Source organism: Schistocerca serialis, chromosome 8 (genome assembly GCF_023864345.2).
Source record: "Schistocerca serialis cubense isolate TAMUIC-IGC-003099 chromosome 8, iqSchSeri2.2, whole genome shotgun sequence".
In the NCBI taxonomy this organism is placed as follows: domain Eukaryota; kingdom Metazoa; phylum Arthropoda; class Insecta; order Orthoptera; family Acrididae; genus Schistocerca; species Schistocerca serialis.
Window position 1 is genome coordinate 105,435,694 of NC_064645.1, and position 1,153,433 is coordinate 106,589,126.

At 43.7% G+C, this 1,153,433-nt stretch overlaps 1 protein-coding gene, 1 non-coding gene and 3 pseudogenes across 2 annotated transcripts; 3 read left to right on the top strand and 2 right to left on the bottom strand.

Moving 5' to 3' along the window:
* Nucleotides 1-46,352: 46,352 nt before the first annotated feature.
* On the bottom strand, nt 46,353-703,105 carry LOC126416506 (uncharacterized). The gene is made up of 6 exons (XM_050084247.1): nt 701,422-703,105; nt 426,811-426,931; nt 306,872-307,101; nt 64,698-64,867; nt 54,644-54,790; nt 46,353-49,091 (listed from the first exon to the last, which is right to left on the bottom strand). Exons 1-6 carry the CDS (start codon nt 701,707-701,709, stop codon nt 48,971-48,973), a joined length of 1,077 nt encoding a protein of 358 aa, XP_049940204.1. The 5' UTR covers nt 701,710-703,105; the 3' UTR covers nt 46,353-48,970.
* LOC126417223 (5S ribosomal RNA) lies at nt 94,795-94,912 on the top strand (annotated as a pseudogene).
* Nucleotides 295,329-295,446, bottom strand: LOC126417339 (5S ribosomal RNA; annotated as a pseudogene).
* A 265,574-nt stretch (nt 703,106-968,679) lies between the features above and the next one.
* Nucleotides 968,680-968,786, top strand: LOC126417663 (U6 spliceosomal RNA). The gene has a single exon (XR_007575743.1). It is a non-coding gene; the product is annotated as a U6 spliceosomal RNA (small nuclear RNA).
* Nucleotides 968,787-984,696: 15,910 nt separating this feature from the next.
* Nucleotides 984,697-984,814, top strand: LOC126417280 (5S ribosomal RNA; annotated as a pseudogene).
* Nucleotides 984,815-1,153,433: the final 168,619 nt, after the last annotated feature.

Sequence of the window (1,153,433 nt, forward strand, 5' to 3'; positions counted from 1 at the left end):
TGGAAGATGCGACCTGTACAGTATCTAGTCAGATTCTATCTGATGTGTTACTATTTTCAGCTGGATGTTGTGGCATTTCTACTATTTGAACTGTTCTATTATTTCTTCCAGACGTATTACGTTCTGGATGGTACCTACTGTCGGGTTCATTCATGAGAATATGTTCTTGCGTATGATTTTGCTGTTGGTGAGACCGACTGTTATTATATGTACGCTGATAATTGTGCTCATCGTTTTTACGTCTATCGTGAAAGTCATTCCTATACGGTGCATTGCGATAGGAATTGAAATACTGTCTTCTTTGTACGTAGTTGTTTCCTTGCTGCCGTGCGTTACTATTTGTTGGATCTGGGACTATACGTGCACGCGGCGAAACATTAAAGCCTGGTCGACCTTGTGCATTCCATTGTTGGTTAGGTATGCTAACCGGCTGACTTTCATGCTGTTGTGGTGGAAAAAGTCTATTGTTACTAAAAGGTGGTTCCTGTTGCTGAAAATTTTGACGATATTGATAATCAGAATTCTGTCTGTGATTTAAGTTCTGGTAGTTGTCGTTCCTAAAGCGTCTGTTACTTTTCCTATTGAAATTACGTCCGTGATCATAATTACTGTAAGTTTGTTGACCTTGGTTATTATACGAAAAGTTTTTGTTTACAAAAGAATAATCAGATTGCTGCACTTCTAATAGCTGCAACAGATCCCTGAACGCCGAAATATTTTCTTTTTGTTGACCCGTTAGAAGTGACACCCTTAATGACCGTGGTAATTTAGAGATACATAATTGAATGAGTGTGGATTCACTGTACGGTTCACTTAGGTACTGGTTTTGTTGCACCATGTGCTCAAAAAATTGCGTCACACTGGGAAAATTTGAGTTCACGTAATTTGGCAAACTAATTAACTGATCTTTAATTCCGCGCTGTGTCGTCTTCGACCAATACGCTGACAGAAAAGCATTCTGAAACTCTTCTACTGAATAGCATTGCCTCGCGATCGGTCTCATACGAGTTGCCGGTTCGCCTTCCAAAAAACTGCAAATAAATTCAAGTTTGTGTGTTACAGGCCAAGTCGGTGGAAAAGCAAAACTAAACTGTTGTATCCAATCAAGCGGGTGAATCTGTGTTCTGTCGTTTTTAAACACTTTAAACTTTCTCACTGACAGAAAATGTTTGTAATCAAAACTATCGTCTCTGTGTGATGGAACAGGTTCAGGATTGTAAGAGAATCTGTTGAACTGTGGTTGTTCGGAATCAAGGTCCCGTACTCTCTGTAGATTACCCAAATTATACGCGCTCCGTGAGTCTGGCAAATGTTCGAAAAGTGGCGTCTGCTGTGAAGTGTTATTAACTGAAATATTTTTCATCTCTGTTACTTCTTGCTGTAAACTTGTCAATTTTCTATGTAAGGTGTTATCAGACGAATCGATCTCATTAATCGTCTGCTGTAAATTTTGAAATTCAGGTGTTTGGTTAAATGAAACCGGTGCAGTATCGTCTGATTTATTATCATTATTACTTTCAATAGCATCAATACGACTGGCTAATTCATCATATTTTTCAGTCAGTATTTTTGCCTGATCATCGGTTTTAGAATCGGACGCATTAATCTGTTTTTGGAACTTACGTGTAGTTTCGCTCAGTTTTTTAACATCAGCTTTGATGACATCGCAATCCTGTGTTAGTTCTAATTGTTCGAATCTGTCTGTTACTGTTTGAATATCGGTTGTGTATGTGTCTGTTTTCGATTTAAGGTCAGAAATTTCGTCACGTAATTCTGTGTTCGACTGTTTGATGGAATTAATTTCGTCGGACACTGTAGCAATATTGTTGTCTACATACGTCTTCGCTTTCGCGAACAATTTACGTTTGTCTTCTTGTCTCTGAGCAGTGATTGTTTCCATTACTTGACGTTTGACTTTATTTTGATCCTGAATAAATTTGCGGAAACGCGTATCACTGTTTTGTATGTGAAGATTAAAGCGTTCGTCAATCTGAGTGTTCTGCTGTTCGAATTTCGCGCCTATCTTTGCGTCCATTGTCTGCGAAAGTTCTACCGTCATTGCTTTAAACTCGTCCCGTAATTGTGTAGCTTTTTCAGAGCATTGTTTAGCGACTCCGTTAATTTCGTCTCTAAGTGTTTCTGTTGCGGCTGTTTGCATTTCCCTTGATTCCTGAGCAACAGACCTAATTTCTTCGCTACCTTTTTTTGAACAAGCCTCAATTTCCACGCGCAACTGTTCCTTAGTGTCATGGCACTGCGCGGCAACGGCTCTAATTTGTTCACTAAGCTGTCTGGAATTGTCGTCTAATTTTTCATTTAACTGTCTGGAATTGTCGTCTAATTTTTTATTTAACTGTCTGGGATCGTCGTCTAATTTTTCATTTAACTGTCTGGAATTGTCGTCTAATTTTTCATTTAAGTGTTGTTTGAGTTTTGCGTTATCTTGTTTGACCTGTTCACTAAGTTGTTTGAGATCTTCACTCTGTTGTTTGGAATTCACATCATTATTGTCTAGTTTTTCATTAATTTGGTTAACTCGTTGCAGCAATAGTGCCATAATTTGATCTGAGCCAAAATTAGCATTTCTATTCTCTGTGCTAATTAATGGTGGAACTGGAATTGTTTCGTTTTGTGTGACCATTTGGTCATTCTGTAATTTACAAAAAGGATTATCAGTCGGACGTACACTGTCACTCACTATTTCGGAGTTAAATAGATCCGTCGTACTTTCAGTACACTGTTCATTTTCACTAGAAAAATTTGTCTGTACATTATTTGAATTTTCTAAAACGGGTGTGCTAAGCTGGCCAGCGCTCATTACAATAGAGCTCCCCGCATCATCAATTGTCGTCAAATTAACACAGGAGACAATTGAGTTCGCTTGTTCATTATTAAGATAAATATCATCATTAGCGGTTGGAATGCACTGATTCTCAGTGAATGCAGGATTGTCATCATTACTATCGGTCACGTTGTTTAAGTCGGTAATTTCGTTCATAATACCTCGCGATACACTATTCGCAGTCTTTCGCGGCATTTTTGCAATGGTCACAATTATTCACAAAACAAATAAGCACAATGCAAAAGCAACACACAAATACAACAGAGCAACGAATTGCCGTTGACCTGTAGTAAGAAAGTCACAAGATTAGTAAAAGTGTTGCGCCAAATTCTAATTATATCTAAGCAAATAAGAGCAGATATCTGACTGTTTTTCAAAAGACTCTCAACGAAATACGATCCTGGACTGGGTGTCGCCAAGTGTAACCTCCCCACCGATAAATTTAAAAAGGATATTATTTAAGTATGCTAATGCTCATTGTGCTAACTGTAAGCTCCCCAGAGAAATTTTGAAACACAATAATTGAATGTTAACTAGAATACAGCCTAATGTAAGCTCCCACCAAATAAATTTAATGACAATAAAAATGAGAATCGCAATCTGACTCAAGGTGTAAGCTGTCACGAAAATAATGAAAAACAATTCAATGCTAATGAGACTTCAGTGACAATGTAAACTCAATTAAACCAAAATATCGGTCTTTGGCCCTGTGCAAAAAAATCATAATTAATTTCTTACCTCATTGAAACTGCATGTCAAATTTCTGCTCTTATTGTTGGCCACGGCTTGGAGGAACTGCATCGCAAGTAATATATATTTTTTTTTTAAATTTAACTGAAACTTTTCTTTAAAGGAAATGGAAGGGAATCGTTCGTTCAATTAAATAGTTCGTTTGTTAAAAATATTGCTTTGAAATCAAAATTATTATTGGGGCGATTATTGCACAATTTAGTTACAGTTAATTTACATTATTAGCTGAGCGCATTTAAAAATAATATACCTCATCGTGAATCTTGACCAGAGTGCCATGTCGACGCCCGCCGACTCCTCACACACAACCCCACTGGGCTGCTACTACCGACATACTGCTCTGCCCTACTGCTACTGACAGACTGCCCACTGACTACTGCTCGCAACTGTACTGCACGACTACTGCTGACAGAGTCTGCCCACACACTGCTGCTCGCAACTCTCGCGCGGTCAAGCGCAGACTAGCCACGATAAATGGCTCTCTGGTCAGAGACTCTGGAATGCCTCGCCATCGTCGCCACACAACATACGTGTTTCACCATTCACTTAACTTTCGCTTCTCACTGCTATGGCAGTGAGATCATACGTGTAATCAATAGAAGTTCAGATACACAAGAGTAGTAGAAGTCACTGACCCGCATACGGTACAATTCTGCAGTTGAAGAACACAAACTTTTTGCTGCAATCGTGACAAATACGTGTTCGTTGGTGGGACTCAATACTCCACCGACGTAAGCAAGGCCAGTATTTGACTGAGCTATGTATGCCCACATTGTCTTCTGCAGACAGACATGAAACGACACGGCCGAAAAAAGGGCGGTTGTACTGTTTCTCCTGGGTGGACATGCATGTGAAATGTATAGATGACATGTTTTTACGATAAGTATTGTATGAGTAACTTGTGAATTTTACCAAGGAACAATATATTATACTACAGTGTATGGCTATTCCATGTAACTGAGATTCTGTGTTTGAACTCTGACCTCTTTTGTCATTACTATTCTTCTTCTTGGCTTATGATCTGGACGCGAACCGTAAGAAGCGTTTAACGAAGATTCATCTTGCTATATCAGCCAATGTTAGTTATTAACAAACCTGAAAATATAGTTCTTCGTGACTTAAAAATTGTGTCCGTGTTGAAATCATTTGTAATCCTAAACCTTGCTTGTATAGAGTAGACATGGGCCTTAACAGAAATTCTTAATTGTTAGGCGCCATCTTAATAATTAAGAACTTTCTTTTAGCTCATCGTAGAGGCGTGCCGCCGGTTAGAAAACTAAACCTTTCTTTCAGAATCTACGAGCCTGGCGGTCGCTGCAAATGATTTAATAAGATTCACTTTCAGATTTTCTCAACGTTGCGAGATAACATCCCAGGCAGGAAGGCCTGATCACAGGATTCTAGTCCTGGTAGAAGATTTTATTAGCAAAAGCTACGCTTGTTATCTTATATTGGGAATCAAGACGAAACCACTATTTTGAGTTACGGAATTTATTGTTGTACAGTGAACGGACTGGTGAAATATTCTTTGGTGCTATAAGCACACGACTTTTAACTTGACGTCGCCTAGGCATATATTGAGGAATATCTGTAGTTAAACAAATGGGTATTTACAATTCCGTAACCCCTGAGAACTGAGCTAGTTTACTGAGTGCTAAATAAAACAACATATTACACGGTTAATAATATTCCTACATTAGTTATTTCTCTTTTATGCTGATCCATTTGCATTAACGTGTGTTTCTCTTTTATATAAGTTACGGCCTACATGCATTCTATTACATTACACTCATAATAAAGAAAAATAGTCACAACTATTTTTACTTTATGATATTTCACGGTTCTAATTCACTCCAAATTTATAATTTTAACAGTGCATATGGAATACATGAAAGGATCACATTTACCGATCAATAGGACAGGCTGTTCTGGGTATCAAGAACTGACCCATGCCAAAACATCCGTATTATTTTTAAATGAACGTACTGCCATTTGACTGTATTGTTATTTCATTACGACCCAGGTTTCGGCCTTTTATGCAATTTTCAAGTGATGTGATTACCAAATATTTCAGGAGATCAATCTCAAAATTGGTCGTAAATTAAGAAAAATATTCGCTTCCCCATGATTTCAGTAAGTGGCTCGAAACAGCATATCCAGACACTCCGGGATGATGATGGCATTGAAACAGAGGATGACACGCGTAAAGCTGAAATACTAAACACCTTTTTCCAAAGCTGTTTCACAGAGGAAGACCGCACTGCAGTTCCTTCTCTAAATCTTCGCACAAACGAAAAAATGGCTGACATCGAAATAAGTGTCCAAGGAATGGAAAAGCAGCTGGAATCACTCAACAGAGGAAAGTCCACTGGACCTGACGGGATACCAATTCGATTCTACACAGAGTACGCGAAAGAACTTGTCCCCCTTCTAACAGCCGTGTACCGCAAGTCTCTAGAGGAACGTAATGTTCCAAATGATTGGAAAAGAGCACAGGTAGTTCCAGTCTTTAAGAAGGGTCGTCGAGCAGATGCGCAAAACTATAGACCTATATCTCTGACGTCGATCTGTGGTAGAATTTTAGAACATGTTTTTTGCTCGCGTATCATGTCGTTTCTGGAAACCCAGCATCTACTCTGTACGAATCAACATAGGTTCCGGAAACAGCGATCGCGTGAAACCCAACTCACTTTATTTGTTCATGAGCTCCAGAAAATATTAGATACAGGCTCCCAGGTAGATGCTATCTTCCTTGACTTCCGGAAGGCGTTCGATACAGTTTCGGACTGTCGCCTGATAAACAAAGTAAGAGCCTACGGAATATCAGACCAGCTGTGTGGCTGGATTGAAGAGTTTTTAGCAAACAGAACACAGCATGTTGTTCTCAATGGAGAGACGTCTACAGACGTTAAAGTAACCTCTGGCGTGCCACAGGGGAGTGTTATGGGACCATTGCTTTTCACAATATATATAAATGACCTAGTAGATAGTGTCGGCAGTTCCATGCGGCTTTTCGAAGGATGATGCTGTAGTATACAGAGAAGTTGCAGCATTAGAAAATTGTAGCAAAATGCAGGAAGATCTGTAGCAGATAAGCACTTGGTGCAGGGAGTGGCAACTGACCCTTAACATAGACAAATGTAATGTATTGCGAATACATAGATAGAAGGATCCTTTATTGTATGATTATATGATAGCGGAACAAACACTGGTAGCAGTTACTTCTGTAAAATATCTGGGAGTATGCGTGCGGAACGATTTGAAGTGGAATGATCATATAAAATTAATTGTTGGGAAGGCGAGTACCCAGTTGACATTCATTGGGAGAGTCCTTAGAAAATGTAGTCCATCAACAAAGGAGGTGGCTTACAAAACACTCGTTCGACCTATACTTGAATATTGCTCATCAGTGTGGGATCCGTACCACATCGGGTTGGCGGTGGAGATAGAGAAATTCCAAAGAAGAGAGGCGCGTTTCGTCAGAGGGTTATTTGGTAAGCGTGATACCGTTACGGAGATGTTTAGCAAACTAAAGTGGCAGACTCTGCAAGAGAGGCACTCTCCATCGCGGTGTAGCTTGCTGTCCAGGTTTCGAGAGGGTGCGTTTCTGGATGAGGTATCGAATATATTGCGTCCCCCTACTTATACTCCCGAGGAGATCACGAATGTAAAAGTAGAGAGATTCGAGCGCCCACTGAGGCTTTCCGGCAGTCGTTCTTCCCGAGAACCATACGCGACTGGAACAGGAAAGGGAGGTAATGACAGTGGCACGTAAAGTGTCCTCCGCCACACACCGTTGGGTGGCTCGCGGAGTATAAATGTAGATGTAGATATCTTGTAAAAAGATCAGTAGATAATAGTGGGAGCGCGTCATATTACTACGTGGTGTAACTTCGACGGGAGGGAACGCAGGAACTGACTCTGGTGTCCAGTCAATCGTACAGATGGCGAATACTGTCCTGGGATCCTACACGTGCTCGATTGGAAACAAGTCTGGAGATCGTGCTGGCTAGGCGAGTATCTGCAAGTTTTGCAGAACCCGTTGAGTTTCACGGGCAGTGTATGGGCGAGCATAATTCTGTTGGAACAACACATCACCCTCCTATTGCAAGAACGGCAAAAGAACGGTCCCATCCAAAAACACCAAAGAGGAACGAGAGTTGTATCTTGCTGCATCCCAGATCATAAGGCCTGGGGGGGGGGGGAGGGGGAGCAGTGTGTCTTGGACGAAGGCACTCTACGAGACAGGTCTATGTTGTACGCGCAAACGGCCATCACCTGTGTACAGGCAGAATGTGCTTTCATTGCTAAAGTCAATAGCACGCCATTCCATCTTCAGTGATCCTCTGACGGCACCAGTCAAGCCTTGGACGTCAATGTGCAAGTAGGCTGTTTAGGTTTTTATGTTGGTAACGCCATGTAGCGCTCTATATGAAAATCACTGACTGTGCTGTCTGCAATCTGTGGCTGGTTTGCATTGTTGGAATATTCGCCATTGTAGTGTTGGGCAGTTGGCTGTTAACAGCGCGTAGCATTGCGCAGTTGGAGGTGAGCCGCCAGCAGTGGTGGATGTGGGGAGAGAGATGGCGGAGTTTTGAGAGCGGATGATCTGGACGTGTGTCCATCAGAGACAGTAAATTTATAAGACAGGATGTCATGAATTGATATATATATTATGACTTTTGAACACTATTAAGGTAAAAACATTGTTTTTCCTTTATCAAAATCTTTCATTTGCTAACTACGCCTATCAGTAGTTAGTCCCTTCAGTAGTTAGAATCTTTTATTTAGCTGGCAGTAGTGGCGCTCGCTGTATTGCAGTAGTTCGAGTAACGAAGATTTTTGTGACGTAAGTGATTCATGAAAGGTATAGGTTACTGTTAGTCAGGGCCATTCTTTTGTAGGGATTTTTGAAAGTCAGATTGCGTTGCGCTAAAAATATTGTGTGTCAGTTTAGTGTTGATCAGAATAGGTAAAGAGCGAAATGTCTGAGTACGTTCAGTTCTGCTCAGCTGTTTGAAAATCAAATAATGTAAGAGGTTTATCAGCACAGTAATTCATTAATTTTTCTGAGGGGACGCTTCAAATGCTGTGGCGTAAATGGAAGACGGGCTAGAAGTATGCTTCCCAGTAGTTCGAATATATGGTTTTGACACATTCTGGCACACAAGCTCTCTTATCCGTGCTGTGGTACCTGTGCGATCTCCCACTGCTGCTCTGTCAATCCTGGCCATTCGTTTGTGTTGTGTGGACCTCCCGAACTTCGCCTTCGGGTGTGAGAATGTTCACATGACCACTGGTACTAGCATCGTTGCACAACTGTCGCAGCATGTCCAACCTGTGTGGCAATTCTCTGAGAGAATAATCTTGCCAACAAAGCCAGTATGATTTTTTCAAACTCTCTCAGTTGGCTGTAAGAAACACGACAGTTCCTGCATGGCATGGTTGCCTGCACCACACTGAGGGTTCTGGTTGTGAGCAATCTCTTTTAAAGGGTAGACACAAATGGCGGTGTGATAGCTGTACCTCTATAGTATATATTGGTGGAAAACGTTGAAACCATTATCAGAACATCTACTTTCCCCCATGTGGCATATTCTGTCATGGGATTAAAATCAACGTCGTCTTTCCGGGCGCACTGCTTTTTTTTCCGGCAGTGGACGTCGCGTGTCCGCAACAATGACGAAGCTGCTGATATTTTCGTTGACTCGGACTGGACTCGGACAGAAGTCCCTCCTGTCTCTTGCGGCGGTATGTGAAGAGCCTGACGTAGCGCTGGAGCCTCATAATTACTGGAGGCGTGTCTTACTCCTTCTTCCTCACTGTAACCAGGTGATGCTACTTCAACACACAGCATCTCTGCAGTGGTGATTATCGACTACACTGCACTGTCAGTCACTCCAAATCCTCGAAAGCCATAACCTACATCAAGCTTAGCCTTTCGCTTGCGCTACACTACGTACATCTTTTGCCACCTCGCCACTCTTCTTCCTTGTGAAGATTCAACATCTCCATACATCTTACACGTTCAACCTGATCATTTCCTGGTCTGCTCCTCAGCGAAAACGAACATAACAACACAACACGTATACCTACTCCATGCCATCTCTCACAGTCGACTTCCAACAATGAAGTACATCCGCAAGTCAGATCCTTTGCTCCCTATTCTTTCTCATGTGATGGTATAACCATTGCCTCGCCTTCAGCCTACTTGCCCCAATCCCAGATTCAATGTTTCTGCCACTCTATATCCCAGAACTGTCAGTTGCTTTACCAACCCAATCCTCAAATGACGACTTAACGCTCCTACTTACAGTTTATCTTCTACCTGCCCAGGTTCCTGGTGTGGTGAAGTCTCATTGTGGCGACCGTGACAGGACGTCACTAGAAGAGAAGGGGACTGGCAAATATTGACTGGTTGGTCCTTGTGTGAAGATTTCAGTGGAAAGTCTGCAGAGGGCGAGAAGTGTCTCGCTTTCTCACTGATATTAAGTTTGTCCAGTTGCAGTTTAGGAGTCTGTATGTGTGGTCGATGGAGCAACACCTAAGAGTACGTTGGTGCAGGCAGCCGACCCAGAGCAGCTGTCGGCAATCCCTCTGGCACCAACACCTATCGGAGGCCGCAGCACAGCAGGAATCAGCACTGCAGTGTCAATTCAACGGCAACAGTCATTGGCGTGTTGTTTTCAAAATGACAGTTACATGTGCATAAACATGTTTCCTACTGAAGAGCAAACAATGTTTATTGTGAAATTTTATTTTGTGGGTATCGATAATTAGTGGAAACGTTTGAGCACGATAATTATCCTATCTGTTACTTGTATGTAATCAGTAACTGAATGGAATCTTATATAGTTCGACTGTTTAAAGAAACAAGAGAGCAGATAGAGAAGGATCGGAGAGAGCTGTGGGAAGAAAACATAGACTGGGGAAAGGAACTTAAGGAGCAAATAACTAATCAGCTCTCTGAAAAAATAATAATCATGCTATTACTGTGCAAATACCTAATCAGCTCTTTCAGGCTGTAACTAAGAATAATCAGACTCTAAATAATCAACTCTCTGAGAAAATGTCTAACCAGTTCCCTGAGCAAATGTCTAGTCATTTTTTGAACAGCCACCCAGTAATAATAAGGCTCATGCAGAGCAAATACCATAGCAACTCTCAGAGAAAATAAATAATAATAATAATTTAGCCTTAAAGTTAGAGATCACAGAGAAAATATCTGAAGATAGTGCTGAACTCCAGATCCGAATTAATGAATTTCGAGTTGAGAAAGAACAATTACCGAATGAAATAAAGAAATTAACGGAAATTTTTTTCTAGTGTAAAAGTAAATTTGTTCTAGAATTTCGAAAAGAACAAAGATGACTTATGTAGCAAAGTAAGTGCTAATATTGATGTAACTAGAAAAGAATCTATAGAAACTGTTAAAGAAATAAAACTTTCTGTAGATACGAAACAAGAAGAAGAGTAATCTGGCTTAAAGACAGAGATTGGTAGATAAAGATGAGATAAAGAGATGGATAGAAATAGATTCTAGAATAATTGATGAGTTAAAACAAGGTCAGAGAAACATGGAGTCAAGATGGACCTGGAGGTAGATAACAATGATGAGATCATGCTAATCAACCAGAGGGAGGTCAGTTCCAAACTGTGGAATTAAATAAGGGTTTTACGGATTTGGAATTGGTGCCGACATCTGTTAGACAGCAGGATGGATTCTAGTGTCCGTACGGCATGTAAACATGAGGGAACAGTACACGTCCTCGCTTTCCTGAGTATTTTTGAAGATGCATTACTGTCATTATGTGAAAATGGATACAAAGTAAGTTTCGCCATAGACCATTTAGAGGGTGAAGCCTTGGAATGGGGAGCTCTTCATACTAACGATTTCCAGAATTGTGAAGACTTCAGCAGGCAGTTTAAAGAAAAAATATTGGTCTGAAGGTGGACAATAAAAATTAACATTGAAACTGCTAGATCCAAACCCTTATGACAGAAGATGGGGAAGTTATAGAAAGTACTTTGAATGGTATCGAACCGAATAAAATTTTAGATTATTCTAAAAGTGAGAACAATTTAATTAGGATATTGATTATCCATATATCAGCTTAAGCTCGAGAGATAATGGTACAGTTTGCAGTAAGATTAGCACCATACTAAATTAGGTAGGACAATTCGAAATTGTAAACAGAACTAGAGATGATGGAAAAATTTCAAAATTTGTGTTAAGATCCTATGGGACCAAACTGCTGAGGTCATCGGTCCCTAAGTTTACACACTACTTAACCTAACTTAAACTAACGCACGCTAAGGACTACACACACACACCCATGCCCGAGGGAGGACACGAACCACTGACAGGTGGAGCCGCGCGAACTGTGAAATGCCCCCCCCCCCCACTCCCCCCCTATAGACAGCGCGTCTACCCCGCGCGGCAAAATGATGAGAAATGTTGATTTGGCAAAATCATTTGAAAAGAGGTAATGAAGACCGCAAAAGTGAAGGAAAAATCAGAACTAGTCAGTATTATTAACTTAAGAGACAAAATGACTTTAATGAGATGCAGAAAATATTTAACGGGAGGTTACACAGTGTACAGAATAACTCGTTTCTGGGCAACTGAATCGGTCATTTTAGTAACACTGTAACTGGAAATTTTATCCAAAATAAGTTATTTATGTGCAGGCATTCCTGAAGGGCAGCCGCAGCGTTCTGTATAGAAACGACGGAATTTCCACCTGTGTACGGTTTTTGTGTCTGTTCAGTTTGTCTTAGTTTTACAAACAACGTAAGTCCTGGAATTCTGGTGCTTCTAATCTTAACGTCGAAGCACTATTGATTTTGTTATGTGATTACAAGGTGCAGGTCGATAGCAGTTTTATTTTACAGTTCTGTGCTAATGAAAACTCCACAAAACGAAAGAAGGGTGTGAGGAATGATGCTGAATATAAGAGTGACGTAATTAAAAGAGGACGTGTTCAAGGCAGTGAGTATATAATTTATGTAGGAAAAACAATTCCGGAAAGAAAAACAAGTGAGAAATGCGATTGTAAGAAAGCACGTTTTGCTAATGTTAATATGTTTCAACAGCTCTCTCTGTTAGATAGATTTAATAATTTCAAGAACAAATACGTACAAGGTCTCGCCGCCTGTAACAACGTACAAGGACCTCGTCCGCCTAAAAATGTGTCATCTGTTAAGAACAGTCACAGTTTTAAGCACTGTACTTCGTCATACTCAATGATGAAAAGAATGAGGTCTGCCAGAAGCAATTTGTAGCTTTCCATGGTCTTAATGGTGAGAGTAGAATCCATCATCTAAGAGAATTGCTGATAGCCGGTAAGTCTCCAGTTGACGTAAGAGGAAAAAGTCCCACAGCTATTCAAAGAATAACGAAATTAAGATGCCCATTCATCAACATATTGAGTCTCTTCCGAGGAAACAGACGTACAATGCCTCCACGGTGAAAAATTACCTTGATACAAAGTAAAATGTGAAAATCATGTCTCAGACGTTTAGGAAAAAACATCTTGACGAAGACATTACATATGAGTACTATGCAAAATACTTCCATTTTCACCTCAGTTTTTCGAGACCTCAGATAGATACATACTGTACATGTGAAATTTTGGAACAGAAACTGAACTCCCCATTCCATAACGAGAAGGCAAAGAAGGTTGCTGAAGCAGAATTACTGATCAACAAAAGAAGAACTAAAAATTTTTACAATACTCTTCAAGCTTTATCGAATTTGTGCAAAGAAAGAGAGGATCCGGCTGTTGCTACATTTCACTACGTGCAGAATATTTCACTGCCTAATATTTCGGTACTGGAGTTATTTTGTCTCTGACAGTTAACCCTCAACGTTCTTGAAATTCATAACGCAAAATTGGTCAGTTTTAGCTCTATGATCCAACCCAGGGTAACAAAAGATAAAATTAAGTAGCTTCTTTTCTTCTGCACTACATAGATAATTGCATTGCAAAGGATGTGAAGGAACTGCACTACTTCCATGATTGATCTGGTGATCAAAACAGAAATCACACCATTGTATGGTATTTAATTTCTCTTGCAGAAACAGAGCGTTTTGATAAAATTCAGCTCTTTTTCTGGACAGGACATTCTGTTCTCCCCATTGACCATGATTTTTGTGTTGTGAAGAGGATTTTGTCAAAGCACGTGTCTTTTAAATGAATTATGTGAGATAATACTAAAGTCAACAATCCCTGGGAAGTTCATGGTTATTAGGGTAGCCATTGAAGATGTGATTAACTTCAAAGATTGATGGCATCCTCCATATAAGAGGAGAGTAAATTCGCTGGAAAGCGAACAGCTTTCAAGAGACTAGAGTACTGCATTCTAGATATAAACATTAACGCATCTCAAGAACTCATCTCGGTATACAGGGGCAGTAGTCGCATCACCATTCATCATTACAGCAGTGGAACATAAATTCATATTCCTTGGTACTGGGAAGCAAAATGCGTGTTTCAGCTGTCAATCACTGAAGCTAAACATGCTGACCTGAAGAAGTTCTTGCAGTATATTGCTGAAGAATATCAGCAATTAATACCTTGAAATTTGGAAATTCGTCAATGATTTGAAGTATTTATTTTCAGTCTTGCATTGTCATTGCCAATTCATAAAACTACAAGATTTTTTAATTGCGTAAATTAAAAAAATGATATATCTCCGTAATATTAATGTTAAAGGCAATATATTTGTGTATGTTTGCTACATAAATCAGTTTTTATATGTTTCTTAGCTTTTGAAAGTGGAATTATTATTAAGTTGACAACAATAGCACATTTAAGAGATGAATTTTCACAGGCATTTGAATTAATTTTAGAATATACGTTACCCCAATAACTTTGATCACTGTTTTGGCTGGCTCTATTAGGATCTGGGTTTTATATTGTATGTTAAATTGCTCACCTAACTATACTCTTTAAAAAGAACAAAGAAACTCTTGATATATGTTAAACTTTGTTTTAGAAGAAGTTTTTTATGTTTCCTGTAAACTAGCGCTTATGGATCTATACTGTTTCTAAAATGACTGGTTCAATTGGTACAGTGATCATTGCACACACAGGAAACGACTAAAGTCTTTCGACACAGGCTGCACCAATAAATTGGAATCCCAGGCCCAACTACCAGGAACAGTCTGTGGGAAAATTCACATTATTGTCACTTCAGCAAGCTACATATGTGTTGTAGATCACTCTTTGTTCAAATTTAAGAGCAAGATCTGAAAGTGCCCAGTGTTGCCAGTTACTGTAGTTCAAATAGTAGGAATTACAGGAAGCTGAGAAAAAATGTAAAGGAAGAAGTATTACTGTGATTCCTTTTAGGCAATTTCAGATTTTTACCAAATATGAACTTCCCCTTGTTGTCAGGATTAAGATTGACTAACTCATGACAGAATCACTTATGATTTCAAAAGGCAGATTATACTGTGTCAAGGGTTAAACCAGGTGCATTTAATACTTTCGTAAATCCAACTGTGGGGGGGAAAAAACTGAAGAACAGTTATATGTAAGTATTACCTCACAAAGAGGATAGGATAAACAGGATCCCACAGTCGATAAGTAAACAGTACAAGAAGATAAATTTACTACAAAACTAAGTGAAAATAATCAACTCACTACAAAGGAAAAGGACGAGTTGTTTCAATTATTAAGCTTATATAGAAGTATATCTTCAGAGAAACCAGAATGCATTGAAGGCTATGATGGTAAACTAATCAACACGGACAGTAAACCGTTCATAAAGCTCCTATCCTATTCCAATGCTAGTTAATCAGGTGCTAATTGTACATTGAAATGTAAAAGAATGATAGACCTGAGTATCATGGAAAATTCCAAGACTCGATATAATAATTCTCTTTTGATAGTGAAAAACTCTATGTTGAGGTGTACTTACTTTTATATTCTAGAACTTTAACACTGGGAATACGAAGACATATTCTATAATGCCCATTACCAATGGGGGGGGGGGGAGAGTATTTTATGCCCACCCTAAAGAAAATTTTAAAAAATTCATTAATTGTTGTTGGCTTATACTAACTGCATATTTCCTAAAGAGGTACTGTCCTGTAAATAGGAATACTGCCTAGCACACTCTTAGCAATATCAACGCACTTTCAGTAATGTGTACTATAAACTTTATGACCGCCAAAAAAAAACACTTAAAACTGCAAATTTCGTTCATTGTTCTTGACTTTTGCTGTGAAAATATTTTTAAAAATATATTGCTGTGTGGAAGTAAGAACTTGAACCTGGAAATATTGAATATGACATTCACTGGGAAAAGTAACATCTACTACAGTGACTTAAATGCTTGGCTTAAGTTTAAATGAAAAATTTAAAACAGATGTGGAATGTGGTAGAAGAATTCATTAAAAACAGTATTTTTTCAAAATTTTAAAGTGGTAAGAAACCATATTTTGAAAATGTAAGCATAAAATACCCTCCCCCCTCCTAAATTTTATGGCAATGGTTAAGTCAAACAATCATGTGGATGGAAAGAAATAGACCTTTAATAACAGATGAAGTTAAATGTTGCCAGATATATTAGCAGCATGGATCTTATCACTGGATACTGGTATGTGTCCCTTCATGAACAGTTAGAGCCTTATACAGACAGCATTTGTCTTTGAGTGTTGGTCTATGAAATTCAAAGTTTTGCCATTTGGTCTTAATGTGTTGGTACGAGTATTTCTGAGGCTACAAGATCACTCTTTGGATAATGAATTATTACAAAAGATTGTAGCATTTCTTAATGATTTCATATTGTTTCAACAATTTGGGTTGAACACAAAAAGTTGTTGTCAATGCATGCAATGCATGAAAACTTTTTCATCAAATGTTGTCCGTAGGATCTGAAGATGGCCTTTCAAACCTGAAAATGGTTATGATTGTATTATAAAAAGTGACTATATCAAAAACAGATAAAAATATTTTGCAGTAAGTCAATTGCCAACATCACAAACAAAAAAAGATGAGTATTGCTCCTTCAAGAACATGATTCTGAAGTGAGATACAATGAAGGACCGAAAAATATAACACTAGATAAATTAACAAGATTTCCCATAGGGCTTGAAGAAAATCAGGGAGTATCAGAGCCAAATATCAAATTTTGAATTCATTTTATGATAATAGTACATAAAAGTGTGAGAAAGCTGGCCTAAATGATAGTGCAGGAAAACGATTTAGATATTGCATTAAATAAAATTATTAAAGATGAAAAAGGAAATTGGTCAGTACAAAGTGGAATACCATATTGGAGTAATGAGGCGAACAGAAGAAGGTAGAGGATTTTTATACCTGCTGTGTATCTCTGCCTTTAACTGAATATATACACCAAGGTCATGGTCATTTTGGAGTTTAAAAAATGCTTAAATCACGTTGTTAAGAATTGTTATTTTAGGAATGTGAGTAGAACAATAAGAATTGTAATTTGTGCTATCCAGTTATGTCAAAAGGTGAAAGGAACTGGTGGTTTGGGTAAATATAGAATGTAGCCTATAATAACTAAAAAACTTTGGGTTCTCATGGCAGTCCACCTCTGTGGTCAACTACCCAAAGGAAGGGGTGAATATTAGTACACATTTCTAGAGGTAGAATGTTGGTTGAAATATGTATGATTATACCCACTAAAGGTAGGAAATGCTCAAAGAATGAGATTATTTAATTAATGTTGCAGTTCCAAGCTGCCTGTTGTCATACAATGGTAGCCTTTTCATTACTAAATACTTTAAGAATGTACTAACTTAGGATAATATTCAGCAGATACTAATTTCGAAATACTGAAATACTGCCCTCAAAGTAACCCCACTGAGGAGACAATAAAAGAGTTGGGTCACCATTGTCACACATATTGTTCAGAAAAAAAACTGAAACTGGATAGACATGCTCTTTGAATTTGAAACCATCATAAATGAATGATTTCATATTGACATGGTTATGTTACCATTGGAAGTTATAAGTAAATAAATTTTCAGAGAACCTGTATTAGCATTACTAAAATGGCCTGAAGATGATAATCAATGAATATTAATCCCGATGAGGTTGAGGTTAAGCTGAACGATAGTGGTCAACAATGACTTAAAAGATGTAATGAAACAGCTATGATTCCAACGTTTCACATTGAATACAAGGTCATGGTACAAATGCATGCTGCAAGCTACTAACTTCGTGAAGAAGTAAGGACTTTTTCATTTATTCCAAAGATCTTGGGAGGTGATAGGTATAGTGCACCCAATTGCCTTACTTTTATATGATCCCATGAGTCAGTCAGAGGACTATACAATGCATCATGTGTATGGAAGTATCCTGAGGAGTAAATCGAAAGTGGTATATTTGCAAAACAATATAAAGAAATATAACACACAAATTCTTTTTGGTCATTACTGAGCTGTAGTACTGAAGGATACATTTAAGATTTTGGTTATTGTTATGGTAACAAAAGGTGTGGGTGCAGGTATGTAGTGCATATAGTGTTTAGGGATAAAATGTATATAAATAAAACATAATGGAGTCCAAGCAGTGACTAGCAGGATCTAATATGTCAGGACTGTGGTAGCAAAGACATAGATACTTGTTCTGTAGGAAGATGAACATCACTCCTCCACGTCATCAGGACAAGTCCTATTCACAGAGGGGATTCGTAGGGCGGTGGGTGGGGTAGGGTTATCTGTCTTGGGGGAGCTATCATTTTATTCTTCAGTTCCAACGATTCTGAATCTACTTTTAATTGCTTCTTTCTCTGCCAATGTGTGCAGAAACCGGTTTGTAAGCACTCTTTTCACTCTAATGTCCTTATTGCTAATTTCTGTCAGTATAATCTAACTGTACACAACTACATAGCAGGCTAACTGGCTCGTCTTACCTGCTAATCCAGGTATGGTAGCAGGAAACTAAAATATACGCCACACAGACAGCAAAGTAAAAAACGGAAAGCACTGAATTCTCAGAAATATTACCATGCTCCACTCACCAGCACAGTTTAACACTGTGGAGGAAGTGAGAGAATATGATGTCTATGGTTAACAATAATAAATGTGAAAGTTAGATTAAATAAGACCGAATAGATTATAGACAGGAAAATGTGTGAGAGTAAAAGAGGAGGTTATTGTCATCAGTCTCTGATTGTTAGGAAAGTAATTAAAAAGTGTCAGTGTAATTATGTTGTGGATATAGTTTATTAGCGGAGATTATTTACACATTGGAGCCCATTTTGCCACACCATATTATATGGATAACCAGTCATCTCTACTAAGGTAGCTCCTATTTATCTGTGTCTCAGTACTCACAGAGTATTGCATGGGGAAAATTTTCACAGCGACCTTGCCTTAAGAGTAATACTGCCATATGGACTTCGACTGGTCGTTTAGGAAAACAGTAATGCTAATCCAAATAAGGATCAAACGTGCTTGTTAGGACTGGTATAGCAAAGTAAGACAGTAAGTAAGGCCACATTTAAGTCACTTATACTACTAGGATCGATATCATAAAGGAATTTAGTCAGAGACAAAAGATTAGTCAGTACCTCTAAACAATATTAGCTAGAAATAGTAAAAGTCATCGAACCCAGAATGTTCAATCATGGGATGCATCGTTAAGGGTTTTTCAGATACATTCTAGATTAAAATGTCGAAAATACATAGATGAAATTACTATCAATATAACTGATGCTGAGAAAAAGCAGCCATAGACGACAAACTGTCACTCATAATTTCATCACTCATCAAAGTAGTTAATTTTAGGTATCCCAAGATGGGCAATTTCTGGTATTAAGGGAAAATTAAAAAGTGAGCTTGGGGCAAAAATAAAAAAGAAAAGAAATGTTATCATAGTTCCTACAAAACCCTTGGCAGTATAAACAGTGGTATTAGCCCACTAACATGATAGGTTCGGGTATGTTAGTACAGAAATCCAAATAGACAGAAGAAATTGTGGGAAATGTTAACAATAAGACGTTTATGAAGGCAGTGTCCTTCCAAAACATAGTATAATAAAAACAATGTTGATGTGGTATAGACACTAGACCAAGAAATTTTGAATATTAAAAGCTAATTTATGTAGTGTACCGCACAAATCACAGTCCATGAAGGACACAAGTGAAGTACATACATTCATAAATTCGCAAGAAGATAACAAATAAAAATATACAGATCACATATGTGCAGATAAAAATATAAAAGTAACTGTAAATAAAGATACAAATACACATATAGAGACAGCAAAGTGTAACAAAATAAGATGCACATCATACTCGTACGTCCAGATTCATGATGTAATCGATGACCCCTTCAGTTGTGTTCAGTAAATCTGCAGTCTGGCCATGATACTTTCTGATAGGCATCCCTCGAAGATGTTTCGGGTCGTTACATTCAGGAGTCCGCCTATCTTCCATGGTTTGTTCCTATGCTATTTAGCCCAGTCCACACTCTCTTGGGAAGATCAAACCCTGCCAGTTTTCCAGCTACGCACTGGATCTCTCTCGCAGGAATCAATAAAGCCATTTCCCACTCTCTGCGCCAACATTCTATCTTGTCCAAGTCATGGGAAATAACTCATTTTTAAGCAGAGCCTAACTCAAGTACACTAGAGTATGAAATACATCATAAACATATTTATGTAACATATTGCAATTTTTATGCAAAATCATAAAGCCTATAAAGTGAAATAACTGGTGAATAGGAGATGGAATATAACGGGTGAATAGAAGATGGAAGTAGGATGATAATCAATATTAAGTACATTTAGTATTGTATTCGACAAATCGCCAGTTCTTGGCATTCATGGATTAGATTCATCTAAACAAAAGTGCTAAATAACAAAGAGTATAAAAAAAGAGTTCTAGGAGTGTAACAAAAGATATATGTATTTAAGGTTTAAAGATGAGCTTGTAAATTCTATAAAATCTAGCCAGAAGTCTCTCAGCTCTAGGTAAGTATATCTAGTGCTCTAAACTGGCGAGCAGCACTGTCCTTATTTTCCGCTTGATCGACATCAGATAAGTCATACTAGTACGTATATGGTTTCATTACATAACTTTTTGTCGGACCCGTGGATTAGGGATAACGTCTTTGATTAGTAATCAAAACGAACTCGGTGCTGGTTTCGAAACCCGTCACAGATTTAATTTCGATTAATAATCAGCGTTGGCAGCCGAAGGCTTCCGCTATAAGAAGTCACCCTCGTTCTGCCAACGGCCTTGTCTAAGAGGACGAAGGAGCAGACAAAGCTTCACGGTACTCTCTTGCCCTAGGGGTGGGAAACTGCCCCTAAAAGTGGAAGACTCAGCAATGATCAACGGCATGAGGATGCAGAAGGCAACGATAACCACTGCGTTAAAGACACGTTAAGTGAATCCACAGGATACTTGGCGTGTAGTTGAAAAAGTGTCATGATGATCTCTCCATCGGCAAACGATTCCGGAATAGTCATGATGATCTCTCCATCGACAAAAGATTCCGGAATAGTTCCTTAGAACCAACGAAAGGATAACGTTCTACGAGCCGGGAGGGGGGGGGGGGAGGGGGCAGCGAATGTCAGAAGCTGGAATATGGTAGAGAAGCTAGGGAAATGGAGAGGCTCAACATAGACGTAGTAGGGTTCAGTGAAGTGAAATGGGAAGAAGACAAGAATTTCTGGTCAGATGAGTAGAGGGTAATATCAACAGCAGCAGAAAATTGTATAAAGGGAGTAGGATTCGTTATGAATAGGAAGATAGGGGAGAGAATGTCTCACTGTGAACAGTTTAGTGATAGGGTTGTTCTTATCAGAATCGACAGCAAACCAACATCGACAGTATACATCCCGACGTCGCAAGCTGGAGATGAAGAGATAGAGAAAATGTATGAAGATATTGAAAGGGTAATATAGTACGTAAACGGAGATGAAAATCTAATAGTCACAGCGGACTGGAATGCAGTTGTAGGGGAAGGAGCAAAAGAAATGGTTACAGGAGAGTAGGGCCTTGGGACAAGGAATTTGAAAGGAGAAAGATTAATTGAGTTCTACAATAAATATCAGCTAGTAATAGCGAATACTCCGTTCAAGAGCCACAAGCGGAGGAGGTATACTTGGAATTGGCCGGGTGATATGCGAAGATTTCAGTTAGAGTACATCATGGTCAGACAGTTTCCGAAACCAGGTGCTGGATTTTAAGACGTACCCAGGAGCAGATATAGACTCAGGTTACAATGCAGTAGTGATGAGGAGTAGGGTGAAGTTTAAGAGATTGGTCAGGAAGCGTCAATATGGAAAGAACTGGAATACAGAAATCCTAACGAATGACGAGTTACACTTGAAGTTCTCTAAGGCTATAGATACAGCAATATGGAATAGGTCACTAGACAGTACAGTTGAAGAGGAATGTATATCTCTAAAAAAGGCAATCACAGAACCTGGAAATAAAAACATAGGTACAAAGAAGTTAACAGCGAAGAAACCATGGGTAACAGAAGAAGTACTTCAGTTGATCGATGAAAGAAGGAAATACAAAAATGGTCAGGGAAACTCAGGAATACAGAAATACAAGTCAATGAGAAATGAAATAATAGGAAGTGCAGTGCAGCTAAAACGAAATGGCAGAATCAAAAATGTGAAGAGATAGAAAAAGAAATGATTGTCCGAAGGACTGGCTCGGCATCTACGAAAGTCGAAACAACCTTCGGTGAAATTAAAGGCAAGGGTGGTAACACTAAAAGGGCAACGGTAATTCCACTGTTAAACGCAGAGGAGTGAGCAGATAGGTGGAAAGACTGCAATGAAGGCCTCTATGACGGGGAAGAGTTGTCTGATGTGATAGAAGAAGAAACAAGAGTCGATTCAGAATAGATTGGGGATGCAGTATGAGAAACAGAATTTAACAGAGCTTTGGAGGACTTAAGATCTAGTAAGGCAGAAGGGATAGATAACATTCCATTAGAATTTCTAACATCATTGGGGGAAGTGGCAACAATTTCACGTTGGTGTGTAGAATGTATGAGTCTGACGACACACCATCTGACTTTCGGAAAAATGTCATCCACACCACAATTCCGAAGACTGCAAGAGATGACAAGTGCGAGAATTATCGCATAATCAGCTTAACAGCTGATGCATCCAAGTTGCTGACTAGAATGACATATAGAAGAATGGAAAAGAAAACTGAGGATGTGTTTGATTACGATCAGTTTGGCTTTAGGAAAGATGAAGGTACCAGAGAGGCAATTCTGACGTTGCGGTAGATAAGAGAAGCAAGAATAAAGAAAAATAAGGACACGTTCATAGGATCTGTCGACCTGGAAAAAGCGTTCGACGATGTAAAATGGCGCAACATGTTCGAAATTCTGAGAAAAATAGGGGTATGGAATAAGGAGAGACGGATAATAGAAGGAACAAGGAGGATATCGAAAGCAGACTAGCACTGGCAAAAAGGGCATTCCTGGCCGAGAGAAGGCTACTAGTATCAAAAAAGGCCTTAATTTTAGGAAGAAATTTTTGTGAATGTACGGTTGGAGCACAACATTGTATTGTAGTGAAACATGGACTGTGGGAAAACCTGAGCAGACGAGTCTCGAAGCATTTGAGATGTGGTGCTACAGACTGTAACGTTCTTAAAAAAATTGTAACTTTCTTTAAAATATCTTGTTTTTATTACATTGAATGAATTCCTGAGCTGGGAATGCTTACAAAACTGGGGTTATCTTGTAGCGTGTTGTAACTGGAAGTGGTGTACTTACTCTGTGTTGTTAGCAAAAACGTTATACGAAGTGACTGCTCAATGCAATTCCCAATACTAATAGAGAAATACAGTCACTGCAAAATACATTCAGCCCCTTAGGTACTGAATGCTCTGGCCCTGTTTAGAAGTGGTAACTTTGGTTCCTGTGCACATAACAAATAAATAAAATTGTCTTACCTCTAAAGCACCAACGGTGGATCGCGATATATTCTGGTCTGTCATCAAAATGAATAAAATGTACTAGCTACAGGCTCAGCGATCTGCAATACTGACCGTATTACTTTGAAATGTATATGAAATTATTTTGGCTCATAAATGAAAACATTTAAGAAAAATATAATGTCTTTGAAAAACATATGATGATGTACAGGGAGGCGCTACTGCTTTCGGTGAATTACTAACACTGACCTTTTCAATAGTGAAATTGTATTCGAAGTTTGGAGTTCCAAAACATGTGACAATTACATTGCTCAGAAAAATTACGTCCTTTGTACTAAATAAGTCACAGACAATGAGATTTATACAGTAAATATTATCTAAACCCACTAAGAAAGTGTTGTGTTGTGGTCTTCAGTCCTGAGACTGGTTTGATGCAGCTCTCCATGCTACCCTATCCTGTGCAAGGTTCTTCATCTCCCAGTACTTACTGCATCCTACATCCTTCTGAATCTGCCTAGTGTATTCATCTCTTGGTCTCCCTCTACGATTTTTAACCTCCACGCTGCCCTCCAATACTAAATTGGTAATCCCCTGATGCCTCAGAACATGTCCTACCAACCGATCCCTTCTTCTAGTCAAGTTGTGCCACAAGCTCCTGTTCTCCCCAATTCTATTCAATACCTCCTCATTAGTTATGTAATCAACCCATCTAATCTTCAGCAGTCTTCTGTAGCACCACATTTCGAAAGCTTCTATTCTCTTCTTGTCTAAGCCGTTTATCGTCCACGTTTCACCTCCATACATGGCTACACTCCATACAAATACTTTCAGAAACGACTTCCTGACACTTAAATCAATACTCAATGTTAACAAATTTCTCTTCTTCAGAAACGCTTTCCTTTCCATTGCCAGTCTACATTTTATATCCTCTCTACTTCGACCATCATCAGTTATTTTGCTCCCCAAATAGCAAAACTCCTTTACTACCTTAAGTGTCTCATTTCCTAATCTGATTCCCTCAGCATCACCCGACTTAATTCGACTACATTCCATTATCCTCGTTTTGCTTTTGTTGATGTTCATCTTATACCCTCCTTTAAAGACACTGTCCATTCCGTTCAACTGCTCTTCCAAGTCCTTTGCTGTCTCTGACAGAATTACAATGTCATCGGCGAACCTCAAAGTTTTTATTTCTTCTCCATGGATTTTAATACCTACTCCGAATTTTTCTTTTGTTTCCTTTATTGCTTGCTCAATATACAGTTTGAATAACATCGGGGAGAGGCTGCAACCCTGTCTCACTCCCTTCCCAACCACTGCTTCCCTTTCATACCCCTCGACTCTTATAACTGCCATCTGCTTTCTGTACAAATTGTAAATAGCCTTTCGCTCTCTGTATTTTATATCTGCCATCTTCAGAATTTGAAAGAGAGTATTCCAATCAACTAAGATAGTATAAAGACAAATTCATCAAATTACGTGTACCTGTGTTAACAAATCTCGGATGCACTACAAAAGGGAAATACCTAACTACCCTGTAAATCAAATCTGTTAACGTACATTCTGGAGCTACTCAACAACTGGCAACTGTCAACCAACTCATCTACACTAACGCGCTGGCAAAACTAAAGTCTTAAATAATTGAGACGAATGTTGAAAATTATATGGACTGGTAAGGTAAGGAATGAGGAGGTTCTGCGCAGAATCGGATACGAAAGGAATATGTGGAAAATATTGACAAGAAGTAGAGTCAGGATGACAGGACATATGTTAAGACACCAGGAAATGATTTCCGTGGTACTAGAGGGAGCTGTAGAGGGTAAAAACTGTAGAGGAAGACAGAGACTGGAATACATCCAGCAAATAGTTGAGGACGTAGGTTGCAAGTGCTGCTCTGAGGTGAAGAGGTTGGTACACGAGAGGAACTCGTGGCGGGCCGCATCAAACTGGTCAGAAACCTGATGACACAAAAAAAGCAACTTTATGTCAATGATTTGGGTGCTGAAATGTTGGTGTTCTGTTTGTTTCATGTTGCACGGAGGAGGTCTTGACAACTGATTCATTAATGTTCCACCGAAGCAACAAATCAGCTATGCGAGTCAGTACCATGAGAAAGCCTACGATCTGCTTGAACTTTGGGGAAACATTGTCAGCATCATCTCTGCACCTTCTTAAAAACTGCTGTTTGAAATTAATGTATAAGAATATATCAGTTCTATATAAGGTCTTGAAGTTGTATGACCATTGCATGTTATCAAAATTTATAAAGTAAACCTAATGTTAACGTTACTGAAGTTAGATATCTTACAAGAAAATTCTACAACGTGTCTGACTAATGTCTATTCGGAGTATAAGTCTTCTATTTTAATTTGGTGATGACCGATGAAACCAATTTTGAAGTTAATTTTAGTAAATCGCTGCTCGACGAAATATACGGTGAAGGGTTCTCCCAACAGTAAAAAATTCCTGAATTAAGTTTGGCACGTGTTATATCACTGAAAAACATTAGCATTCTGTAAATAAACGAAGTGTTATGGACGTGTACGAAAGAACGGACACCACAAATACAGTTAAGCCGCTGACGGCCAATGATCCCCTCAGTCTCTTCAGTGCAGATGCACACCAAGCTCGAACTGGAATAGGTGAGATGCCACTAGTAATGAGGCTAATGCGCAGAAACAATACACCTCTAGTGTGTGGTAAAAGTTGAGAATTTGGCTCCTACAGGAGACGTGCTAGGGTAATATCTTCGATTGTGACCACTGTGCTGAGATGTAATAGTGGCCAGGACATCCGCCCAATAAGCAGGGGATCCAGGTTCGAATCCCAGTCTGCCACAAATTTTCAACTTGCCCCATTGACATAAATCAGTGGCTACTGGCAATTAATGTCTTTAATTCCTTTGTGTCTATTTTCATGTGAGGTGTAGTCCGCCCGATAAACATGGTCATTTATACTTATTCATATTATCAGAAAAATATTTTGAGAAATTTTATTTAAATATTGGAAAGGGTACAATGTTTGGCGCACCCTTAATATACCTGCATGTTCCTGTGAGTAATTGAAGACAGAGAGGCTTTCAATTGTGAAGACTGTATTTAAGAAGAGAGTACATAACCGATGGAAGATAGTATCACGATTAGTAACGGCAGGGAGCATCTCATGCGACTCTACCACATCTTTGAGGATGAGATGAAGGAATGCTTCACAACTGGAAATAAAATTCAAGTTGTTGAGCACCGATATGAAAACGCGTCGCTATTAAAAATTAAAACTAATACTTTTTGTTATGATTCTCATCGTCAGTTGTTATGATGACAGGTGGCCAATGCTAAATAGAAACATATACCAGGTGCAACAATAAAGTAATTAGACTGATTTTCTTTGCAAAATGTGGCAACCCTGCAGGCTTGAGTAGGCACAATATCTTTGACCTTGGTCTATAGGCTGCTTCTAGTCCAAGCAGCACATCGATGCAGCTGGCTCAGTCGTGAGTTGTGCAGAAATAAGTTAACACATGTTTGTGTCTCTCGTCACGAAAATGGAACCGCATAATACTGTGCAACAGTACGCCATTTCTTTTTGCGTTAAATTGGGTGAAAACGAGACGACAACTTACGGTAAGCTTCAGAAGGCTCTTGGAGAGGAGGTTATATTAAGAGCTCAAGTTTTTCGTTGGCATAAAATGTTTAGTGAAGGCAGAAGGAATATTGAAGATGAAGAGCTCGCATGTCAAAGTCAAAAGTGAAATGCATGCTTGTGTGCTTCTTTGATTCCAAGGGAATTGTTCATAAAGAGTGGGTGCCTCCTGGACAAACAGTTAACCAATATTGCTCCAAAGAAATTTTAGAAAGACTTCGTAAAAAAGTTCTTCGTGTCCGTGCCAACATTGGTGATAATTGGATTCTGCATGACGACAATGGGACATTCCATACTGCTCTGTCAGTACAGCGATTTTTTACCTCAAAACAAATTTATGTACTACCATAGCCACCTTATTCACCAGATATCGCTCCATGTGACTTTTTTCTATTTCCAAGAGTCAAAACGGCGCTCAAGGGACACCGTTTTCAAACAACACAAGATGTCCAAAAAGCTGTGACGAGGTTCTTGGAGGATATTAGAGAAGATGAGTCCCGGAAATGTTACCATCAATGGCAGAAGTGATGGAAAAAGTGTGTGCAATCAGAAGGGAACTACTTTGGAGGAGGCAGCACTAAAATTGACGAAAACGGTAAGCAACATTTCTTTTCACATCAGTCTCATTATTGTCGCACCTCGTATTGCAGGTCTGGCAGTGAAGTCGGTACGGAGCTGGCTGCATAGTCTGTATCTGCAGCGACTGAAATAATTAGTAGTCGTGGGTAAAAAATAATATATATTGTACTTAATTGCATTCAAACAGATATCTAGAGATGCATTACTTATGCCATAGTTGACTAAGCGCCTTGTCAAAGGTTGCTTCCTATCAGCTGAAAGCTATGCTACATTCCCAGTTGACGTCCCGAGCAAGAGTGGACGAGAGCTCGCTAGATACTTGTCACAAGCCGCGGAGCGGCGCTGGTCACGACTCGCGGGTCCAGCGATATCTACGCTACTGGCCATTAAAATTGCTACACCACCAAGATGACGTGCTACAGACGCGAAATTTAACGGACAGGAAGAAGATGCTGCGATATGCAATTGATTAGCTTTTCAGAGCATTCACACAAGGTAGGCGCCGGTGGCGACACCTACAATGTGCTGACATGAGGAATGTTTCCAACCCATTCCTCATACACAAACAGCAATTGACCGGCTTTGCCTGGTGAAACGTTGTTGTGATGCCTCGTGTAAGGAGGAGAGATGCGTACTATCACGTTTCCGACTTTGATAAAGGTCGGATTATAGCCTATCGCGATTGCGGTTTATCGTATCGCGACATTGCTACTCGCGTTGGTCGATTTCCAATGACTGTTTGCAGAATATGGAATCGGTGGGTTCAGGAGGGAAATACGGAACTCCGTGCTGAATCCCAACGGCCTCGTATCACTAGCAGTCGAGATGACAGGCATCTTATCCGCATGGCTGTAACGGATCGTGCAGCCACGTCTCGATCCCTGACTCAACAGATGGGGACGTTTTCAAGACAATAACGAACTGCACGAGCAATTCGACGACGTTTGCAGCAGCATGGACTATGAGCTGGGAGACCGTGGCTGCGGTTACCCTTGACGCTGCATCACAGACAGGAATGCCTGCGATGGTGTACTCGACGACGAAAATGGGTGCACGAATTGCAAAACGTCATTTTTTCGGATGAATCCAGGTTCTTTTTACTGCATCATGATGGTCGCATCCGCGTTTGGCGACATCGCGGTGAACGCACATTGGAAGCGTATATTCGTCATCGGCATACTGGCGTATCACCCTGCGTGGTGATACGGGGTGCCATTGGTTACACGCTCGGTCACCTCTTTTTCGCATTGACGGCACTTTGAACAGTGGACGTTGCATTTCAGATGTGTTACGACCCGTGACTCTACCCTTCATTCTATCCCTGCGAAACCCTACATTTCAGCAGGATACTGCACAACCGCATGTTGCAGGTCCTGTAAGGGCGTTTCTGGATAGCTGCCCTGGCGAGCACATTCTCCAGATCTCTCACCAATTGAAAACGTCTGGTCAATGGTGGCCGAGCAACTGGCTCGTCACAGTACACCAATACTACTCTTTATGAACTGTGGTATCGTGTTGAAGCTGCATGGGCAGCTGTAGCTGTACACGCCATCCAAGCTCTGTTTGACTCAATGCCCAGGCGTATCAAGGCTGTTATTACGGCCCGAGGTGGTTGTTCTGGGTACTGATTTCTCAGGTTCTATGCACCCAAATTGCGTGAAAATGTAATCACATGTCAGTTCTAGTACAATATATTTGTGCAATGAATACCCGTTTATGATCTGCATTTCTTATTGGCGTAGCAATTTTAATGGCCTGTAGTGTATTACGGACAGCGGTCGATATCTGCAACCCTTAACAAGTGTGGCATCGAACGTTGATACCACACTCTTCATTTTCGATTTTTTTGAGAAACCTTAGCAAATTACAATATCTCTTGTAAGCAGCGCAGCTGTCTTGTGATATTGCAAGTGTTGTGTACCAAGCAAGAAGTACACGACAAAACCCGCGGGAGGTCGCTAGTCGCTGCCTAACAGGGACAACCTGGTGCCTCTCGGTCCAGGGCAGTAGCTCACAAAACCGGCTCTCTTCCTCGTTACGCATCACTTCTTACAGCACGTCATTTTCGTCCGCCGTCAGTCTGGACAGCTGTCATATGGGATGCTGTCAACCGCAGACTACATTGCTTTCGCATTGTATGGGAGGAATTGGGTGTCCTACCCCTGATGGGTAGCAAACTTGCGCACCAGCAGTAAGACATTTAAGCTCAGTGGCTGCAGTCAGCTCTTTACAGTTCTCTGAAGACTACCTTCCGACCCAGCAATTGCTATCTTGCGGAGTAACTGGACTGCCACGACTGTCTGGAGCAGTGCTCTCAGCTGTCGTGACAGTATGATAGACTGCCAAGAGACAGCAAAGTTATTCAGATATAAACATCTTGTTAAGGCAGTTAGCCGCTTTGAAATACTTCATGAAGTGCTGACTTTATTTATATTTTATTCCGACCAGTTTTGGTCGTAAAATATGTTCACGGTTCTGGACGAAATACAAAACAAAAATGATGTCAAAATGCAGAAAGGAAATGACCTACGAGGTCGCAAGAATATTTCGAATGTAAAAACAGAAAACTTTCTTATGTCGAAAAATTAATCTACAGCTGCTATTACACGTCAGAGCTAAAAGTATCGTTCATTTAGAATATAACAAGCACGATACTTGTGTGCAGAGCAACTAACTGGAGCGGGCGAACAATAGACACACACTGGCATTACAGGGCCAGAACTCACAGTATACAATTCAGATATCAAGGACTACGAAGGTACTACACCTGTAACCATGATGAAGGTAACACCACTCACATAGGTATTGGTGTATCACTTCTGAGCTTTATATGTTAGCATGAAGTGATTAATTACATTATATGACTGCCCTAAATTCACTAACGATATTTCAAAATTTTTAAGATTTTACTTAATAAATTTCATTTATGCTTTATTTTCGAACATTTGTTGAGTGAGAATTGGCATTGTTGGAGAGGCAGTTGCTTGTATCCTTCAAAGATCTTGCCAGTAACAGGGAATCAAATCCCGAATACAGGTTCAGGTGTAAGCAAGAAACATACCACCGCACGAAAGAACGTGATGGTGCAAATTCACGTGATTGAAATTGGTAGTAGAGGGAAAAATATTGCTTAATGAATCTGTGAGATCTGAATTCAAGAAGCACATCAAACAACTTTCCAGTAGGCAAAGTAAAGAGTTTTTGTCAGAGTTGCGATGGATCAGCATCGAGTAGCAACATCTCCGCATCATCATTTAAAATTCACAAAGAAATACGTAATATTATAAATCCTCTGAAAATTAGCAAATGAGAATAAATCATTTGAGTTTATCGATACCTTATCGAGAGATGGATACAGCTAACCACGTGTTGTGCATCAAACAGAATTTGAAAAAAGACTCGATATACTGCATGTGAGATCTGCACACGAAAGCTCACGAAAACGGCACGATACAGTTCGCTATTAATCACTACAGATCGCCCCCTCGAGCTCATCATGAGTGATCTAAAGTTCCAACACTTGCTAGTCAAATACCCTCGTATGTAAGCTACAGTGTTTGCAACGCTACCTGTTGTTGTTGTTGTGGTCTTCAGTCCAGAGACTGGTTTGATGCAGCTCTCCATGCTACTCTATCCTGTGCAAGCTTCTTCATCTCCCAGTACCTACTAGAACCCACATCCTTCTGAATATGTGTAGTGTATTCATCTCTTGGTCTCCCTCTACGATTTTTACCCTCCACGCTTCCCTTCAATTCTAAATTGGTGGTATCTTGATGTCTCAGAATATGACCTACAAACCGATCCCTTCTTCTAGTCAAGGTGTGCCACAAATTTCTCTTCTCTCCAATTCTATTCAATACCTCCTCATTAGTTATGTGATGTACCCATCTAATCTTCAGTATTCTTCTGTGGCACCACATTTAAGACATCGAAAACCCCAGTGCAGACGACACTCTCGAGAGAAGTAAGCTTCCTTTCGCGAGACGAGCCGGGAACAGAATGAATCTGCAGTGTTACAATTCTCACTGATCGACGCCGGTCGAAGTCCATCATAGATCGCGCTAAAATAGCACTGCATTTCTGCACTTTACTGCGGCGATACATTTTGCTAGCAGAAAGAGACCTCTCGCGACTGAACGTCTGTGATCAAAATAGTTATTTTCGATGAGCGTGGAGCTCTCCAGTGATACATGAAACGTGACCTTCTTGAACGGCAGACTTTCGCGCTTAGACACAAAACTATCGTGAGGGTGAAAAAGAAAGCCACGACAGGTAAGTAACGAGAGCACATTCGTGACATCAGAGAGCGTTTATTTGGGGCTCGGGTTGCTTCCGCCGGTTGTTGTTGCTGAGGTGTGCGGTATGGGACAGTCGAGGTCTGTTGCGGTATTTGCGGTCTCACGACCGGACCTGTCCCAAGCCTGGAGCCGCTGGCTGCTTCAAGGTGACCGCCCACAGCGGAGGGCCTCACCACCGTCCAGCGGCCTCCACGCCAGCCGAGGCGGCCCCAAGGACTTCCGGGGAAGGGCAGCTCTTTGTCCACGACACAGTCCCACCACCGCTGAATGGATATCGTAATGAAGAGGAACTTGTGCTCCGTCCAAACTTCGAGACAGTCCGCCTGAGTCATGCTTGGCTGGCACAACTGGAAGCGCACTGTCTGCGAATTGAAGGAAGGGTTGGGGGGGGGGGGGGGCGCTGAGGTAGGGTCTGTGTAAAAAGGACCAGTTTGTACATAACAAATTGCTGGCGGGAAAGTTTTCAAGCCGAAGGGTACCAGATGTAGACACACCTTGTAATTTATTGGACAGTTTAATAGTTCATGCACAGAAGACTGGAGAAATTAATTGAGGCGCTGAGAGTATAGGTGATACATTTGACATTTCATAATAAAACTATCTAAGCGCACATTTGTTAAGCTGAAGTGTGGATCTCTTCACAGTAAAAGAAATATGAGTGATTTCCTGCACGGTTCTGCAACCTGTGATGACAAAGTTTAGGCTCTTAGACAGTGTCTGGAATGCATTTAGAATACAAGTAGAGCAAGTGAAATGGCGGATGAAGGAAGAATTGCTGCTATCTTTAATGAAGCTTCAGATACGCATCTCTGAAAGTAGTGGAATAGCCTGACGTGTATGGTTTTAAGATTACTTGTACTGATATTTAATGCATGTTTAAACAGTCCCCGTTTCGAAATAGTGAAAGTTCATCTTCAGGCAGAAATCACGATATTGACATAACAGACCACAGGTTCCTTGAGCAAGGCCTTATGTACATCGAATATGATAATACATAAAAACACTTGAAATATGTATTTTCTCTGTAAGACAGGATGAAAGGCAGTTACTTCAAATGGTTCAAATGGCTCTGAGCACTATGGGACTTAACATATGAGGTCAGCAGTCCCCTAGAACTCAGAACTACTTAAACCTAACCAACCTAAGGATATCACACACATCCATGATCGAGGCAGGATTCGAACCTGCGACCGGAGCAGTCGCGCGGTTCCGGACTGAAGCGTCTAGAACCGCTCGGCCAACGCCGCCAGTCAAGGCAGTTACTATGGGTGTAAGAAGAGAGAGTAGAGAAAGAAAAGTACGTAATAAACCAGAGGACAAGGAAGGGTCAAAATGGACCACCCAATGCTACAGCATTGGTGTTGCCCCAGGAGGAATATTTTCTATAGTTGGAATGAAAACAGGAAATATTTATTCAATTAAAGCCATCGATGCCATAGCAAAGGACAAAGTTACTAAAGACACTCAAGGAAATAAAGTACGACGGAGGAACATTAGTATAATCGAAATCAGCAAAGAAAGTTCTCTAACTTGCAGTTCAAGTATTCACTAAAACGTCATCTTGGTTTTATCGAAGTAGATTTTAGGAGGCACAATATGGGTCACCCATCAATACCTCTTCTGGTTCTTCTACATCAAGATGAGTATGACTTAAAATTTGAGATGTGGAACTCCAATTTATCATGAGTTTTTTAACAACACATATCGAATCCCTGACAGCAGTTATTATAGGTGTAAAGAGATAGAGTGAAGAAAGAAAAGGACCTGGTCAACGAAGGGAAGGAGGAAAGCTGAAAATGCATAATGCTACCGCATGAGTTGCCCCATGAAGGACGTTTTTCAAGAGATACCACAGCAGGAAATGATTCACATTCTATAGTAGGGCACTGACTGTGAGTAAGTACCATGAACAATTTCTCATACTGTATGTTTTGGAATCACGTCAATATAATTTACTTTTGGTATTTTTATTTTATTTGCTATTTACGTACTGTTTATAGCTCGTTACATTAATTTTGCATTAATTACGCGCATATTCTAGGTTTATAATGAACATTAATTGCACAATGAGTATTACGTGTGGTGTACAAAAAAAAAAAAAAAAAAAAAAAAAAAAAAAAAACTTCAGAATAAAGCACAGTTTTTGGGTTTGTAACTGTTTTATCTAAAAAATTCTAAGGTTCAAGGAGTATAAGCAATTTTGATATACGGTATTATAAAGCATCATGCAGAAGCACTACAATCTCGAATCGTACCTACAGCTATACACCGACTAACTGATCCTTAGAAAAAAATCCTCTTATGTTTCCGATAGTTAGACGCATAATTTATAAATATCCATTCGGTTTTGGCAGTCATTTATTGAGTTTGCTTCAGCAAGGACTTAAAACGATTTGTACTCCCAACCCGTCAATTACATATCTATTTCCCCAATGAATTGCATCAGTCGTCATTACTGGGTCAGCTGCTGTGCTGATCAGAGTGGTGTGTGGAAAAGTCTGGAAGAGGACTTTATTGAACACGCGCTGTAAATAACATGATGAGATCCTGAGAATAATTATTTAGGCAAACGAAAGGAAGCTACATGAGCAGAAAAAACCCGTATTTTAAACGACGGTCAGATCTGTGAGAGTACAACTCTTTTTCATTCTGGTGCTATACTCTTCAATGTATATATTTCGTTACTAATTTTTATACTTGCACGCTCTTTCCCACAGCTACAATAAACGACAATTCTGGAAACAAATTATCTACTAAGACTGTTAAGAAATAAGGAAACGGTCTTTATCACTGCTGGTCTCAGTTGCAACTTGCCTATCTAATGGGTTTCAGGGACAACAAAAGTTTTACTTTCGATATTTTATATAATTATTGAGCAGATTTAAAATACTGTTATAATCCAATAATTAAGACGTGTAACTTGCGTTATCAAAGTTGAGAACTGTATATTCGTCTTACGGCAGTGTAACACACGGCGCGCAGATTATGTTCATCAAGTATTTGAGAATGAGTACACGTAGAGACTTCCAAAAACCTTCACACGTAATTTTAAGCCATTTCGAAATTTTATCTTGCTAACAACCACACAAAATAAATGTAAGAATTTTATCGCTTACTACATATTCTCTAATCATGCACTAAAACTTTGTAACGTTTCTAGCTTATTTTTGGTATACAATGAAAATGTTGTGAGCTGTATTTTTATTTGGAAATTTTTGTAAGTTCCTATGGGAACCAACTGTTGAAGTCATCGGTCCCTAGGCTTACACACTACTTAATCTAACTTAAACTAACTTACGATAAAGACAACACACACACCCATGCCCGAGAGAGGACTCGAAACTCCGACGGGCAAAGCCACGAGAATCATGGCAAGGCGCCTAAGACCGAGCGGTTACCCCGCGCGGCCTAGTTTTATTCAATGTGTTATACTTAATATTTGCACACTCGATATTTTTCAAAGAGAATTTAGTAGTTGGTATGTTACGCCACAGATGTTCCGAGTACAAGGAATGTGATCTTTGGTTGTCAGTGGTACTGTCGTTGTCAGTAGCCTCTAGTGAAAAGTGAGTGTGAGAATCGGTATTGGTTACACTGCTGAGCTATCTGGAAATAGCTATCAGAGCACATAGATATATATGCAGAGGAAGTCTGTGATCTGAAAATATGATTAGTAAAGCTTGGTTTGAGAAGTGCAAAGACTCTAGGATAACGTTGTTGCTACAAGTGCAGTTTACGAGTTTGTTAAAGGTAGATTTTCAGCGATTTTTCTTTGTTGGTTAAGATCAGTTACTCTGACTGTTGAGACGAGATCAAGTAAAATAATTTGTTCACGTGGCTTGCACTCAGAGTTGTAGGCACACTCATTCTTTACCATTTCATTAGCTAACTCGTGGCAGAATAATATAAAATTTTTGTGCAAGTCATTTTTGTAAGAATGATGGCAATTGTTAAGCAGTCAGAGTTTCAACATAACTTTACAATGCTAGTCTCTCTTCAGTGATTCAACAAGTTAAAATTCTCCTGCAGTCTCCTCATGAAAATTTTGTTCCAGTTGTGTGTTGCCACTCTGCACTAGGCGGAAAACAGCTGTTCAAAAGTAAAACTAAAGCTTAATGCGTCGAAAATAGTGGCGTGTACTTGCATGGCACTGTGGAAAAGGCTTTCTTTCCTTTAGCTGATCTGTTTCAATGTTAATCACTTTCGAATAGCACTGATATTCCGTTGCCACAAGTAACCATAAAAATTTGTTACAGCCAGTTTTACATCAACGTCAGAACAGTAAGGTTTTGGATGAAAATCGGTTCAGATTTCATTTCTTATGCAGACAGTCTTATTCTTCCAGTGTAGTATTGCATTCAGGTGTGCATCATTTAGTGTTTGTAATTGTACTCAGTCAGTCTCCGTAAGAAAATTTACAGGGCATTTTATCAGTAATAGAAGCAGTTTGGACAGTTTATTCTTTCAAAATTTGATTTCTTATTTTATACAGAATTTTTGTTCTGTTAGTTGGAACTGGAAGTCACGTACTGTGACGTCACACACTATGGCACTGTTCACTACGCTACACAATACAGAATTTCATAGGATAACGTCTTTAGAGTTGAATGTTTTCTAATTATTTTGGTGAAGGTTAATTAAAATACAGCTATGCAGTTTCAGATTGCTTAGCGACTATTTTTATCAGATAGCGGTTTCGTAATTATACAATTTGCATCGTTCAGAGTTACAACGGAACACACACAAATCTCAAGAATAGGAAACCAGTACAGTTCAGCTCAGTTTAGTTTATAATAAACTACAACAAACCTTTTTGAAACAAGCTACAACTTCTGCATTACGCATGACATTTCAGATTATTACGTCTTTACTACCAACTCTACCCGTAACACATTTGCAACAGTATCCACGTACAGCACTGGGTACACCTGCGTATTTATCACTGTACGGCACGTACTACAGGATATTATGCCACCGTAAACACTGAGATGAGTGGAAACCTAGGTTCACTTAAAACGAAACGTAAATTACCTATACTCATCCACTCTTCTTTAATACTACGGTCGTGCGGGGGTGGGAAGAGGGATGGGAGAGGGTGCGATTAATGGTTACCCAATCTACTGTCTTCTGTGCTTTTGCATAGTGGCAGTTGCAGCTTAATACGCCAATGTAGCTTATGGGTAAATACACTCCTGGAAATTGAAATAAGAACACCGTGAATTCATTGTCCCAGGAAGGGGAAACTTTATTGACACATTCCTGGGGTCAGATACATCACATGATCACACTGACAGAACCACAGGCACATAGACACAGGCAACAGAGCATGCACAATGTCGGCACTAGTACAGTGTATATCCACCTTTCGCAGCAATGCAGGCTGCTATTCTCCCATGGAGACGATCGTAGAGATGCTGGATGTAGTCCTGTGGAACGGCTTGCCATACCATTTCCACCTGGCGCCTCAGTTGGACCAGCGTTCGTGCTGGACGTGCAGACCGCGAGAGACGACGCTTCATCCAGTCCCAAACATGCTCAATGGGGGACAGATCCGGAGATCTTGCTGGCCAGGGTAGTTGACTTACACCTTCTAGAGCACGTTGGGTGGCACGGGATACATGCGGACGTGCATTGTCCTGTTGGAACAGCAAGTTCCCTTGCCGGTCTAGGAATGGTAGAACGATGGGTTCGATGACGGTTTGGATGTACCGTGCACTATTCAGTGTCCCCTCGACGATCACCAGTGGTGTACGGCCAGTGTAGGACATCGCTCCCCACACCATGATGCCGGGTGTTGGCCCTGTGTGCCTCGGTCGTATGCAGTCCTGATTGTGGCGCTCACCTGCACGGCGCCAAACACGCATACGACCATCATTGGCACCAAGGCAGAAGCGACTCTCATCGCTGAAGACGACACGTCTCCATTCGTCCCTCCATTCACGCCTGTCGCGACACCACTGGAGGCGGGCTGCACGATGTTGGGGCGTGAGCGGAAGACGGCCTAACGGTGTGCGGGACCGTAGCCCAGCTTCATGGAGACGGTTGCGAATGGTCCTCGCCGATACCCCAGGAGCAACAGTGTCCCTAATTTGCTGGGAAGTGGCGGTGCGGTCCCCTACGGCACTGCGTAGGATCCTACGGTCTTGGCGTGCATCCGTGCGTCGCTGCGGTCCGGTCCCAGGTCGACGGGCACGTGCACCTTCCGCCGACCACTGGCGACAACATCGATGTACTGTGGAGACCTCACGCCCCACGTGTTGAGCAATTCGGCGGTACGTCCACCCGGCCTCCCGCATGCCCACTATACGCCCTCGCTCAAAGTCCGTCAACTGCACATACGGTTCACGTCCACGCTGTCGCGGCATGCTACCAGTGTTAAGGACTGCGATGGAGCTCCGTATGCCACGGCAAACTGGCTGACACTGACGGCGGCGGTGCACAAATGCTGCGCAGCTAGCGCCATTCGACGGCCAACACCGCGGTTCCTGGTGTGTCCACTGCGCCGTGCGTGTGATCATTGCTTGTACAGCCCTCTCGCAGTGTCCGGAGCAAGTATGGTGGGTCTGACACACCGGTGTCAATGTGTTCTTTTTTCCATTTCCAGGAGTGTATATGTCAGATGTAACAGAGATTTTTTATCTTTATCTACATTCAAAGCTAGGATGAGTAAAGGTGGTATTAATACGAATGAAATGTTGTTGTTGTTCTGTTGTTACATGTTGTGCCGTTAATCAAGGATGAACTTGACAGTTTTGGTTACACGACCTTTTAGGTTATACACGTAGTGTGTGTCTCATACATATGGATGAACTGGCATACCACGCTGTCATAAAATTCCACAGTGATAGTATTTGTCCCCATTCTTTCTCAGCTGCTAGATTAATGGTGTTTATGCTGTACATAACAATATCTATTAAAAATGTCTTCCAACAGTAATTTATATTCTTTCTTAATAAAAATTTTTACGCAGCTGCAACACAAACGATTACTAGGATTATTTGCTTATTTGTTTTGCATTGGTATAGATTATTTAGGTAGCAATCCATAGCTTTAATTAGGTGAGAACTCTCAATATTTACGCATAAGGTGTACTTACTTTTATCGCTCGAATCCTCCACACATGTCCAATTGGTGTATTGTTTGTTACTTTTTTGGACTCGAAGTGATGTAAATTTTGTGTCCAGTATACGTTTCCACAGTGGTATATTGCGCTACACTGTACTTCAACCTTGTTACTGTGGTAAATGACGGAATTTCGGGAAGTTATGTTTACAGGGTGGCAGACGAATGGGAACGTCGGGGTGAAGCGATGTCGTGTGATGGTGTTGCCACTCTTGTAATGTTCACCTATGTGTGAGCGAGAGTTTTTTTAAGCTTTACGATACATTTTGTGTCTGTGGAAATATTTTTCTTTTTGTTAGTGTTTTCTAAGTAGTGGACATATTCCTTTTCTTCCCTTTATACAGCTCATATTAAATGGTCTTCCTGGAAAGTGCATATATCTTTTTCCTTGTATTGTTAAAGATAACCCCCTGTCTACAGATCAGAGTGATTGAATTGCAGTAACATTCTCTTCCTTTTTATACAGTCACATAATGTAATAAAAATCATAAGCGGTTTCGGCAGTACCTTGACTATCTTCAGATAGTATACGTCTTAAGCAGCATTTGGCGACATGGCTGTATCCGGCTATGATTTTTTGTATTGTGTGACTGTGTGGAAAACAGATATAAGTGTATTTTTTTGAGAACGACAGCCATCACAGCTTTTCTTCCAATTTAATGGTTGGTGACCTATATATATTGCCTGGGTCGGTCATGCTGTTTAAAACTGACACTGGCATTATGCTTATCCTTCCAGTACCTCCAGGTAAAGGTAATTGGCACTAGTGCTCGAAACGTTGGCTCATTTCACAGTACGGCGCGGTCTGCAACAGAAGAGTTTTATAGGAACTGACTCGGGCCGGAACGAATACCTTACACGCAGAGCACGTTGGTGTGATTGCTGTGTCGCACACGTACACACTTGCCTAGCCCACGTAACACCACTCCAACGGCTGGGTGGTAATTCCATTCTCAATTACGATATTACTACTCCGAAAGAAACTGAAAACTGCAATGAAATCACTGGTGTCTCTTTTTTCATATATGTTATAAACTGTTGGAGATCATTTGCATATTTAAGTGCGAAGAAACGTACCAATAGGACATTCACATCCTATTTCTGCCAGATTTCATTTCTGATTAACATTGAAATGGTTTAACAGGACATTTTTATACGAACTGTTTTGCTCTAAATGTCCACGCCACCAGATTCCGAGATAATTATACCCCCTTGAAATACGCACGAACGCGACAGGTATAGGGCATTACCCTTTTATCTTCAGATAAAGCTTGTTTTGTTTTCACCAAACCAAATGTGAGTGACCTTGCAAATTAATACAAGGGATTGTCACAAATTTGTCTCTTTATAAAAACTATTGTGATAGCGACTAAAAATAAAACGGAGAAAGGAAAATAGTATTTATTAACAACTGTTCGTAACTCACTGCAAATGATTGCTTAATGCAAACAAGGGTTGCATAGCTAAAAAAAAAAAAAAAAAAAAGGAAAGAAAGAAAGAAAAAAACCGACTTCCCAGGTCTCATCGCCCTGGACGCGCTGCTAAACAGACTCTTATTGTGAGCCGAAGTCGCCCACCAAGCGTAATCAGTCTAATGTCGGAGAGGAAGCGTCGAATGACCATCTCTATGAAAACAAGGACATGTAACTTGTTACATCAATTGTAGAAAGTGAATCCTGCACTATGTTTCATTGCAAAGTAGTCAACAGGAAGAGCTGAAAGGGCTCAATGTTTTTGCCTAGAAAACAGATAATTTCCTCTATTCTGGCTCTTAAAATAATATAACAGTACCATTGTGATGTGGGAAGATGGAATAATATAGTGAGCTGAAATATCAGTAGGTTAAATAATCAGTTACAAGTATACAGATACTTGTCGATGTGTAGGGTATACATAGTCACACATATTGCATTACACATCTAAGATACCCCCATGAACCATGGCCTTGCCGTGATGGGGAGGCTTGCGTGCCTCAGCGATACGGATAGCCCTACCGTAGGTTCAACCACAACGGAGGGGTATCTGTTGAGAGGTCAGACAAACGTGTGGTTCCTGAAGAGGGGCAGCAGCCTTTTCAGTAGTTGCAGGGGCAACAGTCTGGATGATTGACTGATCTGGCCTTGTAACACTAACCAAAACGGCCTTGCTGTGCTGGTACTGCGAAAGGCTGAAAGCAAGGGGAAACTACGGCCGTAACTTTTCCCGACGGCATGCAGCTTTACTGTATGGTTAAATGATGATGGCGTCCTCTTGGGTAAAATATTCCGGAGGTAAAATAGTCCCTCATTCGGATCTCCGGGCGGGGACTACTCAGGAGGACGTCGTTATCAGGAGAAAGAAAACTGGCGTTCTACGGATCGGAGCGTGGAATGTCAGATCCCTTAATCGAGCAGGTAGGTTAGAAAATTTAAAAAGGGAAATGGATAGGTTAAAGTTAGATATAGTGGGAATTAGTGAAGTTCGGTGGCAGGAGGAACAAGACTTTTGGGTCAGCCGAATACAGGGTTATAAATACAAATAGGGGTAATGCAGGAGTAGGTTTAATTATGAATAAAAAATAGGAGTGCGGGTAAGCTACTACAAACAACATAGTGAACGCATTATTGTGGCCAAGATAGACACGAAGCCCACGCCTACCACAGTAGTACAAGTTTATATGCCAACTAGCTCTGCAGATGACGAAGAAATTGAAGAAATGTATGATGAAATAAAAGAAATTATTCAGATAGTGAAGGGAGACGAAAATTTAATAGTCATGGGTGACTGGAATTCGGTAGTAGGAAAAGGGAGAGAAGGAAACGTAGTAGGTGAATATGGATTGGGAGTAAGAAATGAAAGAGGAAGCCGCCTGGTAGAATTTTGCACAGAGCATAACTTAATCATAACTAACACTTAGTTCAAGAATCATAAAAGGAGGTTGTATACATGGAAGAAGCCTGGAGATACTAAAAGGTATCAGATAGATTATATAATGGTAAGACAGAGATTTAGGAACCAGGTGTTAAACTGTAAGACATTTCCAGGGGCAGATGTGGATTCTGACCACAATCTATTGGTTATGAACTGCAGATTAAAACTGAAGAAAGTGCAAAAAGGTGGTAATTTAAGGAGATGGGACCTGGATAAACTGAAAGAACCAGAGGTTGTACAGAGTTTCAAGGAGAGCATAAGGGAACAATTGACATGAATGGGGGAAAGAAATACAATACAAGAAGAATGGCTAGCTTTGAGGGATGAAGTAGTGAAGGCAGCAGAGGATGAAATAGGTAAAAAGACGAGGGCTGCTAGAAATCCTTGGGTAACAGAAGAAATATTGAATTTAATTGATGAAAGGAGAAAATATAAAAATGCAGTAAATCAAGCAGGCAAAAAGGAATACAAATGTCTCAAAAATGAGATCGACAGGAAGTGCAAAATGGCTAAGCAGGGATGGCTAGAGGACAAATGTAAGGATGTAGAGGCTTATCTCACCAGGGGTAAAATAGATACTGCCTACAGGAAAATTAAGGAGACCTTTGGAGAAAGGAGAACGACTTGTATGAATATCAAGAGCTCAGATGGAAACCCAGTCCTAAGCAAAGAAGGGAAAGCAGAAAGGTAGACGGAGTATATAGAGGGTTTATACAAGGGCGATGTACTTGAGGACAATATTATGGAAATGGAAGAGGATGTAGATGAAGATGAAATGGGAGATACGATACTGCGTGAAGAGTTTGACAGAGCACTGAAAGACCTGGGTCGAAACAAGGCCCCGGGAGTAGACAACACTCCATTAGAACTACTGACGGCCTTGGGAGAGCCAGTCCTGACAAAACTCTACCATCTGCTGAGCAAGATGTATGAGACAGGTGAAATACCCTCAGACTTCAAGAAGAACATAATAATTCCAATCCCAAAGAAAGCAGGTGTTGACAGATGTGAAAATTACCGAACTATCAGTTTAATAAGTCACAGCTGCAAAATACTAACGCGAATTCTTTAGAGAAAAATGGAAAAACTAGTAGAAGCCGACCTCGGGGAAGATCAGTTTGGATTCCGTAGAAATATTGGAACACGTGAGGCAATACTGACTCTACGACTTATCTTAGAAGCTAGATTAAGAAAAGGCAAACCGACGTTTCTAGCATTTGTAGACTTAGAGAAAGCTTTTGACAATGTTGACTGGAATACTCTCTTTCAAATTCTGAAGGTGGCAGGGGTAAAATACAGGGAGCGAAAGGCTATTTACAATTTGTACAGAAACCAGATGGCAGTTATAAGAGTCGAGGGACACGAAAGGGAAGCGGTGGTTGGGAAGGGACTGAGACAGGGTTGTAGCCTCTCCCCGATGCTATTCAATCTGTATATTGAGCAAGCAGTGAAGGAAACAAAAGAAAAATTCGGAGTAGGTATTAAAATCGATGGAGAAGAAATAAAAACTTTGAGGTTCGCCGATGACATTGTAATTCTGTCAGAGACAGCAAAGGACTTGGAAGAGCAGTCGAACGGAATGGATAGTGTCTTGAAGGGAGGATATAAGATGAACATCAACAAAAGCAAAAAGAGGATAATGGAATGTAGTCGAATTAAGTCGGATGATGCTGAGGGAATTAGATTAGGAAATGAGACACTTAAAGTAGTAAAGGAGTTTTGCTATTTGGGGAGCAAAATAACTGATGATGGTCGAAGTAGAGAGGATATCAAATGTAGACTGGCAATGGAAAGGAAAGCGTTTCTGAAGAAGAGAAATTTGTTAACATTGAGTATTGATTTAAGTGTCAGGAAGTCGTTTCTGAAAGTATTTGTATGGAGAGTAGCCATGTATGGAAGTGAAACGTGGACGATAAACGGCTTAGACAAGAAGGGAATAGAAGCATTCGAAATGTGGTGCTACAGAAGACTGCTGAAGATTAGATGGGTTGATCACATAACTAATGAGGAGGTATTGAATAGTACTGGGGAGAAGAGAAGTTTGTGGCACAACTTGACTAGAAGAAGGGATCGGTTGGTAGGACATGTTCTGAGGCATCAGGGGATCACCAATTTAGTATTGGAGGGCAGCGTGGAGGTTAAAAATCTTAGAGGGAGACCAAGAGATGAATACTCTAAGCAGATTCAGAAAGATGTAGGTTGCAGTAGTTACTGGGAGATGATAAGATTGCATGGAGGGCTGCATCAAACCAGTCTCAGGACTGAAGACCAGAACAACAACATCTAAGATACACTATGTGATCAAAAGTATCCGGACACCCCCAAAAACATACGATTTTCATATTAGGTGCATTGTGCTGCCACCTACTGCCAGGTACTCCATATCAGCGACCTCAGCAGTCATTAGACACCGTGAGAGAGCAGAATGTGGCGTTCCGCGGAACTCACTGTCTTCGAACGTGGTCAGGTGATTGGGTATCAACCGGCCGGAGTGGCCGAGCGGCTAAAGGCGCTACAGTCTGGAACCGCACGACCGCTACGGTCGCAGGTTCGAATCCTGCCTCGGGCATGGATGTGCGTGATGTCTTTAGGTTAGTTAGGTTTAAGTAGTTCTAAGTTCTAGGTGACTTATGACCACAGCAGTTGAGTCCCATAGTGCTCACAGCCATTTGAACCTTTTTTTTTTTTTTTTTTTTTTTTGATTGGGTGTCACTTGTGTCATACGTCTGTATGCGAGATTTCTACACTCCTAAACATCCCTAGGTCCACTGTTTCTGATGTGATAGTGAAGTGGAAACCTGAAGGGACACGTACAGCACAAAAGCATACGGGCCGACCTAGTCTGTTGGATGACAGAGACCGCCGACAGTTGTAGAGGGTCGTAATGTGTAATAGGCAGACATATGTCCAGACCATCACACAGGAATTCCAAACTGCATCAGGATCCACTGCAAGTAATATGAAAGTTAGGCGGGAGCTGAGAAAACTTGGATTTCATGGTCGAGCGGCTGCTCATACGCCACACATTACGCCGGCAAATGACAAACGACGCCTCGCTTCGTGTAAGGAGCGTAAACAATGGACGATTGAACAGTGGAAAAACGTTATGTGGAGTGACGAATCACGGCACACAATGTGGCGATCCGATGGCAGGGCGTGAACGTCATCTCAGCGTGTGTAGTGCCAACAGTAAAATTCGGAAGCGGTGGTGTTACGGTGTGGTCGTGTGTTTCATGGATGGGGCTTGTACCCCTTGTTGTTTTGCGTGGCACTGTCACAGCACAGGCCTACATTAATGTTTTAAGCACCTTCTTGCTTCCCACTGTTGAAGAGCAGTTCGAGGATGGGAAACTGCATCTTTCAACACGGTGAGGACCTGTTCATAATGCACGGCCTGTGACGGAGTGGTTACACGACAGTAATATCCCTATAATGAACTGGCCTGCACGGAGTCCTGACCTGAATCCTATAGAACACCTTTGTGATGTTTTCGAACGCCGACTTCGTGCCAGGCCTCACCGACCAACATCGATACCTCTCCTCAGTGCAGCACTCCATGAAGAATGGGCTGCCATTCCCCAAGAAACCTTCCAGCACCTGATTGAACGTATGCCTGCGAGAGTGGAAGCTGGGCCAACATCATATTGTATTGGTGCATTGCCGATGGAGGACGCCACGAATTTCTCATTTTCAGCCAGGTGTCCGGATACTTTTGATCACACAGTGTAGTAAAGGAGTGTGAGGTAAAATGCCATACTAACATAGGAAACAGGTTATAGACGAAGGAGAAAGAGAAAATAAAACAAGAACTGTATACTGCAAATTATAAAAATTGTCTTATCACTAAAACCTCCTTTTATCAGTTCAGGGAAGACTCTTCTCATGCATTTCCCTCGTCTCCCAGTCAGCCCAGTGCCGGAAAGCTTTGTTCCCTACTTATAAAGAGAATAAGCTAAAAAGCCGCCCTCCAGCTTAGTGTCTGCAGAGGCATGTGTAGAATGTGATCCGGCGAGTTCTACACGAAGGAATAGCAGTGACCAAAAAGAGGTGATAAAAGGAAAAGGAAATAGATGGTCTGTGGTTCTCCAAACCCTGGACAGTTTCGGTAGGTGGGCGGTGTACTCTGAACTGGTTACAGTTGTATCAAGTTTACAGTCAAATATTTATTTGCGGAACGATATGCCTTAAGATTAATGTGGAAGACACATAAATATGGATGATACAAGAAAAATATGGGCACACCAACTGCACAGTTTTGCGAATTCTTGAACTTTGAAATCATATGAAGAAAAATAATTGTTCACATAGTGTGTCTTAAAACTACAATTTTTTTAATGTCATGTTCACCATTCAAGAGCATTATAAAACTTTACATTTGATACTATAAAGTCTAGTCATACACAGCACACATGATCATTTACTCTTATATACATTGGCTTACTTTCGTTATAACCTACACACTTTTCTTAGAAACTATGTTAATGAATAAAAATTGTTCTCAGTAAAATGGCAGTGTTGGCTGGAGGATGTGACGTCAAATATTGCTTTATTGACATCTTATAACGGCACCCTTTGTTGAGGCTTTGGATGACGCATTAATCGTCTTCCTCAGAGAAGTCGAACTCCCTGACGGAAGGTGTTGTCAGCATTCTCACATCGACTCTGTAAAAAGTAAAAGAGAAGCAATTGCTGTGCACGAGTGACGAGAAACACACCTTGCAGTTTGCGACGCCATCACAGCATTGAACGACGCGTAGCATCTCAGAAAACATTGACTTAGTAACGTCTACTTTTATGGTTCTGTTCTTCGGTCATCATTTTGCGGCGAGCGTAACATTAAAGAAAAGAAACAACTGAATTTTCCCTCCCTGCTAACAAAACAAGCAAAACTTTCGTTTCACTCGAGGAACTTTAATTTTCTAATATGAGGAATCTTTTAGCTATGAAACATGGCTTCATGTTCCCTGTCTACGTTATTCACAGTTTAATTGGATTTCTCAAAAACTCTGATTACATTTCTTTCTTACGTCACTGACTCGTCCAATATAAATGTATGAACAACTGTGACATCTCTCGCTAGAGCTGAAATAGATATTTAGAAGACACTTGTTGATCGTTCTTCCCTTCCGCCGTAATTATTGCATTTCCAAACAATTTTGTATGTAGAGAAAGCTGTTCATGAACAGTCTCGTAGGAATAGGCACCACGAAATGTCAGCTGGGAGATGGCCTTGAGGAATGGTAGGAGCAAACTGCCTTGATCCCAAGCGCAATAAGATTAGCGAAGATACTGTGGCAGACAGGTCTTTACACTGTGAAGTGAGGGGCAATATTGGTAGCTCAGACTGAAGCGCCGCAACCAGCTGATGCGCTTACTAGCTGCTGGCACGGATACAGTAAGATGGAAGTGGAAACAAGAAGACATCACTCTAAAACATACTGACAAGGGAACATCTCCATCGCACCCCCCTCAGATTTAGTTATAAGTTAGCACAGTGTATAGGCCTTGAAAAACTGAACACAGATCAATCGAGAAAACAGGAAGAAGTTGTGTGGAACTATGAAAAAAATAAGCAAAATATACAAACTGAGTAGTCCATGTGCAAGATGGGCAACATCAAGGATAGGGTGAGCTCAGGAGCGCCGTGATCCCGTGGTTAGCGTGAGCAGCTGCGGAACGAGATGTCCTTGGTTCAAGTCTTCCCTCGAGTGAAAAGTTTAATTTTTTATTTTCAGACAATTATTATCTGTCCTTCCGTCCGTCCGATGCCAGGCAACTGCGCCGTAGTATGACGACGCTACACCTAAACAAACATCGAAACACATGACGTCAGTCGACTACAGCGCACGGAAGAGAGAGTATTCCTGCTAACGTGGCTCCCTGGCTGGCAGTTGACTGTTCGCTACTTTGGACGAGAGTGTATTAAATATGTGAGATGCATTCCGTGGGCAATATGAATCCAGCAAATATAGCTCGCGACTTCAGTAACAATGTCAACGAATATTTTCCGAACTGTAAGGCAGATCGAAAGATTGTCGAACATTTGTATGATTATTTCCTACATTTGTTGATAAACAGTACGTGTGGCGATGATTGTCTGAAAATAAAAAATTAAACTACTCACTCGAGGGAAGACTTGAACCAAGGACATCTCGTTCCGCAGCTGCTCACGCTAACCACGCGATCACGGCGCTCCCGAGCTCACACTCTCCTTGATGTTGCTTGTCTTGCGCATGGACTACTCAGTTTGTACGTTTTGATTACTTTTTTCATAGTTCCACACAACTTCTTCCTGTTTTCTCGATTGATCTGTGTTCAGTTTTTCAAGGCCTATACACTGTGCCACTTATAACTAAATCTGAGGAGGGTGCGATGGGGAGGTTCCCTTGTGAGTGTAACCAGTGAAGATAGTAAGATGATTTGTGAGTTTCCTTTATGACGTGATGCGTTCATTGCTCACCACGAACATACTTTTTAATTACTCACAGCTATCTACGTAATTTCCTACCAGAAATCTGGCACTGAATCGTTCGATATGATCGTTGTTGTCATTTACTGATGGCATGTATCCCGATAAATACATCTACTCCCTGAAACGCAGGACTGGTTCCCTCAGAACACACTGACCGACTGTGACAGCAACTCATCAACCGTAATAGGACACAAGTTAATCTGCACAGAGTCGGAATCACAATTACGCGACCATTATCACGAGAGTGAGCGGCAGGCTAAAGACGGGAGGAAGCGGTACGGCGTGGTTAGTGTAGTTTTGGAGAGTGGTCGCTGTTGACAGCGTGGTACGTCTAGGTCTCGTGGACCACCGCTGGCCGGCAACAGCTGAGCTGAGAGGTGACCACCGCTGGTGTCGAGTCGTGACTGCGACGTGACGTTTCGGTGCCTCCGCCTGGACCCCTCTTCAGCAGGGCGCTCAGTGCCTCGCCTTGTCCCACGCAGACAGCCGCTCCCTCTTGCGTGGACAGCGGCCCGCCTTGCGGATGTAAGGCCCGTACTCGCAGTCAGGGTGAGCGCACTCTCCGCTCTGAATACAGCTGAAACAACGCAAGCGTCTGTTTAGATCTTTCATTATTACTAATTTACTCCACCAGGATCCAGAAATATACAGGGTGGTCCACCTGAAGTTTCGGATGAGATTATCTCGGAAACTATACATCGGGTAAAAATAGTGGGTAAGAGAACTTCGTAAGCTCAAAGGGGAACATCAAATTATACTACACGTGACCTCCAGCCCCCGCCCCCTTGGGTGGGGCGGGTGGTAACTTTTAAGTCTCAAATGGAAACACCCATTTTTTTTATTGCAGATTCGGATTCTCCATAAAAAAGTAATCAAGTTTTGTCTGAAACATTTTTTTAAACCACTGGCAGATGGCGCTGAAATCGAGAAAAATTGAAATTGGGGAAGAACGATTTACTTAGAATCATCCGAGAAGGACGCATCAAATCGATACAAAATGTGCACCAATTCTTTCATTACGCGAAATTAAGTTTTTTTTTTTTTTTTTTTTTTTTTTTTTTACAAAATATATCCTACCCGCCACAATTTTTGATGGAGGGAGGCGGAATGGTATTAAAATCTCGTTAGGGAACTCTTCACAACTGCATTACTCACCCGACTGTGGCACTACCGTGGCCAAACTGCGAACTACGGCTCAGTAGAAAGGTCGGTGCAATGCGATCAGACGTCAGTTCACTTTCAGATTGTCACCCGCAAACATCAACTGACGAAAGAAAGTAAATTATTCTTTAGCGAAATATGGATCACTTTCCTACTCCAGGGATTGTTGTATGACAGATGGCGCTAAAATCGAAAAAAAGTAAAATTGGGTACGAACTCTCAAAAATTATTCAAATGGCTCTAGGCACTATGGGACTTAACATCTGAGGTCATAAGTACCCTAGATTTAGAACAACGTAAAACTAACTAACCTAAGGATATCACGCATCCATGCCCGAGGCAGGATTCGAACCTGCGACTGTAGCAGCAGCGCGGTTCCGGACTGTAGCGCCTAGAACCGCTCGGCCACAACGGCCGGTTGGGAAAAACTCTGATTTCTTTAGAATTATGCGAGAAAGACGCATCAAATCGATAAAAAAATGTACACCAATTCCATCGCTACGCCAAATTAAGCTATTTTTGTACAAAATATACTGAATCCTACTTTTAGCGTTGCCCAGGAGCAACGACATGGACGTAGTAGAATGATGTTGCCATGGGGTGCTTCATTAGTGAGAGTCCCCTTGCCTCTCACATGTTGGGGTGCTTTAGTAGTGTGAATCCCCTTGCCTCTCACAATTTCGGGTTGTTAATTAATTAAATTAGCCACGAGGAAATTGTTCAAAATTATCCCCATTTGCTTCAATGCATAAAGGCAATCGTCTGCGAAAGTTGTCCACAGTTTTGAGCAGCACATCCGGCGGCATGACTGCGCAAGCTCTTCGAATGCGTTGCTCCACATTGTTTTGGGTTGTGGGTTGTCTTTCATAAACAATATTTTTTAAATAACCCCACAAAAAAATCAGGAGTTGTTAGGTCTGGTGAACGTGGAGGCCACTGAATTGGCCGGCCGTCCTATCCACCGACCAGGGTACCGTAAATTTAAAACGTTCCGCACATTTTTAGCATAATGGGGAGCTGCTCCGTTCTGTTGGAACCACATTCGTTGCCTAGATTCTAAATCAACATCTTCCATTAGCTCCAACAAATCATCGCGGAGAAGTTGTAAATAAGATACCCCAGTAACATTTCGATCAAAATATACGGTCGTATCAAGTAACCGTTTAAAATTCCACACCATACCATTGACGACCATTTGTGTTGATTGTCAACGGGTCTGTGCCAGTGTGGATTGACATGGGACCAATAATGACAATCATGACTATTCAATTCGCCATTGTTTTTGAATGTGGCTTCATCGGTGAACATAACGTATCTAAAAAAAAAATGATTTTCACTTCTTATCATTTCCAAGACCCACTGGCAGAAATGCACGCGTATTTGGATATGTTTCGGCGCTAATGCCCGTGTCAGTGTGATATGATACGCATGATATTTAAGTGCCTTCAAAATCCTCAAAACAGTTGATTTCGCTATTCCAGTTTGTCTCTGAATTGGACGACTACTAATTTCGGGATCCAGTTGAATACAGGCGAGAACGTAAGGGTACGAGCGACATTTTCATTGTATTCGCGATGACGAGGTGGACAGTGCATGTATCCATTTCGAGCTCATTGACTGCAGTTATGAATAATGTTTTCCTTGGATGTCGTCTGTTTGGGAAACGATCCGCATACAATTGCGCAGCTGCAGCGTAATTGGTATGGCATGCATCTAAAATTAATATCATATCAACAGTCTCTGTAGGAGGATAGTAAGCCATGTTTCGTTAAAGAATAATTTACTTTCGTCAGTTGATGTTTACCGTTCACAATCTGAAAGTGAAGTGACGTCTGATCACATTGCACCGACCTTTAGACTGAGCCATAGTTAGCAGTTTGGCCACGGTAGCGCCACAGTCGGGTGAGTAATGCAATCGTGAAGAGTTCCCTAACGAGATTTTAACACCATTCCACCTCCCTCCATCAAAAACTGTGGCGGGTAGGATATATTTTGTAAGAAAATAGCTTAATTTCGCGTAATGAAAGAACTGGTGCACATTTTGTATCGATTTGATGCGTCCTTCTCGGATCATTCTAAATAAATCGGAGTTCTTCCCCAGTTTAAATTTTTCTCGATTTCAGCGCCATCTGTCAGTGGTTTCAAAAAAATGTTTCAGACAAAACTTGATTATTTTTTTGTGGACAATCCGAATCTGCAATACAAAATGGAGGTTTCCATTTAAGATTAAAAGTTGCCCCCTTCCCCACCCAAGGGGGCAGGAGCTGGGGATCACGTGTAGTATCCTTTGATGTCCCCCTTTGAGCTTACGAACTTGTATTACCCACTTTTTTTACCCGATGTATTGTTTTCGAGATAATCTCATCCGAAACTTCAGATGTACCACCGTGTATAGAGCGAGTAACGAGTACAAGTGCAGGTATTTTTACATACGGTACCTTGACATGTACACACATCAGTGTTTGCTTGCTTTTTCTCTGTGTCGAACAGTCTTCCCACCGACACATCACAAACTTCACACCTTTAACCGGACCGCGACGTGAACGACGCAGTATAATCCTTTTTGCCCTTCAGTACCTGACTTGCTGCCCAAGGGAAAATAAGCATTAACGGCTTGCTCTTGTCAGTCATAATTACTGGGCTGCAAAAGAAGTAAACACTGATGTCTCGGTGTTCAGTACACGGTCCTCCCTCACCAACAGAACGGCCTGCATTTACACCCATTCCTCACAGTATAAGGGAGAGTATTGCACCGTGAAACACTTTTTCAGGCTTTCATCTGTAGCCAGCCAGCACTCTAATACAAGTTTAAAACATATTTCAAATCATAGCATTTACTTTATGTCTTATAGTTTTTTTCTAAAATTACAAAATTTACTCCCGAAAAGTAAGGTTCTTCCAAATGTGAAAAAGTGTTCCAAGGTACGCAATGACCACGAACCTAGTAACAAATATTGTATTCAAATTTAACGGATTTTCAGTCGAGTAAATTTGGTCTGTAATGTATTTAATAGTCTTTGCGCATTATTACTTTATTACATATGAAGAATCAGTAACAAAAAACAAATTAACGAGAAGTATTATTAAAAAAAGAACAGTTACACGCTAAAAACCTTCTGAAATCGAAGCTATTGGCAAACTACACAAATTTCCACTTTCAAGGCAGGGAAAATTGTGAAGGTATCAAATAAATTTAACGCCAGATACTCTACGCCAGGTAGTACTTGTCCATGTTATTGAGTAAGTCGTGACGAAATACACTCCTGGAAATTGAAATAAGAACACCGTGAATTCATTGTCCCAGGAAGGGGAAACTTCATTGACACATTCCTGGGGTCAGATACATCACATGATCACACTGACAGAACCACAGGCACATAGACACAGGCAACAGAGCATGCACAATGTCGGCACTAGTACTGTGTATATCCACCTTTCGCAGCAATGCAGGCTGCTATTCTCCCATGGAGACGATCGTAGAGATGCTGGATGTAGTCCTGTGGAACGGCTTGCCATGCCATTTCCACCTGGCGCCTCAGTTGGACCAGCGTTCGTGCTGGACGTGCAGACCGCGTGAGACGACGCTTCATCCAGTCCCAAACATGCTCAATGGGGGACAGATCCGGAGATCTTGCTGGCCAGGGTAGTTGACTTACACCTTCTAGAGCACGTTGGGTGGCACGGGATACATGCGGACGTGCATTGTCCCGTTGGAACAGCAAGTTCCCTTGCCGGTCTAGGAATGGTAGAACGATGGGTTCGATGACGGTTTGGATGTACCGTGCACTATTCAGTGTCCCCTCGACGATCACCAGTGGTGTACGGCCAGTGTAGGAGATCGCTCCCCACACCATGATGCCGGGTGTTGGCCCTGTGTGCCTCGGTCGTATGCAGTCCTGATTGTGGCGCTCACCTGCACGGCGCCAAACACGCATACGACCATCATTGGCACCAAGGCAGAAGCGACTCTCATCGCTGAAGACGACACGTCTCCATTCGTCCCTCCATTCACGCCTGTCGCGACACCACTGGAGGCGGGCTGCACGATGTTGGGGCGTGAGCGGAAGACGGCCTAACGGTGTGCGGGACCGTAGCCCAGCTTCATGGAGACGGTTGCGAATGGTCCTCGCCGATACCCCAGGAGCAACAGTGTCCCTAATTTGCTGGGAAGTGGCGGTGCGGTCCCCTACGGCACTGCGTAGGATCCTACGGTCTTGGCGTGCATCCGTGCGTCGCTGCGGTCCGGTCCCAGGTCGACGGGCACGTGCACCTTCTGCCGACCACTGGCGACAACATCGATGTACTGTGGAGACCTCACGCCCCACGTGTTGAGCAATTCGGCGGTACGTCCACCCGGCCTCCCGCATGCCCACTATAGGCCCTCGCTCAAAGTCCGTCAACTGCACATACGGTTCACGTCTACGCTGTCGCGGCATGCTACCAGTGTTAAAGACTGCGATGGAGCTCCGTATGCCACGGCAAACTGGCTGACACTGACGGCGGCGGTGCACAAATGCTGCGCAGCTAGCGCCATTCGACGGCCAACACAACGGTTCCTGGTGTGTCCGCTGTGCCGTGCGTGTGATCATTGCTTGTACAGCCCTCTCGCAGTGTCCGGAGCAAGTATGGTGGGTCTGACACACCGGTGTCAATGTGTTCTTTTTTCCATTTCCAGGAGTGTAAGATGAATCCGAGACCCGAACCTGGAACATTAGCTTTCGAAGCTTGGACAGTAGGAGACAGGTACCGCCGAGGACGATTCGCAAATCGTGGCTGGATGACTCAGTCGGAAAAAGAAGTGCCCCCGAAGGGCAAGTTGTGGATTTGAGACTCGATACCGTCCATTGTTTTAATCAGTGAGGAAGTTTCAAAACATGCTACACTCTCCTCTACACTCTTTCTGGGTCCCAGACCTGATCCTCGATGACTGTCTACTTGAGGTCGGAGCCACTAGTGGCGGGTACTCACTACTTGTCCCTGGTGGAGAAGTAGTCCTTGCCGCGGCGCAGGCGGGCGCAGCCGGCGTGGTGGCCGAAGCACTCGCAGCGGCAGCTGGCGCCGCCGTGCAGACGGCGCGCGGAGAAGGCGCTGGGGCACCGGCAGCCGGCCGCGTGGCTGCAACACGGCGCGACGCCGGCCGCAAGTCACACAGGTGCATAGATTGTTGGACAACATAGTTGTGCAGATGAAGCAGCGATTAGTACGATTAATCAATTATTCGAAAACAGTCTTAATCGCATTTATTATTCCTGTCAGGAAGTTCGTAGTAATAGACGGCAAATCATCGAGTAAAACTGAAGTGATATCAGGTGTTCCCCAGGGAAATGTCCTGGGACCTCTGCTGTTCCTGATCTATATAAATGACCTGGGTGACAATCTGAGCAGTTATCTTCGGTTGTTCGCAGAAGATGCTGTAATTTATCGTCTAGTAAGGTCATCCGAAGACTAGTATCAGTTGCAAAGCGATTTAGAAAAGATTGCTGTATGGTGTGGCAGGTGGCAGTTGACGCTAAATAACGAAAAGTGTGAGGTGATCCACATGAGTTTCAAAAGAAATCCGTTGGAGTTCGATTACTCGATAAATAGTACAATTCTCAAGGCTGTCAATTCAACTAAGTACCTGGGTGTTAAAATTACGAACAACTTCAGTTGGAAAGACCACATAGATAATATTGTGGGGAAGGCGAGCCAAAGGTTGCGTTTCATTGGCAGGACACTTAGAAGATGCAACAAGTCCACTAAAGAGACAGCTTACACTACACTCGTTCGTCCTCTGTTAGAATATTGCTGCGCGGTGTGGGATCCTTACCAGGTAGAATTGACGGAGGACGTCGAAAGGGTGCACAAAAGGGCAGCTCGTTTTGTATTATCACGTAATAGGGGAGAGAGTGTGGCAGACATGATACGCGAGTTGGAATGGATGTCATTAAAGCAAAGACGTTTTTCGTCGCGGCGAGATCTATTTACGAAATTTCAGTCACCAACTTTCTCTTCCGAATGCGAAAATATTTTGTTGAGCCCAACCTACATAGGTAGGAATGATCATCAAAATAAAATTAGAGAAATCAGAGCTCGAACAGAAAGGTTTAGGTGTTCGTTTTTCCCGCGCGCTGTTCGGGAGTGCAATGGTAGAGAGATAGTATGATTGTGGTTCGATGAATCCTCTGCCAAGCACTTAAATGTGAATTGCAGAGTAATCATGTAGATGTAGATACCGCCAACCGGTTTCAACCCAACGTAGGGGTCATCTTCTGGGCGTCTACACTGTGAAATTATGGATAGCTGTCAGAAAGACTCCATTATACAACAGCTAAAATTACGCAAATTTAAAATATCTTACCCATTGGTCGACTGCTGGTGGTGTCACTCCTGTCTACATAACGGCAGGAAACTATGCGAGACTAACCCTTCGTATGGGTTTAAATAGCGTACTGAGATCACGTGAATAGACGGCAACAACCCCCAGCGGCGATCGACGGCATTTAATACAGTTTATTATATGTAATTACTAGTGACCTTAGTTTAACATAAATTTAAGTGACAGTAAATAACAGAAAACGGAACCATTCCATTTAAAAAGAGTTACAATTATAGTGTTAATTATAAAATAATAACAAATGTTCCGTAGTAAACTCGTAAAATACGTAAAAGTATATTACATTATGTGCAATAATATAAAGTAAAACAATTTGTGACACACAAAAACTGCTGTCGTCTTGTATTATAAAATATCGATTCGTACATTTACGTAGAAAACATTTGTGTCAATTTACTGATATTCGCTTTATAATCCATGGCAACGGGGTCCTCACCACAAGGAGTAGAGGACGTTGTAGTCCTTCCAAATCAGCCATTTCAGTAAATTGACTCAAATGTTTTCTACGTAAATGTACGAATCGATATATTATAATACAAGACGACAGCAGTTTTTTTTGTATGTATAAAATTGACAGAAACTAGCCCACATTCTTCCTCTCTGTAAAAATCCGATGTTATGCTGGTCACAAATTCGAACAAATAGCTTCGGGAGCATTTTGCAAAAGTATAAATTGCTATGTAGAACTGAATGGTCGCGATATCAGTCACTATGCAGTCGTCATCGGAAGAGCTTTGTAGTATGTCTTTTGTTACGAAGACTTATGGGCATATGTTTTTCTGTGATGTTAACAGTATTTATTGTTTATTTTGATAAACACAGTCGTGATCGCATTTGTTTTAATTTTTAATTTTTAGATGATCTTCTAAAAGACCATCTTCAGATCATACCTGATTAATTATGCAGCATCGCCATGACACACATTTTTAACAACTTTTGTAATCAAGCAGGCGCGAGGGAAATGATTTCTCGTTTCGTTTTTGTCCTTACAGATAATTCTGTATGGTTTTACTTCTTTCTAAAGGTTACTGGAAAGGTCTACTGAGAGTTTTGCGATATATTCGAATTAATTTGGACTTAAATGTCACTGAGAACATACATATCCGCGTGTGCAAGTAATGAACTGGCGAAGGAAAAAGGAAAATGACATTTGGATGCTGGAATGTGCAAGGTATCTCCATGAAACTGGATATATTACCAACAGCTGGGCTATATTAATAATAAATTTAAGAAAGGGGATCGCAAAAGGTGCTCGAACTATGGGGAGTTTGTGTTATAAACACATTAATGACAATTTTTGGGAAAATGATTAAAAATAAGCTGGACATAAATTTTAAAAACCAGGACGAAGAATGTGGCTTCGCAGCTGGTAGATCACGCGAAGACCTTGACAGTTTCAAAATGGATGTTATCGTGCTCTCTGTGAGACGAAGAGGAAGGGCAAAGGAGAAGAACAACTTGTTAGCTATGTACATGATTGGAGTGTAGTGTCCAAAGCGGTAAGAGCCAAAGCAGGAGTCTCCATCACGATAAAAAAAGCATGGAAAAAGAGACTGACAGGTTGGAAATTTATTAATGAATGTATTAGTGTGAAAGAAAAGACTATTCGTCAGAGAAATTGTAATTTTTGGTTTATATGCAGCCACGAATGAGGAAAGAGACCAGGAGAAAGATACTTTCTGGACAATCCTCAGGGAGGCTGAAGAAAAAATCCGAAGGAGAAAGGAACTGGTTATCATGGGGATATGAACGGAAGAGTAGGAATTAGAGAACCATGTCTGATAGTGGAAAAACATGGGGAGACATAATATAATGACAATGAAGAACGACTGATTGAAATTTGCGAACAGTTTGATAAGAAATTTACCAAAACATTTTTTAAAAACAAGGATATTCATAAATATACATGGCAGCAGAATAACAGAGCACTTCGTTCTATAACAGGTTATATTATCATTAGACAGACAAGTAGTTTCAGGGCAGCAGATGTTAGATCTTATAGAGAAGCCCAGCGTGGATCAGACCGTTATTTAGTAAAAACGAAGAGTTTTGGCAATGGGAGAATGCAAAGAATGATTCTAACAACATTAAAAAGAATTGTGCTGAGAAATCTCAAACTATATACTTCAATATTGACAGCCTACAAGATGAAAGTATACTAACATTCTTTGCTGGCATAACGGAAAAAAATCATTGGAAGAATCATTTGAAGGAAGTACAGAGGAAATGTAGGATTATATAAAATCCAAGTGTAGCAACAAAGGTGCTGGGCATAAGGGGAAACAACCACAATCGTACAGCAGAATGGTGGTTGGCGGCAATAGAAGTGGCAGTTAAAGAAAAGAGGAGGCCATTCAACCTGTGGCTGAATGATAAATTGGAAGTAACAAGAACAGTCTGCAACGAAAGGAAGAATAAAGTGATAAAAAAATAAGAATAGCAAAGAATGAAGCATGGGAATGGACATGTGCCAATGTCAATAGCAAATTAGGATTTAACAGAGGCCGGCCAGCGTGGCCGAGCGGTTCTAGGCGTTACCGTCTGGAACCGCGCGACCGCTACGGTCACAGGTTCGAATCCTGCCTCGGGCATGGATGTGTGTGACGTCCTTAGGTTAGTTAGGTTTAAGTAGTTCTAAGTTCTAGGGGACTGATGACCTCAGCAGTTAAGTCCGATAGTGCTCAGAGCCATTTGAACCATTTGCGAGAGCGAAACAAGCGTGGTCAGTGTTAAAATGACTTCAACAAGAGACAAAAGCCAAAACCAATCTTCAACTGATAACACCAAAAGAATGGGAAAAATATTTACGGAAATTATTAAATGAGGATGGAGAAGAGTATCTGGAGGAAGGAACAGTGGAAGAAAAGGAGCAGGAAGGGAAAGAGATCCAAGTTTTAGAAAGCGATGTGAGTAAGGTAGTAAGAAAAGGGAAGAATGGTAAATCACATGGACCAGGCAATATCAATCTGGAGCTCTTAAAATGTGGTGGTGACAAAATGGTGAAGCTAATAACATAGTTATTAAATAAAATATTACACTGAGATTCAGTATCAAAGGAAATGAAGCTGGGCTATATTAATAATATATTTAAGAAAGGGGACCGCAAAAGCTGGTCGAACTATCGAGGAGTTTGTGTTATAAACACATTAATGACAATTTTTGGGAAAATGATTAAAAATAAGCTGGACATAAACTTTAAAAACCAGGACGAAGAATGTGGCTTCGCAGCTGATAGATCAGGCGAAGACCATATTTTCACATTACGACAGATCTTAGAAAAACATAGGGAAAAACCAAAAAACATTGGATTAATTTTTATAGATTTATAAAAAGCAAATGATACTGTCCGTCGAAAACTACTTTGAAGATTATTACATGTGGAAAACAAAATGTTCCTTTAATCAAAATAATACAGGGAATGTATAAAGATAAGATATGTCAAGTGAAAATTTTAGTACACTTCCAGAAAATTTTTTAATAAGCAAGGGTATGTTACAAGGTTGCCCCATGTCACATACATTATTTAAAATCTATAGATATTGGTCTAAAGACATGGTATCGTAAATGGAATGGGATGGGGCTAGAAATTAAAGATGGAGTTTATTTACATCACCTCCTATTTTCTGATAATCAAGTAGATATAGTATAAGATGGGGAGGATGCAAATGATACGTGTAACCAATCAGCAATGGAATATAGAAACTGGGGATTGAAGATTAATTACCAGAAAACAGAATACTTCACTAATGATGCAGATGGCTTATACACAGAGGGAAAGAAAATTAAGAAGGTCAATACCTTCTGTTATTTGGGATCCATTTTAGAGTTGCGGGGAAAATCAGAGGTAGAAATTAGTAAAATAATTAGCAGTGGAAGGAAGGTTATTGGGATGCTCAACTCAAGGTTATGGAGCAGAAATATAATAAACCGAACCAAAAAAATCATATGCAGATCTATACTAGAGAGCGTAGTTACGTATGGAGTGGAGACTTGAACTACAAATCTGAAACACCTAAAAAAGGTGCAAGCAGTAGAAACAGAATTCTGGATAAGATCAGCAAGAATTTCTACAAAAGAGAGAGTAATAAACCACGAAATAATAAAGAGAATGGAAGTGAGAGAAAGAATACATTACGCGGTGGATAGAAAGAAATTACAATGGTACGGCCATGTACGAAGAATGGGGGAAGCCAGAATTCCGAAATTGATCCTGGAATGGGAACCAGAGAGAAATAAGAGAATAGGACGCCCTATGACCACCTGGCTCCAAAATGTACGCTTAACAATGAGAAGACTTGTCGCAGAGGAAGAAGACATACAAGAACGAAAACTCCAATGTATGCGAGGTCTCTTCAGTCGTAGTGACTGGCTTAGTGGAGCAGTGTTAGTCTCTCCACAGCCCATGGCCATATATTTGGTCGGATGCTAGTCGCGTGGTGCTGCTGAATTTCTAATAGTGGTGTTGAGTTTGGTGCTCCTGAAAATACGAATTCCATTCACATGCGATTTCTGCAGGAGAACCCATCTTTGAAATATTAAATACAGAATGTAGATACCGTTACACCTGCTACTCCGAAATGATGGTGGCATCTCGCTACTCCATAGCAGTAGCGACGACGCCTTTACAAAATTGGCGACGAGGTTTTACATAATATCGTGAGGCAGCTTTATTCGCCAAGTTCAAATACATCCACTAACTGACAGTAAGAGCACTTACAGACCTGCAACAAAGTTTAGCCATAATTTCAAACCTTTACGGAACCTTATCTCTCTGAATCCCCACACCTCCCTCCCCCTTCAGAATGATGAAAAACGGTTATCACTTACTACATTGACACTGTTCACGCACTAAAATTGCAACATCGGGCATGACGTCTTAATTTATTATTTCTTTGCTAATGTGTCTATTCTCAACACATTTTGCAGACTGTATCCGCATATACAACGAAAATGTTTGCAAAACTATATCACTGTACGAGACATAGTTTATGATGCGTGACATCATCATTTAATTTCGTGAAAAAGTCGCTTTTGTTGAAATATAGCAAATTACCCAGACTACACTCATCCACTGTTTCAGAATGACAGCCTTTAGTGACTTTCAACAAACTTTAAATACAACTGAAAACAATTCGTGAAAATTTTCTAGCTTCAAATACTTAACAGATTGATCAGAAGTTTGAAGCCGTTTCATATATGGAAGGTCGGTTCCTACGAAGAATCGGTTTTTTTTGTGTGTCCTTGTATAGAGGTTGCAAAAAATATGGAAACATCGCGAGCACTGCATGCTTGTACATAAATGCAGGTGATAGCCATGCTTGGAGGTTGCACTGTTGTATTTCACCACGAAATGGCTTCAATATGGTGCAAGTGTCACTCGTGGTCACAACAGTGCTCTGTGTAGTAAGTTGTGAATGCATTATATCGGAGCTAAGTAAATTCTAGTCTGGTCAAATTGTTGTTGCTCGTATGATGGGTACTTCCCTCTCCAAGATGGCGGAAGTGTTTGTGTTTCAGGAGACAACGTACCGAAGATTTATACCACATACAGAGAAAATCAGTTTGGATTCCGTAGAAATGTTGGAACACGTGAGGCAATACTGACCCTACGACTTATCTTAGAAAATAGATTAAGGAAAAGCAAACCTACGTTCCTAGCATTTGTAGACTTAGAGAAAGCTTTTGACAATGTTGACTGGAATACTCTCTTTCAAATTCTGAAGGTGGCAAGGGTAAAATACAGGGAACGAAAGACTATATACAGTTTGTACAGAAAGCAGATGGCAGTTATAAGAGTCGAGTCGGAAGCAGTGGTTGGAAAGGGAGTGAGACAGGGTTGCAACCTCTCCCCGATGTTATTCAATCTGTATATTGAAGAAGCAGTAAAGGAAACAAAAGAAAAGTTTGAAGTAGGCATTAAAATCCATGGAGAAGAAATAAAAACTTTGAGGTTCGCCGATGACATCGTAATTATGTCAGAGACAGCAAAGGACTTGGAAGAGCAGTTGAACGGAATGGACAGTGTCTTGAAAGGAGGATATAAGACTAACATCAACAAAAGCAAAACGAGGATAATGGAATGAAGTCGAATTAAATCGGGTGATGCTGAGGGAATTAGATTAGGAAATGAGACACTTAAAGTAGTAAAAGAATTTTTCAATTTGGTGAGCAAAATAACTGATGATGGTCGAAGTAGAGAGGATATAAAACGTAGACTGGCAATGGCAAGGAAAGCGTTTCTGAAGAAGAGAAATTTGTTAACATCAAGTCTTGATTTAAGTGTCAGCAACTCGTTTCTGAAAGTATTTCTGTGGAGTGTAGCCATGCATGGATGTGAAACATGGACAATAAATAGTTTAGATAAGAAGAGAATAGAAGCTTTCGAAATGTGGTGCTACAGAAGAATGCTGAGGATTAGATGGGTAGATCACATAACTAATGAGGAGGTACTGAATAGAATTGGGGAGAAGAGGAGTTTATGGCACAACTTGGCTAGAAGAAGAGAACGTGTTCTGAGGCATCAAGGGATCACCAATTTAATACTGGAGGGCAGCGTGGAGAGTAAAAATCGTAGAGGGAGACCAAGAGATGAATACACTAAGCAGATTCAGAAGGATGTAGGCTGCAGTAGGTACTGGGAGATGAAGAAGCTTGCACAGGATAGAGTAGCATGGAGAGCTGCATCAAACCAGTCTCAGGACTGAAGACCACAGCAACAACAACAGAGAAAGAGGAAATACATTGTCAACCAAGTCACAACGCGAACGAAAGTGTGTGCTGAGTAATCGTGACAGACGGTTACTGAAGAGGAGTGTGACGAAAAATAAGATGTCAACTGCAAAGTCACTGCAGAAATGAATGTCTCATTCGCGAGCCCTGTCAGCACCAAAACAAAATGAGGAGCATTCCTGAAGTAGGTAATTCCAAAACCAGACATCTGTTATGCAAATGCCCATAACAGAAAAACGTGGTGCCGAAGCCATAAAAACAGGGGTATGAAGCAATGGAAGAGTATCGTTTGGTAGGATGAGTCTTGTTTCGCACTGCTCCCAACTTCTGGCCTAGTTTACTTTCCAAGAGTGAAATATGGCGGGGCTTCCGTGATGAGTTGCGCAGCCATATCGAGGTATTCCATGGTTACTGAACAATGTCACATTACAGCCAAGGGTTATGTGACTACTTTAGCTGTGCAGGCTCATCTCACGGTACCATGTTTTGTTCAGCAACGGCTATGCTCCGTTCCGAGAGCGCAGAGTCCCTGTTGTCACAGCTCTCGACGTTCAAGACAGGTTTTGTGAGCGCGACGATGAACTGTCGTATATCTCCAGGACACCACAGTCGCTAGATTTCAATATTATGCTGCCTCTGCGGTCCGTTTTGGAGAAAATGGTGCGAGATCACTATCCACTTGCTCTTCGTTCCCTGAAATTACCTTTATTACGCAGGAAGAAAGGTAAAAAATTCTCTTTAAATCCACACGGAAGCTGTATTTATCCATTCCGAGACGACTGGAAGCTGTTTTGAATGGCAACGATTATCATAAACAGTATTAGGCATGGTAATGTATTTGTCATGTTTCCACTCCCACACCTACCCTTTATAACTACAGCGTGTGTTTCAGTAAGTCGTAATACTGTTTTTTCAAGATCTCGAAATGAGGTTTTCGGGAATAACAGTAGGCAAAGACGCACGTAGTTTATTGTAAAGTTAATCGTCTCCTATCAACCGGAATCCTGGCACACTTATTTTTGTAATGGAAGAACTCACTATTTAACGGCAATCGAAAGCTTTTGAAACGGGGCACATTTGGAACTTTTCACAAAAATTGATAGTCGACCGCAGTCGATTAGTGCTCTTGTTAGGTCCATCACTGAATCCAGAATTTCCGTTGTACACATCTTGTTTCTTTGGTTGACGCAAAATATTGTTAACGATGCAACAAGATTGCGTGTCTGTCCGCCTACTATCATCTACTATCTCATCACTGCATAGATTTCATGTTTAAATGTCCTTAAATTTGTGTATGTGTAAGTGTTGCGTACAGGTAGACCTGGTACCAACATCAAAAACATTAGTGATACTTTTGCCATAGCTCAAAATGAAGATAAAGCCAGAAAAAATATTTTTTACCCTCTCATCAAATGAAGGGCTTATTTCAATAGTGGTAAAAGTCCGTTACCTCCACTTTTCTGTCTATAATGCTTCTGAAATTAATGAGCCAAACAGACAGAAAGAAAGGTTCATCTCTAGCAAGAAGCCATATGCTTCAATATTTCTGATATCTCAACTGCAGATTTTTCAGCGCTCATTTAACTTTAGGACTCTGTATCTCAAGATGAACAAAAATGGACTTGTACCACTATTGAAATAAGCCTTTCACATGTACCTTTCCAGCTAATCACATGTCTCTATTTAATTTCGGTTGCCATACCGGAGGGCATAATTAATTCTAATGCAAATTGGTGTCAGTGATCACGTGAATGGGAACAATTCTGATCAGTACCGTTTCCGTGAGGGAAACAGTCGAATTAGGCACTGCGAATGGAAACCAGGACCTCCGCTTGAGAAGCTAGTCACGCTCAGCGTGACACCGAGCAGTGGACCCGTTGCGCCGGCGGCTTCGCCAGGCGTGGTGCTGGTGCTCACCTGCTGTGGTGCTGTTGCGGCTCGTGGTGATGGTGGGGCCCCCTCAGAGGCCGCTGGGTGTCTGGCATGTCGCGCGGCATCACGGCGTCCAGCTTGTCTTCGCAGCGGCACTCCGTGTGGTTCTCAAACGTCAGCTTCTCCACCACGGCGCGCGACCCTGCCGTGGTCGTCTGCAAACACCGCAAAACACCGCCATCAGCCAGGACGTCGCACGACTTCTAGATACGATCAAACTCTTCCTCTGCCACCAGAAGATGAAGCGATAAAAATAAAATTACAAAGCAGCAGGTGAGAACCAACTAGTGGTAGAACTTTGGAAATATGCAGATGTACAAATTATTCTGAACTCACACAAACATCTTACTGACATTTGGAATACTGAGAAGTTACCAGAGGAATGGAATGTTGCAATAATCCATCCACTACACAAAAAAGGAGATAGATTGGATCCAAATAATTATAGGGGTATATCACTGCTGGATATTACTTATAGAATTTTTTCCAAGGCTCTGTATTTCAGAATTCATGAACAGCTTGATGGTGAACTAGGCGAATATCAAGGAGGCTTTCGTCCAGGACGAAGCTGTCCTGATCAAATTATTAGTCTCAAATGCCTGCGACACATCTGTATTTCTTGAAGTATTGCCATTTATTTTCTGTAAATAAAATTCATTAATACGATTTTCTTGAATTGTTGTGTAGTGATCCGATAAAACAGATTTCCCGGGCGCCCCATAAATGACGAGTATGCAGGAGACAACACATTCTATGCTGAGAGGGCATCTACTGTACGTGGCACGCATTCGCGCTATGTATAGCTGGGCTGGGTGCTGGAAAGTTTCGACAATAATTAAAACAAGAGAGTGTTAGTTGCATCACCTCCAGCTGGAAATTATCAGCTTCATTTTAATCACAACCAACCCAGAGGCTCATAAGAAAAGCAACTCTCATAGGTGTAGATTATGTATCTTTCAATTTTAAGTTGAAGGTTAGCTTGTTTGTTGATAAATCTGGAGTTATATGTATAACCATTATTCAGTCCTCCACTTCCGAATCCATTTCACACTTAACACACTCTCGTTATCCGTCGTTTCAGTCTTCCTGGTACATTTTAAACAACATCTACTCCAAAGTATTTTAAAACATTCCAAAATTATTTCACTATAACTTTCTACATTCTAATTATTTTTAAATTTGCAATGATGAAATCTGATGTCGGCGACTACTCGGCGTGCGCAAGAAACTTACTTATTATGACTGGCGAAGAGGTGGTACCAGTACTTGACAAATGACACATTTTTATCTTCCGCAACTTCTTTATTTTTACATCAAGAATGAGGAGTGACACGCTATTGAAGTTTTGAGTGTTTGAAATCATTTTATCTCAATGGGTAACCAGATTTAATGTCAATGAAGAATAATTTTCTAAATTTAGAATTGGCTAAATTCATAATTAGCGAAATTTTTTGGCTTTCGCAAAGAACGGAGTGCCAGTATAGGTGCCCAACAGTGAATTAAATTCACTTTATCCGTTATGTTACCTCGAAAAGTTACATAATTTCTTAATTAAGAGATTTAAAAAACATTGCATACGAGTTTAAGTCAATACACAAGTACACGGGTAATTCGACTTTGAAAAATAAGTTGACTAACGTGTTTAGCTACAAGAGTGAGACCTAGCATATCACGACAACTAATGTTGGAGCTGTGACAGTTGCTTTGTTCGCTAAACTAAAGTTTATTTTGTATTTTTCTTTATATCGATAGAACTTTAAAACTCTTCAAATGAATGCTGTTACTGCAGGCTACTGACGTCGTGCAGTTATTATGTTTCTTCTTCTCCAAAGGAGAGTCTATGGCTTCGACTAACTGACACTACCGTCTGCTTCAGAATAACAATACAACAATACAGATGGCGTCCCTATCGTATTCACAGCTCCCGGCATACAACAACTGAATGCAGCCCGGAATGACAAGCGGGAAATAGAAAGAGAACTCACAAGCCTCCACAGATGGGCCGCCGATTGGCTCCCATCGGCACCGACGTGGGGCGTGGCAGCTTCGATTACACAACAAGCGCCTCTTTTCAACTCTGGCATGGCCTGCTTAGGGCCTGTGAGAACTCGTACACAGCCACCTGCTAGCCTGTCGGCCACTCCGGAAATCTTAGCCGGCGGAGGCGCGCTTTCGGCAATAACGCGGCCTATACGAGGTGCATTCAAGTTCTAAGGCCTCCGATTTTTTTTCTCCGGACTGGAAAGAGATAGAAACATGAGCAATGTTTTAAAATGAGGCCGCGTTCATTGTCAATACGTCCCAGAGATGGCAGCACCGTATGGCAGATGGAATTTTACCGCCAGCGGCGAGAATGAGAACTGTTTTAAATACTTAAAATGGCGACGTTTTCCTTACTTGAACAGCGTGCAATCATTCGTTTTCTGAATTTGCGTGGTGTGAAACCAATTGCAATTCATCGACAGTTGAAGGAGACATGTGGTGATGGAGTTATGGATGTGTTGAAAGTGCGTTGGTGGGTGCGACAGTTTAATGAAGGCAGAACATTGTGTGACAACAAACCGAAACAACCTCGGGCTCGCACAAGCCGGTCTGACGACATGATCGAGAAAGTGGAGAGAATTGTTTTCGGGGATCGCCGAATGACTGTTGAACAGATCGCCTCCAGAGTTGGCATTTCTGTGGGTTCTGTGCACACAATCCTGCATGACGACCTGAAAATGCGAAAAGTGTCATCCAGGTGGGTGCCACGAATGCTGACGGATGACCACACGGCTGCCCGTGTGGTATGTTGCCAAGCAATGTTGACGCGCAACGACAGCATGAATGGGACTTTCTTTTCGTCAGTTGTGACGATGGATGAGACGTGGGTGCCAATTTTCAATCTAGAAACAAAGCGCCAGTCAGCTCAATGGAAGCACACAGATTCACCGCCACCAAAAAAATTTCGGGTAACCGCCAGTGCTGAAAAAATGATGGTGTCCATGTTCTGGGACGGCGAGGTCGTAATCCTTACCCATTGCGTTCCAAAGGGCACTACGGTAACAGGTGCATCCTACGAAAATGTTTTGAAGAACAAATTCCTTCCTGCACTGCAACAAAAACGTCCGGGAAGGGCTGCGCGTGTCCTGTTTCACCAAGACAACGCATCCGCACATCGAGCTAACGTTACGCAACTGTTTCTTCGTGACAACAACTTCGAAGTGATTCCTCATGCTCCCTACTCACCTGACCTGGCTCCTAGTGACTTTTGGCTTTTTGCTTTTTCCAACAATGAAAGACACTTTCCGTGGCCGCACATTCACCAGCCGTGCTGCTATTGCCTCAGCGATTTTCCAGTGGTCAAAACAGACTACTAAAGAAGCCTTCGCCGCTGCCATGGAATCATGGCGTCAGCGTTGTGAAAAATGTGTACGTCTGCAGGGTGATTACGTCGAGAAGTAACGCCAGTTTCATCGATTTCGGGTGAGTAGTTAATTAGAAAAAAAATCGGAGGCCTTAGAACTTGAATGCACCTCGTAAAATGCTTGTTTCAAGTACTCATCAGATCAAGTTGTGTGAAAGACGAAGCAGACACATTGAGAGTCCTGAAGATACCAGTACCTACACAGATGGACTGAATAAAACTATAAAGCTACTAACTTGCGATAAGGAATTGAAGGAAAAAAGAGGAAATTAATTTAACCTCCTGTCCATGACGAGGTCATTGCAATACAAGCTCAGAGTGGGAGAGGATGGAGACGGTATTGGGTCGTGTAATTTTTAAAGCACACGTCCAATCATTCTCCTTGTGCGATTCAGGGATATCACTGTAAACATTGGTCTCAGTGGCTGGATGGGGATACAAACCGACACTGTACCACTCCACTGAGCAGATCAGGAACTAACTGTAGTGTCGCTTCCTTGTTTTAGGTAGAACTTGTAGGAATTTGTAAGATAGCTGCCATGGAGCATTGCATTGTGTGAGCCGGTGAGCGCATTGTGGCGATATGTGGGCTACAGCAGTATGTACGAAAACCGATTGCGAGACGGGATAGCTGTAGGCGGCAAAACGTGCACTGCATGGTAGTAATAGCCGGAGCAGACAAGACAGCGTCACCACACCAGGGCAAGAACCATCTTGTGCGCTACTTGATCTTGGGCCTGGTAATAGGGCAACAAATGCACCCCAGAGCTCTGTATACGGGATGTTTCCGTAATAACGTGCAAAAATGTAACAGGACATAAGGAATTCTGCACTGGACAAATTTAGGTAGGGAACCTGAGGCCGGAGAAGCCAGCTTGAGCAGATACAGAAGTAAACTTATCTACCGCTTTGTCTAGCATTCCAGCTTATTTACAACTAACATTCGTATAAATTTACACGTACTGTCCTGTTTATTTACATGTACATCGTTTATCTTCTGCAAGTAAAACGAGGAGGACGAACCTGATTACCAGAAACTAAAAAATGGTTCAAATGGCTCTGAGCACTATGCGACTTAACTTCTGAGGTCATCAGTCGCCTAGAACTTAGAACTAATTAAACCTAACTAACCTAAGGACATCACACACATCCATGCCCGAGGCAGGATTCGAACCTGCGACCGTAGCGGTCACGCGGTTCCAGACTGAAGCGCCTTTAACCGCACGGCCACACCGGCCGGCTTACCAGAAACTCTTGATGCAGGTTTTGTTTACTTTATTTGTCCGTAAGATGGCTCTGTTATACTGCATTAAGATTGTCCCATGACAAAACGTGCTATGAATGAACGACAGGCCGATCTATTATTCACTGCTATTCAGAGACGTACAGTACAGTCCGATGGAGCAGTACCGGCACTGGTCGATGGATTGGAAGGGAAAGTCCTAATACATGGCCTGCGAGGTCGCCTAACCTGAACCCCCTTGATTATTTCCTATGAAAATCTCTAGTCATCTGCGTTTGAGACCCCACTGGATACGGAGATGGAAGTAGTTGCCAAAATTGTAACTGCCTGTGATGTGATTCGAAAAACACCAGTGATATTTGTTATGGTGCGCCAGAACCTTGTTCGCTGATGTCATGCTTGCATTTAGGTTGATGCCCGTCAGTTTCAGCACATGTTTATGACACAGTCATAACCGGTTTCGGCCATACAATGAGCATCTTCAGATGCTAAGGCCGGCATACACTGAACACAGGTTCATGCGTTGTCAAACTTTGACATCTGAAGATGGTCATTGTATGGCCGAAACCGGTTATGACTGTGTCATAAACATGTGATTGTGTCTATAAATAAACAAAAAATTTTTACAAGAGAATCAATCACGCATTCCATACACAAAATGTCGTTTTTTCCAGTTTCAGCACATTTTTTAGGATACATTACAAATGGTACTTTCGTTTTGTAGTTGATGGTTTTTCCAGTTTACTAATTTAAATGAAAAAGTACTCAGGAATGTGATTTTATTCCTGTTATTTCCTTAAGCTGGCTTCTCTTACCCCAGGTTCCCTACATCAAATTATTCAGTGGAGCATCCTCTATGTCCTGTTATATTTTGGCACGCTCCTACAAATATATACATTTAGCGTGTTTCTGTAAAAGCGTGCAAAAATTTAACGGGACATAGTGTGACTTTTGATGTAGATTCGTAGATTCATTCGAAGTCCAGCAGCGCCAGCAGTACCACGACGACAGGACTATACTAGAAAACCAGACGACTGGACACCCCCAGCTGCAGCCATTGGTTCAAGGCCGTGTTGGGGCAGCCACCTCTTGCACTGAGTCTACCCTGTGGGAAGTGGTGCCACAACACTGCCGATCAGCCATCCTCCCCTGCGGCCGCCATACGCCTGCCAGGGGGCAGTGGATCATGCTTATGTAACACTACACTACACACGTATCCGTTAGTCACAACTACACTCTACAGGTATACATATATGTATGTTTTCAGATATAGCTGTAAGTACAACAAGTAAGTAAAACAGTGATGTCGTATTAAGCCAAGCGATTGGCGATTGGGGAGGGGGGGGGTCAGTTAGGAACTAAGAGCAGCAGATGAATTTTGTTATTTGATCAGCGAAATAAGTGACCATGGTAGAATTAAGGAGAGCACATAAAATGCAGACTAGTAATATCCAGACCAGCATTTCTGAAGAAGATAAAGTTTTTAACATCGAATATAGATTTGTTATCTCGAAAAGTGTTCGCACATTTTCACATGGGATAACACTAGACGTAGACATGGGATACACAACTTCTGTCCAGGAGAAGGGTGCGGCGGGTTGGAGGCGGGGGAGGGGCGGCGACTGCGAGGGTAGGATATGGGATAAAGGTCAGGAAAAAGATATTTTTAAATATCAGTAAGCCGCTTAAGGTGATATTTTCATGGAGTTTAGTGAAACGTGGATGATAAACAATAGAGATAAGAAGTTAGTTATTAAAGAGACAACATTTTCTGCTTGGACTTTTATACTCATAACAATCTAGGAAGAAAATTTCACTGCTAGAATATTGCAGGACTGTGGACGCAAGTAAAAAGAAAAAATGAATGGAAGCTTTGGACATAGTGTGCAACAGGAAAATGGTTAAGACTAGATGGGTACATTGGACAACTGATGATAAAGTACTGAAACACAGCATTCTAGTGGTTACGATGAAATATCAACAAAGTTAATTAAGGCATGTTTTTGTGAGTTTAGTACAATTCTAAGTTACTTGTGTAACCAGTCAATTATAACTGGGGCATTTCCTGACTGGCTAAAATATGCAGATGTTAAGCCTCTATTCAAGAAAGGGGATAAAGAGATACCATCAAACCACAGACCGATTTCACTTTTGCCAGCATTCTCAAAAATTTTAGAAAAAGTAATGTACAGGCAGCTTCCCAACCATCTGACCACAAATAACATATTATCAAGAACACAGTTTCGATTTCTGAAGGGTTCTGATATCGAGAAGCCTATTTACACCTAAGTGAAAATGTAGTTAATTCCTTAAATAACAAATTACAAGCAGCAGGTATTTTCTGTGATTTTTCAAATGCATTTGATTGTGTGAACCACAAGATCCTTTTAAATAAATTAGAATTCTATGGTGTCACAGGAAGTGCTGCAAAATGGTTGAAGTCATACCCCGCTAACAGGAAACAAAGGGTGTCAGGGCAAGGGACTAGTGAATTAAGTCATCAATCATCATCAGAATGGAAAGAAATTACATATGGTGTCCCACAAGGATCCATCTTAGGGCAATTGCTTTTTCTTGTGTACATTAATGATCTCTCATCAGTTACACTGCCAGAAGCAGAGTTCGTTTTGTTTGCAGATGACACAAGTATTGCAATAAATACTATGTCGAGTGTAGTTCTAGAAAGATCTGCTAATGATATTTTCATTGGTATTAATAAATGGTTTAAAGCCAACTCACTGGCATTAGACTTCGAAAACACTCACTATATGCAATTCCAAACCTGTAAGAGGCTTCCACCCAGCATGTGCATAAAGTATGAAGAAGAGCAGATAAAAGAGGTTGGCAGTCTTAAATTCCTGGGATTACAACTTGATAATTAATTCAGTTGGGAGGAACACACCACAGAACTACAGAAACGCCTTAACAACTCTATATTTGCAATTCGAGTGTTAGCTGACATAGGAGACACAAAAATGAAAAAGCTTGCATACTTTGCCTACTTTCATTTCATAATGTCATATGGTATAATATTTTGGGGTAACTCCTCAAGTCAAACAAAAGTTTTGAGAGTCCAAAAGCGTGTAATACGTATTAATTGTGGAGTAAATTCACGGACGTCATGTAGAAACCTCTTCAAAGAACTGGGTATACTAACTACTGCCTCTCAGTATATTTACTGTTTAATGATATTTGTCCTAAATAATATATCTCTTTTTTCCAAGAAACGGCTCAGTTCATACATACAATACCAGGAACAAAAATGATCTGCGCAAGGACTTAAAAGCACTTACTTTAGTTCAAAAAGGGGTCCACTACTCAGGAACACTCATCTTCAATAATTTGCCAGCGAACATAAAAATTTAGTTACAAATAAAGATCAGTTTAAAAGGAGCCTGAAAGACTTACTAGTGGCCAACTCCTTCTACTCCATTGACGAATTTTTTAATAGAAACAAATGATTTATTGTCTATATTCATACTATCAGTATTGTTATTTCAGCTTTAAAAATAAATTGACATGTTCCACATCCACGAGGATCTCCTCAGCACGGATCCATGGAAGGTAAAACTAATCTAATCTAGGGAGGAAAGGCATGTTCTATAAAAGAAACTGTTTATTGATGGGATACATCTTGAGGCACCATGGAACTGCGTGTTTGTGAGGAGAGAAGTGGTGGCAGGAGAGAGATGGGGGTATAAATAGCAGCTCCAAGGTCTGAAGACAGTAAGCAGGTTAAAATGGATGTGGATTTTAGTAGTTAAGCACAATAGTTATGCCGTATAGACTAGCGCACGAAGTTTTCTCGTTGATGATTGCGTGATGGTAAATCACGACGAAGGAAGGCGTGTTAGCCAGCCCCAGGCCACGTGGCCGCCGCCGCTGCCGCTGCTGTGAATCAGTGCACGTGCTGAGGCGGCTGGAAGCGCCGCGTCACGGCGCAGCGCGGCCCTTGAACCGCTGGCCCCTCGATTTCGGCCAATCACGCGCCGGGGCGACTGACACACGTGTGTCTCCACCCGCAACCAGCGTCCGCGCGCGGATCACGCTGCGAGCGCCGACGTGATGCAAATGCAGCCACGTCTTACACCCTCGAGAAATATGCAGGGCGTTTCGCGCAGTTCGCAAGCTCCCAAGTTCGCGTTGGAAGCGCACCGACCTTAGCCTCCCGGGTTACAGGGCCTGTGACAATGGACTAACAGCCCGCGTGTCGTCGCGAGGATGGGTTTGCGCCAGGGCTTGTGCAGTGCCAAAGCCTTTACGTTATAGCCGAGTGCTAACTCCGTATACTACGGTTGTGTACTTCATGCTTTCACTAAACGTTTAATGCTGGTGCGGGGACCCTCAATCTCGTGAAACACTATCGGCTCTTCTATCGCTCGAAATAACGAGTTCTGTCGGCAGGGAATCTCAAACTGATTTCGTATTTCTAGATCTCCAGACGGGTAGGCGCGCCGGCCCCGGTTCGAATCCGCCCGGCGGATTACCGACGTCGGCCGGTGTGCCGGCCAGCCTGGATGTGGTTTTTAGGCGGTTTTCCACATCCCGCTAGATGAATACCGGGCTGGTCCCCACGTTCCGCCTCAGTTACACGACTCGCAGACATCGAACACGCCGGCCGGGATGGTCGAGCGGTTCTAGGCGCTACAGTCTGGAACCGCGCGACCGCTGCGATCGCAGGTTCGAATCCTGCCTCGGGAATGGATGTGTGTGATGTCCTTAGGTTAGTTAGGTTTAAACCATTTGAATCTGCATAATCGTCATTGTGGGCTACAGACAAGCCTCGGGAAAGCTTGAGGCGTCTAGTCAGCATCGGTTCAGCATCAATGTATAGGCAGGTATTCTTGGCGACCACATACTTCGACAGATTATTATTCCACAACGCCTCGTCGGAGGAATGTATGTGTACTTTTTACCGAATACTTTATCTGTGCTGCTTGAGAATGTGCCTTTGTCAATACGACAGGCTACGTGGTTTCTTCACCACGGAGCGCCACGCCATTTCCGCATAACAATTCGCCATCACCTCAACAACATCTTCGCCGGACGCTGAATATGACGCGGAGAATCTGTAATATAGCTTGCTAAAACCCCTGGGTGCGTCTGGAAAGCTTTGTGAGTGCTAAACCAGTTTTTGATGTTCATACCCTACAACAGCGTGTTCACGACACCTGTGACGTTATTCGGAGAGAGTGCGACACGTGCGAAAGAGTGCGGCAATCCATGATACGTCTTATGCCCCGTGTGCATCATGTCCCATGGGGGCCACTATAAACACCTGTTGTGACATCGATGCGAAGCAGCTCTGTACTGAGGTCCGGGACGATTCGTTGCCGTTGCGCGCACACCGCCCATTGACGCGTGTTCGTACGACCTTCTTTTCTCCATGTCCAGTCAGGAAACCGTTCCTGCAGTTTGTCGGTTTTACTAACGTTCACCCTGTATAAACGATTTAGATTGAAGATGACTCTGCCGTTTACCTTGTAGCAAAGTCATCAGAGTATTGCAAAATGATTAAGATAAGATACCTATGCGGTGCGAAAAGTGGCAGCTCAAAACGAGCTCCTCGCCAGGTCTTAAAGACGCAAGGGGGTGTCCACTGGCCGCAGTGACATCCTCTGCCTTGCCGCGCCATGTGGATGAAGTATGGAGGGGCAGCACAAGGCTTTAATGGCCGTTTTGCAGATTTCCAGACCGCGTGGCCGCTACTGCTCGGGAAAGAAACTCCGCAATTTGCATCACGAGGCTGAACGCATGTCATGCCAGTCGTCCTATCTTGTTAAAATGCTTGGCAGCACTGGGTATCGAATACGGGTCCTTCGCATATCAGCCATCAATGTCGATCACTTTGCTACGGGGGCGAACATGAGCGCCACTTTACTCTCAATAATAAAAAGGGTTGAGATCCTCCAGATGATTACTGAAATCCGTTAAGTTTCAATTGTTGAAAACCATTCCAAAGCCAAGATCGCACAAAATATTTTTTTAATTCAAGACAAACGATTTCAACAGTCTTAGCTGTCATCTTCAGGTCTTAAACATTTTTTGTAGTAAGACATGTTCCTTTTACGATGGCCTCATGCACAAGATGTCAAGTAAAAGCGTAAATGAACTTTTTGTACTACCAAAAAATGTTTAAGACCTGAAGATGACAGCTATGTTGGAACCGGTTGTCTTGAATAAAAAAAAAAATATTTTGTGCTGTCTTGGCTTTTGAATGGTTTTTGACAGATCACTCAGTATTCTCACAATGAGCAAATTCCGTTAAATTTTGGTAACACAGTAATTTATACAATTCTGAAGTTTGTAGACTTAATTAAATCGCTAGGGATTACAGTTACAAACAGCTTAAATAGGAACCATCAGACAAAAATGTCGTGAGAAAGGCTGACCAGACACTGCCTTTTATTGGAAGAAAGGGAATGCGACGAATCTTCTTAAGAGTCTACATACACTAAGCTGTCCTCATCTAGAGTATTCCTGCGCCGTGTGGGATCCTTACCAGACAGGATTCACGAAGAACATCGAAAAAGTTTAAAGAAGGGCAGCTCGTTTTGTATAATGAAGAAATACGAACGAGAGTGTCACGGATATGAAACGAGGGATGTGGCGATCATTAAATCATAGGCGTTTTTGTTCCACAAAATTTCGGGCGAACTGCTGGATGTTTGCAACTTCCTGCTACAATATTTCGGCGCAGAGTCTTCTGGCCATCTTACAGGTGATAATGGCGAAAACGTTTTTAGACGTATTGGTGCTACGTAAGAACGGTGGCACACTTGGTGATCCGGTATATAGAAAGCCCATTCACACAGACCTTTACTTGCAAGCCGCTAGTTGCCCCCATCCGGCACAAACGATGAGTGTTTTGAAGACATCGATTCACCGAGCCCACATAATCTCTGAAATCGATAGTTTGCAAACGGAACTGGAGCACCTGCAGACTTTATTTCTGAAGAGTGGGTATTCGTCCCAGCAAGTGGAGAGAGCGCTGCACACCTGTAAACGACGAAACAAAGAAGAGGAAGAGGCTTTTAAAACTACTGCCTATTTACCATATATTAGTAATATTTCAGCGCAAATAAGCAGAATACTAAGAAAATATAAAGGGAAGGCAATCTTTCGCCCTCTTGGAAAAATTTCGTCGCTGTTGGGATCTATCAAAGACGACCTAGAGCTGCGCAAGGCAGGTGTTTACAGGATTCCGTGTGAATGCGGGCAAATCTTATATAAGGCAAACGACGCGTACTGTGCAGGATCGCATTGTAGAACATCAGCGGCATACTCGCCTTCTTCAGCCTTGTAAGTCTGCCATCGCCGAACACTGTATTTCCACTGGTCATGCCATGAATTACAAAGAGACAAAAATTGTGGCCCATACGTCTAAATTTTGGAGCTGTATTATTAATGAATCCGTGGAAATACGGCTGTCTGACAATGAGTCTCTTATTAAGCGTGACGGCGGTTACCAATTGAATTCGGCATGGAATACAATTGTCGAAAAACTTCGTGTCCTCCGAAGCCGACGTAGGTCTGTGATGGAACCGCAGGAAGAAAATCGAATTAATATCAATGCGCGAGTTTTCACCACGGAGGGCGCGCGGCGCAGCAGAATCGAACGCTCTCAAGTAGCGCACGCGCAACGCCAAGGTAATCCACCACGCATTTGACGGAGGGGCCTTAAAAACCAGAGGTCAGGGAGTTTTCGCTTGGCCTCACCCTCGACCGACACCTCACCTGGACCCCTCATCTCCAGACCATCAAGCAGAAAGCCCATTTCCGCCTCCGCCTTCTGAAATTCCTGTCTGGTCGGACATGGGGATTGCATCCTTCTACCATCCTCCACACCTACAAATCCCTCATCCGTCCTGTCCTCTGTTATGCCAGCGTTGCCTGGATCTCCGCACCCTCCAAATCCTTGAACGCCATGCGCTTTGCCTTGCCTTCCGTATCCGCCTTCCTTCCCCCACACGGCTCCTGTATGACCTGATCCCCTTCTAGCGTTCTCGCTTCCCACGCCCAGGTTCCCGGGTTCGATTCCCGGCGGGGTCAGGGATTTTCTCTACCTCGTGATGACTGGGTGTTGTGTGATGTCCTTAGGTTAGTTAGGTTTAAGTAGTTCTAAGTTCTAGGGGACTGATGACCATAGATGTTAAGTACCATAGTGCTCAGAGCCATTTGAACCATTTTTGAACCCCTTCCCCCACCTCCTCCTGTTCCTCCAACATCTCCGCATCCTTTACATCCCCCGCAGGCTTGATCCCCCCCACCCTCTGGTTTCCTCCATCCCCCACCCATTGCTGCGCCTCTATCGCTGTATCCCTCCCTCTCTCCACCTCCACATCCTCCATCTCCTTCATCAGGGCAATTTCCTGCGCCTCCCCCTCCCAGATGATCGCCGTGACATCTACCCTTCTTTCCAACTATAACCTGGCCTTGTTCCCCCCCCCCATCCCCAGTGCCCCCTTTTTCCTCTCCCCTCATTCTCCCAGGGCGGATTTTCCTCCTTCCTCCCCCCCCCCCCTCTGAGACCCGGCACCCCATCCTTGCCTCTTTCCTTCCCACATCCCTCCCTACCTGGCCCTCTTCAGCGCGCCCCCCGCTCATCTCCCCCATCTCTTCCCCTCCCTCCCTTCTTCAAGTCTCCCTCATCTCCTAGCGCCTGGCAGATTCTCCATCTTGATCATCGTCAGTGTGCCACGTCAGTGTTGTGTTTAGTGCTGTTTCTCGTGTGCGTCAAGAGGTGTGATTTTAATTGTGTACTGCCTTGAGGTTCACTGTCAGTGTTTGTTATGTGCTATGCCATCTGTCGATACTTCTTATGCTCCAGTGTGCCTTGTGTTCTCTTAATTGTCGCAGTGTGTGGCGTTTTGTGTGCGCTACTTTTAAACAGTTTTTTATCTCCCTTTTACAGTCGCCCTTTTTTTTGTCTATTGCCTTTCATGATGTTCCCGCTTTTTTATATCTATTTTCACCATATTGTCTCCTTTGTATATTTTTCACTGTCTTCTATTGTTTGTTCTATGTCTTTCGGCTGAAGTGCAGCGCATATGCTGCTGCCAGCCCGCCCTGATGGGGAATTGAAATACAATAAAGGGAAAAAGAAAAAAAAAGAGTTTTCCCCAGTATCACCTGAAACGGCCAGAAGACTCTGCTCCGAAATATTGGGGCAGGAAGTTGCAAACATCCGGCAGTTAGCCCGAAATTTTGTGGAACAATATGTACGCCGGAAAAGTTTTAAATCTCACAAAGTCGTTTTTCGTTGCGGCGAGATGTTTTCACGAAATTTCAATATCTTTCTCCTTCGAAAATGATTTTGTTCTAGATTTGCTAGTCTACTTATCAGAAAACTGTCGACGTTATGACGAGAACACTGTGTGCCGTCACAAGTCGGCACGCAGCCGCCATACGCCCAAACCCGCGCCATTGCGCGACATACACGATTGAGCAGCTCGGTAGCAGCGCAGCGCCGCGTGCATCGCGACACTGGCGCCATACAGTGAATTTCACAGAACGGTTGACGGTACGAGGAGTCTAGTTTCGGACAGCAGCGAGTATCTACCAGTGCCAGAGGTCACAAGGGAAACTCCCCATCGAACACCACTCAGATTTAGTGAAACTGGACCCGAATCGAGCATGAAAACAGGAAGAAGGTGTACTAAAATGTGAAAAAAAACAAGCAAAATAGTGAACGGTCAAAACACAGGAATTCAAACATAGAGACGTTTGCAAGCACCACAGCGTCATGGAGAAGTGGTCACGCTGTTGGACTGCTAAGCGGGCGAGCCATGGTCGAAGCTCCCTCATGCCAACTTTTTACTTTTTTTCGCTGTTCGCTCTGTTCCGCTGTTCTAATCTATTTGTGTCTGTGTCGTGGTGTAACATCCGTTTGCAACAGATAGGAAAGTACGTATAATGCAAGTTGATTCTACATCTACATGGATAATCTGCAAATCACATTTAAGTGCCTGGCAGAGGGTTCATCGAACCACCTTCACAATTCTCTATTATTCCAATCTCGTATAGCGCGCGGAAAGAATGAACACCTATATCTTTCCGTACAAGCTCTGATTTCCCTTATTTTATCGTGGTGATCGTTCCTCCCTATGTAGATCCTTGTCAACAAAATATTTTCGCATTCGGAGGAGAAAGTTGGTGATTAGAATTTCGTGATAAGATTCCGTCGCAACGAAAAACGTCTTTCTTTTAACGATTTCCAGCCCAAGTCCTGTATCATTTCTGTGACACTCTCTCCCATATTTCGCGATAATACAAAACGTGCTGCCTTTCTTTGAACTTTTTCGGTGTACTCCGCCAGTCCTATCTGGTAAGGATCCAACACCGCACAGCAGTATTCTAAAAAGAGGACGGACAAGCGTAGTGTAGGCATTCTCCTTAGTACATCTGTTACATTTTCTAAGTATCCTGCCAATAAAACGCAGTCTTTGGTTAGCCTTCCCCACAAAATTTTACCGAGTGAGGTGGCGCAGTGGTTAGACACTGGACTCGCATTCGGGAGGACGACGGTTCAATCCCGCGTCCGGCCATCCTGATTTAGGTTTTCCGTGATTTCCCTAAATCATTCCAGGCAAATGCCGGGATGGTTCCTCTGAAAGGGCACGGCCGACATCCTTCCCCATCCTTCCCTAATCCGATGAGACCGATGACCACGCTGTCTGGTCTCCTTCCCCAATCCCACCAACCAACCAACCACAAAATTTTCTGTGTGTTCCTTCCAATTTAAGTTGATCATAATTGTAATACCTAGGTATTTAGTTGAATTTTCGCCTTTTAGATTAGACTTATTTATCGTGTAACCGAAGTTTAACGAGTTCCTTTTAGCCCTCATGTGGATAACCTCACACTTTTCGTTATTCAGGGTCAACTGCCACTTTTAGCACCATTCAGATATCTTTTCTAAATCGTCTTGCAGTTTGTTTTGATCTTCTAATGACTTTATCAGTCGATAAACGACAGAGTCATCTGCAAACAACCGAAGGCGGCTGCTCAGATTGTCTCCCAAATCGTTTATATAGATGACGAACAGCAAAGGGCCTATAACACTACCTAAGGGAACGCCAGAAATCACTTCTGTCTCACTCGATGATTTTCCGTCAATTTCTACGAACTGTGACCTCTCTGACAGGAAATCACAAATCCAGTCACATAAATGAGACGATATTCCATAAGCACGCAATTTCACTGCGAGCCGCTTGTGTGGAACACTGTCAAAAGCCTTCCGGAAACCCAGAAATACGGAATCGATCTGAAATCCCATGTGAACAGTACTCAACACTTCATGTGAATAAAAAGCTTGTTGTATTTCACAGGAATGATGTTTTCTAAACCCATGTTGACTCTGTCAATAGACCGTTTTCTTCAAGATAATTCATAATGTTCGAACACAATATATGTTCTAAAATCCTGCTACATATCGACGTTAGCGATATGGGCCTGTAATTTAGTGGATTACTCATACTACCTTTTTGAATATTGGTGTGGCCTGTGCAACTTTCCAATCTTTGGGTACGGATCTTTCGTCGAGCGACCGGTTGTATATGATTGTTAAGTATGGAACTAATGCATCAGCATACTCCGAAAGGAACCTAATTGGTATACAGTCTGGACCAGAAGACTTGCTTTTATTAAGTGATTTAAGTTGCTTCACTACTCCGAGGACATTTAATTCTACGTTACTCATGTTGGCAGGTGTTCTTGATTCGAATTCTGGAATGTTTACTTCGTCTTCTTTCGTGAAGGTATTTTGGAAGACTGTGTTTAGTAACTCTGCTTTGGCAGCACAGCTACTCTGTTAGCAGTCGAAACTAAGTGGCTTTCGAATAGGAACGGCAAACGTTTGATAACAAGTCGACAAGCCAACCGAATCCTCCGCCGGAAAACACGTCTGGTGTGTCATACACAGCATTAGTGACAATGCGTGTGTCACATGATAGGAATCTCTGACCGACGCACCTAATTAGTACGCCTCGTGAGTGAGTGAGATATGCCTCCTTGCCGGATCTAGGCGTCCGTGTGAATGCGAATGTGATCACTCCGAAGTACATCATGAAAGCATAATAGTTTGTCACATAAGCTGCAACAAATGAACACAATAGTTTCACAATCACACAGTTTCTCTGTGTGCAGTCACAACACATGTTTTTTTAACGGTTTTGAGGTTGCGTTCTGTTTTGGAAGTTTTGACTCTTGAATTCCTTTTTTGTAACATAGTTCACACCCATTTATTTGTTCTTTGCATTTCTGTGAGACGTCTATGTGGTATCTCGCCTGCTCTCACTTTTAATTGCGACGGTAATGCATTCTTTCTGTATGACTTATATACTACGAACAGTGCATAATAGTATGACAACTGCCAAAACTACAGCAAGTCAACAAACATCTCAGTGACCGCACAGACAGTACACAATGTTGTGAAAAAAAGAAAAATAAATGGCACAAGGGAGTTCTGAACACAGCTCGTCCGCTTAGCAAGCCAATCACGTGACGGTTTCACTTCTTGTGTCTGGACCGTTAACTGTTTCTATTTTGCTTTTTTCACAGTTTAATACAGCTTGTTCTGTTTTCATGCTTGATCTGTGTTCAGTTTTTGACGGGCTATTCACTGTGCCCTCTTACCAATAAACCTCCAGAGGGTGCGATAGGGGGGTTTCAGTTGTCAGTTGTGGAAGCGGCCGTTGGGTTTAACTGTACTCCGTGGCTGCCGTGGCGGACGGCAACAACAAGGAAGAGGGTGTTGTACGGAAACTTGCGATACGATGAGACTGGGCGCAGTTTGTTTCAGGGCTATCTGGCTGGCTGTCGGCGAAGCGGAATCTTAAGACAGCGGAATTGACTGTGTGGGTGAGTGTGTTACTAGACAGGGCTGGAGGTCTGCAGATGTTATTAAGTGGTGTGCGCTGCTGTGTGTACCGACTGAATTCAGCCTGATAAGCACACATTATAAAACCACTACTCGTCTTCTAACTGTGCTTCATATCTGTCAATTCTCGATCCCCTAAGTTTTTCAGGTGTTCTTTTGGCACTGAATTAGATGTCATTTGAATTTTCTTTGTGTACTATGCAATCAATCCGCTCCCTGCTGAATTGTCACGTTGCAGGTGTTGCTTAGCTGGATTGTACTTTTATTATACGAATAGTCTTAAAGATATGAAATAGAATTTGCTCCTTGCATAATGGTTTTGTATCTAAATTTTAATATCCATGTATTTTAAATCAGTTTTTCATTACGAAGCAGCATCGATACTTCATGAGTTTTCGCCGGCCGCGGTGGTCTAGCGGTTCTAGGCGCTCAGTCCGGAACCGCGCGACTGCTACGGTCGCAGGTTCGAATCCTGCCTCGGGCATGGATGTGTGTGATGTCCTTAGGTTAGTTAGGTTTAAGTAGTTCTAAGTTCTAGGGGACTGATAACCTCAGATGTGAAGTCCCATAGTGCTCAGAGCCATTTGAACCATCATGAGTTTTCAAAGCCATGTATAGAATTGTGGAAGAGCACTTCCGATGGTCATTGATGTCCAAAAAACAACTGCTATAGCCCACTAGTCGTGTTCGGTAATTATCCAACAAATGTACAAATAAGGAAACGAGGCGCAACCTACTCTCTCCTAAGGCAAACATTATCTTAGCGAAGTTCTGACCAGTTCCTATACACACACAGAACACTGCGCAGTTACAAGCAATCAGCATTTAATCTCTCCCCCACACCTATCTATAAAGGAGGAGCTAGACCCAGGAAACGATCTGCCCTACTTTGGTCATTCAATTGTCTTAATATGGGCGTCTCGCACTGAATAACTATCACGCAAGAAATGGACCGTCCTTGAAGCCAATGGGGACGTGTCCTGCGAGTGCGAAAGAACACAAGATTCGGGCCACTTGCTCGTCTAGAAGAACTTTGCACAACACTGATGTCATTGACGCAAATATCAACACAATCATATACTCAAGCGCCAAAGAAACTGGTATAGGCGTGCGTATTCAAATACAGAGATACAGGGTGTTTCAAAAATGACCGGTATATTTGAAACGACAATAAAAACTAAACGAGCAGCGATAGAAATACACCGTTTGTTGCAATATGCTTGGGACAACAGTACATTTTCAGGCGGACAAACTTTCGAAATTACAGTAGTTACAATTTTCAACAACAGATGGCGCTGCAAGTGATGTGAAAGATATAGAAGACAACGCAGTCTGTGGGTGCGCCATTCTGTACGTCGTCTTTCTGCTGTAAGCGTGTGCTGTTCACAACGTGCAAGTGTGCTGTAGACAACATGGTTTATTCCTTAGAACAGAGGATTTTTCTGGTGTTGGAATTCCACTGCCTAGAACACAGTGTTGTTGCAACAAGATGAAGTTTTCAACGGAGGTTTAATGTAACCAAAGGACCGAAAAGCGATACAATAAAGGATCTGTTTGAAACATTTCAACGGACTGGGAACGTGACGGATGAACGTGCTGGAAAGGTAGGGCGACCGCGTACGGCAACAACAGAGGGCAACGCGCAGCTAGTGCAGCAGGTGATCCAACAGCGGCCTCGGGTTTCCGTTCGCCGTGTTGCAGCTGCGGTCCAAATGACGCCAACGTCCACGTATCGTCTCATGCGCCAGAGATTACACCTCTATCCATACAAAATTCAAACGCGGCAACCCCTCAGCGCCGCTACCATTGCTGCACGAGAGACATTCGCTAACGATATAGTGCACAGGATTGATGACGGCGATATGCATGTGGGCAGCATTTGGTTTACTGACGAAGCTTATTTTTACCTGGACAGCTTCGTCAATAAACAGAACTGGCGCATATGGGGAACCGAAAAGCCCCATGTTGCAGTCCCATCGTCCCTGCATCCTCAAAAAGTACTGGTCTGGGCCGCCATTTCTTCCAAAGGAATCATTGGCCCATTTTTCAGATCCGAAACGATTACTGCATCACGCTATCTGGACATTCTTCGTGAATTTGTGGCGGTTCAAACTGCCTTAGACGACACTGCGAACACCTCGTGGTTTATGCAAGATGGTGCCCGGCCACATCGCACGGCCGACGTCTTTAATTTCCTGAATGAATATTTCGATGATCGTGTGATTGCTTTGGGCTATCCGAAACATACAGGAGGCGGCGTGGATTGGCCTCCCTATTCGCCAGACATGAACCCCTGTGACTTCTTTCTGTGGGGACACTTGAAAGACCAGGTGTACCGCCAGAATCCAGAAACAATTGAACAGCTGAAGCAGTACATCTCATCTGCATGTGAAGCCATTCCGCCAGACACGTTGTCAAAGGTTTCGGGTAATTTCATTCAGAGACTACGCCATATTATTGCTACGCATGGTGGATATGTGGAAAATATCGTACTATAGAGTTTCCCAGACCGCAGCGCCATCTGTTGTTGAAAATTGTAACTACTGTAATTTCGAAAGTTTGTCTGCCTGAAAATGTACTGTTGTCCCAAGCATATTGCAACAAACGGTGTATTTCTATCGCTGCTCGTTTAGTTTTTATTGCCGTTTCAAATATACCGGTCATTTTTGAAACACCCTGTATGTAAACAGGCAGAATACGGTGCTGTGGTCGGAACCCCTTTATGAGACAACAAATGACTGGCGCAGTTGTTGATCGTTTTCTGTGCTACAATGGCAGGTTATCAAGATGGGACACAATATCTCCAAGGTAGCAGTTAAGTGGGGATTTTACAGTACGATCATTTCACTAGTGTACCACGAATATCAGGAATCCGGTGAAACATCAAATCTCCGACATCACTGACGCCGGAAAAGGATCCTGCAAGAAGGGGACCAATCGTTTGAAGAGAGTCGTTCAACGTGAGAGAAGTGCAATCCTTCGCCATATTGCTGCAGATTTCAATGTTGGACCATCAACAAGTGTCAGCGTGCGAACCATTCAACGAATCACTATCGATATGGGCTTTCGAAGACGAAGGCCCACTCGTGTACCCTTGATGCCTGTACGACACAAAGTTTTACGCCTCGCCTGGGACCTTCAACACTGGCATTGAACTGTAGCAGCTGGAAACATATTGCCTGGTCAAACGAGTCTCGTTTCAAGTTGTATCGAGCGGATGGACGCGTTTGGGTATGGAGACCTCCTCATGAATCCTTGGATCCTGCGTGTCAGCAAGGGACTGTTTAAGCTGGTCGAGGCTCTGTAATGGTGTGTGGCGTGTGCAGTTGGAGTGATATGGGACCCTGATACATTTAGATACGAGTCTGACAGGTGACACGTACGTAAGTATCCCGTTTGATCACCTGCATCCATTCACGTCCATTGTACATTCCGACGGACTTGGGCAGTTCCATCAGGACAATGCGACACCACACATGTGCAGAATTGCTACAGAGTGGCTCCGGGAATACTCTTTTCAGTTTAAACACTTCCGCTAGCCACCGGATTCCCCAGACATGAACATTATTGAGCGTATCTGAGGTGCCTTGCGACGTGCTGTTCAGAAGAGATCTCCACCCCCCTCTTACTCCCGCGGATTTATGGACAGTCCTTCAGGATTCATGGTGTCAATTCCCTCCAGCACTACTTCAGACATTAGTCGAGTCCATGCCATATCCTGTTGCAGCATTTCCGCGTGCTCGCTGGGGCCCTACGCGATATTATGCAGGTTATATATCTTTTGGCTCTTCAATGTAGTTGCTGCGTTCTGCAAATGTTGATCGAACACGGAAATGAATGATTACCAGAAATAATTACATTATGGATCTACTCCAGCCAATTATAATTATTAACTGACATCGGATACTGATATTTACGTACCAAATAATGCGTCTTACAGTGTGTTCTTGTACATTTGCTGACATTAAAACTTATTGTCTCGCGCAGGAGACCCTCTCAGTGAAATAATATAAAAATCTTCGGCCAGCCTCACCCAATCTAAATACCCTAGCAAGGAATAGAGGCGACGGTGCTGTTCGTGTACTTGATTTTGTGAGCCAGAAATAGATTATATACGGCCACAGTACGTAAGTTACAATTTCTCTCGTAATGTATACATCATAAAACCACAGAACGAAAAAATGGGGCAAATGGCTCTGAGCACTATGAGACTTAACTTCTGAGGTCATCAGTCCCCTAGAACTTGGAACTATTTAAACCTAACTAACCTAAGGACATCACACACATCCATGCCCGAGGCAGGATTCGAACCCGCGACCGTAGTGGTCGTGCGGTTGCAGATTGTAGCGCGCAGAACCGCTCGGCCACCCCAGCCGGCTTCCACAGAACGACATAAATGAAATTTATACACCAAGTGGACATGACTGTTAAAACTACACTTAGGCAACTACAGATTTCATCATGCAGCCAATATACGTTGTACCAAAGAGTTACTGAAAAATAACGTGGATGAAGAAAATTTGAGTTGTTTCGTAAATTTCGTGCTAGATTCGCAGACCTCAACCAGTTCCATTATAATAGGTATAAATTTCAGAGTGTGTGTATCGTGTGTTGAATTGGGGACCTAGAAACGACGGAGAGGCTTCGTTCCCACAACAGGCCACAGCAGTCCACCCACCTCAACGCCGCCCCACACCGAACCCAGTTTTATTGTGCGGTTCGACCCCCAGTGGACCTCCCCACAGGGACGTCTCATACCAGACGAGTGTTCAAATGGCTCTGAGCACTATGGGACTCAACTGCTGAGGTCATCAGTCCCCTAGAACTTAGAACTAGTTAAACCTAACTAACCTAAGGACATCACAAACATCCATGCCCGAGGCAGGATTCGAACCTGCGACCGTAGCGGTCTTGCGGTTCCAGACTGCAGCGCCTTTAACCGCACGGCCACTTCGGCCGGCCCAGACGAGTGTGACCCCAATGTTTGGGTGGTAGAGTAATTATGGTGTACGCGTACGTGGAGACAGTGTTTGCGCAGCAATCGCCGACGTAGCATAACTGAGGCGGAGTAAGGGGAACCAGCCCGCATTCGCAGAGGCAGATGGAAAACCGCCTTAAAAACCATCCACAGGCAGGCCGGCACACTGAACCTCGACACTAATCCACCGGGCGGATTCGTGCCGGGGACCGGCAGACCTTTCCACTCGGGAAGCGGCGCGTTAGACCGTGCGGCTAGCCGGGCCGGCAATTTCAGAGTAGATCTGTGAAATTACGATTACACTGCATGTCCCTACCTCATTCTGGTATACAAGTTACTTTCATTTTCGTGATCAGGAAATATAACATCATTTTCTATTTAATTTGTACATTTATTCATTGCAGAAGCTGTACATCAAGACCAGGGAAACAGAAAACTGAAAGAAAGCAAAGGCTTAGTAGAAGAATATACACTCCTGGAAATGGAAAAAAGAACACATTGACACCGGTGTGTCAGACCCACCATACTTGCTCCGGACACTGCGAGAGGGCTGTACAAGCAATGATCACACGCACGGCACAGCGGACACACCAGGAACCGCGGTGTTGGCCGTCGAATGGCGCTAGCTGCGCAGCATTTGTGCACCGCCGCCGTCAGTGTCAGCCAGTTTGCCGTGGCATACGGAGCTCCATCGCAGTCTTTAACACTGGTCGCATGCCGCGACAGCGTGGACGTGAACCGTATGTGCAGTTGACGGACTTTGAGCGAGGGCGTATAGTGGGCATGCGGGAGGCCGGGTGGACGTACCGCCGAATTGCTCAACACGTGGGGCGTGAGGTCTCCACAGTACATCGATGTTGTCGCCAGTGGTCGGCGGAAGGTGCACGTGCCCGTCGACCTGGGACCGGACCGCAGCGACGCACGGATGCACGCCAAGACCGTAGGATCCTACACAGTGCCGTAGGGGACCGCACCGCCACTTCCCAGCAAATTAGGGACACTGTTGCTCCTGGGGTATCGGCGAGGACCATTCGCAACCGTCTCCATGATGCTGGGCTACGGTCCCGCACACCGTTAGGCCGTCTTCCGCTCACGTCCCAACATCGTGCAGCCCGCCTCAAGTGGTGTCGCGACAGGCGTGAATGGAGGGACGAATGGAGACGTGTCGTCTTCAGCGATGAGAGTCGCTTCTGCCTTGGTGCCAATGATGGTCGTATGCGTGTTTGGAGCCGTGCAGGTGAGCGCCACAATCAGGACTGCATACGACCGAGGCACACAGGGCCAACACCCGGCATCATGGTGTGGGGAGCGATCTCCTACACTGGCCGTACACCACTGGTGATCGTCGAGGGGACACTGAATAGTGCACGGTACATCCAAACCGTCATCGAACCCATCGTTCTACCATTCCTAGACCGGCAAGGGAACTTGCTGTTCCAACAGGACAATGCACGTCCGCATGTATCCCGTGCCATCCAACGTGCTCTAGAAGGTGTAAGTCAACTACCCTGGACAGCAAGATCTCCGGATCTGTCCTCCATTGAGCATGTTTGGGACTGGATGAAGCGTCGTCTCACGCGGTCTGCACGTCCAGCACGAACGCTGGTCCAACTGAGGCGCCAGGTGGAAATGGCATGGCAAGCCGTTCCACAGGACTACATCCAGCATCTCTACGATCGTCTCCATGGGAGAATAGCAGCCTGCATTGCTGCGAAAGGTGGATATACACTGTACTAGTGCCGACATTGTGCATGCTCTGTTGCCTGTGTCTATGTGCCTGTGGTTCTGTCAGTGTGATCATGTGATGTATCTGACCCCAGGAATGTGTCAATAAAGTTTCCCCTTGCTGTTACAATGAATTCACGGTGTTCTTATTTCAAGTTCCAGGAGTGTAAATTACGCACTCCGTCTCGCCCGAGAATCAAAGAGCCAAACGCGTCAGTTCACTTCTGAGATAGAACCTGCAGCCGGCAGATTGCTTGAGGGCCCCTGGAATGGCATGCAGCAGGCATGTCGGTCCCGCAGGAATAGCTGGTTACAGATCGTTTCGAACGCCACCGGGCGTCATCGGGAGCGGTCTCGCGTGATCGCTGTTTGCGTAACTGGCATGCGCGCCGCCGCCACAGCGTTTGCGGAGTCCCTCTGTCGTCCGTCCATTAATCAAGTTAATTAAGCCTTGTCTGTGATATCATTTTCTCAATTAGATACTCCTGACATGTTCTCCGCTGCCTTGTCAGGCGCGCCGTCCTATCTGCTGCGACTACTGGACACAATTAAAGGGGCAAAAAGCGTGGCGGCAACGACGTGTCCCGTTCCGTAAATAGCATACGCTTGTATCCGTAACGATCGGAACGCTTCGGCCTGCGCTGCTTACGACTTACATGCCAGAAAAATTTCGCTTGCATATTAGACATGTAAGCGGCAAATACTAGCCTATAACAGCAAATTTGTAACTGTTTTTACTTTTACTTTCAGATTACTAATCGGCGGCAAACTATATTTTCATACCAGTCAGAAGTACAAGTAATTGTAAGCTGTCACAGTTACTATACCTTACCATCACTATTTGGTACTTCCATCGTTAGGTCCATTTACACTCCTGGAAATGGAAAAAAGAACACATTGACACCGGTGTGTCAGACCCACCATACTTGCTCCGGACACTGCGAGAGGGCTGTACAAGCAATGATCACACGCACGGCACAGCGGACACACCAGGGACCGCGGTGTTGGCCGTCGAATGGCGCTAGCTGCGCAGCATTTGTGCACCGCCGCCGTCAGTGTCAGCCAGTTTGCCGTGGCATACGGAGCTCCATCGCAGTCTTTAACACTGGTAGCATGCCGCGACAGCGTGGACGTGAACCGTATGTGCAGTTGACGGACTTTGAGCGAGGGCGTATAGTGGGCATACGGGAGGCCGGGTGGACGTACCGCCGAATTGCTCAACACGTGGGGCGTGAGGTCTCCACAGTACATCGATGTTGTCGCCAGTGGTCGGCGGAAGGTGCACGTGCCCGTCGACGTGGGACCGGACCGCAGCGACGCACGGATGCACGCCAAGACCGTAGGATCCTACGCAGTGCCGTAGGGGACCGCACCGCCACTTCCCAGCAAATTAGGGACACTGTTGCTCCTGGGGTATCGACGAGGACCATTCGCAACCGTCTCCATGAAGCTGGGCTACGGTCCCGCACACCGTTAGGCCGTCTTCCGCTCACGCCCCAACATCGTGCAGCCCGCCTCCAGTGGTGTCGCGACAGGCGTGAATGGAGGGACGAATGGAGACGTGTCGTCTTCAGCGATGAGAGTCGCTTCTGCCTTGGTGCCAATGATGGTCGTATGCGTGTTTGGCGTCGTGCAGGTGAGCGCCACAATCAGGACTGCATACGACCGAGGCACACAGGGCCAACACCCGGCATCATGGTATGGGGAGCGATCTCCTACACTGGCCGTACACCACTGGTGATCGTCGAGGGGACACTGAATAGTGCACGGTACATCCAAACCGTCATCGAACCCATCGTTCTACCATTCCTAGACCGGCAAGGGAACTTGCTGTTCCAACAGGACAATGCACGTCCGCATGTATCCCGTGCCACCCAACGTGCTCTAGAAGGTGTAAGTCAACTACCCTGGCCAGCAAGATCTCCGGATCTGTCCCCCATTGAGCATGTTTGGGACTGGATGAAGCGTCGTCTCACGCGGTCTGCACGTCCAGCACGAACGCTGGTCCAACTGAGGCGCTAGGTGGAAATGGGATGGCAAGCCGTTCCACAGGCCTACATCCAGCATCTCTACGATCGTCTCCATGGGAGAATAGCAGCCTGCATTGCTGCGACAGGTGGATATACACTGTACTAGTGCCGACATTGTGCATGCTCTGTTGCCTGTGTCTATGTGCCTGTGGTTCTGTCAGTGTGATCATGTGATGTATTTGACCCCAGGAATGTGTCAATAAAGTTTCCCCTTCCTGGGACAATGAATTCACGGTGTTCTTATTTCAATTTCCAGGAGTGTAGATACACCTTGTAAATCGTCGTTTTGTTGCCACATCCCCCACTGATTTTAGAAATTTTGATGGTATTTTATCTATCCCTTTTGCCTTACTCGATCTGAAGTCTTCCAAAGATTCTCCGAATTTGATTTTAATACTAGATGCCCTGTCTCTTCTATATCGACTTCCGGGTCTTCTTCTGTCACGTTATCAGACAAGTCCTCCCCCTCACAGGCCCTTCAAAGTACTCTTTCCTCCTCTGCATTTAACACTCTTATTGTCACCACTCTTGCTTTTAATTTCACAGAATGTGTTTTGACTTTCCTATATGCTGTGTCAGTCTTTCCGTCAGTCATTTCCTTTTCAATTTCTTCACGTTTTTTCATGGAGTCACATCGCCTTTGCTTCCCTGCCCTGCACACGCTGTTTATCTCATCCCTAAGGGACTTATTTCTGTATTTCTTAATTTCCTGCACTTCCTTCTTTTATCGATCAGCTGAAGTATTTCTTCTGTTACCCATGGTTTCTTCGCAGTTACCTTCTTTGTACCTATGTTTTTCTATCCAACTTCAGTGATTTCCCTTTTCAGAGATTTCCTTTTCGCCTGAAACTGCCTGCTGTGCTATTCCTGATCGCAGTGTCTATAGCCAAAGAGAACTTCAAGCGAATCTCTTCATCTCTTAGTACTTGGCAACCCACTTCTTTGAGCACGGATTCTTCGTAACTAGTCTCTTCAACTTCAGCCTGATCTTCATCACTACTAAATTGTGATCCAAGTCTATATCTGCTCTTGAGTACGCCCTTCAATCCAATATCTGATTTCGGAATCTCTGCCCGGACCATGATGTAATCTAACTGAAATCTTCCAGTTTCTCCCGGCCTTTTCCAGACGTACCTCCTCCTCTTGAACAGAGTATTCGCTACTACTAACTGAAATGTACTACAGAACTCAATTATTCTTTCTCCTCTCTGATTCCCAGTACCAAACCCATATTCTCCCGTAACCCTTTTCCCCTGATCTCTCACATACAATCGTCTTCCAATCCCCCATGACCGTTAGATTTTCATCTCTCTTTACGTACTAAATTAAAGAAGAAATAGTCTATCCCCCCCCTGTTGAAGAAGCAGTGGCGGAACTGAAAGGAAGGTTCAAGAGTGAAGTTATAACTGAGAGTGAAAGGATGTCATTGGTAAGATTCGCAAATGGAATTACTATCCACATTGAAACTGAGGCTATAATGTGTTCTTTAGGATATACAGAGTACCGTCATACATAGAGGAGTGGGGAGTTGCCTAGTACTCAGGTCACCAACAGATGGCACTCTATTTTATGCTCTTGCCTTATGTCACGCAAATAGTGTCCAACACACCCACATAAGCATTCGCACGACACCACTCTGAAAGTACCCGCGCAACATTAACAAAGAATCACACTACCTCAACAGCACCTCAGCATCAGGAACATCTCTACAGTCGCCACCAAGAAGACCCAAACTCGACGTTCTACAAAAAAAAAAAAAAAAAAAAAAAAAAAAAAAAAAAAAAAAAAAAAAAAAAAGCGTTCAAATGGCTCTGAGCACTATAGGACTTAACATCTGAGGTCATCAGTCATCAGTCCCCTAGAACTTAGAACTACTTAAATCTAACTAACCTAAGGACACCACACACATCCATGCCTGAGGCAGGATTCGAACCTGAGACCGTAGCAGTCGCGCGGTTCCAGACTGAAGCGCCTGGAACCGCTCGGCTACCGCGGCTGGCGACATTCTACAAATGATGATAGTAGTCGTTCACTGGATTCAGTACTAAAAAATGGTTCAAATGGCTCTGAGCACTATGGGACTTAACATCTATGGTCATCAGTCCCCTAGAACTTAGAACTACTTAAACCTAACTAACCTAAGGACATCACACAACACCCAGTCATCACGAGGCAGAGGGATTCAGTACTAGATTAAAGACAGTTCAGTGCAATAGAAAACTTAACTAATGTCATGCACTATCATCATACTACAGTTTAATATTATAAAATTTTTACAGAATTACAGGACCTGTTGAATGAAATACTCTAATAGGTGTGCACTACGGACTGAAAGTAAACAGGAGAAAGACGAAAGAAATCAGGAATTGTGGAAATGAGATTAGCGATAAACAAAATCAAAATTCTGCTAACTTGAAAGCAAAATAACATGTGACGAAGCACAAAGGACATAAAAAAGCCAAACAGTACAGGTAAAGAGGAGATTTCTACCAAAAACAAGACTACTTGTATCAAACACCAGCCTTATAATTCATTCATATTTCAGTTAAACAGCATCTAATGCGATTACAGCTGCTGTACGTGCTGATTTCAGCTCCTTTATTAGCATTTTGGAATTTAATGTGGCGCTGGCTATTTCAGCAGCTGTTCTGGATAAGCTTTACTAGTGAGATGGACTGAAGATACGGGACAGGACAGTCGTAAGAATGGCTCCCTGAAACCCACCCATTGTGGGCCAAGGGGTCAAGGAATGACATCGTCCGCCGAATTGCTAGCGGGGGGATCAACACGTAGAAGCTGCCCTCACGTTGTCCTGAGGAAAGTCGCCTCTGCTAGCATCACACTGCACCTGGCCTACTGTGCATATCCACTTTGGACAGTCAGGTTGAAAGCATTCATTCCAGATGGCGGATCACTGTCTGGCATGACGTGGGCGTTACGGCTGTGCTAAGAAAAATACAGTCAGCTGATAAACATCTCTCAGTGGTCCAAACTACGTGACAGAACAGCTCTGACGTGTTACAGGTTCAGAAGATGTCGCGGAGTTGACGGAAAGCCCCGAGCATAGTTTTTAAGCTTTGCGCAGGCCGTGTGATGTGAGGCTAGCTGCTGCTTGAGAGGGCACTGGATGATGACAAGAGGACATTACCAGAGTGTGAAGTTATTGGCAATAGTTCGGAGGAAATCGAGATTATTGGTTTTTAGCGTTTCACCTATGCTGGTGGGGATTTTGTTACAAGAAGAAGAGCACTGTTTGACGAGATTGTTGAAGGAACTCACGCTGATTGCATTGGTACTCGTATATTGTCAGAGTGGAGGCTGATTTTCAAGTCCACGGCAGTACTTGATGACAGTGAGAATTGGTGTCACCGTTCTGTTATCGGATCGACGATAATAGTGAGCATACCTTGCAGGTTCGTCATGGTAGGACCATCGCGAACTTCAGAATCATATTAGTATTCCATTTCCCAAATTCGTCTGTACATTCTCAGTTGCATGGGCTTCTTCGTTTTTCCAGTCAGACAAACAATTACTGTAACTGATAAGGGGGTAGATCAAGTTAAATTTCACAAACTCAGGTTATGAGCTAATTCTGATTCCCACCAACTAACTTTGACAACCGATAGTTCACTTATCTACTTCTCACAGTTGGTACTCTATGGTTGTAATTTTCGAGATTCAATTACCTATTTACACGCTTGTTCACACTTTTTGTAATAGAGAGTTTACGTAAGTCATATCTTGGATTCGAGTAGGTGTTTCCACCATGACCATATTTCATATTTTTCAATGATAAAATGCGTATTCTTCCCATTAAGTGGGTAACGGCCTTGCCGCAATGGATACACCGGTTCCCGTCAGATCACCGAAGTTAAGCGGTGTCGGGCGTGGCTGGCACTTGGATGGGTGACCGTCCGGGCCTCCACGCACTGTTGCCATTCTTCGGGGTGCACTCAGCCTCGTGATGCCGATTGAGGAGCCACTCGACCGAACAGTAGCGACTCCGGTCAAAGAAAACCATCATAACAACCGGGAGAGCGGTGTGCTGACCACACGCCCCTCCTATCCGCATCCTCCGCTGAGGATGACACGGCGGTCGGATGGTCCCGATGGGCCACTTGTGGCCTGAAGACAGCGCTAGTGCTTCCCATTAAGTGTCACTGCTAGGGCCATGATCTTCCATAGCGTTAATCATTCCAACATCGGCGTAAACGGTGTACCTGCATCGCGCATAATTCTGATTCATTTAACTCCGCTCACACGTGCACGGCGTTTCTTAGAATATTGTATAACAGTATTGTTTGGAAGTGACTCATGGATGACTCATGGACTGAGGGAATGGAGAAGAGGAGAATCGAAGAATCTGAGTGATGGCGCTATAGGAAATACGTGACAAGAAAATGGGCCGGGTTGATGGGACGTATAAAGCATTGGCGGATACATATGGGGGGAGCGACCCCCCCCCCCCCCACCCTTACGCGGCCACCAACATTGCCACCTGCACCGCCCCCGCCAGTCAGCCCGAACGCAATTCGTTCGTTTCTTTCGTCAGTCGACTCGACTGAATCGAGTTATCGAGTATTTTTACTTTTCTATGTAGCACGCGCGTCCGCGTCTTCGTATTTTATACGTTTATGTCTGGCACATAGATAGCTAACACGTAGCTACGATAAAAGTCGCGGCCACTCTAGTGATCTCGTTAAGTTATTCTGTCTGACATTTGTTCGAGAATAGTTGCGAATTTTCTACTGTTTTCTTGAACAGAGAACCTTCGATACGTAGCGTTATAAATACGGACTATACGCCGAATAGAAGCAGAAATATTAAGACTGAGGAATGAATAAGTAAAAAGTCCTAGTTGTAGCAAGTGCAAGTGTGAAGATTAGTCAAGACTGGAGTGATCAGTTGATTGCGAAGTACTAATAATAGTAATTCATAGTAATTTATCAGTAAAAATATCGTTATTTTTTATTACGGTAAAAGTAAAGGTAGGTCACGACACCTCTAGCGCCCCCTTGTTCAAATGTGTGTGAAATCTTATGGGACTTAACTGCTAAGGTCATCAGTCCCTAAGCTTACACACTACTTAACCTAAATTATCCTGAGGACAAACACACACACCCATGCCCGAGGGAGGACTCGAACCACCGCCGGGGCCAGCCGCACAGTCCATGACTGCCGCGCCCAAGACCGCTCGGCTAATCCCGCGCGGCTCTAGCGCCCCCTCCTTGAGATTTTTCTGTATCGGCCACTGGTGATAAGACAGCAGAGAATAGATTTCATGGTACTAGAGGCAGCCAACAGGTTGGGTGTCGTTTCTATTTTGAGAGAGTGAGGCTGATACAAGAGAGAATGATATGGGGGCTGCAACAAACCAGTAACAAGGTGAGAAAAAAGTTTGAGAAACCTCAAAAAGAGATGGTGATTTCCATGTCATCTCCCGTCAGTCCTGTTGAGGATATGAGGATATCTGGAGCAGAATGGCGTAATATGTACGTGTCTTCTACCAAACTCCGACTAATTTCTGCGAGTTGTCGGCGGCGGTTGTGTTGTCGAGGAGTACAGTAATGGCCCCTCTCTACCTTCAGCGCTTCGAGGAATCTACGCCCTGAATCGTAGGCGCCGTCTTCAGGAGATAGGGGGCACTGAGAGTTACTAAACTGACGTATCTAACTCGGCTAGTCATGTTTTTATATGTCTCCATCTGTCGTTGGAAGGAATAAGGCTTACAGTCTCTTATTGTAACAGCACCCTCATGAATGTCAACTGCTTTAAATCTGGTTTGATGGTCACAAGAGGAACCTCGCGAAAGGTAAAAGGAAATAAATGATTTAGCAGTCTATACGGTGTCTTCTGCCACTTGGAACCACAATTACGACCCATTCTCCGCCTACCTCCTCTTTATGAAGAGTAATGATATACTTCTGTTGGAACTCTGCTGTAAACACTCCTGTGGACACTGAAGCACTTCTCAAGATTTCACGACCGCCTCTCACCGAAACCTAAGGCGCAACAGCGGAGGAGGTAATGATGCAGTGCTGCAGACAGTATACGCGGCAGCTACGATAAAGTGAAACCGAAGCACGTCTCGTTCCATTGAACGCTTTAACGATCGACAGGGAAACAACCGGTCATTTTCGCCCATGAAGAACTGCGAGTTTACTACGACGGCGGCAGTACCTGCGCGCCGGCCGTAACTCGTCCTTCCGTCAAGGTAATGGATTACGAGCGGAAGCAGCGAAACCGATCGGTGTTCTGCGTTGCCCCAGCAGTTACGTCATGGAGCGCCGTGTTCCTTCCAAACAACACAATGAAAATTTAGAGGGTTGTCCGAGATCAGTAATAAAACGCTGAGCTAAGACAACATTCTACGAATTATCTACACCTATATCTGTGCTCCGCAAGACAGCGTTCTGTGGTACACCAGAATCATTTTGCCTCCCTCTTTCATTCGAGGCTGGTTGCCACCATGAAATGATACGCTTCATGAGCCGAATTGGAGGGTATGAGGTCTCGGAATTTGTACATCAATGCTGTTCATTAATCACTTTTATTTTATTTTTTCTGATGTCTTCCAGTGGAGTTTTGGTTTTATTTATTTACTTCAATATGGCCATCAGACATTATCCATTCCTCCAATACATGATGTGTTGCAATTTAAAAGGTACATCCAATCATATCCATCACACATATATACAGCCAAGACTCATATTTAATACTTTACATTGCTTTTTACAGAACAATTAAATCATGGTGCGTTCAGCTTGCAAAACGTATTATGTATGTCTACAAAATGATACAGGGAGACAATTATTGAAATACCGGGTGATCAAAAAGTCAGTATAAATTTGAAAACAGAATAAACCACGGATTAATGTAGATAGAGAGGTACAAATTGACACACATGCTTGGAATGACATGGGGTTTTATTAGAACCAAAAAGATACAAAAGTTCAAAAAACGTCCGACAGATGGCGCTTCATCTAATCAGAATAGCAATAATTAGCATAACAACGTAAGACAAAGCAAAGATGGTGTTCCTTACAGTAAATGCTCAATATGTCCACCATCATTCCTCAACAATAGCTGTAGTCGAGGGATTATGTTGTGAACAGCACTGTAAAGCATGTCCGGAGTTATGGTGAGGCATTGGCGTCGGATGTTGTCTTTCAGCATCCCTAGAGATGTCGGTTGATCACGATACACTTGCGACTTTAGGTAACCCCAAAGCCAATAATCGTACGGACTGAGGTCTGGGGACCTGGGAGGCCAAGCATGACGAAAGTGGCGGCTGAGCACACGATCATCACCAAACGACGCCCGCAAGAGATCTTTCACGCGTCTAGCAATATGGGGTGGAGCGCCATCCTGCATAAACATCGTACGTTCCAGCAGGTGTTTATCAGCCAGGCTGGGGATGATGCGATTCTGTAACATATCGGCGTACCTCTCGCCCGTCACGGTAGCAGTTTTGCTGTCCAGCGCCATCTGTAGGACATTTTGTGAATTTTTTTTTGTTCTAATAAATCCCCATGTCATACCAAGCATGTGTGCCAATTTTTACCTCTCTATCTGCATTATTCCGTGGTTTATTAAGTTTTCAGATTTATACTGACTTTTTGATCACCCGGTACATGAAATCAAATTGTCATACCTTCTGAACGGTTTGCGGTAGGACACTCAAACTGCGCGGTTGCTCGCGAGACATGATGGAAACTAGTATGCGCATGCACACTTTGGTTCAGCCACGAAGCCCACTTTCATTTGGATGGGTTCTTCAATAAACAAAACTGGAGGAATTTGAGGACCGAAAATCTGCATTCTCGATCCAGAAGTCTCTTTACCCTCAATGGGTGACTGTGTGGTGTGCGATGTCCAGTCACGGAATAATCGGTGCGATGTTCCTTGATGGCACGGTGACTATCGAACCGTACGTGAAGGTTCTGGAAGTTGATTTCATCCCCTCTATCCATAGTAACCCCGATTTCGACAAGATATGGCTCATGCAAGACGCACCTTGACCCCCATCGAAGCAGGAGAGTGTTTGACGTGCTGGAGGAGCACTTTGGCTCTGGGGTACCCAGAGGTCACTTCCATGAGTTGAGGTTGGTCGCCGTCTGAACAAGTGCGACTCCTTTTTGTGGGGCTCTATTAAAGACGAGGTCTACAGCAATAAACCCCTACCACTGATGTGATGAAAACAGCCATTCAGCGTATCATGCAGAATTTCGCTATTCGTCTGCGCCACATCACCGCCAATGATGGCAGACATATCGAACATGTCATAACCTTAATCCGAATCTCTGTAGTGACGTTTACATGTTGAATAAAGCGTGTTCACCCCGTAGTTTGTAACTAATTCACGTTTTTTTTTCCATATAGTTCAATAACTGTCATCCTGTACATCATGTTGCGAGTAGTGACTTCACGCTGGTAGGAAGATGTTGTCCACTAAGTGCCAAGCAATGCAGCAATTCGGTTGTCGCGTGGTGTAGTAGTGGGCAGCCGAAATGGATGTGTTCGATATTCTCCTTTGCACTTTCCTTTGATCAGCTTTAGTTGCAAGACATTTAACCGCAATAAATATCTGAGCCAAGATTTTTCACCACTCTTATAATTCCCACTACTTTTCTTTCCCTGCTATTCTTATGACTTAATATTTCATTCGTCATTCTGTCAGTTCATTTTAGTTTAAAAATTTTCCCCTCGTTCTCTTTCTTTTTTATTGTCCATAATTAGCTGCCTTACAGTACCACACTCCAGACAAATTATTTGGCGAACTTCTTTCTTAGACCTATCAGCTTTCTTTTTCCTGACAACAAAGCTTTCTCATTTTCAAAGGCTATTTTACCTAAAGGTACACTATACCATATTTCTTCTGCAGCCGTTCTGTATTCCTTACCAAACATCTTAAACATCTAAAATTTATTTTGTCCGAAGTTTACTCCTCTCGACCATATTTCGACGGAAATTTCGTGTTGGCTCTCTCTTCTAACTTCCGTCTTTCCAATATTTAACCACATACAGTATACCCTTCCCTTACTTCCACGACCCTGACCATCTCAAGTTCTAGTCCTTACTCTGACACAGCCAACACAGCTTAACTGCACACTTAACTGTCATTCTTCTTCTTCCTCTTCCTGTTCTGCTTTAGTCTATACTAACGCCTTGTCTGATATTTTTTCAGAATACATATTAAAGAATATTGGGGATAAATTATATGGCCGGCCGGAGTGGCCGAGCGGTTCTAGGCGCTACAGTCTGGAACCGCGCGACCGCTACGGGCACAGGTTCGAATCCTGCCTCGGGCATGGATGTGTGTGATGTCCTTAGGTTAGTTAGGATTAAGTAGTTCTAAGTTCTAGGGGACTGATGACCTCAGAAGTTAAGTCCCACAGTGCTCAGAGCCATTTGAACCATTTAATTGTGTACTTTTCCAACATTTTGAAAGACGAGCATTTTATTCTCATTCACTATGCACACCTTTCATCTTTTATTCTTTTCGCAATTCTTTCATCATTTTACAACTGCAGTGGGATGCCTGTGCGGCTAGACAATTTTCTATGGAAATAATACGTTGGTCAGTGAGAGAGGATGGGCGCAGGACATTTTATGTTATTTATGAATCCAGTTTAGCAGTCTCCCTGTAGTAGTAGCCATGATGACTTCCCTTTTCCTTCGCTGGTCGATGCTGTAGGGGGCATGTCGGACCAGTTTGAATGATATGTAGTGGCCAAAGTTGTCCCTCTCCCTAGTCTCACAAGTTGTAGTACCAACCTAGAAGCTTAACTTCTCGCTCTATCGCTGCAAAGTAGTCTCGCTGATTGTGACCGTTTTCTGACGAATGACGAGCCGTTTTCCGGTGTTCGGGCGGCTAGCCAGAACGGTATCGTGTTCCGCGGCGGTCACGTGTCCTCTGACTTGCCGGGTTAGGGGCGCGACGGTTCTCGCGATCCAACACTCCCAGATCCCCTCTGGAGACATGGAACCTCGGTCAGTACAGTTCGGCTCCTGCTCCCTGTTGGAGGCGTAAGTTCGCGATGCTGATATCGGTAAGCCAGCTTAGTTGGTTATAATGCACTTACAGCACTAGGGATTGGTTAGTGGGAGAGCACTATTTTTTTGTTTCTCTTAAATTCTGCTTCGTAAATTCGATGATTCATGAGTAATGTTTCATTTGGTGTCCGACATTTGTCCGTCATGAGCTCGAGTACAGCTGGGGTTATATCAGAGAATAGATTCTTGTCCTCAAGTTGCAGTATCGCCTTCAGCATCTCTTATTTAGACTTTTTCCTGTGACACGCGTGTGGAGTTACGTTTCTAGATTGTAACTTCGCAAAATGACTCATGGTCCGCTGTGCTAGAACACGCAACCAGGTGGCGAGTGGTTGGTCTTGCGTACTGCTAATTGCATAGCAACTTCTAAGCCTTGCAGTGATTTAATTTTCGTCGCTTAAACGAATGTTGCTACGATGGATATTCAAGTGAGTTACTTGGTTTTTGGTGGAGAGGCCACTTTGACACTTTGTTATTCTGACACTTACCCCTTAATCTGTTTGCTCTACGGTAGTGGCGACTGCATGACGGTAATTCCATTCTCTCCGAAAAATATTAGCTTAACTATTTAGTCACAATGATCAGACTCCTTAGTCCTCTTCCCGCTACTTGTTTTCTTCTTTCTTCGCCATTGTGGACAGGGCAGTTACTGAATCAATCTCAATCTTTCCTTCCACCCCCCCCCCCCACCCCCCCCCTCCGTAAAGTTATGTTCAATAATAACTGAAAGAGTGCAAATAACGACCTTCTTTTCTTTATACACTACTGGCCATTAAAATTGCTACACCTCGAAGATGACGTGCTACAGACGTGAAATTGAACCGACAGGAAGAAGATGCTGTGATATGCAAATGATTAGCTTTTCAGAGCATTCACACAAGGTTTGCGCCGGTGGCCACACCTACAACGTGCTGACATGAGGAAAGTTTCCAACCGATTTCTCATACACAAACAGCAGTTGACCGGCGTTGCCTGGTGAAAAGTTGTGATGCCTCGTGTATGGAAGAGAAATGCGTACCATCACGTTTCCGACTTTGATAAAGGTCGGATTGTAGCCTATCGCGATTGCGGTTTATCGTATCGCGACATTGCTGCTCGCGTTGGTCGAGATCCAATGACTGTTAGCAGAATATGGAATCGGTGGGTTCAGGAGGGAAATACGGAACTCCGTGCTGAATCCCAACGGCCTCGTATCACTAGCAGCCAAGATGACAGGCATCTTATCCGCATGGCTGTAACGGACCGTGCAGCCACGTCTCGATCCCTGAGTCAACAGATGGGGACGTTTGCAAGACAACAATCATCTGCACGAACAGTTCGACGACCTTTGCAGCAGCATGGACTATCACCTTGGAGACCATGGCTGCGGTTACCCTTGACATTGCATCACAGACAGGAGCGCCTGTGATGGTGTACTCAACGATGAACCTGGGTGCACTAATGGCAAAACGTCATTTTTTCGGATGAATCCAGGTTCTGTTTACAGCATCATGATGGTCGCATCCGTGTTTGGCGACATTGCGGTGAACGCACATTGAAAGCGTGTATTCGTCATCGCCATACTGGCGTATCAACCGGCGTGATGGTATGGGATGCCATTGGTTTCACGTCTCGGTCACCTCTTGTTCGCACTGACGGCACTTTGAACAGTGGACGTTACATTTCAGATGTGTTACGACCCGTGGTTCTACCCTTCATTCGATTCCTGCGAAGCCCTACATTTCAGCAGGATAATGCTCGACCGCATGATGCGGATCCTGTACGGGTCTTTCTGGAAACAGAAAATGTTCGACTGCTGCCCTGGCCAGCACATTCTCCAGGTCTCTCACCAACTGAAAACGTCTGGTGAATGGTGGCCGAGCAACTGGCTCGTCACAATACGCCAGTCACTACTCTTGATGAACTGTGGTATCGTGTTGAAGCTGCATGGGCAGCTGTACCTGTACACGCCATCCAAGCTCTGACTCAATGCCCAGGCGTATCAAGGCCGCTATTATGGCCAGACGTGGTTGTTCTGGGTACTGATTTCTCAGGATCTATGCACCCAAACTGCGTGAAATTGTAATGATATGTCAGTTGTAGTATAATATATTTGTCCAATGAATACCCGTTTATCATCTGCATTTCTCCTTGGTGTAGAAATTTTAATGGCTAGTAGTGTATTTACGCAAGATCTCGTTTACGATCTTTTTGTAATAAAGATGTCATACTAATGTCTATCTGCATTCATCAGCTCAATAAGACTCCCTTCCCACGTAAGTACAGCTTGTAAGCAGCCATTAACCATTACGACTAGCAAATTAATGAATTGATGAATAAATGCGTTCCTTAGTCCGTCTCCATGAGGTCGTTTGGATCTCGCTCTTTCTTTGTTGGGGCCGAGTTCGTTCTCGTAGAACCGCTGGGACCATTGTACTTACGGAACCGCTTACAGTTAAATCAAATTCTTCGCTTCCGAATTCCAATTCATGTGGTGAAAGGTGGTTGTCTTATCCTTAATAGGTGATGTAAAGTTTGGATTAAATAACTATCGCCTATTCACTAAATTTATTTGTTCAGGAATCTTTCCACAGTTCCCATAGAAAAATACTGGAAAGAAACAAGGCACCGCTTTTAACTTCATCCAACACCCGTGTAATCTGTCCCCTCACCGCCAGTTTCTTTCTGTTTTAAGTGTGGCTTCGGAAGAGAAATAGCATTAATAGAAACAATAGTGTTGAGTTAATAGACGTTGTCACCGATGTAACATTACATTATTGGTACATAAAAATTATTTTAAAGGGCTACAATTAATTACATTGTGGAACGTAACCTAATGCTACGTCTTGCACCCGGCACTGTCTCAGAAATCTGACCCCACACCGCCAGACAATTAAGAACTATCGAACACTCACGTGCAGCGGTATCCCAACTAGGGACAAGCGCCGAACAAGTCACGAATAGCACTTAAGCGAGGCCCAGAGCACGCCGTTGGGCACGGAGAGATGTCGATACAACGGGACACGCCAGAAATTGCTGCGCACTGATGAGAAGTTGATTTTTCGTGACTTGCGCTTGATGTAGCTGCTACTTCCAGTTGACTATTAAGGCCTAAGAACAGCGAGTGTCGCCAGTAGAAGTGATGTCGTTATAGATTTGAAATAGATAACAATCTCCAATAACGTTTCATTTGAAGTGCTGAGAGACACATGTTACTCGGCGAAAGTGTGCTGCTGCGATGTTATGCAATTTAATTTTACACCCGCAACATTACGCGTATTAGTAGGCTGTTTGACAGCTGCTAAGGGCACATTTAGTGTCAGAATTATAAAGGGGATAGCAGATAATAAACAACAATAAAGAGCCAAAGAAATTGGTACACCTGCCTAATACTCTGTAGGGCCCCCGAGAGCAGGCAGAAGTGCCGCACATTGACGTGGCATGGCCTCGACTAACGTCTGTCAGACAACTGACACCAAGAATCCTGCAGGGCTGTCCATAAATCCGTAAGAGTACGAGAGGGTGGAGATCTTTTCTGAACAGCACGATGCAAGGTATCCCAGATATGCTCAATAATGCTAAAGTATGGCGACTGTGGCGGCCAGCGGAAGTGTTTAAACTCAGTATTCCTGGAGCCACTCTGTAGCAATTCTGGACGTGTGTGGTGTCGTATTGTCCTGCTGGAATACCCCACCTTCGTCAATGGACATGGATGGATGCAGGTGATCAGACGTACTTGTCACCTGTCAGAGTCGTACCTAGACGTATCAGGGGTCCCACATCATTCCAACTGCCCACGCCTCACACCATTACAGAGCCTGCACCAGATTGAACACTCCTATGCTAACATGCAGGGTCCATAGATTCATTAAGTTGTTCCCATACCCATACACGTCCATCCGCTCAATACAATTTGAAACGAGACTGTCCGACCAGGCAACATGTTTCCAGTCATGAACAGTTCAATGTCGGTGTTGACGGGCCTTCGGCTCCCAAAGCCAATATCGATGACGTTTCGTTGAATGGCTCGCATGTTGACACTTGTTAATGGCTCAGCATTGAAATCTGCAGCAATTTGCGGAAGAGTTGCACTTCTGTCACGTCTTCAGTCGTCGTTGGTCCCGTTGTGGCAGTGGCTTTTTTTACGGCCGCAGCAATGTCGGAGATTTGAAGCTTTACCGGATTCCTGATATTAACGGTACACTCATGAATTGGTAGTACGGGAAAATCCCCACTTCATCGCTACCTCAGAGATGCTGTATCGGTCTAAGGCGCTGCAGTCATGGACTGTGCGGTTGGTACCGGCGGAGGTTCGAGTCCTCTCTCGGGCATGGGTGTGTGTGTTTGTCCTTTGGATAATTTAGGTTAAGTAGTGTGTAAGCTTAGGGACTGATGACCTTAGCAGTTAAGTCCCATAAGATTTCACACACATTTGAACATTTTTTTGATGATGTATCCCATCGCTCGCGCGCCGACTATAACACCACGTTCAAACTCACTTAAATCTTGATATCCTGCCATTGTAGCAGCAGTGACCGATCTAGCAACTGCGCCGTACACATGTTGTCTTATACAAGCGTTGCCGAACACAGAGCCGTATTTTGCCTGTTTATATATCTCTGTATTTGAATACGCATGCTTATACCAGTTTCTTTGACGCCTTAGTGTACTTCGAGATAAGGATCCAATGCTCAGAAATAAATATTTGTGGTCGTAAGACGTCATGAATCGGCAGCGCATGTTAGCCAATACGTGTATTTGTAAATCGGTTACGATTCACAACAAACAAATGCCTGCCACATCGACGCTGGTGGCGCCACCTTGAAAAACAGTACTCAGATTTTCTGCGGTTTGTCCAAGGCAATGCTTACCAATGTTTACAGTTCAAGCTGGTTTTCGTAAAATGATAAAAAAAAAATTCGAGGGTCACTCCAAAATAAATCCACACTATTTTTGTAAAAATACAGTTTTCATTCTGCATGTGTGAAAGTTTTACAGTGTGTAGATACATCCTTCCCGCTTGTTTTCAAACTTAGTTCAACCTGTTCCCGTGAGTGGCGCCGTCACAGCATGTGTTCAAGATGGCTGCTACTCTTGACGTTCGTCAGAAACAACGTGCTGTCATAGAATTCCTGTGCTGTGGAAACGAGACAGTGGGAAACATCCACAAGAGGTTGAAAAAGGTGTACGGAGATGCTGCTGTCGATCGCAGTACAGTTAGTCGGTGGGCAAGCAGGTTACGTGATGAAAGCGGGCACGGCAATATTGAGGATTCTCCTCGCAGCGGCATGTCTCGTACTGCACACACAATATGCAGAGAGTTAACGAATTGGTTACTGCTGACAGACGCCACTGAAGACACTGAAGAAACTTCAAGCTCGACTGAGTCGTGTTCGACCACATCGGCAAAAGCAGAATGTTTTTCTGCTGCACGACAATGCACGGCCACATGTCAGTCCAAAAACCATGGAAGCGATCACAAAACTCGGATGGATAACACTGAAACACCCGCCTTACAGTCCTGATCTGGCTTCATGTGACTATCATCTATTTGGGAAACTGAAAGACTCTCTTCGTGGAGCAAGATTTGAAGATGACTCCCTTGTGCACGGTGCCAAACAGTGGCTCCAACAGGTTGGTCCAGAATATTACCGTGCGGGTATACAGGCGTAAGGCAGTTGAGAGGGATGGACATTATGTGGAGAAATGAAAATATTGTTCCTAAAGGATGTATCTACACACTGTAAAACTTTCAAACATGTAGAATAAAATATGGATTTAAAAAAAAAATAGTGTGCATTTCTTTTGAAGTGACCCTCGTAAAATTAAAAAAAGAAAAGAAGCGTATTATGGCGTTGTTGGCTGCGAACCGTCTGATGACAATGTGTTTTCTCCCTCTACAGACACTGGCCCCTTTCCATGTGGTGTGTGAGAGTTACGCATTAGGAGTGTCTGTTGGGTCTACGTTACTGTAATGGATGTGTGTGTGGTGATTTGTGATGTATGAAGATGAGAGGAAAGGCTGAAACCCGATGCACGCAACACGACCTGCTCCGCCCGAATAGCGCCGCGCTTGACTTCCAAAGTACCCGTGTCAGGACCTCCAGATATAGGTTTTGCCGGCACGGTAGCTCAGCGTGTTCAGTCAGAGAGCTGGTTAGCCTCTGTAATAAAAAAAAACTGAGTGGAAGGATCAACAAACGAACTTTGACGGATGTCATGTGATGTTCGCAACGACCAAACACAACGATCAACAACGGAAAAAAAAAAAAAAAAAAGATGACGGTCGGATCACCAGCAACAGTGTGTGTGACACGCTTTCGCTCCACAAGTCACTGTGGAGAGGGCGGAATCTTAGCATAGGATACTAACGCTAAGTATGGAGTTCAAGAGCTTCACGCCACTAGCTCTTCTCCCCTTGCCGGCAAAATACTAATGATGAAATTTTTCTTCCCTCACCATCATTCAACCCGGCTACTGGCTGTCAGCTGTCAGTAGTATTTAGGCAAACTGTGTGTGTGATTCATGACATCTGCCAAATCTTGCTTTCTTTCATACCATTCGTATCCTAATGGGTCCTGTGTGAATAGTATGTATTTTTGACCCCCTATTGTTCTACTTGTCTTCCAGCAGTGATGCAAACACTGTCGGAGGAACATCCGCAACTGAACATTATAGCAGTGGTTGAAAATACCGCTTCAGTAGTATGGTTCTTTTTATTCAAAGTACGACAGGATTGGAGCTCTTATATACCCATCATCAGGTGTTATAACTTTATGCTGTGTTCCCGAGTACTGCGGTGGGGCTGGTGATACATCACGTCCTGTACTCGTCCACCGTGGCGCTTGGGGTCACAGCACAAAGTTATAACGCCTGATGATGGGCATATAAGAGCCCGAAACGGTCGTGTTTTGGATAAAAAGAACCTTACAACCGAAGCGATATTTTCAACCTCTGTCAGCGATGATTGTTATAGAAATCGAAACTGGTAAAGAATAAACTTGAATGTATTCACATCATGACTATAAAAATGTTTTCCTTTTAAATTTCCTTTCGACGACTAGAAACTAACCTAGCATGTACTTTCCGAACACGCAGTGCGCAGTCGGGTGGTTAGATTCTTATGCACGCACTGCAGTCAATGTGATTTATTTAACAGCCATTCCATGGCAGCGCATTGCAAAGAAAATGCAGAGTGATTTATTTCAGTTTAACATGCAGCAGAGTGATAAATTATAGGTACTATTGCAGAGCAGAGCAGATCTTCGTTGCGCAGGGTAGCTTTTAATATAAGGGCCATGACAAATTATTGTTTGGAATGTTTAGGACGCAGTCAACACTTATATGTTTCTATACAATTTGGAAGCATCATCAGTAACAGCAGCTGGTTGTTCCATTCAGCAGCTAGCGTTACAGTGTCTTGATTGTTCTAGGACAAGTTACTGAGTATTGTGTCGAAGATAATTACTTCTCATGTTCAAACCACTAATTATTGATGTCAGGGAACAGATTCGCCGGCCGTTGTGGCCGAGTGGTTAGAGGCGCTTCAGTGTGGAACCGAACGACCGCTAAGCTCGCAGGTTCGAATCCTGCCTCGGGCATGGATGTGTGTGATGTCCTTAGGTTAGTTAGGTTTAAGTAGTTCTAAGTTGTAGGGGACTGATGACCGTAGCTGTTAAGTCCCATAGTGCTCAGAGCCATTTGAACCATTCTTTTTTTTTTTTTTTTTTTTTTTTTTTTTTTGGGAACTTCCGCGTTACCGTACTGCAGGATTTCAAAAGTCGGTATCAGAGTGCTTAAGAAAGTATGCTGTCTGACCGACAGCTTCCGATATTCGCCAACTTCTGCCGATTGTGTACTGAACTGATACAAACCAGAGAGTTTCAGAGTATTTGATAGAATAACAACGGAAAATGGGAACGGTTCTCATATAATCATACCATTTCCTCTGACTTTAATTTTCTAGCAAGAAACGACTTAAAAGAAAGCTCTGTAGTCTTGAGCAGCTAATTTTGATACAAAATACAGCAGAAGCAAGCGATACAGCGGAGCGGATCTAGTTAAAGTTCCACGACCAAAGAGCTGATGAAAAACATTGGCATGGCTTTCCGTTTATGCTCAGTTCTCTTTTTTTTTTTTTTTTTCTTCAACGTGTGTGTTAAGAGAATCTTAATGAAACATTGAAATAGCTTTGAGGGTATTTATTACAACGTCAATGAGAACAGCACCTTGTGAACGCAGTTTCATGAACTTAGTATTATTGTTATTATTATTATTATTATTGGTATTGTTACGACAACACAGCTTTGTCGAAACACGTAATCCAACAAAATGCTTTTTTAGGGATCTTGACTTGTGAAGTTTTCTTCACTTACCAGATTGTTATTATTACTATTATTACGATTTGAATTCGGGTGCGGATTCAAGGAGACTGCCGAATTCAGCCACCTTCTCGATAGCATACGACACAACAGCTAAAGTTGACTTCAATGGGTCAATGAATTTGCTTCACAAATGGTTCAAATGGCTCTAAGCACAATGGGACTTAACATCTGGGGTCATCAGTCCCCTAGAGTTAGAATTACTTAAACCTAAGTAACCTAAGGACATCACACACAGCCATGCCCGAGGCAGGATTCGAACCTGCGACCGTAGTAGCAGCGCGGTTCCGGACTTAAGCGCCTAGAACCGCTTGGCCACAACGGCCCACATTTGCTTCACAGAAAGTAATAAAATGCTGAGTGAATTACCATAAATCACAATTCCTGGAGAGAGATATTTTCTCAGCTATAATTACATCCCTGATTGTTTTAATTGCATTTGATAAATTATGCACTGTTAACAATTCTGACGGGCAAATAAAATCTAAGCTAATACCAATGCACAGCAGCTCCCATTAACAATAAGATACACATTTGATTTACCGTCAGTCTGTTTTAGAAATGCTTTCACAGTAATACATTTAATTTGCTGTGTGCGATATTTCGCCTCTAAAGTTCATTTAAGTAGTATTTCTTTTAATTTTTTTAAGCCTAGTTACAAAATCATAAAATCTGTTACAACTGCGAGGGAAAAGTTGCAAGTTCTGCGGAGAAGTGGGGTGTGTGGACGGGGAGGGGGGGGTTAGTGGGGGAGGAGGAGGAGGAAGAGGAGGTGGAGAGATAGAGAAGCAGGCAGCTCCGGCAATTCTGCGACTGTCACGGGAACACTTCGTCAAGCCTCTGGTCTTGGATTTCTCCACTGCGCTGCAAAGATCTATTCACATCGAATTTGGTACGAGCACTGTTGGTGGTTCTGCCCGACAGACCGCCTTCAGACAAATACTGGCAAACTTGGCATTACTCATTAGGGTAAAGAAACTTTGCGTCAGACTGCAACTATGCGGTCGTCCAGTCTCAGGCGAAGTTTCATTTCTGCATCTGCATCTACATACATACTCCGCAATCCACCATACGGTGCGTGGCGGAGGGTACCTCGTACCACAACTAGCATCTTCTCTCCCTGTTCCACTCCCTAACAGAACGAGGGAAAAATGACTGCCTATATGCCTCTGTACGAGCCATAATCTCTCTTATCTTATCTTTGTGGTCTTTCCGCGAAATATAAGTTGGCGGCTGTAAAATTATACTGCAGTCAGCCTCAAATGCTGGTTCTCGAAATTTCTTCAGTAGCGATTCACGAAAAGAACGCCTCCTTTCCTCCAGAGACTCCCACCCGAGTTCCTGAACCATTTCCGTAACACTTGCGTGATGATCAAACCTACGAGTAGCAAATCTAGCAGCCCGCCTCTGCTTCTATGTCCTACCTCAATCCGACCTGATAGGGATCCCAAACGCTCGAGCAGTACTCAAGAATAGGTCGTATTAGTGTTTTATTAGCGGTCTCCTTTACAGATGAACCACATCGTCCCAAAATTCTACCAATGAACCGTAGACGACTATCCGCCCTCCCCACAACTGCTATTACATGCTTGTCTCACGTCATATCGCTCTGCAATGTTACACCCAAATATTTAATCGACGTGACTGTGTCAAGTGCTACACTACTAATGGAGTATTCAAACATTACAGGATTCTTTTTCCTATTCATCTGCATTAATTTACATTTATCTTTATTTAGAGTTAGCTGCAATTCTTTACACCAATCACAGATCCTGTCCGAGTCATCTTGTATCCTCCTACAGTCACTCAACAACGACACCTTCCCGTACACCACAGCATCATCAGTAAACAGCCGCACATTGCTAGCCACCCTATCCAAAAGATCATTTATGTAGATAGAAAACAACAGCGGACCTACCACACTTCCCTGGGGCACTCCAGATGATACCCTCACCTCCGATGAACACTCACCATCGAGGACAACGTACTGGGTTCTATTACTTAAGAAGTCTTCGAGCCACTCACATACTTGTGAACCAATACCATATGCTCGTACCTTAGTTGGGAGTCTGGAGTGGGGCACCGAGTCAAACGCTTTCCGGAAGTCAAGGAATATGGCATCCGGCTGATAACCTTCATCCATGGTTCGCATGATATCATGTGAAAAAAGGGCGAGTTAGGTTTCGCAGGAGCGATGCTTTCTAAAGCCATGCTTATGCATGGACAGCAACTTCTCTGTCTCAAGCGGATTTCCCTAATTATGCAAGCGCCTGCGCCCCCTACAACACCATAAACGATGGAATGCTGTAATACGTCTACTACGACCTTCGCTGGTCGTAATAGCAGCGACGTCGCGGTTTGGCGGTGGTACCGCTAGCGGGTTCCCGGGTGACGCACGCACACGCCCGGGCCCGCGTGCCGCCCCCTAGCGGCTGCTGGTTGGTGCCAGTGCGGCATCAGCATTCGGCAGGCGGCGCTCATTGTTCCGCGAGGCTGGTCTGTTCGCGCGTCGGCGTGTGCGTGAGTGCGGCTGCCAATGCGTGCCGAGACAATGGCGGCGGTCTGCGGCACACCTGTCGCTAACGAGCCAGGCCTGTACTGTCGTCGTGTCGCGCTAATTGCCGTCGCTTCTGGCGGACCACAGCGCCACTGGGCGGGGTCGGCGACCTCGCACCAACTGCCGCAATAACTTCAGCAACCACGGACATGATGGCCCAGAACGCTATAATCACTGCCCGCCGCGAGACGGACTCCCTCTGGTGGCGCTGTGGACGCGAGACGAGGGAAAGAAAGTGTGTGGCCGAGCTGTTCTAGGCGCTTCAGTCTGGAACCGCGCGACCACTACGGTCGCAGGTTCGAATCCTGCCTCAGGCATGGATGTGTGTGATGTCCTTAGGTTAGTCAGGTTTAAGTAATTATAAGTCAAGGGGACTGATGACCTCAGATGTTGAGTCCCATAGTGCTTAGAGCCATATGAACCATTTGATTTGTTAAGTCCCATAGTGCTCAGAGCCATTTGAACCATTTGAAGGAAAGTGTGCAAGCGGAACAGACACAGATGAGGACTCATTCTAGGAACCACAAGTGGGGAAATCTATTGGCATAAACGACATGACGAAGGAACATCATTATGTAACTCAGAAACGGCGAAGCTGGTCGACCGTTCACGTGCCACTGTCATGAGCTTCTGTCGAAAGTGGTTGAAGGACGCTGAAACCACGAGCTGCTGACAAGACACTGGCGTCCACGACGCATCATAGACTGTGGATGCCGGAGGCTTGCCCGTTCCGCAAACCGGGACAGGCGGTGCTGTAATAAATTACCTCGGAGAAAACGCTCTATTGACACATGGTACTTGTAAGGCGGCAGAATAAATGGTTACATTTGGACCTTACATGAGACCTTTACAAATCGCAATGAGAAGGTGAAGATGACACCTAACGTAAATCGAAAGTTATGAGAACATTTGCCAATCAATATGTAATGCAAAATGGGATGACAGTCAATCGACGGTAATTAACACACCATTCCTATACAATGAATATCTTTGAGCAGAAGGTAGAACAGGGAACGCTTTTAGTTTTGAAAAGCCAGCTCCACAACGGCGTAGCGAAACCGCGCTGTGGGAGTTACGCCGGCGAGACCACTTAAAGGGGTAGCAGGAAAGAGAACAGTGACCCCGGGCCAGGTGATTCAAGCCGGAGGGCAGCCTGTAGCGAGGGCATCGGTACAAGGGCAGAGAAGATGCTTTAGAAAACTGTGTTTCGAAAATCCAACAGGAGACGAACAAAAGCAAGTGACGCATTTTCATCCAGCGAGTGCGACACACGGAAAGGTCAATGTACTTTAGGCGTCTAGAAGGGGCACAAAACGTCCGATTGGCGGAAACTCACTGGGAAGGAGAAAACTACTGAAGTGTCGACGCGGTTTGATAGAAGGGACGTTGCCATTGGTAGAGGGTGTTTCTACAAAATGAGAGGAACGCTCCTATTGGTCGAAATAAGCCGCGACGTGAAAAAGGAACCCAAGTGGGGGGAGGCAGTTCTGCCATGAGGAGGACAAGAGAGAAATTTTGTGTAGGTGAGACTCAGAACTGGCATCACGTGCAGAACGGAGCGCTTAACGCTCCGTACGACGCAGAGAAGAAATTGGTGTGGACACTGCGTCCACAGCGGCTGCATTCCAGCTAAAATTAGCTGTAGCAACGTTTAGCTACAACTGTGGAGAAACGAACCAACCAAATTAGTTAATTGTTCTTACGAGAACTGAGAGGGCACTATAATATGCACGATGCTCCAACCATGCGCGTGTATATCGCCACAAAATAAGACTAGGGCTGAGTACATGTTTTCTCGCATAACGAGAAACATAGGGAAAGTTTCTGCTGGAACGTTCAGCAAAGGCCAGATTAGTTTTGTAGGAATTTCAGTGGGAGAGAGCGGCCTTGCAGACAGCAGCAAGTCGCAGCTTAAGGTAAATACCGCGAGCAGAGGCGTAAACTTTGTTGGTTCACCAGCTTGCGACCACTGTAAACTCGAGCGGCCTTGGGTAATCTTGCGCTCAAATTTGTCTCTTGACTAACCATCCACCGTAGACTTGATTGTCATCCTAAATAGTAGTCGGACGATTTTCGTAGTACTGACAAACATAATAACATATGTGTAGGAGCAATTTTGTAAAGAAACTTCCAATTAAACTTTCATATTATTGTGCTTACAATTAATGAAAGAAACTTCCAATTAAACTTTCATAATATTGTGTTTAAGATTAATGTACTTTCGGAGAGTTAATATTTAAAATTGTTGTGTATAAACTTATTTCACTTTTTGATGTTGGCAAGTGCGTTATCCATTGCGCTGTTTTTATGTTGGCGAGTTGAAAACTGTGTGAAAAGACGTAATTTGGTGAGAAATTATCATTTCACCACACACAGTTGTTCTCCATTCTAGAATAAGCAAAAAAAAAAAAAAAAAATCAAGAAATATCGTTTTTGGGTATGAAACGGAAACTGTTCTTTGTTCACACGAAGTAACGAGTGCTATCGACAGGGGATCTCAGATTGACTCCAGTTTTCTAGATTTCCAGATGGCTTTTCACAACGTTCCTCGCAAACGACTCCTAATCAAATCGCGTTCCTATGAAGCAAGTCTCAGTTGTGCGACTGGATTCGTAATCTCCCGTCATAGAGGTCACAGTTCGTAATAATTGACTGAAAGTCGTCGAGTAAGAAGTCCTATTTGGCGTTCCTCAGTGAAGATAACGAGTAGAAAACTTATTGACGACGCTGCCTTTCGGCTGATATCCCAAGAAAATTTTATTAATTTCGGCCATAAAGTTCATTTATGCACAACAGTTTCGCAACTTTTCTCAGGGAAATCGAAGTGTTTATGATGTCAGTCCGTACCAGATAGTTAAGGAGAAAAAGCCTTTTACCAGCTACGGTGGTCAAGTGTTACAAGCTGTGCATTCCGATCAAAGTCAACTTTCGTGTTCCTCGGTGTTATTCGCAGTTATTCCAACTTCTTCTTTTAAATAAAGAGCCATAGCCTTGTGCGTAATCATTCGTCAGCCGCACAATTCCACAAAACGTCCGTATGCATGACACATGTTTAAATTAACCATCAACGTCCATAAATGTACACAAATTTTGCCTCCCATGACATGTTGATGTAGGTAAATATCTACCATCCAACATGCTTTGAACACATAATTTCTCTCAGTTCTCTACTTCCATGATCAGTACCGTCCCACGCACTGCGGTGGCTCACCGCGACAGGATGAAACGAAATGCGTCTTCAAGAAATAGAGAGCGAGAGTAAAAGAGAAAGTTTCCAGCAATAATTCCGTAAACACTTTGGGATTTTTTTGGCTCTCATATTCCCAAAAAAGGATAAATATGTATTTTCTGAGAGAAAGTATGGGAAGCGGAACTAAAATGTAGTCTGCACTGAGAATCAAAGACGAAGATGGGAGGAACGCTCAAAGCTCACTTTTTTTCTTTTGTTCATAATAGCATTTCAATTAAGATAACAGTACACAAATATTGCGACATCTTCCATTGTCTTGCAAGAGGTATGACTGGAACCCACACGCACAGAATGTGATTGTAAAATAAACGCAGGGTTTGTATCACGAAACCAGCGTACCACTTACGATCTCTCGTATTTGTTGGATTTCTCAGAAACAATACGATTTTTTAACTTTTTAATTCCCGACTCTGTTGAGTTGGGCAGGCCACTATCTAGCTACAATGCCGTGCTGTGACCCTGTTCGTTGGGTGTGAGGGATTCCTTATTAGGAATTTATTTGTAGCGGCTTAATGGTACAGCTCCAGTATTCGCCTAATAACCAAGAAGAACCTCCAGAAACCTTCACTAGGGTCAAAAGAGTGTGGGCCTGATGCGGATAAAATTTCTTTATTATACTGTGTTTTTGAGGGTTTCACCGAATCCGATACGGAAGTAGCCCCAAGACCTTCGATTTTTATTTTTTCTACAATGGATTTGTATTGTCATAAGCTCTTTCACAGGAATTACTGTCCAGCGGTATAGCACGTAAGGCTCGTCAAAATCTGTGCCTCGTAGGGTGGGCCTCATATGAAGATGATGTGAGAGCGCCGATTACCGTGTTGATTAATGAAGTAGAGATCTCTTAAAGCTTATGAAATTGTGTGGAAGAAACAACTTATTTGGTTTAATGTATAGTCCCACTGACTGACGATTAGGTCACTCAGCCGCTTACCCAAGTAGTTGTGTCGTATATTATCGTATATGACACACCTAAGCGAGATCGACGACTGAGAATCAGGGGACAGCCTGATGATGTTACTCGGTACGGAAAATGGTGATAGACAGAATAAAAGTGTGGCTCCAAATACCGTACTGGCCATTAAAATTGCTACACCAAGAAGAAATGCAGATGATAAACGGGTATTCATTGGACAAATATATTATACTAGAACTGACATGTGATTACATTTTCACGCAATTTGGCTGCATAGATCCTGAGAAATCAGTACCCAGAACAACAACCTCTGGCCGTAATAACGGCCTTGATACGCCTGGGCATTGAGTCAAACAGATTAACTTTAAATGCGAACATTTTTAGGTTAGGCTTTACCGTGACTGTTACTGACATTAAATGAAACAACAAGTTCACTGACTGGTAACAGTGAACTTGTTGTTTCATTTAATTAGAGTGAAACAGAGCTTCGATGGCGTGTATAGGTACAACTGCCCATGCAGCTTCAACACTGTACCACATTTCATCAAGAGTAGTGACTGGCGTATTGTGACGAGCCAGTTGCTCGGCCACCATTGACCAGACGTTTTCAATTGGCGAGAGATCTGGAGAATGTGCTGGCCGGGGCAGCAGTCGAACATTTTCTGTATCCAGAAAGGCTCGTACAGGACCTGCAACATGCGGTCGTGCATTATCCTGCTGAAATGTAGGGTTTCGCAGGGATCGAATGAATGGTGGAGCCACGGGTCGTAACACATCTGAAATGTAACGTCCACTATTCAAAGTGCCGTCAATGCGAACAAGAGGTGACCGAGACGTGTAACCAATGGCACCCCATACCATGACGTCGGGTGATACACCAGTATGGCGATGACGAATACACGCTTCCAATGTGCGCTCACCGCGATGTCGCCAAACACGGATGAGACCATGATGATGCTATTAACAGAAACTGGATTCATCCTAAAAAATGACGTTTTGCCATTCGTGCACCCAGGTTCGTCGTTGAGTACACCACTCAGGGGCTCCTGTCTGTGATGCAGCGTCGAGGGTAACCGCAGCCATGGTATCCCAGCTCATAGTCCATGCTGCTGCAAACGCCGTCGAACTGTTCGTGCAGATGGTTGTTGTCTTGCAAACGTCCCCATCTGTTGACTCAGGGACCGAGACGTGGCCGCACGATCCGTTACAGCCATGCGGATAAGATGCCTGTCATCTCGACTGCTAGTGATACGAGGCCGTTGGGATCCAGCACGTCGTTCCGTATTACCCTCCTGAACCCACCGATTCCATATTCTGCTAACAGTCATTGGATCTCGACCGATGCGAGCAGCAATGTCGCGATACGATAAACCGCAATCGCGACCTTTATCGAAGTCGGAAACGTGATGGTACGAATTTCTCCTCCTTGCACGAGGCATCACAACAACGTTTCAACAGGCAACGCCGGTCAACTGCTGTTTGTGTATGAGAAATCGGTTGGAAACTTTCCTCATGCCAGCACGTTGTAGGTGTCGCCACCGACGCCAGCCTTGTGTGAATGCTCTGAAAAGCTAATCACAGCATCTTCTTCCTGTCGGTTAAATTTCGCGTCTGTAGCACGTCATGTTCGTTGTGTAGCAATTTTAATGGCCAGTAGTGTAATTTTTTCTGACTGTGTTGCTCGCTTCTTCAACCGACGGTATGCCGGGAATACGTGATTTCGAAAAGGACTGCTTCATATGAACGTCGCAGTCATGGATGTTTAGGAGCTAGAGCAGTTATAACATTACCTGTTCATCCCTAGATAAATATAATTGTATGAAAGAGCAAAAATTGTATAGAATTTATTGAAATTAATAACTTTTAGTATCATTAATTGTATCTGCAAGGAACGCACGAGCACAGTCTTCCGTAAGTCTTTCACTGCGTCAGGTCGTCGTATTAATAATGCCGTTTTCGAGTCTTAAGAGGATGCGCTAAACTGTTGATAACTGGCATGTGATGCGACCCTTTCATTTTTCATTATCTGGGAAACCGTTACATGCTAAGAAGAAACTACACACTGTGGTGCGCCTGTCTGAGACAAGTCGTCTCGTTGCTGAAACACTAGATGTCTAGCCAGTCCTAATCAGGCTAACACGGATACCGCTTTCGTCGGGCGAGAGTCACGACTTCTCGCGGTAGTCAGACTTCAGCTCCAACACAACCGCAAGACCCGAAGTCCTGTGTTACGCCAGAAGCGGCGCTTCTCATTACAGATTCGATGCACGAGGTGTCACCATAATCGCTATAATGGCGCAGTTTTGCTGGAAACGATCTTGCCAGTGGTTTTTCCCCTCCTTTTGTCGTATCGCGGAGGGGACGAAGAAGTGATTAACTTGTAGGAAGATTACGGTTTACCGACCGTTTACGACCAGGTCATTAGTATCGGTGCTCAAGCTCGGAATGGACAAGGACTGAAAAGGAAACCTGTGGTGCTGTTTCGAAAGGAAACACTCAAGCATTCACCTTGAGTGATTTAAAGGATGTGGATAGCCATACGCGGATTTGAACATTCCCCCCCCCCTCCCCCCTCCCACAACCCCATGCTCTAGAACGAGTCAGGGGTTTTAACTGTCTCGCTCCGTACTTATTTGTAACGATGTAACAACAAGAGTGTTACACTATCACGACGAATGCTAAGATGAACTGTTTAAGCAACGCTACTGCCTGCACAATAAACTGGAAGACGAAAACTAAAGGCAGGCGCGTACGTGATCGGAATAGCCGGCTAAAAGCTACTGGAATCGTGTCTGCGGGTTGCAGAACTTGAAGGCGCTCGCTCCGCCGTTTGAGCCAGTCGTAACTACACTAAAAACGCCATTAGGAATCCAAAGTCGTTAGTTGCAACGAGTATGACTCGAGGCCCTGTTTATTATTTCCCCTTTTTTCCACCGCTTCGCTGAAATTACAATCGGTCACTGTTACACGTGCAAAATTAATTATGGCCGTCAATAAGAATCGCACATAACTGATGTGTTCTTATTTAACCGAATATATTTCAATCGACCATGACAGGTTTTTTTTTTCACAATGATCACCGGTTTCGTTCACTTACGGAACATTTTCAGGTCGACCATAGCTGCAGAGCAACAAATTAGAGGCGTACCGGGCGTCCATAAGTCAGCAACATTGAACCTGCCTGGGTGTTCTGCAACTACGATTGACCTTAAGACGTTCCGTAACTGAACGAAACGGGTAATCATAGTCAAACTTAAGATGGCTGTATACTGTAATAACATTTTAATAATTTTGTTGACACGAAGAATTGAATTATCACTCTCGACACTGACAAGACGTCGCTCTCGTCTCTTGGCCCTATTGTTTAGAGTGTTTCTACGACCGCTGTCCATACGCCTTTGTACACGGCTGCGAGTGCAACACTAATGCTTGTAGACACGCTGGGCCTACAAATCGAGTAATTATCAGGGGCGTTCAATATGCAATGCGACACATTCCTTTTTCTCTGCCAGTTTCAGTTGACAAAAATGCGGAATTTGTTACGGGGCATCATGGAATATTTCCGAATCAGTCCGTATAAATTCATGAAGTTCTGATGGGTGGCGACTCTAAATACAGACTTAAAAATCGCATCTGTAACGGAGGTCCTTTCCAAGCACATTGGGGAAAACCAGGCCATCGTGCATATTGCAGAATTTCTACGGAGAGATGGCAGTGAACAAAAGCGCGGTGAGTCGTTGGGCAAGGCGTCTACCAACATCGCTAAAACGTCGCGCAAACGTGTCCAATCTCCCGCAATACCGGCCGGCCACACATAGCTGCGATTCCTACCGTGTTTACAGTCTGGAACCGCGCGATCACTACGGTCGCAGGTTCGAATCCTGCCTCGGACATGGATGTGTGTGATGTCCGTAGGTTAGTTAGGTTTAAATAGTTCTAAGATCTAGGGGACTGATGATCTCAGAAGTTAAATCCCATAGTTCTCAGAGCCATTTGAACCATTTTTTGAACCTACCATTTTGGAAAGTGGGGACACTACCGTTCGAGTCGATCGACGGATCACATTCAAACAGTACGTTGCACAACTGGACGTCTCCGTCCGTAGTGCCGACATCCTCGTCCACCAGTTGGGGTGTTCCTCGCCACCTAACAGAAGAACATAAAGAGCAGTTTTTCGGACCACGTGTGGAAAATTTCTTGAGCATTATATGGCTGATGGTGACAATTTTTCGTGGTACGTCGCCACAGGCGATGAAACATATGTTCATCACTTCGAACAGGAAACGAAACGGCAATCCATGGAGCGGCGCCACATCACCTCTCCTCCGAAGAGAAAGTTCAAAGCTGCACCCTCAGCCACTAAAGTAATGGCGCCCGTCATCTAGGACCCTGAAGGGGTTATTCTGTTTGACATCCTCCCTCGTGGTGCAACTATTAACTCAGCAGTGTATTGCGCTACCCTCACGAAACGGAAGAAACGACTTCTTCTTGTTCGTCGCCATAAAAATGCAAACCAACTTGTTCTCCATGACGATACAAGGCCTCACAATAGTCTGCGCGCCCGAGAGGAGCTCACGAAACTTCATTGGACTGTTCTTGCTCATACACTCTACAGCCCAGATCTCGCACCTTCAGATTTTTATCTGTCTGGACCAAAGGCGGTGTGGTATCACGTACTGGCGTATTTAGTTTGCAGTGGAATTGCATGTTACGTCAGACGCCGATAACTGTCGTGAGGGATCCAGCGGACCCAATGGCGCGTGTCTGCTGAGCCACGCCTTCAGCAGTTCCGTACCATCAGCGACCTCTGCCGCCGCAATATAGGATGGCCAGAGGCAGCCACTCAGCCTGCTTGTGGTTGGAGTCTCTTCCCGATAACACCATCATTCGTGCTTAGTACAATGAGCCTCTTCCTTGTTGACATTGTTAATTGCACTATCTTCCTGGTTGCATTGTTTATAATGAGTCTTTGCACACTTGGAGATATACAAATTAAGTAAATCTGCGGTTTTTGTGTTAACTTGTTCGCTAATCATTTCTGCTTGTGCTCAGCTTTCCTGTGACGATAGTTGCCACACCACTCTGTAGCCTTTCCTTTGTGTACAAAGTCGTACACATCAGAAGGATGCATTCCACAGGAAGCAGAACGTGGATGACGCTGAGGATATTCATCCAGCAAAACGTTGACTCTGACGTCAACCAGCAGAGTGATTCTAGGCGGGCATAAAGGCTCTCCCCCAAGAAAGCGGCTTAACACTGTCGCATTGAAAGGAGATTATATTGAAAAATAGTTTTTTGTAGCCAAAAGACATCATGGCATAATTCCGAATCAGTCCCTATAAATTCATGAAGTTCTGATGGGTGGCGACTCTAAATACAGACTTCAAAATCGCATCTGTAACGGAGGTCCTTTCCAAGCACAGTGGGGAAAACCAGGCCATCGTGCATATTGCAGAATTTCTACGGAGAGATGGCAGTGAACAAAAGCGTGGTGAGTCGTTGGCCAAGGCGTCTACGAACATCGCTAAAACGTCGCGCAAACGCGTCCAATCTCCCGCAATACCGGCCGGCCACACATAGCTGTGATTCCGACAGTGTTTACAGTCTGGAACCGCGCGATCACTACGGTCGCAGGTTCGAACCCAGCCTCAGGCATGGATGTGTGTGATGTCCGTAGGTTAGTTAGGTTTAAATAGTTCTAAGTTCTAGGGGACTGATGATCTCAGAAGTTAAATCCCATAGTTCTCAGAGCCATTTGAACCATTTTTTGAACCTACCGTGTTGGAAAGTGCGGACACTACCGTTCGAGGCGATAGACGGATCACATTCAAACAGTGTATCGTAATCCTGAATGAAACCAATTTGCTTTCAGAAGAAACGTGTTACAATACTCCCCTCGTACATTTATTGTGCGGTCATGGGAAGTCCAATCCGGCTAGCTCCGTTCTAAAATTCTACCACACCCCCACGTCGAAACATCTTACCGTGATGATTCCGTACACCTGACTGGCACATACACAATATCATACTGCCAAAACGTACTTCAGTAGCAGAGCGTTACGCGATTGCCAGATACCAGTTCTACACTGAGGTGTGATTCTGAAAGAACTAAAAAGTAACCATGTACACCGCTGTAGCAGAAGTCATGAGATAGCCATGTGCACATATACAGATGGCGTTAGTATCGGGTACACAAGGTAGGTCTAAGTGTAAGGGCAGTGCGTTGGCCGAGCTTTCATTTGTACTCACGTGATTCATGTGAAATGGTTTCCGACATGAGTGAGGCCGCACGACGGAAATTAACAGACTCCGAACCTGGAATGGTGGTTGGAGCTAGACACATGGGATTATTTTGGAAATCGTTAGGGAATTCAATATTCAAAGGTATCAAAAGTGTGCCGAGAATAGCAAATTTCAGGCATTCCTTCTCACCACGGACAACTCAGTGCCCGACGACGTTCACTCAACGACCGATAGCAGCAGCCTTTGCGTAGAGTACTTGTCAGTGCTAACAGACAAGCAACACTGCGTGAAATAACCGCAGAAACTAGTGTCTGATGAACGACGGACGCGTCTGATAAGACAGAACGGCGAAATTTGGCGTTAATGGGATACGACAGCAGACGACCGACGCGAGTGTCTTGCTAACAGTACGAGAACGCGTGCAGTGCCTCTCCTGGGCTCGTGACCATATGGATTGGATCCTAGACGAGTGGAATACCGTGGGTTGATAAGATGAATCTCGATTTCAGCCGGTAAGAGCTGATGGTAGTGTTCGAGTGTGGCGCAGATTCCACGAAACCACGGACGCAAGTTGTCAACAAGGCACTGTGCAAGCTGATGCTGGCTCGGTTTGGGCTGTGTGTACATGGAATGGAGTGGGTGCTCTGTTCCAACTCAACCGATTATTAACTGGAAATACATTCGGCTACTTGGAGACATTTGCAGCCATTTCGTGGACTTGATGTTCCCTTACGGCAACGTCATGTCACCAGGTCACAGTTGTTGGCGTTTGGTCTGAAAAATATTCTAGACGAATGGTATAGCCATCCAGTTTGCCCGACATGAATCTCATCGAAGACTTATGGGACATGGTCGAGCGGTCAGTTCTTACACAATTTGCTGCACCAGCAACACTTTCGCTATTATGGACGTCTATATCTACATCTACATCTACGTACACACTCAGCAATCCACAATACGGTGCGTGGCGGAGGGTACCGCGTACCACAAGTAGCATCTTCTCTCCCTGTTCCACTGCCAAACAGAATGAGGGAAAAATGACTGCCTATATGCCTCCGTACGAGCCCTAATCTCTCTTATCTTATCTTTGTGGTCTTTCCGCGAAATATAAGTTGGCGGCAGTAAAATTATACTGCAGTCAGCCTCAAATGCTGGTTCTCTAAATTTCTTCAGTAGCGATTCACGAAAAGAACGCCTCCTTTCCTCCAGAGACTCCCACCCGAGTTCCTGAAGCATTTTCGTAACACTTGCGTGATGATCAAACCTACGAGTAACAAATCTAACAGCCCGCCTCTGAATTGCTTCTGCGTCCTCCCTCAATCCGACCTGATAGGGATCCCAAACGCTCGAGCAGTACTCAACAATAGGTCGTATTAGTGTTTTATTAGCGGTCTCCTTTACAGATGAACCACATCGTCCCTAAATTCTACCAATGAACCGAAGACGACTATCCGCCTTCCCCACAACTGCCATTACATGCTTGTCTCACTTCATATCGCTCTGCAATGTTACGCTCAAATATTTAATCGACGTGACTGTGTCAAGCGCTACACTACTAATGGAGTATTCAAACATTACGGGATTCTTTATCCTATTCATCTGCATTAATTTACATTTATCTATATTTAGAGTTAGCTGCCATTCTTTACACCAATCACAAATCCTGTCCAAGTTATCTTGTATCCTCCTACAGACACTCAACGACGACACCTTCCCGTACACCACAGCATCATCAGCAAACAGCCCCACATTGCTATCCACCCTATCCAAAAGAGTCTGCAGTGGGGCACCGAGTCAAACGCTTTCCGGAAGTCAAGGAATACGGCATCCGTCTGATACCCTTCATGCATGGTTCGCAAGATATCATGTGAAAAGAGGGCGAGTTGCGTTTCGCAGGAGCGATGCTTTCTAAAGCGTGCTGATGTATGGACAGCAACTTCTCTGTCTCAAGGAAATTCATTATGTTCGAACTGAGAATATGTTCGAGAATCCTGCAACAAACCGATGTTAAGGATATTGGTCTGTAATTTTGAGGATCCGTCCTTCTACCCTTCTTGTATACAGGCGTCAGCTGCGCTTTTTTCCAGTCGCTCGTGACTTTACGTTGGGCAAGAGATTCGCGATAAATGCAAGCTACGTAAGGAACTAACGCAGTAGAGTACTCTCTGTATAACCAAATTGGAATCCCATCAGGACCTGGCGATTTATTTATTTACAACCCATTCAGCTGCTTCACAACCCCAGGGATGTCTATCACTATGTCCTCCATACGGGAATCTGTACGAGACTCAAACGGCGGTATGTTTGTACGATCCTCCTGCGTGAAAGATTTCTCATATGCCAAATTTAAAATCTCAGCTTTCGTTTTGCTGTCTTCCGTTGCTAGGCCAGACTGATCAGTGAGTGACTGGATGGAAGCCTTCGACCCGCTTACCGATTTTACGTAAGACCAGAATTTCCTTGGGTTTTCAGCAAGATCTTTTGCTAAGTTATGGCGGTGGTAGTGGTTGTATGTTTCGCGCATCGCTCTTTTTACAGCAGCACGACTCTCTACTAACTTTTTCCTGTCTTCATTCTCCCGATCTTTCTCGTACCGCGAGTGCAACTGTCTTTGCTTCCTGAGCATTCTCCGAATTGCGCTGTTAAACCAGGGTGGGTCTTTTCCGTGCGTAACCCAGTTTTTCGGCACATACTTGTCCAATGAGTGATTTACAATCTGTTTAAAATTTGCCCATAATTCTTCCACAGCGGTTAAAGGCGCTACAGTCTGGAACCGCACGACCGCTACGGTCGCAGGTTCGAATCCTGCCTCGGGCATGGATGTGTGTGATGTCCTTAGGTTAGTTAGGTTTAAGTAGTTCTAAGTTCTAGGGGACTTATGACCACAGCAGTTGAGTCCCATAGTGCTCAGAGCCATTTGAACCATTTTTGATCTTCCACGTCCATCGTACCGGAAGTAAATGAAGTCGATGCATTTATTAAGAGACAGAATTGCACAGTATTTCTGCAGGGGATCTCCAACGACTTGTTGTGTCCATGCCACGTCGTGCTGCTGCACGACGCCGGGCAAAGTGAGGTCAGAAATGATGACTTTTGTCACCTCAGTGTAGCTATTGCATTCCCCTCGTATGTTTATCGACTGGTCATGGGCAAGTGCAAACAGGATAGCTCGTTTCTGGACTGCTACCAGAGTTCCATGTGCTTCATGACTCCCTACTTCTGACTGGCACATACACAGTACTGTAATGCCGCGATGTACGGCAGCGGTGGAGGGTTACGCGACTGCCTTATACCAGATTGACAGCATCTGCAGCGTCCAGTGTGACCAGTGTGATTAATGTTTTATGCGGTGGTCTTCGATGTAAAAATCTAGGAGAGCAAAGGAGGACGTACAAGTGTAGTTGCAGCCGCGTCCAAGCCTCTCGTAGCCGACATAACCGCGAGGGGACGTTGGGCGCGCTGCGGCTTTACCACGCCGCGAGTGTACCTTGTTTGTTTTCCCCGGCGCCGTGCCGTTATTAGAGCGGCTTGCCGGCCTAATCTCTGCCCGCTCCAATTTGTGGGAGGGTGCCTGCAGCGCCGTCCCGTAATGAGCGGCCATTAGCCGAAATGCGAGCTCCGGCACGCGCTGCTCGCCCACCTCACAGGCAGAGCCTCCCAGCCCGCCATCAGATACTCTCCCGCTCCCCATCCGTGGCGTTCACTGGGATCGGCGGGCGGTTCTGATTCCGAGCGGCACGAGCCGCGTGCCGTGTACTGCAGCTCCGCGCGGCGTTCCCCTCGCACAAAGGCATGAGCCGCAAGCAGCATTGTGTTACATGAGACACACAATTCGTGCAAGAACGCTTCGCGTATCGCGTCGTGCATCAACTGCTCCAGTGGAAGAAAGCTTTTTCATTCCGTTGACTCATCTGAGGCAGGCGGAATAACCAATCAGAAGACAAGGCTAACACACATACAGCCGCAATACTAATCTCTACGCAGATTATCTCCGCCATCAGTGCTGATTCAAAGCCGGACGTCCTCAACGGCGGCAGAGAAAGAGCCAACTATTCTCACCTTTCTTATAGTCCATCTTTAGTTGAATTTTGTACGCCACTCTTGCCATTTATGATCTTAGTACACCTGATAAAAGTAGTCAGTCACTTAAAACAAGCCGGCAGGAGTGGACGAACGGTTCTAGGCGGTACAGTCTGGAACTGCGCGACCGCTACGGTCACAGGTTCGAATCCTACCTCGGGCATGGATGTGTACGATGTCCTTAGGTTAGTTAGGTTTAAGTAGTTCTACGTTCTAGGGGACAGATGACCTCAGAAGTTAAGTCCCATAGTGCTCAGAACCATTTGAACCATTTTTTAACTTATAAAAATACACTGATCACACTGCAGCGCCATAGTTCCAGTCCACCACTCCAAACTAAGTTTTCGGGTGGTCTTCAGGCGAATGCAGCAATAATAGTGTGCTGCTTCACACAGTCACGTCGATTAAATACCTAGGAGTAACGCTGCAAAGTGATATAAAATGGAATTGGCTTATAAGGATAGTAGTAGGGAAAACGAATGGTCGACTTAGGTGTATTGGGAGAATTTTAGGGAAGAGTGCTTCATCTGTGATAGGACACATTGTCGAATACTGTTCGAGGATTTGGAATCCGTACCAGATCGGATTAAAGGAAGGCATCGAAGCAATTCAGAGGCGGGCGCTAGATTTGTTACGTGTAGGTTTCCACAACAGGCAGGTATTACTAATGTTTCGATAACTGAACTGGAGGGACGTTTGCCCATTTTTGAAACGCTCATACCAGTCATATGTCTGATCTAAAGAGTTGTTTTCAAAAGCTTGTTTATATATTTGGAAGCGCTTTTAGGAAATTTAAAGCAGTGCTTTATACAGACACGCTATTCTTTGAAACTTCCTGGCAGATTGAAACTGTGTGCCAGAACGCGATTCGAACTCGGGAGCTTTGCCTTTCGCGGGCAAGTGCTCTACTGGCTGAGCTATCCAAGCACGACTCACGACCCGCTCTCACAGCTTTACTTCAGCCAGAAACTCGTCTTTTTGCAGGAGTGCTACTCTTTCAAGGTTCGCAGGAGAGCTTCTGTGAAGTTTGGAAGGTAGGAGATGAGGTACTGGCGGAAGTGAAGCTGTGAAGGGGGGGGGGGGGGGAGGGGGTGGTGGGTCGTGCTTGGGTAGCTCAGTTGGTAGAGCACTTGTCCGCTGAAGGTAAAGGTCCCGAGTTCGATACTCGGCCTGGCACACAATTTTAATCTGCCAGGAAGTTTCGTGTCAGCGCACACTCAACTGCACAGTGAAAATTTCATACTGGCGCTATTCTTTGATTATTCAAAGCAAAACCAAAATACTCAGCTCACAGCCACTTCCCACACTGATTCTAGAAGGATGTATGGGGAGACTATAGTGATATTTCCGTGCACTCGTGATGACTGTGATTTCGGGAATTTTTTGTCACCACCTCGTAGCAGCAAACAATTGTAGGCAGCTGGCACAGAGAAAGGTTTGAAACAATTGTAAGAATGTCAGCATCATTCACATTTCCATGAAGGGTAGTCAGACAATATATTATTACACACCAATAGCGAAGATGTCGATCACTTTACGAGTATGGAACACCTTTTATGCTCGCGTATTATGGCGTTTTTGGAAAACTAAGAACTCCCCTACACGTGCTCCAAAATCACAGATCTGAAACATCGCACTGCGTCCGTCAACAGCGTGTCGAGGACCTTACATATGGCACCCAGTTTGATGCCGACTTCGTTAACTTCCGGAAGGCATAAATAGGGAAAAACGCCCATTACTGTTCGATTACCCTATTGGCAATAAGTCACTTCACACAGTAACAAACCTATAACGCCTGGGAAGAGCCGTCCGGAGCGAGCTGACGTGGAATGAACACATGAATGTAACTGTAAGAGAAACAGATGCCAGGCTGAGATTCATTGGAATAATTTTAAGGGAATGTAATTGATCCACTAAAAATAGGGTTACAAAAGACTCATTGTGTATTGCTTATCGGTCCTTGACTCTTATTGAGTAGCATAAGTGGAAGAAAAAGAGAAAGTCCGACGAAGCGGGGCGCGTTTCGTCACGCGATCGTTTAGTAAGCGCCAGAAAAAATTCTAAACTAACCGAAGTAACGGACGCTATAAGAGAGGCGATTACTGAGACGTTTACTGCTTAAGTTCCGAAAGCGTTCATTACAGTAAGTCAGAAAACATTTCACATGCTCCACATACGTCTCGCCAAGCGACCACGACAAGAAAATCTTAGAAATTAAAGCTCACACGGATATTGGCCAGTCGCGGATGGAAGAGCAAAATAGTGAAGCGATGTTAGTACCCTGCGGCACGCATTGTATTGTGGTTTGTGACGTACAGATCTGCTAGAATATTTTTAATCGCTTTTTCAACTGCGTTTCTAAATGCATTTTTAATTTCTTTTCTCAAAGAGAGGTTGCAGAGATTGTACATGTGTGTGCTTCGTACGTCATCCCACGTCAACGCAAAACTATGTCTTGTTCCTCATTTTACACCAGATGTTGCCTGCGCTGGAATTAAATGAGTCCGATCGACAAATTAGCTTCAGATTAGTCAGACTTGATATTCAGTTCAAGGATATTAATTTATTTACTGATTGTAGTTCTAGGGGTAACGCGAGACGTTAGACGTCCAGCCCATCATACAGCATGTCTGACTGATATAGGTACAAACGAAGGGGACGAGCCGGGGACAATGGATCAAGCAAATAAACTTGATAAAACAGAAACCGAGAAACCAATGCGTTTCCCGACACGACGTATTACGAGTGAGTACAGCAGACTCCTCCAAGATCCAAATTGCAAAAAATGTTCAAATGTGTGTGAAATCTTATGGGACTTAACTGCTAAGGTCATCAGTCCCTAAGCTTACACACTACTTAACCTAAATTACCCCAAGGACAAACACACACACCCGTGCCCGAGGGAGGACTCGAACCTCCGCCGGGACCAGCCGCATAGTCCATGACCGCAGCGCCTAAGACCGCTCGGCTAATCCCGCGCGGCTCCAAACTGCAGACGTGCAATTGGGGGGAAACACGTTACAGCAAGTGTTCATCGCAGTCAACGCTGCTATGAACATCTGCGATGCCCGTACAATTTCAAAAATTCCACGCATGTTCCGAATGCATTGACAGCCGTCTACAACAAAATGGCTCTGAGCACTATGGTACTAAACATCTGAGGTCATCATTCCCCTAGAACTTAGAACTACTTAAACCTAACTAACCTAAGGACATCACACACGTCCATGCCCGAGGCTGGATTCGAACCTGCGACGTTCGTAGCTCGTGGTCATGCGGTAGCGTTCTCGCTTCCCACGCCCGGGTTCCCGGCGGGGTCAGGAATTTTCTCTGTCTCGTGATGACTGGTTGTTGTGTGCTGTCCTTAGGTTAGTTAGGTTTAAGTAGTTCTAAGTTCTAGGGGACTGATGACCATGGATGTTTAAGTCCCATAGTGCTCAGAGACATTTGAACCATTTTTTTTGAACCTGCGACCATAGCAGTCGCGCGGTTCCGGATTCAAACGTCTAGAACCGCTCGGCCACCGCGGACGGCCCGTCTACAATATCTTCCAAGAGTTCGTTGACACTCTCACCAGGGCTTGAATACGCCGAAGATGCATATACACAAAAAAAAAAAAAAAAAAAAAAAAACGTGTTCGAGTTGGGTGACCTTGAAGGCCTTGATATTTGTGAGCCACGAGTGATACAAGCCAGGACTGATACAAGCCACGATTCATATACTTGTCGATGATTCGTGCTACGTTACATATTCCCGATCAGCCTCATGAAAGTGTTCCGGTGCACTAACACCCACGTACCTCGGATCCATCCTTTCACCAAGATAAACATCATGTTATAAGGTGTTTATGTATTAAATCGTAATAAGTCGTACTGGACAAAGAATCGGCTTCCAGACCTTTGTCTATTATTATTTGCTTGTTCACTGTCGTCTAATAGTCCTTACGTTTCAAGTTACTACAGTGAACACACTGTAGGCAGCAGGCAAACGAGCAGGTAGAAGGAGATATGAACGGGGTGGATTACCAGGAACAGTATTTTCCTTAAAGCGAGTGCAAAACAACCGGAAACCCCGCTCGGAGACTGGGGAATGCAGCTACTTTTATTGTATTTCTGCGATAATGTTGTCCATTGTACAGCCAAATGGTTCAAATGGCTCTGAGCACTATGGGACTTAACGTCTGCGGTCATCAGTCCACTGCACTTAGAAATACTTAAACCTGACTAACCGAAGGACATCACACACATCCATGCCCGAGGCAAGATCCGAACCTGCGACCGTAGCAGCAGCGCGGTTCCGGACTGAGCGCCTAGAACCGCTCGGTCACACGGGCCGGCCATTGTACAGCCAATAGCCCAAAATATGTGTGTGTATCTGTGTCATACAGATATTTCCTTATTTATTTTTCTCTTTTGATTCTCCACTCCAAAGAGCAGAGTGGATTTTTTCAGATCTGGTCCATTACGGAGTGGCGGTTCTGTTCAGTCAATTACTAGGCAAGGTGGTAGTGGGTCAGAAGGTTTCCAGTTGGTAATAGATGGCAGGGCTCTACCAGTTCCGGTCTTTACTTGGCAGCCGAGTAAAATATTCCAAAAACGAGAACCAGGGGATTTAACAATGTGTAACATAATCCGGGATGATATGTGCCATAATAAAAAGAATATGTGGAGACTAGCCTATGTGAATCTGTATTTGGTCATGTGCATACTGAATTAATTGGATGACATTCTCGGCATGTAAAGTGTACCTGACGAGGGTAATCCTTGGCAACTGAAACGTAATCAGTGGGCGAGTACGTCTGCTCTGCCAAACCACGTTGACCTAACAGGTCTGTAACATAATAGGATGACGGAGACACAAACACACCCGTTACGTTGCTATATGTAGTGAGTCCTGGGTGGCCGTAATTTTAACGTATTATCTTCCATCTCTTCCAAGGTTCTAGAACACCTCGTAACCCACCGACAACAAAAAGTTTCACTCAGAGTTCTGTATTTCCTGTTGTGTAGTACAATTCTTCACTGACTTATAACATTAATTTCCAATTTCAGCTTTATAGAGCGTGAGAAGGGAAACACAATAGGGCACACACAAACGAAGATTGTAATACCTACTGTGTCCGTCTCAATAGCATTCATCACCGCTGAGCAACAGAGAACTTCTATATAGACTCAAAAATAATAAGAAAAGTTCTCCTATCTTAAAGTTGTCATCAAATCCCTAAATAACTCTCTAAATATTCGTTGTACGAGCCAAAAATACCTCTCCAGACTACATCGTATAATGAAAATCATAATTTGTTCTTCAGAAAAAACTGATTGCCGTCTCCTTCACAAAATTCAGTGTAGGCCAGTCCTGAGCACTTCGTTCTTTAGCTTTTCGGCTTCTATAAATATCAATTGTTCTTATAAGCTTTGTACACTAGCATGAACGAGTCTAGCTGACAAAAGGCACTCCACTCCAAACTAATTCCATTTACCTCAAGTTACAACGGTTACCACGGAAGTCTTCTCGCAAAGAAATAGATTCAAAATGTAATTCTTGCTCTGAGGGACGATGGCCTTCGGCACGTTACGGCTTGTGATCAGATATCCCGTTACTAGGAAACAGAAGAATATAATTTCTGTTGTCAAATAGCAAACACATGTTTTAACATACAAAACAACTTGTAAAACGGTTGTAATGGAAGATCGGGTAAAGTGGCCATTCTAACGGAAATTTAATTTTCACCAAAGCATGGTTACAGATAGAAGTTGACGCTTACACACCTCGAATCTACATACTGTATCGCATCACACCAAATATTTTTAAGTGTGGAAGAAAATAATGTATAAGAACTATGTACGCTTTATTGAAGTTTATATAGTGACCACTTCTCCGTACTAAAGGGGGTAATGTGGCCAGTGGTTTTAAAACAGAAACGCATTTCTGTTGCCATGAATTCTGGACATATTTTCTAAGCGTCTTGATGTCTGAAACAGTATTAAGCAGCCGCAGGTGTCCGATTACAATCAGACAGAATATAACAGAACAGAGGCAACTGTAAATAATATAAATCAGTTAATTCAAAATCGTCAGAGAGGGATAGAGTGATGGATGATAGTTTTGCAAATAAAAGGGTTTAGATCCCTATCTCATCTCTAGTATTACCGATGATATCTGGAATAACTTTTGGGATAAACACATTAGCCACCTTTCCTGACGAGTAGAGAGTACAGAGGCCACTTTTCCCAATCAGATGCCATGTCGGCAATAGTGACGCACAGGTGAAACTATAAAACCGAAAGAAACAAGAAGGAACTACATTTGTAGGCCAAACGACGTTATTTGAACATTGATATTGTAAGAAACTATTACTTTACATACAGGGTGTCTCCGTAAGAGCGTGCGAAAATGTAACAGGACATAGAGAATGCTCCACTGAACAATTTCGAGTAGAGAACCTGGGGTCGGAAAAGCCAATTTAAGGAGATATGGAAGTAAACTTGTCTATCGCTTTCTGTAGCATTGCTGTTTTCCGGCTTATATACAATTAACAGGCCGTGCGGTTCTAGGCGCTGCAGTCCGGAACCGCGGGACTGCTACGGTCGCAGGTTCGAATCCTGCCTCGGGCATGGATGTGTGTGATGTCCTTAGGTTAGTTAGGTTTAAGTAGTTCTAAGTTCTAGGGGACTGATGACCTGAGATGTTAAGTCCCATAGTGCTCAGAGCTATTTGAACCATTTGAACAATTAACATGCGTATAATTTTACACGTACTGTGCTATTACAAGTACATTCTTTATTTTCTGCAAGTAAACAAGACCAATTAGTAGGAAGTCATGATGGAGGCTTTGTTTACTTTTATTGTGCATGAAGTAGCTCTGTTGTATTTACATTGCCCCATGACAGAACGGCAGACCTATTCATTAGTCAGTGCTATTCAGACACGTAGGCGACAATCTCATTGGACCATGTCTTCTACCTGGCCGTCTGAATGTCTGCCTGTACTTGAGGTCTGTGTAAAGAGTTCTGAGTTCCTGGAGAACTTACCCTTGGCTGTCCGTGAGAGGATGTGGATGCAACGTGACGGTGCACCGCCTCACTTCCGCAACAATTTCTATGCTGTATTCTTAGTTTAAGTTAGATTAAGTAGTGCGTAAGCCTATGGACCGATGACCTCAGCAGTTTGGTCCCACAGGACCTTACCACAAATTTCCATATTTCTATGCTGTATTTCCTGGTCGCTGGATCGGAAGGGGAGGTCCTAGTCCATGGCGTGCGAGGTCACGTGACTTGAATCCCCTTGAATATTTCCTATTGGGATATCTGAAGTCACTTGTGTATGAGATACCAGTGGTTACGGAGATGTTATTAATTGCCAGAACTGTAGATGCCTGTGATGTGATTCGAAACACACCACGGATATTTGTCAGGGTGCATCAGAATCTTGTTCGCCGATGTCATACTTTCACTGAGGATGACAGCCGTCAGATTCAGCACAATTTGTACGATATAATACAAACGGTATTCAGAAAACTGTTACTTCAGCATTCCACCTACTGAACAGACACTCTGACTATAAACCAGAAGTTAAACTCCGAGGCCAAACCTTGAAGTACTGCAGGACACCGAAGTACCTCGGAATAACACTCGATAGGTCCCTAACTTTCCGACATCTCTCCAACGTGACCGCAAAAGTGAAGACCCGTAATAATATCATTCAGAAGCTTGCTGGTACCTCCTGGGGTTGCAGCACTCAAACCCTAAGATCAACTGCTTTGACACTATCATACTCCGTCGCTTAATACTATTGTCCAACTTGGATGAACAGTGCTCACTGTAGCAAGATAGATGCGCAACTCAACCAGACAATGCGACTTATCACAGGGTGCATAAGTAGCATTCAAACTGCATGGCTACCAGCTTTAAGTAACATCCAACCTCCTGAAGACGTGGAGAAACATTGAGAAGAACCCCCAGCTACCCGTACACAGCGATATATTAATAGCAGAAGATCAGCGCCTGAAGTCAAGAAAACCACCTTGGCGAACTGCACAACATCTTGAAGCCTCCGACTTCAACATCAATGAAGTATGGAGAAGTCAGTGGGAAGAATCGTCAGTGTGCAACGGTCATGTGGTTGAAAAGCCTTCCATGCGAGATCCAGGTTTCATACTCCCCAGACGCCAGTGGAGAACCATCAACCGCATCAGAACAGGACAAGGGAACTGCGGATATCTAAAGCGCAAATGGGGCTGGACAACATCTCCAGATTGTAACTGTGGAGCTGCCCTGCAAACAATTGATCACATTGTTGGTGAATGCCCGAAATGAACCTTTGGGGGATCAATAAATGACATCCACCATGCATCACCTAAAGGGCTCAACTGGATCAACAGATTGGACATAGATTTCTAGGAACTTGTGTCATGTGTAGATAATTTAGCATAATACTTTGAACATTTGATTCTGTACGTGTATTTTGCCTGTCATTACTTACACAGTATACTCTTAAAATCATGTATTTGATCCAAGCTCTGTATCATCATACGACAAATAAAAAAATAACGGTACTTTCATTGTGTCGGTGATGTTGCAGTTAACTATAACTGTAAGTAGGCTGTATAGGTTTTTTATATTGGTAACGCCACGTAGCGCTCTTTGTGAAAATCACTGGCTGTGCTGTGTGACGTCTGTGGCTGGTTAGCATTGTTGTAATATTCGCCATTCTAGTGTTGGGCAGTTGGATGTTAACAGCGCATAGCGTTGCGCAGTTGGAGGTGAGCCGCCAGCAGTGGTGGATGTGGGGAGAGAAATGGCGGAATTTTGAAATTTGTAAGACTGGATGTCATGAACTGCTATATATATTATGACTTTTGATGACTATTAAGGCAAATACATTGTTTGTTCTCTATTAAAATCTTTCATTTGCTAACTATGCCTATCAGTAGTTAGTGCCTTCCGTAGTTTGAATATTTTATTTAGGTGGCAGTAGTGGCGCTCGCTGTATTGCAGTAGTTCGAGTAACGAAGATTTTTGTGAGGTAAGTGATTTGTGAAACGTATAGGTTAATGTTAGTCAGGGCCATTCTTTTGTAGGGATTTTTTGAAAGTCAGATTGCTTTGCGCTAAAAATATCGTTTGTCAGTTTAAGCACAGTCATGTATAATTTTCCTAAGGGGACGTTTTATATAACCAACGTAAATAAAAAAGTACACAGTAATGTGGCTTTATTCCTGTTATATCCTTAAGCTGGCTTCTCCGACACCTCAAATTGCTGAGTGGAGCATCCTCTGTGTCCTGGTAAATTTTTGCACGTCCTTAGTGAAACACCCTGTAGAAGCAGGGTAAGAAAAATTACATAAATGACTTACTTTAGATCAGACGAATGAAAATCAGAAAACTGTTAACTAAACAATGACGGAACAAGGTTCCTCTGTCATTCTCATTCACAAAAATTATGGTTTATATCATAAACAGTTGGGCCACTTTTTGAAAGGCAGCGCACAGTGCAAGAAAACAATACGCAATGGCCACTTTTCCCGCCCTGACCGCTTTAACCGACCTTCCCCCGTATACACTGTGTTCGCGATTACAGGTAAGGAGTGTCACCGACAATTTCGTAACACTACAGTCAATACAGGACATACACTGTGTTCGGTAATTCCCGTTATAAACTTCTAGGAGTTGTATAGGGGAGTGTGTGCATAACATTTTTAACAGAAACCCATGTCCAGAAAACCTGCCTTTTCCGTTTTATGACGGTTCCATTTCATATGTGTATTGCGTCAACGTCTGCTGAGGGACAGAGAAAAGTCTCAAAGTTGCTTGTCCTGGTATGCAATTGGGTAGACAGAATGACGTGTACTATGTGTTGTGGGGTCGTATGCAAAGTTTAATTTACAAGACTCCTGTAGAGAGAGAGGAAGATCTACAGAACATGCTTCCTAGGTACAATGTCTGAAACCACGTTGGTGGTCACCACATTGAGCGGATGTCGTAATGGATCAGTACTGGATTCTATTTTGTTTTGGAATAATGTAAATACGTAATGTTTAAGTATTAATCCAAACGAATGTGCTTAACTGATAAGTGTATGTTTCGCTAGGTTTCCTTTCGAACTGTTGCCTAATAACTGTGCTTCACCGACCGGAGTGGCCGAGTGGTTCTAGGCGCTACAGTCTGGAAGCGCGCGACCGCTACGGTCGCAGGTTCGAATCCTGCCTCGGGCATGGATGTGTGTGATGTCCTTAGGTTAGTTAGGTTTAAGTAGTTCTAAGTTCTAGGGGACTGATGACTTCAGCAGTTAAGTCCCATAGTGATCAGATCCATTTGAACCATTTTTGAACTTTGCTTCCTCAAGCCCAGTTCAGTTCATCACGCAGAAGTGGATGAGTTTAACATCTGAACTGAAACCGCCGTAGAACAGAAATGGCACGTTTCCAGATATGGGTTCATATTCAAAATATTGTGTACGCACTCCCCTCTAAATGTCCATGAAGTTTGTAACGGGAATTTCCGAACACCCTGCATTCTTTTTTTTTTTTTTTTTTTTTTTTTTTTTTTTTTTTTTTTTTTTTTTTTCATCAGTCTACTGACTGGTTTGATGCGGCCCGCCACGAATTCCTTTCCTGTGCTAATCTCTTCATCTCAGAGTAGCACTTGCAACCTACGTCCTCAATTATTTGCTTCACGTATTCCAGTCTCTGTCTTCCTCTACAGTTTTTGCCCTCTACAGCTCCCTCTAGTACCATGGAAGTCATTCCCTCATGTCTTATCAGATGTCCTATCATCCTGTCCCTTCTCCTTATCAGTGTTTTCCACATATTCCTTTCCTCTCCGATTCTGCGTAGAACCTCCTCATTCCTTACCTTATCAGTCCACCTAATTTTCAACATTCGTCTATAGCACCACATCTCAAATGCTTCGATTCTCTTCTCTTCCGGTTTTCCCACAGTCCATGTTTCACTACCATACAATGCTGTACTCCAGACGTACATCCTCAGAAATTTCTTCCTCAAATTAAGGCCGGTATTTGATATTAGTAGACTTCTCTTGGCCAGAAATGCCTTTTTTGCCATAGCGAGTCTGCTTTTGATGTCCTCCTTGCTCCGTCCGTCATTGGTTATTTTACTGCCTAGGTAGCAGAATTCCTTAACTTCATTGACTTCGTGACCATCAATCCTGATGTTAAGTTTCTCGCTGTTCTCATTTCTACTACTTATCATTACCTTCGTCTTTCTCCGATTTACTCTCAGACCATACTGTGTACTCATTAGACTGTTCATTCCGTTCAGCAGATCATTTAATTCTTCTTCACTTTCACTCAGGATAGCAATGTCATCAGCGAATCGTATCATTGATATCCTTTCACTTTGTATTTTAATTCCACTCCTGAACCTTTCTTTTATTTCCACCATTGCTTCCTCGATGTACAGATTGAAGAGTAGGGGCGAAAGGCTACAGCCTTGTCTTACACCCTTCTTAATACGAGCACTTCGTTCTTGATCGTCCACTCTTATTATTCCCTTTTGGTTGTTGTACATATTGTATATGTCTCTCCCTATAGCTTACCCCTACTTTTTTCAGAATCTCGAACAGCTTGCTCCATTTTATATTGTCGAACGCTTTTTCCAGGTCGACAAATCCTATGAACGTGTCTTGATTTTTCTTTAGCCTTGCTTCCATTATTAGCCGTAACGTCAGAAATGCCTCTCTCGTCCCTTTACTTTTCCTAAAGCCAAACTGATCGTCACCTAGCGCATTCTCAATTTTCTTTTCCATTCTTCTGTATATTATTCTTGTAAGCAGCTTCGATGCATGAGCTGTTAAGCTGATTGAGCGATAATTCTCGCACTTGTCATACGATCATTTTTCTCATTGCTTCGGTACCTAATGGGTACAGCCACACAGAAATGTTAGTTTTAAATCACACACACGTGTCCGGAATAGGGGTCGACCTCACGACCTCCATTTTACTAGACACGGCCGCCGGCGTGGTTCTCGGTTTGCTGCGGTACGCGGTGCTCCAGTTACATCTCGGCCCCTGCGACCCCGCTCCCTGTGAAGCGGTAGGTACTTGCGGTCACAGGGGCCGCCTAGTGCCGAAATGCGTGGCGCCCGCTGGCGACCACGCCCTCCTTCCAGCGGCGGTCATTGCCGTCGCGACCACAGGGAATTCCGCCCACGCCCGCAAGCTGCGCTGAGCTGTTCCCGAACGGCGCGGTCTCACGGAGCCGCGCTAATGCCCCAGACAGGCGTGTATAATCGTGCGGCGATTTATCTCCCCACCGGCGCGCCCGTGGCTTCTGAAGCAAATCACTTCTGCCAGGGCGCGAGCCGCGCAGATTAATGCGTTCCTGAATCATTGCGGATGGTTCGCTCAAAGCCAACGGTACCTCCTGATGTCGTGACCTCGCGCTCTGTATGGCGCTACTGTGAAGAACTGGACGTGCTGGTCGAGACCAAGTTCAGATGGCCTCTAGTTCTGTTCTTGACCCTGTCCCCCTTCCGGGTAGCTAAATAAAGCTGTCGAGACGAGATTTTGGCGATTCACACAAAGTCCGCGATTTTTAGGTCCGACTTCCGCATATATATGTTGTTACAAAAAGGTACGGCCAACCTTTCAGGAAACATTCCTCACACACATATAAAGAAAAGTTGTTATGTGGACATGTGTCCGGAAACGCTTAATTTCCATGCTAGAGCTCAATTTAGTTTCGTCATTCCAACGTGATCAAATTGTAAATTTTCACAATCAACATTTGTGGGCTGACGAGAATCCGCACGCAATTGTGCAATCACGTCATCAACACAGATTTTCTGTGAACGTTTGGGCAGGCATTGTTGGTGATGTCTTGATTGGGCCCCATGTTCTTCCACCTACGCTCAATGGAGCACGTTATCATGATTTCATACGGGAACTCTACCTGTGCTGCTGGAACATGTGCCTTTACAAGTACGACACAACATGTGGCTCATGCACGATGGAGTTCCTGCACATTTCAGTCCAAGTGTTCGTACGCTTCTCAACAACAGATTCGGTGACCGATGGATTGGTAGAGGTGGACCAATTACATGGCCTCCACGCTCTCCTGACCTCAACCCTCTTGACTTTCATTTATGGGGGCATTTGAAAGCTCTTGTCTACGCAACCCCGGTACCAAATGTAGAGACTCTTCGTCCTCGTATTTTGGACGGCTATGATACAATACGCCATTCTCCAGGGCTGCATCAGCGCATCAGGGATTCCATGCGACGGAGGGTGGATGCATATATCCTCGCTAACGGAGGACATTTTGAACATTTCCTGTAACAAAGTGTTTGAAGTCACGCTGGTACGTTCTGTTGCTGGGTGTTTCCATTCCATGATTAATGTGATTTGAAGAGAAGTAATAAAATGAGCTTTAACATGGAAAGTAAGCGTTTCCAGACACATGTCCACATAACATATTTTCTTTCTTTGTGTGTGAGGAATGTTTCCTGAAAGTTTGGCCCTACCTTTTTGTAACACCCTGTATATATATATATATATATATATATATATATATATATATATATATAATTCTGGTCTGCGTCTGTTGGGCCTGTGAGCTTGGCTGCGATTGAATCTTCTGGAACTCAAAATTACAGTCGAAATTATGCGAGATCCTATGGAATTTTATCAACAACATCTCAATACAAATCATTAATTATGACATAGCAATGAGAATGAATCCTCTACCAAGGGCCAAAGCCAATAAGCTTGGGGAAAAAGACAAGATCATCGGATTGCAGGGTATGAGCCATGTCATCAAGAGAAGAATCGAAGCTTCTCAAATCCTCTGAAGACTAAGGGAATATTTTGGATGGAACCACTCAGCAGGAACACACTACTGAATCCAGGTAAATTGAAACAACTGACAAACATCAAGGATCAATTCAGTATCCGAATTCTGGCAATGCAGGAAACACGCTTCTCAGATGAGAACCAGATTGACTAGGAACACTACAAAATATACAACAGGAAACAAGACATAACCATTCCACGACGAGATATCAAACTCTTCGAAAAATCATTTGTAGTAAACAAATCGATGCTGACCTTTGTTATAGATTTCATTTCAAAATCAGAAAAAAATGCCAAGTTATACATTTAATGCCCAGTTATACAGGGAAAGAATATTCAAAGACACACAGAAAAACACACCTCCCAAAAGAGGACAAATAAGAGTGGACAAAAACTGATAAAATTTTTTAGGACTTACGACCTCAAAAACATGTCAACGCGATTCCAGGAACCACACAAGAAACTACGAATTGCAATTCCCCCAACAACACCTAGGTGAATTGCAGATGGACCACATAGCGGTATCCAAGAACAACACCAGGCAAAGTATGAATTAGGAACAAGGAAAGGATTTTTCGAATCCGATCATCACCTTCTCCAAATCAAAGAGAAATTCGTACCCAAGAGACAAAGCAATACAACCAACAGAAATTTCAGAATAGACCCAGAGTAACTAGAATCAAACAAGGAAGAAATAACATAAAAAATTAAGGAAAGCAACAGTAAAGACCGGACAGAACTGTCTGAAGAAATGAAGGCCCTGATAAAACTGGGGCGATGAACGAGAAGAAGGAAACACAGGTGGTGGAACATAATATGTGATAGAAGACAGAATACGAGCAATACAAAACTGGAAAAATTTTAACACCCATAAAACATCCGAAAAATGGGAAGAATTCAGCAGGATGCCGTGAAAATAATAAAATCACCAGCGTCTGGGGAATACGGACGGATGATGGACATTACATCTACATCTACATCTACATCTATAATCCGCAAGCCACCTGACGGTGTGTGGCGGAGGGTACCTTGAGTACGCCTATCAGTTCTCCCTTCTATTCCAGTCTCATATTGTTCGTGGAAAGAAAGATTGTCGGTATGCCTCTCTGTAGGCTCTAATCTCTCTGATTTTATCCTCATGGTCTTTTCGCGAGATATACGTAGGAGGGAGCAATATACTGCTTGACTCCTCGGTGAAGCTATGTTCTCGAAACTTCAACAAAAGCCCGTAGCTAGCTACTGAGCGTCTCTCTTGCAGAGTCTTCCACTGAAGTTTATCTATCATCTCCGTAACGCTTTCGCGATTACTAAATGGTCCGGTAACGAAGCGCTGCTCTCCATTGGATCTTCTCTATCTCTTCCATCAACCCTATCTGGTACGGATCCCACACCGGTGAGCAGTATTCAAGCAGTGGGCGAACAAGTGTACTGTAACCTACTTCCTTTGTTTTCGGATTCATTTCCTTAGGATTCTTCCAATGAATCTCAGTCTGGCATCTGATTTATCGACGATTAATTTTATGTGGTCATTCCATTTTAAATCACTCCTGATGCCTACTCCCAGATAATTTATGGAATTAACTGCTTCCAGTTCCTGACCTGCTATATTGTAGCTAAATGATGAAAGATCTTTCTTTCTATGCATTCACAGCACATTATACTTGTCTACATTGAGATTCAATTGCCATTCCCTACACCATACGTCAATTCGTTGCAGATCCTGCATTTCAGTACAATTTTCCACTGTTACAACCTCTCGATATACTACAGCATCATCCGCAAAAAGCCTCAGTGAACTTCCGATGTTATCCACAAAGTCATTACACACAAAAGGCACAGAATTATTGAAAACATCGGGAAGAAAAAGTGACAGAAGAATGGAAATCAGCCCTAATACACCCCCTCAACAAGAAAGGAGGGAAACACATCCTATGAACTACAGAGCGATTTCACCACTGCCTGTGACGTACAAAATTTTATCTAAAGCCGTTTTCAATCATGTAGAGAACCTCAGATAGCTCCACAGATAGGAGAATACCAAGGAGGGTTGAGAAAGAGAAGATCATGCAGTGAACACATCTGGCGTCTGAGAACAATGTTAACAAGAAAGTCCTGGAGCACCACAGTAACATTCGTCGACGTCAAGAAGGTCTACGACTCCATAGATAGAGGAACACTCTTTAACACACTGGAAGGAATAAAGATGGACAACAAGAGCAGAAAGGTAATCTAGGAGTCATTGACAAATACAACATCCAAAGTGAAGCTTGTGGGAGAGAACCATTCGAAATCAAGACAGGAGTGAGACAGGGAGATGGCTTGCCGCCAATTCTATTTCGCTCAGTTTTGGAGAAAATAGTCAAGATATGGGACCGAGGAGTCAGTCAATGGGATGAAGATGGAAGACACAAGGGCAGAACCGTGAACATAAGATGTCTGGCGATTGGTGATAATAAAGCCGCCGCAACAAATAACAGAAAAGAAGTGAAAGAATCTCTAGAGACGCTCAATCAAAGTATGACTATAAATTTCATATGAAAAAACACCGAATATTGACACAAAATTCACAGACATCCACTGGTAATGAAGGACGGAAATGTAGCACACGTAGAAAGTTTCAGATACCTAGGAGAGATTATACAGAAAACAGGACTAAACTCGACATCCAATGAAGAAAGGATCGCAAAACTACAAAAGCATACAGACTTACATGGAATCATTACAACGAAAGAAGTATTTTCATCAATGGCAAATTAAGACACTGCAGTACAGTAGTCTTACCAGCGGCCTTGTATGCCTCAGGAACAACAGTAATAAAGGGAAGAACGAAAATCAAGGAGATGGAAAAATAAGAGAGGAAAATACTGATAAATACCTAAAGGTCGGTTCAGAAAAAGGGGATGCGCATAAAGAAAGCGCCAAAAGAACTGTACGAACAGACAGAGACAATCACAAACTATATCAAGAGAAGAAAAACATAGTTCTTTGGACATACACACACAGGATGAACGAAAACAGACTGACCAAGAAGATTTTTAACATAGTGACAATTAACATAGTGGAAACCAACTGGGTAAAGCAAAACATGGAAGACCTGAAGAAATCGAACATATCCACTGAAGACATGACAAACAGGGAAAAATACAGAGAAAAAAATCGGAAAAGCGAAAATTCTGCAAACGCCCAAAGAGAAGAAAACAGGAAAGAAGAGACAGAAGACAGTAAGAAGAAACAGTAAATATGTGAAAGGCTTTTTTGGGAAAAAAGAGGCAAAAAAAGCCATGAAAGTTTATTGTGTCTTAGCTCCCTCATTAAGAGGAAAATTTGGAAATTTTGGTAAGTTCTGTGGAACCAAACTGCTGAGGTCATCGGTCACTAGGCTTACATACTACTTAATCTAACTTATGCTAAGGACAACACACACAACCATGCCCGAGGGAGGACTCAAACCTCCGACGGGGGGGAGCCGCGCGAAATGTGTCAAGGCTCACTAGACCGCACTGCTGTCATGCGGAGCTCCTTAAGAGGGACTTAGCGATAACAGTAATAATAATCTGTATGTTTTGAGCTTCCCCCTTTGGTCTCTTATCTAGTTAATTATTCATTTCAACCTGTTTTGGTAATAATCTACTTGAGAGGCAACGGTTATGATGGTCTAACAATAGTCTGCAATTATAACGAGTGTACAGACCTCCGATTAGTCAGTCTGCATTTGTCTGCACCAGTCTGTACCCGTTTGCATTTGTCTGTACCAGTCTACAGTCAAGTTTCAGTCTGCGCCTAGTAAGATTATCATATTCCTGTACATAGCCATGAAGATAAATGTATAGACACTTTTGTCAAGTATCAGAGATATATGTGAGAATAAGATTAACGTACCAATACCAAAGGAACTTCAGATTGTCAATTGTAAATAGCATCCAGAACCAAGTTAAGTAATTTTTATGCTTGTTATTATTTTAATAAATGTGTGTGAAAATTAATCAAGTTCTGTTTAAAGTTGGCCACCGTCAATCTGCTACTCTAAGCGTGTAAGCGGCATTTCTATCGTCTGACCTAATGGCAGAAGATAAACACGCCATGATAAGACCACGAGACATATTGCTGACACTCGCCTGCTTCGTTAGAGCGACAAGTCAAATAATCTGGTGGTGTGTGTACTGAAGGTCTTACAGAACGCACACCACACCCTATTAAGTGTTCCATTCTTAAACGGTACTCGAATTTGTTGTCCTGCGAAGGTGACCTCTTGGAGTTACCATCATTGAGGTGTATGAATTTTGTCTTCTTGAAAGCTTCTCCTTCTTGATTCATCTCTTCCACAAAGTTCATCGTAAGTCCCAGTTTTATGTGTAAAAGTGGCAATAACATTTTATACTGGGCAACTAAGGGAGTGATCTGTATATTCTTTATTCTAGGCTCCGTCATTTTCCTTTCAGGCCAGATTTTGCAGAAATGTCTATGCACACGGGGTTTTGGTTTGCACACTGATATTGTTTACTTGTGTTTCCTTGTTTTTATCATATATAACGGCTCTAAGTTTATCATTACTGTCCGCAGCTCGTGGTCGTGCGGTAGCGTTCTCGCTTCCCGTGCCCGGGTTCCCGGGTTAGATTCCCGGCGGGGTCAGGGATTTTCTCTGCCTCGTGATGACTGGGTGCTGTGTGATGTTCTTAGGTTAGAAAGGTTTAAGTAGTTCTAAGTTCTAGGGGACTGATGACCATAGATGTTAAGTCCCATAGTGCTCAGAGCCATTTTATCATTACTCTGTAAACACATTCTCTGTTTTCTCGTCTGGCGGCACCACCCAGAACGGTGTGGGTCATTTTGGTTCATAGCTCTGCAGTAGAAGCCGTAAACCTGGGCCATAAAGATGCTTTACATACATGGCCTATGTTGTAAACTGAGGTCATCAGTCCCCTGGAACTTAGAACTACTTAAACCTAACTAACCTAAGGACATCACACACATCCATGCCCGAGGCAGGATTCGAACCTGCGACCTTAGCAGAGGTGCGGTTCCGAACTGAAGCGCCTAGAACCGCTCGGTCACAGCGGCCGGCGGTAACGTGTGACCCTTCCTTATTTTATTCAAATACTCTGTGAGCCAAGGTGTCTTAGCCCTCAATATTTGTTCCATTATCTCCACCCTTACGTTTGTTGCTCTTACTGCTCTTCGCCTTTGGTGACTCCGGGACTTTCTGTACACTCGCCAGTGGTCCTCTAGGGTTTTTACCTGGTGAGTTTGTCTTTGGTTACGCTCTTTTAAAAACTCGGGTCGTGCTTTCCCAGATTAACAATGCAGCTTTATAGCTGATTCCTGGCTCGTAAATTTGTACTTAGGAAACTTGTTTTTCCCCAGACGTCTGATGATGCTCCTGTGAGAGTGAAACCCATCACAAATTAAATATATAAGAAACCATTTTGCAACTGCGACTACCCAATGTTTCATGAGATTTTTCGTGTGTCGTGTGATTTCCTGTCGCAACTCTCCCACTCGCAAAGGAACCATCAGATCTCTGCATGTCCTAACTGCCTTCTGACTATGGTAGCAATAACCTTCAGATCACCACATACCTGCCACTGCTGGGCATTAAATTTACTTTTTCGAGAAGCAATATTACATTTTTATAGTGTTCCTTCATACGTACCGCATGAACTGTACGAGCAGACGACAATGGTTTTCCGTTGTGAAGTAAGACAGCTTTAAAACTGGAATCAATGAAAATTCTCCAGTTACAAAACAAATTTACTTGAAGAAATTTAGATTATGATTGTGTGTTTTGCACTCATGAAAATAAAGACTTGCACTTGATTTCTTATTTACCTGTGAAAACTTTACTTCAACCACAGAGAATTGCTCAGAAAGAAGAGCACAGATTCTCTAAGCACAACAAAGGAAATTTTTAAACAGATAGACTTTTCTAGGAACAAAATACGGCGTGCTCTTTGTTGAGGGCCTTTATTTTTAACAATAAAATATTACCAACATCGCACAATTTCGCTCCATCATAAAAATTATTCCTGTTTTTTTCAAGGGAATGAGAGATAAGTGCGCGTTTAAACATCGTAATAAGTAAAGATTTAAACATTGCATTCGTTTATTCCTCGTCGAAATGAATAGAAATTAACTATTATGGACTGGGGTAGCTTTTGAACAGAAACCAGATGGCAGTTATAAGAGTCGAGGGACATGAAAGGGAAGCAGTGGTTGGGAAGGGAGTAAGACAGGGTTGTAGCCTGTCCCCGATGTTGTTCAATCTGTATATTGAGCAAGCAGTAAAGGAAACAAAAGAAAAATTCGGAGTAGGTATTAAACTTCATGGAGAAGAAATAAAAACTTTGAGGTTCGCCGATGACATTGTAATTCTGTCAGAGACAGCAAATGACTTGGAAGAGCAGTTGAATGGAATGGACAGTGTCTTGAAAGGAGGATATAAGATGAACATCAACAAAAGCAAAACAAGGATAATGGAATGTAGTCTAATTAAGTCGGGTGACGCTGAGGGAATTAGATTAGGAAATGAGGCACTTAAAGTAGTAATGGAGTTTTGTTATTTGGGGAGCAAAATAACTGATGATGGTAGAAGTAGAGAGGATATAAAATGTAGGCTGGCAATGGCAAGGAAAGCGTTTCTGAAGAAGAGAAATTTGTTAACATCGAGTATAGATTTAAGTGTCAGGAAGTCATTTCTGAAAGTATTCATATGGAGTGTAGCCATGTATGGAAGTGAAACATGGACGATAAATAGTTTGGACAAGAAGAGAATAGAAGCTTTCGAAATGTGGTGCTACAGAAGAATGCTGAAGATTAGATGGGTAGATCACATAACTAATGAGGAAGTATTGAATAGGATTGGGGAGAAGAGAAGTTTGTGTCACAAGTTGACCAGAAGAAGGGATCGGTTGGTAGGACATGTTCTGAGGCATCAAGGGATCACCAATTTAGTATTGGAGGGCAGCGTGGAGGGTAAAAATCGTAGGGGGAGACCAAGAGATGAATACACTAAGCAGATTCAGAAGGATGTAGGTTGCAGTAGGTACTGGGAGATGAAAAAGCTTGCACAGGATAGAGTAGCATGGAGAGCTGCATCAAACCAGTCTCAGGACTGAAGACCACAACAACAACAACAACAAGCGTACTTCACAGCGGTGAAATTGTCCGTACCATAGTCATCCCGTATTTGAGACAGAGCATTAGCGACTTCCAGCGATCTTAACACATAATTCTGAAGCTTTTTCGAAAATTTTCATCAGTGTTGCTCCCTCGCAAAACAACAAAACGGAAGAACTTTATCGCTTATGACATTATCGCTTTTCGTGGTGTAAAACTCCAGCTCTCATTACTTCGTTACTAGTATCTCTATCAGCAACACATTTTTCAGACAGAATTCACATATAACTCTGTATGTGCGTGCAAAATTACATATTTGTACGATCGTATTTCAGGAGGTGTGTCATAAACATTGAGATGCGTGAAAAACTTTCAGTTTTAGCCGTGGGACCTCGATCCTTTAGAGAATTGTGGGTGGTGGGGCAATGTTAGGTGGACTAATACTGTAACGAATGAGGAGGTTCTCTGCAGAATCTGGGAAGAAAGGAATATATGGAAAACACTGACAAGAAGAAGGATCAGGATGATAGGACATCTGTTAAGACATCCACTTCCATAGTGCAGAGGGAGATGTAGAGGGTAAAAATCATATATCCAGCAAAATAACGGAGCAACTGAGCAAACTGCAAGTGCTACTCTCAGACGAAGAGGTTGGCACAGGTCTGGTGCATCAAATAAATAAATAAATAATAAAGACTACTCTTACGTGTTAATTACTATTTCCGATACCCTAACTGATAGAAGCATGACGAAAAAGTATTTAAAGAAATGAAACTATGTAATAACGAGCTTCAGTTCCAAGTACTTTTAATCAGAAGATTTTTTGAGCTAATTATAACACTTAAGCTTGGAACAAACACACTTCAATAAGTGCGATCTGTCCTTCTCACCATTCAATTTTATTCTTCTCTTTCCTTTGATCTGTTGTCAGTTTTTAGTACGGATATCCAGAGCCGATACGATTTACCCGAACGAGTCTCTTTGTACTCTCCTCAAGCTACTCACAAAGCTGTAAGCTCATGGGGAACCAACCCAGCCCAACAGTTAAAACGAGAGTGGAAAATCTCATACATATTTGCTGTCGTACAAAGGCCAGAGTTGGACTCTTTCTTGACCTTTTCTGAGTTTTGATGCTCATGACTGCCCCATTGTCAGCAGGCTACATTACGCGTTACATTTACGGCTTCCCTTTCATGTACGTCGACTCTTATAACTGCGGTTTGGTTTTCCACATTAAGTTCCAAATGGTAACTGTGGTCTGGTTTCACGTAAGTTGCAAATTATTTTCTCCCTCTATTTTACACGTGCTACCTTATGAATTTCGAACCTACTACCTTCAGAATTTCAAAAACTTTCTCTAAATCTACAGAATAGGTTTCTCTTTCTTTAGCTTATACTGTAAAATAAATTGTACCATCAGTATTGTCTCACGTGCTCTTTCGTCTCTTCAGAACGCGAACTGCTCTTCTTTCAGGTCAGCATTTACCAGTTTTTCCATTTTCTGTAAATAATTCGTTTGAGAAATCGGAATTCATGGCTTACTAAACTGATGGTGCGGTAATATTCACAACCATCAGCAAACGCATTTTTTATCGGAACTGGTCGATCGGTTGCTGTTATGAAAACTGGCGTACGTAACTATCGTTGGACCGGAATAGCTATCAAACAAAAACGAAGCCCCCATCCGGCCTTCGGTATACACACACGTGGACGGACTTGTCTCGCGCGTCGGCGTTCATATTTCTGAGAAGCATCCTCAGCGATTCCTCGCCGGACAATCAGAGAGATACGGGATCTTATCTGGCCGGAGCAAGCGCGCTAGCGACACGCCCCGCAGCAGGAGCAAAGACAATGGCAGCCGGCGCGGGGTTGGGCTTATATCTGCTGCATCTCGCGCACGCGGCCGGCAAACAGAGGTTGTGGCGCCCGCGGCCCGCATAACAAAGGATGTGGCCATCGCCGCGTGTTAATTTGTCACGCGGGCCGCAATTACAGGGCATCGTAATCGCCCCCTTAGCGAGCATTAGCACGCACCATTAGCATGTAAGCCTCCACATTAGCCGACGAATGTTCCCGAGAGTTACGCGTCCGACGCCTGTGGCAGCACACTCGCAGCCAAGGCCATTAAATGAGTGCCGAATTACTGAAAGTTTAATAGAATGACGTCTGAAGTGATGTTCAGGAAAAAAAAAAAGTTTACGAGGTCATTCAGTGGGTGAGGAAGACTCCTGCGACCACAAAGATTTTTTTTATTTTTTTATGTTTTTAATTTATTTTATTTTATTTTATTTATTTATTTATTTATTTTTTGTTTTGTTTTACTGGGCCTACTGAGGACCACATGACACAACTTACAACTTACAGTTTCTTTCTTTCCTCCTTTCTTTCTTTCCAGTAGTTGTTCTTTCTTTCTCCATGTTTTCCTCCTCTTTCTTCGGCCCATACTGCGCCTGTCTTTTCCTTTATTTTCTCCCTGAAGCCCTTGGAACTTTTTCCTTTTGCTGTGAACTTTTCTCTTTCTAATATTTCTTCCCACGTTATTTCTATTTTCCGCAGGTCAGTTTTAACTTCTTTCATGGACGTCATTGTTTTGTAAGTATGCTGTTTATGTTTTTATATTGGTAACGCCACGTAGCGCTCTGCATGAAAATCACTGACTGTGCTGTGTGCAGTCTGTGGCTGGTTGGCACTGTTGAAATACCCTCTATTGTAGTGTTGGGCAGTTGGCTGTTAACATCGCGTAGCGTTGCGCAGTTGGAGGTGAGCCGTTAGCAGTGGTGGATGTGGGGAGAGAGATGCCGGAGTTATGAGAGGGGATGATCTGGACGTGTGTCCATCAGAGACAGTAAATTTGTAAGACTCGATGTCATGAACTGATATATATATACTATTAAGATAAATGCATTGTTTGTTCTTTATCAAAATCTTTCATTTGCTAACTATGTCTATCAGTAGTTAGTCCCTTCAGTAGTTAGAATCTTTTATTTAGCTGGCAGTAGTGGCGCTCGCTGTATTGCAGTAGTTCGAGCAATGAAGATTTTTGTGATGTGAGGTAAGTGATTCGTGAAAGGTATAGGTTACTGTTAAGTCAGGGCCATTCTTTTATGGGGATTTTTGAAAGTCAGATTGCGTTGCGCTAAAAATATTGTGTGTCAGTTTAAGCACAATCATTTATAATTTTTCTAAGGGGACGTTTCAGTTTTAGGGTTTCTGTCAAGAAAGTTAAAAATTCATTTCTGTCATGAAAGTAAACAATATTTTTCGTTTTTGTTTTTTTCATCTAGCATTTTTGTGTGTCCATAGAGTACAACTCTTCCCTTCCTTATTGTGTCAAACATTGCTTACATTCTCCCCTAACCTTTTTTATTACTTCTTAATTTCCATTTCTCATTATCATATTTTGATCCCAAGATTTTCCTTATTATTTTTTTTCTTTCGCTTCAATTTCACCTCATTCTTTGGCTATATTTAACAGCAGGTGTTCTGAAGGATAAAGGAATTCTGGCTTAATGACAATGTTGGGGTGTTAGAGTTTTGAATTTATGGAAATTGATTTTCTGTCGTACAGGATTTTTGTTACTAGAAAATCCAGTTCCACTTTCCTTGACCTTGCTCAGTTTGATTTTTTGTTCAAGGTAGTTGGTTGTATTATTTCACCTATATATTTAAATTTTGTGCCTTTTTTCCGTAATCTCTAGCGATATTTTTCTCTGCCTCCTTCGCATTAACCTATTTTTCAAAAGCTGTACTTACGCCTGCTTTTGAAGCTGTCTCTCATTGCAGTATTATCTACATTGTTCCATCTTCTATAGGCTCTGCAACTAAGATGACAAAATCATCTGCAAAAGCCAAACAATAAATTTTCACAGTATCCCCTTTTAAAGCTGCCTCTTATAGGAGTATTATCTGTACTGTTGCACCTTCTATACAATTCAGCTAAGATGACAAAGCGGAAGCCAAAGAAACAGTCCTCAGATTATCCGATTTTCTCACAGTTATGATTGTTTTAAACTCCATCTTTTTTTCTTTTCTTCCATTACCTTATTATCTTTTCTGGCACACAACTGAACACCAGAGGGGACAATCCATATCGTCGCCCTCCACTAGCCTTGGAGGTTTTACCTACAAATTTATTTTCCATGTCGTATATATTAAAGTGTTTTTATGATTGCAACTGATTTGTTGTGTGCTCCAAACTCCTTTAAGGTGGTGAATAATGTCTCCTTGTCAGTCGTATCTTTCTTTTTTGCAGCCTATATAAACGTTTCTCGCTCTTATTCTTCCGTACCCGATTGTAAGTTCCAGATTTGAAGCTAAATATTTATTTAACATTCTCCGTTACATTAGTGAAGGTTAATTTAAAACGTTACCTGTATGATTTCAAATTAACATAACTCGCACAGTTACGTCAAGTAAGAGTTAAAGATGTACTGATGTATCAGCGTTATATCTAACAGTAGGCCAACAGATCTTGGTCTTGAGTTACGCTAACAAATCTGTTAGACTGTTAGCTGCTGAAACGAAACTGGACAGGACATATGTTATTAAGAATGAATAAAACCTTATAATGTCATATTATTCTTGAAGAATCAACTTCTCCAGTATCGCCAGTATTTCTTTTTATTTCTATGACTCTTGATCCTTCAAGAATAATATAACTTTCGGATCGCCCTCAGACTGACGCATTTTCAAACATCTACAGCCTTACGAGGAGAGGTCCCCAGCGGTGAGACTGACTTTTTGACGCTATCGATACGGGAGTAAGCTTAGGATGGCGGCTATCACACACTGCAGCCAAGCACCTGGGTGGGCCCTCCTTTGCGAGGACCTTTCGGAAAAAATTTCGGGATTTTGTGTGACAATAGCGTTAAAAAAGTTCCGTATACAGTCTATTTGTGTGCAAAGATGTAAAAACCCGCCAAACCCGGAACCGGCGGTCCGGACTCCGCCCACAGAATACTGCGCTTAGGGCAGCCCGGCACGAGAAGGAATGACTATCAAAGGTAGGAGAATCGCCAACCAACCTACAATCTGTTGTGGACTGGCAAGATAGCCAATCCACTGTGACGGGTAGCCGAAAGGCACGCGTTTAAACTCACGCAGGCTGGCGTGAGGTCTGGAACAGGTAAAGTAATTGAGACTATCAAGTAAAGTACGTAGCTTCTTGAATACTTAACTTTAATCCATAATTGGTGAACATCGGTCTGACGGTACATGCATCACAAGATAAATAGCAGTTGATAATGGCGCCTTGCTAGGTCGTAGCAAATGACGTAGCTGAAGGCTATGCTAACTATCGTCTCGGCAAATGAGAGCGTAATTTGTCAGTGAACCATCGCTAGCAAAGTCGGCTGTCCAACTGGGGCGAGTGCTAGCAAGTCTCTCTAGACCTGTCGTGTGGCGGCGCTCGGTCTGCAATCACTGACAGTGGCGACACGCAGGTCCGACGTATACTAACGGACCGCGGCCGATTTAAAGGCTACCACCTAGCAAGTGTGGTGTCTGGCGGTGACACCACACAATCAAAAGCTGTCAAACTTACACGCCTCACAGGACAGCGGCGGCAAAGCGAGGAAACGTACACTCCCGTTACGTGCACCAAACCGCAGGGCAGGTAACTGGAGTGCTAGCGGCCACAAGGCAGAAAAATACCGCTGGTTGAACTTAACAATGTGGCAACCTGAAGATAGTAAATAGTAATAAGAATCTCAGGAAAGTTAATCAGATCCGCCTTCTCCAAGTACTCCACTCGCTGCCTTTCGCCTCGGCGACGCTACAAGCAGCAACTCCAACCCAAGTCACTGCAGAATCGCGAGATTTCACAATGCTGGAGGTTTCTCTACGCAAATTGTAAAAACTTAAACTTGCAGGATCCGTGACCACAGCCCTTCGATCCGGCAGTCCATACAAGTCGCCAGCGGTCCCTGCGTGTTGTCGCTCTGCGCGAATCTCGCTGCTCCTGCGTCCCGTATCGAACTGCTACACTGACCACACGGAAGTAGCACAACGTCGCCCCAAAGATAGGACAGTAGTTACTACATATCGATAAGCGCCGCTGCTGCCACTAGCGGACAGGCAGCACTAGCGAAACAAGCGGCACCAGTGAACACGAAAAGAAGACCAACAACGCAACCATGCCAAACAAACTATACGGTCAGGGAGACACCTACACACAGCACCAATGCGAGCCGCAGCGCGGCTCAAGAATGTGTAAAGAAAAAATGAAAGAAATGAAAAAGCTCATACGGTGATTAAAATGATGTGACAAAGGAACGAAAACATTACAATAAAACCGGTTAACTGAATAGAGATGATCAAAGTCACTTCGATAAAGATTTCTAAATAAGAAACAAATCTACTGCACTTGATGAGATTCGAACTCACAACCTCCCGCATATGGAGCTCTTCCCTTCCCATTATACGCCACATCAAAATCCACCTGTTTTAACGCTGCTCGGTGTCACACAAAATTCCGAATTTTTTTTTCGTCAATGACTCGCAAACGAGTGCCCAGCAGGATAAATGTATGCGGTGCGTGATACCTGGTTTTATAAAATTGCTACACGAACAGGAAATGCAAATGATAAACGGGTATTCATTGGACAAATATGTTATACTAGAATTGATATGTGATTACATTTTCACGCAATTTGGGTGCATTGATCCTGAGAAATCGTTACCCAGAACACCCACCACTGGCCGTAATAACGGCCTTGATACGCCTGGGCATTGAGTCAAACAGAGCTTGGATGGGATGGCGTGTACAGGTACAGCTGCCCATGCAGCTTCAACACGATACCACAGTTCACCAAGTGTAGTGCCTGGCGTATTGTGACGAGCCAGTTGCTCGGCCACCATTGGCCAGACGTTTTCAGTTGGTGAGAGATCTGGAGAATGTGCTGGCTAGGGCAGCAGTCGAACATTTTCTGTGTCCAGAAAGGCCCGTACAGAACCTACAACATGCGGTGTTGTATTATTCTGCTGAAATGTAGGATTTCGCAGGGATCGAATGAAGGGTAGAGCCACGGGTCGTAACACATCTGAAATGTAACGTCCACCGTTTAAAGTGCCGTCAATGCGAACAAGAGGTGACCGAGACGAGTAACCAATGGCACCCCATATCATCACTCCGGGTAATACGCCAGTATGACGATGACGAATACACGCTTCCAATGTACGTTCACCGCGATGTCGCCAAACACGGATGCGACCATCATGGTGCTGTAAACAGAACCTGGATTCATCCGAAAAAATGACGTTTTGCCATTCGTCGGAAATGTGATGGTACGCATTTCTCCTCCTTCCACGAGGCATCACAACAACGTTTCACCAGGTAACGCCGGTCAACTGCTGTTTGTGTATGAGAAATCTGTTGGAAACTTTCCTCATATCAGTACGTTGTAGGTGTCGCCACCGGCGCCAACCTTGTGTGAATGCTCTGAAAAGCTAATCATCTGCATATCACAGGATCTTCTTACTGTTGGTTAAATTTCGAGTCTGTAGCACGTCATCTTCGTGGTGTAGCAATTTTAATGGCCAGTAGTGTAATTTCAAAAAGTCCATAACACCGCTGGGGACTTCTCCTTGTTTAGAAGGGTTCATGGAAGAGAAGAGGACGTGGGGGTGGAAGAGTGTTCATTCCCGGACGATTTTCTGTACGGCAGCACGGAAAGTATCATTAAGGAGGAATCAAAGAATGGCAAGAAATGGAGTCGAAAAGGACCTTCTAATGCAGCAGAGAACAGGAGACAATGATGATGGTGATGAATTTCCATGTGATACTTTAAGTGTTGTTAAAAAATGTACGTGAGATTACTCAGGGAGTGATCGCTGGCAGATACGCACACAGCTCACTTTCTTTATGGGGGGTAGGACGTCAAACGGGCCGACTCGGAGCAGGAGAGGCATCACAGGACATTTTAATTTCCACTGTCTATACTTTTACAAGTAAAATCATAAAACTTTGTCAGCGTTACCAGGAAAGATTCAGGATTCACACTCGTAGCAGCGGAAGTTCAAAAACATAACAAAATAATGTTTTCTACATGTGAAATTTCATCATTTTTTCAGTTACTATTGGCGGCAATTGTTGCTATAGGTACACTTTTCTTCATAAGTAAGACAGACTCTTCGATGAATTTTGCACAGCATACAAACCATACTTACAGGTGTCTGAAACTCTAGAATCTATTTAATTTATGAGAAAATGAATTAGCTGTTACGTTTTTAACTTTATATTTAGAAAAAAAGCAAATTTTGTAGTTAATTATCTCAATTTTTACCACAGTTTTAATAGATTTGGAAAATTCGTGCCCGCAAAAGGCAAAGGTCCCGAGTTCGAGTCTCGGTCCGGCACACAGTTTTAATCTGCCAGGAAGTTTCATATCAGCGCACACTCCGCTGCAGAGTGAAAATCTCATTCTGATTACATTAAAACCAGTTTCCTAAATAGAAATGATCAAAGTCATTTCGATAAACATTGATAAATAAAGAAACAAATTTACTGCATCTGATAAGATACGAACTCACAACCTTCCGCATATGGAGCTCTTCACTACCCATTATCCCGTACAAACAATTCCACCTATTTTAAAGCTACTCGGTGTCAGACAAAATTCCAATTTTTTTTCGACAATTACTCGCAAAGGAGTGCCCACAAGGGTACATGCATGCGGTGCGTGATACTTGGTTTTTTAACGTACATCACCGTACACATAATTTCAAAAACTCCATCACACCGCTGGCGATGGAAGAAAATAGGAGGTGGGGAAGGAAGAGAGTTCATTCCAGGGCGATTTTCTGTACGGCTCAAACGGTTCAAATGGCTCTGAGCACTATGGGACTTACAATCTGAGGTCATCAGTCAGAACTGTGGTGTCACCGCCAGACACCATACTTGCTAGGTGGTAGCCTTTAAATCGGCCGCGGTCCGTTAGTATACGTCGGACCCGCGTGTCGCCACTGTACGGCTCAAATGGTTCAAATGGCTCTGAGCACTATGGGACTTAAAATCTGAGGTCATCAGTCTGAACTGTCGTGTCACCGCCAGACACCACACTTGCTAGGTTGTAGCCTTTAAATCGGCCGCGGTCCGTTAGTATACGTCGGACCCGCGTGTCGCCACTGTCAGTGATTGCAGACCGAGCGCCGCCACACGGCAGGTCTAGAGAGACTTCCTAGCACTCGCCCCAGTTGGACAGCCGACTTTGCTAGCGATGGTTCACTGACAAATTACGCTCTCATTTGCCGAGACGATAGTTAGCATAGCCTTCAGCTACGTCATTTGCTACGACCTAGCAAGGCGCCATTATCATTTGCTATTTATCTTGTGATGCATGTACCATCAGACCGATGTTCACCAATTACGGATTAAGGTTAAGTATTCCAGAAGCTCCGTACTTTTTTTTACTAGACTCAATTCCTTTAACTGTTCCAGACCTCACGCCAGCCGGCGTGAGCTTAAACGCGTGCCTTTCGGCTATCTCCTAGTGGCTTGGCTGTCTTGCCAAGTCACAACAAGAACTTAGAACTACTTAAACCTACGTAAGGACATCACACACAGCCATGCCTGAGGCAGCATTCGAACCTGCGACCGTAGTAGTCACCCGGTTCCAGACTGATGCACCTAGAACCGCTCGGCCACCCCGGCCGGCTTTCTGTGTGGCATCAAGTACAGTATCATTACGGAGGAATCAAAGAATGGCAAGAAATGGAGTCGAAAAGGACCTGCTAATACAGCAGAGAACAGGAGACAATGATGATGGTGATGAAATTCCATGTAATATTGTAAGTGTTGTTAAAAAATGAACGTGAGATTACTCAGGGAGCGATCGCTGACAGATAAACACACAGCTCACCTTCCTTAATCCGCGCACAGCCCTGTAGCATCTGATGACAGTCCCTCCGTCAGCGTGACGGCCAGCTCCGTGGTGGAGTCGTGACACAAAGTGTTTGGCAATAGCCCGACAAGCTGAGCAAGAGAGCGTAAGAAGACGACTGCAGGGCAGAGTCGGGAACTGCGCTCGAGGTGAGCGCGGCCGCTTGTGCGCCGAAGCGGCAGTTTCTTATTTTTACGGCGCCGTAACTGTCCGGGCGAGACACGCGAGTCGGCGCCGCCTGCCCGCTGTCCGAATTATTTGCAGCGTCAGCGGCGCCGCCGGCCGCCGGCCGCCGCTTTAATTGGTACGGCCTTATTTGGCGGCGCTGTTTCCATGTGGGGAGCCCCACGCCGCGCCGCAACCCGATCCGGACGTGCTCCAGCGCTGCGCGTAACTCCAGGCGCCGCCGTGATTCACGCTCCGCTGTTGTTGCTGCTCTTACTGCTGTTGTTGTTGTTGCAGTGTGATAGTAATGATGGCCCGGAGGGTCCCTGCCACCACAGCTGGAGAACGAAAATGGCGATTCTGGCCAAAGTGCAACTTGTTGTACAGGATGAGATGCACATTTTTTCTGAAGCGACAGAGCGTTTAACGTACTACGCAAGCGCTGTGTTGGCGTTCAGCGGTAACAGCTTGCCCTTTTCCGTCACTATATACAGCGAACCACGAAGAATGGAAATAAGTAGGTTCCATGTTCCTAGAGGTTTGAAAGGCTTTCTGTTATGACTAGACGATATTACATAACTATGAGTTCTTGGAGATGGCCCACTGGAATTATAATATGTTGTTGTTGTTGTTATTGTTCAAAATGACTCTGAGCACTATGGGACTTAACATCTGTGGTCATCAGTCCCCTAGACTTAGAACTACTTAAACCTAACTAACCTAAGGACATCACACACATAATTTTGCTTGCGACACTAGCATTTCTAGCATCAGCTATGTTCATTCTCTTTAATTTTTGGTAAAGTAATGACGAAATAACATTAAACCAGTTTCATCGTGATAGTCATAGACGTTCCAAAGGCAAATCGGGCGGATATCTGATAAATCAAGCATTTCCGGACATACATTTTTACTTGTATTGATTAAGGAACCACATGTAAATTCCTGAAGGTATTATCTAAAAAAAAGGGCTCGAAGCACTATGGGACTTCACTTCTGAGGTCAGCAGTCCCCTAGACTTAGAACTACTTAAACCTAACTAACCTAAGCACATCACACGCATCCATGCCCGAGGCAGGATTCGAACCTGCCACCGTAGCGGTCACGCAGTTTCAGACTGAAGCGCCTAGAACCGCACGGCCACACCGGCCGGCTGTGTTGTTGTTGTGATCTTCAGTCTGGAGACTGGATTGATGCAGCTCTCCATGCTACTCTACCTGTGCAACCCTCTTCATCTCCGAGTCACTACTGCAATCTACGTCTTTTGCACAGTGTTTCATCTCTTGGTCTCCCTCTACGATTTTTACCCTCCACGCTTCCCTCCTATACTAAGTTGCTGATCCGTTGATGTCTCAGAACGTGTCCTATCAACCGATCCCTTCTTCTAGTCAAGTTGCGCCACAAATTCCTCTCCTCACTAATTATTTCCAGTAGTATTTTGTTAAGTGATCTACCCATCTAATCTTCAGCATTCTTCTGTAGCAGCACATTTCGAAAGTTTCTACTCTTTTGGCAATTGTGGCCGAGCGGTTCTAGGCGCTTCAGACCGGAACCGCGCTGCTGCTACGGTCGCAGGTTTGAATCCTGCCTCGGTCATAGATGTGTGTGATGTCCTTAGGTTGGTTAGGTTTAACTAGTTCTAAGTCTAGGGGACTGATGACCTCAGATGTTAAGTCCCATAGTGCTTAGGGCCATTTTTTAAGCTTCTACTGTCTTCTTGTCTTAGCTATTTATCGTCCATGTTTCACTTCCATACATGGCTACACATCCTACAAATACTTTCAGAAATGACTTCCTGACGCTTAAATCTATAATCGATGTTAACAAATTGTGCTTACGAAATAGCAAAACTCATCTTCTACTTTAAGTGTCTCATTTCCTAATCTAATTCCCTCAGCATCACCTGAATTAACTCGATTACATTCTATTAGCCTAGCTTTGCTTTTGTTCATGTTCATCATATATCCTCCTTCCAAGACACTGCCCATTCCGTTAAACTGCTCTTCCAGGCCCTTTGCTGTGTCTGACGGAAGTACAATGTCGTCAGCAAACTTCAAAGTTTTTATTTCTTCTCAATGGAGTTTAATTCCTACTGCAAATTTTGTTTTGTTTTGGCTCTCTGAGCACTATGGGACTCAACTTCTGAGGTCATTAGTCCCCTAGAACTTAGAACTAGTTAAACCTAACTAACCTAAGGACATCACAAACATCCATGCCCGAGGCAGGATTCGAACCTGCGACCGTAGCGGTCTTGCGGTTCCAGACTGCAGCGCCTTTAACCGCACGGCCACTTCGGCCGGCTGTTTTGTTTTCTTTACTGCTTGCTCAATATACAGATTGAAAAACATCAGGGATAAGTTGCAAGTCTGTCTCACTCCCTGCTCAATCACTGCCTCCCTTTCGTGCCCCTTGACTCTTGTAACTACCACCTGGTTTCTGTACAAATTGTAAATAAGCTTTCGCTCCCTGTATTTCACCCCTGCCACCTTTAGATTTTGCAACATATGAAATATTAATTCACTTCATTTACATGAATCAACAAAAATATTGCCAGCCATTGTGGAAGAGCGGTTCTAGTTGCTTCAGTCTGGAACCGCGCGATCGCTGCGGTCGCAGGTTCGAATCCTGCTTCGGGCATGGATGTGTTTGATGTCCTTAGGTTAGTTAGGCTTAAATAGTTCTAAGTTCTGGGGGACTGATGACCTCAGATGGTAAGTCCCATAGTGTTCAGAGCCATTTGAACCATTTTTTTAAATAAAAACATTTACTTAACTTGGTTTAGCGCTTTGCCACAGGAATTCTTGAATACCTAGAACTACCATTAACTATTAAAGCATCTCTTGATGCTTACAATCGCAAACACTTCTCTCGAAGTACAACGTTCATCATTTACAAAAGTGTATTTCCAATTGTTAGTTGAATAACGTTTAGTCCTAGCCAATGACGTCCCCCGCCTCAACGGATGTCACAAACTGAGGGGAGAGCGCTTCTATTCACAGCTCTATATTGACCTCTGGGCGATGGTACTGCGGAGCTTCGAAGGTGTGGTCTTCTGGAGCGACTGTTATTCATCATTGTGGATTGCAGTGGTACCTTTCTAACTTCTGTGGTATCGATGTGCGCTGTCTACTTTGGTGTGGCACCGCGATCTTTGGACGTTATCACATGTTTAACACAGTGCCACCCTGCAGACGTAACTATAGTACAGCATGCACAGAAGGTTCTCAAATGTGTGAGTGGCTCAACGATTTTTTAAGTATGTTGCCGCAGATGATAAATCGGAGACATAGGAATGTTGGAGGGAAGTGTGGTATAACTGTTCCTGTTCTCTATACAGGTTCAACCAGAAGCTTTCAGTGGTGGTATCGGCATACCTTGCCGCAGTGGTAACACCAGTTCCCTACAGATCACCAACATCAAACGCTGTCGGGTTGGGCTAGAACTTGGATGGGTGACCGTCTGGGCTGCTGAGCATTGTTGGCAACTGGGATGCACTCATCCCTTGTGAGACCAATTAAGGAGCTACTTTACTGGGAAGTAGCGACTCCAGTCACGAAAGTTGACAATGGCTGGTACAGTGGTGTGCTGACCACACGCCCCTCCATATCCTCATCCAGTGCCGCCTGTGGTCTGAGGATGACACGGCGGTCGGTCGGTACCTTTGGATCTTCATTACCTGTTCGCATGGAGTTTAGTTATGAGTATATTAGTGTATGGGGTGCACCGTGTCTGGCACCTCGTTGCAAAGTCAACGCATTCTCGTCCCAATGACGCTAGCCTTGTAGTACACAACAGTTCAAATGTCGTCGGAATTATCTGCGTGTCTTGTTTCCATTCGGTCGCGATACCTGTTGTTGACAAAGGTAATGTCCTCTTTAACGCGCTGCTCTCAAATTGGAACTCTGCACTGCATGGTTCTGCCTACGGTTTTGTTGTGCGTTTGTGATAAATAGCAGTACTATGGAGTTGTTTCCATGTCTCTTATAACCTCGTTGCTGACGGGACGTTGGACACTAAGTTTTGCAGCTGAAGAGTTGGCCGATATTCATTCAGTGTATGGGTTCACTGAGTGCAGTGGAAGGGTGCCACAACGACCCTTTGGTGAATTAAATTAGAATTCTATTAATACCTTCAGCTGCTGACGGGCGTTGATATATATCAACGGAGGACAGGTTTCCTGAATTGTTCCCGCGGCGACGGCAACCACACCATAGCACGGTGTTTAGTCTCGGGTTGTTGCGTTACTCTTTGTTGTGAGTTGTAAGTTTCACTTATCGCGTATTAGAGGCTTCTTCACTCTGTTGAAGGTATTTTCACAGAAACAAGGGTGACAGCGGTAGCAAACCTAACAAATCGAAAATGGTTCAAATGGCTCTGAACACTATGGGACTTAACATCTGAGATCACTAGTCCCCTACAACTTAGACCTCCTTAAACCTAACTAACCTAAGGACATCACACACATCCATGCCCGAGGCAGGATTCGAACCTGCGACCGTGGCGGTCGCGCGGTTCCAGACTGAAGCGCCTAGAACCGCACGGCCACACCGGCCGCCCTAACAAATCGTAATTACGTTATTGCCCTGTAACCAGCCTCCGGAGTTCATGGGTCCCTTAAAACCAAAATACACAGGAGGTATACCTGAGCAGTTTCTGATAGTTCGCCGGTGGATTTCTGGTTCGTCCTGTGTACACAAACGATCTGACGGATAGGGTGTGAGCGACAGTCTACAACAGTTTGCAGAATACGCTGTAGTGGACATGAAAGTGTCGTCTTTTAGTGACTATACTGATCAGTTGGACAGAATTTCTGTTTGGTGTGATCAATGGCAGCTTGTGATGTGCTTCTTGATTTTAACACAATCACAGCAATTAAGTATCCAGGCGTAACATTTCCAAGCGACATTAAATGGAAGGAGTACATCAGGTCGTTTGTCGGTAAGTCTAACAGACGACTTCGGGTTATTGGGAGGCTTCTAGGCTCAACAGTAAAGGAGAGCGGGACACAACACTTGCACAACCCATTCTTAACAGCTACTAGAGTGTTTATCATGCGCAGCGAGTCGGCTTAAGGAAACGTGTCAGAACAATTGAGAGACGTGCTGCTAGATTTGTCCGATCAACAGGCGAGTATTACGGAACTGATCCTTAAAATCAGATGGGATTGCCTGGAGGGAAGAGGACGTAACTTCCGCGAAATCCTACTGAGCAGGTGTCTGTATGTCCGTCTTTTCGAATGTGGTTGCGGGACCTCGGCTGATCGGTACAGAATGTCAAATCAATCACTTTCCAGCCGTATAAATTTCGAAATAGTTATTTTGTTGGGCTACCAATTTCGGTGATGTAGTATGCCATCTTCAGACCCACTGACCGACGTATAGGAAGATTCCCACTTTTGGTCCAGTCGAAATAGGGGCCAGCATTCGAAGGCTGCTAGATTTTTGAGACAGCGATCACTTCAAAGTGATTTCCTTTTTATTACGATCGTTTCTCCCTCTGCCGGTTGCCGTCAACAAAATATTTTCGCAATGGCTGAAGAGAGTCGGCGATTTAAATTTGGTGAGAATGCCCCGCCACGAGAGACGTCTTTCTTTTAATGATGTCCACCCCAAATGCAGTATCATGTCCATGACAATCTGTCTCCTATTTCTCGATAATGCAAAACGTGCTGCTCTTTTTTGAACTTTCTCGGTATACTCCAGTAATCCTATCTGTTAAGGATCCCACATCGACCAGCAGCACTCCAAATGAGGACGGACAAGCGTAGCGTAGGCAGTCTCCTTACAAGGGAACCTCCCTATCGCACCCCCCTCAGATTTAGTTATAAGTTGGCACAGTGGTTAGGCCTTGAAAAACTGAACACAGATCAATCGAGAAAACAGGAAGAAGTTGTGCGGAGCTATTAAGAAATAAGGAAAATATACAAACTGAGTAGTCCATGCTCAACATAGGCAACATTAAGGAGAGTATCAGCTGAGTTGCGCCGTGGTACTGTGGTTAGCGTGAACAGCAGTGAATCGGGAGGTCCTAGGTTCAAATCTTCCCCCGAGTGAAAATTTTAATTTTTTATTTTCAGACAATTATCAAAGTTCAGGCACACACACACACACAATCAACTTCGCTCTCCAAAATTCCAGGACATGTTCAGATTTGCGTGGACATATGCAGGATTTGACGGTCTACACACGGAAAAATTTGAAAACGTTAAAAACATATGTTTTGACAGAGCACAGGGAAAACTGTGCGACTGCGAAACTGTTGCATTCATTTGTTCCAGTTTATGTGACAAACTCTTATGTTTTCATCACTTTTTTGGGACTGATTATCACATCCACAAGAAAATCTAAATCGGGCAAGGTAGAAGAATCTTTTTACCCATTCGCCAAGTGTACAAGTTAGGTGGGTCGACAACATATTCCTGTCATGTGACGCACATGCCGTCACCAGTGTCGTATAGAATATATCAGACGTGTTTTCCTGTGGAGGAATCGGTTGACCTGTGACCTAGCGATCAAATGTTTTCGGTTCCCATTGGAGAGGCACGTCCTTTCGTCTACTAATCGCACGGTTTTGCGGTGTGGTCGCAAAACACAGACACTTAACTTATTACAGTGAACAGAGACGTCAATGAACGAATGGACAGATCATAACTGCGAAAATAAAGAAATTAAACTTTTCACTAGAGGGAGGACTTGAACCAAGGACCTTTTATTCCACAGCTGCTCACGCTAACCACGGGACCACGGCGCTGCTGATCTCACAGTGTCCTTGATGTTGCATATCTTGCACATAGACTACTCAGTTTGTATATTTTGATTATTTTTTTGATAGTTCCACACAACTTCTTCCTGTTTTGTCGATTGACCTGTGTTCAGTTTTTCAAGGCCTATTCACTGTGCCAACTTATAACTGAATCTGAGGGGGGTGCGATGGGGAGGTTCCCTTGTTAGTAGATCTGTTGCATCTTCTGTTCTGCCAGTAACACGAAGTCTTTACTTCACTTTCCTCAGAACATTTTCTATGTGTTCTTTCCAATGTAAGTTGTTTGTAAGCGTAATTCCTAGGTGTTTAGCTGAATTTACGGCCTTTAGATTTGAATGATTTAACGTTTAACCGAAGTTTAACGGGTTCCTTTTAGTACTTATATAGATCGCCTCACTTCATTATTTAGGGTCAATTGCCAATTTTGCCACCATACAGATATCTTTTATAAATAGTTTTGCGATTTGTTTTGATCTTTACTCGATGATAAATGACAGCATGATCTGCAAACAACCTAAGACGACTGTTCAGATTGTCTCCTAAATCGTTCATGTAGGTAATGAACAGCAGAGGACCTATAGCACTACCTTGGGGAATGCCAGAAATCACTTCTTTTTCTCGATGACTTTCCGTGAATTACAACCAGGTTCGAATCTCTTTAACTTTACCATCTGCTAAGTCACAACGCGGACGAAAGTAGCCGGCCAGTGTGGCCGAGCGGTTCTAGGCGCTTCAGTTTGGAACCTCGTGACCGCTACGGTCGCAGGTTCGAATCCTGCCTCGGGCATGGATGTGTGTGATGTCCTTAGGTTAGCTAGGTTTAAATAGTTCTAAGTTCTAGGGGACTGATGAGCTCAGATGTTGAGTCCCATAGTGCTCAGAGCCATTTGAACCATTTGACGAAAGTATATGTTGAGTGGTCGTCACAGACAGTCATTGAAGAGGATAAGAGGATTATAACGAGAAATACGACGACCGCTGTAAAAGTCACTGCAGAAGTGAATGTCGCTTATTCGAAACCTGTGAGTGCCGAAACAACAGGGTGGGCGGTGGGGGGGGGGGGGGGGGGGGTGAAGGAACTGCAGGATGAGCTGAAATTCCAAAACAATTCATCAGTGATGTAAATGTCCGTAATAGGAGAGCGTGGAGTCGAAGCCACAAAGCTTGATGGCTCTGAGCACTATGGGACTTTAAACATCTGAGGTCATCAGCCACAAAGCTTGGTCTTTGTAGCGATGGCACAATTTCATTAGGTGAGGTGAGTCTTGTTTCACACTTTTTCCAACTTCTCGCTGAGTTTACACCACAAGAGTAAAACATGGCGGGGTTCGGCGATGATTTTGGTAGCCACTTTGTGGCATTCCAGGGTCGAATTATTCCACTGTACAATGTCTGTTCCCAAATGGTGCTGTTTTCCAACACGACAGCGCTCCTGTCCACACAGCTCGCACCGTGCAGTGGTGGTTTCATTAGCACGTGGATAAATTGTTACCTCTCCCCTGGACACCACAGTCGCCAGATTTCAATATTATTGAGCTCTTGCAGTCCAGTTTGGAGAGAAGATCGCTATCCATCTCCACGATTGTTACCTCAACTTGCCACTGTTTTGCGGGAATAGTGGTATACGATTCCTTGAAAACGATACAGGACCTGTATTTCTCCATCCCGAGATGACCGGAAGCTGTTTTGAACGCCAACGGGTTTCCTACACCGTATAATGCACGGAAATGTGTTGTGTTTTCGTCCGACCTCTATAGGTTGTATTAGTTATAGCTTAGTTATAGACTAATGTAGATAGTCGCACCAAGTCAGTCTTCCTATTGAAGACCACTTCAACAACAACATAGATTCATTGTTTAGTCAAGCGTTTTCGTAAAGAATAGCCGTGGAAAGTTGCAGAATCGCTTTTTTTCAGAAAGAGGTTGTAGAAGTGGTTATTAGATGAAAAAAGTGCCAGATGGTGAGACAAACTACCGTGAGTTAAGCTTCGGTAGACGTTTTTGTTTTCTGTCCGGGGCAGAGTAACGACTATGGCACTACACGCTCTGAAGTCATCGCGTCACACCGTGGCCAATAGCAGGCCACGAGCACGAGAAGTCACGTGGACAAATCAGCTGACCACGATGAGTCCAGCTCACGACACAGCGCACGATCGCCACGCCATAACGGGGGCAAGCCTGGGATACAGCACTACGATTGGCCTCTGCAATTTTGGTTTTCTGCTTGGGTCGTTTTCTGTCCTTTTTACAGCGACCATGGCCACGCTTCACGGTCTCTGTCGTGATCAGGACTGGCTGTTAATTTACACCTAAAAACTCTGCCATACAAAAATCTGAGCAGTGCTATTTCTTCTCTGCTAGCTAGATTTGGTTCAAATGGCTCTGAGCACTATGCGACTTAACTTCTGAGGTGATCAGTCGCCTAGAACTTAGAACTAATTAAACCTAACTAACCTAAGGACATCACACACATCCATGCCCAAGGCAGGATTCGAACCTGCGACCAAGGGTGTCGCTCGATTCCAGACTGTAGCGTCTAGACCCGCACGGCCACTCCGGCCGGCAGCTAGATTTTGTCAAGGTTCAATAAATACAGTGCATTGGAGTTTATAGTAGCGACATTACTGGATACGGCAGGATTCGTGATTCACCAGTTACCACTGGCGCCGCAAGTGACCAATTCATTTCCGGCGTACTGTTGTTTTGTATGACTGTTCCGTCCACTGTAAGTGGGGACAACCCAGCACAAATTTCAGATGGACGTGTTTGAATTGAGGGACACCAACGATATCAGCTGCATTCTAACTTCGAAATAAATCCAAAGACAACAGGTAAATATTTGTGCCGAACCGGGGAACGGAGCCGGATTTTCTGCTTACCGCGAACGGTCGCCTTGACCGCCTCGGCAATCCTGACACGGCTCAAGTTACCACCCAGTCGTATGCAAACAGCCTCCCTGTCCATTGTCCTCCTGCTTACTCTCACTCCGACAGGAGCACTAACGTAATGTGCATCCGCACTGAAATAATTGTAAGAGCCGTCGTGTGCTCATAGACGTCAAGATATACACATAAACACTGAAGCGCCAAATAAACTGTCATAGGAGTGCGTATTCAAATACAGAGAAATGTAAACAGGTAGAATACGGCACTGCGATCGATAAGGTCTACATAAGACAACAAGTGTATGGCGCAGTTGTTGGGCCGGTTACTGCTGCTACAGTGGCAGGTTATCAAGGTTTAAATGAATTCGAACGTGATATTATAGTCGGCGCACGAGCGATGGGACACAGCATCGCCGAGGCAGCGATGAAGCGGGGATTTTCCCTTACGACCATTTCAGGAGTGTACCGTGAATATCAGGAATCCGGTAAAATATCAGATCTGCGACATCGCCGCGGCCGGAAAAGATCCTGCAAGAACGGGACCTACGACGACAGAAGAGAATCGTTCAAGTTTACAGAAGTACAACCCTTCCGCAAACTGCTGCAGATTTCAATGCGGGGCCATCAACAAGTGTCAGCATGCAAACCATTCATCGAAACATCATCGATATGGGCTTTCGGAGCCGAAGGCCCACTCGTGTACTCTTGACGACCGCGCGACACAAAGCCTTATGCCTCGCCTGGGACCGTCAACACCGACATTGGACTGTTGATGACTGGAAACATGTTGCCTGGTCGGACGAGCCTCGCTTCAAATGGTGTCGACGGGATGGAAGAGCATGGATGTGGAGACAACCTCGTGAGCGGATGGAAGAGTACGGGTATGGAGACAACCTCGTGAATCCATGGACCCTGCATGTCAGCAGGCGACTGTTCAGGCTGGTGCAGGCTCTATAATGGTGTGGGGCGTGTGCAGTTGGAGTGGTATGGGACCCCTGACTTGTCTAGATTCGACTCTGACAGGTAACACATTCAGTACGTAAGCATCTTGGCTGATCACTTGCATCCATTCATGTCCATTGTGCATTCCGTCGGACTTGGGCAATTCCAGCTCGACAATGCGGCACCCTAAACGTGCAAAATCGCTACACAGTGCCTCCAGGAACACTCTTCTGTGTTTAAACACTTCCGCTGGCCGCTAAGCTCCCCAGATACGAACATTATTGAGAATACCTGGGAAGCCTTGCAACGTGCTGTTCAAAAGAGATCTCCACCCCCTCGTACTCTTACGGATTTATGGACAGCCCTGCGGGATTCATGGTGTCAGTGCCCTCCGGCATTACTTCAGACATTAGCCAAGTCCATGCCACGTCGTGTTGCGGTACTTCTGCGTGCTCGCGAGGGCCCTACAGTGTAGGGCCTACACGATATGGGGCGGGTGTACCAGTTTCTTCGGCTCTTCAGTGTACATGTGGGTTGTGTCTGTTCTGTCGGACATGTGTATATTTCTTCAGATTATGTTTGCTCACTGATTGCTGATAGGTATTTAAGGACAGCCCTCGAAAGAGGAAGGTGATTATGCACTGTTGTACTTGCTGAAATGTCGACTATTTCCATCGGTTGGCTGTTTCAGAAAATACTGACACAAAAATTAGTTTCACAATGATGGAAACGTTCAGTTCTGTCACATATTTAGTATCTCGTCCACAACATAAGTTGGATTCCCATACTCTTGCAAATACTGTAAGTGTTAAATGAATTTCAATACTCCTTTGAAGAAAAACACTTTTTATAAAATGCGAAAAAGGAATAGAGTCCGTATGGTAAATTTCATTAAATATCTCAGCCTGAAGATATCATGTGGTTGTTTACTACGCTTGGATTTTATGCTTATAGAAGAGAATTTAACTGTGCCTCCGAAGCTATAACATAAGCTTCCATCACCATTTCTTTTATAAGTATGTAACACAAAACATTACGATCATTCTCCATTGCAATACTAAATGTCGCTTAATGGCTTTGAGACACTTGACGCAGAGACAAGCAGAGACGAATGAGGAATCATTTTACCGACTATATTGGATCAAAGTAGAGGGATCCACTGACACAAACGACTTAGACGAAGGGCGCAATTATGTGCCTGTGCACCTGGGTACGACGAAGCTGGCCAGCTGTTCGAGGGCCACTGCTGTGGAAATTTTTGGAAAGTGGTTGAAGGAAAATGAAGCCACAAATGGTGTCAAAGTGTTGGCCGTCCGTGCCTTGTCAAAGAACGTAGAGGTCAGAGACTTGGGCGCTCTGTCAGACATACGGAGGATGCAGACACAAAGTGTTTTGGAGCACACCTTTCAGTGCATGTTGTTTAACATGGGACTCCGCCGCAAAACCACCCCTACCTGTTCCCATTTTGACCCAAAGACATCGTCACTTAAGACTGCAGTTGGCACGGGATCATCGAGAGGGACCGTGGATCAATAGAAACGTGTAGCCTCGTCGGATGACACGCCATTCTTTTTTACATCTGGTGGGTGATTTTGTCCGGAAACACCGTCATCCTGGAGAACGTGCACCGCACCTCGGATGCAGGCCAGTGTGGGCAGAAGCATGCTGTGGGGACATTCCCTGGACTTCCACGGGTATCATGGTGGTAATCGAAGGTACCATGACAGCTGTGGACTACGAGAACACTATTGCGGACTACTTGCGGCCCTTCATACGAGGTGCAACCCAGAAGTTCCCGGCATGTACGCGTAGTTAATGAAGTGTTGTTAGTAGGACGAAATGCCACTAGTGGGTACCTCGTACATACTTTGTGGATCAGTGCCTCAAGCGGCATTGCGCTAGCTGGTCACGTTTAGTTATTCCGCGCATTTCTCCATTGTCGTGTGTTCCGTGTTTTGCGAAACTGAGGATGCCGTTTGTCCGAGCGATATGTATGTGCTTAAAATTTTGTTTCAGAGTCGGAGAAACTGCTGCAGAAACACACAACATGTTGAAATAAGCCTCGGGGGAAAATGCGTTAGCTACATTAACGACTGGTTTAAATGTTTCCCGGATGGTGGAGCACTGTTTGGCAACGATCTCCGCTCATGACTGCCGTCAACCGGGATCACTCCTGAAAATGTCGCTGCTGTTCGGAATACGGTGCTGCAAAACTGCAGACAGACCATCCAGAATGCAATATGTTGGGGCTGCGTTATGGGACGTGTCACACGATTTTGTCCGACGAACTGCACATGCGGCATAGTGTCACAAAGTTTGTACCACGAATTCTCAGTAGGAGCAGAACAGCATCTCGCGCAAGTCAGAAGAGATCGTCAACAAAGGCTTGACGCTACACCAGACTTTCTAACGTAGGTTATAACAGGTGATGGAAGCTGGGTTTATTGGTACAATACCGGAACCCAGCACGAGGTGCTACAATGGAAGAGTCCATCGTCACACCTTGCCAAGAACGCCCGAAAAGTGAAGAGTAACGTGAACACACTTTATTCAACATGTAGACGTCACTACAGATATTCTGATTTAGGTTACATGTTCGATATGCCTGCCATCATTGACGATGATGTAGCGCAGACGAATGGCGAAATTCTGCGGCACCCGCTGAAGTGTCGGAACATCGATGCTGTCGATGATCTCCTGAATGGCTGTTTTCAGCTCATCAATGGTTCTGGGGTTATTACTGTACAAGTTGTCTTTAATATAGCCCCACAGAAAGGAGTCGCATGTTTTCAGATCCGGAGAATATGGCGACCAATCGAGACAAATGCCAGTAGTCTCCGGGTACCCCTGAGCCAGAATGCGGTCCACAGAGCTATCCTCCAGGATATCAAACACTCTCCCGCGTCGATGGGGTCGAGCTCCGTCTTACATAAACCACATCTTGTCTAAATCAGGGTGATTTTGGATAATGGGGGTGAAATCATCTTCCAAAACCTTCACATACCGTTCAGTAGTCACCGTGCCATCAAGGAACATCGCACCGATTATTCCATGTCTGGAGATTGCACACCCCACAGTCACCTGCTGAGGGTGAAGAGACTTCTCGATATCGAAATACGGATTCTAAGTCCCCCAAGTGCGCCACTTTTGATTATTGACAACCCCTTTTTCACAACAACACGACGCTTGCGCATGGCCATCATGCCCCGCGGCCAACCGTGCAGTTTGAACGTCCTAACGCAAACCGTTCACAAGTTGTGACGATTTTATTTCACGTAGTTCAGTAATTGTCACTCTGTAAGAAGAAAACATCCGGAAAGGTGAAGGACGGCCGACTGCTTTCTTCATCACGACAGTCCGAGGTCGCGCACTGCGTTGATCAAACAGGTGTTTCTGACGAATAACGAAATGACTGTTACCCGTCGTATTCAACTGATCTGAGACCGAGCAGCATCTTCAAATGCTCGGAATGAAACTCAAAGGCGGAATATTTCATAAGTTACAGAGGTTCCACGAAAACTAACTTGCACGGAGCTTTCAATTCGTGGAGAAACCGCTAGGAGCTGCGTATACACACAGAGGTACCACTATGAGCTTGATGATGATAGCACCTCGTATTCGATGTCTTCCTCGACGACGATGGCATGTTCTAGCAGCCTAATCGTCCGTTTCAAAAGATTAAAACAGTACAAAAATGATTTCAGGAGCATGATGTCTTAACCACCAAATTCGCCTGATTGGAGCTTAAAATGGCTCTGAGCACAATGGGACTTAACATCTAATGTCATCAGTCCCCTAGACTTAGAGATACTTAAACCTAACTAACCTAAGGATGTCTCTGGGACGACGGCCGTTTACTAACGTGACAAAAAATAAAAACACCTAGAGCCGTCCTTATGATTTTATTTTATTTTGTCGCTACCAGTTTCGACACTTCATTGCGTCATCTTCAGGCTGTTTTGATGCGGTACAGGTTGATACGATCCCCATGCATAACCCATCAGTTGCCAGCATTACTGGATTCGCAGATAATGTGGCAGCACTCCAACCATCAACCAGCGACCGTAGCAGACGCGTGGTTCCGGACTGACGCGCCTAGAAACGCTCGGCCACAACGGCCGGCAAATTGAGCTTAATGGAACACATCTGGGACGTTATCAAGTGCCAGCTCGGCGAACACAAACCACCTGCCAGACAGCTTTATTGAAAGTGGATGACTTATGACTAGACATCTGGTGCTACATACGTTCAGAAACCCACTACGGACTTGCCGAATCCATGTCAGGCAGAAGCGCTTCCGTTTGCGCTACGGAAGTGGACCAACACGCTTTTAAAAAGCTCGTCGGTGTATTTCGTGTTAAACAACATCCCCTCCCGATAGATGTTAAAACAGATGTTTATTAGTGCTTCGTATTCACTATGTAGAACAATCGCATCACCTATCGGCAATTGCTTGAGAGTAGTGACCGTTTCTTTTGCCTTACTTGCAGAGAGCTTTCAAAGAATGAAATATTGCGGTAGTCCATTCAGTTGCTCGAAGAAAAGCTGTGTGGCGTATTCAGAGCCACAAACATATGTGCATTCGGGAGGACGACGGTTCAATCCCGTGTCCGCCCATCCAGATTTAGGTTTTCCGTGATTTCCCTAAATCACTCCAGGCAAATGCCGGGTTGGTTCCTCTAAAAGGGCACGGCCGACTTCCTTCCCCATCCTTCCCTAATCCGATGAGACCGATCACCACGCTGTCTGGTCTCCTTCCCCAAATAACCAACCAACCAACCATAAACATATGTATCCTAATCAAGCCACGCTGCATAGCACTTGCCGAAGCGTCTACGGAGACGCCAGACATCTAATGTAGGTGACCTTTCTTCAGCTCACTAGCACAAGCTGACACGCATTGCTGCCGCAAGTCTGTGAAATTAGGAGAAGCCTCAATGTACAAGACGAAGGATTTGTGGCGGGTTCTCTCATCACACCAGTCGACAGGTTTAATGTTATCAGTGCCTTTCCATTTCTGAAGTAGGGTCACTCAGGTGTTTTCTAATTTCGAGCCTGTCACAGACGCGAATTCATGTATACTGCCACGCGAGGTCTAATGCTTTGAAGTTTGCTTCACCTAAGTCATCACCGTGTGCGTAGCAGAAGAGTATCTTGTGTTGCGTAGTCAAACCGAGTATTTTATGCACAAATGCTCAGTAGTTGTGGATGGCGTGGATGAATGAGAATGTCCATGCACGAAAAAATAACAAATCAGACACTCTACAGCTACAGCGGTAATTGGCTAAGAACTCTACACTGAGGTGAAAATATCATGGGGTACCTCCTAACATGGTGTCGGAGTTTCTTTTGCCGATGTAGTGCAGGAACTCGACGTGGCATGCAGCCAACATGTCGCTGGAAGTCCCCTGGAGAAATATTGAGCCATGCTGCCTCTATAGCCGTCCATAATTGCGGAAGTGTTGCCGGTGCAGTATCTTGTGCACGAACTGACCTTTCGGTTGCATCCCATAAATTTTCGATGGGATTCATGTCGAGCGATCTCCAGAATTGTCCAGAATACTCTTCAAACAAATCACGAACAGTTCTAGTCAGTTGACATGCTGCTTTGTCATCCGTAAAAATTCCATCGTTGTTTGAGAGTACACGTCCATGAATGACTGAAAATGGTCTTCAAGTAACCGAACAAAACCATTTTCAGTCAATGGTCGGTTCAACTGGACCAGCCGACCCATTCCATTCCACGTAAACACAGCCCGTACAATTATGGAGCTAAAAATGGTTCAAATGGCTCTGAGCACTACGGGCCTTAACATCTGAGGTCATCAGTCCCCTAGACTTAGAACTACTTCAACCTAACTAACCTAAGGACATCACACACATCCATGCCCGAGGCAGGATTCGAACCTGGGACCGTAGCAGCAGCGCGGTTCCGGACTGAAGCGCCTAGAACCGCTCGGCCACAGCGGCCGGCAATTATGGAGCTACCACCAGCTAGCACAGTGCCTTGTTGACAACTTGGGTCCATGCCTTCTTGGGGTCCGCGTGACAGTCGAATCCTATCGTCCTATCATCCTTACCAACTGAAATCTGGACTCATCTGACCAACACAGGAGAGGTGCAGCAGGCGATGTCGTGATGTTAGCAAAGGCACTCGCTTCGGTCGTCTGCTGCAAAAGCCCATTAACGCCAAATTTCGCCGCACTGTCCTAACGGATACGTTCGTCGTATCCCTCCTCCTCACATTGATTTCTGGTAGTGTTTCACGCAGTGTTGCTTGTCTGTTAGCACTGACAACCCTACGCAAACACCGCTGCTCTCGGTCGTTAAGTGAAGGCCTTCGCCCACTGCGTTATCCGTGGTGACAGGTAATGCATGACAGTGTGGCTCTCTGACAACTGAATTCCGTAATGATTTCCGAAATGGAATGTCCCATGCGTCTAATTTCAATAACCATTCCGCGTTCAGAGTCTGTTAATTCCCGTAGTGCTGCCATAAGCACGTCGGTCCTTTTCAAATGAAGCACCTGAGTACAAATGAAAGCTCCACAACTGTGCTGTCCTTTTATACCTTGTATATGCGATGCTGCCGCCATGTGTATACGTGCAGATAGCTGTCCCACGACTTTTATCACATCATTGTAAATGTTTATCAGTTTCTGTGATTTGCTCCTAACTAACAGTTTTTTTTTTTTTTCGTAATCGGATAGTTCGAACCAATTTCACTCAGAGGGATGAGAAATGCAGAAAAAAATAAAATGGTCTTGGCTGCAACGAATTCCACTGAAATCAACTAATGTCGGTACTTTTCATCTATTTACGTTCATTACACTACGCTACGTTAATGGAAAAATACTACGGACACAGCCGAGACCTGTGGTTGGTCTTTCTGGATATAAAGAACGCGTTTGATGCCGGGAGGAGTCCAGGATGATATGGTGCAAACGATCAAGAATTTTTATGAACATATCCGCAGCAAAATCAAAACACCCACTGGAATGACTGAAATCTTTCGCATAGAATATAGTTTAGGGGAAACATGGAGTTCTGTTCAACTCTTCTGTATATTAGTGCAATGAAAGAGGAGGTGAAAAAATGCAAACCATGTTGTCTGTTGAGGACATATGTTTACGAGACGAATCTGAAGAACAACGTCAAGATAAAATAAATGCTTGGGCAAAACTGAGTGATGTGAGGTGATGGTCATGCAAAAAACTGGGCACTCAATAGTACGTGTTAAAATGAAGGGGGAACTGCTACAGATGATCCATAATTCTTGGCAGTGCTGTCTATGATACTGGTTCTATAGACAAAGAAATCACAGCAGACTTCAAGTAGGTAGTAACTTCTACCTAACAGTTAAAGACCTAACATGGAATAAGAAAGTACCACTAAAATGTAAGAGAGCCTATTTTGACATATGGTCGTGAAATATGGACAGTAAGAAGTAAGGACATCATTTTCCAAAATCTTCGAGGAGGTGACATATTTCAGAGTAGTATCTCACGCTAGCAACAATAGTATCCTCAGCATATCACAGTTTGAGTTTCAGAAGAGCTGCTCTACCGAGAACGCTGTTTACATATTCATTCACCATATTTTACAAGCATTAAATAATAATAATAGCATCGGTTGATATTTTCTATTTACGTATTACGAGAGTAACGTTATAGCCAACCAGTGGATAATGTCAAATCTAACCAAAAGAACGCAGTAAATAGTACCTAGTAATTCGACAAACATAAGCCGCGGACATAATTATGACTGGGGAGAAAATACTTACTGGCAACTTCCTGACAGATTAAAACTGTGTGCCGGACCGAGACTCGAACTCGGGACCCTTTGCCTTTCGCGGGCAAGTGCTCTCCCAACTGAGCTACCCAAGCAAGGGCAAAGGTCCCGAGTTCGTGTCTCGGTCCGACACACAGTTTTAATCTATCAGGAAGTTTCATATCGGCGCACACTCCGCTGCAGAGTGAAAATCTCATTCTGAATACTTACTGGGTTCCCTCAAGGCTCACTCTACGCCCACTGTTGTTTCTCATACATGTCAATGATCTTCCGCCTAGCATACAACAAGTACAGTTAGTCCTTTTTGCAGATGACACTAGTATTGCAATCAGTCCAACCATACATACAGAAACAGAAGAAGTGGTAAACACTGTCCTTAAAAGTATCATTGATTGGTTTTCTGCGAATGGCCTCGCCCACAACTTTAAAAGACACAACACATTCAGTTCTGCACATCTAAAGGTACTACACCAATGATAAGTGTAACACAGGGCGAGAAAATAATAAGTGGTGTGGAAACTTCAAAATTTTTAGGTGTCCATATTGGTGAGGACTTATACTAGGAAAGCACATTTTGGAACTCCTAAGGCAACTTAGTGCAGCCACATTTGCGCTTTGAATCACTGCAAATCTTGGTGAGAGACAAATGAATAAGTTGACACTTTTGCAGATTTTCGTCCAATCGTGTCGTATGGAATAAAATCCTGGGGTAACTCAATTTAAGAAAAGAAGTCTTCATTGCTCAGTAACGCGCTGTGAGAATAATAGGTAGTGCTCACACACGATGACTTTGTAAACACCTGTTTAAGGAGTTGGGCCTTCTGACTACTGCTTCACAGTATATTTATTCCCAAATGAATAATCCACTACAATTCAAAAGGAACAATGATGTACATGATAACAATACCAGAGCGAAGTACGACATTCATTAGTCCACGTTAAGCTTGTCTTTCGCAGAAAAAGCGGTACACGATGCTGCAGCAAAAATGTTTGATCACTTACCGTGTGATACAAAATATCTGAAAGAGTTTCGCCTGAAAGATTTTAGCCTTGACATTTTCTTCTACTCCGTAGCAGAATATCTGTAGTAATGTGTAAAAGATGGTGGGTGGGAATCACTAACTCATACGAGGTGTGGCTAGAAAAAAACCGGACTAGTACTGGTGAAACAATAAAACGAATGCAATAAGGCTGAAAGTCGCGTGGCCCGTCACGTGACTCTCGCTCCGCCTACTGCTCGAGTTTCATCTGCCTCCTGCACTCAGTCTGCCCGTGGCGTCTGTTTTAAGTAGTTGACGTTTTGTCTGTGCGTCGGAAAATGTTGAGTGTACAGAAAGAACAGCGTGTTAACATCAAATTTTGTTTCAAACTAGGAAAATCTGCTAGTGAAACGTTTGTAATGTTACAACAAGTGTACGGCGATGATTGTTTATCGCGAACACAATTGTTTGAGTGGTTTAAACGATTTAAAGGTGGCCGCGAAGACACCAGTGATGACACTCGCACTGGGAGACCATTGTCAGCAAAAACTGATGCAAACATTGAAAAAATCGGTAAACTTGTTCGACAAGACAACAAGTCAACTCCTGTTAACTCAGACACTGCTCTGATTGTTAAACGGCGATCTAAATACCAAGAAGACGACCAAGATCCAGGTACAGTAATGTGGTGAAACAAGACGTCGAGCAGACAGGACATACGTTGGGCAGCATCGAGCAGGAAACTAAATGTAGGGACACAATCATAGACCTATATCACTGAAGTCAATCTGTTGTAGAATTATGATGTTTTTGGAAAATGAACATCTGCCCTATAAAAATCAACAAGGATTCCGCAAACAGAGATCCTGTGAAACTCAGTTCCCTCTGTTCCTCCATGAGATCCACAGCGCAATGGACAACGGCGCTCAGGTTGATGCCGTGTTCCTTGATTTCAATAAGGCATTTGACACACTGTCCCGCATGGCCGTTTAATGAAGAAAATACGAGCTTACGGAGTATCGGAGCAGACTGGCGATTGGATTCAAGACTTACTTGCAGATAGAACTCAAGACGTCGCTCTTAACGGAACTAAATCGACAAATGTGAAGTAATATCCGGAGCACCACAGGAATGTGTGATAGGACCGTTGGTGTTTACAACAGATGTAAATGATCTAGTAGAAAGCGTTGGATGCCCTTTAAGGCTATTCGTAGCTGATGCAGGTGTCTATACCAAAGTAGCAACGATAGGAGATAGTAACTATTTGCAAAACGACCTGCAGAGAATTGATGAATGGTGGACAATAAATGTAAATAAATTTGACATATTGCGCATACATAGGAATAGAAATCCACTACTGTACAGCTACGCTATTGATGGCGAACAGTTGGAGACAGCGTCTGCCGTAAAATATCTAGGAGTATCAAGAGCGACCGTAAGTGGAATGACCATATAAAACAGATAATGGGAAAAGCAGACACAAGCCTCAAATTCATCGGAAGAATCTTAAGGACATGTAACTCATCCACGAAAGAAGTGGCTTATAAGGCGCTTGTTCGGTCAATTCTTGAGTACTGTTCATCTGTCTGGGATCCCTAACAGGTAGGACTCATAGAGGAGATACAGAAGATCCAACGAAGAGCGTCGCGTTTTGTTACGAGATCGTTTAGCTGGCGAGAGAGCGTTACGGAGATGCTAAAAAAAATAACTCCACTAGCAGACGTAACAAGAGAGGCGTAGTGCATCACGGAGACAATTACTATTGAAATTTCGGACAGCACTTTTCAGGAAAAGTCGGACAACATATTACACTACTGGCCAGTAAAAATTACTACACCACGAAGATGACGTGCTACATACGCGAAATTTAACCAACAGGAAGAAGATCCTTTGATATTCAAATGATTAGCTTTTCAGAGCATTTACACAAGGATGGGGCCGACGGCGACACCTACATCGTGCTGACATGAGGAAAGTTTCCAACCGATTTCTCATACACAAACAGCAGTTGACAGGCCTCGCCTGGTGAAACGTTGTTGTGATGCCTCGTGTAAGGAGGAGAAATGCGTACCATCACGTTTCCGACTTTGATAAAGGTCGGATTGTAACCTATCGCGATTGCAGTTTATCGTATCGTGACAATGCTGCTCGCGTTGGTCGAGATCCAATGACTGTTAGCAGAATATGGAATTGGTGGGTTCAGGAGGGTAATACGGAACGCCGTGCTGTATCCCAACGGCATTGTATCACTAGCAGTCGAGATGACAGGCATCTTATCCGCATGACTGTAACGTATCGTGCAGCCACGTCTCGATTCCTGAGTCAACAGATGGGGACGTATGCAAGACATCAACCATCTGCACGAACAGTTCGACGACCTTTGCAGCAGCACGGACTACCTGCTCGGAGACCATGGCTGCGGTTACCCATGAAGCTGCATCACAGACAGGAGCGCCTGCGATGGTGTACCCAACGACGAACCTGGGTGCATGAATGGCAAAACGTCATTTTTTCGGATTAATCTAGGTTCTCTTTACAGCATCATAATGGTCGCATCCGTGTTTGGCGACATCGCGGTGAACGCACGTTGGAAGCGTGTATTCGCCATTGCCGTACTGGCGTGTCACCCGTCGTGATGGTATGGGGTGCCATTGGCTACACGTCTCGGTCACCCTCTTGTTCGCATTGACGGCACTTTGAACAGTGGGCGTTTTATTTCAGATGTGTTACGACCCCATAGCTCTACCCTTCATTCGATCCCTGCGAAACCCTACATTTCAGCAGGATAATGCACGACCGCATGTTGCAGGTCCTGTACGGGCCTTTCTTGATACAGAAAATGTTCGACTGCTGGCCTGGGCAGTACATTCTCCACATCTCTCACCAATTGAAAACGTCTGGTCAATGGTGGCCGAGCAACTGGCTCGTCACAATACGTCAGTCACTACTATTGGTGAACTGTGGTATCGTGTTGAAGCTGCATGGGCAGCTGTACCTGTACACGCCATACAAGCTCCGTTTGACTCAATGCCAGGCTTATCAAGGCCGTTATTACGGCCAGAGGTATTTGTTATGGGTACTGATTTCTCAGTAACTATGCATCCAAAAAGAGTGAAAATGTAGTGACATGTCAGTTCTAGTATAATATTTATTGTCCAATGAACACCCGTTATCATCTGCATTTCTTCTTGGTGTAGCAATTTTAATGTCCAGTAGTGTACTTCCCGCCACAATTCGAGTAATTAGAGCCAATACAGAGGCTTACCGACGATCATTCTTCCCATGCCCTATTCGAAAGTTGAACAGGGTTGGAGGGATCAGATACGGATACCGAAAGTACCCTTCGCCACACACCATTAGGTTGCTTCCGGAGTATGATGTGGATGTAGACTATAATTGAAGGAGAAGCTTTCTCCATCGATCCATCAGATAAAATGGAACGGCGATGGATGTAATGATGATGATCATGAAGATGATGACATGTTTCGTTGTGTTGAGGGTCGGCTGCCAGCCTTTGATCGTGTCCTTCAGACACTGCATGATCCCCACCCAGCCTGTTGGAGCGGTACCTCCTCGGAGCCTGACGCAGCAGGGTCGCCATTACCAACGTCAGAGCTGAATTAAACTCCCCTGAGCGTTTTTACGCGGCGCGTCCAGAGGGCCACGTATCGGAAAAGCGCGCCGTCACTTCCCGCCAAAGCCGACTGCCGACAGAGCGCGTGACGGCGAATATTTTTAGGATGCGGAAGCGTTTCAGCGGTCCGCTCTGCGTGACCCACGCCTCGTCAGGCTTCTGTAGCTGCGGCCCTTTGTCGCGGAGTCCTGTTCTGGCTGCCCGGGGCGCTGACAGCTGCGCTCAATGGCACCGAAATAGCACCGCGACAGGGTGGCTCGCTCGTGCAAAGTGTCCAGCGTTGTGGCCCAGAAACGGAATCGGAGAGGAATGGTTAGCAATCACGCACTTCGTATGACACGGGGCAAGAGAAGGAACCGGAAAAGACAGAAATGGTGAGAAAATAGGCTCAACAGATCATGGGCTTATTTTAAAGTCCATGAAATATTTCAAAAGAATCAGTACCGATAAACGGTCAACAACAGCGTAACAATGGGTACAGTAAGTGAAAAGCAAAGTTTTTTTTACAATATTTATAAACACCTTTTTTTATTTCTTTATTGATTTTCAATTCCCCCCCCCCCCCCCCCCCCCGAAGGGGGCGGGCTGGCAGCAGCTTAGTACGCTGCTCTACAGCCTACAGACTTTTTTTTTTTTTTAAAAAAAAGGAAGAAGAAAAGAAACAAGAAAAACAGGCGATAAAACGGTGACTTAAAGTATAAAATGGCGGAAAAATGCGGAAAGTTAAAACAGAATGCAAAAGGGGTTGGCAATGTTGATAAAATGCACAGGAATCAGACAAGTAACATAGTAGACACACAATTAAAAAACATGGCGACAATCTGGTTTCTGTTTGCGAGAGATAAAAAATCACACCCAGCGACAGTATGATGGCTGTTCGCTACACTTCCCAAAAGACACAACACAGAACACTCACTGTATAAACACTCACTGTAAAACACTGCATGAGAAGGACAGCACAAATATGACACTCCCGGGCACAAATCACAAATATGACACTCCCGCGCCAAAGGCAGATGGATGGGGGGGGGGGGGCACCTGGAGGAGGGGGAAAAACAAGGAGGGATATAAACACCTTTTTTTTTTCTTTATTGTGATTTCATTCCCCTGCCCCATATGGGCAGGGGAGGGCTGTCAGCGGCACAATCCGCTGCTCTTCAGCCGAGTGACACTACAACTAAAACAAGAGTAAAATGATACATACATAAGGAGATAAAAAAGGGGAACATAAATCAGAGTAAGGGGAGAAAACGGAGGTAAAATATACACTGACATGTACGTTACAGTACATGTGTGTTACAGTACACTTGTTCGCCCACTGCTTCAATACTGCTCACCGGTGTGGAATCCGTACCAGATAGGTTGATAGAAGAGATAGAGAAGATCCAACAGAGAGCAGCGCGCTTCGTTACAGGGTCATTTAGTAATCGCGAAAGCGTTACGGAGATGATAGATAAACTGCAGTGGAAGACTCTGCAAGAGAGACGCCACTGAAGATTAATTGGTTGACAAAGTTGTATTTTTCAGTGTGTTTTGCATATGAATGCACTGCAAACTCCGACATTTATTGCAATGTCTTATGGCTCACAGGACGTGCAATTTGTAAGGTTTCTCTCCTGATTGCTTACGAAGGATTTTCCACACTGTTGGCTGAGGGGGGCTCAGTTATTGAACTTCGCAAAATCTCGTACTTCATTCTGCCCATTGTCTGGTCTGACATGCTTTTCGGTCTGAACGTTTTGCATCGTACAAACGGACATCATCGTCGTATTTCTTCTATAATTTCACCGTGCTGCTTCAAACTAGTGGCGTATTGTGCAATTTTCTACGGTAAGTTCTTTGCACACTCACTACCGATCGCTAACGGACAAACTCTAACACAGAAAATGCTTCCTCTGCCATTTTCAGCAAGTAGGGTAGATGGCGCCCCTGTCGGCGGATTTTGAACTAACTTTCCAGCACCACATAAAAACAAAGCTTTGAGAGTTTAAAATATTACTATTGACCTCACATATTTTTTCCACTTTATCGTGTAACTTCTAATCAAGCAGTATCTGATAATAGTTCCCAATCAGATCTCGATAAGATTTCAAGGTGGTGCAAATATTGGCAACATGGTTCAGATTCTCAGATGCATAAAACTGTGCACTTAACAAAACGCAATAACTTTGCACACTACACCTAAAATAGCAATGACTCACATATTCCTAGACTCCATAATTAGTGCTAAAATGAAATGAAACGATCTCGTAGGCTGAAACGTAGGTAACGTACGTGGCAGTCTTCCTTCATTGTTGACAAACTGGTCAAATGAAGTCAGTCAATAAAGGCGAATGTTTGTATCCTAAAATATTGCTCCAGTTGTGGAAGCCATACTAAATAGGAATAACACGAGATACAGAACGTATACACGGAAGCACGACGGCTCACAGGTCTGTGTGGCTCATGGGAGAGTCTCAGGCAAATACTGAAAATCCTGACTAAGCAGACGTTTGAATATAGGCGTCACGTATACCACGGAAGTCAATGTACAAGGATTGAGCATTAAACCTGCATTGTGGCTGGTTTCATGCAGCCTGCCACCAGCTTCTTCCAACTCCGTAATACACAATGCTGTCGATTATTTGTTCAGTCTTCCTGCAGAGCCGTCTACGTCTCTCTCTACAGTCATGGAATCTATTATCATTCGGACGCCGCTGAGAGTAACGCACTGGAGGAACACGAAGACTACCGACTCGGACCGAGTCAAGCACGGAATGAGTGCGGGAAAGAAAATGTGTAAGTAACGAAATCTTTAAGGTACTAACGAAACGGTGCTTCGGCTCTAGTAACGAACACATGCAATATCCAACAGCACTCATTGCCATGTGAGGTGCCCGGTATTCCTATCCATATCAGTGTGTTAAACATCACAATGACGTCATAGTTCCACGTGCCCCACACTGAGATGTCAAAAGAAATGGGACACCTAGTGTCGTATCGGATCTCCTATTTCCCGGCGTAGTGCAGCACCCCGACGTGGCATGGACTCAACAAGTCGGAAGTTCCCTGCGAGAAATATTGAGCCATGCTGCCCCTACAGCCGTCCATAATTGCGAAAGTGTTGCCGGTGCAGGATTTTGAGCACGAACTGACCTCTCGATTAAGTCACATAAATGATGTGCAGGATTCATGTCGGGCGCTCCAATTGTCCAAAATGTTCTTCAGACCAATAGCAAAAATTGTGGCCCGGTGAAACGGCGCATTGTCATCCATAAAAATTCCGACGTTGTTGGGGAACATGAGGTTCTTAAACTGATGCAAATGGTGTCCAAGTAGCCGAACCCCTTTCCAGTGAATGATCGGTTCAGTTGGACCAGTGAACCCAGCCCATTCCACGTAAACACAGCCCACACCGTTACAGAGCCACCACCAACTTGCACAGTGTCCTGTTGACAACGTGGGCCCATGGGTTCGTGTAATTTGCGGCGTACCATCAGCTCTTACCAATTGAAATCGGGTCGTATCCGACTAGGCCACGGTTTTCCAGTCGTCTGGGGTCCAACCAACATGGACTCGAGCCCAGCGGAGGCGCTGCAGACGGTGTCGTGCTGTTTTCAACGGGACTCGCGTTGGTCGTGCACTGCCACAGCCCATTAACTCCAAATTGCGCCGCAGTGTCCTAACGGATAAGTTCGTCGTACGCCCGACGTTGTTTCCGCGTATGTTGTGGTATCGATAGCTACGATACCACAGCGTAGGTGCCCGTTCATAGGTTGGCACTACGAGAGCGGAAGATCTTCGCCGACGACGGCGCCCTCTAGCCCACGCTGTGCAGCTCTACGAGCGCCGCTCGAGTTTCAGCAGTTCTTCAAGAGCAGACGACCGGGACACTTCGGTTCAGCTCGTTTGGTACAGAGACTTTGCACTACTTACGACGGGTCTAAGGCTCCGCACCTACGTGCTCATCTGTACAAAGTTACGTATGCCTCTGTATATATTCATGCACCAGGAAACCACTTTTACTTACTTGCAGTACCGACGTGTTTTAGCCTCACCTGCTCCTACTCGCTTCCTTCATTCGACCAACCTTTAAGTTTTCTGGAGCAGACACACGCGCCGCCTTCCAGGCGGGATACAAAAGTTATTTCACGCAGTATCGCATGTCTATTGGCACTGACTACGCAAACGCCGCTACACTTCGTCATTCAGTGAAAGCTGTCGGCCAAGATAAGAGGTAGTTCCAGAAATTCTATATTCTTAGCACACTCTTGGCACTGTGCGATCCTAACGATATCGGAAATGGAATGTCCCATGTGTCTAGCTCCAACTGCCATTCCGGGTTCAAAGTCTGTTGATTCTCATCCTGCTGCCACAATCACATTGGAAACGTTTTCACACCAATCACCTGATTAAAAATGACAGCTCCTCCAATGCAGTTCCATTTTATACCTTGTTTACGCGATACTAGGCCATCTGTATACGTGCATATACTGTTACCTCAATATATTACTGGTGGGGCACCGTTAGCTCACACATTAGCGCGATACCTCATTATGTTTGTGTATCCCTGTGACTTCTTAATTCATTAACAAGAGTGTCTAATGTACCCGATACTATACACTTATAGTAGTCATTAATCAGTGAGAGATTATTCATCTTTGGTTGTCCTAGTAACGGATGGAAACATAAACTACAATTTTCGTGAACATGGGACAATTTTTGAATACATTCTATTTTCTAAATTAAAATTGTTTCTTGTCATGCTACTTGCCTTGAAAGATCTACGCTCCATTCCTGTGTTATGGTGATATTAACGTATTTCTTTTATTTCTGCATATACTGGTATCGCCTTTTGGCCTTTTTTTTTGTCATGCTATCGGTTTCTAGCTTTTTGTGTTGGTATCAGCATTTAAGATGAGCTATACAAGTCAAGTGATTATTTTCATTTCGTGTATAGTTAATTGCCGTGATTTTTTTCTATCTATATTGCTTTTGTATTACTGTCGGTGGATGTGTGTGATGTCCTTAGGTTAGTTAGGTTTAATTAGTTCTAAGTTCTAGGCGACTGATGACCTCAGAAGTTAAGTCGCATAGTGCTCAGAGCCATTTATTACTGTCGGGTTGTGGCTGTTTGTATGGGTCATGTTTTCGATACCCATGAAAACAGGTTTTTGGGTCTTTGAAACAAAACATTGCATTGTGTTTCTCTGGTTGTTTCGTTCTATACAGTTTGCTGTTGTCGTGATTTTGCTGTTGTTCCTCCAGTTTGGTTCAAATGGCTCTGAGCACTATGGGACTTAACATCTGAGGTCATCAGTCCCCTAGAACTTAGAACTACTTAAACCTAACTAACCTAAGGACATCACACACATCCAGGATTCGAACCTGCGACCGTAGCGGTCGCGCGGTTCCAGACTGAAGCGCTTAGAACCGCTCCTCCAGTTTGTCTCCGCCTGTTGTTGTTGTTGTTGTGGTCTTCAGTCCAGAGACTGGTTTGATGCAGCTCTCCATGCTACTGTATCCTGCACAACCTTCTTCATCTCCCAGTACCTACTGCAACCTACATCCTTCTGAATCTGCTTAGTGTATTCATCTCTTGGTCTCCCTCTACGATTTTTACCCACCATGCTGCCCTCAAGTACTAAACTCGTGATCCTTTGATGCCTCAGAACATGTCCTACCAACCGATCCCTGCTTCCAGTCAAGATGTGCCATAAATTTCTCTTGAAAAAAGAGACAGCATTGGTCGTATATTTTTTACTATTGCAAAATCGATTTTCTGTCACTGAGTGACCATCTTCAGTGCTATATTGTATAACTTAAATTGGGATGCACTGTTGTTATACAATATAGCACTGAAGATGGTCACTCAATGACAGAAAATCGATTTTGCAATAGTAACAAATATACGACCAATGCTGTCTCTTTTTTCAAGTATACCTGTTATCTGGTCGTAGTGCACAAGACAACATGGAGTCGCCAATCAATAAATTTCTCTTCTCCCTAATTCTATTCAATACCTCCTCATTAGTTATGTGATCTACCCATCTACTCTTCAGAATTCTTCTGTAGCACCACATTTCGAAAGCTTATATTCTCTTCTTGTCCAAACTATTTATCGTCGACGTTTCACTTCCACACATGGCCACACTCCATACAAATACTTTGAGAACGACGTCCTGACACTTAAATCTACAATCGATGTTAACAAATTTCTCTTCTTCAGAAACGCTTCCCTTGCCATTGCTGTCCGCCTAAGGTTCCTAATATGTCACGATTGTCTTGTTAGCTTCAGCATTCATTACTAATAATTCGTAAGATTCTGTATTTGATGTTTATATTTCGACAGCATCGGAACGGGTAATATCATTTGTCGCCATTTTTAAATCATGTTTTGTTGCGCTTTAGGACTTGTTATGACGTAATTAGTCAAAGTCAACCGATGGTATCGAAGGATCTGATCTAATTGAATGATTCTGGTAAGTTCATGTCGTTCACTGAGGTAAGACGCTAGAGAGCGATGTAGTTCGGTGCGGCAGAAAGCACACACAATGAAAACGGGACGGGGAGTCCCCAGCGACCGGCACATCCGGGGCAGACGCAGTCTGCCCGAGCAGGCAGAGTCCGCTAATGTAAATCAGGGACGCAGGCCGCCCTGTTAGCGCATGCGCAAAGCGGCAGCCGTTCTGCGGCCAGGTTCCGCCCCACCAAGAAACCACCACTCATAAAGTGAGTGCGGGCACCTTGTTAAAAGCACGCAACGGGCGATGCACTGCGTAAATCAGAATGAAATGTGGTGCGTGCCGAGATATTCTTTCCGTTACTCCACGGTTAGCAGTGTAATTTTGCCAGAGGCTCTAAAGGAGAAAAAAAACAACAACACTAAAACGCCTCCAAGTCAACGGGTATAAATGAAAAAGTGACAGCGTGACGCAGTAGTCCGAATATATTTTTGAAAGGAGCAAGTAATTTCCGGGGAATTTTCTGACGTGAGGGGTGTCCGAAAGGAAAGGTACGGAACACCACTGTGTGTATAATTGAAGTCTTTATTCAAAAATCAACAGAAGAGGCGTCGACACAACTGTTTCTGGAGCCGGAGGATTCCCTGTTCCCAGAATTTCTGTGACTGTGACAGGAGCCACTCATCCACTGTCTCCTTCAGTTCGTAGTCCGAGTTGACGCGTTTCCCTCTGATATGATTCCTTAGCAGACCAAGCACGTGGGAGTCGCAGGGAGACATGTCGATGCTGTAGAGCACATGCTCAAGTTGCTGCCACTTGAACTAAGTCATTACACTTTGTGTGAAGTCGGTAACGTGTGGACTTTCTGAACGGCCGAGGCACATCTGTGGTTCCCAATTTTTCTTACACCATTACCCCTGAGCGCAGTCAGACCTTAGACCTGCCGTCCCCCACGCCCTTTCCATCTGTCCTCCCCCCACTTCCTCACATTATCACCAACGCAGCTAACTAAACTGTAGAATGGAACACCTCTATTCTTAAAATGATGTAAGATGAATGATATTTAGTTTGTGTGTTTGCGGGGGGTAGAGGGGAAGGCGGAGAGGGATATTATAATGAATGGTGAAGGAATTCGTGGTGCATCGCTAGCGCTACCCACATCCTTCTCGGGAAAGAAAGCTAAGTATCCACAGTGAGGGCAGACGCTTGTTACAAAACATACTTCCCCTGCATTACTCCTCTCTGTTGCGGAATTTTCTTGAGCTGCACACCGCAACCCCATTCAAAATCAAACAAGTTGAGATGTATGCACTTAGTGTTTGTGAATCACTTGATTGCTCTACTCCTTGCTTCTGAACTGGCACAAATTGGACGACTTTAAGCTGTTAATGCTTTGTGTCTAATCAGTCTAACAATAATAATTGATACGCCCGCTAAACCCGCTGGGCAGAACAGGTGATTAGGATATGTATATATACACAGTGAGGCTGAGAACCTCAAGGCAAGGGTGAATAGACAAACATAAACAAGATGCAATACAAGTGGCTGAAGGCCCACAATCGGTAAGCGGATCTAAATCCCCTATTCAGTCACTCGTTGACCACGATGGCACCGAAACAGAGGACGACCGAAGAAAGGCAGAAATACTGAATTCAGTGTTCCGAAACTGTTTCACTGCGGAAAATCGTAACACGGTCCCTGACTTCAGCCGTCGCACGGACGCCAAAATGGAAAATATTGAAATAAACGATATCGGAATTGAAAAACAACTGCTATCACTTAGTAGCGGAAAAGCATCCGGACCAGACGAGATACCCTTAAGATTCTACAGTGATTATGCTAAAGAACTTGCCCCTTTTCTATCAGCAATTTATCGTAGATCGCTGGAAGAACGTAAAGTACCTAGCGACTGGAAGAAAGCGCAGGTCGTGCCCATTTTCAAGAAGGGTCATAAATCAGATGCGAATAATTATAGGCCTATTTCGCTTACGTCAATCTGTTGTAGAATAATGGAACATGTTTTGTGTTCTCGTATTATGACGTTCTTAGATAATACAAATCTCCTTCATCATAACCAACATGGATTCCGCAAACAGAGATCATGTGAAACTCAGCTCGCCCTATTTGCCCAAGAAATTCACAGTGCCGTAGACACTGGCGAGCAGATTGATGCCGTATTCCTGGACTTCAGGAAGGCATTTGATACGGTTCCGCACTTACGTTTAGTGAAAAAAAATACGAGCTTACGGAATATCGGACCAGGTTTGTGATTGGATTCAGGATTTCCTAGAAGAAAGAACACAACATGTCATTCTTAACGGTTCAAAATCTGCAGATGTAGAGGTAATTTCGGGAGTACCGCAGGGAAGCGTGATAGGACCTTTATTGTTTACAATATACATAAATGACTTAGTTGACAACATCGGTAGCTCCGTGAGGCTATTTGCAGATGACACGGTTGTCTACAAGAAAGTAGCAACATCAGAAGACTCGTACGTACTCCAGGAGGACCTGCAGAGGATTAATGCATGGTGCGACAGCTGGCAGCTTTCCCTAAACGTAGATAAATGTAATATAATGCGCATACATAGGGGCAGAAATCCATTCCAGTACGATTATGCCATAGGTGGTAAATCATTGGAAGCGGTAACGACCGTAAAATACTTAGGAGTTACTATCCGGAGCGATCTGAAGTGGAATGATCACATAAAACAAATAGTGGGAAAAGCAGGCGCCAGGTTGAGATTCATAGGAAGAATTCTAAGAAAATGTGACTCATCGACGAAAGAAGTAGCTTACAAAACGCTTGTTCGTCCGATTCTTGAGTATTGCTCATCAGTATGGGACCCTTACCAGGTTGGATTAATAGAAGAGATAGACATGATCCAGCGAAAAGCAGCGCGATTCGTCATGGGGACATTTAGTCAGCGCGAGAGCGTTACGGAGATGCTGAACAAGCTCCAGTGGCGGACACTTCAAGAAAGGCGTTACGCAATACGGAGAGGTTTATTATCGAAATTACGAGAGAGCACATTCCGGGAAGAGATGGGCAACATATTACTACCGCCCACATATATCTCGCGTAATGATCACAACGAAAAGATCCGAGAAATTAGAGCAAATACGGAGACTTACAAGCAGTCGTTCTTCCCACGCACAATTCGTGAATGGAACAGGGAAGTGGGATCAGATAGTGGTACAATAAGTACCCTCCGCCACACACCGTAAGGTGGCTCGCGGAGTATAGATGTAGATGTAGATGTAGATTGATTTTCCAAAATTCAAAAAATACATAAAACCCAGTAAAAGAAAGAATTTTTTAAATCATTGGCTATGATAGATTATAAATAGACAATTAAACACCGGTGAGAAGGACAATAAAGAAAACGGCACTCAGAAGCCTCCAGGGAGGTCGGTCTGCCCTCGTTTACTTAGGTGAGACAGGTGGTGAGCCCAACTACACTTGATCCGTCGGAACCCAACCAGGGGACAGCCACGGACCGACCCACAAAACGACTTGCTTGCCGCCAATCGGTACATTAGAACTCAAACACCAAAAATTACGAACGTAATTATTCACAATGAAATATGTATTAAGCTCTCAAAACTACACACCATCTTGGACAGCCACAAGAGGTGAGGAAAGGACACTGCCAGAAATTACGTTAGTGGCCAGGGCAGGTAACCGGAACACTAACGGCCACAAGGCAGAAAATCCGCTGGTGCACTCGTATTGTAGTCAGCCAATATAGTTAATTCCACAGCATGGCGGCTAAATTTCAACGATAGAAACACTCGGTGTTGCACACAGAAAAACCTCCCCAACAGCGAACCACCGAAACGAACCACAAAACACGAATGGATGTGGCTTGGGTACTTGAAACCACTACTCAACTTTGACGTCCTGGGTCGGTGAACCACGAGGCTCGTAGCGATCGGACAGCTCCACACACACTCCTTCACTGCGCAGGGCCCGCCAGCGGACCCAGCCGACTGGACCACGCGGAGATAACTTCCCTGGTCCGCAGCAACCGACCAACTCCCCTCAGAATGCCGACAACATCTAAAATAGTCGTCAGTGAAAATAATGCCAGCGACACACACAAGCCGGGAAACACTTGCACGAAGACCTGAACGATATCCAAAAGTAACTAAACACGCACGTAGACAAATCAGGAGTCGAAGCACACACACACAGGCGACTCATGTACGATCGGCGAGCCAAAACGCGTCGTCCGGTAGGATCGACCGACCGTCCACCAAGACCGTGGCCCGGCTCAAGTGATGCGTGGCGGCAATGGTCGGGCGAGCCATGTCGACGCAGACCTCACTGCTGCTCCAACCCGACTGCACTAGTGCCGCATTGCAACTCCCCGACTGGCAGGTCCGGACTGCGAACCAGACGCGTTCCAACTGCCTGGTAGCCCGAACTCGCGACTCGAGTAATGTGTACAGCCTCATGTAGTCACTGTTGTGTTGTGCTGTCAAATAGTTCATTTATCTGTTTCGAAGCGAGAAATGTAACAATTTCTGGACACTATCTACAACTTAGAGAAGACAACTTCTTGAGATATGTAACATTTGTTATGTGTATATCTCACTTTTATCATCAGCAATGCACGGGACAAAGCACAACATACGTGCGTAGTGTTTGGACTATGTGAAGAACGTGTAACTTCCAACAGATTAATGCTACAAATTGAGAAAAATGATTATTGGTAACGTATATAATCAGTATTAGAGTCCTATGAAATTGTGTAATACCAATGATCCTTTAAAAACAGTTTAGTTTTGTGACTGAAACTGAATCGAATCGTTTAGTTTTTATCCCTCAGAAAATTCCATTTTACCCCTCAGGGGGAAACTACTCCCAGCTTGGCAACCACTGCGTCTAGATGGACTTGTGTAGGCTACGTATTGTCTCACACTACAAGGCACAATGTTAATGATTTTTTAAAAATTTTTTCATAATGTGAGGCCACAGTCATAATATATTTATTTAAAGATGGCATGCTGTCGTATTTAAATGCACTATTAGACACATTCTCTAAGGGTCAATATTTCTGGTTTAAAGAAAGAGACACTGTCACGGTTTTTCCGTGTTCGAGCGATTCGACGAGTATCGGACCTCGGAGAGGACGGTGAGCAACACCTTGCCTGTTGAGGTCACAGCTTTGAATGTTTTAGAGGGATGTTCCATTGCATGCTGTCCCTAGATGTGTCACTACGTCGTTCCAAAGGGGCAATTGGTTTTGATGTTATGACGCTTCGTAACTTTTCATTTGAACACTCCTTCTAACTACTTTTAGAGGGGGTTCGTTGTAGACGCTTGTGATACGAGCATTATTTCACTGAACTGCACACTAACTGTACCATTGCAGCAAACTACGCGATAGTTCAAACTACGGAATACCTGCCAGTTTATGTGTGTAACCGAATGCCACGATCTAAAGTAATGAATCCATGCAAAAAGCTGGTTCTTTGACATGGTAAATCTCAATCATGTACTGACTGACTGATTGATTGACTGGGGGTTTTGAGACTAAACGGCGAGGTCATCAGTCACGCGATCCACAGTTACTCGAGCAAGAGAGAGGAGCCGCTAAAAGTGGACGGATCCAGTCAGAGGAGTCAAACTATAAACGGGGAAGTTAAGAAACACACGCTTAAGGGGAGGTTTACTATCTTTTGGTTCAAAAAATCGATTTTTTAAAATTTGCATTTTTGGATCCATAAAAGTGTTTAGAATCCACCCCTGAAACGGTTTTTCCGAATACGGAACGGAAATGTTTGTTATTCGCGGTTGGACAAAAAAATGCACCTGCTTGAAATCGGCCTTTTTCACGTACCAGTTTTTTTTTCTTTCAGAGGACGAGTTATTGTACCGATGCTTAGGAGGAAACACACAAAATTCAAATGAAAGTTTGAACGCGTGCGTTTGGAAATTAGCCCCCAAGCATTTGCATTCTGGTGCGAAGACTGTGGAGATTGCGACTTTCCTGGCAGTGAGCAGCTTTAAAGACGGGTATTCAGCAATTCTGAAGACCATGACAACGATGAATGTCACCCTGGGACTCTATTCGACGCAGTTCGCCAAGCATTCGGACGACCACCGGATTCAAGCGGCCGAAAACCGCTTGTCACCGGCCGTACGAGCGGCTCTGGAGCAGCGCAGGATGTCCCAAATCGAACAGAACGCGCTCTATGAGAAAGTGGAAGGACTAGTTTATGGACCCGGAATATCAGATTGAACGTAAGTTGCATAATATTGCATTTCTATGTAGTCAAAACATCAAACGCGTTTTTCTCGAAACGACTTCTTTTTATCGCGCTTTATGGTAACTTCAAATCTTTGTTTCCGACGAAGCTACCTAAATTGTCTAGGAGTTGTAGCACTTTTATTCACCAACTATAAATGTTTTTACGTGGCCGACGATGTCGATACCTCGATGAAAAAAAAACTTTTTTTTTTCAAATGACCGCCATTTTGTTTCCTATGGTCCAAATAACTTAAGCGAGGTACAACTCCTGAAGAATCGTATATACTTCGCTAACGTCAAGTCAATTTTGATTTCAGACGAGCCGGCTGACCTATGACATACCACGCGTGGAGGTCTACATCGAAATTTTGTTTCTCTCCGACGGCACTTCAGCCTTTGCTCTTCGACATTTCCGGTCGAAAAAATTCCAGTTTGTAGAGGGAATATCAGTAAACATTTTGACCAAATTTGACATTAATATCTATAACACATTCCGAGAAAAAAATTCTCAAAGAACATGCTTTTTTTGGGCCAAAGATAGTAAACCTCCCCTTAACCATGTGTCTACATTGTCAGGAACTTCATGACGACTAAAATGTCGATGTTGGTTGCATGGTGGGATTTATTTAAATTTTACAACTTGTCATGACGGAACGCAGTCAGGCTTCAAACGCATAGTCGGCGGCAGACTACAGAAGAGAAGTCAAAATCTTAAAACCCTACGTAACGGTGAACTCACCACTAACTGTCACAAGATGAGGGCTCTGCAGTATTAAAAGAGGCATGGAGTATTGTATTGTTAGCATAGAAACAGGAACGGCAGAATGAGTCGGTCAGGAGAGTTCACCTTTGGAATTTGATCTCACCTGAGTAACAAATCGGTCAGGGACATTTCAACCCTTCTAAGACTGCCCAAGTCGACTGTTCTTGGTGTAACTGTGATATGGGAGTAACAACCACAGCAGAAGCAAGACCTCTCGTACTTACAGACACGGATCGCCGAGCGCTGCTGACTGTGGTTGTAAGCAGTCGCAAAAAATCAGCAGATGCATCATTCGTGAGTTCCAAAGTACTACCAGCTTGCACAATCATTGTGCGTAGCGAGTTAAAGAGAGGGGTGGACAGTGGTCGAGCGCCTTCTCATAAGCCACAAATTTCTGTAGCCAGTCCTGAGAGACGTTTTGGTTGCTTTAAAGTGCGACGCTAGTGAACAGTGGACGACTGGAAACGAGCGACTTGGAATCACGAAACATGCTTCACCCTGTGGCTATCCGAAGGAAGGGCGAATGCCTGGAGAACGGTACCTGGAATGATGTGTAGTCCCAACAGTGAGGTACGGAGAAGGTGGTCTTGTAGTAACGGGTTGTTCTACGTGGTTACACTATGGTTCCCTTATCGGGCTTAACGCTAAATGCGGAAGGATGTGAGTACATTTTACAACATTGTCTACTGAGCACTGAGTAAACAACGGAATTAAATTAGGAAACTCGCACCGCTGTCACTAATTTTCAAAGGCATTTGTCAGCCTGGAAAGAAAAATTTTGGTTAGAAAAAATTAATGAGATGATCTAGTAAAAGCGAACTGAACTATATATCAAAATATTTGTTTATTGACGTGGGAAGCAACTAACAGCAACAGTAAAAACTAATAAAGTGGTTAGTGGAGGTTGTTGTCTCTTTCCAACATTTTTTTTTTATATCTTCGTCGACGAAGTCAGCATAAAATGGAAACAAGTTTTCAGGCGTGAGACAATGCTCTGGCCGCAGTATACGTAAGGTGGGGTTTTATATGCAGACAATGATGTCCTTGTGCTACAGAGAGAAGATAATTTATAAAGGAAATTTATCAGTAGAATGTGGACTGATAATATCTAAACATAAATCAAAAGTAATGGTATTGCTGGGTGAGACATAATAAGATCCAAAACTGAGATAATGACAAGTGGACAAAATGAGATTTTGAGCAGGTATCTATCCTAATTGTCTTGAATGAGAAATATCCCCAACAATAGATCACGACATAGAGAACGTTGCGAATTTTAACACATACGATTATGTACAATAAGTCATAGAACTTGTAACCTCCCAGCAGATAAATTCCGTGCGCCAAGTGTAACCTCCCAACAGATAAATTCCGTAACCTCGCAATAAAAAGGTGACTAACCTCTCAATAAAAATGTGACACATATACAACATTTCAAAAGAAATCTCGTGATGCAGCCTTTCAATAATTAACTGACTGTGAATCTAAACTGGTAAATTTGGACGTCAGCAGTGCTGCGTCATGGTCCTGAAAAATCATTCTGATTAAACTGAAAATTCTTACCTCAATGATGACGCCGGATGATGCGTATATATCTGCTCCTATAAGAAATTTTTCTGGCACAGCCCAGTGCAATGCTGGTCACTAGATTTTTTTACGTATTGAAAACAACTGATTTTGTTTACGATAATCGGCATGACTATGGATAGGATAAATTAGTAAAAACTTTAAATTCAGATGAATGACTGTCAAAAGATGTCTTTATGAGAAAGATTATTATTGAAAGATTTTTTTGAAAACATCTACATGGCACTTTTAACAACAGTACAGAAATCAGTTGTAGCAATTAACATATGTGCGCGGCAATAAAGAACAACAATATTTTGCTTTTGCTTTATACTACATCGCTCAGGCGCCGCCATCGTTCCCCACCACCGGCCTTGCAAATTCCAAAACTCTACTGCTCTTCACGAACTACAAAACACCATTACTGGACTGCATTGTCCGAACTCCAGGACACAAGTGTATACAACTAGACAACTTCTCTTTAAGAGCGACCTGACCCAACCGCCCGACTGCGAGCTACTACTACTACCTCTGCCGAAACTGATCTCTGGTCTGCGATTCTATTGGCTCACATATCACGGGCAGCGAGTGAGCAATCCATCGAAGTTACATCTGCTCGAGTGCGCTAGCAATAAATTCCTTAGTCACTGACCTCTTACGAACTCTGAAATATGCTCTAAGACAAAAAATATTTGACGCAAATGATCACACAAACGTATGATTAATATTTCAAAAAAACTGGATGATTAAGAGGAAAAACTTCACGGTTTGAGCAACTCAGTAACGCACTGGCCCACCGCTAGCTCTTACGCAAGAAGTTAATTGGCTTTGCAGTGATTGATAGTTGTTGTATGTCCTCCTGAGGGATACCGTGCCAAATTCAATCCAATTGGCGCTTTACACAGTCAAAATCACTGCCCACAATGCGCCATATATTCTTTTTGGGGGGAGGGGGGGGAGGAGATGCGGCGGCCTTTCTCGGCAAGAAAGGGCTTGGCAAGCACGAAGACAAGAAGTAGGAACTCTCGCCGTGTGTGGGCAGGTATTATCTTGCTGAAATGTAAGCCCAGAACGGCTTCCCTTGAAGAGCAACAAAACAGGGCGTACAATACCGTGCTGTAGGGGTGCCGCAGATCACAACCAAAGATTATCTGCTATGAAAAGAAATGGCACTCCAGACAGTTACTCCTGGTTGTTGGACAGTATGCCGAGTGACAGTCAGGTTCGCATCTCACCGCTGTCCAAGGCGTCTCCAGACATGTATCTGCTTATCATCGGAGCTCAGTTTCAAGCGGGACCCATCACTGAAGACAACTCTACTCCAGTCAAAAATAGTTCAAATGGCTCTGAGCACTATGGGACTCAACTGCTGCGGTCATAAGTCCCCTAGAACTTAGAACTACTTAAACCTAACTAACCTAAGGACATCACACACATCCATGCCCGAGGCAGGATTCGAACCTGCGACCGTAGCGGTCGTGCAGTTCCAGACTGTAGCGCCTTTAACCGCTCGGCCACTTCGGCCGGCCTACTCCAGTCAATGAGATTCCAGGTCGAAGACGTGTCTGGAGACGCCCCAGCACCGGTGGAGTACCAACCTGATTGTCGCCCTCCACAGACCTCGACAACATGGAGTGATGGTCTTTGGTGCCATTTCTTTTCACAGCAAGACCTCTTAGGTTGTCATATGCGGCACTCTTATGGCACAGCGGTACGCCCTGTGTTGTTGCCCTTCATGGAAAGCAATCCTGGGCGTAAATTTCAGCTAGATAGTGACAGTATCTATGTAGTCTTTGTGCTTGCCAAACCCTTCCTCGGCCAGAAAACTCACCCTATCTCTCCACAATTGAGAATGATTGGAGCATTATGGGCGGTGTCGTCCAACCAGCTCAAGAGTTTTAGTCTCTATGTAGTCTCTATGCTTGCCAAACCCTTCGTCGGCCAGAAAACTCGTCGTATCTCTCCACAATTGAGAATGGTTGGAGCATTAGGGGCAGTGTCGTCCAACCAGCTCAAGATTTTTACTATGTAAAGCGCCAATTGGATTGGATTTGGCGTGATATCCCTCAAAAGGACATCCAATAGTTCTACCAGTCAATACCACCCCTAGAAACGGTCTGAATAATGGCCAGAAGTGAACCAACGCGTTACTAACTTGCCCAATTTGTGAACCTCTCTCATCCAACTTTTCTGAAATTATAATCTTGTGATTGTCACTTTACATCACATCTACCGACTTCCATCTCATTCGGAAAATTTTTTCGTTGAACGTCGGCTTTTACCTTTTTTTTTCCTTCGAGTGTATAAAGTCATAAAAGAAATGAGACTGGGTTTTTATAAAACAATGGCAGTTCCTGTAGTACTCCATGGAAGTGAGACGCGGATACTCTCGAAGGACGATTTACATTAGCTGAGATGAAGTTTCACAGGCCAATCAAAAGTTGTATGATGATGGACAATTTACAAAACACATAAATAAGAAGACTCAAATGACGTAACCATTTAGAAGGAAAACAGCAAGATCGTCTGCCTAGAATCGCCATGAACTACAAGCCTAATGGGCAGGTGAGTGTCGGATTTCCGAGGACAAGGAGGATTCTGTAACAGGCCTAACCCATAAAATGAAGACGATGATGATGACACTAACCAATAAACACACCAATAATTAGCACTGAATATCCCGCAACCTTTTGCCTACGGGTTACAGATAACAGTTCTGAGAGGTGTATTACATTGCTGACAGGGAGCGTACCCTGCTTTTGAGAACAGTATTACAGAACTTGCCGATGTGGCTATACAGCTCAAGTATTTAAGTAGTATTTTTTAGTTTCGGATAGGTACATCATTCCATACTTTGAAAGGCTCATGTTTAATATGTGCAAGACGATCTTTCAGATACTGACTGTACTGTGTTGGTGGGACTGCTTCTCTTCCAGTTCGCAATATATTCTTTTTATGTGCTATTTGATAACATTCGTTCCACAAATCAAAATTTGTTTCTGTGTCTTGCTTTAAGGTATCAACGCGTTGCCCATCCTCTCAGACAGTGGCTTTAACAGCTACAAGCAAATACATGACGGTTTTGATTGCCCTCAAACATGCTAAAGAATCTTGAACGTGTACGTTCTTGAATCCAGCATCATTGATGTGGTTAATATTTAAACACGTCCAGTTTATAATAAGCGTGCAAAGTATGAGCACAATTTTTTTAAAAAAATTTTTTGGAACTGTGAAGTGTGCAACTGAATTAGAATAAGATAACACATGGACGCATGAATTATACTGAGAGAAATGACAGGGCGAGGTCAAATTCTATCGATAAATTTCCATACGCTAAACTGTGTTGTGTTTTTTTGTGTCAGGTACCCTCGATCCCCAGTGGCTCCTTAAGGAATCAATCGTTCTGTTGTTACCCAAAGTAACTTCGCCTCTGGTTAGTTCTGATAATGAGAATATATGCATACCAACACATCTCGTTTGTGGAATCGACGATCGACGAGAAGACGTAGACAGCCACCCCGCTTGTCAGACAAAGACAACTCCACCCCCCACCCCCTCCCACCCCCTTTCACACCATGTCCACGTTTGAAGACACGCCAACAGTTACACTGGTGTCGTTACGAGACATCTACACAGAACGACAAGTTTAAGTGACGAAAAAGCAATTGGCGATTTTCTGTCAAAATCGGAAGTCGCCAGTTCATATTTAATGTCGATGTTAACGTCGTTGCAGGAATTCATTGTTCTTGTTTGTTGTGGTGAGCTGTTGTTCAGTGGATGAGTTTTGCTTTAGGATACTCGGGTTCGAGAGGTACATTCTGTGTCTATTTTCTTTTTCTGATGTTGAACCTAAAAGTTGTTGATCAGACGTGTCAAATATTCGTACTGAGTTAAAAATTAATTATTTCTCATAGAACAAAAAGAGCTACTAAACTTATCAATGCGTTGATGTTAAAAATATCTACTATGACATAAATGGAAACATTAGTAACAAGTGACAGGAAATCTTGGAGGGGTGTAGTGCTGTCAATGCCATGTCAGTATTACGTAATTACACGTGTTTTGTGTAAGACGTGCCCTAATTGCTGTACAAGAAAGATACCCTGTCACACACTTTAAAATTACAAAATAATAAAAGAAAGACACCAAGACAGAGAACCGAACTCTCAGACTCGAGGATTCCATCGGCTTGACTACACATAGTTGTACGTATTGTTAGAGTGCTGCGAAACTGCGTTTATTTGACGTCCATTTTGTATTGAAAATATTTACTGGACGAAATTTTGTTGCAAAAAATGGTTCAAATGGCTCTGAGCACTATGGGACTTAACATCTGTGGTCATCAGTCCCCTAGAACTTAGAACTACTTAAACCTAACTAACCTAAAGACATCACACACATCCATGCCCAAGGCAGGATTCGAACCTGCGACCGTAGCAGTCGCGCGGTTCCGGACTGAGCGCCTAGAACCGCTAGACCACCGCGGCCGGCAAATTTTGTTGCAGACATTTTTTGTAGAGTTAGTATGCAAGGAATCACGCTGCTACCTACATTCGACTGCGTGAACTTTTGTTTACCATGTGTATCGATGATCACCGAACATCCCTAATCCAAGGAGTCTGGTGCTGATTTGTAACAAACTAAACTAGTTGCCACAGTCAATGTCTCCATAGTTGCTGATGGCGCTAGGATATGTTTGCAAACTATGCTGCAGCACCTGCTGATAATATTCCCAAAAACATATTCTTCACTTCTTCTGCAATCCATGGATTAGGCAAAGTTGCCTGACTGTCCATCGTTTCCCTGGTCTTCTCGGACATCTTCTTCCTTTATCTCTATAGTAGAATACTGTTCTTGGGATTCTCTCCTTTGGCGTTCTGTCAGCGAGTTGTCTTCAGTCATTTCTATAGTTAACACGCAAAGGCACTACAGACATTGGCTGCGCTTGGGCATTGATTTAAATCAATAAGAAAAGCTGAAAATTTGTGCAGGACCAGCATTCAAAGCTGAGCCTTCTTCTTACTAAACAGATGCTCTGACCACTAAGCCATTCGGACACAGTGGTCATCGTAAATGCGCGGACCCAAATTCTCAGCTTATCCACACATTACTAACGTAGTGCCCCTTACCCATTACCTACATTACTCTCGACATTTCGCCGATACCCATAAGAGTTCGAGACTGGTGAGCATCCGACCGTCTTCTCCTGAATGATATATGTCCGAAAGAACAGACTCTCTTTTTTCTTCTAAAGCGTTTATTGCAGGTTTTTCCCTTGTTTTTATAAGTGCAATTTTAGCTGAAAGAGTACATTCGTTCATCGTCTGCAAGGATATAAAGTAGGGAGCTTGCATCTTTGTATCCTGTTTGTATCAACTTTTCTCAACGTCGATATTCCAGATCCATCAAGAAAACTGGGTGTTGTGTGATGTCCTTAGGTTAGTTAAGTTTAAGTAGCTCTAAGCTCTAGGAGATGTTAAGTCCCATAGTGCTCAGACCCATTTGAACCATCAAGAAAATCAGGCACAAACATCACTTTGTAGTACTTCATTCGTGTTTATTTTCTAGTTTTAGATTTGAGGCTTCTATTTTTTGTACTACGTGTTTTCTGGAACACGGTAAATTTCTTTATACAATCCTTTTTCATATTTATAACTGGCATATGTTCCTGAGTAATTCAAACCCGTAATTTTTTCTAATACCGTGTCAATGATAACAATTTTGATTCTAATGGCATATTTACCTTTGAAAGCCATTGTTTTCGTTTTATTTATGAAAAAGTACAAAATTGTAAATTTAACGTAATTTCTCTAACATGTATAATGGTCTTTGTAGCTCGTCTTCTCTTTTACTTCACCAGCAGCAAATAGCATTGTCTTAAGCGTAAAGTTTAAAGCAATACAAATGCCTGTAACTTTACACATTGATTCTGTAATCATATCGTCTAAATAAACTGTAAACAGATTAGACGACAAGGTTCAAATAGCTCTGAGCACTATGCGACTTAGCTTCTGAGGTCATCGGTCGCCTAAAACTTAGAACTACTTAAACCTAACTAACCTAAGGACATCACACACACCCATGCCCGAGGCAGGATTCGAACCTGCAACCGGAGCGGTCGCTCGGTTCCAGACTGTAGCGCCTAGACGACAAGCTATAGTCCTGTTTTACATCTTGGTTTACATGCATCTTTTTACTATACCTCCTGTTTCAGACACGCACGTTGATTCTTGTGCCTTTATATTTATCTTTCAATATTTTAAATAGGTGATTCGGATATTCTCTTTGAGTGATGATTTCCCATAATTTTTCTCCACTTACCAAGTCAAATGCTTTTTCGTAATTTATAAAAGCTGTATGAGTTTCGAAGCTATATTCTTTTCCATTTTGCGTTATCTGCTTAACTGTGGAAGTGGTATCTTATACAAGATCGTCCCTTTCTTAAACGGTTTCGTTCTTCAAATAAGAAAAATCTGTGATGGCTCGCACACTTTTATTTATATTCTTGAATGTCTTCTATACCCTGTATTCAAAGCACTTACTCCCCTAAAATTTTCAAATCTGTTTTTAGCGACTTTTTTTAAATATGCGCATTACTTAGGCATGCGACCAGTATCTCGAACTGTGGCATATATGTTATTAATTTTTTCAATAAATTCGATGGCTGAGCCGGGTGAAACCATCCCGACCAACAACATGCAGAAGGTGCGGGAAGCAGTCCTTCCTGAGGCAGGACTGACTCCACCTCAGCGCCCCAATAGCTAACGGCTCGGACCGAGAGGAAGGTAGGAGCGCAGCGCAGCAGAGTTACAATGCGACCTCTCGCCACGCCCCCTGCCGGCTGGGCCGGGCAGAGCCAGCGAGTAATTAGCGGGCATTAGCTCCGTCGATTCAGTGAGGGAGCACACCTCACGTAGTAAGCCATTAGCGTGCCGCAGTTCACGAGGCGCAAAGCTGAAACAGATCACAGTAACTAATTCACCACACGTGCCACAAATCTCCTGTGTTACATTCGCTTAGAGCGTCACTGGACAAATCGACGATTTCTTCGTATATATACACTGAACCGCAAAAGAAACTGGTAGAGGCATGCGTATTCAAATACAGAGATATGTAAACAGGTAGAATACGGCGCTGCGGTCGGCATCGCCTATACAGGTTGTTACAAAAAGGTACGGCCAAACTTTCAGGAAACATTCCTCACACACAAATAAAGAAAAGGTGTTATGTGAACATGTGTCCGGAAAAGCTTAATTTCCATGTTCAGTTTCGTCAGTATGTATTGTACTTCCTCGATTCACCGCCAGTTGGCCCAATTGAAGGAAGGTAATGTTGACTCCGGTGCTTGTGTTGGCATACGACTCATTGCTCTACAGTACTAGCATCAAGCACATCAGTACGTAGCATCAACAGGTTAGTGTTCATCACGAACGTGGTGTTGCAGTCAGTGCAGTGTTTACAAATGCGGAGTTGGAAGATGTCCATTTGATGTATGGATTAGCACGGGGCAATAGCCGTGGCGCGGTACGTTTGTATCGAGACATTTCCAGAGCGAAGGTGTCCCGACAGGAAGACGTTCGAAGCAATTGATCGGCGTTTTAGGGAGCACGGATCATTCCAGCCTATGACTCGCAACTGGGGAAGACCTAGAACGACGAGGATACCTGCAATGGACGAGGCAATTCTTCGTGCAGTTGACGATAACCCTAATGTCAGCGTCAGAGAAGTTGCTGCTGTACAAGGTAACGTTGACCACGTCACTGTATGGAGAGTGCTACGGGAGAACCAGTTGTTTCCGTACCATGTACAGCGTGTGCAGGCACTATCAGCAGCTAATTGGCCTCCACGGGTACACTTCTGCGAATGGTTCATCCAACATTATGTCAATCCTCATTTCAGTGCAAATGTTCTCTTTACGGATGAGGCTTCATTCCAACGTGATCAAATTGTAAATTTTCACAATCAACATGTGTGGGCTGACGAGAATCCGCACGCAGTTGTGCAATCACGTCATCAACACAGATTTTCTGTGAACGTTTGGGCAGGCATTGTTGGTGATTTCTTGATTGGCCCCCATGTTCTTCCACCTACGCTCAACGGAGCACGTTACCATGATTTCACACGGGATACTCTACCTGTGCTGCTAGAACGTGTGCCTTTACAAGTACGACACAACATGTGGTTCATGCACGATGGAGCTCCTGCACATTTCAGTCGAAGTGTTCGTACGCTTCTCAACAACAGATTCGGTGACCGATGGATTGGTAGAGGCGGACCAATTCCATGGCCTCCACGCTCTCCTAACCGCAACCCTCTTGACTTTCATTTATGGGGGCATTTGAAAGCTCTTGTCTACGCAACCGCGGTACCAAATGTAGAGACTCTTCGTGCTCGTATTGTGGACGGCTGTGATACAATACGCCATTCTCCAGGGCTGCATCGGCGCATGAGGGATTCCATGCGACGGAGGGTGGATGCATGTATCCTCGCTAACGGAGGACATTTTGAACATTTCCTGTAACAAAGTGTTTGAAGTCACGCTGGTACGTTCTGTTGCTGTGTGTTTCCATTCCATGATTAATGTGATTTGAAGAGAAGTAATAAAATGAGCTCTAACATGGAAAGTAAGCGTTTCCGGACACATGTCCACGTAGCATATTTTCTTTCTTTGTGTGTGAGGAATGTTTCCTGAAAGTTTGGCCCTACCTTTTTGTAACACACTGTATAAGACAACAAGCGTCTGCCGCAGCTATCAGATCGATTACTGCTGCTACAATGGCAGGTTATCAAGATTTAAGTGAGTTTGAACGTGGTGTTGTAGTCGGCGCACGAGCGATGATACACAACATCTCGGCGGTAGCAATGAAGTGGGGATTTTACCCTTACGCTCATTTCACGAGTTCAAATACTTTTGATCACATAGTGTAGTGTCATTTCGAATCTTGGCTTTGATTTTGAATATTTTTATTAATTAAACAAAAAGTCAAACAGGGCCACAAAAATGAATAAAAAACTCTAGCAATACACCTGCAAAGGGGCTATGATGGGGTCATGACGGAAATACCAAGAGGACCAGTTAACTCAACGTTAAGTTTACGAAAAAGTGACAAGAATGAAACTTGGCTACAGAAAAGAGATTCTACATTTCATTCAGATACCAGATGCTGCATATTCACAAAAAGCTCACGGATGCGTGGCGTCCTTTGTCATGTCGTCTGGGCCGTAACCACATACTGGTGAAAAGCACAAGGGTCCGGGTCGTACCCGCTCCCCACCAGGCAATGAACATATCGCGCGGCAAGACACATAACCGTATTGTTCTTCGTTCTGGGAAAGAAGGTAAAATCGTGACGCAGAAGAATATCACTGGAGAGTACCGCCTCCGTCGTCTTGGCAAGGAAAACCAATTGGCCGGCCGTTGTGACCGAGCGGTTCTAGGCGCTTCAGTCCGGAACCGTGCGACTGCTGCGGTCGCAGGTTCGAATCCTGCATCGGTCATGGATGTGTGTGATGTCCTTTGGTTAGTTAGTTTTAAGTAGTAATAATTCTAGGGGACTGATGACCTCAGATGTTAAGTTCCACTGTGCTTGTAGCCATTTGAACCATTTTGAAGACCAATTGTCGGCGGAGACAACTCCAATGTGTCCGCAGGCGTCCAATTGATGACGCAATATACCCGTTTCATGGCAACGACTGCATCAGTCTGTCTCACTAAGGTCAAATGGAAAAAGCCGAACGCTGGTGGGGAAACGGTTACGTACGGCTTGGTACCACGAGTACGGCACTTCAGTCGGAAAAATAGGTAGGCTGACACTGGACCAAACAATCTTCCAATTTCTCTCTGGCGACAGGGACTCCACAGAGGAAGCGCGATTTGGAACCGTCCAGCGAGACATAACAGCATTCTGAGAGAGAGATGTTACTGGGAAAGAATATCAATCCCCAAACAACTGGCATCAAGAAAACATTCACAAATATGCCGTAATTTATTATTTATCCTACTAACATCTATTGGAGGGGTAAGCTTGCAGGTCGGATACAGGCAAAAAGGCGAGCTGTAAGTGACTGGTACGCGAAGGCACATTGAAACAGTGCGTAGAGGAAATAAAGCAGAAACTTTTGCCCCAAAAAAAAGAGAGGTCTTAATTACCCATTAGCTGGGATCTGCACATAGCCTGAGACATAGAGTTTCGCCAGATAAACTTTCCCCGGTAATCGTTGTAGCTTCATCGCAGGAAGGGGAAAATTTTGGCAACAAAACAGGCTTTGCTCAACACATAAGTTTCCAAGGTACGAACGTTATGAAGTAACGAGAGGGAGCGACGCTTGTGTTGAAGGATCACTCCTTGAATCCTGTCAGTCACGCACTTCTAACTTAACGCAGCCATCTTTATCGGACAGCGATCATTTATAACGCCCAACGATCAATGGCGGGCGACTGCCACAGCCCGTGGAATCTCAACAGCCTCAGACTGAATAATCGACATTTCCGATCGTTAATCTTTCCTCCCGTAAGACGACAAAATGCGTCCAACACGTCCCTGAGCATCGGTATATCGTCATGGGTACGAGGAAGTATCATCGTCGGCATACTCGCACGGCTGGTACGGTGGTGTGGGGTGATAAATGTTCCTCTGAATATCCGGATGCGCTGCGCGATGTGACAGTGTCCCCAGATGCTTATTTTCATACATGTATTTTCAATATCCACACGATATAATTTTGCTAATAATTGGCAACCAATGCTGTACAATCGCAATAAAGTCATGAGATGTTCAATTGACTCTTGTATTAGAACATGTTACACGTTTCGGGATTACACCCATCTTCTGCTAGTTGAGTTATTTAGCGTCAATATAAGCTCTGCTTCAAGACTGCTTGTGTCGCAGTCATATGTTATTCGACATTTTCTTTGAGTTGTCACGGCTGTACGCCTTATTGCTTAGGAAGGAGTTGAAGTTTTTGGTATGTAACTCATATGACCGGATTTAATTCTCTGTAACGTTGAGTGTGTTGTTCACTTATATTTTGTGTTTTTTTGTAACAGATGTCTGATGATGGGCGTAATCCCGAAACGCTTAACAAAAAAAATGGATCAAATGGCTCTGAGCACTATGGGACTTAACTTCTGGGGTCATCAGTCCCCTAGAACTTAGAACTACTTAAACCTAACTAACCTAAGGACATCACACACATCCATGCCCGAGGCAGGATTCGAACCTGCGACCGTAGCGGTCGTTCGGCTCCAGACTGTAGCGCCTAGAACCGCACGGCCACTACGGCCGGCGAAACGCTTAACATGTTCTAATAAAAGAGTCAATTGAACATCTCATGACTTTATTGCGATTGTACAGCATTGGTTGCCAATTATTAACATAAAAATGATCGCAGGCCTCAGACGGGATTTTATGTCCTGTAAATCATAATTTTGCTGGATGAACTTACGTCTTGAGGCTGGATGAGGAATCGCATGCCGACCTCCAAGTGCGGCAGTTTTCCTTCAGCCTGTATATTGTCACCAAAATGATAGAGATACATATAAACTTCTTTATGGATTATTTTCCTTTATACCAATTCAAGTACCATGCTGCTACACCGCTGTAACTCGTTCATTCGAATCACGGCTCATGAATATTCTTATACATCAGAGGCCACTCATTGTATTAATTTTTCAAGTGCAAAACATGAGAAATAAGTATTCTCTCTTAACACGATTTTTTTTTTTAAAATGCAGAAAGATAAGTTGACGACTGCAGTTACGGCGATCGGTGTTTAATAAATGTGCTGTGGAGTGGTTTGCCACGCTACTGGTATGTTACATGGAAACGGTATTCATAAGTTATGTGTTGATTTTGATGGTTCAGTTTATACATCCATGTTGATATTGACGAACTACGTGCTTAATGGGACATCCTCATGAGCACTAAGTGGACACTATACGCAGAAAGCAAACACTTATTTAATTTTTGATAAGTTTTTTGATGACTCGTTACTTATTGCTCAGTGTTCAAATGATAGCTATGCAAACCCCGTTTCCATTTGAGCTCAAATTATGTGTGTGTGTGTGTGTGTGTGTGTGTGTGTGTGTGTGTGTGTGTGTGTGTTTGATTATTCTGTTAACTCAAATGTTCAATGTGTGTGGATTCCTAAGGGACCAGACTGCTGAGGTCATCGGTCCCTAGACTTATATGCTACTTAAATTAACTTTAACTTATGCTAAGAACAGCACACACACCCATGCCCGAGGGAGGACTCGAACCTCCGGCGGGAGGGGCCGCTTCTGTTAACTATTGCAGGCCATACTGCGTTTCCAGTTTCATTCTGAGGCTAAAAGTTTCGTACTTAACGCTTTCACATTCACTACTTATGGGACTAATTCATATTTTATAACAATACACGACATACAAGATCGACTGATTTCGTAATTCTGCAAGTTAAGAACTACTCACGTCAGTTTATGCTTATTGGAACCTTTTTTTTTCTTTTTGCTTATATTACATGGCCTATTATCGCATACTTTCCCCCTGTTTATCTTTCGCTATTAATTGCGATAAACCCATTCGTGGATTAGTTAGGTAATTTAACGAGTTTGGTTTCGTGGCCATCCTCCGCAGCAAGCGCAGAAATATTTGTTTTGTAGAAAAAAAACGCCGTCTCTTGGTGGACTCTATTTTATTTTCCCATGCGCGTTTCGCCTTGTTTTCGCTTTAAGGCATCATCAGTGGTATCTATAATGATACAGTCATGATACACTTTTGTTTCGATATTTATTATTCGTAGATTATAAAATAGTGGCAGGGGTAAAATACAGGGAGCGAAAGGCCACTTACAATTTGTACAGAAATCGGATGGCAGTTATAAGAGTCGAGGGACATGAAAGGGAAGCAGTGGTTGGGAAGGGAGTGAGACAGGGTTGTAGCCTATCCCCGATTTTAATCAATCTGTATATTGAGCAAGCAGTAAAGGAAACAAAAGAAAAGTTCGGGGTAGGTATTAAAATCCATGGAGAAGAAATAAAAACTTTGAGGTTCGCCGATGACATTGTAATTCTGTCAGAGACAGCGAAGGACTTGGAAGAGCAGTTGAACGGAATGGACAGTGTCTTGAAAGGAGGTTATAAGATGAACATCAACAAAAGCAAAACGAGGATAATGGAATGTAGTCGAATTAAGTCGGGTGATGTTGAGGGAATTAGATTAGGAAATGAGACACTTAAAGTAGTAAAGCAGTTTTGCTATTTGGGGAGCAAATTAACTGATGATGGTCGAAGCAGAGAGGATATAAAATGTAGACTGGCACTGGTAAGGAAAGCGTTTCTGAAGAAGAAAAATTTGTTAACATCGAGTATAGACTTAAATGTCAGGAAGTCGTTTCTGAAAGTATTTGAATGGAGTGTAGCCATGTATGGAAGCGAAACGTGGACGATAAATAGTTTAGACAAGAAGAGAATAGAAGCTTTCGAAATGTGGTGCTACAGAAGAATGCTAAAGATTAGATGGCTAGATCACATAACTAATGAGGAGGTATTGAATAGAATTGGGGGGAAGAGGAGCTTGTAGCACAACTTGACTAGAAGAAGGGATCGGTTGGTAGGACATGTTCTGAGGCATCAAGGGATCACCAATTTAGTACTGGAGGGCAGCGTAGAGGGAGACCAAGAGATGAATACACTAAGCAGATTCAGAAGGATGTAGGTTGCAGTAGGTACTGGGAGATGAAGAAGCTTGCACAGGATAGAGTAGCATGGAGAGCTGCATCAAACCAGTCTCAGGACTGAAGACCACAACAACAACAACATAAAATAGTGACAGAAGATTGATAGTGCATCACAACAACAAGGCAAACGAAGTCAAAAGTGGGAAGAAAAATGTTCTAAACACAAAAATATGCTTATGTTTCTTAAACAGAGCGATAGTGCGACTTCCGTGTGACCAGATGAGATGAAACACAGACACCAACTTAAAATTGTGGAGAACTGTAAACAATCACTTATTTACATAAAAAGCGAAAGAGAATAAAATAGAGTGCAGCGAGAGAAGGTGTTTTCCATTTACAAAACAATCATAGCTACGCAATTTGCTGTACGGAAAATCGTGTGGAAGCAAAATCTTCTCTTCTTATTCCCCCGGCACCTCCTTGTCCCCTAAACTGGTGAGGCCTACTGTGCTACCGTTTCTTGTTACCAAAGCTAGAATACGTGCTCCGAATGCGGTGTCACGGATCTGCGGCAGCACCGCAGAAATCTGCTCGAGTTCGGACGGCGAGCTCGGCAAAGGTTCGTAGGAATTCGTGCGTGACTCGGGAAATATTTTACAGATTTGGGGAACACAGGAACTCCGCATTAGAATGAATCAGCTTCCCAATAGGAGGGTCCGGCATTTTCTAGTAGCAACGCTTAAAATATCAGCGGTGACTATCCCACGGTACGCCAGACCATTGTGAGAGGCACGCATAGGAATCAGTGTCTGGTCATTATACACAGAAGCAAACCACCGAGGATTTTTGTGCGAGGAAAAACATTTCAGAACGACCACTTAGAAATAGGAGTCATAGGTCCCAAGGAGGTATGTTCGATGAAGAAGGATTTTATAAAATAAGCTCCAAACTTAACTCCGTCCCACAGGTCGCGGAAGACCCAACGGTACCGACCGACCGCCGTGTCATCCTCACCCTACAGGCATCACTGGATGCTGATATGGAGGGGCGTGAGGCAACGCACCACTCTCCCGGCCGTTGTCAGTTTTCGTGGCCAGAGTTGCTACTTCTAAAGAAATAGCGCCTCAAATTGCCTCACGAGGGCTGAGTGCACTCCGCTTGCCAACACCGCTCTGTCATCCGGACGGTTACCCATCCAAGTGCTAACCAAGCTCGATAGCGCTTAACTTCAGTGATCTGACGGGAACCGGTGTTACCACTGCGGCAACGCCGTTGGCATAAAACAAGTTCTACATCTTCATCCACATCTACATGGATACTCTGTAAATCACATTTAAGTGCCTGGCAGAGGGTTCATCGAACCACCTTCACAGTTCTCTATTATTCTACTCTCGTATAGCGCGCGGAATGAATGAACACCTATATCTTTCCGTACGAGCTCTGATTTCCCTGAATTCATCTTGGTGATCGTTCCTCCCTATGTAGGTCGGTGTCAACAAAATATTTTCGCATTCGGAGGAGAAAGTTGGTGATTGGAATTTCGTGAGAAGACTGCGCCGCAACGAAAAACGCCTTTCTTTTAATGATGTCCAGCCCAAATCCTATATCATTTCTGTGACACTCTCTCCCATATTTCGCGATAATAAAAAATGTGCTGCCTTTCTTTGAACTTTATCGATGTACTCCGTCAGTCCTATCTGGTAAGGATCCCACACTGCGCAGCAGTATTCTAAAAGGGGACGGACAAGCGTAGTCTAGGCAGTCGCCTTAGTAGGTCTGTTACTTTTTCTAAGTGTCCTGCCAATAAAACGCAGTCTTAGGTTGGCCTTCCCTACAGCATTTTCTATGTGTTCCTTCCAATTTAAGTTGTTCGTAACTGTAATGTCTAGGTATTTAGTTGAATTTACAGCTTTTAGATTAGACTGATTTATTGTGTAACCGAAGTTTAACCAGTTCCTTTTAGCACTCATGTGGATGACCTCACACTTTTCGTTGTTTAGGGTCAACTGCCACTTTTCTCACCATTCCGATATTTCTTCTAAATCGTTTTGCGGTTTCTTCTGGTCTTCTGATGGCTTTATTACTCGATAAACGACAGCGTCATCTGCAAACAACCGAAGACGGCTGCTCAGATTGTCTCCAAAATCGTTAATATAGATAAGGAACAGGAAAGGGCCTATACCACTACCTTGGGGAACGCCAGAAATCACTTCTGTTTTAGTCGATGACTTTCCGTCAATTACTACGAACCGTGACCTCTCTGACAGGAAATCACATATCCAGTCCCATAACTGAGACGATATTCCATAAGCATGCAATTTCACTATAAACAGCTTTCGACAGGGGATCTCAAGTTGATTCCGTATTTCTAGATTTTCGGAAAGTTTTTGACACCGTTCCTCACAAGCGACTTCTAATCAAGCTGCGGGCGTACGGGGTATCGTCTCAGTTTTGCGACTGGATTCGTGATATCCTGTCAGGAAGGTCGCAGTTCGTAGTAATAGACGGCAAATCATCGAGTAAAACTGAAGTGATATCAAGTGTTCCCCAGGGAAGCATCCTGGGACCTCTTTTGTTCCTGATGTATATAAATGACCTGGGTGACAATCTGAGCAGTTCTCTCAGGTTGTTCGCAGATGATGGTGTAATTTACCGTCTAGTAAGGTCATCTGAAGACCAGTGTCAGTTGCAAAGCGATTTAGAAAATATTGCTGTATGGTGTGGCAGGTGGCAGTTGACGCTAAATAACGAAAAGTGTGAGGTGATCCACATGAGTTCCAAAAGAAATCCGTTGGAATTCGATTACTCGATAAATAGTACTATTCTCAAGGCTGTCAATTCAACTAAGTACCTGGGTGTTAAAATTACGAACAACTTCAGTTGGAAAGACCACATAACAAATATTGTGGGGAAGGCGAGCCAAAGGTTGTGTTTCATTGGCAGGACACTTAGAAGATGCAACAAGTCCACTAAAGAGACAGCTTACACTACACTCGTTCGTCCTCTGTTAGAATATTGCTGCGCGGCGTGGGATCCTTACCAGGTGGGATTGACGGAGGACATCGAAAGGGTGCAAAAAAGGGCAGCTCGTTTTGTATTATCACGTAATAGGGGAGAGAGTGTGGCAGATATGATATGCGAGTTGGGATGGAAGTCATTAAAGCAAAGACGTTTTTCGTCGCGGCGAGATCTATTTACGAAATTTCAGTCACAAACTTTCTCTTCAGAATGCGAAAATATTTTGTTGAGCCCAACCTACATAGGTAGGAATGATCATCCAAATAAAATAAGAGAAATCAGAGCTCGAACAGAAAGGTTTAGGTGTTCGTTTTTCCCGCGCGCTGTTCGGGAGTGGAATGGTAGGGAGATAGTATGATTGTGGTTCGATGAACCCTCTGCCAAGCACTTAAATGTGAATTGCAGAGGAATCATGTAGATGTAGATGTGAATAAAGAGCTAGTTGTGTTTCACATCCACCTGTTTTCTAAACCCATGTTCACCAGACAAAAGAATTAGTCACTCCAATGTGTATGCAAAGATGGATCGTAAAGCTTGAAATTTTTAATATGGTGCAGCAGAGTCAGCAACTATAAAATATAATTATATTAAATTTCAGCCTCCAGTTGCACAAGCAAAGAAACTTTGCCTAGGTTTCGGCTATATGTAGCCTTCTTCAGAAATGTCGCAATATAGAATTAAATTAAATCATGCCAGATACTGGCCTCGCCAAACTTAAAATGTTAATACTACAGTACATACTCATAAGAATGGGTTACTTCTACTAATGTTTTGCCGTTAGGCCACACCAGCGGGCCAGACACGTGGGCCGCGGGCGCTGAGTCGTAACATGGAACGGCGGGCAGCTGAGCTGGTGGTTGCGCGCATGCGCGTGCGGACTAATACAAACTTAAAACCAGTAAATCTTAAATGAGATTATTATGGAAAATAGTTTATTACAATAGTTCGGATTATTAATGGCATTAAAACCATAAGTCACTGAAGTTACCGTTCCATAAAAGGCAAATGACATATAAAAAGTGTACTGTACATAAGTATGAATAAACATTAATAACTTTGTTACAACCGCTAGAAATGTTACTGGTAAATAAACCATAGTAACTGAAGTTACATTTCTATGGGAAGCAAATGACATTATATAGCGTAAAGGAACCTTTTAAAAAGAAAACGCCATACGTTAAGCTTAACAGTGATTAAAATGCGTGGAACATAGCTAAGAATTAACGCCTGTGATTGATAATAAGGGCAGTTGCCTCATACAGGTTATCGGTTAGCTATACGTATGTGACAAGCAGTTAATATATAAGAAAACCAGTAGGCTGTATGTCATAGCCAGCTACTGACGTAGGTAGAAGACCATACATAGTAATGGATTTATCGGATAATAGTTGCGTGCAACGCCACAAAACATTATGAAGACAGTGCAGCCAGTGGAGTTTTATGCGAACTTTATGCAGCTCTTAAATATAAATACACCATTTGATGAGTAACAAACTGTGAAACAGCATTGAACATAGGTTGCTGTATTAAATATGCAGTGTATAATAGGAAAATACCCTAAGCTGCTAATAAAAACAAAAAGGCTGTATGTCGTAGCCAGGTATTGGCGTGGGTATTCAGCAATATACAGTATTAGAGTTAACGGGTTCATAAACAGTACATAAGGGCGTACCACGCCACAAGTCATTGCAAAGGCAGTTATAAGAAGTCTCTAATTATGAGCTTACTAAAAATTGCACACAACATGACTGGCGGACCGTAGTGTGGTCTGAAGAATCGCATTTCCGCCTGTATTCAAACGACGCTCGTCGTCGGCTATTCTGCAGACCAATTAAAGCATCTCATCCTGAAAGTGTGTGCAACGTCAGGCTCAAGCCGGAGGTGGGCCTGAGATAATTTCTGTGTCTTATTCTTATAATGAATTGGGCCGACTCACTGAGGAGGAGGTGACCACTAACACGAACCAGTATGTTTATATAAACTTTCGGAATGATCATATGCTGTCTTTCTGCCAACATCTCCACGATGACTATGCTATTGGTACCACTATTGTTCAAGTGACGACAGCAGAGTTCATTGGGTTGGAATATGTCGGTTTTTTGAACACTCCCTCCCCCTGGCCTTTTATTACATCTCGACTGTCCTGCAAAGTCACCTTGGGTCCCGTAGAAAATGGTATGTAAATTGAAGGTGGAGGAGGAGAAAGGAAAGGGAAGGGGACTGGATTACTGATCTCAGCTGCGTCGGGACGTTATGCGGAAACAGCAGCGACGAGTGAAAACGTAGGCCGGACTGGGATTCGAACCCGAGACTCCTGCGTGCCAGTCAGATGCGTTAACTACTGTATCCACCTTCTTCAGTGCAAATGCACTAGTACGACCGACCTCCTTCGGGAATCTCTGAGTAGCGAGCATGGAAAAACGGGCAGGGGCTGCGGAGAGGTGGCCCTCAGTGAGAATGTGGCTGGCCCACAGGCGTGCCAAGGTAGTCTACGTAGTTGCGATGTATTCTGTGTCCCAGGTCGCGTTGTGGTTAACGCACCTGCCTGGTAAGCAGGAGATCCCGGGTTCGAATCCCAGTCTGGCGCGCGTTTCCATTCGTCGTCACTGATGCCGCGTAATGTCCTGATGCAGCCGACATCAGTGTAAGTAGGCTGTTTATGTTATCTTGTTGGCAACGTTACGTAGCGCTCTGTATGAAAATCACTGGCTGTGCTGTGTGCAGTCTGTGGCTAGTTTGCATTGTTGTCTGCCATTGTAGTGTTGGGCAGCGGCAACTGGATGCAAACAGTGCGTAGCGCTGGGCAGTTGGAGGTGAGCCGCCAGCAGTGGTGGATGTGGGGAGAGAGATGGCGGAGTTTTGAAATTTGTAATAATGGATATTAGGAACTGCTATGTATATTATGATTTTTCAACACTATTAAGGTAAATACATTGTTTGTTCTCTATCAAAATCTTTCATTTGCTAACTATGCCTATCAGTAGTTAGTGCCTTCCGTAGTTTGAATCTTTTATTTAGCTGGCAGTAGTGGCGCTCGCTGTATTGCAGTAGTTCGAGTAACGAAGATTTTTGTGAGGTAAGTGATTTGTGAAAGGTATAGGTTAATGTTAGTCAGGGCCATTCTTTTGTAGGGATTTCTGGAAGTCAGATTGCGTTGCGCTAAAAATATTGTGTGTCAGTTTAAGCACAGTCTTGTGTAATTGTTCAAAGGGGACGTTTCATCAGTAATCCCTTCTTTTCCCTTTCCTTTCTGCCCCTTCCCCTTCAATATACATATTGTATCACAGCTGAGATTTCCGCTTGCTGTGAAAGAACAGGCACCATGCATTCATATAAGCGGTTAAAACGACGACATAAGCATGCAAACAATTTGGTGGAACTGTGCAGTCGTACCCTCAGCGAATGGCTTAACCTGGATACGACATACCTGCACGACCTTGTGGACTCACTTCCTAACCGAATCAGGTGGTAATCGAGTCCAGGGGCGGAATTATACGGTATTGGGTGTCATCATTTCTCTACGAGTGGCTAATTTTTTTTGTTCGGTGAGCTTACCCGTGTTGGGAGTTTACACGTCGATGTTTCACTACTGACAGTGAAATCTTTGAAAGTCGTAGTATCCACGTCAAAGGTAAAATTTGGCGTTCGACGTTACGAAAGACACCAAGTTACTTGTCACCACCGCAAATAATGTTTTTGTGATTTAAACGAATCTCTTTCCGAACAGTTATAACAACGGTATCAGTACAGTGTTTAAAACACTAGAACAACATCTGTAAGAAAAACTCACACAACATGTTTCGCCTACATACTCAGATTCTTAGCGAAAGAACCTCATGAGTTAATTATTGCTTTGAAAAATATTGTAACGCGGTTGTAGCGAAGTACAGCAGCAAATGATGAGCTAAATAAGAAATTAGACCTAAGGCTAAATTATCTACTAGATAGAATTCTATGTTCTTTATAACTGAAAGATTTTTGCAGTTGTGTCCAGTGACTAAGAATATCATTAACTATTGTGCTGGTAGTGTAGCCATGTATGGAAGTGAAACATGGACGATAAATAGTTTAGACAAGAAGAGAACAGAAGTTTTCGAGATGTAGTGCTACAGAAGAATGCTGAAAATTAGATGGGTAGATCACATAACTAATGAGGAGGTATTGTATAGAATTGGAGGGAAGAGGATTTTGTGGCACAACTTGGCTAGAAGAAGGGATCGGTTGGTAGGGCATAATCTGAGGCATCAAGGTATCACCAATTTAGTATTGGAGGGCAGCGTGGAGGGTAAAAATCGCAGAGGGAGACGAAGAGATGAATATACTAAACAGATTCAGAAGGATGTAGGTTGCAGTAGGTACTGGGAGATGAAGAACCTTGCACAGGATAGAGTATCATGGAGAGCTGCATCAAACCAGTCTCTGGACTGAAGACCACAACAACAAACAACATTGTGCTGGTGAACCGCCCATCCAGGCTGCCACAGATGCTGTAGATCTAGCAGATGGTCTGACATTCGGCCGGCCTGATGCTTTCTCTCATGGTGGAATGATCACCTTAGAGTGTATTGCGCCACACTCGGGAAATTGAAGAAACGACTGCAGTGTGTTCGTTGCCACAAAAATGCAGACGAACGCCTCCTTCTCCGAGACACAAGTCTGCGCACTCGAGAGGACTCACAAAACTTGTTTGTACTGTTCTTCCTCATCCACACTACAGCCCGGATATCGCACCTTCCGGCTTCCATCTGTCTAGCCCACTACGCGGGAAGCAGCAAGCGGATGATTGGGAGGTTATCGATGCAGAAAGACAATGGCTCCGACGTCGACCAGTAAAGTGGTACGTTGCTTGCAATACAGGCTCTTCCAGTAAAGTGGCGTAAGGTCGTCATATGGAACAGAGATTGCATTGGAAAATTGGGTTTTGTAGCAAAAAGAGTGGAGAATAACATGGAGTACTGGAATCGTGAATAAAACCAATCTGCTTCCATAAAGGTAATGCGTTGCATTACTTATTGAACGTCCGTCGTACTTCCCATTTGCCCTCGAAATGCAAAGATTTCGGGTTCGAATTCCAGTCCGGCAGACCGTTTTAATCTCCCGTGACAATCTGATAATGACATTAGTAGACATGTCGTACACCTATTATAGCGCCTAGAAACGACGACGACGAAAGCACTTTCCACCGTGCCTGTCCGTATCTGGAGAGTATCACGTTAGGCAAAACTTTTTCCCTATGTCTAACAACTCCGCGTGTGATACAGTGGGAGGAGCGGCTCGGAGACCGCCTAGTGTTCTCCAGGCTTGAGTGCGAGACAGAGCGCCTTAACCGCAGGGAGGAGGGTCATGTTTCTGAAAAACTAGACAGGCGGCAACCTCCCTAGCGTGTCCTGCCTCTTCTCGCACAACTTTGTGAATGCCGTTAAGCAGAAACGAGTAATTTTACTCTGCCCAACCATGAAATAACAAAGCAGTCAATACTACCCAATAAATAGACTGATTGTTATACGGGGTGATTTCTTGCACCGTGTACAAACTCTAGGGATTGATCGATGAGACGATACGGAATGCATGGTTTCCATGCTATACACCACTTATTTAATCAACGTTGTTACAGAAACTGCAGTCTAATACGCACTGTACCAAGCAGCCACAGTTACAGAATGTGCTGAAAATGGTTTCCATGTGCTTCACCGCATGCTTGTACGCGCCGCAGCATGTCCTGTCTGACGCGTTCACATCGGCCAGGCTGCATCAAATGGTTCAAATGGCTCTGAGCACTATGGGGCTTAACATCTGAGGTCATCAGTCCCCTAGAACTTAGAACTACTTAAACCTAACCAACCTAAGGAATCACACACACACATGCTCGAGGCAGGATTCGAACCTGCGACCGTAGCAGTCGTGCGGTTCCGGACTGAAGCGCACAGAACCGCTCGGTCACAGCGGCCGGCTTCTGACTCTTAAGGACGATTCCATTACACCTCTAAGAAAACGTAGACTGGCAGGGTTTTCAAATAATTTCGACAATAACGATGAAGATGACCTCTTCTTGTGAATGATTCGTTGTGTCATAATGTTAACCCTTCCGAGGAGGCGACCGAATCCTACTCGGGCATTGGCGTGTGCTAGTGCTTTGTGCCGTTTGAACCATTTAAACTTAGAATCAGAAGAACATTCATTCATACTGTCATCAGAATCGTCATTCGCACTACGTACATGACAATAACCGTGGTCAAAAACCTCTGAAAGTATTTCAGATTTGATCATTTCCTTTCGTTTTCTGGAAAGGACATCTCTAAAAGCAGGACGAACTTCAAGACGAAAATAGCAATTATTATAAATATCAAATTAAAATCAGAACGCTAAATAAGCAAAAGTACATGAAGACAATCAAATTTGATACATCGACTACTGGTGTAAATATCTAAGTAGACGAAGTAGTTGAAATTATGCAAATGGCGTCTACAGCGTCTACGTAACGAATGGCGTGCGAAATAAGAATAAACTAAGGATCCGTTTGCATTTTTTTAGTACACTCATCAAGTGTGTGGGCTCCGTACCAAACAGGACTAACAGGGGATACTGTGAAATACAGAGAGGACAGGCAGGAATGGTCACAGGTCTATATAAGCGTAGACTTCCGCGGTCGTTGTGAATGTGAATAAAATTCTTTAGGGCATGTGACCACACTGGAGTTAGTCTGTAGCAATTCTGGGCGTGTGGGGTGTCGCAGTGTCCTGCAGGAATTGCCCAAGTCCATCGGAGTGCACAATGCACACGAATGGATGCAGGTGATCAGACAGGATGCTTACGTACGTGTCACCTGTCAGAGTCGTGTCTACATGTATCAGCGGGCCCATATTACTCCAACTGCACACGCCCCACACCATTAAGGAGCTTCCACCAGCTTGAACTGTGCCCTGTTGACATACAGGGTACATGGGTTCATGCGAATGTCTCCATATCCGTACACGTCCATCCGCTCGATGCAATTTGAAACATGTTTCCAGCCACCAACAGTCCAATGTCGGTGTTGACGGGCCAAGGCGACACGTCAAGTTTTGTGTCGTGTAGTCATCAAGGGTTCGGCTCGGAAAGCGCATATGGATGATACTTCGTTGAATGGTTCGCACGCTGACATTTGTTGATGGCCCAGCATTGAAATGTGCAGAAATTTGCGGAAGGGTTGCACTTTAGTCACACTGAACGATTCTCTTCAGTCCTCGTTGGTCCCATTCTTGCAGTATCTTTTTCCGGCGCAGCGATGTCGGAGATTCAATGTTTTACCGGATTCCTGAGATTCACGGTACACTCGTGAAATGGATGGTCGTACGGGAAAATCTCCACTTCATCGATATCTCGGCGATGCTGTGTCCCATCGTTCGTGCGCCGACTGTGACACCACGTTCAAACTCACTTAAATCTTGATAACCTGACATTGTAGCAGCAGTAGCTGATCTAAAAATCTGCGCCGGACAGTTGTCTTATATGGCCGCTGCCGACCGCAGCGCCGTATTCTACTTGTTTACATATCTCTGGATTTGAATACGCATACGTATACCAGTTTCTTTGGCGCTTCAGTGTAAGAGGACGACAGCTGCAGAAGTCGTTGCAGACCTGAATGTCACACTCACGAACCCTGTCAGTACAGAAACAACTCGAAGGGAATTCCACGATCAGGAAATTGTAGGGCGATCTGAAATTCATTGATATAAACGCCCGTAACGGAAAATAGTGGTGTGGAGGCCCTAAAACCATGGCAGCGGAAGAACATCATTTGGTAGGATCAGTCTTGTTTCACGCTGTTTCCATCCTCTGACCGATTTAACATCTCGGGAGTGAAACATGGCGGGAGTTCGATGATGATTTGGGCTGCCGTATCATGGTAGTCAGTGGATCCCATGTTGCCCCTTAATGTCGCTTTACTGCCAACGATTACGTGACCATTTGGCTCTTCAGGTCCATCCCACAGTACAATGTTCGTTGCTGAATGGTGATGATGTGTTCGAAGAAGATACGGCCTCTGTTCACAGAGATCGTGTCGTCCAGGACAGCTTTTTAGAAAACGAGGATGAATTGTAGCAGCTACCCCGGGCACCACAGTTGCCTGGTCTCAGTATTTTGAGTTTTTGTGGTCTACTTTCGAGAGAATGGTGCGTGATTCCTATCCACGTGACCTTGCCTCTATTTTGCAGGAAGAATCGTGCAAGAATGTCTTGGAAACCAAACAGGAACTGTGTTTATTCATGCTGAGACGACTAGAAGGCGTTTTGAAGGCCAACAGGTTTCTTACACCGTCCTACATAATGATTCCTGTATTTGGTGTCTCCATATTTTTTTCCAATCCTTTATCTATTTCTGACGTTAGTAGTGCGAGTTAGAATCACAAACCATATGGCATGAGTCAGTACAAGATGTCAGCACGTGGCAGGGGCATGTTAATGTTCACCCATTATCCAAGTGAAATACGGGGTACTTACCGCGCTTCAAGTGGTGTGATATGTCACACATTAGCATAAGCGCTAAAACATCACTGCCATTTTATGTGTTTGCCTAATTACTTATGGATGGGCTAGGCATTTAACAAGTGGGCCCTGGCCGTAAGGGCAATGTTATTTACAGCCATTGCGCTGTTGTGCCTGGTAGGCGTGGACCCTTGCAGGCATGAAGCTGAGCAGAAGCGATCTGACTCGTATAAAACTGCACCAGCGTATCCGGTGTCGCCGGGAAAGTGGCCACCAATAGCGCTTATCGTTCACGCAAAGTGTTTCGGTAATGGCTCCGTCTGCATGTGTGGCTCCAGGCGGAACACTTCACTTCTGATGCGAGCGGCGCGCTCTTTAGCGGGCCGGAGACTGCACCAACTGAAGTTCGGCTTGTGTCACACTTAACACTGCTGACAGATAATAGCGTGCTGAAATAAGGCAGTCCGCGTCGCGGAACTCGCATCGGCGCTGCGTAACTAACGTGGTTCGAGTGGAACAACGGTAATGGGCCAAGTGAAGAAGACAGAAATGTGAGATCAGGTACGAAATAACATGTAATAAACGTCACTAACGTACCTCTCTCTCAGTAAACTCACCTTACTTCCAATACCGTGGTTTTTTTTAATGAGTCTGTCACTCTTCCGAGCCGGCTGCTGTGGCCGAGCAGTTCTAGGTGCTTCAGTCCAGAACCGCGCTGCTGCTACGGTCGCAGGTCTGAATCCTGCCTCGGGCTTGGGTGTGTGTGATGTCCTTAGGTTCGTTAGATTTATGTAGTTCTACGTCTAGGGGACTGATGTCCTCAGCTGTTGAGCCCCATAGCGCTTAGAGCCATTCGAACCAGTTGTTAACTCTTCCGAATGGTTTGATGCGCCTCGCCACAAATTTCTCCCCTGTGCCAACCTCTCATCTCAGTGTAGCACTTGTACCCTATGCTCTCAATTATTTGTTGGCTGGATTCCAGTCTCTGTCTTCCTCTGCGCTTTTTACCCTCTACAGTTACCTCTACTGGAGTGGACGCTGATCCCTGATGTCTTAGCGCATTTCCTATCGACCTGTCTCTTCCTCGTCTCCGTGTTTTCCATGTGTTCCTTGCTTCGCCGATTCTGCAGAGAATCTCTTCCTTCCGTAGTGTATCAGTCCATCTACTTTACAAGATTCTTCTGTAGCACAATATTTCGCATACATTGATTCTCTTCTGTTCTTGTTTTCCCACAGTCCGTGTTTCAGTATCATACAACGCTGAGCTCCAAATGAACATTCTCAGAAAATCCTTTCTGCCAGTGCTGATCTGCCTTTTATGTCGTCCTTGCGACGTCCCTCAACAGTTATTTTGCATCCAAGGGAAGAGAACCCCATACCTTTGTTTACTTCGTGATATCCAATTTTGATGTTAAGTTTCTCACTTTTCTCATTTCTGCTACTTCTCATAACTTTAGCTTTTCTACGGCCTACCCTCAGTCCATGTTCTGTACTCATTAGGCTGTTCATTCCGTTCAACAGAGCCTGTAATTCTACATCGTCTGCATTAAGGATAGCAATGTCATCAGTGAATTTTATCACTGATATCCTTTCATCCAGAATTTTAACCCCAATCTTGAACATTTATATCCGTCATCACTTCTCTGATGTATACCGGGTGATCAAAAAGTCAGTATACATTTGAAAACTTAATAAACCACGGAATAATGTAGATAGAGAGGTAAAAATTGACACACATGCTTGGAATGACATGGGGTTTTATTAGAACAAAAAAAACAAAGTTCACAAAATGTGCAACAGATGGCGCTGAACAGCAAAACGTCAGTGACTGCTACCGTGACGGGTGAGAGGTACGCCGATATGTTACAGAGTCGCATCATCCCCAGCCTGGCTGATAAACACCTGCTGGAACGTACGATGTTTATGCGGGATGGCGCTCCACCCCGTATTGCTAGACGCGTGAAAGATCTCTTGCGCGCGTCGTTTGGTGATGATCGTGTGCTCAGCCGCCACTATCGTCATGCTTGGCCTCCCAGGTCCCCAGACCTCAGTCCGTGCGATTATTGGCTTTGGGGTTACCTGAAGTCGCAAGTGTATCGTGATCGACCGACATCTCTAGGGATGCTGAAAGACAACATCCGACGCCAGTGCCTCACCATAACTCCGGACATGCTTTACAGTGCTGTTCACAACATTATTCCTCGACTACAGCTATTGTTGAGGAATGATGGTGGACATATTGAGCATTTCCTGTAAAGAACATCATCTTTGCTTTGTCTTACTTTGTTATGCTAATTATTGCTATTCTGATCAGATGAAACGCCATCTGTCGGACATTTTTTCAACTTTTGTATTTTTTTTTTTTTTTTTTTTTTTTTGTTCTAACAAAACCCCATGTCATTTCAAGCATGTGTGTCAATTTTTACCTCTCTATCTACATTATTCCGAGATTTATTCAGTTTTCAAATTTATACTGACTTTTTGATCACTCGGTAGATTGAACGGTACGGTCAAAAAACTGTATGCCTGTCTTACGCCCTTTTCAATCAGAGCACTTCAGTCTTGGTCTTCCAAAGTTATTGTTCCCTCTTGATTCTTCCACGAGTTGTATATTATCCATATTTCCCTATAGTTTAATCATACTTTTTCTCACAATTTCGAAGCTCTGAACTATTTTACATTGTCGGATTGTTTTTCCAGGTGAACAAATACTATGACTGTATCGTGATTTTTCTTCAGTGTTGCTTCCATTACCAGCCGCAACGTGAGGACTGCCTTTACCTTTGCTAAAGCGAAACTGAAGAATCGTGTGATCTTCAATTTTCCGATATCAAGGAACATACTGGTAGCTCCGAATCGTTGTGGCGGACACCAGGTCACAAAACTGTGGTCGCTGTTGCAGGATATAGCACAAAGGGAGAATGAGATTCAACTCCAAGCTGTAGCTTTCTAACAAGGATCCGTAACTGTCTGTATAAAAACTAGCTGTTACCTGCAGCTGTTCTCGCATATCAGTAGTTTTGTTATGGTAAGTAATGGTGAATAAGTGTAATGACGTCAGATGCGCTCACATGTCTGCCTGCTCAGGTAAGCATAGCTCGTGTTGTGCGCCCAACACTCAACTGCCCGAATGCATTATACAACGTGTACATCGTGAATATTACGCGATATATTTAATAATAATTTTTTTGCTGATTTATGTTTACTGGTGTAAAAAAGATGTTCCATTCTCTGCTTCGCTTTCTTAGGCGTCGATTTTTTTTTTTTAATTGTCTATGTTCTTCCTCGGTGTTCAAGTTACCTCCATATCAAATCGATTACGTGGTTCAGTCGTGAAACGTGACAGAGTGACATTCGCATGCACAATATTAGTATAGATTTCCTAGTATAGACGTCCGATGAAGACGGACAGTTTGGATTGTAGTGCCAATTATGATCACCGGCTCGTTTAGAGACATCGTATCTTCAAATGATGACATGACTTGCCATGTGTTCCAAGGTCCGGCATTCACATCTGATACATTCCTATGGAAATAATTATTGAACGTCGGACAGAAAACATTAGAAATTTATGTCATGGATATTTTTACGACAGTTCCTGAAATGTTAAAATCTGTAATAAATTTACAGCCCACGTTTATGTCTGACAGTCGTTGGTCTATACATACAGATGAGTCTTGTGTCACACATCTCTTCCATTCTGCTTACCATGTTGAAAGCGTAGAAACGCAAAATCACGGCCTGCGTTAATTATTCTTAAGATATCAGGAAAGAAGAAAAAAACGTTCTGTGAGAGTTCAAGAGTGGATTTTAAGAAATGAAACTTTCGGTGCCTACAGTCAATTAATGTATAACTTGTAATAAATGCCATATGTAATTTTTTTTTCATTTCTATAACAGACCTCGTACACATCGGCAGACTGGCAACAAATTCGAGTCTTAATGGGAGTTACTGATGCCGCCTATAAATTCCATTCATTTGTAACATGGTAGAGTATCGGAAGAGGGAGTTTCCAGAGCCGCTTATGTCGCATATGTCATTGAAACTGCAGCGGCAAGCCTCGAAAAGACGCCTCTCTCTCTCAAAAAAAAAAAAAAAGATAGTGCCTGCCACATATAATTGTAGCTGACAATGGTTTTCCTTTTCAACCTGATACTATGAAATACACACATCAATAAAAGTTTTGCATCACCTCGGTTTCGAGAGTTCCGGAACCTGTACAGAAAACTGGAATAGAAATCAACATAAACATCATTTCCGCCCTTTTTATTGCTCATGAAAACCACACATTGCATATTGTACCATCGTACAGCGAGACCTTCAGAGGTGGTGGTCCAGATTGCTGCACACACAGGTACCTCCAATACCCAGTAACGATCTTCACGAGTTCTGGGAACTGGGGTGATCCAAAACTTTTTTTTTAAGTGTGTAATATCCATTTAACAGAGAAAGTCCATAAAGATTTCTAGCTCAAAGACGGTAAAGCAAAGAGAATAGTGGAAATCGCCTCTAGCGTACCTGGAACATTAAGGAAACCGCTTCTCCTAGCTCCAGAAAATATGAAATCTGCAACTTTGGCTTTTTGCGGTTTACATAATTTGCTATTGTCTGAAAAACATTCTGGTAATGTACATGCTTCCGAAGGCTCATTCTACCAAAAGATTTAGAAATAGGCGAAATAATACACAGAAGCTGGCGAGTAGAAGTTCTGCCTGCTGACAGCCGGCTACCACTCGAAACGTATCTCAATTCCGATTACGTGTCTGCACTGCAGTCGTAATGTGCGTTGTCGTTGGGTCACTATGTAAACACGTAGGGGTGGTCTGCTGCGGAGCTCCACGTTCAACAATGTACGATAAACGGTGCGCTCCAAAACACTTGCGCGTGCGCCAGCATTGTGCCCTTCCGTCATAGATGCCACAGATCACCATCTACCGTACTTTACAGAGCAGACAATTCTTGGAACCCCATGTTCTGTCGAGAGTCGTGGACGTGCAATCGTTTAGCGATTAGTGGTAGTTTCACTGTATCTCTACTTCTTTCCGTAGATGCTCACGACAGTAGCATGTGAAAATTTGACCAGCTTCGCCGTTTTCGAGAAACTCATTCACAGAGACTGCATAATAATAATCTGCCGGCTGTCAAAGTCGCTTATCTCAATGGATTTCCCAGTTTGTACATGGCTACACACCATACAGACACTTCGAGAAACGACTTCCGGAAACTTAAATCTATAATTGATGTTAACAAATTTCTCTTCTTCAGAAACACTTTCCTTGCCATTGCCAGTCTACATTATATATATATATATATATATATATATATATATATATATATATATAGCCGCGTGGTCTGTGGGCGTCTTGTCACGGTTCGCGCGGCTCCCCCTGACAGATGTTCGAGTCCTCTCTCGGCCATGAGTGTGTGTGTTGTCCTTAGCGTAAGTTAGTTTAAGTTATAGTAAGTAGTGTGTAAGTTTACGGATAGATAACCTCAGCAGTTTGGTCCCATATGACCTTACCACAAATTTCCAAAAAAATTTTCCTAATCTGATTCCCTCAGCATCACCTGATTTAATTCGACTGCATTCGATTATCCTCGTTTTGCTTTTGTTGATGTTCACCTTATACCCTCCTTTCAAGACACTGTCCATTCCGTTCAACTGTTCTTCCAAGTCCTTTGCAGTCTCTGATAGAATTACAATGTCATCAGCGAACCTTCTCCATGGATTTTAATACCTAATCCGAACTTCTCTTTTGTTTCCTTTACTGCTTGCTTAATATACAGATTGAATAACATCGGGGAGAGGCTACGACCCTGTCTCACTCCCTTCTCAACCACTGCTTCCCTTTCGTGCCTGTCGACTCTTATAACTGCCATCTGGTTTGTGAACAAATTGTAAGTAGCCTTTCGCTCCCTGTATTTTACCCCTGCCGCCTTCCGAATTTGAAAGAGAGTATTCCAGTCAACACTGACAAAAGCTTTCTCTAATGGTTCTAATGGCTCTGAGCACTATGGGACTTAACATCTATGGTCATCAGTCCCCTAGAACTTAGAACTACTTAAACCTAACTAACCTAAGGACAGCACACAACACCCAGCCATCACGAGGCAGAGAAAATCCCTGACCCCGCCGGGAATCGAACCAGGGAACCCGGGCGTGTGAAGCGAGAGCGTTACCGCACGACCACGAGATGCGGGCAAGCTTTCTCTAAGTGTACGAACGCTACACACGTAACTTTGCCTTTCCTTAATCTTTCTTCTAAGATAAGTTACAGGGTCAGTTTTGCCTCACATATGCCAATATTTCTACAGAATCCAAACTTATCTTCCCCGAGGTCGGCCTCTACCAGTTTTTCCATTCGTCTGTACAGAATTCGTTTTAGTATTTTGCACCTGTGACTTACTATTCTGATAGTTCGGTAATTTTCACATCTCTCAACACTTGCCTTTCTTTGGGATTGGAATTATTATATTCTTCTTGAAGTCTGAGGGTATTTCGCCTGTCTCATACATCTTGCTCACCAGATGGTACAGTTTTGTCAGTGCTGGCTCTCCCAAGGCTATCATTGTCCAATTTCTCATTGAACTTTATTTGGAGCTGTATTTCTCTCCATCTCGGCACTAAAACTGACTGTTATAATTAGCCAACTTCCATAAATTATATTTTACGTGTCTACTACTCGCGACCAGTCTCTGCAGCTATACCCACGCCTGCTAATCGACTCTCTACAGCCGGCCAGTGTGGACGAGCGGTTCTAGGCGCTTCAGTCTGGAACCGCGCGACCTCTGCGGTCGCAGGTTCGAATCCTGCCTCGGGCATGGATGTGTGTGATGTCCTTAGGTTAGTTAGGTTTAAGTAGCCCTAAGTTCTAGGGGACTGATGACCTTAGATGTTAAGTCCCATAGTGCTCAGAGCCATTTGAACCATTTGACTCTCTACATACTGCTGCTTCTGCTGTACCAGTCTGTCTTTGCTAAGATCTTTGCAGAGACAATGGTGGTCAGGCAATCAGGACTGAGGGCGCTGTTACGGCCCAAATGGCCCAAGTTTGAAGTGGAACTATGCTTTCTTCTTCTTCGTCCTATTCTGTCCGACAGTCTCCTGGAGAGAAGGTGAGAATTTGTCTGTGATACAATGTGCTACTTTTAACACTCTAGAAGAAATATAGTCACTAAAATTTAATGAGAAAATCCTGTTGCAACGAAAAACGTCTTTGTTTTAATTCGCGTAACATATCCGTTGCACTCTCTCCCCTATTTCGCAATAATACAAATCGAACTGGCCTTTGCACTTTTTAGATGTCCTCCGTCAATCCTATTTGATGCGAGTCCCACACCACACAGCACTACTCCAGAAGATGGCGCACAAGCGTAGTGTAAGCAGTCACTTCAGTAGACCTACTGCATTTTGTAAATATTCTACCAATCAATCGCAGTCTTTGATTTCCTTTCCCCACAAAATTATCTATGTGATCGTTCCAGTTTATTTGTAATTATAGTCCACACGCATTTAGCTGTATTTACAGACGAAAGATTTGTGTGATTCACCACGTAACAGAAATTAAGCAAATTCCTTTTAGTACTATAGTGGATAACTTCACACTTTTGGCACCACCCAGATATCTTGTCTAAATCATTTTGCGATTGGTTTTGATCACATGACGACTTTACATGGTACATGACAGTATCATCTGCAAACAATGTTAAGGTGGCAGCTCAGATTGTGTTCTAAATTGTTTAATCTGATCAAGTAGGTCAGGAAGAGCAGAGAGCTTTTATTGGGGAACGCCAGATAATACGTCTGTTTTAGTCAATGACTTTCCGTCAGTTACTGAAAAGTGTGTTCTTTCTGGAGGAAAATCACGAATGCAGTCGCACAACGAAGACGCTACTCCATGGGTGAGCAATTTGATTTGAAGTCGGTTGTGAGGAACGGTGCCAAAAGTCTTCTGGAAATCTAATACGCATTACTTCGTGAGAATAAAGAGCTAGTTGTGGTTTACAAGAACGATATTTTCGGAATCCTCGTTGCTTGCTTTGTAATAAAACTTTTTCGTGGGGTAATTCATCATGTTCGACCACCATCTATGTTCCAAAATCCTACTGCAGGTCTATGGTAGTAATATGGGTCTGTAATTTAGCGGATTATTCCTATTTCCTTTCTTGAGTACTGGTGTGACTTCCGCTACCTCCAAGTCTTTAGATACGGATCTTTCGTCGAGCGAGCAGTTGTATATGAATGTTAAGTGTGGAGCGATTGTATCAGCTTACTCTGAAAAGGAACCTGACTGGCATAAAACTGGAAATTTGTGGCAAGTTCCTATGGGACCAAACTACTGAGTTCATCGGTCCCTAGGCTTCCAAACTATTTAAACTAACTTAAGCTAAGGACAACACAAACACCCATGCCCGAAAGAGGAAAGGGTGAGCATACAATCTGAACCCGAAGCCTTGCCGTTATCGATTTAAGCTGCTTCGCTACACTGAGAATATTTACTTCGGAGTTACTCATGTTAGCAGTCGTTCCTGATTCTAAAATATTTACTTGGTCTTCTTTGCTGAAGGAATTTCCGAAAACCATTTTTAGTTACTCTGCTTTGGTGGCACTATAATCAGTAACATTACCATTGTTACCGCTCAGTGAAGCTGTTGTGTCTTGCCGCTGGTGCACGTTACATACGACCTGTATCTCTTTCGCTTTTGTGTCAGGTTTCGAGATAGAGTTTCGTTGTGCAAACTATTATAAGCATTTCGCATTGAAGTTCGGGCTAAATTTCGAGTTTCTGTAAAACTTCGCCAATCTGATGGAGTTTTGCGTTGTCTTAAATTTGGCATGCTTTTTTCGTTGCTTCTGCAACAGTTTCTTAAATGTTTTGTATCCCACAGGGGACTGGTACCATCGCTTATCAATTTATTTGGTACATATCTCTCATTTTAGGTCAGTCTGTTTCTCTGCCCCCACCCCCCTCCCCATGAACCATGGACCTTGCCGTTGGTGGGGAGGCTTGCGTGCCTCAGCGATAGAGATAGCCGTACCGTAGGTGCAATCATAACGGAGGGGTATCTGTTGAGAGGCCAAACCAACGGGTGATTCCCGAAGAGGGGCAGCAGCTGTTTCAATAGTTGCAGGGGCAACAGTATGGATGATTGACTGATCTGGCTGTGTAACACTAACCAAAACGGCCTTGCTGAGCTGGTACTGCGAACGGCTGAAAGCTACGTTTCTAACATTTGTAGACTTAGAGAAAGCTTTTGACAATGTTGACTGGAATACTCTCTTTCAAATTCTGAAGGTGGCAGGAGTAAGATACAGGGAACGAAAGGCTATTTACAATTTGTACAGAAACCAGATGGCAGTTATAAGAGTCGAGGAGCATGAAAGGGAAGCAGTGGTTGAGAAGGGAGTGAGACAGGGTTGTAGCCTCTCCCCCATGTTATTCAATCTGTATATTGAGCAAGCAGTATAGGAAATAGAAGAAAAATTCGGAGTAGGTATTAAAGACCATGGAGAAGAAATTCAAACTTTGAGGTTCGCCGATGACATTGTAATTCTGTTAGAGACAGCAAAGGACTTGTAAGAGCAGTTGAACGTAATGGACAGTGTCTTGAAGGGAGGATATAAGATGAAGATCAACAAAAGAAAAACGAGGGTAATGGAACGTAGTCGAATTAAATCGGGTGATGCAGATGGTATTAGATGAGGAAATGAGACACTTAAAGTAGTAAAGGAGTTTCGCTATTTAGGGAGCAAATTAACTGATGATGGTCGAAGTAGAGAGGATATAAAATGTAGACTGGCAATGGCAAGGAAAGCGTTTCTGAAGAAGGGAAATTTGTTAACATCGAGTATAGATTTAAGTGTCAGGAAGTCGTTTCTAAAAGTATTTGTATGGAGTGTAGCCATGTATGAAAGTGAAACATGGACGATAAATAGTTTGGACAAGAAGAGAATAGAAGCTTTCGAAGTGTGGTGCTACAGAAGAATGCTGAAGATTAGATGGGTAGATCACATAACTAATGAGGAGGTATTGAACAGAATTGGGGAGAAGAGGAGTTTGTGGCACAACTTGACTAGAAGAAATGATCGGTTGCTAGGACATGTTCTGAGGCACCAAGAGATCACCAATTTAGTATTGGAGGGCAGCGTGGAGGGTAAAAATCGTAGAGGGAGACCAAGAGATGAATATACTAAGCAGATTCAGAAGGACGTAGGCTGCAGTAGGTACTGGGGATGAAGCAGCTTGTTCAGGATAGAGTAGCATGGAGAGATGCATCAAACCAGTCTCAGTACTGAAGACAACAACAACAACTGTCTCTCTGAATTTAAACCACGTCTGTCTTCGCTTACATGCTCAGAATGGAAGGGGTGGAGACTGTTTCTTAGGAAGGCATCAAGTGAATTTTTATCCGCTTTTTTTGATAAATGATTTTTGCACTTAATTTTCTTTTTCGGTACGGATGTTACGGTATTCGGTCTGGCCACAGGAACTTGTGGTTACTAATCCCTGCGCCCCTCTTCGTGCTCACTATTTGCTGAGGATTGTTTATTAGGTCAATATGTTTTAGTAAGTATTTACACTTCGGATGGGCTCCCGAACAACTGTTAAAATAATTTTCTGAGAACGCATTCATTACACTTTCGGACAATGTTTTATGGCTACCACCGACTTTAAACATGTATTTTTCGGCAACATATTAAGGTTAGATTGAAGTCACCATCAACTATAACTGCATGAATGGGGTACCTATTTGAAATGAAGCGTGAGTTTTCATTGAACTGTTCAGCATCTGTGTCATCCGAGGCATCTGAGCCGGCGGATCGGTCAGAGGAAACAATTATTAATTTATTCCCGTTGTTAACGATAACCTCTGCCCATACTGTCTCACAAGAGCTATCTCCTTCAACTACACTACGAGATGAACTATTTCTGACAGCAATAAATACTCAGCCACATACTGTGTTTAATCTATCCTGTCTGATGACGGTTACAATGTTCGTAAAAATTTTAGCTTAACTTATTTCCGGCTTCAGCTAGCTTCCCGTAGCTGTAACGATTTGAGCTTCAGTACTTTCTATTAGCGCTTGGAGCACTGGTTCTTTTCCAACACAACTACTACAATTTACAACTACAATATCGATTCCAGAATGCCGATTGTTTCCAGGTTTACGTTCCTATGTTTGCCATGCACGCCTCTTCTGTACTTTCCTGAGTCCCTCTAACCTAAAAAAAAAAAAAAAAAAAAAAAAAAAAAAAAAAAAAAAAAAAAAAAAAAACAACTGCCCAGTCCCCTCTGCACATCCTCCTTTACCCGTGTAGTCTCTTCCTGCGTGTAGTGGACCCCCGATTTATTAAAAGGAACCCTGAAACCAACCACCATATGGCGCACCTCCTACTCCATAACTTCTGACTATAGAAGAGGCTGCATGCATATGTGTTTTCACTTTAAGCTTTTACAATTTAAAATGTCTGTATTAGTAGTAAATGTTTTAATTTTTCCAGCTCACTTTTCAGTGCTGCACAACAGTCAGCCACTCTGCTTCGACTAGAAGAACTACGAGCGATGTGCGGTACCATTTTACCAAAATGGGAAGAAAACGGAATTGCCGCTACTATCGGCAGATAGTTTCCATGGCTTCTGGGTCATCATCAAACCTGAAGGGACATCTAAAATCGAAGCATCTTACTGTACCTCTGGAACGACGTGGGTCAGGAAGCCGATGAAGGTCGTCATCAATCCACGCAGAAATTCGAGAAGTCATTTCTCGTGAAACATCCTCACTGACGCCTGCTTACACCTCGGGTGAAGCTATGCTCTCAGAAAGGCAAATTGAGTATCAATAAGTATCCAGCCCATCAATTCTGGACCAAGTCCTGATTTATTTCCTTTTGTGATGCTCTCACCCCCAACTGAATACCAGTTGGAGTCATTCCAGATGTGGAACGGGTCCTCTCGGATGCCATGAAGAGCACAGGGTGCAGCCAACTGCGGCTGGTTGCTCACGTCGGTACCAATGTTGTGTGTCACTTTAGATCAGAAGAGATTCTCTCTGGTCTCGAGCGGCTAACAGAAGTGGTAAAGGCTGCCAGTCTCGCTTGCAAGATGAAAGCAGAACTGACCATTTGGAATATAGTCGACAGGACCGATTGTGGACCTCTGGTACAGAGTCGAGTGGAGGGTCTGAATCAGAGGTTCAGACGGTTCTGTGACCGTTTAGGCTGCGGATTCCTCGACTTGCGCCAAAGGGTGGTTGGGTTTCGGGTTCCGCTGAATAGATCAGGTGTCCACTATACGCAGGAGGCGGCTACACGGGTAGCAGGGGCTGTGTGGCGTGGACTGGGAGGTTTTTTAGGTTAGAGTGTCTCGGAAAGACACAAGAAGGGCTTGAGCCACAAAGGGTGCAGGCCGATCAGAGGAAGAACATAGATACAGGAACCATCGGTGTAACAGTTGTAAATTGTCGTAGCTGTTTTGGCAAAGTACCAGAGCTCCAAGCGCTAATAGAAAGCACTGATGCTCAAATCGTTATAGGCACTGTAAGCTGATTAAAGCCGGAGTTGACATCTGCATAGCTCCATTAGTCTATATATATGGACTAATGGAGCTATGCAGATGTTTGTAAAAACGACAATGACATATCACTCTATGTTAATGTAATACTGTAAGTACCAGGATTCCTTCTCATATTTTGTAATATAAGATTCTCCTAATATATGTTAAACTCTATTCTTGACTTATGTTTAATACCTTTTAATATAAATTACGATGTTCATTGTCCTCAGGCCGCCTTCTGAAGAAGATAGATTTAAATCTATCGAAACCTAGGTAAAGATTACTTTATCCTTTGCAACTGGTAGGCTGTTCTTTATCTTATTACGTGGAACCGTTGCTGTTGCGCAGCTATGTTTAAAATACTAAAAGTATGGTATTAGATGTACAGCTTTTAAAAATTATTTGCAGAGAGTACCATCTTTTCTCTATTGTTTAAGAATCGGAAAACGTTGTGAAAGTCCCTAATTGCTAGAGTGTATCATGAGTCATTCGACGAAATTAAAAACGATTTGACCACCCTAAAGGCAGTCTGCCTTACGTCTGATGCGTGGAAGAGAATAAATAACATTAGTTTCTATGCTCTCACTGCACTTTTACAGACAACAAAGGTGAACGAAAGTCATACCTATTACATTGCTCACAATTCGAAGACAGACGCATAACAGAAAACATCTCAAACTAGGTGAAGTTTTTTATTGCCAAATACAATTTTGATTTTAAAATCACCTCCATAATGACAGACAATGCACCAAACATGAAATTAAGTGCCGTGCTTCTCAATCTTTCACGTATCCCATGCTTTGCACGTTCTTTAAACCTGCCTGTGCAACACGCAGTTCGGAAGTGCGTACAGGAAACCGTTGACGATGTCAAAAGAATCATATTTTTAAAGAAAGACCCTTTGCTTTACGCAAACTTGCTGAAGTGCAAGAAAATTTAAAAACTGACCGACTGAAACTGAAACAAGATGTCCCAATCAGATAGAACTCTACTTACAAAATTTTACAAAGATTTGCTTTAAATAAAGCTCCCAAATTTTAAGTGGAAAATCGATAACCTTAAACTTAAAAGATACAGACTGGGAGATAATGCAACAGGCGTTACAGATCTTGAAAGTTTTCTATGACGTAACCAGAGAGGTGTCCTCAGAGAAAACAGTCTCACGTTCACAAACTAAAATATTGCCGAGATTAATGCAACGGCAACTGAAATCTTTTAATGACAAAAATAACAGGAACAAATTGATTGGTCAGGCAACGTTCCTGGACCCCCGCTTCAAAAGGCAGGAATTTTCGTTATACAAAACATTTCAGGATTGCTGCATGAAGGCTATTGCAGAAATACAAGCGTTGGTTGTTCAACAAGAGAAAACACATCTCATTTGTCAACCAGTTAACACCGTCATGCATGAGACTTCTTCAATTTGGATGGAGTTTGATGAAACTATTGGTCAGCTTCAAGCCAGTCACGACCTGTAAAGTGCGGCAGTTGTCGACTTTGACAAATATTTAGCGAAGGGATATTTGCCTAGAAACAGCGATCCCTTAAACTGGTACGAAACAAGAAAATTGTTGTGGCTAACGCCGTATCAGTTGGTTTTAAAAGCGTTATGAGTCAGAGCAAACATAACTGCCCTGTGAACGAACATTTTCAAAAGCAGGTCAGATATGCACTGAGAAGAGAAACCGACTAAAATTGGCTTAAACTTGCCAGATTTTATTTATAAATGACAATGTTGATAAATGTTTCCCCTTTGGGTACATACAGTGGATAGACAAAATAATGTGAACAATGGTAGTAATGGGATGGCTGTGTTTGATGGTCAACAACGCAGGTAAGGCACGTGTCGCGCCAGACCAGGGCCGGCCAGAAATTCCGCACGCGTGCGGTGCTCCTGCACATGTGCAACTTCCGGGTCACAGCGTGCACGCCGCAGCCGCCAGTGTTCATGTAGTGCATGTTTCTACGCACAGATGTCGCTTTATCCACTTGCTGAGATACTCTGTACCGGCGCATTCTAGAGCTCTTTCCACAGCTTGCAAGCCAACAATGGGAAGGTATTTCGCGTATTAAACATTTAAAATACTGTCCCAGTCTACTCATTGAGACGTCTACGTTTATGTTAACAGTTTAACCCAGTAAGGCAAGTAATACAGTTAACAACCGTGGGTTTTTATTAAGGCAGCTTGACTGACGGCACGTAAATACGCGTAATGTTTTTGATCTAGTATTTAAGAAAGAGAGCACTTAGCGACTTGCAACGAACCTTAGTCATGATTTCAAATAACATTAAACCAATGCAAGGTTTCCTATAACTAATTCTCGGTGCCCTCAGTTGCACCCACATAATTTCTGTCTCGCTGACCTCTGAACAGAATGACAACCGCAGACCTCTCTATGATCACCTGTACCATTATTGCTATGTCTTTCATCAGTTCCGTCTGAAATCTGCGTAATAACCGACAATTAGATGAATGTTACGTTTTATCGACTTCAACTGAGCGTAGCCCTTCACACATTTAAAAAAAAAACCTAGATGTAAGTATACAACAATCGGTTTAATGACCAATTTTCCTGATAATAATGTAACGTGGAGCAGAACGAGGCAATAATGCACAGTTAGTAAACACTAATATTTAATTGTGAAAGGAATAAATCCAAACACGTTCATTACTGGTTATGCGAAATGATGTAGTTAATTCAGGGCACAAAAGCACGGCTCATTGACAAACGCAAACAATTGCGGGAGATTTTCATCACTGATGCTTGATCTAAACGACCTAGAACATAGATCTGCCGTCCTTTGCTTTTTCACAGTACCTGGCATTTCTCAGTTAATCTCTGTTAAAGTTACGGTCACCTGGGGTAAACGAGACTGGGTATGTTGCGCTCTTGCTTGTACCACATGAACAGGGAAGAGGAGCCGCCGCCGTTCATTTAGGACACATGTCTAATAACAGATGTCGCTGTCGCTCGCTGTCGCACACGTGCGCACATGTGCAGCACTTCCACACGTCTGCACACTGTGCAGCGTTTGGCCGGCCCTGTTATAGACCCAACATCTATCGACACAGTCCGCCGAGAACTCCATGAAGCGATTATTCATGGACCAGCTGCAATACCGAAACCAAGAGACGACAACTAACGCAAAGGAGCGTAAAACATGGTGTCAGGAGCATAAATCCTGGACGCCTGATCAGTGGAAACACGTCATATGGTGGGTCGAGTCCACGTTTTCGTTATTTCCAACATCGGGTCGGGTTTACGTCTGGAGAACGACAAGGGAAGCCTATAATCCTGATTCCTTGATTCGAACGGTTAAGCATGGAGGTTGAAGTGTGATGGTGTGGGCAGCCATATCACGGTATTCTGCTGGACCCATCATTACTCTGAAAGACCGTGTTACAGCCAACGAGTATGTGAAATTTTTTGGTAATCAGGTGCAGCGCATGATTCAAATGATGTTCCCCAACAATGATGCCATATTTCAGAACGTAATGCACCCATTCACACAGGCAGGACAGTACAATCGTGGTATGAGGAGCATGCAACTGAACTGCAGCGTCTTCCCTGGCCAGCACAGTCGCCGGACTTGGACATCATCGAACCCTCGCAGTCGGTATTGGAGCGCAGACTCCGGAGCAGATTTCCGCCTCCCTCGTCACTACAGGAGTTAGAGGAGGTGATGATCGAAGAGTGGCATAACATTCCGCTGGAGACTATACAATCATTATATGCCAATATTCCAAGAAGAATCACAGCTATTACGTTCAAATGGGGGTCAAACCCCTTATTAATAAGCAATTCCCAAATAAGTACACGTGTTCACATTATTTTGCATATTGCATTCATGTGGCAATGTTGTTGTTGTTGTTGTTGTTGTTGTTGTGGTCTTCAGTCCTGAGACTGGTTTGATGCAGCTCTCCATGCTACTCTATCCTGTGCAAACTGCTTCATCTCCCAGTACTTACTGCAACCTACATCCTTCTGAATCTCCTTAGTGTATTCACCTCTTGGTCTCCCTCTACGATTTTTACCCTCCACGCGGCCCTCCCATACCAAATTGGTGATCCCTTGATGCCTCAGAACATGTCCTAGCAACCGATCCCTTCTTCTAGTCAAGTTGCGCCAAAACTCCTCTTCTCCCCAATTCTATTCAATACCTCCTCATTAGTTACGTGATGTACCCATCTAATCTTCAGCATTCTTCTGTAGCACCACATTCCGAAATCTTCTGTTCTCTTCTTATCTAAACTATTTATCGTCCATGTTTCACTTTCACAAATACTTTCAGAAAGGACTTCCTGACACTTAAATCTATACTCGATGTTAACAAATTTCTCTTCTTCAGAAATGCTTTCCTTGCCATTGCCAGTGTACATTTTATATTCTCTCTACTTCGAGCATCATCAGTCATTTTGCTCCCCAAATAGCAAAACTCCTTTACTACTTTAAGTGTCTCATTTCCTAATCTAATTCCCTCAGCATCACCCGACTTAATTCGACTACATTTCATTATCCTCGTTTTGCTTTTGTTGATATTCATCTTATACCCTACTTTCCAGACACTGTCCATTCCTTTCAACTGCTGTTCCAAGTCCTTTGCTGTCTCTGACAGAATTACAATGTCAATATGGCAATGTGGCAATGCTGACTGCGGATGACGAGTGCAGATACACTTCAATTACAGTTATGCTGTAAGTGGTACATTGAATTTTTTCCAATAAAAGTATCAAAATATAACAATAATCATTGTTCAGTCATACAATTCTTCCAGTTGATGAAAAATATTTAGGGTTTTATTGTAATATTTATAATTGTTACAGCAGAGGATATTTAAAACAGAAAATTATTCTTCTTCTTTATATGTTCTTTCAAAACAGGACAGAATCAGATAAAAATACAGGCTTAGTGACCTGAATTAAAAAGACAATGTGCTTCCTTTTACTTATATTGCGAGCGAGTGTTGAGTCATGAAAGAGAACTACTGTAGTTCGTTCCGGTGAGTGATCAGTACTGATCCGATCTCTGTAAAGGACAGTTTTACCCATCTCTAATGGAGGCAGGTGATTAAGTTTCAGCGACGACACCTCAGCGCAGTGACGAGTATTACGGGTAGGAAAGGACACCTTGCTCAGACACGACGTTCTCGTGATTGCGCAACTCGGTGTGTGACGTAACAGCGTCTCTCCAGCCTGTGTTTGCCGCAGCACTCGACTCTTCTACAGCAGAGTGGCGAGCAGATTGCCATGAGGCGGCGATCCGGAGGACCACCACAGACGCCGCACTAGCAGCCACTTGCCGACGCGTGGCAGGCGGCGGCTGGTCTAATTGGGTGCTCAGCAGTAATGGCCGGCCTGATTGTTTGTTTGTGTACCCAGCCGTCGCTCGAATGCGGCCACCGGGTCACACTCAGCTGTTGCCCCGCTGGCCAAGTGCTGTCCGCCAGAGTGCTCGCCAGTCAGAGAGGCGGCTGAGCGGTGTGTTCTGTCCACAGGGGCAAGGAGGGAGGACTCTAGTCGCTGACGGTTTGCTCTCTCCCTCTCTCTCTGCCTTTCTCTCTCTCAGACCACAGCTGTTCCACACAGCTGCCAACATTGGGACACAGTGTCACAATTCCTGCTTCTGACCTTTCTCTCGTAAAACTGACTGAAAACGCCACGTTTTCTTTCCTCGGAGGCAAACTGTACATATTAAACAAAACTTTCGATCGCTAGATATCTTCTATGATTTAACTAAGGCCTTTTTGATTGTATGGATAACAAAATAACACTGCAAAACTTGCACAGCTGTGGAATAAGACGAGAAGCTCAAAATTGCTTCCTCTCATACGTTAAGAACAGGCAGCAGAAGTAATGTGTACCAGTAATGAGAACAGCCGTGAGGTGGCGTCTGATTTGGGGACGTTTAAGTGGGAAGTGCCTTAGGGGTCAGTGCTGGGACCACAACTGTTTCTTATACGGGTTGATTCAAAACTCTATTCCCATAGGAGCTAATATGGTGGACCAAAGCTCCACTGACCAACTTTCAGATGATGGTAGTATGGACCAAAAAGGTCGAGCAAATATGGGATCCAAAGCGGATACCTTAAAACCTGCGGGAACTTCTTCATTTTCGCTACTACGCTACTGGCCATTAAAATTGCTATACCAAGAAGAAACGCAGATCATAAACGGGTATTATTTGGACAAATATATTATACTAGAACTGACATGACATTTTCACGCAATTTGGGTGCATAGATCCTGAGAAATCAGTACCCAGAACGACCATCTCTGCCCGTAATAACGGCCTTGATGTGCCTGGGCACTGAGTCAAACAGAACTTGGATGGCGTGTACAGGTACTGCTGCCCATACAGTTTCAACACGATACCACAGTTCATCAAGAGCAGTGACTGGCGTATTGTGACGAGCCAGTTGCTCGGCCACCATTGACCAGACGTTTTCAATTGGTGAGAGATCTGGAAAATTTGCTGGCCAGGGCAGCTGAAATGTAGGGTTTCGCAGGGATCGAATGAAGGGTAGAGCCACGGGTCGTAACACATCTGAAATGTAATGTCTACTGTTCAAAGTGCCGTCAGTGCGAACAAGGGGTGACCGAGACGTGTAAGCAATGGCACCCCATACCATCACGCCGGGCGATACGCCAGGATGGCGATGACGAATACACGCTTCCAATGTGAGTTCACCGCGATGTTGCCAAATACGGATGCGACCATCATGATGCTGTAAACAGAAACTGGATTCATCCGAAAAAATGGCGTTTTGCCATTCGTGCACCCAGGTTCGTCGTTGAGTACACCATCACAGCCGCTCCTGTCTGTGATGCAGCGTCAAGCGTAACCGCAGCCATGGTCTCCGAGCTGATAGCCCATGCTGCTGCAAACTTCGTCGAACTGTTCGTGCAGACGGTTGCTGTCTTGCAAACGTCCCCATCTGTTGACTCAGGGATCGAGACGTGGCTGCACGATCCGTTACAGCCATGCGGATAAGACGCCTGTCACATCGACTGCTAGTGATACGAGGCCGTTGGGATCCAGCACGGCGTTCCGTATTACCCTCCTGAACCCACCGATTCCATATTCTGCTAAAAGTCATTCGATCTCGACCAACGCGAGCAGCAATGTCGCGATACGATAAACCGCAATCGCGATAGGCTACAATCCGACCTCTAACAAAGCCGGAAACGTGATGGTACAAATTTCTCCTCCTTACACGAGGCATCACAACAACGTTTCACCAGGTAACGGCGGTCAACTGCTGTTTGTGTATGAGAAATATGTTGGAAACTTTCCTCACGTTGCAGGTGTCGCCACCGGCGCCAACCTTGTGTGAATGCTCTGAAAAGCTAATCATTTGCATAGCACAGCATCTTCTTCCTGTCGGTTAAATTTCGCGTCTGTAGCACGTCATCCTCGTGGTGTAGCAATTTTAATGGCCAGAAGTGTATGAATCATATCTCATCTACTGAACAAGTGCTCACAGGTCTCAAAGGTATGCGTTTTAGAGCCCTTATTTAATGGACGTTTCGTTCTTGTTTTGGTCCAAACTACCACCTCTTAAAATATAGAAAACAAAGAGATTGCAGTAGAAGAACTTTGTTTCACAGTGTTGAAGATGAACTGTTCGTAGCTTATAAGGTATGCATTTTAGAGCCCATTTTACTACGCACTTATTTATTATTTTGGTCCATACTTCCACCTCTGAAAGTTTGTTGATGTAAATTTGGTTCGTCCCAATTGTGACATGACTATTGAATCTCCTCGTATACGTAAGTGATGCGCCTTCTAATTCGATAGATGATTCTAAAATATTTCAGTTTGATAATGACATGATTCTAAAATATTTATGTTTGCAAATGACACTAGCCTGGTAGCGAATGATGAATGCAACAAAGGCAATGTATCACATAGTGTATACCAACAGTACTTCGTGCCTTGTGGAATATTAATCGACACTAAATCACAATAAGACTCACTTAGGTGCACACGTGGTCTGGCGGTAGCATCTTTGAGTACTAATCAAAGCCCGCTCGGTCCCAGTTTCGAAACCCACAACTGCTTAAATTCTGAATAAAATCACTGAGACTCGCGGCGCAAGAAGTCACCCTCATTCTGCCGACGGCTTTTTCGAAGAGGGAGGAGGAGCAGACGAAGGTTCAGGGCACTCTCTTGCCCTTGGGGTGTGAACCTGCCCCTAAAAGGCGGAAGAATCAGCACTGATCAATGGCATGAGGATGCACAAGGCAATGGAAACCACTGCATTAAAGACACGATGTGTATGCACAGGTTAGGTTAGTGTTATTTAACGTCCCGTCGACAACGAGGTCATTAGAGACGGAGCGCAAGCTCGGGTTAGGGAAGGATGGGGAAGGAAATCGGCCGTGCCCTGCCAAAGGAACCATCCCGGCGTTTGCCTGAAACGATTTAGGGAAATCACGGAAAACCTAAATCAGGATGGCTGGAGACGGGATTGAACCGTCGTCCTCCCGAATGCGAGTCCAGTGTGTTACCACTGCGCCACCTCCCTCGGTGTATGCACAGGACATGTGGCCTGCAATTGTGAAAGTGTCATGATGATCTCTCCATTGGCAAAGGATTTCGGAATAGTCCCCCATTCGGATCTCAGGGAGGGGACTGCCAAGGGGGAGGTGCCCTGAGAAAAAGGTTGAATAATCAACCAAAAGATAAAGTCATACGAGTCGGGCGTTGAATGTCAGAAGTTTGAACGTCATAGGGGAGCTAGAACATCTGAAAAGGGAAATTCTAAGGCTCATTCTAGCTAAAGAGTGGTAAGTGAAGTAAAATGGGAAGAAGACAAGGATTTCTGGTCCGACCAGTATAGGGAAATATCAACAGCAGCAGAAAATGGTATAACGAGAGTGGTAGTCGTTATGAACATGATGTTAGTGCGGAGAGTGAGTCCAGTGATAGGATTGTTCTCATCAGAATCGACAGTAAACCAACACCAACAACAATAGTTCAGGTACACCTGTCGACGTCACAAACATGAAAAGACAGGAAAAGTATATGAGGATAGTGAACAGGTAATTCTGTAGGTAAAGGGATATGAAAATCTAAAAGTCATGGGGGACTGGAATGTAGTTGTAGGGAAAGGATTAGAAGAAAGGGTTACCGTAGAAAAAGGGTTTGGTACTAGGAATGAGAAAGGCTAAATGAATTTTGTAATGAATTTCAGCAAATAACAGCGAATACTCTGTTCAAGAGTCACAAGAGGAGGGGGTATAATAGGCAGAGGCTGTGAGGTGCCGGAAGATTTCAGTTAGATTATATCATGGTCAGGCAGAGACTCCAAAATCAAATCCGGATAGTAAGGCGTACCCAGGAGCAGATACAGACAGATCACAATTTAGTAATGATGAAGAGTAGGCTGAAGTTTAAAAGAGTAGTCAGGAAAAATGCGCAATGAAGAGATAGATAGGTACTGCGGTTGTGAACAGATCAGCAGACCTTTCAGTTGAAGAGGAATAGACATCTCTAACAGCGTCAGTCACGGAAGCAGGAAAAAAAAACTCACAGCTACAATGAAGGTAACTGCGAAGAAACCATGGGTAACAAAAGAAATACTTCAACTGATCGACGAAAAAAGGAGGTACAAAAATGTTCATTGAGATTCAGGAAAGCAGAAATACAAGTCACTTAGAAATTAAATAACTAGAAAATGCAGACAAGCTAAGGCGAAATGGTTACATGAAAAATGTGAGGAAATGGAAAAAAGAAATGATTGTCGAAAGAAATGACTCAGCATATACGTAGAAAAGTCAGAACAGCCTTCGGTGAAATTATAAGCAGGGACGGTGACATTTAAGAGGGCAATGGGAATTTCACTGCTAAATGTAGAGGAGAGAGCGGATAGGTGTAAAGAGTACATTGAAAGCCTGTATGAGGGGGAGAAGTTGTCTGACGACGTAATAAAAGGAGAAACACGAGATATGAGAGATACGGGATCCAATATTAGAATCAGAATTTAAAAGAGCCTCTGATAAGGAAGAGATTGAGTGATCCAGTGTTATAATTTCAAAGGGTTTTGGAAGACTGAAGATCAAATAAGACAGAAGGGATAGAGAACATTCCACCGGAATTTCTAAAATCATTTAGGGATGTGGCAACAAAACGATTATTCACGGCTGTGTGTAGCATGTATGAGCCTGGCGATTGACTTTTGGAGACCATCTTCCACACAATTCCCAAGATTGCAAGAGCTGACAAGTGTGAGAATTTTTGCACAGTCAGCTTACCAGCTCATGTATCCACGTTATTGGCAAGAATAATCGAAGAGAAAATAGCGGATCTGTTAGATGACCAACAGTTTTAGGGGAAGTAAAGGCATCACAGAGGCAGCTCTGTCGCTGTTGATAATGGAAGGAGACTGAAGGAAAATCAGGACACTTTCATAGGATTTGTAGACCTGGAGAAAGTGTTTGACAATGTAAAATGGTGCAAGATGTGCGAAATTCTGAGAATAATAGGAGTAAGCTATAGTGAAAGACGGGTAATATAAAATAGGGTCCATGTACAAGAACCAAGGTAGGGCAAAAAGACTGAAGACCAAGAATGACGTGCACGAATTAAAAATGGTGTGAGACAGGGATGTAGTTATTCGTCTGTACTGCTCAATCTATACATCGAAGATGCAATGACGAAAACAAAAGAATGGTTCAAGAGTTTGATTAAAACTCATGGTGAAAGGATATCAATGATAACGATTAGCAGATGATATCGCTATCCTGAGTGAAGATGAAGAAGAATTGTATGATCTGCTGAATGGAATAAACAGTCTAATGAATACAGAATATGGGCTGAGAGTAAACCGAAGAAAGACGAAAGTAATGACAAGTAGCAGAAATGAGAACAGCGAGAACTAAAAATTTCTGCAACCTGAAAACCGCTGGAAAATTCATGGACTTTCTGAACGTGGCCAGTCGCAGAAATCCGCTCGGGTGTGTTCATCTGAGGAAGCGGGATTGTCGGTTCTGCGATTTGCAGGTAACGGCTTTCACATCATGCCTCTACCAACGCATGGTTAGAGTCTGCAGATTTTTCAGATTCCGTCGGAAATATCCGTGGCCCGTCACTAAAATCTGCTCGAGTGCGGCCAGCTATTATCCAGATTAATGCGGACCCGAGACTACGCCATAATACAAATACATAAGTTTTTAGCGGAATATGTTATTGTATTTACAAAGAATGCTACATGCCACATTTGAAATCCCACTGCATGTTTCACACCTTACTCACCGGGACCTGATACCTTACCTACAAAATTACACTTAAAACACACTGTATTCCGTACCACCGCTTCCAATGATTTTCGGGATGCAATCGTCCAGTTTTTTTGGCGGTTCGTGGTTTTCATTCAGTTTTTCTTCCTGACGGCGGTTCCGGAGAATCAAAACATCAGTACAGCCTGACGAATTGCGTCCTGCTTACTGTAAGAACAGGACAACGCATTTCAGCACCTCGTATTCTCTCCCTTCCTATACCGAACACACTTTGTTCACTTCCGCGGCACGTAGCTGCAAACACCGAATCAAAGGCATCGCTATTTAATTACTCACGGATATTTACGTATTCATCTTCACAATTACAAAACCGTATTCGAAATGAAAAAATGATAATATCCGCCCTAGTTATAACGATACACTGATGTGGAAAGGATGATGTGTCGCTTCCGAGGAACATGAAACTTGGACAATGCATATAAAGAACTGCTGCCTTAGATGGTAAGTGAAAGAAATACGGAGGGAGAAGAGCAGTAATAACAGTTTTATTCAAAGACAATAGTTACACTGAAATCACTGCGATTCATGACGGTCCCCTCGACATTATAAAAGGTGGGACATTTTCTTAATAGGATGTGAGATAATTTGAGGAAGAAATTTCTGAGAATGTTCGTTTGGAGCACGGCACTGAATGGTAGTGATACATGGACTGTGAGAGAATCGGAACAGAAGAGAATCGAAGCATTTTAGATGTGGTGGTACAGAGGAATGTTGAAAATTAGGTGGACTGATAAGGTAAGGAATGACGATGTTCTCCGCAGAATAGGCGAGGAAAGAAATGTAGCCGGCCGAGCGGTTCTAGGCGATACAGTCTGGAACCGCACGACCGCTACGGTCGCAGGTTCGAATCCTGCCGTGGGCATGGATGTGTGTGATGTCCTTAGGTTAGTTAGGTTTAAGTAGTTCTAAGTTGTAGGGGACTGATGACCTCAGAAGTTAAGTCCCATAGTGCTAAGAGCCATTTGAATGGAGTATAGGGGAAACAATGACAAAGAGAAGGGACAGGATGATAGGATATCTGTTAATACATCAGGGAATGATTTCCATGTTACTGGAGGGAGCTGCAGAAGGCAACAACTGTATAGGGAGACAGAGGTTGGAATACATCCAGCAGATAATTGAAAACGTTAAGTTGCAAGTGCTTCTCTGAGATGAAGAGGTTGACGGGCCGAATCAAACCAGTCAGAAGGCTGATGACTCAAAAAAATAAAATAAAAAATTAGCTCTGAGAGCAATTTTTCCCACCGTGAGTGGTGCGTACCAGTTCTGAGATGTCACAAAAGCGTTTAACATATTCACTGTAGCTCTTTCGTTGTCTCACGATTGCTTGAACACGCATGATATTACAGCGTACTCCGGCGAAGAAAACCGTAATGAGAGAATTAGGCGATCTTAGGAGCCGGGAGATTTTTACTGCGTTTGTTAACTGCCCCTCGCCGAACAGGTTCTTGCCGAGGTTGAACGTGCGATGCGTGATGGAGCTCTCCTTGTCTTTTCCCGATTTCTAATATAACTTCGCTGTCTCAATTACTGCTGTGTCCTATAGAAGACACGGAACACGGCCATACATAGAAAAGTGCCGAGTTGCCTAATAGTCAGGCGCAACTAAGTTACGGCTATCCTCCAGCAGAAGGCACTTACGGCAACACATATTTTATGCGTCCGCCAAATAATTACCAAGGGATATACAACCACCAAATGCGGATATAAGTTAACACTTGGCTACACTCAGACAGTATCGCACTTCAGACAGTTCTAGACAGCATCAGGACTCAGGTACAGTCGCCGCCAAGAACAGCCCAACTAGTCTTTCTACTGACATCATTATTAAAGACAGATCAGTGCAAGAGAACTTTGAAACTTTGGCACATATTGTCTGCATACCACAAAGACTCCTATTAAGTCTCTGTTGAAATCATCGTATGGCATTGTTGGCTGATTTGTCCCATTTGGGTTCGGCGCCACATTGGGCGACCTGCGGCCGATGATGAGGATGAAATGATGGTGAGGACACCACAACACCCAGTCCCCGAGCGGAGAAGATCTACAAACCAGCCAGGAATCGAACCCAGGCCCAGTGCATGGGAGGCAAGCACGTTACCACCCTGCTAAGCATGCTGAAAGTCTAATGTTAATAAGTTATTGTAATTTGTTGCTAATGTATGTTGCCACCATTGTACCTTTAGAGTTGCCTAACCCTATTTGGCCCTATGAGGAGGCTGTACACTTACTAGACGCAAGTAGCCACGTCGTAACAGCAACATCCTGCCAGATTTTAGTGTTTGACGCCAAGTCAATTTGATGACTACAAGAATTACGTTGCCACAAAATGCGGGAAAAGGTCAGACAAGTTTTATTGTGGACGCAGTTTACTAGGATCTCTGATGGAGATATACAGGGTGATTCAAAAAGAATACCACAACTTTAGGAGTTTAAAACTCTGCAACGACAAAAGGCAGAGCTAAGCACTATCTGTCGGCGAATTAAGGGAGCTATAAAGTTTCATTTAGTTGTACATTTGTTCGCTTGAGGCGCTCTTGACTAGGCGTCAGTGTCAGTTGATGCTAAGATGGCGACCGCTCAACAGAAAGCTTTTTGTGTTATTGAGTACGGCAGAAGTGAATCGACGACAGTTGTTCAGCGTGCATTTCGAACGAAGTATGGTGTTAAACCTCCTGATAGGTGGTGTATTAAACGTTGGTATAAACAGTTTACAGAGAATGGGTGTTTGTGCAAAGGGAAAAGTTCTGGACGGCCGAGAACGAGTGATGAAAATGTAGCACGCATCCAGCAAGCATTTGTTCGCAGCCCAGGAAAAACGACTCGCAGAGCTAGCAGAGAGCTGCAAATTCCACAATCAACTGTATGGAGAGTCCTACGAAAAAGGTTAGTTATGAAACCTGAACGTCAACTACCCGAGGCGATGGATCGGCCGCCAGGCAGCCCGTGACAGAGCACTTCATCACTGGCCTCCAAGAAGCCCTGATCTTACCGCCTGCGATTTTTTCTTATGGGGGTATGTTAAGGATATGGTGTTTCGGCCACCTCTCCCAGCCACCATTGATGATTTGAAACGAGAAATAACAGCAGCTATCCAAACTGTTACGCCTGATATGCTACAGAGAGTGTGGAACGAGTTGGAGTATCGGGTTGATATTGCTCGTGTGTCTGGAGGGGGCCATATTGAACATCTCTGAACTTGTTTTTGAGTGAAAAAAAACCTTTTTAAATACTCTCTGTAATGATGTATAACAGAAGGTTATATTATGTTTCTTTCATTAAATACACATTTTTAAAGTTGTGGTATTCTTTTTGAATCACCCTGTATATAGCACAGAAGATGATCTCGCTAGTTTCGTTATTAATTATTGACAGTAACGCGACATTCGTTCATTCGCAGAAAAATAACACGGAATGCGGCTTTCCATTCAGTGAGTCAGAGTGTGAATCTTTCCCGTTGAAGAGAATAATCAGTATCTATAGTGATTAATCGAAATGATATCGCTCGTGGGCAGTGAATTTACGGTGTTCACATTCGAAACATTATCCTACACAGAGACGATCTGTTTCAGCAGAAACGACGTACTGAATCACAAGGCACTGAAGTCACTAATGATCCCAGAATGACATGGAAGTGTTGAGCTAACATTCGTAAATCCGCAGTTCATGATATTCTACACAAATTTTTGCGTGTAACGTGCTGTGTAAATTGAATGCTAGCTGATCTTGTCGGAAAAATTTGATTGAGATCACGCTGCAACGTTCCAAAAATAATTTTGAGACTGTCTAATAGTATTAACAAGCGGTAATCTTATTAATGGAGTGCATAACTACAGACCTAATAATTGGAGAATATCAAGCAAGTCCTAGGTCACTACGGACACACTCAGCCCAAATTATGAAGATGAAACTAAAGTTCAGGCACCGAAAGCCTGTCATAAAAATCTACCCTGCGTATTCGTTAGCTTTACAATGCAAAATTAACAAAGCTTAGACCTGGAAAACCTTGGATGCTTCAAAACAAATACTAACAAAAAAAATCGATCAATTTTGGCAGACACGAGTGTTGAATCACAAGATCATTAGGCACAAGTGAGCCTCGAATGATAACGAAAATGGGTAGCACGTTTCATGATATCCCGTGCCATACGATCTTTCCTTTTCTTCGTATAACTGCAGCACTTTTAAAACATGGTAAACTCGATTGAATAAAGTGCAAAGCTGTCACCACACCCTTGTCATTCTGAGGCGAAAGCAGTGAGACTAGAAATCGATACGTGTCAGGCGTTTATACTTTGTCATTTTGAATGGTGGTTGGTCTGTGGGAGTGCGTGTGTCGATAGTTATTACCTCGCGCCTTCGCTCTCAGTATTCTATAAGCTCACTCGCCGGCCGAGAGAGGGGGTGGCCGGGGAAGGCGATTTAAGCTTGGCCGGTGACCGTGTGTGAGGCTGCGCGCCGGACTTAGATCTGCATTGATGTTTGTCTTCAAGCGGCACTGGTTATATGGAACTGTCTCTGACAAAGGAAGACAGCCTGGACTTATGAATGCTAGTCAGCTTCTGTAACGAATGTTAACTGGTTGCATGGTGAGCAATTTGTGGTCCTTCTACTCCCTGTCTTACCGAAGATGATTTATAATGTCACCGGTATAATAGATGGCTCACCTTCAATATCGTATGGATAAGCTGTTAAAGCAAATATTACGTAATACTGCAGTTCGACTACCGAGACAGTACTGTTTTCTTCTGGGTCGAGTTAGTAAGACTTGTACTAACTGGATATATGTACCTCCCCGAATTTGTCGTTTTAATTCTACAGAGTTTAGTTGTATATTAAAGTTGAAACAAATGAGCCCTCGGTCACTATTATTTTTAGTCTTATTGACCAGGTTTCAACACTTCTAAGAGTGCCTTCATCAGAATTAAAACAATTAAAATGGCCTATAACGTAGTTACAAATTTATAGGAAAAGACCTTTTTATATAAAAAGTGTAAGTATTGACTAACAGTAAAGCCGGCCGGAGTGGCCGAGCGGTTAAAGGCGCTACAGTCTGGAACCGCACGACCGCTACGGTCGCAGGTTCGAATCCTGCCTCGGGCATGGATGTGTGTGATGTCCTTAGGTTAGTTAGGTTTAAGTAGTTTTAAGTTCTAGGGGACTTATGACCACAGCAGTTGAGTCCCATAGTGCTCAGAGCCATTTTGAACTAACAGTAAAAGACAGAGGCAGTACTTACATGTCACATGTATATATCTTAAGCCTGCGTTTAAATGCATGCTTTATCTGTTGTAATACTGGTCACTGTTGTCTGGCATGTAATTATTGTGGTTTTGAGGGTTTTACTGGTCGGCCATTCGACCGCAGTTAACCTGATGCTACTAGAGCGGATAAGCTCTTGAAAAGCTACTGGATGGGGGTTAGGAAAATCACTGTAAGCTTTGCATTGTCACCAACAAGGGGAAGCAATCTATGATGACTAAATTTAGAAAGGACTTGAAGGAGAAATAAAATTAATTTTTTTTTTATCTGCCCTTGTTCATGTAACGCATTTAACATTCAGTTCGCTGACACTTGATATTTCACTAGATATGGCATTTCTCTTTTATTCCTTATGTTTATAATGTAAGTCGAGTAATGTCACATTTCAGCGAAACATCCTTGCATGCATATTTATTTTAAAATAGGATTCATTGCATAACTGAAACTGAATAACAGTGCCTTCCACTTAACTAAAAGCCTTCAGAGGATCAGTCACTGTGTTTTCTTTTAATCTGGTTGCGTGTTTTGTTATTATAGATGCACTGGGACTAGAAATTTTATAAGTGCATTATTCTCTGAATGCAATACGGCGCCTTTTACGAAAACATGCCAAATAGTGATAGCATTGCACAGCCTCCTGGTTCGTGATCTCCTTCTGCGAATGCAGTTATCCCGTTCTTGAATTTTCTTCAGTAGTTTTTAAAGGTTGTCTCACGATCTTACATGCAAAATTCTTTGTAACTGTGTGTTAAAATGCCTTCTGCGTTTCCTCTTCTCATTCTGGAAGTTCCTTCAGTAATTTTAAAAAGGTTATCTGTTGATCTTTTGGCTAAAAATTTAGTAACTGTGTGTTAAACAATTATCAATAAAATCTGGTGCAGTATTCATGACAATTTCCAGTCCGTTTATGCCCCCCTACACCCACCCACCCCCACTCCTCCTCCTCCTTAGCAGTGGCTGTGTGCCCAAAATGTAATGTATTAATATTTCGAACATTTATGATTTATTGAGTCCGCACTGACATGTCAAAAGTGTTCCGCGAGTCGACCACGGCGAATCATTACGGGCATGTAGGGGCAGTAAGCCATATGCAGGATATTCCCAGTACGTATACTTCCACACGTGTGTGCGGGGCGTGGGCGATAACTACAATGACAGTATCGCAACCCCAAGGTATAATTAGTGTTGTTTGTTGTTGTTGTGGTCTTGAGTCCGGAGACTGATTTGATGCAGCTCTCCATGCTACTCTACCCTGTGCAAGCTTCTTTATCTCCAAGTACTTACTGCAGCCTACATCCTTCTGAATCTGCTTAGTGTATTCATCTCTTGGTCTACCTGTGAGGGGTCCGTAGGCCCTTACTATAGCTTTGCACTCGGCACAGGTCGATAGGGCGAACAATCGATTGTGACGTGTTGCGAGATCGAGTGGAGATGCGCCAGTGTGGTTGGCGAGAATGGTGTGTGTGTGAAGGCCATTGTTGAAACACAGGGTCTTTAATCGAGAAGGGTGTCACCATCGCCGTGGTTAGACCCCTAAATAATAAATTAATAACGGGAAGTGATGAAGTATCATCATGAAAGTGATCAGTGACGTTACTAGTGCCGATATTTGGTTTCGCGTCTACCGCGCCGGCCTAACCTTGGATTGCAGTGTTGGATGCAGTGATGGATTAGCGTGTGACGATAATGGAAAATGAAGAAATCCTGTGCTGAGATTAGCCGTAATTAGATATGTATGACGAAGGCAGCGGCTGTCTCCTTTTTGTGTTTTGAGAAGAATATAAGTTCGTAATTAGTAAAACTGTGTTGGTGTTCCTTATTACCAGACATTCAGTATTACAGTATTGAACAGAACCAACTGGAAAGTAACAACTCCCGTAGCAGTCAATTCCGATTACCAGCCCCATTAGGTTCACGGCCATGTTATTAATAAATATTGGGCTGCTATTCGATTAGATCAGGTCGGGATAATAAGCGGAGCTGTAGCACCACATTTCGAAAGCTTCTATTCTCTTCTTGTCCAAACTATTTATCGTCCATGTTTCACTTCCATACATTGATACACTCCATACAAATACTTTCAGAAACGACTTCCTGACACTTAAATCTATACTCGATGTTAAATATCTATTCTCCAGAGGCGTTTTCCTTGACATTGCCAGACAGCATTTTATATCCTCTCTATTTCTCTTCTCCAGAGGCGCTTTCCTTGCCATTGCCAGACAGCATTTAATATCCTCTCTACTTTGACCATCATCAGTAACTTCAATTAGTGTACAGAAATGAAGTTTCGTGAGGGTAATACATATGGGTGACCGATAATAGTAGCCAGCTAGCAAACGGAAGCCGTTCGAAATAGGTGCATTTGCTTCAAGAATTAATAACCGAACGTAAGGGGTTCAACTGCGAGAAGATGGCTCAAATGGCTCTGAGCACTATGGGACTGAGGTCTGAGGTCATCAGTCCCCTAGAACTTAGAACTACTTAAACCTAACTAAGGACATCACACATGTCCATGCCCGAGGCAGGATTCGAACCTGCGACCGTAGCGGTCGCTCGGTTCCAAACTGAAGCGACTAGAACCGCTCGGCCACAGCGGCCGGCAACTGCGAGAAGACGACGTAAGCTGTTTCTCCCAGCAGGAAAGATATCTCTCCGTTTCGGTGCTGCATGCGCACGCATTTAACAAACGTGCCTGCGATGTACTAGCTTTTGGGAAACGAAGAGGATCTTTGTAGGTTCTAGTACATCACAGGCTGATCTAAACTCGAGATAAGCCATTACAAATTGGATCTGCTGGTACATTAATAACGGGTGTAACTTCCAGAATGTTCCCAGAATTAAATTTTCACTCTGCAGCGGAGTGTGCGCTGATATGAAACTTGCAGCGGAGTGTGCGCTGATATGAAACTTCGTGGCAGATTAAAACTGTGTGTCAGGCCTAGACTCGAACTCGGGACGTTTGCCTTTCGTGGGCAAGTGCTCTACCACCTGAGCTACCCAAGCACGACTCGAGACCCATCCTCACAGTTTCAGTTCTACCAGTACCTCGTCTCCTACCTCCCAAACCTCACAGGAGCTCTTCTGCGAACCTTGCGGAACTAGCACTCTTCGACAGGAGAATGTTGAATGCAAGCATGCAAACGTGACCGAACAGACCAAGGCAACATGTCGACGCTCAGTATAGCATGTTGGCTTACAATAACGGTATGTGATCGAGTGTAGTCCTGTTGGGAAACATACACTGTGGTGCTCTTCAGGAATCGTTGGATACGAGGTCCGCCAGTTATGCAAAACACCGTTTTTCTCAGTACCCAAACATGTTTCGGCACCACTGTGCCACCATCAGTGGGTTTTCGTTTTTATTTATTCTGCAATGTGAACATTTTTGTTAAATGATTATAAAATTGTGTGCATTTTTAGTTCAAACAACAGATCGTTTTTTTTTTTTTTTTTTTTTTTTTTTACTTAACCTAAATTATCCTAAGGACGAACACACACACCCATGCCCGAGGGAGGACTAGAACATCCACCGGGATCAGCCGCACATGTGTGTTAATTACTACAGGTAGCTTGTCATCTGCAACCCAACGATGTTGATGAGAAAGTTTTTTGCTGGGAGTTAACCAGTCTTCTAGAATGTTAACTCCCAGCAATAAACTTTCTCATCAACCTCGTTTGGTTGAAGATGACAAGCTACCTGTAGTAATTAACACACAAGTGATCCAGAAAATTCATGCACACCAAATGTAAAGGTATTTACAAAAAGAAACGATCTGTTGTTTGAACACAATTTTATAATCATTTAACAAAAATGTTCACATTGCAGAATAAATAAAAACGAAAACCACTGATGATGGCACAGTAGTGCCGAAATATGTTTGGGTACTGAGAAAAACGGTGTTTTGCATAACTGGCGGACCTCGCATCCAACGATTTTAACTGCAAACACGGCCAATACAAGGAGGTGCAAATCAAAATGATGGAGAACTCTTAAGGAATGTCAGCACAACAGGTCGAATTACCATACTGACGTGCAGTATGACAGTCGGGGTGCGTGGGATAATCACGAGAGCGCTCCTGGTGTCATACGATATCGCACCCCAGACCTTAACTCCAAGTGTAGGAGCAGTACGTCTAGCATGCGGACAGACTGACGGCAGCTCTCGAGTGGTCTCCTTCTAACCAACACACGACCATCACTGGCACGGAGACAGAAGCAGCTTTCATCAGAAAACACAACAGACCTCCAATTAGCTCTCCAGTGAGCTCTCGCTTGACACCACTTTAGTCGTAAATGGCAGTGGTGTGGGATCAGTGAAACGCACGCTACAGGGCGTCTGGCTCGGAGCTGTCATGAAAATAACTGGTCTGCAACAGTTCATTGCGTCACTGTTGTGCCAATTGCTGCTCAGGTTGCTGCTGCAGATGCAGTGGGATGCTCCAGAGCAATACGGCGAACACAATGGTCTTCCCTCTCGGTAGTGCCATATGGTCGTCCGGAGCCCGGTCTTCTTGGAACCGTACATTCTGGTGACCACTGCTGCAGCAAACATGTAAAATCGCTATATTTGTGCCACGTCTCTCTGAAATATCGCTTAGGTCGGTATTACACATCAAATTTCTTTGTCAAATATCTTTGTCAAAAATCTTTGTCAAAGATATTTGACGGTGTAATAGGGAACTTTGTCAAATGTCGTCAAATATTTGATTAAATCTAGGACCTCACTGTAGATTTGATCAAAGAAGTCGCTTGTCTTCTGTTCAGTGCAATGTAACATGTTACCACATGGAGCTCTAGCATCGCTGCAGCGTTCTGTCGTCTGTAGTGTTTTTATATACATTGCTGGTAAATATAATTGGTGTGCGCCGACAACTACAAAATTAATAGAGATGTATGAAGCTGATGAGGCGCTTAACAACGTGAGGCACCCTGAATACAAAAATAGATTAAGAAGATTGGAGACCTGACCTGACCTAACCTAACCTAACCTGACCTAACCTAACCCTCTCCTGTAGCAAGGAATCGGAGTGTTACAGTGAGCCTGACTTCTGCAAATGTAGTAGTTCTTAAATTAATATTGTGCTTTGTGATATGAGGACACACTTCACTGAGCACATACAGACATGTATGCTCATCAATTCTTAAGTAATTGATGTAAGACTTGACGTCCTCCACTACAAGCTCACGTAACAAGTCTTTTTGAATGCTTTTATCTTGTCGTCGTAAAACCCACGGCTTCACCCAGGTATGTTTCCTTTTTTTCCCCCGCTTCTCACCCGCATATGCACATAGTGCAATTGTGGTACGTGCAACTGCTGTGGGTAAAGCCGGCCAGAGTGGCCGAGCGGTTCTAGGCGCTTCAGTCTGGAACCGCACGACCGCTACGGTCGCAGGTTCGAATCCTGCAGTGGGCATGGATGTGTGTGATGTCCTTAGGTTAGTTAGGTTTACGTAGTTGTAAGTTCTAGGGGACTGATGACATCAGATGTTAAGTCCCATAGTGCTCAGAGCTATTTTTGCTGTGGGTAATAACAAGTTGTTGTTGTTGTCAGCCATCTTGAAATTTGACGAAAAATATGATGACAGTGTAATACCACCTCTTGCGCTACGTCAAATATCTTTGTCAAATATATTTGACGGAATATTTGATCACATCTTTGATCAAATCTTTGACAAAGAAATTTGATAGTGTAATACCGGCCTTAGGAACATCCAGTTTGTAGTACACTATCTCGTTTAAACTCAGTCAGGTGTCGTTAATGGCGTATTTGTCACAGCAAAGCCATTCTTGACTAACATCAGCCCACCAAGTCCAATCTCAAAGATGGCTAACGGTCAAGACCGTTACAGCACATATTTGAGATCAGTTCCATCCTCATAGTGCAACTCGTATGCGACTGGCGCGAAATTTTGAACAGACATCATCTTTCAGATGTAGATGCACGCGTACCAACTTACGTTTATGCTGCACAACTCCTTCTTGGTCGGGCGATTTATCTTTCTGACAGTGTTTTCACAAAGTATCAAGTGGTGTAGGAGAAGTCAAGACGAAGAATTTTATGTAAGACACTTGTGGTCTATCGAGCCGGAAAACAGCCTCAGACTTACCTACGACATGCAGTTAAGCTGCAGCATACGTGCACTGCACAAGATTTTCAATCTCCTTTCTTCCTTTTATGCCATCGTGTTAGTCGTGCACTTACACATTGTAAAATAGACGTTTGTGTAAATTTTACCTCTCAATTTTGTGAATTATAAGAGCGTAAAGTTAGCACTAAAATGGTTTTGTTTCTCTGGCCTTCTTACAAAGAGAGAACTCTGCTTGAAGGGTCCAGTTTATACTGAATTAGAAACGTAATTTTTGCGTAACCTGTTCATTACCCTCACAGGAAAAGTCAGCTCACAAATGTTAGAGAAAGCCGGCGGCATAAGAGGACTAAAAGATATTAAAAATCTCATTCGGTGCGCATGCGCTGCAACTTATTTGTTTTTTGTATGCCAGTCTGAGTTGTTCTCCCAGCTTGAAGGACCAAAAGTATATTGCGTAAAAATATTCGTCCCCGGTTTCCCTACACCGCTGCGTTACATTGTTACACATTATTGTTAACATCCTTTATATGCACTTATTTATGTATGTATGTTAGTGAACCATCTACATCTACATGGATACTCTGCAAATCACATCTAAGTGCCTGGCAGAGAGTTCATCGAACCACTTTCACAATTCTTTATTGTTCCAATCTCGTATAGCGCGCGGAAAGAATAAACACCTGTATCTTTCCGTACGAGCTCTGATTTCCCTTATTTTATAGTGGTGATCGTTCCTCCCTATGTAGATCGGTGTGAACAAAATATTTTCGCATTCGGAGGAGGAAGTTGGTGATTGGATTTCGCGAGAAGGTTCCATCGCAACGAAAAACGCCTTTCTTTTAATGATTTCCAGCCCAAATCGTGTATCATTTCTGTGACACTCTCTCCCATATTTCGCGATAATACAAAACGTGCTGCCTTTCTTTGAACTTTTTCGATGTACTCCGTCAGTCCTATCTGGTAAGGATCCCACACAGCGCAGCAGTATTCTAAGAGAGAACGGACAAGCGCAGTGTAGGCAGTCTCCTTAGTAGGACTGTTACATTTTCTAAGTGTCCTGCCAATAAAACGCAGTCTTTGGTTAGCCTTCCCCACAACATTTTATATGTGTTCTTTCCAATTTAAGTTGATCGTAATTGTAATACCTAGGTATTTAGTTGAATTTACGGCTTTTAGATTAGATTTAGATTTATCGTGTAACCGAAGTTTAACGAGTTCCTTTTAGCACTCATGTGGATGACCATTTCCGATTGCTGAACATGTACAGAATACGGGCACGTCGTCAAAAGATTTGTACTTTCACCTACATCTACATCTACATACATACTCCGCAATCCACCATACGGTGCGTGGCGGAGGGTACATTGTACCGCCGGCCGCGGTGGTCTCGCGGTTCTAGGCGCGCAGTCCGGAACCGCGCGACTGCTACGGTCGCAGGTTCGAATCCTGCCTCGGGCATGGATGTGTGTGATGTCCTTAGGTTAGTTAGGTTTAAGTAGTTCTAAGTTCTAGGGAACTGATGACCACAGCTGTTAAGTCCCATAGCACTCAGAGCCATTTTTTTACATTGTACCACAACTAGCATCTTCTCTCCCTGTTCCACTCTCAAACAGAACAAGGGAAAAATGACTGCCTATATGCCTCTGCACGAGCCATAATCTCTCTTATCTTAGCTTTGTGGTCTTTCCGCGAAATGTAAGTTGGCGGCAGTAAAATTGTACTGCAGTCAGCCTCAAATAGTGGTCCTCTAAATTTCCTCAGTAGCGATTCACGAAAGAACGCCTCCTTTCCACTAGAGACTCCCACTGGAGTTCTGAAGCATTTCCGTAACACCCGCGTGATGATCAAACCTACCAGAAACAAATCTAGCAGCCCGCCTCTGAATTGCTTCTATGTCCTCCCTCAATTCGACCTGATAGGGATCCCAAACGCGCGAGCAGTACTCAACAATAGGTCGTATTAGTGTTTTATTAGCGGTCTCCTTCACAGATGAACCACATCTTCCCAAAATTCTACCAACGAACCGAAGATGACTATCTGCCTTCCCCACAACTGCCATTACATGCTTGTTCCACTTCATATCGCTCTGCAGTGTTACGCCCAAATATTTAATCGACGTGACTGTGTCAAGCGCTACACTACTAATTGAGTATTCAAACGTTACAGGATTCTTTCTCCCATTCATCTGCATTAATTTACATTTATCTATATTTAGAGTTAGCTGCCATTCTTTACACCAATCACAAATCCTGTCCAAGTCATCTTGTATCCTCCTACAGTCATTCAACGACGACACCTTCCCGTACACCACAGCATCATCAGCAAACAGCTGCACATTGCTATCCACACTATCCAAAAGATCATTTGTGTAGATAGAAAACAACAGCGGACCTACCACACTTCCCTGGGGCACTCCAGATGATACCCTCACCTCCGATGAACACTCACCATTGAGGACAACTTTCACAAAACATCTCCTGATTCAAAGCTAAGAAACAGCTAAATACCACATCCACTCTCACCAGCGTCTCAGTAAATTATTTACAATGATATTCTGCTTGACCAGAGAAGTAGCTTGGGATCTGATCTTTTCTTCGGGTACTTGTCTTTATGTACGAGTAAAGCGATAAGTGGTTCCCCCCCCCCAGCCAAAGTACCGTTAAAGCCTACTACTTCCCCCGACTGACGCGCGTGGCCGGAAGCCAGAAAAAAAGCCGAATTTTCAGCTTCCTTGTTACGCGCTGAAAGGATACTGATTACGGACGAAAGGGAGGGCTCGTCTGCCGATAAAAACAGACCAGCAGGCGCCGTACATTGTTGCTGGCGGGGTCTTAAACGGGGCGCTATGCCGGCGGAGCCTCCTGCGAGGCATTAGCTCGGCATTATATTCAATTTCCCCGCGGAGCGGAACACAGGCACGGATGGGACGCCGAGCGCAGTGTTTACAGTGCGGCCACAAAAAGCTGGACCGTTCCGTTCCGCGCCGGCTCGCCCGATGAATTTTAAGAGGACCTGCTGCGTAATTCCCGGTGATTGGATATCCCGTCAGGCGGCGCGCGTCCGCTCCTAATTTGACCGACCGGCCGACCGGAGACAGCTTATCGGTCGCTGTCGGCAGAACACGGTACGGCCTGTTATCAGAAGCGGCCAAGTCATTGTTGACGGACAGGTCGCCCAGTCGGGGGGATTAAATGTCGTCGTAGTCCTCGTCACAGCGTCGTGGGCGAGGTGGGTCGTCGACCCCTGTTGCGACTTGAGGTATTATTACCGTATTAGAGGAAGTTCCCACTACGGTCCAGGTGGTACGCTCGGCATGCCGCAGGAACCTGTCTCCCCAAAGGTAGGCTGCAGTGGTACGACCTTCGGCTCCTGCGGAGCCCCAGACTTATTTCAGATTTGACTAATTTTAAGAAAGATAGTGTGGTGTGCGTACTGTAAGACCTTCGGTACACACACCATCAGATTATTTGACTTGTCGCTCTAACGAAGCAGGCGAGTGTCAGCAATATGTCTCGTGGTCTTATCGTGGCGTGTTTATCTTCTGCCGTTAGGTCAGACGATAGAAATCCCACTTGCACGCTTAGAGTAGCAGATTGACGGTGACCAACTTTAAACAGAACTTGATTAATTTTCAAACATATTTATTAAAATAATAACTAGCATAAACATTACTTAACTGGATTCTGGATGCTATTTACAATTGACAATCTGAAGTTCCTTTGGTCTTGGTACGTTAATCTTATTCTCACATATATCTGATACTTGACAAAGTGGCTATACATTTATCTTCATGGCTATGTACAGGAATATGATAATCTTCTTAGGTGCAGACTGAAACTTGACTATAGACTGGTACAGACAAATTCAGACTAATGCAGACTAATGCAGACTGGTGCAGACAAATGCAGACTGAGTAATCGGAGGTCTGTACACTCATTATAATACCTCACGCGTTCAAGTACCACTGCGCGAGTGTGATCTGCGAGCAAAAAAGGTTCTACCTTAGCAGCAGTGTCACTGGCTGCGTTACATATTAATACGCGGATCGGTGGAAGCAGAATTTGGTCCGTCTCTAAGGCAGCGCCATCTCGTAGTGCGGAGACGGACGAGTGCTGCGCCTGCGCTGTTGTGCTTAGCGGGGCGCGCTCTAGTGGGAAAGTTGTGTACGCGCTGACTATGCGGAACTATGCACACAACAGATAGTACACCAGATTTCACATTCCTATCTCCTGTTTTTTAACATTTTAGATGTGCATCACCGTTTTACCGTTGTTTACACTGATGGCTCCAAACAGGAGAATTTCCTTGGCTGTTCTGTAGTGTTCCCTGATCACGTCACCCGGATTCGCTTCCCTGATGAAAATACCGTTTTCGCAGCGGAGCTCCACGCGATCCTGAAGGCACTGGAGCGGATGAATCGTGTTGGGGGCAGTCGATTTCTCCTCTGCTCTGATTCTCTTAGTGCCTTACAATCATTGTAGAATCTGTACCCAACTGAGGAGATGGTTCAAATGGTTCAAATGGCTCTGAGCACTATGGGACTTAACTTCTGAGGTCATCAGTCCCCCAGAACTTAGAACTACTTAAACCTAACTAACCTAAGGACATCACACACATCCATGCCCAAGGCAGGATTCGAACCTGCGACCGTAGCGCCTAGAACCGCTCGGCCACTCAGGCCGGCTGAGGAACTGGTCCAGCTGATATATGACCAACTGTACTTGCTACAACGGCGGGGTAAGGAGGTGTCCTTCTGCTGGGTGCCTGGTCATGTAGGAATATGGGGCAATGAACAAGCCGATCGGGCTGCCAAGGAAGCCTGCAGAGAGCAGTATGTGGTCCAGTGTGCTGTTCCCTTGCAGTCTTGTCATTTCTACACTCCACAAGAAGTGCATGGAGTTGTAGGAGGAAGAATGGCTGGCGGTGACGGCCAATAAACTGCAGTTGGTGAAGTCAACAGGTCGGCCGGTTGCTCGGGCGGTAAGAAGTGACCCTCACGCGTCTTCGGATGGGGCACTGTCCTCTCACACATAGCTTTCTATTACGGCGGGAGGGTCCCCCGTTTTGTGATGCTTGTGGTGTGCACATCTCTGTCCGGCACATTTTATACGGTGATGCAAGGGCAGAAGCACAAGTTGATGGGGATCTGCCCTGTGTTTTAGCTAATGATGAGACGTGTGTGTCTAGGCTTCTAAAGTTTTGTGATGTGTCTGGACTCTGGCCTAAACTTTTAGGCTGGAGGTTTTAGTGTATTGCAAAGTGGCTGGCTTCTCCCTTTTTTCCTTGCGGTCAGCCAGCCATTTCCACCTGCAATATTGTTTTAGCTCCCTCTACCACTTTCCTCCTGTGTTGTCCATGTTTTAGTGCTGGCGGCATGCTTTGTCCCACGCTTCGGTGTGGGCAGGCACATAGTTTTCTAACCTTTGTAACCTGTGTTTTACGTTCTGTTTTATCTTCCTGTTCTGGGTACTTTCTTGACACCTGTCTCAATCTGTTACTGAGCGGGCGCTGAAGACCTCGTCGTCGTGCGCCCGTACAACTCTCTCCATCCACACATCCAGCTTATTAATACTCGTATGGGATAACCTCGTAATACAGCCAGCAGTACGTACAAGGGATGGACAAGAAAATATGAACACTTGACGTATACACAATATTCATTTATTAATAAGGAGTTAGGCTACCAGGGGCTTTGAGAGCAGCTGCAATTCTTCGCGGAGTAGATTCTTGGAGTATGTGAATAGTTCCCAACAGAATGTTCTCCCATTCTTGTGCCAATAACATCCGCCAATTGCTTCGACGATATTCGAGAGGGAAATCTGCTCCTCACTCTCTGCTTTACAACATCCCTCAACGGTCCAGTGATGTTGAGGTCTGGCGGTTGTGCTGGCCAATGAAGATGTTTGATGACATTCTGATACTCCACAAATCACACCTGATCTCTTCTGGCTCTGTGTACAGGTGAATTATTATCTAGGAATATGGCAATGTTTGGCCGCAACATAGCAGTCGTAGTAAGCAGTTCACTAGCGAAGATGTCGATACATTCATTCGTAGTAATGCGTCTGGTGAGAGTAATGATAGGACCAGCTGAATACCAGAAGTAAGCCGCCCAAATCATAACGAAACCTTCCCCTTACTTGACTGCAGGAAACAGGCAGGCTATATCATAGGACTCTCTTGGGTTTCTCCATACGTAAACCCGTCCGTTTGTAGGAAACATTGTAAACGATGATTCATCGGACCGTACCAGATTCTTCCAGTCATCAAGTGTGAAGGTTTTACGAGGGTAATCCCAAAAGTAAGGTCTCCTACTTTTTTATAAGTACATAAACCAGTTTATTTCTACAATGGTTTACATCAGTCTACAGCTTCAACATTTAGCTATTTTCCGACATAATCACCATTTCTGTCGATGCATTTTTGTAGACCCTGCGGCAGTTTTTGTATGCCCATGTCATAAGAGCTCGCCGCCATGCTGTTCAGAAAGTTACGAACCTCTTCTTTCACCTCGTCGTCAGAGCTGAATCGCTTTCCGGCCAAATGTTCTTTTAACCTGGGGAACAGCTGATAGTCACTGGGCGCCAAGTCAGCACTGTAGGGTGGGTGGGTAATTGTGTTCCACTGAAACTGTCGCAGGAGAGCAACGGTTTGCCGAGCGATGTGTGGGCGAGCGTTGTCATGGAGAATGCGTACGCCCTTGCTCAACATTCCTCTTTTCCGGTTCTGAATTGCCCGTTTGAGTTTTTTCAGGATCTCACAGTACCTGTCAGCGTTAATTGTGGTCCCAACGATTCATATCCGACGACGAGGTGAAAGAAGAGTTTCATAACTTTCTGAACAGCATGGCGACGAGCTGGTATGACATGGGCATACAAAAACTGCCACAGCGTCTACATAAGTGCATCGACAGAAATGGTGATTATGTCGAAAAATAGCTAAATGTTCAAGCTGTAAACTGATGTAAACCATTGCAGAAATAAACAGGTCTATGCACTTATAAAAAAATTGGAGACCTTAGTTTTGGGATTACCCTCGTATTACAACTGCATCGCTTCTTTTGCAGATTTGCGTTGGCTTCCGTTATTAACGGTTTCGAAATTATAGCTCTTCCATAACTGTTAGCCTTGTGAAGATCCCGCCGTAGTGTTTTTGTCGGTACAACACTATTCACCTGAGTGTTGAGTTCTACAGTCACTTTTACCGCGATAGTTTTTTGTTGTCTGACCACAATATTTTTTTAATTCTCGTTTATCTCTGGCAGTTAACTTCGGCTCTCGCCCGCTATTCCTGTTCGGCGACGATGTTGAACCACGTTATGCGTATACTGTCATTACCGTGGACACTTGCGTACGTTAAACGTTAAACAGTTCATCCACTTTCAACATAGATGCTCCCGTTAAACGCGCAGCAACGAATTGAATTTTTGGAAGTCTGAGAGATCACACATTTCACCCATCGCTTGCGTTAACCCTTGCAGAACAAAGCCTGTATCTAAGGCGACGTACCTATTCTTCAGCAGCCCGAAAGCTACAACCACAGAGATCGTTCTCACATACATCCGAAGATAATTTTCGTAAGTAGCTGTATGCCTTGGCAGAATAAAAGTGTAGGGTCAGGGCAAATTTCCTTATTTGCTGAGAATAATGGCATACTTTAGCAATGCACTGAAGTTCCAATAGCTCCTTCAACAAACCAACTACATGTTCACTGTTTAACATAACAGAAACTGAACTACATAGCCTTCTTCTCAAACCAGCAACTAAAGTCTGTAACTGCACTATTCTTCTTTTGTGTCGTGCACTAAGTTGCTTCATTTGCTTTATCCGCTTCTTTAGTCGCACATTCTCTACTTGTACTCTGTTATATTGTGTTTTCAACTTCTTAGGGCTTGGTAAACAGTAATTGTGGTCAGCAGAAACAGATGTGGGTCCGACAGGCACTGAAAGAATGCAGTTACACCATAAGTTTAAAACAGAGTTACACCATAAGATTATAATAGAAAGTATGTAATTCAAAGTAATAAGAACACCGAGTAAAATTAAATTATTGACTTACTTTGTGCTAATGATGTCACTGTAACAGCACTATCTTGCAAATTGTCGAAAGATCGCTTTCTGGGTTGTCGTCGTAATACTTTATCTTGCTTTTGTAAATGTGATGGAAAGTTAAAGATAGTAGGTACTGCTTTTGACAAAAGGCGCCTCTGGACATTTGTGTGGTACATATATTTCTCTTCAAAATGAGCTGAACAGAGGTAACTGGCTGTAGTAGGAAACCAGTTTTCTCGCTTCATATTTATAACCCATCTTTTTGTAATTTCCTTATTTTTTAAAGGAAATCTGTAATCAACGATAAATAAATTACTTTCCTGCATTTGTCTTAAGCATAATTACAGTTCCAATGCAAATGACTCTTTAATAAACATTAAAAAACGTGTGTCGTATTTCGGTACTAATATACTTACTTATAATATGAAATATTTGTTGTTTTATCGCTGCGATTTGTGCAGTTGAACGCTGAACACATTGCAGGCATGTTGACTTCATATTTTGTAACAAAAAAGTCAACTAGAAAAGTTAAATATTCCCGTAATATCACAACAGCTGACACACTTCCAACACAAACAACAGTAACGCTTTCCTAATGTTTTGACTAAGGAGAACATGGCGGCCGAGTTAGCGTTGGTTGCCGCTAGGAGCGCTGTAACTAGTATCTCAGCCACTCTATGAAATTTTAACTCGTTGGGCGCAACGAACCGCGACAAATAAAGTCGACCAATCATGAGTCAATTGTAGATAGTAAGTGAGAATGTCTTTCATCATTTCTTTCGCTTCGTACACAAAGTTAGCTGATATTTCGGGTAACTGGTTAGGCAGGAACCTCAGCGCTCAGTTTATGGTGGGAGTGAAGCGAGTAGCAATATTTACGTGAAAGGGCACTTGCTGTGTCGCAAATTATCATGCCGCGAGAAATGCTCTCACACTGGAAGTGTAATTTCACGACTGCGGATAACTGAACCATGATTCCTCGTTTTTAGATTGTTGGTTATCACGTATGAGATATATCTATCATTTTCAAATACGTCACCATTTTGCAGATTTTCATTACCATGCATAATAATAATACCAAACCTTAAATTTTAAATTCCTGCGAGAGAAACAAAATACCAGGTAACTATATTTACTAAGTGAAAGAAATGAAGAACGTCGTTCGCCTTTACTGTCAACGTGTAACTCACGATTGGTTGATTTCATATCTTGTGATTCATCAGGCTGGTATCATCTGCTGCATGTTACGAAAATGCTATCGACACCGTAAGTTCACTTTCACGTTCGAGTAAGAGCAGGGTGGAATCGAAGAAATATCTTATTATGACGATTCCAGAGAAGCGGGTTTTATGTCCATATCTCTGCAAAATCCCTATTTAATTTCTATAAAATCCAGATTTAATGTTTGTGGTGTCACCGCCAGACACCACACTTGCTAGGTGGTAGCTTTAAATCGGCCGCGGTCCATTAGTACATGTCGGACCCGCGTGTCGCCACTGTTAGTGATCGCAGACCGAGCGCCACCACAAGGCAGGTCTCGAGATACGGACTAGCACTCGCCCCAGTTGTACGGACGACGTAACTAGCGACTATACTGACGAAGCCTCGCTCCTTTGCCGAGCAGATAGTTAGAATAGCCTTCAACTAAGTCAATGGCTACGACCTAGCAAGGCGCCATTAGTAACATTGCATGTATCTAAAGAGTCTCACTTGTATCGCCACAATCTCCAGATGTACCAAAAGGATGGATTAAAGTTAAGTATTCCAGAAGCTACGTACTTTTCTTTATAGCATTCATTACGTATCCTGTTTCAGACCTCACGCACCCTGCTTTGGCTTAGCGCGTGCCTTTCGGCTTCCTCTCATTGTGTCTAGGCTGTCTTGTCTAGACACAACAGTCTTTCTTTAAACTTCTGTATTTTGTTTGCGTTGATTTCGTTTGCGAAGATTAGAAGCTGATTTTGCATAATACTCTCAAACGTGGTACTCTAGTGTAACCTTTCTTCAGCAATTGCCGAATACACCACCACTGTCACAATTGTAATATGGAGTAAATAAACGACTTACATGTTACCTAAACCTTGCATGTAATAATGTGTTTCCTCTCCCATATTTCGTTAACATCCACCAAACAGAAGTCAAAGTAGTTGCTGATCAAGTTATCTGCCCTGTTTTGGTCGTGTCTGTTCCTCTCCTGAATGGCAGCAAGCAGTAGTTCTTTCTACTAACATACAGACACGCATGAATCTTCAGTCACGAAAGGTGTTTGTTCAGCATCACTATCCGACAACCATGTGAATCTCGACTATAATCTCTATTAAACCAGACGAAGCTATCATATACTGTTATTATGTACATTATCAAACAGCATGTCACATTTTCTCCCTCTTTTACGTTGTTTACTGTTGTTGGACCCTGTAGATAAATTAGACCCACACACGTAGGCACTAAGTCAAATTCCATCTATAATTCAATAAATCATTCTTAGTTATACAACCCCCTCCCCTCCCACCATGGACCATAGACTTTGCCGTTGGTGGGGGGGTTTGCGTTCCTCAGCGATACAGATAGCAGGTGCAACCACAATGGAGGGGTATCTGTTGAGAGGCCAGACAAACGTGTGGTTCCTGAAGAGGGGCAGCAGCCTTTTCAGTAGTTGAAGGGGCAACAGTCTGGATGATTGACTTATCTGGCCCTGTAACACTAACACTAACCAAAACGGCCTTGCTGTACTGGTACTGCGAACGGCTGAAAGCAAGGGGAAACTACAGCCGTAATTTTTCCAGAGGGCATGCAGCTTTACTGTATGGTTAAATGACGAGGGCGCCCTCTTGGGTAAAATATTCCGGAGGTAAAATAGTCCCCATTCGGATCTTAGGGCGGGGACTACTCAGGAGGACGTCGTTATCAGGAGAAAGAAAACTGGCGTTCTACGGATCGGAGCGTGGAATGTCAGATCCCTTAATCGGGCAGGTAGGTTAGAAAATTTAGAAAGGGAAACGGATAGGTTAAAGTTAGATATAGTGGGAACTAGCGAAGTTCGGTGGCAGTAGGAACAAGACTTTTGGTCAGGTGAATACAGAGTTATAAATACAAAATCAAATAGAGGTAATGTAGTAGTAGGTTTAATAATGAATAAAAAATAGGAGTGCGGGTAAGCTACTAGAAACAGCATAGTGAACGCCTCATTGTGGCCAAGATAGACACGAAGCCCACGCCTACTACAGTAGTACAAGTTTATATGCCAACTAGCTCTGCAGATGACGAAGCAATTGAAGAAATGTATGATGAGGTAAAAGACGAAACTTTAATAGTCATGGGTGTCTGGAATTCGATAGTAGGAAAAGGAAGAGAAGGAAACGTAGTAGGTGAATATGGATTGGGGGTAAGAAATGAAGGAGGAAGCCGCCTGGTAGAATTTTGCACAGGGCATAACTTAATCATAACTAACACTTGGTTCAAGAATCATAAAAGAAAGTTGTATAAATGTAGGAAGCCTGGAGATACTGACAGGTTTCAGATAGATTATATAATAGTAAGACAGAGATTTAGAAACCAGATTTTAAATTGTAAGACATTTCCAGGGCAGATGGGGACTCTGACCGCAATCTATTGGTTATGAACTGTAAATTAAAACTGAAGAAACTGCAAAGAGGTGGGAATTTACGGAGATGGGACCTGGATAAACTGAAGGAACCAGAGGTTGTAGAGAGTTTCAGGAAGAGCATAAAGGAACAATTGACAAGAATGGGGGAAAGAAACACAGTAAAAGAAAAATGGATAGCTTTGAGGGATGAAGTAGTGAAGGCAGCAGAGGATGAAGTAGGTAGAAAGACGAGGGCTAGTAGAAATCCTTGGGTAACAGAAGAAATATTGAACTTAAGTGATGAAAGGAGAAAATATAAAAATTCAGTAAATGAAGCAGGCAAAAAGGAATACAAACGTCTCAAAAATGAAATCGACAGGAAGTGCAAAATGGCTAAGCAGGCATGGCTAGAGGACAAATGTAAGGATGTAGAGGCTTATCTCACTAGGGGTAAGATAGATACTGCCCACAGGAAAATTAAAGAGAACCACTTGCATGAACATCAAGAGCTCAGGTGGAAACCCAGTTCTAAGCAAAGAAGGGAAAGCAGAAAGGTGGAAGTAGTATATAGAGGGTCTATACAAGGGCGAGGTTCTTGAGGGCAATATTATGGAAATGGAAGAGGATGTAGATGAAGATGAAATGGGAGATACGATACTGCGTGAAGAGTTTGACAGAGCGCTGAAAGACCTAAGTCGAAACAAAGCCCAGGGAGTAGACAACATTCCATTAGAACTACTGACAACCTTGGGAGAGCCATTCCTGACACAACTCTACCATCTGGTAAGCGAATTGTATGAGACAGGCGAAATACCCTCAGACTTCAAGAAGAATATAATAATTCCAATCCCAAAGAAAGCAGGTGTTGACGTATGTGAAAATTACCGAACTATCAGGTTAATAAGTCACAGCTGCAAAATACTGGCACGAATTCTTTACAGACGAATGGAAAAACTGGTAGAAGCCGACCTCGGGGAAGATCAGTTTGGATTCCGTAGAAATATTGGAACACGTGAGGCATTAATGACCCTACGACTTATCGTAGAAGCTAGATTAAGAAAAGGCAAGCCTACGTTTCTAGCATTTGTAGACTTAGAGAAAGCTTTTGACAATGTTGACTGGAATACTCTCTTTCAAATTCTGAAGGTGGCAGGGATAAAATACAGGGAGCGATAGGCTATTTACAATTTGTTCAGAAACCAGATGGCGGTTATAAGAGTCGTGGGACATGAAAGGGAAACAGTTGTTGGGAAGGGAGTGAGACAGGATTGTAGCCTCTCCCCGATGTTATTCAATCGGTATATTGAGCAAGCAGTAAAGGAAACAAAAGAAAAATTCGGAGTAGGCACTGAGAACCATGGAGAAGAAATAAAAACTTTGAGGTACGCCGATGACATTGTAATTCTGTCAGAGACAGGAAAGGACTTGGAAGTGCATTTGAACGGAATGGACAGTGTGTTGAAAGGAGGGTATAAGATGAACATCAACAAAAGCAAAACGAGGATATTGGAATGTAGTCGAGTTGCCTCGGGTGATGCTGAGGGAATTAGATTAGGGAATGAGACACTTAAAGTAGTAAAGGAGTTTTGCTATTTGGGAAGCAAAATAACTGATGATGGTCGAAGTAGAGAGGATATAAAATGTAGACTGTCAATGCCAAGGAAAGCGTTTCTGAAGAAGACAAATTTTTTAACATCGAGTATAAATTTAAGTTTCAGGAAGTCGTTTCTGAGAGTATTTGTATGGAGTGTAGCCATGTATGGAAGTGAAACATGGACGATAAATAGTTTGGACAAGAAGAGAATAGAAGCTTTCGAATTGTGGTGCTACAGAAGAAAGCTGAATCAGATTCAGAAGGATGTAGACTACAGTACGTACTGGGAGATGAAGAAGTTTGCACAGGATAGAGTAGAATGGAGAGCTGCATCAAACTAGTCTCAGGACTGAAGACCACAACAACAACAGTTATGCAAATTGTGTAATTAGCCTGAACTTAAGTAGTCTGGTGTATTTATCCAAATATATTGGTATTAGAGGCACAGCTTGTGCATTACTCAGCTTATTCCTATATCGAAATTTTCACTCATTATAATACGCAGGAGGGTCTCAAATTCTCGTAAAGTGTTCAGCTAGACAATAGGCAGTCGAGCTGAAAAGGAATGATCCCTAAAAAGGACAGTCACAGAGACTGGACAGACAAATACACTGAGGCGACAAAACTCAAGGGACACCACCTAATGTCGTGTCAGTCCTCCTTTGTCCGGCGTAGCGCAGCACCTCGACGCGTCTTGGATTCAACAAGTCGTTGAAAACCCCCCGCAGGCATACTGAGCCATGCCGCCTCTGTAGGCGTCAACAACTGCGAAAGTGTTGCCAGTTCAGGATTTTGTGCCCGAACTGATCTCTACAGTAAGCCCCATAAATGTTCGCTGGGATTCATGTCAGTTGATCTGGGTGGCCAAATCATTCGCTCGAATTTTCCAAAATGTTCTGACGTGGCGCATTGTCATCCATAAAAATTCCATCGTTTGGGAACATGAAGCCCATGAGTGGTTGCAAATAGTCTCCAAGTAGCCGAATATAGCCAGTTCCAGTAAATTACAGGTTCAGCTGGACACGAGGACCCAGTCCATAAACACAGCCCATGTCACTATGGAGACACCACCAGCTTGCACAGTGCCTTGTTGACAACTTGGGTCCATGGCTTCATGGGGTCTGCGCCACACTCGAACCATAACATCAACTCTTACCAACTGGAATCTGGACTCATCTAACCGGACCACGGTTTTACAGTCCAGTAGTGTCCAACCAATATGGTCAGAGCCCAGGAGAGGCGCTGCAGGTGATGTCGTGCTGTTAGCAAAGGTACTCGCGACAGTCGTCTGGTGCCATAGCCCATTAACACCAAATTTAGCCGCATTGTCCTAACGAATGCGTTCGTCGTACGTCCCACATTGATTTCTGCGGGTTATTTCACGCAGTGCTGCTTGTCTTTTAGCACTGACAGAAACGCCGCTGGTGTCAGTCGTTAAGTGAAGCTCGTTGGCCACTGATTTGTCTGTGGTGAGAGGTTATGCCTCAAATTTGGTATTCTCGGCACACTCTGGACACTGTGGCTATCGGAATACTCAATTTCCCAACGATTTCCGAGGTGGAATACCCCATGGGTCTAGCTCCAACTACCATTCCGCGTTCAAAGTCTGTTAATTTCCGCTATACTGCCATGATCGCGTTGGAAAGCCTTTCACATTAATCACCTGAATACAAATGACAGCTCAGCAACGAGCTTCCCTTTCATACCTTGTGTATGCGATAGTATTGCCATCTGTAAACATTTCAATACAATTTCTTATTCCACTTTTGAATGATGGCATTCAGTCTTAATAAGCTACAGTCTTTTTCTCAAATTACAAAATTCACTCCGGAAAATTGACGTTTTTCCAAATGAAAAGAATGTTCCAAGGTACAACATGATGATACGTAGTCATACACTTAGAAACAAATAGTTTATTGAGTTTTAAAAGCGTTGCGATCGAGTAAATCTTGTCATTACTTTGTTCTGTGTTCTGTCTATTACATTATTACTCTAGTGCACACCAACAATCAGTAAGTAAAATCAATTTAAGTTGAACTATAATCAGAAACCCATCCAGAAGTTAAACATATTTTGAAATTGAAGCTATCGGAAACTAATAGAAATTTCTATTTTCAAGACAGGTAAAATTGTTAAGATGCTAACGAAACTCAATTAAATTGCTAGTATTCCATGTTACATGGTAAAACAATGTCTTCTTTTTAAGGGCACTCCGGAGACTGAGTTTTTGGATTGTCCTCATCATTTCATCATCATTCGAGAAAAGTTGCATGACTGGACTGCGAAAACATTATGGATTTGTACGGGCGATGATAACCACGCATTTGAGCGCCCCACAAACCAAATATCATCATCATCATCATCATTTTCAAGCTTCAACATGGTGGATGACTGATGAAATATTGCTTTACAATCCACAATTTACATAGCTAGTTTTAAAAATATATAAATTTTTATTTGCTATAAAATTAAGTAACTGGAGAATTAGGACCATATTCCAAATAGTTTTAATACACTGTACAGCACTTAAATGTGTAGCACTCGAAATATTTCCAAAGATTGCACAACGCAAAGCACAACCTCAAGTCTGGTACCAACAAAAACAGTAGAAAACGGCCGGAACTCCGTACGGATATCTCTAGTGCGCATTCCTTCATGCTATTCTAAAACCAATCACTAGATTGACGTCAGACCTAAACCTATCATGTGTTCGCAGATGCGTTATCGTCTAGGTACAGCACAATCCCCTACATTCGGGAGCTTTACGAGGGGGTGGAACCCACTGCTGACGTGATATATGAAGAAGTGGCTCTAATTCTGGAGGACACAGGAGACATAGTATTAGCGACACATTGTTATAAAGGTAAATGTAGACCTACAATGATAATGCTGTCTTACATATGATAGCATGAGAGTACATGGCATCTCCTCGTCATTCACGGTGATCACTAACATCTGACGCTGTTCACACCCATTATACAACCTACCAGCCCTGACTAGAATACCAACACGAACAACGCTAATTCACTCTCATGATCGTTCCACCTGCCGCGGAGAATCTCAGTTTGAATCATTTACATACCCACCATGTGTACGTCTTCAAAGTAACACTGTCATCAAACTGTGTCTTATGAGTGCTTAACTTTTTATGTCGGGCAAAATCACTCAGCAGTGGTGTACCTCACTAAACCAAAAATAATTCTCTCGTTTGCAAGACAGCTGCAGAATGATTACACAGACTACGGCAGCTAGGAAAGGCGCAGCAACACAATGAACACTAAACAATGTATTCTATCTCTCTCTCATTCTCTCTTTGAGTCAAGCGCATCCACGCCTGTCGCACTAACGATTTGCCAGCGTGCTAACCTCCGTTTGCTTTACAATGGGTGGTTTAGAGGAAGGCATTGTCCACTGTAGTACCTTATACCTATGTTACAACGCTTTGACAGACATGCAAATCACTGCAACGCAGATGCAAGTGATTTGGTAGGACTGTGGGCGTGTGAAATGGGATGTGCTGGTGGTTTTACTGGACGTAAATTTCAAGTCACCATTTATTGATAAACAATAACATATAACACACCACCGTGATATCAATTACACAATGTTGTTGTTGTTGTGGTCTTCAGTCCTGAGACTGGTTTGATGCAGCTCTCCATGCTACTCTATCCTGTGCAAGCTTCTTCATCACCCAGTACCTACTGCAACCTACAACCTTCTGAATCTGCTTAGTGTATTCATCTCTTTGTCTCCCCCTACGATTTTTACCCTCCACGCTGCCCTCCAGTACTAAATTGGTGATCCCTTGATGCCTCAGAACATGTCCTACCAACCGATCCCTTCTTCTGGTTAAGTTGTGCCACAAACTCCTCTTCTCCCCAATCCTATTCAGTACCTCCTCATTAGTTATGTGATCTACCCATCTAATCTTCGGCATTCTTCTGTAGCACCACATTTCGAAAGCTTCTATTCTCTTCTTGTCCAAACTATTTACCGTCCATGTTTCACTTCCATACATGGCTACACTCCATACAAATACTTTCAGAAATGACTTCCTGACACTTAAATCTATACTCGATGTTAACCAATTTCTCTTCTTCAGAAACGCTTTCCTTGCCATTGCCAGTCTACATTTTATATCCTCTCTACTTCGACCATCATCAGTTATTTTGCTCCCCAAATAGCAAAACTCCTTTACTACTTTAAGTGTCTCATTTCCTAATCTAATTCCCTCAGCATCACCCGATTTAATTTGACTACATTCCATTATCCTCGTTTTGCTTTTGTTGATGTTCATCTTATATCCTCCCTTCAAGACACCATCCATTCCGTTCAACTGCTCTTCCAAGTCCTTTGCTGTCTCTGACAGCATTACAATGTCATCGGCGAACCCCTAAGTTTTTATTTCTTCTCCATGGATTTTAATACCTACTCCGAATTTTTCTTTTGTTTCCTTTACTGCTTGCTCAATATACAGATTGAATAACATCGGGGAGAGGCTACAACCCTGTCTTACTCCCTTCCCAACCACTGCTTCCCTTTCATGTCCCTCGACTCTTATAACTGCCATCTGGTCTCTGTACAAATTGTAAATAGCCTTTCGCTCCCTGTACTTTACCCCTGCCACCTTCAGAATTTGAAAGAGAGTATTCCAGTCAACATTGTCAAAAGCTTTCTCTAAGTCTACAAATACTAGAAACGTAGGCTTGCCTTTCCTTAATCTTTCTTCTAAGATAAGTCGTAAGGTCAGTATTGCCTCACGTGTTCCAGAATTTCTACGGAATCCAAACTGATCTTCCCCGAGGTCGGCTTCTACTAGTTTCTCCATTCGTCTGTAAAGAATTCGTGTTAGTATTTTGCAGCTGTGGCTTATTAAACTGATTGTTCGGTAATTCTCACATCTGTCAACACCTGCATTCTTTGGGATTGGAATTATTATATTCTTCTTGAAGTCTGAGGGTATTTCGCCTGTTTCATACATCTTGCTCACCAGATGGTAGAGTTTTGTCAGGACTGGCTCTCCCAAGGCCGTCAGTAGTTCCAATGGAATGTTGTCTACTCCGGGGGCCTTGTTTCGACTCAGGTCTTTCAGTGCTCTGTCAAACTCTTCACGCAGTATCGTATCTCCCATTTCATCTTCATCTACATCCTCTTCCATTTCCATAATATTGTCCTCAAGTACATCGCCCTTGTATAGACCCTCTATATACTCCTTCCACCTTTCTGCTTTCCCTTCTTTGCTTAGAACTGGGTTTCCGTCTGAGCTCTTGATGTTCATACAAGTGGTTCTCTTATCTCCAAAGGTCTCTTTAATTTTCCTGTAGGCAGTATCTATCTTACCCCTAGTGAGATAAGCCTCTACATCCTTACATTTGTCCTCTAGCCATCCCTGCTTAGCCATTTTGCACTTCCAGTCGATTTCATTTTTGAGACGTTTGTATTACTTTTTGCCTGCTTCATTTACTGCATTTTTATATTTTCTAATTACACAATAGTTGATCATAACACAGTTTAAGATCAGTCTGCATATTGTAACATTCGGCCGGCCGTTGTGGTCGAACGGTTCTAGGAGCTTCAGTCCGGAATCGCGCTGCTGCTACGGTCGCAGTTTCGAATCCTGCCTCGAGCATGGATGTGTGGGTTGTCCTTAGGTTAGTTAGGTTTTAAGTCTAGGGTACTGATGACCTCAGATGTTAAGTCACAAAGTGCTTAGAGCCATTTGAACCATTGTCACATTCGCCATGTATAAAAAAAGGAAAACAAATCTTTCGTCTTGCAAGTCACTAGAAACATTTACAAGATAGATCAAGATTTCTATTAAAACCACTCTCTGACATACAACTCTAATTAGATAGGAAACATATGTCAACTGGCTCCACATACGAGGGCTATTCGGAAAGTAAGGTACGACTGGGTGCGAAATGGAACCATAGTGAAAATCATATGAAGTTTTGCACAGGTGTGTTGGGCAGTGGCTCCAGTACGCCCGTCGATCGTGTCACGTCGCTCTTTTCGGGTCTGAATGCACAGTGAGCAAGTGAACATGCCCAGAAAACAGCGTCTCCCGCCAAGTATGGGTGCCTGCCGTGAGATTTGGCCTAATTTCATGCAGCCCACATAAAGTACCCATCTTGCACTTCCTTCTTCATTACAGTTCACTGTAGCACACTGCAGGGGCTATGGGGACCCTCCTGCCCCTTTTTCTATGGGAAGTCTTTGGTCACCCACCATATAGTCCGGACCTGGGTCTGTTCACATGAACCTCTGTCTATGAAGACAAGATTACGGCACTGACAACGACCTGCGTATCAGCGTAGAGGTTTGGGGGAGAGCATGACGAGGGTATTTGAAGGTTCGTACAACGCTATGATATTTGTCCAAGTCCGAGCAGCGACTATGTATAGAAGTAACTGGAATGAGTAGGTAACTGTTGCAAATAAAACATTTTTGATTTTCACGGTGGTTTATATTTCGAGACCAATCGGACCTTACTTTCTGAATAGCCCTTGTATGTTGAAACCTTCACGTGGCCTTAGCGACACTAGTATACTAAACCTTAACGCGGTTACATGGATACGACCTCGCATCAGTAGCATTCACGTATGTGTACCACCAACCTCGCCGAGCGGTTCTCGCTGCTAACTCTTGGAAATAAACTAATATTGCTAACAACAAACGACATTAATGAAAATATATACTGTGAGGGCAATGTCAGAATTCCCAGACCGTTGAACAGGGGTCGACAAGAGGTTCTCGAACTTACACCACATATAGCTCGAACAGCCCGTTTTCGAGCCAAAAATACCATTTTTGAATCAGAAGAATTACCCCAAAAAATAATACCATATGACATAAGCGTATGAAAATTTGCGAAGTAGACTACTTTTCGTGTTGAACTGTCACTTATTTAAGATATGTTCTAATGGTAAATAAAGCAGCATTTAGTTTCTGAACAAGAACCTGGACACAACAGCTTACTATCTATCCGAACGCCTAGGAACTTGAACTGTTTCATCTCGCTTATAATATGCCCATTCTGTCTGATCAAAATATCAGTTCTTGTTGAATTGTGAGCTAGAAACTGTAAAAACTGAGTCTTACTGCGATTTAGCATCAAATTATTTTCCACAAGCCACGAACTTATTTCATGAACTACATTATTTGATATTGTTTCAATATTACACACAAGATCCTTCACTACCAAACTGGTGTCATCAGCAAACAGTTGGTTGCCAATTATTTATTTATAGCTGGACCGTCGAATACGGCAGCGGAAACAGGACCATTATCGTCAAGCATTTAAAAAAAATCCTTCACACTGTGAATGAATTATCTGAATGGGAAGTAAATCGGTAGGCGTGTCGTACATGACGTACACGTAGGGACAAAGATATGATGACAGTTTCAGAAGACTTAGGTGATTTATTCAAGAGAAAGAGCTTCAAAAATGTAGCGTTGGTCCATCTATGTCCCTTATGCAAGCATTTATTGGCTTAGCATTGACCGACAGAGTTGTTGCCCTCACAGTATATATTTTCATTAATGTCGTTTGTTGTTAGCAATATTAGCTTATTCCCAAGAGTTAGCAGCTTTCACTCAGTTAATACTAGGCAGAAATCAAATCTACATGTGGAATGCACTTCCTTGACTCTTGTGCAGAAAGGAGCGCACTATTCCGCTGCATCCATTTTCAATAAGCTACCACAAGAACTCAAAAATCTTAGCAGTAGCCCAAACGCTCTTAAATCCAAACTGAAGAGTTTCCTCATGGCTCACGCCTTCTATTCTGTCGAGGAGCTCCTGGAAGAGCTGAAAAATTAAGCAAATTCCAGTGTTACATTGTTGATTTTCTTTATTTAAACTTACGAATTGTCGCCTGGATACGTTTCTTGTATTTCATTTTATCTGTTTTTACTATCGTGTTATAATTTCATGTATTGACTCGTTCCATGACCATGGAGACTTCTCCTTAATTTGGTCCCACGGAACAATAAATAAATAAATAAATACTTGACAATCCCAGTTAAGTCATGAGATGTTCAATTGACTCTTTTATTAGAACATGTTACGCGCTTCGGAATTACACCCATCTTCAGACATCACAAACTTCTCCTCCTTCCTAACCAGCCAGTATATGCTCTGTTTCAAGACTGCTTGTGTCACAGCTACAGTCATATGTTGTTGGACACTTTCTTTGTGTTGTCAAGGCTGTACGCCTGGTTGGTTAGGAAGGAGTTGAAGTTTGTGATGCCTGAAGATGGGTGTAATCCTGAAACGCGTTAACATGTTCTAATAAAAGAGTCAATTGAACATCCCGAAACGCGTAACATTTTCTAATAAAAGTCGACAGAGCATCTCATGACTTTATTGCAATTGTACAGCATTGGTTGCCAATTATTAACATAAAAATTATCGCAAGCCTCAGACGGGATTTTATGCCCTGTATATCATTATAAATAAATGCACGAAGGAACCGATCAAGTTAAACATACTGATGTGCAATGGTAGCTATTGTGATCCGCAAATAACGTGTTTCATTTACGTGTGTAAAGTAACAGGTAGCAATAAGGCGACGACAAATAACTTACGAAAATAGCTGACAATTAATTTAGAAACATAAGCAAAGGACACTAATGAAAACCGTTTATTTCGAGCGTTGTTCATACAGTGTAAATGTTGACAGTACGAAATTGCAGCTAAACAGTGTTCCTCGTGCAGCGATAACGACTGTAAAGCCTGGCAGACCCCCTTGGGGAAGTGGACGTACGAGCCAGAAATGCCGGTTATTACCAGACATCTGAAGAGGTAACGAGTTCCCTCGGCCCCCCTATGGAGAGGGACAGCAAAGTACGGGCGCTGCACTCACGTGGTTAAATCATGGAACAGATGTGTAGAAAGTGAGTAACTCTAAAAAAGAAAAAGAGAGAGAGAGAAATGTCTCACTGTTGAGAATGCCGCTCTCGACGTTAATGGGCAGACAAAATTTACGACACAGAGCTTACACCGGAAGTGTTCGGATTCTTACCTCCATTACGACTTCGTTAATTACTTTAGATATGGAAATGAACAGTGTTGTAAGAGAAGTTATCTTAATGTCCCGGCAGCCGAGGTACTCGTCAGTGAAACAGAGGCGAAGGATGTAACATTTCCTGCCGACAGAGCTGGCATTTATAATGGGTTAGTAGGTTACGACTAGTGCAATCGATAGGGCTTGCGGCTGTGTAGTTTAATCTGTGTGTAAATGCAGAATGTATAAAAGCGTGTGTTAGAAACTTGAGAGATTTATTCTTGACACGAAACCATTACAAAAAATTCATGTGAACATGGATCCGAAAACCTTTCGTTAGAGAGGTGTAAAAGGGTTCACTATTCATGGTATAAAAATGAGACATTTACCAAAACGAGCGAGGCGGCACAGAGGTTAGAAGGCTGCACTTCTATTCGGCAGGATCTACATGCACATGGATACTCCGCAAACCACACGTAAGTGCCTCACAGAGGGTTCGCCGAACCACCTTCACACCAATTCTCTATTATTCCAATTTCGAACATCGCGCGGAAAAAACGAACATCTATATATTCCCGCACGAGTTCAGATTTTCCCCTAATTTATTATGAGAATCGTTTCTTCCTATGTAGGTCGACGTCAACAAAATACTTTCGGGTTCGTTGAGAAGGTTGGTGATCGAAATTTCGTGAGAAAATCCCGCAGCAACCAAAAACGCCTTTGTTTTAATCATGTCCATCCCAAATCCTGTACCTTGTCAGAAACATTATCTCCCCTGCCCTTCTTTGAACTTTCTCGATGTACGCCGTTAATCCCATGGGGTAAGAATCCCAGATCTCGCAGCAGTACTCCAAAAGGGGACTGACAAGCGTAGTAGATCTGTTACATTTTATAAGTGTTCTGCCGATAAAATGCAGTCTTTGATTTGCCTTCCCCACAACATTTTGTATGCGTTCTTTCCAATGTAAGTTGTTCGTAATTGTAATTCTCTGGTATTTAGTTGAATTTACGGCCTTTGGATCTCACTACCGATTTATCATGTAACCGAAGTTTAACGGATTCCTTTTAGCACTCATGCGGATGACTTCACATTTTTCATTATTTAGGGTCAATTGCCAATTTTCTCACCATAGAGGTATCTTTTCTAAATCGTTTTGCAATTTTCTGATGGCTTTAGTGAACGATAAACGACAACATCATCTGCAAACAACATAAGACGACTGCTCAGATTGTCTGCTAAATCATTTACATGATAAGGAACAGCAAAAGGCCTATAAGACTACTTTGGGGAACGCCAGAAGTTACGTCTGTCTTACTCGATGACTTTCCGTCAATTGCTACGAACTGTGGCCTCTCTGACAGGAAAGCACAAATTCAGTCACATAATTGAGACGATGTTCCATAAAAACTCATTTGCACTTCTAGCCGCTTGTGTGGTACAGTGTCAAAAGCCTTCTGGAAATCTAGAAATAAGGAATCAATTTTAAATCCCTTGTCAGTAGCACTCAACACCTTGTGTATGTAAGGAGCTAGTTGTGTTTCACAAGAACGATGTTTTCTAAATCTGTGTTGACTGTGCGCCTGTAGACCGTTCTCTTCGAGGTAATCCATAATGTTCCTTCTACCTTTCTTCCAAGTTGGTGTGACTTGTGCAACTTTCCAGTCATTGAGTACGGATAAGTTGATATGATTGTTAAGTACGGAGCTATTGCATCAGCATACTCTGAAAGGAACCTAATTGGTGTACAGTCTGGCCTGGAAACCTTGCTTTTGTTAAGTGATTTAAGTTGCTTCAATACATCGAGGATATTTACTTCTAAGTTACTCATATTGGTAGCTCTACTTCATTCGAACTCTGGAATATTTACTTCGTCTTCTTTGATGAAGGAACTTTGGAAGGCTCTGTTTAGTAACTCTGCTTTGGCAGCACTGTCATCGACATTATTTCAATTCCTATCGCGCAGAGGAGGCATTGATTGTGTCTTGCAGCTTGAATACTTCCCATACCACTAGAATCTCTTTGGATTTTCTGCCAGCTTGCGAGATAAAATGGTTGAAATGGCTCTGAGCACTATGGGACTCAACTACTGTGGTCATAAGTCCCCTAGAACTTAGAACTACTTAAACCTAACTAACCTAAGGACATCACAGACATCCATGCCCGAGGCAGGATTCGAACCTGCGACCGTAGCGGTCGTGCGGTTCCAGACTGTAGCGCATTTAACCGCTCGGCCACTCCGGCCGGCGCTTGCGAGACAAAATTTCGTTGTGCAAACATCGCACATAAAAAAAAAAAAAAGTTTTGCATCATCCCGGTTCCCAGAACTCCAGAAGATAGACGTTGACTGCGGATATTGTATCACAGGCACAGTCCCTTTGACCATTCAGAGACCTCACTATACCTTGCGTGAGCAGCGCTTATCAGACGGAGGCGGTCCGACAGCCGAACAGTTTCAGTCATTCCACTAGGAAGGAGGCACACGGCTAGTGTTGTCCGTAGTACAACCATGCCTAGACGGTCAGTACCGCGGTTCGATCGCGTCCGTATTGTTACTTTGTGCCAGGATGGACTCTCAACAATAGAAGTATCCAGGCGTCTCGGAGTGAACCCAAGCGGTGTTGTAGGGACATGGAGGAATATTGAGAGACAGGAGCTGTCGATGACATGCCTCGCTCAGGCTGCCCAAGTGCTACTACTGCAGTGGATGACCGCTACCTACGGATTATGGCTCGGAGGAAGCCTGGCAGCAACGCCACCATGTTGAATAATGCTTTTCGTGCAGTCACAGGACGTCGTGTTACGACTCAAACTGTGCGCAATAGGCTCCACGATGCGCAACTTCACTCCCGCGTCCATGGCAAGGTCCATCTTTGCAACCACAACACCATGCAGTGCGCTACAGATTGGCGCAACAACATGCCGAATGGACCGCTCAGGATTTGCATCACATTCTCTTCACGGATGAGTGTCGCATAATCCTTTCAACCAGACAATCGTCTGAGACGTGTTTGGAGTAGAGATGGGCAAAACTGTTCTTTTCAGAGATTGGATCAGAACTGTTCACTCCCTGAAATGAATTAGCTCTTTTTCATGACTCAGCACTCATTTACAATAGAAAATAAATGGAAGGCACATTGCACTTTAAACTTGGTTTATTCCAGTACTATACCTGTATTTTGATCTTATTTGATCCTATTTTGAAGTAACACAGATAATGAGTAAGAATTTTGTATTGTTTATTGAAATTTCCACGATATGACAAAGTTTTTGATTATTGATTTATTTTGCTCTATCGTGGTTTTTTATGTCATCGGGAAATGTTGTAACTTGAGATTTACATTAACAATATATTTGGCTATAATGTATTAAAATTTCATTAATCTCATACAAATACATCGCAAGCCATATATTTTTAAAGTGAACGTTTCCTTCCGAAGACGCCTAAAATCGCAAAATCCGTACCAGAATAAGAAAAAAAAATATAAATTTGACTGTAAAACGAAAGTGCTGCATATAGCCTTACGCAGAATAAAACAAGGAAAATATTGGTGTATCACATTTTGTGATCCGTTTATCGGTTCGCTCGTAATTAAAGCGTGAATTCGAGTGTCCATAATAAAAATCCTATAGTAAGAGGAGTCATCAGGAACCTAATCTAATCAGTTTAAACAAATAAAAATAAAATAAAAACAATTGATGTATACATAACATAATAATGTAATATACATAGCGGTATTACTACGAAGAACAATATCCAGTAGGGACGAACTCCGATGCAGAGGCGCTGAGTCGAGCAGGTCGAGCCGCGAGCTGTATTACTGCGTGAGCTGAGACCGCAGAGACCAGAGTGACACCTGAGTCGCTTTCCTCAACGCTCTGGCTAGAGTCGAGAACGGTGGGGTGAGCGTTGAGCGGGCGAGTTCCGAGGGTGGGGGGAGCGGTGAACTCACCCGCTCCGAGACAAATCGTCCGTTCCCTTGCGAGCAGGTTGTTGCAAGTAGTTCCTATGTTATCCGCTAGGTGGCTCTCTGTCCTGTTGCTCGCATCAACTGCCCAGAGGGCAGGACGTGCGACTGAAACGATCGCCGACAGAGTGCGATGTGAAGTTAAGCTGCGCCAGACGACGCACAGAGACGGCACGGCATATGTGAAACACAAAATCCAATGGGGCACTGCACAATGCAGGCAGCCAAGGTAGAAGGAGGGCAGAGGCCGGCGCTGGCTGTGTTGTGTGGCGTGCACTGTGCTCTGACCAGCAGAGGCCCCGCTGATATGCTCCGTCTCTCTCTCTCTCTCTCTCTCTCTCTCTCTCTGCCGTGGGAAACGTTTGGAGCTACCGTTCTTTTTTTCTGAATCACTGATTGTTCACTCCTTTGAAAGATTCAACTCTATGAATTAGTTCAAGAGCGGATCCCCCATCTCTACTTTGGAGGCAACCCAGTCAGGTTGAACGCCTTAGACACACTGTCCAGCGAGTGCAGCAAGGTGGAGGTTCCGTACTATTTTGGGGTGGCATTATGTGGGGCCGACGTACGCCACTGGTGGTCGTGGAAGGCGCCATATCGGCTGTACGATACGTGAACGCATTCCTCTGACCGATAGTAAATCTATACTGGCAGCACATTAGTGAAGCATTCGTCTTCATGGACGACAATTCGGGCCCCCATCATCCACATCTTGTGAATGACTTCCTTCAGGAAAACGAGATAGCTCGACTAGAGTGGCCAGCACGTTCTCCAGACATGAACTCTATTGAACATGCGTGATATAGATTTAAAAGGGCTGTTTATGAACGACGTGACTCACCAATCACTCTGAGGGATCTACGCCGAATAGCCTTTGAGGAGTGGAACAATCTGGACCAACAGTGCCTTGCTGCACTTGTGGATAGTATGCCACGACGAACACAGGCATGCATCAATGTAAGACGAGGTGCTACTGGGTATTAGAGGTACCGGTGTGCACAGAAATCTGGACCACTACCTCTGAAGGTCTCTCTGTATGGTAGTACAACATGCAATGTGTGGTTTTCATGAGGAATAAAAAGGGCAGAAATAATGTTTATGTTGATCTCTGTTCCAATTTTCTGTACAGGTTCCGGAACCCTCGGAACCGAGGTGGCGCAAGACATTTTTTGATGTGTGTACTACAAGCATCTCACGTCGAAGTCCGCGTTAAATTTCGAGCTTCTGTAACTGATCGCCAATCTTGGATATTTTGTATTAATTTACATCTGCTATTCTTTTTTCGTTGTTTCTGCGACAGTGTTCTGACCTATTTTGTGTAGCATGGGGCATCAGTTTCTTCGTGTGCTAATTTATTTGGTACAAATAACTCAATTGCCGTCGATATTATTTCTCTGAATTCGAGATCTGGTCTACACTTACAGTGTTAATCTGAAAGGAATGGAGATTATGTCTCAGGAAAGTGTCAATTGAATTTTTATCTGCTTTTTTGAATAGGAGTATTTTTGTTTATTTCTGGAGGATTTGAGGTTGTAATATTCAACCTCGCTACGACAACCCTGTGTCCACTAATCCCCGTATCCATTTAGATGTTACTTATTAGCTCAGGATTATTTGTTGCTAATAGGTCAAGTATATTTTCACAACCGATTACTATTCGCGTGGGCTCATGAATTAACTGCCCGAAATAATTTTCAGAGAATGCATTTAGCACAATTTTGGATGATGTTTTATGCATACCTCCGGATTTAAACATGTATTTTCGCCATATATCGAGGGTAAATTAAAGTCACCACCAACTATAATTGTATGCGTCGGGTACCTGTTTGAAATTAAAGTCACATTTTTTTGGAGCTTTCAGCATTTGGGTCATCTGAGATGTAAGGTCGGTAAAAGGATCCAATTATTATTTTATTCCGGTTTCCAAGAATGAACTCTGCCCATACTAATTCACAGGAACTATGTACTTTAATATCGATATAAGATAAACTACTTCTAACAGCAACAAACACTTCACCTCTACCTGTGTTTAGCCTATCCCTTCAGAACACTGTTAGAATCTTCGCAAAACTTTCGGCTGAATTTATCTCCTGCTTTAGCCAGCTTTCAGTGTCTATAACGATTTGAGCATCAGCGCTTCTTATTAGCGCTTGGAGCTCTGGTACTCTCCCAACACTGCTACAATTTACAACTGTTACACCGATGGCTCCTGTATCTACGTTCTTCCTGCGTTCGACCTGCTCTTTGCGAGATTGAAGCCCTTTTTTCGTTTCCCCGTGACTCTCTTACCTAATAAACCGCCCAGTCCACGCCACACAGCTCCTGCAATCCGTATAGCCGCCTCCTGCGTGTGACGGACTTCTGACGTACTCAGAGGAACCCGAAACCCAACCACCGTATGGCGCAAATCGAGGAATCTGCAGCCTACACCGTCGCAGAAGCATCTGAGCCTCTGATTCAGACCCTCCACTCGACTGCGATCGGTCCTGTCTGCTACGCTGCAAATTGTGAGCTTTGCTTTTATCTCGCAAGAGAGATTGGGAGCCTTTACTACTTCTGTTAACCGCTCGAAACCAGAGAGAATCTCTTCCAATCCAACGGACACACATCCTTGGTACTGACGTGAGCCACCACCTACAGTTGATTGGACACTGTGCTCCTCATGGCATCCTGAAGAACCTGATCCACACCTGGAATATCTCCCCCCCTGTATGCACATGGAGTGCACATTGGCTTTCTTCCCCTACTTGGCAGCCATGTCGCTAGGGGACCCCATAAGGCGCCTTAAATTGGAGCTACCAAGTACCAATAATCGATCCCTCTGTAACTGTCCGGATCTTGCAGTTTGAGAGGTGTCCTCTGTAACAGGACAAGGGACTGCATCTGGCTGAGGGGCAGTCTCAGCCACAGACAGCACCTGGTACCTGTTTGTCAGACTAACCGGGGAGGCCTTACCTGCGGCCCTCTGGGAAGTCTTTCGCCTCATGCCACGCCCTCAGGCGACCTCCCACTCGTCCACGGGTGAGTGTTCAACCTCAGTGCGAGCTCTAACTGGGCTGGACGCCAATGCGAACAGATCGGTGGACTCAGACGTGTTGGACGTTCGTTGTATCCCCACGGTCGGCCCACAACAGTGATGCCCGTCCACTGCAGTTTCAAGCTTTGTAGGCGAAGTGCCACCAACTTGGCTCGCATACTCACACAACAGTCACAGCCCCAATCCATACTAAAGACCGCGGAAAACTACACTACACAAACAAGGAGTATTTACACGCGCAACGAAACTCTGCGTAGACTCAGAGAAAAACGCAAGAACTGTGTCTAATAAATTAGATTAACATGCAGACATTCAAAACCTGAAGCACCAAAGCACTCAAGTGAGACTAAATAATTTGCTCTTGATTAGTAACTTGTAATATGTCCTAAAACCGGTTTACTTCCCGACGCAAACGAAAACGCGAGAACTGGTCTGTTAAATATTAAATTAACACGCAGAAACTCAAAAAACTAACCTACTAAAGCACACAGATGAAACTGCACGATTTGTTCCTGGTTAGTCACTCGTAAAATGTTACAAAAACCGTCACTTCCCTGCTGCTGCTTGTGTCTGGGTCGGCTGTTGCTGCCTGACTGATGACGGTTCAAATCCGCGTCCGACAACCCGGTTTTAGATTTTCCGTGACTTCCGTTAATCGCTTAAGGCAGATGGTGGGATGTTTCCTTTGACAACGACACGGCCGATTTTTTTCTTTGGCTCCCTCTAATCGAAGCTTGTGAACCGTCTCTACTGACCTCACTGTTGACAGGACGTGAAACAATAAATTTTTCTTCCTTAGTCCTTCGTGTATGAAACGATTTATTATTGATGGCAAAAAAATTATATGTTTTAAAATATCCTGTGCAGGGAAGAAAAATCGCAGAAATCATGTAAGCAGTATCCAGATATCATTCAGCATGTCCCGATACTGAAGCGCCAAAGAAACTTGTATAGCATGCGTATTCAAATACAGAGATATTGTATGTAAACAGGCGAATAAGTCTCAGCGTTCGGCAACAGATATATAAGACAAAAAGTGTCTGGCGCAGTTGTTAGATAGGGTACTGCAGCTACAATGGCAGATTATCAAGATTTAAGTGAGTTTTCATCGGCGCACGAGCGATGGGACACAGCATCTCCGAGGTAGCGGTGAAGTGGTGGTTTTCCCGTACGACCATTTCACGACTGTACCATGAGTATCAGTAGTCCGGTAAAACACCAAATCTCCGATATCGCTGCGACCGGAAAAAGATCCAGCAAGAACGGGACCAACATCGACTGAAGAGAATGGTTCAGCGTGACAGAAGTGCAACCCTTCCGCAAATTGCTGCAGATTTCAGAGCTGGGCCATCAACAAGTGTCAGTGTGCGAACCATTCAACGAAACATCATCGATATGGCCTTTCGGAACCGAAGACCCACTCCTGTACCCTTCATGACTGCACGAGACGAAGCTTTACGCCTCGCCTGGTCCCGTCAACAGCGACATTGTACTGTTGATGACTGGAAATATGTTTCCTCATCGGACTAGTCTCGTTTCAAATTGTATCGAGCGGATGGACGTGCACGGGTATGGAGACAACCTCAAGAACCCATGGACCCAGCATGTCAGCAGGGGACTGTTCAAGCTGGCGGAGGCTCTATAATGATGTGGGACGTGTGCATTTGGAGTGATAGGGACCCCTGATACATCTATATACGACTCGGACGAGTGACAGGTACGTAAGCTTCCAGTCTGATCGCCTGCATCCATTCTTGCCCATTGTGGATTCCGACGGATTTGGGTAATTCCAGCAGGACAATGCGACATCCCACGTGTCCAGAAATGCTACAGACTGGCTCCAGGAACACTCTTCTGAGTTTAAGCACTTCCGCTCTCCAAACTCCCCAGACATGAACATATCTGGGATGCCTTGCAACGTGCTGGTCAGAAGAGATCTCCACACCCTCTTACTCATACGAATTTATGGACAGCCCTGCAGGATTCGTGGTGTCATTTCCCCTCCTACACTAGTACAGACATTATTAGAGTCCATGCCACGTCGTGTTGCGGCACTTCTCCGTCTCGCCGGGCCCTACACGATATTAGGTAGGTGTGCCAGTTTCTTTGGCTCTTCAGTGTATGATTCATGCAGACGCGAAACAGCGGTTATTACATGACTCGTTTTAGAGAGAAGCTGTGTTCAAATCTCTTTACGCTGAAAATCATTTAGCTTTGCCACGATGTCCTATTTATCACAGGGATCTATTGCGATGGTTTCTTTGAATCCGCACTACGATCTGTCTTTTGTAATGATTACACCCGAAAAAAGGCTTTGGAAGTGCAATGTTTCCTATGCGACGAAGCCAAGATCCCGGCTTCCGACATTTTGGGCCTCTGTTCGTCCATCTTAAGCAGCGCGGTGTACAGCTGTCATGGTGCTTTCGATTACTGCCACACGGCCCGTGGAATCTGACGTGAACGTTACCGACAGCACAATACCGCTCGCAGCGGCCTGCATGCGCAGCGCGATTCGTCTGAATGGCTGCGTATCGAGACTCGGCCATCGGCTTCGTGTGGCATGAAACGAGTTCCATCCGATTAGGCGGACTTTCAAATCTTTTGCTTCATGGTAAGAACAAAAGAGGCACTGACTCAAATGCTAGAAGATTTACCGCTGTCACTCCGCCTCCAAATCTAATTGTCTCAAAGGAGAAACAACACAGCCAACTGGTTGCAGTTAATTGTTTGATACATTGACCGACGTTTCAACACCTTTAGGGATGTCTTCATCAGAATGAAAATTTAAAAGCCCTATACAATAATACATAGAAAAGTAAGTTGGACAGAAATGTTAAACAAGACGAAAACAGTCATAGCATAGTAAGGTTACTTAGGTAAGGTTACGTTGGAAGAAGGCAATAGTCAAAGGTTAGAGCAGACATGCTCAAGTCAAAAATTAAAAGTTAAAAACGTTCCAGTCTTTGGTACGTACACCTTGCAAGGAACAACATCAGACTGAGCGACCAGTGGCTTACAAGCTGCTACGAAATTACGACCCAAGTTGCGCCTCCTATCGGGCGCGGACAGTGACGTATGTCCTTTCGAAACTTTACAACAAATAATTGAATTAAACAACACTTAATTATAAAGAAACAAGATTCAAAAGATGAGAGCTTAATGTGTTTTTGAAAATACAAGGTGGTCAAGTAAGTGAGGTACAACTAAGAGCTGAAATGCTCATTACATAAAGTGTAGAATACTATACAATATTTACACAAACAGCTGCACAGTTCAAAAACATCTGCATGAAGGAAACTTTAATAGTACACATCTACGTACATGTGATTTGAAGAAAGAGATATTTCGGAATTAGAAGTAGTAAAGCACAGTAAAAAATAAAGGTATCAAAAATAGGCGAGTAGTCGACTGAAGCTATCGAAAAAAATTTTGTTACGTAAGTACAAATGTTCGATAAGGACGAGGTCACCGGTCGTAGCATGTGCTTGAAAAATCTCCAGCTCTTCACATACGTCGAGCCTGTGACCTTTCTTTTCCCTGTGTAAAATGGAAATTTCTTCAACACTTTTCGGTTCGTGTCCGGAAATTAACGGATGATCAGCAAAAGTGGAATTATGTACATTAGTGCCTCTTTTCCCAATAAATGTTTCTTGTACATGACACCAAAAGATCTTCCAGCTTGTCCTATATAATAATCAGGACACGTACAACAAGTGATTTCATAAACTCCTGATTTGTGTGTAGGAACAACTGCGGAATTGAGGGTTATTAACAGCAATAGTTTTCATTAAAAACTGTAAGAAATCTGACTGTAGTGTAATGGCGCACCCGTGCACAAACATGTCGACCAAGCATACGGTGAAAGGTATACTCCTTGGATATGTGATCCGATCTTCAAACTTACTTTATTTCCGATCGGTACATTTCCGGACATGGGTTCCTTATCAAGATTTTACCTGCTAGACCCCTCTACAACCACTAGAAACCAGTCACAAGAATTGTGAAGCATCCTGTATAACAGTTCTCATCCTTCCGTGGCTTTGATCTTAATTACGTAATCTGATGATGACAGTTGCCATATATGTAAAAAGTGAGAATACATTAAGAGATCTGTGCAGTATTATTCGCAAAATATCACAATGTTTGCAGTCTCATTTAATAAATTTACTAGCCGGCCGCTGGGGCCGAACGGTTTTAGGCGCTTCAGTCCGGAACCGCGCTGTTGCTATGGTTGCAGGTTCAAATCCTGCCTTGGGCATGGATGTGTGTGATATCCTTATGTTAGTTAGGTTTAAGTAGTTCTAAGTTCTAGGGGACTGATGACCTCAGATGTTAAGTCCCATAGTGCTCAGAGCTATTTGAACCATTTTAAGAAATTTATTGCCTTTGTTAATAAACTGCTATAAGTCTCTGTGCTAGATAAAAAGGAACAATAATAAATTGCATCCACAGTCGTGAGTTACGTGGATATTGAAGAAACATAGAACGTGTGTAGGTGTTTGATTCCTTAGGTATATTAAATAACATAAAAGGGGAAAAAATATGTTTTCATATGAGATATCCTCCAAGACCTAAATACTGTCGCCAGTACACGGAAGCAATTCGTGAGATGTAACAACAGCATGTGTGACACTTAAGTTCGTCTGTACAAAAATGAAAAATTAGCGCGTATTGTTCAACGCAGAGAACCCTTCGTTACAGGACAAAGATTTCTGTGAAATGCATGTACCAGCTTACTGGGAAAACCAATGAAAATCACTTATTACAACTCCAAAGTTTCTTTCCTAATGGCTCGGAGAAATCGAAGAAACATCCGCACAGGTTGCCGACGTGACCAGACGAAACCGCCGTTATGAATTGTCGGTTTGAGTTAGGAATGCGCTTTCACGTGCCACTGTCTAGGTCCGCGCACCTTCTTTGTTCATTCAGGTCAACAAGCCTGGCCGAAAAATTCTTAGTTGTGTGCGTGTGCAATCCATTATCTCTGGGAGAAAGTAACTCAACGAGCCTATGACTTAAGACGCCGGCCCTTTCTGGAGATGAAAGTCTTTAGAGTTTCTTGCAGCTGTTACCCTACGAGCGAAGTTAAGTGTGTTGACAAAATGTAATGGTGTCTGGGGAAGGGGAAAGGGGGGAGGGGGGAGGGACAAGTAATACACGACAAATGGAACCTTAGCGTAGAGGCTCCCGTGGCGGTGACTGACTTGGTCACATGATTATGCAGATACAGCGGCGATCCCCTACTGGTGGGCGTTGTTATCTCGCAGTGTAAACACGGATGTTGATTGTGGAAAATTGTCTTCTCGGAAAGGTGCGTCTGCATGCTATTAACATCATTAAATTAAATTGCGACGGGAAGAATATAGAAGAGACTGTGCTGGTGGAGATGAAAACAGGACGTACAAGCAAAATGTTAGAGCTCTGTAAGCGGAGCCGCGCAGGATTATCCGAGCGGTCTAGGGCGCTGCAGTCATGGACTGTGCGGCTTTTCCCGGCGGAGGTTCGAGTCCTCCCTCGGGCATGGGTGTGTGTGTTTGTCCTTAGGATAATTTAGGTTAAGTAGTGTGTAAGCTTAGGGACTGATGACCTTAGCAGTTAAGTCCCATAAGATTTCACAGACGTTTGAACATTTTTGTAAGCGGATGGCAGACAAATTACGGAAGTTAGGACACGATTCCGTCCTGAGTGGGATCCGCGTGTCTATTCCACAAGGAGAAGAAACAAAGTACACGCGATAAATATTCCAGTGACGATGTGGATGAATGTGTTCGTAGGCAATAATTGCTGCCGTATTGTGAACAACTCGAGGAAATACTAAAATTCCAAAACCTTCGCCAAAATTGGACTGTAAAGGGAACATAGAATCTGGGTTATAAAGGTGTCACAATGAGTTATCTTGTGCTTGTAAAAGGACATTGTTGCAAAAAGTACGTACTAGGCTCAGTTTTCACAAATAAATCCACACAAAATATAATAACGGATATAAACACATACAGGGTGGTCCATTGAACGTGACCGGGCCAAATATCTCACGAAATAAGCGTCAAATGAAAAAACTACAAAGAACGAAACTTGTCAAGCTTGAAGGGGGAAACCAGATGGCGCTATGGTTGGCCCGCTAGGTGGCGCTGCCATAGGTCAAACGGATATCAACTGATTTTTTTTAAATAGGAAACCCCATTTTTTATTACATATTCGTGTAGTACGTAAAGAAATACACTCCTGGAAATTGAAATTAGAACACCGTGAATTCATTGTCCCAGGAAGGGGAAACTTTATTGACACATTCCTGTGGTCAGATACATCACATGATCACACTGACAGAACCACAGGCACATAGACACAGGCAACAGAGCATGCACAATGTCGGCACTGGTACAGTGTATATCCACCTTTCGCAGCAATGCAGGCTGCTATTCTCCCATGGAGACGATCGTAGAGATGCTGGATGTAGTCCTGTGGAACGGCTTGCCATGCCATTTCCACCTGGCGCCTCAGTTGGACCAGCGTTCGTGCTGGACGTGCAGACCGCGTGAGACGACGCTTCATCCAGTCCCAAACATGCTCAATGGGGGACAGATCCGGAGATCTTGCTGGCCAGGGTAGTTGACTTACACCTTCTAGAGCACGTTGGGTGGCACGGGATACATGCGGACGTGCATTGTCCTGTTGGAACAGCAAGTTCCCTTGCCGGTCTCGGAATGGTAGAACGATGGGTTCGATGACGGTTTGGATGTACCGTGCACTATTCAGTGTCCCCTCGACGATCACCAGTGGTGTACGGCCAGTGTAGGAGATCGCTCCCCACACCATGATGCTGGGTGTTGGCCCTGTGTGCCTCGGTCGTATGCAGTCCTGATTGTGGCGCTCACCTGCACGGCGCCAAACACGCATACGACCATCATTGGCACCAAGGCAGAAGCGACTCTCATCGCTGAAGACGACACGTCTCCATTCGTCCCTCCATTCACGCCTGTCGCGACACCACTGGAGGCGGGCTGCACGATGTTGGGGCGTGAGCGGAAGACGGCCTAACGGTGTGCGGGACCGTAGCCCAGCTTCATGGAGACGGTTTCGAATGGTCCTCGCCGATACCCCAGGAGCAACAGTGTCCCTAATTTGCTGGGAAGTGGTGGTGCGGTCCCCTACGGCACTGCGTAGGATCCTACGGTCTTGGCGTGCATCCGTGCGTCGCTGCGGTCCGGTCCCAGGTCGACGGGCACGTGCACCTTCCGCCGACCACTAGCGACAACATCGATGTACTGTGGAGACCTCACAGCCCACGTGTTGAGCAATTCGGCGGTACGTCCACCCGGCCTCCCGCATGCCCACTATACGCCCTCGCTCAAAGTCCGTCAACTGCACATACGGTTCACGTCCACGCTGTCGCGGCATGCTACCAGTGTTAAAGACTGCGATGGAGCTCCGTATGCCACGGCAAACTGGCTGACACTGACGGCGGCGGTGCACAAATGCTGCGCAGCTAGCGCCATTCGACGGCCAACACCACGGTTCCTGGTGTGTCCGCTGTGCCGTGCGTGTGATCATTGCTTGTACAGCCCTCTCGCAGTGTCCGGAGCAAGTATGGTGGGTCTGACACACCGGTGTCAATGTGTTCTTTTTTCCATTTCCAGGAGTGTATGAATGTTTTAGTTGTACTACTTTTTTCGCTTTGTGATAGATGGCGCTGTAATAGTCACAAACATATGGCTCACAATTTTAGACGAACAGTTGGTAATAGGTAGGTTTTTTAAATTAAAATACAGAACGTACGTACGTTTGAACATTTTATCTCGGTTGTTCCAATGTGATATATGTTCCTTTGTGAACTTATCATTTCTGAGAAGCCATGCTGTTACAGCGTGATTACCTGTAAATACCACATTAATGCAATAAATGCTCAAAATGATGTTCGTCAACCTCAATGCATTTGGCAATACGTGTAACGACATTCCTCTCAACAGCGAGTATTTCGCCTTCCGTATTGTTCGCACATGCATTGACAATGCGCTGACACATGTTGTCAGGCGCTGTCGGTGGATCACGATAGCAAATATCCTTCAAGTTTCCCCACAGAATGAAATCCGGGTACGTCAGATAAGGTGAACGTGTGGGCCATAGTATGGCGCTTCGACGACCAATCCACCTGTCATGAAATATGCTATTCAATGCCGCTTCAACCGCATATGGATTTTCCGTTGCCCAATAGTGCATATTATGCCGGTTTACGTTACCGCTGTTGGTGAATGACGCTTCCGTTGATAAACAGAACGCGTGCAAACAATCCTTCATCGTCCCGTAATTGCTCTTGTGCCCAGTGGCAGAACTGTACGCGACGTGCAAAGTCGTCACCATGCAATTCCTGGTGCATAGAAATATGGTACGGGTGCAATCGATGTTGATGTAGCATTCTCAATAGCGACGTTTTTGAGATTCCCGATTCTAGCGCAGTTTGTCTGCTACTGATGTGCGGATTAGCCGCGACAGCAGATAAAACACCTACCTGGGCATTATCATTTGTTGCAGGTCGTGGTTGACGTTTCACACGTGGCTGAACACTTCCTGTTTCCTTAAATAATGTAATTATCCGGCGAACGGTCCGGGCACTTGGATGATGTCGTCCAGGATACCGAGCAGCATACATAGCACACGGCCGTTGGGCATTTTGATCACAACAGCCATACATCAACTCGTTATCGACCTTTTCCGCAAAAGGGTAAACGGTCCATTTTAACACGAGTAATGTATCACGAAGCAAATACCGTCCGCGCTGGCGGAATGTTACGTGATACCACATACCTATACGTTTGTCACTATTACAGCGCCATCTATCACAAAGCGAGAAAAGTGGCCCAACTAAAGCATTCATATTTATTTACGTACTACACGAATATGCGATAAAAAATGGGGATTCCTACTTAAAAAAACGCAGTTGATATCTGTTTGACCTATGGCAGCGCCATCTGGCGGGCCAACCATAGCGCCATCTGGTTTCCCCCTTCAAGCTAGACGAGTTTCGTTGTTTGTAGTTTTTTCGTTTGATGCTTATTTCGTGAGATATTTGGCCCGGTCACTATCAATGGACCACCCTGTATATCTTCCACACCTGCTCCTACATCGTTTGATGAACTTCTATCAGACTTGGTATACATATGACTTACCGTCCGGAAAGAATCGTTGTACCTATCAAAAAGTGGGAGTGTAAAGGAAGAGTAGCTCACGACGCGCGAACGCCAGACTTTATTCACCCAGTATTTGAGAATGAGAGCACTTAGTGTCTTCCAGCAAACTTTACACATAATTTCAAACATTTAGGTAACTTTTTCTCGCTGACAACCCTCACAAAATGACGAAAGGTAAAAAGCTTAGCCGGCCGGAGTGGCCGTGCGGTTCTAGGCGCTACAGTCTGGAACCGAGCGACCGCTACGGTCGCAGGTTCGAATCCTGATTCGGGCATGGATGTGTGTGATGTCCTTAGGTTAGTTAGGTTTAATTAGTTCTAAGTTCTAGGCGACTGATGACCTCAGAAGTTAAGTCCCATAGTGGTTAGAGCCATTTGAACCGTTTAAAAAGCTTATCTAAAACTAAGAAACTAAACTCCACCCGAACAGGCCATGAAGGCTCAACGGTACCGACCGTCCGCCGTGTCATCCTCAGCCCACAAGCGTCACTGGATGCAAATATAGAGGGGCATGTAGTCAGCACACCGTGTAAGTTTACGAGACCGAAGCCGCTACTTTTCAATGGAGTTGCTCCACAGTTTGCCTCCCAAGGGCTGAGAGCACACTGCTTGCCAACAGCTCTTTACCAGCAACTATACTAAACTCCACAGTTAACGCACAACTAACACTGTTGTAGAACAAAACCCTACGCAGAACCGAGAGTTATAGAGTTCCAATTTGAGAGCCGCGAGTTAAAGAGGACCGTGACAGAATGGGAACAGGAGACGCAGCGGATACCGACGACATTTGAATTGCTGTGTACTGTTTTCAGCGTAATACACATGCAAAGATAATTGGGACAGGAACTCAAACGAAATGCGTTGAATCTGCAACGAGCTACCGGACATGGTGGATCCAGTAGACTAATATACTCAGAATTAAACTCCGTTCGAACAGGCCATTAAGGCCCAACGGCACCGACCTACCGCCGTGTCATCTTCAGCCCAAGGCGCCACTAGATGGGGATACGGAGGGGCATGTGGTCAGCACACCACTCTCCCGGCCGTTGTCAGTTTTCGTGACCGGAGCCGCTACTTTCCAACCAAGCAGTTCCTCAATTAGCCTCACAAGGGCTGACAGTACCCCGCTTGCCGACAGCGCTCGGCAGACCGGATGGTCACCCATGAAAGTGCTAGCCCAGCCCAACAGCGCTTAACTTCGGTGATCTAATGGGAACCTGTGTTACCGCTGTGGCAAGGCCGTTGACAAACAGTTTATCGCTTACAAGATTTTTGCTGTTCATGCAGTAGAACTGCCGCATCTTGCATTACGTTTTTATTACTTCTTTACTACTAACTGTATTCGCGACGATTTTTCCAGACATTATTCACATACACCACTGAACATGAATGCGCAAGTACATCATTGTACAACAGATAGTTCAGGAGATACGATGTCATAAACTCTGAGAGGCGTGGAATGCTGCCCATCATACATGTTGTTGTTGTTGTGGTCTTCAGTCCTGGGACTGGTTTGATGCAGCTCTCCATGCTACTCAATCCTGTGCAAACTTCTTCACCTCCCAGTACCAACTGCAATCTACATCCTACTGAATCTGCTTAGTGTATTCATCTCTTGGTCTCTACGATTTTTACCCTCCACGGTGCCCTCCAATACTAAATTGGTGATCCCTTGATGCCTCAGGACATGTCCTACCAACCGATCCCTTCTTCTAATCAAGTTTTACCACAAACTCCTCTTCTCCCGAATCCTATTCATTATCTCCTCATTAGTTATGTGATCTACCCATCTAATCTTCAGCACTCTTCTGTAGCACAACATTTCGAAAGCTTCTATTCTTTTCTTCTCCAAACTATTTATCGTCCGTGTTTCACTTCCATACATGGCTACACTCCATACAAATACTTTCAGAAACAACTTCCTGACACTTAAATCTATACTCGATGTTAACAAATTTTTCTTCTTCAGAAACGCTTTCCTTGCCATTGCCAGTCTACATTTTATATCCTCTCTACTTCGACCATCATCAGTTATTTTGCTCCTCAAATAGCAAAACTCCTTTACTACTTTAAGTGTCTCATTTCCTAATCTAATTCCCTCAGCATCACCCTACTTAACTCGACGTCCTTCTTTTATCCTCGTTTTGCTTTTGTTGATGTTCATACATGATGTTTAAATTTATTACTTCTTTGCTACTGAGTCTATTGGTAACACATTTCGCAGACAATATCCACATATGGCGCTGAATGTACCTACAAAATTATACCATTGTACGGCACATAGTTTAGGAGATTACGTCATAAACATTGAACTGGGTCTAGAGAGATATGCTGACCCTGCAGCGACCAGAGATCGGTACTTGGCTTCTTTCTCTGGAACAATACTAACAATACCAAACGCCCCTTGCACCACGTACAGTAGCTCTGTAGGTGATTGTGTGGCCGTGTTATTTCTCCCTTCCCGACACTTTAAATATTAATGACTGTAAATGAGTATGTGAAATCAGGATTATACTGTCACGATTCACGTTTTCAGCATTTGATGTTCCAGAAGTGCTACAAATAAACCTTTGAAACTAATTACTACGAGGGCTGCTCGGAAAGTAATGCATCGCATTTTTTTTCTCAGCCGAAAACAATGCTACGAATGCGAAACGTTACGTACTGTATGTATTATTTGAAGTCTTCTGAGTGGGCGCGCCAAGTTTCCGTCACTAGCGACAGATAGCGTAGCTGCTGGACAGATTCAAAATGCCATCTGTAGGTGATGTACATTACAAACAACGTGTCGTCACTGAAATTCTCACTGCAGAGAAAGAAACTTTGGGGAATATTCACAAACGCTTGTGCAAAGTCTATGGGGCGTCTGCTGTCGACAGAAGTACAGTCAGTCGCTGGACAACAGAGGGTGAGGTCATCAGAAGGCAGTTCGGCGGAGATCCGCGATTGCAGCGGTCGGATGGACAATCCACGGCTGTCACACCTGACGCACGTGACGTAGCCCCCGTGGACTTCAACCTGTTTGGGCCATTAAAGGATGCCATTCGTGGAAGACATTTTTGAGGACGATGAGGAGATGATTCACACAGTGAAGCACTGGTTCCGCCAACATGACAAGGATTGGTACCTTCGGGCATAAACGCTCCTGTTTCGTGCTGGTGGGAGGGCATAGAACGGAATGCAGATTATGTGGAAAAATAAGGTGTGTAGGTAAAACACCATTCTTTCGTGTGTGTGGTTGGTTCAAAATGGTTCAAATGGCTCTGAGCACTATGGGACTCAATTGCTGTGGTCATAAGTCCCCTAGAACTTAGAACTACTTAAACCTAACTAACCTAAGGACAGCACACAACACCGAGCCATCACGAGGCAGAGAAAATCCCTGACCCCGCTGGGAATCGAACCCGGGCGTGGGAAGCGAGAACGCTACCGCACGACCACGAGATGCGGGCTGTGTGCGGTTCTCGTTGTGATGAATACAGAATTGTTGAACAAAAAGTGCGATGCATTACTTTCTGGGCAACCCTCGTAGAAAACTAAAACCTACGAATGACTTTAATTTATGCTTACAGCGAATCCACGGACGTAATTATTTCATTAAGTCTACAACTTTCTTCCGACAGACGGGACAGACGCAGTCCGAAACATTCTGCCGTGTTAACAGGGCCCGAGACAAAGAGAATCAGATAAGACGGGTCGACAAGCCCGGAAACGTATTTACCCTCCGATCGGAGTGGCGTACAAACCACTGCAAAGCACGCGCATTCCTCATGCCGGCTCCTAAAATCTGTTTTCAGTTAACGGGTCTGAGGCGCTTCACAAATTGGTGTCGGGCGGAGGAAGTTGGCGCGATAAGATCTAATTAATGGTGTGTTTGGCCGGACGTCAGTTCCTCGGTATGCTGATCAGGTACCGAGCCGACCGTAAAGATGCCAGATATCCGTCGAGGGCACACAAGCCCCAGGGCTTGTCACCCACAGCGACGGGTCAATCCGAGGCCAACTTTACATAAATTATTCTCTGTGCTGCTTGCTCTCTGTAATACTGCTGACGTCTGTGTGCGTATGTAAGCAGTGTGTGTGTGTGTGTGTGTGTGTGTGTGTGTGTGTATCTGTATGTGTGTGAGGACAATGGCAAAGGAGAAGTTGCTTAAGGTACATCTTGCACTGTTTTTGAAAGATGCGAAACTAGTAAAGTATTTGTGCGTTTGTAACTCTCTGGAGCGAAGTCTGTATAGGATCTGCTTGCCTCAGTTAAACACCCTTACGAAACATTTACTCTGTCATACAGCTTGCTTATAACAATAAAGTTTATTGCAGGCAAGTACTCGCATAACATAATTCGTGGTTGACCGGATTCTACTTACCATATTCAATACCCCTTGAATAGTTCTTAGTCCAAGGGTGCATCACAACATGCTCAGAGCACGTTTTTTATGATTCCTTCCACTAAGCTAGACGAGTTAATCAATATGGTCATGGCTGTTGTGGTCTTCAGTCCAAAGACGGCTTTTTGCAGTTAACAACGCTACTCTACCCTGTTCAAGTACTTTCGTCTCCACATAGCTACCGCAATAGAAATTTATGCCACTCTCCTGCTGTATTACAACTGCTCTCTCTCTCTCTCTCTCTCTCTCTCTCTCTCTCTCTGCAATTTTTGCCCCCGATCCCCCCCCCCCACACACACACACTTACCTCCAGAACAAAACTGATCCTTCCTTGATACCTCAGGAAACGTACTATCAACTGATCACTTCCTTCAGTCAACTTGTACCGAAAAGTTCTCACCATCTGAATTCAGTGCCACCTTATTAGTTATTCCACCTACTCATTTAATCTTTAACAATCTCCTTTAATACGACATTTCGAAATCTTCTTTCATTGTCTGAACTTTGTACTGGCCACATGTTACATCTGTGAAAGACTATACTGCAGACAAATATCTTTAGAAACGAATTCCTCACATTTAAATTTATGTTCAGTGTTAATAAATTTCTCTATTTCTTGGTATGGCCGGTCTACAATGAATGTCCTCTCTGCTTTTGGTATCGTCAGTTGTTTTTCTGTCCAAGTAGGCAAGCATTTACTGCTTTTAGTATCTTGTTTACTAATCTTATTAACTGAGCATCAACTGATTTAACTCATTTGTATCCTAATACCTGTGTTTTATATTTGTTGACGTTCATCTTACCACTTAATTTTGAGGATACTATATATTCCCTTTAATTATTCTTCCTATTGCTGTTTCATCAAAAAACCTCAAAAGTTTTTATTTCTCCTCCCGCAATTTTAATTCTCTTTCCGAATGTTCCGTGGTTTCCTATACTGCTTGCTCTGTGTACAGATTGCATAACATCGGAGATGGACTACAACCCTTTTTCACTCTCTTCTCAGCCAATACTTTCCATTCATGTCCTTCGACTCTCATAGCTTTATTCCGGTTTCTGTACAATTTCTAAACAATATTTCGCTCCCAGTATTTTATCCCTGCTACCCTCGGAATTTCAAAGAGTGTATCGCTGACCACACTGTCAAAAGCTATCTCTAAATCTAAAAATGCTTTCAACGTCGGTTTGTCTTTTTTCAGGAACTTCGTGTAAATGTTGGCTCTCACCATGTTTGACGCAGTCTTACGTTGTAGAATGTTTGTGCGAGTATTTGCCTGCTATAAACTCTTCCTGCTACTCACCAACAACATGAACAGAGTGTGCAATCTCACGCTATTGCGATGGTGCTCTATCGGAAGATCATGGTAGTAGAAACAGAAAAAAATCAGATCACCAGAATCAGATGCAAGGTGGGCAGACATGGCGGCGTACAGTGCCCCACCACTGGTCTTAACGGAAGCGTAGCGGATGGCACTTCACGCCATTTCACACGGTCTGCGGAACGTAAGTCGTGATGGAGACAGTCTCAGAGAAGTCACAAGTTCAGCTATCCTTTTGGTGGTTTGGGAGCGGCGTTCATCGAGAGCTGTCTGCAGGCATCAAAAAATGGTTCAGATGGCTCTGAGCACTATGGGACTTAACACCTATGGTCATCAGTCCCCTAGAACTTAGAACTACTTAAACCTAACTAACCTAAGGACAGCACACAACACCCAGTCATCACGAGGCAGAGAAAACCCCTGTCCCCGCCGGGAATCGAACCCGGGAACCCGGGCGCGGGAAGCGAGAACGCTACCGCATGACCACGAGCTGCGGACTCTGCAGGCATCAATTAAATCCCTATTTGATATTACAATGAAATGAATACCCCTAGCTGCATTCAGGCATTGATATAAGTCAACGGGGATAGTTCAAAATGCGTGCCCCGACCGGGACTCGAACCTGGGATCTCCTGCTTACGTGGCACACGCTCTATCCATCTGAACCACGGAGAACACATAGGTTAGTGCGACTGCAGAGACTTATCTCTGGCACGCGTCCCGTGAGACCCACATTCCCAACCTATTGCCCCCCCCCCCCCCCCGTATTCGTAAGCTCCTCATTCGTAAGCTCCTCATGGATGCTAGATAACTAAGGTGCATCAAGATGTTTCAAAGCGGAATTTTTGGAAGAAGAATAGCAAGGTGACCACAGAGCGATTCAAGTTATTGTCAAAGAATTACTCAGAGCCTATGAAACGTCCAGAGCGTCCTGACGCCTTTGCATTACGTCGCGCTCACACCCACACCTCCAGATGTCAGACAGTCAGATCTGTACCAAACGTTATATATCGACAGAGTATCATCCAGAACTCCGATATATTTTGTCCCACATCTTGTCGTCCAGGAGAACGTGCGTAAACAGTAAGTAATAAGTAAACAGCTGACCTCAGGAGCACAGGAAAAGCATAACTGTGGGCGTCTGTCATGTACAGCTCACCTCGGGAAATTCGTAGAGCACTGGTTTGTCGTATCAAGGGTCCCGGTTTCGAGCCGTCGTTTTGCCAATTTCTCTACTGTACCAAGTGTGAAACTGTCATGTGGGACAATATGTTCCTGACATGTGAAATGACTGCTCGTAGTTTACAGCAGTTTTCTATTGGCAGTCCGCTTTCGTTTCGTTTATTGGAAAGTAGCAAACTTATTGAGCAAATTAGTAGCTTCGCAGAATATCAAATGGTTCAAATGGCTCTGAGCACTATGGGACTTAACTTCTGAGGTCATCAGTCCCCTAGAATTTAAACTACTTAAACCTAACTAACCTAAGGACATCACACACATTCACGCCCGAGGCAGGATTCGAACCTGCGACCGTAGCGGTCGCGCGGTTCCAGACTGTAGCGCCTAGAGCCGCTCGACCACTCCGGCCGGCCTTCGCAGAATAAATACAAACAATCGGAACAGAAGAATAGAGCAACATTTGCATCGCACATGCGAAAGTGTTAACAGTAATAATAATAACAATAATAACTAACTGCTGGATGTCATCTATAAACTCCGAACAGTCCCTTTACATCAGAAACATATTGTCCTACATAACTACAAAAACTGGAGTGACCAGGGCTCAATCCGGGGGCCCTTGCCACGACGAACTAACGCACTACCCAATTCCCGATTGGAGTGCCACACGACAGACGATCACAGTTATGCTCTTCCTGTGCTTTGTAGATCATATGGTACTTACTATTTACAATTTACGCACATTCTCCTGGACGATAGCGCATAGCACAAATTATATCGGTGTTGAATGGTACTCTATCGATGTACAGCACTTGGTACCGATCTGACCGTCTGACATCTAGAGTAGAGCTCCTATATAATAGGCTGAATCGTCCGCTTTGTTTTCCCCATTTCTGAGGCTTCAGCAGTTTTTACCTTGTGGGTGGTTAACCTATCCACACAATTTTTTACAGTATTCCTACAAAATATTTGACATCGCATGTATGAAGTGAACCAATCAGTAATTGATGTTTATAGATATGTTTAGAATGCCATTTTCATACAACAGAAAAATTTAAATGTAATATTACACAGCCATAGAAATGTAGGCTCGGAACTTGGGTGATAACTTGTAAATATTAAATGTAATGAGTTACGTATTCGGTACCAATCTCTTAAAATATGGGTGTTACGCAGTAACAGCCTGTGGCTGTTTATTAGTTTTGCCTTTATACAGCCATTTGTAAAAGAGGTGTTTATGTTTGATTCAAAAGGATGTATTTTAAGAAATGCCGCATTTTTATTGTACAGAGGTGGGGGAAAGTATAATTTCATTCTACAGTGAAACGAATTTTATTAATAGTTTCATCTATCATTTAACCAGTATTCATTTTGTGTACTTCGTGACAGGTTTATCGCTTGGTGAGTTGTGATAAAAACTTTATTCTTTGAAGGTTATGTTACTTGTGCAGGTTCCCTCACAATGGTTCAAATGGTTCAAATGGCTCTGAGCACTATGGGACTTAACTGCTACGGTCATCAGTCCCCTAGAACTTAGAACTACTTAAACCTAACTAACCTAAGGACAGCACACAACACCCAGCCATCACGAGGCAGAGAAAATCCCTGACCCCGCCGGGAATCGAACCCGGGAACCCGGGCGTGGGAAGCGAGAACGCTACCGCACGACCACGAGATGCGGGCCCCTCACAATGACCAATCCGCTATAAAAGTATCTGAATCATTACTCGATCTACCGTGCCTATATAAGAAATGGGGTTAAGAGTTATTCAGTTCGTGTTTTTATGTTTATGATAAGACATATAAGTACATAAAAAATATTCCTTTCCACTTTTACAATTGCGAAAATATCTAAAGAATCGAAAAATTTTGAGACGAGCTGCTTCAGTACATTTTCGACTAGGAAGAAACGGAATTGCATACAACTGTTTGTAACTATTTTTATTAGCGTTTGTTTCCAAAACACAACTGAGCGCCAGGTGGTTCCCAATTGTCTCTCTGGTATTCTATGGTCCATCTTTTTCTTCGTTCAGGGTAACTAAGAAATCTAAACATGTGAAAACCACTTTTACAATAGTTAGTGCAGTTCACAGCTGAGCAGCCCACCGATATTTACGACGAATTCTTCAATACCTTTAACAATAAATCTCCACCCGTATCGTGACTCGTATGTAAACAAGTACGAATATTAGTATCCTGTACTTTGGGGAAAACATGGAGGACAGTCCGTTCAGGTTATAGCAGTCTTAATCTGGAAGTTTCCGTGTCAGGCTTTAATCGTAATAGTTCGTTGAGCTCTCCCTGCCATCTTTGGATGGAGCACATATATGTTCTGTAACAATATTCTTCCATACCTGCCCATACCTCACACCTCGCACCTCACAGACGCACACACACACACACACACACACATCTCACGCTTCACACACACATATACATATACACACACACACACACACACAAATAAATAAATAAGAGGGTGATTAGTGCTCTTACGCCTGTATGAAACGATATATTTTGATGTAATACGATGCTGCTAGAAGAGAGAACTGCTTCAGTGTACGTGAGTTGTTCTCATTAGCTGGAAAACTTTCAACCAAAAGGCTATCAGAGTAATATTTTAAACCTGATTGTTCCTTCATGAGAGTTATTCTGGTGGCGAACTTCCTAGAGCGAGGTCAGTCATTTTTCAGTCGTTTCATACTATTAATAGAGTTCCCAATGTTCTTCAGCCTTCCAGAGCCCAGTTATAATAAATAAAGGGTGGTTTCTTCCGCTATGTACGAACTCTAGGGATTGATGTATGAGAGGATACAGAACAAAAAAGGTCTAATGAACTTGTCCGGAAATGCTTGGTTTCCATGCTAGAGACCATTTATTGAATCATACATTTTTATAGAGCACGCAGCCACAGTCACAGTATGTGTTGAAAATAGTTTCCATGTGCCTCAACGCATCCGTATGCGCACCGTAGCAGATTCTGTGTCACTCGTTCACATCAGCCAGGCTACATCCGACCAGAGTCAAAGGCAGCATGAATACGCTGCTCCAGTGTCTCCACTTCTAGAATGGGCTCTGCGTGCACGATACTTCTGAGACGGCCCCATAACAAGAAACCACACGGTTTGAGATCCGGTGAAGGAGCAGGTCACGCAGATGGACGCCCTCGTCCGATCCGTCGACCAAGGAAGACACGACTGAGATGCGTCCGTACGTTAACGGCGAAAAGGGCTGGAGCACCATCATGTGGCAGCCACATAACCCTTCGAATCGTCAATGGCACATCTTCCAGCAGGGGAGGCAAAGTCACCCGCAAGGAACGCCGATAGTTCCAGCCTGTTAGTCTGCGTGGAAGGAAGACTGGTCTCAAAATACGGTCACCAGTTCCCCGGCCCACAAATTCAGGCAGTACCGATGCTAATGAACTGATGTGACCATACTATAGGGGTTCTGCAGACACACGGTCGTCTGGCTTACACTGCATTGGCAGGCCAACTGGCTGGTTGTTGCACCACATCCACTAGAAGGTGAGTCAGCAAGAGAAATGAATCGGACACAACATTACCAGTTAAATGGCAGGTGCGGGCGCTGGGGCATGATGTATGGGGAACAGTATCACCCTCTAGGAGGAAACCTAGCATACTGTAAATGTGCTGCATGGTAACGCGTATAAGACCGCAATGTCTGTAACAATGTATGACTGAATAAATGATCTCTAGCGTGGAAACCATTCATATTTGGACATCAGTTCATTTGACCTTTATTGTTCCGTATCCTCCTATCGATCAATCCCCAGAGTTTGTATATGGTGGAAAAATCACCGTGTATGTTACTCTCCAATCACCCCTACGACAGGGCCGTACTGTAGACCGCTGTCCCATGCCCCCCCCCTCCCCCCCCCCCCCCCCCACACACACACCCAGCATCAGCATGAATGGCATGTGGTTGGTACAGAACTCTCCCAACTGTTGATGTCAGACAGCAATATCACAAAGTGAGTCCACCTTGATGGAAAACACCTTGTTATTCGTTTATTTCTTTATCATCCCAAACTAGTTTCGGCGACAAATATCACCAACATCAGTGTGTTTTTTTATTTTATTTTTTTTTAATCTAAAACATGCAGAAAATGGTATGGTTGTACAAACACAGTAAAACATTATTACATTTTTACAAATCGTCTTTTGAAATATGGTTTTATATTGATACTTTCATACTACCTTATTTATTGTATGCTGCAGCATGCAGTAAGGAAAAATTCCGTCACGGTGGTACCGCGAGGACTACGTGTTGTCTCTATGCGGTACATCTACATCTACATCTACCTTTACATTTATACTCCGCAAGCCTCCCAACGGTGTGTGGCGAATGGCACTTTACGTGCGACTGTCATTACCTCCCTTTTCTGTTCTAGTCGCGTATGGTTCGCGGGAAAAACGACTGTCGGAAAGCTTCCGTGCGCGCTCGAATCTCTCTAATTTTACATTCGTGATCTCCTCGGGAGGTATAAGTAGGGGGAAGCAATATATTCGATACCTCATCCAAAAACGCACCTTCTCGAAACCTGGACAGCAAGCTACACCGCGATGCAGAGCGCCTGTCTTGCGGAGTCTGCCACTTGAGTTTGCTCAACATCTCCGTAACGCTATCACGGTTACCAAATAACCCTGTGACGAAACGCGCCGCTCTTCTTTGGATCTTCTCTATCTCCTCCGTCAACCCGATCTGGTACGGATCCCACACTGATGAGCAATACTCAAGTATAGGTCGAACGAGTGTTTTGTAAGCCACCTCCTTTGTTGATGGACTACATTTTCTAATGACTCTGCCAATGAATCTCAACCTGGTACCCGTCTTACCAACAATTAATTTTATATGATCATTCCACTTCAAATCGGCCCGCACGCATACTCCCAGATATTTTACAGAAGTAACTGCTACCAGTGTTTGTTCCGCTATCATATAATCATACAATAAAGGATCCTTCTTTCTATGTATTCGCAATACATTACATTTGTCTATGTTAAGGGTCAGTTGCCACTCCCTGCACCAAGTGCTTATCTGCTGCAGATCTTCCTGCATTTCGTTACAATTTTCTAATGCTGCAACTTCTCTGTATACTACAGCATAATCCGCGAAAAGCCGCACGGAACTTCCGACAGTATCTACTAGGTCATTTATATATATTGTGAAAAGCAATGGTCCCGTAACATTCCCCTGTGGCACGCCAGAGGTTACTTTAACGCGTCTCCATTGAGAACACATGCTGTGTTCTGTTTGCTAAAAACTCGTCATTCCAGCCACACAGCTGGTCTGATATTCCGTAGGCTCTTACTTTCTTTATCAGGCGACAGTGCGGAACTGTATCGAACGCCTTCCGGAAGTCAAGGAAAATGGCATCTACCTGGGAGCCTGTATCTAATATTTTCTGGGTCTCATGTTTCCGGAATCCATGTTGACTCCTACAGAGTAGATTCTGGGTTTCCAAAATCGACATGATACGCGAGCAAATAACATGTTCTAAAATTCTACAACAGATCGACGTCAGAGATATAGGTCTATGGTTTTGCGCATCTGCTCGACGACCCTTCTTGAAGACTACATGTGCTCTTTTCCAATAATTTGGAACCTTCCGTTCCTCTAGAGACTTGCGGTACACGGCTGTTAGAAGGGGGGCAAGTTCTACTCGAGACTTGTTGCCCGCTAATCCGCTGGCGTCACTGAATGACACGGGTTGGCCATCGAGAAGGCGGGGCGAGTGCTCGACGAGCAGGCCGCGGTACTCACGTAGAAGTAGAGGGTGACGGAGTGCGCCTTGGCGGCGACGCAGGTGAGCGTGTCGGAGTGGCAGCAGCCCGCGTCGTCCCCGCAGCGGTGCAGCGTGGCGCAGTGCGGGATGTAGCGCTTGTTGGGGTGCGGGTACTCGTCCTTGACGCGCACCAGCCGCGCCGCCGGCACGCGGCACTCGTGCTCGCGGTTCACCCGCAGCGCGTTCTCCACCGCCAGCTGGACCTCGTCTGCAACACAGCGCCGAGCCACGTCACACGCCTGACACGCGCACTGTGGGGCGCACCAAATATACACCACTGGCCATTAAAATTGTTGCACCACGAAGATGACGTGCTACAGACGCGAAATTTAACTGACAGGAAGAAGATGCTGTGATATGCAAATGATCAGCTTTTCAGAGCATTCACACAAGGATGGCGCAGGTGGCGACACCTACAACGTGCTGACATGAGGAAAGTTTCCAACCGATTTCTCATACACAAACAGCAGCTGACCGGCGTTGCCTGGTGAAATGGTGTTGTGATGCCTCGTGTAAGGAGGAGAAATGCGTACCATCACGTTTCCGACTTTGATAAAGGTCGGATTGTAGCCTATCGCGATTGCGGTTTATCGTATCGCGACATTGCTGCTCGCGCTTGTCGAGATCCAATTACGGTTAGCAGAATATGGAATCGGTGGGTTCAGGAGGGTAATACGGAACGCCGTACTGGATCCAAACAGCCTCGTATCGCTAGCAGTCGAGATGACAGGTGCCGGAAGGCTGTAACGGATCGTGCAGCCACGTCTCGATCCCTGACTCAGCTGATGGGGACGTTTGCAAGACAACAACAACCATCCGCACGAACAGTTCGACGACGTTTGCAGCAGCATGGACTATCAGCTCGGAGACCATGGCTGCGGTTACCCTTGACGCTGCATCACAGACACCAGCGCCTGCGATGGTATACTCGACGACGAACCTGGTTGTACGAATGGCAAAACGTCATTTTTTCGGATGAATCCAGGTTCTCTCTACAGCATCATGATGGTCACGTCCGTGTTTGGCGACATAGCGGTGAACGCACATTGGAAGCGTGTATTCGTCATCGCCATACCGGCGTATCACGCGGCGTGATGGTATGGAGTGCCATTGGTTACACGTCTCCGTCACCTCTTGTTCGCACTGGCGGCACTTTGAACAGTGGACGTTACATTTTCAGATGTGTTACGACCAGTGGCTCTACGCTTCATTCGATCCCTGCGAAACCCTACATTTCAGCAGGATAATGCACGACCGTATGTTGCAGGTCCCATACGGGCCTTTCTGGATACAGAAAATGTTCAGCTGCTGCCCTGGCCAGCACATTCTCCAGATCTCTCACCAACTGAAAACGTCTGATCAATGGTGGCCGAGCAACTGGCTCGTCGCAATACGCCAGTCAGTACTCTTGATGAACTGTGGTATCGTATTCAAGCTGCATGGGCAGCTGTACCTGTACACGCCAACCAAGCTCTGTTTGACTCAATGCCCAGGCGTATCAAGGGCGTTATTACGGCCAGAGGTAGTTGTTCTGGGTACTGATTTCTCAGGATCTATGCACCCAAATTCCGTGAAAATGTAATCACATGTCAGTTCTAGTATAATATATTTGACCAATGAATACCCGTTTATCATCTGCATTTTTTCTTGATGTAGCAATTTTAATGGCCAGTAGTGTAGTATATGGGGTATTCGGCGCTGGCGTGCGGCGCCATGCTGCCGGCACCCACACCTCGTGCTACAAGTCTATCCACGGTGTATTGCTTACTGCATGCAGAACCTCGTCTGCAGTGCAACACAAAGCAGCATAATAAAACTAACGCGCATTGCTGTATAAAGCAGCTTTTGATGCGCACCAGTCGCAGATAATTGTGCGCTGTCGTTTTTCTGTGGATGTGTGCTTTACACCCAGCAATAACGAGAGTACGGGATGCGCCAGCCATTATATTACTCGGTAACGTACTGATGATGCTCGAAGTAGAGAGAATACAAAATGGAATGGCAAGGAAAGCGTTTCTGAAGAAGAGAGAATTATTGACATCGAGTATAGTTTTAAGTGTCAGGAAGTCGTTTCTGAAAGTATTTGTATGAAGCTTACCCGTGTATGGAAGTGAAACATGGACGATAAATAGTTTGGACAAGAAGAGAATAGACACTTTCGAAACGTGGTGCTACAGAAGAATGCTGAAGATTAGATGGGTAGATCACGTAACTAATGAGGAGGTACTGAATAGACTTGGGGGGAAGAGGAATTTGTGGCACAACTTGACTAGATAAAGGGGTCGGTTGCTAGGACACGGTCTGAGGCATCAAGGGATCATCAGTTTCGTTATGGAGGGCAGCGTGGAGGGTAGAAACTGTAGAGGGAGACCAACAGATGAATACACTAAGCAGATTCAGAAGCATGTAGGTCGCAGTAGGTACTTGGAGATGAAGAAGCTTGCACAGGAGAGAGAAGCATGGAGTGCTGCATCAAACTAGTCTCAGGACTGAATACCACAACAACAAACAACATCTCGTAACGTTACTGCGAGAGCCAAGCGCTGCATGCTGCTATTCTACGGAATACGATGTTATACGAAAAACCAGGGATATATGGACTTCAACTTCAGCATTATCGATGTTGGTTAATGTGTAAAATATCATCTGTAGAATTCATGGCGCCAACTTATATTAATTTGTGGCACTGTAGAAAAGAGTATGTATACGAATAGAATTGTCACTGAAGCTACTATAAACGTAAGCCTACTGGGAACCTGTTATACTATTATCAGGAATACAATTAGTAAAATGTGTCTTCATCATGTAATCAGCTGGTGGAAGTCGCAAAGCCCGCGATTACCTGGGTGACAGATAGGACTTTCAATCACTTAACCATTTAAAGGCTTTCAGTCGCTAAAGCATTTCACGTGAAAGACAATGATATCTGCTTTGAACTCTCATTTAATTACAACACAATTTTTGTCAGTTGTTATCCACTACTCGACGAACTGTGTACACGCACCGTACATAATCTTTGTCGTCTTACAGCGGACTGAGAAGTGCTTGTATCCGATTCAGGGTCGAATATGCTGAATTTTACATTAGCTCTCTCAGAGCCGAGGAGACCCCAGAAGATCCAAGTTAATATTTGCACGAATATGTATGGACATTAAACGCGCGTCTACATGTACATATCCAATTGCAGATGAACTTCCTCATGCTTGGTGCGTAGTGCTAAGTAGGATTGCCCTGGTAAAACGTGAACATGACAGTTGTTGAACAACCTTGTGATATTCATTATTTGCTGGTAGGAGCCCATTTCCCACACACTGAATACAATATCAGTATATAATCAAATATTTACATACACTAAATCTGAGACCGAGGTTCTCTGCTACTGTGCGGCACTATCTCCATTGTCAGCTCGACATAGTTTCCAGGACATCTCAAATGTGACATGCAGTGCTGTGTGTTGCGCATATTGGTTCAAGAGCAACACAACCCATGCCATCGGCAGCCTTAGTCATTTCTCCTGTTACAGACGAAGCTCGTTGTCCACGACGAGCGGTGATGGAGCAAAAGTTCACAGAAAATATCTCAACGAGAGTCAAGTGTGGAAAACTGAATGTCTGACCACCATATGTTCATCACCAAAGAAGCGTTTGATTCAATGTCTCATCCCAAAGAGAATCATTGTTATCTGCGATTCACATTATTCTGATTGGCTAGCTTGTGGAATTCATTCTGCCAACCTGAACATCCATAGCAAAAATCACTGCAGTTGCCAACTTGGGAAGTCCGTTGTGGCCGAGCGGTTCTAGGCGCTTCAGTCCGGAACCGCGCGACTGCTACGGTCGCAGGTTCGAATCCTGCCTCGGGTATGGATGTGTGTGCTGTCCTTAGGTTAGTTAGGTTTAAGTAGTTCTAAGTTCTAGGCGACTGATGACTTCAGATGTTAAGTCCCATAGTGTTCAGCGCCATTTCAACTATTTTGGCAACTTGCAATCTCGGCGGGCACAATAAAATACCCCCTTAAAAAGGCAGACTGGTCTCTTTGCAGGACTGTAGATGGCGCAGAATTGTTGGCAGGTAGCCATGTGACTCTCTACCGCTATTCAAGTCATGGCAGTGACGTGGTTTGTGTCATCTGCTTGTATAGAATTAGTACAGTAAGACGGGATGACATCGATGTGACACAACTGCAAAAATGAGCTACGGTGTGTGGACGTGTTCATGCCCACACCATGATGAAAGTAGCCCAACTTACTGGTGTACCTACGCAGACTGCACAACGTTTCTGCAACTGATGGTTCAAATGGCTCTGAGCACTATGGGACTTAACATCTGTGGTCACCAGTCCCCTAGAACTTAGAACTGCTTAAACCTAACTAACCTAAGGACATCACACACATCCATGCCCGAGGCAGGATTCAAACCTGCGACCGTAGCGGTCGCGCGGTTCCGGGCTGTAGCGCCTAGAGCCGCTCGGCCACTCCGGCCGGTTTCTGCAACTGACGGTGTAACAGTCGCAGCCATGTACACTGCTTCGTTCGTTGGTTTAGGAAGCTCATTGGTTGGGATAAACAACAGACTGATGTTCTCCAACGAATCCCCCTGTGGCAAGTGATTTTGGCCACCAGTTAGTGTGAAGACCGAAAGGAACACTTCACACATCCCAGAATGTTTATGAACGTAATCCGTAAGGCTTAGTTGTTATGGTGTGGGCAGGCATTATGCACAATAGCCGCACGTCTCCAGTAGGCCAAACAATAAAGTAAGTGTGGTCGGATGGTTGTGATTTTCACTCTTTCCAAAATGATGCGAAGCGTCGAACCTGACGGCGGGCCAATGAAGCGTTTAACGCGTAGCGTGTTGGGGCTGTAGTTCTGGCCAGAGGTGGTTCTTTGGCATTTTGAGAGTGTACTCCAAGCCACGGCTTGGGCTCACTCATTCAGGCGCATTCCTTAAACACCAATATACCATAACGGGACTGCTCGTTACAAATTACTGTAGCAATTTGTTTCATCTCTTGCGCGTGTGTTTCAACCTAGCGCTTGTGTTCCGTCTCCTATGACACAGACAGTGACAGAGATGTCTAATTTCATCATTCCTTCCTTTCAGGTTTTGCACCTGTGGCAACGCTTGTTCGAGAAAAGTTATGCTGAGTCGAATTGTGTTCCTGAATAAATTAAGGGATCGAATTTTCGAACGTAGGAGGCAAACCAACTTTTCTCTCATTTTGTGAAATTATCTACGTAAACAGTACATTTAGCCTAGTTCGAACGTACGAGTCGCTAGATCGGAAGAGATGATGATGAAGAAGATGATGATGATGTTTGATCTGTGGGGCGCTCAACTGCGCAGTTATCAGTGCCCGTACCAAGTCCCAATCTTTACACAGTCCAATCTCGCCACGGCCACGAATGATGATGGAATGATGAGGACAACACAAACTCCCAGTCCCGGGGCAAAGAAAATCCCCAACCCGGCCAGGAATCGAACCCGGGTACCAGTGATCCAGAGGCAGCAACGCTCCCCCCAGTTTTCTTTTGCATTTTGTTCGTTATTGTTCGTTGTATTTGGTCGCAGTGGACGTCACATGACATCCGTTGAAGTTCGCTGTTGATCCCTTCAGTCAGTGCTTTACTACAGAGACCAAACAGCTCTGACCGAACACGCTGAGCTACCGTTCCGGTAGCCACTAGACCACGAGCTGCGGACAGATCGTAATACGGTAATTCACATCCTCGCAGCCCAAATCCAACAGTTTAACGTATACGAAGAATACTACTAAAAATTTGAAAACAATATCGTCATTTATCGTGTCAGGACCGTGCCTAGTACAATGCACCAGAATATCAAAGCAATATTTGTGTGTTTTGAAATAATAGTAGCGATTCACTCATAGCAGACTGACATTGGCTTCATTATCCACTGATTTTAACTGTACTACTTTTCAGGATATTCATTCAATACCGTGACGGAGGAAGCTGTTTCTAAACATAAATATGTGGAAAGAAGTTCGCGTAATCAGTTAAGATTGTCACTGACGCTTAAACATCAGTGTTGTCAGAGGAGGATAGCGCTGCGTGATGTAATACACATGAAGCAATTCAGGGCATTCTTCGAGTGCTACCCCAATTGACCCGTGCATTGCGCGTGCTGAGCTTTAAACAGCAGAAAAGTGCCGCAACTGTAGCTTTACCGTTGTCTACGTCCGCCTTGACCCTGGACCAGCCTCATTCAAGCGCTGTTAGAAAGCACCGTAACCTCTAACCAAGCGGACAGTAAACTAGAACAAAATACAGTCTCGCCAGATGGGAATGTATGAGACTGGGTCGCCAACTGCCGGGATCGGGAATGCTGACCTACTTTCTGTTGATGACAAGTCGTAACGCACACGCTGCCGGCAGCAGAGAGGAAGGAAAACACTAAACACTCGCAGAGTGTATCAAAATTTATTGCGTAGGTACGTTTCAATTGAGCTCGTAATGTGGTTGCCCCCATTCTTCGATGTTGCTGAGAACAACGTTCATACAATTGTACTGCCTAATATGGGAATGGTATATTACACATTGAAATGTTTCTAGCCATCACCTACAATACGTACGCTACGTAGCACATTCGTCAACGTCACCTGGTTTTAAATATTTCACTTTAGAGTTTAAAATGTGACGGACGATACAGGCTGCCTGGTAGGGCTGTTGATAAAATATCGACATATCGATATTTTATCCGAAAAATATAAATATACTTCGGTGATATTTCTTTACCCGAGATATTGATATCGAAATGGCATTATCAAGTGTCGATATTTTTAATGTATACTATATTTTGTTCGCAATTTTCGATAAATATTTCAAGTTGTTCCTTTGAAACTATAGTAAAGCATAATTATACTTTCATTGTGTGAAGGAATCTTACTACTTATTGAGCTTTCATCACGTCCTGTCTTTCTCTTTGATTGTGAAGTAAGTATAGATGACACAAAGAAATAGTGCTATTGCACTTAGGGGCGGAGGGTGAATGGAAGATATCCGACTTGGGGAAATAGCACACCAGTTGTGTGCTATTTCTTCACATCTGCATTCTTCTACAACAGTTTCTGAAATTGACGAGCACAAATCTAGATAACAAGATCGGTCTTTGTGGTGGGCAAAGACGTGTTAGAGGAAACGCTGACGTAATCGGGGCTGGGCGCTACCAACAGAAACTGCAACGATTAGCTTCACCACGTAATTTTGACCTACAACAGCTAGGTGGCTGGCGTTTGCAGAAATAAAAAAAATAAAAAATAAAGAAAATAAGAAAACAGGGAAGTCGACATGAATTGTTCCAGACGAATCCGATATGTGACGAAATCGAACGACGGAGCCATCGGATACCTTTTATGGTGCCACTTACCTCCAGTTACCATTGTTAGCAAAGTGGTTATCGCCAAGCGTGACCGTGCATCGTTTCTCTTTCAATTCTTGCTCTGAGGGAGATAAGGAGGCTGCTAGCTTGTTGATGTACAGAATATCTAACAATAAATTAATACTTAAACGTACAGCTCTAGAACTGGCAGTATATCTACAACGTGAAACCGATATTCTTTTGGCTGGCAGGTCGATATCTTTTCCTTCGACAGATCGTTAAATCGATAATTTTTCTCGTTGTATGGAGCGCTGACGATAATTTTTAAACATAGCTTTATCGGGTACCCGATACTTTTTAAAATATCAACAGTTCATATTATTGTGACGAGATGCTTTGTCGAGTTCGTAGCAATTTTAGAATTAATACTGAAGTAAATAACTCTTTGCTCAAAGGAAGAACGTGGCTTCGTTTGCTTTGTTGAAAAACTGTAATGTTTCTATGAAAACAGCTGAGGTTTTTCTCTGTGTAACTGACAGCTCTTGCCCTGATAACTATTTTTCGGAGACGTTTCTCTTCTGAAAATTAGCAGAAAGGAAGGAAGATTAGTATTTAACGTCCCAGCGGCGACGTGATAATTGCAGACGGAGGGAAGAACACACACGAATTGAGGAAGGAAACTGGCTGTTTCCCTTCCAAGGGAACCACCCTCACATTTTCCTTAAGAGATTTTAGGAAAATAAGGAAAACATAATTCTAGATGTCCGGGCCAAGAATTCAACACAGTTCCCCGCAAACGCGAATCCAGTGCTATAACCAACACCTCGGCTGGTCCCTGAGACACGACATACTGCTGAAAGGTTAGGGGGAAATGGCAAGCTTGGTACAAGTGGGTTCCTTAGTAGAATGAGATAACAACAAGCTTCAGTTCACTTTTACATGAGCAGGGAACTAACTAATTCTGCCAAATGAATCAAGTAGAGACTGACCACTTTCACTGCAACGGATTAATAGGTATAGAAATGGGTATTAATTTCGTATTGGACGAATCAAGGACGACAAAATGAGCAGAGTAGTGCAAGCAAACAATACATTCTCCGCTACAAGAAGTCTGCTAGTATTATACACAGGCCTTAGTTTGAAGAAGATATTTCTGAGAAAGTTCGTTTGGAGCAAAGCGTCATATGTACATGAATCATGGGCTGTGAGACAACCGGAAAAGAAAAAAATCGAATTGTTGTTACCCAACGCCCCCAACGTGATTCTCACGTTCTTTTGGGGACTCTGAGGCAGTACCAGGGCTCCTTCACGGGACCAAGCCCGCGTGCTGCAGGCCATTCTTCTCCCGCACCTCCTATAGGTGCCGCGCTTGCACTAACAGCGCATGTTAGCGTAAAGTAGGGACCACCCACTTCCATAGGGAACAAGTAACACTTCTCTCGCCTTTCGAGAAAAGTAAAATTGTCGTTTCCCCCTTCCCACCCAATAAATAATCCTAAGTGCGAGATGGCGGACGCTACTAGCACTTCCCCTGCTATCACCCGCAGCAAGACTGCAACACAAGAGGCGCGAGGATCGACTGCACCCGCCGAAAATCGCGCCCCGCCCGCTACCGAAGGCAAGGGAGCGGCTGGCGACGCTCGACAGCTTGGCGCGAAAGCGCAAAAGCAGCTCGAGTCGCGCCGGCTAATCACCGAACTTTTCGGGGCGGACGTCTCTCCCACCAAGACAACTACACTCAACATCACGTTACACTCACCTGTCACTGGACAGTCCTGTACCATTCTCCCACCGGCGCCGCAGCCTCAAGGGACCGAGGCAGTGGCGGCGGATGTGGACACAGAAAACTACTACACAGAGCCCTGGCAGGTGGAGGGCCCAAAACGCAGACCCAAAAAAACACCAGCACAAACAAGCGAGCAACCAAACTCGCTAGGCAACCGAAAGGCGCTGTTGCCTACACCCACTAGCTCATCTCAGGCTAGCAACATTCACACAAAACAAAACGCAAACACAGCTGTGGCGAACAACAACAAAGCACACAAAGCCACAGCAGTGCCCACACAACACAAGACTGGTTTCCCCCCAGTTGTTATACAAAACTATGGAAACCTTAGTGCCCTTAACACTGCATTCGCGGAGAGGCACATAAACAGCACATTATATGCAAAGTACTCGGGGGATAGGGCCTCACTGTACGTTGCCACAGACAACGAATATAAAGATCTTCTGACCTTCCTCAAAGATCGGAAGATCGAACATTACACGTACAGAACGCTGGACGAGAGAACCCAGCAGTACGTGATCAAGGGAGTGGACCCCAGCACCCCCAACGAGACAGTACATGCGGCCCTTTGTTACCTGGGATTCGACTGCGAAAGTGCCTCCCGGATGACAGGGTTCCGTACACACGCACCGTTACCACACTACATGGTTGAGTTAGCCGACACGGCTGATTCCCGCGCCATCCTGCAGATAAAGAGCTTTCTGCGGATGGACGTACGTGTAGAACTTTACGAACCACCCAACGTCCCCCAACAATGCAACATTTGCCTGCGGTTCGGCCACTCGGCCCTCCGCTGCGGCCTGGCAACTCGCTGCCGCGGATGCGCTGGCAACCACAGATCCAACACTTGCACACAAACACAACCAAACCAGCGACGCTGTGCCAACTGCGGTGGGCCCCATGCGGCAAACTTCAGACAGTGCAACTCATACAAACAGGCGCTGAAGCTAAAACAAGACATAAGTAGGGTACTGTACGACATACCACGTCCAAGGCCAGCGCCGAACCCAGTAAGGAACGGCGTAACGTTTGCCACGGTTGCACGCCCTGGCGGGACGGCACAGGCTGCGGAACCTCAGCGCCCTACACACACACGTGAAACAACCGCTGCAACAGCCACACAACAGCCACAGGCAACACCTGAAACCCAGCAAGCATCGGTACCAACACCTATGCCTCCAAACAACACGACCCCACTCCCGGAAATCACGTGCTGCGAAGAAACGCACCATATACAGGAAAACACACCCACACAAGAACCCCCCGAACCCCAAGCCCAGAGGAGGAATAGACGTACACGCAAACACAGGGCGGGGAACACGAAATCACCACAACAGGCCACACAACAACAACGGAACAACAACACACAGGAAAACAGTCAACAAGACACCGAGACTGTAACTCACACTACCATCCCCCTCACCACAGAAGTAACACAGGCGCCACAACCTCTGCCACAAAGCACAAATGCCGCTCCTAACAACACACCAATACCCGCACAAGCGGCCGCTAACTCCACAACAGCACCTCAGGCTGCCACACCTAACCACCACCTGGGGGAATACTGGAAACACTATTCCCCCGACACACGACCGTTCAAATCCTTACCAAGGTGCTGATGGCCGTCACTACACTCATCACCCAGCTCATGAGCGCCGAACCCGGGCAATACTGGGCTGTCATACACACTGCCATCACAACACTCTTTCACACTCTTACATGAATAATATACCACACCCGGCCCATAACGCAGACCCGCATACACTATCACGGATCCTGTTCTGGAATGCAGACTCGATCCACAACAAAAGGGCAGAATTTGCCGCGTTCATGGAACGCAAGGGAATGCTTGTCGCGCTACTGAGCGAGACTAAACTTAAACCGCACAAACAATTAAACTTTCCTGGCTATTGTGTCTATCGTACCGACCGACCGGGCGACGCCGTGGCAGGTGGAACTGCAATCGTCATACACAAAGACATTGAGCACACAAACATAGAGCTCCCTGAACTGGAAAAAATCGAGGCTATGGCCGTCAGAGTCAAGTTCAACGGAGCCTACACCACACTAATATCGGTATACAACAGCCCTGTAGGCATCTCAACACGCGATATCAGCACATTACTCAACATTTCACCGCGAGTAATAGTCGCTGGAGATCTGAACGCAAAACACCCAGAATGGAATTCACGCATACGAAATCCCAACGGCAAAAAACTGTACGAACATTCGCTAGGCAGAAACTACATTATACTAGCGCCGACTGAACCGACGCACATTCCCTATCAGAGGGGACACAGGCAAGACGTGATAGACATGGCCCTCATCGAGGGCATTACAGCGACACTCAACGTTGCCGTTGAAAACGATCTGCCCTCAAACCACCAACCTGTAATACTATACATTGAGGAAACACTGCAGCACACGGAACAACGCAAGATGTTGGACTACGGGCGTGCGAATTGGACATTGTTCAAGCGAACGCTTGATAGCCACATTCCACCTATACACGAAATTAACGAAACAGGACAAATTGACGAGGCAGTAGAAACCCTCACTAACACCGTCCGGGACGCAATGGCAGGCACCATACCTGATCGCACCTCACGACAACGCAGTGCGGCCCTGCCCCAGGAAATCCTGGGCCTAATCTCAATGAGGAATCGCCTCAGGAGATAATGGCAGCGCACCAGGCGTCCGTACTTCAAACAGCACATTAACAGACTACAGGGCATCATACACGATAAAATACAAACACATAGAACACAACAGTGGAATCAAAAACTCGAAGGGCTGGACACCGCACGACCTGGCGTGTGGCAGCTAGCCCGACACTTCACCAGGGAGAAAATATACACCCCAACGCTTCAAGGGCCTGACGGACCTGCATACTCAGCGGAAGAGAAAGCAGAACTAATGGCTCGAACACTCGCAGCGTCATTCACACCGAATCTGGTACCATCAGATCAAGTGTTCACACTTGCTACTGACCAAGAGGTTACACGCATTCTAGCCCAACCATCGCGCGACGACATTCGACATGCTAGCACAGCCGAAGTCTCCTGGGCTATAATGCATTCCGCTGCTAGGAAACCCCCTGGTCATGATGGCATTCAATACCGTGTCCTCCAGGAGTTCACGGATAAAGCAACTGAGTACCTAACACACATAACGAATGCCATACTAAAACACCAACACTTCCCCGCCTTTTGGAAGACGGCCAAGGTCCTGATGTTCAGGAAGCCGGGGAAAGACCACAGCCTCCCACAAAATTACCGACCCATCAGCCTTCTGAGTTCGCTCAGTAAGATTGTTGAGAAGGTGATTCTCAAACGCATCACTAGGCACTGCATAACAAATGACATCCTGAGACCGGAGCAATTCAGCTTCAGGAATCACCACTCCACAATCAACAACTCCTACGGGTCGTTGAACATATAACACATGGCTTCAACATAAACAAAGCTACAGAGGCAGTGTTCCTGGACATCGAAAAGGCTTTCGACCGTCTATGGCACAACGGCCTCATCCGCAAACTCAGCGACGCGGGATTCCCTGACGGGCTGCTGCGTCTAATACACTCATACCTCACAGACAGGAGTTTCAACACTGACGTGCAGGGAAAACAATCAACACAACACGGTATACACGCGGGAGTACCCCAGGGAAGCATCCTAGGGCCCCTGCTGTTTAACCTCTACATAAACGATCTCCCAACCACACACAACACCATGATGGGAATCTACGCGGATGACACAGCCATCCTTGCACAAGATTGGAAACCATCAAACATTACGTCACGCCTACAGACTGCATTCAGAGTGGCCGAGCCTTGGCTGGAGAAATGGCGTGTTAGAGTAAACGTCGACAAGTGCGTTCTGTTCACTAGAAGACCGAAGCAACTGCGCAAACACCGCTACTGCAGACCAATAACTCTACATGCACGCCCAATACGTTTCCGTGAGAAAGTCAAATACCTCGGTGTCTGGCTGGACCGGATATTACTCTGGGGGGACCACATACAACACATGACCAACCGAGCTAGCGCGAGGCTCAAACAGCTCTATCCTATGCTCAACAGGCGTAGCACACTGAACAGAAGGGTGTCGAGGTCCATGTACATGACACTTATCCGACCCCTGATGACGTACGCAGCTCCTGTCTGGGGATACGCTGCGCCTACACGCCTGCGCCGTCTGCAGCTCATACAAAACAAAGTACTCAAAATCATAAGCAATGCTCCACGATACACACGCATCGCGGACCTTCACCTGGAATACCGACTTGAGACTCTCACGGAGGTAATCCACAAACTCACCACAAGACTATACAGAAACTCCAGACATTCGCAGAACCCGTTTATTCTGAATCTGGGGAACTACGACCACAACCATAGGTGGAAACATAAAAGACCAAAAGACATACTTGTAAGGACATAACATCTATGACCAAGCATACGCAAACATAACGGCACAGGCGAGCCCCTGTTAATCAGACGCCACTACTGGATATCCAGCTGGAATACACTGCCGAATAACTGGCACCACACAGGGAAGCCGTACCGTACACTGCATGCAAACAAGCTCCACACATCCCCCACACAGTGAGATGATCTATGGCCGATCTCCCATTACTGTATAACGATCTTGATTGTTCCAGGAATGCAGCAGCAGCAGCAACTGGGACACATCGCCATCGCTTGTCATGGTAATGATGCATGATACGTATACTAACAAATCCAACCTTGCATGAACTATCGCAGCTAGTAAGCCACTACTGCTCTTACTACCCATCCCACTGTCGCAGAGGTTTTCTCCCACGGCACGAGCCATGGCACTTTTTTTCCTCTGCTCTTCAAATCGCTACCCTCACTCGCGTTTCGTCCACTATCTATCACCTGATGGACCGTGTTAATGCGTAGTCTTACCCAGACGCACGGACAACATCACAGCCCAGCATCCTGTGATCCACTTACTAGACAACTAACATGTTTACGGAGGTGACAGTAGAACTTTTGGTTTGGTCACCACGTTGGTGCGGGCGTGGAGGGGCCCCATCTCTTTAATGTGGTGTTAAAGCAGGCTCATAGTATGAAGGCTTTCACGACCGGATGACATATCTTCTGGTAAACCTTCCCCGATGTAAGGTCGTGGTCCATGAAACTCTTCAGCTCCTAACGTTTCGTCCAGAGCTGCGCTGGACATCTTCAGAGGGGTGTTTCTCCTCCGGCAAGACTCACCGGAGGAGAAACACCCCTCTGAAGATGTCCAGCGCAGCTCTGGACGAAACGTTAGGAGCTGAAGAGTTTCATGGACCACGACCTTACATCCCGGAAGGTTTACCAGAAGTTAAAGCAGGCTGCTGAAAATTAAGTAAGCCAACATATATCATTAAACTGCCGAAAGAGTCGCCCGGTCTCAGCTGAAGGTCGATGGGCTACAAAAATTTGACTTTCAATATTATACACGTTGCTGGCCGAAATTAAAAATTTGAAATGCACTCATAATCTACTCATTAAGAGGTATAATCTTGCGTTACTGGTTTAACACAATGAGGCAAGTATTAAAGTGTATATGTTTAGAAGCAGCGTTAACTCGCAGCGTCCGAATTACCTACACTATATTAATCCAGTATTTGAGAATCAGAGTACTTAGCGACTTCCAACAAACTTTCCACATGATTTCAAACCTTTTCGAAACACTCGTCTCATTGATGCCCCCCCCCCTCCCCCTCGCTCGCCCCAGACAAATTAATGAAAGGGAAAAAAGCTTATCTCTTCTTACAGTTTCGGTATTCTGTACCAGATATGACGTTTTAATTTATTACTTCTTTACTATTAACTCTATTTGCAATACATTTTACACACAGTATTCATATATGCTACTTGATGTACCTGCAAAATTATATCGCTTTACGAACCATAGTTCAGGAGATATTCTATCGTAAACATCGAGAGGTATGAAAAATTTGCTTGTCTTAAAAACGGAGCGATTCTGTTCTTTAGAGAATCGGACATGGTAGGCGTTTCTGGTAATACAAGAAATGAGTGACTTCACCGTGGAATCCGTGAGCGAGGGAAATATGTGATTCATATTACTGCGTGGGATCGAAATGTTTGTGTGACCATATCTTTGCTAGACCTGGGGCACGTGTTTGCCTGCCATGTCCAGAGGGAGTAATCGGCGTATGCCAACTTCAGCGGAGCGTTCGGGTCGCCGAGGCAGACCTTGGTTGGAGGAGGTGAGGACACTGTCTCCACTCACGGACTAGATGTACAACTTGGCCATGTCGCTCCCTGTTGTGGCCGATAAGAGACTTCTGCTTAGGTCTTCGTTTCTGGTGCGTTACCCTTAGGTTCTAACTGGACTGCGCCTTAAGAAGGAAGTGAGTCCGAATGCATAAACACTAGTACATGACACCGACGGCTATGAAATCGTTGTTCCAGAACGATCACAGAGGAAAGTTATTTACGTGAAGACCTTGTTCTTTCGGATCTCACCGGAGATTGACGTTGAATTTCAACTGTTTCTATCTGCCGTGGTGCACATTTCGTGTTTCTGTTCACTAGTATCATTTATTCAGAGTTATAACACGAACTGATGTTCCTCTGAATTGCATGACAACGGTTGAATGCTGTCTATCCCCTTTATAATTATTATTTGAGCTGTGGAATCTTGTTTGGACACAGTTACTGTCAGTTGTTTTTCAGATATGTTTACTTCGGAAGTCCCAGAACAGAACGCAGTTTACAATTCTTAACCATGACTTATCTTCTTTATATTCTGCTGTAATATCACATCTTTTGAAGGTCTAGACAAGTATGTTTGGGCATCTTCCAAGCTTTGAGTGGCCTAGTCTGATTTGTGTTTAAATTGAAGTTTTAACGCCGCCCGCGGTGGCCGAGCGGTTCTAGGCGCTTCATTCCGGAACCGTGCGACTGCTACGGTCGCAGGTTCGAATCCTGCCTCGGGAATGGATGTGTGTGATGTCCTTAGGTTAGTTAGGTTTAAGTAGTTCTAAGTTCTAGGGGACTTATGACCTCCGATGTTAAGTCCCATAGCGCTCAGAGCCATTTGAAGCCATTTTTGAAGTTTTAACGGTCTAAATACTATTTTTAATTCTGTTGCGTTCCCTCTGTTACAGTAATCCATTACTTGTTACTCTGCCCATTTGTTGTTGCCAATCAAAGGGGCCAATCGACTGGTTATGCCAACACCAATCACACAAAAGTAATCTCCATTCATAGTTCTGAAATAAGAGTGATTGATTATACAGCTAGTTAACGTTTCCGTTGTCTAACCTCACTGATATTTTGAAATAACTGTTGTTAACCAATTCAGGTAGTTGAAAGATGTATTGGTTGTTAAATTCACGGATATGGGAAGCGCTAACTACAAGGAAGGCTATGATGATTGGACATCAGAGAGTAGCTTCAGTAGTAGTAGAGGGAGCTGTAGCGAGCAAAAGTTGAAGAGGCAAACTGAAATTGTAATATATGCAACAAATGGCTTAGGTAAGTGGTTCATCTGAGATGAACAGCTTGACATGGCGGCACAGGTGAGTCACGTGCAGCTAGTCAGAAGACTGATGGGGACGGGAAAAAAATGAAAGGGAAAGATCATGATAAGCCAGTTAAGTATTTCCTTGACTTTTGTGTTGAAATTACGTGGATGACGGCAGCGGTTTTCTTACTCTTCGAGCATGCGAAGATAAGAAACAATGTACACTGCAAAAAATTGTTCAAATGGCTCTGAGCACTATGGGACTTAACATCTATGGTCATCAGTCCCCTAGAACTTAGGACTACTTAAACCTAACTAACCTAAGGACATCACACAACACCCAGCCATCACGAGGCAGAGAAAATCCCTGACCCCGCCGGGAATCGAACCCGGGAACACGGGCGCGGGAAGCGAGAACGCTACAGCGCGACCACGAGCTGCGGACGATTTACACTGCAACGCTGGAGAATTGTTCGACGTGATTTATAATTTGTAATGGAAATGCCACAATTTGGCAAGGCATGATTTGTCTTTGTTCTTTTTTACTATAAAAATAGTAATTCAGCTGCTGTTTCTGCTAGATTTATTCTCTATTGATATGTTTCTTACAATACGGATATTAAAATGACTAGAGGCGCTTTATAATTGGTCCTCTACTCTCATTAGTTTCCATTTACCTACTTCCTCGTACACACAGCTACATTTTTCCGAATGATTGAGACAGGAACTCACTTTAAAGGTATCCTAAACTTCTTTTTCACTTCTGTTTCTGTACGGATATACCGTAGGCGCAAATTACAAAATCACACTCATGCATAAACAGATTTCGACCTAGCGGCATCGGCTTTACAAGCTGCAACCCTATCCCAATACGACAGTGATCGCCAAATCCCTACCAAAATGTCTCCGTCTTGTTGTGGTACGCAAAACGAAAAGCAGACTTTGTTCGTAAGTAGAAACTGACCACAGCGATTTGTTTTTCAAAGCGCTTAATAACGACCTTGGATATCCGCATAGAAATTGGCCATTCCGTAAGATATTTCACAGATGGACTGACGGCAGATGTCCTTCCATACGCATGTGGGTGCTGTCAATGTAGCATCTGCGAAGTGTCGCGTCTGGTGAATATGTAAAGCTATCGACGATATTCGGCTTTTCGAAAGAAACTTGAGATGTTTTAACAACACTAAAGCATCGTATACTTTCTAAGAAGACACACTCGGCGTAGTCCAAATGGAAAGCGTTTCGTGTCCGTAGGCCCAAGGACTCAGTATTGTTCGAATACACAATTGGCTATTAGTCACTGGAAATAACATCAACCGTAAAGAACATCAAGGAGTCTGAACGAAATCAGTATTTTGACTGGTTTTATGCGGCCCACCACAAATTCCTCTCTTGTGCCAATCATTTTTTTCTCAGAGTGGCACATGCAACCTACCTCCTCAATTATTTGTTGGATGCATTCCAATCTCTGTCTTCCCCAACAGTTTTTGCCTTCTACAGCTTCCTCTACCATGGAAGTCGTTCCCTGATGTCTTAATAGATGTCCTATCATCCTGTCCCTTCTCTTTGCCAGTGTTTTCCACGTATTCCTTTCCTCTGCGATTCTGCGCAGAACCTCCTTATTCCTTACATTATCAGTCCACCTAATTTTCAACATTTGTCTGTAGGACCACATCTCAAATGCTTCGATTCTCTTCTGTTCCCGTTTTCCCACAGTCCATGGTGCATTACCATATAATGCTGTGCTGCAAATGTACATTCCCAGAAATTTATTCCTCAAATTAAAGCCTATGTTTCCTACTAGTAGACTCCTCTTGGACAGGAATGCCCTTTTTTGCCAGTGCTAGTCTTCTTTGATGTCCTCCTTGTTTCTTACGTCATTGGTTATTTTGTTGCCTAGGTAGTAGATTTCCTTAACTTCAACTACCTCTTGACCATCAATCCTGACGTTAACTTTCTCGCTGTTCTCATTTTTGCTATTTCTCATTACTTTCGTCTTTCTTCGATTTACTCTCAATTCATATTCTGTAGTAATCACACTGTTCATGCCATTCAGCAGATCATGTAATTCTTCTTCAGTTTCACTCAAGATAGCAATGTCATCAGCGAATCGTATCACTGCTATCATTTCTCCTTGAATTTTAACTCCACTCCTCAACCTTTCCTTTATTTCCATCGTTGCTTCTTCGATGCACAGATTGAACAGTAGGGGCGACAGACTATACCCCTGTGTTACACCCTTTTTAATCTGATCAATTATTTCTTGGTCGTCCATCCTCATTATTCCCCCTTGGACCTTGTACATATTGTAAATTACTCATCTCTCCCTATAGGTTACACCTGTTTTTCTCAGAATTTCGAACATCTTGCACCATTTTACGTTGTAGAACGCTTTTTCCAGGTCGACAAATACTGTGAACGTGTTTTGATTATTCTTTCGTCTTGCTTCCATTATCAAGCGCAACGTCGTAATTGCCTCTCAGGTGCCTTTAACTTTGCTAAATGCAAACTGATCGTCATCTAACCCACCCTCAGTGTCCTTTTCCATTCTTCTGTATATTATTCTTGTCAGCAACTTGGATGCACGAGCTGTGAAGCTGATTGTCCGATAATTCTCGCACTTGTCAGGTCTTGCAGTCTTCGGAATTGTGTGGATGATATTTTTCCGGAAGTCAGATGGTATGTAGCCAGACTCTCACATTCTACACACCAAAGTGAATAGCCGTTTTGTTGCCACTTCTCCCAATGATTTTATAAATTCTGCTGAAATGTTATCTCTTATTTTAAAACCTGGGAAGTAGCCATCTGAGCCAATACCTTTGTTGTGCCACTTGCTCGAAATCTTCGAGCGAATGTTGCCGAATCGGTTGATTCATATTGTAGAGGAAGTTCTACTATAAGAACAAGGAAATTGTATCGATGGTCTTCCACCCCATGCAATGTATTGTGGATAGCTTTTAGACCTGGAAAATTACGGGAGTAGCTTTTATCGACCTGACGGCTGCATGCCACACTGACAGTCACAGCGCATTGTCAGAAAAGATCTACAGGATAACTAAAGATTGGGATTTCATCCAAACTTTTTCGAAGTTTACTTTAAAACATTAGATCTTATGTAGATTTCCAGTGTAAGCGAAGTTTACTTTAAAACATTAGATCTTATGTAGATTTCCAATCTAAGCACAGGCGATGGAGATGTCAAAGAAATTGCTTGCCACAAGGAAATATTCTTTCACCAATGTGGTGTGACATTTATACCAATGATCAATTACTTTCGAAGACCACCAGAAGTTTCCTTTATGCTGATGACATGGAAAGTCAACATGCACTGTTGAAGCACCTGACGGATGCATCGAAAAAGCTGACTGTCTATTACACTAAGATTTTCTTCGTGAAATAGCTGCAAAAGCGGAGAGAACAAGTAAGGCTCATCGGGATCTTTTAACTGGAAACTTTGCAGCAGTTCCAGGGTTGAGATACAGAAACAGTTTGCTCAAGGTATCGTTTTTAGCGATCGAGAGACGGAACCCCAAAAAGGAGTCCGAAACGATTTAAAGTGATTTCGGTACAAAAAAGAGCAACACCAGCCGGGGGGAAATGCTGATTCACGATCGACGGAAAAGGTGATGCTGGGTGTTTTTTTGGGACTGCCACGGTGTGGCGCTAACAGATTATGCTCTTACTGGGCAAATCTAGGAGCACACTACCGGCATCTACCGACGAGGTTACGGCTACCTATCGAAACGCAACGTAGCCGTAGCTTCTGCACAGTACTGCTGCTTCTTCGGAGTAAACGCTGCCTCACTTCCGCGTTCTCATGACTTATCATCCACGGACGTGAAGGAACCATCCTGTGGCAGGCATTTGCCGAATGACGACGAAGTGACTTTGGAACCGCAACATTTCCTGAACAGCCGAAACGGAGACTTCTACAACCGAGGACTGTGACAGGTCATCCATCGTTGCGAAAAGTGTGTAGCTTCGAATGGTGAATATCAGGACCAGCATCAAGTTTCACAGTCACACCTTTACTTTTTTTCCGATGTGATACTTAAACCTTATGAATATCCCTCGTTTGCAACTGGCAGTTGGAACGGAACGTTCTACCACCCATTGCTGGGTGGCGGCAGTGGCTGGTGCGGTCTCCGCCAGTGATCGCCTCGCCCCGCTAGGGCCGCCCGCAGAGCGCTGCCAGGCCATGAAGACGTGCACAGATTTATGGCGGCCGCCTTGGCGCCCCACATCGCAGCCGACTGCACACAGCGGGTGCCGGCGCTGGCGCATGCGCGCTGAGCACGCGCCGCCATCTCGCAGTCTGGCGCGCAGCCGGTCCTCCTGTACTGGGTTAGTGTTGCCAACTTAGTGGATTTTCCACTAAAACTGGTAGATACCGGACACGAGAGTCCATTACAGAGCAACGCATTTTCGCCATCTGTCCCTGTCTTGGGCTATTTCCTGTGTAAGATGGCAAGAACTATGCCCCTGACATGAAGTCATTAAAGATCACGTAACTCACGTTGAGTGAACAATAGGGCTGAACAAAATGACTGACAAGGCACAATGCATCTTGTTGAGGGTATACTATGGACGTAGTGGAATTATTAATGTCGGGTGATGGTTTTAAAGTAATTTACACGACATGAAAACTTTGTGGAAACGAGTCGATTTACTGGACGCTAGTTTACCCCAGGGAAGTATTTAGAACTGACCGTGGCCGGATGGGGAACGGTGAAGGGAAGCGACAATAGGCAGCTTAGGGCAGCTCAAGTTCTGCAGTAACACAGCGCGGCCTCCAGCCGCCTTAAGATGAGTGACAGCATGGGTGATTGACCCCAACGCCATCCTGATGTACTGGGAAACAGACGGAGAACTTTACACCTGTTGATAAATGTCCGTCTTCCCGTTTTCTATGAAACATGCGAGAAATCCACGCAAATCTACGGTGGAGCGGTCAACAGAGGTCAAAATATGCGTGTTCGTGACTATAGCAACTTCACGGTGAATTCATGGTCCACAGAGCCTGAAGTAAAGCAGGTGAAGAGCGACAGCATGAAATACGCCGGCCTTCGATGGGAATGTAGGACCAAGAAATTTGAAGTACTCTCCTGGGAGTCAGAATTCCGGAAAACTTGGTGTTTGTGCAGACGCTAACCTTGATGGGTGGCCGGGGAGGAGCTATATAGCAGAAGTTGAGAAGAAGGGAAATTTTGTGGTAATTTGTTCATTTCCCAGAGCAGGCATTGGTCGGCACTGGGAAGCGACGCATATTTAACACGACTTGCGCTGCAATTGGCGTAAGTGATTTTGCTGGAGGGGAAACCGAGGTGAAGAGTGGACTGTGAGAAGTCTCCGTAGAAGTCATCCATTCCCAGCTTGCCTAGAGTGCAGACGTGGCGTTCTTGACTCAGCTTGACTGAGAAAGAGTGAGCATCTCTGCAGTTTAGGACTTAGCAAAGGGAACGATTGAGCTTGGAGATAGGAAGTTTTGGTTCGGCTATGTACTGAGCAAGATAGCTAGGAGTGAATAGATGAGCGCAGCCTTGCAGCACCACGAGGTCGGCCGACGTCCACACAATGATGCCGCTCCGCCATGCTGAATTCGGTGATATTGCGCCCGCTCCGGCCACTGATTAATTTGTTGGATCACATCGGCAAAGTTTACATGAGGGTTTTATGGGCCATGTATTGTAGAATTCTTCTCGCACTTCGCATTACACCTGGGTCAGTCGATAGGAATTACTTTTGATTTATCACGCTTTACTCCACGCAAACGCAATTTATTACCACTGCCTGTTAGGAGAGTCATGTAATGTGATGATTGAAGGTCGTGAGATAAAATAAATCTGTGCTAATCGACTGCATCTGTTTTCAATCAAGTAGTTGAAATCCCAAGTCACTTTCTTAATTAATTTTATATTCAACATTTGCATCTGGTGTTCAATAGCTGAATATAATATCAATGTGCACCCCTTTTTAATTAAAATGGATCGATTAATGTTAACACTGCCACTGCAGTTCAATCAGGAGTCACAGGGCCTTATTACTTTCTTTGCGTTATCCGATATTGTGGCAGTTTTGCACTCTCTGTTGATCTGTTAGTCAATTACCTGGGGTGAACACACGCCAAAACCAGATAAGTGACAGGTGGGGTGTTACACCTTCCATTCACCTTCAATAGCTAGGCTCCTCAAATCAGCCTTCACATTGTCCTCCCATCTACACCGAGGTCTCCCCACAGGACGTTTTCCCTCTAAGTGCCCTACCAGTACTCTGCGCACTGCCCTGCCCTCATCCATTCGAGCTACGTGACCCGCCCATCGCAGCCTACGTGATTTAATAATACTGATTATGTCAGGGCTTGAATAGAGTTCGTGAACCTCTTCGTAATGCAGTTTTCGCCACTCTCAGCTAATGTCATACCTTTTTGCTCCGAAAATTTTCCTCAATAATTTTGTTTCCAAATACTCAAAAGCAATATTTATACTGTTTCGAAATTGTTACTCCTACTTTATTTGATTTGAGGAGTGTTTAACTTTCACTGCGAAGACTACACTGATACATTACAATGTGACATCAAACAATCACACTCGACAGACTTAATGCCAGGATTCCCCGCAGAATGAACAGTACTTAATAGCACGTACTTATGGTTCATTTCATGAGCGAAGGCGACTTGCGGTATTGCTGGGAGTGCATCAACCGGTTTCAAACAATGGGTGCCCACTTATCTCATTGTCTCTTGGAATAGCCACTGAGCGCTTGTTGGCTCACGCAGGGTGCGTCACGTCAGATGCGCACAAAAAGTAAGTTGACTGTCGTCGTTCGTGGTGTGCACTATACAGTTGTGTTTCTCAGTGTATAGTATTATTTTGCACTTCATACGTGTATAACTATGCCGAAACCACAATAAATGCAGAAGTTTCGGGATTCTTGGCTTCAAGACAAACATTTAAAATATTGGCTTCGAGTTATTGAAAGAACTATGGATCAGGTAGTTGTGGTGTGCGTGCTGTAAGACCTTCGGTACACACACCATCAGATTATTTGACTTGTCGCTCTAAAGAAGTAGGCGTCAGCAATATGTCTCGTGGTCTTCTCGTGGCGTGTTTATCTTCTGCTGTTAGGTCAGATGATAGAAATGCCACTTGCACACTTAGAGCAGCAGATTGACGGTGACCAACTTTTAAACAGAACACATTTATTAAAATAATAAAAAGGACAGACATTACGCAACTTGATTCTGGGAGCTGTTTACAATTGACAATCTGAAGTTCCTTTGGTCTTGGTATGTTAATCTTATTCTCACATATCTCTGATACTTGACAAAGTGTCTATTCATTTATCTTCATGGCTATGTACAGGAATATGGTAATCTTATTAGGTGCAGACTGAAACTTGACTATAGACTGGTACAGAATAATTCAGACTGGTGCAGACAAATGCAGAGTCATACAGACTAATGCAGACTGACTAATCGCAGGTCTGTACACTCGTTATAATACCTCGCATGTTCAGGTATCACTGTGCAAGTGTGATCTGCGAGGAGAAAAGGTTCTACGTTAGCAGCAATCTCATCGGCTGCGTTACATATTAATACGCGGATCGGCAGAAGCAGAATTTGGTCCGTCTCTAAGGCAGCGCCATGTCGTAGTGCGGAGACGGACGAGCGCTGTGCCTGCGCTGTTGTGCTTAGAGGGGCGCGATCTAGTGGGAAAGTTGTGTACACGCTGACTACGCGGAACTATGTACACAACAGTAGTGAAGTGCAAATTTTGTGGTACAGTTTTAAGGAGTCACTATGGAGATTTGAAGTCTCATGGGGTGTCAAAGAAGCATTTACAAAATAGAAAGGTAAATAACCTTTTTTTAAATTGCTTAATCATTCATTGATCGGTTTTACATCTTTGACCACTCTTTGACTAAGTAAATTGTTGCAGGTTGTAACTATGCAGCCTGAAATTGCTTTAAGTCAGACCCCACTGGGAATAAAAAAAGGAAGAAGCAAGACTTGAGTTATTCACAGTCATTTATCCTAGTATACGTGTAATCAAACATTTTGAGAGGTTATTAATCACAGTCATGAATAAGATATCGAAAAAGTTCAGCTGCACCAAACTAAGTGCCACTCAGTTATATTAAAAAAAAAGAAAGTGTTAGCTCCGCATTTCACTGGCGTTCTATGACAAGATTGCAAAGACCAACTATTTAACTTATTAACTGAAGCATCTACTGATATTGCTGTTCATAAATACTATGGACTGATTCTAGTTTATTACAGTAAATTACACCAAAAAATAATTGCTATATACCATGGCCTTGCTGAACTGCGCGAGTGTAATGGTGAAACTATAGTCTCTACCGTGAAGAAGACACTTCAACGGTTTGATCTGCGACTTGAAAATTTTGTGGGCATTGGCACAGATAATGCCTCTGTCCTGGTTGAATAGTTACGAAGCTGAAAGAAGAGGTACCACACCTGATTTCAGTATGTTGCTTGTGCCATTCCTTGCAACTGGCTGTTTCAGCTGCTGCAAAAGAATTTTTACCGAGAAATTTGGAGTTTTTAATTAAAGAGACATATGAAGGATTTAGTCGCTCCTCTTCCAGACAATCCCTTTAAAAGGAGGCGTATAAAATCATCAACGATGGACATAAACCGTAAAAAAATAGTTACAGCGTGTCAGACAAGGTGGTTAACAATAGTATACGTTGTGTCAAGAATATACACGCGCAATGGTCAGAGGTGAAAACGAATTTTTCCGTAGCTAAAGTGCGCAAAATGTGTTACACAGCAGAATTATTGCACGCTATGTATGCGAACGAGAATAATTACGTTATATTTCATTTTTATATCCAATATTAATTGAAATAAACAGTGTCAATAAAATGTTTGGGTTGAAAGATACAGAGCACAACAAACTCCTTGACGAGTTTACCGACCTGATAGATATGCTTGTCAGCAAAGTTACATTATCTGCAAATAAAGTCAATATTTTTACTCAAAATATTCGTGATTTCTTCGATCGAAGATGTTATCTGGGATTCCGCTTTGAAAAGCAATCGCTTGAAATGTGAGAAAAAGGATTACCTCGGTAAGACAAAGAAATGTTGCATAATCGGTGCATAACATTTACAGTAAGTCTGATTGACGAAATAAAAAATAGGTTACAGGGAAATTTTACGTTGATGAAAAAAATTCCCAGAATAAATGTTGAACAAGCACTTAATCACAACAAAGAAAATCTAATTGAGATAATGGCTCAGTTCAATAAAATTGTAGCATTTATAACAAGAGTGGATGATCAGTGGCGACAAATTCATTTGTTGAACTGGAATGAGACCAAAGATATAAAAAAACTTTTGTAATCATGTATTGCATTTCAAAGATGCTCAAGGGGATTGAGGAATTAGCAATGTTTGAGAGTACTCTCCTAATACTGCCTCATTCCAGTGCCGATGTTGAGAGACTATTTAGCAGCATGAATGTAATAAGAAACAAGCAGGGGAACAGAATGAAGTTAACGCTTTTAACTGCTATATTAAGAATGCGCTATGGTTTGAGGTAGGAAGGAAAATGCTGCAACGAATATGGAATTCAAATAAACGTTGTGAAACAAATCGGTACCTTAGAATCGTACTGACGATAATGATGATACAGGCAAAAATGATTTATCTGAAGAAGACGAATTCATTTAAATAATAAGCTGTTGATGTAAAACTATTTATGTGTTCCTCACCTTGACTTGCTGATTTATTAATTATATGTTCATTTAATGATTGTGAATATTTTATTACTTAATAATAAAAGAAACTAGTTGGTAACATACTTTTTGTTCTGTTTCATAATAATTAAAAAATTCAAATGACTCTGAGCACTATGGGATTAACATCTGTGGTCATCAGTCCCCTAGAACTTAGAACTGCTTACACCCAACTAACCTAAGCACATCACACACATCCATGCCCGAGGCAGGATTCGAACCTGCGACCGTAGCAGTCTCGCGGTTCCGGACTGAGGGCCTAGAACCGCTAGATCACCGCGGCCGGCTAATAATTAAAACAATTGTTGTGGAAAGCATAGCGATTATGAGAGTAGGGACGTTTTTGTTAGTGGTTTTCTGGTGAGGAGCTCACTTTAACTGTTGGCAACACTGGTACCGGTGTCCAGTTGACCGCAGCGGGAGTACAACAAGGCCGGCCAGTGCAACAGGTCTCTCCACGTCTGTAGCTGTAGCATCAGTCCAGCTACCAAACCTGCCGGGCTTTATTACGTCTTCTCACTAGGTGCAGCAGAGGTTTATTTTTTAAGCAGAACAGCATTAAATGATATAAGAGGGTACGCCATTAAAGAAATGGACTCGGTGGTTATTAATGTAGTACCCGGCAGGGGTATTGATGCACACTTGCCAGGGCTAGCTATGCAGCTGGGAGTCGCTCCTCACCAGGGGGCAGCACTCGCGACGCAAGAACGAAGAGACGCCGTCAAAGACCAGGCTGTCCCCCATGAGTGTAACCTGTAGGCTCGTGCCTGTGATAAACACACACACACAGACACACACACAGTGAGAGACAGAGAGAGAGAGAGAGTGAGAAGGGGGGTGGGGGAGGGAAGAGGAAGGGAGGAGGGGGCAGGTATACTACAGCAGAGACAGTTTCACCCCACTTGTTCCGGAATTGAAGTTTCGGCAGCTCTGATTGCCAGGTAGATAAAATAAATGGTCACGAGCGGAAGAACCAAACCACGAGGCAGTACCTACGAGGGGCGTTGTAAAAGTCCGTGCAAAAATAAAAACTACTTACGTGTTTGGGGTAAACCTTTATTATTTTTCGACATAGTCTCCTTTTAGACTTATACACTTCGTCCAACGCTGTTCTAATTTGTTGATCCCTTCAAGTCTGCAAAACAGCTATTAGTTGCTGCAATCACCTCCTCGTTTGAATAAAATCGTTGTCGCGCCAGCCATTTCTTCAACTTGGGGAACAAATAGTAGTCCAAGGGAGCCATGTCTGGAGAAGACGCGGGATGTGAAACGAGTTGGAACCCTATTTCCATTAATTTTGCGACCACAACTGCTGAGGTGTGTGTTGGTGGATTGTCGTGATGGAAGAGGAATTTTTTGCGGTCCAATCGCTGGCGTTTTCTTTCCAGCTCGGTTTTCAAACGGTCCAATAACGATGAATAATATTCACCTGTAATAGTTTACCCTTTTCCAGATAGTCGATGAGGATTATACCTTGCGAATCCCAAAAGACAGCTGCCATAACCCTTCCGACCGAAGGAATGGTCTTCACCTATTTTGGTGCAGAGTCTCCCTTGGTAACCCATTTTTTAGATTGTTATTTGGTCTCAGGAGTGTAGTAATATATCTAAGTTTCATCCACAGTGACGAAACAACGCTTAAAGTTCTGCAGATTCTTCCTGAACAGCTGCAAACCATCCTTGCAGCACTTCACACGATTCCGTTTTTGGTCAAGCGTGAGCAATCGCGGAACCCATCTTCCGGATAGCTTTCTCATGTCCAAATGTTTCTGCAAAATATTACGTACCCTTTCATTCGATATGCCCACAGCACTAGCAATCTCACGCATCTTAACTCTTCTGTCATCTATCACCATAACATAGATTTTATCAATGATATTGAAACCACTTATAAACTGTTCTAATCGAAAGTGGAGAGTCACCGTAATGTTTATCAAGCTTCTGTTTAGTCTCCTGAGGCGTTTTGCCTTTCATAAAGCAATGTTTAATCACCACACGAAATTCTTTTGCGTCCATGTTTTGACAATCACTCGACTTCCCTAATTCACACGAATGCCAAACACAAAGAAATAGACCAATATGGCTGAAACGTAGCGTGCGTTCTTTCCAAAGATGCTACTAACTAAGCATGACCTCGATACGCGCCGGTGGTGCCATCTCTCGGACTTTGCACGAACTTTTCAAACACCCCTCGTAAAAAGAGCTAACAAGGTTTGGAGGCACAGCCGTCAAGGCACAAAATCCGTAGTAAACCGGAGGATAATAGATAACATCTTCGTTAGTGGTCGCAGCTAGGCTCAGCACTCTTAAGGGCGGCTTTCCACACAGCATACGGTGTTCAGAATATGTTTCGACTGTGCTCCGACTGTCATGAAGCAAGGGATCGTGACTGAACTCGTCCTGTTCACTTTGCATAGGCCTCAAGTATCTCGTTTCCACACCGCCTGCTGTGTCGCTGATGTTAGCTATCCGTCGCGAGAGTGATTCTACGACAGATGACAGGTGTGCAGCGGGAACACAGTACGTCGTGTGGAAACTACATTAAGGCACCGGTAGGCCGTCTGTTGGCGGTCGCTTGGTGTTCGGCTATTTCCGGCTTTGCCCGAACTTCTACGAATATCACTTGAACTCTAACGTGCCCTGTCTGACCTCACACTAGGCTCTGTGTATTTTTCGTAAACATGGAAGAGGAGCTTTTACTATTTGTTCAGCAGCATCCAAAACTCTACGATTTGGATGCTCTACGATTTGAATGCTCTACGATTTGTAGCATAAAGGTTACGACGACACTCTTCTCACAGACAAAATGTGGAAGGACATCGGTATAGATTTTGTTTCTCCTCTTCATGTTACCTTTTATTGTACTTGCTGAAAGGTGACAGTAGTACCATTTTCCACATTCGGGCACAATTTTGCTTACTTTTAGGTGATGCAGAAGCAAATGGACGCTACTGAGGCGTATTTTATTCCAGCTCATGCTAGACGCAAACCCACATCTCGTCAGGTTGCAAAGGAAGAAATCATGAGACTTTTACCGAAGTTCAAAGTTCCCTAGACGATGTAAGTCTAGAAGGAAACAAGGATGTCAAGGGAGGTCCATCGTCAGGGGATCGCAGTACTTCTTCTCCTGCAAGTTGCACAACATTAAGACGTGCTGGCCAGATAAACAGAAGCCAACGGGTTTCAGTATCGCATGGAAGCTCTGATATCTATCTGGAAACTGCACTGACTGATTTTGTGTGAGCCAGTAGTGAACGTCGGCAATCGCATGTGCCAGAGAACAAAAAAATTAACGGTATTTTTCGAAAATATAGCAGATACAAAGATGTCGTTTTCCGATCTCGATACTGCAGAAATAAAATAAGAGGTATTAAACATCGTTAAAAAATAAAAATAAGAAAACTGAACCTTTGAAGAATCGAAAAAAAATTAATGGCAAGTGCAAATGGAACTTCTTACCTTAGTGTATAGCCAGTCTTTCCTCAGTAAAAATACACTTTCTCCATCTCGCGTGCTTTTTCCGAACGTCAGGAAGTAGGGAGTGCAAAAAACCTTGAAGTCAATAGAAGTTATAGATACTTAAGAATTTCACAGAGTCATCAGCTAGTCTATTGAATATATTGTTCTTTAGCTGATTATTTCTCCTCAAGAGAACCACAAGAATGTCCTCATCTATTTGCACTGTTGGTGACTGAACACAGCTCTGCCGCCGGCCACTGGTGGCCGGGCGGTTCTAGGCGCTTCAGTCCCGAACCGCGCGACTGCTACGATCGCAGGTTCGAATCCTACCTCGGACATGTATGTGTGTGATGTCCTTAGGTTAGTTAGGTTTAAGTAGTTCTAAGTTCTAGTCCTACAGTGCTCAGAGCCATTTGAACCATTTTGAACAGCTTTGACGTTATTTATCGTTCCTTTGAGTTACTGTACTAATACATTTGTCATTTCTTGAAGTATTAATATAAAACTTTTTGCTGTTTTCAGGAGGTCACTACTATCAAGGATTCCCACTTCGCCAAGGTTTTGTAAAGGCCTAAAAGATGACCCACCAAAGAGTTACGGAAATAATGAAAGACGGAGGGATCTAACTCAACAGGGAGACAAATCCTCGGCTCTCGTTTTTTCCCTACTTGTTTACACGAAGTCCCATCCTTTAACAAATATTTCGGATAGCACTCTCTGGACAACAATTGCTTCGTCACCTTGCACGCGGTATGTTATGTGGGAATGCACGCGGCGCGAATTGCAGGAGTGCAGTCAGAACACGGTGCCCTACGTGGAAACCCCCCTTTATATTACTACGCCTGTACCATTTACCACCTACTAGATGGACTCGGCGACAAAGAAGGTGCTACGATACTTGGTTTTCAAATACGACTCTGTTTTATTGGTGCTTGTGGAATTCTTGCCGTCAATATGGTTTCCAGAGAGCGTAGACTGAGAGCATCTTACCAACAGCTACTTGCACTCGTATGTCACGTATTACGGAGTGCATCGAGGATACACGCAGACTCCGATTGGCGTTCTGAACGAGTCCAATTCGATATTATTATTTCCTTCGGTATCCTGAAGGTTTGCAACTAGATATTATCATTTTTAAGACCACGATAGTGACCCATATTGATTGGCAGGGACTCCGACATCAGGCCACAAGTGGCCCATCGGGACCATCCGACCGCCGTATCATCCTCAGCTGAAGATGCGGATAGGAGGGGCGTGTGGTCAGCACACCGCTCTCCCGGTCGTTACGATGGTTTTCTTTTACCCATATTGATTGACAGAGTCACAAATCGATTGTGTAGGATGTTTACCCAGCAGCGCGAAGAAAGTGTATCCTGCCACGACCGTGGCGCCTAACATCTGTTCTCAGCAAGGTTCCTGTAACTAAATCGGCAAATGAATTCACAAACACGTTGAACTAGATCTTCCCATGGTTGTCGTCCCAATTTATCTGTAGCTGATCAACTTTTGGGCCATCCGTTTCTGTGCCAACAACGTAACGCTGCCAGCCGTCTTTTGAAATATATCAACAAATTGATAATGTGTACGATCGTTGACGCCCTATTCAAACTCCCCCAGTATGTATTCCCAATAAACTGCATCCACCTATTCATGTAATTGACTACTGTTTATCAAACATAAACATGAAGCTACCTCGCCTCACACGTATACCAAGGAGCTGTGCGGTCGCTAATACCTTCTACTAGCCGCTCAGTCTATTCCAACGGGCTTTCTATATTTTTTTCATCATCGTCCATTCCACCATTCACTCACTCCATGACTCTTTCAATTTCAGTTGAAGGATATACTACGCCACGCAGTCATTGTTTCTTCTTCGTTAACCACGAAAAATCCCCGGTAATTGCAGTAGATAAACACAAGAGCTTTTCACCCCTATGTCCGCCCCGATAGCTGAGTGGTCAGCGTGACGGATTGCCGTCCTCCGGGCCCGGGTTCGATTCCCGGTTGGGTCGGGGATTTTCTCCGCTCAGGGACTGGCTGTTGTGCTGTCTTTATCATTTCATCCTCATGCGGCGTGCAGATCACCCAATGTGGCGTCGAAAGCAATAAGCGCTGCACCAAGGCGGCCGTACCTGTCCAGCAAGAGGCCTCCCGGCCAATGACGCCAAACGCTCATTTCCATTTCCATCGTGTTGTGTTGGCTGAAGAGCCAACACCGTGTTACGAGAGGAGGCCCAAATGCACGCGTTTTAGCTCACGCAGGCTGGCGTGAAGAGGGATGAACTATATTGACGTGAGGCCTGGAACATGGCAAGGAATGAGAATTCAGAAAGCGGACGTAATTAGTTTGATACTTAACTTTAATCCATTAATGATGAACGTCGCTCTTGACGGTACATGATTCACAATATTATCTGTTCATAATACATTCATAGTAACTGAATATGGCGCCTTGCTAGGTCGTAGCAAATGACGTAGCTGAAGGCTATGCTAAACTGTCGTCTCTGCAAATTAGAGCGTATGTAGACAGTGAACCATCGCCAGCAAAGTCGGCGTCACGATATTAGGAGACATCCTCTGAGTTTTGTAACTTCGGTGTGTTGCGGTCTTTCATGTGAAATGATTGTGTTTTTGGGTTACAGGAACACGATCAGTGTATATTGTTATTTATTTTCTGTATGTTTCAACACTGCTATTGTTTACAACGTACCACAGTACAGGAGTGGAAGTTGAGACGAAGAATGTAATACAGATAACCTGTGTTCCATCAAGTTAGGTACCTACCTGAAATTGGTCTATAAAAACTAACTAAGCTAAAGTGCATGCACGTCGCGCGAGGTTTTCAATATACTCGCGCTCTCTTCGCGCAAACAAATGGCTGTAGAGGAAAAATGAATAGGATATTTTTTGTTGGAAATTTTATGTATCTTAATTTTTGTACTATGACACGTTTTCGAAACATTCAAAAGTCACATTAAATGTTCTACGTTGGAAACTATACGGAACAGGACATATGTCCATAACAGCAGGGAAAAGTGGGTCCTAAGCCACTTTTGATATCAAACGGATATGCAAATTACTTAAATTGTGACAGCTGATTTTTCTACTAAAAGGTTTTTCATGTAACTCCCACCCCTCCTCAACTCATGGGGCACCTTAACTTAATGTTTTACCAAGTGATTTATAACCTTCCTTAACCTAATGTTCTACCAAGTGCTTTATAGCCCCTTGGGAATAGTAACTTCTTTTGAGAAACCCCCATCCCTCCACCTCCTCATCTGCCCACCCCCCTGGAGAAAGGGACACTTTTTCAGTTCTGAGCCACTTTTCCCTTCTGGAAAATCAGCCCTCCCCACTCCCTCCTCCCCACTTCCCCCCCCCCCCCCCCCCTTCCCCACACCGCCCGGAAAATAGCGGAAGAAAGACTCGATCTGTTTTGGAGAGCAAGGACCTCACGACATGAAATTCAAATCAGTGTCAATAATATATTGCTGCATTTTCCTTATTTAATCAGTTTGCAGGAGACAGGGCTCCTCCCTAGTGGAAAATAACTCAATTGTGGTACCTCCACCTCAAAACCTATTGATGGATACTGCTGCAGTTACATCAAAATTCTTACTGTGTCAGTCCCACAACCCATCGGTTCCCTGGAAATAATGAGGTACTTTTGATTGATCTTTTGCATATTTGATGGGAAATGTCTCATTAAATTGATTGACTGTGTGGAATATTACAATTTGAGGCAAAATCTCTTGTCATATACCAAAAGTCTTGTATGCATAGAAACTTGATTATACAAGGATCATCCTTCATCACCAGAACCCATATCCAGGAAAAAAACCTAGCGCATATACCGCAAATAGACTATAAAACACGCACCCGCTAACAGCTCCGAGCAGATGCACAGTGGTAGAAAAATAACTCCCTTACTGCACGTCTTTGAGACCACTGCGACAACATGTCTGCCTCCCATAATGTCCAGAATCTTTGTGCCCAGGCCCATGGACAACTAGTACCCCAAGCGACGTTGTTCGGAACTATTGACTGGAGATCAGATCACGAAGAGTGACATGTTCCATCCCCACATGTACAGACAGACAAAAGGAAACTAATTAATGAAATTTCAAAAACGCTTGACATATACTGGGAGTCTTGTATGCAGAGATGTTTGAAAACACAAGCACCCTCCTCCACGTGTTGGCCATAACCCACCCAATCACAAAGGGATCCAAACACATACTGAGCGGAACTTCGCTATCCACAAACCCTGAGGGCACCTTAAATGTCGCCACCTGTACAGTCTAGCGATCATTGACATTTCATACCTGACAAACCGCATTCACTCTCTCTAGAGTGGCTACTACCTGTCTGTGCAGGAACAAACATCTCCAAAGATGCAGACGGGGGTTTCCATTCCTCCTTAGATTACTGTACAGGGCTATTACAAATGATTGAACCGATTTCATAAATTCACTGTAGCTCTATTCATTGACATATGGTTACGACACACTACAGATACGTAGAAAAACTCATAAACTTTTGTTCGGCTGAAGCCGCACTTCAGGTTTCTGCTGCCAGAGCGCTCGAGAGTGCAGTGAGACAAAATGGCGACAGGAGCCGAGAAAGCGTATGTCGTGCTTGAAATTCACTCACATCAGTCAGTCATAACAGTGCAACGACACTTCAGGACGAAGTTCAACAAAGATCCACCAACTGCTAACTCCATTCGGCGATGGTATGCGCAGTTTAAAGCTTCTGGATGCCTCTGTAAGGGAAAATCAACGGGTCGGCCTGCAGTGAGCGAAGAAACGGTTGAACGCGTGCGGGCAAGTTTCACGCGTAGCCCGCGGAAGTCGACGAATAAAGCAAGCAGGGAGCTAAACGTACCACAGCCGACGGTTTGGAAAATCTTATGGAAAAGGCTAAAGCAGAAGCCTTACCGTTTACAATTGCTACAAGCCCTGACACCCGATGACAAAGTCAAACGCTTTGAATTTTCGGCGCGGTTGCAACAGCTCATGGAAGAGGATGCGTTCAGTGCGAAACTTGTTTTCAGTTATGAAGCAACATTTTTTCTTAATGGTGAAGTGTTTAAACCTCCTCTACCAAGAAACGTGCCAGAACTGCGAGCTCGCATCAACGATGCTTTCGAACTCATTGATGGGGACATGCTGCGCCGAGTGTGGGAGGAACTTGATTATCGGCTTGATGTCTGCCGAATCACTAAAGGGGCACATATCGAACATTTGTGAACGCCTAAAAAATTTTTTTGAGTTTTTGCATGTGTGTGCAAAGCATTGTGAAAATATCTCAAATGATAAAGTTATTGTAGAGCTGTGAAATCGCTTCAATCATTTGTAATAACCCTGTATTTCTGTTGGTTAATGCAGGGAACAAACGGAGAGCTCGCGCAACTGCCATATAAAAAATGGCTGGAAATAGTCACCTAATCGAATCTTCTCAGATTTCCTTATAGCAGTCGGAGAATACTCGCAACACACACGATTGTGAAGGCTGCCCAATACATACCGAGTATCAGTTCGCTATTCACCTGCCCAGAGGGCGACATCGTTACGTCAGCTACACCCTGGTACCCCAACTGTCCGTTTCAAGAGGCTCAGTGGCGTTTTGCGTCTTAAACGGGAAATTTTCATTCGTTCCGGGCACCTAATACCACCGCCACGTGCCCAGACGCCAGGCAGAGTCGTCCTACGAAACCAGGACATATTTATCAGTGTAATTACAGTTAAATATTACGATTACAGCGCCAATCTGGTGACATCTGACAATGAGCGAAGTACCAGAAACCCTTCCTCATGACGAATGTGGCTCTGGAACTATAAATTTCCCGAGTAAATCTATATTGTCCCTAAGATTGGACATAATTTTCCATGTAAAATCTTTCATACCCCCTATAGCTATCGATGCCTTGAAATCGCAATTTTCCACGTCAAATCTATACCTTCCTTACACTTGGACATAGGCCCATCCACATTAATTTCTTTGCACATGTCGGAACAACGACCAAAGTGAATTTACACATACACATTTCAGACAAGCAGTGTAGTTATCGTTTATATGTGTATTCCATCGGAAAAAACTGTGATCTGTCCACAGTCACACAGGCTAGGTGTCTCGATTCTCCTAGCTCCAGGAAATTATTTGACATTTAAGTTTTCCAGCCGATCACATTTGAGAACAAACAGCAAGTAATTTCAGTTAACGCTTCTGGAAGGTGTTGCATCCGCCAGGACTATCTCAAACAAGTGTTGTATAACATAGACATCCAGTACTATGTGATTCAACAGCCCTTCGACAGATGAAAGGGTTGGAAAGACATCACCGTTATGGGTTTGTGTGCTGTAATAAACATCGCAGTCATAGCGCAACAAAGGTCATGTGAGAATCTGCTTAGGGGAGCCGATGAGACGACGGACTGCGTATCCGTGATATTACACCCGTATTGCCTGCCTTGTTGTACACTATAGTAGATCCAGTTGAACCCTTGTATTGCTACAATGTGCTATAATGTTTATGAATCTATCGCTCCTTACAGTCGGATATACTCGTCGATGCGTTGAAATCACAATTCCCAAGGCAAATCTGTCCCACTCATGGCTAGACATGCGTAATTTTTTTACAGAAATAGTAGTCTGATCACTTCCCACACACTTCTGGTGACGTGTTGGAGCACTACCAAAAGTAACTTTACATTCCAGCAGAATAACATTTCCGACAAGCAGCGGGATTGTCATTTATGGATGTAGAAAAGTCCCAAAAATTATGGTTTGTCCACACTCAAGCCAGCTGTGTTTCGTTTCACACGGCCTATCAATGCTTCCCAGCATCAAAACCCTCCCGCCACATCGTCGTTAACACATATTCCTCGAGGAGCAAAGGGTTGCAATTATAATTTAAAAAAAGCCCTCGCATTTTTTATTTCTGTTACGGACACAGAGTAGCCAAGAAACCCGTACACCCGTCTAATATCGTGTAGGACCCCCGCGAGCACGCAGAAGTGCCGCAACGCGACGAGGTGTGGACTCGACTAATGTCTCAAGTAGTGCTGGAGGGAACTGACACCATGAATCCTGCAGCGCTGTCCATAAATCCGTTAGAGTATGAGGGGATGGAGATCTGAACAGCACGTTGCAAGGCATCCCAGATATGCTCAGTAATGTTCACGTTTGGGGAGTTTGGTGGCCAGCGGAGGTGTTTAAACTCAGAAGAGTGTTCCTGGAGCCACTCTGTAGCAATTCTGGACGTTTGGGGTGTCGCACTGTCCTGCTGGAATTTCCCAAGTCCGCCGGAATGCATGAATGGATGCAGGCGATCAGACACGATGCTTACGAACATATCACGTATCTAGACGTATCAGGGGTCCCATGTCACACCAACTGCACACACCTCACACCATTACAGAGCCTCCACCAGTTTGAACAGTCCCCCTCCTGCCATGCAGGGTCCATGGATTCATGAGGTTGTCTCCATACCCGTACATGCCCATCCGCTCGATACAATTTGAAATGAGACTCATCCGACAAAGCATTATGTTTACAGTTATCAACAGGCCAATATCGGGCCCAGGCGAGGCGTAAAGCTTAGTGTCATGCAGTCATCAATGGTACACGAATGGGCCTTCGGCTCCAAAAGCCCATATCGATGATGTTTCGTTGAATGGTTCACATGATAACACTTGTTGATGGTGCAGCATTGAAATCTGCAGCAATTTGCGGGATGGTTGTACTTCTGTCACGTCGTTGGTCCCGTTCTTGCAGGGTTTTTTCCGGCCACAGCGATGTCGGAGATTTGACACTTTATCGGATTCCTGGTATTCACGGTACACTCGTGTAATGGTCGTTCGGGAAAGTCCCCACTTCACTGCTACCTCGGAGATGCTGTGACCCATCGTTCGTGCGCCGACTATAACACCACGTTGAAACTCGCTTAAATCATGATAACCTGCAATTGTAGCGACAGTAACCGATATAACAACTGCGCCAGACACTGGTTATATCAGTTCTTTGGCGCTTCAGCGTGTGTTCTTGAGCCGATAGTCGCCGTTTCCCAGAACATGAAGAACTGATACCCAAGCCAAGTCACAGGCCACTGCTTATTCTCTCAAAATCCATTTACGTTCTGACAACACTGTTCCATAGCTGGAAGGCTGTCTAGTCTTCCACCTGTCTTTGACGGCCCAGAGAGCTACATAAATGAAAAAAATAGCACGCTAACTTCCAGGAGCATATTCACAACCTGCAGTGTATACACAGACTGCACAAAGAATTCAGGAACATAGAACCTACACACCTATCGAATCACAGTCTATAAATATCCCCCTGCACATGTCCTAATCTCCTTTGTCTTGTTCCTCTGATTACCACACTAGAAATACGACAGTGTAACGGTGTCAGAGTCTTCGTTGGCGGAACAGACTCAGTCTCTCTCTCTCTCTCTCTCTCTCTCTCTGAGTGTGTGTGTGTGTGTGTGTGTGTGTGTGTCTGTGTGTGACTTCGTTATTTTTGTAGCATCCAGAGGAGTAAAACCATTAACTTTAAAAATTTCACTAATGGCACCTGATAGAGAACTCAGTAAGATTTTACCTCGTCTCTCTCTCTGTCTGTCTGTCTCTCTCTCTCTCTCTCTCTCTCTCTCTCTCTCTCTCTCTTCAGGTACATCAGAAACAAATACCATCTGCGTGTTGACATCAAACATATGTAGTGATCTCATTAAATATACGTGCATTGATCCGCTGGACGAGGTAGCTAGTGATCAAAGCAGCTTCCATAAACCTGTATAAAGTTTTGTTGCCTGAATTATGAAGGAAGAGTATATCGCACAGCCTATCAGTCACAATGGGGGATTCTTGTGTTGTTGTTTCATGAGCAGTCTGATACATTGTTTTCTGTTGTAACATGCCAAAGCAGTGTATGATTACAGCTGTGTACACAGCCACACATCTTGCTTTTCGACCACAACTTTGAGGTCTGTGTCAGGTGATAAACCGACATTAACACAGTTCGATCTATTGGCTCTCACAGAAAGCTGAACATCTTATGGTTTATACTAATCTGCTCTGATAACACACAGGTTAATTGAAGTAAAAGACAGAGGCGGTGTTTGTTATTGACAAAAGTGCGGAAGTCATTGCAGCATATGGAAACTGAAAGAGTTTGCGACATTGTGGAGCGTTTCCAAACAGCTGTCCACTGGGGATGATCTCCATATTTAATCTCTTCTTCCATAGTGACAGGTAGCAGATGCCACAGTGTACCGTTTTCTAAGAGATCAAGAGCACTGATTCTTCAAATTTGTGGTGCATATTGCACCCAGGTATATGATCACTGTTTCGGTGCTCTAAGTAGTGGTCAACCTGACCTCCAAATCTTTGGACACAGCGTCTTTCATTTTTTTGACTTACAATACATAACCCCATATGGAACAAGGGGATTCTATAGGACTTAAATCCATAGAGCATGGATAGTATGCTACATCAGTTGTCAATCCCACTGGTGGAGGAATGGAATGATTTTCATATATGTAAGTACCCTCATCCCTCCATCTTTTTGTCACATATTTTCATCAACTTTCCGTATTTTGGATCAAGTTTTCGTAATTTTACGAGGTTTTCCGTAAGTTCAAAGAATTTTGCCCAGTCAACTTTGGTCCAAACCACCAATATCGACATCAACAAAACGTCTCATCAGTCGATCTCGTGACGCTATCAACCAACGACACTGCTGTAATTCCTGTATCATATCCCAAACCACCTCCTCCATTACTTTTCAAGGGTCATATACATGCCAACTTATCGTAAACCCTGTTATGCTGCCTACATCACATGACACAAATATTATTTCTTAGTGTAGGAAATAACTATCAGCAGAGAGAATGTGCAACAACTACTTTCCTTAGTCGAAACACTCTATAAATTCAATAAGATTTTATTACCATTTGCCATCTCCCCCTACGTGGATGGGAGTCACAAAATATTCTCGCATTCGTGGGTTAAAGTGTGAGTTTGAAAGATCTCACCAATACCTTTGATGATTACCACCCCAACAAGCGAATCATGTCCATAGCAGCACTCTTCCCTCTATTTCGAAATGAGTTGCGCCTTCGGTCTCCAGACATCACTGTGAATGTTGCCTCTTCACGATCTCTCTAGATGCCAGAGCGCTGAGTTGGTTAGCAAAAATGGTTCTGAACACTATGGGACTTAACATCTGAGGTCATGAGTCGCTTAGAACTACTTAAACCTAACTAACCTATCACACACATCCACGCCCGAGGCAGGATTCGAACCTGCGACCGTAGCTGTCGCGCGGGTTGTTTAGCACTCCATGTTGGTGTATAGTAGATATGGGGCTCATACATTTGAGAGTGATGTGGTGATGTAACAGATGATTTAGAAGAGGAAGAACAAAGGTATCGTTCATGTATGATGAACTCCAGACGAAGGAGTTTGAAACATTTTACAAAGATCACTTGTGCAATCAGTTCTGTAATATTGTTGTGTAGTGTTTGGATTCCATGCAAAGAAGGTATTGGGAAGAGAGAAATGATCGTAGAACGTAAACGTTTCTGCACTTAAGCATGCTATAATATTAAAGCAGTGTGGCTTCTGACATATTAGTCATGTGGATTGAAATACTGTTAACACTCCATTGCAGGAAATATATTTCCTACACCTGATATACATTCACCCAGCACTGTGGTCAGATATTTTAAGATGATAAAACTACTACCATCTACATTAAAGGAAAAAAAACAGATTCTTTGTGATACGTGCACTATATAACTTTTCCGATGTGTATAGCGCCCGCTGTCACATCCGATTATGCTTTGGAAGTTATGTTATGACTACATCAGTCCTATAAAATGATCTCCAGCAACGGGAAATGCATGAAACAACGAGATCTTATGAGGAAATAGACAAATGCATAGCAGTAGGGTTTGACATGCGACATTATACGCCTCTAGCACATATCCGCTCCCATGTACAATAATTTCAGACGTATTCCCTGAATGTCCCTCAATTTCCCCACTTTTTGGAGTATTTTCCCCCAATTTATAACTATTTTGCGTCAATTTTCGTAATTTTGCCGATTTTACGTCAGTTCTGCCCATGTGATCATGACATCACTTATGGCCACGTATTACTTGTAAATGTAGTACAGTTTTCAACGTCTAGCGCAACTTCGCTGCGAGAAGGCGAGCTAAGGATCTGGAACCAACCTGTCTGCGTGCTAGACACACTGGACCTATATCTGAAGTTATCGCCTGGGATGTCATTTCGTATGACAGCAGGAACACACTCGTGGTTATCCCAGGCACGCTGACTGCAAATTTGTATGTTAATCTGGTGATTCGACCTGTTTTCCAACAGGATAACCTCGCCCACATACCGCTGTTGTAACCCAATGTACTCTACATAGAGCCGACTTGTTACCTTGGCCTGTTCGATCACCAGCTCTGTCTCCAAGCGAGTACATATGAGACATCATCGAACGACAATTCCAGTGTCACCCTCACCTAGCAGTAACTGTCCCTGTATTGACAGGCCAAGTGCAACAGGCAAGGAACTCCATCCCACAAAGTGACATCTGGCAACTGTGCAATACTGGCACCACTGCATGCTTCCATTCAGCATTCTGGCTTTTACAGTACGTAGCAGCATTTAAAATTTGCAATGGCGTATTTCACGCTTTGAGTAGACCTGTGGTCTGGGGGTAGCGTCTTTGATTCATAATCAAAACGTCTTCGGTCCCGGGTTCGATCCCCGCCACTGCCTAAATTTTAATAAATAATCAACATTGGTGGCAGAAGACTTCCGGCATAAGAAGTCAGCCTCATTCTGCCAACGGCCTTGTCAAAGAGTGCGGAGGAGCGGATAGAGGTTCAGGGCACTCTCTTGTCCTAGGGGTAGGAAATTGCCCCTAAAGGCGGAAGAATCAGCAATGATCAACGACATGAGGATGCAGAAGGCAATGGAAACCACTGCATTAAAGACACGTAACGTGTATCCACAGGACATGTGGCCTGTAACTAAAGAAGTGTCATGATGATCCCTCCATTGGCAAAAGATTCCGGAATAGTCCCCCATTCGGATCTCCGGGAGGGGACTGCCAAGGGGGAGGTTACCATGAGAAAAAGATTGAATAATCAACGAAAGGATAACGTTCTACGAGTCGGGGCGTGGAATGTCAGAAGCTTGAACGTGGTAGGGAAACTAGAAAATCTGAAAAGGGAAATGAAAAGGGTCAATCTAGATATAGTAGGGGTCAGTGAAGTGAAGTGGAAGGAAGACAAGGATTCCTGGTCAGATGAATATCGGGTAATATCAACAGCAGCAGAAAATGGTATAACAGGTGTAGGATTCGTTATGAATAGGAAGGTAGGGCCGAGGGTGTGATACTGTGAACAGTTCAGTGACCGGGTTGTTCTAATCAGAATCGACAGCAGACCAACACCGACAACGATAGTTCAGGTATACATGCCGACGTCGCAAGCTGAAGATGAACAGATAGAGAAAGTGTATGAGGATATTGAAAGGGTAATGCAGTATGTAAAGGGGGACGAAAATCTAATAGTCATGGGCGACTGCAATGCAGTTGTAGGGGAAGGAGTAGAAGAAAAGGTTACAGGGGAATATGGGCTTGGGACGAGGAATGAAAGAGGAGAAAGACAAATTGAGTTCTGTAACACGTTTCAGCTAGTAATAGCGAATACCCTGTTCAAGAGTCACAAGAGGAGGAGGTATACTTGGAAGAGGCCGGGAGATACGGGAAGATTTCAATTAGATTACATCATGGTCAGACAGAGATTCCGAAATCAGATACTGGATTGTAAGGCGTACCCAGGAGCAGATATAGACTCAGATCACAATATAGTAGTGATGAAGAGTAGGTTGACGTTCAAGACATTAGTCAGGAAGAATCAATACGCAAAGAAGTGGGATACGGAAGTACTAAGGAATGACGACATACGTTTGAAGTTCTCTAACGCTATAGATACAGCAATAAGGAATAGCGCAGTAGGCAGTACAGTTGAAGAGGAATGGACATCTCTAAAAAGGGCCATCACAGAAGTTGGGAAGTAAAACATAGGTGCAAAGAAGGTAGCTGCGAAGAAACCATGGGTAACAGAAGAAATACTTCAGTTGATTGATGAAAGGAGGAAGTACAAACATGTTCGGGGAAAATCAGGAATACAGAAATACAAGTCACTGAGGAATGAAATAAATAGGAAGTGCAGGGAAGCTAATACGAAAAGGCTGCAGGAAAAATGTGAAGATATCGAAAAAGATATGATTGTCGGAAGGACAGACTCAGCATACAGGAAAGTCAAAACAACCTTTGGTGACATTAAAAGCAACGGTGGTAACATTAAGAGTGCAACGGGAATTCCACTGTTAAATGCAGAGGAGATAGCAGATAGGTGGAAAGAATACATTGAAAGCCTCTATGAGGGGGAAGATTTGTCTGATGTGATAGAAGAAGAAACAGAAGTCGATTTAGAAGAGATAGGGGATCCAGTATTAGAATCGGAATTTAAAAGAGCTTTGGAGGACTTACGGTCAGATAAGGCAGAAGGGATAGATAACATTCCATCAGAATTTCTAAAATCATTGGGGGAAGTGGCAACAAAACGACTATTCCCGTTGGTGTGTAGAATATATGAGTCTGGCGATATACCATCTGACTTTCGGAAAAGCATCATCTACACAATTCCGAAGACGGCAAGAGCTGACAAGTGCGAGAATTATCGCACAATCAGCTTAACAGATCATGCATCGAAGCTGCTTACAAGAATAATATACAGAGGAATGGAAAAGAAAATTGAGAATGCGCTAGGTGACGATCAGTTTGGCTTTAGGAAAAGTAAAGGCACGACAGAGGCAATTCTGACGTTACAGCTAATAATGGAAGCAAGGCTAAAGAAAAATCAAGACACTTTCATAGGATTTGTCGACCTGGAAAAAGCGTTCGACAATATAAAATGGTGCAAGCTGTTCGAGATTCTGAAAAAAGTAGGGGTAAGCTATAGGGAGAGACGGGTCATATACAATATGTACAACAACCAAGAGGGAATAATAAGAGTGGACGATCAAGAACGAAGTGCTCGTATTAAGAAGGGTGTAAGACAAGGCTGTAGCCTTTCGCCCCTACTCTTCAATCTGTACATCGAGGAAGCAATGATGGAAATAAAAAAAAGGTTCAGGAGTGGAATTAAAATACAAGGTGAAAGGATATCAATGATACGATTCGCTGATGACATTGCTATCCTGAGTGAAAGTGAAGAAGAATTAAACGATCTGCTGAACGGAATGAACAGTCTAATGAGTACACAGTATGGTTTGAGAGTAAATCGGAGAAAGACGAGGGTAATGAGAAGTAGTAGAAATGGGAACAGCGAGAAACTTAACATCATGATTGATGGTCACGAAGTCAATGAAGTTAAGGAATTCTGCTACCTAGGCAGTAAAATAACCAATGATGGACGGAGCAAGGAGGACATCAAAAGCAGACTCGCTATGGCAAAAAAGGCATTTCTGGCCAACAGAAGTCTACTAATATCAAAAACCGGCCTTAATTTGAGGAAGAAATTTCTGAGGATGTACGTCTGGAGTACAGCATTGTATGATAGTGAAACATGGACTGTGGGAAAACCGGATCAGAAGAGAATCGAAGCATTTGAGATGTGGTGCTATAGACGAATGTTGAAAATTAGGTGGACTGATAAGGTAAGGAATGAGGAGGTTCTGCGCAGAATCGGAGAGGAAAGAAATATGTGGAAAACACTGACAGGGAGAAGGGACAGGATGATAGGACATCTGCTAAGACATGAGGGAATGACTTCCATCGTACTAGAGGGAGCTGTAGAGGGCAAAAACTGCAGAGGAAGACAGAGATTGGAATACGTCAAGCAATGAGGACGTAGGTTGCAAGTGCTACTCTGAGATGAAGAGGTTAGCACAGGAAAGAAATTCGTGTCGGGCCGCATCAAACCAGTCAGTAGACTGATGACCAAAAAAAAAAAAAAACTCATGCTTACATTAACCTGTGATTTGGCATTTAAATGTGTTACCTAGATAAATGCATTCCCAGAATTTTATTACCCTGCGTTAGTTACCGGAGGATGAAAATACAGCTTCAGTTGTAAAGTTCTTTCATTGTCAGAAGACCGGTTTCGGGCTCTCGTAAGCCCATCTTCAGGTGTCGAACTTGCTGCTGTGGCCCCCGAGCGCCGCGGTGGACGTGCACTAGGCGCTGTGTGCTACCTATAAGAGCAGACCAGGGAGTACGTTAGTTAATTTTTGGCGTTCCGATTTCTAATCCGTCACTGTATTTATAGGGTTATTATAGTTTTGACCACCGCTGTCTAGTACAATTATTCATTGCACGTTCTATGACCCTTGATGAATAGCACAGCTGGGTATTTTCGTTCGAGAAGTGAATAGAGACCAGAATATCACGAAAGGGCTTCTGGATTTAATCGCTATGAGAGACACATGAACCGCGGAAGATATATTTCGTGCTGTTGAACACGCTTCTGAGAGTATGAATTTGCCCCGGAATAAGCTGGTTTACGTCGCCACTGACGGAGCCCAAATATGGTCGGCTGTAGTGCGGGATTTGGACGACTAATAAAAACTAGGCTGAACCCAGGACCGAAATATTATTCACTACGTTGTGTGATTCATCAAGAGATACTCTGTGCCAAGACTGTGCAATTTGGCATAGTTGTGAATGTTTTTGTTAAGACTGTAAATAACATACGATCTTCAGGACTGAATCACAGTTTCGAGAGATAACGGATTCACTGGAATCTGAATTCAGTGATATACGCTATTTTTGTCAGGTAAGATGGGTAAGCACGAGTAAAAACCTTGGACGTTCCTTACTCTTGTTTCACCAGGTAAATCTTTTTATGGATACAGAAAAAAGGTCTGTTCCCTAACAATTGTTATTCGTGCGGTAAGTTACTTAAATACTCCTAAAACTTATTTGCCAGGAAAAGATCAGTTAACTACATCTCTGTTTTCTGAAATTCATGCAAGGCAAATGAAATTTTACATACGGAGAAATCTGTTTCAGGACCGTAATTCCACGCATTTTCCGATTGTGATGAATACCCAGCTAACATTAATAACGACCTTCTTGCGTCATTCTTTCAGCCTCTCGTTAATTTACGGATAGCATTCGCGAAAAGATTCCAGGATTTGATATCACTTGAGCGGAATTTCGGTATTTCATGTCATCATGTTCGGCTGATGCTAGAACTGTGACCGCAAGGTACAATTAGGATTCATAGCTCTGTAATGTGACCGTTTTATTAAGAAGAAGTTTAGAATGGCGAATGACAACATTCAGGTTTAACTTAGGTTCGATTGTCTGGAGTCCCTCAACTACGTGCGAAAGCGGGAGCTATGATGTGCATGTTTAGCTCTACTTATTGATGCGAACAACTTTTCTCAGTCTTAATGCTTTGCAAATCGAAACAGCGATCACAAATGACAGCCGTCTGGGGGTCGTTCTTCGACTGGACATCACTAGCAGCATTCGTCCGGGCATTCGCTTACAGCAAAACATGGAAAATATATGTGGATCTTAAGATTAACTTATGTGGTAGAAAAGTGAGATTTGATGTTTACAAAAGGAAGCCCCCACTGATACATTGATTCATAGTTCTTCCAACCCACCCTATCAGATACAAGGCGTCAGCCTTCAGGTCGTTTCCATACATGCCTCCATAGTGTCCAGTGATCAAGAGAAGCCATCACACAGAGAATTTCAAATTATACAATACATATCCTACAAAAATGGCCGAGGCACTGTGTTCGTCAGTGGTATTAATCAGCATATCCTCAGAAAGATAAGAACGATGGCTAACCAAATGGATAACACCATTATCAATGTCGATAGTTGGACAGCCGCTGGCACTACTTATTATAAAACATCATATTTCAGCAATATTCCCGGAAAGATCGACAGACAATTACAGTCTAAAAATACTGAACCGGCTTTCTTAATTCCCATCAACGTTGGAACAAAGTGCAGGCACAGAGAACATTCCACTTGTTCCAAATATAGTTCATTCGAGGTATATTGTATCACATACAATGGTTGCCGCGGGTGGTACACTGGACAAACCGGCAGGAGCTTTATTACCACATTAATTTTAATGGACAACTTAGGGTTTCTAGCTCGACTGGAGAAGCGGTAAGTCTGCTTTTCAGGTTCTACTTTTCCGTCAGTACCTAGTTAATTGACGTGTTTGGTCCAGGTAGAACATCCCCCCCCCCCCCCCCCCGTTTTGTTGCAACCACTTCTTGGTTTTCCATGCTGGTGGCAAATTAAGTCTTAATAGTTTCTCAATTATTTTCACCTTACTATTGGATCACTTTGCTGTAGTTTGCTTGTCCCCCATCCCCCATATCGCATTGGAATTCACGCATCCGGCTGTTTTATTCAATGACATACCGAATTTTAGCGATGTTTTGTTTTTACAGACTAGCGAATTTTAGCGATGTTTTGTTCCTACGGACTACACATGTCTCGTACAAAGTTCCGAGGTTTTCAGCTCTAATGTTTTAGATATGTGAATATAAATATTTTAATACTCTCATGTAAAAGTTAATAATAGCTGTTAAAAAAATTAAAAATCTTAAAATTTTTAAAAAATCAACCATGATGTTGTTATTTCTTCTTGATTTATTGTTGGAAAAATTTGGAGATTTGTGGTAAGTACTATGGAACCAAACTGCGAGGTCATCGGTCCCTAAGCATACACACTACCTAATCTAACGTAAACTAACTTACCTAAGGACAACACACACACCCATGCCCGAGGAAGGACTCGAACCTCCGTCGGGGAGAGCCGCGTGAACCTTGACAAAGCGTCCCAGACCGCGCGGCTACACCGCGCAGCGATGTATTGCTATGCAGATGATCACCTGAGGATGTGGCTTTTAGTGCCATTAAAAGGGTACTAATCTAAAAATAAAGGACTAAATGCAGATGAAGCTGTTTACTAACATCCTAGATGATTAGTCACAGATGTGGTTGCCCTACCTATGACGCAGTGGCTGGCACACTGGACTCGTATTCGGGAGGTCGACGGTTCAATCCCGCGTCCGGCCATCCTGATTTAGGTTTACCGTGATTTCCCTAAATCCGTCCAGGCAAATGCCTGGATAGTTCCTTTGAAAGGGCACGGCCGACTTCATTCCTCGCCCTTCCCTAATCCGATGAGACCGATGACCTAGCTGTTTGGTCTCTTCCCCCAAACATCCCAACCAACCTATGAGATTGTCTGCAGATACATTAATGAAGATTAACAATGCCTGCATTTATGTATGTAACGTAAACACATTGTAAAAAATACAACAGTATTAGATTTAAACTGCCGTCACTAAATACCTATCACTTCTAGGTATGACGCTTCTCGCAATGCCTCCTGCACTGTGACGTATATTTGGAGGTAAGTTGCTAACCTGCCCGATTTTCATCAGACCTATCCGGTTGGCCGGCTGCTGTGGCCTAGCGGTTCTAGGCGCTTCAGTCCGGAACCGCGCTGCTGCTACGGTCGCAGGTTCGAATCCTGCCTCGGGTATGCATGTGCGTGATGTCCTTAGGTTAGTTAGGTTTCAGTAGTTCTAAGTCTAGGGGACTTATGACCTCAGATGTTAAGTCCCATAGTGCTTAGAGCCATTTGAACCATTTGAACCAATCCGGTTGCACTGGGCCAGGAAAACGGTCGTTCAGCTGGCCACCTCTGACGTATATGAATAGCGTAGCGTGCTTCGAAACTGACTGGACATCAGTGCACACGTCGCGCATTATAGGCGCCAGAATGCTTCCTAGTGGAAAGCCACAATTCTACATGTTCCGCCAACTGTACAGCGGTAGCCGCACGCTCCGTTTTGTGTGCCACCGTGCTGAGGTAACGGTACCGGTCGCGGCACTCCCGGCGTGTTTTTCTTCGCTGACAGGCGCCGGCGACTACAGTAGCTGCTGTTCTTCGCGGCGCGCCTTTCATCTCGGCAAACTGGAGCGGCGGCTCGCGCCAGGGGCAGTCTCTCAGCAGCACCTGCCGCCGTGAGCCCAATTAGCGCGGGAGCACCCTCCATCACTCACCGCTAATTCCCTCGGCGGCGGCTCGCCACTACTGTCTCGCTCAGCTGACTGACGGCTCCGGTGTTGAATGGACTCATCTCCGCCAGCGAAACAAACTGCGCCTTCGTGCTAAATGTGTCTGGTTTTCTCTCTGTGGTATTTTAAAAAGCGATTCTAAAACACACTGCTTGTCTTCGGGCTTTCTCCACACGTGGGAACACTCTATCTATATGTCTACAAGCAAATGAAAGTTCAGAGACCTTACTCTTGCAACTGTGTGCTAAATATCAGTTAAATATGTATTCAGAAGAAAGAAACATTGCCGAATTTTACTGAAAGGTCTGATAGTGCTCATGAATAAATCATAATAATCATAATCCTTAAATCTGAGTCGTGAAACTGCAGCCCGCCGGTCGCTTGCGGACCGAATCAAGTATTCGAGGAAGTCAAAATAAACACCTCTCAGCCGTCAATTTTCAGCCTTATTTTATTGGGCAACCAGTTTCAGCATATTACTACGCCATCATCAGGCCCTTGGCAGAAGTGTAGAAATAATCTACCTCACCTGTCATCAAAACAGCGGCCAGCAATACTGGTATTAGTACACTACTGGCCATTAAAAATGCTACACCAAGAACAAATGCAGATGATAAACGGGTATTCATTGGACAAATATATTATACTAGAATTGACACGTGATTACATTTTCACGCAATTTGGGTGCATAGATCCTGAGAAATCAGTACCCAGAACAACCACCTCTGGGCGTAATAACGGCCTTGATACCCCTGGGCATTGAGTCAAACAGAGCTTGGATGGCGTGTACAAGTACAGCTGTCCATGCAGCTTCAACACGATGCCACAGTTCATCAAGAGTAGTGACTGACGCATTGTGACGAGCCAGTTGCTCGGACACTGTTGACCAGACGTTTTCAATTGGTGATAGATCTCGAGAATGTGCTGGCCAGGGCAGCAGTCGAACATTTTCTGTATCCAGAAAGACCCGTACAGGACCTGCAACATGCGGTCGTGCATTATCCTGCTGAAATGTAGGGTTTCGCAGGGATCGAATGAAGGGTAAAGCCACGGGTCGTAACGCATCTGAAATGTAACGACCAGTGTTCAAAGTGCTGTCAATGCGAACAAGAGGTGACTGAGACGTGTAACCAATGGCATCCCATACTATCGCGCCGGGTGATGCGCCAGTATGGCGATGACGAAGACACGCTTCCAATGTGCGTTAGCCGCGAAGTCGCCAAACACGGATGCGACCATCATGATGCTGTAAACAGAACCTGGATTCATCCGAAAAAATGACGTTTTGCCATTCTTGTACCCAGGTTCGTAGTTGAGTACAACATTGCAGTCGCTCCTGTCTGTGATGCAGCGTCAAGAGCAACCGCAGCTATGGTCTCCGAGCTGATAGTCCATGCTGCTGCAAACGTCGTCGAACTGTTCGTCCAGATGGTTGTTGTCTTGCAAACGTCCCCATCTGTTGACTCAGGGATCGAGACGTAGCTGCACGATGCGTTACAGCCATTGGGATAAGATGCCTGTCATCTCGACTGCTAGTTGGGATCCAGCACGGCGGTCCGTATTACCCTCCTGAACCCTCCGATTCCATATTCTGCTAACAGTCACTGGATCTCGACCAACGCGAGCAGCAATGTCGCGATACGATAAACCGCAATCGTGATAGGCTACAATCTAACCTTTATGAAAGGCATCACAACAACGTTTCACCAGGTAACGCCGGTCAACTACTGTTTGTGTATGAGAAATCGGTTGGAAGTTTTCCTCATGTCAGCACGTTGTAGGTATCGCCACCGGCGCCAACCTTGTGTGATTGCTCTGAAAAGCTTATCATTTGCATACCACAGCATATTCTTCCTGTCGGTTAAATTTCGCGCCTGTAGCACGTCACCTTCGTGGTGTTGCAATTTTAATGGCCAGTAGTGTACATATTTGTTGCAGTGACCTCTTCAACCATCATCTGCCGACTGTTCACAAGCGAGGCAGATTAGTCCTACACGTCTGTCAGGGGCCTGAAGATGGCCTATTAAAACGCTGAAACTGGTTGCCCAGTAAAATAAAGTTGAAAACTGACGGCTGAAATGTGTTTAATTTGACATCCTCTACCAAACAGCCGAGTCCCGCAACCATCTCCCGAAAGATGGACATACAAAGACTGTCAAGTACTCGTGCTGCCCGCGGTTCTCAGGCATATTTTATAATAGCGTAGTATTCATCTAGCAACTAACAGCCAACCCAACAAGTCAATAAAGTTAATAACTTCTTACGAACGTAGTTTTCCTGCTCAGTTGTAAACATAAGATTTGCTTAGTTTTAAACCGACGCTGCCAAATTCGACAGTGAACCAACTGAAGTTGGCCGCCTAGCTAACAAGGGAAACTCCCCGTCGCAGCCCCCTCAGATTTGGTGGTAAAATTGCTCAGGGGATAGCACGTCAAAAACTGAACACAGATCAAACATGAAAACAAGAAGGAGGTGTACTGAACTGTGGAAAAAGAAGCGAAATAAAAACAGTGACGGTCCGAGCTAAAGATGTGCAGCACGGAGTGAACTGAAAGAACCACGGCGTCGTGGTTGTGTGTCAGTTGTGTTGGACTGCAAAGCCGGAGATACGTGATCAAACGTATCTCCTGCCTCTTTTTCTTCATGAACATCCCGTCCGGTCATTTGCGTATTCGTTCTCCTTCTGCAGTCTTGGAAATTGGCGTACTACCGGTGCACATTGGTTATAGAGTATGAGTCACGTGGTAAGTATACAGTCCCGTCGCAAGTATATGCGATGAATTGTGAGAGCAGGCGAGATGCTGCATAGACCTCTCACGGAAATAAAAATGACACATAAACGAGCGCGAACTACGTTACAACAAAGGAATTCAAGGGTCGAAACCTTCAACAGGGAACACAAGAATCATAAAACGTGGTACTTGTGTAGAATAAATAGGATCTACGTACATCTGGAGGTCTCTTCCTTGCACCTCGCTGTTGCAGTCGGACATTACACCCCGATACAGAAACAGATTTGAATATAGCGAATAGACACTTCAAAGACCGAAATGACAGTTCATAATTTTGTATATACGAGGGCTATTCGGGAAGTAAGGAACGATAGGTCGCGAAATGGAAACCACAGTGAAAATCAAAACTGTTTTATTAGGAATGGTTAGCTATACCTTCCAGCTACTTGTTTACACAGTCGCCACTCAGACATCTGTCGTAGCGTTGTGCCAACATTTCAATTCCGTCGTTATAGAAGACAGCCGCCAGTGCTTTTCGACAATTTTGTACTCTGGACTGCAGCTCGTTGTCTGTGTCAAAATATTCTCTTCATAGCCATCGATTCATTTGAGCAAAGATGAACCTCAGGGGCAGCCAATTACGGGCTCTATTGTGGGTGACCAAACACTTGCCAACGAAAACGCTGCAGGAGCATCTTCATTGCCCCTGCAGAGTGCGGCCAATAATTGTCGTGTAGAACGAACCGCATGACAGTTATGTTATGTGGATTGCATAGCTTCAGGCGAAATCTTTCGCCAGGCGCTCATACTTGGCGGGAGATGCTAATTTCTAGCCACCTTTACGTTCTCACTTTGAGCTCAGAACTGAAAAGAGCGACATGATGCGATCGACGGGTGTACTATACACAGTGCCCAATGCATCTGTGCAAAGCTTCATCATATTTTCACTGTATTTTCCATTTCGCGACCGATCATTCCTTACTTTCCGATAACCCTCTTATATGTGGGTCAAGGGGAGATTAGAACACAGTTCTTCCCCTGCACAGCCCAACATCGTGACCACATAACTACAACTGCACGGCCATTCAACTTTGCTCAATGTAGCACATCTTGGGTTTCGACTGTTCACTGTGTATTTTTCTTCTCTTTTCACAGATCAGTACACCTTATTCCTGTTTTAATGCATGATCTGTGTTCAGTTTTTGACGGGCTATCCACAAGGCAATCTTACCACTAAATCCGAGGGGTTTGCGATGCGGAGTTTCCCTTGTAAGGGACGAAAATGGGCGCAGAGGTTGCGGGATGAGGGGACATGATGGGCGAAACGTTTTCTTGTTTGTCAGCCAGTGCTGACAACTCACGAGCTTGTATGTCTCGAGCGAATCACCTACTATGCATGCATATCTACCCGAAGTGACACGTATTCATAAATGAGCATTATAGAGACAATCATCTTGAAATGTGGTACATATTTGTAGCAAGGAACATAAAATTAAATTAAGACTGTTGTAAGAAAAAAAAAAAACGAAATTCAAACATCTGGTATACATTTGCTACCCTGTCTCATACTGCATAACCCATTTAAATGTAAGTACACTTACTAATATTAATTAATCAGTCACCCGCTCACTCGGACAACACAACAACACTTCGTCACAAAACTACAGTGCCACTACACTGAAGTCATTGGGGGTGGTATCAAATGGCTCTGAGCACTATGGGACTCAACATCTTAGGTCATAAGTCCCCTAGAACTTAGAACTACTTAAACCTAACTAACCTAAGGACATCACACACACCCATGCCCGAGGCAGGATTCGAACCTGCGACCGTAGCAGTCCCGCGGTTCCGGACTGCAGCGCCAGAACCGCTAGACCACCGCGGCCGGCGAGGGTGGTATCAACCTGAAACAGAGCACACGAAGTGTTCCGAAGTGATGCCGACGGTCAGTACTTGGATGTCGGCGGCCAACTTACCGCGCCTTACTGCAGCTAGGCTACTGAGGGCCTGTAACATACTAATTTATATAGGTTATCAATTGATAATAAGATCGGCACATATGCGACCCGACGTGCCATCCTACAACGTCAGTATTGGCTCTTCAGCAAAGAAAGTTGGACGACCATAGCCTTAACCCGCGAGTACTCGCGCTATGAGAATTTTGCTCACAGAAATTTTAAAACACTCGGCATTTTATCAACATTGCCTAGTGGGTTCTCGTTCGTTTAGTAGCTGGGTTTTACACTTCCCCCGACCCGCGCAAACTGTTTCGCTATTCATATTATTTAAAATATCACTTTATGTATATTGCGAATGTTTTATTGTGTTTTTTTATTACTTACAATGACTAACAATATTTGGAGATTGTTTTTCCACCGTGTACAAACCCTAGGGTTTGATCGATGAGAGGATACGGAACAAAAAAGGCCTGATGAACTTACATCCGGAAATGCATGGTTTCCATGCGAAGACACTATTTATTCAATCATACTTCCGTACAGAAACTGCGGTCTAATACGTGCTATATCATGTGACCACAGTACCAGTATGCAGAACGTTTCTTGCTGACTCACTTTGTAGTGCATATGATACAGCGTTGTACACATGGGTTCCGTATTCGAAGCGAGAGCTCGCCGACATGAAGTTAGATTACGGAAAGACAAATGGCAACGGGCGGCGGGCAACAAGGTTGTATCAGGAAACATATCCCCACTGACAACTACAGCAATCAATGTTTGGAAAAGTATTTCACCGGTTACCTGAGATACGGTCGTTTCAAATGGTTCAAATGGCTCTGAGCACTAGGGGACTTAACATCTGAGGTCATCAGTCCCCTAGAACTCAGAACTACTTAAACCTCACTAACCTAATGACATCACATACATCCATGCACAGGGCAGGATTCGAACCTGCGACCGTGGCGGTCGCGCGGTTCCAGACTGAAGCGCCTAGAACCGCTCGGCCACACCGGCCAGCTCAGGTAGTTTCAGGAAGTAGGAAATCAAGAAGGACGTGCTAGAAATGTTCGGACTCCAGGTTTTAAGGGAAAAGGTGATTAACACTGAGGAAGACGACCGCCGTATCAGTATCTGACAGTTGGCCCGCCAGTACAGGATAAGCCAGACGATCGTGTGGAACATTCTTCATGATAACTGTTACTATCTTCATTACTTACAACATGTGCAGAGGTTACTAGCAACAGACTTTCCACATCGGGAGCAGTTTTGTTACTGGTTTCTTCACCGGGCAACCACGATTTCGGGATATGTGTCATCCATTCTATTCACAAATGAGGCCACCTTTATGCTGAGTGGTGTCTTCAACTTTGATAACAGACATCTGTAGGATAGTATGCAAAACCCAATGCTATGGTGACAGTGAATCGTCAGCATCGGTGCAGCCGGAATATGTGCGCCGGGATAATTAGCGACCGGCCGGCCAGAGTGGCCGAGTGGTTCTAGGCGCTAGTCTGGAACCGCGCGACAGCTACGGTCGCAGGTTCGAATCCTGCCTCGGGCATGGATGTGTGTGATGTCCTTAGGTTAGTTAGGTTTAAGTAGTTCTAAGTTCTAGGGGACTGATGACCTCAGAAGTTAAGTCCCATAGTGCTCAGAGCCATTTGAACCATAATTGGCGACCGTATTTTGGGACCAGTCTTCGTTCCACGTCGCCTAACGGGCCGGAAGTATCGGCGTTTCTTGCGGGTGACTTTGCCTCCCCTGCTGGAAGATTCGATGCGCTATGTGGCTGCTACATGATGGTGCTCCAGCTCACTTCGCCGTTAACGTCCGAACGCATCTCAATCGTGTCTTTTCTGGTCGATGGATCGGACGAGGGGGTCGAGTTGCGTGGCCTGCTCGTTCATCGGATCTCAATCCGTGCGACTTATGGTTATGGGGCTATCTCAAAAGTATTGTGTATGCAGAGCCCATTGCAGATGTGCAGACAAAGGAGCAGCGTAATCGTGCTGCCTTTGACACTGTTGGGATCCAGCTCGGCTGATGAGAACGTGTGAGACGGAACATGCTACGGCGCGTACACGCGTGCGTCGAGGCACATAGAAACCATTTTCAACACGTACTGAAACTGTGGCTGCATGGTACGGCGCAGTCTCTGTAACAATGGTGTCTACCACGGAAATCATGCATTTCCGGATATAAGTTCATTAGACCTTTTTTTGTTCCATATCCTGTCATCGATCAGTCCTTATAGTTTATACACGGTGGAAAAAGCCACCCTGTATATGAAAGGAGTAAACTAACATAATTTTGTATTTTTATAGATGGATAGACAAGAAAAAAAAGGTGTGTGAAATCTTATGGGACTTAACTGCTAAGGTCATCAGTCCCTAAGCTTACACACAACTTAACCTAAATTATCCTAATGACAAACACACACACCCATGCCCGAGGGAGGAGTCGAACCTCCGCCGGGGCCAGCCGTACAGTCCATGAGACAAGTAAAAACAATTTTAGCGTGACTGGAAGAAGACGAGCTAGAAGATGTTGAAATATCATCTGTTACAGCCGATAATACTGGAAGTGACCAAGATAATGAAAGCGGCGACCACTGTACCGAGACGAAACAGTGGTCAAATGAAGATGGAAGTGAGATGTCATCAATCCAAGCGCTGGGTCAGTAATTTTACTTAGGCAAAGACGAACAAACGAAATGGGGCTTCAATCCAGGTCGTTCAGATGTGAGCCATCGATCTCATAATATTGTTACTTGTGGACAAGGGGTAAATAAGATACCAAGATACTGTGGGCTATGTAAGTCTGCAGGCTTTCATGGCCATTGTCACTGAAGTTAAAAACTTCTGGGTTATTAGGCCGCGTCATTTCTCCTCTAAAATAATCATTGATTCGACCCCCCTACTTGGATCTCCAGCGATGAAAACTTGGAATCGGAGCTGAATTTTTTAAAGAGGATATTGAAGGCAAATGGCTGTGATAGTTGTTCAATCGACAGGGCTTTTAGGCGGAATATTAATCACACTAATAAGAATGACGAGGTACCGCCTTCTCACTCCGTTAGGTTACCGTTCGTTTCTGGGGTCACTGAACACATAAGCAGAATTCTAAAGAAAAATGATATTGAGACATCTTTCTTTAGCCAAAACAAGACAAAAGTTTTTTTTCCGACGAAAAACGGACGCACCTGTTTGCCTCCACAATGCAGGCGTCTATCAAGTGACATATGTCTGCGGCAAAGTGTATATAGGCGAAACGGGAAGAACTGTTAAAGCATTAAGAGCACGAACGGCACACGCGGCTAAAATCGGCAGTAGCAGAACATCATGGAAACTGTGGCTCTGACATCAGTTTTAATAACTTACGTGTACTGGCTAAGGAAACATCTATAAGAGAAAGGTCCGAGAAGAGGTTGAAATTTCCAGGCATGCATCTAATTTCAATAGAGAGGACGGCTATAGGCTTCCGGCATCGTGGCTCCCCGCCATCAAGGAAGTGAATATGAGGTCGCGGTATGCGAGCAACATAATCAACGTCACCTCGACGGAGAACAATATTTAGGATAAACATTTCCCTTCTTACTCTGCCTTTTTCGCATCTACCCAGTGATGACGGCCAACCAATAGCATTAGGAGGAATTTAACCGACCCTTCTCCACCCTAAGTGTGGAACAGAGCCTTTCAATCCAATGACGAAGGGCCACCAATACCATCCACAAGAGTTTAGCCAATAATGCCCCTTCCTCTGCATCAGTGCGGGAATATTAGCCTGTGACTGTGGTTCACCAATGGTAGCCATAAGAACTTTTACCAATACTTTCACTTCTCCAGCACGAATGCGGGAAAAGACCCCTTTACAAGAAAACGCGACCCTGGTCTCTGACAGTGTTCTAGCAGTAGTGGACACCGGCCGGCCGTTGTGGGCGAGCGGTTCTAGGCGCTTCACTCCGGAACTGCGCGATCGCTACGGTCGCAGGTTAGAATCCTGCCTCGGACATGGATGTGTGTGATGTCCTTAGGTAAGTTAGGTTTAAGTAGTTCCAAGTTCTAGGCGACTGATGACCTCAGATGTTAAGTCTTGTAGTGCTCAGAGCCATTTGAACCATTTGAGTAGTGGACACCGTCCTGAGGAAGATCCCAGCAGAGGGGTCGAAATGTCATTATTTTAGAGGAAATATGACGCGGGCTAATAACGAAGGCGATTTTAACTTCATATTGTGGCCTGCTTTTCTTCTATCTATAAATGAAGAATTACTGAATGACATAGTTAAAAAAATGTTTAAACGTTTATGAAATCTTATGGGACTTAACTGCTAAGGTCATCAGTCCCTAAGCTTACACACTACTGAACCTAAATTATCCTAAGCACACACACACACACACACACACACACACACACACACACACACCCATGCCCGAAGGAGGACTCGAACCTCCGCCGGGACCAGCCGCACAGTCCATGACGGCCGCGCCTAGACCGCTCCGCTAATCCCGCGTTGCAATGACATAGTTATATACACGAATATTCATATTAGAAAAATCTAGAATCGATTTTCAAGAGTGAGAGATTGGCATTTTATACATGGCTCACATTAAAAAAACGTCATTTGATGTGCAGGATGTGTGAGACAAGCTCCTGATATTTTGCGAGCAGCACTAGATTTATTTTTCTCGTGAGAATTGCAAGGTTTGATGATATTCAGACGCTCTCAGAGAGGTTCAAATATGACAGTCACGCCCCGATTCGTGAAACATTTAATTCTTTTGCCGGAAAGTGTCGATCGAATTATCAGGCTGTAGATTCCGTATGAACTTAGCAACTAAACCGGCCAAGTACGGAATGAAAGTGTACGCTTTATGTGATTCAGATTCTTTTTACACGAGTTATATAGAAACTTATCCAGGCAAGTAACCACATAGCCCACCATACAAACTTGATAATACGGCATCTGCTGTCGTGAATCGTTTGTCGCAAGATATACTATATACAGATAGAATTACAAAGGCTGATAATTATGCCACTTCGATTCCAGTGGCTAAGTAAACGAACTAGTTTTGTTGTGCTCTCAGTACCATGATCTTCCCAGACACTAAAAAAAGGCCAAAAAGCAGTATTATCTTCGGTTTTCATGCGAACGAGGTTCTGGTTTCCCATTGATCCGACTGATAGGAAATACTTACAACCATTAATCATCACTTATTATAATCTGGCAAAAGCAGGTGTCGATGTGGTGAATCGTCTGAAAAAGAAAATGCCGTGGCTCGAGTAGCATGTAGCTGGCTACTGAGATTATTTTTTTCCACTTGAAATATCATGGAAAACAAAATCAAATACTATATAAAGGAAATACAAATGTGATAATTATTAGGAGGCAATACACGGAAACGCTGGCCCAGGAGATAACACGACCACAAACTATGGATGGAAGTCAATGAAAAACCTGCCGTATCCTCTACAGTAAGTTACAAAACTTATTACCAATGGAACTGAAGTTTCAGATGCTGAAAAACCAAGAGGTATATCTCGTACCTGTCCAAGATGCAAAAATCGGAAGACAAAACAGGCACGAATTCATTGTCAAAAATGTTTGTGTAATAAACATGCTGCAACATTATGTGATATGTACAAAGCTCAGATATACACTCCTGGAAATGGAAAAAAGAACACATTGACACCGGTGTGTCAGACCCACCATACTTGCTCCGGACACTGCGAGAGGGCTGTACAAGCAATGATCACACGCACGGCACAGCGGACACACCAGGAACCGCGGTGTTGGCCGTCGAATGGCGCTAGCTGCGCAGCATTTGTGCACCGCCGCCGTCAGTGTCAGCCAGTTTGCCGTGGCATACGGAGCTCCATCGCAGTCTTTAACACTGGTAGCACGCCGCGACAGCGTGGACGTGAACCGTATGTGCAGTTGACGGACTTTGAGCGAGGGCGTATAGTGGGCCTGCGGGAGACCGGGTGGACGTACCGCCGAATTGCTCAACACGTGGGGCGTGAGGTCTGCACAGTACATCGATGTTGTCGCCAGTGGTCGGCGGAAGGTGCACGTGCCCGTCGACCTGGGACCGGACCGCAGCGACGCACGGATGCACGCCAAGACCGTAGGATCCTACGCAGTGCCGTAGGGGACCGCACCGCCACTTCCCAGCAAATTAGGGACACTGTTGCTCCTGGGGTATCGGCGAGGACCATTCGCAACCGTCTCCATGAAGCTGGGCTGCGGTCCCGCACACCGTTAGGCCGTCTTCCGCTCACGCCCTAACATCGTGCAGCCCGCCTCCAGTGGTGTCGCGACAGGCGTGAATGGAGGGACGAATGGAGACGTGTCGTCTTCAGCGATGAGAGTCGCTTCTGCCTTGGTGCCAATGATGGTCGTATGCGTGTTTGGCGCCGTGCAGGTGAGCGCCACAATCAGGACTGCATACGACCGAGGCACACAGGGCCAACACCCGGCATCATGGTGTGGGGAGCGATCTCCTACACTGGCCGTACACCACTGGTGATCGTCGAGGGGACACTGAATAGTGCACGGTACATCCAAACCGTCATCGAACCCATCGTTCTACCATTCCTAGACCGGCAAGGGAACTTGCTGTTCCAACAGGACAATGCACGTCCGCATGCATCCCGTGCCACCCAACGTGCTCTAGAAGGTGTAAGTCAACTACCCTGGCCAGCAAGATCTCCGGATCTGTCCCCCATTGAGCATGTTTGGGACTGGATGAAGCGTCGTCTCACGCGGTCTGCACGTCCAGCACGAACGCTGGTCCAACTGACGCGCCAGGTGGAAATGGCATGGTAACCGTTCCACAGGACTACATCCAGCATCTCTACGATCGTCTCCATGGGAGAATAGCAGCCTGCATTGCTGCGAAAGGTGGATATACACTGTACTAGTGCCGACATTGTGCATGCTCTGTTGCCTGTGTCTATGTGACTGTGGTTCTGTCAGTGTGATCATGTGATATATCTGACCCCAGGAATGTGTCAATAAAGTTTCCCCATCCTGGGACAATGAATTCACGGTGTTCTTATTTCAATTTCCAGGAGTGTATGTCGAAGATTAACTCACAAAAGTTAAATAACAAGAAATACTCGTTTTTTTCAATTTTTTGTAAGTGTCTTAGAAGACTGGCGGTTTTAACCGTCCTAATATTGTTACCGACAATATAGATATATTGATTATTTTGAACTGCTGTAAGTAGGCTGTTTATGTTTTCTTATTGGCAACGTTATGTAGCGCTCTGTATGAAAATCACTGGCTGTGCTGTGTGCAGTCTGTGGCTTTTTTTCATTGTTGTCTGTCATTGTAGTGTTGGGCAGCTGGATGTTAACAGCGCGTAGCGTTGCACAGTTGGAGGTGATCTGCAGCAGTGGTAGATGTGGGGAGAGAAATGGCGGAGTTTTGAAATTTGTAAGACTGTATGTCATGAACTGCTATATATATTATGACTATTAAGGTAAATACATTGTTTGTTCTCTATTAAAATCTTTCATTTGCTAACTATGCCTATCAGTAGTTAGTGCCTCCCGTAGTTTGAATCTTTTATTTAGCTGGCAGTAGTGGCGCTCGCTGTATTGCAGTAGTTCGAGTAACCAAGATTTTTGTGAGGTAAGTGATTTGTGAAACGTATAGGTTAATGTTAGTCAGGGCCATTCTTTTGTAGGGATTTTTGAAAGTCAGATTGCGTTGCGCTAAAAATATTGTGTGTCAGTTTAAGCATAGTCATGTATAATTGTTCTAAGGGGACGTTGCATATGTCGACCCTTAGCCGAGGATACCTCACTGGAATCTTCTGATTTTTTTCTTGTAGTTTGTGTAATTAGTGTAGATTTTGTTTATTGCTAGCGCGTAATTGTAGAGAGAATCTCCTTTGTAGTTGCAGTCTTTCATTGTTGTTGTGGCATGCATGTAGATTTGCACCAAGTATTTCGCTGCTGCGCTTGCAATTAACTAGATATTATTTTCAGTGGTATGTTAATGTGTTTTGTTATTTTGCTCTTCAAATTGTGCTTTTCTGTGTTGTCATGTGAAGTATTGTGACAATAATGGCGTGTGGAAAACGTAATACCAGGCTTCAAAGTAAACTGAGAAATGACAGTGAAGACGAAAGCAGTGTGTTAGCGCCGCAGAGTAATGAATTAACTAATGTTCAAAGTAGTAACTTGTTAATTGTGCATAGGGAAATGGAACGGGCTGCAAATAATGGTGTAGGCAGTGAAACAATTAGTGAACAGGGAAGCATTATCGATCGATCGGTCGGCAACAGCCCGCCTCAGGAATCGGGAATGACAGGACACAATTTTGCAAATACTGCAGATTAAGGTTTTGGGTCCTCACCGTTTTCTCAAATAAGTCAAGACACATTTTCTGCTTGTCAAAATGTGAATGTTGCCAGTGCAACTTCACTGCCGAAAAGCACTGAGGAACATATTTCAGACACCAGTGCATTGTTATTACAGTCAATGCAACAAATGGGACAAGGCTACAGAAGTTAGACACAACGCTTGAACAAAATCAGAAACAAATGGGACAAAATCTTCAAAAGTTAGACACAATGGAACAAAATCTTCAAAAGTTAGACACAATGGAACAAAATCTTCAAAACTTAGACACAATGGAACAAAATCTTCAAAAGTTAGACACAATGGAAGAAAATCTTCAAAAGTTAGACACCACACTTGAACAAACACGTGAAGATTTAACTACTGAGTTACATAAAATCGAATCGAAATGTCAAAAAGTCTGTAATGACGTAAAAACACAAATTTGTGAGCATTTCCAACCTATTTTTTCGCGTCATGAACATGCATTACAGAATCACGAAGCAGCCATAAAGGAACTGCAAACTATAGTTCATGAAAATCACGACACCTTTGCAAGCTAAAATTGACTCAGTTGCAACTACCGGTTCGGTTACACAACTTGCAAAAACTCAGGAAAAGTTAAAGGACACATTAGATACTCTGAAAATTAGTTAAGAAAGACACATGGAGGAAATTAGTTCATTATCAGAGAAAGTAGTTGAACTTTCGGATCAGCTAAATAATTTATCTACGAAGGTAGATGATAATCTGAATGACACAAAAACGGTAGTCTTTAATGACGCAGAAGAGTGCGAACAAATTAGGAAATTCAAACAAAACCAGAATCAAATTAATACGCAACACCAAAGAGATATCTGGGAAGTACAAGATCAGTTGACACAGGTAATACAGGAAATACATATTTTAGAGCCGACTCGTGCTCCAATACGGGAAGAGGGACATAGAAATACGGAACAGCCACAAAATAATAATTCAGGGCACTTTGGAAATTATGAAAGAAATTGGCAAGGTACACCGAATTTTGAGATGGAACCGCCGAAACGACGTAACAATGACCGACATGCGACTCGCCGACATGATGATTTTGACTATAAGCTGTTCATTACTACACGTAAATTCAAAACATTTAAGAATTCTGGCAACAACATTCATCCACAAGCATGGCTCCATCAATTCTCTCATTGTTTTCCTCCCAACTGGTCATTAGAGCACAGATTATAATTTATGTGTGGCTATTTAGAGAATGAACCAGCCGTAAGAATGCGATCGGTCATTCACGATTGTCACAGTGAAGGAGAATTTTATCATGCCTTCCTCTCAGCATATTGGTCTCAAGCTACACAAGACCGAGTAAAACATAGCATTATGATGATGAAACGCTTTGAACAATCTGAATTTTCTAGTCTTGTCACATATTTTGAAGACATGTTGCATAAGAATCAATATCTTTCAAACCCATACGGCCCTTCAGAACTCATCCGCATTTGCTTAATCAAATTGCCTGAACATTTACGACATATTATTTTAGCAGGACGTTGCAAAGACGACATTGAAGCTTTTCAGGGACTGTTACAAGAACTGGAAATTGACACTGACAATCGCGGAACGCGAAAACAGGAACACAACAATTACAGGTCACATCCGTCACAATTTCGCGATGAAAGAAATAATAACCGCACACAACAAGGCTATTCTCACAACACAAATCGTGACCAAAACAGACACCATCCGTATGACAACCGTTGGCAGAATAATAGTTACAGAGAAAGATCGCTTTTCCATAGTAATAAATGTGACCGCGACAACCATAGAAACAGACAATATGGGAACCAAAATAATTATTATCAAGGGAGACAGAATAACTTCAGACGCAACGGTCCACCACGCAGTTACTATTCCGGGAGAAATTCTCCACCACATGACCGACAAACAAGAAACTATGTAAACTACCGACAAAACGACAGACCTGAATTCCATCAGAACTGGCGAGCTTCAAACAGGGCAGGGCCTTCTCGTCAAGGTAAATTTGTAGAAGTTAGGTCTCCTAATCCCAATAACGATGCGCGCCAACAAAGGAACAGACAATGACTCGCACCGCAGGCAGCCGCGTGCGCCGGCTGGCTCAGAGAACGATAACATAGACGCTAACCTTGAGAAAAATTTTAGCATTCCTCACCGACGTATACCGCATGATAATTCCGTTCAAGTTGAACCTCTGTGTACTAGAAAGAGTAAAGGTTTACACCACATTTCACATGTAAAATCGTTTATTTAAAGATAATCTGCTTTTTAACTTTGTCTTTGCCATATAACTTTTCACTTTACATTGCTAGTATGATTTGTCAGACTTAGAATCTGTTAACATGCAACAATGTTTGAAGTTAAATATCCAGTCATGAACCAAGAGAACTTATTTAAACAGAAATTACGAATGCATTGTTATTGTGAACAGACGACACAGTGTTATTGTGTCTGTACATTCTTGCTTGTTAGTTGCACGATTACGTAACGCCTATAAGGCTCACATACTTAGAACATATACTGGTACTGCTAATGAGATTTTAATGCAACATTTTGGTTTACTTGAAAATACATTCTGGATTTAAAGTACTTTCTGTGAGATACCAGATGACACAGTGGTTAGTTTATGTGACAGGTACACGATTTTATCACGACGCTAATAATGAGTGACAATTTACAATGTTGCTTTTGCGGTGTTTCTGTTTCATATCTGCACAGTTTTTCTGAATTATTCTGGAAAGTAAAACATGTTTTAGTAGTAACTTTTGTGGTATAGCTACAATGTGACAGCCTTCTTCATAGCACAACAATACGTTACAGTATAGTACTTTCTTGATCACAGTAATGTACGTAATAACTACGATATCTATACGCAAAGCATTTCACTTTTGTTTATCATGAGGTAAGTACATTGACTTTTGTGGAACTTAGCTTTCGGAGGACGATAACTACGACACTTCCACAGAAATTATCTTACAAGACGCACAGTTTAGCGCTACAGTACACATATTTGAGTGATTAATTTTGTACTTAAAACATTTATTTTTAAATATATTTGAAGTACAATGATACAAAGGTTTTTCGTGATACATTTCATTCCATTGCTGTAATCTGTAACACCTGATGGTATAATTACATTAATCCTCAGGGGGGGTACACGCTTACTTTGTGTACCATGTGTTTGGCTAGCACAAGGAGCCCTAGCTAATATGGGATTTGCTTATACAACTTTACACATCGGTACCATATTTCTCTAACACACAAATTACACAGCTATCTGATCATTTAACTGAGAGATAAACATTTTTTTTATTACATCAGTCACACATGTTTACGCAATTACACAGTTGGGTAACTTCACATTTATGAAATTGTATTTTGTACGTACTTTGTGAACTCTTCATATTTTTTCAGAATCATTGTGATACTGTGAGAGCTTTGAATGATGTATTTGGTATGGGTCATGATATTTATAGTACGTTTGAGGTGGATGACACTATTTAAATGAGCAGAGAAATTTTTAGGTTTTGAAATTATTGCAGAAAGCTACGACGTTTTTTTGCGATTTGACTGAGGTTTTATGATATTATTATGACAACGATGTGTATTATGTTGTTGAGGTATGTTTATTATCAATGAGATGATACTATATGAGGAATCTGATTATGCTATGTATTTATTATGATGAAATATTGAAGACGTATTGATGAATATGTATATGTGTAATAAGGTAAGGATTAATGAGTAGTGGTTAGGGACTCTGATTTGTGAAAAAGGATGTTGAAATCCAAGAATCATAATTTAAGAGTTATGAAATGTGTGTAAATGCGTGAATGTATCACAATGCCGACGAAAATTTATTGGACACTGTTATATTTATAGGATTTTGTTTCTACAGATTTGGAACGCAAATATTTCGACCTGTGAAATCTTATTTCTATCAAACTGTCACTGTAGCAGAAACTGATGTCGTAAATATTTCGGTAAGGAAGGTAGGTCACTGTAAGCACCCAGCCGCATGACAGTTGCCTGGAAAAAAAGCCATTCGTGTGTGCCTTTCAGAGGCACAGGTGGAGAAAAAAGGAGGCCATTAACCTCGCTATTGACATTCCGTTGTAGAAAGCACCGCAAATACGACACGCTCGTAACTTGGTAACATTCTTACATCTGCACATCTGATTGGGACAAGTGTCTATCTACAAGAATTGAGAGAATTTCTACTAACTTATGAAATGCCTCATGACTACTGAATGATTATTTTATGCTTTACTTTGTACATAGTTGCTTATTTCTTTTGATATCTGGTTTCCAGCTGTCTTGCAACATTGGTTTCATAAAATAAAATTAAATGCATTTGCTAATGTGAACACTTTCTGTCAACAGATCTATTAACTAATTACTTTATGATCCACATTCTTCGAAAAAGGAGCTCTTGGAATGGAAAGAACAATAAGAAGGGACTAATAACAGTAACTGCATATATAATTTTCTTTTCAAGTACTTGGTAATTTTTTGTAGAATTAGTTTTAGTGGTGCACCACTTTAATTACATAGACATTACGATGTAAATATACATTTCCCTTGTCTGCATTGTTGTCTTTAGTGTAATATTTTTTTCTGCTTGAGCTTTGTCATGTTTAGATATAAGTTATTGCATTTGCTGCTGCTGTTTGCCAGGCGTAGTGCTACTAAATTTCACTTTGTATTGCTCTGTTAAGCCAGTTTTACTACGAATTTATTTTTCTTGTTTGCTGCGCGTTGACTTATATTAGTTGTCATATTGCATTTGCTTTGCTAATTTATGCTGCTTGCTTTGCCTTTTGTATTTTTTATCATTGCTGTTTGTGTTAATTGTTTTGTGCTGCTGCATTACCTCATTCCTTAGTTTAGCATCTGAGCTCAGTAGATTTAAGTTAGCTTAAGATGGGGTGGGCTATATAAGAGAACGAGTTGTGATGAATTGGAAGTAATGCATTGGGAAGCTATAAGAAAATGGTTTGGCCGAAAAAGTATTTTAAAAGAGGATATGAACAAAAAAGTAGGGTTTAGGGACAACAGGTTTAGGTAGGATTTTCTTGGAAATAAATGATGAGGTAAGATAATGGAAAATAAATAATGAGGTAAGACATATGTGAACATATAAATACAGAAAGCATGCTTGGATAGGATTTTTTTTTTTTTTTTTTTGGTGGAAACAAATGTTGAAATAAGAGGAAAGATCTACAGAACAAAGTTTTGGGTTGGACTGCAGTACCAAATGTCACACTGAAAACAAGCCCTGTCCTTTCCCCCTGTGTTATTCTGCTATGTGTTTGTGTACTCTTGTATATTTGTGTTTTTCCTGTCTTTATGTCTTTAGATAATAGGAGTTATGTTGTAGAATTTTTCTGATAATATGTTATTTTCTTTTTAAAGATGTTTAGACATTATTTATTCTGTTCTGTTCTAATGCTCATGCGTGAAGTTGATGTTTCGAAAGTTATTCTGATCTTTTATGTATTTACTTATATCACAATTCCTGTAACACTGATGTATATGTTTATTTCTATTCTTTTGTAAAGCCCCTATTACTACAAATGTTATCTGTATTGTTATGTTCTTTAATGATGTATTCTGTATCTTTGTAATTGTATTCTTATGTTATAAAATTGTAATGGACACCAGTTCATCAGATTAAGTAACTTGTAAGTTACATTTCACTGCACACGTTTCTGTTGGTCATAGTATATGGACAGTATGTGAGAAGTTGGGACTGTTAGTGTTTGCACGTGTGTTAATAATTCAGCGAGGGACTGGTTAACAGCACTGCTGGTTCTAAGGACATTTCAAACAATTTTTTTGTGAGTGGACAAGTGATGGTTTATGGACTTGCTATATTCTCCGCAAGACTCTTAGATGGTGATTGTGCACCTGCACAGTCGCAACAGATGGTTGCTAGCCGTCTCTACCAGGACTACAGTGGGTCCGCTCTGTGACGACGTACCTACCAGTATTCTTTAAAACTTCGACTGACTCTGTGGTGGGTTTGCTCTGTTGTGGACCATTACCTGTCTACATGTCGAGAGACAGCACTGTCTTTCCGTTGGAAGGACAACACTACTTCTTCAAGACTGCATGGAAATCCACTACTTCCGTGTGCATTTTCTTTTACTGCTCAGCCTTTGAGAAAAACACTGCAATTTTACTGTGATGAATGATCAGGACTGTTTTTATGGACTGTGAGAAAATTTTACCTGTTGACCAACATTGTATCAATAAGTGTGTGCATTTGATATCTTTGTTATTGTAATTATGAAAAATTTTATCAAATCATTATTGGCCACTGCCCAAAACAATTTGTAAAATTTTTTGTGGGGAGCATGGGGGCTATGTAAGTAGGCTGTTTATGTTTTCTTATTGGCAACGTTACGTAGCGCTTTGTATGAAAATCACTGGCTGTGCTGTAAGCAGTCTGTGGCTAGTTTGCATTGTTGTCTGCCATTGTAGTGTTGGGCAGCTGGATGTTTTCTTATTGGCAACATTACGTAGCGTAGCGTTGCACAGTTGGAGGTGAGCCGCCAGCAGTGGTGGATGTGGGGAGAGAAGTGGCGGAGTTTTGAAATTAGTAAGACTGGATGTCATGAACTGCTATATATATTATGACTATTAAGGTAAATACATTGTTTGTTCTCTATTGAAATCTTTCATTTGCTAACTATGCCTATCAGTAGTTAGTGCCTCCCGTAGTTTGAATCTTTTATTTAGCTGGCAGTAGTGGCGCTCGCTGTATTGCAGTATTTCGAGTGACCAAGATTTTTGTGAGGTAAGTGATTTGTGAAACGTATAGGTTAATGTTAGACAGGGCCATTCTTTTGTAGGGATTTTTGAAAGTCAGATTGCGTTGCGCTAAAAATATTGTGTGTTAGTTTAAGCATAGTCATGTACAATTTTTCTAAGGGGACGTTTCACTGCTAATAAATATTTTAAATAGTAAAATACGAGTGTTTTATTATAAAATAACAAAAAACACACTAATTTATACATATTAAACACATTTCAGATTGCCTGTTAAATGTGAGCAAAATGCTCGATCGCATAAATTTTAAGGAGCGAGATCTCGCTGGTTAAGTATGCAGCCATTCATCTGTCTGAAACGTAAATTACGTCAGCAGCTATGTACGTGGAAATCACGCCTGTGCACACGAACCTGTTTGCATTTCACAGCCTTCACAAAACGAACAGGTATAGCAACAGACGGATGTGAAGAGCTGCTGTTCACATTCATACATTGGTACTTCAATTTCGCAGTTAAACCTGTTTCTATCCATCACTGTCATCACTCCGTTACCGAGTTCACAAGCTTCTGGATCGCTGGGAAAGACATTTCGACTCACCTGATCCCCACCGTGTCCAATTGGTAGCGTAAACAATCGATAGTTCTGATGCTGTTAAATCATTATTGTTGATTGCACTCTTGCTATCGCCTGTCGTCACTCTTTTTGTCGTTCCGATAATACGTGCTATTTTCTTTCTATTTAGTGCCAATAAATAGATTTTTTATTCAGGTTTTCGCCCATGTTTGTGAACAGTGCGTTTACATAATAGTCATCTTTGTGTCGGAATCAAAATACCGACAGATTCAGTGGCTGAGGAATGGGAGAAATCAGATGAATCCATAAAAAATATCCTCAAGATAAATTCAATGCGTTATACAGTATATACAATGACGATTCATATCCTGGAATTGTATTAATTAAGGATATTCGAATGATGAGAATATACTTCTCGTGAAAAAATGTTGTCCGCAAGTGAGCGCGTACGCTTAAAATCAAGTGATTAAGTTACCAAACAATAAGAAAGAAGTATCCCAATTGCTTACTGTTAACGACAATTCAGCATCTGCCGAAAGAGAATTATCGGTGACAAATGCAATCACCGGGAAGAGAGAGTTGAAAACCCTCTAAATTTAAATGAAAAAGTAATTGTCCATTTATTTAAACATAAATTTACAACATAGCACCAGTTACCTAATTTTTTTTTTTTGGCTCATCAGTCTTCTGACTGGTTTGATGCGGCCCGCCACGAATTCCTCTCCTTTAAAATCTACTAAAAATTTATATTTAATTACAGAATCGTGACAGATTCGTATTTAAGTAAATAAATACATAAATTTGAAAAAATGTCTCATGTCCTTGATATAAAGAGCGTTATTTGTGTCTAAGAGGTCCGCAACGCTAGTCACTGTTCATGAAAAAGCATGCAGACTAAGTACTGGTCAGACACCGAGGCTGATTGAAGACGTGTCTGTCGCCTGCGTCAGCTTGAGCGACACCACTCAAGTTTGGGGAATAAGTGAATAATATTCATACAATGTAATAGACGCGGTGAAAGAGAGCAATTTCATTCGATTGTTTTATCCGACTGAAAAAAAGTGGATGAACGAAAACACGACTTACCAGTAGACTGTTAAAAATCAGTCGCTTGTCGAGTCTCTACCGCGAGCTGGTTGTTCGAGATTCGTTTTCAGTCAAATATCAGGCGAATTGATACTAAGGCTCAACGGTTCCCAAATGGGAATGACTCAATGGGAGGGGGTCATCAGTACTGGCTTTTGCATTAGAACCAAGAGAAACGCACCGAAAAGCTAGCTCAGAACCAAGAAATTGGAAATATCGCTATTTTATATCTTTGACAGTTTATTTCTTACACGCACTCTGATATGAGTTCCAGTTTGCTCATGATTGAGGTACTCGGCAGAGGGTTGTTTTCTGCTCATCGCAGTAGATTTTCGTCTCGAATTCCATCTACCACGTGAAATTCGAAGTCAACGTAGTTAATGAGTTACACTGCAATACATACGTAGTATCCACAAAGTAAACCTTCAGTTATGTCGGTGGGACTTCAAGCCACAGCCTCGTTTTTCGTGGAAACGAACAATGTGCCACGGAGCGCCCTGTACTCTCGGTATCAAGTTCTGTAACGAGAGAAAATAAACAGTGCTGACCAGAACAAGAAATGTGGTCGTGTAGCTGGAATATTCAATTATGGAATAACGTAATGAAGGACTTTCGACGCAGCGCTTGTGGGTCTCAGTTTACAACCTGACGGTGGTCTCAGACTAACAGACGTTGAAAAAATGTGATTTCCTTGCTAGTTGATATTCAGCTACTGAAGACATCCTTGTGGGTGTGTAACACTTCATGTGGAACATCTGCTGACAGAGAAATATGTTCGCTGATACTTCTAGGGGGCGCCAGGCATCCTTTAGTATCCGCCGGCCCTGGGACGACGAGATTTCACCGAACTAGCAGGAGCCTGTAACCAGGTGCGCTGCATAATACCAAAAAAATACTAATAATATGTGTGTGTGTGCGTGTGTAAGTGCAGAAACATGTTCTAGAAGCTAATCGTAATTTTAATTTTGTGGGCCTACCCTCTTTCATACACAGTAGACGATACACAGCAGAACACTTTATTATAGGCAACACACATTTCAGATGCAAATCGACTCTCACGGCCATAACCAGTCCCTGGCAAACCTCAGCGAACATTTTGTCTGTAACAAATGTCGTTCCCCATGCCGATATCTACCTCCGCTAAAAGTTTGATGCAAAGATAAAATTCTTAGTAAACATCAGAAATATCACCATACTGACGTAATGCATCAACAAGGTGACCCCATCTCTCTCTCTGCTCTACTGGAAATGACAGTGTCAGAACTGAACGGGAAAGAAAAAGAAATTAGATCCAACGGGAAGTGACTTAACAACCTGTGATGTGAATAGCACGCTGTGGTATTGGCAAATGGACTTTGGTATCGCATTTCGCCTTAGAATGGCAGACAGTGCTGTGTGTAAGACTGGCAACTTACTTTAAATGCTCAGAAATGTGAAATTTTGCACTTCACAAAATGAAAGAAACATAGTAGCCTATAAATATAATGTCACTGAGTAACAGTTGGAATCGTTAAACTCATACAAATACCTGGATCAGTCCTGGGTACGGCAGATAGCAGACTTCGGGTGACTGGTAGAATACTAGGGCAATGCAATCACTCAACAAAGGATATTGATTACAAATTACTCCTCCGACATACTACATTATTTCTCAAGTTTGTGGGACCTGTACCAGACAGGACTAGCAGGAGACATTGAACGTATACGTAGAGCCGGCCGCTGTGACCGAGCGGAACCGCGCTGCTGCTACGGTCGCAGGTTCGAATCCTGCCTCGGGCATGGCTGTGTGTGATGTCGTTAAGTTAGTTGGGTTTAAGTAGTTCTAAGTCAAGGGGACTGATGACCTCAGATGTTAAGTCCCACAATGCTTTTAGAGCCATTTGAACCATTTTCGCATACAGAGAAGGGCAGTTCGAACGGTTACAGATTTGTCTGGACTGAAAGAAGGGCAGTTAGCATTGCGCATTTGTTGCAGCCTGCTACAAAACCTTGTAGCTACTTTATATTCGCCAAATATCTGCCAAGTAAAGAAAAGTGTTGCTTTTTGTGTTTACAAAAGAAATACATAATGTCCTAACTTTTTATTTTTGAATCAGTCATTGCCAATACGAAATAGTATTTTTCAGTGGCCCGAATCTTTCAAACTTGGACGACGCAATCGAGCTGAAAGAAAAGTATTAACAACTACTGTATAGATGGACTTCCCTACATTCGGGGCCTTTAACCACTTAATATCGACATGTGACAGAGAACATGGCGGAATTTTTCAAGAACATCACAATGTTAAGTGGGAACATCATTCTTGTACATGAACATGTAATGAGACAGCTATTCACAACCAGCTTTATATTCAGTGAACGTACTGAAAGACGAATGTTGACCTTCATGAACAGTTGTGCATTAAACCAGTGAAATACAGGCAAGGAGCAACTGCGGAAGGAATCAGGATAATTAGTAATTGTCTGTTGTGAGAAACAAAAGCCTCTGTATTGGCAAAGCTTCAAAGGGTGCAAGGAGTTGCTGATAGCTATAGAATCCCCGACTGTTTCGCCAAGTATCAGATGTTCAAGAACATGTTACCTCTATGACTTTTGCAATCTCTTCTCTAGCATCGTAGATGTATTAATGGACTCCACGTCCAGTGTCGTTTTGTTCCGTTTGGTACCGATTCCGCGCAAACTAATTGACTCACCAGCCATTGTTAAGAGAGGACAGCGCAGAAGAGGCACGTGGAATGCAGCAGGTACAGAAACGTACACTTGGTCACTCTGTATGTTGTATGTCCAATCACCGAAAATTTAATACCGTGCTTTACAGCATCAAGAGAAGAAACAGTGACGGGAAAAGTCTTGGCACGTCCACGACTAAGCGCACTGCCAAATATATTCTTCTTTAGACAATTTTCGCCAAATTCTGTGGTGTTACATAAGTACGAGGATAATGGCAGCAAGTGTCAGTTTGAGTAACATTCTTTTGGGGATTAATTCGCTTCAGTCTGTAAATTAGATATAATTTATTAAGACAAATTCAACGTTTCGAACGACTTGCAGGTGTTTGTTTTGGAGCTTGTATCTAATATACACAGCGTCAGGGCCTAATCTCCAAAACGATTTTATTCTAAATTCACTCCGGTCTCAGTTCTTGGGAACAGACTGGTTTCGTAGTAACGGAGCAGGCGGATGCGACGTCGAAGGACACCAATTTCGGTCGATGTCCAGCGAAATTCGAAAGGATCACAAATCAATGCAGACCAATGAAGTCAAAATTAAGTAGGCAATATACGGAGCTTATGTTGTGTCTGAGACGATAATAATGCATACATCCGATCAGGACACCAACCAGACTGTAGCGGGTATGACTCACTTGTAAACGTTGTTGAGTGGACCATAAAGAAGTGGAAGCACGTGAGTGTATCAGAGGGCTCATCAGTGGCTTTTTAGATGGCGTAGATAACATGAGAACACAGATGACATAGTACACTGTCATCAGGTAAGTCCATTCTCTATGTAATCGTCGATATCTCTCAGTTAAAAGAACGATAATGATGTTGGCCTGCTATTGAAAAGACGAGGCTTTACCAACTGACGCCACTCAACATTCATTCCTAGCAATTATGTGTCTGTTGCGCTGTCTGTAAAGATACCTTCGGAAAGAAGGGTAGTTGGCGTTTCGCTCTTATTGCCGCCCGATTGAAAACTTTTCAGTTTTCTTAGATACGCAACATATCAGCCGTGTAAGGAAGAGTGGCTGTTTTTGTGTTTACCAAATAAATACATTATATCTTAACTTCTATTTTATTTTTAAATTAGTCGTCGTCAAAATGAACCAGTAGTTTTAGACAGTCACCCGAAACTCTCATATAGCTACATCCCAAGGACAATCAGTTCATCGGCGAATTTACACATTCATTTACATATGAAGAATTTTCATCATCTGAGCATTAATAAAAATGTGGGGTGACATCTGAGCTCTCCGAGGATGCGGTCACCTTACGCGACTCTTAATGGGATGAAAGCGTAAATGGGACATAATTTAGTGCAGTGACTCTGGCAATTTACTAGTATTATGTTTAAATAACCTATTGTAAGTAGGCTGTTTATGTTTTCTCTATGTAAGTAGGCTGTTTATGTTTTCTTATTGGCAACGTTACGTAGCGCTCAATATGAAAATCACTGGCTGTGCTGTGTGCAGTCTGTGGCTGCTTTGCATTGTTGTAATACTCGCCATTGTAGTGTTAGGCAGCTGGCTGTGAACAGCGCGTAGCGTTGCGCAGTTGGAGGTGAGCCGCCAGCAGTGGTGGATGTGGGGAGAGAGATGGCGGAGTTTTGAAATTTGTCATGAACTGCTATATTTATATATGATGATATCAAGGTAAATACATTGTTTGTTCTCTATTAATATCTTTCATTTGCTAACTATCCCTATCAGTAGTCAGTGCCTTCAGTAGTTTGAATCTTTTATTTAGCTGGCAGTAGTGGCGCTCGCTGTATTGCAGTAGCTTGAGCAGCGAAGATTTTTGTGAGGTAAGTGATTTGTGAAGGGTATAGTTTAATGTTAGTCAGGGCCATTCTTTTGCAGGGAATTTTGAAAGTCAGATTGCGTTGCGCTAACAAAATATTGTGTGTCAGGTTAAGCACAGCTATATATAAATTGTTCAAAGGGGACGTAAGTAGGCTGTTTATGTTTTCTCTATGTAAGTAAGCTGTTTATGTTTTCTTATTGGCAACGTTACGTAGCGCTCAATATGAAAATCACTGGCTGTGCTGTGTGCAGTCTGTGGCTGCTTTGCATTGTTGTAATACTCGCCATTGTAGTGTTAGGCAGCTGGCTGTGAACAGCGCGTAGCGTTGCGCAGTTGGAGGTGAGCCTCCAGCAGTGGTGGATGTGGGGAGAGAGATGGCGGAGTTTTGAAATTTGTCATGAACTGCTATATTTATATATGATGATATCAAGGTAAATACATTGTTTGTTCTCTATTAATATCTTTCATTTGCTAACTATCCCTATCAGTAGTTAGTGCCTTCAGTAGTTTGAATCTTTTATTTAGCTGGCAGTAGTGGCGCTCGCTGTATTGCAGTAGCTTGAGCAGCGAAGATTTTTGTGAGGTAAGTGATTTGTGAAGGGTATAGTTTAATGTTAGTCAGGGCCATTCTTTTGTAGGGAATTTTGAAAGTCAGATTGCGTTGCGCTAACAAAATATTGTGTGTCAGTTTAAGCACAGTCCTGTATAAATTGATCAAAAGGGGACGTTTCACTATTACAGTTTCTCACTACAAATATAAGCTTTGCAAAAACAGACATAATGTCTGATAGGATAGCCGCAATCAGTGATTTTACAATGTTACTTATAATCTGTCTTGATTGGAAAATGTTTATTCGTATGACCGGTTTCGGTTCCATTAGGACCATCTTCAGATCTGATATTTCGGTTATAGGAGTACCCGTCCAAAAACAGCAAGTTTCACGTGTGACGCAGAGGAACCGAAACCGGTCATATGAATAAACATTTTGCAATCAAGACAGATTATAAGTAACAAAATATAAGCTATTTTAAATCAGTTTCCTCATGAAGAGACTCGCCATACGACATCCATTCGTTTCTCCAGGTGGCAATCTCCTACTAATTTCAATATTCACACAGCATCTTTTCAAACAGTGGATGGCCGATGCAGCCTCTAGCACCCGTCTTGAAAACGATGCGTACAACGTATTTTTTTTCTCCAAATTGTGCCACTCATTCGATCACTGAACATACTGCGCCTTGTCATAATAAGTACGACAGTGCACACCACGACTGCTGATACTTTTAAAATTATCGTAATCCGATTTATCGATATTTGTAAAAATATCATTGTCGGCACTGGATGAAACGAAGAAAAGTATCCATACAACGGCGGAAAAATATCGAGGTAACTGCCTATAAAAATATGGGCTGCTCATTGTAAATATACCACCGCTTTTAGAGCTGTATATTTAAGTTTTGATTTATTATTAGATATTCTGTAAATTAACAAGCTAGCAGCCTGTGTATCCCCCTTAGAGCAAGGATTGAAAGGAAAACGACGCACGTTCAAGCTTGGCGATATCCACTTTGCTAAAAAGGTTTCTGATGGGTCCGTCGTTCGGTTGCGTCACATATCGGATTTGCCCAGAACACTTCATGTCGATTTCCTTGTTTTCTTCATTTCTGCCAACGGCAGCGACCTTGCACTTGTAGTGTTAAAATTGCGTGGTGAAGCTAAACATTACAGTTTCTGTTGGCAGCACCGAGCTTCGATTACGTCATCATATCCCCTCACACGTCTCTGCCCACCGCAAAGAACAATCTTGCCGTTTGGGTTTTTGTTCATCAGTTCCAGCAACTGTTTTTCAAGAATGTCGATGTGAAGAAATACCACACTAAGTGCGTTAAAAAACTGTTTCTGACGCAGCTGGTGTGCTGTTTCTTCGCATCGGAAATCTTGTTACTCCATTGACGCCGCCGCCCCCACAGTGCAGTCGGAGTTCTGCTTTTGTGCCACATGTAACTGACCCGTGCAGTCAAAGAGAAAGACTGGGCATGATGAAAGCTCAATAAGTAGTAAGACTCCTTCACTCAGTGAAAGTAAAGTTATGTCGTACTACAATTTCAAAAGATCAATTTCAAATGTTTTCCGAAAACTGTGAAAAAATACAGCATAAAGTAAAAATGCCGATACTCGATATTTCCTTTCTGATATGGACATATTGGGGAAAAATATCGCCGAAATATATACGAGGGCGAGGTCAAATGAAAACCTTAAATATTTTCTTAAATATTATTTATTGTGCAGAAGTGGAACAAAGCTGTATCACTTTTCAACATAATCTCCCCCACGCTCAATGCAAGTCCTCTAGCGCTTACAAAGTGCATAAATTCCTCTCGAAAAAAATTCTTTTGGTAATCCGCGCAACCATGCACGCACCGCCTGGCGTACTTCTTCACCAGAACGGAACTTCTTTCCTCCCATTGCGTCTTTGAGTGGTCCTAACATATGGAAATCACTTGTGGCAAGGTCTGGTGAGTATGGTGGATGAGGAACACACTCAAAATACAGGTCTGTGATTGTTGCAAAAGATGTATGGGCAGTGTGGGGCCTTGCATTGTCATGTTGCAAAAGGACACCTGCTGACAGCAATCCACGTCGCTTTCATTTGATTGCAGGCCACAGATGATTTTTTAGGAGATCTGTGTATGATGCACCGGTGACAGTGGTCCCTCTAGGCATGTAATACTCCAAAATGACGCCTTTTTCGTCCCAAAAGAGAGTCAGCATAACCTTGCCTGCTGATGGTTCTGTTCGAAACTTCTTTGGTTTTGGTGTTGAGGAATGGCGCCATTCCTTGCTCGCTCTCTTCGTTTCCAGTTGTTGGAAGTGAACCCAGATTTCGTCCCCAGTAATGATTCTTGCAAGGAAGCCATCACCTTCTCGTTCAAAACGCCGAAAAAATTCTTCACAAGCGTTAACACGTCGTTCTCTCATTTCAGGAGTTAGCTGCCGTGGCACCCATCTTGCACACACTTTGTGAAACTGGAGCACATGACTAATCTGTAAACATGCTGCAATGTTATTCAGTGTCACTCGGCGGCTTTCCTTCACTATGGCTTCAACTGCTGCAGTGTTCTGTGGAGTCACAACTCGTTGTGCCTGACCTGGACGAGGAGCATCTTCCACTGAAGTCACACCATTTGCGAACTTCCTACTCCATTCGTAGACTTGCTGCTGTGACAAACATGCATCACCGTACTAAACCTTCATTCGTCGATGAACTTCAGCAGGTTTCACACCTTCACTACGCAAAAACCCAATGAGAGAACGCTGTTCTTCCCTGGTGCAAGTCGCAAGTGGGGCGGCCATCTTTGTACTGATATTGCAACGGTATGTGTGCATCTGCACTATACTGCCACGTACAGGCCATTCTTCACGCTGTTTATAGCACGCTTACCAACTTACAGGATAACGGCGCGGAATTTCGATTTGTTATTACGAATTTAAGGTTTTGATTTGACTCACCCTCGTCGATATGCTTTCGTAGAAATGTCGATAAATCGATTTTTTATCAGCAGGCGAAGTGCATAGCTGTCCTGTTACGCTGGCTACAGCTGGTTGGAAAGATGTGCATCACGTCACTTGAGCTGTTCGGTTGGCAACGCTGGCACCACTTAGCCTCGCTCGATAACTCCCACTTCCGGTACTCCTGATTCCGGCCATCAGCAGCTGAGGTTCTTTACTTCTTTTCTGTTAATTAACTCCAATTGTAATACCAAACGAGGCGCTTCTGCCTCGGCGTCGCCTCTGGTTTTAGACTGTCGATATTTACTCTGGATAACGAGACGTGTAAATAAGCTATTAGCCGGGCGCCAGTGGGACGTTGCGTGCAATTAAGGGAGAGTGGACCCCGTGGTTCCTCGCCACGGTCCTGGTGTACGCGACGGCGCGTACGGCCAGGAATGTGGCGCCGGCACTCGTCAGCGCAATTACGCCGGCACAGGTGGCTCGTTACGACCTGCCGCGCAATTACTCCCAGTTAACACGCGCTCGGGCCGCCGTAGCTGAGGCGAGCGTCATCTCTCCAGCTGCGAGGTGCTGAAGCCGACGTGGGGCTCCCGGCCGGCGTCTACATCTACATCCATACTCCGCAAGCCACTTGACGGTGTGTGGCGGAGGGTACCTTGAGCACTTCTTTTGGTTCTCCCTTCTATTCCAGTCTCGTATTGTTCATGGAAAGAAAGATTGTCGGTATGCCTCTGTGTGGGCTCTAATCTCTCTGATTTTATCCTCACGGTCTCTTCGCGAGATAGACTGCAGTGGGTCTACTCTGTGATGACCTACCTACCAATATCCTTCAAAACTTGAACTGACTCTGTGGTGGGTTTGCTCTGTTGTGGCCCATTACCTGTCTGCATGTCGAGAGTCAGCACTGTCTTTCCGTTGGAAGGACAACACTACTTCTTCAAAACTGCATGGGAATCCACTACTTCCGTGTGCATTTTCTTTTACTGCTCAGACTTTGAGAAAAACACTGCAATTTTACTGTGACGAATGATGAGGACTGTCTTTATGGACTGTGAGAAAATTTTAGCTTTTGACCAACATTGTATTAATAAGTGTGTGCATTGGATATCTTTGTTATTGTAATTATGAAAAATTTTATCAAATCATAATTGGCCAGTGCCCAAAACAATTTGTAAAATTTCTTGTGGGGAGCATGGGGGCTATGTAAGTAGGCTGTTTAGGTTTTTATATTGTTAACGCCACATAGCGCTCTGTATAAAAATCACTGGCTGTGCTGTGTGCAGTCTGTGGCTAGTTTGCATTGTTGTCTGCCATTGTAGTGTTGGGCAGCGGCAGCTGGATGTGAACAGCGCATAGCGTTGCGCAGTTGGAGGTGAGCCGCCAGCAGTGGTGGATGTGGGGAGAGAGATGGCGGAGTTTTGAAATTTGTCATGAACTGCTATATATATTATGACTATTGAGGTAAATACATTGGTTGTTCTCTATCAAAATCTTTGATTTGCTAACTATGCCTATCAGTAGTTAGTGCCTTCAGTACTTTGAATCTTTTATTTAGCTGGCAGTAATGGCGCTCGCTGTATTGCAGTAGCTTGAGTAGCGAAGATTTTTGTGAGGTAAGTGATTTGTGAAAGGTATAGTTTAATGTTAGTCAGGGCCCATTCTTTTGTAGGGATTATTGAAAGTCAGATTGCGTTGCGCGAACAAAATATTGTGTGTCAGTTTAAGGACAGTCGTGTATAATTTTTGTAAGGGGACGTTTCAACTTGTCTACATTGAGATTCAATTGCCATTCCCTGCAACATGCGTCAATTCGCTGCAGATCGTCCTGCATTTCAGTACAATTTTCCATTGTTACAACCTCTCGATACACCACAGCATCATCTGCAAAAAGCCTCAGTGAACTTCCGATGTCATCCACAAGGTCATTTATGTATATTGTGAATAGCAATGGTGCTATGACACTCCCCTGCGGCACACCTGAAATCACTCTTACTTCGGAAGACTTCTGTCCATTGAGAATGACATGCTGCGTTCTGTTATCTAGGAACTCTTCAGTCCAGTCACACAATTGGTCTGATAGTCCATATGCTCTTACTTTGTTCATTAAACGACTGTGGGGAACTGTATCGAACGCCTTGCGGAAGTCGAGGAACACGGCATCTACCTGTGAACCTGTGTCTATGGCCCTCTGAGTCTCGTGGACGGAGGAACACACGGAATGGAGTGCAGTCCCGAGCTTACAGCCTTTCGATATGAGAAAACCACACAGCAGGCGCTTTACTTCTCGAACTTCCCACACTGCCACCTGTTTCACCATTGCTCTGCCCAGCCGAGGTTACTTACATTGGGTTTCTTTACGAAGGAAGATGCAGAGATAAGGAAGATTGCGTTTAACGTCCCGTCGACGTCGACTTCATTAGAGATGGAGCCCAAGGATGGGGACGGAAATCGGCCGTGCCCTTTCAAACGAACCACCGCGGCATTTGCCTGGAGCGATTTAGGGAAACCACGGAAAACCTGAATCTGGATGGCGGGACGCGGTCCTCCCGAACGCGAGTCCAGTGTGCTAACCACTACACCACCTATCCCGTTACTGCTGCACGAGCTGCTGTGTCTAGCAGGTATTGGATTTCCAGAATTAACCGTTCACTCTGTATACGAGTGTGCGCTGTTTCGAAACATGCTGGAAGGTTAAAATTGTGTGCCGATCCCGGACTCGAACCTGGAACTTCAGTTCCTCATGCAAAGCTCGTAACGAGTCAAGACACACCTAACGAACCGCCTCCACGGCTATACCTCTACCAGTATTTGCCTTCCACCACCCAATCTCCACAAACGCTCTCCTACGTATCTCACAGGACTAGCAAAAAAATAGTTCAAATGGCTCTGAGCATTATGGGACTTAACATCTGAGGTCATCAGTCCCCTAGAACTTAGAACTACTTAAACTTAACTAACCTAAGGACATCACACACATCCATGCCTGAGGCAGGATTCGAACCTGCGACCGTAGCGGTCGCGCGGCTCCAGACTGTAGCGCCTAGAACCGCTCGGCCACTTCGGCCGGCCAGGACTAGCACTTCACGATATTGTAAAGAAATGGCTTAAGTACAGTGCAGAAGAGTCTTTCCGCCCTGAATCACTGTGCCAGACCGAGGTTAGGTATTACTTTCTTTTATTTTTATTTTTGATAGAATCCCTTTTTTGTCTTACAATCACTATCGGTTTCGGCCTTCAAAGATCATCTTCAGATTCTACAACAAAGAAGCTTAAATTAAGACCTGAAATAACTAAAATTATTTTGACTAAATCTATTTGTGTCTTTAGTGCTCTGGTAACATGCATACGGTTCATAGCTATGGGCGGCATTTGATTAACAAGTGTTCACGCGTTGTTAACTAAACATGAAATCGTAAAGCATGGAATTCTATGCAAATATAACGATGTGTACTTTTCCTTGCCTATTCTTTGCACCAGCTGCGCGCGTACTCTGAGAGACAATCTTCAACGGTAAAAACCGTGAAGTATTAGAATTATTATAATAATATTTCAATCAATTATTGATCAAATATGAAAGCAAATACAGGTCGAGCAAACAGTAAAACATATATAGAACGAAGTGAGAGGCCTTTACAATAAAAGAGAGGTAGGATCAATCCTAATGGTATATTCTTCGATACACGGTGGCGTTTCACTTCAGGCTGCTAGATGTGTACTCCACTACACATAAGCTTAGGAGAGATGACACATTATGGACGACCAGGGGAGCTCCTCGATGGAGGTCCGCAGTTCGCGGTCTAGTGTTAGCGTTGCTGCCTCGAGCCATGGGGTCCCGGGTTCGATTCCCGGCCGACTTTGGGACTTCGTCTGCCCGGGGATTGGGTGTTTGTGTTGTCCTCACTATTTCATCATCATAATCATCATTCGTGACAGTGGCCCGCTTGGACTGTGTAAAAAATTTGGACTGTGTAAAAATTGGGAATTCGTACGGGCGGTGATGATCGCGCAGTTGAGCGCCGCACAAACCAAATATCATCATCATCATCATCCTCGCTGCAGCTTCCGGCTGCGAGGTATTTGTGTTAGCTGGGTGGATGTTAGTAGGAGCAGACACGGCCCGGACAGCACAGTGCGGCACTCGTTCATAAGGCGGCCCATGACCTGTTGGAGCATGTACGCGGGAAGCAGCGACTAACTCAGCTAAGTAAATCCTCGTAAATATTAAAACATACTTTATTTCTACATTAACTTTATTTATTTAGGAGCTTATTCGATTCTTTCTGTTTCGTGACGCTAATCTCCATTCTTCTATGCACTTGGCTAAGCTCACAAATAGACCTAGTAAAAATAATTACACTTGTTTCGCATCTTAATTTAAGCTTTTCTCTTCTCTGTTGTGGAATATTAAGATGGCCTGCGAAGGCGCTACAGTCTGGAACCGAGCGACCGCTACGGTCGCAAGTTCGAATCCTGCCTCGGGCATGGAAGTGTGTGATGTCCCTAGATTAGTTAGGTTTAATTAGTTCTAAGTTCTAGGTGACTGATGACCTCACGATGGAACCTCCCCATCGCACCCCCCTCAGATTTAGTTATAAGTTGGCACAGTGGATAGGCCTTGAAAAACTGAACACAGATCAATCGAGAAAACAGGAAGAAGTTGAGTGGAACTACGAAAAAAATTAGTAAAATATACAAACTGAGTAGTCCATGCGCAAGATAAGCAACATCAAGGAGACTGGCGGTTAAGTAGCGCCGTGGTCGCGTGGTTAGCGAGAGTAGCTACGGAAGGAGAGGTCCTAGGTGCAAGTTTTCCCTCGAGTGAAAATTCTAATTTTTTATTTTCAGTTTATGTGACACACTCTTATGTTTTCATCACTTTTTTAGAAGTGATTATCACATGCACACGAAAACCTAAATCGGGCAAGATAGAAGAATCTTTCTACCCATTCGCCAAGTGTACAAGTTAGATGGGTCGACAACGTATTCCTGTCATGTGACGCACATGCCGTCACCAGTGTCGTATAGAATATATCATACATGTTTTCCCGTGGAGGAATCGGTTGACCTATGACCTTGCGATCAAATGTTTTCGGTTCCCATTGGAGAGGCACGTACTTTCGTCTACTAATCGCACGCTTTTGCGGTGCGGTCGCAAAACACAGACACTAAGCTTATTGCAGTGAACAGAGACCAGAGACGTCAATGAACGAACGGACAGATCATAACTTTGCGAAAATAAAGAAAGTAAAATTTTCAGGTGAGGGAAGAATTGAACCAAGGACCTCTTGTTCGGCAGCTACTCACGCTAACCACGGGACCACGGCGCTCCCAAACAGGCATTCTCCTTGGTGTTGCCTATCTTGCGCGTGGACTACTCAGTTTGTATATTTTACTAATTTTTTTCACGGTTCCACACAACTTCTTCCTGTTTTCTCGATTGATCTGTGTTCAGTTTTTCAAGCCGTATCCACTGTGCCAACTTATAACTGAATCTGAGGGGGGTGCGATGGGGAGGTTCCCTTGTCAGAAGTTAAGTCGTATAGTGCTCAGAGCCATTTGAACCATTAGCCTGCGAAGGTCGAAACTGTTAATGATTGTGTCTTACAAAACTGATTGTGTCAAAAATAAAAAATAATATCTTACAATAAGTCAATCACCGTCTCCACAAATGGAATGTAGTTTTTTTTTTCCAGAAGACCGAGGTTATCTATGCCGTGTTACCGTACGCTCGTATTTTGTTCATTAGGTTCATGCGATACTGTATCAAACGCCCTTTGTGAAGTCAAGAAACACCACGACATCACCGAGCGAGGTGGCGCAATGGTTAGCATACCGGACTCGCATTCGGGAGGACGACGGTTCAATCCCGCGTCCGACCACCCTGATTTAGGTTTTCCGTGATTTCCATAAATCGCTCCAGGCAAATGCCTGGATGGTTCCTTTGAAAGGGCACGTCCGACTTCCTTCCCCGTCCTTCCCTAACCCGATGAGACCGATGACTTCGCTGTCTGGTCTTCTCCCCCAAACGACCCAACCCAACCACGACATCCGCTACGGTCGCAGGTTCGAATCGTGCCTCGGGCATGGATGTGTGTGATGTCCTTAGGTTAGTTAGGTTTAAGTAGTTCCAAGTTCCAAGGGACTGATGACCTTAGTGGTTAAGTCCTATAGTGCTCAGAGCCATTTTAGCCAACCACGAAATCAAACTGAGCGCCGGTGTCCATGTTTCAAACGACCGTTGTTTGTGAACTCCATGTTGATACCTATGAAAGAGGTTTCTGGTCTCCAGAAATGTTATAACACGAGAGCTTATAACTTGTTCGTCCAGCGACATAAGGTCGACCGCTGCTAGAAGAAGAGCAAGTTCTTTCGCAAACCCTACGTCGAATCTTATACGCATCCCCTCAGGTGTAGTTGCCTTTGTTGAGCGATTTCAATCGAATCTCTGTTCCATGGTCACTCTCTTTCAAATCTCTCATTCCGAAAATCTTCTGGGGGTTTCACTGACGATCTTTGTCAGTGAAGTAGTTTTGGGAAAATAGTATTTATACCTCCTCTCTGCCCGTGTCGATGCCATCGTGGTCACGGAGCGTCTGGACAGATGATTTTGATCCGTTTACTGATCTGACGTAAGCCAAAACTTCTTAGATTTTCTCTCCGATCGGAAGACAGAATTCTAAATCGCATTCGTTGAATGCTTCATGTCTGGTCCTTCTTACACTAATTTCGATTTTCGTTCAGTTTTTGTATGTCTGCGAGGATTTGGCTACGTTTAAATTCGAAGTGGAGCTCTCTTTAGTTTCGGAGCAACTTTCTAATTAAAACACCGAGCTTAGTTAACACTCTGGACTCGTATTCGGAAATACCGCAGTTCAAACGCGCGTCCACCCAGCCACATTTAGGTTTTTCGTGGTTTCCTTAAATCGCTTCAGGAAATGCCGGTATGGTTCCTTTGAAAGAGCACGGACGATTTCCTTCCACATCCTTACCACAATTAGAGCTTGTGCACCGTCTCTATTGATCTCAATGTCGACGGGATGAGAAACCCAATCTTCCTTCCTTCCTTCCTTTCTAACTAAAACCTCTGTCTAACCACAGCGGGTCTTTCGCATCGCTCACAGCATGGCCGATACTTGTCAAGACCCCGAAAAAATTTGTCAGATAATGTAGCCGGTATAGAAAAAAAAGAGCGCACAAAGATATACGTAGTATACAGACTTGGTATGTCTGGTGTGGTTAATGACGATTTACCGTTATGTGACCGTCCACGATAATAAAGAACAGAAAAAAATCGTGATTACCCATATTACAGCACTGGTGGACACACCAACGCAGAAGTAGCCACGGGGCAGATAGGCATGTTTGTACACGACGCCTCAAACGTGGTGACTGCGTTTTCACCGCCATCCTGCCAGATGCTGAGACTTGCAAACTGCACATGAAAACGCTTGCGCAGCCGCAGGTCGGCGAGAGACAGATTTTATGAGATTCCTATCTGAGCATACAACTTCAGCGTGAGACGTGAAAGACAAGACATTCAAGAGGTGTGCAGAACACCTGCTTTACGTTTTTGTCCTGTTCGTAATAGACTTGTAAATCGGTAAAAACATCGGTTTATTTAGTCAGCTGGCTTATCTTGGAATTCGATGCACCTGTTCCACTTTGAGAACCAGTTTCTCGACTCGATCCTCGCAAAAGTTAGCCTCGGCGGTAGAAACCAGTAAGTTGGCGATAGTTACGCCTCTGGAAAGGATGACAGGACCAATAAGAAGTCGGCACTGGCTGGCGCGAATCCAGTACTCGGTTCTAGGAAGGGTGGAGGGAGTGAGAGGGGGGAAGGGGGGGGGGGCGCTTTGGCGAGATGTGCAGATTGTTGCTGCTTCCCTCCAACCAGCCATCAGAAAAATGTAACCTCTTCTTATGTCGTCAATATTGAACCGTTTTAAGGATCTGAGACTGTTTATGATAATGAAAGTTCAAATAAAACAATTACCTGCGTCAGTCACTTTTTATTTCATTTTATCCCACGAAGGATTCCGAGAGCTTACACTCTCATCTCCAGGTGGAACAATGATATTATATTACGCTTTTGTTAGTTGGATGCAGCCACTTGTTTGTTGTGGTTTTATTTTGCTACAAGAACGTATAACTGGCACTAGTTAGCGTAATATGGCGCCAAGATTATAAATTTTAAACGGTGATAGAAATATTTACAATCTGTTACAGTGCGCAGAACCCTGCGGTTCGTGACAAATATACATTTCTAACATAATTTTTCTCACAGAACACAAAACAGTTACATAAACAAAACAAAGATTATAATTAACTGTCCGCAGCTCGTGGTCGTGCGCTGGCGTTCTCGGTTCCCGCGCCCGGATTCCCGGCTTCGATTCCCGGCGGGGTCAGGGATTTTCTCTGCCTCGTGATGACTGGGTGTTGTGTGATGTCCTTAGGTTAGTAAGGTTTAAGTAGTGCTAAGTTCTAGGGGACTGATGACCATAGATGTTAAGTCCCATAGTGCTCAGAGCCATTTGAACCATTTTTATAATTAACTTGAACCACAAATACATATAATATTTATAAAATTATTTCATTCCTTACAAAAATTTGTTAAAAGTGCTACTATTGCTAATACATGACAGTAAAGACAGAAATAAATATAAAATAAAACGCATAAAAAATACAAAACTTTCAGACTTAGTATCAAGATAATCCAATTTTGTTTATGTACAGTGTTTTGGGAATTATGTTGTATTAAGGTCACTCAGGAAATAGAAGGAGGAAAGAGTTACAGTGTATTATCTAGTATATCTGCAAAGCTCTTAATGAAGCTCATTGCCACTGTCTCATCTTTTTCATTTAGTAACTTCTGTCCATGTTTTCTATTGTGAATGAAAATTTCCAGTTCTTCAGAAAATCTGAGTTTGTAGCCTTTGTTTATTTTGTGAAGCATTATTAGATTATCCTCTGTGTTATCAAAGGAGTGTTCCGTGTCCTGAATGTGTATTACAATCCCTTCCTGGAAATATATTACATACTTGGACACGCAAATGGTCAGCTTTTCATCGCAACCGGACAAAAAAGATGACAGTAACGTCTTATACATTATATATGTAAGAAAATAGCTTTTGAATGACGGATGTTTGTGGTGGGATAGACTTCTACCTCATGTAAGAAAGGCAAACGTCTACTGGAACAAGGCAGCAGTCAATAGCGGCAGGATCACAGCCTGTTTATCATTATGTGATATTGCTACTCACACTCGTACTGATCCTACGACTGTGTCTCATTCACGGGAATATGTAACGGGATTCAGGGGAGCCATACTCAACGCCAATAAACATCTCTGATATCCCACAAGACTGGCACCCGAGAGGATAAACATATTGTTCACTTGGCTCGTAAAGCCCCGCTGTGTACATTGAGTCAGGAAATGGTCTTGTCTGCAGCAGGACGAGAAACGGTTGTGACCAAACGAAACTACTTTCGCATAGCCATAACTATGGCTTCTTTGATTGCTCAGTGAAGTGGCACATACGAGTGGAACACACGAAATATTAGTACACCTTATTACATAAATCAATAAAAGGTTCACTTAACGTTGACACAGTTTTTTGCCACAGGACTGCTTGATAGTTTACGACTGTCACTGACTATCAAAGCATCACCTGATGAACAGATTAACAAACTGTTCTCTTGCAGTACAAAATGCAACGTTTACGGAAATACAACTGGAACTTTGAATCACTCGTCGGTTCCTACACTACACGAACTCGTGGCACAGCCTGTGCATGCTCGACACTATGTTGACCTCAGTGCGATTGCGCTGCTGCACTGAGAGGGAGTCGTGGTCCTCTGGTGTGTCTCCCGCTGGATTGCAGCGACCCTTCGCTAACGTCTGTGGCATCTATAAGCATTGCGGCCCTCGGTGTGGCAGCGCGATCTCTGGACAATACTACAGTAACCGTAAAAGCAGTGCGGCGACTCCTGAAGTCCCGCAGACTGGAAACACCGTTGTTGCGCCTTTCCCTGACACGCCAGCATTGAGAGACACCCGGCGAGAACAATGGACACACGAGCAGCGTCCCCTTTCCAGGCGATTGCCAGTTCTGCGTACTGCATCACAATGGATGTACCCATGTGTGAAGGCTGCAAGGAGTACGAACTTTAGAGTGCGTTCGTCATCGTCACACAGGCGTGGCAGCTGCCTTGATGGTACAGTGTGCCATTGGGTATATAGGATGACCAGCTCTGGTTCGCACAATCGTTCATTTGGACAGTAGCCGTTACTTTTCTGAGATGTTAAGGCCGATGAGTGTCTTCCTATCTTCGAGCAATCCGTGACATTTTCTTTCAAAAAAGATAAGGCGAGACTACGTTGCCCGTGCTGTACAGATCCAACTGTATTCCGAGGGCGTTGGACTGCTCTGCTGGAAAGCACGTTCTACACATTTCTCACCCATCATAGTCATTCTAAAAATTCTCTAAAGCCAAGACCGTGTAAATATTTCTTTATTCACAACACAGGTTTTGACAGACTTAGTTGTCATCTTCAGATCGTTAAAATTTTTGTTATAAAGCGTGTTCATTTGGAGATGGAGCCTCACGCCACCTGATCTAATGAGTAGCACAGATCCACCTATCGTAAGCAGATGTGCTACAGTGCATTTTATTGTGAAGTGTTTTTAACGACTCTACAATCATCTGCGAGTGCTACTTAGTCTATACAGACATGGCAATGTGCACCTAGTGCTTTTTGATCGTAAATGTTTTATTTTTGACGAACCTGTGTATGATGGCTACATTTTATAGAATAACATGGCTGCATGAAAAATGAGACGAAATAGTAAAAGAAACGATTCTCGGAAGGACTGACTCAGCATATATGGAAGTGAAAACAAACTTCGGTGAAATTAAAAGCATGGGTGGTAACATTAAAACTGCAACGGGAATTCCACTGTTAAATGCTGCGGAGAGAGCGGATATGTCGAAAGAGTACATCGAAGGCCCATATGAGGGGGAAGATTTGCCTCATGTGGAAGAAGAAGAAACAGGAGTCCATTTAGGTGATCCAGTATTAGAATCAGAACTTAAGAGAGCTTTGGAGGACTTAAGATCAAATAAGGCAAAAGGGAGAGACAGCATTCCATCAGTCATTGGGGGAAGTGGCAACGAAACGACTAACCACGTCGGTGTGTAGAATGTGTGGGTCTGGCGACATACCATCTGACTTTCGGAAAAACATTATCCATGCAATCCCCAAGAGCACAAGAGCTGGCAAGTGCGAGAATTATTGCACAATCAACTTAACAAATGGCTCTGAGCACCATGGGACTTAACATCTGAGGTCATCAGTCCCCTAGAACTTAGAACTACTTAAACCTAACTAACCTAAGGACATCACACACATCCATGCCCGAGGCAGGATTCGAACCTGCGACCGTAGCAGTCGCGCGGTTCCACACTGAAGCGCCTAGGACCGCTCGGCCACAACGGCCGGCTCATCTTAACAGCTCACGCATCCATGTTGCTGACAAGAATAATATACAGAAGAATGGAAAAAAATTGAGGATGTGTTAGATGCCGATCAGTTTACTTTTAAGAAAGGTAAAGGCATCAGAGTGTCAATTCTGACGTTGTGGTTGATCATGGAAGCAAGACCCAAGAAAACTCAAGACACATTTATAGGATTTGTCAACGTGGTAAAACTGTTAGGCGAAGTAAAATGGTGCAAGATGTTCGAAATTCTGAGAAAAATAGGGGTAAGATACAGAGAAAGGCGGGTAATATACAATATGTACAAGAGTCAAGAGGGAATAATAAGAGTGCAAGACCAAAAACGAAGTGCTCGGATCAAAAAGTGTGTAAGAGAGGGATGCACTCTTTCGCTCCTACTATTCAATCTGAACATCGAAGTAGCAATAATGGAAATAAACGAAATATTCAGGAGTGAAATTAAAATTCAAGGTGAAAGGATATCAATGAGGATTCGCTGATGACATTGCTACCGTGAACGAAAGTGAAGAAGGATTACATGATGTGATAAATGTAATGAACAGTTTAATGAGTACAGAATGTGGACTGAGAGTAAATCGAAGAAAGACGAAAGTAATGAGAAGTAGCAGAAATGAGAATAGCAAGAAACTTAAGATCAGGATTGACGGTCTTGAAGTAGATGAAGTTAAGAAATTCTACTACCTAGGCAGCAAAATAACCAGTGACGGACGGAGCAAGGCCGACATCAAAAGCAGACTAGCAATGGCAAAAAGGGTAGAGGAGGAAGAAATTTCTGAGAATACACATTTCGAGGACAGCATTCTATGGTAGTGAAAAATGGAATGTGGGTAAAAAAGTACAGAAGAGAATCGAAGCATTTGAGATATGGTGCTACTGACGAATGTTGAAAATTAGGTGGACTGATAAGGTAAGGAATGTGGAGGTTCTGCGCAGAATCGGAGAGGAAAGGAACATTTAGAAGACACTGACAAGGAGAAGGGACAGACTGATAGTACATCTGCTAAGACATTAGGGACTGATTTCCATGGTACTAGAGGTAGCAGCAGAGGGCAAAAACTGTAGAGGAAGACATAGATTGGAATACATCCAGCAGATAATTGAGGACGTAGGTTCCAAATGCTACACTGAGATGAAGAGGTTTGCACAGAAGAGAAATTCGTGGCTGGCCGCATCAAATAAGTGGCTGAGTTGGAATGCGGGTCTCTGACCAGTGTTGAGAATTGATAGAGGAGGGGTGGTGTTCCTCTTACGTTTGCTTTGGTCACCGTCCAAAGATGTTTATAAACTCAACACGTTTCTATTCTCTGTTTCACGTGCCGATGTTGCCTTACACCATCTTTTCTTTCAGTGAACCATTCTGTAAAGGAGAAAGTGAAAATCAACGGAGACGGGCCATTCCTGTCTTAGACATTAGCTCGCGTTTGGATGGCACCAACACGTGTTGGAAGTCGTCTCCACAGAACAAAATTAAGGCTAATGACTGGTAATCTGCTGAGGAACTCTTCTTCCTTGAACCATTCTCGTTACTTGCCATCTGCACATTTTTCAGGCCAGGATTTTTGGGACGAATAGTTGACCGTTTTGCCTTCATTTTGTTTTTCCCAGCAGACGCTTCCTTCTCAATTTGGGTCACCGTTGAGTCGAGTGTTTCTTCATCGCAGTCTGATGCAGAGTGGACAGTGTCATCGGAAACGATGTCTTCTGCGATGTTGTAGCCTTCGTCTCAGTCATCAGGTAACGATATGTCAACATCAGACTGCACTGCACCGATAAATCTCAGTTTTGGGTAAATCGTCAGGACCTAAAACGAAAATGAAAGTTATGGAATAGGTCCACAGCCCACTTGAAACGAAGACGTTCTTTACAACAAAATCCTACAGATAGCTACTGCTTCTTGAACGCTCATTACTGAACGGTCGTCGAATCGACGAGTCCATTTTGTTCGTGAATGCTACAAGTTAGTCGTTTCTACGAATCAACGTTTACGTGGACACCTACACCTTAGTCGATTCGACGCCGTAACTTCGCGATTCAATATAGTTTACCTGATCGACGGGCAGCTTAGGTCACTTCCGCCGGCGCCAGATGCTATTGCGAGGTCAGCGGACCCCTCTCGTCTACAACAAGGGCGGTAGGGGGGGGGGGGAGGCTTCTTGAAGGGAAACTTCTTCGTCAAATCGACTACCAATAGTTTTCTAAGCTTAATGGGAAACACTGTAGAGCAGTTACCGTCAAACACTTTTGCTCAAGAACCAATACTTACGATATGGGGCGACACCACGGGCCCCATATGCATTTGAAGCGAGAAACAAAATCATGTATATGAAATACGCATATTTCTAAGGATTTTATAGTGACCACATTTCCGTACCCAAGCGGATAATGTGGCCAGTGCCATCGCAACAAGATCCCATATTTGTTTTTCTGGTTTCCGGGCATATTTTCCAGCTATCATCAGGTCCCAGTATATGAAAAAATACAAAGCGCCTGCAGCAGATCGTTATCAATCGGTCTTTTTTATTAGGTCAAATAAAATAGTGGCAATCAGTATATTCCACGAAAGTAATAGTACGGTGTCTGAAGCATAAATGTGGTGACATACACCATGCGAGCAAAAGCATCCGGAAACCACCACAAACATACGATCTTCATATTACTTGCATTTTGCTACCACCTACTGCCAGGTACTCCATATCAGCGACCTCAGTAGTCATTAGACATTGTGACAGAGCAGAATGGGGAGCTCCGCGAAACTCACGAACTTCGAACGTGTTCGGGTGATTGGGTGTCACTTGTGTCACACGTCTGTACGCGAGATTTCCACACTTCTGGACATCCTTAGGTCCACTGTTTCCGATGTGATAGTGAAGTGGAAACGTGAAGGGACACGTACAGCCCAAAAGCATACAGGCCGACCTCGTCTGTTGACTGACAGAGACCGCCGACAGTTGAAGAGGGTCGTAATGTGTACTAGGCAGACATGTATCCAGACCATCACACAGGAATTCAAAACTGCATCAGGATTCACTACAAGTACTATGACTGTTAGGTGGTAGGAGAAAAAACTTGGTATTTCATGGTCGAGTGGCTGCTCATAAGCCACACATCACTCCGGTAAATGCCAAACGACGCCTCGCTTGGTGTAAAGAGCGTAAACGTTGAACGATTGAACAGTGGAAAAACGTTGTGTGGAGTGAAGAATCACGGTACACAATGTATCGATGCGATGGCAGGGTGTGGTTATGGCGAATGCCCGGTGAACGTCATCTGCCAGCGTGTGTAGTGCCAACAGTAAAATTCGGAGGCGGTGGAGTTATGGTGTGGTAGTGTTTTTCATGGAGGGGGCTTGTACCCCATGTTGTTTTGCGTGGCACTATCACAGCACAGGCCTACATTGACGTTTTAAGCACCTTCTTGCTTCCCACTGTTGAAGAGCAATTCGGGGATGGCGATTGCATCTTTCAACACCTTCGAGCGCCCGTTCATAATGCACAGCCTGTGGCGGAGTGGTTACACATCCCTATAATGGACTGGCCTGCGCAGAGTCCTGAGCTGAATGCTACAGAAAACCTTTGGGATGTTTTGGAAAGCCGACTTCGTGCCGGGCCTCACCGACCGATATCGATACCTCTCCTAACTGCAGCATTCCGTGAAGAAGGGCCTGCCATTCCCCAAGAAACCTCCCAGCACCTGATTGAACGTATGCTTGTGAGAGTGGAAGCTGTCATCAGGGCTAAGAGTGGGCCAACAGCATACTGAATTCTGGCATTACCGATGGTGCGTGCCAAGAACTTGTAATTCATTTTCAGCCAGGTGTCCGGATACTTTTGATCACATACTGTATGCAGAATAAACAGTTATGACGGAATTACACACTTTTTTTCATAATACAAGTAAGAAAATATGGCGTTTGCATTTCCTGAATGGAAAGTGGTACAAAGGCACTCACGTTCCTTTTGTGTTGTTACATTGTTAGCACTTCGTCCAATCTCCATTCTCCCTAATCACCTCAAAATTTCTCTACGACATTGATTTTTAGGGTTTCAGTTCCTCCAGTTTAAATTGTTGCCCTCTCTTCTGGTATCGCTCTTTTCAGCTCTCATAGGGCGTCAAATAGCCTTCTATCGCGTTAAACACACCCTGAAAGTATTCGACAAATGTTTACATGGGGTTCGAATCCAGGCTACGTACAGACCAGGGTAAGGCATCGGTATGTTTATCTTCAAACCATTTTTTGGTTCTAGCAGAACCACACACAGATGCATTATCTTGTTAAACATTAGGCTTTTGTCCCCTAGGTCCTCAAACATTCTGATCAGTTCTATCTCCAGCAACTCAGTGACCATCTTAGACTTCATTCTAGTGTTCAGCCAATCAATGGGTGATTTACCTTTAGCGCATTAAGGCTGCTCTAATCGTAGCACTTTCACTACCAAAATTTCTCCTCATTCTTACACGCTGCACTGTGCTGATATCGTAGATCGTGCCAGTAATACTGAAATCCGTCCTCCCTGTCTAAATTAAACTTCTTCTCGTCATTGAAGGTCATTTTATTCCATACTGAAGACGATGTCATATGTATTTCAGCAAACTCCAATCTAGCAGCTTTATGTTTGGGTGTTAATGCAGGTTTCTGCAGCTGAATGCGAGTTGTTTGTTAAGTGACAAAATTTGTCGTTGACGTCTGGCACATACTGGCAACTGTAAATCAGCAACTTATTGAGGAGAGCAATGGTTAGTGGCCTTTGCTTTTCGCAAATATAACTGCTTCTATTCTTCAGATAATTTTCTACTTTGTATATATTTTCCGTTCTGTCCACGTCGTGCGTCCCATCCCACGGAATTATACATCACTGTTCTTGAACAGTTCATCTTCTTGGCAGTTGACGATTAAGGAGTCCCTTTTCATTGTAAGTTCCGATTTTTGCTTTTTCATCACATGATAACTGACACCATAGCGGCTTATGTACTCAGCATATCCTGTCACTACTGATGTCTGTTTCCTATCTGCAGTAAAAGCAAGTTCGCAGTCACTAACAAACCACAGTGCCGATTGCCTTTATACCGAGTTCCACCCTCAACCACTTGAATCGTTGATGTCTTGTTATACACTGTCCTACTGACATCAAAGGCGATACCATTTTACTGCATTTGTCGGTATACTGGATTCCATAATATACTGTGCGCAACTATTTCAAGCGACAATGTTAGTTCTCCTCCAGATATCCGTGCCTTTATACTGACTTCCATTACCGTATAACAGAACAGAAACTGTGTTAAGTAATACAGGGTGATTCAAAAAGAATACCACAACTTTAGGAATTTAAAACTCTGCAACGACAAAAGGCAGAGCTAAGCACTATCTGTCGGCGAATTAAGGGAGCTATGAAGTTTCATTTAGTTTTACATTTGTTCGCTTGAGGCGCTGTTGACTAGGCGTCAGCGTCAGTTGATGCTAAGATGGCGACCGCTCAACAGAAAGCTTTTTGTGTTATTGAGTACGGCAGAAGTGAATCGACGACAGTTGTTCAGCGTGCATTTCGAACGAAGTATGGTGTTAAACCTCCTGATAGGTGGTGTGTTAAACGTTGGTATAAACAGTTTACAGAGAATGGGTGTTTGTGCAAAGGGAAAAGTTCTGGACGGCCGAGAAAGAGTGATGAAAATGTAGCACGCATCCAGCAATGTTAGAGAATTGGCTGTTCCCTCAGCTCGAACAAGAAGCACAACAATTCATATTTCAGCAGGATGGAGCGCCACCACATTGGCACTTATCTGTCCGTAACTACCTGAACGTCAACTACCCGAGTCGATGGATCAGCCACCAGGCAGCCCGTGACAGAGCACTTCATCACTGGCCTCCAAGAAGCCCTGATCTTACCCCCTGCGATTTTTTCTTATGGGGGTATGTTAAGGATATGGTGTTTCGGCCACCTCTCCCAGCCACCATTGATGATTTGAAACGAGAAATAACAGCAGCTATCCAAACTGTTACGCCTGATATGCTACAGAGAGTGTGGAGCGAGTTGGAGTATCGGGTTGATATTGCTCGAGTGTCTGGAGGGGGCCATATTGAACATCTCTTAACTTGTTTTTGAGTGAAAAAAAACCTTTTTAAATACTCTTTGTAATGATGTGTAACAGAAGGTTATATTATGTTTCTTTCATTAAATACACATTTTTAAAGTTGTGGTATTCTTTTTGAATCACCCTGTATAATATAATTAATTCAAAATTGTCATGAAGGGATAGAATGTCGGATGATAGCTTATAAACGCTATAAAAGTGTTTTTTGTAAATAACTACCGTACTTTACGGACTGCAAGGCGCACTTTTTTCTTCGGAAAATTGCCTCTACAAATGGGGTGCGTCTTAAACTCGAAATTAATATAAAAATGTCCGGTATTTGATTTAAACTTCCCACCAGTCTTAAAAATGGCTATATACCATATTTGGTGCCTCGGGAAACCCATCTCCATATGGCAACACTAGATTCAACTGGCAGCAGCAATGCATCGATGTTACAAACACAAGTTTCGGGGATTCACACGTCTGCTAACACTGCCTATCTCCCGCCCCGTCGTCACAAACCCAGAACACTGTCTAGCCTATGATGCGTCATTGTAGTCTACGGTGCCAGTGAACCTGAATTGAAAGTTATTTTTGTTATTGGCAACAGTACGATATTTTTGTTAGCAACTAGTTTTGTAATGGAAAAAAGTGAAAGGTATTCGTATGATGCAGACCATAAATTGAAAGTAATAGCATACGCACAATAACGCGGAAACAGAGCAGCTGACCGGCGTGTCGGCCCTCCACCAACAGAAAAAGCCTTTCGCGATTGGCGGGCTAGTAAAGAAGAACTAAAAAAATTACGAAGCTTAAAGTGCAAATAGAGGACTGAATGCGAAATGGTAAAAACTAAAAGACGACATATTGAAATGGGTTCAAGGACACCGTCAAAATGACATTGGAATTAATACAAAAATGATTCAAATACACGCTCGTAAGCTAACACTACAGAGGAACCTGACAGACTTTAAGGGTGGCGTTGATCGGTGCTACAGGTTTATGAAGCGTCGTGGACTTTGCATGTGAACCAAAACCAAAATATCTCAGGAAATGCCACACGAGTAAGAAGAGAAAATATCATCTTTAAATAGCTTTATTATTTAACGTCGAAAGAAAACTAGTGTGGAACTAAGCCAAATACCCAATATGGACGAAACTCCTCTGACATTTGATGTGCCGAGTAACAGAACTGTTGCCAAGAAAGGTGCTAAAACGAAACTACAAAAACAAGTGGGCATGAAAAAATGCCTTACACTGTTGTCCTTTCATGTTTTGCTGACAGTGCTAAACTTAATCCAGTGATCATTTTCAAGCGAAATACCGTCAGGTGTTGTTGTTTACGTACATGACAAGGCCTGCATGACGAAGCTGTTCAGAAATTATGGAATAATAGAGTGCGGGAGAGAAGAAAAGGTGCTTTACAGGGCAACAGTTCTCTTCTTGTGCTAAATCAGTTTACCAGTCATTTGAAAAATTCTATCAAAGAGAAATTGAGACAGGGAAATACAGAGGTTACTGTTATTCTAGTCGGACGTGCTTCATAATTGCAACCTCCTGATGTCCCAGTACATAAACCATTTAAAGTGTATATGAGAGAGGAATGGAATAAATGGATGATGGATGAAACCCAACATTAATTCACACCAAAGGGTACTTTAAAACGACCTACAATCAAACAAGTGTGTCGGTGGATGAAACAGCCGTGGTCTAGAGTGAAAAAAGACATTATTTTTATCAAAAAGTGAGGCATAACTAACGTTCTGGATGACAATGAAGACCACCTTATGCACAGAAGTGATAAGGAAACTGGTATAGGCATGCGTTCTCAAATACAGAGATATGCAAACAGGCAGAATACGGCGCTGCAGTCGGCAACGTCTATGTAAGACAACATGTGTCTGGAACAGTTTTTAGGTCGGTTACTGCTGCTACATTGTTAGGTTATCATGATCTAAGTGATTTTGGACGCCGTGATACAGTCGGCACACAAGCGATAGGACACAGAGTCTCCGAGGTATCGATGAAGTGCCGGTCGCTGTGGCCGAGCGGTTCTAGGCGCTTCAGTCCGGAATGGCGCGACCGCTACGGTCGCTGGTTCGAATCCTGCCTCGGGCATGGATGTGTGTGATGTCCGTAGGTTAGTTAGGTTTAAGTAGTTCTAAGTTCTAGGGGACTGACGACCTCAGAAGTTAATTCCCATAGTGCTCAGAGGCATTTGAACCATTTTATCGATGAAGTGGGGTATTCCCGTAAGACCATTTCACGATTGTACAGTGAATATCAGGAATCCGGCAAACCATTAAATCTCGGACATCGCTGCGGCCGGAAAAAGACCCTGCAAGAGCGGGACCAACGACGACTGAAGATAATCGTTCAACGTGACAGAAGTGCAACCTTTCCACAAATTGCTGCAGATATCAGTGCTGGGCCATCAACAAGTGTCAGTGTGCGAACCTTTCAACGAAACATCGTCGATATGAGCTTTCGGAGCCGAAGATACACTCGTGTACCAATGATGACTGCACGATACAAAGCTTTACGCCTCGCCTAGGCCCGTCAACACAGACATTGGACTGTTGATGACTGGAAACATGCCTCATCGGACGAGTCGATGGACGTAGTCTCCATACCCATGGAGACTACCTCACGTATCCATGGACCCTGCATGTCAGCGGAGGACTGTTTAAGCTGGCGGATGCTCTATAATGATGTGGGGCATGTGTATCTGGAGTGTTATGGGACCCCTGATAGATATAGATACGACTCTGACGGGTGACACGTACGTAAGAATCCTGTCTCATCACCTGCATCCATTCATGCCCATTGTGCATTTCGACGGATTTCGGCAATTCCAGCAGGACAGTGCGACATCCCACGCGTCCAGAAATGCTATAGAGTGGCTCCAGGAGCACTCTTCTATGTTTAAACACCTCCTCTAGCCACTAAACTCTCCAGAAACGAATATTACTGAGCATGTCTGAGATGCTTTGCAAAGTGCTGTTCAGAAGAGATCTCCACCCAGTCGTACTCTTACGTATTTATGGACAGCCCTGCAGGCTACACGGTGTCAGTTCCCACCAGCACTACTTCAGACGTTAATCGAGTCCATGCCACGTGGTGTTGCGGTACGAGGTGCATTCAAGTTCTAAGGCCTCCGATTTATTTTCTAATTAACTACTCACCCGAAATCGATGAAACTGGCGTTACTTCTCGACGTAACCGCCCTGCAGACGTACACATTTTTCACAACGCTGACGCCATGATTCCATGGCAGCGGCGAAGGCTTCTTTAGGAGTCTGTTTTGACCACTGGAAAATCGCTGAGGCAATAGCAGCACGGCTGGTGAATGTGGGACCACGGAGAGTGTCTTTCATTGTTGGAAAAAGCCAAAAGTCACTAGGGGCAAGGCAGGTGAGTAGGGAGCATGAGGAATCACTTCAAAGTTGTTATCACGAAGAAACTGTTGCGTAACGTTAGCTCGATGTGCGGGTGCATTGTCTTGGTGAAACAGCATACGCGCAGCCCTTACCGGACGTTTTTGTTGCAGTGCAGGAAGGAATTTGTTTTTCAAAACATTTTCGTAGGATGCACCTGTTACCATAGTGCCCTTTGGAACGCAATGGGTAAGGATTACGCCCTCGCTGTCCCAGAACATGGACACTATCATTTTTTTAGCACTGGCGGTTACCCAAAATTTTTTTCATGGTGGTGAATCTGTGTGCTTCCATTGAGCTGACTGGCGCTTTGTTTCTGGATTCAAAAATGGCATCCACGTCTCATCCATTGTCACAACCGACGAAAAGAAAGTCCCATTCATGCTGTCGTTGCGCGTCAACATTGCTTGGCAACATGCCACACGGGCAGCCGTGTGGTCGTCCGTCAGCATTCGTGGCACCCACCTGGATGACACTTTTTGCATTTTCAGGTCGTCATGCAGGATTGTGTGCACAGAACCCACAGAAATGCCAACTCTGGAGGCGATCTGTTCAACAGTCATTCGGCGATCCCCCAAAACAATTCTCTCCACTTTCTCGATCATGTCACACGATGTTCTGCCTTCATTAAACTTTCGCACCCACGAACGCACTTTCGACATATCCATAACTCCATCACCACATGTCTCCTTCAACTGTTGATGAATTTCAAATGGTTTCACACCACGCAAATTCAGAAAACGAATGATTGCACGCTGTTCAAGTAAGGAAAACATCGCCATTTTAAGTATTTAAAACAGTTCTCATTCTCGCCGCTGGCGGTAAAATTCCATCTGCCGTACTGTGCTGCCATCTCTGGGACGTATTGACAATGAACGCGGCCTCATTTTAAAACAATGCGCATGTTTCTATCTCTTTCCAGTCCGGAGAAAAGAAATCGGAGGCCTTAGAACTTGAATGCACCTCGTACTTCTGCGTGCCTGCGGGGGCCATACATGATGTTACGCAGGTGTGCCAGTTTCTTTGGCTCTTCAGTGTATATGAAGATGACAACGATGACGACGAAGACGAAAAAGAAGGAGAAGAAGCAAAAGAAGAAGAAAGCTCAGTTGATGATTTTCAGAGGTTTCATAGGTGAGTCTGGTTTCATAAAGAGAATGCTTTTAGTCTGGCTTTGCATTATAATAATAAAAATGGTAAAAATATAGTCCATGAAACACGGTAACTCTTATTTGGATAGATACCTTTGCCACTTTTCCCGACGAGTGGTGTGACCACTTTACCCGACTGGCATTAGTGATCAGCAGAAGACACCAACAAGCTGAAGGAAATCACATTTGTAGGCCAAAAGACGTTGTTTGAACCCAAAAAGGTAACAAAAACAATATAAATGCCTTACCTTTCATCGACTCAAAATCTTAAAGGCTTTTACTAAAAAATAACGTGACAAACTTCCTTTGTCAGTCTCACTTACAACATTGACGATGTGTATTGTTACTAGTCTAACCATTTCTCGATAGGCAGCAGCAGTGTTCATGGAAAAAACAGAGAAAAAAAAAATACGCTGTGCCAATTTCTCCTGTCCTGACGACTTTACCACACATCTTCCCCTACCGATCTTAGTATAAATTGGTGACCTACATAAATTAGTAGTTCTATTAATTAATAGCAGTAATTGCAAATTGAAGCACCATCAGAAATGTTTACTAATGTCACTTTCTTTTACTCATTGTGTTGTATTATAACAGCTTTCATTTCATTTCATATTATTTGCTACAAACGGGTTTTATGCCTCCAATTTCCTTCCCTAATGCCGATCTGTGAAAATGACAAGTAATTTATTTTACCACAACAAAAATATTTAAAAATGTTGCTCAAATATCATGTTATAAATTTTTCAGGAAATAGTAGGCAAGGGAGGTAGGGGAGGTCATTCTAAACATCTGCACCAATTTTTGTGAGTTTAACTTCAGTGATTTAGGGGAAATGTGTACCTGAATGATGAAAATTCAAGTTTTCGGTAAATCGCAAAAGAAGATTTACAGATTTAGTAGCTTGCCACTATGCTCGTTTAGAACATTCCAGCTGCAAACTCCAATTGTCCTCCTGTTTTCTTATCCTCATTACTCTTTCTTTATCCTTGACTCCTTGGTATCAGCGTATGGAGCTGTCTCTGTTCGGTTACCTGCCGCTTATCAATAGCAGTTAGAGGTGAAACCATATTCCTTACCGTCTGGATGTTCAATTTCTTCATAACATTGATCCTTGAAATTTGCACCATCATTGAATGTTATTATTGTATACAGTACAACAGTCTTCAGAAAGAACTACAGTTTTGGGTATTCTCTCCCATATACAACTGTTGAAGCTTTCATTTGCATTCTGAGAGAGACCATGCATACGTTTCCTAAGTAGATTTTTATTTGCCAGATCCCTGTATATAGGCCTAATTGCCTCCATTACATCAAGTGATAAGGAATATTTGTGGGTATATTGTACGCCTGTAGCATTGCTCAACCAGTACTTGCACCACGTATCTTCCCCTGTTGGAGTTACATCTGTTGACAAACTGTGAAAAAAAATGGTTCAAATGGCTCTGAGCACTATGGGACTTAACATCTGTGGTCATCAGTCCCTTAGAACTTAGAACTGCTTAAACCTAACCAACCTAAGGACATCACACACATCCATGCCCGAGGCAGGATTCGAGCCTGCGACCGTAGCGGTCACGCGGTTCCAGACTGAAGCGCCTAGAACCGCACGGCCACATCGGCCGGCACAAACTGTGAAACCATGTCGCCCAAACACCTCGTCTCATGTTCTTCAAATCTCCTACATTTCTCCTTATTGCTTGACCATAATATTGAGTCAATTTCACTTTCTGTAAGACGACCTGGACCAACCATGTGTTTTCTGTCTGACAGTTTTTTTTTCCACTTAAGTCTTTACATAATTTTCTCAGCCGAGCTCCCATTCATTTTTGTACATTCCCAACACATTCAACCTTTATCAGAGTGTTCCCATATGGTCTGTCATTAACAACAGTAGTGTATCCTCTACAATCTCCATCCCCAAGGTAGTCTACATACCTCATACCACGACTGACCTCTGATCTTCTAAAAATGTTTAGAACTCCTTTCGTTTCCATGATTCCACTTGGGCCATCAATGTTCTTTACACAAACATGGGTGCCAGTAAATTTACTTCAACAACCTGGCAGTGCTTTGTTAGACATTCATAATCTAGTATCTTACCAGTTTCAGTAAATGTAGCGGTTTGTAGCGGTTACAGCCCCATTCAGAGAAGATTCATCAAATGCTGCTACAATGTCTGTATTCTCAGTCAAGGCTACTGCTTCGTCTGCTACTCTTTTCATTGAATGTTCACTTAGACCACATAAAGCATTATGTATTAATTTATTGTATCTGTCAAACTTCAGTGGAGGTGGAGGTAAATCCATCACTGCACAAATAGTCTGGGCAGCTCTCCTTCCCCTTCCAATACATCGCATTGCATAAGCAAGCTGAATATTTACACTGTAATGTCGACTATCAGTTACTGGCGATGTAATTGTATCACTGTGCACATTACACGAGTTACAGACAACCACTAACCGACTTGAAAGACCCTTCCTTGCTGAAATGTCTCAGAAACGTCAATACCATCTTCACAATTGCAGTATTTACATTTCACAGCACTCTTCAAAAGTCTTGAGAGCATATATAGGTTCACAATAACATCTCGGTCGTTATTGCTGCTCACAATACGACTACGGTTGTTCTTATTACATTCAGAAAGCGAAAGTATACATCTAGAAGCACTGCCTGTAGACACAGTTTCCATGGGCGACTTTTGAAGCAACTGATGTGTATTATTCGGTTGTGTTTGGAACTGGTTGCCGCGAAACTTTCGTTTGGGGCTAAATTTGTTTACTCTCGGCATTTGTAACACAGGAAACACACACACACACACACAGAAACAAAGCAACACACAATAGCTACAAAGCCACAAGCATATGAAATTCCGAAATCATATATTCTCAGATCTTTGTTTACATTCGAATCATAGCCTTCTAGACGTACCTGTATTTTGTTTCAGGGAGTCAGTGCCTTCTAGAATACACCTTTGTTAACGATCCGTAACTAACGACGGAAAAAACGGAAGAACAAAAAATGCATCATGTATTCTGATGCATTGGATGGAGTGGCCTCTATGAAACATTATGTTCAACATCAATTTTAGAACGAACGGAAAATGATAATGCCCATAAACTACACATTTTTGAAATCGGTATGAAATGCTCTTTTCTATAGACCAAGAAATTTTTTTTCAAATTTTTGGTCATTTTCACGAGCATGTCTCCTTCTCACGGCCGAATTCCCAATGGTGATAAACACTAATCTCATCTTAAACTATCACTTTCTGTGTAAGTATACTTTGCTTGTTATTCCCAATGGTGATACACATTAAGCACATCTTAAACTATCAGTCTCTTGTTATTCATCAGGAAAAATGCGCTCCTAAGAAGCTGTTGATGTTAGTGGAAGTGTTTCGAATCTGCTGTTAGTCGCGAGAAGCAAATTACTGTAAAATACGTCTGAGACTTGCGGGCTGCACGAACACTCGAATCGGGCAGAAGTTTAAATACCGCTGCTGCAGAAGGTACAGTAGCTCGCGCGGGATGAGGTGGCCAATGCGCAGTGACCAGTTTTCGTCCAAAGCGTTGGGTGAGTTCATTTCTTTGTTCGGGAGGGGAGGCCGATAAATGTTTTCCCCCTCTCGGCCGGTCAGCGATGACAGAATCGAGATGCACACCCTACGATCTTTCTCAAACGATTTCCCAGAAACTATTCAGCAAAAAGAAAATTCATTATTGCTTTATTTATAGCTTTATATGTCAGATTCGTGATTTATCATCATTTCGTTAATGGTCATAGTTATTGCGATATTTACGTGCAAGTAAGACAGTGCGCGAAATTCGGAAAGCTGTACACTGATTATTTTGCGTTTGGTGCATATTACATAATATGTTGGTGCTTACGAAATTTAGCTAACATACAGAATTTTTCTTTAGAGTTGGGTAGATGTTTCTATCTGTCCCCAATCTCGAGAAAACTTATCTGATGTAGCACAATCATTAGCGATCGCGCCACGCCAGCGATAAAGCCAAAGTAAAATATCCACAACATTCCTCATATTCCATAAACGGTTTCAGATATCGAAGTGAGATTTTGGCAAATGAAGCACACAGAGAGGAGAGTATTTTACCATACAGTTACTTTGTAAAACTTCGTTATCTACTTGTCATTCCAATAGCTACAAGTTTTCTCGGTGAAATAATGTAATGTTTAAGGGCCATCGATAGCTATGTTGTGTTGTGGTCTTCAGTCCAGAGACTGGTTTGATGCAGCTCTCCATGCTACTCTATACTGTGCAAGCTTCATCATCTCCCAGTACCTACTGCAGCCTACATCCTTCTGAATCTGTTTAGTGAATTCATCTCTTGGTCCCCCTCCACACTGCCCTCCAGTACTAAATTAGTGACACCTTGATGCTTCAGAATGTGTCCTACCAACCGATGCCTTCTTCTAGTCAAGTTGTGCCACAAATTTCTCTTCTCCCCAATTCTATTCAATACCTCCTCATTAGTTATGTGATCTACCCATCTAATCTCCAGCATTCTTCTGTAGCACCACATTTCGAAAGCTTCTATTCTCTTTTTCTCTAAACTATTTATCGTCCACGTTTCACTTCCATACATGGCTACACTCGATACAAATACTTTCAGAAACGACTTCCTGACACTTAAATCTATACTCGATGTTAACAAATTTCTCTTCTTCAGAAACGCTTTCCTTGCCTTTTACAGTCTACATTTTATATCCTCTCTCCTTCGACCATCATCAGTTATTTTGCTCCCCAAATAGCAAAACTCATTTACTACTTTAAGCGTCTCATTTCCTAATCTAATGCCCTCAGCATCACCCGATTTAATTCGACTACATTCCATTATCCTCATTTTGCTTTTGTTGATGTTCATCTTATACCCTCCTTTCAAGAAACTGTCCATTCCGTTCAACTGCTCTTGCAGGTCCTTTGCTGTCTCTGACAGGATTACAATGTCATCGGCGAACCTCAAAGTTTTTTTTTTTTTTTTTCTTCTCCATGGATTTTAATTCATACTCCGAATTTTTCTTTTGTCTTTACTGCTTGCTCAATAAACAGAGTGAATAGCATCGGGGAGAGACTACAACCCTGTCTCACTTCCTCCCCAACCACTGCTCCCCTTTCATGCCCCTCGACTCTTATAACTGCCATCTGGTTTCTGTAAAAATTGTAAATAGCCTTTCGCTCCCTGTATTTTACCCCTGCCACCTTCAGAATTTGAAAGAGAGTATTACAGTCAACATTGTCAAAAGATCGATAGCTAATGAAATGAGAAATTCTGTGGGTTTTGGAACAACATTTGTGACGATATTACACTTTTTTTTTCTACCGAGGATGTGCTTTTTCATAACCTACTGACTTTACTTCTCCTCAGCTCCTCACGTATTAAACTTAATAAATCACTGTTTCAGAATTCTCTTGCAATTATTTCTGCACTACATCTTGGAGAGGTGGGACAGTTTTAACTCTGGTGTGCTTTGACAAAAGAAACAAATTTTGACGTGGCAACCAGAGAAATGCGCAGGGTTTACTCAAAATTCGCCACTGATGACGCTTCTCTGAAACTTAGAAATCGTTAACAAACCAGGCGAAAATAAATCGCTGCATTTTCGGCGGAGTACTTTTTAGATTCTAACGAAAGCAGAGGTGAAAGTAGATCTATTTGAATGGCCTCCATGCAAGTGTGGGCATGGAGAGGCCCCACTTAATACACTACTGGCCATTAAAATTGCTACACCACAAAGATGACGTGCTACAGACGCGAAATTTACCGTCAGGAAGAAGATGCAAATGATTAGTTTTTCAGAGCATTAACACAAGGTTGGCGCCGGTGGCGACACCTACAACGTGCTGACATAAGGAAAGTTTCCAACCGTTTTCTCATACACAAACAGCAGTTGACCGGCGTTTTCTGGTGAAACGCTGTTGTGATGCCTCGTGTAAGGAGGAGAAATGTGTACCATCACATTTACGACTTTGATAAAGGTCGTATTGTAGCCTGTCGCGGTCGCGGTTTCTCGTATTGCGACATTGCCGCTCGCGTTGGGTGGGATTCAATGACTGTTAGCACAATATGGAATCGGTGGGTTCAGAGGGTAATACGGAACGCCGTGGTGGATCCCAACGGCCTCGTAACACAAGCAGTCGAGATGACAGACATCTTATCCGCATGGTTGTAACGGATCGTGGAGCCACATCTCGATCCCTGAGTCAACAAATGGGGACGTTTGCAAGACAACAACCATCTGCACGAACAGTTCGACGACGTTTGCAGCAGCATGGACTATCAGCTCGGAGACCATGGCTGCGGTTACCCTTGACGCTGCATCACAGACAGGGGCGCCTGCGATGTTGTACTCAACGACGTACATGAGTGCACGAATGGCAAGACGTCATTTTTTCGGATGAATCCAGGTTCTGCTTACAGCATCATGATGGTCACATCCGTGTTCGGCGACATCGCGGTGCACGCACATTGGAAGCGTGTATTCGTCATCGCCATACTGGCGTATCACCCGGCGTGATGGTATGGGGTGCCACTGGTTACACGTCTCGGTCACCTCTTGTTGGCATTGACGGCACTTTGAACAGTGGACATTACATTTCAGATGTGTTGCGACCCGTGGCTCTAACCTTTATTCGATCCCTGCGAAACACTACATTTCAGCAGGATAATGCACGACCGCATGTTGCAGCTCCTGTACGGGCCTTTCTGGATACAGAAAATGTTCTACTGCTGCCCTGACCTGCACATTCTCTAGATCTCTCACCAATTGAAAACGTCTGGTCAATGGTGACCGAGCAACTGGCTCGTGACAATACGGCAGTCGCTACTCTTGATGAACTGTGGCATCGTGTTGAAGCTGCATGGGCAGCTGCACCTGTACACACCATCCAAGCTCTGTTTGACTGAATGCTCAGGCGTAACAAGGTCGTTATTACGGCCAGAGGTGGTTGTTCTGGGTACTGATTTCTCAGGAGCTGTGCACCCAAATTGGGTGAAAATGTCAGTTATAGTATATTTGTCTAATGAATACCCGTTTATCATCTGCATTTCTTCTTGGTGTAGCAATTTTAATGGCCAGTAGTGTATTTACAAAAAATGGGAGTGTAGGCTTCACTTTAGATGGGCACTTCCCCTCCAGCTCTCGTCCCTTCCCCTACAGCGCTCTGAGCTATCCCCCACCACTGCCGTTCTGCTCACGCTTCCCCAGCCGACTACGTATCTAGCGGCCATGGCATTTTGCGCGCACTGTATTCTGTGCTGTGGCCCCACACTGCTGTACGACCGCTAGTGCAGAGGGATTCCCTTTTGGGTTGTGGGATCGCGGGAGCGTTCCGAACGCACAGCGCGTGGCTGTGAGCCCGTGTGTGGCCAGCTGGCGGACGCAGCTTGCTCCCCCCTTTCCCCGGCAGAGGGTGTGGGATTCGTTTCGTAACACAGGCCGGCCGGTCTGCGCTACGCGAGGCGCGCGGATGCGATCGGGCGGCGCGCTAGCGTGACCTGCGCGGAATTCGAACCGCGGTCCTTCACCCCGCCGCTCGCACGCGACGCATCCGCCCGCCCACCGTGTGTCCCTAGAGTGCTTTGTCTGCCAGCGCCGCCCTGAACCACTCTGCTCACCTCTTCGCATGACATCCACCTAAGTGTGTTTAATGAAACGGTGCGATTCAAGTTCAAAAGTTGTCTCCTTTACGCCACGTACACACGTGAGAGCTTTTTACTCTCAGAGAGCTTTCCCGAGTAATAGGCTTCGTGTAAACAGCGCCGAGACGCAGCTTGCCGGAATTTCCCGAGATTGTGGCAAGATCTGATATACAGGGTGTTACAAAAAGGTACGGCCAAACTTTCAGGAAACATTCCTCACACACAAAGAAAGGAAATATGTTATGTGGACATGTGTCCGGAAACGCTTACTTTCCATGTTAGAGCTCATTTTATTACTTCTCTTCTAATAACATTAATCATGGAATGGAAACACACAGCAACAGAACGTACCAGCGTGATTTCAAACACTTTGTTACAGGAAATGTTCGAAATGTCCTCCGTTAGCGAGGATACATGCATCCACCCTCCGTCGCATGGAATCCCTGATGCGCTGATGCAGCCCTGGAGAATGGCGTATTGTATCACAGCCGTCCACAATACGAGCACGAAGAGTCTCAACATTTGGTACCGCGGTTGCGTAGACAAGAGCTTTCAAATGCCCCCCTAAATGAAAGTCAAGAGGGTTGAGGTCAGGAGAGCGTGGAGGCCATGGAACTGATCCGCCTCTACCAATCCATCGGTCACCGAATCTGTTGTTGAGAAGCGTACGAACACTTCGACTGAAATGTGCAGCAGCTCCATCGTGCATGAACCACATGTCGTGTCGTACTTGTAAAGGCATTTGTTCTAGCAGCACAGGTAGAGTATCCCGTATGAAATCATGGTGGTGAATCGAGGAAGTACAGTACATACTGACGAAACTAAAATGAGCTCTAACATGGAAATTAACCTTTCCGGACACATGTCCACATAACATCTTTTCTTTATTTGTGCGTGAGGAATGTTTCCTGAAAGTTTGGCCGTACCTTTTTGTAACACCCTGTAGGCACCCGCTGTCAGTTTAGACCTGTCGTGAAAACGACAACCTCTATCTCTCGAGAGCTGCTCGCCGTAGCTCGTGCATATAATTGCCCAAGAACGGTGTACTGAAGCTCATACGTGTTCCAAAGTTCCCTCGCCCTTGCAGCACATAATAGCGTTTTTGTAAATATTAAGTGGGGCCCCTCCATGCCCACACTTGCGTGGAGGCCATTCAAATAGATCTACTTTCACCTCTGCTTTCGTTAGAATCTAAACAGAGCTCCGCCGAAAATGCAGCGATTTATTTTCGCCTGGTTTGTTAACCGTTTCTTTCAGGGAAGTGTCATGAGTGCCGAATGTTGAGTAAGCTCTACGCATTTCTCTGGTTGCCGTGTCAAAATTTCCTTCTTTGTCAAAGCACACCAGAGTTTACAGTGTTTCACCTCTCCAAGATGTTGTGCAGAAAAAATTGCTAGAGCATTGTGAAACAGTGGTTTATTAAGTTATTAAGTGAGGATCTGAGTAGAAGTAACTTATGAAAAAGCACATCCTTGGTAGAAAAAAACGTGTAATGACTTCACAGATGTTGTTCCAAAACCCACAGCGTTTTTCTGATTCGTGGCTTTGCATACTCAAACCATCATCCCAATAAGGATGAGTAACACTTTACCTACAGGAGGCAAAACTCCCACTCAGCACCAATCACGGCAGCCGGCCGGGGTGGCCGTGCGGCTCTAGGCGCTTCAGTCTGGAACCGCGCGACCGCTAAGGTCGCAGGTTCGAATCCTGCCTCGGGCATGGATGTGTGTGATGTCCTTAGGTTAGTTTTGTTTAAGTAGTTCTAAGTTTTAGGGGACTGATGACCTAAGATGTTAAGTCCCACAGTGCTCAGAGCCATTTGAACCAATCACGGCAGCAAAGGACCCATCAGATGGACGTCGTTGAGCATCCGCTGAGCACGACAATATTTCAAGGGTTGTCGAGCGAGCTTGTTAGTTGCTGCACCAGCACAGCGATCAGTGAAAAGGCGCAGGAATGACGTCGGCTATAAGAATCTGATAATACAAAACAATGTACAAGTAAAACCTGTCAAGTCTGCTACTAGACGTCGCAGTAAAAAGGGTGAATTTCGCCAAAATCGAAAATTTGTGCTCCCAAACACCCATCAAACGCATCGTACTAACCAGTTGATAGAGATGACGACTATAATTAAAATGTGGGCACTGATCAACGAGACGCAAGACGCAGTTGAAGTCACCACTCAGCAAAAGGTTCCGATGATTCTTATGCGCCGGCCGGAGTGGCCGAGCGGTTCTAGGCGCTACAGTCTGGAACCGCGCGACCGCTACGGTCGCAGGTTCGAATCCTGCCTCGGGCATGGATGTGTGTGATGTCCTTAGGTTTAAGTAGTTCTAAGTTCTAGGGGACTAATGACCTGAGATGTTAAGTCCCATAGTGCTCAGAGCCATTTGAACCATGTGCTGACTTTGATGCGGAGACGTCTCTGTTCATTGTTAGTCATTTGGCAATACAACGGGGGCAATGTGTTTACATTGTTCTCGAGTGTGAAGTAAATCGGCTACACGTTTCTGATCATTTTATCTCTATTGCTGTTTTGTCTCATCGTTTAGTAATGGACATTATTCCTCTCAGCGCATATGGGCGGAAGGTGGGCTGTCAGCAGTACTATCAGGCCCTCTTCAGTAAAAAGCTTTTGAAAATATTAGTAATTATGGAACAAATGCAAAAGTGATTAAAAGCTTAAAAGTTTACAGATGACTAATAAAATCGAGAAAGAAGAGAGAAATTTGTTGGCAGTTACATAAAACATTTGAACTGTTGACAATCTTTGTGGTTAAACGGAAAGCTGAAAGACTAACAAATGAAAACCAAGATATGTATTTAAAACACAATACAGAAATGCTGGCGATCTTCTGAAGAAACAAAGTCACTGAACTTTCGATTAAGAGTTAAAGTCCTGCTCGGGGATAAAAGGATTTGGGGAGGGAAAACATGACCTATAGGGTGGAGTAGTGTGTAAGCATTTTGGAAAATACTTTTCAGCCATGCAGGTACTGTAATTAAACGAACGCATGTCGAAGGCGTACTGCATAAGGCGGAACATGAAAGAATAAGGAACCACTGGAGTATCGTATTTTATGGGGTGTGACACTATTAGATTATGGTTCCTTGATTGGATATGCAGTTAAAAGAATGTTATGGAACAGAAAGAGGGATATGTGAGTCCATCTGTCAGCCAGCAGTTAAGGCTACACAAAGTGCATTGAACAGCTTTCACACCTTTAATCGTTGCCAACTGGCGAGCAGTCGGACACATGGCGACATCTCTTGGTGCTTCCTTCAACTACTCACGGCTAGTCGGACGCGCAAGCTATTCTTACCAGCAGTCTGATAGCTGTCATTTCGGATTTCAGTATTATTCATCAATACGGTTGACAGAAGTTCTGCTTAGATGCATACTGAATACGCACTTTAAATTTAAAGTGCTTTGTATCATGACTTACTTCTCACGAGAACGAGCTTCCTCAAGGTTTCAGAATGCTCACTTTCTAAGCTTGTTTTGCCAAACTTCATGACAGTTACACGAGTGATCTATCAAATGCAATTAATCTCTCTCTCCACTTCTTTTATTCCCCACACTCCACCCCAATCTGTCTCATTTTTCGCCGATACCTACATCTACATCTGCATCTATACTTTGCAAATCACTGTGAAGTGCATGGCAGAGGATATTTCCCACTGTACCAGTCATTACGGTTTCCTCCTGTTCCATTCACTGATGAGCACGGGAGAATGATTTCGTAAACGCCTGTGCGTGTGCTGTAGACAGTCTAATCTTGTCTTTGCGATTTCTGTGGGAGCAATACGTAGGGGTTGCAGAATATTCTTAGATTCATCACTTAAAGCTGGTGTTTGAAACTTCGCAAGTAGGTATTCTCGGGATAGTTTGCGTCTGTCTTCAAGTGACTGCCAGTTCTGTTTCTTCAGCATCTGTGTGACACTCTCCCACGGATCAAACGGTTAGTGGTTCCTTTCTCTGCAAACCTCCAGTATCATCTGTGAGTCCTATTTGAGACGGGTGTCACACACTTAAGCAATGTTCTAGGTTGGGCAGCACGGATATTTGTGAGCAATCTGTTTTTTTAGACTTATTCTATCAATGAACCAAAGTCTGCCACCTGCTTCATCTCTGACTGAACGTATGTGGTCGTTCTATTTGATGTCCATGTAAACTTTTTTACACTCAAGTATCTGTATCAGTTGACATATTCCAGTTATGACTCGTTGATACTGGAATCGTGGGATGCTATGTCTTGTCGCTTCTAGAAGTGGATAATTTTACATTTCTGAACATTTAAAGCAAGTTGCCAGTCTTTCCACCACTTTAAGATATTGCCAAAATCCGACTGAATGTTTGTGCAGCTTTTTCGGACTGTATCTCATTACAGATAACGAAATCAACTGAGAAAAGTCTGAGCTTACTACTGATATTGTCTGCAAGATCATTAATAGACACGAATAGCGAGGAACCAGGCACACTTCACTCCAGCACGTCCGAATTTATTTGTACATCTGTCCATGACAGTCCATGCAACATGAGATGCTACGTTCTCCCTACCACGAAAGCGTTATTCCAGTCATAAGCTTCGCATGATACGCCTCCCGCCCATACGATCGTACTTCTGACAATAAGCTTAGGTGTTTAAACAGGAAAGAAGTCAACAATTAGTCGCGATTTAATCTGTATTTTATAGCAGATATGGATTTCAGTTACGGTATAGCTATCATCGATGCACATGAAGTGAGTCACATAGACGAACACATTTCCTAACGCCCATTTTATTACATGAGTTTAGCATGTACATAGCTAACATTTAGCTATGCTAAGGACATGTACTAACATGTGCGTTTAGACGCCTCTTGTTCACTTACTTCCTGTTTGGATTGCATCACAGTCGGTGGGCACAACGGTTCCAGTTGAGTCCAGCTTGAAACGATGGTGTGGTTCTGAAACAAATATTTTCCGGAAATCGCCTGTACGTGACATTATCCATGGCTGAACTTTCAGTACGTCACGTGAGAAAGTGCGAAGTGAATTACACACGTTCGATGTTTCCGGAATCCATGCTGGCTGGTATGGAGAAGGTCATTCTATTCTAGATACCTCATTACGATTGAGCTCAGAATATGTTCTGTGATTCTACAACAAATAGATTTCTAGGACATTGTAGAGTCATTTGTGGATCACTTATGCTACCCTTTTAGTGCAGAGGTGTGTCTCTGCAAAATATAAACGACACTACTGAAGAATATGAAAGAATGACTGAAAATCATGACTCAGTTACTGTAGAAATTAATGTAGAACCAACACATCGAAAACGAAATTGTATAAATAAAATACGAAGGAGCAGAAGCATTTTATTAATTCTGGTATTTACATTACCTGGCGTTGTTCATTCCACAATTTAGTGTTTTTAGATTCTGTGAAATTTAATACTGTATCTATTTATTATTGAGCTGTTTTTATACACATCGGATTACCATCATTCTCTGTTACGTAACTATTGGCTGTGCGCCATTTGGGATCAGAATTTTTACCCATACGTCGTTTGTGACGTATTTCAGAGCTCATGCGCTTCGTTTACTGAACATTTTAGCTCTAGTGTCTCTCGTGAAATGTTGTTTACATGCACTTGAAACATCTTGGATTTACATACTTACCAAATTCCAGTAAGTAAACGCCTCTAAGAGTTTAAGAAAGTTAATTGTAACATGTCAGACACATGGTTTAACGTTTACCTGCCTATTCTGTTAATGCGACAAGCAGTTAATATCTGCAGCTTTCTTGGTATGATTTTCTTCAACACTTGCAACTTCGAGGACGCTAGTCACGTGTGATCTGCAAATGGACTAATAAGCCCAAAAACACTTTTTAATGAATAAGTACCGACGCAGAAATACGTAAATCATGAGATAGTAGATCTTGATCTCGATTTTTTTTTTTTTTTTGTCATCAGCCTACTGACTGGTTTAATGCGGCCCGCCACGAAGTCATTCCCTCATGTCTTAGCAGATGTCCTATCATCCTGTCCCTTCTCCTTATCAGTGTTTTCCACATATTCCTTTCCTCTCCGATTCTGCGTAGCACCTCCTCATTCCTTACCTTATCAGTCCACCCAATTTTCAACATTCGTCTATAGCACCACATCTCAAATGCTTCGATTCTCTTCTGTTCTGGTTTTCCCACAGTCCATGTTTCACTACCATACAATGCTGTACTCCAGACGTACATCCTCAGAAATTTCTTCCTCAAATTAAGGCCGTTATTTGATATTAGTAGACTTCTCTTGGCCAGAAATGCCTTTTTTGCCATAGCGAGTCTGCTTTTGATGTCCTCCTTGCTCCGTCCGTCTTTGGTTATTTTACTGCCTAGGTAGCAGAATTCCTTAACTTCATTGACTTCGTGACCATCAATCCTGATGTTAAGTTTCTCGCTGTTCTCATTTTTACTACTACTCATTACCTTCGTCTTTCTCCGATTTACTCTCAAACCATACTGTGTACTCATTAGACTGTTCATTCCGTTCAGCAGATCGTTTAATTCTTCTTCACTTTCACTCAGGATAGCAATGTCATCAGCGAATCGTATCATTGATATCCTTTCACCTTGTATTTTAATTCCACTCCTGAACCTTTCTTTTATTTCCATCTTTGCTTCCTCGATGTACAGATTGAAGAGTAGGGGCGAAAGGCTACAGCCTTGTCTGACACCCATCTTAATACGAGCACTTCGTTATTGATCGTCCACTCTTATTATTCCCTCTTGGTTCTTGTACATATTGTATATGACCCGTCTCTCCCTATAGCTTACCCCTACTTTTTTCAGAATCTCGAACAGCTTGCACCATTTTATATTGTCGAACGCTTTTTCCAGGTCGACAAATCCTATGAAAGTGTCTTCATTTTTCTTTAGCCTTGCTTCCATTATTAGCCGTAACGTCAGAATTGCCTCTCTCGTCCCTTTACTTTTCCTAAAGCCAAACTGATCGTCACCTAGCGCATTCTCAATTTTCTTTTCCATTCTTCTGTATATTATTCTTGTAAGCAGCTTCGATGCATGAGCTGTTAAGCTGATTGCGCGATAATTCTCGCACTTGTCAGCTCTTGCCGTCTTCGGAATTGTGTGGATGATGCTTTTCCGAAAGTCAGATGGTATGTCGCCAGACTCATATATTCTACACACCAACGTGAATAGTCGTTTTGTTACCACTTCCCCCAATGATTTTAGAAATTCTGATGGAATGTTATCTATCCCTTCTGCCTTATTTTACCGTAAGTCCTCTCCAAAGCTCTTTTAAATTCCGATTCTAATACGGGATCCACTATCTATTCTAAATCGACTCCTGTTTCTCCTTCTATCACATCAGACAAATCTTCACCCTCATAGAGGCTTTAAAAGTATTTTTTCCACCTATCTGCTCTCTCCTCTGCATTTAACAGTGGAATTCCCGTTGCACTCTTAATGTTACCACCGTTGCTTTTAATGTCACCGAAGGTTGTTTTGACTTTCCTGTATGCTGAGTCTGTCCTTCCGGCAATCATATCTTTTTCGATGTCTTCACATTTTTCCTGCAGCCATTTCGTCTTAGCTTCCCTGCACTTCCTATTTATTTCATTCCTCAGCGACTTGTATTTCTGTATTCCTGATTTTCCCGGAACATGTTTGTAGTTCCTCCTTTCATCAATCAACTGAAGTATTTCTTCTATTACCCATGGTTTCTTCGCAGCTACCTTCTTTGTACCTATGTTTTCCTTCCCAGCTTCTGTGATGGCTCTTTTTAGAGATGTCCATTCCTCTTCAACTGTACTACCTACTGCGCTATTCCTTATTGCTGTATCTATAGCGTTAGAGAACTTCAAACGTATCTCGTCATTCCTTAGTACTTCCGTATCCCACTTCTTTGTGTATTGATTCTTCCTGACTAATGTCTTGAACTTCAGCCTACTCTTCATCAGTACTATATTGTGATCTGAGTCTATATCTGCTCCTGGGTACGCCTTACAATCCAGTATCTGATTTCGGAATCTCTGTCTGACCATGATGTAATCTAATTGAAATCTTCCCGTATCTCCCGGCCTTTTCCAAGTATACCTCCTCCTCTTGTGATTCTTGAACAGGGTATTCGCTATTACTGGCTGAAACTTGTTACAGAACTCAATTAGGCTTTCTCCTCTTTCATTCCTTGTCCCAAGCCCATATTCTCCTGTAACCTTTTCTTCTACTCCTTCCCCTACAACTGCATTCCAGTCGCCCATGAATATTAGATTTTCGTCCCCCTTTACATCATTACCCTTTCAATATCCTCATATACTTTCTCTATCTGTTCATCTTCAGCTTGCGACGTCGGCATGTATACCTGAACTATCGTTGTCGGTGTTGGTCTGCTGTCGATTCTGATTAGAACAACCCGGTCACTGAACTGTTCACAGTAACACACCCTCTGCCCTACCTTCCTAGTCATAACGAATCCTACACCTGTTATACCATTTTCTGCTGCTGTTGATATTACCCGATACTCATCTGACCAGAAATCCTTGTCTTCCTTGCACTTCACTTCACTGACCCCTACTATATCTAGATTGAGCCTTTGCATTTCCCTTTTCAGATTTTGTAGTTTCCCTACCACGTTCAAGCTTCTGACATTCCACGCCCCGACTCGTAGAACGTTATCCTTTCGTTGATTATTCAATCTTTTTCTCATGGTAACCACCCCCTTGGCAGTCCCCTCACGGAGATCCGAATGGGGGACTATTCCGGAATCTTTTGCCAATGGAGAGATCATCATGACACTTCTTCAATTACAGGCCACATGTCCTGTGGATACACGTTACGTGTCTTTAATGCAGTGGTTTCCATTGCCTTCTGCATCCTCATGTCGTTGATCGTTGCTGTTTCTGATTCTTCCGCCTTTAGAGGCAATTTCCCACCCCTAGGACAAGAGAGTGCCCTGAACCTCTATCCGCTCCTCCGCCCTCTTTGACAAGGCCGTTGGCAGAATGAGGCTGACTTCTTATGCCGGAAGTCTTCGGTCGCCAATGCTGATTATTTATCAAAATTTAGACAGTGGCGGGGATCGAACCCGACCGAGACTCGAACTCGGGACCTTTGCCTTTCGCGGGGTAGTGCTCTACCAACTTTTTTTTAAACTCTGTCCACTTTTTTTTTATTACACGTAATTTACCCACTGCCTAGTGGGAGTCGATCCAGCGACCCGGTGATTACAGGACTTGAAAGCTAACCACTTTTTTTTTTTTTTTTTTTTTTTTTTTTTTTTTTTTTTTTTTTTACAAACACTAAATGAAATGCATCCTCTGCCAAAAAGAAAGAAAACAAAAGATTTTAAAACAAATCACAAATTGAAAGGAACAGGGATGTTGTTTTTATTTATTTATTTTCAATAAGGATCACTCTGTTAAAAGGAACATATAGACCATTTCATCGTATAGTATGTGCATTACATAGTGAGTGGTGAGAGAAGCGTGAGGTTCATCATCAGCTGTCAAATGTGCACACCGACTGCACCCGGCACATTCCAACTGCGTGGGGGGTCAAGGAAGACTGCCTGAAGATAATTGGCAAAGGTTTTCCGATAGTGTGACCATCTATGAACCTCACTGTGGGCTTGCTGCAAGAAATACCAAAAGTCAAGTCGCGACGTGGCAGTATCCCCATAGAGGTACGCGATCGTCCAACCTTTGATCCAGATGATCGACTGTGATTTAGTCGCCGGAAAGTAGTCACTCTCCGGATGTAAGAAGGAAGCAGGTGTAATATGTTGCGGGGTCACACGGAGGTAGCAAGCCAGCACCTGTCTTCCTAGGAGCCAGACGTCCTCCACCGCGATACAAGTTAAGCGGTGATGGTCGTCATCCACTTGGTGACATTTCGGGCATAGTGGAGTGTCCACTAGTCCAATTGCATGGAGCCGCCCCTAGATCACGGGTGATCTCGATACTGTTCTATAATAACTATCTAGTTTGTTGTGAGTTTTATGTTAAGAAACAGATATTTTGATGACAATTCTATGTCAAAGTAAGACTCGTATGTTTGAAGTATTTACGATATGTGACCAAAAGTATCCGGACACCCCCAAAAACATACGTTTTTCATATTAGGTGCCTTGTGCTGCCACCTACTGCCAGGTGCTCCATATCACCGACCTCAGTAATCATTAGACACCGCTTGAGAGCAGAATGGGGTGATCCGCGGAACTCACGGACTTCGAACGTGGTCAGGTGACTGGATGTCACATGTGTCTTAGTCTGTACGCGACATTTCCACACTCCTAAACATTCCTAGGCCCATTGTTTCAGATGTGATAGTGAAGTGGAAACGTGATGGGAGACGTACAGCACAAAAGCGTACAGGGTACAGGCCGACCTCGTCTGTTGACTGACAGAGATCGCCCACAGTTGAAGAGGGTCGTAATGTGTAATAGGCAGACATATATCCAGACTATCTCACAGGAATTCCAAACTGCATCAGGATCCACTGCAAGTACAATGATAGGCAGGAGGAGAGAAAACTTGGATTTCACGGTCGAGCGGCTACTCATAAGCCACACATCACGCCGGTAAATGCCAAACGACGCCTCGCTGCGTGTAAGGAACGTAAACATTGGACGATTGAACAGTGGAAAAACGTTGTGTGGCGATCCGATGGCAGGTGTGGATATGGCGAATGCCCGGCGAACGTCGAACGTCGCGTCTAGTGCCAAGACTAAAATTCGGAGACGGTGGTATTATGGTATGGTCTTGTTTTTCATGGAGGGGGCTTGCACCCCTTGCTGTTTTGAGTGGCACTACACAGCACAGGCCTACATTGATGTTTTAAGCACCTTCTTGCTTTGGGAAGCTGTTGAAGAGCTATTCGGGGATGGCGATTGCATCTTTCAACAAGATAGCACCTGTTCATAATTCACGGCCTTTGGCGGGGTGGTTACACGACAGTAACATCCCTGTAATGGACTGGCCTGCACAGATCCTGGCCTGAATCCTAGAGAACACCTTTGGGATGTTTTGGAACGCCGACTTTGTGCCAGGCCTCACCAACCGACATCGATACCTCTCCTCAGTGCAGCACTCCGTGAAGAACCGGATGCCATTCCCCAAGAAATCTTCCAGCACCTGATTGGACGTATGCCTGCGAGAGTGAAAGTTGTCATCAAGGCAAGGGTGGGCCAACACCATTTTGAATTCCAGCATTACCGATCGAGGGCGCCACGAACTTGTAAGTCATTTTAAGTCAGGTGTCCGGATACGTTTGATCACATAGTTTATTATACAATTTATTGGTGTGTGATGCACCTACTCGCTATTAGACAGTAAATTAATTAATGACATTGGTCTCTTCGTCCTCGGTGGGAAAGTGAATAAATGACAAAATTTAAACTGCATTGATTGAACTGCACACAGTGGTAATCTTCAAGTAACATACATAACATTAACAAATGTTTCAAGTTTAATTCAGCGTTGAAAAATAAATGTTGCAAGTGCGGAGTGGGCTTGTTTTTGGAGTGAGTGTGGGGAGTACTTACTCTCGGCAGAGGTCCTGGAGCCGGCGCCGGTGAGCTTGAGCCGCGAGTGCCGGAAGGCGTCGACGGCCGCCCGCGATCCCATGAGCGACCACTTCTGCTGGCTGTGCGGCGACATCGGCTCCTGCAACAACAACAAGACGGCCGGCCGCTCTCAGCTGTGTTCTTACTAGGACAACACTATGAAACTCAAAAGTTTAGCAAATAAATGCGGAAGCTGTACTAAAAAATCAACTAATCGGGACAGATAGGATGGATCGAGAGCAGAATTATTATTGGGTCCACAAGGTTCCATGTTCGATCCACCAATGTTTCCTAGATATTTGTTCTAGGGCAACTAGGGGTTTTCTAAGTAACACAAGTACTAGAATCAACGAAAGCGGAGTAAATGTTCAATAATTTCCTAAAGGATTTTTTTTAAACAGTCTCTTAATGCTACTGTATAGTCAAGTCCGTGCGTCACTGAGTTGAACAGGTGGACGAAAATTTAAACTGAAAACATCTTCTGGAGCTAAAGAAAGTCACGTTCAGTAGCCTCTGCACATGCTGTACGCACAAGAATCCTAGAAAATAATAATAATAACAATAATTTCGTGTAGGTCCATAGCTTGGCTGAAGTCTTTGTAATTGATGCCACTTCGGTGTCCTGCGTGTCCCTAAACAAATGTTCAAATGTGTGTCAAATCTTATGGGACTTAACTGCTAAGGTCATCAGTCCCTAAGTTTACACACTACTTAACCTAAATTATAAACACTCACACTCATGCCCGAGGGAGGACTCGAACCTCCGCCGGGACCAGCCGCACAGTCCATGACTGCACCGCCTGAGACCGCTCGGCTAATCCCGCACGGCCGTGTCCCTAACCTAGGTAGTTACCCAACAGGGGAAATGGGTTCGACAGTTTGGCTTGGAATGCGAACTACTTGCTGTTTCTGGCGCCTTCTCGCAACGTTGAGAGATTGAGGCTAAGTTAAATTGAAATTTGAAATTTGTGGTAAGGTCTTATGGGACCAAACTGATGAGGTCATCGGTCCCTAGCCATACACACTTCTTACTCTAACTTAAACTAACTTACGCCAAGGACAAATCACACACCCATGCCCGAGGGAGGACTCGAACCTCCGACGGAGGGAGCCGCGCGAACCGTGGCAAGATGCCCCGGACCGAGCGGCTACCCCGCGCGACCGTATTCTTTCAGTTACTTTCTGTACTGTAGCAGCTATTTCTGTGTATGGTCCAAGGTTCATCGAGCTATGTTTGTTGATAGTGACACGAAATGCTAAAGCTATTTTCACCCTCGAGTAACGTCGTCTACAGTGCTACTTAGTGCTATCCATGCCAAACTGGGCCGAGTCATTGCACACCAGGTGACAAAAGTCACAGAATAGCGATATGCACATATACATATGGCGGTAGTAATGCATACACTAGTTATAAAAGGGCAGGGCATTCGCTGAGTTGTCATTCGCACTTAAGTGATTCATGTGAAAAGGTATCCGGCCGGCCGGGGTGCTCAGAGCCATTTTTTTTTTTTTTTTTTTTTTTTTTTTTTTTTTTTTTTTTTTTTTTTGAAAAAGTTTCCGACGTGACTGTGAACTCACTTTGGGAGAACAAACTTTGAACGCAGAATGGTAGTTGGAGCTAGACACCTGGGACATTCCCTTTCGAAAATCGTTAGTGAATTCAATATTCCGAGCCTCACAGAGCGAGGACTACCAAATTTCATACTTAACCTCTCGCTAACGACAACCCAGTGACCGACGGCCTTCACTTAACGACCGAGAGCAGCGGCGTCAGTCAGTGCTAACAGACAAGCAACACTGCTTCATATAACCGCAGAAATCAATGTGAGACCTACGATGAACCTATCCTTTAGGACAGTGTGGTGTTAATGTGCTATGGCAGCAGACGATCGACGCGAGTGCCTTTGCTAACAGCACGACATCACCTGCAGCGTCTCTCCTGGGCTCGTCACCACATAGGATGGACTCTAGGCGACTGGAAAATCACGGCATAATCAGGTCAAGATTTCAGTTGGTAACAGCTGATGGTAGAGCTCGAGTGTGGCGCAGACCCCACGAAATCATGGACTCAAGTTATCAACAAGGCACTGTGCAAGCTGGTAGTGGCTCCATAATGTTGTGGGCTTTGTTTACATGGAATGGCCTGGGACCTCTGGTCCAAATGAACCGATTATTGGCTGAAAATGGCTATGTTCGGCTACTTGGAGACCACTTGCAGCAAACAACGATGGAATTTTTGCGGATGACAATGCGCTGTGTCACCGGGCCACAACTGTTTGCGATTGGTTTTAAGAACAATATGGACTATTCCAGGGAATGGTTTGGCCATCCAGACCGCCCGACACGAATCCCATCGAAAATTTATGCGACTTAATCGAGAGGCCAGTTCGTGCCCAAGACTCTACACTGGTAATGCTTTCGGATTGCGGACGGCTGTAGAAGCAGCATGTCTCAACATTTCTGCATGGGACTTCTAGCAACTTCTTGAGACCATGCCAAGTCGAGTTGGTGCACTTAACCGGGTAAAATGAGGTCCGACACGACATTTTGAGATATGTCTTCTGTCACCTCAGTACCTACACTACTGGCCATTAAAATTGCTACATCACGAAGATGACGTGCTACAAACGCGAAATTTAACCGACAGGAAGAAGATGCTGTGATATGCAAATGATTAGCTTTTCAGAGCATTCATACAAGGGCGCCGGTGGCGACACCTACAACGTGCTGACATGACGAAAGTTTCCAACCGATTTCTCATACACAAACAGCAGTTGACCGGCGTTGCCTGGTGAAACGTTGTTGTGATGCCTCGTATAAGGAGGAGAAAGGCGTACCATCACGTTTCCGACTTTGATAAAGGTCGGATTGTAGCCTATCGCGATTGCGGTTTATCGTATCGCGACATTGGTGCTCGCGTTGGTAGAGATCCAATGACTGTTAGCAGAATATGGAATCGGTGGGTTCAGGAGGGTAATACGCAACGCCGTGCTGAATTCCAACGGCCTCGTATCAAAAAATAGTTCAAATGGCTCTGAGCACTATTGGACTTAACATCTATGGTCATCAGTCCCCTAGAACTTAGAACTACTTAAACCTAACTAACCTAAGGACATCACACAACACCCAGTCATCACGAGGCAGAGAAAATCCCTGACCCCGCCGGGAATCGAACCCGGGAACCCGGGTGCGGAAAGCGAGAACGATACGGCACGACCACGAGCTGCGGACGCCTCGTATTATTAGCAGTCGTGATGACAGGCATCTTATGCGCACGGCTGTAACGGATCGTGCAGCCACGTCTCGATCCCTGAGTCAACAGATGGGGACGTTTGCAAGACAACAACCATCTGCACGAACAGTTCGACGACGTTTGCAGCAGCATGGACTATCAGCTCGGAGACCATGGCTGTGCTTAGCCTTCACGCTGCATCACAGATAGGAGCACCTGCGATGGTGTACTCAACGAACCTGGGTGCACGAATGGCAAAACGTCATTTTTTCGAACGAATCCAGGTTCTGTTTACAGCATCATGATGGTCGCATCCTGTTTGGCGACTTCGCGGGGGACGCACATTGGAAGCGTGTATTCGTCATCGCCATACTGGCGTATCACCCTGCGTGGTGGTATGGGGTGCCATTGGTTACACGTCTCGGTCACCTCTTGTTCGCATTGACGCCACTTTGAACAGTGGACGTTACCTTTCAGATGTGTTACGACCCGTGGCTCTATCCTTCATTCGATCCCTGCGAAACCGTCCATTTCAGCATGATAATGCACGACCGCATGTTGCAGCTCCTGTACGGGCCTTTCTGGATACAGAAAATGTTCGACTGCTGCCCTGGCCAGCACATTCTCCAGATCTCTCACCAACTGAAAACGTCTGGTCAGTGGTGGCCGAGCAACTGGCTCGTCACAATATGCCAGTCACTGCATGGACAGCTGTACCTGTACACGCCATCCAAGCTCTGTTTGACTCAATGCCCAGGCGTATCAAAGCCGTTATTATGGCCAGGGGTGGTTGTTCTAGGTACTGATTTCTCAGGATCTATGCACCCAAACTGCGTGAAAATGTAATCACATGTCAGTTCTAGTATAATATATTTGTCCAATGAATACCCGTTTATCATCTGCATTTCTTCTTGGTGTAGCAATTTTAATGTCCAGTAGTGTACTTGCTGAGTTTGGGACCCTACCGGTGTAATTTGATCGATGCAGCCTTTAGGAACCGAGATAAACCTGCGAAGTTCGTGTCGGTGCCTGGTGAGGTCTCCACACGTGCGCAGAGGGGCCGGGTGCGGCCGGGCCTGGACACAAGGAAGGAAGAGGCCGACGGGGTTAATAGAGGGCGCGGGGCTCCAGCGTCACCTGCTCTGTCTCGCCACGGAGGAGCCGCCTCCTAATTTGCTGGAAATTGATTCGCACCGTGTCGCGGGCATGCGCCAGCCCGTCCGCCGATCCCAGGGAACTACAGGGTCCAATTGTTGCTCTGTGTTTCACCTGCAGGCAAAGCAACGAGCCGAGCGATTGACACCCACATCAACAACACGACTTCGGCAGTCGGGTGCCGTAGTGCGACAACCAGCGTTATACAAGCGTAAGAAAAGTCACGACACATTCATACGATTTCTCGACCTAGGAAACCATAAGGCAATGAAAAATGCTCCAAATTCTGAGAAAAATACCTGGCTATAGAGATGAGGGCTGGTATACAATACGCACAAGACGGAGTGGACGGCAAACAAGAAATTTCTCGAATTAGTCCTTAGCTCCTGCTGCTCAAACCGTACATCATAGAAGCAATGACGGAAATGAAAGGTTCAGCAGTGGGATTGAAATTCTGGGACAAAAGATATCGATGATTAGATTCGCTACTGATATTGACATCCTCAGCGAAAGCGGCGAAAATTTTAACGAGATACTCCCCAGCTCAGAGTAGCACTTGCAACCTGCGTCCTCTATTATTTGATGGATGTATTCCAATATCTGTCTTCCTCTACAGTTTTTGCCCTCTACAGTTCCCTCTAGTACCATGGAAGTTATTCAAAAATGGTTCAAATGGCTCTGAACACAATGGGACTTAAATCTGTGGTCATCAATTCCCTAGAACTTAGAACTACTTAAACCAAACTAACCCAAGGACATCACACACATCCATGCCCGAGGCAGGATTCGAACCTGCCACGATAGCGGTCGTGTGGTTCCAGACTGAAGCGCCTAGAACCGCTCGGCCACACAGGCCGGCTGGAAGTTATTCCCTGATGTCCTCCCATCCTGTCCCTTCTCCTTGTCAGTGCCTTCCATATATTCCTTTCCTCGCCAATTCTCCGGAGTACCTTCACATCCCTTACCTTATCAGTCCACATAATTTTCTACAATCTTATGTAGCATCAGATCTCAAGGGCTTCGATTCTTCCCTGTACCGGTTTTCTCACAGTCCATTTCCCACTGCCATACAACTCTGTCCTCCAAACAAACAGTATCACAAATTTGTTCTTAAAATTAAGGCCTATGTTTGATACTAGTAGACTTCCCTTGACCATAAATGCAATTTTTGACAGTGCTAGTCTGCTTTAGGTGTCCTCCCTGCTCCATCCGTCGTTGGTTATTTTGTTGCCTAGGTAGCAGAATTCCTTAACTTCATCTACTTCGTGATGATAAATCCTGATGTAAAGCTTCTCGCTTTTCTTATTTCTGCTACGTCTCACTACTTTCATCTTTCTTCGATTTACTTTGAATTCGTATTCTTTGTTCATTAGGCTGTTCATTCCATTCAGCAAATTCTGTAGTTATTCTTCACTTTCACTCAAGATATCAATGTCATCAGCGAATCGTATCATTGATATCCTTTCACCTTGAATTTTAATTCCACTCCTGAACCTTTCCTTTATTTCCATCATTGCTTCTTCGATGTATAGACTGAACAGTAAGGGAGAAAGACTACGTCCCTGTCTTATACCCTTTTCATTCCGAGCAATTTGACCTCTTGATTCTTGTACATATTGTATATTACGTCTTTCCCCTATTTTTCTCAGGCTTTCCAACATCTTGCACCATTTTACGTTGTCGAACGCTTTTCCTAGGTCGACAAAGCCTATGAACGCGTCTTGGTTTTTATTCAGTCTTCCATTATTAACCGGAACGTCAGAATTGCCTCTCTGGCGCCTTCACCTTTCCTATAGCCAAACTGTTCATCTGACAGATCCTCAATTGTCTTTCCCTTTCTTCTGTGTGTTATTCTTGTCAGTAATTTGGATGTATGAATTGTTAAGCTGATTGTGCTGTAATTCTCACTCTTGTCGACTCTTGCGGTCTTGGGAATTGTGTGGATAATGTTTTTCCGTAAGTCTCATAGTGTATCGCCGGTCTAATACAATCTATACACAAACGTCATTATCGTTTTTTTCCGCTTGCCCCCAATGATTTTAGAAATTCCAATGGAATATTATCTATCCTGTTACGGTGCTCGCTTATTTCCAAGTCCGTGTCGATCCTAGTGCTGAATTTTCACTCAGATGGCGCTTTGGCGTTAGGCGGTTGTTTCCGTGTGTGATCGCTGTCCGGGGCTTAGCTGGAGGCGTGTGAAGAAGGAAGAGGTGGCTGCCTTGGCGTGGTGACAGTTCGGCTCGGCTGGGGTTGTTTGCGTCTGGACGCCGAGTGGGGCCCGATGGGAAGACCGGACCGTGATTTTACGGCGAATAGTGTGGACAGCGGCGTGGTGTGCCGTTTAACTTGATTCGCAAGGGGAGCAAAATCTCGCCTGTTGTAGTTTGTCGAGACTGAGTTTGAAATACCTTCTATGTGAGGCGGGATGTCATTTCGTCCTCCTGTCTCTCCGTCGCTGGGATTGCTATCCTCGTTTACCGTCCCATGGATTTATATCGATGGGCTACGCTGCTCTCCGTATTCTACTAGATGCTGGTGATGGAAGTGCGTCGTTCAGCGGCACGTTAGTCTGGGTGCTTTATATTCGATCTTCAAGTGCATAGTCTTCGAGTGGCACTCCTTAGAGTTTGCCTCGCGCAGTTAGATTGGAGTTTATTTTGTCTTGTGGTGCTTCCTCTTTCCGTCAACGCAGGTTAAGCTTGATTCGGCACTCCGTACGACGCTTGGCACCTCAGCAGGCGGGTCGAAGCCACCTTCGCGGCTAAACGGAAGCCTTTGGACTGAAAGGTCTTGCGTTTTGCTTAGTGTTCATAAATTGTTGTTTTGGTATTAAGATGGCCGAGGTTTCTTATGGATTTCCAGGGATTTGGTCTGTTGTCCGGCTCGGACTATGTCTCGGTATTTTAAAAGTCGGTCCTTGTTTTGGCTTAGCACGATTTTGGTTTACTGCCTGGTGGTTCTGGTAGTACGCCGGGTCGCTGTGGTTGTGTTGCATTTTGTATGGGGCTGTGTGCTAGGAGCCGTGAAGTACCATTTGTGTGAACTGCTTCACTGGGGAGTACTGATCGGGTCATTCTTGGTCCTCTGCCGTACATTATTTTAAAATAACATTATCACATAAATGATTTAATTCTTGTTGCGTTAATTGCAACTTGGGTACTGAGAAATTTAATCTGTTAATAACCGGAAGACCATAATCTCACAGTCATATGATGTGATTTTCTTCAATTATTGTATTTTTATATCATGTTATTGTTTTTTGTTGATTTGCTGATCACTGGTGTACTGTTCCAAGTATTAAAATGTTTCAGGTAGCTATTACTTGGGTGGAACGCGCGGAACCGCAACAGAGAGAGTAGTTGCGTGCCTTACGTGTCCGTTGTCGGCGCGGCATGGTGTCCGTTGTTTGTTTTGGTGCACCTGAGTTAAGTATTGTGTTGCCTCCTCCCTTGCGGACCCGTCGTGTTCTTCTCATAAACATTTCCTTCAAGGCATTTTAGTTAATTTTATGCTGCTATTTTTTATTTTATTTTATTTCTTACATTGGTAAAATTGTTCGGCCTTCGTTATGCACGCTGTCATAGCGGAGTTGATGTGCCATTGTAATTTATTAAACTCCATTGTGTGCCCTTTGTGATACATATTCTTTATTGAGTAAGGGAATTATAATGTCTCATATATCATGATGTGCGTGTGTAATGGCGCAATAAATGGATGATTGTTATTTCTGTTTTGGCGCCCTTCATGCCTCCTTTCTTGTCCCTATTGGTACGCTATCCTTGTACGTGAGTTGGTAGACCACATCATATCCCTCCTGCCTTATCTTATTTTAAGATTACCAACGCTCTTCTACATTCTGGTTCTCATAATGGATCTCCTGTCTCTTCTCTATCGACTTTTGTTTCTTCTTCTGTCACGTCATCAGACAAGATAACGCCACTTTAAAATGATAAACGTCAGGGAACAGATGGGAAATCGATGTCATTAGTGACAAAGTATAGTGTCCCATTCGAGAAGGCTGATTAAAGAAATCGGCCATGCTCTTTTAAAATTATCTTGTTGCAGAACCCCTCTGTCGCCTGATCTTAATTAATTTTAAGCGGATCATTGATTACATCGGCCGAATGTGCCTAGCTGGATAGTTCAAATAACTGAATGAAACGCTGGCGCCAGATCAGTGTCACTCAACCCACTGCTCTAAAACAGCAGTTACGCACATTAATCGCACAAATGTTGTGGATCAAATGGCACTGGTTCGATCCCATCTGTAGGACTGATTATCTATCCCAGAGTTTCAAATTGGATGGCGACAGCAACACAATCTTTTAGTTGGGATGGTCATGCAAAAGTCTATATAAACACAAAAATAGCGTATATTATTATCATTGACATTTAGTCACAATTTGTGATTTAGAAGAAAGAGTAGTAAACCACTGAGGCAGAAATCAGAGAAACGAAGGTTTCAGAGAATCACCTTCCATCTTGGATCCCAATTTGTCTTAAATCTATACTCGTCCCACAGGAACGACAGAAGAAATTTTTCCCTCCTACGTCTCCTGGATACCCGAATTACTCTGCTAATAACTTTGTGCCATGGCACTCCGCTGAGGCCATTAACTACTTTGGTTGCTGATATCAGATCATATGTCGCGAGCTAGGGTCTTTGGTCGAGGGGTGTGTCCTGGTACAGTCAGCTGGCAGGAGGGCAGGCGGCTGGCAAGTTGCTTTTGGGGGTCTCGGCATGTGCGGTACGTGCCTCGAGAAGTCGCGAGTGGTTAAATGGGTCGGAGGCAAGCCTTCTCGGCTCGCCTAAGGACTGGCAGCGTCCATTTGCGAGAAGAGCAGCCGACGTTGCGTGCAACCTGATAGGAAAGTTTCCGGCCCAGATTAGAGGCAAAATCACCCCCTCTTGGAATCTTAGAAGCGATCGCTCCTTCACATCTGAGTGGAGTTGTGTTGTTTTCTAATTTTTTGGGTACTTCATATTGCAAGTACACGTCTACGTTAATGTGAAATTGGACCTGTTACACCACTGGCCATTAAAATAGCTACACCAAGAAGCAATGCAGATGATAAACGGATATTCACTGGACAAATATATTATACTATAACTGACATGTGATCACATTTTCACGCAGTTTGGGTGCATAGATCCTGAGGAATCAGTACCCAGAACAACCACCTCTGGCCGTAATAACGGCGTTGATACGCCTGGGCATTGAGTCAAACAGAGATTGGATGGCGTGTACAGGTACAGCTGCCCATGCAGCTTCAACACGATACCACAGTTCGTCAAGAGTAGTGACTGGCGTATTGTGACGAGCCAGTTGCTCGGCCACCATTGACAAGACGTTTTCAATTGGTGAGAGATCTGGAGAATGTGCTGGCCAGGGCAGCAGTCGAACATTTTCTGTATCCAGAAAGGCCCTTACACGACCAGCAACATGCGGTCGTGCATTATCCTGCTGAAATGTAGGGATTCGCAGGGATCGAATGGAGGGTAGTGTCACGGGTCGTAACACATCTGAAATGTAACGTCCACTGTTCAAAGTGCCGTCAGTGCGAACAAGAGGTGACCGGGACGTGTAGCCAATGGCACCCCATACCATCACGCAGGATGATACGCCAGTATGGTGATGACGAATACACACTTCCAATGTGCGTTCACCGCGATGTCGCCAAACACGGATGCGACCATCATGATGCTGTAAACAGAACCTGGAGTCATCCGAAAAAATGACGTTTTGCCATTCGTGCACCCAGGTTCGCTGTAGGATAGACCGTCGCAGGCGCTCCTGTCTGTAATGCAGCGTCAAGGGTTACCGCAGCCATGGTCTCCGAGCTGATAGTCCATGCCGCTGCAAACGTCGTCGAACTGTTCGTCGCCTTGCAAACGTCCCCATCTGTTGACTCAGGGATCGAGACGTGGCTGCACGATCCGTTACAGCCATGCGGATAAGATGCCTGTCATCTCGACTGCTAGTGATACGAGGCCGTCGGGATCCAGCACGGCTTTCCGTATTACCCTCCTGAACCCACCGATTCCATATTCTGCTAATAGTCACTGGATCTCGACCAACGCGAGCAGCAATGTCGCGATACGATAAACCGCAATCGCGATAGGCTACAATCCGGCCTTAATTAAAATCGGAAACGTGATGGTACGCATTTCTCCTCCTTACACGAGGCATCACAACAACGTTTCACCAGGTAACGCCGGTCAACTGCTGTTTGTGTATGAGAAATCGGTTGGAAACTTTCTTCATGTCGGCACGTTGTAGGCGTCGCTACCGGGGCCAACCTTGTATGAATGCTCTAAAAAGCTAATCATTTGCATATCACAGCATCTTCTTACTGTCGGTTAAATTTCACGTCTGTAGCACGTCATCTTCGTGGTGCAGCGATTTTAATGGCCAGTAGTGTATATTAACGCGCCTCCTAGTGATTGTGTGTATCTTCGGTCAGTGTAACTTATCGCAATTTGTTGTTCCAGGCCATATTCTTTGCAGGTGTATTGAGTATCCTGTTACAAACTGAATCGACGAAATTAAATTTGTAACATAATCTGTGTCGAAGGCAAAGCACCCTTTGTAGATGAGTACGTCTTAATCATTCCAATAACAGGCGCTGGTATTTCGCCTTCTAACTTAAAAGTAATTTTAAGGAGTATTAAGCTTGTAACTTGGATGTGTAGTTGCTTTCGGGATAAGTTGAGATTTCTTAAATCTTTGGCATTCTCGTTTGTAGCCTCATTTGCACAGATTACTGTTCCCTTCAGATGACTGTTGGCAGCATAGCTTTGGTAGCGGACGACGCGTTCCTTTTCTCTGGGCCCGGAGCAGAGACGTGTTTGCTTTCTGCTGTGGCGGTACAACCGTTGTCGCACGACGTCTGGGTTGGTCCGAAATCGAGTCCCCCTAACACCCGCATCGTCGTGGCTCAAGTTCAGTTGATCGCTTGATACGTACCACGGCAGAGTGCCGCTGATTAATCAGGAAGCATTAATCTGTCCTATTTGGTGAATGCAGTAAGTCGGTGAGTTTTAAAGCTTGTTCTGCAAGCTCGAAGTTGCTCCTCGCTATACCTCCTCTTTAACTACTCGTTTAAACCTTGCAGCCGTATTCCTACTTAGCGTTAACTTTTAAGGCCTTTCACTTATCAATATAAACTGTTGAACCTGTCCTTTCATCTACAGTCATTAAGTAACTCCACTCATTATGGAACTTGCCTGCTTGTTCCTTGTTAGCTGTGGTAATCGTCTGCCGTACTTCTCAGCTTACCTTGTATTTTTCCCGATTGTATATTTATTAAAGGTCATTGTCAATGTTTCTGGTGGTGTGTACCAATTGGGAGTCACAATTAAATTACATGTCCTCCGAAATTATCTTGTATTTTGGGCAATTTGATTTTTATTAAGGGTAATTACGAACGTTTCTGCTGGTGTGTACCAGTTGCGATTCACATTTAAATTACATGTCGTCACAACTTATCTTGTATTTTGGGCAATTGTATTTTTACTAAGGTCATTGTCAACTTTTCTGCTGTTGTGTACGAGTTGGGAGTCACATTTAAATTGCATGTCCTCCCAGCTTACCTTGTATTTGGTCAATTGTATTTTTATTAAGGGTCATTATCAGTATTTCTGCTGGTGTGTACCAGTTGTTAGTCACATTTAAATTGTATACCTTCCAAGCCTTGCCTATATTTTGGGGGATTGTGTATTTCATTGCTTAAGGGATTTTTATTAAGGTTTATACATTGTTATGGGCTTTCCAATAGCCACAATCAGTACGTGACTTGTTAGGCTTTCTGTATTTTGGAGTCCGCAGCTCGTGGTCGTGCGGTAGCGTTTTCGCCTCCCACGCCCGGGTTCCCAGGTTCGATTCCCGGCGGGGTCAGGGATTTTCTCTGCCTCGTGATGACTGGGTGTTGTGTGATGTCCTTAGGTTAGTTAGGTTTAAGTAGTTCTAATTTCTAGGGGACTGATGACCATAGATGTTAAGTCCCATAGTGCTCAGAGCCTTTTTTTTTTTTTTTTGTATTTGGATGATCGTTGTGCACTTGTGTTCCCCATGCCTGGAAATTATTAGTACATTTAGTGCCTGTCATTGCAATTAATTTTACTGATAAAATTTTTTCTTGAACCCGGTTGCAGTCATACAGAGTTGGCGTGACTTCTTTTTTGCACTTGGAAACTCTACACTCCTGGATTCAAGCCCTGCTCTTGTTAAAATTTGCTATTAATGAATTGAGCCTGTTTAAGTTTTTAAAATGATTGTCGGCGTTGATATTCTTTTAACAAAGTTTTTAAAGTTGTAGTTATAATATTTTTGCTAAGCAATATAGTGTATGACGAAATATCCGGGTCCACCTTTATGTGTTTTTCCTTAAAGTTGTCCCAACTCTAGTTGTGAGGTATCAGACTTCATCAAATATAGTTTGTAAACGGTATATAAAATCTTTGACGGTATACTGAAGTACTTCTATCATACCTCTATATAGGATGACTGCGTGATGACGTTACAAATTTCATGGATGATAGGGAATGATAAGCGTATTAATCTGAGGCAAGGGAACCTGGTCCGGAAACGACAGAGTCGAAAGCTGGAAGCGAAAATCACTGACACCCTGACAGTGGACCTTTTCTACTACAAGCTCGTTTCTGTCCATATTGTGGGAAGAGGTAGTATGGATCAAAACAAGAACAAATGGTCCAGTAAATATTCGCTCTGTTCAGTAGAAGAGATGCGTTCCACAGCACCAAAGACTAAAAAGAGATGCTATTTAGAGTCCATGTTTACTGTAAATTTCTTTTTGTTTTGGTCTATACTACCTCCTCCCAAAATATGGAAAGCAAAGAACTTTCGGCACGAATGTGTCAGAGGCATTACAGAGATTTTCGCTTATAACTCTCCAATCTATCGTTTCCGGACCAGGGTCCCTGATTTCAAATTTATACACTTATCCTTCTCCATCAACCATTAATGTTTGTATTTACATATGTATGTATGCCTCTACGTTCCACCTCTTCTCCAAACCACAGAATCGATTTCAATAAAACTTGGTACACTCATCACATTATGTCTGGAAAGAGGGGATTTGGGGGTAAGGACACCTACCTCGCATAGGGGTGGAGATAGGGGTGAAATGTGGTGTCACCGCCAGACACCACACTTGCGAGGTGGTAGCCTTTAAATCGGCCGCGGTCCATTAGTATACGTCGGACCCGCGTGTCGCCACTGTCAGTGATAGCAGACCGAGCGCCACTACACGGCCGGTCTTGAGACACTTCCTAGCACTCGCCCCAGTTGTACAGCCGACGTTGCTAGCCATGGTTCACTGACAAATACGCACTCATTTGCCGAGACGATAGTTAGCATAGCCTTCAGCTGCGTCATTTGCTACGACCTAGCAAGGCGCCAGTAACAGTTTATTGAGATTGTTATTTATCTTGGGATGCTTGTACCGTCAGACCGATGTTCTACAATTATGGATTACAGTTGAGTATTACATCAACTACGTACTTTATTTGCTACTAAAAATTCCCTTAACTGTTCCAGTCCTCACGGCAGTCTGCGTGAGCTTAACGCGTGCCTTTCGGCTTCCTCCAAACCCCGTGAATTGCCAATTCACAACATGAAATATAGTCCTTTCTTAGATTACACATATTAATGTGAGGGGAGCGATCTGCCGATTTAATGCAATGAAATTTCTTCTGAAGCCAAGCCAAATATTTCATGATAACCAGTTTCCACAGGAGCTTGTTATCGTAATCTGATCTTCGGAAATTTAAAGTGCACACTTACCAACCACATAGTGGTAGCACATTCCACTGATAACACAGCGTAGTCACACTGGTTTGTCAAGAATAAGAAGATGAAGACGCACAATACATGTGTCTTGATGGTGTGTCAGGGGGAATTTCGTACATTGGTCACTTTTTGGGAAGGTTGTGTCAGCGAGGCCATTTAAACTCAGCCGAGAAGGCGAAGACAATGGGCATTGTATCTCTTCACTTTTTATTAGTGACAAACCAATGTGCCTACGCTCTATTATCAATGGAATGTGTTCGAATTATGTGATTAGAAGTATGCACTTTAAATTTCCAAAGATCAGATGATGACAAGAAGCTTCTGTGCAAACCGGTCATGTGAAATAAATAACATTTAGCGTTCTTAGCTTCAGAAGAAATTTCCTTCCGTAGTTCTTCCTTAATAAAAAAATGTAAATGTCGTGTGACTAGGACCTCCCGTCGGGTAGACCGTTCGCCGGGTGCAAGTCTTTCGATTTGACGCCACTTCGGCGACTTGCTCGTCGATGGGGATGAAATGATGATGATTAGGATAACACAACGCCCAGCCCTGAGCAGAGAAAATCTCCGATCCAGCCAGGAGTCGAAACCGGGCCCTTAGGATTGACATTCCGTCGCGCTGACCACTCAGCTAGCGAGAGCGGACTGTTACTTAATGTAAAGTACCAAAGAACTGCCTGGATTTCCTGCAGGACCGGTGTGTTGTGTGGGTAGTATCAGACTGCTTTGCAGGTGGTATACCAGCGGATGGCCACGGCTGACAGCGGGAGGAGGATATGGATATTGAGAGGGAGGAAAGACAGAGAGAGGAGGGCAGAGAAAATCAGCAGAGAAAGGAAGAGAGCAATATATGCACGGAAACAGAGGGATGGACAGAGTGGAGAGGGACAGGGAGAGAAAGGGATGGAGGAGGAGATAGAGGAGCAGCAGATGGGAAATGGGGGGGGGGGGACCTGTCAGTATCTCCAGGCTTCTTCCATGTATACAATCTTCTTTTATGATTCTTGAACCAAGTGTTAGCTATGATTAGGTTGTGCTCTGTGTAAAATTCTACCAGGCGGCTTCCTCTTTCGTTTCTTACCCCCCATCCATATTCACCCACTACGTTTCCTTCTCTCCCTTTTCCTACTGACGAATTCCAGTCACCCATGACTATTAAATTTTCATCTCCCTTCACCATCTGAATAATTTCTTTTATTTCATCATACATTTCTTCAATTTCTTCGTCATCTGCAGAGCTAGTTGGCATATAAACTTGTAGTACTGTGGTAGGCATGGCTTCGTATCTATCTTGGCCACAATAATGCCTTCACTATGCTGTTTGCAGTAGCTTACCCGCATTCCTATTTTCCTATTCATTATTAATCCTACTCCTGCATTACCCTTATTTGATTTTGTGTTTATAACCCTGTAGTCTAATTCCCACTATGTCTAACGTTAACCTATACATTTCCCTTTTTAAATTTTCTAACCTACCTGCCCGATTAAGGGATCTGACATTCCACGCTCCGATCCGTAGAACGCTAGTTTTCTTTCTCCTGATAACGACATCCTCTCGAGTAGTCCCCGCCCGGAGATCCGAATGGGGGACTATTTTACCTCCGGAATGTTTTACCCAAGAGGACGCCATCATCATTTAACCATACAGTAAAGCTGCATCCCTCGGGAAAAATTACGGCCGTAATTTCCCCTTGCTTTCAGCCGTTCGCAGTACCAGCACAGCAAGGCCGTTTTGGTTAGTGTTACAAGGCCAGATCAGTCAGTCATCCAGACTGTTGCCCCTGCAACTACTGAAAAGGCTGCTAACCCTCTTCACGAACCACACGTTTGTCTGGCCTCTCAACAGATACCCCTCCGTTGTGGTTGCACCTACGGTACGGCCATCTGTACCGCTGAGGCACGCAAGCCTCCCCACCAACGGCAAGGTCCATGGTTCATAGTGGTAGGATGACTAAGATATCGTACAACAATACATCATCAACGAGGACCACATGAACGATGAAACACCAAATTGCTAAAACTCACAGTAACTTGACAATACATTGTACGCTCTTTTTCTTTCTTTCTCTCTTCAATTAGTTTCTATTCGCTAGGTCCCACACACCCGGGAAGTCTTGAAAAGCGTGAAAGTCTTCCACGTAGGCTGCTTTATACTTGAATAAATTTGACTATTATTTCGTCACAACTAGCTGCTCTCTGCCTTCAGGCTGTTTTCAAGTGATGCGAGTGCATACCTCACGTGTATCCGTCCTTTTTGTCACAGATACTGAGATAAAAAAAATCGCAACGTGAAGGACTTGTGCGACATAAACGAAAAACTGGTAGGCGTGTTTCTACGTCTGAAAGATGATGTCTGTTCAAATTTCGAGGCAGTCGCACAAGAGACGCTAGTAGCGCCACTGCGAGAATGCTAATCACATTTGCTTCAAAAGTACGCTATAACGATCGTCAGCGTTAGATGCCTTTGAGATTGGACGTGGTGAGTTGATGTGAGTCAAGAATGCCTTTAAGGTGACAAAGATGTCGCTGTTAACACCTCACTGAGTTTGAGCGAGGTCTTGCTACAGGGCTACGAGAAGATGGTTGTTCCTTCTGCTATACTGCAGAAAGACTTGGGAGGACTGTAGCCACTATACATGACTGATGTCAGCGGTGGTCACGAGAATGAATAGTTGCAAGAAGACCCTGCTCTGGCCGGCCACGTGGTACTATCGAGAGGGAAGACAATTGTGTTCGGCGTATGGCTCTAGCGCGTCGTACTGCATCTGCAGCACCAATTTGAACACCAATTGGGACCACAGTGACACAACGAACTGTTACAAATCGGTTACTTCCAGGACATCTCCGAAACAGGGGCCCTGTAGTGTGCATTCCGCTGACTCTAAACCGCCATTTGCGACGTCAATAATGTCAAGTGAGAGCTCATTGGAGGGCATGATGGAGGTCAGTTGTGTATTCCGATGAAAGCCGGTTCTTCCACGGCGCAACTGATGGCCCTGTGTTGGTTAAATAGGCCACATGACGCCCTGCAACCATACTGTTTGCGTGCCGCACACACGGACCTAAACCTGCAATTATGGTCTAGCGTGCGATTTCGTATGGCAGCAGAAGCACTCTTTTGCTTATGGCACGCATCCTGACTACAAATCTGTGCGTTAATCTGGTATTTCGACCTGTTGTACTGCCATTCGTGAACAGTATTCCAGGGGTGTTTTCCAACAGGATAACGCTTGCCCACGTACCGCTGTTGTAACCCAATATGCATCACCGAGTGTCGACATTTTGCCTTAGCCTGCTTGATAATCAGCTCTGTCTGCAGTCGAGCACCTAGGGGATATTATCGGCCGACAACTTCAGCGTCATTCACAGACAGCGTTAACCGTCCCTACATTGACGGACCAAGTGCAGCAGGCACGGTACTCCATCCCACGAATTGACATCCTGCACATGGACAACACAATGCAGACATTTTTGCATGCTTCGATTCAACATTCTTGCGGTTACACCGGTTATTACGTCCCAACATTTCACATTTGCAATGGCTTATCTCGCGCTTATACTAACCTGTGATGTTGGAATGCTAAAATACGTTACCTAGACAAACTTATTTCCGAAATATCATTACACTACATTAACTCTTTTACCGAGCGACGTGGCGAAGTTGTTAGCACACTGGACTCGCATTCGGGAGGAGAACGATTGAAACCCGCGTCCAGTGATCCTGATTTATATTTTCCGTGATTTCCCTTACTCGCTTCAGATAAATCACGGGATGGTTCCTTTGAAAAGAGTACGGCCGACGTACTTCCCCATCCTTCCCTAATCCGATGGGACCGATGTCCTCGCTGTTTGGTCCCCTCCCCCAAACCATTCAAACCAACCAGCCAATTATGTTTTGATGTTGCGACCTTTTTTTCGTCAACGTATATTGTACAGAAACCAGATGGCAGTTATAAGAGTCGAGGGGCATGAAAGGGAAGCAGTGGTTAGGAAGGGAGTGAGACAGGGTTGTAGTCTCTCCCCGATGTTATTCAATCTGTATATTGAGCAAGAAGTAAAGGAAACAAAAGAAAAATTCGGAGTAGGTATTAAAATACATGGAGAAGAAATAAAAACTTTAAGGTTTGCCGATGACATTGTAATTCTGTCAGAGACAAAAAAAAAGGTTCAAATGACTCTGAGCACTATGGGACTCAACTTCTGAGGTCATTAGTCCCCTAGAACCTAGAACTAGTTAAACATAACTAACCTAAGGACATCACACACATCCATGCCCGAGGCAGGATTCGAACCTGCGACCGTAGCGGCCTCGCGGTTCCAGACTGCAGCGCCTAGAACCGCACGGCCAATTCGGGCGGCTGTCAGAGGCAGCAAAGGACTTGGAAGAGCAGTTGAATGGAATGGACAGTGTCTTGAAAGGAGGATATAAGATGAACATCAACAAAAGCAAAACGAGGATAATGGAATGTAGTCAAATTAAGTCGGGCGATGCTGAGGGAATTAGATTAGGAAATGAGACACTTAAAGTAGTAAAGGAGTTTTGCTATTTGGGGAGCAAAATAACTGATGACGGTCGAAGTAGAGAGGATATAAAATATAGACTGGCAATGGTAAGGAAATCGTTTCTGAAGAAGAGGAATTTGCTAACATCGAGTATAGATTTAAGTGTCAGGAAGTCATTTCTGAGAGTATTTGTATGGAGTGTAGGCATGTATGGAAGTGAAACATGGACGATAAATAGTTTGGACAAGAAGAGAATAGAAGCTTTCGAAATGTGGTGCTACAGAAGAATGCTGAAGATTAGATGGGTAGATCACATAACTAATGAGGAGGTATTGAATAGAATTGGGGAGAAGAGGAGTTTGTAGCACAACTCGACAAGAGGAAGGGACCGGTTGGTAGGACATGTTCTGAGGCATCAAGGGATCACAAATTTAGCATTGGAGGGCAGCGTGGAGGGTAAAAATCGTAGAGGGAGACCAAGAGATGAATACACTAAGCAGACTCAGAAGGATGTAGGTTGCAGTAAGTACTGGGAGATGAAGAAGGTTGCACATGACAGAGCAGCATGGAGAGCTGCATCAAACCAGTCTGAGGACTGAAGACCACAGCAACAACATATTCATAAATGATTTGATCTGTTGCAAAAATTATGCATACATTTGATGGGAGTTCATCTAGTGAAACAGAAGCTATACCTGGGGTTTCCCAACAAGCATTGTATGCCCTCTGCTGTTCTTGATTCAAACGACTTAAAAGACCGTCCGAGCAGGTGATGCTATTGTTTACCGTCTAATAAGCTTATCAGAAGGTTAAACAGAATTACCAAGTCATTTGGACAAGGAATTTGTATGATACGAAAAGTGGTAATTGACCCTGGTCAATAGAAAGTGTGAGAATCTTCACATGAGTACTAAAAATATTCCGTTACATATTCTTTGTAAGAGGAACGAAACAAATTGAGTGGTTGATCAGTCCGGCGTGCGATCGACTTAATGGCAAAAGCAAGTGAGAAAAGAAGTGTTCTCAGATTACCAACTTGTCACGATGTTATCGATTATTAAAGGGGTGTGACAGGGTAAAACGGAAAAAGTTATGGGGATGGATAGAGTAAATGGGATTTCAGCACATTTGACTGCGGCAATTTAGTTATAATACAAAAATTAATAAAGTAAAAACTGCACTGTCAGGAGTGTGGTGGACTATGCCGACATTAATCATGGAGTTAAACAGCGTTGCCCACTGTCACCCACCCTCTGCAGTGTTTATGTCCACTGTTTACTCGCAAATGATTGGTTATATTAAACGACACAGTAAGAACCCGTAATTTTAATTTCTGCAGTCAATAAAGTAACCAGAAGCCAGTTGTAGGAATTTATTCATCTAAACTTTACCAAGGTTTCGATTCTTCTATGTGTATCTCCTGCAGAAGTGTGTGATGTTACGTGTGATGTTACTTCGTTACGTTAATCAAAACATGTAACATGAATCACGAGCTAATCAACTCAAGTTACATACAGATAATTATAGTTAAAATGTCCATTAAAAATGAATAAGTGAAATACGTACGCATGTTCAATAAAGGCAAACGTCGAACAGCCATACGTATTTCGCTCCTGCAGTTTCATTGGAGATTTTAATTACAATTATCTGTATGTGATCTGAGCTGGTTAGCTCGTGGTTCAAGTAACATGTTTTGATTAATGTAACCAAGTAACGTCATGTACTTCCGAGGAAGAATCTCATGGTAATATCAAAATCTAGATCAAGTTTAAATAAACTTACTGCGACTGGGTGGGTTACTTTAGAAAAGGAAGTTTATTGATAGTTGTTGTTAACAGCCATGTTCAAGACTGTGAATTTTAATTTCATGGCCCTTATATGAAAATCTGAAGAAAAGGTTCAAATTTCAAAGTGTAAGTTGAGTAAAAGGGCCACTAAATATGAAATGAGAATACCGACAGATAAAATAAAACTGACGACATTTCAAGGAATGGAACCGCAAAGAGCCAAGATATTATATAAGTTCAAATAATTTAATAAGTACAAAAGTTGAAATATCTAGAGTGCGACTTTAAATTTCCCAAGTCAGATGACGTAGAACTGAAATTGGTCACATTCTGACATTTCTGGCGAACCATTTAACATATGTTAAAACATAACAGGCCAATGGAAAGTTAAGTAAACTTTGCAAAGTAACAGCCTTGCCGTTGATGCTGTGTTGTAGCGAATGCTGGACCCAAACATCGGATCAATTACGACTAATCGAATCATCAGAAATGAAGTCTCTCCGCTTTGTAGAGGGATTTTAATTACTGAACCATAAAGGAAACATCGATATTAGACAAGAACTAAATGCAGGAGTCATTACAAACGTGATTGAGAAAACAAACTGGAAAGATCATGTCAAAAGTACATCAAATGATAGGATAGATAACCTTCAAAACTACATAGTCCAGTAACAAAGAGAGTAGTTGAAGGTTGCTTAAAGAGACAGCGTGAGCACTTATGAAATGAACTTGGTCGAAAGCCCTAATCCTTGATGTCGACCGTTACGATTATTATGAATTTAAATGGTTCAAATGGCTCTGAGCACTATGGGACTTAACTGCTGTGGTCATCAGTCCCCTAGAACTTAGAACTACTAAAACCTAACTAACCTAAGGACATCACACACATCCATGCCCGAGGCAGGATTCGAACCTGCGACCGTAGCGGCCACGTGGTTCCAGACTGCAGCGCCTAGAACCGCACGGCCACTCCGGCCGGCTATGAGTTTAAACGATGTCGCTTCAAATAAATAACCAAGGATTACAAATACAAAAAACTTAATCTGGAACCAACACACTGACAATGTCGCGATGAAACCACACCAAAGACTGATTCTTGTTTCAGAAAGAAGGTACAATATTTCAACTAGGGAAACTGTTTACACTGAATCTTCATCTACATCTGCTTCTACATACATACTCAGCAGGTCGATTCCTTTCCTGTTCCACTCGTAGATATAGCGAGAGTAAACGGTTATCCATATGCCTACATATGAACCCTCATTGCTCGTATCCTACACTACTGGCCATTAAAATTGCTACACCAAGAAGTAATGCAGATGATAAACGGGTATCCATCGGACAAATATATTATACTAGAACTGACATATGATTAAATTTTCACGCAGTTTGGGTGCATAGTTCCTGAGAAATCAGTACCCAGAACAACCACATCTGGGCGTAATAACGGCCTTGATACGCCTGGGCATTGAGTCAGAGTTTGGATGGCGTGTACAGGTACAGCTGCCCATGCAGCTTCAACACGATACCACAGTTCATCAAGAGTAGTGACTGGCGTATTGTGACGAGCTAGTTGCTAGGCCACCGTTGACAAGACGTTTTCAATTGGTGAGAGATCTGGAGAATGTGCTAGCCAGGGCAGCAGTCGAACATTTTCTGTATCCAGAAAGGCCCGTACAGGACCTGCAACAAGCGGTCGTGCATTATCATGCTGAAATGGACGGTTTCGCAGGGATCGAATGAAGGATAGAGCCACGGGTCGTAACACATCTGAAAGGTAACGTCCACTGTTCAAAGTGGCGTCAATGCGAACAAGAGGTGACCGAGACGTGTAACCAATGGCACCCCATACCATCACGCCGGGTGATACGCCAGTATGGCGATGACGAATACACGCTTCCAATGTGCGTTCACCGCGATGTCGCCAAACACGGATGTGACTCATCATGATGCTGTGAACGGAACCTGGATTCATCCCCAAAAAATGACGTTTTGCCATTCGTGCACCCAGGTTCGTCGTTGAGTACACCATCGCAGGCGCTCCTGTCTGTGATCCAGCGTCAAGGGTAACCGCAGTCACGGTCTCCGAGCTGATAGTCGATGCTGCTGCAAACGTCGTCGAACTGTTCGTGCAGATGGTTGCTGTCCTTCAAACGTCCCCATCTGTTGACTCAGGCATCGAGACGTGGCTGTGCGATCCGTTACAGCCACGCGGATAAGATGCCTGTCATCTCGACTGCTAGTGATACAGGCCGTTGGGATCCCGCACGGCGTTCCGCATTACCCTCCTGAACCCACCGTTTCTATATTGTGCTAACAATCATTGGATCTCGACCAATGCGAGCAGCAATATCGTGATAAGGTAAACCGCAATAGCGATAGACTACAATCCGACCTTTATGAAAGTCGGAAACGTGATGGTACGCATTTCTCCTCCTTACACGAGGCATCACAACAACGTTTCATCAGGCGACGCCGGTCAACTGCTGTTTGTGTATGAGAAATCGGTTGGAAACTTTCCTCATGTCAGCACGTCGATAGGTGTCGCCACCGGCGCCTACCTTGTGTGAATGCTCTGAAAAGCTAATCATTTACCTATCACAGCATCTTCTTCCTGTCGGTTAAATTTCGCGTCTGTAGCACGTCATCTTCATGGTGTAGCAATTTGAATGGCCAGTAGTGTATATTCATAGTCCTTATGCGCAATGTACGTTGTCGACAGTAGAATCATTCTACAGTCAGCTTCATCAGCCCGTCCCTAAATTTTCTCAATAGCGTTCCTCGAAAAGAACGTCGCCTTTCTTCTCCAGGGATTCCCATTTGACTTCCCGAATCATCTCCGTGTCACCTGCGTGTTGTTCGAATCTGCCGGTAATAAATGTAGCAGCCTGCCTCTGAATTTCTTCGTTCCTTTAATCCCACCTGGTGCGGATACCAAACACTCGAGCAGAATATTTCGCATTAGCGTCCTATACAATCCCCAAAATTCTCCAAATAAACTGAAGAAGACCATTCGTCTTGCCTATCACAGTCCACACATGCTCGTTTCATTTCATATCGCTTTGTAGCGCTCAGATATTTAAACAATTGGAGTTTGCCAAGCAGAACAGTACTAATGCTGTATCCGAACATGACAAATTTGTTTTTTCCACGCACCCTAATTAACTTACATTTTTCTACATTGACAACCAGCTGCCATTCATCACAAGGGCTAGAAATCTTGTCTAAGTCATTTTGTATCATCCTACATTCACTTATCTTCGACATCTTCCCATACGCCACAGCTTCATGAGGAAAAACAACCTCATATCGCTGCCTACCCTGTCCGCCAGATCGTTCATGTTCATAGAAAATGTGAGCGGTCCTTCACGCTTCCCTGGGGCACTCCTGAGGACGTCTTGTCTCTGACTGAATACACGCCGTGGAGGACAACATACTGGGTCCTGTAACTTAAGAAATCTTCGAGACACTTATATCTGGGAACCTACTCCACATACTCGTATCTTCGTTAACAGTCTGCAGTGGTGCGGCCGGCCGGAGTGGCCGAGCGGTTAAAGGCGCTACAGTCTGGAACCGCACGACCGCTACGGTCGCAGGTTCGAATCCTGCCTCGGGCATGGATGTGTGTGATGTCCTTAGGTTAGTTAGGTTTAAGTAGTTCTAAGTTCTAGGGGACTTATGACCACAGCAGTTGCGTCCCATAGTGCTCAGAGCCATTTGAACCATTTTGCAGTGGTGCATCGTGTCAAATGCGTATCGGAAATCTATGAATATGGTATCCACCTGCTGCCCTTCATCGATAGTTCGCAGTACGTCATGTCAGAAAAGGACGAGCTGAGTTTTACACGAGGGATGCGTTCTAAAACCGTGCTGACTCGTGGGCATAACCTTTTCAGTCGCCAGGAAAGTTATTATATTCGAACTCAGAATATATTCTAAAATTCTGCAACAAACCGATATTAAAGATATTGGCCATAAATTTTGCGGGTCCGTTCCTTTACTCTTCTTAGATAGAGGAGTGACGTGCGCTTTGTTCCAGTCGCTTCAGGCGTTATGATAGGCGCAAGATTCGCGATAAATGCAAGCTAAGTAAGTCCGTCTTCACACTATGGGTTCCATAAAAGGTCAAAGAAGAGCGAATCGTTAAGTATTATCGCGTAATAGGGGAGAGAGAGTGTCACGGTTGTTATAAGCGAGTATGGGTGGCACTCATCAAAACAAGGCCGTTTTTAGTTTGGTCGAGATATTTTTACTAAATTGTACCCGCCAATTTTCTCCTGTCAGAGCGAGAATATCTTGTCCGCTTCCACCTACTTACGGCGAAATGACCGTCATGAAAAACTAAGACAAATACGAGTATGCCCAGGAAGATTCAGGTGTTCATCTTTCCCACGTGCTATTCGATAGTAGAACGGAAGAGAAACAGTCTGACAGTGGTACCATGGCGCTCCGGCGAAACACGCGAGTGTCAGCTTCAGAGTATTGATGTAGGTGTAGGCACATCTATCACACCAAAGCTGCCCCGAGGCAGAGACTAATTAGTAATGACAAAGTACTAGAGCTGCGCAGGCCAAGTGGAAGAAGAAATTTTGTTATCCTTTGTCAGTTTCCTTTTTTCTTCCCCAATTTTCTCGTCCTACGGATTCTTCATTTCTTCTCCAGTGCAAATACTACCTGCAATATCTAAAGTCCTAGACTACATCGTCCATGAACAGCTGACGTATTACCTCAAAACTCATAGCAAATATCAGTCAGGCTTTCGAAAGCACCATAGTACAGCAACTGCATTAATCAAAGTAACTGATGACATTAAACATGCTATGGACAGACGTGAAGCTACCATCCTAACACTGCTTGACTTTAGCAAGGCTTTTGATACAGTTGACTTGGATATATTACTAATTAAAATGAAACAGCTGAATTTCTCAAACAGCGCAATACACTGGTTCGACAGCTACCTCAAAAACAGAAGTCAACAAGTCATTTGTGGGTCGGAAAAGTCATCATGGAAAAACGTGCGCTCTGGAGTTCCCCAAGGCTCCGTCCTTCGTCCATTACTCTTCTCACTGTACATTAATGATATTTCTTCAGTGATTCACTCCTGCAACTACCATCTATATGCCGACGACATCCAACTGTACATATGTGCAAGCCCCAAGAACATTGCTGACGCAGTAGCGAGTATGAACGCAGATCTTTGCTCTGTTTCTCGATGGGCACAGAACCTAGGTCTGAAACTGAACCCCAAGAAATTCTATGTCATACTTATATCTCATCCAAAGTTAATCAGCCGGTACTTTCGCGAAACAGTCCCTCAAATACTCCTCAATGGTACACAACTACCATAGCAAAAAACAGTAAAAGACCTTGGAATAATCTTGGATGAACACCTAAACTGGGAAGAACAAACAGTCATAGCTTGCCGGAAATCGCTCTCCTCCCTACATGCAATTCAAAAATTTAGAAAAATATTTCCAACCCATGTTAAACAAAAATTAGTCCAAACACTAGTCTTGCCTAATCTTCACTACTGTGATGTAGTTCAACACGGCACAAATAGTGAAAATTCGAGATGCCTCGAGCTAGTGATGAATGCTTGCGTTAGATATATGTGCAATATACGGTTGTATGATCATATCAGTCCTCCATACTCCCAGCTAGGTTGCATACGCCCACATTAGGCACGCGATCTCCACACGATGTGCTTACTTCATCGATTTCTTAGCCACTGGTGCCCCCAATACTTATCTTCGCCGGCCGCGGTGGTCTAGCGGTTCTGGCGCTGCTGTCCGGTACCGCGGGACTGCTACGGTCGCAGGTTCGAATCCTGACTCGGGCATGGGTGTGTGTGATGTCCTTAGGTTAGTTAGGTTTAAGTAGTTCTAAGTTCTAGGGGACTTATGACCTACGATGTTGAGTGCCATAAAAAAAAAAAAAAATACTTATCTTCTCACATTAAACACCTATCATCATTCCACAACCGCAATACCAGATCGGATACGTCTAGCATCTTGGCTGTACCTTTACATAACACAAAATCTTTCTCCGTGTCTTTCTGCATCTCAGCCATACGACTATGGAACGCGCTCCCCTGTGATCTGCGTCTTATCCAGAACCACTCAACATTCAAGAGGGAACTCAAAACTTACATATTAGGGACGGTACAGCCACCATTGTTGTGCCCCTCTCATCTCTTTCTTTCTCTTCTCCATCATAGCTTCGAATTTTACCATTCTGTTTCTCTTCCTCTAACCTTTCTACCTCTTCTATATCTCTTTCACCCCATTCTATCGTCTTATGTCTCTGCTCGATGAGAATAACTCACAAGCTGCAAGAACATAACAAGAAAATTCCCAACTAGCAATAGGACTGACATTCATAAAAGAAAAATATGTTTACTTTCATATACATAGTCATTACTATTATTATTATTATTATTGATTGTTATAATTATTTTTTGATTGTTATAATTATCATTGTACTACTGTTATAATCTCTATTTTTTTTTCTTTAACATTAATACTGTATAACACGTCATATGTCCTTAATGTTCTGTACAAACTGAAATTCGTTCAATCTGAGTATGCCTGGTTAGGTGTAAGAGAGGGCCTGAAGGCCCTAATCTTGCCAGGTAAAATAAATGCATAAATTGTTGTGTCTAGGCAAGACAGCCTAGACACAATGAGAGGAAGCCGAAAGGCACGCGCTTAAACTCACGCAGGCTGGCGTGAGGTCTGAAACAGGATACGTAATGAATGCTATAAAGAAAAGTACGTAGCTTCTGGAATACTTAACTTTAATCCATAATTGTAGAACATAGGTCTGACGGTGCAGGCTTTATAAGATAACCAGCAAAAGATAAATGGCGCCTTGCTAGGTCGTAGCAATTGACTTAGCTGAAGGCTATGCTAACTATCGTCTCGGCAAATGAGAGCGTATTTGTCAGTGTGGCGTCGCTAGCAAAGTCGGCTGTACAACTGGAGCGAGTGCTAGTACGTCTCTCTAGACCTGCCGTGTGGTGGCGCTCGGTCTGCGATCACTGACAGTGGCGACACGCGAGTCCGACGTATACTACCGGACCGCGGCCGATTTAAAAGCTACCACCTAGCAAGTGTGGTGTCTGGCGGTGACACCACAAAAATAAATAAATAAATAAATAAATAGGCTACTGCTCAGCCGCTACGCCACGCATTTTGTCGCCTCACTTCCGCGTTGACTCAGCCTGAATGAGTTACCCAACTGCAGGACTTCAGAAACGATACAGAAGTGAGTTATCTTTCCGCTCCTTGGTCCGATGCCCGTAAATGGTACAGCAGAACACATGTTACAAAAGGATGCCGTCGTCCTTTACACTGTTATTACAGATGGCTGTGTTACAGAACGTAATCCTCGGCCAGGACGTAAAACACTTGGTCAGGTGCGCTCTGGACAGGTAGCGGCTGTGTAGCGCGGACAGCTGGAGGCGAGAGGCACGGGCTAACCTCTCCCACCTCCCTTGTCCGGGTCGCGAGCCGCCGTGCGACACAAACACGCCGCCACGCCATCTCTCAAGAGGCCACTAACGGCCACTGGCTGCACTTTGTCTCTGGACCCAATTTAAGGGAGCCGGCGAGCAGATGTTGCCCAAACTTCTGCCGCGGGAGAAAGAGTTTTATGGCCGCCAAGAGGTTCCGAGTTGGCTACCGCCGCGACGGAATTTTCGGCCCTGACACCGGCGACAGAGAAGGTGGGGAGGAATGTCCCACAACACGGCGTATTTCTCGCCGCAGACGTAAATTACACGCTACTCAAAAAAGAAATACTCGTCTTTCTCGCCGGTCTTTTGCTTACTCGTTTACAGCAGCTGTGGAAGCTGTGAAGAATTGGGTAAAGAGCAGAGTAAGACAACGTAAGCTACCGCAAACGCACATGTGAAGCCGTGGGACCTATAGGGCTTCCGATGTCGAAAGAACTTTGTGAAATCCAGAATGAGATTTTTATCTGCAGCAGAGTGTGCGCTGATATGAAACTTCCTGGCAGATTAAAACTGTGTGCCGGACTGAGACTCGAACTCGGGACCTTTGCCTTTCGCGGGAAAGTGCTCTACTGACTGAGCTACCCAAGCACGACTCACGCCCCCTCCTCACAGCTTTACTTCTGCCAGTACCTCGTCTCCTACCTACCAAACTTTACAGAAGCTCTTCTGCGGACCTTGCAGAACTAGCACTCCTGAAAGAAAGTGTGGTGTCACCGCCAGACACCACACTTGCTAGGTGGTAGCCTTTAAATCGGCCGCGGTCCGTTAGTATACGTCGGACCCGCGTGTCGCCACTGTCAGTGATTGCAGACCGAGCGCCGCCACACGGCAGGTCTAGAGAGACTTCCTAGCACTCGCCCCAGTTGTACAGCGGACTTTGCTAGCGATGGTTCACTGACAAATTATGCTTTCATTTGCCGAGACGATAGTTAGCATAGCCTTCAGCTACGTCATTTGCTACGACCTAGCAAGGTGCCATTATCATTTGCTATTTATCTTGTGATGCATGTACCGTCAGACCGATGTTTACCAATTATGGATTAAAGTTAAGTATTCCAGAAGCTACGTACCTTTTTTGCTAGTCTCAAATCCTTGTCATTTTCCAGACCTCAAGCCAGCCTGCGTGAGCTTAAACGCTTGCCCTTCGGCCCCCCGACCTAGTGGATTGGCTGTCTTGCCAGTCCACAAAAGAAAGGATATTACGGAGACATGGCTTAGCCATGGAAACATCCCCCAGGCTGTGGCTAAGCAGGTTTCACGAGTTGTAGCGGCGGTGTCTGGGCTGGGAACGAGTTACTATTTCAGACGAATTTTATAATTTTCAACTGCTCATTTAAATACATGCAAGCTCCTGCGATGACACATGACAGATGACAAGGCTATAACCTGTAGTAGGTACCTTCTACTGGGCGTACTGATTTCCCATGGGCCCCGGACAGAGCCGAGTGTTCGCGGTGTACAAGGGATAGGCAAAATAGTGTAGACACCTGTACTTAGTTGACAATGGTTTATTAATAAGTAGTTGGACCCTCATGTGCCCACAGTACAGCTGTGATTCTTCTTGAATACTTGTATAAAACGATTGTATAGCCTCCAATGGAATTTTATGCCACTCTTCGATGAGAACCTCTTCAAACTCCTGTAGTGGCGAGGGAGGCGGAAATCTGCTCCGGAGTCTGCGCTCCAATACCGCCCACAAGGGTTCGATAATGTTCGATAATGCTCAAGTGCGGGGACTGTACTGGCCAGGGAAAACGGTGCAGTTCACTTGCTTGCTCCTCAAACCACGATTGTACAGTCCTGGCTGTGTGAATGGGTGCATTATCGTCCTGAAATAAGTCATCATTGTTGGGGAACAACATTTGTTTCATGGGGTGCACCTGATCACCTAAAATGTTCACACAATCGTTGGCTTTAAACACGGCCTCTGACAGTAATGATGGGTCCAGCAGAATGCCATGATATGGCTGCCCACACCATCACACTTCCACCGTTGGAATCGAGCAATCAGTATTGTAAGCTTATTTTGGCGTTCTCCAAACGTAAACGCTGTCCGATGTTGGAAATAACAAAAGCGTTCACTCGTCGGACCACATGACGTGTTTCCACTGATCAATAATCCAGGATTTATGCTCCTGACGCCATGTTTTACGCTTCTTTGCGTTGGTTGTCGTCGCTAATGGTTGCGGTGCAGCAGCTCGTCCATGAATATTTGCTTTATGGAGTTCTCGGCGGACAATGTCGACAGATACGGGGTCTCGAAGATGGCTATTGAGCTCTGCAGTCACTTTAGCCGCCGTAGTTTTGTGATGTTTTGACACAAGTCGTACAACGATCTCAGTCATTTAGTTTTGATTTGCGCCCACTACTACGTTTACACTATGATGTCTTTCCATGATTTGTGTAGGCTGTCATAACTGTTGAAACAGTTGCTCTTGAAACATTCAACAAGTTGGCTTTCTTGGTTACTGAAGCTCCAGCTAATCGGGCCCCCACAATCTGCCCTCTTTGGAACTTTGTTGGGTCTTTCATTGCACGTCGACTTCAGCCTCTAAATGCAAATACGAGGTGTGCAATACTCGTAAACAGCCTGCACTGATGCCTAGTCCATACTGAAGATCCAAAGAAGAGCGGCGCGTTTCGTCACAGGGTTATTTGGTAAGCGTGACAGCGTTACGGAGATGTTTAGCAAACTCAAGTGGCAGACTCTGCAAGAGAGGCGTTCTGCATCGCGGTGTAGCTTGCTCGCCAGGTTTCGAGAGGGTGCGTTTCTGGATGAGGTATCGAATATATTGCTTCCCCCTACATATACGTCCCGAGGAGGTCACGAATGCCGGCCGCGGTGGTCTCGCGGTTCTAGGCGCTCAGTCCGGAACCGCGCGACTGCTACGGTCGCAGGTTCGAATCCTGCCTCGGGCATGGATGTGTGTGATGTCCTTAGGTTAGTTAGGTTTAAGTAGTTCTAAGTTCTAGGGGACTGATGACCACAGCATAGTGCTCAGAGCCATTTGAACCATTTTAGATCACGAATGTAAAATTAGAGAGATTCGAGTGCGCACGGAGGGTTCCCGCGAACCATACGCGACTGGAACAGTGGCACGTAAAGTGCCCTCCACCACACACCGTTGGGTGGCTTGCGGAGTATAAATGTAGATGTAGATGTAGAACAACGCACAGTCCAGCGCGACACGTGCCTTATCTGCGTTATTGACCGTCAGACACAACCATCCCATTACTACCACTGTTCACATAATTTTTCCTAGCTCCTGTATGTCGGGTAAGGCCGGTAATGTGACGTTGGAAGTTCCTTGCGCTGCACCTATTACTAGCGGACCTGAGCACACCTACACGCTTTCGATAACCTGGTAAGCGCTACGGTGTATGCTGGCCCTTGCAACGAATCTTTAGAACTCTCATAGCTAGTTGACAACTTTTATCATCTCTCTGTAGGCTTTTCCCGCGAATGCATTTGAAATACGAACGTGCCACGGACTGGACTATGCGAGCTTCGGTCGCTTTCATACCTTTTCAGTACAGATATCTTGCCATGTGTTAACTGTGCTATTTCCACTAATAATCTGGCCTTGTGGATTACTGTTTCCTGTAACGGAACGATTACCTCAACTTTCATTTGCGTTATAGAATACAGGTAAATGACTTATTAATAAAGAGAATGAATTTCCGCGATCATTGTGAGTGTCCTGTGGATAAAACCGTTTAGATGCTTAACACATTTCTTTATTTGTATCGCGCTTCGGATGGTGCAGTCACAAGAATTGTAATTAAGATCAAAGGAACATACAGCGGCAGGCATTTGTACATTGCATTTAGCTACAGTAGATGTAAAATTAAAAAGTTAAAAAGTTTTCATAGTACTCTCAGCAAAACTTAGAACTTGAAAAACAAGGTTCAGTGTCGCCACGAACAACTATAGAACGATGGGAAATCCGACGCTGCCACGGTCGTGGTGGCAGGACAAATTCTCTGGACGCAAAAAGTTGTTTATCTAAGAGTAGTGAAGAAAGTGACAGTTTGGGAAAGATTAACCCCAAGATTTACAGTGCCCAAGAATATTCACAGTTCCGTTACCGCCAAACCTGCAATGGTCATCTCATTAAGGATAATTTAAAGCGTCCTATTAGCTGCTACCATTTCAGTCTTTCAGCACATTTACCGCAGTTACACACAGAATAAAATTAGCATCGTGGCCGTGGTTCGCTGCAGTTACGGTAGCAACATACGTCCTGAAGAACTAGTAGCTAATTTAAATTATAAAACTGTCAGCAATTTTCATAGTTCCGTCGGTACTTTCTCGCTAGCTACCAATCTGCGATGCACTTGCGTCGAGTAAACTGTAGTTTAAATGTGTGTACCCCCTCTAGCACGCGTCAGGTTATTCTGAACTATGCACAACTTTCGGGTTAAAAACACAGCTACCGGAATAGTAACTAATCATAAATTTCTCTCTATCTCTCTCTTTCTTTCCAAATTGAGATATGTGGACAATTAACATGCAAGAATATAGTAGAGCCAATAAATATACACTATGTGATCCAAAGTATCCGGACACCACCAAAAACATACTTTTTCATATTAAGTGCATTGTGCTGCCACTTACTGCCAGGTACTCCATAGCAGCGACCTCAGTAGTCATTAGACACCGTGAAAGAGCAGAATGGGGCGGTGCGTGGAACTCACGGATTTCGAACGTAGTCAGGTGATTGGGTGTCACTTGCGTCATACGTCTGTACGCGAGATTTCCACATCCCTAGGTCCACTGTTTCCGATGTGCTTGTGAAGTGGAAACGTGAAGGGACACGTACAGCACAAAAGCGTACGGGCCGACCTCGTCTGTTGACTGACAGGCCGCCGACAGTTGAAGAGGGTTGTAATGTGTAATAGGCAGACATATATCCAGACTCCATCGGGATCCACTGCAAGTACTATGACAGTTATGCGGGAGCTGAGAAAACTTGGATTTCATGGTTGAGCGGCTGCTCATAAGCCACACGTCACGCCGGTAAATGCCAAACGACACCTCGCTTGGTGTAAGGAGCGTAATCATTGGATGATTGAGCAGTGGAAAAACGTTGTGTGGAGTAGCGAATCACGGTACACAGTGTAGCGATCCGATGGCAGGATGTCGATATGGCAAATGCCCGGTGAACGTCACCTGCTAGCGTGTGTAGTGGCAACAGTAAATATCGGAGGAGGTGTTGTTTTGGTGTGGTCGTGTTTCTCATGAAGGGGGCTCGCACCCCTTGTTGTTTTGCGTGGCACTATCACAGCGCAGGCCTACATTGATGTTTTAAGCACCTTCTTGCTTCCCACTGTTGAGCAATTCGGGGATGGCGATTGCATCTTTCAACACGATCGAGCACCTGTTCATAATGCACAGCCTGTGGGAGAGTGGTTACATGACAATAACATCCCTGTAATGGACTGGCCTGGACAGAGTACTGAGCTGAATCCTATAGAACACCTTTGGGATGTTTGGAATGCCGACTTCGTGCCAGGCCTCACTGACTGACATCGTTACCTGTCCTCAGTGCAACACTCAGTGAGGAATGGGCTGCTGTTCCCCAAGAAAGCTTCCAGCACCTGGTTGAACGTATGCCTGCGAGAGTGGAAGCTGTCATCAACGCTAAGGATGGGCCGACACCATACTGAATTACAGCATTACCGATGGAGGTTGCCACGAACTTGTAAGTCATTTTCAGCCAACTGTCCCGATACTTTTGATCACATAGTGTGCAGGTCTGAAGTAGACGAACAAGAAATTTAATTGTAACCTATGAAATTTACACTCACTGTTGCCCTGGTCGTCATTGATCCATATCCACAAAAAACAATATTAATTTATAATACAATTACACAGCATTTTCGTCGACTTTAATTTACTTATTCACGCTACTTCTCGAGATGTTCCATTACCAGTGGATTACTTTGATTCTTTTCTTACAAGATAACATTTCAGTGTCTCTTTCGATGGCTCAGCAGTGCATGTGACTTGTTTCTGTTGTCTGATGGTCATCATATCAGCGAAATATCAAAAACATACTTGTACTGTCAACCGTTATCATCTGTTGCCTTGCTATAGCTGTGGTCTGTCAGTATTAAGCTATTGCATATGCCACAAACACACAATCTTTGCATTCATCGTCAACCACACAGACCTAACAGTTCTAAAGTCCTGCAAACTTTATCATTCTTGGTTGATAAACTGTGTTAAACAATTGGGAAATAAGTAAGTGCTTATTTGTCGTTATTTACAGCTATTCAAAAGTCACTACAACATCAAATATATATTTAGATTCATCACAATGTGTTTGTCTACTTCGTCTCGCATGTGTTCGATACCCAGATCAACACCTTTGAAGAATCCGATCATTTGAGTGCAGTATCCCGCCTGCGAAACCCTTTTCACTAAGACAAGGGTTCTTATTCTCAGCAGAGACAGAAGACTTTGTTCAACGATAAACACTAGCTGTAGGATTGGAGTTCTGAGAGGATTTTAACACTAGCGGCCTGTGTCACGTGATGCTCCTGTCGCTAAAAGTGTGGAACACGTGGCCCCGAGCCAAAAACTTCACAAACACACGGTGCAGACTTCGGCCGCGGCGGTCTGTGACTCAAGAACTCCATTAAGTTGTCGTCTAACAGTAAGACGAGAGAATGAAACGGAAAGCACTGTCGCACTCGGCAAGACTGGACTTGAAGTCTGCGGCAAACAAAGGTAGGAGTTTCCTGGGATATGATCTCCGGACAGCCAGATAGGGATTTCCCGTGGTTTCTCTAAATCGATTAGGAGCAGTGACTGTTTCTGAGATACAAAAAGATCGCACATGTAATACATGCAACAGAGTTGTACGCAAAGACTCTTGCTGGTTCCTGCCAAAAATATGCAACCGACTGCAGAGGGCGAAAAAAGGAGATAACGAAAATTAAGGTAAACTATTTTTGGGAGAGATATCTGAAGCTTCCGGTGATCAATCGTCTATTTTGTTTAACTGTGTTGATGAAAATATCCGTGAATGGAAAGAATTCAGAAACAATAGACTAAATGGCCTTATGCAGATCAGTTGTAGAAAAAGAATTCAGTTTTTAGCTTTACCGACAATCTTACAGTACTGTCCATAGACGTAGCAGTGGCAACAAGAAGGAAAATTTTGGCTGTCTAAAGCGCGGTTCGGTGTTTGAGACTTGACGGTGTTGTGAGGTGGAGTCTGGCCGTCTGCAGGATAAACATACTTGAAATACGAGTGTATCATCATTCACATAGATCATGTAGATCACGCGTAATTATTTTCTTGATTCGCATAGTGAAACTTAAGGCACAGAATTTCTCTGAAACTTCCGCAACTTTAAAACCTATCTTCCACGTGGTATCTGTTCTTTGTGCCTTTGTGTATAGGTACAGAATATGTTAGCTCTTAATTCATCCAAATCGTGGAACTTTAAAGGTCGTCAAACTCTCTCCGAATGAGCTTTATTCAGTGTTTGTGTTTTCCAATATACATACGAAGGCTATCCAGAAAGTAATCTCCGTTTATTAAAAAAAAAGATTGAAATTAAAGAACTTGTTTGTAACCTCCCCACAAAAAAAATATGAATAATATTCACATTTAGTGTAACCTCCCCACGGATAAAAAATATAATGTATAATAACCTCCCAACAGTAAAAAAATATTAGTATATAATTCACATTCAGCGTAACCTTCCAACAGATACACTCCAAACCTTCCCAACAGTAAAATTTCGTAACCTTCCAATAATACAATGTGACTAACCTCTCAATTAAATTGCGAATTACTTATAACCTTTCAATGATGACTGTGAATTTAAACTGGTGAATTTTGGACGTCAGCAGCACTGCGTCATGGCCCTGAAAATTCATTCTGAATAAATTGAAAAATCTTACCTCAATTAGGTCGCCGGATAACGCGTATATATCTGCACCTACAAGAAATTTTTCTGGCGCAGCTCAGTGCAATGCTGGCCGATAGATTTGTCATGTATAAAAAGAAACAACTGATTTTTCTTTACAGTAATCAGGGTGACCAAGGATTGGAGAAATTAGTAAAATCTTTAAATTGAGTTGAATGATTGTCAAAAGTTAATTTTTATAAGAAAGATTATTATTAAGAGATTTCTTTTTAAAAGCATTTACATGGGACTTGATATAACAATTCTACATATGCGCGAGGCTGCTTTTACCTTATATTATACCGCTCAGGCTCCGCCATCGCTCCCCCACGACCAGCCCAGCCAACACGATACACCAGACTGCTAGCTACTACTTACTGCTACTAACACACAGTTCCTACTGCAGTCAACACTGCTCTCTGGTCTGAGATTCTGTTACAGCTTACATATCGCAGGCAGCGCGTGAGCAATCCATCGAAATTACATCTGCTCGAGTGCGCTAGCAACAAATTCTTTAATTATGGACCTCTTACATGTTTTATAATGCTGTGAAAGTAAATTTTTCCGCATTGTTTGCAGCCATACTGAGACATTTGCTGTAGCGTTTGAAGAGCTCATAAATTCCACAATGGCAGAATTCTGCCGCCTGAAGCCATCTGACATTAAATTTCTTACTTACTTACTTATTGCGTTGATCAGACAAACCGCAGTCGGTCTTCGGCCTCATCAATCAGTCTCCTCCAGCGTCCTCGGTCCATGAATTCTTCTTCAGACAGCCCCAGCGTACTCACATCCTCTCTGACATCGATCTATCGGAGTCGTGGTCTTACCCGTGGTCCTTTGCCTCTAATATCTTCCTCCACTACCTGCCCGATGACCTGGCCTTCTCGACGCATTACGTGTCCATACCACTTCAGTCTTCTTTCTTTGATCACTTCCACGATGTCCATCGACTTGTATAGCGCCTGCAATTCACAGTTCTTCCTTTTCTTCCATTCATCTCCATCCTTCAATGGCCCAAAAATCTGAGGATGGCTTTCTCAAATGTCAGAAGTTTTCTTTCCATCCTTTGGGTGATGGTCCAGGTCTCTGCTCCATATAAGACTAAAGGGTTATATTATTGTCTTGTAGATTTTGGTCTTTGTGGATCTCGAAAGAAGCTGGGACTTTAACAGCTTTCCCAGAGCAAACCTTGACCTGTTCCCTGTTTGTACTCGTGCGGTAATTTCCTGATCTATCTCGTGCCTTTCAATGAGTATAGCCCCAAGACATTTAAAGTCTTTTACTCTTTCAAATACTTTGTCCTCCACCTTCAGGGGTCTTTCATCACTTTCTCTGCTAACTATTATGTATTTTGTCTTATCCATATTCAGCTTCAGGCCTGCTCTCATTGCCTCTTCCATTAATGTTCGTGTCACCTGAACCAGGTCTTGCTCCTTCCCTGCTATTAAAACTACATCATTCGCTTAGGCCAGGGTGTTGATCATTGTTCCAAACTATATTCCTGTCTCTAGGCTTGCTACCTTTCTCAGGGCTCTCTCCAGTACCAGGTTTAACAGAAGAGGGGAGAGGCAGTCTCCTTGTCGCGCTCCAGTCCTCACCTTGAACTTCTTTGACATGTTTCCATTTACTTTCACCATGCATGTTGTCTCCTTGGTGCATATCTGTGTCAGTTTTATGAGTTTTCTAGGAACTTGAGCCCTTTCGAGATCTTGCCATATTGCTTGTCTATTCACACTATCATATGCTTTTTGAAAGTCCACAAAAAGGCAGTGAACATTTTTGTGGAATTCCCAGCTCTTTGCTAGCACTTGCCGTATTGTATGTAAATCGTCTACAGTTGACTTTCCCTTCCTGAAACCTGCTTGTTGGAATCCCAGTACTTTCTCGACATATGGTATTAGTCGCTTCAGTAACAACATGCTCAAGATCTTATAAGCTGTACATAGTAGTGTGATTCCTCTATAGTTGCTACATCTCATTGGGTCTCCTTTCTTTGGTATAGGGCAGATGACAGACTCCTTCCATTCTTCTGGGATCCTTTCCTTCTTCCAAATTAAGCAGATTAAGTGGTATAGTCTCGCTTGTAGAGTAGCTCTTCTCTCCTTCAACATGTTTGCAGGTATGCCATCAATTCCTCGTGGCTTCCCCCCCTTCAGCAGTTTTATGGTCGCTCTTACCTCTTCCGTGCTTGGTAGTTCATACTCCACCAATGGTACGGTATCTCTGTTTTCTGTATATTACACTTTCTTGGATAATGAGTGAAAATAGCGCAAGACAATGATGCCGTATGTTAAAAAAATGGGCGAACCAATGTCCATGATGAAGAGGAAAGCGATCGACCAACTCTCGTGAACGCAGATTTGACTTGTTTAACTGAGGAAAGGGTTAGAGGAAACCGCAGATTCGCCATTCAGATTGTTCATTTTCCACAAATCAGTGGTACTCTTCTATACAAAGGAATTACGGTAAATTTCGGCTACCGTAAATATAATGGTAGACGAGTGAAAGCGGCAGAATTCTAACATTGACAAATTTCAAAGCTCATCAAACGTTACGTCAACTGTCTCAATGTGGATGGAAATTATGTGCAAAAATACATTAGAGGGCGCACTTTTACGGTATTGTGTAATGAATTCTGTCATTTCATTCACATTAAAAAGAAATAAACGGAGGTTACTTTATTAATAGCCCTCGTATATTTCAATTTGTTTCACTTCGCCAGCGGCCTTGCGACAGTTGTAACACCGGTTCCCCTCACATCACCGAAGTTAAGCGCTATTTGTCTTGGCTAATACGTGGGTGGAGTGATCGTCCGGGTCTTACTAGCACTGTTGGCAAGTGGGATGTGCTCAGCCCTTGTGAGGCCAATCGAGGCGCTACTTAGCTGAAGTAGCGACTTGGATCTCGTAAACTGAGAACGACCGGTCGAACGGTGTCCTGATCACATGCCCCCCCCCCCCCTCTCCCCACATATCAGCATCCGGTGACGCCAATAGCCTGAGGATGACAATGCGGTCAGTCGGTGCCGTTGAGACTTCAAGGCCTATTCGGGAGAACTTTGTCTATTCTTCTGGGTGTTGAAACTTTGAATACAGTGTGTTTCTGAGCACCCATACTACACATGGTTTCGCCGCTCATCTACCTTGTAGAGACAATTAAATGGTTTTATGTTGAAATACTTTTCAAATCAATTAATTTTCCTTGTCGCCTCTTTCCTGTTCACATGAGTTTACATCGAGTTGCCCTGAGCAGTCATCACAATAACGCTCGACGCAGATGTAATATTTATAACAGAATTGCACGCAGGAGACTATTGCTGGCTCCTCTCCAATGTTTTTACCAATTTCAGAGGGCGAAGAAAGGAAACAAGAAAAATTGCTACTTACCATCAGCAGTGGTAGTAATTTTCTAGAATCCTTACTTCGATCAGTCTCAAAACTGCATTCAATCACGAGAAACATTATACTTCGCTTTTCTCTGCATGAATTTTGAGTACAAGATGTACTGCATTCAATCACGAGGAACATTATACTTCGCTTTTCTCTGCATGAATTTTGAGTACAAGATGTAGAATACGGGGTTCGATGCTCTGGCAGAGTCACAGTTCTTCATTCGATAAAGTGTGCTTTTTTTATGTCTTGTATTTGTGAGCTATAATAGCAACGTGGTCCACATACCCCACTGCACGCGGTGGAGCTATTAGTAATTGTTTCCCGCGCGAAGTCAGATGTTCTATAGACAAAATCGGGTTCCCGTAAGTCAATTTTCTTTTTCAGTGCCCGTTAAAATCGTTGCGTAAATTATTCCTTCCCTGTCCAGGTAATATTCTATAAATTTTGCAGTCGGATCAAGTTACTGATTAAATTTCTACATCTACATCTACATTTATACTCCCCGCAAGCCACCCAACGGTGTGTGGCGGAGGGCACTTTACGTGCGACTGTCATTACCTCCCTTTCCTCTTCAAGTCGCGTATGGTTCGCGGGAAGAACGACTGCCGGAAAGCCTCCGTGGGCGCTCGAATCTCTCTAATTTTACATTCGTGATCTCCTCGGGAGGTATAAGTAGAGGGAAGCAATATATTCGATACCTCATCCAGAAACGCACCCTCTCGAAACCTGGACAGCAAGCTACACCGCGATGCGGAACGCCTCTCTTGCAGAGTCTGCCACTTGAGCTTGCTAAACATCTCCGTAACGCTATCACGCTTACCAAATAACCCTGTGACGAAACGCGCCGCTCTTCTTTGGATCTTCTCTATCTCCTCCACCACCCCGATCTGGTATGGATCCCACACTGATGAGCAATACTCAAGTATAGGTCGAACGAGTGTTTTGAAAGCCACCTCCTTTGTTGATGGACTACATTTTCTAAGGACTCTCCCAATGAATCTCAACCTGGTATCCGCCTTACCAATAATTAATTTTATATGATCATTCCACTTCAAATCGTTCCGCACGCATACTCCCAGATATTTTACAGAAGTAACTGCTACCAGTGTTTGTTCCGCTATCATATAATCATACAATAAAGGATCCCTCTTTCTATGTATTTATGGATCTAAACATTGTATTCGATACGGAATTTATAATTCAGGTCATGTTTGATACTAATTTTTATAGATAATCCGTCGTCAAAACATATCAGGAAACCTAGAATTATATGCATGATTCTCATCAGAAACTCAGACCCAATATTTTCCATCTTGCTAATGGGATATAAAGTAAACTAACGATTTTAATCAGATGAAGTTTAACAACGACTCAAAGCTGATGGACTTGTTACTACTTGTTGCCATCAATTTAGAGTTGGTTAGAGATTGAGGACCAATCCGGGATGGACACGAGAGCTGAAGCAAACTGTGATCTCGATGAAGGGAATGTACTCTGGGAGATGTCCTTGGAACCCTGTCGGCGTAACAGCAGCGTAATAGCGCTCTCGCCCCACAATGATAGCATCAACGCGAGAACACCTCTGTGCTCTGACAAATGGTCCAGCCGACTTGTTCTCCTCCGTCCCTGCTCTGGACGGACATACTGCTGCGTCGGCGTCGGAATGAATGCTACCACTTTTTTTTTTTTTTTTTTTTTTTTTTTTTTTTTTTTTTTTTTTTTTTTTTTGTGCCACCGTTATAATAACTCGCATCGTTCGTATGGAAGCTGCCCTGCTCATGGATGTTCTGAACCCAAAGTCTAGAACTTAGACACTTTCCCCGGCGCTGTGTTCCAATCTCTTGGCAGATCCCTTGCTACAATAAAGCACAAATTATGCGGATTTCTTATTCGAGGGGCGTTTGAAACGTCCGTGCAAAGTCCGAGAAATGGCACCACCGGCGCGTATCGAGGTCATGTTTAATTAGAAGCATCTTTGGAAAGAACGCACACCAAGCTTCAGCCATATTGATCTATTTCTTTGTGTTTGGCAGTCATGTGAATCAAGGAAGTCTAGTGATTGTCAAAAAATGGACGAAAAATAATTTCGTGTGGTGATTAAACATTACTTTATGAAAGGCAAAACGCCTCAGGAGACTAAGGAGAACATTGATAAATATTACGGGGACTCTGCACCTTCGATCAGAACAGTTTGTAACTGCTTTCAAAATTTTTCGTGTGGCCATATGGGCACAAGTGATGCTGAACGGTCGGGACGCCCTGTGATAAAATCCATGATATGGTGATGGATGACAGAAGAGTTAAGGTGCGTGAGATTGCTAGTGCTGTGGGCATATCGAATGAACGGGTACATAATATTTTGCGTAAACATCTGGACATGAGAAATCCATCTGCAAGATGGGCTCCGCGATTGCTCACGATTGACCAGAAACGGAATCGTGTGAAGTGCTGCAACGATGGTTTGCAGCTGTTCAGGAAGAATCCGCAGAACATTAAGCGTCGTTTCGTCACTGTGGATGAAACATAGATATATTACTACACTCCTGAGACCAAACAACAATCTAAACAATGGGCACTGGACTCGCATTCGGGAGGACGACGGTTCGATCCCGCGTCCGGCCATCCTGATTTAGGTTTTCCGTGATTTCCCTAAATCGCTCCAGGCAAATGCTGGGATGGTTCCTTTGAAAGGGCACGGCCGACTTCCTTCCCTAATCCGATGAGACCGATGACCTCGCTGTTTGCTCTCTTCCCCCAAACAATCCAATCCTAAACAATGGGTTACCAAGGGAGAATCTGCACCAAAAAAGACGAAGGCCATTCCTTCGGCCGGAAAGATTATGGTGGCTGTCTTTTGGGATTTGCAAGGGATAATCCTCATCGACTATCTGGAAAAGGGTAAAACTATTACAGGTGCAGACTATTCATCGTTATTGGACCGTTTGAAAACCGAGCAGCAAGAAAAACGCCGGCCTTTGGAGCGGTAAAACGTCCTTTTCCATCACGACAATGCGCCAGCACACACCTCAGCAGTTGTGGTCGCAAAATTATTGGAAATAGGATTCCAATTCGTTTCACATCTCCCCTGTTCTCCAGACCTGGCTCCCCCCGGGCTACTATTTGTTCCCCAATTTGATGAAATGGCTGGCGGGACAAAGATTTTATTCAAACGAGGAGGTGATTGCAGCAACTAATAGTTATTTTGCAGACTTGGACAATTCCTATTATTCGGAAGGGATCAACAAATTAGAACAGCGTTGGATGAAGTGTATAAGTCTAAAAGGAGACAATCTCGAAAAATAAAAAAGGTTTACCCCAAACACGTAAGTAGTTTTTATTTTTGCACGGACTTTTCAAATGCCCTTCGTAGTATGTATGTTAATTATGTCGTTCGCCGTCTGTCTTCCCAGACCTCTACTGAAGATGCCACATCCTCCTCACCTGTCCCTAAACAATATTTCAAGAACTCTCTCCCTTTTCTTGGCAACATATTTACCAAAACTGCAAAATCGTTTCGCCTGACAAACCTTCAAAAGAGTCTGATGGACGCACTGGAGGGTTATAGATCCACACATTAAAAAACAGGAATTAATAAGTTAACTTGTAGCAATTACAACATTACTTGTGCAAAAATAGGAGAAATATCTAAACAAGTTATAATAGAGCACAAACAATGTATAAAAGAGCACAGATGTGCAGGTAGGGTCAACAGTCTACCCATGTCAGCATTCGCCACTCATCTGGCCAATAATAAACACGCATTGAACAACACTGAAAATGACCCGCATTTTGCATTATTCTTACAAAGCCAATAAGATGAACCTCCTTGAGGAACTATGAACCCCCGTCCCTACAGTCTGAACAAGGAAGTGTATTTTCTTCTCGAAAACTTCGAAGATGTTGTAAATACACTTTAATGCAAACCTTAAATTACAGAAAATTAGCGCGAGCTTAGAAATAATATTACATAATTAGAACTTCATGCTTCTCACCCACCATTCTTGAAAGTATCGAACTTCCATCTAGCCGTTTACGCGGTCATATCGCCAGAATATGTGCTGTACGATGATATAATTTTTCACATACATTCAGCGGTGTATGTTGATATTGTCTCCAAAATGTGTTGAGAAATTAGGTAGTAGCAAAGAAGTAATATATTAGAGCGTCCATGCTGATGCAGAAGTTTTACTGCACGAATGGTGAAAACGTAGTAAGCGACGAACTTTTTTCCTTTCATTATTGTGTGGGGGAGCGGGAGGGGGTGCGTACCTCGTACGACTACTAGCCATTTCGTTTTCTGTTTCACTCGCGAATGAGGCGATATAAAAACGACTATGTGCCTTTCTATGAGCCGTTATTTCCCTTATCTTCGTGGTACTTAAGCGATATGTGCGTTGGCGGCAGTAGAATCTTTCTGCAGTCGGCCTCAGATGAATGGCGGTTCCCTACACTTTCTCAATAGTGTCTCGTGAAACGAAAGTGTCTTCCCTACAGGAATTGTCATTTTAGTTCACGAAAGTTTGTTGGAAGCCGCCAAGTGTCCTCATTCTCAAATAACGGTCGATATAGCGTAGGTAATGTGCGTACCGTGTGTTACACGGCCACCAGACACATAAATAGTTTCTGACTTTGCTATTTGACTTATTGTGTAAAACTATTACGTAAGATTACTCTTCTTAATGAACAGGTTATGACAGCATCTCGATTGTGACTCTTCAAGCTTTCCCGGTGGATGGTTCAAAAAATGGTTCAAATGGCTCTGAGCACTGTGGGACTTAACATCTATGGTCATCAGTCCCCTAGAACTTAGAACTACTTAAACCTAACTAACCTAAGGACATCACACAACACCCAGTCACCACGAGGCAGAGAAAATCCCCGACCCCGCCAGGAATCGAACCTGGGAACCCGGGCGCGGGAAGCGAGAACGCTACCGTACGACCACGAGCTGCGGACGGCTCTAAACATTCTGCGTGGTGTCTGTCTGTTCTGTATCGTGTCTCCCTACCACTTTCGGGCAACGACGCTCTGAGCTTGTTTTTTAGGGAATTGACTAGTTTGAACCTGGGACCTGTTGCTGGTAAGGTGACGTCAGACCACACATGACATGTAGAATTCAGATGAGTTCAGTGAGACTAGCGATGATATAACCAAATACTTAATGATTTTAGCGTCAGCTCCATTGCACTCCCTGTAAAGGAATCTTAATACTAACTAAATTTAGTGGAAGGGGTTCAAGGCTTTCCTATTTTTAGTTAGCTGGTAAAAATAACGTCGAAAAAGCAGTTAAGTTTACCATTGGAAATTTTATTCTACTCACAAAACATCGTTTATAAATTGCACTATTGATAAAAGGAAATGTTTTAATACAGGATGGTGAAAACCAACTGCGCTCAACAAAAATGTGAACGAATATTCCCTGAATGGGTTTCCAAGTTCTGCAATGGATCGAAGGATGACCTATGCCGTATCACATCTATAATCTAAGTTGAAATTAAGTTTCACAAGAGAGAAAACTATCGAAATGGTCTACAGTGACCCCCAATTATCTTTAATTACTTATCTAACTTGTCGTAAATTATAGTGGCTGATGTGGGTTCTCAGTAACTATATAACAGAAAAATCATCGAGTTTCAGATTTTTACTTCAAGTGGCAAATGTGAACACCATGAGCTTTAATTGACGATCGACACTAGTATTACGTAAAGGGGATGTAACAGATGAGACTTTTGCAGTTCTGAGTGAAGCCTTATGCGCTCAAAAATGCGGCATTGCGTGCGTTCATTACCTTATCGGTGATCGTCAGGGGGCGGCGGCCGGCGCAGCTCCGTCCAGCTCGTCCTCTCAGAAGCAACTCTCTTCTAACTTCTCTTTACTACAATTTACCAAATTGGTTTAAAAAAACTATCTGGCTGTGTTTTCATCTGACCAATCAGGGTCTCAATGTTAACCTTAAGCTCCGCCTACAAAAATTCTGTCTATCCAATGAGAAACGTTATACTTTTCGTGGTGGGGCTATGTTTTTAAAGTTTGCAATGTAACAGAGAAGCGAAAAAAACTCACGCTAAAACTTGCAACTGGTGTGGTCCTTTTAGCGTTATCATAAGATCTATACCGTTCTTCTGGAGGGCTCTATCTTTTAACATGGGCTGGGGGGTGGTCCTAACGTAACAGAGACGCGAAAAAGTCTCACGCTAAAACTTGCGGGTGGTGTAGCCTTTTTTGTGTTATCGTAAGATCTATAATGTTCTTCTGGAGGGCTCTAGCTTTTAATATGGGCTGGGGGGTGGTCCTAACGTAACAGAGACGCGAAAAAGTCTCACGCTAAAAACTTGCGGATGGTGTCGTCCTAGCGGTTAGCTGGCGACGTAGGTGTCCGTCCCTTATCGTAGGACCTACTCGCTTAACACGGTTCTGCTCTCGGCTTCTGTTCTCGTTTCTCTCCTCAGAACTGCGTCTGTCTCACGGTGGGAAGGTATGACATGCATTTAGGCATTCTTGTGTTAGTCTGTGGTATTCCATTTGCTCACTCGTTACTCGTATTACTTTGGTTAATTTAATGTCACGATTTATTCGGAGCTATGTGACATACTACTGGGTTTGCTTATCATGTCAGGGTTTTCATGGAAGGTGTTAGATTTGCCTGACACCTTACACGGTGGATGGTTCAAATGGCTCTGAGCACTATGGGACTTAACATCTGAGGTCATCAGTCCCCTAGACTTAGAACTACTTAAACCTAACTAACCTAAGGACATCACACACATCCATGCCCGAGGCAGGATTCGAACCTGCGACCGTAGCGGTCGCGCGGTTCCAGACTGAAGCGCCTAGAACCGCTCGGCCACAGTTTCCCGGTCGATATGTTGTAAATAGTCTTCACTGGTTTGCCGCCGAATGTGCAAACTCCACATTATTTCCTAGGAGCAACTGTCTGACATCTTCAGGTGGTTCAACTTTCTGCCGTATTTTGGTGCCATGTCGTCAAGAATCGGAAGAGTCCTTGGAAGATATGACATTAAGTGAACGTTTCGACTTTTAGACCGCTCGGCCAACCGGGCGGGCCTACTTAACATTACTTTACTGGTATAGTTTCCCAACTAATTTCAGAGAGGAACTACTGCCGGTTATCTTGTTAACATGCGACTGCCGACGATTTATGAGAGTTTGGACTTCCAGTGGCATCTTGTTCTGGAGAGGACACGCCCTCCACTTCCAGCCGGCGGAGCGCGGAGGGCGCCGGCGTGTGACGTATCATCGCCCGTCACACGTGGCCGCTCCAGCACAACGCCCCTCCTGGAATCTCCATGATGTGGCTGCTATCAGTTCTTCCAGGTGGGGCGTCAACGTGCGGCGTGCAGCCCCACCAGCGCCTAACGAATTCACAGGACTGAGAGATGGCGTAAGTCTTATTAACAGCTGTTGTTATCCAGTCGAATAATCCAAAGTATGATATTTGATATGACGATTTTAATGGTGAAAATGTACTAGAGCGTTCTTTAATGTTGAAGTACTAGGGTTGTTGTAAAAGGAAAAGATCTCGAAATGTGTATTGGGCGGATCTGATGCGCCAGTGTTTTGCTGGATAGAATGGAGTGTTACCTGTTGGGTATATGGCACCGCTGTTACATGCAATTTATCAACTCTGCTACAAGTCTGCTTCGTAAGTGCTTACCACTTTACACGTCTCGAAAGCTTCGTGTTCAGATATCGCATTTCATCATCATCATCATCAGCCAATTCAATCATTAGATGATGTGACCTCTTTGAGTCGTGGATTCAGGTAGGCTTTCAGAAGTCTTCTCCAAGTGGGACGGTCTTGGGCAGTTCTCTGCCAGGTGTTACCAGCGATCTTCTTGACGTCTTTATCCCATCTGTCTGGTGGTCTTCCTCTAGGCCTCCGGTGCTCTCTCGGACTCCACTCCAGTACTAGCTTCGTCCATCTGTTGTCTTTTCTTCTTGCGACGTGGCCAGCCCACTGCCATTTCAAGGAACCTACTGTCTCTAAGATGTCATTAACCTTCGTCACAGACCGGATGTCATCTGCCCTTTTCCTGTCCTCTCTTGTATAGCCCAGCATTGATCTATCTACGGCTCTCTGTGCTGTCCTAAGTTTCGCTTTTGTAAATGAGTTCAGTGTCCATGTCTCGCAGCCATACGTCATCACAGGAAGAATGCATTGATCAAATACTGCTTTCTTCAGATTTACTGGCATTTTTGATCTGAATACTTCTGAATTCTTCCCAAATGCTTTCCAGCCAAGCTTGATGCGTCGATAGATTTCTGGCCTTATGTCTCCCTTCATATTTATAATCTGGTCAAGGTAGACATATTCACTTACCTCTTATAGTAGACTGTCCTTGACTTTCACATCTCCAGCTGGGACCCATTTCTTGGATATTACTTTTGTTTTGGAAAGGTTCATGTTCAAGCCAACCAGCTGACATTCCGATGCAAGATCTGTAACTAAGGTTTGGAGCTCCGCGAAGTCTTTGGCCAGTAAGGCAATATCATCAGCAAATCTCAAGTTGGTAAGCCTTCTTCCATTAATTCTAATTCCCTTACCTTCCCAGCTCAGCTTTGACATAGCCATTTCCAATACAGCAGAGAACAGTTTAGGGGAGATGGGATCGCCTTGCTTGACACCCCTCATGATGCGGAATTCTTGAGTTGATTCGCCGATGTTAACATAAGCTGAAGAATTCTAATAGATTTTCCTGAGCACTTCAATGTATGCTGCTCCCACTCCTTGCTCACTCAAAGCTTGGAGGACAGCTACATGGCTAACGGAGTCAAATGCCTTTTCAAAGTCAACAAAGGCAATGCAGAGAGGCAGTTGGTATTCATTCGCTCTGCTTATCACTTCACTGAAGATCAGAACGTGGTCAATAGTGCTAAAGCCGGCCGTGGTGGCCGTGCGGCTCTAGGCGCTGCAGTCAGGAACCGCGGGACTGCTATGGTCGCAGGTTCGAATCCTGTCTCGGGCATGGATGTGTGTGATGTCCTTAGGTTAGTTAGGTTTAAGTAGTTCTAAGTTCTAGGGGACTGATGACCTAAGATGTTAAGTCCCATAGTGCTCAGAGCCATTTGAATAGTGCTAAAATTGCTTCGGAATCCTGCTTGTTCTATAGGTTGGGCTGAGTCTGGGGTGGAACTAATTCGGTTTAACAAGATCTTTGTGAAAATTTTGTACAAAATTGAGAGCAAGCTGACAGGACGGTAGTTTTTAATATTGTGAATACTTCCTTTCTTGTGTATCAACATCGCATTTAGGACGTCATAATAAGGACTTAGCATTAGAGTGTCTTCCTGTACACACATGGTTTTCATCTACATACATACTCCGCAATTCACCATACGGTGCGTGGCGGAGGGTACCTCGTACCACAACGAGCATCCTCTCTCCCTGTTCCACTCCCAAACAGAACGAGGGACAAATGACTGCCTATATGCCTCGTACGAGCTCTAATCTCTCTTATCTTATCTTTGTGGTCTTTCCGCGAAAAATATGTTGGCGGCAGTAAAATTGTACTGCAATCAGCCTCAAATGCTGGTTCTCTAAATTTCCTCAGTATCGGTTCACGAAAGGAACGCCTCCATTCCTCCAGAGACTCCCACCCGAGTTCCTGAAGCATTTCAGTAACACTCGCGTGATGATCAAACCTACCAGTAACAAATCTAGCAGCCCGCCTCTGAATTGCTTCCATGTCCTCCCTGAATCCGACCTGATGATAGTTATCCCAAACGCTCGAGCAGTACTCAAGAATAGGTCGTATTAGTGTTTTATAAGCGGTCTCCTATACAGATGAACCACACCTTCCAAAAATTCTACCAATGAACCGAAGACGACTATCCGTCTTCCCCACTACTGCCATTACATGCTTGTCCCACTTCATATCGCTCTGCAATGTTATGCTCAAATATTTAATCGACGTGACTGTGTCAAGCGCTACACTACTAATGGACTATTCAAACATTACGGGATTCTTTTTCCTATTCATCAGCATTAATTTACATTTATCTATATTTAGAATTAGCTGTCATTCATTACACCAATCACAAATCCTGTCCAAATCATCTTGTATCCTCCTACAGTCACTCAACGACGACACATTCCCGTACACCACAGCATCATCAGCAAAAAGCTGCACATTGCTATCCACCCTATCCAAATGATCATTTATGTAGACAGAAAACAACAGCGGACCTACCACACTTCCATGGGGCACTCCAGACGATACCCTCACCTCCGATGAACACTCACCATCGAGGACAACGTACTGGGTTCTATTACTTAAGAAATCTTTTCCGACACCTGTACTATTGAGTGTCCAGAAATGTCATCCGGTCACCAGTTTGCAGTTGTAGGGTGCCTATATGAACAATAATTTTACCTTGGAATTCTTCCATTTGGTCCGTGTTTGATTAGAAAAATAGTAATATCATAAACTGAGTTCGCCTTGATGCAAAACATCTTGTTATTCGTTTATTTCTTTATTCTCCCAAACTAGTTTCGGCGACAAATATCACCATCATCAGTGGTTTTTTTTAACCTAAAACATGCAGAAAATAGAATGGTTATACAAACACAGTAGCACATTATTACATTTTTACTATTCGCTTTTTGAAATATAGTTTTCTAATGATACTTTCATAACTACCTTATTTAGTGTTTGTTGCAGCATGTTTTAAGAATTATTGTCACTGTTTGCGACATATTTTCTGTGCGCTTTTTTTCTGATGCCGTTAATTACTCAGCGAACATATTTGGCGCCGAAACTAGTTTGGGAGAATAAAGGAATAAACGAATAACAAGGTGTTTTGCATTAAGGCGGACTCAATTTCTGATATTACTGTTTTTGCCTATATGGAGCATTATAGGGACAACAAAAATTTGATTTTCAGTATGGATACCGAAGTCAGAAACTATGTATGTACTTTGAAGCAGCGTAACGCATGGCGCGGAAATAATCCAGACTACTTGGTTTTTCATTCTGGCCCAAAATTATTAGTCCTTAACAGTTTACATTTATTTTCTCCTTATCAATGGATCACTATGCTATGATTCGTGTATGACCCATCCACTACACTGGAATCCGGCTGTTTTATTCTATGACATACCGCCTTTTAGCGCTTTCTTTTTTCTGACGGACAACGAACTTTGGGTAAAAAGGTTCCGAGCTTTCCGGCTCTAATGTTTTAGTCATGTCAGTACTAACATTCTGATATTATGATGTAAAAGTTCTTAATTTTTTTAATTTTTAAAATCTTAAAGTAATTTACCATACCAGTATATATCTCAGGGCTGTTATTCCTTCAGGATTTATTTTTATAGAGATGTTCACCTGAAGATGTGGTTTTCAGTAGTTATCCAATAACAAAGGACTAAATGCATCTGAATCGGTTTATTAATACCCAAGAAGACTACTCAGAGCTGTTGTTGCCCTACCTACAAGGTGTTTGCGTACCCAGACTGTATTCGTTCAGTATCTGAGGACGACAGAATTGGCGGCCTCCAACAAACTTTACACATATTCTCATATCTTTTCAAAACATTTTTTCACTGACATCGCTCATAAAAATTATGAAAGAGACGACGATTTTACATCTTACAGAAAGGGAAGAAGTTTATCGCTTACTACATATTCGCAGTTCATGCTGTAAAACTTCAACATCAGAGATGGCGTTTTAATTTACTGCTTCTCTACCACTAACTCTCTTCGCAACTCATTTTCGAGACGTTATTCACATATACCACTGAATGTATCTCTAAAACTGTATCACAGTACGACACATAGTCATAAATACTGAGGTGCACGAAAAACTAGCTATTTTGTACATGGGCGTATCACTGTTTACAGAATCGTGAGGGGGGACGGACTTAATTTTCTTTTCCTACAAGCAAGTGTTTTGAAATTGGTTTTTTACTAACAGTTGAATTCTTTTCCTTTTCTTGTGGAATGTTTTTGATGTAAAATACTGAAAATTAGAGTCACGCCTTTCTTCAAGGACACACGCACATGCACGCAAACACACGCGCGTACACACACACACACACACACACACACACACACACACACACACACAGAGAGAGAGAGAGAGAGAGAGAGAGAGAGAGAGAGAGAGAGAGAGAGAGAGAGGGATGTGTGTATATATTGGGTGCTGCAAAAATGTAATAGGACATAGAGAACGCTCCACTGAACGAGTTGAGGTGGGGAACCTGGGATCGGATAAGCCAGCTTAAGGAGGTATGGGTTGTAAACTTGTCTACCGCTTTCTCTAGCATTAGTAGTTTCATGCTTATTTACAGCAAACATGCGTACACGTTTACACGTACTGTGCTGTTTATTGACATGCACTTCTTGTTTTCCTGCAAGGAAACAAGGAGGACGAGCCTAATTATCAGAAAGTCATGATGAAGGTTTTGTTTGCTTTACTTATGCCGCCGTTGCATTTATATTGTCCCATGACAGAATGTGCTATGAATCAACGACAGATCTATTCATTACTCAGTGCTATTCAGTGGCGTACAGTACACCACGATAGAGCAGTACCGATACGGTATTTCGTGGTCGCTGGATTGGAAGTGGACGTCCTATTCCATGGTCTGCGAGGTGACCTGACTTGATCTGATTATTTCCTTTGAGGGTATCTACAGTCACTTGTGTGGATACGACCATGGAATTAGTTGCCAGAATTGTGGCTGCCTGTGATGAGATTTCGAAACACACCAGGGCTATTTGTCAGGGTGCGACAGAATCTCGTTCGCCAATGGCATTCCTGCATTGAAGTTGATGGCCATCAGTTTCAACACATTTTTCAAGATACAGCAGAAATGGTACTTTCATTGTGTCAGTGTTGGTATTTGCAGATAACTAATACAAATAAAAAAAGACACAGTAGTCTGATTTTACTCGTATTATTTCCTGAGGCTGGCTTCTCTGGCCCCAGGTTCCCTACCTCAAATTGTTCATCATTGGAGCCCTATGTCCTGTTCAATTTTTGCACGTTCCTACTGAAACATCCTGTATAAGATGTGCCCAGATGTAAAGGAGACTGCAGTAGTACGTAAATAAATTTTAATAATCGTATTATAATTATAGAGCATGTGGAGCAATAGAACTACTCGTATCTGGGCTTCGGTTTTAGTCATACGTCTCTGGTCCTGTAAGAGACTCACATTATGCGAGCGAGTACAGGAGGCAGACGAGAGCGGTGACGCATGGAAGTCTGGATCGGACCGGCGAGCGTGTCCGAGCGACCGTAGCGATCAACGCGACCAATCGTGTCAAGCAGCCCGGCACAAATTTTCATTGTCACCAATGCAAATGCGAATGATTCTCGTATGTATGTAATACGTAATTTCCCCGACACACCGATCCCGGCGCACATGAAGGGAGTGGATCGGTTAAGTGTACGAACTACGGGTCTGAGCACGGATCCAGTTTTCCACTTCCCTATCGAAGGTGAACCTCTGACCTCAGAGAATGCGGAACGGCCGGAAGATAAGCGAGTTAAATGGGGAGATGTAGGGGCTCTAAGGAGGATGTTCGAGGGCTTCCAATCGACATCCACGAACGGTATACTTATATGGATATGGTGTCTGTTCTTTCGAACATGCCTGAAAGAACAGATACCATTGATGACCTGCAGCCGTCCAGAACGAAATTAGAATTATATTAATACTTTCCGCTGCTGACAGGAGTTGATATACATCAACGGGGGCAGGTGGAAATGTGTGCCCCGACCGGGAATCGAACCCGGGATCTCCTGCTTATATGTCAGGGAGGCGTGCGCGAGATAGTCCCTGCAGTCACACTATCCTCCATGCCCTCGGTGGCTCAAATGGATAGAGCGTCTGCCATACGAGCAGGAGATACCGGGTTCGAGTCCCCGTCGGGGCACACATTTTCAGCTGTCCCCGTTGATATATATCAACGCCCGTCAGCAGCTGAAGGTATTAATATACACTCCTGGAAATTGAAATAAGAACACCGTGAATTCATTGTCCCAGGAAGGGGAAACTTTATTGACACATTCCTGGGGTCAGATACATCACATGATCACACTGATAGTACCACAGGCACATAGACACAGGCAACAGAGCATGCACAATGTCGGCACTAGTACAGTGTATATCCACCTTTCGCAGCAATGCAGGCTGCTATTCTCCCATGGAGACGATCGTAGAGATGCTGGATGTAGTCCTGTGGAACGGCTTGCCATGCCATTTCCACCTGGCGCCTCAGTGGGACCAGCGTTCGTGCTGGACGTGCAGACCGCGTGAGACGACGCTTCATCCAGTCCCAAACATGCTCAATGGGGGACAGATCCGGAGATCTTGCTGGCCAGGGTATTTGACTTACACCTTCTAGAGCACGTTGGGTGGCACGGGATACATGCGGACGTGCATTGTCCTGTTGGAACAGCAAGTTCCCTTGCCGGTCTAGGAATGGTAGAACGATGGGTTCGATGACGGTTTGGATGTACCGTGCACTATTCAGTGTCCCCTCGACGATCACCAGTGGTGTACGGCCAGTGTAGGAGATCGCTCCCCACACCATGATGCCGGGTGTTGGCCCTGTGTGCCTCGATCGTATGCAGTCCTGATTGTGGCGCTCACCTGCACGGCGCCAAACACGCATACGACCATCATTGGCACCAAGGCAGAAGCGACTCTCATCGCTGAAGACGACACGTCTCCATTCGTCCCTCCATTCACGCCTGTCGCGACACCACTGGAGGCGGGCTGCACGATGTTGGGGCGTGAGCGGAAGACGGCCTAACGGTGTGCGGGACCGTAGCCCAGCTTCATGGAGACGGTTGCGAATGGTCCTCGCCGGTACCCCAGGAGCAACAGTGTCCCTAACTTGCTGGGAAGTGGGGGTGCGGTCCCCTACGGCACTGCGTAGGATCCTACGGTCTTGGCGTGCATCCGTGCGTCGCTGCGGTCCGGTCCCAGGTCGACGGGCACGCGCACCTTCCGCCGACCACTGGCGACAACATCGATGTACTGTTTAGACCTCACGCCCCACGTGTTGAGCAATTCGGCGGTACGTCCACCCGGCCTCCCGCATGCCCACTATACGCCCTCGCTCAAAGTCCGTCAACTGCACATAAGGTTCACGTCCACGCTGTCGCGGCATGCTACCGGTGTTAAAGACTGCGATGGAGCTCCGTATGCCACGGCAAACTGGCTGACACTGACGGCGGCGGTGCACAAATGCTGCGCGGCTAGCGCCATTCAACGGCCAACACCGCGGTTCCTGGTGTGTCCGCTGTGCCGTGCGTGTGATCATTGCTTGTACAGCCCTCTCGCAGTGTCCGGAGCAAGTATGGTGGGTCTGACACACCGGTGTCAATGTGTTCTTTTTTCCATTTCCAGGAGTGTAATTCTAATTTCATTCTCGAGCGGGGTCGAGCGCATTCTTGACCACACATCCCGCCTAATAATGTTGGCACCAGTGGAATATTGTGCACCGTGCGAGACAATACTCTCCGTATACCTCTTTCGTCTTGCGATAAATGCGTGAAGCAACTTCCCCTTCTGCACTAAGAGCTTGGATAATCGTTCTCTGTGCTGGCAAGGAGGATCCATCATGCAACGAACTGCGGAAACAACTCTCCAGAAGTGGGGAAAAATCTGCAAGGCCGTTAACACCGCTTGTGCAACTGGGAATACTACCACACCATTTCCTCGGTAAACACATTCACCCACTCTGCATACATACAAAGTCGCTACAGTGAAGGTCTGCTTATACTATGCCACCTGACAAAAAGAGTGAAGCACACAGAAGGGAGCCGGCCGGAGTGGACGAGCGGTTCGTAGAGTTCCGTAGCGTCTGTCGATAGTCCTTGTTTCTGTGGTGTAGTTTCCCGCTATCTTTAGTTCAAATGGTTCAAATGGCTCTCAGCACTATAGAACTTAACATCTGAGGTCATCAGTCCCCTAGAACTTAGAACTACTTAAACCTAACTAACCTAAGGACATCACACACATCCATGCCCGAGACAGGATTCGAACCTGCGACCGGTAGCGGTCGCGGGGTTCCAGACTGTAGCGCCCAGAACCGCTATTGACATACAGAAAATGTTTATTTTTGTAAATAAGGGTCATGGGTAACTCCCTATCACAAGTATATCTAGTTATGCTAAACATTTGTTGCGATTTTATTTTATTTATAGAACGGTGGTATGAAATACTCACTCTATGAATTTTATGATGACATACATGTCATACATGTCACACTTTTTTTAAAATTTTGTTTTGTGCCAGAGCACAAAATGTTCGATTTGAAACACTTGAAAATGACTAAACAGAAGAATTGCAGTATGCGGCTTTATGAATACAAAGTTTTTTAACACTCAGTGGTGGTTAGAACCGCCCTCCTCTTATGCTTGTGTTCTACCGCCCCCCCCCCCCCTCTGTACGCATTTTACAGAGCGAGGGAGTGCGGTGTTTGGAAGAAGGCGGATTGCAGTTCAAACCCCTGTTCAGACGCTCAGAGCCGGCCGGAGTGGCCGAGCGGTTATAGGCACTTCAGTCTGGAACCGCGCGACCGCTACGGTCGCAGGTTCGAATCCTGCCTCGGGCATGGATGTGTGTGATGTCCTTAGGTTACTTAGGTTTAAGTAGTTCTAAGTTGTATGGGGCTGATTACCTCAGGTGTTAACTCCCATAGTGCTCAGAGCCATTTGAACCATTGTCAGAAGCTCAGATTTAGGTTCATTAGTGGTTTCGCTAAATCTCTTAAGCCGAATGTCACGACCAAGCGACTTAGCGGAGTGGTCAGCACAGTGGAATCGCATTCGGGACGACATCGGTTCAAATCCGCGTCCGGCCATCCAGACTTATGTTTTCCGTGATTTATATAAAGCACTCCAGGAAAATGCGGGATGATTTCTTTGAAAGCCGATCTCCTTTCCATCCTTGGAACTTTCCATGCTTGCGCTCCGTCTTTAATGACATAGTTGTTTATGGGTCGTTAAACTCTTTCCGAATGCCACGATGGTTTCTCTAAAAGAGCACAGCCGATTACCTTCCCCATCCTTTCCCAGTCCGAGTTTGTGTTCTGCCTCAAATGACTCGCCATCGACGGCTCGTTAGCCCCAATATGCTATTTTTATATTGCCATCAAGTATCGTAGTACCTTACCTGGATCTTCTGCGATATAAGTGTGGTGTAGTTACCGATCCCTTTTATCACTTATTAAGGTATCCCACTATACCCTATAATGTGTGTGTAAGAATAGTGTTTCAGTCGTTACGATACAGCATGTACGGGAATTATCTACCTGTTGTGGAAGTGAGTAATTTGGCCGCCAGCTGACGTTGTTAATGGACCTAGAGCCTTTCCTCCGATTTTAGACCAATCTCTGGACAGTCAATACCATTTCATGAGGGCCATTTGGTCACAACTCTGGGTTCCTATTTTAGCTTGATAGACTGTTAAATTGCGAATTTCAAAATGGAAAATGGTTGTGTTGGATTCGATACTTGGACATCCCAACGGCTAGTAATTCTTTTTTTTGCGGGAACGCCGCGCAGGATTAGCCGAGCGGTCAGGCGCTGCAGTCATCGACTGTGCGGCTGGTCCCGGTAGAGGTTCGAGTCCTCCCTCGGGCATGGGTGAGTGTGTTTGTCCTTAGGATAATTTAGGTTAAGTAGTGTGTAAGCTTAGGGATTGATGACCTTAGCAGTTAAGTCCCATAAGATTTCGCACATATAAAAATATATATATTTGCGGGAACTAAGTCCAAATAATAAGTATGGAAGACGCGAAGGGTTGAATCCCGCATTCAAAACAACTCAAAATCTTCCTCTCAAGTTATATGAAGCCCTAACTGCATCGTTACCTTGGGGGAGACGTTCAGACACTCCACCTCATGGTGCGCTGGTGAATCTGTTTGCCCGGATCCTCACGAACCGGTTCGGCCTTTTTTTTAACTGTCCTACGCAACCATAAAAATTTCCGCGGTCCATACAATTGTCACCACACTGCACAATCATTCGAGAAAAAATCTTTTCCGATTTTTTTCACCTTCAGAAACCAAAAAACGGATCAATGGATATTGTTCAACTTCAAGCAGATATGCCATCATTAAATGCAATATTTAGGTTATAAACAAAACAGTTTTCATCCGTCAATTGTTTCGAGCTCATCCCAGTGATGCCAACCTAATGTCATGACATTACAAAAGTCCTACTACTAACTGCTGCATTTCTACATCCATTTGTCTCCCTATTTATTGAATGTGCCTCGTACAAACAACAGTACAGCCAAGCTGCTTTTTTATTTCAGCAACCTCTCTCTCGCTCTGTTTCACCGGTTCTTCTGGTTGCCTCCCACGAGGAATGATGGATTGCGGCTCCTGGAGTTTTGACAGTAAAGCTGGTTAAATGCTTTGAACTGGTCCGACCAGTAAATAGCGAGTCCCCACCTAACTTGGCGTCCTGTGGCGCTGGGGTTGTCCCGGCAGGCACGTGTGCTGTCAGATCTTATCCTACAACTGTTTTTGAGGCTGCAAAACAAAGGGGTCTCGGCCAAAGACTCCTCGATGAGTCCGTGGTGAGCATAGGGAGCAGCCGGGTGTGTCTCTGTCGGACCATGTAAGCGTAATAGCCGAGAGCTACTTTGTTTCTGTACTCCTGGTGGTAATCCAAAGAAAACATCATTGTTCAAAAATGGCTCTGAGTGATGTGTCGACAGAAGTGCCGACACAGTGTGGTTTGAGGGGACCGCAATGCACGCTATAAGCTCACGAAGGATGGAGTGAGGTCTGAAACAGGATACGTAATGAATGCTATAAAGAAAAGTACGTAGCTTCTGGAATACTTAACTTTAATCCATCCTTGTGGTACATCTGGAGATTGTGGCGATACAAGTGAGACTCTTTAGGCTGTCTAAGGCCAATGGCGCCCTGCTAGGTCGTAGCCATTGACTTAGCTGAAGGCTATTCTAACTATCTGCTCTGCAAATGAGCGAGGCTTCGACAGTGTGCATCGCTAGCTACGTCGTCCGTACAACTGGGGCGAGTGCTAGTACGTCTCTCTAGACCTGCCGTGTGGTGGCGCTCGGTCTGCTATCACTGAAAGTGGCGACACGCGGGTCCGACATGTACTAATGGACCGCGGCCGATTTAAAGCTACCACCTAGCAAGTGTGGTGTCTGGCGGTGACACCACACTGAGCACTATGGGACTTAACTGCTCTGGTCATCAGTCCCCTAGAACTTAGAACGACTTAAACCAAACTAACCTAAGGGCATCACACAAATCCATGCCCGAGGCAGGATTCAAACCTTCGACCGTAGCGGTCGCGCGGTTCCAGACTGTAGCGCCTAGAACCGCTCGTCCACTCCTGCCGGCAAACATCATTGTGCACTGACTAGAGATGCAGTGGTGTTTCACGCAGTTACACAGATAATCGCGACAGTGTTTTCGACTCCCGAACACCAGGCTACCATGTATGATGTGTGCCTCAGCACACCGTCATGGTAGACAATCTACACTGGCGTAGAAAAAAGTCGAAACACCAAGACGGAGTGGTGCGACATAAACGAAAGTTCATCTGAAGGATGACGTCTATTCAGATTTCGCACCAGCGGCATAAGAGGATGAGAATCAAGCTTCCTTTAAATACACGCTGTAATTGTCTTGAGCGCTAGCTACTTGTGGGATTGTATGTGGTGAGTTGATGTCAGTGAATAACGTCTTTACGGTGAAAAATACGTCACTATCAACTCCTCACTTTGTTTGGACGAAATCGTGTAATAGGGCTACGACAGGTTGGATGTTCCTTCTGTGATATTTCAGAACGATTGGATAGGAATGTAACCAGCCACTGTACATGATTTCTGGTAGCGGTGTCATCAGAATGTACGCTCAGAAGAAGACCGGGCTCTGGAATGGCACGTGGCACCACCGAGAGGGAAAACCATTGTGTTCGGAGTATAGCTCTGTAGCATGGAACTGCATCTGCAGCAGCAATTTGAGCAACTGTTGGCATCACACTGACACAACGTACTGTGCGTTCCACTGACCCCAAACCACCGCCATCTGCGACTTCAGTGACGTCAAACGAGATCTCACTAGAAGGCAGGGTGGAGGTCTGTTGTCTTTTCCGATGAAAGCTGGTTCTACCTCGGTGCCAGTGATGGCCGAGTGTTGGTTAGGAGGCAAACTGAAGGCCTGCAACGAACCTGCGTACAGTTATGGTTTGGGGTTCGATTTCCAATGACAGCAGTAGTACTCTCGTGGCTATCCCACGCACCCTGCAAGAAATTCGTACGTCAGTTTATTGATTCGACCTGTTGTGCAGCATTCCAGGGGGTGTTTTCTAACAGGAAAGCAGTCCCCCATATACTGCTGTTGTAACCCAACATGCTCTACGGAGTTCGACATGACGGCTTGGTTCAAATTCAAATGGGTCTGAGCACTATGGGACTTAACTTCTGAGGTCATCAGTTCCCTAGAACTTAGAACTACTTAAACCTAACTAACCTAACGACATCACACACATCCATGGCCGAGGTAGGATTCGAACCTGCGACCGTAGCGGTCGCGTGGCTCCAGATTTTAGCGCCTAGAACCGCTCGGCCACTCCGGCCGGCACGGCTTGGGCTGTCTCCAGTCGAGCACATATGGGCCATCTTCGCAAGACAACTCCAGTTTCACCCACAAACAGCATTAAACCGCCCTGTACGAGTATTGACCGACCAAGTGCAATGGGCTCAAACTCCATTCCACATACTGAAATCCGGCATCTGTACAATACAACGCATGCATGTTTACATGTTACATTTAACATTCTGTATGATACACCTGTCATTAATTTGCCAGCATTCCGCATTTGCAATGATTTATCTCGCACTTACATTAAACTGTAGTCTTGCAATGTTAAAAACTTAAATATGTCACCTAGACAAATGTATTCCTGAAAATTCATTGTTCCGCATTAATTATTATTTGATGTTGCTATGCTTTTACTGTCAGTATAGATTACTAAACGGATAACAAGCTTCTTCCTGGATCTACTTGCAAATTGACTGACTGACGGCTTCCATGTGAAAAATATTGATTTCAAATGTTTCATATAACTATTGACTGAATTTAAAGATTTAAAATGCTGTCATACTTTACTCATTAAGAACTGTAATATTACGTTGTACCTAAACACAATAAGACAATATTACAGTTAACTGCGTATATTTCTTGAAGCAGAGTAACACACCGCGCGCAGATACACAGACTATATCCGTTTAATATCTAAGCATGAGAGCACTTACTCACTTGCAACAACTTTTGCGAATAATTTTCAACCTTTTCGAAGCTTTTCCTCAGTCACACCTCCACAAAATGATGCTGCAAAAAAAATGTATCGCTTACTACACTACTGGCCATTAAAACTGCTACACCAAGAAGAAATGCAGATGATAAACGGGTATTCATTGGACAAATATATTATACTAGAACTGACATGTGATTACATTTTCACGCAATTTCGGTGCATAGGTGCTGAGAAATCAGTACCCAGAACAACCACCTCTGGCCGTAATAACGGCTTTGATAAGTCTGGGCATTGAGTCAAACAGAGCTTGGATGGCGTGTACAGGTTCAGCTGCCCATGCAGCTTCAACACGATACCACAGTTCATCAAGAGTAGTGACTGCCGTATTGTGATGAGCCAGTTGCTCGGCCATCATTGACCAGACGTTTTCAATTGATGAGAGATCTGGAGAATGTGCTGGCCAGGGCAGCAGTCGAACATTTCCTGTATCCAGAAAGGCCCGTACACGACCTGCAACATGCGGTCGTGGATTATCCTGCTGAAATGTAAGGTTTCGCAGGGATCGAATGAAAGGTAGAGCCACGGGTTGTAACATATGTGAAATGTAACGTCCACTGTTCAAAGTGCCGTCAATGCGAACAAAAGCTGACCGAGACGTGTAACCAACGGTACCCCATACCATCACGTCAGGTGATATCCCAGTATGGCGATGACGAATACACGCTTCCAATGTGCGTTCACCGCGGTATCGCCAAACACTGATGCGACCATCATGATTTGTAAACAGAACCTGGATTCATCCGAACAAATGACGTTTTGCGATTCGTATACCCAGGGTCGTCGTTGAGTACACCATCGCAGGCGCTTCTGTCTGTGATGCAGCGTCAAGGGTAACCACAGCCACGGTCTCCGAGCTGATTGTCCATGCTGCTGCAAACGTCGTCGAACTGTTCGTGCAGATGGTTGTTGTCTTGCAAACGTCCCCATCTCTTGACACAGGGAACGACACGTGGCTGCACGATCCGTTACAGCCATGCGCATAAGATGTCTGTCATCCCGAGTGCTAGTGATACGAGGCCGTTGGAATCCAGCATGGCGTTCCCTATTACCCTCCTGAACCCACCGATTCCATATTCTGCTAACAGTCATTGGATATCGGCCAACGCGAGCACCAGTGTCGCGATACGATAAACCGCAATCGCGATAGGCTACAATCTGACCTTTACCAATGTCGGAAACGTGATGGTACGCATGCCTCCTCCTTACATGAGGCATCACAACACCGTTTGATCAGGCAACGCCGGTCAACTGCTGTTTGTGTATGAGAAGCCGGTTGGAAACGTTGTAGGTGTCGCCACCGGCGTCAACCTCGTGTGAATGCTCTGAAAAGATAATCATTTGCATATTACAGGATCTTCTTGCTGTCGGTTAAATTTCAGGTCTGTCGCATGTCATTTTAGTGGTGTAGCAATTTTAACGGCCAGTAGTGTATGTCCCAAGACGACATGGCCTCTGTTTGCACAGTTAGCATCGTGCAGGATTAGTATTGTGAGCACGAGGATGAACTGTCCCATCTCCCCTAGCCAGTCATCAGACCTGTTATTGAGCCTTTGTGGTCTACTTTGGACAGAAATGTGTTTGACCGCTACCCACCTCCATCATCGCTACCTCAATTGGTACTGTTTGAAGTTACATGACATCACTGTAATTCACCGCCGACGATCAGTTTCGCGAATCATGGATTATAATCTGTAGCTCGCACGTTGGAAACCACGTGCAAAAATCTTGGCATAGATTATGACTCCCACAGTGTCAGACACTGAATTGACAGTTTTGCAATTCGATCCCTGGTTGCTCCTAGGATACTTCTGACGGTTAACGTAAAGTACCTGCGTGGCAGTTGTTTATATGGATGAAAAAAATTAAGCCTGGCTACCTGGTCCACAGATCGGACAAAGTAAATACCAATCCTCGGGTCGGACAAAGTAAAGGACAAAGTGCGGTGCTGCACGAACTATTCGCACCTACAGCGTGATTAATGGGAGCTCTACACAAACTTGCGAGGAATCGGTCTCCAACCTGAGCCGGTAAAAGTATGAGCACGGAGGCGTTCAACAATTGCGTAGATAACTGAGGTGGGTGCTTGTGTTGTTATATAGACTCTTCTAGTCGAACTGTTTTTGGCTGTGTGGGGGGGGGGGGGGGGCAACCGAGACTACAAGGTGCATTCAAGTTCTAAGGCCTCCGATTTTTTTTCTCTGGACTGGAAAGAGATAGAAACATGCGCACTGTTTTAAAATGAGGCCACGTTCATTGTCAATACGTCCCAGAGATGGCAGCACCGTATGGCAGATGGAATTTTACCGCCAGCGGCGAGAATGAGAACTGTTTTAAATACTTAAAATGGCGACGTTTTCCTTACTTGAACAGCGTGCAATCATTTGTTTTCTGAATTTGCGTGGTGTGAAACCAATTGAAATTCATCGACAGTTGAAGGAGACATGTGGTGATGGAGTTATGGATGTGTCGAAAGTGCGTTCGTGGGTGCGACAGTTTAATGAAGGCAGAACATCGTGTGACAACAAACCGAAACAACCTTGGGCTCACACAAGCCGGTCTGACGACATGATCGAGAAAGTGGAGAGAATTGTTTTGGGAGATCGCCGAATGACTGTTGAACAGATCGCCTCCAGAGTTGGCATTTCTGTGGGTTCTGTGCACACAATCCTGCATGACGACCTGAGAATGCGAAAAGTGTCATCCAGGTGGGTGCCACGAATGCTGACGGACGACCACACGGCTGCCCGTGTGGCATGTTGCCAAGCAATGTTGACGCGCAACGACAGCATGAATGGGACTTTCTTTTCGTCGGTTGTGACAATGGATGAGACGTGGATACCATTTTTCAATCCAGAAACAAAGCGCCAGTCAGCTCAGTGGAAGCACACAGATTCACCGCCACCAAAAAAATTTCGGGTAACCGCCAGTGCTGAAAAAATGATGGTGTCCATGTTCTGGGACAGCGAGGGCGTAATCCTTACCCATTGCGTTCCAAAGGGCACTACGGTAACAGGTGCATCCTACGAAAATGTTTTGAAGAACAAATTCCTTCCTGCACTGCAACAAAAACGTCCGGAAAGGGCTGCGCGTGTGCTGTTTCACCAAGACAACGCACCCGCACATCGAGCTAACGTTACACAACAGTTTCTTCGTGATAACAACTTTGAAGTGATTCCTCATGCTCCCTACTCACCTGACCTGGCTCCTAGTGACTTTTGGCTTTTTCCAACAATGAAAGACACTCTCCGTGGCCGCACATTCACCAGCCGTGCTGCTATTGCCTCAGCGATTTTCCAGTGGTCAAAATAGACTCCTAAAGAAGCCTTCGCCGCTGCCATGGAATCATGGCGTCAGCGTTGTGAAAAATGTGTACGTCTGCAGGGCGATTACGTCGAGAAGTAACGCCAGTTTCATCGATTTCGGTTGAGTAGTTAACTACAAAAAAAAATCGGAGGCCTTAGAACTTGGATGCACCTCGTAGCTTCCCCATCTGATGGAAAAATTAATTTTGAAATTTGTGGTAAGGTCTTATGGGACAGAAACTGCTGAGGTCATCGGTCCCTAAGCCCACACGCTACGTAGTCTAACTTAAACTAACCTACGCACACACACACACACACACACACACACACACATGCCCGAGGGGGGACTCGAACCTCCGACGAGGGGAACCGCACGGACCGTGACAAGACGCCCCAGACCGCGCGGCTACCACACGCGGCTCATCTGATGGACTGATCAGCATCAATAGCGTCACATGTCCTCACACCGGGGATCACCGTGGAGATGTTTGGGACTCATCTAAGGAAACAATAATGCACCATTTATTTTTCCCATGTCAGCAAATAAGTGTTCATTAACATCCTCCGCTACGATAACACATGAAGCGTCTGTACACTTGTCGTTCGTACACCGATGAAAAAAAATTGCACCACCAAAAAGTAATTAATGTACAGTAATGACATTTTTTGAATAAATTTGCCTGGGTAACATGTTTAAGTGATTAACATTGCATCATCACAGCATAATGTAAGCCCGAGATAAGCCATTGCAAATGTGAAATGCTGACACATTAATAAACGATGTAACTGCCACAATGTTGAATTCAGGCATGCTGAAGGGCAAGCATTGTGTTGTACAGGTGCGGGATGTCAGTTTGTGGGTGGAGTGCCACGCCTTCTGCACTTAGTCATACAGGGACGGGTTTGTGGATGTGGATGACGCTGGAATTGTCGTCCGATGACATCCCGTATGAGCTCGATTGGAGACAGATCTGGAGATCGGGCAGGCCAAGGCAACTTGCCGACACTCTGTAGAGCATGTTGGGTTACAACAGCGGTCTGTGAGTGAGCGTTATCCTATTGGAAGACGCCCCTTGGAATGCTGTTTATGAATGACAGCACAACATATCGAATCACCAGACTGATTGCCATGGCAGAAAATTTCAGCATTAGAATTTAGGCGCTAATGGGAGGAGGGAACGCAAAATGGGGAAAGCGATAATGTCTGGTTCTTGCTCCCGGAACTGCATTCCAGTGACTCGATCAAACCCCCCTCCCTCCCCCTGAACTGGGATGTACAAAAACGCTCATTACATGCCAGATTTATTCTTCCAGGAAAATCTATGTGAGCCATGCACGGCTCGCGTTTATCCCATTTATTGTTTGTCATTTATTACGGTACTGCCGCCTCGTTTTCTTATTCCATTTGCTGGCGTCACTAACTTCCTGCCTTACTTGCCCGTGAGCGGCAGGAGCAGCGCGTAGCGATAAGTGCACTGTCGTACCATCTGTGGAGCGACCGATAGTATTTCTTTGTCGTCGTGTGTCTGGCAGTCAGTTCGGGACGGACCAGCAGTGCGGTCGGGACGCAGCAGCAGTGAAGTCGGGGACGGAGCGCCGGTGAGGCGCCGACAGCCAGTGCTGGCCGACCGCTGGCGACACACGTGAACTGTCCGACAGAGGGAGATTGGAGCGGGACGTCCGTTAGTTGGTCGTTCGGTTGGTTGTCTCATCGGCCGACGTATGTTTGGTCGTTTCACCGTTTCCGGGCCTGGGGTGTTGGTCGGTTGCCGTGGAGCAGCGAGCAAATGTCCGCGGCGCGTAGTTTGGCCGGGGCCGCAGGCGGCGTCTACGCGCGGTCGGCGTGTGTGGTGCTGTTCCCATTGCTACGAGGTACGTCGCTCACCGATCCCGGACACAAAAGTTGAGTTTTGACTTAATCTACCAGCAAGTCACGACTGTCCACATTGTGTCGTTTGGATTTCGCTGTCGGCTGTTGGGACATTCCCGCGAGCAACAACGGGTGTTTTCAAGTTGGCAAATTTTAGTCACCCTCCGGTGGCGTTTAACTGTACTCGGTTATTTTGAACTGAAGTACACCAGCGGAATCTTCTGCCTTGTGGCCGTTAACGTTCCGGTTACCTGCTCTGGCCGTTGACGTAAATTCAGGCAGTGTATTTTCCGCATCGTGTTGTCGCTCTCCAGCAGGGTGAGTAGTTGACAGCTCAATGTATAATTGTTTGTGGGCGCCAATACTTCCTACGTTGTTCCATTGAACTTGTAGGGAAGCAGCCTACTCACGCCTTATAAAATTCACATCAGTCTTTCCATTGTGTGCCAGCCAGTCCGCTGTAACTAGCTCTGACGTCATAAATGTTGCGCAATACTTTAAAAATCAAGCAAATAACCTGCAACGTTTCTAGCATGTCAGGAGTAATACTAAATCAATATGTGTTGAATATCAGTTCAATAACTTTAACCATTTTCGAAATTTGGATGTTTTTCTTTAAAAATCATTGGCGCAACAGAAAAGAGCTAGAAACTTAAAAATTTGTATTTAGATTCCTTTTGCATAATAATTTAGTAGAAACAGTATTCTGGATCTCACAAATTAAAATTTTAGTTGAAATTCATGATTTTCTGGTTTTTGTCTGAGAAATTAAGGAAGCAAGATAGATTAAGTAGGCGAATAAATAAAGCTAGGATGTTTAAATTTAAGTAGAATGGAGATCCGCTATAATCATAAAAATGTGAGAAGTTTCAACAGAATAACTATAAAACTTTAGCTATAGCGTATCTCCAAAGAGCAAGTTCAGAGCTCATCTACTGCGTGTAGTGTAATTAAATTAATTCTCTCGCCCAAAATATTTGACTTAGCCACGTCAGACATTTATTATGATTACTTACTTGTGTGCTGATTGCACAATTAAATTGAAAGCTTCATCGGCCATCAGCAAAGGAAGCAACTATTTATTCGATAACTTAAAGTGGTGCATTACTAGCCCAGCAGCTAGTCGGGAGAGCAGATTTGATCAGGCGTTCCCTTAGCCGTCCGCACCGCGGCTTTATATGTAAGAATGCTGCGCGAGAAAAAAGAAAGCCCCAGTTCTCTCCAGACGCTGATTAGCGCACCACCTGTGTCGCGTCGGTATCGGTAGGTATCGGTATCGTTGATATAAACAGCCTTGGATGCAGTAATAAGTTACTCGGGATACGCGTAACCATGAAATCGTTTTCGAGTGAAGTGTTAATTTTGGTCTAACGTTAATGATCTATCTTTAGTTTGCGTATGTCGTATTTTCACGTGCCGCCGCAGGACATACATTCTACCATTATTAGCGTGGCGTTTGATGAACATTATCATCAAATTATGGCGAGCATTCACTTAAACATTTAATTTGAACAGTTATAGTGGCATCAGCGCATTAGACTCTGAACTGCTCTGGTAGTTGGATTTTGTGGATTCTTTTTGGTATGTGACTTTCAGAATATAGTGAACATTTTAGAGAGAATGGTTTTTTGATTATGAATCCCAGACAATCTCCTAATTCCTCAGAGCTATAAGCTGTAGCTATAAATGTATTTCTCAGATGAAGTGGACACTAGGAATTCTAATTACAGGCTTCACGTTTTGCTAATCACTTTCTGGTTGCCAATATTGTAGTTAGAGAGCCAGTGTTGAGAACGGCAAACAGCATTATTCTATTATTCCACCTGCCGCCCCACATATGGTGTATCAGCTGGGAAACAAATTGAGTAAAAGTGAAAGTGATTTTTAAATATTCGGATTCGGAAGTGAAATGCGACACGCAACTGAGCAATGGAACAGTGATAGACAGTGTTACGTGTGCATGTGGACGACGCAATTGGATTAACAACGCATCTGGATTGACGGAGCTGGCGCTGACTGCTGGCATCGCGAGAAGTCAGTCTCGCCGCACCGCAATCATCCGTCGGAGCGACGGGAGCCGTGTCTGCTGTTGCGGGCTACGTCCACAACACAGCAGTTGTCGAGGTGCCGTCTGCAGTTCAACGCGCCGCGTCACATCAGTAATCCCGGTACGCCGCGCCGGCAACGCCATACGTCGTGCAGAAGGAACTAAGTTATGTGAAAAGCTGTTAAAACTTTTACTATCCTGCACTAAAAGACTGTCGGTGATGGAACCGCAAAAAGAAACAGAAGTTAAACCTAAATCACGACCTATGTCTGTTGAAGGAACTGTAAATCCAGACAACGGTTCTAGTGTAAATATGCATGAAAATAGTAATGTTAAAGTGAAATCCGAACAAGTGTCTCCTGACAGTAGTGTGAAAAAGGGCAACGATTCAATAGTAGAGACCCCTGTAGTAAAGCAGAAATCAGAAAGTGTTAAGTTATTGGATGATAGTTTCTCTGATGAATTAAAAATGAAACAGTCATCAGAGATGGTAGAGTTTAAAAAGGAGAAGTTAGATATGACTGATCAATCAGAAGTTTCATTTAGTTTTGATGATTCTGGTGTTGGAGCTAGTTTTTCGTCACCTGAGTGTGATAAAAAGCCAGTTAGTAAGCAACCCAAAGATACTGGGGCTATTGATTTAAATGTAATATTACAAGCAATAGCTGCCAGTAATGCAAAAATGTCAGCCAGCAATGCTAGAATGACAGCTGAGTTAAAATCTGATATAATTGAGGTAAATAACAGGATTGTGGCAAGCCAAACCAATTTTAATAAACGGTTTGAGGCAATGGATAATAAATTAGAATCCAATAAAGCTGAATTAGAAACTTCCTTCAAGACTGGCTGCAGTAAGTTGAAAGAGGATCTGGACAGTTTCAATTATAAAATTGATTACAACCATGAGGATATTAAGAAAAAGGTTGCTCAACAGTTATCTGAGATGTATAAAACAGTAAAATCCGAAGTTGCTGAGGTTCGCAAAGACTTCCAAATGGAAGATGCGAAGCTGGAGCACAAGTTAACAGAAAAGATCGAGGCGGAATCTGAACTGTGCTCAGATAGGTTTAAAGATGTTAATATAAAAGTAAACATATGTCAAGCAGAAGTAGACGCAATCAAAACTGATACTACTCATATTGTGCAAAGAGTAGATAATGTTGAAATGAGAGTAGAAAATATTAGTACTAACATTGCTAACATTGAGAGTAAAGTAGCTTCAGTAACTTCTGGTAATGGTAGTGTGCAACAAGTTGTAGCCGCAAACGCCGCTTTTATCGGGTGTCGGCAGTTCTTGCGGTTCGATCCAGATAAAAATATCCACCTGCTAGATTTCTGGAACGATTTTGAAGATGCGATTCCACCAACTTGGTCTGAACGAGAGAAAATCTCATTTATTAGAAGCCATTTAGCAGGTGACGCCATGCGTTGGTCAGCTGATGTTATGTTGAAGTGTAAAACATTAGCGGAATTTAAAACAGCTTTCATGAATGAGTATTGGTCTAGCAATAATCAAAATGATGTGTTGAGAGAATTTTGGAGTGGAAAACGCTTCAATGCAGGCAAGGAATCTATTAAAGAGTTTGCCAGGTCATGGATCTCACGTTTGTCACATTTGGCCGAAAAACTAAAACCTGAAATGATAATACTAGGTCTTGAAGCCAAACTGCCATGGTATTGGCAAACTAGAATTATATCTGCCCCTAGAGACTATCTGGATCGTTTCATTGAATATGTGGAACGTGTAGAGCGTGTGGCTGCCAATGAGGAGCAAGCACGTAATAACAGAAATGCTACTAACACTAGTAGTAATTTTAAGAACGAGCAGAATGGCAATGTAAACATCAGAACAGTAGCTGTTCGCCATCCTAAGAAAGGTAGGAATTGCAGAAATAATTACCAGAACCAACAATGGCATCCAAATGATAGTAATTTTGTTCCTAACAAAAATGTGCAAGTAAACAACAGTGTTGAAAGCAATGCTGTGCCAGTTAACTATAATGCAAATAAAGGCAACAGTAGTAGACAAAGGCTGGAAAACTAATTCCCGTCTATGAGGATACTGGCGCTCACCAGGCGGTTGCTTTTCCTAAGCCAGTAATTACAGTAATTAGTATGACAGATCAGAATACTCAAACTGAGGATTCGGATGATGGGTCGGTAGCATCCAATGCAGAAATATTAAACCACTCACAGCATTTGATAGATACCGTGTTAGAGACGCTTTCTAAGTGGGAAGAGAAAGAGAAGGCGCAGCAGTGTAACGATAGGGAAGAGCAACAAAATACTGAATTGTCAGGTGAATAAGCAGAAGGAATTCATGCTTATATTTACGATGAGGTTGATGTGCTCTTATCTAAAGTGCCTGTGCAGGATGTTGATACTGTACTAATATATTTAGGACAGGAGGTAAGTTAGAATGTAGGGGATAGCCTGTTGGGGGTCGATGAACCCAGTAGCTGTGACCAGTTGTCACTGGAGAAGGAATCCGACGATAATAGTGAAAGTGGTTTAGCTGTAACTAGTGTTATGCCCAGTCTGGAGGCGAAGAATCGCTCAGACTACAGTAATTTGGGTCATGTTCAGCAAACTAAATGTAATGAAGTAGTGCGGTGTTTCGATTTGAAATTAATAGACCGACTGGAAAAGGCAGCTGAAAATGTAATTCAGGAAACCCCTACACACTTTGACCTAAATGTAATGAAGACAGATGTCGATCACTTTAGTTGGAGACAAATAGAAAAGGAACTATTGGATGAGTTTGAGGAACCACCTGTACAACCTAGAATAAGCCACCCTATAATAATAGTGAATATGTTGGGTGTCAATGTACGTTGTCTCTTAGACAGTGGAAGTGAGGTGAGTGCGATATCTCAGTCCTTCTTTGATGCATTACCTGGTAAAGACAAGCTTACATTAATGAGGGTATCAAGACTAAGAATAATTGGTGCTACTGGCAAGGTGTCAAAAACGGTAAAACAAGAAGCTTTGCTGCCCTTTAACATTAATGATAATTTAATTGATCATCCATGCTTAATTGTAAATAATCTCAGTATTGAGGTTTTAATTGGCATAGATTTCTTGTCAAAATATCAGAGTGTTGTTGACTTTGAAAGAAGCCAGTTAAAAATGGTCTTGCCGATAACCGGAGTAATTACGGTACCTTTTATTGATAAACATGTAGTAACTAATGATGAAACTTGGGAGCTGCCTATACGAGTTCTGAAAAATAGGAGGTATTGGAGCGAATCTTAGTAAAAGTAAGCTAAACATAGAAGAAGAAGAAGCAATTATTTTGGACAAAATAGAAGCTAAATTGCATGAAATCGATAAAATTTCAGATAATCAGAAGGAAGAACTGAGACAGGTTTTAAAAAGGCATCATAAGGTATTTTCAAATCGACCTGGCGTGGTCAAAGGTTATGAATGTCAATTAAAGGTGAAATCTGGCCAAGTGTTTTTCAGGAAGCCATACCAAATACATGTAGCTAGGAAGGAGGCGGTTCGAAAGGAGATACAGAGAATGCTAGAGTGGGGTGTGATTGAAAAAGCGGTCAGTGAGTACAATAATCCTCTTGTTGTTGTACCAAAAAGAGACGGGAGTGTCAGATTTGTCTTGGACGCTCGTTAGTTGAATGAAATAGTGGTTAGGGAAAGTGATAGACCGCAGAACATGGACGAGTTATTGCAAAAATTCCGGGGAGTAAAATTCTTAACCTCTATGGACATCACGTGTGGATATTGGAATTTGCCACTGGCGGAAAGTTCAAGGAAGTACACAGCTTTCTTGTACGAAGGAGTTTGTTACCAATACCGTGTGGTACCTTTCGGACTTAATATCTCTGTTTGTGCCTTCGTACGTGTGACGTGGCATGTTTTAGGACCAGCCTTAAGTAATAAAATAACAGCCTACGTAGATGATCTGTTACTAGCAACTCCTATCTGGGAACAACACATAGTTTTATTAGAGGAAGTGTTACAGGCTATTGAGAGAGGTGGCATGAAACTAAAGATTGAAAAGACAGAGTGCGTTAAAGAGGAAATAGGTTTCTTGGGATATATGATAAGTGGAAAAGGTATTCTGCCTGACCCAGGCAAGCTAGCAGTCATTGAAAAATTTGAGGCTCCCAGAAACAAGAAGCAGTTGAGATCGATGTTCGGTCTTTTCGGCTTCTATAGGCGTTTTGTTAGTGATCAGGCTTTTAATGCACCCTGTCTTCACCTCCTGCTGAAAAAGAATACCCCCATGGGTTTGGACAGCAGAATGCCAACAGGCGTTCGAGGTGCTAAACAATCTGTAATTAACTGTCGTATTTTACATCATCCTGATTTTGAAAAACCATTCTGTATGTCTGTTGATGCTAGTGGCTATGGTATAGCTTTGGAGATATTCCAAGTAGAAATAGAGAACGAACAAGAAGTGCACAAGACTATAGCTTTCGCAAGTCGATCTTTACTGGCAGCAGAGAGAAATTATGGCATCTCAGAACTGGAAGCATTGGCAATTGTATTTGGGGTACAGAAATTTGAGCAGTAACTATTAGGTCACAAGATAATTGTTTACAGTGACTATAAGGCGATGACCTTTTTAAAGACCTGAAGGTTGAGGAATGCTCGTTTGGTAAGATGGTCAGTGTATCTCCAGCAGTTTGACCTTGAGGTTAGATATATTCAAGGGAAAGTCAATCTCGTAGCTGATGGGTTATATAGAAGTGCGGAGCTATGTGATGACGCGAGAATTATAGCAACTGACCTAAGTGAAGTACGAATGTTTGCGTTGCACGAAGTAAAGGAAGAAAGTGCATGAAAGAGGGTGATTAAGAATTTGAGACGTGAGCAGAATGTAGATGACCAGCTGAAATTGGTGCAGAGCTATTTAGGAAATGCGAACTATCCTAAGGTTTCCCAATACTATTGTCTGCATAAAGGTATTCTGTTTAGAAGGAAAAATGTGGGAGTTTCAGAGCGGAAGCTGTGCTTTCCCTCACAACATGTAGACGTACTAATCGACTATGTACACCTGAGGTATGGGCACTACGGTGCAAAGAAGTTCATTGCCAAATTAAAAGAGAAGGCTGTGTTTGACAACATGTACCGCCGTGTTGCCAAGCGTCTAGCATCTTGTGTAGTGTACCAGAAAGTCCGTGCTGCTAACACCAGAATACAAGGGGATATGCATTCAGTAGAGCCAACTGAAACCCTAGAATTACTGGCTTGTGATTTGTTTGGTTCGAGAGGTGGGTGCACCCATGTTTTTGTTGTTGTGGATGGATTTAGTAAATATGTTAAGCTATACCCAATTAAAAGAGTAAATGCATAAACTTTGGTAGAAAAGTTGGAAAAAGATTTCTTCGTGAACGTTGGCGTTCCGAAGAATTTGCTGTCAGACAATGGGCCTCAATTTACTTCTGATAGATTTAAAGAATGTCTGGATAAGGCCGGAATGAAACATCTGAAAACATCTGCGTATTTCTCCCAAGGAAATATGAGTGAACGTATTATGAGAGAATTGAATAGGCTTTGCAGGACTTATTGTGCTCGGAAACACTCAAGTTGGGCAGAACACATTAAGTATTTTGAGAATGTAATTAACAACTTAAGGCATGATGCAACTGGTTTTGCGCCTTGCGAATTGATGTTTGGCCAAGAACCACACAATGTGATTGCAGATATGGTAGAATTCCCTATTCTAACGCAAATATCCACAGACGAAAAGAAGTTAAGGGCTAGGGCAAATACACTACTGACCATTAAAATTGCTACACCAAGAAGAAATGCAAATGATAAACGGGTATTCGTTGGACAAATATGTTATTCTAGGACTGAGATGTGATTATATTTTCACGCAATTTGGGTGCATAGATCCTGAGAAATCAGTACCCAGAACAATCACCTCTGGCCGTAATAACGGCCTTGATACGCCTGGGCATTGAGTCAAACAGAGCTTGGATGGTGCGTACAGGTGCAGCTGCTCATGCAGCTTCAACACGATACCACAGTTCATCAAGAGTAGTGACTGGTGTATTGTGTCGAGCCAGTTACTCGGCCGCCATTGACCAGACGTTTTCAATTGATGACTGATCTGGAGAACGTGCTGGCCAGGGCAGCAGTCGAACATTTTCTGTATCCAGAAAGGCCCGTGCGGGACCTGCAACATGCGGTCGTGCATTACCCTGCTGAAATGTAGAGCTTCGCAGGGATCGAATGAAGGGTAGAGCTACGGGTCAGAACACATCTGAAATGTAACGTCCACTGTTCAAAGTTCCGTCAATGCGAACAAGAGGTGACTGAGACGTGTAACCAATGGCACCCCAACCCCTCACGCCGTGTGATACGCCAGTATGGCGATGACGAATAAACGCTTCCAATGTGCGTTCACCGCGATGTCGCCAAACACGGATGCGACCATCATAATGCTGTAAACAGAACCCGGATTCATCCGAAAAAAATGACGTTTTGCCATTCGTGCACCCAGGATCGTCGTTGAGTACACCATCGCAGGCGCTCCTGTCTGTGATGCAGCGTCAAGGGTAACCGCAGCCATGGTCTGCGAGCTGATAGTCCACGCTGTTGCAAATGTCGTCGAACTGTTCGTGCAGATGGTTGTTGTCTTGCAAACGTCCCCATCTGTTGACTCAGGGATCGAGACGTGGCTGCACGATCCATTACAGCCATGCGGATAAGATGCCTTTCATCTCGACTGCTAGTGATACGAGGCCGTTGGAATCCAGCACGGCGTTCCGTATTACCCTCCTGAACCTACCGATTCCATATTCTGCTAACAGTCATTGGATCTCAACCAACGCGAGCAGCAATGCCGCGATGCGATAAACCGCAATCGCGATAGGCTACAATCCGACCTTTATCAAAGTCGGAAACGTGATGGTACGCAGTTCTCCTCCTTACATGAGGCGTCACAACAACGTTTCACCAGGCAACGCCGTTCAACTGCTGTCTGTGTATGAGAAATCGGTTGGAAACTTTCCTCATGTCAGCACGTTGTAGGTGTCGCCACCGGCGCCAACCTTGTGTGAATGCTCCGAAAAGCTAATCATTTGCATATCACAGCATCTTCTTCCTGTCGGTTAAATTTCACGTCTGTAGCACGTCATCTTCGTGGTGTAGCAATTTTAATGGCCGGTAGTGTATAAGGAAAAGAACATTAGAAAGAAAGAAGCATCATGACGTAAAAGCTGTACCCACCAGTTTTGAAATAGGTCAGTTAGTCCTTGTCAAAACCAAGGAAAAATCAAAGAAAATAAATGAAGAAACAAAGAAATTCATGTTCGTATACCAAGGACCTTTCAGGATTATAGGAAAACCACATGCCAATGCATATACACTAGAGTACCCTAAGAGTAAAAAGCTATTCGGTCTCAGGAACGCGATCAACCTAAAGAACTTCATAGGTAGTGAATGAATTCTGTAGGGAGGAGGTTGTTCTGTAACCTCTACACAGTGTGGCAGCTGTGCAGTCCCAGCTGTGGGAGATCTTCTTTCCTTTTGATGTCTCACTCATTCTTCATCTTTCCTATCCACCAAAATTTCGGCTCTTACTCTCAAATACTAAAATCTTCCGGTATGACTATCAAGCCAGCATCAAGCTAATGAATTCTGTAGGGAGGAAGTTGTTCTGTAACCTCTACGCAGTGTGGCAGCTGTGCAGTCCCAGCTGTGGGAGATCTTCTTTCCTTTTGATGTCTCACTCATTCTTCATCTTTCCTATCCACCAAAATTTCGGCTCTTACTCTCAAATACTAAAATCTTCCGGTATGACTATCAAGCCAGCATCAAGCTAATGAATTCTGTAGGGAGGAGGTTGTTCTGTAACCTCTACACAGTGTGGCAGCTGTGCAGTCCCAGCTGTGTGAGATCTTCTTTCCTTTTCAGGTCTCACTCAGTCTTCATCTTTCATATCCACCAAAATTTCGACTCCTTCTTTGCAATACAAAAATTTTCCGTCATGGCTATCAAGCCATGAGTTATGTAACCATTCTGTCCACCGATTAGTGAAGAAAATACCTAATGTGACAAACCTTACAGTGACATAAACAACAGAGAAGTATGATGTAATTAAGATACAAAGGTATTTGAGTAACAAGTATGTATAGAACCCTGGTAATATTATAAGTACAAAGTTGTTGTTTTATTGGAAATGATCCACCAACAGTACTTTAAAAAGATATACAAATTCGGGTACAAACAGGATCTGAAGTGGCAGTGAAACCTATTGTATGCTGTAGAGCTAACTAATTAATAGTAAAAGAGATTGCTTAGTGTTATGAAAAATATGCAGATAAGTTGTAAGAATAAACTCACCTTGTGTAGCAAGGAATGGCGGTGTAATAGAATTGAGCAGTGTTTGTGGTTGAGACGTGAAGGACACGTCCCTGAAGTATTTATAAGGTTGGAGCTGGCCGTTATTTGGTGTAGTGTGTGACAGAACACACCTACACGTATTGAGGTTATGAGTTGGAGGCGTGAATACGACAATAGGTACCCTTATGTTAGATGAGACAGAGCAGGTCATGGTGTCCTATAGGTTTAAGGAATTTAGCATTACGCTCGTCCATAATTACTTAATGCACTTTAGTGGTAGGTCGAGAGAGACTACCTGTGGTTTCAGCGTCCGATCGAGTGGAAATGGATTGCCACGTGAGCAAATTAATCAGCTGCAATACACTATAGATATGAAATAAATGTGCTATCCTATGCTTTAAATTTTAATGGAGTGAGTATACACTAGCAAAGTAAGTAAGTACATAATTGCAGATGTGGAACTGACACAGCAGCAGAAGACCAATAAGTGGATTCAGTAGTCAACTAAACGTAGTGTGTTTTGAACACTCAGAACTGTACTATTACCACAAGTTACTCACATGTACAAAGAAGCTGAGAAGACAACTACTAATCAAATATACTCATACTATCTCTAAGAATAAGGTAATCGAAGATGAGTCAGCTAAGTAAATAAAATACAAATGTATCAAGAATGTACCGAGCATTGGTTCAGTGTTCTGGCCCAGAAATAATAAACTGAGATTAAATAGGATTCATGATTGTATGCGTTGAGCATAAATTTTCTCTAGTACGTGACTAACGGCGTTTTGAGCCATTTGTTTACCGATTTTATGACAGTTAAGTAACCGAGAGAGTAAAATTGAAAAAGTTCTGTTAACTTTGTTCCAGTAACATATTGAAAGATAAAATGTATATGTTGTGTGCTGGTCGGGTGGGACGGAAGTTATTTTGTCGGTAGGTTCATTGACGACTGCCTGTCTCACCTAAACGACCGTTAGTGTTTGAATTCCTGGCCGACCCTCGGAAACTTGTGAGCGCCGTTGGGTGTCCTGCCTTTTCTTATTTGTTCTTGTTGTTTGTAATTGTATGGCTTCTAGCCAATTTTTAAATTAAGGTTATTTTATTCTTAAGGCGTAAGATTGTTTGGGCCTTCAGCCTAATTTAAAGAACTGTTTTAAGTAAGGCCTTTGGCCTTTTTAAAATTTTAATTTTGTTGAGACTTAAGTGATGGGTCTTCAGCCGATTTTGAATTAAAGTTGTTTTGCTCTTAAGGTGTCAGATATTTGGCCCTTCAGCCTAATTAAAGAACTATTTTAAGATAAGGCCTATTACCTTTTAAATTTCTGATTTTGGTTTGCGTCTTAAGTTATTGGCTTTCAGCCGGTTTTAAATTAAAGCGGTCTTGCCCTTGAGGCATGAGATTGTATGGCGCATTCAGCCGGTAATTAAGTTCCAAAAATTAGTGCTGTGTATTTTTAAAATATTCTTGGCTCTTGTAATGTTTGGTCAAATAAATAAAGTTGTATGTTCGAGTGTAACTGACAGCCGCGTATTTTGGCCGCTTTCCACAGTTTAAACTACCTGTCCTGGCCTGCGCGTTTAGCAGGGCGTCTCACTATGTCCCATGTTATTCGAATAAATGAAACCAATTCCGCTTTCAGTGTATCAGAAATTGTGAAGCGTTTCTGCAAAGTGTAACGCCTTCATAATAGTGAACAGAGACTTTGCACACAGTAGCATGTCTAGAGCTTAAACGCACTGACGCAAAAAAATCGTAACACCAAGAAGATGTTTTGTGACACAAACAAAACGGTAGCCGTGTTTCTACATCTGAAAGATGCAGTTTATTCCAATTTCACGCCAGTCGCGCAAGAGCGCCACTATGAGGATGCTAATCACGTTTGCTTTAAATACACGCTGTAAAGGTCGTAGGCGTTAGTTACCTTTGCGGCTGGTTGTGGTGAGTTGGTGTTAGTCAAGAATGCCTTTAAGGAGACAAAAAAGCCAATATCAGCACCGCACTGAATCTGACCGAGATCGTGTGATAGGACTACGAGAAGCCGGATGTCCCATGTGGAATATAGCAGACAGACTTGGTAGGAATGCAGCCACTGTCTGCGACTGCTGGCGGCATTGGTCTAGAGAATGTACGGTCTCTCGGGATGGCCACGTGGGATCGGGATGGCTCAAAAATGGCTCTGAGCACTATGGGACTTAACTTACGAGATCATCAGTCCCCTACAACTTATAACTACTTAAACCTAACCAACCGAAGGACATCACACACATCCATGCCCGAGGCAGGATTCGAAACTGCGACGTAGCGGTCGCGCGGTTCCAGACTGTAGCGCCTAGAACCTCTCGGACACTCCGGCCGGAATCGGGATGGCCATGTGGCACTAGCACGACAGAAGACCATTGTGTTCGGCGTATGGTTCTCGTCCACCACACTGTGTCTGCAGCAACAATTTGAGCAGGAGTTGACACCACAGTGGCACAACGAGCGAACTGTTACAGATCGGTTACTACAAGGACAGCTCCGAGCCAAACTACCGCCGATTGAGACTTCGATCGTGTCAAGCGAGAGCTGTGTGGAGGGCCAGGTGGAGATCTCTTGTGTTTTCCGATGAGAGCTGGTTCCGCCACGGTGCTTGTGATGGCGTTATGTTGGTTACGAGGGCGTGCAACCAACCTGTCAGCAAGCTAGACAAATTGGACTTACACCTGGAGTTATGATCTGAGGTGCGACTTAAGCGGCCGGCCGCAGTGGCCGAGCGGTTCTAGGCGCTTCAGTCTGGAACCGCGCGACCGCTACGGTCGCAGGTTCGAATCCTGCCTCGGGCTTGGATGTGTGTGATGTCCTTAGGTTTAAGTAGTTCTAAGTTCTAGGGGACTGATGACCACAGATGTTAAGTCCCATAGTGCTCAGAGCCATTTGAACCATGTTGAACCGCAGTGGCTGAGCGGTTCTAGGCGCTTCAGGCTGAAACCGCGCGACCACTACGGTCGCAGGTTCGAATCCTGCCTCGGGCATGGATGTGTGTGTTGTCCTTAGGTTAGTTAGATTTAAGTAGTTCTAAGTTCTAGGGGACTGATGAACTCAGATGTTAAGTCCCATAGTGTTCAGAGCCATTTTTGAACGACTTTAGCGGAAGCGCTCTCATGGTTATCCCACACACCCTGACTGCAAAACTCTACGTCATTCTGGTGATTCGACCTGTTGTGCTGCCATTCATGAACAGCATTCCAAGTTGTGTCTTCCAATACGACAACGCTCACTCAAATTCGGCTGTTGTAACCCAACATGCTCTACAGACTGTCGGCAAGTTACCCTGGCCTGCTCGATCACCAGATCTGTCTCCAATCGAGCACATACGGGATGTCTTCGGACGACAACTCCAGCATTATCCACAAACAGCATTACTTGTCCCTGTATTGACTAAGTGCATCGGACGTGGAACTCTATCCCACAAACTGACATTCGACTCCTGTACAACACCTGCGTGCTTGAATTCAACAATGTGGCGGTTACATCGGCCATTACTGTACCAGCATTTCACATTTGCAATGGCTTATGTCGGGCTTAAATTACCCTTTGATGATACAATGTTAATCACTTAAACATGTTACCGAGGTAAATTTATTCCAAAAATGTCATTACTTTACATTAATTACTTTTTGTGCTGCGATTTTTTTTTTCTGTCAGTGTACGAACGACGACTGTCCAGACGCTACATGTGTCGTCGTAGCGGAGGTTGCTAATGCACACTTGTGTGGACAATTCGAATTTGATAGTTTTTTGATCAGTAGTATTTTCCTGACATGGGAAAAATAAATGGTGGATTATAGTTCTCTTGGATGAGTTCCAAACATCCCCAATGCGTATTTGAGTTGGTTGCAAGAATCACAAAAAATCTGCTCAGAGTCCCACTTTTAAGCTGAGTACTAGGTAAATCCTATCATAAGTTAGAAAATGGCATATGTTCAATGAGTATACAGCAGTACCCTTCCAGTGTGTTGTCTAAAAAGGAGCTGGCAGAGATCATAACTATCTGTTGATTCTACTTTGATTATTATTAATAAAACGGTATCACTTCACTTAAGTAAAATGATATCAATCTTGAAGCTGGTGTGAAGTACGTAGTACATATAACCATCTTATCTGAGATAATTAGATTAAGTTTCTTCCGCAAAACGGTTCTGCTCGTGAACGAACGGGTCTGATGACAATGTTCTGAAACAGTACATTCGGAGTACAGCATTCAATAGGATGGAAGGAAGATAATAGCTTAACGTCACGTCGACGACTAGGTCATTACAGGCAGACCACAAATTCATTTGGGGTACGACGGGGACGAAAATCGTCGCTTACGTTTTCACAAACGGTACTTTTCATTCTAAATGAAAATATTCATTCCGAGTACAACAGAATATTTCAGACCTCGCTTTATTTTTATTTTTGAAAAATCCCCGAATTGTGCACGGATAATAATCAGACCTGAAAATCTGCACCCAGATCTGCATGAAAAATTATTTTTTGACATTGTCAGTGGGGACATACGCGATCTGTTGATTTAAGACATTCGTGAATAAAAATTCTAAGTCACGATCGCAATTTTTCTTAGTTGATTAACGGTTTCCGTCTGTGACGAGCCATCCAGAAATGTTGTTCTGTGTGGAACAATCATTACACACTGTATTTATTTATTTTTGAGCAAATTACCTCTAAGAATATATTTAAGGATTGTCACACAATCAACAATTTTTTAGATTTGTCTGAGAATGGCTCCCCAATGAGACGAAACCGGTAATCAATAAAAAAAAAATTGCACTCTTGACGTCGTATTTTTATCCACAGAGGTTTTATTTGAAACGAATTGGCACAAAATAACTGTGATATTAAGTCTGACTTAGATTACGAACTGAATAGCTACTAGAAGGACGAGTCACAGACTGAAATCTACGAGAAGAAGGGCGAAGTTACTGGTATGTGCTAAGCAAGTAAGTGTCGTGTGACTAGCCAGCCGAGGTGGCCGAGCAGTGATAGGCGCTACAGTCTGGAACCGCGCGACCGCTACGGTCGCAGGTTCGAATCCTTCCATTGCATGGATGTGTGTGATGTCCTTAGGTTAGTTAGGTTTAAGTACTTCTAAGTTCTAGGAAACTGATGACCTTAGAAGTTAAGTCCCATAGTGCTCAGAGCTATTTGAACCACTTGTCGTGTGACTAGGACCTCCCGTCGGGGGCAAGTCATTCGATTTGACGCCACTTCGGCTACTTGCGCGTCGATGGGGATGAAATGATGGTGATTAGGACAACACAACACCCAGTCCCTGAGACGAGAAAATCTCCGACCCAAACGGGAATCGAATCCGGGCCCTTAGGATTGATATTCTGTCGCGCTGGCCACTCAGCTCCCGGGGGCAGAAACTGGTATGTGCTAGAAAACGCCGCGTGGGATTAGCCGAGTGGTCTAAGGCGCTGCAGTCATGGACTGTGAGGATGGTCCCGGCAGAGGTTCGAGTCCTCCCTCGGGCATGGGTGTGTGTGTTTGTCCTTAGGATAATTTTGGTTAAGTAGTGTGTAAGCTTAGGAACTGATGACATTAGCAGTTAAGTCCCATAAGATTTCACACACATTTGAACATTTTTTTTTTTTTTTTTTTGCTGGAAGACACTCACGGTACAGATGGTCTTATAGACTGGGTATAATAGATATAAAGAAGAGATGAAAATATTTAGCCAAGGTGGCGTGAAACCAGCAGAAAAGCCTACGTGTCTACATTTCCCAAAATTTAAGATATTAAGTTGTCCGTCCAAGAGGTAACTGTTTATAGCAGTTTCAGAATGGGAGCTACCTGTGGTTTATTCTCGGTGGCAAGTGATGTTGGCTGCGCCAGTGGCCATCGTCCGGTCTGCAGCAGACAATGGCGGATTCCAGCGCCAGTTTGTCTAACCCGCCGGCAGCGTGGCGTGTTTTCCGACCTGGGCGCCCCCGCCGAGACTCTGAATGGCCCTTGCTGGCCGCGTGCCAACCCAGTTTCCCGGACTGAATACCTTTCGCCGCTGCTATGACGTCAGACAGGTGCCGAAACCTCAACACGACATCCTACCCGTCAGTCTGCTGTCACAGACGGAGTGCTCCAAGAAACAAAAGTCTTCTGACGTCTGTCGTAACGTCCGGGCGTCTGACGTGGCGGACGGTTTGAGCAAAGCGTCGTTTCTGTTTCGCGGTCGCTAGCACCAGTGCGACAAGGATGCTTATATTCACATTGAACTGACCAGAATCTCGTAGAATCTACTGCGTAGGTAGCCACATTGTAAATCAAGTTCTCACCTCCTCACGAGATGAAACAAGGCCAAAAAGAGCAGAATCCACATTTATGGTGCACTTTATCTTACACTGAAGGGCCAAAAAAACTGATACACCTGCCTAATATCGTATAGGATACCCACGAGCACACAGAAGTGCCACAAGACGACACGGCATGGTCTCGACTAACGTCTGAAGTAGTGCAGGAGGGAACTGACACCATGAATCCTGCAGAGCTGTCCATAAACCCGTAAGAGTGCGAGGGGATGGAGATATCTTCTGAACAGCACGTTGCAATACATCCCTGATATCCTCGATAATGTTCATGTCTGGGACTCTGATGGCCAGCAGAAGTGGTTTGTGGGGTTAAAGGGACCAGACTGCAACGGTCATCAGTCGGCCAGCAGAAGTGTTTAAACTCAGAAGTGTGCTCCTGGAGACATTCTGTGGCAGATCTGTACGTGTGGGGTGTCACACTGACCCGCTGGAATTGCCCAAGTCCGTACGAACGCGCAATGGACTCGAATGGACGCAGGTGACCAGACAGGATACTTACGTACGTGTCAACTGTCAGGATCGTCTCTAGATGTATCAGGGTTCCCATACCACTTCAACTGCACACGCCCCACACCATTACAGAGGCTCCACCAGCTGTAACAGTCCCCTACTCACATGCATGCACCATGGATTCATGAGGTTGTCTCCATACCCTTACACGTCCATCCGCTCGATATAATTTGAAACGAGACTCGTTCGACCAGGCAACATATTTTCAGTCATCAACAGTCGACTGTCGGTGTTCACGGGCCCAGGGGATGCGTAAAGCTTTGTGTGGTCCAGTCCCATAGCGCTCAGAGCCATTTGAACTTTTTTTTTTGGCATCGAAAAAGTGCAAAGAAGTCAGCTCGTTTCGTGTTATCGCGCAATAGGGGTGAGAGTGTCACTGATATGATACACGAGTTGGGGTGGCTGTCACTGAAAAAAAGGCGGTTTTCTTTGCGGAGTGATCTATTTACGAAATTTCAATCACCAACTTTCTCTTCCGAATGCGAAAATATTTTGTTGACACCCACCTACGTAGGGAGAAATGATAATCATAATAAAATAAGAGAAATCAGAGCTCGAACGGAAAGATTTAGGTGTTCCTTTTTCCCACGCGTCATTCGAGAGTGGAATGGTAGAAAAATGGTTCAAATGGCTCTGAGCACTATAGGACTTAACATCTGAGGTCATCAGTCCCCTAGAACTTAGAACTACTTAAACCCAACTAACCTAAGGGCATCACACACATCCATGCCCGAGGCAGGATTCGAACCTGCGACCGTAGCGGTCACGCGGTTCCAGACTGAAGCGCCTAGAACCGCTCGGCCACATCGGTCGGCGGAATAGTAGAGAAGTAGTGTGAAAATCGTACGATGAACCCTCTGCCAGGCATTTAAATGTGAATTGCAGAGTAGATGTAGATGTCATCAAGATCACACGCGTGGGATTTCGACTTCAAAAGCCCGTACCGATGATATTTTGATGAATGGTTCGCATGTTGACTCTTGCTGACGGCCCAGCATTTAATACTGCAGCAATTTGCAGAGAGATGGAATTTCTGTCTCGTTTACTACGCGTAAACGTGGCCTCATCTGTGAACAGGATGGATGACACAAGTCCCGGAATCTTAGTTGCCTGGTGAAGAAACCAGTGACAAAGCTGCTTCCAATGTGGAAAGTACGTCGCTAGTAAGCCCTGAGCACGCTGTTATTACTAAGGGAAGTAACAATTGTCATGGAAATTGTTCCACAGGGTCGTCTGGTTTACACTCCTACTGGCTGGTCGTCTGCCTGGTGCTGACACGGCGGCCTCCTTCCACAGTGTCAATCACATTTTCCTCCAAGTCTGGTGGCAGAATATTTCGGGAACTTTCTCTATGATTTCCTGCTTCCTGAAACGACCCTGGTGCAGACAAATGGAGAAACACTGTTGCAAACATTGAGTGCTGTGGTTGTTGTCGGTGGGGATAGGTCTACTGATATAACTTTGCTGCCCGCCGCCAATTGCCATTTGCCTTTCCGTAAGTAAACACCATGCCGACAAGCTTTCGATTCGAATGCGGAACCATAGTGTACAACGCTGTATCACATCCATTACAAGGTAAGTCAGCAAGAGAAGTGAAGCGGACGCAACATTACCAATAACTATGGCAGGAGAGGGCGCTATGGCACTACATATGAGGAACAGTACCACCCTCTAGGAGGAAACTATGCATGCTGTAACTGTGGCTGCATGGTACAGCGCCTATTAGACCACAGTCTCTGTAACAAAGTATGATTGAATATATGGTCTCTTGCATGAAAACCATGCATTTCCGGACGGAAGTTCATTACAACATTTTTGTTACGTATTCTCTCATCGACCAGTCCCTAGTGTTTGTACATGGTGCAAAAAAAATCACGCTGAATAAATGACGTCGAAAAATTGCAAAAGAAAATGAATAGTCCTACCAACCAAGATGTAGTTTCACTCCTTTTTGTAAATGATTGGGTTATACTTGCCGATGCGGAAGGCAAACTTCAACGATGTTTATTGTACTTACATACACCGACAAATAAAAAAAATTGAATCACGAAAAAATAATTACTGCAGAGGAATGAAATATTGAGAACACGTTTGTGTAGGTAACATATGTAAATGATTAACATTGCAAGCTCATGGGTTCGTGTAAGCACGAGATAACCAATTGCAAATGTGCAAACCTGGTACATTAATAACAGATGCGACCGCCAGTATCTTGAATACCAGCATGCAAACGTGCACTTGATCGGTCACTAGAAGGATGGTTAATACTGTTTGTGGATGACTCTAGAGATGACGTCCGATGATGCGTCATATGTGCCTCATTGGATAGATATGTGATTAACGGGTAGGCCAAGCAACACGTTGATCCTCTGATAAAGCGTGTCGGGTTACAGCAGCGGTATATGGGCCAGCGTTATCCTGTTGGAAAACATCCCTAAGAGTGCTCTTCATGAATTGCAGCACAACTGGTCCAGTCACCAGACTGACGTAGAGAGCCTGAGTCGAAACAAGGCCCCGGGAGTAGACAACAATCCATTAGAAATGCTGACAGCCTTGGGAGAGCCAGTCCTGACAAAACTCTACTATCTGGTGAGCAAGATGTATGAGACAGGCGAAATACGCTCAGACTTCAAGAAGAATATAATAATTCCAATCCCAAAGAAAGCAGGTGTTGACAGATGTGAAAATAATCGAACTATCAGTTAATAAGTCACGGCTGCAAAATACTAATGCGAATTCCTTACAGACGAATAGAAAAACTAGTAGAAGCCGACCTCGGGGAAGAGCAGTTTGGATTCTGCAAAAATATCGGAACACGTGAGGCAATACTGACGCTACGACATATCTTAGAAGGTAGATTAAGGAAAGACAAACCTACGTTTCTAGCATTTGTAGACTTAGAGAAATCTTTTGACAATGTTGATTGGAATACTCTATTTCAAATTCTGAAGGTGGCAGGAGTAAAATACAGGGAGCGAAAAGCTATTTACAATTTGTACAGAAACCAGATGACAGTTATAAGGGTCGAGGGACAGGAAAGGGAAGCAGTGGTTGGGAAGGGAGTGAGACAGGGTTAGAGCCTCTCCCCCATGTTATTCAATCTGTATATTGAGCAAGCAGTGAAAGAAACAAAAGAAAAATTCAGAGTAGGAATTAAAATCCATGGAGGAGAAATAAAAACTTTGAGGTTCGCCGATGACATAGTAATTCTGTCAAAGACAGCAAAGGACTTGGAAGAGCAGTTGAACGGAATGGACAGTGTCTTGAAAGGAGGATATAAGATGAACATCAACAAAAGCAAAACGATGATAATGGATTGTAGCCGAATTAAATCGGGTGATGCTGAGGGAATTACATTAGGAAATGAGACGCTTAAAGTAGTAAAGGTGTTTTGCTATTTGGGGAGAAAAATAACAGATGATGGTCGAAGTAGAGAGGATATAAAATGCAGACTGGCAATGGCAAGGAAAGCGTTTCTGAAGAAGAGAAATTTGTTAACATCGAGTATAGATTTAAGTGTCAGGAAGTCGTTTCTGAAAGTATTTGTGTGGAGTGTAGCCATGTATGGAAGTGAAACATGAACGATAAATAGTTTGGACAAGAAGAGAATATAAGCTTTCGAAATGTGGTGCTACAGAAGAATGCTGAAGATTAGATTGGTAGATCACATAACAAATGAGGTATTGAATAGAATTGGGGAGGAGTTTGTGGCACAACTTGTCTAGAAGAAGTGATCGGTTGGTAGGACATGTTCTGAGGCATCAAGGGATCACAAATTTAGCATTGGAGGGCAGCGTGGAGGGTAAAAATCGTAGAGGGAGACAAAGAGATGAATACACCAAGCAGATTCAGAAGGATGTAGGTTGCAGTAGGTCTCAGGACTGAAGACCACAACAACAACAACGACGACGTAGAAGTTCGCAGTGAGGGTGCGTGAGACAACCAGAGCCTGCTCCTGCTCTCATACTAAATTGCACCGCAGACCACCCCAGACCCTCAGCTGGCTCCTTTCTAACACCCACATGGCTATCACTGGCACCGTGGCAGAACCAGCTCTCATCAGAAAACACAATAGAACTTCATCCTGCCGTCCAATGAGATCTCGCTTGACGCTGCTGAAGTCGCAAATGCAGATTGTTTAGTTATGCTCAAACGCACGCTACAGGGCTTTTGTTTCGCATCCATCCTCGAACTAACCCATTTTTAACAGTGGTGCCAACAGCTGTTCAGACTACTGCTGTAGAGGCAGTATGATGCGGCAGAGCCATACGCCGAGCACGATGGTCTTCTCTCCCAGAAGTGCCACGTAGCCGCCCGGGGCTCAGTCTTCTTGCGACCCTACATTCTCGTCACCAAGATTCCCAGGAAACACGTGCAGTGGCTCCATTTCTGCCAAGTCTTTCTGTAATATCGCGGTAAGGACATCTAGTTTCTCGTACCCCTATGACACAACATGGTTGAAATTCAGTGAGATGTTGATAATGGCGTATTGGTCGCCGTGACGGCATTCCTGACTAGCATCAACTTAACTAGAGAGATAACTGACGCTCACGATCGTTACTGTGTGTATTTAAAGCGAAAGTGAGTTGCATCCTCTTAGTGGCGATACTAGCGCCATTCTAATATGACTGGCGCGAAATTTGAGGAGACATTATCTTCAGATGCAGAGACACGCCTACCAAATTTCATTTATGTCACACAACTCCTTCATGGCGATGCGATTTTTTCCGTCAGCGTATAATGGCACAGCTATATACAGGGTGTTACAAAAAGGTACGGCCAAACTTTCAGGAAACATTCCTCACACACAAAGAAACAAAATATGTTCTGTGGACATGTGTCCGGAAACGCTTACTTTCCATGTTACAGCTCATTTTATTACTTCTCTTCAAATCACATTAATCATGGAATGGAAACACACAGCAACAGAACGTACCAGCGTGACTTCACTTTGTTACAGGAAATGTTCAAAATGTCCTCCGTTAGCGAGGATACATGCATCCACCCTCCGTCGCATGGAATCCCTGATGCGCTGATGCAGCCCTGGAGAATGGTGTATTGTATCACAGCCGTCCACAATACAAGCACGAAGAGTCTCTACATTTGGTACCGGGGTTGCGTAGACAAGAGCTTTCAAATGCCCCCATAAATGAATGTCAAGAGGGTTGAGGTCAGGAGAGCGTGGAGGCCATGGAATTGGACCGCCTCTACTAATTCATCGGTCACCGAATCTGTTGTTGAGAGGCGTACGAACACTTCGACTGAAATGTGCAGGAGCTCCATCGTGCATGAACCACATGTTGTTTCGTACTGGTAGAGGCACATGTTCTAGCAGCACAGGTAGAGTATCCCGTATGAAATCATAATAACGTGCTCCATTGAGCGTAGGTGGAAGAAACTAAAATGAGCTCTAACATGGAAATTAAGCGTTTCTGGACACATGTCCACATAACATCTTTTCTTTATTTGTGTGTGAGGAATGTTTCCTGAAAGTTTGGCCGTACCTTTTTGCAACACCCTGTATACACAAAGATATCTTAGAGTTATGGCCTGGCCGGCCGCAGTGGGCGTGCGGTTCTAGGCGCTACAGTCTGGAGCCGAGCGACCGCTACGGTCGCAGGTTCGAATCCTGCCTCGGGCATGGATGTGTGTGTTGTCCTTAGGTTAGTTAGGTTTAATTAGTTCTGAGTTCTAGGCGACTGATGACCTCAGAAGTTGAGTCCCATAGTGCTCAGAGCCATTTGAACCATTTGAAGTTATGGCCTGTTTTGGAAAACATTATCTTATAGCTAAAAACATAATCGAGAATAACATGTTTCAGCAAGTCCAATTTTTTCACTAACATGGCTGTTATGTCTCTTCTGCTTATGGTGATAATACTGAAAAAAAAAAAAAGACTACAAAGGTATTTACACATACACTATGTGATCAAAAGTATCCGGATACCACCAAAAACAAACGTTTTTCACATTAGGTGCATTGTGCTGCCACCTACTGCCTGGTACTCCATATCAGCGGCCCAGTAGTCGTTAGACATCGTGAGAGAGCAGAATGGGGCGATCCGCGGAACTCTCGGACTTCGAACATGAAGAGCTGACTGGGTGTCGCTTGTGTCATACGTCTATACGCGACATTTCCACACTCCTAAACTTCCCTAGGTCCACTGTTTCAGATGTGATAGTGAAGTGGAAACGTGAAGGGACAGGTACAGCACAAAAGCGTACAGGCCGACCTCGTCTGTTGACTGACAGAGACCGCCGACAGTTGAAGAGGGTCGTAATGTGTAATAGGCAGAGATCTATCCAGACCATCACACAGGAATTCCAAACTGCATCTGGATCCACTTAATGAATTATGAAAGTTAGGCGAGAGCTCAGAAAACTTGGATTTCGTGGTCGAGTGGTTGCTCATAAGCCACACATCATTCCGGTAAATGCCAAACGAGAGCTCGCTTGGTGTAGGGAGCGTAAGCACTGGACGATTCAACTATAGAAAAACGTTGTGTGGAGTGACTAATCACGGTACACAATGTATGGATCCCATGGCAGGGTGTGGGTATAGCGAATGCCCGGTGAACGACGTCCGACATCGTGTGTAGTGCCAACAGTAAAATTCGGAGGCGGTGGTGTCATGATGTGCTCGTGTTTCTCATGGAGGGGACTTGCACCTCTTGTTGTTTTGCGGGGCACTATCACAGCACAGGCCTACATTGATGTCTTAAGAACCGTCTTGGTTCCCACTATTGAAGAGCAGTTCGGGGATGGCGATTGCATCTTTCAATACGATCGAGCAACATTTCATAATGGACAGCCTGTGGCGAAGTGGTTACGTGACATTGACATCCCTGTAATGGACCGACCTGTACAGAGGCCTGACTTGAACCCTACAGACACCTTTGGAATGGTTTGGAACGCCAATTACGTGCTAGGCCTCCTCAGTGCAGCACTCCGTGAATTATGGGCTGCCATTCCCCAAGAAACCTTCCAGCATCTGATTGAACGTATGCCCGCAAGAGTGGAAGCCATCATCAAGGCTAAGGGTGGGGCAACACCATCTTGAATTCTAGCATTACCGATGGAGGACGCCACGAACTTTTAAGTAATTTTCAGCCAAGTGTCCGGACACTTTCGATCACATAGTGTATTAGATACGATTAGGAAAACGCTCATGAATAAAATCAGAAAAGAGAACGTGCTTAATTTCAATAATAATGTGACTCTACGTTCACTGTGCTGTGGATCCGGAATATGGACTTCAACCTTCAACAAGCAGACAATTACGGAAAAGTGAAGCGGCAGAGGTGAGGCTTCTAAGCTTTTTGGCGGGACACAAATTAGAATATCATACGAGGAACAGTGAGATAAGAGAGAAGCTTCATTTTCTAATAATAATAGAGAAGATACAATGTGAAAGAAAGGACCCAACGATAGAAGAAGGATAGGAGAACGACGAAGAAGATGATGTGATCAGTTTTAAATTGCGTAGTTCCGGAACAGGCAAAGATATCTGACTCGAAAATGTGCATTATGATGATCGCCTATCCGTAAGGTACGGTGTGTAGATGGAGGATGGACATTCACCAGGTTGCAAAACATAGGGAAAGCGGGAAGAGATGACGCAATGGAAAGTGAGTACAAAGCATGAGAAAACAGGCAGTACCAAGAAGGATGCGTGCAGCAGAAGACCATAACACACGAGTAAATCTGGAGGGAAAGTTGTCAACATTCCAAAGAGGATTCTGATTAAGATGAAGTTACTATTTAAGTTGCACAGCGTCAGTTTTGATAAGAAGAGGGAAATATTTTTTTTGGTGTTATTGACGATAACGGTTAAGCAATCGATTCGAATGACGGAAATACATTGAAACGCCAAAGAAACTGGTATAGGCGTGCTTATTCAAATACAGAGATATGTAAAGAGCTGGAATACGGCGTTACGGTCAGCGACGCCTGCATAAGACAAGTGTCTGGCCCAGTTGTTAGATCGGTTACTGCCTCTACAATGACAGGTTATCAAGACTTAAGTGAGTGTGAACGTGGTGTTTAAGAGTGCACGAGCGATGGGACACAACATTTGCGAGGTAGCGATGAAGTGGGCATTCTCCTTTACAATCGTTTCACGTTTTTTTATATAGGCATTGCCGACCACAGCGGCGTATTCTGCCTGTTTACACTACTGGCCATTAAAATTGCTACACCACGAAGATGATGTGCGACAAACGCGAAATTTAACCGACAGGTAGAAGATGCTGTCATATGCAAATGATTGGCTTTTCAGGGCATTCACACAAGGTTGGCGCCGGTGGCGACACCTACAACGTGCTGACATGAGGAAAGTCTCCAACCGATTTCAGATGGCTCTGAGCACTATGGGACTTAACATCTGAGGTCATCAGTCCCCTAGACTTAGAACTACTTAAATCTAACTAACCTAAGTACAACACACACATCCAAGCCCGAGGCAGGATTCGAACCTGCGACCGTAGCAGCAGCGCGGTTCCGGACTGGAGCGCCTACAACCGTTCGGCCACAGCGGCCGGCGACCAACCGATTTATCATACAATAACAGCAGTTGACCGGCGTTGCCTGGTGAAACATTGTTGTGATGCCTCGTGTAAAGAGGAGAAATGTGTACCATCACGTTCCCGACTTTGATAAAGGTCGGATCGTAACCTATCGCGATTGCGGTTTATCGTGTCACGACATTGCTGCTCGCGTTGATCGAGATCCAATGACTGTTAGCAAAATATGGAATCGGTGGGTTCAGGAGGCTAATACGGAACGTCGTGTTGGATCCCAACGGACTCGTATCACTAGCAGTCGAGATGAGAGGCATCTTATCCGCATGGCTGTAACGGATCGTGCAGCCACGTCTCGATCCCTGAGTCAACAGATGGGGACGATTGCAAGGCAGCAACCATCTGCACGAACAGTTCGACGACGTTTGCAGCAGCATGGACTATCAGCTCGGAGACCATGGCTGCAGTTACCCTTGACGCTGCGCCCCCACCTCGTGGTCGTGCGGTAGCGTTCTCGCTTCCCACGCCCGGGTTCCCGGGTTCGATTCCCGGCGGGGTCAGAGATTTTCTCTGCCTCGTGATTGCTGGGTGTTGTGTGTGATGTCCTTAGGTTAGTTAGGTTTAAGTAGTTCTAAGTTCTAGGGGACTGATGACCACTATGTTAAGTCCCATAGTGCTCAGAGCCATTTTTGAATCTTGACACTGCATCACAGACAGCAGCGCCTGCGATGGTGCACTCAACGGCGAACCTGGGTGCACGAATGGCTAAACGTCATTTTTTCGGATGAATCCATGTTCTGTTCACAGCATCATGATGGTCACATCCGCGTTTGGCGAAATCGCGGTGAACGCACATTGGGAGCGTGTATTCGTCATCACCATACTGGCGTATCACCCGGCGTGATGGTATGGGGTGCCATTGGTTACACGTCTCGGTCACCTCTTGTTCGCATTGACGGCACTTTGAACAGTGGACGTTACCTTACAGATGTGTTACGACCCGTGGCTCTACCCTTCATTCGATCCCTGCGAAACCCTACATATCAGCAGGATAATGCACTACCGCATGTTGCAGGTCCTGTACAGGCATTTCTGGATACAGAAAATGTTCGACTGCTGCCCTGGCCAGCACATTCTCCAGATCTCTCACCAATTGAAAACGTCTGGTCAATGGTGGCCGAGCAACTGGCTCTTCGCAATACGCCAGTCACTACTCTTGATGAACTGTGGTATCGTGTTGAAGCTGTACCTGTACACGCCATCCAAGCTCTGTTTGACTCAATGCCCAGACTTATCAAGGCCGTCATTACGGCCAGAGGTGGTTGTTCTGGGTACTGATTTCTCAGGACCTATGCACCGAAATTGCGTGAAAATGTAATCACATGTCAGTTCTAGTATAATATATTTGTCCAATGAATACCCGTTTATCATCTGCATTTCTTCTTGGTGTAGCAATTTTCATGGTCAGTAGTGTATATTTCTGTATTTGAATACGCATACGTCTACCAGTTTCTTTGGCTCTTCAGTGTAGTTTGTAATACAACGACGGAACCCTCACAATCTCGGTTACTGACAAAACTACTCTTCATTATAAAAGTTTCTGTTTTCAAATGTGAATTAAGGATAGTGTGTATGTGTGTGTGTGTGTGTGTGTGTGTGTGTGTGTGTACTAGAGGCCATACAGCGTGTTTTCAGACAAATGCGGAGCCTGTCATTTAGTCGCAGATACTAAGAAGATAGTCGCAATCACATTTTAAAAAAACGTGTTGAGAAATGGGTAATGATGCAGGTGTTGCGCCTGCGGCGTTCCCCGGCCACAGCAGAGGATAAGAAGCGCTGTGTTGGCTGTGGGAAGCCCGCCCACTGCACTTCCCGTGCCACGCCCTGGCGGTAACCGGTTCCAGTTGCGGTTTGCGTGTGCCACTTGTTGGGGTAGGCGCGCTGTGTGTGTCTGTGTGCACCTGGGAGCCGGGAGCTCGCTCCCCTCGCCTCGCACCTCCGCTGAAGCAGCGACAGACAGCCTACCCACGATTCGCGTCAAGGAGCCTCTCTGCAGAGAAACTGCCGGCTGTGTCTGTTGACACGGCACTTCGCCACAACAACCGCACTGTACGGGCAGGACGGCGGGGACCCGCTATCTCTCTGTGACAAGGCGGCTATGCAAACTCCGAGGCCCTGAAAGCAATAATTCTTCTCACGTCGCATCACTTAACGGGGCCCTTCCGTGTGGCACTTTGGCATACGCCACACAGCCTTTAGCCTTTGACTTTTTAACGGCGGTGTTGGTAGCCGATACAGAATGTCTGTAAGCTCAAGAGCAAGAAGCGCTCGTGGTGGGGAAGTGAGCTTTCGTGGAAGAACGCCGCAACTACCATACGGGAACACTAATAATCGGTTATCCGTCCACTGGCACAATGCAGTGAAGCTGTGATCAACGTACGACGGCGCGCTGAATTTTTTATGTAAAAGCTCATCAAACTTTTTTTAAAAATAAAACACATGCTATTAACATTCTACATCTTTATTCTTCATGTATATACATTTATTTTCTCAACATAGTAATCCTGGCGACGAACACATTCCTCCCAACGAGAGCAAGTTTGTTTACACCGTCATGTAGAATATTTGACTTTGTTGACGGAGCCACAAATCGCTCTGAGCACTTTAGGACTTAAAATCTGAGCTCATCAGTCCCCTATAACTTAGAATTTCTTAAACCTAGCTAACCTAACGACATCACACACATCCATGCCCGAGGCAGGATTCGAACCTGCGACCGTAGCGGTCGCGCGGTTCCAGATTGAAGTGTCTAGCACCGCTCGACCACACCGGCCGACGGAGCCACAACCTCACCTCCCCTTGCAGATATTCGTCCCTATCAAAGTGAAGCGCTTTAAGATGTACTTTCAGTTTTGCAAAAGATGAAAATCGGATGCTGCTGGTCGGGACAGTATGGAGGATGACCGATGACAGTGAACGGAAGGTGTCGGTCTGTTGCAGATGTAGCAGCGCTAGTGTGATGTCAGGCATTGTCATGCTGAAGGAGCGAGTGCTTCATGTGTGGTCGAAAACTTCGAATTCGAAACAAGAGCACACCGCTTCTCATGCACCGATACACTATGTGATAAAAAATATCCCGACACCTGGCTGTAAATGACTTACAAATTCGTGGCGCCCTCCATCGGTAATGCTGGAATTCAATATGATGTTGGCCCACCCTCAGCCTTGATGACAGCTTCCACTCTCGCTTTCGTACGCTCAACAAGGTGCTGGAAGGTTGCTTGAGGAATGGCAGCCCATTCCTCAAGCAGTGCTGCACTGAGGAGAGGTATCGATATCGGTCCGTGAGGCCTGGCACGAAGTCGGCATTCCAAAACATCCCAAATGTGTTCTATAGGACTCAGGTCAGGACTCTGTACAGGCCAGTCCATTACAGGGAAGTTATTGTCGTGTAACCACTCCCCCACAGGCCGTGCATTATGAACAGGTGCTCGATCGTGTTGAAAGATGCAATCGCCATCCCCGAACTCCTCTTCAACAGTGGGAAGCAAGAAGGTGCCGTGATAGTGCTGTGATAGTGCCACGCAAAATACTAAGGGGTGCAAGCCGCCTTCACGAAGAACACGACCACACCATAACACCACCGCCTCCCAATTTTACTGCTGGCACTACGCACGCTGGCAGATGACTTCACCGGGAATTCGCTATACGCATACCCTGCAATCGGATCAATACATTGTGTGCCGTGATTCGTCACTCCACACAACGTTTTTCCACTGTTGAGTCGTCCAATATTTCCGCTCCTTACACCAAGCGAGGCTTCGTTTGGTATTTACCGGCGTGACGTGTGACTTACGAGCAGCCGCACCAGCTCCCACCTAACTGTCATAGTACTTGCAGTGGATCCTGATGCAGTCTGGATATATGTGTGCCTATTACGACCCTCTTCAACTGTCGGCGGTCTCTCTCAGTCAACGGACGACGTCGGCCTGTACGCTTTTGTGCTGTACGTGTCCCTTCACGTATCCACTTGACTATCACATTTGAAACAGTGGACCTAGGGATGTTTAGGAGTGTGGAAATCTCGCCTACAGACGTGTGACACAAGTAACACCAAATCACCTGATCACGCTCGAAGTCGTTGAGTTCCCCTGAGCGCCCCATTCTGCTCTCTCACGACGTCTGATGTTTATTGTCAGATGTAGCGACATTTGAATCAGACTATAGTTCTCTGTTTCTGCTTCTTTCTTTATCTACTTCCGTATGACTGCAATGCAGTGGATATAAAATTGGTCGAAATAAAAATGTAAAAAGCAGCTTTTTCAGCGTGTTATCCAACCACTAAAGAATCAGTGATGCAAAACACCTTTTCCAATACAAAATATCAACTTAACTTTTTATAAGTTCTGTGGATCAACTAATCTTTAAAATCCATAAATTCGCGGGTATTTAGCAATTTTGGGCATTTGCCCAGGCGTTTATCATGGCCATTTGCCCCAACTTACAAATGTCCAAGCATTTCACACCGCTATGTAAGGGGAAATTAGTAGTTTTGCATGTAGTTCACAGGAGTGTACTCGTCGTGCCAGCCAAGCGCTAAACCGCTTCGCGCCTCTTTTTTGAAGCGACGTTCGTCTTTCACATCGTACTGGATGTCTGTAGTGCATCCGATGCAGGAAATGTATTGAATGTTTGCGAAAGATCCTAAACGTAACTGCAAAAATGTACCCCTGGGTGTAATGGATATACTCTTGGAAAACCGAATAGTTCTTCTAAGAATAAAAACCCTTGTAATCCTGTGCTTAAAATTCATCCCAAGTTAATACCTTCATTCATGTAGAGAATATAGTACTGCGATTCCGGACGAATCTTCTTGAGTGACTGGGATAATTTTGGCAGTATGTTTCAAAAATTCCATGTCTCAGTAACAAAATTTTTTGAAAAGCGCTTAAAACTTGTAACACCACAACTCAGACCCTACCTAACTGTTTACTGATTTTTTTTAAATTTTTTTTTGGCTTTTTGTTTATTCAATATTATATCGCTGAGTTTCTGTAAATGTTGTTGCTTTGAATCAATATAAAAAAAAATTGAATACTTCTTTCTTTGTAAAAACTCTGATGTCTCGATAAAATACTGTGCAATGTATTGTCTTTATTAGTTAAATTCTTTGCCTCATTTTGAGGGAACAAAACTTAATGTATATAATTATAATTTTGTTTAAATAATTTTTTATAGAAATACCAATATGTGCAAACGATTTGTTTAAAGTAACTACTTGCTGCTATGTAAAGACTGATCCTCACTAAGGGCTTTTAGTTATTTTGTATGTAAAGGTGGTGTGGTGTATCGCGCGCAAAATGTGGTTGGCGTGGACAGAAAGGTGGAAGGGAGAGTTAGTCGGGGACGAGCTACCAAACAGTCAACTGCCCATGTAAAAGTTGTATATTGTGCTGGTGCCGAGAGAGGCTTTTCGTGCCGCTTTCCAACGTCTCGGAAGGATGGATAAAGAGCTGGAACTATTCTCGAATTGGTATCTATCATCGCCACCAAGAAATGACAGAGTCCAACATTTGCGCCTGCAAATCCACCCACCAACATGCACTCGCCACCACGTTGCGCAATCACTGAAAAGGAACCAAGGAATTGTAGAAATGTACAGTGAAGGATCAGTTCATGTGGATGATTTATTTTGTTTTCAGTTATAAGGTAAACCAAAAGACTATTTATCAAAACTTATCTTGATCTATCCTCTGTCACATTTCCACTTAGTGTCCTTCCCATGTTAAAGTGATTACCGAGTGTCCTTATTGAAATTATATTAAAGACCAAGGCTTTTACTAATTAACGCCTCTTCAACATAGTAAAATGAAAGTTAAAGTTAATGTAGCAAAAGAGTTAGCTAAAGTAAATAATGTTTGCTGAAAGTAATTTTGCAATTAAAACTGCCTATTAAAAGTTTGTGGACTTGCTTAAAAACTAAAGTGAAAAATAGAATTTAAAGTAATAAAGTAGTAAAACAGTATTATAACAGCTTGCTGTCAACTTCAAAATTAAAAAGTTCTTAAAACTGAGGCATATAAAGTTTTGCTTTGTAAATGTCACATTGCTGCCTGTTGTAAATCGCAAAAGGTGAGTCAGTATCTTACAAATATGTCAATTTTGTGTCTCACTGCAGTAAAATCTGAAAACTGCAATTATGGAAAGTTATATACTCACGCTTGCTAAGCACTTGTTTCTCTTGTGTATTGAAAGTGCATATTAATAGTGGAACAGGATCCACAATTTATCCTTTATGCTCACGATAGATAACAATTATTAGAAAGACCACTATCTATGAAAGCAGTAACTTCTTTTATTCAAAGGCCAGTGAGAAAGTGTTTGTTGGTTAAATACATTTAACTTTCATTCTAAATAGAAAAGTATTTAGCTGAGAGAGACTTAACCTATGCCCAGTTCATAATTTTTCTGTGAATTACATTTTTAAAAAAATTTTTGTCAGATAGGAAAATGTTTGAAAAGTAATACTGAACCTATGTCCAAATTATGATTCTACAGTGAATATTAATAGTAATATTATCGAGACCATCCAGTTTGACTAAGCTCTGAAGGTAATAGTGTGTATCGTTATCTGTTATATTTATGCAAATAGTTTGTTCTGCTCTGTCAGCTCCAACCTTAACATATGCAGGTGCCAGAGTTCATTCCACTCTCGTGTGACAAAGTATAGGCTGTGTTTGCCCATTGAAGTTACTTATTTTCAGTTTATTGAACAAAAATGTTACTCATTCTTATGCCTAATTAGGCTGGCGACCGTTTTCTTTATTCATTGGACAGTGTGGATAGGTTAAACATTGTTTATTACTGTTTAATTATTTACGTAATTCTGACTTTCACTTCCGATAAGCCACCTACGTTAGGCACACCACAGTCAGCACAACAAAATTCTCTTTCAGAGGGTAACACAGCTCTGCTTATTTATACTGTAATTGCTTTAATAAAAATAACTTCATTATACGAACTGCTTCCAGCTTAGAGGTTATGGTATATCCGTAGCGGACGGAAGTGTTATATACTCGTTGCATCAAAGGATTTTGAGTTATCTACTCTCTGTACTATATTACTAAAATACCTAAAAGGAAAATATGGTAGACATAGTCACACATTGCAATCCGTGAAATATAACTTTACGCGCTTAAAGTAAGCAGCGAGAAAACGCTGTAGTTCAGACGGGCGTGAGTCTCAGCGAAATTTTCGAAAGGCGTTCCGAAACACACATCGGCTGGAAGATGGCCTTTGCCAGTGGCTCGAGGGAACGGGCATTCTCCCTAACCGCGCTGTAGCTCAAAAATGTTCAAATGTGTGTGAAATCTTATGGGACTTAACTGCTAAGGTCATCAGTCCCTAAGCTTACACTCTATTTAACCTAAATTATCCTAAGGACAAACAAACACACCCACGCCCGAGGGAGGACTCGAACCTCCGCCGGGACCAGCCGCATAGTCCATGACTGCAGCGCCTGAGACCGCTCGGCTAATCCAGCGCGCTGTAGCGTGGAGGTCAGGAATGATTTCGCAGCTCGGAGTGTTCAGAGGGTTCCCCGTGACATTAAGGGGGTTTTCTAGTGATTACTTCGCGATAATTCGACAGTGAGATTGTTATTAGCCGTAGAGGGTGATGAATTAATCAGACTATTACAGGCACGCATCCAGCAACTACGATGCTGACTAGGAATGGGCTAGACAGCTACTTTTCGATATCAGCTATCGTCGTTAGCGTTTATTTCAGTAACAGTTATCTTTTCTCGTATTTATATTATTTATCGAATGATGAAAAACAGATGCAATATACATTTGTGGACAAATTTGCAAAATCAAAAACCCCTACAATTTTATTTCCCTAGGACTAGTTCCCTGATCCATTCGATTGCTTCATCCGGTGATGGTGAATGCCTATTATCATTCCTTTTATGCTCAGAAGAGGACAGTCAGCAATGATATCGTGGACGGACTGTACGTCACAGTACCCCAACCCCACTTGTGCAATAGACAACGACATCTGCCTAGTCCGAATCCGGTTCATGTTCCTCCACTGACGACTGAAGAGATCGAATCGTATCTGGGTGGAAGGCGTCTCAACTAGATGTTTGTCGGCTACTGATGGCTACTTCCAATGGATTTTCCATAAATGGTTGAAGCAGGACCCAACAAAGTCGTTTGCCGCGCAGCACGGCGGTTTCCTTGATTTTAAGCTTTAATGTTCTACTCGTCCAATGTCTCGAGGTATGAGTAACTGGGGACTTTTCTGCAAGTTGTTCTAAACCTTCACGAGAGCTTCCGATCTTCTTAGAGCTGGTGGGGGCAAATTTCTGAGAACAGAAAGTCATAGGTTCTTTCTATTTCGAATGCATCCGTGATTATTTGCAGTGCCTGAATCAATTGTCCTTCTGTCTTCTTAATGTGAACACTAATCATACAGCTGGAACAGCAGTATTCACCAACGAAGTATGATGGGAGCAAGGCTGTGGATCTTGAAATACAAGCGTTAGCTCCCCATGAGGTTAGCAGAAAGTTCTTGAAGACTGTTATATTTCGTTTTGACTTTAGCAAATACATTTCGAAGGTGCTACTTGAAAGTTATTGTCTACCTAGCGTTATTCATAGGCATTTTAGTGCTGTACAGCAAGGCTGTGAATCTGACTTTCGATTTGTAATTTTCCTATCTGCTGCGTAGCTGAAATGCAGGTACAAATGTTTCCTTAGGATTTGGGTCATTTCAACGTCGTGCGTCGGCGCAGCTTGCTCCATGGGAGTCCATCTGCCATTCCGGTCACTCCAACTAAAAGAAATTTGCGATCAAGATGGTTTTTAAATAATCACGTTTAAATGGATGCTCAATCATTAACGGCAGCAATTCTTTTAGTGACGAAAGCTGAAGAAATGAATTAAAATTTGTGCCACAGCAGGAATTTGGAAAGGGACACCCTCCTCTAGCATTACTTTTCCTCGCCAGAAGTAATCAATACCAAAAAATATTTACGACTTTTTAAACAGGTTAATGTTATCACAAGTGTTTTTCTAAAAGAATTGCATGTGATTTTGTACACGATGTATTATACAGGTATTTCGTTGTTACAATCGATAAGTACTAGCTCTGCGCGTACTGTTAAAATTGCTTTTTTAAAAAAATTTTGAAATTACGAAATATCTGACACACATAAAACTCCTATTATTAATTGCGCAATCTGAGATATTTGTTATGTTTACTTCTGCATTCATTTCTGAAATAATAGTATAAGTTGGTGGAGAGTCATTTGTCAAGAAAATTTGTAAACTCTTTGGAATATTGTTAGTACCGCACAATGGATTAGTAGTGGGCGTGCCTCTGATGTGATCGGACGTGTTTTTATTTCTGGCAATAACAATGCAGTTTCCGGCTTTGAAGTGGAAACTGTAAAGACGTTGTGATATAGAAAAATGTGAGGGAATAAAATTAACTCAAAAATGGTTCAAATGGCTCTGAGCACTATGGGACTTAACAGCTGAGGTCATCAGTCCGCTATAACTTAGAACTACTTAAACCTAACTGACCTGAGGACACCACACGCATCCATGCCCGAGGCAGGATTCGAACCTGCAACCATAGCGGTCGCGCGGTTCCAGACTGAAGCGCCTAGAACCGCTCGGCCACTCCAGCCGCCTAAAATTAACTATCCAGGCAATTCTTCAGAAGTAATTACGTCAGTTGAAACCGTGAGATCCTATGATATCAAAAATTTCTGGTTCAAGAATGAACCCCTAGACGTGAAGAACTGGAGCCAACTACGAGAAAGGAAGGTAAGTAAAAAAGTTTATTGTAAATCTTACTCCTCTCCAAGCTTATTAAAAGACTTTATTACGAAGTCAGTGACAGTCAACAGATGAGGAAGGTGTAGGTTACAACTTCAACCGAGGCCTCGTTGCTTATTAGGCAGTAATGCTATCCATTACACCACCATAGCACTGTATCTAATACTTCCGCACAGTCTATCGAATTCCAGTGTCCTCCCCAACACGAACTTCAGTTCATATCTTCTGCTTGCGTTCCCCTTCTTAGATCATCACTATTTCCGAGGCTCTTCAGCATTAGACATAATGGAGATATCCTATGCCCCTGGTGTACGTGATGTATAGGTCTTGTAATTAAATTTACATTGAGACATTTGTGTCTCGTCTTTATCTGTGATAATGATAGAAGTTAAAGGAATGAATCAAAAATTGTGCCACGGTCAGGACTTGAACCCGCTTCTCCTTGCTTAGGAAACAGGAATGCTAACCATTACATCACGGCAGCAGGATATGTGAACGGAAGTTTGTCTAGCGAATACCATTGGATTTGTGTCTTCTACGCATCATGCAGCGCTACGTTGATTAGTGCCTAGCATTCCTGCCTGTAAACAACGTGGCCAAGGTTCAAGTCTCGGTTGTGGCTCAAATTTTGAATCTTTTCTTCGGCTCCGACCATTATTGTAGATAAAGACGAGACTCAAATGTCTTGAGAAAAATTTAATTATAAGATCTACAACTGCTTTTAGGTTTGAAACCGACAGTCATTGACAAGTGTTACGACTTTTGTTCTTACGTCGCGTTACGGGGCTGCACGTGGTACACCATTACTTGCAGTCACGCTGACGGTCCGCATTGGTACATCAACAATGAGTGGTCGTGGACACGTCCATACTCGACAGCACAAACCCGCCATTCTCTCACGGCTCCATGTCTAACCTTCTTACTGCACTGACTCCATATAACCGACTGGCACATGCATATCACTTCTCTGTTATGATTTACCTCAGCGCTGGAAGTTTTTTTTTTTTTATTTTCCGCAGAGGATGGCTGCCACAACACTGCGGCAAATATACCACTCAGCAGCACACGATTTTAGTATCTATATATAAACTCTTTCTGATAATTAAATTTCATTTTAATTTCTGGAGTTATTATTTTTCGAATTTTACAGTACACGGGACGACACCACATACAAAAAACATGGTCGTGTACTGTAAGATTAGTTCGCGTGGAAAAGGGATTTCTCTCAGTCAGTTAGAACAATTTCACGTCTATTCGGTTCAGGAAATTCTTGCAGTCAGTAACCCATTCAGCAGCATCTTCCAGTGGCATCGACCTCTTCCAGTTTTAGGATGCCCTGTTTAGTGTTCTCCTGATGTACCAAATACTGCAGAGACTCTCGGAGGAAACACGGGACGGCGTCGCGGAAACTTCGCGATGTTTTGACTGAGCACCTCTTCTAAAATGGTGCTGAAGGCTCTGTTTATGTCGCGTCGAAAGAAGCGGCGCGCAGGTACCGACCGACAAAAGACGCGAATCTACGGAAGTAGCGAAGAATCTATCAACACGGGCATCTGATTAACACACCGCCCTGTTGTGAGGCGTCGAAACTATGCCGTCAGGTAGGGCTATGAACTCTGTGTTTGTCCACGGTATAATTAGAGCCCTCCTAAAGTATTCTGCATACACGAAAATAAATTAAGGTAACTTTAGACTGCAAACTACCCAGACGACACCACGACTACCCAACGGAAAGCTTACACTACTGGCCATTACAATTGCTACACCAAGAAGAAATGCAGATGATAAACGGGTATTCATTGGACAAATATATTATACTAGAACTGACATGTGATTACATTTTCACGCAGTTTCGGCGCATAGGTCCTGAGAAATCAGTACCCAGAACAACCACTTCTGGCCATAATAACGGCCTTGATGTGCCTGGGCATTGAGTCAGAGTTTGGAAGGTGCAGCTTCAACACGATACCGCAGTTCATCAAGAGTAGTGACTGGCATATTGTGACGAGGCAGTTGCTCGGCCACCATTGACCAGGCGCTTTCAATTGGTGAGAGATCTGGAGAATGTGCTGGCCAGGGCAGCAGTCGAACATTTTCTGTATTCAGAAAGGCCCGTACAGGAACTGCAACCTGCGGTCGTGCATTATCCTGCTGAAATGTAGGGTTTCGCAGTGATCGAATGAAGGGTAGAGCCACGGGTCGTAACACATCTGAAACATAACGTCTACTGTTAAAAGTGCCGTCAATACGAACAAGAGGTGACCGTGACGTGGAACCAATGGCACACCATACCATCACGCCGGGTGATACGCCAGTCTGGCGACGGCGAATACACGCTTCCAATGTGCGTTCACCGCGATGTCGCCAAACACGGATGCGATCATCATGATGCTGTAAACAGAACCTGGATTCATCCGACAAAAATGACGTTTTGGCATTCGTGCACCCAGGTTCGTCTTTGAGTACACCATCGCGGGCGCTCCTGTCTGTGATGCAGCGTCAAGGGTAACCGCAGCCATGTCTCCGAGCTGATAGTCCATGCTGCTGCAAACGTCGTCGAACTGTTCGTGCAGATGGTTGTTGTCTTGCAAACGTCCCCATCTGTTGACTCGGGGATCGAGACGTCGCTGCACGATCCGTTACAGCCATGCGGATAAGATGCATGTCATCTCGACTGCTAGTGATACGAGGCCGTTGGGATCCAACACGACGTTCCGTATTACCCTCCTGAACCCACCGATTCCATATTCTGCTAACAGTCATTGGATCTCGACAACCCAAGCAGAAATGTCGCGATACGATAAACCGCAATCGCGATAGGCTACAATCCGACCTTTATCAAAGTCGGAAACGTGATAGTACGCATTTCTCCTCCTTACACGAGGCATCACAACAACGTTTCACCAGGCAACGCCGGTCAACTGCTATTTGTGTATGAGAAATCGGTTGGAAACTTTCCTCATGGCAGCACGTTGTTGGTGTCGCCACCGGCGTCAACCTTGTGTGAATGCTCTGAAATGCTAATCATTTGCATATCACAGCATCTCTTTCCTGCCGGTGAAATTTCGCGTCTGTAGCACGTAATCTTCCTGGTGCAGCAATGTTAATGGTCAGTAGTGTAATAACGCCGACTTCGTGCTGCATGCTGTGTCTAAGCAATAGGTACTGCAGCGTAATCTGGTGGATTCTCATTTCCTGTGGAAGAGCTTCTCTCACATAAAGACTGTTTTAGAGACAGAACTATCATTAGTCGCAGTAATCGTACACAGACTACCGAGAAGCCATACGACACAGTTGTGGAGAGCGGCCACCACAGATTTCCAGTGAACTTGTCGGTGGATACAGTCAACAACTTGTTGATATCTAGGCGTCTACTTAAACAGCACAAACGTACGCTCTGTTTCTGAAAGACATACTGTCCCCGTTGCTGGAAATATGTATTTCCACGCAATGAAGCAGCGGGTCAATTTGTACATCTTCCTCATCGTCACCTGTGTCAGATATTCCTTTTAAGGTGAACAGAAAATATCCTGCTTCGTAGACAATTTGTTTACCTGGTTTAACTCTCCGGTTCCATTGTCATATGAAACGTCTTGTGTACTAAGCCGCGAAAGGACCTTTCAGCAAGGATGTCGCTGTCAGTAACTTCGTTGGAACAGCACTGGCGAATTGTTCGAACAAGTACAAGAATAATTTTTGTGAAATATGACGCCTACATACAAAATTAGGGGGAGGAAGGGAAGAACCTCTGGAAGAGGGCATTTTAACAGTTGTTTTGAATTTAGAATTTCGTTCAAGTTGCAAGTGGTTAGCGTTCAAGCCCGGTAATCGCTGGATCTCTGCATCGAGTCCCGTTCGTAAGTTTCTTTTCTAATTTCTAACACAGTCATTTTCGGAAAAATACGTGTAATCGGATGAATTTTTATTAAATTTACAATGTTATTTGGCGGTCTACAAATTTGTATTATCACAAATAATATAATATTCATAACTATCGACTAGTAAACGATCAAACACATAGAGTGATACTGAAAATGTATGCTTGTGCGTGTCTTCAAAATGGTTCGTATTTAATCGAAAGACAACGAGAAATTTCTTCTCGTGAAGACGCTATTAAAATACACTCGATACTGCATGAACAATTATCAGCGCCGATATTTAAGGAAATGCAGCGTTATGCATGGTTTGCTTCCAAATTATCGGCTGAAAGAGCGGTTTTTGAAAATGTTAACGAGGTTTGTTTTTCCACGGAAAACCTCAAAAGACTTTCCGTATGCGGAAACATATCATTTATTCAATGCATCTGGTGCCGTTTTCCATGGTTTTTACGAAAAATACCATTCTGCAACTTGTACTGGTTATGCCGAAAGTGACGATTAATTGTACATCTTTCGAAAGCCGTCTGTGCCAGTCAAAACTTGGAGGTTCAAAAGGCTCTGAGCACTATGTGACTTAACTTCTATGATCATCAGTCCCCTAGGACTTAGAACTACTTAAACCTAACTAACCTAAGGACATCACACAACACCCAGTCATCACGAGGCAGAGAAAATCCCCGACCCCGCCGGGAATCGAACCCGGGACATTTTGTTGTCCTGATGGAGAACTACGAGTGGACGAAGTTTACAGTAAATCCGCGTTCCAAACGTCGTGGCCTACCCTTGTGACTTCTATATTCAGAAACATACGCACTCGTTTGAGCACCTGACAACCATGAAAATTCCCCTGATAGATTGTCCATCTGAACACAGCCATTTACGTATGGCAAAAGTTTGAACTAAAATTGATATAAATTTGATTTAAATTGACGTGCACGCAGTTGGCTGAAACCCGTCAGTTACATTATAGGAACAATATAACGTTCTATTTAAGAAATTATAACTTGTTGCTGCAACTCTCTGGAAGAACTCTAAATAAAATATGTTCTTAACGCCACAGAAAGCACATAGTTTCCAGAATGAGATTTTCACTCTGCAGTGGAGTGTGCGCTGATATGAAATATCCTGGCAGATTAAAACTGTGTGCCGGACCGAGAGTCGAACTCAGGACCTTTGCCTTTCGCTGGCAAGTGCTGTACCATCCTTTCTTTTTTTTCCCCACAACGCGTATCTCTTTAATCAGCGTTGTGGGTAAAATATTCTCAGGTATTGTTGAAAGGAAAGTGCGAGTATTAGTTGAGGACCAATTGGATGAAAATCAGTGTGGGATTAGGCCTCTTAGAGGTTGTCAGGACCAGATCTTTAGCTTGCGGCAAATAATGGAGAAGTGTTATGAGTAGAACAGGGAATTGTATCTATGCTTTATAGATCTAGAAAAGGCATATGACCGTGTTCCTAGGAGGAAGTTATTGTCTGTTCTACGAGATTATGGAATAGGAGGCAAACTTTTGCAAGCAATTAAACGTCTTTACATGGATAGTCAGGCAGCAGTTAGAGTTGACGGTAAATTGAGTTCATGGTTCAGAGTAGTTTCAGGGGTAAGACAAGGCTGCAACCTGTCTCCACTATTGTTCATATTATTTATGGATCATATGTTGAAAACAATAGACTGGCTGGGTGAGATTAAGCTATGTGAACACAAAATAAGCAGTCTTGCATATGCGGATGACTTAGTTGTGATGACAGATTCGATTGAAAGTTTGCAAAGTAATATTTCAGAGCTAGATCAGAAATGTAAGGACTATGGTATGAAGATTAGCATCTCCAAAACGAAAGTAATGTCAGTGGGAAAGAAATATAAACGGATTGAGTGCCAAATAGGAGGAACAAAGTTAGAACAGATGGACGGTTTCAAGTACTTAGGATGCATATTCTCACAGGATGGCAACATAGTGAAAGAACTGGAAGCGAGGTGTAGCAAAGCTAATGCAGTGAGCGCTCAGCTACGATCTACTCTCTTCTGCAAGAAGGAAGTCAGTACCAAGACTAAGTTATCTGTGCTATGTTCAATCTTTCGACCAACTTTGTTGTATGGGAGCGAAAGCTGTGTGGATTCAGGTTACCTTATCAACAAGTTTGAGGTTACGGATATGAAAGTAGCTAGGATGATTGCAGGTACTAGTAGATGGGAACAATGGCAGGAGGGTGTCCACAATGAGGAAGTCAAAGAAAAACTGGGAATGAACTCTATAGATGTAGCAATCAGGGCGAACAGGCTTAGATGGTGGGGTCATGTTACACGCATGGGAGAAGCAAGGTTACCCAAGAGACTCATGGGCTCAGCAGTAGAGGGTAGGAGGAATCGGGGCAGACCAAGGAGAAGGTACCTGGATTCGGTTAAGAATGATTTTGAAGTAATCGGCTTAACGTCAGAAGCGGCACCAATGTTAGCACTGAATAGGGGATCATGGAGGAATTTTATAAGGGGGCTATGCTCCAGACTGAACGCTGAAAGGCATAATCAGTCTTAAATGATGATGATGATGATGATGATGATGATGATGATGATCGTTGTGTTTGGTCGTTGCGGACGTCACCTGACATCCGTTCAAGTTCGTTTGTTGAACCTTCCACTCCGTTTTTTATTACAGAGGCCAACCACCCATCTGAGCTAGTTCTGAGGAGTGCTAGTTCTGCAAGGTTCGCAGGAGAGCTTCTGTGAAGTTTGGAAGGTAGGGGATGAGGTACTGGCAGAAGTAAAGCTATGAGGACGGGGCGTGAGTCGTGCTTGGGTAGCTCAGCTGGTGCCGGCACGGTAGCTCAGCGTGTTCGGTCAGAGAGCTGGTTAGCCTCTGTAATACAAAAAAAAAAAAAAAAAAAAAAAAAAAACTGCATGAAAGGATCAACAACGAACTTGAACGGACGTCGAGTGACATCCGCAACGGCCAAATACAACAATCAACAACGAAAAAAATGCAAAAAAAAGATGGTAAAGCACTTGACCGTGAAAGGCAAAGGTCCTGAGTTCGAGTCTCGGTCCGGCACACAGTTTTAATCTGCTAGGAATGTTTTGTTTCAGCATATAGTTTCTTATGTACATAATGTGTTTTATTATTATACATACAGACGTAATGGACGAGTAGACGACATGTGTTGTAGCCTTGTTGCCAACGTCGGTGAGCTTCGGGAACGGACTGAGGATGGTTGTCAATACACTGGGAAAACGCGTGGTATTTTGAACGTGTACTGGCATTGCTGAGGAAACGCGTTGAAGCCTGCCTGCACGGTGGCCATGCGGAACACTTGTAATGTATTCGTCCCCAAGTGTGTATCTGGATCCTCAAAAATAAGTTTTCAGGTACTTTCAATCACAATACGTCATATTGGAGAAACCATTGGTTTCTGGTACCCGTTTTTTTTAAGGATCGTTTACTTGTTCACTGTCCTGTATTCGCCCATATACGTCCAGCATTGTCCAAAATGTCGATTTGGTGGTTCGGGTATGGTGGGCAGGCATTATACAGGGTGACACGCGGGAGACGGACGGTTTTGAACTGTGTAGTACTGAGGGCGCGGTGGTAGGAGGTGGTCGTGGTGGGGATAGTTATGATATACACAAGACGCCATTTCATTTACTCAGTCACTATGGAGCAGTGGGACTTGCAACGTCGAGTGTCTGTCTATGACAGTTTCGTCAAGAGTGGTGAGTCTATTATTGATACGCAGCGATTGTTTCGTGCGCGGTTTAATGTCGGTCGACGTGGAGCTGTTCCGAGGCGTAACACAATCCTCAGATGGGTGGAAAACTTCAGATCAACTGGAAACATACTGGACAAGAAGCAACCTGGCCCGAGACACAGAGTAACGACACCAGAAAATGTTGAAAGGGTAAGGCAAGCGGAAGTCAGAAGCCCGGGACAGTCAGCTAGACGTCATGCTAGAGAGTTACGAATCAATCGTGAATCGGTTAGACGAATTTTGCATAAAGAATTAAAATTCCATCCCTACAAAATGCTCATTCTCCAACAACTTAGGGAAACTGATTTTGCTGTACGAGAAGACTTCGCTTACAGAATGCTAGTGATTTTGGGATCAAATGAAAATGAAATTTTATTGATTAGTGATGAAGCTCATTTTCATTTAAACGGGACCGTGAATAAGCAAAACCTACGTTACTGGGGTCCAGAGCATCCACATCTTATCCACCAGCATCCTCTACACTCAGAAAAAGTAACAGTCTGGTGTGCTCTTGGCTCTGTTGGTATTATTGGACCTTTTTTTTTTTTTTTTTTTTTTTTTTTTTTTTTTTTTTTTTTTTTTTTTTTTAGCGAACGGGGCCACAGTTACTGTTAATTCGGTTCGTTACATTCGTATGCTTGAAACCAGAACTAAGAAGACGACGAATCCCTTTAAAACGCGTTTGGTTCCAGCAGGATGGGGCAACATCACACACCGCAAACACTTCAATGACAGTTCTTAGATGCATGTTTCCTGGCCGGATTATCTCACGTTTTGGCAATGTTCCTTGTCCTGCCAGGTCTCCTGACTTGTCAGTATATGACTTTTTTCTGTGGGGGTACCTTAAGAACTGTGTCTATAAACACAAACCACGAAATATGGACGAATTGAAGAATGCAATGATTCAATAAATTGCTGCCATCCCTGCAGAGACTTTAGTCCGTGTGTTGGAGGATTTTGAGAAATTCGAAATGATGGACATCACCTTGACGATATTATTTTTCACAAATAACTTTGTTAACTAAAATGGCAGATAATGAGCTTTGATTTTGTGTAAATAAACATGCATTAATTTTAAAGTTGGCTAAGTATTATTTCATTAAAAACCGTCCGTCTCCCGTGTGTCACCCTGTATTACATAGTGTACTGACCTGCAGAGCTTTGAACACCGCAGAGCCGCAGTTCAAGGTTATTGTGGCGCTGTAGTCCCTTCCTCATGTGCGTCTTTTCAGGTGTGCAGTTGGCGCTGACTTCGTTTTTATGGATGACGAGCACATGGGACAGCACAACTGTAGGGGCACTTGGAATGAGAGGATTTCGGAACATGGACTGGCCTGTCCGTTGCCCCCGATTTAAATGCCACCTAGCACATGTGAGATATGGTGGGGAGACGTACAGCAGCACGTCCACATCCACCAGCGAGCATGCAGCAGTCTTCAACCGCGCTAGTGAAAGAATGCGGCGCTCTACCGCAAGAAGTCTTTACCAACTTTGTGGAGCATGGGAACACGCTGCAGAGCATCTGTTTCCGTTCGTGTTAATGACATGCTGCATGCGGCATTGAGGTTACGGGAGTGTAGATAGTGGCCAGCGACAAGACTCGTTGCAAACGCGCCGCCAACACCTTCTCAGCCGCCAGTGTTTAGGATCGCTGTCACGGACCGAAGGACCAGTTTAGCCAGTCATTTTAGACAGTTAGTTCGAGCCTGTTACGCCAGTTAGTTCGAGTTTGTACGCTGTGGAGTTCCAGTGTGTCACCGAGACAGAGCCGCAGACTTAGCCCCTAGCACAACACAGACACAGGTAGCACATAGTAACCTTATGTGAACCTAGCGGACTTCAAAAGCACTGAGGCTACGTCTATACAGAAGAGAGCTTGTACCACAGCACATGGAAACTAAAGTTAAGTAGATATTTGTTTATGAATAAAGAATCCAGTTATTAATTGCGTGCAGTTATTGTTATAGAACGAGGATATCGGCCACCAAACGATATCCTCTCCTTGTTTCCCATGGCACCGCTCTACAGACACAACGAGACGACATAAAAGTGGCAACAGAGAATACAACACATACCCTGTTAAGAACCGTGTGTCGACGTTTGTAAAGTCCAGGGAACCATTGTGAACTGCCGTGGCTTCAATGTAATTATTGTCTTTCAAGAAAATTATCATTTCTATTCGTTTCATAGCATGCCTTTCTTAGTTACCTTCCGTACTACACAGGGCGGTCCATTGATAGTGACTGGCCCAAATATCTCACGAATTAATCATCAAAGGAAAAAACTACACAGAACGAAACTCGTCTAGCTTGAAGGGGGAAACCAGATGGCGCTATGGTTGGCCCGCTAGATGGCGCTGCCATAGGTCAAACGGATATCAACTGCGTTTTTTTCAAATAGGAACCCTCATTTTTTATTACATATTCGTGTATTACGTAAAGAAATATTAATGTTTTAGTTGCACCACTTTTTTGCTTTGTTATAGATGGGGCTGTAATTGTCATAAACGTATAAGTACGTGCTAAGTAAGTGCCAGTGCGGACTGTATTTGCTTCGTGATACATTAACCGTGTCAAAATGGACCGTTTACCAATTGCGGAAGAGGTCGATATCGTGTTGATGTATGGCTATTGTGATCAAAATGTCCAACGGGCGTGTGCTATGTATGCTACTCGGTATCCTGGACGACATCATCCATGTATCCGGACCGTTCGCAGGACAGTCACGTTATTTAAGGAAACAGGAAGTGTTCAGCCATATGTGAAACGTCAGTCACGACCTGCAACAAATGATGATGCCCAAGTAGGTGTTTTAGCTGCTGTCGCGGCTAATCCGCACATCAGTAGCAGACAAATTGTGCGAGAATCTGGAATTTCAAAAAAGTCGGTGTTGAGAATGCTACATCAAAATCGGTTGCACCCGTACCATATTTCTATGCACCAGGAATTGCATGGCGACGACTTTGAATGTCGTGTACAGTTCTGCCACTGGGCACAAGAAAAATTGTGGGACGATGACAGATTTTTTGCACGCGTTCTATTTAACGACGAAGCGTCATTCAGCAACAGCGGTAACGTAAACCGGCATAATATTCACTATTCGGCAACGGAAATTCCACGATGGCTGTGACAAGTGGAAAATCAGCGACCTTGGCGGGTTAATGTATGGTGCTGAATTATGGGAGGAAGGATAATTGGCCCCCATTTTATCGATGGCAATCTAAATGGTGCAATGTATGCTGATTTCCTACGTAATGTTCTACCGATGTTAGTACAAGATGTTTGGAGCATTATGGGTAGGACTTTCCAAGGAGCTCGGGATTTTTAACGATCTAACGCGCCATTTAGACAGAATTCGGCACTATATTCCTCAGGAGGGAGTCTTACAACTATATCAATGTGAAGCCGAATAACTACTTGCATTAGGTCAGAGGTCAACCAACGCGTTACTGACTTGCTGAATTTGTGAAGCTCTTTCTCTCCAACAGCTTATATAACTTTTCTGAAATTGAAATCATTTGTTTGTCTGTACATGTACATCACATTTACCGATTTCCGTCCCAGTTCGATAATTCCTTCGCGGTGTTTTTTTTTTGCGTTAGAGTGTACGAGGTTTGGCCGGAAAATACGTATAAAAGTTGAATAATGTCTTCATGTTACAAGTTGCAGTCACCGCTAGGTGGGACTACCGCTGTAATCAATCCCATCAACGCTCAGTTCGAGTCAGAGCACTCTGTGTGAAGGTGGGAGTGTGCGGCAGCTTGTTGACAGTTACCCTTTTTCACCTGCCGTCGGCATGGAGCTCTCTCTGATTGAGGAACAGTGCGTCAACATCAAGTTTCTTGCAAAGCTAGGCAAGAATGACCGTGAGATTTTTGAGTGAAACAGGTTTACGGAGACAATTTTCTGAAGGAACGAACCGTGAACAAGTGGTTAAAAAGGTTCCGGGATGGCCGAGAAGAAGTGAACGATGACCCTCGCCCAGGACGCCCGTTGACATCGAGTTCCGATGCAAATGTTGAACGAATTCGGGCTTGTGTTCTTAAAGACCGTAGATTGACAGTCAGAATGATTGCTGACGAGCTGTCAATCCCCAAAACAATCGTTAACGAAATCCTAAGACAAAAACTTGATATGAAGAATTTGTGTGCGAAAATCGTACCGATGCTCTTGACGCCAGAACAGAAAGCAAAGATGGTTGAGTGCTGTGAGGATTCGTTGGAAGCAGAGGAACGAGGGGACTTTCTCAACCGAGTCATCGCTGGAGGCGACTCCCGGTTTTACGAATTCGATGTGGAGCTCAAATATCAAAGCAAGGAATGGAAACTAGCAGGAGAACCGAGAACAAAAAAGTCGAGAAAATCAAGGTCCAATGTGAAGACAATATTGATTGTTTTCTTTGATTCTAGGGGCATTGTTCACAAGGAATTTGTCTCTCCCGGCCAGAGAGTGAACTGAAATTTTTACGTTGAAGTTCTGACACGTCTCAGAGCTCGTGTAGCCCGAGTTCGACCGGAGTTGGCAAAAGGGGGCAAGTGGATCCTTCATCACGACAATGCGCCCGCTCACACGTTGCTCGTTGTGCGCGAGTTTTTGGCCCGAAGCTCAATCACCGTGACAGACCACCCGCCTTATTCACCCTATTTAGCCCCGTGTGACTTCTTCATGTTCCCGAAATGCAAAATGGTGCTTCGGGGGCGGCACTTGGGAGATGTGGAAGCCATCAAGGCGGAAACGACACGGCAACTGAACAGAATCACAACTGAAGACTTTCAGCAATGTTATCAACAGTGGAAAGGGCGTTGGCAGAAGTGTATCGCATCTCAGGGCGAGTACTTTGAACGAGACCATATTGTAATACCTGAATAATTGTAAAATAAAGTTATTATTCAACTTCTATAAGTATTTTCCGGACAAACCTCGTATATCGGCAGAGGTCTAAACAGTCATTACATCCGTGATGCTGTCGCTAACTTAGCACTTGAATGTCCAGGACATAGTGCGCGGGAAATATAATGCTGCTACACTCCTCTGTGTCCATCGAAAGCGGTTTGTAAGTGCCGGAGAAATTTCGGTGGAGCTTTCTACTGCACACGACACCGCGTGAAGACTCCAGCGACGTGAGGCGAGCGCGTCTCTCCGGCGCAGCTGGAGACGTCTTTCACAGACGGACGCCCGCGTCTGGAGTGACGTCGGCAACTTTGTAGGGAGAGACGCGTAAAGGCGGGATCAGGAGCGATTAGTGTCGGCGCCCTTGCAGACACCAAAGCGCGGCGCGTCCCGCCGTGGAAACCCGAGACAAACCAGAGGACGGGGCAGGGCACGCTGCCAGACACCTGCCGCTTTACGACGGTCGCCGTCAGCGCCGCAGCCGAGCCCCGCTGACCGGCCACAGCACGGCTCAATCTACCTCTGACAAGGAAGCCGTAGAGTGCGATGTGGCAAGTTCAATTCAGTGGGACTCATTTGGAAGTGTTTTGTTAACAATTACGACCGGAAAAATATTAGAAGCTAATGACTCACCATGTGCATCAGGAGGGCGACAAACATGACTGTCCGGGAAGTGCAGAGGTCAACCTCCTGTTGGACGCATGTCTTATGCTTCACAAAATGGACATCGTCGACATTCGAGACGTGTTCAAAACAAATCATTAACTTGCACCATGAACACCGAATGAAAAATGGCGGTCCACAGTGATCACAAAGGTCGCACCATTCAGATCAAAGACAAACTCCTTGGGAGTTACTGATCTTGCAGGACGTTCAGCTAGGTATTTACTCTTCTAAAGAATGCATACACACTGAAGAGCCAAAGAAACTGCCTAATATCGTGTAGGGACCCCGCGAGCTTGCAAAAGTGCCGCAACACGACGTGTCATGGACTCGACTAATGTCTGAAGTAGTACTGGAGGGAACTGACACTATGAATCCGGCAGGACTGTCCATAAACATAAGTACAAGAGAGTGGAGTTCTCTTCTGAACAGCACGTTGCTAGGCATCCCACATATGCTCAATTATGGGGAGTTTGGTGGCCAGAGGAAGTGTTTAAACACAAAAGAGTATTCCTGGAGCCACTCTGTAGCAATTCGGGACGTGTGGGTTGTCGCATTGTCCTGCTGGAATTGCCCAAGTCCCTCGGAATGCGCAATGGATATGAACGGCTGCCGGTGATCAGACAGGATGCTTACGTACGGGTCACCCGTCAGAATCTATCTAGACGTATCTGGGATCCCATATCACTCCAACTGCACGCGCCCCATACTATTACAGAGTCGCCACCAGCTCGAGCAGTCAAACAAAAAATGGTTCAAATGGCTCTGAGCACTATGGGACTTAACATCTATGGTCATTAGTCCCCTAGAACTACTTAAACCTAACTAACATAAGGACATCACACAACACCCAGTCATCACGAGCCAAAGAAAATCACAGACCCCGCCGGGAATCGAACCCGGGAACCCGGGCGTGGGAAGCGAGAACGCTACCGTACGACCACGAGCTGCAGACAAAATAACTTCGAGATAACAAGTCGTTTCGGGCTCCTTCCAGGTATAAGGGAGTTCTCAAATCACGGACAAGCACACATTTTCAGTATCACTTTATGCGTTTGGTCCTTTACTAGTAGATAGTTATGAATGTTATATTATTTGTGATAACAAAAATTTTTAGACCGCCAAATAACATTGTAAATTTAATAAAAGTTCATCGGGTTACACGGATTTTTCCCGTTATATCAATTGTAATATAAATAGTAAATAAAATGACTGTTTTAAAAATAAAAAATAAAAACTACGAACGGGACTCGATCCAGCGATTACGGGGCTTGAACGCTAACCACTCGGCTGCGGCCGCTTCTTGGTGAAACTGGCCACTCACAGGTATGTATTTGATGACCGAAATTATCTTGCGATTTTCTCAGTAACGCTTGAGAAGTACGCGCTACTGGTTACACATTTTGTTATTCAAATGGTTCAAATGGCTCTGAGCACTATGGGACTTAATGTCTATGGTCATCAGTCCCCTAGAACTTAGAACTACTTAAACCTAACTTACCTAAGGACATCACAGAACACCCAGTCATCACGAGGCAGAGAAAATCCCTGACCCCGCTGGGAATCGAACCCGGCAACCCGGGCGGGGGAAGCGAGAACCTACCGCACGACCACGAGCTGGTTGGTTGGGTGGTTGGTTGGTTGTTTGGGGAAAGAGACCAGACAGCGTGGTCATCGGTCTCATCGAATTAGGGAAGGATGGGGAAGGAAGTCGGCCGTGCCCTTTCGGAGGAACCATCCCGGCATTTGCCTGGAGTGATTTAGGGAAATCACGGAAAACCTAAATCAGGATGGCCGGACGCGGGAGACCACGAGCTGCGGACGCTTGAGCAGTCCCCTGCCGACAAGCAGGCTCCATGGATTCATTATGCTGTCTCCACACCCGTAGACGTCCATCCGCTCGGTACAATTTGAAACGAGACTCGTCCGACCAGGCAACATGCTTCCAGTCATCAACAGTCCAATGTCGGTGTTGACGGGCCCAGGCGAGGCATAAGGCTTTGTGTCGTGCAGTCATCAAGGGTACACGAGTGGGCTTTCAGCTCCGAAAGCCCATATCGATGATGGTTCGCACGGCGACACTTACTGATGATCCAGCACTGAAACTGCAGCAGTTTACGGAAGGGTTGCATTCCTGTCACGTTGAACGATGCTCTACAGTCATCGTCGGTCTCGTTCTTGCAGGATCTTTTTCCGGCCGCAGCGATGTCGGCTATTTGATGTTCTACCGGATTCCTGATATTCAAGGTACACTCGCGAAATGGTCCTACGAGAAAATACCCACTTCATCGCAAGCTCGGGGGTGCTGTGTCCCATCGCTCGGCGCCGCTCTAACACCAAATTCAGACTCACTTAAATATAGATATCCTGCCATTATAGCAGCAGTAACTGATCTAACAACTGCGCCAGACAGCTGTTGTCTAATATAGGCGTTTTCGACCGCAGGGCCGTATTCTGCCTGTTTACATATCTCTGAATACGCGTGCCTATACCAGTTTCATGACGCTTCAGTGCAGTATCACATTGTTGTAACGGGTTGATGACAACTGATGAAATGTGATGGCATGCAACTGAATGTGAAACAGTCTCTCGTGGAACTTATTCTGAAACTGGTTATCTTTTAACAGGTAGTTACAAATAGTGCGATGATACGTATTATAGTCATGGGAAAAAAAGGAGTATGATTTTTATACATAGGCCGGGAATCAAGAACAAGCAAGTTATTTTGAGCATCTCTCGGCCAAAATCAGTGCTCATATCATAATTGTAGTCTCTTACGTCCATTTTCCTTCTCTTGCTTGCTGTCATGTAAATATTCCCTACTGGACTTGTTAAGCTCCGGCACACGAAAAAGAGTCGTAGGTGGCAGAGCAAGAAATAACTTACCAGCCAATTCACCATCCAGATTCAGTCGGCACAACTGTATACGATTGCGTTAAGGCACTGATGTTAGTTGATCCTGATACTGGTCTCTTGATACCTCTAATTTTAAGGTTTTCTTTCATATGCATCACCTCTTCAAATCCCGACTGATTGGAGTTGAAAACAAATTCCTTACTGATGGATGGGATAAGTTTGTTCATTTCATCTACAAATTTTCTGGCCTTTCCTGCATTTTACTGTGCATCGTCATGTTGACGCTTCGTTTGAAGTTTCGTTATGTTACGTCCTTCAATTCTGTAGTATTGTTTGAAGCTATACAACCGTCCACCGCTTCCACTGAAATTACTATAATTTGACGCGCAGAACGTAGTAGGTCACTATCATGCATCCTGTAAATTCGGCATGCCTGCAACGCTCAAACATCAGATTTTCTTGTAACAAGTGCGGCTTGTCCTGCCTTGAATACCCATAGTTCTTCTCATGCACCACACGGTAATATTACTGCGGAATTATTCATAGTCTGTTCATAATCGTTTTTTTACTATGCTGCTGATGATCTTCCATGTACGTAATTACGTTTAGTACTGGCTCCTTGGGCAGCGATTGTCGTTTACTATGTCTGATTTGAGACAGGATTTGTGGCTCCCTGTTCGACAAGGATCAAGAACTACGTAGCTAGACACCTGTTTCAGTATCACGTTTACTTCTTAAGCACGTGTCGTCATCAGTGTACTCCTCATGTAAATTGTTCGCACAGTGGAGCGTATATGATACCACACATTCCACTAACTCATCTTGCAGAGACGCTAATTTTTCATCTCCCACATCTTTCTCACTGTGCGAAATTCCTTGGGTGCCTTTCTGACGAAATGGCAAGTTCAGCAACTATTGTTGTAGATATAATGCAATGTTTGCTTTATCATTGCTTCTGCTCTGCTACGTATCGACACCAATAGCAGTGCAGCATTGTCGTAGGTTACTCGTCGAATAAGAAGTTAAACTACGCTCCGTAGCCCCCACCAACGCTGTTGCCATTAACAGCCAATATTTTGGCTGACTGGTAGACTGTGTGAGGCGTCGAATTCCGTAAACATCACTATCCTTTTGCCACGTCCCATTCAAGGAGTTCCTCGTCAGTGGCTGCCGTTCACGGCAAGCAACTATGAAGACACTACTCCGAAAAAGCAGATGTCTGCGTTTCGAGTACACATTCAATCAAAACACACAGGAATAGCAACCAAATTTTGTAAAGACCTTCCTCAAGTCAGTCGAAATGGTGTTCCATATGTAAGAATAGGAATTGGAACACTTGTACGGAGTGAACCTTCTTCGGAGACACATTATTACTGATCTTGCGGCTCTCGCTGGGATAAGATGTTTTTCGCAGGTAATCCACAGACACCCTAAGAATTTGTTTCCGGTATAGCCGCGCAGTGCTGCTTGACATAGTCTACGGCACTAATTAGTTTTAATACACGTGAGACGGAAAAAGGGACCTCTTGTCAGAGAAGTAAAATTTTCACTACAAGCAAACACTGCCGGCCGGCGTGGCCGATCGCTTCTAGGCGCTACAGTCTGGAACCAAGCGACCGCTACGGTCGCAGGTTCGAATCCTGCCTCGGGCGTGGATGTGTGTGATGTCCTTAGGTTAGTTAGGTTTAAGTAGTTCTAAGTTCTAGGGTACTGATGACCTCAGAAGTTAAGTCGCATAGTGCTCAGAGCCATTTGAATCATTTTTTAAACCAAGCAAACAGTTACGATAGTACCTAAAACATCCATTTTTGTTTTTTGTGTATTATTGTAATTTAATTCATATTGTACATGCTCATGTTGTTTTCGTTGTGGTCTGCAATCCGAAGACTGGTTAGGTGCAGCTCTCCATGCTACTGTATTCTGTGTAAGCCTCTTTATCTCCGAATAACTATTGCAAACCTAAGTTCTTCTGATTACTATATTCATCTCTTGGACTCCCTCTACGATTTTTAGACACCCCCCCCCCCACCCCACACACACACACACCCTCACACACTTCCCTCCAATAGTAAATTGTTAACCTCTTGATGTCTCAGCATGTGTCCTAGCAGACGATCCCTTGTTCTAGTCAAGTTGTGCCACAAACTTCATTTCTATCCCAATTCTATTCCGTTTCGTGATCTACCCACCTAATCTTCAGAATTATTCTGTAGCACCACATTTCAAAAGTTTCTATTCTCTTCTTGTCCAAACAGTTTATCGCCCGTGTTTCACTTTCATAAATCGCTACACTCCACACAAATTTAAGTTCAGAAAAGACTTCCTAACATTAAAACAAACGGATATGGAATATTTACCTATTGTCTAGACAATGTATCAAAAAGAACCAAGCTAAGAAAAATTTCTTTTTAATTACATCCTAAAGTATACAAACTAAAAGTCCAAAACTGAACTATTTCTGTTTCGTTGTTAACAGTAACTTTATACTGTTGTCGTGACTGTTATCCATAATAAAATGTAAATGAGGTGTTTTGAGATAATGCGTTTTAAAGTTTCCTTTATTGCCATTGTTTAACTGGACATTTTAATAAATAAAGTCTGCGTATATATTACCATTAAAATGTCCTTTTTAAGTTAGCGTTACATAACATATGTTTAACCGCTTCAGTTCGATAGCTCATTCTGGTGTAAATAAATTTCAAACAACAAATAAATTGGCTCCAGACTGAGAGAAATTAGTGAATGCAGTACTGATTTCTATTGGAAAAGTGTTGGTATTTTTTATTCTATGTTGTAGCCAATTACAGATTGCCAACATCTACAAGCATTTAGAACTCTAACATAAAAGGGGACCAGTTGTCTTGATTCGCACTATTGTAATTACAAAATGTGCTTCTTTTATACAAAACTACTCTGAGCCCCTTAAAATTCATCTAAAATTTTGGAGGTGTTATTTTGTGAAGCACTGCATACACAGCTGCGAGATTTTGAATAGGGACCTTTTTCCGAAGCAAGGTTATTTCTCCATAACGACAAGAGATTCGTTTTTTGAAAACTGACATCGATTGCTTTTAAAGATATTATTGACTCCTGTTGGATTCATACAACTTCTAAACGGTAATGAGCATGGACATATATGAGTCGAAGGGCATGAAAGGGAAGCAGTGGTTGAGAAGGAAGTGAGGCGGGGTTGTAGCCTATCACCGATGTTTTACAATACGCACACTGTGCAAGCAGTAAAGGATACTACAGAAAAATTTGGAGCAGGAATAAAAACTCTTATGTTTCCGAACGGCATTGTAACTCTTAACACAGAGAGCAAAGGGTTTGGAACTGCAGTTAAACAGAATGAACAGTGTCTTGAAAGGAGGATATAAGATGAACGTCAACTAAAGCAAAACAACGATAATGGAATGTAATCGTATTTAACCAAGTGATGATGAAGGAATTAGATTAGGAAACGAGAGACGTAATGAAGTTGACGAGTTTCGTTATTTGGACAGAAAAATAAATAATGATAGCCGAAGTAGAGAGGATGTAAAATGCAGACTGGCAATGGCAAGGAAAGCGTTTCTGAAGAAGAGAAATTTTTAACATCGAGTATAGATTTAAGTGTCAGGAAGTCGTTTCTGAAAGTATTTGTATGGAGCGTAGCCATGTATGGAAGTGAAACGTGGACGATAAATAGTTAGGACAAGAACAGAATAGAAGCTTTCGAAATGTGGTGCTACAAAAAAATGGTTCAAATGGCTCTGAGCACTATGGGACTTAACATCTGAGGTCATCAGTCCTCTAGAACTTAGAACTACTTAAACCTAACTAACCTAAAGACATTACACACATCCATGCCAGAGACAGGCTTCAGACCCGCGACCATAGCGGTCGCGCGGTTCCAGACTGAAGTGCCTAGAACCGCTCGGCCACTTCGGCCGGCTGTGGTGCTACAGAATAATGCTGAAGATTAAATGGGTAGATCACATAACTAATGACAAGGTACAGAATAGAATTGGGGAGAAGAGGAGTTTGTGGCACAACTTGACTAGAAGAAGGGATCGGTTGGTAGGACATGTTCTGAGGCATCAAGGGATAACCAATTTAGCATTGGAGGGCAGCGTGGAGGTTAAAAATCGTAGAGGGAGACAAAGAGATAAATACACTAAGCAGATTCAGAAGGATGTAGGTTGCAGTACGTACTGGGAGATGAGGAAGCTTGCACAGGATAGAGTAGCATGGAGAGCTGCATCAAACCAGTCTCAGGACTGAAGACCACACAACAACAACAACATATCCTAGCTTGTTACATTTATAACTTTTTTACTGCCTATTATTGCCACAGTTTTCTGAAGAATAAATAAATTTGTGACCAAGACGTCTCCAAGAATTTATTACATGCAGAGTACTCTCCGCCATACACTGTACAGCGGCTTGTGGTCTACGATGTGTACACATACAGTTCTCTTGTGCCTCAGTCTTTCCAACAAGCAGCTTGTACTTGCAGCACTCCTCCACTAGTGACAGTCTTGAGAGTTGAGACAAGCAATAATTGAACATTTAAAGGATTTGCCAATCATAGCACCACTTGAAATATCATCAAGATGCGACTAAATATTTGTGCAGATTCTTTCAGATTTGCTTCATCGTACATAACTGCATCACCTAAGGAATTCTGAGGTTAATATTAATGTTGTTCGTAAGATCATTACTATACAACGTGAACAGCAAGGGACCTAACACACTGCCCTGGGGGACACCCGAAGTTGTGTCTACGCCTGGCGATGTCTCTTCATCCAAGAAAACTCACAGCGTCCTCCCTACCAAGAACTCCTAAACGCAGTCACCAATTTGACTTGGTTCCCTATAGGATCGTACTTTTGATAGTAAGCGTGGTACTATATCAAGTGCTTTTTTTTCGGAAATCGAGGAATACTGCACCTACCTGCCTGCCTTGGTCCGCGGCTTTCACGACGTCAAGTGGGTTGGGTTTTACATGACCGATGTTTTCGAAATTCGTTTTGGTTGGCATGGAGGAGGTTATTCTGTTCGAAATACTTCGTTATGTTTCGGCTTAGAATATGTTCTACGATTCTACAACAAATTGATGTCAAGGATACTGGACAGTAGTTCTGTGGATCACTTGGGTTCTTATAGATGGGTGTAACCTGTGCTTTTTTCCAACTTTTAGCCAACGTTAAATTGGTTCAAATGGCTCTGAGCACTATGGGACTTAACTTCTGAGGTCATCAGTCCCCTAGAGCTTACAAGGGAACCCCCCCATCGCACCCCCCCCCCCTCAGATTTAGTTATAAGTTGGCACAGTGGATAGGCCTTGAAAAACTGAACACAGATGAATCGAGGAAACAGGAAGAACTTGTGCGGAACTATGAAAAAAATAAGCAAAATATACAAACTGAGTAGTCGATGGGCAAGATAGGCAACATCAAGGATTGTGTAGGCTCAGGAGTGCCCTGGTCCCTTGGTTAGCGTGAGCAGCTGCGGAACTAGAGGCTATTGGTTCAAGTCTTCCCTCGAGTGAAAAGTTTAATTTTTTATTTTCAGACAATTATGAATGTTCAGGCACTCACATATAATCAACTTCGCTCTCCAAAATTCCAGGACATGTTCAGATTTGCTTGGACATATGCAGGATTTGACGATCTACACACGGAAAAATTTGAAAACGTTGAAAACATATGCTTTCACAGAGCACAGGGAAAACTGTGCGACTGTGAAACTGTTGCATTCATTTTTTGCAGGTTATGCGACAAACTCTTATGTTTTCATCACTTTTTTGGGAGTGATTATCACATCCACAAGAAAACCTAAATTGGGCAAGGTAGAAGAATCTTTTTACCAGAATGAGATTTTCACTCTGCAGCGGAGTGTGCGCTGATATGAAACTTCCTGGCAGATTAAAACTGTGTGCCCGACCGAGACTCGAACTCGGGACCTTTGCCTTTCGCGGGCAAGTGCTCTACCATCTGAGCTACCGAAGCACGACTCACGCCCGGTACTCACAGCTTTACTTCCGCCAGTATCTTTTTACCCATTCGCCAAGTGCACAAGTTAGGTGGGTCGACGACATACTCCCGTCATGTGACGCATATGCCGTCACCAGTGTCGTATAGAATATATCAGACGTGTTTTCCTGTGGAGGAATCAATTGACCTTGCGATCAAATGTTTTCGGTTCCCATTGGAGAGGCACGTCCTTTCGTCTACTAATCGCACGGTTTTGCGGTGCGGTCGCAAAAGACAGACACTAAACTTATTACAGTGAACAGAGACGTCAATGAACGAACGGACAGATCATAGCTTTGCGAAAATAAACTTTTCATTCGAGGGAAAACTTGAACCAAGGACCTCTCATTCCGCAGCTGCTCACGCTAACCACGGGACCACGGCGGTCCTATGCTTACTTTATCCTCGATGTTGGCTATCTTGCGCATGGACTACTCAGTTTGTATATTTTGCTTATTTTTTTCATAGTTCCACACAACTTCTTCCTGTTTTCTCGATTGATTTGTGTTTAGTTTTTCAAGGCCTATCCACTGTGCCAACTTATAACTAATTCTGAGGGGGGGGGGGGTGCGATGGGGAGGTTCCCTTGTAAGTTCTGGGGGACTGATGACGTCAGAAGAGGGGTTCCCTTGTTAGAACTGCTTAAACCTAACTAACCTAAGGACATCACACACATCCATGCCCGAGGCAACGAGGAAACAGGAGTCAGGACGGGAGCGGCGTGGTCCCCTGTAGGCCTACGCGACGGCGGCCACCGCTCTTCCTGGGGACGCATCTGCTGCGAAGTGACGGAGACACGAGCTGCCAGCGCCGGAAACACGAGCCGCCGCTGTAGGCGTCAGGGCGTGCCACGAAGGCCGTCCCACTCCATCACTTGCCGCCCTATTGCCTCCGCACCTCAGGTCAACACCTGGAGGCGCTGAGCGCGGGAGACGCCGGCGCGTACTTGTCGGTAGCTGCTGGACAGCTGTGGACAGCGTGCGACTGGGCGGCAGCAGGTGAATCCTGACAGGGAAACACTAGATGTGTTGTGTACATAGTTCCGCGTCGTCAGCGCGTACACAACTTTCCCAACAGAGCGCGCCCCGCTAAGCACAACAGCGCAGGCGCAGCGCTCGTCCGTCTCCGCACTACGAGATGGCGCTGCCATAGATATGGACCAAATTTTGCTTCCGCCGATCCGCATATTAATATGTAACGCAGCCAATGAGATTGCTGCTAACGTAGAAACTTTTCTCCTCGCGGATCACACTCGCGCAGTGATACATCAACGTGCGAGGTATTATAACGAGTGTACAGACCTCCGATTAGTCAGTCTACCTTCGTCTGCACCAGTCTGTACCAGTCTGCATTTATCTGCAACACTCTGTACGAGTTCTACATTTGTCTGTACCAGTCTATAGTCAAGTTTCAGTCTGCGCCCAATAAGATTACCATATTCCTGTACATAGCCATCAAGATAAATGTATAGACACCTTCATCAAGTATCAGAGATATATGTGAGAATAAGATTAACGTACCAATACTAAAGGAACTACAAATCGTCGATTGTAAATAGCATCCAGAACCAAGTTAAATAATTTTTATGCTTGTTATTATTTTAATAAATGTGTGTGAAAATGGATCAAGTTCTGTTTAAAGTTGGTCACCATCAATCTGCTACTCTAAGGGTGCAAGTGGCCTTTCTGTTGTCTGACCTAACAGCAGAAGATAAACACGCCACGATAAGACCACGAGACATATTGCTGACACTCGATTACTTCGTTAGAGCGACAAGTCAAATAATCTAATGGTGTGTGTACCGAAGGTCTTACAGTATGCACACCACAAGATGCCAGGCACTTTATGTGTGTAAGAGAGAGAGCGTATGCAGAACTCATGACCGCTGAAATGGAAATCCAGCTGGACTGCACGACAAAGGTTCAGTATATTTTTTTTTTTTTTATTCAGTTTCGATTCCGCCCCGAAGGGGGCGGGCTGGCAGCAGCTTAGTACACTGCTCTTCAGCCTACAGAATTTGTTCAAAAAAGATGAAGATAATAAATAATAAAAGCAGGCGATAAAATCGGTGACATAAAATGGTAAAATGGTGGAAAATCGTGGAAATTAAAACATAAAACAAAGGGTTGATGATGCTAATAAAATACATATGAAGCAGACAGGTAAAAGAATAGACATACAATTAAATTAACACAGCGACAGTCTGGTTTATGTTCTCAAGAGATATAAAATTTACACCCAGCCACATCATGGTTTCTGTTCGCAGCACTTTGGAAAGACAAACAATGCTGAACATTCACTTGAACACTGCACTAAAAAAATTGGCACAAATATGATGTACCACAGCCGAGGGCAGATGGGGGGAACCTGGACAGATGACAGGAAGGGAAAGGGGTGGAAAGAGAGAAAGAAACGAAGTTGGGGGGGGGATGGGGGAAAGGAGCCGATGGTGGACGAGGACCCATAAGAGGGGGGCGGGTGCTGGGCAAACGCGGCAGGGAGTGGGGAAAGGCAGAGGAGTGGTATACAAATGACTCCGGGTGGGGGGGGGGAGGGGAGGCAGAGTGAGGTTAGGTGGGGAGAAAACAGGACGGTAGGGAGGGAAGTGGGAGCCCGGGAAAAGGACAGGAAAGGAGGGGTGGAGGAGGGTAAGAATCAGGAGGGTCAGTAATTCCCTCAGAAACTTATTAATGAGGCGCTGAGTAGAAGTAGTATTGACTCATATTACTCAATAGTATTGCCAGTGTAACGGAAGGAAATAGAATGTGAATGATGCAATGGAACCACGAAGTAAGTGAACAACTAACCTGTTAACCATTTGAGTATCAGTTGTTTCTGCCTGAAGCCACTGTTCTATTATTATTATTATTATTATTATTATTATTATTATTATTATTTTAAGTACCAGTGCCTTTGGCGTAAAAATACCGATGCTATTGTAAGGCAGAGACATCTAGTGGTTCACTGAGGTACTTCTACGAATGCAGTGCATCGTAGCTGTCACTTACAACGTCCAAAGCAACAGTCGGCGCGGAGATTATACGAGATCGCAACATATGGTTTTTTTTTGAGGAGATCATTGACAGAGAAAGTAAGAATATCTAAAGTTACTCTAACATTAAATTGATTTTGTTGTACTTGTTTTATGAGTGGTTTCCAGACGAAAGCTCTGGGGCACTGTGTACTTTTGATACAAATTTATTTGTTTCGGCCCATTTTTGCGCCCATCCTGCCTGAATCTCTGCCCCTCCTACCTTTTACAAATCCCTTCAAATCCTTGAACGCCATGCTCTCTGCTTCGCCTATCGTATCCGTCTCCCTTCCCCCGTGCGGACCCTGTACGATCTTATTCCATTGACCCACCTCCTCCTTTTCCTTGAACGGATACGGATCCTATACACCTCCCGTAAACTAGATCCCCCTCACCCGCTTGTCTCTCACAACCTCTCCCACCCCCGTCCGCTGCCGCGCCTGTATTTCCAAGTCCCACCTGCTCTCCATCTCTCCACCCTCCTTACCCTCTCCCGAGGTGGCTTCTGCCAGCCCCCCCCCTCCCTGATGATGCCCTCCTCCCCTCCATCTACCCCTCCTACCAACTTTGATCCTCCCCTCCCACTTCCTGTGTGTTTTCCTCAGGGCAACCTCTCTCCCATCTCTCTACTTTCCCTCCATCCTCCCTTCCTCCCCCCTCCTCCCCTGGGCTTCCCCTACCCCCTCCTCCCATCATTCCTCCCCCCACCCCTCTGCCATTGGCATCCCTGCTCTCCTTTCTCCAACCCCCACCTCCTTCCTCCCCTCTTGGCAGGTCCCCAGACTCGCCCATGCTCAGTGGACATTAGTGCGCCAGAGATCATCGCCATCACTTTCTCGTGTATGTGCCATCGTGTTTGTGGTTTAGTGTTTTCGTGGTCATGCTCCTTCGTTCACCTGTACCGTCTCAGTCGTCAGTGTTGTGTGCAGTGCCAGCAGTTTTTAGAGTTATTTCGTTGAGTGTGAATGGCTTTGTGCTATCTGTTTCTGTGTCTCCTGTTTTTTGACCCTCACTTTGTTCTGTATCATCTGTGTCTACATTGTATTTTCTTTGTCAACTTGAGGCTGAAGAGCAGCGTAATATGCTGCTGCCAACCCACCTTATGTGAGGTGTTTAAATAACAATAAAGGAAAAAAAAAACATTTTTGCTTGTCACGATAGGACTATAATTTGTTTTAGGCATTACGATTTCATGAAAGTTTCGAGATGTGGAATTGCGTCTATAAAAATGCGCAATTGCTTTCAAATACGAGGGGGGAACCAAAAATAACCGGAATTTCTTTGTAGAAAGCAAGCAGCCGGCCGGTGTGGCCGAGCGGTTCTAGGCGCTTCAGTCTGGAACCGCGCGACCGCTACGGTCGCAGGTTCGAATCCTGCCTCGGGCATGGATGTGTGTGATGTCCAGAGGTTAGTTAGGTTTAAGTAGTTCTAAGTTCTAGGGGACTGATGACCTCAGATGTTAAGTCCCATAGTGCTCAACGAGTCACAACTGGAATCGGTAATGCCCATGTGTAACACTTTGCAGGGACATGAGTTGGAACGATTACATAGTCTCAGTTGTGGATAAAGCAGGCGGTAGACTTTGGTTTATTGGTAGAAAGTTAGGGAAATGCAACCAGTCTACGAACGGTTCAAATGGCTCTGAGCACTATGAGACTTAACATCTGAGGTCATCAGTCCCCTAGAACTTATAACTACTTAAACCTAACTAACCTAAGGACATCACACACATCCATGCCCGAGGCAGGATTCGAACCTGCGACCGTAGCGGTCGCGCGGTTCCAGACTGAAGCGCCTAGAACCGCTCGGCCACACCGGCCGGCCCAGTCTACGATGGAGATCGCTTACAAATCGTTCGTGGATCCATCCTAGACTATATCTCGAGGACGTACGAAATAGGACTACCAGGAGATATTGAACGTATACAGAGATGAGCAGCACGAATGATCACAGATTACTCTGACCCGTGGGAAAATGTCACAGAGCTTTTGAACAGACTGATCTGCCAGACAGGTGAATATAGATATAAACTATCCCGAGAAAGCCTACTTACAAAGTTTCGAGAACAAGTTTTAAGTTATGATTCTAGGAACATACAATAACCCTCTACATATCGTTCCCATAGGGATCGTGAGGACAAGGTTAGATTAATTACAGCACTCACACAAGCAGTTAAAGGGTCCTTTTCCCTACACTACGTACGTGAATGGAAAGGGAAAAGAACCCTTATAGCGGGTATAGTGGGAAGTACCCTTTGCCATGGTTTTCAAGGTAGTTTGCAGAGTATAGATGTAGATTTAAGGTTAAAATTTCGACAGCGTAAGGTCCAGTTTGGAAAGAACACATTGCTTTTTCTTACACAGGAAAAAAAAAAAACATGACGATGAAATAGGATGAATTCGCGCTCGGAAGGGATCTTCCTGGCAGTCACTCCGTACATTATTTGGGACGCCACAGATCTTCGGAAAGAGTAAATGATTTTCGTTTGTGTTTTCTTGACTCTCTCTGTACTTCGACTTTATAAAACCAGTCAGATCTACTTACGTACGAAGGCAGAGGAAGAAATCAAGCGAAAGTTTCGCCATTCGGTGTGACCTCTTACCTGTAAAGAAGAAAATAACTTTATTAAATACTACTCTCAGAAGCAATTAACAAATGAAAGAAAAATCGAAATCCAGTAGCGCAAAGAGAATAAATTAAACCTACTACAGTGTTTTTTGCATGTAAACAGAGCTACTCGGTTGTCTTCTAGAAAGATGCTACAGTGACAGCAGTTCCTCTAAAGGTTTATCTGTGCATTAGGCGCTTAATATCATTTTCCAGATATATTTAAAACAATATCTTCGTGTTAAACGAATACGCTAATTCTAAGTACCAAATTAATACACTACTGGCCATTAAAATTGCTACACCATGAAGATGACGCGCTACAGACGCGAAATTTAACCGACAGGAAGAAGATGCTGTGATATGAAAATGATTAGCTTTCTAGAGCATTCACACAAGGTTGGCGCCGGTGGCGACATCTACAACGTGCTGACATCAGGAAAGTTTCCAACCGATTTATCATACACAAACAGCAGTTGACCGGCGTTGCATGGTGAAACGTTGTTGTGATGCCTCGTGTAAGGAGGAGAAATGCGTACCATCACGTTTCCGACTTTGATAAAGGTCGGATTATAGCCTAACGCGATTGCAGTTTATCGTAACACGACATTGCTGCTCGCGTTGGTCGAGAACCAATGACTGTTAGGAGAATATGGAATCGGTGGGTTCAGGAGGGTAATACGGAACGCCGTGCTGGATCCCAACGGCCTCGTATCTCTAACAGTCGAGATGACAGGCATCTTATCCACATTGCTGTAACGGATCGTGCAGCCACGTATCGATCCCTGAGTCAACAGATGGGGACGTTTGCAAGACAACAACCATCTGCACGAACAGTTCGACGACGTTTGCAGCAGCATGGACTATCAGCGCGGAGACCATGGCTGCGGTTACCATTGACGCTGCATCACAGACAGGAGCGCCTGCGATGGTGTGCTCAACGACGAACATGAGTGCACGAATGGCAAAACGTCATTTTTTCAGATGAATCCAGGCTCTGTTTACAGCATCATGATGGTCGCATCCGGTTTGGCGACATCGCGATGAACGCACATTGGAAGCGTGTATTCATCATCGCCATACAGGCGTATCACCCGGCGTGATGGTATGGTATGCCATTGGCTACACGTCTCGGTCACCTCTTGTTCGCATTGACGGTACTTTGAACAGTGGCCGTTACATTTCAGATGTGTTACGACCGGTGGCTCTATCCTTCATTCGATCCCTGCGAAACCATACATTTCAGCAGGATAATGCACGACCGCATGTTACAGGTCCTGTACGGGCCTTTCTGGATACAGAAAATGTTCGACTGCTGCACTGGCCAGCACATTCTCCAGATCTCTCACCAATTGAAAACGTCTGGTCGTTGGTAGCAGAGCAACTGGCTCGTCACAATATGCAAGTCACTACTCTAGATGAACTGTGGTATCGTGTTGAAGCTGCATGGGCAGCTGTAGCTGTAAACGCCATCCAAGCTCTGTTTGACTCAATGCCCAGGCGTATCAAGACCGTTATTACGGCCAGAGGTGGTTGTTCTGGGTACTGATTTCTCAGGATCCATACACCCAAATTACGTGAAAATGTAATCACATGTCAGTTCTAGTATAATATATTTGTCCAATGAATACCCCTTTATCATCTGCATTTCTTCTTGGTGTAGCAATTTTAATGGCCAGTAGTGTAATAATACATTAAGTTTGGTTTTCTGATGCACACCGAGTACCCTCCGTCATACACCCCAAAAGAGCGGCGCAGGGTACAGAGGCAGATGCAGAGTCAGCCGTCACTCCCTGGTAGTTGTTCCAGGTATTGCAGACAACACACACCTCTTACATACAGAAATTTGTGCAGTTCTTACCAGAACGAATCGCAGCTTCCAAACAAGCTCGTGAAGGTATTACACGTTATTAGGGGAAAGTTGGCATTTATGTTTTTCTCTTTAAACATATTTTGACCGAGCCTTTTATTAAACTTCGTTGGTATCAGCTGTGAAATCACAAAGGCCGGTATTCCAGTTCGTTTGTCACGCGACTTGGCGATCGGGCCGTGTTGGGCGAAAGCAGGCACTGCCAGCCACCTCCGTGATATGGACAGCGGTAGCGCGGAACCGGTCCTCCACTTCTGCCCCAGTGGGCCTTCTAACTCACACTGCAAACTCCGCTGTTGCCTGGAACTGAACAAAAAAAAAAGCCGAGTAGTCCAGCTAACGAGCTGTCAATATGCACCCGTGACCGCATGGCTCCGTGGCTCGACTGCAAAAATACGAAAACTTCGAACGCACGGCGACGATATGTGCGCTAGAGCTAAGTTCACTACCACTATATTTTTCCGAAATTTACAAAATGTGCAGCAACTTGTCACCGCTTTATCATTTATGTAGGTCAACAACACCGTACCGGTTTCGAACTACCATTATCATTATCTGTGGCAATAAACACGATGGTCCATTGATAGTGATCGGGCCAAATATCTCACGAAATAAGCATCAAACGAAAAAACTACAAAGTACGAAACTCGTCTAGCTTGAAGGGGCTATGGCTGGCCCGCTAGATGGCGCTGTCATACGTCAAACGGATATCAACAGAGTTTTTTAAAATGGGAACCCCCATTTCGTGTAGTACGTAAAGAAATATGAATGTTTTAGTTGGACCAGTTTTTTTGCTTTGTGGTAGATGGCGCTGTAATAGTCACAACCGTGTAAGTACGTAGTATCACGTAACATTCCGCCAGTGCGGACTGTATTTGCTTCGTGATACATTAACCGTGTTAAAATGGACCGTTTACCAATTGCGGAAAAGGTCGATATCGTGTTGATGTATGGCTATTGTGATCAAAATGCCCAACGGGCGTGTGCTATGTATGCTGCTCGGTATCCTGGACGACATCATCCAAGTGTCCGAACCGTTCGCCGAATAGTTACGTTATTTAAGGAAACAGGAAGTGTTCAGCCACATGGAAACGTCAACCACGACTTGCAACAAATGATGATGCCCAAGTAGATGTTTTAGCTTCTGTCGCGGCTATCCGCACATCAGTAGCAGACAAATTGCGCGAGAATCGAAAATCTCAGAAACGTCGGTGTTGAGAATGCTACATCATCATCGATTGCACCCGTACCATATTTCTATGCACCAGGAATTGCATGGCGACGACTTTGAATGTGGTGTACAGTTCTGTCACTGGGCGCAAGAGAAATTACGGGATGATGACAGATTTTTTGCACGCGTTCTATTTAGCGACGAAGCGTCATTCACCAACAGCGGTAACGTAAACCGGCATAATATGCACTATAGGGCAACGGAAAATCCACGATGGCTGCGATAAGTGGAACATCAGCGACCTTGGCGGGTTAATGTATGGTGCGGCTTTATTGGAGGAAGGATAATTTGCCCCCATTTTATCGACGGCAATCTAAATGGTGCAATGTATGCTGATATTATGCGTAATGTTCTACCGATGTTACTACAAGATGTTTCACTGCATGACGGAATGGCGATGTACTTCCAACATGTTGGATGTCCGGCACATAGCTCGCGTGCGGTTGAAGCGGTATTGAATAGCATATTTCATGACAGGTGGAGGAGGAGGAGATTAGTGTTTAACGTCCCGTCAACAATGAGGTCATTAGAGACGGAGCGCAAGCCCGGATGAGGGAAGGATGGGGAAGGAAATCGGCAGTGCCCTTTCAAAGGAACCATCCCGGCATTTGCCTGAAGCGATTTAGGGAAATCACGGGAAACCTAAATCAGGATGGCTGGAGACGGGATTGAACAGTCGTCCTCGCGAATGCGAGTGCAGTGTGCTAACTTCATGACAGGTGGATTGGTCGTCGAAGCACCGTACCACGGCCCACACATTCACCGGATCTGACGTCACCGGATTTCTTTCTGTGGGGAAAGTTGAAGGATATTTGCCATCGTGATCCACCGACAACGCCTGACAACATGCGTCAGCGCAATGTCAATGCATCTGCGAACATTACGGAAGGCGGACTACTCGCTGTTGTGAGGAATGTCGTTACACGTATTGCCAAATGCATTGAGGTTGACGGACATCATTTTGAGCACTTACTGCATTTATGTGGTATTTACAGGTAATCACGCTTAACAGCATGCGTTCTCAGAGATGATAAGTTCACAAAGGTACATGTATCACATTGGAACAAACGAAATAAAATGTGCAAACGTGCGTACGTTCTGTAGTTTAATTTAAAAAACCTACCTAATACCAACTGTTCGTCTAAAATTATGACCCATATGTTTGTGCCTATTACAGCGCCATCTATCACAAAGCGAAAAAAGTGGTCCAACTAAAACATTCATATTTCTTTACGTACTACGCGAACATGTAATAAAAATGGGGGTTCCTATTTTAAAAAAACGCAGTTGATATGCGTTTGACCTATGGCAGCGCCATCTAGCAGCGCCATCTGCTTTCCCTCTTCAAGCTAGACGAGTTTCGTTCTTTGTAGTTTTTTTGTTTGATGCTTATTTCGTGAGATATTTGTCCCGATCACTATCAATGCACCACCCTGTATACACGGCGAGGACAAAAATAAGAAAACACCAAAAACAGAAAGCGTTTCCATTTCCTAATGCAGTGTGGGAAAGCTATTGGTATTCAAATCATCTTCCGATCATTTCGGAATGGATAAAATACAGGTCCTGTATAGTCTTCATGGGAGTCTTATACCATCTTCCTACAAAGTAGTGATTATGTTCATTAACGATTATGGAGTTGGATAGCGATCACACAGCTTTCCAGAATATCCACGAAACAAAACAATCACAACCACATTACTAATTATATCTCAGGATTGCCTTACTGGACATTTGCATAGAATTGGTATGTATCCGTGGATCAAATGCATATTTTGTAGTTAAGAAGATACAAGTTGTCAAAAACTATAGCAGTATAAAATGCCACCAAAGTAACATGTCGAGAACATTAATAAACAAAAATGTTCAGAGTATCCATGTTAATCAGCCGGTCACTAAAGGCCAGTATTCTCTCCGCTGCTAAATTGAGAACCAGACTAACAGATGTGCTGGCATTACAGCGACCTAGGCATCAGCTTTCATTTTCTGTTAGCAGACGCAACTGAAGCCATTTTTTGCTTAATCACAGTTAGCATGGTTAAAGCTACTATTAGAAATAGACGCGTATGGAGCTTGCAACACTACACATATAAGAGTCGTATACAGATTTAAAAAAAACAGATTTATAGAAATCTCTTATTACTAACACAAAGAAGCTCGTAGTTTCACAAATATAAGGACAGTGAAGTAGGTAGCAAGTAGTGTCTTCAGTTATTCCGCATGAACATAATTTAGCGGTCATTGTCCGGTTAATTGGAGGATACAAAACACAAGAAATAAAGACACCATATAACTAGGCGAGCGGGAGAAATATCTTCAAGTAGCGATATAATGGCAGAAGAAAGTTAGCGTTACCTTGGGGGTGGTACGGATGACATCGTCGCTCAGTTATGGTAGAACTTTCTAGCTATCATCGTTAATTCAGCTAACGAGTTATTGCAAGTGGCGAGTAGTAAGGTGGTTAGCCCGATTTCTCGTTGAAAACCATAAGCCCATGAGACTGCAGCATTCAAGTAAACTTTTACAGACATGGCTCCTCAACTGCCCCCGGGAATTCTGGGAGCCAACCGGCCTCGAACAGAATCCACCCGGCAGAGTAGGTAGCGACGAGCCTAGACGTGGCATTTCCGGCTAGGTGAATTCTGGGCTGTCGCCCACGTCCCCCTTCAGTTCGGAAACATTTCGAAAACGTTGTCAGTCTTTCAACTAGTGGTGACAGCACTGCATCTGTTCACCCTCTACCACTAACATTGCCAAATCCGGGATAACATGCCGATACCGTGAAGATACGACATAAGACCGGGGAAATGAAGGAGAAGATACAAATTTTCGAACTCGTCAATTAGTAAAGATATTTCCATAAATGTTTGGTTTAAGTTACTCCTCTAATTTGTTTCTCATTGATAACGAAACATAACATTTAGGGTATGGCCTTAGAAGTTTCTTCTTTGAGATTGGTACAACCAACCCTTTAAGTGGTAGCGAAGTATACTGTACACTAATGTGATACCTCATAAACTACTGGCCATTAAAATTGCTACACCACGGAGATGACGTGCTACAGACGCGAAATTTAACCGACAGGAAGAAGATGCTGTGATATGCAAATGATTAGCTTATCAGAACATTCATACAAGATTGGCGCCGGTGGCGACACCTACAACGTGCTAACATGAGGAAAGTAATATACAAACAGTAGTTGACCGGCGTTGCATGGTGAAACGTTGTTGTGATGCCTCGTGTAAGGAGGAGAAATGCGTACCATCACGTTTCCGACTTTGATAAAGGTCGGATTGTAGCCTATCACGATTGCGGTTTATCGTATCGCGACATTGCTGCTCGCGTTGGTCGAGATCCAATGACTGTTAGCAGAATATCGAGTCGGTGGGTCAGGAGGGTAATACGAAACGCCGTGCTGGATCCCAACGGCCTCGTATCACTAGCAGTCGAGATGACAGGCATCTTATCGACATGGTTGTAACGGATCGGGCAGCCACGTCTCGATCCATGACTCAACAAATGGGGACGTTTGAAAGACAACAACCATCTGGATGAACAGTTTGACGACGTTTGGAGCAGCATGGACTATGAGGTCGGAGACCATGGCTGCGGTTACCCTTGACGCTGCATCAGAGATAGGAGCGCCTGCGATGGTGTACTCAAGGACGAACCTGGATGCACGAATAGCTAAACGTCTTTTTTCGGATGAATCCAGGTTCTGTTTACAGCATCATGATGGTCACATCCGTGTTTGGCGACATCGCGGTGAACGCACGTTGTAAGCGTGTATTCATCATCGCCATACTGGCGTATCACCCAGCGTGATGGTATGGGGTGACATTGGTTACACGTCTCGGTCATCTCTTGTTTGCACTGACGGAACTTTGAACAGTGGACGTTACATTTCAGGTGTGTTACGACCCGTGGCTCTACCCTTCATTCGATCCCTGCGAAACCCTACATTTCAGCAGGATAATGCACGACCGCATGTTGCAGGTGTGTACGGGCCTTTCTGGATACAGAAAATGTTCGGCTGGTGCCCTGGCCAGCACATTCTCCAGATGCCTTACCAACTGAAAACGTCTGGTCAATGGCGGCCGAGCAACTGGTTCGTCACAATACACTAGTCACTACTCTTGATGAACCGTGGTATCGTGTTGAAGCTGCATGGGCAGCTGTACCTGTACACGCCATCCCAGCTCTGTTTGACTCAATGCCCACGCGTATCAAGGTCGTTATTACGGCCAGAGGTGGTTGTTCTGGGTACTGATTTCTCAGGATCTATGCACCCAAATTGCGTGAAGTTGTAATCACATGTCAGTTCTAGTATAATATATTTGTCCAATGAATAGCCGTTTATCATCTGCATTTCTTCTTGGTGTAGCAATTTTAATGGTCGGTAGTGTATATTGCGGCATCAGGACCACGAAAATAAGATACGAGAACATAGGTCTCACAAGGAGGCATACAGACCGTCGTTTTCCTCTCGCTCTATTTGCGAGTGGAACAGAGGGGGAAAGACAAGCAGTGGTATAGGGTACCCTCCGCCAGGCACCGTACAGTGGCTTGCGGAGTATCTGTGTAGAAGTAGATGTAGGTCTAGATGAAGAAGTAGAAGTCTCGTCGCTGATGTTTCTCAGAGGCATGCAGCGTGCGAACCACGACAGCGACGTGCTTTTGGGACTTGGCGCAAGTAAGAGGACGATCGCCCCGTATTTACGAACAAGATTCGCGTAGCGATGATTCCTCCCTCAGTAAACTGATGGATTCGATCGGAAAATCTGAAAACTACACGGTGTTCCTTCACAAGTCATGTCGGTGGTGAGCGACTCTCGCGCTGTAGCTGTTGGTGCAAGAACGAAAGAAGGATGAGGGACGGCTGGTGACGGATGGTGGCTGCCTGGAGGCGCGACATTAGCCACTGGTGCGTGGCGCATCGCTCATCGGCGGACGGCACAAGCGGAGGACCGCTCCCATGGGACCCAGCCGTGTTCCCGCGGCTACTGCCCGCCCGTAACCGAATTTTAGAAATTGTTTCTCGCTGTCGTGTTTACATATTAAGGTGGGTAACAGTCTCACTAGAGCGATAAAACATAGGTTTTCCAATCGGCAGTTGTTTTACGCAAATGGCGTCGGTTCCGGTTTCTGATTTTGTCAGCAAAATGGCTGCTTCTCTTCGACTGAACATTAGAGATAGACAGTCTAAGAACTTCTCTCCCCCCCCACCCCTGTGATTACGTCACTCCACACATATTAGCCGAAAATTATTTGAAAATAGGACGTACCCACCAAGCCAACTATGTTTCAGAAACGGTAGTCAGTTTACATTAAGTATATTTTGTCCTTCTACAGTATGGTTCATGTAATGTACAATTTTATAACGCTCATATATCTTCTACAGGGAGCGAAAGGCTATTTACAATTTGTACAGAAACCAGATGGCAGTTATAAGAGTCGAGGGGCATGAAAGGGAAGCAGTGGTTGGCAGGAGAGTGACACGGGGTTGACGCCTATCCCCGATGTTATTCAATCTCTATACTGAGCAAGCAGTAAAGGAAACAAAAGAAAAATTCAGAGTAGGAGGAGAAATAAAGACTTTGAGGTTCGCCGATGACATTGTGATTCTGTCAGAGACAGCAAAGGACCCGGCAGAGCAGCTGAACGGAATGGACAGTGTCTTGAAAGGAGGGTATAAGTTGAACATCAACAAAAGCAAAACGAGGATAATGGAATGTAGTCGAATTAAAGCGGGTGATGCTGCGGGAATTAGATTAGGAACTGAGACGCTTAAAGTAGTAAATGAGTTTTGCTATTTGGGGAGCAAAATAACTGATGATGCTCGAAGTAGAGACGATATAAAATGTAGATTGGCAATGGCAAGGAAAGCGTTTCTGAAGAAGAGAAATTTGTTAACATCGAGTATAGATTTAAGTGTTAGGAAGTCGTTTCTGAAAGTATTTGTATGTAGTGTAGACATGTATGGAAGTGAAACGTGGAGGACGAATATTTTAGACAAGAAGAGAATAGAAGCTTTCGAAATGTGGTGCTACAGAAGAATGCTGAAGATTAGATGGGTAGATCACATAACTAATGAGGAGGTATTGAACAGAATTGGAGAGAAGAGAAATTTGTGGCACAACTTGATTAGAAGAAGGGATCGGTTGGTAGGGCATATTCTGAGACATCGAGGGATCACCAATTTAGTATTGGAGGGCAGCGTGGAGGGTAAAAATCGTAGAGGGAGGCCAAGAGATGAATACACTAAACAGATTCAGAAGGATGTAGGCTGCAGTAGGTACTGGGAGATGAAGAAGCTTGCACAGGAAAGAGTAGCATGAACAGCTGCATCAAACCAGTCTCTGGACTGAAGACCATGACAACAACATATCTTCCACTTAGCAGTAATGACAATGACGTACAGAATCAGACACTGAAGGGCCAAAGAAACTGGTGTAGGAATGCATGTTCAAATACAGAGATATGTAAAGAGGCAGAATACAGCGCTGCGGTCGGCAACGCCTATATAAGACAACAAGTCTCTGGCGCAGTTGTTGGATCGCTTGCTGCTGCTACAATGGCAGGTTATCAACATTTAAGTGAGTTTGTACGTGGTGTTATAGTCGGTGCACGAGCGATGGGACACAGCATTCCGAGGTAGCGAGGAAGTGGGGATTTTCCCGTATAACCATTTCTCCAGTGTACCGTGAATATCAATAATCCGGTGAAACATCAAATCTCCGGCATTGCTGCGGCCGGAAAAAGATCCTGCAAGAATGGGACCAACGACGACTGAAGAGAATCGCTCATTGCGACGGAAGTGCATGCCTTCCGCAAATTGCTGCAGATTTCAGTGCTGCGCTATGAAGTGCAAACCATTCAACGATACGTCATCGATATGGGCTTTCGGAGCCAAACACCCACTCATGTACCCTTGATGACTGCACGACACAAAGCCTTACTCGTTGCCTGGGGCCGTCAACACCGACATTGGACTGTTGATAACTGGAAACATGTTCCCTGGTCGGACGAGTCTCGTTTCAAATGATATCGAGTGGATGGACGTGTACGGGTATGGTGGCAACCTCATGAATCCTAGGACCCTGCATGTCAGCAGGGGACTGTTCAAGTTAATGGAGGCTCTGTAATGGTGCGGGGCGTGTGCAGTTGGAGTTATACGGGACCCCCGATACGTCTAGATACGACTCTGACAGGTGACACGTTCGTAAGCATCCTTTCTGATCACCTGCAGCCATTCATATCCGCTGCGCATTCCGACGGACTTGGGCAATTCCAGCAGGACACACGTCCAGAATTGCTACAGATTGGCTCCAGGAACACTCTTAAACACTTCCGCTGGCCTCCAAACTCCCCAGACATGGACATTACTGAGCATATATGGGTTGCCTTGCAACGTGCTGCTCAGATGAGATCTCCATCCCCTCGTACTCTTACGGATTTGTGGAGAGGCCTGCAGGATTCATGGTGTCAGTGCCCTCCAGCACTACCTCAGACATTAGTCGAGTCCATGCCACGTCGTACTGCGACACTTATGCGGCTCCCGGGGAGCCTACACGATATTTGGCAGGTGTAGCAGTTTCTTTGGTTCTTCAGTGTATTTATAAAGAAAATTGTTTTTGTGTTTTGAAGTCAGACACAGAGGAAGTGCGCGTGAAGCACTAGCTGCGTGAGGAGAAGATGTGTACAGCTTATGCCATCTGTATAGTACGAGCAACATCCTGGCCTTTTAGGTCGGATGACAATGTACCACGTAAATTACGTCAACTGCATGCTGATCCACTGATATGGACCTCCTGTTATTTGAAGATAAGCTTCTCCAAGTAGATGTAATTTTATTTATTTGTTTTACATTGTAATTTTTGAATATCTAGCCACAAGTAAATATTTTGTTATTGACTCCGACAGAAGATAAATTCCGATACCAAAAATTTTGGCTTTATACTCCTTCTTCCTTTTATACTCCGTCCTAATACGACAAATTGTTAAGCATTGTCACATCAAAAGTTGTTACTACATAAGTTTTTATTATGTCGCTTGAATTCAAGAAATCGCATTGGCGGCAATTGAGAATTTTCTGTAATGTTTAAAGTAAGGTTTATAGCGGGGGACCTCGGCTGTACAACATAAAATGCGAAATCAAAACACTTTAGACTTCCATATTTCCAATTTTATTTTATTTTTGCTGTTTTGAACAGTCTGCAAGTGATGATCGAAATTCTCGCGTTGTTAAAGGGCCTACGGATCTCAGTGAATGTATGCTGGCGTCTATTTCGACTGTACAGGAGATGGGATTCTTCCTACAAGCCACTCAGAATAGCTGAAGACGGCGTAGTGTAACGCTGAAACTGGTTGACGGAACAGATCCCCCAGTGGTACACCAAACTAGTTGCAGCAGGAACAAAAACAGCACGTCAGATTTAGAAGAACGCTAAACCTCCCAAGATTGGGTAAAAGAAGCTCTGTCTCGAAATCTGGCAAAAAATTCGAATAGAATCTGGTAATATGTGAAGCACATCAGCGGCAAAGTCCAATCAATCTTTTCGCTGTACGATAGCAATGGTGATGTTACCGATGACATCGCTATTAAAGCAGAGCTACTATACCCAGTTTTGCGAAACTCCTTCACCACAGAGCACAGAACATTCAGTAAATATTTCAGAATTCTAGTAACAACAAAGTATGTCTGGGTTTCCCCAACCGTCTTGCAGTTCCTCATCTGTTTTTAAATTTTTTTTCTGTTTTAGTCATCAGTCTTCTAAAGCACTTGCAACCTACGTTTTCTGAATTATCTGCTGGATGTATCCTGTACTCTGTCTTCCTCTGCAGCTTTTACCGTCTGCGACCCCCATTAGTACCATCGAGTCATTCGCTAATGTACTAACAGATGTCGTATCATTCTTTCCCTCTCCTTGTCAGTGTTTTCCATATATTTCTTTCCTCTCCAATTCTGGGCAGAACCTCATCATTCCTTCCCTTATCAGTTCACTCACTTTTCAACTTTTTACTGTTGCTCCACATCCGAAATGCTTGGATTCTCTTCTGTTCCGGTTTTCCCACAGTCCATGTTTCACTGCCATACAATTACGTGGTAAGAAATGCCGTTTTAGCCAGTGCCAGTCTGCTTTTTATGTCCTCTTTGGTCTGTCATTGGTTATTTTGCTGCCTAGGTAGAAGAGTTCCTTAACTTCATCTACTTCGTGACTATCGATCCTGATGCTAAATTTCTGGCTTTTCTGATTTCTGCTACTTCTGTTCCTAGTCGATACAAACGATTTAAGAGACAATTCGACAGAAAGCCTTTTACTCACATAACTAAAACATTAGAAGTAAGAAGCTCGGAATTTGATTGGCAAAACCGCTACGGTCGCAGGTTCAAATCCTGCCTTGGGCATGGATGTGTGTGATGTCCTTAGGTTAGTTAGGTTTAAGCAGTTCTAAGTTCTGATGACCTCAGATGTTAAGTCCCATAGTGTTCAGAGCCGTTTGAACAATTTTGAATAAAGGAACAGAATATATGGCTTCTAATCCATTACAGTGGATGGGGCCTAAACAAATTATACCATAGTGATTCATTTGTAAGCGGAAAATATATGAAAAACTGTTAAGACCTAATACGCGGCTAGCTTGGAATATCAAGGGGTGGTTGCAGGAAAATGGAGTGATATTCTAAGTAATGTGGACAAAATCCGTAAAGTAAATAGTACGCAATCCCGAAACAGGGGATGCGACAGAGTTCTTTCTACTACTGACGGTATGAAAGTTAACAAAATGGTTCAAATGGATCTGAGCACTATGGGACTCAACTGCTGAGGTCATTAGTCCCCTAGAACTTAGAACTAGTTAAACCTAACTAACCTAAGGACATCACACACATCCATGCCCGAGGCAGGATTCGAACCTGCGACCGTAGCGGTCTCGCGGTTCCAGACTGCAGCGCCAGAACCGCGCGGACACTTCGGCCGGCCTGAAAGTTAACAGATTACCAGTAAACAGCTTGCGCCTGCGCTGATGCCGCGCGGGCACAACCTAATGATCGGTGATTCTTTGGGAGAACGTGCGAATGGTTAACAAAAAAAATGTCGTGTGACTAGGGCCTCCCGTCGGGTAGACCGTTGGCCGGGTACAAGTCTTTCGATTTGACGCCACTTCGGCGACTTGCGCGTCGATGGGGATGAAGTGATGATGATTAGGACAACACAACACCCAGTCCCTGAGCGGAGAAAATCTCCGACACTGCCGAGAATCGAATCCGGGCCCTTTGGATTGACATTCTGTCGTGCTGACCACTCAGCTACCGGGGACGGATGAATGGTTAATGAGAATAAGGAATATTGGGCTACCCAAGTTCAAAAAGTTCACATTCATTTTCATTAATATTGCCTGTAAGTTACGGTAACCTCAATGAAACTCACGGCGTTTAATAACGTAAAAGACGACCACCGGATGGTTATATTACGGCAAAGAAACAGATTTGCCGACAGTGACCCCTAAATAAATCTCAAAAACTTTAAAATTCGAAAATTATTTCTTCCAAAATTTATATTTAAAAACTTCATATAATAAAAAAAGATTGTGGTCAATTTTGATACTTCCTTAAATATAGTAAAAACTTCAGAAATGTTTTAGAGCCAAACTTGAAAGGAAGCTGTACAAGAAACCTAAGACAATAGGAGGTAAGATGGAGTAGGAAGTGGCGTGGTGAGAAGGAAGGTCAGGGGAGTACCTTAAGAATTTTTCAGGTATTTTCGTCTTGCCAGTGGATCACTGTGGTATAATTTGTTTAGCTGCCTCCCACCCACCTGGAATCCTTGCATCCGGCTGTGTTAGTCAATGAATTACTGTCTCTTAGTGGTGTTTTACTTTGACGGACAACTGATGCTGGATACTGAAACCTCTAGATACAGGCTGGGATAGGAAAAGAATCACATGGAAGGGAAAGTCCGCAATTCTTGCATCATTTATCTTTTGAACGATCACATTTATTTACTATTTTTTTTAAAACGAACACACCGCCATTTGACTGTATTGTTTTTTTTCTACTTAATTACAACACAGGTTTCGGCCTTTTATGCCATTTTCAAGTAACTAAGTTTATGTCATTAACATATAACGCTTATGTATGACACTGCATATACAGGGTGGTCCATTGATAGTGACCGGGCCAAATACCTCACGAAATAAAGAGTCAAACGAAAAAACTACAAAGAACGAAATTTGTCTAAGTTGAAGGGGAAAACCAGATGGCGCTGTGGTTGGGCCGATAGATGGCGCTGCCATAGGTCAAACGGATATCAACTGCGTTTTTTAAAATAAGAACCCCCATTTTTATTACATATTCGTGTAGTACGTAAGGAAATATGAATGTTTTAGTTGGACCACTTTCTTCGCTTTGTGATAGATGGCGCTGTAATAGTCACAAACATATGGCTCACAATTTTAGGCGAACAGTTGGTAACAGGTAGGTTTTTTAAATTAAAATACGGAACATAGGTACGTTTGAACACTTTATTTCAGTTTTTCAAATGTGATACATGTACCTTTTTGAACTTATCATTTCTGAGAACGCATGCTGTTACAGCGTGATTACCTGTAAATACCACATTAATGCAATAAATGCTCAAAATGATGTCCGTCACACTCAATGCATTTGGCAATACGTGTAACGACATTCCTCTCGACAGCCAGTAGTTCGCCTTCCGTAATGTTCGCACATGCATTGACAATGCGCTGACGCATGTTGTCAGGCGTTGTCGGTGGATCACGATAGCAAATATTCTTCAACTTTCCCCACAGAAAGAAATCTGAGGACGTCAGATCCTGTGAACGTGCGAGCCGTGGTATGGTGCTTCGACGACCAATCCACCTGTCACGAAATATGCTATTCAATACCGCTTCAACCGCATGTCAGCTATATGCCGCACATCCAGCATGTTGGAAGTACATCGCCATTCTGTCATGCAGGGAAACATCTTGTCGTAACATCGGTAGAACATTACGTAGGAAATCAGCATACATTGCACCATTTAGACTGCCATCGATAAAATGGGGGCAAATTATCCTTCCTCCCATAATGCCGCACCATACATTAACCTGCCAAGGTCGCTGATATTCCACTTGTCGCAGCCATCGTGGATTTTCCGTTTCACAATAGCGAATATTATGCCGGTTTACATTACTGCTGTGGGTGAATGACGCTTCGTCCCTAAATAGAACGCGTGCAAGAAATTTGTCATCGTCCCGTAATTTCTCTTGTGCCCAGTGGCAGAACTGTACACGACGTTCAAAGTCGTCGCCATGCAATTCCTGGTGCATAGAAATATGGTACGGGTGCAATCGATGTTGATGTAGCATTCTCAGCACCGACGTTTTTGAGATTTCCGATTCTCGCGCAATTTGTCTGTTACTGATGTGCGGATTAGCCGCAACAGCAGCTAAAACACCTACTCGGGCATCATCATTTGCTGCAGGTCGTGGTTGACGTTTCACATGTGGCTATAACTTCCTGTTTCCTTAAATAACGTAACTGTCCGGCGAACGGTCCTGACACTTGGATGATGTCGTCGAGGATACCGAGCAGCATACATAGCACACGCCCGTTGTGCATTTTGATCACAATAGCCGTACATCAACACGATATCGCCCTTTTCCACAATTGGTAAACGCTCCATTTTAACACGGTTAATGTATCACGAAGCAAATACGGTCCACACTGGTGGAATGTTACGTGATACCACGTACTTATACGTTTGTGACTATTACAGTGCCATCTATCACAAAGCGAAAAAAGTGGTCCAACTAAAACATTCATATTTCTTTACGTACTACACGAATATGTAATAAAAAATGGGGTTCCTATTTTAAAAAGTGCAGTCGAGATCCGTTTGACCTATGGCAGAGCCACCTAGCGGGCCAACCATAGCGCCATCTGGTTTCTCCCTTCAAGGTAGACGAGTTTCGTTTTTTGTAGTTTTTTCGTTTGATGCTTATTTCGTGAGATATTTGTCCCGATCACTATCAATGGAGCACACTGTATATGACATAAATTCAATTACTTGAAAATGGCATAAAAGGTTGAAACCTTGATAGTAATTCAATAAACAGCAATACAACCAAATGACGGTTTGTTCATTTAAAACTTATTGTATGACTGTTGCTGAGCCACACTAAAAACTGTTTACATTTACTTTCAACACACATGATAGCACAAAATAAAACACAATGATCACCAAATACTCTGATCATAAGAGGTTGTTAAATGAAAATAAGCCCTTTTAAGTTTTAACCACAGATTGACAGAACTAAACTTTCAGTTCGTGCTACACCAAGCAATCTGTGCCAGAAACAAAAGAAAAAAAAATCATAACAAAACTTCTCTTAAGGAATACGTAAGTAAAGATAACTCTTTCATAATCTTTTTCAACAGTCACAGTCATTAAGTTAGGAAATGGTAATTTAGAATAAACACCCAAGCGTCGCACAGCTGACAGATTTTCTTACATCCATAGAGCGGATACAATGACAAGTTAAGCTCAAGCAAAGAAAAATTAGTTGTAATTAAAAAATATAAATCTAAGAAGATAGTGATCGGAACGGGAATTACATTGGCACACTCCATTCCTAATTAGTTCAGATATTTTGGCGTCGAAAGAATTACCCTGGAACTTGTGTAGGTCCCATCTCACAGGGAGAAATTACCGTGAAGTACAGATTTAAATACATGGCCTGTATATCCAGCTTCGGCTTCTGCTACGGTGGTTTCGGCCGCGGCTGCTCTCCCTGGACAAAAAGTGGCTCCTGGTGGATGTACGATATCGACAAGGAAGACATTACTCTGCTCCTAACAACGCATGCGCACCTTACCCTTACGACCCACCAGTCCACCTGGTTCTGGGTAACCGACCGAGGTGGCGCAGTGCTTAGCACACTGGACTCGCATTCGGGAGGACGACGGTTCAATCCCGTCTCCAGCCATCCTGATTTAGGTTTTCCGTGATTTCCCTAAATCGTTTCAGGCAAATGCCAGGATGGTTCCTTTGAAAGGGCACGGCCGATTTCCTTCCCCATCCTCCCCTAACCCAAGCTTGCGCTCCGTCTCTCATGACCTCGTTGTCGACGAGACGTTAAACAACACTAACCTAACTGGTTCTGGGCGTTAATCCTGCTCAAACTTACTGTGAACAGCAGCACTATTAGATACGGTAACGGCTGCACCTGGTTAACTGACGTCAGCGACATATTCACTCAGGGTACGGGAATGCTACAAAGCAGAGATGCCCACACAGTGCCTGAAGGTCGTTAAGTTGTTCGCATTCCATTGTCTCCGTAGTGCGTAGAATGAGAAAGGCTGCGGCCCCCGCAGTCGCTGAACAGGTAGCAACAAGGCCATGGGCGTCAGTGCAAAACACAACGAACAAAAATGCAAATAACAGAGGTGCGCCATAAAGGCATCCAGGAGGGAGGCGAGCATGGTGAGTAATTAGCGTACTTTGCAGTTTGCTGAATTGGTCGCAGATCAAAGAATTGTAATGCAGATAAAGATAGAAAGCAGTATTCCTTAATTTATTAACCCTTTTTTACATGTTTCGGCGTAAGTCGTCATCTGAATCCTGGTTCAGATAAAAATTGTAGGCTTACATAGTTAAAGTGTTGACTTGAAACGAACATGGGTCGGCCGCTGAGGCAGAGAGGTTCTAGGCGCTTCAATCCGGAACCACGCGGCTGCTACGGTCGCAGGTTCGAATCCTACCTCGGGCACGGATGTGTGTGATGTCTTTTGGTTAGTTAGGTTTAAGTAGTTCTAAGTTATAGGGGGCTGATGACCTCAAATGTTAAGTCCCATAGTGCTTAGGGCCATTTGAACCATTTTTGAACGAACATGGACGGACTGACAGTAGACACTGAAGAACCAAAGACGCTGGTATATCTGCCTAATATCGTGTAGGGCCCCACGAGCACGCAGAAGTGCCGCGTTTCGACTCTGTATGGACTCGACTAATGTATGAAGTAGTGCTGGAGGGTATTCCGGATATGCTCAATAATGTTCACGTCTGTGGAGTCTGGTGGCCAGCGGAAGTGTTTAAACTCAGAAGAGTGTTCCTGGAGCCGCTCTGTAGCAGTTCTGGACGTATGCAGTGCCGCATTGTCCTGCTGGAATTGCCCAAGTCCGTCGGAATGCACAATCGACATGAATGGACGCAGGTCATCAGACAGGATGCTTACGTACAGTCGTGGACAAAACGATCGAGACCCCTCGCCTTTTCGTTATGCTGATCCGCACAGCTTTAAAGTCTGCTACACAGCATAACAGGCAAGGCGAAGAAGTGCTACCAACATACTATGCACAGGCGTTAAATTGAAAAACTATCCGAACTTTGTCAGACCGTTTTCAGTCATGTGTAAGATTAGTAATGCTGATTAGTGTGTTAAACACAACGCGTAAATATAAGATATAAATGAAAGAAGGAACGCTAATTACTGTGAACTGTACTAATAAAAATGAATCTCAGCTTATCGAGATAACATAACTGTTTTAGTAAGACAAAGTAACCCAGATCGTTACGAATTAGCAAAATATTATGCGCATTCGGCCGCGAAAGGTTCTGTATCAACGTTCACAACAGTCATACTGGATTACCGTTGCTGACCTACCATGAAAGTGTGCAAATTTAGGAATGCGTGAAGATTCATAATGAAGATCAGTGAAAAGTCATTCAGTGCCACACTTGAGTCAATTCATTTATTTACAGAATAGGAAAAAGTAGGCAGTAACAAGTATGAAATTATACAAGAGTTTCATATTGACATCCACAGGGCGCCGGTACAGAATAAAGGCAGCATTAAACGTATTGGGGGCGCGAGAATTTCTTAAAATTGCTTTACTGATAGCCTATCTGCCTTCGTCGAGATTAGGACCTTTCGCGGCCGAATGCGCATAATATTTTGCTAATTCGTAACGATCTGGGTTACTTTGTCTAACTAAAACAGTTATGTTACCTCGATAACCTGAAATTAATTTTCATTAGTACAGTTCATAGTAATTAGCGACCCATCTTTCATTTATATCTCATATTTACGTATTGTGTTTAACACACTAATCAGCATTAATATAGTCTTACACATGATTGAAAACGGTCTGACAAAGTTCGGAGAGTTTTTCAGTTTAACACCTGTGCGTAGTATGTTGGTAGCACTTCTTCGTCTTGCCTGTTATGCTGTGTAGCAGACTTTAAAGCTGTGCGGATCAGCATAACGAAAAGGCGAGGGGTCTCGATCTTTTTGTCCACGGCTGTTAGTGGCATCTGTCAGAGTCGTATTTAAACGTACCAGGGGGCTCATATCACTCCAACTGCACTTATCTCACACAATTACAGAGCCTCCACCAGCTTGAAAAGTCCCCTGCTGACATGCAGGGTCCATGGATTAATACCCGTACACGTCCATCCACTCGATACAATTTGAAACGAGACTCGTCCGACCAGGCAACATGCTTCCAGTCATCAACAGTCCAATGACGAAATTGACAGGCCCAGGCGGCGTAAACCTTTGTCTCGAGCAGTCATGAAGGGCACACGAGTGGGCCTTCGGCTTCGAAAGCCCATATCGATGATGTTTCGTTAAATGATTGGCATGCTGACACTTGTTGATGCCCAAGCATTGAAATCTGCAGTAATCTGCGGAAGGGTTGCACTTCTGTCACGTTGAACGATTCTCTTCAGTCGCCGTTGGTCCCGCTCTTGCAGCATCTTTTGCCAGCAGCGGCGATGTCGGAGATCTGATGTTTTCCCGGATTCCTGATATTCACGGCACACTCGTGAAATGGTAGTACGGGAAAGATCCTCATTTCATCGCTACCTTGCTGATGCTGTGTCCTATCGCTCGTACGCCGACTATAACACCACGTTCAAACTCACTTAAACCTTGATAACCTGCCATTGTAGCAGTAGAAAGCGATCCAACAACTGCGCCAGACACCTGTTGTCTTATATAGGCGTTGCTGATCGCAGCGCCGTATTCTGCCTGTTTACATATCTCCGTGTATGAATGCGGATGCCTATACCGATTCGTTTGGTGCTTCAGTTTTTATTCAGATTTCAAGATGTAAAGCCAGAAATATTTCATACGGTCTCTCTTCTATAATGGCTGGACAGTAAGGTACATATATACAGAGTGTTCCAAAATGAGCTTTACGATCTCCTCTCTGCCGCGCCCGTCCCCCTCTCACCGAAGCCCACCCTAGCAGATTTTGGAATGGTTGAGATGATAGAGAGAAAATCTGACACACAGGTACAACGGAACTTCCACATTAAGTTTGTAAGTAGACTGTATAGGTTTTTTTATTGGTAACGCCACATAGCGCTCTGTATGAAAATCACTGGCTGTGCTGTGTGCAGTCTGTGGCTGGTTTGCTTTGTTGTTGGCTATTGTAGTGTTGGGCAGTTGTCTGTTAACAGCGCGTAGCGTTGCGCAGTTGGAGGTGAGCCGCCAGCAGTGGTGGATGTGCGGAGGTGAGATGGCGGATTTTTGAGAGCGGGTAATCTGGACGTGTGTCCATCAGAAACAGTACATTTGTAAGAATGGATGTCATGAACTACTATATATATATATTATGACTATTAAGGTAAATACATTGTTTGTTCTTTATTAAAATCTTTCATTTGGTAACTATGTCTATCAGTAGTTAGTGCCTTCCGTAGTTTGAATCTTTTATTTAGCTGGAAGTAGTGGCGCTCGCTGTATTGCAGTAGTTTGAGTAACGAAGATTTTTGTGAGGTAAGTGATTTGTGAAACGTATAGGTTAATTTTAGTCAGGGCCTTTCTTTTGTAGGGATTATTGAAAGTCAGATTGCGTTGCGCTAAAGAAATATTGTATGTCAGTTTAAGCACAGTCTTGTATAATTTTTTTAAGGGGACTTTTCAAGTTACAGAAGTACACCACCTTAACGTCCTGTCGATGTTCAAATAATCCGCAAGTATCGTGAAAAGGACGAGTACTGGGCGATGATGCACGAGGGAAGCAGATATCGAACGGGTGCAACAGGCAATTACCTGTAGCCCAACTAAATCAATCCCCCAGGCACCTTGACAGTTGCAGCTACCACCAACACACCATCAATAGTGCACGGGGTGCCGCACAAGAAGCTGAAGCTGCCGGCCGCGGTGGCCGAGCGCTTCTAGACGCTTTTGTCGGGAACCGCGCGACTGCTACGGTCGCAAGTTCGAATCCTGCCTCGGGCATGGATGTGTGTGATGTCCTAAGTTAGGTTTAAGTAGTTCTAAGTTCTAGGGGACTGATCACCTACATGTTAAATCCCATAGTGTTCAGAGCCATTTGAACCATTTGAAGCTGAGGCTTCAGGTCTAGAAGGAGCAGCCTGACTAGACGCAAAAAGGGCAAAGAAGCGTTTGCAATTAAGACGATGACCTAGACTACCTGAAAAAGGTGAACATCACGGACGAAGTTTGCTTTCAACCGGTATAATTTGAGGATCTGGTTCTCTGAGAACCCCTGTTTTAGCATAGAAATTGTGTGCGACAGTTCCAAAGATAAAAGGTATGGTGTGGTATGCCTCTCTAACGTGTAGTGGGACAGTTTTTCTTTGTAGAGTCTGTTTCTCTGGACATGATGGAACAGTCTGCGTTTCGATAGGTCCAAAAACTGCAACCTGACATGCTGCAGCAGGCTGGTCCCATCCTCACTGGGCCCCGATCGTAAGGAAGGCTTCACATTACACATTTCCAGGTCGCTGGTTTGGCATAGGTGAGCCCATTTCCTGGTCCCAAGGGCTTCAGACGTAATCCTGCCAGGTTTTTTACTTTGGGACTTTGTTGAGGATGCTACCAGCCAGACGCAGGTGTGGACCTGAAGGAAGCGCGAGCTCGCACAAGAGCAGAAATTGCACCATTAATGCCGGCCGCTGTGGTCGAGCGGTTCTAGGCGCTTTAGTCCGGAACCACGCTGCTGCTACGGTCGCAGGTTCGAATCCTGTCTCGGGCATGGTTGTGTGTGATGTCCTTAGATTAGTTAGGTTTAAGTAGTTCTGAGTTCTAGGGGACTGCAGACCTCAGATGTTAAGTCCCATAGTGCTTAGAGCCATTTGAACCATTTTTGCACCATTAGTGAGGATATACTACGACGGACAGTGTCGCTTAGATATCCTGCGTAGTTATGTCCTGCGTGTTAGAGATGGAGCACACACTGACCTCTGTTAAACAGTTATTAAAACTTTCTACTTATCCCTATTTCTATTCATTTTGGAACACTCTTCACTTACTATAAAGTGAGTTGAAGACACCTGCATAGTAACGCGTAGCCTCTACTTACCACCAGTTATCGGCGACGACGCATCTAATCATGTACTCCACGAGACGTCGAATGCGTTCGGAAACCAACTTGATTCAAATATGACCACACTTAAGTGGAGAATGTTGTAAGAGAGAGCCAAACTTGACAGAGGTCTCTGATATAGCTGCTGGTTTGGCGTCACAGCGCCAATTTTTGTTAAAAAGTTAGCTATGTGAACTGGCAATCTGTTACAGCGTAAAGTGGTGGTGGTGGTAAGTTCCTATGGGACCAAACTACAGAGGTCATCGGTCCCTGGGCTTACACACTACTTAATCCAACTTAAACTAATTTACGCTGAGGACAACAGACACACCCATTCGCGATTCCCCGAGGGAGGACACGAATCTCCTACGGGCGACTACGCTGCTCGGCGGGGTAAAGTCTAGCGCTGGCACTGCAGTCGGGAACGATAGAGCAGAGATCGCTCTGAGAAGACGTCAGCCAATCGCACGCTGATCGGACCTCTCTCCAGGACGACAACGCGACATCAGCGGCCTCTGTGTGAAGAGGACATAAGCGCTGCGACTGACTGGGGACAGCCAGTTCAATAGCAGCTCCAAGATTAGGCACTTGTGTAGCAGCGTGAACATTAGTTAGTTCGCTTGTACCGTCTATGTAGCACAGACTTGTGATTGTTTATACTGAAGAAGATCGCTTATTTCGTATGTCGCCCTTTGCTTGCGACACATCTGTGTAATTGCAAGAGTTAAGTATTATAAATTTCATTTTTTAATAAAACGACTATTTGATTGTTTGGCTAGCGAACCGAGTACGCAGGATTCCTAGACACCACACACTCTTCAGCGCAAAACACTCACCTGAAGATGGCTGAAGTGCACGTAATCCGGCTGCAATCCTGAAATTTCATTGAACAGGTTGAGAGGTTCATTGCCCTCTTTTGCATGTTGTCTCTCACTTTCATCAATTTTGTTAATGTTCTATGTCATTGCACGGCGGTAAGAGACCGAATAAGGTTATTGTAAAGAGAGTATTTGTACTGAGAGCTCAAAAATACTTTTCACTTGATTCCTATGCATGTTGGGTAACTTCTCTGTGTGGCCTGTGCGAGGCGAGCATCAGAGGATGCGGCACACTGCGTTTCTGATTGGGGGCTGCACTTCCCCGAATTCTGAGGGGTTCGTTCAATGGGCTTAAGCGCCTGGCGGAACGACTGACGTCGGTCGAGTTTCGCCTATTGTATGCAGGGCGAAATTACCTGCGAGACGTCTGAGTGTCGGCGCAGGTTGTGTGTTTACAGTTCCGGCGCATCAGGAACGAAGACTCCTGGCACTGACTGACTGCATTGTCCTCTTGATTCTGAGAATACTTGTTGACCGTGCCCTGCTGGTTGCGACTGTCTGGCGACGGATGGCCGGTGGTCTAGGCAGGTTGTTTTCGTAGCCGGTCAAACGGCAAGCTGAGTGCCCTCAGCTGAATAGCAGAGGCGTGATTAGTCAACCTAAACGGAGGCTACTTGACGTCATAGAGCCCTGCTCGAAATTGGAGTGTCGGCGCAGGTTGTGTGTTTACAGTTCCGGCGCATCAGGAACGAAGACTCCTGGCACTGACTGACTGCATTGTCCTCTTGATTCTGAGAATACTTGTTGACCGTGCCCTGCTGGTTGCGACTGTCTGGCGACGGATGGCCGGTGGTCTAGGCAGGTTGTTTTCGTAGCCGGTCAAACGGCAAGCTGAGTGCCCTCAGCTGAATAGCAGAGGCGTGATTAGTCAACCTAAACGGAGGCTACTTGACATCATAGAGCCCTGTTCGAAATTGGAGGGAACGGTCGCTATTGGAGCGAATGATGTTCCGAGACAGTGTGGGGGAATTTTGGAATCAGCACTGAATGCTGATTCGCGATTTTCGAGGAGAGTAGGGAGTTGAGCAATGTTGCCTTCGCTCTTGCGTTGTGCGGGCGCAGGGGTTTTCGGGATTCGATATTCGTCAGAGTCGGACGGTCTTACGACTTAGTCGCACTTTTTTCGGCAGAACATGGATTCTCGGACAGCCTTCGAGGCCAGGGGTTGAAACACAGTTGCTGCACACCAGAAGTCGGCGCCTACAGCATCAGAAACCTGCATACCGACGACCTGCTACAAATTTCAGGATTGGTGAAGTATTTTGCGGCTCCGGAATTGTACGAGTACGACCTATCAATTTTATACTGAAGTCCTCAGCAGCACACGTGCTCGTTTAGCCACAAGTCCACCTTGCTTGTTTCTCCATGAGATCCCACGTGAGCTCTCACTGCTAATCGCGATACTGCAATATAGTCGAGGGAGTAATATTTGATTGATTAGGACCTCCAGTCATTTTCGTCAAGCTATTGCATCACAGAGAGTAGGAGCACTTGTTCTCAAGCTAACTCTTATTCGCGTAATAGTTCAGAATGCCCTATCCTTTAACATGCTGTTCTTGTCAATAATCATGTGCCTTTATGTTCTGATGTATAATAAATCTCATTGTAATATTTAAGCCGCGTATCATTTCGTAGATATATGCAGAATCCCATTTCTTGTTGTTTATTATGATAGAATAGTTCAGATGGCTCTGAGCACTATGGGACTTAACTGCCAAGGTCATCAGTCCCCTAGAACTTAAAGCTACTTAAACCTAACTAACCTAAGGACATTATTATGATAGAATAGTTCAAATGGCTCTGAGCACTATGGGACTTAACTGCTAAGGTCATCAGTCCCCTAGAACTTAGAGCTACTTAAACCTAACTAACCTAAGGACATCACCCACATCCATGCCCGAGGCAGAATTCGAACCCGCGACCGTAGCTGTCACGCGGGTCCAAACTGTAGCGCCTAGAACCTCACGGCCACCCCGGCCGGCTATTATGATAGAGTTCTCTTTTTTTTCTCTGTGAATAGATTACGATGTTTACTAAATTATTGCGAGTGTGCACTCCTTATTTTACCAACTAGCAGGGTCCACCATGATTTCCCCTCGTCACCGTCGTGCGCATAATTAATTAGATGGTAAATAAGGAGGGGGTCGAGTGCATGTCTCGTTCTCTTGCAAAATTCGTCAGAATTAAAGAGGTAAAACTCTTCTCCACCCCGGTGCCTCGCAAGGTGGGGAATAAATTGAAAAGCTTACATCCAAAACAATTTGTACTAATTAGGACACTAACTACTGTAGAACTCACAGCCAGCTCGTAACCACACATTTGCACGACTCGTTTGCGTCTCCATGTTTACTAAAATGTTTCCTCTTCTATTACTGTATGATTTTACCCTTGTCAGTATTAATAACAGTTATGGTACATCCTTCCTAAGTTATTACTCGCCTGGTGACATACTTTTGTCTCATGAGCTCACCCACTGTCTGAACAAGCATCAGCGACGAGTAGCACCAGATTTTTTCTTTGTGGTGGAGATACAAATCTCCTTTTCGACTGCAACGTCTGCTCTGTTCAGACACAGGGGTTTCCGCCAGCGGCACAGCATCCAAGACGAATCTGCGCTGTCCTGCCTGACGGGTGGAGGTTGCCCACACGGAGGCCTTGGATGGCATCAGGGACGTCAAGAGGTACATGGCCAGTGTCCCTGCGGACTTGTCAGGACGCCGTGTCGGCCCCTTTTCTTTTGTGGCAGATAGCATCTGGACGAGTGCGCACGAATTGCGTCCGGTAAGGCCACTCCTGGCGTCGCTTCCATCTGCACACACCAGCGACCTGTCAGCCGAGTGGGGGGGCCGTAACTACACGAGTTTAAAAGGGCCCTTAGCTAGAGGCGCAGCTGCGCTCCAGTGAATGCGAGATCTGTCTGGGAGACACGCGACATCACACTCTTCTACAGGCCAAATTAGTCTTGGAAGGAAGAAAGGAAATTTAGAATGTAATGTTCCTGTCGTTTGCTCAAGATTCGCTGGCCTCAAGACTTCACTGTGTTCGGTGCCGAATCATACGCAATCTCGACGGGCTGGAGCAGATGAGATGTGTCGCTCCTGCTAAAATCTTCGAAGGTTTCGACTCCCTGAGTGCCCTTTAGTCTCTGTCCAGCAGAGAAAGTAGTGAAGAACATCCAGGAGGACATAAAAATAGACTAGCCCTGGCAAAAAGAGCATTCCTGGCCAAGAGAAGTCTACTACCATCAAATATAGGCCTTAATTTGAGGAAAAAATTTCTGAGACTGCGCGTTTAGAGCACATGGTCTCTCGGAAAACCGGGACAGAAGAGAATCCAAGGGTTAGGTTAGGTTAGTGTTGTTTAACGTCCCGTCGACAACGAGGTCATTAGAGACGGAGCGCAAGCTCGGATTAGGGAAGGATGGGGAAGGAAATCGGCCGTGCCCTTTCAAAGGAACCATCCCGGCATTTGCCTGAAACGATTTAGGGAAATCACGGAAAACCTAAATCAAGATGGCTGGAGACGGGATTGAACCGTCGTCCTCCCGAATGGGAATCCAAGCATTTGAGATGTGGTGGTACAGACGAATGTTGAAAATTAGGTGGACTGATAGGATAAGGAATGAGGAGGTTCTCCGCAGAAGCGGCGAGGAAAAGAATGTATGGAAAATACTGACAAGAAGAAGTGACAGGATGGTAGGACAACTGTTAAAACATCAGGGAATAACTTCCATGGTACTAGAGGGAGTAGTAAAAGATAAAAACTGTAGAGGAAGACATCGGAACGCACCCAGGAAGAGGACGTGGGTTGCATGTGCTACTCTGACAAGGGGACCCTCCATACTGTAAATCACGGATTTTGATGCGCTTCAAATATGTTGTAGAGCCACTTACTCTGAGTACCTATCCGGTTTTTTAGCGACGGGCCTTGGTTTTTGAGAAATTAGATTCTAAAGTTCATTGCGCGCTTTGTATACCTGTAACATTATGTTTATTCCGAGCAAGTCAGCGTAGCGCAGCGGTAAAGGTTCACTGCTACCGCGTAGGAGGTACCGTGTTCGAACCCTGCTGCTCTATGTTTTTTTATGTATGCAAGACCGTCCGGAAAATTTGGTCCTAACGTTCAAAAGCTAGTAGACGAATTAAATGGGAAATACAGAAATGAACTCGTGTTCTGCACGAAATCCTGGAAGTTCACGAAACTGGTGTACGAAGAATTTTTGCATTCTGTAATTCTTTCGCACATGGGACAGAATTTTTTTTCTGCATTATTGATTCATGGGGAGGGCAAACCGATTCCACTTTATACGATCGTCTGTTCACTGATGAAAGGAACGCGAGCGCCTGCACCCTAAAAGTGGTCCCACCAAGTGCACTCCTTATTGTCAGCACTGCGATGTTTATTTTTACCGACAGGTGAAAATCTTTACGAAAATTATTCCGAATGCTCCCAACTTGATGAAAGACAATAGAGAGATCGCTTCTAGGGAAGACTCTATAAAATTACATTCGCTAATCCTACATCAATTCTGCGCACCTAATTTTGAAAGCACGATTAGATACGCATGGTTCGCATAGATATTAGTGGATGAAGGAGCAATCTTTTTGAATGCAAAAGATCACTCACAAGAATATACACAACAAATAATTGAGAACATTGGATGTAGGTGCTACAGTGAAGGGAAGAGAGTGACACAGCAGAGGGAGGAAATCGTGGCGGGCCACATCAAACCGGCCAAAAGTCTTAAAATGCGCGTTTTACTTGATCCTGCCTGCGTCGCTTAGGTTCTGAATGTTCCCCTGTGATCTCTTCAGAGATATAAGACATTCAGATACCTCCTTGGTGGAGGCACGCACGTACGCCGCCGCCTGCCTCCACTCGACATGCTTCCATAACCAGACGGGACCGCCCGCCATGGAATACTTGAGATAGGCCGGCGCCAGAGAGTGTGGGCGGCACTTGTGATAGCGTGGGCGGCGCGACGCAGCACGCAGGACAAGTGGTCCGCGACACGGGGTGGTCCGCACGGTAGCCCTGCACAGCGGAAGCGTGGCCAGTTCGCCGGCGTCTGCCATTCTCCACCCACCGCATTTCATCGTATTTAGTCGTTTCTATTGAAGGAATGTGCTCCACGGCCTCACGCACTGCCTAGGAACAGTAGTAGCTTCAAAAGTAATGCCCGTATCCTAAGGGTAGTTAAAAAAAAGAAAAAGAAAACGAGATAGAAACATATGCCATAAAGTATGTGCCTGTGTCGAGGATAAACACTAGTTTGCGCGTTGCTATCATTTATTAAAAGTTATGGCAAACAATCATCAGTCTTCTGACTGGTTTGATGCGGCCCAACACGAATTCCTCTCCTTTGCCAGGCCTTTCATCTCACAACGGGACACTCCATGCTGTAAATCACTGATTTTGATGCGCTTCAAACATGTTGTAGAGGCACTTACTCTGAGTACCTGGCTATCCGGTTTTTTAGCGACGGGCCTTGGTTTATGAGAAAATCGATTTTGAAGTTCATTGAAAGTTTTGTATACTCGTAACATTATGTTTATTCCGAGCAAGTCAGCGTAGCGCATGACCTTGTGGATGACATCGGAAGTTCACTGAGGCTTTTTGCAGATGATGCTGTGGTATATCGAGAGGTTGTAACACTGGAAAATTGTGCTGAAATGCAGGAGGATCTGCAGCGAATTGACGCATGGTGCAGTGAATGGCAACTGAATCTCAATGTAGACAAGTGTAATATGCTGCGAATACATAGAAATATCCCTTATCATTTAACTACAATATAGCAGGTCAGCAACTGGAAGCAGTTATTTCCATAAATTATCTGGGAGTACGAATTAGGAGTGATTTAAAATGGAATGATCATATAAAGTTGATCGTCGGTAAAGCAGATGCCAGACTGAGATTCATTGGAAGTAGGTTACAGTACGCTTGTTCGCCCACTGCTTGAATACTGCTCAGCAGTGCGGGATCCGTACCAGATAGGGTTGATAGAAGAGATACAGAAGATCCATCGGAGAGCAGCGCGCTTCGTTACAGGATCATTTAGTAATCACGAAAGCGTTACGGAGATGGTAGATAAACTCCAGCGGAAGACTCTGCAGGAGAGACGCTCAGTAGCTGGGTACGGGCTTTTGTTGAAGTTTCGAGAACATGCCTTCACTGAGGAGTCAAGCAGTATATTGCTCCCTCCTACGTATATCTCGCGAAGAGACCATGAGGATAAAATCAGAGAGATTAGAGCCCACACAGAGGCATACCGACAATCCTTTTTTCCACGAACAATACGAGACTGGAATAGAAGGGAGAACCGATAGAGGTACACAAGATACCCTCCGCCACACACCGTCAGTTGGCTTGCGGAGTATGGATGTAGATGTAGATATAGGTACAAGTTCACGGCTACCGCGCTGGAGGTACCGTGTTCGAATCCTGCTCGTGTACTTCCTCCTTTTTTTTTTTCAAAATCGACCGAATTTTTCAATTTTATTTCAAAGAACATCAACAGTGTAAGGTGTGCGAAACTATAAAGCTATATTCAGTCATTAATTTTTTCTGTCATACACTACTACGAAATCTTATTTTTCATCGTCCACATTGCTTGATGTGCCAGAACAATATTGTGGGTGATACTTATCATAGAAACAACCGAAGCACAAATTTTCGCAGCAACACGCGCATTTTATGAAAGCAACCGTCTTGCAGGAGCACGGTTTCTTCATGAGTCATACCGGGTAACACAATTCTTTTGCATTCAAAAAGATTGCTCTTTCATCCACTAATATCTATGTGAACCATGCGTATCTAATCGTGCTTTCAAAATTAGGTGCGCAGAATTGATGTAGGATTAGCGAATGTAATTTTATAGAGTCTTCCCTAGAAGCGATCTCTCTATTGTCTTTCATCAACTTGGGAGCATTCAGAATAATTTTCGTAAAGATTTTCACCTGTCGGTAAAAATAAACATCGCAGTGCTGACAATAAGGAGTCCACTTTGGTGGGACCACTTTCAGGGTGCAGGTGCTCGCTTTCCTTTCATCAGTGAACAGACGATCGTATAAAGTGAAATCGGTTTGCCCTCCCCATGAATCGATAATGCAGAAAAAAAATTTCTGTCCCACGTGCGAAAGAAATACAGAATCCAAAAATTCTTCGTACACCATTTTCGTGAACTTCCAGGATTTCGTGCAGGACACGACTGTACTGTATTTCCCAGTTAATTCGTCTACTCGTTTTTGAACGTTAGGACCAAATTTTCCGGACGGTTCTTGCATACATGAAAAACATAGAGGAGCAGTGAACCTTTACCACTGCGCTACGCTGACTTGCTCGGAATAAACATAATGTTACAGGTAAACAAAGCGCGCAATAAACCAAGGCCCGTCGCTAAAAAACCGGATAGCCAGGTACTCAGAGTAAGTGCCTCTACAACATATTTGAAGCGCATCAAAATCCGTGATTTACAGTTGGAGGGTCCTCTTGTCAGAGTAGCACATGCAACCTACGTCCTCTTCCTGGGTGAGTTCCGATCTCTGTCTTCCTCTGCAGTTTTTGCCATTTACAACTCCCTCTAGTACCATGGAAGTTATTCCGTGATGTTTTAACGGTTATCCTACCATCCTGTCACTTCTTCTTGTCAGTCTTCTCCAAACATTCTTTTCCTCGCCGCTTCTGCGGAGAACCTCCTCATTCCTTATCCTATCAGTCCACCTAATTTTCAACATTCGTCTGTAGCACCACATCTCAAATGCTTCGATTCTCTTCTGTCCCGGTTTTCCCAGAGACCATGTGCTCTAAACGAACATCTCTTGCCAGAATGAGATTTTCACTCTGCAGCGGAGTGTGCGCTGATATGAAACTTCCTGGCAGATTAAAACTGTGTGCCCGACCAAGACTCGAACTCTGGACCTTTGCCTTTCGCGAGCACTTGCCCGCGAAAGGCAAAGGTCCCGAGTACGAGTCTCGGTCGGGCACACAGTTTTAATCTCCCAGGAAGTTTCAGACTTTTCTTGACCAGGAATACCCTTTCTGCCAGGGCTAGTCTGCTTCTTATGTCCTCCTTGCTATGGCCCTCATCTGTTATTTAGCTGAATAGGTAGCAGAATTCCTTAACTTCATCTACTTCGTGATCAACAATACTGATGTTAAGCTTCTCGCTGTTCTCAATTCTGCTACTTCTCATTATTTTGGCGTTTCTTCGATTTACTCTCAATCCATATTCTGTATTCATTAGATTGTTCATTCCAGTCAACAACACTGACATCCTTTCATCTTGATTTTGAATCGCTCTCCTGAACCTTCCTTGTATTTCCTTCATTGCATCTTCGATGTATACAATGAATAGTAGGGTCGGAAGACTACATCTCTGTTATATCCTTTTTAAGGCGAGCAGTTTGTTCTGGTCTCCCACTACTATTGTTCACTCTTGGTTCTTGTATATACTGTATATTAGCCACCTTTCCCTGTAAGTATATATCATGTCAGAAAAGTCGCTTTTAGTAGGACAAATCAAAGCTTCAGGCCCAACATCTGTTTCTGGAGGACGTTTCGTCATCGAAATCTAGAACAGACTAGCTAAACCACACCATTTATTAGTACATAAACCTAACTACTCAAGCAGAAAGGTTTATTTCAGACGTCAAGTTAAAAGTTCTTCTCCTAGAAGATTTCTAATGTTTTCGTAAACTGCCAGTTATTACCAAGAGAGCATCGCTATATATTACGTACGCTGTGAGCAGTAATACTGCTGCACTTTTGTCAAACAAATTTTACTGAAGCAAACTACTGTACAAAGCGTAAATGTCTTAGGTTAATGATCGCAGGATGGTCAGTATCTTCCGTTCCGATGCATCACTCTAGCACGAAACACAATTTCTTTTACTCATAACCAACGGACAACAAGTGCATATCTTGACATAACTAGTTTTGGCTTAGGCATCCTTGCCTCTTCCAATTTCAAGCAGATTGCAGCTGATCTTTCCATCTCTTCTTAGAACGCCCAACATTCCTTTACCCCCTGAGGTGTACATTTGTATATTATTTTAGGTATTCGTTTTTCTGGCATTCTTTTTTGAATGTGTTCATCTCATTTCTTTCTGTACTCCTCTATTTCCTGAGGTATGCTTTTGTCACCCTGTTCATTCCTTATTTCACGATCCATGAGCTTGTAACCAGCTACAGGTCTCATCTTTGCTGCCTCAGTGCTCCTTCTTTGACTGGCGGTTAGAGCCGAAGTCTCTGACCCATAAGTTAGAACCGTATGGCCATCACTTTATAAGATTTTAGTACTGTCTCTTTTCTAACTTTTTTGAGGAGACTGCGATTTATAGTACCCACCAACTGCTGTAATTTTTGCAGTTTGTATCCTTAATCATTGTGTGTGATATATGAGACCTCACACCCAGGTATTTAAAAGTATTTGTTTTATTTGTTCCAGTGGCGTACCACCAATTATTATTTTTGCTCGTAATTGCTCCCTACCAAGGAATGCCATTATGTTAGTTTTACTTTTCGTACTAATAACTTTATTGTTGTTGTTGTGGTCTTCAGTCCTGAGACTGGTTTGATGCAGCTCTCCATGCTACTCTATCCTGTGCAAGCTTCTTTATCTCCCAGTACCTACTGCAGCCTACATCTTTCTGAATCTGCTTGGTGTATTCATCTCTTGGTCTCCCTCTACGATTTTTACCCTCCACACTACCCTCCAATACTAAATTGGTGCCCGCATCTCGTGGTCGTGCGGTAGCGTTCTCGCTTCCCACGCCCGGGTTGCCGGGTTCGATTCCCGGCGGGGTCTGGGATTTTCTCTGCCTCGTGATGGCTGGGTGTTGTGTGCTGTACTTAGGTTAGTTAGATTTAAGTAGTTCTAAGTTCTAGGGGACTGATGACCATAGATGTTAAGTCCCATAGTGCTCAGAGCCATTTGAACCATTTGAACTAAATTGGTGATCCCTTGATGCCTCAGAACATGTTCTACCAACCGATCCCCTCTTCTAGTCAAGTTGTGCCACAAACTTCTCTTCTCCCCAATCCTATTCAATACCTCCTCATTAGTTATGTGATCTACCCATCTAATCTTCAGCATTCTTCTGTAGCACCACATTTCGAAAGCTTCTATTCTCTTCTTATCCAAACTATTTATCGTCCATGTTTCACTTCCATACGTGGCTACACTCCACACAAATACTTTCAGAAACGACTTCCTGACACTTAAATCTATACTCGATGTTAACAAATTTCTCTTCTTCAGAAACGCTTTCCTTGCCATAGCCAATCTACATTTTATATCCTCTCTACTTCGACCATCATCAGTTATTTTGCTCACCAAATAGCAAAACTCCTTTACTACTTTAAGTGTCTCATTTCCTAATCTAATTCCCTCAGCATCACCCGACTTAATTCGACTACATTCCATTATTCTCGTTTTGCTTTTGTTGATGTTCATCTTATACCCTCCTTTCAAGACACTGTCCATTCCGTTCTTCCAAGTCCTCTGCTGTCTCTGACAGAATTACAATGTCATCGGCGAACCTCAAAGTTTTTGTTTCTTCTCCATGGATTTTAACACCTACTCCAAATTTTTTTTTGTTTCCTTTACTGCTTGCTCAATATGCAGATTGAATAACATCGGGGAGAGGCTACAACCCTGTCTCACTCCCTTCCCAACCACTGCTTCCCTTTCATGTCCCTCGACTCTTATAACTGCCATCTGGTTTCTCTACAAATTGTAAATAGCCTTTCGCTCCCTGTATTTTACCCCTGCGACCTTCAGAATATAATAACTTTATTATTAAGCTTATAATGTTGCACTAATTTATTCTGCCATGTCTTTACGACGTCGTCTGTGTATATATGTCGGTGATAAAGGTCACCCTTGTCTCACTCCTTAATAGACTTTCCCGCAAACGCAGATCCTTTTTGTACGTTGATTTTATTGTGTGTATACATACTTTGAATTACGCTTATTAAATGCTGGTTTATATCATTCTTTTCTAAAATTTCCTATAACTTTATCAAAAGCTTTCTCATAGTCAATATAGGCTATATACGTGAGATGATAGTATACTTTACGTTTTCCAATAATTTGGCAGATTGGAGAACACTGTGTAAGCAAGATCGTCCCATTCGAAATTGATTCCATTCTTCAGTAACAAATGTTTCCGAAAGTATCTTAAGCCTATTTGTTATTAGTTTGGCATATTTCTTGTACCCAGAGTTCAGAAGGCTAATACGTTGATCATTGCCACATTTTCTGCGATCTGATTTTGCAAATAATGCGATATAAACTGCTGTTTGCCAGTCCTCCAGTATGTTGCTGTATTTCCAACAAGTATAGTTTTGTGAGTAGTGATTCCGAAGCATATTCAAAAAATTCCATATTGAGGGTGTCTTCCTCTGATGATTTTCTGTTTTTAGGTATTTTAAAACGTGCTAGTCACTAATTGCAGTTTTCACCTTCTCCTCATCACCTGTTCACAGATTTTGGAAACAATTGAACCACTCATTTTCTGAACCATTTCTTGAACGGTATCTCTTTCATCTTTATTAAGTTGTTTCAGCAGCCTATAGGCTTTAGTTTCTTTCCCATGTTGAACTTACAGCAATAGTATGCAACAAACACTGGTAAACTTATTGTAACTAGTATTTGCGTTTCAGATTCGTTAATCTAACATAGAAATATCGAGAATAAAATACACTAGCTGTGTTGTTCCGATTACAATTGCACGTCGTTTTTTTTTCTTCTTTTATTTCTTTTTTTGACGTCATGATAGATTAAACGCAAGTGAGTAAATGAGAAGGGAATACATCAGTCTCGAAGAATGTAACTTTAACTACGAAAATAAAGGAAACACAGTGAGATGTTCAGATTCAGTCATATTACATCTTTACTTGAGGGTTTCGTCCATCTGCAGACAAATAAAAAGGATCAATACGTCCAGGATTTAACTTCATATCAACATAGAAATTCGTTCAACTTAAAACACTGCAGACCTTTGTTACATGAAGTATCCGTCGACGAATCTTAAATCGTAAGATGATTTCATTAATGCATATAAACTCTCCTTGTCGCATCTCTTCCTTCACCAAGAACACTTTTAAAACTTCGTACCCTTATACTTTGAAAAGTATAGCCGAAAACACAGCACACTTGCGCTATTTCACTGGGAACATTCCAAAACACATATCACGTCCTATACGACACCCAGCCCAGTATAGATAGAAACGTCATGTGAAGTGACTTCACCCAATCACAGACTGCAGACGGCGGTAGGTGTGGGAGAAGAGGGTGACCGTATTTTCCCTGTACAGAGAGAGAGCTTCAGTATGTAACGCGAGCAGTTGTGTCACAGGACTGCGTGGGACCTCTCGGTAGTGGGCGAGGTCTAAGGAGGCAGCCGTTGAGCTGAATGGGGCAGTGGTCAAGGCAATGGAGCCCCTTTTTGGAGAACTGAACTTCATATAGCTGTCCAATACACAGACTTGGGTTTCCATAGTTCCACCATCACTTCAGGCGAATGCAGGAATTTTTCATTTTACTTTCAGACGTGGCGCTCGAGACGTACCCTTTCTGGAACTTATTCTTCAATTAGACGTCAGTATAAAAGGTAATAGAATTTTATTTATATTGCGTCATTCACTTCCCTATACCTTTCTGGCAACAATCATCTGGAGTAATCCTGCTACCTGGGCAGAAGTCTTATTTCTCCTGTATACTTTACGGTAAACCAGTCGCTATTCTCTTCACTTCATCGCATCTTTTTTTCTTAGCTTTGTTTCGTCTTTGCTCTGTCTCTAGTCGATGTAGCCGTCAACCAGGCGTTTAAACTTTCATGCCCCCTTTTTCAAATTACGCAGAGAATCGCCTACGAGCTCGTTGCAATGCTCGTCACAGTTTTCCACACCATCAACAAACGTACAAAGAATGGACTTAAAAATTCACTGCACAATCTGTCGCTTAGCGCAGCACACTGACTAGAAGGAGAAAGAACTAAGTCCATCTGGTTGAAACTGTTAGTGCACCACTGGGTCACGGAAGAGACCACTCACTCTCTGAAGCCCGTGACAAGCAAAGCAAGATTTACTGTAAATACACTCCTGGAAATGGAAAAAAGAACACATTGACACCGGTGTGTCAGACCCACCATACTTGCTCCGGACACTGCGAGAGGGCTGTACAAGCAATGATCACACGCACGGCACAGCGGACACACCAGGAACCGCGGTGTTGGCCGTCGAATGGCGCTAGCTGCGCAGCATTTGTGCACCGCCGCCGTCAGTGTCAGCCAGTTTGCCTTGGCATACGGAGCTCCATCGCAGTCTTTAACACTGGTAGCATGCCGCGACAGCGTGGACGTGAACCGTATGTGCAGTTGACGGACTTTGAGCGAGGGCGTATAGTGGGCATGCGGGAGGCCGGGTGGACGTACCGCCGAATTGCTCAACACGTGGGGCGTGAGGTCTCCACAGTACATCGATGTTGTCGCCAGTGGTCGGCGGAAGGTGCACGTGCCCGTCGACCTGGGACCGGACCGCAGCGACGCACGGATGCACGCCAAGACCGTAGGATCCTACGCAGTGCCGTAGGGGACCGCACCGCCACTTCCAAGCAAATTAGGGACACTGTTGCTCCTGGGATATCGGCGAGGACCATTCGCAACCGTCTCCATGAAGCTGGGCTACGGTCCCGCACACCGTTAGGCCGTCTTCCGCTCACGCCCCAACATCGTGCAGTCCGCCTCCAGTGGTGTCGCGACAGGCGTGAATGGAGGGACGAATGGAGACGTGTCGTCTTCAGCGATGAGAGTCGCTTCTGCCTTGGTGCCAATGATGGGCGTATGCGTGTTTGGCGCCGTGCAGGTGAGCGCCACAATCAGGACTGCATACGACCGAGGCACACAGGGCCAACACCCGGCATCATGGTGTGGGGAGCGATCTCCTACACTGGCCGTACACCACTGGTGATCGTCGAGGGGACACTGAATAGTGCACGGTACATCCAAACCGTCATCGAACCCATCGTTCTACCATTCCTAGACCGGCAAGGGAACTTGCTGTTCCAACAGGACAATGCACGTCCGCATGTATCCCGTGCCACCCAACGTGCTCTAGAAGGTGTAAGTCAACTACCCTGGCCAGCAAGATCTCCGGATCTGTCCCCCATTGAGCATGTTTGGGTCTGGATGAAGCGTCGTCTCACGCGGTCTGCACGTCCAGCACGAACGCTGGTCCAACTGAGGCGCCAGGTGGAAATGGCATGGCAAGCCGTTCCACAGGACTACATCCAGCATCTCTACGATCGTCTCCATGGGAGAATAGCAGCCTGCATTGCTGCGAAAGGTGGATATACACTGTACTAGTGCCGACATTGTGCATGCTCTGTTGCCTGTGTCTATGTGCCTGTGGTTCTGTCAGTGTGATCATGTGATGTATCTGACCCCAGGAATGTGTCAATAAAGTTTCCCCTTCCTGGGACAATGAATTCACGGTGTTCTTATTTCAATTTCCAGGAGTGTACGTTTACTCGACGGCTCTCTTCCAAATAGGTTCCGTCAACTGTTAGGCTCTCTGTTGCGGGGAAGGCTCTTCGCACGTTTTGGGGTGGTCCCGTCAGACCTTCGCAAAAGTGTTATCCACACAAAGATAGCAAAAGCAGGTAAGCATATAAGGCCGTCACAGCATCACTGTATACGGCTGTAAACTGCAATACAAAGAAACGCAGGAAGCCCATTCTTTTTAGCAAGAGCACGAAAATTTCATCTCCGTCACCAACAACGTTGAGTATTACGACAGGCATCTCCCAATCTCTACACCTTGCGTGGCACAGCAGTACAGCCCCTGTGAATCCTAAGTTGCACTTCAGTGCATCGGGGGCTAACCATTCAAATGAGAGGTTCAGCTTCTTTCTGATACCAAGTGTAGTAGTAGAAAGTGTAATGCTGCGTAGTATAGTGTTGTAGTAGTACAGTCCAGAATTATAAATTAGAAAATTTGTGATGTTCCAATGTCGCATAGCGTAATACAACAGTAGCGTGTGCCTTCTGGATTCCAGGTGACCAAATGGCAGTATGCAGACTTTTTATTATTATTGTTATTATTATTGTTGTTTTAATGTAGTTATTGTATGTAGATTTTCCCCCTTAACTAGAATAATGCTTAGTTATTACTATACATTTGAAATTATGTTAAAATATTATGTGCTTTATTCATGCCAATTCATGTTCGGTCTGTTGTTTTATGTAGACGACAGACTAAAAGAAAACAGCAAATAAATAAATAAGGTATCAATGGACAAAGTTCAAGAGCATTTTACAATGGTTTAGTCTTTATTCACCGCACAAAGTTTACTGCATTTGGCTGCACAGTGGAGTAAAGAGAGCATCATTACTTGCATTGATGCATACAGGCAGGGGTGATGTGCATATTCTGCGAAAATTCCAAATTATTACAGCAGGCATTTGCGTTAACTATATTTCCACTGCTGACTGTGCGTGTAAGTATGTACTACGACGCCGGCCGGTGTGGCCGAGCGGTTCTAGGCGCTACAGTCTGGAACTGCATGACCGCTACGGTCACAGGTTCGAATCCTGCCTTGGGCATCGATGTGTGTGATGTCCTTAGGTTAGTTAGGTTTAAGTAGTTCTAAGTTCTAGGGGACTGATGACCTCAGATGTTAAGTCCCATAGTGCTCAGAGCCATTTTGTACTACGACGACTATTCAGAAAGTGAGGAACAATCGGTAACGAAATGGAAACCACTGTGAAAATACGACGACGCTTTTCACAGACGTTTTGGACAGCGTCCCTAGTATGCCTGTCGATCACATCAAGACGCTCTTTTCAGTTGTGAGCGCACTGTGAGCGAGTAGAGGTACCTAGAACAACGATGTCTCCCGCCGAATAGGAGGGCCCGCTGAAAGGCTTCGCCTTAATGGATGCAGCCCACTTAACACAACTGCCACGCACTTCCTTCTTCGTGGCAATTCTCAGCCGCACTCTGCAGGGGCAGTGAAGACGCTCCTTCAGCCTTTCCGATGGGAAGTGTTCGATCACCCACGACACAGCCCTAATTGGCTCGTCCTGATTATCATCTCTGTTCATATGAAACGCTGGATACCAAGACAACACTTGGGCGTAGGCTACGCGCTATAGACCAGCGTAGAGAATTATCAGAAAGCACAGGCGGCTGCCTTCTATAACGATGGTGTTGGAAATTTGGTATAACGCTCCAACAAACGTCTACGTCGGAGCGGCGACTATGTAGAGAAGTGCCTGGAAGGTGTAGCTAAATGTGCAAACAAAACAGTTTTGATGTTCACTGTGGTTTCCATTTCTAAACAATCCTCATATATACTACCTACTGTGAAGTAATAGAAAGGACATTCTTAACTTTTTACTTTGTTTTATTTTTAGATTTGAAGATGATTAGAAATTTATCGAAAATGGTTATTATAAAAATAAATACAAAGTTTCTGTGTGATTTCTGGCTGTGTGGTTACGTGGAAGATGTATGCAGTGCTCCACTTAAGACAGTAGCTGAACTGAAGGCACGCATTGCGCAACGCATTCTGAGTGTGGCCACCAAGACACTCCTATCTGTTGTCGAACATGCTGTTCCTCGATTTCACCTTATGGCAGAAAACGGTGGACAGCGTGTTGAACATGTCTTGCGTCAGTCTGACGACGGTTAGAAACCGATGTCATTTTGCTTTTTATGCGGTATTTGGCCCCAAGACAATTAAAAACCGATGTGATTTTTATACGGTTTTTGACAGTAAAAATCTATTTTTCCCGTTCGATGTGGTTCCACCTTGCAGTGGGGAAAGGCTTAGCTAACTAACATTGTCACAACTGTTGACAGCCGATCTTGTGCATTTATGCACATTGAACGGTACGGATGGTATGATGTGCAACTCAAACCATAGCCGTCGCATTGCGATGCACGTATTATTTGTAGCCGACTCCATTCACATTAAGACGCTTATAGCGCTATCTATTGGCAAAATTTTCGTTAATTTTTTTTCCCGTGACGTTTCCCCTGCGTCGATAATATGTTGTTCAAATTTGACGTTATTACTAGTTCTCTTTCCGCAGCATTTTCAAAATGGAACTTTAATTATGGCTCCCTGCGTTCAACTTAAACGGTGAAATAAAGTCTAAATTTACATTTGGGGGCGAAAGCTCTAGTAACGAAAATGACGGCAGTGATGTAAATTGCGAGGTCCGACTTCAGCAGACGAAAACTCAGGCTAGGCGTAAGCGACCTGTCAGAGGTCTAGCGTACAGAACGGATCAAAGTTTGGATGTCGAAAAATGACTTGCGGATGCGTATAAGGGGTTTACGGAAGCGGATAGCATTTCTCTTATCAGCGCAGACCTCTGCGTATGGTGAATCCCGGTCTCAGAAACGGCCAACTGTTTCTACCGAAGGTTGATCCAATGTGGTATTTATTTGTGAGCCGCTCGCCCAGGTAACCGGGCTGGAAAAGTACCACGTCGTTCGGAAGAAATATTTTTGTTCTCCGAAATGTCACCGTTTTTTTTAAATGGAGACTATTCCAGGAGGTATGTACTTAATTACGAACACATTAATTAACAACTTCTTTTGGTTAATTAACTTCTTACCGGAATGCAAGGAAGAAAAATGTAAAACGCCAGCAATAAAACAGACAAGTTTTAGATGCCACGACATTCGGCAATGGAAAGGGAATGGGGATGAGATAGTGGCGCCAGAAGTACCCTGCACCACACACTGTCAGATTGCTTGCGGGGTACTAACGTAGATGTAGACGTGGTTCTGCTGGTTCATGCATTTGTAGCTAATGCGACATAGATGTCCCAGTGTGAAACGTAAAAAAGAAAATCATTGATGTGTCATACGTCAAACCCTCCTTCAAATTTTCTGTTGGACGTTTCTATGTGATATTTCACGCTTATTCATTAGCACGGGAATAAATAGGTTTTGGTACTTACTTGTTAAACTTTTCTCATATTTACGAACCTGGTAAGGTCTCCCTCCAGACAAAAACTTAACTTTGGAAGTCCTAGTTTCCAAAGAGAACACTAACCAAATTAGGTTCATGGGACAAATTGACCATCAACGGAAACAGATTTTGACAATTTATTTTCGGAATATGTGTATAATTAATTTCATCTAAGACAGAGTTAACTTACAAAAAATATTATGCCGTGTGGCTCGGGCTTGAGGACGAAATTGACCAATGGCTGTTTCGATGTGTAATCAAAAGCGCGATGTAACCTATCCGCATGTAGCTAAGCAACCGCCTGCTTCGCATCTCGTCAGGGACCAGGTGCTCTCTCTGCCATGCTCACTTAATGGCGCCCAGAATCAGGTCGCCATCAGTCGTTTATCACCGGCAGCTGGAGGATGGCCGTCCAATGGCAACTGCCGGCAGTTATGTGGGACATGGACGCTGTGAGCAACAGGTATGTTTCGAGCGAGCGGGTGGCGCTATTCTATCAACGTATCCGCCAGAGAAGCGTGGAGCTCAGATTTGATGGGTGACGGTTCTGGAACTTAATTCTTTTTTTTTATGGCTACGGAATGCACGGGCAAAGTGCATTTATTGGCGCCCGATGGACTGGCTTTATGACAACAGTAGTCTGCCTGCCGTATCAAGAATCCGACAGTTTTTTGGTAGGTTTGTGGCATTAGATGTCTACTCACGGGTCATGTAATTCGCGTAAACAACGGGCGGGGTACCGATGGCGCCTGAAAGCGACCCAGGTGAGTTCCATAAGATTTACATCAGGCAAATTTGGTCGCCGAGACATCAACGAGAGTTCACTATGATGCTCCCCAAATCACTGTAGCACGGTTCTGGGTCCGAGACACTGCTGAAAGATGGCGTCACCGTCGGGAAGACATATGCATGGAGGGATGCAGGTGGTTCCCAGCTGTCAGTGTCTTCGATTACTACCACAGGTCCCATGCAAGTGCAGGAGAATGTCTCCCATAGCATAATACTGCTCCCATCAGCCTGCGTCCGTTGTGCTCTGCGGGTTTCGAGCCGCCATTCACCTCGATGACGGCGTTTGTGGAGACGACCAGCGACCTAGTGTAGCAAAAATGTGGTTCACTCGAAGAGCCGGCACGTTTCCATTGATCGACGGTCAAACTCCGATGGTCCCATGCTCACTGCAATCGTAACTGACGATGGCGATGGGTCAACATGTGAACATAGAGGGGCAATCTGCTACAGAGCTCTCGTTCGATGAACAGTGGGCTCCGAAACACTTGTCAGTGCACCAGCATTGTGCTCGTTCTCCAGAGATGCCATAGATCACCATTTATGCTACTTTACGGATCAGACAAGCCTCCGAACCCCACGTTTTCTGAAGAGTCGTGGGCGTCCGACCACTCCGCGCCTAGTGGTAGTTTCACTGTCCTGCCTCTTCCCTCAGATGCTCTCGACAGTGAAAATTCAACCAAATTCCCTGTTTTAGAGATACTCGTTCTGCGTAATAATAAACTGACCTTTGCCAAAGTTGCCTATCTCAATGGCTTTCTCCATTTACAGCCCATATCTCCGCTAGGGTGATTCCCCATCCATGTCTGCTCCGGTTACACAGTTCTGTTACCGTGTCACGTGACCGCAACGCCACCAAACGGCGTCCAAAGTCGCGGTGGCCAATGGTCGTAATGTTTTGGCTTATCAATGTATGTCAGACAGAGCACACATCTGTGACCGTGCGCGGTGTAGTGGTTAGCACACTGGACTCGCATTCGGGAGGACGACGGTTCAAACCCGTGACCAACCATCCTGATTTAGGTTTTCCGTGACTTCCCTAAATCGCTTCAGTTAAATACCGGGACGATTTCTGTGAAAGGGTACGGCCGACTTCCTTCCCCATCCTTCCCTAACACAATGGGACCAATGACCTCGCTGTTCGGTCCCCTCTCCCAAATCAACCAACAGACCAACCTACCAACCAAGCACACATATACGTATATAGTATAATGCCCGTACGAACCCGCCACGTTAGCCAAGAGCGCTAACGCGTTGCTTCGTGGACTCGGGTAGGCGCGCCGGCCCCGAATCGAATCCGCCCGGCGAATTAACGACGACGGCCGGTGTGCCGGCGAGCCTGGATGTGGTTTTTAGGCGGTTTTCCACATCCCCCTAGGTGAAACCGAGCTGGTCCCCACGTCCCGCCTCAGTTACATGGCTTGCAGACATCTGACCACTTTCGCACTATTCCATGGATTACACTAGTCGCAGGCAGTTGCGGTACACTAATTCCGTCCTGGGGGGTACGGGGTGGCGGCAGGAAGGGCATCCGGCCAGCCCTTAATCTAACACTGCCAAATCCGATTAACCATGCTGACCCTGCGTACCTGCAGGACAAAGGCAAGCGCGAAAGAAAGAAAGAAAGTATAATGCCCGTACATTTTGGTTGCCCATTGATTGTTTGAACTGCTGGTCTTACAGGTCTCAGCTGTATTGGCTACCGAAGTAGTTTTCTTTGCCACATGCGTTACCTGAAAATGTTCTGCATATTCTAGTAATCGTTGAATTTTCGCACTTTGCCTTGCATTAATAACTTCGGCAGTAGTATGACGCAACTCAGTGCTTTCAAACTTCAACTGCAAATTATTTAACTTTCAAAAATTAATGAGTCAACGGCAGTTTTCTTGCATTTACTTGAATATGTCACATTTCACGCCTCAAAAAGAAATTCATAGGAACTTTGCAGAAAATTGATAATAAATTATCCTGTTTTACGGTTGAAGTGCTATGTTGTTGTGGCCTGCCCACTCACTGATCACGCCCAGCTGATCGCTAGCTGCAGTATTTCACGAATGCTCTGCTCGTGACGTGGCCTCGACTCTTCCTACGCAGGTTTCCTTGCACTCCGTTTCGGGAGCGCTCTGGCCGACAACGTATCTGGACATCGGCGTCTCCTGGCGGGCTGTTTATCAGACGGGCGTTTGCGCCCTGCTGAGTGAGTGGGGAAGAGGCGCAGACAGACAGAGAGCGACTGCACAGTGTAGCGTAGTGGCCGCTGCCGCTGCCGCTTTCGCGTCGCCGTGTCCGCTTTCGGCACCGCCGCACTAACAGAGCCGTGTCCCGGTTTCCAACCTCACCCACGCCAGACCGCGCTGCCTGCGCACCCACGCCTCGCACGCACGCCGCACGCCGTCCTCTATCCTCAAACGGCTGCACCACGCTGTTACCACAGAGCTAGCCAGTCCCCTGCACTCAGGTGTCGACAGAGCGTAGCTAGGGCTGGCTACAGTAGCGCTTCCCAACCTTTCTTCGACCGTAATGAGTGCAATCGGACATTAGCTAATACCCCCCTCCCCCCGCCTGCTGACATCAGTTGCCCCCCTCCCCATATTAGCACCAATTTTAATACCTAACAAAACTGTATATCGAAAGACTTTTCTTGGAACACTTTCATTTTCAAAATGATGAAAGATGAACGATATTTAGTTTGTGTATGCGTTTGTATCTGTGTGTGTGTGTGTGTGTGTGTGTGTGTGTGTGTGTGAGGGTTTGTGTTAGAATGAATGACGAAGGAATTCGTGGTGCATCGTAAGTGTTGCCCACAACTCCTCAGAAAAGAAAGCTAATTATCCACGGGGAGGGTGCACACTTGTTACAAAGCACGCTTTCCTTGCGTTCCCTCTCTCCATTGCGTCACTTGCTTGACATGCACACTGCAACACCATTTAAAATCAAGCAAGTTCAGTTGCGTGCGCTATACTTTCTGTTTGTAAATCATTTCATTGCTGCACTTCCTATTTCTGAACTGGCAGAAATTGGACGACTTCCGGCTGTTGATGCTTTGTTACTCACCACTCTACATCTACATATACGTCTACATTCATACTCTGCAAGCCACCCAACGGTGTGTGGTGGAGGGCACGCCACGCGCCACTGTCATTACCTCCCTTTCCTGTTCCAGTCACGTATGGTTCGGGGGAAGAACGACTACCGGAAAGCCTCTGTGCGCGCTCGAATCTCTCTAATTTTACGTTCGTGATCTCTTCGGGAGGTATAAGTAGGGGGAAGCAATATAATCGATACCTCATCCAGAAACGCACCCTCTCGAAACCTGGGCAGCAATCTAAACCTTGATGCAGAGCGCACCAAGTGCCTATCCGCTGCAGATCTTCCTGCATTACGCTGCAATTTTATAATACTGCAACTTCTCTTTATACAACAGCATCATCCGCGAAAAGCCGCATGGAACTTCCGACGCTATCTACTAGGTCATTTATATATATTGTGAAAAGCAATGGTCCCATAACACTCCCCTGTGGCACGCCAGAGCTTACTTTAACGTCTGTAGAAGTCTCTCCATTGAGAACAACATGCTGTGTTCTGTTTGCCAAAAACTCTTCAATCCAGCCACACAGCTGGTCTGATATTCCGTAGGCTCTTACTTTATTTATCAGCCGACAGTGCGGAACTGTATCGAACACCTTCCGGAAGTCAAGGAAAATGGCATCTACCTGGGAGCCTGTATCTAATATTTTCTGGGTCTCATGAACAAATAAAGCGAGTTGGGTCTCACACGATAGCTGTTCCCGGAATCCATGTTGATTCCTACAGAGTAGATTCTGGGTTTCCAGAAATGACATGATACGCGAGCAGAAAACATGTTCTAAAATACTACAACAGATCTATGTCAGAGATATAGGCCTATAGTTTTGCGCATCTGCTCGACGACCCTTCTTGAAAACTGGAACTACCTGTGCTCTTTTCCAATCATTTGGAATCTTCCGTTCCTCTAGAAACTTGCGGTACACGGCTGTTAGAAGGGGGCAAGTTCTTTCGCGCACTCTGTGTAGAATCGAATTGGTATCCCGTCAGATCCAGTTGACTTCCTCTGTTGAGTGAATTGAGTTGCTTTTCTATTCCTTGGATACTAATAATAATAACAGTAATAAAACTGTGTACAGTACTATAGTACCCCTTAAATAGTTACTGCTGCGTCGTGATGTCAATTAGTTCATTTATCTGTTGCGGCCGAGTAAGGAAACAATTTCTGGACACTGCAGGTACTACTTACAACTGGAAAAGACATATTTAGCGTTTGTTTCGTGTGTGTCTCACTTTCATCATCAGCTATGTACGGACCAAAGCACAACATATGTGTGTAGTGGATGGGCTTTATGAGGAACCTGTAACCTCCATCACGTTAATGCTACTAACTGAGAAAAAAAATTATGGATAACTTATATAATCAGTATTAGACTCTTATAAAATTGTGATAATAGTAATGCTCTTCTGAAAATAATTTAGTTTGATGACTGAAACAGAATCGAATCGTTTGGTTCTTATCCCTGAGAAAATTTCATTTTACCTCTCAGGGGGGATTTACACCCAGGTTGGGAACCACTGGACTACATTCATTCTTCAAGGACAGCTTTCTTACGCACCGCTGAACGTAAGCAGCATCACATTCTTACACCCGTAACGCACGTGACAGTTCAGTCAGGGATTTAGTAGCTTAAAAGGGTAGCTTGGACCAAATAACTCTGGCAAATTCCAGTCTGACTTCAGGTAAGCAGAACTGCGTTATGGGACAGTGCTATGCAAGAGAAGCAAGAGTTACGAACAGACAAGACGCTTTGGGGGATTTCTTGATGAAAAACGTGCAACGCTGCAGCATGTTTCAAACTCTCAGTAAAATAGGTATGCGCTGTAGGGAAACGCAGTACATGTACATGTCCAAGAGGGAAGAGGAAACAATAAAAAAAATGGAAGGCCGGCAAAGAAGTATTTGGATTGAAACACTCCTTACGCAGTCTTTCTCGTCTACTGTTCAACCCGTACACCAAATAATTAAAAAAGTAAAAATAAAACTGCTGTATTTTAGTCAGAATGTATGCGTATTTCAGGACACTGACGATATCTCAATAAATTATGGCGAACCGCTTCTGGCTAAACAAAAGCTGCGTTTATAGTTCACATACACAGACATACTCTAGATAGTATTAATTTAACAGAAACTGAGAGAGACTGGGCTGACCAACGACATTGAAGTCATACTCCATGTTCAGTTTCTTGCTACTCTGAGGTGACTACGCTGAAAACTGTCGGTATGTCCAAACACTCAAGCATAGTGTACTTATTTAATAAATACAACTTATTTAACTGGTGTAAAACGTTTCGTAAGATGCACAAGGCAGGGATAGTGAAGTAACCAAATTTTTCCTGAAATAAATTAACGAGATGGGTGTGGCGACACTTTTAAGACCTCTTATAATACCTCAAAGTACATATAAAGACTCATACACGCACGCACGCACACACACACACACACACACACACACACACACACACACACATGTATTTACAAACGACGCGCACCACTTAATGATGACGATAGCTTCCATTCTCTGAGCATAATTCTCTGAGCAAAATTCTCTGAGGGAAATCTTTTCGAACCAGATCATTAGAGTAATAAATATATGATCCAGTACTTTCTTCACTAATTTCTTTTGTTAGATCAGAGCACGCCCGTTTCGATTGCTCTGTGTCATCTGTTCCTTCAGCAGTGCAGAAGTGACTTGAAGAACTACTGGCAAGAAAGTCCTCAAAGAGTACAGAAAAGTGGTGTCTTTTCCGAATACTACGTGGCGTGCATTTTGCAGCGAGTAGCTGAATTGACGGTTACGTTTGGAGTCCACCCTCTAAATATTTTACTAATGAAAACATGGTCGGTTGTTGGCTGTATACCAACGTTCACTATTTAATTTGTGCGATTACCTAATTTCAACTACGCATTATTTTCAAGAACATGCGCGATATCAACTTATGTGCAGTGTGTAAGTAAATATCTTACACTGTGTAAGTATCGGATTCATCTTACGCATATATACGGGCACATGTCACAAAACATAAATACATATGGACAGACACCAGATCATGATGGTTCACTGGCAGTTACAGTTCTGTTCAGCGCGTCGTCTATCTGCAAGTGTGTCCCACTTCAAACTTTCTATGAGATTTGTAACGCTCTCGCGATGGCTAAATGTACCAGTCACGAATCTTGCCGCTTTTCTTTGGACCTTCTCAATTTCTTGAATCAGACCCAACTGGTAAGGGTCCCACACAGACGAACAATACTCCAAGACTGGACGAACTAACGTATTGTAAGCTATTTCCTTTATTGCAGGACTGCATCGCTTCAGGATTCTACTAATAAACCGCAATCTAGAGTTCGCCTTACCCGTTACTTGTGTAATCTGATCATCCATTTGAGATCATTTCGAATAGTCACATCCAGATACTTCACTGATGTTACCGCTTCCAAAGACTGATCATTTATTTTGTGCTCGTACATTAATGGGGATTTTCGCCTTGTTATACGCAGTAAATTACGCTTACTAATATTGAGAGATAACTGCCAGTCATTACGCCATGCATTTACTTTCTGCAAATCCTCACTGATTTGTTCACAACTTTCGTGTGTTACTACTGTCCTGTAGACGACAGCACCATCGGCAAACAGTCTAAGGCCGCTGTCAATACCATCAACCAGATCGTTTATGTAAATCGTAAAAAGCAGAGGACCTATTACGCTGCCCTGGGGCACACCTGAAGTTCCTCTTGTTTCTGTTGAAGTTACCCCGTTCAGGACGTCATACTGCTCCCTGTCTGTTAGAAAACTTTCAATCCAACTGCATATGTCACTGGATGATGATAGACGCCTCGTCCAACGACTCACCGTGCTTTTGTCCACTGCCAGGTTTCCGTAGACATTCTGCATGCGGCTATGAGTATCTGCGATGTTCTGGTTTTCCGCCAAACAAAAACTCAATGGCAGCTCTCCGCCTGGGACGCACGTCCGTTACAGACGCTATTTTCTACATCTACGTGATTACTCTGCTACTCACAATAAAGTGCCTGGTAGAGGGTTCAATGAACCACCTTCAAGCTGTCTCTCTACCGTTCCACTCTCGAACAGCACGCGGGAAAAACGAGCACTTCAGTTTTTCTGTGCGAGCCCTGATTACTCTTATTTTATTTCTCCCTATGTAAGTGGGTGCCAATAGAATGTTTTCGCAATAGGAGGAGAAAACTGGTGATTGAAATTTCGTGAGAAGATGCCGTCGCAACGAAAAACGCCTTTCTGTTAATGATTTCCACTGCAACTCACATATCATGTCTGTGACACTATCTCCCCTATTTCGCGATAGTACAAAACGAGCTGCCCTTCTCTGTACTTTTTCGATGTCATCCGTGAGTCCCACCTAATGCGGATCCCACACCGCACAGCAGTACCCCAGAATAGGGCGGACAAGAGTGGTGTAAGCAGTCTCTTTAGTAGACCTGTTGCACCTTCTAAGCGTTCTGCCAATGAATCGCAGTCTTTGGTTTGCTCTACCCACAATATTATCTATGTGATCGTTCCAATTTAGCTTATTTGTAATCGTAATTCCTAAGTATTTAGTTGAATTTACGGCCTTTAGATTTGTGTGACTTACCGCGTAATCGAAATTTAACTGATTTCTTTTAGTACTCATGTGAATAACTTCACACTTTTCCTTATTCAGGGTCAATTGCCACTTTTCGCACCATACAGATATCTTATCTAAATCATTTTACAAGTCGTTTTGATCATCTGATGACTTTACAAGACGGTAAATGACAGCATCATCTGCAAACAATCTAAGACGGCTACACAGATTGTCAGCTATGTCGTTAAAATAGATCAGGAATAATAGAGGGCCTTGGGGAACGCCGGATATTACTTCTGTTTTACTCGATGACTTTCCGTTTATTACTACGAACTGTCACCGTTCTGACAGGAAATCACGAATCTAGTCGCACAACAGAGGCGATATTCCGTAGGCACGCAGTTTGATGAGAAAACGCTTGTGAGGAACGGTGTCGAAAGCCTTCTGGAAATCTAAAAATATCGAATCAATTTGACATCCCCTGTCGATAGCACTAACACAATAACGATATTTTCTGAAACCGAGCTGACTATATGTCAATAAATCGTTTTCTTCGAGATACTTCATAATGTTCGAACACAGTATATGTTCCAAAACCCTACTGCAAATCGACGTTAGTGACATAGGCCAGTAATTCAGCGGATTACTCCTACTTCCCTTTTTGGGTATTGGTGTGACTTGAGCAATTTTCCAGTCTTTGGGTACGGATCTTTCTGTGAGCTAGCGGTTGTATATAATTGCTAAATATGGAGCTATTTTATCAGCATACTCTGAGAGGGACCTGGCTGGTACACAATCTGGACCGGAGGCCTTGCCTTTATTAAGTGATTTAAGCTGCTTCATTACTCCGAGGATATCTACTTCTACAGGGTGAAAAGTATTTAAACCGACAAGCTCTGGGAGGTTGTAGGGGAAATGAAAACAAATATTTTTCCCTAATGTCATTTTTTTCTATGAGGAATATTTAAACCGGTAGAGGAAGATTTCTCTGGCGGCAAATTAATTAAAGCAACAAACACTTTTCCATTTTTATGACCAAGAGAAAACACATTAACACAACCCAATTTCAATTACAGTAGCTTTTGAAAAATGCACACGACGACTCAAATGTGCCGGCGCCCCGTCATGTTGGAACCACATGAGTTGTCTTGAAGGGAGCGGGACGTCTTCCAGCAATTCTGGCAATGCTCTGGCGAGAAAATTGTAATAGTGCCTGCCATTTAATGGCCTAGGTAGCAGATACGGCCCAATTAAACAGTCCCCAACAACACCGACCCGCACATTAACGAAGAACCGCACTTTATGAGCGCTATAAAAAAAAAAAAAGGCCTGTGGGTTATCCTCACTCCAAACATGCGAATTGTGCATGTTGAAGACTCCATCACGCCCGAACGTTGCTTCATCGGCAAACAACACAGAGGATGGAAATGTAGGATGCATTTCGCACTGTTCCAGGTACCACTGCGAAAACTGTGCTCTGGGTGGACAATCAACTGGTTCCAGGTTGTGGACACGCTGTAAGTGAAATATACGTAACAACTGCTCTCGAAGGACTGTTCTTACATTCGTCTGATTCGTCCCCTTGTTACATGCAATTGCACGAGTGCTGATTGAAGGATGCCGCTCCACAAGCCGCAAGACAGCTTCCTCAAACTGCAGCGTTCTTACCGTGCAACGGCGTCCCTGTCCAGGTAATCTGCTAAATGACCCGGTCTCACGCACACGATACACAGCAGCAAAGGTCGTATGACGTAGGATACAGCGATTAGGATATTGTTGTTGACAAAACCCGCTGTGCAGCTCGTCCGTTGTGGTGCGCTACGTAGTACGCACCAACCATGTCAGTGTACTCACTCCAGGTGTATCGGTTCATTAGTAAACAGAGACAATGGTCTACTACACTGGTGGACAGCAGTTGCCTACAACTAAACAGCGTAATACGCCCTCTAACAACTGAAGAGCGTAATACGGCCTCCACCGGTTTAAATAATCCCCATAGGAAAAAATGACATTAGGGAAAAATATTTGTTTTGATGTCCCCTACAACCTCCCAGAGTTTGTCGGTTTAAATACTTTTCACCCTGTATGTATCTCATCTTGGCAGTTGCTCTTGATTGGAATTCAGGAATATTTACTTCGTCTTCTTTGGTGAAGGGGTTTAGGAAAACCGTGTTTAATAACTCTGCCTTAATGGCACTGTCATCAGTGACTTCACCGTTGTTATCGCGTAGTGAAGGTTTGATTGCGTCGTGCCACTGGTGTGCTTTATGTATGACCAGAATCATGTTGCATTATATGTGAATGCCCCTCGTACACTCTTAATGATCCAAAACATTTTAAGGAGTATTTCGTGATACTGAAAGCCTGCTGATGTGCAATATATCTGCGCGTGGCTTTGCTGCAGAGCGTCTGTACCACCCGATTTACGAACGAAGGAACGGTGCTGATCTCATGACGTTAACAAAGAGCAACAGAACAAAGCTTTGCTCGGCGGAACGGCGGGGTCGCACACACCGCCTCAGAAGATCGCAGTTTATGGCAACACCTGACTGAGGCCAGGCGGGCGAAATGAAAGGAAATGTAAGCCTCGTAAAGGAATAAATTTATAGCCTCCGGCGGGGCGGCTCAGCGTTAATGTAAGCCGCTCATTGTGATGTGGCCAATACGTTCCGGGAGTTTACTGCCCTAAATGAGGGGGCGCCACGGCCGGCCCACTTGTTTCACAAATTTCCGGCCGTTAAGAGGGCGTTTAGCCCGCCTGCCGACAAAAGCGGCCGCCCGGGGTTCTGCTACTTGCTGGGGGCCACGTCGGCGCCCGGAAAAAGGCGAAAAAGGTAAACAGGCGCAGGAGGGGCAGGTGCTTTATTTGTCAGGCATAGCAGAATGCTTTCTAGAGGCAGCAGCAGCAGCAGTCGGCAGCCTCAAACGTCCTGCCTGTCATGCGGGACGTGTTTCTCATGCCAGACTTGGTGTCCCCCGTGGTCGTAGAACTCTCTGAAACAACCTGCTACATCTCACGGAACGTATTATTCGCGCCAACAAAATTGACATTCGGCGCGGTAGTCGATGGGAGCGACTGCATATGGGGAATGCCTTTACAAGCGCTGCCAGCGACTGTCGCACCGAGTCTCAACGTACAGGGAATAAGGAAAATAATGTGAAAAGTGGTAGTAATGGGATGGTTGTGTGTGACGGTCAACAACGCAGGTAAGGCCGGTATTACACTATCAAATTTCTTTGTCAAAGATTTGATCAAATATGTGATCAAATATTCCGTCAAATATATTTCACAAAGGTCTTTGACGTAGCGCTAGAAGGGGTATTACACTGTCATCACATTTTTCGTCAAAGTTCAAGATGACTGACAACAACTTGTTATTAACCGCAGCAGTTACATGTACCACAACTGCACTGTGTGCACATGTGGAAGAGAAGTGGGGGAAAAAAAGGAAACGTACCTGGGTGTAGCCGTGGGTTTTACGACGACACGATAAAAGCATTTAACAAAACTTGTTATGTGAGCTCATAGTGGAGGACGTCAAGTCGTACATCAACTACTTAATAATGGATGAGCATACATTTCTGTATGTGCTCAGTGAAGTGTATCCTCAAATCACAAAGCACAATATTCACTTAAAAACTGCTACATATGCAGAAGACAGGCTCACTGTAACACTCCGATTCCTTGCTACAGGAGAGGGTTAGGTTAGGTTAGGTTAGGTTAGGTCAGGTCAGGTCTCCAATCTTCTTAATTTATTTTTGTATTCAGCGTGCCTCACGTTGTAAAGCGCCTCATCAGCTTCATACATCTCTATTAATTTTGTAGTTGTCGGCACACACCAATTGTATTTACCGGCAAAGTTTATAAAAACACTACTGACGACAGATTGCTGCAGCGATGCTAGCGCTCCATGTGGTAACATGTCACATTTCAGTGAACAGAAGACAAGCGACTTCTTTGATCAAATCTACAGCGAGGCCCTAGATTTGATCAAATATTGGACGACATTTGACAAAGTTCCCTATTGCACCATCAAATATCTTTGACAAAGATATTGGACAAAGATATTTGACAAAGAAATTTGATAGTGTAATACCGGCCTAAGGTATGTGTCGTGCTGGGCTGTGCGTGTTCAGTACGGACTAGGCATCAGTGCAGGTTGGTTACGAATAGTGCACACTTCGTATTCGCATTCTGAAGCCGAGGTCGACGTGCAGCGAAAGGCCTAACAGAGTTCCAGAGAGGGTAGATTGTGGGTGTGCGATTAGCTGGAGCATCAGTAACCAAGACAGTCAACTTACTGAATGCTTCAAGAGCAGCTGCTTCAACAGTGATGACAGCCTACAAAAAACACGGAAAGACATCATCGTGTAAACGTAATAGTGGGTGCAAATCAAAACTAAATGACAGAAGTCGTCGTACGCTAACACGAATTGCGTGAAAACAACACAAAACAACGGCGGCTAAAGTGGCTGCAGAGCTCAATAACCATCTTTGAGACTGCGTACCAATCGACTACATAAAGCGAATATTCATGGATGAGCTGCTATACCGAAACCATTAGTGGCGACAACCAACGCAAAGAAGCGTAAAACATGGCGTCAGGAGCATAAATCCTGGACGGCTGATCAGTGGAAACACGTGATATGGTCTGACGAGTCAACGTTTTCGTTATTTCCAACATCGGACCGGATTTAGGTCTGGAGAACGCCAAAAGAAGCCTACAAACCTGATTGCTTGATTCGAACGGTTAAGCATGGAGGTGGAAGTCTGATGGTGTGAGCAGCCATGTCATGGTATTCTGCTGGTCCCACACTACTCTCAAAGACCGTGTTACAGCCAACAATTATGTGAACATGATTCAAATGTTGTTCCCCAACAGTGATGCCATATTTCAGGACGATAATGCATCCATCCACACAACCAGGTCAGTACAATCGTGGTATGAGGAGCATGCAACTGAACTGCCGCGTCTTCCCTGGCCAGCACAGTCCCCGGACTTGAACATTATCGAACCTTTGTGGACGGTATTGGAGTGCAGGCTCCGGAGTAGATTTCCGCCTCCCTCGTCACAACAGGAGTTGGAAAAGGTACCGATCGAAGAGTGGCATAACATTCCACTAGAGACTATGCAATCGTTATATGGAGTATTCCAAGGAGAATCGCGGCTGTATTACGGACAAATGGGTGTCCAAACTCTTATTAATAAACCATTCCCAAGTAAGTACACTGGTTCACATTATTTTGCCTTTCCCCTGTAGTCTGCTCGTATAGTAACGAGCTCCTCATCGTGATTTCCGACAGCAGCGCTTTCTAGAGGCAGTTCTCTGCTGCATCTGGTACACAAATCACGCAATTTCTTTACGAAAATGAACACGCGTAATATGGCTACGTTAACTATGTTAACGATTGTCGAAGAAGGTTCTGAACTCTTCGATGAGTTGAACAACGAATTGCTGGTAAAGGAACACTACGTAATGCTGTATGGCGATTGTGATACATACTAGTGTAAGGTAGTTAACTCAACTGAATCCCCACCTCACTTTCGTTTTTTAACTGAATGAAGATAAAATACAGTCCCTCCAAAACCCAGGTGATCATTGTAAGCAAAACCACCCCTTCCTTCCGCCTCCTTGATTTCTATATCACCATCTATGGCCATCCTATCGCCCTCACTCCCACCCTTAAGTACCTTGGCGTCACCCTCGACCGTCGCCTCTCCTGGACTCCCCACCTCCGGACAATCCAAGCCAAGGCACGCTCCCGACTCTGTCTCCTCAAGCTCCTCTCCGGCCGTACGTGGGGTCTGGACCCCTCCACCATCCTCCACACCTATAAATCCCTCATCCGCACTATCCTTTGTTACGCCCATCCGGCTTGGATCTCCGCTCCCCCTACCTTTTATAAATCCCTCCAAATCCTTGAACGCCATGCTCTCCGCCTCGCCTATCGCATCCGTCTCCCCTCCCCTACGCGGATCCTGTACGATCTCATCCCCTTCCCCCACCTCCTCCTTTTCCTTAAAAGGATACAGATCCTGTACACCTCCCGTAAACTCAAACCTCCTCACCCGCTAGTCTCCCCGATCGTCTCCCACCCCCGCCCGCTGCCGCGCCTGTATTCCCACGTCCCACCCGGTCTCCATCTCTCCACCCTCCTTACCCTCTCCCAAGGTGGCTTCCGTCAGCTCCCCCTCCCTGATGATGTCCTCCTCCCCTCCATCTACCCCTCCTATCAACTTTGACCCTGCCCCACCCCGCACTTCCGGTGTCCTTTCCTTTAGGCACCCTGCCTGCCTTCTCTTCCCTTCCCTTCTCTTTCCTTTTCCCCCATCCCCTCCCTCCACCCCTCTTCCCCTGGGCTTACCCTCCCCCTTCCTCCCTCCCCCTATCTCCCCTGCCCGTGGCATCTCTGCTCCCCCTCTCCCTCTCCCACCCCTCCCCCTCCTCCTCTCTTGGTCCCCGGACTCGCACACGCTCAGTGAACATTCGCGCGCTGGAGATCATCGCCATCTGTGTCTCTTGTGTGTGACGTCGTTTTGTGTTTTTTAGTGTCCGCCATCACGCTTCTACGTTCCCTTGTGCCGTCGGATTCACCAGTGTTCTGTGCGCCGTGTCAACGTGTTTTTAGTGTCGTTATCGTCGAGTGTGAACGGCTCCGTGTTTTTTGTGTATCTGTGACCACTCTTTTTTGCACGTCTCTATGTTCATTCTGATTCTCCATTCTGTGTCCTGTTATTGTCAACACTATGGCTGAAGAGCGGCGTAGCATGCCGCTGATAGCCTACCTGTTGTTTAGGTATTAAAATAACAATAAAGGGAAAAAATACAGTGTCCAACTTCAATTTGCGCATGCATAATATTCATATCCTTGATGTCCCATTGACTGTCATCACTATAAAGTAACGAATTTCATCACACAGCTTTCAAGATCGGGATTCATTTAGTAATTTCATTCGAATGGAGGAGGAGATTTTTTCTAAGCTGATGACCATCACTGAAGAGTTTGTATTCTGCAAGATAAAAACATAACTAGCTCTTCACTCGCATGAAGTGTTGAGTGCTATTGACAAGGGATTTCAGATTGATTCCGTATTACTAGATTTCCGAAAGGCTTTTTGCACTGTACCACAAAAAATGGTTCAAGTGGCTCTGAGCACTATGGGACTTAACATATGTGGTCATCAGTCCCCTAGAACTTAGAACTACTTAAACCTAACTAACCTAAGGACATCACACACAACCATGTCCGACGCAAGATTCGAACCTGCGATCGTAGCAGTCGCGCGGGATCCAGACTGAAGCGCCTAGAACCGCACGGCCACACAGGCCGGCAATGTACCACATAAGCAGCTTGTAATGAAATTGCGTGCTTATGGAATATCGTCTCAGCCATGTGACTGGGTTCGCAATTTCCTGCCCGCCGGTGTGACCGAGCGGTTCTAGGCGCTACAGTCTGGAACCGCGCGACCGCTACGGTCGCAGGTTCGAATCCTGCCCCGGCCATGGATGTGTGTGATGTCCTTAGGTTAGTTAGGTTTAAGTAGTTCTAAGTTATAGGGAACTGATGACCTCCGATGTTAAGTCCCATAGTGCTCAGAGCCATTTGCGCCATTTCGCAATTTCCTGTCAGAGAGGTAACAGATCGTAGTAATTGACGGAAAGTCATCGAGTAAGACAGTAGTGATTTCTGGCGTTCCCAAAGGCCCTTTGCTGTTTCGTATCTATATAAACGATTTGGAAGACAATCTGAGCAGCCGTCTTAGCTTGTTTGCAGAAAACGCTGTCGTTTATCGACTAGTGAAGTCATCAGAAGATCAAAACAAATTGCGAAACGAATTAGAAAAGATATCTGTATGGGTCGAAATCTGGCAATTAACCCCAAGTAACGAAAAGTGTGAGGTCATCCGTATGAGTGCTAAAAGGAATCCGTTAAACTTCGGTTACACGATAAATCACCAAATCTAAAGGCCGTAAATTCAACTAAAATCTAGGAATTACAATTACGAACAACTTAAATTGGAAGGAACACATAGAAAATGTTGTGGGGAAGCCAAACCAAAGACATCGTTTTATTGGTAGGGCACTAAGAAAATGTAACAGATCTATTACGCTTGTCCGTCCTCTTTTAGAATACTGCTGCGCGGTGTGGGATCCTTACCAGATAGGATTGACAGAGTACATCGAAAAAGTTCGAAGAAGAGCAGCACGTTTTGTATCATCGCAAAAAAGGGGAGAGAGTGTCACTGAAATGATACAGGATTTGGGATGGACATCATTAAAACAAAGACGTTTGTCGTTGCCGAGCAATCTTCTCACGAAATTCCAATCACCAAGTTTCTCCTCCGAATGTGAAAATATTTTGTTGACGCCGACCGACAAAGGGAGAAACGATCACCATGATAAAACAAGGGAAATCAGAGCTCGTACGGAAAGATATAGGTGTTCGTTCTTGCTGCGCGCTGCTCAAGATAGGAATAATAGAAAATTCGACGAATCCTCTGGCAAATACTTAAATTTGATTTGCAGAGTATCCATGGAGATGTAGATGTATTGAACCAAGATATACATCTGTATGTTTGCAAAATTTGATAACTGCATAAACTTCCAATATGTAACAATTGTTTAGTTTCTGACATAAACTGGCAGTCACATTAAGATTTTTAACAATGGGGATACATTCCAATTAGTGGCCTATGCAACAAGAATTGCAGCAAACGCATTATTTATAGCAACTAACATCGACTATTGCAGATAATACTCCTATTAAATTAATGAGGAAGACCCAGAATCTTTTGCAAAACAAAAGATAAAAAAATTTGGAAGTAGCTCTACACAAAACAGATAGCTTTTTTTTTAATAATTAATGACAATATGAACTACGCTACCGACTCGACATGGCAACAGCGCCTCAGTTATGCGGTATACACTGCTTAACGGATGTATTAAGAAAAGTCATTTTTTGATGTTTGACTACGACAAATTGCACTAAAAACGACGCGCTTTTGATACATGATCATTGTGCCATTCCATTGAAACGGTGTACTTTCATAGCAAACAAGTTATGGTACTAAAAGCTTCAACCACAGAAAGCCTTTAACTACCGATATGTAATTTCCTGTCATTTTATTGTGGCAAATTGTACCTAAACCAACGCGTTGTCGACAGGTCCTCAATGTCCTGTCCCTTTGGATCAGCTTCGACTCATACCACGTACTCTATAATGATAACAAAAAAACACCAAGTAAGGAATTTAACTCCATACAATATAGCAGCCCCTACGTTCTGCCTCGGACGTAAAACCAATGCCGCATCTCATTAGCCACGTTCGTCTCCACGAGGAAAAATCTGACACGCCAGATTGTCCATTTCACGCTTCGAAATGTGGTGGAACGAGGAATTCCACGCTGTGACGATACCAGCGTCCCATGAGAGGACGGCTTGAGAAAACTATCCACCACTGGGGGCGCCTTCATTTCACACGAAGTGAGGCGAATGTGTGACGATTAATAGGTGTACGCGCAGTATCGAATGCGACAGGCGCTATGTATCTGATCGTTCGAGATACTAAACTGCGGTAGCCATCCTAGCAGAGAATTTAAAGGAGCAGCTCATTATATCGTCAATTCGTACATTCATTGCAATGCTGGAACCTACTGATGCCCTTTCTTTCGTTGAAAGTGAGAATGTGCCAACTTTACGAAAATTTCATAACAGTAAGCTCCCTCAGTGGAAATTAGTGGCGAGCTTTGTTATGATACTCTGGTTCAGTCGTCACCAGCTCATCTTATACGTATAAGTGAAATTTTAAATTATAATGGTATGTCAATAACATAAACTAGCGATTATACGGAAAGAAGGAAATAATTTTAATAGGAGCAAATGTGGTTTCTTGGTGAAACATTGTAAATTAATGTTATTTTGTCTAAAACTGACTTGGTGAGACCGTGGCTGTGTACAATGAATGTAGGTTAATTCTTACAAAGAAGAAAACAGCAACCAGCCACTATTAATACTGCTATTTATTTAGGTAAATAGCGCCGTTACCGGTTTCGAACTGGCAAGTTCATCATCAGACGGCTGTTCACATGATTTTCAAGATACACCTTACATTACTGTCCGTTTCCAATTTTTATTATTCCAATGTGGCGAAGTATTTTTGGTGTGTTGTTGCCCTACGGTAGAAAACAGTGTTAGAAGCGCCCTATGTGAAAATAACTAACCTCCAAACGATGAAATACAGCGTAAATAAATATGTGACGTTAAGTGGCTATGGTGCTTACGTTAAGTGGCTACGGTACTTACGTAAGTACCATAATGACATAACCTCACATATTTATTTACGCTATATTTCATCGTTTGGAGGTTAGTTATTTTCACATAGGGCGCTTTTAACACTGTTTTCTACCGTAGTTCAACAACACACCAAAAATACTTCGCCACATTGGAATAATAAAAATTAAAACGGTCAATAATGTAAGGTGTATCTTGAAAAATCATGTGAACAGCCGTCTGATGATGAACTTGCCAGTTCGAAACCGGTAACGGCGCTATTTACCTAAATAAACAGCAGTATTAATAGTGGCTGGTTGCTGTTTTATTGTTTGTAAGAATTAACCTACATTCATTGTAAATTAACTAAACAAACACTGTTTTTAGCCTTGTTTCACAATTTATTATTAATTTTATTCCACAACCAAGGTTTCGGGTTATAAGCCCATTTTCAAGTACATTACTGATTCCCAAAGCTGCTAATGCACAGATAAACATGACGACCAGGCAAAGACAATCATTTCAACTTCTTGAGGTATCGATCCATAGCTTAATGTACAATTACGTCAATGACCATTTTTTAACAAATTGCATACATTATTTCACGTTCACCAATTATACTACAATGACCGGGCTCAAGTTATGCATTAGCCAAGACATTTTTAACTGCGATGGACTGTGACACAAAGTTTTAGTTCTGTCCTGGGGTTCTGATCTCATCTGAAAGAAGTGAATAATTGAATTGGGTTTGATCGTTTAATAACAGTTGTGGTGATATACGCATCTGTTTTTTAATTTCTAAAATTTCTAATTGGTTGAGTTTGGCCCCCTTTTCCTCTATGTGTAGGACTCGTACATCTATTGTGTATTTGTAGTTATTGTTCGGGCAATGTTCTGCAAAGGCTGAATCAGGTTTCCTCAATCTCCAGCTTCTGTGGTGTTCTTTAAGCCTGGTACAGATTGACCTCCCCGAAGGAAAGTTACGGGACAGTAATACACTACTGGCCATTAAAATTGCTACACCAAGAAGAACTGCAGAAGATAAACAGGTATTCATTGCACAAATATATTATACTAGAACTGACACGTGATTACATTTTCACGCAATTTGGGTGCATAGATCCTGAGAAATCAGTACCCAGAACAACCACCTCTGGCCGTAATAACGCCCTTCATACGCCTGGGCATTGAGTCAAACAGAGCCTGGATGGCGCGTACACGTACAACTGCCCATGCAGCTTCAACACGATACCACAGTTCATCAAGAGCAGTGACTGGCGTATTGTGACGAGCCAGTTGCTGGTCCACCGTTGACAAGACGTTTTCAGTTGCTGAGAGGTCTGGAGAATGTGCTGGCCAGACCAGTGGTCGAACATTTTCTGTATCCAGATAGGCCCGTACAGGACCTGCAACATGCGGTCGTGCATTATCCTGCTGAAACGTAGGGTTTCGCAGGGATCGAATGAAGGGTAGAGCCACGGGTCGTAACACATATGAAATGTAACGTCCACTGTTCAAAGAGTCGTCAATGCGAACAAGAGGTGACCGAGACGTGTAACCAATGGCACCCCATATCATCACACCGGGTCCTACGCCAGTATGGCGATGACGAATACACGCTTCCAATGTGCGTTCACCGCGATGTCGCCAAACACGGATCCGACCATCATGATGCTGTAAACAGAACCTGGATTCATCCGAAAAAATGACGTTTTCCCATTCGTGCACCCAGGTTCGTCGTTGAGTACACCATCGCAGGTGCACCTGTCTGTGATGCAGCTTCAAGGGTAACCGCAGCCATGGTCTCAGAGCTGATAGTCCATGCTGCTGCAAACGTCGTCGAACTGTTCGTGCAGATGGTAGTTGTCTTGAAAACATCCCCATCTGTTGATTCAGGAATCGAGACGTGGCTGCACGATCCGTTACAGCCATGCGGATGAGATGCCTGTCATCTCGACTGCTAGTGACACGAGGCCGTGGAGGGATCCAGCACGGCGTTTCGTATTACCCTTCTGAACCCACCGATTCCATTTTCTGCTAACAGTCATTGGGTCTCGACCAACGCGAGCAGCAATGTTGCGATACGATAAACCGCAATCGCGATAGGCTACAATCCGACCTTTCTCAAAGTCGGAAACGTGATGGTACGCACTTATCCTCCTTACACGAGGCATCACAACAACGTTTCATCAGGCAACGCCGGTCAGCTGCTGTTTGTGTATGAGAGAAATCGATTGGAAACTTCCCTCATATCAGCACGTTGTAGGTGTCGCCACCGGCGCCAACCTTGTGTGAATGCTCTGAAAAGCTAATCATTTGCATATCACAGCATCTTCTTCCTGTCGGTTAAATTTCGCGTCTGTAGCACGTCATCTTCGTGGTGTAGCAGTTTTAATGGCCAGTAGTGTAGTACGACAAGATTTATTATCGTAGTAGATGAAGCCGACGGAGAAGATGGCAAAACTGAGAGCATAAGGAGGATCTGTGGGGGATGATGGTGGTCCTAAAACAGAGATTGGTACTGCTGCTTCTACAATATTAGTGGTCCTGTGTCCCAACCTGCTGCGATCCTAGATTTTTTTTTTCTTTATGCAAAAAATGCCAAGGTGCACTGCGGTATCCAGTGCCCGTTACACTCGATGAATTCGTACCAAGATCGGAAGAAGAAGGCAAGGTTCTGCAATCCGTCATTGTGGTAATAATCAAGATATCATTTCGTAGTCAAGTATGAGAAGTGTTGAATGATTCTAGTAGTTTTCGACCATGAGCATAATGAAGCTTCACATATTTTTGATGCATTAGAAGGCCAACGTCATTAAACTGTGCTCATTCTATGAATACAAATTCGACAGTAAAAAGCTTCAAAACATTTCCTGTAACGCTTGATTAGGAGAGTAAGAAAACGAAATGCCTACAGCCGTCCTTATGATCTTATTCATTGTGTAGCTACCAGTTTCGTCATTTCAGTGCGCTATCTTCAGGTTTTAATTGATGCTGGAGGGGTTATCACGATCCATATATACACTGCATCAGTGGCCAACATAACTGTCCGACGCAGACTACCCACAGAACTGTGACAGTCATGTCAGCACTCGAACCAACTGATTTGGCAGTTGATGTTTCGAGTGCTGACATGACAGTTACAGTAGTCTGCATAAACCAGTTATGTTGGCCACTGATACAGTGTATATATAGATCGTGATAACCCCTTAAGCATCAATTAAGGCTTGAAGATGGCGCATTGAAGCAACGAAAGTGGTAGCTACACAATGAATAAGATCATAAGGACGGCTGTAGGCATTTCGTTTTCTTACAATAGTGAACGGCCGTGGTCCCCAAGACCTCCAGTCAAAAGGACGGACATACAAAAATTTGATTAAGAAAGAGTTGGCTATATTGTGCCGGTTCTAAAGTTGTACCACGACTATAAATTTCGTGCCTCGTGTACAGTTTAACATTTAGCGAGGTCAGACTCAACTACGAGCTTCTTGGAGCGATATTGTCAGCAACGAGCTCTGTATATTGACGGAAAGATCGTCTGAACACAACATTGATTTTGCTGTTGTTTTCATCTCACTTTTTGTGTACACGGCGAAGAGAATTAGGTAGTGGCAACATAATGTTTTATTTTTGTGTGAAATAACTTCAGTTTTCAGACGGCCATGACGCTGTCTGTAATGAATCCCTGTAAGTTTACGATATATACCGGTACATTTTAGAACCTGTAAATTATGCTTGTGGTTTATTAATGCAGCATAATGGTTAAAAGTGATGAGGTGAATTTTGTAATGCGTTCCTTACACTAAGTAATTAATTAAACAATTATTTTGTATTTCAAGGGTAACGGAAGGGCGTTACGGGAAGCGGGGCGCAGATGAATAGCATTCAGCTGTAATAATATATCTAAACGGGGATCATGGATTACATACACGTGGACACATTCAATATGCTTCAAAATTCCCGTTACAAAATTCTAGGACTCGTAAACGGTACTGAGTAGACAATATTTTGAATTGGCACCCATGTCCGGAATCGAACCGTTTCCGTGCTACAGCCTCTAGAAAACGTATTTGCTAGGTAGTTTCGCAACTGGGTAGTCATGGTGTGAGGTGCTTACGTCGGTTCGGCTGATGTCGTTTAACGTCTATCCTACCTGTCTGACTTGGTTGCGCCTGTCACGTGTCTGTGAGCGTTACAGCAACATGATTTAGTACACATTTTCAGAATGCATGATCCTTCTGTATGTCAAAGCCGAGCTGTTCGTCGCATTTATCAGGATCGTTATCCTCGGCGTCTGACTCCATCGCATAACTTTTTCTCCGCAGTTACGAAACAGTTTCGAGAAAGGGGTGCTTCACCGTTGGCAAGGCATTTTGAAATAAAAACAAAATTTAAAACGGGGAATAAAATTTTTTGGCTGCAATAAAGTTCTTTCTAAAGTAGTAGAAAACTAATTGGAAGAGCGTATTTTTACGTTTGAAGAGTTGATGTTCGAACAACAAGTTTGCTTGTGTGGCCATCCACCGCAGCAAGCATATAAATACTTGTTTTGTAAATAAAACTGCCTTTTCCTGCTGCTAGTTACTTTATTTATCCCATACGCGTTTCGCCTTCTCCTGTTCTAAGTCATCATCAGTGGGATCTATAACGACACAGTTTTGTTAATTTTAGATTATTAAACAGTTCACTTCCCGATTTTTTGTAAAAAAAGTAATTACTTACGATTTGCTGATCTGCGTTTCCTCACATCTGGTCTGGAGGTCGCACTACCACTTTTATCGCTGCTATATAATCACATCTTTGTGTTCTCGCCTTCCACACACTGTTCACCATGTTTCTCACTCTTTTTTGTGGTGCGCTATAGTTCTTTTGTCACCCGATACAACTATTTCGTCGTACACTGTTTTTCACAACGTAAATATTGCGACTCCATTACGTGTTTCATCTTCTTTGGTATGTTTACCTATTTGCTGCCAACCTAACGAAGTATATGTTTGAGACGAACATTTGCTGCCTAGGTAGTAGAATTCCTTAGCTTCATCTATTTCGTGACCATCAATCCTGATAAGTCTCTCGCGGTACTCATTTCTGCTACGTCTCATTACTTCCGCCTTCCTTGGATTTAGTCTCAATCCATATTCTGTACTCATTAGACTGTTCGTTCAATTCAGCAGATCATGTAATTCTTCTTCACTTTCACGTTCACGTTCATAAAGTAAATAATCCTCACCCTCTTGAAGGATTTTCGTATGAGCGCGTCCCGACTCTACGGAGATGCTCTCCGTCTTTTCAGCCAAGCTGAAAACAGTCGGGGCGCCCCCTTTTGACACCTGTTCACAAAAGGCAGGGTACGCCTGCAAGGCCGGAGGGGTTGACCTTCAAGAAATGCAGCGACTTTTCGCTGCGTACGTGGCGATTCAACGCCACGATGGTGAGAGACGCTACACCGAGACCCGGCTTCCCGTTTTCTCTGCCTGGGAACAAGTCGGTTACAAAACTAGAAGCTGTTTTCGTAACACAGCTGGCGCGACGAGCTCGCTTGGTCATGCGCTAATCAGAAAAGTAGGGAACGGGGCTCTTGTTCTCAGGTAAGCGTGGCACCGCTTAATTACACGCCAGGCCCGAGCCGAGTTTGTCAAGCCTGACGGAAATTATGGAAGCGCGAGTTTCAGTTAGCTTCATTCCATTAATTCAACTAGCCCACGTCTCTTTAATACATGAGCGGACGACGAAATGTTATTTCACCTCATGCTGCCTTGTGTAACAATGTGATCAAAACTTTTTTTTTTCTTTGTTACGTCAGCTCTCGTAGATTTTGACTGAATTCATTACAAATCACATCTTTCGTTCCGACTTGCTAGTCTTCCTTGCGGCACAATCACCAATGTACCATGCCCATTTCTTATGTTCTCTGAAGATGATAATTAATATTCAGGCGTCCTTACTGCTGTTGTGATAGTTAAAGAAATATTAAATAATCTGATGTACTTATTGTTTCCTTTAAGTAGTTACAATCAGTTCAAATGGTTCAAATGGCTCTGAGCACTATGGGACTTTACATCTGAAGTCATCGGTTCCCTAGAACTTAGAACTACTTAAACCTAACTAACCTAAGGACATCAGACACATTCATGCCCGAGGCAGGATTCGAACCTGCGACCGAAGCGGTCGCGCGGCTCCAGACTGAAGCGCCTAGAACCGCTCGGTCACAACGGCCGGCAGTTATAATCCATAAACGGACCCCTTCCAAATCTTTAAAATTTATTGAGAAATTTCACACACACAAGAGTAAAAAAGGAGAAAATAATTATTCTAAAAAAGTAAATTTTTAATGTAACGCGTTTTTAAATCGAATTAAAAAGTGTAAAATGTTTTCTCCTTTCCCGATACAGATAGTCCTCAGAATCTGTGGTTGTGATTTTTCTAACTATTATTATAAAACTTGTAAGGTTTTTAACGAAAGCCAGCATCTCGTGGTCGTGCGGTAGCGTTCTCGCTTCCCACGCCCGGGTTCCCGGGTTCGATTCCCGGCGGGGTCAGGGATTTTCTCTGCCTCGTGATGGCTGGGTGTTGTGTGCTGTCCTTAGGTTTAAGTAGTTCTAAGTTCTAGGGGACTGATGACCATAGATGTTAAGTCCCATAGTGCTCAGAGCCATTTTTTTTTTTTTTTTAACGAAAAACGTAGAACAGACGCCATAGATAATAGGTGAACCCACCATGAACTGATTATGTATTGCAGGCTTCCCATGTTTTTCGTTATAAATCTTACAAGTACTGTCATAGCCATTAAAAATGCACAAGCACAACTTTTTAGGTCTATCAGTATGGGTTGGGGTTGTTTTGGGGAAGGAGACCAGACAGCGAGGTCATCGGTCTCATCGGATTAGGGAAGGATGAGGAAGGAAGTCGGCCGTGCCCTTTGAAAGGAACCATCCCGGCATTTGCCTGGAGCGATTTAGGGAAATCACGGAAAACCTAAATCAGGATGGCCGGACGCGGGATTGAACCGTCGTCCTCCCGAATGCGAGTCCAGTGTCTAACCACTGCGCCACCTCGCTCGGTATATCAGTATGGGGTTAGGACAACTACCAGGCGTTATAATTGACACCAAATGGGATGTTATAAATGCTAGTAAAACACCGGAGGAATAAAACATAATATGCGCAGAGTTTAAAAGTGTTATTTTGGAACATGTCGTTGGTAGAGTATATTGAAGATGTGGAGTGCCAAGCATCCGAAATGATCGCACCAAAACTGACGTCGTAAAGAAATAAAGATTATCGCAGAAAAATCACAAAGACTCTGTAATCAATTAATATGATCTGCGAACGTAATTGCAGTCTCTGTACTTTTGCAAGAGAATCACATTCTTCCCCTTTGTTTCTTCGTAGTGTAAGAAGCCATTTTGTGACGAGGCACGAAAACGTGTAAGTTTCATGTATTATTTAGCCTAAATATAATCAAATCGTTATCAGGAGAAAGAAAACTGGCGTTCTACGGATCGGAGCGTGGAATGTCAGATCCCTTAATCGGGCAGGTAGGTTAGAAAATTTAAAAAGGGAAATGGATAGGTTAAAGTTAGATATAGTGGGAATTAGTGAAGTTCGGTGGCAGGAGGACCAAGACTTTTGGTCAGGTGATTACAGGGTTATAAATACAAAATCAAATAGAGGTAATGCAGGAGTAGGTTTAATAATGAATAAAAAAATAGGAGTGCGGGTTAGCTACTACAAACAGCATAGTGAACGCATTATTGTGGCCAAGATAGATACAAAGCCCATGCCTACTACAGTAGTACAAGTTTATATGCCAATTAGCTTTGCAGATGATGAAGAAATTGATGAAATGTATGACGAGATAAAAGAAATTATTCAGGTAGTGAAGGGAGACGAAAATTTAATAGTCATGGGTGACTGGAATTCGTCAGTAGGAAAAGGGAGAGAAGGAAACATATTAGGTGAATATGGATTGGGGGGAAGAAATGAAAGAGGAAGCCACCTTGTAGAATTTTGCACAGAGCATAACTAAATCATAGCTAACATTTGGTTCAAGAATCATAAAAGAAGGTTGTATACCTGGAAGAATCCTGGAGATACTAAAAGGTATCAGATAGATTATATAATGGTAAGACAGAGATTTAGGAACCAGGTTTTAAATTGTAAGACATTTCCAGGGGCAGATATGGATTCTGACCACAATCTATTAGTTATGAACTGCAGATTGAAACTGAAGAAACTGCAAAAAGGTGGGAATTTAAGGATATGGGACCTGGATAAACTGAAAGAACGAGAGGTTATAGAGAGTTTCAGGGAGAGCATAAGGGAACAATTGACAGGAATGGGGGAAAGAAATACAGTAGAAGAAGAATGGGTAGCTCTGAGGGATGAAGTAGTGAAAGCAGCAGACGATCAAGTAGGTAAAAAGACGAGGGCTAATAGAAATCCTTGGGTAACAGAAGAAATATTGAATTTAATTGATGAAAGGAGAAAATATAAAAATGCAGTAAATGAAGCTTGCAAAAAGGAATACAAACGTCTCAAAAATGAGATCGACAGGAAGTGCAAAATGGCTAAGCAGGGATGGCTAGAGGACAAATGTAAGGATGTAGAGGCTTGTCTCACTAGGGGTAAGATAGATACTGCCTACAGGAAAATTAAAGAGACCTTTGGAGAGAAGAGAACTACTTGTATGAATATCAAGAGCTCAGATGGCAACCCAGTTCTAAGCAAAGAAGGGAAGGCAGAAAGGTGGAAGGAGTATATAGAGGGTTTATACAAGGGCGATGTACTTGAGGACAATATTATGGAAATGGAAGAGGATGTAGATGAAGATGAAATGGGAGATACGATACTGCGTGAAGAGTTTGGCAGAGCACTGAAAGACCTGAGTCGAAACAAGGCCCCCGGAGTAGACAACATTCCATTAGAACTACTGACGGCCTTGGGAGAGCCAGTCCTGACAAAACTCTACCATCTGGTAAGCAAGATGTATGAGACAGGTGAAATACCCTCAGACTTCAAGAAGAATGTAATAATTCCAATCCCAAAGAAAGCAGGTGTTGACAGATGTGAAAATTACCGAACTATCAGTTTAATAAGTCACAGCTGCAAAATACTAACGCGAATCCTTTACAGACGAATGGAAAAACTGGTAGAAGCGGAGCTCGGGGAAGATCAGTTTGGATTCCGTAGAAATGTTGGAACACGTGAGGCAATACTAACCTTACGACTTATCTTAGAAGAAAGGTTAAGAAAAGGCAAACCTATGTTTCTAGCATTTGTAGACTTAGAGAAAGCTTTTGACAATGTCGACTGGAATACTCTCTTTCATATTCTAAAGGTGGCAGGGGTAAAATACAGGGAGCGAAAGGCTATTTACAATTTGTACAGAAACCAGATGGCAGTTATAAGAGTCGAGGGGCATGAAAGGGAAGCAGTGGTTGGGAAAGGAGTGAGACGGGGTTGTAGCCTCTCCACGATGTTATTCAATCTGTATATTGAGCAAGCAGTAAAGCAAACAAAAGAAAAATTCGGAGTAGGTATTAAAATTCATGGAGAAGAAATAGAAACGTTGAGGTTCGCCGATGACATTGTAATTCTGTCAGAGACAGCAAAGGACTTGGAAGAGCAGTTGAACGGAATGGACAGTGTCTTGAAAGGAGGATATAAGATGAACATCAACAAAAGCAAAACGAGGATAATCGAATGTAGTCAAATTAAATCGGGTGATGCTGAGGGAATTAGATTAGGAAATGAGACACTTAAAGTAGTAAAGGAGTTTTGCTATTTAGGGAGTAAAATAACTGATGATGGTCGAAGTAGAGAGGATATAAAATGTAGACTGGCAATGGCAAGGAAATCGTTTCTGAAGAAGAGAAATTTGTTAATATCGAGTATAGATCTAAGTGTCAGGAAGTGGTTTCTGAAAGTATTTGTATGGAGTGTAGCCATGTATGGAAGTGAAACATGGACGATAACTAGTATGTACAAGAAGAGAATAGAAGCTTTCGAAATGTGGTGCTACAGAAGAATGCTGAAGATAAGGTGGGTAGATCACATAACTAATGAGGAGGTATTGAATAGGATTGGGGAAAAAAGAAGTTTGTGGCACAACTTGACTAGAAGAAGGGATCGGTTGGTAGGACGTGTTTTGAGGCATCAAGGGATCACAAATTTAGCATTGGAGGGCAGTGTGGAGGGTAAAAATCGTAGAGGGGGACCAAGAGATGAATACACTAAGCAGATTCAGAAGGATGTAGGTTGCAGTAGGTACTGGGAGATGAAGAAGCTTGCACAGGATAGAGTAGCATGGAGAGCTGCATCAAACCAGTCTCAGGACTGAAGACCACAACAACAACAATAATCAAATATTACTTAAAAGTGTTGTAAAATTTTATATGTACCAGCGGTTATATTCATGAAGCGGCAAAATCAATCTTTTTATGCAAATTTCATTGGGGAACATTGGTGTAGAGATCAGCGACATTGTTCTACATGATAACGGCCCAGAGCCGTAATAAATATCCTAAAATTTTCTAATTTTGAAAAAATAAAAATAAATGTAAATGTAGGATAATTCTCTTGATTAGCGGTTCTTCCTTTGAAACAGTAAAAGTAATCACTTTTTCCAATATTGAATCATATTTCATCAAAGTAACTTCAATAAATTTTTTCGATCCCCTTAACGATATTGCAAGACTCTAGTTAACGATGTATTTTCAGAAAATGTATTACGAAAATCTAATGACTAACACAGTTATATAAATGTTACTTGGTGTGTTGGAGTGTCTTGTGATATAAAAACATCGTGTCAGGCAAACGAACTGCGAGAAGTACCACAACTGAGTCACTGACGTAAGTAATTTTCCAGTTGTGAAGCAGCAAGAATAGCACTAACTCCAACTTTCCATAACATTTAAATATCATTACATAAAAGAACCAACACAGAATGTGGAGGTGTTCTCTTATGATGGTGGTCTACAGGATGTAGAATGAAGCCCCTCACACGTCTGTCATCGTATCTCTACGATTAACGGTTCTGAATCTTATTGGCCCATTATGTGCGTCGGTTTGTTCGCCAACGTCCCACAGGCGACCAGAAGCTTCAGGAAGACAATCCAACTCTGTATAATTTTCTAATTATATCATAATGGTTAAACGTACACTCTCTGGACGCGTAGCTGCTTCTCATTATCTGGGGCGCTCTTCTGCGAAATTTTCGAGCCTTCGATCAGGCTGAGCGGGATGACGCGGCGGTAAGAATCTGTACTCTCATCCGAGAGGACAACTTTCTTCATTTGGGTCCTGTTCCCACAGATCGACTTGAGATGTAGGTTGAACTGTCACGAATCAGGATGATTGCATGCCACTACATCAGGGCAAAAGTGCTACACACAACTAGTGAGATGCCTCCGATTCAGTCTGCTCATCTTCAAGCCTACTTCAGGCAGCAAGACATAATAACAGTTTTACTGGGCATTTAGCCCCTTATGAAGCGATCAGGAATTGCAAACAATAGTAGAGTTCTAATACCAATAATAATAATTATTTAAAAAACAATGAACTTTTAGTATAACACGGTTTTTTAATCGGACTCAAAGGAATCAAGCAATTTCTCCTAGTCCCATACAGATCCATAATCTTATACATACAGTCCTTAGAACTTGTCATTGTGAATTTTCGACAGCTATTAAAATACTTGTAAGATTTAAAATGGAAAACGTGGGGCGTATACAATAAGTAATGGTAAGGAGGCATCAATTAGTAGACCTAAGTAGTGTAATAGGAGGTGAACGATTCATGCATCAATCATGTATGCGTCAAGGCGGGAGAAAAATAACTTCTTCTAGAGAACGAATACTCGTTTCGAAATAATTGAGGATGAGCGAGGATAGTAATCGATTCCTACCGCAGCTTGTGAATCAGAAATTAACGTAGCAGGACACTCGGATGAGAAAAGCATTTTCTCCTTTTGAGCTGTTTTTGGCTACTCTAAGATTCCATGCCAGTGGTGAATCGAAGGCTGTTAAAGAGCTGCCCTGTCGATTATATCCTCACTGCCATCGTCACTTCTTTCAGAAGCGTTAGTCATGTGTCTTTCTAAAAGAAACGTGCAAATGGGCACATGAGGCATGAAGGAGAGTGAGAGAAGTTGTGAGTAGGTTGCCGGGAGTTCCTTGCAACAAAGTACTGCACTCACGTGAAATGTTTACGTCTCAAATGAAGCTAGACTTACATAAAGCATGCCGCTCTATAGAAAGCGGGCAGAGTTTGTCGACATAGGGCGGTGAACAATGAGCTTATTAGTGCCGAAGCTATCACATAAGATAAAATCGAAGTCTAAAGAAGTTGTACATAGGGAACAGGTGGGGACTGATTTAAGGTGTATTGAGACATTCTAGAGCATTTAATTTGTGTATGGAGGCAGGGCGACGACAAAGGCTGAACATTCAGTGTGGACGTTGCAGTCGTGCTCAGATAAAGAGATCAGCACGAGATAAAAAGAAAAACATTATACGACAGCATCAAAGCATTCGAAAGACAGTCGACTATAAACAAAAAGTTTATTTGTGCAGTGAACACTGAAACAATGGACGCATAAATCTAGGAGATCCAGTATAATGAAAAAGTCAACGTCAAAGCACGTGAGCAGTGCTATAAAGAATTCCACGCATTGCTACGCTAGCATTAGACATGTGCGCTTGTAATTTGCTGTGGACTCAACGTACAGGTACCATAATGATAACAAAAATTCAGTTCCTCATCTTGGAAAACAAGCTGTGACTAATCCACATTAGGATTAGTGGCGTATATGCAGTGTTCATCATCTCCAAGTAGGAAATTTACAAAGAATGTTTCAGTCTTGGCCGCTACGTTGGTGAGGCAGAAGTCTAGAATGCAATTAGCTCTCAATATGTCTATCAGCCCTTATATATACTGTCCGAAAGAGAAGACTGCTTCTCCATACACCTGGAAACTCAATACACACAAGATAGAAATAAAAGGTCTCAACTATTTTGTTGAAGTTTAAAATGTTGCTAAGCACATCTTCCTGTATAGTGCCTCCTTTAAGAATTATGAATCGACTAGCCACTACTTCAACAACACGACGTGGCGTTAAGTATAATTTTAAAGACGATTACTACCCTGTGCGATAATAAGAACATTTGCCACATAGTCAATAGTAAACTAGAACTACTTCAAATTACGGACGTGTGAGGGACAAGAAGACCAACAGTAACAGAATATTTCAGTGAATATCAGTGAACACGAGAGGTGCCATTAACGTCCAGACCCCGTCTTTCGGTGTGAAGCTACTATCGAGAACATAATTTAATCATTAATAAATAGAGACGACGATGGACGGAAGACTCAGTGCGGTTCTCGCATGCTGATCTCGGAAATACTTCGATTTATTAATTAAAACAGCAGTGGTTCAGAAAAGAACAGTAGATACATAGCTTGGTGGTGATGGTGGTGGTGGGGGGGGGGGGGGGGGCATAGAAGCCTCCTGATTAGCTATTTAGACCGCCTTTGTTGGGAGGAGGAGAAGGAACCTGTCGAACGGTAGGCTTACTGATCCGCTTGGAGAACGACGCACCTCAGAATGACGACAAAACATGAAGTACAGGCTCTAATTTAACCATTTTGGCAGTCGAAGCTGATGGTCTGCCACGCTGATCTGTGTTTTCATTAAATCACTGATTGTACTACACAGAAGAGCTAAAGAAAGTGGTATATCTGCCTAATATCGTGTAGGTCCCCGGAGAGCACGCAGAAGTGTCGCAGCACGACGTGGCATTGACTCGACTAAAGTCTGAAGTAGTGCTGGAGGGAACTGACACCATGACTCCTGCAGGCTGTCCATGAATCCGTATGAGTACGGGGTGGTCGAGATCTCTTCTGAACAGTACGTTGCAAAGCATCCCAGATTTGCTCAATAATGTTCATGTCTAGAGAGTTTGGGGGGCATCGGAAGTGCTTAAACTCAAAATAGCGTTCCTGGACCCACTCTGTAGCAATTCTGCACGTCTGGGGTGTCGCATTATCCTGCTGGAAACGCCGAAGTCCATCGGAATGCACAACGGACATGAATGGATGCAGGTGATCAGACAGGATGCTTACGCCCGTGTCACTTGTCAGAGTCGTATCTAGTCGTATCAGGGTCCCATATCATTCCAACTGCACATGCCTACACCATTACAGAGCCTCCACCAGCTTGAAAAGTCCCCTGCTGACATGCAGGATCCATGGATTCAAGCCTTTCCGCTCGATACAATTTGAAACGAGACTCGACTGACCAGGCAACAAGTTACGAGTCATGAACAGTCCAGTGTCGATGTTGACGAGCCCAGGTGAGACGTAAACCTTCGTGTCGTGCAGTCATCAAGGGTACACGAGTGGGTCTTCGGCTCCGAAAGCCCATATCGATGATGTTTCTTTGAATTGTTAGCTCGCTGACACTTGTTGATCGCCAAGCACTGAAATATGTAGCAATTTGCGAAAGGGTTGCACTTCTGTCACGTTGAACGAATCTCTTCAGTCGTCGTTGGTCCCGTTCTTGTAGGATCTTTTTGAGGTCGGAGCGATGTCGGAGATTTTATGTTTTACCGAATTCCTGATATTCACGGTACACTCGTCAAATGGTCGTACGAGAAAACCCGCACTTCATCGCTACCTAGGAGATGCTGTGTCCAATCGCTCGTGCGCCGATTATAAAACCACGTTCAGACTCACTTAAATCTTGATAACCTGCAATTGTAGCAGCAGTAACCGATCTAACAACTGCGCGAGACACTTGCTGCCTTCTGTAGGGGTTGCCGACCGCAGCGTCATATTCTGCCTGTTTGCATATCTCTGTATTTGAATACCTATGTCTCCACTTGTTCCTTTGGCGCTTCAGTGTAAAAACTACTACCTTTAGGATGTTTAATACATCGTTTAATTATATACTTATATGGATATGGTGTCCGTTGTTTCGGACATGTGCGAAAGAACAGACACCATATCCATATAAGTATATAGTTCTGGCAATACCGGCCATGACCTTCTTTTCTGCGGATGCACACATATTCCCCGAACTCTTACGGGAGTTGGTAAGAATGTCGTCTACGAGTAATGAGTGTGTTGGTAAGGGACACTACGAATGTAGTGTGTGGACATGCAAGGTGAGAACGTGGGTCTCGCGGGAGGCGTCCCTGCAGTCGCACTATCCACTGTGCCCTCGGTGGCTCGGATGGATAGAGCGTCTGCATGTAAGCAGGAGATCCCGGGTTCGAGAGCTGATCGGGGCACACATTTTCACCTGTCCCCGTTGATATATATCAACGACCGTCAGCATCTGAAGGTATTAATATTTAATTCTAATTTCGTTTAGTTATGGTTCCATGTCTCAATCGGTAAAAAACGGAACTCTTACAGGATCACTTTGTTGTGCGTTTGTTAAGACCGCTTTTTCTCAGAAATGGGAAGAGATACCAAGTTGAAAGTTATGTCTAATATCAAGGTCTGCGGTTCCTTGGTGGAGTATAAATTTAAGTTTGTAAGTCAATGCAGTCAAAATATACTCGCAAACTCACTCACAAAACCTGCAGATGAACTTCCCATGTACATAATTAAGTTGGTGCGGAACCCTCAGAGCGTGTCCTTCTCGCACCTGTCTGGTTCTTTTCTTTTACTTTTAGTGTAAGAGTAATGTAGCTGCATCTAAAGATAAACTCCACTTGCCATTGAGCATTGCATGACGGAGGGTAGCTCGTACCATTATTATCGATTTTGTTTCCTATTTGATTCTCCTACTAGGCAAGGAAAAACTGTCTGTACGCCTCTATATGGGCACTATTCTTTCTTTGTCTTTTTCTCGTGTTCTTTACGCGAGATATGTGACCGCACAGTGTTATTCAAATAGTTTCTCTAAATTTTTCCAACAGAGTTTCGCGAGAAATATGTCGCCTTTCTTACAATTATCCCATTTGACAGTCTGTTCCAGAAAATTACATCAATCCGTTTCGAAACTGTGACTTATTTAGGGGCGGCATTATATCCTGAAATAGATGATCATGTCAGACTGAACTGAAACAACCTTAATTTGTAATTTATTTCAGTCATCTGCGAGTAGATATAGGTAATTATCGAGTTTGCTTCCAGTTTCGATAACTACGTAAAAATGAACATAAAAACATACAACAGTAAGTTGTTCCTCTGTTGATTGGTTACAGTGGACCACGTCGCTAGAAGTCTGTGAAAGCGACGCCGAAAGTAAAACTGCGAGGAGAACTGAAACTAGAGACACCCAAACCCCAGCACTAATTAACTGCCTCATGCATCGTGTTGTTCGTGAACTGAAGAAGACTTGGTTCAAATGGCTCTGAGCACTATGGGACTCAACTGCTGAGGTCATTAGTCCCCTAGAACTTAGAATTAGTTAAACCTAACTAACCTAAGGACATCACAAACATCCATGCCCGAGACAGGATTCGAACCTGCGACCGTAGCGGTCTTGCGGTTCCAGACTGCAGCGCCTTTAACCGCACGGCCACTTCGGCCGGCACTGAAGAAGACTGCGAGCTGAAAATTGTTTACAAACTCGACAAGATAATAGACAACTGCTTAATCATTGCAAAGGATATCGCGCTTTCAGCATCTAGTGTAAAAGAGATGCACACGACACGGTTCCACTACACTATACAGAAAATTAAGACCTTAAAATACCTCGGGCAATAGATATCCCCAATAATCAACGAACAGTTGGCCATGAACAATAAGTGCATCAAACTACAAAAAGATGTTTATTAGAATATTTGGAGATCTAAATACTTTTCCCTCGCCTAAAACTTCCACACTAACCGATTACAGCGACACCTTCTATTCCGTATGCACCAGTATGCCTCATCGTGTTCAACAAGGGGATTAGCGGAGCGGTCTAAGGCGCTACAGTCATGGACTGTGCGGCTGGTCCCGGCGGAGGTTCGAGTCCTCCCTCGGGCATGGGTGTGTGTGTTTGTCCTTAGGATTATGTAGGTTAAGTAGTGTGTAAGCTTAGGGACTGATGACCTTAGCAGTTAAGTCCCATAAGAAAAAAAAAGGAAGTAAAACAAGGGGCAACTCGGTAATGTAGAACTAAAGGAACATTCTGAGAATCATCATGGGCCCATCAAAGAAGATAGTGTGCGCAGAATCAGACACAAAGAACGCGAGCAACACCTACAGTGATATATATTGACAACAAGAATTACTTACGGCGATTTTGTCTGATATGTCAATTAGAGACTTACGTCAAGAATTTTCAGCACTGTCTCAAGAATTGTTACCTTAAACTGACCACACAAAACTTCACGACAAAAACCAATTCTTATCAAATTCTTTCCAGTCACTAACAGCAGTAAAAGTGGGTCCAGAAACTGGAGTGAAAAAAAAAAAAAAAAAAAAAAACCACACAGCGTCAGGATTGAAGAATACTGGGCTAACAGTTAACAGTTATTTGTTCCAAACATTAACAGTTTTATTGATCTAAGTATTGGCAGCTAGGATCTTTTCGAAGCTGCGATTGGATAGAAAACGACAGACGACTTTTTGACTGTTGTTGCATCTCTCCAAGGCAGTACGTCTGTCCTTACCAACCAGCTATCCTCTAAATTCCGTGACGGATGTTTGTTGAAGTCTGCAAGCTGTTCATCTTGTCGTCTCGGCGGTGCAGTCTTGGACTGAGCGCTGCTCCAGACCCTGGCTTTGAGCGCCACATGTTCTCATTCCCGGCCCCTCTGGAATGTGAGGACAAACAGCAGACCCTCCAGTGGCTGAGGGATGTGGTTTACCGTCCGCGTTGTTTATCACACGCTGTGCCCTCGTTGCAAGCTGCGGTCCATACTTTCATTCGGAATGCTGAAGACCTCTGCGTAACGCATCCAGCGCTGTTCCTTGTAGCGCGAGTGCCTCGGTACTCAGTCTGCGTAATTATCTCCAAGGAAGATCAACGCCATTACGTTTCTTATACCGTCCTGGTAGTGACGTAAGAACTTACATTTCAATTTTTTATTTTTTTAGGACTAGCGCACGGTACATTTGTAATTCCCAGTAGATGAATTTGCTCGGCTATCCACGCTGTGATATGCAAAAATGTTAAACCATAATACTCCTGAATGAGATTTTCACTCTGCAGCGGAGTGTGTGCTGATATGAAACTTCCTGGCAGGTTAAAACTGTGTGCCGGACCGAGTCTCGAACTAGGGACCTTTGCCTTTCGCGGGAAAGTGCTCTACCATCTGAGCTACCCAAGCACGACTCATGCCCCATCCTCACAGCTTTACTTCTGCCAGTATCTCGTCGCCTACCTTCCAGACTTTACAGAAGCTCTCCTCCGAACCCTGAAGAACTAGCACTCCTGAAAGAAAGGATATTGCGGAGACATGGCTTAGCCACAGCCTGGGGGATGTTTCCAGAATGAGATTTTCACTCTGCAGCGGAGTGTGTGCTGATGGTAGAGCACTTTCCCGCGAAAGGCAAACGTCCCGAGTTCGAGTCTCGGTCCGGCACACAGTTTTAATCTGCCAGGAAGTTTCAACTATAATACTATTCCCTAACTACCACATAAAACCGATGAACACAAAAAGTGTGCTAAAAACACTGGTATGATTGTGCAAAACTCCTGAACTTGCTAATGGACGTTCCAAAAATCTGTGCTTCCCGATAACATATTATACATAATTTTAGCTAAGATGGCAAATATGAGTTACAGTCTGTTTCATACCATGTTTAAAACAGCCGTCGTGACCTGTTAATACCTTAACCGTTGGTCTTGTACAGCGGCCAGCTTGGAAGTGGTTTTTAGTCGATTTTACCTGTTCGTTTACGTAAATTTTGGGCTGCACCTCTACCTCCTCCTCAGAAAATACGGTGCAGAAATAGTTAAAATTCGATAGTACACAGAACAAACTTTCCACTATTCACAGACAGGTGAAGAATACGATCTCCCGCCATTAGGTTAACTCACGTGTGCAACGACAGGAAAGGCTTCCAATGAAAAGGTTAAAGAAACATAAAATTCGCTCAATTATGAAAGCAGCAGACCTCGAAAGGATAAATGCCAGAAATTGGAGTTTCACGCGGCCAAAGTGGGCAGAACCGCAAAATGTCTGTGTTCAGTTTCACTTTGGCGATAATTACACCCAACTGTTTACACTTAACAGGAACAACAGTTGCCCAGAGTACGATGGCGGCCACTGTCAAGATACACTGCTCAACAAAAGAACTGAGGCACCCAGAAGGGGAGAAGCACACAACGTGAAACTTCATGCGTCGAGATGGTAACTGACGTTATTCCAGTGATTACAAAATCTACTCAAATTTACAAAGACCTTGGCAGTATGAGGCCACGTATTAGTATGACGTTGGAGCCCCTTTGGCCTACACGCACTAATTTGGTTGAGAAGGGTGTCATAAAGCCGTCGTGTCGTCTCATGAGCCAAACTGGCCCACTACTGCTGTAACCTATGCAACAAAATGAACCACCTACAGCTGTCCTCATGACGTCATTTATTGGCTACCAGTTACGGTGCTTCAGTGCATCATCTTCAGGCCTTTGCAGATAGTATGGGGTTGTTGTTGTTGTTGTAGTCTTCAGTCCTGAGACTGGTTTGATGCAGCTCTCCCTGCTAATCTATCCTGTGCAAGCCCCTTCATCTCCCAGTACCTACTACAACCTACATCCTTCTGAATCTGCTTAGTGTATTCATCTCTTGGTACCCCTTTACGATTTTTACCCTCCACGCTGTCCTCCAATGCTAAATTTATGATCCCTTGATGCCTCAGAACATGTCCTACCAACCGGTCCCTTCTTCTTGTCAAGTTGTGCCACAAACTCCTCTTCTCCCCAATTGTCTCCAATACCTCCTCATTAGTTATGTGATCTACCCATCTAATCTTCAACATTCTTCTGTAGCACCACATTTCGAAAGCTGCTATACTCTTCTTGTCCAAACTATTTATTGTCCATGTTTCACTTCCATACATGGCTACACTCCATATAAATACTTTCACAAACGACTTCCTGACACTTAAATCCATACTCGATGTTAACAAATCTCTCTTCTTCAGAAAGGCTTTCCTTGCCATTGCCAGTCTACATTTTATATCCTCTCTACTTGCTCCCAAATAGCAAAACTCCTTTACTACTTTAAGTGTCTCATTTCCTAATCTAATTCCCTCAGCATCACCCTACTTAATTCAGCTCCATTCCATTATCCTCGTTTTGCTTTTGTTGATGTTCATCTTATATCATCCTTTCAAGACACTATCCATTCCGTTCAACTGCTCTTCCAAGTCCTTTGCTGTCTCTAATAGAATTACAATGTCATCGGCGAACGTCAACGTTTTTATTTCTTCTCCATGGATTTTAATACCTACTCCGAATTTTTCTTTTGTTTCCTTTACTGCTTGCTCAATATACAGATTGAATAACATCAGGGATAGGCTACAACCCTGTCTCACTCCCTTCCCAACGACTGCCTCCCTTTCCTGCCCCTCGCCTCTTATTACTGCCAACTGGTTTCTGTACAAATTGTAAATAGCCTTTCGCTCCCTATATTTTACCCCTGCAACCTTTAGAATTTGAAATAGAGTATTCCAGTCAACATTGTCAAAAGCTTTCTCTAAGTCTACAAATGCTAGAAACGTAGGTTTGCCTTTCCTTAATCTTTCTTCTAAGATAAGTCGTAGGGTCAATATTGCCTCACGTGTTCCAACATTTCTACGGAATCCAAACTGATCTTCCCCGAGGTCGGCTTCTACCAGCTTTTCCATTCGTCTGTAAATAATTCGCGTTAGTATTTTGCAGCTGTGACTTATTAAATTGATAGTTCGGCAATTTTCGCATCTCTCAACACCTGCTTTCTTTGGGATTGAAATTATTATATTCTTCTTGAAGTCTGAGGGTATTTCGCCTGTCTCGTACATCTTGCTCACCAGATGGTAGAGTTTTGTCAGGACTGGCTCTCCCAAGGCCGCCAGTAGTTCTAATGGAATGTTGTCTACTCCCGGGGCCTTGTTTCGACTCAGGTCTTTCAGCGCTCTGTCGAACTCTTCACGCAGTATCGTATCTCCCATTTCATCTTCATCTACATCCTCTTCCATTTCCATAATATTGTCCTCAAGTACATCGCCCTTGTATAGACCCTCTATATACTACTTCCACCTTTCTGCTTCCCCTTCTTTGCTTAGAACTGGGTTTCCATCTGAGCTCTTGATATTCATACAAGTGGCTCTCTTTTCTCCAAAGGTCTCTTTAATTTTCCTGTAGGCTGTATGTATCTTACCCCTAGTGAGGTAAGCCTCTACATCCTTACATTTGTTCTCTAGCCATGCCTGCTTAGCCATTTTGCACTTCTTGTCGATCTCATATTTGAGACGTTTGTATTCCTTTTTTCATGCTTCATTTACTGCATTTTTATATTTTCTCCTTTCATCAATTAAATTCAGTATTTCTTCTGTTACCCAAGGACTTCTACTAGCCCTCGTCTTTTTACCTACTTGATCCTCTGCTGCCTTCACTACTTCATCCCTCAGAGCTACCCATTCGTCTTCTACTGTATTTCTTTCCCCCATTCCCGTCAATTGTTCCCTTATGCTGTCCGTGAAACTCTGTATAACCTCTGGTTTAGTCAGTTTATCCAGGTCACATCTCCTTAAATTCCCACCTTTTTGCAATTTCTTCCGTTTTAGTCTGCAGTTCATAACCAATAGATTGTGGTAAGAGTCCACATCTGCCCCTGGAAATGTCTTACAATTTAAAACCTGGTTCCTAAATCTCTGTTAACACCCACTATATACGTGGTCATCAGCGGCCAACATCTATAACTGGTTCTCGCAGATAACCTATAACCGCACTGTTGTCTCTCCAACCATCAACTGGCAGCTGATAGTTGATGGTTGGACAGATAACTTTCAGTTGATAGTTGAGGTTGGAGAGACAACTATCAGTAGATAGTGGATGGTTGGAGAGACAACATGCAGTTACTGGTAGTCTGCGTAAACCTGTTGTATATGTTGGCCACTGATGCATCATATATACCGAGAGTGTTAACCCCATACCGTCTGCTGAAGCACCGAAACTGGTATCCATACAATAAATAACATCATGAGGACAGCTTTAGGTGTTTCATTTTCTTAAACAAGCGAAACTTACTGTAACTGATCCTTGATGTATTGGGACGATGCTGACAGCCGAGCTGGTCCCACACACGTTCTATCGCGGACAGATCTGGGGCTCTTGCTGGTCACTGGGGTAACTCAACATCACGCACCCAATTCATAGAGACATGTACCATCTGTGGACAAGTACTGCCCCGTTGCAAAATGGCACCACGATACTGTCGCAGGAAATGTGACACATTAGGACGCAGGATGTCCGTGGCCTGCCATTATGCTGTCAAGAGTTCCTTCAATCACTACCAGCCGTGACGTGAAGTCGAACCTGTTGGCTTTCCAGACAATGTCCCCACAGGGAACACATCTGTGCCTCCCCAAAACAGTTGGAGAATGCTCTTATGGCCCTTTAAGAGAGGAATACTAATTAGTATTCCTTAACCTCATCTGTCGTACCACACATGAAGCATTAAAGACCCCTTTGTACTGGCACTGAGTTTATCCTGCATTGCAATCCTGAGGGGCAGGCCTCGGTATAATACCATTCAGCTGTGGCCCTCAGACAAAAAATTTACATTAAATGGTTGTGCGCTAAATTACTAACCAGATACAATGTACTAATACTAATTGCTTTACGGTGTTCAACCTACACAAGGTGAGTTGTTTTTGATTTTCACATATTCTATTCTGCATTGTTACAACATCTGCAAACAAATTACATAAGTGCATCTACAATTGTCTTCCAGTCTATTCTACTTGCTTCTAGTTCTATTCCACATATTACATTGTCTCAATTGTATGTATCATAAATCAAGCTTTTCTGTAAATCACAGTCCATAAAAGCACTCTCGTTGTTACAGTTGTCTCTGTTGTACATCATAGTTTTGGTTTTAATCCATAATACCCAAGTTCCCTTACTACTGAATTATGATACACTTCAAGTTCCTACTAATTGCTATTCTTATATTATAACATACTTGGCATTGTCTCTGCTGTACTTCATAGTGCTCTGACAATTTCCTTACGTGTTTACTTGTGCTACAATATTACACTGACAAGTCATAAGCCTTTCTGTGTTTGTTTATTGTATGTCTAATTATGTAATTAACACATAGGAAATGACTGGCTATTAATGCCATAGACAAGAAACGTTTCACCTAAATCATAACTAACTTCGTAAATAAACTAACGTTATATATCTGATTAGACATAAAAGGCATAAGTTCGAAGAAATAACGAGGCTTTCCCTTTATAGTCCAATTGGTGATGGGATTCCATTCATTTTCATTTTTATTTATCTTACTAACATTCATTAATAACATACAGTAACACCTAACTGATTTCTATTTTCATTTACTTAAATCACTAATTACTATACTAACATACAACTAATTTCCATTTTGCTTTACTTAAATCTCTAACTTTCCTTTATATTTGATTTTGTAAGTTCAGATAGATGCTGATAATACCCTATCACTGCCCTTTCACAAAAATGGTCCGGCTCCATGTGGCGGTATACGGACAATGGCACACCGGTTACTCAAGGGTACAGATGGAGGCACATGAGTATTTAGATATAAAATGTGGGAGTGTATGTGTGTAAATGGGTGTGTGTTTGAGTGACCTACGCGACGCCTAAGGGACCATCTATGGAAAGTGTTATATCCTAGCCAGTAATGCCACCCGAGCCCGCTGCCAAAAGGTTGGCAGCATCAAAGTCCGGACGCCGTCCGCATAAGCAGCGCCAGCGAGACAGGAAATCGCCGCAAGTCTGCGCGCGCCACCGCTGGCTTCTGGGTTCTTAAGCACTGGAGTCGCGAGCGCTAGGACAGTTCTGTATTCGCCGCTCAGTTGTATACTCGCCACCGAATTGTGTACTTGCTAGTCAGTTGTGTGTTCATCGCAGCAGAGTTGTTGTTTGTCGTCAGCCGACGCTGACCTAGCCGCTCCGACTCGAACTAGACAGATCTCTGTAGACACGGAGTTCACTACTGTGTTTCTGTATCTTCGTTAATAAAGATAAGTACCGACTTTTATTTAATCAGAGTGTTTGGGTTTTCATCTTTCTGTTCACTGTTCCAGCGGACCCGTCGGCCCGCTATTAAAAGTGTGGCGGTGACTTCGTAAGCCGTTTCTACAGCGAATTGTTTGTCGCTACGAACGCCGCCACAAAAGAAAGTACGACACGCTTAATAATAAAGGTAGCGGGTCTGAATGGAGGAAGCAGTGAGAAAAAAGAAAGGAAAAAAAATCAGCTCCAACGTTCTGAGCAACCTGTAGCCTTCTGAAGACGGCCCCTGCACAGACACCAGCTCTTAGGTCGAAACCCCTTGTCTCGATGCTGTAATAAGCCGTTAGCGTGAAACTGATGTTATGTAATTATGTAGCTCGTTCACTTCTTTTGGAGGGATGCTACTCGTATTTACTTTATTAGAACACAAGAAACTACAGTTTACAAACATTATCCACTGCTTTCAGCAAGTCACACGTTATGAACATATTTACTGACTTTATCTTGCAACACCATTGGTTGATTACATGTCATTGACTCTTAAACTGTTCTGAACTCATTATTTCTGCACGCAATTAAGACCTGAGAAACTGCACCAGACAACATGTCATTCCGCCACGACTGCCCCTTCCGCTATGATTAGGGAGTTCCGCTACTTCATTTGGGTGCTCGCTCTAGGTGGAGGTCTGAAGACACCCGAAGAGCTTCGTCGGCCTTTTCGTTTCACTTTTGTTGTTGTTTAACATGTAATTCTGACTTTCGAAATAAGTAGGCGACGGTTTGCCACTTTGAGATACTTATTCCAGAATGTCAAGTAAGTTTATTGCATCGTTATTAAAACATTGTTGTTGTTGTGGACTTCAGTCCAGAGACTGGTTTGGTGCAGCTCTCCATGCTGCTCTATCCTGTGCAAGCTTCTTCATCTCCCAGTACCTACTGCAACCTACATCCTTCTGAATCTGCTTAAAGTATTCATCTCTTGGTCTCCCTCTACGATTTTTACCCTCCACGCTGCCCTCCAATACTAAATTGGTGATCCCTTGATGCCTCAAAACATGTCCTACCAACCGATCCCTTCTTCTAGTCAAGGCGTGCCACAAATTTCTCTTCTCCCTAATTCTGTTCAATCCCTCCTCATTAGTTATGTGATCTACCCATCTAATCTTCAGCATTCTTCTGTAGCACCACATTTCGAAAGCTTCGTTTCTCTTCTTGCCCAAACTATTTATCGTACACGTTCCTCTTCCATACATGGTCACACTCCATACAAATACTTTCAGAAACGACTTCCTGACACTTAAATCCATACTCGATGTTAACAAATTTCTCTTCTTCAGAAACGCTTTCCTTGCCATTGCCAGTCTACATTTTATATCCTGTCTACTTCGACCATCATCAGTTATTTTGCTCCCCCAATGGCAAAACTCATTTACTACTTTAAGCGTCTCATTTCCTAATCTAATACCCTCAGCATCACCCGATTTAATTCACTACATTCCATTATCCTCGTTTTGCTTTTGTTGATGTTCATCTTATACCCTCCTTTCAAGACACTGTCCATTTCGTTCAGCTGCCCTTCCAGGTCCTTTGCTGTCCCTGACAGAATTACAATGTCATCGGCGAACCTCAAAGTTTTTATATCTTCTCCATGGATTTTAATTCCTACTCCGAATTTTTCGTTTGTTTCCTTTACTGCTTGCTCAATATACAGATTGAATAACATCGGGGATAGGCTACAACCCTGTCTCACTCCCTTCCCAACCACTGCTTCCCTCTCATACCCCTCGACTCTTATAACTGCCATCTGGTTCATTAATGAAAGAAAATAAGCATTTTTGCGCACAGCCTCCGTAAGTATCAGCCAGTACTCTGCAATTCTCGTGGTCTTTCCAACGAGTAACGAACCACATGCTACTTGTACCTCACACGACTGACTGCGTCATATGCATAATGCTGCTATCGGCTGCAGCGGGACGTTATGTGGAATCAGCAGCGACGAGTGAAAACGTGTACCAGACCAGGATTCTAAACCGGGATCTCCCGCTTACTAGCAGGTGTGGTAACCACTGCACCATGCGTGACACAGCGTTATCGTAACTGCACAGCCTTTCTCAGCACGCCTCACAGCCGATCCAGACTCCCACCGAGCGCTACCTGTCCGCAGTCACTGTCCATTTGACTCCCGTTCGTTGTAATTGTCAACTGTCGAAGCTGCGTTGGTAAAGTACCGGAACTTCAAGCGCTGATAGAAAGCACCGAAGCTGAAATCGTTATAGGTACAGAAAGCTGGCTTAAGCCAGAGATAAATTCTGCCGAAATTTTTACAAAGGTACAGACGGTGTTTAGAAAGGATAGATTGCATGCAACCGGTGGTGGAGTGTTCATCGCTGTTAGTAGTAGTTTATCCTGTAGTGAAGTAGAAGTGGATAGTTCCTGTGAATTATTATGGGTGGAGGTTACACTAAACAACCGAACTAGGTTAATAATTGGCTCCTTTTACCGACCTCCCGACTCAGCAGCATTAGTGGCAGAACAACTGAGAGAAAATTTGGAATACATTTCACATAAATTTTCTCAGCATGTTATAGTCTTAGGTGGAGATTTCAATTTACCAGATATATACTGGGACACTCAGATGTTTAGGACGGGTGGTAGGGACAGAGCATCGAGTGATATTATACTGAGTGCACTATCCGAAAATTACCTCGAGCAATTAAACAGAGAACCGACTCGTGGAGATAACATATTGGACCTACTGATAACAAACAGACCCGAACTTTTCGAATCTGTATGTACAGAACAGGGAATCAGTGATCATAAGGCCGTTGCAGCATCCCTGAATATGGAAGTTAATAGGAATATAAAAAAAGGGAGGAAGGTTTATCTGTTTAGCAAGAGTAATAGAAGGCAGATTTCAGACTACCTAACAGATCAAAACGAAAATTTCTGTTCCGACACTGACAATGTTGAGTGTTTATGGAAAAAGTTCAAGGCAATCGTAAAATGCGTTTTGGACAGGTACGTGCCGAGTAAAACTGTGAGGGACGGGAAAAACCCACCGTGGTACAACAACAAAGTTAGGAAACTACTGCGAAAGCAAAGAGAGCTCCACTCCAAGTTTAAACGCAGCCAAAACCTCTCAGACAAACAGAAGCTAAACGATGTCAAAGTTAGCGTAAGAAGGGCTCTGCGTGAAGCGTTCATTGAATTCGAAAGTAAAATTCTATGTACCGACTTGACAGAAAATCCTAGGAAGTTCCGGTCTTACGTTAAATCAGTAAGTGGCTCGAAACAGCATATCCAGACACTACGGGATGATGATGGCATTGAAACAGAGGATGACACGCGTAAAGCTGAAATACTAAACACCTTTTTCCAAAGCTGTTTCACAGAGGAAGACCGCACTGCAGTTCCTTCTCTAAATCCTCGCACAATCGAAAAAATGGCTGACATCGAAATAAGTGTCCAAGGAATAGAAAAGCAACTGGAATCACTCAATAGAGGAAAGTCCACTGGACCTGACGGGATACCAATTCGATTCTACACAGAGTACGCGAAAGAACTTGCCCCCCTTCTAACAGCCGTGTACCGCAAGTCTCTAGAGGAACGGAGGGTTCCAAATGATTGGAAAAGAGCACAGATAGTCCCAGTCTTCAAGAAGGGTCGTCGGGCAGATGCGCAAAACTATAGACCTATATCTCTTACGTCGATCTCTTGTAGAATTTTAGAACATGTTTTTTGCTCGCGTATCATGTCATTTCTGGAAACCCAGAATCTACTATGTGGGAATCAACATGGATTCCGGAAACAGCGATCGTGTGAGACCCAACTCGCTTTATTTGTTCATGAGACCCAGAAAATATTAGATACAGGCTCCCAGGTAGATGCTATTTTTCTTGACTTCCGGAAGGCGTTCGATACAGTTCCGCACTGTCGCCTGATAAACAAAGTAAGAGCCTACGGAATATCAGACCAGCTGTGTGGCTGGATTGAAGAGTTTTTAGCAAACAGAACACAGCATGTTGTTATCAATGGAGAGACGTCTACAGACGTTAAAGTAACCTCTGGCGTGCCACAGGGGAGTGTTATGGGACCATTGCTTTTCACAATATATATAAATGACTTAGTAGATAGTGTCGGAAGTTCCATGCGGCTTTTCGCGGATGATGCTGTAGTATACAGAGAAGTTGCTGCATTAGAAAATTGTAGCGAAATACAGGAAGATCTGCAGCGGATAGGCACTTGGTGCAGGGAGTGGCAACTGACCCTTAACATAGACAAATGTAATGTATTGCGAATACATAGAAAGAAGGATCCTTTATTGTATGATTATATGATAGCGGAACAAACACTGGTAGCAGTTACTTCTGTAAAATATCTGGGAGTATGCGTACGGAACGATTTGAAGTGGAATGATCATATAAAACTAATTGTTGGTAAGGCGGGTACCAGGTTGAGATTCATTGGGAGAGTGCTTAGAAAATGTAGTCCATCAACAAAGGAGGTGGCTTACAAAACACTCGTTCGACCTATACTTGAGTATTGCTCATCAGTGTGGGATCCGTACCAGGTCGGGTTGACGGAGGAGATAGAGAAGATCCAAAGAAGAGCGGCGCGATTCGTCACTGGGTTATTTGGTAACCGTGATAGCGTTACGGAGATGTTTAATAAACTCAAGTGGCAGACTCTGCAAGAGAGGCGCTCTGCATCGCGGTGTAGCTTGCTCGCCAGGTTTCGAGAGGGTGCGTTTCTGGATGAGGTATCAAATATATTGCTTCCCCCTACTTATACCTCCCGAGGAGATCACGAATGTAAAATTAGAGAGATTAGAGCGCGCACGGAGGCTTTCAGACAGTCGTTCTTCCCGCGAACCATACGCGACTGGAACAGGAAAGGGAGGTAATGACAGTGGCACGTAAAGTGCCCTCCGCCACACACCGTTGGGTGGCTTGCGGAGTATCAATGTAGATGTAGATGTAGATGTACTCTGAGATTCCCACAGGAGGTCGGACGTATTTGCGCATCCGCATTGAAAGAGGTGAATCCATTGCCCATCTAAGCATATCAATTACATGAATGCCTCGTGTCTGTTCCTTCGGACACGTCCACACGTTCATATAGTATCACACTCTCCTTTTGTCGCCGTCGTATTCGCCCACGATGGTCGTCCGGGGTAGTGCAGAATGCAGAACAGTGATTCGTCGCTGAACGTAATGTGACGTCATTCGTCAGCAGTCGCCGATTCCATTCACAGCACCAATCAGATGCAGCCATCAGTGTGGTGGTGTTAGACCTACACATGGGTAGCTAATTGTCTTGTCTGGCTGCTGCGCGGGATGACACAGAATGTTGCATGGAATTCATACGTGTTCTCAGATGGCAGATGTGAAAGGCTGACGAATACCAGCAAACCATATTTTTCATGAGGCCATTTTCGTTCTGACGTTGCAACTACAAAATGAGTGATTTGTTTCACCAGAAGCGTTTCACTTTATTCAAAATGGTTCAAATGGCTCTGAGCACTATGGGACTTAACATCTATGGGCATCAGTCCCCTAGAACTTAGAACTACTTAAACCTAACTAACCTAAGGACATCACACAACACCCAGTCATCACGAGGCAGAGAAAATACCTGACCCCGCCGGGAATCGAACCCGGGAACCCGGGCGCGGGAAGCGAGAACGCTACCGCACGACCACGAGCTGTGGACGTTTCGCCTTATTGAAGTAAAGCATCATCAGTGGGCTGTAATTAAATTATTTACATTCTGATTTGCTTTAAGATGGAAAAACAGTTCGTTAACTATATGTTGGGTTTCACTTACGGTGATTTCCGATTGGTTTCTCGCCCATATCGGGAAATGCTGTCTGCTGCCACATCGTTGATGTTTTTATTCTTTAGACACTGATAGATGTTGTCTAATTTTTAGTTTTTCTGTAGAACTATGCATTTTTTTATGTTTTACACAGCACACTTTTTCGCACACCATTTTTTTCTGTTTTGTTTTTATACTTCCAAGTATGTATTTTGGTTTTGTTTTGTAGTGTTCAAAATGGTGCAAATGGCTCTGAGCGCTATGGGTTCAAAAATGGCTCTGAGCACTATGGGACTCAACTGCTGAGGTCATTAGTCCCCTAGAACTTAGAACTAGTTAAACCTAACTAACCTAAGGACATCACAAACATCCATGCCCGAGGCAGGATTCGAACCTGCGACCGTAGCGGTCGCGCGGTTCCAGACTGAAGCGCCTAGAACCGTCTCGACCACCAGAAGCCGGTTTTGTAGTGTTGCCAACATAATATTGCCACTAGTTTATGTTTGACCTATACTCATTTTTTTAGTTCACTGTGTGTATGTAATTCCATTTAATTACGGTTCGGTGTAATGGATAGTTTTTTAGAGCAATTAAAAATTAGTCTACAGTTATCAGTGTCTAAAGAAGCAAAATATCAACGATGTGCTAGCAGACAGCATTTACCGATGTAGGTGAGAAATCAAGTGCAAATCACCTTAAGGGGTGTAGGACATCAAACGGGCCGACTTGGAGCAGGAGAGGCACCACAGGACATTTTAATTTCCTTGTCTATACTTTTACAAGTAAATTCATAAAACTTTGCATGACCAAGAAGGATTCAGGATTCACATTCGTAGCAGCGGAAGTTCAAAAACATAACAAAATAATTTTTTTACATGTGAAATTTCACCATTTTTTCACTTACTGTTGGCTGCATTTGTTGGTATAGGTACACTTTTCTTCATAAGTAAGAGAGACTGTTTGATGAATTTTGCACAGCATACAAACCATACTTACAGGTGTGTGAAACTCTAGAATTGATTTAATTTATGAAAAAATGAATGAGCTGTTACATCAAATTTTGTAGTTAATTATCTCCATTTTTACCACTGGTTTTAATACATTTGGAAAACTCTAGAGTTTCATACACCTGTAAGTATGGTTTGTATGCTGTGCAAAATTCATCAAAGAATCTCTCTTACTTGTGAAGAAAAATGTACCTATAGCAACAAATGCAGCCAACAGAAAGTGGAAAAATGATGAAATTACATATCTAAAAAAAAATTATTTTGTTATGTTTTTGCACTTCCACTGCTATGAGTGTGAATCCTGAATCCTTCCTGGTCATGCTGACAAAGTTTTACGAATTTATTTGTAAAAGTGTAGACAGTAGAAAATAAAATGTACTGTGGTGCCTCTCCTGCTCCAGGTCGGCCCGTTTGACGTCCTACCCCCCCGTAAGTACAAACCAACAAACTGTTAACGAACTGTTTTTGATCTTAAATCAAATCAAAAGGTTAATAACTTAATTACACACCACTGATGATGCTCTACCTCAATAAAGCGAAACATGTCTGGCATTTATTGTAGTTGCAACGGCAGAACGAAAATACCGTCGAGAATTGTAAAGCAACTACGGACAATACGGCCACACAAATGAAGAAATTAAATCCTACCTTGATTGTATTCTTTCGAATTTGAACACAACCTAAAAGTTTACGTTCCAATATGGCTAAAAAAAGTGAGAGGTTCCGAAGTACACAGTGCACACTACGAAGATCGTGCTACGAAATGTAACGTGGGTCTCCAATAAAGCCACTACTTTGCGACGACTTTTACTCTCGGTTCTATTAATTTTTGTTTTACGTCACATCTAGAGTGTTTTACGTCCTGAGTGCTTCCTACTTCTGTATTTTTGAAGTGCGCTAGACGCCTGTGTAAGTGCGAATACCAGCTCTGCCCCCTCCGCGTGTGGGTAGGAGGCAGTCCCTGGAAGCAGAAGCGTTCGACTGGCGCCGGCTTTGCCCCCAGGGCTCCACGCTGAATAGCTGCGTGCCTGCCTCTACCTGCACGCGGCCGTCTGCCAAGGTCGACCAGCAGTGCAATCCTGCGGTCGCCTCATGCGCTGTAAGGCGGCGGGGGTGACAATGCGCGACTGCCTTCAGTCGATATCCCACCGCTGCCTGATGGTGGACGGTTAACCTCTACATGTATATCTGTATCTCCGTATCAGTTGTACACTACTGGCCATTAAAATTGCTACACCAAGAAGAAACGCAGATGATAAACGGGTATTCATTGGACAAATATATTATACTAGAACTGACATGTGATTACATTTTCACGAAATTTCAGTGCATAGATCCTGAGAAATCAGTACCCAGTACAACCACCTGTGGCCGTAATAACGGCCTTGATATGCCTGGGCATTGAATCAAACACAGCTTGGATGGCGTGTACAGGTACAGCTACCCATGCAGCTTCAACACGATACCACAGTTCATCAAGAGTAGTAACTGGCGTATTGTGACGAGCCAGTTGCTCGGCTACCATTGACCAGACGTTTTCAATTGGTGAGAGATCTGAAGAATGTGCTGGCCAGGGCAGCAGTCGAACATTTTCTGAGACTTGAAAGTCCCGTACAGGACCTGCAACATGCGGTCGTGCATTATCCTGCTGAAATGTAGGGTTTCGCAGGGATCGAATGAAGGGTAGAACCACGGGTCGTAACACATCTGAAATGTAACGTCCACTGTTCAAAGTGGCGTCAGTGCGAACAAGAGGTGACCGAGACTTGTAACCAATGGCACCTCATACCATCACGTCGGGTGATACGCCAGTATGGCGACGACGAATACGCGCTTCCAATATGCGTTCACCGCGATGTCGCCAAACACGGTTGCGACCATCATGATGCTGTAAACAGAATCTGGATTCATCCGCAAAAATGTCGTTTTGCCATTCGTGCATCCAGGTTCGTCGTTGAGTACACCATCGCAGGCGCTCCTGTCTCTGATACAGCGTCAAGGGTAACCGCAGCCATTGTCTCCGAGCTGATAGTCCATGCTGCTGCAAAGGTCGTCGAACTGTTCGTGCAGATGGTTGTTGTCTTGCAAACGTCCCCATCTGTTGACTCAGGGATCGAGACGTAGCTGCACGATCCGTTACAGCCATGCAGATAAGATGCCTGTCATCTCGACTGCTAGTGATACGAGGCCGTTGGGATCCAGCACGGCGTTCCGTATTACCCTCCTGAACCCACCGATTCCGTATTCTGCTAGCAGTCGTTGGATCTCGACCAACGCGAGCAGCAATGTCGCGATACGATAAATCGCAATCGCGATAGGCTACAATCCGACCTTTATCAAAGTCGGAAACGTGATGGTACGCATTTCTCCTCCTTACACGAGGCATCACATCAACGTTTCACCAGGCAACGCCGGTCAACTGAGAAATCGGTTGTAAACTTTCCTCATGTCAGCACGTTGTAGTATCGCTCTGAAAAGCTAATCATTTGCATATCACAGAATCTTCTTCCTGTCGGTTAAATTTCGCGTCTGTAGCACGTCATCTACGTGGTGCAGCAATTTTAATGGCCAGTAGTGTAATATCTTTGATTTCTCGTCGAGCTCATTTCGAGAGTCGTCCAGGGTGACAGGTACTGAACTGTAGGAAATAAAGTCGTCATAACTTGGGAACGGTTGGTCGCGAAGCATTAGTATGCGCGTGCATGATTTGGTTTAGCGAAGAAGCCCACTTTCGTTTGGATGGGTTCATCAATAAGCAAAATGGGCGCATTTGGGAGACCGAGAATCCGCATTTCGCGATCGACAAGTCTCTTCACCCTCAACGGGTGACTGTGTGGTGTGCAGTGTCTAGACACGGAATAATCGGTGTGATATTCCGTGATAGCACGATGACTAACGAACCGTACATGAAGGTTGTGGAAGACGATTTCATCCCCGTTATCCAAAGTGATCCTAATTTCGAAAATATGTGATTCATGCAAGACGGAGAGTGACTCCATCGAAGCATGAGAGTGCTTGATGTCCTGGAGGAGCACTTTGGGCATTTCATTCTGGCTCCGGGGTGCCCAGAAGCCACTGGCATGGGCCTCGATTGGCCGCCCATATTCTCCGGATCTGAACACATGTGACTTCTCTTTGTACGGCTATATTACAGACAAGGTGTGCATCAATAGTCCCAAAACCACTACTGAGCTGAAAACAGCCATTCAGGTGGTTATCGACAGCATCGATGTTCCGACAGTTCAGCGGGTCATGCAGAATTTCGCTACTCGTCTGCGCCACGTCATCGCCAATGCCATCGAACATGCCATAACCTAAATCCGAATATCTGTAGTGACATTTACATGCTGAATAAAGTGTGTGCACGCCGTAGTTTGTAACTGATTTGCGTTGTTTTCATGTACTTCAATAATCGTCAATGTTTGTGTGGTTTCAAGTATTGTGTTGCCCGACTCCTCTTGGAACATATGCAATCGAAATTCCAACAGTTAACCTCTCTGTGATACAATTACATTTGTCTCGGTCACCAAAAAATTAACTACCTTTATTTTTCACTTTTCATGAGCTATTTCGCCATATCCATCATCAGATGTTATTTCGACACATTGCTTTTTTTTATTTTGTCCGTCTCAGTTGCGTAAATGTACAATTTTTGCTGCAGTGGTAACCGATTTCAGGCTAACACGCCTATTCGTGCCTTTTAGCACAATATTGCACAATATTGCTAGTTACGGTTAACAACAAGGTATGTGGTTTCAGAATGGGCGTTTCAGTCCGAAACCGGCAACCACTGCAGCAAAAATTGGATATTCATGCAACTAAAGAGAAAATTTCCTCAATACTATACAATTGCGGACCTACCATGCCAAAGCAGCGTGCCTGGAATTTGCAAACATAGTATACTATCATGTTTTAAACATTCGCTCATAACGTGAGTAGACAGACTGGATGATACATCTCTTATAACCGATAGGTAAGTAGGAAAGCCCGAGCTCCATGACCTACACGTTCTCCTGACCTCAAGTTTTTTGATTATGCTCTTTGGGGTTTCGTAAAACGATAGGGCTGTTTATCGGATACTTGTAATGCCCAGGCGCTTTTGCCGCGCGGTCTAAGGGCGCCTTGTGCTGGTCCGCGCGGCTCCCCCCGTCGGAGGTTCGAGTCCTCCCACGGGCATGGGCGCGTGTGCTGTTTGCGTTAAGTTAGCTTAAGTTGAATTAACTAGTGTGTAAGCCTAGAGACCGATGACCTCAGCAGTTTGGTCCTACAGGAACTTACCACTACCACAGGCGCTTTACCAGTGTGTCCTAGAAGCATGTGATACCACTCGACCAATTCGGAATAGACCCAGCAGTCCCGAAGCCCCCTTTACACAACCGACTTTCTCGGCTCAATCGCCTAAGGTGATTCTACTGCAGTGTCTATGGAGTATAGTTGCATGTGTTTAATGGTTGTGAGAGCTGTTTGCTGTGCAGTTTAGTACCTGAACGTGCAGGTGGGGTTGTGTAGAACTGTTTTTCTTATAAAAAGTCGGACTGTAGTAACAGCATTGAGAAACTAGCAATGATAATACAGCTTATGAACGTAAGTAGAGATGCAAGCGGTTTATTTGAACAACACAGTGTTTTACTTGACATCGTTCTACTTGAGGTAAACTGCTGTTACTTTTCTTTGAACTGACTTATCCAGCAAGTTATAGAGGGCCCAAGAGTTTCAGGTGGATTCCGAAAGACAGTCAGACTGTGCATTTTTCACACCAACAAACATTGCCAGAGGTTAAACAAGTGGAAAGAGAGACAAGAAGGACTGCTTGGGATCGAGAACCAGACCTCTAGATCAGTATCCACGTTACCACTCAACCAACCCTTTTTTAACATCCAAACCAAAATTCGTAATAGATGTCGTTGTTGAAGGTTTCATTGTTAATTTTCCACACTCCCGAGAAGTGGCAGAGTAGGACAATTGTTTCTGTAACATTTCAAGACTTCGAAAATCTTTTGGTCGAGACAAAATTTGTAAGCCAAAATTAACACCTAAAACTAATTGCTCCTTCTATAAAGCTGACCTCCTCACTGTTGAAACAATTTTACTAAAAAATATCATCTAGTTACATTCTCGTCCATGCAAAAGCAGGGTTTTCTCTCTGTGGAGGTATTGTAAAACGTACGTCATTGTTTATTCGCAACCGGAAGCTGTCACCGAGCGGTTCTAGGCGCTTCAGTCAGGGACCGCGCTGCTGCTACGGTCGCAGGTTCGAATCCTGCCTCGGGAATGGATGCGTGTGATGTCTTTAGGTTAGTTAGGTTTAAGTAGTTCTAAGGACAGGGGACTGATGACCTCAGATGTTAGGTGCCATAGTGGTTAGAGCCATTTTTGTTTATTCGCAGATACACGCTGTGCCAAATAAATAATGAAAATGTTTTCTTTTTTCCAGAAACTCTATCAAGGAAGACGCTAAATGTGGTTACCATTTCACCCACTAGATTGTGCTGCACATGTAGATGGTTCTATTGTGTTGATGACTTAGCCAATATAAGCGTAGCTGCTATGACAGTAGTGTTGAGCAAGTAGCGGCGGTCAAACGGAGCGTCATGAATCAAAGAGGTGTGATAAAATTTTATTGTAAATTAGGAAATACGTCATAAATTACCAGAGACATGCAGTTTGTTTACGGGGATGAGTGTATTAGTCGTGCACAAGCGTTGGAGAATAGAAGAGAAACATTAGACAATTACCTGTTGGATGTTCTGTGTCTACTCGGGAGGGAGAAAATGTGGAAAAAGCCAACGAAATTGTTACCAGTGATGGTCGAATTGCCACCAGAATGTTGGAAGAGGAACCTGGTGTCAATAAGGAAACGGCCAGATCCACTTCAGAGAAAGATTTGCGCAAGAGAAAGGTTTGTTCCCGGCTAGTTCTATACTAACTGACAGAAAACCATCAAACTGCATTTTGACCAAATTCGCTGCCATAATTGGTGGGGACCCTGATGTGTTGAAAAGATCTGCAACTGGGGAGGACCCAGAGGTAAACCGTCTCAGTGTGGAATGGCGTGGAAACTGGCGTAAATGTTCAGATCATGCAATACTAGTTGGAGACGACTTTAACCTACCGAATGTTGACTGGGAGGTCTAATGATTCATCGCAGGGTGGTACAGACAGACAGTCATGCGAAATACTTTCGAACACGTTTACTGAAAACTCTCTTGAGCAACTATCTCGGCAGCCCACACGCAACGTCAATATCTTAGACCTTGTAGCCACAAATAGGCCCGGCCTTATCGACAATGTCCGTAGAGAAACGGGTATTAGCGATCATGATGTCATTATAGCAACTACGGCTACGAAAGTTAATAGATCAGTCAAGAAGGCTAGGAGAGTGTTTCTGCTAGACAGAGCAAATAAGCAGTTGAGATTGTGAACTGACATCACTTAGTTCCAATAAGATGGACGTAAAAGAATTATGGGCAAAGCTTAAGCAGATTGTAAGTCGTTGTCTGGAGAGATATGTGCCCAGCTCAAGTGGACAAATGATGGAAAACACCCGCTATGGTTTAATAACGAAATTCGGAGGAAGCTGAGAAAGCAAAGGCTTTTGCGCTCTCGGTTCAAAAGAGGATGCTCCAATGACGACAAGCAAAGGTTAGTAGAGATTCGTGCGTCTGTGAAAAGAACTGTGCGTGAAGCGTACAACTACCACCGCCACACCTTAGCAAAGATCTGGCTGCGAACCCGAGAAAATCCTGGTCTTATATAAGAACGCTAAGCGCTTCCAAGGCTTCCACTTAATCCCTTATTGACCAGTCTGGCGTGGCAGTTGAAGATAGCAAAACTAAAACCGAAGTTTTAAATTTCATGTGCAAGAAATTGTTCACACAGGAGAATCGTACAAACATACCGTCATTCGACCATTGGATACACTCCCCTATGCATGACACAGAAATAAGCATTCCTGGCGTAGAGAAGAAACTTAAAGATTTAAGGAAATAAGTCACCACGTCCGGGTGTGATCCCAATTCGGTTTTACAAAGATTACTTTACGGCATTGGCCCCTTAAAGTGCATTCATCGTGAATCTCTCGCCCAGCCCAAAGTCTCAAGCTACTGGAAAAAAGCGTAGCTGGCTCCATTGTATAAGAAAGGTAAAAGAGCAGACCCACAAAATTACAGACCAATATCCCGAACTTCTGTTTCCTGCAGAATCTTTGAACATATTCTCAGTTCGAATATAGCAAACTTTCTTGAGAATTAGAAGCTTATGTGTATGAATCAGCACGGTTTTAGAAAACATCGCTCATGAGAAAACCCATCTTGCCCTTTTCTCACATGATACACTGCGAACTATGGAGCAACAGGCAGATTCCATTTTTCTAGATTTCCGGAAAGCATTTGACACGTTGCCCCATTGCATGCTGTGAATGAAGGCACGAGCAGAGGAATAAGTTCACAGATGTTTCAGAGACTCGAAGACTTCTTAAGTAATAGAACCCATTATGTTGTCCTCGACGGCGAGTGTTCATGAGAGACGAGGGAATCGTCAAGAGTGCCCCAGGGAAGTGTGATAGGACCCTGTTGTTCTCTATATACACAAATGATTTCACGGAGTCCGCGGCTCGTGGTCTTGCGGTAGCGTTCTCGCTGCCCGCGCACGGGGTCCCGGGTTCGATTCCCGGCGAGGTGAGGGATTTTCTCTGCCTCGAGATGACTGGGTGTTGTGTGTCTTTCATCCTCATTCACTCCCAAGTCTCCTGGCCACCAATGCCATACGCTCATTATTATTATTTCATGGACAGGGTGGGCAGCAATCTGTGGTTGTTTTCTTACGATGCTGTGGTCTACAGTGAGGTGTCGAAGTTGAATGACTCTGGGAAGATTCAAAACGACTTAGACAAAATTTTCAGGTGGTGTGATAAATGGCAGGTAGCCCTAAATGTCGAAAAATGTAAGTTAATGCGGATGAGTTTGAAGAACTAACTTGCAAAGTTCGAATACAGTATTACTAGTGTCCTGCTTGACACAGTCAAATCGTTTCAATATCTGGGGGTGTAACGTTGCAAAGCGATATGAGGTGGAACGAGCATGTCACAACTGTGTCAGGGAAGGCAAATGGTCGACTTAGGTTCATTGGGAGACTTTTAGGAAAGAGTAGTTCAGTTGTAAAGGAGGCCGCATATAGGTCGCTGCTGTGACCTATTCTTGAGTACTGCTCGAGTGTTTGGGATCCGTACTAGGTCGGACTGAAGGAAGCCATCGAAGGAATGGGGCGGCTAAATTTTTTACCGACATTCTCGAACAACACATAAGTATTACGGAGATGCTTCGGGTATTCAAATGGGAATCCCTGGAGGAAACTCTACGTTGTTTTCGAGAAAATTCAGAGAATCGGCATCTGAAGACGATTCTATTGCCGCCAACATACATCGCGCGTAAGGACCATGAAAATAAGATACGGAGACACAGTCGTTTTTCCCTCGCTCTCTTTGCGAATGGAACAAAATAGTTCAAATGGCTCTGAGCACTATCGGACTTTACATCTATGGTCATCAGTCCCCCCTCCCCCTTTTTTCTTTTTTTTTTATAGTCTCATTTTGTTCGCTTTCGTTCGTTGTATCTGCTCGGTGCGGACGTCGCAAGACACCCGTTTCAGTTCGTAGTTGATCCATTATCTCAGTTTTTTTATTACAGAGGGCAACTAACCCTCCGACCGAACACGCTGAGTTACCGTGCCAAAGTCCCCTCGAACTTAGAACTACTTAAACCTAAATAACCTAAGGATATCACACAACACCCAGTCATCACGAGACAGAGAAAATCCCTGACCCGCCGGGAATCGAACCCGGGAACCCGGGCGCGAGAAGCAAGAACGCTACCGCACGACCACGAGCTGCGGACGCGAATGGAGCAGGAGAGAAGGTAGTGGTATTGGGTACCCTACGGCACGCACTGTACGGTGGTTTGCGGAATTTCTATATAGATGTAGATACAGAAAGGAAATGACCAGTAGTGGTACAGGGTACCCTCCGCCAGGCACCGTGAGGTGGCTTACAGGGTATGTATATGGATGTAAATGTGGATTGTCATCGAGGTCGAAGAAACGTTGAGGAAATCACGCATCAAGACAATGGGAATAGTTTTTCTTTCGATGCTTCTGGAGTGACCGAAGAGTACTACTTAGAAGTCAAGCAACGCCTCTTTATTCGCATGCGTCGTGCCAAGGCGCATCTGTTCCATGGCAAGAGCTACGTTCTTCCGCATGACAACGCACCGGCTCACTGCGCCCTGCCCCTGGAACGGTCGCTCGAAGACGCTCTCCATTCGCCTGATTTGGCAACTGTAGATATTTTTCTATTTACGAAAATTAAATGTACTTTAAAAGGGGAACATTACAGCGACAATGAGGACATCCAAAGTGGTGTGACCGACAGAGTCCCCCAGCGTTCTTTCAACAACTAGTACGATCGATGTACACGTTGTCTGCAGGTTCAAGGTGATTATTTCGAATCCATGTATGAGGCGTGATCAAAAAATACGACGAATAATTTCATTAAAAACAAAGGAATAAGCTTACATGGAATTTGGTTTAATCCCGATCAAGTTATTGTCCTAGACTGGCAATTGTAGTGTAATAAATACGTAATGTACTGAATCGACCATGAGAAAGCTAAGTGGCAAAGACGTTATCTGAGAGACTCTATGATAATTATATCGTTGACTCGGAATATTACTCTCTCTGTGGTTTACTCGTAACTAAGGGTAACTAGAGTTTTCTGTTCGCTTCTTTTGATGTTATGTGGAGAATTGTACAAGAGACACAATTAACCGTTCTTATTTCATGAGAACAAAGGTGAGCGTCACGACCTTTATTGGTAATTTTGGAAGTATTGAAATAGCAGAATTTTTTCAGATTGACTGCGACGTGTACGGGAAGAGACGTGGACAACAGCACTCGAACCTGCAGTCTCATGAATGAATAGCTGCTAAAAATATCCAGCTGTCTCTCCCAAGACTCTTCATACGCACAACAAACGGTAATTCTTCTAACAGCACTATCAGAGACAATTTTATCACGTTGTTACGACCTTTTACTGCGAGCATAATACATCGACAACAGACAAACAAAAAACAGACAAACACATAAAAGAATCTACCACACAATGCAGTTATCCCAACGTTAAATCGATGACTGGAAACACTTCTGGAGGGCTTCCTTTGGCAGGACATTCAATTGCTCTGCCCGTGGCCACCTCAGTGTCAGAAATGGTGTCAAAACGTTTTTACTTAAACACGGTTTTAATTTTCGGGGAGTCGCATGATGCTAAATCTGGTGAGTAAGGAGGACTTGTACAGAGAGGAACACAATCAATCAAAATTGAGGTGTGCCACGGTGCGTTGTCGTGGTGAATGAGGAAGCCACTGGCCCATTTTTCTTCGTGCATCGTTTCGCAAACATTACAGAACGCGCTAGTAAAATTCGGCGTTTAGAGTTGTTTGTAACTAACTCCGATCTCATCATGTCTTCAATATCGAAAAAACAATGCGCATGACTTTGATATTCGATTTTCATTGACGTGCCTTTTTAGGGCCAGGAGATTCACTGGTTTTCTATTGAGAACTCTGAATTTTCGTCTCACGGTCATACCCACAGACCGAAGTTCCGTCTCCAATTACAACTTTGGACATTCCATACAAGCTCACACACCATTTTCCTTCTGTTCATCGCTCAAAAGTCTGGTAACTATTTTTGCACTCACTCGTCTCATTTGCAAATTATCAGTTAAAATGATTTTTTGTGCGGCCCAGTACGAGATGCTAAGTTCTTCGGTAAGCTCTCGAACAGTTCTTCGCTTGTTTAATGAACAATTTTTGCCACTTTCTTCTAATCAAGCGTAGTCGGGAGGTTTACGCTAATGTTCTTTTGAGCTAGAAACCGTACAATCTTTGATCTTAAACAGTCCTCAGCGAGTATTTATATCTTTTTTGAACAGCGCCAAATCACAGTCCCTCTGTTTGGTTGTGTTTATGACGTACGAGTAATCTTCGTAGCGTTCACATGGATTATTGCGGATGATCGTTGATACTTCCATAGCGAACCTATAAGCATACAAATTGTACAAGGTGCGCGAACTGAATAGTAAAGAGTTAAAAGTTGTACGCATGGTGATTGTTCAAGCGACCACACACTGGGGTGCACGCAAACCGAGATTCAAGGGGAGTGTTTGCGGCGGAGGAAACGGCTCTCGGTTTGCAGGTAGGCCGTGACTTTGTGAGTAGGTAATTTCCGGGAACAATGGGCGCAAATTCAAAAGATTTTTGCATGGACGCAGATTTCAGTTTTGATACATCTAAATGTGACTGGTGGCTAGCTTAAGGCCATCATAATCGACATCATGTCACGTCAAGACATTTCACAGGGCATTCAAATGTCGGCATTCACACAGTTCATCAACGTCACGTCACGACGCGTCGGCGTTCAGGAAGTTTCGACGACGTGTCGTCTGTTAACATTTCTGGACTTCCGGAAGGCTTTTGACACTGTACCACACAAGCGGCTCGTAGTACAATTGCGTGCTTATGGAATATCGTCTCAGTTATGTGACTGGATTTGCGATTTACTTTCAGAGAGGTCACAGTTCGTAGTAACTGACAGAAAGTAATCGAATAAAACAGAAGTGATTTCTGGCGTTCCCCAAGGTAGTGTTATAGGCCCTTTGCTGTTCCTTAACTATATAAACGATTTGGGAGACAACCTGTGCAGCCATCTTCGGTTGTTTGCAGATGACGCTGTCGTTTATCGACTAACAAAGTCATCAGAAGATCAAAACAAACTGCAAAACGATTTAGAAAAATATCTGAATGGTGCGAAAATTGACAATTCACTCTAAATAAAGTGTGAGGTCATCGACATGAGTGCTAAAAGGAATCCGTTTAACATCGGTTACACAATAAATCAGTGTAATCTAAAAGCCGTAAATTCAACTAAATACCTAGGTATTACAATTACGAACAACTTAAATTGGAAGGAACACATAGGAAATGTTGTGGGATATTCCATAAGCACGCAATTGTACTACGAGTCGCTTGTGTGGTACGGTGTCAAAAGCCTCCCGGAAATCCAGGAATACGGAATCGATCTGAAATCCCTTGCTAATAGCACTCAGCACTTCATGTGAATAAAGAGCTAGTTGTGTTTCACAGGAACGATGTTTTCTAAACCCATGTAGACTCTGTGTCAATAGACCGTTTCCTTCGAGGTAATTCATAATGTTCGAACACAATATATGTTCTAAAATCCAGCTGCATATCGACGTTAACGATATGGGCCTGTAATTTAGTGGATTGCTCTACTATCTTTCTTGAATATTGGTGTGACCCGTGCAACTTTCTAGTCTTTGGGTACGGATCTTCCGTGTGAATATTGTTCGATGGGTTTATGTATGTTACAAAAAGGTACGGCTAAACTTTCAGGAAACATTCCTCACACATAAAGAAAGAAAATATGTTATGTGGACATGTGTCCAGAAACGCTTACTTTCCATGTTAGAGCTCATTTTATTACTTCTCTTCAAATCACATTAATCATGGATGGAAACACACAGCAACAGAACGTACCAGCGTGACTTAAAACACTTTGTAACAGGAAATGTTCAAAATGTCCTCCGTTAGGGAGGATACATGCATCCACCCTCCGTCGCATGGAATCCCTGATGCGCTGATGCAGCCCTGGAGAATGGCGTATTGTATCACAGCCGTCCACAATACGAGCACCAGGGTTGCGTAGACAAGAGCTTTCAAATTCCCCCATAAATGAAAGTCAAGAGGGCTGAGGTCAGGAGAGCGTGGAGGCCATGGAATTGGTCCGCCTCTACCAATCCATCGGTCACCGAATCTGTTGTTGAGAAGCGTACGAACACTTCGACTGAAATGTGCGGGAGCTCCATCGCGCATGAACCACATTTTGTGTCGTACTTGTAAAGGCATATGTTCTAGCAGCACAGGTAGAGTATCCCGTATGAAATCATGATAACGTGCTCCATTGAGCGTAGGTGGACGAAACTAAAATGAGCTCTAACATGGAAATTAAGCGATATATATATATATATATATATATATATATATATATATATATATATATATATATATTCTTTAGCAAATAAATGTCGATGTTTTGAAATCCTGTTTCACTTCTCAGCAATTTATCATAAATATTGGTGAAAAATATTTCTTATGAAGTTTACTTTAGCCGTTAATAAACTTTATCGTTCCTCAATTCCAATACTGTTCTCCTATTTTTTGTAACAAGGATGGATTCTCTTAAACTCAGTTTCACTGTTCGGTACTAGGTGAATTGACGTAATGTGACGTGACGCGACGTCCAGTATAAATACTGCCCGACGTTGACGTTGACGTGACGTGACGGTCCGTTGACGTCTAGTGTGAATCGGCCTTTATTACACGCTAGCAGGTGACTCGCAGCAACCACTAGTTGATTCCGACAAGAAAGACGCTCGTGCTGAAGGCGCTCGGTAACCGTCAGACAGCTGGGGTCCGCTGGTCTGCGCCTCGTTTAGCGGGCGCTGAATTCTAAACCCCGCCCGCCGAGTCTCGGCCGTCAGCTGATCGGCCTTGAACCTGCGCGCTGCCTAACGGCTCGGAACTAACGTCGGGGAGCGCGGCGCAGCGCTGCGCGGGCAGCGTAGCGTGTTAACGCCCCGGCCACCGCCTGCTGTCGGCTCCGCTACAAGCGCAACGACTCCAGCATTACTCACGAGAAGCTGCCGTAGAAAGCACTTCCTAAGTCGCTCGAGGAACAAAAAATCCCACCCCGGTGGCTGGGCTACCTAAAAGCCCGAGCGACTTCCTGGTCAAAGTCGGTTATTCGTCACATGCCAGCGTGTAAATAGGCCGCCTACCACGTCACGTGTGGGGTGGTGTCACCAGTCATCAATTCACTGAGCCGCAAACCACATCGCGAGTGGGTCAGTTACGTCTACAAGATTATTTCGATGAATGAAACCACCTCTAGTTGTAGTTTCAAAGTTCTTTTATTTGGATAAAGTCACTCATGTGTACTGCCAAGGAATCAAGACACTAATCCTATCGCCAGCCGTTGTGGCCGAGCGGTTTTAGGCGCCTCAGTCTGGAACCGCGCGACTGTTACGTTCGCAGGTTCGAATCCTGGCTCAGGCACGGATGTGTGTGATGTCCTTAGGTTAGTTAGGTTTAAGTAGTTCTAAGTTCTAGGGGACTGATGACCTTAGATGTTAAGTCCCATAGTCCTCAGAGCCATTTGATCCACTAATGCTATGTTCAGGTTGGTTCAAATGGCTCTGAGCACTATGGGACTTATCATCTATGGTCATCAGTCCCCTAGAACTTAGAACTACTTAAACCTAACTAACCTAAGGACATCACACAACACCCAGCCATCACGAGGCAGAGAAAATCCCTGACCCCGCCGGGAATCGAACCCGGGAACCCGGGCGTGGGAAGCGAGAACGCTACCGCACGACCACGAGATGCGGGCTATGTTCAGGTGCCACGTAACTGCACACTGTAATATTTCTGGCTTTGCAGCTATCATATTCACATATAAGAAGCTCTTCTTAGAGCAGTTGAGAAGGCAGCAGTTGCTAGACGACGTAATATGGTGTGAGGTACCGATGACAGATGGTTTCGTTCGGTAAGGGCACCGTGAGAAAGACCGCCTAAATTGTGGTCCTTCTCCGCGATTGGCTGCTGCATTCGAAGTACAAGCGAGGTGCCTATTTGCTTCCACAGCCCTGAGTGGAATGCGTAAGTTCTAGTAACAAGTTCAGCAAAAAAAATGTTCAAATGGCTCTGAGCAATATGGGACTTAACTTCTGAGGTCATCAGTCCCCTAGAACTTAGAACTACTTAAACCTAACTAACCTAAGGACATCACACACATCCATGCCCGACGCAGGATTCAAACCTGCGACCGTAGCGGTCGCGCGGTTCTAGACTATAGCGCCTAGAACCGCTCGGCCACTTCGGCCGGCAAGTTCAGCAACCTGCAGTCTTCTACAGTTGTTGTCCCCTGCGCAGAAAACAGCTCGAAGGTCGTGAATCCGTAATTCTGAGGCTGTAAGAAACTCTATTCCAGCAACTGTTATTTTAGAAATGATTAAATTTTAAATCAGTTTGTCTATACGGCATGCCACTTAGTACAAATGAGATCAATGACACGTCAAGTGTGGTAACACAGAGGAGGTATTCAGGAGAGAAATATTTTTGAGGGAAGGGCTTTATCATTTGCACGTATATATCACTTCTCTCCCTCACACTCTCTTTTTCAACTTGCCGTAACATGAATAAACCGTACAAGACACGTAGAAAAACTAACAAACTTATCCAGTAGTGCACGAAACAGGAAAAACACTAATTAAAAACGTAAACTTCCGTGAACAGAAATTAGCAGTTAATTAAACTTTCCGGACTATTATGCCGTGGTCGAATGGACCTCACATCACAAACCAACGTTTCGCCCATCCGCAGAGGACATTTACAAGGAGGGTCGTAGCTTCTTTGACTGTCTGATTCCATCCTTGCTCGTTACTGACTGCAGAAAAATTCCGTTTAAGCATGGTTTCGTGCCGTGGCGTGACGTCACATGTTTTGAACACCCGAGTACAGTTAGCCCTTGGTCAACTGTTGCTGTTGGAAGACTGGAGGAGATGTCCTCCAGCACCGGAATCCAGATACTCAATTTCACGTCCTCCTCCTTCCTATTGAAATTCCTGGGTTGTTTTACAATGTCTTTGGTCTCTCTGTACAGCCTTTCATGGTATCCACTTGCATCTGACAGTACTAGAGTCCTATCAAAATTAATGTGGTGGTCTCATGACCGCAAAGCATGTTCCGCAACAGATGTTCTGTCCATCTCCCCTCTTCTGCAGTTGACCTTGTGCTCTTCTAGTCGTCTCTTGGCCGTACTTTTTGTAGTTCCCGTGTACATCTCCCCACAACTACACAGAAACCTATATATTCTTGCTTTTACCGGCTGTTGGCGAGAATCCTTGCCCAATTTTAGGTGATCTGTTATCTTGCGGTTGGTTATGTAGATTATCGCAATGTTCTGCTTTTTACCGCAGTTCTTCTGCTTTCGATAACGTCTTGAATGAAAGGCACTTTTGCATCGCTATGATTTCTGCGCGTTGGTCTTTACGTTCTTTTTACTACGGCCGATGAATAACCATTCTTGAGCAATGCATTGGTGAGATGTTTTAATCCTGCAGCAAGCATTTCTGGTTCGTAGATATTCCTTGCCCAAACCGTCAACGCTTTTATGATGACTCGCTTTCGTTGTGCGTTGTGGTCCGAATAGGGGCCATAGGGATCTAAAACAACTCGGGAGTTTCAGTAAGAAGTGAAATTGAATAACATCTCGATTCCGCTGCTGAAGAAGATGTGTGATGTGTACCAGTCTTCCACCTTCTGGTGATAGCAACAGCGGAAGACTGCAACCGACATCAGTTGTGTTCGGGTATTCGAACTACGCTGATGTCCAAAATTAAAGCAACAAACGGAAATTTTGCAAGACTGCGCTCATTTTGCCACAAAACAGTATAAACGGTTAATAGTAGAGTAGAAACAACGTAAAGAATACAGAACGTAAGCAACTGCAACATGCATAACGGTAGACAAAAATACTGTTCCTTTATCCAACTTAATGGGTTTGTACAAACATTCCGACAACTGATTAATGTGCTCAGTGTGGTGTCACCGCCAGACACCACACTTGCTAGGTGGTAGCCTTTAAATCGGCCGCGGTCCGCTAGTATACGTCGGACCCGCGTGTCGCCACTATCAGTGATTGCAGACCGAGCGCCGCCACACGGCAGGTGTAGAGAGACTTCCTAGCACTCGCCCCAGTTGTACAGCCGACTTTGCTAGCGATGGTTCACTGACAAATTACGCTCTCATTTGCCGAGACGAAAGCAGCATAGCCTTCAGCTACGTCATTTGCTACGACCTAGCAAGGCGCCATTACCAGTCACTATTGACGCTGTAAAATATGTACCGTCAAGAGCGATATTCACCAATTATGGATTAAAGTTAAGTATTCCAGAAGCTACGTACCTTTTTTGCTAGTCTCAATTCCTTGTCCTGTTCCAGACCTCACGCCAGCCTCCGTGAGCTTAAACGCGTACCTTTCGGCTTCCTTATAGTGGGTTGGCTGTCTTGCCAATCCACAACACTCAGTGTGGGATGTGACCACCTCTGCCAGCAAATACAGGCCTGACGATGATGCGACATGCTGGGAATGATGTAATGAACCTCATTCTGAGGTAACAGCACCCACTCTTCCTGCAGAACAGCTTGCAACTCTTAGAGAGTGATTGGTGGATGCTGACGTAACGCAATTTGTCTCTCTTGTGCATCTCAGAAATGCTCTACTACATTCAGATCGGGAGGGTGAGCAGGTCGTACGATGCGTGTAATACCTTCCGTTTTCAAGAAAACACCAACCGCCTGTGCTCTATGAAGTCGAGCTTTATCGTCCATCAATACGAAGTCTGGGTCCACAGCACCTCGCAACAACGCATATGAGATCCCAAGATCTCGTCACGATACCTGACAGCAGTTGAACCTTGCCGATACACCCGAGCAGTTTCATAAAGAGGTGTTCGGGTGGTCAACATGACCACTGCCCACACTAGTAGGGATCCTCCTCGATATCATCTCCATCCTAGTGTTTGGGTCCTGAAACCGTGTTCCATGTCACCTCCAGATGGGAATCCGTCGAGAATCACTCTCCAGACCATATGAGCGCTCCTCTGTGAAAGGAACTGGCCCACTGTTCTACCATCCAGGTGGCATGCTGACGACTCCACTTGTAGTGTTCAAATGGTTCAAATGGCTCTGAGCACTATGGGACTCAACTGCTGAGGTCATTAGTCCCCTAGAACTTAGAACTAGTTAAACCTAACTAACCTAAGGACATCACAAACATCCATGCCCGAGGTAGGATTCGAACCTGCGACCGTAGCGGTCTTGCGGTTCCAGACTGCAGCGCCTTTAACCGCACGGCCACTTCGGCCGGCCACTTGTAGTGTCCCTTTTGCAATATTCACCGTTATCGAGGTGAAACATAAATAAAAGTGACTGTATGTGACTCAAAATGAATTGCAGACATCGATTTATCTGCGAAAGGTAATAACACTAACTGTAAAAATATACAATATAGATCGATAGATGCAGAAAAGAGATTATTTTTATTGTATGAGATTATAATGTGTAAGTAATTAAAAGAAGTATTATCATCTTTGTAAGAGTATAAAACACAATGCAATGTTCATTCTTCTGTCTAGTCTGTTTTGTTCTGTTCGTTCTGGTGTTAGCTGGAATAAGGTGTTTGTTATGTCAATTTTTGCCTTTTTCAAATCCTTCTTAACTTCAGTTACCCAGGGTATTGTTGCCTTAAGTGATGTCATATAGTCCAATAGACGTTTAGTTAACCTGTTTCCAGGTAATCTGTCTATATGTCCATAAAACTTCATCCGCCTCTTCCTGATATCTGCCTCGATGTTTGATATTTTTTCGGTTGTCTCGGTAGTCTGCAGCCTGTATCCATCTTGTGTGTATCGTGGTCCTAGGATTTTTCTAATAATTTTTCTCTCTACTTTCTTAATTTCGTGTAAATCTAATTTTCTATTCAGGGAGAGTGTTTCACTTGCATATGTGACTGTTGGTTTGATGACTGTGTTGTAGTGTCTGATTTTAGTGCCTTTTGATAGACATTTCTTGTTATATATATTTTGAATAAGTGCGAATACTTTCTTGATTTTCTGTAATCGGTTTTTTTGTGCTATTTTCTCAAGTCCTGTTGGTTCAATAACTTCACCGAGATACTTAAAGTGCTTGACTCTAGTTATTTCACCATACTTTGTTTTTAGTTTCGAAATATCTAATTTTGAGCAGATGAATTCTGTCTTCTCAAAGGAGATTTGCAGGCCAACCTTCTCAGCACATTCTTTAAGTGTCTCAATTTGTTTTACTGCTGTTTCTTCACTGTCAGTTATAATTGCCAAGTCATCTGCAAACGCTAAATAAGGGATGTTCAATTTTCCTTTACCTCTTCCTAGTTCAATTGGCTTCCAAAAGCTTTGTTTCCTTAGTGTTACTTCCCACTCTTTCATAACTTTGTCCAAAACTATATTGAATAATAGTGGTGAGATCCCATCTCCTTGTCTTACTCCTGTTTTAATTGAGAATGGTTCCGAAATTTCCCCTCTGAATTTAATTTTTGATTTGGTTTCTGTTAGTGTTTGTTCAATTAGTTTTCGGGTTTTAGTGTCTAGGCCTCGTTCTTCGAGAATGTGACATAGAGACTGTCTGTCTATGGAATCGTATGCCTTTTTGAAATCAACGAATGTGCAGATTATTGGTTTTGACCTGATTGCTTTAATCTTTAAAATAGTTTTAAGGTTGAATATCTGTTCCGGGCATGATCTATTAGGACGAAAGCCTGCTTGGTAGTCTGAAATTGTATGTTCTAGTTGTTCTTGTGCCCTCTTTAGGAGACATGCAGATAGAATTTTGTAGGTAACTGGTAAAAGTGAAATGCCTCTGTAGTTGTTTACGTCTGATCTTTCTCCCTTTTTGTGCAATGGGTGAATTAGTGCACACTTCCACTCCTCTGGGATATTTTCTGTCTGCCAAATTTCTTTGATGATGCTAGTGATCTCTTTTAACGAATTTGGACCAAGGTTTTTCAGTAGTTCAGCTACAATTCCATCTTCTCCCGATGATTTATTATTTTTGAGTTTTCTAATGTGACTATAAATTTCTTCTTGAGATGGTGGTAGTGAAGTCTCATTCGTGTGTTCTGGTTGTAATCTGGGGAATCTTGTACTTGGTTGTGGGCAATTTAGGAGTTGTGAGAAATATTTAGCTAGTTCTTGGCAATTTTCTTTGTTAGTTAGTGCCAATTTTCCATTCTGTTTCCGGAAGCAGAGATTTTGTGGAGTGTATCCTTTGATTTGATTTGCGAATATTTTATAAAAATCTTGAGTGTTGTGGTTCTTAAAGTTTTCTTCAATTGTGTTTAGCTGTTCATTAAGGTATTTTCTTTTAGTTTGTCTAAGTATTTTAGCTGTTTGTTTTCTCACTTTGAAAAATGTTTGTTGTGTGGTTTCTGATTTGTCACAATTGTAATTTAAAAAGGCTTGTTGTCTCTCTTCTAATGCGTTATCACAATTCGAATTCCACCATGGATGCTTGGATATTTTCTTTAACGGAATCAAATCTCTTGCTTTCTGTATAATTTTCGTTCGGAAATCTTTCCAGTTGTTTGTTGGTTGTTTATCCCATGCTTCTGTAATTTTCTGATTCCTTGATATTTTTCAAGTCAAATTTGGGAATTAGTGGTGATTTCCTTTGGCGTTTCCTTTTTGGAGTGAATTTAATTTTAACTCTGGTAAGGTAGTGGTCAGAATCTATATTTGCCCCTCTGCGGACTTGAACGTCGTGTATTTCTTTCTGGAAGTCATAGGAGATCGCAACATGGTCTATTTGAAATTCACCAAGCTGAAGGTTTGGTGATCTCCATGTTTTTTGTTTCTTGGGGTCTTTTCGAAGTGATGTTGTCACGATTTTTAGGTTGTTTTGCTGACATAACTCGATGAGTCTCATGCCGTTCTTGTTTGTGAATTTGTGTGCAGGGTAATTACCGACTGTTTTTTTATATTTCCTCTCTTTGCCAATTTGCGCGTTGAAATCCCCTAGAAGAATTTTTACATCCTCCTTTGGAATTTTGGACATTTCAGTTTCGAGTTTTTCCCAAAATTTTTCTGTCTTCTCCGGTTCTTTTTTGTTGGCAATGTTGGTAGGTGCATGAACATTAATAAATGTATATATTTTGTTGGTGTGCTTGATTCGCATGGTCATTAGTCTGTTACTGATTTGATTCATGTCTATAACAGAGTCAAGGGTGTCCTTATTTACAATAAAAGCCATGCCAAATATTGCAGCTCCTTTGCCAATTTTCTTGTCTGTTTTACTTTTAAAGATACGGTAATTGTTGTAGTCTATTGTTTCTGAATCAGTGAATCTGGTCTCTTGGAGAGCAAGGATTTGAATTTTCTGTTTGTTGAGTTCTGTTGTAAGATTATGAAGTTTGCCTGTCTGAATTAGTGTCTGAATGTTAAAAGTGCCAATAAATGTATGGGACTTTCGTGGACGTTTACTAGAGAACTCCGACTTTCTCTGTCGTACGAGCCCAAGCTCCCCAGAATCCGATAGCTTGGTTGTCGCCACAGGGCGAGTGGATTGGCCACCTGGGGTAATATTAATTTTACTTGTACGAATCATACTGCTTGTAATTAAGTTCCAGCTAATGCTGGGTAGTTAGAACCAGGGATTGTTAGTTCCTGGAGCTTGGTGTTCAGCCGCACCTCACATGGTGAACAGACGCTGGCCAGAGTACCGGTGGTTGCCACACAGACGTGTCTGGGCTTTTCAATATGCTTTATCTTGTTGATAATGCTTGCCTCTTCCGCCAGTTCCGCCGTACCGATGATCTTCATCTCCGTCTTCACTACCGTTGAGGTCTTCGCCGTATCCCTGGCAAGGGACCCTCACAAGGTACTATCACCCGGGCCAGGTGAACCAAGGTTTTCTTACGAGGTGTTACTCCTCCCCCTCCTCCTTTTATATATATATATATATATATATATATATATATATATATATATATATATATATATATTGAAAGCTAAACGTAAGAACTAACTTCATTAAAAATCAGTAACAGATCACGATAAATCAAACAAATTTACTAGTAGAGTGTTTCCTCTAAATACAAAGTAACATTTTTTTAAGAGATATAATACACTCTAGACGTTCTCTTCTGTGAAGACGTGTCATGGGTACACATACAGCAGTTCTGCGACAATAAGGGCGATTCTACCGAAGCTTTCTGTACACCGTTTGTCCGCTGTGGCCGAGCGGTTCTAAGCGCTTCAGTCCGGAACCGCGCTGCTGCTGCGGTCGCAGGTTCGAATCCTGCCTCGGTCATGGATGTGTGTGATGTCCTTGGGTTAGTTAGGTTTAAGTAGTTCTACGTCTAGGGGACTGATGGCCTCAGATGTTACGTCCCATAGTGCTCAGAGCCGCTTGAACCATTTGAACACCGTTTGTCTCGATACAAGGCATCCAGTGGGTGCTACGAGGTCAGATGTCAGTTGCCGTGCAGTACTAAGGCGGAGCCGTCGTGCCCTTGCAGCCAGATGACGGTCCTCTCTTTCCGATCCCACAGGTGGTCGGCCCCGCCCTGGTCTGTGGGACACAGTTTCGGTCTCGGTAACCCATCGCCACATCCAAGAAACAACAGAACGGTTCACATTAAGCCATCGAGCCGCACCAGTTTGCGACCATCCTGCTTCCGTTCTTCCTGTGGCACTCTACGGCAGGGAGTCTGGTAGGCATCCTCTCTGTGACTTACTGCACCGTCTGTGATTGTGTACACACCGATTGTGGACGTCGAACTACCTGGCCAAAGACTACCCCGTTTGATCTACATCTACATCTGCATTTATACTCCGCAAGCCTCCCAACGGTGTGTGGCGGAGGGCACTTTACGTGCCACTGTCATTACCTCCCTTTCCTGTTCCAGTCGCGTATAGTTCGCGGGAAGAACGATTGCCGGAAAGCCTCCGTGCGCGCTCGAATCTCTCTAATTTTACATTCGTGATCTCCTCGGGAGGTATAAGGAGGGGGAAGCAATATATTCGATACCTCATCCAGAAACGCACCCTCGCGAAACCTGGACAGCAATCTACACCGCGATGCAGAGCGCCTCTCTTGCAGAGTCTGCCACTTTGCTAAACATCTCCGTAACGCTGTCACGCTTACCAAATAACCCTGTGACGAAACGCGCCGCTCTTCTTTGGATATTCTCTATCTCCTCTGTCAACCCGACCTGGTACGGATACCACACTGATGAGCAATACTCAAGTATTGGTCGAACAAGTGTTTTGTAAGCCACCTCCTTTGTAGATGGACTGCATCTTCTAAGGACTCTCCCAATTAATCTCAACCTGGCACCCGCCTTACCAACAATTAATTTTATATGATTATTCCACTTCAAATCGTTCCGCACGCATACTCCCAGATATGTTACAGAAGTAACTGCTACCAGTGTTTGTTCCGCTATCATATAATCATACAGTAAAGGATCCTTCTTCCTATGTATTCGCAATACATTACATTTATCTATGTTAAGCGTTAGTTGCCACTCCCTGCACCAAGTGCCTATCCGCTACAGATCTTCCTGCATTTCGCTGCACTTTTCTAATGCTGCAACTTCTCTGTATACTACAGCATCATCCGCGAAAAGGCGCATGGAACTTCCGACACTATCTACTAGGTCATTTATATATATTGTGAAAAGCAATGGTCCCATAACACTCCCCTGTGGCACGCGAGAGGTTACTTTAACGTCTGTTGACGTCTCTCCATTTTTGCTTTGCTAAAAACTCTTCAATCCAGCCACACAGCTGGTCTGATATTCCGTAGGCTCTTACTTTGTTTATCAGGCGACAGTGCGGAACTGTATCGAACGCCTTCCGGAAGTCAAGAAAAATGGCATCTACCTGGGAACCTGCACCTAATATTTTCTGGGTCTCATGAACAAATAAAACGAGTTGGGTCTCATACGATCGCTGTTTCCGGAATCCATGATATTTCCTACAGAGTACATTCTGGGTTTCCAGAAACGACATGATACGCGAGCAAAAAACATGTTGTAGGTGCCTGAACGTCATTGTAGGCGCGGTTGTCCTTTGAACGGAATGCCATCTCCTGTTCAGAAGACGATCGTACGAACATCTGTTGACAGTTTGTATGATTCTATCGTAAAGACATGGGACGGAGAAATAGCGACATTTTTTTGGACACCAGTGTATGTGACGTCATGCAACCGTGCGGAAGCACGCGTAAACAGAATTTTGCTGCAGTCAGTAGCGAGCCAGTGGGTGAGTCGGACACTAAAAGAAGCTAGGATCCCCCTTGAAAATGTCCTCTGCAGATGGGGACGAAACGGTGCGTGTTGATGTGAACTCCATTCGGCCACGATGTAAAAGCCTGGAAGTTCTTATTAACTGTGAACAACAGTAATGCACTCTGTTGATCATGCCGAACATTAATGTACTCTGTTGATGATGCCACGTGTCACAGAGAACTGCAACTCTAATCGTGTGTATACCGCTGACGGTGTGTACGTTTACAAGTTAGACTACTGGACACTAAAATTGCTACACCATGAAGATGACGTGCTACAGACGCGAAATTTAACCGGCAGGAAGAAGATGCTGTGATATGCAAATGATTAGCTTTTCAGAGCATTCGCACAAGGTTGGCGCCGGTAGCGACACCTACAACGTGCTGACATGAGGAAAGTGTCCAACCGATTTCTCATACACAAACAGCAGTTAACCGGTGTTGCCCGGTGAAACGTTGTTGTGATGCCTCGTGTAAGGAGGAGAAATGCGTAGCACCACGTTTCGGACTTTGATAAAGGTCGGATTGTAGCCTATCGCGATTGCGGTTTACCGTATCGCGACCTTGCTGCTCGCGTTGGTCGAGATCCAATGACTGTTAGCAGAATATGGAATCGGTGGCTTCAGGACGGTAATACGGAACGCCGTGCTGTATCCCAACGGTCTCGTATCACTGGCAGTCGAGATGACAGGCATCTTATCCACATGGCTGTAACGGATCGTACAGCCACGTCTCGACCCCTGAGTCAACAGATGGGGACGTTTGCAAGACAACAACCATCTGCACGAACAATTCGACTACATTTGCAGCAGCATCGACTATCAGCTCGGAGACCCATGGCTGCGGTTACCCTTGACGCTGCGTCACAGGCAGGAGCGCCTGCGATGGTGTACTCAACGACGAACCTGGGTGCGCGAATGGTAAAACGTCATTTTTTCGGATGAATGCAGGTTCTGTTTACGGAATCGTGATGGTCGCATTCGTGTTTGGCGGCATCGTGGTGAACGCATATTGGAAGCGTGAATTCGTCATCGCCATACTGGGGTATCACCTGGCGTGATGGTTTGGGGTGCCATTGGTTACACGTCTCGATCACCTCTTGTTCACATTGACGGCACTTTTAACGGTGGACGTTACGTTTCAGATGCATTACGACCCGTGGCTCTACCCTTCATTCGATCCCTGCGAAACCCAACATTTCAGCAGGATAATGCACGACCGCATGTTGCAGGTCCTGTACGGGCCTTTCTGGATACAGAAAATGTACGACTGCTGCCCTGGCCAGCACATTCTCCAGATCTCTCATCAATTGAAAACGTGTGGTCAATGGCGGCCGAGCAACTGGCTCGTCACAATACGCCAGCCACTAATCTTGATGAACTGTGGTATCGTGTTGAAGCTGCATGGGCAGCTGTACCTGTACACGCCATCCAAGCTGTGTTTGATTCAATGCCCAGGCATATTAAGGCCGTTATTACGGCCAGAGGTGGTTGTTCTGGGTACTGGCTTCTCAGGATCTATGCACCCAAATTTGGTGAAAATGTAATCACATGTCAGTTGTAGTATAATATATTTGTCCAATGAATACCCTTTTATCATCTGCATTTCTTCTTGGTGAGGCAATTTTAATGGCCAGTAGTGTACATTGACATCAGACCACGTCTTCTGGGTTCTTTATCAGCAGAGTATGTAATTGATTTACTGGCTTGTAGCTGTGACACAAACACGTCCCAGCCCTACTTAAAGTTATTGAGTAGAGCTGAATTTTCTTGGAATGGCCTGTCTCCCCCAAAATTTGTGACCAAACGACTTGACTAGGGTCGGCTGACACGGGACTGCGAGAAGAAAGGCTCCTCAATGAGCGAGCCAGGGGCAAGGCGGGCAGACGTAGCCGCTGCGACCTGCCAGCTCACAGTGGCTGGCATTCGCTCGCAGGACAGGAGACTGGCAGTCTAGTCTCGCGGTGCGGCGTTTATTCTGGCCGCCGGCGGAATCCGTCGCGTCTGTGTCGGCGCCCGCCGGCCACGAATAGCCCCCTGACTAAGCGGGGCGCCACACAAAGGACGGCGAACACTGTGCTTCTGTCAAGTACTCGCCGCCGCCGCCGCCGACGCCGCCACGCTCACTGACCACCACAGGCTGCAGCCAGCGAAAGCGGGCCACTTCTTTCTCGCTCTGAATGACCTATACGACGGGGTACCCCCCAAAAAAACTGGCATAAAAGCTGTATATTTACAAATTGTTTACAAAACAACCTCATCGCCTTCAAAACACTCTCCATTACAGTTAATATATAGGGTGGCGCACGAAATGTGTTACCAATTGTTTCTTTCACAATTTACGACGCACATTAGATATCCCGCTGGGATCTCTACAGCAGTACCAGCAGAGCTTGGAAAAACAAATGAGTTACGAAATGACGTGTAATTCACGATACTGCCGCTAGGACACTAGTAAGCAGCAATGGCTGACAATGGAAGACTGACGACACAGCAACGATCGGCAATTGTGTTACTTTTTCATGAAACGAAAAGCCTTGTTGTGACTCAGAGGTGTTATCGACAATAGTTTAACACACGATGGGTCCCTTGCAAGAAGACCATCCACAGGTTGTACGATAAATTTGTACAGGTAGGAACCGTATTGGAAGCGAAGCGACCTCGGCCTAAGCCTGTTTGTTCGCCGGAGAATATTGAAGCGGTACGAGTTGCTGTACAGAGAAGTCCCGAGAAATCGTATAGAAAGGCAGCAGTGCAACTGGGAATATCCAGACGCTCCGTTCAACACATTCTTAAAAGTGACCTCCATGTGTACCCATACAAGATGACCTGTGCACAGAAGCTCACTGAAGAACACAAGCAGCAGAGACTACTGTTTACTCAGTGGGCGGAGGGTAGGGAAGAAACTCTCAGCAACGTTTGGTTTTCAGACGAGGCGCATTTTCATTTAGACGGTGTGGTTAACAAACAAAATGTACGCTTTTGGGCCACTGAAAACCCACAAGTGCTTCATGAACGACGACATTATGCTCTGAGGATTACAGCGTGGGGAGAAATTTCCAGTCACGGACTTATTGGACCCTTGACCCTTTTTCTTTGAAGAAACTGTGAACAGCGAGCGTTATTTGAGCATGCTTTAGCTTCATTCCACAGCTTCTTGCTACTGCCTTGCCCTTCAACACGCAGTGGTTCATGCAAGATGGAGCAAGGCCACATACTGCAAACACTGTGTTGGAGTTTTTACACGAGCATTTCGACATGCGGATCATTTCACTCAGGTTTCCAGGTCGCTTCAATGACGGAAAAAATGGGCCCTCCAATAGTCCAGACCTCAGTCCATGTGACGTTTTTCTTTGCGGGTACCTACTAAAGGAAAAAATTTTACCAAAACGTCCACGAGATTTAATGGAGTTCAGAAGACTTATTCTTCAAGCTTGCAGTGAAATTACGGAAGACATGTGCCGTAGGGTAATCACTAACTTCAGTCTTCGTTTGAAGGAAGTTAGGAAACGAAATGGTGGACATATTGAGCATGTGCTAAGTTAGAACAAATCTCTATGGACGGCTCTTCATTGTAGTATATGTTCCTTTCAGATTGTATTGACAATAAAGTTTGTATTCACAATCAAAATGGTAACACATTTCGTGCGCAACCCTGTATTTGTCCCACTGACGCTTCCACTGTTTGGAATATTTTTTTGTAGTCGCCTTTAGTAATGGCTGACACCTCCCCCCCCTTTTTTCCCCCTTGACTTCTTCGATGTTGTCAAACTGGTGTCCTCTCATGCCCCTTTTCATTCGTGGAAATAACAAAAAGTCGCACGAAGTCAGGTTAGGCGAGTAAGGTACGTGGGGCAGCGGAACCACTCCATTTTTAGCCAAGAAATATCCAACAGAGATGGCTGTGTGTTGGGTGCGTTGTCATGCTGGAAGATCCATTATCCTGTCTGCCACAAATCGCGTCTTTTTGGACGAACACTGTTGTGCAATCTTCTTAAAACTTCCAAATAAAAGGTTTGATTGATGGTCTGACCTGGGGGAAGAAACAATGAATGCGCTACGCCTTTGGCACAAAAAAAAGGAAAAAGTCAGCATTGTTTTGATGTTTGATTTCACTTGACAACGTTTTTGGGGACGAGGTGACGGTGACGTCTTCCATTGGCTTGACTGTTGCTTTGATTCTGTGTCGTAACCAAAGCACCATGACTCATCACTTGTAATGACCTTAGATAGAATACGCATCATATAAAATTAATCGTCGGTAAAGCAGATGCCAGACTGAGATTCATTGGAAGAATCCTAAGGAAATGCAATCCCAAAACAAAGGAAGTGGGTCACAGCACACTTGCTCGCCCACTGCTTGAATACTGCTCACCGGTGTGGGATCCGTGCCAGATAGGGTTGATGGAAGAGATAGAGAAGATCCAGCGGAGAGCAGCGCGCTTCGTTACAGGATCATTTAGTAATCGCGAAAGCGTTACGGAGATGATAGATAAACTCCAGTGGAAGACTCTGCAAGAGAGAAGCTCAGTAGCTCGGTACGGGCTTTTGTTGAAGTTTCGAGAACATACCTTCACCGAGGAGTCAAGCAGTATATTGCTCCCTCCTACGTATATCTCGCTAAGAGACCATGAGGATAAAATCAGAGAGATCAGAGCCCACACAGAGGCATACCGACAATCTTTCTTTCCAAGAGCAATACGAGACTAGAATAGAAGGGAGAACCGATAGAGGTAGGATAACAGATAGAGGTACTCAAAGCACCCTCCGCCACACACCGTCAGGTGGCTTGCGGAGTAAGGATGCAGATGCAGATCAGTTTCAAGCTGTTGCTTCAAAGCACGACATGTTTAAACTCGACGTTCCTTTTGATTGTCAGTCGGAACCAGAGGAACAAACTTGGCAACAACCGTTGTCATTGCCAAATCTTCCGTTAAAATTCGCTGAACCGAGCTCCAAGGTAACCCACAGGTCTCTGACAGTTGATCAATTGTCTGTCGACCGTCTGAGAGCACAAGCTCTAGAATTTTTTCAATATTTTCGTCGATTCAGGCAGTTGATCGTTTTCCATTTTTTTTTTCTTTATTGGTTTTCAATTCCCCCCGAAGGGGGCGGGCCGGCAGCAGCTTACTACGCTGCTCTACAGCCTACAGACTTTTTTTAAATAAAAGGAAGAAGAAAGAACCAAGGAAAAACAGGCGATAAAATGGCGATTTAAAGTGAAAAATGGCGTAAAATTGCGGGAAGTTAAAACAGAAAGCAAAAGGGGGTTGGCAATGTAGATAAAAGACACAGGAATCAGACGAGTAACACAGTAGACACACAATTAAAAAACGTGGCGCCAGTCTGGTTTCTGTTCGCAAGTAATAAAAAGCACACCCAGCGACAGTATGACGGCTGTTCGCTACACTTCCCAAAAGACACAACACGGAGCACGCACTGGAAAAACACACTGTAAAACACTGCACGAAAAAGGCGGCACAAAGATGGAACTCCCGACCAAAGGCAGGTGGGGGGGGGGGGGACCTGGAGTAGGGGGAAAAACAAGGAGGGAGGAGAGGAAAAAACGAAAAGGGGGGGGGAACCAAGGAGGGAGAGGACTAATAAAGGGGGAGAAGGGCAGACGCGAGAGGGAATGAGAGGAGGCAGAGGAGGGAAATGTAAAAGGATGTGGGGGAGAGAAGGGGGCAAAGAGAGGGGAGGTGGGGAAGAAAGAGGATGGAAGGGGGGGAGAGGGAGCCCGGGAAAAGGACAGAGGAAAGGAGGGGGGAGTGAGGATCACAGTTGATAGAAAGGATAAATGGAGGTAGAGAGGGCATCATCCGGGAGGGGGAGTTTATGGAAGCCACCTTGGGAAAGGAGATGTAGGGTGTAGAGATGGAGGGTAGGGGGGACACAACGGTGAAGACGGGGCAGGGGGCGGGGATCGGAGAGGAGAGGAGCAACCAGGGGGTGAGGGGGTTCAAGACGGCGGGAGGTGTAGAGGATGCGGATATGTTCAAGGAATAGGAGCAGATGGGGGAAAGGAATGAGATCATAGAGGATCCGCGTGGGGGACAGGAGACATACACGGAAGGCGAGGCGGAGTGCATGACGCTCAAGGATCTGGAGGGACTTATAGAATTTGGGGGGGGGGGGGGGGGCAGATATCCAGGCAGGACAGGCATAACAGAGGATGGGACGGATTAAGGATTTGTAGGTGTGGAGGATGGTAGAGGGGTGCAACCCCCATGTCCGGCCGGAGAGGAGTTTGAGGAGTCGGAGGTGGTTGTGGCCTTTGGATTGAATGGAGCGGAGATGAGGGATCCAGGTGAGGTGACGGTCAATGGTGAGGCCTAGGTAGGTGAGGGTGGGGGTGAGGCGGACAGGAAGGGCACAGACAGTAAGGGAGAAATCCAGGAGCCGGAAGGAGCAAGTGGTACGACCTACGATGATTGCCTGGGTCTTGGAAGGGTTGAGTTTCAGGAGCCACTGGTTACACCATGCAGCAAAAAGGTCAAGGTGATTCTGGAGAAGGCGTTGGGACCGTTCGAGGGTAGGAGCGAGAGCGAGGAATGCGGTGTCATCAGCATATTGCAAGAGGTGTACTGGAGGGGCGGGTTGGGGCATATCTGCCGTGTACAGGAGGTAGAGGAGAGGGGAGAGGACAGAGCCCTGGGGCACACCTGCAGAGGGGTAGAATGTGTAGGAAGTGGCATCATGGATAGTAACATAGGAGGGGCGGGGGGAGAGGAAGGAGGCCACCAGACGGATGTAGTTGATAGGAAGGGCGTAGGTTTGGAGTTTAAACAGGAGACCGGGATGCCAGACACGGTCGTAGGCCTTTTCGAGGTCAAGGGAGACAAAAATGGCGGAGCGATGGGAGTTAAGCTGGAGGGAGAGGAGATGAGTGAGGCGGAGGAGTTGGTCATCTGCAGAGAAGGAAGGTCGAAAGCCACATTGGGTGTTTGGGAGGAGGTGGTTTTGGCGGAGGTGGTGATGTATGCGCCGGGAAAGGATGGATTCCAAGAGCTTGCTGAACACTGATGTGAGACAGATAGGACGATAGGAAGAGGCATCAGATGGAGGCTTGTTGGGTTTGGAGAACATCAGGATTCGGGAGGTTTTCCACAGGTCGGGATAGAAGCCAGTGGCAAGGATGACATTGTAGAGGCTGTCAAGGAGTGAAAGGAATGAGGGAGGGCAGTGTTGGAGGTGGCGGTAGGTAACGCAGTCGTGGCCGGAAGCAGTGTTGCGTTTGGTGTGGAGTGTGAGGCTGATGTCCTGGGTAGTGATGGGAGTGTTAAGTTCAGATGGTGGTGTGTGGCCCAAGTACTGGAAGCTAGGAGCAAGGGGAGGAACAGAGGTATTCGTACGGTCCATGACATCAGGGAAGAGGGAATAATCAAAGTGGGGATCATCTGGGATGGAAAAAACCTCAGAGAGGTGGGAGGCAAAGTGGTTGGCCTTACTGAGGTTGTCAGGAAAGGGATGGTCATTAAGGAGGAGAGGGTACTGGGGGGTGGGGCGGATTCCAGTAAGGCGGTGGAAAGCAGACCAATACTTGGAAGAGTTTATGGGGAGCGTGGTGTTGAGTTGTGTACATGTCTGGCGCCAGGCACGGCGTTTCTTCGCAGTAAGCAGGTTGCGGATGTGTCGTTGGAATTGCCAGTGGCGGGTAAGTGTATCCCGGTCAAGAGTGCGGAGAAAAGAGCGGTAGAGGCGGCGGGACTCTCGAAGGAGAAGGACGGCCTGTGGAGGCAGGGCGGGACGGTGAGGGTGGATGGCTTTGGTGGGGATATGGGTGGCGACGGCGTCAGACAAGGTCTGGTGCAGGAAGGCAGCAGTGCGAGAGATGTCATCAGGAGACTGGAGGGTAAGGTCGTGGCCGTCATCCTGGGTGTGAATGGAGTCCCGGTAGGCATCCCAGTTGGCACGGGAGTAATCATGGACAAGTTTAGGAGGGACGTCAGGGTGGGGAGCGTGGCGGGGATGGCGACCATTAGAGATAGTGAGGAGAGCAGGAGCAAGGACATACGCGGTGATGCGCCCAAGGAGGTTGGGAGAGGCAAGAACCACATCAGGAGTGGTGTTGGATTCGGGTCGGGTGTGCTGAGGCAGGGGAACCAGGTCTCCCTGGAGAGTGGTGAGAAACTGATGCCACCGCTGGAGGTCGGCAGGATCACGGCTGTGGATATTGAGGTCGGCGGCAATCGTCTTCCAGAACGAGGTTTGTCATCAACAGACATGCTGCCATTTTTAAATCGAGCTCACACTTGAGTTTCTCCCCTAGCGTTGTCTTGGTAAGCTGTTCTCGACATTAAAACAGTTTCTGCAACATTTTTACCGAGTACGAAACAAAATTTCCTGTTGTGTACATAGTTCCGCGTAGTCAGCGCGTACACAACTTTCCCAATAGAGCGCGCCCCGCTGAGCACAACAGCGCAGGCGCAGCGCTCGTCCGTCTCCGCACTACGAGATGGCGCTGTCTTAGAGACGGGCCAAATTCTGCTTCCGCCGATCTGCGTATTAATATGTAACGCAGCCAATGAGATTGCTGCTAACGTAGAACCTTTTCTCCTCACAGATCACACTCGCGCAGTGATACCTGAACGCTCGAGGTATTATAACGAGTGTACAGACCTCCGATCAGTCAGTCTGCATTAGTCTGCATTTGTCAGTACCAGTCTGTAGTCAACTTTCAATCTGCGCCTAATAAGATTATCATATTCCTGTACATACCCATGAAGAGAAATGTATAGACACTTTGTCAAGTATCAGAGATATGTGAGAATAAGATTAACTTACCAAGACCAAAGGAACTTCAGATTGGCAATTGCAAACAGCATCCATAATCAAGTTACGTAATATCTATGTTATTTTAATAAATGTGTGTGAAAATTAATCAAGTTCTGTTTAAAGTTGGTCACCGTCAATCTGCTACTCTAAGCGTGCAAGTGGCATTTCTGTCGTCTGACCTAACGGCAGAAGATAAACACGCCACGATAAGACCACGAGACATATTGCTGACACTCGCCTACTTCGTTAGAGCGACAAGTCAAATAATCTGATGGTATGTGTACCGAAGGTCTTACAGTACGCACACCACATGTCCGTTGTTCACATAAACTTGCCGTCACAAAAAAAAACAAAACAGCAACAAAACAGCGTTAGCAAAAACAGTTACTGCAAATGAATAGAACAAGTCAGGTCGATAACACAGGCGGTACTGAACTGGCAATGAGTTGGGCTACAAACGCCTAGTGGCGATCTCCGCCCGTAAAGAAAACACGTAACTGTGTTCGTGAGTCTTCGAATGAATGGCCTTCCATTCGCTTGATCTTCTTGCGGCGTAGCGGTTTCATCTGCCGAGGAGTTTTGCTTGCTCTCATTATCTAATCAAAAGTACCTGGACGCTTCTATGTCACGCGGAATTAAACACTAAATGTCACGAGTGGTGGACCTGCAAGTGTAAAACGTGTGTTGTCATTAGAGACACAGTAACAGCAGAATACGGCGTTCGGGAGATCTCAGTGACTTCGAATGGGGACCAGTCAATCGATTAGATACCCGAGTAACAAATCGACCAGAAAGATTTCAACCCAGGTAAAGCTATCCAAGTGGATTGCTGCTGATATGACCGTGACATGGACACACGATGGAACAACCATAGCTAAATCAAGACCAGGAGACGTCACGTACGACGAACAGAGTCCACCGAGAACTGCGAAGCGCGGTCGTGAAAAACTCACCTGAAATTAGCGGGAAGGAATCGCTCGTGACTTCCAATGTGCCATGCACTGGGCCCGGGTTCGATTCCCGGACGGGTCGGAGATTTTCTCCGCTCGTGGAATGGGTGTTGTGTTGTCCTCATCATCATTTCATCCTCATCATCGGCCGCAAGTAGCCCAATGTGGCGCCGACTCAACTAAGACTTCCACTTGGCGGCCGAATCCGAATGGGACTTCCCAGCCATCAATGCCATACGATCATTTCATTCTTAATAATTTTTCTCAAGGATATAAGAAAAATGGGTAGAATAGTGTAACAGCTCCTCATAAGCCACACATTTCTATAGTCAATGGTAAGCGACACTTGATGTGGAGCAGGCCGTTGTGGTCGAGGGGTTCCAGGCGCCTCAGTCGGGAACCGCGCGACCGCTACGGTCGCAGATTCGAATCCTCCCTCGGGCATGGATGTGTGAGCTGTCCTTAGGTTAGTTAGGTTTAAGTAGTTCTAACTCTAGGGGACTGATGACCTCAAATGTTAAGTCCCATAGTGTTCAGAGCCATTTGAACCATTTGAACTTGATGTGTTGTAAACAGCGAAGCCAATAGACAGTGGATCACTGCAAGCGAGTGACCTCGAGTGATGAAGCGCGCTGTACCCTGTAGCAATCCGAGGGAAGGATTAGGGTTCGGCGAATGTCTGGGGAACGTTACCTGTCATCATGTGTAGTGCTAACAATGAAGAGTGGAGGAGGAGGTGTTACGGTATGGTGGTAACATTCGTGGGTAGGGTGTCGCCCTCTTATTCCGCTTAAGGAAACGCTAACCGCTAAAGGACATCATTTTACACCACTGTGTATTGCATACAATGGAGGAACAGTTCGGAGGCGATGTTTGTACCAGCACCTCAATGCACAGTCTTAGTAGCACCTGTGGCACAATGGTTTGTGGACAATAACATTCCTGGAATGGACTGCCCTGGCCAGAGTTGCGACGTGAACCCAATGAAACACCTTTGGCCGGCCAGAGTGGCCGAGTGGTTCTAGACGCTACAGGCTGGAACTGCGCGACCGCTACGGTCGCAGGTTCGAATCCTGCCTCGGGCCTGGATGTGTGTGATGTCCTTAGGTTAGTTAGGTTTAAGTAGTTCTAAGTTCTAGGGGACTGATTACCTCAGAAGTTAAGTCCTATAGTGCTCAGAGCCATTTGAATCACCTTTGGCATCAGTTAGAACGTTGACTTCACTCCAGGCCTTAGCGCCCAACGTTACTACTCTGATTTCGACTCTGCCATTCCTACACATACATTCAGACACTGCATTGAAAGTGTCGCCAATGGAGTTCAGGCCGTCATAAAAACGAAGACTGGACACACTCCATATTAATGTCCACTATTAGATGTCAGGATACTTTCGATAAAATATTATACTAATCTGGCGTTTCTCCACCTTGAAGATCGTGGTAAACCTCACAATGTGTCTCCAGTGATTGCGCTCTCGAGCTGTTTCCAGCCAGTTTGATTCAGCCCTCAGCATAAGCATTTCGTCCATCCGTCATTTCCTGGTTCTACAAAGCGGCTGTAGTCCTTCGGGACTTCCCGCAAGTATTGGTTTGTCTCCAGGACGTTCGTGCATGGGAGCGATTTATACTGTCCACCGATGTCGTCTAGTATTTGTTTTCCTCATAACGGTTACTTGTTACATAGTTTCATACAGTTTCTGGTTTTTCCTTTCCTCCAGACTTGAGCATTCTGTACTGCGCTAAAAATTTTTCCAGGAATGAGTATCACACAGCTCCCGTCAGGGACAGAAGTCCTTTTGTTATAGCAAGAAAAATACGAAACTCTGCAATTTGTCCACATGAGAATTTTGGCATCAGTAGTAGTAGCACGGTATTCTGCCTTACGGCAGGTCTAGTCACGGGTTAAGCCTCTTCCACTTTTGTCTGTCCATAGCCAGTCTCCTTTTATATTGTCCAGCATTTGATACCTTCTGTTTCCTCTTCCCCTTTTTCCCTCCACCATTCCTTCTATTCCTTCCTTCAATAAACAGTCCCTCCTCAAACAATGTCCAATCCGGTTCCGTTCTCTCTTTCTGACGACTTTTAGCATGTTTCTTTCCTCTCCAACTCTTCTTAATACTTCTTCATTCCTTACTCGGTCTTCCCATTTCACTTTTTCCATTCTTCTCCATATCCACATCTCTAGTGCCTCCAATCTTCTTTCATCTTCCTTCCTCAATGTCCAGGTCTCCGCACCATATAGTCAACGCACCAGATGTAACGTCTGGCAACTCTTTTCCTCATATATTTGTTTAGTGGTCCACAAGGTAATTTCTGTTTCCTTTTTAATCCTTCTTTTGCCATTGCAATTCTTTTCCTAAATTCTGTTGAGCAATACATATCATCCTTTGTTACACTTCCCAAGTAATTGAAGTTATTCACTTGCTCTCCCCCTATTTTCATACGGCATTTTCTCCCCTTCCCTCCAATCAGCTGCCGGTGATAAGGCAGAGGCACCCGTTGCGCTGGTTCCCCTCATTCGTCAGATACATCACTGACAGAAGGAAAGAAACATAAACAAAATAATGTAGAATACAGAGTCTGATTTGCATCTTATACAAACAAGGCATAGTCTGGCTTGAAGCAGACGGAGTGTCTGGCTTGAAATTTGACAGGAAGTAGGCGTTTCCTGGAATGGCGATTTTTAATTTTACCTATGGGTTGCATTATTTATTTTAGTGCGATTACTGTTCTAGACCTTTGTGTTATCCTGCATCGGATATTATAATGCCACGAACCTATCTAATTGGAAATTAAATTTTACGGTAACAAACAAAAAAATATATATCCTCACTCTTCCGAATTGTTTCAAATTTTGAAACTACATTTCGAAATGACTGGAGCGAATACTATTTCTGTGTAGCTACCGGCATAAAGCCAGCATAAATTATGAAACAATTACTAATTTCGGAAGTGACCTCAACACGCGGTCTAGTGGTCTGTGTATTGTCGGGTCCGACGATCGATTCAGGGTCGGGTTTAAAATTTTCTTCACTCTGAGACTGGGTGTTTGCATTATCCTAGACATTTCATCTCGTCTTCACCACGAAGACGCGCAGGTCGTCAAGGTGGCGTCGAACAGAACGGTCTACACCAGTGAATTATTCCATACGATTATTTCATTTAGACAGTGGCGATGACGAAGAGATTATTCATACTGGCAGTGAATAATAAATCGATTTTACGAACTGAATATGTTTTACTTATGCCAAACCTTTGCAGGCTATGAAACATGGAACATTATATTAAAATTAGAGGAAAATACTCCAAACGGTTTGAGAAAGATCAATTTTACAAGCATTTGTCAATAACTCTTCACTTGATACGATTTTTAGAAATTTGTCTGTGTCAGTTCAACTGGAAGATCTTTACAACATTTATTGGTTAGTTGGTTGATTTGGAGGAGGGGACCAAACAGCTACGTCATCGGTCCTATCGGATTAGGGAAGGATGGGAAAGGAAATCGGTCTTTTGTATGTATTCGACAGTTCGTGCAGTATGGTGTTTGACGCAAGTTGTTGTGGAACAGATTAGTGCGACATTCCTTGTGGTACGGCAACAGGTCTGCGAGACGTCGTCTGAGTGATTACGATCGTTGACGAGCAGTTAGCTCGAAGCCGGTCGAAATGTCACTATTGTGGCCACGTAACTGATGTGTACAAAAGTGTCATCTCGAGATCAAAAAAAGGCCGTTGAAACTGGAAACGCTATACGAAAGCTTGCTGGTGGTCGTAGACTGAACAACACACTCGAGAGGATCGATACGTAAGCCATAGTGGAGAAAAAGAACAGACATCTCACTCCTGGGCAGATCGCTGCAAGCCTTGTAATCGATACCAATACAAGTGTCTCTGCCAGAAGCATTTCGCGGCCATTAAATCACGTTGGTTTTCTGTGATCAGAAGACTGTTAAATGCGTCCCACTTCAAAAACTCCATCGTCGAGAAAGAATTAGCTGGTGTAGGTAGCATGTTGGGTGGTGGTCAGCAACAGTAGGTCCAGAGTGATGTTCTCCGACGAATTCCACTTCGCTGTGGCAAGTGATTTTAGCCACCTGTTACCGCAGAGGCGGAGGTAGTCCATTAACAAAGGAAGTAGCATACAATCGTTCGACCAATACTTGAATAATGCTCGTCAGTCTGGGATCTGAACCAGTATGAATCGATAGAGTAAACGGAGAAGATCCAAAGGAGAGCGGCACGTTTCGTTGCAGGTTCATTTAGTTAGTGTGAAAGCGTCACGGAGATGTTCAGGCTCCAGGGGGGACGCTGGAGGGGAGGCGTTCTGCGTACGTCCCTGGAAAAGTCAGCCAGTACAATGCATCATCCTACGTACATCACGAGAAAAAAAAAGCAGGAAGATAATATTAGTGAGATTCGAGCCCACACAGGTGCTCACCGGCAACAAATTTTTTTGGAAATTTGTGGTAAGAACTATGGGACCAAACTGCTGAGGTCATCGGTCCCTAGGCTTACTTAAAGTAACTTATGCTAAGGACATCACACACACCCGTGCCCGAGGGAGGACTCGAACCTCCGACGGGGGCAGCCACGCAACCGTGACAAGACGCCTAAGACCGCACGGCTACCCAGCGCTGCTTTGCCAGCAACAGTTTTTCCCGCGAACCATTCGCGACTGGATCAGGAAAATGGAGAAATGACACAGCTACACAAAGTATGCTCAAACACACACCGTAAAATGACTTGCGGCGTATAGATGTAGACTTAGACGGAGGCGTTATTGCTCCACAACAACCCCTGATCCTCCACATGATTCTGCATAGGACACAGTGGCACATGCTACTTGCCCCCCCCCCCCCCCCCCCCTCTCTCCACGTATTCTTCTGACATAGCACGTCCTCCATAGGATGAATATACATTGCGTCGGAGACACTTTCAGAACGAGTTGAGGTGGTTTTGGAACTGGAACGTTTCTTGAACTATGAAAATCTAGACGTCTAGAACAAGGTACCCGCTAAGTAACCCATAGTTGGAAAAAATACGTCGCACTGAAGAATGAACAAAGTGACATGGTCACACCTCTGTCGAGGTGATAATTAAAACTTAATGACGTCACTTAGTATTACTGATATGTTTGCAGAAACGTATCTACAATTTACAGTATTTGCTCTTATGATACGAGCACAGAATTCTTCTCAAGACACAGATGTGTAATTAGTCGACGTCCGCGCGCTTGGAACGGACAAACCGGTCACGAACTGACGTCGCACGATCTATCCGCCGCTACAGTCGGGAAACACGACCCGCGACTTTCACTCCCGACTGCAGCAATTTTTTGTTGTTATCTTAGATTCTTGCCGATCGAGATATAGACATTTCCTATGCAAAGGTGTCAGCAGAAGGTAAGGAGTGACATCTTACGCAACGAACGTCAGTGACAGTCGTGAAAGATTTATCACATATTAGCTTTCGGAACAATAGCTAGCTGTCACGCAGAGACCTAAAGGTACCCATAATTCTGACGTTTACTGCTCTCTCGGCTTTTATTGACTGCCAAGGTATATCGACGAAGGAACCATTTTCTACAAGGTTGTGCTCCCGAAACCAATTACTACGAGGCAGAACCTCAACAGAGATGGAAATGCTAGCGCAGCGATCGTGTAAACGACTTTGTTCCTGGACGAATTATGTAGATAACGAATTATAGCAGCATCCTTGCTCATAATAATAGGTGGCCCATTTCTTATAAGCTCCATAGAAAGGTATATACTTCTGACATTAATCGAAATTTAAGTAAACAAGGCATATCTCTCTGTTTTAATGGTTAAGGAAGCCGGTTAAGGCTATATTTACGTCGTGTTGCACTCTAACAGATCAGCGCAGGTCTGAAGATACCCTCTAACGACCAAAACCAGCCAACCAAAGCTGTATCCATCTGAAGATGTCACGGAAATTAATCGGTTTTAACTTATGTAAGTTCGTAGTCTTGTGTCGGTTTGAATAAAATCATTATGGGTTTTAGGTAGCGTCATAAAACACTAATACGTTTAAAATTCTGATGTTTTCACGGACGTTGCAGCCGTCCTCTTTTGGGTGATTAACTGACGGACTCTCGTTACGTCTTCTCCTTGTATACTGCCTATTTGGTTTGCTAGGTGCCTAGTGAGGTCACATTCTGAGACGCTATTGGACGATTTCTAGCAAGAAATTGCTATGGGTGGATGGCTGCACTGTAAGCTATTGCTTGTGATACTCTCACATGTGATTGGTAGGTAACAGGATGCGAGAAATGTTGAGGCCCACGAAGGATCCGGTAGACGATCGCCACACCCTACTTGGACGTAAGCCGTGCTTGGGTAGTTTAGTTGGTAGACCACCTGCTCATGGAAGGCAGAGGTCCGGGGTTCGACTGCCAATCCTGCACACAACTTTAATGCCCAAGGACATTTCATGCTGCAAAGAAATTGTCTGTAACTAAAAGTAACTGAAGGAAAGAGAGACCTCGAAGAAGACCTGGGACGCTAAATGGCATTAAAAACGATTGACATTGTCACTACGTTAAGAAAGAAACACAGGACAGAAGAAAGTGGAAAGTATCCAGTGGATACCTCTTTTAAGACAGAAACACCAAAGGGCACAGGCAGAATCAATGTAGGCCACTACATACATACAGGGTGACGAGAAGGGATGGTCAATGATACAAACGCTCATTTGAAGGAAAGAAGTCTTCTTATGGACATATGCCCTATTCCGAATCGTTTCCGAGATAGAACACATTTAATTTACAGTGTTATTTTACTTCCTGTATTATTCAATACGTTGCTAGGTTTACACATGCACCCATGTACAACAGTTAGTAAACATTATAACTTTGGTTTTATAAATTGTCAGTTGAAAAACAGATGTTCGTAAGACATTAACCTCTAAGCATTACCGCACACGTCACGTTACAGCTGTTGTAAAAAGTTCACAATAGATGTTCGAATATACCACCGTCTAAGTCAGTGCATTTGTGCACTCTTTGTGTTCCTTAATGAGGACAGCAGCGGCCACGACGTGACAAGACAAAAAAATGGTTCAAATGGCTCTGAGCACTATGGGACTTAACATCTGAGGTCATCAGTCCCCTAGAACTACTTAAACCTAACTATCCTAAGGACATCACACACATCCATGCCCGAGGCAGGATTCGAACCCGCGACCGTAGCGGTCGCGCGGTTCCAGACTGTAGCGCCTAGAACCGCTCGGCCACTCCGACCGGCGTGACAAGACAGACAACCTCGCATATGCTTTCGTTCCTACGCATCAGACTTCATCCAATCCCTTAAACAAAAATCTAACGGCGTAAAGTCTGGCGACGTTGGTGGCCGGTCGATTGTACTGGGGAGAAATCACAGAGGGGGGGTTTAAAGTTCATGTCTACTCCTATACCTTATCAATAAATGTGTTCCATCTCGGATACTATTCGGAATAGAGCATACGTGCATAGGAAGCTTTATCGGCCGACCGCTACGGTCGCAGGTTCGAATCCTGCCTCGGGCATGGATGTGTGTCATGTCCTTAGGTTAGTTAGGTTTAAGTAGTTCCAAGTTCTAGGGGACTGATGACCTCAGATGTTAAGTTCCATAATGCTCAAAGCCATTTGAACCATTTTGAAGCTTTTTCTTTCATGTTGACGTTCCTGTCGTAGCCCAGAATATTCATAACTCCTTCTACGACACCATTTATTACACATCCTATACCACACAGAAAAAAATTTCGAGCAGAAAATTTACGAGTGTACAGTTGGCCTGGCAGGAAAACTCAAGTAGACCAGAACCACGTAAGCGGAAAAGTGCCGATTCTAAGAGAGTGACAGTAAATGGCCTCAAAGGAAAGCTAAAACAACAGTCTGAAATAGCATATGGTGTACATAGTGTGGTCCAGTGGGACCCAAACGAATTACGTATATGAAAGTGTTGGCAACGACACGCTAGCGACGGCTAGGACGCCAAGTGCTGCTTCCCGAAGTGCGGCCCTCCAGATCTAGGCCAACGAGAACTTCAGCGGGCTTCCAGCGGCCTCTGGAGTAGCGGCCTCCATTAGGCAACTCAGTGGCCGCTTTCATGGAATGCGGAATGTGTCAGCCGGGTGTTGTCCCGTCACAGGAGAGGGCTTCTCGAGCCTTAAGCTGTTTGTTCACAAGAGAAACCCCGAGAGGGTATGCGTGCGAAGCGGATCACAACATTAGTTGACTTTCATTTGTTCGGTAAAGGAACGAAGCGCTGAGCGCTGTATGTGCCGAAACCAGTGATCTCTATACCACCTGGATGTTGAACTTCAGCTATCTGATCGTGGCAGCCATAGGTGCTCACATTTCGTTTCTTGTCAAACTACAACATGGCTGTTAGGAAATGTCACTAGAACACGAAAAGAAAATACTTTTCGATTCCGCAGCAACATCAGCCCATTGCATCACATGTTGACATAAAGTTAAACACAAGAAATCAGCCTGCAATTTTTTGTCACGTCCAGACCGATGGAAATTTGTCATGACGGACCATGCAAACCACATGAATCTGCAGACCTGATGGGATATCAGTTCGATTTTACACAGAGTACGCGAATTAACTTGCCCCCCTTCTTGCAGCGGTGTACCGTAGGTCTCTAGAAGAGCGTAGCGTTCCAAAGGATTGGAAAAGGACACAGGTCATCCCCGTTTTCAAAAAGGGACGTCGAACAGATGTGCAGAACTATAGACCCATATCTCTAAAGTCGATCAGTTGTAGAATTTTGGAACACGTATTATGTTCGAGTATAATGACTTTACTGGAGACTAGAAATCTACTCTGTAGGAATCAGCATGGGTTCCGAAAAAGACGATCGTGTGAAACCCAGCTCGCGCTATTCGTCCACGAGACTCAGAGGGCCGTAGACACGGGTTCACAGGTAGATGCCATGTTTCTTGACTTCGCGGGCGTTCGATACAGTTCCGCACAGTCGTTTAATGAACAACGTAAGAGCATATGGACTATCAGACCAATTGTGCGATTGGATTGAAGAGTTCCTAGATAACGGAACGCAGCATGTCATTCTCAATGGAGAGAAGTCTTCCGAAGTAAGAGTGATTTCAGGTGTGCCTCAGGGGAGTGTCGTAGGACCGTTGCTTTTCACAGTATATATAAATGACCTTGTGGATAACATCGGAAGTTCACTGAGGCTTTTTGCGGATGATGGTGTGGTGCATCGAGAGGTTGTAACAATGGAAAATTGTACTGAAATGCAGGAGGATCTGCAACGAATTGACGCATAGTGCAGGGAATGGCAATTGACTCTCAATGCAGACAAGTGTAATGTGCTGCGAATACATAGAAAGAAATATCCTTTATCATTTAGCTATAATATAGCAGGTCAGCAACTGCAAGCAGTTACTTCCATAAATTATCTGGGAGTAGGCATTAGGAGTGATTTAAAATGGAATGACGATATAAAATTAATCGTCGGTAAAGCAGATTCCATACTGAGATTCATTAGAAGAATCCTAAGGAAATGCAATCCGAAAACAAAGGAAGTAGGTTACAGTATACTTGTTGGCCCACTGCTTGAATACTGCTAACCGGTGTGGGATCCGTACCAGATAGGGTTGATAGAAGAGATAGAGAAGATCCAACGGAGAGCAGTGCGCTTCGTTACAGGATCATTTAGTGATCGCGAAAGCGTTACGGAGATGATAGACAAACTCCAGTGGAAGACACTGCAGGAGAAACGCTCATTAGCTCGGTACGGTCTCTTGTAGAAGTTTCGAGAACATACCTTCACCGAGGAATCAAGCAGTATATTGCTCCCTCCTACCATGAGGATAAAATCAGAGAGAGTAGAGCCCACACAGAGGCATACCGACAATCTTTCTTTCCACGCTGTGGTTCTATACTCAGAGCCCAGACTTCTACACCCAGGTTGTATAGAGATCACTGACCGTAACACATCCGCTCTGAGTCGCCTGGTTAAATGCACGACACTGGGATAATTCTACCGAGAGGTGTCGAACCAAACCACTCGTTCGACTGGTCCCTCGGTGCTGCTTATTGCCCTTTGACAGGGGCCTTAGCCTCACGAAGAGATTTACCGTTGATATTCCGAGAGCGAACTTTCCAAGAACAGTCGAGTAACAAATTAGCCGCACTTCTTCTCATGCACATCTCGCGAAATGACCATGACGAAAATCACGACGAAAATACCGCAGAAATTGGAGTTCATGTGTGGGCTTACCGACTGTACTTCATCCCGTGCACCATTCGCGAATGGATCAGGAGTGGGGGACGGACTGGGCGGTGGGGGTGGGCGAGGGATGGTAATGGTGCCAGAAGAACCCTCCGCTATGCACGGCAAGGTTGTATAGGTTGATGTAGAAATGAAAAGCGAAAGAAAAACAGAATTTAATCCTTGATTCCGTAACAAGTTGTACACGAAAAAGTAATAGATGCAAAGCGTGTCTACAGAAGCTTTAAAATTTGTTGTTATAATAATAATCTCTTCTACCCTTGTACACGTAACATTACGATGAAGAAATGTATTCGTTCTACTTACGCGGTTAAAAGGCATAGGCCTGCGAAGTGGTGGCCAATATTGTGAAAAGAACTTGTGACTATTCTTATAAATACCATAATAGGCACTTTTTATTTCACGATTGCACACTAAAAAATGGGATCATAACGGAAAAGAAAGCTGGTCCGGAGATGAATCTGTTCTTAAAAAAATAGGCCAAAAAATTCAATACAATCTTCACTGGTTTCTTGCCGCCGAAGATCGGAGTGTGGGCGCAAGAGGAGAGGCTACTCTATCTCTCTATCTCTCTCTCTGTCTTCTGGCAAACGAGCGGTGTGCGACAGTCTGTCTCTTTTTATATGGCAGATACCACCGCCGGGCATTTAAATCTCGCAAAGGCCGTTCCACAACAGTTTCAACATCGTCCGCGCAAACTGTTTCGTGATCATCTCGCGCCTGCCGTCCACCATGCAGATTGCTGCCTCTGATGTCTTATTGCTTCAAGGACTGTTTTCGAGCTACGCTAAGGGCAAAACCCCTGTCTCGATTAATAAAATTTGTCGACACCGGTATTTCGATTGTTTTCTTAATAAGCTGCCCCAGAAACAATTGGATGAGCGGATAACTAACGTTTGTTCAAAACCAAACATGTGCTTTTCCGTTAAGTTGTGCTAGGCCAGAGTAGATTTATTTTCCTGCCCGAGTGATACACAATCCAAAAAATGTTTCAGCGTACTTCAGCGTTCACTGAGTAGCCATAATCGAGTCAGCGTAAAGTCTTTCGTCAAGACAGAATATAAATTTAGCTACTGTAAACTTTTCGATTTTTGGAACTAAAAATAGTATAGAGCAATAAGACACCGAAATGATTGAGATACTCATATACGCCACAAATCTAAGAAAAGTCAACAATTACACACACACACACACACACACACACACACACACATCTATGGGTCCCACAGATGCTCACAGAAGAACAAAAATCTCATAAAATGAGCATCGTCACCCAAGATGGGACGTGGCGTCAGCAGTATGCGCCGGAATCCAAAAGACAATCCCTGGAATGGCGACATGCGAATTCTCCGTCAAAGAAGAAATTCAAGATAGAGTCATTTGCAGGCAAAGTGATGTGCACAGTCTTCTGGGAGAGCCAGGGTGTGGTTCGTTCGGATGTTCTGGTGCCTGGGTAAACTGTCAATTCAGCACGCTACAAGACGACACTGATTGAGCGGAAAGCCTGAATTTCCAGAGTAAGGTCAAAGAAGAAGATCAACTTTCACCTGCAACATGGTAACGCCAGGTCCGACACCAGTTTTGTGACCACGCCACTCATTGCAAAATTCGACTGGACTGTCTCGCCACATCCCGATTTAGCACGTTCAGACTTCCGTCTATTTCGGCCTCTGAAAGATGGACTACGTGGCGAACATTTTCGAGACTCTGTTGCTGTCGTGAAACCTGTAAGGAAGTGGTTAGCCAAAGCTGCTTCCGATATTTACAAGCGTGGCATGCGGGCTCTGGTTCATCGTTGGCAAAAGTGCATAACGCCTGGTGGTGAATATGTGTAAAAATAACACTCCTTAGGCTAAGCAGTGATGGCTAGAGGACAAATGTAAGGATGTAGAGGCTTATCTCACTAGGGGTAAGATAGATACTGCCTACAAGAAAACTAAAGAGACCTTTGGAGAAAAGAGAACCACTTGTATGAATATCAAGAGCTCAGATGGAAACTCAGTTCTAAGCAAAGAAGGGAAAGCAGAAAGGTGGAAGGAGTATATAGAGGGTCTTTACGAGGGCGATATACTTGAGGGCAATATTATGGAAATGGAAGAGGATGTAGATGAAGATGAAATGGGAGATACGATACTGCGTGAAGAGTTTGACAGAGCACTGAAAGACCGAAGTCGAAACAAGGCCCCGGGAGTAGACAACATTCCATTAGAACTACTGACAGCGTTGGGAGAGCCGGTCCTGACAAAACTCTACCATCTGGTGAGCAAAATGTATGAGACAGGCGAAATACCCTCACACTTCAAGAAGAATGTAATAATTCCAATCCCAAAGAAAGCAGGTGTTGACAGATGTGAAAATTACCGAACTATCAGTTTAATAACTCACGGCTGCAAAATATTAACGCGAATTCCTTACAGACGAATGGAAAAACCGGTAGAAGTCGACCTCGGGGAAAATCAGTTTGGATTCGGCAGTACTGACCCTATGGCTTACCTTAGAAGCTAGATTAAGAAAAGGCAAACCTACGTTTCCACCATCTGTAGACTTAGAGAAAGCTTTCGACAACGTTGACTGGAATACTCTCTTTCAAATTCTGAAGGTGGCAGGGGTAAAATACAGGGAACGAAAGGCTATTTACAATTTGTACAGAAACCAGATGTCAGTTATAAAAGTCGAGGGACATGAAAGAGAAGCAGTGGTTGCAAAGGGGGTGAGACAGGGTAGTAGCCTCTTCCCGATGTTATTCAATCTGTATATTGGTCAAGCAGTAAAGAAAACAAAAGTAAAATTCGGAGTAGGTATTAATATTCATGGAGAAGAAGTAAAAACTTTGAGGTTCGCCGATGACCTTGTAATTCTGTCCGAGACAGCAAAGGACTTTGAAGAGCAGCTGAACGGAATGGACAGTGTCTTGAAAGGAGGATATAAGATGAACCTCAACAAAAGGGAAACGAGGATAATGGAATGTAGTCGAGTTAACTCGGGTGATGGTAAGGGAATTAGATTAGGAAATGAGACACTTAAAGTAGTAAAGGAGTTTTGCTTTTTGGGGAGCAAAATAACTGATGATGGTCGAAGTAGAGAGGATATAAAATGTAGACTGGCAATGGCAAGGAAAGCGTTTCTGAAGAAGAGAAATTTGTTAACACCGAGTGTAGATTTAAGTGTCAGGAAGTCGTTTCTAAAAGTATTTGTATGGAGTGTAGCCATGTACGGAAGTGAAACATGGACGATAAATAGTTTGGACAAGAAGAGAATAGAAGCTTTCGAAATGTGGTGCTACAGAAGAATGCTGAAGATTAGATGGTTAGATCACATAACTAATGAGGAGGTATTGAATAGAATTGGGGAGAAGAGGAGTTTGTGGCACGACTAGAAGAAGGGATCGGCTGGTAGGACATGTTCTGAAATATCAAGGGATCACCAATTTAGTATTGGAGGCAGCGTGGAGGGTAAAAATCGTAGAGGGAGACCAAGAGATGAATACACTAAGCAGATTCAGAAGGATGTATGTCGCAGTACGTACTGGGAGATGAAGCAGCTTGCACAGGATAGAGTAGCATGGAGAGCTGCATCAAACCAGTCTCAGGACTGAAGACCACAACAACGACAACAGCTGAAATATTGTTCTACATAGCTGGGCTGTTCTGATTTATGTATCGCCTGTAGTTTCTATGAATAGAATAAGGGGAATTCCTTTTGGACCTACCCTCGTAGTTTTGAACACACTCTGAAGAGTGACATCCATAGGAAGACGGTGGGCCCCGCAGCCTGCGTGACTCGCGGCGCGTCTGTGAACTGAGTCTTCAGCTGAGACGTGGGCGGCGCGCTGTATGCGGGAGGCAAAGCTACCGTCGATACAGCGAGGAATACGTCGTTTTTCTTATGAAGAGAAATACTTGTCATCAAATTTTCGTCACTACGGTGTAGCTACATCCTTCTTCACGTACAAAAGACTTCATTAGGTTTTGCACCCACAGTGACCTTTTTTTTTTTTTAATTCTCGTGTTAATAAAGCGGCTGGGGTGGATGAAACCAAGTCGGAACTCATCAAATACAGTGGAATGTCAGGTCTTAAATGGCTACACAGGATAATAGAAATCGCGTGGGAGTCGGGACAGGTTCCATCAGACTGGACGAAAGCAGTAATCACACCAATCTTTAAACATGGAAACAGAAAACATTGTAACAACTACAGATGTATCTCTTTAATCAGCGTTGTGGATAAAATCTACTCAGGTATTGTTGAAAGGAAAGTGTGAGTATTAGTTGAGGACAAATTGGATGAAAATCAGTGTGGCTTTACGCCTCTTAGAGGTTGTCAGGACCAGATCTTTAGCTTACGGCAAATAATAGAGAAGTGTTACGAGTGGAACAGGGAACTGTATCTATGCATTATAGATCTAGAAAAGGCATATGACCGGGTTCCTAGGAGCAAGTTATTGTCTGTTCTACGAGATTATGGAGTAGGAGGCAAACTTTTGCAAGCAATTAAAGGTCTTTACATAGATAGTCAGGCAGCAGTTAGAGCTGACGGTAAATTGAGTTTATGGTTCAGAGTAGTTTCAGGGGTAAGGCAAGGCTGCAACCTGTCTCCACTGTTGTTCATGTTATTTATGGATCATATGTTGAAAACAGTAGACTGGCTGGGTGCGATTAACATACGTGAACACAAAATAAGCAGTCTCGCATATGCGGATGACTTAGTTGTGATGGTGGATTCGCCTGAAAGTTTGCAAAGTACGAGTAATATTTCAGAGCTAGATCAGAAATGTAAGGACTATGGTACGAAGATTAGCATCTCCAAAACGAAAGTGATGTCAGTGGGAAAGAGATATAAACGGATTGAGTGCCAAATAATAGGAACAAAGTTAGAACAGGTGGACGGTTTCAAGTACTTAGGATGCATATTCTCACAGGATGGCAACATAGTGAAAGAACTGGAAGCGAGGTGTAGCAAAGCTAATGCAGTGAGCGCTCAGCTACGATCTACTCTCTTCTGCAAGAAGGAAGTCAGTACCAAGACTAAGTTATCTGTGCACCGTTCAATCTTTCGACCAACTTTGTTGTATGGGAGCGAAAGCTGGGTGGATTCAGGTTACCTTATCAACAAGGTTGAGGTTACGGATATGAAAGTAGCTATGATGATTGCAGGTACTAGTAGATGGGAACAATGGCAGGAGGGTGTCCACAATGAGGAAATCAAAGAAAAATTGGGAATGAACTCTATAGATGCAGCAGTCACGCCGAACAGGCTTAGATGGTGGGCTCATGTTACACGCATGGGAGAAGCAAGGTTACCCAAGATACTCATGGGTTCAGCAGTAGAGGGTAGGGGTCGGGGTATACCAAGGAGAAGGTACCTGGATCCGGTTAAGAACGATTTTGAAGTAATAGGCTTCACATCAGAAGAGGCACCAGTGTTAGCACTGAATAGGGGATCATGGAGGAACTGTATAAGAGGGGCTATGCTCCAGACTGAACGCTGAAAGGCATAATCAGTCTTAAATGATGATGATGATGATCTCGTGTCAGAAACATAAACAGGTGCACAGTTAACATGTCATACACTCTTGGACTAAAATTTGGCTACTACCTGTCCATTTTCAGTCGTTTGATGAAGGTATTCTGCAATACAGGAAGCTGGACACACTCGACGCTGGAGCATGTGCTGGATGGTCTGGACTTACCCACAATCACAATTAATATTGTTTTCTGTACTGTAGCCCCATCTTGCCAGATTAAACTTTGAGCTACCCACTCCTGATCTCAGATATCCAAGTCATGCATTCCTCGTCATGTCCTGGAAGCAGAGTTCCAGAAACTCTTTTCCAACCAGAGGGAAGGGAATTCTCATCCCTCCAAAGCTGCACCCAGGCATTTTCAACAGTTTTAGTAAGCACCTTTGATTTTCTAAGGAAACTATTCTTTGACTTCAGTTGCTGCGAATGTGCTTAATGCCCACACAGGAGATGGCTTTGTTCTTGTTCCATTTCCTTTCGTTCCTTATTCGCAGCATTTTCTCGTCGAATGGGAGGTGGTGCTTTTTCTGCAAGGTGGTAAATCCATTCGATAGGGCCGGCCGTGGTGGCCGAGCGGTTCTAGGCGCTTCAGTCTGGAACCGCGCGACCGCTACGGTCGCAAGTTCGATGCCTGTCCCGGGCATGGATGTGTGTGATGTCCTTAGGTTAGTTTGGTTTAAGTAGTTCTAAGTTCTAGGGGACTGATGACCTCAGATGTTAAGTCCCATAGTGCTCAGAGCCATTTGAACCATTCGATAGGAGTAGATTTCAAACAACCTATTATAATTCAGCAGGTGTCGTTGAGAGCTACGTCTACCTGTTTGGCATGCGATCAACTATAGCAAACAGGGCAAGCGTACTCCGCTCCATAATAGGCTAATGCAAGTGCAGAGGTACGGATGGTTTCAGGTTGACTGCACCACTATGATCCGGTCAGTTTTCTTAACAGATTGTTCCAGGCGGAAACTTTCACTTTATAATTCAAGCAGTGTCTCTTGAAAGTAAGAGATCTGTCCTGGTATTCTGGAGTGTAGCAATGATGTAACTCCACAGCAACTATCAACTCGTTACGGGTTGAACCCACGGTTTCGACGGAGCAAACATTAGAATTTATTTCCTCACAACGACTGTCGATTTTCGCACTTATAGGTCAATGTCAAGTAATACGTGAAGGAACCAACACGATTCGTAGAGCAAACTGCAGGCGAAGGCATGTGCTATTATGAACTGCAGTTCTCAACAATTAATGTCAATATGACGACAGCATGCAGTATACTGGACTCGTATCACTATGCTTATAATATTATGCTACGTCTTCCGGAGAGCACCGTCCTTCTCATACACGTACGAACACACACACACACACACACACACACACACACACACACACACAGCCATGTATTCATATACCGAATACTTATACAGTAACATTAAAGTTTACTTTGTCAACTAATTTACCAAGCAAGAGAGCACAGTGATTGAGACACTTGTATTCTATGAGGTGATAAAAGTCATGGGAAAGCCATATGCACATATACCGATGGCGGTAGCACCGCGTACACAAGGTATAAAACGGCAGTGCATCGTGGAGCTGAAGTTTGTGCTCCAGTGATTCATGTGAAAAAATTTCTAACGTGATTATGGCAGCATGACGTGTATCAACAGACTTTGAACGGAGAATGGTGGTTGGTACTGGACGTATGGGACATTCCATTAAGGAAATCGTTAGGGAATTCAATATTCCCAGATCCACAGCGTCAACAATGTCCCGAGAATACCAAATTTCAGGCCTTCGTTTAACGATCTAGAGCAGCAGCATTCGTGTAGAGTCGTCAGTGCTAACAGACCAGCAACACTGCTTGAAATAACCGCATAAATAAATGTGGGACGTACGACGACTGTATTCATTAGCACAGTGCGGGGAAATTTGGCGTCAGTGGGATATGGCAACAGACGACCGACGCGAGTGTCTTTGCTAAGAGCCCGACATTGCCTGCAGCTCCTCTCCTGGGCTCGTCACTATATCGGTTGGACTCTACACGACAGGAAAACCGTGGCCTGTTCAGATGAGTCTCAATTTTACTTGGTAAGGGCTAATGGTAGTATTCGAGCGTGGCGCAGATCCCACGAAGCAATGACTCAGCTTGCCAACAAGGCACTGTGCAAGCTGGTGGTACCTCCATAATGGTCTGGGCAGTCCTTACATTACATGGATTTGGTCCTCTGGCCCAACTAAACCGATCATTTACTGGAAATAGTTATGTCGGCTACTTGTAGATCATTTGCAGCCATTCATGGATTCATGTTCCCAAAGAACGATGGAACTTTTATACACGAAAATGTGCCCTGTCACCGAGCCACAATTGTTCGCGATTGGTTTAAAGAACGTTCTGGACCTTTCGAGCGAATGATTTGGCCACCCAGATCGCCCGCATGATTCCCATTCAAAATTTATGGAACATAATCGTTAGGTTGGTTCGTGCACAAAATCATGCACCGGCGACACTTTCACAATGATGGATGGCCATACTGGCAGCATGGCTCACTGTTTCTGCAGGGGACTTCCAACGACTTTTGGAGTCTACGCCATGTCGAGTTGCTACACTACGCCGGCAAAAAGAAGGTTCAAAATGGTTCAAATGGCTCTGAGCACTATGGGACTTAACATCTGAGGTCATCAGTCCCCTAGAACTTAGAACTACTTATACCTAACTAACCTAAGGACATCACACAACACCCAGTCATCACGAGGCGCAAAAAGAAGGTCCAACATAATATGATTCAAATGGCGCTGAGCACTATGGGACTCAACATCTGAGGTCATCAGTCCCCTGGAACTTAGAACTACTTAAACCTAACTAACTTAAGGACATCACACATATCGATCACCGAGGCAGGACTCGAACTTGCGACTGTAGCGGTCGCGTGGTTCCAGACTGAAGCGCCTAGAACCGCTCGGCCACAGTGGCCGGCTTCAAAACGATATTAAGGAGATATACAATGACTTTTATCAGCTCAGTGTAGACCCACATTGCGGGCAAATCTATTAAGCCAAATACCGGCATACTACCTTTACAAAAGACGCGACGGATTTCATCCCCAATCTCTCTTCAATTCGTGCTTTGGTTCGTCTTTGGCGATCTTGTCTTCAACAGGACGTCGTATGCTAGTCTTCAATTCCTATGTCTTTTAAATATATGTGTTTTTTCAATAGTTACTCAATGTTATTTGTCACCTATAAGTATGGTAAGTTCACTGTCTTTGTTATCTAGAAATTAACTACGCAGCTCATTTTCTAGCCATGTGGATTTGTTAGTTATATCAGTGGAAACAGAAAGTTTCTGATGGAGTTTTAAACCTACATTGCATTATTCTGGTGATAAGTTTCTGCAGCGATCTTTCATGTTAAGGTTATGATACCTGTCAGCAACAGAACCGTGTAGCTCAAAGCAAATGCAATGTAATTATTGTTAATGAGCACAACAGAAAACCAGCCAATGTTGCAAATCCCACTTTTTATTTACCTGATAATTAGTTTTGGGTTGGGACCCATTTTCTAATCATCCAGATAGGCAAAATGATATATATAAAAATAAAAGAACCATGTCAAAAATATATACGAATTACGAAGTGCAAATGAAAAATTAGAGCGTCATGTACACTTCATAATACGTACATATTTTTGACATGGTTCTTCTACTTTTGGGTATACCATTTTGACTATCTGGATGATCTGAAAATGGATACCAGCTCGAGACGAGACATCATGTAAATTAAAAAAAAGTGAAATCTGCAACTCTGGCTGGTTTTTCGTTGTACTTATAAACAAAAGTTTCTGACCTGTGATTATTCCAGCGTACTGGAAGTTCTTAATCATTGTTAATGTTCATTTGGAGTGTACGCTTGCATGTGCGCAAATGGACGACGACAGGCGACAAAAAGGGGTAATAATTAATAATGAGTATTAGATGATTGATATGACATCACGTAAAAATGACATATGGGAGTGTTACGCCGGCAGGGTATGTAAGAGAGCTTCTGTAAACTTAGAAAACTTGTAGAGAAGTAGCTGCGGAAGTGAAGTTATGAATGCGAGGCGCGAATCATGTCCAGGTAGCTCTTATCATTAAAACCATTATCCACGGAAGACAGTTTACCCGGTTTTAGGCCTAATCCGAAATACAGTTTTAATTCGTATGGGGGTTTGAAAACAGTGCACATTCCGCTGCAGACTGAAAGTTACATTCTTGAGACATACAGTAATATTTATAAATTAGTATCGATTGTAAAGTACGCAAAGTCGGATATCGACAGGCAACAATTTATATCATACTAATTTTGTGGTGACAGGCTGAGAAAGAGCAAATGCAATGTTCCACAGGGACTAATGCTGAGCCCCAAGTTATTAATTCGCTGTTGCAGTTACGCTTCTTCCACTAGTTGTGCAGCGTCCACAGTCGACAGGCAATTGTGATACGAGAAGGGTTTTCAAGCAATGGCCTGGGACAGGAAGTATGGCGTTCCATGGGGACTCGTGCTGAGATCTGTGTCGTTTACTCAAGACTGTGTTTTAGGATCGACTTGATGATTATTCGAGCAAAATTGACAACGCGTATGTCATTAGATTTCTGTCTTTAATGTGAGAGAATCACCACTTCTGTCATTTTATCACTGTAAGACGAGACAGCCGGCATGTGCCTTCAGTCAGGATTGTCTGAAATACGTCGTCGGTCCCTTTACAGGACAATGTGTAATCCATCGCGCCCAGGCAGTAGCCACAGAGTAAACTGTTTTTACGTGACGCCTCTCGTCGTGGAGGCACGCCCTGTGTTTACGGAGAGACGGAGAAGCGATTTACCGTCTCTGTGTCCAATAAATACCGGAGCGGGCGCTCCCGGAACGAGGCGTTAATTACAGTGTTTAGCGGCTGTACTCACCGAGGGAGCGTGCTGTCTGGGGGGCGACGGCGGCGGCGGCGCCGTGCTGCTGGTGCTGTCCTGGTAGTCGTCGATGTCGTCGTCGTCGAAGCTGTCCGAGTCGTAATCGTCACCGGGCCAGTCGCGCTGCAGCGGCGACTCCGTCGTGGACGGGAAGCGCGCGTGCATGAAGCGCTCCAGGGGCGACGGCTGGCGTGCGTGGGCGGCGGGCAGTCGCATCACGAGGGACAATCCCACCACCACCACCAGCAGCGGTGTCAACACCAGCAGTGATGCTCTCTGCGCCATGGCCTCAGGCGGTGCTGGACACGAGCATCACACGGTTATCACTCGGTCTGTACGTCGACGCTGGCGGGCCACGCCGGGTGGCGTCAAGTGACCGAATAACTGTGGTGTTCCACGGGGATCAATGTTGGGCCCTCAGTTGTTGATTGAACATTAGTAATAGGGCAGTATCACCAGTCGTGTAGTTACTGTCGACAGTGGACTGACAACAGTCGATAGCACGACACCAATTTTATACTGGCTGCGTGGGAGGGCAATTGCGATGTCCTGTCGGGATGGACGCTATGGCCAGAGCTGTTGATTAAAGATTATTATTACAATAATGTCACCAATTTTGCAGTCAGTGTCCACAACCGACTGAAAACAGCCAATACATGAAACCAGTTTTGTAATGACCGGATGAGAAAGAGCAAATATAGTGTTCCACAGGACTGATGCCGGGGCGTCAGTTATTAAATAAATGTTGCGGTTGCGCTACTTCTGCAGTGTCCCCAGTCGATTGGGAATTCTTGTCGTATGACGGTAGGTCTCCAGCAGCGGGCTTAGAATGTAAATATGGTGTTCCTCAGGGACTGATACTGAGACCTGAGTTAATAGCTACACACTGATCGGGTGCAGCTTCCACTACGTCTTCAGCAAGTGTCCACACATAATTGGCAATAATAAAATTGCGACGTTGATTTTCATCCGCTCAGCGTTATTCTATCTAACAAATGCACCAGCTTGGTATATGAAGCACAGAAACAAGAGTGTTAAACGACCTAGTATTTGTAAGCACAGTCTTTTCCACTTACGTCGGCTTGTGACAAGATGCTGAAAAGGTTCGACGTAAGACTAAATATATACGATGTATAAATAATCCTCACTGAAGCCAGTTTATATAACACTACTGATATGATCTCTTTCCTCACTCTCAATTACCCAGAAACTTCCACTATGACAGTCCTTATCCGTTGTTTCCTTTCAGATACAGATATTTACAACCAAAGCACTTCACTGTTAGTTGGTCTTATAGAGCAATTACCTCAATTAAATCGCCACATTTTACATTACTTCGACTGAAAGGAGTGCACAGACCTCTGCAAAATTGTAAAAAAGGGACGAAATACTAAATGTCCGAACTATCAAAAGTTGTACAAGAATGTCGTGTCTATCATGGTAACCTACGCGGATTCGAAGAAACGCGATGTGCGAATTTGGACTGAATAAAATAAACCGGTACCACTGTCAAAAGTCCTCAAGCGACGTTTCCGAGGCGTGACACGTCAGTTGCAGAGCGCTAGCGGACTCGTCAGGTGCAGACAGCACAGCTGGCGGCGTGACGCGTGCCTGCAGGTGCAGCAGCAGCGGTGGTCGCGGCGCCAGCGCAGCTGCAGGTGGCGGGAGAAGGTGCGCGGTGGAGCAGCGCGCGGACCAGACTGCGGGGCTGCGTGTGCAGAGCCGGCCCGCGGCGGCTCGCGCCACCCGCCGCCGCCTCCCATTGGCTGCCGCGGGGACACTCTGCTCCCGCCGCCGCCACCGCTGCCCCCGGCAGGTGACCAGCGGAGGGCCGCCACCTCATGCTGCCGCCTGATCGCATTAATCTCTCGTCTCTCTCTCACACACCCTTCCCGCTACCAGTCCTCCGCTACTTTCTTTTTGCTTCTCGGTTCCGTTTTCCTAAAGACGACTTCTGACAAATTATACGTCAGCCAGCCTAGACATATTTTTGTTTTTCCCATTTAATGCCGCCTTTCACCGGACTCTGACGAAATGTTACGTCACGGGACGGTAAAGCGCCACCAAGTAGCGCGTGTGAAGCGCTGTTGCTGTTATTATCTCAAGCCCGAACACTGGTTTGAATTAGAGAGCCTGTATAGGGAGAGAGTGGCCATAGGTGAAGTTGCCCGTGATTGGCTGATTAGCTTTGGCAGACAAATGGCGCAAAACGTCCTATGTTCGCCGTGCTTTTGAGTTGAATTGAAGTTCAGAGGACTTTTGGAAACGATTAAAAGGTATTTGAATTATTGAGAAACTTGTTATGCGTTGTGCACGCATGCTCGATTTAGTTGTATATCGTTTTTAGTACGTAATTAGCGTTTGCGATCTTAAATACGAATTGAAATAATGAAGCGTTTTGTGATGAAGTCGGTAGACCTATATGTTTGAAGTAAACACGTTAGTAATTGTACAGTATTGTTTTTGGCATCTGTAATTAGTTCTGCAGACGTTCGTAAACGATGCCAGGTTGTGCTGCATTTGGTTGTTCCAATAAAGGCGAAGGTGGGTTTCGCATGTTAGCATTTCCACGCAATGACGGAAGACGAAAGCAGTGGGCAGTCGCAGTCAACAGGGCTGACATAAATCAAACAGGAGCCTTGTGGAAACCAGCCAAGTACTCTTATCTATGCGAAGTAAGTCGTTTTTGCTTTTTACAACATATAAAACAACTTGCTATATACATAGTTAAATTTGAAAACAGACCTGTAAATTGGCTGTGTGAAAATTATTATAACACATTATTCTTATAAACAAAGACATTAGCGAATGATTTCGCCATATTGTCTTGTGCTTTTGATTCGGTGAGTGTGTACTCCACTACTGGCCATTCGAAAGTCCCGCCCGCAGTTTGGCAGAAAAATGGCCGCCGTATCGTCCGGTTGGCCACTCTCTCCCTATACAGGCTCTCTAGTTTGAAGCAGTTCCGTAGCCTGTGAAAGCCGTTTCATCTCTTGGTGTTTCTCTACAAATTTTATCCCCGCTCCACCCCCCACCCCAACACACGTCCCTCCATGACCAAAGTCCGTATCTCGTGCTCTAGTGGCTATTGTTGCTGCCTCCCGATCACAGGGTCCCGGGTTCGATTCCCAGCCGGAATGGGGATTTTCTCTGCCTGGGGACTGGGTATCTGTGTTGTCCTCATCATTTCATCATCACAATCATTCGTGAAAGTGGATAGATTGGACTGTGCAAAGATTGGGACTTTGTACGGGGGCTGATGTCCGCGCAGTTGAGCGTCCTACAAACCAAACATCATCATCCTGATCGTCCATTACCAAAGTGCCGACCCCAGCATGCCTTGATTTCTTGATGCTCTACACCGATCCTTTACTGGAGCGGAAGTTACGCCATGAATTTCTTTTTCCCCCCATTCGATTCAGCAGCTCCTCCTCAGTTATTCGCTCTACCCATCTACTAATATTATAAGTAGGCTGATTAGGTTTTTATGTTGGTAACGCCACGTAGGGCTCTATATGAAAATCGCTGACTGCGCTGTGTGCAGTCTGTGGCTGGTTGGCATTGTTGGAATATTCACTATTGAGGTTCAAATGTCTCTGAGCACTATGGGACTTAACATCTGAACTACTTAAACCTAACTAACCTAAGGACATCACACACTTCCATGCCCGAGGCAGGATTCGAACCTGCGACGGTAGCGGTCGCGCGGTTCCAGACTGAAGTGCGTAGAACCGCTCGGCCACACCAGCCGGCTCGCTATTGTAGTGTTGGGCAGTTGCATGTGAACAGCGCGTAGCGCTGCGCCGTTGGAGGTGAGCCGCCAGCAGTGGTGGATGTGGGGAGAGAGATGGCAGAGTTTTGAGAGCGGAGTAAATTTGTAATACTGCATATCATAATCTGATATATATATATATATATGATGACTTTTGAACATTATTAAGGTAAATACATTGTTTGTTCTATATCAAAATCTTCCATTTGCTAACTATGCCTATCAGTAGTTAGTGCCTTCAGTAGTTAGAATCCTTTATTTAGCTGGCAGTATTGGCGCTCGCTGTATTGCAGTAGTTCGAGTACCGAAGATTTTTGTGAGGTGAGTGATTCAAGAAAGGTATAGGTTATTGTTCGTCAGGGCCATTCTTTTGTAGGGATTATTGAAAGTCAGATTGCGTTGGGCTAAAAATATTGTGTGTCAGTTTAGTGATGATCAGAATAAGTAAAGAGAGAAATGTCTGACTACGTTCAGTTTTGCTCAGCTGTTTGAAAATCAAATAACGTAAGGGGTTTACCAGCACAGTAATTCATAAAATTTTCTAAGGAGATGTTTCAATATAATCTTCATCATTTTTCTGTAGCACCATATTTCAAAAGTTTCTGTTCCCTTCCTGTCTTAACTGTTTTTGTTCACTTTTCACTTCCGTACAAGGCTACATTTCAGACTAATACCTTCACAATACAATTTTTTAACACTTTAATTTATGCTCGATGTTAACAAGTCCCTTTTTTTCAGAGATACTGTTCTCCAGTTTTAAGAACTAACATACTGTCAGATCGAAGCAAGCGACGTTATGAATGCTCATACAGTAACTTTTTATGCCAAGATTGTCACTAATTACTAGAAACATTTACAATAGCGATGTAAGCACATTAACTGCCATTTTTACAAGTGCAAATAAGCGACATATCTTACAATACTTTTCATGATGTTCAGTATGGTTGTAATTCATTTTTATAGATTATGACTGAAGTATTTGCGGATTATTGTCACATCTGAAGAAGGCATTTAATGTGCTAATCCCAATAATTTTAAATTTTGTAGAAATTAGTGGCGATCTTGGCATAATAATTTATTATATGAGCTTTTCTCTGCGTTGCTAGACTGCATTTTATATCGTCAGTACCTCCGTCTTTTCAGCATTCTGCTGCCCAGGTACTAACACCCATTCAGAACGTTCATTTTTGATGCATCATTTCCTAATGTAATTCTCTCAGCATCAACTGATTTAATTCATCTACGTTCCATTACCTTTGTTTTACTTTTGTTGATAATAGGAATTATCTTTGACTGCGATTGATAGCTGACATGAACAGTGATATTTAAACTGTATTGACGAGTTGCAGTTAATGGTACCATCTCAAGTGAGTTATTTAAAAGCTTATGTACTCAAGAAAAGGCATATTGTTAAATACTGTCATTATAAAATAGGATGAAAGAGGACACTGACACCAGAGATGTATGTGTTGTTGGATCATCGATATATAGAGTCTTCCCCTGTTTAACAATATCGCAGACTTTTCCCACGAACGTAATTCAACATTATGCGTCCAGATTGTCCATGAGTCTACTCCTTGTTGGTGAGAAGGATCTGCTATAGAAGAATCGTATTTAAATAGAAGAAGATTTGACTGTTATGAATGTTACTGTCAGTTCTTCTCAGTCCTGGTTACACTACGATTTGCATCTGTGGCGTGGTGACACATGGTCACACCAGCAACTACATGAGAAATAAAAGTCCTTATCTACTAATTAATTTGTCGCAGGAGCCTGTAGTTGATCTACATCTACATCCATACTCCGCAAGCCACCTGATGGCGTGTGGCGGAGGGTACCTTGAGTACCTCTATCGGTTCTCCCTTCTGTTCCAGTCTCGTATTGTTCGTGGAAAGAAAGATTGTCGGTATGCCTCTGTGTGGGCTCTAATCTCTCTGATTTTATCCTCATGGTCTGTTCGCGAGATATACGTAGGAGGGAGCAATATACTCCTCGGTGAAGATATGTTCTCGAAACTTCAACAAAAACCTGTACCGAGCTACTGAGCGTCTCTCTTGCAGTCTTCCACTGGAGTTTATCTATCATCTCCGTAACGCTTTCGCGATTACTAAATGATCTTGTAACGAAGCGCGCTGCTCTCCGTTGGATCTTCTCTCTCTTTCTATCAACCCTATCTGGTACGGAACCCACACCGGTGAGCAGTATTCAAGCAGTGGGCGAACAAGTGTACTGTAACCTACTTCTTTTGTTTTCCGACTGCATTTGTTTAGGATTCTTCCAATGAATCTCAGTGTGGTATCTGCTTTAGCGACGATTAATTTTATATGATCATTCCATTTTAAATCACTCCTAATGCGTACTCCCAGATAATTTATGGAATTAACTGCTTCCAGTTGCTGACCTGCTATATTGTAGCTAAATGATAAAGGATCTTTCGATCTATTCGCAGCACATTACACTTGTCTACATTGAGATTCAGTTGCCATTCCCTGCACCATGCGTCAATTCGTTGCTGATCCTCCTGTATTTCAGTACAATTTTCCATTGTTACAACCTCTCGATATACTACAGCTTCATCCGCAAAAAACCTCAGTGAACTTCCGATGTTATCCACAAGGTCATTTATATATATTGTGAATAGCAACGGTGATGAGGAGAGAAGGGACAGCGCAATAGTCAAATGCGTATTCTAAGTCACTAGTCACGAATTTTATGCTGGCAAATTAATGTTACTTTAGACCCCTAATATTCAACCGAGAGAAATTGTTTAAAAACTCGACCTTAGCTCTCGGGTTGCGATTCTTATTCCAACTTTCCTGAGAAAAGTGCGTCTCCACAACGTTTATATCCATGTATATCCATGAATATAAGGTAACAAGGTAGTAATAGAACATGTGGCAGCTCGCCGCGTCGCCATTTAATAAAGAAATAATCCTTATACACACTCAGGCACCCTTTCTACAAAAGTGTGTCTTTGTGCTCACTTACGTATAGTTACTACTCTGGCAAATACGGTGGACATCCAAACCATGTCCGCTTCCCTCTTCACCCTGAGATAAGAGGGCCGAGTTATGGACCAGGATGAACAGGTGCTGGAGCGCGCCCTGGACAGAATTGGTTGTGAGAGACGCAGCAGCAGCCGCGACTCTATATGGAGTGCCGACCTGCACGACGACGACCATTAAACTGTCAGCGGGCGACCCGGATTCCTCTTCCGCTGCCAACAAAGCGGCGCTCCGAATTCTGGGAATGCCGCTTGGGTGGTGCGAGCCAGGCTTAATTCAGGAGGAGCACCAGTACTTCAAGTTGTAAATTGCTAGTTTTCCTACCTCTGTGGCCACTAGCAGCAGTGCGAGGAGTTAATATTTCGACCCAGGTGGACGAAGAACTTCCAAGACAGTACTGATATACAGATTCTACTGAAATGCTGGCACTCACGCGTCATCAGTTAGTTCCATTTTCTTAAAATACGACCACTCCCAAGCATTTACTTAACTTACTCGTCACACTTCACACAGTGTACTTTTACGCTATGCGGCGCAGCTCATACTTAATTGCAGGGTAGCAACTACAAGGGCATGTCAAATTAAAACCTTAAATTTGTAATAACAAATCGAAATTTCGCACCGTTATCCTGTAAGTTGGTAAGCGTGCTACAAACAGCGAGCAGAATGGCCTGTAGGTGGCAGGATAGTGCAGATGCACACATACCGTCGCAGTATCAGTATAAAAATGGCCGCCCCACTTGCGACTTGCATCAGTGAAGAACAGCGTTCTGTTATTGGGTTTTTGCGTACTGAAGGGGTGAAACCTATTGAAATTCATCGACGAATGAAGGTTCAGTACGGTGATGCATGTTTGTCACAGCAGGAAATCTACGAATGGAGTAGGACGTTCGCAAATGGTGTGACTTCAGTGGAAGATGCTCCTCGTCCAGGTCAGGCACAACGAGTTGTGACTCCACAGAACATTGCAGCAGTTGAAGCCATAGTGAAGGAAAACTGCCGAATGACACTGAATGACATTGCAGCGTATTTACAGATTAGTCATGGGTCAGCACACCACATTGTGCATGGTGTTCTCCAGTTTCACAAAGTGTCTGCAAGATGGGTATCACGGCAGCTGACTCCTGAAATGAGAGAACGACGTGTTGATGATTGTGAAGAACTTCTTCGGTGCTTTGAACGAGAAGGTGATGGCTTCCTAGCAATAATCGTTACTGGGGACGAAACCTGGGTTCACTTCCACCAACCGGAAACGAAGAGAGCGAGCACGGAATGGCGCCATTCCTCATCACCAAGTGATTTCCGTATGTTTGGACTACTCAAAGACGCAATGCGAGGAAAGAAGTTCCGTTCTGATGAAGAGGTACGCCACGCGTTGTATGAGTGGTTGCGCGGACTACCAAAAGAATATTTTTCTAAAGGAATTTATGCACTTTGTAAGCGCTGGAGGACTTGCTTTGAACGTGGGGCAGATTATGTTGAAAAGTGATACAGCTTTGTACCACTTCTGCACAATAAATAGTATTAAAAAAAATTTAAGGTTTTCATTTGACTCACCCTCATATATTCCCGAAATATACCACGTTATAGACTGCTAACCAAGACAGCATCATACGCTTCGTAAATATGTGATTCTTTCAAAGAATATTTGACTAACAGAAGCCAGTACGTTATACTGGATAGTAAATGCTCCAATGAAACGCAGAAATCTACGGTTGTTTGCTGATGATGCCGTAGTGTACGGTAGGGTGTCTAAGTTGAGTACGTGTAGAAAGATACAAGACGACTTAAACAACATTTCCACTTGGTGTGATGAATGGCTGCTAGCCCTAAATGTGGAAAAACGTGGGTTAATGCGGATGAGTAGGAAGATTAAACCTGTAATGTTCGGATACAATATTACTAGTGTGCCGCTTGACACAGTCAAGTCGTTTAAATATATGTGCGTAACGTTGCAAAGCGATATGAGGTGGAACGAGTATGTGAAAACTGTGGTACGATAGGCGAATGGTCGACTTCGGTTTATTGGAAGAATTTTAGGATAGACTGGTTCTCCTGTAAAGGAGACAGCATGTAGGACGCTGGTGCGACCTATTATTGAGTACTGCTCCAGTATTTGGAATGCGTTACAGGTTGGATTGAAGGAGGACATCGAAACAATTCAGAGGGGGGCTGCTAGATTCGTTACCGATAGATTCGAACAACACGTAAGTGTTACGGAGATGCTTCAGAACTCAAATGAGAATCGCTGGAGAGAAGGCGACGTCCTTCTCGAGAAACACTATTGACAAAATTTAGAGAACCGGCATTTGAAGCTGACTGCCAAACTATTCTACTACCGCCGACGTACACTGCGCGTAAAGACCTCGAAAGTAAGATACGAGAAATGAGCGCTCATACGGACAGTACTTTTTCCCTCGCTCTACTTGCGAGTGGAAAAGAAAAGGAAATGACAAAGAGTGGTACAGGGTACGCTGTGTCATTCACCGTACGGTGGCTTGCGGAGTATCTGTGAAGATGTAGATGTATACGTAGATGTAACATCATCTGTGCCCCATAGAAGCGTTCTCAATATACGTAAACGATTTATCAGACAGGATAAACAACACTACAAGACTGTTCGCTGATTACGCTGTCATCTACAGGAGAGCATTGCCTTTAGACGATCGGAAGGCGTGGCAGAAAGATTTGGTCAAAATTTCCTCTAGGCGTAACAAAGGCTCTCTTTAAACGCAGAGAAAAGTAAGATAATGTCTACAGCAAAAAGAAAAAGAACCGATTGCAGTTAATTTCCCAAGATTAGTCCCGACATCTTGAGCGCCACGAATCGGGTAAGAACTTAGGCGTAATACTATGAAGTAACAAGAATCGGACCATCAGCTAAAATCAGTATTAGGGAAAGGGACTTCCATTTATTGGAAGGGTCTTGGCAGAGTATCGTGCATCTGTGAACAAAGTCGCACAAAAGACGCTAATGGGACCAATTCTCGAATGCTGTTCCAGTGTTTGAGGTCTCTATCGAGTAAGCATGTCAATAGACATGGGACGAATTAAGATACGCGCTGCCATGAACGTAACAAGTCGGCAAGGCCCACGTGAAAGTGTAACGAAAGTTCTTCGTGACGTCAAGAGCCACACAAAACAACAATGGCAAGAGATTTAGAACGTCTCACAACAAAAGAAAGGTGGATACTATGCAGTACATCAAATTCAAATTCCTACTAGACCGTGATTCGTGATAACTCGTTTCGAGCGACCAACGAGTTCCACAATCATACGCCTCCGCTTCAACCATGTTTCTTTTCCTCTACATCTACACGGAATCAACGTTCATGGTTCTCTTGCACCTGAGTGTGATTCTGAATCAGAAGCTGACGTAAAATACATCTTGCTTTCGTGTCCCAAATTTGAGCATGAAAGATCAGAATTTTTGAAGACATTGATGCATATGGGATACCACCTCCCTCAGTCACCTTTCTCTGTTTTGTTTACTAAAGACATTCGTTTTTATGAAGTGACTGCTAATATCCTTAAAATACATGGAAGAATCTGTATTTTTAATACTGTGATTATTTTCATTTCTCGGTACCGGTTATGATTAAAGTTAAGAAATAGTGTTACTTCATACAACAAAAATGTCTAATTTACGAATCATGCTATTTGTTAAAAATTTACTGTCCAAAAAATTATGGTAGATTGAGCTTTTAATTCTGCAGATACGCATTTCCGTATTTTTATTAGTAAGTGTACGATGTAAACATGTGTTTTAGATGCCTAAATAGAGTTCTACTACTGGTGGCCAAGTAAAAGAAAACAAAAAAAATCCTCGGGGAACTAAATTGGGAATTCTTGGTGCGAAAATTACGTAGTGGTTCTCATAGAACCCTGTCGGGTAAATTAAGAGAAACTATACTCGAAGGAGACTGCGTGACAGTTCTGCTGCCACTATCATACATTTCGCAAAGTGGCCATTAACATAAATCAGATAAAGGGGCGTATGCAGGGATGCAGACTGTCACCTCATCGTATAACTCACGTAGGCATCTTGAGATTAAGACAAGACAGAGTATGGCGAGTGCCGAGTCAATACAGACAGGGGTTTTCCCCCGCTCAATACACGAACAGAATAAGAAAGTAAATCAGTAATACAGGTACGAAGCATCTTTTGCCATGTACTGTACCTGATGTCTCGCCAGCAGTGTGTCATGTCCGTCAGCATAAAGTCACATTGTAGGCAGTCCGTATCAGACGTCCCTCATGGTTCAGTATTACGTCCTACTCTGTTTTCACTGTACGTCCATGGTGTGTCTTCAGTTCTGTTCTACTGCAAATACCATATATACGCTGATGACCTCAAGTTGTTTCAAGGTGTGAAACAATAAATCTGAGGACAGCCATCGAGAATCTAAATACTGACCTGTGTGTTATATCGAAATTGGAGCAGGATGTAGGGTGAAAGCATTAAATATCCAAAACACAAGTGGTGCTCGTGGCTCAGTCCAGGCTCATTAGCCCGAATTATCGGCAATCCCTACCGTCTTTTACCCTAAATGGGACCAATATCAACTTTTCTCTTCATCAAATAATGTATGAGTAATAATAGATGAAAATCTAAATTGTACTGAGCACTGAACTACAATGTGCAAGAAGGCATCAGTATCTCTACATGTCCTAGAAAAATGTAAGAAGGTCTTCTCTCCTGACCTGAAAAAGAAACTTGTACAAACACTTATATTTCCAGTTACTGATTACAGAGATGTTGTCCTGCAAGGCCTTTCTCGAGAAAGCGCACGGTGACCGGAACTGGTTATGAATGCCTGTGTTCGTTATATCTGTGACGTTCGGCTCTTCGATTATATTTCACCATCATATGCACAGGTATCCTGGCTGCGTGCAGATACCTCTATACCCTCAGTCTTCTCTGCTTCCTTATCAACGTACACTGTTCCCCATATCTCTCCTCGACCTTAGCGCCCTTTCCCGTCCAATTCATCGTTCAGCCACTTTCTCGACGTGCTTCTTAGTTGCAGAGACCCGACTCCGGAATAACTTCCCGCATTATATTAGAAAACTGAATAACATCTCCAGCTTCAGAAGACAATTAATGACATAGTTACTAAAGCAACAATAAGAATTACCATTGTCCCTCTACGCAGTCGTTACCCTTGTACATCGTTCTTTCCCACCAGCCTTCCTCTGTTCTCATTATTCTTAGTTGGTGCAGTCTCCTTAAATTTCCTTTCCTCAGAACTCTCTATATCGGAAAACATCTCTTTTGTACACCTATAAATTGTTTTTATATGTGATACTACCATTATTGTTTTTATTGTCACTATTATTATTATTATTATTATTATTACTACTATTGTCATTATTAGTGGCAGCAGCAATAGTAGAAGTACTAGCAGTATTAGCTTTAGTTGTTCATAGAATTATTTACTCACAACGTCACCATGGGCACTCAGATCATTTTAATATTATCTGTCATTTTAAAATTGTTTTTCTTAGCTAAATATGATGTAAAAAGGTACTGTATGAGTGAAGCCCTGGTCGGATATAAGAGAGGGCCTGATGGCAAGTTAGGTTACACAAATAAATACAGTGGTTTGCGTAGTAGCATAGACATGTCGATGTAGATATTAATGTGCCATCACATTGGAAACAAGTCGCATGCTGAGTTAAGCTGCCGTGTACTGTAACCAGTGTCTGCTCTATCCTCATTAGATTAAGGAAATAAGGGAAAACCAGTCTAACGAAATAAAGTTCATACACGGCATATGACTAGTTGCTGACATTTCTATTGAGAAAATACGCGCTGTTACTAGGATTATTTCGGTACTGGAAATTAGTGCTGGCCAAACACTCCTTTGCCTTTTAGTATATTTTCACAGTCTAGCAGCTGTTACTCCATAAAACAATTGCTTAAAACCATAGTGACCGTAACCGTATTTCATCCACTACGACACCGTTGTTGGCTGCCGGAGACTCTAAAAAAAATTATGATTTGGTTTTCAACATCAAAATGACATTCACTGATATTCACACACCACGTTTTAGATGTCAAAATGTAATAAAAACATAATTTACGATGGAAATAATTTTCACAAATAGAATCAATTAAATAAACAGAAATGGTGACTGTCAGCAGCGCATCTTTATTTATGCTAAACCAATGTAACTTCACTCCAAGTGCGTCTCACATTGTCATAATTCGCAGTATAAGTGCCTATCAGAGAAATGCAGCTCACAATAAGTGCCCATTTGCAACTCTGTTTTATGTACTGAATATAAGCCACTGTGAACAAGAAGTAAACAAGTATCCCTCGTTAAAAAAAAGTAATAATAATAACACAGTGTCTGGAGACAGCATTGAGGACACAGCTCTAGTGATTCAGCACTGTCATTGCTCATGAAGTGCTTGAAGTCAAGTTTCATCGTATTTTAAATAATTCCTGTAATACACATTTATAACACATCTTGTATACAGATAACATTCGTGTTGCACATGGGCCTTTTTCAGGCTATAATATGCAACTCACACCGCATGCATATCCGATCATATTCTGCTCGTAGTTCTTACTGTAATGTTCTGCTACGGCCGACTTCACATCTTGCTATCCTTCCGTCTATCTTTCTCTTGCCTGTATTTTCTCAAAATCTGAAAGCTGAAGCTGATTGCTTGATCGAAACCTTTTATCTCTGTTCGAACTACAGAAGCCTTTTGTGATTCGCTGTGTCGTACAGAAAACCCGACCTGGAAAGAGCTGAAATGTGACTGACAGCAGTCGTTACTTACATTTATTTAAATTTTCTTTAGATGTCATTAAAATTGTGAAACGCAAAATGGCTCTGAGCACTATGCGACTTAACTTCTGAGGTCATCAGTCGCCTAGAACTTAGAACTAATTAAACCTAACCAACCTAAGGGCATCACACACATCCACGCACGAGGCAGGATTCGAACCTGAGTCCGTAGCGGTCGCTCGGTTCCGGACTGTAGCGCCTAGAACCGCACGGCCACTCCGGCCGGCGTGTGAAACGCATCTGAATGAATTAAACACTGGTACCGAGCAAAAATTTGCCAAAACTATGAAAGGCTTCATAATCAGAGTCCAACCTTTAAAAAAATAGAAATCAAATATTATAATAACACTAACAAAACAGTTTGATACACACAAATTTCGTAGTTACAGACGGACAGTTGCGGTCGGTTTAGTCCTTACGAAAGCGATATTTATTCGGGAACGCGGCTAATTCATCCAGTTAGCAAAGTCAATTGAATCGACTCATGGTATGCGTCGCTACGACGTTTTTCCCTTCTGCGTGTTGATCACAATACAATCAATTGACACGAAGCATCAGATTACTTTGAGAGGAACGCAGGAATACTGTCGTGTTGAAGGTACCATCCTACGGTTCTCCTCACGTGTTTCACGGAAACGGAAGAAATTTAAATGGTGATTTGTAGAGGGGAGGGAGAGGGGGCCTTGAACTTCGTTTCTTCCGACCTTGATCTCAGTTTCTGAACCATTTCCACATTTCACTCGGTTATATTCGTTTGTATGTTCACTTGTTTGTTAATGAGCAGATGTTTTTGCGGTATTAATTTAGATTTATTAGATTTCTATCAGGGCGTTATGGGTAGTCGTGTTGCCACAAGCTATACGCTCATGTACACAGCAATTGTGTTATTTTAGGGAGGAGAGAGTATGTGATCCCGTCTATATCAAGAACGTTAAAGTTTTTACATTACTTTGATTTTGCGGCTGAGCCCAACTAAGGAAATGCAATTCATGTTTTGCAGTACGCGGATCGCCTCAGTTTATTACAGCCATCATCAGTGACTTGGAATATGCACACATTTTCACGTAAATCAGCAATTATGTAAAAATGTTTATATACACTCCTGGAAATGGAAAAAAGAACACATTGACACCAGTGTGTCAGACCCACCATACTTGCTCCGGACACTGCGAGAGGGCTGTACAAGCAATGATCACACGCACGGCACAGCGGACACACCAGGAACCGCGGTGTTGGCCGTCGAATGGCGCTAGCTGCGCAGAATTTGTGCACCGCCGCCGTCAGTGTCAGCCAGTTTGCCGTGGCATACGGGGCTCCATCGCAGTCTTTAACACTGGTAGCATGCCGCGACAGCGTGGACGTGAACCGTATGTGCAGTTGACGGACTTTGAGCGAGGGCGTATAGTGGGCATGCGGGAGGCCGGGTGGACGTACCGCCGAATTGCTCAACACGTGGGGCGTGAGGTCTCCACAGTACATCGATGTTGTCGCCAGTGGTCGGCGGAAGGTGCACGTGCCCGTCGACCTGGGACCGGACCGCAGCGACGCACGGATGCACGCCAAGACCGTAGGATCCTACGCAGTGCCGTAGGGGACCGCACCGCCACTTCCCAGCAAATTAGGGACACTGTTGCTCCTGGGGTATCGGCGAGGACCATTCGCAACCGTCTCCATGAAGCTGGGCTACGGTCCCGCACACCGTTAGGCCGTCTTCCGCTCACGCCCCAACATCGTGCAGCCCGCCTCCAGTGGTGTCGCGACAGGCGTGAATGGAGGGACGAATGGAGACGTGTCGTCTTCAGCGATGAGAGTCGCTTCTGCCTTGGTGCCAATGATGGTCGTATGCGTGTTTGGCGCCGTGCAGGTGAGCGCCACAATCAGGACTGCATACGACCGAGGCACACAGGGCCAACACCCGGCATCATGATGTGGGGAGCGATCTCCTACACCGGCCGTACACCACTGGTGATCGTCGAGGGGACACTGAATAGTGCACGGTACATCCAAACCGTCATCGAACCCATCGTTCTACCATTCATAGACCGGCAAGGGAACTTGCTGTTCCAACAGGACAATGCACGTCCGCATGTATCCCGTGCCACCCAACGTGCTCTAGAAGGTGTAAGTCAACTACCCTGTCCAGCAAGATCTCCGGATCTGTCCCCCATTGAGCATGTTTGGGACTGGATGAAGCGTCGTCTCACGCGGTCTGCACGTCCAGCACGAACGCTGGTCCAACTGAGGCGCCAGGTGGAAATGGCATGGCAAGCCGTTCCACAGGACTACATCCAGCATCTCTACGATCGTCTCCATGGGAGAATAGCAGCCTGCATTGCTGCGAAAGGTGGATATACACTGTACTAGTGCCGACATTGTGCATGCTCTGTTGCCTGTGTCTATGTGCCTGTGGTTCTGTCAGTGTGATCATGTGATGTATCTGACCCCAGGAATGTGTCAATAAAGTTTCCCCTTCCTGGGACAATGAATTCACGGTGTTCTTATTTCAATTTCCAGGAGTGTATTTCAGGCCACTGAGAAATCTTCAAATAAAAAATTACGTTCATCTAGGTGTACACACACACACACACACACACACAGACACAGACACACACACACACACACACACACACACACACACACACACACACACACACACAAACAATCTCAGATACATTAATATTGTTATTATGATGTGTTATTTTTCCTTTACTGTAATTAGTAGACAAAAGTGATAATAATAATATTAACGCAAAAGACTGATAACATTACATTCTTTCCAGTATCATTGTATAAATACACGAGCTTCATATTTAAAAATTGATGGTTTCCGTTGCTTTTGTCTTTATGAAAGCACTATTTATTCAGGAAATACCTTATAAAATGTGCTTAAAGTCCAAATTACATTTACTTTTGAACATATATGTGTCAACCCTTTCTGTTCCAAAATTGATTTAGCAGTAAACAGTTCATTTCCGTACTGAATCAATTACACACACACACACACACACACACACACACACACACACACACACACACACAAAATTTCAGTGAGGCAATGTCCATATAACGACGTAGTATGTTTACCTAGGATTCACTTCAAAATCGCTGTAGAGGACGAAAACAGCTACTGTGCTGCACGCATAGACCTTAGTTTGATTAATTACAGCCAAGGAAATGGAAAATGACTTTATACAGCGAGCGGTTCACAGTTTAAAGAAATCATAAACACGACATTAATTATGAAGACTGTCTGGCGATGAATATGTAAGTAGGCTGTTTAGGTTTTTATGTTGGTAACGCCACGTAGCGCTCTGTATGAAAATCACCGACTGTGCTGTGTTCAGTCTGTGGCTGGTTGAACTCATTGTTGGAATATTCGCTTGTGTAGTGTTGGGCAGTTGGATGTGATCAGCGCGTAGCGTTGGGCAGTTGGAGGTGAGCTGCCAGCAGTGGTGGATGTGGAGAGAGAGATGCCAGAGTTTTGAAAGCGGACGATATGGACGTGTGTCCGTCAGAAAGAGGAAATTTGTAAGACTGGATATCATGAATTGATATATATATTATGACTTTTGAACATTATTAATGTAAATACATTGTTTGTTCTTTATCAAAATCTTTCATTTGCTAACTATATGCCTATCAGTAGTTAGTGCCTTCCGTAGTTAGAATATTTTATTTAGCTCGCAGTATTGGCGCTCGCTGTATTGCAGTAGTTCGAGTAATGAAGATTTTTGTGAGGTGAGTGAGTCATGAAAGGTATAGGCTGTTGTTAGTTAGGGCCATTCTTTTGTAGGGATTATTGAAAGTCAGGTTGCGTTGCGCTAAAAATATTGTGTGTCATTTTACTGATGATCAGAATAAGTAAAGAGAGAAACGTCTGCATACGTTCAGTTTTACTCATCTGTCTCTGTACCAAATAACATAGAAGTTTACCAGCACAGTAATATACACTCCTTGAAATTGAAATAAGAACACCGTGAATTCATTGTCCCAGGAAGGGGAAACTTTATTGACACATTCCTGGGGTCAGATACATCACATGATCACACTGACAGAACCACAGGCACATAGACACAGGCAACAGAGCATGCACAATGTCGGCACTAGTACAGTGTATATCCACCTTTCGCAGCAATGCAGGCTGCTATTCTCCCATGGAGACGATCGTAGAGATGCTGGATGTAGTCCTGTGGAACGGCTTGCCATGCCATTTCCACCTGGCGCCTCAGTTGGACCAGCGTTCGTGCTGGACGTGCAGACCGCGTGAGACGACGCTTCATCCAGTCCCAAACATGCTCAATGGGGGACAGATCCGGAGATCTTGCTGGCCAGGGTAGCTGACTTACACCTTCTAGAGCACGTTGGGTGGCACAGGATACATGCGGACGTGCATTGTCCTGTTGGAACAGCAAGTTCCCTTGCCGGTCTAGGAATGGTAGAACGATGGGTTCGATGACGATTTAGATGTACCGTGCACTATTCAGTGTTCCGTCGACGATCACCAGTGGTGTACGGCCAGTGTAGGAGATCGCTCCCCATACCATGATGCCGGGTGTTGGCCCTGTGTGCCTCGGTCGTATGCAGTCCTGATTGTGGCGCTTACCTGCACGGCGCCAAACACGCATACGACCATCATTGGCACCAAGGCAGAAGCGACTCTCATCGCTGAAGACGACACGTCTCCATTCGTCCCTCCATTCACGCCTGTCGCGACACCACTGGAGGCGGGCTGCACGATGTTGGGGCGTGAGCGGAAGACGGCCTAACGGTGTGCGGGACCGTAGCCCAGCTTCATGGAGACGGTTGCGAATGGTCCTCGCCGATACCCCAGGAGCAACAGTGTCCCTAATTTGCTGGGAAGTGGCGGTGCGGTCCCCTACGGCACTGCGTAGGATCCTACGGTCTTGGCGTGCATCCGTGCGTCGCTGCGGTCCGGTCCCAGGTCGACGGGCACGTGCACCTTCCGCCGACCACTGGCGACAACATCGATGTACTGTGGAGACCTCACGCCCCACGTGTTGAGCAATTCGGCGGTACGTCCACCCGGCCTCCCGCATGCCCACTATACGCCCTCGCTCAAAGTCCGTCAACTGCACATACGGTTCACGTCCACGCTGTCGCGGCATGCTACCAGTGTTAAAGACTGCGATGGAGCTCCGTATGCCACGGCAAACTGGCTAACACTGACGGCGGCGGTGCACAAATGCTGCGCAGCTAGCGCCATTCGACGGCCAACACCGCGGTTCCTGGTGTGTCCGCTGTGCCGTGCGTGAGATTATTGCTTGTACAGCCCTCTCGCAGTGTCCGGAGCAAGTATGGTGGGTCTGACACACCGGTGTCAATGTGTTCTTTTTTCCATTTCCAGGAGTGTATAATTCTTCTGAGGGGATGTTTCAAATACAAAAATACTAAATTTGTTATCCAGTCAGATTCAGTGCGTCTCGCAGTATCCTGGTTTATTCGAAAACAACCTTCTTCCGCAGTCTGCGTCGTTAACACGCGTTTGTAAGGTGGCGCTCGACACGGGGTGTGTGGATGAAATCTTCATGTACAGTATTTGGCCGCCATAGCAGACGTGTTGACGTACGGTTCCTCATCACCAGAGTTCACACCAACATCCTGGGCTAACGAAGGAAAGAAGGAAGGAAGGAAGATTACTATTAAGCGGCCAGCGTCAACGAGGTCGTTAGAGACGGAGAAGAAGCTCGGATTGTGTCAAGGATGGGGAAGGAAATCGGCCGTACACTTTGAAAGGAAACAATTGGGCATTTGCCTCGAGCGATTTAGGGAAATCACGGAAAACCTAAATCTGCATGGCTGCAAGCGCGTCCTTCTTCCTCCATCATGGGAGACCAGTGTGCTAACCACTGCACCATCTCGATCGGTTCCCGTACCGATGTTCTCCGCAGTCTCTCATGAAGCGAGGGCATGTGACAACGGCGATGTCGATCTGTCCACCGGATGAAGGTCTGAAGGGAGTTGGAGTTTCCCGGTGTCGAGGTTTCAGAAACTCTTTTTTTCACATTTTGACTCCTTTTAGTCTTAAGGATATGTGATGAAAATGATTTTGTTGGGAAGCTATTCGTCACATCCGAAAACCACGTTTCAGTGGTAGTGCGCGTACGTCCACTCTACATCTACAATTATACTCTGCAAGCCACCCAACGGTGTGTGGCGGAGGGAACTTTACGTGCCACTGTCATAACCTCCCTTTCCTGTTCCAGTCGCGTATGGTTCGCGGGAAGAACGACTGCCGGAAAGCCTCCGTTCGCCCTCGAATCTCTCTAATTTTACATTCGTGATCTCCTCGGGAGGTTTAAGTAGGCGGAAGCAATATATTCGATATCTCATCCAGAAACGCACCCTCTCGAAACCTGGACAGCAAGCTACACCGCTATACAGAGCGCCTCTCTTGCAGAGTCTGCCACTTGAGTTTGCTAAACATCTCCGTAACTCTGTCACGATTACCAAATAACCCTGTGACGAAACACGCCGCTCTTCCTTGGACCTTCTCTGTTTCCTCTGTCAACCCGACCTGATGAGCAATACTCAAGTATAGGTCGAACGAGTGTTTTGTAAGCCACCTCCTTTGTTGATGGACTACATTTTCTAAGGACTCTCGCAATGAATCTCAACCTGGCAGCCGCCTTACCAATAATTAATTTTATATGATCATTCCAGTTCAAATCGTTCCGTACGCATACTCCCAGATATTTTACAGAAGTAACTGATACCAATGTTTGTTCTGCTATCATATAATCATACAATAAAGGATCCTTCTTTCTATGTATTCGCAATACATTACATTTGCCTATGTTAAGGATCAGTTGCCACTCCCTGCACCAAGTGCCTATCAGCTGCAGATCTTCCTTCATTTCGCTGCAGTTTTCTAATTCTGCAACTTCTCTGTATACTACAGCATCATCCACGAAAAGCCGCATGCAACTTCCGACACTATCTTCTACGTCATTTATATATATTGTGAAAAACAATGGTCCCATAACACTCCCTTGGGGTACGCCAGAGATTACTTTAACATCTGTAGACGTCTCCATTGAAAACAACATGCTGTGTTCTGTTTGCTAAAAACTCTTCAATCCAGTCACACAGCTGGTCTGATATTCCGTAGGCTCTTACTTTGTTTATCAGGCGACAGTGCGGAATTGTATCGAACGCCTTCCGGAAGTCAAGAAAAATGGCATCCACTTAGCCTCTCTAGGCACTTGGGCCGTTTGCGTCACCGAACGATTTCTCTTTCTCTGTAAAGGTAGTGTACATTCTGGGTCAATGAAAATATTGATATAGGTGTCTTATCTGCCCAGCAGGTGTATTAGGTATATGCTTTCGACACAATTGCAATGAAAAAAAAAAAACAGTTTATGTTGACATTTCATCACAGTTCAACGACTGACACATTTTATTTAAAATAAAAAGAAGAAAAATATCATTCGTTAAACTCCGGTGATAAAATAACACCATAACCGACTTTTTCATCGCACTTTTGCCAAAAGCATATGCTTAAAGCACTTTGTGGGCAAGTGCAACAACTATATCAAAGGAGTGATAGTCCGCAGCACTATTACTGTTGTGAAAGTCGCTATAGATTGAAGCGATCTGAGATGAAAGTAAGCGTGGATGATCTTACGCCCGTAAAGAGGTGTTTTAAGCGTCTAACTCGTCCAAATTGCTAATAACCTGGTGTGCATCATTTTAACGATAGAATTAAGAGTGTCCATAAGGTGAAAGTCATGGGAGTTATCGGCACCGCAACTTGCTCATTCGCCACGAAAAGGGACGAGAAACGCCTCAGGCTTACGGAGGGCCGCACATTGTACAGCAACGTCGAGGCTTGAACTGCGGCCAGAGAGACTCGCGTTTTAGAAAATGAGATCTTCGAGGAAGTGGAAAGTTTATTATACGGCTAAGCAATAGCATATTAGCGGTAAGTTGTAAAATTTTAACTTTGTTGTTGTGGTCTTCAGTCCTAAGACTGGTTTGCTGCAGCTTTCTATGCCACTCTATCTCGTGCTAGCCTCTTCATCTTCGAATAACTACTGCAGCCTACATCCTTCTGAATCTCCTTACCATATTCATCTCTTGGTCTCCCTCTACAATTTTTACCCCCACGCTTCCCTCCAGCATTAAACTGGTGATCCCTTGATGTCCCAGAACATGTCCTATCAACCGATCCCTTCTAGTCAGTTTATGCCACAAACTTCTTGTCTCCACAGTTCCGTTCAGTACCTGATCATTACTTGAACAAACTACCTACCTAATATTTAGCATTTTTCTGTAGCACCACATTTCAAAAGCTTCTATTCTCCTTCTGTGTCACAGCTCGTGGTCGTGCGGTAGCGTTCTCGCTTCCCACGCCCGGGTTCGATTTGTAACGACAATTATACGTATAATAAATTTTTTTCTTTATGAATTTAGATAAATTAATAATAGCAATGTGTTGAATTTCTTTTTCGATTCTTTTCGTGTCATGTTAAAGAAACTGTGTGTAACTTTTGAAACGAATATTATTATTTCTGTTAGATTTCAAATAATGTGGTAATCAAAGGGAAGTGTATTTAGTGTTAAAACTATTGTAAGATGTGAAAATTGTAATTTATACACTTGGTCCATACGTAGGTAATGCGTTAGGATATGTGTAGTAGAAAACCTGTGGTGAATACCCTACCTGTAGGGGAGCGGGAAAAGGTGGAGGCAGGCGAGGCGGGAAAACGCACACTAGCGCGGTTCTGCACAACGGGCTCAGTAACACAGTCGGAGGCGAGCAACAGTCGGAAGTACACGTACTGTACCGAGGAGGCTACCCAGGAAAAGTGGATTCCATTGAGCCTCGGATGAACCGATTCCGACGACTACTTGGCATGGCTATATTCTGAGGCACAAAATTGGAAAAATTACGACGCTAAGAAGATGGAAAGTGCCGATGTTGTGTGAGCCTTAGCCGTGCTTGTATGTGTGCCGTGCTGCCCGCTATCTCGCTGCCCGCCATCCGCCGCACCGACTTGCACAGGTCAAACATTTATTTCATCTTTAGAAGTGTATCTGTGTGGACCAGTGTCGAAACTGTTTCTAATGGTTCAATAATAACGTGACTTTTACCAGAATTGCTTTAGCCATGACTTATCCTGATCACTGACCTAGACAGGATCCTTACCTCGTATTGTGCAATCCGAGTATCCTAAATAGAAAGTTTAATGTTTGTGTTGATGAAAATTATCAGCAGAGTAATCTATGCCATAAAGGAATCTATAGTTCTGTATGTTGTTGCAAATATTGGTAAAGACCAAAAGAGTTTTTTTTTGAATTGAGTTAGCGATGTTATTTAATTAATTTGAAACAGAAATAATGACAGTTAAATTATTCATAAGTAAGACAAAAGAGTAGTTATCCAGAGATTGATAAATTTTGTGTGTTAATTTGCCTTCAGTACTTAACAGTTTCAGTATAACCACTATAACAGTTTCAGGGCCCCCCCCCTTTTTTTCTCTTATCAATTCGTTAAAACCTTGATGTGTACTGCTCAGATTTGACCAGTAAAGCTAAATTCTATATTATACCTAAGTGTATTAGTGTTTTTCCATCTTTAATAGTAACATTGTATATGTGCTTTCAAAACTGCTAATTATAGGGTAATCTATGCCCGATGTCAGTCTGCTCAACATACAAAAATGTAGTTAGTAGTAATCATTACTGTGTGGTGTTGTGTAAATGTAGTTCGTCCAAATTAGTACAAAAAGAGCAAACTTTAGTTCAGTGGAATTTTTCGGATTCCAAACTTTGCCATATACCGTATCGTTACTACGTGTTACTATGCTTGTACATGCACCCACTTGTACAAGGAAAAAACTCACTAATTGCCTAAGTAGGCTGGCGACCGAATTGTTATTTATAGGTAGCATCTACTGTGTGTACTTCTTGTCCACGCGAAAGAATAATTATACTGTACATTTGCTTGATGCGTCACTGTAGTTATTGACTGAAGATAAGCCCGATTTTGCTTCGATTAGGTACACGCGGTCAACTAATGTACTAAAAATCCTTGTTTATAAGGTGAAGCCCGTGAACTTATTACAGTACAGGCTTTATAGAGCTAACCTACGTCCGAGCAGGGCGGTAGTGTTACAAGTGGCTTCCCGGTGACAGGACATCCATCTGTTGTCGGTTACAAATTAATGTAAATACCGAACAGTGGATGTTCAGTGGCACGAATAGCAATAAAGTTTAGCAAAATAAACTGCAGTGTGAGTCAAGTATAATAGTGTGGTATAGTTGGCATTCAATATGGACAGGAACGTAGGCAGGGTAGATGCGCCAAGTGAAATGGAGAATGCGGCTGGCAGTAGCCGGAGTTTACGCGGCCAGATAACAGATGGCGTTAGCGAAAGACAGTTGGCGTACATACAATACCACGAACATGTCAATGAACAGATTGAAAGGTTGAGATCGCCTCGAACACAACAAGGGACAAAACAGGAAGCAGAGGGTGACTTTGTAGATGATAGTGGGTATGTGAACGAATCCACTGACATATTTGATTCACCACAGATAAAGAAAGAACCGAAAGAAACTTCTGAAGTAGAATCGGAACACATCGATCCTGTAGAACAAAACAGTATAAAAATTTTAAGTATGAACGACTTATTTGAACAATTAACCAAACAAATTGCAGGACAGAATGAGCAACTTCAAAATCAAGTCGGCAATCAGGTTAATCAGCTTAAAGCACATGTTGATCAGCAGCTCAAAACGCAGAATGAACAGCTCAAAACACACGTTAACGAGCAACTCAAAACACAGGTGGATCAAATTAAAGCACAGGTGGAAGGACAGGGAATTAAAATTAGTAAACAGATAGAACAGGTAGAACAAAAAGTGGGTAATTTAAGTTCTGTGGTAAATACTCTGAAATTTGAAATTGATACCATTAACAAAAATATGGATACTATGCAGGAGGAAATTGGAAACATTAATAGTAGATTTGATGTTGAAATTCTCAACATCCAAGAGAAAGTAGAACCTTTGGTTGAAACTAAGGTAGACGAAAAAGTTTTCGGTCTTAAAACTGAGATCGTAAACGAATGTCAACACGGGATATCGCAATTGAAAAAGGTAGTTTCAGACACTGAAAGTGATTTAAGTAAAAAAGTAACCGGATGTGTTCACAATTGTGAAGAAAATACTACGAAAATTCAGGGCAAAATTTTCGATCTGGAGAGCAAAATTAAAGATAGGCCTGGTGTTGTCTGTAATGGCACACCAATTACGAAGCTGTTAGAAGGCGAGGAACGCTTCGATCCGGCCAAGAAACATAACGGGTGGCATCCGTTAGATTTTATCAAAAATTGCGAGAGAGTATTTCCTGAGCACTTGTCTGATCAGGAAAAGATAAACGTAGTAATTAGCGCCTTAGCAGGTGACGCTAAGCGCTGGGGAATAAATTTAAATACCGAACGAATGACTTTCGAAGAATTCAGGCAAAGATTTACGGAAGAATATTGGTCTGAACAAAAGCAGGACCATTTATGGCGCGAGTTTATCATGGCCAAACAGCATGATAACCGGGGCAGAAATTCTTTGAAAGATTTCTGTGAGTATTGGTACCGGAAATTGACACACCTAAGAGGTAGAAGATCAGATTCGGAAATTATCTGGGAGCTATATAAAAAGCTTCCGGAGGATTCAAAAAGGTATGTAGGAAGCAATCATCGCAGCTTCCAAGCATTTCTCGAAAGAGTCGAAGACGAAGATCATTGGCGCGAAAGTCGTGCCAATTATCAAAGTTTTGGTAACCGTAATAACCGACACAATGACGAACGAAATGACGGCGATGGATTTCGCGTCAATGTAATACAGAGAGGAAGAGGCAGAGGAAGAGGTAGAGGAAATAATCCAGGTCGCGGTAGAGGGTATACCGCGCAAAATAATAACGACGCGGGAAACTAATTTCCGCGAACGTTGCGGGCCAAACGGAAGCGGACAATATATACCGGCCCCGATTCAAGAAAAGATACCGGACCGACCGTAATGTAATAAGACAGGCTAGGGACGAGCGTGGAACGCCGCGACGTGTTGTGGCGAAACAAGCGTCAGGTGCGAGCCAGAATGAATCATCGCTGCCGCACAGAGCGCTACATGTTAACAGGCGAGTGGAGCATCAGAGGGCAACGGCCCAGCCTAGCCGAACATCTGTTCGGAAAGAAGCCGCTAGCAATACGGCAGCAGTAGATACGAACATAGCCGTCAGAGCTAAAGAAAATTTTACGAGTGATAATTCCGTGGCAAAGGAAACAATAATTGAAACTGTAAATACACAGAGAGGTGCGGTTAGCAGTGTTTGCAATGAGATAAAAGGCGAGGATGAACTAGCAGAAGTAACTGATTGGCGTGTGCAGATCGATGATCTGTACAAGGGCCTAAAGAAATGTGAGTGGGAGGATTTTAAGAAGGAGTATGAGGCGAAGAAATTAGTTGGTGGAAAGAGAGATAGTAGGGACGTCCATAAAGTGACGTGGCCCAAATTTGAAGAGGGGAGAATAAATAGCGCCGCGCAAAGTACGCGTGCTGCCAATAGGATGAAGGTTAATGATAGGAAGGATTTGGAGGATGAAATCCTCCGCATTGATGAAGAAATAACTTCTGCTAACAGTCCGCCAATAGTACAAGCTGCTACCGAGAGGCACCGTGGAGAAGGGGCAGATGATTACCTGAAAGTAATTAAAGTCCACGAGAATTACACCGAATATGAAGTCACAGTGGATGTGAATAAAGCTGAGGATGAGGCCGTTTTGCCAAAAGAGGAGATTGAATTGAAATCCAAGCCTGACGACAATACAGAGGAAGAACTTAGTGCCTGTCTCAGAAAAGCTTTTATGTTAGAACCTGAAAGCGATCCGGAATGGTCGGATTCCGACGATAGTTCGGATGATGAAAGATACACAAATACAGAGGAAAATGAATGTACTAACTCTCCCTATTGTGCAAAAGTAGCGTGCTTAAGTGAATCTGATGTTGAGGAAGAGTGTAGTGATGACTCTAGTGAAGATGAATTTTCAGGTGTAAAAGAAAGTGAATATACTTTCACTGAAAGAGGGTATGAGAAAATCAGTGGAAATAAAGGGGATGCAGTTAAGTACGATATTGTACCTAACGATGCCGACGTATCAAAACAAAATCCAGACGTTGAAACTGAACAAAGAAAGAAAGAGCCACCTGACGACTCTGTGTTTATTTTGCGAAGAGTTCAAGTAAGCAAAGACTTTGAACTCCAGAAGCCTAAGAAGCCACCAGACTTAAGCGACTGTTTTATGAACCAGAAAAGACTGCCTTGTTAATAATGAGATTAGGGGGCAGGATGTTGTATTTTTATATATTATTAATATTATGCATGACTTTATTATTACTGTAACTCAGTTTTATCTGAAAGTGAATTATTGTTTGTTGAATTAGAGCCTGGGGCAGGTTTATATCGGATTTTGAGAATGTCATGAACACATTACATCATGAAACTACAGGATTTCCACCGGAAGAAATTTTGTTAGGCAGAAGTAGTAAAAGTTTAATTGAAGAAAAACTAGAGTTTCCACCTTGTACAAGTTTGGGATTGGATCAAAAGAAAGAATTGGTGATAAAAAGGGCAAAGCAAAAAGCTGAATCTAGATCTAAAAGACACAATAAAAATTTAAAAGTTTCAAAATTTAAAATTGGAGATTATGTTCTTTTAAAAACCCACGAAAAGTCTAGTGAACTAAACCATGAAATTTCAAAATTTAAGTATATTTATAATGGACCATATGTAATACAGAATATTCCACACGACAATGCTTACTACCTGATCTACCCAAAATCCAAAAGACCTTTAGGCGTAAGAAATATTGTGGACCTAAAATTGTATGTACCTAGGAACGAGTAAATGTGCTGTATCTTATGCTGAACCCAAATTATTCTAAATGTATCTAATCTTTGTAAATGTCTGTATACCCTTGAAAGTGTGCTAATGTAGTTATGTGAGTTTCAGATTACCAATTGTACTGTAACTGTAAAAATGTATGGAGAAAAGGACTGAAAAGAAAGGATAAATGCTATCAGTCAGATAAAAGATGGGACTGTCAAAATGAAAATGGGCAGTGTATGAACCATAATATGAAGGACTGCCAAATACCAATGAGGGCAGATAAATAATCGATGGAAAATTGTAAATGTGATCCAGGAGATGTCACCATATGAAGTGAAAAGGACTGCCCAAATCCGCATAATAGGCAGCAAATATGTGTAGTTAATTTTCTGAATATATGTGTGTGTGTTTTGTTTAGTAAGTAAGAAAATGGACTGCTATTCAAAGCATGCAGCGATAAATTATTTTATAGTGTATACAAAATATGCAATTGTTTTTGTAGTTAAATGTTTGTATTCCAGAATTTTAAATTATTTCTTTGAGAAATTCAGAAAAAATGAGTAAATTGCTATTTTAGTGAGGTTATGATGGGAAGTTGGACTGTGCAAAAGGCACTTGAGTAAATGACAAGTAATTATTCTAGAAGTATTAAAAAAGTGTAAACCTATATACAGTGAGCAAAAGGAAATATGTAGTGTAAATCTTTTTGAACAATTAAGTAAAGACTCGGAACCACTGTATAATTGTAAGATTTATTAGTGTTCCCATAAAATTTAGACATAAGAAAATTTTCTGGAAACAGGGGCATGTGTAACGACAATTATACGTATAATAAATTTTTTTCTTTATGAATTTAGATAAATTAATAATAGCAATGTGTTGAATTTCTTTTTCGATTCTTTTCGTGTCATGTTAAAGAAACTGTGTGTAACTTTTGAAACGAATATTATTATTTCTGTTAGATTTCAAATAATGTGGTAATCAAAGGGAAGTGTATTTAGTGTTAAAACTATTGTAAGATGTGAAAATTGTAATTTATACACTTGGTCCATACGTAGGTAATGCGTTAGGATATGTGTAGTAGAAAACCTGTGGTGAATACCCTACCTGTAGGGGAGCGGGAAAAGGTGGAGGCAGGCGAGGCGGGAAAACGCACACTAGCGCGGTTCTGCACAACGGGCTCAGTAACACAGTCGGAGGCGAGCAACAGTCGGAAGTACACGTACTGTACCGAGGAGGCTACCCAGGAAAAGTGGATTCCATTGAGCCTCGGATGAACCGATTCCGACGACTACTTGGCATGGCTATATTCTGAGGCACAAAATTGGAAAAATTACGACGCTAAGAAGATGGAAAGTGCCGATGTTGTGTGAGCCTTAGCCGTGCTTGTATGTGTGCCGTGCTGCCCGCTATCTCGCTGCCCGCCATCCGCCGCACCGACTTGCACAGGTCAAACATTTATTTCATCTTTAGAAGTGTATCTGTGTGGACCAGTGTCGAAACTGTTTCTAATGGTTCAATAATAACGTGACTTTTACCAGAATTGCTTTAGCCATGACTTATCCTGATCACTGACCTAGACAGGATCCTTACCTCGTATTGTGCAATCCGAGTATCCTAAATAGAAAGTTTAATGTTTGTGTTGATGAAAATTATCAGCAGAGTAATCTATGCCATAAAGGAATCTATAGTTCTGTATGTTGTTGCAAATATTGGTAAAGACCAAAAGAGTTTTTTTTTGAATTGAGTTAGCGATGTTATTTAATTAATTTGAAACAGAAATAATGACAGTTAAATTATTCATAAGTAAGACAAAAGAGTAGTTATCCAGAGATTGATAAATTTTGTGTGTTAATTTGCCTTCAGTACTTAACAGTTTCAGTATAACCACTATAACAGTTTCAGGGCCCCCCCCCCTTTTTTTCTCTTATCAATTCGTTAAAACCTTGATGTGTACTGCTCAGATTTGACCAGTAAAGCTAAATTCTATATTATACCTAAGTGTATTAGTGTTTTTCCATCTTTAATAGTAACATTGTATATGTGCTTTCAAAACTGCTAATTATAGGGTAATCTATGCCCGATGTCAGTCTGCTCAACATACAAAAATGTAGTTAGTAGTAATCATTACTGTGTGGTGTTGTGTAAATGTAGTTCGTCCAAATTAGTACAAAAAGAGCAAACTTTAGTTCAGTGGAATTTTTCGGATTCCAAACTTTGCCATATACCGTATCGTTACTACGTGTTACTATGCTTGTACATGCACCCACTTGTACAAGGAAAAAACTCACTAATTGCCTAAGTAGGCTGGCGACCGAATTGTTATTTATAGGTAGCATCTACTGTGTGTACTTCTTGTCCACGCGAAAGAATAATTATACTGTACATTTGCTTGATGCGTCACTGTAGTTATTGACTGAAGATAAGCCCGATTTTGCTTCGATTAGGTACACGCGGTCAACTAATGTACTAAAAATCCTTGTTTATAAGGTGAAGCCCGTGAACTTATTACAGTACAGGCTTTATAGAGCTAACCTACGTCCGAGCAGGGCGGTAGTGTTACAGATTCTCGGCGCGGTCAGGGATTTTCTCTGCCTCGTGATGACTGGGTGTTGTGTGATGTCGTTAGATTAGTTAGGTTTAAGTAATTCTAAGTTCTAGGGGACTGATGGCCATAGATGTTGAGTCCCATAGTGCTCAGAGCCCTCCTTCTGTCTAAGCTGTTAATCGACCATGTTTTACTTCCATACCGAGCGAGGTGGCGCAGTGGTTAGCACACTGGACTCGCATTCGGGAGGACGACGGTTCAATCCCGCGTCCGGCCATCCTGATTTAGGTTTACCGTGATTTCCCTAAATCGCTCCAGGCAAATGCCGGGATGGTTCCTTTGAAAGGGCACGGCCGACCTCCTTCCCCGTCCTTCCCTAATCCGATGAGACCGATGACCTCGCTGTCTGCTCTCTTCCCCCAAACAACCCAACCTTCACTTCAATACATGGCTACACTCCGTACCAATACCTTCAGCAAAGACTTCCTGACTCTTAAATGTATACTTGATGTTAACAAATTTCTCTTCTTCAGAAACTTTTTTTTTGTTGTCGTTGCCAGTCTACATTTTATATCCTCTTTACTCTGTCCATCATCAGTTATTTTGCTTTCCAAATATCACAACTCACCTACTAATTTAAGTGTCTCGTTTCCTAATTCCCTCAGCATTACTTGATTTAATTCGACACCATTCGATTATGCTTGTTTTACAATTGTTAATGTTCATCTTATAGCCTCCTCCCTTGTTAACCACTGCCTTCCGTTCATGCCTCTCGACTCCGTTGTAATTGCCATCCACTCTTAGTTTCTGCTCAAGTTGTAAACAGCCTTTTTCTCCCTGTATTTTAACCCTGCTACATTCATAATTTCGAAGAGGGTATTCCAGTCAACCTCGTCAAAAGCTTTTAAAGTTATATATACAAAAATCGATCTCCAAACTATAAAAGTGTATTTCTCGCGACAACGTTTTTTTAACTGATTTGGATGATTAAAAAAACTACTCGGTAAAACTGGATTCTGTTTTGGATTTAATGAAATATAAACTTGTAATTTTGGGGTGAATCTAACGAAAAAAATATTCACAATCTATGATGAGACATGCTGCCGCATGTTTGTCGGATGTTAACTCAAAAGCACCGAAGATAGCTAACTACAGTCGAAATCTAGATACGCAAGAGTAATAAAAACAAATGGGGTGGCAACTGGTTCCTGCGTGCCTCTCATTCCGTCATACTTTGTTTTCTTCTCTTCTAAAGAAAAGTTTACTGAGAATTGATCACGCATTCCGTGCCGGGATGTTGGATCGGTACTTTTGTTGTCGCTCGTTAAGGGCTCTCCAAGGAAACGACAGAGAAAAAGAAGTGGGTATTTTGTTTCTACACTGTTCTGTTAAGATTCGCATCGGCTCTGACTGCAAGACAGTGTCAAATTCGAAACTGCACCAAGAAAACGACATAATTTCCCGTCAGCGTGGAAGAGCTAAGTTACGTAGCAGTCGCTAAACCCAAAATTATTCTTGTCACTCGCAAAATCTGCGTATTACTACCATCACGTACAGTAATTTGGAGAAATGTATTACAGTTCTACAGTGAATAAAAACTCTGTACCTCAGATTCCAGGAGGGGACAGTGGCGCCTATGACAAAGTCCATTGTGCACGGAGGAAGAAACCACTTTCGCATTGGCCGACTGAACAATCCCTCAGGGTCTCCCAGCAACAGACCCATACGATTCTTTTTCTTTACTAGGGCCGGTCGCTGTGGCTGAGCGGTTCTAGGCGCTTCAGTCCGGAACCGCGCTGCTGCTATGGTCGCAGGTTCGAATCCTGCCTCGGCCATGGATGTGTGTGATGTCCTTAGGTTAGTTAGGTGTAAGTACGAGGGTGAGTCAAATGAAAACCTTATATATTTTTTTAAATATTATTTATTGTGCAGAAGTGGTACAAAGCTGTTTCACTTTTCAACATTATCTCCCCCCAAGCTCATCGCAAGTCCTCCAGCGCTTACAAAGTGCATAAATTCCTTTAGAAAATAATTCTTTTGGTAGTCTGCGCAACCACTCATACAACGCGTGGCGTAACTCTTCATCAGAACGGAACATCTTTCCTCACATTGCGTCTTTGAGTGGTCAAAACATATGGAAATCACTTGGGGGCAAGGTCTGGTGAGTATGGTGGATGAGGAAGACTCTCAAAATACAGGTCTGTGATTGTTGCAACTGTTGTACGGGCAGTGTGGGGCCTTGCATTGTCATGTTGCAAAAGGACACCTGCTGACCGCAATCCACGTCGCTTTGATTTGATTGCAGGCCGCAGATGATTTTTTGGGAGATCTGTGTATCTGGTGACAGTGGTCCCTCTAGGCATGTAAAGCTCCAAAATGACGCCTTTTTCTTCCCAACAGAGAGTCAGCGTAGCCTTCCCTGCTGATGGTTCTGTTCGAAACTTCTTTGGTTTTGGTGATGAGGAATGGCGCCATTCCTTGCTCGCTCTCTTCGTTTCTGGTTGGTGGAAGTGAACCCAGATTTCGTCCCCAGTAACGATTCTTGCAAGGAAGCCATCACTTCTCGTTCAAAGCGTCGAAGAGGTTCTTCACAAGCATCAACACGTCGTTCTCTCATTTCAGGAGTCAGCTGCCGTGGCACCCATCTTGCACTTTGTGAAACTGGAGCACATCATGCACAATGTGGTGTGTTTACCCATGACTAATCTGTAAACATGGTGCAGTGTCATTCAGTGTCACTCGGCGGTTTTCCTTCTCTATGGCTTCAAATGCTGCAATGTTCTGTGGAGTCACAACTCGTTGTGCCTGACCTGGACGAGGAGCATCTTCCACTGAAGTCAACACCATTTGCGAACTTCCTACTTCATTTGTAGACTTGCTGCTGTGACAAACATGCATCACCGTACTGAACCTTCATTCGTCGGTGAATTTTAATAGGTTTCACACGTTCACTACCCAAAAACTGAATAACAGAACGCTGTTCTTCACTGGTGCAAGTCGCAAGTGGGGCGGCCATCTTTATACTGATACTGCGACGGTATGTGTGCATCTGCAAAATGTTGCCACCTACAGGCCATTCTGCACGCTGTTTGTAGCACGCTTACCAACTTACAGGATAAAAGGGCGAAATTTCGATTTGTTATTACAAATTTAAGTTTTTCATTTGACTCACCCTCGTAATTCTAAGTCTAGGGGACCGATGGCCTCAGATGCTAAGTCCCATAGCCCTTACAGCCATTTGAACCATTTTTTTCTTTACTGTGAAACAGGGATAAAGCAGTTCGGCCCCTGATATCTCTCAATCGGAAGAAGTGTTCAATCCATCCATTCATGGGCTCCTCTCTCCAGCTTTTATACAGCGCTTTAAGCGAATACTGGGACAATCGCATGGAAACACCTCAAACCAGCCCCCTCCCCCTTTTAGACACGCTAGTGCTCTAATGACTGTAACGTAGACAAGAATTTTAATCCTAATAAAGCTTCCTTTCACATCATATACATCTACATCCACATACATACTCCGCAATCCACCATACGGTGCTTGTCGGAGGGTACCTCGTACCACAACTAGCATCTTCTCTCCCTGTTCCACTCCCAAACAGAACGAGGGAAAAATGACTGCCTATATGCCTCAGTACGAGCCCTAATCTCTCTTCTCTTATCTTTGTGGTCTTTCCGCGAAATATAAGTTGGCGGCAGTAAAATTGTACTGCAGTCAGCCTCAAATGCTGGTTCTCTAAATTTCCTCAGTAGCGATTCACGAAAAGAACGCCTCCTTTCCTCCAGAGACTCCTACCCGAGTTCCTGAAGCATTTCCGTAACACTCGCGTGATGATCAAACCTACCATTAACAATTCTAGCAGCCCGCCTCTGAATTGCTTCTATGTCCTCCCTTAATCCGACTTGATAGGGATCCCAAACGCTCGAGGAGTACTCAATAATAGGTTGTATTAGTGTTTTATAAGCGGTCTCCTTTACAGATGAACCACATCTTCCCAAAATTCTACCAATGAACCGAAGACGACTATCCGTCTTCCCCACAACTGCCATTACATGCTTGTCCCACTTCATATCGCTCTGCAATGTTACGCCCAAATATTTAATCGACGTGACTGTGTCAAGGGCTACGCTACTAATGGAGTATTCAAACATCACAGGATACTTTTTCCTATTCATCTGGATTAATTTACATTTATCTATATTTAGAGTTAGCTGCCATTCTTTACACCAATCACACATCCTGTCCAGGTCCTCTTATATCCTCCTACAGTCTCTCAACGACGACACCTTCCCGTACACCACAGCATCATCAGCAAACAGCTGCACATTGCTATCCACCATACCCAAAAGAACATTTATGTAGATAGAAAACAACAGCGGACCTACCACACTTCCCTGGGGCACTCCAGACGATACCCTCACCTCCGATGAACACTCACCATCTAGGACAACGTAGTGGGTTCTATTACTTAAGAAGTCTTCAAGCCACTCGCATATTTGGGAACCAATCCCATATGCTCGTACCTTAGTTAGGAGTCTGCAGTGTGGCACCGAGTCAAACGCTTTCTGCCGGCCAGAGTGGCCAAGCGGTTCAAGGCGCTACAGTCAGGAACCGCGCAACCGCTACCGTCGCAGGTTCGAATCCTGCCTCGGGCATGGATGTGTGTGATGTCCTTAGGTTAGTTAGGTTTAAGTAGTTCTATGTTCTAGGGGACTGATGACCTCAGAAGTTAAGTCCCATAGTGTTCAGAGCCATTTGAATCAAACGCTTTCCGGAAGTCAAGGAATATGGCATCCGTCTGATAGCCTTCATCCATGGTTCGCAAGATATCATGTGAAAAAAGGGCAAGCTGCGTTTCGCAGGAGCGATGCTTTCTAAAGCCGTGCTGATGCATGGACAGCAACTTCTCTATCTCAAGGAAATTCATTATATTCGAATTGAGAATATGTTCGAGAATCCTGCAACAAACCGATGTTAAGGATATTGGTCTGTAATTTTGAGGATCCGTCATTCTGCCCTTCTTATATAAAGGCGTCACCTGCGCTTTTTCCAGTCGCTCGGGACTTTACGTTGGGCAAGAGATTCGCGATAAATGCAGAATAAGTAAGGAGCCAATGCAGTAGAGTACTCTCTGTAAAACCGAATTGGAATCCCATCAGGACCTGGCGATTTATTTATTTTTAAAATAATTGAAAAGCCGCGATCGCTTCGATCGTTTATTAGATGAGCGACTTCAGCACTCTGAAGGTGCCATCATCAGATCTGAAACGTGGATTAACATTTATAAAAGCTTATGGACATCATGGCATATGAGGCAGACCATCTGATAAAATCATTGTCACAATGATGATGCCGAACGGTGTTAGGCGAGCAGTGGTAGTTTCATCTGGTGACTTCAGTTTTATATTGTATGGAAAGAACGACCATGAGAGCAGTTTTTTATTATTTTTTATTGGTTGTGACAATGGTTCAAAAAAAAATGGTTCAAATGGCTCTGAGCACTATGGGACTTAACATCTATGGTCATCAGTCCCCTAGAACTTAGAACAACTTTTTTTTTTATATATATATTTTGGATCAGGTAGTGGTCTGGAGGAGGCAAGGTGGGCAGGGGTCGCGACCCGAGGCCTGTCCACGATGTCTCCCCCCTCCCATCCTGGGGATGTGAAGTGGTACAAAGGATGCAGTTGGTGTATTATTGTGATTTTTTTAAATTTTATTTATTCATTTATTTATTTTGAATTCTTTTTTAATTTTTTTTTTGTTTTTTTTTAAATTTTTTTTAAATTTTTTTTTTTTTTTTTTTAACAGTAAGGAACTGAAAACTAGTAAGTGCACTCTTTGCGTCGAGTTGGGGACGCACATAACTAAAACCATGCTAATAGTTGTAGAAAAAGGCATAAAGAAAGAGAACAAAATGCGGGGCGAAGGAAACCATGAAACAAAACTGAAGGGTGGAATCCATACCACCATTAACCAGTGCTACATCTTGCACCGAATGGGGAAACTAAAACTGCGAAGACCTTTTCGCACCGGGGACAAAAAGAGGAAATGGGGCAAATACTGCTACAGAGTGTGAGGGTTCACAACGAAACTCTCCATCTGCTGTATCATCCAGGTATGACTTCTCGTAATGATGAAAGTAGATACCACGTCGTACCGTGTAGTGTTCTATCATCTTATTGTAATTTTAGCTTCTCTTACCCGTGATGTTCCAGCTACGTGGAGGGTCGTGGAACGCACTCCACAAAAAATTGGAAAAATATTGTCGATACTTAGGGTTACGGAGGATCTTGCAATGTCGTTCCTGCAAATAGTTCCAAAAGTCTAAAGTGTCCTTAGTGCCGTCTTGAAACAAATAATGCACTGCATGTCCACGAAGCCACGTCATTGCATTAGTTTTAGTGCGTGGGTAATACGTTTCATCCGGGAATAAGATAGTCTTGGGGTCGATATGATTCGGCGTTACCCGAAGGAAGTATGCTGACATTTGCCTCACTAAGTGCCACACTGCCGTAGACTCGCCACAGCTAAGACGGTGTTCATCGTCGTCTTGAACGCCACAGTACGTGCACGTGGGTGAGTCCACCATGTGGATCGCATGTAGCCTTGATCTGGTCACCTGCTTACCGTTGACAGTGATATACCACATCGACGTGACGTCAGTGTCCAGTGTTACGTGGTGAATTGTCCTCCACACTACTCGCCAGTTGACGTTCGGGTGCTTACTCTCCACGACGTTATCGGGTCGTCCACGTTGTAGGACCCTATAAACCGTCTTTGCCGTCGCCAGTTGAGTCGCTGGTAAGGCAAGTCGAACGTAACTGAGTTCGAGGTAAAAGACACCGATGTAGAAGAGCGATGAGGGGACGTGGTGTATCGGCACAGGCGGCAACAGGGAGGGCGGTGCTAGTTCTTCTATTAACAAACTGGTCAGACTGTCCGGACGGCGGTGCCGTAGTTTGACTAATGTGCTCACAAATAGGGCGACCGCTCTGTCATAAACGTGATAAAGGCCAAGCCCTCCCCGATCCGGAGGAAGGGTGAGAGTCTCATATTTGATCTTGAAAAGCATTCCTGAACTCACGAAGGACCCAAAAGCCGCATGTATACGGCGTGCTAACATCACCGGTATAGGTAATATCTGGGCGATGTGCGGAATGCGTGACGCTAAATGTGAGTTAACATACTGGGTCCGTTGGACCATGTCCAGGGCTCGTAGGCGGTTGTTGGCAATTCCAGTCCGAACATTCCGTAAAAGCCGTCGAAAGTTGTGAGCAGCGGTCCGTCGTATATCGTCTGTAAAGTCAATGCCGAGACATTTCAAACTATCTCTGAGCTGTAAGGGGGTGACACTGTTCTCAGACAATCCGACCCCGATGTTCATCGCCACCGATTTTGCGACGTTGATACGACTACCAGCGGCCATGCCATATTTCATTATCCAATTTAGTGCGCTAGCGGTGTCGTCACCGTGGCGGATGACAATCACCAGGTCGTCAGCGTACGCTTTACACCGGAAAGTGTGGCCTCGTAACGTCATACCCGTTAGTCGTTGGCGCAGGCCGCAGAGGAGAGGTTCCATGGCCACAGCGTAAAGTAAAGTGGACAGAGGGCACCCTTGGCGTATCGATCGAGAAATGGTGAGGGGCTGCGAAGGTCGGCCGTTGACGATCACCTTGGACGTCGCGCCACGGAGGAGTCGCATGACGACAGTGACGAATGGCTGTGGGTACCGCATATGTTGGAGGACCGCTTCCAAATAGTTGTGGTCCACTCGGTCGAAAGCTTGACTAAAATCGATTGCCGCCAGTGCACCCTTCAGACGACATGCATTCGCCAGTGAGATCAAGTCACGATATTCACTGAGTGCTGTTTGAATATTATTGTCGCCTCCTAATGACGTTTGATCGGGTGAGATAACATTTCGTAGGGTCTGGCGTATCCGCGCCGCCAACAGTCGAGAAAAGATCTTAAAGTCGCAGTTCAATAGCGTCAACGGGCGGTAGTCCTGCAGTCGTGAGCCACCGGACGGTTTGTGAATAGGAATAATCATTCCTTCCACAACGGGGATAGGGGTTCGCGACAGATGTCCGTCCATCGGGAGGCTAATAAATATTGAAAAGTCCGGTAAAATTCCAAGGGGAGGCCATCAGCACCCGGAGACTTGTTGACAGCACCTTTTCGAAAGGCGTCGATCACTTCTTCTTCTGTAATTTCTTCCATCAAGGCCGCTTCCATTGCCGGGGTGACGGTGCCGTAAATCGTCTGAGAGACGTCCTCCAGTGCTGTCGGATCAGGGGTCTGAGCGGAATAGAGTTGGGAATAATGATTGTAGAACGCTGTGTTTATGTCTTGTTGCGTGGTGAGGCGATGACCGTCCTCCGTGTCGATGAAGCGTATCAGCGCTCGTTGGCGTCGTTTACGTTCACGAAGGACGTGGAACATTGATGGGCGTTCGCTCGGTATCCGATCCTGCGTCCTCGAGCGGATGACTACCCCCTCTAGGTGGCGTTGCATATGAGCGAGGATCTGAGCCTTAGCACGGTGGACCGCCGTTTGTCGTTCCGGAGACGGCGCCATAGCATCGCAGTCGCGCAGGACCCGGAAGTAAAAGTCGAGTGTGTGTCTTCGCCAGGTAGCGTGGTCACGACCGTAGGTTATCAACGTTCGCCTCAGTGCCGGTTTGGCGCAGTCCAACCACCAGCGGATCGTTGTGGGATATGCACGGAGGCGATTTTCACACGAATGCCACGTATCCTCAACGGCTTGGCGGCAATCCGGGTACGACAGGTGAGCGATGTTTAATTTCCACGGGCTGCGGCTTCTCCACACTTGTTGCCGCCGCAGGGTGACGGCACAAATGTAAGCTGAGTGGTCCGAGAATGCTGCAGGCCACAGTTCCGCATCCTGTGTTCCAGCGGCGAGAGAGCGTGAGACATAAATCCGATCGATACGACTGGAAGAGTGACTTGTGAAGTGCGTGAATCCCGGTCGGTGGCCGTGAAGATGTTCCCAAGTGTCCACCATCTGCAGGTCTCGAATTAGCGTCCCGAGTTCCGGGCACGGATTATGTCGTGGGAGTTGATCTCTGGGCGCCAGTACGCAATTGTAGTCACCTCCAAACACCAGATGGTCGTGGCGGCCTTGGAAGAGCGGGGCGACGTCTTCCGCAAAGAATCGTGAACGTTCGCGACGTTTGTCCGTCCCGGAAGGTGCGTAGATATTGATAAGGCGGACCCCCAGTACTGTGAGTGCCATTCCTCTTGCCCCAGGCAGAAACAGGATATCGTCCGCCACTATCCCTTCCCGAAGAAGTACAGCGACACCGCTGCCTGTTGGGGAAGCTGGAGAGACGCAAGCATCGTAACCGTACATGCCTGGGAAGTCGTCGACGTACACTTCCTGGAGAAGGGCTATGTCGATGGAAGCAGAGTTCAACATATCCTGAAGCAAGGATAACTTAGCGCGCGTCCGTATAGTGTTAATGTTTATAGTTGCAACGCGATAAGTTTGAGGTCTATCCACAGCATCCGTGTTGGCCATCAATACCCTGGTAAGGCTGTCTCGTCACTGTAACTGACGGCGGGAAAGGATCAACACTGGTGGGGTAAATTTCCCCCCGTGTCGTCCGACACGATGGGCAAGGAGTGTTCCTCACAGTCGTCCGCCCAGTCGCCGTGAAACACCATCGGCTGTTGGTGGCTGTTAGTGGCTGCTGCGGCACTCGGCGCTGACTCCATCGGCTCTGCTGGCTGGGAATCGGCAGCGGATGTCTGCTTGTGATCCTGCTGTGCTGTGGGGTCTGAGGGGCTGAAGCCGTCACCACGGCGATCTGTTGAGTTTGAAGTTACAGCGGCCTCTGTACCGCCGGTACCGTCGTCGGAATTTCCATAGTCCATGTCAGACGATCGCTGCAAACACTCGTCCGATGGAGCACGCCGCCGTCTCTTGTGTTTTCGCGGGGAACGCTGTTTACGGACGTGTGTTTCAGTATCTGAATGTGGGTGGATTTCGTCAGCTGCTCCGGTGTCTGGAAGAAAAGCCGCTGTCGGCACAACCCGTGGGTCAATGTCCATTCTGGCATCCACGCCTTCTTGCAAGGTCGATCGGTGATTATCTTCAGGTGGGGGCGCCGTTGTAGAGGCCGGATCCTGTACTGCAGAAGCCATTTTGGTCTCTCCATCGGGGGCGGCTATCGGATTACTGTCGTCAGCATCGGAAAGAGTTGCTGCCCGTGTAACTTCGGCGTAATTGAGAGGAAGGGTCGTCACCGTAGGAGGAGTCATAGATTCACCTGTCGGGATTTGAGTAAGCCGTCGTCGGAGACAATCCGACCGGACGTGCCCTTCTTGGCCACAACCAGAACAAGTGCGTGGCTGACCGTCATACATAATGATCGCCCTACATCCGCCGATGACAAGATATGACGGAACATGTTTGGTCAGTTCAATTTTAATCTGTCGTACCCCGTTAAGAACGGGGTACGTTGTAAAGGTGGTCCATTTTTCGGCCATATGGCTGATCACTCTGCCGTAGGGCTGGAAAGCCGCGGTGACTACGTCCGGTGGTACTTCGAAAGGGAGTTCGAAGACGCTTATCGTACGGAGGCCAAGCCCCGCGTGATCGATAGAGACCGCCCCAATATGGCCATCAGAATGTTTGAATTTAAGATCGTTCGCATGTGCGCGCACGATTCTGTTGCACACCTCGTCACTTACTAGCTTGACGTAGACAACACTGATCGTGATAGAGAGATGGATACCAATTATGTCTCGCGGGTCAATTTTAACGTCGTCACGTAGAAAACGTTCCACTTCAAAAGCTCGCAGTCGTGCATGATCGGTTTGAAAACTGATCTTGATGGTGGTTTGTATGTATGAATGTGCCATGTTGCGTCGGTAGTGATGGACTCTAAACTAGCGGCGACGAAGTAGTAAACAACTACGGGCACTCGCGACCGCGCGGACGGGACGTAAACAAGACGTCCTCGCCGCAGCGCTGCGGAAAGCAGACTGTCTGGCTCTGAGCACTATGGGACTTAACATCTATGGTCATCAGTCCCCTAGAACTTAGAACTACTTAAACCTAACTAACCTAAGGACAGCACACAACACCCAGCCATCATGAGGCAGAGAAAATCCCTGACCCCGCCGGGAATCGAACCCGGGAACCCGGGCATGGGAAGCGAGAACGCTACCGCACGACCACGAGATGCGGGTGGTTGTGACAATGATTTTATCAGATGGTCTGTCTCATATGCCATATGTCCATATGCTTTTATAGAAGTTAATCCACGTTGCAGATCTGATGATGGCACCTTCAGAGTTCTGAAACCGGTCATTTAATAAACGATTGAAGCGATCGTGGCTTTTCAATTATTTCGAAAACAGAGTGATCGCCCCACGACACACCATGTGTTCACTGCAAAAAAGATTTATTTATTTTTCAACCCATTCAGCTGCTTCACATCTCCAGGGGTGTCTCTCACTATGTCCTCCATACGGGAATCTGTACGAGACTGAAACGGCGGTATGTTTGTACGATCCTCCTGCGTGAAAGATTTCTCATATGCTAAATTTAAAATTTCAGATTTCGTTTTGCTGTCTTCCGTTGCCAGGCCAGACTGATCAGCGAGTGACTGGATGGAAGCCTTCGATCCGCTTACCGATTTTAAGTAAGACCAGAATTTCCTTGGGTTTTCAGCAAGATCTTTTGCTAAGATACGACGGTGGTAGTGGTTGTATGCTTCGCGCATAGCTCTTTGTACAGCAGCACGAATCTCTACTAACGTTTGCCTGTCCTCATTCTCCCGATCTTTCTTGCACCGCGAGTGCAACTGTCTTTGCTTCCTGAGTATTCTCCGAATTGCGCTTCTTAAACCACGGTGGGTCTTTTCCGTCCGTAACCCACTTTTTCGGCACATACTTCTCCAATGCGTGATTTACAATGCATTTAAAATTTGCCCATAATTCTTCCACGTCCATCGTACCGGAAGTAAATGAAGTGGATTCATTTACTAAGTGGGATGCTAACAACTGCTTATCTGCTCGTTCTAGTAAGAATACTCTGCTAGCCTTCTTGACCGACTTTTTAACTTTCGTAACCATAGTCGTAGTGACAACATCATAATCACTAATCTCTGTCTCAACACTGACATCGTCGATGAGGTCTGGTCTGTTCGCGGCTACCTGATCTAAAATATTCCCATTAGGCGTTGGCTGTCGATTTAGCTGCTCAAGACAGTTTTCGGATAATGTGTTCAAAAGTAATTCACACGACATCCCAGTCTATACTAGGTAGGTTGAAATCGCCTCCGACTAATATAGCTCCAGCTTTCATACAGCGCTTAAAGCGAATACTGGGACAATCGCTTGAAAACACCTCATCCCTCCCCCCCCCCCCCCTTCAGACACTCTGCTGCTCTAATGACAGTAACGTAGACAAGAATTTTAATCCTGATAAAGCTTCCTTTCACATCACACAGGCGGGTGTTTGTCTCTGCAGCTTACCTGCCTTCGGCAGCTCTTTCAGCTGCCGCTTCGATCAATATCGTTCTGTCCCCAATGATTCTCGACCGCTGTCCTCTATCACGTTTGACTGTACTGCAATGTACCCCTCATCTTTAACCCTATAGCAAAAAAAGAATAGCCCCGTAATTATACATTCTGATCGGCAATATTTGCGATATGTGACTCCTTTATATGGAAATTTGAAAAACGAGTAGCGGCGGCCCGGTTGAGGCCGCAGCCGAAAAACAGTTAATAAAGCAGGGGGTTCGCCCGTTTTGGGAATCTGGCCATTCCAGAAAATGACCCACGGCGGCTGCAGTCTGCCCGGAGCGAAAAAACGCCGGTCGCGCTGTATAAGGGCAAGTTTGCGCAGGCGCGGCTCTCGAGAGTCGTGACCCCGACCACCCGACCGACCGCCGCCAGTCCGTGTACGGAGACGGAGGTGTGGGCCACGCTCTGTTGGTCCCCCAACTTCTGGGAACGCCAGCAGCCAAGAGGAGGCTCAGGAATGCGGGAGGAGGCCAGCCGGAACGCGGCGAAGTAGACAGCGCGGTGCCAGCCGGGGACGACCGCTGTGGAAGCCCGTGCCTTCAGCTCTGGCGCCCTGCCGGCGATAGCAGCCAGTGCTGTGTGTGTGAGAACTGGCCGTGTTGCCTGTACGTGCGACTGTAACTAGCACGTACGTGCGACTGTAACTACACTACTGGCCATCAAAATTGCTACACCAAGAAGAAATGCAGACGATAAACGGGTGTTCATTGGACAAATATATTATACTAGAACTGACATGTTTGGGAGCATAGATCCTGAGAAATCAGTACCCAGAACAACCACCTCTGGCCGTAGTAACGGCCTTGATACGCCTGGGCATTGAGTCAAACAGAGCTTGGATGGTGTGTACACGCACAGCTGCCCGTGTAGCTTCAACACGATACCACAGTTCATCAAGAGTAGTGACTGGCGTATTGTGACGAGCCAGTTGCTCGGCCACCAATGATCAGACGTTTTCAATTGGTGAGAGATCTGGAGAATGTGCTGACCAGGGCAGCAGTCGAATATTTTCTGTATCCAGAAAGGCGCGTACAGGACCTGCAACATGCGGTCGTGCATTATCCTGCTGAAATGTAGGGTTTCGCAGGCATCGAATGAAGGGTAGAGCCACGGGTCGTAACACATATGAAATGTAACGTCCACTGCTCAAAGTTCCGTCAGTTCGAGCAAGAGGTGTCCGAGACGTGTAACCAATGGCACACGGATGCTACCATCATGACGCTGTAAACAGAACCTGGATTCATCCGAAAAAATGACGTTTTCCCATTAGTGCACCCAGGTTCGTCGTTGAGTACACCATCGCAGGCGCTCCTGTCTGTGATGCAGCGTCAAGGGTAACCGCAGCGGTCTCTGAGCTGATAGTCCATGCTGCTGCAAACGTCGTCGGACTGTTCGTGCAGATGGTTGTTGTCTTGCAAACGTCCCCATCTGTTGACTCAGGGATCGAGACGTGGCTGCACGATCCGTTACAGCCATGCGGTAAGATGCCTGTCATCTCGACTGCTAGTGATACGAGGCCGTTGGGATCCAGCATGGCGTTCCGTATTACCCTCCTGGACCCACCGATTCCATATTCTGCTAACAGTCATTGGATCTCGACCAACGCCAACAGCAATGTCGCTATACGATAAACCGCAATCGCGATAGACTACAACCCGACCTTTACCCAAGTCGGAAACGTGATGGTACTCATTTCTCCTCCTTACACGAGGCATCCCAACAATGTTTCACCAGGCAACGCCGGTCAACTGCTGTTTGTGTATGAGAAATCGGTTTGAAACTTTCCTCATGTCAGGACGTTGTAGGTGTCGCCACATGCGCCAACCTTGTGTGAACGCTCTGAAAAGCTGATCATTTGCATATCAGAGCATCTTCTTCCTGTCGGTTAAATTTCGCGTCTGCAGCACGTCATCTTCGTGGTGTAGCAATTTTAATGGCCAGTAGTGTACTCACCAGATAACTTTCGTGACGCTCCTCGTACACCGGTCGGTGCGTGCGTGTGTGTGTGCGTGTGTGTGTGTGTGTGTGTGTGTGTGTGTGCGCGCGCGAAATTTAAGGACGAAAGTAACTTTCGCAACATGTGTCACGGACAAGTAACATACCTCGATGAAACATGGACCACATACAGGTGACAATAATTAAACAATTTTTTTGGCGTAATTTGTTTCTGACTGGTTTGATGAGGCCCGCCACGAATTCCTCTCCTGTGCCAACCTCTTCAACTCGCACTTGCAACCCACGCCCTCAATTACTTGCTGGATGTATTCCACTCTCTGCCATCGTCTACAGTTATTGCCATCAACAGCTTCCTCTAGTATGAGCCATGCGGTCTGAACAGATGTCCTGTCATCCTTTCTCTTCTTCTTGTCAGTGTTTTCCACACACACTTTTCCTCTCTAATTCTCCGCAGAACCTCCTCATTCCTTACCTTATCAGTCCACCTGTAGCACTAAACCTCAAATGATTCGATTCTCTTCTGTTCTAGTTTTTCCACAGTCCGTGTTTCACTACCATTCAATGCTGTCCTCGAAACGTACATTCTCAGATATTTCTTTCTTCAATTAAGGCCTATGTTTGACACTAGTAGACTTCTCTTGGCCAGGAATGCCTTTTTCACCAGTGCTAGTCTGCTTTTGGTGTCCTCCTTGCTTTGTCCGTCACTAGTTATTTAGCTGTCTAGCTAGCAGAATTCCTTAACTTCCTCTATTTCGTGACCGTCAATCCTGGCATTAAATTTCTCGCTTTTCTCGTTTCTGCTACTTCTCATTACTTTCGTTTTTCTTCGATTTACTCTCAATCCATATTCCTTACTCATTAGACTCTTCATTTCATTCAGCAGATTAGGTAATTCTTCTTCACTCTCACTCAGGATAGCAATGTCATCAGCGAATCGTGTCATTGAATTTTAATTTCGCTCCCGAATCTTTCCTTTATTTCCATCATTGCTTACTCGATGTACAGATTGAACTGTAGGGGCTGAAAGACTACATCCCTGTCTTACATTCTTTTTAATCCGAGCACTTCGTTCTTGGTCGCCCACTCTTATTATTCCCTTTTGACCTCTCGTACATATTGTATATTACCCGTCTCTCCCTATAGTTTACCCCTATTTTTTTGAAAGTTTCGAACATCTTGCACCATTTTACATTGTCGAATGCTTTTTCCAAGTCGACAAATCCTATGAACGTGTCTTGATTTTTCTTTCTTCGTGCTTCCATTATCAGCCGCAACGTGAGAATTGCCTCTCTGTTGTCTTTACCTTTCCTAAACCCAAACTGATCGTCGTCTAACACATCGTCAATTTCCTTTTCCATTCTTCTGTATATTATTCTTGTCAGCTACTCGGGTGAATGAACTGATACGCTGATTATGCGATAATACTCGCACTTGTCAGCTCTTGCAGTCTTCGGAATTGTGTGGATGATATTTTACCGAAATTCAGTAGGAATGTCGCCAGACACACACCTTCTACCCACGAACGTGAATAGTCGTTTTGTTCCCACTTCCCCAATGACTTTAGAAATTCTGATGGAATGTTATCTATTCCTTCTGCCTTATTTAATCTTAAGTCCTCCAAAGCTTCCTTCTAATACTGCATCCCCTATCTCTTGAACATTCCCCTGTCTCTTGACCTATATGAAAATGAAACGAAATTAGTTATAAACTCCGGCGTGCACACACTTTATTCAACATGTAAACGTCACTACAGATATTCGGATTTAGGTTAGTACATGTTCGATATGCCTGCCATCATTGACGATGATGCGGCGCAGACGAATAGCGAAATTCTACATGACCCGCTGAAGTGTCGGAACATCGATACTGTCGATGACCTCCTGAATGGGTGTTTCCAGATCAGCAATTGTTTTGGTGTTATTGCTGTACAGATTATCTTTAATATAGCCCCATGAAAAGGAGTCGCATTTGTTGAGATCCGGAGAATATGGCGGTCAATCGAGGCCCATGCCACTGGCCTCTGGGTACCTTTGAGTCAGAATTCGCTCTCCAAAGTGCTCCTCCAGGACATGTAACGCTCTCCTGCTTAGATAGGGCCGAGCTCCGTCTTGCATGAACCACATATTGTCGAAAACAGTGTCCTGTTGGATAATGGGGATGAAATAATCTTCCAAAACCTTCACGTACTATTTGGTAGTCACCGTGCCATCATGGAATATCGCACCGATTATTCCTTGACTGGACATTGCACTCCACACAGTCACCCATTGAAGGTGAAGAGACTTCTCGACCGCAAAGTGCGGTTTCTCAGTCTTCCAAATGCACCAATTTTGCTTACTGACGAACTCATCCAAGTGAAAGTGGACTTTGTCACCAAACCGAATCTTCCTCATGATGACTGGGTGTTGTGTGATGTCCTTAGGTTAGTTAGGTTTAATTAGTTCTAAGTTCTAGGGACTGATGACCATAGATGTTAAGTCCCATAGTGCTCAGAGCCATTTGAACCAAACCGAACCATGTTCACATTAAAGTCTTGCTCGTGAATTCTGTGGACAATAGTGTTTGACGAAACACAATAGCTACTCCATGGCCCTGGGGCTTAATGGCTGAACCGCGCCAGGTTAGTGGACTTGGAGCCTTGCCACAGTTCGCGCGGCTCCCCCCGTCGGAGGTTCGAGTCCTCCCTCCGGCATGGTTGTGTGTATCGTCTTTAGCGTGAGTTAGCTTAAGTTAGATTAGGTAGTGTGTAAGCCTAGGGACCGATGAACTCAGCAGTTTGGCCCCATAGAAACTTACGAAAAATTTAGAAAATTTTCCTTAATGGCTGATGGGTTTGAATTTTGTACGGGAAGAGATGCAGGTCTTCAACAAAAATTAATCGCAGTGTCTCACGGCTAAGTCCCTCCTGTTGTGCAGCTCGTCTGATCTGTTTTCTGGGGCTGGTTTAAAACACAGGGCCTGTCTTTTCGATGTTTTCAGTCGTTTTCACCGTTTTTGGACGACCGACATTACCAACACTCTCATCACGAACACTACCCGTTCTCTCAAATTTGCGAATCACATTCTTGAGTGTTACCATACATGGAGCGGTCGTCTTCAGCTCGAACTCGGTCGCAAATTTCCTTTGAGGCGCAGTTGGGCTGTTAGTGCTCGCGTAGTAGGCCTTCACAAGCGCTATATGCTCAGGCACGCTGTGCCCTGACATTTTCACTTGCAAATGGCCAACAGCCACAAGGCGCATGCGGATGCGCATTCCAATTCCCACCATGCCCCGCTGCCAACCGTGCAGTTTAAACGTGTAACACAAACCGTTCAGAAGTTACGACGTTTTTGTTTCATATAGTTCAATAATTGTCACCTTGTATATTTAAAGAACTGCTACAGTATAGTACAGAAGTTAACTGAACGAAATACACAATGGGTCGCTCAGAAATGAATTCAAAGACAATAATTACTGTGAAGTCACCGCGATTTATAACGGTGCCTTGGCTATATAAAAAAGCAGCATGTACTTTCATACGGCGAGACATTCGAACACGTAACGCACTCGTGAAAATTGTTTAACATGATAGCTTTCATGACCCAGGTGTTACGGTATGGGTTGGCATAACGTTGCATAGGCGTACTGATCTCCAAAACCTTGAAAGCTGTACACTCACCAGCTGACGTCATTGTGACACTGTACTCCTTCCCAGTGTGCATCCTTTCATTGGTGCACTCTGCTCTGACTTCCTTTTATGGGTGAGAATGCTCGACCACATCCACAGCGCAAGTGGAGGAGCTAGTGGACAGGCGTGCTCATTCCCTCGACTTTAATGCCGTCGAGCGCCTGTGGGATGCTTTGCGGAGACGTACCCTATTGCAGCTCTTCTACATGCACCAACGAAAATCGACTGGCGGAGGAATAGAACGCCCTACCGGAAGATCTCATTACCAACTTCGTGGACGGCATGGGAGCACGTTCCAGAGCATGCATCACATTCCATCTTTCGTTATGTCCGCGGGTACGTCATAATCGCAGTTACTTCAGTTTAATTACTGTCTGTAAATAAAACTGTTAATTCTGCTAGTCTCACTGCGTATTTCTTTCAGATTCCTTCTGTATTGTAATGTAGCTGTTCTTCCTAAGCACGCTCCAAGTTTTATCGAGCTATGTTACTCTGCAGTGGCATTTCATGCGAATGTTGCTTTCGTCCCTAGTAACGAGCGGTGCATTGGCTAAATACCATCACCACTAAACTAACATGAAAAAGAAGTGCTGGATGGGTTCGCTATCCCATCCTACTACCTCTCGGTCGCTGTGTCTTTCCTCCCACGCCTTCCAACCCCACCCTCGAACATAAGTCCGTGTGCTTATTTTACAGCCAACGTTCCCAGTGTGATTATCAATATGAATGCGTAACTTGTAAATTATAGATCGCAGCGAGTATTGGAACAAGGCGGATTCTGGGACGCTCTGCATTGTTGCCAGATGTAGCCAAGATGGCGGCGATGACTTCATCCAAGATGGCGTCGTGTAGACTTGGCAACAGCACATGAAATCATACAAGATGGCGGACATGACGTCAGATGATGACACAAGTACCGTTATCCATGATGGCGGCTTTTGTTGGGAAAGTGCCACACCCCCCTTCCCCAGAAAAATGGCGGGAAGTTCAAATTCCAACAGGATAATGCACCACACCGTGGTTATCTGTACTAAGCAAAGAAAATCGCGGGAAAATGGGCCACTTGGGCTATCTCCACTAACCTAAGTCACCCGACCACCACTTCATACTATGAACTGGCGCCAAGTTTGAATTTTGACAGTGGAGAAAGGTCACTTGGGCTTCTGCTACAACCTAAGAAAATTGTGCAAAGCAAAGCTCACTTCAACTAACCTAAGTCACCCAGCCACCACCTCTTCCTAGGGGTTGGTGGGAAAAGGACTCAGCCTGCACTGGGCTGGTGGAGAGAGGAAGGAGTGTACTTTATTTATTTTGGAACCATTTATTCAGTGATGGAGTGTATTTATCACAGTGATACAGAACACATGCCCTTGACATGTCCCACAGCATAGAGACCTGCAAACTACTCCTAAATAACTCATATATAATGCTCTACAACATGCCTGTTAATTGTAAACCGTCAAAATAACACACTGCAGAGCTTACAGACATGCAAGCCACTCATAAATAATGCAATACATTTACGTCCAGGGAGCCATACAACTCCTAAATTGTCAAAATAATAATCCATCTACAACACTCTGCAAACATGCTTGCTAACCGTCAGCAGTCAAAAATCATGCACCAGTCTTTACTTAAACAATTAGAGGCAACACCATCATCCAGTGTGTTCGTCATGAGGTCCACATTCCAACTGACCTAGTACACAGTACAGGCACCAGAGGGCACTATCGTCCAAGATGGTGGCCATGACGTCAGGTGATGACGCAAGTACAGTTATCCATGATGGCAGCAAACAGTGTGTTCACCACGAGGTCCAGTACTCAGTACCACCAGCAGAAGGCACTTTCGTCTGTTTTATGATGTAATCCAAGATGGTGAGGGGGGGGGGGGGAGGAAATGGTGGGAATTCTGGACACAAGTTTTTATTTTGCAGGCACTGTCTCGACTGCGAGATCTAGACTCCAACTGACCTAGCCCACAATACTGCCACCAGAGTGCGCAGTCATCCCTCCTGTGACATAATCCAAGATGGTGGGGGGGAAATGGCAGGAAAACGACTCTGGACACAAGTCTTTATTTTGCAGGCAGTCTCTCCACCACGAGATTTAGAATCCAACTGACCTAGTACACAGTACTGCCATCAGATGGTGCTGTCATACCTCATGTGATGTAATCCAAGATGGTGGTCTGTAGGGGGAAAACGGCGCGAAAATTACTCGGCCTACTCTGGTGTGCTGGGGAGAGTAAGGAAGGAGTGTACTATATTTATTTTGGAACAATTTATGTAGGGATGGAGTATATTTATCACACCGATACAAAACACATGATCTGACATGCTTGGGGCCATCTCACACAGCCCAAAGACCTGTAAACTACTTCTAGATAATGCGCTCCATACATACAAACAACTCATAAGTTAATGAAATAATTTCAGTACACACTTGCAGACTCTTCCTAAATAATGCAGTACAGAGATGTGTAGACACGCTCAGTACTTGTAAACTGTCCAAATAATGCATAGCACATCCTACAGACCTGCTCGCAAAATAATGTAATTACCGCGCGCGTGCACCCTCCGCCGCCCCCTTTCCAGTAGAGCGCACAGGAAGTAGCGGCCGCCTCCGTGAAGTGACACAGCTGTCAGCTGTCAAACCACACACAGGCCCCGCTTGGGTCCCGCAAGCATGAGGCGGCGACATCCCATTCATACTTGGTATCTGAGAAATTCCTATCTAAATACGTGTTCACCAAGACACTGCGGTAGACGTGAACGGGCAGGAGCACAGATGCTCCAGTGTTTAAAGCACTGTCTACTTGCTATTGTTAATGGTAAACCTTGTCAGTCATCAGAGGACTTCCATCTTATGCGTGATGAACTTGACACATTCCTCTAAATGAACTTTGATTTATGCGATCCCCCATATGGCATCTTGTGTGTAAAATCGAGACTTCAGCATCATAACTAAGTTAGCGATAGGAGCTTGTGACGCCCTGCAATCCCTGAGTACACATTTGCCCGACAGATATGCTGTTTACAGTGTTAGTGACGGAATGACTTGTAACTTTCACATGTCAAATGGTTCAAATGGCTCTGAGCACTATGGGACTTAACATCTGAGGTCATCAGTCCCCTAGAACTTAGAACTACTTAAACCTAACTAACCTAAGGACATCACACACATCCATGCCCGAGGCAGGATTCGAACCTGCGACCGTAGCGGTCGCGCGGTTCCAGACTGAAGCGCCTAGAACCCCTCGGCCACTCCGGCCGGCTTTCACTTGTCAGAGGCTGCTCCTATATGTTTATCTGTTTCCTTGTGGGATGTATTCCCTGCTACTAACGATCATTGTAGATAGGCCTGATGCAGGAATCATATAATTTCTGAACTGTGATTGGATGTGAACAGTGGACACTATACGTCTCCGGAAAGCTATATTGTGCTCGTATCATGCAGAGCAAGTGTTTTACGGAAGTAGTTTGTTTTTCGTTTTATGGTTCGCTAACATAGTTTATCGTAAAGAAACCGGGAAGAAGGATGTATGTCATGCGCTTGAAATATATTTCTCACAATGGAATATTAACAACGCTACATACTATACGTCTGATAGTTCAGAAACGCATGTAATCTAACATTATAGGCCTGTTTTAAGTGCAGAACGTTTTAGCCTTAGGAGCGCGTGTGTTTATGTTCTCTCTTACCAATACCTTCCAGTTAGGTCTAGAACAATACTTTAGAGTTGATAGCTTGGTTGATTTACGCAAAAATGCGTCGACCTCCATCCGTCTGGAGCTTCATCACATATAGAAATCAATCGTTTCTTGTTCTTCTTAACTGTGTGCTATTACTTCAGAGCACTTTGAAATCTGTTACTATACATCGATAAGAAGTGCTAATCTCCTCGACATGGTCGCATCCCGAGAAATCTCGTGCACTTGGATGGGGAGTGTAGCGGCCTTCTTCTGATCGATTGCAGATTGATTTGGTAACGGTGCTGCAGAGCGGGTTGGTCAATGACAGTGTGAGGAGGGTCTTTCACTCCCTAATTTTACCCTAAGATAGCGAGAATGTTCTGTGACTCTCATATGCAGAGAGGTAGATCGTAAATTAAGCATTATGCTCGAGGTGTAATGTGTAGGGCGCTGTCTGGTATACTCTGATGATTTATGTGTTCGAGAATTAACACTGAATGGACGTACTGAGCAGTCATCTGTCTACATTCATAATGATACTCGCAAAGTAGAGAAGGGGTGGTTTAGCAATGATACTGAAAACGGGGGAGACATGCTGTCACATTATTGGCCGGTGTTGGAGTGACTGTAAAATTGCTAAAATTCTTCGTGCTATCAACTGTGTTGCTTATTATTACAGTACATCAGCGGTGTCTTTTCCACCCCATCCATGCATTGGTGTGCTTTTGGTTACCACATAATGATTGACTGGCAACGCTTGTTTGAGTTGGGGAATGAGTTTTGTTTATGGGTGACAACTTCTCGGGGTTGCTAGCAGCGAAACAGTGATCGCGTACATGAGTGTAATATGAGGAATCAGTCGAAAGGGAATGCCGAGCCATCATCTGCTCCGTCATTGTGAGAGAGGAGTCTAAATGTGGAGCTCGTGAATCACCTTCAGACTGTAGTTTGGAACCTATGCCAACGCCGTTAAAAATGGTTCAAATGGCTCTGAGCACTATGGGACTTAACATCTGAGGTCATCAGTCCCCTAGAACTTAGAACTACTTAAACCTAACTAACCTAAGGACATCACACACAACCATGCCTGAGGCAGGATTCGAACCTGCGATCATAGCAGTCGTGCGGTTCCGGACTGAAGCGCCTAGAACCAACGCCGTAAAACTCTTACAGTTTGCATATGTTGTAACTGTGTTTTATTTAAAATCAGCTGATGTGTTGTGTGTTATGCTATCTGCCGTAAGAAAAAGATTTATGCCATGCAACGTCTAGTTTCCTGCGAAAGGCCGTGGATCGAAACTTCTTAATCTCAGTTTAGAACCTGACACAGGTCTTGAAGTCGTGTCACATAGAAGGAAATGTTTGGCATTGTAAAAAAGCGTGTTAGAAAACAGTGTTTGAAACAACTAAGGACCAGAGGGAATGTCTTTTGCGACTTAGTATAGTCTGTGGGATATGATCATTCGCTTAGAGTATAGGTGATAAAAACTTTGAAGTGGCCTCTGCAGTGCCTGTATATTTAATACGATCGTACCCATACAGGCAGCAGTAGCAGCAGCAGTTTGAGGTGTGAATTCGTTGGAGGATGGTGTATACGGTCAGGAATGCTTGTAGGACTGCACACTGCGCTATTCTGGGGAAACATTGCGAAATCTCTTTCTCCGCGCTGGACCACACCTCAGCTTTGTGTCATCGCTCGAGCAATGGTGCCTAGGTGAGTTCGATATCAGATGAGCTTTTATAGTTCGTAATTTTTCTCTGTTTGGGGTAGAGAATAACGATGATAGCATGTTGGGGTGATAGATATGAATGAACACGGATCTGTAGTATCTGTATCTAGGCTGAAGACGTACCACAATGTGCGCATTTCCATCGAATGGTCAAAACATGCTCCTGCTGCAGTAACTCAGATCGTTCTGTTTCTTCACAGGTTGGAGAAGGTGGTGGATGTGTCCTTCTCCACCTTCTGCTCCGTTCTGACTTAAAATGGAACGATCACATGTATGAAGCTACAGAAATGGGCACGGCTGCAAGATGCATAGGGAGTGGCTAAAACCAGGTTGTAATTTTACTGTAGGAGACAGGTTCGAGGAAGATGACTGGTTTCGAGATATGAGATTTCCAGAAATGTTATTCACTTGTGGGTATGCAGGTATGTGCTTAAATGGAAACACCTGATTCCAAATCATGAACATCATTTCTAGCTGATAGTTTAACGCTAGAGATCTGAGAAGCTAGTGTACATTTTTCTTCTTATGACCTCAATCAGCACATCATCTGCTACTACTGTTTGTGTTCCTTCTCAATCAGTCATCGGCTATAACCCAGTGGATATATCGCAGTACCTCTGATATGGTATCGAGATAGAATGCGCTACAAAAACTATAGAATTATCTTGTTGGGGGCGGTGTGAGGGAGTCGCAAATACCACTTACATACTACGTTCCTTAACTGAATCACTTTCAAAATGAGGTAATTTTATCCCGAGGTTGCATCATGGGCTGATAATACACGTTTCTATGACCACCATCACTATATTTGTCTGAAAAAAACACCTTATTGAGAGGTAATGTTGTACCGCGATTTGTAAAGCGGGTATAGCTTTTCACCTGGATACTTGTGTGCACCTGTAGAACCAAGATCGCTTGTGGCAGTAGTATGCAGTAGTTTTTGGGATCAGGTTTTTCTTTAACTTCTGGCCGATTACGTCTCTCTTTCTAAGACACAGTGGTAGCACTTGCAAGAAAACCCTAAGAGACATGCCCATCCATCGTTGATTTTCGGTCAGTATTAATTTGTATTGTAGGCAATCAGTTATTGACAAGTATTATACATAGTAGTAGTGGTGGGTGCGTGATATATTCGCATTTGAGCATCAGGTTTACAATGTTTGTGTTTGTGTAAAGGAAATGACTATGTCCAGTCGTGAGGATGGTACAGATGTTTCCATTTTCAGTACCACAGGCGTCAAGAGGGTGTATTTCCGATACTTCGCTCATTGACGAATGCCGTTCAATTGAGACAGCGATCATAACATTTAATTGTAAGTATAATGATAAAATATATATTTGTGACCGGTATTCTGGAATAATTTCGTTTATGCATGGCCTGTGGTGGCAATGAATCACATTACCCATTAACGACAGTAGCCGTTTGAATGCATAGGCCTTTTGGAGTGTAGGAGTGTATCTGAGTTAACTTTACCATCCTCTAGGCGTCTGAATAGCGAACTAATACTTAATATGTGTTGGGTGGCTTTCGTGATCAAGTGGAAATTTGAGAAAGTTGTGTATGGAGGTGCGTTTGCGCTGGACTGTTATTCCCTCCCATGTAAATTGTTCGGTTGACTGCTTCAGCATATTTCGTGTCTTTATTTGGTTTAGAGAAGATCGATTGTGGTGTGTGCATCTAGCATGTGGAAGACACATTTGCTTGTTCTCTGGACATGGGAAAGACCTTTGTTGTCTTCTAAATTATAGGGATGAATTGGAATCTGTTACATCACCGACATCGGTATTCGAGAGTGGAAATATCACTCTCCTCTATTTGTTTCTAATTACTCAGTGGTTTACAGCATGCTACACCTCACTAAAGTTTGGGGTTTGTAGAGAAATAATTTATAGTCTATATCTTGGGAGTTATGCTGCGCTAGCGATCGGTAGGATACTGCCTAGTTCTTGATATCGAGAAGTACCACGAAAATGGTATAATATTATGGCGAAAATATGTGTGTTCTTGTAATCTCCGAGTCTAGAGATGTCTGTAGAAAAGAGATCAGGTTATGATCAAAAACAGTAATGTGTTTGTGGCAAGGGGAAACGATGTCGAATTTTTAGAACAGTTCTGAGAGCGACTTGGGTCGGCTGAGGGTGCTTTGATGTAAAAGGGATGATTTCGTATGGCAGTGGATATGAATTGTATGTTTACTACATCGATATGGTTCACAGTGATATATTTCTGTGTTGGAGATCGGTTTCACAGCCTAATATTCAAGCTCCTGTCCTCGGTGGGAGGGCAGTGTAAATGAGTAAGAGTGTTTCCATATTTGACGACTCGTACGGCACTTTAGGAGGTTCAGTTGTCAGTGCAAACAGTGATTCCCTAGGACTGGGGAAAATCGTGACATATAGCCAGTGTGAGTGCAGGCATATCATAATTTTTTCGGGTGCTGTACAGATATAAAGATAACTGCACTGTTTGTGTAAAATGTGTATATATTGCATTGTAATTTTACTGTGGCATACGTTGTGTAAAATGTGCATATATTGTATCGTAAAGTTACTATGGTTTATGTTATGGCCTGACTAGAGAGAATGACTGTGTGTTCTATCGTAAGAGTCTTTGCATATTTGGCTATATGTATGGTAGTCAGTATGATTTAATTGTCAGTGCTATATGGCGATCTGTGCAAAATCTCGTCTTCAGAAGGAAAAAAATCGACAGTGCTTCGATATCGGCGGTAGCACTAATTCGATGGGTAAATTCGATAAGAGCCAATCATAATGCTCGATTCATTCACATTCTTTGTGCTGGGATATAGGAGCCTCTTCATAGCGGAGGGAACATTTGCGTACGTTGAGAGCATTAAGGGTAACACGTGATGAACGCGGCTATTTTGCGTTATTTCGTAAACAGGTTCTGCTATAATAAGAATTTTCGCGCAGAGAAGCCTTAGAGATCAAGAAAGCGAGAGTTAACTATTTCTGGAACACTAAACAATTCCCGAGAGGTTGACCTGGCTGTTACTTTTTACAAAGGCATATGACATAAGAATAACATTGAGAACATTTTAGATGGCGAGTCGCCACACAGGCATTTTGCAGCGAGGTGTCAGTGATGCAGCTAGTATGTTCCATTAGGGTGAAAGCAAGCTGTGCGATTCTGTCATCAATGGTAAAGACAAGTGCTGCTCGGAGTTTTCTGTGTATGAGACCGGCGTGATCATGCCTTGGAATTCAGTGACATCAGTATAACTGTGACTGTATACTAGGAAATAGAGTCAACTTTACCATGTGTCCAGTGGTGGCTCGTGGCTGTGCACGCCCCCTGGAGCGTTGTGCTCCCGCCCATTCACGTCAGCCGCAGTGACTATATGAACACGTATTTAAATAGGAATTTCTCAGGTACCAAGTATGAATGGGATGTCGCTTCCTCATGCTCGCAGGACCCGAATGGGGGCCTGTGTCTGGTTTGACATCTGACGGCCGCGTCACTTTGCAGGGGCTGCCGCTACCTCTTGTGTGCTCTACTCGACAGGGGGTACCGAGGGTGCTTGCACGTGTTGATTGTATTATTTTACGAACACATTTGTAGGGTGTGCTATGTGTTATTTGGACAGTTTACGAGTACTGAGTGTGTCTACACATCACTGTGCTGCATTATTTAGGAGGAGTCTGCAAGTGCGTATGCAAATTATTTCGTTAATTTAGGAGTTGTTTGCATATCTGAAGAGCATTATTTAGAAGTAGTCTACAGGTCTGTGGGCTGTGTGAGATTGCCCCAAGCATGTCAGAGCGTGTGTTTTGTGTTGTTGTTGTGGTCTTCAGTCCTGAGACTGGTTTGATGCAGCTCTCCATGCTACTCTATCCTGTGCAAGCTTTTTCATCTCCCAGTACCTACTGCAACCTACATCCTTCTGAATCTGCTTAGTGTATTCATCTCTTGGTCTCCCTCTACGATTTTTACCCTCCACGCTGCCCTCCAATACTAAATTGGTGATCCCTTGATGCCTCAGAACATGTCCTACCAACCGATCCCTTCTTCTGGTCAAGTTGTGCCACAAACTTCTCTTCTCCCCAATCCTATTCAATACTTCCTCATTAGTTATGTGATCTACCCATCTAATCTTCAGCATTCTTCTGTAGCACCACATTTCGAAAGCTTCTATTCTCTTCTTGTCCAAACTATTTATCGTCCATGTTTCACTTCCATACATGGCTACACTCCATACGAATACTTTCAGAAATGACTTCCTGACACTTAAATCAATACTGGATGTTAACAAATTCCTCTTCTTCAGAAACGCTTTCCTTGCCATTGCCAGCCTACATTTTATATCCTCTCTACTTCGACCATCATCAGTTATTTTGCTCCCCAAATAGCAAAACTCCTTTACTACTTTAAGTGCCTCATTTCCCAATCTAATTCCCTCAGCATCACCCGACTTAATTAGACTACATTCCATTATCCTTGTTTTGCTTTTGTTGATGTTCATCTTATATCCTCCTTTCAAGACACTGTCCATTCCATTCAACTGCTCCTCCAAGTCCTTTGCTGTCTCTGACAGAATTACAATGTCATCGGCGAACCTCAAAGTTTTTATTTCTTCTCCATGAATTTTAATACCTACTCCGAATTTTTCTTTTGTTTCCTTTACTGCTTGCTCAATATACAGATTGAACAACATCGGGGAGAGGCTACAACCCTGTCTCACTCCTTTCCCAACCACTGCTTCCCTTTCATGTCCCTCGACTCTTATAACTGCCATCTGGTTTCTGTACAAGTTGTAAATAGCCTTTCGCTCCCTGTATTTTACCCCTGCCACCTTCAGAATTTGAAAGAGAGTATTCCAGTCAACATTGTCAAAAGCTTTCTCTAAGTCTACAAATGCTAGAAACGTAGGTTTGCCTTTCCTTAATCTTTCTTCTAAGATAAGTCGTAAGGTCAGTATTGCCTCACGTGTTCCAGTGTTTCTACTGAATCCAAACTGATCTTCCCCGAGGTTGGCTTCTACTAGTTTTTCCATTCGTCTGTAAATAATTCGTGTTAGTATTTTGCAGCTGTGACTTATTAAGCTGATAGTTCGGTAATTTTCACATCTGTCAACACCTGCTTTCTTTGGGATTGGAATTATTATATTCTTCTTGAAGTCTGAGGGTATTTCGCCTGTTTCATACATCTTGCTCACCAGATGGTAGAGTTTTGTCAGGACTGGCTCTCCCACTGCCGTCAGTAGTTCCAATGGAATATTGTCTACTCCGGGGGCCTTGTTTCGACTCAGGTCTTTCAGTGCTCTGTCAAACTCTTCACGCAGTATCATATCTCCCATTTCATCTTCATCTACATCCTCTTCCATTTCCATAATATTGTCCTCAAGTACATCGCCCTTGTATAGACCCTCTATATACTCCTTCCACCTTTCTGCTTTTCCTTCTTTGCTTAGAACTGGGTTTCCATCTGAGCTCTTGATATTCATACAAGTGGTTCTCTTATCTCCAAAGGTCTCTTTAATTTTCCTGTAGGCGGTATCTATCTTACCCCTAGTGAGATAGGCCTCTACATCCTTACATTTGTCCTCTAGCCATCCCTGCTTAGCCATTTTGCACTTCCTGTCGATCTCATTTTTAAGACGTTTGTATTCCTTTTTGCCTGCTTCGTTTACTGCATTTTTATATTTTCTCCATTCATCAATTAAATTCAATATTTCTTCTGTTACCCAAGGATTTCTACTAGCCCTCGTCTTTTTACCTACTTGTTCCTCTGCTGCCTTCACTACTTCATCCCTCAAAGCTACCCATTCTTCTTCTACTGTATTTATTTCCCCCATTCCTGTCAATTGCTCCCTTATGCTCTCCCTGAATCTCTGTACAACCTCTAGTTCTTTTAGTTTATCCAGGTCCCATCTCCTTACATTCCCACCTTTTTGCAGTTTCTTCAATTTTAATCTACAGGTCATAACCAATAGATTGTGGTCAGAGTCCACATCTGCCCCTGGAAATGTCTTACAATTTATTACCTGGTTCCTAAATCTCTGTCTTACCATTATATACTCTATCTGATACCTTTTAGTATGTCCAGGGTTCTTCCATGTATATAACCTTCTTTCATGATTCTTAAACCAAGTGTTAGTTATGATTATGTTGTGCTCTGTGCAAAATTCTACCAGGCGGCTTCCTCTTTCATTTCTGTCCCCCAATCCATATTCACCTACTATGTTTCCTTCTCTCCCTTTTCCTACACTCGAATTCCAGTCACCCATGACTATTAAATTTTCGTCTCCCTTCACTATCTGAATAATTTCTTTTATTTCATCATACATTTCTTCAATTTCTTCGTCATCTGCAGAGCTAGTTGGCATATAAACTTGTACTACTGTAGTAGGTGTGGGCTTCGTATCTATCTTGGCCACAATAATGCGTTCACTATGCTGTTTGTAGTAGCTTACCCGCATTCCTATTTTCCTATTCATTATTAAACCTACTCCTGCATTACCCCTATTTGATTTTGTGTTTATAACCCTGTAGTCACCTGACCAGAAGTCTTGTTCCTCCTGCCACCGAACTTCACTGATTCCCACTATATCTAACTTCAACCTATCCATTTCCCTTTTTAAATTTTCTAACCTACCTGCCCGATTAAGGGATCTGACATTCCACGCTCCGATCCGTAGAACGCCAGTTTTCTTTCTCCTGATAACGACATCCTCCTGAGTAGTCCCCGCCCGGAGATACGAATGGGGGACTATTTTACCTCCGGAATATTTTACCCAAGAGGACGCCATCATCATGTAATCATACAGTAAAGCTGCATGCCCTCGGGAAAAATTACGGCTGTAGTTTCCCCTTGCTTTCAGCCGTTCGCAGTACCAGCACAGCAAGGCCGTTTTGGTTATTGTTACAAGGCCACATCAGTCAATCATCCAGACTGTTGCCCTTGCAACTACTGAAAAGGCTGCTGCCCCTCTTCAGGAACCACACGTTTGTCTGGCCTCTCAACAGATACCCCTCCGTTGTGGTTGCACCTACGGTACGGCTATCTGTATCGCTGAGGCACGCAAGCCTCCCCACCAACGGCAAGGTCCATGGTTCATGGGGGGGGGGGTTTTGTATCATTGTGATAAATATACTCCATCCCTAAAAAAATTGTTCCAAAATAAATATAGTGCACTCCTTCCATACTCTCCCCAGCAGCCCAGAGCAGGCCGAGTAATCTTCGCGCCATTTGCCCCCTACAGACCACCATCTTGGATTATGTCACATGAGGGATGACAGCACAATCTGGTGTCAGTACTGTGTACTAGGTCAGTTGGTCTCTAAATCTTGTGATGGAGAGACTGCCTGCAAAATAAAGACTTGTGTCCAGAGTCGTTTCCCGCCATTTTCCCTCCACCATCTTAGATTACGTCACAGGAAGGATGACTGCACCGTCTGGTGGCAGTATCGTGCACTAGGTTAGTTGGAGTCTAGATCTTGTGTCCAGGGTCGTTTTCCCGCCATTACCCTCCACCCACCATCTTGGAATACATCACGACACGGACGACAGTGCCCTATGCTGGTGGTGCTGAGTACTAGACCTTGTGGTGAGCACACTGTTTGCTGCCATCATGGATAACTGTACTTGCGTCATCACCTGACGTCATGGCCACCATCTTGGACGACAGCTCCCTCTGGTGCCTGTACTGTGTACTAGGTCATTTGGAGTGTGGACATCGTGGTGACCACACTGGATGGTTGTGCTGCTTCTAATTGTTTAAGTAAATACTGGTGCATGATTTTGACAGCTGACGATTACCAAGCATGTTTGCAGAGTGTTTTAGATGGATTATTATTTTGACAATTTAGGAATTATGTGGCTCTCTGGACATAATTTATTGCATTATTTACTACTGGTTTGCATGTCTGTGGGTTGTGCAATGCGTTATTTAGGCGGTTTACAATGGCTCAAAAAAGGCTCTGAGCACTATGGGACTTAACTTCTGAGGTCATCATTCCCCTAGAACTTAGGATTACTTAAACCTAACTAACCTAAGGACATCAGACATATCTATCCCCGAGGCAGGATTCGAACCTGCGAGCGTAGCGTCGCGCGGTTCCAGACTGTAGCGCCTAGAGCCGCTCAACTACTCCAGCCGGCACGGTTTACAATTAGCTGGCGTGTGTGTAGAGCATTATACATGAGTTATTTAGGAGTAGTTTGCAGGTCTCTATGCTGTGGGACATGTCAGAGCGTGTGTTCTGTATCACTGTGATAAATATACTCCATCACTAAACAAATTAATCCAAAGTAAATACAGTACACTCTTTCCTCTCTCCGCCAGCCCAGTCCTTTTCCCACCAATCCCTAGGAAGAAGTGGCGGCTGGGTGACTTAGGTTAGTGGAGGTGAGCTCTGTTTCGCACAATTTTCTTCGGGTGGTAGCGAAAGCCCAAGTGACCTTTCTTTACTGCCAAAATTCAAACTTGGCGCCAGTTCGTAGGTGGAGGTGGCGGTCGGGTGACTGAGGTTAGTACAAGTGTCCTTTCTTTCACGCCATTTTCTTAGCTTAGTAGCGAGACCCCAAGTGACCTTTGTTTACCGCCAAAATTCAAAGTTGGCGCCAGTTCATAGGAGGAAGTGGCGGTCGGGAGACTTATGTTAGTGGATGTGGCCCAAGTGGCCTATCTTCCCGCGATTTTCTTTGCTTATTAGAGATAACCATGGTGTTATGCATTGTGCTGTTGGAATTTGAACTTCCCGCCAGTTTTCTGGGGTAGGGGAGAGTGGCACATTCCCCCCCATATCCGCCATCTTGGATAACGGTACTTGAGTCATCAGCTGACGTCATGGCCGCAATGCTGGATGACGTCATGTGCTGTTGCCAAGTCTACATGACGCCATCTTGGATGACGTCATCACCGCCATCTTGGATGCATCTGGCAACAATTCAGATTGTTCCAATACTGCGGCGATCACTCGTCCTTTGTATATTTTATTGTGCAGATCTAGAGTTCAGCTAGAAGCATTCTCAGTGCACTATTATTTTCGCTCAATGCATTTAATCCCTGAAGGGGAGAAATAGGGAATGATATTTTTTACGAAAATATTTCTTTACATTGAAACATTGTTAAAGCCATATCTATGAAAACTGGTATTTGTTATGTGTTAGGGGATGGAAATTTCTATGGAAATATCACCAGAGTAACTCAAATGACAGAATTAACAAACACCTCCGACTCCAGCCATCAAAATTGCGTTTTGGTCAGAGGTGCATTCGGAAAGTACCAAGCTTATACTATCTTAACTAGTGTGAAAAGTTTAGAAGATGTTGCAGTTTTTGAGCAACATACACATTCGATTAAAGAAAAAATATCTGTACAAACCGTGCAGCCTCTAGTGTAAAATAAAGAACATGGAAATCATGTGTCTGGTCCTCGAAAACCTGTTTGGCAACATTATAAAAATTAAAATTTTTTTCTCTTGGTTGATATTTTTCGGGAGAATGATGCCTTGGGAGGTACTGCACTGTGTTCTCCTGTTCTTTCTCTATTCTCTTTTTTGAGCCACTAGGAATAACAAGGGGTTCCTGCAATCATCGTCACAAGGACACTTTTTAACGAGATCTTTGCTTCCTCATTTGCCTCTTCTGACATAACTACACTGAAGCGCCAAAGAAACTCGTATCGGCATGCGTATTCAAATAAAGATATATGTAAACAGGCAGAACACGGGGCTGCGATCGGCAATGCCTTCGTAAGACAACAAGTGTCTAGCATAGTTTTTAGACCGGTTAATGCTGCTACAATGGCGGGTTATCAAGAATTAAGTGAGTTTGAAAGTGGTGCTATAGTCGGCGCACGAGCAATGGGACACAGCATCTCGGAGATAGCGATGAAGCGTGGATTTTCCCATACGACCATTTCGAGAGTCTACCGTGAATACCGGGGATCTGGTAAAAAACATCAGATTTTCAACACTGAGGCCGTAAAAAGCCTGGAAGTACGGCACCAACGACGACTGAAGAGAATCATTCAACGCGATAAAAGTGCAACACTTCCGCATATTGCTCCAGATTTCAGTGATGGACCATCAGCAAGTGTCAGCATCCGAACCATTCAACGAAACATCATCGATATTGGCTTGTGGAACCAAAGGCCCTCTGTTATACCTTTGATAACTGCACGACACAAAGCTTTACGCCTTGCTTGGGCCCGTCAACACCGACATTCGACTGATTATGACTGGAAACATGTTGCCTTAGTCTCGTTTCAAATTGTATCGAGGAGACGGAATTGTGCAGGTATAGAGACAATCTCATGAATCCGTGGACCCTGCATGTCAGCAAGGGATTGTTCAACCTGGTGACGCTCTGTAATGATGTGAGGCGTATGCAGTTGGAGTGATATGGGACACCTGATACGTCTAGATACGACTCTGATAGGTGACACGTATGCGAGCATCGTGTCTCGTCACCTACATCCACGCATGTCCGTTGTGCATTCCGATGGACTTGGGCAGTTCCAGCATGACAATGCGACACCTCACACGTCCAGAATTGCTAGAGAGTGGCTCCAGAAACACTCTTCTGAGTTTAAATGCTTCTGCTGGCCACCATACCCCCCAGGCATGAACATCATCGAGCATATCTGGGATTGCCTTGCAACGTGCTGTTCAGAAGAGATATTCACCCTCCCATATTCTTACGGATTTATAGAGAGCCCTGCAGGATTCATGGTGGCAGTTCCCCCACTTCAGACATTAGTCAAGTCCATACCACGTCCCGTTGCGGCACTTCTGCGTGCTCGTGGGGGCCCTACACGATATGAGGCAGGTGCACGAGTTTCTTTTGCTCTTCAATGTATGACGTGATTGCATAGAATGACATGTGCTTATTTATGAAGCACCATCCTTCACCTAATTTGTGTGGTGACTATGGCGCCGTGTTATGTATTGAAGATTATGGTGTGCGTACTGTAAGACCTTCGGTACACACACCATCAGATTATTTGACTTGTCGCTCTAACGAAGTAAGCGAGTGTCAGCAATATGTCTCGTGGTCTTATTGTGGCGTGTTTATCTTCTGCCGTTAGGTCAGACGATAGAAATGCCACTTGCACTCTTAGAGTAGCAGATTGACGGTGACCAACTTTAAAAAGAACTTGATTAATTTTCACACATATTTATTAAAATAATAACAAGCATAAACATTACATAACTTGATTCTGGACGCTGTTTACAATTGAGAATCTGAAGTTCCTTTGGTCTTGGTACGTTAATCTTTTTCTCACATATCTCTGACACTTGACAAAGTGTCTATACATTTACCTTCATGGCTATGTACAGGAATATGATAATCGTCTTAGGTGCAGACTGAAACTTGACTATAGACTGGTACAGACTAATGCAGACTGGTATAGACTGGTGCAGACAAATGCAGACTGACTAATCGGAGATCTGTACACTCGTTATAATACCTCGCGTGTTCAGGTATCACTGCGTGAGTATGATTTGCGAGGAGAAAAGGTCTACGTTGGCAGCAATCTCACTGGCTGCGTTACATATTAATACGCGGATCGGCGGAAGCAGAGTTTGCTCTGTCTCTAAGGCAGCGCCATCTCGTAGTGCGGAGACAGACGAGTGCTGCGCCTCTACTGTTGTGCTTAGCGGGGCGCGCTCTAGTGGGAAAGTTGTGTAGGCGCTGACTACGCGGAACTATGTACACAACAAAGATACAGCAGCAGGAATGCACGACGTGCGTTGGTTGGCGGGCCGACCCTTCGGAACCATGGAGTGGACTGACCCAGCACTCAGAACAAAGCCGGCTGGAGTGGCCGAGCGGTTCTAGGCGCTACAGTCTGGAACCGCACGACTGCTACGGTCGCAGGTTCGAATCCTGCCTCGGGCATGGTTGTGTATGGTGTCCTTAGGTTAGTTAGGTTTAAGTAGTTCTAAGTTCTAGGGGACTGATGACCTCAGATGTTAAGTCCCATAGTGCTCAGAGCCATTTTGAACTCAGAACAAAATCTTCTGCAGGTGCCTCGTTATTTTGGGCGAGCAGTACTTATTGCGTTCTCCGAGTATGTGGCACCGTCCGTAGTGGGAGCGAATACATAGCGAGTTATGTACGCTGGCTACAGCCATCTGCTTACCCGCATCGAGTTGCCCCCGTCGCATCCCCAGCCCACGCGAAGCGCAGGTGGGCGTGCCGGCGGCTGCTTTGAAGTGTGGGCCAGCAGCGGCGTCGTAACTCGGCTGTGGCGCGGCGCGAGCCGACGCGGCGCCGGAGAAAGCCGAAAGCCGCCAGCGAGGGCTTCATCGCTCATCCCACGTCCCGCCCTGCCACGCCGCCACTCAGAGGCGGTAGCTGAGGACCTGCCGGCCCCTAATTGATATCGCGCCGTACTTGGGCAAGCCTGATGTATGGCGTGGTCGCGCGTCTCTATCCAGCCAACCGCGGCTCCGGCGTTTCTCATCAAACTAGCGGTTGTGCCACACGAAGGGGACAGGTATTTTACTCGCCAACATAAGGTGCAACCTGACGTTCACTGCAGGGTGGAATAAATGGTGCACTACTACTCCTCACAATCTCTAATAAACGCACTTGTTGCCATCGGTAACTGCAAACGACAGTACAGCAACGAGAGAAATAGAATGTAGCAACACTCCGACATATCGAGTGATCAAAAACTCGGTATAAATTTGAAAACTGAATAAATCACGGAATAATGTAGATAGAGAGGTACAAATTGACACACATGCTTGGAATGACATGGGGTTTTATTAGAACCAAAAAAATACAAACGTTCAAAAAATGTCCGACAGATGGCGCTTCATCTGATCAGAATAGCAATAATTAGCATAACAAAGTAAGACAAAGCAAGGATGACGTTCTTTGCAGGAAATTCTCAACATGTCCACCATCATTCCTCAACAATAGCTGTAGTCGAGGAATAATGTTGTGAATAGCACTGTAAAGCATCTCCGGAGTTATGGTGAGGCACTGACGTCGGATGTTGTCTTTCAGCATCCCTAGAGATGTCGGTCGATCACGATACACTTGCGACTTCAGATAACACCAAAGCCAATAACCGCACGGACTGAGGTCTGCGGACCTGGGAGGCCAAGCATAACGAAAGGATCATCACCAAACGACGCACGCAAGAGATCTTTCACTTTGTACTAATAAAACCCCATTTCATTCCAAGCAGGTGTGTCAATTTTTACCTGTCTGTCTACATTATTCCGTGGTTTATTAAGTTTTCAAATTTATACTGACTTTTTATCACCCGGTATTTTGTCCGTTTTATTTTACCCATGCTGAATCTTGTTAAAGGTCATGGTTTCCACTTAATTAAAGAATGTGGAAGGAGACAACAACCAGTGAGAAATACTATCTAAATTTTATTTCATGCCATCACTGGTTTCGGGACATTATGCCTATCTTCAGGTGGCTGCACTTGTTTCTGTACAATGTTAGTATCGCCAGCAGCATGTCGCCTCCTTCTGTAATTTGTCGTACCGTTCACTAAAACCTGTGGCCGAGCGGTTCTAGGCGCTTCAGTCCGGAACCGCGCTGCTGCTACGGTCGCAGGTTCGAATCCTGCCTCGGGCATGGATGTGTGTGATGTCCTTAGGTTAGTCTAGGGGACTGACGACCTCAAATGTTAAGGCCAATAGTGCTTAGAGCCATTTTTCAAATGGTTCAAATGGCTCTGAGCACTATGGGACTTAACATCAGCCCCTGCCATTTTTCACTAAAACCAAATTCCGTAGCCGACTACATGCTGTTGCTATACAGACAGCGTACTAAAACGAATGCAGATACCTTAAGATGGACATAGTGGACCGAAATCAGTTACTGCAACTAAATAAACCATTTTTCACAGCATTACTTACTGGTTGCGGCCTCATTCAACAATCTTTTTTATTCCATTAATTATAAGGCCTCCCACGAGTTCCGTCAGTTGTGTTCTATTGGAGGTGCTTAGTTAAAATGATGCATTTACATCTGTCTTGTACGCGATTCACTGTGTTCTCTGTTGAAACATTATCCGTTTAACTTTACTTGAACTGGTGTCTCATCAAAAGGAGGGGATGATATTTGTGTATGATAGTTGGTAAAGAGTGCCCTTACATGCCCATTGGTAAGGACATTGTAGCTTCAGACTACTTGCAGATGATGCAGCTATGTATAGTGAAACAAAAACTCCAATTCCACATACCCGCCGGCCCTAAAAACCATGTGATGGCGACCAACCGATGTGTCATCCTTTGCAAATGAGTTCATACAGATGCAACATGGAAAGGAATGAAGTCACCAAAACGCCCTCCTGCCTATTGTCAGTTTAGAAGACGTCGGAGTCGCTACTTCAGATTCAAGTATCTCCTCAGTTAGGATCTGAGGTTTATTGCACCTTATACCAGTCCTCCCTGCCCCACCCCCCAACATAATGCCATGACAGCACTGGGAACTGAACCCGAATCAGATGGGCTGACCACTTAGATGTGGTGGTGGACGTAAAATGGAGTACTCTCTGTAAAAGGTTGAGATGCAAGTATTGATAAGTGTTCATAAAGATAAAATTTTGCACTTTGCAAAACTCAGAACAGTAGTATCTTAAATGACTTTTAAACATTTAAACGAGATTCCATCATGTACACTACTGGACATTAAAATTGCTACACCAAGAAGAAATGCAGATGATAAACGGGTATTCATTGGACAAATATATTATTCTAGAACTGACATGTGATTATATTTTCACGCAGTTTGGGTGCATAGATCCTGAGAAATCAGTACCCAGAACAATCACTATGGCCCCAATAACGGCCTTGATACGACTGGGCATTGAGTCAAACAGAACTTGGATGGTGTCTACAGGTACAGCTGCCCATGCATCTTCAACACGATACCGCAGTTCATCAAGGGTAGTGACTGGCGTATTGTGAGGAGCCAGTTGCTCGGCCACCATTGAGCAGACGTTTTCAATTGGTGAGAGATCTGGAGAATGTGCAGGCCAGGGCAGCAGTCGAACAGTCTCTGTATCCAGAAAGGCCCGTACAGCAACATGCGGTCGTGCATTATCCTGCTGAAATGTAGGGTTTCGCAGGGATCGAATGAAGGGTAGAGCCACGGGTCGCAACACATCTGAAATGTAACTTCCACTGTTCAAAGTGCCGTAAATGCGAACAAGAGATGACCGAGACTTGTTACCAATGGCACCCCATACCATCATGCTGGGTGATACGCCAGTATGGCGCTGACGAATACACGCTTCCAATGTTCGTACACCGCGATGTCGCCAAACACGGATGCGACCATCATGATGCTGTAAACAGAACCTGGATTCATCCGAAAAAATGATGTTTTGCCATTCGTGCACCCACGTTCGTCGTTGAGTACACCATCGCAGGCGCTCATGCCTGTGATGCAGCGTCAAGGGTAACCGCAGCCATGGTATCCGAGCTGATAGTCCATGCTGCTGCAAACGTCGTCGAAATGTTCGTGCAGATGGTTGTTGTCTTGCAAACGTCCACATCTGTTGACTCAGGGATCGAGACGTGGCTGCACGATCCGTTACAGCCATGCGGATAAGATGCCTGTCATCTCGACTGCTCGTGACACGAGGCCATTGGGATCCAGCACGGCGTTCCGTATTACCCTCCTGAACCCACCGATTACATATTCTCTAACAGTCATTGGTTCTCAACCAACGGGAGCAGCAGTGTCGCGATACGTTAAACCGCAATCGCGATAGGCTACAATCCGACCTTTACCAAAGTCGGAAACGTGATGGTACGCATTTCTCCTCCTAACACGAGGCATCACAATAACGTTTCACCAGGTAACGTCGATCAACTACTGTTTGTGTATGAGAAATCGGTTGGAAACGTTCCTCATGTGAGCACGTTGTAGGTGTCGCCACCTGCGCCAACCTTGTGTGAATGCTCTGAAAAGCTAATCATTTGCATATCACAGCATCTTCTTCCTGTTGGTTAAATTTCACGTCTGTAGCATATCATCTTCGTGGTGTAGCGATTTTAATGGCCAGTAGTGTACATATGTATATAGCACCTCTCACCCCTTGGCTTTGTACATGTAAGTGTATGTCACATATATTATACACCTCAACTCCTCTTCTCTGTGTCCATCTGCTCTTCCCCTCAGTCACCCTCTCTAGCTGCTCAGGCGTGCCTGGCCACACGCAAGCAACCTGGAACGGATTCCAGTGCCACCTGAACAGCGCACCAGTCCTCCAGGGCAGCTGAGATGTCAGATGTTATCAAAATTTTCACCCCCACCCCTACCTCTTCTGAACAGACCGGCAAGAAAGCGAGTGCATATTGCGTTGTCATCCCGTTCTGAGCTACGTTTAATGTGTCAAGCCTCTAGTTCATCGGAAACTTAGTTTAAAATCAATTACAAAATGTGTACACAACGAACAGTCAAGAAAAACCTAATAAAAACGTAAAAAGGATGGAAGATGGGTGTTTAGTGTCTCGTCAATAGTGGGGTCATCAGAGACGGGAAACAAGAAAATAAGGGAAAAAAATCAGTAGCGCTCTTTCGAATGAACTATCCCCGCGTTCTGCTTAAACATTTAAGGGCAATCAGGAAGAATCGAAATCTGGATAGGCCGGACAGGAATGCGAAATGACGCCCTCCCGAATGCAAGTTCACTGTCTTAAAAATGCACCACCTCCGTCGTTAGAAATGTGCAAAACGCTGCTCACCGCTGTATGTAATGCTGCTGTTTTTTCTCTAGTACAAGACGGATCGTAACCTCCTTGAAACATCGCTGTCTGTCACAGACGTCACACGTGTGTGCTCTAAATTCGCGCCTCGTTGGAAGAAGAGCGGGGTCTATCTGATCCTGAGGCCATGACAATGAAACGAATTGTACTCTTTGAAATAATAGTAACCAGCGCTGTAAACAGATTTTTTGTGAAACTTCCTGGCAGGTTAAAACTGTGTGCCCGACCGAGACTCGAACTCGGGACCTTTGCCTTTCGCGGGCACACTCCACTGCAGAGTGAAAATCTCATTCTAGATTTTTTGTGTATTATCTAATCAGTTGAAGCGCTTCGCAAAAAAGTATCTTACGAACAAAGCTTTCATCTCTTTTTTTTTAATGACTAGGTGAAAAAGACACACTTCTCTTGCCCTTTTCTATTTGTTTGCTGAATTGAAAAACGATGTGGAATTAGTCATCTAGTTTGTATACCATCCAAGTTATTCAAAATATATTCTTACACACTTCATTTCGTATTTTGTTTTCAGGTGCAAGGGCGGATAAGTTTCGTGTTTCAACATGCAAATACGCTATGTGTGAAAGGGACACGAATCTATCAAATACACTTATCGACATAGAAATGCGTACCATTGTACTTTAATGATAGTCAGGCAGTACGCTACACCTGCCGGAAACTGAGACTTTTTAAAACTGAATAGTATGTTAATTTAAATTAGAGAAACTCGTTGTATGAATACTGACTTGCTTTTTCTTTTCCATTTGTTTTTCTCTCCTGTGTTTTTTGCAAAGGAATACCGAAAAACTGACCGAATTTTTCTTCAGGAAAGTTATTGTGTGCGTCTTGGTTCATAATTGTATCGGTTAATTTAAATATTTTTGCTACCTGTGGTATCACATTCTGTTTATTGACCTATCTTAGTTTTTTTATACACACATCGAAAAAAGTTTTGCATCACCCCCGTTGAACTCCTGAAGGTAGATAGATATTGTATCACAGACACAATCCCTATTACTGTTCAGAGATGTCACTAAACCCGGCCAAACATGTAAACAACCATACATGAACAGCGCCTATTAGACGGAGGGGGTTCGACAGCCGATCACTCCCAGTCATTTCACAAGGCAGGAGGTAAACGAATCTTGTTGTCTGTAATTCAGCCATGGCTAGATGGTCAATACCGTGGTTAGATCGCGTCCTTATTGTTTCTTTGTGCCAGGAAGGGTTCTCAACAAGGGAAGTCTCCAGGCGTCTCGGAGTGAATCAAAGTGATGTTGTTCGGACATGAAGGAGATACAGAGAGACAGGAACTGTCGATCACATGCCTCGCTAAGCCCGCTCAACGGCCACTACTTCAGTGGATGGCCGCTACCTACGGATTATGGCTCGGAGGAACCCTGACAGGAACGCCGCCATGTTGAATAACGCTTTTCGTACAGCCACAGGACGTCCTATTACCACTCAAACTGTGTACAATAGGCTGCATGATGCGCAGCTTCACTCCCGACGTCTATGGCGAGGTCCAGCTTTGCAACCATGACACGATGCAGCGCGGTACAGATGGGCCCAACAACATGCAGAATGGACCGCTTAGGATTGGCATCACGTTCGCTTCACCGATGAGTGCCGCATATGCCTGCAACCAGACAATCGTCGGAGACGTGTTTGGAGGCAACCCAGTCAGGCTGAACGCTTTAGACACACTGTCCAGCGAGTGCAGCAATGTGGAAGTTCCCTGCCGTTTATGGGTGGCATGATGTGGGTCCGATATACGCCGCTGGTGGTCATGGAAGGCGGCGTAACGGCTTTACGATACGTGAATGCCATCCTCCGACCGACAGTGCAACCATATCGGCAGTATATTGGCGAGGCATTCGTCTTCATGGACGACAAATGGCGCCCTCATCGTGCACATCTTGTGAGTGACTTCCTTCAGGATAACGACATCGCTCGACTACAGTGGCCAGCATGTTCTCCAGACATGAACCCTATCGAACATGCCTGGGATAGATTGAAAAGGATTGTTTATGGACGGCGTGACCAACCGACCACTCAGAGGGATCTATGCCGAATCGCCGTTGAGGAGTGGGACAATCTGGACCAACAGTGTCTTGATGAACTTGTGGATAGTATGCCATGACGAATACAGGCATGCATCAATGTAAGAGGACGTGCTACTGGGTATTAGAGGTAGGGTGTGTACAGCAATCTGGACCACCACCTCTGACGGTCTCGCTGTATTGTGGTACAACATGCAATGTGTGGTTTTCATGAGCAATAAAAAGGGCGGAAATGATGTTTATGTTGATCTGTATTCCAGTTTTCTGTACAGGTTCCAGAACTCTCGGAAACGAGGTGATGCAAAACTTCTATTGATGTTCGTTCACATAACCATTCTTTGTATATGTAGTTTCTGTACGTGGATGCACTTTTACGATGTGTTGTTCCTTTCCACGAGGTTTCTGGATTGTAGCCGGATGACGTCGAGATTTTGTCACGATATTTCGGCTGACAGTCATTCAGCCATCATCAGGTAAATGTTTAACGCTGGAGGCTGCAGACGGACGTCGCTAAGTTATTGTTAAAAATTGGCGTGCAGGTGCACGCAAATAGACTGCCGCAGTGTGACCGCCCTTTTCCGAGTTAAGCGTCCTATCAGGAATATTCCTCTGAGGCTCGCAGCCACATGCGTTATGTCCGTAATACGTAGGTTGAAACGTAAATAGTGGCAACTGTTATTTCACACCCGATACAAAAGACTTACATGTTTGCAGCTCTTACTGTCCTTCAGAGTAGTCACCAGCGTTGTGTAGAACCCGTTGCCAGCAATGTGGAAGGCGTAGTATACTGTTAGCAGAGCCTGTTCTGTTGATGGTGCGAATGGAGCAGTCTACTGCCTGTCGAATCTCTGGAACAGTTCTGAAGCAAATGTCACGAAGTGGTTCCTTCATCTTCGGAATCAAATCTAAGTCACAAGGACTTAAGTCCGGGGAGTATGGTGGATGGTACAGTACTTCCCAGTCCCATCGACCGAACAGAGCAGCCACAGCTTGCGCTATATGCGCCCGCGCATTGCCGTGCAAAATGGTGGGTCGGTTGCGCAGAAAGTGTCGCCGCTTCTTTCGCAAAGCTGGTCGTTTTTGGAGCGTCACCTGCGCGGGCGCATACAGCGCAAGCTATGGCTGCTCTGTTCGGTCGATGGGACTAGGAAGTACTGCACCATCACCCATACTCCCCGGACATAAGTCCTTGTGACTTAGATTTGATTCCGAAGATGAAGGCACCACTTCGTGGCATTCGCTTCAGAACTGTTCCAGAGATTCGACACATAGACCGCTCCATCCGCACCATCATCAGAACAGGCTCTGCTAACGGTATACTACTCCTTCCACATCGCTGGCAACGGGTTCTACATAACGCTGGTGACTACTTTGAAGGACAGTAACAGGTGCAAACTTAAATGCCTGGGCTAGCAGGCCAGAGTGGGTTAGGTTGTGGAACTGGGCCAAAATGAGGTTGCTCTCAGTTGCACTCGACATACGCACTTTATTTGTCCACACACAATACTACACAAGAATGCAAAACACTCAAAACTTTTATCGACTTCCTTTCCTTAACTTCGGCTGAAGGCCACATTCAGAATCGAAGACACAAGGCTTAAGCAAAACTGAAATACAAGGTTCTTCTGGAGGTTTCACCCACTGCACTGGTGCCGTGTTGCGAAACCATTCCTGGTCCATCTACTAGTGAACTGACTTCCTTCGGATGGACGACGTCCTCGAGACACTGGCTTTGACCCAACCAGGCATAGGGAATACAACCGACATCTCTGCACAAGAAGGAACCGACCCAGATACGTGTTGTCGATGAGGCGCACGATCGATCGAATAACCAACAGTCGTCCTCACTGTGCTGGCCGTGTGGACCTCACTAGGGATCTGTGACCGACTGCACTGCTGCTGTGTTGCGACCGCATTCCTGGTCGGCATACAAGTGAACTGACTTCCTTCAGGTGGACGACATTCTCGTGACACTGGCTTTGACCCAACCATGCATAGGGAATACCTCTGCACAAGAAGGAACCGACCCAGATACACGTCGTCCATTAGACGATCGACCGATCGACCAACGAACAGTCGTCCTCACTGGTCCTGGCTGTGCGGACCTCACTAGGGCTCTGTGACAGACTGCACTGGTGCAGTGTTGCGACTGCCCTCCTGGTCCATCTACAAGCGAACTGACTTACTTCGGATGGACGAAGTCCTCGAGACACTGGCTTTGACCCAACCATGAATAGGGAATACAACCTACACCTCTGCGCATGAAGGAACCGACCCAGATACGCGTCGTCGATGAGACGACCGACCGATCGACCAACCAACAGTCGTCCTCATTGGTACTGGCTGTGCGGACCTCACTAGGGCTCTGTGACCAACTCCGCTGCTGCTATGCTGTGCCGCATTCCTGGCCCATCTACAAGCGAACTGACTTCCTTCGGATGGACTGTGTCCTCGAGACACTGGCTTTGACCGAACCATGCATAGGGAATACAACCTACATCACTGCACAAGAAGGAACCGACCCAGATTCGCGTCGTCGATGAGACGACCGACCGACCGACCAACCAACAGTCGTCCCCACTGGTCCTGGCTGTGCGGACCTCACTAGGGCTCTGTGACTGACTGCACTGGTGCTGTGTTGCGACCACCCTCCTGGTCCATCTACAAGTGAACTGACTTCCTTCGGATGGACGACGTCCTCGTGACACTGGCTTTGACCCAACCATACATAGGGAATACAATCTACACCTCTGCACAAGAAGGAACCGACCCAGATACGCGTCGTCAATGAGACGACCGACCGACCGACCAACCAACAGTCGTCCCCACCGGTCCTGGCTGTGCAGACCTCACTAGGGCTCTGTGACCGACTGCACTGGTGCTGCGTTGCGACCGCCCTCCTTGTCCATCTACAAGTGAACTGACTTCCTTCGGATGGACGGCGTATTCGAGACACTGGCGTTGACCCAACCATGCATCGGGAATACAACCTACATTTCTGCACAAGAAGGAACCAACCCAGATACGCGTTGTCGATGAGGCGGACACTCGATCGACCAACCAACAGTTGTCCTCATTGGTACTGTGCGGACCTCACTAGGGCTCTGTGACCGACTCCACTGGTGCTTTGTTGCGACCGCATTCCTGGTCCATCTGCAAGTGAACTGACTTCCTTCGGATGGACTACGTCCTCGAGACACAGGCTTTGACCCAACCATGCTTAGGAAATACAACCTACATCACTGCACAAAAAGGAACCGACCCAGATACGCGTCGTCGATGAGACGACCGACTGACCAACCAACCAACGGTCGTCCCCATTGGTACTGGCTGTGGGGACCTCACTAGGGCACTGGTGCTGTGTTGCGACCGCCCACCAGGTCCATCTACAAGTGAACTCACTTCCTTCGGATGGACGACGTCCTCGAGACACTGGCTTTGACCCATCCATGAATAGGGAATACAACCTACATCTCTGCACATGAAGGAACCGACCCAGATACGCGTCGTCGATGAGACGACAGACCGATCGACCAACCAACAGTCGTCCCCACTGGTACTGGCTGTGCGGACCTAACTTGGGCTCTGTGATCGACTGTACTGGTGCTGTGTTGCGACCGCCCTCCTGGTCCATCTACAACTGAACTGACTTCCTTCGGATGGACGACGTGCTCGAGACACTGACTTTGACCCAACCATGCATAGGGAATACAACCTACATCTCTGCTCAAGAAGGAACCAACCCAAATACGCGTCGTCGATGAGACGACCGACCGATCGACCACCTAACAGTCGTCCCCACTGGTACTGGCTGTGCGGACCTCACTAGGTCTCTGTGACTGACTGCACTAATGCTGTGTTGCGACCACCCTCCTGGTCCATCTACAAGTGATTTGACTTCCTTTGGATGGACGACGTCCTCGAGACACAGGCTTTGACCCAACCATGAAAAGGGAATACAACCTTCATCTCTGCACAAGAAGGAAACGACCCAGATACGCTTCGTCTATGAGACAACCGACCGATCGACAAACGAACAGTCGTTCCCACTGGTACTGCCTGTTCAGACCTCACTAGGGCTCTGTGCTAGACTGCACTGGTGATGTGTTGCGACCGCCCTCCTGGTCCATCTACAAGTGAACTGACTTCCTTCGGATGGGCGACGTCCTCTAGACACTGGCCTTGACCCAACCATGCATAGGGAATAGAACCTACATCTCTGCACAAGAAGTAACCGACCCGGATACGCGTCGTCGATGAGACGACCGACCGATCGGCCAACTACCAGTTGTCCCCACTGGTGCTGGCTGTGCAGACCTCACTAGGGCTCTGTGACCGACTGCACTGGTGCTGTGTTTCGACCGCATATCTGGTCCATCTGCAAGTGAACTGACTTAATTCGGATGCACGACGTCCTCGAGACACTGGCCTTGACCAACCATGCATACGGAATACAACCTACATCTCTGCACAGGAAGGAACCGACCCAAGAACGCGTCGTCGAAGAGGCGCACGACCGATCGACCAACCAACAGTCATCGCCATTGGTACTCGCTGTGCGCACCTCACTAGGGCTCTGTGACCGACTCCACTGGTGCTGTGTCACGACCGCATTCCTAGTCCATCTACGAGTGATCTGACTTCTTTCGGATGGACGACGTCCTCGAGTCACTGGCTTTGACCCAACCATGCATAGGGAATACAACCTACACCTCTGCACAAGAGGGAACCGACCCAGATACGCGTCGTCGATGAGACGACCGACCGATCGACCAACCAACAGTCGTCCCCACTGGTACTGGCTGTGCGGACTTCACTAGGGCTCTGTGACCGACTGCATTGATGCTGTGTTGCGACCGCCCTCCTGGTCCATCTACAAGTGAACTGATTTCCTTCAGATGGACGACGTCCTGGAGTCACTGGCTTTGACCCAACCATCCATGGGGAATACGACCTACATCTCTGCACAAGAAGGAACGGACCCAAATACGCGTCGTCATTGAGACGACCGACCGATTGACCAACCAACAGTCGTCCCCACTGGTACTGGCTGTGCGGACATCACTACGGCTCTGTGACCAACTGCAGTGGTGCTGTGTTGCGACCGCCCTCCTGGTCCATCTACAAGTGAACTGATTTCCTTCAGATAGACGACGTCCTCGAGACACTGGCTTTGACCCAACCATGCATAGGGAATACAATCTACACCTCTGCACAAGAAGGAACCGACCCAGATACGCGTCGTCCATGATTCGCCCGACCGATCTTCCAACCAACAGCAGTCGCCCAACTGGTACTGGCTGTGCGGACCTCACTACGGCTCTGTGACCGAGTATACTGGTGCTGTGTTGCGACCGCCCTCCTGGTCCATCTTCAAGTGAACTGACTTCCTTCGGATGGACGATGTCCTCGAGACACTGGATTTGGTCCAACTATGCTTAGCGAATAAAACCTACATCTCTGCACAAGAAGGAACCGACCCAATTCCGCGTCGTCGATGAGACGACCGACCGATCAACCAACCATCAGTCGTCCCTACTGGTACGGGCTGTGCGGACCTCACTAGGGCTCTGTGACCGACTGCACTGGTGTTGTGTTGCTTCCGCCCTCCTTGTCCATCTACAAGTGAACTGACTTCCTTCGGATGGACGACCTCCTCGAGACACTGGCTTTGACCCAACCATGCATAGGGAATACAACCTACATCTCTGCACAAGAAGGAACCGACCCAGATACGCGTAGTCCATGAGACAACCGACCGATCGGCCAATCAACAGTCGTCCCCACTGGTACTGGCTGTGCGGACCTCATTAGGGCTCTGTGACCGTCTGCACTGGTGCTGTGTTGCGACCGCCCTCCTTGTCCATCTACAAGTGAACTGACTTCCTTCGGATGGACGACGTCCTCGAGACACTGGCTTTGATCCAACCATGCATGGGGGATACAACCTACATCTCTGCACATGAAGGAACTGGCCCAGATACGCTTCGTCGATGGGACAACCGTCCGATCGACCAACGAACAGTCGTCCCCACTGGTACTGGCTGTGCGGACCTCACTAGGGCTCTGTGACCAACTGCATTGGTGCTGTGTTGCGACCGCCCCCCTGGTCCATCTACAATAGAACTGACTTCTATCGCATGGAAGACGTCCTCAAGACACTGGCTTTGACCCAACCATGCATAGGGAATACAACCTACACCTCTGCACAAGAGGGAACCGACCCAGATACGCGTCGTCAATGAGACGACCGACCAATCGACCAACCAACAGTCGTCCCCACTGGTACTGGCTGCGCGGACATTACTAGGGCTCTGTGACCGACTGCATTGGTGCTGTGTTGCGACCGCCCTCCTGGTCCATCTACAAGTGAACTGATTTCCTTCGGATGGACGACGTCCTCGAGACACTGGCTTTGACCCAACCATGCATAGGGAAACAACCTACATCTCTGCTCAAGAAGGAACCAACCCAGATACGCGTCGTCGATGAGACGACCGACCGATCGACCACCTAACAGTCGTCCCCACAGCTACTGGCTGTGCGGACCTCACTAGGTCTCTGTGACTGACTGCACTAATGCTGTGTGGCGACCACCCTCCTGGTCCATCTACAAGTGATTTAACTTCCTTTGGTTGGACGACGTCCTCGAGACACAGGCTTTGACCCAACCATGCATAGGAAATACAACCTACATCTCTGCACTAGAAGGAATCGACCCAGATACGCTTTGTCGATGAGACGACCGACCGATCGACCAACAAACAGTCGTTCGCAGTGGTACTGGCTGTGTGGACCTCACTAGGACTCTGTGACCGACTGCACTGGTGCTGTGTTGCGACTGCCCTCCAGGTCCATCTACAATAGAACTGACTTCTATCGCATGGAAGACGTCCTCAAGACACTGGCTTTGACCCAACCATGCATAGGGAATACAACCTACACCTCTGCACAAGAGGGAACCGACCCAGATACGCGTCGTCAATGAGACGACCGACCGATCGACCAACCACCAGTTGTCCCCACTGGTGCTGGCTGTGCGGACCTCACTAGGTCTCTGTGAACGACTGCACTGGTGCTGTGTCGCGACCGCATTCCTAGTCCATCTACAAGTGAACTGACGTTTTTCGGATGGACGAAGTCCTCGAGACACACGCTTTGACCAAACCATGCACAGGAAATACAACCTACATATGCTGCACCAGAACTAACCGACCCAGATACACGTCGTCCATTAGACGACCGACCGATCGACCAAGGAACAGTCGTCCCCACTGGTCCTGGCTGTTCGGACCTCACTAGGGCTCTGTGACCGACTGCACTGGTGCTGTGTTGCGACCGCCCTCCCTGTCCATCTACAAGGGAACTGACTTCCTTTGGATGGACGAGGTCCTCGAGACACTGGCTTTGACCCAACCATGCATAGGGAATACAATCTACACCTCTGCACAAGTAGGAACCGACCCACATATGCGTCGTCGATGTGACGACCCACCGATCGACCAACCAACAGGCGTCCCCACTGGTACTGGCTGTGCGGACCTCACTAGGGCTCTGTGACCCACTGCACTGGTGATGTGTTGCAACCGCCCTCCCGGTCCATCTACAAGTGAACTGATTTCCTTCAGATGGACGACGTCCTGGAGACACTGGTTTTGACCCAACCATCCATAGGGAATACGACCTACATCTCTGCACAAGAAGGAACGGACCCAGATACGCGTCGTCATTGAGACGACCGACCGATTGACCAACCAACAGTCGTCCCCACTGGTGTTGGCTGTGCGGACAACAGTACGGCTCTGTGACCAACTGCAGTGGTGCTGTGTTGCGACCGCCCTCCTGGTCCATCTACAAGTGAACTGACTTCCTCCAGATAGACGACATCCTCGAGACACTGGCTTTGACTCAACCAACCATAGGGAATATAATCTACACCTCTGCACAAGAAGGAACCGACCCAGATACGCGTCGTCCATGAGACGCCCGACCGATCTTCCAACCAACAGCAGTCGTCCCCACTGGTACTGGCCGTTTGGACGTCACTAGGGCTCTGTGAACGAGTGTACTGGTGCTGTGTTGCGACCGCCCTCCTGGTCCATCTTCAAGTGAACTGACTTCCTTCGGATGGACGATGTCCTCGAGACACTGGATTTGATCCAACCATGCTTAGGGAATACAACCTACATCTCTGCGCAAGAAGGAACCGACCCAGTTCCGCGTCGTCGATGAGACGACCGACCGATCGACCAACCATCAGTCGACCCCACTGGTACTGGCTGTGCGGATCTCACTAGGGCTCTGTGACCGACTATACCGGTGCTGTGTTGCGACCGCCCTCCTGGTCCATCTACATGTCATCTGACTTCCTTCGGATGGACGACCTCCTCGAGACACTGGATCTGATCCAACCATGCTTAGGGAAATCAACCTACATCTCTGCACAAGAAGGAACCGACCCAGATCTGCGTCGTCGATGAGACGACCGACCGATCGACCAACCATGAGTCGTCCGCACTGGTACTGGCTGTGCGGACTTCACTAGGGCTCTGTGACCGACTGCACTGGTGCTGTGCTGCGTCCGCCCTCCTTGTCCATCTACAAGTGAACTGACTTCCTTCGGATGGACGACGTCCTCGAGACACTGGCCTTGACCCAACCATGCATAGGGAATACAACCTACATCTCTGCACAAGAAGGAACCGACCAAGATACGCGTCGTTAATGAGACGACCGACGGTTCGACAACCAACAGTCGTCCCCACTGGTACTGACTGTGCGGACCGCACTAGTGCTCTATGACCCACTGCACTGGTGCTGTGTTGCGACCGACCTCCTGGTCCATCTACAAGTGAACTGACTTCTTTCGGATGGACGACGTCCTCGAGTCACTGGCTTTGACCCAACCATGCATAGGGAATACAACCTATATCTCTGCACAAGAAGGAACCGACCCAGATACGCGTAGTCCATGAGACGACCGACCGATCGACCAATCAACAGTCGTCCCAACTGGTACTGGCTGTGCGGACCTCATTAGGACTCTGTGACCGTCTGCACTCTTGCTGTGTTGCGACCGCCCTCCTGGTCCATCTACACGTTAACTGACTTCCTTCGGATGGACGACCTGCTCGAGACACTGGATCTGATCCAACCATGCTTAGGGAATACAACCTACATCTCTGCACAAGAAGGAACCGACCCAAATCCGCGTCGTCGATGAGACGACCAACCGATCGACCAACCATCAGTCGTCTGCACTGGTACTGGCTGTGCGGACTTCACTAGGGCTCTGTGACTGACTGAACTGGTGCTGTGTTGCGTCCGCCCTCCTTGTCCATCTACAAGTGAACTGACTTCCTTCGGATGGACGACGTCCTCGAGACACTGGCTTTGACCCAACCGTGCATAGGGAATATAATCTACACCTCTGCACAAGAAGGAACCGACCCAGATACGCGTTGTCCATGAGACGCCCGACCGATCTTCCAACCAACAGTCGTCCCCACTGGTACTGGCTGTGCGGATCTCACTAGGGCTCTGTGACCCACTGCACTGGTGATGTGTTGCGGCCGCCCCCTCGTCCATCTACAAGTGAACTGATTTCCTTCAGATGGACGACGTCCTAAGGACACTGGCTTTGACCCAACCATGCATAGGGAATACAACCTACATCTCTGCACAAGAAGGGACGGACCCAGGTACGCGTCGTCATTGAGACGACCGACCGATTGACCAACCAACAGTCATCCCCACTGGTACTGGCTGTGCGGACATCACTAGGGCTCTGTGACCGACTGCAGTGGTGCTCTGTCGCGACCGCCCTCCTAATCCATCTACAAGTGAACTGATTTCCTTCATATAGACGACGTCCTCGAGACACTGGATTTGACCCAACCATGCATAGGGAATATAATCTACACCTCTGCACAAGAAGGAACCGACCCATATACGCGTTGTCAATGAGACGCCCGACCGATCTTCCAACCAACAGTCGTCCGCACTGGTACTGGCTGTGCGGATCTCACTAGGGCTCTGTGACCGAGTATACTGGTGCTGTGTTGCGACCGCCCTTCTGGTCCATCTACAATTGAACTGACTTCCTTCGGATGGACGACGTCCTCGAGAAACTGGATATGATCCAACCATGCTTAGGGAATACAACCTACATCTCTGCACAACAAGGAACCGACCCAGATCCGCGTCGTCGATGAGACGACCGACCAATCGAACAACGAACAGTCGTCCCCACTGGTACTGGCAGTGCGGCCCTCACTAGGGCTCTGTGACCGACTGCACTGGTGCTGTGTTTCGACCGCATATCTGATCCATCTACAAGTGAACTGACTACCTTCGGATGGAGGACGTCCTCGAGACACTGGCTTTGACCAAACCATGCACAGGAAATACAACCTACATATGCTGCACAAGAAGGAACCGAGCCAGATACACGTCGTCCAATAGACGATCGACCGATCAACCATTGAATTGTCGTCCCCACTGGTCCTGGCTGTTTGGACTTCACAAGGGCTCTGTGACCGACTGCACTGGAGCTGTGTTGCGACAGCCCTCCCTGTCCATCTACAAGGGAACTGACTTCCTTCGGATTGACGACGTCCTCGAGACACTGGCTTTGACCCAACCATGCATAGGGAATACAACCTACATCTCTGCTCAAGAAGGAACCAACCCAGATACGCGTCGTCCATGAGACGACCGACCGATTGACCAACCATCAGTCGTCCCCACTGGTACTGGCTGTGCGGACCTTACTAGGGCTCTGTGACCAACAGCAGTGGTGCTGTGTTGCGACCGCGCTCCTGGTCCATCTACAAGTGAACTGACTTCCTTCAGATGGACGACGTCCTCGAGACACTGGCTTTGACCCAACCATGCATAGGGAATATAATCTACACCTCTGCACAAGAGGGAACCGACCCAGATACGCGTCGTCCATGAGACGCCCGACCGATCTTCCAGCCAACAGTTGTCCCCACTGGTACTGGCTGTGCGGATCTCACTAGGGCTCTGTGACCGACTATACTGGTGCTGTGTTGCGACTGCCCTCCTGGTCGATCTACATGTTAACTGACTTCCTTCGGATGGACGACGTCCTCGAGACACTGGATCTGATCCAACCATGCTTAGGGAATACAACCTACATCTCTGCACAAGAAGGAACCGACCCAGAACAGCGTCGTCGATGAGACGACCGACCGATCAACCAACCATCAGTCGTCCGCACTGGTACTGGCTGTGCGGACTTCACTAGGGCTCTGTGACCGACTGCACTGGTGCTGTGTTTCGACCGCATATCTGGTCCATCTACAAGTGAACTGACTTCCTTCGGATGGAGGACGTCCTCGAGACACTGGCCTTGACCCAACCATGCATAGGGAATACAGCCTATATCTCTGCACAAGAAGGAACCGACCCAGGTACGCGTCGTCGATGAGACGACCGACCGATCGACCAACCAACAGTCGTCGCCACTGGTACTGGCTGTTCGGACCTCACTAGGGCTCTGTGACCGACTGCACTGGTGCTGTGTCGCAACCACATTCCTAGTCCATCTACAAGTGAACTGACTTCCTTCGGATGGACGACGACCTCGAGACACTGGCTTTGACCAAACCATGCACAGGAAATACAACCTACATATGCTGCACAAGAAGGAACCAACCCAGATATACGTCGTCCATTAGACGATCGGATGATCGACCAACGAACAGTCGTCCCCACTGGTCCTGGCTGGTCGTACCTCACTAGGGCTCTGTGACCAACTGCACTGGAGCTGTGTTGCGACCGCCCTCCCTGTCCATCTACAAGGGAACTGACTTCCTTTGGATGGACGGCGTCTTCAAGACACTGGCTTTGACCCAACCATGCATAGGGAATACAGGCTATATCTCTGCACAAGAAGGAACCGATCTAGGTACGCGTCGTCGATGAGACGACCGACCGATCGGCCAACCAACAGTCGCCTCCACTGGTACTAGCTGTGCGGACTTCACTAGGTCTCTGTGACCGACTGCACTGGTGCTGTGTTGCGACCGGTCTCCTGGTCCATCCACAAGTGAACTGATTTCCTTCGGATGGACGACGTCCTGGAGACACTGGATTTGCCCAAACCATGCGTAGGGAATACAACCTACATCTCTGCACAAGAAGGAACGGACCCAGATACGCGTCGTCATTGAGACGACCGACCGATTGACCAACCAACAGTCGTCCCCACTGGTACTGGCTCCGCGGACCTCACTAGGGCTCTGTGACCAACTGCAGTGGTGCTGTGTTGCGACCGCCCTCCTGGTCCATCTACAAGTGAACTGACTTCTTTTAGATAGACGACGTCCTCGAGACACTGGCTTTGACCCAACCATGCATAGGGAATATAATCAACACCTCTGCACAAGAAGGAACCGACCCAGATACGTGTCGTCAATTAGACGCCCGACCAATCTTCCAGCCAACAGTCGTCCCCACGGTACTGGCTGCGCGGACCTCACTAGGGCTCTGTGACCAACTGCACTGGTGCTGTGTTGCGCCCGCCCTCCTTGTCCATCTACAAGTGAACTGACTTCTTTGTATGGACGACGTCCTTGAGACATTGGCTTTGACCCAACCATGCATAGGGAATATAATCTACATCTCTGCACAAGAAGGAACCGACACAGATACGCTTCGTCGATGGGACAACCGTCTGATCAACCAACGAACAGTCGTCCCCACTGGTACTGCATGTGCAGACCTCACTAGGGCTCAGTGACCGACTGCTCTGGTGCTATGTTGCGACCGCCCTCCTGGTCCATCTACAAGTGAACTGACCTCTCTCGGATGGAAGTTGTCCTCGAGACACTGGATTTGACCCAACCATGGTTAGGGAATACAACCTACATCTCTGCACAAGAAGGAACCGACCCAGATACGCTTCGTCGATGAGACGCCCGACCGATCGCGCAACGAACAGTCGTCCCGAGTGGTACTGGCTGTGCGGACCTCACTAGGGCTCTGTGACTGACGGCACTGGTGCTGTGTTGCGACCGCCCTCCTGGTCCATCTACAAGTGAACTGACTTCCTTCGGATGGACGACGTCCTCGAGACGCTGGCCTTGACCCAAGCATGCATGGGGAATAGAACCTACATCTCTGCACAAGAAGTAACCGACCCGGATACGCGTCGTCGATGAGACGACCGACCGATCGACCAACCGCCAGTTGTCCCCACTGGTGCTGGCTGTGCAGACCTTACTAGGGCTCTGTGACCGACTGCACTGGTGCTGTGTTTCGACTGCATATCTGGTCCATCTACAAGTGAACTGACTTCCTTCGGATGGACGACGTCCTCGAGACACTGGCCTTGACCCAACCATGCATAGGGAATACAACCTGCATCTCTGCACAGGAATGAACCGACCCAGATACACTTCGTCGAAGAGGCGCACGACCGATCGACCAACCAACAGTCGTCCCCACTGGTACTGGCTGTGCGGACCTCACTAGGTCTCTGTGACCCACTGCACTGGTGCTGTGTTCCGACCGTCCTCCTGGTCCATCTACAAGTGAACTGATTTCCTTCGGATGGACGACGTCCTGGAGACAGTTGCTTTGACCCAACCATGCATAGGGAATACAACCTACATCTCTGCACAAGAAGGAACGGATCCAGATACGCGTCGTCATTGAGACGACCGACCGATTGACCAACCAACAGTCGTCTCCACTGGTACTGGCTGTGCGGACCTCATTAGGGCTCTGTGGCCGTCTGCACTGGTGCTGTGTTGCGTCCGCCCTCCTTGTTCATCTACAAGTGAACTGACTTTCTTCGGATGGACGACGTCCTCGAGACACTGGCTTTGACCCAACCATGCATAGGGAATACAACCTACATCTCTGCACAAGAAAGAACCGACCCAGATACGCTTCGTCGATGGGACAACCGTCCGATCGACCAACGAACAGTCGTCCCCACTGGTACTGCCTGTGCGGACCTCACTAGGGCTCTGTGACCGACTGCACTGGTGCTGTGTTGCGACCGCCCTCCTGGTCCATCTACAAGTGAACTGACTTAATTCTGATGGACGACGTCCTGGAGACACTGACTCGGACCCATCCATGCAGGGGGAACACAATCGACATCTCTGCTCAGGAAGGAACTGACCGAAAAACTTCGCCAATGAGACAACCGACCGAACGACAAACCAAGGGTCATCCCCACTGATATTGTCTGTGCAGACGTCACTGCACCTCCGTGCCCAGTTCTACTATTGCTGCGTCCTGACCACCCTCCTGGTCTGTCTCCAACTGCCAATCAGAGACACGACTACCCGTAAATACTATTGGTCGACCAGAGATAGTACGACAGTGCACTTGTCCATACGCGCTGCTGCTGCAGCTCACGGGCAGGCAAGACAGCAATTCAGTGACACCAGTAACTGAAATTAAAATGACGAGGCGGCCATGCGGTAAAAACATGATGTTACATCTACAAGTAGATGCCACGGACGGCTCACAAACATGTAACTATTTTGTATGGGTTGTGAATAAATAGCTTCCACTATTTAATTGCCAACCCTCGTACATGCACGCCCTCTGTCGACCTGCGCGCCCACGGAGTTAAATTTCAGGTAGTAATTAACCATCACTTGACGAGTCATTAGGCGTAAAATGTTTTCTTTCTGAGGATGTCAAAGATTTCAGCGGGTCCCAAGCATTATCTAGTTGAAAGCCGCCATCACAATTAATGTCTTCCGCCGACGTCAAAGGAAGTTCCAAAGTTTCGTTAATAACTAAATCCCAGAAGAAACACCTCGTGTCCAAGAGATTCGTGCCAGAATAATCCACAGAATGGCCTCTGAAAATATGATACTCGGGTACAGCAGGCTTACTGGGCTGTGAAAGGCGAATGTGGCGATCATGTTCCACTCGCCTATCACGTACTATTCGTATGGTTTAACTCATGTAGTCTTTGCCACTCTGGCATGGTATTCTGTTGACTCCAGCGTTTCGCAAACCAATGTCATCTTTTATCGAACTGGGAAGTCCATTTTAACACAATATTTCTTTAGGGCTCTGCCTAATTACGACGAAATATTGCCGTCATATGGAAGGAATGCCCTAGACTTGAAAATTTCCTTCTTTCCTTTCGATCTTACGAGTGGTCATATTTCTTCCTCGTCACAAGCTGTGCATACCTGACGCGCAGAATATGGATCTTGGTTGAACACAAATTGAAGTGTTGCAACTCTTTTGCAAAACTGTCAGTTTGACACGACATGTGCCCAGAGTACTAATCTTCAAAGGACATAGTTTGAGGAGGGTGTTGGCAACTAGGCCAGCATATACAGGGTGTTACAAAAAGGTACGGCCAAACTTTCAGGAAACATTCCACACACACAAATAAAGTGGTGGTGGTGGTGGTTAGTGTTTAACGTCCCGTCGACAACGAGGTCATTAGAGACGGAGCGCAAGCTCGGGTTAGGGAAGGATTGGGAAGGAAATCGGCCGTGCCCTTTCAAAGGAACCATCCCGGCATTTGCCTGAAACGATTTAGGAAAATCACGGAAAACCTAAATCAGGATGGCCGGAGACGGGATTGAACCGTCGTTCTCCCGAATGCGAGTCCAGTGTGCTAACCACTGCGCCACCTCGCTCGGTCACAAATAAAGAAAAGATGTTATGTGGACATGTGTCCGGAAACGCTTAATTTCCATGTTAGAGCTCATTTTAGTTTCTTCCACCTACGCTCAATGGAGCACGTTATCATGATTTCATACGGGATACTCTACCTGTGCTGCTAGAACATGTGCCTTTACAAGTACGACACAACATGTGGTCCACTCACGATGGAGCTCCTGCACATTTCAGTGGAAGTGTTCGTACGCTTCTCAACAACAGATACGGTGACCGATGGATTGGTAGAGACGGACCAATTCCACGGCCTCCACGCTCTCCTGATCTCAACCCTCTTGACTTTCGTTTATGGGGGCATTTGAAAGCTCTTGTCCACGCAACCCCGGTACCGAATGTAGAGACTCTTTGTGCTCGTATTGTGGACGGCTGTGATACAATACGCCATTCTCCAGGGCTGCATCAGCGCATCAGAGATTCCATGCGACTGGGGGTGGATGCATGTATCCTCGCTAACGGAGGACATTTTGAACATTTCCGGTAACAAAGTGTTTGAAGTCACGTTCGTATGTTCTGTTGCTGTGTGTTTCCATTCTATGATTAATGTGATTTGAAGAGAAGTAATAAAATGAGCTCTAACATGGAAAGTAAGCGTTTCCAGACACATGTCCACATAACATATTTTCTTTCTTTGTGTGTGAGGAATGTTTCCTGAAAGTTTGGCCGTACCTTTTTGTAACACCCTGTATATGGAAGTCTGTCTGTAAGTGTGCGCTTACAGTAAACGGAATGGCCCAATGATAAATGCACTTACCGACTGAGACTTCTAGATATGGCTGGCAGTCACATTTTTTTCGACTTTGTAAACTGAATATTGTAATGGAGTGAATTTAGAAATCGTACCAGCTCTTCTTCATCGTGGGGCCACATTACAAGCGTATAATTTACGTATCGCCAGAAGACATGTAATTTAAATTCCGTTCTGATCGAGTACACTATTCTCAAAGTCTTACATAAAAAAAGGTGTCTAGCAGAGGCGAGAGAAGACAATCCACAGTAATATCTTGAATTTATTCAAAATATTCACTGGTGAATAAAGAGTAAATCGAGGAAAGGACATGCTGGGACAGCGACGGGGACATCGGTTTTGAACTTACTAACGATGAGTCACAATGAATCCATGAGGCAGACCCTCGTGAAGAGAGAAATGTCATCAAATCCTCAAATACGTCAGATTCAGTGAGTCGCAGTGACCTCAGTCTAGTAATAAAAGAAGCAGAATTGCAAAAATGATGCAAGAATTTTTACACAAGAAGTGTCAGTAACGAAGCAAGATGTCTAGCTAAGTCATATGTCAGTGTGTCAATATTGTACACAACGGAACATAATGGTACAACTTCTTTGTGAATTTTTGAAAGACTACACAACCTGACTGGAACAGAGTTGTGAGGTCTTAATCATTTCACAACTTCTTATAGAAAACAAGAAGAATGGGACAATGGTGGCGTTTTTCTTTCCATTCTGCCTGTGTGCTCTTTGTTAATCTTCCGGCATCATGGTTCACTGAACAGGCTGTAAGTCTTCTGGTCACAGACCACAAGTGGCAACAGAACAGTGGCGTTTCCCTTATCCACCGGAAGGATCACGGGGTGAGGATCTTCTCATACACTAATGGCCACTAAAATTGCTACACCACGAACATGACATGCTACAGACGCTAAATTTAACCGACAGGAAGAAGATGCTGTGATATGCAAATGATTAGCTTTTCAGAGATTTCACACAAGGTTGGCGCCGGTGGCGACACCTACAACGTTCTGACATGAGGAAAGTTTCCAACCGATTTCTCACACACAAACAGCAGTTGACCGCCGTTGTCTGGTGAAACGTTGTTGTGATGCCTCGTGTAAGGAGGAGATATGCTTACCATCACGGTCCGACTTTGATAAAGGTCGGATTGTAGCCTATCGCAATTGCGGTTTATCGTATCGAGACATTGCTGCTCGCCTTGGTCGAGATCCAATGACTGTTAGCAGAATATGGAATCGGTGGGTTCAGGAGGGTAATACGGAACGCCATGCTAGATCCCAACGGCCTCGTATCACTAGCAGTCGAGATGACAGGCATCTTATCCGCATGGCTGTAACGCATCGTGCAGCCGCGTCTCGATCTCTGAGTCAACAGATGGGGACGTTTGCAAGACAACAACCATCTGCACGAACAGTTCGACGACGTTTGCAGCACCACGGACTATCAGCTTGGAGACTATGGCTGCGGTTACCCTTGACGCTGCATCACAGACAGGAGCGCCTGCGATGGTGTACTCAACGACGAACCTGGGTGCACAAATGGCAAAACGTCATTTTTTCGGGTGAATCCAGGTTCTGTTTACACTATCGTGATTGTCGCATCCGTGTTTGGCGACATCGCGGTGAACGCACATTGGAAGCCATACTGGCGTATCACCCGGCGTGATGGTATGGGGTGCCATTGGTTACACGTCCCGGTCACCTCTTGCTCGCATTGACGGCACTTTGAACAGAGGACGTTACATTTCATTTTTTGTTGTATATTCGTGTAGTACGTAAATAAATATGAATGTTTTAGTTGGACCACTTTTTCACTTTGTGATAGATGGCGCCGTAATAGTCACAAACATACGGCTCACAATTTTAGACGAACAGCTGGTAACAGGTAGACTTTTTAAATTAAAATACAGAACATAGGTACGTTTGAATATTTTATTTCGCTTATTCGAATGTGATACTTGTACCTTTGTGAACTTATCATTTCTGATAACGCATGCTGTTACAGCGTGATTACCTGTAAATACCACATTAATACAATAAATGCTCAAAATGATGTCCGTTAATCTCAACGCATTTGGCAATACGTGTAACGACATTCCTCTCGATAGCGAGTCGTTCGCCTTCCGTAATGTTCGCACATGCATTGACAATGCGTTGACGCATGTTGTCAGACGTTGTCGTTGGATCACGATAGCAAATATCTTTCAACTTTTCCACAGAAAGAAATCTGGGGACGTCAGATCCGATGAACGTGCGGGCCATGGTATGGTGCTTCGACGACCCATCCACCTGTCATGAAATATGCTATTCAATACCGCTTCAACCGCACGCGAGCTATGTGCCGGACATCCATCACGTTGGAAGTACATCGCCATTCTGTCACGCAGTGAAACATGTTGTAGTAACATCGGTAGAACATTACGTAGGAAATCAGCATACAATGCAACATTTAGATTGCCATCGATAAAATGGGGGCCAATTATCCTTCCTCCCATAATGCCGTACCATACATTAACTCGCCAAGGTCGCTGATATTCCACTTGTCACAGCCATCGCGGATTTTCCGTTGCTCAGTAGCGCATATTATGCCGGTTTACGTTACCGCTGTTGGTGTAATGACGCTTCGTCGCTAAACAGAACGCGTGCAAAAAAATCTGTCATCGTCCCGTAATTGCTCTTGTGCCCAGTGGCAGAACTGTACACGACGTTCAGAGTCGTCGCCATGCAATTCCTGGTGCATAGAAATATAGTATGGGTGCAATCGATGTTGATGTAGCATTCTCAACACCGACGTTTTTGAGATTCCCGATTCTCGCGCAATTTGTCTGTTACTGATGTACGGATTAGCCGTGACAGCAGCTAAAACACCTACTTGGGCATCATCATTTGTTGCAGGTCGTGGTTGACGCTTCACATGTGGCTGAACGCTTCCTATTTCCTTAAATAACGTAACTATTCGGCGAACGGTCCGGATGATGTCGTCCAGGATACCGAGTAGCATACATAGCACACGCCCGTTGGGCATTTTGATCACAATAGCCATACATCAACACGATATCGACCTTTTCCGCAATTGGTAAACGGTCCATTTACGAAGCAAATACCGTCCGCACTGGCGCAATGTTACGTGATACCACGTACTTATAGCCTACGTTTGAGACTATTACAGCGCCATATATAAAAAAGCGAAAAAAGTGGTCCAACTAAAACATTCATATTTCTTTAGGTGCAGCACGAATACGTAATAAAAAATGGCGGTTCCTATTTTAAAAAAACGCAGTTGATATCCGTTTGACCTATGGCAGCGCCATCTAGCGGGCCAACCATAGCGCCATCTGGTTTCCCCCTTCAAGCTAGACAAGTTTCGTTCTTTGTAGTTTTCTCGTTTGATGCTTATTTCGTGAGATAATTGGCCCGGTCACTATCAATGGACCACCCTGTGTATCTGAGGTATCGTAATAAAAGCAACATTAAAAGTAAAGTGTCGTGTGCGAATGGGAGATAAGAGACCATTCACCTTGCCCTGTGAGAACGGCCGCAGTGCGACTGGGACATTTGGGCCAGATTAGACCAGACAGCTGGCCCTTTGAGGACACAGATGGGCTCTGCACCGCACAGGCATTATTTTAGGCCACAGCAGAGCAGAGGGCGCAGTCTGTCCTGCTGGACCTGTCAAATTTATTCTTATATGTTGCACTTCGTTAACCTGAGTGTCACTGGCACGAAGTCATGGCGCCATCTCACTTGTGATTCAACTCTAACTGGGGTTAACTCTGCCGAGGAATGCATGATCTCCGTTTAGTTTCTAATGGAACAAGGAAAAAAGGAATAAAGCAAAGGCACTAAGTTACCAGAAACGAATATACTGTCTTTCTCTGAGTACGAAACATTTCTCTTTCTTTTTCTTGCTTTTCTTTTCCTTATGGTTGATACTGTTGTCTTGAATCGGAAGACTGGCTTGATGCACCTAGTGTAACCTACATTCATTTGAACCTGCTGAAAGGGTACAGTACCGCCCGACATTGAAAATAGGTACAACATACTTCATTATTTTTGTCAAAACAACACGTTTTTTCTAATAATAACTCAATTTCAATTAATACAGTGAAGCCGGATACCAGTGTGGGAAAGAATGACAATTTATTTATTTAATTGATCACATGTGCACTCCCACAAAATAAATCTCTACATCCAGTTTGGTGAGATCTGTGAAATGAATGAATGTATGGTCGTCTGCTAATTGCAGATAGTGAATGTGAATATATGATCATCTTTGAGACGATCCTTTGGCCACCTTTGGTGGAACCAAAGAGATGAAACCTACCGGAGCTTTGAGCGCCTGAAATGTGGCTGACCAATACGGTAGCATGGTCTTCCCCCACCTCGACAGAGGTGCGAGATGACCTGAAGAACGGCAATGTTTCAGCACTCTGCCGCTGGATCTTGTGCTGTTAAGACCTGTTTTAGTTGTGCTCCGTAAAGACAAAAGAGTGGAGACATGGTATGCATGTGGAATATTTAAGAGTAGTTTGAAATATTAATTTCTCTATTTCAGGAACTTTTGTGGGGAGAATTAAATGTCAGGCAGGTGATATTAATGGGATTGTAGTAATCTTCAGAAGTGACCAACGGTCACAATGAAACCACGTGTAGCAATAAGTTGAAATACTTCCGTGTGTTTAAGTTAAGCTGAATTACTAGCGTGTGTACAATAAGTTGAAATATTTACGAAATAGCGTGTGTACCATAAGTTGAAATATTTAAGAAATTGCGTGTGCAGGACTTGAAATTAGAGACGAGTACTTCCACGTGGTGAGTACTGTGTGAGTCTCAATCTGTGTATGAGACAAAGGATAAAGAGAAGTACTCGTCCATGGTATCAGTTGAGGACTCGCGTGTGTGATGAATATGTTCTTAATATTACTTTGCGTGATATGATTCCGTGTGACGCTAGATTCAAACTCTGAGAGAGAAGCAAGGTGAGTCGGCCGTCTATCCAGCAACGCCACTTGGCTTGCATTGCACAGGAAGACGTGCATATATCTCCAGAGTTCATAGCAGGAAAGTAGAATTACAAAGTGGGGCAGTGTCGTGTGAAACTGGGATAAATACTAATTGAAGTGGGAAAGCTGAAAGTGATAGTGTTGTGACTATTTAGTGTATTGTATTCCATGTTGTAGTGTGATGTATGTCATGTAATTTGGGTATGTGTGGTTTGCATGGGAGAGTAGCAAGGTAGTTTCGAAAGATTAGTGGGTTATGCTTGTTCCTTCTGTACCGCTCGATCTGGAGGAAAGTTTCGTGATGATGATTGTGAGAGTCGAAGTGTGAGATATAACAAAAGATCCACCATCCCATCCAGAAAGTGCACTGTAGCGTTAAATAATTACGAGACCATAAGGTAGAGGATCACCAATGTAAAGCCATGCCCACTGGGCGGAATTTCTCATGTGTTATTGTTGTAGGTTATAGAATTTGTGTGTTAGGTTATAGAATTTATCGGAATAAATAAGACTGTGAAAAGAAAAAGATTGATGGACTTTTCCTTGGAATTGCATGTTGTCATGATGTCCCGAATTTATAATGTGTGCACCATTCATATTCAGTGTGGTGGCCACGTGTTGATAAAAGCTGTTAAATAAAAGACAAAAAAAGAAAATATGGTATTGCCAGTGCGTAGTGAACAGTCAGAGTTCTGTAAATCACTGATAGTCAGATGTGCGTTTCCGTTGCGTATTATTCATACAGGAGGTTGATTAGTGACTTAATTGTGAGTACGAGAGTTCATGTTACGCGATAAATAAGAATGAATCCACTCGCTTGGAAGACCACTCATCTTGCAGGCCTGACTGCTTGATGCCACAGTATGAGCAAGGCATGTGGGTGCCTCTCACTGCATTCTTGCCTTTTCCTCTTTCTACAATTTTTAGCCCCATGCCTTGCTTCAGGATACGTCCTATAACCGATCGCTTCTTTTAGTCAAGTTCTGCCACAACTTATTTTCTTCCCTACTTGATTCAGTAGCTCCTCACTGGTTACTCGATCCACACATTAAATCTTCAGCTTTCCTCTGCAGCACCACGTGTCAAAAGCTGCTATTCTCTTGTTGCCTTTATCGTCAACGTTTAACTTTGGTGTAACGCTACACTCCAGACTGATAGCTGTATAAAACACTTCCTGACAAATTAATACTTATGTGTGCCCGCAGCGCCTTATATGCTCCAAGATGCTACTCCAAGTGGCTTTAAAAATGAATGTGCGCAATGGAAAATACTGAACACGAAATTGAAGATTTGGCCCTGTCTGACTAGCCCCTGAAGCAGATCTTACGATCTCTTAATGGTGATATTATTTCCTCCTTCTTACTCTTTAACATATAAATTACAACATAAAACATAAATGAATGACTAAGGGAACTAGTAACTACAATATGATAAATGTTTTTTGTGCTTATACAAATGGTTAAAATGGCTCTGAGTACTATCGGACTTAACTTCTGAGGTCATCAGTCCCCTAGAACTTAGAACTACTTAAACCTAACTAACCTAAGGACGTCACACACATCCATGCCCGAGGCAGGATTCGAACGTGCGACCGTAGCGGTCGCGCGGTTCCAGACTGTAGCGCCTAGAACCGCTCGGCCACCCTGTATGCTCATACATTTCTTGTCGATTAAAACCCCTTTATATATCCCAGATGTTTATATATCTATCTCCAATGGACATACAGAGACACAAATGAATTTCCTTACTAATATTACTGATCAATTGCCCAAATCTGCCCTTTCATAGCTACACGATCTAATATAAATAACGCGAGATGACTGACATCATCTACATACCAAATACTAGAAGACTCTACTTACAGAGATGATCTACAGTGGTGTGCAACCTCTATGGAAATAAACTAACGTGATCACAGCTGTTTAGATTTATAGCCCTAATAAGTCGAAGCGATTAGCAATATCACTGTATGTAGTGCGTCCGGTCGTCGGAGTGACGGTTCTTGTACACGTCTGTGATGACAGAAGAACTCCAGCCACAAAATAAAAAAAAAACCCTCATTCAAACACTAGTTCGGTAGAAGGTGGTCCTCTGACTAGTATAATTTAATACTGTCTCCTGCTCTCTGTGTTCCACAGACAAGAAAAGCGAACTCCCAGCCACAATGACGGAAGTCAGATAACGTCTCTACATCAGTATAGACAGAAGAACCCCTCTCAATCACGCTGTGCACTTAACGACCACACCCTACTTGGAGGAGAAGTCCAGAATCGTTTAAGTTCGCAACACTACAGTGCCTAACCGTTCACTAACAATAAAATCTCCTGAGAGCAAAGACAGCAAGTCCGTCTGTACCAACAAAAGCTGATACTGAGCGACCGTCAGACACGGGCGCTCAAAACGGAAGACGTCTTTCTCTCCACCACTTGCTTCGCAGAAAAGCCCGGCTCCCCTCCCTCATAATAGCAGAAGGTGAATCATATTATCGAAACTGTGGACATTCTCCCTCTCTACAGACTCCTCCGAACGCCGACCAACCATATTTTAGTCTTTTGTCGTCCAGCGCGGAAAGTTTGCGAGGAAATACCTATTTCCGTGTAATTATGAATTCATACAATGGTAGGCTTCTAAGAGTAAAAATCCTCGGAAATAAGCGAGCCTGAGTGATTTCCGAGGTAACGCTTACTATTCCTCTCTGTCACGTTCAAGATTTTCAGAGTTTCCGAAGTATTATGTGGTTTTCTTTCTGGCCCCGCTATAAAATTGGTCGGCCGCCACTCTATTGTGCTTCAGCACTCAGCTGCCCAACGTCTGTCTTTGGCTACTTCCTGTGTTAAGCACGACCAATACACCTGTCTGAGTTACGCCTGCACATTACGTTTCCACTGGCATTCCAACCTCTGCCAGTAAAGGCAATCATTCATTAAGGCGCTTTGATGATAAAGACAATCCATCGTCTTTCATGCAAGAAGAGTTAACAACAATTTACAAGGTGTACTTGACAATGTCAGTATTCTTTAAATATTCATGTGTACGATGTACAACCTATCAAATGATACCTAATTCCGATTGTAAATCACGGCAAAGTATAGATGAGACCTTGTAAGGTGTGAAATTATAGCCAACTTACAATGCCATATAAAACATTATATACTATGCTATGAGACCACGACGCTGCTCTGTTCGATTATACACGGTGAAAATTATTGAACTATGTGAAAGAAAACCATCATAGCTTCTGAACAGTTTGCGTTATGACGTTCTATTTGCATGAGTAGCGGCAGGACATGATAGGAATTAGTATGTACAAGCACACGCGCTTTGTGGCTGTTGGCCGTTTGCACGTGAAAATGTAACGGTATAGCGCGCCTGGAATACAGCGCTTGTGAAGGCCTGCTGTGCGAGCAATAACAGCCCAAAGGCGGGTCAAAGGAAGTTTGCGACCGAGTTCAAGCTGAAGACAACGGGTCCAAATGTGCTAACAAGCAAGAATTTGATTTCCAAGTTTGAGAGAACGGGTAATGTTCGTGATGACAGTGTTGGCATTGTCGGTCGTCCTGAAAGGATGGAAGCGCCTGAAAACGTCGAGAGGACACATGCTGTGTTTCAAACCAGTCCCAGGAAATCGATCAGACGAGCTGCACAACAGGTGGGAATCAACCAGGAGACACTGTGTCAGATTGTTGTTGAAGACCTGCATCTCTTCCCATGCAAAATTCAAATCCGTCAGCCATTAAGTACCATGGCCATGGAACAGCGATTGTGTTTCGCCAACACTCTTGTTCGCGGATCTGATAAACAGGACTTTGATGTGAATATGTTTCGTTTGAGCGACGAAGCCTACTTTCCTTTGGATAGGTTCATCAGTAAGCAAAATTGGCGCATTTGGAAGACTAAGAATCCGCATTTCGCGTTCCAGAAGTCTCTTCGCCCTCAACATGTGGCTGCGGGGTGTGCAATGTCCAGTCACGGAGTAGTCGGTGCGATATTCCTCGATGGTACGGTGACTGCCGATCGTTACGTTAAGGTTTAGGAAGATGCTTTCATCCCCATTATCCAATATGACACTGATTTCGACAGTATGTGGTTCGTGCAAGACGGAGTTCGACTTCATCGATGCAGGAGAGTGTTAGATATCCAGGAGGAGCACTTTGGGGACCGCATTCTGGCTCTGGAGTACCCAGAGGCCACAGGCATGGGCCTCTATTGACCGCCATATTCTCAGGATCGGAACATATGTGACTCCTTTTTGTGGGCCTATATTAAAGGTAAGGTGAACAGCAATAACCCCAAAACCATTGCTGAAATGAAAACAGCCATTCAGGAGGTCATCGACACCATCGATGTTCCGACATTTCATCGGGTCATGCAGAATTTTGCTATTCGTCTGCACCACATCATCGCCAATGGTGGCAGGCATACGTGTCATAACCTAAATACGAAGATCTGTAGTGACGTTTACATGTTGAATGAAGTATGTACATGCCGTAGTTTGTAACTAATTTGCGTTTTTTTCATAGAGTTCAATAATTGTCACCCTGCATTTTTATTTCAATGGGCCTATTTCCGCGTGATTGCCGTCTTCGGGTTACCTGTGGAAAGTACATAGCTCGCTACTATATTCCAGATTTTGGAGTAGATAATTTAACACATTATAGATTTATGCTTTGCTAAGTACGTCAGGTGGTCTTGATAACCATCTGACATTGATATCTCCATTGCTGTCACTACTGCATATGTTTACTCCTTTGATGTTGGTGGAACTATAGTAGATATTAAACTTCAGCTGGAGCAGTTATTTCTCAGGTAGTCGAAACATAAAATTTTATTTCACAATGACGTTACTCTACAACTGTATTGACAGTTGAGGCAGCGATGTCAAATGGTTGCAGGCTGTTTGTTTCTAAGGTGTTCTGTAAGTTATACCTATTCTTACCAGCTATATTATACTGCTTATATGATTCGTGTTTATAACACTTTATAACGCCAATATAATACTAATTTTATAGGCAATTCAAAAAACGGTAGGCTTAAATTACACATGGTTGTAGAACCACATAAACACGAATAATATAAGTAATATAATATAGCTGGTACAAACAAAAATATGACCTAGAGAATACCATAGAAACGAACTGGCTGTAACCATGTAACATCGCTGACTCAACTATCAATACAGTTTTTTTAGTAACGTCGTTACGTAATAAAATTTCATAATTCGACAACTTTAAAAATACCTGCTGCAGCCCCAATTTAACATCTACTATAGCTCCACCAACATCAAAAGAGGAAACTTATGCAACAGTGACACCAACAGAGACATCGATAGTAGTAGGGCAGTGGTGGCATCAGGACACTTTTGATATCAAATTGATATGCAAATACATTAAATTGCTCAATTAATTTTTCCCGACCATGGCCACCGCCACCACCGACCACACCCACCACCACCCCCAGATGATGTCATGTGTTTTTCTCAGCCTGCACGTGGGTCCAAGCCCCCTCCATCCTCTCCACCCTTAGCCACCCCCCCTCCCTCCCACAACCTACCCTTTTGGCGGTAATTTCGAATTTTTGCCGGAATTTCGAATTTTAGTGGGAATTTCTTTGTCCTAGAGCTGTACTGACAACTCACCCCACCCCTTACCCAGGATTTGGCGGGAAATTATAAATGGTGGTGCCCTTTGAGAGACTCAAACCCTGTTTCTACTAGATGGAAAGCTCAAGTACTCCCATCAACACAGAGAAACTGTCTAAATGCAGGAGAGATAGGTTAGATTAGTGCACTTCGTTTATTTTGGTCGGGAAAATGAAGTACAGATAGGTCCTAATTACGTAATTAATCATTAAGATCCGACCTAATTACAAACCTAAATGCTTAGCGCTACACAAGGATGCCTAAAATCGCAAAACAGCTCAAAAATTGACGATACCATACAACTGGTTTTTTCCTGCTGGGAAAAAATTTCGCAACAAAACTAGTGATAGACTCACTCAAACTTTACCCTTCACCAGCAAGCTGGTGGGAGAAAGACAGAGGTGTAAGGTACGATCTTTATTCTCAACTCACTAGGTGCTGGTGCTGGACAGAGAGGAGTTTAAGATGTGTGTTACCTGTAAGCAGTTGTTTTACATCAGAGTTTGCTACAGAAGGCTGCTCAAAAACCATCGTGCAGCCCAGGTAACCGAAGCCAGTACACACTACCGCAACAGATGAAAAAAATGCATCACAGTTCTAATTACACTTCAAAATTGTCATGAAAAAACCAGTACATGTAATGAATGAGTCATAATGCAACAATATACTGGGGAAATTTGTCGTTCCAAAGGATTGCAGAGGGGGCGGTATTTGAACGTGTGTTCTCATCGACAGGCGTCCACAAGCTGCCGAAAATCGAGGCCCTCTCACCTCCCCTCATGCCTCCCCCTCTTCCTCCCTCCCTCCCTCCATCCACCTGCAAGGGGGGGGGGGACAGGTTTTTTCAAACAGCCAGCTGGACCACCGTTGTCTTGTAGTTTCACTGTGGCCAACAGCCATTCCCTCGTAGTCGCTGGCCGCACTCGGCTTTCCGCCAGACCCCACGGACGCTGGCCGCCTTGGGGTGACGCTCCTTCGACAGCACAATAGCATTTATAGTCAACTAAACAATAGGAGATAAAACGACAGTCGCCCCAAGTGCAAGTTGTTCATCCAAAATATAGCGATACTGCCTCCACACGCCGACTCCCTGGTCAGGGACGACCACCCACAGATAAAGCACGCTCCAAACAGTTGCAGCATGTTTGCTCTGTTTTCTGTATGTCTCTCTTGGAGCATGTATCGCGAATGACTCCCAGGACCGACAGTAGACCTGAGTTAGCGTTCGAGTGTGTATCCACCGAGCCTTATATCCAGAGCGATGTTGGGATGTGGATCCACAACGTGCCACATCTGGGATGGAGCTCGAAGGTGGACCAACCACGCCTTACGTCCAGACATGAGTGCTATGTTCGAAGTTGGATCCACCACTGGGAAGAGCATGTCACGGAAGCCTTCTGTAACATGTGCACAGACACAGACATACAGAAAACAGAGCAAACGTGCTGCAACAGTAGAATATGCGGTTGGAGGTGACTGGATGCATTCGAATACAGTGCTATACCACGCTGACAAACCAGAAAAATAGTGCATTCGCGCTAGGTGTTGGCAGCTGTACTACATTTACAAGCAATTTTAGAACACGGATCGAGAAGTGCTGTAGTGATTGCATAGATAGAAGTGATATAAAGTCGATAAAATTACGAAAAATGACGTCAAATATGTATAAATTGAGGAAAAAACGCGCAAAGTGGGGAAATTGAAGGAGTACTTGCATGTCTTCTGATTCGTGCAGAACAATTCTTATAGATGGGAACGAGCATACAACAGCAAGAGGAATATGAGAAAACTAAGATGGAAGCACCAGGAACTGGGGAAACAGTATTTTATTTTTTATCAAGGCTACATTCTGCTGTATGTCTATTGAGGTAATAGTGACTCGCAAGAGTTGACTGCTGTCTTTGATGCTTTCCTGGAAAAAAGAGAACCATCTGCCTCTAAACTTACTTGCATATTCGTTAAAGGATAGTGAATGGAATGATCGGTTGAGGTGGAGTTGTAATGAGGTGGGATTTAATGGTAGACTGATGATGCATTCTAGAGTGAGAGGGGCATGTTGCTGCACCACATCTGACATTCAGTTTCATAACTACAGTGATTCTAAGTTAGGGACAGGTGTTTGTGAGGTACTACAATCCGCATGTATACATCTGCTTGACTGATGTCCTGTTTATGATATTTAATATCACATGACAAACACTGCTGCTATACATTTGTCTCTTTCTTTGTAAGAGGCATTCTCTGTTACTATCATTTTATATAGAACTGATGAGAGCATAGCATTATTTCTGAACCATGATCAGAAGAGAATGCTATATTGTACATGTATCACAAGTAATCGATGTCTTAAGGAAGTACTTTTTCATGTCACAGTTTGTCACCATAGCTTATCGTAGAGAAACCTGCAAGGAGAATGTATGTAAGGCGTTTGAAATATATTTCTTACATTGGGATAGTAATGGCGTTGCATTCCATATGATTAATAGGTCGGAAACTGCAATGATCTAACGTAAAAGTGTGTGTTTAAATACAGATTCTTGTAGCCTTACGAGTGCATGTGTTTATGTTTCTCTTACAATTACCTTCTTGGTAAAGCCCCAAACACTAGAACAACACTTTAGAATTGATATTGCAGTTGATTTACGTAAAATACTGCAAACTCCATCTGTCTGGAGCTCCATTATGGATAAAAACCACCTGTTTCTTGTCTGAAGCCGTCTGTTATATCATCACAACAGTTTCATACACATAGAAATACACTCAGACTGTGTTTTGGCGATGCCATTACGGCTTTATCACATTACGGTAGGGAGTAAAACAGATCTGAAGATGGTCATTACTGACTGAAATCGGTCATCGTTGAAGGACTTAATATGTTATCAAAGACTGGAATAAAAAACATTTAACAGTACCTGGCTCACTATTTATATTCGCGACTATGTCGCATCTTGGGTAATTATGTTTAATTGTGTTGAAGAGTCCAATTAATAATCTAACTGCTCGCTAGTTGCGAGAATCAGATCATGCGGAATTACGGTGGTAACTTGTAATTCAGTTTGCATCCCAATCATCGACGCCTCCACACTACTGATGAAATGATATGTCGCATATTACTGGCGTGTGTCATAATTAGTATCTCTTCCGCTCGCCCTCGATCATGTGTTTTACTTCTTCATTTTGTGTTTATGTTTGTTGCTTTTCTGACTGGGTGACTGTTGTCTGCAGGTCCTTTCTGTCATCCAGTCACGTTTGCCACCTATTTCAGTTCCTTTTCACGTTCGTCACCCTGTGAGCTTAACTGTTAATATATTCACGGGTCTTTCGAAAATCTACATATTTTTATATGAGTCTGTGGTCGACTCTTACTCAAGCCTTGAGGGTATTTTCGTTCCGTCGTTACAAGCTTTTTTTTTTTTCCAACAGACATGTTATGCGTTTCGCTTTATTGAGGTACAGCATCATTAGTGGTGGTTTTCGCTTGATTTCTCGCTTACATCGGGAAATTCCCTCTGCTAGGACATCGTTGTTTATCTGCATTGGACTCTGACAATTTTGGTCTAATTTTTAGTTATTCTGCAGCACTATGCATTTTTTATGTTTTTCATAGCACACTTTTATGCACACCACTGTTTTACGTCTTTTTTTGTACTTCTGAGTATGTGTTGTGGCTTGTGTTTTGTATTGTTGCCTAGTACAATTGTGCTGTCCTCTTCCTCTTTTAACCCTAATAGCGCACACCTCTGAGACTATTTCACTAATTGCACACCAGGATCGCAGTGACCCTCAATTATTTTCTGGGGAAATAGCCTGAGAATAGAATATTTTATAATAATATTGGACTCTCATGTACTAAACCAATTTTATTTTACCTTCTTCGTGTACTTCTTCAATCAATGTTAGTATTAATGCACCCTGAATTCAGGCTAAGTAAAACCTTGCATGGAAATTTTTCAGTGACGAGAGATGAAAATGATCCGGATCTCAACACTTTATTTACAGTTTAATTCGATGAAGATACTATTCATTTAATGAAATGCACATATTACACGAATATTCTGAGATGTTCTGAATTGCTCATAGATCCGTTCACTCGTTATTTTCACATTCTCAGAATATGAACTGCAATGTTATCGGCAATGGCAGGCCCCTTTTATTAGGGAGAGCTGTGTTCCAAGCGTAAACATTCCTACCGTGGAAGACTGTATTTTCTTAATCGCTGAAGATGCAGCAGACTGATGAGTTTCGGCACTGTCCACAACTTCTGCAGGAGCATCGGCTTCAGAATCACAGTCATCACGAAAGTCACTTACGTCACTTTCACGACTGAGTTCTTCTAACAGTGTTACCCATATTGCATCTTCTGTTAGTAAAATGTCGTTCCTAAATGCCATTTCCACATAAATGAAGTTCACACTGGGCCTTAGTAACCCTTCAGGAAATATTTCTGTCAAATTAATTAAACAGCAATGTCTCATAACTTCGAACGTCCGTCCTCTACTAGGTCTCACTCAATTCTGAATTTTTACTGGGAGCAGCGGGCTATGTACACTACTGACCATTAAAACTGCTACACCAAGAAGAAATGCAGATGCTGAACGGGTATTAATTGGCCGAATATATTATACTAGAACTGATATGTGATTAAATTTTCTCGCAATTTGGGTGCATAGTGTTGTGGACTGACAAGACAGCCAGTCCACAGTGACGGGTAACCGAAAGGCACGCGTTTAACTCACGCAGGCTGGCGTGAGGTCTGAATCAGGCTACGTAATGAATGCTATAAAGAAACGTACGTAGCTGCTGGAATACTTAACTTTAATCCACAATTGGTGAACATTGGTCTTGTTGATACAGTACATGCTTCATTAGATACATAGCAAAGGATAAATGGTGCCTTGCTAGGCCGTAGCAATTGACTTAGCTGAAGGCTATTCTAACTATCGTCTCGGCAAATGAGAGCGTAATTCTCAGTGAACCTTTCATAGCAACGTCGGCTGTACAACTGGGGCGAGTGCTAGTAAGTCTCTGTAGACCTGCCGTGTGGCGGCGCTCGGTCTGCAATTACTGACAGTGGCGACACGCGGGTCCGTCGTATACTAGCGGACCGCGGCCGATTTGAAAGGCTACCACCTAGCAAGTGTGGTGTCTGGCGGTGACACCACACATAGATCCTGAGAGATCAGTACCCAGAACAACCACCTCTGGCCGTAATAACGGCATTGTTACGCCTGGGCATTGAGTCAAACAGAGCTTGGATGGCGTGTACAGGTACAGCTGCCCAGGCAGCTTCAACACGATACCACAGTTCATAAAGAGCAGTGACTGGCGTATTGTGACAAGCCAGTTGCTCGGCCACCATTGACCAGACATTTCATTTGGAGAATGGGCTGGCTAGGGCAGCAGTTGAACATTTTCAGTATCCAGAAAGGCCCGTACAGGATCTTCAACATGCGGTCGTGCATTATCCTGGCGAAATGTAGGATTTCGCAGGGATCGAATGAAGGGTGGAGCCACGGATCGTAACACATCTGAAATGTAACGTCCACTGTTCAAAGTGCCGTAAATGAGAACAAGAGGTGACAGAGACGTGCAACTAATCGCACACTGATGCGACCATCATGATGCTGTAAACAGAACCTGGATTCATCCGAAAAACTGACGTTTTGCCATTCGTGCACCCAGGTTCGTCGTTGAGTACACCATGGCAGGCGCTCCTGTCTGTGATTCTGCGTCAAGGGTAACCGCAGCCATGGTCTCCGAGCTGATAGTCCATGCTGCTGCAAACGTCGTCGAACTGTTCGTGCAGATGGTTGTTGTCTTGCAAACGTCCCCATCTGTTGACTCAGGGATCGAGACGTGGCTGCACGATCCGTTACAGCCATGCGGATAAGATGCCTCTCTTCTCGACTGCAAGTGATATGAGGTCGTTGGGATCCAGCACGGCGTTCCGTATTACCCTCCTGAACCCACTGATTCCATATTCTGCTAACAGTCATTGGATCTCGACCAACGCGAGCAGCAATGTCGCGATACAATAGACCACAATCGCGATAGGCTACAATCCGACCTTTATCAAAGACGGAAACGTGGTGGTACGCATTTCTCCTCCTTACACGAGGAATCACAACAACGTTTCACCAGGCAACGCCGGTCAACTGCTGTTTGTGTATGAGAAATCGGTCGGAAACTTTCCTCATGTCAGCACTTTGTAGGTGTCGCCACCGGCGCCAACCTCGTGTGACTGCTCGGAAAAGCTAATCATTTGCATATCACAGCATCTTCTTCCTGTCGGTTAAATTTCGAGTTGTAGCACATCATCTTCGTGGTTAGCAATTTTAATGGCCAGTAGTGTATGTGCAGTGGTGCATGTACAGCAACAAACAAAAAAACTCCAGGGTCAGGGTGATGCTGGTGTACACTTTTAGGGCTAATCTATCCACTGTGATTATGGAGACAAGGTGGTATCTCACCTGTAATACGAGTTGAATTCGCTGCCTTAGGCATCGTCAGGGCAAGAGGCAGAGTAGTGAATGCCCGTTCGCAAGATACGCGACTGAGAACGCTCTTTCACCTTTTCACTACTCAGTATTGGATGAAAACACTTTCGAAGGTCTAAAAACACCAAATTCATGTGGTTATCTCAAACAATAATAGCAAATAGTGTGCGAAGACGGAGTATTATTTCACATGATCCACGTTTCTGCAGTCAGTGCTTGTTCCCAAGGCACTCTTTCTGTTCCAGATACGTAATTAAGTTAGAATTTGAGATTATTGGTTGAATTCTGCTACAGGAATGGGTGGTTGACTTTGCACCTGTACCCCTTTTTAAATGTTCTCCGGTCTAGTGCGTTAAGGCTAATTATGGCGATGGTGGAGCTGATGCACTGCCACTATGTTTTAACCCATTCACGTCTGCATCTACGTTATGAGAACAAATAACGGACTGGCTGCAACTTGCTGTGTCATCCCGCACCATTGGTCTGAGACTAGCATCAGACGGGCTAGGGAATTTGCATCCCACGCTCAGGCTGTTGGAGTGGAGCCGTGACCAACAAGCATGGACTGCTGCGACGTGGCGTCGCACTGTGTTCAGCGATGAACCGTGGTTCTGCACAAGCCGGGATGACCATTGTTGGAAAAGTAAAGCCTCTGTTACACGATACGCGCAAATCGTACACCTATGCACCAGCGCGCCAAGCGTGCATATCTGTTACTACAGGCTGGTTCACGTAGACCTTGTAGGGAAGCAGCCTACTCACGCTATAGTAAATTCACATCAGTTTCCATTATGTGCAAGTCAGTCTGCTGTAACTAGCTCTGACGTCATAAATGTTGCGCAATACCTTAAAAATCAAGCAAATGAACTAAAACTTTTCTAGCATGTCAGAAATAATACTAAATTAATGTGTGTTAAATATCAGTTCGATAACTTCAGCCATTTCCGAGATTTGGACGTTTTTCTGGAAAAATCATTGGCGCAACAGAAAAGAGCTAGAGACTTCAAAATTTATATTTAGATTCATCTTTCATAATGATTTAATAAAAACAGTACTTTGGATTTCACAAATTAAGACTTTAGTGGAAATTCATGATTTTGTGGTTTTCATCTCAAAACTGAAGGAAGCAAGATAGATTAAGTAGGCTAGTAAATAAGGCTAGGATGTTTAGATTTAAATAGGTTGGAGGTCCGCTATGATTATGAAGATGTGTAAAGTTTCTTTTTAATACCTATAAAATTATAGCGATAGCGGATCTCAACAGGGCCAGTTCAGAGCTCATCTGCTGCATGCAGTGTAATTTAATTAATTCTCTCGCTCAAAGTATTTAACTTAGCCACGTCAAAATTTTATTATCAATACTTACCTGCGTGCTGAATGCACGTTTAAATTAAGAACTTCTTCGGCCATCAGCCAAAGAAGCTATAAATTATTATGTAACTTCAAGTGGTGCGTTACTAGCCCAGCGGCTAGTCGGGATAGCGGATTTGATCAGGCGTTCCCTCAGCCGTCCGCACCGCGGCTTTATATATAAGAACACTGCGCGAGGAAGCAAGGCCCCAGTTCTCTCCAGACGCTGAATGACACGCCATCTGTGTCGGTAGTCGCGTCGCATCAGTGTATCTGCTACAAACAGCCTCGGGTGCCGTATAAAGTTACTAGAGATACGCGGAACCATGAGAACATTTCTTGTGAAGTGTTAATTCTGGAATGATTTTCATTATCTAGCTTCAGTTTGCGTATTGTCGTATTTTCACGTGCCGTCGCGGGACAGACATTCTACCAAATATTTAGCGTGGCGTTTGATGAAATATTTTCATCAAATTATGGCGAGCATTCTTTTTAACACTTGATTCGGGCATTTATAGTTGCATCAGCGCCTTAGACTCTGAACTGTTCCGTTAGTTAGGTTGTAGGGATACTTGTGGTTTTTATTAGTGAATTTCAGAATATACTCAACTATTTTGGAAAACCGTTTTTGATTAGAAATCCCGAACAATCTCCTAATTCCTCAGAGCTATAAGCTGCAGCTATAAGAACATTCTCAGGTAAAGTGGGCACTAGGATATCTATTTACTGGCTCCAAGTTTTATTAAATCACTTTCTGGGGGTCACGGAGTAAATAGAGAGCCAGTGTTGAGAACGGCAAAAGACAGCAATAACAACATTCTAAAAGCTAGAAACTGATTTCTACACGCAAGCGTTTATACAGCAATTCATTTAAATTTATACAAACCTATCCGCCGCCCCACAACCTATTACACCATTCACGCGGATATACCTGGCGCGCATGCGCAGTAGACAGTGATAGCGCGCGAAGCGCAAAGGGAACTGTCTGATCTCTTGTAAAGTCGTTCGTTCTACCGCGAAAAACACAAGGGAGACCATGTGACGTATTGGAACGTCATTCGTTCAAATTATTTATGTGAGCTCAAGGTTCCTATTCAATGAGAATTTTTTATCATTATTTATTAAATAATTGTTATTCTCTGATGTAGGTTACTACTGTCCTGAATTACAGATTCAACAGTTAGTTTCATATTACGACACTTCGTTACCCAGTTATATGTATTTATGCAGCATTTTGCACATGGAGGACCCACTTGTTTTTGGAGCTATCGCCCTGGCAGTGACAGTAAATCTTCGGATTAGGGCGGAACGACGACGAAAACAAAACGCCAGACGTTGTTGATTTCGACCCTGGCTGAAAAGAAGGGACGAAGGCAAGGGAATTATAATCACTGCTTATGGAAGAACTGAGGCTCGAAAATCCACAAGAATTTCGGAACTTCCTGAGGATGTACATGGCCTGTTTCGAGAAGCTGCTGTCCATGCTAGAGGATAGTATGACACATGTATGATAGTATGACACAGTTATAAGGGAGGCTGTCTCACATTCTCGAAAGTAAGAATTAAATCATATGTTTATACGTTTTGAGATCGCACCAACCGGTAAATGCCTTGTTACGTTGCAGGCTGGTTACAACATTACGTTTCTTGGTGACCGGGGAATCTTCTAAGAGTCTGGCCTTTAGCCACAGAATAACACAGCCCAGCATTCCAAAAGTTTTTGTGGATACATGCACTGCAATTTGCAACACTTTAAAGGACAAATACTTAAAGGTGTACTTGCGTTATTTTTCCAAGTTTGCAATATATATATATGTGCTACTGAGAGTTTTTCAGTCTTCGTCTGTCGCACTGGGGCAAACTGCACGGACTTTCTCCTCTACCACCGCCAGTTTCTCTTTACTGGCATGCTGAAATAAAGCAAGAGATGCAGTCAAATCAAACATGAACTTTCGTAAACTAAGGTATTACGATCCAAATTGAAAGTCACTGTATACCGTTATATGCATATTACTCAGAAAGAAACGATTGCCGACGTACCTTACTATGATACAGCGGGTCATACACACAGCTTTTCTCGCTGTATGTTTGAATTAACACGCTTAACGCCGTTTGGTCCATGATGATGATGATGATGATGATGTTTGGTTTGTGGGGCGCTCAACTGCGTGGTTATCAGCGCCCGTACAATTATCCAATCTTTGCTCAGTCCAATTTTGCCACTTTCCTGGATGATGATGAAATGATGAGGACAACACAAACACCCAGTCATCTCGAGGCAGGTGAAAATCCCTGACCCCGCCGGGAATCGAACCCGGGACCCCGTGTTCGGGAAGCGAGAACGCTACCGCGAGACCACGAGCGGCGGACCCGTTTGGTCCACTTCATTTCTAGAATACGAGGCAATCATTAGAAAAAGTTCTTTCACAAACAGCTAGTATAAAAGAGAGTCTACTGGCAAAAAAGGTTTTTTTCTGCATTTATGAAACATACTTGCTGGAAAAAAATGCGGAAAATCCTCAACACTAAAATCTAAGATTAGCCACTAGGCACCTAACAATAAGCAAATACCAGGCAGAAACCACTGCGGTACCCTCGTGTGCTCATGCGCGAGTTATCGCTGCCTAGTTCGCATGTGTGGATTGACGCCAGTTTAGAATTGCTGTCTACTCGAGCGTGCGGATAATGTGTCTCTTAATGTTCGTAGTTTCACCCGTTCTACCGCTAGATGGTAGTTGCGATAGACCAGTACCGATAGCGGCCGATCGTCGTCTAATACCCACTTAAGGTGGCGATCTAGTGAGAGGTCCCATTCTTCCATTGTTTTGGCGAGGCAGGGCAGTGATACTCCTGGCCTCATGCTATGGGGGGGGGGGGGGGAGGGGGGCATCAGGTGCAACTTCAGGTCATGGCTGGTGTCGGCTGAGGTGAGTCTGCCGGCACAATGGTACGACACTCACACGCTTTGTCCTCGTGTGTTATCTCTCATACGATGGTATCATAGTGCCATTTTTCAATAGGTCATTCCTCGCACGCACATGGTATGTGTGTCTATGAACAGTCTGTGAGATGTTGCGGTATACTATACTCATGGCCAGCAAGACTCCTAGATCTCTCTCCAACACAATATACGTGGGACCACTTGGACATCAACTCCGCCCTAGTGCCAGTATTCAGGACTTCAAAGACCACATACAACAGTTGTGGGCCAGTTTCTCTCAGGAGAGGATACAAAGGCTTTATGACGCTCTTCCCAACTTAATCAGTACCTGCACCCAGGCCAGAAGCGGTGCAACGTCATGTTTAGAATGGTCTTACACTGCCATACTCCTTACAAAATTGACTTGATTTTGTAATCACTGAAGTGGCATCACATCCTTTTAGTCCACCCGGTTAGCCGAGCAGTCTAATGTTCGGCTTTCCGGGTGGAAAGGAGCACCTAGTCCCCGTCACGAATCCGCTCGACAGACTTGAGTCTAGGTCTGGTGAGCTGGACAGTCTGTGGATGGTTTTTAGGCGGTATTCCATCTGCCACGGCGAATGCGGGCTGGTTACCCTTATTCCGCCTTAGCTAAACTATGTCAACGATTGCTGCGCAAACAAGTTCTCCATTGTAGGCGCCCCGGTGGTCCCGGTCGCCTACGGTGGACTGGAAGCCGAGCGGTGACCTCTCCAGTTGACAGGATGCTAGGAAATGACTGTGGACGTGTCAGAAACGCCAAAGAAACATCATTAATTCATGATACCTTTATTCCCGCCGAGTACAATGTGGCCCGCGTAACACAGGCTGGCTGAGCTTGGTGATATCAACGACCTTCCCTGAGTCCTCGCTGTCTCGGAGCGATGACACCAGCTCCGGACCGCACCTGTCTTGCTAGCGCAGCGCCGAGTGCTGTGACGTAGCGCTGGAATGCCCTTACTTCGGCCGCGTGTGGCTGGCTGCGCCCGGATGGCCGGCCGGCTCGGCGGCGGACAGCAGGCTGCTGCGTGTAGGAGGCTCCGGTTGGAGTCCCGGCGCTTTCGGCACGAGAAGCGTTCTCGTAGTGCAGAGTGTACTCTATCCCACCCCATCTTCTTCCCTGCTCCTCCTGGTGCTCGTCCACGGTGGACGGGCGGAACGGGCTGCAGTCCCCCAGCATCGTCGGCTCACCCAGTTGTGACGGCGGATGCACAGGGCCTAGGCCCCGCACGATCTCGACGACGGCTCACTGATGTGGTCAGCATTGGCGGCGAGCGAGTCTGCCGCGATGTCTGCTAATCCTGGGTCGATGATTGACAGCGGCAGCAGAGAGGACCAGAGCTGGTACTGTCCCCTCACGTCTGCTGCTGGATGGGCCGCCCTTACTGCAACATCTCCTTAATAAAGATTAACATGTCGATCACCGAGCTGAGCGCTACGCAGCGTCCCAGTACACGTCTAACTGCGAGTGTCTTGTTACTATCAAAGCTGGCGTATTTAAATGAAGCACGAGCGACGTCCTGACATCATGCTCGTTTGTAATGAACGCATTCGTTCCACTTATACTGCTGATTTATTTGTCGTACTCGCCCCTTAAGTGTTCTTGTGACAGAATTACGTGTTGTTACGCCAGGCTTACGTGAAGATGTGAAATGCAGTACAGCTGACGCTATACCTCTGTCTTACACTCTACGAAAGTCTCCGTGTAACACAAACCCGCGTGCTAAGCAATTCTCTCTCGCCTGTTGTGTGTAACCAGGATATTGCCCCTGCATGACAACACATTCCGATACATGTGCAATCCTCTTTACTCTTGGCTAACCTACTGCCTCTGGCTCTCGGCATAGGCAACGAAACTTTTACAATGTTCCACATTTCCAAATCTTTACTATTCCGTGACACTACACCATGTACATGTACACCACCATTACTCTACCATGCAAACATAGCGGCTACACTTGTCTGGTGTGAGACGTTACCTTGGGGGGTCTACCGGGGGCCGAACCGCACAATAACCCTGGGTTCGATGTGAGGCGGCAGAGGGGTGAAATGGACTGTGGTAATCGTCGTGGGGTTGTGGACCACTGCGGCTGCGGCGGGGACAGAGCTTCTCCATCGTTTCTAGGCGCCCGGTTAAAATACAATACAATAAAATACATCACATAGCCACTGAAACCGTGAATATTCATGTAGCGGTCATCCTAATGCGCACGCCAATTGAGAAATATACACACAGGAATAGCAGACGCAGCCATATCCACAAAAACACAACTAGAGGCGACCACATTCCGCAACATTAAAACGAACTGCACCAAGGATAAGTGGATCCCTACAATATGAAAACGAATTTATTCCGTGTCAGTGAATTGCGGTGTACAAAAATCGAACCCCCATGTGTAGAAAAACGTAAGAAATGATGCAGGAAACAAAAGAAGATGTGAGTAATAATAGTAATTTAAAACTTTTTCGTAGTAATAATTTAAAACATGAGAAATCTTTACGATCTTGACACATTTGCACGAAAACCATATTATTAGAGCGTTCGCCGAGGATTCTTTAAAATAAAATTGAGGGTGTCTAATGCAAAGAAAACTTTTATTAAAGTCGTAAGAGGCGGTATACATCCTGTACAGCTTGTGTAACAGGGACTGCGGAAGAGAGGCCTAAAACAAAAGAAAAAAAAGACAAGATGGATTTAAACGTTTTGGCTTTAATGTCTTTATTATAAGTTTCGGTCCCAACCTAGTCAATACTTCCTAAAAAGCTAATTACTGTGTCTGTGTGCAAACATCTACAGCACACATTGAAGGCTATGATTTACATGTACATAAGCTAACGAGGAACTATATGAACATCATTTAATGCCATTTTGAGCCTGTTAGCAACACGCGAAGCGATACTACCATGACATCACTCATCGTTTTCGTCTTTTGAGATTCGTTATAACACACAGGACACTTATGTTTGGATATTGCTTCTGGTGTTTTGAAGGCTACTTTGCCATGGTTTGTGGCTGTCTGTGTGATTGCTTCTACGTCTACCTTACAGCCACCTTACAGCGCATGGTGGTGGGTGCCTTATACTGCTGCTAGCCACTCATTTTCCTGAGCCATTCGCCCATGGAGCGAGGGTAAAATTACTGCCGTAAGCTCCCATACGAGCCCGGATATCTTTTATCTTGCCTTCGCAGCCCTTCGGCGAGATGTACGTTGGTGGTGGCAGAATCGTCCTGAATTTTTTCACAAATACCGGTTCTCTAAACTTTATCAATAATGTTTCACGAAAAGAACATATTTTTCCTTCCAGAGATTCCCATTTATACTCAAGAAACGTTGCAGAAATACTCGCTTGCTAAAGGAACGTACCGGTATCAAATCTGGCAGTACGCCTCTGAATTTCTTCGTTGTTTTTCTTTAACCCAACGTGGTAAGGGTTCCAAACACTCGAGTAGTGCCCAAGAATGCGTCTCACGAGTGTTCTGTGCACGATCTGCTTTATAGATGAGCTACACTTACCTATAATTCTCCCAGTTAACCGACGTCGACAACTCGCGCCCCCTACATCCGCCTTCACGTGCTCCTTCCATTTCACGTCGCTTTGTAACGTAACGCTTTGATATTTAATCGAAGTGACTGTGTCAGGCAGCACACCATTAACACTGTATTCCAATATTACTGGACTATTTTTCTTTCTCATCTGCATTAGCTAACATTCTTCCACGTTTAGAAGAGGCTGCTATTCACGATATCAACCAGATATTTTATCCGGGTCATTCTGTATGCTTCCACAGCCACTCAACGATGACACTATCTCATACTTCAGAACGTCATCAGCAAACAGTCTCAGTTTGATGCTCACCCTGTCAGACAGTTCTTTTATGTATTTAGATAAGTAGAACGGTCCTGTCACAGTCCTCTGGGACACTCCTGACGATACCCTTGGCAACATGCTTCCCAGCTGAACCCTTAGCTCCTCGCGGGCTTCCAGTGCAACACTGTGGCAGAAGTAAGTGCCTCTTTGACCTAGCAGCCTTCACACATGGTACTGAACACCTATGAGATATGCTCATAAGTGTGAATGAAGTGAGCTAACCAAGTCAAGGAAGACATTTATCGTAGATTTTATCTGCCTTGCAAAGAAGATGAACTGCTAAGGCAGCAAGAGGCTACCATTTATCTCCGCCTCGTGCAACTCTGAGATTGAATACGTGACGTCAGCACTTCCTCTCGTCGTGCGGCATGTACTGCTAACGAAACATGGGCTACCATATATGATGACTTTTAACGGGGGGGGGGGGGGGGGGATCAAGCTAGGCGAGTAGTTTAACTCCGTTAAGGCTGCATTGTACAAAATGTTGAGACTTTCTAAACAGTATATAATATCTTATAATCGGTATTAAATAACTACGACTACATTTTAAAATACTCGACTTACATAAGAAAATGATATTTCCGGTTCAACACACTGATGCACATCAAACACAAAAGAGAACAAACGGTGTAAATCATCATGAAAACTGTCATTGAAATTTAGAACTGTTCGGTAGTCCACACAAACTACATTTGCAATTCATTAAAAGTTTCTACCAATACTCTTTGGTGGTGTAGACGCTACACATGAACTACAAAAATTAAGTTGTAATCAAATATCAGCAAGGCTAAATCACTAAAATCTGGACGAAAGATGGACGACAACGACTACAAGTTTTTGAAGAGATATAATGTGCTGGAAGTGAATGGCGTAACCAAATTAATACAACCTGTAACTGAAGAAGGTAAGATTAAACACTACGTTTATGATGAATAACTGTATGATATTGTGCATAATGTTCATATAATGATTGGCTACGGTGGGCGCGACCGAATAATGAAATGCTTGAAGCCAAAGTTCTGTAACATTACATACAGAGCTGTCGGAATTTATCTTAGTTTGTGTGAGCCTTGTTTACAAAAGCAAAAAGGTCAGAAAAAAGGAATAGTAGTGAAGCCACTAAAGTCCAAAACAGTTGAAGGAGTATGCGATAACATTATTGACTTTTGTACGTTGTTAGGCGCTCCCACAGTATTGCAGTCTGACAATGCTAAAGAGTTCGTTAACAAAATAATGAGCAGCTTAACTGAACTACGTCCCAATTTTTAGACTGTCCACGGTAAACCTGGACACTGTCAGAGCCAAGGCAGCGTAGAGCGAGCAAATCAAGACATAGAAAATATGCTAACTACATGGATGTAGGAGCATAACCCCGCGGAGTGGAGACGTGCATCAAGATTTGTTCTTGTGCTGTACATTTTGGGATTAAAATATCTCTGTACGAAGCGATGTTTGGTTGCTCTCCAAAATATGGTTCGTCTTCAGCAAGTTTACCTCCAGAAGCATTGATGAACGTCACTCTGAGGATGACCTTGAAAATATAATTAGTCAAGTGAGTGTTAGCACTGAAACGTTCCAGGATAAGGATCATAGCAAATCTCTTTCACAGGAGGCTAACATACAGACAGGAACAGAGGTTGGGAACAGAGAACAATGAAGTATTCCTGACAATAATGACTACTGCCTGACTGATTTAGACGCGTCAGCTCGGGCTAATAAAAACTCAGAACTGAAGCGTACAAGTGCTTAGAAGAACAAGCGCAAAGAATTCGGCAATAGTGGAAAAAGGGCTGTACTGTGAGATTTCCAGCTCCCGGCTTCGATAGAGGAAGCTAGGTCGATCTTGGGTGTCGTCCTCGAGACAACGGCCAACGGCTTCTACCGAATCGCGACGAGAGATGGTGTGCTGAGCCAACAATACGCACTGTAATAAATTGTTTGTTTTTAAATAATTATGGAAGGGACGATACGATATGCCACTGTGGCTACTGCTACAAAATTTTGTTTCAGGTCCCAGTTCAGTACTTGCCCTCTAAGAATAATCATATAGGAGGAAGATCCAGCAGAGAAAACTGTTGCCCTGAGGACAGTTGCGACCTCTCAGTCGGAGGGAAGCGGGCAGGGATTCTTCAAATACAACTGCGAGCAAAAATGTCAGACTCGGAGATGCTTTTGAAAAAAAAGGTGTGTTGTGCAACTCAAAGTGCCAGGGTGCACGTCCTTGCTGCAATAAATGAATTTTACATAATATGATTATGTTTTCAAACTACGGGCGATAAATGCAACTTTCGAAGTACGACTGTTTTGTTATTACAGCCATCGTTCGCATTCCTTACCTCTTGGCTGTGAAGGTATACATTCACTAGCGATAGTGCACTATCTCTAATCAGCGTGTATTGTTTGACTGAACTGGAATTAGTAATCCACTTTCACTAAATGGCCCAGTGAAGGTGCACGATCACAAATGATGGTATATTTTCCCAGAAACTTCCACTTCCGCTATAACATAAGCATACATTGGGAGTAATATTGGTACCTTTGTTGTAGCGTGAGACATGATTATTGATTACAAACATTGTGAAATAACTAAAGGTGTTACTGATCATACAGTCAAACGAAAGGAAGGGTCTGTGTGAAGTCTATTAGTGTTTAAATTATCAATTTTATGAATATAGTAAATTAAAAGCTTTACAACGCTTAAGGCTTGTTGACCAGATTCCTCCTGATCATTAATTTACATAAATAAGAACATGGCAGTAGCTGTTTCAGTAGTTGTGACCATACAATGCACCCTGCATGGATCGCAGTATTGCTTTTGAATTATTTTTAGCATATTACTCATCACACAGTTGCAGAGGCAAGACGAGGTAAGTTGTCTGTTGCATACAGCAGCATTGCAGTATAGTTGTTAGGAGACGTTAGACAATATTTTAAAACTTGCAGTCAGATACTTGAGAGCTGATTTTTCATGATTTGTACGAAGAGTAATTAATTTCTGTTTATTGATCTCAATCAGAATACTATTACTCTCAGAGATGGAACTTCACACATTTCCATATGTCTTTCACCAGAACAGATAATAATTACAAAAAATAAAGATTTTTTTCTAAAAGAAACAAAGTTCACCTATCGACCTGTCTGTCAGGATTTCGTGTCGTTGGACGACTTCGCAGTTCGAGATGCTTCATCTTGCTACTGCATTTGCAAAATTGTATGCAATAGTAGTTGGTCAGTAGTTGCTGTGTAGCATTTTTATTGCTTGCGCGCTGCATTGCATTAATTCAAAATTTATATTTCAGCAATTTTCTAATTTAGAATTTATTTTGTGACAGTGAAGTTAATAGTTTTGTGTTAAGATATTAGTTTTGCATTTTATCTCATTGGCTTTATTACTCCAACGTCAATTAAAAGTAGAGCACAGGCAGAAACGGACAAGACTGTAGAGGTGGCTCCAAACTACGTTTCGGAAAATTTGAGACATAGTGCAGAAACTTGTTCTCAGGATGATGAAGTCAGGGATTGTCGAACAATACTGTGAATAACCAGAGTGCAAGCTATTATTTTCCAATCATGCGTGATGAACTGCAGGGAACTTACACGCATTTCGGAAGGCAAATTCTAACTCAACTTGATGAGATCACAAAATCCAATAACGAAACTAGAAAATCCAATGACGAACTCTGTGGAGAGATCGAAGAAGCTAGAGAAGAGATTAAGAACAATTTAAATCGTAAATTTGAGGAAATGCCAAAACCGTTGAAAATTCAGGTACGTGAGGAACTCGAATCGTAAATTAATACGTGAGGAATTCAAATCGGAAATTAACAATCTTGAGTCCAGACTTGACCACGTTGATACTGTTGAGACAACGGACGTCACAAGAAGAATTACAAATAGAGGAATTGGCACAAAAGTTCGAGTCCTTACAGCTACAGACTAACATTGAAATTTCAAAGACACTAAATCAGTTCATGACTGTTGCAAAACGTGTGGAAGAATTATCCGAGAAAGACGCAAACGAACGATTATTCAGATAAAAGATCATATGACTCTCAGCCGGTTCTGTTCGCTGATACCGAAGAATTTCAGTCTCTGCAGCGTTTTAAAGAGGGACATATTGCGATTATTTAGCAAAATAACTATGACGAGAATGATAATGGAACATGTTGCCTATATCGAGAAAGGATTAGTCACGATAACGATACCAGTAGCTTCAATAACTATCACGTTGGAAATCCCAATGAACGCACTAATTTTGGAAATGTTGTTCACTTCTCTCGTGAATGTGATATGTTTACGGGACATGTGGGAGAAAACTCATCCCTTTAGAAAAACCGTGGTTTTGATTACAAACATTTTCTCTCAGTCGAATTACGGGGTCCATGTTACTTCATTGAATTTTGAAAATTTCATTAACAACTACTGAATGATTCTACAACTTTGTCTCCATTCCCCTTATTAAAGAATAATCCACTGCCAGATCGTATAAAGCAATTAGTAGCCTTCCCGTGAAATAATTAATTTAGCATTGGAAAACATGAAGAAAGCTGCAGAGAAAAGGAAGGAGCTACAGAATCCACGAGTAGGTTGCCTAAATCGCATCGTTTATCACATAAAGGGAAGTCTTTAAACAGCAAGTTTTTCTTGCATACGGCATACGGCGAATTGCATATGCAAATGCTGTGGAACTTGAAACCGTACGCACAGATAAATCACGAGGACTTCGTCATGTATCGAACATCAAAGTGTACAAAGAATAATTACTGTTCTTTATTAAACACATGGAGTGGCGAGCGTAGGTGCCCCAGCTGTTGCAGTGCTTTTTCTTACTTTAGCCTTCAGCATTGTTTCATACCCTTCAGCTAATCTGTTAATATATCTCTTACTGTCAATCTACTTACTAGTGAATTTTAATGAATAGTGATTATCTATGATTTGTGTTGTGTGAGTAAAAGTACTTTGAATTTGCTAAGCATAGTCAGATTAGGTGATAATACAGTAGAAATAGGCTTTTTTTGCATCTATATTTGCACTATGACAATTGGGACGGTAAGCCATCTGTGAACAATTTGTATTCATCTGGCATTATTCTGAGTTTGCTGGCGAAGCATCTGATTGAAATATAATACTGTTTATAAAACTAGCGACTGCTACTGCTATACCATAACCTTAAAGTTGGAGGCAGGTCGTGAAATAAAACTATCTTGTTAAAGCAATTATGGTATAAAGCAACAGAGTAGTGTTACCCTCTGAGAGAAATTTAGTTGTGTTGGCCATGATGTACCTAACGGAGGTGGCTTATCGGAAGTGAAAGTCAGAATTCCGTAAATATTTAAACAGTAACAAACAATATTTTACCTATCCACAGTGTGCAAATGATAATAAAAACGGTCGCCAGCCTAATTAGGCATAAGAATGAGTAACATTCTTATTCAAGAAAATAGATATGAGCAACTTTAATGGACAGACACAGCCTATACTTTATCACATGAGAATGCAATGAACTCTGTCACTAGTAGATGTTGACGTTAAAGAAAGTGCTAACAGTTATAGGGGAACAAGACTATTTGCATAAGGACAACAGAAAATGACATACACTTTTACCTTCAAGGCTTGATCAAACTGAATGGTTTCAATAATATTACTATTAAAGTGCTCTTTAGGAATATACAATTAAGCATAGATTTAGTCTCACTTTTCATACACTTTCCTATCTGACATGATATGTGAATAAAGTTCACTGCAAAATTATAAATTTGGCATAGGTTTAATCTTTCGTTTACTAATTACTTTTCTAACCGACATGAGAAAAAATTCAGTAGCAAAATATTTCCCACTGTTCCCTGAATAACAGAAGTTACTGTTTTCATAGATAGTGGTCTTTCTGTTAACTGTTACCTATCATGAGCACAATGGACAAACTGTGGATCCTGTTCCACTATTGATATGCACTTCCAATGCACAAGAGAGACAACCACTTAACAAACATGAGTAGGGCCTATAAAACTTTCCACAATTGCACTTCTCAACTTTTACTGCAGTGAGACAAAAAGATACTGACTCACCCTTTGCAATTTACAACAGGCAGTGCTTCATTATTAATTAAGCAAAACTTTATAAGCCTCAGTTTTAATAACTTTTAATTTTTAAGAGTAACAGCAAATTGTTTTAATGCACGTTTGAACTATTCTATTGCTTTATATTCAATTATTTATTTTACTCTTAGGAAAGCAGTTCTGAGTGCAAGATTACTTTCAACAAACAATATTAATTTTAGCACACTCTTTTGCCGCCTTAACATTAATATGCTTTCAGTAAAAGGACACTCGGTAAGCACTTTAGTATGGGTGGGATCCTAAGCGGATATGTGACTGAGAATAAATCACGGTAGGTACAAGAGTTCAGGCATAATTTACCTTATATTTGAGCACACTATAACATCCAATGAGCCGATCCTTCACTGAACATTACTACAGTTCTTCTGTTCCATTACAGTGATTGCGCAATGTGGTGGCGAGTGCATGTTGGTAGGTGGATTTGCAGGTAGAATTGCTGGACTGTCATTTCTTGGTGGCGATGATAAATATCTAATCCAACATAATTCCAGCTAGTTACTGCATCCATCCGAGGCTTTAGCACAGTGGAAAACGGTACAAAAAGCCCCTCTCGGCACCAGCACAATTCACAACCTTTTCGTGAGCTGTTGGTGATTCAGTAGCTCATCCCCGACTGACTGTTTGTTCCACCTTTCTATCCATGCCAACCACATTTGGCGCGCTACACAGTTCCGTTCCCGAGGGGAACTACACCACCTTTTGCATACAAAATAACTAAGGGACCTAATTGAAGGTCATCAGTTTACATAACAGTAACCAAACATATTAAATAAAACAGAACATTTGCACATACTGACATTTCTACAAAAAAATTATTTAAACATGATTATTCAACCTCAAAGATAACCAAAGAGATTATGTGAGAAAGACAAAACATATCATTTGCTCATATTGTACATATTACAGAGATTACACTTCCTACAATCTAAAAGACTTCAAAGTTTTCAACTGAGGAAAGATTATACATGTTTTATACAGTATTGAATTAATAATAATTACAAAAGCTCAACGACAGAATCTTGAATAAACAAAAGGCAAAATAAATCAGTACAGTATCAGAGCTATGGTGTTACATGTTGTCTTATTTTCTGAAATTGGAACTTTTCTTGTGAGATGTAGCACAGTAGCCTTGGTTTTGAAATCCTAAGATAATCTTTTTTTTTTCTTCAGGAAGATAGTTTACACGTAAAATGAAGATTCTTATGTCTTGTGGTATCTCGAGCTGTGCATTTTGCTTTACCTTTACCAGACAGAATACTGCGTGAAGTGGCATTTTCTGTAGGTACATATTTTGTGATGTAGGTCATGAATCGTATAGGTATAGATAACTGCTGACTTTATTTTGAATATGAGGCTGTGTATAGGTGGTTCTGAACTGAGAAAGATATTTCTGATGGGCAGTAGTTTAACTAGGAACATTTCTGACTGATGCTTATTCTGCTGTTTAGGAAGTATCTTCAAGAGCGATAATTTCAGAGTTGTATGCATACACATGATGAAGCTAGGGAATTGCGCGACATAGATACGGAATGCGATGAGGAATTTGCTTAAGCATTCCCATGTGAGATTTCTGATGTTATTGTGGTTTACTTTAGTGCATCTATGGTACATTATGGTGCAATTATGGTACATTATGTGAAATTGTTTATGATTTATAGGACAGTATGCTGAAGGCTAATGAAAGATGTTTTCTGAGGAAGATACGAGGCATTATATACAGTTTATGAAGGAAGCATTATTTTTTTTGCAGCTATTTATGGAACAAGACAAGATAAGGAATGTACACTCATTAAACGAAGCAACCCACAGCTGTAGTAGATGTAAGGAGGTTCTGTTTGTGCACACTTTGTTCGAAGATAGATTCATAGTGATATTTTCAAAAGAGATTTATTTTGTCATGGAGAGATTTCTGAGAGGGCAGTACTACTGACGTTTTATTGCTGCTGACGAGATGTATTATGACGTGTAAGAGCTATCGATGATGTAAAGAACCCGAATTACAGTTTGAGATTCCAATCATATCTGCTATTTACATTGAAAACTCCGGAAAACACTGAACTTTTACCCGTAACAAACACCAGCACTTGCAGATGACACATTTTCTTTTCACCTATTTGGAGATAAGACTGTAAATGTAAATGTATCTGTCGAGTAAGGGACATGAATGGTTTTTCAAAGATTTTTGCTCTACTGCTGAGTTATGTGACGCATGTGTGAAATGAATTTTGTAGCTTCGCGAAGCTGAGGAATGAAACTGCCTCAGTGAAAAATTTTGTTTCTGTACTTATTACTGTTTACGTTTGCTGTACTTTTTTTTTTGCGTGTGACATGATTATAATTTAACTTTTCCCTGCTGCAGAAGTATTAAAAAGAACACAAAACTGTATGCATTTGTATGAACTAAATAATATTTTCAGATCGAAGTGTAACGTACGTAGCGAGCAGTGGTATGCTACGGAGGACTAGACGTTCCAGAAGTACCTAGTCCTGTTAAAGACTTTATTGTAAATATGTTATGCATTTTGACAACTTTTTTCTTTTCAGTTTGCAGTATCTTTTACTCTTTGAGGCAAGGTGATCTGCTACATTTTTATACATGTTGTAAATAATTGCGCAAAATAAGTTACTTCAGTACTTTAGTGTCTTTCTATTTATACATTTTTTCAGAATTTCTCTTATTGTTCTGCTACAGCAGTGATGAAGTGCCAGCTCTCTCATGTTAAGTCAATGATTATAAAATGATGATTTTTTCTTGTCATTAAGCAATATTGAAACTCAAAAGAAGTTATTTGCTTTATTTTCCGTAAATAAATCATTTCTTTCAGCTAATACTGAACAGTTCAAGGATAAAACTTTTTTGTGTTGCATCGTACAGTAATTTATGTCATTAATAGTTGCTTTATACGGTTTGTCTTTTGAATGTTGTACTTACTTTGCTGTTGTGATTAACTACATATTGCCATACAGTTCTGACTCCACACATAGATAAGTAGACATTTGACAAATGGTTCAAATGGCTCTGAGCACTATGGGACTTAACTTCTGAGGTCATCAGTCCCCTAGAACTTAGAACTACTTAAACCTAACTAACCTAAGGACATCACACACATCCATGCCCGAGGCAGGATTCGAACCTGCGACCGTAGTGGTCGCGCGGCTCCAGACTGTAGAGCCTGACATTTGACATCCGACGATACTGAGCTTGTGATGCTACTTGCTATTTTTTATTCTATGACCATCATGTAAATATTACTATGATTTTAAAAACTGAAATAATGATGTTGTAATAAAAAGGAAGTACTTCTGATAATCACTGACCCAATACTCATTGACTGAATAAGTTATGAGAACTGAACTGACTGTACAGTAATAAGAAATGACATTCTTTACTAACTTATGTTGACTGGAGCTTAAGTCCCTTATACTGTATAGGAAGGAATTGCATGTATACTCAAATATATATTTCTAAGAAACCACCACAGGGATTGAATTATATGAACTTCATATTTTGATTGTTTACCGGTAATTTTACTGTTTATGTGAATGTATCTTCGAGCAATGCTAATTTTCTATTTGTATGGTAATGGAGGAAGCTACAGGGAGAGACAGGTAATATACAATATGTGGTGTCACTGCCAGACACCACACTTGCTAGGTGGTAGCCTTTAAATCGGCCGCGGTCCGTTAGCATACGTCGGACCCGCGTGTCGCCACTGTCAGTGATTGCAGACCGAGCGCCACCACACGGCAGGTCTAGAGAGACTTACTAGCACTCGCCCCAGTTGTACAGCAGAGTTTGCCAGAGATGGATCACTGACAATTACGCTCTCATTTGCCGAGACGATAGTTAGCATAGCCTTCAGCTACGTCATTTGCTACGACCTAGCAAGGCGCCATAGCATTTGATAATTAATATTGTGAAGCTTGTACAGTAACGAGAGATGTACACCAATTGTGGATTAAAGTTAAGTATTCCAACAGCTACGTACTTTATTTGCTAGACTCAAATCCTTTAACTGTTCCAGACCTCACGCCAATCTGCGTGAGCTTAAAAGAGTGCATTTCGGCCTCCTCTAGCAACACGGTGTTGGCTCTTCTGCCAACACTTCATATTGGCGACGAGTATCAAAAGGGTCTTCTTCTTTCTACTTGCTTAATTTACTTGTGTCATGGCTTCGCCACAATCTGCAGATGTACTGTCCAAATTTTATCGCTTGCAGAATCAGCAGACGCAGGTGTTATTGGATGCCCTTGGACAGTTCGTCCAGGGTCAACGTGCAATGCAAAACGATGCGGCAGCCGCCGCTCCACCGCTACCGCAGCCACAACACGCCGTTGCACCACCTTTTCGTCCGTTTGATGCTGCACTGGAAAGCTAGACGGAGTGGTCTTGCCAATTTGGATTCCATCTCGCCGCCTACAGAATTCAAGGTAATGAGCGGCAGCCATTTCTTCTTTCCTCCGTAGGTGTCCAGACGTACCGTGTGATAGTGAAATTGTTTCCCCGACGCGACGTAGCAGCTCTGTCCTACGACGAAATTTTGTCGGCATTAGATGCATATTTCAAGGAAAGAGTCAATGTAGTTGCAAAAAGGTATACGTTCTTTCGTACGAAATGTACGGCTGGTCAAACTAATAGGGCGTGGGTTGCAACTTTGCAAGGCCTTATTAGGGATTGTGCTTTTGAGTGTGAATGTGGTCTCCCTTATTCAGATACTATGGTGCGTGATGCAATTGCACAGAACGTTTCTGATGTTCGTATAAGGGAACAGATTTTGAAACTAGTCAATCCCTCCCTTCAACAAGTGATGGACATATTGGATAGGCAAGACACACTTGACTTTGCTCAGGAATCGTTTGAAACTTCGCCATCTGTGTGTCACATTAACCGGCCCGCCAGGCGAGCTGCACAGAACAGTAAACAGCCCTTGCGCCCGTCCGCGCAGCTGCCGCCAAGCTCTCCGCTAAGTGTGCCGCGGAAGCAGGCAAATGCAGTGCTAAAATCATGCCCTCGGTGTGCTACTAGACATTCGCGTGAGAATTGCCCGTCACGCCAAGCTATTTGCTTTTTCTGTAATAAAAAAGGCCATGTTCAAAGTGTTTGCCAGAAAAAGCTCCGATCGGACACTAGCAACCATTCCAGGCCCTTTGCTTCGCGCCGGAATCGGAATCGAACCAAGAATACTCAGGCTCGTGAACCTTTGCCCATGGACATTCATGTAGTTAATTCCACTCCGCCCAGTGCCAATCTCTCTAACAGTGACTGTGTTCGTCCCACAAACAGTGTGCGTCGCCGTCGACGGAAATCCCGTCAAGTCGCAAGTGCTTCTGTACCAGCGTCTGTTCACGTTGCACGAGACAGTCGCTCTTGTCGTCAGCAGGACCATAAACTTTTTGTAGATTTGGACATTAATGGCAACGTGGTCCCATTCCAGCTCGATACCGGGGCTGCAGTTTCACTAATCAATCACGACACGTACAAACAACTGGGCACACCTCCGTTGCGTGCCGCAAATGTTCAGCTAACTACATATTCAGGTCACAGGTTCCTTGTGTTAGGACAGTGTAGCCTTCTTGCAACATACAAGGGACAAACAAAACTTGTGTCATTTTACGTACTTCGTTCATCTTCTGCAGTGAGCTTGTTTGGTTTAGATTTATTTCAGTTGTTTAACTTGTCTATAGTCAATCAGGTCCTAACAGTGAACCAGACTGTGCCTTCAGACAGTGTTTCTCACCTCTGTGAAGAATTTGCAGACATTTTTGCACCGGCTTAGGTTACGCTAAGAACTATAAAGCACATTTGGAACTGAAAGCAAACGCGCAACCGAAATTTTTCAGAGCGTGCAATGTTCCCCACGCATTGCGTGATGAGGTCGCAAGAACATTACACGATTTGGAATCACAAGGTGTGATTGAACGTGTGCAGGCTTCTCTCTGGGCATCACCCTTAGTGATTTTGCCAAAACCTTCCGGAAAATTGAGACTTTGTGTGGACTTCAAAGCTACAGTGAATCCACAACTAGTGATTGCAACTTTTCCTTTACCCCGCCCGGAAGATCTTTTTGACAAACTGTGCCCGGGTAAATATTTTTCGAAGTTGGACCTAGCAGATGCGTACTTGCAAATACCAGTGGACGACGAATCCCAGCGCGTATTGGTGGTTAACACGTATCTTGGTTTGTATCGATTCAAACGACTACCATTCGTGTGTGCATCCGCCCCTGCATTGTTTCAGCAGTATCTACAAACTGTTTGTGTCTCGGTCCCTACTGCAGCAAACTATCTGGACGATATTGTGATCTCCGGAAAGACGGAAGAAGAACATTTAGCCAATCTCAGAACATTATTTCAGGTCTTGCGACAAAATGGTCTTCGCTTGCGGAAGGACAAATGTGTGTTTTTTGCTCGTGACTTACCATATTTGGGACATGTAATCAATGCACAAGGCATACATCCGAGTCCAGAGCACCTCTGTGCCGTACAGGACTTGCCTTCGCCGCAGAATTTGAAGCAGCTACAGAGTGTGCTGGGAAAAATAAATTATTATAACAGGTATATGCGGCACGCCTCTTCCATTTCAGCTCCGCTTCATCGCTTAGGCCGTAAGGGTGTTCCGTTCGTCTGGACGACGGAATGCGAACGCGCCTTTCGCCAGTTGAAATCGGCGTTGCTTTCTAATACTTGCCTTACGCCATTCGATCCCCAGAAACCCCTTTTGTTGATGGTAGATGCATCGGTTTTCGGGATCGGTGCTGTGCTTGCGCACAAAGATGGATCGCATGATCGCCCTATTGCCTTTGCGTCCAAATTGCTCTCGTCTGCGCAAAGACATTATTCACAGATCGAGAAAGAAGCTTTGGCTCTCGTATTTGGTGTTACTAAGTTTCATGATTTCTTGTATGGTCGTCAATTTACCATCATCACAGACCACAAACCTTTGACATCGCTTTTTCATCCGACCAAAGCTGTACCTCCACGTACAGCGCAGAAATTCATTCGCTGGTCTATTTTCCTCTCGCAGTACCGCTACGATATCTTGTATCGGTCCACTGCTAAGCACGGAAACGCCGATGCGTTGTCCCGTTTGCCTGTTGCTGAGAATAGAGCATTCGATTCTTCCGAACTTGCTTGCATGTTCATTGACTCGGAAACCGATGACGTGGTCGAATCGTTTCCGATTGATTTTCGTCGTGTAGCTACGGCCACAGCTGCTGACCCTGTCCTTGCTACCGTTTTGCGTTTTGTTGCCACGCAATGGCCCTTGTCAAAGTCACGGATCGAGGATCCGTTGGTTCGCCGATTTTTTGCTCACAAGGAGAGACTTTTTGTTCGACGTGGTGTTTTGCTGTTGCGTTCTGATAATGATCAGTCCAGGGTCGTGGTCCCACGTTCATTACATTCCTCTGTCTTACGGCTTCTCCACCAAGGTCATTGGGGTATAGTGCGAACGAAACAACTTGCTCGTCAGCACTGTACTTGGTTCGGAATCGATGCTGCGATTACGAATATGTGCTCTTCTTGCATGGCGTGTGCCGAACAACAATCCGCACCACCGCGGAAATTCTTTGCATGGCCACAAGCCACTTCCCCTTGGCAACGCATACACATCGATTTTGCTGGTCCCTTCTGGAATGCTCGATGGTTGGTTGTGGTCGATTCATTCAGTAATTTTCCTTTTGTTGTCCGGATGTCTTCCACGACGTCATCCGCCACCATCCAAGCGTTATCTGCTATCTTTTGCATTGAAGGTCTTCCACAGACTATTGCTTCCGACAATGGCCCACAATTCATGTCCGCAGAATTTCAGTCATTCTGCAAGGCCAATGGTATTCAACATCTGACATCCGCGCCGTTTTCGCCTCAGTCAAATGGTGCCGCTGAACGTTTGGTCCGGACTTTCAAGTCACAGATGTTGAAGTTGAAAGAGTCGCATTCTCGGGAGGACACGTTATTGCTCTTCGTGTCCTCGTATCGCTCTCAGCCCCGAGATGGTCGCTCGCCGGCTGAGTTGCTCCACGGTCGTCCTCATCGAACCTTGATGTCTTTGCTGCTTCCGCCGCATCAGGTTCCTGTGCAGCGGCAGCCACCTGCTTTTGCTCCAGGCGACGTTGTATACTATCGCAACTATCGAGGTTCACGGCGTTGGCTTACAGGGCGCATTCTTCGCAGCCTCGGCCGCGCTATGTATCTGGTTTTGGGGGCCTCTGGTGAGGTGTGTCGGCATCTCAATCAGCTGCGCCTCTGTCGTCGCACGGTTTCTGCCGCTCCCCGTCTGCTTTCAGCGACGGTGCCGTCCGGTCAGCGCCCTGGGGACCCATCTACTGGCTCGCCTCATCCCCAGGTGTTACCGACGCTGCCTTCCATTTTGCCCCATGGCGACGCGCCGCCGCCGCCGCCGCCTGTTCTCCCGCCGGCGACGCCCGCAGTGGACGCTTCGCTGCAGCCGCCAAGCGCCTCCCTGGGTCACGCGCCGCCGATCGCTTCCCGTGACCAGCTGTCCTCCGACATGGAACTCTTGCCCGCTCCGGACCAGATGCCGTCTTCGCCCGTCGGCTGCCCCGCCCCGATGGAGGTCGAATCTTCGGCCCCTCCTGTCTCTTTACGGGCGCATACACCGCATGTTGGCGTGCACCCTGGACTAGGTTTTCAGCCGTTTCCTAGCTCCCCTCGGACCGAATGGCCGGGTGCGGGTGGCACAGCCTCGCCTGTTGTTAGGCTCCCCACCTCGTCGCATACGTCAACATGGGGTCCTCCCCACGGCGGGCGGAAGCCTTATAACACAACCGTTCGCCGATTTGCGGGGGAGGAATGTGGTGTCACCGCCAGACACCACACTTGCTAGGTGGTAGCCTTTAAATCGGCCGCGGTCCGTTAGTATACGTCGGACCCGCGTGTCGCCACTGTCAGTGATTGCAGACCGAGCGCCACCACACGGCAGGTCTAGAGAGACTTACTAGCACTCGCCCCAGTTGTACAGCAGAGTTTGCCAGAGATGGATCACTGACAATTACGCTCTCATTTGCCGAGACGATAGTTAGCATAGCCTTCAGCTACGTCATTTGCTACGACCTAGCAAGGCGCCATAGCATTTGATAATTAATATTGTGAAGCTTGTACAGTAACGAGAGATGTACACCAATTGTGGATTAAAGTTAAGTATTCCAACAGCTACGTACTTTATTTGCTAGACTCAAATCCTTTAACTGTTCCAGACCTCACGCCAATCTGCGTGAGCTTAAAAGAGTGCATTTCGGCCTCCTCTAGCAACACGGTGTTGGCTCTTCTGCCAATACTACACAATATATACAAGAACCAAGGCGGAACAAAACGAGTGGACCACCAAGAACGAAGTGCTCTAATTAAAAAGGGCATAAGACAGGGATGTAGTCTTTCGCTCCTACTGTTCAGTTTGTACATCGAAAAAGCAATGATGGAAATAAAGATAAAGTTACCTAATTCTGCTAAAATAAACAATGACGGAAGAAACAAGGAGGGCATCAAATGAAGTCTAGCAATGGCAAAAAGGGCATTCCTGGCCGAGAAAAGGCTACTGGTATCAAACATATGCCTTAATTTGAGGAAGAAATTGCTCACAATGTACGTCTGAAGTACAGCATTGTACAGTAGTGAAACATGGACTGTGGTGAAACCGGAACAGAAGAGAATCGAAAAATTCGAGATTTGGTGCTACAGACAAATGTTGAAAATTAGGACTGATAAGGTAAAGAATGAGGAGGTTCTGCACAGAATCAGAGACGAGAAGAATATGTGGAAAACACTGATAAGGAGAACGGACAGGATGGTAGGACATTTGTTAAGACATCAGGGAACGACTTCCATGGTACTGTGGAGGAATACAGAGATTGAAAAACATCCAGAAAATAATTGAGGACGTAGGTTGCACAGGAAAGGAATTCGTGGAGGGCCGCATCAAACCAATCATAAGACTGATGAACCAAAAAAAAAATCGTAATTTAAATCAAATGTTATTAATATGTCTATATCAACTCTGGGATCTACGATTAATTTTAAGATGTTTTAAATATTTCGCTAATAACAACTTTGGAAACATCTGTATGTCATTCAATGATTTTTGTAAGTCACACATTTTGCATGTTCTGGATCAAAACATGTACTTCACGGTACACTGTGTACTGTACCATCAGAATATGAGTTTGTATAGAATAACTTTGCCGCTATGTGTTTGGCCTGGACTTCATATTTACAGCTTTATTCCGAGAATCTTGCCACACTTATGTAATTATCTGTAGTCATATATATTTCGAGTCATTTACTGAGCATTAAGCTTATCCACATGATGTAGGTTTTATATTCAAGTGTATACAACTTACTATTATTCATTTATTCACCATCATTCGTTTCTATTACTGTGTCGTATATGAGACTGTTGATCTTCTATGTCAATCGCGAGAACCTGTTTTCTCAAAGGAATACAACTTCAATGCTTTTCTGATCTTCGTGAATTCTTCTCTACTCAACAAGGTACACTTGTGCCTTATACTATCAGTACTGATTCTATACAGTATCTTTCTCTGAATATGAAGACGAATAACACTCTAAAGCATTTTGGTGTGATTTTCAAAGGACACAGCATATTTAACTAGTCCCTGAATCTACTTACACCTCAAATTTGTGTGTCGCTAAATGAACATATTAACATTTAGATGAGGTTGTCAGTGGACATAGTGTGATTTGTCCCTGCGTCTGCTGCACCTAAAACATGTGTTTCTTTAACTGGTTTTCTACTGCCACATGATTTTTTACTGTTTGCAGAACTGTAAATAACATTTTGTCATCCATTCAAATAAAATACCGCCAATGTCATGTACATATGAGTGCTTACCTGCACAATGATACTTGTATATTTATTTTCTCTCATTTGCACTGTTTGCAATTCTGTTTAATATTTGTATCTACACAATTGAAAGACTTTGTTTTATAGTCTTGGAGAACGATAAATAAACCAAGAGATGACTACACTAAGCAGATTCAGGAGGATGTAGGTTGCAGTAAGTACTGGGAGATGAAAAACCTTGCACAGGGTAGAGTAGCATGGAGAGCTGCATCAAACCAGTCTCAGGACTGAAGACCACAACAACAACATGCTGTCAAATGAAGTATTCTCAATGTCAAGTGGATATGAGTGTTGACATTCGTAAGATAATACCTGTATATTATTTTTCTTGACTACATTGTACAGCTTATTAATTTCCTATTGTGTACATAACATATGTAAGCTTATGTTTATATATTTTACCACTTTTTAAGACATCTGATACTATCTTTTTCAATTTTATTATGTAAGAGTTCTGGGTGTGCTCCTTAACCAACATATTAGACAAGAATCACCCCACAACATTCTTAAAAGTGAGGGTGGCAGTTATGAAAGTTGGACGTTAATTATTCTTTGGAAATACGGCCATTAATTCTGCTCTGGTGTGCACACATAATCTCTGAGTCTGAGATATTAATATCGCGAGTAGTAGCGAGCATACAGTGGTTGAAAGGAGTCGGAAATGGTCGGACGCAGCGTGCGGTGGAGCGAACCTGCGCGACGTAAGAAGTTGCTGCCTGCTACGACAGTGTTAGCAACGCTGGAGAAGACTTTGGTATTAATTGATAATTTTTGGTAATTTGCCTTTGTTGCTGCACTTAGTTGTTGCTTGCTTGCACACTGGAGGGATTGTATCAGATTTGCATGTGCATACAGTGAGAGTAATATACGTATCTTTGTTGTGGTCAGAGACGTGATTGTTGATTATAGACACTGTACAATAATTAAAGTTGTTGCTAATCATACGGTCGAACAAAAGGAAAGGTCTGTGTAAAGTTTGTCAGTGTTTATATCATCAATTTTGTGAATATAGTAATTAAAAGCTTTTATTGGTTTCTTTCATATTTTACACCGCTTAAGGCTTGTTGACAAAACTCCTCCTGATAATTCAGTTTATTTAAAAAATATGATAGTAGTTGTTTCAGTAGTTGTGACCACGTATCGCACTCTGCATGAAACACAACATTGTTTTTTAATTATTTTTCGCATGTTGCTGATCACGCGGTTGCATCGGCAAGACCAGGTAAGTTGTCTGTTCCATACACGACCATTGCAGTATTGTTGTTAGGAGACAGAGTATTTTAAAATTCGCAGTCAGATACTTTGGACTTCATTTTTCATGACTTGTAGGAAGAGTAATTAGTTCCTGTTTCTTGTTCTCGATTAATTATTATTGTCAGAGATGGAACTTCACACATTTCCATACGTCTTTCACCAGATCAAATAATAATTACAAAAAATATAAAAGTTTTTTCTAAAACAAACAACTGTCAATGTATTTTGGTACTTGAACAACAAAACAGATATTCTAAAAAATATTAAAGGTTACCATTGACTGAGACAACAGTAAAAGGTGGAATAGTAAAAATGTTTTTAAGTCGAGAACTTAAAATAGTTTCATCTCTATCAGTAGCATTTGACTAGTCTTGTGGCATAAATGATGCAGTGCAAGTTTCGGTTTTTGTGTGATTTGCTTTACCTCAGGTCATTAAGAGGAACTTTTAGGATTATTATCACTAAAAGGTCAAACATATGTAGAGGACATAGCAAATTCTGCAACTGAGTGCACTGAAAAACATCATAGCCCTCCTGACAAAAATGTCCCAATTTCAATAACGGTTTTGTTGTTGTTTTGAAACAAAAATTAACCACTAGATACTTATTTACCATTGGATCATTCATCAAAAAGCATTTTGTTCCCTGTAATTTTCAGGAGAAACTTGCAAAGTTACGGAATTCATGATTAAGATGATCAATTCTATTATATGCGAAGCTCTTAATCATCGCCAATTTAAGCAAATTTTTAATTGAAAGGGAAAGTGAGTATACAGATCTTCCGCTGCATGACAAGGTACGTTAATAATGAAGAGGAAAAGTTTTTAAACGTTTCACTTCGTTCTTAACACAAATTAAATCATTTCTCCTTGAGACAGGTGTTTATTTTCCAGAAGTAACGAACGATCGGTGGAGCCAAATTTTAATTTCACTACAGGCATTGCATCTCATCTAAATCAGCTTAATCGTGAAACTGCAAAGGAAAGGAAACAATTTCGGTGATATTAGAAGAACTTGCGTTTCATAGCAACACTTTCAAATGTGAAGGACAATATGTCTCAATAATTCATAAACAGCAAAGCAACGTTAACTTTTGTTAAATATACCTCTTATTGCCACTGTAACAGAATAAAAATTTTCTCATTTCAATATTGACACTGGCAACTTTAAAATGCAATTGTTGGATTTAAAAGTAAATAATTGTGGTGCTTGAAATTCGTACGTCTTTGTGTTTATATAGAAACAATGGAAAAAACAAGTATCAACGAAGTCTGAGCTCAAGTAGTCTGCTTTGAGAACCTGAAGAAGGAAGACATGTTGATTTAAACACCTGGAATAGTATTTTTGACTCTCGTAATCTGCTGAAAAAACTATTTCTGCTGTTCTTTCATTATGCAGGTCTACATAATCATGCGAACAATCGTGTACAAGTATGAACCTTATGAAGAACAAATTGAGAAGTCCTCTCATTGATGAGAACTTGGAATTAAAAATAGCTACATAGGTACTTGACTTACCCAGACTTTCCAGGGAGATGCAACGCCATTATTGACGTGTTTGTTAGTCATTGCCATGATTAAATTTCATGGATGCCTTACAGTTTAACTTTATCTATAATTTATACCGTTATTAAGTATGGTATCAAGTTTTATTCAACATGCCTATAGTTTCACTAAGATTTAAAACTTTACTTAAGGGTTATTAAGTTAATTTTGGGGAACATTTTGGAGTGAATGAAGATCTAAATGTTGCCTGTTGACCAAGATATATTGATATCGTTTGGACCTATCAAAAGGATGAACGAGAGGAAATTAATTGAAGTAAATAAACTCTTGGTTTGTCTATGTATTCCTTACAGCAACAGCGTATTATCTGGGAAAATAAAATATGCCATACAACCCACATTTTTGTGGCTAATAAAAATGTATACATTAATTATTTGTTCCTGTAACTTATAAACATTACGAAAAAACTGGTATACAAGACGAGTTGGGAGGGGTCGATCTAAGAAAACGTATGTCAATAGGACGTTTTTGGCAAAGGCCAGTTTAGGAGCAATCTAATTAGGCTAATAACAGCCTTCATATGTTGTTCTAGTTTAAAAATGTTGTCTCTGAAAAGAAATTTAATTCCTTGTACTGCTGATGTTTGGCTGTTTTGACCAGCGACTTTGTTGACTAGTAGATGCCGGTCTCAGTCATCGAACGGTGTGGTACATACTGACGAAATATCTCAAAATGAGGAAAATTACGTCCCGTTGTGTTTCCATTGATTCACCGAGGCAAAGAAATGGCACCAGTAAGCACTGGCTGGAAGACACCGAGACAGGGCAAAGCTAGAAGCTCTCCTAGTACGACCACTGTGCACGAAAGATGCAAAAGGCGAAGGCAAGTTGAACATTGTCAGGGCAGCATTAATAACCCAGTCACACACAGCATTGAATCGCCTGAATCACAAACCAATGGACGTCAAGACGAATGGAATCATACAATAGGGCGCCGTCTCCCCAAAAATTGCAGCAGGCGAGAAACGCTAAGGCCGTGACCCAAACGAGCATCCGAGAAATACAGCTGCCACTGGTAGTTCGGACCGCTGGTCGTCCTGGACGGCGGAACCCAGCTGTTCGCCTCCCCTCGTCGTACCGCCTCCCTCCGCGCTCCCCCGCCTCCTCGATGCACCCGCAGAGACGTTGCTTCACAAGGAGCATCGATACACAGAGGCAAATGTGGCGGCATAGAAACATACGACTACGGAAGGCAAGGAAGCATCGATAAGGAACCGTCGCCACTGTCCATTTAATTCGTTAAGTATTGCATTCCATCAATGCTGCCCTTACTTTATTTACAGCCCCGTACAGTGCTGGCATCCGAACTTTCTGGAGCTTCTTCCTCAGTTACAAAATGGGTCAAATGGCTCTGAGCACTATGGGACCTAACTTCTGAAGTCATCAGTCCCCTAGAACTTAGAACTACTTAAACCTAACTAACTTAAGGACATCACACACATCCATGCCCAAGGCAGGATTCGAACCTGCGACCGTAGCGGTCGCGCGGTTCCGGACTGTAGCGCCTAGAACCACTCGGCCACACCGGCCGGCCTCCTCAGTTACATGTCAATATCTGATATCAACAGAGCTGTTTTACTAAAGAATGCTTAATCCTGAGCATTTCTGTTTCTGATAACTTCCTTATTTAGACCTACCTTTGTGATCTTCTGTCCTAGATACGAATATTGTAACTCTTCTGCCACTGATATCTTGTTTCAGTTTGCATGACAAGCAACAATTTATTCTCCTTTCTGCTGCTCTAATCTCAGATTTCCTGACAAAAAACAGATACCTAGAAGACATGACCGGATGTCACACAATGTCAGCAAATAAGTGAGCTACAATTCTCTGTGGCATATAAGGGGCATACAAGGGTGTGAACAGCGGCAGATGTAGCGTAATCACTGTGGACATGGAGAATCCGCAGACTCGTGTGAGATAAGATCGTCATGGTTATGGTCGACCATGTCTGACCATCAGAAAGGTGGACTGCCGTATTGTGCACTAACTACAGTGAAACCCACTCACATCTCCACTTGCCATCTGAGAACACTTAACGTAGTCCCTGCGACGGCCTCTGTCGTCCCATACCATTGGTCGGAGACTAGCTGGAGCCAGACTGTGTCATTTCTGTCCCATGCATAGGCAGCTGCTAACATCGCAATGCAAATGGCTATATTTGAAGCCATTGGTTGGAGACTAGTTGGAGCCAGGCTGTGCCATTTCTGTCCCATGCATAGGCTGTCGCTAACATCGCAAGGGAAATGGCTATATTTGAAGCCATTGGTCAGAGACTAGCTGGAGCCAGATTGTGCCATTTCTGTCCCACGCATAGGCCGCCACTAACATCGCAGTGCAAGTGGCTATATTTGAAGCCATTGGTCGGAGACTAGCTGGAGCCAGACTGTGCCATTCCTGTCGCTTGCATAGGCCGCCACTAACATCGCAATGCAAATGGCTATATTTGAAGCCATTGGTCGGAGACTAGCTGGAGCCAGACTGTGCCATTTCTGTCCCATACATAGGCCACTGCTAACATCGCAGTGCATGTGGCTATATTTGAAGCCATTGGTCGGAGACTAGCTGGAGCCAGATTGTGCCATTTCTGTCCCATGCATAGGCCGCCGCTAACATCGCAGTGTAAGTGGCTATATTTGAAGCCATTGGTCGGAGACTAGCTGGAGACAGATTGTGCCATTTCTGTCCCATGCATAGGCAGCCGCTAACATCGTAGTGCAAGTGGCTACATTTGAAGCCATTGGTCAGAGACTAGCTGGAGCCAGATTGTGCCATTTCTGTCCCACGCGTAGGCCACCGCTAACATCGCAGTGTAAGTGGCTATATTTGAAGCCATTCGTCAGAGACTAGCTGGAGCCAGATTGTGCCATTTCTGTCCCATGCATAGGCAGCCGCTAACATCGCAATGCAAATGGCTATATTTGGAGCGGTGCCTGGACCGAGCAGCATGGATGACTGAGGAATGATGTCACATTGTGTGCAGCAACGAATCGTTATTCTGCACATGAGCGGGTGACGATCGTCAGCGAGTATGGCCCAACCTGGTGAGAGGTCCCAATCTTGCACTACTTTGCAGTGGAACAACGCTCTTACTCCTTGAATCACGGTGTGATGAGCTGCACTGTATCAATTCAGATTACGGCTGGCAGTGATTGATGGAATTCTGACGCCACAACCATAGGTCTCTGTCATGATGCGTCCTTATGTGCTACCTCCGATGCGATGGTATTGTGGGGACAGTTTTCGAGGGACAATGCCTGTCCACCCACTGAAAATATGACTTTGAACTGTCTGTACTTCCATGGCCTGTAAGATCCCCAGAAAGCATTTGTGAGCGTGGGTTGATCTGAGATTCTGTTATTCTGCACAACGGATTAATCTGAGATGTACCCTTTACCCTGTGGCTCCTGCAAGATGCAATTTCCACCCCCACACTACTACAGAAGTCAGACAGACGCTCCTAACGTTCTAAAGAGAAATGCCTGAAAAACTTTCAGCAATAAATATCTTCTGGAGTCGTCCGCTGTAAGGAAATGACACAAAAATTCACAAAATTTCTTACGTAACTAGTGGGATACTTGGGTACTGGAGTAGTGCTAGTTATTGTAAGAAAAACATGAAACTGACGAAAGTTATTATTTATTTTGCAAAAATTCTGAGAAATCACAATGGCACTTTTAGTTATGAATTGAACAAGTTATATCCTGGTTCTTTTCGGAATGTGAAGTTACCTCTTAAGGACAGGATTCGCTAATGAAATTTCTATACAAAGTTTAAGATTGTTGTTGACTTGGCAGAATAGCTGAGAGGCGCATCTAATAAACTTGAATAATTATCCTTTAGAATGTTGCTAGGTACGGTCGAGGCTGTCGCATGTGAATGCAGTGAAGTGTACTGTTGTGGAGGAAATATGGGGCTCGCAATAGCTGTAGTGCACAATACCGTAAGCTGCGATGACTGCTGTCTGCGCCGCTCGCTGCTGACAAATAAGATAACTCTCGTTCTATCTGGATTGACCTTCGCCAATCAAACTCTCTCTACGCCTTGATGAAGTCAAGGATTCCTATTCGCCCCTAGTCTAACTATTGGCGTGGTACACTGGTCAGATAACCAGTCCACAGCGATGCCACTCAAAAATTCGCTCGCAGGCGTTTAACTATAACTCTGGCCGTTCACACCGCACAATAAGTGTGGCAGCCAACACAGTGAACAACGCTTAATAGCAAGGACTCAATATAGAGAGTCGCACTTTGAATCGCTCTCGACAGACATGCTCTCCCAGTGATGTACTGAGGAGAGACTTGCTCCTCGCTCCAAGAGCGACAACGGAACGGCGCCTCTCCACGCCAGATGTGAAGAGGTATATCTTTCGGTCTCTTCCTTTACTCCTTCAGCTCAAGGCGTCGAGAATATCGTGTGCCAATCAGCATTGCTCTTCTAAAACAGGAGTTTCGTTTAAGGCGACCAATCCGGAAACCTGTAGCACAGGCGTTTGGCGTTTCCTGTCTCCCTGTGAAAATCTCTGAAACTGCGTGCTATGTGTAAAGAATGCGTAGGCTGGCCGCTCCCACACAATGTAGCGGAATTTGCTCTGAAGCCGAACACGGGGTCGTCCCTCCTTTCCCTCGGGCGAACACTGTCCGCTCCATGGGCGGCCACCGGCCAACGTAGATGGGTTGGTACTGGCCTCCTGGCGTGCGGTTGCCTCTCTCGAACTAAAAGCTCCTGTGACCGTCGTGTCTGGAATGTATGTGTGTACGCCAGCCTCGAGTATTTCAACCACGGTGCGCACTTGTGATTTATTAGTTATTTGCATATCGTTCACATGAATTCATACAACACTGACTTTATCTTATCGAGTTTGGGTTCGAATGAAGCGTCTTGATGTGCAGAATATGATTGTGAGGGCGAAATGTGTAAGCAATGAAGGTCAGCAGACCAGGATGTCTTACACATTGAATAAACAAACACACGGCTCAAGGTGGCCCCATCAGTCCTCAGATCCCCATGTCTGTCACCAGGACAAGTGTCGTATCTGAGCTAGTGGCAGTGTCCATGATAGGACTTTACGACTTCGTTTCTAACCGAATCGGTGTATGCACCTAGCCTGGAAGGGGTGCTACGTCATACTGATAAGTGGGCTCATACTGCAAAATTCTTTCTAAATTTTTCTCGGTTTTGTAATCACTGAAAGGCCATCGCGTACCCTCTCAACCTGTGAAGTTTCATTTTGTTGCTTCTTCCCCTTCTGGCTGTATTGCGTATTTTGCCAGGCAGTGTAGCGGAGGCGTTCCCGAGTGCATTTGTTGTGACAGGACCTTCCAGGAAATGCGGCCAGCGGAACACAACTTTCTCTCAGCGACACGTCGGGCCGCCTACGCACCGCCGCGGCGGTACGCACCCCAGCGCTTGCGACAGTAGTGCGTGCGGTCAGGCACGCAGCGCATCGGCCGGCCGACCTGCGTTTTACGAGCCGAGCCGCCGCAGACAGCCTGGCGCTTCGCCTCGCCCCTCCTGGGCCACCTGTCGCAACGCGCCTCCTTCCGACACAGGCGGCCCTGGGAAACGCAACCAGGACGCGTACCGCGGGCGCCGACAGCGCCGAGCGACGGGGAAACCTCCAGCCGCGCGTATGACGAGAATTTGCAGCCTTTGCGGAAGTTGAGCTCAGTCCCCGCAAGGTTCCCGGTGACGCATCAGCCGTGGTGTCCGTTGGTGAAAATGGAAAAGCTGGCGGCAGAGAGAAACGTTTCAGTCTTTCACAGCCGTGGTTTTTGTGAGGGAGACTCCGAAAGTAAAAACAGTTTTTTAAATCATCGATATTTCCGCTGACTGATCAATAGTATTCTGGTATGTAATGCTGAATTGACCACTACATGTCACGAGAAGCAGACCTGTGGGACTTCCCCTTGTGGTAGTTGGCGTTATTAAACAAGAATAAAATATATTATGTGACAGTGACGGCTAACTACCACCTACTACTGAATCAAAAGCGATATTGTAAATAACTTGTATTTATTGTAAATCATCTCACGTTAGAAATTAGAACATATTGAACAAATCATGAATGAAAACAAATTAAACAAATTGTTCACTGTTCTTAGATATAGTACACTGGTAAGATTGGCTCTCAGCTCTTAATGTTAAGTTGATGCAAAGTTAGATTTAATTATGCCCCAGGATAAGCAAATGGTAAATGCGATTTGACTGCGTTCCTATAATCTCCTTTGTGTCTGAAATGATACGTACTTCGGACACCACCACCAAGAAACAAACCAAACAACATGCAAGAATACAAATAACCAAAAACAAATCGTAAACAAAACTGCACGGATGCTCAGAGGATGGCAAGAACACGATCCAACAACTATTTCTGAACTTTACTGCCGCTGCTGCAAGTTTTACAATACCGTCTATCACCGTGCTGGCTCCGTCGATACTGCTGGGGCGACCACTGCAGCTGCGAAGTCGCTGAATTAGGATAAGTCTCTCAAATATCTTGAGCAGAATAAACTACTCAGAAACTGTTAATACCACAAGCCTTATATTTCCTCTAAATGGTATACAACGCTTTCAAGACTGGCTCAACAACCTTTAAGGTGCAGCTCAGTGTGCCTTGTACTAACGTGCAACACGAGTATGATAGCTCTGTGCACTGGTTGACAATGTTCAATGGTGACTGACAGCCTATAAGGCGGAATCAACTGCAATTATACTAGTTGTCAATGCAATGCCTATCGTGGACGCTGATGTCCTACTGTAGCTGCGGACTCTAGATCATACACAACACAGTATTCATAATCTAAGTCCCTATCTCAGAGCTACCGAACTTTGCGACTGTCTGCTTTCACGGCACAAGACACTCTAACCAGTCGCTCTCTGCCCGATGCTCTTGCAACAATCTTGCCGCCAAACTCTAATCAGCCAATCCCGACGCTGCAAAGGCCTCCCACATCTCCCTCACGGAGTGATACAATTTCTCCAGCTATCCAAAAATTTCTATGTCCAAACAGCGGGCGTTGACCCTCAGCGTTTTCCGCACTTTCTTATGAACTGCCCAACCAGAGCTCAGCCCATTTGCCGCTAGAACAGCGCGCGACCGGGCGGCGCCAGCGCGTATGTTGGACGCTCCCTGTCTGCTCGACATTTCCCCTCTCTCTCTCACCTGGCACCCGGCGGCGTTCCTTTAGATGCTTGCAGGTCAGTGGCTGCATCCCCTGGGACCCCCGGACCCTGCACAATGCTCTTCCGGCGCTCACCGGCCTTCGCCTCCCCGCCTCCACTGGCAAATCCACTTTGCTTACACCTACAGCATGCAACTAAATATTATCATTACCAAAGCCCGTATTATTTCAGACATGTGTCTAATCATCACTATCTCTCTTTCTAATCCACCTAATAAGACTAATTAACCATTATATGGGTTTATTTACTCCAAATATGCAGAATAATCTTCGAAATGAATGTCACAAATGAAAGCCACCTTTGAGACCCACCAATATAAAAGTCTTGGTTTGTCAGTATTGGAACACTAACAGCAGATTGGGCCGATCAGGAAAGCTCAGTGACTTCGAACGTAGACGTGTCATTTAAAGTTACGTAACAAATGTAGCACTACTGACGGCCTTGGGAGAGCCAGTCCTGACAAAACTCTACCATCTGGTGAGCAAGATGTATGAGACAGGCGAAATACCCTCAGACTTCAAGATGAATATAATAATTCCAATCCCAAAGAAAGCAGGTGTTGACAGATGTGAAAATTACCGAACTATCAGTTTAATAAACCACGGCTGCAAAATACTAACACGAATTCTTTACAGGCGAATGGAAAGACCTGTAGAAGCCGACCTCGGGGAAGATCAGTTTGGATTCCGTAGAAATGTTGGAACACGTGAGGCAATACTGACATTACGACCTATCTTAGGAGACAGATTAAGGAAAGGCAAACCTACGTTTCTAGCATTTGTAGACTTAGAGAAAGCTTTTGACAATGTTGACTGGAATACTCTCTTTCAAATTCTGAAGGTGGCAGGGGCAAAATACAGGGAGCGAAAGGCTATTTACAATTTGTACAGAAACCAGATGGCAGTTATAAGAGTCGAGGGGCATGTAAGGGAAGCAGTGGTTGGGAAGAGAGTGAGACAGGGTTGTAGCCTATCCCCGATGTTATTCAATCTGTATATTGAGCAAGCAGTAAAGGAAACAAAAGAAAAATTCGGAGTAGGTGTTAAAATCCATGGAGAAGAAATGAAAACTTTGAGGTTCGCCGATGACATTGTAATTCTGTCTGAGACAGCAAAGGACTCGGAAGAGCAGCTGAACGGAATGGATAGTGTCTTGAAAGGATGATATAAGATGAACACCAACAAAAGCAAAACGAGGAAAATGGAATGTAGTCGAATTAAGTCGGGTGATGCTGAGGTAATTAGATTAGTAAATGAGACGCTTAAAGTAGTAAATGAGTTTTGCTATTTGGGGATCAAAATAACTGACGATGTTCGAAGTAGAGAGGATATAAAATGTAGACTAGCAATGGCAAGAAAAGCGTTTGTGAAGAAGAGAAACTTGTTAACATCGAGAATAGATTTACTCGTAAGTGTCAGGAAGTCGTTTCTGAAAGTATTTGTATGGGGTGTAGCCATGAATGGAAGTGAAACATGGACGATAACTAGTTTGGACAAGAAGAGAATAGAAGCTTTCGAAATGTGATGCTACAGAAGAATGCTGAAGATTAGATGGGTAGATCACATAATTAATGAGGAGGTATTTAATAGAATTTGGGGAGAAAAGGACTTTGTGGCACAACTTGACAAGAAGAAGGGACCGGTTGGTAGGACATGTTCTGATGCATCAATGGATAACAAATTTACCATTGGAGGGCAGCGTGGAGGGTAAATATCGTAGAGGGAGACCAAGAGACGAATACACTAAGCAGATACAGAAGGATGTAGGTTGAAGTAAGTACTGGGAGATGAAGAAGCTTGTGCAGGATAGACTAGCATGGAGAGCTGCATCAAACCAGGCTGAGGACTGAAGACCACAACAACAACAACAAATCCATTAGGGACATTTCAACCGGTCTGTAACCGCCAATTCGACTGGCGGTGACGTAATTTTAAAGTGAAACGCGTGGGAACAGTCAAATGATATGGTGACTCATCTAAAGTATCTGGACAACTTTTACTGGGTCCACCTCCGGTAGCTGAGTGGTCAGCGCGACAGAATGTCAGTCCTAAGGGCCTGGGCACGATTCCCGGCTGGGTCGGAGATTTTGCCGGCCGCTGTGGCGGAGCGGTTCTAGGCGCTTCAGTCTGGAACAGCGCGACCGCTACGGTCGCAGGTTCGAATCCTGCCTCGGGCATGGATGTGTGTGATGTCCTTAGGTTCATTAGGTTTAAGTAGTTCTAAGTTCTAGGGGACTGTTGACCTCAGAAGTTAAGTCCAATAGTGCTCAGAGCCATTTGGATTTGGATTTGGATTTGGTCGGAGATTTTCTCCGCTCAGGATCTGGGTGTTGTCCTAATCATCATATCATCCCCATCGACGCCAAAGTCGTCGAAGTGGCCTAGGATCGAAAGACTTGCACCCGGCGAACGGTGTACCCGTGGGGTGGGCCAAGTCACACGACATTTATTTTACTTAACTATTACTGGCCATTAATATGGGGTGTGTCCAGCCTTCGCCTCTGTGACTGCGTGAACTCTGCTGCCAGCACTTTCAGTGAGGTGTCCCAATAACTGTGGAGGACTGGCAGCCCATTCTTTCTCCAGAGCCAAAACCAGAGAACTTAATGACGTTGGACGCTAGGGTCTGGTGCGGACATTCTAACTCATCCCAGAAGTGATACAATAAAGGATCCGTTTGAAAAATTTCAACGGACTGGGAACGTGACGGATGAACGTGCTGGAAAGGTAGGGCGACCGCGTACGGCGACCACAGAAGGCAACGCGCAACTAGTGCAGTAGGTGATCCAACAGCAGCCTCGGGTTTCCGTTCGCCGTGTTGCAGCTGCGGTCCAAATGACGCCAACGTCCACGTATCGTCTCATGCGCCAGAGTTTACACCTCTATCCATACAAAATTCAAACGCAGCAACCCCTCAGCAACGCTACCATTGCTGCACGAGAGACATTCGCTAACGATATAGCGCACAGGATTGATGACGGCGATATGCATGTGGGCAGCATTTGATTTACTGACGAAGCTTATTTTTACCTGGACGGCTTCGTCAATAAACAGAACTGGCGCATATGGGGAACCGAAAAGCCCCATATTGCAGTCCCATCGTCCCTGCATCCTCAAAAAGTACTGGTCTGGGCCGCCATTTCTTCCAAAGGAATCATTGGCCCATTTTGCAGATCCGAAACGATTACTGCATCACGCTATCTGGACATTCTTCGTGAATTTGTGGCGGTACAAACTGCCTTAGACGACACTGCGAACACCTCGTGGTTTATGCAAGATGGTGCCCGGCCACATCGCACGGCCGACGTCTTTAATTTCCTGAATGAATATTTCGATGATCGTGTGATTGCTTTGGGCTATCCGAAACATACAGGAGGCGGCGTGGATTGGCCTCCCTATTCGCCAGACATGAACCCCTGTGACTTCTTTCTGTGGGGACACTTGAAAGACCAGGTTCACCGCCAGAATCCAGAAACAATTGAACAGCTGAAGCAGTACATCTCATCTGCATGTGAAGCCATTCCGCCAGACACGTTGTCAAAGGTTTCGGGTAATTTCATTCAGAGACTACGCCATATTATTGCTACGCATGGTGGATATGTGGAAAATATCGTACTATAGAGTTTCCCAGACCGCAGCGCCATCTGTTGTTGAAAATTGTAACTACTGTAATTTCGAAAGTTTGTCCGCCTGAAAATGTACTGGTGTCCCAAGCATATTGCAACAAACGGTGTATTTCTATCGCTGCTCGTTTAGTTAGTTTTTATTGCCGTTTCAAATATACCGGTCATTTTTGAAACACCCTGTATATATATATATATATATATATATATATATATATATATATATATATATATATATAGGGTGTCCCAGCTATCTTGTCCACCCAAAATATCTCTGGAACAATAACAGCTATTGGAAAACGACTTTCACCAGTATCAATGTAGGGCTGGGGCCCCTGAATGTACATATTTGGAAACATTCTAAAATGAAAGCATATGTGTTTTTTAACACAAACTTGTGTTTTTTTAAATGGACCTCCTATATTTTTTCTTCAGCAATCCATAGCATGACAAAGCACATACACAATGGCGTTGATTGCATCGCAATATTCCCATTACATCACGAGATATTGAGACGCGAAGTTGACGCTCGATACACCCGACATGCGCTGCTAGCGCACGTCCTGAGGCTCAGGCGTGAACCCCATGCTGCCCGTAATCGCGATGTGATTGACATGTGTAATCACAACTCCATACTTATCAAGAGGTCCGAAACGAATAATGCGGTCTGCTGCCATCAACTCTCATAAGCACATAATGGTTTCCCTCTTGCACGTTTTACGTATCTACGTGCACAATATGAACCAGTACCGATCGGTGTACACCCGTCAGGTTGTCTTATTTATCCTGCACACCCAAAATAAGGTTTATCTAATGCGTTTTATGACCCATTGTGCCTGTCGCGCAGGGCATGGCTCTACCTAGTCAAGTGTCCAACGTAGTTCCCACTACTGCCACAGTTACCACTTCGCCTTGTTTATGATTTGCGACCCATGCAAACTCCTGTACTCCACCACCTTCCGAGCATCCCATTTGTTGTTGCTTTGGCGTGCAGTACACCGCTTGCCAGTGTAGTCGTGCATCAGAGTAATCTAGTGACGGCACGGAGGTAGTACACATTGTGAATAAACGTAGTGTTGTGGAACTTATGCTGTACAGTATAACGTACACACATGAAGATATGGTAGAAATGCTGCTGATCTATGGAGAATGTACGTTGACGAGAAATACGTTATGGGATTGCTTGTTTGTTGATAGTACTGTACGCGAACATTATGATTATTAAGTTAATATGTCTGTTTTCTACCCTACTCTACATACCTGTACTGTACCCTGTTGTAGGTAGACGAAATGCTGTTCAGGCAGAACGACTGTACAGAAGACGATTCCCTGACAAGCCATCGCCTTCGCACCGGATGTTTGGTCGTCTCACATCTCGTCTACGTGAAACGGGAAGCTTAAATCCAAGACCTCGACATCGTCCTAGAGCACGCACAGATGAACGTGCTGAAGTTGCTGTGCTCGCTACCATAGCTGTGAATCCTCAAATCAGCACACGTCAAATTGAACGTGAAGTTGGTGTGTCGAAATCAAGTGCACAGCGTATTCTTAAACGTCATAAATTTCATCCTTACCATGTTCATTTACACCAGGATCTTCATGGAAATGACTTCCGCAACATTTTGTCGGTGGGCTCAGCAAAAACTTCTGACTAATCCAAATTTTTTTGCAGATGTTCTTTTTACCGACGAGGCATCATTCTCCAACAAAGAAATTGTCAATATGAGGAATATGCATTATTGGTCCGCAGACAATCCAAAATGGCTCCGTCAGGTAGAGTATCAACGTCCGTGGAAAGTTAATGTTTGGTCTGGGATTATTGGAGATACCATTATCGGACTTTTCTTTATAAATGGCATCCAAAATGGCAGACAATACTCCATATTTATACGACACAATCTTCCTGTTCTCTTGGACACCGTACCTCTGAACCGGAGAATGGTCATGTGGTATCAGCATGACGGATGCCCTGCACACAACGCCTTACGAGCACGACGACTTCTGAACCGTAAGTTCCCTGGTAGGTGGATTGGACGACGTGGCCCAGTTAGGTGGCCTGCCCGATCTCCGGACCTTACACCGCTGGATTATTTTCTTTGGGGAGCAGTGAAGGATGCTGTTTACCAACATGAACCAACAACACCAGAGCACATGAAGCAACGCATTATTGATGCTTGTACAGCCATCAAAGAGGAAACAGTAGCACGAAGTAGGGCATCCTTCATCCGCAGAGTGACCATATGTATGCAAGCCAATGGGCATCACTTTGAGCATGAGATGTGAACGCAATGTTTAGTATGTAGTGCTGGTATCACAGTGGAAGTTTCTACAAAGGGCCATTTTACCCATTTTAAGAAACATTTGTTTGCAACAATTTGTCATTTAACGCATCAGATAAACATAACGTTGATAATTATGTGATAATAAAACTAATTGGTTAAACATGTTTACATTCATCTTCTATGTCCTACCTGAACTTCCCAAATCAAAACATTTTTACCTAAACAACGGTAAAACTTTTAGTCGACTTGCTCGTTTCACCAAAACCATCGACATGAATTTTACTATTACGAGTGAATGATTAACTGTCACTTGCGCTAGATCTACAGTAAAGTAAAGTTTTAACGTTGAAAGGCATTACCTATTGAGTAACGGATTAACGATAAGCGAAGTTAACTTTGTGACTAACGTTGCGGTACACAGATATGTTACAGAACCGCATCACCCCTAGCCTATGGGATAAATACCTGCTGGAATGTACGACGTTAATGCAGGATGGCAGCAGACCGTATTATTCGTTTCGGACCTCTTGATAAGTATGGAAGAGTGATTACGCATGTCAATCACATCGCGATTACGGGCAGCATGGGGTTCACGCCTGAGCCTCAGGACGTGCGCTAGCAGCGCATGTCGGGTGTTTCAAGCGTCAACTTCGCGTCTTAATATCTCGGGATGTAATGGGAATATTGCGATGCAATCAACGCCATTGTGTATGTGCTTTGTCATGCTATGGATTGCTGAAGAACAAATATAGGAGGTCCATTTAAAAAAAAACATATATGCTTTCGTTTTAGACTGTTTCCAAATATGTACATTCATGGAACCCAGCCCTTCATTGATACCGGTGAAAGTCGTTTTCCAATAGCTGTTATTGTTCCAGAGATATTTTTATTCTTTGGCTCGTCAGTATATAGACACTGCAGACCCAAAGAAACTGGTACACCTGCCTAATATCGTGCAGCGCTCCTGCGAGCACGCAGAACTGCCGCAGCACGACGTGGCATGGACTCGACTAATCTCTGAAATAGTGCTGGAGGGAACTGACACTTTGAATCCTAGAGGGCTGTCCATAAACCGTAAGAGTACGAGAGGGTGGAGTTGCAAGGCATCTCAGATATGCTCAATATGTTCATGTCTCTGGAGTTTGGTGGCCAGCAGAAGTGTTTAAACTCAGACGAGTGTTTCTAGAAATCACCCTGTAGCAATTTTGGACGTGTGGGGTGTCGCATTGTCCTGCAAGAATTGCCCAAGTCCTCCGCAATGCTCGATTGACATGAATGGATGTAAGTGATCAGACAGTATCCTTACGACGTGTCACCTGTGAGAGTCGTATCTAGACATATCAGTGGTCCGCTATCAGTTCAATTGCACACGCTGCACACCATTACAGACCCTCCACCAGCTTGAACAGTCCCCTACTCGCATGCATGCACCATGGATTCATGAGGTTGTCTCCATACCCTTACACGTCCATCCGTTCGCAACAATTTGAAGCGAGATTCGTTCGCCCAGTGTCGATGTTGAAGGGACCAGGCGAGGCGTAAATCTTTGCGTCGTGCAGTCATAAAAGGTTCACGAGTGGGCCTTCGGCTCCAAAAGCCCATATCGTGAATGTTTCGTTGAACGGTTCGCACGCTGACACTTGCTGATGGCCCAGCACTGAAATCTACAGCAATTTTCGGAAGGGTTGCACTTCTGTCACGTTGAATGAGTCTCCTCTGTCACAGTTGGTCCATTTCTTGCAGGATGATTTTCCAGCCGTAGCGATGTCGGAGATTTGATGATTTACCGGATGCCAGATATTCACGGTACATTCGTGTAATGGTCGTACGGGAAAATCCCCACTTCGTCGCTACCTCGGAAACACTGTGTCCCATCGCTCGTGCGCCGTCTATAATACCACGTTCAAACACACTCAAATCTCAATAACTTGCCATTGTAGCACCAGTAACAGATCTAACAACTGCGCCAGACACTAGTTGTCTTACATAGACGTTACCGACCACAGCGCCGTATCCTGCCTGTTAATGCGGAGACATGGCTTAGCCACAGCCTGGGGGATGTTTCCAGAATGAGTCGTGCTTCGGTAGCTCAGTTGGTGGAGCACTTGCCCGCGAAAGGCAAAGGTCCCGAGCTCGAGTCTCGGTCGGGCACACAGTTTTAATCTGCCAGGAAGTTTCATATCAGCGCACACTCCGCTGCAGAGTGAAAATTTCATTCTAGAAACATCCCCCAGGCTGTGGCTAAGCCACGTCTCCGCAGTATCCTTTCTTTCAGGAGTGCCAGTTCTGCAAGGTTCGCAGGAGAGCTTCTGTAAAGTTTGGAAGGTAGGAGACGAGATACTGGCAGAAGTAAAGCTGTGAGTACCTGGCGTGAGTCGTGCTTCAGTAGCTCAGTTGGTAGAGCACTTGCCCGCGAAAGGCAAAGGTCCCGAGTTCGAGTCTCGGTCGGGCACACAGTTTAAATCTGCCAGGAAGTTTCAATTCATTTCTATTAATTGCTACGAATTTTAGACGTGTTATCTGGAAACTCTAAACATGTCGTACATATTCATTAATCATGGTGACATACAACGTTTTATATTATGTCTATAGTAGTGAATCATGTTAACAGCAACCATTGGTGATACTGATGTAGGAATAAAACAGAACACTTGAAAAATAAGAATCAATTAAAAAATTATTTAAAATAAAGGGGATTAACTCAAGTTATAAGTGAAAAACTTCCATCTTACAATACAAGACATGTGATGGCAGCCTCGGAAGAACTCGAGGTTTGCCGACAAACTACATTTACTTCTAAACCTATTGTTGCTTCACTACTCTACATCACCCACACTGTTATGTGCGTGCCTCGGCAATCTTCGAGTCTACACATACCCGTGTGAGTGGCCACAGCATTCTTTCTTTTCTTTTCTTAAAGTTCCTATTAATTAAATTTATGTTTGTATATCATTATCTATAACTGAGAAAACGCTTCTTGTGATCTGTTGGCAGTATTTTGATATTCAGAGCGTTCACTTGATCTTATAGACAAAATTATGCAGTTGCCTTTTAGATATCCGATTTGCTATCATACTGACTTAAGTTCACAAGTTTTGGTCACTTAAGTTGTTTGTAGATTGCAGTCTAATAGTCTCTTGTCTGTCTCTGCCTGAAAAAGGGGGCATCTGAGAACGACATGATCAGCGGAACCTTCCTCTACGCATTCACAGATTGGAGTGTTAATACACTCATGCTCATAAATTAAGGATAATGCTGATACATGGTGAAACAACGCTCTGGTGGGCGGTTTGCGGGTTTAAATCACCTCGGGGTATGACCATTCGGTGCATTTGACCTGCGGTCGTCGCACGGTGGCGCTGGCAGCAGTCCACATACGCAGTGGTCTGTGTTGGTGCACGTCAGAGTACGGTGCAGTGAGTAAGTGTGCAGACGTTTTCAGACATGCTAATGGAGACTGCGTATTGAAAATGACTCAAAGAACACATATTGATGACGTTATGAGGGGTAGAATACTAGGGCGACTGGAGGCTGGTGAAACACAGGAGGTCGAAACACAGGCCCTCCGTGTGCCACAAAGTGTGATCTCAAGTGGCAACGATTCCAGCAAACAGGAAACGTGTCCAGGTGCTACAGTACGGGACGTCCACAGTGTACAACACCACAAGAAGACCGATATCTCACCATCTGTGCCCACAGACGGCCACGGAGTACTACAGGTAGCCTTGCTCGGGACCTTACCTCAGCCACTGGAACAGTTGTCTCCAGACACACAGTGTACAGACGACTGAACAGACATGGTTTATTCGACCGGAGACCTGCAAGGTGCATTCCACTGACCCCTGGTCACAGGAGAGCCCATGGAGCCTGGTGTCAAGAACACAGTACATGGTCATTGGAACAGTGGTCCCAGGTTACGTTCACGGACGAGTCCAAATATAATCTGAACAGTGGTTCTGGCCGGGTTTTCATCTGGCTTGAACCAGAAGCCAGATACCAACCCTTTAATGTCCTTGAAAGGAACCTGTATGGAGGTCGTGGTTTGATGGTGTGGGGTGGGATTATAATCGGTGCACGTACACCCCTGCGTGTCTCTGACAGAGGAACTGTAACAGGTCAGGTGTATCGGGACGTCATTTTGCACCAGTATGTTCGCCCTTTCAGGGATGCAATGGGTCCCACCTTCCCCCTGATGGATGATCACGTACGGTCCCACCGAGCTGCCATCATGGAGGAGTACCTTGAAACAGAGGATACCAGGCGAATGGAGTGGCCTGCCTGCTCTCCAGACCTAAACCCCATCGAGCACGTCTGGGATGCTCTCAGTCGACGTATCGCTGCACGTCTTCAAACCCCTAGGACACTTCAGGAGCTGCGACAGGCACTGGTGAAAGAATGGGAGGCTATACCCCAGCAGCTGCTCAACCACCTGATCCAGAGTATGCCAACCCGTTGTGCGGCCTGTGTACGTGTGCATGGTGATCATATCCCATATTGATGTCGGGGTACATGAGCAGGAAAAAGTGGCGTTGTGTAGCACATGTGTTTCGGGACGGTTTTCTCAGCTTATCACCAATACTGCGGACTTACAGATCTGTGTCGTGTGTGTTCCTTTTGTGCCTATGCCATTAGTGCCAGTTTAGTGCAGTGGCACGTTATGTGGTACCACATTCTGCAAATTATCCTTAATTTATGAGCATGAGTGTACATCCCACTCGATGCAGACTTATGGGATGTGGACCGTGACCTTTTAACAGGTGCACCATACCTCGAGTATGGTCACTGTCGCCAGTGTTGCCAACAGTTAAAGTGAGCTCCCCACCAGTTTCAAGTGCAAAAACCACCAGAAAACCACTAACAAAAATGCCCCTGCTCTCATAATCGCTAAAATTTCCACTAACTTTTTTAAAATTATTTTGAAAGAAAACAATAAGTATATTAGTAATTAGTTTCGTTTATTATTAAGTTCAAAATTGGTTCAAATGGCTCTGAGCACTATGGGTCTTAACATCTGTGGTCATCAGTCCCCTAGAACTTAGAACTACTTAAACCTAACTAACCTAAGGACATCACACACATCCATGCCCGAGGTAGGATTCGAACCTGTGACCGTAGCGGTCACGCGGTTCCAGACTGAAGCGCCTAGAACTGCACGGCCACACCGGTCGGCTATTATTAAGTAATAAAATATCCACAATCATTAAATGAACATATGATAAATAAATCAGCAAGTTAAGGTCAGGGACCTACAAAAAGTTCTATAACAACAGCTAATTATTTAAATGAATTCGCCTTCTTCAGATGAAACATTTTTACCTGTATCATCATCATCGTCGGTTTCAGATTGATACCGTTATTTGGTACCGATTTGTTTTACAACCTTTATTGGAATTTAATATTCGTTGCAGTATTTTCCTTATAACCACAAACCACAGCGTATTTTTAATAGAGCAGTTTAAAGATTTAATTCATTCTGTTCCTCTGCTTGTTTTTTATTACATTCATACTGCTAAATAATCTCTCAACATCGGCGTTGGAATGAGGCAGTGTTTGGAGAGTAATCGCAAAAGTCGCTCATTCTTCAAATCTAGATTCCCTTTGAGCATCTTTGAAATGCAAGACTTTTTACAAAATTTTTTTGTATCTTTGGTCTCGTTCCAGTTCAACAAAAGAATTTGTTACCACTGATCATCCACTCTTGCTATAAATTCTACACTTGTATTGAACTGAACCATTATATCAATTAGATTTTTTTTGTTGTGATTGCTTGTTCAACATTTATCCTGGAACTTGTTTCATCAACATCAAATTTTCTGGTAACCTGTTTTTTATTTCTTAAATCAGACTACTATAAATGTTATGCACCGATTGCGCAACATTTCTTCGTCTTCCTGTGGTAATCCTTTTTCTCTCATTTCAAGCAACTGCTTTTCAAAGCGGAATCCCAAATAACATCTTCGATCGAAGAAATCACGAATGTTTTGAGTAAAAATATTAACTTTATTTGTAGGTAACGTAGCTTTGCTGAGAAGCATATCTATCAGGTTGGTCAACTCATCAAAGAGTTTGGTGTGATCTGCATCTTTCGACTATAACATTTTACTGACTCTGTTTATTTCAATTAATATTCGATGTAAAAATTAAATATATGCGTAATTAATCACGTTCGCATACATAGCATGTAGCAGCTGTGCCATGTGACACCTTTCGCGCACTTTAGCTACGGAAAAACGTGTTTTTAGCTCTGACCATTGCGTATATATTGTTGATACAGCGGATTCTGTTGATAACCACCTTATCTGGCACGCTTACGCTATTTTTAATGGTTTCTGTCCATCGATGATGGTTTTGTATACCTCCTTATAAAGAGAATGTCTGGAAGAGGAGCGACTAAACCAATCATATGTCTCTTTAATTAAAACCAATTTCTCGGTAAAAATTCTTTTGCAGCAGCTGAAACAGCAAGTTGCAAGGAGTGGCACAAGCAACGTACTAAAATCAGGTGTGGTACCTCTTCTTTCAGTTTCGTAAGAACTCCGTTATTTACTCCAGCCATGACAGAGGCATTATCTGCACTTACGTCCATTAAATTTTCAAATCGCAAATCGAATTGTTGAAGTGTCTTCCTTATAGCAGAGAAAATAGTTCCAGGATTACGTTCGTGCAAGTTCAAGGTATGTAGATGCTATTTTTGGGTCAAGGTATGTAGATACTATTTTTTGATGTAATTTACTGTAATAAACTATAATCAATCCCAAGTATTTATGTACAGCAACATCAGCAGATTCAACAATTAATAAGCTAAATGGGCGAACTTTGCAATCTAGTTTTAGAACGTCAGTGAAATGCGGTGCCAACACGTTTTTTATAACTGAGGTGCACTTAGGTCGGTGCAACTGAACTTTTTCGATATCGTTTTCATGACTGTGACTAATTACCTCTCCCAAATGGTCCACTACACGTACCCTAGTATGCATGGCTGTGGGTAATGAAAGTCTTGCTTCTTCCTTTTTATTACCAATGGGCTCTGACTTCAAAGTCATTTTAGGCTGCATAGTTACAACCTGCAACAATTTACTTAGTCAAAGAGTGGTCAAAGATGTAAAACCGATCAATGAATGACTAATCAATTTAAAATATACGTTGCTTACCTTTTTATTTTGTAGATGCTTCTTTGACGCTTAATGAGACTTCCGGTCTTCATAGTGACTCCTTAAAACTGTACCGCAAAATTTGCACTTCGCTACCTGGTCCATAGTACTTTCAGTAACTTGAAGCCAAGAATCCTGAAACTTTTGCGTATATTGTGGTTTCGGCATAGTTGTACACGTATGAAGCATACTTGTACACGTATGAACCCGTGCAATAATAACAGACACTGAGAATTACAGTTGTATAGTGCACACGACGAACGACGACAAAAGAGTTGACTTTTTCTGCGCATCTGACGTGACGCACCCTGCGTGAGCCAACAAGCGCTCAGTGGTTATTCGAAGCGACAATGAAATAAGTGGGCACCCATTGTTTGAAACCGGTTACTGCATTCCCTGCACCTGTGCAAGCTGCCTTCGCTCGTGAAATGAACTATAATTAGGTGCTACTAAATACCGTTCGTTCTACAGGGAATCCCAGCACGTCGTCTATCGAGTGTGATGGTTCGTTTGATGTCACATTGTAATGTATCAGTGTTGTCTTCGTAGCAAAAGTTAAATACTCGTGGAATCAAATAAAGTAGAAATAACATACTTCGAAATATATAAATAGCTTAGTGGTTGAGAGATCGCATTTTCAGTAACTGAAATTGAATGCTACTAAACCACTATAAAACTCACCAGCCGCTAGAAGCAATATTTCCCCACTAATAGGAGGAGAGAAACCACCAGTTTTAGTGGAAAATCCACTAAGTTCGCAACACTGATTGTCGGACATTTTGAGCCTGTTCCTGACGCATGAGAATATGCAGAAAGTATGCCTTGCAGTGCTCCTAGTGCCCCACTCAGAGTGCCGTTCCTCTGTCTTCCAGGCTCGTAAATGTCTTTTGTCAGTAATATGCTTTCCTGTGACCTCGTACACACGATCATATTATTCATGTCCAAACCAGAAGAGCGCTGCCCTGTAACGTACGACGATATCCATCGGACACATCCCGAGGATAACCAGTAAAACCTCGACGGGTGTAGTGCTAAACGCGCCGGTGAACCTTAGAAGTAAGGTCCGCTGAATTCGTAGCTGCCTGTTATAAGGCGACGGGTCTAGACGCTGGCAGCGAAGCCCACAGAGATGTTGAAGATAGCTTCGTGATGTGACCGCACCACATACGACTCTATTTTACGGTCAGCAGAGTCAGGACGGGCAACCTTATGCATAATTTTTGTCACTCTCTGAGTAACCGATTTTACGTATTCTAGACAGTTTCTTTCCTCGTCTCGAAGAATGCCTAAATATCTATAAATAGTATTTACAGGTATTCCGTCAAGCCCTAGGAATGATTTCTGGCAAGAGAAAGTCTTCCCTTCAGATGTATGTTTTTGGCTTTATGAACAACTTTGTTGCTCTTCCACCAATGCTGCATCTGAGCGAGCAGATCACTCGTCTTTTCCTCAAGCCTCGACCTAGAGGCTGCAGACACAACTACTGGGATGTCGTCTGCGTATCCAAAAACACCTTTAACAGCATCTGCCCCGTCTAATAGATGTAATAAGGGTTCAATACTAAGATCCCACAACAGTGCACGACTTACGGAACTTTGAGTAGAGCCCTTCGTAACCTTTTTGATTACCTGGCTGTGCCCTGCAAGCCACTGGACGCTACGTCCACTACAGTACTCTGCAAAGATCTTGTTCAGACATTTGAGCACCCTGAGATCTCGAAGACGTGCGAACATCGCAGGCCACCAAAGATTGTTGAATACGCCTGCAGTGTCAGTCATGATCGCGACTGCATACTTCGCTGTCGAATTTTCTTCGTTCTGAAAAGCCCTATTAACTGCCTAGCTATAGACTTCTGAATGTACACATATCAAAAGAAGTTTTGCATCACCTTGGTTCCGAGAGTTCCGGAACCTGTACAGATGATTGGAGTACAGATCAACATAAAAATCATTTCGGCCCTTTTTATTGCTCATGAAAACCACACATGCAAAAGTGTTTACATGATTAACAGCCATGTATACCAGCCATACATACCATAAAATATTCTGATGTAGTATCTACGCCAAGCTAAACATGTAGGCATATAGTAACTGCTGGTGATGATCAGAATGCGTCTGGTATTTATACAAGGAAACTGAGGCCAGTAGACTGCACTATAGCAAGGATAGATGATTAATCCGTATCGCAAATGTAATCGTTAAAATGTGGTATGCGCAGTCATTAATTAAAATTACTTCACATGGCAAAACGAGCGTCTGGCAATAAAACCTGTACTGACATACTATACGTGGTATTAGATCCATACTTAAGATCCACATAAAAAGCGCAAATACTAATAATGTGAAGCTCCTACCCTGGGTAACTAAAACACACAATTGTATAAAACCCAGTGTAAATAGTATAAGATAAAAACATCTATAAAAAGATAAAATCTTCCAGCCAGACAGATCAATTACCGTACACGTAATTGTAAGGTAATTAACGAAGCAGTAATTATTTATTAAAAGTTAAAAAATCGATAGTCGATAATACATCCGTAGTGTAGTCTCAATAGCGGCACGTCGTGGCTTCTCTGTATGACGTTCTTGTTTTCCTGCGGTGGAACTTGCGGAGGAAGGCCCAGGTTTCCGAATACACTCCTGGAAATTGAAATAAGAACACCGTGAATTCATTGTCCCAGGAAGGGGAAACTTTATTGACACATTCCTGGGGTGAGATACATCACATGATCACACTGACAGAACCACAGGCACATAGACACAGCCAACAGAGCATGCACAATGTCGGCACTAGTACAGTGTATATCCACCTTTCGCAGCAATGCAGGCTGCTATTCTCCCATGGAGACGATCGTAGAGATGCTGGATGTAGTCCTGTGGAACGGCTTGCCATGCCATTTCCACATGGCGCCTCAGTTGGACCAGCGTTCGTGCTGGACGTGCAGACCGCGTGAGACGACGCTTCATCCAGTCCCAAACATGCTCAATGGGGGACAGATCCGGAGATCTTGCTGGCCAGGGTAGTTGACTTACACCTTCTAGAGCACGTTGGGTGGCACGGGATACATGCGGACGTGCATTGTCCTGTTGGAACAGCAAGTTCCCTTGCCGGTCTAGGAATGGTAGAACGATGGGTTCGATGACGGTTTGGATGTACCGTGCACTATTCAGTGTCCCCTCGACGATCACCAGTGGTGTACGGCCAGTGTAGGAGATCGCTCCCCACACCATGATGCCGGGTGTTGGCCCTGTGTGCCTCGGTCGTATGCAGTCCTGATTGTGGCGCTCACCTGCACGGCGCCAAACACGCATACGACCATCATTGGCACCAAGGCAGAAGCGACTCTCATCGCTGAAGACGACACGTCTCCATTCGTCCCTCCATTCACGCCTGTCGCGACACCACTGGAGGCGGGCTGCACGATGTTGGGGCGTGAGCGGAAGACGGCCTAACGGTGTGCGGGACCGTAGCCCAGCTTCATGGAGACGGTTGCGAATGGTCCTCGCCGATACCCCAGGAGCAACAGTGTCCCTAATTTGCTGGGAAGTGGCGGTGCGGTCCCCTACGGCACTGCGTAGGATCCTACAGTCTTGGCGTGCATCCGTGCGTCGCTGCGGTCCGGTCCCAGGTCGACGGGCACGTGCACCTTCCGCCGACCACTGGCGACAACATCGATGTACTGTGGAGACCTCACGCCCCACGTGTTGAGCAATTCGGCGGTACGTCCACCTGGCCTCCCGCATGCCCACTATACGCCCTCGCTCAAAGTCCGTCAACTGCACATACGGTTCACGTCCACGCTGTCGCGGCATGCTACCAGTGTTAAAGACTGCGATGGAGCTCCGTATGCCACGGCAAACTGGCTGACACTGACGGCGGCGGTGCACAAATGCTGCGCAGCTAGCGCCATTCGACGGCCAACACCGCGGTTCCTGGTGTGCCCGCTGTGCCGTGCGTGTGATCATTGCTTGTACAGCCCTCTCGCAGTGCCCGGAGCAAGTATGGTGGGTCTGACACATCGGTGTCAATGTGTTCTTTTTTCCATTTCCAGGAGTGTACATCAAAACAAGGATTTAGGTTAAACTCATTCTGTTCATTCAGCATTAATTCCGGTTGCCGTTTTCTTTGCACATGAATCTCCATTTCTTCGAGTAAGTTCAGTAACTGTCCCTTTGGCGCCCTATGCAACACTTTCATATTATTCTCTATGTTTTTCTCTGTCAAAATGTGTACTGAAAGCTCTTTTATTTATACGTATGCTCTCTGAAACGAGTCCTGAAATTCCTTCGTGTCTGACCGATATAAAACCTGTCACAGTCTTGGCGGTTGATCTTATAGACACCAGATTCCAAATACTTGTTGCTGTTGTTGCCAGCTTTGTGGCGTAGCCTGCAACCAACTGTACTTTTCGTTTGAAATCCAATTTTTATTTCAGTTTTTCTTAAAGCCTGCGCAATTCTGTCGGAAAATGTACCATTGTACGACATAGCAACAAACTTCTTGCCCTCCGGTTCTATTGTCTCCTTTTTGATTCTAGTTTATTACAAAGTTTCATTACATCACGATCCTTACATCCGTCTGCCTTGGCTATTTGTCTTCTTTCTCTTTTTCTTCTTTTAGTGATCAACCTTGAGGTTGGTTTGCAGCAGAGCGCCATTCCTCTCTTCTGTCTGCCTTCCTCTTCATTTCTACGTATGTGTTACATACAACGTCATTCATGATCTGTTGCATGTATGATATCCTTGGTCGCCCCCGCCGATTCCTTACCTCAATAACTCCTTCCGCTATTCTTCCAATGATGTTGTTGTATGGTAGGATGCGCCCTACAAGTTTGTCTCTTTTTGTTTGTATGTGCCTCCACAGAGATCTGGTTTCCTGTACTCTTCTAAGCACCTCTTCATTTGTCACTTTGTCTCTCCAGCTGATCTTCATCATCCTTCTATAGCAACACATCTCCAGGGCCTCTAGCCGTCTTCTTTGTTCTCTTCTAATTGTCCAAGTTTCACATCCGTATAGGACCACACTCCAAACGAAACCTTTCATGATATGTTTCCTTACTTTCAGAAGCTATAGACCTAGCTATAGCTATAGACCAAGCTATAGACCAAGTTCGAGAAACTACTGAGGTGGGGATCAAAATTAATGGGCTACTAGTCTAATCACACTTAAATATTCCTCCTTGTCATTAAGGGTGGGTGGCAGTTCTAGCATCCTGTTAATCATAGCTCTGAAGTATGCACACTTATGCTTCTTAGGGTGACAGGATTTCCCATATATAATCGTGTCAGTGGCCGTCGTCCTCCGAAATAAGGCAATCTTATGCCTTCCATCCCTTTTAGTTAACCTAAGATCCAAAAAACTTATACTTCCTTCTTCCAGTTCCACTGTGAATTTAATTTTTTCGTGCATCCCACCCATCCTTTCTGCTACCTCGCGAATTTCACTTTCGTCACCTTTGTACAGTAGTATGATGTCGTCTACATAACGTTTGTAATTTTTTCGCAGATGTCAGGTTTTTGTTCAAAAATCTTATTTTATAGCTCATTTACAAATATCTCAACTGAAGTACCAGACAAACTGTTGCCCATTGCGAGTCCGTCCTTCTCATAAAAAATCCTGTCGTTAAACTTAAAATAATTAAAAGACAATACAAGTTCTAAAATTTCCAAAAGTTCTACTGTTTCACCCTGACTAATCTTGTTATACGTTAGCAAGTTCTTTCTATAATCTCCAACGTATCTTTCACTGGGACGTTGGTACACAGGTTAACAATGTCAAAAGAAACCAATGTAGCTCCAACCGGGATTGGTACATCCTTCATCTCATGCGCAAATTCATAACTATTCTTGACATTGAATGATTTTTGTAAGTATATGCTCCTCTTAGTTTCTTGTTCCATTCCCGGTTCAATTTGTGATTGAGACTTGGCATATTATTAATAATCGCCCAAATCGGTTCCCCTCTCTTGAGTAATTTAATTTGCGTACGAAGCACAGGAATGGACGGATTCATCATTTTTAATCTACGTTTCTCTTTTTCATCTGGAAACAGAAAGATACTATTCTCAATTCTTTTCCTTATGTCTGAATGAAATTTGTTCACAGGATTTCTCTTGACTTCAACTATGTTATTATCTGCAAGAAATTTTTCAGTGTTTTGGATGTAATCGCAGTAATAAATTACGACAACCGAATTTCCTTTGTCAGCCCTCGTAGCTAACGCTCTTTCCGTTTCCAATTTCTGATTTAGACTTTTAAGTGCATTCTTACGTTAATAGCGACCTACTTTGGATATACATTTGTTAGTTTTTGTTGCTACGTCCATTTGTTCAATTTTACTGAGTTTAGCCACGTCACAAGCAACTTATACTTCCGCGGTAGTATTTTTGATTACGCCTGGGCTCAATTTCGGAGTAATACAAAAATGTAAGTCCGCAGCTCGTGATCGTGCGGTAGCGTTCCCGCTTCCCGCGCCCGGGTTCCCGGGTTCGATTCCCGGCGGGGTCAGGGTTAGTTAGGTTTAAGTAGTTCTAAGTTCTAGGGGACTGATGACCATAGATGTTAAGTCCCATAGTGCTCAGAGCCATGTGAACCAACTAAAATGTAAACCATTATTCAGAAGATCCATGGCATTGTCCGTCATTTTTATGTTCGTGAGATTAACCACCCTGTCCGCAAATTGATGTTCGCCTTCTCACTTTCCGTCTAATCTTACATTATTCTCCGTCTGTATAATGGAGATTTTCTTCCTATGTCTCACTGCGATCGTTTTCTGTAAATTGTCCACTACATTATTAACACCTTTGAACATGCGTGAGAAGTGTAATGGCAAGAGTAGCGTGCATAAAAGTAGCTGAAGTCTGAATGTTTCCAAATTACATTTTTCTTTAAGCTTGGATTATCTCAGTCCTTACATAGAACTTCACTTTTGCGTTTCACACGCATTACTGTACTGAAGCCTTCTTCTTCCTCTACAATTTTTACCCCATAGGCTTCCCTCCATTGCCAAATTAACTACCCCTGGCGCATCAGTATGTGCCCCTCCCATGCCCATTAGTTTGTTTCTCCCCAAATCGATTCAACACCTCTTCAGTAGTTAGCTCCTCTACCCATATAACAGCAGTCTTCCGTAGCACCACATTTATTAAGTTTCCATTCTCTTCTTATCTGTAATGTTAATCGCACACATTTCACTATCCTACCAGATTACGACTCAGAGAAACACTTCCAGGAAAAATTTCCTAAATCTGAAATTGGGATTCGATGTCAAAACATTTCTCTTTTTCGAAAAAGCTTTTACCGCTAGTGCCAGTCTCCATTTTATCTTCTCCTTATTTTTTCCATCGTCAGCAGTTTTGGCATCCAAACAACAAAACTCGTTCACTACTCTCATTATCTCTTTTCGTAGCTCCCCGAGGCTCGAAAGATTTAAAACGATTATTTTTTAACTTATTTTACATATGTTTTATTTTTAACTCATTTGACAGACACAGTCGTGATTGCATTAAGTTGTTTTTATCTTTAAATGACCAGTTTCGATCTTCGAGGAGGTCATCATCAGATATGAATTCTGTGAAAAGGAATAAAACATAACGCTTCCGTTACAATTGGTGGATATTAACGCAAAGTAATATCATGGAAAAGTGTAACGTGATATATCCTTGATTCCAGTAGGAATCGCTGGCTTGCAGCGAGCCCGCGTGTGCAGTGTGTGGAGAACACTTCTGAATACGGCTCGCCTGGCGGTAGTTAATTAGCGGAAGCCCCGCCCATTGTCTCATTGGTAGCCAATGGGCGTGAGACGAGATTACATCGTGCGAAGGACATGTATTAGATGTATAATTGTTAGGAGTTCGGTCCTTGAGAAAATAACGAAGGACATTTTGATGTTATAAAGAAGAACATACGTCATAAAAAAAAGCGACGAAATAAAAGAACAGTCACTATCCAGTGACAGGGTTCATTTGAACATTGGCTCTCCTCTACAGGGTCTTCTGGTAAACATTAACGTAACAAAGACTGTTGGTAGGACGCCAGATTGGTAACCAGGAAGATTAGGTACGTTCCACCATTAATTAATTAATTAATTTATTTATTTATTATTCCGTGGGACCAAATTAAGGAGAAGTCTCCATGGTCATGGAACGAGTCAATACATAAAATTATAACACGATAGAAGAAACAGATAAAATGAAATATAAAAACACATATTCAGGCGACAAGTCGTAAGTTTAAATAAAGAAAATCAACAATGTCACACTGGAATTTGCTTAATTTTTTAGCTCTTCCAGGAGCTCCTCGACGGAATAGAAGGAGTGAGCCATGAGGAAACTCTTCAGTTTAGACTTAAAAGAGTTTGGGCTACTGCTAAGATTTTTGAGTTCTTGTGGTAGCTTATTGAAAATGGATGCAGCAGAATACTGCACTACTTTCTGCACAAGAGTCAAGGAAGTGCATTCCACATGCAGATTTGATTTCTGCCTAGTATTAACTGAGTGAAAGCTGCTAACTCTTGGGAGTAGGCTAATATTGCTAACAACAAACGACATTAAAGAAAATATATACTGTGAGGGAAATGTCAGAATTTCCAGACGATTGAATAGGGGTCGACAAGAGGTTCTCGAACTTACACCACAAATAGCTCGAACAGCCCGTTTTTGAGCCAAAAATACCCTTTTTGAATCAGAAGAATTACCCCAAAAAATAATACCATACGACTTATTTCAGATACTGTTCTAATGATAAATAAAGCAGCATTTAGTTTCTGAACAAGATCCTGGACATGGGCTTTCCACAACTGCTTACTATCTATCCGAACGCCTAGGAACTTGAATTGTTCCGTCTCGCTTATAATATGCCCATTCTGTCTGATCAAAATATCGGTTCTTGTTGAATTGTGAGTTAGAAACTGTAAAAACTGAGTCTTACTGTGATTTAGCATCAAATTATTTTCCACAAGCCATGAACTTATTTCATAAACTACATTATTTGATACTGTTCCAATATTACGCACAAGATCCTTCACTACCAAGCTGGTGTCATCAGCAAACAGAAATATTTTTGAATCACTTGTAATACTAGAAGACATATCATTTATATAAACAAGAAACAGCAGTGGCCCCAGCACCGACCCCTGGGATACGCCCCAGCTAACAGTGCCCCATTGGGACTGAACATCACTACCACTGTCAATATTGCGGAGAATTACCTCTGCTTTCTGTTCTTAAAGTAAGAGGCGAACCAATTGTAAGCTACTCACCTTACTCCATAATGGTCCAACTTCTGCAGTGCCGGCCGCGGTGGTCTAGCGGTTCTGGCGCTGCAGTCCGGAACCGCGGGACTGCTACGGTCGCAGGTTCGAATCCTGCCTCGGGCATGGGTGTGTGTGATGTCCTTAGGTTAGTTAGGTGTAAGTAGTTCTAAGTTCTAGGGGACTTATGACCTAAGATGTTGAGTCCCATAGTGCTCAGAGCCATTTGAACTTCTGCAGTAATATTTTGTGGTTAACACAGTCAAAAGCCTTCGTTAAATCAAAGAAAACACCTAGCGTCGCAACCTTTTATTTAATCCGTCCAAAACCTCACAGAGAACAGAGAATATAGTATTTTCAGTTGTCAAACCATTTCTAAAACCAAACTGTACATTTGACAGCAAATTATGTGAATTTAAATGCTCCAGTAACCTTGTATATACAACCTTCTCGATAACTTTAGCAAACACCGATGGCATAGAAATAGGTCTAAAATTATCAACATTATTCCTGTCTCCCTTTTTGTAAAGTGGCTTCACTACCGAGTACTTCAATCGGTCAGGAAACCGACCACTCCTAAAGGAAAAGTTACACTATGGCTAAGTACTGGGCTAACATACATAGAACAATACTTCAGTATTCTGCTAGATACCCCGTCATATCCATGAGAGTTCTTGGTCTTTAGTGATTTAATTATTAACTCAATCTCCCTCTTGTTAGTATCATGGAGGAGCATTTCAGGTAACAGTCTCGGAACACTTTTTTCTAAGAGCGCTATATCATTCCCTGTTGGGACTAGGTTTCTATTTAGTTCACCTGCTATATTCAGAAAGTGATTATTAAATACTGTACATATATGCGATTTATCAGTAACACGGACATTCCCACTAAACACTGATTCTATATCCTCGACCTGTCTCTGCAGACCAGCCACTTCCCTTACGACTGACCGTATGGTTTTAATTTTATCCTGAGACTTAGCTATTCTATCTGCATACCACATACATTTTGCCTTCCTAATAACATTTTTAAGCACCTTACAATACTGTTTTTAATGGGCTGCTGCATTTAGATTTTGCCTGTTTCTAACGTTTTGATGTAATTGCCACTTTGTTCTACAAGATATTCTTATCCCTCTAGTCAGCCACCCAGGCTGCCTGTTTGTGCTAGTACCCTGTTTCGAACGTTCTAACGGAAAGCAACTTTCAAAGAGCACGAGAAAAGTCTTGAGAAAAGCATTGTATTTATCATCTACTGTATCAGCGCTATAAACATCTTGCCACTCTTGTTCCTTGATAAGGTTTACAAAGGTCTCTACAGCAACTGGATCAGCTTTCCTAAACAGTTGATAACTATATTTAACATGTGTTGCAGCACAAAAATCTTTTAGAGTTAAAATTTGTGCATCATGATCTGAAAGGCCATTCACCTTTTTGCTAACAGAATGCCCTTCTAGTAATGAGGAATGAACAAAAATACTGTCTGTGGTTGTTCTACTGTTCCCTTGGACTCTCGTTGGAAAGAATACGGTTTGCATACGATTATATGAATTAAGGAGGTCTACCAGCATCCTTTTCCTTGCACAATCACTTATACTATTAATGTTGAAGTCACCACATATAACAAACTTTTTGTATTTCCTATAAAGTGAACAAAGAACCTCCTCTAGCTTTAGCAAAAATGTTGTGAAATCGGAGTCTGGGGATCTATAAATAACAATAGTTAGAAATTTAGCTCCACTAAATTTAACCACACCTGCACAACATTCAAACACCTTTTGCAGTGCAGTACTTTGAAACATCAATTGACTCTAATGGGACGCCGTTTTTCACATACATGGCTACTCCCCCACACCGCAAAGAGCTCCTAGAAAAGCTGCCAGCCAACCTGTTTCCTGGTAAAGGAATCCCCTGAATTATCTCTTTATATAAGAAGTGTTCAGATATACCAATGATTTCAGAGTCAACATCTATAAGCAGTTCACTAACTTTATCTCTGATACCTTGTATATTTTGATACTCATATACCTAAGCTTTGTCAAAAGTGGTTCCTTTGTTAGAGCGACTTCCTTTAAGCAGGAATACCTATCAGCTGACTTCAATCTAAGAAAGGTGCAGCTCTAACACCCACTACTGCGGGAATTTTCCCATGAGTGATCCCACCACCCCCATCTATGCTGTCACCTATAAGCTTTGCCAACCTCCCCTTCCCATACCTGTTGAGGTGCAGGCCATGTCTAGTGGACCACGTCCTGCTGATAGACTCCACCGACACCACTGAAATGTGACCCATGCTTTCTGTCATCAGCGCACCCCCAAGTCTCATATTATTACGCCTGACGGCTGTATTAAGATGAGGCCGATCGTGACGCTGAAACAGTTCCACGAAATGCACATTCGTGTTGCCAGTCTGAGTGGCTATCTTTTCCAGGTCACCATCTATGTCATACTCCCCATCCCTATCAATACTATTACCAGCCCCACCCACAATCACTACCTGATTCTCTTTAGTAAAATCCCTACATAACCCCCCCCTATGTTAACAGTCACCTGAGCCAATCCTGCATTAGGCTTCACAATGCTGGTGACCAGGTACTCACTCCCCAACACTTCCTGCAACTGCTGGCTTACACCTCTTCCATGCGAACTACCTAACAGCAGAACCTTCATCTTCCTCTTCGACTTTGCAACTGTCCTAGCGACCGCAACTGCTGAGGTCTGCTGCATACTTCCTACATCTACAGCTACTAGAGATTCCTCTCCACTAGACTCTGACAGTTGGTCATATCTATTGCAAACACCAACAGTAAAACTATCTGAAAATCTTCTTTCCTAGCAGATCTCTTACCAGCAGCCAGCTCTCATTCCGCAACCCCCTTCTCCCTCCTCATCCTATCTAGCTCCTACTGTGCGTTTTTCAACTGCACCTGAAGGGCACAGATCTTACGCTCCTGCTCCTCTATCAACTTACTCTTGCTACATAACCTGCAGTTCCAGGAGAGGATCTCACCAGAATGTCCACTGGCTTCCCCAATGCATTCCCCCAGTGAAAATACTTCGAACAAGTCTCACACCGCAATCCACTACTCACGAACCTACGGGAAAGCTCACACTTCTCACTCATGGTAAAATTTTACACTTATTGAAACAAGAAAACTACTTTATCTAAGTTCCGCTACTACAATAAGAAGATGTTAAAAACCTGACTACAATAATGACATGCTTACTCTATTAGGGAAGTAACTACTATTATTAACAGTATTAATCAACAACAAATGAGAATATAATAAAAGACTAATTCAGAAAGAGAATCAAACGTCTAATGACACAGTCACGAAACTGAAAACAGTTCCCAAAAGGTTCTTCTGAAATTATGTTATGGATTTCCACTGTCAAGAAGGACGTCAGCAGTAACCATGGAAACGACATGTAATCGATAAGTACTGTCATTTGCCAATAGATATAAGTAACAATCTGCAGCTAGTGTAATGCGTATTTTACGTAAATTAGCTGCTTGTTATGCCGTTTCGTAATTGATCTTTCTATCTGTCGGGGATAAAAAAATTTGAGAACATCAATGGGAAAAGTTGATTACCTAGCTATAAATGCAAATTTTAGTTTTTTTTATTTATTTAAGTCCTGCTTTCCTTTGTAAGCATTCCCTTTTTCGGCTTTCACGCAAAATATTCCGCTCTTCCATTTTACAAAATCAATGACATCAGAGTTAGAAACAAAACTCATTTTGACATATTTAGGGGAGACATTTTTGTAGTAAACTAAGTTTACTGGAATATATTGTTGTATTTAGTTTCATGGGTTTTGTTGTTATTTTTCTAAACTTTTTGCTATTTTCCTGTACCTGACTAGGTACTGCATTTAAAATTTATGGAACATTATTCCATGAAAAGCAGCGGTCTATTAGTATTATAATTTATTTAATAAACACAGTCGTGATCAGATTTAAGTTGATAATTTTTGTTTGTAGATGACCGGTTACGATGTTCTAAGAGATTATCAGAAGATCTATATTTTGTGAAGAGGTATAAAACATAATGCTTCAGTTACCGAAGTGGGCACTAACAGAAAATAATGTAGTAAAAAAGTGCAGTGTGATGTACCCTTGATGATACTTGGAATCGCTGGCTTAGAGCTACGTTTATGTTTACCAGAAGGCCCTGCAGAGGGCAGCCCAAGTTTAAATGAGACCTGCCATTGGCTAGTGACTGTTTTTCTATTTTGTCTCTTTTTATAACCTATGTTCTTCTTTACAACATCAAAATATGCTTCGTTGATTTCTCAAGGACCAAACTTGTAACATTATCATATAATACATGTCCTTCGCACAATGTAATCAAGTCTCATGGCCACTGGCTATCAATGGTGCTATGCCCAAGACAATAGGCGGCAGTGTTCCCTATGCCAGCACAGACGGAGCTGCTCCACGCCTGCGATTTCCACTGTCATCAAGGGTATGTCATGCTGCGCTTTTTGATGATGATCTCTTAGAAGATCGAAACCGGTCATCTGAAAATAAAAATTAACAACTTAGATGCACTCACGATTTGGTTTATTAAATAAGTTATAGTATTAATAGATTGCTGTTTTTCCTGGAATAGTGTTCCAAAAATTTTGTTCATTTCTTGGTGTTCATCTTATAACTTCTTTATAAGTTACTTTCAATTCCATTCGGCTGGTCTAAGCCAGAATAATAATTTCAATGGAAAACCTCAAAATTTTTGTTTTTCTATCGTAACTACAAAATATCCTTTTCAGATATCTCCTTGATATTCTTTACTGCTTGCTATGTGTGTAGCTGAATGACTCGGGGGATAAGTTAGAATCAAGTGTCACGCCCTGGTGAATTACAATCTTTTTTTCATCCCTTCGATCGTTTTCTGCAGTTTTCTGTCAAATCTTCTGTATCATGCAACATCATATGTGGAAACAAAGTCAACAGTTCTCGAAATCCTGATTCAATGAATAAGTCAACGGCACATGACCAGATCACTCAGTGATTGTATGATCCAGGGATGATTTACAGAATTTTGTAAAACCTCAGAAGATAATTAATAAACATGGAACATCCCAAATTCATCTCATGGTTCTTACCTTCGTGCTTAATAAATGTACTGAATTCCCCCTCAATATCCTACATACTCTCTATATCTCCTCGTCTTCTGCTTGTTACATCAGCATGTATTCCTGAAATATTGTTGCCAGCGTTAGCTTGCTCCGATTCTAATGAGAAACATCCTTTTGCAGAATTGTTTACAGTAACTCACTCTTTGCCCTAATTTCTATTCATAAAAAATACTACTCCTGCACATCATTTTCTGCAGCTGTCTGTATTATTCTATATTCGTCTGACCAGAAATTCTTATCGTCTTTCCACTTCACCGGTCTCCATTATATCTAAACTAGGCCTTTCCATTTCTATTTTCATGTTTTCTAGCCTCCCTTTCACGTTTCAAACGTCTGACGACTTGTGGAAAGTTACCTTTTCGTTGGTTATGCAATTTTTTCCCAATGGTTATTTCCTTCTTGGCAGACCCCTACAGGAGATCAGAATGAAGAACTAATTTGGAATCTTTTGCCAATGGAGACATAGCCACGAAAATTTTTCAGTTACAGGCCATATGTCCTGTGGATACTCACTGTGCATCTTTGATGCATTGGTTTCCATTACCTTCCACATTCGTTGGTCACTGCTGTTTCTTCCAGCTTTTAGGGCCAGTTTCCCACCCTAATTGCATGAGGTTGTCCTGAAACTCTTTCCACTCCTCTGCCCCCTTTGACAAAGCCTGTGGATCGGATGATTCCTTATACTGGAGTTCTTCGGTCGCCATTGCTGATGACTGTTATTCTAAATTCAAGTGGTGGATGGGTCCGATCCTGGGAACCAGGACGTTATGATTATTTGTCCACGACGTTATCCCCACATTACGTGTCCATTATTATCAAAGCACATCTACACCGAAGCGCCAAAGAAACTGATATAGGGATGCGTATTCAATAAAAGAGATATGTAAACAGGCAGGATATTGCGCTGCGGTCGGCAACTCCTATATAAGACAAGTGTCTGGCGCAGTTGTTAGATCGGTCACTGATGCTACAATCGCAGGTTATCAAGATTTAAGTGAGTTTGAACGTCGTGTTATAGTCGGCACACGAGCGATGGAACACAGCATCTCCGAGGCAGCGATGAAGTGGGGAATTTCCCGTACGACCATTTCACGAGTGTACCGTGAATATAAGGAATCCGGTAAAACATCAAACCTCCGAAACCGGTGCGACCGGAAAAAGATCCTGCAAGAACGGGACCAACGACGACTGAAGAGAATCGTTCAATGTGACAGAAGTGCAGCTCTTCCACAGATTGCTCCAGATTTCAATGCTGGGCCATCAACAAGTGCGAACATTCAACGAAAAATTATCGATACGGGCATTCGGAGCCGAAGGCCCACTCTTGCGCCCTTGATGACTGCACGACACGAAGCTTTACGTCTCGCCTGCGCCCGTCAACACCGACATTGGACTGTTGATGACTGGAAACATATTGCCTGGTCGGACGAGTCACGTTTCAAATTATATCGAGCGGATGGACGTGAACGGGTATGGAGACAACCTCATGAATCCATGGACCCTGCATTTCAGCAGGGGAGTGTTCAAGCTGATGGAGTCGCTGTAATGCTGTGGGGTGTGCGCAGATGGAGTGACATGGGACCCCTGACACGACTAAATACGTCTCTGACATGTGACACGTACGTAAGCATCCTGTCTGATCACCTGCATACATGCATGTCCATTGTGCATTCCGACGGACTTGGGTAATTCAAGCACCCCACAGGTCCAGAATTGCTACAGAGTGGTTCCAGGAACACTCTTCTGAGTTTAAACACTTCCGATGGCTCCAAACTGCCCAGACATGAACGTTATTGAGCATATCTGGGATGCCTTGCAACGTGCTCTTTAGAAGAGATTTCCACTCTCTCGTACTCTTACGGATTTATGGACAGCATTGCAGGATTCATGGCGTCAGTTCCCTTCAGCACTACTTTAGACATTAGTCGAGTCCGTGCCACGTCGTGTTGCGGCACTTCTGCGTGCTTGCGGGGGCCCTACACTACATTAGGCAAGTGTACCAGCTTCTTTGGCTCTTCAGAGTATATGCAGGTTACAAGTTTATTTACAGATATTATTACAGCTTGTCTACATCCACAATTACAGCAGATTGCATTAACGTCTCTGCTCAATTTATAAACAGTCTGTTACAATAAATTTTCATAATAAGCCTACTGATAGTATATTACAACCTGTAGGTGACTTCTAAAGCAATTCTACATCGGCTCCTCTTTTGCGCACAGCTGCTGACTAGTCCTGTCTTCTCCAAATACACTATACAGCTCTCACTTCACTACCAGATCTGAAGCGTTTATCGTCTTTTGCTGACAGTGTGAATTTACACTGCTTTATAGCATGTCGCCTGGATCAAATTACATACCAAACATCGATTATCAACATCATTTAATACATATTCTAGGTAATCACCATTATTTAATTCCATATCTGAAGAGTTTTCACACCTTTTGCTCTACACTTTAAGCATTGCGTTTCAGTTGCGAAATCATACGTCTATGCCCTCATTTCTACGAGTTTTGCAATTATGTCTCCCCAATAATTCATCCATCATTAAATCTCTCTCTTTATTGACCCATGAGTTGGTAATATGATACTATGGAAATATGGGGAAGTGCCAGACCACCTCTGCATATACCTGTTAATGACGTCATAAATACTTACATAGGTACAAGCAGCATTATCCATCTCTGTGTTACACGTTTTAACATTTTTTGCCTGGAGATCTGTTCAGAATATACCCGTAATGGACATCTACAAGAAGAAATTTGGGAACTTTTAAAACAGCCATTACTACAGCAGTGAGTTTGGCAGTCTAATTAATCCAACAGCTACTGAACTTTTTTTTTAAAACGGCATTGTTCTTGAATTTTGGTCTATCAGTCAGAGAGGCAGCACCATATCTACGTTCCCAATGTGTTATTAACTTTTCATCAATAATTTTTCGAACATTTTCCGTAGTTTTTACCAAAAATATTGTTAGTCATAAGTTTCAAAAGTTTCTTTTCGAAGTCACTTTTTGCATTCACACATTCCTTAGCATTAACTTTGTATTCTATTATATTTTATACTGCTGGCTGGTTAAAGAATTTGAGTTTGTGAACTGGAAATGTTTTATGACTTTTAGCTCTGAAGTCATCAACGTAAGTTCATGAAATGCTTAGATTAGATTAGATTAGATTCAGTTTTCGTTCCATAGACCCAAAAAATAAGACGATTCTCATGGGTGTGGAACATGTCAGAAAGTGTAATATAAAACATTTGAATACAATACTTATTATCCTGATCATTTGTCAGGAGATTGTCGAAATAGGTGAATACATGCGGTAAACTGGAACAGCTAATATTTACAGAATTAACACGCCATCAGAATGAAACATTGTTATGCACTATTAATAAATTTAATCTTGACTGTCGTTGAAACATCCCCTTACAGAAATTTATGAATTACTGTGTTGGTAAACCTCTTACGTTATTTGATTTTCAAACAGCTGAGCAAAACTGAACGTACTCAGACATTTCCTTCTTTACTTATTCTGATCAACACTAGACTGACACCCAATAATTTTTTTTAAGCGCAATGCAATCTGACTTTCATTAATCCCTACAAAAGAATGGCCCAGACTAACAATAACCTATACCTTACAAGAATCACTTACCTCACAAAAATCTTCGTTACTCGAACTACTGCAATACAGTGATCGCCAATAGTGCCAGCTAAATAAAAGATTCAAACTACTGAAGGCACTGTCTACTGATAGGCATAGTTAGCAAATGAAAGATTTTGATGGAGAACAAACAATGTATTTACCTTAATAGTGTTCAAAAGTCATAATATATACATCAGTTCATGACATCCAGTCTTACATAATTTACTCTTTCTGATGCACACACGTCCAGATCGTCCGCTCTCAAAACTCTGCCATCTCTCTCCCCCATCCGCCACTGCTGGCGGCTCAACTCCAACTGCCCAACGCAACGCGCTGTTCACATCCAACTGCCCATCACTATAATAGCGAATATTCCAACAATGCCAACCAGCCACAGACTCCACACAGTCAGTGATTTTCATACAGAGCGCTACGTGGCTTTACCAACATAAAACCTAAACAGCCTACTTACATCGTGACCAAGTGCTGTCAAAACTGAAATCTAACTGACATGTTTACTTAAGCTGGCTTAATAGTCTTTGTTAAGATAGTCATCTATAGAGTAGGTCTTTCAAACTCTGCTTAAACCGTGCTTTATCTGAAACCAAGTTTTTAATGGTTGCTGGCAATTTATTGAAAATGAGTGTTCCTGAATATTTGACCCCTTTTTGGACCAAAGTAAGTGATTTTAGGTTTTTATATAGATTGTTCTTATTCCTAGTATTGACACTAAATATTGAGCTATTGGTTGGAAACAGAGATGTATTACTTGCAACAAATTTCCTTAAGAAATAAATATACTGAGAAGCAGAAGTTAATATACAAAGTTCATTGAACAGTTTTCTACATGATGTTCTTGAATTTACACCACAAATGATTCTTATCATTCACTTTTGCACCCTAAAAACTTTTGCTCATTTTGATGAGGTGCCCCAGAATATGATCCCATATGACATAGTAGAATGAAAGTAAGCAAAGTATGCAAGTTTTTTTATATTTATATCTCCTACATCTGACGTCATTCTCACTGCAAATACAGGCTTGTTTAGGCGCTTAAGCAATTCTGTGATATGCCCTTCCCAATTGAATTTATTATCGAGTTGTAATCCCAGAAATGTAACACTGTCAACCTCATCAGGATGCATGTCTTCATATGTTATACACATGCTGGAAGGAAATCTCTTACAAGTTCTGAATTGCATATAGTGGGTTATCTCAAAGTTTAATGACTGAATTAGCTTTAAACCATTTATTAATATCAGTAAAAATTTGATTAGCAGCTATTTCTCAACCTGTACTTGACTTATTACTTATAGCAATGTTTGTACCATACGCAAAAAACAACCTTAGCATCTGGCAATGTAACAGATGAGAGGTCATTAATGTACACAAGAAAAAGCAGTGTACCCAAGATGGAACCTTGAGAAACACCACACGTAATTAATTCCCAGTCAGATGAAGACTGACTGCTTACTGTACAGGTATTTCGCAACGACACCCTGTTAGATAGGTAGATAAGACTCAAGCCATTTCGCAGCATTTCCAGTGATGCCATAATATTCTAATTTACTTAAGAGACTGCTGTGGTTCATACTGTCAAAGGCTTTTGATAGGTCACAGAAAATGCCAGTAGCCTTTAATTTATTAACTAATGAATAAAGTACATTCTCACTCTAAGTGTAAGTAGCTTTCTCTATATCACAACCCTTAATATATTGTCCAAGTCACAGTTTGTATTTCTTATTTACAGGCAGATGGAGACCCTCGAACACAACCTTTTCAAATGTTTTTGAGAAAGCCGGCAAAAGTGAAACTGGTGGATAGTTTGATGGTATCCCTTTATCCCCCTTCTTGTAAAGAGGCTTAACTTCAGCATATTTTAGCCAGTGTGGAAATGTTCCGCTGGTAAAAGATTGGTTACACAAATAACTTAAGATACAACTCAACTCGCATGAACACTCTTTGATTAAGTTCGTTGGTATGTTATCATATATGGATGCTACTTCTTTGGGTGACGTGAGTGTCATTTCCATTTTACTGAAGTTACTTTTAAGGACTGGTCTCAGATTCTCCATTGCACTGTTCACCAAACAGACTCAGTCAAACATACCTGAAATAAACTTTCTAGGAAATTTGGTAGTAAATGTTCTTAGTTATATTTTTTTCTCAGTGAGAAACTTTACCTCATCTTTCTGCTTCGATGGTTGTCTCGAATACAGCCGCCGTAGGAGTTGCTAATTGTTGACCGTGTCGCCTAATGAAAGAAACTCCTATTTCGATGTGGTGAGATGAACGATTTCTCAAACAAATAGAAAGGCACTTTAATTCTCATCACTTTCATTATATTAACCCAAAATATAATCTTATTAACAAAAGTGTTACAATACGAACACATTTTCACAGTTCTGGAGTCATTCAAAGAAAGTCTATAGTCAGTAGCGCGTAAGTACCCAGATCATGCAATGCTAGTTAGAGGCGACTTTAACCTACCGAGAATAGACTGGGATGTCTACAGATACATTGTGCTGGGTGCACACAGACAGTCATGGGAAATCCTTTGGAACACGTTTTCTGAAAATTGTCTTGAGCAGCTAGGTCGGCAGCCCACACGCAATGGAAATACTTAGACCTTGTAGCTACAAAGGCCGGACCTCATCGACAATGTCAGTACAGAAACGGGGATTAGCGATGATGATGTCATTATAGCTATTATGATTACGAAAGTTAATAAATCACTCAAGAAAGCTAGGAGAATGTTTCTGCTAGATAGAACAGATAAGCAGTTATTAGCATCTCACTTAGTGAACTGGCATCAGTAAGATGGATGTAGAGGTGTTATGGGCAAAGCTGAAGCAGATTTTAAATCGTGGTCTGAAGAATTATTTGCCTAGTAAGTGGATAAAGGATGGAAAAGACCCACCATGGTTTAATAACTAAATTCGGGGTATGCTGAAGAAGCAGAAGCTGTTGCAGTTTCGGTTCAGAAGGGAACGCACAAATGACGACAAGCGAAAGTTGGTAGAGATTAGTGCGTCTGTCAAAAGATGTATGCTCTAAGCATACAACTACGAGAGTCACATCTTAGCTAAAGATTTGGCAGAGAAACCGAGAAAATTCTGGTCTTACGCAAAATCGATAAGCGGGTCTATTACTTCCATTCAGTTCCTTGTTGACGAATCTGGTGTGACAGCTGAAGATAGCAAAAGGAAAACCGAAGTTCGAAATTTCACGTTCAAGGAATCGTTCACACAGAAATTCTACAAACATACCGTCATTTGAACATCAGACAGAGTCCCATATGGACAACATAGTAATAAGCACACCCGGCGTAGAGAAACAACTAAAAGATTTGAAAGCAAGTAAATCACGAGGTCTGGACGGAATACCAGTGCGATTTTACAGAGTAATCTACGGCATTGGCCCCTTACCTAGCTTGCCATATATCGTGAATCTCTCACCCAGCACAAAATCCCAAGCACCTGGAAAAAATCGCAGGTGACTCCAGTATATAAGAAGGGTAAAAAAACTGACCCGGAAAATTACAGACCGATATCCCTAAATTCGGTTTGCTACAGAATTATTGAACATATTCTCAGTTCGAATATAATAAACTTTCTAGAGACTGATAAGCTTGCGTCTTCGAATCACCATGTTTTTGGAAAGCACCGCTCATGCGAAGCTCAGCTTGCTCTTTTCTCACGTGATATACTGCGAACTATGGATGAAGGACAACAAGCAGATTCCATATTTCAGGCTGTTAACGAAGGTACGAGCGTATGGAGTAAATGTGGTGTCACCGCCAGACACCACACTTGCTAGGTGGTAGCCTTTAAATCGGCCGCGGTCCGTTAGTATGCGTCGGACCTGTGTGTTGCCACTATCAGTGATTGCAGACCGAGCGCCGCCACACGGGAGGTCTAGTCTAGAGAGACTCCCTAGCACTCGCCCCAGTTCTACAGCCGACTTTGCTAGCGATGGTTCACTGTCTACATACGCTCTCATTTGCAGAGACGACAGTTTAACATAGCCTTCAGCTACGTCATTTGCTACGACCTAGCAAGGCGCCATATTCAGTTACTATAAGTACTATCTTCAAGAATGTCTTCTGAAGAGATAATATTGTGACTCATGTACCGTCAAGAGCGACGTTCGTCATTAATGGATTAAAGTTAAGTATCAAACTAATTACGTCCGCTTTCTGAATTCTCATTCCTTGTCGTGTTCCAGACCTCACGTCAGTATAGTTCTTCCCTCCTCACGCTAGCATGCTTGAGCTAAAACGCGTGCATTTCGGCCTCCACTCGTAACACGGTGGCTCTTGTTCTAACACAGAAGTAAACTCACAAATATGTGAGTGGCTCGAAGACTTCTTAAGAAATAGAACCCAGTATGTTGTTCTCGATGGTGGGTGTTCCTCAGATACAAGGGTATCGTCAGGGCGCCCCAGGGAAGTGTGACAGGACCGTTGTTTCCAGAATGAGATGTTTTTCACTCTGCAGCGGAGTGTGCGCTGATATGAAACTTCCTGGCAGATTAAAACTGTGTGCCCGACCGAGACTCGAACTCGGGACCTTTGCCTTTCGCGGGCAAGTGCTCTAACATCTGAGCTACCGAAGCACGAATCACGCCCGGTACTCACAGCTTTACTTCTGCCAGTACCTCGTCTCCTACCTTCCAAACTTTACAGAAGCTCTCCTGCGAACCTTGCAGAACTAGCACTCCTGAAAGAAAGGATATTGCGGAGACATGGCTTAGCCACCGCCTGGGGGATGTTTCCAGAATGAGATTTTCACTCTGCAGCGGAGTGTGCGCTGATATGAAACTTCCTGGCAGATTAAAACTGTGTGCCCGACCGAGACTCGAACTCGGTCTCGAGTCTCGGTCGGGCACACAGTTTTAATCTGCCAGGAAGTTTCAGGATCGTTGTTGTTCTCTATATACCAAAACATTAACGGTCTGGCGGACAGGGTGGGCAGCAATCTGCGGTTGTTTGCTGATGATGCCGTGGTGTACGGACGACGTTGAAGTCGAGTGACAGTAGGAAGATACAAGACGACTTGGTCAAAATTCCCAGTTGTTGTGATGAATGGCAGCTAGCCCTAATTGTGGAAAAATGTAATTTCAAACCGATGTGTAGAATGATCAAACCTGTAATGTTTGGATACAGGATTACTAGTGTCCTGCTTGGCAAAGTCAAGTTGTTCAAATATCTGGGCGTAACGCTGCAAAGCGATATGAGCTGGGACGAGCATGTGACAACTGTGGTACTGAAGGCGAATGGTCGACTTCGGTTTATTGCGGGAATTTTAGCAAAGATTGTATCACCTGTAAAGCAGACAGCTGGTGCGACCTTTTCATGAGTACTGCTTGAGTGCTTAGAATCCGTACCAGGTCCGAAGGAAGATATCGAAGCAATTCAGAGGAGGCTTCTAGATTTGTTACCGGTATTTAATATTGGTCACTGACATTGCATTAAGGGGGGGACGTTGATGAAAAACACACACTATTTGAAAAATGCACCAAATCCACAGTTTTGGAAATATGGCAATCAAATTTTGTACCACGCTTTACATGAAACTAACACATTTATATATAAAATCCCTTGATTTATATATTCAACATTTTTAGTGAAATTTGAAGTTTTATTTTCAAAAAGTAATGTATGTTCCTTTTTCTCAGAAAGTATTGAAGAGATTTCTACAAAAATTTCTCTGTTTCATCTCTTTATATATTGTAATCTTCTCTCATGAGATTTTTGGAATAGTTCAAAAAGGAGAATTTCCATAATTTTTTTAACTGTAATTCCACAAGTACAATTTTAAAATCATGCAAAATTACAAGCACTGTGCCCCATATCTCAGATTCCAATCGGAATTTCAATTCTTGAGACAACGTTTATTAGGATTACAGAAATATGTGTACAAAATTTCATAATTCTAGCATTCATAGAATCTGAGGAAAAGGTACATAAACTTTAAAAAACAAACTTTTCAGGAAACGCAATTTAAAGTTCAACCTAACTTCTTTCCTTATGTCACTTGTTCAGAAGGCACCACATTTGTACTCTGGGTCGTCCTTCTCTTCAAGACTTCTCTTATGGTTTCTTGTCGTCTGTCTTCCTTCCTTTACCAGGTCTTCAACTGACTTTTCAGCTGCAGAGACGCGCTGTAAATCTATTTTCCTCAGGATGTCTTGAGTAAAATTTCCTATCTTGAAGCCCATTCTTTCTAATACCTTCATCCTCCCGACGTTTCCATAATTAAGTACAATAACTGCATCATAAGTTGCAACTCTAACAACTGTAGCAGATGCATATGTCTTTTTAGGGCATCGTTTCCATATGCGTGGATTTAGAGACTCATTTGGATTTTGGGTTTTGCCATGAACACACTTTTTGAGAAGTGCAGGATCGGCCAGAGATGATCTATAAAACCAAAAAGTATGTATCACGGCCTTCTAGATGTATCCCGCACACGTTTGGTTGAAAGTAATTCGCAGAATCGTTGTTCACTGAGCTGGTATCGAAGTGCTGCTTCAAAACGTGGGCGTGGCAGGGAGACCGCGTCTCACTTTTAATTAATTTTCAGACACTTCGGATGTGATTCCAACATTGAAACTTTGGGAACTTATTGTCCATGAGTTGTACTAACAAATAAAAATAAATCGAAAATTGACATTTTTGGTCAATTTCATCAACGTCCCCCCTTAAACTCGTTATTCTACTGATATTAAAATTCAGGGTGGAAGGATATCAGTGATAAGATTCTCTGGCGACATTGCTATCCTCAGTGAAAGCGAAGAAGAATTACAGGATCTGCTTAATAGAATGAACAGTCTAATGAATACTGAATATGAACTGAGAGTTAATGGAAGAAAGACGAAAGTAATGAGAAGTAGCAGAAACTGAGAAACTGAACTTAAAAAATGGCGATCAGGAAGTAGGCTAAGTCAAGGGATCCTGCTACTTCGGAAGCATATTCCATGGCGGACGGAGCAAGACAGCCACAAGCAAAGAGGCCTTTTCTGGCTAAGAGAAGTCAACTGGTGTCAAATATAGGCCTTTGTTTGAAGATCAAATTTCTGAAAATGTACGTTTGGAACACAGCATTGCATCGTAGTGAAACACGGACTGTGGGAAAACCGGAGCAGAAGAGAAGCGAAGCATTTGAAGTGTGGCGCTGCAGAAGAATGCTGAAAATTAGTTTGACTGATAAGGTTCTCTGGAGGAAAATATGGAAAACACTGACAACAAGAAGGTAGAGGATGATAGGACATGTGTTAAGACATCAGGGAATAGCTTTCGTAGTACTACAAGGATCTGTAGAGGGTAAAAACTGTAGAGGAAGACATAGATTGTAATACATCCAGCAAATAATTGAGGACGTAGGTTGCAAGTGCTACTCTGAGATGAAGACGGTGGCACAGGAGTGGAATTCGTGACAGGTCGCATCAAAACAGTCAGAAGACAGATGACTAAAAAAAAAAAGAAGCCTGTAGTTGCAGAATGTCGTAGATGCGTGATGGGGCACCCGTACAGTTTGCTGCTGATGAGACATGGAAAGCGCCAATCTCGTCCAATATATATCACTCGTATAGTTTGCACATTTGCCTCCGAGATCACCTGACTTCAGTTTTCTGGATTTTTCTGTGCTGGGTCATTTCAAAAGCGTACAATGTACAATACTGGGGCAGCAAACTGTACAGTAGTGTCTAGCTCTATGGGAGGTCCTTGTATTGCATCCAAATGCAAGGACGACTCATGGAACACTCATTTTAACAAGCACTTACGTACACTGAATTGTAACACGTAACGAACTGAAATAATATTGAATTGCTGGTTAACGTAGGTCCTGAATGTAGTTCAAGCTCAGTTAGCTGGGAACTTAGTCAAAAAGTTTACACTTCAAACGCGTTTCTACTAATTGGGACATTACTTCATACTGAAGGCAATGGTGTACCGTAATTCTCAATTATCGCCGCAACGGCTCGATTGCAGCGCCATGTCTGCTGGACCGTGTAACTGTTATGTCTTATATTGTTCTCGTATGTTGTTGTATACTAAACTAATTTTCTATCCATAAACTTTCGTCTATGTCAAGTGGTGTGATTAGGTAAAAGCTATCTGATAAAAGTGTTGCCAGATCAATTTGAAACTGTATAACTGTACTGCAATTACTTTTAACAAAAATGATTAGAAAACGTGAAACTGTATCCTAATGAAGCTATTCTGCACTTGGATTAGATTAGATTAGGGTAGTACTTGTTCCATAGATCATGAATACGACACTTTGTAATGATGTGAAACGTGTCAGGTTAATAAAAGTTGTCTATACAAGATATTACATTAGACAAAATATTACATGACACTCAAAATTTTTAATTTTTTTGTGGGGTTTGGGAAATTACCCACTTACTATATCCAAAAATTCATCTAATGAGTAGAAGGAGTTGCCATTAAGAAATTCTTTTAATTTCCTTTTAATTGCTATATGGCTATCTGTCAGACTTTTGATGCTATTAGGTAAGTGATCAAAGACTTTTGTGGCAGCATAATTTACCCCCTTCTGAACCAAAGTTAGATCTAACCTTGAGTAGTGAAGATCATCCCTTCTCCTAGTGTTGTAGCCATGTACACTGCTATTACTTTTGAATTCGTTCAGATTGTTAATAACAAATTTCATAAGTGAATATATATATATATATATATATATATATATATATATATATATATATATGTATATTGTGAGGCTGCAGTGAAGATTTTTAGCTCTTTAAATAAGTGTCTGCAGGATGATCTTGGATGGGCTCCAGAATTATTTTGATTACACGCTTTTGTGCAATGAACACTCTTTTACTCAATGATGAGTTACCACGGAATGGGATGCCATACGAAAGCAGAGAATGAAAATAGTCATGGTAAGCTAATTTACTTAGATGTATATCGCCAAAATTTGCAATGACCCTAATAGCATAAGTAGCTGAACTCAAACGTTTCAGCAGATCCTCAGTGTGTTTTTTCCAGTTCAACCCCTCATCAATGCACACACCTAGAAATTTTGAATATTCTACCTTAGCTACCGATTTCTGATCGAAGTCTATATTTATTAATGGGGTCATTCCATTTACTGTGTGGAACTGTATATACTGTGTTTTGTCAAAGTTTAATGAGAGCCCATTTGCAGAGAACCACTTAATGATTTTCTGAAAAACATTGTTTACAAGTTCACCAGTTAATTCTTGTCTGTCGGGTGTGATAGCTATACTTGTATCATCGGCAAAAAGTACCAGCTTTGCATCTTTGTGAATATATAATGGCAAGTCATTAATATATATTAAGAACAGCAGAGGACCCAAGACCGAGCCTTGTGGCACCCTATTCTTGATTGTTACACAGTTTGAGAAATCGCCAGTTTTTTGCATATTATGTGAACTGTTTATTTCAGCTTTCTGCACTCTTCCCATTAGGTATGATTTAAACCATTTGAGCACTGTCCCATTAACACCACAGTACTTGAGCTTATCTAGAAGTATTCCATGATTTACACAATCAAAAGCCTTTGATAGATCACAAAAAATCCCAATGGGTGACTTCCGGTTACTCAGAGCATTTAGAATTTCATTAGTGAAAGTATATATAGCACTTTCGGTTGAAAAACCCTTCTGGAAACCAAACTGACATTTTGTTAAAACTTTATTTTTTACAATGGTGTGACGCTACTCTACAATACATTACTTTTTCAAAAATTTTGGATAAGGCAGTCAGAAGAGAGATTGGGTGGTAGTTGTTGACATCAGACGTATCCACTTTTTTATGCAGTGGTATAACAATGGCATACTTCAGTCTATCTGGGAAAATACCCTGCTTCAGAGAGCTATTACATATGTGACTAAGAATCCCACTTATTTCTTGGGAACAAGCTTTTATTATCCTGCTGGAAATGCCATCAATCCCATGTGAGCTTTTATTCTTGAGAGAGTTTATTATCTTCCTAATTTCAGATGGAGAGGTGGGTGGAATTTCAATTGTATCAAATAGTGTTGGTAAGGCCTCTTCCATTAACTGTCTTGCTTCTTCTAATGAACATTTAGATCCTATTTTCTCTACACCATTTAAAAAATGATTATTCAAAATGTTTTCGACTTCTGGCTTGTTGTATATCAAGTTTCCATTCGCTTTGATGGTGATGCCGTCATCCTGTAATCTTGGTTGTCCTGTCTCCCCTGTAATAATATTCCAAATTGTTTTGATTTTGTTATCAGAGGTATTAATCTCAGACGTGATGCACATGCTTCTGGACTTTTTAATAATCTTTCTTAATGTAGCACAGTAGTTTTTATAATATTTGGCTGTTTCGGGGTCATTACTCTTTCTTGTTGTTAGATACAGTTCCCTTTTGTGGTTACAAGATATTTTTATTCCTTTGGTAAGCCAAGGTCGTTTGCATAGTTTCTTATAACTAGATTTAATTACTTTCTTGGGGAAACAGTTTTCAAATTCTGTTACAAGTGTATCATGAAATAAGTTATATTTTAAATTAGCATTGGGTTCCTTGTGTACCTCATCCCAGTCTAACTGCTGAAGATTTTATCTGAAATTTCTAATTGTCGAGTCATTAATTGAACGCACAACATTGGAGGGTAGTTTTGAATTACTGAATGGAGCTATGTCATATACTGTAACTAGCTGAGCATCATGATCAGAAAGCCCATTCTCAACAGGACAAGAATTTATGTTTTTAAACCTATCTTGGTCTATAAAAGTGTTATCTATCAATGTGCTGCTGTCCTTTACTACCTGAATAGGAAAATTAATGACAGATGTCAAATTGAAAGAACCGAGCAAGACTTCCAGGTCATTCTTCCTATTACACTCTTTCAGTGAATCAACATTGAAGTCCCCACAAATAATAATTTGCTTTCCCCTATCTGACAGATAGCACAACAAGGCATCCAAGTTTTCCAGGAATAAATGAAAGTCTCCTGAAGGGGACCTATATACTGTTACAATTATAAAAGAGCCCTCCTTCAGTTTAAGTTGACAGGCACATGCTTCTATATATTGCTCTAGACAAAACTTTTTTGTATCTAAGCTTTCTACACACTGATTACTTTTGACATATGTGGCAACTCATCCTCCCACCTTATTCTCTCTACTCATATGTGCAGCTAGTTTATAACCACTGATATTTACCTTTTCCATATCAGACACAATGTGGTGCTCAGACAGGCATAGTATATCTATTACATTATCAGATACAATGTCATCTAAACAAACCAGGAACTCACCTACTTTATTTTTCAATCCCAGAATATTTTGGTGAAAAATGGTAACATTATTTTTTACTTTACTTTTCTGTGAATCTACTTTTTTCTTTAATCCACCAATATTTTGGTTAAATATGGCAACGTTATTATTTACTTTCCTGTTGTGAGAATTTTGTGAGTTTTGGACCTCTTTAGCACCTGCCTGCCTGACCTTCTCATTGGACACTGATATTAGCCTAAAAAAGAGGTACACCCATGAGTACTAGTGTCCCCCCTTATGGATTTCACTAACAACCCTGCCAGTTTACCCTTCCCTTTCCTATTGAGATGTAGGCCATGTCTTGTGAAATCCCCCCTATCAACAGCCTCGACAGGAACCAATCCAATGTCTGACAGAGCGGCCGCCCTACGCAACTGATCCAACTCCATATTTACCCTCCTGACAGAGTGGTTCAACTGGGGCTGATCATGCCGCACGAAAGCAGGCACCAGCCCAACATTGGTATGGGTCGTTGCTAAGGCTATTTTCACCAGGTCACACTCAATGCTGTAGCCCTGCCCCCTATCAATACTGTTTCCCACTCCACCCACTTAACTATGGTAGCAAGGCAAATCTATTGGTTGTGCCAATTGGGAAACTGTCAGTGTACTGCAGCGTAGCGAAAACGGCTACAGTTTGTGACACCAGAGTAAGTGAGTTGCAGTTCCAACACAAAAACTAATAAGACTAAAAGTGTTACATAAAATTACAGATCGAATTTTGAAGAAAATGTCCTGTAAATTAACGTACGCAAGCTGACTAAATAACGTACCCGATATTAAATTATGCACACGCGAACACGCTGAAGAGCTAAAGAAACTGATACACCTGCCTAATATCGTGTAGCACCCCTGCGAGCAGGCAGAAGTGTCGCAACACGACGTGGCGTGGACTCTACTACTGTCTGAAGTAGTGCTGGAGGGAACTGACACCATGAATGCTGCAGTGCTGTCCATAAATCCGTAAGAGTACGAGGGGGGTGGAGATCTCTTCAGAAAAGCACGCTGCAAGGCATCACAGACATGTTCAGTAATGTTCATGTCTGGGGAGTTTGGTGGCCAGCGGAAGTGGTTCAACCGGCCGGTGTGACCGAGCGGTTCTCGGCGCTTCAGTCTGGAACCGCGCGACCGTTACGGTCGCAGGTTCGAATCCTGCCTCGGGAATGGATGTGTGTGATGTACTTAGGTTAGTTAGGTTTAAGTAGTTCTAAGTACTACGTGACTGATGACCTCAGATGTTAAATCCCATAGTGCTCAGAGCCATTTTGAAGTGGTTCAACTCAGAAGAGTGTTTCTGGTGCCACTCTGTAGCAATTTTGGACGTGTGAGACCGCACATTGTCGTGCTGGAATTGCCCAGGTACGTCGGAATGCATAATAGACATTAGTGTACTTAGGTGATCAGACAGGATGCTTACGTACGTGTCACCTGTCAGAGTTGTATCTAAACGTATCAGGGGTCCCACACCACTCCAACTGCACACGCCCCACACGATTACAGAGCCTCCACCAGCTTGAACAGCCAGTGTTGACATGCAGGGTCCATGGATTCATGAGGTTGACTCCATACCCGTATTCGTCTATCCGCTGGAATTTGCGGAGGGGTTGGATTTCTGCAGGATCTTTTTCCGGCAACAGCGAAGTCGCAGATTTGATGTTTTACCGGATTCCTGATATTCGTGGCACACCCGAGATACGGTTCTACGGGAAAATCCCCATTTCATCGCTACCTCGGAGATGCTGAGTCCCATCGCTGGTGCGCCGACAATAACTCCGCGTTCCATCTGACACAGGTCTTGATAACCTGCCATTGTAGCAGCAGTAACCGATCTAACAACTGCGCCAGACACTTGTTGTCTTATATAGGCGCTGCCAACCGCAGTGCCGTATTCTGCTTGTTTGTATACTTCTGTTTTTGAATACGCACGTCTATATCAGTTTCCTTGGCGCTTCAGTGCTGGTGAGATAGCAGTACATATGTAAAGGTATTCATAGTCCCACGTGTTTCCCTCCATGGAACGATTTATATTCCGAGCGCTTCCACAATTATATTTGATATGGATTTGTGGTGGGGCCATCGAAGTTTACTGTCTACGTGAGAGCCTAGATATTTAACACATTACCTTCAAGGAAGTGTGGAAGTCACCTAGTCGTATGGTTTCAGTGGTATGAACAAGTGTCCAAAGTGTATACCGACTGCTGACTTACTAGGTGTAATGATAAATCCGTTCTCCTGTAAGCAATAGCCGAAGTGGTGTGTGGTTTCATTCGAGTCACATTTACGAACAATAATAGGCAAACCAGATAAATATCAAGGAGCAGGTATACACCATTCCGAATGTCAAGAATGTGAATCAGTGTATCTGGGAATGACAGGCAGGAATACCAAAACTACATATGAAGAAGACATTAGAAGCTGGACGTATCAAGACAGCCATCCTACCTTTCCTGAACACCTGACAAAACGTGGACGTGAACCATACAACATGCAAAAGGACACGAAAATTATTAGAGTGGCCAATTAAAATACAAAACTAATGACATCACAAACATTCATCTACAAAGAACCGTTTCAATGAAAAAAAGTAGTTGATGATCAAACCAACATAACCAATGACTCACTGACCATGTTAGCCACTAAAATTATGACAGTAATATAAAACAGTATAAAACAGAACCAGACTAAATAAGTAATTATACCTAACCTCTCCCTTCCCTCTCTCTCTCTCTCTCTCTCTCCCTCTCCTCTCTCTCTCTCTCTCTCTCTCTCTCTCTCTCTCTTTCTCTCTGACACACACACACACACATAGACATATACAAAAGCCGTACAAAGAATAACACACCACCCTAATATAACAACATACACGCACACACACACACACACACACACACACACACACAAGTGAATAAATATAAAACCACACTTACACAACACAAGCAAAAGATGAAATACAAACAGACAGCGACAGATAGTAACACCACACTGCAAACACACAGTGAAAAATGTAGGGCCGCGCGGGATTAGCCGAGCGGTCTCAGGCGCTGCAGTCATGGAATGTGCGGCTGGTCCCAGCGGAGGTTCGAGTCCTCCCTCGGGCATGGGTGTGTGTGTTTGTCATTAGGATAATTTAGGTTAAGTAGTGTGTAAGCTTAGGGACTGATGACCTGAGCAGTTAAGTCCCATAAGATTTCACACATATTTGAACAATTTTTTTTTTGAAAAATGTAGGTGGAGTGTTGTAATAAATGTGGGTGAGTAAACATCGAAAATCCGCCATCCAGAGTATGGAAATCGAGTAAATACATGGATCAACAACATCGGAAATGTTAACTGACACCAAACGATAATTTAACCTAATGAAACCTGTTGTGAAAAAATTATTTTTAACCTGAGAAACAAAAGAATAACACGAAAAAACGTAACACAGTAACATACTAGTAACTGCTACATAATGCATTTATCATATATATATTATTATTTATTATGTGCGATTGGACCCATACGGATCACGCAAACCTTTTCCGATTCAATTTTTTAATTCTCCAAACTTCTCTCATTCTTTCCCCATGAATTCTCTTTCTTTCCTCTGTCCATTTTCTCCCCTGTCTCTTGCAAACTTCATTCTCGGGTTGTACTTTCCAACTATTGATTTTTTGCCTGTATACATTTCTGTTTATAACTTCTGAAGAATTTATTTGTGCATTTGCTAGATCTGGTTTGGTTTCTTGTATCCAGGGTATGGTTTTCAATTTTTCAATGTATATTAAAATTTTGTGGGAGAGTCTGGGTGTTGGGAGTCTGTGGATATGACCGTAAAATTTTAGTCTTCTTTTCTGGATGTCTGCGGCGAGGTTAGATAATTTTTCTGTAGTTTTCCGAGACTGTAACCTGTATCCATCTTCCGTTCTTTTTGGGCCAAGAATCTTTCTGATAATTTTGCGTTCCTCTTTCAGGATGCCTTCCAGGTCGCCTTTTCTATGGAGTGTGAGTGTTTCGCTGGCATATAGTGCTTCGGGCTTGATTACTGTATTGTAGTGTCGTATTTTTGAGTGAATGGAGAGACACTTTTTATTGTAGATGTTGTGGGTTTTCCAGTATGCTCTTTTCAATTTTTGCAGTCGAACTTTTTGTGCAGTTTTCTCTCCCCCTGTGGGTTCTAGGACCTCGCCTAAGTATTTAAAGAATGGAACTCTCTCAATTTGTCCATATTTTGTAGTCAGTTTTTGAGTTTCAAATTTTGAGCAGATGAATTTGGTTTTTTGGAAGGAAATTTGTAGCCCAACTTTTTCGGCGCATTCTTTGAGAATGTCTATCTGTTTAATTGCTGTGGTCTCGTTTTCTGCTAGAATGGCCACGTCATCTGCAAATGCCAAGCATGAAATTTTAATACCATCTTTAGATCTTCCTAGTTGTATAGGCTTCCAGTAATTTTGATTCTTCAGTTCTTTTTCCCATTCTCGGATGACTTTGTCTAAGACAAGGTTGAAGAGGAGTGGAGACAAGCCGTCACCTCGTCTGACGCCGGTTTTGATCAGGAAGGGCTCTGATATTTCACCCAGGAATTTTATCTTAGAAGTTGTGTTTGTGAGCGTTTCTTTGATAAGGTTTAGGGTTTTCGGATCGAGTCCTAGCTCCTCAAGGATAATAAAGAGAGATTGCCTATCGATTGAATCATAAGCCTTTGCGAAATCAACAAAGGAACAAATGATCGGACTGTTTCTGACTGCTTTGTATTTTAGTGTTGTCTTCAAATTGAAAATTTGTTCTGCACAGGATCGGTGAGGGCGAAAGCCAGCTTGGTATTCACCAATACTGTGTTCGAGTTGTTCTTGTGTTCGTTGAAGAAGACAAGCTGAGAGGATTTTATAAGTGACTTGGAGAAGGGAGATTCCTCGATAGTTGTTTATATCTGCCATGTCTCCCTTTTTATGCAGTGGATGAATTAGGGCGCATTTCCAATCTTCTGGTAGTTTTTCTGTCTGCCAAATGTCTGTGATGATTTGAGTGAGTTCTTTGAGGGAATTTGGTCCAAGATTTTTAAGTAGTTCTGCAGTGATATTATCTTCTCCGGATGCCTTGTTGTTTTTCAGTCTATGAATATGTCTTTGGATCTCCTCTAGTGTAGGTGGTGGGGATTCTGGATTTGTGTAGATAGCAGTTTCTTGAGGGAATCTTGAAGAAGGTTCAGGGCAATTGAGGAGTCCGGAAAAGTATCTTGCCAGCTCCTCACAATTTTCCCGATTTGTGAGCGCTAGTTTTCTATCTGGTTTTCTGAAACATAGATTTCGTGAGCAGTATCCATTGGTTCTCCTAGCAAAGGTCTTATAGAAGTCTCGTACATTATAGTTACGGAAATTTTCTTCAATAGACTCACACTGTTCCTTGAGGTACTTCCTCTTGACTTGTCTGATTGTTTTTGCCACTTGTCTTCTGGTGTTGTGGAAGTGATCTAGATTTTCTGGGGATTTTTTACTGTTATACTTCAGAAAGGCTTTCTTTCTTCCTTCCAGCGCTTTTTCACATCCAGAGTCCCACCAGGGGTGTTTTGTGTTCTTTTTCAATGGGATCAGTTTTTTTGCCTTCTTTGTAATTTTTGTTCGAAATTTTTCCCAAGAGTCAGCTGGTTCCTTTTCCCACTCCTCCTTCAGATTGGTTTCTTTGATTGTTCGTGTGTCAAATTTCATCATGTGTGTTTTCTTCGGATAGAATTTTTTTGGGGTGAATTTCACTTTAATGCGTGTTAAGTAGTGGTCTGAGTCAATGTTCGCCCCTCTGCGGACTTGGACATCATGGATCTCTTTCTGTACGAAATAGGACATGGCAATGTGGTCAATCTGATATTCGCCGATCTCTTGTATGGGGGACTTCCAGGTCTTTTGTTTTCTAGGTTTTTTTCTCAAAGATGTAGACATTATTTTTAGATTATTTTGTTGGCATAGTTCAATAAATCTCAGTCCGTTTCTGTTGGTGAATCTGTGTGCTGGATATTTTCCTACAGTTTTTTGGTGTTCTTTCTCTCTGCCAATTTGTGCATTGAAATCTCCCATTAAGATTTTGATATCATCCCGGGGAATTTTGGCCATGACATCTTCAAGTTTAGTCCAGAATTTTTCAGTTTGTAGTTGGCGTTTTTTGTTGTCTATGTTTGTGGGTGCATGAACATTTATCAATGTGTATTTCTTGTTGGCGCACTGGATACGCATGGTCATGAGGCGATTATTTATGGAAGAGACCTCTCTAATTGAGCCTAATATATTTCTGTGCACCGCAAATGCCATGCCCAGGAGTGGCGTACCACTGGCAAATCGTTTGTCAGTCTTGCTCTTGAAGATGCGATAGTTTCCATAGTCTATTGTATTTTCATCCGTGAATCTAGTTTCTTGTAACACTAAGATCTTAATTTTTTGTTGGTCTAGCTCTGTTACTAAGTTGTGTAATTTTCCAGGTTGAATTAGGGTCTGAATGTTAAAGGTACCAATGTACATGGGAACCTTGGGACGAAGTTTGCTTGAGAACTCTGATCGTGATGGCCCGGGTTCCCCAGAATCCGAAAACCCAGTTGTCGTCTGTCGACGAGTGGATTGGTTACCACCTGGGGTAATTCTGTCATTACTCTCACGAATCATGACAGCTTGTAAGTTTTGGTCCAGTGTTTCCACTGGGTGTTTAGAACCAGGGATTGTCAGTTCCTGGAGCATATAATACAGCCGCACCTACTAGATGGTCAGACGCTGACATCGCTGCCGCTCGACTCGAGTACAGACGCATTGAGGATTTGGAATGTGAGATTTTTTTTCAAGGTTTTCTCCTATAGATCCGCCGTGTTCTGCGTTAACAGGGTCACCTCGTGTAGGATGTGGCTCTTCACCACGCACGGACGGTCTTGGACGTAGCTTCCTCAGAGGCAAAGGTCTTGCATACCTCCTCAGCTCATCCCTGGGGTGGTGAGGACCAGTACTGAGTCAACCCCAAGCAAAGGTGCTACCTCTACCAACCACCTAACATTACCGCTGGATATTTTTAGTAAACCACATCAAATACTGACGAATCGATTCCACAGACCGAACGTGAGGAGAGGGGCTAGAGTAATTGGTTATTACAAACCATAAAAAAATGCACGGAAGTATGTTTTTTAACACAAACTTACGTTTTTTTAAATGGAACCCCGTTAGTTTTGTTAGCACATCTGAACATATAAACAAATACGTAATCAGTGCCGTTTGTTGCATTGTAAAATGTTAATTACATCCGGAGATATTGTAACCTAAAGTTGACGCTTGAGTACCACTCCTCCGCTGGTTTCCGTTTTCAGTTACGGAGTGGAATAGAGTGTGTCCCGACATGTCAGGCCAATAGATGTTCAATGTGGTGGCCATCATTTGCTGTACACAATTGAAATCTCTGGCGTAATGAATGTCGTACACGCCGCAGTACTCGTACATCTGGTGTAATGTCGCCGCAGGCTGCCACAATACGTTGTTTCATATCCTCTGGGGTTGTAGGCACATCACGGTACACACGGTACATGATGGCCACCACATTGAACATCTATTGGCCTGATATGTCGGGACACACTCTATTCCACTACGTAATTGAAAACGGAAACCACGTGTGTACGTGTGCCTCACCCCTCATGGTAACGTACATGTGCGTCAGTGAAAAAGACCAATAAAAAGGTGTTAGCATGTGGGCGTAATGTGCTGTTCCAGTCTCTTCTGTATCTAAGGTCCATCACCGTTCCCTTTGGATCCCTACGTAATTCGGTGCTCTCCGATACACACGATCGAACAGCGGAGGAGTGGTACTCAAGCGTCAACTTTAGGTTACAATATCTCCGGTTGTAATTAACATTTTACAATGCAACTGAAAGGGTACAGTACCGCCCGACATTGAAAATAGGTACAACATACTTCATTATTTTTGTCAGAACAACACATTTTTTTTGTAAAATAACTCAATTTCAATTAATACAGTGAAGCTGGATACCAGTGTGGGAAAGAATGACAATTTATTTATTTAATTGATCACATGTGCACTCCCACAAAATAAATCCCTACATCCAGTTTGGTGAGATCTGTGAAATGAATGAATGTATGGTCGTCTGCTAACCGCAGATAGTGAATGTGAATATATGGTCATCTTTGAGACAATCCTTTGGTCACCTATGGTGGGACCAAAGAGATGAAATTTACCTGAGCTTTGAGCGCCTGAAATGTGGCTGACCAATACGATAGCAAGGTGCTCCCCCACTTCGACAGAGGTGCGAGAGAACCTCAAGAACGGCCATGTTTCAGCTCTCTGCCGCTGGATCTTGTGCTTTTAAGACCTGTTTTAGTTGTGCTCCATAATGACAAAAGAGTGGAGACATGGTATGCATGTGGAATATTTAAGAGTAGTTTGAAATAATAATTTCTCTATTTCAGGAACTTTTGTGGGGAGAACTAAATGTCAGGCAGGTAATATTAATGGGATCATAGTAATCTTCAGAAGTGACCAACGGTCACAATGAAACCACGTGTAGCAATAAGTTGAAATACTTCCTTGTGCTTAAGTTAAGTTGAATTACTAGCGTGTGTACAATAAGTTGAAATATTTAAGAAATAGCGTGTGTACCATAAGTTGAAATATTTAAGAAATGGCGTGTGCAGGACTTGAAATTAGAGACGAGTACTTCCACGTGGTGAGTACTGTGTGAGTCTCAATCTGCGTATGAGACAAAGGATAAAGAGAAGTACTCGTCCATGGTATCAGTTGAGGACTCGCGTGTGTGATGAATATGTTCTTAATATTACTTTGCGTGATATGATTCCGTGTAACGCTAGATTCAAACTCTGAGAGAGAAGCAAGGTGAGTCGACCGTCTATCCAGCAACGCCACTTGGCTTGCATTGCACAGGAAGACGTGCATATGTCTCCAGAGTTCATAGTAGGAAAGTAGAATTACATAGTGGGGCAGTGTCGTGTGAAACTGGGATAAATACTAATTGAAGTGGGAAAGCTGAAAGTGATAGTGTTGTGACTATTTTGTGTTTTGTATTCCATGTCGTAGTGTGGTGTATGTCATGTAATTTGGGTATGTGTGGTTTGCATGGGAGAGTAGCGAGGTAGTTTCAAAAGATTAGTGGGTTATGCTTGTTCCTTCGGTACCGCTCGGGCTGGAGGAAAGTTTAGTGATGATGAGTGTGAGAGTCGACGTGTGAGGTATAATAAAAGATCCACCATCCTATCCAGAAAGTGCACTGGAATTACGAGACCATAATATAGAGATTCACCGTTGTAAAGCCATGCCCACTGGGCGGAATTTCTCATGTGTTATTGTTGTAGGTTATAGAATCTGTGTGTTTAGGTTATAGAATTTATCGGAATAAATAAGATAGTGAAAAGAAAAAGATTGGTGGACTTTTCCTTCGAATTGTATGTTGTCATAATGTCCCAAATTTATAATGTGTGCGCCATTCATATTCAGTGCGGCGGCCACGTGTTGACAAAAGCCGTTAAATAAAAGACAAAAAGATAATGTGGTATTGCCAGTGCGTAGTGTACAGTCAGAGTTCTGTAAATTACTGATAGTCAGATGCGTGTATCCGTTGCGTATTAATCATATAGGAGGATAACTTGTAACTTAAGTGTGAGTACTAGAGTTCATGTTACTCGATAAATAAGAATGAATCCACTCGCTTGGCAGACCACTCATCTTGCAGGCCTGACTGCTTGATGCCACAGTATGAGCAAGGCATGTGGGTGCCTCTCACAACAAACGGCTCTGATTACGTATTTGTTTATATGTTCAGATGTGCTAACAAAATTAACGTGGTTCCATTTAAAAAAACGTAGGTTTGTCTTAAAAAACATACTTCCGTGCATTTTTGTATGGTTTGTATTAAACAATTACACTAGCCCCTCTCCTCACGTTCGATCTGTGTAATCGGTTCGTCAGTATTTGATGTGGTTTACAAAATTTATCCAGCGATAACGTTAGGTGACTCACCATATATATATATATATATATATATATATATATATATATATATATATATATATATATGTGTGTGTGTGTGTGTGTGTGTGTAAACAAACATGTATTACAGGTCACTGTAGATTCTTCTTAAATAAAAGAAGCGAAACGCGTATAGCAGAAGGTAAACTGCACTTCATGTAGTTGCAAACACGGAACATACCTCCGTGGACTTAACAATCATTACATCTTAGAACCTGTCTTGCTAAGTATGTAATTTATGCTTGTTGTGATTATTTCTTATTACTTTAGCTATGAGTAAATGTTGCCGACAAAGTGCCAATGAGAACGCTCTAGGGGTTATGTGGAAGGGAGGGAAGTGGGGGGGGGGGGGGGGGGGTGGAGGCGATAGAGCAAGAGAGAGAGGGGCTGGGGTGGCTGTTACTATACCTGAGGTCGACTCGGCGGCTGAGTGTCCAGCGAAGAGAGCTGCCTTGTGGAGGACTCCTGTTCGATTCCCGGAACTGTAAAGGAATGTTCCTAGGTGGGAGGACTGGTAAGGAGTGCACTCAGCCTCATAATCCCAACTGAGTAGCTACGTGACCGAGTAGTAGCAGTGATACGGTCCGGAAAGTCTGCAAAACTGGCGGAAGAGAGGTGTGTTGGCCACATGACCCTCCGTACTGCATCCGCATGATGCCGCAAGGCAGAGAATGACACTGTAGAGGTTAAACAAGGAGAGGAGAGGTGGGGGAAGGGGCAGAAGTGATACTTGTGCCAGCCCCCTACTGTTCGTTGATGTGGTTCACAGATATCTATGCAAGAGCAGCGTGTTTCTTCATAAGTTCGTTTAGAGAGCGCAGAAGTATCACGGAAGTGCCCATCCAATCCACTGACAGATTCTACAAGAGTTGCGTGCTGATAAAATTCAGAGAGCATACATTGCTAGAAGAGTCTGTAACGCAGTGCCTTGTCAAGCAGTGTCTGTCCTGACCAGTCCCCAAACAAAGATAGAGAGAGTAATAAAATTAATCCTTTAATTCTGATCGTAGATTCAAACTCTTAATAGAATTACTAGTAAATTGATACGAGACAGAGAGCGATCGGTCAATTAATTAACAAGTCGTCAATCTTAATTACTCAGTTAATACTACTAAACTAATTTTCCCAGGTCTGCAGACATTATCGAGGTACTGTCTACATGTAGGATCATCCGTTGGAGGGGGCAGGATAATTTTGGCATTCCCCGTATATTTAATACAGAAAACGTTCGACATCGCAAATATAGCTTGGTTCCCTGGCCGTTATTTGGAATTGACGTTGAGGCCCGGCGGTGGCGGAGACATACAAAGGAAGTCTCCCGCGATCTGGGAATCCGCGCCAGTTGGGGCCACCAACTTGGAGACAAGAACCCGGCCGCTCCAGTCGGCCGGAGAAGCAGGAATGATTACACCTCCAACTTCTGTTAGAATGGCGACGAGGGCCTTTTCGTAGACTGCGCAGATGTACTGTCGACTGGTCTTGAAGCGGTCCACCCCATTCCGTTGAGTTACTGAAGGTGTCGACATCGCGAGGTTCATCGTGTAGCAGTTACCACCATATTGTGGCAAGTGTTGTCTTCCATTACCTTGGGAGCAACTGTGTGATAACCATCAGCGGGTTGCTTGTGATATTTAGAATTATGAAGCACGCCGAAACAATTGCGGTTGCGTACGTGCTGTCATCGCGATTGCACTGCGAGATACCGGCTCTCCAAACCGACAAATAGCGTAGTAAGCTGTACTGTGCGACCCCCGTTACTGTGAGCCAATTCTTGTCCCATGGCTAGCTTCTGTGTTATAGTGATTCACATTAATTGATTCTGTGCTGTCTCTCTAAGGACTTTCCGCAGTGGTTACACCGGTTCCCGTGAAATCACCGAAGCGCTGTCGGGCGTGGTCGGCACTTGGATGGGTGACCATCCAGGCCGCCATGCGCTGTTGCCGTTTTTCGGGGTCCACTCAGACTTGTGATGCCAATTGGGGAGCTACTGGACCGAATAGTTGCGGCTTCGGTCAATAATACCATCATAATGACCAGGAGAGTGGTGTGCTGACCCCACGCCCCTCCTATCCGCATCCTCCACGGAGGATGACGTGGCGGTCGGATGGTCTGGCCTGAAGACGGAGTACTTTTTTTTTTTTAGTCCTCTCTTTGGACTGGTCATTACACGTTGTTGGTTGTGTGAAATTTCGATTTGTTCTAAGCAAGTCCATTGCTCGTCTAGCAGCTACTGTGTTGTGAGTGTTACGTTAGAAAACTTCTGACAGGGCTAGATCCCATTTGCGTGTCTCAGTTCTGAATAGACGCATTACCAGAAGATAGCTACTTTCAGTGGTCCGCAGCCTGCATGCTGTCCCTTTAATCCGTTCTTCACTAGGCGACGAAACATCTGCTGCAAGAAACCGGCGTCTGGCACAGATCAGCAGGTGAGTGAGTGCTAGTTAACAAAGACAGTAGGTACAATTAATCAGACTCTTAAGAGGAGAGATGAGAGAAATTACAGCCAACAGGCGTTGAGGAATCAACTAACACACAGGCTACATGTCAACCAATATATAACGACATGTTATAATTTACCTTCATTCATATAAGGACGTCCTGATATGAATATAGGTAAATTATAATATGTAGTTTTGGAAGGCGCTAATGGATAATGTCTGTGCCTCAGATACTTTACTTTGTGAATGACGTAGTTTATAGTGATTATAGTATGTACAAGAAATGTATGCGCAAATGTGGGCTTTGCATGGGTATGTGGCAGGCAGTTATAGTAAAGTTGTGTTTTAGTAGTAATGGGTGGTTATACCGTGGGACTGTGTGTGCGCTACTTGGACTGCGTTATCTGGTGGACGGTTGTGAACCGCTAGAATCGCAGCAGGTAAGCCTGCGCGGAATAGGGCAGTGATAATCCGACCGGTGTTGGCGAGCAGTGGTAGTTTCATCAGGTGACTTCAGTTTTATATTTTATGGAAAGAACGACAATGAGAGCAGTCTTTTATGATTTTTTATTGGTTATGACAATGATTTTTATCAGATGGTCTGCCTCATGTGCCATGGTGTCCATATTGCTTTATAAATGTTAATCCACGTTTCAGGTATGTGGTTGTGTAATAATTGTAATGTATATAGATAACTCATGTAAGCCCTCCCTCAAACCTGTTATGTTATACCTTCACAGATCTGATGATGGCACCTTCAGAGTGCTGAAACCGGTCATCTACTAAACGATATTGAAGCGATCGTGGCTTTTCAATTAATTTAAAAACAGAGTGATCGCCCCACGACACACCATGTGGTCACGACAACCAATATTTGTTTGCTCCTACGAATATCTCGCAGAAAAAGAACATGAAGCTAAAATTATAGAGACTCGAGCTGACACGAAGGCATACAAACAATTGTTTCTCTCACTTACCGAGACGGAGGCGCGGGGAGGGGGGGGGGGAGGGGGGAATGACGGTGGAGTACAAAGTACTCTCCTCGTAAATGAAGATGTAGATGTAGATGAACTGTCACCACCGTTGTTTGCCTCGTCAGTCTTCCGGGCTTCTTTATCCGGTCAGTGAACCCGTTCTTCCGGACACAGGATTCCTTCTCCAGGGCCGATTCTAATACATAGCCGTTATCTCTTCCCTTGAGAAGGAACAAATTCCCCACCATATGTTACAACTGGCTGGAAGAAATATGTTCATATCCCCAGCCTCCCGGGCACGCCGCTGCTACGGGATACCACCAGTGACTTATGTACGAAAATTCGTCTCAAACGCCGTGCATTCCACACTCGCTACCCAACAATGGCGTGTACATGTACTGGAGGAATGCCTGGAATTCGTAACAGCCATCGTACATCCAGCTCTGTCTGCGTTTATTACTTCACACGTAGCACTGCGCGCGCAACTAATGTTTTTGTCGGCCGTCGCAGGGCGCAGCGTAATCGACCCATTGCTCTCCTCGCATCACGGAGATAATCTGGACAGAGCGGCGGCGGCCCTGTGGAAGCGTCGGCGCCCTTCTGGACGACTTCAGGTAGGCCGGTCACGTCGCCGGGTCTCGATATTACGTCCGTGCGCTACGCAAGGTAACAGGGCGTGGCAGCGGGCTTTGTGGAAGCGGCGCACCGCCGCGGCCGCGGAATAAACTGTGGAGTGGACGGTAGGCGTACCGGCACTGCCCACGCTTGGCGTCCTTCCACGTGTAAGACACGTAATGTGTCAGAAATCTGCTTTTGCAGCCTAGACAGACACTGTGCCAGTTTCTTACAAGGGAACCTCCCCATCGCACCCCCCTCAGATTTAGTTATAAGTTGGCACAGTGGATAGGCCTTGAAAAACTGAACACAGATCAATCGAGAAAACAGGAAGAAGTTGTGTGGAACTATGAAAAAACTAAGCAAAATATACAAACTGAGTAGTCCATGTCCAAGATAAGCATCATCTAGGAGAGTTTGAGTTCAGGAGCGCCGTGGTCACGTGGTTAGCGTGAGCAACTGCGGAGCGAGAGGTTCTTGGTTCAAATCTTCCCTAGAGTGAAAAGTTTATTTTCTTTATTTTTGCAAAGTTATGATCTGTCCGTTCGTTCATTGACGTCTCTGTTCAGTGTAATAAGTTTAGTGTCTGTGTTTTGCGGCCGGACCGCAAAACCGTGCGATTAGTAGCCGAAAGGACGTGCCTGTCCAGTGGAAACCGAAAACATTTGATTGCAGGGTCATAGGTCAACCGATTCCTCCACAGGAATACACGTCTGATATATTCTATACGACACTGGTGACGCCATGTGCGTCACATGACAGGAATATGTTGTCGACCCACCTAACTTGTACACTTGCTGAATGGGTAAAAAGATTCTTCTACCTTGCCCAATTTAGGTTTTCTTGTGGATGTGATGATCACTTCCAAAAAAGTGATGAAAACATAAGAGTTTGTCACATAAACTGGAACAAATGAATGCAACAGTTTCACAGTCGCACAGTTTTGTCTGTGCTCTGTCAAAACATGTTTTTAACATTTTCAAATTTTTCCGTGTGTAGACCGTCAAATTCTGCATATGTCCAAGCAAATCTAAACATGTCCTGGAATTTTGGAGAGCGAAGTTGATTATATGTGAGTGCCTGAACTTTGATAATTGTCTGAAAATAAAAAATTAAAATTTTCTTCCGAGGGAAGACTTGAACCAAGGACCTACCGTTCCGCAGCTGCACACGCTAACCACGGGACCACGGCGCTCATGAGCTTATACTCACCTGTATGTTGCCTATCTTACACATGGACTACTCAGTTTGTATATTTTGCTTATTTTTTCATAGTTCCACACAACTTCTTCCTGTTTTCTCGATTGATCTGTGTTCAGTTTTTCAAGGCCTATCCACTGTACCAACTTATAACTAATTCTGAGGGGGGTGCGATGAGGAGGTTCCCTTGTTAGATGCCCCCAGTCAAACACTTTTAACATTTTAATGTTCGGATAATAAGTTGCCGTCTCTTTAATCTAAGAATAGATGATTAATGCAGCTAGCCGCTATCTCTGTGTAATGTCTTGTCTGTATAGACGTGTATCTGTTGTCTTTAAGATCCCTTCACCTTCACACCTAACTCTGTACAGTAAAGTAAGGCCCTACCAGTTCCTGGCTGATCCGTGATAAGACAGGCGAAAAATTAGACTAATGGAGGATTATTAGTACTATCTCTATTTTCATTCGCTCTCTCTCTTTCTCTCCTTTATCTATATATAGTTTTTAATATAAGATTTCATTACGTGATATAGTGATGAAAAGAATCAGCCAAATAGAATCTTTGGTGGAGTCCTTCGTCTTGGTAATCAGCGGTTGGGTTGCTGTAAGAGATCTTTACATTTATTATTACTGTTAAACACTGCAGTCAGTCGGGAGAATCAATCGTTTGGACAATTTGTTCCTTTTAAGAAAGACTGCTAATTCCAGATGTGTACGAAGCCTTTTTGGACGATTTAACACAGACTCAGTGATTGCAGGCTCTCTTCGACACAGCTGAAACTTCCCCACTAATTACAGGGCCAACGTGATCCACAAATGATTCAGAAAAAAACTCATTCGTTCATTCACTCCAGAACAAAAAAGTCACAAACCTTATTTATGGAGGAGATCGTGTATTAAATCCATCTCCATTTCATGTCCAGATCTCCGGTGATTCCACGCCTTAATTATTTTCCTTTTACAATCTCTTTCTCTTCAAAACAAACCGCTAGCGGCACAAATGTTAATTGGTAGCAGAAGAATAGCAGAATATGTATCTCTCAAAAACACGTCAATCCCTCAACAGATACTCCAGAAGTTCTCCTAGTTACCACTCTAACGACCATGGAGAATGCATATATGCATCTCTGTTATTTCAAAGAATAAATGCACTAGAAAATACTTTTGGCGTCGACGAGCTGTCGCCGCATATATTACGAGAAAATCAGATCAGATAACTTTTCCAAAGTGAATGAATGTGGATGGTTTGATTGAAAATGATTAATTGGTGCGTGGTAGAGGGTATTTGCTGTGGGGACATTACACACTGAAAGACATGTTACGCGCTCTACGAGATACGAAAACTACAAGGCTGCAAAGAAGCGACAGTAGAAGCTATCAAAATAAACTAGTATGATTTCTGCTTACCGATGCAGACGAGGTTGCCGTATTAACCCAGCTACGTAGCATTTTCAGGAAGGTGAACCTACCGATGCTGAACATCTACTTTGGCCAGTGATGTAGGGATGCGGCGGTGTGCGACGTCAATCCTGCGCAGATTGAGGTAGAACAAGGCACTGAGGATATTTCTTTCTCATCCAAACTATTGTTTTGAATGGGCGCACACGAAGTCTGCAATTCAGAAAAAGGTTCAGGAAATGTCTCGTAACTGTCCTATCCGAATTCCACAACACGTCCTTCAGGTGGAAGAACGTGTCCATACGATGTGTTTCAGATAGTGTTTTTCTCCGTAACTTACAATATACGAGGGTCGTTTAATAAGTAATGTCCCACATTTATTTCTCAAAACATATTTATTGTTAAGAATCAGAATTTAGTGACAATATACCGGGTGATCAAAAAGTCAGTATAAAATTGAAAACTTAATAAACCACGGAATAATGTAGATAGGGAGGTAAAAATTGACACACACGCTTGGAATGATATGGGGTTTTATTAGGATGGCGCTGCACCCTATACTGCCTGGCTCTTGTGCGCTTCGTTTGGTGAGGATCGTGTGCTCAGCCGCCACTTTCGTCATGCTTGGCCTCCCAGGTCCCCAGCCCTTAGTCCGTGCGATTATTGACTTTGGGGTTACCTGAAGTCGCAAGTGTATCGTGATCGACCGACATCTCTAGGGATGCTGAAAGACAACATCCGACGCCAATGCCTCACCGTAACTCCGGACATGCTTTACAGTACTGTTCACAGCATTATTCCTCGTTACAGCTATTGTTGAGGAATGATGGTGGACATATTGAGCATTTCCTGTAAAGAACATCATCTTTGCTTTGTCTTACTTTATTATGCTAATTATTGCTATTCTGATCAGATGAAGCGCCATCTGTGGGACATTTTTTGAACTTTTGTATTTTTTTGGTTCTAATAAAACCCCATGTCATTCCAAGCATGTGTGTCAATTTGTACCTCTCTATCTACATTATTCCGTAATTTTAGTCAGTTTTCAAATTTATACTGACTTTTTGATCACCCAGTACATCAACATTTCTTATCCAAGTCCTACTTCTCTACGTAGTCTCCATCACGTTCTATGGCCGTACGCCAACGTTGTGGAAGAGCACGTATTCCCTACTGGTAATAGCTCTTGCCCTATAGACGTAGCCATGTTTTCACTGCAAGACTGACACTCTCGTCATCTTCAAAGTCTGTTCCCCTTAGACAATGTTTAAGCGGCCCAAAGAGTTCGAAGTCCGAAGGTGCCAGGTCTGGACTGTAGGTTGGAAGAGGCAGTGATGTCCAACCCAATTTTGAGACATGTTCACGGGTTCTCAGACTTGTGTGTTGGGGTGCTTTATCGTGTTGGAGCACGATTTTTGCTGGATTCCTGTCCGGTCGAACACGTCGGAAACGGTTCTTGAGTTTATTCAGTCTTCACGTATGCTTCTGAATTGATGGTTGACCCTCTTGGCATCACATCCATGAGAATGATGCCATCACATTCCCAGAAGACTGTCACCATGACCTTTCTCGCAGAGGAGGTTTTCTTGAATTTCTTCTTTTGTGATGAATGAGGGTGATGCCACTCCATGGACTGCCTTTTTGTTTGCGACGCAAAGTGGTGCACCAACGTTTTGTCCTCCGTAACAATCCTTGACAGAAAGGACTCTTCGTCGGTCTCTAAAAGCTCCAACAATTCAGATGAAATGGCCTTTCTTTGAATCTTGTGGTCCGCTGTGAGCATTCGTGGAATACGTCTTGAGCACCTCTTTGAATATGCATGAGTCTAAATCATTGTAGACGCACTTCTAATGCTGACTGAGAACTGTAGAGCTAGTTGTCTACTTGTGGTGCGCCGGTCGGCACGAATAATTGCATCTGAACGATTCAGCATGTCTGGAGCAGTGGCTGTGACATGACGTCCCGAACTTGGCTGATCGTGGAGCTCTATTTCTGCATTTCCTCCAGCTGTAACATTCTTTACCCATCGCCCAACTGAACTATCAACTGCAGCATCCCATACACTGCACACAAACGCTTATTGATATTCGCCACTGTTTCTTTTTCTCCACACAATATTTCAATAACCCCACGCTGCTTGTAACGTGGGTCGTATGTGGACGCCGCTTTGATGCTGTAGTACGGGTCTACCATCTGCCAAAACGGTTCGAAGCTTCACCGGCGCACACAACAAACATCAGATGTAAAGCACCAACAACGATGTTTGCTATGTATATTAAAGGCTTAAAAATGTGGGCCGTTACTTATTGAACCACCCTCGTAATAAGCGCAAGGAATATTTATTAAGGTAGGTAAAGTTAAGGAAAATTACTCCTCTACTGCATTATGAGCATTGTTTATTTAGTTATCTCGTCAGCAGGTCGTTTACAAGGCGTACTGAATTGTGGTTTCAGGAAAATGGGCGTTAATTTTAATACCACACTTAAATGAACATTCCACCACCTGAACATCCCTGTGAACGCGTGTTCCATCCATTAAATTTGTTGTAAACTGATTTGCGCACGGTCACATCGTTCGTTAAAATATATCAGTTCGCCGACAGAAAATGTAATGGTCTATTTAAAATATTATAACTCTTTGCCGTAACTCTCTGGAGAATAACTGAGTAAACTGTATTCATTGTTACGCAGGAAGAGTAAGTTAAATATTCCGTTCACTTTTTATTTTGTAAGTTACGGGGAAAAACATCTAAAGAAACGTGCGTATTTGGCCGACGATTCCATTACGCTTTAGAGAACGACATACACTTACGAGAGATTGTTCATTCTCGTTTTTAACCCAACTCACGCAGACTATTACTTTCTTGTCAATAAGTTGAGAAGAGTAGAAACAGACTCTTAAATTCGGCTAAATAGCGTCGGCTCTGGTTCCGCACGAAAATCATACATTCACTCAGAACAAAACTGCGCAATAGTAAAATGGTGACTTGGACAGAATACACTTATAAAGTTTATATCTGTGCTACGCTTACGGAGGAGACTTCGTACCATTGTCACCTTCCCTCTTTCCTGTTACAATGCCAATGAGTCGCGGAAAGGATGATTTTGGTACGCTTCCGCGTGAGCTCGTATCTTTCTGATTTTGTCTTCGTTGGCTTTTTACGAGATATACGTTGGACGAAGCAATATATAGACTGAATCTCCATGACTCTCAGAATTGTAACGGTAAAACATATCATGAAGCACAACGCATCCCTTGTTGCTTCTGCCACTGAACCTGAATGAACATTTCCGTGACGCTTTCGCATTTATTAAACGAACCTGTAACGAAACGTGCTGCTCTTCTTTGTATCTTCTATATTTCTGCAATCTTCGCGCTTATTAGAAAAACCGGCAACGAAGAGAGCTGTCCTTCTTTACATCTCTTGTTTTTTCTATCGGTCCCGTCTGAGCTGTCTGACAACGGGTCCCCGACTGACGAGTGATATTCAAGTGTCGGTCGAGAGAGAGTCTTGTAAGCTACATCTTTCGTGGATGGACTACACTTCCTGAGGTTTCTTCCAATGACTGTCGGTCTGGCACCTGACTTTTTTTATGTAGTCGATCCACTTTCAATTACTCCATACATCTATACCAGATACATTGCCGGGAAACAAGTACTAGGCGCTTTTAGATGTTTCCAATTCACTCAAGATTCATTGTTGCAACAGTGCAAATGGAGTGCATGAAATGATTACATTTACAAATCACAAACGATTCTGAAGTACCAGGTACCGACCCATGCAGAAACACGCACACTGGTACGTGGTATAGCCTCCACAGTCAGCAGTGGAGGTGCTGGCTCTGACACCCAGTCGATCGTACAGATGGCGAATACTGTCCTGAGGCAAGTTATGCCACGACTACGAAGTCTTTCGCGAAGGAGTCCTTGCATAAAAAGTTCTCGGTTTACTTTCCGTTTCCGCGTCAAATTTGGATAAAATCCCGAGCTTTCGATGAGTGCCTCCGTCATATTCGTCAGGGGTAAAACTGACTGTCGTGGATCGTTGCCTAGTGCCTTCTGTCTGACATTTGGGTTTGTTAACATGATGGGTTTGTTTGTGCATGTATAGTTGTAAGTGTGTTGTGTGAGTGGATCATGATTTATACCCTAAAGTGTTGGGATATTGTGTTTTTAGGATGTTTGTAATTGATGTGGAATGGGTCTGAGCCCAGTGATGATATCAGTTGGTAAGGTGATATTTCGGCATTTTCGTAAAATGTTTGCGTTCTCAATTGTATTATAGACGATACAGTGAGCATGTTTGTATCTCTGTGTATAGTGGCGTTTGAGACGAACCACGGCTCGTCTGTAATGATACGAAGTGCTTTGTTCTGAATGACGTGCAATTTACGTATGTGGGTGTCAGCAGCCATGCCCCAGATCTCGCAGCCATAGAGTAGAGCTGGGAGGAGTACATTCTTCCAGATTTTTAGCTTTGTTTGGGTGGTCAGTCCGTTTCCTTTCAGGTGCGGGTAAAGCTGGAAAAGTCGTCCTGAGCCTTTGTTGCTGGCGTCTGTGATGTGCTCGCTCCAGAGGAGTTTGCTATCAAACTTTAGCCCTAGGTATTTGATAGTGTTACACCAGGGAAGGTCGTTGTCTTCAATCGTGATCTGCTAGCTTGGTGGCCGTCTTTTGGTTGTAAACATGATGGCGTTGCATTTCGCAGCATTGATTTTGATTTTCCAAAGATTGCACCATTGTGTAATTTCGTCAAGGTGCCTTTGGAGATTGTATACTATGTAATTTAGGTTAGAGTGACTGGCGTATAGGGCCGTGTCGTCCGCAAAGAGAGCTAATTGGGTGTTGTCCCTTTGGGGTATATCATTGGTGTAAATGCTGTAGAGGACTGGGCCAAGTACGGAACCTTGGGGCACGCCTGCCTATATGGTGTTGAGGTTGCTCTTGTGCCTTTCCAGATTTACGTAGAACTTCCTATCGCTTAGGAAGGATGCCAGTATTTTAAGAATGTGGTGTGGGCAGCTATAGTTGTGTATTTTGTACAACAAGCCGTAGTGGGCCAGTCTATAAGAACTGTTGCCGATCGCTGTGTGGAACATCAGCGTCACCTGAAATACAGGTATCTAGAAAAATCAGCGGTGGCTGAGCACAGTTAAATATACGTAAGATTTTATTCGATGAAACAAGAATACTTGCTCACTGGGACTCTGTCGTCAGGGAAGCAGTGGAAATTAGACTACGTGAAAATAATTTCAACAGAGACTCGAGATATGCACTCAGCAATGCATGGAAGCGCACGGTTGATAAAGAAAGAGCGCAGTGGGAGACTTCTTACATTCCTCGTAGTTCTCCGTCTGTTGCGATGGATGGCGCTGCAAGCAACGCTGGATAAAGCGCCCAAACAAAATCTATAAAGATAGAGGCCGCCACCTCTGTACGTGCCGTTTTCACTGTGACGTCATCCAGCCAATGAGAAGCCGTCCACTGCTTATAAAAGCGGAAGCCTCACCGGTCCACGGCAGTCCGTTTTACCCCTGACGAAGATGACGGAGGTAGCCATCGAAAGCTCGGCATTTTATCCAAATTTGACGCTGCAAGTAAACCGAGAACTTTTTATGCAAATTATGCCACGTCTGCTACATCTGTTTTGTAAGATTGAAGTTGTTGGCTGACGAGTCGCAGGAGTCACCCCTCGTCCCATCATATCCCATACGTGCTCGATGGGGGACGAGTCCAGAGATCGTGCTGTCCAGGGAAGTTGGCATACGACTTGTAGATATCGTTGAGTTTCACGGGCAGTGTATGGGCGAGCACTATCCTGTTGGAACACCACACCTTTCTGTTGCGAGAACGGCTAAAGAATGGGTCTAAAACATTCAGCACGTACCGAGCGTTGTTTATCGTTCCTCCAGAGACACCAAAGACGAACGAGAGTTGTATCTTATCGCACGCCAGATCATACGGCCTGGGGTGGGGCCAATTGTCTTAGATGGACGCGCTCTACAAGGCAGAGCTCACAACGTCTGCTGGCCGGAGTGGCCGTGCGGTTCTAGGCGCTACAGTCTGGAACCGCGAGACCGCTACGGTCGCAGGTTCGAATCCTGCCTCGGGCATGGATGTGTGTGATGTCCTTAGGTTAGTTAGGTTTAAGTAGTTCTAAGTTCTAGGGGACTGATGACCTCAGAAGTTGAGTCCCATAGTGCTCAGAGCCATTTCACAACGTCTACGTCGTACACGCAAACGACCATCACTTGCGTGTACGCAGAATCTGTTTCCATCGCTGAAGACCACGGCGTGCCATTTCATCTTCAAATCCTGTGACGGCACCAGTCGAGCCGTGGACGTCGATGCTGTGGGCTAGAGGTGTGCGTGTGCGTAGTCCCACTGCTGATAATTGCTCCACAATAGTTCGTGTTGACACGTCTGGCCTCACAAGCCCTTTTATCTGTGCTGTGGTACGAGGGGCGTCTGAAAAGTCCGTGCAAGAGACAGCACCACCGGCGCGTATCGAGGTCATGTTTAGTTAGTAGCATCTTTGGAAAGAACGTGTAACCTCCGCGTGACACAGTACTCGTTAAAGCCTGTGCTAAGGTAAGTGAGCGGGGTTCGCCTTATGAGAAAGGATTTTCTTATAGGTATCGACCGCGTGTACCTGAATGGTGGCAAATCAGACTTACATCCACTCTGTAATAACAATGATACGTCAAGTAAGCTCGAAATGAAATTACGCGTCAGGATGGACCAAAAGCAACACTGAAGATGCTGCCAATTTAATAATAATACGGTCGCCAGTATAATTAGGCATTTACTGAGTTTCTTCCCTGTACAAGTTAGTATATATTCATGCAAAACAACAAGTAGTAACACTGCATAATATAGTAGAATTTTAGAACCAGAAAATCTATTGAACTGGTAGTTTCACGTTCTGTACTGATATGGAAAAACCATTTGAACCATATAATGTATACTACAAAACTTTATACTGTCTATTAATCTGATTAAAATCAGGCATAGGTTACCCTAGAAATAGCACTTTCGTACTACACACAAATGTAAATTTTGATAAAGATAAAACACTGATAAATTTTGACTTTTATATTGACTTTAACTTTTGCTGGTAAAAGCAATTTAGAACACTTCAGAATTCAAATGAATAAAAGGGGGTGGGGGGGGGGGGGGACCCTGAAACTGTTATGATCACTGTATTAAAAATAATGATTACTGAATTTATTATGTGTTCAAGATTTCCAGTATATAAGTTACTACTCTTTTCATCTTATTTACTGCTCATTTAAATACCTTTATAACTGTCTCGAAATAATAAACTTCATTACTATATCAATATTAAAGTTATCTTTCAACTTCGTTAGACCTTCGTTATTCATTTACTGGTTCATTAACGAAACATTTCTTTATACACCATTCTAACATAGCTAGGTCTGCAAATAATTATTATTAACACAAATTTTAAATTTTGACTTCCGGACACTCGGATTCCACAATATTTGGAAAGGACCCTGTCTATGTTAGTTGTGAGGATAATTAAATGATGGGAAAGTTCTGGTAAAATTTAGGTTATTATTGCCCAGTTCACTCTCTGATCCATACGAATACAATACTAAAAGTTTCAACCTGCTAGTATCGATAAGGCGGTTGGCGGGCGGCGAGATGACGAGGCACAGAGCACACATACAACCACAGCTATGGCTCTTGACGTATCGGCACTTTAAGTCTTCTTAGCGTCGCAATACTTTTCCATTTAGTGCCTATGGAATTTTCCCATGCTGTGTGGGCGTTGGAACGGCATATCCGAGGCTCAGTGAAGCTGCGTCTTCCAGGAGAGCCTCCTCGCTCCAGAAGGTGTTGCTCAAACCAGTGCCAAACTCCAACTACTACTGTGGCCGTTGTGCCGTGCAGTGCCCGCGCGCATTTTCCAGCGCTCGCCTGCCATCCACCTTTTACCGCTCCCTGACAGGCCGGGTATTCACCTGAGGTTTTGCATTCTACACATCCTAACACATTGCCTACGTATGGACCAGACGCAGAGTTACGATTTTAAACATCTTACAACAGTTTCAAAATATGTCACATTTCAATTCTATTACAATATTACTTGACATTTGACATAAACATTAATATTCACATTGAAACTCATGTACAGTTTTCTTAACACAATGACATGAAACAAAAAAGAAATGAAATCAGAACATCAATTACACAAGTTTATCGAAAAATCAGAAGAAAAAAATTAGTTATATGTACAATAGTACAGCGTCGTTGTTGTTACAAACGCACAGCATGTTTCAGCCATATTAGTGAATTTCTTTGTGTTTGGCATTCGTGTGAATCAATGAAGTCAAGTGATTGTCAAAAAATGGACGAAAAAGAATTTCCTGTGGTGATCAAACATTACTTTATGAAAGGCAAAACGCCTCAGGAGACTAAAGAGAAGCTTGATAAACATTACGGTGACTCTGAACAGTTTCTAAGTGGTTTCCAAATTTTAGGAGTGGCCATATGCGTACCAAAAAAAGCACTCCGTCTTCAGGCCACAAGTGGCCCATCGGGACCATCCGACCCCCCTGTCATCCTCAGCTGAGGATGTTGATAGGAGGGGCGTGTGGTCAGCACACCGCTCTCCCGGTTGTTATAATGGTTTTCTTTGACCGAAGCCGCTACTATTCGGTCGAGTAGCTCCTCAGTTGGCATCACGAGGCTGAGTGCACCCCGAAAAATGGCAACAGCTCATGGCGGCCCGGATGGTCAACCATCCAAGTGCCAGCCACGCATATGGGTACAAGTGATGCTGAAAGTTCTGGACGCCCTGTGGAGGTTATGACTCCAGAAATCATTGATAAAATCCATGATATGGTGATGGATGACAGAAGAGTTAAGGTGCGTGAGATTGCTAGTGCTGTGGGCATCTCTCATGAACGGGTACGTAATACTTTGCACAAACGTTTGGAGATGAGAAAGCTATCCGCAAGATGGGTTCCACGATTGACCAAAAACGGAATCGTGTGAAGTGTTGCAATGATGGTTTGCCGCTGTTCAGGAAGACTACACAGGACTTTAACAGTCGTTTCGTCACTGTGGATGAAATATGGATACATTACTATACTCCTGAGACCAAACAACAATCTAAACAATGGGTTACCAAGGGAGAATCTGCACCAAAAAAGACGAAGACCATTCCTTCGGTGAGTATCTTTTGGGATTCGCAAGGGATAATCCTCATCGACTATCTGGAAAAGGGTAAAACTATTACAGGTGCATGTTATTCATCGTTATTGGACCGTTTGAAAACCGAGCTACAAGAAAAACGCCGGCGACTAGACCGCAAAAGAGTCCTTTTCCATCACGACAATGCACCAGCACAAACCTCGGCAGTTGTGATCGCAAAATTAATGGAAATAGGATTCCAACTCGCTTCACACCCCCCCCCTGTTCTCCAGACTTGGCTTCCTCGGACTACCATTTGTTCCCCAATTTGAATAAATGGCTGGCGGGACAAAGATTTTATTCAACGAGGCGGTGATTGCAGCAACTAATAGCTATTTTGCAGACTTGGACAATTCCTATTATTCGGAAGGGATCAACAAATTAGAACAGCGTTGGACGAAGCGTATAAGTCTAAAAGGAGACTATGACGAAAAACAAAAAAGGTTTACCCCAAACATGTATGTAGTTTTTATTTTTGCACGGACATTTCAAACGCCCCACGTAGCTGTACGATCTGACACAGCTGGCGTTACAGTACGACGATCCTGGAGAGCGTCTGTGCTGCGCGGACGTCCAGAACCTCGTCTAGGGGTGAGTGAATGTTATCGTGACCACCGATACCAGCATTGCGCCACACCCAATTCGTATGGCAGTTCTCCTACGCCACTCGGAACGTCACAGTTCGATCCCTTTCAAACTCGCTCAGTTGGCTGTAGGACGCACGAGTGCGTCTCCGTGGCATGGTTTCCTGCTTGCTTCATACGTTTGCACCACTCTGAGCCTTAGAGGCTGACAGAATTCTCCATTAAAGAGTAGGTGATGATGATGATGGTGATGTGTGGTTCAAAATGGCTCTGAGCACTATGGGACTTAACTTCTGAGGGCATCAGTCCCCTAGAACTTTCAAGGGAACCTCCCCATCGCACCCCCCTCAGATGTAGCTATAAGTTGGCACAGTGGATAGGCCTTGAAAAACTGAACACAGATCAATCGAGAAAACAGGAAGTAGTTGTGTGGAACTATGAAAAAAGTAAGCAAAACATACAAACCGAGTAGTCCTTGTGGGAGATAGGCAACATCAAGGACAGTATGAGCGCAGGAGCGCCGTGGACCCGTGGTTAGCGTGAGCAGCTGCGGAACGAGAGGTCCTTGGTTCAAGTCTTCCCTTGAGTGAAAAGTTTAATTTTTTATTTCCAGACAATTATTATCTGTCCGTCCGTCCGATGCGACGTAACTGCGCCGTAATATGGGGACGCTACACCTAAACAAACATCAAAACACACTTCGTCAGTCGACTACAGCGCAGGGAAGAGTATTCCTGCTAACGAGGCTCCCTGGCTGGCAGTTGACTGTTCGCTACTTTGGACGAGAGTGCATTAAATACGTGAGATGTATTCCGTGTGCAATATGAATCCAGCAAATATAGCTCGCGACTTCAATAACAAGGTCAATGAATATTTTCCGAACTGCAAGTTTGCGGTGCGGTCGCAAAACACAGACACTAAACTTATTACAGTGAACAGAGACGTCATTGAACGAACGGACAGATAATAATTGTCTGAAAATAAAAAATTAAACTTTTCACTCGAGGGAAGACTCGAACCAAGGACCTCTCGTTCCGCAGCTGCTCACGCTAACCACGGGACCACGGCGCTCGTGAGCTCAAATTGTCCTTGAAGTTGCCTATCGTGCACATGGAGTAATCAGTTTGCATAATTTGCCTATTTTTTTCATAGCTCCACACAACTTCTTCCTGTTTTCTCGATTGATCTGTGTTCAGTTTTTCAAGGCCTATCCACTGTGCCAACTTATAACTAGATCTGAGGGGGGTGCGATGGGGAGGTTCCCTTGTTAGAACTACTTAAACCTAACTAACATAAGGACATCACACACATCCATGCCCGAGGCAGGATTCGAGCCTGCGACTGTAGCGGTCGCGCGGTTCCAGATTGAAGCGCCTAGAACCACTCGGCCACCCCGGCCGGCTGATGATGTTTGGTTTGTGGGGCTCTCAACTGCGCGGTTATCAGCGCCCGTACAAATTCCCAATCGTTGCTCAGTCCAAACTCCCACTTTCAAGAATGATAATGAAATGAGGAGGACAACACAAACATCCAGTCATCTCGAGGCAGGTGAAAATTCCTGACTCCGCCGGGAATCGAACCCGGGACCCCGTGCTCGGGAAGCGAGAACGCGACCGCGAGACCACGAGCTGCGGACGTTTAAAGATTAGACACAGATGGTACTCTGTCAGCTATGCCACTACACTATCTGTTGGCGGACGACGATGAAACCATTATGAGTAAATCTGCTACCCCGCAGGTGGCATATGCCGTCATTGGATCGAAATCGACGTCGTTTTTCGAGGTACACTAATTTTTTACGGTAGTAGATTCAACAGCTTCCAGTGTTTGTTCAGTAACTGTGTGATCATACAAAATAGCTTAAATGTTGTCGTTGGGCTAAAAATATTGTCTGGGCAAAAAGCTCTTGAAAATGAAGCACGGTATTTCTTTCTTATCTTTAAACCCTTTTTTGTTATCCTTTTAGCATTTTAAGATAATTTGCATTTTTTTGAAATTTTGTAGTAAAACTGATGAAGTACTCTTTCCCATAACGTACCTACCCCCCTCCCCCCCCCCCCTCAAAATGTGGGTTACTGACGCATCGTGAGTAAGGGCCAAGAGAAAATCACTGGTCTATTGCTAGTTGCCGAGTTCGTCTACTGGCGGTAAGATCAGTTTTGGGCAAGTTGGAGTTCTGGTGTCGAGAAGACGTAGGTTGATGAGTTCCTGTGAACGTTTTCACTGTACGCTCTAATGACAGACTCGTCTACAGCGCGGCCCAAGGTCAAGACTAGTTACAGACATTCAAGCTCTCTACAAACGAGAATCTCGAATTAGTGATTAAAATTCTTCTGGGTATTATGCCGCGTCATTGCTAAAAACTAACAACAATAATGAACTGAAACCGACGTTTCGGCCGGATTGCAACGGCCTTCCTCAGGGCACGATTGATTTTGCATAGGGATGGGTGCTTCTATTTATTAGAGACTATCGATGTCTGGCGTCACTGTTGTAAAACTTTTAATTGGCCCTCTGATGTGATTGGCTATCCATGACGTAAGCCAAGATGGAAGGAAAGAGGCTATTCGTGGATGTCCATGTCGTCAACGATTGGTAGCTATCCACCAATTAGCGTTCGGCTTCTGGTCGGCAATTTTGCTCCTGGTGTGCGCGGAAGTGGACTGTGAGTTGCTCTACAGCTGTTTGTGCAGATACGTCCGAGTCCCGTGTAGCTTCTGCCCCGCGACCGCTCGCGACCCGTTGGACTGGGATGGGCGGCAGCCAGGACGCCGGGAGTTTGTAGCCATCCTCTCTGTTGATGTTGTCACGCTGCTTAATAATTTCGATCGCCTCCCGTATTTTGCGGTCTCGCATCCGCGATTCTTTCTCTAGTACTCGAGCTTCCTGGAACCTGATAGGTTGACCACAGTCAGGGTGGTGTTCCGCTAACGCCGATTTATTATGTTGTTGTAATCGCACATAGCGCTCTTTTCCTGCTACTCGTAAGCTGACAGGTGTCCCTGTTTCTCCTATGTAGGCAGCTCCGCACTCACACCGTAGTTCGTAAACACCTGCAGTGTTAAGATTGTTGACTACATCCTTGGTGCAACCTATCATTTCGTGGACCCTGTGATTGCTTCGAAAAATCGGTTTGAAACCTCGTCGTCGGAGGACGTTGCCTAGCCGTTCACTGACGCCTTTTACATATGGTAAGTGTACCAGTGGAAGCTTCTCTTCTTTGCCTTCTTCTCGTGTTCTGCTCCCTTTGGCTTTAGCTACCTTTCGTATGATGTTGTCATCATAGCCGTTGGCACGAAACGTGTGTTGTATCTCCTTTAATTATTCTTTGATGTTATTTTCATTGCTTATCCGGTAGAGTCTGGCAGTTTATTGTTGTTAGTTTTTAGCAATGACAAGGCATAATGACGCGGCATAATACCCAAAAGAATTTTAATCACTATGACACCGGCCGCGGAAGCCTACGATCTTATATCGAGATCCTAGAATATTGCTAAAGTGTGTGGAACCGATGCCAAATAGGAATAACAGAGAAGAAGGACAGCACGAATGGCCACAGGTTTGTTTCACCTGTAGGAGGGCGTAAGGGAGGTGCTGAAAAAACTGAAGTGGCGTACACAAACTATCCCGTGACAGTCTACTTACGAAGTTTCGAGAACCAACTCTAAGTAACGAATGTAGGGGTATACTGCAGGCCCAAACGCATGGCTGCCGTAGGTGTCTTGAACACAAGATTAGACTAACAACAGGGCGCACAGAGGCGTTTGAGCAATCACTATTCCCGGGCTCCATACTTGAATGGAACAAGAAAAAGCCCTAACAACTGGAACGACCGTAAATACCCCTGTCATGCAATTCAGAGTGAGTCACAGAGAACAGCTGTAGACGTACAGTTGATGATTGTCTGTATGACTCTGAACGGATCTCAGTCTCTTCTTTCTTACTGTCATGATTGATGCGTATCAAATAATGAGTTGGCCAAAAAACTGTAAACATCGCGAATATGCATGCTCGAGTATAAATGCAGATGCTACCCAAACCTGCAGGTTATATCTGACTACGAACGGCACCTGTCCAATACAGTCAATAAACTGCAAGCATCAGTCGTGGGTAGAACAGTGTTCTGTGTAGTTGTGAGTGCATTATATTGGAGCAAAGTGAATCCGAACTTGGGAAAATTGTTGGTACTTGTGTGGTGGATGCTTCCATAACCAAGGGAGCCGCAGTGTTTGGTGTTCAGATGTTGTTGTTGTTTTTGTTGTTGTTGTTGTTGTGGTCTTCAGTCCTGAGACTGGTTTGATGCAGCTCTCCATGCTACTCTATCCTGTGCAAGCTTCTTCATCCCCCAGTAACTACTGCAGCCTACATCCTTCTGAATCTGCTTAGTGTATTCATCTCTTGGTCTCCCTCTACGATTTTTACCCTCCACGCTGCCCTCCAGTACTAAATTGGTGATCCCTTGATGCCTCAGAACATGTCCTACCAACCGATCCCTTCTTCTAGTCAAGTTGTGCCACAAACTCCTCTCCTCCCGAATTCTATTCAATACCTCCTCCTTAGTTATGTGATCTACCCATCTAATCTTCAGCATTCTTCTGTAGCACCACATTTCGAAAGCTTCTATTCTCTTCTTGTCTAAACTATTTATCGTCCATGTTTCACTTCCATACATGGCTACACTCTGTACAAAAACTTTCAGAAACGACTTCCTGACACTTAAATCTATACTCGATGTTAACAAATTTCACTTCTTCAGAAACGCTTTCCTAACCATTGCCAGTCTACATTCTTATATCCTCTCTACTTCGACCATCATCAGTTATTTTGCTCCCCAAATAGCAGAACTCCTTCACTACTTTAGGTGTCTCACTTCCTAATGTAATTCCCTCAGCATCACCAAACTTAATTCGACCACATTCCATTTTCCTCGTTTTGCTTTTGTTGATGTTCATCTTATATCCTCCTTTCAAGACACTATCCATTCCGTTCAACTGCTCTTCCAAGTCTTTTGCTGCAACTGAGAGAATTACAATGTCATCGGCGAACCTTAAAGTTTTTATTCTTCTCCATGGATTTTAATGCCTACTCCGAACTTTTCTTTTGTTTCCTTTACTGCTTGCTCAATATACAGCTTGAATAGCATCGGGGAGAGGTTACAACCCTGTCTCACTCCCTTCCCAACCACTGTTTCCCTTTCCCTCGACTCTTATAACTGCCCTCTTCTTTCTATACAAATTGTAAATAGCCTTTCGCTCCCTGTATTTTACCCCTGCCACCTTCAGAATTTGAAAGAGAGTATTCCAGTCAACATTGTCAAAAGCTTTCTCTAAGTCTACAGATGCTAGAAACGTAGATTTGCCTTTCCTTAATCTTTCTTCTGAGATAAATCGTAGCGTCAGTATTGCATCACGTGTTCCAACATTTCTACGGAATCCAAACTGATCTTCCCCGAGGTTGGCTTCTACTAGTTTTTCCATTCGTCTGTAAAAAACTCGTGTTAGTATTTTTCAGCGGTGACTTATTAAACTGATAGTTCGGTAATTTTCACATCTGTCAACACCTGCTTTCTTTGGGATTGGGATTACTGTATTCTTCTTGAGGTCTGAGGGAATTTCGCCTGTCTCATACATCTTGCTCACCAGATAGTAGAGCTCTGTCAGGAATGGCTCTCCCAAGGCCGTCAGTAGTTCTAATTGAATGTTGTCTATTCCCGGGGCCTTGTTTTTCACTCAGATCTTTCAGTGGTCTGTCAAACTCTTCACGCAGTATCATATCTCCCATTTCATCTTCATCTACATCCTCTTCCATTTCCAATTTTAGGATCGTTTGGAATATACAAAAGATAGCCTCACTGAGGATGCGGCGCAGAATATTATTTTGTACATCTTATAATGGAGCACGGATGATCAAATTGGGTGACCCATTTGTTTTACGAAAAATACTGAGTAAGCTATTAAAAACTGATCGGTACGAAGAATGTCATGAATGTGTTAGTTTCGTTATTGAAGAAGATTGTGATGAAAAATAAGAGGACGACAGCTGCAAAGGTCACTGCTGAACTCTGCCAGCAGTAAAGCAACTCGAAGCGAGTTCCATAAGCTGGGAAATGAGGGGCGAGCTGGAATCCAAAAGGACACATCAGTGATATAGACTGAAGAGCCAAAGAAACTGGTACACTCGCCTAATATCGTGTAGGGGCCCCAAGGGCACGAAGAAGTGCCGCAACACGTCCTGGCATGGACTCAAATAATGTCTAAAGTAGTGCTGGAGGGAACCGACACCATAAACCCCGCAGGGCCGTCCATAAATGTCTAAGAGTACGAGGGGGTGGAGATCTCTTCTGAGCAGCACATTGCAAAGCATCCCGGATATGCACAACAATGTTTATGTCTGGGGAGTTTGGTGGCCAGCGGAAGTGATTAAACTCAGAAGAGTGCTCCTGGAGCCACTCTGTGGCAATTCTGGACGTGTGGGGTGTCCCATTGTCCTGTCATCAACAGTCCAATGTCGGTGTTGACGGGCCCAGGCGAGACGTAAAGTTTTGTGTCGTGCGGCCATCAAGGGTACACGAGTTGGCCTTTGGCACGAAAAGCACATATCGATAATGTTTCGTTGAATGGTTCGCATGCTGCCACTAGTTGATGGTCCAGCACTGAAATCTGCAGCAATTTGCGGAAGGATTGTACTTCTATCATGTTGAACGATTCTCTTCAGTCGTCGTTGGTCCCGTTCTTGCAGGATCTCTCTCCGGCCGAAGCGATGTCAGAGATTTGTTCCTGATATTCACGGTACACACGTGAAATGGTCGTACGGGAAAATCCCCGCTTCATCGCTACCTCGGCAATGGTGTGTCCCCTCGCTCGTGCACCTTCTGTAACACCACGTTCAGAATCACTTAAATCTTGATAACGTGTCATTGTAGCAGCAGTTGCCAATCTAACAACAGCGCCAGACACTTGTTACCTTATACAGGGTGTTACAAAAAGGTACGGCCAAACTTTCAGGAAACATTCCTCACACACACACAAAGAAAGAAACTATGTTATGTGGACATGTGTCCGGAAACGCTTACTTTCCATGTTAGAGCTCATTTTATTACTTGTCTTCAAATCACATTAATCATGGAATGGAAACCCACAGCAACAGAACGTACCAGCGTGACTTCAAACTCTCTGTTACAGGAAATATTCAAAATGTCCTCCGTTAGCGAGGACACATGCATCCACCCTCCGTCGCATGGAATCCCTGATGCGCTGATGCAGCCCTGGAGAATGGCGTATTGTATCACAGCCATCCACAATACGAGCACGAAGAGTCTCTGCATTTGGTACCGGGCTTGCGTAGACAAGAGCTTTCAAATGCCCCCATAAATGAAAGTCAAGAGGGTGAGGTAAGGAGAGCGTGGAGGCCATGGAATTGGTCCGCCTCTACCAATCCATCGGTCACCTAATCTGTTGTTGAGAAGCGTACGAACACTTCGACTGAAATGTGCAGGAGCTCCATCGTGCATGAACCACATGTTGTGTCGTACTTGTAAAGGCACAGCGTAGGTGGAAGAACATGGGGCCCAATCAAGACATCACCAACAATGCCTGCCCAAATGTTCACGCATGTCAACACAAGCACCGAAGTCAACATTACCTTCCTTCAATTGGGCTAACTGGCGGTGAATCGAGGAAGTACAGTACGTACTGACGAAACTAAAGTGAGCTCTAACATGGAAATTAAGCGTTTCCGGACACATGTCCACATAACATCTTTTCTTTATTTCTGTGTGAGGAATGTTTCCTGAAAGTTTGGCCGTACCTTCTTGTAACACCCTGTATAGGCGTTGCCGTCCGCAGCGCATATTCTCCGTTTACATATCTCTGTATCTGGATCTACATGCCGGTACCAGTTTCTTTGGCTCTTCAATGTACATGCCTGTGACACGGAAACGTGGTGCCGAAGTCATAAAACCTGGATTATGGAGAAATGGAAAACAGTGCTTTGGTCGGACGAATCTTGTTGTACATTGTTTCCAGCTTCTGAGAGGGTGGGGCTTCGGTGATGATGGAGGCAGCCATATGGTGCTACTCCATGGACCCCATGGTTACTCTGCAAGATCGCACTACTGCAACGGAATATGTGACCATTCTGGCTGATCAGAACAATCTCGCGGCGCGATGTTTCTTCCCCAGTGGTAGTGGTGTGTTCAAAGACTCACACAACTCGCATCCTCGAGGACTGGTTTCGCAAAGACGAGCATGAGGTGTCTCATCCCCTGTGGCCGTCACAGTCATCAGATCTCAATGTTATTCAGCCCTTGTGGTCTACTTTGGAGAGGAGGATGTGTGGCCGTTATCCACCTCTACCAGCTATCACGTTATAAGTGTATATTTTTTTATTTTTATAATTATATATTTTATGACTTTGGTTGGGGTGGCTTTAAATATTGTGGGTTAGCATGAGATTTTGAATTAACTTATACCGCGATAACGCTCGTACGGACATCGGCTGCCCCGAAGTACGCACGATATAATATTTTTTAAACACAGCGCGCGACTCACCGCCTTCTAATAAATAGTTTGCGCGAGCGCTGCTATTTAGAAAAGAAAATATGCGTATTCTTACGCAAACTGTAATTATTAATGTGGGTCTCAGGGGCTACTGGATATTTATGTACCAAATTACACAAAGATTAACTGAGATATTGCGAAATGTAATGATTTTGAATATTTCTTCTTCATTGTTTGCAAGGCAAAACTGGAGAGAATCTCGTCTGCCGTTAGGCGGCCAAAATGAAACATACTGAACTCACTCAGTATTCTAAATATTAATAAACGAAATCTATTTTGACTCTTTTTAACTTTGAAATTAATAAAGGATCAAAAGTGAGAAGTCTCTCGCATTTACATTTAATATTATGGTTGGTTTGTGGGATTAAAGGGACCAGACTGCAACGGTCATCAGTCCCTTGCTCCAAAACTTAAAAACTACCACACACAGTAAAAAACGGATAATAGAGACAACAGGCAACACAGGACAAGAAAAACTCAGACAAAGAACAGACATAACAAATTAAAATCACACGGAGTGTGGCAGTGGTTGGCCGACCATAGAATAAAAAGGGAAAAGCCAACCACCGAGAACACATTAAAAACTCAGTTTAAAACCGTAGGCCAAAGGCCAGAATCAACACAAAACAATAAAATAAAACATAAACACTCATATTAAATGATAAAAAACCCCTGCCCGAATAAAACGTAAAACTAAGCCAGCCATAGCAGGGTCATCAGTTAAAAGGGCAGAGAGCGTATCAGGCAGCGCAAATGTCCACCTGACCACAGCTAAAAGGGGGCAGGCCAACAAAATGTGAGCCACTGTCAAAGCCGCCCCGCAGCGGCACAGAGGAGGGTCCTCCCGACGCAGTAAGCAACTGTGTGTCAGCCAAGAGTGGCCAATGCGGAGCCAACAAAGGACGACTGAGTCCCTGCGGATGACTCGCATGGATGACCGCCACACAGTCGTCGTCTCCTTAATGGCACGGAGTTTATTGGGCGTGATCCGATCGCGCCATTCAGCATCCCAAAGCGCAAAAACTTTTTGGCGGAGGACCGATTGCAAATCAGTCTCTGGGAGGCCAACATCCAGAGATGGTTGCCTGGTGGCCTCTTTCGCCAGGCGGTCAACATGTACATTGCCCGGGATACCGACATGACCGGGGGACCACACAAAGACTACAGAGCGGCCGCAACGGGCAAGAGTATGCAGGGACTCCTGGATAGCCATCACTAGACGAGAACGAGGGAAATACCGGTCGAGAGCTTGTAAACCGCTCAGGGAATCGCTACAGATCACGAAGGACTCACCTGAGCAGTACCGGATATACTCTATGGCTCGAAAGATGGCGACCAGCTCAGCAGTGTAAATGCTGCAGCCAACCGGCAAGGAATGTTGTTCGGAATGGTCCCCTAGAGTTAGCGCATAACCGACACGACCAGCAACCATCGAACCGTCAGTGTAAACAACGTAAGAGCCCTGATACGTGGCCAGGATGGAACAAAAGCGGCGGCGGAAGGCCTCTGGAGGGACTGAGTCCTTCGGGCCCCGTGCCAAGTCGAGCCGAAGGTAAGGGCAAGGAACACACCATGGGGGTGTACGCAAAGTGGCCCGAAAAGGAGGTGGAACAGTGAAAACCCTAAGCCTGGACAGAAGCTCTTTGACGCAGACTGTGATCGTACAACCTGACCGGGGCCGACGTTCTGGCAGATGGATGACCGATCGCGGGAGCAGGAGACGATAGTTTGGATGCCCGGGCAAGCTAAAAACATGGGCAGCATAAGCGGCCAGTAAATTTTGGCGCCTGAACCGCAATGGAGGGACACCTGCCTCCGCAAGTATGCTGTCCACTGGGCTGGTCCGGAAAGCACTAGTAGCAAGGCGTATTCCGCTGTATAGGATTGGGTCCAGTACCCGCAGCACAGATGGGGATGCTGAGCCATAAGCCAGGCTCCCATAATCCAGACGAGACTGGATTAACGCCTGGTAGAGCCGTAACGGGGTAGACCGGTTAGCGCCCCAGCGGTTGTGGGTCAAGCATCTCAGAGCATTTAGATGCCGCCAACACGCCTGTTTAAGCTGCCGAATATGAGGCAGCCAAGTCAGCTGGGCATCAAAAACTACACCCAAAAACTTGTGGGTCTCCACCACAGCAAGGAGTTCGTCGGCAAGATAAAGCTGCGGCTCAGGATGGACTGTTCGGCGCCGGCAGAAATGCATAACGCGGGTCTTGGCAGCCGAAAACTGAAAACCATGCGCTACAGCCCAAGACTGCACCTTGCGGATAGTGCCCTGTAGCTGACGTTCAACAGCTTCAATGCCAGTAGAGCGGTAGTAAAGGCAGAAGTCATCAGCATACAGGGAAGCAGAGACAGAATTTCCCACCGCCGCAGTGAGCCCGTTTATTGCGATTAAAAACAGGCAGACACTGAGGACAGATCCCTGTGGGACCCCGTTCTCCTGGACTCGGGAGGAACTATGGGAGGCCGCGACTTGCACGCGGAAGGTACGATACGACAGAAAATTTCGGATAAAGATCGGCAGAGGGCCCCGAAGACCCCATCCGTGAAGCGTCGAAAGTATGTGATGACGCCATGTCGTATCGTACGCCTTCCAAATGTCAAAAAAGACAGCGACCAGGTGCTGACGGTGGGCAAAGGCAGTACGGATGGCCGACTCCAGACTCACCAGATTGTCGGTGGCGGAGCGGCCTTTACGGAACCCACCCTGAGACGGAGCCAGAAGGCCCCAAGACTCCAGTACCCAATTCAAACGCAGACTCACCATCCGTTCGAGAAGCTTGCAAAGAACGTTGGTGAGGCTAATGGGGCGGTAGCTGTCCACCTGCAAAGGGCTCTTGCCCGGTTTCAAAATGGGGATGACAATGCTTTCCGGCCATTGCGACGGAAACTCACCCTCGACCCAGAGACGGTTTTAAAGGTCGAGGAGGCGTCGCTTGCAGTCCACTGAAAGGTGTTTCAGCACCTGACAGTGGATGCGATCTGGCCCAGGAGCGGTATCAGGGCAAGCGGCAAGGGCACTGTGTAATTCCCACTCACTGAATGGAGCATTGTAGGATTCAGAATGGTGGGTGCGAAAAGAAAGGCTCCGACGTTCCATCTGCTCTTTAATGGAGCGGAAGGCCAGGGGGTAAGTGGAAGAAGCGAAACTCAGAGCAAAATGCTCTGCCAAGCGGTTGGCAATTTCGTCGGAGTCTGCACAAACTGCTCCATTCAGTGAGAGCACAGGGACGCTGACAGGGGTCCGATAGCCATAGAGGCGTCGGATCTTGGCCCAGACCTGCGATGGAGAGACATGGAGGCCAATGATGGTCACATACCGCTCCCAGCAGTCCTGCTTGCTTTGGTGGGGAATGCGGCGGGCCCGCGCACGCAGACGTTTGAAGGTAATGAGGTGTTCAATGCAGGGATGTCGCTTCAGCGACCTCAGGCGACCACCAAGGCACAGTCCGTCGCCGAGGGGACCCAGAAGAACTGGGAATGGAAGATTCGGCGGCAGTAACGATGCCCGTGGTGACCGATTGAACCACCGCATCAATGCCATCATTAGAGAGAGGCTCAATAGTGGCAATGGAGGAAAATAAGTCCCAGTCAGCCTTATTCATTGCCCACCTGCAAGGGCGCCCAGAAGACTGACGCTGTGGCAGTGACAGAAAGATCGGAAAGTGGTCACTACCACACAGGTCGTCATGCACTCTCCATTGGACAGATGGTAAGAGGCTAGGGCTGCAGATCGAAAGGTCAATAGTGGAGTACGTGCCATGCGCCACACTGAAGTGTGTAAAGGAACCATCATTTAACAGCGAAAGATCGAGCTGTGCCAATAAATGCTCAATGGTGGCGTCTCGACCTGTCACCACTGACCCACCCCACAGAGGGTTATGGGCGTTGAAGTCGCCCAGTAATAAGAAAGGTGGCGGCAATTGGGCTATCAGCGCAGCCAGGACATGCTGCGCGACATCACCACCTGGTGGAAGGTAAAGACTGCAGACGGTAACAGCCTGTGACGTCCACACCCGAACAGCGAAAGCCTCTAAACCTGTTTGTAGAGGGATAGGCTCGCTGTGAAGAGAGTTAAGGACATATATGCAGACGCCACCAGACACCCTTCATAAGCTGCCCGGTTCTTATAATAACCCCGATAGCCACGGAGGGCAGGGGTTCACATTGCTGGAAACCAAGTTTCCTGAAGAGCAATGCAGAGGAAAGGGTGAAGGCTGACAAGTTGTCGGAGCTCAGCTAGATGGTGGAAGAAACCGCTGCAGTTCCACTGGAGTATGGAATTGTCCATGGCTGAGAAAGGCGTGACGGGACTGGGAAGGCAGATTACGCCTCTGGGTCACCTGCTGCCTCTGATGGAGCACCCGTGCAAGTGCTATCCATTGCGTTTGAGGGACCAGCGAGATTGAGGTCCTCAGTGGTCGCAAGAAGCTCCACCGCATCCTCAGACGCAGAGCTTGTAGGTAGCGGTGGAGTAGGTGCCACCACAGGTGTCTTGGTCTTACAGGTCTTCAATGTCGTTTTCTCTCGATGTTCCTTTGGTTGTCGTTGTTGAGAGGGCTTATTGGAGTCAGTCTCTGGGTCCGAAGATGATCGCGAAGCTCGACGACCAGCGACCTGTGGCTTCTTCAGCCACTGGTTAGTGTCTGCTATGCCGCTGGTAGGAACCTGGGAAGGGAGTGACCCAAGGGATCCCTTCCAAGCGAGAAATGCCGAAGAAGACTTACGCTTCTCCGGCTTGGAAGTGGGGACTGGTGTCCTCGGTGGTTTAGTGGGTGCTGCTCCCGGGGAAGATGGTGTGGGAACAACAGCGAGGGAAGGGGCCCCCATCGTTAAGGGGGCAGGTGAGGTCCTCTGACTCTGAGAGCTGACTGCTTGTGGTGCAGCTAAAGGAGCTGGAGCAGGAGTGACAGTTGAGGCATAAGATGCCATAATGTGCACGGGATGTAGCCGTTCAAATTTCTGCTTAGCCTCAGTGTAAATCAGTCGGTCCAGGGTCTTATATTCTATGATTTTGCGTTCTTTCTGTAAGATCCTGCAGTCTGGCGAGCAAGGTAAATGAGGCTCTCCACAGTTACCACAGATGGGAGGCAGAGCACATGGCGTATCGGGATGAGATTGGCGTCCGCAATCTCGAAATGTGAGGCTGGAAGTGCAGTGGGAAGACATATGGCCGACCTTCCAGCACTTAAAGCACCGCATCGGGGGAGGGATATAGGGCTTGACGTCACAACGGTAGACCATCACCTTGACCTTCTCCGGTAATGTATCACCCTCGAAGGCCAACATGAAGGCACCGGTAGCAACCTGATTGTCTCTCGGACCCCGATGAATGCGCCGGACGAAATGAACACCTCTACGCTCTAAGTTGGCGCGCAGCTCGTCATCAGACTGCAAAAGTAGGTCCCTATGGAAAATAACATCCTGGACCATACTTAAACTCTTATGTGGTGTGATGGTAACGTTAACATCCCCCAACTTGTCACAAACAAGTAACCTGCGTGACTGGGCGGACGATGCCGTTTTTATCAAAACTGACCCAGAGCGCATTTTGGACAAGCCCTCCACCTCCCCAAACTTGTCCTCTAAATGCTCTACAAAGAACTGATGCTTCACGGAGACAAAGGATTCCCCATCAGCTCTGGTACAGACGAGATACTGGGGCGAGTATGTGTCACTGTCATTCATTGCCTTTCGTTCCTCCCATGGTGTGGCCAGGGATGGGAACGATTTGGGGTCATAAACGTTACCTTTAAAATGAGCCCTCGAATGCTTAGAGACTGCTGGTGGCTGGCCACCAGCAAGAGATGATGTGCCACGCTTCACTGCGTGTCATCCACCCTGATGCCACCTACTCCGACCAAGGGCCCTCCCCATGGGCGCCACCCAGCCACAGCAAGGGCCACCTGGCAGGATGGCCATTGCAGGGAGTCCTGATGCCCCAGGGAGATTGGCATCTACTCCTTGGCATACATGGGGAGTAAACGGCGCAGGCATCAGTAGAGCGATTCCTATGTTGTCAGGGGGCTACAACCAACAGGGTAAATGGCGGCCCCACCACAACGGATTGGCTACCGTGCTGGATCTTAGGTGCAAAAATGTATGAGGTCGTCGTCGCAGCGAAAAACAACACTGCACAGTGCAGCGTGGAAATCGCACCCATGGACGTATCCTCGCCCGAGAGATGGAAAACGAGCTGGACACCATTGCAACGACGAGAAAGCCGGCTAAAGGTCTCAATGCACGACAGATACAGTGCACCATGTAAGGCGCCCTTCCCCAATTGGCTCGCTCTTCGGAACAACCTAGAAAGATGGAGGTCAAACCCAAGAGGGGACCATCACATAAGGCCGAAACATTTGAGACTCCTTTTAGTCGCCTCTTACGACAGGCAGGAATACCGCGGGCCTATTCTAAACCCCGAACCCACAGGGGGGTTTTAATATTATGACATGATACTTTAATTAAATAATACAGTCAACGTAATGGCCGACTAAATCCTGCTAGGGGAGATGAGCTTCCTGTACTGCGAAGTTCTGTAAAAACTTTGTTAATTATAATTAATGGTTGCGATCATGAGAGGTGACAACTAAGTCAATAATACACACTTCCTAATAACAATTTTTATTATATTTTTCAAAATACAGATAAAACTTACGTTAATTATCAGACAGCACTACAATGGCGGCCTACCGCTAGACGAAACAAAACAGGAGAGCTAGTTCAATCAAAGCATTGTCTCTGGTCTTCATGGCCTATGTTAAACTGAGATTATACCAAAAAAACTGTTTCGTTGATTACATCGATATTTGTGTTTTGATAATAATAACTTACGTTCTTTACTATTTGTTATACATCGCGCACACGTACACAGTCTTGAAATAATTTATAATTCACACGTCTCATAACAAAAACTTCCTTTCCCGTTCTCCAAATGTCCATTTATGTGACGTACCGTCACCCAAGGTTAACCGAACTTGCCACTATTTTGTAGGAAAAATGCTGAAAGTTTGTCTTTAAAACCTTACGTAACATGTATTTACCCATTCCGAGACGACTGGAAGCGGTTTTCAGCACCAGCTGTTTCCCTAAAGTATATTAGGCATGGTAATGTGTTGTGCTGTTGATGTTTCAGTATTTCTGTCCACCCCTGTATTTCTAGGTAGCAGCAGAATGATGGCACAGTCTGAGGCGTAGCGCCGTATAACGATCCTGCGTTGGAGGCAGATAAGTGGGAAATGTGTCTCAGAGCTGGAGAGTGACAGATGGTGACGCGAGACTGGACGCGCACGTAGTTTATGTATCAGCCGATAGAGGACAGTATTGGATAGGGGACTGATTTAGTTATGATTGTGCCCACTAGAGTGCACTAAAGTAATAGAATGTTTTTCATAAACTGTTCTAGTATTTTCATGAAGCGTTATTATTTCTTTTTGTGTATGTAAGAAGTTATAAACGTGTTTTAGCAGTATGAATGATGCGTGAGTGTGGTTTAAGTTTAATATGAAGATAATTGTTTAACGAATTATGTAGTGGGAGTTAGTGGGGGAACATTTCGAAGAAGTACGGATATGGACAAAGGGGATTTTTGTTGAACAGATTTGTAAAGTAAGTTTATGGTAAAGGGAAAGTTAAGTCAGGTATAAATAACAATAGTAAATAACTTTATGCATAAACAAAACTTCAGCACATTAGATAATTGCGTCGGTAATAAGTGCAGTCGTTAGGTTTACTATTTTTCGATTGGTTATTGATGAAAAGTGCGGATTGACGCGGGAGAATGTTGTTTTGCTATAGGCTGTTGAGTAAACTGACAAATTGTAAAGCAATATTCTTCGCGCGCCTTTCTCTGCTGGTAGAGAAGACTTTAGATTATTCAAGAGAGGAGTCGAAGCCTAGCCATGAAAGAGGTCGGACATGTGTAGTAGTAGTTTCGATGGAAATGATGAGTTGCCGGATCTAGCAGTGTTTCATACATCTACAGTGTTGGAAAGTGACGGCATAATTATTCCGATGTGTGTGTAGACATTTCGCAGTTTTTAAGTGAATTTTGTGACGAGAAAAGACATATATTCCGCGTGGCGTATTGAGCGGGTCGGTGGCTAAAAACTGTGACTGCATTTGGTACCGACAGACTTAATATTTGGCGAGAATTATGAATCAAAAACAATCAGTATTTTTGTAGCTATTACGATTTCCGGAAATGCAACACCATAAACTTGCTAACGTGAGTGAAAGGGATTGTGAGTGACTGTGTTAAGACTAGCACGGGCTTGGCAGTGATACTTGTTCACCTAAGTTTCAGAATATATTAATTGTGGACAAAATTTCCAAACTTTCATTTCGTGTTTCTCCCGAAACGTAGATTAGTGACTTAAATTACAGCCTGGTTCACGTCGAAGTACAGTAGGTTTCACTCGGCTTTCCTACTGATGATCTGCTGAGACAATGTTCACAGGTAGGTGCAGGTTCGTCGTAAAGGGGCGGAAGGAACCGCGCCGCCGCAAGTCTTCCTCAAATACAGATGATTTGAATATACCCGAGATGGTTTCGCAAGAACTACGTCGCTCTTCTTCCATTTATAGCACGCCACACGTCTTTGTACTTCATTGATACCAAATAAAAGCCGGTGGCACAATTCGGCCATCTCACATGGGTGAAAACAGCCGCCGCGCATGAAAGCTGGCGTGTCCCATGTGTCGGATGGTTCCAATAAAATCCAGGGAGCTTACGTGAGGGGAACGGCAGCGACTGCAGGGCTGGCTAGCCTACCCAACCAACCACTTTCACCGACACGTGCAGTCTCTGCGGTCGCGCATTCGAGTTCGCTTTCGTCTCGGTACTTTCGTTTGTTGCGCAGGGCTTGCTGGCACCATTCATATATTCTAGCCCCACTGCTGGAAGGAAGTTGGTTAGCGTTCTGTTTTTATCAACTTCTTCGCTCGAATAATCGTAGCGTGTGGTGGTATTGGTAGAGATGGACTCCACAACTCTGAAAATGATGAGGAAGGCTCCAGTGTCCAGCCGTACTCCAGTCATATAATTTTCACATCTGGCGGAAGATCGCGTTTTCCGCCAGATAATGGTTCAAATGGCTTTGAGCACTATGGGACTTAACTTCTGAGGTCGTCAGTCCCCTAGAACTTAGAACTACTTAAACCTAACTAACATAAGGGCGTCACACACATCCATGACGAGGCAGGATCCGAACCTGGGACCGTAGCGGTCGCGCGGTTCCAGACTGTAGCGCCTAGAACCGCTTGGCCACCCCGGCCGGCGCTTTCCACCAGATAGATGTGTCTGGAAACGCCACCTAAACTATCCTTACACAGGATGTGAAACTCTAATTGTAGTAGTTCTGCGACGTCAGGACGAGAAATTTCACATTACGCACCATTCTCAAGCGTGAACGACAGAATCAGACACGTCAGATGTTAGGTTCGTGGAACAAATCTGTCCGATGAGGTTTAAGATCGCAATCTACGTCACAAACACAGCTTAGAAGACGTTTTACTTGTTTACGTCGTTTGCAGCTAAAGTTCGTATTTGGTGGCTTGCGAGGGCTGAATCAGTAAGTCGATCGAAACAGCTGTTACTTTGTTTATCAGGCGACAGTGTGGAACTGTATCGAACTCCTTCCGGAAGTCAAGGAAAATGGCATCTACCTGGGATCTGTATTTAATATTTTCTGGGTCTCATGAACAAATAAAATGAGGATAAAATCAGAGAGATTAGAGCCCACACATAAGCATACCGACAATCCTTCTTTCCACGAACAATACGAGACTGGAATAGAAGGGAGAACCGATAGAGGTACTCAGTTCCGCACTGTCGCCTGATAAACAAAGTAACAGCCTACGAAATATCAGGCCAGCTGTGTGGCTGGATTGAAGAGTTTTTAGCATACAGAACATAGCATGTTGTTCTCAATGGAGAGACGTCTACAGACGTTAAAGTAACCTCTGGCGTGCCACAGGGGAGTGTTATGGGACCATTGCTTTTCACAATATATATAAATGACCTAGTAGATAGTGTCGGAAGTTCCATGCAGCTTTTCGCGGATGATGCTGTAGTATACAGAGAAGTTGCAGCATTAGAAAATTGCAGCGAAATGCAGGAAGATCTGCAGCGGAGAGGTACTTGGTGCAGGGAGTGGCAACTGACCCTTAACATAGACAAATGTAATGTATTGCGAATACATAGTAAGAAGAATAATTTATTGTATGATTATATGATAGCGGAACGAACACTGGTAGCAGTTACTTCTGTAAAATATCTGAGAGTAAGCGTATGGAACGGTTTGAAGTGGAATGATCATATAAGATTAATTGTTGGTAAGGCGGGTGCCAGGTTGAGATTCATTGGGAGAGTCCTTAGAAAACGTAGTCCATCAACAAAGGAGGTGGCTTACAAAACACTCGTTGGACCTATATTTGAGTGAGGAGATCACGAATGTAAAATTAGAGAGATTCGAGCGCCCACGGAGGCTTTCCGGCAGTCGTTCTTCCCGCGAACCATACGCGACTGGAACAGGAAAGGGAGGTAATGACAGTGGCAACGACCGGTGGAAATCAAAACGTAGCACACAGTTGAAGAATAACGGTAACAATTTGCAGTCGTTACCGGAGCTTTAATACGATAGAAAACACCACCGAGAAGCTAAGGACCAATGTAGCTGTCTTAGGCAGATCTCGTAGTCAACTACCGCGACAACACCACACGGCTTCTCATCGTCGGAGTGGTCTATCGGCGTTGTCTTCTTACAGCAGAAACGAACGTCACGACGCCATTCACAACGTAACCGAACTCGGCAGGCAAAGTTGAAGAAAGACACCGGGGACGACTTGCCGAGCCAAACCACAAATCTTGGCTACCAATTACTCTCTCCAGTATCCTGACTGAATCCAACTAATAACCAAAATGATGAACAGCAACTTGGAACTAAAACACCACAGACGGTATTTCAACTTTTTCGCAGAACTTATCGCCAGCGGGCACCCTTGCTACCGGCATCGACGACCCTGGCCAACACAACTCTGCCTCGCCGCTGCGGTGCCACTGTGCCCTGCTGCGGCCGTAAACACCACCAGTCAAGAACTGAGTCCCCGGCCTACCTTGCATCACTCCAATCTGTCATCTTTGAGGCCGCTGGCGTCAACGCAACGTCACTAGCGCACTTAGGCATAACCAATAGTCAGTTGAATACTAAGGAACTCTGGTAGAACCGCTACGGCGCGAAATCCAAATTGCCGGAGAAGGAAACCAACGGGTAAGGGCTTTGTATGGTCTTTTACCCCATCCTTACTGGATTACCTACCTGCCTAGGTAGCATAACTTCATCTACTTCGTGATCACCGGTCCTGATTAGTTTCTCGCTGTTCTCATTTCTGCTACTTCTTATTACATCGTCTATCTTCGATTTACTCTGTGCCCATATTTTGCACTCATTAGACTGTTCATTCCAATCAGCAGGGTCACTAATTATTCTTCACTTTCACTGAGGACAACAACGTCATCAGCCAATCTTATCACTGATGTCTTTTTACTTTGAATATCGATCCCACTTGAACTGTGAATTTACTTTCAAATTTTTTTCTCAAGGAATTTACTTCATTTACTTGCGATTCACCAAGAAAATTAACACATTTAATCACACTAGGTGAGCGTGGAAGTAGCTGCCAGGAAATAACTGATGGAAAATAAAATTACCTTTAACAAATGTGAATTTTATTTCTAAAACCCTTTTTTCAAAAACAGATTTAAAATTAAAATCAGAAAGCACCCTCTAAATATCAATTTACAATTATTCAGAGGCAGAATAATAATTTTTTTTATTTTTATTATTATTATTTTTTTTTTTTTTTTTTTTTTTGAGTAGGGGCCTTCGGGCTGGGAAGCTTCCGTTCCCTTTCAACACGGCCGTAGTCACGACGACCTCTGAAAAACTACACTGATGCAAATCTGCAACACACCAGATTACTTTAAACTAAAAATTTTAACAACTCACACAAACACATTAACTATGCCCCCCGTAAGAGGGATGGAAATGGTACAAACACTCACACTAAGAAATTATTTGCCACTTGCCACCAAAAGTGTAAATTTTTTTTTTAAGGGCTCTTATGGTGGAAGGCTGGCACTTTATAAAAATGACTATTTAAATAAAACCCATTAAATTCACTCTTACATAAAATGTACAACATGCTCTACATTACACATATACCGCCTCGCAAGATGATAGGCAAGATAAAAACATATTTCGGGAATTCGGCCGTTACCTTAATTCTATAAATTCGTTAACACCGAATCCGACAAACACGACAGAGGCAGCTATTAACGTACGGCAGATTGACGGGGGGGGGGGGGGGGGTGTATTAAACAACCCCAACCGCAGATTGCTCTAAACCTCCCCAATTCCACAAGGGAAAAACGGACCACCCAGTTCACAAATAACCACCTTCCCGCGGGTGGGCAAACGGAGAAGAATAGTGGGACGACCCAAAAACAAAGCGGCTAGTGACCTCACCAAGAAAACAAGTAGAATTCAACAAGCAAGTGAAACAACGTATCTCCAGCCACTTAACTTCTAATAAACTGCGATTTCTGGCGAAGGCCTGACGCAGCATCCCGGGGTCGTGCGGTAGCGTTCTCGCTTCCCACGCCCGGGTTCTCGGGTTCGATTCCCGGCGGCGTCAGGGATTTTCTCTGCCTCGTGATGACTGGGTGTAGTGTGCTGTCCTTAGGTTAGTTAGGTTTAAGTAGTTCTAAGTTCTAGGGGACTGATGCCCATAGATGTTAAGTCCCATAGTGCTCAGAGCCATTTGAACCATTTTTTGAATCCCCAACGCTCTCACGAACCGTCTGCTGCCAGCCGCTTCAACGGACGCAGGAAGGCGCGCCGATCTCCCGTCTCACGGATTCGCAGCTCGCACCGGCCATCCCGATGTCGTCGGTTGACTCCTGTTGCTCTCGTGTGAACCGCGAAGCCACTACCCCTTTCTATACGGCGCTGGCCGGACTCACGTGGAGACCTCACATGAGCCGACGCTTAAGGCGGACACGTCATCTCGTGGCTCAGTGCGCGAGCGACCAACCGACCGATCCAACCGCCAATGACCGTTGCCCGAGCAACTCGAGCAGACTGTCGGCCTAACGCGCAGACTCAGATGCAGGAACTCAGCCCCGACCGAGCGACCACTCGCTGAGTTCTGTTACTGGCGGAGTGGCAAGACTCTCATTTTCTGGCTTTAAAGTTGATCCAAAGGACAGACATACGTAGCACTCCGACGACAGACAGACACTAACTGCCGCACAAATGCAAACGAGAGACTGACCAGCAACTGGTGACGCGAGACTGACCAAGCCTAACTCCGACTGACCACCTGCCCAGGCTGACCAACTGCCTCCGACTGACTGACCCCTCCCCGAGCTGATAGCGGCCCTTAAATGCACGTGAACAGACAACCTTTCTGCTTTCCCACCAGAGGGAGACACCAAAGCTGCGACTGCCACAGCGGCGACACCGCCAGAAACGGAGGGCGACTGCTTCACACAACGCGCTGCCGCGCGCTCTTCAAAACAGCAATTTTTTACCATGGCTCACCACTCCTGAGCCTTTCTTTTACTTGCGTCATTGCTTCTTCGATGTATAGACTGAACTGTTGCAGGGTGTCAATGGTCGAACCCGAGGCTCCAGATGGCCGAGCTCAAGCCGGGACCTACGACGCCGCTTTTCGTCAGGAGGCCGAGCAAGTTCAAGAGCGTCAAGGGTCAGTGCAGAGTGACACAGCGGTATTCGGAAGTATTCCTTTATTCACATAATTTACAGTACTACGATGGGTGCAGCGAAGTGTCGGCGTGCCGCTTGCAGCGTTGTCCCGCGATTCCAGCTGGCTCAGTAACTCCTGGTATGCCGACACCGCTGCTCCGTCATCAAGGCCATTCTGCTGGTAGTCGGCCGCGCTTTGCCCGGTCGCCGCCTGCCGCGTAGCTGCCCGCGAATCCCGGGACTGTTACAGTCCCTGTCCTCTCCGCCCTGTTTGGCCTGCTCTGTCTGACCATGGGACGAAGGTGGATGTACTGGTCACCCGTGGCCCTCTGGCCGCAGTTGCTCCCAGGACAGGACCAGACTCGAACCCGTGCCCTCCTGGACGCTGTGTCGCAACTTGCCGCTAGTGGTGTTGCCGCCTCTGGAGCCACTGCAGTCCTGCCGCGCCCCCTGCGTACGCCTCACCCGGACTCCGGTACACCAGGTGGAAAGTGAACATGGCCCCTCCTGGATCTACTGTAGACCACTGTCACTGCCGTCCTTCAGGCAGACCGTGCAGTCTCCAAGTACCCAGCTTCCGTTGCGTCCCGCCCCAGTGCTGCATCCCTGGAGGCGGAATACAGCCCAAACAAGTTCATAGAAATAATGTACAGGATTACATAGAATATTTACAACATCGCTGCCAGACTGGCCCCTATAAGCGTAGACCAGGACAGGTCCAACCCGACTCTTGACTGACCTGGCACACCCCTCAAGCTAAAAGTGCCTGACTATTTATACTGCTTTTCCCCTCGCTTCTGACGTAGTGTCAGAGAGAGACAGAAACTATGGCAGGGGTAAATTCCCACACGTCAGCCACTTACACATCGCCCTCCTGACTCTGGTCTAGTGGCCCGCCGCATACATCGCAATAACATCAAGCAACGCTGTAGTTGCCTTCCTCACTGTTGCTTCACTCCAAACACATCATGCGTGCAATACGCCGATTCAACTCCGTGCCATGTTTTCTCTGCCTTGCCTACTGCCTGCCGATTATTACCACACACTGCCAGCGGCCCCAGACTTCATCGCCCGACCGTGCCTTTACTGAATTTTAACAAAATTCCCCTTTTCTACTGAGCCGGCTCTCAACATATATCGCGCTGTAAAGATTGTTCTGAGTCCTTCCATTCGATCGTTAATTGATTCTTTCATGTTTATCGTTACGCTGCGTACGATTCTGTTGAGATTCCCCTCTGACGGCGTGTCTGGTCTTATCGATCTTCGAGTCGTTGCTTCCTGTTAGGCTTGTGTAAGGGAGTAAGATCTATGGGGGGATGATAGCCGGTTGGTTGCCTAGCGGTGATGAGTCGGTCGGTCAGTTTTTAAAAGCGGGAATGAGAGAATGTCGTACGATGAGACCGCAACGTGGCGTGGCGGTGGAGAGTTGGCTGTTGTTCCGAGAAGCCGCGTGGTCTTCCTGGCGGTGCGAGACGAGTGGGACGAGTTGACAAGGGCTGTAAGCTCTCGCTGTGAGAACCCGGGGGTCACGGCTGTGGTTCCGAGTCACTACTTGGTGGGAGCGGCAACGGGTGTCATTAAATTTTCCGTCTGGAGGTGGGAATGATGGACTAGTAAGTCGCCCAACCTGAGGAGTGGTATTTCGCCGCCGTGGGTGCAGAGAAGACGAGGGCTCCGGTGACAGAGCGCGTGGCTGCGTGACTGTGTCCAGTTGGGTACGCTGGCAACGTGGACACGGTCGGGTGTGAGGAACCTTTTCATCGGAGTTCACCTGCTATTTCTCTGATAAACTGCAAGTTAAGCTGGTTAAAGGTTTAGATGTTAATTGAAGAATTTTGGTTTGTGCAATCAGCGTCTTTTCTGCCTTGTGGCCTCCTGCGTTCGGGTTTCCTGTCCCTGTCGCCGGTGTATTTATAGACACTGATCTTTTCCGCTTCTTATTACTACTGCCCGGTAGGAAGTGTATTTTTGGGCAGTGATTATTGTTTTAGATTACATTTTTTCTGCCTTGTGGCCTCCTGCGTTCGGATTTCCTGTCCCTGTCGCCGGTGTAATTATAGACAGCGATCTTTTGGCTTCTTATTAGTACTGCCTGGGAGGAAGTGTATTTCTGAGCAGGGATTATGGTTCTTGATTTGATTCCTCCTCCTCCCCTGGCCTCGCGTGAGGTCGATGTGATTGCTGAATGTGAGGCGTTGTGGGTCTGTTAGCCCGCTTCTAGCCTGAGCATCTTTCGGGAGAGAATTGTGGCCGCCCTTACACCCGGTCGGTTAATTATTTCTATCCCAGGACATTTTGGTGGCAGGACATGGTATTAAAGTTGTTAGTTATTGTTAAATGTTAAATGGTTGTATTTTACTCTGATTGTTTTTGGCCACTGTTTAAAAAGGTTGTTTGCCTTTCATTGGTGGTTTTTTAAAATTACGTGGCTTTAAAATTGTTAGTTATCGTAAAAGGCGAATGACTGTATCTTTGATTGTTTTAATCTACTTGGCATCCTTTGAAAATGCCAGTTCTGCCTCCCAGTTAGCGAGCCCTTGTAAATTAATATCTTGTTGTGCCAAGGTTTAAAAGAAGTTCGCTCCCTACATGTCCGGTAGCGAAATTGTATGCAAATTGGCGGTTTTTGTTTCATTACTCGGAAGGTTTTAATTTTGTTATCAAATGCTTTATCAAAGTCTGTTTTTAGTCAAATGGCTTGGCTATTAACGATAAAGCAAAGTTTTTAATTTCATTACTTGGAAAATTTTGATTTGTTATCAAATATTTTATCAAAGTCGGTTTTAAGTAAAATGGCCTGGCCGTTAACTGTAAATTGATTTGAAAAGGCACCCATGCCTACTAGCTTTTTGGATCTGTTCCTGGTCAAGTGATAAAGAAATGACTTTTAATGGTTGAAGTAATCAATAAAGAAATTGTAAATTGTAACTCGACAGTAACCAACTAATTTTGGCTCCGTTTCCAAACTGGGGGTTTTCCTTGATTAATCGTAACCCCGTCTCATCTACGACTAACACTAGTACTAGTGCAGCAGAACAGTAGGAGTGAAAGACTACATCTGTCTTGTATCCTGTTCAACCCGAGCACTTCGTTCTTGATCTCCTACTCTTATTGTTCCCTTTTGGCTCTTGTACGTATTGTATATTACCTGTCTTTCCATGTAGTCTATCCGAATTTTTCTCAGAATTTGGAACATCTTGCCCCATGTGACATTGTCGAATGCTTTTTGCAGGTCGACAAATTCTATGAACGTGTCTTCGTTTTTCTTTACTCTTGCTTCCACTAGCAATCGCAGCATCAGAACTGCCTTTTTGGTGCCTTTACATTTCCTAAAGCCAAAGTGATCGTAACCGAATACATCCTCAGTTTTCTTTTCCATTCTGTATCTTATTCTGCCGGCCGCGGTGGCCGTGCGGTTCTGACGCTGCAGTCCGGAACCGCGGGACTGCTACGGTCGCAGGTTCGAATCCTGCCTCGGGCATGGGTGTGTGTGATGTCCTTAGGTTAGTTAGGTTTAAGTAGTTCTAAGTTCCAGGGGACTTATGACCTAAGATGTTGAGTCCCATAGTGCTCAGAGCCATTTGAACTATTTTTTTTGTATCTTATTCTTGCCAGAAACTTGGATGAACTGTTAAGCTGACTGTGCGATAATTCTCGCACTTATGTGCACTTGAAATCGTGGGAATTGTGTGGATGATGTTTTCTCCGAAAATTAGATGGTATATCGCCACTCTCATACATTCTACAGATGAACGTGAATAATCGTTTTGTTGCCATTTCCCCAAATGATTTTAAAAATGCTGATGAAATATTATCTATCCCTTGAGCCTCATTCGTTCTTTAATCTGCTAAAGCTGTTTTAAATTCTGATTCCAACACTCGTTCCCTCATCTCTACTGTATCAACTTCTATCACGTCATCACATCTACCAAAGAGTTGTGTTTATATGTGTCTGATTGTTGATCACCAGTTTGTTTCTAGGAATAACTTTCTGCGTGGGGTAGTTTTCCTACATTGAGGTAAGGCATTTGTTGTGGTTGTTTGTCCTGATGATTTTCCTACCTGTTTCTTTGTTGAAGGATGATGGTTGTGGTACTTAGTCGTCTGCGAATGTGGAATGATTTGTTTCTTGCTTCCAACAACTGACGTATTCTTTGTCAAGTGTTTTAAAATATTTATACCTCATTCGTACATCTATCGCATGACAATTTTTTCATTCGATTTCGTGTATTCCCACTTCTTGGAATTTCTCCCTCTTGTCCCTGCTTACAGTCACACAAATAGGTAGAAAACGGCTGTGGCAGAGATATACTACAAGTACTTAATCAAAATTAATTAAAACTCAGCTACAAAACAAACACAGAATTTCCAGAATGCAGGAAACGTGGAAAGCCCCCAGCCAACAAATGCACACAAGATACAAACACGATTACAACATCACAGAGAAGAAAAGGACATGATATTCTATGACTTACATACACAACTTAACACACATAGTGGAAAACATACTAAAGAAATTTAACCTCCAAACAGCAAATAAAAGGGTGCAAACTCATCAAACAAACTTCAGGCAACCAACGACCAAGAGGTACAAGTTCCCAGGAGAAGGAATATCAAATTTGAATGCCAAACTTGTGATGCAGTATGCATAGGAATGACATGTAGGAATTTTAAATCGTTTTGCAAACCACACATTAGCTATTGGAAGTATAACAAATTATTCCACATTCGCAGAGCGCTTAAGTAACACAACCATCATCCCACTATCATAGAAAAAGGTATGAAAATCAACTGGAAAATAACCACAACAAATGCCTCATACCAATTCAGGAAAGCTACCACATTTTAAAAGCTATTGCAAAGCCGAACAAGTGGTAAACGACCAGACACATATAAAAGCAGGACATATAAATCAAATTATTTTCCATATCATAGAAACAGAAAAAAATATCCTAAGTTTATAGAAACATATAGCAAGTTACGCACACACACACACACACACACAAACACACACACACACACACTACATATATAACAAATTCATATTCGACAGTTGGCAACAACATTCAATAGCTGGCAACAACATTAGGAACAAAAAGTGTGTCGATATTCTCAGTGCTGTGTGTGTAATAATAATTAGAAAACGCTATAAGCAGAACACCGGCTTTCAAACCAGCAAAGTGAGAACTTGGAGTAATGGTTACAAACCGTGTAAGTAAATTTCTAAAACGAAAGTACAGTCTCTGTTACGTAAAATAAAACTGTATACGTATGCTTGTATTTCAGATCACTTATGATGGGTTTGCAAAAATATAGGCAAAACTGCATAAAAATTGGTTTTATTTCTTTCATGTAGACGAACATAACATGATAATAATCAGCATAATGTTTCATTGAACTAGAACGACAGGTGCGAAAAAAGTTAGTCTAAAAAGTAACTGTCACGTACGTTCCTAAATGTAGGAGACTTGTGAGGAATTTTCATTTCGGAAGCTATTTTTTTTTAAAGAAACTGCTTGTGTTTGTAATAAATGATTTAAAATTATTGTTATTCTTTTCAGAATTTAAAGTAATAAAAATCTGCAGGCTGGCGGAGCAGTAACCCATAAAATAGCTAACAACTTCTATAAAACTCTTTGAACATACACTATGCGATCAAAAGTATCCGGACACATGGCTGAAAATGACGTACAAGTTCGTGGCGCCCTCCATCGGTAATGCTGGAATTCAATACGGTGTTGGCCACCATTAGCCTTAATGATAGCTTCCACTCTCGTAGGCATACGTTCAATCAGGTGCTGGAAGGTTTCTTGGGGAATGGCAGCCCATTCCTCAAGGAGTGCTGCACTGAGGAGAGGTATCGATGTCGGTCGGTGAGGCCTGGCACGAAGTCGGCGCTCCAAAACATCCCAAAGGTGTTCTGTAGGAGTCAAGTCAGGACTCTGTGCAGGCCAGTCCATTATAGGGATGTTATTGTCGTGTAAGCACCCCGCAACAGGCCGTGCATTATGAACAGGTGCTCGATCGTGTTGAAAGATGCAATCGCCATCCGCGAATTGCTCTTCAACAGTTGGAAGTAAGAAGGTGCTTGAAACATCGGTGCAGGTTTGTGCTGTGATACTGGCAGGCAAAACAACAAGTGGTGCTAGCCCCCTTCAATAAAAAACACGACCACACTATAACACCACGGCCTCCGAATTTTACTGCTGGCCCTACATACTCTGGCAGATGACGTTCACCGGGCATTTGCCATACCCACAACTTGCCATCGGATCGCCACACTGTGTACCGTAATTCGTCACAACATTTTCTTCTGTTCAGTCGTCCAATGTTTACGCTCCTTACAACAACCTAGAAGTCTTCTAGCATTCACCGGCGTGATGTATGGCTTATGAGCAGACGCTCGACCATGAAATCCAAGTTTTCTCAAATGGCTCTGAGCACTACGGGACTTAACATCTGAGGTCAAAAGTCCCCTAGAACTTAGAACTACTTAAACCTAACTAACCTAAGGACATCACACACATCCATGCCCGAGGCAGGATTCGAACCTGCGACCGTAGCGGTCACGCGGTTCCAGACTGAAGCGCCTAGAACCGCACGGCCACAACGGCCGGCCAAGTTTTCTCACCTCCGACCTAACTGTCATAGTACTTGCAGTGGATTGTGTTGGGGTTTGGAATTCCTGTGTGATGGTCTGGATAGATGTCTGTCTATTACACCACACGACTCTCTTCAGTCAACAGACGATGTCGGCCGGTATGTACACTTTTGTGCTGTACGTGTCTCTTCACGTTTCTACTTCACTATCGCATCGGATACAGTAGACCTAGGGATGTTCAGGAGTGTGGAAAACTCGCGTAGAGACGTATGACCCAAGTGACACCTAATCACCTGACCTCGTTCGAAGTCCATGAGTTCCGCGGAGCGCCCCATTCTGCTCTCTCAAGATGTGTAACAACTACTGAGGTCGCTGATATGGAGCACCTGGCAGTAGGTGGCAACACAATGCACCTAATATGAAGAACGTATGTTTTTGGGGGTGTACGGATACTTTTGATCACATAGTGAAGATAAAAAATCAGATTTAAACTCTGGAAAAGGCCACATTGTCCGCTACAGGTTAACAAATACGGCACTATTATGTCTTTACTCGTTCTGGAAGTATTTTGTGGCCGGCCGTTGTGGCCGAGCGGTTCTAGGCGCTTCAGTCTGGAACCGCGATGCTGCTACTGTAGTAGGTTCGAATCCTGCATCGGGCATGGATGTGTGTGATGTCCTTAGGTTAGTTAGGTTTAAGTATTTCTAAGTCTAGGGGACTGATGACCTCGGAAGTTAAGTCCCATAGTGCTCAGAGCCATTTGAACGATTTTTGTATTTTGGGAGGCGTGTCTTAGCTGTGTCACTGTGTACACAAGAATAAGCACAACATCTGGTAGAGATTCTCCTAGCCCCGTAAGTTCGTTTTATAATGGAAGCAGCATAGTGGACCGCAGCTCTGAAGAGGATTGAGGGTTCCAAGAGAAGTAGGTCGGCGACAAGTAACAACCTCGGAAATTGATATAGTATTTTCTTTGAAATGAACTTCGCAGACAGTGTTTATAATTACTTTGGTGTTACTAACAATGTCTGTAGGTCAGACCTTAGGCTACCGCTCCCTTCTGAAAAGTACTGGATAACTTTGAAACTTCTGTATTTATATTTTACTTAAACTGCTGAGTGAAATTGAATGCAAGTGAATCTATTTTCTCTTTATCTTTTTTATCATGTCAACACTGACCCATAATATTCTAGCGCAACGCAATCTCACTGCTCAAAAAAATTACAATCTGACTTCAGATAATTAATTCAAATGGATGGCCCTGACTAAAGAGAAATCTTAACAATAAACTATACATTTCATTAAGCACTTACCTCACAAAAATCTTCATTACGCAAACTACTGTAATACAGCGAGCGTCAGTACTGCCAGCTAAATAAAAGATTCTAACTACTAAAGCCACTAACTACTAATGGAAAGATTTTGTTGCAAACCAAATAATGTATTTTTTTCCTTAATAATGTGACATCCATTTCAGACACAACTATAAATCGTCATTGACATCTAGTGCAAAGGTATATAATCATGAATAATATTCAGTCTCCAAGTCGAACATGTACAGATCGTTAGCCTACGCTAACACTTCAGACCTCTACCCTTGATTAACGTAACTTCTCACATCTGACATCCATCACTGCTGGCTGTTCACCTCCAACTGCCCAACAGTACTTCCATCACTGCTGCCGACAAACTTCCAACTGCCCAACACTACTGGCGATTAACTTCCAACAACGAGTCCAATTAGCCACAGAGTCTCTTACAAAGAAAGCGCGCAGTCAGAGATCCAATACAAAGCGCTACACAGGGCTGCCAACACATAAGCAGCCCACTTACAACTTTAAAGGAACCTCTATACAGCGTATAAAAATGTGCAAACTTACCAAACAAACTTCAGCCAACCAACGACCAAGAGGTACAAGGAGAAGAAAAATACAAACTTCAAATGATTCAAATGGCTCTGAGCACTATGGGACTTAACATCTATGGTCATCAGTCCCCTAGAACTTAGGGGACTGATGACCATAGATGTTAACTAACCTAAGGACATCACACAACACCCAGTCATCACGAGGCAGAGAAAATCCCTGGCCCGCCGGGAATCGAACCCGGGAACCCGGGCAATACAAACTTCAATGCAAAAGGTATTGCAAAGACGAACAAGACTATTAATAGACGCTACCTAATCAACGCGCTACGTTGAATAAGAACTGGTATGGGCGTACTGCGCTGTAGCTCAGGACCCTATGCACCGTCCGATCCAAGCTGAAGTGGTGTTCGTGCAGGAAACGGAGAAATGTGAGCAGTAGCAAGAAGAATTCTACCACGTGGTAGAACTTGTGTAACAATTCTCGCAATTATCTGCCCTTGCTAACTTTGGAACTGCGTGTATGATGTTTCTGTGAATGTCTCTAGGACGTTGCGACGTAGTCCGTTCGCAAACCTTCCTCGCTTCCCCAGTTACCTTGTCGAAGTAGAAGCACTTACTTCGAGAGCGTCTCGAAGACGAACGGGCTCTACCGGACGCTTCTAAAGCACGCCGTATTACAAGCCAGCAGTGCGAGTGACAGCTGCATTCCACGTACAGCGCTGGTCCATTACGCGATGCGATGCTATCGGCGACGACAAACTTGTTGTAACTGGAGATGGGATGAATGCTTCGGACGAAGGGAAACGATTTGATTCGGAGCTAACGGGCGGCAGCGGCGTAAGGACTGAAATCAGAGGTCGGGAGTTATTAATGAAGGCGGTGGCTGGCCTTAATGAGATCGTGAGCGGGCTGCCTCACATACAAAATGAAGTCGTAAGCCGCCACGCACGCAACACGCCGATCAGCTCCGTGCTCGGTGCGTACACAGATCGCCGCCTCGTAAATGGACATTAGGTGAACATCGATAAAAGTAAAACCAGCGTAATGGTGCTGAGGAAAAGTGAGGCACTAAATCAGTTGAAGGGTTTTGGTGTGTGAACAAAATCTGCCGATGGCGGAAGTATAGTGCACTGCAGATCTGCAATAGCAAAAGCAGCTTTTCTGAAGAACTAAACTATGTTCACACTTTGCCGTCCGGCGACATCACAGTGGTGTCGTCTGCATAGTATCACTCAGTGGCCGGCGACAAGACAGTGGTGTCGTGAACATAGTATCGCGCAGTGGCCGGTGACAGCACTTTAGTATCTTTTTCATTCTGTTGGTGTTTTGTTTAGGTAATGTTGTGTACATAATTCCGCGTAGTCAGCACGTACACAACTTTCCCACTAGAGCGCACCCCGCTAAGCACAACAGCGCAGGCGCAGCGCTCGTCCGTCTCCGCACTACGAGATGGCGCTGCCATAGAGACGGACAAAATTCTGCTTCCGCCGATCGGCGTATTAATATGTAACGCAGCGAATGAGATTGCTGGTAATGAGAACCTTTTTCTCCTCACGGATCACACTCGCGCAGTGATACATGAACGCGCGAGGTACTATAACGAGTGTACAGACCTCCAATTAGTCAGTCTTCATTTGTCTGCACCAGTCTTTACCAGTCTGCATCAGTCTGTACCAGTCTGCATTAGTCTGCACCAGTCTGTACGAGTTCTACATTTGTCTGTACCAGTCTGTAGTCAAGTTTCAGTATGCTCCTAATAAGATTACCATTTTCCTGTACATGAAGATAAATGTATAGACACTTTTCTCAAGTATCAGAGATATATGTGAGAATAAGATTAACGTACCAATACCAAAAGAACTTCAGATTGTCAATTGTAAATAGCATCCAGAACAAAGTTAAGTTAATTTTATGCTTGTTATTATTTTAATAAATGTGTGTAAGAATTAATCAAGTTCTGTTTAAAGTTGGTCACCGTCAATCTGCTACTCTCAGCATGCAAGTGGCATTTCTTTCATCTGACCTAACGGCAGAAGATAAACACGCCACGATAAGACCACGAGACATTTTGCTGACACCCGCCTACTTCGTTAGAGCGACAAGTCAAATAATCTGATGGTGTGTGTACTGAAGGTCTTACAGTATGCACACCACAGGTAACAATAAGTTACATACGTCAAGAAGTTTTTCGTTTTTATAAGTACCTGTGCACTTTCATCATGGCAGACGAAAGGGACGATAAGATTATTTACGATGGATGCGCGGACGTCTTAGCTGACGTTCCGGACGACTTGGCTGATTGGGAAGAAGGCATTGGATATAAAAAAAAATGAGAGTGAAGCAGAATCGTCGGAAGATAGTGAAATACGTCCCAGAAGAATTCGGCGAACGCTACGGTTGCCAACTGATTCGGATGAATCAGGCGAAGAAGACAGACTATATGATTTACTAGGACCAATAGTAAATTTGAAGGATCACCGGGTCCACACATATTTCCCAAAGATACACAAAGCGTCGTAGATATCGTAGAATTATGTATTGGGAACGATCTACTTGAATATACACTCCTGGAAATTGAAATAAGAACACCGTGAATTCATTGTCCCAGGAAGGGGAAACTTTATTGACACATTCCTGGGGTCAGATACATCACATGATCACACTGGCAGAACCACAGGCACATAGACACAGGCAACAGAGCATGCACAATGTCGGCACTAGTACAGTGTATATCCACCTTTCGCAGCAATGCAGGCTGCTATTCTTCCATGGAGACGATCGTAGAGATGCTGGATGTAGTCCTGTGGAACGGCTTGCCATGCCATTTCCACCTGGCGCCTCAGTTGGACCAGCGTTCGTGCTGGACGTGCAGACCGCGTGAGACGACGCTTCATCCAGTCCCAAACATGCTCAATGGGGGACAGATCCGGAGATCTTGCTGGCCAGGGTAGTTGACTTACACCTTCTAGAGCACGTTGGGTGGCACGGGATACATGCGGACGTGCATTGTCCTGTTGGAACAGCAAGTTCCCTTGCCGGTCTAGGAATGGTAGAACGATGGGTTCGATGACGGTTTGGATGTACCGTGCACTATTCAGTGTCCCCTCGACGATCACCAGTGGTGTACGGCCAGTGTAGGAGATCGCTCCCCACACCATGATGCCGGGTGTTGGCCCTGTGTGCCTCGGTCGTATGCAGTCCTGATTGTGGCGCTCACCTGCACGGCGCCAAACACGCATACGACCATCATTGGCACCAAGGCAGAAGCGACTCTCATCGCTGAAGACGACACGTCTCCATTCGTCCCTCCATTCACGCCTGTCGCGACACCACTGGAGGCGGGCTGCACGATGTTGGGGCGTGAGCGGAAGACGGCCTAACGGTGTGCGGGACCGTAGCCCAGCTTCATGGAGACGGTTGCGAATGGTCCTCGCCGATACCCCAGGAGCAACAGTGTCCCTAATTTGCTGGGAAGTGGCGGTGCGGTCCCCTACGGCACTGCGTAGGATCCTACGGTCTTGGCGTGCATCCGTGCGTCGCTGCGGTCCGGTCCCAGGTCGACGGGCACGTGCACCTTCCGCCGACCACTGGCGACAACATCGATGTACTGTGGAGACCTCACGCCCCACGTGTTGAGCAATTCGGCGGTACGTCCACCCGGCCTCCCGCATGCCCACTATACGCCCTCGCTCAAAGTCCGTCAACTGCACATACGGTTCACGTCCACGCTGTCGCGGCATGCTACCAGTGTTAAAGACTGCGATGGAGCTCCGTATGCCACGGCAAACTGGCTGACACTGACGGCGGCGGTGCACAAATGCTGCGCAGCTAGCGCCATTCGACGGCCAACACCGCGGTTCCTGGTGTGTCCGCTGTGCCGTGCGTGTGATCATTGCTTGTACAGCCCTCTCGCAGTGTCCGGAGCAAGTATGGTGGGTCTGACACACCGGTGTCAATTTGTTCTTTTTTCCATTTCCAGGAGTGTATTAGCAACGAAACCAACAAGTATTACAGTCCAAATTGCAATAGAAGGAAACTGGATAAAAAAAATGCCGAATTTGTCAACTTTACGGGACCCGAACTTAGAAAATGGTTTGGGCTTGCTATCCTTATGGGAATTGTAAAAAAAAGTAAGGATCGATGATTACTGGTCAATGAATTCGTTGATAGACACACCGCTATTTCGCAAACGATGTCCTTCAATCGATTCAGACAAATATTATCATTTTTACATTTTTCCGATAACAACAATAAACCGGATAATGCCGACTGGCTTTTCACAGTGCAATTCGTAATTGATTATTTTTCCAAAAAGTTTAAAGAAACGTTTAATCTAAGTCAAAACATCTCAGTTGATGAAGGAATGATACCATGGCGTGGACAGTTAAATTTTAAAGTTTACAATCCGTCGAAAATTACGAAATATGGCATACTCATTTGGATGCTGTGTGCTTCGAGTACGGGATACATTTCCTCAATCAAGATATATTCCGGCCCTGGACAACCTTTAGCAAAAACAGTGATGGAACTATTGACACTTTCTTATGGAAAGTAGCATCACCTCTACATGGATAATTTTTATAACAATGTAGAACTTGCAGAGAAGTTACTTGAAAAGAAAATTCGAATTTTGAAGCTTGTCATCAACGGAAAGGTGACAAGCGGCCGGCGACAAGCCAAGTAATCCGAATTAGCGCTGCCGGCGACGAGCGAATAAGTTTCTACGAGACGTGCGGACGGCAAAGTATTAACATATAATAGAAATCTAAGTAATATTAATATTATATTCCGTCGCTTCTAGGAGGACCATAGACATATTGATAACTTGAATACTTCAATCAAGTAGCACCTCAGTTTGCCAACAGCGCTCGGCAGACTGGATGGTCACCCATCCAAGTGCTAACCCAGCACGACACCGCTTAATTTCGGTCATCTGACAGGAACCGGTGTTACCACTGCAGAAAGGCCGTTGGCACACAATATTAATGTTCCACAATTATTTATTAAATAGCTCTTTACGAACTGGCTTTCTGCTTCTTAGACCGTCTCAGATATCTTAATATTAAGCAGATAGTCCTCACAACTTCAATGAAAATTCGTAGTGTACAACAATTGTTCTATTGATATGAATCCTCACTGAAGTTGTGTGGACCATCTGTTTAGTATTATCTGAGGATGGCCTACGAAGGCGAAAACCGATTCATAATGGACTATTAAATAAATAATTGTGGAACATTAATACTGTGTATTCAAGTTATTAATAACAAATCTAAATATAGGAGTTTTCTGAAAGTGTTTTTGTTAACTGTAACCCGGTATGGAAGTGAAAAGTAGACTATAAACACAAGATGAGAAGGGAATAGACGCCTATGAAGTGATGCTATAGAAAATTCTGAATGTTAAAAGACGAAATCGGTTGACAGGACATATCCTGAGATATCACTAGATAGTTATTTTGATAATGACGAATGAGTAATGAAAGTGAGTAATGAGGAATGCGAACTGGGGACGTAATGGATAGCAACGGGAGAGAGCTGAAAATTGTGCGGTAGACCGAGTATTGACTACAGTGAGAAGATTCAAATTGTTGTAGGTTGCACTAATCATGCAGTAATGAAGATATCCTAAAGTAGCTAGTCTAACTTCTAGGTCATTTACTTTCATCAAAATTGAATCTAATTTATTGCTATTCGGAATTCCCTGCACATACTCCACTATCCACTGAATATTTGACTTCTGTGTAAATAAAAAAAATCTTTTATGCCCCTTTGCAACTGTTTTTCTTCATTTGCTCACATTACGATCCACTTCATGATGAGTATTAGTGTATTATGTTGTTCTGCGATTTCCACTCTGCGTGAGTCACTCTATTTGTGGTGTGCTTGGATGTTAAAGAAGTTTTTCGGGTGACGAGTGGTTGGTTAAAGCTGCCGTTATCTCTCCCACTTCCACCTGATTTAAATGGTCATAAATGATTTGTAAGCTTCAGTTATGCTATCTAATGCTTTCGAATGCTCTGGATCTTTCGAGAAATTCCTCAAGTGTTCCAGAAAGTTCAGGAATATTCTCTATTATTTCGAATTGTTTTCGAATTTTCTCCAGGAGACTGGAGTTTCCGAAATTTTCTCGAAAGCTATGGAATCCGAAAAGAATATGTTTTAGAATGATCTCGAATATACGTGAATAACGCTACATATTCTACAGCTGTAGAAACGAGTAGAACCGCGCCTAGAACCGCTCGACCACACCGGCCGGCGAAGAAATGAAACTTAACTTGTTTCAGATAGGAAATACTACTAAAAATTGAGAATGAGTCAAAGTTTGAAAATATATTTTTCACCATTGGCAGGTAACGCATAAAAGAATTGTTTTCCAGCTCCACAAAGAAAATTTGTGTAGGACAATGTAATTTCGCTCCCCGTACAACATGAAAAGTTACTCACTTAGTACCCAAATAAATTTCTGTTTGAAAGAAAAATCATAAATGATGTTTTGTAACGAGTAATGAACTCTTGCAGTGTATGTAATGTCAAACCTGCACCTGCCAGGAGTAATAGGCCATGTAATATATTTGCGACAACAGACAATTGGGAAACTGAATACATGCGATTTTTCTTTAACATTTTGGTTACACGTTGACAGGATTTGCATGATTAAAAATGAAAAACATATGGTGCCATGCATTTTCAATAATTATGTTAAACGATATGGCGTTATCGGTCAAATTCTCGGAAACAGTTTATTCTCTTGTTTAGACACATATGAACATTACACGTACTACACATGAATACTGTCTGTCCTTTGCAATTTGGTCTCTTACATCTTGGCCTCGTGTGTGTAACCTGAGGCCAGTTAGGAACTGCACCATTTAGTGTAGACTTACGGTATCTGGAACCGGTTTTGTTGGAGCCCGATGCTTCTTGCATAGTAGTTCTGCCCTGCACTGGCGAAAGGCCTGCCTCACTTTTTTTATTTTTTTATTGTGTCTTTTCCCTGGTTGCAGAGCGCCTCTGCTACTCTGGATTTGAATTATAGTAGATAACTTTGTTTATGACGGGGAATTATGAAACTTTCTGTCTCCGCGTGTGGTACACGTGGTCTGAAAAGTCCATTTGCGTTCATGGAGCGTAAAACCTCGGGGTCCATTGCTAAAAAAATAAAAGCTTCAGAGTATTAGCAGTTCATTAGAATTCCCGCATAACAATAACAGTGAAATGTAATCAGTAAAACATTGTTGAGGTCTGACATTTACACGAAATATTGGTAACTTTCAGTCAGTTGAAGTATACGAGTACATACGTAATTAATTAACACAGTTGGTCTCTGAAGTATTCCAGTGATACAAATCAACGCAAATATTGGCTTTCACCTCACTTGATTTCATCCCTTGCATGTGCTTATAAAGATACAAATTACAGCTAATGATGCACGTTTTACACTAACAGTATTTTAGAATTTACTGGCACTTGCAACTAGTTTATTACGTAAAAATGTGACTTTCATCACGTCGTAGATAGTAGTTTCAAGCCCGAACTTATTTACCCACCTGTAATTCTCCAAACAATGACGATAGCTTCTCGTGCGTCTGTGTGAGTGTGTGTGTGTGTGTGTGTGTGTGTGTGTGTGTGTGTGTCGTGAACAAATGTGCAAGCAGTAAGTCGCTGTAGAGGTACGCGAAACATTCAGGAAATGGCAGCACATGTCCAATACTTTCGTGTATTCGTGCAGAATCTGCACTTTTCGTCACTGATACTCAAACCAATTAACTTTTCATTTATTGGCTTCGCTTGTGTATGATGCAAACACGTGACTCACGGTATTACGGGGTTAAGAGAGATTCAAAAAACCCGAGTGAGCGAAGTAACAACATCTAGAAGTAAGTGAAGGGATGTGTGAAAACGTGATGGATGGGGCTAATGTAAAAATGAACAGAGAGATACCCTTAAAACCAAGGTCACCTTGAATTTTGGTGCCGATTTCCTGACCACTGAAAGTGGAGGAATAGACTCTTAAAAAATCTTTGTCAGTAGAGGTTTAATGCTTGACTGATTACGTTCTTTTATTTTCACTGTTGTAAATCTTTACTAATTTTAGACGAAATTCCAGTGGTGGATAGATCGTGTGAAACAATTTCTTGCCGGTGGAAGATTTCGTTTCACCAATCTGCACGAACCACGACCTGTGAGACTACTTTAAAGAGTATTCTAAACAAAGCTATACCACAGATCAAATTCACGCTTGATTTACGTTCAGTATCTTCACCATCAGCATCAACATCGTGATGATCATCACTACCACTGTCGTTGTTGTTGTAGTCTTCAGTCCAGAGGCTAGTTTGATGCAACTCTCTACTCTGTCCTGTGAAAGCCTCTTCATCTCCGTATAACTGCTGCAATCTACATCCTCCTGAATCTGCTTACTGCACTTATCGCTTGTTCTGCCTCTACGATTTTTATTTCCTGTACTTCCCTCCAGTACTGATTTAATGATGCCTTGATGTCTCAGAATGTGTCCTGCTAACCGATACCTGCTTCTAGTCAGGTTGCGCCACAAATTTCTCCCCGAGTCTATTCCGTATCTCGTCATTAGTTACGTTATCTACTAGCCATTCGAAATCCACGGTTGGATCATGACGTACGTATGTGAGACTTCTCCATGAGTTACGGTGTTCTACTAGATGCAGCGATGGTGCTCCTGCGTGTTGCCCCAAAGTCAGGAGAACGAATGATGGTGTTTTCTAACATTTTACAAAAGACATGACATTCGACTATATCTAGCGAAGAAAAAGAAGGACTTCTTGAACGGATATGTCGATAAGGACTACAACCAGCCTTTTCTGCAATGAACTATCCTTTTTGTCCAAACAGTAATGGATATGCAGGAATAGCAGACAAAGCATATAAATTCATTTTAATTTCCCGAGAACCTACGAAGGTGAATGTAGTTCTTCTTCTCTTGCCAATATTATGGATAAATGTGGAAACAACAGTTTTAGTCGGACTTGAGTCAGAACATCTACAGACTTTTGCTTTTGCTCAATAAGAATGCAACAGCATACAGTATCATTCTAAATGTGTGCAGATGTCCGTCCCGTAGTCCTAAAGGTGTCGATCTCTTCCTGGACTTTTGGCCTCGAATTAGAATAGAGGTATTCTGGGGTGCTACGTTCCTCAGGCAAACTTCTGCCCCGCTACCTTTTCATTGCTATCCCCCATCGAGCTAGGTGGCGCAATGGTTAGCACACTGGTCTCGCATTCGGGAGGACAGTGTTTCGAATTCCCGTGCAGCTATCCAGACTGAGCTTTTCCACGCTTTCCCTAATTCTTTTAAGCTGAAAGCCTTGGTGCTTCCTTCGAAATAAACAGCCCATTTCCTTCCCCATCCTTTCCTTGTTCAAGCTTGTGCACCATCACTAATGACCTAATCATTGACGCGACGTTAAACCCGAATCTTCATCCTTCTTCTTTGAGCTACCCGCATTCATGCCGCTCCTGAATATTTCAAATGTGAATTATCCACTTCATGTGATGTTGTCGCCTCGGTCTTCTCTATTCGAATCCGACAAGTAACTTCTTGGTTCGTATGCCATCGACGCGTGTCTCGTATTCCTCTATTTTTCCACAGTCTGGGGTTTAAGGCTAGTTCGCGTCCGTAGTAGAATACTACACGTGCACCCTAGATAGCGTCTAATTATAGACGTGAACTAAATGAACTAGCCGTAACTGGCAGCCGGACAATCATACTAATCTCTTGGCTATTTAAAGCACATCCTAATCGAAATGGTACAGACGAAACCCATTGGTCATTCTCATGGCCAGCTGACAAGAAAACTTGGACCTTGCCTCAGGATTAACCAGCTAAATATAGGAGGAATAAGCAGGGAAAAGAGTGATGTGCTGCAAAATGTTCTAAATGATAAAGACATTGACGTCGTTGCCATTCAGGAAACACACACGGAGAAAGAGGAACAACTAAGAAAAACAGATAAAATATACGGCTACGACTTAGTTGGTGCCACATACCACCACGCTTATGGTGTGGCAACTTATGTGAGACCCAATATCGAAAATGTTCAATTGCATTCAACATCTACCAATAATAATATACACGAAGTGGTTATTCAAATCGGAGGGTACACTATATGCAACACATACAAACTTCCCGCAGTCTCACGGCCACCCCAAGTCCTGCCACTACTGCAACACCCATCTGACTACGTAGGCGATTACAACAGTCATCACACCAGATGGAAATACAAAGAGAACGATGACAATGGTGAGGCACTTGCAAACTGGGCGGATGAAAGGAATATGTACCTCGTATTTGACGCAAAGGATAGAGATTCCTTCTATTCAACAGCATGGAGACGAGGATATAACCCGGATCTGTGCTTCGTGACCACAGACAAGGAAAACATACCGCTGAGAATCTCTCGTATTATTCTATCAGACTTCCCACACAGCCAACATCGACCCGCCCTGATAGAGATTGGAATAACTATTCCTCTGGTTACTTCCTTTCCTCACCCGCCGTGGAATTTCCAGAAAGCAGACTGGGAAATTTTTTCTAACAACTTGGATAAGTGTTGGGATGGATAACTCCTAAACAAAGAACTAGAAGTAGTTTGTTGGAGCGGTCATAAACTCCGCAAAAAAGGCAGTACCTAAAGGGTGCCGTAAACAATATACCCCAGAATGAAACAAAGAATGTGAAAATCAGTACCAGGGATTCGACAACAGCAACGACCAGGAGATTGCTGAGATTGCTGGCGACCTAGTACACAATCTTCATGTGGCTCTACGAGAACGATGGATGGAAACCGTTCAAGAACTAGAGTTCAAAACGTCTAGTAGAAAAGCGTGATCCCTTTTAAGAAAACTAAGTGTGGTGAAAAAGAGCGTCCACAAAGAAACGCCGATACATTCAAACAAGATTGCCTCCCATATAGTATCAACCTCTAAAACTCCGCGAGATAGAGCTCACACCACTCAGATTAAGCATGAGCTCACAACATTAAAATCTCTCTGCCATGACCAAACGGAATTTTCCCGTCCATTCTCGGCAGAAAACATAACGAGCGCTCTCAAAGACATACAAACGGGAAAAGCACCTGGATTTGATGGAGTTCATCCGGAGTTTCTTCTGAACTGCAAAAAATATGCGAAAAGATGGTTATCAGAATTCTTTACAGATATTATAACACACGCCATAGTCCCTCAGCAAATGAAACGATCAAAAATCGTTGCTCTCCTAAAGCCAGGGAAGCTGAGTAACGAACCAAAGAGCTACCTCCCAGTATTAAGCTCTGTCTATAAACACCTGGAAAGACTTCTCTGTAACCGCACTGCCACCAAAATTCTGGAGTCAGTTCCGGTGAAGAAAGCCGGGTTCCGCCCTGCTCGCAGCTGTACAGACCAGGTTACATCACTAACTACGCGCTGGGTACCAAAGGAAATTAAAAACATCAGCTGTTTTCATAGATCTGTCTGCTGCCTACGACACTGTCTGGAGACATGGCCTAGGGTACAAATTCATGCAAACAGTCCCTTGTCTGAGAACTACAAGACTTATAGATGCCATGCTTACTGCCAGAACATTCTAAGTAGCAACAGGAGACAGATAAGCGTAGAAAGAAGCCTGAACAACCGTCTACCACAGGGCTCCATGTTGGCTCCACTACTTTTCTGCTTGTATGTTGACGATATGCCATTCACATCTTCCAGGAAGTTTGGGTACGCAGACGATTGGGTCTTGGCAACGCAACACAAGAACTTTGAGGTCATGGAAACAACCTTGACATCTGTCTTGGAGACATGAAGCACATACTTTCGTAAATGAAGATTACAGCCGAAGCCTACAAAAACTGAAACTACATGTTTCCATCTCAATAATACATTAATAATCAAACAACTTGACGTTCGTCTAGAGGGAAATCGGCTCCGATCTAATGAGCATCCAAAGTACCTTGAAGTCACTTTGGACAGAGCTCTCACTTATAAACGACATCTGGAAAATACTGCAGCCGAACTAAAGAAGAGGAATATAATTCTCCAGAAACTGTGCGGCACTACTTGGGGCTCCTCGGCTGACACGCTACGCACGTCGGCACTCGGACTGGTCTACTAGGCCACGGAGTATTGCGCTCCAGTCTGGATGATCAGTGTTCACACACACACACACACACACACACACACACACACACACACACACACTCACACAAATCGACGTGCAGCTGAACAGCACGTTGCGAATTGTCAGCGGAACCATGAGATCAACCCCAACACGTTGGCTGCCATATCTGAGCCACATACCACATGCGGACTTATGTCGGAAGAATGCTCTTCTCCGGGAATATAGGAAAATAACCGACAACGCCCAGCTCCCTATACACTGCGATATGCCTGACCTGGAAAGAAACAGACTTCGGTCTAGACATCCAACAATGGTAACAGCCAAGAATTTGCAAAGTATAAACTTTAATGCAATAAAGACCTGGAGGGAACAATGGCGGCAGGTGTGCCCTGAGCATTGCCAAGCCCTCCCCTGCATCACTAAGAGACCGCCCGGATATGAGCCACCACGTAAAATATGGTCATCCCTTAACAGAATACGCACAAATCACGGAAGATGTGCAGATACTCTTTACAAATGGGGAAAAACACCAACTCCCAACTGTGACTGCTGAGCCAACAGACAGACCATCCGCCACATCGTCCAAGAGTGCGATGGAAGAGCACACAATGGCAAGTTCAGTGATTTTCTGATGGCAACAGACGCCGCAAAAGACTTTGTACATAATCTTGATGTTTGTATTTAATTGTATTGACCATATATAATCTTGATGTTTGTATTTAATTGTATTGCCCATTATCTGTATGTTTTATACCTCTTGTATAGAATATTTTATTGTGTTTTTTATGCAATAAAGACCTCTGCCAGGCACTTAAATGTGATTTGCAGAGTATCCATGTAGATGTAGATGTAAATCTCTGTTTAAACATTTGTAAGAAGCATGAAATAATGTGCATTGCCATACGCTAAATAAACAATAAAAGTAATTCCACAGTCATCCTCGGCAGTCTGGTCCCTGATGCGTTTGTCTTCCTTCCCTTCTCTGATAGCCCATAACGGGATCATATTTAAAGATCAGCTGTAGTTTTTACTATAGACCTATTTCTCCTATTAGTTGATTGACAAATAAGGATAAATGTTTAGATATGTTATTATCAATGAATTATATAGTGGTTTACCAGAAATATACATTGATCAGTCCAAAAATATAAATGTTTTCAGAAAACACAAATTTCTTATGAAATTGGAACACCTCGCAACACAGAAGTACAGGGCTGTACGCATAAGTCTGTGAGCTGTTTATGCGTGTCGTTCAGGTAACTTTGGAAACATTACTTTAACACATTCAAGATGCCGATGGTCAACTATCACACAATCCCCATGACTGTGTCTTCTTTGCTCGGCAAGTGGAACAACGCTTTCTTCTGGACTTTCTAGCTGTTGGCTGCATAGCATTTTCGTCAAACTGTAGACAAAACGTAATAGGAACAACCGGCGTTTTATTGGCATTACTGCTCTGAAAATGTACCTCCCGGTGCATCTGCTACACAGAGACTTCAAAAATGTTCTCGTCGTTTCATTTTAAGACTCTACTTCGTTCCTCCCTATTTCTTCCGATTGTTTCTCCTTAGAGTCAAGTGGAAGTGACATTATTTTTCGTTTAGATTATTCTAGGAATGATTTCACCAAACATTTCACCTGTAAGCGTCAGTGCCTAGAAATCTGCAGCTTTTTAGATACTTCCATATTTTGCTTCGCTGTCATTACAGGGTAGTGAATTGTAGTTATGAAGTTTGCTTATAGTAGTCTCCCACAAACAGCAAGATTTTCCAATCAGTTGTACTTAAGTTTTCCAATAAGAAAAAAATTCCTGTTAGTCTGAACAACACCTTTCACATTCGTCAGTGATTTCGCTAGTTTCAGTTTTATGATCATTCTTTTCAGTACCTGATTCGTCACAATTAATGTCAGCTCATTATTACTGTTCACACTCTCGTTTAAAACCGAATAAATGTTATCATCACTCATTGTCAGTTTAGAAATGCAGAAAAACTGCACACGGTGGGACTCTCGCAAAATGCGAGGGAGAGCCCCTAAAGCAGTGGTTTCCAACCCGAATATAATTACCCCCTCCCCTGAGGAGGTCCGCAGTCCACTCACTGCACATATATTTTGTGCTTTGTACTATGCTTCGATGACAGCAAAACTGAGACATATACCTCGCACACGCTTAAATAGCTCACGAAAATGCCTCCTCCGATGTATAGGTAGTTCCCGCAACGGAACAGTAATTGCTTCACTATTGACTTCGCAACTTATAAAACAACTAAGTCATAGCAGAACACAACAATAACACGTGATGACTACTACATTGCTGTAGGCTCTATACGGTGTTGTTATCATTTTTGATATCAGTGGCGGTGGTCAAACGCAAAACGTTAGCAGTCTGAAGCCTTCCAATTTTTGCCAGTTGAGACGTAAGAGGTCTAGCAATCAACTGAGTATAGTGTATATACTTTGCCTTGGTTGATTTTAAATGGGGGCTCTGAGTGTGGGTGGAGCAGGTTTCGATAGGAAGCACAGAAAGTGTGTTTCGTAACAAATGTGAATGCTCGATGTGGACACTTAACTTTTTTTCCCAAGAAGGAGTTGTAGCTAGCACTAGCGATACTCTGAGAATTGCTTCCTCATTCCATAAAAGCAGTTGCTGGAAATAATATGTAACACTTAGGGATATTATCTATATTTGTCTTACCTAACTTCCTTATCTGTTTTTACTGGGTAAAGGTCTTTTCGCAACAATTCCGGCAAACGTGACATCATTTTGATGACGCGAACAGTATAGACGACCGCATGATCGATTATCGACTTTGTGATAGGAAAGAAATGAATATTACTGCTCCTCGGTTTACTTGCAGCAATTTAAGCTGTCCTCTTAGGTAACTGCCTAACCACACATTCTGAAGCCGGCACATATTCGTAAATAAAGAGATAAATATTTGTGAGAATAAAAAGTACAAATTTTGTTGCAGCTCGTTTCAGTAGCAGCATTTGAAGCTGTACTCTTACTTTCCTGCCTAACCACAAGCTCGGAAAACGCCACACATTCATAATTAAACAGCGAAATATATGTGACAAGCAAGAATATGAATGTTAATAACACCTCGTTTCGCTCGCAGCAACTTAGGTAGATCCCTGTATCAAAAATCTACAGATAACAGCCTTTGAATGCTGGCCCCGAGGTTGGAATCTTCCTATACGGGGGCCTGAAGATGGCCTAATATATCGCCGAAACTGCTAGCCCAATTAAATAACATTTTGGAAATTTAGACGACTGAAAGGTGTTTGATTTAACTTTCTGGAAGAATATGAATTTTCTTGTTGCTCGTTTCAGTCGTAGCAATTTAAGCAGTCCTCTTAGGTTCCTTTCTAACCAAATACTCGGAAATCTCTAAATATTTATTTCATCTTTCGTTCTCGGATCAGACAGAAAGTAAATAACATCGAGTATTGCACAGCATACTTGTATTACATTCATAAGAAAGTAACAGAACGTGTTAACAACGCTAACATGAAAAGAAAATGCATGTAACGTGACGCGAACCAACTTTCGACTCCAGTAACCATGACGTTATTCATTACGCTAGCACTTAACCATGCGAAGTTTAACTGCGGTCTTGGGTATCACAGCTATCTTGAAAGCTTGTATCGTTGATTTACTGATAATGGTTCTGTGTTTGTGATAAATTTTCAGTTCTCCGTTACATAGATACGCCATACTGCAAATTATAAAACAAATGTGTTTCATTCTTAATTTGTAATTTATTGACGATAATAACTCACTCCTAAGGGTGTGCACTTATACAAAGGTCTTTCCCCTTCTTCTTTTGCTTATGCCTTTGTCACGCAGTTTTCGCATGGTCGGCTTGGTTACAATCAGATTTTTCTCATGGTTAATTTTGAAGGGGTAGCCAGATGCCCTTCCTGCCACCTTCCCATATCGCCTGGGACGAAATCAGTGTAAATCGTGAAATAGAGCGAACGTGTTACAAACGTTCAAATGGTTCAAATGGCTCTGAGCACTATGGGACTCAACTTCTGAGGTCATTAGTCCCCTAGAACTTAGAACTGGTTAAACCTAACTACCCTAAGAACATCATACACATCCATGCCCGAGGCAGGATTCGAAAAAGCGACCGTAGCGGTCTCGCGGTTCCAGACTGCAGCACCTAGAACCGCACGGCCACTTCGGCCGGCTGTTACACATGTCTGTGAGTCGTGTAACTGAGGCAGGGCATGGGGACCAGCCCGGTATTCACCTAGTTGGATGTGGAGAACCGCCTAAAAACCACATTCAGGCTGGCTGGCCAGCACACCCGGCCCTCGTCATCAATCCGCCAGGCGGATTCCATCCAGGACGGCGCATTGGCGCTCTCGGCTAACCTGGTGAGTCACTCTTATATGAAGGTATTAACATTTTATAATAGCAATAATTAAAATAAATCATTTCAAGAATGACGTATTTTTGTAAATTGAGAGGTGGCATGAGCCCCCTCTCATATTTCTATCTTACGATTTTCCTCTCTAATTGCATGCGGTGAAAAGTTGCTATTCCTTCACACGCGGACTTCCCACGTAGTGTCTCTCGTCACCCGGGTGGTCCGGTGACAGGCGGGCTCTGCTGATTTTGAAAGGGTAAGCCGACGGGTGTGAGGGAGTCGAGTGAATGCTTTCCAGACGCCAACATTGTACAATAGCGGCAGACACGCTCGCGGGGGCCTGAAGTAGTGGCTGGGCTAGAGGTTCCGTTACTTCGCAGAAACTTAGCGAAAACACTTTCTGGCGGGCTACCAGCGAGGCGTGGGAATGACTTGTGTACCCAGGTAGTTGTGGCGGGCAAATTCCCGCGCTTTCTGCAAAATCGTAACTGTGATTGGCTTACTCAGGGCATAGCTCCGTGACGTAGCAAAATCGGCGCAGAAATTGGCGCCAAGAATCTCCATTGGTGGAATGGTAGTGCTCCGGCAATAGAGTGAAATTTTCCGCCGGTTTTCGAGTTGCTGATTGGAACGGTTAACCACGGCCACTGTCGTGGGGGTGGGAATGTTCTGTGTTCGGTTTGTACGGGTGCTCTTGCGGGGTAGTCGGCTCTCGCCTTTCGGTCGGAGTAGGTTACAAGACTGAGCTCTCGCTGCTCTGGTCAGCCTGCTTCCGTTGGCTGTCTAATATACGTTTATTTAATTGTAACTGCTTGACGAAGTTGCTGAAGTTTCGACTTCAACGTTACTTTCCGAGTACACTTGGCAATTGAGCGTTCTGCGTACAAGAGGCCTATGTTGTCTGTCTTGAGCAGTTTTGGCTAAAGTTGACTGTATCGGAGTTACTGTGTGACTTCGCTTGTTAAAATCAATCACTGTACCGTCAGTGATTGTGTGGCGAGCCTTCTTCGTCTCCCTCAGAGGCGCATTTGTATTGCTAGGAAGTCTTTAGTCTGGAACAACCAGACCAGGACAATTTGTTTCGGGCTATATTCGCGACATTATCATCACCACGACGGGACGTCGAAGCAACCAGCCATCGCTTCCAGTACGCCAGATCGTGTCCTTGCAGCTAAGAAGACAGCTTGGTAATGTACGTCCGCAGCTCCGGCAAAGCAGGCATTTTTGCTAGGCGATAATCAGAGCTCAGCAGAGCGCGCCTGTTCGTCTTTTCTAACTTTGTTCTATCTTGGGTGTCCATTGTCTGAGTTCTCACTAATGTAGCAGCAATTAATGTTAGGTTAGCTGTGTGTCTCTCTTAAGATTTGAGTTGCTAGGAATTGGCTCCACATACCACTTCATCATAAACGTCACAATCTAGTTTAGGGACAACTTCACCTTCACAGCGTTTATTTAAGTATCCAATTTGAGCCAATTTGATGTATTGTAAATGTTTCATGTGTTTTTGTTTATTATTTTGTGTTTAGTCTTAATAAATCACATTGTTATTTTGGACAGAACTTTCATTCTGTTAATCGGTAGAGCAACCCTATCATTTCTCACAACGTTAATGAAACCTTCCTTTATTTAACTTATTTATCAAATTAAATTATTGCAGGTGCCAAACTCTTTTTCTACTCCACTTGCAGGGTTTTTTACAGTCATTTCGCGTATATTTTTTAATCCATGTGCAGCAGCAAAAGTCGGAGTTAGAATAGGGGGGGCTTAGAGCTTCATTTACATTTGTAGATTCTAGAAGAATTTAGTGTTAAATACTGCTAGCTCCGGCACCTCGCATAAAATGGCGACCCTTAGCCTCGGACCTTTCCTGTGAATCACTGATCAACAAACAGTATTCTTAGTAGGAACATTCAAATTTTTTTTCTCTACTATTTTTATGATTAGTACCCAAGTTCTTTTTCTTGTAGTTCCGCGATTAGTTTTTATTAGCGGCGCATGATTACAGTTTTTGTTTTCAGTTTACATATTTTTTGTTTGTTCATTGTTTTTTTTTGTGTTTCTTTGATGTGGTGTCCGTACCTCATCACACTTTGTCGGGTTTGTGTGCAGTTTCTGTACCACAACAAATCGTGCTTGTAGTTACAGCGTTAGAACGGCGTTGTTGAAATTTTATGTCTATGTGGAAAAATATTGGGAGTAGATGATTTTTATTGTGAATTTTAGATAAATTTGTTTTTTCATGAATGATCACGAGAAGTAAGGCACGACTATTATCGAGCGAAACTAAAACAAAAGAGGATAGCATAATGGATAAGAGGCAGGTTACTGACGAGGATAGGTTCGGAGATGAGATGGGCACATTTTTAGCAGCACAGGACGACAGGGTCATTGATGAGGGAGGTGATTTGGACACGATCTTAGAGCAACGTCGCAACCGTGATTATGATAGTGAAGTGGAGGATGGAACAGAGACAGGCACACAGGTCGAGACGGTAGCAGAGGTTTATAGTCAAACGAACGAGTGCAGACAGAGGCTAGCTAGGTCACGTCAGAGCTCTAGCGCCCAGGTGTCCAGAGTTACATCGCCCATGTTTGAAGAGGATCAAAAAGATGACGGAAACCCAATACTGAGATTCCTACGATCAATGAAAGAAGAAGATGAGAAACAACGTAAGAAGGAGAATGAAGAAGCTGACGAACAGCGTAAGAAGGAGAAGGAAGAGGATGAGAAACAGCGTAAGAAGGACACAGAGGCAATAATTTCGCATATAGGGGAAATTCGTGGGGAATTACTAACAATAAAGAAAGAATGTGGAGAAGCAAAACAATTGTCAATGGTAGCACAAAAAGTAGCAGGCCTAGCCAAAACGGCAGCAACAGGGGCAATGAAAATCGCAAAAGTAACTTCTCAACTTGCAGGTAGCTTGCGACGTGCGATACAAGCCCGCTCAAAATCCCTAGCGTTCTTAAAAACCCAAGGTAATATTGCGGTTACGAACATCACGAAACGAATGAAAGAAGTAGAGAGTCGGATAGCAAAACTAGAGCGAAACGGACACACGAGCACTGCTTGTTCGGATACCAATGATGGAGTACACAGAATTGTGTCTCCGAGGAAAAGCCCGCCGTGCTCTAGCCCAGTGACAGAGTGCGGAACTAACAAGGCACACGCAGAAACACCTAGTAATAGCTCCAATAATTGCAGCCCACTTAGAAGAGTGAATTCTGAGTGCCACTGCCACTGTGATACAGAGGTAGCACATCACAGTTATCAGCAAGATAGATCAAGACACTCAGCAGATGTGCAATTATCGGAAACGAGTGACAACACCAGTGCGAGGATCGGACAGGATTTTGATCACAATCGCTTCCTGTCGATACTAAAATTCCAAAAGTTCAGAGATAATGGAAGGTCGATGCATCCCAAGAGCTGGGTGATGCAGTTTACAAATTCATAACCGTCATCATGGCCAACCCTGGCAAAATTAGAATTCATGTGTGGACACATCGAAGGCCAAGCCGCGGAAAAGATGCGGGGTGTGGCAGCGACGTGTCAGACTTATCAGGAATTTGTTGATGCGTTCCTGGGGATCTACTGGTCAAAGGAAACGCAAGACAGGATTAAAGAGGAAATAATATTTTGTCCTCAACTGGAAGTGTCCGGGCGTAGGAGCGCAACCAAATTTCTTGATGATTTACTCAAGAAGAATCAATTTTTAGATAGTTCATATAGCAACGGAGAAATCATTAAATTTTGCTTTTCCAAATTGCCAGTTAGGTACCAACTGACACTTGTCGGGAAGTGTGGATCTGACATAGAAGCATTCAAGAGTCTATTGCGCGAACTCCAAGTTGTCTTTGATAAACAAGACGCAAAGGACAGGAAGAAGAGGCAAAGTAACAAATACCACGGGCCAGCAAGGGAAGACGACAACAGATCGCATAATCTTGGTCAGTTAGGAAACCAGGGTTACGGAAATCAAGGTTATGGAAACCAGAGACACGGAAACCAGAACGTCAGGGAACAGGGTCATGCTAGACAAGGAAGCGGGGACAGGGGGAATAACGAACGGCAAAGCGACCGTAATTGGAGAGAGCGAAACCAAGGACAACAGGAGAACCAGGAGATTGAAATTAGACCTCCAAATCCTAATGCACGTCAGAGGTGGGGGAGTCCAAGAAGGGAATGGCGCTAGTCCATAGGACTCCACCACTTCTCTCACACAAAGAAGTTCATGGAATAATAGTAATTTAAGTGGTGTACATAGTAGAATACGCAAACATATGAACCTTTCTTCGGGGAACAATAATCGTTGCATTAATAGATTAAGATTGTTAAACTATTAACACGCTGCGTTATCTCACATAGGAATTTACTGCTGCTTTCCTTTTTTTTTTGTTTATGTTCGCGACTTACAATGTTGATGGAGTAGGAGGCACTACCATTCCATGAGAAATGTTTTTGTCCTTTCCTGTCTGGTATCCATGTTGAGGGATACTGATGAGTGAGGAGATGTCGCACAAACGGGCGCATACAAGAACGCGCTCCTAGAAGCCTGCAATTCGAAGCAAACGCCGAGGATTGCTGTCAAAAGGTGTTCTGTTGTTGCTCAACAATGCCCGTCCGCATACTGCTGCCCACACTGCTGAAACGCTCCAGAAACTCAAATTTGAAGTACTGGATCATCCTCCATTTAGTCCCGATCTTGCCACTTCTCGCTATCACTTATTTGGTCCAGTCAAACAGCCATTAAGGGGCCGTCGATTTGCCTCAGACGAAGCAGTGAAAGAAGCGGCGCGTTCCTGGCTCGCAGCTCAACCGAGAACCTTCTTTTATGAGGGCTTCAGGAAGCTTGTACAACGATGGACCAAGTGCGCTGAAACGAAAGGAGACTATGTCGATAAATGATGTTCTTGTAAGTTTCCTATTTGATTACAATAAAATTTTGTAACTACTTTGCGGATAATAATTGACTTAACGCTCGTAATTCCTAGTAACGCATATGGTAGACTACAGCAGGCGTTTTGAGGATGCGGTTAGTAGTGCGAAGGCCGGTCAGACTCTGTGTACAGCATTACGGCTGGCTGGTAGATGAGGAGAAGCGCAAACAATGTGCTGCCTTCAGAGGAATGGCCGTAAATAGGTTCGGCGTTGCCTTAGATGCGGAAATACACTATATACGCCGTAGTGCTTAAGGGGAGACTCCATCCAAAAATCTAACTTTTCTTCTACTTTGCCGATAGCAACCATTTTAAAATCGTGTCTGTTATTTAACGATGTAACAATACCCAAGTTTGGACTCCATAACTTCGTTGGCTATTGAGTTTTGAATTTTTAATATAATTTTAGTAGCATTCTTGAAAACCAGTTTTTTGTGCTCACACCACAACTTTCACAAGTCATATTTTGTAGGTATACTCAGACGACATAGTACAACGGTTCTGCGTACTCATTTATTGAGAAATATTGATAATTTGTTTTCACTGTTTATTTAAAATTTCAGCATTAAATTTTCTTTAATTATCGGTGCATAAATGAAATGATAAAATAAACGAACTACGTTTTCGATTAATATTAATGCATAGAAGTAGACAAACACATCAAGACTAGTTTCTGCAAAAATTTAATTCACACTGGTAACTTTTATGATAAAAATGTTGGCAAACTTATGGTAAAATGGATTTTCACATTTTATCAAAAAATGACTGTTACTACAAGACACACACCCTTTAAAATTCACCGGCACCATAACGTTTTCCCTTGCTGCTTATACGAGGTCGCTTGTTGCAATTTCAAGGTCAGGGTAGCCTTTTTCTTGAATTTTCTAAATAAAAATCTACTCTGTCTTCTTGTGGATGTGCAGTGGTAGGATTACCTGATTGTAAACCAATGAATGTTTTCTTGGATCTCGTTGATTGTACTGAACAGGACTTTAGCATATTCCCTAAATTTATATTTACACAGTCAACAGGCAAAGCTACTGGTTTCCAACGACTGGGTGCCAATTGTTTCGCTTCAGTTTTCCTGTAAATCTTGCAACCCGTTTTTCCCAGTTCGGGTTTATGACAAGTTCGGAGCAAAGATGGTTTCGTTTTATGGTGACAGAAATCAAAAATTACCTTTGCATCTTCCGGTATGCCACAACCCCTTACTCAGTTCGTATTTCAAACATTCCTTAGACGTACTAGAAGTTCGAGTGCAGCTAAATCGTTTTGGGATCTAAGAGTAAACACTACAAAGGTATGAACTACCTAGTCTAAATGTTTATTATATGTGATGGTATCTTGATACGCTTAGTGTTCCATTACCCTGCTTCAAAACATTGAACACAATGAAAAAATTCAGTTTACAGCATTACAGCGGATTACGTGCAAAGCGTTATGGTCACTTGGAAGCACTTGGGCTAAAAGCCGACGAGCAAATAAATAAATGTAAGCGGTATGACTTAGGAACTATTCCTCACAAAGCAGCAGAGAAATGAGAATGTCAATAATTTTCCCAACATTTTCACTATGAAAATACGTTTGTTTTCAAGAAGAAGACTGAACGAATGAATCTGCTGTTAGTTTAAGTTACCATACTGCTTTTCAGCTTGGGAAGGATTGGACAATTTGTGTTGACAGTGTAGAAACTCGGATACATTTAGAACTTATACACCTACACTATGTGATCAAAAGTATCCGGGTACCTGGCTGAAAATGACGTAAGTCCGTGGCGCCCTCCATCGGTAATGCTGGAATTTAGCATGGTGTTGGCCTTCCCTTAACCTTGGCGACAGCTTCCACTCTCGCAAACATACGTTCCGTCAGGTTCTGGAAGGTTTCTTGAAGAATGGCAGTCCATTCTTCATGGAGTGCTGCACTGACGAGAGGTATCGATGTCGGTCGGTGAGGCCTGGCACGAAGTCGGCGTTCCAAAACATAAGGGTCAGGTCAGGACTCTGTGCAGGCCAGTCCATTACAGGGATGTTACTGTCGCGTAACCACACCGCCACAGGCGCTCGATCGTGTCGAAAGATGCAATCACCATCCCCGAATTGCCCGTCAACAGTGGTGAGCAAGAAGGTGCTTAAAACATCAATGTAGGCCTGTCCTGTGATAGAGCCACGCAAAACAAGGGGTGCAAGCCTCCTCCATGAGAAACACGATCACACCATAACAGCATCGCCTTCGAATTTTACTGTTGGCACTACACACGGTGCCAGATGTCGATCACTGCGCATCCGCCATACCCACACCCCGCCATCGGGTCGTCACATTGTATAGCGTAATTCGTCAGTCCACGCAACGTTTTTCCACTGTTCAATCGTCCCATATTTACGCTCCTTACACCAAGCGAGGCTTCGTTTGGCATTTACTGGCGTGATGTGTGGCTTATGAGCACCCGCTGGTCCACGAAATCCAAGTTTTCTCACCTCCCGCCTAACTGTCATAGTACTTGCAGTGGATCGTGATAGAGTTTGGAATTCCTGTGTGATGGTCTGGATAGATGTCTGTCTATTACACATTACGACCCTCTTCAACTGTCGCCGGTCTCTGTCAGTCAACAGACGAGGTCGGCCTGTACGCTTTTGTGCTGTACATATCCCTTCACGTTTCAACTTCACTAGCACATCGGAAACAGTGGTTCTAGGGATGTTTAGCTGTGTGGAATTCTCGCGTACAGACGTTTGACACAAGTGACACCCTATCACCTGACTACGTTCTAATTCCGTGAGTGCTGCGGAGCTCCCCATTCTGCTCTCTCACGATGTCTAATGACTGCTGAGGTCGCTGATATGGAGTACCTGGGAGTAGGTGGCAGCACAATGCACCTAATATGAAAAACGCATGTTTTTGTGGGTGTACGGATACTTTTGATCACATAGTGTAGTTTGTGACATTCGCGTGATTGGTTTCATAGCAAACTCAGTCTCATACACTTCTGTTTCCTCAATGTAAATTTTCATGACTTTACAAGTCTTCAGCTACGATTGTGCCGGTGTTTAGACTTACGTGTACATACAGTTTTTTCCGCAATTAAGAGAACCAAATCCACCCTCAGAAGCTCATGGGCAGACTTCAGCTTGTCAGTTCTCGCTTTCAGTGAGAATGAGTTTAGAAGCACTCCACGTATCTTTCATGAAAGATTAGCTTCGCCAAAATATATTTGCCAAGAAAAGACTTAAAAGTATTCAGCTTAAAGATTGTTTTATCGAAATATCAGTACATACAGTAATACAGTTACCTGCAAAAATCGCGACAGTTCATGATAGTCACTGGCTAGTAGACTTTGAAGGGCCGGCATAACGATTAATTACTGTGCAGGTCTACACGTGTATATAGTTAATAGTATTGTCTTCTGACTAAAACGTTCAACCTTGATCTGAGTCAGTTTCTGGGTCCCCAAGCTAACTGTTGAGCCAGATTTCATTTTCATATCACAACTACAGGTTAATGAAGTGATTTTTCCTGTTCTTTAAAATTTGCGAACTATAATAAGCAACTATTCAAACTATACTAGGTGCAGGTATCACATTCACCAGTTAAGATAAATAGTATAAGGAAGTGAATGCTCGTTGAAAATACAGTAATAATTATCTGAAAACCATTTCAATCACAGTATTTTCCAATAAGTAAACTGATAAAAGAACCTAATGTGTAAATATCAACAGTTAACTTCCTTTATAAACAATACCTGGCACAAATTTGCCTAATTAGATTGGCGACCGTTCTGTTTATGTAATTACAGTTTACTTTGTTACTAATAGATCGTTGGTTCGACTCCAGCTGTTGCTTCCTTTGAATAGAAACCTTCAGTGAAACGAAAATGGTCCTATACCTTAACTATTATATGCACGATCATGGTCAAATTAAAATTCTTTCACAAGAGTAACATTATCGGTGTATCGCTGAGTAGTAGCGAATAGCGTTACACTTGGCTTTTCCCGTTCCAGGACTAATATTATTTTTAGGGTAGAGTATTATAAATTGATGCAACTTTCTCACTGACTCTTCAGTTCGCGGTTTGATTAAACACCAACAAGTACTAAATATCATTTATCTTCCGTGATTTTAAAAGTAAAAGTTTTCAGAGAAAATTCTACTTCATTCTATATTGTAGTTAGGTACTAATGCGAATAATGGTGGAGAGGGAGGGGGTAGGTTACCGATGGATACTAGCTGGTATTTGCTTGTGCTCAGAGGTAATGATCTCAGAAAGCGTGGGAGCCACTGCTCTAAGCAAACTCTTCGTTCACTGGGACACACCGCTGGATGACGTGGGTAAATAGCGCTCATCAAAAACGCGACACTGGCAGTACCTTATTGTAAATGGCAAGCCAGGGCCAAACTGATCCACGGGTTGTTGTTGCCGTGTACAGTCTTCCGACTGGTTTGATGCAGATCTTCACACTACTCTGTCCTCTGCAACCCTCTTCATCTGTGCATAACTACTGCAGGCTACAATCATTTGAAACTTTTTGCCGTGTTCAAAACTTGGTCTCCGACTAGAAGTGAAGAGGTCGCCTGAAGAAAGTGCTAACCCACAAGAGCGTGTAACGCATTACTGCATGCAGCATATGTTTGTTTAAATTCAAAGACAAAAAACACAGTATCAGAAAGCAACTTATATTGTAGACAGCATTTTTACCGGCTACCAGGACGTGGTGCATTCCAGACATGACAGATAAAATGATCAGGCTAATTAGTACTAAATTGAGGAATAGCACTTTCCTTCCTCAGCTTCCATTTAACGATTCCTTGACGGCACAGATTCCGTTCTATCAGCCTATCCCTTCTTTTAGTCAAGTAGCCAATTTGTAGCACAGATTTCTTCTTTCATCAATTCGAATCGGCACCTCCTTATTATCCAACATACCCATCGAATCTTCAGCAATCTCATGTAGCAACACATATCAAAAACTGCTATTCTCTTCATGTCTGATGTCCGCCCCAGGTAGCTGAGTGGTGTACTTGCTTCGGCAGTACATATACTAAAATTGGAACGGTACAGAGAAGATTAGCATGGCCCCTGCGCAAGGATGACACGCAAAATCGTGAAGCGCTCCACATCGCCGGCACGGTAGCTCGGCGTGTTCGGTCAGAGGGTTAGGTGCCCTCTGTAATAAAAAAAACTGAGTTAATCGATCAACAACGAACTTAACCGGATGTATTACGACGTCCGCCCCAAGCAGATGAAACGAACACAAGCGAGGAAAATGAGATAAAAAAAAATTTTAAAAAAAAGTTTGTCAGCGCCACAGAATGTCAATTCTAAGGGTCCGGTCTCGATTCCCTGCTGGGTTGGAGATTTTCTCCGCTCAGGGACTGGGTGTTGTATTGTTTTAATCATAATCATTTCATCCCCCTCGATGCTCCCGTGGCAGACGTGGCGTCAACTCGAAAGACCTGTACCCGGTGAACGGTCTACCCGACGGGAGGCCCAAGTCACACGACATTTACACTTTCTTGTCTGATTTGTTCATTGTCCGCGTTTCACTTCTGTACGAGTGTAATAATAATACCTTGAGAGTATAGTAAAAATTTAAATTCGTTATCGATATTAACGAACTTCTCTGTTCCCAAAAATACGTTTCTTGCTATTATCAGTCGACATGTTATATACGCTCAACGTCGACCATCGGCAGTTAATGTGCTGCAAATACATAGAACTGCAACCAGTCACTTTTTTGAATAATCGGTTTTCGAACCTTTTCAGATTCATCTTCAGATAATTTTTCCGAAGTTACATATCTATTTGTAGCATAATGCTGGGTGCTGGCTTGTGACAGTTGTATAGAACATGCTGGATACTAGCAAAGTGTCGCTATCACTGTGTAGAAGCATACATATTGTGTAAAAGTGTGTGAAGTGATGTACTAACTGGCCATCACAATGGAGGAAGACAGATGGACACTAACAGAAAAAGGCCGCCCACACCGTCGCAAGCCAGCACGCAGCATTGTGCTAGAAACAGGTATGTAACTTCCGGAAAACCATCTGAAGATGAACCTGTAAGGTTCGAAAACCGGTTCATGGAATAATAAACAACTATTCAAAAAAAGTGTCTGGTTGCAGTTTTATGTATTTACATTCAATTAACAGTGACGGGTTCTAAAATATCTGAAATGGATGAGCTTAATCATTTACTTTGCTGTCCAAATACCAAAACTCGTTTACTAGGCGGTTTTAGTGTCTCATTTTGCAATCTACTTCTTTCCGCTTCGCCTAACCTAATACGACTACATTAGATTAAGCCTGGTTTTACAATCGCTTTAGGCAAATGCCGGGATGGTTCCTTTGAAAGGGCACGGCCGACTTCCTTCCCTAATCTGATGAGACCGGTGACCTCGCTGTCTGGTCTCCTCCCCCAAACAACCCCAACCCAACCTGGTTTTACACCGATCCAATTATGGACTTGTAGACAACATACCATTAGAACTACTGATAGCCCTGGGACAGGCAGCCCTGAAAAAACTCTACCATCTGGTGAGCAATATGTATGAGACAGGCGAAACACCCTCAGACTTGAAGAAGAATATAATAATTCCAGTCCCAAAGAAAGCAGGCGTTGACACATGTGAAAATTACCGAACAGTCAGTTTAATAAGTCACAGCTGCAAAATACTAACACGAATTCTTTACAGACGAATGGAAAAACTGGTAGAAGCTGACCTCGGGGAAGATCATTTTGGATTCCGTAGAAATGTTGCAATACGTGAGCCAATACTGACACTACGACTTGTCTTAGGAGATAGATTAAGGAAAGGTAAACCTACGTTTCTAGCATTTATAGACTTAGAGAAAGCTTTTGACAATGTTGACTGGAATACTCTTTCAATTTCTTAAGGTCGCATGGGTAACATACAGGGAGCGAAAGGCTATTTACAATTTGTACAGAAACCAGATGGCAGTTATAAGAGTCGAGGGGCATGAAAGGGAAACAGTGGTTGGGAAGGAAGTGAGACAGGGTTGTAGCCTATCCCCGATGTTATTCAATGTGTATAATGAGCAAACAGTAAAGGAAACAAAAGAAAAATTTGGAGTAGAAATTAAAATCCATGGAGAAGAAATAAAAGCTTTGCGGTTCACCGATGACATTGTAATTCTGTCAGAGATATCAAAGGACCTGGAAGAGCAGTTGAATGGATTGGACAATGTCTTGAAAGGAGGATATAAGATGAACATCAACAAAAGCAAAACGAGGATAACTGAATGTAGTCGAGTTAACTCGGGTGATGCTGAGGGAATTAGATTAGGAAATGAGACACTTAAAGTAGTAAATGAGTTTTGCTATGTGGGGAGCAAAATAACTAATGATGGTCGAATTAGAGAGGACATAAAATGTAGACTGGCAATGGCAAGGAAAGCGTTTCTGAAGAAGAGAAATTTGTTAACATCGAGTATAGATTTAAGTGTCAGGAAGTCATTTCTGAAAGTATTTGTATGTAGTATAGCCATGTATGGAAGTGAAACATGGACTATAAATAGGTCATGTTCTGAGGCATCAAGGGATCACCAATTTAGAATTGGAGGGCAGCGTGGAGGGTAAAAATTGTAGAGGGAGACCAAGAAATGAATACACTAAGCAGATTCAGAAGGATGTAGGTTGCAGTAGGTACTGGAAGATGAAGAAGCTTGCACAGGATAGAGTAGCATGGAGAGCTGCACCAAACCAGTCTCCGAACTGAAGACCACAACAGCAACAACAATTTTCAAGACGAAGTACCTCTCAATTTATAGCTGAGGAACACTAATTTTTTTCACTCTAAACGTGATCTCTGGCGAGACACGTTGCCTGTGAAGTTTCTTGTCAGATTTGCTGCGCAACTCGCGCCAATATAACGAAAACGAAGGTTCATTGAAATGGACGCCATATCCTTGCCAGCTCGAGAATGCGAACCTCTGCCCGACAGCCCCCGCTAGGCGGCCGGGGGTGGCTTTCCTCCCCAGGTGTCCCGGAAGCGCTGCCGCCGGCGCAGACAATGCGCCCACCCCCGCCCGCCGCCCACACAGCCAGATGGCCACGTGACAAAGCGAGCCCTGGCGCCAGGAGCGGCTGAAAAGCGCGCCACAATGACGTCGCGAGCCCCACACACCCCATAACGGCGAGCCAGCGGCAGCTGCCTCCACCCCCTGACTCGGCAATGGAGCAGAAACGTGACTCTCTCAATAGAGTGAGCGAGCGATCGGTCTTCGGAAGCAGCCATCACCAAAATTCTGTTACGCGGTGTGGTACCAGCCTTGTTGTGTTTTGAAAGCAGGCGACACCATACTCTTTAATGCTCATACAAAATACTGAAGCATAGCGAACACGACCTATACGTGAAAACGCCTTCGCACAGTGTATTATGTCTATTTGTTTTTTAAATTTCTATTATTAAATTTCTATTACTTACCTACAAAAATTTTGTCTGTACCACTATGGTCCTTTCGAAGTGTAAAATAGGAAACATCGTTTGCGCCTCTTTATTTTCAACTGCAATTTCCTCTGGGCCCACACATTCTTTGTTCTTTCAGTCACTGGTTTTTTTCCTGTTCTGAAAGCCTGTCTATTCAGTTGCTTCCTTAAAAAGTGTTCTGTTTCTTGTTGTGTCCATGTCAACTCCCACATTTTCGATATCTCTTCCTACTTTACTCAGCCATGTGATTTCGATTCGTAGTTGTTTAGTAGTCAAATATTTGATTAGTTATTCTGTCATTATTCATTCTGCTTGTGTGTCCATAGACTTTTAATCTGCTTTTCCTATTATTACATCTGTTAACGTTTAGATTTTCATATACAGTTCTGTATTTGATATTAATCTGTATTCTTCTTGATGCTGATTTTGGTCCCCAGTAGTTTTCTTCCAATTTTTTTGAGCTCTCCCTTCATATTCAGTTTAAGAGTTTGCCCTTGTAATTTGATCTGATCACTGTTCCATATTGTTTCGGTTTTGCGCTCCACCATAAAAAAATGGTTCAAATGGCTCTGAGCACCATGGGACTTAACATCTGAGGTCATCAGTCCCATAGAACTTAGAACAACTTAAACCTAACTAACCTAAGGACGACACACACATCCACGCCCGAGGTAGGATTCGAACCTGTGATCGTAGCGGTGCACAATTCCAGACTGAAGCGCCTAGAACCGCTCGTCCACTACGGCCGGCCAAAAAATGGTCCGAATGGCTCTGAGCACTATGCGACTTAACATCTGAGGTCATCAGTCCCCTAGAACTTAGAACTACTTGAACCTAACTAACCTAAGCACATCACACGCATCCATGCCCGAGGCAGGATTCGAATCTGCGACCGTAGCGGTCGCGCGGTTCCAGATTGAAGCGCCTAGAACCGCACGGCCACACCAGCCGGTTCCAGGATAAAGATTTTTCACTATATATGCACAGTTTTACTTGAAAGTTCCCGACCATTTTGTGTATTCTTTTTTATTTCATTATTATTTTTTCTAGACAGGCCTTTTAATAATTTTATTTTCGAAGCGTTGTCTTTAACCTGTAACACATGTTTCGCTTGTTACTGTACTTAACCAGGTGATTCCGTGATGATGATACAAATTATTTGGGATGTTGGAGAAGGGTATATGCATCAGTTTGAGGTAAGGGACCCTGGTTTGGAAACGAGCGAGCCGAAAGTTATAAGAGAAGTTCGTTCTGATACCTCTGACAGTGAAATACATGTACTGATACCGTTGTTGCTAAGACTGTAGGGTAGGCAACTTTCAGAGGCCGTAGTATAGATCAGTGCAAGGAAAAATATGGCTAGCAAAACATGGGCTCTAAAATCCATACCCTAAGAGTTATGAGCACTAGTTCATCTCCGATACTGTGGAACACATCTCTTCTACTGATTAAATGCCCATAGCTCTAAAAGTACCCATTTCAGAGCCCATGTTTGCCAGATGTTTTTGTCTTGATGAAGTAAAATATTCTAATTTGTAAAACTAGAGCGTAGGATTCGCCATTTGTCTCTTAGGACTTCCTCGTTTTATGTGAAACGAAAATAAAAATTCATCCTAAAACGCAGAGCCTCACTTGTTGAAAAGTAGATTGTCCCTGCAAAACTTCACTTGCAACATCGCGCGTATAGGTTCGTGAAGCGCGAACGGGACCTCACAAGCCTTTTGCGGTTTCACAGTGAGGCTTCACGCTTAAAACAACGGCCCATCGATGTCTTTTACGTTTTCTAAAACTAGGCAGTTAACTTTACGATGATGAGTGACTGGCCATAGCGTTCGCAGGAACGAGAACAAGGTGTCTAAGGCTTTTAGGGTGCAATAAAACTTGTACTGCGGAACACAATAGACAGGCCCAAGGGCAGACAAAGCGGCCTACAGCCTGGGCCTACAGCTAAAAGACGCCAAAAGAGGCAAAACAGAACCAGCCCAAAGGAAGCGCAGCCGACCTTTTGAGGCAGGTCACTGGTGTGCTCAACCTTGCAGCTGGAAGGAGAGCAAGACGCGCCACAAAACGAAAACATTTAGGTGGATTCTCAGAGTCTTGACAGTAGTGTTGCCAGACACAGTTCATGCAAACCTCGCGATCTAAAAAATCGGCGAAACAAGAACGTGAAAGTTGGGACGTCCACACATATTATAAAAATGTGTGTGTGTGTGTGTGTGTGTGCGCTCTCTCTCTCTCTCTCTCTCTCTCTCTTCCACATCTCTTTCTAGACATCTGGATCGATATCAGTCAAATTTGTTACACACTTAGGTCCCCTACTGTCGGGAACAATCACTGTGAAGATAAGAAACACCTACCTGTTATACGCAGATCAGAAGACATGTCGTCATAAACAATGAGACGCGTGAAAAACTAAAGCGTCATGCATGACGTGTAAATCTATTACTTCTACGCTACTAATTGCTTTCGCAATAAATTCCACGGGCAGTATCCACATACGCCGCTAAATACACCTACAAAATTATGTCACTGTACCACACATAGTTCAGGAGAGCCGACCGTCATCACCACTGAGATGAATGAAAAACTGCCACATCATGCTTGACATTTAAATTTATTGCTTCTTTGCTACTAACTCTATTGGCAAACATATTTCGCTGACAGTAGCCACACGTCCAGCTGGTTATACCCATAGAAATATACACTACTGACCATTAAAATTGCTACACCAAGAAGAAATGCAGACGATAAACGCGTATTCATTGGACAAATATATTATACTAGAACTGACATGTGATTACATTTTCACGCAATTTGGGTGCACAGATCCTGAGAAATCAGTAACCAGAACAACCACCTCTGGCCGTAATAACGGCCTTGATACGCCTGGGCATTGAGTCAAACAGAGCTTGGATGGCGTATACAGGTACAGCTGCCCAGGCAGCTTCAACACGATACCACAGTTCATCAAGAGTAGTGACTGGCGTATTGTGACGTGCCAGTTGCTCGGCCACCGTTGATCAGACGTTTTCAGTTGGTGAGAGATCTGGAGAATGTGCTGGCCAGAGCAGCGGTCGAACATTTTCTGTATCCAGAAAGACCTATACAGGACCTGCAACATGCGGTCGTGCATTATCCTGCTGAAAAGTAGGGTTTCGTAGGGATCGAATGAAGGGTAGACCCACGGGTCGTAACACATCTGAAATGTAACGTCCACTGTTCAAAGTGCTGTCAGTGGGAACAAGAGGTAACCGAGACCCCACCCCATACCATCACGCCATCACGCCAGGTGATACGCCAGTATGGCGATGACGAATAAACGTTTCCAATGTGCGTTCATCGCGATGGCGCGAAACACGGTTACGACCATGATGATGCTGCACACAGAACCTGGATTCATCCGAAAAAATGACACTTTGCCATTCGCGCACCCGGGTTCGTCGTTGAGTACACCATCGCAGGCGCTCCTGCTTGTGATGCACCGTCAAGGGTAACCGCAGCCATGGTCTCCGAGCAGATAGTCCATGCTGCTGCAAACGTCGTCTAACTGTTCGTGCAGATGGTTGTTCTCTTGCAAACGTCCCCACGTGTTGACTCAGGGATCGAGACGTCGCTGCACGATCCGTTACAGCTATGCGGATAAGATGCCTGTCATTTTGACTGCTAGTGATACGAGGCCGTTGAGATCTAGCACGGCGTTCCGTATTACCCTCCTGAACCCGCTGGTTCCATATTCTACTACCAGTCATTGGATCTCGACCAACGCGAGCAGCAATGTCGCGATACGATAAACCGCAATCGCGACAGGCTACAATCCGACCTTAATCAAAGTCGGAAACATGATGGTACACATTTCTCCTCCTCACACGAGGCATCACAACAACGTTTCACCAGGCAACGCCGTCAACTGCTATTTGTGTATGAGAAATCGTTTGGAAACTTTCCTCATGTCAGCACGTTGTAGGTGTCGTCACCGGCGCCATTCTTGTGTGAATGCTCTGAAAAGCTAATCATTTGCATATGACAGCATCTTCTTCCTGTCGGTTAAATTTCGCGTCTGTAGCACGTCATCTTCGTGGTGTAGCAATTTTAATGGCCAGTAGAGTATTATTGTACTACACCCATAATTGAAGAGATATGAGTCATAAACACTGAGATACGTGACAAAATATCGTATCATGCATGAAATTTTAATATTCATTCTTCACTACTAACAAGGGGAGGCCACGACGTTGTGATCACAGATTTACTTCAAACTTTGTACTCCTTTAGTAGACCATTAAAAGAACATGGTGTGCACTACTTTGGCAATTCAAATGGTTCAAATGGCTCTGAGCACTATGGGACTTCACATCTGTGGTCATCAGTCCCCTAGAACTTAGAACTACTTAAACCTAACTAACCTAAGGACATCACATACATCCATGCCCGAGGCAGGATTCGAACCTGCGACCGTAGCAGTCGCGCGGCTCCGGACTGAGCGCCTAGAACCGCGAGACCACCGCGGCCGGCACTTCGGCAATTCCCATAAAATCGCAAGGGAAGTTTTACGCGACTGTTATGTAACTGATTTATCCGTGCGTAGGGGCTGGACGCTAGAGTTCATGGTCGATGAGTGGTTAGCGTTCGAGCTACACAAGGACGAACGTCTATGAAGCGACGATTCGGTTCCTGCTACTATTTAATTTTTTATTTCTATTTTTTTCATCAATGGTCATATATTTTTTCGGGGTGGGCGTTCCAAGACACCCGTTCAAGTTCATCAGTGATCCATGCACTCATTTTTTTTAATTTAATTTTTTTTTATTTCAGAGGGCAGCTAACCCTCTCACCGAACACATAGTGCACCTTTCTACTTCCACATTATGTTGTTTTTAATGGCCTACTAAAGTTTTAATTGATTCAGTGATTCATATAGTCGAGATAACTTAAGGAAATTCCTGACACATGGCAACGCTCTTGACAGCTTTCAATTGCGAAGCGCAAACGGTTGTAGGCACAAACGATAGCCGTCTATGGAGCCACGCCAAATAGCTGCGCAGTGCGCCCAGAGTACAGAAATTGTCGGGGATCTTGTTTCTTAATTTGAATACTGATACGTCATGCATCTTTCTTTGTACGACTGTTCCATAATTTCAAAGGTGTTTTCAAGAAGACATGGAAATGCAATTTTTTTCGCTACTACACTACAAATACAGTTCATTTCTTGTTTTCCTTTCTAGTAGTACATTAACAAACTGAATACACGGACAATACGGGGTTTGTCAGCTAGTAGAAAAATACAATAAGGAATCGTAAATTTGCAACCGTTAGTTACTTCCTCATAGCATTCTATGAAGGAAATTAACAAACTGGAAAGACTGTTCATCAAAAACACCAGCTTTAGGTTGGTCATAGAAAATATTTTGAGAAAAATGAAATTTTATTTTTTCAATAGTCATCCAGAACATCTATGACTCGTAAATTAGTCTAGAAAAAGCCCTTCATACAAAATATGCGCTCCTTAAAGGGATCGACATGAAGAAACACATGCACAACAAAGAACTGTATGGTTGTGTTTCATAAGACTGCTAAGAAACTTTGAAAGTGAAGTTGTTGTTGTTGTCGTCTTTAGTCCCGAGACTGGTTTGATGCAGCTCTCCATGCCACTCCATCCTGTGCAAGTTTCTTCATCTCCCAGTACTTACTGCAACCTACATCCTTCTGAATTTGACTAGTGTATTCATCTCTTGGCCTCCCTCTACGATTTTTACCCTCCACGCAGCCATACAATACTAAATTCGTGATCCCTTGATGCCTCAGAACCCGTCCTACCAACCGATCCCTTCTTCTAGTCAAGTTGTGCCACAAACTTCTCTTCTCCCCAATCCTATTCAATACCTCCTCATTAGTTATATGACCTACCCATCTAATCTTCAACATTATTCTGTAGCACTACATTTCGAAAGCTTCTATTCTCTTCTTGTCCAAACTACTTATCGTCCATGTTTCACTTCCACATATGGCTACACTCCATACAAATACTTCTAGAAATGACTTCCTGACACTTAAATCTATACTCGATGTTAACAAATTTCTCTTCTTCAAAAACGCTTTCCTTGCCATTGCCAGTCTACCTTTTATATCCTCTCTACCTCGACCATCATCAATTATTTTGCTCCCCAAACAGCAATGCTAATTTACTACTTTAAGCGTCTCATTTCCTAATCTAATTCCCGCAGCATCACCCGATTTAATTCGACTACATTCCATTATCCTCGTTTTGCTTTTGTTGATGTTCATCATATATCCTCCTTTCAAGACACTGTCCATTCCGTTCAGCTGCTCTTCCAGGTCCTTTGCTGTCTCTGACAGAATTACAATGTCATCGGCAAACCTTAAAGTTTTAATTTCTTCTCCATGGATTTTAACACCTACTCCGAATTTTTCTTTTGTTTCCTTTACTGCTTGCTCAATATACAGATTGAATAACATCGGGGAGAGGCTACAACCCTGTCTCACTCCCTTCCCAACCACTGCTTCCCTTTCATGTCCCTCGACTCTTATACTTGCCATCTGGTTTCTGTACAAATTGTAAATAGCCTTTCGCTCCCTGTATTTTATCCCTGCCACCTTTAGAATTTGAAATAGAGTATTCCAGTCAACATTGTCAAAAGCTTTCACTAAGTCTAAAAATGCTGGAAACGTAGATTTGCCTTTCCTTAATCTTTCTTCTAAGATAAGTCGTAGTGCCAGTATTGTCTCACGTGTTCCAATATTTCTACGGAATCCAAACTGATCTTCCCAGAGGTCCGCTTCTACTAGTTTTTCCATTCGTCTCTAAAGAATTCGCGTTAGTATTTTGCAGCTGTGACTTATTAAACTGATAGTTCGGTAATTTTCACGTCTGTCAACACCTGCTTTCTCTGGGATTGCAATTATTATATTCTTCTTGAAGTCTGAGGGTATTTCGCCTGTCTCATACATCATGCTCACCAGATGGTAGAGTTTTGTCAGGACTGGCTCTCCCAAGGTCGTCAGTAGTTCTAATGGAATGTTGTCTACTCCCGGGGCCTTGGTTTCGACTCAGATCTTTCAGCGCTCTGTCAAATTCTTCACGCAGTATCGTATCTCCCATTTCATGTTCATCTACCTTCTCTTCCATTTCAATAATATTGTCCTCAAGTACATCGCCCTTGTGTAGACCCTCCATATACTCCTTCCACCTCTCTGCTTTCCCTTCTTTGCTTAGAACTGGGTTTCCATGTGAGCTCTTGATATTTATATAAGTGGTTCTCTTTTCTCCAAAGGTCTCTTTAATTATCCTGTACGTAGTATCTGTCTTTCCCCTTGAGATAAGCATCTACATCCTTACATTTGTCCTCTAGCCATCTCTGCTTAGCCATTTTGCACTTCCTGCCGATCTCATTTTTGAGTCGTTTGTATCCCTTTTTACCTGCTTCATTTATTGCATTTTTATATTTTCTCCTATCATCAATTAAGTTCAGTATCTATTCTGTTACCCAAGGATTTCTACCAGCCCTCATCTTTCTACCTACTTGATCCTCTGCTGCCTTCACAACTTCATCCCTTAGAGCTACCCATTCTTCTTCTACTGTATTTCTTTCCCCCATTCCTGTCAATTGTTCCCTTATGCTCTCCCTAAAACTCTGTACAACCTCTGGTTTAGTCAGTTTATCGAGGTGACATCTCCTTAAATTCCCACCTTTTTGCAGTTTCTTCGGTTTTAATCTACAGTTCATACCCAATAGATTGTGGTCAGAGTCCACATCTACCACTGGAAACGTCTTACAACTTAGAACCTGGTTCCTAAATCTCTGTCGTACCATTATATAATCTATCTGATACCTTTTAGTATCTCCAGGATTCTTCCGTGTATACAACCTTCTTTTATGATTCTTGAACCAAGTGTTAGCTATGATTAAGTTATGCTCTGTGCAAAATTCTACCAGACGGCTTCCTCTTTCATTTCTTACCCCCAATCCATATTAACCTACTATGTTTGCTTCTCTCCCTTTTGCCGTCCGGGGTGGCTGAGTGGTTCTAGGCGCTTCAGTCTGGAATCGCGCGACCGTTACGGTCGCAGGTTCGAATCCTGCCTCGGCTATGGATGTGTGTGATGTCCTTAGGTTAGTTAGGTTTAAGTAGTTCTAAGTTCTAGGGGACTGATGACCTCAGAGGTTCAGTCCCGTAGTGCTTAGAGCCATTTTTCTCTCTCTTTTCCTACTCTCGAATTCCAGTCACCCATGACTATTAAATTTTGGTCTCCCTTCACTACCTGAATAATTTCTTTTATCTCATCATACATTTCTTCAATTTGTTCGTCATCTGCAGAGCTAGTTGGCATATAAACTTGTACTACTGTAGTAGGCGTGGGCTTCGTGTCTATCTTGGCCACAATAATATGTTGTTTGCAGTAGCTTACCCGCACTCCTATTTTTTTATTCATTATTAAACCTACCCCTACATTACCCCTATTTTATTTTGTATTTATATTCCTGTATTCACCCGACCAAAAGTCTTGTTCCTCCTGCCACCGAACTTCACTAATTCCGACTATATCTAACTTTAACCTCTCCATTTCCCTACCTGCCGATTAAGGGATCTAACATTCCACGCTCTGATCCGTAGAACGCCAGTTTTCTCTCTCCTGAGAACGACGTCCTCTTGAGTAGTCCCCGCCCAGAGATCCGAATGGAGACTATTTTACCTCCGGAATATTTTACCCAAGAGGACACCATCATCATTTAAGCATACAGTAAAACTGCATGCCCTCGGGAAAAGTTACAGCTGTAGTTTCCCCTTGCTTTCAGCCGTTCGTAGTACCAGCACAGCAAGGCCGTTTTGGTTAATGTTACAAGGCCAGATCAGTCAATCATCCAGACTGTTGCCCCTGAAACTACTGAAAAAGCTGCTCCCCCTCTTCAGGAACCACACGTTTGTCTGGCCTCTCAACAGATACCCCTCCGTTGTGGTTGCACCTACGGTACGGCTATCTGTATCGCTGAGGCACGCAAGCCTCCCCACCAACGGCAAGGTCCATGGTTCATGGGAGGAGGGAAACTCAAGTACGGCCGATTTTTAGGTTTGTTGCTATCTTTACTTAATATACCATACTAGCATGTTGCTTCATTCACATTGTTTTTTTTTATTTAATATGTTCTGAAATAGAAACATAGTCTACAAATTATTTACGAGTACCACTCATATTTCCACTGAGTGAATGAACTGAGAACCGATGATAGCTCGTCTATTAAAAACCTTAATACAAAAAGCCGCTCAAGAAAGGGTTGAATATGAAGAAACGTACACAAAACAAAAAATTACACGGTTGCGTTTTTTTGAAAAGTGAGGCTGGCCATTGTTTAGCCTTCTTAGTGTAGTTACTTAATATATGTTACTAGCATGTAGATTCATTCTGATTGCATTTACTGTGTTCCGAAACGGAAACATATTCTATGAATTACGAGTGATGCCGAAAAAGTAATGCTCTGCATTTTTTTTTCCCCTCAGTCGAAAACAATGCTACGAATGTGAAACGTTACGCAAGTATTATTTGAAGTCTCCTGAGTGAGTGCGCCAAGTTTCCAGCACTTCCGACAGATAGCGCAGCTGCAGGACAGTTTCAAAATGGCGTCTGTAGGTGAAGTACGTTACAAGCAACATGCCTTCACTGAATTTCTCACTGCAGAGAAAAAAAAACTGTGGGAATATTCACTAACGCTTGTGCAAAGTCTGTGGAGTATCTGCTGTCGACAGAAGTACAGTTAGTCGCTGGGCATGGGGGGTGAGTTCATCCGAAGGCGGTTCGGCGGAGCTCCACGATTTGCAGCGGTCGGGGAGACCATCCACGGCTGTCACACCAGACATGTTGCAGCGAGCTGATGTTGTCATGCGCGAGGACAGTTGGCGCTGCATCTGTCTGTCAGCAAAGGAAGTGTGGATGCAAGTATCCGCACTCTAGGATATTCAAAAATGTGTGCAAGATGTGTTCCGCGGTGTCTAACGGTGGATCACAAATCGCACAGGTAAACCATTTGTCTTCATTTGTTGCAACCTTCTGAAGCTGAGGGGAAGGCCTTCTTGTCGCGGATTGTGACAGGTGATGAAACTTGGGCTCACCATTTTGAGCCCGAAAGAAAACGACAGTCCATGGAATGGTGCAATTCCCACTCCCCACAGAAGAAAAAATTCAAAGCAACTGCTTCTGCTGGAAGGTCATGATCACTGTGTTCTGGGACTGCGAAAGTGTGATTCTCATTGATGTGATACCAAGACGCGATACCATTATTTTAGAAGCATATGTCAACACAGTAACAAAACTAAAGACGCGCTTCTGCCGACTTCGGCACCACACCAACCCAGGAGATGTACCGCTGCAAGACGATAACGCGCGGTCCTACCCAAGTATGAGGACTGATGAACACATCGCAAAATAGGGTTGGACAGTGTTACCCCATCCACCATAAAGCCCTGACCTAGCCCCCTCGGACATCCACTTGTTTTGGCCATTGTAGGATGCCGTTCGTGGAAGACATTTTGAAGATGACGAGGAGGTGATTCACACAGTGAAGCACTGGTTCCGCCACCAGGTCAAGGATTGGTACCGACAGGGCGTTCATGCCCTTGTTTCGCGCTGGAGGAAGGCCATAGAATGGGATGAAGATTATATGGAAAAATTGGTTGTGTAGATAGAACATCATTTTTTCGTGTGTGTGATTCTCATTATGTTCAAATGGTTCAAATGGCTCTGAGCACTATGGGACTTAACAGCTGTGGTGATCAGTCCCCTAGAACTTAGAACTACTTAAACCTAACTAACCTAAGGACATCACACAGATCCATGCCCGAGGCAGGATTCGAACCTGCGACCGTAGCAGTCGCGCGGCTCCGGACTGCGCGCCTAGAACCGCGAGACCACCGCGGCCGGCGTCATTATGTTCAATAAAGAATAGTCGAAGAAAAAAACTGAGGTGCGTTACATTCTGGGCAACCCTCGTACTTACAAGCCGTATTTCCACTAATTGAATCAACCGAGAACGTCGATGAACGCTATGTGCACACCCAAAACTGACCTGTTCTCTCGTTTTATTTCACAGTACAGTTACAACCACGAAACTAAGAAGTGAGTGAACACAAAGAGTGGTTACCATCCTGGAATGGAAATACAGTGCTAAATGGCGCTCCCACAGATGTCGTATCCAGTCAATGGGCGAGAGAGGGTAAAGCTGAAACTCGATTCAGAAAACAGCGGTGTGGCGGTAGTAATGCAATATTGGAAGCCATGCTGCTCTTTCCGAAACGTACAATTGGGGCCAGCACCGAGACTTTCCATTAGTTCAAGAGCTGTCCGCGATATGGTGGCGCACGTTATTCTTTCTTGGTTACTGCCACTGAAGCGTCCACGAACATATTTCGGAATTTCATGTACTCGACGAATTTGGAAGTGAATGCTCATTATATTTCCAGTCGTTAGCAGTGCCCGAAAGACGGGACGTTTGGTATCTCGCATGAGGCTTGCGCATTACGGGTCGTGATAGTCCTAAAAATGGGGAAATCCCCTGAAAATCAGGGCCCTGACAACCCTAGTTGCCAGCGACACATGAAGTGTAAGGATTACCCTTCGCGTCGGGTGGTTAGTGGGTGTTGACGTTGGACAGTTGATGAGGTGATGTTACAAGTGTCGGAGGCCCAGTATAGAGCTGGTGAGTGTTTGTTTCACATACATAGGCGTCTGTGAAACAGTGGTACACTCCGTCTTCAGACCACGAGTGGCCTACCGGGACCATCCGACCGCCGTGTCATCCTCACAGGAGGATGCGGATAGGAGGGGCGTTGGGTCAGCACACCGCTCTCCCGTCCGTTATGATGGTATTCTTGACCGAAGCCGCTACTATTCGGTCGAGCGGTCGAGTAGCTCCTCAATTGGCATCACGAGGCTGAGGTATCTGTAATAACATTTTACTAACGTGTTCGCTACAATGAACTTTGTCTTCTCCAGCACGCAGGAAACTGGCTGGGCTGCTAGCTCAGGCGTCAGTGAAGAACGCTAGACACAGCACACGTAGCATGCGACAGGTCCAGTCTGACAGCGAGCAGGCTGGGGGTGTGGCAGTTGGAGTAATGTGCCTCAGTAGTCTCTGAGACGGACGCGCACTTAGACCTATTACTGCACCATTTTCCAGATGATGGTTGTTGTGAAGGTGCAAACCCATAGCTCCCTCAGCACACACAGCATACAGCCGGGTAGGTGGTACATGTACAGCCTGGGAGGTGTCACTCAGATGTCCACTGGCGAGCAGAAGATGGTTGCTCGCAGCAGTGCATTTGGCTAGTCACCAGAGAAAGTTCCCAGGTCTGCATCGTCTATCAGTCAAAGCTATGACCTATCGTGAGTACCCACAGGTGGCAGTCTTCAAACACGTAGCAAGCAGCACATCACGTTTCATCAACAAAGTTAACCTCTAACTATCGTGACTTTGTGACTTCCATTGCGTCAGGATCAGTCTTGCAGACTGAATGACCAGACACTGGGGACGAGCTGCTTGAAACAGGGGTATTTTCAAGCTAGTCATCACGTCACTGTGCAACGGCCTTGCCGCGGTGGATACACCGGTTCCCGTCAGATCACCGAAGTTAAGCGCTGTCGGACGTGGCCGGCAGTTGGATGGGTGACCATCTGGGCCGCCGTGCGCTGTTGCCATTTTTCGGGGAGCACTCAGCCTCGTGATGCCAGTTGAGGAGCTACTCGACCGAATAGCAGCGGCTCCGGTCAAAGAAAACCATCGTAACGACCGGGAGAGTGGTGTGCTGACCACACGCCCCTCCTATCCCCTTCCTCAACTGAGGATGACACGGCGGTCGGATGGTCCCGATGGGCCACTTGTGGCCTGAGGAGGAGTGCTTTCCTCCTCACTGTAGAAGGTTAGGCAGCCATATCCACTCATTTAACCAGAAGTTGGTCGGTTGGTTGGTTTGGGGGAAGAGACCAAACAGCGAGGTCATCGGTCTCATCGGATTAGGGAAGGATGGAGAAGGAAGTCGGCCGTGCCCTTTCAAAGGAACCATCCCGGCATTTGCCTGGAGTGATTCAGGGAAATCACGGAAAACCTAAATCAAGATGGCCGGACGCGGGGTTGAACCGTCGTCCTCCCGAATGCGAGTCCAGCGTGCTAGCCACTGCAACACCTCGCTCGGTGTTCTGGTCCGCACAGAGGTGTCTCAGTTATAGACAGTTTTGGCTACGTATCCATTTCTCATCAGTGCTATAACGCCTTGGACTGCCAGAGCTCGGATGTTGCATGTTAGTATTGTAATTTGAAGGGGCGTCCATGTAATATCTCTTTATATTCGATGAATTGTTCTGATAACAATTCTACCCTTGAATGACGTTTACAAATTTTCTATCTTCATACTCGCAGAATCCTTGCGCAAAGTAGTTTCATACAATAGCTATGCCATGAGCGCATAAGTATTCTTTGGAGTACTCTCTCTGGTGGTTGTTAGAAGACAAAAGCTTCCGAGATTGTCTTCGTGCCGATTAGCCTGAGCTTTGTTTAAAGAATTGTAATCTGATTATTGATATTTATGACAGAAGATAACTGAGACGAAATTGTACGATTAAAAGGGATATATATATATATATATTATATATATATATATATATATATATATTACTCCTTTATACAAAAGGTGTGTATTTGACAATTGAGAATTAATGATATTCATCGATATATTGCGTAGTTGTTAATCAGAAGGGAACTTCCGAAAGACTGGACACGAACCTGCATTTAATAATCCAAGAGCTCCATTACTTCTTCGGAAGGTTATTCTTCATCAAAGCCAAATATCCGCTTGATCTGAGGTTTCTCGACTGATTATACAACGCTCCCAAAAATTACGAGGCATTTTATTTGTACAGATTAGCAGACTGCCGTAAAGCACGAGCCTCCAGAGAAGAAGAATCATCGCCTGATTTCATTCTAACAAGTAAAATTTCTGAATCATTTTGAGTGAATGAGCTATGACTGTGTTTCATATTATGAATGACTGACTGCTCGAACGAATTGAGAACTACATAGATAGGAGGAAAAAATACGGTGGCGCCAGTGTGACAGGACTCTCTTGGATTGTTATATAATATATGTATTTTTTGTTTCATGAAAACCAACGAGAACGAGAGGTAACGAACCTGAAGTGAGAGCAACCTATACCGAATTAGATCAGAGATTAAATACCCAGTCACAGGAAATAAAAGAACAGGCAGTAAGGACCGAACAGAATCTTATTGCTCAAATTGAGCAGGTCCGCCAACAATGCCAAGAAAACAATAGTAAATTAAAAGCGGAACTAACCGAATATGTATCCGTCAAAATTGACACGATACAAAAACAAGTAGAACTGTTTCCTCAAGTAATACAAGCTCAAGAGGACATACAGTGTTCCGTAGCTATGATACCAGAAATTATAGAATCCCAAGATAATCTAAAGAAGCAATTTGACGAAGTGAAGGAAAAACAGGAGACAGTGTAACATAGAATGAATGTACCTGCGGCAAAGTTTTCAGAAATGACATTAGAGCGGCAAAATTTTCCTTCGGAAACCATAGAAGAAACTGTGAAAGTAGCTTTACAGTCAATTTCAGAGAGTTCCGAGGAGAATTTTTTCAACAAAGGCTTAAAGGAAGTTCGTGAACAACTTGGCGAAGAATTCTCGCGTTGGGAAGGAAATATCGAAAGATCACTAAATCTCTCGCAGGAGGAATTAGGAACAGCGAGAAGTAGGAAACAAAACTCTCGATCTGCGCGTGATATTCCGTCCACGTCAAGATCCGATGTAGACAGAACTGGAACGTCAGAAGTTAGATTCAATATAACGGATAGCCACAGGGAAGAGAACGAACAGGATGATTTTTGGAATCGTAGAACCGTTGAGGGAAAGATGATTAAACAGACACAATTTCAAATCTTTAACCCTGACAAAAAGAATGTTCATCCTGTAGTCTTTATTCGAAGTTTCAGAGATCTATTTCCACGATCTTGGACAGAATGGCAAAAGATTAGTTTTGTATCTGGATATATACAAGGATCAGGAGCATTGTGGGCATCCAAACAAACATCTTCTTGTAAATGTTATAAAGAATTTGAGCAGGCTTTTCTAGCAAAATATTGGTCTGCTGGAATATTTATTTATTTATTTATGCATTTATTTTACCTGGCAAGATTAGGGCCTTCAGGCCCTCTCTTACACCTAACCAGGCATACTCAGATTCAACAAATTTCAGTGTCTACAGAAAATTAGGACATATAACATGTTATACAGTATTAATGTTAAAGAAAAAAAATAGAGATTATAAAAGTAGTACAATGATAATTATAACAATCAAAAAATAATTATAACAATCAAGAATAATAAAAATAATAATAATGATAATAATAATAATAATAATGACTATGTATTATGAAAGTAAACATATTTTTCTTTTATGAGTGTCAGTCCTATTGCTAGTTGGGAATTTTCTCGTTATATTCTTGCAGCTTGTGAGTTATTCTCATCAAGCAGAGACATAAGACGATGGAATGGGGTGAAAGAGATATAGAAGAGGTAGATAGGTTAGAGGAAGAGAAATAGAATGGTAAAATTCGAAGCTATGATGGAGAGGAGAAAGAAAAAGATGAGGGGGGGCACAACAATGGTGGCTATACCGTCCCTAATATGTAAGTCTTAAGTTCCCTCTTGAATGTTGAGTGGTTTTGGATAAGACGCAGATCACAGGGGAGCGCGTTCCATAGTCGTATGGCTGAGATGGAGAATGACACGGAGAAAGATTTTGTGTTATGTAAAGGTACAGCCAAGATGCTAGACGTATCCGATCTGGTATTGCGGTTGTGGAATGATGATAGGTGTTTAATGTGAGAAGATAAGTATTGGGGGCACCAGTGGCTAAGAAATCGATGAAGTAAGCACATCGTGTGGAGATCGCGTGCCTTATGTGGGCGTATCCAACCTAGCTGGGAGTATGAAGGACTGATATGATCATACAACCGTATGTTGCATACGTATCTAACACAAGCATTCATCACTAGCTCGAGGCATCTCGAATTTTCATTATTTGTGCCATGTTGAACTACATCACAGTAGTAAAGATTAGGCAAGACTAGTGTTTGGACTAATTTTTGTTTAACATGGGTTGGAAATATTTTTCTAAATTTTTGAATTGCATGTAGGGAGGAGAGCGATTTCCGGCAAGCTGTGACTGTTTGTTCTTCCCAGTTTAGGTGTTCATCCAAGATTATTCCAAGGTCTTTTACTGTTTTTTGGTATGGTATTTGGGTACCATTGAGGAGTATTTGAGGGACTGTTTCGCGAAAGTACCGACTGATTAACTTTGGATGAGATATAAGTATGACCTGGGATTTCTTGGGGTTTAGTTTCAGACCTAGGTTCTGTGCCCATCGAGAAACAGAGCAAAGATCTGCGTTCATACTCGCTACTGCGTCAGCAATGTTCTTGGGGCTTGCACTTATGTACAGTTGGATGTCGTCGGCATATAGATGGTAGTTGCAGGAGTGAATCACTGAAGAAATATCATTAATGTACAGTGAGAAGAGTAATGGACCAAGGACGGAGCCTTGGGGAACTCCAGAGCGCACGTTTTTCCATGATGACTTTTCCGACCCACAAATGACTTGTTGACTTCTGTTTTTGAGGTAGCTGTCGAACCAGTGTATTGCGCTGTTTGAGAAATTCAGCTGCTTCATTTTAATTAGTAATATATCAAAGTCAACTGTATCAAAAGCCTTGCTAAAGTCAAGCAGTGTTAGGATGGTAGCTTCACGTCTGTCCATAGCATGTTTAATGTCATCAGTTACTTTGATTAATGCAGTTGCTGTACTATGGTGCTTTCGAAAGCCTGACTGATATTTGTCGTGGATGTTATGAGTTTTGAGGTAATCCGTCAGCTGTTCATGGACGATGTGTTCTAGGGCTTTAGATATTGCAGGAAGTATGCTGATCGGCCTGTAGTCACCTGGCGACTTAGGGTTGTCAGTCTTGGGTATAGGTTGAATTAAGCTTTGCTTCCACTCAGTAGGATATGTACTACTGACAAGAGACAGGTTGAAGATGTCTGTGATAACTGGAGTAATAGTGTTTACGACGTTCTTAATCATGCCAATGCTCACTCCATCATTTCCTACTGCCTCGGAAGAGATTCTCATAATTGCCTTGTGTACTGTGCCGGTAGTGACATGTTTTAGGAAAAACTTGTCTCTCGAGAGATTGATATCTTGGGGCTGGTAATTTGTCGCTGCGTGGCAGTTTACGGCTGTTGAGAAGAAATCGTTTAATTCTTCTGCAGACGCTTGATAAACAGCGTCAGATCTTCGCTTCCCTATACCGAAACTGCGCAGCTTTTTCCACAGTGCAGCAGGTTTTGATATGCCGCATACGACAGAGCGGGCATGTCTGATTTTGGCATTCCTCACGCTTTGCTTGGTTCTATTTCGGAGTTTCCTATAAGCTTCGTACGCCTCGGGAGTTGGGTTACGCTTGAAGGCCCTATGTGCAGCATCACGTTCATTCATTAACTGGCGTAATGCAGTGGTGAGCCACGGAGCGGGAGCTCTCTTTACCCTGACAGTGCGTTGAGGAGCATGTTTATCATACAGTGCAATAATTTTGCGACATAATTCCCGAATTTTTCCGTCTAAAGTCGGTTCATTGCTTATATCATGCCAAGGGATGTCTGAGCAATCCTTTTGAAGAGCGTCATGGTTAACATTTTTTAGGTTTCTGTAGGTTACCAGGTGAGATTTTTCATTGGTAGTATGTACTGAGTAATTTAAGAAAATCACGTCATGAGCAGAGAGTCCTGGAGCGGATGTCTGATTGGCGCGAATTATTTTATCTGGTCGCTTTGTTGCTATTATATCTATGAGTGTATGGCTGTGTGGCGTGTGATGAGTTGGGTCCAGCGGTGTTAAACTCATATCATTGGAGTGGAACAGTCTCCTAAGTTTTTCTGCAGAGGGAGATTTTAACTGTAAGTCGATGTTTGTGTCGCCCATAATGATTATGTGTTCATACAGTGTCACGAGCGAGGACAGGGCAGACTGAAAGGAGGACATAGCACCGACGTTTGGAGGTTTATAGATTACTCCAATTAGCAGTTTCTGATTTGATGTATTTATTTCGAAAAACAAGAACTCTGCTTCTCCTTCGCCCTTTGCATCCGATGTGCATAGTATAGTAGGTGTCAGATCAGAGCGAATATAGGCACCCACACCACCCCCGCGTCGTGTTTCACGATCTGCCCTTAGGAGAGAGTAACCAGTGATTCGGATAGCGTCGGAAGAAATGTTTGGTTTCAACCAAGTTTCAGAGACGAGGATAATATGGAACAGCGATTGGCAGAACAGGTCACAGAACTCGTCGAAGTGAGCCGTTAGCGACTGAGCGTTCGCGTGGGCCACAAAGAGCCCGCCACCGGAACCGGTCCGTCCCATTGTGGCCGCCTGTAGGACCGAGCGCGCTCCGTCTACCTGCTGGCCGGAAGAGGGACAAAAGCTGGATTTCGCGGGGGAAGACATATTTACAGGTGTGTCCAAGGTCGTGACTGACTCAAGCGTCTGTGGGCTAAAGGTGAAAGACTTAGCTGGAGGTATCGGAGAAGGGAGCGAAAAGAAAGATGGAAAGTGGCAGTAGTGGTTACGAAAAAGATAGTAGTAGTAGTAGTGGTAGTGACGAGGATGAAAATAACAGATATAGAAAGGCGGTTTTAAGGAGATTCCTGTTAATGGAGAATGTTAATTCCCGTTTGACTGACAATATGAATATAAATGAGCACTTATGATAGGCAACTAAAGAAGCAATATTTATGTGAAACAATTGACTGATTTTAAATAGAGTACTTATGGTACATATAGAAATAACGAAGCAATATTTACGTAAAAAAAATGAAAAGAAAGAATAAAAATTAACTTATATTAGACAGAGTAAAATATGAGACTTTGTGTCTCGCGAGATTTCGCTCAGTCTTTCAGTTCGGACATGTTCGTCACCGTTTTCCTCCCTCCTTCCGTCTTGACTACGATCCTGCCATCCTGGGTCCATACATTTTGAAGGCCGAACTGTGTGATCGCAGTGTTCAAAACTTTTAGTCTTTCGCGCGTCAGATCTTCCCTCAGGGTAAACCCACTCTTGGCGAGTTTTCTTTTCTGAGCAAACACTTCAGCTCTTTTCCGGTATGACACAAATTTAATTATTATGGGCCTGGGTTTCATCGCACCTGGTATCCTGCGCCCGACACGGTGGCTTCTGTCAATATCGGCCACGTCGATCTGCACACCAAGTTTTTCACGCACGAGGCTAATGGCCAGGTCGTCGGTGTTTTCACGATCGTTTTCAGCTATCCCGAACAAGCGCAAGCTGTTCCTTCGCTGATACTGCTCAATTTCATCGGTGGCCGCAGACAGTTTAGCTTCTAGGTCGGCGGCTTTTTTCTCTTGTGCGGCCAAGGACTTTTTAAGAGACTGGATTTCGGTGCTGTTTCGCCCGACAGACTCTTGCAGTTTGTCCATGACCGCGGCCGTCACAGAGTCCGTGATGGATTGCACTATTACGTCCAGCGTGTCTTTACTGTGCAGCGCCGCACTCACCTGGGACGGGACGAGCTCCCCGATGTCGGGAAGCGAGGCCTCACCTGCCGCCGGAGACCGGGCGCCCGCGCTGCCTGCGCCCCTGTAGCCTCGCCTGCTGCCGCTTACCCGTGCTCTTCCCATTTTTTCACTCACTTATCACTTATCACTTGTGGTAATCAACGGAGAACAACACACCACGGCAAGTAACACTTGTTTAGTCGGATGTACACGTTGTGGACTGCCGCACTTCTCTGTAACACCTTCAATGAGCGGAAAAACTCGCGAGCCAAAGAAACGCGCGTCACTCAGTGGCCGCCATCTTACCCGAGAATACAAGAAAGACTTAGGCAGGAAGTATTATATCCTGAGCCTTTCTCATTTTCTAGAGGATCTCTAAAGAGATATTTTGAGAAATACATTAATAAATCTTGGTATTGGGATGTACCGATTCCTTTGCCGGATATACTTAGGATACTAAAGTCCAGACTACCCACCAGAATAAGGAATCAGCTGTTATATTTAAATGATAAGGATATACACTCATTTATGACTACGCTTGATCATATTGATATAATTGAGGAGGACAATAAAAGGGCAAGATAAATGTCAAATCAAAGAAGAGTAATAGAAGCGAATCCGAGCTGCAACTCGAATGGGAATGGCAGTAATGGTAGCAGTAACAATAATCATAACCAACTACACTCTCCGAGGAGACTTAGAAATGGACAAAATGCAAACAATAATTATTACCATAATGGAAACTTTAGTAATGGTGCAGCGAGGGGCTATTTTAGGAACAATAGGAATTTTAATCGATATAATTCAATGTATGGCAACACAGGACAGTTCTACCAACACCAGCAGAACAACAATAATAATCACACGAATCAAGCAAGACAATATAGACCGAATTCACCACAACAACCGATAATAACTGAAGTAGCTGAAGAGACAAATACCAATCGGACCAACAATCAGTCAAACTAAACATGACCACATCGTGCCCCGGAGGAGCGGTCAGGGGATCTGTTAGGGGCGAAACAGCAAAATTACAATTGTTAAGATATAATGATGGTGAGCTGTTGACTGAAGAGTTAACAAAGGATTTAATAAACGTGTCATAATGACAGATCGAGGGTTCCGGTATCGGAAGTATTTGTTGAAATAGAGGAAGTTCCAACGAATGTGATATTAGACACCGCCGCTTCCGCCAATGTCATCTCAGGCGCTCTTTTTAGGAGAATTATTAGGAAGAAGAAGGTACCAATTTTGCTGGTACAGAACTGCAAAATCATCGGAGATGTTGGAGCACGCTCTCCCAATGTCAAAATGGGAAATGTAGCGATAAAATGCACGTTCCTTGTAGTGGAGAAGTTATTAGTGGACTGTATTCTTGGTATTGGGAGTATGCAGGAGTACGATTGTCAGATAGATTTCTTGGAAGGAATAGTTAAATTTAGATTAAATGGAGAAGAGATAGCACTGGATTTAAACAGAAAGGAAACGGTGCATGAGAAATATTGTCGCGGTGCCATAATTCAATTAATTGACACTATAAACGGTCGTTGGAAGGAGCTTTCAAAGGATTTGATACAACAGGAGGACTTTAACCAAACAACAATGATAAAAGCTAGTGAATCAAATCAGCTTCCGGGAGAACAAAGGCAGCAGCTTCATTATTTGTTAGAGGCATATGAAGAGATTTTTGATGAGAAACCAGGAATTATTAAAGGGTATATTTGTCACCTACAAGTGAAGCCACATCAGACTTACTGTTACACGCACTATCCGATCCCCTGGCGTTTAAAACAATCTGTTCAAAGGGAGGTAAATAGAATGTTAGAATGGAACTTGATTGAGCCATCAACTAGTCCATATTGTTCTCCGCTCTTAGTAGTTCCAAAACCTGGAGGCAACGTTAGATTAGTTCTGGATGCGAGAGAGATAATAAAATAATAGTACCTATAAGAACTCATCCGGAAAATATAGATGAATTAATTCAAAATTTCCAGGATGTTTCGTACTTAGCTAGTGTTGATTTGAGAAGTTCGTACTGGCAGGTCCAAATGGATGAAGAATCTAGGAAATATACCATATTTATCTATGCTGGGAGAAGTTACCAATTTAGAGTTGTCCCGTTTGGACTTAGTATTAGTGCCGGAATATTTATTTCAGAGTTGGATTATGTTCTTGGACTAGAATTGCGTAGTCGTATAACTGTGTTTGTTGACGACTTATTAATAGCCACGAAAACATGGGAAGAGCATTTGCATATTTTGGAAAGGATTTTTGCTGTTTTCAAGAAAACCGGAATTACAGTAAACTTCCAAAAGACTCATTTTGCTTTACCACAAATTAAGTTCTTAGGACATATGATAGATGCGAAAGGTATCCTGCCTACCGAGAAGAAGATAAGTGCAATTCGAAATTTTCCATCATCACGGAATAAAAGACAGCTGAAGGGATTTATAGGTATGGCATCGTTCTTCCGTCGTTTCATAAAGACTCAAGCCATGAATTCTGAGGCATTAAATGGGCTTCTACGGAAGGATGTGCCATGGCAATTCACCGAAGAATGTGAACTAGCTTTTCGAGACATTAAATACCAACTCGTTAACGCATCCTTATTATATCACCCTGATATGAATTGTGAGTTCTGTCTGTTGTGATATTATTTGATTTCAGACATTTTGAATATGAGAAAAGGATAGCCACCGAGCTGTAGTTTGTAATGATACTAAGCATGACAACGCGAGAGTAAAGAAATGAAATCTGTTTATAACGTGCGCCTATACCAAGACGTGCGGCCAGCGTTTAAACGGTACACTATGACTCGCTGGGCGCAGATATTTAAAATCATTGCCGCAGCGCTTGATAGCAAGAAGCTGCGAAACAGAAGAAAGAACAATTTATCATTTGTTAGGAAAATTCTAGAGTCTTTATAGTTGGTTGTACTTCTGGTCGCCGATATGTTAACATGTACTTCATTACCTTTGATGTTTGGTCGCCGACTTGTTAAGACGTGTGGTGTAGCACCGCTACAAGTTATATTACACTTAGTGTGAAAAACCACGTTATCACCAAGGAAAAAGAAACGCTTTTGTAAACCTTGTGACTATAAAAATACTTACGCACACGCCAGGACATTTAACTTTTACGAAATATCACACATACAAAAGCAGCGATTGTTGGACTGCTCCATGTAGGAGAAAAACATAAAAATGTAAGTTTTGTATTCATTGTAAATTTGTTAATGTTTATAGGTTAACGCCTTTCTTCTTTGAGAATATATTGATGCTTCACTGTACAGAAAATCTATGCTTATTCTTTTCTTTAAATTAACCGCAAATAATGTTTATGTTTAAATGAACTTTGTTACAGGTTCGCTCTTTATCGCGGTGGCTCGATTGTATTTGGGTGACCATTAATGTGTTCAGTTTCCGATCTGACAACTTTTTTTACAAAATTTCACTGTTTTGCATTCATTTCCAATTTTTTTTATTATCCAAATAGGTCCCTTAGGTAATTTCATTGAAGAGTCTGATTGCGTGAAAGCAATCCGGGTTAAGAGGTCATTTGAGAAACTATATTCGCGCAATCAATCTATACGTCTCCTGAACACAATCGAGAACCGACGCATCGGCGATCATTAATTGATTTTTCTCTCTTTCCAAGTCGTACCAAAAAACGGCCAAGGAGAACTGCCGTGAGTACGCAATCTAGTGATAAAGGGTGCATTCTTTATCTTGTCGGCAAACATTGCCATAAATTATCATCATCAATGTTATATTTGGTTAAATGTGAAAAGCAAAAAACCTTTTAACGCTAGACTGTCCACGGATTCATCGGATGTTGGATTAGGTGCTTGCCTCTTCCAAATAAGGAAAATAAAAGGGGTACCAACATTCTGCCCGATAGCATTTGCTAGTCGAGTGTTATAGCAGTGTGAAAGAGCCTATACGACCACAGAACTTGACGCACTTGCGGTTATCTGGGCATTCAAGAAGTTTAACTATTATTTATATGGTTCGAAAACGATTGTGTATTGTGACCATAAATCAATAACCTTTTTGCAAACATGTACATTATTACATCCCAGATTGTCACGTTGGACAATGACACTACAACAGTACCAATTTAAAATTATTCATGTGTCTGGCAAAGAAAATATTATTGCGGATGCACTGTCAAGATTCCCAGAAGGTTTAACGCCGGAAATAGAATCAGTAAATACTTCGGATTTTCCAGTATTACTGTTGCAGGACAATATCTACAAGACTTATTATGTCCATCTTTGTAGAGATATGGGAAATTTGCAACGAAAAGACCCTCGATGGAAGAAGATAATTCAGCTAAAAGAACAACAAAATTCAAGGGCTAGTTTAGATCATTATAAATTAGTAAATGGAGTATTATTCTTCAGATGTGGGAAGGACAACAATCCACAGTGGTGTGTATGCATCCCGAAGGAATATGAGGAAAAATTAATTTGGTTTACCCACTTACCATGGGGACATTTTGGTATAATTAAATGTGCCAATAAAATAGGAGCATACTGTTATTTTCGCCGGCCGAAGTGGCCGTGCGGTTAAAGGCGCTGCAGTCTGGAACCGCAAGGCCGCTACGGTCGCAGGTTCGAATCCTGCCTCGGGCATGGATGTTTGTGATGTCCTTAGGTTAGTTAGGTTTAACTAGTTCTAAGTTCTAGGGAACTAATGACCTCAGCAGTTGAGTCCCATAGTGCTCAGAGCCATTTGAACCATTTTTGAACTGTTATTTTCCGAATATTCGGAGAAAAGTGAACCAAACAATACAAACCTGTTTACTCTGTCAAAAGGCAAAACCGGATAATAGAAGTAGTAAGCATGTTCTGCATTCAATTATTCCACGAGAGCCAAGGGCGTTAATTTCGTGTGATATCTGCGGCCCTCTCCCACGATCAAGAGGAGGAGTCAAATTCATTGTTGGATTCTTTGACGTGTTTACAAAATATGTAAAACTATATCCATTAAAGTGTGCTACTGCCAGAGCTGTTGTAGTGAGATTGGTGCGTGATTATCTTCCGCATGTAGGTTTACCGAAATCCATAATTACAGATAATGCCAGAATTTCTACCGGATTTAAATGGAAGCAACCATTAACACAGCTTGGTATTCGACAAATTTTGACATCATGTTACCATCCACAAGGTAGTCCAATAGAACGAGTTTTCCGAGAATTAAACTGATTTATGCGTACATACTGTCACAGTAAATGAACATCATGGGCTGATTATTTGTCAGAATTTGAACAAATATTTAATAATCTGACACATACCTCAACTAACTTTACTCCAACAGAGCTTATGTTTAGTCAGATTGAAAAGAACTTCTGGACAAACCACCTGCCAAAGTAGGAAGATCAGAATTTAAAATGGGAGGAAAAGCTTCGACTCGCACTTGTCAATTTAACTAAAAAGGCAATACAACGGAAATTGACATATGATAAACGGATTCATCTTGGAGAAAAGGTTTTATTGAGACGACACATCCATTCCTCGAAACTGATGAAGAACATGAAGAAATGGAATCTGATTTATACCGGACCATATGTTATTGTAAATATACCAAATCCTGGATCATACTTGTTGGCATATCCCGAATCGAAAAGAATAAAGGGATTATTCCCGCAGAATGATATTAAGAAAGTTTTTGAAGGATCGTAGGTCTGTGATACCAAATATGGAGAAGAATTTAGAGTGGAATTTGACTATGAGTCGAATGTGTATATAAATGTCAAGATGTTTATGTTGTCTAGAAAGCAAGAGACAGTGAGATTGCTCCTGTGATAGGTTAAGAGACAGTGAGATTACTCCTGTGATAGGTTAAGAGACAGTGAGATTACTCCTGTGGTAGGTTAAGAGACAGCGAGATTACTCCTGTGATAGTTTAGCACAAAATTTTAAGATAGGCAGAAGAAATTGTTAATTACTAGTGTTTTTAAGTGTGGACTATGAGCAGAAGCCATAGTGATATACAATGAAGGTGCATCTACATTTCCTCAAGACACGGCACTTATGTGAGAATTGCGTGTGAAACTTGAACAGTGCGGGGTATGTAGGTAAATACGCTGTGTGTATGATGTGTGCTGTTCGCGCGAGAAAACGAATGAACTGTGAAATGAAGCAACAGTCGATAATGTTACTGCTGCAAACAATTGAAGAAACTCTCTGGTTGCGCGAGAGAAAATTATTATAATTTTTAGATTTTTCATTATGCCTTCTTTACCAGGAGAATTAATTTAAGAATATTAATTAACATTTTAAGAATAGCAGTTTGTGTGTTTCATATTATGGACGTAATTGTAGAAATATATTTCCATAAATGTTCATGAGAGAAGGAAGAAGATTCTGCGAGTGGATGATTTGTTAAATGAACATATGTCATCATTAATGATATTTATTTGCAGGTGGATCTATAAATCAATTAATTACAGGAATAATGAAAATTTTTCAGAGAATTTTTTTTAGAAATTATTCCTTTTGTGGAGTCAGTGTCATATGCCTATGTTTAAAATTTTTCATCAGGTGTAAACTTAAATTTTATCCATAATTTCGTAATTGAAAGCAAACCTCGGACAGATTCAATGCTCTACTTCCACCTGCACTATAACAAAACGAAGATTAGATAACAAAAATTTTTGAGAGGAATACATTCGATATGAGCTACAATAAAATTAAATGCCCACAGTCTATTTGGCAATGTTTTGGACAATCAGCAGTTGTAATGCAAAACAACTTTGGTATTGAGAACTAAAAAAAAAAAATCGCGATTGTCAGGACTGATGGATGTTCCAGTCTAGTACAGATGGAAGAATATAAGAATCCACTCCGATTTTGAGTTCAACGATGAAATATGGACTTCGTTGCCTTAATCCACTCTCTTCCAGGGATTTATTCAGTCAGAACCTTTTCTTATTCCACTTTAAACCTGTTCCATGTTCACGTCCCTGACCATCTGTTCCTGAGATCATCTTGCTGTTTCTACGGCACATGACCACCTTCTATCCTGTACCATAAGCCATCGCCTGTCCTCCGTGCCGCCTCCACCAAACGCTGTACGTCGCCTACCCGCTGTCCGTACCCAGTGTTCCTGTTCCATCGGCTTCACAACTAGATCGCCGGCTACATCGTCGAAAGAAGAATTTTGAAATTTTTTTTTTTTTTGGAGCACAATTGCAAAATTTTTTTTTGGCTATGAGGCACTTTTCCTTCGGTCTAATCTATGGAGCTTCTATATATTTCAAAATTACTTGATTTAGGCTTTCCTATCTTCTTTAATACCTGAGCTGGGGTCTATTCTTCCGGGATTTCCAGCGTTTCCCTGTGAAGGTCAGTTCCCAAATGGGTAGACCTTTTTCGTAATTACACCAATCTACTTATTCCCTGGTTATGTACTCGGGATTCGGGTATACCCCGGTACATGTAAAAGCTGCCGCTTAGGTAACTCGTAACTTACTGTCTTAACATGATACCCATACTCTCTATAGTAATATTCTATTAATTCAAAATATTCCTCTTTTGAATAAACAACCCAACAAATTTTTCCTGTTAGCTCGCAAAGTGTATTATCATTAACTTTGCTCGCTGTGAGGGGCAATTGTAACATCTCTTTATATTCGATGAATTAGTCTAATACAATTCTACCCTTGAATGACGTTTACAAATTTTCTATCTTCATACTCGCAGAATCCATGCGCAAAGTAGTTTCATACAATAGCTATGCCATGAGCGCATAAGTATTCTTTGGAGTACTCTCTCTGGTGGTTATTAGAAGACAAAAGCTTCCGAGATTGTCTTCGTGCCGATTAGCCTGAGCTTTGTTTAAAGAATTGTAATCTGATTATTGAGATTTATGACAGAAGATAACTGAGACGAAATTGTACGATTAAATGGGAAATATATATATATATATATATATATATATATATATATATATATATATATATATATATCGCTCCTTTATACAAAAGGTGTGTATTTGACAATTGAGAATTAATGATATTCATCGATATATTGCGTAGTTGTTAATCAGAAGGGAACTTCCGAAAGACTGGATACGAACCTGCATTTAATAATCCAAGAGCTCCATTACTTCTTCGGAAGGTTAAACTTAATCAAAGCCAAATATCCGCTTGATCTGAGGTTTTACGACTGATTATACAACGCTCCCAAAAATTACGAGGCATTTTATTTGTACAGATTAGCAGACTGCCGTAAAGCACGAGCCTCCAGAGAAGAAGAATCATCGCCTGATTTCATTCTAACAAGTAAAATTTCTGAATCATTTTGAGTGAATGAGCTATGACTGTGTTTCATATTATGAGTGACTGATTGCTCGAACGAATTGAGAACTACATAGATAGGAGGAAAAATTACATCCACAACGAGGATCAACGGGGTGGTGCTGACACCCCGACCCCTGCCCTCCTTCGCTCTTTCTCTCTCTCTCTCTCTCTCTCTCTCTCTCTCTCTCTCTCTCTGTCTGTCTACTTTAGCAATAGCTTCTTATTACTATAAACTATCCAATATTTTTTCGTAGTTATCTGGAAGAAACGATTTGCTTCTATAACGTAAAATGTTTTTATATGAAGATTAAGATTTCTCTACTTCACACGATGTCACAGGACAGTACCGAAAAGATGCTATGTCACTTAAAGAATAATCATAAAGGTTTTTTTTGGATTCTCCTTGTAGCACGTTATTCACATCCCGGAGAAACATTGAACACGTATTCGTTGCCTCATTTTTCTCAGCTTTGTTACGAACACACGTTCGTATTTTTCCTGGTGTATCTCCGGCGACAACTGTTCCTTATACCTCCAGAGCACTAGATAGAGCCAGGCATCCGCTTTTCTTCCAAACGCGTGACTGCGACTGGGAGTTCACTGAAATAGGTCTTCATAAACACTGATTTACTCTGGAGCTTCTTCTCATTGGAAGCACTAATTGCAGCTGGGATACTCGCTGCTTCGTTTCTATCCGTCACGTCGAGCAACTTTTTCACATCTCCTAAACGATCTGCAATATACAGCTAGTTCAATTCATGGTCCCCAACACGTAAAAATTCGCTCTCAGGGTAAACGAGAATCTTACATCATATCAATAAGTAATTTCGTTCTTTTTGGATTAAAATAATGTTGGGTATTGGGCCGCGTCATTGCAACTACTAAAACAGCTAAACTGTCGACGTTTCGACCAATTTACTGGGCTGCTCTTCAGGCTGTGAATCACCCTCTGAAGAAGAACGCAGCAAATCGGTCGAAACGACGGCAGTTTAGCTGTTTTAGTAGTTACAATGATGCAGCCCAATACTCAAATTACTTTATCCAAAATGACACCGGCCGTGGAAGCCTACGAACTTATAATTTCACTCTAGATGGCACCTCCACAAACAGTTTTTTCACGCAGCAAGTAAGGCATAATTCCCCCGAATTTCCTCTGCCAGTCGGTCCACAAAACATGTGATGCATCACTGACCACTCTAAAGATCGGTTAATTGTTTTTTTTCTTCCAATACCCTCGAGACAATGAGATGGGGTGTTCCTGATCCAAATTCCGCCATTTGTCCCACGGTGATGTTGGCAAAAAATCTCCCACACGATTCGGTTGTTTCATTTACAGATAACCGCAAGTTTGAGTCGCCGATATCGTTTCTTATTTCTTCTACTACCTGAAAATAATTGTTTTTATGAAAATTAGAAAAGACTAGGGGTGTACTGTGTGTCTCAATATTGAGAGAATATATTTAAAAAAATTATAAAAAATGTGTTTATTGCTGTAAACTAAACTAAATCAAACTCCGTGTTACTATAGGCAATAGATACTTTTATGTTTCCATTTTAAAACATTTTTATACAGTACATTTAAAGGTTTTAAATAATTCACAAGTTTTTATAAACTTCAAAAAACTGGGGGAGCAGGGGTAGCTGACACACAACCTAATTTCATTAAATAAATTTTCAAATTTACCTCTTCGTAAACTTTGCCAAGGTGGTTTCTGTTTATTGGTTATTGATCAGGAACTTTCCATTCGGAATATTTTTCCTGGAACGTTTCAGATTCTACATTATTTAAGTTACGATCAGGCCGAAACTAATGTTTTACAGATAGCTTTCGAAAAAATTAGAAAATTTATCATAGTCATTTTTTCCACTTACGCTCGCAGAAAATGCTGCTGGTAAGATTGTTTGGATCTTGTAGACATTTTTACTAACAGAATTTCTGTTAGCAGCTCTTTACAACGTTATGTAATCTGGAATTCTTTGTCGAAGGCCACCTATAAAAATGGTATAAAAATACGAGTTTATTTTAGTTGAATAAAAACAACAATATCTAGCTCAAAAATCGCATTGATTTTTAAAATATTCTGAAAATACAGGAGTATAACTTATGTGTTTTTCACACTCTTGGCATAGTACTGTATTTCCATCTTTAGGTAGAATAGCTTTCCACCGACCCATTGTAGAAGCAAATAAACTTTACTGCTCGTCTCCTTTGGTATTGTAATATTCTGTGTTCTCCTCCTCACACTTCAGAAAGTACGAGTAACAGCATCCTAGTTATTATTATTATTCTGGATTTACAATGTGAGTACATTTTTCCAGCACCTATTCTAGATTACAGTAAGTCACTAATTATTGTTCTCCACTCTTCTCTATTTGTCCATAAATCTTCAGGAATGTTGTTCTTCCCCATTGCTGACTGAACTCCCTGTATCCATGTATCAGGTGGTCGTCCCCTTTTTCTTCTTCCGATTGGTACCCAGTCGATTATGCATTTTGGTAGCCTTTCCTGTTCCATTCGTCTGATGTGTCCATACCATTTAAGTTGTTTGTGCTCGATGAAATCAATAATTGAATTTTTACATTTCATCTTGTCTCTGATTACTTCATTTCTTATTCTTTCTCGTCTTGATATTCTTGCTGAACGTCTCCAGAAATCCATTTCTGTGGCTAATAATTTTGATTTCAGTTGCCATTTTGTTGTCCACACTTCTGAACCATATGTAATAATGCTCCTAACTATTGTTTTAAAAATCCTTATTTTGTTATCAGTTGTTATGTGTTTGTCCCAGAGAATTCCATTCAATAAAGAGATTGTCGTCTTTCCAGAATTTATTCTTGATCTAATTTCTTTGTCCTGTTTCCCATCATTTGTAATTTTCACACCTAAATATATATATTCCTCAGTAGCTGTTATTGTTCCCATCCCTTCTTCTAATATTAAGTCTCCATTCACTCCACCAATTACCATGTACTTTGTTTTATTCATGTTTACATTTAGACCTGATTTTTTATATTCTTGAATCAATTTTCTGGTCATATACTCTATGTCCTCACAGTCTTGGGCTATAATCAGTTGGTCATCTGCAAATTGTAACGAGTATATTGTTCTATCATTTATTGGTATTCCCATAGCGTGACATTTTTTCTTCCAATTCTGTAAAGTTACTTCTGTATATATTTTATACAATGTAGGTGAGATGCTACATCCTTGACGTAATCCTTTTGTGACTTGGAATCCTAGTGACAAATTTAAAAATTAGCTGAAAATCCCATTTCTTAATTCTTGAAAATACTATCGTTCCTGCAGGCGGTTTTGTAACATAAAACAACGCATATCAAGTTTTATGACGCTGACAAGCGCACCAGACTTTAACCATTTGCCGCATGATTATTGAACGCCATTTAATTTATGCTCAGCCGTTGAATGGCGTATTATCTTTTTACTAAATCAGGAATCGCTTATGCCTGATAGTTACATTCTCCTCCTCCATCAGCGTCCGTTTATGAATTTCGAAACATGATAGATAACGTAACTTCTACACTAACAAAGCAACAAAAGAGATATCTGCTCGAATCTTACTCTTCTTCTTAAAGAATCGAGGTGAAATATTCGTATTTAGAGAATCACTGAGAAAAAGTACAATATATGCATAAATATGCTCAAATTAGTTAAATATAGACTAACCCTTTATATATGCAAATATGTGCACTATCATCCAAATATGCAAAAATTCAGTCTCTGTCACAAATACACTCCTGGAAATGGAAAAAAGAACACATTGACACCGGTGTGTCAGACCCACCATACTTGCTCCGCACACTGCGAGAGGGCTGTACAAGCAATGATCACACGCACGGCACAGCGGACACAAGAGGAACCGCGGTGTTGGCCGTCGAATGGCGCTAGCTGCGCAGCATTTGTGCACCGCCGCCGTCAGTGTCAGCCAGTTTGCCGTGGCATACGGTGCTCCATCGCAGTCTTTAACACTGGTAGCATGCCGCGACAGCGTGGACGTGAACCGTATGTGCAGTTGACGGACTTTGAGCGAGGGCGTATAGTGGGCATGCGGGAGGCCGGGTGGACATACCGCCGAATTGCTCAACACGTGGGGCGTGAGGTCTCCACAGTACATCGATGTTGTCGCCAGTGGTCGGCGGAAGGTGCACGTGCCCGTCGACCTGGGACCGGACCGCAGCGACGCACGGATGCACGCCAAGACCGTAGGATCCTAAGCAGTGCCGTAGGGGACCGCACCGCCACTTCCCAGCAAATTAGGGACACTGTTGCTCCTGGGGTATCGGCGAGGACCATTCGCAACCGTCTTCATGAAGCTGGGCTACGGTCCCGCACACCGTTAGGCCGTCTTCCGCTCACGCCCCAACATCGTGCAGCCCGCCTCCAGTGGTGTCGCGACAGGCGTGAATGGAGGGACGAATGGAGACGTGTCGTCTTCAGCGATGAGAGTCGCTTCTGCCTTGGTGCCAATGATGGTCGTATGCGTGTTTGGCGCCGTGCAGGTGAGCGCCACAATCAGGACTGCATACGACCGAGGCACACAGGGCCAACACCCGGCATCATGGTGTGGGGAGCGATCTCCTACACTGGCCGAACAGCACTGGTGATCGTCGAGGGGACACTGAATAGTGCACAGTACATCCAAACCGTCATCGAACCCATCGTTCTACCATTCCTAGACCGGCAAGGGAACTTGCTGTTCCAACAGGACAATGCACGTCCGCATGTATCCCGTGCCACCTAACGTGCTCTAGAAGGTGTAAGTCAACTACCCTGGCCAGCAAGATCTCCGGATCTGTCCTCCATTGAGCATGTTCGTGACTGGATGAAGCGTCGTCTCACGCGGTCTGACCGTCCAGCACGAACGCTGGTCCAACTGAGGCGCCAGGTGGAAATGGCATGGCAAGCCGTTCCACAGGACTACATCCAGCATCTCTACGATCGTCTCCATGGGAGAATAGCAGCCTGCATTGCTGCGAAAGGTGGATATACACTGTACTAGTGCCGACATTGTGCATGCTCTGTTGCCTGTCTATGTGTCTGTGGTTCTGTCAGTGTGATCATGTGATGTATCTGACCCCAGGAATGTGTCAATAAAGTTTCCCCTTCCTGGGACAATGAATTCACGGTGTTCTTATTTCAATTTCCAGGAGTGTAAATGAAAAGAGACGAGCCGAATGGCTCGTCACTTTTCAAATCGTACTCCGAAAAAGACGAGATGCATCCTGATAACAGAATAAAGGAAAAAGGAACAAACGAGAGCGTATTCACAGTCAACGCAGTAGAAGAAGAATTTTACAGCAAATTGAATAACGCTTCTGGAAGTCCAATATCAAGTATGGCTTTCAAGCAAATGACCTACTGAAAAATCAGAGGTCTACAAATGCAAGAAGAATCAGCCCAGTATGATATTTAATGACGAAACTGTTTTATCACCTAATGCATACTTTGTATTTTTTGATAGCTTTCTACATCTAGATCTACATCTAGACTGATACTCCGCAAGAAACCTTACGCTGTGTAGCGGAGGGTACCCTGTACCACTGTCATTTGATTTCCTGTTGCAGTCGCAAATAAAGCGAGGCAGAAACGACTATCTATATGCCTCCATATGAGCTCTAATTTCTCGAATCTTATTTTCGTGGTCCTTAACGAGTAATGTATGTTGGCGACAGTAGAATCGTTTGGCAGTCAGCTTTAAGTCCCGGTTCTCTAAAATTTCTTAATAGTGTTTCTCGAAAAGAATGTCGCTTTCCCTCCAGGGATTCCTATTTGAGTGCCCGAAGCATCTCCGTAACACTTACGTGCTGTACGAACCAACTGGTAACAAATCTAGCTGCCCACTTCTGAACTGCTTTGATGTCTTCCTTCAGTCCGGCCTGTTACGGATCCCAAACTCTCGAGCAGTACTCAAGAATAGGTCACACCAGCGTCCTATATGCGGTCTCCTTTAGAGGTAAACCGCCCTTTCCTACCACAGTTATCACTTGCTCGTTCCATTTCATATCGCTTTGCAGCGTTACACCCAGATATTTAAATTGTACTGTATACGAACATCGCAGTACCCACATCCTGCAACACCTCACTAACAACTAACCCTTATGCAGAGATGGCAGTAGACCTATCATGCCGGTGTGGGCGTGGAGGGGCTCCACCTCTATTAGAAAAAAGAACATTACAGGTTTGTTCTTCGTACTGATCTGCATTAGCTTACATTTTTCCGAATTAATGCTAGCTGCCATTTATCACAATAACTAGAAATTTTGTCTAAGGCCTTTTGTATTTTCCTACAGTCATTCATCTTCGACACCTTACCGTACACCACAGTATCATCAGCAAACAACCACAGATTGCTGCCCAAACCATCTGCTAAATCATTTACGTATATATAGAACAACAACAGTCCTATCACACTTCCCTGGGGCACTTCTGACGACAGCCTTGTTTCTGATGAACACTCTCTGTCGATGACAACATACCGGGTTCTACTACTTAAGAAGTCTTCGAGCGACTCACATTTCTGTCACCTTATTCCATATACTTGTAGTGTGTTAACAGTAAAGCATCCGACTCGCGTTTCTGCAAGCCGTCAGTCCCACGACCAACTTGAGCACTAAAACTTTCCTGGAGGGCAGTAAATTCAGAAACTTTATTACGAACACGTCGACAGTTTGCTGATAAAATTTTGACAGTCGAAGTGTCTTTCTTCTGAACAGTGTCTGAATTCCCTTGCTGCGTATCAACTCGCGAATGTTCATCAGAGCACCTCAAAGTACCGCCTAGCCTAAAAAAAAAGCCCTCATGTGCTCTCCATAAGTAATCTGCCACCGGAGTAGCTGCTTCCTTTGTGTAGTGCACCCCTGACCTATCAAGAGGAGTCCTAAAAATCCCCACACGATAGCGCAGGCCTAGAAATCTACAACCAAGACCGTTACAGAGTCAACGAAGCCTTTGGCTGAGACTCTCCACTTGGCTCCAAACTAAAGGACCTTGGTCAGCTCTAGGAAGAATGCTGCAAATAGCGAGCTCTGCTTGCACCCCACGTGCGAGGCCAGCAGTCTTTACGACCAGAACGAGGGCGAACTGAGGGTGGCCTCAGAACCCATGCGACAGCCGTCATTGGTGCCGACGTGAACTACAATTTGCAGGCGACCTTATCTCTTTTTGGATCACGGGTGTGGGGTCCACCTCAATTGGCACGATGCCATTTTCCTCAAAAAACATTTCCGTTTTACGGATGTATTCGCTTTTGTGGGCGATAATTAGGGAATTGCCTTTGTCGGCCTTAGTTATCAGTGCTTCATTATTTTTAAGCTTAAGATTAATGCTCTTCAACGTTTGATGTACAGTAGAAACAGGATTTTGAACAGAGTAATCTTTTTGGACAGTTTTACAGGCGTCATAAGCTATTCTTGTTTGCGCATTTTTTGCTATTTTATAACAATCAAGCCCAACTTTGAGGTCGACAATTAAATTTTCTACACTTTGAGAAGTACATTTAGGTTGTACATTAAACTTGAAACCTTTACATAAAAGCTCGTTCTCAGCTTCGGAGAAAAAAATATTAGTCTTATTCACTACGCGTTCGTAAAATTGGGATAGGGCGGCCGCCCCATTACATGTGTTATGAACGCCAGAAACCTCAACACAATTTAATAATTTGGCTAGCTTTCTTTCATGTCTAACACTAATTTCGATTTTACGGTTTGCTAACCATAAACTAATATGCATCCAAAGAGAATCAATTTGAAAATTATAGGTAGTCTTAAAAATTTTTGAAAGTTCAAGATACAGTTCATAAGCTTCTTCATTCAAGCTGACTAATTTCGATTTTACGGTTTGCTAACCATAAACTAATATGCATCCAAAGAGAATCAATTTGAAAATTATAGGTAGTCTTAAAAATTTTTGAAAGTTCAAGATACAGTTCATAAGCTTCTTCATTCAAGCTGTCTTTCTTGGAGTACAACTCAGCACTTCTTTCATTTAAAATCTAATGTACGAGTTTCCTTTTAAGACCCAAGCCTCTAAAAGACGCAGAGCTTTTGCATAATGAAGTCAAGGGACGTAGGCTAGACACCCTCGAAGAATTGCAAATTTTTAAACATCTTATTATTGATAGAGACAACTTACTTAATGATCAGTTGCAACTAAAAAATAGAAGTTATTTCGAAGGATTTCAACCTTTACTCCGGTGGAGTTGACCCACAGTCCGCTTCGAATGGCCGATGCTGTTTCCCTATCTGCTTTGTCCCTTTATTATAGTGCGATTGTACATGTGTGTCTTTGTATTTCGTAATATGCTTGTTAATGACACATAGTTGCTAAGGCGTTTTTATGTTAAAGACATTTTATGCTTAGCACGCATGGTTTCGACACTAATGTTTTAGTTACTGTAGCGGGGCTTCACCCTCTTACTATAATATTTAAATGTAAAATATATATATATATATATATATATATATATATATATATATATATACCTTGGCTTTGTAGTTTGTTCTCAGGTAAATTGTTTAAGGTTGCCATACCAATAGATAGGTTTGTCCATTTGTAAGACGACTTTCAGTCACATTTTGTTTTATATGTATATTTGCTCTAAATAATTTTGAGACAGTTTGTCTCTCGCCCCTGCGCTTGCGCTTGCGCTCGCGCATGCGCTTGGCCGCGGCCGAGCCTCGCCGCGAAACTGCTCACAACGCCTAGTTTCCGTGCCGCTCACATGTGGTCCCTATTTCTGGCCGGCGTAGCTCCGTCTACGTTCGCCTTAATGGTTTTAGTCTTGACAGACGTAATCTTATGATTATGCGTCTTTATTGTTTTAATTTTTAATCTGTGACATGACCAGTGTTTGGCTCTCAAAATAATTTAATTTTTTGTGAGTATCACGAGTTCTTTATTATTCAATCATTAGACTGATGATGCATTTCAGTGAGTAATATATGTCCGTATGTGGTTTAATTTATAGGTTCTGAAGAAGATTCCATTACTGGAATCGAAACCTAGGTAAACGAGTAAAAATTACCTTGCAACTGAAGGCTGAAAAAATTGTTTATTTTCTATACATATACGGTTGCTGACGCGCTGCATTATGTTAAAGATTTGTAAACTAGTAAACCCCTCTCGGACCCTGCTGAAAGAGCGGTCGCCTGTCCACTCACAGCCGGCCGGTGTGGCCGTGCGGTTTCAGTTTGGAACCGCGTGACCGCTACGGTCGCAGGTTCGAATCCTGCCTCGGGTATGGATGTGTGTGATGTCCTTATTTTAGTTAGGTTTAAGTAGTTCTAAGTTCTAGGGGACTGATGACCTCAGTAGTTAAGTCCCATAGTGCTCAGAGCCATTTGAACCATTTTTTGTCCACTCACACGGTGAACAGGCGAGGCCAGGCGACCAGTCTCCATATTGGCTTTCCGCCTCAAGGGACGCTAACGCGTTACCACCCGCCCCTCACCCTGCTGTGAGGGCGGATCCTCTGGGTCATGTGCACTCCGGTATGCCTCGGAAGCAGAGCCCGTGGGTAAAACAAGTGGCACCTGATGTGTCCCGTGCGACGGGCCATATTCTCCGCCACCGCTACAGCCTGAGAAAGCAGCCTGGAGACTGGTCGTAGCCAAAAGCGCGTTCGGCTGTTCGCGGACTAAGTCTGAAACCGCGAGACCGCTACAGTGGCAGATTCGAATCCTGCCTCGGCCATGGATGTGTGTGATGTCCTTAGGTTAGTTAGGTTTAAGCAGTTCTAAGTTCTAGGGGACTGATGACCACAGCAGTCAAGTCCCATAGTGCTCAGAGCCATTTGAACCATTTTGAACCTGCAGCGCTTAACGCGTATAAAAGTTTGTCTTTTCATCCAATTTTTTGTCTATATCGTCATGGTGAACAATGTGTAGTTTACTATGATGTGTTAAAAATTCGAATGCTTGTATATGACTGCTTTACAAAATGCGAATATTGCCGGTTCAAATGCACTGCCGAATAGCACTGAGGAACATGTTTCAGACACCAGTGCACTGTTATTACAGTTAATGCAACAAATGGGAGAAAGGCTACAAAAGTTAGACACAACGCTTGAACAAAATCAGAAACAAATGGGACAAAATCTTCAAAAGTTAGACACAATGGAACAAAATCTTCAAAAGTTAGACACAATGGAACAAAATCAGAGACAAACACAGCAACAGCTTCAAAAGTTAGACTCATTGGAACAAACTCTTGAACAAACGCGTGAAGATTTAACTACTGAGTTACATAACATTGAATCGAAATGTCAAAAAGTCTGTAATGACGTAAAAACTCAAATTTGTGAGCATTTTCAACCTATTTTTTCGCGGCATGAAAATGCATTACAGAATCACGAAGCAGCCATAAAAGAACTGCAAATTATTGTTCATGAAAATCATGAGACCTTGCAAGCTAAAATTGACTCAGTTGCGTCTACCGATTCGGTTACGCAACTTGCAAAAACTCAGGAAAACTTAAAGGACACAGTAGAAAGACACTTGGAGGAAATTAGTACTTTATCAGAGAAAGTAGTTGAACTTTCGGATCAGCTAAATAATTTATCTACAAAGGTAGATGATAATCTGAATGACACAAAACCGGTAGTCTTTAATGACACAGAAGAGTGCGAACAAATTAGGAAATTCAAACAAAATCAGAATCAAATTAATACGCAACACCAAAGAGAAATCCGCGAAGTACAAGATCAGCTGACACAGGTAGTACAAGAATTACGTATTTCAGAGGACACTCGCGCCCCAATACGGGAAGAGGGACATAGAAATACGGAACAGCCACAAAATAATAACACAGCGCATTTCGGAAATTATGAAAGAAATTGGCAAGGTGCACCGAATTTTGAAATGGAACCGCCGAAACGACGTAACAATGACCGATATGCGACTCGCCGACATGATGACTTTGACTATAAGCTGTTCATTACTACACGTAAATTCAAAACATTTAAGAATTCTATCAACGACATTCATCCACAAGCATGGCTCCATCAATTCTCTCATTGTTTTCCTCCCAACTGGTCGTTAGAACACAGACTAGAATTTATGTGTGGCTATTTAGAGAATGAACCAGCTGTAAGAATGCGATCGGTCATTGACGATTGTCACAGTGAAGGAGAATTTTACCATGCCTTCCTCTCAGCGTATTGGTCTCAAGCTACACAAGACCGAGTAAAACATAGCATCATGATGATGAAACACTTTGAACAATCTGAATTTTCCAGTCTTGTGAAATATTTTGAAGACATGTTGCATAAGAATCAGTACCTGTCAAACCCATACAGCCCCTCAGAACTCATCCGCTTAATCAAATTGCCTGAACATTTACGACATATTATTTTGGCGGGACGTTGCAAAGACGACATTGAAGCTTTTCAGGGACTCCTACAAGAATTAGAAATTGACACAGACAGTCGCCGGATGCGAAAACAGGAAAACAATCACTACAGGTCACATACGTCACAATTCCGTGATGACAGAAACAATAACTGGACACGAAAAGGCTATTCTTACAACGCAAATCGTGACCAAAACAGACACCACCCATATGACAACCGCCGGCAGAGTAATAATAGTTACAGAGAAAGATCGCATTTCCGTAGTAATGACTATCACAGAGACAATCAGAGAAACAGACAATATGGGAACCAAAACAATTATTATCAAGGGAGGCAGAATAACTTCAGACGCAACAGTTCGGCGCACAGTTACGATTCAGGGAGAAACTCTCCACCACATGACGGACAAGAAAGAAACTACGGAATCTACCGACATGACGACAGACGATATATTCGTAACGACAGACCTGAATTGCATCAGAACTGGCGGGATTCAAACAGAGCAGGGCACTTTCGACAACGTGAATTTGTAGAAGTTAGGTCTCCTAATCCCAATAACAACGCGCGCCAACAAAGAGACAGACAATGACTCGCGCCGCAGGCACCCACGTGCGCCGGCTGGCTCAGAGAAAAATAACATAGACGTTAACCTTGAGAAAAATTCCAGTATTCTTTACCTACGTATTAAATAATTATTTTCTGATCCACATTCTTCGAAAAAGGAGCTCTTCGAATGGAGAGAACAATAAGAAGGAACTAGTAACTGCATTCATAATTTTCTTTTCAAGTAATTGGTAACTTTTTGGTAGAATAACTTCTTGTGGTGCACCACTTTAATTACATAGACATTAAGATGTGAATATACATTTCCCTTATCTGCATTGTTGTTTTTACTGTAATATCTTTTCTGCTTGAGCTTTGTCATGTATAGATATAAGTTTTATATTTTTTATATTTGCTGCTGCTGTTTGCCAGGCATAGTGCTACTGAACTTTAATTTGTGTTACTCTGCTAAGCCAATTTTACTACTCATTGATTTTTCATGTTGCTGCACATTGGCTCATATTAGTTGTAATTTTGCATTTTATCTGTTAATTTAGATTTACTGTAGCTTGCTTTGCAATTTTCCAATTTTTTGGTCATTGCTGTTTGTGTTACTTATTTTGTGCTGCTGCATTGCCTCGTCCCTTAGTTTAGCATCTGAGCTCAGTAGATTTAAGTTAGCTTAAGAGGGGGTAGCCTCTAAGAGAATGAGTTGCGATGAATTGGAAGAAATGCATTGAGAAAACAGGTTTAGGTAGGATTTTCTTGGAAATAAATGATGAGGTAAGATAATGGAAAATAAAAATGAGGTAAGAAATGTGTGAACATATAAATACAGAAAGCATGCTTAGATAGAATTTTTTTGGTGGAAACAAAGGATGAAATAAGAGGAAAGATATATGAAGTTTTGGGATGGACTGCAGTACCAAATGTTACACTGAAAACGAACCCTGTCCTTTCCTATTGGTGTTATCCCACTATGTGTTTGTGTACCCTTGTGTATTTGTTTTCTTCCTGTCTCTGTGTAGTTTCATAGAATTTTTTCTTCTTTTAATATTAAGCTATATTCACTATGAGGAGGAATACTGTTATCCTCAAATATAAGTTGCATTAATAATATGTTATTTTCTTTGTAAAGTTGTTTACAATTCTGTTCTGTTTCAATGTTCATGTGTGAAATTAATGTTTCGAAAACTATTCTCATTATTTTATGTATGTACTTATGTCACTATTTTTGTAACACTGATGTATATGTTTATTTCTATTCTTTTGTAAAGCCTGTACTACAAATGTTATCTGTATTATTATGTTTTTAATGATGTATTTTGTACCTTTGTAATTGTATTCTTATGTTATAAAATTGTAATTGTCACCAGTTCATGACATTATTAACTTGTTAGTTACATTTCACTGCACACGTTTCTGTTGGTCATAGTATGTGGACAATATGTGAGAAGTAGGGACTGTTAGTGTTTGCACGTGTGTTAATAACTCAGCAAGGGACTGGATAACAGCATTGCTGGTTCTAAGGACAATTCCAAAAACTTTGTGAGTGCACAAGTGGTGGTTATGGACTTGCTACATTATCCGCAAGACTCTTCAATGGTGATTGTGCACCTGCACAGTCACAACAGATGGCTGCTGACCATCTCTACAAGGACTACAGTGGGTCTACATCTTTGATGATCCATCAATACCATTATTTCTACAAGGACTGCAGTGGGTCTGCACCTCTGGTGGCCCACCAATACCGTAATCTCTACCAGGACTACAGTGGATCTGCTCTGTGATGACCTACCCACCAATATTCCTCAAAACTTCGACTGACTCTGCTGTGGGTTTGCTCTGTTGTGGCCCATTACCTGTCTGCATGTCAAGAGTCAGCACTGTCTTTCCATTGGAAGGAGAACACTACTTCTTCAAGACTGCATGGAAATCCCCTACTTCTGTGTGCATTTGCTTTTACTGCTCAGACTTTGAGAAAAACACTGCAATTTTACTGTGACGAATGATGAGGACTGTCTTTATGGACTGTGAGAAAATTTTAGCTTTTGACCAACATTGTATCAATAAGTGTGTGCAATTGAAATCTTTGTTATTGTAATTATGAAAAATTTTTTCAAATCATTATTGGCCACTGGCCAAAACAATTTGTAAAATTTTTTGTGGGGAGCATGGGGGCTATGTAAGTGGGCTGTTTAGGTTTTCTTATTGGTAACGCCACCTCTGAATGAAAATCACTGGCTGTGCTGTGTGCAGTCTGTGGCTGCTTTGCATTGTTGTAATACTCGCCATTGTAGTGTTAGGCAGCTGGCTGTGAACAGCGCGTAGCGTTGCGCAGTTGGAGGTGAGCCGCCAGCAGTGGTGGATGTGGGGAGAGAGATGGCGGAACTTTGCAATTTGTCATGAACTGATATATATATTATGACTTGTGATGATATTAAGGTAAATACATTGTTTGTTCTCTATTAATATCTTTCATTTGCTAACTATCCCTATCAGTAGTTAGTGCCTTTAGTAGTTTGAATCTTTTATTTAGCTGGCAGTAGTGGCGCTCGCTGTATTGCAGTAGCTTGAGCAGCGAAGATTTTTGTGAGGTAAGTGATTTGTGAAAGGTATAGTTTAATGTTAGTCGGGGCCATTCTTTTGTAGGGAATTTTGAAAGTCAGATTGCGTTGCGCTAACAAAGTATTGTGTGTCAGGTTAAGCACAGTCATGTAGAATTGTTCTAAGGGGACGTTTCAATTTCCTTTCACAGGAATTGCATAAATAACTTTTTTATTGACTTGGTAACTTTCTTGCAGAGTAAGTTTTTGTGATGCATCACTCTAGTGTTAAGATGTGACATAGGTATTAGGCATGGCCATTTTTAGTGTAATATTTTTCTGCTTGAGCTATGTCATGTTTAGATGTAAGTTATTTCATTTTCGTGCTACTGAATTTTAATTTGTGTTACTCTGCTAAGCCAGATTTATTTTTCTTGTTTGCTGCGCATTGCCTCATATTAGTTGTAATGTTGAATTGCTTGGTAATTTAGATTTACTGTAGCTTGCTTTGCAAATTTCCATTTTTTTATTGCTGTTTGTATTAATTGTTTTGTGCTGCTGCATTGCCTCGTCCCTTAGTTAAGCATCTGAGCTCAGTAGATTTAAGTTAGCTTAAGAGGGGTAGACTATATAAGAAACTGACTATGGAGAGTAGGTAAAGAATGCGTTGCGAAGTTATATGAAAAAGATTTGGGCCAAAATGAGTATTGTACACTGAGAAATAATTATATTGAAAGAAATATGAATGGAATACAGCTAGCAGTTATAGATAGGACTTTTTGGGAATTATGATGAATGAAAGGAGATCTCCAAGAAGTAAAGAAAGTTTTGTTTGCAAAATACTGCAGTACAACAAACCCTGTCCTTTCCTTTTGTATTATCCCACTATATGTTTGTGTACTCTTGTGTATTTGTTTCCTTCCTGTCTCTGTGTAGTTTCATAGGATTTTTTCTTCTTCTAATACTAAGCTACATTCACTATGATGAGGAATACTGTTATCTTCAAATATAGTTGGCATTAATAATATGTTATTTACCTTGTAAATATGCTTAGACATTATTTATTCTGTTTTGTTTTAATGCTCATGTGTAAAGTTGTTGTTCCAAAAGTTATTCTGATCTTTTATGTATCTACTTATTTCTTAATTCCTGTAACATTGATGTATTTGTTTATTTCTATTCTGTTGTAAAGCCTGTACTACAAATGTTATCTGTATTGTTATGTTCTTTAATGATGTATTTTGTACCTTTGTAATTGTATTCTTTTGTTATAAAATTGTAATTGACACCAGTTCATCATATTATTAACTTGTAAGTTACATTTCACTGCACACGTTTCTGTTGGTCATAGTATATGCACAGTATGTGAGACGTTGGGACTGTTAGTGTTTGCACGTGTGTTAATAATTCAGCAAGGGACAGAATAACAGCATTGCTGGTTCTAAGGACAATTTCAAAAACTTTGTGAGTGCACAAGTGGTGGTTTATGGACTTGCTATATTGTCCGCAAGACTCTTCGATGGTGATTGTGCACTTGCACAGTCGCAACAGATGACTGCTGGCGTCTCTACAAGGACTACAGTGGGTCTGCATCTTTGATGACCCACCAGTACCATTATCTCTACAAGGACTACAGTGGGTCTACATCTTTGATGATCCATCAATACCATTATTTCTACAAGGACTGCAGTGGGTCTGCACCTCTGGTGGCCCACCAATACCGTAATCTCTACCAGGACTACAGTGGGTCTGCTCTGTGATGACCTACCTACCAATATTCTTCAAAACTTCGAATGACTCTGGTGTGGGTTTGCTCTGTTGTGACCCATTACTTGTCTGCATGTCAAGAGTCAGCACTGGCTTTTCGTTGGAAGGACAACACTACTTCTTCAAGTCTGCATGGAAATCCACTACTTCCGTGTGCATTTTCTCCTAATGCTCAGACTTTGAGAAAAACACTACTATTTTACCGTGATGAACGATCAGGACTGTCTTTATAGACTGTGAGAAAATTTGAGCTTTTGACCAACATAGTATCAATAAGTGTGTGCATTTGATTTCTTTGTTATTGTAATTATGAAAAATTTTTTCAAATCTGTATTGGCCACTGCCCAATCCAATTTGTAAAATTTTTTGTGGGGAGCATGGGGGCTATGTAAGTAGGCTGTTTAGGTTTTTTTATTGGTAACGCCACCTCTGTGTGAGAATCACTGGCTGTGCTGTGTGCAGTCTGTGGCTAGTTTGCATTCTTGTCTGCCATTGTTGTGTTCTGCAGCGGCAGCTGGATGTGAACAGCGCGTAGCGTTGCGCAGTTGGAGGTGAGCCGCCAGCAGTGGTGGATGTGGGGAGAGAGATGGCAGAGTTTTGTAATTTGTCATGAACTGCTACATATATTATGACTATTAAGGTAAATACATTGTTTGTTCTCTATGAATATCTTTCATTTGCTAACTATCCCTATCAGTAGTTAGTGCCTTCCGTAGTTTGAATCTTTTATTTAGCTGGCAGTAGTGGCGCTCGCTGTATTGCAGTAGTTCGAGTAATGAAGATTTTTGTGAGGTAAGTGATTTCTGGAAGGTATAGTTTAATGTTAGTCAGGGCCATTCTTTTGTAGGGATTTTTGAAAGTCAGATTGCGTTGCGCTAAAAATATTGTATGTCAGTTTAAGCACAGTCTTGTATAATTGTTCAAAGGGGACGTTTCAATGCATTTAAAAAACTTGCTGCATACTAATTTTTGTCAAAAGATAGGCTATCATATCACTCTTGTCCTATGTTGAAGCCTTGCCACATGGTTAGTTACTACATTTTACTTTTGTATTGCCACTTCTTCATTATGATGGGAAATATGTTTACATTTTTTTCTCCAGAATGTAACGAATATTCATGTGACAATCTTATAATGACAAGATGTTAACTTCACAAACTTACAAATTCTGATAGGACAGCATTAACTGTTTTTATTTGTACCAACATTATTGTTTCGATATGGCTTTCATTCACTACATCTTTTAAGAAAATGCAATATTATCTTTTTACAATTTGTTTTGTAATATTTGTAACTTGGGTAAATAAAATCTCCTCGTATTGTTGTATTATAATACGCTAGCATTGTGCTGACCGCAAATTTGATTGACTCGTATTAATTCCGGTTCAGTTGTAATGAGAATTTATTAACTAACTTCACGACCGGTTTCAGAGCATGACAACTCGATCCTGAGATACTAACAATTAACTGAAAAGAGTCATGTATGGTGGCCTCGGTGATGTGCTCCGCTGGCTGTTCGTAGCTCCCTTGTCCATGGGATGGCGTGAACTTGACTTTCCATGCTGACTGGCTCGACCGCCATCCATGTGAAATTGTTTCTAATTGATTGTTTGTACCTGAGGATGGAGTTTTAATGCTCTGAAATCGGCTGCGAAGTTAATAAAGTCTCATTACAACTGAAGCACATTGTTATTCTTCAGATCTGTTACCCAGTTGCTTTTGCCCACCATATCAAATCGATCAAACAGTGCTGTGCATTTGTGTAGACCATGAATGGCCGATGTACAATTCATATAAACTCCACATGCAGTAGCGACATCTGGTACGCCATATTGTAAGCATGTCTGTCTTCGCTAACCGTGAGTCTGCTAAGATGCATATAGTCAACATGTGTGTTAGAGTAGTGCCAGTCACTTGAAAACCAATAAAGGTACAGTTGCAGTTTATTTTCTGATACCACGACCGGTTTCAGTCGGCAAGGCCCTGAACCACGAGTTCGACACGATGGACATTAAATTAAAGGTGTAAGTGATAGACTGTTACAGATGAGCGGCGAAGATCGTTTGGCTTGTTCACTGACTATACTGTATTTACATACACTACCGTCTGTGGAAATTGGAGCACCAAGAAGGAAATGCATGTGTGCGTGAGTTCCTAAAGGACCAAACTGCTGAGGTTACCGGTCACTAGGCATACACACTACTTAAACTAACTTACGCTAAGAACAACACACACACTCATGCCCGATGGACGACTCGAACTTCCGGCGAGACGCGGCCGCGCAGTCCGTGACATGGCGCCTCGAACCGCGCGGCCACTCCACGCGGCGGAAACGCATGAATTCAATTAATTTAATACCACAGGTTAGGTATATAAAGGTAACAAATGATTACCTTTTCAAATCTGTACATGTTCTTTGAGCTCTAGTATTCAGTATGTCGTGTGGCCACCATGAACTGCAATTAGAGCTGCTATACTACGTGGCATTGAATCAGTGAGGTTCTGAATACGTTCCTGAGGGACTGCCCTCTCCGCAGTTTGTATCCGAGCCCACAAATCCGTGACACCAGTTACTGGAGGACGTGACGTACCAGGTGCCGACCAACCATGTCCCAGACATGTTCGATGGGTGACATGTCTGGCGAACGTGCACGCCAGGGAAGCAATGGTACCGATCGCTCTTCGAAGAAGGACTGTACATTCCTCACAATATGTGGCTGGGCATTGTCCTGTTGAAATGTGGCCTGTGGAGATGCCTGGAGCAGGGGGAGTACCTCTGGCTCCACAACCTCCGTTATGAACCGGTTTCTGTTCAAAGTGCGCTCAATTCGTACAAGGCGAGATCTTTTGTTGTAACCAATGGCGCCCCAAACCATCACACCTGGTGTTTGTCCGCTATGGTTCAAATGGTTCAAATGGCTCTGAGCACTATGGGACTCAACTGCTGATGTCATTATTCCCCTAGAACTTAGAACTAGTTAAACCTAACTAACCTAAGGACATCACAAACATCCATGCCCGAGGCAGGATTCGAACCTGCGACTGTAGCGGTCTTGCGGTTCCAGACTGCAGCGCCTTTAACCGCACGGCCACTTCGGCCGGCTTGTCCGCTATGCCCCTCCAGAATGCAGCCCTCCAGATTGCGCTCACCATGGTACCGTCGGACACGTATGCGTCCATCACTGTAGGACACGTTGAAGTGGGACTCATCCGAAAAGATTACATGTTGCCACTCAGCTCCCCAGTGACGGTGTTCACGTGCCCATTGCAGTCGGAGGTTGTGGCTTCTGGACAGTGGAATCCGAAGTAATGGCATGCCTGCAACCAGTCATCCTTCAGCAGACGGCGACGAACCGTCGATGCAGACAAGATGAAGCATCCCCAACTCTTTTTTTTTCTTTATTGTGATTTTAAAACCTGTAGAACAGGTAGGCTGGCAGCAGCACAATACGCCGCTCTTCAGCCAAAGATGGTACAATGATAAAAACAGAGAAGATACATGACTTGGAACAAAACGGCGGGAAAGAACAGTAGACACATGAACATAAAAGCACAAGAAGCTGTTCACACTCGATGACAATCCACACTGCAAACTGTTGACACGAAGCACAAATACTGAAGATGACGATGGCACTGGTGAACGATGGAGTGTGACGGTGAACACTGAACACTAAACACGACGGCAGACACGAGACACTGATGGCGATGATCTCTGGCGCGCAAATGTCCACTTAGTGTGTGCGAGTCTGGGGACCTGCCAAGAGGGGAATAAGGGTGAGGGGGGGAGAGGGGAGAACAAGGATGCCAATGGCTGAGGAGATGGGGGGAGGACGAGAGGGACAGGGGAGGGGAAGCCCGGGGGAGGAGTGGGGAGAAATGGAGGAGGGAGGGAAGAGGGAGAGAAGGGAGGGAGGGTGCCCAGAGGAGCAAACACAGGAGGAGGGTGGCAGGATCAAAGTTCGTAGGAGGGGTAGATGGAGGGGAGAAGGGCATCATCAGGGAGAGGGAGCTGGCGGAAGCCACCTTGGGAGAAGGTAAGGAGAGTAGAGAGATGGAGACCGGGTGGGACGTGGGAATACAGGCGCGGCAGCAGGCGGGGATGGGAGAGGATGGGGGAGACTAGCGGGTGAGGAGGATCGAGTTTGCGGGAGGTGTACAGGATCCGTATCCTTTCAAGGAAAAGGAGGAGGTGGGGGAAGGGGATGAGATCGTACAGGATCCGCGTGGGGGAGGGGAGATGGATGCGATAGGCGAGGCGGAGAGCATGGCGTTCAAGGATTTGGAGGGATTTATAAGATGTAGGGGGGGCGGAGATCCAACCTGGATGGGCGTAACAAAGGATAGGGCGGATGAGGGATTTATAGGTGTGGAGGATGGTGGAGGGGTCCAGACCCCACGTACGGCCGGAAAGGAGCTTGAGGAGACGGAGTCGGGTCCCCAACTCTCTTGTGATTCCCTTTTTAGGTACTCCACGTCCACATCTGCTAGTAGATATGTATCGTCGGTAGGTTTTCCGGCTTTACTTCCCGAAGTGACAGCGACGACTCTCCGATGAGGTGCGGCCCTTGTGTTTTGCTATTACTGTGAGTCTTGTAAATATCGCTTTTATTTAGTAATTTGGCAGGCTAAAACACTCCCCTTTTATGATTAAGACAGCCTGCGCCACCTTTCGGAGGGAGTGGGGACGTCAAAGAGTCACAAAAGTTCATATTAAGCAGTCCGTAAAACATGTAAACGTTCACTTCAGTTAGCGTGTTAGTTAATGCTTACGCTTTCCGCTAGATGGTGCTGACTTACTAAATGGTTCAAATGGCTCTGAGCACTATGGAACTTAACATCTGTGGTCATCAGTCCCCTAGAACTTAGAACTACTTAAACCTAACTAACCTAAGGACATCACACACATCCATGCCCGAGGCAGGATTCGAACCTGCGACTGTAGCGGTCACACGGTTCCAGACTGAAGCGCTTAGAACCGCACGGCCACACCGGCCGGCCTGACTTACTGCTGAATAGCTTTGGTTCCCTTGTATTTCACTTTCACTCTATATTCAAGGATTAAGATGGTGATGGATGATAGTCTATTTAAAAGGTTCCTAGCCTGGAGGAATCTAAATAGTCTGCAAATGCAGATATGCACGCGCTCTACGTCCAGATTCGCAACTAACGGCACACGACACTTTCAAAAGTCCACACGTTAATATATAAATACCCGTACCTCTGAATTCACTCGTATCAGCAGATAATTTGAGTTTCTGTCGTCTATACGTCCGTAAAGTTCCAATCTAGCACTAAAGCCCTAAAATCCCCTTAATATTCCGTTGCTACCAACAGTCAGAGATCGTACACTACAGCACTTTTAATCTCCGTAATGTTCTAGCAGTTTATCGCGAATCTCAACACGATAAAGTCCAATCTAATTATTGTCTCACTGACTGCCACAGGTTCCCCGCCCTTTAACGAAACAATAAGGAAAAAAGGCGGAAACAATGACCTTCCTCTATCCAATGCTTCCACACACGCATCACTGTCGTAGCAGCATAACCTGTGCGATCCGAAATGTCACGACCACCCCGTTTCCCGGAGACCGATCATTCTGCCCCGTTCGAACTCGCTCACCTGCCGATATGGCTCCCTTTGACGTCGACGAGGCCTACTGGCACTCACTGTATGGTTTCCACCCTGTGTGACAGCTCTGCACCGACTACACTAGGGGCAACTCCAACACTGTCGGACCGACACGAGAGGGCTCTGCTCGGCCTATATGTACCCCATCTCGCTGAAAAACGTACCACGTATTGCTTGCACACCCGTCACCACTTCCACCAGTTGTGGCGCTATTCGAGTAAATCCTTGTCGGTGTTGCACTTTTCATAAACTGCAGTGTATACTGCCTTACAAAAAAGAAAATGAACCACGCAGACGGGAAAGGGAAAGTACATGAAATTTCACATGTTGAGGGAGTATGTGATTTTATTTCAGTGATGGAGTCAAATTTACGAAGACCTTGAAAGCATGAGCCTATAACACTCTCGTCCGCTACTGCTATACCATAACCTCTAAGCTGGAGGCAGTTTGCAAAACAGAATTATTTTGTTAGAGTAATTATGGTATAAAGCAACAGAGTAGTGTTACCCTCTGAGAGGAATTTTGTTATGTTGACCGTATTGTACCTAATGGAAGTGACTTATTGGAAGTGAAAGTCGCAATTACGTAAACATTTAAACAGCAACAAATAATATTTTACTTAGCTATACTGTTTAGAGAAAAAGGAAAACGGTCGCCAGCCTAATTAGGCAAGAGAAAGATTAACGTTCTCGTTTAAGAAAGTAGGTATGAGTAACTTTAACGGACAAACACAACCTAGACTTGGCCACACGCGAGTGCAATGAACTCTGACTCATACATATGTTTACGATAAGATTGAGGCTAACAGCTAGAGCAGCACAAACTATTTGCAAAAGTATAACACATACCGACACACACTATTACTTTCAGGGCGTGTTCAAACTGTATGGTCTTTATAACGTTACTATTAACATTTACTGCAGGGTCATAAATTGGACATAGGTAAAGTCTCCCTCAGTTAAGTACTTTACTATTTAAAACGAAAGTTAATTGGAATCCACTAACAGGTTGCTTCTCACTATCTTTTGAATAAAGAAATTATGGTTTTTATAAATAGTGGTCTTCCCGTTACTTGTTACCTAGCATTAGCACAATAAACAAACTGTGGATCCTGTCATACTATTAATATGCACTTCTAATACTCAAGAGAGACAAACACTTAGTAATCTTGAACATTTAATTTTCCATAAATGCAGTTTTCCACTTTTACTACAGTGAAACACAATGTTGACAAATTTGCAAGAAACTGACTCACCTTTTCAAATTTACTACAGGTAGCACTATGATCATTAACTGAGCAAAACTTTACAAGCCTCAACGTTTAATTTTGAAGTTGGCAACAACATATTAATAAGCAGTTTTAACAGGAAAATTATTTTCAGTAAGCATCATTTACTTTAACTCACTCTCTTGCCACATTAACTTTAACTTTCTTTTTACTATGTTCAAGAGGCATTAATTAGCAAAACACTGGACTTTAATGTTCTTTCAGTAGGGACACTCGGTAACCACTTTAGTTCAAATGGAGAGGAACCTGAGAGGTGTTATGATAAGGAAAAAATCAAGGTAGGTACATCAATTCAGTTATAAGTTACCTTATATTTGAGCACTCTAACACATCCAATAAGCTGATCCTTCACTGTACATTATTATAGTATTCCGTTACAGTGATTGCGCAGTGTGGTGGCAACTGCATGTTGGTAGATGGATTTGCAGGCAGAATTGCTGGAGTCTGGCCCTTCTTGGTGGCGATGATGAATACCAATCCCAGAATCGTTCCAGCTATTTATAAATCCATCCGAGGCATTGGAAAGCAGCAGAAAAAGCCTCTCTCGGAACCAGCACAATATGCAACATTTACATGGCAGTGCACAGTTTGGTAGCTCGTCCCCGACTGACTCTCAATTCCACCTTTTCTACTTAGGCCAACCACAATTTGCGCGCGCTACACAGTTCCGTTCCCGAGGGGAACCACAACACCTTTTACATACAAAATAACTAAGAACCCTAAGTGAGGATCAGCAATTTACATAACAGTAAACAAACATTTTAAATAAAACAGAACATCCGCACATATTGACATTTCTACAAAAAATTATTCACACAGAAATTACAATTATATACAGTAAGTTTTGTTCCCTCCAAATGGGACAAAGAATTTAAATGACAGATATACTACATTGCATAGAATCAAACCACGACATCAAAGTTTTAACAAAGAAAGGAGTATACAATTTTATGTTATCGATTCGAACACGTTTACCGAAGCTCAACGATGTAACATTAAATAAAACAAAAGCAAAATAAATCAGTAGAGTATTAGAGATAAGGTGTTACAAGCCCATATATCAGTATGACACTACACCTCCGATGGCCTGGGTGCACGCTCTGATCCAGTTGGGAAAGGTGTTGTAACGCTGCCACATTCTGTCCTGAAGCATTCTGGCCCAGCTATAATTAGTCCTTGATGTCCTGGATACTGGTACATGGATGGAGTTGACGTCCGAGCTGGTACCACTCATATTCTATCACGGATAGGTCTGAGAGCTTACTGGCAGCTCGTGTACCTCAACATCATCCAGGCAGTTCATAGAGACACGTGCCATGTGTGACCGAGCACTGTCCTGTTCAAAAATGGCACCTTGGTACGGCCACATGAGAGGTAAACCATGTGGACAGAGATGTTAGTGAAGTACCATTGTGCCCTTAGAGTTCTCACAGTTACTACCAACCATAAACTGAAGTCATACCCGATGGGTTGCACACCGTGACGCCAGGAGTAACATGGCAGTGCCTCTCCAGTACATTTGTAGTACTCATCGGCACCGCACTCACCGACGGTGGTCATCTAGGGTAGGGCAGAACAGCGATCCTTCACTGGGCACAGTATGACGCCATTCGCCAGCAGTCCATACTGCCTGGTAAGCCATTACTCCAAAGACTGCTGTTTGTATTGTGGTTTAGTTTTAGTTTTAGTTATGCTATGTTCTGTAGATCATTTTCCCGATTATTTTATCGATATGATGTGGAACAAGTCAGATTACAATATATATATATATATATATATATATATATATATATATATATATATATATATATATATTATTGTTGGCGAATTTTCCCTAAAAGGAAATCGTTAAGCTTATGACTTTGAAGGCTTGTTCTTCTTGTCCTTCCAGTACTCCTTCATTCTCTTGGAGAGGGCCTCTTTTCTCTCCTCAGACCATTCTTGTTTGGTCCGCTGTTTTAGCGCTTCTGACTTTACTTCCCAATTGTCTATGTGTTTTCGGAAGGTGCTTCTGTCTGTGGTGTTTGTGGTGCCAATTGCTTGTAGGTCTTTTCGGACTCCTTCCATCCAGGGTGTCGAGACTTTAAGTGTCTTGATGTGTTCTAGAATTTTCTTGGTGAGTCTTGTTTCAGGGAGTCTATCTAAATGTCCGTAGAATTTAAGGCGCCTTTTTCTCATATCGTTCTCGATGTTCGAATATGCTTCTACTGTTGAGTTCTTCTGTAGTCTGTAGCCATCTGGTGTGGGTCTTCCTCCTAAAATTTTCCTCATGATTTTGCGTTCTTCTTTTTTGATTTCTTCAATTTTGATTTTCCTGTTGAGTGCTAGTGTTTCGCTGGCATACAGTACAGCAGGTTTGATCACTATATATATATATCACTATATATATCACTATATATATAGTGCTAATATTAATATTACTGAAATTTTTAGTTCTATACATGCAACTACATTTAAAGGTACAATTTTTTTTACTATTTCTGAAATAGAAACTCGTCCATGGAGTAGAAGGAGTTGTCCAAAAGAAATAATTTTAAGCAAGATTTAAAACTTGATCTGCTACCTGCCAGACACTTTATGTTGTTCGGCAAATGATCAAAGATTTTTGTTGCTGAATAATGTACTCCATTTTGAGCAACTGACAACTTCAATAATGCATAGGAAAGGTCATTTTTCTCTCCAGCGTTGTACGTATGAATATCACTGTTCTCTGTGAATTCAGATGGATTATGTATAACGAATTTCATTAGCGAATGTATGTACTCTGATGGTGCAGTTAAAACACCTAACTCCTTGAATAAGTGCCTACATGACGTCCTTGGGTGAACACCACTAATTATTCTCACTGCTCTCTTTTGTGCTACCAATACTTTATGTGTAAGTGGTCAGTTACCCCAGAAAACTATTCCATTAGACATTATTGAGTGGAAATACGCAAAGTACGTTAGGAGGCTGATCTGTTTATTACCAAGACTAGCGATTATACGATGAGCGAAAGAAGCTGAACTTAATTGTTTGAGTAGCTCAGTAATATGCTTCTTCCAGTTCAAGTTGTTATCAATGCAAACACCCAAAAATTTGGAGAAATCTACCCTGTTAACTGAGCCCGGTTCATATGCTACATCAATTGTCGGTATGACTCTATTCGGTGTACAGAACTGGATATAGTGAGTTTTTTCAAAATTAAGGGAGAGTCCATTGCCTGAGAACCACTTAATAATTCTTTGAAAGACATCCTTAATAATATCTTCAGCTGCTTTTTCTGGAATGGGATTTATTATAACACTCATGTCATCCGCAAAAAGTACTAGTTCTGCTTGCTGAACGTTAAGTGGGAGGTAATTCACATGAATAAGGAACTACAGAGGACCCAAAATTGAACCCTGTGGGACTCCCTTTGTGATAACTCCCCATTCACTAGAATTTACCACCCTCCCAACATTATTTGTGCTATTCAGCACAACTTTTTGCTTTCTGTTCATTAAGTATGGTTCAAACCAGCTGTGTGTATAGCCCTCAATTCCGTAAAACCTGAGTTTTCCTAAATGTGTGACAAGATTGACACAGTCAAATGCCTTGGAGAGATCACAAAAAATACCAACTGGCGATAATTTGTTATTTAGGGCTTGTACTTGTAACGTCCCCTTTGGACAATTATACAACACTGTGCTTAAACTGACACACAATATTGTGCTAGCGCAACGCAATCTGACTTTCAAAATTCCCTACAAAAGAATGGCCCTGACTAACATTAAACTATACCTTTCACAAATCACTTACCTCACCAAAATCTTCGCTGCTCAAGCTACTGCAATACAGCGAGCGCCACTACTGCCAGCTAAATAAAAGATTCAAACTATGGAAGGCACTAACTACTGATAGGGATAGTTAGCAAATGAAAGATATTAATAGAGAACAAACAATGTATTTACCTTGATATCATCATATATAAATATAGCAATAGCAGTTCATGACAAATTTCAAAACTCCGCCATCTCTCTCCCCACATCCACCACTGCTGGCGGCTCACCTCCAACTGCGCAACGCTACGCGCTGTTCACATCCAGCTGCCGCTGCCCAACACTACAATGGCAGACAACAATGCAGACTAGCCACAGACTGCACACAGCACAGCCAGTGATTTTCATATTGAGTGCTACGTAACGTTGCCAATAAGAAAACAATAACAGCCTACTTACATAGAGAAAACATGAACAGCCTACTTACATAGAGAAAACATGAACAGCCTACTTACATAGCCCCCATGCTCCCCACAAAAAAATTTTACAAATTGGTTTGGGCAGTGCCCAATACAGATTTGAAAAAATTTTTCATAATTACAATAACAAAGATATCAAATGCACACACATATTGATACAATGTTGGTCAAAAGCTAAAATTTTCTCACAGTCCATAAAAACAGTCCTCATTGTTCATCACAGTAAAAATGCAGAGTTTTTCTCAAAGTCTGAGCAGTAAAAGAAAATGCACACAGACGTAGTGGATTTCCATGCAGTCTTGAAGAAGCAGTGTTGTCCTTCCAACGGAAAGACAGTGCTGACTCGACATGCAGACAGGTAATGGGCCACAACATAGCAAACCCACAGCAGAGTCATTCGACGTTTTGAAGAGTATTGGTAGGTCATCACAGAGCAGACCCACTGTAGTCCTGGTAGAGATTACGGTATTGGTGGGCCACCAGAGGTGCAGGCCCACTGCAGTCCTTGTAGCAATTGGTGGGCCATCAAAGATGCAGACCCACTGTAGTCCTGGTAGAGACGGCCAGCAGCCATCTGTTGCAAATGTGCAGGTGCACAATCACCATCGAAGAGTCTTGCGGACAATATAGCAAGTCCATAAACCACCACTTGTGCACTCACAAAGTTTCTGGAATTGTCCTTAGATCCAGCAATGCTGCTATCCAGTCCCTTGCTGAATTATTAACACACATGCAAACACTATCAGTCCCTACTTCTCACATATTGTCCATGTACTATGACCAACAGAAACGTGTGCAGTGAAATGTTACTTAATTTGAAGAACTGGTAACAATTACAATTTGGTAACATAAAAATACAATAACAAAGGTACAAAATACATCATTAAAGAACATAATAATACAGATAACATTTGTAGTACAGGCTTTACAAAAGAATCGAACTAACATATACATCAGTGGAATTATGACATGAGTACAAAAATAAAAGATCAGAATAACTTTCGAAACATCAACTTCACACATGAGCATTAAACAGAACAGAATTAATAATGTCTAACATCTTTACAAAGTAAATAACATATTATTAATGCCAATTATATTCGAGGATAACAGTATTCCTCATCATAGTGAATGTAGCTTAATATTAAAAGAAGAAAAAATTCTATGAAACTGCACAGAGACAGGAAGAAAACAAATACTCAAGGGTACACAAACACGTAATGGGATAACACCAATAGGAAAGGACAGGGTTCGTTTTCAGTGTAACATTTGGTACTGCAGTCCAACCCAAAACTTCATATATCTTTCCTCTTATTTCATCCTTTGTTTCCACCAAAAAAATTCTATCTAAGGTTGCTTTCTGTATTTATATGTTTACACATTTCTCACCTCAACATTAATTTCCAAGAAAATCCTACCTAAACCTGTTTTCTCAATGCATTTCTTCCAATTCATCGCAACTCATTCTCTTAGAGGCTACCCCCTCTTAAGCTAACTTAAATCTACTGAGCTCAGATGCTAAACTAAGGGACGAGGCAATGCAGCAGCACAAAATAAGTAACACAAACAGCAATGACCCAAAAATTGGAAAATTGCAAAGCAAGCTACAGTAAATCTAAATTTTCAAGCAATGCAACATTACAACTAATATGAGCCAATGTGCAGCAACAAAAAAATAAATCTGGCTTAGCAGAGTAACACAAATTAAAGTTCAGTAGCACTATGCCTGGCAAACAACAGCTTATATCTAAACATGACATAGCTCAAGCAGAAAAAATATTACAGTAAAAACAACAATGCAGATAAGGAAAATGTATATTCACATCTTAATGTCTATGTAATTAAAGTGGTGCACCAAAACAACTGATTGTAAAAAGAAATATTACCATGTACTTGAAAAGAAAATTATGTGTTACTGTTACTAGTTCCTTCTTATTGTTCTTTCCTTTCCAAGTGCTCCTTTTTTAAAGAATGTGGATCATAAAATAATTATTTAATAGATTTGTTGACAGAAAGTGTTCACATTAGCAAATGCATTTAATTTTATTTTATGAAACCAATGCTGCAACACAGCTGGAAAACAGATGTCAAATGAAATAAGCAATTACGCAAACCAAAGCATAAAAACATCATTCAATAGCTATGTGGCATTTCGTAAGTCAGTAGCTCTCAACTCTTGTAGAAAGACACTTGTCCTAATCAGGTGTGCAGATGTAAAAATATTTCCTGTCATTTTATTAGGCATTTCAGTAAATATCATAAATTACGAGCTCCACGGTATGCTTTCAACAAGGAAATGTCACCTCCCCTTTTTTTTCTACCTGTGCCGCTGAAAGGCTAATGGCCCTTTTTTTTTTTTTTTTTTCGGGCGGCTGTCGCCCAGGTGGGTGCCCGCGACGCATTACGTGCAGGTGGTCACTTAACTTTCTTACGGAAATATTTACGACAGCAGTTTCCGCTACAGTGACAGTCTCACATAAAAATATTTCACAGGTCAAGAATTAGCGTTGCAAATCTGTAGAAACAAAATCCTATTGATATAACAGTGTCCAAAAAAATTTTTGTCTGCATTGTAATACATTCACGCATATACACACACATTTCATAACTCTTAAAGTACGTTTCTTGGTTTCCAACATCCTTTTCATAAATCAGAGTCCCTAAACACTACTCATTATTCCTTACCTCATTATACATATTCATATTCGTCGACACTTCTTCAATATTTCATCATGAGAAATACGTAGCATAATAAACATTCCTCAACAACATAATACACATCGTCGTCGTAATAATAACATCATAACACTTCAGTCAAATCTCAAAATCGTCATAACTTCCTCCAATAATTTCTAAGCCTAAAAAAATTCTCTGCTCATATCAAAAGTGTCAGCTACCTCAAACGTACTTTAAAAATCATGATCTCATACCAAATACATCATTCAAAGCTCTCATAGTATCACAATGATTCCGAAAAAATATGAACAGTTTACAAAGTACAGACAAAATACAGTTTCATAAGTGTGAAGTTATCCAACTGTGTAATTACGTAAACATCTGTCACTGATATAGTAAAAATAAATGTTTGTCTCTCTCAGTTAAATGATCGGATAGCTGTGTAATTTGTATGTTAGAGAAATATGGTACCGATGTGTAAAGTTGTATAAGCAAATACCATATTAGCTAGGGTTCCTTGTGCTTGCCAAACACATGGTACACAAAGTAGGCGTGTACCCCCCTGAGGATTAATGTAATTATACCCTCAGGTGTTACAGATTACACCAATGGAATGAAATATATCACGGAAAACTTTCTTTGTAATTCAAAAATCTTTAAAAATAAATGTTTTAAGTATAAAATTGATCACTCAAATACGTGTACTGTAGCGCTAAACTGTGCGTCTTGTAACATAATCTCTGTGGAAGTGTCGTAGTTATCGTCCTCTGAAAGCTAAGTTCTGCAGAAGTCAATGTACTTACCTCATGATAAACAAAAGTGAAATGCTTTGCGTATAGATATCGTAGTTATTATGCTTATTGGCGTGATGAAGAAAGTACTGTACAGTAACGTATTGTTGTGCTACGGAAAAGGCAGTCTCATTGTAGCTATACCACAAAAGTTACTACTAAAACCTGTTTTACTTTCCAGAATAATTCAGAAAAACTGTGCAGATATAAAACAGATACACCGCAAAGCAACATTGTAAATTGTCACTCATTAGTAGCGTCGTGATAAAAATCGAGTAGCTGTCACATAACTAACCTCTGTGTCATCTGGTATCTCTCAGAAAGCACATTAAATTCAGAATGTATTTTCAAATAAACCAAAATGTTGCATTAAAATCTCATTAGCAGTACTGGTAAATGTTCTAAGTATGTGAGCCTTATAGTCGTTACGTAATCGTGCAACAAACAAGCAAGAATGTACACACACAATAACACTGTGACGTCTGTTCACTATTACAATGCATTCGTCATTTCTGTTTAAATAAGTTCTCTTGGTTCTTGATTGGATATTTAACTTCAAACATTGTTGTATGTTAACAGATTCTAAGTCTGACAAAGCATATTAGTAATGTGAAGCGAAAAATTTTATGACAAAGACTAAGTTAAAAAGCAGATTATCTTTCAATAAACGGTTTTACATGTGAAATGTGGTGTAAACCTTTACTCTTCCTAGTACGCAGAGTTTCAACTTCAACGCAATTATCATGTGGTATACGTCGGATTCTGTAAGGTCCATTGTAAACTAGAAAGAATTTGTGACTCAAGTGTTTCTTCTTATGTGACAATGAATGAGCTTTAATGAGAACTTTCTGACCAATATACAACTTCTTTGCATTTGCTTTACCGTGTAGTTTTCTCCTTTTGTCTGCTGCAGATTTTATATTTTTAAGAGCCAAATCAATTATGTCTTTGTGTCGAAGTTTACGTGTATTCGGGAAAGGTACAAGCTCTCTGATTCTGTTCGGTGGTTCTTCATTCTTCAGTACAAGAGTAGGTGGTAAAGCAGTGGAGTCGTGAGGCATTTCATTCAGCACGTTTTGAAATAAGTGTAAATATCTGTCCCAATGCTGATGCTTTCTGTGACAATAAAGTCTGCAAAGCTTATTGATTTCTTTCATAATCCGTTCAGACGGGTTGCAATGTGGTGAGTACAATGAAATAAAAACAGGTTTGATTTTATGATTCCAAAGCGTGCGTGACCAAACAGCAGATCTAAATTGCGGTCCGTTATCTGAAATGACTTTAGCAACGTGGCCAACTTCACGTAAGAAATTTTTAACAAAGGCGTTGGATACAGATCGTCCAGTGGCTTTACGTAACGGAGTGAAAGAAACAAATTTTGAAGTAAGTTCAACAGCGACTAGAACGTACGAAAATCCATTAGATGTTCTGACAAGCGGTCCCAAGAGATCAACAGCAGCAAATTCTTTTAATTTAGAAGGAATGATAGGAAACAACGGAGCACGATGTGAGACAGTAGATGGTTTCGCCTTTTGACAAAGTTTACAAATAGACAAGACTCTTCGAATTCGCTTTTCCATATTGTTAAAATAACAAGTCGTTCGAAGAATATGATAACATTTTCGTGGGCCAAAATGTGCGTAGCTGAAATGAGTGTACCAAATGAGCTTATTAACAAAATCGTCTGGAATGCAAAGTACCCATAGCTTGTCATCAACAGTGCAGCGTTTGAAGAGTATGTTGTTTCTAACCAGGTAATAATGCCGAATCTGTGTGTGTGTGTCTTTTCATGCCATTTGCTCTTGATGTCTTTCCAAATCGGATCTTTATCTTGTTCATGAGCAATGTCCTTTAAAGATGTGGTGATGAAGTTTTCAAAGGCGACTTTCTGAATGTAAAGAATACTGAAATTTTTCTCGAGGTTGCCTTCTGTGGTACTTTTCTCAAGCCCAGCCGGTGCGCGTGACAGTGTGTCCGCAACAATGTTCTCCTTGCCGGGAATGTAGACTATTGTGATGTGGAATTCTTGCAGAAACAATGCCCAACGTTTTAACCTGTCATGATTTAATTTTGAAGACATAAGAAATTGTAATGCACGATGATCACTGTATACTTTTACGTGCTTACCAGAAAGAAAGAAACGGAATTTGTTAAATGCCCAAACGATAGCTAAAGCTTCTAATTCAGTAACGGAATAATTTTTTTCAGATTTTGTTAGCACTCGGCTAGCAAAAGCAATGGTTTTCTGAATGGTAGTGCCATTTTCTATGGCTTCTTGAAATAAATGGGCACCAAGACCGACTTTAGAAAAATCCGTGATAAGGCAGAAATCTTGTGACAGATCTGGATGAGCTAAGATTGGCGCGTGAAGTAACGCTTCTTTCAAAGAATTGAATTCCAACTGTGCTTGTTCGTCCCAGTTCCAAATAGTATTTTTTCCAGTGAGAGAACAAAGTTTTGGTGTAACAAGAATTTGCATATTCAGAAAACGACGGTAAAAATTTACGAGACCTAGAAAACTGCGGACTTGTCTTTTTGTGGATGGAACTGGAATGGCTCTGATTGCTTCTAACTTTTCAGGATCCGGCTGAATGCCTTCAGAAGAAATAATATGTCCCAAAAACTTCACCTTTGTCCTACCGAATTCAGACTTTTCCAAGTTAACTGTAATTCCAGATTCAGCAAAAATACGTAACAAACTGTTGAGGATGCGATTATGTAGTTCCCATGAAGCTTCTGCTATTAGAATATCGTCCACATATAAGGTGATGTGACGTTTTAAGAACTCAGGTAATATGGAATTTAACCCACGAATGAATGCTGCCGAAGAAATGTTCAAACCAAAAGGAAGTTTCCGAAACTGATAACAAACGCCGAAACAAAGGAAAGCTGTGTATTTTCTACATTCTGGATGAAGTTCGATCTGATAAAAGCTGCATCTGAGATCAATGGAAGACAACACTTTTACACCATTAAAATTTTGAAGAAGTTCTTCTAACGTTTGCGGCCTGTCTGTTTCAGGAATAATGATCGTATTGATTTGTCTCGAATCTAAGACAAGCCTGATCGATCCATTTTTCTTCTCAACAACATGTAATGGATTGTTGTATGAGCTCACTGCAGGCTCAATAATGCCCTCGTCAAGCATAGATTGTATTTCTGTTCTAACACGGTCCCTATAATGTGCTGGAATTACATATGGTCTAACACAAAATTTAGTGTGCTCACGAACACGAAATTGGTATTGAAATCCCTTGATTGTTCCTGTTTTATGAGTAAAAACTGTGGAATGTGCTTGTAAAATCTCTTATTAGTGTCAAATGCGCCGTCGATATCATCCCTGTCAGTACTTGCAGAGTGATTGTTAGTGTCTAGTTCCGTAGAAAAGTCCGAACTGTTGTCTAAGAGAAGGTAAAGCCGATTAATTTCCTCGTCATGGTTTGAGAGCCAATCTTCAAATTTCAAAGCTATTGACTTACCTTCTTTCTCTAAACTTATTTCAGCATCGTGAAAGTTTAAGATTGCTTTGTATTCATTCAAAAAGTCTACTCCCAATATAATTTCCGTCGACAATAATGGAACAATGAGAAAGTTCATAGAGAAGCTGTGGCTTTGACAAAAGAATTCTAAATTGGTTTGTTGGCGTACATCTACACTTTTTCCAAAGATTGCACCTTGTAATTTAATCTTACGTAACGGAAGTGTGGGGCAATCGTTCGATTTGTTGCATTTGCTAAAGGCTGTTTCACTGATTACTGAAATGGGACTGCCAGAGTCAAGTACTGCCGTAAATTTTATGTCATTTACTGTAATGTGAATCACAGGATATGCAATATTGTTATGTTTTATGTCGTGTTCCTGGAGTAAGATGTCCCTAATGTCTTCCATTTTTACGTAATTACTAGCTACGGCAGCTGCGTCGTTAGTGTCATAAGAACGTTTTGTGGCTGCCAGCGGTGTGAGTCATTGCCTATTGTCTCTTTGTTGGCGAGCGTCGTTATTGGGATTTGGAGACCTAACTTCTACAAATTCACCGTGACGAGAGGGCCCTGCCCTGTTTAAATCCCGCCAGTTCTGATGCAATTCAGGTCTGTCGTTACGATCACATCGTCTGTCGTCATGTCGGTAGTTCCTGTAGTTTCTTTCTTGTCGGTCAAGTGGTGGAGAATTTCTCCTTGAATCGTAACTGCGCGCTGGACCGTTGCGTCTAGAGTTATTCTGTCTCCCTTGATAATAATTATTTTGGTTCCCAAATTGTCTGTTTCTCAGATTGTCTCTGTGATAGTCACTACCGCGGAGAGGTGATCTTTCCCTGTAATTATTACTACTCTGCCAACGGTTGTCGTACGGGTGGTGTCTATTTTGGTCACGATTTGCGTTGTAAGAATAGACCAGTCGTGTCCGGTTATTGTTTCTGTCATCACGGAATTGTGACGGATGTGACCTGTAATTGTTGTGTCCTTGTTTTCGCGTTCCGCGATTATCAGTGTCAATTTCTAGTTCTTGTAACAGTCCCTGAAAAGCTTCAATGTCGTCTTTGCAACGTCCTGCTAAAATAATATGCCGTAAATGTTCAGGTAATTTGATTAAGCAAATTCGGATGAGTTCTGAGGGGCTGTATGGGTTTGACAGGTACTGATTCTTGTGCAACATGTCTTCAAAATATTTCACAAGACTGGAGAATTCAGATTGTTCGAAATGTTTCATCATTATGATACCATGTTTCACTCGGTCTTGTGTGGCTTGAGACCAATATGCTGAGAGGAAGGCATGGTAAAATTCTCCTTCACTGTGGCAATCGTGAATGACCGATCGCATTCTTACAGCTGGTTCATTCTCTAAGTAGCCACACATAAACTCTAATCTGTGTTCCAACGACCAGTTGGGAGGAAAACAATGAGAGAATTGATGGAGCCATAATTGTGGATGAATGTCGTTGCCAGAATTCTTAAATGTTTTGAATTTACATGTAGTAATGAACAGCTTATAGTCAAAATCATCATGTCGGCGAGTCGCATATCGGTCATTGTTAGGTCGTGTCGGCCGTTCCATCTCAAAATTCGGTGCACATTGCCAATTTCTTTCATAACTTCCCAAATGCCCTGTGTTATTATTTTGTGGCTGTTCCGTATTTCTAAGTCCCTCTTCCCGTGTTGGAGTGCCAGTGTCCTCTGAAATACGTAATTCTTGTATTACCTGTGTTAGCTGGTCTTGTACTTCCCGGATTTCTCTTTGGTGTTGTGTATTAATTTGATTCTGATTTTGTTTGAATTTTCTTATTTGTTCATACTCTTCTGTGTCAGTGAAGGCTACGGGTCTTGTGTCATTCAGGTCATCATCTACCTTTGTAGATAAGTTAGTGACCTGATCCGAAAGTTCGGCTACTTTCTCCGATAGTGAACACATTTCCTCAGTGTGTTTTTCTGAACCAAGTTTCAGAGTGTCTATTTGTGTTGAAATCGAATCTACTGTGCCCTTAAGTTTTCCTGAGTTTTTGCAAGTTGCTTAACCGAATCGGTAGATGCAACTGAGTCAATTTTAGCCCACAAGGTCTCATGATTTTCATGAACAATGGTTTGCAGCTCTTTTATGGCTGCTTCGTGATTCTGTAATGCATTTTCATGCCGCGAAAAAATAGGTTGAAAATGCTCACAAATTTGTGTTTTTACGTCATTACAGACTTTTTGACATTTCGATTCAATGTTATGTAACTCAGTAGTTAAATCTTCACGTGTTTGTTCAAGTGTGGTGTCTAACTTTTGAAGCTGTTGCTGTGTTTGTCTCTGATTTTGTTCCACTGTGTCTAACTTTTTGAGATTTTGTTCCACTGTGTCTAACTGTTGCTGTGTTTGTCTCTGGTGTTGTTCCATTGTGTCTAACTTTTCAAGCTTTTGTCCCATTTGTTGCATTAATTGTAATAACAATGCACTGGTGTCTGAAACATGTTCCTCAGTGCTTTTCGGCAGTGAAGTTGCACCGGCAACATTCACATTTTGACAAGCGGAAAATGTGTCTTGACTCATTTGAGAAAACGGTGAGAACCCAAAACCTGAGTCTGCAGTATTTGCAATATTGTGTTCTGTCATTCCCGATTCCTGAGGCGAGCTGTTGCCGACCAATCGATCGATAACCCTTCCCTGTTCACTACCTGTTTCACTGTCTACACCATTGTTTGCCGCCCGCTCCATTTCCCTATGCGCAATTACCAAATTACTACTTTGAACATTAGTTAATTCATTACTCTGCGGCGGGCGCTAACACACTGCCTTCGTCTTCACTGTCATTTCTCAGTTTACTTTGGAGCCTAGTATTACGTTTTTCACACGCCATAATTGTCACAATATTTCACACGATAACACAGAAAAGCACAATTTGAAGAACAAAATAAAATAACATAGCAATGGAAATAATGTCTACTTAATTGCCAGCGCAGCTGCGAAATACTTGGTGCAAATCTACATGCATGCCACAACTGTTTTACTGTACAACAATGAAAAACTACAACTACAAAGGAAATTCTCTCTATAATTACGCGCTAGCAATAAACAATAGCTACACTAATTACACAAACTACAAGAAAAAAATCAGAAGATTCCAGTGAGGTATCCTCGGCTAAGGGTCGACATATGAAACGTCCCCTTTGGACAATTATACAAGACTGTGCTTAAACTGACACACAATATTGTGTTAGCGCAACGCAATCTGACTTTCAAAATTCCCTACAAAAGAATGGCCCTGACTAACATTAAACTATACCTTTCACAAATCACTTACCTCACCAAAATCTTCGCTGCTCAAGCTACTGCAATACAGCGAGCGCCACTACTGCCAGCTAAATAAAAGATTCAAACTATGGAAGGCACTAACTACTGATAGGGATAGTTAGCAAATGAAAGATATTAATAGAGAACAAACAATGTATTTACCTTGATATCATCATATATAAATATAGCAATAGCAGTTCATGACAAATTTCAAAACTCCGCCATCTCTCTCCCCACATCCACCACTGCTGGCGGCTCACCTCCAACTGCGCAACGCTACCCGCTGTTCACATCCAGCTGCCGCTGCCCAACACTACAATGGCAGACAACAATGCAAACTAGCCACAGACTGCACACAGCACAGCCAGTGATTTTCATATTGAGCGCTACGTAACGTTGCCAATAAGAAAACATAAACAGCCTACTTACATAGAGAAAACATGAACAGCCTACTTACACAGAGAAAACATGAACAGCCTACTTACATACTATTTGATGGGTAATTGTGTAGATAGCATTCTCAGCCGAGTAACCCTTCTGGAATCCGAACTGTGACATGCTGAGTAAATTATTTTCACTGAAATGTGAGACTACTCTTAAATACATAACTTTTTCGAACATTTTAGAAAATCCAGTCAGCAGTTAGATTGGTCTATAATTATTAAGTCACTCTAGTCCTCTTTCCGATGAAGAGGTTTCACAATTGCATATTTCAATCTGTCTGGAAAAATTCCCTGTGCCAGCGAAGCATTACATATATCGCTAAGGACTCCACTTATTAAATTAGAACAACACTTGAAAATTCTGTTAGAGACTCCATCAACACCACATGAGCTCTTCTTTCTCAGTATATTTATAATTCCCCGTAATTTCAGTGGGGGTGTTGATACTATTTCTAAAGGCCTAAAGTCCTAGGGAATGACATTTTTAACATATTTTTTTGCTTCTTCAACTGAACCCTTTAACCCTATTTTTTCTGCTACATTCAGAAAGTGATTGTTAAAAATACTTGCAACTTGTGAGTTATCATTCACAACATCATCATTTAGCTTTATTGCTATGGTATGCTCTGCACTGTCAAACTTCCTCGTCTCCCGTTTGACAATATTCCATATAGTTTTAATCCGCATTATTAATTTCTGTCGGAACACATAAGCTTCTCGACTTCTTAATGAATTTCCTTAAAATATTACAGTATCTTTTGTAGTAAGCAAGTAACGTCGGATCCTGACTTATTCTGGCCTGACCATGTATTTCCCTCTTCTTCTTACACGATATCTTAATTCCCTTAGTAATCCATGGCTTACTTGACTTTGTAATGGATAACGTTTCAGGAAAGTGAATGACAGTCTACACATGGGACAGTAATTCCCTAGCCCAGTTGCTGCTAGTCTGCAAACAATGGAGCGGGATCACACAGTTTATTGCAGGGAGTCCGTTAGTTGTTCTCGTATGCCAGTCGCAGACGTGAAGGGAGTACAATGCACGTGGTGCACAAAATGACGATGCTCCCTTGTAGTGGTCAGGCATGGTCGACTGGAACCTTTACGACGTGTATGGTTGCCCTCAGGTTCCCGTGCACTCTAACATCGGGCCACTGTCACAGCTGAATGCCCCAGAAATCAGGATACTGCACGAGTCCACAATACAGCCAAATGAGGTTCCTTTCGAACTCTGTCATGTGCTGATAACCCTGGTTCACACGAGTATGCAGCATCACCGTGTCCTTCTAGGTGATTCTCTACATCAGACGCTGTTCAAACCTTTTATATGGCTTACCAGGTCTGGTAACAGCATTAAACACGATCGACACTACTGCAATCAGATTGTCACAGGGAATTGCGACTCTTAATAATTTACTTACGCGCCGATGGTTTGTACATAGTAATAGTGACATCCGACCACTTATTCTGGAAGCGTCAGGCTGCGTATAAAAAGCTGTGAATTTTTGCTGCAACTCTGTCTCAATTTGTGATGTTGGCCCCTTGTTTTCTCGGACTGCCCTGCGGTTCAAAATGGTTCAAATGGCTCTGAGCACTATGGGACTTAACATCTGAGGTCATCAGTCCCGTAGAATTTAGAACTACTTAAACCTAACTAACCTAAGGACATCACACACATCCATGCCCGAGGCAGGATTCGAACCTGCGACCGTATCAGTCGTGCGGTTCCGGACTGAAGCGCCAAGAACCGCTCGGGCATCACGGCCGGTTGCCCTGTGGAACTGGGTAATAAAAGGCGATTAATGCGCAGAGCCCTTGAAGGCAGCACTTTGTCCACCAAAATGGTTCTCTTTGCGAGGATACCAACTTAAAATTATGGTAGGCCTCATATATTAAACTACTTACAAATTTACCACATTAAGTAGATAACTTTTAGATACAGGGTAATAAGAAACTAGTTGCACTAGTTGATCCAATGTTAGGAACATCGAGTACGCTTGATGTGTACTTGGTGACAGCTGACGAGCTGCAATTCGAAGTAATTTCATGTGACTTGTCTAGTACCCATGATGTTGCGTCTTACTCGTGATCTGAGTGGCAAATTCCATTCGCTTCCTGCATTCTGCTCCTGCAGCGAATAATGTATTCGTTCTGCCCCAATGATTACAGAAAATTGATGTAGGGAGGCGCTATTATGAAGAAATTAGGGCCTACAGCTGCCTCTGGCGAAACTTATTTCTGTCCATCTATAAGAAGGAGGCGGGGAATCATTAGGACAGAGAAATTCGAGACAGAAACAGTGAATTAATGCAAGGGCGAATCACGAAGTTGTAATCACTTAATACTAGCCGCGTAACATTACCATTGTGATGGAAGTGGTCGTCCCTCAAAATCCGCTTTAATAGTATTGAAAAGTCCCCTTTTGAAAAATATAAATTACTGTGCTGGTAAACCTCTTACGTTATTTAATTTTCAAACAGCTGAGCAAAACTGAACGTGCTCAGACATTTCTCTCTTTACTTATTTTGATCATGAATAAGCTGACACACAATATTTTTAGCGCAACGCAATCAGATTTTCATTAATCCCTACAAAAGAATGGCCCTGACTAACAATAATCTATACCTTTCATGAATCACTTACCTCACAAAAATCTTCGTTACTCGAACTACTGCAATACAGCGAGCGCCAATACCGCCAGCTAAATAAAAGATTCTAACTACGGAAGGCACTAATTACTGATAGTCATAGTTAGCAAATGAATGATTTTGACAGAGAACAAACAATGTATTTACCTTAATAGTGTTCAAAAGTCATTATATATATATATATTGGTTCATGACATCCAGTCTTACAAATTTCCTTTTTCTGACGGACACACGTCCAGTTCGTCCGCTCTCAAAATTCTGCCATCTCTCTCCCCATATCTACCACTGCTGGCGGCTCACCTGCAACTGCGCAACGCTACGCGCGGTTCACATCCAACTGCCCAACACTACAACAGCAAATATTCCAACGATGCCAACCAGTCACAGACTGCACACAGCACAGTCAGTGATTTTCGTACAGAGCGCTATGTGGTGTTACCAACATAAAAACCTAAACAGCCTACTTACAGTATTTCTCGCGCAAGGAACACAAGCTCTACCTAGACACAAACTATACCAGAGGAACCCTTCAATTAAAAGGGATAGTCATAAAGTATTAATTATAATCTCGAGAGAATCGAGTTGCGACAATGATACTAGGTGATGATTTTAGTCTCTCTCTACAATTAGCAGATTTCGTTAGTAGGCCCATGTGACGATCTGACCCTTCCACGTATAATCTATTGCTACCACACCGTGTTAGTTATTAAGTGGACAGTTTTGTCTCAGACTGTCACCCAACGCACTACAAAGCAGTCATACGAATGGGACGAGATCGGTGGATGTGATGTACATGAACAGACGAACAAATGATTACAGCTTTAGAAAAAGTCGATCATTTATTCAAGAGAAAGACCTAGACAAATTGAGCAAGCCAATAACGTGTTGGTCCACTTCTGCCTCTTACGCAAGCAGTTATTCGACTTCACATTGGTTGACAGAGGTGTTTGAAGCCCTCCAGACGGATCTTTCCAAGCTCTGTGCAATTGGCCCTTTAGATCGCCAAATTCCCTAGCTGGTTGGAGGCCGCTGCCCATAATGCCTTGTGACTAGGGCCTCCCGTCGCGTAGACCGTTCGCCTGGTGCAAGTCTTTCGAGTTGACGCCACTTCGGCGACTTGCGCGTCGATGGGGATGAAATGATGATGATTAGGGTAATACAACTCCCAGTCCGTGAGCGGAGAAAATCTCCGACCCAGCCGGGAATCGAAACCGGGCCGTTAGCTGACCACTCAGCTACCAGGGGCGGACGCTGCCCATAATGCTCCAAGCGTTTTCAATTGGGGAGACATCCGGCGACCTTGTTGGCCAAGGTTTGGTATGGCAAGCACGAAGACAAGCTGGTATGGGGGGGGGGGGTATTATCTTGCTGAACTGAAAGCACAGGATGGCTTACCCTGAAGGGCAACAAAACAGGGCGTAGAATACCATCGACGTACCGCTATGCTGTAAATGTGCTACAGATGTCAATCAAAGGGGTCCTGCTATGAGGCTAAATGGCACCCAGACCATCTCTGGGAACATGGTGGGTGACAGTCAGGTTAATATCCTACCGCTGTCCAGTGCGTCTCTAGACACGTTTTCACAGGTCACCAGAGCTCATTTCGAAGCTGGACTCATCACTGAAGACAATTCTGCTACAGTCAATGAGATTCCATGCCGAAGACGCGTCTGGAGGCGCCCTGAACAGCTGAGGGACATCAACTTGACTGTTTCCCACCATACGGCTCGACACAGTGCGGTGCCGTTTCTTTTCGTAGCAGGACTCCTCTGGTTCTCATCAGTGGCCTCTGACAGCACAGCGGTATATCGACGATATTCCACGCCCCGTTTTGTTGCCCTTCATGGCGAGCCACCCTGAGCTTACATTTCAGCAAGATAATGGCCGCCAGCACACGGCGAGCAAGGTCGCCGGATCTCTCCCCAATTGAGGACGTTTGGGGCATAATGGGCAGGGCCCTCCAACCAGCTAGGGATTTTGGTGATCTGTCACCCCATTGGTCAGAATTTGGTACGATATCCATCAGGATCTATCAATCAATGCCAAGCCGAATAGCTGTTTGCATAAGGGGCAGAGGTGCACCAACGTATTGTTGGCTTGCTCAATTTGTGAAGGTCTTTCTCTTGAATAAATCATCCTGTTTTTGTGAAATCGCAATCATTTGTTTATCTGTACACGTAAACCACATCTATCGATTTACGTCCCATTCGTGTCCGACTCCCAGAGTGTTCTTTAAAATATTCCGCCCCGGATTTAGAAAAACAACTACTCGTTGTGTTTCGATGTGGTACTGGAATCTGTTCGGTGTAAACGGAGAGGGGAGACATTCATTCTGCTGTGGTTACTTTTCCAGACTGGCATCCGCAAGATGACGTAATTTACGTCTTAGCGATGCAAGCTGCATCTACAGAAACTGTTCTCGATTTGAAAATACTGTACAGACCAGTTATATAAAGTAAAGAGCTACGGAAAACAGCAATAACTAGAAATATGGAATGTGTCCCAGCAAACGAAAGGTGGATATTAGGGAGCATTACAGCCCCAAATTGCTGCAAAGCCTTGGTCTACGAGGACGGTTTTGGACCGATCTACGACTTCCACCATCATCTGACTCCGCTTTAACCATGCCTCGTTTTCTGTGCACGTGTAGAATCAAAATTTACGATTACCTTGTATTTGAGTCTGACTGATCCAGAAGCTGATGTCAACCACATCTCGTTTTCGTGTTCCAAATTTGACAACGAACGATCGGAATTTATGAATACTTTGATGGGTGTGGATTACCTCCTGCCTCAAATGGCACTCAAGCGCCCAGAACAAATTACGTCGAAGGATTGGATCGGGTTTCGGGTAAACAGCATTTACCGTTTGAATAATATTTATTACAAAAGATTATAAAGTGCAAATTTCCAGTTTCACATTAAACAAACGAATTAATAAATTTAAAATAGCGCGACTACAAAAAATGTTTAACGATTTGAAAACAAGACCACGGGGTTATCAGATAAAAGTTGCACAAGAAATAACAGAATTTAATTTTAAATAACAGAATTTAATTTTACACCTTTAGGAAAAGAAGAAAAGTACTAGTGCCAACATGCGGCGAAATTATTGTGACAAAGATGACCAGCTGACGTTCTTGAATCTCATATCACAATTCAAATCTACCAACAGGATCCTGATTAATGTGACATCACGAACATGATGGGTAACAAAGACAATCACTTATAAATGCATCTCAGTTAACATACTGCCTCTGCATCTAAAACTCCCTTTAATTAAAAACTTGGCCACTGCCAGATAACAAATTTCAAGAAAAAATTAACAAATTAAGAAATGAGGAATCACGGCTCTTCAAAAATTTATACCTGGCCAGCGCCAGATGATAAAATTTAAGGAAATTTAACAACTTGGGCGACGGCCGTTTACCGCCCTGTGAAACATTAACCCAGCAGAGTGCAACTCTTAAACTCACATTAGTTAAAATATCAGATGGGATGATGCCTCTTTAAAAAGAAGGACAGAAAAACAAAGTATTACAATTATTGCGGCAGAAGCCAGTAAAAATGTTATATATCTTAATTCCCCACGCCGTGAGATGATGCAGGAGTCGGCAGGCTCGGCGAAGACGACGTCGCAGTCGATGCACACAGGCAGCAGATCCACAAGAGAAATATGGGACCAACGGATTCGATGTCCTCTGCGTGTGTCACAACAGTCGTAAGACTGGAACAGACTAAGGGAGCGTCTGAGTTGCCGCACCGCTAGCTCATTTGACAATCTCGCACAATGTCACGCACAGTCTCAAGATCGGTACAATGATGCGCACTCGGGTCTGGCGTCGGAGAACCGCCATGTCAACAGGCCTCTTATCAAAACGTAATGGCCAACGCGACCAAACCTCGATCCCACACAGCACGTCACCCCGAGTGGAGCCGAGTCCGACGATGCCGCAAACCGCACTGCTGAAACTTCCCCTTAGAAAAATTTGTAAATGACAGTGCTGGAAAACCTCTTACGTTATTTGATACAAAGACAGCTGAGTAAAACTGAACGTACCCAGACAGTTCTCTCTTTACTTATTCTGATCATCACTAAACTGGCACACAATATTTTTAGCGCAACGCAATCTGACTTTCAATAATCCCTACAAAAGAATGGCCCTAACTAACAATAACCTATACCTTTCACGAATCACTCACCTCACAAAAATCTTCGTTACTCGAACTACTGCAGTACAGCGAGCGCCAATACTTCCAGCCTAATAAAAGATTCTAACTACCGAAGGCACTAACTACTGATAGGCATTACCTTAATAGCGGTCAAAAGTCATCATATATATATGACATCCATCTTTACAAATTTCCTTTTTCTGTAGGACACACGTCCATGTCGTGCGCTTATAGCAACCTCTCAAAACTCTGGCATCTGTCTCTCTCTCTCTCTCTCTCTCTCTTTCTCTCCCCCCACATCCACTTCTGCTGGCGGCTCACCTCCAACTGTCCAACGCTACGCACTCATCACATCCAACTGCCCAACACTACACAAGCGAATGTTCCAACAATGAGTCCAACCAGCCACAGACTGCACACAGCGCAGTCAGTGTTTTTCATACAGAGCGCTATGTGGCGTTACCAACATAAAAACCTAAACAGCCTACTTATACTGCTACTGACATCAACCGCTGGGCCGCTCACCGCGACACGGCCGCACCCCTCGGTTGCAAGGCTCTCTCTGTGGCGAGGAATAGGTAGTTCTCTAGTGCGCACAGTGGGCGATTTGAAAGAAGGAAGCCGCCACAGTTCGACCTCCCTCACCAAAACAATAAAGCCCCACACCTTCTCACTCACTCTGTGGTCCGATTACCATCGCTCCTTGACCTAACTAACATGGACTCGCGATAATTTCCTTGTGCGCGAGTATGAACAACAAGATTCAAAGGCCTCAGAACCCCCACAATTTGATACAGTCTCAGGAAACGAGGGTCTGACTTACCAGTGAAATGCAACCCTCCTTTCAATACAATGCTGGGAAAACACCCGATCCCCAACCTTAGCCTTTAGATCCCGTCAACCTTGACTATAACAGCAGACCAACCTCTTATGGGAAAGTAGAATGTTCTGCCTAGCTCCCCTCTATTTCTGTTGTACAACTTCTAGAGTAACCTGCGCCGCGAGAGGACCGTTAATAGACCACAGATTAGCAAGGGTGCAATTAACACTATAAGCTTAAATAAGAGAGATGAGGGGAGGCTTTAAGAGACTCGTGCTACACAGTAGTGAACGGGAAGCTGAGTCAGGATATGGAGAGATGCCATTTCCTCTGAGATTTGCTGTGAAATATAATGACAGATGACTTAGCGTTACGATCCACCCCTTTCGCAAAAGATGGCTGCGGATAATGAGGTGTAATGGTGACGTGCTGAACGGCGTTCTCAAAGCAGACCACCTTCCATATCTTGGAAATAAAGGCAGGTTCATTACCACTAACGTGCATTCTGGGCGGCCTCAAAATTGAAAAAAAAAAAAAAAATCCCAGACACATGATGAACAGATAAAGGAGCCGTCATCCCTTTGCTCGGAACCAACCAACCAGAAAAGGCATCTATGGCCAACAAGATATACATATTGCCAGTGCAAGTATGAGGGAGCGACCCTATGTAGTCGATAAAAATTTTACCCATAGAATGCTCCTCCCTAGTTTACAGCAAAAAGCCCGTGTCGCTTGATCTTAGCAATAGTTTTATAAATTCCCAAGTACCCACCTACCACACTGATGTTAAAACGACAAAACACGGGCACTGTCAGCTCCTTGAGCAAACAGATCTTGGCATTGCACTCGTCACATCCACTGCAGTTGATGCAGACTATACTTGCATACTCGTTCTCCACAGAACAATCTCTGATTAATATTGACAGTCGAAGAGTCTTCTTCCTGTTTACTCTTTAAATTCGCAAACACTCCAGAACTTCAGTCAGCACCCCTTATAGCGAGTCGTGAGAGGAAACCACCTTCTCACCACAGTCCGATCCGTCAGCCTCTAACACCCGACGTAGGGCATCCGCCACCGGATTATCAGTGCCCCTAATAAGCCTGACATTAACGCCAGAGGTGGCAATGCGGATCGCCCACTGAGCAAATCGTCCAGTTCTTCTGGGACTCGCCAGAACCCAGTTAACAGCCTGGTTATCGGTTTCTAAAAATAACGCTCTGTGCTCTTGTTAAAACTTGAATTTTTCGAGAGCAAAGAGGACCGACAAGGCTTCCCATTCGTACACAGAATATTTCATCTCAGCAGACGACAATTTGCTCGACGGATAGGCTATTGGACATCGCTCATCATTTTGGTCTTGCAAGAAGACTGCCGATACTCCAAAATTAGACGCATTCGTTTGAACCACAATCGGTCACTCACAGTTGGGAATGGCCAAAATGGGTGGACTGCTAAGGGCAAGCCTTAATTGATTCGAAGGGTACCTGATAGTTTCGTCCCACCTATAAATGCCACCCTTCTTCCGTAGATCATTAAGAGGACCGTCTAATTGCGCAAAACTGGGCTCAAATTTGCGAAAAATTGGGCCATGCCAATGAATCTTTCATATTCTATTGATTTAACCCGTCTAACATTACTAACCATATCCACGCTCACTGGGCTGATGGACAGTACAGTGATCTCCTAACCCAAAGGCAAAGTACCTAAAGAATCAGACTACCCAAAACATCAGACTCTCCATGCTCATCACTCCGATGCCGAGTCCTCCTTGATGCTACAAACCACACCGCCAATGACAGCCACCGCCGGGCCCCATACAGCAACAAGGCCGTGCCCCCTAGTTGGAAGGCGCTCTCTGTGGCGAAGAACCGCTAGTTCCCAGGTACCCACCGCAGGAGATTTGAAAGAAGGAAGCCGCCACTGCCCATTCCGTCACTCAGCGTCTCCTCTTTTGGTCTTTAAGGCCATTCGCATTTATAAAGTGATTCTCAATTTTCTTAAGATCTTAGGAAAAAATATGTATATTTTAATGGGACTCATATTTTCATTTATCTCTATCGTTTATTATTACATTCAAGAAATAGTGTGAGTTGACAACATAAAAATACATAATTTACTTATCATACTAACTGTCAAAAATTTGTTCTGAGCTTTCAATTCTGTAAATATACTTGTACGTATTTTCTCTGCACAATTATGTTTTCTATGTAGACATGTGTTTTCGATGGCTGTAAAGAGGACAGATTATGGAGGCCAAATAAAACAAACAACTTAGTATGGATCGCTGTAGAGTTGTTCCCCTTCAAATGAAGGAAACGAAATGCAGCATGATAGTCAGCTTCCTCAATGCACTGTGCCATTTTCTTTTGGCTCCCTCACCGGCGAACTACGGTACTATGATGCAGGGATTTCAGCGTGTACCAGTATTGCAGACATGTACCTGCGACCAAAAAAAATCATTATGTTACCTTATTTTTCGAGGTGATAATTAAAACTTTATGACTATTCTCGTATACTGCATACATTATCATCGCCTACCCATCAAGACTTCTATTCGAAGGCCTTTGCTGAAAGGGATGGTACACTAGCTGAGACAATGGACGAATGAATTCGTATCAAACAATTTTCCTGTTTTGTATACTCCTCGGCGTAATTTTATAACGTATACAACGATTTTTAACCCGTCTTTAATAAGGATGCTACGAGAGCAAGCTGAAAAGGGATGTCTCCGAATTTTTTTAAGACAAAATCTCTTAAGCATTTTGAATAGAACAAATGTTATTAACATTCTCCATCTCTATTCTTCATATCTACACATTAGAAGCCTTCTGCTGCCACTACGGGGCTCCCAATGGTAGCGTGTAACACGGCGGTGTGTAACGTTATTATGTCAGTGCGTGAGAAACAGCACGCTGTTCAAATGGTTCATATGGTTCAAATGGCTCTGAGCGCTATGGGACTTAACATGTGATGTCATCAGTCCCCTAGACTTAGAACTACTTAAACCTAACTAACCTAAGGACACCACACACATCCATGCGCGAGGCAGGATTCGAACCTGCAACCGAAGCGGTCGCGTGGTTCCAGACTGAAGTGCCTAGAAACGCTCGACAACATTGGCCGGCACGAAAGAGGCGTTGGATGTGATAGTAGGTGGGCCCCAAGAAAGGAAAAGATAAAAAAAACTTCTTCTTCAGGTTTTACTCTATGATAGAAGCGCCGAGTGTAGTAACTTTTCTTACAGTTTTCTTTTTAAGGATGTTATCCACTATAGAAGGTTCGTATTCGTTATTAATTGCTATCGTTTTGATTATGTTATATTGTTTGATTATATTATATTATATTATAACTGTTTTAGTAAGACAAAGTACCACATATCGTTACGAATTAGCGAAATATTATGCGCATTCGGCCGCCAAACGGTCTGTGTCAGCGTTCAGACCAGGCATACTGGATTACCGTTGCTGACCTACCATGAAAGTGTGCAAATTTAGCATTGCGTGAAGATTCATAACGAAATTCAGTTAAAAATCATTCAGTGCCACATTTAAGTCAATTCAATTATTGACAGAAGCGGAAAAAGTAGGCAGTAACAAGTATGAAATTCTACAAGAGTTTCATAATGACATCCACAGGACACCGGTACAGAGTAAAGGTGGCTGGCATTGTCAAAGCTTCACCCTCCATTGCCGGTGGTGAACTGGAGCCGAGCTCGCGGGCGCAGACATGTGTACCTGGCGCGCCAACGTCCGAGGGCTTCTCCGCGGTCATTTCCGGTGCGGTTCTCCTCTTGCTACCTGCGACGGTCGTTCGCTGCAGTACGGGAAGCCAGGATCCGTTTACCTTAAGGCTTTCCTCTTTCTTGTTCAAACTGTTCGCGTGTTTTTGTGTTTCTACAGCTTCTCTGAACAAGCGCGTGTGATAGTGTTTCTCTACAGCCAGAACTTCCGTGTCGGCGAATTTTATTACGTGGTCGGTCTCATTCAGTGCATGCTCTGCCACGGCCGATTTTTCCACCTGCCCCAATCTGCAATGTCGCTTATGCTCTTTGATCCTGGTGTTGATGGATCGTCCAGTTATTCCGACATAAACTTTCCCGCATGTGCATGGTATACGGTATATTCCCGACATTGCAAGTGGGTCTCTTTTCTCCTTCGTCGATCTAAGACACTCTTTGATCTTCCTTGTCGGTTTGAAAATCGTCTTTACGCCATGTTTGCGCAATATACGGCCGATTCTGTCAGTCACTCTGGGAATGAATGGCAGAAAGGCCGTACCCGACATTTCTTTTTCTGGTTCCTTACTTCGCCGAGTGCTTGGCTCTGTTACACTTCTAATATAATTTGTGGAGTACCCATTGCTCCTCAGGACAGTTTCCAGGTGTTGCATTTCTCGTTTGAGGTGTTGCGGCTCACATATTCGTCCTGCTCTCGTTACGAGCGTACTAATCATGCCTCTTTTCTGGCTCGGGTGGTGGTTTGACAGTTTGTGCAGGTATCGGTCCGTGTGTGTCGGTTTTCGATACACGCTGTGACCCAGGTTTTCGCCGTTCCTTGTGACCAGCACATCTAGAAATGGCAGTTTCTTGTCCTTTTCTACTTCCATGGTAAATGTTATGTTGGCATGGAGGCTGTTCAAGTGTCTTAGGAAGTCACCGAGCTGTTCTTCACCGTGGCTCCACACCACGAAAGTATCATCGACGTACCTGTACCACACCTTAGGTTTGCAAGTCGCCGAGCCCAGTGCCTGTGCTTCGAATTGTTCCATGAAGAAGTTGGCCACCACTGGACTGAGAGGACTACCCATGGCGACGCCTTCCAGCTGTTCGTAGAAATCTCCGTTCCACGTGAAATAGCTCGTGGTGAGACATGCATGGAAGAGCTTTCTGATGTCCTGCGGGAAAATGGAACCGATGTGCTCCAGAGCGTCACTGAGTGGCACTTTCGTAAATAACGAAACAACATCAGAGCTGACCAAGATATCGTTTGGTGCAAGTTTCAGCTTCTTCAGCTTCTCAATGAAATGTCCTGAGTCCTTAATGTATGTGTCGGTCTTCCCCACGTGTGGCTGGAGCAGAGAGGCCAAGTGTTTTGCCAGTTTATATGTCGGTGAGCCAGGAGCGCTAACGATCGGTCTCAGTGGAACGTTGTTCTTATGGATCTTGGGTAATCCACACAGCCGAGGTGGTAGGGCTTCCGTGTTGCGCAGGTTTCTCTGTACGTCCGCCGGCAGAGAAGACGCCTTGATTAATCGATTCGTATTCCGTGTGATACGCTGCGTAGGTCCACTACACGCAACAAGCGGCTACACGGGTAGCAGGGGTTGTGTGGCGTGGGCTGGGCGGTTTTTTAGGTTAGATGGCCTTGGGCAAGTACAGAAAGGGCAACAGCCTCAACGGGTGCGGGGCAAAGTCAGGACATGCGGGGACCAAGCAGCAATCGGTATTGTAATTGTCAACTGTCGAAGCTGCGTTGGTAAAGTACCGGAACTTCAAGCGCTGATAGAAAGCACCGAAGCTGAAATCGTTATAGGTACAGAAAGCTGGCTTAAGCCAGAGATAAATTCTGCCGAAATTTTTACAAAGGTACAGACGGTGTTTAGAAAGGATAGATTGCATGCAACCGGTGGTGGAGTGTTCATCGCTGTTAGTAGTAGTTTATCCTGTAGTGAAGTAGAAGTGGATAGTTCCTGTGAATTATTATGGGTGGAGGTTACACTAAACAACCGAACTAGGTTAATAATTGGCTCCTTTTACCGACCTCCCGACTCAGCAGCATTAGTGGCAGAACAACTGAGAGAAAATTTGGAATACATTTCACATAAATTTTCTCAGCATGTTATAGTCTTAGGTGGAGATTTCAATTTACCAGATATAGACTGGGACACTCAGATGTTTAGGACGGGTGGTAGGGACAGAGCATCGAGTGACATTATACTGAGTGCACTATCCGAAAATTACCTCGAGCAATTAAACAGAGAACCGACTCGTGGAGATAACATATTGGACCTACTGATAACAAACAGACCCGAACTTTTCGAATCTGTATGTACAGAACAGGGAATCAGTGATCATAAGGCCGTTGCAGCATCCCTGAATATGGAAGTTAATAGGAATATAAAAAAAGGGAGGAAGGTTTATCTGTTTAGCAAGAGTAATAGAAGGCAGATTTCAGACTACCTAACAGATCAAAACGAAAATTTCTGTTCCGACACTGACAATGTTGAGTGTTTATGGAAAAAGTTCAAGGCAATCGTAAAATGCGTTTTAGACAGGTACGTGCCGAGTAAAACTGTGAGGGACGGGAAAAACCCACCGTGGTACAACAACAAAGTTAGGAAACTACTGCGAAAGCAAAGAGAGCTCCACTCCAAGTTTAAACGCAGCCAAAACCTCTCAGACAAACAGAAGCTAAACGATGTCAAAGTTAGCGTAAGGAGGGCTATGCGTGAAGCGTTTAGTGAATTCGAAAGTAAACTTCTATGTACCGACTTGACAGAAAATCCTAGGAAGTTCTGGTCTTACGTTAAATCAGTAAGTGGCTCGAAACAGCATATCCAGACACTCCGGGATGATGATGGCATTGAAACAGAGGATGACACGCGTAAAGCTGAAATACTAAACACCTTTTTCCAAAGCTGTTTCACAGAGGAAGACCGCACTGCAGTTCCTTCTCTAAATCCTCGCACAAACGAAAAAATGGCTGACATCGAAATAAGTGTCCAAGGAATAGAAAAGCAACTGGAATCACTCAATAGAGGAAAGTCCACTGGACCTGACGGGATACCAATTCGATTCTACACAGAGTACGCGAAAGAACTTGCCCCCCTTCTAACAGCCGTGTACCGCAAGTCTCTAGAGGAACGGAAGGTTCCAAATGATTGGAAAAGAGCACAGATAGTCCCAGTCTTCAAGAAGGGTCGTCGAGCAGATGCGCAAAACTATAGACCTATATCTCTTACGTCGATCTCTTGTAGAATTTTAGAACATGTTTTTTGCTCGCGTATCATGTCATTTCTGGAAACCCAGAATCTACTATGTAGGAATCAACATGGATTCCGGAAACAGCGATCGTGTGAGACCCAACTCGGCTTATTTGTTCATGAGACCCAGAAAATATTAGATACAGGCTCCCAGGTAGATGCTATTTTTCTTGACTTCCGGAAGGCGTTCGATACAGTTCCGCACTGTCGCCTGATAAGCAAAGTAAGAGCCTACGGAATATCAGACCAGCTGTGTGGCTGGATTGAGGAGTTTTTGGCAAACAGAACACAGCATGTTGTTATCAATGGAGAGACGTCTACAGACGTTAAAGTAACCTCTGGCGTGCCACAGGGGAGTGTTATGGGACCATTGCTTTTCACAATATATATAAATGACTTAGTAGATAGTGTCGGAAGTTCCATGCGGCTTTTCGCGGATGATGCTGTAGTATACAGAGAAGTTGCTGCATTAGAAAATTGTAGCGAAATACAGGAAGATCTGCAGCGGATAGGCACTTGGTGCAGGGAGTGGCAACTGACCCTTAACATAGACAAATGTAATGTATTGCGAATACATAGAAAGAAGGATCCTTTATTGTATGATTATATGATAGCGGAACAAACACTGGTAGCAGTTACTTCTGTAAAATATCTGGGAGTATGCGTACGGAACGATATGAAGTGGAATGATCATATAAAACTAATTGTTGGTAAGGCGGGTACCAGGTTGAGATTCATTGGGAGAGTGCTTAGAAAATGTAGTCCATCAACAAAGGAGGTGGCTTACAAAACACTCGTTCGACCTATACTTGAGTATTGCTCATCAGTGTGGGATCCGTACCAGGTCGGGTTGACGGAGGAGATAGAGAAGATCCAAAGAAGAGCGGCGCGTTTCGTCACTGGGTTATTTGGTAACCGTGATAGCGTTACGGAGATGTTTAATAAACTCAAGTGGCAGACTCTGCAAGAGAGGCGCTCTGCATCGCGGTGTAGCTTGCTCGCCAGGTTTCGAGAGGGTGCGTTTCTGGATGAGGTATCGAATATATTGCTTCCCCCTACTTATACTTCCCGAGGAGATCACGAATGTAAAATTAGATAGATTAGAGCGCGCACGGAGGCTTTCAGACAGTCGTTCTTCCCGCGAACCATACGCGACTGGAACAGGAAAGGGAGGTAATGACAGTGGCACGTAAAGTGCCCTCCGCCACACACCGTTGGGTGGCTTGCGGAGTATCAATGTAGATGTAGATGTAGATCTGCGCTTAGTTTTCGGTACGTCGTCGGATCTAACAGGTCTCGGATCTTTTGCTCATAATCTTCGGTCTTCATTACGACGGTCGCATTCCCCTTATCGGACCTGGGACCGGACCGCAGCGACGCACGGATGCACGCCAAGACCGTAGGATCCTACGCAGTGCCGTAGGGGACCGCACCGCCACTTCCCAGCAAATTAGGGACACTGTTGCTCCTGGGGTATCGGCGAGGACCATTCGCAACCGTCTCCATGAAGCTGGGCTACGGTCCCGCACACCGTTAGGCCGTCTTCCGCTCACGCCCCAACATCGTGCAGCCCGCCTCCAGTGGTGTCGCGACAGGCGTGAATGGAGGGACGAATGAAGACGTGTCGTCTTCAGCGATGAGAGTCGCTTCTGCCTTGGTGCCAATGATGGTCGTATGCGTGTTTGGCGCCGTCAGGTGAGCGCCACAATCAGGACTGCATACGACCGAGGCACACAGGGCCAACACTCGGCATCATGGTGTGGGGAGCGATCTCCTACACTGGCCGTACACCACTGGTGATCGTCGAGGGGACACTGAATAGTGCACGGTACATCCAAACCGTCATCGAACCCATCGTTCTACCATTCCTAGACCGGCAAGGGAACTTGCTGTTCCAACAGGACAATGCACGTCCGCATGTATCCCGTGCCACCCAACGCGCTCTAGAAGGTGTAACTCAACTACCCTGGCCAGCAAGATCTCCGGATCTGTCCCCCATTGAGCATGTTTGGGACTGGATGAAGCGTCGTCTCACGCGGTCTGCACGTCCAGCACGAACGCTGGTCCAACTGAGGCGCCAGGTGGAAATGGCATGGCAAGCCGTTCCACAGGACTACATCCAGCATCTCTACGATCGTCTCCATGGGAGAATAGCAGCCTGCATTGCTGCGAAAGGTGGATATACACTGTACTAGTGCCGACATTGTACATGCTCTGTTGCCTGTGTCTATGTGCCTGCGGTTCTGTCAGTGTGATCATGTGATGTATCTGACCCCAGGAATGTGTCAATAAAGTTTCCCCTTCCTGGGACAATGAATTCACGGTGTTCTTATTTCAATTTCCAGGAATGTAGCCTGCGCCCGCGAGCTCGAGCAAGCCCTAAAACAGCCCGCTCTGTCCCCTCTGGGCAGGAAAAAAAAAAAAGCTCGCCTCCACCACGGGCAATGGAGGGTGAAGCTTTGACAATGCCAGCCACTCGTGCTGGTGAAACGTCAGAAAAATCATTATATGAACGTCGGCCGAAGAACCCGAGACAGAAGCCAATAGGCAGTTTGTCAACAAGTGGCCACGAAAGCCTTAACAATTTTGTATGGGTGTGTGTGTTTGTCCTTAGGATAATTTAGGTTAAGTAGTGTGCAAGCTTAGGGACTGATGACCTTAGCAGTAAAGTCCCATAAGATTTCACACACATTTGAACATTTTGCTTTATTTTTATGTTATTAGGTAGTAAATTTAGTAGGATAATTCTGCACCACCACAGCAAATAAACGGCTACATAACTGTCAAACGTATTCTACAATGTTTCGAATTCGCCATTAGACTCGCCACAGCCAGAAAACGTTAATTACCCGAAGTGTTTCTGAAGCTAGCTAGCAATGGGAATGCTCGCACTTCTAAAACGCGGTGGCATTAATACTGGGATCTGAATTACCACGTGTATAGGCAAATGGATTTTATTTACATTCCTGTGAACGTGATGTGGATCGAAAGCGTAGCTACGGTTAATACGCTGATGTATCGACTGCAACTCCAACATTTCGAATAAAGAGTAGGGGGAATTATTTAGGCGACTGCCGTAGCTATTTTCGTTGTTAGTATTTCGTCACCTAAATCGGTAAAAATGGAACCCTACTAGTCTCACTTTCTTGACCATCTGTCTGTCTACCCAACCCTTAAAACTCGTTTACCTCGGGTACGGGTAGTCATAACAAGCGGAAATGTATCGCACTTCCTGTAGTTTACGGTCCCTTGGCGGTGTAAAAAGGTGAGCTTCTATGTCAACGCAATCTAAAGATATGCCCGTTTATGTAAAGAAAATTTACACGAAAGGTCAAAAAATTGCGTTAAGAACTATGCGACCAGACTGCCTAGGTCATCAGTCCCCTTGACCTAGAACTACTTAAACCTACCTAACCTAAGAACATGACACACATCCATGCCCGAGTCAGGATTCGAACCCGTTACCGTAGCAGCAGCACAGTTCCCGACTGAAGCGCCTAGAACCGCTCGGTCACAACAGCCGGCCAGTGCGCTGTAATCGAGTTTCGTATTCTAAGAGTTCGTTCACACATGGTGTGCCTTGTCCAGCACGACAATGGCACACCATACACGAGCGCGGTGACATTTGCAACAATCCGGCGCCTTGGCTTCACAGTCATCGACTATCCTGCATACAGTCCCGATTTCGTCTCATCTGTTTCCAAAACTTAAAGAACACATTCGAGGACATTCGGTGCAGGCAGAGGGGAGGTTGTGGCCCCAACAACAAATGTTAAACAGTGCCAGTATCAACAAACTGGTCCCTCGTTGGGAGAAATGTGTTCGTCGCCAGTGTGGCTATGTTGAGAAATGAATATGTAGACATGATGAATAAAAATGTAGCATGTGAGTCAAGTTCATTTTATTTAAAAATGTTCAAGAGTTTTCACGTAAAAAAGTTCAGAGGAATCATTTTTTGCACTCCCTCGTAATAAACCAGCCACTACTACTGTCTCCGAAGCACTCTTAAAATACCTGAGAAACTGACAAAAATTAAACGATGTATGCAAGAAACCAGCAAGATTATTACTGAAACTTCCTAGCAGATTAAAACCGTTTGCTAGAGCAGAACGCGAACCTTGAACCTTTGCCTTTCATGGGCATGTGCCCTAATGACTGAGCTATTCAATCACCACTCGTGACCCACCCTCACAACCTTAACTCATCTCCCACCTTCCAGACTTCACAGACGTTCTCCTGCACACCTTGTGGGACCAGCACTCCTGTAGGAAGGGGAACTGCCGAGTGTTGCGTACCAAACAAGAGGTGCGGCACAAATAGCGCGAGAGGTCACCACCAGACAGGCGCAACCACTCACCTGTCGTCTTTCGGCTCCGTGCAGGAGTCCCCAGATGGTGCTCACAAACACTGAACTCTTCCTGGCTCCGTGCCACATCCTACAGCGCATCGTTCACCTCCACTGATAGTGTGGACATCCAGCAGGGAACGCAGTCAACCGCGAACTACTTCGCTTCTGCTTCGTACTGACGGACATGGAACTTCTTCCGTCGACAGGCTCAAAGCACGAAACGCCGTAGACACTCTTGAAATTCTACACCAACAGTCAAACAGCTAACTTCAGTGCCTGCAGAATTAACTCAGACATTACTAAGAAGGCTACCTACCGACATAGCAGTCGCTTTTAATAGGGAACTATGACCAGTAACAGAATGTCTGTGAACAAAACTACCAACGGTACTTAAAATATCACAGACTGGCACGGGACAGGAAAGTTTATTAGCCATCATTGTATTAGGTTCAGAACCTTAAGTGCCGCACACCAAGGTTTAGTAAAGTTAAGTACAATTTTGTAACATATTCTTAATTATTGTTATTTGTTATTTCCTATTGTGTTACCACGTGTTTGCTGTAGTGCCACCCTACCAGACAAGTTTAATAATCGTAGTATGCAATGACCATCATTAAGGAGGAGTAGAAGGTAAACATTTTTCTGCGGCAGCCGATATTTGAATTAAATTAAGAGTAACAATCAGTTACTGCTTTCACAACGTATTTGGTGAGGAGAGCATCAATTACAGGCTGTTAACAACAACTTTCGCCAGTTGACATATTTGGTGAAGAGGTAAAGCACTATGAACTGGTAACAATTATCGCCAGTTACCATCTCGCGACGTGACATCAGGAAGTTGTTGACAACGAGTCAGAGCAAACAGATAGCATTCTCGTCATCAGCATCGAGCGACAAGTAAAAAAGAGCATTACTTTTTTTGTTTTCCGTCGTTCCTTAGTTGCTTCAATATACATTGAGGTATATTCCGTCTATGCAACTAATTGAAGGCAGTTTGTTTATTGCCATAGGCGTTTCGAGTCTATTATTTGTGAAGCATCTTCAGTGCCCTGTAATAATGTTTCTTTTTATATATATAATAAATATATTATGTAGTTGTTACAATATGTTACTATGTTACATTTTGAGATGTTTTTCGGTTAGAATCAACTTTCTTAACACAAACTTCGTCATGTGATATTACCGTTCGGCGTTACTTACGATTTCCGGCGCTGTTAGTCGATGCGTCTGTGTGGTCCTGGAGATGTGTTCATTAGTCTCCATGCTCCAGTTGGCCGATTTCCGGCGTTCTTTCATCTTTTGTTTGTGTTTTGTTTGTGTGTGTGTGTGTGTGTGTGTGTGTGTGAGAGAGAGAGAGAGAGAGAGAGAGAGAGAGAGAGAGGGGGGGGGGGGAGGAAGAGAGTGAGAGGAAGATTCGTTAATTATTTATTCTGGATACGTTTCGGATCTCTGTTTGTTATTGTTTTAATGGCTAATATGACCAGTGAGCTAATGCTTGTATGCATTTGGTCATTAAGTACCTTCTTTTTCATTGCAAGGGCTCCTTGTATGTGAAAGTTTTGTTGCAATGTCAGGAGCTTTCTGTTGTGATTATTCACTCTAATAACTCTCTTTTGTCTTGTTCCATGTTGGATGGTTTATGTCCATGTTTTATTCTAACTTTCCCGAACACCTGATGAAACATGGTCAAGAAGCATCCAACATGGAACAAGACATGAGAGTTAGTAGAGTGAATAACCACAGCTAAAAGCTCCTGACATTGCAAGAAAACTTTTACATACAAGGAGGTCTTACAATGAAAAAGAAGGTACTTAATGACCAAATCCATATAAGCGATAATCATGTTAGCCACTAAAATAATAATAAACGGTGATCTGAAGCATAATCACACACACACACACACAAACACATAACAAATGAATAATAACAGACCACACACACAACACAAACAAAAGACTAAAGATAAACATGCAACGACAATTGGCAGCACTACACACCGTAAGCACGCACATGTTGATCACAAAATGTTAAGTGCAAGTGATGTAACCTATGTGTTGAAACAAACGTGGGTGAAAGAACGCCGGAAATCGGCCAACTGTAGCATCAACACTAATGAATGCATCGCCAGGACCACACAAACATGGACTAACAACACTGGAAACCGTAAGTAACACCGAACGATAATTTCGCATCACGAAGTTTGTGCTACAAAAGTTAATTCTAACCTGAAAAACAAGAGAAAAACATCACAAAGTATAACATAGTAACATATTGTAACTACCACGTAATACATTTATTATATGTACGAAAAGAAACATGTATTACAGGCCACTGAAGATGCTTCACAAATAACAGAAATGAAACCCGTGTGGCAATAAACAAACTGCCTTCAATTAGTGGCATAGACGGAACATACCTCCATGAATTGCTGAACAAGTTACAATTAGTAAACAGAAACCTTTTCATTTTAATTCCTTCGAGAGAATAATAAACTTCATTGATTTTTGTAACAACAAAGCTAATCCATTTCCTTTCCCGGAGGATTTTTGTCAATATTGTAAACTGTTCTCAGCAAATTTTTTAGACACGGTCCGACAGGAGCAAGTCCAAAAACCAATGTTAACCTTACTGTCTGCAGCCCAGGAGCTCTTCTATCGGGCTTGGCGCGACGTGAACAACACAAGGACGACGGCGAACAAAAACAACCATTGCGATTCAGGATAATGTCACCATCCTTTCCGGCATTCGATTAGAAACTTTAGTCCTGGTACAACTACATCCAGCGGCTTCAGCAGCCTCACCTTACGCATCAGATATCAGTGATGAAGAACAAACGTCATTTTTAATTTTTATTAGCTTGAGTAGGTCCCACTGTATTTCAGCTTCTTCAGAAAGTGTCACCTACGTTTGACCCAGTGACTCTCTCATTTTCCTACATTAAAGAAATGCTTGCGACATATTTCGACTTGGAAGTTCATGTTGCTGCTGCCAGACATAGATTTCTTTTCAATGTTTCAAGAATTCAGATCAGATTTATGAAAAGTGGATTACTCGTTTACAGGGCACACTCGGGGATGTAAATTTCATCGCGAAAAAGATCAGTATAATAAGTCTTACACAGACTTATTAATTCGTGACATGTTTACCATGCACTCCCCTGACGATATATTAAAGAAGGATCTCCTTAATCTAACAAAACTGTCTTTACAAGATTGTTTGCCATTGGCTTGAGCATACGAACAAACGCATGTATCTGCTGAAGCAATACAACACAATGTTACTGACGTATTCGTTACATGTAAACAGCCAAACAAACAGCAAGGCCAGACCGGGAAATAATGTTGTTGTTGTTGTTATGGTCTTCAGTCCTGAGACTGGTTTGATGCAGCTCTCCATGCTACCCAATCCTGTGCAAGTTTCTTCATCTCCCAGTACCTACTGCAACCTACATCCTTCTGAATCTGCTTAGTGTATTCATCTCTTGGTCTCCCTCTACGATTTTTACCCTCCACGCTGCCCTCCAATGCTAAATTTGTGATCCCTTGATGCCTCAGAACATTTCCTACCAACCGGTCCCTTCTTCTCGTCAAGTTGTGCCACAAACTCCTCTGCTCCCCAATTCTATTCAATAACTCCTCATTAGTTATGTGATCTACCCATCTAATCTTCAGCATTCTTCTGTAGCACCACATTTCGAAAGCTTCTATTCTCTTCCTGTCCAAACTATTTATTGTCCATGTTTCACTTCCATACATGGCTACACTCCATACAAATACTTTTTCAAACGACTTCCTGACACTTAAATCTATACTCGATGTTAACAAATTTCTCTTCTTCAGAAACGATTTCCTTGCCATTGCCAGTCTACATTTTATATCATCTCTACTTCCACCATCATCCGTTATTTTGCTCCCCAAATAGCAAAACTCCTTTACTACTTTAAGTGTCTCATTTCCTAATCTAATTCCCTCAGCATCACCGGACTTAATTCGACTACATTCCATTATCCTCGTTTTGCTTTTGTTGATGTTCATCTTATATCCTCCTTTCAAGACACTGTCCATTCCGTTCAGCTGCTCTTCCAAGTCCCTTGCTGTCTCTGACAGAATTACAATGTCATCGACGAACCTCAAAGTTTTTATTTCTTCTCCATGGATTTTAATACCTACTCCGAATTTTTCTTTTGTTTCCTTTACTGCTTGCTCAATATACAGATTGAATAACATTGGGGAGAGGCTACAACCCTGTCTCACTCCCTTCCCAACCACTGCTTCTTTTTCGTGCCCCTCGACTCTTATAACTGCCATCTGGTTTCTGTACAAATTGTAAATAGCCTTTCGCTCCCTGTATTTTACCCCTGCCACCTTCAGAATTTGAAAGAGAGTATTCCAGTCAACATTGTCAATAGCTTTCTCCAAGTCTACAAATGCTAGAAACGTAGGTCTGCCTTTCCTTAATCTTTCTTCTAAGATAAGTCGTAAGGTCAGTATTGCCACATGTGTTCCAACATTTCTACGGAATCCAAACTGATCTTCCCCGAAGTCGGCTTCTACCAGTTATTCCATTCGTCTGTAAAGAATTCGCGTTAGAATTTTGCAGCTGTGACTTATTAAACTGATAGTTCGGTAATTTTCACATCTGTCAACACCTGCTGTCTTTGGGACTGGAATTATTATATTCTTCTTGAGGTCTGAGGGTATTTCGCCTGTCTCATACATCTTGCTCACTAGATGGTAGAGTTTTGTCAGGACTGGCTCTCCCAAGGCTGTCAGTAGTTCTAATGGAATGTTGTCTTGTCCCGGGGCCTTGTTGCGGCTCAGGTCATTCAGTGCTCTGTCAAACTCTTCACGCAGTATCGTATCTCCCATTTCATCTTGATCTACATTCTCTACCATTTCTATAATATTGTCCTCAAGTACATCGCCCTTGTAAAGACCCTGTATGTACTCCTTCCACCTTTCTGCTTTCCCTTCTTTCGTTAGGACTGGTTTCCATCTGAGCTCTTGATATACATATAAGTGCTTCTCTTTTCTCCAAAGGTCTCCTTAATTTTCCTGTAGGCAGTATCTATCCAACCCCTAGTGAGATAAGCCTCTACATCCTTACATTTGTCCTCTAGCCATCCCTGCTTAGCCATTTTGCACTTCCTGTCGATCTCATTTTACTGCGTTTTTATGTTTCCTCCTTTCATCGATTAAATATCATAGGTCGCGAAAATTACTTGACGGAAACAGTCACAACACAGGTTTAGAAATTGCGTATTGCACCTTGTTCACGCTGTGGTGTAAACCACAAAACAAACCATTCTTTCCATCTAAATGCAGGTTGTAATTACTGTAAAAAGCTCGGACATAGGGCTCAGGCGTGCAAGAAGGCAAAACTGCACTCCAGCATACGAAAATGATTAATAATACGAAGACAAGTACTGTTCATAACGGACAAGCGGAAATTAAAAAAATCCTTCATGGACGAAAGCTCACGTGAATTCTATCTTTTCTGGCAATAATAAGTCGTTCGCTGTAACTCTTCGAGTTAATAAAGCGCCAATCAGTTTTCAAATTGACACAACGTTGTCAGTTTCAAGTGTTAACCTGCAGGTGTGCCGAAAGTTAGAAATGCCAACATTAATAGACTTTCAAAATTCGCTGTGAAAGTTACGGCAATAAAGAGATTCCAGTGAAAGGACAGTTTTAAACAGATGTTGGGGACGAACAACTGACGAAACAGGATACATACGTAGTTGTAAATGCAAATAAAGCAACGAATTTACTCGAATCGGATGTCTTCAATGCTCTGGATTTCACCATCCACGAACGAAGAGTTAAACCAATTGTTACAAACATATGATGTTTTCTTCTGAAGCACATCCAGTATCAAACATTACCACGCGCACATTACGCTGATGCCGAATGCTGTGCCGAAATTTTGCAAAGCCAGACAACATTCCTATTGCGTTGAAACGTACAGTAATGCAGGAATCCAACAGTCTTGAACAGACTGAGGTTATCGTCGAAGTCATAACCAATAGTCAATGGGCAATGCCTATCGTAATTGTAAAGAAACAGAATGGCTCACTTTGCATCTATGGAGATTTCAAAGCGATCGTTGAGTCTAAATCCTATTACGCAGCTGGAAAAATTGATGTCACAATCAGCTGGTGGTGTGTGTACATTGCCAAGCTGTTAAAGAAAAATATTTGCAAGTCTCTTTGGACGAAGATACACAGAAATTTCTGTTAATTAATACTCCATTTGGTTTCTACCGGTACAAACGGTTACCCTACGAAACAGCCAGCACTTGGAGCTATTTCCAACGATATTTAGAGCAATTAATTCAGAAAGCTCCGAAAGCTGTGGGCTACCTGGACGACATAATTGTCTCAGGCATAGCTATACGGGGACTCTTACAGAGTTTAGACTCTGTTTTCAAAATTCTACAAGCGGCCAATTTGAAATGCAACAAACATAAACAAATCTTCTTTCGTCACGAAGTGCAATAGTACTTAGGACATGTACTGTATGCACGCGGTATCAAACCGACAACACAACAACCTGACGTCATTAATAACCTTCTGGCTCCCAAGGACGTTAAGCAATTACGTTCCGTACTTGGAGAGATAGATCACTACTGGAAGTTTCTTACCTCATGCGGCTTCCACAGTGCACCACTGCACAAGTTGTTATGTAAAGGTACCAAACTGGACTGAAACAGTGAATGCCAGCCTGCATTGAACAAACTGAAACAATGATTGTTTGACTCCAAATGTTTCAAGACATATTATGATCCGAAAAAAATGCTCACAATTGCTGCAGATGCTTCAAATTACGGCACAGGCGCCGTTCGGTCAAATCAACGTCATCGTTTTGAATTACCAATTGTGTTCGCTTCAGAAACTCCGACAGTGGCAAAAGGAAATTACTGTCAGATCGGAAAAGAGGCTCTCTCAATTATATTTGCAGTCAAGAAATTTCATGATTACATTTACGGGCCTAAATTCAACGTTCTCACCAACAACAAACCTGTAGTGGCTAGATTTGAACCTAACAATACTGTTCCTAAATGGTTAGCTGTACTTTTGTAGCGCTGTAGCTAAATGTTTTTTCCTTAATTCTTGCCAAAGCTTTTTGTCTACGTAAGGACTCTTATATAAAAACAGTATACTGACTACCAGACTATAATAGCCTCTTCAGAAGAAAAATTGCTAAGTTATGTTTTTAAATTGAACAAAACTAGCGAAAATTGTAACTTCAAAATCTCTATAGAAAAGACAAAAGTAGTGGCATTCTGAGAGAGTCGATAAGAGGACCCAAAAGAATGGTAGAAAACAAAATCGTCGAGCAAGTAGCACATTTTAACTACCTGGGCTGCAACATTTGTTTTGATTATGGTAGAGATATAAAGAATAAAATACCAGACTTTCAAGGTATCTGCGGAATAATGAAAAGAACATTAAATGTAATGGCATGTAAAGAAGGCAAATGAAATTATATAAAACAGTTGCTCTTCCACTGCTGGTTTACAGATCTGACACTTTGATACTGCTCTCCAATGGTGACATCAATAATCAAATTCGTGAGATCAGTTAAAGGGCGTAAAATAGAAGACAGAATAAAAAATAGTTTATGCAGAACGCGGCCCTTCGCCAGAGGTCGCGACTGGCGTTCTTGAACGCCATAGGCATTTTGTAAACAGTCAGAACCTAAAAATTGCCAAGATGCTACAGACAAGTTAGGAGTACAATCGGAGAGACGTGATAATTGAAAGTCTTCGCGCTGGGCGTCGGCCCACTGAAATAGTTCGATTCTTCGATTACCCGAGATCAACTGTTTACGACACTGTGCCAAGTATAATGCTTCGGAGAAGTCTGGGGAAGGTTCCGCGAGGAAACGCTTGTCACGAACTGCAGCAGTCATCGAGAAGGCTCAGGAGCTGATTTCGGAGGACCCGTGGCAATCGCTTAGGAAATTGGCGTCAGTATTGAATGTCAACGAGCGAACAATGCGTCGGATGGCAGAGGAGGACCTCATACGAGCCATTTAGTCAAAAGCTGGCTCCCTAATAACGCTGACATGTTCTGGTCAAAGGGGTTGTGGCTCCCGAATACCACAGATTTGATCCCCCACTACTACTCGTACTATGTTTGGAGCGTAGCCCAAAGAGTCACCAATAACACGAACCACCCTAAAGAGGACTGAACAGTGTGATGTTTATCTAACAGTCGGCAGGTGATGGTTGAAGTGACCACTGTAGCAAATATGTGCTAATACCAGTATTGCTGGCCCCTGTTTTGGTGACAAGCGAGATAGGTTGTTCCTAGACGTCGGTCAAGGGACTGAACATGGCGTAGTAAAACGCTGTAATTGGTTGCCAAATAACAAAAGTTTGAAAATTGACTGATGAAAGATGTTTAATTTGACATCGTCTAACGAACAGCCGAGTCCCACAGCCATCTCTAAAAAGATGCACATACAGAGAGGCACCCTAATGTAGCATCCCTACGCACCGCTATTAAGCAGAATTCGCGAATACGGACAGCGCTATTTTAAAGAGTGCTTGCGATCGCCTCAGGACAAATTGAAGACGGTCTTTGCGGGTGGAGGCGGTTACATCGGGTAAAGATACTCTTGAAAGATACCACTACTTATCATGTAAAAAGATTTTCGATATCATTTGTATTTTGTTTTAATAAATTTGCTTTTTAAAAGAAGTTTGTCCGGATTTATGCACCGCACCCCGTAGAAATGAGCTCATAATCTTTGCAATAATAGGAAAAATCGACACATACCAGCAGAAATGGAAGCAACATCTAGATAGAAAGCAACAAGACAGATATCGTAAAAGAGTTTTGCAATATACAGGGTGGTCCATTGGTCGTGACCGCGCCAAATATCTCACGAAATAAGCGTCAAACGAAAAAACTACAGAGAACATGTCTAGCTTGAAGGGGGAAACCAGATGGCGCTATCGTTGGACCGCTAGATGGCGCTGCCATAGGTCAAACGGATATCAACTGCGTTTTTTTTAAAAATAGGAGCCCCATTTTTTATTACAAGGCGTAAGGGAAGTAGATCGGCCTAGTAAGCATTGGAACCAAGATGCTGTAACCGCAAGAGGTTCCTCGAACCTAATCGATGAATGTAGACGATGATGAAACTCGAACGAAGTGTTTAGCGCTATTGACAAGAGATTTCAAATGGATTCCTTACTTCCGGAAGGCTTTCGACACTATACCACACAAGCGGCTTGTAGTGAAATTGCGTCCTTGTGGAATATCGTCTCAGTCATGTGACTGGATTCGCGGTTTCCTGTCAGAGAGGTCACAGTTCATAATAATTGATGGAAAGTCATCGAGTAAAACAAAAGTGATTTCTGGCGCTCCTCAACATAGTCTTATAGGCCCTCTGCTGTTCCTTATCTATATAAAACCATTTAGGAGACAATCTGAACAGCCGTGTTAGCTTGTTTGCGGATTATGCTGTCGGTTATCTTCTATTAAAGTCATTAGAAGATGAAAACAAATTGCAGAACGATTTAGAAAAGATATCTGAATGGTGCTAAAATTGGCAATTGACCTTAAATAATGAAAAGTGTGAGGTCATCCATATCAGTGCTAAAAGGAATCTGTTAAACTTCGATTAGTCGATGAAGTAGTTAGCCGTAAATTCAACTAAATACCTAGGAATTACAATTACGAACAACTTAAATTGGAAGGAACACATAGAAAATGTCGTGGGGAAGGCTAACCAAAGACTGCATTTTATTGGCAGGACGCTTAGAAAATGTAACAGATTTACTAAAGAGACTGCCTACACTATGCTTCAAGAATACTGCTGTCCGGTGTGGGATCCTTACCAGATAGGACTGACGGAGTACATCGAGAAAGTTCAGAGAAGGGCAGCACGTTTTGTATTATCGCGAAATAGGAGAGAGAGGGTCACCGAAATGATACAGGATTTGGGATGGGTACCATTAAAACAAAGGCGTTTCCCGTTGCGGCAGAATCTTCTCACGAAATTCCAATCACCAACTTTCTCCTCCGAATGCGAAGACATTTTGTTGATGCCGACCTACATAGGGAGAAACGACCACGATTTTAAAATAAGGGAAATCAGAGCTCACACAGAAAGATATAAATGTTCGTTCTTTCCGCGCGCTATACGACAGTGGAATAATAGAGAATTGTGGAGGTGGTTTCTATGAACCCTCTGCCAGGAACTTAAATGTGATTTGCAGAGTACCCATGTAGATGTAGATGATGTCTTTAGTGTACCTCGAGTTCTTCTGGAGTATAGAAGAGTGTTACTCTGTCTACGGAGTTGTAAGTTTTCTTGAAGACTACAAAAGTTACAAGATTCTTGTTTATTAGAAATAGTTTCTTATGTTTAGTTGTTCATCTACATGCACATCTACATCTACTTGGATACTCTGCGAATCACTTTTAAGTGACTGGCAGAGGGTTCATCGAACCACCTTCACAATTCTCTATTATTCCAATCTCGTATAGCGCGCGGAAAGAATGCACACCTATAACTTTGCGTACGAGCTCTGATTTCCCTTATTTTATGCTGGTGATCGTTCCTCCCTATTTAGGTCGGTGTCAACAAACTATTTTCGCATTCCGAGCAGAAACTTGGTGATAGGAATTTCGTGAGAAGATTCCGTCACAACGAAAAACGCCTTTCTTTTAGTGATGTCCAACCCAAATCCTCTATCATTTCTGTGGCACTCTCTCCCATATTTAGCGATAACACAAAACGTGCTGCCTTTGTTTGAAATTTTGCGATGTCCTCCGTCAGTCCTACCTGGTAAGGATCCCACACCGCGCAGCAGTATTGTAAAAGAGGACGGACAAGCGTAGTGTAGGCAGTCTCCTTAGTAGGTCTGTTACATTTTCTAAGTGTCTTGCCAATAAAAAGCAGCCTTTGGTTCGCCTTCCCCACAACATTTTCTATGTGTTCTTTCCAACTTTCGTTGTTCGTAATTGTTAAACCTAGGTATTTAGTGGAATTTATGGCTTTTAGATTAGACTGATTCATCATGTAATCGAAGTTTAACGAGTTGCTTTTAGTACTCATATAGATGACCTCGCACTTTTCGTTATTTAGGGTCAACTGCCACTTTTCGCACCATTCAGATATTTTTTTCTAAATCGTTTTGCAGTTTGTTTTGATCTTGTGATGACTTTATTAGTCGATAAACGACAGCGTCATCTGCAAACAACCGAAGACGGCTGCTCAGATTGTCTCCCAAATCGTTTATATAGTTAAGGAACAGCAAAGGGCCTATAACACTACCTTGGGGAACGCCAGAAATCACTTCTGTTTACTCAATGACTTTCCGTAAATTACTACGAACTGTGACCTCTGTGATAGGAAATCGCAAATCCAGTCACATAACTGAGACGATATTCCGTAAGGACGCAATTTTACTACGAGTCGCTTGTGTGGTACAGTGTCAAAAGCCTTCCGGAAATCCAGAAATACGAAATCGATCTGAAATCCCTTGTCTATAGCACTCAGCACTTCATGTGAATAAAGAGCTAGTTGTGTTTCACAGTGTAATGGTACTTGAATTAAGTAGCTATTACGGCACCTCACCTGAACCTCTCGATACCAGCAATATTCTACTGTGTTTCTGTAGAACAGTTAACATATTTCTGTGACAACATTCAGATTTGATTTCATTAATGTAGAGGTACTTTGATATATCGATATGTTTATATTGCAATGATATTATTCTTATGTATATTCTTTCCTTTGTCACTATGATCTTTGTCGTACTTACAACTCTGATTTTTGGACGAGTAAGCGGTTATTGGAGAGTCAAGTCTTGGTCGTCATGTTGAAAAGACGCAAATTGTAGTCAGTTTATAAAATGCGAACTTTAACAGTGAGGAAGATATTTTCAGGTATGTTTTATATTGTGTGGTGATGTTTTGTGAGTTACGTGATATTGCAACGGAAGTAATAAAAAAGGAGTGTAACTTAAATTCGGAGTGCTGATTAATTTTTTAATTCACCACTGTGCTAAATTGCAAAAGTTTAATCTTCAAGGACGGTTTATGAAACACATCTATAAAACTTTTGAATATCGCAGAATAACACCTAGGCCTCTTTGCATCCGAGCTTGGAATCATCACCACCTAGATTTTCGACGGGTGAGACACGATTTCACAACGAGACCAGCGTGGGAAACACAAAAAGATGAGTGCCTAGTTTATCCATTATTTCGTGAAATGACTTTATTAACTGTGCTCTAATGACACCTGCCACATAATATAACTTTGTTGTTGTCCGAAAATGCAGTACTTAGGAGCGCGAGCAACACCACAATCATAATTAATTTTTGACCTTTGTTGTGGTAGGGTTGTTAGAACAGGAACGATGTTTTCTAAACCCATGTTGACAGTGTGTGAATAGATCGTTTCCTTCGAGGTAACTCATAATGTTCTAAGACAATATATCAGTTTGTGAACGATAATCTGTTGCACTCACAAGGGAACCTCCTCATCGCACCCCCCTCAGATTTAGTTATAAGTTGGCACAGTGGATAGGCCTTGAAAAACTGAACACAGATCAATCGAGAAAACAGGAAGAAGTTGTGTGGAACTACGAAAAAAATAAGCAAAATATACATTCTGAGTAGTCCATGTGAAAGATAGGCAGCATCAAGGATAATGTGGGTTGAAGAGCGTCGTGGTCCCATGGTTAGCGTGAGCAGCTGTGGAACGAAAGGTCCTTGGTTAAAGTCTTCCCTCGAGTTTAATTTTTTATTTTCAGATAATTCATTTGTTGCAATTTATGCGACAAACTCTTATGTTTTCATCACTTTTTTGGGAGCGATTATCACATCCACAAGAAAACCTAAATCGGGCAAGGTAGAAGAATCTTTTTACCCATTCGCAAAGTAGAAGTTAGATGGGTCGACAACATATTCCTGTCATGTGACGCACATGCCGTATAGAATATATCAGACGTGTTCTCCTGTGGAGGAATCGGTTGACCTATGACCTTGCGATCAAATGTTTTCGGTTCCCATTGGAGAGGCACGTCCTTTCGTCTACTAATCGCACGGTTTTGCGGTGCGGTCGCAAAACACAGACACTAAACTTATTACAGTGAAGAGAGACGTTAATGAACGAACGGACAGATCATAACTTTGCGAAAATAAAGGATGTAAACTTTTCACTCGAGGGAAGACTTGAACCAAAGGACCTGTGGTTTCGCAGCTGCTCACGCTAACCACGGGACCACGGCGCTCCTAAGCTCAGACTCCCCATGATGTCGCCTATCTTGCGCATGGATTACTCAGTTTGTATATTTTGCTTATTTTTTTCATAGTTCCACACAACTTCTTCCTGTTTTCTCGATTGATCTGTGTTCAGTTTTTAAAGGCCTATCCACTGTGCCAACTTATAACTAAATCTGAGGGGGGTGCGATGGGGAGGTTTCCTTGTCAGAGTGATTTTGGTATATTTTGTAGAAATAAGAATCATTTGCAAGATGAGACGTCGGTTTATTTGGAGGCCCGAGCCCCGCCTGGTGGACGTGACTCGCCGGCACGCCCAGTGGCTGAGGAAGTGCGCCAGCAGCCGGCAGAGAAGTGGACCCCGGAGCTGGCGGCCACGCCCAGCTAGGAGCAGCGGCGGGGCGGGCGTGTCGGTCCCGGCGCGAAGCGGCGCCGCCGTCTGTAGTCGGCCGACCGGCCGGTCTCCAGATTTATGGGGGCGTGGCGGACCGCGGAGGCCGGATTTACTGGCGGCGCGACGCCCAGACCGCAGGACACGGCGCAGCGCGGCGCAGCCGAGGGTCAACGGCACCGCACGGCGGGGCAGGCGTGGCGCCGGCGTCTGGCGGGTAGACCGGCTGACGCTGTGGGGCTGCGGGCGCAGCCGCACCGTCACGCGGCCATAGCGTCAGCACTACAGCACTGCGACAACTGACCCTTCACTGCGAAGTCGCAAGTTCCAGCTTCTGTGAGGCTCGTTTGATAGTGCCGTGTAACCATTTACACTACTGGCCATTAAAATTGCTACACCACGAAGATGACGTGATACAGGTAGAAGATGCTGTGATATCCAAATGATTAGCGTTTCAGGGCATTCACACAAGGGTGGCGCCGGTGGCGACACCTACAACGTGCTGACACGAGGAAGGTTTCCAGCCGATTTCTCATACACAAACAGCAGCTGACCGGCGTTGCCTGGTGAAACGTTGTTGTGATGCCTCGTGTAAGGAGGAGAAATGCGTACCATCACGTTTCGGACTTTCATAAAGGTCGCATTGTAGCCTATCGCGATTGCGGTTTATCGTATCGCGACATTGCTGCTCGAGTTGGTCGAGATCCAATGACTGTTAGCAGAATATGGAATCGGTGGGTTCAGGAGGGTAATACGGAACGCCGTGCTGTATCCCAACAGCCTCGTTATCACTAGCAGTCGAGATGACAGGCATCTTATCCGCGTGGCTGTAACGGATCGTGCAGCCACGTCTCGATCCCTGAGTCAACAGATGGGGACGTTTACAAGACAACAACCATCCGCACGAACAGTTCGACGACGTTTTCAGCAGCATGGACTATCAGCTCGGAGACCATGGCTGCGGTTACCCTTGACGCTGCATCACAGACAGGAGCGCCTGCGATGGTGTACTCGACGACGAACCTGGGTGCACGGATGGCAAAACGTCATTTTTTCGGATGAATCCAGCTTCTGGTTACAGCATCATGATGGTCACATCCGTGTTTGGCGACAACGCGGTGAACGTACATTGGAAGCGTGTATTCGTCATCGCCATACTGGCGTATCACCCGGCGTGACGGTATGGGGTGTCACTGGTTACACATCTCGGTCACCTCTTGTTCGCACTGACGGCACTTTGAACAGTGGACGTTACATTTCAGATGTGTTACGACCCGTGGCTCTACCCTCCATTCGATCCTTGCTAAACCCTACATTTCAGCAGGATAATGCACGACCGCATGTTGCAGGTCATTTACAGGCCTTTCTGGATACAGAAAACGTTCGAGTGTTGCCCTGGCCAACACATTCTCCAGATCTCCCACCAATTGAAAACGTCTGGTCAATGGTGGCCGAGCAACTGGCTCGTCACAATACGCCAGTCACTACTCTTTATGAACTGTGGTATCGTGTTGAAGCTGCATGGGCAGCTGTACCTGTACGCGCCATCCAAGGTCTGTTTGACTCAATGGCCAGGCGTATCAAGGCCGTTATTACGGCCAGGGGTGGTTGTTCTGAGTACTGATTTCTCAGGATCTATGCACCCAAATTACATGAAAATGTAATCACATGTCAGTTCTAGTATAATATAGTTGTCCAATGACTACCCGTTTATCATCTGCATTTCTTCTTGGTGTAACAATTTTAATGGCCAGTAGTGTAGTATCTGGGACGGTCAGAATCCTGTTTCCATTCCTTCTCAACCACTGGCTCCCTTCCACGTCCTTCATCTCTTGTAATTACCATCTGGCTTCCGTACAATTTGTAAATGCGATACCGACAGCGTCTGCTTCGCGCTCCGACCTCGACGTGAAATGACCCAATGATATTTTTCTTTTCCTTATTTTCTTGTATAACCTGACATGAAAAGATGATGATAGTGTACTTTTACACGAGAAAAAGTCTCGCATACTGCACTGTCGAAAAAAAACTGCAACATTAAGATATAATTAGTGCAGAGTAACGAAATTTCGGGACTACATTTCTATAGGTAACGTCTTTAAGTGCTCCGTTGGAAGACCACAGGTTAATGTAAGCGCGATATAAGCCGCTGTAAATGTGAAATACTGCTATGTTAATTACCGGTGTAACTGCCAGACTGTTGAATCTCAGGATACAAACGTGCACGCATCTTGTTATACAGGTGCCGGATGTCAGTTTTTAGGATGCAGTTCCATGCTTGTTGCACTTTGCCGATCATTTAAGGGACAGTTAATGCTCGTTGTGAATGACGCTGGAGTTGTTGCCCGATCACGTCCTAAATGTTCTCGATTGGAGACAGATCGGATGATCAATTAGGCCATGGTAACATGTCGACACTACGTAGAGCATGTTGAGTTACAAAAGCGGTATGTGTACGAGCGTTATCCTGTTGGAAACCACCCTCTGGAATGCTGTTCATGAATGGCAGCACAACAGGTTGAATCACCGGATTGACATACGTGGGATAACCACGAGAGTGCTGCTGCTGTCATACGAAATCGCAGCAGACAGTAAATTCAGGTTGAAACGGTACAGTAGTTTCCGCTCCATAAGCAGCAGGTTTCGCTGCTCGCTCGCACCGGGAAATACAAACGGAGGCGGCTCCGCCGCCAATTTTATTGCACGACGCGGCCGGCGGCGGGTGCAACAGAACCCATGTGGACGAGTGGAAAGAAATATGTGAGGCTTCATAATACTTATTTATATGTGTCGTGTATTATGCATTTCTTGTACGTGAATGTGAATCTGCACATGTACTTTCCTAATCCTCCTCACACCTTTTCATAAAGCATGGCCAAATCTTAGTAGTTCTGTAGTATACTGTAGTAGTGCCAACCTCACTCTTGGGTAGGGGATCAGAGAGACAGCACAGGTAGGTAAAAGTCAGAGACGTTCCAGTGTCACAAGATTTGGGGTGGAGAGGTTGGTCAAGGCCAAGTGGTTCGACCATCACCCCCACCGGGGCCCAGGTAGACCTCTGGGTGCCCGCGATGTTCTGGGAGTGTTACAGAAGACTGGTAAGTGAGCAGACATGCCCTCAGTGCGCCTGTCTCGATGTTCACGCGTGGAAGAGAGGTATTTGAATATTTGCACTACTTCTTTTATTGAATTTTCTCGTTTACTTTCGGAAATTTCACCCCCTGTCTTAATGTATCTGGTCCCCAGTTTTCCCATTATTCTCCTCACATAGTGGATGTCCCATGTAACATATTGGGAGACTTTGGTGGTATACATTTGGCCAACGCAATTCCATCTTGCCCGTAGAAATGTGCGAGCAGATTAGTATATAATATATCCGAGCTATAAGTTGTAAAATTGTAATATCTGTAAACTGGAACAATTGCTGCAATCGCTGTAAAGTCGAGTGATAATGTTTAAAATAAATAGGTAATCAGTTGTCATCAATCTTTAAACATACCCTAAAAATCACAAAGGAGTGAAGTTAAAGGAATTAATTTAAAATAAAAGATATAGAATGCAGGGACCCACACATCAGTGTGTGAGCCCTCCAGCCCCTTGCCTAGTATCCTACAGAAAGGGCACGTTCTCTAGGTAGCACTCTCAAGCTCCCCTCCCCAGTTATCCGTTGCGCAATTTTCATTCAGGGCTTGACGACATCAACTTTCATCTGGCATCCCTAGGCACGGAGGTTTGACGGTAACCTTTCAAGGTGTAGGTCCAGTGTGTCTAGCACACAGACGTGTTGATTACAGGCACTCAAATGGCCTCCTTATAAGCACTACACGCCCATCACTGGCACCGAGGGTGAAGAATACTCAGTGTTGTAGAACACTCAGTATAATGTGGTTTATTGAAACTGAACTACACTTCTCGAACAATCACTATATACACACAAAAACAAATAACCTATAGACTACCATTCATCAAGAGCGTCGGTGAGGTCCGTCGGAGCTGGTCCTAGCTCGGCGACGAACTGGCTGTACTGTTGCTGCGCTGGCCTTATAAAGCTGGCGGAGTACTTCAACTTTCCCTGTATCTGTGAGGCGACCTCTGCAGAAAAAGGTTCGCATTAGTCTCTAGCAAGTTCTGTTTGTTTTGAAGAATTGTTTTGCTCTTGGTTACGCCTGCAAGTGCTTGTGTATGTTATATGGTACACAGGGGTGTCTTGAGTGTAGTCTGCCTGGCAGGGGCCGTCTGTGGCAGACGTAACAGAGGGAGAACCACCTTTCATCGCAAAACACAGCAACATCACCTTGCCCTCCAAAGAGCTCTAGCTTGACACCACTGAAGTCGCAAATGGCGGTGGCTTGCGGTCAGTGGAAAGCACGCTATGGAGCATCTGGTTTGGAGCTGTCCTCGAAGTAACCGATTTGCAACAGTTCACTGTGTCATTGTGGCAGCAACTGCTGCTCAAACTGCTGCTGCAGATGCATTAAGATTCGCCAGAGGCATACACGCAGCGCAATGGTCTTCCCTCTTGGTAATGCTACAAGGTCACCCGGAGCCCCATCACCTTGCTACCGAACATTCTCGTGACCACTTCTGCCAGCAGTCATGTGCGATGGCTACATTCCTGCCAAGTCTCTCTGGAATATCGCAGGAGGAATATCCACCTTCTCGTAGTACTATCACACGACCTCATTCAAACTCACTGACGTCCTGATAATGGTGTCTTTGTTGCCTTAAAGGTAAACTTGACTGACATCAAGTCATCACGACCACTCTCGAAAGTATCTAACGCTCACTACCGATACCGAGTGTATTTAAAGCAAATCTGATTTGAATCCCCAAAGTGGCATTAATAGCGCCACTCTTATGGGACTGGCGCGAAATTTAAAGAAACGTCATCTTTCGGACATAGAAACACGCCTATCAATTTTCGTTCATGTCGCATAATTCCTCCTTGGTGTGCGGTGTTTTTTCTTTTCTTTTTTTAATATTATATTTTGATTAAATTATTATTCTCTTGTGAAGATTCAGAAATCTGTTGTGAATTTTGCATCACTTCTTGGCGGGAGAGCAAAGACTTTTCAAAAACTTAAGTACTGTATGTGATAGTTTATGTGTCGCCTGAAATCGTTTGCAGAAGGCGTAGCGTTCTCAAGATTAGGAACAGAGTTCGCATTGCCACTTAATTTATTTGTGTCGTGATCATGTTCGATCACGACCGGATATGAGACTACGAACAGAGAAACCTAAGGGACCAGAAAAAGCTGGAAATTTTCTTTGCTATACTGCACCACGCCTTAAAAGAAATTGGATTTAAATCACAAACAAGGTAAATAGCAATGCGCCTTCTGCCTTAACTACGACGTTTGCCGACATGCAGTCGGTCCCTGGTAGCTGTATGAAAACTATAGAAACACCGTTATTTATATTGCCATTAATAGGAGATGGATAGCATAGAAATACTTTAAGTAATAAGCAGGCACTACAGCATTTGAGAATTTCAATTTTATATCTTGCTGGCTGTTTCTTTAAATAAAGTCCTTTAGCATTTTCGACATTTCATCTTAGCTGCACACATAAATTCTTACATAGTACTGCACGATAGTAATATTTTATAATAACTAATTAGTGATGGTGATTTGGCGGAAATGATTGTTTCAAGTGCACAAGAAGTCGGTGGACTATGCCAAAAAGAATAAACAACCAAAGAAATTCAGTGCCAAAACTGAAACCCTTTTACAACAGACGAGAGAAATGAAAATCCAAACCGATCGTGACATGGTAGCGTATTCCGAACTATGTAAGGCAGTGGGAAGAGAAATGAAAACTGACATACAGAAATTCACTGAAGACACCTTACGAGCAAGCTTGGAGAACAAGACAAGTTTAAAGTCAGCCAAACGCAAACTCACAATGGGTAAAAAGCAGATTATCGCACTCGATGGAAATGACAGTCGAATAACTGAAAAGGAGGAGGTTTTGAAGTTCATAAGAGACTTTTATAGCAATTTGTAAAGCAATCCAAGGGAAAATTTGAGTGTATCTAAATTAAATGATGTACCTAGTGTTCCAGATATACTCCCATCGGAAGTCAAGTGTGCTCTAGATAGCATGAAGAAGGGAACAGTGCCGGGTGATGATGAGTTCAGTGTTGACATCGTCAAACTGGCAGGAGGGGTAACAATAAATCACTTGGCAAAAGTATTTACTTCCTGCCTGCACTATGCTTCAATCCCACTATCGTGGAACAAGGCTAAGATTCTTTTGATACACAAGAAAGGAAGTATTCACAATATTAAAAACTACCGTCCTATCAACTTGCTCTCAATTTTGTACAAAATTTTCACAAAAACCTTGTTAAACCGAATTAGTTCGACCGTAGACTCAGCCCAACCTATAGAACAAGCAGGATTCTGAAGCAATTTTAGCACTATTGACCACATTCTGACCGTTAGTGAAGTGATCAGCAGAGTGAATGAATAGCAACTGCTTCTCTGCATTGCCTTTGTTGACTTTGAAAAGGCATTTGACTCCGTTAGCCATGTAGCTGTCCTCCTAGCTTTGAGTGAGCAAGGAGCGGGAGCAGCATACATTGAAGTGCTCAGGAAAATCTACGAGAATTCTTTAGCTTATGTTAACATCGGCGAATCTACTCAAGAATTCCGCATCATGAGGGGTGTCAAGCAAGGCGATCCCATCTCCCCAAAACTGTTCTCTGCTGTATTGGAAATGACTATGTCAAAGCTGAGCTGGGAAGGTAAGGGAATTAGAATTGATGGAAGAAGGCTTACCAACTTGAGATTTGCTGATGATATTGCCTTACTGGCCAAAGACTTCGCAGAGCTCTAAAACTTAGTTACAGATCTTGCATCGGAATGTCGGCTGACTGGCTTTAACATGAACGTTTCCAAAAAAAAAAGTAATGTCCAACAAATGGGTCCAAGCTGGAGATGTGAAAGTCAAGGACAGTCTATTAGAAGAGGTCAGTGAATATGTCTACCTTGGCCAGATTATAAATATGAAGAGAGACATGAGGCCCGAAATCTATCGACGCATCAAGCTTGGCTGGCAAGCATTTGGGAAGAATTCAACAGTATTCAGATCAAAAATGCCAGTAAATCTGCAGTATTTGATTAGTGCATTCTTCCTGTGATGACGTATGGCTGCGAGACATGGACACTGAACTCAGCTTGGCCGGCAAGCATTTGGGAAGAATTCAACAGTATTCAGATAAAAAATGCCAGTTAATCTGTAGTATTTGATCAGTGCATTCTTCCTGTGATGACGTATGGCTGCGAGACGTGGACACTGAACTCATTTACAAAAGGGAAAATTAGGACAGCACAGAGAGCCATGGAGAGATCAACGCAGGGCTATACAAGAAAGGTTAATGACATCTTAGAGACAGTAGATCCCTAGAAATGGCAGTGGGCTGGCCACATCGCAAGAAGAAAAGACAACAGACGGACGAAGCAAGTACTGGAGTGGACTCCGAGAGAGCACCGGAGACCTAGAGGAAGACCACCAGACAGATGGGACAAAGACATCAAGAAGATCGCTGGTAACACCTCGCAGAGAACTGCCCAAGACCGTCCCATCATTTAATGATTGATGGTGTTAGGGCAGCAACCAGCCACAAATTTGTGGCTGGTTGCTGTCCTAACACCATCAACATTTATCTTCAAACAACAGCCACGATCTCCATCATGTCATCATATGACAAAATTGCATTTAATGATTGAATTGGCTGATGATGATGATGAATTAGTGATTGCGGACCACGCCATATACGCGTCCGCGTCTTTAAAAAATATATCAGGACTGTGGTAACAGAAGAGGATTACAATTCTTCAGCTGTCAAAAAATAAGAAACACAAAATATCTCTATCGATACAATTTATGAACAATTCGTATCCAGCACCGTGGCGCGTAAGATATTATTTGAAATATCAGGTGGTCGCTGCTCAGCGACGATCTAAGAAATTTTTACACAAATTGTATGGCTTCTATGAGCCTGCATGGTTAGATTATCGAATGTAAGTTTATTTAAGCTATCGAAACAGATACTAATATTACAGATGTTGCGGTATTTATCCATCGGTGCATTTGTACTTGAATGGTAATCACACTCATTTAATTCTTATCTCCATGAGTATCTTCGTTCAACTAAGCCTGTTAATTCAGAAGGTAGTACTTTGTGTCCAAGTTACTGACACACAGCTTGACAGAAACGTACTTTCTCGTACGACATCTGCAATGAGCAATTTCAACATACTCTTCTGTCTCGCCGATGTGACGCTCGTTTTATGTGGTCTGAAACCATGATACATTAATGAATCGGTCCGACTTTGGACATGATTTAGACAGAAAAATATTTATTATTTTTTCTCTGCTCAAATCGCATGTAATGGGCGTTAGAATCTCCTTCGAAGAAACGTTTAAATAGGCCGCTTCTAAAAGAGGCTCGCAAGACATAGCCAGGTGGCGCTACACACGCCAATAGAGGATGCCGAATTCGCCATTACCTCACTGCCTTCAATTGTGACTGGTCCGCGTCCGCGTGTCTTTGTAAACTGCCGAACTCACATTGTCTTCAGATTATCATCAGATTGCCCTGAGATCGCGTTGAGCAGAAGTGCCGCAACATCGCGCTGAGCAGAAGTGCCGCAAACCACGTGGCATGCACTCGGCTAATGTCTGAAGTAGTGCTGGAGGGAACTGACATCATGAATCCTGCGGGGTTGTCCACACATCGGTAAGAGTACGAGGGGGTGGACATATCTTCTGAACAGCACGTTGCAAGGCATCCCAGACATGTTCAATAATGTTCATGTCTGGGGAATTTGGTGGCCAGCAGAACTGTCTAAACTCAAAAGAGTGTTCCTGGAGCCACTCTAGCAATTCTGGACGTGTGGAGTGTCGCATAGTCCTGGTGGAATCGCCCAAGTCCGTCGAAATGCATAATGGACATGAATAGATGCAGGTGCTTCCGTACGTGTCACCTGTCAAAGTAGTATCTACACGTATCAGGGGTCCCTTATCACTCCAACTGCATAAGCCCATACCATTACAGAGCCTCCACCAGCTTGAACAGCCCCTGCTGACATGGAGGGTCCGTGGATTCATGTGATTGTCTCCATACCCGTACACATCCATCCGCTCGAAACAATTTGGAACGAGCTTCGTCCTACCAGGGAACATGTTTCCAGTCTTCAACAGTCCGTGTCTCACATACGACGTTGCCGACCGCGGCGCCGTTTTCTGCCTGTTTACATATCTCTGTATTTCAATACGCATGCCTATACCAGTTTCTTTGGCGCTTCACTGTAGATTACGTTGATTGCAAAGGAAGAAGAATTTCAAGCAGTGCTACAGAACAGGAAGACGTAAGGTAACGAAATTTTAAGAAAGTGCCAACTTGACGATGCACAGTAAACTGCGGAATCGGCCAGAAAATTTGTTGGTGAGACAAGCAAACTTACGCCTTTGTTCAGTAAGGGATTTGTTTTCATCTCCGACCAATCGAGATTTGAGGAGGAAATGCATATGAAAGGAACCCTGAAATTACCAAGCATTCGTATAAAAGTATGCCGACTGTTAATCTGAATGGTGAATTGGCTGGAAGGTTCTCTGTTGCCCTGCGAGACGTTGAAGGTGCCCTGCCCCCTAAGATTCTTTCTCGTGTGTGTTATTTTGCGATGGCAGTAGTTAATGTTTACGTCACAGCAAGCAAGAGTTGGAAAAATGGGCGCAAGAGAACTATAACTATGCTAGTCAAAATAACTTGCTTCTGCTTGATTCCTGGTCTGCGTACAAAAATGATACTCCTTTAGAGCAGATTATCCCTCCTGAAAAGTGTATGACATTGCAGATCATACCACATGTAATCACTGGACAAATTCAGCCTCTGGATTTTTTTTGTGCCTATAAAACATATTATCGCGTTATCTGCAACTACGATTTAAAGGGTACCCAGTTTCACGATAAGTTTCACGACGGACTGTTTCCCTTTCGGTTGCATGCCATCAACTATCAGTCCTCATCACTCTGTTACAACAATATGATTCTACATTCATTCTTTAAGAGTGGATACATAGCTGAACGTCTTGACTGTTTGTACCGACAAAAGGGTTCGCCTTCGATGATGATGATGATGATGATGATCACTGTGGCACGCCATTTTTAAGTCATTGTTCACGGTGCGAGTTAATGGTTTGTTTTGAACGTTTCTTGAATATCGATGATGGTTGATCCCTGCACGTCCCCGACACTCGCTTTCCGTCGTCCTACATCTACATCGACATGGATACTCTGCAAGTCACCCTTAAGTGCCTCGCAGAGGGTTCACCGAACTACCTTCACAATAATTCTCTATTATACCACTCTCGAACAGCGTGCAGAAAAAAACGAGCACCTATATCTTCCCGTGCGAGTTCTGATTTCCCTTATTTTATTATGATGATCGTTTCTCCCTGTGTAGGTCGCCGTCAACAAAATATTTTCGCATTCGGAGGAGAAAGTTGGTAACTGAAATTTCGTGAGAAGATTCAGCCGCAAAGAAAAAGTCTTTGTTTTAATACTGTCCATTCCAAATCCTGTATCATATCCAAGATACTCTCTCACCTATTTCGCTATTATAGAAAACGTGCTGCTTTTCTTTGAATTCTCGATGTACTTCGTTAATCCTACCTGGTAAGGATCCCAGACCTCGCAGCAGTACTCCATAAGAGGACGGACAAGCGTAGTGCAGGCAGTCTCTTTGGTTTGCCTTCCCGACACATCACTGTTGAAGACCTGCATCTCTTCCCATACAAAATTCAAACCCATCAGCCATTAAGACCCTGGCCCATGGAATAGCAGTTGTATTTCGCCACATTACTGCCCACAGAATTGACGAACAGAACTTTGACGTGAATATAGCTCTGTTCAGCGACGAAGCCCACTTTCATTTGGATGGGCTCGCCAGTAAGCGAAATTGGCGCATCTGGCGGACTGAGACTCTGCATTTCGCGATCGAGAAGTCTCTTCACCCTCAATGGGTGCAATTTCCAGCCACGGAATAATCGGTGCGATGTTCCTTGATGGCGCGGTGACTACCGAACGGTACGTGGAGGTTTTGGAAAATGATTTCATCTCCATTATCCAAAATGACTCTGATATCGACGAGATGTGGTTCATGCAAGATGGAACTCGACCCCATCGGAGCAATTTCGGGACCGCATTTTGGTTCTGGAGTACCCAGAGACCACTGACATGGACCTCGATTGGCCGCCATATTCTTCGGATCTGAACACATGCGACTCCATTTTTTGGGGCCATATTAAAGACTAGGTGTATAGCGATAACTCCAAAACCATTGCTAAGCTGAAAACACCCATTCACGAGGCACAATTGAAAGAAAATCAGCAATCGGTCACTATTTTTAACAAATCAACCTGGTTTCGACATTGCTAGGAGTGTCTTCCTCAGAATTTAAATCAAAGAATGGTCTACAACATAGTCACAGAATTATGACTAAAAACGTATGATACAGAGTATAAGTACGGAATCATCGTGAAAGACTGGCAGTACTTATATGTCATTTATAAAATAATAAATATGCCAAAATCTCATTAGTCACAAAGATATTTAAGATAACGAAAACTGTGATGGCGAGCCACTAAGGGGTGCTCGTTACTTGCGTGGTGCAGGTTGCAAAACGGAGTCCGTTGTCTTGGTGTAGCGGCGGTCGCAGATGTTACTACAGAACCAGCGAGGCTGCGTTGTGCCAGGGTATGACTTCCTGACACCCCTCACATCTTTGGTGAAGCTAGGCAGTGACAGAGAAAGACGGTGCAACCTTGAGAACTTTGTACGTCAGTGTTCATTTATGACACTGAACTTTACGCCGCGCGGGATTAGCCGAGCGGTCTCAGGCGCTGCAGTAATGGACTGTGCGGTTGGTCCTGGCGGAGGTTCGAGTCCTCCCTCGGGTATGGGTGTGTGTGTTTGTCCTTAGGGTAATTTAGGTTAAGTAGTGTGTAAGCTTAGAGACTGATGAGCATAGCAATTAAATCCCATAAGATTTCACACACATTTGAACATTTTGAACTGAACTTTACAAATGCTTAAGCAGAAACAGAATCAAAGCTAGTAAAAAAGAAAAATAATGTTATCACTGTTGAGAAACTTATTTTTAATCAAACCTTCAAAAAATAATTCACCTGCTGTAAAAAATTACGTAACTTAAACCGTCTATATACAGACATCGAAGTTTTTGACTGACGACTTGACAATAGCATTCAGATTGAGTAACATTGCAGTATCATTTGTTATTTCACGTTTGCAGCTAAAACAGAGCAGAAAACAATGTGTAACGAGTAGTTTTGAAGCGCCAGACATTGAATGTCATGCAGGATTATTTTCTACAGTCGCCTGCTATCACGAGTCATAGCGTCACTGTTATATTTTAGCTGCGTAATAGGTAGCACCACTAATCTTCATTTATCTATTACTTTAAAACTGTGGCGTGTAGTTCAATTACCTTCTTGTATAGTGTGACTCTCTCTCTGATGGTGCAAATGGCTCTGAGCGCTATGCGACTTAACTTCTGAGGTCATCAGTCGCCTAGAACTTAGAACTAATTAAACCTAACTAACCTAAGGACATCACACACATCCATGCCCGAGGCAGGATTCGAACCTGCGACCGTAGCGGTCACGCGGTTCCAGACAGAAGCGCCTTTAACCGCACGGCCACACCGGCCGGCTGACTCTCTCTCTCTCTCTCTCTCTCTCTCTCTCTCTCTCTGTGTGTGTGTGTGTGTGTGTGCGTGTGTGTGTGTGTGTGTGTGTGTGTTTGCGTGTGTTACGTGCGTGTCAATTACGTTCACCTCTAACAGTAAGTGACTCCAGCATTTTGCTAGAAAATCTGTTTAGGGGGGACAACGGGCTTTTATGACAGTCATTAATAATCACAGAGTTACCGCACACTTTGTTTGCAGACATCCTGCAAGTCCAGTGGAATCGAAAAAAAGAACTACGACCGTTCAGTATGTATTTGATAAGAAATCCACATTCTCGTCTGCCTATGAAATTCGTGAATGGATAAATCAGGAGCTCAAGGTATTCGTGGATGATCAAGCAGGACTCCAACTAAGCTTTATTCAAAATTCTCTGTTTATATTCTCTAAGCGACGTAACTGTGTTGCATGCTGGATAGGTAATTAGAATTGAGACTGCATTCAACTTTCCGTTCGAATTCCCGAATGAGTATTTTAAGTAATCAATAATAAAGGTGTCGTATATTTAGGTATAAATAGGCAACGGAGTCAGAGACGTTAGTATACATCTGAAAAAGCACATCTACATCTACATATACACTCTGAAAACAATTGTGAAGCCCGTGGAAGAGGGTACGTCCCATTTACCAGTCGATAATGGAAGCAAGACTGAAGAAAAATCAAGGCTCGGAAGAAGCATGTGACAACGCGAAGTGGTACAAGATGTTCGAAATCTGAGGAAAGTAGGGGTAAGTATAGGGAAAGACGGGTGATATGCAATATTTACAAGAACGAAGAGGACACACAGAATAGAAGGACGAGGTGGTCGGACTTAAAAGGGGTGTAAGACAGCGATGTAGCCTTTCGCCGCCACTGTTCAGTCTATACATCGAAGAAGCCTTGATGGAAATAAAAGAAAAGTTCAGGAGTGGGATTAAAATTCAAAGTTGGAATGATGTTAATGATAAGATTCGCTGAGGGCATTGCCATCTTCGATGAAAATGAAAAAGAATTACAGGATCTGTTGAATGGAATGAACAGTATAATGAGTACAGAATATGGATTGAGAGTAAATCGAAGAAAGTCGAAAGTAATGAGAAGTAGAAATGAGAACATTGAGAAACTTAACATCATGATTGAGGATCAAATAGCAGACAAGAGTTAAGGGATCGTGCTACCCAGGCAGCAAATCACTCCTTGAACATATGAAACGCAGACTACCTCAGGCAAAAAGAAAAAAAAAAAAATTCAAGCAACTGTCCACAGCATCGATCTATTTGGAGAAATGCATGATAACACTGAGCTGTTTACAACCACTATCGGTTTCGACCATGGACCATCTTCACGGTGTTAGAAAAAAAACGGAAACGAAGTGAGGACTGCGAATTTCAAAACAAATTTCATTTTCATTACAATTATGAGTTGGAAAAATTAAGTGTCCTACGAAAAGCATCTATTGGAACAACTTCACATGTCGTACATGCTATTTCTGACTTGTAAACGAAAGGAAATTAATACTTAACGCTGTAAAACAGGCTTAACCAAGCAGAAAACAAGGTTGAAAACATGTAAGAGCAGTAAGTGCACAGCACCATAGCTCAGGCACAACAAGATCCAATAGGTTAACATTGATCAAAGAAGCTACAAGCCAAAGTCGACGAGTGTAGGTCAAAGAACACGTTACAAAGTATGTTTACACTATTGTACAGTCACAAAGACATAAATATGCTCTCAAATTACAATAAAAAACGCAGTTGTAATAGATTTCTTTTCTGTACAATTTTTTTCCCAGTACAATTTTATGTAGCACAGTAGCAACATAATACTATTATGTCACATGATATTAAAATGCCACATGACAAAAAAACTATTTATTGAAAAAACAACCACATATGGAAATATATGTAGATAAGAACATTATTATGCAAAACAACAGGCATATAATGCTATTGCAATGTCACATGGTACTACAGTATTACATGATAAGCCAAACCGACGATTTGGTAAGAACTACAACACAGTAAAAATATACATAGACATGTAATGTTGAAACATTGTATGACGTAATACCACTAAAAACAAAGAGCATACATGTAGTGTAACCAACTGAGACGCCAAGAGCAAAATCACTTCTAATGGTGTCATACGAAAACCGTATCAATGTCCCTACGGTCATCCTGAAATTTACTTTCACTTACATACAGAAAAGCTCTACAGGGGACTAGAAGAGCTCGGCAGGGGACTTTTATAATACCTATAGACGAGGAAGATGTGTATATATGTACAGATTGCGGTCAGGCTTCGCTGATCTGTCGAGTTGCTGCAGCTGTTTACTGTTTTCCCCGACAGATAGCGACACTCTGCAACTGATCATATCGTAGCTCCCATCATTGCCACCAGATGTCGCTCTAAAAACCAATTAAATATCGAAAAGATAACGATACATGTATTACACAAAGCTTCCTCGTGAATTAGCTGTCTGTTACCAAAAACCGTATTAAAATACTCACAGTAGTCCCTGACATTAGCCGTCAGGTGCAGACAGAAAATCGCCGGGGGGAACCTCAGGCTATAATACATATACATAGAAGTAATATTTAGGCAACATATGAAAAATAAAACAGTACAAATTATACAGTGAAGTCATGGAACCAGGTGATAAATATTTGTAATTAGGGAACCTGAAGATAATGACAGAAGAATAAAAATGGCCTGGAGTGATTTTGGTGAACCAAAAGGAGTTTCGAAAACCAGGTTTCCGATACGTCTTCAAAGGAAACTGAGCGATGGCTGTGATAGAGTGTTAACATAACAACCATTCTAAAACTGAAGGTTGTACAGCGATCTATGGTGAGATGAATATCGCCAACTAATAGGAGGGCTAGGAGAACAAAAATAGTCGTTATTATCACCATAATAAAAATGAAGTGGAGGTGAGAAGAACGTGTAGCAGGCGGATGGATGGTAGATGAACCAGAGAACTTCTTTGGTGGGTTCCGAGAGATAAAGCAAGGGAATGTCGATAGATGGCATTAAAAACATCTCGGAACGTCATGTATTCGTACAGCTGAAGACAGTAATGTACTGGATAGCCTTGAGGGGGTCTTTATCCGGCATTGTGTGTCAAATGGCTGATAATGATGATTATGTTGATGGTGATTTAAAACCGCAAGTGCAACCTAAAGCCAGCCAGTGTGGCCGAGCGGTTCTGGGCGCTTCAGTCTGGAACCGCGCGCGGCTGCTACGGTCGCAGGTTCGAATCCTGCCTCGGGCATGGATGAGCGTGATGTCCTTAGGTTAGTTGGGTTTAACTAGTTCTAAGTTCTAGGGGACTGATGGCCTCAGATGTTAAGTCCCATAGCGCTCAGAGCCATTTAGTGCAACGTAAAGATCGTTCGTTCACGCTATAGCCCTACCCGTTCTATTTGACCTGAATATGATGATATTTAACTGTGATTTGTATGGCTTAATCAGTGCTATAGTCAAGAAAAGGCTCGAGAACAACCGTCAAGTGTAAGAAACACACAAACTCTGCAATGTTCTTTTACTAAAATTAAGTGAGCAATTATCGGTCGCCAGTCCAAAACAGGGACACTTATTAATAGTAAATCTTATGTAGTTAACTTTATTCCGATTTACTGTCGCCAAAGAATTCTATAAATCTGACGTAAGTAACTTACACTTACAAAACAGCGGGACAGGATTACTAGATAAAAACTTCAAAGATATCAGGTCGTTTCGATGATTCTGTTTTACAGCTCTTTTGCCTGACCTATAGTTTGCTTTCTTTTGACATCGAATTACATGTAGACGGCGTTATCTGACAAACTTACGGCCAATGTACACGTATCACTATAACAATGTTCCTGACCGCGTTCGTAAGTGACACGTGTCCTCCCAAACCGAGAGTCTATAAATAACACTCAGTTTAATCTATTCTTCCATAAAAATGCTACACAAGTAGATGTAAAAACTCACTAAGCTACATGAACACACACACTATTCACCTTGTCATGCGAGTTAACCACTGTTTTTCAAACTCTAGTTCGTTCACCGTTAGTATATGCAGCGTGACGCAGGAGGACTGGTTAGTATTCAAGGATATGACAGGAATTGAACTGAAAAGGTCCAATAAACACGGGGTCTAAAATGCACTCCTTAAGAGCTATGAGCGCGTCTTTATCTTCGATACTTTGAAACAGATCTCTCCTGCTGCAAGCTCTTTGCTTTCCATATTTTGTGAGGTGCTAGCATGGCCCAAAACAAGAAAAAAAATGGCTGTTAAGTGAATACGTAAAGGCCTATGAACATTTGTTCATCTTCGCCACTGCGAAACATCGCTTCTACTGAGCAAGTGCTCCTAACTCGTAGGTATGCATTTTAGGGTCCATGTTCGCTAGACAATTTTTTCTTGTTTTGCTCCATACTACATCGTCCCCAACTAAGGAAATCAAAGAGCTTGGAGCAGAAGAGATTTGTTTCACAGTATCGAGGATGAAGTAGTGCCCATAGCCCTTAAACCCATGTTTACTAGACTTTTTTGCTTTCAGTGATCGTTCCTGTAATAACGCTGAGTGTTCAGTATTCCTCCTGGGGTACCCTGCGTATACTGACCTGGACAGCACTACATTACTTGAATAAATATATCACGATACTAATTCGTGCCAACATTTTCACGCATAGACTGACGATTTTTCAAGCTATGACCTCATTTCGCAGGTTGCCTGCTTGAATCCCTTTTTTGCTGGAGCCACAAAGTCACTCAACTCTCTAGCTGATGGGGCACCCCGCGCTACCTTTTGACGCTCGGTCCAGAAGAGACGAGTAGCAGTAAGACTCGATACGTAGTAGCTGTATCGATATCTCTACCCGTAACTGAAAACGAACGAAATATTCTTTCATCAATTTAGAAGAAGTGGGTAGTTTTGCAACTGCAACATTATTAAACTGAACGTCCAAATCAGTTCCATATCACCTCACAGTACCGTTTGCAGTTAGCCTACGACATTTTTTATGGGAAACGCACAGAGCAATAATTGTTTCCTTTCGGTAGTAATAATGCCAAGTTTAGGTAAAGAAGAAACTCCTTACGAGAACACCGATATAAACACACATTCAGATATACTTAACACACTATAGCAGTGTATAACAGTATCAGTTTGGTAGTGGTGTACTAATTCAATCAGCAAATTAACTAAAGTGCACAAAATCAATTATCACTGTGAGTAAAATAGCTTCAGTGTATCAGAGGCATTAAACTGATTCTAAACTGGACAAAGATCAGTTATGGAACTTCACACTGGTAATATAACTCAGGGTAAGAACTAATTTGCACAACTCCCTTAATTGGTGTATTGACGCAAACTACGACTCACTGGTCCTATCCGTTTACAAAATTAGTGGCAATGATAACCATTGGCAGCGGTTATGTCCAGCAGAAAGCCGTAATCTTTCCCCGACGAATTTTCATAGTGGCAACATTCTTACTTGTAATGCAAATCTATGCAACTAATGTGCTGAAACATTTAATATCAGTACCATAATGAAAGCTGTGAGTGGCATGGCCACGCTGTATAAGACGGCTCAGTTTAAGCTTTGCTGTCCGACTTCTTTTTCTTTCTTTCTTTTTTTACATGCTCTCTGCTTAACGCGGCTTCTACGGTTCCCCTGAAGTACCTGCTTGCCCCATCTGTCTGTTTAGACTCTTAGACATTAATTACACAATACAAAGGTCGAGCTATAGAACCTGTAGAAGGTAGAGGCAACATTCGCGATCAGTTTCTTCAAAGTAAAAAAGTTTTTCAACATGAAACATTATACATAAAAATTTGGCATCTTGACGATCTTATTGTTACAGAAAATAAAAAAAAGTATATGAATCATACAGGGTGAGGATTTGTGGTACAATATGTCTCGCATCCATAAAATGGATGGTGCTCATATTGTCAGCCACAATTCTCATAAACGAGTAAGTGAACACCGATGCAACTGGATGAAATGCAGGTTGTTCACTTGAAACCTGAAGGAATACCTGAATTAACGTTTCATGCGCTCCTGATGGCCCGTTTTTGGATAGCCAAATTTTTTGTACTTTAGCTTAGTCCCCTCAAAACATTTATCCCATGTGGTTGGCAGCTGATAAACAAGATGTTTCGTCCTGTAAGTTAAACACCGAATTCTCTTCCCTCGCCGGCCGAAGTGGCCGATCGGTTCTAGGCGCTACAGTCTAAAAGCGAGCGACCGCTACGGTCGCAGGTTCCAATCCTGCCTCGGGCATGGAAGTGTATGATGTCCTTAGGTTAGTTAGGTTTAAGTAGTTCTAAGTTCTAGGGGACTGATGACCTCAGCAGTTAAGTCCAATAGTGCTCAGACCCATATTTTTCTCTTCCCTCTTTTCTCTTACAAAATTAGTTTGGACGAATCCAAAAGATACGGTAGCGTGTATCTGATTCGTACTGCTTTTACCGTTTGGAAGATGTAAATAGATCAAGTACAATGTACAATGTCGCACAACATAAATATGTCAGTAGTAAACAGAAACAGTTCGTGTATCGTGTAATGTCTCTTATTCGGCACGAACATGGTACAGACTACACTAATCATACGATGCTTGTTTTGGTAACCATAGTAAAAAAGGATCATTTCCAGGGCATCAGAACTGTGTTTTCCTTTGGTTGGAACTATATCGATCTAGATTTTCTTCTATTCGGTGGTAGCAGGTCACTATAGATCAGTTCCACTGATGCAGTTCTAAGCATGGAAAGTCGCATATACACTACTGCCATTAAAATTGCTACGCCACGAAGATGACGTGCTACAGACGCGAAATTTAACCGACAGGAAGTAGATGCTGTGATATGCAAACGATTAGCTTTTAAGAGCATTCACACAAGGTTGGCGCCGTTGGCGACACCTACAACGTGCTGACATGGGGAAAGTTTCCAACCGATTTCTCATACACAAACAGCAGTTGACCGGCGTTGCCTGGTGAATCGTTGTTGTGATGCCTTGTGTAAGGTGGAGGAATGCGTAGCATCACGTTTCCGACTTTGATAAAGGTCGGATTGCGTTTTATCGTATCGCGACATTGCTACTCGCGTTGGTCGAGATCCAATGACTGTTATCAGAATATGGAATAGGTGGGTTCAGGAGGATAATACGGAACGCCGAGCTGGATCCCAACGGCTTCGTATCACTAGCAGTCGAGCTGACAGGCATCTTATCCGCATGGCTGTAAAGGATCGTGCAGCCACGTCTCGATCTCTGAGTCAACAGATGGCGATGTTTGCAAGACAATAACCATCTGTACGAACAGTTCGACGACGTTTGCAGCAGCATGGACTCTCAGCTCGGAGAGCATGGCTGCGGTTACCCTTGACGCTGCATCACAGAAAGGAGCGCCTGCGATGGTGTACTTAACGATGAACCTGGGTGCACGAATGGCAAAACTTCATTTTTTCGAATGAATCCAGGTTCTGTTTACAGCATCGTGATGGTCGCATCCGTGTTTGGCGACATCGCGGTGAACGCACATTGGAAGCGTGTATTCGTCATCGCCATACTGGCGTATCACCCGGCGTGATAGTATGGGGTGCCATTGGTTACACGTCTCGGTCACCTCTTGTTCGCACTGACGGCACTTTGAACAGTGGACGTTACATTTCAGATGTGTTACGATCCCTGGCTCTACCCTTCATTCGATTTCTGCGAAACCCTACATTTCAGCAAGATAATGCACGACCGCATGTTGCAGGTCCTGTACGGGCTTTCTGGATACAGCAAATGTTTGACTGCTGCCCTGGCCGGCATATTCTCCAGATTTCTCACCAATTGAAAACGTCTGGTCAATGGTGGTCGAGCAACTGGCTCGTCACAATACGCCAGTCACTACTCTTGATGAACTATGGTATCGTGTTGAAGCTGCATGGGCAGCTGTAACTGTACACGCCATCCAAGCTCTGTTTGACTCAATGCCCAGACGTATCAAGACCGTTATTACGGCCAGAGGTGGTCGTTCTGGGTACTGATTTCTCAGGATCTATGGACCCAAATTGCGTGAAAATGTAATCACATGTCAGTTCTAGTATAATATATTTTTCCAATGAGTACCCGTTTATCATCTGCATTTGTTCTTGGTGTAGCAATTTTAATGGCCAGTAGTGTATATAGGGTGAACATTAAGAAAATCGAAAATTTGGAGGGACAGATTCCTCACTGGAAACGGAGGAAAAAATGTCTTATGGATACCTGTCCGGAAATGCATCGTTGCCACGGTGGATGGTGATCACGAACGAAAGTTCCTCTGACCACGTGCCGTGTGTTCCTTGAGAGATGCAGGCTGTGTGATTGACGCAGCGTACTGTAAGAAGCAGAATGGTGCAATATTCGTGTCAGAAACAAACTGAGATGGTGTTTGGGTACGGCTAAGCAGATGGAAACAGTCGATAAGAAGCGCGGCTATACCCAAACAAGTACCCTCACATACACCAACCACATCACACAACACTTTAAGCTCTTTATGGATGTTTGTGTGATCATGGGTCCTTTCAGACAGACGAACGTGGAGGGTGGTGCAGATTGTGCGTACACCAGATTTGGAGGACCGGGTTCTACAGGATGTGGAGATGAACAAGCTCCACTAAGTGGTCCGCCAACAAGGTGTAAGGCAAAGCACGGTTATGTGTATCATGCATGAAGAAATGGCTTGAAACGTTGTGTTATGTAATTTGTGTCTCTGATGGTACTTGTTTTTGCATAGCCGTGCTACCTCTCGACCCTTTCCATCTACGCAGCCGTACATAAACACCATCTAGGCCCGTGCCGGACATGCATACCTGACCATTCTGCTGCTTACAGTACGCTGCGACAATCTCACACCGTGTAATCCACAAGGAAGACACGGTACGTGGTCAGAGGAACTTCCATTCGTCAGCGCCATCTGCAGTGGCAACGAAACATTTCCAGATACATCTCCACAGGACCTATGTTCCACAGTTTCCAGTCAGTAATCCGTCCCTGAAGTTTGTCGGTTTTATTAATTTGCGCTAAACAGATACGAAACCATAGTTGATCCTCGAACAACAAACTTTAAATGGTCCAAATGGCTCTGAACACTATGGTACTTAACATCTGAGGTCATCAGCCATCTAGCACTTAGAACTACCTAAACCTAACTAACCTAAAGACATCACACACATCCATACCCGAGGCAGGATTCGAACCTGCGACCGTAGCGGTCGCGCGGTTCCAGACTGAAGCGCCTGGAACCGCTCGGCCACACCGGCCGGAAACAAACTTTAAAAAACAGTACAAGAACCATTTATGATACATGTAAGTTCAACGTAGATTATGTCAGTGAGGGACCTAAACAATATTCAGAAGCAGACACGTTTCAGCAAAAGCAATAGCACCATCTGTGTTGGATAAAATAAGAAACGATAAGGTAGGAATAGTACTAAATGTTAAAACTGAGACATCATAAAAGAAAATAACACCAAACGTGAATATGTTACCATCAGAAATTAGAAGATTGTGTCAGGCCTATAAATCAATTGAACGGACAGACTGAAGTCTCCAGGTTTAACGTCCGATTGTGTTTGGCCCTTTCTTATTTCTAGACCCTCCGGCATTCCTCTCTGTTCCCATAAGACGTTATTTATTATTCTCTCTGTTCCGTAATCGTCTGAAGATGAGTCGAAATTCGTGATATGAATGTAAAGAATTTAAATTGCGTTCATCAATTAAAGAATGTTGTTTTGAAACCGTTGAGAGTCAGCCAACTGATGTAGTTTCTAATAAATAACAGAAAATACTGCATTCCGACGCCCTATAATACAGCAGAGGCAACACGTCACTTAATAAATCTACACTTCTATATTCAGTTCATTTCAGAACATTTAACGGGTAATCACCACTTTGTTAGGTGACTTCGGAAGCGACTCTGTGTTTAGCATTTATCTCGTAGAGCGAAAATTATGCTCACCTTGTACCCTTAGTTCACTACTATTGATCTATCATTGGTAAGGGCTGTGAATAAACTTCTTTTATCCATGTAGTGATGATATCGTATACCTGCTGTTAATATTGGGTTGATGCGTAAGTTCGTAGTATCTTCATAAGCACAACAGATACACATAATAGAGACTTTAGTCATCAATAATATATCCTGCTTAATTATTTACAACAGTCTGCCAACGCTGGTGTAACTTACAGATTCTGAGACTGTAGAAACCAAATACACTACTGGCCATTAAAATTGCTACACGAAGAAGAAATGCAGATGATAAACGGGTATTCATTGGACAAATATATTACACTAGAACTGACATGTGATTACATTTTCAAGCAATTTGGGTGCATAGATCCTGAGAAATCAGTACCCAGAACAACCACCTCTAGCCGTAATAACGGCCTTGATATGCCTGGCCATTGAATCAAACAGAGCTTGGATGGCGTGTACACGTACAGCTGCCCATGCAGCTTCAACACGATACCACAGTTCATCAAAACTAGTGACTGACTTATTGTAACGAGCCAGTTGCTCGGCCACCATTGATCAGACGTTTTCAATTGGTGAGAGATGTGGAGAAAGTGCTGGCCAGGGCAACAGTCGAACATTTTCTGTATCCAGAAAGGCCCGTACAGGACTGCAACATGCTGTCGTGCATTATCCTGCTAAAATGTAGGGTTTCGCAAGGATCGAATGGAGGGTAGAGCTACGGGTCGTAACACATCTGAAATGTAACGTCCACTGTTCAAAGTGCCGTCAATACGAACAAGAGGTGACCGAGACGTGTAATGGCACCCCATACCATCACCCCAGGTGATACGTCAGTATAGCGATGACGAATACACGCTTCCAACGTGCGTTCACCGCGATGTTGCCAACACGGATGCGACCATCATGATGCTGTAAACAGAAACTGGATTCATCCGAAAAAATGTCGTTTTGCCATTCGTGCACCCAGGTTCGTCGTTGAGTACACCATCGCTGGCGCTCCTGCCTGTGATGCAGCGTCAAGGGTAACGGCCGCCATGGTCTCCGAGGTGATAGTCCATGCTGCTGCAAACGTCGTCGAACTGTTCGTGCAGATGGTTGTTGTCTTGAAAACGTCCCCATCTGTTGACTCATGGGTCAAAACGTGGCTGCACGATGCGCTATAGCCAGGCGGATAAGATGCCTGTCATCTCGACTGCTAGTGATACGAGGCCGCTGGGATCCAGCTCGGCCTTCCGTATTACCCTCCTGAACCCACCGATTCCATATTCTGCTAACAGTCAATGGATCTCGACCAACGCGAGCAGAAATGTCGCGATACGATAAACCGCAATCGTGATAGGCTACAATCCGACCTTTATCAAAGTCGGAAACGTGATGGTACGCATTTCTCCTCCTTACACGATGCTTCACAACAACGTTTCAAGAAAATGGTTCAAATGGCTCTGAGCACTATGCGCCTTAACTTCTGTGGTCATCAGTCGCCTAGAACTTAGAACTAATTAAACCCAAAAAACCTAAGGACATCACACACATCCACGACCGAGGCAGGATTCGAACCTGCGACCGTAGCGGTAGCCCGGTTCCAGACTGTAGCGCCTAGAACAACGTTTCACCAGGCAACGCCGGTCAACTGCTGTTTGTGTATGAGAAATCGGTTGGAAACTTTCCTCATGTCAGCACGTTGTAGGTGTCGCCACCGGCGCCAACCTTGTGTGAATGCTCTGAAAAGCTAATCATTTTCATATCACAGCATGTTCTTCCTGTCGGTTAAATTTCGCGTCTGTAGCACGTCATCTTCGCGGTGTAGCAATTTTGATGGCCAGTAGTGTAACTCATCGAGACATACTAGGAGCGCATTTTCATCCGTAAAGGAAGTTCCTCGAAGGCTGTTCGATAGAGAGTGGGTAAGGTGAAAATCTGAGGGTGCAAGTTCAGGGGAATAAGGATGGTGCGGAATGATTTTCAACCCAACCCTTGTGCAGTATTTTTCGTCAGTCTAGCAGAATGCGGGTGAGCGTTATCGTGGAGTAGCGTCACTTCACGCAGTATTCCCGGTCGTTGCGAAATGTTCAAATGTGTGTGAAATCTTATGGGACTTAACTGCTAAGGTCATCAGTCCCTAAGCTTACACGCTATTTAACCTAAATTATTCTAAGGACAAACACACACACCCATGCCCGAGGGAGGACTCGAACCTCCGCCGCGACCAGCCGCCCAGTCCATGACTGCAGCGCCTTAGACCACTCGGCTAATCCCACGCGGCCCCGGTCGTTGTTCTTGGACCGCGCCTACAAGAGGACTCAGTTGTTGACAATAAATTTCAGCAGTAATGGTTACACTGCGGGGCAGCAATTCGTAGTACGCCACTCCGTCGCTGTTACGCCAGTTGTGTAACATTATCCTCTGTGGAACGCGCAGGTCAATGTACGGTGAGTTACTGCTTTGTTTGGGCTCAAGCATTCCTTATGTTAGCACAAAGTCATCATTTCTCGTCATCAGTAACGATACGGGATAGGAATGATGGGTATTGTTCACAAGCCAACTGATGACGAACAAGCAGAGATGCACGTATGGATATGCGGTATTCACACACCCAATATTTGAACCTTGCCCACTGCATCCAAATGTCGTACTACGAGGGTCACTCCAAAAGATATGCACACTATTTTTTTAAAAATACAGTTTTCATTCTGAGTGTGTGAAAGTTTTACAGTGTGTAAATACATCCTTCCCGCTTGTTTTCAAACTTAGTTCAACCTGTTTCCGTGAGTGGCGCCGTCACAGCATGTCTTCAAGATGGCTGCGACACTTGACGTTCGTCAGAAGCAACGTGCTGTCATAGAATTCCTGTGCTGTCAAAACGAGACAGTGGGAAAAATCCACAAGAGGTTGAAAAAAGGTGTATGAAGATGCTGCTGTCGATCGCAGTACAGTTAGTCGGTGGGCAAGCAGGTTACGTGATGAGAGCGGGCACGGCAACATTGAGGATTGTCCTCGCAGCGGCAGGCCTCGTACTGCGCACACTCCAGACAATGTACAGAGAGCTAACGAATTGGTGACTGCTGACAGACGCATCACAGTGAACGAATTGTGACGCTACCTTGGGATAGGGGAAGGAAGTGTTTGCAGAATACTGAAAGTGTTGGCGTTAAGCCCGCATGTCGTGGTCGTGCGGTAGCGTTCTCGCTTCCCACGCCCGGGTTCCCGGGTTCGGTTCCCGGGATGGTCAGGGATTTTCTCTGCCTCGTGATGGCTGGGTGTTGTGTGATGTCCTTAGGTTAGTTAGGTTTAAGTAGTTCTAAGTTCTAGGGGACTGATGACCATAGATGTTAAGTCCCATAGTGCTCAGAGCCATTTGAACCATTTTTTTGTTGACGTTAAAAAAGGTTTGTGCCAGGTGAGTTTCCAGAATGTTGACAGTGGCTCACAAAGAAACAAGAAAATCGGTATGCAGCGATATTTGGAACAGTACGAGAAATGTGGTGATGAATTTCTTGGAAGAATTGTGACAGGTGATGAAACATGGCTCCATCATTTTGCACCAGAGACGAAGAGGCAGTCAATGGAGTGGGATCATGCAAATTCACCCAAGAAAAAAAATTCAAAACCACACCTTCTGCTGGAAAAGTTATGGCTACGGTGTTTTTCGATTCCGAAGGACTCTTGCTTGTGGACATCATGCCAAGTGGAACCACCATAAATTCTGATGCATATGTGACAACACTGAAGAAACTTCAAGCTCGAATGAGTCGTGTTCGACCACATCAGCAAAAGCAGGATGTTTTGCTGTTGCACGACAATGCACGGCCACATGTCAGTCGAAAAATCATGGAAGCGATCACAAAACTCGGACGGACAACACTAAAACACCCGCCTTACAGTCCTGACCTGGCTCCATGTGACTATCATCTCTTTCGGAAACTCAAAGACTCTCTTCCTGGAACAAGGTTTGAAGATGATGACTCCCTTGTGCACGCTGCCAAACAGTGGCTGCAACAGGTTGGTCCAGAATTTTGCCGTGCGGGTATACAGGCGCTGGTTCCAAGATGGCGTGAGGCAGTTGAGAGGGCTGGAAATTATGTGGAGAAATAAAAATATTGTTCCTAAAGGGTGTATCTACACACTGTAAAACTTTCAAACATGTAGAATAAAAGATGTATTTAAAAAAATAGTGTGCATTTCTTTTGGAGTGATCCTCGTATGTTGGAATGACAACAGTTAGTCATATTTTTCAGTTCTCGAGTACAGTGACGTAGATCACTGTGGGTTAATGCGTTTAAGCGATCTTCATCAAACGCCGAAGGTCTTCCTGGACACGAAGAGTCGCTAATATCAAAACAATAGTCCTTAGAACGAGGCAACTGTTGAAAACTGTTTTCTTGCCAATCACTGTCCAATGGCAATACCCCATAAACAGCGCAAATCTATCTGGCTGCCTCGGCTGCCGTCACCCCTCTAACTGAATCCAAACAAAAGAAAGTCGCAAGTGTTCCGATTTCTCACTCGGCATTCCATTTTCCAGCGTTCACAGCTCCACTCACTAGATCCAAATGACAAAATGACAATATGTAATATCAAATAGCAACGGTGAACTAGAAATAAAAAATCACAATCAACAAATAAGCCCATAGCAACCGGAACACCAAGATACAAAACAAAAACGCTACGAACTTATACACCAACCCAATATTTCCAGTTCTACAAAATGCAGGTGCTCACAGGTGTGAATGGAAAGTCATGGTTGCAAAATACTGACACGAATTGTTTGGAGAAGAAAGGGCAAACTGGTGGAAGCTGACCTCGGGGAAGATAAGTTTGGTTCCGAAGGAACGTACATACGAAATTATTCTAACGCTACGTCAGTCTTAAGGGAAGGAAACCTACGATTATGGCATTTCTAAGTTTAAAGAGATGTCGGCTAGACCACTCTTTGTGAAATTCTGTAGGTAGCAGGAATGAAATACAGGGTGGTCGGAAATTCCCGTTACAGACTTCTAGGACTTGTCGAGGGGAGGAAGTACATCGTATTTTGAATAGGAACCCATGTCCGGAAACGTCATCCAACGAGACTACAGGGCGTCAAAGTTATAGGTGCGGGCGTCTGTAAATGTAGGTATACACGGGGTGATTCCGTGATGATGTCACAGACTTTCTAGGATGTTGGAGAACGATAAATGTATTAATGTGAAGTGAGGATCTCTGTACCGGAAACGAACGAGTCGAAAGTTATAAAGGAAAACCGTTCTGATATATCTGACAGTTGAATACATGTACCGGTTATTGTCTTGCGTAGAGTGTAGGGCTGGTAACTTTCAGTGGTGGTAGTGTGGACAAAAACAAGAAAAAATGTCCAATAAACGTGGGCTCTAAATTGCATACCTGAGGAGCTATGACCATTCGTTCATCTTCGCTAATGTGAAACACATCTCCTCTACTCAGCAAGTGTTCGTAGCTGTTAAGGTACGCACTTTAGAGCCCACGTTTATTGGACATTTTTTCTCGTTTTTGTCCACACTACCAGCACTGAAAATTACCAACCCTACACTCTTCGCAGCACAAGAACCAGTACATACATTCAACTGTCAGAAGTATCAGAACGGTTTTCGTTTATAACTTTAGACTCGTTCGTTTCCGGTGCAGGGATCCTTACTTCAAACTAATACATTTATCGTTCTCCATCATCCTAGCAAGTCTGTAACATCATCACGCAATCACCCCATGTATACGTATATTTACAGACGGGCGCGACTATAACTTTGACGCTCTGTAGTCTCGTTGGATGACGTTTCCGGACATGGGTTCCTATTCAAAATACGCTGTACTCACTACCCTCTACAAGTCCTAGAAGTCTGTAACGGGAATTTCCGACCTCCCTGTACAGCTAGCTACGGTTTTCTGCGACTTATACTGGAATTAGACTTCAGTTATAAAAGTCGAAGGACACGAAAGGGAAGCGATAGTCGACAAAGGAGTATGGCACGGTTGTAGGCTGTCTCCGAAGTTCGTCAATCTGTACGCTGAGCTAGCTGTGAAGGAAACCAAAAAGAAATTAGGAGCGAGAACTAAATTCTGTGGAGAAGATAAAAAATTTTAAGGTGTGGTGATAATATAATTTTGCCCGAAACGGCAAAGGACGCGGAAGACCAACTGAGTGGAAAGGACGGTATCTTGAAAAGATATTATAGTACATGACAAAAGTACGCTGAGATGACAAAAGCGATATTCACAAATACAGGAAGCGGTGGTTTTTGTTGTTGTTGTGGTCTTCAGTCGAGAGACTGGTTTGATGCAGCTCTCCATGCTACTCTATCCTGTGCAAGCTATTTCATCTCCCAGTACCTACTGCAACCTACATCCTTCTGAATCCGTTTAGTGTATTCATCTCTTGGCCTCCCTCTACGATTTTTTACCCTCCACACTGCCCTCCAATACTAAATTGGCCATCCCTTGATGCCTCAGAATATGCCATACCAACGATCCCTTCTTCTAGTCAAGTTGTGCCACAAATTACTCTTCTCTCCAATTCTGTTCAATACCTCCTCATTAGTTATGTGCTCTACCCATCTAATCCTCAGCATTCTTCTGTAGCACCACATTTCGAAAGCTTCTATTCTCTTCTTGTCCAAACTATTTATCGTCCACATTTCACTTCCATACATGGCTACGCTCCGTACAAATACTTCCAGAAACGACTTCCTGGCACTTAAATCTATTCTCGATGTTAACAAATTTCTCTTCTTCAGAAACGCTTTCCTTGGCATTGCCAATCTACATTTTATATATACTTCGACCATCATCAATTATTTTGCTCCCCAAATAGCAATACTCATTTACTACTTTAAGCGTCTCATTTGCTAAACTAATTCCCGCAGCATCACCCGATTTAATTCGACTACATTCCATTATCCTCGTTTTGCTTCTGTTGATGTTCATCTTATATCCTCCTTTCAAGACACTCTCCATTCCGTTCAGCTGCTTTTCCAGTTCCTTTGCTGTATCTGACAGAATTACAATGTCATCAGTGAACCTCAAAGTTTTTATTTCTTCTCCATGGATTTTAATTCCTACTCCGAATTTTTCTTTTGTTTCCTTTACTGCTTGCTCAATATACAGATTGAATAACATTGGGGATAGGCTACAACCCTGTCTCACTCCCTTCCCAACCACTACTTCCGTTTCATTCCCCTCGACTCTTATAACTGCCATCTGGCTTCTGTACAACTTGTAAATAGCCTTTCGCTCCATGTATTTTACCCCTACCAGCTTCAGAATGTGAAAGAGAGTATTCCAGTCAACATTGTCAAAAGCTTTCTCTAAGTCTACAAATGCTAGGAGCGTAGGTTGGTGGTATCCCGTGCATAATGTGTTAAAGAGCAGTAATTAGACGGAGCTGTCATATTTACTCAGTTGGTGCATGTGAAAAGGTGTCCGACGTGATTATGACCACACGATAGGAATTAAGAAGATATTCATTCGGTCAGTGCGCCGAAATTTGGCATTAATCGGCTATGGCAGCAGAAGACCGACTCGAGTACCTTTGCACGATATCGTCTGCAGCACCCCTCATGCGCTCCTGACCGTATCGGTCTCACCCTAGACGACTGGAAAACTGTGGCCTGGTAGGTGAGTCCCGAAATCAGTTGGCAAGAGCTAATGGTTAGGTTAGAGTTTGGCGCAGACCCCACAAAGCCAAGGACTCAGATTGTCAACAGGGCACTGAGCAAGCTGCTAGTGGCTCGGTAATGGTGTGGGCTGTGTTAACGTGGAATGCACTGAGTCCTCTGGTCCGACTGAACAGATCATTGACTGTAAATGGCTATGTTCGGCTACTTCGAGATGACTTGCAGCCATTTGCGATGAAATTTTTGTGGATGACCATGTGCAATGTCAACAGGCCACAACAGTTCGTGATGGGTTTGTAGAACGTTCTGGACAATTCTAGCGAATAGTATGGCCACCCAGGTCTCCCCACATGAATCCCATCGAACATTTATGGGACATAATCGAGAGGTAAGTTCGTGCTCCAAATCATACACCGGTAATACTGTCAGTGTGCGGGTGTTATGTTGGCAAGTTGCGCAACGGAATGATCTGACAAGTACCCTTTGCCTCCTGCAAGAAGTAATTTCCACCCCACACTACTACAGAAGTCAGACAGACGCTCCTAACGTACGAAAAAGAAATGCCTGAAAAACTTTGAGCAATAAATACCTCCTGGAGTCGTCTGCTGTAAGGAAAAGACAGAAAAATATTCTATTTTTTTATGAAACTAGTGGGATACTTGGGTACTGGAGTATTGCTAGTTAGTGTAAGAAAAACATTAAACGAACGAAAAATATTATCTTTTATAAATTTAAGAAAATCAAGTGAAAATTTTATTTATAAACTGATACACACATTTCCGGGTTCTTTTTGGAATAGGAGGTTACCTCTTATGTTTAGGAATCCTGTTAATGACTTTTATATACAAAGTGTGGGAAAGCTCTTTTATCCCTTTTCTTTAAGAATGTTATTTACGTGGCAGAATGGATGAGAGCCGCACCTACTTACCTTGAATAACTATCCAATTGAATTTTTCTAAGTACGGTCAAGGCTGTCGTGTGAGAAATGTAATGGAGTGACATGAATGAAGTATGTTATTTCTAATGGTGGAAAGATGGGGCTCGCCTACACTGTAGCGAGCATTCTGTTGTGGACTGGCCAGACAGCCAATCCACTATGACCGGTAGCCGAAAAGCACGCGTTAAGCTCACGCCGGCTGGCGTGAGGTCTGGAACAGGACAATGTCTTTAGACTAGCAAAAAAGGTACGTAGTTTCTGGAATACTTAACTTTAATCCATAATTGGTGAACATCGCTCGTGACGGTACATGCATCACAAGATCGATAGCAACTGATAATGGCGCCTTGCTAGGTCGTAGCAAATGACGTAGCCGAAGGCTATGCTAATTATCGTCTCGGCAAATGAGAGCGTAATTTGTCAGTGAACCATCGCTAGCAAAGTCGGCTGTACAACTGGGGCGAGTGCTAGGAAGTCTCTCTAGACCTGCCGCGTGGCGGCGCTCGGTCTGCAATCACTGATAGTGGCGACACGCGGGTCCGACGTATACTAGCGGACCGCGGCCGATTTAAAGGCTACCACCTAGCAAGTGTGGTGTCTGGCGGTGACACCACACATTCTATCCCATAGCTACACTGCTTGCCAAAACCAACACCGCATAAATTTACCATATTAAAAATGGCCGTGAAACTTCAAACTATGTTATCTCGAGTATTTTTGAGCGTTGCATCGCACTGCTTTGGGAGAGGTATATTTGAATTCTGAACGTTATGTCACGTAAATATAAAAACCTACAAAAATTCGATTGCCGTTGGTCCCCTAGTGAGATCCAGACTGCCCGTTGAATAAAGATATACTTTCAGACAGTACAATGGACATTGTAGGCCTGATGATTAGATCCCAAAGAGCATGAATGTAAATTGCTACGTTTCACCGGCTGCTCCAAAGAGTTTCCGATTACTTTTATGATTTCGTGGGCAGGTCGATAGGGTATTAGAGGGTTCGTGAAACCAGGAACGTATGCATGCAGCTCTACGACGAGGCCAGTTGTGATATTGGGAGTATCCGCAACATATTCATCATAAATATATAAAAGAAAGGGGAACGCGTGGTGCAATAATTGTGTTAGTTACATGTCATGTGATAAAACGGCACGTGAAGCCACAGTACGTGTATTTGGCTTCAGACTGATGGAAACTATATTACAGCATGTCACAATTTAACGTTGTAGAGTGGGTTTCAACACAGCACAATGCTTGACAATGACTATGTTTCGAAACTGCAGCCGCAATAAACAATACGTTTCAGAGACAAGTGAAAAATGACTAAATTGAATGACTGAAATAAACATCCATCTGCATGTATGAACGCATGGTCTCAAGGCGATATTATTGATAAAATTTTCGCGGGCGTCCAGCCTTTCGACCGAGTTCTCCTTGGCCATTGTCAAGCGGTGACTGCCGTGTCGCCGTGCCGTAGCCATTACACATGTTAGTGCCGAAGACTGCATAGATCACCTCTTCCAGTTACATGATGGTACAACTGTGGGATCCTTTAAGCAGACGTTGACAGCATTTCCTGTCTGGTGACCAGTGTTTCGACCAGATGGACGTCGTGGCGATAGAAAGTCCGTTTGCTGCATCCATAGCCAACCTTTTTATGGAGAAATTTGAACACATCACTTTCGACACATTTCCAGGTAAGTCAGTTTGCTTTTATCTTTACGTCGTCATCACTTTTATCAACAGGCCTCACGGACATGAAGAGCTGAGGGGTTCATAGAACACCTAAATGTCATTCACGACCACATTAGGTTTACTGTGGATGTACGCAACTGGCCATTAAAATTGCTACATCGAGAAGAAATGCAGATGATTAACAGGTATTCATTGGACAAATATATTATACTAGAGCATACATGTGATTACATTTTCACGCAATTTGGGTGCATAGATCCTGAGAAATCAGTACCCAGAACAACCACCTCTGGCCGTAATAACGGCCTTGATACGCCAGGGCATTGAGTCAAACAGAGCTTGGATGGCGTGTACAGGTACAGCTGCCCATGCAGCTTCAACACTATACCACAGTTTATCAGCAATAGTGACTTGCGTATTGTGACGAGCCAGTTGCTCGGCCACCATTGACCAGACGTTTTCAATTGGTGAGAGATCTGGAGAATGTGCTGGCCAGGGCAACAGTCGAACATTTTCTGTATCCAGAAAGGCCCGTACAGGACCTGCAACATGCGGTCGTGCATTATCTTGCTGAAATGTAGGGTTTCGCAGGGATCGAATGAAGGGCAGAGCCAGGGTCGTAACACATCTGAAATGTAACGTCCACTGTTCAAAGTGCTGTCAATGCGAACAAGAGGTGACCGAGACGTGTAACCAATGGCACCCCATACCATCACACCGGGTGATACGCCAGTATGGCGATGACGAATACCGGCTTCCAATATGTGTTCACCACGATGTCGCCAAACACGGATGCGACCATCATGATACTGTAAACAGAACCTGGATTCATCCGAAAAAATGACGTTTTGCCATTCGTGTACCCAGGTTCGTCGTTGACTACACCATCGCAGGCAATCCTTTCTGTGATGTAGCGTCAAGGGTAACCACAGCCATAGTCTCCGAGCTGATAGTGCTTGCAGCTGCAAGCGTCCTCGAACTGTTCGTGCAGATGGTTGTTGTCTTGCAAACGTCCCCATCTGTTGACTCAGGGATCGGGACGTGGCTGCACGGTCCGTTACAGCCATGCGGATAAGATGCCTGTCATCTCGACTGCTAGTGATACGAGGCCGCTGGGATCCAGCACTTCGTTCCATATTACCCTCCTGAACCCACCATATTCTGCTAACAGACACTGGATCTCGTCCAACGCGAGCAGCAATGTCGCGATACGATAAACCGCAACTGCGATAAGCTACAATCCGTCCTATATCAAAGTCGGAAACGTGATGGTGCGCATTTCTCCTCCTTACACGAGGCATCACAACAACGTTTCACCAGGCAACGCCGGTCAGCTGCTGTTCGTGTACGAGAAATCGGTTGGTAACTTTCCTCATGTCAGCACGTTGTAGGTGTCGCCACCGGCGCCAACCTTTGTGAATGCTCTGAAAATCTAATCATTTGCATATCACAGCATCTTCTTCCTGTCGGTTAAATTTTGCGTCTGTAGCACGTCATCTTCGTTGTGTAGCAATTTTAATGGCGAGTAGTGTAGAAATAGATGGCGCATCGCCGTCCCTGAACGGCCTCGTTCGCTGGAAAGCCAGTGGGCTCCTCAGCCACAGTGTCTACGGGAAACCTATACACATGGAAAAGTATCTAAATGCTGTGAGCCACAACCATCCGACACAAAAACGTGGCGTTCTGGACACCCTCGACAATCGTGCAAAGTCATCTCAGACGCTGAAAATCTGCCACTAGAACTAAGCCGTGTCCGAAAAATCTTCCAGAAAAATGGCTATAATCTATGCCAAATATCACGGGCCATTTCTGGCGAGACGCGAAAGAAAAACACCACTGAAGAAGAGAGCTAGAAACTTGCGTTTCTGCTTTTCTCTGGCACAGTGTCGGCAAAGATTAGCCTGCTCCTGAAGATACGCAATATCTCATCAGTGTTCAGGCCCCCAGCAAAAATACGAGAGCTCATGAGGCCTGTGACGAACGATGTAGGGCTCAGAACGCCTTGAGCGTGCAAGGCACCATGTCAGTGTGGCTGCCACTACGTCTGCCAAACGGTACGCACTGTGGACCAGCGTCGGAAGGAACTCGAGAGGTGCTTGGGCCTATGGTATCCTGAAATGTCAGCCATGGCATCGACACCGAATTCTATTCGACGATACATCTGTCATTATGAGGACGTAGGAATTTTGGGTTAGCGTCATAAAAGAAGCTGTAGAATTAAAAATATCTGAAAATCGATCAACAAGAACGGCGATTTGCAACCCATCGTTGCCTGGGACCCGGCTATCGCGAGGTTGAAGCGGGCGCGACGGATGCGGGAAGAAAACATTGCCACAACTGGCGAGGTAGAGGTTGCGAGGTGCCGGCGTGGAGAAGAGTTTGTACCTCTTTAATTCAGACGAATTTTGAATGAGAACGAGACATGCACTCGACCCTCCGTATCTACCACCTAATTAATTATGCGCACAACGGTAACGGAAGAAAATTATGGTGAACCCTGCTAGTTGGTAAAATAAGGAGTGCACACTCACAATAATTTAATAAAAATCGTAATCTACTCAGAGAAAAAGAGAACTTTATCATAATAAACAACAGGAAAAGGGATTCTGCATATATCTACGAAATGATATGCAGATTAAATATTACTAAGAGATTTACCATACATCAGAACATAAATGCACGTGATTATCGACACAAACAGTAGGTTAAAGGATAGGGTATACTGAAATATTATGAGAATAAGAGTTGGCTCGAGAACAAGGGGCTCCTACTCACCGTGATGCAATAGATTGATGATAATGAATGGAGGCCCAAATGAATCAAATATTGCAATATTGGATACCGAAACATCCTGAAGAAGATCCCAGAAGAGGGGTCAAAACTTCGATTATTTTAGAAGGAAATATGAAGCTGCCTAACAACCCAGAAGATTATAACTTTAGTGACAGCGTATGACAATCGCTTCGCTTATCGGCATGTAGTCATGATAATTGTTCATAGGCAGGAGTGGTATGGTCAAAATAGTCAAAATAGCATAAATCACAACGGCATTGCACACAAGCATTCCTCGCCAGTTCCAGACGACGTGAGCTCTCACTTGAAAGTCCTTGGAAAATAGGATCATCACTATAGCTTGTCCAAAACGACGCTACAAAATCAATAATGGTGTTGAAATCATGTACAGTTTTGCATAAAACATCACAATGTTGCTGGAGCAATGTCTAGAATAAGTGCAGATTTCAGCACATTCGCCTCTGATTTGAACACCACAACGCATTCATCACAACCTCACCGCTGTACGTTCCGTCGGTGCGCAAGTATCATAGTCCCAGTCTAAGGTTATCAACCTTGTATTGTTTCGGCGCCTCATTGTTTCTGCCAGTTCGTAAATCACTGTAATGAAGAATAATAGCCGCGAGGCTTCACCCTGTTGCGCTTCTCAATTTATGTGGGACCACACAGCACGTAGCCAACGGATGCGCCGGCTCTGAAGTATTGTCTTCACTGCTTACTTAGGGTTTCTACGTTTTCTCTTTCACTACTAGAAGTGTCAACTGCTTAGATTGTTGGTAATTCCGAAGTGTTTCTCATTTTCACAGAAAAGAGTCACCAACATTTTATGGAGGTTGTTCAGAAAGAAAGGACTGTAATCTTTCCGAAATGTATTGTGAAATCCGACCGTTAACAGGCAGGTCATAATGATGCGTTCCATTACAGAACTATTGAAGAACCTGGTATATGCCTGTTTCTCTATCTAACTCTTGTCTTTCCGAGGTTTTGGCGTTACAATATGATTTTGAGTTAATAATTAACATTTTTGGATGCTGTTTTGCAGTTTTTTCTTTCCTCTGTAATTACGTTTCATAACTGATGAAGTTAATAATGTCAAATAAAAATACACAAGCATGCGGTGCTTCATTGTTCATGTAATGTAAATCGACAGATTTTATGCAGGGTGTTACAAAAAGGTACGGCCAAACTTTCAGGAAACATTCCTCACACTCAAATAAAGAAAAGATGTTATGTGGACATGTGTCCGGAAACGCTTAATTTCCATGTTAGAGCTCATTTTAGTTTCGTCAGTATGTACTGTACTTCCTCGATTCACCGCCAGTTAGCCCAATTGAAGGAAGGTAATGTTGACTTCGGTGCTTGTGTTGACATGCGTGAACATTTGGGCAGGCATTGTTGGTGATGTCTTGATTGGGCCCCATGTTCTTCCACCTACGCTCAATGGAGCACGTTATCATGATTTCATACGGGATACTCTACCTGTGCTGCTAGAACATGTGCCTTTACAAGTACGACACAACATGTGGTTCATGCACGATGGAGCTCCTGCACATTTCAGTCGAAGTGTTCGTACGCTTCTCAACAACAGATTCGGTGACCGATGGATTGGTAGAGGCTGACCAATTCCATGGCCTCCACGCTCTCCTGACCTCAACCCTCTTGACTTTCATTTATGGGGGCATTTGAAAGCTCTTGTCTACGCAACCCCGGAACCAAATGTAGAGACTCTTCGTGCTCGTATTGTGGACGGCTGTGATACAATACGCCATTCTCCAGGGCTGCATCAGCGCATCAGGGATTCCATGCGACGGAGGGTGGATGCATGTATCCTCGCTAACGGAGGACATTTTGAACATTTCCTGTAACAAAGTGTTTGAAGTCACGTTGGTACGTTCTGCTGCTGTGTGTTTCCATTCCATGATTAATGTGATTTGAAGAGAAGTAATAAAATGAGCTCTAACATGGAAAGTAAGCGTTTCCGGACACATGTCCACATAACATATTTTCTTTCTTTGTGTGTGAGGAATGTTTCCTGAAAGTTTGGCCGTACCTTTTTGTAACACCCTGTATAGAATGTGCGTTTTTATATGAATTTTGCTGCATGTTAAATTAGTAAGTTTGTATGGCCGAGATGATACTGGGACAATTAATGACATACCAAAATATGAAATCCGATGATCCAAATTTGAATTTTAAGGAGTATTACTGAATATTGTAACAAAACTATGATTGTCTTGCACATTAACTGAACAACAACGTCGTGGTTGAATTTGGTTTTTACACTTTTAATAAGTACAAAATGGATTTTCGCTATGTAGACCCTAATGGTGGTGATTATAATTTTTTCGTCTTCCGTATTAAAGTAAAAATTGAAGAAAATGTGTTTTGTTACTTTTGTTTAAATATTTTGGACCAACTGCTGTCGGCACCACAGCTAAATATTTTAGTTTTATCACTAGCACTTCTACTTTTATTTCTGACATGTGGCGACATTCTATAGCTTTTGTGCAATATAAAATCACCCTTGTGTTAATTAAATCGTATCCGTTATTAACTGCTATCGTTTTTATTATCCATTTTTATACAGTCAAGACCAGTTTTAGGTCGATAAGTATATTTTATGTTACTTGTCGACCTAAAAACTGGTCTTGATTGATTAAAAATGGATAATTCATGTCAAACTAGAATTGCCTTTGACGCAGCCAACATTCTTAGTAAAACCACGGCCTATTTTCAGAATGTTACGCATAACGACATTAAATTCGTTTAATCTATCAATAATAAACTTAAAAAATCTGATGCTTTAATAACTAAGTCTGACAAAGGTTGCTCCTTGGTTATTGCCTACAATTCTAAATATATTTCTAAAACATTAGATTTTTTAACGAAAATAGTATTTCGGAACTGCATGAGGATCCGACTCTGGAATTACATAAAGAAGTCAGGTCGGCTATCAGTGACTCAAAATTTTTAATCAAACCTTTCCATAGAAAATGCTTATCAACATGAACCACCAGCCACCAAAACTTCGATCTCAATTCAAAGTTCACAAACCTAACCATCCAATACACCCGATTTCTAATAGTATGAATAGCGCGTACCATGATTTAGCCAAATTCCTTCAAAAAACTCTGAAAAAATGGTCCGTTTTCTAGTCAGTTATTCCATCCTCAACAGAGACGCCTTAGTTCATAAAATAAAAGACTTACAATGCATCCCAGATACCAAGTTGTTTTCACTAGACATGGAAAAAAATGTACGTCATTCCAAAAAAGAACTTTCAGACGAACAAATCACTTACTTTATGAATCAAATTACAGTCGTATCGAAATACAACTATTCTGAATTTGATGAACAATTGTATCAGCAACCCGACGGTCTTGCTATGGGAAATCCGTTAGCTGGTATCCTTGCTGACATTTTCATTAACTCTTTTCGCAGCTACAGTGCTCGGCATTCTCTTCAATTTCATGTATGTCGATGATATTGTAGTCATCTACAAAGGACCTATTGATGGCACTGAGCGTATTTTCAATCTCTTCAATGAACTTCACAAGAAAATATCCTTCCCCAGCGAACTCTAAAACGAGGCCCGTCAATTGAATTTTCTTGATTTGACGCTTACAGTAAAAGAAAAGAAAATCGTAAAGAAACATATACCGATCAGATCGTACCTGCGTCTTCTATGCACCCACAATCTCATAGGAACGCTTGCTTTGGTTCAAATAGCTCTGAGCACTATGGGACTTAACTTCTGAGGTCATCAGTCCCCTAGAACTTAGAACTACTTAAACCTAACTAACCTAAGGACATCACACACATCCGTGCCTGAGGCAGGATTCGAACCTGCGACCGTAGCGATCGCGCGGTTCCAGACTGTAGCGCCTAGAACGCTTTCTTCCACTCTGCTATGCCACTCTCGAAAGAAAAATTCGAGGAACAAATTAATATAATCAAAACGATAGCAACTAATAACGAATACGAACCTGCCATAGTGGATAACATCCTTAAAAAGAAACCTGTAGGAAAAGTTACTACACTCGGCACCTCTATCATAGAGTCCAACCTGAAGTAGAAGTTTTTTTTCTATTCCTTTCTTGGGGTCCATCTCCTATCACATCCAACGCCTTCTTCGTAATAAATACAATTGTAATGTCGCCATTTCAACCAATAATAGTTGAAAAAAAAATTTATTCATAATTTAAAATGGACCCGTTCCACTTTGAAAAACTCTGGTGTCTATAAGATTCTTTGCAACATCTGCTCTTCTTACTATATAGTAGAAACAGGATGTGTCTTTACAGTCAGATACAAAGAAGTCTTTTAAGAAAAAATGGTACTAACACCCAAAATTCGCCTTTTGCCGACCACCTTCTGATTACAGGTCACGCTCCTAAAGCTATTCACGATAGAAACATTTTCCACACTGAGAAGAAAGGGCGTAGATTATATGTTCTCGAAGAATTAGAAGTTTTTAAACATCTTTCTCGAACTGATGGCCTCATTCTTAATGAGCAGCTACAATTACGTTCTTCAACGGTATAAAGCCGTTACTTGATATTTGCTTTCGTGTTCCCTCGTGCAGTTACCGAAATATTTCTTCTATCTAAGTCGATTCATAACCGTTTGCTCATGAAATGGTTTATATTAACTACATTTCATGTTATACGGGTTTTTCTATTCGCTGAGTTATTCAGCTCCCTTTGTAATTCTGTAATGCCGTTTTTCAGCCTTTAAACTGTACGTCTAAGCTCTTATGTAGAGAAATTGTTACCTTGTCTTCTGCTGTCAGATAAAATATTGCCTCTTACTTCATGTATTACACATTTCGCCTGTCTATATTTGGAATGTTAAGAAGCCGGTTTGTATTTGCGGCTACACTAGATGGCACTTTTGGCATATCGTTCAGCCACCCGCAATTGCTAACGCGGGCGCACCAGTCTGATGCTACCGCGCTCGACATGTTGCGCAGCCCGTAGTGGTCTGCCTCTATGTGTTCTATTTTAATATTTTGTGACTAAAGCGTTATTGGTCCATATTTACTTTATACGTGACATGCCAGTTTTAAATGTTTTATTACTGATGAAGGCAGTCTTAGAAGTAGCCGAAACCTAGGTCAGAAAGACTTCATTTTCGCGATCGAGAGCTGCAATTGTTTTAAATTTAACCTTGTAACAGTCTCTGACAACGCAGCCATGTTTAAAGGTTAAAAAAAGTACGTACATAAAGTATGTGTCATGTACCTGTATATAATAACTACTGGCATAATGTGTGGCCAATGTAACAGTGTAATCATCTAATTTTCCAAAATAGTATTGTAGGCCCAATTTTCGACAGTACAGAAATAGCAGACGTAGACTCGTTATAACGTTTCATAGGTCAACTACCTAGTATCACAGACTTTATCTAGCGTGAATTAGCGTCACATTATCACTTCTTTTTGTGTAGAAACTGCAGTAATTTGAAGTCATAGGATCCTCCACAAGCTTTTATTGACACAAATACTTCATTGTATTACTGGGAATGTGGCTCATCCATATATCCATCTTTTAACTACGCGTAATAATTTCTTTCTTTAATCTGGCAAGATTAGAACCAGGTAGTCCTCTCTAACATCTAAGCACACTTTCTACACATTTTGCATTACTTTATTTACGATAATCATGTTATGAGTTACACTAACATTAAGAAAACCATATTTTACATTCGTTCATAAGACGAACAATAATAAAGACCAATAACAGGAAGATAGATGTAAACTATGAGCGCTAGCAGCAACGGACATGACAGGAGCGGTGGAAGAGGAACGTAATAAAACATATTCCTTGAAGACAGAGGAAGAGAAAGTGACCTGACTGTTTGAGAAGTCAAAAGAGCAAGAGTTTAATCTGGTAGCTGTAGCATTCTTCCGACAAAGCAGCTTTCTTCGCCGTGCGTGCTGCTTACTTTTCATTTTTCAGACAGGCTGTACCTCCCGATCATCTCCTGTGCGATCGTTTTTTTACTAGAAAAAAATTACTTCCCTCAACTCGTGTTTATGTAATGGAGTTATCTTCAGCTTATTAGATGACTGCTTAGTCGCAGTTGCGAAGTGAGCTTTTATGTAAAAATGTTGAACAGCTGGAGCTGTCAGCTGTCTAACACACTTAAGAGCCTGCTGTCAATACGTACTGGACAATGTCGATTTCATTGTCTCCACTATTACAGCTGGAATACTTTTCACAGCGTGAGGGGTATCAAACGCGTCACCCCAGCCTCAGCCCTCCCGCTATCTGAACATGCCCAGAGGCTTAAATTCGCTCCCTCAGTAGCATCTAGGCGTTACGAACCTTGAGATATGTCAGCATAAGTGAAGCAATGCGTTAAAGCAGATTACTGTTCTACACTTGGACATGACCAATCGCATTCCATCAGACCTATTCCGACTTGACTTGAAAGATATACTGTGGATGGCTCCACTCAGTGCAGCCCACCCTACAAGTGCCACCATTTTCTGAACTTACGACAGTTACGCAGTCTACCTGTAACACAATTGAAGGCGAGAGAATCGAATTACATAGAAAGAATGCTACTCTACCGTAACGGTTGACTAAGAATCAGTTTCCCAAAAAATGGTTCAAATGGCTCTGAGCACTATGGGACTTAACTTCTGTGGTCATCAGTCCCCTTGAACTTAGAACTACTTAAACCTAACTAACCTAAGGACATCACACACATCCATGCCCGAGGCAGGATTCGAACCTGCGACCGTAGCAGTCCTGCGGTTCCGGACTGCGCGCCTAGAACCACTAGACCACCGCGGCCGGCATCAGTTTCCCCTCTAGAAGTGTAGAACAGTGTACGTAGATCTGTCCATACGCGTTTTTTTCTTGCGTTAGTATTTGTGGTGTCACCGCAAGGCACCACACTGCCTAGGTTGTAGGCTTCAAATCGGCCGCGGTCTGTCAGCACACATCGGACCCGCGAGTCGCCACTGTCGACGCTAGCAGACCGAGCGCCGCCACTCGGCTGATCTTACGAGACAAGACTGGCCATTTCTACAGGCGACTTTAATAGGAATGGTTCACTTGTTATAGCTTCAGAGATCTCATTTGCAGAGACGCTAGTCAGCACAGCCTTCAGCTAAGTCAGTAGCTACGACCTAGCCAGGCGCCACATACAGTTTATGCATTGGCAATTCATCTATATGTCTGAACCAATCAGAATTGTAAAGAAGTATTCGCAGTTCGGTCTATAACTGCACTTGTAAATATTATTGTACAAAGTCTAGATCGATGTTCATCGCTGATGCTGAATTAAAGCTAAGTATTTAATTGTATTCCTGTCTACTAACTTTCTAATCACCTAAGATGCTACAGATACATCCTGTCAAGTATAGTTCATTGATCCTCACGTCAGCCTACGTGATCAACGCGTGCAGTTAATGGCCACACCTCGTGATCAGACTAAGAATCAAATTGCGTGACTCAGCCGGGTCGCCCTTTTTCCATGAGGCCCATAGTTCCGCCTCATACATAACAGTATTGTTAGTAGCTCATATCTGTAGTACATGTAGTGTTAAAGCATTTTGTGTAAAATCGACACCCCTGGATATGTCTGCACACTACATCGCCAGTGATTCGTGAGGCACACTGCAAAATGTCGTAAAAACTTCAAATAGTTCCCTGTAGTTGTTTCTTGTCACATTATGAGGTGAACAGGGTGGGCAATCAGCCGCTCCTTCTTCAGCTTGCAGACCCATGAAATGCATGACCACAACCCGGGAACCTATCTTTACTCACGCTTTTAACTTTCATCCTATCCCGCTGCACACTGTTGCCGGCCGCGGTGGTCTCGCGGTTCTAGGCGCGCAGTCCGGAACCGTGCGACTGCTACAGTCGCTGGTTCGAATCCTGCCTCGGGCGTGGATGTGTGTGATGTCCTTAGGTTAGTTAGGTTTAAGTAGTTCTAAGTTCTAGGGGACTGATGACCACAGCAGTTGAGTCCCATAGTGCTCAGAGCCATTTGAACCATTTTTTTGCACACTGTTAAACCACCAGAAGACAGTGTATCCCTTAATATGGCTTAAATGCAGTTAGACAGGGTTCAGACATTTAATATTTGTTCTTAACCCACTTCATTTAACAGTAAACGTTAATTTTACACGATTGAAACTCTATTTTTAATAATATGCGACTTTCTCATCCCCTGCACCACGTGAACTATTATTCCTAACTAAGGAATGAAAAGCCTATTTTGTACGGTCTTTAACTTAGATTTTGAACTGGGAAAATATTTTGTTTGGGTTCACGGTGTTCAAGATATTCCAGAAAAACATTAAAACGTACCCTTTAAACGCCTTTCCACCCCCTTGATCACACTTCACCGGTCACTATTTTTTTGTGTGTTTTTCATGACCCTCCCTCCTACCATTGTACAAAAATTTGCGACTACATGATTTTTTCTCTCTATTCGTCCTTTAGTTTCTTTACAGTCGTTGGAGAAAGACTGCAGTTCAGCCGGTTTGTACACCTTGCCGGTCTCGCAGTGAATCGAGCCTGTTACAAGCTTCGTCCGGGATACAATTGCAACAGTTGTAACCACGCATATGCATTCGACATAGGCATTCTCCCAGTTCCCGTGGTTTGTGACTGGATGAAAGCTGTTCGAGTTGCGGCCAATGGACGGTTGCAACCAGTTTCGACTGATAAGAGGAAATTCTGATGCCAAAGCCTTTAATAAGCCTGCCCCAAAGAGATCAACGCGCGCATGTGCAGAGCTTTTTGTGTGCAGTCTCGTAGCATTCTCGGTGAAGATAAGAAGTTCTACGTTCCTGATATACTTTTAAAGGGACTGTGTAGCTCAAAATTTTGATAATTTAATACATCTTAGCGTAATTTTATTTCCTTAAGGTGTTTTTCTGTAGAAATGAAGAGCCAAAGAAACAAGTACACCTACCTCGTATCATGTAGGGTCCCCTGTGAGCACGCAACGCGACGTGGCATGGATTCGATTAATGTCTGAAGCAGTGCTGGAGGGAACTGACACTATGAACCGTGCAGGGCCATAAGAGTACGAGGGGGTGGAGATCTCTTCTGAACAGCACGTTGCAGGGCATCCTAGATATGCTCAATAATGTTCATGTCTGTGGAGTTTGGTGGGCAGCGGAAGTGTTTATAGTCAGAAGAGGACATCTGGATCCATTCTGTAGCAATTCTGGACGTGTGGGGTGTCGCATTGTCCTGCTGGAATTGCCCAAGTCCGTCGGAATTCGCAATGGACATGAACGGATGCAAGTGATCAGACAGGATGCTTACGTACGTGTCACCTGTCACAGTTGTATCTAGACGTATCAGGGGTCCCATATCACTCCAACTGCACACGCTCCACACAGAGCCTTCACAGTCTGAACAGTCCCCAGTTGATTGCAAGGTCCATGGAGTCATGAGGTTGTCTCGATACCCATACACGTCCTACCGCTCGATACAATTTGAAATGAGACTCGTCAGACCAGGCAATATGTTTCCAGTCGCCAGTAGTCCAATGTCGGTGTTGAAGCGCCCAGACGAGGCGTAAAGCTTTGTTTCGTGCAGTCATCAAGGGCTTCGAAAGCCCATATCGATGATGTTTGGTTGAATGGTTCGCACGCTGTCACAACATCGAAATCTGCAGCAATTTGCCGAAGAGTTGCCCATCTGTCCCGTTGGACGATTCACTTCAGTCGTTGTTGTTCCCGTTCTTGAAGGATCTTTTTCCGGACGCAGCGATGTCAGAGATTTGATGTTTTGCCGAATTCCTGATATTCACAGTACACTCGTGACATGGTCGTATGGGAAAATCCCCACTTCATCGCTACCTCGGAGATGCCGTGATCCATCTTCGTGTGCCGACTATAACACCACGTTCAAACTCGTTTAAATCTTGATAACCTGTCACTGAAGCAGCAGTAACCGATCTAACAACAGCACCTGACAGTTGTTGTCTTATATAGGCGTTGCCGACCGCAGCTCTGTATTCTGCCTTTTTATGTATCTCTGTATTTGAATACGCCTGCTTACACCAGTTTCGTTGGCATTCAGTGTATATGATTGATAAGTATGGAGCTACTGTATCACCGAACTCTGAAAGGATCCTAACAGGTATACAATCTGAACCTGGTGACTTGCCTTTATTAAATGATTTAAGCTGCTTCCCCACACAAAGGACGTCTACTTCTAAATTACTCATGTTGGTAGCTGTACTTGATTCAGACTTTGAAATATTTACTTCGTCTTCTTTGGTAGAGGAATTTTGGAAAACTGTGTTCAATAACTCCATTTCAGTGGCATGGTCGTAGGTAATTTATAGAATACAACTCCGCTTCAGTTGCTAGTAATTTTCTACATCTATTCCGCGACTGGTATCGAGGCTTAAAGTTTCGTTTTCAGGTGCCACCAAATAATTATGAAAACATAAATGTGTGGCGGTCGGGCCAGTAAGACATGGGGGATCACACCCACAACAAAAAAAGGCATAGGAGTGTGGGTTCAGTAACCACAGCGCCCGCCTGTACAGCCAGTCACGGAAGCGACTAGTGCAGACGGTCCAGAAACCACCTGACCGTGGCAGCAGAAGTGACCGCCACACATTTATGTTTTCATAATTATTTGCTGGCACCTGATGACGAAGCTTTAAGCTTCGAAACCAGTTGTGGAATAAATTTAGAAAATTACTAGCAACTGAAGCGGATTTTTATTCTATTAAGTATGTTCTTCAGTTGCGGATGTTCGTCTGATTAAACATTTTGTCAGCGGTAATATTATCGTTGGTATGGCGAAGTAAAGATATTGATCGTGACCTACCGCTGGTGTACTTTACAAATGACTCTTTGGTTTTGCCGCCACATTTCGAGTTGTAGAAGCTATTAAAAGCATGTCGCACTCGAGATCGCGCTAAGTTACGAGCTTCAGTAAAACGTCGACGATTTTAAAAGATTTTGCGTCTTTTTAATTTGGTATTGTTTTTCCCTGCTACTGCAATTTTGTCCTGACTTGTTTTGTGTGCCACGCAGAATGACTACCTTCTTTTATTAAATTTTTTGGTATAAATCTCTCAATTGCCTCAGATACTATTTATTTTAGTCTAGCTAACATCTGATCTGCACTTACACAGTAGTTAGAAATAAGTGACACTGTCTCTTAGAAAGGCGACAAGCGAATTTTTATGTGCTTTTTTAAACAGACGTATTTTACGTTTTCTTCTGGTCTCGCTAATCCCTTTATCCGTCATGATGATCCCTGCTTGCTCAGGATTAGTTGTTGCTAAGAGATCACGTACGTTTCCTCAACCGTTAACACTTTCAGTGGGCTACTAGACAAATTGTTCAAAATAATTTTCGGAGAAGACATTCAGTAAGATTTCTGACGATGTTTCATACCCGCCACCGACATTAAACATGTATTTTCGCCATCATGTGGAGGATATTGCTGTGTTGGCAGAAGAGCCAACACCGTGTTGCTAGAGGAGGCCGAAATGCACGCGTTTAATTACACGCAGGCTGGCGCGAGGTCTGGAACAGGTAAAGTAATTATACTAGCAAGAAAAGTACGTAGCTGCTGGAATACTTAACTTTAATCCATAATTGGTGAACATCGGTCTGACGGTACATGCATCACAAGATAAATAGCAAATGATAATGGCGCCTTGCTAGGTCGTAGCAAATGACGTAGCTGAAGGCTATGCTAACTATCGTCTCGGCAAATGAGAGCGTATTTGTCAGTGTAGCATCGGTAGCAAAGTCTGCTGTACAACTGAGGCGAGTGCAAGGACGTCTCTCTAGGCCTGCCGTGTGGTGGCGCTCGGCCTGCAATCACTGACAGTGGCGACACGCGGGTCCGACGCATACTAACGGACCGCGGCCGATTTAAAGGCTACCACCTAGCAAGTGTGGTGTCTGGCGGTGACACCACAGATATATTGAAGTTACCACCAACTATAATTGTATGAGTAGGATACGTATTGAAATGAGACTCAAGTTTTCTTTGGACTGCTCAGGAACTGAATAATCTGTGTCGGTAGGTCGATATAACCTCATCCATATTACGTACTTCAGTTTCACTACACGTTTCTTCAAACAGCAATAAACAGTACACCACAAACGGTATTTACTTTTATAAGTCTTAGTCTTTCATTCCCTGTTCATCTTCAACGCAGGCCCACAAATTTTCGCAGGTATTGCGGTGTTGCAAAACATTTCTTGAGCCGTTTACCATAGTATATTGTCTTATACTTGGCAGAAAATGACACATTAGTGTTTATTACCGCTCAAGGTCGATGTGGAAGATTTAGCAACAATGTGCACATTAAAGGTAAGATCTTCTAAGCTGTTAGGCCATGTTATGTGCTTCCTCCTCAAACTTCTCCTTCACAATTGAAGTTTAAATGGCTCTGAGCACTATGGGACTTAACAGCTATGGTCATCAGTCCCCTAGAACTTAGAACTACTTTAAACCTAACTAACCTAAGGACAGCACACAACACCCAGCCATCACGAGGCAGAGAAAATCCCTGACCCCGCCGGGAATCGAACCCGGGAACCCGGGCGTGGGAAGCGAGAACGCTACCGCACGACCACGAGATGCGGGCCCAATTGAAGTTTAGGTCCCTCTGCTGGGATCTCCTGGTGCTCCCAGTTGGCTATACACTGTTAGCCAGGAACATCAGAAGACCCATGGAAGGTGCTTGTGCGCTTGTGATTTGGCATCAGTCACTGTCAGAGGTGGTGACGTACGTGCCCTGATATTGCAGTGGCATGCAAAGGGAAAATCATAATGGGCACGAAAGAAATATTAACGGTGTACAACTAGCAACAATGTTTGAGGAATAGTTACACAGGACACACTCCGATCTACCTGAGCACAGTACATAATAAAGAACCTGCATATTTCAGAACAGAATAAAAACATAAGTATACAGCTTCATGAAAGCAACAAGTACTACCATTTTGTATTAGCTTCGTGCTTGAAGCGATCCACTGTCCAACGGGACGTTTTCCTCAAACATGTAATCATCTATTCATAGTAAATGTAACAGCTAAGTACCTGAATAAGAAACATTCCGTTTCATTTCTCGTAGGCAAAGTGAATATCATTCCGTGAAGCGGTGTTACCACATGTTACACCCTGATGTTCACCAGGAGCAGCCCTCGTCTTCTCACCTTAGTTGTAGAGGTAAACACTAACTACCATTCACGGATAATGAATCAAAATTGATCTGTTGCTAGCCTTGATTCGTAGTACACAACTAAAGCAACTACATTTGCGATCACTACTCGTCTAATCTCAGATCGAAAAGACGGGGCCGCCGTGTGTTCAATGCATCTAAACAAAATATGAACAAAGGAATTGATCCGTCTAGAAACGATTGGACAACACGCGCTGCTAAAAATGAATTTATTTCTGCTCATAACATCGACACAAGTTACCGCAGCGCAATGTGAATCGTGTGCATATTCAGTCTTACGAAAGAAGCTTACGTTGTCGAAAGCACAGTCTGATATCATCTAGCAAACTGACCTTCTCTTTTTCTTTAAACTTAGTACGCAGGAACTCAATACAAAACAGAATTTATTGAACCTTGAAACGATTTAGTAACCAGTTTCTCAATGTTTGATAAATTCGCATCTTCTCTCAGCCAATACCACAGTATCTGAAAACGCGTGAATGAACACCAGCGTGCGGAAGGATACAAGGTAACAGTCTAACTCACCCTAAACTGCGGCACAATAAAATAGCTTTGAACTGACTAGCCTGTAATCCTAAAGGACATACAAATTACTTTCAGCTTCATGGCCCTCCGTCAGGTAAATGGAATTTCATCAGAATAGTATTGAGCCGTAGGGGAGTCGCTAGTGCCAGTGATTCTATTATCTAATAGGGACAGTAATCCTGTTCGACTTGGCATGTGCGTTTTCTCTTTGGTTTTGCTCTTCTGGCCGCTATTTAAGCTCGGCAGTTCCGGCTATGGCTCTCTTACTTTTCCGCTACGGGATCCTAGCGGTCGTGCTCGCCCGTTGCTTGGGCATATGTTGTGTTGGCGAGTCTTGGATTGTCCCTTACGGAGGTGCGTTGGTTGCTCGCGGCGCGGCTATGATTTGAGGAGTGTGTCGGCGGCGGGCTGGTGGTGATGGCCTCCAATGCACTAGCAAGTGTGTATATCGTACTACCTTATGCTGGATGCCTATGTATTTACACTACTGGCCATTAAAATTGCTACGCCAAGAAGAAGTGCAGATGATAAACGGGTATTCATTGGACAACTATATTATACTAGAACTGACATGTGATTACATTTCCACGCGATTTGGGTGGATAGATCCTGAGAAATCAGTACCCAGAACAACCACCTCTGGCCGTAATAACGGCCTTGATACGCCCACGCCTGGGCATTGAGTCACACAGAGCTTGGATGGCGTGTACAGGTACAGCTGCCCATGCAGCTTCAACACGATACCACAGTTCATCGAGAGTAGTGACTGGCGTATTGTGACGACCCAGTTGCTCGGCCACCATTGACCAGACGCTTTCAATTGGTGAGATATCTGGAGAATGTGCTGGCCAGGGCAGCAGTCGAACATTTTCTGTATCCAGAAAGGCCCTTGAAGGACCTGCAACATGCGGTCGTGCATTATCCTGCTGAAATGTAGGGTTTCGCAGGAATCGAATGAAGGTTAGAGCCACGGGTCGTAACACATCTGAAATGAAACGTCCACTGTTCAATGTGCCGTCAATGCGAACAAGAGTTGACCGAGACGTGTAACCAAGGGCACCCCATACCATCACGCCGTGTGATACGCCAGTATGGCGGTGACGAATACACGCTTCCAATGTGCGTTCACCATGACGTCGCCAAACTCGGATGCGACCATCATGATGATGTAAACAGAACCTGGATTCATCCGAAAAAATGATGTTTTGCCATTCTTGCACCCAGGTTAGTCGTCGAGTACACCATCGCAGTCGCCCCTGTCTGTGATGCAGCGTCAAGGGTAACTGCAGCCATGGCATCCGAGCTGATAGTCCATGCTACTGCAAACGTCGTCGAACTGTTCGTGCAGATGGTTGTCTTGCAAACGTCCCCATCTGTTGACTCAGGGATCGTGACGTGGCTGCACGATCCGTTACAGTCATGCGGATAAGATGCCTGTCATCTCGACTGCTAGTGATACGAGGCCGATGGAATCCAGCTCGGCGTTCCGTATTACCCTCCTGAAGCCACCGACTCCATATTCTGCTAACAGTCATTGGATCTCGACCAACGCGAGCAGCAATGTCGCGATACGATAAACCGCAATCGTGATAGGCTACAATCCGACCTTTATCAAAGTCGGAAAAGTGATGGTACGCATTTCTCCTCCTTACACGAGGTATCACAACGTTTCACTAGGCAACGCCGTTCAACTGCTGTTTGTGTATGAGAAATCGGTTAGAAACTTTCCTCATGTCACGACGTTGTAGCTGTCGCCACCGGCGCCAACCTTGTGTGAATGCTCTGAAAAGCTAATCATTTGCATATCACAGCATCTTCTTTCTGTCGGTTAAATTTCTCGTCTGTAGCACGTCATCTTCATGGTGAAGCAGCTTTAATGGCCAGTAGTGTATGTGGATTCTCGTCGTTTGCCGCTATTGACGGTTTGCATTAGCTGTGTTTGTGATCAATCTGATCGTAATTTGTGTTCACAGCCGGAAGCAGTGATTATCCCAGCCGTGGCGGGAATAAGGAATTCACTCTTGTTTCCGGTATATGTTGAGCAGTTCTGTTAAGACTGTAAAACATTGCCTTGTGACGGGAACACTTAGCGTGACTAGTGTGAAGGCTGCATGAGTCATTCTAGGATAGTGCGCAGGCCATGTTTAGTGTTAAGACAGTGTGCTTGTAATGTTAGTTGAGTATCTTATGATTCATTCTTTGGTCTCCGTTTGAAGGGTCCGTGACTTTGGTGTCTTGTGCTACGGGTTTTTATGCTCTTGGTTCGGCAGGCCGCCAGCTTCTTCAGACTTATGCTTGTTATAGGGGTCTGCCTGTAAGCGTAAGGAATTACGAGCTGTAAGCAAATATGCCATGTGTTTGAGGTCTTGCATGTATTAAGAGTATTAAATTTAAAGGGGGGTGGGGGTCATAACTCTGAGATACGGGGGTTTGTGTTTTGTCCTTTGGCTTGGTTGTCTGTCCTTTTTTTTTTTTTTTTTTTTTTTTTTAATGTAACAGTGTAATACGAGCCGCGGGCACAATCAGTTATGGATTGACCAATACAGGGGGCGGCGCCTTGCTTAAAATGTGTTCGGACGGCGCTAGCTGGGCAGCCTACGTCTTGGTGACGCTCGGCGCTACTTAGCTGTATCCTGTCAGAGTCGCTGGTCGCCCCAGTAGTTGACAGAAGTTGAGTATTCTATCTCATAATTATTGGAGATTCCTCTCGTTAATGTGTTCGGGCTGCGCCAAGGTGCGTCCCCTGTTCCTAGTGGTTTGGTCACTCTTGTTTTAGGGTGGGTCATCCGCTGGGCTGTGCCTGCTGTTGCGTGGAACTGAAACTGACTATTAAGGGGCTCCGAAACGCCCTATACTTGCAATGTTAAAATAACGCTTATAAATTACATCTTTCCTCACAAAGTATTTGAGGTAGGAAGTTGAACTTTTTACAGATTATTTATTGGAATATGGGCTAAAACTTAACACAGGGATTTTACAAAATTTTAGTTCAGTTATTAAAGATGATTTTTTTTCAATTGTAATGAAAATTCACAACATTTTTTTGCAATTTTTTATTTATATATTCAAAAATATACTGTTTTTTGGGAAAAGGCTGTGTTAAATTATGCAGAAGGTACTGTGTAACATTTACCGAAAGTTTGAAACAAATATGTTTGGAAGATCCTTAGAAAACATGCAATTAGTATGAGAAAATAAAAGTTTTGGGAATCGAGCGACAAAGATTGGATTAACTTTTTAGTGCATTCCAGGTCCATAGGGTGGATTATCTTCATCCTCTGCAAACTCCTCCTCCAGCTTCCTCTTGTTCCTCCTCCTGTTTACTCTTGCTTGTATTTCTAGACTCTTTACAGCCCTGTCTACAGCCCGAAGGCGTTCCTTGTCTAAAGCAAGCATCGGTCGTTGTTGTGTTCGTAGATTTTGCTACCATTTTCTTCAGTTGCAGTTACTGCAACACTGTTCCAAAAGGTGGTCATGTATGAACACTTATCACATTTCAGTTGTATTTCACAAGCAAGTCCTACGTGCTTTATTATGGAGAGTTCCAGACCAACTTCACTACAATGAATACATCTTACACAGTTTGAAAATATTCCTTTGAGAACCGACATATCAAATATTTCATTCAGATCCGATTCGCCCATAAAACATTCATAGTTTTCACTCATTGAACCAAGCTTCTTCTGTGAAGTATTTTCTTTCCCACTTTGACTGCTATGGGCAGGTGTACTAGAGAGGTTAGGTTCACTCAGTTGGTTATCGTCTTTATTGTTTACACTAATAACACATACCTTTGGCTTTCCAAGATTTCTCCTTTTCTTAAAAGCCTTCAGAGGATTTCTAATAACTTTACTTTTACTCATTATTATACTTCAACAAAACAGAGACTCAAGAAACAGAATTAATTACGAATATTTTCTAGATAACGACAGAATAAATAAACATGAAACAATCGACAATCACACCAGCGATATATATTGAACCATCACAGGTTAGCCACAACACATACTTTATCTCACATCACTAAAATGTACCTGATGAACACGGACGTTAATAATAACACCATTTGACAGCAGTTTAACAGCGCCACAGTGGGTCACGCCCATGTAGAACACATTTCAAAAAAAATTTAAAAATAGTTGTAGTCTTCGGAATTGAATAGTCTGCAGATTCAGAAAACGCAAAAAAGTAAAAATTGAACTTTTCATGATTTTGAGCCTTTCCGGAGCCCCTTAAGGTAACTCTATCTTCTGCATATATGTTGTTGTTATACTTGAGAGGGATTTCACGAATGGGTTCAGTGGAATAAGTCGCTATATAATTGGTGGAATTCCGGTGTTCTGTGGTCTGTTTAGCCGGCCGCGGTGGTCTAGCGGTCCTGGCGCTGCAGTCCGGAACCGCGGGACTGCTCCGGTCGCAGGTTCGAATCCTGCCTTGGGCATGGGTGTGTGTGATGTCCTTAGGTTAGTTAGGTTTAAGTAGTTCTAAGTTCTAGGGGACTTATGACCTAAGATGTTGAGTCCCATAGTGCTCAGAGCCATTTTTGTGGTCTGTTTATTGGTTTAAGATTTTGCTCTTTTACTTAAAATTTGTTATTTAATATTCTGTACTGTTGCTTGTTTTACCAATGGTGATTTAGTCTCGGTAAATTCCTGGTAGTTTTGTGGGCAGTTAGGGTTGTAATCTATATTTATCTGGCATTGTTTGATATTTAGTAAAAAGAATATTCACTTAACTTGTTTCAATTCATTTAATCTTACAAAGACTGGTTCAAATGGCTCTGAGCACTATGGTACTTAACATCTGAGGTCTTCAGTCCCCTAGAACTTAGAACTAATTAAACCTAACTAACCTAAGGACATCACACACGTCTATGCCCGAGGCAGGATTCGAACCTGCGACTTAGCGGTCGCGGGGTTCCAGAATGAAGCACCTAGAGCCGCTCGGTAACACCGGCTTGCTACAAAGACTGTATAAGGTTTTTAATTATATTTGTTACTGGTGGCTATTGGAAAGCCGATTTCTAAAAGATTTTGTACAACTGTTTTTGGGGATATGTATAATAAATCTTTATGAACTACAAGCCTGTGTTTGCGTTTTCTTGTGAATCACGTCCTAAGTATGCTCCAGTACGATATAGCTCCAAAACCAAGCACGTCTTAACACTCCAGGGTACCGAATCCGACTCTCTAGCGTAACCAATGTTACTGTAATGGCTAGCTTCCTTTCGAACAACAAGAACACGGGCAATTCCACCGCCAAATCACGTGATTGGCTCACCAAAGACAAGCCTTCAGATGCAGTGGTTATGCAAGGAGTTTATGTATTGAATATCTCTGCGATAGTTGTAAAAAAAAACACCAGAAATTTTGGAAAAGATAAAATGGCTGATGAGAAACTGAAACAACCTGTCAAGGCGAAATTTGAAGATGATCATGACGCGACCTAACAACCTGGGAGAGTTTAGCTTCAGTGGCAACTGCCACGAAAGCCCGCAGACCTACATAAGGTGATGTAGGGCTGCACAAGAATATGAACCACCAGAAACACAACTCATTACGATACATGGCACGGTGTAGGAAACCCGTTGTCATTCGGAATGGATAAATAGATAAATACAGGTCCTATGTAGTTTTCTATGAAATCCTATACTATTCTTCCTCCAAAATTGTGGGAAGCTCAAGTGACGATGATGGAGGTGGACAGCGTTCACGCAGGCTTCTCCGCAATGTGGACCAATAATATAAAGATCTGGTGACTGCGGTGGTGCGTGGGGTGATGCGACAGTTCATCCTCGTGCTCACAAAACCAGCCCTGGATGGTGCGACCTGTAAGAACAGGAACACAGCATCATCATTGGGGAACAAACTTTGTACCATGGGATGGATGTGATGACCCAGCGGTAATGAAAATGGAAATGAGCATTTGGAGTCATTGGCCGGGAGGCCCCTTAGGGGGAAGGTCCGGCCGCCTTGGTGCAGGTCTAATTACATTCGACGCCACATTGGGCGACAGGCGCGCCGGATGGGAATGAAATGATGATAAAGACAACACCCAGTCCCTGAGCGGAGAAAATCCCCGACGCAGTCGGGAATCGAACCCGGGCCCCTTAGGACGGCAGTCCGTCACGCTGACCATTCAGCTATCGGGTCGGGCCTCCATCGGTAATGCGGCGTTGCAGAGTACACACGGGCCCCATGTAATACCACGATATGGTCGCCAAAATCATGACAGAGTCCCCCTCAAGGTTCACTCTTCGGACGTAACCACGGCCAGAGATTAAAAAAACAGTGCGAAACAAAACTCATCCAACCAAATTACATTCTTCCATTGATACAAAGTTAAGGTTTATGGCTTCGGCACCACGTTTTTCTGTTACGGGTTTTTGCTTCACTAATGTGTGATTTTGGAATTCAGGCTCCCCCTGCACTTCTCAGCGTAAGGAGCTGCCATCGCGTTGGTTTGGTGCTGACAGGACTAGAGAGTGCAAGATTCAGTTCAGCAGCGACTTTTGCATCTGTCTTTCTCTTCTTTTTCGTCACAGTCCTCTTCAATGATCGTCTGTCAGGATCATTCAACACACTCTCTCGACGGCATTGTGATTTGGCGGATGATGTTTTCCCCCTTTCACTGTACGCAGCATAAACCTTCAGTACGGTGTTCAAAAATGGTTCAAATGGCTCTGAGCACTATGGGGCTTAACATCTGAGGTCATCATTCCCTTAGAACTTAGAACTACTTAACCTAACTAACCTAAGGACATCACACACATCCATGCCCGAGGCAGTATTCGAACCTGCGACTGGAGTGGTCGCGCGGTTCCAAACTGAAGCGCCTAGAACCGCTCGGTCACAATGGCCGGCCCAGTACGGTGACTTTTAAATAACCAGACATCGGATCGGCCACTTTCGTTATGGATTTTATTTTTTTTTTTTTTTTTTTTGGTCGTGGCCTTCTGACTGGTTTGATGCGGCCCACCACGAATTCCTCTCGTGTGCCAATCTCACCTCAGAGCAGCACCTGCAACCTACGTCGTCAGTTATTTGCTGTATGTATTCCAGTCTCTGATTCCAGTCTTTGTCTTCCTCCACCCTTTTTGCCCTTTACAGATCCTTCTAGTATCATGGAAGTCATTCCCTCATGTCTTAACAGGTGTCCAATCATCCTGTCCCTTCTACTTATCAGTGTTTTCCACGTATTCCTTTCCTCTCCGATTCTGCTCAGATCCTCCTCATTCCTTTCCTTATCAGCCCAGCTAATTTTCAACATTCTTCTGTAGCACCACATCTCAAATGAATCGATTCTCCTCTGTTCCGGTTTTTCCACAGTCCACTTTTCACTTCCATACAATGCTGTACTGCAGACTTCCATTCTCAGAAATTTCTTCCTCACATTAAGGCCTATGTTTGATACTAGTAGACGAGAGGCCACGATTGCCCTGCTTGCCATTGCTACTCTGCTTTTGATGTCCTCTTTGCTTCGTCCGTCATTGGTTATTTTACTGCCTAGGTAGCAAAATTTCTTAACTTCGTCTACATCGTGACCACGAATCCTGATGTTAAGTTACTCGCTGTTCTAATTTCTGCTACTTCTCTTTACTTTCGTCTTTCTTCGATTTACTCTCAATCCATATTCTGTACTCATTAAGATGTTCATTCCGTTCAGCAGATCATCTAATTCTTTTTCACTTTCAAGCAACATAAGAGCACTAAAAATTTATCCACGTTCTAAGTCACTTAGCGCCGCCGACATAAAGCACTCGCAGCTGCAGAGAACACTGTTCTGACTGTGGCTGTCACTTGCAACGCACTGAGGACATTTCGCAGGTGCCATTAGCGGCCAAATACAACAGTCCAACCTGCGAGCTGGTCTAGCAACTGCATTTATATTCAGACATGCATTCTCGCGATCTTTTCATGTTCTTGTCCAACCCCCGTAAGTCTTGAGCTCTTTTGGGAGTCACTGACGGCGTATGTGACGAGTAACGAAGGCTGTCCTCCTCAAAACTGCGGTTGCGTATTTACGACAACTTTCATTAGCGAATAATTGTAGAGAAGGTACAGTCAGAATGTTCAATTCCTTAAAGAACCTGAGGCGTTACGCATTATATAGCTCCTGTCTAGAGCCTGTGTATTGGGAGAATGACTCATGCGTGCACAGTGACAGATGGTGTGAAGCGGGTTCAGTACAGTACGCTGTTCTAATTTTCATCTGCTAGAGGACAGTAGTGCACAGAGACCATCAAGAAACAGGTCAAGATAATGTTTTTGTTAATTGTTTTGTTTATTTCTTGAAGGGTTTTTTGTTTATTTATGTTTGTACAGATTTGAATCTATACTTTTAGTAGTGTGAATGATACGTGGATGTGGTCTAAAGTAAATATGTAGATCATTGTTCTACTGATGAATGTTGTACGGCGGGGAATTTTGTATCATAATATATGAAGCAAGTTTATGGTAAAAGGAAAGCTAATTAGAGTGCAAATGAAAATAGTTAATAACGTAAAGTATAAGCAAAATATCACAATGTTAAAGTGTGTTATTTGTTGATTGGTTAATCATGAAAAGCGCCGGAGAATAATGTTTTTCTATTGGTCTTAAAGAAAACTGGTCAATCAGTACGGAGTACTCTTCGCGCGTCTCTTCTCTTGGAGATATGGAATGCTTACAGCAGTCTAAGGGAGTCGGATCCCAGCCTTTCAATGGTACAGTCGTGTGTAGTATGAGCTCCTAAGGAAGTTATAAATTGCCGGTTTTAGTTGTGCTACAGGTTTCAAAAGTGTTTTAAAGTGAAGGCATATTTATTCCGGTGTGTTTTTTAGAAAATACGGATCTTTTAAGTAATTTTGTGTATGCGAAAAGAGAGTAATTCCGCGTGGTTGATTGGTTAATCTTGAAAAGCGTGGAATAACGCCAGAGAATAATTTTTTTGTATTGGTACGTAGGAAGAAGAATCACCTAACGTAAGTGTGTAGAAAAAAATGGCTCTGAGCACTGTGGGACTTAACATCTACGGTCATCAGTCCCCTAAAACCTAGAACTACTTAAACCTAACTAACCTAAGGACATCACACAACACCCAGTCATCACGAGGCAGAGAAAAATCCCTGACCCCACCGGGAATCGAACCCGGGAACCCGGGCGCGGGAAGCGAGAACGCTACCGCACGACCACGAGCTGCGGACTACGTGTGTAGATCACGACAATATGGAAGTAAGTTCAACTTAATACGGATGCAAAGGAGAGATACTCTATGAACTAAAATTTCAGCATTAAATGAAAATAATTGATTTCTATTAATCTCTTTATTTATGTACCCATTCTTATTATTATTATTGTTATATATTTATATGTATACACATAAAGAAAACTGACCAATCAGAAAGGAGTATTCTTCGCAGATCAGCAGATCGGTGACTAAAAACTTGAGTGCATTAGACACCGATAAACTTGATAGTATGGCGAGCATTTTGATTTAAGAAAAATCGGCGCTTAGTAGCTGTTCAGATTTCGGGAAATACGTTACCATAAACTTGCTAATGTGAATGAAAAGGTTTGTGCATGACTGTGTTAAGATTAGCACGGACTTGGCAGTGAAAGTGTGCATTATCAAGGTTCAGAATACATCGAAGTTTTGCCAGTATGTCCATCTTTCATTCAAAATTAAGACCTTCCCCCTATTCTTGGAATAGTCACGTTGCATGCAGCCTGGTGCGAGTTGCAGTTCGGTAGGTTTCTGCTCGGCTTTCCTAGCGGCGATCTGCTGCAACGAGTTCACAGGCTATGGACGAAAGGAACCGCGCCACCGCAAGCCACTTAAGAGATGGCTGTGAGTGAACATCACTCGTAGTCTATATCAGACCAAGCTTCATAGAGACAAGTGCATCACTGCTCATGTCTTTCCCGGGTTGTGCCGGAACATGCTGTAACTGTTGAAACAGATCTGCAGGTGGTCATCACGTTACTGGTGGATAAAAGACGGAATAAAGTTGTTTCGGCTAGAAATTAGATACCCTGAGCCGAGTTTTCCTCTTGTTTACTGACACCTTGCAATGTCTGCCAGCTGCAGAGCTCGTCAACATAGCCGTCCGAACTCCGCCACCTTGTATGGAAACTAGTTTCTAGAAACTCGCTCCTGGGATGCAACACTTACCGCCCCAGCAGCATCCTCTCCGTGGTTCTTCCTGTCGTGACTGGGCATGTTCCTTTTTTTCTCTCTCTCCACCAACACTGATTTTCATTTTTCTCTAGTCTGCTTAAGTGAAATACGTGTTGCTACTGGTCAACTTAACGCCGGCTGGAGATATCGGGAATCAAAGCGGCGACGAACTCCTGTACCTGACTATACCAAGTCGTTAACAAAATATACGGAGTTTATTTATTAGAATTCATTAAGCGAGGCAGCGTGGATGGACGAATATAGCTGTTCAAACGAGCCACATTAATTTAGACGAGGCAAAGTTTCGACTAAGGGGCTCGGAATATCAATCAGGTTTGTTTTGCTGCGATGGGCTTCCTTATTGGCTTTCCATTTGCGAATCGCTCGACCTGCTTATAGACATCATTAAAGGATACTACGGCCCCACACGGTACTGGAATATTAATGGCTAAAATAGATTCCCCCCCCCCCCCCCCCACACACACACAATGGCTGCCGCTTCCAGACTTGTCGATTAACGTCGGTCCTACAAGATCTATTGAGCTCTGCCGAGCTTTTATGAACGTAAAGGACGATTTGTTGTCTGAAAATTAACAGGTGCGTGATATTTACAGTATCCCGTCGGGATCCATCGGACAAACATTTCCCGGGCGATAAGATGTATCTGACGGATCTCGTAGCTCACAAGCCAATGGACTGTGATGAGAACTGATCTATGGCTATAATCTGATACATCTTTCATTTCTGATTTCGTTACTTCGTTTGCTTGAGGTGCATTATAGTTTCAGCAAATAGTTGAAAAATGTGGAAGTTGTATCTGCTCTTGTATAGGTTCCGCCTTGCGTAAACACAATTTTTTCTTCTTTTCGACCAGACACGTTTCGCTAAAGTTACAGCACCATGAAAGGTGGCTACACTGAGTCACACCGCAAGAGATTGCGCCAAAGATTATTATTCCGCCGCCTCCACTGGGCAGCAGTAGTAGTTCAGAGGATGTCGAGGGCAGTTGTTCTGTTGGGCGAGAAAGTAGACGCTGTTCGGTTGGTGTAATGTATAGATGAAAGAAGTTGCAATTGTCAGAATATATTTGAGAAAGGAGATGGGCCTTTGATTTATGATGCTAATGTAATGGAACATTTTCGTCAATATATAATGAGGTAAAAAGGTATTACAGTTTTCTTTAATGACAATCCCTCTTGCTCACAGGTACAGTCAACAAAGCATTTGGCTCGTGTTCATTTATTAGACTTGTAATTTTGGTTTCTATGTGCAATTATAGTATTTCTGGTTTTTCAATTAGTACATTGTAAATGGTGTTTAAAATATTTTGTCGTATTGGGAAAGAACCGAGCCAGATACATGTACGTTGAGTCACACTACCACACACAGAACAGTTACACTTGTGCTTTGTTGTTTCGTAGCTTTTATAGTAGTTACAGGGGACTTAATTAATCAATTGATTTAATAGGAATTCCTTGTCATTCTGTATTTTTATTTTATGCAGTCAGATTGGGTGCTAATACTAGTCAGTGCCAACCGGTTACGAGACTTCGTAACACACAGCTACTAAAATTATTGCATTTAATCATTAATATTAGTCCTTTTTCTTTTTAATTAAGCCCCCATGCAACCATCAGGAAAAATTGCTTTTTACTATCTGTACCTACAGAATTTCAGTCTCTAAGTGAAAATGAAACTAAGTGATCTGCTCCTCACATCAAACGAACTAAGCGTCCGAATCTCTTTGGCCCTCTTATCAAACAGTATTCTGTGTGGTTATCGACAGACAGTAACTGTTTTGTTCTTTTTACTGTGCTGAGCATCTGCAGACATTTCTTCGTCGAGGTCTCTGATTTATTTCCGAGCTCTTGGGTAAAAGCTATACGTTTAACGTCCTTGACTTCTGAGTTACTGCCACCACTTGCTTCCGTCAGTTCACTGGACAATTAGCCACTCGTCGAGATGCACTTTGCGACCACACGGCTAACAACTTTCTCCATTCCTAACCGTGTAAGCCGCAGACAATGAGTGCGAACTGTCTATTAGCTATGTTAGCTGTTTCGCGCTTCCGGTTGACACCCGAAACCAGTAAAAGCATAAAATGTTCTTGAAGTACGACAGACTATTTCTCCGATTCACACATTATTTCATTGCTTGAAGAGACGTTAACCCCAAGTGCTGCTTCGATATTGGCAACTAGGTCGGTTTCTAGTGTTTACTGAATACTGAACAAAATATGTTGTTGTTGTTGTGGTCTTCAGTCCTGAGACTGGTTTGATGCAGCTCTCCATGCTACTCTATCCTGTGCAAGCTACTTCATCTCCCAGTACGTACTGCAGCCTACATCCTTCTGAATCTGCTTAGTGTATTCATCTCTAAGTCTCCCTCTACGATTTTTACCCCCCACGCTGCCCTCCAACACTAAATTGGTGATCCCTTGATCCCTCAGAACATGTCCTACCAACCGATCCCTTCTTCTTGTCAAGTTGTGCCACAGACTCCTCTTCTCTCCAATTCTATTCAATACCTCCTCATTAGTTATGTGATCTACCCATCTACCCATCTAATCTTCAGCATTCTTCTGTAGCACCACATTTCGAAAGCTTCTATTCTCTTCTTGTCCAAACTATTTATCGTCCATGTTTCACTTCCATACATGGCTACACTCCGTACAAATACTTTCAGGAACGACTTCCTGACCCTTAAATCTATACTCGATGTCAACAAATTTCTCTTCTTCAGAAACGCTTTCCTTACCATTGCCAGTCTACATTTTATGTCCTCTCTACTTCGACCACCATCAGTTATTTTGCTCCCCAAATAGCAAAACTCCTTTACTACTTTAAGTGTCTTATTTCCTAATCTAATTGCCTCAGCATCACCCGACTTATTTAGACTACATTCCATTATCCTCGTTTTTCTTTTGTTGATGTTCATCATAAGAACTCCTTTCAAGACATTGTCCATTCCGTTCAACTGCTCTTCCACGTCCTTTGCTGTCTCTAACAGAATTACAGTGTTATCGGCGAACCTCAAAATTTTTATTTCTTCTCCATGGATTTAATACCTACTCCGAATTTTTCTTTTGTTTCCTTTACAGCTTGCTCAGTATACAGATTGAATAACATTGGGGAGAGGCTACAGCCCTGTCTCACTCCTTTCCCAACCACTGCTTCCCTTTCATGCTCCTCGACTCTTATATCCGCCATCTGGTTTCTGTACAAATTGTAAGTAGCCTTTCGCTCCCTGTATTTTACCCCTGCCACCTTCAGAATTTGAAAGAGAGTATTCCAGTCAACATTGTCAAAAGCTTTCTCTAAGTCTACAAGTGCTATAAACGTAGGTTTGCTTTTTCTTAATCTAGCTTCTAAGATAAGTCGTAGGGTCAGTATTGCCTCACGTGTTCCAGTATTTCTACGGAATCGAAACTGAACTTCCCCGAGGTCGGCTTCTACCAGTTTTTCCATTCGTCTGTAAAGAATTCGCGTTAGTATTTTGCAGCTGTGACTTATTAAACTGATAGTTCGGTAATTTTCACATCTGTGAACACCTACTTTCTTTGGGATTGGAATTATTATATTCTTCTTGAAGTCTGAGGGTATTTCTCCTGTCTCATACATCTTTCTCACCAGATGGTAGAGTTTTGTCAGGACTGGCTCTCCCAAGGCTGTCAGTAATTCTAATGGAATGTTGTCTACTCCTGGGGCCTTGTTTCGACTTAGTTCTTTCAGTGCTCTGTCAAACTCTTCACGCAGAATCATATCTCCCATTTCATCTTCATCCACATCCTCTTCCATTTCCATAGTGTTGCCCTGAAGTACATCGCCGTTGTATAGACCATCTATATACTCCTACCACCTTTTTGCTTTCCCTTCTTTGCTTAGAACTTGGTTTCCATCTGAGCTCTTGATATTCATGCATGTGGTTCTCTTATCTCCAAAGGTCTCTTTCATTTTCCTGTAGGTAGTATCTATCTTACCCCTAGTCAGATAAGCCTCTACATCCTTAAATACAAATCTTTTGCCTCATCTCCATAACTGTGTTCATTAACGTATGTTATTGCTGTGGCACTCGACGGTGGGGAAGAAAAAATGTCCTTATCGAAAGACGCTCCGAAAGTAACATAGAATCTCTCGATGAGATTTCGTATTTGTGTCCGAAAATTTCTGTAGCTCGTGAGGGTTACGTGAACAATACGTGATAAACAGTGTATATAATTACAGCCCCACAAAGAAACTGGAGAATGGCTCACAAACGACGTAAAACGTGAGATGCTGTCAAGCTGCAAAACACATAAGAGCAGACCAACCTGAAAAATCACATATTTAAGATTAATGCTCCTAGGGTACCAGAAGGCTTTCGACACCGTTCCCAACAAGAGCTGTAACCAAACTGTGTGCCTACAGAGTATTGTTTCAGTTGTACGGCTGGATTCGTGATTTCAAAGTAAGAAATTTGTAGTAATTGACGGAAAGTCATCGGGTAAAATCGAAGTGATATCTGGCGTTACCCAAGGAAGTGTTACAGGCCCTTTGCTATTGCTAGTCTATAGAAACGATTTAGGAGACAATCTGAGCAGCCTTGTTAGATTGTCTACAGATAACGCTATCATTTTCCGTGTAGTAAAGTCATCAGAAGATCAAAAAAAATTGCAAAATGAGGTAGGCACGATATCTATATGGTGCGAAAAGTGGCAGTCGACTCTGAATATTGAGAACTGTGAGGTCATTCATAAGAATGTTAAAAGGAATCTGTTAAATTTCGATTACATGATAAATCAAACGAATTTAAAGGTTGTCACTTCAAGTAAGTTCCTTGGGATTACAGTTATAACAATCTAAACTAGAACCATCACTTAGAAAATATTTGGGGAAGATGAACCAAAGATCACATTTAGTGGCAAAACAGTAAGGGGAGACGCAACAATTCTACTAACGAGACAGGCTACACTATGCTCGTCCGAACCCTTATGGAGTACAGCTGCGCGATGTGGGATCCTTACCTTACAGGATTGACGGAGGACACCGAAAAAGTTGAAAGAAAGTCAGTTCGTTCTGTATTATTGCGGATTGCGAGAGTTTGGGTGCCAATCATGAAGTGAAAGGCGTTACTAAATACTGCATATTTCTTTGCGGCAAGATCGTTTCACGAAATTTCAATCGCCAGCTTACTGATCGAGGAAAGAGCTTTCAAACACTTAAGATTAAATAAAGGAGAAGGGATACATAACGTTCCATCAGAATTTCTAAAATCGTTGGGGAATTGGAAACAAAACGACTATTTACAATGGTGTGTAGAATGTATGACTCTGGCAATATACAGTCTGACTTTCGGAGAATATCATCCACACAGTTCCGAAGACGACAAGAGCTGACAAGGCGAGAATTATCGTTCATTCATCTTAACAGCTCATGCATCCAAGTTACTGACAAGAATAATATACAGAAGAACGGAAGAGTAAATTGAGGATGTGTTAGACGACGATCAGTTTGGCTTTAGAAAAGGTAAAGGCACCAGAGAGGCAGTTATAACGTTGCGGTTGATAATGGAAGCAAGATTAAAGAAAAGTCAAGACACGTTCATAGGATTCGTCGACATGGAAGAAGCGTTCGACAATGTAAAATAGTGCAAGCTGTTCGAAATTCTGAGAAAATAGGGGTAAGCTGTAGGGAGAGACTGGTAATATACAATACGTACAAGAGCCAAATCGAAGAAAGACGATAGTAATGAGATGTAGCAGAAATGAGAACAGCGAGAAACTTAGCATCAGGATTGATGGTCACTAAGTCAATGAAGTTAAGGAATTCTGCTACCTAGGCAGTAAAATAACCAATGACGGACGGAGCAAAGAGGACATCAAAAGCAGACTAGAAATGGCAAAAAAGGCATTCCTGGCCAAGAGAAGGCTACTAAGATCAAATACCGGCCTTAATTTGAGGTAGAAATTTCTGAGGATGTACGTCTGGAGTACAGCATTGGTGAAACATGGACTGTGGGAAAACCGGAACAGACGAGAATCGAAGCATTTGAGATGTGGTGCTATAGACGAATGTTGAAAATTAGGTGGACTGATAAGGTAAGGAATGAGGAGGTTCTACCCAGAATCGGAGAGGAAAGGAATATGTGGAAAACACTGATAAGGAGAAGGGACAGGATGATAGGACATCTGCTAAGACATGAGGGAATGACTTCCATGGTACTAGAGGGAGCTGTAGAGGGCAAAAACTGTAGAGGAAGACAGAGATTGGAATACGTCAAGCAAATAATTGAATGAATGAATGGCGTGTGACGAGGGCCTCCCGTCGGCAAGACCGCTCGCCTGGTGCAAGTCTTTCGATGTGACACCACTTCGGCGACTTGCGCGTCGATGGGGATGAAATGAGCAAATAGTTGACGACGTAGGTTTCAAGTGCTACTCTGAGTGAAGAGGTTGGCGCAGGGGAGGAATTCGTGGCAGACCGCATCAAAGCAGTCAGAAAATTGGTGACCCAAAAAAAAAAGAAAAAAGAATAGCAACAGCATTGTGTAATTCATGTAAAGTGGGAAGCAACTGCGATTTTCAGCCGCAGAATGCGGCATAATTACTTGACTTGCTCTTGCAAATCACAGCTTATCTCTTGACCACCTCACAAGCAGCCACAAAAAATCAACAGTGCTTTCCAATTACAATAACACGTAGAAGACGCCATCCACCTGATGGTGATGGTTAATCGTCGAAACGCCTATTGAAAAACTGACTTCTGAAGAACCACATTTTTTTCAAGGCACCATTCTCTCGACATCACCCAAAGTGGCTGCTGCTGGAAGCAGCACATGTCTCCAAGGACGCGCCGTGGTATATGTGAGCCCGCGTGGGACATTGACTGGTGAGCGATATAGGGTTGACGTCTTGGGGAATTAAACTCTCTCTTCGCTCTTGTAGCAATCTACCAACATGACAATCAAAGACGATAAAATGCAAACAGGCACAAAAAATGTGCCCTCGATCGACACCAGAGCACTACAACATCAGGCGAATAAAGTTTCCAGATAGGTCGCCAGCCTTCAGTGGTGCCGAACACACGTGGCATGCTCCTTGTCGAAACCTGGCTGGCCTCGTCCACTTCCACGAGCCCATCAACACCTATAAAAAATATCTTCACACTTTGGCTGAGTAGTTTGTTTGAAACCAGCCGTTACAGTCGAGTTCTATAAATATTTGCGGAACTTACTGAGATACTAAGGAAAGCTACATCTCGCTCGACATCTATATCTGCACTCCGCCGGCAACCTTACGGAATCCGGAGAAGTCTATTTATTGATTCACTATAATCTCTCCCTTCCCCTGTTCCTTTCCCGAGTGGCATGTCTTTAAACATCCGTGTCAGTTCTAATTTCTGTGATTTTATCGCTGTGGTCATGTCGCAGAGCTTACATGGGAGGAATTAATATGTTGCCCATTTCCTGTTGGCACGAATGACCTCGCAATTTCAACAGTAAATCGTCATACCCAAAGCCTGTGTTGTAGGGTACGACACCGAAGTCCATTGAGTGTGGGGTCCTGTCCACAGGTCGCGTATATGCTGCGTTCTCGGAATGCTATACAACAACTCAAGCAAGTAACATTAATAGCTTTTTTATTACAAATAAGAAGATTGACAATACTTAACTTGTATTTACATCGTGTTGTCGCAAGCGATGGGCGACATGCAGTATAAATCAGAGTCCTTTGCTATATACAATATTCATGCAAGTTTGTCACACAGTTTGTGGATCACTAATTCTGTGATTGGATTGAAGAGTTCCTAGATAACAGAACGCAGCATGTCATTCTCAATGGAGAGAAGTCTTCCGAAGTAAGAGTGATTTCAGGTGTGCAGCAGGGGAGTGTCGTAGGACCGTTGCTATTCACAATATACATAAATGACCTTGTGGATGACATCGGAAGTTCACTAAGGCTTTTTGCGGGTGATGCTGTGGTATATCGAGAGGTTGTAACAATGGAAAGTTGTACTGAAATGCAGGAGGATCTGCAACGAATTGACGCATGGTGCAGGGAATGGCAATTGTGTAGTGTGCTGCGAATACATAGAAAGAAAGATCCTTTATCATTTAGCTACAATATAGCAGGTCAGCAACTGAAAGCAGTTAATTCCATAAATTATCTGGGAGTAGGCATCAGAAGTGATTTACAATGAAATGACCATATAAAATTATTCGTCGGTAAAGCAGATGCCAGACTGAGATTCATTGGAAGAATCCCAAGGAAATGCAGTCCGAAAACAAAGGAAGGAGGTTACAGTACACTTGTTCGCCCACTGCTTCAGTACTGCACACCGGTGTGGGATCCGTACCAGATAAGGTTGATAGAAGAGATAAGATCCAACGGAGACCAGCGCGCTTAGTTACAGGATCATTTAGTAATAGCGAAAGCGTTACGGAGTTGATAGATAAACTCCAGTGGAAGACTCTTCAAGAGAGACGCTCAGTAGCTCGGTATGGGCTTCTGTTGATGTTTCAAGAACATACCATCACCGAGAAGTCAAGCAATATATTGCTCCCTCCTACGTATATCTCGTGAAGAGACCATGAGGATAAAATCAGAGAGATTAGAGCCCACACAGAGGCATACCGACAATCTTTCTTATCACGAACAATACGAGACTTGAACAGAAGGGAGAACTGATAGAGGCACTCAAGGTACCCTCCGCCAAGCGCCGTCAGGTGGCTTGCGGAGTATGGGTGTAGATGTAGATGTAGATGTAGAATGCAGTTGCCAGCCAAGCCTGCAGGTTGCACTGGTGTAGCTGACCACGAACGGCACCCGTGCAGTGTCCTGAACACACTGGAAGTGTCGCAATTGTCCGTCTTGGTCAGAGAAGTGTCCTGTGTAGTAGTGAGCGCATTATGTCGCAGCTAAATGAATTCGAATGTGCGCAAACTGTTCCTGGTCGTATGGTGAGTGCTTCCGTAACCAAGGTACTCGAAGTGTTTCCTGTTTTAAGAGGCATCGTATCGAAAACACCGCAAACAGGGAAAGCGGAAAAACATCATCTGCTACGTCAAAAGGCGGACGAAAGTGTGTGGTGAGAGATTAAATTGTGATACCAAGACCAGATGCTGTATGGGAAAGCTCGTGTGATCTAGGGAAAAGTAGGCAAAGTAGAAGCTGCAACTGATTCCATTGTCCCAACCAAGGAACTAAACCAGTACTTAACATTAGTGATAATCTTCATTGAATCATAAACAAAACATGGACTTAATGATTATTTTATGGAGATAAATGAAGGTAGTCACGAAAAATTCTTCCTTGAGCTGACAACACTGTCGAAAAGTCCTTCAGATCAGCATTTCCTGTACAGCATGGTTTTGCAATCCAAATGATGAAGCTTATTGTTGACCCACTACTGTTCCCTAGACCTTAAAGCTCTTGTCTGGGCAACACAGCAGAAACACTTGTTCCCATCAGAATATAAACACTAGAGATCCTATTGCCAAGAAGACTAGGTGGGTACATTCCATCTGAGAGGAGAACGAATGCAGACATCAAAAAAGAACTGAGGTTGAAAAACTTGAATGAACAGATTAAAGAAAACAAAAACAACTGTTAGGATTATGCCACAAGAATGGAAGATGACAGATTACCAAAATTGATATTTGTTACCCAGTGGCCAAAAGATATTTAGGAAGACTGAGGAAAATCAACAATTTCAACAAAGAGAGTGTAACAGAAAAATTCCTAATACATGCAGAGAGAAGAAGAGATATACTAAAAATATTATAAATTTTTAGTAACTATGATTTTAATAAGTTTTTGACTGCACATAAAACTCTGGTATGATGTAAGAGGGCTCCTGAAGGCATTAACCTGTTCAGGTTAATTGAATAAATAAAAAATTAAACATAATATACAAGTTGTCCCAGGAGGAATGGACAATTTTCAGAGATATGACAGGAATGATCATTTGAAGCAAAAAACTTCATGTGCACTTATTCAATATTGTGAATGGTTTCCAAGATATTTAATGTACATTGTAATTTATTTTCTTTATTATTCAGTACATTGTCACTGTTTACAGTGTACTACAGTAGTGTAGGCAAAGTTGAGACGAATAATTTGATATATGACATTGTAACCTCCCCAGAGAAATTTGAAAGACAATATTTAAATGTTAACGAGAATAGAACCTAGTGTAAGCTTCCAGCAAATATGTAAGTCAATTCAATGATAATGAAATCTCAGTGACATTGAAAACGCAAATAGACCGAAATGTCGATCTTAGGTCCTGTGCAATAACTAAACTCAAATTCTTACATCAGTAAAACTGCATCTGCTCTTACTTTCGCCATAGCTTGGAGGAAATGCATCGCAAATATTCTTTGAACTTAAGTAAATTTTTTCTTTAAGGAAATGCATGGGAAATTTTCTTTCAATAAAATCATTATTTTTCTGAAGTGTTTGGTTTGAAAACAAAATTATTATTGGGGCGATTCTTGAACAAATTAATTACAGTTAAGATACATTACATTCTCATATGTGCGCAATGCTGCTTCATTACCTTATTTAAAAAATATGCCTCGTCCTGAATCTTGACCAGAGGGCCATGTCGACGCCCGCCGACTCCTCACACAACTCGTCCGACTGTTTCTCGCGCGCTAGTACATGCTCTCGCGACTCGCTACGTACAACTGAACTCTCTCGCAACTAGACCGCAACTGCTACTGCCGACTCCCTACATGCAACTGAACTCTCGCGCGGTCAAGCGCAGACTAGCAACGATAAATAACTCTCTGGTCAGAGATTCTGCCATGCCTCGCCATCGCTGCTACTCAATACATATGTGTTTCATAACCCTCCACTGGGGGGGCAAAAATTTGGCTGCGATGGTGAGTCATTTGGACTTGCCATGAGCAACAAATTTTTTCTTAACTAATTAACTTTTACAATTCACAGAATATACAGATGTAGTAATAGACAATAACAAAAAATATATACAATGAGTACAGAACGTACCAGCAAATCAGAAAAATGTATATACAGATCATATTGATAAATGACAAAAGTGCACACTTACTGACATTCAGCACAAAAACATATTATCACATGACATAAGTGCACATGCACTGAAAATTTCTTCAACGTTTTCTCAACAAATCTCATTGACAAATGACATAAGTGCACGTGTACTGTAGTTCAGAACATAACAGCAAATCAAAAATGTATACACAATATAAAAGACAAGAGTGCACATATACTGTACTTCAGAATATATCAACAAATCGAAAAAAAATGTCGTTAGCATTTTCACAACAAATAAACATAATGGCAAAAAATCATGTTGACAAGTGACATAAGTGCACTTCCATGAGTATAAATGATGTTAGCAAAAAAGATTTTCACTATGTTACAAGAATTAGGATAGAAAAGGGAAGGATTGCATCATGGTTGTAGCACTTTAGGTTGCACGGAGCTGCACTGAAAGTCCATATCTCTCCACAGAGGTACAACACCAACTGAGACAATTTGAAGTTCTTTTCCTAGAAGTATTTATCAGCGTAGCCAAGACACTGAAATGTCGTAGTAATATTCCATGTTATCATTTTGGCAGTACATCAGGTACACCAAACAGTGGGACCATAATAACGTCTCCATCGCTCACGGTGGTGGACAGCATGTCGTGTCAACACCATGCTCTTACAAGGCACACCAACGTAGAATTAGTTCAAAAACCAAATATAGTGCTCCATGATCATGAGGATGGACAGGACAAATGAATATTGCAGTAATTCGGGGTAGTTAGGTCACATACTAGTCTTCATTGAGAATTACATTAGTCTAACAGCTGATTTAGGTAATTGGTGGCACTCATCGCCCAGTTACTGAACATTTCTGTACCATGTATGAAGTATTACAGAATAATGTTCATAAATCATCTGATTATACTGAACATCAGAAGTCATCATTGAAAATGAGAGTCAATTATTGGCATAGCATAATTCATTCAGTTATACTAATTATTGGCACTCATTGGCCAGTTAGTATTGAATAGTACAAAACATTTTTAATTATTGGCACTCATTGGCCAGTTACAAAACATGAGAAGTCATCATTGAAAACAGGAGCTAATGAATGGCATAGTATTAATATAATTCATTTAGTTATACTAATTATTGGCCCTCATTGGCCAGCAAGTATTTAATAGTACAAAACATTTTTCATCATTCAGTATTATTCAGAACTCTCTTAAATGGGTAGCATTATTTGGAACTGGTAATACATTTTTTGTTAGCAATGCATTGCTTTGGGTAATTTTAAGGGAAAGCAAGAAGAGAAAAAGAAAAAATTTGCTTCTGGGTTGTTCCTGTAAATGAAAATGTGTAACGTCATTCGTCATGAGTCAGTGGTAACAAGGTTATGAAACAAGTAGAGTATATGTAGTGACGTAGATTTAATGAACAACTGCTTATAGCACATTAATTTCATAAATAATGTCTCCTGCAAAATATATAAAAAATGGATTATTAAGCTGAAAGAAGAAATGCATTTTGTGCTGAGAAGTAGTGAACTTCGAATTAACAGGTAGTGAAATGTGTATAAAAAAATGTGTTCCATAGCTGTCCTTTCCAAAACCTTCAGTCATTATACTATGCAATATAACACCTGCTGTCAAAGCGAACTGCAACAAATACTTAAATAACTATATAGCATAAATATATAACTTCCCCATTATCCTCATCTACAAAGAGAAAACTTCATTATCCATCACTTCATTACTTATTTTATCATAACTTCATTATCCATAGTAGCATATTCTTCATCATTATTCATCAGCATTCATTATCATCTGCAAAAAAAATCACTTCATTACTCATTACACAACTATTCCTTATCTCTAGCATATTTCATCACTAAAACTAAGATGTGTAGTTCTGTCTGACAGCCTGCATCAATCGCTTCGTATTCTGAAAGAAAAAATTAGTTAAGACTGCTATTCTACGATGTGTATAGTTTATTCTTGTTAATGCTTGTTAATCCTGATCCATTTACTCTTCCTCACTAGGTTTGCATCTTCTTTCGATCATTCCGAAGGTGAAATTCCCATTTCTGTTTAATTTATTTCTTTTACACGTTATTTCTTTCTGAAAATGATGAACAAAGATTAATGTCGTGCATTTACATCATATACTTACTAAATAATGATTGGTTTATGGTAACATAATTAAGCATATGGCATAACATGACAGAAAACGTAATATGTCAAAGACATTGACAGCGTTCAGATGCAAAAAGTGTACACAGAATATCACAATGCAGCAGCAAAAAAAAAAAAAAAAAAAAAAAAAAAAAAAAAAAAAAAGTAAAACAGTCACGATGAGATGTCATAGGGCAAAAAATGTCAAAGTCAACTGGTGTGTGTTATATCTTACTCATTTCACAGTGCTTACAAACAAAACATGAAAACAATCGTACATACATATAAAAAATGGAAAACGTGCACGGTCTGATGTGTAACGACAAGAAAAGCGACCTGCTAACCTTACCTAGCCGGGCACTTGCCAAGAAAAAATACGATAATCATCAATAAGTAGTCACATAAATATAATTGCATAAGTGATCATAAAAATTAGTAAATAGCATTACAGTGTGATAAATCATAAAGTATGTCCACTCAATAAAGAGTTTTATGTTGGATAAGTGGTGGTTTCCTTTCGATTTTCTGGTTCTCAGAGTTTCGACGTGTACAACATTGGGGTGAGGAATGCTGCGAATCCGATATGGACCTGCGTATAGAAGTTCAAATTTACTGCACTTACCTTTTATTTTGCTGGATAAATAGTGTGTACGTACTAATATCTTCTGTCCCACGTGAAAGTCTCGGCGTGTACAAACCTGTTTTTGCTGTCTTCTCCGGCGCTCTGCGGCACGTTTGATGTTGTTCAGCGCAATTTCAATTATTTCGTGGTGTCGTAATCGACGAGATGTAGGAAATGTTACTAATTCTTTAATTTTGTTAGGTGGTTCAGAATTTTTCAGTATAACAGACGGAGATAGCATAGTCGATTCATTTGGTATGGAATTAATTACATCTTGGAATGAGAATATGTGTGTGTCACAAACAATATGCCTTTTGTGGCAGTATATTCTACACAGTTTACCAATTTCTTTCATTAATCGTTCACAGGGGTTCGAAGAAGCATGGTACTTGGATATATAGATCGGAGAAATGTTTCTAGCTCGTAACATGCGTGTCCATATAGCAGAACGAAATTGTGATCCATTATCGGAAATTACTCTCATCACATGCCCTACATGAAATAGAAAATGTTTTACAAATGCTCTCGAAACGGTTTTAGCAGTAGCTTTGCGTAACGGAGTGAAAGTAACAAATTTTGAAGTGAGTTCAACAGCGACAAAGATGTAGCAAAAACCTCTGTTAGTTCTCGGAATTGGACCAAAAATGTCTACTGCGGCCATATGTCTTAATTTAACAGGTACAATGGGATATAATGGAGGAATATGTGAAGTGGTGTCTGACTTAGCTTTCTGGCAAATATTACATGACGCTAAAACTCGTCGTATACGTTTTTCCATGTTGGTAAAATAACAGTTCTGTCTCAGTATAAGAAAACATTTTCTGGCTCCGTAATGTGCATAACTTAAATGAGTGTACCAGATTAACTTGTTAACCAGTTCGTCAGGAATGCATAATAACCAATTGTTGCTGTCAGGATGAGAGCGGCGACACAGAATGTCATTGCGTACAGTGTAATGGTTTCTAATCGTAACATTATTCTTATCTTGCCAAAGGTGTTTAATTTCTTTCCACACATTGTCTTTACTTTGCTCTTTTGCTATGTCCTGTAATGACGACGAAATAAAATTTTCAAATGCACCTTGCTGAATGTACATAACGCTGAAATTTGCTTTGCAGAAGTTGGTTGCTACGTCTTGCTGATTGTTGTTGAGAGAACGCGATAGTGCGTCTGCTATAACATTTTGTGCGCCGGGAATGTGAACTATTGTAAAATTAAATTCCTGTAAATAAAGTTTCCATCTGCTTATTCTGTCGTAAGTGAATTTAGCCGAAAGTAAAAATTGTATCGCTCTGTGATCTGTGTAAACGGTGGTATGTCTGCCATAAAGAAAGTGCCGAAATCTCGTAAAAGCCCATACAACACATAATGTTTCCAGTTCTGTAACGGAATAATTTCGTTCAGCAGGTGACAAGATGCGGCTTGCAAATGCGATGTTTTTAATTGCTGTAGAGCCATCTTCTTCAATTTCCTGGAAAATATGTACGCCTAAAGCGGTGTTAGAACTGTCGGTGGTAATAGAAAAATTTCTGGTAAGATCTGGGTGCGATAAAAGTGGTGCATTCAACAAAGCATGTTTCAGGTTCATAAGTTCAGAATGTGCTTGCTTATCCCGTGACCAAATAGTGTTTTTACCTGTTAATTGGCATAATCTAGGTGTGTCTAAAGCAGAGTGATGAATAAATTTACGAAGAAAGTTAATTAAGCCCAAAAAACTGCGTAGTTGCTTCTTCGTTGTAGGAACAGTAATGTCACGTAGAGCTTGAAGTTTTTCCGGATCTGGCGCAATGCCTTCTGCTGAAATTACGTGTCCAAGAAATTTTATAGAAGTTTTGTCAAAGTGCGATTTACTGAGATTAACTGTGAGTTCTTGAGCATGAAAAGTTTGTAACAGTCGTTCTAGAATCAGATTGTGTTCAGTCCAGTTAGCTTCTGCAATAAGAATGTCGTCTACGTACGTCGTGATTCTGTCTTTAAGTTCTGTCGGAAGTATTGTGTTCAAACCGTGAATAAAAGCTGCTGAAGAAATAGTTAAGCCGAATGGTAATTTGCAAAATTGATAACAGTCACCAAAACAGAGAAAAGCTGTATACTTTCTGCAATTCGGATGAAGTTGAATTTGCCAAAATCCCGATTTCAAATCTAGTGTAGAATAAATAGCAGTACCGTGAAATTTCTGTAGTAGTTCTTCTAGTGTCTGTGGTCGATCAGTTTCATTAATAATAATGTCATTAATGTGACGTGATCAAGTACGAGGCGAAATGACCCATCTTTTTTCTTAACAATATGTAGCGGGTTTATGTACGGACTAACTGCTGGTTCAATAATTCCTTGGTCAAGCATATCCTGCAATTCTTTTTTAACCTGTTCTCTGTGGATATATGGAATGGGATAATGCTTTGCTTTAAATGCGTCGTGCTGTTTGACTTGAAATTCATACATAAATCCGGACATAGTACCAGGAACATTGTCGAAAACTGGAGCTTGCTGTAAAAGAATTTTGTGTAGTTGCGTGCGTTCGTCGTCTGTATTTGCACTGCTTTGTTTAACTTTATCAGAAATCATCTGCATTACGTCGTAGTCAGCTTCGTCTGGGGCATTATAGTTATGTACGTACGTATCAGTGAACTATGCTACGTCATACGGAAATGACCTCTGTGCGATTAATTGTTTGTTCTTCTGCAGATAATGAGTGCTGAAATTCTAAAGCCAATTGTACATTTTCGTCCTTCAACATTAAATAGGAATTCTGAAAATCAATAACTGCGTCGTGTTGTACCAGAAAATTAGTACCTAAAATAACGTCTGTTGTCAATAAAGGAACAATCCAAAAATTTGAGTGAAATGTGTGACCTGCAATACAAAATGATAAATGCGTCTGTAATTTAACGTCTACTCCTTTACTCGATACTGCTCCTTTTACTTTCGTTTTGCCTAAAGGTAATGTAGGATATGTATTCTCTTTGTTACACTCGTTGAAAGTCTCCTCATTTATAACTGACATAGGTGATCCAGAATCGATTACTGCTGAAAATTTCGATGAACCTATTTTAATTTCGATGACAGGGTGTGAAATGGTTTTCTGAACAACTGGTCTTTCCTGCAAAAGAGTGTCTCTGATATCGTCAAAAGTAATTACATTTTCGTGAACAACATTCTGCGTGTCTAAGGTAGTGCTTGAGTTACTCGAAGATGCGACCTGTACAGTATCTAGTCAGATTATATCTGACGTGCTATTATTTTCAGGAGGATGTTGTGGCATTTCGACTATTTGAACTGTTCTATTACTTCTTCCAGACGTATTACGCTCTGGATGATACCTACTGTCGGGTTCATTCATGAGAATATGTTCTTGCGGATGATTTTGCTGTTGGTAAGACCGACTGTTATTATATGTACGCTGAAAATTGTCCTCATTATTTTTACGTCTGTCGTAATAGTCATTCCTATACAGTGCATTGCGATAGGAATTGAAATACTGTGTTTTCTGTACGTAGTTGTTCCTTTGCTGCCGTGCGTTACTATTTGTTGTATCAGGGACTATACGTCCACGCGGCGAAACATTAAAGCTTGGTTGACCTTGTGCATTCCATTGCTGGTTAGGTATGTTAACCAGCTGACCTTCATGCTGTTGTGGTGGAAAACGTCTATTGTTACTAAAATGTGATTCCTGTTGCTGAAAATTTTGACGATATTGATAATTGGAATTTTGTCTGTTATTAAAGTCCTGATGGTTGTCGTTCCTAAAGCGTCTATTACTTTTACTATTGAAATTACGTGGTTGATCGTAATTACTTTAAGTTTGCTGGCCTTGGTTGTTATACGAAAAATTTTTGTTCACGAAGGAATAGTCTGATTGCTGCACTTCTAAAAGTTGCAGCAGATCCCTGAATGCCGAAATATTTTCTTTTTGCTGACCCGTTAAAAGAGACACACTTAATGATCGTGGCAATTTAGAAATACATAATTGAATGAGTGCAGATTCACTGTACGGTTCACTTAGGTACTGGTTTTGTTGCACCATGTGCTCAAAAAATTGCGTCACACTGGGAAAATTGGAGTTCTCATAATTTGGCAAACTAATTAGTTGATCTTTAATTCCGCGCTGTGTTGTCTTCGACCAGTACGCTGATAGAAAAGCATTCTGAAATTCTTCTACCGAATAGCATTGCCTCGTGATCCGTCTCATACGAGTTGCCGGTTCACCTTCCAAAAAACTACAAATGAATTCAAGTTTGTGCGTTACAGGCCAAGTCGGTGGAAAAGCAAAGCTAAATTGTTGTATCGAATCTAGCGGATGAATCTGTGTTTTGTCATTTTTAAACACTTTAAATTTTCTCACTGACAGAAAATGTTTGTAATCAAAATTATCGTCTCTGTGTGATGGAACAGGTTCATGATTGAAAGAGAATATATTTGTCTGTGTCTGTTTTGAATCTAAGTCCCGTGCTCTCTGTAGATTACTCAAATTATACGCGCTGCGTGAGTCTGACAAATGTTCGCAAAGTGGCATCTGCTGTGATGTGTTGAACCCAGAAACATTTTTTATCTCTGTTACCTCTTGTTGTAAACATGACAATTTTCTACGTAAGGTGTTATTAGATGAATCGATCTCATTAACTATCTGCTGTAAATTTTGAAATTCAGGTGTTTGGTTAAATGAAACTGGTGAGTATCGTCTGATTTGCTGTCATTATTACTTTCAATAACATCAATACGACTGGCCAATTCATCATATTTTTCTGTCAGTATTTTTGCCTGCTCATCGTTTTTACTGTCAGAAGTATTAATCTGTTTTTGTAATTTACGTGTGGGTTCGTTCAATTTTTTAACGTCAGCTTTGATGACATCGCAATCCTGTGTTAGTTCTAATTGTTCAAATCTGTCTGTCACTGTCTGAATATCTGCTGTGTGTGTGTATCTGTTTTTGATTTTAGATCAGAAATTTCATCACGTAATTCGGCGTTCAACTGTTTGATGGTAATAATTTCGTCGGATACTGTAGCAATATTGTTGTCTACATATGTTTTTGCCTTCGCAAACATTTTACGTTTGTCTTCTTGTCTCTGAGCAGTGATTGTTTCCATGACTTGACGTTTTACTTTATTTTGATCCTGAATAAATTTGCGGAAACGCGTATCACTGTTTTGTATATGCTGATTAAAGCGCTCGTCAGTTTGAGTGTTCTGTTGTTCGAATTTCGCGTCTATCTTCGCGTCCATTGTGCGCGAAAGTTCTGCCGTCATTAATTTAAATTCGTCACGAAATTGTGTAGCTTTTTCAGAACATTGTTTAGCGACTCCGCTAATTTCCTCTCTAAGTGTTTCTGTTGTAGCTGTTTGCATATCCCTTAATTCTTGCGCAACAGATCTTATTTCTTCGCTACTTTTCTTTGAACAAGCCTCAATTTCCTCGCGTAACTGTTCCTTAGTGTCATGGCACTGCGAGGCAACGGCTCTAATTTGTTCACTACGCTGCCTGGAATTGTTGTCTAATTTTTCATTTAACTGTTTGTTCTGTTCACTAAGTTGTTTGTGATTGTTGTCTTGTCTTTCATCTGACCGTTTTGAATTGCTGTCTATTTTTTCATTCAACTGTTTGGAAGTGTTGTCTAGTTTTTCATTAAGTTGTTTATTCATTTGTAGCAAAAATGCCATAATTGGATCCGACACAAAATTATCATTTCTATTCTCCATGTTGTTTAGTGGTGTACCTGGAATTGTCTCGCTTTCTGTAACCATTTGGTTATTCTGAGATTCACAAAAAGGTTTGTCGATCGGATGTACACTGTCAGACATTATTTCGGAATTAAATAAATCTGTTGTACTTTGTGTATCCTGTTCATTTTCATTAGACAAATTTGTGTGTCCGTCACGTGAATTTAGTAAACTGGTTCTGTTAAGCTGGGCAGCGCTCATTACAATAGAGCGTCCCGCGTCATCAATTGTTGTCAAATTAACAGAGGAGACAATTGAGTTCGTTTGCTCATTAGTAGGATGATTATCAGTAAATGGTGGATTGTCATCATTACACTGCGCGTCACAAGCACTATCAGTGATGTTGCTTAAGTCGGTAATTTCATTCATTATTGATGTGTCAACAGAAATGCCGACACAGTGTTATTTTGAGGGGGCCGATAGGCACGCTATAAGCTCACGCAGAATATCTTGAAGTCTGAAACAGGACGCTCAATGAATTGCTACAAAGAAAAGTACGTTGCTTTGGGAATACTTAACTTTTAATCCGTCATTGGTTTACAACGTTCTTGATGAGACATTTCATACGATAACTATCAAACTATGTAAGGCTAATGGCGCCTTGCTAGGTCGTAGCCATGGACTTAGCTGAAGGCTATTCTAACTGTCTCTCGGCAATTGAGAGAAAGGCTTCGTCAGTGTAGTCGCTAGCAATGTCGTCCGTACAACTGGGGCGAGTGCTAGTCTGTATCTTGAGACCTTCCTTGTGGTGGCGCTCGGTCTGCGATCACACAGTGGCGACACACGGGTCCGACATGTACTAAATGGACCGCGGCCGATTTAAGCTACCACCTAGCAAGTGTGGTGACTGGCGGTGACACCACATTCCTCCCCCGCAAATTGGCGAACGGTCGTGTTATAAGGCTTCCGCCCGCCGTGGGGAGGACCCCATGTTGACGTATGCGATGAGGTGGGGAGCCTAACAACAGGCGAGGCTGCGCCACCCGCACCCGGCCATTCGGTCCGAGGGGAGCTAGGAAACGCCTGAAAACCTAGTCCAGGGTGCACGTCAACATGCGGTGTATGCGCCCGTAAAGAGACAGGAGGGGCCGAAGGGTCGACCTCCATTGCGTCGGGGTATCCGACGCGCGAAGACGCCATGTGGTCCGGAGCGGGCAAGAGTTCCATGGCGGAGGACAGCTGGTCACGGGAAGCGATCGGCGGCGCGTGACCCACGGAGGCGCTTGGCGGCTGCAGCGAAGCGTCGAATGCGGGCGGCGCCGACGGGAGAACAGGCGGCGGCGGCGGCGGCTGCGGCGGCGCGTCGCCATCGGGCAAAATGGAAGGCATCGTCGGTAACACCTGGGGATGAGGCGAGCCAGTAGATTGGTCCCCAGGGCGCTGACCAGACGGCACCGTCGCTGAAAGCAGACTGGGAGCGGCAGAACCCGTGCGACGACAGCGGCGCAGCTGATTGAGATGCCGACGCACCTCACCAGAGGCCCCCAAAACCAAATACATCGCGCGGCCGAGGCAGCGAAGAATGCGCCCTGCGAGCCAACGCCGTGAACCTCGGTAGTTGCGATACAATACAACGTCGCCTGGAGCAAAAGCAGGAGTCTGCCGCTGTACAGGAACCTGATGCGGCGGGTGCAGCAAAGACATCAAGGTTCGATGAGGACGACCGTGGAGCAACTCAGCCGGCGAGCGACCATCTCGGGGCTGAGAGCGATACGATGACAAAAAGAGCAACAACGCGTCCTCCCGAGAACGCGACTCTTTCAACTTCAACATCTGTGACTTGAAAGTCCGGACCAACCGTTCAGCGGCACCGTTCGACTGAGGCGAAAACGGCGCGGATGTCAGATGTTGAATACCATTGGCCTGGCAGAATGACTGAAATTCTGCGGACATGAATTGTGGGCCATTGTCGGAAACAATAGTCTGCGGAAGACCTTCAATGCAAAAGATAGCAGACAACGCTTGGATGGTGGCAGTTGACGTCGTGGAAGACATCCGGACAACAAAAGGAAAATTACTGAAGGCATCTACCAGAACCAACCATCGAGCATTCCAGTAGGGACCAGCAAAATCGATATGCAAGCGTTGTCAAGGGGAAGTGGCTTTTGGCCATGCAAAGACTTTCCGCGGCGGTGCGGATTGTTGTTCGGCACACGCCATGCAAGAAGAACACATATTCGTAATCGCAGCATCGATTCCGAACCAAGTACAGTGCTGACGAGCAAGGTGTTTCGTTCGCACTTTACCCCAATGTCCTTGGTGAAGAAGCCGTAAAACAGAGGACTGTAACGAACGTGGGACCACGACTCGAGACTGATCATTATCAGAACGCAACAACAAAACACCACGTCGAACAAAAGGCTCTCCTTGTGAGCAATAAATCGGCGAACCAACGGATCCTCGATCCGAGACTTTGACAAAGGCCATTGCGTAGCAACAAAACGCAAAACGGTAGCAAGGACAGGGTCAGCAGCTGTGGCTGCAGCTACACGACGAAAATCAATCGGAAACGATTCGACCACGTCATCAGTTTCCGAATCAATGAACATGCAAGCAAGTTCGGAAGAATCAAACGCTTTATCCTCAGCAACAGGCAAACGGGACAACGCATCGGCGTTTCCGTGCTTAGCAGTGGACCGATACAAGATATCGTAGCGGTACTGCGAGAGGAAAATAGACCAGCGAATGAATTTCTGCGCTGTACGCGGAGGTACAGGCTTGTTCGGATGAAAAAGCGACGTCAAAGGTTTGTGGTCTGTGATGATGGTAAAGTGACGACCATACAAGACATCATGGAACTTAGTAACACCAAACACGAGAGCCAAAGCTTCTTTCTCTATCTGCGAGTAATTTCTTTGCGCAGACGAGAGCAATTTCGACGCAAAGGCAATAGGTCGATCATGCGACCCATCTTTGTGCGCAAGCACAGCACCGATCCCAAAATCCGATGCATCTACCATCAACAAAAGGGGTTTCTGGGGATCGAATGGCGTAAGGCAAGTATTAGAAAGCAACGCCGATTTCAACTGGCGAAAGGCGCGTTCGCATTCCGTCGTCCAGACGAACGGAACACCATTACGGCGTAAGCTATGAAGCGGAGCTGAAATGGAAGAGGCATTGCGCAGAAAGCGATGATAATAGTTAATTTTACCCAACACACTCTGTAGCTGCTTCACATTCTGTGGCGAAGGCAAATCTTGTATGGCACGGAGGTGCTCTGGACTCGGATGTATGCCTTGGGCATTGATGACATGTCCCAGGTATGGTAAGTCACGAGCAAAAAACACACATTTGTCCTTCCGCAAGCGAAGACCATTTTGTCGCAATACCTGAAACAATGTTCGTAGGTGTGCTAAATGCTCGTCGGCTGTCTTTCCGGAGATCACAATATCGTCCACATTCACACTCAAAAGCACAATCCCTTGTAAGGCCTTGCAATGTTGCAACCCACTCCCTATTAGTTTGACCGGCCGTACGTTTTGTACGAAAGAACGTATACCTTTTTGCAACTACATTAACCGTT

Bases quoted from the DNA above. Each gene is read 5' to 3' on its own strand.
- LOC126416506 (XM_050084247.1), bottom strand. From the start codon at position 701,709: ATGGCGCAGAGAGCATCACTGCTGGTGTTGACACCGCTGCTGGTGGTG. The intron at 307,102-426,810 runs GTAAGTACTCCC...GCTGTGTTGCAG, and splicing joins CTCCAGGACCTCTGCCGAGA to ACGAGGTCCAGCTGGCGGTG. The intron at 49,092-54,643 runs GTGAGTACCCGC...GCGTTGTTTCAG, and splicing joins TTCTCCACCAGGGACAAGTA to CTGTATTCAGAGCGGAGAGT.